The following is a 1,020,163-nucleotide window of genomic DNA, read 5'->3' as shown; positions in this document are numbered from 1 at the left end:
TTCTGCGCACCTGTTGAGAACGTTTCACCTTGAGAATTTTTTTTTCAATATTCGGAGAGTGATGATAATGTACTACGCACACTAAAAAACAAGCGTAACTCGTTAAACCCATAGAGCGGGAAAATAACGTAAAAAAGCAGCGGCAAAAAGGAAAAAATTGGCACATCAATTTTTTCTTCGGGAATGTGTTCGGATGAACCCTCTGAACCACCAAAAAAAAGCCGACTCTCCTATCCCTGGAGGAAAATTTTTTAGGGGGCTGAAACCGGTTCCGATTCACGTTTTTTGCGTTTTACTCCGTAAATATTGGGTTTTTGAGAAAAACTACCATGACGAAAAATGTTCCCCTTTAAATTCTCGACAATTTGATGCTACGCTCGATACCCATTGCTCAAGGGGGTGTCCAAAAAAAGGGGTGGAAAGAGTAGGTGTTTCAAAAAAGGTCAGTCCAATAAATTAATCAAAATTACCACTTAAAATCATTCGTTTTGGCTCAAATTTTTTTTACAAAGTCTACTCACACAACTACTAATCAAACTATCATTGGTTTGTCTTCAACCCTCCTCGGAGGTTCGTGAGGGTTGCTTGATTTTTTAAGTAACACACTACTGAATCATATATTTGAAAAACAAATCTGGACGTGCGATATATCGAATAGTATGTTTTCGAGGTCGCTGAATACGAATATGAACTCATTTTTTGCATACAACCCCTCAAAGCCCCTCTGTGCCCCAAAATGGGGGTCAAAATTGTGAAAAATCGTGAAAAGTCGAGTGATATATCGAATTGCATGTTTTAAAAGTCGCTGAGCACGAATATGGCCTTATTTTTTGGGCCCAACCCCGCACAGCTCCCAACTGCCCCAAAAAAGGCCAAAATTTTGAAAAAATGTGAAAAGTCGAGTGACATATTGAATGGTATGTTTTCGAAATCGCTGAGTACGAATATGAACTTTTTTTTGCCTACAGCCCCTCAAAGCCCCTCTGTGCCTCAAAATGAGGGTCAAAATTTTGATAACTCGTGAAAAGTCGACTGATATATCGAATGGTATGTTTTTTAAAAAAAAAACATGAACCACGAACTACTAATTTTCGATGTTTTCTTCCATCAAAAAAAAAATGATTTCATTTTGTTTTCGATTGGTAGCCAATACATTAGACTCCCGATTATCCGACCTAATCGGGGGTGTAAGGTGGGTCGGATATCAAAAAAGTCGGATAATCCAAAATTGATGTTTTAAGCGTAAAAATTAAGTGCATAAGCTTGAGACGACAAGCTTTCATTCAGAAAATCAAGTTTTGGCTCAAAACAGGAACAAAGAATCGAAAAAATAACTAATAAACAAAAATAACGTATACTTTTGTACATTAAAGACAATGAAATACTGACTCAAATTATAATTTTTGGAGATAAGTTGGATCGATTTCAAGGAAAATAACACCGTTTAGAATACAAAATGCTGAATCCTTGCATTATTATTCACACTCCAAAATCAAAAATTAGATGTTTTTTGGATTATCCGACCTTGGTGGGTCGGATAATGCGAAAAGTAAGTCGGATAAATTCGTACCGGATAACCTGAAAGTCGGATAATTGGGAGTCTACTGTAAAAAATGAAATCGAAAACTTTACAGGAAAACAATCGAAATGAAAACACTGAGATAGACAAGAAGATTCACATCTTACCTACTAAAGACATTGAGGATAATTTTGTGGCGTTTGTATAGGACGTTTGAATAGTAAAATGAGTGAAATAATAAAAATGAGTCTGTAGTCGTATTCAGCGATCTTGAAAACATACTATTCGACGTATTACACGTTTTTTAGTGGCTTTTCGAAATTTTATCCTATTTAGGGGGCGTAAGGGGATTTTGAGGGATCGTAAGTAGAGCAGGAAAAAAGTGCATATTCCAGTTCAGTGTCTCGAAAACATACAAATCGATATATCAGTCGACTTTTCACGAGTTATCAAAATTTTGACCCTCATTTTGAGGCACAGAGGGGCTTTGAGGGGCTGTAGGCAAAAAAAAAAGTTCATATTCGTACTCAGCGATTTCGAAAACATACCATTCAATATGTCACTCGACTTTTCACATTTTTTCAAAATTTTGGCCTTTTTTGGGGCAGTTGGGAGCTGTGCGGGGTTGGGCCCAAAAAATAAGGCCATATTCGTGCTCAGCGACTTTTAAAACATGCAATTCGATATATCACTCGACTTTTCACGTTTTTTCAACATTTTCACCCTCATTTTGGGGCACAGAGGGACATTGGGAAGTGGGACCCAAAAAATAAGTTCATATTCGCACTCGGCGACCTCGAAAACGTACCATTCGATATATCACTCGACTTTTCACGATTTTTCACAATTTTGACCCCCATTTTGGGGCACAGAGGGGCTTTGAGGGGTTGTATGCAAAAAATGAGTTCATATTCGTATTCAGCGACCTCGAAAACATACTATTCGATATATCGCACGTCCAGATTTGTTTTTCAAATATATGATTCAGTAGTGTGTTACTTAAAAAATCAAGCAACCCTCACGAACCCCCGAGGAGGGTTGAAGACAAACCAATGATAGTTTGATTAGTAGTTGTGTGAGTAGACTTTGTAAAAAAAATTTGAGCCAAAACGAATGATTTTAAGTGGTAATTTTGATTAATTTATTGGACTGACCTTTTTTGAAACACCTACTCTTTCCACCCCTTTTTTTGGACACCCCCCTTGAGCAATGGGTATCGAGCATAGCATCAAATTGTCGATAATTTAAAGGGAAACCTTTTTCGTCATGGTAGTTTTTCTCAAAAACCCAATATTTACGGAGTAAAACGCAAAAAACGCGAATCGGAACCGGTTTCAGCCCCCTAAAAAATTTTCCTCCAGGGATAGGAGAGTCGGCTTTTTTTTGGTGGTTCAGAGGGTCCATCCGAACACATTCCCGAAGAAAAAATTGATGTGCCAATTTTTTCCTTTTTAAAACCGCTATTTGCCCGCTCTACCAATGCATTTGAAAATTTGATTGCATTTTCACATTCTTTTGTAATTTACACGAGTTTCTTTACGACAATCGATATTTCAAACTGACATATGTTGCTGTATACACTATTATAAATGACTTAATTATCAATCGACTACTGCACAAGCAGAACCACCATGTACGAACGCTCGACATTTTTTTCTCTACATAAATACCTGATATTTTCTAGCAAAAACTTTAGTTAAAAAATTTTCAGAATGAAGTGCTACGTTGTATTCGTCATTTTTTCAATTTTTATCACAGTATCACTCTCTTATTTTATGGAGGGTGAGGATGGTGACACAGAATACTCCAAAATTATTCCCGGAGCATGGATATTACATATTCCAGCCGGTTTCGAAGTAGCGAAAAAAATCGCCGACGCCGAAGGGTTCCAAAATATGTACGAAGTGAGTTGGAAATTTTCCATGAACAAATGAAATACATAAAATGAACTCGTACTGAAATATTTAAGTATTTGTTCTAGATACCAAGATTGAAATTATTCCACATGTATGATTTGAAACCTTCTGAAGAAACAGAAGAGCACATTTCAATACGATTGTCTAAATATACGGAAGAGGCAAATCTATGACTTTTTTATTTCCTCAAATTCTGAAACTTGAAAAAATAATAATAATGATGAAAGTTGTAATTCTTTGCATATTATTTTCCATAGATAACATACGCGACACCATCCAGAAGGGAAAAAGTTGCTCCATTTGAATATACTGACAGATATTATTGCGCTGGACCGAAAAATGATCACTACATTACAAACAGACCGCACTTTTATTCAGATCCATTGTACCATATGCAGTGGTACTTGGTATGAAATTTGGACCAACTAAAAATCATTTTAAGAAATTATTTTCAGCCACGTATAGGTATATTGTCACTTTTTAGCGAAGCTGTTCAGATTTAGAAGGAAGTGAAAGATCATCAAACTACGATATGAAAATTGTGCAAGCTTGGGACGAATTTAAAGTTACAGGAAACGGTATAGTTGTGTTGGTAATTGATAATGGCGTGTTCATTGACCACAAAGAATTGAGGAACCGAATAGTAAGTGGTATTCGGTCAAAGATCCAAGTCATCTACATAAAAGCATAAGTTTGATATGATAAGTTCTAATTGAATTTTAACTCTGTTTATTGTCAACTCAAGAGTTTGAAATATAGTAAAAACTACACTACTAAGCCTAAGACCAACAATCCAACACCTGAAAATTTTAAAGAGGATCATGGAACCAAGTGTGCGGGAATTATCGCAATGGAAGCGAATAACGGTGTTTGTGGAGTAGGAATCGCACCAAAAGCTACCATCGGAGGTAACTAATCTGAATTGATGTATAAGAAAATCCTCAAAAGTTATCTACACTCCAAGTAGTTACTTGGCACAGATGTCGAATTACTGTTTTAAAAAAAGTCGTATCTCATCATGTTCTCTCTAAATTTGAAACAGTGAAATTTCACTGCTTAGCAGTCACGACATTTTGGCTTCTTAAAAGCAGTAGTTTTTTACTGCAAAACAGTAAAAAATTTACTGAATTGATCAGTACAGTGAAATTTCACTGTTTCAAATTTAGAGAGTTGATTCTTCACATTGTGTTCAGAAAGTTTTTTGTTGATTGTCGATTAAATATCCATTACAGGCCAGAAATATGTTGTTGGCCATTCGTATGATGTACCCGACGTGGCCGAAGCACTCACCTATGAAGCTGAAGAAGTTCATATTGTCTCTATGTCGATGGGCGAGTTTGAAAGCAAAGCTTTCATTTGGCAAAGGCCAGAACCTACAACTGCTTTAGACTATGGAATTCAAAACGTGAGTCTTTAAAACAAGATGGTTAAAAAATCAATGATATTTTCAAAAAGATGTTCACTATTTTTATGTACTACAGGGTCGAGGTGGTAAAGGAATAATATACGTCTTTCCATCTGGAAATGGTAAAAGAGAAGGTGAAACATGTAGTTCAGATGGTTCGCTTCAAATGATCCATAAGATAGTGGTAGGTGGTGCTAAGCATAATGGATCTGCTAGTGATTATGCAGAAGGATGCGCATCTGTAATGGTTGTATCTCATTCAGGAAATGGAAACCCTTACGCTCATGTAAATACTTAAACTGCATTATGTAGCCCTATAGGTTAAATTGCTCACTTCAGAAAAATTCGATTTTGAAATTGTACTATTATTTCTATAGATCGTGCCTGACATGGGATCAGATGATGCATGTGATGATAATTTCAATGGTACTTCTGCAGGATGCCCGGTGGTAGCTGCAATTATAGCACTCTTACTAGAAGCCAAGTAAATCCTTAAGTTATCAATATCGATCATTGATTGAACATTAATTGACAGCGAAATCAAATTTGTAGTCCCAATTTGACATGGCGAGATGTGAAATACGCAATTGCATGGACAAGCGAAATTGCTCCTTTAGCAAAGAATCGTGGATGGGTTAAAAACGCAGCCGGATTTCATGTGAATTTTGATTTCGGATTTGGCTTAATAAACGCATATGAGCTTATATTATTGGGTAAAAATTTTCCTGGTACAACTCCTGCGCTGAATATGTGTGTTGAAGAACACACTTTGAGGTAAGTCTTTTTTATGAATAATGTAAGGAACCAATCTTGAGTTCATGTATGAATGCTTGTTTACCCAATCCTAGTATTGAAGGATACGAGTTATGCTCAAACCAAATTTTTTTCGATGTTGCTAGATAATTTAAACTCACGACCACGCATGAACTAAGCGCTATTATTGTGTATGTAGAAGTAGATGAATTGATAAATAGATAGATAGATTAGATAGATACAATGGTAGTCTGGAAAGTAATGGGAAGTGGGAACGGATTGGAAGTGGAACTGAGAAATGAAGTATCAAGCGAACCTCTCAAGGTTTCCGCCTCTGATTGGATGCCATTTTTGGAAAGAGGGAGGCCTGGAACCCTCATAACCAAAATTTCTGCAGCCAAGATTGATTTCTCGATTTCTGAAGAATTTTTGATGATTCCAAGTTTTTAGAAACGTATATTATTCATTTAGTAAAAATGATAGAAATTAGCCCTGAAACTAATACGAGTATAAACTACTCCGAAGTAAATTTCCCCATTTCTGGACATTTTAGAGCCTCCAGCTTAATTTTCGATTTCTCTAGAATTTTAAATTTTTTCTAGAAGGTGAGAAAATTAATTAGAAAAACTAAAAATCAAGTTGTGGCTTAGGTATTCTTTACCTATTAAACACGTTTATCCACCACATTAGAATCGACTTCCCGGAGGATAGATACCTACATACTTCATTCTTCTCTTGGTTCAATTACCAAGCTATGGCTACTTCAAAAGATTACTTACGTATAGGTACCTTTGTACTTCAAGAAATGTAGCCACTCATTTTCAATTTGATCTCATGGAAAAGCACTTGCCCTATAACTCTCCCCTTCATTACTACGAGTACATCGCTCGATACACTGAAAACAAACACGTTGACACTTCATTCCATTTTTCAACACTAATCTTTCAACTTCAAATAGAGACGATGAAAAAACCATAAGTGGAATGCAATCCACTGGAATTAGATTCGTTGTGAATGGTTGCCGAGATACACCACAAGAAATAAAATTCCTTGAATTTGTAGAAGTTACAGTTTCAATACAGCATCCAGCTCGAGGATTCCTTCAAATAATGCTCACTTCTCCCGGAAGTAATGAAATTTGCATGCCTAATTATAAAACTGACCTAGAAAATATTCATCATTTCATTTGTTTTTTTGTTTTGATCAAGAAACCGTGACGCAATTGCTACCTCCAAGAAAACAAGATCGCAGCGACATCGAAATAAAAAACTTTTCATTTTTATCAGTTCACAACTGGGGAGAGCAGCCAGAAGGAGAATGGCTCATAGAACTAATAGATACGGTAATGATGAATTTCTTTGGGGAGAAGTACATACCTACTGCATATTCTTATTAATTAAACATTGGCAGCTTTCCCTCTAAAAATAATATCCCTTTATATCTCTTCTGCAAAAAAAAAATTGTTCAGTTTTGCTATTGATTAATTTGAATTCTTCTACTTCACATTTCAATAAATTATACATGTGTTTTTTTTTCAGAGTGGAAGACTGGAAGGAACATTAGGAGATGTCGTGATGACGTTTTATGGCACTAAGGAGCAACCTGAACTATACAAACGCGGACCACGAAAATATGCTGAATTTTCTTTCAAATAATTAAAACATTTCCAATAATTCTGCAATGTGCTAGAATAATTCATATTAACACGAAAACTAAATTATATTATTCAATTCCATTTTAAAAAAATTATTCGTGTAACGTTCAAATTTTTCATCAATAAAAAATTACTTTTGAAGCATCAACTAGTGATTTATAATTTTTATCTTCACCCCAAAAACAGCTGGACCATAAGTATCACTTTTTCAAACAAGCTGTTGCTTTAAAAAAATGAAAATTACACCAATCTAATTTATTGGTGAGTCATTCTGCCGAATTCACGTCATCGGATTTTTCTAGTTATTACTTTTTTATCTCTTGACGTGTTTTGGGAAGGCATTGTTTTCTTTTCTAATCACGGTCATGATATACAATTTCACAGAGACATGAGTCTAAACCTGAACTAAAAACTACATAGTAATATCTAGGAAAAAATTGGTTGATGCTCAAACTGCCTAATGAATTGACCATGGTGGCATGGGCGCCCAACCAGGGAGCCAAATTTTTGAGACACGAAAAAAGAACATACTACATAGCTAATTATGTAAACAGACATGTCAATTTTGATTGACATATTTACTGACACGTGAGACTAGTTGCCTATCTTGTGAGTTGAAGGAGCTACGCGATTCGCAAAACTCGATACAGATACTAATTTTGAAAAAAATCATAAAAATCAAGAAATGTTTGAATCATTTAAATGATGCCCATAAACCATTTATAGGTATGTATAGTACTCGAGTGGACAAACAAAAAATGTTATTGTGACAAATTATCTATCTTTAGGATTGAAGTGACAAACTTGATTCAACATTTTCAAATTTGTCGTGCCCTAGGATTTCTGCACTCTCGTTAGAAATATTTGACCTTGACAGTATTTTTTTCATCAAGCAACTCTAAAAATGAGCGAAAATGTGCACCACATGCTGAAAAAAAACCATCAACTCTAAAAATGGGCGAAAATGTGCACCATATGCTAAAAAAAAACATCAACTTGTTAAGTTCAGCGCATTTGAACGCTTGATTGGATTTTCACATTTGTTACACAATTTTTACACAGTTAAGATAAAACTAACACGCGGTGCTAAAAATATGATGAAAATACTAGTAAATCAATCTACCACTGCACAAAAAAGTAAAAGGTACCTAGATAGTAGCTACCTACCAAATATGTACCTAACAGTAAGTGAAAAAGCAAGGAATTTTGAACTTACATAAGACATAAATACTTGACATTTTCTCGCTAAAATTTCAGTTGGAAAGCTAACTAAATAATATAAAGGGGTGAGCCTAAAATCTTTATTTAAAATTTTGTATTCTAAAACTTCAAAATAAATAAGCTTAAATTCTTCCCATATTTTCATAGATAACTGTACATGGCGCCATCTCGAAGAGAAAAAGTTGCCTTTACCACAATATTCTGATAGGTATTAAAATATTGAACTTAGCTTTTCACTACAATGCTCAGCATTCGACTCTTGAATCTCGATTAGTACATTATTCCAAATCTCCATTCAACAATCAATTCTTGTTATACCTACGAACACGAATTTTTCTCCAGTTGCTAAAAGTCCAAACACATGCTTCTCTAAATCATGGATATTCTGGCATAAAAATACAACCCTTCCCAAAAGTTGACAAGGAGAACAAAATGACGGTTTTCTTGTTCAAGAAATTAAAAGGACTTGACACAGCATGTAATACGTAAACTATCTACGCATAATAAAATACCAACTGCCTATGATGATGAAACAATAACGTAGAATTATAAGTGGATAATCAAATAGGCCCCTTTCCCTTTTACAGGCTAGTCAGTAATTTTTCAACGAATAAGTTGATAGGTACCTAGGTGAATAAAAACCTATTTCTTTTAAAAACTGTCTACAGAAGCAAATCAACGAATATAATTCATCTAATTTTGAATCATGATTCTGATGACAATTTTCAAATTATTATCAAGCTACCACTGAAAAAAGAACGTGCCTTGATCAAAGAAAATGTACGCGATGCGCGATGTTTAAAATGGAAAATTTTTACAATAAATTGTAGCTTTTACAATAAATATTCGAATCTACGACTCTTTCAATTTTTAATTAATTTTAATCACGTTAAAAAAAATTTGAATCGAAGTCAATAAAATCATAAATAAAACCAAACAAAACTTGAAGACGAAATTGCAACTGAATAAAACGCTCTCGATCACCAGAAGCAGAATGTACCAAAAAATTCGGCGTTTACGGCCCTTGAACATGCGAATGGTTACAGCAATAATGTCAATGTTGAGATAATTACATTTCATAGTTCAAAAAAATTTGAAAAACAATAATTAATCTTCTGACATTGACAGATGTTGCGCCAAATGTTACTAACTTTTATGTCTTTCTAGAAAATTATTTCGCATTCGAAAATATGGTGTTTTTTAGATAGGTTGAGTGCCTACATTCTTTTAACGAAGCGACGTATGCATAATGTGGAATGTTTTTGTGATAACTTTTTCGTGTTTGTTATCGACTTGTTATGGTATTCGGGAAAGACATATCGAATATTACGTGAATCAATGGACTGCCAAAGTAATCGGACATTTGGAAACGGCGCAAGTAATCGCCAAGACAGAAGGCTTAGAAGTTCGAGAAGTACGTAGGTGAAACCTTTAATAATTTGAAAACTCTACCAAAGTACATAAACAGTCGTCATATAATTACAGATACCCGAAATACCCGAGCTACTGTTATTTGAACATCCCAGACACCCAAAAGCAGCAGCTTACGAAAATAAAATGCTCACAGAGCGACTGGAATCATATACCGAAGTACTGCGGCATTTAAATTTGCTGTAATATTATAAGTACATACAAATAATAACGTACCTAATTATCGCGACTAATTCTCATTATGAATACCTAGATCGTATGGATCAGACAAATATCAGCACATAGACGTGAAACGCGTAGCATAACATGTCCAAGAACAGGCATAACTTCAAGTACATCCAGATACTCGGAGGTTACCGTTGACAAAAGTTTTCGAGAACAATGGTATATGGTAAGAAACTTGAAATAAATGTAGATAGATATCTATCTACTGATAAATTATTTCAATTTTCAATTCAATCAATTGATTTTTCTAGCAAGATTGTAGAGTTGATTCATCTCAGGGACCCACGTATGACATCAATGTTATTCCTGTTTGGTATGAAGAAAAATTACTCGGATTTGGTATAAATGTTTTAATCGTTGATGATGGAATGGAAACACAACACCCAGATTTAAGTCTAAATTACGTATGTACAACCGAAATGAGAGATTGATCAATTGTTTGTAGGTATAAATCATTACCATGACGAGGATATTTTTTACAGAACCCTAGATATGGATTGGATTTGGTTGATGGATCAAATTCACCTGAGCCAAAACATATAGATCGAATATACAATCATGGCACGAAATGCGCTGGAGTCGTTGGAATGGTTATAGATAATGGTGAATGTGGAGTTGGAGTCGCTCCGATGGTGACTTTAGGAGGTAAAAACTCATTCGAGTATATAACTGACACACATATCAGATCAGCATAAAACTTTTTTAATCATAACAATGGAACGACCGGGCATCACAGCCGTTAGATTACTCGGATATAAACCGTCAAATGATTTACTGGATGCAAGAGCCCTAAGTTTTCGATCAGATGAAGTACATGTGAGTTCCAACTCCTGGGGACCAACGGATGATGGGAGAACAATGGCCCCAATAGGACCTCTAACGAAAGCAGCTTTAAAAGATGGAGCTGAGAAGGTACATGCATTACATTCTAAGTAAGATTTCATTCGAGTTATTTATTAATGTTATTTCGTCTCGAATGATTTTTTTTCTGTAGGGTCTTAAAGGGAAAGGAGTGGTGTACATTTTCGCTGGAGGAAATGGTAAAGTTAGAGGAGATAATTGTGGCTGTGATCCGTTCGTCAGTAGCATGCACACCATAGCAGTTGCCAGTTGTAATCAATTAGGACGAAGATCCAAATATTCAGAAAGATGCGCCGCTATTTTGGTCACAGCATATTCCGGAGATAAGATAAATGCTTTCAATGTCGTACGTAACATGATAAATAGTATGTATCATATAATTCCACAATACGGAGGGAAATTGGAAGAAAATAGCGAAATTTCATTGTAGGAGGTCGATATTACATTAGGAATGTTATTAATTCAATTATGACAATTTTCCTTTTACATTTCAAAATACACATTTTCTAAAAAATACGAGTACCCACCAAATATTTTTTTACTTATTAAAGATTTTGAATTTTCAAAAATTCATCAAAAATCAAACAATCAAACACAGCTACAAAAACCTCACCTAGTTGGTATTGCCCTTTTCAAAAAATAAACTTTCGTGGATATCGAAGACAATAATCTCATAATTACGTATTTCAAGTTACCCCTGAAAAGTAGAGGACGTCAAACTTTTTTATTCACATTATCAAGAAAAATTGATTTCCAAGCTGACAAATGTTTCAAAAGTTGAGATCTTTTTTTTAGGAATGTTGATTGTTGACGTATAATTAACCTACTCTCTCAATAAAAAAAAGTGAATAAAACTTTAAAAAAATAATTTTAAGATGATAATCTTTATTCCTTTTGCCCTTGTTCCTAAGAGTTTTCCTTCAACTGGTCCCTGATTTAAGCTGGAGTCATTTTTCAAGAGTTCTTAATCCATTAAAAGATAAATTCAATGATCGAATAATCTAATTAAAATTTAATTTAGGTAAGCAGCGATGCTTTTGGCCAGTGTACGAATCAGCACAGTGGAACTTCAGCTGCTGCTCCACTCGTAGCTGGGGGAGCAGCATTGGCTCGTGAAGCAAAGTAATATGATAGTAAGATTATTGAAATAAAAATTGCTTATTCATATCATTAACGTTACCTGTCCATATTTTTTTCAGTCATAATTTAAAAAAACGGGATATCGAGTACCTAATAGTGCTGACTAGTGAAGTAGCTCCATTAGATAGTAATACTGGCTGGCAACGAAATGACGCCGGATTTTGGGTCAGCCACGATTTCGGTTTTGGCCTGGTCAATATCAGAGAAATGGTTAAGTTGGCAAAAACATTTCAAAATGTTCCTGGTTTGGTGAGCTGTGTGGAAGAACCTCACCTATCGTGAGTAATCAACGATTAGATATCTATGCGAGCAATTCATTTTTTTTTTCAACGCAAAAATAATATTAGGAGGGAAATTTTACAGCCACGCGCTGTCCATAACCTACGAGGAACCATTAAGAATAGAAATAGTAGGTTCCGGATGCGAAAATGCAGTTAACGAAGTCAATTATTTGGAGCATGTTCAATTAGATATCACACTTTCATATTCAGTACGCGGAGATCTTCAAATTAAATTAATATCACCTTCAGGTTCTTTTTTCAAAATATTTCAATAAAATAATTAGTTCCATGTTGAAAATAAAAATAAAAATTTCATTCCAATATTTCATGAAATAGGCGTAGTGGCCCATGTACTAGAGCCCAGACCGGAGGATAGAAGCCCAGATGGAATAAGAGAGTGGACATTTGATTCTATTCAAACTTGGGGAGAACCTGCAAAGGGAAAGTGGACTGTAGAAATAGTTGATGTGGTAAGATGATTTTTTAGATCACAGCTCGATGTCAGGGAAACGTATGGTAAAGTACCAAGTACCTATTGATCCCAATTTTTCAAAAAAGGTTTGCCTTTTGCCGATGTTGACAATTATTCGTAATAAATAAGTCAAATAACCTGCAATTTTTAGGTATGATTTTTAAGAAATCCAAAATTACACATCAAAACACAAAAAGAAGGGAGGGGGAGGGGTCAAATGTTGACCGAAAAATTTGAAATTTTTTGCGTCTAGGAAATTTAAAAAAGATTGCAAACTACCTACCCTAATAGGTATCGAAAGTCCTGTTAAAAAATCAGAGATTTAGGTATAAGTATGTATGTGTATAAGCATAAATAAACTTGGATTGGTGTTTTTGAAAAATAATCTTTTAGTACAAGCTATTCAACTTGTTCTTCTTTTCAGTCGGGAAGATTATCGAATAAAGGAAAACTAGAGCATATCGCTTTAGTATTCCATGGAACGCGTGAAATGCCGGACATCTATCGAACTCGAAGGACGTATTACAGATTCCGGGTGCCAAATCAAACGCATTTAAAAACCGACTAGTCGAAAATCGTGAAAAGTTTGGTATTACCTATACCTAATAACCCATAAGTATATTACATACAAGCCAACTGAGAAATATATGTGGCATAAGTCATAAACATTCATTGCTGTAAGTTTCCCTTAATGATTATTATACTCGTATTATGTGTAATTTTTTAGCTTGAAAAAAAAAACATAATGTACTCAATACTCATATCTAAATAGGTATACGGCATACACATACGAGTAGGCACATATTATTAAAATTTCATTTAAAACGTGTATCGTATCCCAAACGAGAAAACAAATAAACAGATATTCAAAAAAATCTCAATTAAAGCCACGATAAAAAAAATACCACTCAAATTATTCTGGACTACATGACTTATTTAACAATAAAAACATTTTCTTCAATTTTAAAAATGTAACAAGTTGAAAAATTTCACTGATAGAAGCTAGTATGCTACCGTCATAACACAACTGAACAAACACAATTCACACCTGAACCCATTTTAAAAAGTTGAAAGAAATCACGTTAACAATTTCACATTCGTCGACTACCTTGGTGAATATTCACGTGGAATTAAATTTAGGTGAAATAACAACGCTAGCGAAGAAACTATTGCTTAAAATCAGTGTCTCAATATATTTTTTTTTCAATATGTTAGAATGGTGAATGTGAGACGCGAGTTTTCAATAATAATTCTGTTAGTGTTCGATACGTTCATTTCAGCCAAGTATTTAATCGAGGAAGAATCATTAATCCATGATCCGGTAAGTGCACCAGAAAATAGCATTTTTCATGTTACACTGGGTATACCTAATTACATTCGACGAAAATCAAAACACCCATTTTTTAAATGTAGGCTGGTAACTAGGTACACAAATTACACGATGTTTTGCATGTGTTTTGAACCAAGGCTGAAGAAAATTATTACACTCTGGGGAAATTTTTATGTTTCAGCATCCTTTGGTGGTTTTCATCTTATAATTAAAGTTTCGATTAAATTTTAACCAATTTGACCTTTAGTGGTTTTTAAGTGAAAAAGTTGCCGTATATTCCGGAACCAACAACGTGAACGAGAGTGTAGCATATTTTATATATAAATTAGGTATCGCGAAATATCGTCAGGCTCAAAGGGGTAATAAATTTGCCATATTAAATACGACACCTTCTTTATTTTCAGCATCATAAGGGAAAAGAAGACGCGGTTTACTTTTCAAATAAATGGATCGTGAAAACGAATAACATACAGCAAGTTATAGACTTTGCCAAAATAAAAGGTTTCAAATATTATAAATGGGTTCGTATACGTAGGCTTTTGCTATCACAATTGAATACTTTCTGATATCTATGTTTTTACGTTTAAAATCGCGAGTTCAGTGGTTTTCGATTATGAAAATTGTTGAGATTTTTCCCTTCATGTATAGGATGACGATTTCGAGGAATATTATGTCTTGGAAAACCCCGATCACCCAGAAGAACATCACGAAGAAAACGAGCATCATACCAATAGTCTCATGGATCATGACAATGTAAGCTATAAAATACCACATTGAAATAAATTTTCAATATTTAAAACTGCAACTCGAATTCTATAAATAATCAGAATTTCACACTTCTCCTACGTCAGTTTGAAGAAATTGATTTTTTTGTTCAACTAAACATTTCGACAAAACACCATTATAAAAAGTTGAGAATCATCTTTGAAACGCATTTCAAAGATGATTCTCAAAAATTCACCGCCCTAATTAGGACATGCAATTTAACCAATTTCGATACAAACCTCCAAACGACGAGTGTAATAATTTTGCAATTACAACCCCTCTCCCCCTCCAAAAAAATCGATTCCAAATAATTTTCACTTTTCCATTTTTAATTATTTTTTATTATGTGTGATCCAAAATTTTAAATTTTCGAAAAAACTTTTTTAAAAAGTATAATATACCTATTATAGTGACTCACATAACCTAAAATAGACATGTTTTTGATAATCTTCAACAAAACATCAATGTTTTTGAACTGCGTTAATTATTCATTTCTTCAATTTTATTGGAAACCAAGCATGGTCCATATTTTCATTTTTTTAAAAAAGTTTTTTCAATTTTTGTTGATGAGATGAATATTTTTGCAAAAATTACATTGAAACGTCGAATCAAAAAAATATAACACTGCCGAATTTAAAAGAAAAAAATTGTAATGTTCTTCAATTTTTTTTTTTTTCAAAATTAGGAACGCTCTCAAATTTAGGAAGTTTTTGAAAATGACTCGACTTTGATGCATGCTCCACAGCTTCACTCTCCTTTCAGATTTGGATCTTAAATTTTTCATGAGACACTTTCAATTCAAAGTAAACTAGGTACTTAGGTGAATCCGATCAAAATCCAATATCCGTATTTTTTGTACAGCAAAATGACGTTCTAACGGTACAGATTCCATCACACCGGGAATTTTCGAGTCGATTTTTTTTTTTTAGATTTTATGAGAGATAAAGTTACCTAAATACATGCGATGAAATCTTTAGCCTATTTCCCTACCTCCCTTTTCATCGAATAATTCGAGGGGGACATGTTGAAAAAATAAAAAAATTCATTCGTGTCAAAAAACTAATGTACCTATTTCATACGGTACTTGAAAAAAACAGCAAACTTGTTCAATGGCGGCCTAAGAGGGAGTGCATTGACTTTTTTCATAAAAGAAATTTTAAAAAATCATGCACAAATGTTTTCAAAAATTGCTCCTCAGATCATTTGGGCTCAACAATTATACGGTAAGAAACTTCACAGAAAAGACAGCTTCGAAGACGAGCACAGTCTCTACATCAGGGAGTACAACGACGAATTATGGTCTTTGCAATGGTACGAAGTAAGTTTTATTTAAAATTTACAAAACAGCTCTTAAATTTCATAAAAATAATTTTTAAAATGTCAAACAGGTAGGAGTGAAAAGTGACGCAACGACGACGACAAAAGCCATTGATATGAATTTAGTTCCAGTATACAAAGTTTTTAATATAACGGGAAACGGCGTTAGAATACTGATAATAGACGACGGCATTGAATATACTCATGACGACATTAAAGATAATTTTGTAAGTTGATACGTTCTCATTATCTAGCTTACTAAGATTTACTTAATCCATTTCAGCGGTCTTTTGTGTACAGGATGCCGAAATTAGCTTCAATTTTAATCAAAACAAATCCTGCGTGTTGCCGCGTTACGAAGATCCGCGAAATTGTCACGGTACCAGATGTGCTGGCGTTGCTGTTATGAAAGCCAACAATGAGAAATGTGGAGTGGGAATTGCGTATAATGCTAAGGTTGGAGGTAAATATTGAAATAACGACGACGTTATCATTATTGTTTTACGTATTGCGCTGTCTATATTATGGTAAACGTGCCTACTGCCTACAATACGAGTGTAGGTACCTAATAGGTATTGGAATGAAAAAACAAGCGTAATACGTTCAAATTCAAACATCGATACGCAAACAAATATCATATGATGCAGAAGCAAGCAAAAGGTTTACAGCGAATTTTATTTTTTCAGGAATCACTTTACTTGATGGAATCATCAATGACGTTATAGAATCGAAAGCGATAAAATATGCTATTGATAAAGTAGATATATACAGTGGTTCTTGGGGCCCACAAGATAATGGAATTGCCTTCGACGGGCCGGGGCACTTATCATCGGTGGCTCTTCAATATGGAGCACTAAAAGTAGGTACATATATAGGTAGTTGGTAGGCTGGCACCTGTACGTTTTCTTACATGTATGCATGCACCCACCTACCTACCTACCGACTGAAATTCAACACGAATCCAGAGATCTTTTTTACTTATGAAAAGATATTTGCTTACAACAGCAAAACCGATGTATTAAAATTGATCCCTCGAGATGAAGCATAAATGCTACAGCATACAAACTAGTCCTATGAAATATTTATATTATTTTCCACACGGTATTGCGCAAACTATAGCCATGTACGAGTATTTAGTATTCCTTTACATGGGTAAAATTCACATTCAAAATATAGCCCACCAAAGAATAGCTATTTCACATATGAGACCAATACCGCACGTGCTTATTTGGGCTAATGAATAGTATGATTCATGTTTGATAAAATTGCGAGTTTTGTACCTAATTAATGATTTCAGAAATCTCCAAAGATTCGTATAGCAACTTCTAGTTTAATCGTAGGTAATTCTATTCGCCCTTTTGAAGAAAATCGGATATTTGATTCCATCACAAAAAAGATTTTGATACAGGGTAGGAACAAAACCACTCATGATTTCCTCAGTATGTCCAAATCATAAGCAGAACATGTATAAATTCAAAAAAAAATTTCCACTTCTGTTTCGGTTCTCCTATTCTTAAAACACATTATTTTACGTACCCATTTCTACACCATTTAACAGTTTTTTCTCTGGTGTCTACATCTTTTCAAAGACATTCTATGACATAAAACTTGAACACCTAACCCACCTTCGTCCTATATGTATACGTTCTGTAATTGGGTACACGTGGTTTGAAACTAAAAATTTAGTAATGCAGTACCTAATGCGTTTTGCAGGGACGGAATGGATTAGGTGCTCTGTACGTATTTGCAGCTGGAAACGGTGGCACATTTGGAGACCACTGCGGTGCGGACGGTTACGTAAATAACATCTACTCCTTTGCAATTGCTAGTGTCACACAGGATGGTCAAATACCATATTATTCCGAAAGGTGTCCAGCCATTCTCGCCACAACATATTCGGGAAGTTTGAATGATAAAGTGAAAATAGTAGGTAAATTTAGTGACCAACTAATCTGCTAATTGAATCTCGCAAACGTAACACATCCCTCAACCATTCGAATCAATTTGCAGGTAACGACCGATCTACATAATACATGCACGTTGAGCCATTCTGGGACGTCAGCATCAGCACCATTGGCTGCTGGCATTTTCGCACTCGTACTGGAGGCCAAGTAAGAACCACAAACGTGTAGGTAATATATATGATTTCAACCGACGATTAAAAATTTATTCGGTTACCGCGATGCGCGATGTATGAAATTTGACACACACTAATACCTTTCAACTGTCGCGAATAAAATCATCAGTTGAACAGCAAATATCGCAGATAAAACTAACGAGAGTAAGCCGAAGAATATCAACGTACAAATAGATTTAATTAATTACCCAGTTGGTAGTATACCTACTTATTGCTTCGTAACCGACGTACATCGCATCGGTTTCCATTAAAATACGCAGTTTCGTAATTTCGCGGTTCGCTACCATTCGAAAGGGTATATCACGTTTAATCCTTTTTTACATGCCGTATTATAACAACCTATCTCACCTTTTCACCCTATCAAACAGCCACAGTGCTACTGCCACTACACCTATCAATTTAACTAAACGAAACTGTGTTTACTATTTAGTAAGAATTTAACGTGGCGTGATATGTATCATATTGTAATTTGGACCGCCGAAGTAACATCGTTGGAAAGAAACGTAGACTGGGCACAGAATGGCTTTGGTCTTTGGTACACGCCACAGTTCGGATTTGGATTAATGGATGCTTTTAAAATGGTCTCGTTGGCAATGGATTGGCAAAATGTACCAGAGAAATACATCTGCATGATACCTTTTGAAATCGAGTAAGCAAATCGAAGTACCGAATACATTTGTACCTACTTAATTACCTAATCCGATTAACTGTACAAACTTACTGCCGAGAAACTTGGAAATATCGCAGGTAATATTCAATTCCATCATAACGAAGAAATCTACTATTCGACCCTTCGATTTTTTTCTAAAAGAAATTCTAAACTTACCTAGTTTTAAAAAATATTTTGGAAAAACCTAAAAAAATTTCCAATTTCAAAAGCTTATTTTTAAAGCTTAGCGAGGATACGTTTGTATTTGAACATGGGAGAGAAAATCAAAATTTTGCGAAAGCTCTGGAAGGACTATAGTCGTGAATGCGACAAATATAATTCGAATAGATGAAATTGAGCAACAACGAAATAATTTCAATTTAGGGGAAGTAGATAATAGTCAACTTCTTGAAATTGAAAATTAAGGTTTTGGTTCTTTATTATCAAAAAATACACTGCAGTAAGAAAATCATAGGTATAACACTCTGATTTATTGTGACTGTTTATGTCAAGAAATGACAGACATCATGAAATACCATTCGGAATGGCAAGACTGCATAAAAAAAAAGCCTAGGTAGATACTTCAGTACTTACGTCTATGTATCACGAAGTAAATTACCCCATTTTCACAAAAAATACAGGGTTATTGTTGAAACATCGACTTCCGCAAAAGTGCCAATAAAGTCGACGAATTTTATCGCACAGTTATAGGGATTAAAAATGACAGTTTTCACTCAAATTTACTAACGAGGTTAATATATTTGAAAAAAGTAGATATGTAGGGGATCGGTATAGGCATACACCTTGAAAGGTGGAATTTTGATATCTACGTCGGTTACTTTTTACTTTACGCAAAATGTTTCGCCATTAACTAACCTACAAACAAATGTACGGCAGGAGGTAAAAATTACGAGTAATTATTCAACCAAAGTTTCTTTCAGAAATTTCCTAAACTTTATACCTATACCAACGCGGCGTGATATTCATGTATATAATTAAACTGTATTCAGTGTAAATTTAATTAAACGCTATAAAATTACATTTTAATGGATTTTTAATTCTATAAATAAGGTCAACGAGCAGAAAATTATCTAGGTATATGCAGAGATTCGTGATTTTTTTTTTTTTGCAGCAAAAATGAAAACACCGTCAGCAGTGGACCACCTTTTATCGCAGTTGTGCGTACAGACGCTTGCCACGGGGCTATTAGGTATTTGGAACACGTACAGTTGAATGTAACGATATCATACCCAGTTCGTGGATGTTTAGAAATTGATCTTGTATCGCCTTTAGGTAATTGGAAAACGCATTTTATTAGTAATACGAAATGGCAAACGGCTTTCGTGTTTTCCAAAATGGAAAGAAAACACATTACTTAGTGCGTATAATTTTTATAGGAACATTAAGTAAAGTGATGGAAGCAAGGAAAAACGATTATACTAAAGGTGGCTTCAAAAACTGGGCCTTTCTATCCTTGCAGTTTTGGGGCGAAGACCCATCCGGCGATTGGATGGTGATGGTTACAGATAAATTATCGGTAATTAACGTAATTAATTTTATTCTAATTTTAGCTAAAATTAACCGGAGAAAATTTTGATTAAACATTCGTTTTGTACGGATAAAAATCCATACGGTAGCGTAGGTATTAAAAATAAAATTTATTCAAATACTCGTACACGCAGTCTACATAAAATCGTTACTCCATCGCGGTTTTCACAGTTTGATTAACAATTGTTTCGATTTAACATTCCACCAATCATTCATCATAAATATAAAACAACAGGCTTCTATAATCCGATTAGCATCACTACCTATCTATTCGAAATATCGTCAAATTTTCATTTTTTTTCATCCACTTTTTTGTGCGCAGACAAAACATAACGTCATAGTAAAAAAAAATCCACTCAATTAATCTATCGCGAATTCAATTTCATACCTGGGTACCATTTATTCATAAAAATTCCAACGAGAAGTAAGTACTTGGGCAACAAAATGAAAAATAAAAAAAGCGAAAAAGCGAACGAATAACCGCACGAAGGGATTTCATCACGAAAAATGCAAAAAAGTGAATTCAGAGAAATTTTTAAACTTTCTACTTTTAAAAGTAAAAATGATTCGAAGTTATCTCAATGAATTCTCGCGAGAGACTTTAGACCATAAGATTGAATCTACCTATAGACACATAAATTTTTAGCGTAAATTCGTAAGCACCCAATGGAAATTTTTTTCAGAGAGGTAAAGAAGAATACCGAGGCACGGTGGAACAAATTCAATTGATAGTCCATGGTACCACAGAAGTTCCACGACATTATATTGAAACAGAACGTGAATACGTGCCTTTCCTCTAAGACGTTCAAACTAGACGCAAGTTGATTAGAAAATTATTATGCATCTAATTTATTGAACTTGTACGTACCTCTACCTACCATGTGAAAAATTATTATTCAGTAAATTTTAGACAATTTGTAACATTATTTTATTTACACTCTGACACACGTGTTATCCAAATCAGAATTGCGAACGAATCCACAAAATTTAAATGCGAATTCAAATCCACGAATAAATTTTTATTCTTAGATTCGAATATGATTCAAAAATTTTCTTATTCCACGTTTTTTTTTTTTTGTCATAACATCAGATAGTTGAAATAAACGAAATTCAACTCAAAATTTAGACATTGTTCAGTCTTTTTAGTTCATTAAAAAAAAAGTAACGCAAGATCACTGAGAAGGAGTCGCTCGTCCACCATTTTTTCCTTTTCTCAAGATTCGAATAAATATCACGAATCCATCTCGTTTTTTAGATTCGAATCACCCTTACGAATCTATTTTGCAAAAGCAGATTCGAATCCCTGATCCAAATAAATACAATACCTATAAAATGCGAAAAATGAGCACACCCATTTACTTACGCGATAAAATGGAAAAAAATGCAAATGGTTGATACGGCTAAGTAAGTGGTAACGGCACAACACAACAGGTATTAACTTTTTTCTTTTAAAAATTTAAAATATTATTATCATCAAAAAGCAGAACTTTTCAAAGCTTTATAATTTTTTTTTAAATAAAAAAAAAGCTCTCACTGCTGGTAGCTCGACTATGATCATCTAAATTCTCATTAGTAATGAAAGCAACTTTCTTTCAACTTTTTGCAAGTGAATCGAGATGGCCTTTTTTTTATATCAAGTGTTACATTGCATTCAACATAAATGTATTTTTACTTTAGAAAATGAAATGAAACAGTTTTGTAATCTAAGACCTTACTCAGTACCTGGAAACACAAAATTAGAAATAATTTTTCTTTATTTATCTGCACAATAGATATAAAGGGTCTAATCAAGAAAGGGATTGTCCGCCTAACGTTTTCTTTGTAATGTAAAGAAATGAGATGAAAAACAGTTGTCTCTCGAATCTTCAAAAACTTCTCATTTTGACGATTCCTCGACTTCCTCCGAAGAAAATTTTATCGATATGGGAACCATATTTTTCTAATTTATAAAAATTTCTAAAAAGAAGATTCGATTTGTTCGTTTTGTTAGGTATCTTTTTACACATTCGACGAATGATGACGCTTTGCTGTGCTTATTTTTATACTTATAATTCATTAATTTAAATTCGATATCCTATAACAAAATCAAATTTCAAACTATCAAATTTTTACAAAAATATTTTCAATATGAACAGGATCGAAATATTATTTTCAGTTACCGAACAGTTTAATTTGATAAGATCTGTTTGCATTTCTTTTTCCTATTTCGTTTCCTTTTATCTTTTTTTGAAAACCACCACGAAAAAAGCACATAAGTACTTACAAACAAGTAGGTATGCGAAGATTTGTCCGTATCCATGTTGAAAACAACAAATTTTTTGTTTTTAGTTGGATAGTTTGCTTAGTAAACATAGCATTATCTGTTGGTTAATTTGAAATGTTAACTCATTGATTTCTCTATTTACAAGGCAGTTGTCAAAGAAACCAAATAAAAATAAAATTTAAAACACGTCCTTTACTTTTATGGAAGTTGAACGATTCGAATACATAGATAGCTGAAATAGTTAATGTGCAAATTGTGCATAAAACGGAATAAATTACCCTTTAAAATAATAATAGGTAACGGTGAATCGATTCTCATTTTTCAACTTCGTGAGTATGTATGTACGAGGTACATAGTAAGTGTCCCAATATTGATGCGTGGGCTATCCTAATGAATTGAGGAAAAAATTTTAAAAATAAATGCCGATCATTATTAAATTTCACCTGGTACTTTAAGTTGCGTTCATGTGGCCCTCTTTCAAAATTTTAGTTTTTAGTTTTAATACGAGTAGTCGAGTATGTACATAGATAGGTTCAATGCAAACGAACAAAAGTTATGAAACTGATTGAAAAATGGTAACTAAACATGGGCTACTCTTTTCGATAAATAAAATTTTGAATTATTGATATTTCACTCCTCTACTAAATGGATGGGAATACAGGGCTTTTACGGGCAATGAAGCTCAAAAACTCCATTCTTGAGAAATTTTTTTTTAGAAAGTCGAGTCACGTGTATGATTTAAAAAAAAAAGGAAGTACCTAAAGTGGATCTCTTAAAGTGGGTATATTATGGAAGTGAATCCAAAGTCAGAGCAGGACAATCAAAAACAAAAAGCTCTAGAGTCAGAGGTAGAGAGTTGTAGCTCTCCATCTCTAGCAGTAGTGAAGGTCGTCAGTTACGAAGATACTTTTCCAACTTAGTTAATTTGAAAGGAAATAGGAATGAAACAATTGGCTTTTCAAGTGTTTTATTTCATCAGGCGAAAATAGAACATGGAATAATCAGACATTTCATTCCCTTTTTTTTGACAACTTCGACAGCTCACATGGAGTTAGGTATATCGCAGGGACTCCAATTTTGAAAAATTCCACTCGAAATTTTGAAATAATCAGAAAAAATAGGTACAAAAAACTAGAATTTTCAAAAAATTTTGACAAAAAGGAAAATTTTTAAGTTTTTGAATTATGTAGATAAAATAAAAATTTGTGAAAAGAGCAGAAGCGTAAAAATTATGAAACATTAGTTGATTTCATTTCAGAATTTGAAGACGAAAATGAGACGTAAGCATCTTGTTCATTGCCTTTGCAGAATTCGTGACAATTTTCCCTTTCCACGCTAGCGGCCGAAGGTCATTCTAAAGAAAAGGAAATAAAATACTAGATAAGTATAATTATTATGAACTATAAAATTTTCGTTTTCGAGTCTTTTCAACTTCTTGAAGACGTTAAAAAGTTTCGAATTCGATCATTCTGTTTTGGATGATGCTTCACCAGCACGAAGTGCAATGGTATACTGTAGATTAATATTCAAAAATTGGGCAAAAAAGTTGAAAAAGAATCGAACTCTTAAGAAAATTGACTATAATAAATCGATTCATTGTCAGAAAAAGTTTGTCCAACCCTGCACACTATCATCAAGTATCATTCAGTTGTGCTGATGACGATGTAATTAAGTATCAAGTACCTAATAGGAGCTTATTTACTATATGAATCTGTACCGAAAATGGTTCGATGATTTCAATTTCCAATACTTTCCATCCATCTGTAATAAAAACAGACACCGACAAAATGATTGCTAATGGAGAAAACTTGGCAGTTAATCAAAAAAACGGTGCGTAAGCGCAAGTTTTACGCAGTTTGAATAAAAACAAATTACGCGAACGTTTCATTTCAATGCTTCGTTGTATGTATATTTCACTTCTTCGTCATGCGTGCTTTTTTATTTTTACAGGCAAAATAAACCAAAAACATTCGTAGAATAATGGAAATTTACCGAAAGGTGGGATAGGAAAGGAGACTCAATTACACATTATAGTATATCGATAAATAATATAAAATTTTATAATTTTATTTCTAGATTCTCTTAACTTTCAGTCAATTCAGCGATCACATTTACTATGCAATATGTATGTGTAAAGAAGCGTATTTTTGTATAGATCTACCCACGAGCATACGCTTTTGAAAAAAGAAAAATCCATCAAAGTGAGTATCGGAGGCGTTTTGAGTATATAATTATACCTACTTTTCCAGGGGATTTTCAACTTAGTTCAGAATTATTTTCATGCGTGACGAAATATTTTCGTGCCCTATCCGATCTCTATCACATTTGCAATTGAACACTACTATTATCAGGGTCATATATGAATATTTTATTTTCATTTTTGAAGTTTTGAAATTTTCTTCATAATAAATAAATTACACATAATAACACTGAGTATAGGTACCGGTGCGGTGCTGATATGTAATATGTATATATGTAGTGCTTAGATACTGGTACATTTGTACCGGGTACTTTGTGAGCATTTTATTACCATTTAAGAAGTATTTTGTAATAAAAACTACGAGACATCTTTTCTCAGGGCGTATAATAACATATTCGTTGACATGACAGAAAGGTAATAATACATATATTCAATACGAAACCGTTACTTTGAAAAGATACATACATAAAGCAACGTTGCCAGTTATAACAAGTACATCACAATCTAACTTTGAACTTTTACTTCTAGCTATATTGGCGTAATTATGGCGGAGGAGGTGCCGTTTCACTGCCCCAACTGTCTCGGCGCGAGGCACGAGAAGAGGGACAGTTCCACAGACACCCCCTGCCCCGACTCGACTAGTAAAAAAAAAAAAAAAAAAACACTCGAATAGAAAAATAAGTAAAAAAAATATCACAAATTAACTTATAAGATGTAGTCTTGATTTCTATTCATACAACTCTTTTTATAATACGTCGAGTCGCAAAAAAAAAACAATAACAAAATACTGAACAATAATTAAGGTAGTTTGCCTCGATTATCCTAGAGGTATCACATTAGAAAAATAAAAAAAATAATAGTAAGAAACAACATATCACTTGTAGAACACAAAAACAATTTCGTTCAGTCGAACTTATGATTAATAAAGAGAAACAAAACAACGATAGTAATAGAAATAATAACTATAAAAAGATGAAAGAACACATAATAAAAGAAAACCACAGCTGAAGACTTCGATATAGCTGTGTGAATTCGTAAGTAACACAATAATAAAGATACCATATTTTGAGAGAGGAGAGTCACCGATGACCGAATTAATCGTCAAGAAGAGCCCTTGGTTCATCTATTAGCTTCAGTCGAGTTGCATTTGTATATTCATTATGGAAGAATATTTTTGTTGAATTGGGTTTTACGTAGAACTTATACCCAACGAAGTTTTGATCGATGTTTTCGATGTCTCGTATGATGATTGAGCAGGTCTCGTCTGATATATCTCGCGCTGCATTGATCAGCGTAGTATTAAAGAAGGTTAGCCGTTCGTCATTCCGTTGAACGATCGACTGAAACTCATATGGCTGTGCGTATTGGATCTTTAAGACGTTTTCGATATGCGGAAGTAAAATAAGTCGGACGATTTCGTATTTCGATTTCAGTTTTCTCAGGATCGCGTAGATTTCTTTTTTCAGGTTATCGTCGGTCATTCTACCGTCTTGAATATCAAGCCAACCGAAGCTAGTCGTACATGTCCTGTCTGTTCTGTTGTTTATTTCTAAGTATTCACGGAAGTGTTTCATATTATAGCGAATATTAACTCCTTCGACCATTTCTAGAATACATTTTTCGCCATTCTCCATAAGGGCATCACGAATTAGATACGCAACAAAACTATCACCGAGCATCCTGCTATTGTTAAAATGGGCATACAGTTTGTCGTTCATTTGTTTGATTGATAACAGCCCTGTGACGATATATTCTGAGTGGTATTTACCGGTAAGATATTTGGAGATGCGTCGTAACTGCCTCGATAACACCGTTGACTGTTGCACCGATTCATCTCTCTCGTTTTGAAGACAAGTCTGCTGCCGTATTAAATCTAGATTTCGCTTTCGGGATTCCTGTAATTGACGTCGAACTCGTTCAGTTTCTTCATTCTGACGATCTTTTTCTTCTTGCAGCATCCTTTGGTATTGCTTCCGTTCATCCCGTTCCATATCGATTATGTTGGACGACTCTATATTCTCCTCTTTGAGACATCGGATAGTGTAGTCTCGGTCACGTATTTTTATTTCTAAAAGACGAACTTGCTCCGACAGGTTGGCAATAATCTTTTCGTTTCGGTATTCAGATAGAGGAACTCTGTTGGACTGAAGGTTTTTTGTTTTCTTCTCCAGTTCGTCGATGCGTTTTTGTAGATCTTCCGCTCTCCGGTTGGCGGATTTATTTTGTTCTTTTAATTCTCCGATTATATCGGATTTTTGTCTCAGTTTGGTCTTCAGGTCGTTGATTGACCGCTCGCTGTAGGAGTTACGGTCATCGTGATACCGGTAGCTCCGAACTATTCGACCGTCTGCCACTCGAGAGATTGATGAAACGGGACGCATCGTAATGAATAAAGTAGTAATTTATTTCTAAAACACCACCGTAAAGCAACGCAGATCGACACTCATAGAACTGAATTTGCAATTATTACATCAATCAGCTTTTATCGAATAGAGAACGCACGTAATGAAATTACTAGAGAATAGCCATTAAACACATCAAACACATTAACGAGAGAATGAATTTACGACGCACTTCCTTTAGAATTCTAGAATCGGTGATTTTATCTTTTTCTTATCAGATGATTTTTGGCTTTTTGATGTTTTTGCGTTTTAGGCAGTTACTTTCGGATGAGTGACGTTTTGGTTAATTCCAACCTCTGACTACTCGATGGTAGTCTTCCTTGGACATTTCTTCGTGTAGCTTGTTTCTCAGAAGTTGGCGGATTGAATTTGAAATATTTTGCTCGTGTTTAATTTTTCTAACTTCGGTGGCCTTTTTGAATAATTCGTCTTCTCCAATTTCTTTTTCGATTCGCATTAATTCTTGAGTGTAGCTGTTTTCGATCGGTATCGGCGTATTAGAAACAATCATGTTGATAGTAAGTACATTTTTCGTTGGTTTTTCTTTCGGTGGACGACCTCTCTTTTTCTTCGTTTGGATAATATTTTTTAATTGTTTCAGTTTAGATGGATTTGTCTGCTCATCATTCCAACCGAGATAATCGCTTTCAGACTCCGCATCCTGCTGTACCAATTCGAGTTTTCTCCGATCATCTATCCGCTGCTGAAAAGTTCTTTTATCAAATGGTGAGGTATATTTGACGTTATCTTCGAGCAGTTGAACCTGTTCTTTTTTCGCATAAATAGTCGTTTGGCGTAAGTTAACAAATTTTATATCGTCGTTTTCTTCTGTTTTGTAATTTCTAACTAGATAGCAATTGACATCAACTTGTTCTTCTACTATAAATGGTCCAATGCGTTTCGGATAGAATTTACCGGCTAAAAATCTGTCAGCGTTACTATGTAGATGAGTAGAAATCATTACTAGATCTCCTTCTTGGAGTCTCTTCTCTGGATCGTCGTTCTCGTTGAATTTTTGTTCTTGAATGATCCATAGTTCTAGCTGTTTCAATCGAATGAGTTTATGGATTTTTTCACGCTTAGTTTCCTGAGGTAAGTTCAAGATTTCTTCGCGATCATCGCCATAGACAGCTTGCTTCGCTAATTTATCCGCTACTACGTTCGTAAAGTCATATTTATGACCTTTTGTATGAATTATTTCTACATAACGCATTCTGCTTTTTAGTTCTTTTATTTGTAAAAGAAGGTCTTTATGAGCCACTAATTTCCTTGATGCATTTTTCCATTCATTTAGCTCGTACTCGAGTGTTTTATCGATAGTTTGTTTGGCGTATAACGAATCAGTCAAGATCTTTAATTTTCGGTGATCGGTTTTCCATAACACAGCTAATATGGTCTCTTTTATCGCGTAGAGTTCGGCCAAATTATTCGTGGGTTTTTGCTTATTTAATCGTTGAGAAATATTATATCGGCTGGTTGGTTTAAAACAAACGCCAATTCCAGCGATAGCATCGTCGCTTCCGTTGGCTTTACATGCCCCATCAGTAGCTGCCCATAGAAATCCACTTTTATCAATATACAACTCGCCATCGTGCATAATATCTGGTAGATTATCGAATGTAGTATATTTTTTCTCGTAGGTACTGATTTTTTCTATTGCTTTTTTTAATAGTTTATTGATGTCATGACGAAATGTTTCTATAATTTCCGGCTTCGGTGCATCCTGTGGAATGCCCCATATTTCAAATGGACTAAGACCATAATCCGAAGGAGCCATATTGAGATTTTTTTCTACTGCTGAAACGTAATAATGCCAGTTTTCGTGAGTATAGTCTTCACTGTTACTATTTTCATTTAAATAGATTCTCAATTGAGTGCCAATTTCACGCATGCTTCTTTCCACCGTAGATGACTGAGGATTATACGGCGATACGTATGTACATTCCACCTTCAATCGCTTACACTCGTCTTTCCACTGATTCGATATAAACTGTGGTCCGTTGTCAGTCGTGATTCGCTTCAATTTGTGACCATGGGCTCGCATATCATCGTTGATTCGTGTTAGAATAGGTAAGACCGATTCTGTTTTCGTATCTTTAAGCGCCATTAGATATACTTTCTTGCTAAATACATCTTTAGCGACGACGATAGCACGAGGAAGACCCAGTGGATTTGGCAATTGACCATAAAGATCCACACTAACATTTTCTCCGATATCATTTGCTGTAACTTTAGCAAACTCTGGATATTTTTTTAATCCGTAAACTTTGTTTTGTTTGCAGACAATACAGACACTCACGATAAAAGCAATATGTTTTTCAGCCGACGGATGGTAATAAGTTCTATTAAAGATGTCAATCAATTTATTTTTCCCGAGATGACCGTACCATTCGTGCAAATATTCAACAGTTTCTCTCAGCAGCGCACTTGGAAGATAAGGTAATGGATATTCTCCAGTTGTCCGATATAGTATGCCGTAATCAGTTGTATATTTCTCTTTGATATTTTCAACGTATTTTGCTACAGCTTTCTTTCCTCTAAACTTGATTTTATCTGCAATTTGACCGTTTAATGTGTTAATAATAGCTTTTAATTTTGGATCATCATTTTGCCATGTTGATAGATGAAAAAGCGCTTGTTCGAGATCCTGTTTTATTTGGACTCTTATTTCTAAAATATCCATTATTTCTTCGGTCCTGATCAATTCTAACGGAGGTGAGTTGAATAATTTATGGTCAGGTTTAGATATAGTATATTGGATGTTGAGGTGTTTCGTCCAAAGATACCAGCCGGCTGCTTTAACATGGAATTCAGATGCGTCTTTTATTTTTGATACTGCTGTTTTTAAACTGATTGGAACATGAATTTCTCTACCGATGAGCCACATTCTGTTCTTTTTTAACGCATTAACGAGCGCAAATACTCGTTTTTCGATGATGGAATAATTTTTTTCGTGTGATTTCAGCGCTGATGACACGAACATAACAACATGCTTTTCTCCTTCGAGTATTTGATACAAGACTGCATTCACAGTGGATGGTTCGACGCTAATTTCTATGTAGAATGGTTCTTCGTTATCTGGCATTTTTAACTCGAACTTTTGCTGATAAGCTTCATAAAGTTGATCGAACGCATCGGACTGTTCTTTTCCCCATACAAATGGAACATCTTTCTTGGTAAGTTTCGTGATTGGCTCTAATATTGTCTGATAATTTTCGATGAATTTTCTATATAAGTTTGTCAGACCGGTGAATTGTTTGATATTTGTGACGGTTGGTAGAATAACTCTGTTTTGGCGTTTATTGAAGAATTTATTTCTAAAACGTAGTAATTTTTCCATTTTTTGATCTTGTTTTTTCACCGAGTCTTCTCCGATAACGTGGCCAAGGAAATCGACGTTTTTCTGAAATAGTTTAGTTTTGCTCGGGTTTAGCGTCATATTCGCCTCGTTGATTCGCCGAAATACTTCTTCGAGCAGTTGGACGTGCTCTTCGAATGTCTCAGTTTCAATCAAGAATTCATCAACGAACATTTTCACTGGAAGGCCGTAAAACATTCTTCGTCTGCGATCAATGAATTCTCCCATAGCGACGACAGTACCAAATGGATCTACATTCCATTCCCAGATTTCACCGTCCATCTTAAATCCGGTGTACTTTTTCGAGTTTTCGTCGAGTGGATCTTGCCAGAATCCAGAGCTAAAATCGCCCGTTGATCGGTAGACTTTCTTTTTACCATCATGAACCAAACGTTCCGAATTTGGTGGTTCATTGTAGTTTGGAATTAGATATTTGTTCAGTTCTTCTGGATCTAGACAGATACGAAGCGAGCCGTTGGATTTGGTACGTATTATAGTATTATTAACATGAGTTGTATTCGATGGTCTGATAATATCGTTAATAATTAACCGGTGCATTTCAGCTTTCACTTTTTCGCGCATATGAACGCTTGGGATATAATTTCTACCATTAAAGTTGGGGACTTTATCAACGTTGAACTTGAATACCACTGGATCACCATTGTAACGACCAATTTCGTCACGAAATATACGAGAGTGCGGATTTAAACGTTGGAAAGCGATTTGTTGTTGTTCGTTTGATAGCTGAATATTTCTATCATTTCGTAGGAGCTTTTTACGAAGAATTTCACCGGTATCTTTCGCAGGTTCGATTGGTTTAATTATTTTATCGATTAAACGTATATGAATTTTACGGATGTTGATGTACTTATCTAGAATTACGAAATCAATGTATTCTATCACGCCACCACGTTCACATTTTGCTCTCATTGGACCAAACTCAGTATCTATATTGTTGTCTTTCATAGCATGGCGACCGATAAGAATTTTGCCTGGTAGGTTTCTCATTACATGGAATTTTACGTTGATTTTATAGTCTTTAAATTTAAACTGTACGACGCCCATAAGGTCAAGGCATTCTTCTTCGTTACCATTGGCTACTTTAACAATGGCAATTTGTTTTGCAGGTTCGAAAGCAACGTGATTTGGATGATTTCTATGCAGCATGAAAAGTGTGCCCTGATCAATGACGTTTGCGTCAGCACCGGAATCAAGTAAAACGACGCAGTCTTCAGTCTCAATTTTCAACGGAATAGCACTTGTATTTTGCGGATGTTTAGGTTGTTCATTCGCTTCGATTGTTTTTATTTTATTAATTTCTATAACTTCATCAGTAATTTCTTCGATAGTTAATGCTTGTTCTTCTGCAGGATGTTGATAGAGTACTAGCTGTTGGTTGGAGTGAACATTATATAGATCGTATGTCAACTCCATTTCATCTTCGATACTCAGATTAGCTGGTGAGTTGCAAGTGGCTACTGTTTTCATTGATGCCGAAGAGTCAAGCGATTCCTCCGATGAGATGCTATCGTCGGCATTATTATGATTTATAATGCAGTTAACGTTAATATGTTCGTGTTTTTCTATCTCAGGTTCACCGTTCGGATGCTGCTCAGTGATTGGTTCGCAGATTTCGATTTTTTCGTCGTTGTTTTCGCATGTTTGGATAATTTTTGGTTTTCTTATTGGTGAAAGTTTTTTCTTTGATGGCGAGAATACTTTTCTACGTAATATTGGCGGTGATTTTACACGAATTGGCGATTTTTTGAGAGTAATTCGCGCTACGGATTCAGGTACGATTTCTTCTTCTTCGGGTATTGACATAGTAGGTAGTTTATTTATTTCTATCGATGATTTTTCCTTTTCAGGTTCAGACTGGATCATATTGTATTTCTGCAATATTTCTTCGAACTGGCATCGTAATATTTTACTGTTATCATCTCTAGGTAAGAAATCATGTAATTTATTACTATAGAAGAATTTCCCTTTTATAACATTAATAACTCCAGATCTATTTGTTCTCATTCGATGCCCAGTTGTTACGATAAAATGCTTCGATAGTTCAGTGATTAGCCTGGTGTTTTTCATACGATAGATATTTTTCTTGTAAATAGATAGAATACGTAAATATCTCCGAATATGACCACGAGGTTTTTTATTGGTCGCCGGATGCAGAATCGGAAACAGAACCAAGGTTGATGAGGGTTTTTGATATTTTATTTGGTTACAGATTTTTTGAACCCAATATGCGATATAGTTTAACGGAATTCGATCATCGTTTAACTCTCCTTCTCCGAATGAAATTACCAGCTTTTGATTGGATAGATTAAAATTTTTCAGCGTCATAAAAATATTTGCCAAGGTTGGCATACGTATACTCCTGTTACCAAGTAATAATTGAGCGATGTTATCACCAAAATAATTTATTTTACAATTTTTTATTTCTAGTTTACATAGGTTTATTCTTGGACGGGAATACGAGTCAGGACTTAGTTTAAAGAATTCTGTTGAGCAGCTCCGGTTTGACTGCCAAATAGACCATTAGCAAACGAATTACCGGATGTTGAAGCATTTGCTTGAGGCTGTCGTTGAAATAGAGATTGGCTTGGCGGAGGATTCGAAGTAGTATTTTGTGCTTGTTGTTCCGTAGCATTTTGGCCACCATTTTGACCAGTTTGTTGTTCGGATAATGGACGTGAATCTTCGCCGTATTTGTCACCATATGGTCTGTTATCATAGTTGTCATAATTTCTATATCCGCCACGGTAGCCACCTCGATAGCCACGGCTTCTTCCACGATAACCACCTCGATATTCTCCATTATTCCATCGACCACGATAACCACCGCGATCATCACTCGTTTTGCCATTCTCGTCTTGCATAATACCGCTACTATAATCGCGAAACGTGCGATCGTCATTTCGCTGGTGAGTCGTTCGCTGAGGGATTTCCAATTGTTTAGCCCAGCTGGTCACGTTACAGATTTTTGAGGCAGCCAGCTGTTTCAGCGAGTTTAATTTGGCAATCAGTTGTTCGAAAGAGTTTACGTCTTCACTCGAGATTTTATATTGAAACTCCGGTGGTATTTTATCGTAAAGACTGCTTATTGCTTCACTAGGTGATACTTTCTTCATACTCGTCAGCGTTGGGTACCATAATTCGACTCTTTCTATTACTTTCGTAATAGAGTAGTCGGTCGGCGCAGCTTCATTACTAAACGCTTCTAGAGCTGCCTTTTGACAGGCTTCATCCCAGAATACTGAGAGAAATATTCTTCGGCTATCCTGGTAGGTTCTCGCATTTTTACTACGACTGCTCCACGAATCATTGTTTACTTTTACGGCTGTGTTAAACATAATAATTTTAGTCATTTCGTTGGTAAGCTGCACTTGCGACATGTAGTTTTCGAATTGATCAAGGAAACGATTCGGGTGGTGTTTATTTTGCTCATCGAAGACTATACCGGAGTTCGGAAATAAGGTAATGAAGTTCTGTTCATTAGGTAACGTGACTTGGATATGCTGAGGTGGAACTTCGAACTCGGCCATTTCAGCATCCATTCTGTTATTTATCGCCGTCGTCATAGCTGTAGAAATTTGTTGGAACAAATCTTTCGTCGCATCGGTAATCGTTTTAGTAACATGATTATTAATTCGAGCTTCAGCTGCGGCGATTTTATCATCGATCTTAGTATTTATTTGTTCTTCAGTCAGAGCCATTTCCGACAAGTTTTCACGTACTGACTCGGCTAGGTTTGAAAACGGGAGGTTTTCAAACAATGCTCGGATTTGATTCGTATAAAAATCTTCAAAAACTTCAACACTAGGATTGATTATTTCTATTGGAACATTCTTTGTTTTACGAACACTTTTCTTAATTATTTCTACACGTTGAACTTCGCGTTTCCGTAGCTTGAGGATTGGAGATTGATTCGGCGTGATTGGTCTTGAAAGCGACTTATCTGATACAATATTGCGCGGAATTTTGACGTTTTTCCGGCGCAATATTTCACGAAAAACAGGTTACACTTACTGGAATGAGTAGTAACATTTATTTCTAATTGATCAGGAACTACGTAATCATTTCTATAAATTGTCGCGAATTTTATAAGAAAATAAAGTTGCACACGCGGTTTCGAACAATGGAAACTTACGACGATACAATCGTGTAGAATAGTTTTTTATAAAACAGAAATAAATCGCACTTTTTATAAGAAAATCGTGCCCACCGGATGGGAGCCACTAGTGTACCGGGTACTTTGTGAGCATTTTATTACCATTTAAGAAGTATTTTGTAATAAAAACTACGAGACATCTTTTCTCAGGGCGTATAATAACATATTCGTTGACATGACAGAAAGGTAATAATACATATATTCAATACGAAACCGTTACTTTGAAAAGATACATACATAAAGCAACGTTGCCAGTTATAACAAGTACATCACAATCTAACTTTGAACTTTTACTTCTAGCTATATTGGCGTAATTATGGCGGAGGAGGTGCCGTTTCACATTTCTTTCGTTCATCGCACCTGTGGAATAATGTACCCAAGTTACTCGAAATCTTGATGATGTTGCATGCAAATTGTAATTTGTAACTTAAGGCTGGTGCTTGAATGCTTGGTTCTTGGTTACAGTTGGTAAGAAAATCTATCATCGTATGTTTGTCGAAAACTGTGACTGTAAGTATCTATATTCTATAGTAGCTGTAAGTGTTCGTTCTTCTATCGTGTAGTTATGTGTAATGTAACACCAGCTGATAATGCTAACAAAACTACTTATTTATTCATGAATAACGTAGATGTAAAAATGATGAATATGTAGGCCTACTTACATAATACTTAATAGATCATTTTAACATTTTCGAATTACTTACCAATTTGCAATATCAAAACCCCGAAATCTTCACGGTGAATGATACAATCATTGATACGATACGATGAGCATTCCGTCGTTCGGCTGGATTCAGGATTGCTGGAATCTACAGTGGATGAGGACGACCGTCAAATCAAAATGAACAGAAGCGAATAACTAGTTCGTAATTCGTATTGAAGCCGGCACAATAACATTCGATAGACAACGGGAAAATCACATAGAAAAATGATCATCATACACAATTTTAAGTTCAATGGCTTCAAAATACTCATCAAGCATGCATGATGCAAGCAACAAATGGTTTTTTCTGTTGATTTCTGTTATCAGTATCAGGGATGAAAGCAAGGTTTTGTTGCAGGGAAAAAGGGAGGAAAATTCCCTTTGATAGTAAAAATTATTTTAATACCGAAATGCGAGTAACGTACTAATTCATCGAGTACGATTTGCATTAGCATCATGTATGTAAAATAATAGGTACTCATATTCAATTCAATACTTTGAGTGATAATTTAGGTTAATTGTTGAGGGCAGTTGAAGTGGTGGGAGGGCGAGGCCGCGAGGGTTAGATAAATTTCCCGCTTCTGTAAAGGCAACCTTTTGATTTTTGGACACGCTTATCAGTTATCAGTTATCACTGTGTAATTCCAATTTTCAAATTTCAAGTCGAGTTTTGTTTTGGAGTTTCTGAAATTTTGATCATTTTCATGCTTGACTCAGTTAATTCTGAAATGAAATATCATCATGTTTCTTCACATCACCACAATTAAAGGGCATATCTATTCTCTAGTTCCTCATCTTGAAGTTCAGATACATATACCCGGATCCCGGAAAAAGAGATGGAATCAGGGAATGAAATTGAAGATGAAAACAGTCCATGTTTTTCTTAGAAAGTAAGTGAGCAATTAATTATAGTATGATCGTTCAATTAAGTAACTATGTACATTTACGTATTGTAATTGTAAATTACTCGCATCTGATTTAATGTCTGTTTAATAGGAAGAGAATCAATAGCTTGTGGTGCAAAGTGAATAACTATACCACATTGTTAATAGACACCCGCCGCATCCTGACGCAAATAAAAAATTTATAAACGTAAAAGGTGCAAAGCGAGACGACGTAGTCTTTCGACACCGGTGGCAGTTTTTCGGATACCTTTGCTCGAATATAACGTGCGCGCCATGGTTTCTACTTGTCGTCTCTTACTTACGTTAAAACGTTTGATTCGGTGAAAAAGCGATGTCGTCGGTGCGAACATATCACTTCGGTTAATTTTCTAAATCGTCATGATTTATCATATCCAGAACCATCAAGTAAGTTGTTTTCAAAATACACATTTTCAAAAAGTTGATACAGCTACAAATCGAATGTTTACTTTCCGAATGTGGTTTTTTACTCTAATAAATTACATCAAGTATTACTACGCGGGGTAATAAAATTGTCACATTGTTAAAGTGACCGAAAATGGTATTTTCGCGAGCATTTTCATGTAAGCAGAAGATTGAAGCGATGTTTTCACATGTGGATACTATCAATTTGGTAACTTTTTCTCTCTAAAAAATAAACTCTTGTATGTACTTGACAAATTTATACTATTTTTAACCTGTAACTAGTATTTTTCATCAAGTATGAAAAAAATAGGCCAAAAATTTGAAATTTATTAAAATTAATAAATGGATAAAATTTTTAAAACCTCGAAGCAATTAATGAATTATTTAATGAAAAAAAAAAAAAATCGCCCCGAGAAATGCTTTGCAATTACCTATGGTACGATGCATAAAATGTTGTGTTAAAGAAGAAAAATTAAAAATAAACAACTTTTCTTTTTAGTAGTAGGTAGTTAGTTAGAAAGTAACTACAAAGAGAAAAAAATATCTATTTTATTTAAATGGAAGTCAACCAATATGTGACTTTTTTTTTACATTCTCAGGTATTACTTTGATTAAAACAGGAACATATTCATTGAATATATTCCTCGTGGGTATTTTGTTTTTACTTCATTTCAAATCAAAAAGTGAACTTACCTATCTACTTTCTTTAGTGTATAATGTCACAGTTTCAAGAAATATCTATTAAAGGTTTTTTAAGGGTGTGATTTAATACCACGACAAAAAAGGGCGTCAGCACGACAAGCATAGGCACTTTCACGCCAGAAAAATCATTTTCACGACTAAATTGGAAATTCCCGACAATAAAGAGCTTACCCCGACATAAAAGGTACTCCAACGACAAAATAATGTATCAAACGACGAATTAAAAAATTCACGACATTTAATTACTTTCCACTGCTATATAAGGCAATGCACGACAAAATTTTTCTATCAAAAACAGGCGTTTCACCGACAGAAATAAACGTTTCAAAATATTAAAATGATACCAAAAAAACGAAGTAGGTATGTAAAAAATTGCTCTTTATAGAAGTAATGTTTTGTGGACTTTGATGGATGACCCCCTTCGTTTTTTGACCTCAGGTACGAAAAGCGAAAGGGGGCTAAGGAGAGACAGTTTGCCCCCCCCCCTCCGGTTCCGCGAAAGTAGAAAAAAATTTGGAAATTGTGAGAAATTCAAGAAAGTTAGGAAAATACAAAAATTCCAACAATATTTTAGTTTCAGTTTTCAAAAATTCAAATTTTTTACAATCATGTATTTAATTATCGTTTATTTGTCGTCAAAATGGCCGATCTATCCTCAAAATTCTCATTTTTTTGCCTAAGATTTTTCCCTCGCTTCGCTTAGGTCAATTTGGTTCTCCTCTACTGAGTCACAATTTCACTCAAATTTTTTAAAAAGAAACCCTCAGTTGATCATTTGTTAAAATTTGTACAAAATATAAACGTAATTGAACTCATAATGTTCTGTCCTGTATGAAATTATTTTGTCGTGAATACTGCTTATCTCGTTATTAAATTGTAGTCGTTCATAAATACTTTATTGTCGGGCGTCATCTGGCGTGGAACTTCATAATTTTTCGTCGTTCATTCATCTTTTATGAACGAAAAAATGCTTGTCGTGATGACGCCCTTTTTCGTCGTGCAAAAAATATTTCCCCGTTTTTTAATGTTCAATTGTCTAATATTTTATGATGTACTTAGCTGGAATTGAGAACTCAGATCAATTTGATGCATTTTTCGGTTTAAGTGTAGCAAGCATACCGATGTGTATGAAAATAATGTATACGAGCGACAGAATTACTTTTTGTAATATATTTTCCCTAGTATACATCTACCCATTTAGTTCTAAATGATGATTGTAATAATTACGGCTGAAAAGTTTCAGCTAAGATAATTATGTCAACATTAATACGTAAAAGGAATAAGGAACACGCTGAACGTAAGGCAGTTTGAGGAAGAACACGTGGACTATAATTACCCAAAAGGCAAAAGCTGAAAAGTTACATTTAAGCGAATAATTAGCTCGAGTTGCTTATTCTGATGCATGTGTGACTTTCTTTTTTCAACGGCTGTTGAATAGAACTTTCATCTCAATCATAGTTTGATAAATGATGAGTTCTGCTCTCGTAAAAGTTATAAAAGCCGAAAGTATCAAAGGTCCACGATGTGATTGCGTATTGTATAGTTGACAGTTATTGATTGTTAAACGTAAAGCATATTTTTAGCAATCAGTTTGCGTCGGTTTATTAACAAATCATGCATTTCGCCTACTCAAGCGTGTTTTTCGATAATGTTGATTAAATTTTACCAAATTTATCGCCAGAATGGGTCTTTAAGCTGTGGTGACAAAAACGAATAGGTAGAACACGTACATGTAGTACATATGTACAGGGTGCCCAGAAATATCGAGTACCCCTAAAAAAGTTCCTACTAAAATACTTCGGTTGGTTACAGTGAATGATAATAATGATAGCACATGATTGGTTGTTGGACTGGAGAGATAATATTTCACCAATCATATGCATCTATTTCACGTTGCCAACCTATATTATTAATGAAAAACTTTCTTAGGGGTACTCGATATTTCTGGGCACCCTACTCTTATACCTTCGGTGTTACCTTGTACGTATCCAATGAATGAAAGTACCTACCTACGAGTAATTCTCCCGAATTTACGACACGTTGCTAAGCTAAGTAGGTATTTTACCCTCCAGAGCGTAAGAATATCCTGTGTATACCTTGTACCTAGACCTACAACCATTCATCAAATTAGTATGAAGTAAAATTTGTTCGTATAGGTAAATTAATTTTTTTCTCTACAAAATACCAAACATTAAGTAGCACCGCAATTTAAATACATACACCGCATACACGAATTGATATCAATATAACGGATCTAAATAAAATATTCAAACTTAACCCTTTTCCTTTCAACACAGTGGTATGTTCGTCCACGGTGTTCTAGTCCCACTATTTGCATTTCTATGCGTAGTTCTTTTGAGGAAAAAAAAACATTCGAACAAAATCCGAATTTTTATGAACGACAAAATGTAATTAACTTTAAAAGGAAATCCAATTAATCCAAGAAAAAATATAATTAAAATTCGGCTTAAGATTTTAGCAATAATAATAATTTAATTAAAATTTGAAAAGCAGCATTGTTTTCAACCAAAGTAAAAAGGCTAATGAAAGTGAAAGATCTGCGTAAAATAGTTTAAGTTGAAACTCGCTCAGAGCTCAATCAAAATTTATTCAGGTGATGAAAACTTATTTCAGTTGTTTTGTTTGTTGATTTCATTGCGTAGTTTTTCTGGGTTGACATTTCACTTCCACCCTTGATGAAATAAGTAATTGTGAAATCGTCCGGAATGCTGTTTCTCGAATAAAAATTAGGTCTATACTTATTCAAACGTTACAAGAGAATCATTTATGTAAATCTCGACAATTCTAAATTTTAAATGTGATTGTCAGATTCATTTCAGCTCTAACTGTGTGTATTTAATTTTCACGAAATAGTTGGACTTACTATCTATACATTTAATAATGTAATAATGATGTACATATTAAGCCAAAATTATCGGTTGAACGACAAATGCGTTCAGACTGACGTATGCTGATGAGACCGTCATGTCAATGGAAAAGCAATACGCTTATGCATGAAATAGCGTGAGAACTACTTCTGAAATTCTGCATTGTTTTAATTTGTGTTTCTCACCACATTCGATTTAATTAACCAAAAATTAAGCGTTGCACCACAACGAAACCTTTTTGCCTTTAAATGAGCCTTTCTGCATGAAAACACTGCACCCTGTTCAAAAGCTTTCCCTTGTAAAAATACTGTAGAGTTGAAGAATTCCGAAATTCCGGATAAGCTTCGTGAATAAACAAAGTAGACTATTTTTCATAATTAAAATGTTTTCGGATGGCGTGGTTGCTTGAATTGTGTACGCTTTCTTCTGTTTATTATGCTTTTTTTTTTAAATAATTTTTTCCGCTTGAAATTGAATCGAATTTATCCATTAATAATTTTTCTTCAAGTTGAAAGACGTTCTGTGTTCATCTTTTTCCTTCTTCGATTCTTCATCATGCCTTTCTCGTCAGGTTTTTAAAATTTTTTGTGCGCAGCGAAGTACGGACATTGATTTACAATGATTTTTTCATTCTCTAGGATCGTAATATTTGAGAAAACAGTGATTTAAATTCGTAAAGCTAAAAATGTCACAAAACGTGCCTATCTGATATGCCTTGCTTTGCTTTTCGTTTGCATGACCATGAACCAAATGGGTAGGCAGGCAGGTATAGGTCTAGGTACATGTAGACAATAAAATTCAAGGAAATGTAAAACCTGAGTATATTTTGATAAAATGAGAAAATATGAATGTACGAGGTGGATGTTTTTTTTATTCATTCGCACGTGAAAATTATTTTTAAAAAATGTTACACATTTTGAGTGTTCAGAAAATGTGAAATCGCAATTTCCTCGAAAAGAAAACTAGCGTAAATTCTATGGCTTGTGCTGTGCTGGACACTCATTTTGACCCTAAAATGTGGACAGTTGTATTCATGAATGTTACATGTGTTGCCTATTTGAAAAAAAAATTATAGTCGAACGCATTTCATATTCTTCACGCGCAAAACATTTTACGTTTTATTACCTTCCATCGAATGTATGTAAATTTCACATAGGATTTCTGTTTGGTAGGATTATTTTTCAGTGAATTTATGGAGTTACGGTGAAATCTTATGTAACAATGTAATTGTAAGAAAAAAGTTGCGGAATATCTTGGTGAGAAATTTTACGAGAGGTAGAAATATCGTATCAAAATTGTATCTCTAGTCACAAGAAATAGTAATTGAGGATGATTTCTTATGGACATGCCATTGCACCTGCAATCTGTGGTTAAGCAAACATACGTGTATAGCGTGTACTGCATGGGTCAGTAAAAGTTGCATAATGCCTTAATGCCTCGTCAGAAAGCTGCGATTCTACCCTAAAATATCCCAGGCCCATATACGTATTTTTTTTATTTTGATTTTGAACTTTTTAAAGGATGAAACGAAGTCAAAGGAATGAAAATTCTACCTCATAGGTATATTTCGAGGTAACTTTTTCAGCTATTAAAATCACTCTCGAGCAAAATTTTCCAAATGATATCATTTCACTAGACTCGCAGCAAAACCAACGATCCAATTTTTATTTCCTCCCTTCGATTTTTTTTTGGCATTTTTCATTATTTTTATACTTAGTACGAGTTTCCTGCATTGAATTTTGTAGGTACCTTGGGATCGAAGGAGAATGAGTTCCATTCTAATGAATGAGCTGAGATTATATTATTTTATATCGCGCCTGACCGTTGATGAACTAATGAGTAAAATGAGGACAAAAAATTTTCAGAAGTTTCCTTATTATGTGACTTACCTATTGTTATTTCTTACCTATCGGTTATTACATTATTATTTCAATTTTTTTATTTAGAGAGAGAGGACCATATTTTATTAATTAATTTTTACTATTATTCCTACCGATTTCTCATTCCGAATCACGTGACATACTAATAGTAATTCCTTTCAAAAATTTGTGCATTCACGTTTTCCTTTCGGGCTTTTCCACTTTCCTTGCACATTTAATTTGACGAAAGTCATTTTCGTTTTCCGCGTGCTCTTGTTGAATTTAAAATTTCTTATCTTGTTTTATTATTATTTTTAAATGGAAAGCGAGAATTGGTGTTCTCTGTTTGAATTCAAATGAAAATAAAATCATTCAAGAAGTATAATGAAGATTTTTTTCTTTGCAGCTAACGATGTGAGACGTCCATAAATCCATTAGACCCAATGTTGCGAGTAGACGATTGCGTTGTGCTGCGGCGGGTTTCGATGGGCGGCGGAGAAGAGAATCCGGAACCACCGATTCCAACGCAAAGTTTAAACCGTAGGGCGAGTCGAAGTAAGCATAAATTGTTACTTAACATTTCATTTTTGTGGTTGAATTTCGTAAAATTGAGCGTCTTCATACTGATCCGTCGAATTACCTACCTCTGGCAATTGTGCCCAAGTCATTTGATTTCGCTCATTACGTTATACAAAATTTATTTATAAAATTAAATGTAAGTAACCGGAATCAGTATTTTAAAGTTTTCTCTATCATTTTAAATTAATTTGTTCTTTTTTGATTTTTTTTTTCAATTTTTCGAGAAAAACCGCAATATTTCGAATGAGGAATTATCATTTTCAAATTATATAACCTTTGAATAGGTATCATATCGCATAACCTAAAATGAGAATTTATTAAGAATAATGATAATTGTCGAATCATACCATTTCGCAAACCATTTTTCATGGTGGTATCTGGTATCGTTGTGAGAATCTATTTATGTAGAACTTTTTTTTCCTACCATGTGTACAATACTTATTGCTATTTTAAAACGAGAAAAAAAAACATCACACGTCATTCATGTCGCTGGATTGCGTCATTCCGTTTTTCACTTTTTTTCCTCTCATGAAAAAATTTCGCATCTCATTTCTTTTTTTGTTCTTATAATTTTGACTATTTGTTCTTATGCGAGTTTCACTTTCAATGTAAGATGTTGGAATTTTCTTTGTATTGTTTTAAAAGCCTTTCAACGTACATAAACGAAGTGAGGCATATTTTATGTAGGCACTTCATTTGCGTACATTTTGGTGCGAGTGACAGTTTTCCCCCATGTAACATGTATCTTGTGGTGGAAATTTGCGCTGGCTTTCTTATTATTAAAAAGTTTCCAGACTTTTTGGACGAACAAATGTTTTTGTGGAATGAAAGTAATATTTAATGAACGCGCATTAATTAATTTTTTTAAAACGAAGTTTCTGTTGGTACAATATGAGAAAGCAAATTGTAAAATAAACGACAAGAAATAAAATACGAAGTTCCATTTTAGAAGAATTCCAAGTTTGGAATATTTTTGATAGCGGAACAAGCGCCGCGCTGTAGCGTGGCTAACAATATGAATTTTATATAACTACTTATCTACCTATTTTCCCCCTTATGAATGACATTGTATTAAAAGGTACTTGCCTTTTTATAAAAATTTTCCGCTCGTGCGTAGGAATCTACTTCAAAAGTTTTTATTTCGGTAGTTTGAAAAATGTGTATTTTGTTAGGGCTGTTATTTTCTATCGTGAAGATCATAATGTCAAGGAACTAAACTAATTTTCATGCGAAAAAACTTCCACATTTTTCTGCAAGCAACAGATTAAAAGATAGGAAGTCTTGAAACATTGTTGTTGATATTGCGTTATACTCTCGAATTTGATTGGATTATTCACAAAGTTGTCTCAAATTTAAATTAATTAAATTGATAAATTGACGATACAATTGAATGTAATGTTTTCGCATTGGTGTCTGATAGAAGAGGTGTCGAAGGAGGGAAGGAGTGATCATTTTGCAGCTATTTTCTGAAGAAAAGTTTACAAGAGAGGTATACCATCCGACGGAAAAAATATTCGAGTCCGAACAATAAAAAATATCTATCTCATGAGACCAAATTTTAACTGCTGCACGTATTTTGATTTTTGATGGACGCTTATTTTCCACAAGATACTCAAAATTTGATAAAATCAACTAGGAAAACTGAAGTTTGGTTTAAATGCTGCGTATATTTCACCTATTAAATCAATTGGTGGTCGTTTCGAGCCATTTTAAAGTTTCCATCAAGTTTTTGGAATTTTTAGTTTTAGGAGAATTGCCATAAAAAGGAACCAAATCGTCAAAATTGGGAAATTTAAAAACTCTATGGAGGTTCTAGAACGACTTGAACCTTGAAACCATCATCATTCACCAGTAGATTCAGGAGGCCAAAAGTGAAACAGTATAGGTCCAAATATTTTTTAGAATTGAACTTTCTTTCTGGAACAATTATCAACTCCTAAGTACATATATTGAAAACTTCACTGCTGTGCATGAATTATGATAAACTATAAACTATAAAATTAATAGGTACCTACGTTGTTTATTTTCAGTATCAAATCTAAAGAATGAGCTGGTACTGCATGAAGCTGTGATCAAAAATGACGTAGAGGCTGTTCGAGAAGTGATGAAAGAACCTTTGGATGTTAACTCTAGAAATAATGTAAGTATACTCGTACCTGTACAATATTTATTTCGAAAACATGTCGTAGATATTGTGATAAAACAGCGTAACGCTGAAGTAGCTGAAGAAGAAATGAATTGTACGAGTATATATCGAACCATTTTTTATTTACTTATCTCATTTTCCGCCGAAATTCACGTCACAGAGATTGTAAAATGCAAACATAAATGAGGCAGCGCGTAAATTTGTTGTTTTAAAACACGAATTTTTCTCGTTTCGGCGTGGCCATAATTGTCAAGAATTTTCGTGATTTTGAAATGTGTATTATCTGTTGTGTATGGTAATTTTCATTCATCATTGCACCCTTTATTTACATTATTTATCGTATTTTTGCGGTACGTGTCTGGAATATTGTTTCGTGAAATACGTATAGTTAATCCGCGAGGTAGGCTGCAGTGAAGCATTTCGTCGTCGTCTTTAGAAAACACATTTTAAAGTATACATAGTTAGTACAAGTTATCAAGTCGTAGGTGGGTAATATTTTCGAAATATCCTGATTTTCGATTTTGCTACCGTCTGTTTCATCAGCTTCATTCATGATAAAATTTCAAGAAATGAAATAGTTAGTATGAATTGAAATTAGCGCTTCTCTATATTTTAATGATTTGAAAAAATAAAAAAAAGGTTGATTGTTGGAATTCACGATGTTTTTGTCTGGTTCTGTTTACTCGAGAATATTTTGATGCTAATAATGTTTTAAAACAAAATGTGGATTGTGTGTACTAACTATGTTCATTACCTACTTCCTTGTTCTTTTTTTTTCGGCTGAAAAAGTTAGTCTAAATCTAATTATTTTCGAGTCGACTGTCTACCTACTTGGCTTAACTTTTTAAGTGAAAAAAAAGCTTTTATTTAATTCGTTCGCTTAATCTCTTTAATTTATACCTAATTCGCGCCTGTACCTACTTATATGTTTTTTAAATTAGGTTTTTTGTTCAAGTTCCGATTGTGAGAATTGTTTCAGATTTTCTCCCTCTCTATACCATAATTTAAAACTCGTGTGCATTTTACACTGTACACCTACCTAGATCTACGTAAAAAAGAAAGAACCAGTAGCGTGAAGTAACGGTAACAAATGCAGTTTAAAAACTGTCAGTGAATAATTAATATTTTTCGAGTTTTGGCCGAGTTTTGTAATTAATGAAGCTTGTGTGGTTTTGATGTTTCGAATCATACATATGAGAAGGATTACCACCAAGTGTACGTTAATTTTTGCGTTTAGCGTACCTACCTCTTTTTTTTCGTAACACAAACAAGGATACGTTTTTTTATTCGAAACAATACTTTGCAAACAAATATCGTATCGCTAATAATACTCACACGTGATAAGTGACTTGAAAAGACGACTGAGTGGTTTCAGCAACAATAGTTTTTACGCCAAGATAACACACGAAATATAAATTCAAAATATGGCGCAAAAACTTGCGGATAGTGTCGATACGTCAGAAAAATGATGAATTTTCAAAATACAACAAAAGCCTAGGGAAAAAAATGATGAATGATATGGCTGGAGGACCGTAGGAGATTTTTTAACTTGTACACATCCCTACATATATCTAATAACTCTCTTGGCTCTGTTCTGCAGTCATCCTCCGGCGTTAAGTCGAAAAATGACGCGTCTTGTAAAGCATTTCGTCGATATGTGCTGCGAGCTTCTTAATTTTTTAGATTGAAAAATTATTACTGAGGAAATAGCTCTGTTGGGAATAGACCTCCTGCGAGTAAACATATCAGTCTGTGAAAAACGGAAATTTATTGACCAGAAAGATGTTCTTAAACACGTCTTATTTCGACAAATATTTTCAGCGATTTCATATACTGCTTGATGATTTATCAAATTGTATTTATTGTTAAATGTTGAGGGATATTTTTGGCAGAAAAATCATTTTTTGATTCACTGGTCACTTACTTTATTTTGTATTCAAATGCAATTTTAATGTCAGATTCTATTTATCGATTAAGCTCCCTTTGTAATCAAAATTAAAATTTTTTCAATTTTTTACGTTTATAAATAGGTTGAAAAGGAATGTTAACCATCCCCCCACCACCCTTTTAAAAAAGTGAAAAGAATGTCTCAGTAGAATTTTTGTGCAGAATAAGCTAAAGAAGTATTTTTTTGAAAAATCATCTTGCATACGGAACTTTTGATCAGGAAACTACTTTTTTCGACACAATACTCGGTCATAACCAAATTTCATACCCTCCTTCCCCTCAATCGCGACAAAAATTTGTTCAGTTTCATCCCACAGCAGTATGTAGCTCCTCCAATTTTGATATTTGTGAAAATCATTGTAACGAAATAACTCTTCTCAACAGTCATTTGCCGTTTCAATGTGCCACACTTACAAGGGAGGTGCCCCAGGTGACATGCACCGATTTCAATGATTCTTGTACCACTGGATAGAGGACATCGAACATAGTCACCACGAAATTTTCAGCTGTTGAAGTTGATATTTCGATTTTTCAGAGCGATTTTTCGTTTTCACATAGGCTACCTATAAATTTTGAAAAATTGGCCAAAAGTAGTCGGCGCAGGTCGCATACCGAAACCTTCAATATTATTTGGGCATTTCAATACATATGATAAGACTAGCTCACGGTGAAATTTCAGCTGCTGAAGTTGATATTTCAGCATTTCAGGGCAATTTTTCGATTTTTTCAAAATTGCAATGTGAAAATCGAAAAATTGCCCTGGAAGGCTGAAATATCAACTTCACCAGCTGAAAATTTGGGGTTGGACTATGTTCGATGTCCTCTATCCAATGATGCAAGAATCGTTGAAATCGGCGAATGTCACCTGGGGCCTGGGGTGCTCCCTTGTTATTAAAACAATTTATAAACTTCCTAATTTCGATTTTCTACAAATGGTCAATAATTATGAAATTTCAAGAAATGTAGTTTCCTTATAACTTAGTTTTTCCAATATTAACATTTTGCAGATACATTCAGCTCGAGGTAGAAAATTTTAAAGTAGGGATTTCCAGTTTTTCCAATACATATTAACATTTTGCAGATACGTTCAGCTCGGGGTAGAAAATTTTTAAGCAAGGATTTCCAGTCGTCGATTTCCAGTTGGTCTTCCAAAATAACTAATACCTGCTGGCAAAGTGCCACCATTTGAGTTTAATCCCTTTTTAACTTAGGCTACTTTTTCGTTTATACGACCACATTTAAACAGCCAATATTTCTTAGCAGTTGGTCCTTGCGCTTATCTACATTCATCATTGGCAATTGCATTCCATTGTGAAAATGATTAGATATTGTACATATTACATATACATATACAATCTACTTACCTTTTTATTGCTAGGGATAGTATGTACTATCTATTTCATACCTTTAGTTCCTACATAAATTCATACGATGTGTTTTAATTGCGTATTTATGATTTCAACAAAGGAATAAGGTTCATGTTAATTTTAGATCTAAAAATGTTTTTTTTTTTTTTTTCAAAAAAAAAAGTTTAAAGCAGCAAAATTACGCGTAATATGTACATTGTATAATCATCTTTAAATGATTATTCAATTCGGTATGAAATCGGTGCGAGAAAATGTTTATCACGTGCCAATTTTTTAAATAAACATGTTTAACAAAACAGAATCGTGCGGAACTAGAAAATGCGTAAAAACAGATTCAAAATGTAAATATCTATAGGTAGATATTGGTATTGGTTCGAGAAGCAATTTTATTAACTCACTTACTGTCAGACAATAATTCTTGGTACACATTGTTTGAAATTTCTTAGCTTGAAAACACAAATAAGAAATGCAATGCGCAGATATAATTATTTATAATGTTGTTTTTAGCCAATAAGAAAAACAGTCTCCTGTTTTAACATCAGTTGTGCGATTGAAAACTTCTCAGAATATGATGTTGTTAGGTTGAAATGCCGTTTTAAATCTTATATTTTGGTAACCACTGCGGTAACTTCCTCGAGGAAGGTATTTTGTACATCACAGTGTCGAAAAGTTAAGCGGTTGCGATTGTGGAATTCGATTTTAACTTTATATCAGATATGAAACTTCAAAATACCTATGTATAATTATAAAATCATAACGCGTAAAATACTTACGCACTGTTTCAAAAATCATGTTCGTATTGTCGATGATTTGAAATTCCAATCGAATGTAAGTTTTTGCGTTAGTAATAATTGCGATGTGGAGCGCCGGAAAACAAAAATCAACTTTGAATGAATTGAAAATTCTATTTCTCTGTCGAACCACGCTTGGTTCCGTTCAAATCTTTGAGTACCAGTTGGAAAGGTTCCTATGTTGGAAATTTTTTATCACACAATTAATTTTTTGAGCAAAACTAAGGGTCCCACAAAAAAGTCGAAAAGAAATGAAATCTCTAAAGAATATGAATCGTTTTTCTCTATAAATGGCTTCGTTTTTTGAGACATTTGGAACTTAAGTTGAAATGCTTATTCAACTTTTGACTGAGAAATTTGAATGTTTGAAAATCAATTTTAAGAAAAAGTGAGAACCCACTGAAAAAAAATCAGAGAAACAAAATTGATGAGACATGAAATTTCTCACTTGTAGAGCGTTATTAAGTTTTTTTCTGGAAGGCGATTTTTAAGATACCTATTTCGACAAAAAATCCGAAAATTCAAAATGATGAAATAATTATTGCTCTAGCCTTTATTGTGGTTCCTGAATGATACCTTCATGATATGAAGGTACGTTACGTATTAAGTAAAATACATGATATCTACTCAGCTTAAATATTATAGTGATAACGCATCAAAAACTCAAGTACATACTTACATACTTTAACCCAAGTCGAGTGTTATTTTATTCTCGAATCAACAAATTTATAAAAGTTGTATGTAGCGTACTTGGGTATAGGTAGAGCAGGTATCTTGAAAGTTTTTGTCCAACGAACTTTGAAATGAGGAATTGATTGAAAGAAATCATAATAATTTTTGTATACTTTTTACAGTTTTTTTCGACAAACGTTTTTGTAACTCTGTTTACCAAAGTTTTATGTACACTGCCCGAAAGCCCACGTGTTGCGATACTTAATTTCTTTTTTACGAGTTTACTCGCGTGGAATTTAATTCATTTTATGGTCATTATGAAGTTTGGTTTCAATCGTACTTTTGCTACAAAGATTTTTCAGATTCAGTCTAGTGTACCTACATATTTAAAGCGTCTTTTTATTATAAAGGATTTATTTTTTCTCGAGTCAGAGATCAAAACAACTAATTCGTGAAATTTTCGCTGTCTCTAATTACGATACCTACAGAACATTAGAGCTTTAATATAACAGATGGAATTTTTTTCTCGTAATTTCAAGTAAGAATGGAAAATATCTTCGACAAAAATTTATACCGGATTTGTTGAAAGGAAACACCGGTGTAAGTAAATGGAAAATAAAAATACTTTAATTAAATTTACGTACAGTTATATCTGTGTTTCATATTATGCGATTGAATTTCACCAGCTCTAAACGACAAGCCACGTTATCGTGCCTGGAATCTATATTATTAAATAAATGAAGAAACATGATCTGAATTGAGTGATAGTATTTTTCCCTGCTGAGAGCAGTTTCTTTATAGGTACGTTATATTATAGCTGATGTATGGTGCCAAACGAATTGAAATTTGAACAAAAATGTAATATATAGGTACCTACATCAGAAATTTAAATTGAAAATATCATTCGGTAACGATTTTCTAAAACTACTTTGTTATTGCTTTTAAATATTTAATAAAAAAAATTTATACAAGCTTTTTATGCTACGGAAGCTTTGATTTTCAACTTTGATGTTTTTTTTTATTGTAAAAAAAATTATTTGCATTTTTATGATGCTAAGAAGTGCTGAAAAAAATGAACGATCATAAAAGTCGTATGCTATGGATCAACAATGTTGTAGACGGAATTTAGGTAGATAGAGATAGGTACCTAAATGATACGTGTATATGCGAGTGTGCCAATAATAAATATAATCATGTTGGAAAAACGTAAGCTAAACAAAAAAAAATTGCTCAAACTTTTTTATTTTTTAAATCATAAAATGACAAATTATATTGACCTCATTTCCGCTGTGAATTTATGTGTTAGCTTTGACACTAACGTGTAATCGTGTATGTATAGGAATTAGCTACTTCTGAATTGTAGATATTGTTTTCTGTCAACCTTAGAGATGTGTCTGGGATTATGGCGAATTATGAATTTATAATGGTTGCAAATGTGATACTTGATCCATCGTGTATGCATTGCATAACATACTCGTGTTTAGCAGTACCTAAACCTATATGCGTTGTAGGTACGTCTACGTACTCTTACAATGTATGCTACGAGTTCCGATATCAATTGTAAGTGATTTAATAATTAACATAGGTATCGTGATAGTTTTCAAATTTCTATGCTTGTAGTGGTATTCGTGGATGGTTATTTACAAGGGTGGGTCGTTTTTTCAACTTTTTCTGAATTTTGATGGAGGCTAAAATTATGGCCAAATGACCTCAATTAGAAACGGGGAAAATTTCAATTTGTTGGCCAACATTTGATTTTACTCCCTCCAGACTCGAGCTCAAAGTTTTGAAAATGTGAAAAAAATTATGTACCTAGGCTACTTAGTTGTTTCAATTTTTTTTGAAAAAAAAATTTCAGCTTAGATGGTCTTTTGACGTTTTTAGTAGGTACATACTTGCATATGATGGCTTTTCATTTTTACTCAATTCAATTAAGAATTCTCAAAATATTCGTTCTTTCTTTTAAAATGTGATGATTTTGTAATCATTTCCTTAAGATGATAAATTGGAATTGAATAACTGATTTACATTTTGTACGTGATAGTGGGCATTAATGGGCCACCTAAACTGAAAACAAAATCAAGTTTTTCTTCTACGCGTATAACATTTTTTTAATTTTCAAAACTTTGAGCTTGTGCTGGGGGGGGGGGGAGGAGATTCAAAAGTTGGCAATAAATTTAAAATTTTCCCTACCCCTTATTGAGGTTGTTTCATCATTTTGCCATGATTTTTTGCTATAATTCATCAAAATCCGAAAAATATTGAAAAACGACCCACCCTATTACTTATCTATTAAGTGTATTGAATTTTTGAAATAATTTGAGCTAATTTTATAAATTTTGGTTTCCATCGTTTAGGTTTCCAATTTATTTATGACGGGGGGAAAATGAGAGAGTGGCTTTGAGAAATCAAAATTTCTTATTTTTTTGTTCTGTAATATGCAATATGATTTTTATTTTTAAACATTTCAGAAAATTTTATCGTTTTTTCCAATTTTCATTTTTTGTATAGAATATCAAAACTGTAAGTAGTATTTTACCTCAAAAATTTTCTTAAAGTTTTTCGACAATTTTCTCATTGGGTTCTTATTCGCGTGGAGCTATTTTTTCGCTTAAATTTTTGTTATCATTATTTGATCAAAATGAAAATAACTTGAGGGGCAACATCGAAAAAAATTCATCAAGTGTAACCTCTTCGTCCTCAAGACTATGAAACAGATTTTAATAATTAAGTATGTGCTTCCTTTCCTATCTCATTTTTGCCATGGATTCATACATGTTGCAATAAGCCTAAGTTTTCTTACCGAAAGTAAATAACGAAAGACTAAAAATAGGTACAAGTACAATCGTAAATTTACACTTTATACTTCTAATTTTTAAAAATGACCAAATGGAAACGTGACTTTTATCCAGTTTTTCAAAAGTCCGAATTATGAAACAGTGAGATAAGTACCAAGAAATATAGAGGTACGTATTTGTAGTGGCCTATACAGTATACATTCTTATTACATCTTTGCGACATAGACTTGAGTCTTGAGACATAAATAGCAAAGTTTTCATTCGCTTATTCAATGTACTTTTTTATTGTAAGTATAAAATAAAGCGAGTAAAAAAAAAAAGTTGAAATAATGTCGTAAAATCTCGAAAAGAACAAATGTAGTGTACCTAACAGATAAGAAAAAACAGAGCCATATTTTCCCTAAAGGTACCTATAGAAATATTTTTTTGTTTATTGCAGAATAAAGCGCCTAACTTCGTTTCTTTATAATTTTGCAATTCTTTTTCGTAATATTAACCAAAACTGAAGTACAATTTATTGTAAGTAAGTACCTACATTACATACATGTATGTAAGTACCTGGAAAACGGTTTGCAAAGGTACAGTACATATAGGTAACAAAAAATTGGGCGTGAGATTGTATACTTACCTATAATATGTAGGTACCTGCTTTACTTACGACGTAGAAAAACTTTTGAACTTCAAGACTCGACGGTGATTCACTCACGTAAAAACTGTCGTTTTATAGTGGTTTTACATTTACCTGCTTACGGAAACAGAATTAAAACCTAATTCATGTCGAAACAAAGCCTTAACGTTGTTATTGTCTAAATGCAAAATCGTTTGATGCATACCGAATTGCTTTTTGATGCATGTTTTTTTTCAAGTTTTTTGTTCGTTTCACTTGGCGTTCTTAGTTGAATTTTTAAAATTCTGGTCGCTGTTTTCGAAATGATTTTTATTTGGATCACAATTCTTTGAATCTACTTTTTATATAATTGAATTTTCCCATTGTTTATGATTTTGCAGCTTAACGAGTCTTTTTAAAAATTTCTTTTCTCAAGATTGAGTAATAGGTATGGTTTTTATTAGAAAAAGAAACACAACCACGTATAAAATTAATTTGAAATTTCGTCTTTGGAATTGGTGCAGGATTTGTTTGATGTTGATAAAAAGATGGAAAATTTGATGAATATGTTGAGTATAAGAATTTTTTCACCGGATTAACGCGTCGAAAAAATGATTGATGGTTGATGATAGAATGATACTTGAGTAATACCTAAAGTGTAACCTTTCGTATATACGTAAACAAATGCCTTGTTACGAAATTGAAAAAGAAAGATGCGAATTACGAAACGAGACAGATTATGTTGTTGTTCATATTTTCATTATGTGTGTATGCATATTGCCTACATCTACTCCTATGAATAAATGCATAAAAGCAACGGAGTGCAAATTATAGTTCAACAAAGTGGGTAGTGGGTAGGGGTACATACTTACGTGTATTTGGTTGTAAGTACTCGTAGCTAGGTACTTACTTTAAAAATTGATTGTTTCATTTTCGGTGACTCTTGTAGCACATAATTAATCGACCGTTGTCAGTCTTCTTTCGTGACTGCTAATATTCAGCAGCACGTAATCGAAATTAGACTAGTAGACGTACGTGGGTGGAATGGTTATTTTTGTAATTGTACGCATATGGGGAAAAATTACTCCCAAGGAATCTAATGAAAGCTAAAACGCGTTATTATTATTCGATTTTTCGAAGAAAAAAAATGGCATATTAGCAAACCTTGCTATGTTTTTAACAATTTGGAAATTCTACACATTTTATCGTCACAATAAGAATGGAATGAGGTTGAAAAGTTTGAAGGTATGAAATTCATTTAAGTAAGTGAAAATGATGATGGCCTACATGGACAAAAAACACAGAATGAAAAGTATAATGCATACGAATTGTAAAGATTGAACTTGTGAAGTTCATAACGAAATGAACTCGTTCAACCAAGTTTATCCAAATTGTAAACATTGCAGCTCAAGGTTGCGAACTGAACTTGAACTTGTAAAAGTTGAGGAACTTGGCTAGGTATACCCATTACACAATGATGACATAAAACTGTAACTTGTTGGAAAAATCTTCAAAAATAGAATTCTTTCGCTTTCTACATTTCAAAGTACCCTTTATATACTCTCTTAATTTTTCTTTGTTTTGTACTTTTTTTTTTTTTCAAAAATGTGTCTATTTTTTGGGATACTTTCCTTGTGGACATTTTTCGCTCCCGCCTTCTTCTTTCCTTTTCCCTCTTTGAGATTTATTTTCTTCAAATGGGTAAGTATTATATTTATATGATTCGAGTCTCAAGGAAGCTTAGACAACAACTATTTGAGAAATGATTGAAAAAAGTGAATTTATTATCCCTACATTAAAAGATGAACGATTTTCCAAAGTACACTCGCATGGTCGTATCTTTCTCAATTTGCGAATGAATAATTTACGCCATCTTACACCTCAATACTACGCACTTTGTGGGCGTTTATGGTTTTGTGTCCTTAAGAGCGACATGAAAAATTACGTGTGTTGTGGAAATAAGGGGTTGCGGTAGCAATTATTTTAAAATTATTGTTGGATGTAAAATAGGTAGGTATACATATTTGGTTTAATTATAAACAACGTCCTTGTTCGATAATTAGTGTATTAGAGGGTTTTTCCTTGTTACGAATTAAACGTAAATACCTTTGGGTACACGTAGTAGGTAAGAGTTACTTTTTCCTAAATTGCCTCCTTAAGTATGGGAAAATTTCTTTTAGACATTTGCATATTTACTCTACAGTATTATTGGGTTCTTTGTAAAAAGGTTTATTAAATCTCGCGTTATTTTTACCTATTTCATTAAACAATGATTTCTAAAAAAAAAAAAAAAAAAAAAAAAAAATGCTTTGTACTTACCTTATCTGTTGCGGTATACATTTTTTATCATACGATTGTTGCGAGTTCAGCATTAGATTTGTTGTTGAAGCTATATTAGGGACCATAATTAATTTTTTATAAGCGGAGTCGAAGAGTTTCTGACTATAAAAAGTTGAAAAAAAATACATATTCACTCTAGTATACCTATACGTTGGTACAAATACGTAAAAAGAAAAAAAAATGGGTTATTGAAAAGTTATGTAGGTTGTGTGTACTTAACTTACCTACATAATTCTGGCATTTTCAAATTAATTGGCATTGATGAAAAAAAATTACAATACAAATGGGTAAAATCAAGGATCGATTTTATTTTTAACGAGCATAGTTTCATAATATGTAATTTAGTTTAGGTACCTATGTACATTGTACAACGTAGGCATGTAAGTTCAAATAATCTGGAGGATTCCTCGTAAACGTGTGAATCTAAACTCTTAAAGTATCAGTCCTTTGAACTGGCATTATTATTACCTATCAATTTTATAATACCTGCGTATCTAGTCGACCTTAAATTCTAATGTATTTCATTTATTTTTCAGTATGGACGAGCACCGATACATTGGGCTTCTTCGCGAGGCAATATCGAAATAATGGAAATGCTAATAGCTGGAAAATGCGATATAGAAGCAAAAGACAAGGTAATCTGTTCAAATGAATAATTAATTATCAACGTAATCTGGTAATCAATCTTGTTTACTTTCATCGTACGAAGAAAATATCGCAAATGAAAAACTCCGTCAGTCTATTTGTTTTTCTTTCTTTTTTTGAATGTTTTCGTGCTTTCAAAACGAGTGGAAATGCTTCATTCTTAACTTATTTACGCTACGTGTTAGTGATACGAGAATGAAATCACATTATTTATTGAAGAAATAGAAAGGTTGATGGTTTGAAAACATTGTGGCAATTGGGCAAGAGTTAAATCGATTAGCGAACTATTTAGATTATCAATTGTCTGAATTGATTTCGACAAGGCTTTAAAAGAGTGCAATAGCTGTTTTTTTTTTTTTTTTTTTTTTTTTAAAGAAGACTTTATTTCTGAACTGAAAATACCTTATTTGCAAAAATGTGCAAATTTTGAAATTTGCCCATATTGACTTGACTTGACTTCATTTTCTCGCAGAAAAAAAATTGGCCGAGACATTGGGATACCTACTTACTTATGCCGAAAATCTGAAAAATTCTGTTTCAGTTGAGAATAAGTTGAAAAATGAAAGAAGTACGAAAAATTTCCTGTGTAGGTACATATAGCTCCTTCAACCTTCATATTACAGAAATTTGTTCAATTTTAATTATTTTTTTTTTCGAATTATGTATCTCAAAAATATCAAACATTGTCTCAATTTTTTATAATGTCAACGTGGTTGGCTTTTCAACAGTTTCTTGAAATTTCTGCACAACTCCATGGATATCCATTTTTTAGCTAAAAATTGTAACTTTGTAAAAATGTCCTCTGAAACAGTTTCTTGTCACCTCAAACTTATAGTTATTATCTCCCCGATTTGATGGAAACAAGTGGGTGTTTCTGTATTACATTTATTTTAACCCGAGCAAGGAATTCACTATCCTATTAGTGTACCTATCTGGTTCGGTATTATGCAGCAGATAAATTACGAGAAGAAATGAACTGTTTGTTTTCAAGCAATTTACGACCATATATCGAACGTTACACGTAGAGGCACGAGTATTGAAAGATATTACAAAGTTACCTGCCAATAGTGACGTAAATATTTTCAAGTAGGTAATCCCATTTTGACCTGGTTTTACTGTAATTTGATTTTAGGATGTGAAAAGGACAGTTTTAATCATGAAAGAGGAGTACTCGGTTCATCTATGAAATAAAAAAAAGTTACTTTGCAAAAATTCTTCTTTAATTTTCATAAAAGCTGGGTTTCTTCATATGGATTGATGTAGGTAGGTATAGATACAGAGATACCTACATTAAAAAACAATCGCTTTACTATTAAATGAATTGAATTTTAAAAAAAAAGTAATCTTTCAGTTTTGCGAGGGTATTTCATTTAATGGTAAAGTTTACTTGAAACGGATTTTCTTTCTAACCGCAAAAAAGTTCTGAAAATTTGATTAAAAGGGAAAATCTGCATCGTATGTACGATTTTGATGCTCGTTTACTATAATACCGCGGCTTCTGCTTCGTATCTCGTCTTGATCCTTTGAAAAATTGAAAGATAAAATCAGCAAAGGAAAAATTCTTACGTACTCGTATAAGCCATTTTTTGTTTTGTGTATTCCCGATATGATGGGAACGTGTGTGAGCATCTAATGATCAGATTTAGAGCATTGTACAATTATTAATTCATTGTTTAATGTTTGCTGAATACCTATAAGGTGTATATTCGCTCTTAGATCGGCATAAATTTCATATTTTATTTAAATCCGATACGAAAAATATCTTTATACATTTTTAAGTTTGAATAAAAATTTTCAATTTTCCCCCCTGAATTTTCGTTTGTATATAACTTGGATGATTTTTTTTTTTAATATATAGGTACGAGTACCTACTTATAATTTATTGTGATTAAAATTTCTTATAAAACCTCCATTTTTATTGATAGGTATACTTAAGTACATTTACTCACGAGATTCTTGGCATTTTTTTTTCAGTATCGAGCATACGTATAACGTGAACAAAAACATTTAATAATTTTTCCATCGGTGTAAAGTTTTCCAAAACATTAATATAAAAATATCGATGATAAGTGTTTTTTCGTCAGATTACTTTGTATGAAAAGGCCCATCTGGAATTTTTAGTTTTTCAACTTTTTTATTTCGCGTGCGTATTGCTGTAACTTAAGCTATAGGTAGCGTGCTTAAAGCTGACTTTAATTTAACAAAAAAGCCAAGAAGTAAGAAACATTCAGGCTTAATAAGGTGAAATTTTATTGTACTGGTAATATAGGTAACTTCCTGCGCAACAATAACGAAAGATTATCTTCGTAATAGTGACGATTGTGGTGAAACTTAATACCGAACTTCCACTTACATTACAATTCTATAAAAAAAAATTCACGAAACAGCTTAGTACACACACCTATCGTTTAAAAGTTGAAAAATTTCCAGCATATTAACTCTACAGGTAGCTATTATTTCTGATATCATCGTGCAGAGATTAATATAATTTTAAAATAGGTTTATGTAAACGATTACCTACCTAATACCTGCCTCGTAAACGACGATCGCGATAGTGGTATAGCCTATTTACTTTCCTGGAGCTTTAAGAGCACTTTAATGAGTAAATTGTGCCGAATAAGGATCGTTTAAATTTCTCTATAAAGTATTCGTAATGAATTCTTCAGGTTCAGTTTGAACTTATTTTACTTTTTAATTAGTAATCAACTGCTGGATATATTGTACCTTACTACCTACTCACGATCTTGAACCATTGCTTTTTATCGTATCAATTTTAGCTTTAACTGTGGTCGGTGATGAATTTTATGCAAGCCGGTGTAATTTTCTGCAAAGTGATCTGGAATACTTATGTACGTTTTTAATGAGTCGTAAAATGAGAAAAGAAAAAGCCTCGTCTTGATATTGCTACGATAAAGTGTATTGGCGGCGTCGAAAGATTTGGTTTTGAAGAGTTTACGTTTTCTTAAACTACCTACCTAAAGAAAAATTATAATTTTAAAGGAATTTCGAGCAAATAATTTTTATAAACTCTCCATTTGACTTTTCAAGCAATGAATAGTTGAATACCTACACCAATGCTAATGGAAAGAACACTTTTTTGCGTAATTGATTATTCATTTTTGAAAAAACTTTTAATTGTGCAGTTACAATTGATAACACAGCAAAAAATGGGCTGGGCTAAGTAAAAAATCAGCAAACGGGAGTAAAAAATAAATAAACAAACTTTTTAGTTTTTCTCTAGTTCCATTAGATAAAAGAAATTCATATAAATGTCCTTAGGATTTGAATGGGAAGTGGTCTCAGTGTTAGCCATTGGCCTAAGTACCACATCATTAAAATTTTAGCTGCCAGTTTTGACTTTTGAGTTTAACTCCCATAGAAAATTTTGAGTTTTGAAAATTTTAAAAACCGCAACCCCGACGCTCAGGAGTTTCCACGGTGTTGTCGTGGGAAAATTTTGATCCACGCGCCTGACCAAGGAGCATGTTTTATTTTCTCTTTCAAATACATTTTTTGTATTATATTTTTCGAAGATTATTCAAATTCTTTTCTTTTCGATGAAAATTTGAATAATCCTTGAGAGATGTACATAATATGAAAAATTTAGTTGAATTGGAAAATGGAAGGAAACCCCTGAGCATCGGGGTAACGATTTTTAAAAATTTAAAAATTTTAAATTTTACTGTAGACTCTAAACTCAAAACTGGTAGCTAAAATTTTAATGATGTGGTACTGAGACCACGTTCCATCCAAATCCCTGGGGTACACTTCATGAGGTTCCTTAGTGAATGGAAGGTTGTTGGAGTTCATTGGAGTTGTTAGGGCTCGTTGAAGTTGTTCAGATTCGTTAAAATTGTTGAGGCTGGCTGAAGTTTTGTGGCTCGGTTGCTGTCATTTTTTATCCTAGCAAGAACTATGTGAGAGTTAATAACAATTCTTGATTTAAAATATTGAATTACGTTTTGGGTTGATTGATATGTACAGGGTGCCCAGAAATATCGAGTACCCCTAAAAAAGTTTTCTACTAAAATACTTTAGTTGGTCACAGTGAATGATAATAATGATAGCACATGATTGGTTGTTGGACTGGAGAGATAACATTCCACCAATCATATGCATCTATTTCACATTGCCAACCTATATTATTAATGAAAAACTTTCTTAGCCAGGGGTACTCGATATTTCTGGGCACCTTGTATATTGTTATCTACTTTTTGGTACCTACCTAGTTTCTTTTATAGTTGAAATGATAGAAAATAATAGTAAAGAATTTTCAAGCAAGTGTGTTTCAATTTTTTTGATGTGCGTATTTTTATTAATGTTGGAAGAAAAGGATCCAAGATAGTCTCGGCACACCCTCCCCGAAAAAAATCTTGGAATATCCAAAGACATTGGAAAAGCCAAAAACAACTTATAAAATGTCCACCCTCGACCCCCCCCTCGAAAATAGACGTTTTCAATTGTTTGAAAAACATCCTGCCAGAAGTCCTGCCTTTTCATTTTAACATTTTTTTTGGGCACCACGAAGTAAATTTTTCTATCCGAAGGGATGCCATAAAAAATTAAAAATTTAATGCATAGTTACATACACGCTAAATACTGTGATTCAAAAGTTTCGTTCAAATGTATCCGAAGTGACGATCTTTTATTTATTTAATATCTCGTCTCTCCGTCAAAGTGATCTTCCCTAGCTCTGCTCGAATGAGCATGATTTGACAAAGATTTCGCTTCACAAATCCTTGCGCATGTACCTACATAAGTTAATTATGACAATACACTCGGGTCATAAAGTTTCAATAGTTGAATAATTGAAATTGTTTGCTAATTAGAATTTAGTTTCATTTGACGAATTTTAAATCACGATGAAAAGATAAGTGGGAAGTTGGTAAAATTAAGTATTATAATCCGATTTAAAAACTTTAACGTAATTTTGACGGGTTAAAATTTTATTATAGTAATTCGAACTGTTGCGACGAGGTGACTTTTATAATGAATTTTGACACCGTTTGTGGTCGTTTTTCGTTTCATATAAGCATACTCGCACGTTATATATGTAGGTAGGTACCTACTTATTCGCACTATATAATTTTGTTGAACGAATTGTGACTAGTTAAAGGTGATTTCTTTTACCTGTTACGTTCGCTTTTCTCTAAAACGCGAGAACTTAATATCAAAATGAATTTTCTTCGTTTATATTTCATAGTAGGTATATATACATAATTAACTTAATCACTCGGCACGTTTTATGGAATTTAGGTTGCCTAGATGTAGAATTATCAAAAACTAAAAGTCACTACTAACAGTGTGCTATGGAAGTATACAATTTGATGATTTCTTCGTATTATAATATCTACATTGGTTAGTGTTTAATTCCCTTGAATATTTAAAATAAAACTCAGATTACATTTCTTTTCTGTTTTAAATTTTTCTAAGAAGTCTGTGTACTTAAGAAAATTAAAAAATCAAGTACTGGAAACAAATTAGTTATACTTATACTCGAGTATTTTTTTAGAATGCGTTTTTCATAAAATAAAATGGGTAATAAAAGAAAAAAAACGGAAAGAAAATAACGCCACGTTTTTATTTCATTGATCTTTTGTTTGTTTCTTGTTCGTAGTGTGAAATTTCTTTGAATAATAGTTGCGCTACAGGTTCGAGGTAAGCATTTGCTCAAAAGAAAAGCACATGTCAGTTGCAGTCGCTCGATGAAGTAAATTGTTATGCAGGTGTTTGCATTTTGATAAAATGCTATTTTGCCGGTTTGATGAATTTTTTAAACGAAACATGGATGGAAGTACCCATTTGCGTGTGAACAACTAGCGTTTATTATTTTATTTTTTAATTAAACGACACAAATGAATTTTCGTGTCGAGTTGAATGTGAAAAAAAATGAAGGGCTGTGTTGGTAGTATGGTTATTTGCATGTATAGAATTCGTATACCTTTACCTACCAACGTAAAAATAATGCTAATGATGTGCCAATGTGCGTAAAGCATAATAAAGATGAACCGAATAGGTAGGTAAGGTAGCTGTAGGTACCTAGGCGAATTTTGAAATATAAATAACGAGAAAGCAAAGCAAAGCATCGTCTGCGTGATCCAAACTGTCACTTATCTGTCTGCAGTATAACGTAAGAAGAGTATTTCGTTAAAACCTTTTCGCGTATAAATATATCGAAATGTTTTCATTATGTTGCTGATTTGAGCGCATGCAAAGTTTACTTTACTTACCTAGCTATTACTAAATTGTGAGAAATTTAGCCTACGTATGTTGAAACGAGTGAAAGCGTAGTACTGTAGGTTTCTTTCATTGCTTTGTTTTTCCGCGGTTAGGTGATTTTACGTTTTCAGCCTTTTACGGCTCATTTCTTGATGGTACTTTTGACGTGATTTTAATTCGTTCCCATTTATCTTGATTGCCGTTCGACCGGATAATTGTAAATGATATATTTCGCTCGAGCGCTGTGTCAAGGGTATTTCTCCGTTGAACTAGAATTTTACGCGAAATGGTGATTTTTAAAAATTAAACCTATCAGCGAGCTTTTTCTTCAGGCGTGAGTGATAGATTGAGAATTTTTCTTGTTATTTTGTTAAATTTTCATTCCTCTTTTATTATCATTTAATCAACCAAGGAATATCTATGTATACCCTAAATAAGAATTTGAATGTAAGTAGTGAAAATGTAAAAGTATCTATTCATAGCTGTTTTCAACATGAATTTTGCTGATTTTGGGTCAGGATGTTGCATGAATGCGTATAAGTGTTGAATAATTTGTCTACAGTGACCAGCCGCAAATTCTTTTGCTGACCCTGAAAATTGAAGGGGAAAGCTGTATGAATTATTGAACGTGATTTTTTTTTTTTACAAATTTGCGTTGTTTTGAATACTTATTACTCTTACCAGCGTATTTTTTTTACATCAATCTTTTAAAAATTTACCAGGTTCGATTATTTCTTCCTTCCTCTCTTCCGCCCACTTATACAAAATCAAAACAATACGGTAGACGTAGTTTACGCGAATTTCTTCCGCAATTGTAACGAAATTATCTGCTTTTTCTATGTTTACGTGCCTGTTTCTTATTCACCTACTTTTTCCTCGGTATTTTTACAGCCACGAAGGCGATGTAATTAAATAAATGAAAAAATATGTAGCGTAAGCGACGTACCGTGAACATTGAAGTTGTTTTGTAAAAAAAAAAGAAAATTTTTGGCCGTATTTTATATTTGAAAAAAATGCGTTGAATTATTCAGCAAGTCATCTTTTGTTGTGAAAATTACAACATTAAGTTAATGTATTAGACTTTATTATTTGTTGTTGCCGAAGGCGTTGTCTCGTGGTGAAAAAAGTACGTATACAACGGAATAAAAATTTCTACGTATAAATCTCACATACTGAATTGATATTTTTTGGTTTTTAATACGAGAGCGCGAACCTTAATATTGTTAGAGTACATAGAAAAAAAAAAAATTAAACACAAATTGGTAGAATAACTTGGTTATTTATTTGTATTGATCGAGAATAAATTTACGAATACACTACGTTTCGGCACACAGTACCTTCATCAGGTGATATGAATAACTAACAAGTAGAATAGTGTGTAACGAGAGTAGCGAGAAACGGAGATAAAATAGGTACCTATTTGTATTGCACCAAAGCTTTGTACGAGTCAAAGCCTGAAACGTCCGTTTTTTTATTGATACAATTAGGATTATCTAAAATGTGTAGAACTTCAGCTGTTTTTCTTTTTTGTAAATTCCCACACCCCTTATGCAAAATTTTAGCCTGATCAAAATTAAATTTGTGATTGTATTTCACAGAGTGTTCGGACAGAGCAGTAGTAGTTTTTCCATTTTTAACATCCAAACTATGCCTATACATTCTATCACGAAGATGTTGTTTCGTTTCACCGATATAATCAGAATTACAGTTGTTGCATGTAACTTTATACACTACGTTACTCTGGGACATGGTAGGAATTTTGTTTTTAACTTTTGAAAAGATTCGTTTGAAAAGGGTATTAGAATTTTTGTAAGCGAAAGTGATGGTAGGATCCTCCTTCTGGCATAAATTTTCAATTTTTTTAGAAGTTTTACCAGCATAACTGATAACTTGAAACTTTTTTGGTTCATTTCCAGAGTGAATGATAGAGTTATTTTTTTGCTGAAAATAGGCTTTTATTTGAGATTCTATCATCTTGAACGGATAATCGTTAGCTAAGGCTATGTTATAGATTTCGTCAATTTTTTCACCATAAAAACAAGCATCGGAGAGACCAAGCATCCTGTCTATGAGATTTTTCAAAATATTGACTTTTTGTTTAGCTGGTTGAAACGAATGAAAATTTACCAACCTACCACTAGATATGGGTTTAGAATAGTGTTTGGTCAAAAAAAGGTCATCAGTAGTTATAATTTGTATATCCAGAAATGGAATAGCACCAGAATTTTCTTTTTCGATCGTAAATTTTATGTTATTATGAAGGGACAATATTTTGAAAAATCTCATAGACAGGATGCTTGGTCTCTCCGATGCTTGTTTTTATGGTGAAAAAATTGACGAAATCTATAACATAGCCTTAGCTAACGATTATCCGTTCAAGATGATAGAATCTCAAATAAAAGCCTATTTTCAGCAAAAAAATAACTCTATCATTCACTCTGGAAATGAACCAAAAAAGTTTCAAGTTATCAGTTATGCTGGTAAAACTTCTAAAAAAATTGAAAATTTATGCCAGAAGGAGGATCCTACCATCACTTTCGCTTACAAAAATTCTAATACCCTTTTCAAACGAATCTTTTCAAAAGTTAAAAACAAAATTCCTACCATGTCCCAGAGTAACGTAGTGTATAAAGTTACATGCAACAACTGTAATTCTGATTATATCGGTGAAACGAAACAACATCTTCGTGATAGAATGTATAGGCATAGTTTGGATGTTAAAAATGGAAAAACTACTACTGCTCTGTCCGAACACTCTGTGAAATACAATCACAAATTTAATTTTGATCAGGCTAAAATTTTGCATAAGGGGTGTGGGAATTTACAAAAAAGAAAAACAGCTGAAGTTCTACACATTTTAGATAATCCTAATTGTATCAATAAAAAAACGGACGTTTCAGGCTTTGACTCGTACAAAGCTTTGGTGCAATACAAATAGGTACCTATTTTATCTCCGTTTCTCGCTACTCTCGTTACACACTATTCTACTTGTTAGTTATTCATATCACCTGATGAAGGTACTGTGTGCCGAAACGTAGTGTATTCGTAAATTTATTCTCGATCAATACAAATAAATAACCAAGTTATTCTACCAATTTGTGTTTAATTTTTTTTTTCTATGTACTCTATAAATTCACTTGGTTTTTTCATGGTTTATTTAAAATTCGGTGTGATACTTAATATTGTTAGTAACACGTAATAAATCGTTTTTGTTTTGTTTTTGAACCACAAATGGGATTGTTCCTGTACCTACTGCTGTTGGGTTTCCTCGCAATGATCATTCGTCTCAATTACGGTAGGGGGCAATTAATTTGATCGAATTTGTTTTACATAAAAATGTTTTGAGGGATCCCAACAGCCTGAAAAATTGTTGAACTGCACAAAGAATAATTGAATGAAAGAGTATTCAAAAATACACTATCAGGTCACATTTTAGGTACATAGTACTAGAGATTTCATTTTTCGATTTTTGACAAATTTTTAAAAGTTTGAATTTGGTATCTTTTCTATTTAAAAAAATCAAAATTATCATTTTTTGTACCAATTTTACTTTTTTTTTAGTTCTTGTAATACTTTAAGTAAATGTATAAATTTTTATAAAATTAATTTTATACATATTACAGATTAATTTTTGCAGTATTTTTCTCAGATAGAGACAATATTCATCAGTTTTCAGTTTTTATTGTTTTAATCTCATTTTAACAAATTTTTAATACCTATCTCGTTTGAAGAAATTATTAATTTGTCACTTTTAACATTTTTTAAATTTGAACAATTTTTTGATAGGAAATTATTTTCAATGGCTTCACTATCTACGGCAGTTTTCCAACCTAATTAATTATTGTAATAATTTCAGAAGATATCGAGAAACATGTGTTCGAAATTTGAGCGAATTTCACTATCGCCTTCCGCAAATCTGGTTATTTACTTAAATTATGTACTGAAACAGAGGAACACAGTAGGCAAATATGTATTCAAAATGTACCCTTGATAAAATACTATCTCGTAATCGTACACTGAGGCCGATATAAATTGAAAATATTTCACTGCCGGTGTAAGTAAATAATAGCATTTGCGGAAGCTGTGCGAGATATAAGTTCAATATAAAATTAATTACGAACTATTTACAATTGCGCTGAAAATTGACGTATACCACCAGTGTGTTTGTAAGAAAGTGAATAATTACTCCCAGCTGTAAAATCTGACCGCTGAAATTTATAACTACTGTCGACTGCCTGCGTATAGTCCTATCGTATATTTTATATACCTACCTATCAAGACACGGACGCGGACGTAAGAAAACAAAATTAGATTAAATTCGAAAAACTCATGTTAGAAGAATACGCGCGTAGAACGATGTTATGCACGAGTAAAAGTAATTTTATCATCGAGCAGAAAGTCGAAAAGAAAACAGCCGGATAAATTACAACGTAAGAACCTTAATTCAACTTAATCATTCGTCTCATTGTTACGGCAAAGGTAGACCCTAATTTTTGTAAAATGTAGCCCCATTATAATTTGATAGCACGGTAGTAAAAATTCACAATTCCAGATAAACCTCGAGTCATTGAAAGAAAACTGGCTCGCGATAAAAATAGGATAGGATGGGTACAATAATAAAGAATAGCCCATAGGTACAACATGTAGATCATTTTTCCTTACGTTTGTTGCGAGATTTACGAGCGAAAGTTTTTCATAAATGGAGCAGATGCTGCTGGGACCGATGTAGAAAAATCAATTTCAACTACTCTGGCAGTTTTTCTTTTTATTTTTCATTTCTATCATCGTATTGTTCTAAACAAACGAAAATGATATCTTCATTATAACGATAAAATTAAACGACTACGACTTAGTGAACTTGAAAAACTTATAAATAACTTTCTCGGCTATAAATTAAACCCGTATGCTTTTCACGCTAAAAACAATCCTTCACTATTACGTTCAAATTAGGATATAGAATTTTTATTTTTCTTATTTTGCACTCTTTTTTTTCGTTTTTGTTGAAAGTTGGGGAAAACTTGGGAGTTTTTTAAGGTACGTATTATAAAGATGGTTATTTAGTGAAAATTATTTTCATTTTTTTTTCTTATTAATAGTAAAAAAAAAGCTTTTTTATGTGAGAAAAATTTCATTTTCAGAGTGTTTTGTTTTTGAAGTCACGCAATGATTTGTAATCAAACTTTCACGCTTATGAATGTAGGTATATACGAAATTGAATGGATTTATTTAATTTTACGAGTATATTTCTTTCTCGAGTCAAGTACTCTAAACTTCACACATAGGTACCGGGTGTTTGTGAATGGTTCGTGAATAATTTATCCTTTCATAAGCTGGATGCATGTGAATTGGTTTATTGACATTGAGAATTAAAAGAGCTTGCAGAGATATACGTAGGTACTTAAAAAATATCAAAAATTATATTAACGGAGTAAATACTAAACATGGTGTACTGGGTAGAATGATACGTTGACGTTTCGCCGCTGAAAGAACAGAATCTGTCTCATTGGAGAGTACAAAAATGCGGAAATTAAACAGTCAGTAACCCTTTTCGAATTAAGAATTAAATTTTATCCAACTCGTGAACAATTCAATTTTTGAAGCTCCAAAACAGAGATTTCCGAATTAATTTTGCAAAGAAAATTAGTATAAATGTGTACGATATTTTCCAGTAAGGTTAAGTAATATCTTAATTTTTATAGTGTACCACTGGACAGTATTTCGACATTGGTTACCAAAATAGTATTTATTGTTAGGCACGATTTAAAATTTTTTAATTTCTAAAAATATCAACAAATTCCATTGGGCAGCTGAAAATTTTCAAGTTGCCTATTTTTACGTTTTTGATCTCACTTTGGTACGATTTTGATTAATTGAAATGGTATTCTTGGGACATACGTTTTTTTTGTGTACATTTTTTATTCCTCAAAAATAATTTTTCGGCTATTCATATCAAAAAAGAACCTTCATCCTCTGAAAAATACCAAAACAAAGAAATCAGTTTCTTTGCGAAGTATTCTACACAATGCATTTTGATAAGTATTTTAATTATTATATGACTCTGAGCGCTCCATTCGAGGTCTTAAATACTTTATTCTCGTTGGTAATACCTTCAAAAACCCTAAACTGCAGCACAAGTGTAAATTGGCTTGCCGACTCTTGAAGTTGCAGGAGTTGAGGAGTAGGTAAAGATGTGAGTGGTCATAATGTGTTTAATGATCTTGGAAATTGCAGATGAGTTAAATGTGATTGATTACAACACAACATATTGCAAATCTTCAATGAAACCACTAAAAAGATATTCTCAATTTTAGTTCTACATAAAACTTTGAAGGAACTATGATTAATTAAATTCATAACACGAATACAGCCTGATTCATAGAGCTTGAAATGCTTTCGCAAAAAAGTTCAAGTTCTTGTCCTAACTTTGTTCAAAATTGAAGGTGCTAAAGTACCTTGAAAATCTCAATCAATCGTAATTCCTTCAATTTTGAAGTTGAATTGAATTGAAATGCCCTTTTTTTGTGTTCTTATTAAGTATAAGTTTACCGCTCAAATTTTTCGTAGGTACTTGAAATACAGGATTCAGTTATGCAGTTGAAAGATCAACAACAACTCCGAATTTCCAGTAATTTCGCCTCTACAATTTCTGAGATTGACAAATTAATTTTCACTTATGTAGTTTGGGTCACTGTTTTATTACCAGGTGAATTATTCAACACTTCGAACAGAACACTCGATACAACAGTACCCCATTGAAAAGCGAGGCGAACAAATTTACATGTGCAATTTGGGCAGTACCAATACTCACTATAAGCAAATTATTTGAAACTGTTGACGAAACACTCAACCGTGGGTACACAATACTGTATACAAGATGCCTAATAAGGTTGAAATTATTATTATACGGTATACATACCTATATACCTTTATCTGGGCATACATTTTGAACAGTAAAGGCCGAATACAATCCTAAAAAACTTGGATAAATAAATAATAGGAATCTGAATATAATCTTTAACGTTCGTAATGACGCTCATAATAAAAATATGTTACCTACAGGTTCTTTTTTTTACACACAAAAGATGGATACAATAAAAAGAAAAATTGAACTGAAATCCCATTCTCGTATAATATAAAGAAGGTTACAACGAAACGGAAAATGTTCTATATCATGTTTCATCAACTTGTTGGACATCGAGAAAAGATGGTATAAATGTCATAAAATTGGTTGTAACAGTTGTTTAAAATCAATAATACCCTAAAACTTTTCTCTAATTCGACATCTTTTAAACTCCAAAAGTATTTTATTCGAGGTTATATTGTGGGAAAATACGTCGCTTCGTCTTCCTACTTCACGAATTAAAATAGTTGGATTAAAGTAGAAATATATCTAATCTTTTAGATCTCATAAATTACCTCCTTTTCACTCTCGTATATAAAGCACGAATCGAAGGACATGCGATTTTTCACTGCCATAATAAATATTGTATGCGTTGATGTGAACAATATTTTGAACCTATTTCGCTACAGTCTTGTCAATAATTCCATTACTCGTAGGTAGGCGTTGCACAAATACCTACTCGTACCTACGTATACAATATCTATACGTTATGTACCTATAGCTATGTAAATTGATTTTTTTTTTTGTTAATTTTTTTTCAGTATGGGATGAGGCCTATTTTAATGGCAGCTTGGCACGGTCACAGGGAAGCAGTTCAATTATTAATTAATCACGGAGCGGATGTTAGTGCGGTTAATAAAGTGAGTATTAAATATTAATACTTCACCACGATTTTTTCTTCGTTATAGCCAGGTTATAGTTCATTTTATAGATAAGCTGGTTGGGAATTAAATTATTTTGTTAATTGTTTAAATTTAATACTGCAAAGGATTTTTTAATGAAAAAATTTACGAATTCGCGGAATTTTGAGCAATTTTTGTTACATTTCAATCAATAACTGAGCATAAAATTTCAATGACTTGAAACCTGTTGATTCAGAAATTTTGTAATTATTTATATCGTTTTTGCGACGTCTAAAGTTGTACATTTCACAAGAACTGCGTGCAAAGCTGCAATTATGACGTATTCATTTAACCTAAGTACCCGATTACGTAGGTATCTTGAGTAACAGATGAAGTAAATGTGTGCATTTCTGCAACTATTAATATAGACTTGCCTTTCATTTCATTTTTTTTTTTTTTTTTTGAGAACCCAAAATAAATTCCTAAATTGCCTGGCGTACATAAGGTAGATACATTTTGCTAGTTAACCGAAAGTTTAAAGTGGAAACAGCCGCAACCTGGTGAAAAAAAGTTGATGTCTAAAAACTTTTTCTAGATAATGGACGTTTCTCAACGGACAATTTGACGCCAAAGTACCAGAAGTTTTTAACTCTCGTCTACTTAATAATTTACACTATAGTTCATACCGTAAAAAAAATAAAAAAAAAACTTTATTGAAAAATATAGGTACCTTTTATTAAAGGAGATGTATACGTTTTATAAAGCTGAAAAAAATACCCAGTAACTCCAACGCAGCGCAATGAACCTAATTAAACCTTAGTTTATAATGCTTTTTATGAACAATTTAGCTAAATTTTAGAAACCATTGTTTTTGAAAGCGATGCTAATGAGATTGAACCAAATTTCAAGATGCTTCATTTGGAAAACCATTTTTACGATTTTCAGGTTTTCAAATGAATCTAGCTACCTTCATATTTATCGGAATATTTAAAAGAAAAGTGCTGACGTTGGATTAAGTACCTTCTAGCCTTGAAAAAGCGTTTCGATAATGATTCTTTTTTTAGGTACTTTTTTTTGTTTTTACTTAAACTGAAACAATGCTATGAAAGTATTTTGTGCTGGAAATTATAGTATACCTACATTATCTATAATAATTAAGCAAAACGAAATGAGGAAAAGCTTTTTAGCCGATTGAGTGCTCTGCTGCCATACTAAAGAAAAAATCTGCACTTACATGTCCAATGTCCATATATATCTAGCTTCGATTTGAAGTAAATTTAAACGTCAAATTCTCAAATTCTATAACTCAAATACCAAGTTCATTTCGTTAGGTACCTAACAAAAAAAATATCCGTAACTATTTTTCAAATTACGGATTCTGAGGTTTTTAAAATTCTAAATCTTATAGTAGAATCTGACTAACTTTTGGTTTTGGACCATTTTCCTAAAAGTAAGTTTGATAGGATTTGAAGGCTCATATCTCTCCATCAGAGACGCTTCCGGGGTCACGATATTCTCTGGATGACTTTTTAGTCAAAATCAAGGTTTTCATGAAATAAGGTCAAAATTTTCCGACGTTTTTTCCGTCCATCCTACACCATATTGTTTGAACATTCAAAGTTTTCAAAGCAATGAAATATTTTTCTTGTTTCAAAAAAAAATTCTGAAGAACTTGAAAAAACATAAAAATGGTGCAAATAGTTTCATCTGTTTTGTTGAGATGTCAAAAGAATTTAGCCAGGCGGTGTATAATTTGTGAAATTTTGAATATTAATGTATATTTTAAGATCTCCGTCCCTCAAAAAAATTGGGGGAAAAAATTTTCAAAACAGAAATTTTGTTGAAGAAAGAACGTCACTTAGGTACTCGTACTTAACTGCAAAACATGGATTTATTCTATTTTTAAAAAAATAAAAAATAATAAAAAAAAACACACTTGGAAGAAAGTTTTAAAAAAAACAGCTAAAAGTTCAAAAAAATAAGTAGGTACCTACCTATTATGTTTTATGTATGACTTATGTGCATGATTTTTTTTTTTTGCATTTTTTGAAGACAATCTGTTATTAATAATTATTATTTTTTAGAAAAAACTTGAAACCCAAATACTTATATTAATGATACAAAAACTTTCCCTGGTCAAAGTACTACCAGAATACTTCCATATTTTTATCTTGTAAACTACGCGAAAAAAAATATCAAACACGAAGTAGGTATTATTGCATTGCTACGTGTCCGTTCAACTTGAGAAGCTGACACGACTACGTAGCCTACTCACACGTTCTCATCTTCGAGGCAGCGTTCCAGCGTTTCGTGCGGAATAGCGGTATTAGAAAGTACTGTACCGGGCTAAACTTTACTCAACCGGTTTAAAATTACATTCTCTTTTCAAATTTAGATCATTAGCGGATTAGGTAGCTCATTTGAACATATTTGTGTTTATATTCGCTATCAGATTCATTTATGGTCGATGGCCCGTTGGTCTAGGGGTATGATTCCTGCTTTGGGTGCAGGAGGTCCCGGGTTCAAATCCCGGACGGGCCCAAAATTTTTGATTTTTTTTATCGCGGCAGAAAATCGTACTACACCGAAGCTATGATTAAATATCGATGTTTTCTTCGAATTCGAGTTATATAGCTTAATTTGCTCGGCGCGTAAAAACTCATTTTCGTATTTTAATTTACCAAATAATTATTTACATTCGCGATGAAATTAACGAAAAAATATTTTTCACGTTCTCTGGCGAATATTTTATAATAACGAGGATTGGTTTCTTATTAGATTTTTATTTAATGGTGGATTAATATTTATTTAGTTTATAAACATTGGAAATGAAAATTTTACAATGTAGGTAGTGTAGGTTTGTATTTCACGCTCGAGCAAAGAAAAAAATGTATAATTTGCGTAGGCGTAATTTAAAATCAAACCAGTAAAATAAACAACATGGAAAATATTGTTTAATCGTTTGTACTCGTGTTTACTTATAACAGACAACGCGGTTTTTTCAACAAAAAAAAGAACTGTCAAAAGTTTTTTTACAGGAACTTTTTTACTGTAAAATTCATTTTTATTATTGCGTGCCAATTTTTTTCTCCTAAAGAGTGAAATGACTGTTTTATAAATTGTATTAACTAAGTATACTTGGAATTATATGAGCGTTTTATAAATGAGCGTTTTTAAATAAAATGGACGAAGAAATTGGTATACTCGTATGTAGGATAGGATCTGGAGTTTATAGTTTCGAAAACCTTGTAGAAAATGAGCGTTTTAAAAACAGATTATACGTATTAAAATAGAATTTCTATGTAAGTATTTTCAGTCACAAAAACTTATACTTTATTTCAAACTTTTCTCGTTTGCTTCGACAAAAATTATTCAAGTTTTAGAAACATATACGTATTTGATGACAAAATTGTGATATAGGTACCTACCTAAAAGGCTAGAAGGTAAACAAAAATGACTTCTTATTTGTCTTGAAAAAGAATTATTTCAAATTACCTGTGTTGTTTTCTTAATATTAAAATTTTCAAAAATAATTTTTAAAAAACAATCAAATGTTTTCTTTTTATGCCTATTTTGCAAAAAAAAAATAATGTAGGTTTAATCGAAAACCGATTTTTTTACAATGAAAAAATTTCATACTTTTTCACAACAATTTCTAACCGACAGAAACGTTTCCGGACTGTGAATAGGAAAAAATTGAAAGAGCATCCAAATTTTAGGCGTGAAATTTAATTTTTTGAAAATTTTTGAAAACTGAGGTGTATTTACCTATATACCTATATCTATTTGAACATTTTCTATGAAAAAGTAAGATTCTATCAAATTGAGGTAGAAAGTTGAAATTCGGTCTGTACAGCTTATTTTCGACCTCTCGGATAGATTGGCGATGGTTTCGAGTCATTCAGGAGCCTCCAGCGCCCGAGTATTGGATTTCCCAGCTTCGGAAAAATTATCATAAAATTGCTCAAAATGGAGTTCAGCTCCCACAAACTCGAATTTACAGTCTTTGTGGTCCTAGGATCTGATCGCTTTTAGGCATAAATTTTCAAAATCGGTTTTCGCTGGTTCAAATCCAAAATTTTTTCCTGCACAGCCTTTAAAAAAAAAAAAAATGTAATAAATAATAATAATAAATAGCTATTTTGTTTACAAAAGCATTAGCATAAAAATGAGGCATTTGTTTCATAGAATTTTGAGCTATCTATTTGTAAATCCTGTAGCCGATTTTTGAATTTTTCAGTACTTATAATGTAGATTTAAACTGACAGAAACGAATTTTGAAATTTGTATACAAAATTGATGTTAGGTATATAAGTAAGTCTCAAGAACAATCAATCCGAGTTTTAAAGTAGTAGGTGTGCTGACATCTGTTTTTGACCTTTTGATTTTTCCTAATCTTGAAAAAGCTGAAATCTGCTGAAAATTCCAGAAAATTTCAAAACCATCCACAATCGATTCGAAATGTTGAAAATGGACTTGAATCTGAATATCTTTCTATAATGAAATAATTTTATACTTATCTTTTTCTAAAATAATTGTAAGAGAAAATTTTAATCAATTGAAATAGCCACAAAGACAGTAAATCCTGAATTACGGGTGCTAAATTTCAGTTTTGCCCTTCGTATGGAAATTTTTCCGAATTTGAAAAATCTGAAAATCGATTGAAGGCTCCAAAAATGACTCGAAATGAAAATAGAGTACCTATTCAATTTTTATCACATTCGGATTTATTGAAAATTGAAAAATGAAATTCTGTGCTGAAATTGAGCCTTGTGGTATATTCTTTGATTCTATTTAGGTTTTTATCTTTCGAGTCCAAAAATTTATCAGCAGATAATTGAAGTATCTCCTTCGCGAGAGTTCGATTTAAAAAATCGTGAAGCATAAAATTACCCATCATTTTCTACTCGTATAAGGTAGGTATTTTTTTGGGATGAGCATTTTGTGCAAAAGTTAAAAGAAAGTTCAACTTGGGGTTTTTACCATTTTCAAAAAATTTCTTCGATATTTTCCAAACTATTTAAATTTTTTTGCTAGAAAATTTTCGATTTCGTTTTTTTTGCATGCTGACAGAGATAATTTTTCCTCTTTATCTTCTAAAAATGAAATATAATGTTATTTAATTATTAGAAATAGGTATGAAGGCTTCATCTTAGATCATAGGTAGTGAAAATGACCCAGCTATTTTTTCCGCGAAGACGTCTTGAAAATGAGTGTGAAAATTCTGTAGCCTACTTTGAAAATACGAAAAGTGACCATTTTTGTAGTAGGTAGGTACTCCTAAAAAAAATTGAAAGGAAAAGCTGCAATATTGTTTTTGATGTATTTTTAAAAATGTCTAAAGCTTCAAGAATGTTCACCTAAAAATTTGTAAAAATTTCAGTCCCAAGTAAAACTATATTTTCACTTCTTTTCAAAATTACAATTTTTTGTTGAGAATGTAAAAACATTTTCATATTTATTTACATAAACTATATATGGTTTAGATTAGAGGATGACAGACCTACTAAATTTTTCATCGATTGACTTACTATGTATCACTGTACGTGTATGCCTGCTTACTGTTTGTTTTAGGCAGATATACTCCATTTTTAAGCTAAGGAAACGCGATTTAAAAAATTCAGGTTACTTTTAAAGCACTTGAAAATTTTTTATTTCGAAGTTATGCGTGAATTAGAATAATATTGCACCTACTTACTTACTTGGTACGACTTTTAGATAGAAATGAAATACTGAGTTGAATTTTTTTCAACGCATTGAAATTATTACACTTCAGGCCGAAATTTTCCCTTTTTCAATTTCATTGGTGGAAAACGTCAGGTACCTATTCATTTTGATTTTCTGTGCGAAGGAAAGAGAAATTTCTCAATGTTCAAGTTAAGTAAAAAGTTTGCAAAAAATATTCCATCGATTCTTTTTTTTTATGGAAAATTTATTTGAAAAATCGAATCCGCACTTCTTAGTTTTGTGGAAAATAAAGTTGGTATTTTGCGCAAATTTGTAGAATGCGTTTAATCGAGTCCGAGTATTTTTCCAGTTTATGAATGAAATAAAGAGACGAAGAAATATAGGAACATTTAAACAAATGGAATTTCCGGTGTTTGATTTAATTTCAAACCTACCGGAGGCGAGCTAGCTCGGCAAATATTTGTGGTTTACATCTTATTAAGAAAAACACGACTGAGTATAGGTTTTATTTAATTAAACGTGCAGGTAAGTATAACTCGAAGGCTAAAATTCTCTTACCATGTGGGCAATACGGTTTTCAAAATAGCTTTGAAAACTTATAAGTTCGCCGAATAAACACCGGGCGCGTGTTTTATTCGCCGGCGCGGCGCGGCGTGCCGTGGTGTAAGCAAAGTAAAGATTACGAAGTTTATACGAGATTACCTACCTAAGTATAGGTATAGGATAAGGAGGCATTTATAAAAAAAAAAGACTACACGCCGACGCGAAGCGACGCATACCTTTGGCAGTGTACGAGGCTGTCAAAGAGAAAAGCGAATCTTTTTGATAAAATTTTTAACTCGCTCGTTATTGAATTGCCAGCTGACTATGAAAAATGTAACGGCGGAATAAGATTTTATTTCGTACTGTACTGCGTACTCAATATCTCATTTTTTATTCCTAACATTGTATCGGGATTTTTTTTTCGCACCGTGTAGTCTATTGTGGCGCCCTAGTAATTGGCATGTATGGAAATTCGATTAAGTTTAATTATAGTTAATGGCAGTCGATTTTTCATTTTCAAACATCGTTTTTTTATTTTAATTAACTTAATACGTTCAAGTATTGGCCCTGCTATGATTATTTATCGCTTTCGATTAAAGTATTTGTTGTTTTTTTTTACCAATCTTTATGATATTTTTGAAGTTTGTGTACGGGGTCAATGTTCAATGGCAACATCATATCTTTTAATGCATTTTTAGCTGCTGGAGTTGCTTCATAAAACGAATATTTTTGGAGAAAAGTCCATAATGAATAAAATAAGTGAGATGCGTTTTGGAGTCTCTCGCGAATTTTTGGATTCTCCAGTTTTCGAAAAAAAACTTCGTATGTAAAGTGAAAACGGAATTCAATACCTAAGAATAAGTTCAGATTTACCGTTTTTGTGATCCTTTCGATCGATTTAGGCGCATATTTTCAAAATCTTATCGTCCCGGTTCAAATTCATAATTTTCTCCAGAGGTTATTTTTGAAGAAAAAAAAAATTAAAATGTGATTTATCCGATGTGTATAATTACACGTCAAGGAAGTAAGCTGAAATTTGTTTTGTACCTATTTTATTATTACCGACCTCCCAAGTCTATTGGAAGTTTTTTTCGTTGCGTTCGCGAACGATTATTTTTTTCGAAAATCGCTGAAGAAAATTTTGGATTTGAACCAACATAGGAACCTACACAGCATTTTATCGAAAACTGGAGAATCCAAAAAACCTTGAAATGGCTTTAGAATAGTTTGAAACCGTCATCAATCGACTCGAGAAGCCGAAAATATGGTACAAACTAAATTTCAGCCTTTTATGTCAATATGATCGAATTTTAATTTTTTTCGTGACAATGAGAATGTGTTTAAATTTGAATTTTTTAAAAACTCTCTAAAATCGGGAAATGAATTTCAGCACCTGAAATTTTTTATGGTTGACAAAACCCCCTTTTTGAATTATTTAATTTTCAAAAGTTTGATCAAAATTCGAAAAATTAAATTCAGCACCTTAAGACCAAAAATGCTGGGATTGTGACGTGCTTTTGAATGTTAGTTATTGAATTTTTCCAACTTGACCTCAAGTTTTTCTGCCCAGTGGCATCCCTCCCACCATCTTCCATTCTTCTCAGGCATAAAACACAATATAAAAAGTTACCAGAGGAACTAACGAACATAGCAAAAAGTATTTTAAAATTACATGTACGAGTGAATCAAGAATGACATAAATATGAAAAACAAAAAACAAAAAAACAGAACAAAAGATGAGAACTCTCAATTTCTGTGTATGAATTTATTTGAATGATCCTCTTCTAAAAACAACGTTTAGGGTCCGAAACAATTTTTCGAGCCATCCCCTCTCAACACAAGCTGTGAAGATCGACTGGCCTCTTCAGGTTACTGACCCATCTGTCTGGCATCTTAAGGTCATTGACCCGGCTGTCTGTTCACTCATAGTAGTCTGCCTAGGTGCATGTCTGGCCTCCCAGAGGTTGTTTGAGTGCCTGACTGGCACTCCATAGGTCGTCTGTCTGTCTGTCTGTCTGTCTGCCTGTCCGTCCGGCTTCTTGAGGTTATTGGCCCGCCTGTCTAGCTGCAAAAATATATGTTTCAGAAAAAGACAAGTTTGACCAGAAATAAAACCTTAAAAAAATTTTACTGACAATAATTTTTCCAATTTTTGGGGGCTTCATACAAAGAAACCACATTGTTAAGGAGCCGAGAGAAGCTTTTTATAAAAGAAAAGTTGTTCAGATTAGAACATTCCAATGTACCTATGTAGGAATAGGGAATTTTTTTTGATAAATCGATTTTTTAAAAAAATTTTCAACTTGAATGGTTTTCTGATACGACTTAATTACAAGTAGGAGAGCCTAAATTTCTAGAGAATATTCATCTTTGAGGATTAAAAATGGCAAAACGACGAGAAAACGCATTTTTGCGCATGTCGCACCAACTTTTCAATTCCAAAAAAAAGTGTGTATTTTCTCATTTCTGGCTGGGACATGAGCCTTCTCTCAAAAGATGATCGAACGATTTTTTTTTTTTTCATTTACTCGTACATGCTTCGGTTCTAATTTATTGTTATTGGATTTTATTGAACCTTTTCCGTATTTTTTGCAGAAGCAATACACTTTACTGATGTGCGCTGCCCGAAACAACAGACTAGAAGTGGTGAATTTCTTATTGGATAATTTAGATCGAGTAGATTTGGACGCGATAGATATAGATCATCAAACCGCCCTGCATCATGCTGCCATCGGAGGCCACATTGAAATCGTTCAAAAACTCGTTCACGTCGGAGCCAATCCAACCACTGTCGATAAAGTAAGTAATTCTTTACGTATATTTTTTCACCATTTGTTCATTTGTTTATCTGTGTAAACTTGATAAAAAATTTAAACTTTTCGTGATCAAATCGACGAATAAAAAAGAAGAAAGAAACGTGTTTCCGTAGATATAGAAAGCAACTTTACATATTAAACATGGGTTGACTATACCTCGGTATCAAAAATCTACCTAGTGTTTTGTTTTCTGCCTTTTATTTTTTTTTGGTTTCGTTTTTCGAAAAGGAAACATTGCCTTCATTGTAAAAAGACGATCGCGCAATTTTGTTTAATGTTGACATTAGAAATTTAAATTTATCATGTGTACCTATCTTTGGTGTGTATTTTGTAAACCTACAAACGGAAATTCAACTCTGTAACGAATTACTTCTCACTATGATGTATTGTACATATATACGAATTACGTACGTCTACGTACCTATAGGGACAGGGAGGTGTAGGTTTGGTACCTCTACCTACCTACGTTTTAAAATATTCAGTTTTATAAAGCATTCGCTTTCACCGTTACGATAGTGACAAATTTTAAATTAATTTGACCCCTATCCTTTAGGTAAATGCGACTTCGCAAACGTTCCACAGAATTTCCAATGAACGCGTGCGAGTCGAATTTGCGGCGCGCTTTAATTATTTAATAATAAGGGATTATTTTGTTTTTGTTGAAATTTGTTTCAACGACGACGTTCATCTTGACGTGCTAAATCGACGCGATAAATTTTCCATTAAAAAAAGAAAATGTATTACGTTCGAATTCATTCAACGTTTCGTTTCGTTCCGACTTCGCCCCAAATTCTATGGTTACTTCAGGCTGAATAATAAATATACTTATTCGTATAGGTATAGAGGTACACGTATAGTATAGGTGTGGCCATAATATAATGAATTTTTTAAAAAGGTCCATTATTAAAGGTGAGAAAACCGTTTTATGTTTATTCGAGTCGTGTTATCAAGATACAGAGAAAACAATCTTGTATTTTTACCTTAATAAAAAATATTTCATTAAAAAATAATTCGTTTGTTTTCGTATAATTTCGTGAGCTGAATTCATGATTCAACGGCTGCAGGGCATTGTGGAAAAAAACTCATTTTACAAAAATTATTCTTACGTTTAACTGTAGATGCTGGTAGCAGTTACATATGTCATTCTTGATTCACTCGTACATGTAATTTTAAAATACGACCTGGATAGTGAAATTTTTTTGCAATGTTCGTTAGTTCCTCGGGTAACTTTTTATAGTGTGTTTTATGCCTATGAGAAGTGTGGAAGATGGTGGGAGGGATGCCAATGGGCAGAAAAATTTGAGGTCAAGTTGGAAAAATTCAATAACATTCAGAAGCACGTCACAATCCCAACATTTTTGGTCTTGAGATGCTGAATTTAATTTTTCGAATTTTGATTAAACTTTTGAAAATTAAATAATTCAACTTATGAAAAATACGTATCAACGTAATTGAGGTCGAGTAACTGAATTTTAGTGTATAATTTTTTCGACCTCTTGACTTGATTCTTTAAAATTTTTGAAAAACCCCATGAAAACATCATTCTGTTACTTTGTTTACAATACAATCCAAACTTGTAAAAGTGTTCATCTGTTAATGTTTTTTTCGGTAACAAAAAAATGAAATAAAAATGGGTGCAAAGTTTCAAATACAACCGGCAATGTTTTTTTTTTTTACCTGAACCACCAACAATAGATTTCAATGTTCAAATATTTATTCAGAAAATATCGATGTGACTTGTGATCCATCACAATAGGTCAAAATTTCACGCTGAAATCGAAAATGTATATTCATCAACATTGTGAAGAAGTTTCACCCTTGTAACCCAAATTCTTCATTATTATTGCTGGGTCATTCCACGTCTATTCGACCAAGAAGTGGTAGGGGGGATCGGCGACTTTTTTGAAATTTTTCCTGTGGAAAGACCTTCCGAAGGGATCACAAATCGAAAAAATAAACGAATTTTAATTCTTTTACTATCAGTGTACTTTTTATCAAATTTTTCACGAATTACGTCAGAAAGATGTCAAAATAAGACAACTCAATAAATTTAAACTTTTTCTGCTGTTTGAAATTGAAATTAATTTTTTCGAATTTTGATTTTTTTGTAATGAGTTTATTTCATCGAGTGAAGAGGGGTTTTCAACTTTTTCAATAGATACGTAAAAATATGGGGATCAAATGGGTCAACTTCACCAATCAAAACTTTTTTTCATGTTCTAAATCAAAAAATCGTGTTTTTTTCGCAAACTTTGAATTTTTTCAAATGGACTTGACGAAATAATGCCATCCCAATTTTTTAATATGTTGTTCAGCATGAAAAGTTGTACATAATATATTTTTTTCAGAATTTTTGAGAGTCGGAATGAAATGAAAACAACGTTTTGAAACTTTCCAAGCTAATTTTTTGTCCGAAAAAATGTGGCGGCACTGATTTTTATGACATCACCAAAAAGCCTTTCAAAACCCCTAACTATTGGAAAAAGTTCCATTTTGGTAGGTATCGCGGTTATCGAGTAATCCACTGCTGAAATGGGTGATATTTCAAGTTCACTGAAAACTTTGACACCCTCTAGCAGCCTTTAAAAAAAGAGCTAGAGGGCTGCGATTTGCGTCATTGGTTATCCCTTCGGAAGGTCTTTCCACGGAAAAAATTTCAAAAAAAATCGCTGACTCCCCCCCCCCCACCATTGATTGGTCGAATTGACGTGGAATGATCCTGCTTGAAAAATCTTCAACAGATCCCCTTCTCCGTCTTCTTCCAAATCACTTCAACTTACTTATTTTAAATTGATACTTTCCGAGTGAACCATCAAAGTTTCTGAAAATTTAGCGTTAAATTTGAAAATTGTGATCATTGTTTTCTAGCAATTCTTCTTTCAGCTCATTCCACTTTGATTGATTGTAAAGATTCTCTTGCAAGGACTTATTTTTAAAAGACGATGGAGCGAATTGCATTTTGAATTGATAGATTGAAGTTTACAGTGAAAATTGTTTATTTATCAGCCATTCGATACGTTTTTTTTTCTATGCGACTCTACGAGACTGCTTTTCTAGTTGTTTCAACTGTGGAGACCCAAGTAAGAATACGAAATCGGCGACCATCACTTGACGAAGTCCTTTAACGAGTTAATTTAATCTCAAGAGCTTTTCGTAAACGAAATCAAAATTTACCGCTAGATGGTTTAAATAAAACGAGTAAAACCTTCAATTTGCAAGAATGACGAATTTTTAAAAGCTACCTACATGCACATAGAAAATTGACTCGAGTTGAAAATCCCAGCAGGGGATCGTGTTAAGTTGTAAACGAAGTCGAGAGTTTAATATAAACTTGCCTCTGTGGAATTTCATCGTAGCATATGCGTCGTACGTAGGTAACGTTTACGAAGAGAAATTCTCTGAATCATTTATATAGACGCTGCTGCGTTCAATATTGCCAACTTTTACGAATTTCGCTAGTCATTTTAAGTGTTATTTTCTTTAATGGAACTAATACGACGTAGGTAGCTAGGTATACCTAGTATAGGCAGAGGAACCTAAGTAATGTTTACGATTACGTTGAAAAAAATGGAAAATTTTTTTCTCAGGTAGTGCTCAAAGTCGCCCTAAGCCTGGTTTATAATTTGTGTCGTACTATATCTATACTTAACCTGAAAATGCAATCTCCTCCAATTGCAAATGGCTTCGGCAAAAAGCCACTTTGCTAGTTTTCAGATCGAACCACAAATTTTATTTGCTTCCTCGAGCGCAATTTCAAGTACTATTTCTTTAGCCGAAGTCTAGGGGAAAACATAACACGATATCTCGGTAGAATAAAAAAAGAAAGAAAAAAAATACAGTACGTCTTTATAAGATAGAAAGAGATCATGTCGAGTACAGAAAACTGAACGAAAGCGAAGAATAGTATGCGATTCTTTTGTACGGTTCTCTCACCATTACCCACCAGGGAAAAATGTAACGTAAATAACGAGTGTATTTTTACGGTAAACAAGGGCATGCAATGAAATTTTCACCCTTTTTTAAGGAACAGCCATGCCAAGATTTTCTTCTCGTGTGATTTGTAAACCTGATTTAGAAAAGCAGCCCTCTATCAAAATTTATTTTCTTTATGAATCGATACACTACACGCCATAGTATTCCGCAGTTAAGTGTTTCGGCGATGTTTTACGAGTGTTTCGTAATGAGCGTTAATAACGAGTTGAGTGGTCTTTTTTTCTCCGTAATATAACGAACTTCCATACTTAAACTTTCGTTCATAACGAATACCTTTTACTCTCTTAAGTTGGGTAGGTACAAGAAAAACCAACGTCGCGTTCGTCTGCTGATAATGAGAATCCTTCTTCAAATTTTACGATCGCCTAAATCGATACAGAAGCGTGAATCTTCGATTATCCTCATACATCCTAATATGATTACTTTTTCCATATATTATTTTGCCACCGAACCGTAAAATGATAAAGTTTCATTAAATTCCAGTTTCTTTTCATAAAAAGTAAGTAACTCGTTGGTGTAACTGAAGTTTTTCCGCACGCATTAAATTAATTAAAACCATATACGTATAGGACCTACTGCCGTGTCACATCATCATAAAACACGAGTTGATTAATCTATCGGACCCCTAAACCGAACGCATTACGTATCACATCTCAGTCTCATACTTATATGTACGTGAATAATCAACGAACAGCTTTTTAAAAAAATCAAACAGTTTCAACATTCATCAAAAGATTTTCTACTGGTGAAAAAAAAATTATCCACGTAGATGAAATCGAAACACTTGTTTGATTTTCTAATGAGCCAACAAATTTGTAGGCATGTATGTACCTATTTACATTATGACAATTAATTTACGAGATCAAACATCGCATCGCTCGTATCGAAATACGAATTATACTCGTACGTATGTAGTTAGGTACATCGACCGACGTTTTAATCTCAATTTTTTCTACAGGGTGTCGAACAGTCTGCTTATCCTTTTACCGATGTGTACTACTAGTCTAGTAGATATTCTCTTTTTTATCAAATCTATCTAAATGTCCTGTTTTTTAAAAAAAATCAAACTTTAAATTTTCAATTAATTTTCTTTTTTTGTGGAATTTTGAAAAAATATTGTTGTTTGTACCACTTGACTCATGACTGATTAGTGATTTAAAAAAAATTGTGTATAAATAGTCTTTGGCGGACGGAGAAAACAAACATTTTTCAGATTTTTCCGTTCTCGCTTCGCCTGGGCAGAAACACTAAAAATGTCGGTCTCGCTTTCTGCCAAAAATTCAAAAAAAAATTCCCTTTGGTCAACATTCCTAAGAACTGTCGCTTTTTTGCAAAAAAAAACCTAGAAGTTTCACTTTTTTTTACAAAAATTATCAAAGCCTTGATTTTGCCAGAAATTGCCAAAAATCATCACTTTTTACCTAAAAATTGTCAGAAAGTTTCGTTTTTTTTTTACCAAAGACTAACGAAATATGTAGCATCTTTTTTTTTTTTGACAAAAATTGCCTGAAGTCGTACTTTTTGCCAACATTTTTAAATTCTCGATGCACTTTTATTATCAAGTATCGATTTGAATGTTTTGTTGAGTTATTTTTTTTAGGTAGGTAAGTTCGTTTAATTGAAATGTAGGTATACAGTTTTTTTTATTAATTTTTTTGCTCACGTTTTGTAACTTTTTTGCATACTAAAGTTACTTTTTTTTTGGAAAGAATTGAGCACAAGCCCTGTTTTCAAAACAGATATTTTAATCTATGGTGCTGGTGTCAGAATTGACCCTCGAATAGTCCCTTTTAACAAAAAAATGGCCTTTTATATTTTTCCATAGATTAGTTTGTTCCAACTTTCATATGATATTCCCCCCCCCCCCCTTAGGTAGGTAGATACTACTTTTCAGTAAATCAATAAATCGTCACTAATTCACCCCTCCAAAAAAAAAATATGTTGAACCAATTTCCATGAATATCCTAGATCCTAAAAATCAAAATTTAAACACTTTATTTTATTCATGATCAGTATTTTTAACATAAGTATTCTTGTGAATTACTTAAGTAGTGATGTATCAAAATTGAAAAATCTCTAAGTAAAACCATAATATTGACGCTTTTATTATTTTTTTTAAATAAAAAAATTGAATTTTTCAGAGAGGTGACAGTCCATTACATTCCGCTTGCGCCAAAGGTCATTTAGAAGTGGTAGATTTTTTATTACATCACGACGCCAATATACTTGTCCAAGACGAAGATGGGAATACACCTTTACATGTGGCCGTAGAAAATCGTCAAACTCATGTGGTTCAGCTACTTTTAGAAGACGGAAATCCGACAGATTTACAAAACAACGTAAGTAACGGTGTGTTTACGTACCTTCGTAAGCGAAGTAATTCAACTTCGGATCAAAACTATAGCTTTAAGTTTTACTGTCAATGCCGCAGGAAATCATATTCCAGAGCGAAAAGTTGTTTTTGACGTGCTGTAATGACAGTTAAGCCAACTTTTTTTTCGCTTAAAGTTGACGTGTGAACTATGAAGTATCAAATTTTAATAATAAGTTCATAATCATAGGTAAGGTTGGTCGGTAGGTAGGTAGGTAGGTAGGTAGGTAGGTAGGTATATGGAGAAAGCTCGCGAAGCCGTTTGAAATCACCAAGTTTGGAATACGAACCAATATCATTTGAAATAACTAACCCCCTATCTTCTTTGAATTTTTCTCAAAATGGAAATACGTAAGTAGTACCTATCATGCTTATCTTCCATATAAATACCTACCTATTGGCTATCACAAGGATGATAATTGGTTCATATGATCGTAATTGTAATGTGAATAGTGCGAATCGTTTTCCTATCGCATTGAAACTTTTAGATAGGTAGGTAAAGGTATGTACTTCGTAAAATTATTAAAAATCCTGACGGTTGCAGTTTCCTTATCGAAGGCCAAATTCTTGATTTATTAGAGCAATGAACAGAAAGGAATGTTTTTGCGTAGTTTTAAGGTATTTTCTTTCGAACGGATTTATATTCGACGGTGCACCGAGAACCAAGATACGTTTACGTACAATAATACATTGTATACACATGCTGCAGTAAATGTAAACCGTTATTTGAGCTTTTCAACTGCAAATAAATTGATTCTTGGCGAACCGTGTACGAGTATGACTACAAATCGACAACGTTTTATAGATCTTTTGTAATACATATCGTGATAGGAAATTTTATTTTCTGGTACGGATTAAGGGATAAAACTGAAGGTATCAACGAGACAATGACATGATTTCAAAACAATATACCTATTACTTACCTATTTCGCTTTGAGTTTGACGTCATTTTTATACTGGAAAAATACCCTTGTCATAGATATTTGATTCGATAGGTATACATACCTATTACCTATACAGTTTCAATACTTATCGAAGATATTTTTTACAACGTGCCTTTAGAAATCGAGTCAAATTGAATTTTTTCGTTTTGTTTCATTTTTACGCGTGTTAGTGCCTTCCTGGCCGTACAGAAAATATAGTAGAAAGAACAGCTGTCGTTTTGTTGGGAAAGTTGAACGGTCGATTAAACTTTTATAATTATATTTATAATGTTTTCGTTGCACAAATGCGACGTTGTTGTAGGTATACATTTGATGTATTTCAATTGAAAATGCTATTTTTGTTCTGATTAAAGTCAGTTGATACATGCTCAATGCTCATTGTTACCTACCTATTCTTTTTTTGTGTAAAATTTTCTTCGTGAAAATCCACTCGAACGAGAATATTTTCGTACAGAGGCATACGTAGGTAACTAGGTCTCTATGTACAGAAAATTATATTTTTCATTGGGAAAATTCTTCTACTCACAAGGCGAACAACTGAACAAGAGAGTCACTTGATTACTCAGTCGCCGATTTTGCTCATTATGCAAAGGGACTCATAGGGAAGCTTTCAAAAAAATTTGAGTTGCCCAAACGGAATTTGAGATTTCTAAAATTATCCAAAAATTGCATCAACTGATGAACCAAAAAACCTCTTTTTTAATTAGAATCACATTTAAATAACAAACACGTTCAGAGGCGGGGACCCAATTCTAAGTGGAGGAAACGCATAGTATTTTGGAAGGTCTCACATTTTTCATTTTTTATGGTGTGAAAAGAGGGTTGAAAACAGGCCAAAAACCAAGTTTTAGTTTCAAATTTTGATTAAATAAAAATTTTGATTTTTTTCCCATGAGGAATAAACCGTAAAATGGTATGCATTTTTAAAAATAAATCCAAAATAAATAACTTTTAAGCTGTATGTATCCACGATAGAAGGCTTAAAAAAATTTGAAAGGCTAGAAAATTTCACCCTCTCTTCCACTTGATCCATCTTTGAAAAATCGTGATTTTAGTATAAAAAATTGTTATTCATTATCATTACCTAATCATTATTAAATACATACGTAAAATATCAAACTGCTATATCTGACTCTGGACCTATATAAATGACTAAATGTGTTCATCTTGTCTTTACTTACGTAATGTAATTTGTTGCCAAATTGTTGATCTTGAACCATTCATTATTTTCAATACTAAGTAAAAAATCCGAAAAACTGAACTTTTGACGGGGTTTTCATTCATTTTTGAACATATTCCACAGGTATGAAAAATATTCAACAACTGATGTTCGATGTTTTCTGATGATTCTCCACCTTCCCCGTCCCATTTTTCAGTCTTTACTTTTAGTACCAACACCTACCCCTATTTGTATCAGAATTTACGAATAGGTATGAATAAAATTTTCAAATTTGTGTTATGTAGGTACTTACAAATACATTAAATTTTTTAGCCAATTTTTTTCTCAATCCGTTGAGCAATGAAAGTTGCATGGAATTTCTAGACTTCCTTTCTTAAGTTTTGTTTGTCAGGATCTATAAAAATTTTACTTTTTTTCAATGAATTAGAAATGAAAGTTATGAGGCCAACTGACGATGGTGTTGAAACATCCTCTGCTGCTATTTATCGTGAAAAAAATTATTCTGTTCGAGTGTTTTTTACGTTACCAAAAGCATCTCTTTTACCTATACTTAGTTGCACATCATCGAATCATTGAAAATAAATTTCTTTCCATTCGAAGTTTTTAGTACCTGAAAATCTGACCATCGGCATCAGCTCGTGTTTCTTAGCTTATATCCTACTCCCTTCGTTTTATTTTCTTGTAGGTGCCTCAAAAAATGACTTTATACTTCATTTTGAACAAGCAAGTTGAATTTTATAGGTAATCCATAAAACAGAAGAAAGCCTGTATTGATACGAATGCAATAAATTGAAAAATTATATAATATCCGAGCACAATTGGGCTATAAAACTCTTATAAGTACATACGAGTATTAAGAGTATGTGCATCGTATTTTCACGTTTCATTTCACGTGCATGTTTCCTCTCGAATTTGAAACTATTACCATTATTAAATAAAAGGAAAAAACAATGCCTACCTACAATGACGTGATATAGTCATAGACTGAATACTTAATGGGAGCGAGTAATTTTTACGAGTAGGTATAGGTATGTTTCGGTCATCATTGAATTATTAAAAAAATGTCATCTAGTCCTTTCGCAGATTTCATAATTTGATATCTAAAATCACCAATACGCTTTCTAGGTGAAATACACCCCGTGGTGTGAAAAGAATCGATATTATCAGTTATTGAAACAACTAGATTTATTTTCATTTGAATATTACGCCTCGGGATAAAATTCACGTCGCGTCGGTATAAAAACTTCTTGCGTTAGGTTAAAAAGCACGTACCTATAAACCGAAATCGACGGCCTTGAGTGTGTTTTTGTTAGGTCTAAATTGTTAAAGATTAAATTAAATGTTACTTGAAAGGTTTCATGAAAAGTCGACTTACAAATTACTCGAATGCTGTGTTAATTCCACGCAAAGGCGATCTCCAGAATTATTTTAACGCAGAATGTTTATAGGTTTGTCCATTTCACTTGGTCAATCGTTCAAGCTGTTCGAAAGTTTTTCTTCTTTTGATGTGCTCGTTACTTCCTGCTTTTTCCTTTTTTCTTTCTTTTTCTTCTTTATTTGTTTCGGCAGAGATTTAGACTTTCTAAATTAGGTACTCGTATTTTGAATAAGTAAACTCTTTATTTTCTCTATTCCTATACCTACTCATGGTAAACACCAAGAGGAAGGATTTTCTTTATACCTATACCAAAGTTTTTTACCGATAGGCTTTGCATTTTAATCGAATTATTTCCACGTAATCGAGATAATATAAGGTAGGCGTCTAATTTGATGCATCATTAGATTCGTTGTGGCAACTTAGATACAGATTTGGGCAACATTTCTATGAATATTTATATAATTTGAGAAACTAAAGCGAGTCAGTGATATGAATAATTATCTATTACAAGTAATAACAAAATATACGAAAACTTGTTTGTAAAAATTCTCAAATTATAAAATGCTTTACGTAATTCTGCGATATAAAGCAGGGATCTTTAAAGTATTACGTGGATAAATTGCTGCATCGTTTGGTAAACGAATAAAGTTTTATTTGGAATTTCAGCGTGAAAAATCTGAATAATGAAACGATATACGTGTTTAAAACTGTGTTTTTCATAATATAAAAATTTTCACTACAAAAGGATTCTTTGAAGTTTGACACTATAAGCTAAATAGCTTCCTGCTTGAAAAAAATCCGGAATTTTTAGTAAAATTGTTCATTCAAAGCGTAAACAAGTGGCATATTATTCTGAATAGGGCGTTTGAAGTGCTCTCAAGTGTACTAAGTATCGATGCCTATACCTAGTTTTATTTAATAAAATCACGCTTTCGGTGGATAGTCATTCACCCTTATCATCTACTCGTTGAAAATAGACATAAATGTTGAAATATTGTAACTATATCGGGTTATAGGTAAGGTACGCGTACATCGTATTTTGTGTTTGATTCCTATTAATCCATTTTTCGAACAATATTTTTTTGAAAATTTATTTTTTACATGCGGCAAATTGAAAGAACCCATCCCATTCTAGATTTGATAAACTTTTAAAATTTTGTAAAAGTTCTCTAAACATTTTTAAAATAAGCAATTACTATCACCTTTTGGCAGATTTTTAAATTCCCACTGATTGTTTTGAAAAATTGGTAAGATTTTTTAAGCTTTTCCCTAAATTTTTTTAGTTTATTAATTTCAGCAATTTTTAACACAATTTTCCAACTTCTCGGTAATTTTGATTTTTTTGTTGTTGAAAAATTGGTTCATAATTTCGTGAGCCTTCAGAAATTGGCCAAAGATTTTAGAAATTTTTTCAAGACTCGAGATTGGTACCAATTTCTACGCTAGATTCAAACTGCGGAGACTCAGAAGGAAATTTTTAGCATTGTTGTTTACAAAATTTTTGATGTTTTACGATTTTTTTTTTTTTTACTTTTTTTTTACTTTTTTCACGTAAAATGGCAATAACGTACTTATTTTTCCCATTTGATTGGAAAGTGATAAGTTTTGGTTAAAATTTTTTTAACGTGAAAGACATACAAACTCATCATCAAACTCAATTTGAACCATATTATCTTGTTTCATGCTTAATTTTCATTTCGCTTTATTTTTGGAACCTCTGTACCCGGTCTAAAGTGATGTGTCTGAATTGATAATAATGAAATGAGTTATTCTTATTTTATAAAAATAAACAAACATCGTACATATCTTTGAAAATTACACCAATATCGTTCGCGAGGTTGAAAATTCCATTCGTCAAATTTCAAGGCAATAGCAACATTGTTTTCGACTATATAGGTAGAGGTACCTACCTACGTGTATAAAAGTTGTTTTGATCCAAATGAAAATATCCAACGTTACCAATTCAATTCATTGACACGAATAAATTATTCGGTATTTCGCATAGGTACACATTATGAATTGTTACTGCGAATATTGCATTCGAATTTAACGTTTGTTATGCTGCAGAAAAAGTCCGCAATGATTTTTTATTTATATTTCTCGGAAACATGTATTCCCTACTACCTACAAATGTGTATATTTGTTCGAAATAGTGTATCTACTACCTACTAGTAGAAAGCAAAATATGGATGAGTTTAGTTGGTTTTTTAGTTTTATTTTTATTTTTTTGAAATCCAGCCGAACAAAATCACGCTTCTGCGGTCTTTAATTGCTTGGAAATCGTCGTCAAATTTTCGCTTTGTGTTGCTGAGGATTTCATTTTCCGCCAGAATGCGTTGAAATTTTATTATATTTTAATCAAATTTTAAACAACAACAAATTCAGAATCCACCTTAGCATAAAATATCTAATTTACCTTCAACCACAATTAAGATATTGTTTAGCTTTTATGATGAATCGTAAACATGACGCGTTAGATGAATTTTATATTCCAAACACCGTTATTTTTTTATCGTTTTCCAATATTGAAGTATTTGCGTAGTTTGATTAAAAAGAAAAAAAAAGAACGAGTGAGAAGGATAAAAAGAAGAAGAAAGTTTAAAAGAAATAAATTCTTTGGCGAGTTGGCAAATATTATGATATAAAACAGGTAAAAAGTATTTTACACTTGGCAGCATTTATTTGACTCTTTAAACTTCACCAAAGAATTTTACTTTCAACTTTTTTTGTTAATAAAATGTTAATTTGCGAGTAGATTTGGAATGTTTAAAAAGAACCTTTTTAATCTAACTTTGCAATAGCGTATAGTCGCGTAGAGGTATATACCTGCCCATATTGAGTTATTTACTCGTTTTTTACAACATCAAATTCGTCGCTCTAAAGTAAACGTGGCCATATTAATTACTGAAGGTATTTTTGGTTTTACTGTGAAAAAGTTTTTCTTCGGGCAAACTTCGAGTTATAAAAGGGAAAATCTCGTGTTTCGTGCTGATTCGTCGAGATTTCAAGTTTTTTGTGTGAAATTTCGAGTTGGGTAAGTAATACCTAGAGCTATATTATGTAAGTAGCATTGACAGTTAAAATTAACTGTGCGAGTTCTTGGTGAAACAAAGCTTTACACTTCGAACAAATGTAAGAAGATATTTATTTTTGGTGTCGAGAGTAGCATTTGTCAAAAGAAGTAATTTATTGAAAAATGTCATTTTTTGACGGGTTGGTATATGTATTTTAGTAAATTCATAAGTAGACTAATAACTGTATAGGTAGGTAAATAAGTAGGTATATCTACTTCGAATACGGAAACCATAGTTCGCCCTGCGTACCTGTACCTACTCACTTTTTCCCTGCGCTTGAATGAATGCAGTTTATTAGTATGAAGGGGTCTGGTTGCATATGTGATTGACATTGCTAACAACAATAACGTCAAGTCTGGAGAGAATTAAACATCAAAATTTCAAATACATATAAAGAAGCATAAAACGAGCTCCCAATTAGGAATAATGACGTCACGTTTCTATGGAAACATACGCTTTAAATGTTCTAACCTGTATCGTTTATGAATGATACAATCAGCCGAATTATTTTGGGGGTCTGCTTGTTGGGTTTATTAGTGAGATAGGTACTAGGTAGGTAAGGTATACATGCGTTATCTTCGTTTATTCGAAATTTATCAACGTGGAATAACGAACAAGTCTATTTCGAGATGATATGAATGGCGAATAAAAAATTTCAAACGTTTTTTCGATTGTTTTATCATTAATTTGAACGGCTGAGTTCAAACATTGGCTTCTTTTTTCGACTCGATTCATCCAAATCTCCCACCAGTACCCTGAGAAATGTCCAAAACATTAAAAAATTGAAAATTACGAGTGAAAGCGCTTGATTAGGTTTTCGAGGGCGCTAAGTTTGAATATTTTTTCAAAATTGGACGCCTGAAGTGGGATTGCTGAGGGGCCCTAGGTATTGATACTCATTTCGTTCAAAAATCTGACAAACGGCGTGCCACACTCGTTATTTTAAATTTATTGGTTCTTTGACCATGTTTAAAAAAAGAATTATTGATAGAAAGAGGGATCACATCACGAAAATGAAATGTAGAACGGTCAATTGATTTTTAAAAATATGGCAGTAAAAAATTATTGGAAGTTTCAAAATGCCTATCTAAGTTACATAAAATTTCAATTGTTGATAAAGTTTTGAGATTTGAGATATAGAAGGTTCGAAAACATTCAACATTTTTAAAAAATCACCTTGTTCAAACTTAACATCAATAATGAACTTCATAAAAATCAATATTTAGATAAATTTCGTGAAGGGCTCGCAACCTTTCCGTTGAACTTCCCCCTCATATGTTTAGAATTCTAATAATTATCATGAAAAAGTCGGAGGATTTAGACCAAATACGGAAACCTTCATTTTGAATTGAAAGCTATCCACAAAAATTTAAGCTTCAGAGGTACCCTTGACGGGGTAAAAATTAGCAAATCGCATTTAAAAAAATAGCCAAAAACTTTGAAAATTTTTTTCGATTTTTTGAAATTGGCGAAAATGACAAAAAAATGGCACTACTGCCAGGCATCTCAATTGGTCCTTTTTATAAGGAACTGGTCCTTTTTTTCAATCATGGTCCTTAAAAGTCCTTTTTTCTCAGAAAGTTCTTTTTAGGTCCTTATTTTAATGATTTTCCCTCGTCTTGAAAAAAATTATAATTCTACGCACCTACAAAAAAGAGAGAAAATTGCGTAAAAGTGGGGGAAAATGGAGTAAAATGGTGATTTTTTTTATTTCATCAATTTTTTTCTATTTTCATAATTTTATCGGAATTGATAGTGAAAATTTGAAAAAATATATTTTCAACGTTGAATACGTGCGTCTGAACCCTTTCTTTTTTACAAATTAGACTGATGAATTTTCAAAAACTTTCGTCCTCGCTTCGCACGTGCATCATGTATTCATTTTTTGGGTTATTTTAAGTACTTGAAAGTGAGATTTTTGACTCAACTTTCAGAATTATCAAAGATGGTCAAAAAAGTGGTTTTTCTCATAAAAATAACGTTGATTTGCATCTCGAATCCCACCACACGTTTTTCAAAGTTTTTGCCTCGCTTCGCTTCGGTCAATTTTATTTTCTATTATAGAATTTAAATTTCTGAAAAATTAATGTTCCCATTTGAAAAAATTTTTTACATCAAAAGTGATCTAGGATATTTTTTTGAATTATAAACATTCAAAATCTTTTGCCTGAACTTATTAAAAAATTACTGATTGAATTTAGGAAATTTCAAGGACTCTCAAAATCGACTTCTTGCCTAAAAAATAATGCTATTCAATTTTTCGATTATTGAATTTTTGAAAACTTTCTCCTTCGCATTGTTGGGACCAATTTTTTTTTCTTGTTTAAAACTGAAATCTACAAAAAAATTAGTTACTGTTCGAATTCTAAACGTGCCAAGGCCAAAGAATCAACTTCTGATCATCAAAATGGTAGTGTTGAGTTATTTATTTATTTTTTTTGAATTGGTATAAATCTTGGAGGACTTTTGCCCTTTCGGTGTTTGTGATTGCTTTGAAATTAACAAATGTCGTACCAGTGTTCAAACGTGACGTTCTCTGAATAGCTCAAAAAAGTTAGAGAAAAAATGAGGGGGGGGGGATTAAAATTGTGTAGAAATGTTTTTTTAATGATAGTGAAAAGATAATGAAAAAGTAGCGATTTTCACTCGAAAAATTCCGTTAGATACCCTGTTTATAAAAATATTCCAAATAAAAGTAATTTCAAAGTTGTTTTTTTTTCAATTTTAACTATAATATAGCAAATAAAATAATTGTGTTGATATTGGGTCAAAACACCTAGAAATCGATAATATTAAGGTCATTTTTTAGTCCTTTTTTTGATGAAAAGTTGTCCTTAAATTCCTTTTTCTTTTTTTGAAAACTGAGCGATTGGCAAATTTTCAATCGCTCAGTAGAAACCGAGATCGACTCAGAATCTCTAATATTTTGAACTGGGCGGCCATTTTTCCAAAAAAAGTTCACTAGAAAAGAAAAATGTGGTTTTTTTTAGCAACTCTCAACTCAAAATGAAAGTCACCGCTGAAATTGGTCAAAATCATTCGACATTTCAACTTTTCAAAGATTACCTACTTTGAATTTTTTTTTTGAAAAATCACCGAGCAATCTTTATAAAATTGAAAGTCAGCTCTTCAAAAGAGCTTTTTATTTGTTTATAAAGCCCAAATTTGATTTAATCCGCCATTTCTACTACCGAATTTTGTTTCTTTTGGTAAATATTTTCACGACATGATTGCATGTAAACTTACCTAGCCGTGTTTTAGATATACTACCTAAGGTAGATATGTATTAATAACGTTATCACGATGTAAACAAACGCGCAATAATTCAGTTTACGTTCAAATTCATTTTACAACGTTAAATAGGACCACCATCTGGCGGTCGTTTTAAACCATGTCCAGCATCCAGCCATAACCCTATAAATAAAGCGCCCGAACAGCGGAAAATTTCAAACTTTGGTACGATGATTAGTTTTCATAGGTTTGATTTCAATTGACCCGTATGATTTAATATTACGAAAACTACCTCTGTATTTTCCAAACTTAAGCTACAATGACTACACTCGCGGCATCGGGTAGATAATTGTGAAAAGTAAACAAGAACGTTGAGAATTCGTAACGAATGAAATGATATTTAAATTAGGAGGCCGATTTTATTTTTTGATATAAAAGTAGGAAGATATCGTATAGAAGGTAACGTCTTGCGTTTATATTACATACATACAAAGGTAGATAGGATTCCCTTAGTAGAGCTTGCGGTGTGTTTTTCTGCAGCGTCGACGACGCAAAAACTCATCTAAGTAATAAGAAAACTTACGTATTTCTGTTTGGTACCTCTACCTACCTACACTATGATCGAATTTCAATGGATGACCACATATGTAGCCTGTATAAGTGTAAATATAGTCTTAATAATGTAATACACAGGTGACGCGTTAGACCTCAAAAGCAGCAATCCAATTTCACGTGCGAATTACACCGGTAAAAGTTGATATCACATATCGAATAAAAGTTGCCGAGGAGGAAGTTTAAAGATAATTTAAAAATATAGCAAAAATACGTGCGCCTTTGCGAATAAAACTCGTTGAAATATTTGAAAAGTAAAGCTCTTCTGGCACTATTTCGTATTCTAGCGATTTGCAGGTGGTCTTGGCGTGCTCATGGTTATGAGAGACGGGAATTAAAGCAACACTCTTGGAATTTTTTTCATTTTCTTCTTGTAAATATTTCAAACAGTTCTACCGCTATTTGATAATTTATAGAAATAAAGCTTAATTAAACCTCCAGTTGAATTAGATCTGCATTAAAAGTTAATCAAGTCTGTATGAACAATAATGCAAAATTGCAATCGAGTAGTCGAGTAAATGATTGATGAGTATACCTAGAAAGATAGGTACCTCTACCTATCCATCTTCTATTACACGAGGTTCGGTGTATATTTACATGAAAAAATTAACATTTAACGTAGGTACCTACTACCTACATGCATGAAATCTGTTGGGAAATTTAACTTATAAGATTTATAGTTTCTTTTGCTATCGCGTTTTAAAAACTTCCAACTATCGATTAAATATTCATCGAAGGTAATTAAACGTGCCAATTCCTATCTATTTAGACTATACTACCGATTTCAATCTTGATTTCACCAATACTTACTTATACACCTTCCTATTTGACATTTCTCACAAATGACACCACACATAGCTTCATTACGAATTCCAACGAGTGAATTTTATACCTATGGGAAATCAGCTGAGAAATATAGTAAGTGTTTTTGAACTTACTTAAACAACTTTGGGTCTAGTTTTCTTTTTGCGCCGTTTTATTTCCATTTCGATGTGTGTATTTTTTTGCCAAAACAAAGGTCATTTGTTATAGACAAGTATCAACTTTTAGGGTAATCATGATACGTGTTTTAGAATTTAATAAATGTCTGATGAAGTTATCTAAACTGATGTCCAACTATTTCTATGCTTGTACCTGAGACTTTTGTTACGTGGGTGTTTTTTTCAACGTAAAATAGTAAATATGTAGGTAGGTAGGTATACTTGAGCGAATAATTTATTGATGGAGTGTGAGAGGGATATATGCCGTTCCTGTAAGGGATATTAGGGACAGATTACCACCCTTGTGGTGGTAACACTGAACAGCGTCGCGAGCTGGACGTCGAGTCCGGTGATCGGCGCTGCGGCCGTTATTCGTCATGTACTACTGTGTAGTGTCGGGTCAGTTAATTTGAGTTTATTGGGCACGTTCGCGTGAATGGTTAATTTGAACTTATTATTTCTTTGTAATGTCAATTTGAGTTTATATGGTTAATTTGAGTTTATCAGTGTATTAATTGTGTTAAACGGTTTCGCCGAAGAAGGCAATTATTATATTATTGTTTCATTGTGTAATTGTGTTTAAATCGACATGTATCGTAATTGAATACATAATTCTACCAACACCGCGTGTCGTGTATTATTCTGTGTAATATTATTTACCAATCTAGCCGGGGTAAGTCTCTTCTTAATCCATTATAGGAAGTCGCCATAAAGTAATATTTCACATTGGCGCCTAACTGCAATCTGAAATTAAATTTAGTGCATTTTTCCTGCTTATACACGCATCCGCGTGAGCTTAATTTGGGCTCCCTGGCCCAATTTGCATGATAAATACTGCGCTAAATTTATCTAGATAATATTAGGAGCTTTTTTCGCTTTTGTTCGTGTGAATTTTCCGGAGAATAAGCGCCCACAAAAGGCCGAAGAAAAGTTCCCGCGTTTTTAGATAGAACAGTGCATCGTACAGTAGCAGCCGGCCCGCCAACGCCGCTGCTGCACCCGCTCGTTGCATCGAACATCGGACGATATCGCCGTAGCTGCAGCTGCCGCCGTCGTCTCAACGGTTAAAACGATTCCACGAGTTCGCGCCAATTTTTCAAGTGCGCGTCTCGTGTGAAGGTACCGCCGCAGTACCTACTAATTTTCTCTTTATTACTACCTCGTGAATATTCTTAACTTGCTTCAATTAGTTTATACAATAAAAATATTTTTCGAATACGTTTAGAGAATTTATTTTATGTCCAATACACCACTGCGCCGCAGTACTCGGACCACCACACGAGTAGATTATAACGAACGTGCGTTACAAGGAAAGAGTACATCGCGCCGTAGTGTGCCAAAATCTACTTTACAGCCAATCTCCGAAACTAAACCCGAAATGGCTGGGAATAATAACATTCCGAATATAAACTTCCCGGATCTACCTGAGGATGACGAAGCAATCAATTGCGCATACTTGAAAGCTACAATCCAACAAGGATTCGCGGTAGAAAGAGAACATTTGACAGAGCTGTACATTCAGCAACAACAATTTAATAACCAAGTGGCAACTAGCAGCCAAGCCGCTCAGAATTCGCGCCTTGCCGCGCAAGAAGCTGCTATATCAGCTGCGAATGCAGCTAATTTTGTTCGCAATGTCGACCCTAGACTAACATCATCGGAGACTAATCTCGCCGAATTGAGACAATCGATTAACAACATAAACACTTGGGCCACTGAGCACGCAGCTGAATTCGCTGAATTAAAAACAAGCACACAGTACTCGGTACTACAACTTACCGAACGTGCAGACAATACAGACGAAACATTACGTCAAAACATAATTGAAACTAAAAGGAATACTCGTAACCACGAAGTATTAACAACTGAATTCTTTCGTCTAAAAGATAAATACGACGCGGTGCCACCGCACCAACAATTTACAGCTATTCAAGGCAATATACAACCACCTCGTATTGACTTCGGTATCATGAAGAACGCCGGCATTACATACACAGAGGAGAATCGGTGGCACCCCCACGAATTCATTGAAGCCTTTGAAGATCATATGGCGATGTACAAAATTGAAAATCAGCACAAAGCGGCTGCGTTTAAGTCCGTAGTCATTACGAAGGACGCCGCCCAATGGCGACAAACGTGCCGCAGCACTGACACGTACGAAGCGACGAAAACCAGTTTCCTCAAATATTACTGGAATGCAACCATACAAGGTCAAGCTGAACTTCAGTGCGACAGGGTCAATTCCGCTAAGACTCTGCCAGAACTCGTAGCATTTTTAACAAGATGGTTAAAGACATTAGCGCAATCAAATCATCGCGGTACAGAATTCCTATTACAGATGTTTAGGACTAAAATGCCAAAACAATTCCACAGAGAATTACCTATAACAAACAACACGACGGTTACTGAATTTATTGAAAAAATGCAGAGCATTGCAGACGATTATCAGCGACTTTGGCACCAGGAAATTAAACTGGAACCATTTGAACGTGGACCAAACGGTAACCCTCGACGCACAAACATACCTCGAGATACGATACTCAACAACCGTTGGAATGCGGACATGAAACCGCCTAAAGACCAACCAAGCGGAAATTTCGCGCACCACGACATGCAAGGACGTGCAATAAATGGAATACCACTTAACCCTTTTACGATGGGGTACAAACAGATAGGAAATGGTTATAACATTCCTCCTCCCAATAGAGGTCCACTCGCGCTTACAGCCCCCCCTAAACCGGGAGTACTCGCGATAACAAATGGTAAAGCGCCAAATTTTCCACCACCCAATTTTCAAAATAATAAACACAGAGCAAAGCCTCTGGAAGTGAAATATTTAGCTTACGATGCTGAAGGTAACTGTCTAGGTGAATTTTCACCTCACTCAGGTCAAATTGAAGTACCTTACAATAATACACACTCAGTAAACGTAACTGATATCGATACGGAAACGGACAATACGGTGCCGGCTTATGTAATCGCATACGATCAATATGGTAATGTTGTTGACCTCGAAGAGGAGGAACAACAACAACAGCCAACGGCTACATTGCCTCAGGAAACATTTTTTACTGCAACACAAGTACAACAAATGTTGCAAATGCAACAAGCACAACAATCGCAAGCAGCGATGGCAGCTCTTGCTGCTAACGTAGCAGGTATCCAATTCAATACCCCGCCACCACCCACCACGCCCCAACCTACCACACAGGCTTCACAGCAGGCCCCAATTACGAGTCCATTTACACAAACTGGACCCATTCCGCAACCCACTGCGCCTAATACAACTGCATCTACCACCACTGGTACACCCCAGCCTAATACAACTAACACGGCGCAGGGAAACGCCAAGAACTAGGCGATCAGGAGTCTGCGCCTAGTACAAATGAGACTCCGATTAAGCCAGACTCGTCTATACTTGATGACTACATTTGGGTTGGCGACAGCCTCGTACACTATATTCGTAGAGGTACATTCAAACGACAATACAATCTACCTGCTTGCATACAAGAGCAAATTAAGCTCAATGACCTCCACGATATAATCAAAAAATCGAAATTTACACCTAACGCAACATTCATATTATCCGCTTGCCAGGCAGAATTAAATTTCTTCAACGAACCATTCGATAAAACAGAAGAGAAATTACGTAAAATTGTAAACATGATTTTCGATGATCACAAGGCTAAACACATCATACTCCTGATGCCTGTTGTACTACCTTACCGCAACCCGAAATACGGCGTCAAAATAGGCAAATATAGCAAAACTCGCGATATATTCGTTCGTATTGCGGAAGATCCGCGAATCACTTTTATACGCGACCTAGCGTACCAATTTTTACGCACTGAAACATGCGTACACACTGATGACACACATTTTCAACTACCGGAAGCATCTACGGATAACAAAATAATGCCATTGGAAAACACGTTCCATTTTTCAAACACAATGAACAGACATTATCCAGAAATGGCTATGTACCCAGTTATACTAGATATGATGTGCCAGCATCTACTCAAATACGAAAACATCCACCTATCTGACAATGAAAGAGTACATCCTAAGACTGAACAGTCTGAAGAATCCTCACATGAACATAAGGACGACCAAGTCCAAATAAACAGAAGCACAATGCGTGCTTTAGTACAATTATTAGCAGAACGGATTCACTGCAGTCCAATCTCCGGTGAATATGAACGAAGGGAATATATTCCCGACGGACATAAAGGTTCATTTCACAAAATTACGTACGATCCACCAGCAAAAGCTGCCAAATTTTCAAGACTCTACGATTACAATTCGCCACTAGGTCGAAAACAAATCGCTCAGGACGGCGACAAAAAACGTACAATCGTGAAAGACGAAGCGAAGAAGTCGCCTACAAACGACAGATTAAATGAATATTTGGTCAATATGGCCGACATAGAGGACCTATATACTCATACTGTAAAAATTGTAGACGATGGCACTAAACCACCAGAAATAAAATTAAGAAAATTAGTCGAAATACCAGTTTCGATGGCAAACATTGCTGACAATGCAAAATACTATGCATACGATTCGCCTTTAGGACCAAAAACAATAAAAGTGTCCAAAGACAACAAAATAGAAATTTGCGACGACCAAGCATTAAAATGCGATCCCAATATCGAATTAAACAAAGCTATACTTGAGCTTGATGACATTATGAAACTCAATACTCACAACATCAGGTTTATTCCTCAAGAAACAAACGGTGGTTTTGATCCGCCACTAGTAATGCTTGAAAAACATGATCCTAACGATGGAGAACATTACTACAACGTCGTAGAAATCACTAAACCTGACATTGAAAATATTAACGAAAACACTCTCGAAAATGACACTGACTCAGGGTTCGATGAACCCGACGACGTAGTTCCAACGTTTGAAATACACAATGTGGGTATAAACGTGATACCAACGGTCAACGAAGACAATGTTACACAGGACTCAGTTCCTCAATTGCCCAGTCTAATGAAGATTGACCATATTACAGCGATACCTATTTTTATTAACGACATGCCATTACCAGCTCAGTTGGATTCGGGGGCTCTCCCCAACGTAATGACGAAAACTCTCGTTGACTACATTACAAGAGAACACCCACAATGGATACGTTACGTAAAATTGAACAATCCTGTCAATTTACGCATGGCAGACAACTCACTAGTTAAAGCAATGACGCACTGCGTCGAGATATGTGTACGTCTAGGTACCCATATGGTATGCATGCCATTCTACGTACTTGACACAACAGGTAAATCACTGTTAATTGGCCGATTATCAATGCGCCACCTTGGCATAGTCATTAACCACCGCGAGGGGCATGAATATGCCGAGTGCCACCCTAAAAAGGCAAAGTCCTTTAAAATACCATATTTAAATAAAACTGAAATCAATGATATTTACCCAGTCAAAAAGATTGCAGTCCACAGAAAAAATAAACGTGAAGCTATTCGTTTAATCAGTCAAAACACATTCTACATGGATGAAGACTGGGCTCACGAACAAAACCAAGCTAGAGAGCTTTACCTAAAAAACATGAGAACTGATCTCAATAACCTAGTCATAAAAGGTGACATAACCTTACAAGAAGCTAATGACGCTTGGGACAAACTAAAAAACTACTCAGACATATTCAGCTTCAATGCTGGCCGATACCGTGGCGAAACAGTCAAATTTAAATTTAAAGATGGAAAAATCCCACCATTAGGCCAGTGGAGAGGTGAAAAGTTCAGACCCTCCCAAAAAATCATTGAAGCGCTCCGACGTACAATATCTAAAATGCTAAAACTCGGCATCATAAGACCTTCAAGGTCTAACTACATAAATACTACTGCACCTGTTATTAAGAAAAACGGTGACATACGACTATGTTTAGACGCCGACGAATTGAATAAAGTACTGCAAAAAGTGCTCACTGAGCCTAACACTGTAGAATACATTATCTACGAAAACCAAGGTGACAACCTTTTTTGCACGCTGGACTTCACTTGTGGATTTTGGCAATTAGTACTAGACGAAGCGTCTCGTCAATTTACAGCATTTCAGGTATGCGGCCAAGTCTACGAATTTTGTCGACTACCGTACGGCTTGAACATTTCAAGCGGCGAATTTGTCTACATGATAAATAAGGTTATACCTGACCAAAAAGGAATTACAAAATTCGTAGACGACGTGAAAGTGTCTGGCTCGACATTCAAGGAGACTCTAGACCGATTATTATACGTATTTGACAAAATACGCGAAAATGGATTAAAACTCAATCCAAACAAAACACAATTTTTCCGCAACTATGCAGAACACTTAGGATTCGTCTTATCTAAGGATGAAGTCGCCAAACAAAGCGAAAAGGTCAAAAAGTTCATGGAATTTGTTAACAAACACCAGAAAAATGACAAATTTCACATTACGACTGTGAAACAACTTCTACAATTAGTTGGCCTAACTGGCCTGTACAGAAACTTTATACCTAACTACATGCAAATTCTTGCACCTATTTATGCTACTACGCAAGGTAAAAATGCCAAAGATGGCAAAATTGAGTGGGGAGAACTCCAAGAAAAAGCTTTCGAGGAGCTCAAGACAGAATATTGCAAAGACTTTAAAATACAACCACCCCCTCCTACGGGGGAACTCTGCTTAGACACCCACGTTACAGACGACGCAATGAATGCGGTATTATTTTACACTACTATTGATCCTGTTACCGAACAGGAAATTAAACACGTATGCTTATACGTATCGATAGCTTTCGAGGAGCACCAAAAACATTTTACACCTTTTGACAAAGACATGATGGCTCTTGTACAAGTACTGAAAAGGCTACAAATGTGGGTACACGGACGTATTATCAACGTCAAATCACACTTACTAGCCACGATCAATCGGTATCGTGAAATGATGCAGACTCATCGCAAAGCTGCGTACTGGATCACGATGCTAAATTGCTTCGATTTACGTTTCAAATTAAATACATCAAACAGAATGCTATACGTGCTACAAGCACCTGAACTGGAAATAAAAAATTTCCAAACACTAATCACGACGTTTGACATAAATTTTCTAGATGAAAACGTTCCCATGCTAATTACTAAACTATCCGACATTGCAAGATACCAACAAAAAGACGATACTTGCGCTAAACTTATTAAAAAATTAAGAAAATATCATTCTCCTGACAAAAAAGCTGAGATTGAAGCTAAGAAAAAGCTATTAAAACGCTTTACCCTACGTGAAATGAAAACTACAGAAGAGATCTCATCTTCACCTGACACTCGTAGCGAATCTGATACGACTCAGAAAAAAGTTAAGATGAAGGTAATCCTAATGAAAACACTACCTGACAAAACTCAGGTGCCATACCTACCTGACGAACTCTTCTACGACACTGTAGATTTCTTACATACTGCATATGGCCACACAGGTGCCAATAAACTCGACATGGCATTTCGCCGAATTTACTACCATCCTCGATCGCTGGAATACATTCGCGAAATAACCAATGCATGCCTAGTATGCAAATTAAATAAAAATTACTCGCAACCTAAGAGTATAGAATTTGGCAAAGTCGAAGCCTTCGGCATTGGAGAAGTCCTATCTGTGGACTTATACGGACCAGCTCCGGCTATAGAAGGAAAACCTAAGTACCTACTTGTCGCTAAAGACATTTTTACCGGTAAAAACTGGATTCGCTCACTGCCTGAAATTAAGGCTGAAAACGTTTGTCGAGAGATGAAAACCATACTTAATGACATACTGAAAAATGCAGTAACAGTCAAAAAAGTTATCACTGATAACGGTAAACAATTTATAAGTGAAGAGTGGTATAATCTACTCCAAGACAGAAACATAAAAGTTGCGCATACAAATACGTACAACCCGCAATCTTCGTCGGTTGAACGTACTATGCGAATTATAGGTGACAAATTGCGATCCAAAATAAACAAGGAACACGATCCTTACACAACACACGCAAACTGGTACACTTACGTCAATGAAATTGAAAACGAGATAAACAATACTCCAGGTATTTTTGGGTTCAAACCTAATGAGGCCTGGGGCATTTCAGATCCCATTTCGGAGAAATTACCTCATAAAAACAATATATTCAATTTCACTCATAGCTTACTTGAACTGCTGCAAAAGCTAGCAAAAACAAAATTACCCTCAATGACAATCCAGGAAAACTGGGAATACAAGCTAGACAAAGATGATGTTATCATCGAACCAGACGGTAGTGCACGCGTCACCGCGGACGGAGCTTGCTCCAAAAACGGTGACGACGATGCAGTCGCTGGAATCGGCATTTGCTTCGCTCCCGAATCAAATAAAAACATATCCGTACGGATCGGAGAGAAAGGAGACTTTCCTGTCTCCAACAACTATGCTGAACTCATAGCGATACTCATAGCACTTATGACGATGAAAAGAAATGGCTTTGAAAAAGTCAAATGCTTTTCTGATTCGAACTATGCAGTCAAAGCACTGAACCACACCGTCGAAAGATGGAAAAAGAATAACTGGCTAAACTCTAGGAAAAAACCTGTTTTCCACAAAATCATTTTCGAAAAAATTCTCAAACTCAAAGAGCAGTTTAAACGTTGTGAATTTATTCATGTATATGCCAGAAAATTGGAATACACTAACATTATTGCAGACCAACTTGCGAAGAAAGCAGTGTACACCACTGACTTACTTAGCCTAAAAGTTGACAACATGTCACAAAAACAGATTATAGAAACTTTCATACGTGAAAAACGTCGATTGAAAGAAATCGAGGACGAATATAATTTTAACAAGGAACACCCAGACCCCACTACATTACGTCTAGGTGACTTAGTATTACTCACAAATCACAAACTGTCCAACAGTGACAGGTTAACAGGTGAAAAATTTTACCCAAAGAAATCTGGACCTTACATGATCTTACAACGATCTGGAAAAAATTGCTATTTAATAGAACCAATTGACAACTCGAACGTAAATCGAGTAGCAAACGTGAGACAACTCACGCTTTTCATGACACAAGACGAAATAGACAGAATGAGGAAAGACCCTTGTTTACATTCGTACATCGATCAAGCAGACATGATTACTAAAATCAAAAACTTCCTAAACAATCACTTAACAAAAACCTACTCGTCTACTTCCACTGAAGACAGCGATTCGCGTGTACGACGTATACAAGGCATACCATTAGCCACTGACGCTGACAAAGCGGTATTTGACAAAGGTTCACGAATGATTATTAAAAAGGTAATCGACGTAGCGCGAGAACAGCGCTTAAATCTACGAAATTTGAAAAAATTTGACACACAACTTTATGAGTCGATCATGAGCTCAACCACCCACTCTTCTGAAGAAAAAACACAAAAACAAAAAGCTCGTATCAAACGCAAAAAGAAATATAAAAAACGGAAAAAGGCTGAACTCAAGCCTACACCCACACTTACACCTAAAAAGAAAAAACCATCTGTCGCAGACAGAATCAAAAATACTGCACAAGCTACAAGCTTGATCACTAATACTAATAACCCTCCTCCTAGTACATCTAGAGCACAACCGACAGGGGCAGGGCACCCCGTTCCCACCCCCAAACAGGACAAAGTCCGTATTTCAGCTCGACTAGCTGCAAGACAGGCTAAAACAGGCTGGAAACCACAATTTACGAATTTTAATACTCAAAGTATTCATTTCGATGATCCAATCGATCAAGGCTACGAGTCTATTTTTGACACTGAAATTACAAAAATACCAAAATTGGACACTGGGGCAAGTAAACAAACCCCCAAACCCAACCAAAAAGAAATTCCCACTGTGGAAAAGAAACCTACAAAGGACGATATAAATACCGACTCTATGGTCGAAGAATTAAAAAATTTAAATTTGTTTCACGTCAAACAATATGACGCATCGTCTGACACTGACAACGAGTCAGCTAAAACATCACGAAAAAAGAAAAAAGTGAAATTCAAATCAGACACTGAACCTGAACAAAAAGACCTAATTGAACTACTACAAAAACTCAAAGTCGACCCTACAGAGATCGACGATGCACTTTCGGAACCGACTCGAATTCGTAAAAGAAAACAGTTTTTGAACCAATATGCTGAAGTGGCTAAAAAAGTCAAACCACGCTACAATGCGTGTATACGCGACATTGAAAAAAGAAACCTCGAACTCAGGGAGAAACAGAAAGGCAAAACAAGCGAATCCTATTTGCGTTTAAAAGCTGACATGGCACAGCGTAAAAAAGAAAAAGAAAAATTTGACGAAAAGTGCAAAGAAATGGAAAAAGAAATGAAAAACAAACCCTACCTATTTCGGGGGTTAAATTAACTATCACCCACTGTGGTAAGACAGATCGAAAACATTTCGAATACCCAAACCCACCAAAACCGAGAAGTTTCAATTTCATTTCCCAAAAGACAAAATTCAACGTCGAACACACAGCAAAAATTTCTGAACACAATGTCGTGTTGATAAATAGAAGAATTGCTTCGTTGCGTAAACCAAACATTGACTAACTCGCGCCTCCGTGCTCGATCTCGAAACCGATTCGATTTTTACTCACGAGAAAGAAGTGAAAAGTACAGTGTTCGTGACGTAACGAAAATACAGACGACATTTTTCGCAAACTTGACCAACGTGAAACACAATTTTCACAATGAATGCAGTGATCGCATCAAGACACCCAGACTTCAACTTCACGTTCTTCCCAAGGTTCACGGAAAACCAACTACAACTTACGCGCCGAGTGTACGAATATGAACGCACTGACCCAATCACAATCCAGCAAAAAGCGGAGATCCTGCAAATTTTACACCTCAGCAACGTTGACATTGATGAAGACGATCCTTTTACCGTCCATGTATCTACCAGCTATGCATACGCGGGAGTACGTCTACAGGTAACCCTTAACGGACAACGTCGACGATCCTTCAAGACCTCCATAAGTAAATTCCGCGAAGTATTGACATACCTATAAACGTCTCCAAATTGATGAAATACACGTTTGTTATACCTCAGCTACGTTGCTGAAATTACTCGAATTCTACCATCCTCGGTAAATTAATTAGAAATCAAGCTAAATTTACGATGATTTATTTTAACCACCTAGTTTTACTCAGAATATCAAGTACCGACTAGCAATACACATCGTTGTAAATTTATTACTAATAAAATACTCCAAATTTGGCTACTTGTCTAAATTTATTTACGAGTACGTATTTCGAAAAAGCGAGCATACCAGCCGAAACTGGAAATTCAAAACCTGACTCCTTTACCCAGGTACCTACTTGAAAAACCGAGTTACGTACTCGCATCAAGACTCAATCATACTAACGTAAGTATCAAACTTCAAGGTAAGTACACAATTTTTATACAGCTGAATTTTTAAATTCCCAACCCACACTCATCTACTTTTACCTACGAGGCATTTTTAAACACATTTCAAATGCGAAAAATCACTCTCGATCCATCTTGGGTAATTTATTCTGTAAAAAAATACATGACTGAAAACACGTACGTGTGTAATTTCGAACTCGAATATCCCAAATTCAAATACTTTCAACATACCCCCTTTACCAAAATAATACTATTTTCAAAGCAAAATTCACCTTTTTGACAATACGTCACACCTCGACGTGTTTGACTTCGAACACAGTTTTGACAAAGTCTGACAAACCTGAAATCTGGCAACTAAGCCAACAACACACCAACCTCTCTCGAATCGATCGAGCTAAAAATACCCAGAATTATCTACATGATAAAAATCAGACAATAAGACATATTTCGCAGCAAATATAATACACATAACATTCAACGAGATCGTTCGCCACTCTCACACATACACACTACCACACTCGCAAAACTGTCAGCGATATTAGGCAACAAAGCCTACAACTCTGATCGAAACAAGCCAACGAAGCAAACATTTGCAAGCTCACAACGGCTTGATAGCAAAATTCCTAGAAATTCACCATCGCATTATACTCACACAACGACACACGTACGTATGTAACATGAGACGAACCGATCGTCGCCATTTTACTTTACGTCAACGGCACGTACACGACACTCGCCACAGGCAACTGCGGTAGAGAGGGGAACTCGATAAGCAGCTCTAGCCGGTTGCATCGAGGCGTACGCCGCTCGGCCGAACCATTATGTATGTGTTCGTCGTCTGTGTATGTTCTCTTCCTCGCAAGTTTGCAACTTTGTGCGGCTTTTCGTGCTTTTTCGAGCTTTTCTTTAACTTTTTCGTGTCTAATTGCGCTTACAGTGGCTAAAGCTATCCGTTTGTCCATTTTACGCGATTAAAATTCAGAAATTTGTTACTTTTCGGGTGTTTGAAAATTTCGACCACGTGTTACCAACACGACCGCGTGTTGGCGTCCTGTGCGTCCCGAATCGGGTAATTTTCAGTGCCTTTTGGGCTAATTTTATTTTCTGGTGCTCGATCGTTATCGAGTATAAATCGAAAGTGTAAGTGGCCAAAATTTGGCAATTTGAGTATTTCACCGCCCACCAGAGGGTACAACAGTGGATTTATTTTTCACTTCACCTCAACCAACTAAATCCCGGTAGTTTAGAGTCTTACGATAAGGTGAGTTTTTAACTTTATTTTACTTTAGCTTACGACGCTTATTTTCATTTCGTATTCGACCACGCGTTTTTTCCAAAGTGTAAAATTCTCGAAATTCATTCGCGTCGTATTTTTTGCTTGCCTATTTTTCACAGATGTCGGTGCACCCAACGTTGCTCTGCCAATTCTGCGGCGAGCCCATGTACCTCCCTTCGATTAACAGGGATATCGCTTCGTTCTCGGACGCAATGTCTGCATCTGCGTGTCGCCATCTGTACCACACGACCTGTGTGGACCGTATGTTCGCCGCAGACTCCGCTCCGGTCCCGGGCAGTACCACTCCGACGACCGCATGCCCGCATCCCCAGTGTCGTATTCGGTTACAGAGATCGCAGATCTTTCCAATGATGACCATGCTACGTGCTATGGATCTACGCGCAATCGCTGACAATGCGGTAAACGACGAGGCTACCTATTGGCACGACCAATTTACAGCCAGCAACGAGCGCGCGGCGGAATTGCAAGCGCAGATAGATGCGTACGAACGCACAACCGCCGATTTACGCAGCCAACTTATGCAGATGACGCAATCGTATCAAAGCGCCATCAATCAAGCAGCGAACCTCGATTCGCAAGTCCGCAACCTTCGTTCCGGTTCTGTTACGGGCAGATCGCCGCCAAACAGCGTACACTCGCAACAAAGCAGCCGCCACAGCAGCCGCACGTCGTCCCCCGCTCGATCCGGAACACGTCAATCATATGTCGACAATCGCTCTACTTCGGGCACTTTACCTAATCAACCAGCTAGCGGTTCGCTAGTGAATTTTTTTCCGGTAGCCGGCGACATGTCATCGGACGTGAACATGGGCGCCTCATCATCACACTCTTATGCTGCCGCAGCCGCAGCCCCAGCCCAACAAGACGACGCCGCTCGTACTAACCGCGCGTATAGACCGCAATTAGGATCAATGCAACAACGCAATACGTCTCCGATGCCAGGTACAGCAGCCGCAGCGCCGCAACAACAACCAGCGAATTATCAACCCCAATTCGCCGCTCCTGGAGCCGCTAATGTACGCATGCCTCGCGGCCAAGCTCCAGCACGTCACAACATGCCGCCACCGGCGCCCGTGGCACCTGCTTCAAATACACCACGTCAACGACGTGCGCTCCAAAATCAACAGGCTCAGCGTCTCGACAATGCGGTACCTCCGCCAGCCAATCCGAACGAACCAGTATTGGAACAACATAGACAGCAATATGACGCGCAAGGACGCGTAATTGTACCCAACGCAGCTGCACCCCCTCGTCAACGGCGTACAGTGGAAAGTACCCCCGCACGACCCGCTGCACCGCGTCAGTGTCGTGACCCGCTAGCTCAAACACGACGCAATCATAATCGCTTTAGAACGCGATACAATATCAATACGGACTATTTACGTCCGTTTTTCCCACTAAACCAATACCCACTGCGGTATACGTTACTCGGAATCCACAACCGCGACAGTACGGTTCAAACTGCGCTAGCTGCGCAAGATATTTTAATGCTCGGCGATGGATTTGTATTTGGCATGGTGCAATACATTTTGCAACGTAAACCCGAAATGCGCGACCTCCTCCACCCCTCGCTATATCGCAGAGACCTTACGCTCCAAGACCTTATCAATTACTTGACTTCATTACCACAGATCCCACGGCGGCTCATGATATCGATTGGAAATTGGGACGCATTCCATGGAACAGCAGCGTTCAATTTCGAACAACAATTTATTGCGCTACTTCGCCTATTGCAACGTAGACAAGTTGAGGAAATCTACGTAATGCCATTGATTCGCTACCGCGAACAACCCCAACAAGTCTTACAAGACTACGAGCGAGTTCTCCGCAGCACTTGGACTAGAACGTTCAGCGGTACCATCCAAATGATGGCACCACTCGATTTCTTCGTAGGTCTAGAACCTGAGATTGATCAATTCGGTCCAATGTACCGACTAGAAGACTTCACTGACTTCGTCATGACCGTACGCAACGAATTTATCATGATTCCATTAGACGTCACCGAACGTGCCAACGATGATAATGACAACTACGAAGGAAATGACGACGACAATGCGTCCAATGCGGGAAACGATGATAGCGATCGTGAACTCAACGCCTCAGTACAGCAGCAACTCGCTGCGAATAATAATACTCAGCAAAACCAGCAACCAAACGCCGTTGCTGGACCATCGAGCCAACCCGCTCCTACGCCACCTGCCGACAACGCAGCATCCGCTGGAGCTGGTATTAATCAACAAACTTCACAGAGCATACCTGCTCTCGGACAACAAACAGTGAAAATACCCGGAGGCACGGCTACTATCACAGTAAACTCTCGCATATTCTCTCCAACGCGTAATACTACGCAAAATGCCCCTACTTCGGGTCAAAGTGCGAATGAGATATTTCAATCGATCGATAGTCTGGCAACACCGCCAGCATCTCAAGCTCAAGCTACACCGTCAGCTCCGGCTTCACCGGCGCTACCTGCGTCAACTCAACCGATTGTCCAAGGGTCACCGCGATCCACCGCACCGAATTACCTCAGCTTCGCACCCAACCCGAGCCCACGATCGCTTGGAATCGAACACATGGACACCAGCACAGCGCCGAATACACCGACGCAACCTCAAACCTCATTCGCATCATCGGTGGCTACTACGCCAGCCAATACAACGTTTCAATCGCCGAACTCATCGGCACAATCGACACTGTCCTCAGCGACAGACGAATCCAAAATGGAGGATGAGCCCAGCTTAGCTGAACTCAAATCTCCGATGAAAGACAATTTCGACGATTCGAAGAACGAGGAAGATTAAAAATTCCTAAAGAGGTTACATACCTAAACAATATACAAAAACTGGTGAAATTTTTATTCAACTTTTCCCACTGGGAAAGTTATTAAAAAAATAAATTTTGGCAATGTAAAAATGAACTTCAAAATTGTAGGTACCTACCCACCAAAAAGTAGGTACTGATAAATTCAAAAAAGGTTTCTATACCTAGGGCCAAAATTTCACCAGTAAAACTTTCAAAAATCACTCGACGTCGCCAATACTTTCGTAGTTTCGACCATTTTCAATTTTTTTTTTTTTTTAAGATTCGAGTGAACTAACGTAAACTAATTTAAATTTGTTCAAATTTCCTACAACGCCTACGTCGGCGTGATATTTTTTATTTCTATGTACTAATTGCTATGGGTTTTCGCTTCACTTAGCAAATCATCGAGCGTCGTAACGATTCCTGGCAACGTTAAAGCCAGTCGACTCAGCGTAGATAAGGCGAGGGACTTTTCCGCCTCAACGAAATATCCATCTTTTCATCTCGCCGTCGTAATTATTCGATTATCAACGATTTATCATCCGACGGTTCCAGATTTTGATCGACGCATTGTATACGATTCATTACGTCCTGCTAGTCGTTTTCTCGTACCTGCGTGTGCAATCGATGATTTTCTTTTGTGATGTTGATGTAAACAGTGTAATTTGTCCGATTTGTAATTCATTCAATGATGTTAGAATTGTGTAAAATATCATGTACCCTGTAGTAACTAGTTTACGGTTGCGTGATCGTTTTTTCATTTTTCCTATCTTGTTTTTTATGTTTGTTTTTGTTTAATTTTCAATCTTTATTTTTCTTAATTTTTATTTTTTCGAAACACGTGGACCAAAATTGTAAATTTTTTCAAAAGAGGTGCTCAATTTTTAATTTTTAAGCATTTGTTATTTTGTTTTTATATAAAGCGCCAGTAAAAGAAGATAAAAAAGAAGTCCACTATTAATTTGTAAAAAGTGTTTGTTTTATGTATTTTGAATGTTTTTTGACGTATTTTTGACAGTTTGCATTTTTATCAACTCTTAAATTTTTTGATGTAATTTCGCCCATTTCTGCCACAGTGCAGTACAGCTGACCTGAAACAGAATCCACTGCGATTCGAATAACGGTTCGCTCTTCTTGGCTTTTGTCTTATCTCCAATTTTGACCGGAAGGGTACTCCAGCCACTGCGCTGAAACAAATAAATTTCGAATAGATTAGGGAAAAGTCTTCTTTTTGGAAACTGTCTCGTAAGTATACTGTACATACCTGGTACACCTGGCTCATGTGAGCTGCTCGCGCTTGCCTTCGGTTCTCGGATCGCTGGTGGGCAGTGCAGTGCACTGAGTTCAGGGGTGGTAGACGAGTGCAGTTACTTACGTACGTGGGTGAAAAGTGTATTTTCTCTGCTCCTACTTTCACACAGTGAAACACACGGGGGGCAGGGGACCGATCCTACATCGGGTCAATCACCTTACAGGTGCGTCATATAACTCTCATAATATCCGTATGTTCCTCTGTGGCTACTCTCACGAGTAAACACACGAAGGGGCATATGTGAGAGGGATATATGCCGTTCCTGTAAGGGATATTAGGGACAGATTACCACCCTTGTGGTGGTAACACTGAACAGCGTCGCGAGCTGGACGTCGAGTCCGGTGATCGGCGCTGCGGCCGTTATTCGTCATGTACTACTGTGTAGTGTCGGGTCAGTTAATTTGAGTTTATTGGGCACGTTCGCGTGAATGGTTAATTTGAACTTATTATTTCTTTGTAATGTCAATTTGAGTTTATATGGTTAATTTGAGTTTATCAGTGTATTAATTGTGTTAAACGGTTTCGCCGAAGAAGGCAATTATTATATTATTGTTTCATTGTGTAATTGTGTTTAAATCGACATGTATCGTAATTGAATACATAATTCTACCAACACCGCGTGTCGTGTATTATTCTGTGTAATATTATTTACCAATCTAGCCGGGGTAAGTCTCTTCTTAATCCATTATAGGAAGTCGCCATAAAGTAATATTTCACAGGAGATTTCAAAAATTTTTAAAAAACGAACTCTCTCTAATTTTTTGTTCTGCCTCTGACATGAAATACCCATTATATATTATATACCTGTACATCGAGAGTATCGTGAATAAATTTTCTGGTAGAATAATTCACCAACTACGCAATTAGCCAGTTCGAACTTTTATGTAGGTAATATGATGAAGTTGTTACGCTTGATGGTGTGTATTAACTTTTTAATTGCGAGTGTGTTCATATTGTTTAAATGTTTGCAACATTTTTCAAAACATCACTGCATTATTGAACTTTTTTCTCTTTTTTTGTCATGTTTAAAATTGAATTTGTTTTTGAGTCGAGGGCGCTTGGAAAAAAAAAGTTTAGAATAAGTGAGGAAGAACATCACGAGATGTAAGTGGAAGCATTATTGTGCTATAACTTGGCGAGAAATTGAGACAACGTTGTAACTTTGAACTTCTAATCTGTATTTTTTTTTTTTTTTTTTTTTTTAAGAAATGCAAAAACTCAGCTAAATAAACAAAAAGTTATAAAAAATTATTTTCAAATCGAATTTCAAAACATTTAATTATATCTAATTTAATTTTGAAAAATGTATACGTAATTTAAATCAATAATCTAAAAGAAAGACATTTTTGTCAATTTTTTTTTTTTGCCAGTTTGAAAAAAAAAGAGGAAACATAAAAAAAATGATGAAAATAAGAAATAAATGGAAAACCATAAAAAAAAGGCAATAGTTGAAACTTTTGTGATGTCTAGGTCCGTTTCACTAACTTTTCACTATTCCTAATATTATTATAAACTTTCAGGTTTGTTTTGAAACTTTTGGATTTCACCTTTTAGATTTTGATTTTAGTTTAGTTTTTCGAATCTAGTTTCCTAAATTTATAAATCACTTTTTTAATTTTTTGTTTTGAATACTGAATAAATGTTTTCAAACTTTTTCGTGTTTTTTTAGCTCTTGATAGTAACATGTTCTTATTCTTATAACACCGGTGAAACAATGAAAAAACGCCAAAAAATGGTGCAATAATCATGATTTTGGAAAAATTAGGCATCTTTGTGATGATTTTTAAATTTTCAAAAAGTTGTACCAAAATTTGGAGCACGTTCCACAGCATGATTTTTCCATCACACTAAATTTCTTTCAAGTTGATTTATTTTTTCTCATATGTACAATGTGTAGTGTGTACTTAACAAAATCAAAACAATCATTCCTGAAAAAAGCCACAAAAGGAATAATAGGGTATTAATACAAATGGGTACTATGCACTCGTACTCGTAAATTGGAAAATCAGATTCATAAAAAATTCTCTAGTGTATGTACTATAGGTAGGTATGTCTATGTATGTAACTATGTAGTGAGTCAATTTTAACCTAGCTTAACGTTTCGCTCCAGCGCATAATATCCAATTATGTTGTTATTTACGGCAAACAAGATAGGCAATTATTTTTACACATCGGAAAGAAAGGCGATAGGATTGTACGATTACATTATACATACGTATGTGTAGTCAACTTACAAACAAGAAACGAAAATGAAACGCGCAACCCTCGATCATCATTTAGATAAATTATTTAATGTCATTGAAATGCGCAAAAAAAAACGAAGTGTTACGTAAATCAAATCAAATGCATTATTTTTTTTCTCACATCTTTGATTAAGTTTTGCTGACGTATTGAATATTTTTAAACGGCTGTCAGAGTGAAGTATGACAAAGGAATGATAAATTTATCTTATTACGAAAAATTTTTCATGAAAAGGAAATTTGTTTTCAAGAGAAGTGTTTTTTTGTATTTGAAATGTAGTTATAAAAGGCATAAGCATTTTTTTGTCGGTTCAAACTTCAAAAATGAGTTTCAAGTAGCCGCAGGTCTGAAACAATAATTATGTAGGTAATCGCAGATCAAATTAAAGTTATGAAATTCGCTATTAAAAAAAAAAAAAAATCATCCTGTTGGTAAACGTATAAATAAGACAAAATAATTACCTATGTACTTGATTGGTATTCTTATTTCTATAAATATTTCTGCGAAAATGTATCGTACAAGATAAGTTGAATCTAAAAGCTCACTTATACAGACAGCTCATTTTGTGGAAAGCTTTTAGTTTTATTACGGTGACTTTATGTAGGTATCGTCATAATGTTTATGCGAATATTATTCGAAAATAATTGAGAATTCAATACTTTACTCGCAACTTTTAGCGATTAAACTTTCGTGAGATGACATCATTTAATACCTACTCTTACTCCGACTAATACTTTATTATTTTGATGATCCAAAATCCGTTGATTAATGACTCGCAATTGATAATAATGTAAGTATTTTTATCGTAAATTTTTTATAAACGTTCAGATGCTCCAGTATTTTAAGTTCGTGTTGTCGTTAAAGATTAGGTTAAACGGGAGACGGCGATATAATTAGGATGAAAATATGCTCGGAAATTCCCTCGGTATCCGGAGGCTTATCTTTTACACAGCTATATAGTTTATAACGCGAGAGTTATCAAATGGAGCAAAAGACGTTTCATTGCTCGTTTCAAATGTTAACGGAATAATATTGTAATTACACAGAAACTCTGTACAAGTCTTCTTATCTATTCTTATTGATTATTCGAAAATTTCACCAACTAAAATTAATTTTCTCTAACAATGTCAGGATAATAAATCAAAAAGGCGGCACAATTCACGCAGTTGTGCGGGTTTTCGTTGTGTATGGATGGTTTTTGAATTTTCCATTCTATATGAACAATGTACGAGTTTCTAAAAATATATCACGCGACGGAAATTAATCTCATATGTATCTAACGTATAATTTTCGAATTTGGTAGCGATTTTCATTAATGGAAAATATGTAATTTTCGTACATTCGTTGGTGAATGCAATCGACTTTATCATATAAGTACATACAAAGGTATACATGCATACCTACATTACCTACCTACCTACTTACTTATCTGGTACAATTTATCTAGAGTTACTTTGAAAGATCTAGCTATTGATGTGATTCATTTCATTTTTCTTCTTATGATTCATCAGCATAATTATCTATGTATTTACGTAAATTTAATATTATTATACCTACCAACTGAAATATTTAGAAAATTATCATTTTTAAATCATATTGTGTCAATTAAGATCATCAACATCAACCTAATACATAAATATGTATTGTATTTTTTTATTTATTTTTTTTTTCATTTTTCAGAAAGGTCAAACACCATTACACATATCCGCCAGTCAAGGAAGTAAAGGCATAACGGAATTATTGGTTCAGTACGGATGTGATATTAATGCCCAAAGCAAAGTAAGTAAAAGCTGAAATTTTATAAAATCAATAATAAATTAATTTATAAATTTACGTTCGTTCACATTGTTTTATTTTATGTATATATTTTTTTTTTTAGAATGGGAATACTGCATTACACAATGCATGTCTTTCAAATAACGCTCATATCGTAGAATTTCTTCTTTCTAAAAACGCCGATATAAATGCTCTTAATTGCGTAAGTACGAATTTTAGCGATTTTATGTATTAATATAAAAAGAAAAAAATAATTTATTTCATTTGTCAGAGATTACAGTCGCCGATACACATAGCTGCTGAACAAGGCTATACGGAAATCTGTAAATTGCTTTTAGCAGCTGGAGCTAACATTCAACAACGAGAACAAGTGGGTGAAATTGTGATTTTTCAATTTAAAATTCCAACTGTGAAATAATAGATTGCTTATTCACTTTCAGGGAGGCAAAACACCATTGTATATCGCAGCTAGAGGAAGTTTTACTGCCATTGTAGACATGATAATTCGAACTGCCAGATTAGAATATCCTAGCAATGTAAAAAAAAAAATAACCCTATTGGATTCTTGTACAGAAAAAAATTTAATCCAATTATAATCTATGCGATTATTACTTTTTTTTTCAGTCAAATGATAATCATGCGATCACTAGAAGGCAGAGTCGTTGGTCTCAAGGACCGGATTTTGATTTATTGGGGCCAAAAGAAAATAATGAAAGGTTTTTAGAAGTATTATGGAAACTATCACATAAATATTTGGAACCGGGCGAATGGAAAAAACTCGCCTATCGGTGGAATTTTACTGCTGAACAAATAAAAGCCATTGAACACCAATACACAGGTAAAAGAGGTATAATGTATTTCATACCGACATAATTTAATAGGTATCTGTATTAATCGCATTAAAAAATATATTTTACTCGAATTTTTTCAATCATAGGTCCTTCGAGTTATAAAGAACACTGTCATCGAATGTTGAGAATTTGGGTCGATAGCCTGCCACCTACGGTAGATGCTGTTCAAGAATTGGCAGAAAGTTTAATCGCCATAAACAAAGAAAAATTAGCAGGTATCCGTAAAAAATGTTATTTCATGTAGCCTATTCAGGTTAATAACGATGAAAACGTAACGATTTTATTATTTTTTTAGACACAATAATCAGGAAGATGCAAGAACCTGATAATCCTCGACAAAAAACAAAACATTGCTGCGACAAAGAATGTATAGTGATGTAAATAAAAATTCTATTTTTATATCAGACCACCATTTTTTTTTTCTTTTATAGTTACTTAAACGTTTTAACTGCTCAATTTAGACTATACTGTTGCTGTATTCGTTGTTAAATATCTAGTTGATATTTTGTTTTCCTTGTCTTACGTTAAGATGTAAATTAAATCTTTGATATTTTTTTTTCTTTTTCATCCATGCTAATGTTTTCGAATTTTACCTTTTTGTTAAAATAATTCGTTTTTTGTAAATGTTTTCCTTATTCTAGTATTTTTGTTTCTTCGATTGTATTTCGTCTTTTTTTTTTTCATTTCTCATTTTACTTTTTATCCGTTGTTCTTAAATTAGGTACTTTCGTGCGTAAATTTACCAACATTTTGTTTTATTTTTCATAGTTGTTGTTACAAATGTACCTCTACCTATCATCGTTCATTCGTTACTCGTACATTAAGAACATTCAGTATTATAACGTTTATTGATGCTCCCGCAGTCAATAGGTTTATTTTTGTCTTTTATTTTATTTTTTCGACTTATATCTTCAAGTACCTATTAGTATTTAAATTGAATAAAATGTCGTATCGTGACTGCTTATTTCATTACATTTTTTTTATAGATGATATTCCATATTTCGGATTTCTCATTCCAAAATGTCGTGACTCGTGTTCAATTCAGTTTAGGTTTCAAATCGGGGAGAAATTTGTGAAATTGTAGTAGGTACAAACAAAAAAGTAAGTACGATGGTAAAATTTCTCCATGGTCATTTTTCTTCAATTTGATAGATAATAAGCTAATTTTATTACGGTGAAAATGATGCTTTCACTGTTTGGTTATGGTTAGTGGTTACACATCCGACCTCATATTAAATGAGTAAATACGTAACTCTTCAAAATTATTTTTAAAACTCAGAATCAAGAATAGAATGAGGAACCAATGGACCTATACTAAATCAAAGGCAAAATCTGCTTAATAAAATGCTTTGTGGGCAAAATTAGAGCGACGCCGAGTCGCCGAGCGAAGACTGCGAAAAGCGACGACGATGAACTGTTCTTGTACTTTAAGAAATTCAAAATTTCAAATATATGTATTTTTGTATTATAAAATAAATTAAATAAAAAACAAAAAAAGTTTAAAACTGAGCTTCCAAGATGCATTATAGTGCTCTTTTTCGCCTCGGTGTAGCGCTACATAACGACACGCTCATCACAAAAAAGAACGACGAACAAAAAATTTAAAAATCTAGGAAGCCGTATTTTTGTTTGTCAAATGACGTAAACATCAATGCGAACATCGATAAACTGTTGTCGTTTGAAATATTTATATCGTATTTAAGTGTTACAGTGGAAAAATTATCGTAACATTGTAATTTCCTCTAGTTCTAGTATAAAATTTTCGCATGATATTCATCACATCGTCAATGACCATCGCTTGAAGTTTCTTCCTCTATCAAAAACACCAAAAATCACTATCAGTCGTCTGAACCTGGTGAGTAACAATTACCCACGAATCTTAGTAAATTCCTCGTGACGATTAATTTTTCAGAAAGTAATCTTTAAACGTCGATTTTCCCAATTCCGGAGCATTATTGACATGACAATCATCAAATTTCAACGTTGGTCAATTTTCGGTAACCTAAATATGGATTCATCTCACAGATGACGTACCTTTGACAAACCATCACCGATTTATGAATCAACGCAGTAACTCCTCCACATACAGTGTTCTACTTTAGCTTAAAATTTTTCACATGAAGTTCACTGATATTTTGCTCATTTTGCCACATCTTTTCACATTCATGTCTATTCGAGGAGTTTTCGACACACCCTCTCTGAAATCCGAACAAATTTACAGTATAATTTTCAAAATTTTCAGCCAAATTTGGCAATTCTCTCGATGAGCTTTAAATATTTTGTATACACATTGTAAACAATAATTTGCGATACTATTCCTCGGTGAGGTATTTTGGTGTTTTTACCCTTCAAATAGAGTGTTACATGACGTTACTTTCTCTATTAGTACTTGAAAACTTCATCATTCGATGTACATTTTTCCCCCAAAATTTCGTTTACCCGTACCCTTTTATGTGTCACAGCAATAAACTTCTTAATCAAAATAACTGAGTTGCATCGCTGATATCCATTTGCTCATCAATTGCAATATATTAGAAAGAATTTAAATTTACCCCAACGGCTCAAAAATATGGTAGGTAGGTAGATATTTTGGAAAAATTAATTTGCTCATTATCGAACGTTCATAAACTGACTTTGAAGAATTGTATTCCTATGTTCAAAATTATGTTTTCTTCATTAACATCACACATGCGTTTACAAAGTGCGAAATATTTTCGCGCTAAACCATTTTGTACATGCTGAGCGATGTTTTCATGCTCTAATTAATTTATTTCCGTTTGTTTAGATAATAAGAAGGAACAGGTGTATACAACATTGGTTGGTTTTGAAGCATAATGATCTGATTTCAACGTTTGCAATGCTAAATTTTGCTTTTGTGTATTTCAAAAATGATGAATACAATTTTAAAATCGATATAAATTTAAATAATTGATTATTTCATTACTTACCTACTTGTAAAATACAAGGTGATAATTTTAACGTAAATTATTAAATTTTAACATAATTTTGAAAAATGTTTAATGCAGAACATACAGAAGATAAACTGATTTATTAATATTTGAATTAATTTTTTATCGCTGGTCTTTCTTTGAATCATCAAGAATGAAAGGAAATGAATCAAACCTTTCAAAATACAACGTCTTGCAATCAGGTTAGTTTCTTTTTTCATCGTTATTATTTTTTCTTTAATTTTATGCTTCGAAATTTTTATTATATCAGACAAGGTTAATCGTAAAACATTCTACTTTTTACGTATTTATGACATTAATTATACGATATTTTATACTAATGTAACGCTGTGTATTGTTTTTTCATGTTTCAGCATTATTTTCATTCATTACCCATTGTAGACTCTTGTCGAAAGTATGAAAATGGTGCTTGGCCTTTGCCTTCGCCATCTCTGTCTGCGAATAACATAATGCCACCAACTGGAAGCGAATTTATTGCTGTAACTAATAAAATGAATTCGTTGCAAAGAAAAGCTCAAGTCAAACTTAACACCATGCCGTAAGATTTTTAGAATTTTTTTTCTCTACTTACCTGCCTATCTGCCCACTTAATTACTATTCAAAGAAATTTATTCTTACTCGAAATAAGCTGGTATTATTTATAATTAATTGGAATTCGATACGAACGTGTGTAGTAAATGACGTCATAATTAGTCATACCGAAGTCCAGTGCTAGAACTATTTTAAAACATTTAAACGTACGTGATGAATGTTATTGCGAACTGTTTGATACGAACATTTTTCTAATTGCTATTTGCTCTGGGTTTCGTTAACGAACATTTTTCCATCTCGTTCATTCAACTTGATGCATATATTTTTCATCAAACAAATTTGTTGCTCTGAATAATTTACAAATTCATCAATGTCGATATAGAAATTTTCGTACTATCGATTCCACGAATAAAATAAATTCCCATTGATCTATTTTAGGTACTACGCGTATGTTTTTTAATAAAAAATATATAAATACGTTATATTTGCAGATGGTTTCATGGCAAAATATCCAGAGAAGAAGCTGAATCATTACTTAATCCGAAAGAAAATGGATTATTCTTAGTGCGAGAATCTACAAATTTTCCTGGCGATTATACGCTATGTGTTTGCTATCAAGGAAAAGTCGAGCACTATCGAGTTAAATATAAAGATAACCAGTTGACTATTGACGATGAAGAATTTTTTGAAAATCTATCTCAGCTCGTCGAAGTAAGTTTATGGATCAATGAAAAATAAATTAACCTTGAATTAACGAGAATTTATAGGATGAAAAAATGTTTGCATTCGTGCATTTTCTCATAATTATGTGTACTATTTTAGCATTATGAAGAAGACGCTGACGGTCTTTGCACCCAGTTGACTAAATGTTTGCCAAAGAAAGGTAAACAGGACTTTTGCGTGGATACTAAAGCATTTGTTGATGCTGGCTGGGTTATACAAGAACATGAACTACAGGTAAAAACTTAATGTCGATGGCTCGGAATCGAATTCTATAGTTCGATGAAATCATGATGGCAATTTTTCTTCGCAGCTGAATGAATGTATAGGTAAAGGAGAATTCGGCGATGTAAGATTAGGAACACTGAGAGGCGAAAAAGTAGCTGTAAAAATTTTAAAAAATAGTAGTGAAGCTGCTCAAAAATTCTTGACTGAAGCTTCGTTAATGACGTAAGTAGTAGAAATCGATTTTCATTTGCATATTGCTTATATATTTACTAATTGTTTCTCATAACTTATTGATCTGCGTGTTACCGAACGTATCTAAATGGCGACGAAATTCGCCAATAAATGATGGCACATCATTGTTTTTCATTTCAACTACGTTGAAGAATATTGATATCGTCGTAATTAAATTTGAAAAGGAATAATTTTAATAATTTTTGCTTTATTATTTGAATTTCAGATCTTTAAGGCACGAAAACTTGGTTCAACTTTTGGGTTTAGTGTTCGATAGTAAACATTGTATATTATTAATTACCGAGTATATGAGCAAAGGAAGTCTAGTGGATTATCTCAGATCCAGAGGCAGACTACACGTCACGAAAAAAGATCAAATAAATTTCGCAGTGTGAGTATCTAGACTATCTCGATTCACGAATCAATCCATCCTACAGTTTTTCCAGATCATCATTTTATTGCTATAATATAATATTGTTGTTGTTGTTTTTTAGTGATACTTGCTCAGGAATGGAATACTTGGAATCGCGTAAAGTGGTTCATCGCGACCTTGCTGCTCGTAATGTTCTGATATCGGAGGAAGGAGTAGCCAAAGTTGCCGATTTCGGATTAGCCAGAGAAGAAAATTATAACGTAGACTGTGGTAAATTACCAATCAAATGGACGGCTCCAGAAGCCTTAAGACAAGGGGTACGAAAAAAATAATCAACTTTCAACTCTAAGATTAAATATGTTCGGTATTTAATTGTGATTTTTTCATTTAGGTGTTTTCAAATAAATCAGACATGTGGAGTTTCGGAGTACTATTGTGGGAAATTTATTCTTTCGGCAGAGTCCCGTATCCACGAATTGTAAGACAGTATTTTCAAATTAGAGGATAAATTCCGATTGTGTTTTAATTGAAAATTTTAATTATTTTTAGCCTCTGGCTGATGTTGTGAAACATGTTGAAAAGGGTTATAAGATGGAAGCCCCTGAAGGTTGTCCTCCCGAAATATATGAAATCATGAGACAAGTAAGCGTGTCGTATTAAAGTATATTAGCAAATTTTTGCCACATTTTTTATAATTGCGTGCTTAATTAATCGCATTTTTTTCTGGCAGGCCTGGAATTTGCAACCCGAACGAAGACCTACTTTCCGAGATATAAAAACGGAGCTAATACGAATCAAATACGTCACTTCTTGATCATAATTGATTATATTAGTTGTAGTGCAAATTGTTATAATTTTTTTCTGTGTTTTATTGCGGTTGTGTATTTTCTTCGTCTTTTTTTTCAATTATTTATTTATTTGCGTTTCAAACAACGTATTATTGTTTTCTCGTTTATAAAATTGCATTGTGTGCGCATTGATATGCTGTGTATAAGGTTGCCAATGCAACATTATTTTCTGCTTAAAGTTAATCGAGGTAATGGATTCTTGTCTATAATTAAGCAAAATATTTTCTATTTCAATACGAATCCCCCGCGCAGTTACATTTTTCTGATTGAGCCTTCCCTTTTTCTTTTTTTTTTTTTTTTTTTACATTTATACGATTTTTTATCATTGTGAATGTTTTTATTTATGTACATTGAGCAGTATTTTTAATTTGTTTTTTTGTTTTGTTTTTCTCCTTCATAGCTACTTTTATAGCATAACGTGGCGTTAAGTTGATTTTATTTTTGAAATGTTAACCAGTTGAGCAGTGATGATCTGAGTTCAACGTTGAGTTGTGTTCATTTTGGTTTATATCTCTGTTGGTATTTTATTTTCTTTTAGCTGTAATTTTACAGTATTTATAGTCTATGTAGGATGTTCCATGTGATAATGACGCTGGATCGTCCAGCGTTTTCTTAATCTTCCAATAGTTTTCGTGTTGTTAGGTTTCAGTATTTATTACGTTAGATGCTTTTCAGTTAAGTAGAATGCTCATTAACCTTGTATTGTTCTTCGAATGACGAGCTGGGATGAATACTCGCGTATAATTTGAAATATGTGAATGACGATTGTTTATTTTAGAAAATTAGTTTTTAATCGTTAATTTATTGATAATAGGAATACTTTTAGTAGTTTATTCAACTACGGAGCGAAAGTGATGTTCAATGCGTTTCGAGGTTGATTGCCTGAGCGAAGCGAATGCGAAGGAAATGATTCAAAATCGTCGAAAATCACTTTTGCTTTCGGGTTGGATGAAATATTTTTCGTTATGAGGGAGAAAAATGCCAGTATTTACTCCCGAAAAATCATAAGCGGGAGCAAAAGTAGTACTTTTTCTCATTTATAACGAAAAAGAAGATTTTCCCTATGGTGGTATGTAATGTCAAAAAACTTAAAATTTAGAGTTTTAATAATGCTAGAATTTTAATTAGAGGGTGGAGTGTTTAACTGTTTATTATGAATTTTTTTCTTGTTTCATTTTTTAAAATTCTGTTTGAAAATATTAATTTGTTTGAAGATTCGTCATTTTTTTACAATAGATGAAGGAATGTTATGAAAAAGTAAATTTAGAATAATTCGTATTTTTATTACGATTTTTATAACCTTTAATTTTTAATAATTTGAATGAAATGCCGATGTCGAGTAAATATTTTTCGCTTTTGTATTCCTATTCCATTCGAATTATTTTTGCGATAATAATGTTTACTTTTCATTGACATTTACAATTATGCATTTTAAAAAGCTCACTTCGAGCATTTTTCAAGTTCAATTTCGGCCTTTATTAAATATGAGATATTCTTCTCTATCCGCGAGGCTACGCTACTTGATGTTAATTTTTTTTTTTGCTATTGTCTAAATATCCTACTTTTTGAATATTAGAATCGCATTAGTTTCATTTCAACGATTTGCTTAACATTTTGTGCGCTATTTACAAAATAATGTAGGTAAGATGACATTCCATCGAAGAAACTCAATTTTTGGAATGACGTAGCAATTTTTTTCAATTTTTCACAAGACTCGGGATATATAATATTGCGAACCCACAATTAAAAGACTATAACTTTAACGCTCAGGTTTTTCTTCGCGTTTTTTCTCACAATATTTTCTTATGACGAAAATTTCTACGATTTAAAATACCGAAAACGTTTACGCTTCGTTCGTTTCTCATTCTTTGCATTTTTCTCCGGAGAATTTATACTGTAAAACGATTGGCGAAGCAGTCTTCCACAATAAATTCACATACAATTCTGCGTGAAGTTTGCAACATAATTTTTAAATTTTAACTTTTATTTCTTAATAATACACTTTTTATTATACACAACTCGTTATGTATTTAAATTAATAATTTTGCGTTGTTTGTGATTAAACTTTTAACTGTATTTGACATACATATTTTAAAATTTACCAATTAATCACTTTTATTTAAATTTTGTATTTATTTTGTAATCTTGTTATTCGATAATAAAAAATGATGAAAAATAACGTTTTTATTGAATTTATGACCTAAACCGTCGATGTACCTACATAACAACGTCGTCGCTGTCATCGAAACAAACTGCTAGTTTATTATTAAATTTTGGTTATAAAAATGTAAAAAATGAATGGACGCAGTCAGTAAGTAAACAATATACGGCAAGTGCCCAGTATCCGCAAATTTGAAATCATTTTATTAGCGTCGGCGATAACGTGTGGGTAATAGTTCAGATTGCACGGTCCACTCGCTAATATGATCCCAAGAGACAATTCGCACTGCGTTGTAGTCATTGTATCCGTGTATTATACGGACTCTGTCCGTTATTTATTATATTATATTATTACGTACGCTTTGTACACTCGTACTTCTCCCTTTAGCCTCTAAAAATAACGATATGTATTCCATAAATGATATTACATTTACTATATCGGATTTTTTTACTTATTTTCCTGCGGAAAAGGAGAGCTAAAATTACAGATACCTGCCTATATGTTGCGTAAAATATATGGCAATTGATAAGGGATTGAATTTTTCAAAAGTGTGTAATAATCGTATTAAAATATTTGTTACAAAGGGTGGAAAATTCGCGGTAGAATATTGTTTGATTTGAGAGAAATCTGTGTTATTCAGGATCACATTCACAAAGTCAGAAATTGATCAAAATTTAAAAACATTCCTACTACTCGTAATATAGTTTGGTACCTATACCAATACCTAGGTGCTTTCTTACAAATATGAGAAATATTATAGGAATTTGATTTTTTTTTTTTTAGCTTCTTCATACAGATATCTTACATCTTATTCAAGAACCCAATTGGCGAATTGCAAGCACCTACTTTTTTTTTTAGTTCTATAATCGTGAATAGTTACACAAAAAATGTCTATAATTGGCTCACAGGGTATGTCTGTCATAAATTCACATCTTCGTACACCATTCATCACGTAGTCAGAATCTATCTCGTAATATACCTATGCATTGAAAAAAAAAGGAACACCGCGGTCTTTTTTTTATTGTGTGGTTACTTTTAATTGGCACGTGCCGTTTTATAAACCCCCTTCATATAAATACTAAGTAGCTCACTAGTGAAAAGCGTTGGTTTGAACGCTGTGATTTTTATTTGGCGCAGAATAATACATAAATTATGGGTTTAGTGTCTGTAACAAAAAAAAAGATGAAGAGATTTTTTATCGTTTCAACTCGATGAATTTTTGATTAGGATGTCATTTTACCGTTATTTCGAATTTACTTATCACTGCAGCTAGACGGAATAAGTATAAGTATTGATGTTTACAAAGATGTTACGCTATTTTTCTTGGGGATATTTTAACAACGCGACGATGATTTTCATAAGTTTGGTTTTATGTATAACTTACAAGCAATTCAAAACGAATTGTTTGTTAGATATTGGTACGTAGTATGTACATACTTTATTCTATGGTATTGTTTGAAAATTGAAACTTTTAAAATTATTGTTTACCTAATGGGGAATTGAGGAATAATGAGGTTCTGGATCTAAAAAAAAAAAAAAAAAAAAAAAAAAATACAGTATATCAAACTGAAAATATCTATTTTTACAAACAGTCGAATTACTGAAATTCAGAGGAGTAATGAACGAGAGTAGAGGGTCTCATACTCTTCTCAAACTAAAAATTTTAGCGAAAAAATATAAAATTTGACAGAAGTCAGAAATTTCAAAATTTAACAAAAATTGGTAACATGAAATCGTTGGGATTACAGAAAAGTGAATTTTGTTCAAATAGGTACCTGCTTAATTATGTATCGGGGTAATTTGAAACGTTACCTACTTGATTACAGTTTGGCACAGATTTGAAAAAAGAGCAGTTTGGGCTCCAGATTTAGTGAAAAATCATCAGTTTCAATTTTTTTAGAACGAGTACCTAGTTATCTACCTACTTACCTACTTGAAATTTCGCATATTGATACTGATAAGTATATCTACTTACGAATTTAATATGGTGTGAATTTGACGTGTTTAAGTTCAAATATTAATTCATTCGTGTTTAGGGGCGCTTATGAGGAATCAAAAATCAAAAGGGGCTAGATCTGGAAAATAAATCATAAAATTCGAACTTCAGCTCTTTCAAATAAGTACAAATTAATTTTTCATTTTAGTTAGTGCAAATTGATAAGCCGCGCCGAGTCGATCTCATTGTGAATCTACTAATAGCTGTATTTACGGCGAACTGGTTATGCAAATCTATTAACATTATTTTTCACGCTGCTTGCGTAAAACCTGGAAGTATCTCTTTAACCTAGTACCTCTATCTACGTCATCGTTTTAAAAGGCATGCTTGAATTTTTGAAAGTTAAATCTCGTTAGTATTGTTAACAAATAAATTGGAAGAATTCTTCCGCCCCCGATGCATTTCTCTCAAACGGTCTCCTTCCGCGGTCTCTTCATCTTGTAGGCGACCTTTCAAGTCTCCTTTCGACTTCTTCCTAATGGTACTGGTAGAATGGAGGGGTGGTTATAAGATGATCATAATTCCAAAGGTGATGAAAAACTACTCGAGATATTCCGATGAACTTACTTATCTAATTTGTAGGATGGGTTGCAAGAGAAACCAAAACAGATTGAGTATCTTTTTTTTTTTTTTTTTTTTTTTTGTAAAATTTCATTGTACTACTTTAATTAGATAGGTAATTGTTTCCATCACCGACGTCTCAACAAAACTGATACCAACCACAGGTATTCTTGAGACTACACTCGTCTTCGTACTCTTGATATACTCGTAGTAACAAGTGTGAGAAAGTTTTGAACAATTTATTAAATATCAAATAATTTAAAACAACGGTAAATCACGATAAATCGAAAAGTTTAAAATAAAAAGAATAAGTTTTGGCTTATAAAGAAGAAGAAGGCGAAAAAAAGAGAAAATGATTGTAACGTTGTAGTTGGTTTGAATCGATCCCCGAGGAATTGTCGTGTCTGTTACTAAAGCTAAGCACGTCTGTTATTGCCCATCTAGAACTTAATGCTTTGGTGTAAAGACTGAAAAAGAACCTGGATATGGCCTAACATTACACTGTGATTGTACGCAATGTCACGGATGATCAACTTATTTTTTACCGAAGCTGAAAAGAAGAGGAAATATTTTTATTTCCCATTTTGAAATAATTTTGAAAACGTACATGATACAAAATGCTCATACGTTGGTCCTTTGGGATAGACCTAAATTGCCACTTACGCCGCTTTTTAGAACTTTCTACCACATTTTTTTGAATACACCGTGTTGTGTTTTTTTTTTTTTTTAGTGAAAAAGTAAACCTATTATAAATTTTCCCGACTGCAATGGAATTTTAAAGCGTTGAATCGATTTATTTTTCAATTTTATTTTCGAGGTGGATATATGTATAGATACCTACACTTCAGATTAGTATTTTTTTTTTTTTATAAATTGAATAGGTAGTAATAATTATTGTACCTAGGTTAATTGGTTATCAATTACCTATACTGCTATTTTATTACGATTAATTTCTAATTACATTGATCCTCTTATACGCGGAGGATTAAATAAAAGTTACACATAACCCCTTTTGAAGATGATGATGAAAACGCCGATCAACAGTTTATAAATAAGAAAGATACACGTTTGTGATAATAATCGATACCATACTATAATACCAACGTAACCAATTGTGTAAAAAGAACGTGTACGAGGATTACAACCCTATGGAATCGATAACGATTTTGTTCATTGTGGTGTATGTACTCGTTTTTCTAACCCTTACAAATATTTCGATTACTGTTCTAGGATTTATTGTATACGGGTATTCATTATTTAAGCTGGATTTAATTTTTTGTTAACTTTCTATAGACTGGAGTATCAATCTACGCCTCGTAATATACCACCACATCACCATAGCCACAAGAGGGAATTAGTACCCGTAATTGCGACATACTTAAACTTACCTTCGTCCAATTGCGCTTACATTTTCATCACTGATTCTCCGTGGTATCTTTCGCAAAATTGTCAAACAAGTGAAAGAAATCATCTCTTCCAATCATTTATGGCATAACTCTTCAAATGTTAGTAGATACTCGTATAAAACACTAACGTTTTATTTTTTTGAGCGTCAACCAGTTTATTTGCAGAATATTTACCTCGAATAGAAACCTACGAGACCCCATGAAAAATTTCAGTCACACAATAAACCAAAAATTGAGGGTTCAACGAGGATTTTTAGCTCAAAAATTGCATGTAAATAAACGAATAAAAAATAAAAAATAATTATAATCGTCTTTTATCCCGAAAAAAACCACATTTCTGGCCATATTTCAATTAAAATCACATTTAGGTATATCTAGTTACCTCAAGCCCAATTTTGACTTAAGTCAATGCATGTATTCTAGGGTGGAAGGTGGATCACGAAAAAAAAAACGGCGGATTTGGATCAACTTCAATCAGAGACCTTTGTTTTCAGTTGAAAGGTACCCAGAAAATTTTCCAGCTCTAGAAGTGCTCCTGGAAGGGAGATTTGAGCCCTTAAACCGGGGACATTTTCGAAAAAAAATCATAGATTTTTTCACTCCAATCGCTGCACAACCTGTTTTGAGAAAAATAGCCAAAGTTTCAAATAAAAGAACTTACCTACCTATTTGAGATACTGCGTCGATCTATGCTTTCGCCGTCAAAATCCGAGATCTTTTTCACGGTACTGCCAGGCTCTAGTTCTACTGAACAGTTGAAAATTTGCAAATCGCTTATTCTTGGATAAATTCGTGTTTCGAAAATTTTTTTCTTAGCAAAATGTTTTGCATAAATTATACCAAAATACTGAAAGATATCATCCCTGAAACTGGTGAAATATATTGGAACGAAGTGGTGCCAATTTTTAATCATTTACGCTAATTTCAAAAAATGAAAAAATTTCATAAATTTTTGGCCTCTTTTTTGAATGCGATTTGAAAATGTTTACCCCTTCAGGAGTACCCCTGAAACTAAAATTTTTTGTGGGTAACTTTCAAGTCAAAACGAAGGTCTCTGCTGAATTTGGTCTAAATCCGCCAACCTTTTTTTCGCGATCTATCCTAATGTACATAATATACTTATGTAGGTACTCATCTTTTTTTGAAGAGCTCAATGTTTTCAAAAAAATAAGACTCTGGAGATCGTCTTTTCATTTCATATTCTCTTTATACTATCGTTTTTTGAGAGCCGCTTTCATCACAACTACCTACTTTTTAAAAAAGTGTTTTTAAGCTCTACCTTTTAATTTTTCTATTTTTTCAAAAAATTGTCTAAAACCTCTAATTGCACGACTGGACTGCTGTAATTCTGAAAATTGTTGTTCCAAGTTATATTTAGGTTATTGACGCATTTTGAGGGCTATTTTCGACATGAGTGAAAAAGATAAAGTGGTGGGCAAAAGTCAGCTTGCATCCTCTGATTGAATGCGTCAGTTTACCGTTCCTGGACGCGAAAGGAAGCATTCTACAAAAAAAATTAAATTAAGGAAAATTGTAGAGAATTAAATTTCCAATCGACTTAATGTCATTAGTTTTTATCTAGGATGCTTGGTTTTTGATTTTTTCATTTTTGATAAAAAAAACTTTTTGAAATAATTTTTTGAAAAATTTGCAAACTGAGTTCCATAAAAATCGATCTGGATGCGAAAGGAAGCATTCTACGAAAAAATGTGATTGAAGAAAATTGTAGAGAATCAAATTTCCAATCGATGTAATGCCATTAGTTTTTTTCTAGGATGCTTAGTTTTTGATTTTTTGACAAAAAACTAAAACTTTTTAAAATGTGAAAATCAATTTTCAATTTTTGCAAATTTTCAAGCTGAATTTTCCCCGCTAGGTACATACTATTTTAAGCTCAAATTTATTCCAAAAATTGCCCCACAATTGCGAAATAATTATTTGATCGAGCAGCCATAAGTCTAGGAATCGTTGACCTAGATCGTGTTCCAACTATATAGACATTACGACACGTTTTGAGGACCGATTTCGACATGAATGAGAAAATGTGTATTTTTAGACCCAAATTGTATCAAGAAAGGTGCCAAATTATATCCTCACAAGGGAACCTCTCGAGGTGCCCGCCACCGATTTAAATGGAACCGATATTTTTGGAAAGAGCATGATCTGAAACCCCCCAAAACCGAAATTTCAGCTTCCCTAGAGATTGATCTTCCGATGTTTGAAAAATTTTCAACGTTCCAAAATGACCATTTTGGACGATTCAGGTGAGTAAGTATGCTTTTTAAAAAAAGTAAAGGCACTCATATTACATATTTATTCAGTAACAAAATGATAAAAATTAATCCTGAAAATAAACGAATTCCATAATTTTTAGCCATTTTGGAGTCTTCAGCGCGATTTTCGACTTCTCCCGAATTTCAAAATTTCTTTTGAAAATGAATTTGGCTGTCTAAAAATCGAGTTTCAGCTACTTCCCTACCTATTTAAATGGTTCCTCTATTAATGGCAATTCGAGTACATTTTTTTTACTAGGATAATAAGAAAAAAAATTTAAAAAATCAAAAATTTTCTGTTTGTAGGAAAGTTTTTTAAATTAGCGTGTAGGTAACCGAATCTTACAATTTTGAAACATTTTGGATGACCATGCTGATGGGCACCTACCTAAAAATTCGTGAATTTGAAAACTGCCAAACTGGCCAGACAGTACTTAAATTATTTAGAATAAGACTTATCCACCACTGCGTACGAAAATTACGAAAAATCGAGTGAAAATGATTTGTTTAATTTTGAGATCACATTATTAAACACCTTTTTCATTTCATCCTGCTCGAAATCGTATACCTACCAATTGCATACGATTTGCTTAATAAAAAGTCATACAACAATTTTTACGATTAAAGCGTATATCGTCGTTGTGTTTATAGTAACGCATTATAACGTGCTGGGTGTATCGAGTTACATAGTGCTAAAGTCTCATTCATGAGTACACACATACTCGTATGAGTCTAGGGGTGAAGGAACATTAATCGAATAGGGTCATCGAACATTTTCATACTTTTGTACCCTCGTATGAATAAAATATTCTATAAATAGTTACTCCCGCAAATCCCGATTGTTTGAATTGTAAATATAGGCATATTAAAATTTTGAATGTCTCTTGGGTGCCTTGCTATGTATGTACCATAGTGTAACCCGATATGTAATTTCATTAACTTAAACGCCACATCTTCAAATTTACTGGATTGGAGAGTGGAGACTTGCTGATAATATGCGTATACGAGTGATAACAATACGAATTAATATTTAAAAAAATATGTATAGTATATTTTATCGTACAACCGTATAGATTTTTAGTGATCTAATTTTACCTAACTACACGCAGTACATCGAAGGGGTAGGTAAACCTATGAAAAAAATACAAAAAATTTCATCGCGCGGTATTGGTACATAGTAAATGTATATTTAGAAATACGTTGTATGGTAACTAAAAAAGCTTGGCTACAGCGAAAATTATTTATAACATAAAACGCAGGGTCGCAGGTAAGTAATTACATAACAAAGTTATCGTATATTAATACTTATACTTACTTATTTTACACATTTTTTTCGTATCATACAAAAAATAATTAATACATGTAATCTAAATAAATAGGTACATTTTCTTGATAACACTTATCAATACTCTGAAAATAGAAAAAACCGCAGCATAACTGTATGTAAGTAAGTAGGATAGTACATAAATACCTATTTTGCCGAATTTTCTATGCTGTAGGTACTATAAGTACATATTATTTTTGACATGAGCGGTTCAATTCGGTAAAAAGTAGTTTTAGGTACCTACATTATTTAAAAATACTTATGATTAGTAAGTACCTAACTGTTTGTATGTGTTATGCAGTTTTATGCTGAAGAAGTCCATGTACAGGTACACATCGAAAACGAAGCGTTGATTATCTCTCACAATAGCATAAATGGTAATCCACTTACGATCAAGTTCATTTTCTCGCCTAAAACAAATCAATCATCGACGATATGAATAACTCGCAAATAGATTTCCGGAGGAAAAAAATAGTCAACCCTACACCACAGATGAATAATATTTGTTCATTGCGCACTGCTCACATGCCTTCGTATTTTTGTACGTACCAACCTATGGGTACCTATAGTAGGTATTTGTGTACAGTAAAAACATAAAAACCATAAAACATCCATAAAAGACTACGTAAATTAAACTTTGTAATTCCGCGATGAAACGAACAGAACCGCAGAAAAGAGTGGAATAATTAAAGCACCATGGAATTGGTTTTAGCATTGAATTTAAAATTGAATAGAAGGATTACAACCCCGGTACTGAAAAGAAACCGTTTTCAGGGATTTAACACTTTGAAATGTCGTCGAAAATGAACGTTAATGACATATTAGCGAGCACCGATCGCCGTTTTACAGGTTATTTCTTTCTTCTACTGTATTCAATTTTATAATAAAATTGTTTACAACTTAATTTTCATTTAATTAATGTTCTTTGATGGTTTAAAATTTTCTAATACTTACGTTACGTAAAACTACATAATTTGGCCTTTCAATGTGTAATCTATAGGTACATCGTTGAAGAATTCTTTAAAAATTATTTTTTTAATGGGTAGAATTTTTCTGTGCGATATCGAGCGAAGGTAGGTAGATACGTCGTTTGAGTTTCCACTGATGGTTGGTTCAACTTCAAAGAAATCGTGTAATTCGAAATTTAATCGGCAATTAAGAAGTTTTCAGGACAGTTGGGTAACTAACTGTGTCTGTTGATGCTTTACCTACTTTCTGAACATCTCGTTTCCACAGGTCAAAATTTTTCTCAAGGAAAACATTCGCATTGTAGATATTATAAAAGAAGGTATTTTTTTTCATAGCATCATTTCTATATGCATTGTTTGCTGTACCATGTCTGATTTTGAAAATTCATCCTACCAAAACTCGACCAAATACCTGCGTTGCTTATTTCTATGTCAAGCAGAAGTAGACAAAGTTGAGTCGAACAAAAATGTGGTGCTTAAATCATTTCAAAGTATATATACTTAGTCAAGTATTCCATCCATATTTTTTACAGTAAGAACTGGCAACTTTTTCCAGAAATAAAATTAATTTCAAAATGATTATTTTATACTCTGATTGAAGAAAAAATTACCCATCAGCCTATGCCTGAACAAATTTTTTCAAGAAATGATTACCTATTTTAACTGCCTCAATTGTCAGAGTTTTATAGATAATAAACGGGTACCTATATTTTTCTTTGAAAATATTCCAGATGAACAAATCGTTTTATTGTTAATAGTGATTTGTCCAAAATATGCTCTTCAAAATTGATTTACATATGATTAGTATCTCACTCCTCTAAATAGGTAAATTAACGTGGCCAAAATGACATATGTATTATTACTGTATTTAACGTTGGAATTTTCATCATTGACCATTTTTTCCCTGTTCGAACTCTGCTGGAAGCTTATGTAAACCTTTAGTTGACTTGAATGGTAAAATTACCCCATTTATTCGTTGACAAGTCGGAATACACATAGGTACCTACCTACCTATATAAATAAATAAATAAACAAACCAAAATTTGAGAGAGTGGTCTGGTAGTGTGTTTCTTAGACCCTGAAACGTGAAACGCAAAGAAATAGACTTTCAGTCCCCTCCTCTAAGTCAAAAAAAAGCACCTGGTTTCTCGGTTTCACCGAAAAGTCGGTAAAATTACTACCTAGGTTATGAAAATAGAAAATGAAATTAACAATACATATTTCTTATCATCAAAAACATATGGAAAAATAATTACTGACATGTCCGAGTGAAGAGAAAGTGAAAATTTCGATAAATTGTATTTTCAATCATTCAATAATTAGCATTTTTCAGATTTTCAATTCAAAATCTTTTTGAATAGGTACCTATTTCAATTTAGGTCTTAAAAATTTCAACTGTTGTAATTAAAAAAAATAAAAATAGGTAATAAACATGAAATAAATTAAATTTTGGTGAATTTTTTGTAAAAAAGAGCATTGCTTTTTTCAAAGGGTTCGGGCTACAGACTGTTCTAAAAGTCGAAAAACATGTGAAAATAGCAAAAAGCACTCAAGTGGCACCATCCCATTGTATGCTGGACATTGGGGCTCCCTAGGTAAATTTGTAGAGGTGGGGTGGGGTCAAAAATCGGGTAAAATAGGGCTAAAATGAGGTTTTTTCCACCTCAAATGAGGTGGTAATGACCTAGGAATCTGAAATTTGAATATGTTGATTACAATGGTGGTATTCACCAATGGTATGATTTTGGACTCTTTTCCTCTGTTTGGGGCCAAATTATGCTTCTACAGAAAAATTACCTTTCTGTAATTTACAACTTCGACCCTCCCAAAGGGTCCCAGCAATTTGAGTCCTTCAGGCATCTGGCATCTGGCTCATCGAAAAATTGTTTTCAGTGCTTTTTATAATGGTCTTGGGAGGCCAGATTTCCGAGCTTTGAAAGATCAGAGCCCAAAAACTCCACGTGAGCATTCATCTATGTTTCCCATGAACTAAGATCCTCCTGGGCCTAGCTAGGCACTTAATATAAAATCTTCTGTTCATATATGTACAGCAAAGGATCCGTTGGAGGAGGGAGGGGGGGGGATAATTTTCATTTTTAGAAAATGTGTTTAAAAGTTATTGATTTGGTAATTGGTATAAGTACATATTATAGTTTAAAAGTATTTCTGCATCAAGTAAGTATACCTATCTAAAAATACAAACAATGAGTAAAAATACCACATCTGTAGGCTGCGGGAAAACACACAGGCTCAGGGGAAAAACCCTCCTATATACCTCCTTAGTTCTATTCCCATCGCATGCCTCTGCATTTGACAAATTTCTTGATGCTTTTGGTGCTTTTGATGGCAATTGAAACGAATAACCAGTGGTGATCTTAATGATTCCTAAAGTTTTACTTCTCAAATCTCGAAGTAACCACGAGACGAACAAAAAACGTTGCCAGATTGCTTGCTCGTCTTGTGAATTGAAGGAGTTGCATCGCTCATAAAAACTGAATTAGGGTTATTAATTTACTCGTACAATACTTGAGTGAACGAACAAAAAAATTATCGACGGTTATTTTGACAAATTGCCTGTTTTCAAAATTGAAGGGACGAACTTGGTTCAAAATATCCGAATTCGATCTGCCATTCGTTTTTGGAAATCTTGTACTCGTATTTTCAAACAATTGTTTTGCCCCTTCAATTTTACGAGTAGATGTCATGACCTGAAGAAGGCTACAACCGAAATAAAATCAAAACTAGAAAAGTAGGCATATTATTATAAAAATTCGTTCACCAAACGCTACGTGTCCATCAGACCTGATCTTTTGCAACGTTTATTTAGGCTGTACGATGAAGTACATATCGTTATATAAAATATTGCAACGATTCGAAATGTTTTTGAAGAAATGAAAAGGCGATGAAATTGATGAAAAACGTCGATTAAGTCACACTCTAATAACATCTAAATAAATAATGACACGGATATATAAGAAACACTTAAACGTGATTAAATTTTATGTTTTTGTTTATTTAAGGAAATTCTTGGACATTATAAGTAACTACTTGGTCATTTAGAATAATAATATCGAAGACTACCGGCGCGGCGGTGGTTTCAATCATCGATTACGTTATTAAAATTCAACAAAGTGACGGAGCTTCGCCAACACCGAACATGGGTAACGCGTAAATAACATATTGTCATTGTATTAAGCGACTTCATCCAATCAACATAATGAATGTTACACTTCATTTGTTCGAACCCATTATTTATGTAGAAGAAAGAAAAGAAATAAGTATCTATGTACGATTTCGAGTATTTACTTTACGTCTTTTATTTTCTTGACTTTTAATGTACCATTAAGAATGTCTTTTTGAGTGCTTTCTACTGCCTATTACTAAGTGAGTTACGTACGTTTTCGCGTGTAGGTAAGGTACCTATTTACCTTAAACTTTACCGAAAAGATAGCAAAATTTGAGATTTTTATTATGATAAAAAAATGTAAATCTGTGTAGGTATTCTTAACTAAACAACTTGTTGAGCGAGATATTTCGCGACCTTGATAAATTATATGTACATATTTTGTATTGTCATTCGTCATTTTTCTTCTAACAACATAATGTTAGATAGGTATAAGTTTCGAAATGTAATACCGCTTTAATGAACAGGCGTCGTGATCTATTGTAACCAAACACAAAAGATCACCATTAAATTTATGTATTTGATACCTACCTATCTACCTACATGAGCATTGAGCAGCTTATAAATATATTAAAATAACCGAAAAAAATAACTATACTTATAGTATCTTTTTAAAGTGAAAACCTCGACAGATTTACTTAAGCGGTATTTTTTACTTTATTAAGATTCTTTGGGAGAAAAAAAAAGAGAAAGATTTCAAAACTTCTGTAAAGTATAGGTAACTATAGTAACGATCCTTATCGCATGAAATAACACAATTGTTAGTTTTATTCCCTTTTTGTGCTTCTCTTCTCTTTTCTTTCTTTCTTTTTTTATTACATCTTACGAGTCTCACTGAGTTATTACCAAGTCACACTTTACCTTTTCATATTGTAGGTATGTTTTTTTCCAATAAATAATATTCTCTTTGCTGAGTTTTTTCGTAAGGTTTTATTTAGGCAGGTTGGAATGTAGAATAGGGTATCTAACGAATTTTTGATTTGACCTTTTGAAAAAAAAAATCAACCGAGTTGTTATTATCAAGCGAGTTTAATCAGAAACTAAGCCAGAAAGTTTCATGTGTGAGTAAATGATCATCATTAACGCTCTGAATAAAGCTTTAAAATAAGTACTTACATATTATTGAAGGACTTATACCCACTAAACTTGAGTAATTTTGAGTAAAAAAAAAAGCGTAGTAAACGAGATAATTTTATAAATTGAAATTATCCCCTTAAACGGTGGTAACACTGAGAATCAAGATTTTCAGTGAATGCGAAAACTGGAAGCTTGTAATAGCAGAACCGTGAAATTGAATGTTATGTATAACAAGCACCCAAATATAAGCTTAATGCTAAAACCTACAACGACAAATAAGTTATTTGTAAAACGCTACGGTAACTGAATTCTCAACATCCTTTAATATATATTCTTGTCTTTTTTTACGTTGTATAGCCGCATTACGTACATATGATCCACTAGGCTTATTTATGGTAGGTATCATTATACGAATGTTAAGGGACAAAAATGTGTGTTTTTTTTATTTCGTTTACTTGCGAAATAAACAAACTCAGAGGCTTGAAAGTTTTAGTACATACAATTTCAAAAAGACTACCTATGCCAGCATTGTTTTATCATCATCAGGAATATTTTTTTGAAATTTTAAAACTTATTAAGACTAGAAAATACGTGATTGATGATGCGCATGCGCATTTTATTGTTAAGGAAACTCAAAATTGGTACTTCAATTTCAAATGAGTTAGAAGGTACGTAAACGGAGACAATTCTTAAAAAGGATACTTATCCAACTTCCGACTTACGCTTAGTTTGTATTTTGTTCATTTCCACAAAAAAATTGGATTTCCCGAAAGTAGGGGCCCTTGAATACCCTTGGTGATCAAGATTTTAGCTGCTATATTTGACTTTTTGATTTTTGTTGAATTTTTAAAAATCTGAAAGTTGATTTTTCAACTGAAATGGCAAGTTCAAGTAGTACTATTTCTGGTGCTGAAAATGCATGAAAATGTGATCCCACTATACGTATTGGTAGTAGGTATCGTTTTTAAACAGGTTACATTCTCTGAATTAGTTTTAAATTTCACGGTGAGACATTGAAATTGAATAGGGTAGAGGCATAACTCTTACAAAATTCATTGAGAAATTCTGATTGATTGCAGACTCTCTGGCTGCATCTGAGTGAGCAGGTATGATCTGGTTTGATATGCACTTACCTATAGGTTTCTGAACGAACACACCTGGCGAAGGACAGCAGATTTTTTTTGAAGGTGGCAGCAATTTTTAAGCTTACTCTTTTAAAAAAATGTTCATCATTATTAAAAAAAAAAAAAAAACAACGAAAGTTTGAATGTTTGCGTTCAAGTATAAAAGCACCCTTATTGTTGGAAACCAAGATGATTAAATGTCCTCAGTACTTATATTAAACCGGCTTAAATTGGCTTGATCAGACCGGTTCAGATTAGATTCAGTACTAAAGATACGGACTAAAATCCGGACAGTCCCTGAATTTAATTTGGTCTATTCAGACCTGATTTCATCAATAATCATCAAATAGGGTGAAATTTTGATTTTTTTTTTAAACCCTCAAGTACCTATATGTAAATTCCTCTCGAAAACATGGAAGTATGTACAAATACCAGTTCAATCTTTGGTACTGGTCTCTATATATGTCAACATTGTAATTATGATTACCTAAATAAATGAAATCATATCACCTACCCAGAGGAAAATGATCAGATTTGCTTACATCTCATCAGTTATTAGATCTGATACTCGTATTACGAGTAGACTTATAAGATCTGAACATTCCTTGATCTTTGGATTTAATTTGACTTGACCTGATCAGATCCCCCCACTGTTGGTTGAATGTTTTTTCGGTTTTCATTTTTGTTTTGATTTTTTGGTTTTCAGTTTTGGTTTTCAAATTTTTTTGGTTTTTTGTTTCTGTTGTCGCTTCCATTTCTCTAAAAATTCCGTTTTTACAGTTTTTTCTTTTTTTTTCGTTTCTGTTTCTTCAATTTTCACAACCTTGATTGTAAAGAGGTGTAAAATCATAAAAATATTCGAGGCTTAAAATTGTCATTTGTCATTGCTAAAATCATTATTATCCTTAGGTAATGAAAATGAAATTGAAAAACAAATTTTTTTCGGGTTTCAAATTTTGTTTCGTTTTTTGTTCAACTTGGTTTTCAGTTTTCGTTTTCGTTTTTGTGTTTCGATTTTTATGGTTTTCACAACCCTGTCCTGAATATTTTATTGATTACATGGTGATGGTTTTTCTGTTGAAAACTCAAAACAGTAGCTCTTCTGTTATTTCTTTTTGTGATGGCCCCGAATGGTTTGAAACCTTGATCTGACTGATCTATGTAGGTACCTAGTCATTGTACCTCAGGTGTTTCCAATTTCTTACCCAAGTTTTTGCATTTCTTTGAGTTTATTTTTGTAAGTTATTTCACTCAATAAAGGTATAATGCTCCCGTTGAAATCATTTTTTTGGTAAAAAGAATAAAGCCTCATCTCACCGAAAACACGCAATTTTATTCAATGTTGAGCTAAGAAGAAAGAAGAAATTCCGCTTTTATGTTCCAATAAAGTAAACAAATTAAAATTCCATTAGTGCCCGTTTTTTCCTTCTGTTTTTTATTTCAAGTTTTATAAATTTATAAGAGTAGGTATTATTGATATTCTTTTCAATTTACTTATGCGGAAAAGTAAATACTTTTTTTCCTCTCCAAAATTTTAAACCAATTTTCAAAAAAAAAAAAAAAAAATCAAAGAATTTCCACACGAATCATCTGACAAATTGGGAAACGGTAATAGGAAAGCTCGAAAATGAGAAAAAAGTTTATAAAGATGGTTTAACCTTTTAAAATTAACTTAAAACTCAGCAAATTATTCCCTTGAAAGGTATTTTAAATTACAATACAAATCAAGCGAACGTTTTAGGTTTTTCTCCTTTGAGGTTGAAAACACCGGTACCTACCTACTCGTATTTCGAAAAAGTTAATTTCTCACAGGACTGGAATATTTAAAAGAAATATCGGTAGAAGAAAAAAAAATTATGTTATTTTGAACTTTTTTTTCTTTAAGAGAAGAACGTAGGTACGCGATAGGAATTAAAATCGCGAGGATTAAAATCAAGTAAGTAAGTAAGTAAGTAACTATTTAAAATTTTGACCTTTAAAATTAATAATCGTTGTAGTGTAAATATTCTCCTCTTGGGGTGATATTGCTCGTTTAACAATAGAATAAATGATAATGTTTAACTGTTGACAATACTCTATTGCGGAATATGATTAAAGCGTTCCTTCATATAGTTCATATAAGCAAACGTATGCCAATGAGGAGGAGGAGGAATAGAAAGGGGACGTAGTGGAACGAACTAACGTACTCGATGAACCGCGTAGTTTTACGAAGATGTTGACATTTCTTCGGACAATAGGGTAGTACCTACGTGAAAAAGATGCCTTTTTTTTTACGTATACATAACGCATTATGTAATTACTACGTAATAGTTTACCGAAGGTAGGTTAATTTAAAACTTTTAACGACCATCTAGTCGCGATGATTGATCGACGTGTTTATGCAAATGGATTAATTTTTGTTTTAATTTCATTAAAGTATGTTTACTGGACTAGATGTAGGCGGGAGGGTGTTAATTAAACCAGTTGAGTCTTAACTAACAAAGTAATTAGAACTTTGAGAGGTTTGTACGATGATAATAAAAGTAGGTTAATGTAAGTATTTTCTGAAGAGGGTGCATTCGTGCATACTGTGTACACGTATACACGTAATGGATACACTAAGTATAGTTTCATCCCCCTCAATTCAAACACTTCGGGAATTAGGTAGCAATTATTCACCAGTCATCTCGATCTCGATTAAACTACACCGGGAAAAATAAAAAAGCCCAACTAAAACCAAAAAACAAAAAAAAAATCACCAATTAAGAACGAATATCTGCGGGTAAAAACGCTTCCAAAACGATGTAAAAGATTTTCGAAATTACTCATTAGAAATTCGTTCCGCTGGATCGAGGTTTGGCGTAGGTAGAGGTAGATACGGTGAGACGACTTGACACTTTTCAAATGTCTTAAATAAACGTTTCGACATTAAATTAAAAACGCCAAAAGGCGCACGGCTATTGAAAAGGTGACATTTTCTAAATAAAGGCCAAACGGGCGTCGTGACTAACAATTAAGTTGGACCATTAGGTGATCTTATATTAGCTTATAGGTTGGAGGAGCGGCCGAAATGTCAGCTTATGACCTTCCCCGCGCACCGTATTTTCATTATTTTTCGCCGAAGCTTTTGTTGGAATCGTTTTGCCCTCTTCGTAGCGTAAGGCTGCGCGCGGAAAAGCTCTTGGGAATCGAACCGTTCCACCACTAGCGTTGCATGGGGCAAGTGTGTTACAATATTTAACATTTGCTAATACCCTATGATAATATTCTTTCTCTCTTTGCTGTTTCTTTTTGTGCAGTTAGTGTCTACGTTGGCGTTTGACATAATTAAAACATGCTGTGTTTTGATTTAAGTAAGCGTTACGCTTCGACGAAATTTTCACACTGTTTGGCAAATTTGTTTAACTCGAGATTGCGCTTAGTTAATCGAGTTTTAATTTTTAAGTACCTAACGCTACATAAAGTACGATAGGTGTTTCTGTTCTACGTTTAAGAACGAGTGTATACTACTGCTACACGGAGGTCGATCAAACTATCTTGTAGACAGCATAACTATTGGCGTATTTTTTTCTGACTCCATAAAGGTTTTAAAAATACTTATTACATTCAACAAACTACTTGAAACAGTCTGTGAATTTTTTTCAGGAAAATTCTTATAATTTTCGGCAGGCGCTAAAATTCATTTTTGTCTTTTTTTTTTGACAATGCTCCCAAAATAGGAAGTCCACAAATCCATCGAAGGCCCCAAAAAGAGCTCCAAAATCACCATCGATCGGTTTAAAAGAGAACAAAAGTAGAAAATAAACCAAATTTAACATTTTCTCACTTAAATTTAATAAAATTAAGTTTTTTCCTTCACAAATTAGACCAATTTTGAGTTTTATAAAATTCGTCAAAAATTCAAAAATGAAATTCAGCACATGAAACTTGTCTTGCAGGTCTATTTTTGAATGCTCTTGAATTCTGGTTAAATAAAAATAGGTATGTAGTAAAATATGGAAAAAATTGATGAATCTGATAGAAGTTTGTAGGTACCTGGTACCTACGTAGATTGTGACAAAAATATTTTTAAATCAAAATTGATGACATCAATGCGTAAAAAATCGTGAAAACAATCAGTTTTTTGCATTTTTGTTGGTCTTCTACCTGTATAAAAAATTCTGAAAGAACAAATGTTGAGATTGTTGCAGTGCACCTAACAGACGTGCAAAATTTATACTTATGTTTTTGTGGTTGCGTCTCTAAATAAGTCACCAAAGATGAAAGATTCCATTGAAAAACTGAAAATGCTCATTTCACTAAGAACATGAAATTGAAAAAATTTCAAAAATTTCCATAAATGATCCTTAGTAGTGTCTAGCATCCCTGCATGTTTGAAAAATTTGATTGAAATAATATGCCAGCGATGGATATTGACTGATACCTAATGTTGGATTTTTATAAAATTCAGTAAAGACCTTCATTTTGAATCGTAAGTCACTAAGAAAATAATCAAGTGGGGGGGGGGGTCTCAAATAAGATTCTGCCTTTACCTTCATTTAACTTAGGGGCTATTAACTGTTTGCGCTTTTCATCGTTTGCGCTTTTATACATCGATTGCGCTTTTGGAAAACAGGGGTTCCCAAACATTGGTGAAGGTATACAGATTCATGTAAAAGTATTCTTTACTTCAACAGCGTTTTATAAATACCTGGATGCTGCCTCATTTTATCACGAATTGAACGACCTCCTGCCCCCCCCCCGTTTGGTCAGCAAATCTGATTTTAAAAGAAATCCAAATAGAGAGACTCACAGGGAACGTTCAGAAGTGTAACACGCCGGTCGGGATGAAACTGCGCCTGTGTGTTGGTGGGTATGCAACTACCAACGCGCTGTATACCTTTTGTATGATACACGTCTCCTTCTGCTGGCGGGTTTGAAACAAATTATTTTAATTTCATATGATCGGAAAATGAGTAGTTTCCTAGACAGTTTTATGTTTGGAAAATACGTCTTTAACGCATCTATCAAAACATGTGCGGAAAACAGATACTTTCCTCCCTAGGGAGGAAAATAACTGTTTTCCGCACATGTTTTCAAATTTGAAATCAGCCATTTTTTAAAATTTTAGCATTTATTTTCCTCTCATATGAAATTAAAATAGTATACGCGACAGAATTGGACAGTAACGCGATTAACTTGTGCGATTTAAGTCGCTCGGCTTCGCCTCGCTCCTTAAACTTCGCACTCGTTAATCGCATACTTTCCGCTCCTGTCACGTAATATACTATTTCGGACTGTGTTCTGGCGGGTCACTTGATTTTTTCCACGGCGCTGTCGTGGGAAAATTCTTACTGACCCCCTGCTCGGTGGGTAAAATTTTTATATGCAGACGAGTTTTCTTTTTTTTTAATATAATCCCTAAATAAACTAGTTTTCAATCAACATCAATCGCTTTTTCCTAATAGTTCATCATTTTGCGCTCTGACTTTCTGAAAATAAATTTTAAATGCCTGAATTGAATTTTGCGTTGATTTTTTATTAAAAAATTCACTTATACGCTTCAAAAAAAATTTTGTACTTCAATTCTTGAACCAATTTTATTAAAAATGAAAAAAACTAGCCTGGATGAAAAATTTTCTACCAACGATTGCGCATTAGGAAGAATTTTAATAGGACAGTGCCATAGAAAAATTCCACTTCATCAGCCGGGGGTCAGTGAGAATTTTACCACGACAGCGCCGTGGAAAAAATCAAGTGACCCGCCAAAGCACAGTCTGAAAAATAATTTTTTTAAATCCGCCAGCAGAAGGAAACGTGTTTCAGACAAAAGGTATACAGCACGTTGGTAGTTGCATACCCACCAACACACAGGCGCAGTTTCATCCCGATCGGTGGGTTACACTTCTGAACGTTCCTTGTCAAATTAAATTACGGTATACTATCAAATGGTAAAATTAAACAAATGGCAACAAGAGACAGAATACAAAATTTTTAATACATAATTACATAGGTATATTATTCAATGTACCAAGCAAATCGAATTTCTCGTCTCTTTATAAAACGCGTTAGTTACCTGAACAGGACTACACTGATATCAAGTAAGTAAATTTTGTTATGTATCTACAAGGTCATTGGATTTCAATCAAATTTCGATGTTTATTTAAATAACACATTCTCATTGTTTTAAACTAATTTTCTATTTTTTGTAAGTACATTAAATTTTTATGTTTTTGATCAAATTTTGATTCACTTTTCTTTATAATTCTCATGTTTTTTAAATTCTCACGTGCCACATTTTTAATGGATTATTGTTACTAGTTGTGTTTGTTGCACTTTTTTAATCGATGATTATAATAAATAAAATAAATAAATAATAACCAAGTGTTTAACATTTTAATGCTGTTTTGGGAACCCCTACTACAGTGACAAAATTTTAGTCCAAAGCGCAAACGATATATTTTTTTCAATCGTTTGCGCTTCTGCTAATAACAATGGGAAGCGCAAATGATGATTTCCCAACTTGGGCTACTGTCATTTCCATAAAAAATAAAAATCCAAGACTACTTTTAGGGTGCTATTATTCTTCGATCTAAAATTTTCAAATCGCCAATTTTTGGGTAAATTTGAATCGTGGTAATCATGCTAATATAAACGAAAGATAGGTAAGTATCATTTCTGAAACAGATGGAATATTCTAGAATGCGCTAATCTCTCCCCCCCCCAAATTTAGAAATAAAGTTGAGGGGAAAATGTATAATTTTTTTGAATTTTTGAAATTGGCAATAGTGGTTAGATATTGAAAAATGCCCCCCCCCCTTCAGAAATGATGTACATTTTTTGTCCTAAATGCATAATGGGTATTCGAAAAGAAAATTGGTACATTCAAAACATGAACTCGCCAATCCCCAAACATGAATACTTATTTTAATTTTCAATCGGTTAGCAGAACTCTAAAAAGAGTCTTGGATTTTGACTGCAATTACCTAAGTCAAGGTTGATTAAGAATCTCAAACAGGTACAGTAAGCGCTGCTTAATGTGATCGGGTTGGGACGGAGTGGTTGATATTCTATTAAGCGAAACATTTTAAAAAAGGGAATTTATTGAAATTGTATACTGTACATAATTATGAAAAGGTGGAAAATTTTTGGCAAAAAACAAGAATGACAAATTTAGCAAAAAGCCGGTACTTTTCTGCAATTTCAGAAAAATGAGCGAGGCTTAAGCAAAAATGTGGCAATTTTGGGAATTATTGGCAAAAAAATTACACTTTTTCGTAATTTTTTTCGAAAAAGTGAGCATTTTTTGCATTTTTTTCGCGATTTTAAGAAAAAAAAAAAAGCTTATTAAAAGATGGACTTTTTTTTTGACTGTTTGCTTTTTTCGACAAAAAGTATTCCTATTTCATTGATTTTTGTTGCTTTTTGAAAACTTTCCCATTCCATTAACCGACTTCATTCACCTTCAATTACCACATTAAGCGAAATTCTTTCAATGTAAAAATATACAGCCGTTCCGTCCCAACAACTTTCCATTCTATTAAGCGAATTATTCTAATAAGCGCAATGATAATAAGCGGCGCTTACTGTACTAGGTATCTGTTGGAACTGGATTATTTTTCCTAAAACAGGTTTGGTTAGGGTTAGAGCGAAATTCGAAAGAATCCTCTCTTCAAATGAAGTCCTACATTTACCCTCCAGGCTGAGCATAGGATGTGATTGACATATAATTCAATTCATTGTTCCTAGATACAAGTGGTTAACAATTCACCTACCACTTCATTAAAATTAAAATTTTCCCTCCTCAGAATTAATTGTTTTGAGAATTTTGGAACTATTTAAAGAAAACACGTATAAAAAACAAAAAACTGGGAATAAAAGTTTACTTCAAGCTACGTTCATTTTGAATTTTTTTGGTGTCGTAGAAATTTGAAAGCTTATATCCTCTGTGGGCTGGTATAGAGTGGAGTGGAGGTACTTACTTAATTAATTCAATAGATGATCTATGTACAATATATTTACCTGATCTGGTGTGTGTATTTGCCAAACACTTTTCGTATCATCTTCGTTACACGTTTCAATATCTACAGTCTCTTCTTCATCATCGCTGTCTTCTGGCTGTTCTGTATCCTTGACAGAGGAAGGTATACTCGGATATACGGGTCGAAATGCCGACGGATACAGCCTCGATGCAGTTTCGTATTTTGGGAAGAAAAACGTCGAGTTCGTGGACGGCAATCCAAACCCCAATTTGGTAGCGCTCGAAAACCAAGGAAACGTCGTGTACGAGCCGAATGTATTATTTTTCAACGCATTATGCTGCCATACGTAATCCATAACTAAAGGCAAAGGAGGAACTCGAGCCGAGCTCGATACAACAGGTAATGGAAACGGATGCGGCGGAGATGACGAATCCTTCGGAGGTTTAATCACTGGCGATATTTTTTTACAAGGTTCCGAGGTATGATGATCGTTCATCATGCGTTTTCTCGTGCCGCCGTTGAACATAGCTTTAACGTCTTCCCAAGCGTGAGTGATTTCTTCAGGAGGACCACCACTCAGTCTCATGTGTCTTCGCCACGAATTGAAATTAGCGGCGTCTGGTTGTACGTACTTGGCATTTGGAGACGTTCGATGCGAATGGAAAATGAATTTATTAGGCGAGAAAAACAGACCGCAAATAGAGCATTTGATGCATTTCGCCCTCGAGCTATTGTATCTCGATGGCAGAAAAGATCCGCGACACCCCCACGCGCACTCGTGGTGTACTTGGAACGCGAAATCTTCTGGTAATCGTGGAGGCGAATTGTCTCCCAGGAACGATTTGCAGAGTCGTTCCGCTTCGCGTCTTGTGATCATTCCGCATCGTCTGGAAGAAACTGGCATTGCACCGGCTCGTCTGAGGATTTCCAACTGTACCGGAGTGCATTGTACGCAGGTTATACCCAATGCCACTCTGCGGTTGTGGATTTCGTTATAGCTGAAGTTTTTCAGAAGCGTATTGCTTATTTGAGCCAGGCACAGACGTTCTTGCGAGTCGATTATTAACGAGACGATGGGCACTCCGTATAAAACTACTGTACCGACCTGCGAAAATAAAGTTTACAATTGATCAATAAAGTGTTCGGAAAGTGAATGTTGAGCTTGGATATCGCTAAATCAAGATTGTGGACGCGTTTAGTCGTAAGCCTGGCAACGAAGTGGCCCATAGTCCAAATGAATCTACCAATAGATACATACATGAAGATTTTCCAACTTTTAGAATTTAAATAAGCAATTTTTGTAAATCATTTTCTTCAGTAAAAAAGGATAAAATTTCAAAAGTCCAAGACTTGAATTCCAAAAAACTGCTTAATTTTACAAAATTATACAAATTTTGGGTAATTTAAATGAATTTGAATTTTTCTTACCTGATTATTTTTTTGACAAGAAAATCGTAGCGATGAAGATGGTGAAGAAAGCTGCTCCTCGTAGCCGTAGGATGTTAATTTGTTGTACTCATCCGACGGTGAGGCAACAGATGTATCTGACATCCTGAAACACAACATGCAACATCGTACTTGAGAAAGGTACCTAGAAATTTCATCATTCACTAAATTCGGAATCAAAATGTAAAAGTAAAATTAGGTAGATAATATTCATGAAATAACCATGAGTGATTGTTTTCAATTGAAAGAAAAAAAATTAAAGGAACGTTTATCTATCTACCTACCTACCCAAATAGTCATCACCCAAAAAAAACATGATCAGAGAAAATTGATTGGTCATTATTTAGAAAAATTCTGAACAAAGTCAAAAATTTGTCCACACATTAAATCTAAAAATCTAAAATTACCAACGCCATACCAGAAAATGTTTTCCGTTTAGATCCGGAGAAATTGTCTACATTAAATACTGTAGTTAGGATAGTGGTCTAAGACTTTAAAAAGAATAAAAAATTGTTTAAACCTATGAATTTCCAGAAAAGAAACACGAGGATAAAATTCTCAATACTAACCAGGAAATACCAATACTCGAATTATTATAGAAAAATTACCAAAGGTACATAGGTATTTCAATTGATGTGCTACAGGTCACAGAATGTTTTTCAATTTATTTTTCAACTAATCTTTGATTCAGCCTTTCGTTTATGTGCTATTTGAATTTCAAAATATGAATCTGGCTTTTAAAAAAACAAAAAAAAAAAAAAAAAAAAAAGAAAAGAAAGGATTCGTAAAATAAAAGTTATGAATACCATACAATAGTGGATACTTATCAATCAACATAATTCTATGTAGTACTCCTGAGAATAAGTTTTAAAAAGAGATGGAGAAATTTTTGCCCATTTAAATGCAAAACAAAAAATAACTAGGTAGGTACCGCAGATATTTTGTACTTCTACAATCATTCATAAGTAACTACATAGTAAATCTCACACCAAAATCATTTAAATTCAAAATTATACAAAACTGTAGGTGCCCACATATGAAATTTTTTGACCTATTTTGTTAAAAATTTTCAAAAATACAGATACGTTGCTAATTTTTTTAAAAAATAGCTATGTTAATATTTAAAATTGAAATTTTTCATTCAAGTTTTCCTTCAAATCTTTAAATAGACTGCCAATAAAACGTTAATCAACGTACTTACCTACTTACTCATTACTCGTTATTTTTTCAAAAAGATTTCTTCGTTGAATAGGTACCTCCTCACCCTCTTAATCTTTTTTCAAAAGTAAACTACGAGCGATCAAAAATTTAAAAAAATTATATCCTTTTATTAAACCTGAAGGTTTTAAAAAATAGTGTATTTTTACAATGAGAAAATTGTAAAAAGCAACTAGTACCTATTTAAATTTTAAACGAAAACTAAGACAAATCGTTGTAAAATTAAGGGACAAACTGATAAGCACTCTGGGGAGTTAAAAGTTGATTCAGACTAATAGAAAAGGCTATAGGGTTGTTTTCAGTACAAAATAATTATAGAAGGATTAAGCTGCGTGGTGGTATTCATTCTGTTTTTTCTTATTTCATTTTGCAACCTCTTTTTCAATTCTTTTTGTAGGGTGTTTCTAACGAAATGTGGCGCGTTTGAAGAACGCCCTTTTTTCATTTTTTTCGCCCTGTCTATAAATACGTTTTTCGTAAGTGGGTATTGATAGAAATCTTTTTTTTTTAATTTTATCGAATTATCGAATACGTTTTGATTTTTTAACGTGTTAAAAAATGAAATTTCATTGATAAATAGGTAAGAAGATACATGTAATAGATACGGTAAGTTATATACCTACCTAGAGGATTACAATTTTTTCTTGTTGTTTATAAGGTGAAAAAAAAATTATTTATAAATGTTTCAAATTATTTTTAAATACTTTAAGAACCCTTTTCTATTTACAAAAAAAAACTCCCCCTCCCTCTGTAACCCGACAGTCCCACTTAACGTTTATTCGAATAGACCAATAACAATCGTTCCTCCACTTTTACTACTCGATAATCCTATCGCAGTTAATTGGAAATAATATTATTCCATTTCGCTCTGCTACTCTTTCCACTCGAATAATAATAGGTATTCCTTGTTTCCCGCAATTTCTTCAATCTGAACAAGGGGTTTTGGCGTAGCATTACGAAATGATATAATATCTATACCGATTTAATGTAATTTCCATTTGTTATTAATTCCACGCCGACAAATTTAACAGACTGTCTGCATTCGTTGTTCGCCAATTTTACCAAATATAATTATTTAATCAATTCGTTTTATTAAGTTCGCCAAATCCGTCTTAATTACTAAGTATTCTAGCTTGCATTTCTAAATGTACCTATCCGACAATTCTCGACCGAAGATACGAAATAATTAATTTTTAAATTAAGCAAAAATTGTTTATTTTCGAGTTTCGTTTGTTAAGTTACTCTTTTGTTCGGTTATAATAAGTAATGAGCGAGTATTTCGCGGATATTTAAATTTTATAATAACACATTGCCACAGTTGAATCTTCTGTGTAGGTTGGTACCTGTGAGTAATTTGAGTTTTAAGGAAACTACCTACAAGAAAATCGACTGTTATAGGTACCTATATACCTACCTAATATGTAACTGTAATCATTCTCTCAACAATTATTGAATTTCGAAATTTTATCTAAGAATGATTTTCTTACCACATGTGTACGAGAATTCAAAATACAAGGAATAAAAAAGTTGATCCGATACTCAAAAGAACATCAAATGGTCAATGGTCAATGCACAGCTATCGACTTATCTACCCGGGTATGAATTTAAAAATTAACGCGAAAAAATCCGAGAATAAATACACGAAGATTTTATCTTTAATTATAATATGCATTTCAAACAACCATATGCGTGATTTTATATTTTCAATCACCAAACGTATGAAAAGTAATAAAATGTTGGGTCTTCTTTTATACACCATATGGTTGTTCAACCCTTTCTTTTGTGCGTGTCGTAACTCAATAACTACATTCGATTAATAATTACTCAACTCGAGACGTTAAGGTACAGGTAGGTTAGTTAGAATTGATTCAGAGTATGGAATGGATAACATCAACGAAACGCTTTTTTTATTGTATAATTAATCGGTGATTAGACTGGAAATATTATAAGTTATTTAATGAGATAGCTGCCATAAATAGAACATGGTGGGTGGCTTTTTTGAAAACGAGAGCGAGAGAAAAGAATGACTTATTTTACGAAAAAAATGGCGAATTTAAACTTGTACGTACCTATGCAAAAATGTGAGTACCTATTTTTTTTAGTAGGTCTGGGTAGGTACCTAAAAAAAAAAAAAAACAAAAACAAGAGTGGTGCTAGTAAAAAAAAAGCAGGAAATCGTTTGTGTTTTGCCTTCTATTGGAAGATAGGTAGGTAATCAAACTGAAACTTTGGTCATAAGTTATATGTAGTACCTATGTAGACGTAGACCTATTGTAAAAAAAAAAACTTCAAATAAAAACATATTACCCGTCTGGAGAATAGTGAAAGCTAACTGAAGGGACTATAAATAGATTTTGAAAAAGTATCGTCTACTTATAGGGCTTGAATTTAGAAAGTTTGATGTGTAAGAAATTGTGTGTTCACAAATTTTCTAAAATATTTCACCAGTTTTGAGCACTATCTAATTACACTTCATTTTTTTCATCTTTTTATGTATCTTTGACTTCGAGATCTACTTGAAGTCCCTTAAATTTGAAAGTTAGTCGAAAACTCGACCAATTAAATTTTTCTCAACACTACGATGCCCTATAACTAGACACCTGCAGGCTGCACGATTGAAAATTCATGGCAATCCTCTTTTCTTTAAAACGTATTTGCTCCTTTAATTTTCGAAGTAGGCAATATATTCATTTGTGTTCTAATATTTAGTTTGGTCCTTCACTGCTTTGACACCTCGTAAACAAGTTTTTAAAGATGAAATACATAATATGTGCAGCTGTTTGTGTTGTCGTTCAAAATTTTATGCTGTTTTGCTGCGTTGCATTTATACAGCAAAAAGAAAGTTTGTCGATGTCGTTCAGGCGTTTTACTATACTCTCATCAAGTAGTGGTACATGATAACATTGTAGTTTGTTTCCAAAAGTGTTAATTTTCACTTTTTTCAAAATTCTTAACACTTTTATAATTTGGGTAAAAAATTGTGACGTAAACTACAAAAAAGGAATTTTACCCAGAATTTCAAGGCACGAATGCAGACATCACAGTTAATTGCAATTTAAAAAAAAATATTCGTTGGATTTAGTATGATTACCGAACAATGAAATGGAATACGTAAACTTGGATTTTTTGATGTGGCGAGGATGTAGATTACTGGGAAACTAGAACTTTGAAAAAGACGAGGTGACCCAAAGTCGCTATTCAAATATAAGTCAAAGTATTCGAAGATACGAGGGTGAATTAACGGAGCAAAACAGAACGAAGATCTATCTACACTTGACAATGTAATTTAGGTGCCTGCTTAATCTGTTCAACTAGCGAATCCAAAAGAAAACAAACGCCTTTGATGACCTAGGGGAGCTTAAACGGTACTTATTCGCACGTTTATACGAAGTAAATTAAGTATTAACGATTCTAAAGTTGATTAATTCCTATTTACCAACATGATAGTTTACAATATAGCATGTGTAAATATGATTGTAGGTACATATGTAATGGACCTAGGTTTACGTATGTACTTTTCAGTTTTCATATTCCATTGTCAAGGCAGTGGTTGAAGTTTATGCTCGTCTGAATTTCTTCAAAACATACCAACCTAGGCACGTTAAATTTATAAATTTTATTGTCTTATAATTATGTAATTTTTATGAAAACACAAATGATCGCGTAATTAAGTAGGTGTTACAACATGCTCCTACGAAGACTGAATCCAATCCATCTACTTCTTTTTCAAGGTTCAAATTTTGTCATATTTCAAATTTTAATGAAGTATGAAGTTCATTTAGTTTTTTATCGATGATTTCATCATTTCAGCTCTATCAATAATGTGAAAATGATTCAGGTACCTATAGATAGGTAGATGTAGTGATGTATACTCATGTTTGAGCGAATTGAAAGTCTTGAAAATACGTATATATGTACTTATCAAGTTGTGATGATTCAGTTACATATGTAGCAGATTTTGTGAGATTTATTCGAAAAAAATGTTGTACATTAGTTCAATACTTATTTTCATTTTTATGCAATTTGAATGAAATGATTTATAATTTTGAGACAGTCTTTTGTTTTTGTAAATGCGTAGGTTATGATCAAAAAGACATTAATACAGTACTGATTTGATTTTCAAAAAATATATGGGCTCACTATACCTACACTTGAATTATATTGGGAAAAAAAGCTTAATACTTAGGTAAAAATCAGTGGTGAAACTGAAAGTAGGTAGGTAGATATAAGACCAGCTTTCAAAATAACCTACGTATCATTTATGATGAATCCAAAAAAAATTATGTTTTTTAAGCAATTTTATTCTCTTTTTTCTCTTGTTCAATTTTTGATCTATGTACTAGCATACGACTAAACTTATAGGTAGACCTGATGCCCATTTGTTTCACGGGATCTCTAGCTAATTTTTACTTAAAAACTTGAAAGTTCAAAGTTCAATAAAGTTTCTTGTTTGCAATTTGATTCAAATTCTGAAAAACTATAATCATGAATATTTAAATACCAACAGCTATTTAATATGAAAATGAAAAAATATTACCTTTGCTGATAACCGATTACTAATATTCAACGTAATTTTCAATTGAAAAATATTGCACTTGTCTAAAGTTACAGCAGACTTTTAGCGACAACTTGTTAAACTTTACTTTGGTTAATTTTTCGCTGCGATTATTTCAATTCGAAGTTGAACGCCCTAAAGGGCGGCACGTAACTTGTACACGGAAAACATCCAATCAAAAAAATGATATAGGGGTTCATGCGCGCTTTATCCTCCAATCCTATTCCAGTGTATTCGGAATAAATGTAAGTAAAGTTTTATACTCGTATATTCAACTTTATACCAGAAAATAGAAGACTTAAATAACAACCAGACTTCATTCAAATTTTCCCTTGTTAGCAAATTTCAGACTCGGGTTTTATTAATTAATTTTCATCAACGTAGACGCATACTTAATTCACTGTAGGTTTGAATAAATGTTTTGAAAAAATTAAGTTGTTGATTTCTTGATTCAAATTTGTTTTCTGATTAGGTATCTAATATCACAATTTTAGTTTGAAAATGTTCTATCATCTAGGTACCTACCTACCTATTTTCATGCGCAAGAACTAGGCCTATGATACTCGATAGAATTACGTTGCATTTAATCATTATAATATAGGTACCTAATTCTATAATTATACCGTTTTTTTAACTCATAGAACAAAAGATTCTTGTAAAGTTCCCTATCCACATATTTCATAAATATCTTTTGCCAATACCTAATTTTAAATCGTTAATGGGTAGGTAGGTAGATACTTAGAGGTAGCTGTAGGCCGCTGATCAAAAAGACCCGTAATTTTTCAACGAAAAATTTCAAAGGTCATTTCAGTACATGTCATTTGGTGATTTATTGGGTAGCAATTTTAACATAAATTTATTTATCATCATCAAAAATCCACTTGTGTCTATGAATGTACCCATGACTTCAGATGTGTTGATCGGGGAGTAAAAAATAATTCTTTCCAGTATAATATGTATCTAGCTGAAGTTCCTATAGGGGAGTTGGTGAGTTTATTCCTTAAGCACAAAAAATAGTCGACTTGATTCCCACCTCGTTTTTGCATACAGCAGAAAAGTGCCAAAATTTGACATTCAAGTGTAAATTTTGGCACTCGAATAGCACTAAACAGGAAAAAACGAGGAGTATGAGTACTGCCTGTGAGATATAATCAATTCTGAAATTATTCCTTGCTAGAAAAGAAGGAAAGGATGAAAGAATGGAATTTTTTTAGGCGTATATTAGGCTGCACAAAAGATTTCAGATTCGTACAAGAAAATAGGTGATGACTGATGAGTAATCTGGTACATACGGATTCTGTATTACTACATACCTACTGCGTTATAGTACAAGTGCATCGAAAAGTCATTTCATTCTTTATGAAATTCTACGGAATATAATTTTTTCAAGCTTTGAGAATTGACTTTCAAATTTAATGCGACTAATTTTTACGGCTTTTTCGGATTTTTACATCTTATTGTAGAGAAAGTACTTCAAAAAAAAAAATGGCAGATGCAATGGTTTAAAATTAAACTTGAATAAAATGATGTCGATTATGTGATTGGTAAATGATAATCTACATTCATTCACGAATTTGGATACCCATTTAACATAAGCTTCAGTCTGACTTCATCAACTATCATATTCATAAACACACCTATTTAAATAAAATTAGAATGCCACCACTCAGCGGCGTAGCTATAAGATTTTTCCAATGGAAAACACAGAAAAGCAAAACAAGATTCTCAAATAAGTAGGTACTTATGAAAAAGTGGAAATTGAAGTATTTTTCCAAAACTGCTTCAAATTATACGATGATTCTATGAAAATTAAAATGAAAGTGGGTACCTACTAGCTGCTCGCGCGAAGATGGAGCAAAAATTTTGATTGAATTTTAAAATGATTTAATATTTCTTTTAAAAAGGTGAGGACCTCGGCAATGAAAAGAGCGTTAAAAATCCTATAAAAGCCAATACCTAACTTAAGCCACACTGTACAGTAGGGTAGAAACGCTGCATATTTTTGTACTTGATAAAAATACGTACCTACCTACATCAATTTCCTCGAAACTTGGTACCTAACTTCATGATGTTTGTCTCACTTTGATACTAACCTCCTCATATTAATATGTACTTTAATTTAAAATTTGTCACATGCAATAATACTAGTACAGGGTGCCCAGAAATATTGAGCAGCCTTAAAAAGGTTTCTACTAAAATACTGTGGTTGGTCACAGTGAATGATAATAATGATAGCACATGATTGGTTGTTGGACTGGAGACATAACATTCCACCAATCATATGCATCTATTTCACGTTGCCAACCTATATTTTTAATGAAAAACTTTCTTTGGGGTGCTCGATATTTCTGGGCAACCTGTACCTACTACCTAGTACCTAGTTGTTTAAATCTGAGCCTGAGCATTCAAAAATTAAATGCAAATTGTTAAGTCTATGTCTATGGTGTTTTCAAAAGCGGGAAATTAAGACATCGAATCAAAAAGTACCTACCTACTCTTGACCACAACTAAATTGGTAAATTATTTTATTTTTCACAAATTTTCAAAATTTGATTTGTTACGAATATGATTGTAATAGGTAGCCCTAGCCCGAACTCCAACTCCATCCAGGTTGTCAGTCAGTTTGGATGAATTGTTATTTTCGTGAAAATTACTGAGAAGTAATAATTCAACTTCTGTAATCTGTAATCACACATATAAGTTTTCTCTTCCCTTTCAAAATATTACACTACCGATAGTGATAATCAATCGAAATTCGAAATATCTATCTAAAACAAATTTGGTCAATGCTGTGGTAGGAAGAGAAAATGAAAATGCCTTCGGATCATCAAACAGTCAACCATCAATACAAATTGCCACTGCCACGAATCCACGAAAAGATAGTTACTTTGACTGCCATTTGTCACGGAGCGCTAACAAGCTCACTACGTCACTAGCGATCCTGCAAATGCAAAACGTGTAAAACGTAATAACGTAAAACTCGTGAATTTTAAATTAATTAAAATGCAATAATTTTTCTTTTATTGTTTTACATTATAAATTATCAAGTTTTTTCAATGACCTAAATTTCAAATTTGATGATAAATTAGAATTTTTGAAAAAAAATTGAAATTTTTATTGATGTTGGTGGTTGCATTTTACCATTCCCTACATACATTTCAGCAACAAGGGATATTTATCACGTATGTATTGCTGTTTTTAGTGTTGGGGGGCGTTGTGTCTGCTCACCTCGGCTTCGCCTCGGTTGCGCTGGTCGCTTTGTCGTTCATACTATGTCGGTTAACTTCCCTCGGCCTTCGGCCTCGGTGAGTACAATTTTTTTATAAACAACCGCAAGTGCTACATACACGGTAAATGTCCAGCCTCCGTCTGAACTCACCAAGGGGAGTAATGTCGATCGAGTGAAATATAAATTATGAACGGCTCGGCTTCGCCTCGCCTAATTCGGCATACTATTCGAAAAATAAAAATAATATTAATAAAATACACTTGAAAAAAAATTTATGGTAAAAAAAAATTTTCAAAAATTTGGAATCGAGCGGGGATCGAACTCTGGACCTTCCGATTACTAAGCCTTCTGTCCTGCCACACCGCCATCGCTGCTGGTTGCAAGAACTCGTTTTCGAACGCTATAGAAGCAGCGGAACAACGACGAAAACGAAAACTACTTATATACGCGTGCGCGCGCATGTACGCGTTGCTGAAACGATGTAGGGAATGCTTAAATGCTTGGTGGGCACAGAAACTATTTGATTTTCATCTCTCAAGTACAATCCTGGCATTGTGTTTCGCATTTGGGTGGCCGTAAGTTTACATTTTTTGGGAATTGAAGAATCGTCGTTCACGTGTCCATCGTTGTTGTAAAGTTATAAAAGTAAGTTTGAATTTTATTTAATTAATAGAATTTAATTTATAATTATTTGTTGTAAGTATACTTCAAAAATGCGAGTTCTGTTTGTTATAGTTTATAAGCATACAAAGTAGTATTTGATTTTCTTTTCCTTATCACGAGGAAATTCTCCTAGTTTTATCAACACGCCGGATCTGATCCGTCCTTTTCTTTTCATGAAGTTATTATATGTACCGAGCTTTTTACTGTGAATAATCGCATATGTTATTTTTTATCGTATTCCTCAATCCATATTGATTGTTTTGCTACTAGTTGGTTGTATTACAGTGAGTTATTTTTCGTTTTTCAGATGGGTAAGTACGCCAAAGACGCGAGAAACCCAGCCAAGTCATGCAGGGCTAGAGGTTCTAATTTACGGGTTCACTTCAAGGTAATTTGTGTTTTCTAGTAATCACTGTAATTTAATGTATGCTACTCCGGTGCCATATTAGATATGTAGTAAATTTCATCTTGATTTTGTTCCATAGAATACACGGGAAACAGCCAAGACTATCAAAAGAATGCCATTAAGAAGAGCTATTCAATTCTTGAAGAACGTACAAGATCAACAAGAATGCGTTCCGTTCAGAAGATTTAACGGTGGTGTTGGTCGTTGTGCTCAAGTACGTCAGTTTTGTGTTGTTATCTTTAATTTGGAATGCGGCTATTATTAATTTACGTACGTTGTAGGCTAAGCAATGGGGCACTACTCAAGGACGTTGGCCAGTCAAATCTGCTCAATTTTTATTGGAATTGCTGAGAAATGCCGAATCAAACGCGGAATTTAAAGGTCTTGACAGTGACAGATTATTCATCGAACACATCCAAGTTAACAGAGCTCCGTGTCTTCGCAGAAGAACCTACAGGGCTCATGGACGTATTAATCGTAAGTACTTACGAATTTATCTCGTATTATTGAAAAGATATCGTTGGTTTTAACTGTCGTCTTTCTTTTCACAGCTTATATGAGTTCCCCGTGTCACATCGAAGTTATTTTAACCGAAAAGCAGAAATACGTTAGCAAAGTTAGCCGTGACGATAGTCAAAAGAAGAAAGTTTCCAAGAAGAAGTTGGCAAGACAAAAGGAGAAGATGATGCGAGAATAAGGCGTTCTTTATACTATTTGAAAATATATTTTAAATATGTTCGAAATTTTTTCATTCGGTGTTGGATTTATTCGTTAACGTGTGAAGGGAACTACGTTTACGAGGTAAACGAAGTAGGTTTATTAGAATTGAGTTTATTCGATTATCACTCTTGAGAATTCATGAACAAATCATGTGCTTGGTTGACTTAAGTATATTTTGAAATGAAAAATCGAGTCATTCTCAAAGAAAAAATTCGAGTTTATTACATGTCAAACCTAAATACATTTAAACTTCATAACATACTTAAGAACGTGTTGGAAAAAGTAATATTAACTAATAATTCAATAAACTATAGGTATCGCGAAAAAGGCTTATCGTTGAAATCATCGGAATCCGAGGATAAATCCTCGTATGTCTTTTTCGGACGATTTTTGATTTCTGCGCTTTTTTTGGTTTTCACCTCCGGATGCGGAACTGGTTTATTCCAATCGATATTTCTTCCAACCACATAATTACTAGATTCATTCTTACAAAATAAATATGAAACTTGAGTAAATACAAATTTGCTTAATTTAAGAATAGAAGTGTAAGCGATGCACTGCATCATCAACGCTCCAAAGCCTTTGTAAAGACCAGCATAACCTTCCTCACGAATTGTAGCATTATAGCAATCCATAACGCCTTCAAAATTGGTTAAAATGGGTCTCACTGAAGCACCATCGTCCAAGTCATCGATGATAGTTCGGGTACCTTGCAAATGCAATCTACAAAACAAAACATGAGTAAATTTCCGAAAAAATGATAATACATATATGATATGTATACTGAATGGGACAATGTAAAATTTGATTTTACCTATGAAGAATGGTTTCCAAAGGAAACAATACGATATCTGCAGAAAGAACAGCAACTAATGAAGAAGATATTTCAATATTCTGGTGATCTTTGGTTAGGAAATTTTTTGGAATCGCTCCCTAAATAAGAAACATAGCATCCGATGTTAGATTTTAATTCCTAAACGAAAGTATTAAGTAATAACAAATCGTTTCAATAGAGCTGTACCCGTCGACGATGCTGCATTTCTTGATTGAATATTAAAGCTTTGGCAATCACAGTTTTTAAGAATAGAGTGAACATATGTTTTACGATGAAATACACCGCAGTTGGTACTACCAATGACCAAACCGGTAACATTCGCCCTAAAACAAGTTGTCAAATAAACACTGAGCAACTTCTAAACGATTGATAGATGAAATCGCATACCTTTTTGAGGATATCCGAATGAAAGTAATCTTCTCAAGCCTTCTTTGAAAACATCTAAAAATTCTGGCTTCTCGCTAGCGATTTCGCTTTGTACAGTTTCCAGCAGGCTTGCCGAATAAAACGGAGTAATTATAGCGCAGGTGATACATTTCAGCAATAAATGTTTTCCCATACTTTTACCAGAAGATTCCAAAGAAATTTCTCTGTAACATAAATTACCTCGTACAAAGAATTTTCACCATATTATTTTCAAAATCTACAAGAAGAGACTCACTTTGGCCAAAATGTTATTTTGGATATGAGATCTTGCACAGCTAGTGTTAGGCCTTTGATTACTAAAACACTTCCGACACCTTTCCACAAGCAAGTGATACCTTGCCATCTATGAATATTTACGACGATCGGTATCAAAGTAACGGGGACTATATGATACCGGGAGAGTTTATTATTCACCTGAAAAGTAAATTACGAATTATATACTTTTACAAAAGAAAATCTGCGAAGCGGTATTATTTAAGTCGTATAAGTACCTGACACTGTCTTCGGATTACAACGAAAGGATGACTAACAAGATGTTCAGTAATTAGGGAAACAATTTGCAAACCAGCGTTGGTCCATTTTCGTATGAAAATTACTATAAGAAAATCGTCGCATATTAATTATAAATTCATGATGATCATTTTGAAGTGAACATTTCTTACTGACTTTCCTCTTCTTCTAGCTCATCTTTGAAACGTTCCTGAATAGTTGCTTCAAATTCATTCACTTTTTTATCAAACTCAGGATCTCTTTGAGGAGGATTCAAGTACGACTCGTCTGTAGAAAATGGAAACAATGTTAATCCTAATCAGATAATGAATGAGAGACTTACAAGTGAAACTCACCTGCTTCATCGTTATAATCGAAAGCTGTTGAATTATTGTATAAAGTTGCTTCATAATTTACAGGAGATGACGAATTAGGATTAAACCAGTGATCAGCTGGATTAATTCTGTTATCGGGACCAAAATATAAATTTTTCTCGTCCATTATGAACGCAAATTCTGAGTGTTTCGATTAAGTAATTATTCCTGATGATCATAACACACTGCAACACATAATTTTACTTACGTACAGCTTCAAAATTTACACAGTTATGAGTTATCTGAATGAAAGCAGAACATCGACCGACCAAAATTCTTTTCCAAAATTCAAATCATAGGGCACAAGACAGCGCAAACTCCTCAGTCCTCAAGATTTTGAAATTTTGCATCAGCCCATCACAGATAAAAATTGTAAGTTTTTCAAGAATTTGAAGCAATGTGATAACACGAATGTTTTGATTTGCATTTGCGTGAATGTGTGTGTAAAGGTGCGATAGTAGTTGTAATCGTGGCGCGTGTGTTGGTGTGTTTCGAATATTTCGTCTCGTGGTGTTAAGTAAATAGAAGCGGCGTGGTTTGGTTGAAATTGTTAAATTACAATTATTCTGAAGAATATTTCAAAGTTTTCGTTGAATAATTGAAAAATATGGTAAGTTAGCATTTCTTATTTACTCTATTACATTTGTATGAAGAAATTTATGAGAATTACAACATTGCGATGTGTTTCATTTGATGCGGTGATAAGAAAATTATTTGTTTTGGTGGCTGATTTTTTGCTAATTTGTTCATATTTTCCCTGTATTTCAGGCTGAAGAAGAGATTAATCCTAAAGCGTACCCTCTCGCTGATCCCGAGCTCAGCTCAAAAATACTCAACTTAGTTCAACAAGCTACGAACTACAAACAGTTACGTAAAGGAGCGAACGAAGGTAAGTGTTTCTTTCGCTATTTCTTACGTGGGAATTTTATTGAGATGCATACTGGACGGAATGTTTCTCTGTGCCGATGGAATGTATTCTATCCTTATGTGTTATTTTCCGATATGTTTTTCAGCTACGAAAGCTTTGAATCGAGGTTTGTCGGAATTTATCGTGATGGCTGCGGATGCTCAACCTTTAGAAATTCTTTTACATTTACCTCTACTTTGTGAAGATAAAAACGTTCCTTACGTTTTTGTACGGTCGAAACAAGGTAAATATCTTATACCCTAGGGTAGGCGCGTGGAAACTGACCAATTATTCGTCAATTTTCAATTTAAATTCGTTTTCAGCTCTTGGACGTGCCTGTGGAGTATCCAGGCCAGTGATCGCGTGTGCTGTCCTTATAGAAAACGGTTCGCAGTTGAAGTCGCAAATTCAATCCATTCAGAATGATATAGAAAGGCTACTTATTTGAGGAAGTATATTTTGTACCATATTGAATCTAGATTAAGATATTTATAAGGTTTTTATTTTAAATTACTGAGGTTGCAGTTGACGTTTACTTCCGTAATACATTTTTTTCAACGTGTTTAATTTTTTTATGACATTCATTCATATTCTAAATAGGTGGTAGAAATTGAAGCAACATATCTGAATTTCTGAGACGTGAGATTCATTTGGGTGTCTGGTATATGTGCTACGCAGTGTTATTTATTTTGCAAATACAGTTTTTCGGCATACAATTGTTGAGGTGAAAACCTTAAATATTGTTCATGGTATAATAATTTTAAATCTGGTTACATTACATATCGTTGATTATGACACAATTTCCTTGAAGTGATTTAATAATTCTATCACTTATGTAAATAACATGCTGTAAAACGGAAATAATTACTCGATAAAGTGAAGAAAGAGAAAAAAAGTGCAGAAGCGAGCAAGCGACTTCACCAGTCCAACTTGCAACTGAAAATGAATGAAAATGATTGGAAAATTTGGTATGGTCGTATTTTACTTTCTTGCGAATTGAATTCATTCCATCAAAATGAAGAAAGTTGGTAACTTTGTTTTTGATTTTATGTAAAATGCAATGGATTTATGAATTATGACTGATGCCCGATGAATATGAATTCATTTTTATTTTTGAAAAATGAATTTTGTTTTATGTACCCCTCAGGCCTCACTCCTCAAAAAGTTCAGACTTCGGAGGAACTTGAAAGTCAACTTTCAACGCGACGATGTCGACTCTTCGTCTTCGATAGTTGAATAGAGTGAAGTTGAATGAAATGAAATAATTCTGTTGAAAATGAAAAATGAAGAAGAAAAAAAAATAAAAATTTCTCTTTTAGTGAGAAAGAGCGGAATATAACAATGCCACAGCTTTTCATTCATTCTCAAACACACCCACGTGATATAAACCAGCCAATCCCATGAGATTAAAGTTAACGCTCTCTATTGACGTAACACTGCAACGTGTTTTGCAAAGTTCGGGGTTCGGAGAGGGAACATTGTGCGAACTCAAACAATACACTCAAATCAAAGTTCAAAATCCTGAGTGATTTTCCGCTGGGTAGCTAGAACAAAGTTTTTATCAGCGATGCTGCCGATGCTTCAAATATTTTAATTATTGCATTGTTATTTATTTTTATCTTTTTTTAAATGAAATGTGTGAATTATTAGTGAAAGTCTGACATTCGTGTTTGTGCATCAGCATATTTTCCTTCTTTGATATGATTTTCAAACGATATCAGTCTTCTAACAACGATCGCACCATACAAGGTAACAGATGGTTTTTCGTGTAATTTATCGTTAAACTGTTTCATTTCCCATAGTATTACAAGATTTGCGAATTCGTAAAACTATAACTAACTTTTAATGTACGGTTGGAATTAAAATAACTCAAATTTAACACATTACCTACATTCTTACGTAATTCTGATGTGTTATCTCACACTAACCAGTTTCAACAAAGATATTCACTTTCAGTGATGAATTGATGTTAATCTCGAGATTTTCAAATGTGCTCTGAATATCTTTTATTCCCTCGAATGAATAGCTTGATTATTATCAATTAAAACCCTCTGTGTTTCGCCTCATTTTTTAATCATGTGGAGTCGATGAATGCTGAATGAAGTACTGATATGTAAAAATTGAAACTTACGCGAATTAATTTTAATTTTTAAAATGTGTAACTTGGTGTCAAAACATTCATGTATTTATTGGTGTGCTTGTAGCAAGAAGGTGTATTATTGTGTACAGTTCATGTATTATTTATTTATGTGTCATTTAATGTATTTTCCGGTTCATTATAGAGATTGGGAAATTATCTCATAACTCGTTTCCTATGTAGAAATTTCAATGTAAGATACGATTCCTAAAACTGAATTTTTTTCATTCAAACTGATATTGTATTTTAAGGGATAGTTCACGTTTTAATTATGGTATTTCCAACGTAACATTTTAATTCAAAATTGCTAAAAATGTTTGTTTTTTCATTGTCTCTAGCGTCAACTACTGGATAAGTGGGTGAATGAATGAAAAGGTATTAGATACCTTAAAGTTACATATCTTCTGCCAAAATGAGATATTCCATTTGCGTTTTATCATGTGTTTTGATATATTTATACTTTGATATATGTAAGTAAACCAAGTTTATTCTCTTTTTTCTCTGCTGGCTTAATTTTGAGAACGCATTTTTATTTTTATTTACTATTTTTTTTTTTTTTTTTTTTTTGTTACCTGTTTCCAGTATATCTCCATTACTAGTATTTACTTGATCGAATATCTTAGAAAAGTACGTGTGTGATCGATTATAGTATAGTAGATAAATTTTCATTTTATTAAATAATCGCAAATCGTGAAGCATTTGTACTATTGTCAAAAAAAATTAAATTTGTATTTAGCCGTTTGGAATGATTTTCATATTCACATCCCCAAGACTTACGGTTTATTATTTCGTAGACGTTTGTTTTATTTCAAGTAATCGACACATTTTTGTGATAATTTTATTTTATAGTTGTTATACCTGTTGAATGATTTGCCAATACCTAATTTTAACACCTTTTTTTCAATCAGCTGCTCGTATATTATTATGGTAGTTTCGTCATTAATACGCCGTGTAATCGATTCGCGTACCGATTAATCGATCATTCAATTTATTATGCAAATTATTTTGTCGTTGTACCTATTCGTGAATTTTTGAAAAGACAATTAAGTAAATGGAAAATTTGATCAATTAAACGTCAAATGAAAATTTTTCTTCGAATGTTCTCAAATTTATACTAAATTACATGTATCATTTGACTCAAATTTCTTCGAATTTGTTCAAGAAGGTCGAGCTTTCGGCGTTTTCTTTTTTTGCTCTTGGTCAAACTTCATTTCATTCAAAGAATTTTCTACTAAATTGTAGGTACTTTTTTAAAAACTTGATGGATAATTTAAACCACGATAAGAGTCATATCTTATCGTTTTTTTTTTGTTTGCAAATTTCCACGTATATAATTTTATTTTGTTACAATAATCTCAGCTAGCGCCTAAAATCATAAATCATTAATTCGAAGTTGCACAACTACAAGTTTATTTTTCCTCTACGTAATTAATTCTTAATTTCAACTTATTGGGAATTTCCCTACACACCTTGATGCCACACGCAAAGATCACCGAACGAAATGAATTTCATGATTTAGGCCTGTAATATGCGTTTATTTTAATGAATCGTTGAAACAATAAAATTATATTCGTAATTAAGATAAATGTTATCATACGTCTAGAGTTGATTTTAAACTTTTTTCGATCATTCGAATGGTATGGACTGACGTTTTGCATATTTAAATTATCGTTTCTAAATGACCCAGTGTATGGTTGAAATGTGAAGGTTATCGAATTGAAGAGATTTTCGATTACACGCGGTATTTCAGACATATATCTACCTACCTAGTACCTACCTACCTACTTGCTTAAAATTTTGAGCCGAGTGCTGGCGTTAAAGAAAATTAGGTTCCGTATTTTTAGTTCCATTAGTTTTCGGATTACATTGCCTACGTAATATTGGTTAAATTAAATCTTAGTAATAATTTTTTTGAAACCCAACTTCAAAATAGTAATTACTATTATCTTATCAGTAAATTAAAATTTTTCCGCGAACATGAACTGTATACAGAGAAATACGATATTTAGCTATTTTCTTGCACATTCTTTTCGCTTTTTCCTTGGATTTTTATTTCATTTTTGAATGGATTTTATTTTGCTTCTTATAAGTTTCTCGTGCTGGGAATGATTGTATATTTTCGTAGATATTAGAAACCAATTCTGAAAAACGCTTTTACGATTTTCCGTTGATTTGAAAATTTTTGCTAGACGTTAAGAGTCAGATCAATCTATGAATATGCACATAAGAATGTCTATAGTTCGGACGTAGAAGTCGAACATTTTTAGATAGGTAATGGGTAGAGTATAATGCATTTTGTTAGAAAGTTCTGATCTGAATTTAATTACGTTGAAGTAGGTAAGTTTTTGTGTACCTACTTCCTATGTAGATCAAGGTGAGAATGTGATTGTCTTATTATCCAATTTAAAAATTAATGACAAAAGGGGAACAGATGCGCCGAAAAAAAGATTTATTAACGATCTGTTGAGGATGACGTCATGCTTTTTTTTGAGTTGACAAATTTTTATACTATTTTTTCGAAATAAAAGTACGACGTGAAAAATTTTATTCAAACAGTCGTGTTGAAAGGTTTGATTACCCCATTAGAACATTTGAGTATTTGCTACTTTACCTTCATATTTTGAAGAACGAATTTCCTGATATCATAATATTGAAATTTTACTCAAAATTTTCGCAATTTATGCAAAAATCGTTCAAAATTTAAAAAAAAATGAATGATGTGAAAAAGATATAAAAATTGTGTAAATTGTGAAAAAAAATCATTACTGACCACGAATATGATGTAAAATGACATTAAAATTTGATGAAAAAAAAAACAAAAAATTATTTAAAATCTTGGTAAAACTTTGTTGAATTGGTATATTAAATTCGTAGAAAATTATGTAAAAGTTGATCGAGTCCCAATGAAGTTTGTTTGACGTGCAGAAAATTCGTTGAAATGGATTTAAAGTTGATTAACCGTCCTGTAAATTCTCCTGAAAAATGTATTCTTTGTGCCATGAATTTTTCGAGAAGACTTCTAGTATTCCATTGCCATTCCCATATTTTTTGAGAGCTAACTCGAATCAGAAAATAGTCTCTCTCTTGAAGTTCCCATCTTATGAATGGTTCAGATTGCATCTCCATTTGAAGACAGAGGCGAAATTACTATTTGGTGGGGGAGGGGGTCCCACTCGAAAAGCGGAAAATTTTCGAACATTGATCATGTTTCGTTTGAAATTAGCTTTTACGACTTAAGTGAAATTATTAGAAAACTTTGACGATATATCGACTACTAAAATTGGTAAATTAAGTGAAATTTTTTTTTTTAAATGAAAAATTGACTACAAAAATCAATAAATTTCATGATTTTGGCAAAATTAGCCTTTGAGAAATTGTCCTAATGTTTCAGTGTTTTGAAGAAAGTTTAGAAATCGACTAAATTCAAAAAAATTCGTGCTTAAGTATTGAAATCGGCAAAATGAATTCGAAAATCTGAATTTGAAGATTTAAAAATATGAGAAGATCCGCTTCGTTGAAAATTTTGCTGAAGTAAAGGTGATTGCGTCGATTTTACTGTAGGTTCTGGAAAATGTTCCGTACAAAGTTTTAAAAATATCAAGGGCGGAAAAATTGACAAAAATGAACGTAAAATTTGCAAATAAATAAAGCACTCGTGACATGTTCATCTCGATCTACGAGAATGTAATGTAGTGTGTTGTCGAATGATGATATGAAAGTACATACGATACATATTTAATGAATAATTCACTCCCACCACCGATACCATTATCGTAATTATAGAATTAGTGATAAATGTCCAGAATAATTGTTACTGTATCAAAGCTGTGCTCTTCTGACTTGTTAAATTTCATAATACCGACGTTCGGTCGTCTACGATAACTTAGCTACTAGCTAGTTGGCGTTGAAACGAATAGCTGTCATGTTATGCTTGTTAGTCGGCATTTCGTTAGGTTTTATTATTTGTAAGTGTCCACAGTATAAGTACATACGTTCTGTGAATTTTTCATTTCCTTAATTGGAGAAAAGAGGGATATGGGTTATTTCAATGGTGGTGCAATGATGATTGTTTCGCGATTCAAACATAATAAATTTTCAAGAAAAAAATTTCGCTATATAAAAGTTTATTTTGAGTGATCGTGATATAAATTTTATTTAATAATTTACAAAATATATGAGGAGAAAAGTTGAATTTGCTGGTGTTAACGTGTGGTGTTTTCTTTCCGGCCAGGTACTAGCGCCGGATGGAGGCGATGGAGAAGATTGTGGCGAGGATGGATCGTAATACCGACTGGAATCGGTGTATCGGTGTTTACCGTATTACAGTGGCGTCGTCAAAGTTGGAATAATCAACCTCAGAGTACAAATTCGACTAAAAATTTTCAAGTGAGTACTTTTTTTCATACTTGTAACCTACAAGTGTAGTTGGTATCTTATCTCGAATAAATGTTAAATTGCGATTAAAGCAATCTTACCGATGAAAAAATACTACACATGCTTCGTGTGTATCTTACTGTGTAGGAGTTGGCGATAGAACATTAGAGGGAAAAATGGTATTTCCGAGTTTTTTGAACTTATTTTGATGGGTATAGGTAATTTGGAATTTATAGCGTGCCCTTGGTATTTAACTTGAGATCTTTGCGCAATTTTTTTTCCCTCTGTGAAACACTTTTTGGCTTGAGCGGTTGTGTCGCCAGTCGCCAGAGGTGGCTGGTGTACTGTACTCGTATTTCAAATTTCAATGAAATGAAAAGAAAAGGGAAGAATGGTTCGTCTGTTTTTAAAGAAGTTGTTCGAACCTTTGTACGTGTGAGAAAAGAGTACCTAACTGTTTACGCGAACGTTGAACTTTTACGGAAGTACCAAAAAAAAAGATTGTACTACTCGTGTAGATAGTGTACTTAATTGAATAAAAATTCAATTTTTGTGCTTCCCACTTCGTTATTTTCTTTTCAAAAGTTACTTTTGGTTTTTTGTTAGAAATTATTTCTTTGGAATAGATGTTTTCTAGATCGTTTGATCAAGTGATATGATACCTAATTGATCTGTTCCCCCTTTTTTCTGACAATATTAATGTATAAGCTGCTCTCCGTCTTCATTAATTTTTTTTTTTTTTTGGTCAGAATTACAATTAAAAAGGATGATTGTTAGATTCAAGTTTTAGTGATTCATGATTATGACCGATGTTAAGATGCACTCGATGTTTTCAATTCCAGTTTGGCGTCGTTATGACTCTCTAAATTTGAAACAGTCAAATTTCTTTTCTTAAGAGTATAATTTGACGGAATTCATGGCTTCCTCAGTAAAAAATTTTAAATAACTGATTTTGGTAATTGATGACTTTTTGCCTTCCTGAAACAATGAAATTTGACTATTTCAGATTTAGAGAGAATGAATACTTGTCGACAAAATATTTTACAAATTAGTGCTGCAAGAATCGAAACCGAAATTTTATTCGGTGGGTGTGAAATTGGAATCCTACTTAAGCTATTTTTTTAATTTTTAGCTACGTTCTCAAGATTTTAATCTCATTTAGGCAGGCACGTACTTAAGTTTTTTTTTTGGGCGTTTAGCTCTCTTTCCTTCCCCTAGTCCTGTTACCGAACCAAAAAAAAAAAAAGAAAAACAATATAAATTAAGTTATTCTATCTTATTTGTTCGAAAGCTTCAAGCAAACGAGAAAAAATAACTTACTATGCGAGATGTATTTTTTTATTAGAATTAATGTCAAAAAAAGGTTTAGCTGAAATAATACATCTATTTCAGCACAAGAGAATCATAAGTGCTCACCCCGTTAGAATAGATTATCTCACCCACGCGCTGTAATGGAGAAAAGTTAGGTGCGTAACGTTGGTTCGGGCTTCGTTCATTCAACTGCTGAAATTCCTCATCCCAATTTAAAAATTCTAGAGTCTAGAATTTTTAAACCATTTTTCGGAAAGTGTTGACTATTTTCTTAAAAAAAAAAAAAAGTGATTTACCCATAGTAAAATTTCCAATCCTGATAATTTCGGATTCAAACGAAACTTCTCACCATTTTGAAAAAGAAAATCGATGTTGATCTAAAAATGATATTCGAACTCGACAGTTGACAATGTCGAATTAGTAAAAAAAAATTAAATTGACATGTCACAAGACATTTTCACATAATGTTCAAAGCTTTTTAAATTGAGTTTTAAAGGCTGGAAACGTATTGAGGCCATTGAGTGGGTTGCACGTTAAAGAATAAGTGAAAATTTGAACTTAGCTCCTGCGAAAATCCAACGTAGCATTTGAGCCATGTTCAATGGTACCTATTGGTGGGGGGAGGGGATCGAAAGAAAGAGATCAATTATCTCGAACGCATCGCTTTCTAATTAATAACGATCAATATGTTAGGTACTTCATTTTTCCAACTTTTTCTGAATTTCGAACAAATAATGTATTTTTCACTGTACTTTAAAAAAAATTAAAATCTAACTTTCCACTTTTATACTCATCATGAAAAGTTCAAGTTTTAGCTCTAAAAGTTCAATTTTGTGTTGATTTTTCAATTCCAATTTCCGATTCCGAATTTTCTATTTTTTCAACTCCCACGAACAAAAAGTCTTTTGAGATGGAAGTCTTCTCAAGGTTTAGCAGTTTTACAAGATATCGATACCGTTGAACCTGGAAATCATGAGGGCGTCCCCCAAGTCTCTAGAGAATCAATACGGAATTGCAAAAATCGAAAAGAAAGCATCACGACCGAAGATTCCTCCTCCCCCCCCCGGTCCCCTGTAGTTGTTAGCCAGTTTTCGTGAAGACGATTTATTCAGTTTGGATTTCGAAAAAAGCTTGGTATGGTGTAGAATGTTTGAAAAATTTGCCGAATGTTCCAATTCAAGTGTTCATTTTTTGAGAAACGAAATGAATGTGTGTTATAAACTGAGAAATTTTTTTGTTTCTGTAAATATAATGATATTATGTACCACTCGGTGATACTTGCATAAGCTGAATACTCTGAGAATATTACTTACCCCGGCAAAAGGCTATACCAATTATATCACACAATAAGTAAAATGTAGTCACGTGTAAGACACTTTGTATTAGACGTAAAAGAATAAACACAATTAAATACCTTTAGAAGGTTTATATGTATCAACACGATACTTACACTTAAACTAATTAAACAATAATTAAAACTAATATTATACGCTTTCTTGCCAATTATGGCTATAATACACCACCGAGATTATACCGCGTCGACACGTCCGATCACTACGTACCTCAACAATATAACAATCGGCCGCAGCGCCGCTCCGTGGGCTTGTAGCCCTGTGTCGCGACGCGTGATCAGTGTTACCAACACATATACTTAATCCTATATAACCCTTACAGGTCCGGCATATCTCCCCTCTATCATATGCCCCTTCGTGGCTTTACTCAATGAGTATAACCAGTCGTGGAAAGCACGGATCAGAGAGAGAAAGATATGTCGAAGCTGTAAGGCTGGTCCCTGTGGGAGCAGTCTCTGCCCCTCGTGGTGTTCCACTGCGGGAAATTCGAGGCAGAGTAAATCCAATTTTAGCCCACTGTGCACGTAGCAATACCCCCGAAGCTCCCCTTCGCGACCCTGCACCACCCGCCATCGCATCCGAAGATACGAGCAGCGAATAAGAACAGAATACGCGAAGTTGAAAACATCGGGTAAGTATGTACTATCTAGCGACAGATATCAAAAAGACAGACATTTTCCCTAACCTAATAATTTTTTCAAACTCCCAAATCGAAAAGGATAGACGAGACAAAGTCGAAGAAGCGAACCGAAAGTTGGATGCTGTGCATCAAAGTTGAAGGTACTTGTCGTCTACCTGTGGTAGTATGTCGTGTCGTAACTCGAGTGTGAAAAAATTACAAAAAACTTAGAGCTTCTAAAAATAAAACAAAAAGTTTACAAAATACAATAGAAAATAGGACTGTATCGATGCGTCGTGAATACAAATCTTAAAAATAAAACAACTGTCCAAAAATACGCATCGTAAAACCATTTGTCAAATCTTACAAAATAAAACTAAATCTAATCAGTTCTTTCGAAAACAAAATTATAGATAAACAAAAATTAATCAGTCTGTGACCGAATAAAATTACATGTAATCAAATTATAACAACCATCACAATAATATCAATCGAAAAAAATGCAACGTAGCGGAATATATCGAACCAAAATACAGATGATTATCGTCGGATGTTAAAGTTGACTTCTTCGAATACAGATAACGACGTTGAAAACGTTGGCGGAATGTTACCTCGCCTTGGTTACGATGATGCCAAGTCAGTGGCGACTACGATGATACTTCGACGATTGCTGTTGAGAAAGTTGATTAATAAGGTACCCTGTGGGTAATTTTTACAAAATGTCAATTTGATATCGCTGTGCGAATAGATAAGAAAGTAGTTCGACTCGATATTGAAGATTTTTTCTTCGTAGGTACATTTAAATTTTATTTAAGGTCGTTGTATTCCAAAAGCTCCTGAGATTTCTCTGAACGTGGCTATCGGTATCGATGGTCGTTTACGTATTTGTCCATTTATTTTCACCGTCGTTCTTATTTTGTCTCCACGTCTTGCGACTCGAGTTACCGTGATGACATATCCGTCGTTGCTGGCGATTTCCGGTTCGTTGAAGATTCGAAGTCTTTGCATCCAGTTTAAAAACGTTGCAATTCGTATAAGTCTGTTCGCGTCTCCAAAATCACTGATGTAATCGATGTTGATCGTCGCCTCCTGTCGTCTTTGACGGACTTCTAGGGTAAAGCTGTGGATTGCCATTTCGATTTTCGTTGTGCGAATTTGTATAAAACTGTCACGAAATTTTATCACGAAAGATAGGTTGAATACTCGCGTTACGTCGCAAATTCGCGTGAGATCACTCGGTGTACAATTTTCGATACTTTGTATCACACGTAGGTTAATTTCTTTGAAAAATACGTCGATTTCGATTATTCACGAAAAAACGTTCGAAATACTCTCGTTTGTCTTAATTTCACTTGAAGTTATTTTTCCCTTTTTCCCTCAAAGGGAATTTACCTTATTTTAAGGGAAAAATTAACTTCGCGAATTTTCATCCGAATTGAAAAATTCCAACGGCGTTGGATGAGTGCTATATTCAGGAGTAAATGAAAATTGTCTAGAAAATTTTTTATGCAGATTTTGTTAAGTAGGTATGATACCTATTTAGTCGAAATTTCGCGATTTTTCCGAAACTTTTTACGTAGCGTCATTTTTTCGTAGGTCATTAAGCTTTTTCTTAGCTTTTTCCAATGTAATTCGTTTTTCTCGTCTTTCCGCCATGTCTTGGCGTAATTTTTCGTGATTTTCTTTTTTCTTTAGTTTTTCAAGTTGTACTTGATCTCTTAGGTATTTTTTTATTGAAGCGTCACCTACGATCTTACTTACGCATATGTTTAATTTTGGTCTCATCTTTTTTGATAAGTTTGAGTAATTTTCAATGAATTTTTGTTTGATTTTGTGTTTTTCAGCTTCATTAGCCTTATCGTAGACCTCTGTGGGTTCAAAGTCGAGATCTCTTTTGATCATGTTTTCTATTTCCTGTTGTGAAGGACGTTTTAAGATTGAAATTTTCTTCAGCTCCGCATTTTTGCTGTGTTTTTTGGTCTCGTCTTTTGAGTCTGATTCAGAGCTACTGTCTGACGATGCGTCGTATACTTTTTCTTGTTCAGTTTTTAACTGATCTACGTCATCGTCGTCTGTTAGCGACATTATGATCGATTGACCGTCGTCGCTGCTATTGTCAAGCTCAGATTCGTCAGAGGAGATTTCAGTTTCATCCTTGATTAGCTCACAAGGATCTGGTGCAAAATAGTTGATGTATTCTCCATCAGTGTAGTCGATTACGTCGATAGCATCTACGTCTATGACGTTTAGTGTTTTCTTAAGTTTTTTAGGCTTTGTAGGGCCCATTCTTTGCCTGTAAGCGGCCATGCGTTCTGATCGACGTAATTTGATTCCACTTGTGGATGGTTGGGGATTTTGTGTCCCTGGATTTTGAGTAGTTGTGGGTAATTTTATTTCCTTTTTGGTAGGGTTTTTTACCTCTTTGTTTTTTAATTTGTCGTCAGTCTTAGGTGGTTGATTCGTAAAATTCGCTGCAAGTTTTACTCGCTTTTTCTTTTTAATTTCAGCTTTTTTAGCTTCATTGTCTGATTTTTCTTGTTTACGCTTTTTGTATAATTTTTTGCGTAGTTTTCGAGCTTTTTGTGCCCCAGTTGATTCGTCTGTCGAATTTTTGTCCTGAGTACTCTCTTTTTCCTCATTTTGTGTTTGTTTGGGCTGAAGCTGCGCTTCTAATTTCTTTTTATTACGTAATTGAAGTCTTTGCTCTCTAGCAACGTCAATAAGTTTTTTTATGACCATTTTTGATCCTTCGTGGAAAATTTTCTTTTCCGCATCAGTTGCTAATGGTATACCTTGAATTCTTTCAAGCATGTCCTCTTCCGAGTCAGTTGTTGATGATTTTTGATCATCATGTTTATGTTTGTTTAGGAAGTCTTTGATTTTGTCAATCATTTTTCGTTGATCAATGTATGAATGTAACTTGTCGTCTTTTTCCATTCTATCGATCTCCTTTTGGGTTAGGAAAAGAGTGAGTTGCCTTATGTTGGCTACACGATTGATGTTTGAGTCGTCTGTGGGCTCTAGTAAGTAGGAATTTATTCCTGTACGTTTTATTACTAGGTAGGGACCCACTTTTTTAGGGTAAAATTTTTCTCCAGTACACTTGTCCTTACTGGATTGTTTGTGGTTCGTGATTAGAACCATGTCTCCTTTTTTCAAGATAGTGGGATCAGGATGCTCCTTATTGTATTTGTATTCTTCTTCAATACGTTGTAGTCTACGCCTTTCGCGTATGTAATTCTCAATTATTTGAGAAGGAGTCATTGATTCCACTTTGGATTTTATGTGTTCAGTCGTGTAGACTGCTTTTTTTGCCAATTGATCTGCGATTACGTTTGTGTACTCGATTTTGCGAGCATAGACGTGTATAAACTGTACACTTGTGAATTTTTTCACTAATTCCAAAATTCGTTCAAATAAAATTTTGTGGTGTACTGGCTTCTTACGAGAATTAAGCCAGTTGTTTTGTTGCCATCTTGTGACAGTATAGTTTAATGCTTTGATCGCATAATTGGAGTCCGAAAAGCATTTTACTTTCTTAAAGTTGTTCTTTAACATTGTCTCTAGTGCGACTATAATTGCCTTTAGTTCGGCATAGTTATTAGATAGACTAAATTCACCGTCAAATTCCAATTTCTGTGAAATATTTTTTGTACTGTCAGTTGAAAAACAAATTCCAATGCCTGCTACGGCGTCTTCGTCTCCATTTTTGGAGCAGGCTCCATCAGCTGTCACTCTCGCATAGCCGTCTGGATCCGAGTATACATCCTTTTCAGGGATTAATGTTGTTTTGTGATTTTGTTCGATTGTCATCGAAGGTAGTTTAATCTTTGCTAACTTATGTAACAACTTTATCAGTTTATGTTTAAAATCGTACTTGGCCCCTTTGTGTGGCATTTTGTCTGTAATACAGTCTTGGATGCCCCAGGCCTCATTTGGTTTAAATCCAAATGGACCTGGTGTATTATTTATTTCGTCTTCAATTTCTTGAACGTATGTGTGCCACCATATATGTGTTGTAAAAGGATCGTGTAATTTATTGATTTTAGTCCGGAGTTTGTCTCCAATAATCCGCATCGTTCGTTCAACCGACGACGATTGTGGATTGTAGGCATTCGTGTGTGCCACTTTTATATTCCTATCTTCCAGCAGGTTGTACCAGTCGTCATTGATAAATTGTTTCCCATTGTCTGAGATTACTTTCTTAGGTTTAATACCCTTTTTGTCTATCCATTCTAGGATTGTTTTCATCTCTCGACAAACGTTTTCTTTTTTGATTTCTGGCATCGATCTTAGCCAATTTCTACCCGTGAAAATGTCTTTGGCTACTAGTAGGTATCTAGGTGCCCCTTGTATAGCTGGAACTGGTCCATAAATGTCTACAGAGAGTACCTCTCCCATTGAGTAGGCTTCTATTTTTCCGAATTCAAGCACTTTTGGCTGAGCGTAATTTTTATTGAGTTTGCATATTATGCATGCATTAGTGATTTCTCGAATGTAATCGAGTGATTTTGGATGGTAATAAATGCGACGAAATGCTGCGTCTAATTTATTTGCACTAGTGTGGCCATAGGCAGTATGTAAAAAATCGACTGTGTCATAAAAGAGTTCTGTTGGCAAGTAGGGAACGTATGTATCGTCATCAAGTCTTTTCATAAGAATTTCCTTTTTCTTTACAGTGTCTTGAATCTCTTCGTCTGTGTCGGATTCAGTACGTTCTCCGATATTCGTATTGCATTGATTTACAATTTTGTATCGGTTTAGTAACCGTTTCTTTTTGTCTAATTCTTTTTTGTTTTTCACAGGTATATATTCCTTCATTATTTTCATCATTGCGATGCAGTTTTCATCAGTTTGTTGATATTTAGATATATTTGACATTTTGTCGAAAAGTCTTGGGACATTTTCGTCCAAAAATTTTAAGTCAAAAGTAGAAATCATCGTTTCGAAATTTTTTATTTCAAGTTCAGGTGCTTTCATCATATAGAGCATCCTATTTGATTTGGTCATTGAAAATTGTAGGTCAAAGCAGTTGAGCATTGTAATCCAATATGCTGCTTTGCGATGCGTTTGCATCATGTCTCTGTATTTATTTATTGTGGCTAATAGGTTTTTCTTTACGTGAATTACACGTCCAAATACCCACATTTGTAGGCGTTTAAGTACTTGGACTAGCGCCATCATATCCTTGTCAAAAGGTGTAAAATTCTTTTGGTGAGCTTCGAATGCGATCGATACAAATAAGCATATATGCTTTTGTTCGTCTTCTTTGTCTTTATTTGAGATGTAAAATAGAACTGCGTTCATAGCATCTTCACTTACGTACGTATCGAGGTATAACTCGACGTCAGGAGGTGGTGGCTTCAGTGTAAAATCTGCACAGAATTCTGTCTTCAGCTTTTCAAAAGCTTCTTCTTGGGCTGGGCCCCACAGTATTTTGCCATCTTTAGCACTTTTACCTACAGTCAAGTTATAAATTGGTCGCAATAATTGCATGTAATTTGGAATAAAATTCCTGTAAAGACCTGTTAGTCCAATTAGTTGTAGTAATTGTTTTACTGTCGTGATATTAAATTTACCTTTTTTGTTTGTATGTTTATCCACAAATTCCATAAATTTGGTAACTTTATCCTTTTGTTTGGAAATTTCGTCTTTGGATATTACAAATCCTAAGTGCTCCGCATATTCGCGAAAAAATTGTGTTTTTGTAGGATTTAATTTCAGTCCGTTTTCACGAATACGCTCGAATACATGGAGTAGTCTCTTTAGTGTTTCTTGGAATGTAGCTCCAGATACCTTCACGTCATCGACGAATTTTGTAATTCCTTTTTGGTCAGGAATAACTTGGTTCATCATGTGGACGAATTCTCCACTTGATATTTTTAAACCGTAAGGGAGTCTGCAAAACTCGTAAACTTGTCCGCATACTTGGAACGCTGTGAATTTTCGTGAAGCTTCATGTAGAACAAGTTGCCAAAATCCTGACGTAAAGTCAAGAGTACAAAAATATTTGTCACTTGTGTTCTCGTAAATTATCCATTCTATCGGACTTGGTTCAGTGAGTACTTTTTGTAACACTGCGTTTAATTCGTCAGCGTCTAGGCATAAACGTATGTCTCCAGATTTTTTAATTACTGGGGCTGTGGTGTTTATGTAGTTTGACCTTGAAGGTCTTATTATGCCTAATTTCAGCATTTTTGATATTGCTCGTCGTAAAGATTCAATTATCTTTTGTGAGGGTCGGAATTTTTCTCCTCTCCATTTTTTCAAGTCAGGTTCTTTACCGTCATTTATAAATTTGAATCGGACTTGTTCGCCCTTGTATTTACCAGCATTAAAGCTGAAAATGTCACAATATTCTTCTAGTTCCTTCCAAGCATTGTTTGCTTCTTCAAGAGTAATCCATCCCTTAACTACGAGATTGTTTAAGTCTATTTTCATATTTTTCTTGTAAAGCTCTCTGGCTTTTTCTTGTTCGTGAGCCCAGTCTTCATCTAGGTACTGTGTATGATTTTTTATCATTCGTACTGTACTATGTACATTTTGTGGACATACCATCATGTTTTTCACTGGTAAGCTACCATAACCAAATCTAGGTGTTAGTTCAAAACGTTCATCTTCTGTGAGGAAGGGTATTGTGAACGGTATACCATTCTTTGGGTTGCAGATAGCTCGTTCTTGACCATTTTCACAGTCAATTTTTATACCTAAGTATCTTAGTGATAGTCTACCAATTATGACGCTGTATCCGTCAGTGTCTAGTATAAAAAATGGCATTGTTAGCATGTGGTTGCCTATGCGTACACATACCTCTACAATATGTGTCATTGCTCGTATGATTTTATTATCAGCTAATTTTAAGTTTACTGGGTGGTCCAGTTTTATGTATTTGATCCATTGAGGATGCTCTCTTGTTAGGTAATCTACTACCGGTTTTGTCATTGCATTGGGCAATGCCCCCGTGTCCAGCTGAGCTGGTATAGGTACATTGTCTATAAATATGGGGATTGCGCAGTAGTAATCTTCTGTGTTTATTGTTGGTCGTTGTAAATTTGTTTCGTGACGAGCTTCACTCTCATTTGTTTTCATAAATTCTAAAATGTCTAAAGCTTTTTGCTCTAATGTCAATTCTATTTTTTTGATTTGATTTGGATGTTCTTCATCCTCGTCTGGCTCATATTTGGATATTTTGATCCATGGATCGTCTTTTAAATTGTCTACAAATGATAGTTGTACATCATTTAGGTCCATTATGTCAGGCATCATTAATATTGCCTCATTTAATCGATCATTTGGTCTCATTTGTGATGCTTTTGTCTTCGTAAATTTCTCGATTTCCGAGGTTGTCTATTTTAATTTTTTTCATTCCAAGTATCGAATCATATTCGTAATAGTCATAGTGTACAATTTTGTCCGGTGGTATAGTACCATTCATGTTCAAGGATTTTACCTCAAATGTTTTTATTTCATTTTCAATGTCAGTTTTATCGTCATCTTCGATTTGTTTTCGTTCTTCTAAGATATGTTTCTTTGATTTCGGCTTCATTGCCGTTTCTGTATTATAAGGTTTTGAAAGCTGTGCACTTTTTGTAGGTGGATCGTAAATTATTCTTACGAATTCGGCTTTTCCGTTTTCTTGTGATCGAAATTCTCTTCGCATGTATTCTCCAGTAGCTGGATCTATGTCTACTTTTTGGGCTAAAACAGCTACCAAAGTTTTCATCATGTTGCGATTAAGTTGTATTTTGTCTTGAGTTTTTTGTGTACAGCATTCGCTGAATTTATTTTCTCGTACGTAGCTTATTGGTTCTTTCAATAGACTACCTGTTTTGGGCATTTCTTCGCCTGAATCGTCTATATCTAGCAATATTTTGCATAATAAGTCCATTACTATGGGGTACATCGCCATGTCAGGATAATACCTGTCGTATGCTTGACAATAGTGAAAAGTAGCCTCAATTGGCATAACCTCTCCGTTGGGTGATTCTTCGGGTTGAATGAACCATCCTTTTTTGTTACTTTCGACTGTTTCAGTGCGTAAGAATTCGTAAGCTATTTGCTTATGAAATGTCACTCTAGGGTGGTCGTCTGCTATTTCTTGGAACATCTTACGATACTCTTTGTATCGATGTAGGCTCGTGCCTTGTTCACCTTTCTTCGGTGGTTTTGCTATTGGCATTAATAGTATTATTCGTTCCGCTCCTTTTTCTAGCAGTGCGTTTACGATTAAACGTAATTTGTCTTTTACCATTTCAGTAGGCGCATTAAAGTGATTAAATTCAATTTGTCCTGCGGACAATATGTATTTGGCATTTTTTGGAAAGTTGGTTTTGCAAACTAGTTTTAGTAATGTTCTAATGTCAATCTGGTCCCTTATATATTCTGGTAGTTGTTCGGCTCTGCGTACCGTTCCTCGTCTTATAAAGTGTACGATACCGTCGCCTATCCATATATAGTCTTCTGTGAATGCATTTTTTTGCATAATCGGTGGAGGAAGCATTTTGCTAGACGAAGCCTCCGCGTCGCCTAGCTCTACTTGTTTCCCGTAAGTTTGTCAGCTTTTTCTTTTTCTAAACGTTTCTTCTTCTCCTCTTCAGTTTCCTTCTTCGGAGGAGGTAAAATCGTAATTTGCGCTTGTGTTTGCGCGTTCGTTTGGTTTAGCGCGTTTACCGGCGCTGTGAGTGTACCTTGAGTTACATTCGATGATTGCTGCTGCGCAGCTTGTTGTTCATTTAGCGCTTGTAGTGCTGCTTGTTGCGCTGCGAGCGCAGTTGGATCTACCTGTGGCATGAAAGTCGGCATTTGCATTTGCATTAGCGGGTAGGGATAATATGTGGGTGCTTGAAATACCGGTGGATATGGATATGTCATAGGTGCTTGTGTTTGAGTCATCGATGTATCGAAATAATTCTGCGATGAATTAGAAGCTGTGTCTGGGTAGCTATCATCCAAATTGTTATCATAATTTGTGTTGTTGAAATCGACATAATTGCCGTAGTTATCATACCCGTAATCGGGGGTGTATTCTTGACCGTAGTCTGGCATTACGCCATCCATTTCCATTTGTTTCACTGGTAATGTTTGTTGTTGATTTCCTCCTTGTGGAGGTTTGTAGATAGCTACTGTCGTATCTGTATTAGGTTGTTGTTGCCTACCTTGTATTGGTAGGGGTGGTCTCTGTGTACCTTGTTGAAATCTATTGTGTTGTTGGCGTTGGCCGCCATTTGATTGGTTATTATTTTGTTGTCTTTGAAATCTTTGACCATTTTGATTCCAATTATTTTGATTTTGAGGTCTGTTGAATCTTTGATTCATTTGTTGATTGTAGAATTGAGCATATTGCTCCGGTGTAAATCTAGATTGGAACTGTTGTAGCATTTGCTGTTGCTGCATCAATAGATTATTTTGCGCTGTGCGTAAATCAGGTATGTTAGTATTTTGTGTCGTAAATTTTTCGGGTGTATATTTTAGTTCCTTGTGTTTGGGATTATGTTCTTTTTTCGAGATTTGTCTTAAGATTTCAATAAATTCGTCGATCGTTAGGTCCGGTTTTTGGACATATAATGCGTACATTTTTGGTGTCTTATCTCTCATCATGTCAACGATGAATTTTTCATCTCTAATAGTGGAATTTTTGAAATTTTCCAACCATCGTATCATAAATCCAATGATTTCTGGTAACGAACGGCAGTATTTTGCATCATCGCAAAAGTTTTCAGCATCTTGCTGTGCTTTTGCATTCCAGTAGAAATTTAAAAAATTCGTGCGTAAATCATTATATACATGAACTTGTAAGTTAATACTTTTGAAAGCCCATTGGTCTTTCGTGTCTATGTTCGCACGGAAGGCTGCGGCCTTCATAAATTCAGTCACATTAAATCCAAGAATGTATTCTTCAAATGCATTAATGTATTCGTATGGGAAATAACGTCGCTGTTCGTTAAAGAACACGCCAGCGTTACGCATAGCTGTGTAGTCGATCTTCGTTGGTCGCGTGTCTGCGCCTGTGATCGCACGTTGGTGTGGATTTGCTTGTAGCGAATCGTGAATTTTTAATACTGTATTTGTAAGTGCCATTTGGTTGATAGTGCAATTGTTCACTAATTGTACTTGTTCAGCTACATTTTGTTCGATGCTTTGCATTCTGTTGTCGTTTTCTATAAATTTCTTTTTAGCACTTTCGTCTAATGTCGTATATTTGTTTGAATAATTAATTGCCCAATCGTTCAGTTCATCTAATTTTTGGCGTACGTATTGTACGTTTGTAGCTGCGTCTTGCGCTTGATTACATGCTTCGAGTGCGTGTGACGCCGATGTCGACGCACTTTCAGCTGCGGTTTGAGCGATGTTTCTCGCTTCAGTTGCTACCGATTTTGTTGTTTCGACATGCGATGCTAATTCGCGTTGATTATCAAAAATTGTTTGCATTTGTGTATTGTCATATTTCCATGACTCTTGTAATAAATTACGTAGGTGTTTTATATCATCGTCCTCACCGGGAGGGTGGGCGGGAATATTCGTGCTACGAGGAGTGAATGTATATTTGTCGTTCATGTTTTCGTTTGATACGATATCGGATTTTTCCACAGTTTTCTGATTTTGCTTTTCAGAAATCGGTTTCGGAACACTTTGTGTTCGACTGCGCCTATGAGTTCCCCCTTGTAGAGTTACCTCGTTGTAATCTACACGGCTTATACTTCTCTCACTACGTCTCAAGTTTGACATACGCGCCAAAATAAATTCACTACTGTGTAGTTATAAATTTTATTACAAGTAATACAAGTCACAAATAATAATATGTACAATTAAATGCGTATATATACGCAACGCGGTAGATCACGCTGTTTAAAAACGCGCGAAAACACCACGTGTTGTAAAATACGTTAGGTGCAGCGGCAGCTGCGACAGTAAAATCGTCCGAGGTTGCGGCAGCGACAACGGCTCCGTTTTCCGATTCGGCGGCTGGACGGGGCGGCGGTGGCAGCACGTACCACGTTGATTCGAGTGCTTTTGCTTCGCCTCTTCTTGGCTAATTTTCTCAAATTAACCTACGCGAAAATGCAAATAAAAGCTCCTACTTATTGCTAGGTAATTTAAAAGCCACTTTTTAACTCTTTTATTGCGGATTTACCACCAAAAAGAAAAATAGCAAGCGTGTGCGAGCTCTAACGGCTCTCTATTTGTCTGTAGACAATAAGCAAAAAATGAAAAAGTACTTGACGTTAGGCGCCAATGTAAATATAGTGATATTCTGTACCACTCGGTGATACTTGCATAAGCTGAATACTCTGAGAATATTACTTACCCCGGCAAAAGGCTATACCAATTATATCACACAATAAGTAAAATGTAGTCACGTGTAAGACACTTTGTATTAGACGTAAAAGAATAAACACAATTAAATACCTTTAGAAGGTTTATATGTATCAACACGATACTTACACTTAAACTAATTAAACAATAATTAAAACTAATATTATACGCTTTCTTGCCAATTATGGCTATAATACACCACCGAGATTATACCGCGTCGACACGTCCGATCACTACGTACCTCAACAATATAACAATCGGCCGCAGCGCCGCTCCGTGGGCTTGTAGCCCTGTGTCGCGACGCGTGATCAGTGTTACCAACACATATACTTAATCCTATATAACCCTTACAGGTCCGGCATATCTCCCCTCTATCATTTCCTATATTTCATACTACCCATTTCTTTTTTGGAACAAAGTGTCAGCGGAATTTGAAACTGCAAACGAAAAACAATAATTCTTATTGAAATCGTTTTTTTTAAAGACGAAAATGAAATAAAATGAAATCTTACGCCGAATAAAAAAATCTGGAAAATTTTTTCCCGTTTCAGTGTTTCACAGAACATAACCTCCCCTATATGTGTACGTGTAATCGTGTATACGGACAGGATTCAAACTTTAATATACCTAAACCTATACATATTTAACTGTGCCCACATCACTGATTACTGTATAATAAACGCTGTTGTGTTGGTAAATAAGGTCGTCGTGTTGACTTGGTATTTGGCTGATTCACGTGATTTCGTTATGATTAATAACAACAATTTCTTTAACTGATTAAATTGAAAATTTCTTTTCGGTGTGATTGTATTTTGTAAACGCACCGTAATATTCACTTGATTGCACGAGAGGCCTGCGTTTACGATACGTATACTTATGTGTGAATGTACGTGCATTGCTTTCAAATTAGGCACATCCAAATTCAAACTACAGTCACCTAAATATACCGTTGGCCAAAAAAACCACACATTTTGTAACTTGGTCGCGGAAATTATGGTACGACGTTATGCAAAGTCAGCGAATTAAAACGACGTTCGTGTTTACTTGTGTGGTAGTTACCGAATAAACGATTCGAAAACAATATGCATTCGAAAAACATATTAATTAAAGCAAATCGTCGTACACCTAATTAGTGTACCTGGCTATAACTTATAGTTTAGTTGTTTGAATATTATCGATTTTTATAATATGTAAGTACATATTATAATTTATAAGAGGACGGAGTGTTCCAAAAACGAATCAATTTTTTGGCAGCTGCATAAAAAGGCGACATGGTCGAACTCGAATCCTTGAGTTGAATTTAACTTGGGTTAAAAATCCGGTGACCGGTGATTAATGAGAGCGTGAAATTCGACTTCGGTTTAGTCCAACTTCGCTTACTTATTCCTTTTTCTGTTTTTTGAACTGTTTCATTGTCGTTTACAAACATTGCCTTTTTGAATACGTATTACGTACGTTGAAAATATTTTTCGGACCGGTGTGTTTCCCCTTTTATGGAAACTCCGATGCTCTAAATATGCGGTAAAAATTGATAAGGATGAAATGTAACTTATTCGTTGTGGTTGAAAATTATGTGATAACACTAAATAAGACTTGACACATTTACAATTTGAAAGACGTTTGTCAAGTTGATACGTTTACAATTTACATAGGTAGGTTACTTGTATTGTGGTTTGAGTGTTTGATTTAGAAATTGAAAAAATGTCACAAGCTTTTCTAATGTTAAGTATTGTGAGTGGAATTCAGAGATAACGGTTTATTGAGAAAATAATGATGAAAAGAGTAATTACGAATGATTTTATCAACAAGTGTGACTGTTGATAATACGAATTGCTTATGATAAATTTGTTTAATAGGAAAATTCGTACCTATGAACTTGACAAACGAATAATGTTGATTGAAATTTTCAATTTCATGTATCAGTTTGGTGAGACTAATAAAAATATTCGACTTTGTTTTCATCTTCTACCAATTTGAGAATTGTACCTTCTCTTACGTTTCATTGTGTAAATTTCGAATTATAGTACGTATAATATATTTTTTTTATTGGAGAAACTCTTGGTGTTTCCGATCTGTATCAAACGTCACTCGTGTTATCGGAAAAATTGATGACTTACTCGTAATTTCAAATAAAGATAAGCTAGAAATATGCTACCTACCTGTATGGAAATGATAATGTCATTGATACTATCATACTTTGACGTATTTTTATTATATGTGATTGAAAATGAGCGTGGGTAATTTGAATTACTGAGATGAGACTTGATGCGTAGATGGTAAACAGTCAATTTGCTGGCATATTTGCGATTTAATATCGCCACCTTGTGATTCGAAGTGAATTTGTGATCATGTTCTAGTCACGCTCTTTTTACATAGCTCGCCGATCTCGTCACTGTCGATGATTTTCATTTTGCTGAAATTAAATGATGTGTGTTATTGTCGATGGTGTGGAAAACAGCCGAGTTGTTGTCTTTTAGCCGCACAAATTACAAGAGTGCGAGTATTATGACAAAGTTTCATCAAAAAATTACGCAAAAATCATAAACACTATATACATTTCTTCGGCAGTTACACCTTGAATATTTTTTTGTTCAGTGGAAATTGTATTTTTTTTTTCAAAAATTTCGTTTTGCTGAAACCTTTTAAAGAATATTCAATAGGTAATTTATTTCCATTTATTTTTTATTTATGAAGAGAAAATAAATAGGCAACGAAGACAGATTCGTATGTCGTCCGTCAATCGAGAAAGATAAAAAATTAGGAAAGTTTCTACTCGCACTAGACGTTAATGAAATTTCAGTTGAATCAGTGAAATTAGAAAGGGACTAGCTTTATTTTTGCACTTTTTAGGAAACGCGAAAAATTTATAAAAATTGTGGGAAATGTGTTTTGGCTATTGAATGAGGATCTAGGACATGGTTTCTAAGGTAATTGAGTGAAAAAATCCATTTGTGCTGAAGATATTGCCCCTCAAAGAAATGTGACTCCAGATCCCTTGTTTGCCGGTGATCATGATACATTTTAAAACTTCCCTAAACGAAATTTCAGGTATTCAAATTAATTTTTTGAAACGAAGATTTTTCAATAAAATTTATAGAAATTCATTTCCCGAGTATTGACTTTCACGTAGCTAATTTTAACTATTTTCTGGCAATTTGGGAGTCTTTTAGCAAAATTTGTGTATTTCCTGAATCCTACAGAAAACTTTAAAATGTCAAGTGTTTTGTCTTTTTTTTAAATGTATTTTACAGGTTTAAGTACCTTGAATATAGTATGAATAAAAGCTAAATTTTCAGATGCTCGTGTTGATTTGCCAGTTTTTTCGATGTAAAAAATTACCTATTTTTCAAATTTTTGAAGCTGGGGATCCCATGGTGCCATATCATGGAAGGAAGGTCTGAAATTTTCCGACTACTGTAGAAACCAACATGATCTGGCTACTGTTTCAATATAAAACACCCTATTATGAATCTTACGAAAAGAATCAGGAGTCGAAATTTTTTAATTGGGATTTTATGTCTCATTTTTTGAAAGTGAAGGCTGTGTCTTTTCCCCTCCAATACCTCCCTCCACACACTCAAAAGTCTTGGCCCTTGGGTACTTGTGGTTCATGTTGTAGGATTTTGATCAGAATTTTTTTTTTTTTTTAATTTGAAATTATTGATCAATGATCACTTATAAAAATTGAGTAAAAAGATTTGTTTTCTGACAAGAATTGAAATCTGCGGTCAATATATCAAACAGATCCCCTTCAGTCGAAATTTATTTCAGACCAAAAATCGAAAAATCAACCTCAGCTGATGATTGATGAGAGTCCAATTGTTAGATCAGATTTTCTTATCATAATAAACTTGAAATTATTCATCGAAATTGGCATAAAAAAATCGAAGAAAGACAGCTAAACCAGCCTATTTTTCACGCTTGAAGAAAATTCAAAATTTTTATTTTCAAAGTACATACTTATTTTGACCCTTTTTTTGTCTATCTACTCATATTAAAAATAAATTTCTGATAAAAAGGTGGAATCCTACGAAGAAAAATGACAAATTTTGATTTGAAAAAATAATAATAGCTCCCGGAATGGATTGTTAAATTACGTTAAAAATTATGTACTCGTATAGCTGAGAAAAATGTCTTTTTCAGACACATTCTACCTCTTCGTATAACTCTTGTATATTTTCTTTCGAATGGTTTTGAAATTTCATGCAAATCAATGCGCCTAATACGACGGACGATTATTTTCGCTCGACGTTCATTCGATATTTGATGCTGTCACCGGCATCCGTATAACGAGTTTATTTTTATACCCTGGCCCGTTTCGGTGATTTATAAAGCTGGTAAAATTGAGATTTTGAAATTTTCGTCGAATGTTTTTCGATTGATAGGTATCCACGTGTGGCATTTGTGTAACCACGAATGAATGGCACAGTAAATATGCATTTGTATAAAAGGATTTATTACCAGCGTCGATTTTTCGATACAATTACGAATATTTTTTCGTATTAGCGTGTAAGTTGACCTTGAAATGGTATTTTCAATCTGCCAATCAACGACAGAGTCTCTGAACTTGGTGAATTTGATTATTTTCCATTCGATTGGAAATAGAAATAGAATCACGCCACGAGTATAACATTTTTTCTTATTACCGGTATACGATCGAGATAAGTATCTGATCGAAGAAAAGGTCTTTGTTGTATCACGCCACCGTGCCTAATTCCTCTCGGTGGTCGTTCGATTTGTAATTGATGCGGTGATAATAGGTACATAGTTATTAGTGTGTACATATTTTAAACTCGTACAGCATCATTAATGAAAAAAAAAAAAAAATTCAAAAAAGATACAGATAGAAAGCGAGCGAGTAAAGATGAGTTTATCAGTGAACCAGTAACATTTGCCAAAAATTACAACCTGTCGAGCGAAGATTTCTCTTCGAAGTGATTCTCTTATGTAATATGGTCGAGTATATGTGATACGGTTTGAGGAAAAAATTCGTTGATAATTTAGTCTATATCTCGGTTGTACTTAGTGATAACCCTAATTAAAAGTGGACATGGTGATAGGGTTCTCTTGGCAATTTTTTTTTATCATCGTTTGAACTCTACAGTCCACACATATGATTGTGACCCTGAAACGAAGCTTATGACCGGGCGTATTAAGGCGACGAACTCGTTAATAAAATGTAGTCGGCGAAAATTTAACTTGTTTTGATTGGCCTTCGAGAAGATTAATTGTAAATATTAGCGTATATACTTTGCTATAGGACGACGACGATGTAAACGGATGAAAATGAAATGTACATCAACGACGACGACGACGAATTGGAAGTGTAATAGTCGAATGTATTTTTTATGTTTGCAGATTACATGTTACCGAGCTATTCCTTTAAGAGCGATGTCGCGAGCCTGGGGATGGATATCTAGTCAACATGTGCCATTGAGCATTCGTTGCTGGCTTTATACTGGTTACGCTAGAATGTACGGTGTGAATTTAGAAGAAGCCGCTCATTCTTTGGAACATTATAATTCGTTATGCGAATTTTTCATTAGACAGTTGAAAGAAGGCGTCAGACCAGTGGCTGAATACGAACCTCTTGTAAGTATATCTCTGTACACATACACATTCACGTATAAGCGTTAGGCCTACGATATTGCATAAATTTTCATGTACAACATACTTAGACTCATATCTGCGGGTAGGTATTCAATTTCCTACAGATGCTATAGGTGTCCTCGTACGTGATTTGATTGAATTTGAAAACCACCTGTCGGAAATTTTCTTCGACTTGAACAGTTTATATAGAATGTCAGACGTAGGTCTAGGTACCTGCGTTTAAATTTAATTGAAACACGTAGAGGTATATACTTACTTGGTCATGGTTAACTGATTTTGATTTTGAATTTGCGATGAATTCTATGATCAAAATTAAAAAATGAAATCATATAGATCTCGATAAATGATGGCAAATGACACAAATAACAGCAGGGTGTCCACAAGCCTGGAAAACCTGGAAAAGTCAGGGAATTTTGAAATTTACGGCATTTTTCACTCAAAAGTCAGAGAATTTTGTGAAAAAATTGCCAAATTTCCAAAAGGTCTTGCTTTTTTGCAAAAATTGTTGAAGTCTTGTATTTTGTCAACTTAGCTATGAATATCATTTAAAAATCTCGTTTTTTCGCAAATTTGCTAAAATGTTTCGCTATTTTGCTACAAATGGCTAAGAAGCCCTACCTTTAACTAAAATTATTGTCGAAGGCTCATTTCATGCCAAAAATAGCAAAAAGTCTCGCTTTTAGCCTAAATTGTCAAGAATTTTATTTTTATGAAAAATTGCTAAAAATTGTGTTTTTTTTTGCTTATGAAAACTCTCACTCTTTTCCAATAATAGTTCTAATGTGTCGTTTTTTCGTCAGAAATTGAAAGGCCTGATGGAAAAGGGGCTTCCTCGGCCGGAGGCCCTTTTTCCGCACTTTGGTGATTCGAGTTCCTTGAAGTCTTGGCTACCTTATGTGTGAGTTTCAGTTCATGATCTTGTTCCTAGAGCAAGCTACATGATGTTTTATTCATATCTCTTTGAATAAAACATCTCAATCGGCGTACTGCCATACCACAGGTACGAGTTACAGTTTCATAAAAATTGATGTGGAGGCGAAAGGAAGCATCCTTCAAAAATTTCAAGTGGACTAAGTGGTAGAGAATTAAATTTCCAATCGACATAATGTCGTTAGTTTTTTTCTAAAATGTTTAGTTTTCGATTTAATCACGTTAAAAGATGAAGTTAATGAAAGTCAAAATCAACTTATGGAAGAAGGCCCTCCACGCGAGTTTTTAAATCTCATTTTTTTCGAAGGTGTGGATAAATTATTCGGCAAGGGAGCCCTTCTTCCTTCTTCCATCAGGCCCTTCAATTGCTAAGAAAACCTTTTCTTTTGCTGAAATTGTCAAAAATCTCGTATTTATTGCCAGAAATCGCAAAAATTCTTAATTTTTGGCCCGAAATTGCCAAAAAAAAAATCGTTTTTTTCAATCAAAAAGTTGCAAAATATTTGTATGTAGTTTGACTTTGGCAAAAATCGGGTAAAGGATTATTCTGGCAGTAATTGCTAAAATGTCCTGCTTTTTGCTGAAATTAAACAAGTTTCCCTCGAGTTTCATTTATAGATTTAGATTTTGATTAAAAACGAAAAGTTCTGTTTTTTTTTTTTGGTAATTTTTTATCTGCATTAAAATGTATTGCCCATGTTTTGTCACTTTTTTGGTAACTTTTTTTACCTTTTAGGTTATTAAAGTCAATTTTTTCGAAAAAAATGAGTACAAGCTCTGAAATTTCAAAAAATTATTGATTAAATTTGAAAAATGTTGACATTGAAAAAACTTATTTCTTTAGGAAGCCGTTCTACTTTTCGAATTGTAAATTTTCCAAAGCTTTTGCCCTTGCTTCGCTCGGACCATTTAACATGCTCTTTTTCAAAACTTTAGAAAATATGAATAATTGAACAGAAAAATTACAAAAATAGTACTCAAACCAGAAAAACGTGAAATTAATACAATTTATGTTTTTTTTAAAACAGAATCATTCTCTTTTTAAAAATTTTGATAGCATCGATTGAGCTCGGCTCGTTAAAATCTTGATTTTTGTCGCAAAAATTACATTTTTATCGGCAAAATGACATAATACCCCCCCCCCCACACAGTCACATAGCATGGCTTCGATTCGCTTCTGGATATAAAATAACACGAACGTTAGCGGAAGGGGAGGGGTCCCACTAAAAAAACAAAAAAAATTCCACCAAGTTCAAATAAGGGCCACCTTATTGAGCACACAGTTGTACTTGGAAAAAAAGGACAGAACTGTAGACCTAATTAACGATATATTTGGCGCTTATGATGTTCGAAAAAATTTGACACACCCCCCCCCCCACCTGATCTCATGTGTTATTCATTTTTCAAGGGTCTGGGAAATTGGGGAAATTGGTGAGGAAAACCTGGAAAAGTCAGAGAAAATCATTTCCGAAAATGTGTGGACACCTTGTATAAACAGTTCTCTAGTATGGAGGGAAGTTGTAGGAGGCTCAAAGTTTTGAAAGAAAATAAGTATATTTTGAAGAGAATGGCGAGCTTAGAAGAACGAATTGGCCCCCGCTGGGATTTTGATACTAATCTGTAGAGCTTGGTCTTTGTGGTTCAAAAACCGAAACCACGTGATCAAATTTGCAGATCGCTGCATTATCCCGAATCTCTTCAAAAGGGATAAAATTGCAATTTCAGTTGAAAATTTTCATTTTTTGACAATTTTTGATCGACATTTTTTCAAACTTGCAGGAATGTTAGACTTTATCGGGGGTCATCCGTTGGAATTTTTTGAAATTTTTTCAAACTTATCTTCTTGGTGAAATGTAATGTTCATGATTGGGGGGTTTCTTTGGCTTTTTTGGTAACTTCCTTCGGAAGCACAATCACAAAATACATTTACGATTGTGCATCTTTTTTAGATGTACATTTGTACAATATATCATATTTTTTTCAGAATTTCTTATGTATGTATTTGGTGCTTGACCTTCAAAAATGTAAAAACCTAATTTTTGGAAAAATCGGAGGGGTGGTGAGGGGAGGGGAATTAGTGCTAGTTTGAAATAGAAAATTGAAAATAGCCTTCCATGTTCATTTGATAGAGTAAATGTTCACTTATTGTTCTGACAATATGAGTCATCTCTACTTCTCCGCACTACGTAGACGTACACTCACGTCATGCCTATTGCCTACATCATACTGTGTACTCGTACAATGAAAACACACCTGCGAGTGCAAACTTCACTCGAATGTGAAATGTATTCGTGACAGAAAAAGACTGAAAAATGAATTAATACTGCTTTCTTGACTTTAATGATGCTCGAACAGAGGTCTGTATCACAATATACTTACGAATAGATTCAACTTTTCCATGTGGGTGGTGTATTTCAACATATGACCGGAAGTAATGTACAATTTCGCGTGCTGATTCAAACCGCAGTTACGGTCGCTATCCGGTCCGCGCGAATCTATGATGTAATATCGCGTTTGTTCATGTAGTAGCCGGCTGTACCAACGCTGTACTGCCACTGAACGTCGACGTCGAGACAGTAAGTGGAAAATCCATTGGGCCGAGTCGCAAGAATTTCAATCTCTTCTGAATTATCTCTTTAATTTCTATCTTGATCTTATTATTTAAAAAAGAGTTGCGTATGTCGTGTCGCGTCTGGTGGAAAAACATTTTGCGTTGCACCGTATCGATATAATTGTCGAAAATTGCGCTTTAAAGTCGACGCTAGCTCGTTCAGATCTGATGTCATGAAAATGCGAATTAATTGTTTTTTGCTAGAGGATCTTTCTGGTGAAGGAATCATTGGCGCTCGTGAACGAAATAGAGTTAGGCTAATGAGAAAATTCGATTGATGCATTTTTTAAAGACTTGGGAACTGCTAAAAATGACAGATGAATTCTTTTGAATTCTGAAAAAAAAAAGTTTTGAAAAAAGGAACAATAATTACTTACGAGTACATACTTTTGCTATCAAAAAATAAATGTTTTTTTCACTTTTTGAAGTCTTAGAATCACAAATTAGCAGTCTCATAAATGATTAGATGATTTGAGAAACGTGTTCTAATTACATGGGTAAAAGATCAAAATGAAGTTCCCATCCAAAAGTCCAGCATTTACGTTGCAACCTACTACACGTCGTCGTTTTTTTTGGCTTATGGTATAAAAAGAAGCCACATTTTGGGATGTTTGACGTTGATTCAAATTGAACTGAATTACATTTTCTTGGTTCGATTAATAATCCATGAATGTAAAAGGGACGTTCTAGAATTTCCTCCGAGTCTGAACAATATTTAAATAATATGTCAATTAAAATCACTATAACATGGCAGGGTATATAATATTGAAAAAGACCTAGTTTCGTCACCCTTGAAATCGCCTCTATTCTACGCATTCTCATAAAAAAATATTCAAATAATTGTGTTGTTTATTGTGATACGTACTCGTATATAGTTACGTATATGTACATTTGTCTTTGTAAGTACGTACAAGTGACGCGTTATTATATTAAATGCGACCTTTCTACCTGTTTATTACCCGAATTCAAATTGAACCCTTTAATGCCGCCGAATAAACTAACAGATGAATTAAAATCAGGCTATGATTCTGAGAAGAAAAAAATTGTTATAAATTTGATGCTGCGGATGTACGTTAGGGAATTCTTCGAAACGAGTTGTGTAATTTCTAAATTGAAATTCAGTTGTTGGAAGCGTTTTAAAGTTGAGCTCATAATTTTTTTTGGACGATTTCGAAGGAAAACATTCATGAATAATAGTACTTGTACTTTACATTTCAATTTTTAGTGGAGGGGGAAACCTTATTAAAATCGCTTCGGTCCATATCCTTCGTTTTTCAGACACTGGTAGATAGCAGCAGCGCTATCTGGTAGACTGTTGGTGCCGCGTAAAGAGAAATATTCAACGATTCGAAAATTCCATCACAAAACGAGAATTACCTGCCCAATTATATCGTAATCGGCTAATCAATGTATTCAAAAAATCCTTGACAACTCCGGATAATATTCGACTAAATTTTGTTTAAAAACTGCTATTGTGAACGTTTTTAAGGGGAAAATTCCAAAAAAATGATTCTTGTTTGAAAAAATTGAGTATTTTAAAAATTTCTGAGATCCTGAATTCAATGATAGAGGTACCTACTGAAATTTGCATTGTAGACTACTTCAGAAGTAAATATTCCCAACTCGAAAAAGAAATAATAAAATAAATGAATAAAAATCGTCAGAATCTAGATACGAATCCGTGTAAATTCCTCGTCAATTTGTTTTTTAAATCCCCCCCCCCACGTCCATCTGCCACTCCAAGCCTGCTATTGCGATCACCATAGGTACTCGTATGCCCTCTCTTAAATTATTCTGTCTCTTCTATGGAAATATTCGATGAAGTTTCACGTTGATAAATAAATGATAGAGCAGATAGTCGCATGTTTTTCGTAATGAGCATCGCGATGAGTACCTAATGGGAAAATTTTTCGTAACTGTTTCCATTGAAAAACAGACTGTTCACATTGTATGGCTTCGTTTAGTTCGCAGACGTCGTACGTAAATACACTTTTTGGTCAAATGACGCAAGTATGCGTGATTAATTCAAGGCCCCTTCAAAGTTCGAAATGTAATTTTGTAATGATATTTTTGTCAATTTGTAATTGAGGGATGTATGTACGTGTGGATGGTAAAAGTCGAAGAAAAGCTTTCCTTTCATCGGTCAAAAATAGATGATAATGTTACAGAGTTTACGTTACTTCTTGCGTAATGACGTATAATACCCTTACCTGCCCGTTTCCTTTACATGCCTACATCATGTTTACATTCGGCTACATTCGAATTAACGATCGAATCAGTCGGATGTACATACGTAGTATTTACGATTAATGAATAATTGACTACGTACGTTTTTCTATTTACAGGTATCACCGGCTGATGGAAGTATCGTAAACGCCGGTATCGTCAAGTCTTGCAACGTCGAACAAATCAAAGGCGTTACATATACGATAAAAACATTCTTAGGCGAGCCGACGTGGAACGATTTAGGACGTTTGAAGGAGAAAGGCGAAGACGACGATGCGACCCAAGTACAATTGGTCAGCACCGGTGGCGGCAGCCTACGTTCGCAGGGTGATCGTGACCATAGGCCTTTGTACGATGAAAGTAGAAGAACGCCGTCGAAATTGCTGAGATTGCGTCATAAAAACAACGACGCCGTGATGAATAATGTCGATAACGGGGGCTGTGAATTATTGCATTTAGGTTTGAACGACGCGTACCAGTGTAACAATAAAATTAGCGCAGAAATTAAAAACGACTATCGAGTTCTCGGATGGTTGGTTTTCTATTTTCAATTTTGCATCAAAGATTTACTCATTAATTCGTTCTATATCGGATTCCAAATCATATACGGGATCAAATCATCCATCGTACTGAGTAACGGCAAGATCCTCAAAGGTGCCAGTTTCCTAAGATCTCAGCTCAGCTTCGGAAACGGCACGTCTAGATATAATACGCGTATCGACGCCTCCACCGATACCGGACTGACCTACTCGACAGATTGTACCACCGATTGCAACGATAGTGCCAGCAGCGATGATGATATCGATGAAAACAAATGCTACGATCCCGACTGGAACGAGTATAAGAAACGGTTGCTGCATAACGAAGATAACGAATTGTATCAATTCGTCGTGTATCTGGCTCCGGGAGACTATCATCGGTTCCATTCTCCGGCCGATTTAAAAATTAAATTCAGGAGACATTTTCAAGGTTAGTACCAATACGAGTAATTTGGCGAAGAATTAACTACAATTAGGGTAACTTGGATCGAATTTTTTCACTATTCAAAATTAGAAGGCAGAGAAATGCATACTCGTATTGTTGTGCATTTTCTGGCTGATTGAACGGGGAGTCTGCCTATTTTCCCCTGGAGAAAAAAGAAATTCGATCCACCCTTCGGTACCCTGATTTTAATGCCAGATATTGAGATTATTATAATTCACGTTCCTTTTGTTTTTCTAGGTGAATTATTGAGCGTACATCCAAAAATTGCCCAATTAATTCCAGAACTGTTCAGTTTAAATGAAAGAGCGGTTTACGTAGGAGAGTGGAAACACGGGTTCTTTTCTATGGTGGCCGTTGGTGCTACGAATGTCGGATCTATCAAAGTACATTCGGACAAAGTAAGTTATCGATTCGCTTGTGTTGTAAAATAACAAAACTAAATCTTAACAACTTGCTGTAGAAAATATTCCTAGCTGAGTAATATTTAAAAAATACGTTCGCCTCTGTTACAGGATCTGTTGACAAATACTCGAAGATGGAAACACGGTCCACGTTTCAAAGACAAAGAATTAGACGTCGAATGGAAGAAAGGAGAAGAAGTGGGAGAGTTTCGATTAGGCTCAACAATCGTGCTTCTTTTCGAAGCTCCGAAAAATTTTCATTTTGATGTTAAACCGGATCAAAAAATCAGAGTCGGTGAACCAGTTACCTCATTCATAACGGAAGATGGTGTCTTCAGCTGATATCGATGACCTGTGTCAATGGATATGAATACCATATTGTTTTATATACGTCTCTATTCGAACGTATGCGTATCATTTCTAACATACCTGGCCGAGGAATATCCGATTGACAATTATATCTAGTTTTTAATTACCCAGTATTTTAGGGAGATTTTTTTGTCGATTGTTCCTTCTTTGAATCCTACATTATACTTACAAACATTCGCGTTTGCATTCTTGTTTTATAATTTATTATCTTTTATGCCTTTCTATGCGTGTAAAAATCAATTCTCTTTCTTTTTCGTATCTTCCTCGATTTATAAAGCTCATTTTTATTTAAGTTGGTATATTACGAATTTTATATCTTTGCGAATTATTTTATATTTTTAAACGAGAAAAATTATTAGTATTTTATAGCTTACGATGCGAAACAGTATAAATATTTTTCGTTAATTTTTAAAATGATGCTGATAGCTTTGACATGAAAAATATTGTGTTGGGTGAACTGTAGATTATATTATTGGTAGATTTCTGCTCTATTAAAATATTATTCTTGCTTAAAGTATAATTTCTATAATAGGTATTCATTATTTTATATTGAATATGTCTTATAAGAATTCTCGGTATGCTCTAATTTTTACATGATTCAAAGGAATCGAAGTTTTACTCCCGAGTGATGTACACAATGCGGGATATTTATTTATTTCTATTTATTGGTATGTCGGTAAAAAAAAAAAAGAAGAAAAAATGTGTGCAGACGTATGCAGTGTATTCTATGGAGTGTTATTTGTAAGATGAAGTCGTTTAACGATTCCTTTCTTTTCATTTTTAAATTTAAGAACGCTCTAATGTGATCTTTACGACGATTAAGTTTTTTGTTCGTTTTCTCTTTTTATTGTACAAATGTGTGCTTTTGCGTTAATCGTTTATTTAATTGTATATTTTACTTAATTCTTTATATTTGAAATCATGGAATTTATAGCGATGGAAGTTGCTTCGATTGCAAATATAATTTTGCTGTTATAAATTTGTGTTTTTCCTCCTGAAATTCGTGTTCTGTGAAGCGATTATCTTAATGTGTTGATACTGTCAGGGACGGTTTGAAGGGGGTATTGGGGGGGGGGGTGACACCTCTCCAATGTTCAGAATCGCCGGCAAACCGACAAAATCATCGATCTATCGCTCAAATTAATTATTCATAATTGTGCTAGGAAAGTATTTTTATTCAAACTTTTAAAAATGTCAGTTGTGGAAAACAGACTTTTCACATCAAAATTACTGCTGTTTTGCTTCTTGAAAACTTCTTTTTGATAGACTTTAGCCCTCGCTTCGCTCGGGCCAATGTGGTTCTCTTCTTCGCACTCAAAATTTAGAGAAACCAATAATTATATTATTACGAAATTTCTTACGCGGTTATTGGCCTAAGTTGTGCCTATTTTTCATCATCATGTTCCACGTTTATACGTACATTTATACACTTTTGTACTCTCAATGAAAATATTATACTGATGTACTTCGAGGTTTTAATTTATAATACGAATTTTGATATAGGCCTAATGTCTCTCTGAAGAATATACAAAATCATCAATAATGATACCTAGACCTACTAGCAACATGACAATTTTTTTAAAAAATGAGAAATGAAATTAATAAATGAACTTGAAAAATTTTCGCCGACTTGATTGTTGATTTCTGAAAAAACAATTACACTCAAAAAATCCGCAACGATTTTAATACCTACACATCTTCTCAATTTATTTATCGAGTCTTCATTTTGCAATGAGATGATTTAATTCTCCATAGCTTAAAAGCTAGAATTGGTAATAAGCTTTCTGCTAAAATTACCAGTTTAATTGAGCTCGCATGAAAAAACGCGCAAACCTAACCCTATAATCGATCGAATTTTGCTACAGTTAGGTTAGGTTAGCAGAAAATCGATCGGATTTTGCTATAGTTAGGTTAGGTTAGACTTCGTGTTTTTCCGTTAGGTTAGCCTTCGGGCAATTCCGTTAGGTTAGGTTAGCGTTCGTGCAACTCCGTTAGGTTAGCCTTCGGCTATGTTCGAGTACTTTGAATAGATTCGTTCATATGAACTTTCAGAGCTTTTCTACGTTATTCGATTTAAGAAAAGTTCAAAGCTGTGTAATGAAGAGATGAAAACGAAGAAGAAATTCTGACGAATAGTTAAAATCTGAGGATTTACATGTGACCGATAAAAATTGAAACTGAATGAATGAATGAAGTGGATAAATTCAGTGCTTCAGTGGTCACTTGAAACCTCTTTCACCGAATTTCTTCTCATATTAGAAATGATTTAGTTTGTATTTTTCTGTATTTCCTTCAATGCGGCCCGCGGCAAACATTACATAAAATTTCCATAATTTATTTGATGAACGAGAACTCGTAAAATGTTTTAAAAAAGTTGAGATCAGAAAGATCGAATTTTCATATTAAAATTGATGTTGTTCACAAGTTTTCCAAAACTTTTTCCCTCGCTTCGCTCGAGGGTTCTCTTCTGCAGAGTTATATAATTTCAAGAAACCTATTAGAAAAACTGAATTCTCACATTGATGTTGTTCTACTTTTCAAATCAAAAGTTTTCCAAAATATTTTTGCCCTCGCGGAAGGCTCGATTTTTTAGAGAGCCTTTAGAGCGTTTTCATGCGTATCTGTATGATTAATAATAAGGGAGTGGAAAGGTGATCCTAAGGTGCATCAAGCGCTTTACTTGAAGTGGAAAGAATTTCAAGTTCAGCCCGCCGTTCAGGAATAGCAATAGCCTAAGTAACCATGATCGATTATTAATGGACTAGCATGTAGCTTAAATCATTCTCATACCATTATGGATAATGGTCATCATGTGGTTGCCTGAGTGGTTGGCTTGGTTACTGATCAGTGATCAGCCAAAAAAAACTGTGTTTAATAGGGAAACGAGGCGTGTTAGTTGGTAGTAAAAGTTAAAACTAAAATGTGAAGTTGTGTTGAAACAAAACATTACAACTGAGTTCCAACGTATCGAGTGAAAATCAAATAAAATTATTTCATACTTGATAAGGATGTTCGAGCGCTCTACAGAACTGAGAACGCTGCAGAATTTACAGAAAAGAAAACGTAAAAAATTAGGGGTTTTGAACTTTTGAGCGCTCATGAAGACTCAAAATGGACTAGGACTATAGAGTATCGACTGCTGTAATGTAATGCAATTTTACAAAAAATGTAAAAAAAACATTTTTGCTGGAGATGGAGAGCGCTCGAACACCCCTAATTATTCAACTCTGAGAAGTGAGAACATCATAAAATTTGACATTTTTGACTGACGAATTTTGATGTTCATTTCCCCAGCAAAACCAATGAAAATAACTTTTAAAATCGTTGAATTACTCGTATTTAAGCGTCGATCTGCTAATCAAATTTGAAATTTTTGAAATTTTAAAATGTAAAAAAAAATAAAAATCTGCAAAATAGGTATTTTCAAAAATACCTACCTACTTGTAAACACGTGATAATAAATAGCACAGAAAAAAAGTTGAAGAATCATTTCCAACGAGTTCGTTCCGTTAAGAAAATGGCGCGCTTCGATGACGAATGACGCATCGGTATCTCCAATGATGTCACGTTTTGTTTGTTGTTGATATTTTTCAAGCATTTTTTCGATTTTGTAATACTATTTTTTTCAATAATGTCTAATTAATTACGTATAATTAATTGACTAATCTTGTGCGTTTTATATTTAATTAGCGTTTTGCGCGATCAATGTACTAATAATTGTGATCTGTTCCCGACGCGAACATATTTCTTCCATCGGATTATGTTTTTTCATCAGTGAAGTGTTACTCGTCGTTGTAAGATATGGAAATTGATTCTCCGTTCCCGAAATTCGTTAAAGGCAAACGATTGAACATTTCACCCATACCCAAAAGACTGTTTCTCGATGAAGCGGAAGCCGAAGATGAAACATCGGATGCGTTTCAAGAAAGATTAGCAGCTGTCCAACGCCGCTTATCATTTGATTACGAGAATAGTATGATACTGGACGAGAATATGGGTAATGCGATTAGCGACGAAAATAACGTTAATATGTGTGATATTTCTAAGTCAGCCGATTCCGAATCGCCACCGTTTAAAAAAGCTAAATCGTTGAAAGTGTTCGATTCGTCCACACCATTTACTGGTCGAACAACGCCACCTTCTAAAGATACATCTTTAACGGCGACCACAGCTACACCTAGGGCTAATCCTAGACTCCTACGATTCAAAACATCACCAGCCAATACTTCTCACCTGTTATCGCGATCGTTGAACGCAGCACCAGTCAATCCATTTACCCCGTCCGGTCGCGTTCTAATTTCGGAAAACCAGAAACGCCGTCAAAAGCATAGAAAAGCGTTCCAAGAATGGCTTAGCGGCAGTTATTGCGAAGATTCCATTCAAAATACCAGTAAAAATGGTTCGGACGATGTTAGTGATAAGAGCATAAATGGTATTAGTTTGAGTGATTTGGAAACATCCAGATTTGCCGAAGAATTCAAAGTAGAGTCATTTATTGCATCTGGTACATTCGGCGATGTGTATAAATGTGTCAATTATTTAGACGGTATGGAGTATGCTATTAAAAGATCAGCCATCCAGGTAGCCGGTACCAACGCCGAACATCTGGCCAGAAAAGAAGTATTCGCTCACGCCGCTCTGAAATCGCATCTACATATCGTCTCTTATTATTCGTCGTGGATAGAAAACGGCCATCTTTATATACAAACCGAATATTGTAACGGTGGCAGTCTAGAATCGGCGATCAACGAGCAGAAGAAAGAATTCACCGAATGCGGACTGAGACGTTTAACGAACCATATTGCCAAAGGTTTGAAACACATACACTCGCTTCATTTAGCGCACATGGATATTAAACCTTCGAATATATTTATACATAAAATCGACACGTTACTATCATCTGATGAAGAATTGGACGACGTGGATCGCGATGATATCGATCTAGTTTATAAAATTGGCGACCTAGGACATGTAATTGTCGTTGACGAACCCTACGATGTTATCGATGGAGACTGCAGATACATGCCCAAAGAATTACTCAACGAAGATTACAGTAGTTTGCAGAAAGCCGATGTATTTTCGTTCGGTATGACTTTATACGAAGCTGCCGGAGGAGGACCGTTACCTAAAAATGGAGACGAATGGCAACGATTGCGAAGCGGCGATATTGCTTATTTAAATAAGTACAGTTCTACCTTTAACCAAATTATCAGAAGTATGCTGCATCCGGATCCGGACCAGAGACCGAATATAAAATCCATACTGCAGAGAACCAGAGTCATATCGGAATCGTTGCAACAGCAAATATTTTCATGGAAAGTAAAAACCGATTTTTACGCTCAACACGTTAAATTATCCTCTTTGATGGATAGTAATCATTCACCTGTGATTTGCGCCGATAATATTCCTAAAATATTTGTTGAAAAAGTTTAATGTTTTCTGTTATACTATTCGTATTATTATTATTATTTTTTTATGCATACATTTTTGGATCCAACAACCTTTTATGATTTATTTTTATATTATTTTCCTCCGTGTAATTCGAAGACGTACTATTATGATAGTTTTAATTATAATTTCGAAAAAACGTTCATTAACAAGGTTTAAATAATATAACTATTTAGTTGAATACGATTTACGTGATTTTGACATATTCATTTTTTTACGTTTCTTTTTTTTTTAATATTGAAATATTTCAGTTCATTTTGGTGACGAAAGATTTAATTGAATTACAATATCGTTTAATAAGTAAATCGGTAAATAACTGTATGTTTTTCGTTAACAATTGAGGTAGTTAGTATAGCTTACAAAGTGGTTTATACTAATGTTATTTAAACTTCGTATAACTACCTTGATTTTTTTTTAAATTTGTAAAATTATTTTCTGTCATTTGTATAAATTTTATTTTATTTGTTATACTTGATCGATCAATTTTCAACACTCATTCAATTTAAATAACTTGTTAATTTTAATCCATTTTTGTGTATTTTTTAAAAATATCTTTCTGCATGATTCACTTTCAAGTGATCATATTTTTCTACTTTCGATTTACTTCTTCATTAATTTCAATTTATCAAAGATTTTTTTTTATATGAACTGAATTATTTTAATGTTTAATTTACTCTTATTTTAGTATGTTACATATGCTATGGCAAACTTTTTTCAATATTGCTAATTATGTTCTTATATTTTAATCTAAACGTTCTTTTTTGTTTTATTAAGATGTTTCGTTTTTATTTTCAAAAATGTATGTGTTGTGATAATTATCTTTAAAATGCATTAAATACTACTGAAATCGTACGTATACATTTGAAAATTGCATTTTTCCCCCCGAGAAATATCATTACGTTTTATTTAGTAGTAATTTCGTTTTGTGATAATTATTTTTTGTAATAAAATTTTTACTACGTTTTATCATTTTTTTGTAGATTTTTGATTCGAGACTATTCAAATATTTGATGGTGAAATTTATATAAAACTGACTCAAAATACCCAAATCTTCAGAAGGTCCAAAGTTCACTAGAAAAAAAAACAAGTAAGAATACAATAATGCTTACATTTTCAAGTGTTATTTTTTATTTATATCTAATGCGATTGGGTTCAACAGTACGAATACTTGTTGATCACATCACAATGGCAGAATAATAATTATGATGCACTGACGAATAAAACAGAAAATCGTGGATTTTGATTTTAATTAGCATCTAGGTACACATAAAAATAAAAGGAAGAAAAGATTGCTTTTCTTTATGAGACAAATAATTATCCCTATTCCGGACTCTCGGATTGGTAGGTAAAAGTAATCCATTGATGGTGGAAGGGGAATGGTGAAGAATTCATTTGCTCGAGGCACACCTCGTTATCAAATGTAAATTATTTCATGTTCGGTGGTACCGTAAGACAATCGTGCATAACGTTTGCATCCTATTTGTAACAAGTTTGTTCGTTGAAAACACGTACATAAATCCTCAAAAATTCATTTTCGAGTCATTTTTTTATTGTAATGTTTTTTTATACGATCAGTTTTTAATTTCATCGTTCAGGTAAGTGTTCTTAAAAAATAAACTAAGCAGTAAATATTTTCTAGGAAGTATACTTACATGAATAAAAAAGGTTTTCCATTCTTTTCCTATATATGTATTTATGAACCTAGGTACCTGTAATAATTATGAAAATTAGACGATGATGATGATTATAAATAAACACGTGGAATGATCATGTTTAATGGATGTATTTTAGGTACAGCTGAAACCATGGTTAGCACAAAAAAGTTCATTATGGTCAAACACTTCGATGGTTTGCCAAAATTATCAGACTTTTCCATCGTGGAAGAAACTTTACCATCTTTAAAAGACGGAGGTAATTTTAAGCTATGATTTTTTTCACATCGACAAATTTATTTTTCAATAGCCTATTTTTCGTGAAATGTTTTCAAATGTATAAGTATTTTCTTACTTTCGTATGAAAAAATTTTTACAACGGAAAACATTGCACGAAAACTTGTTTGACGTTAATTAAACACTTTTATTTAAACCAGTTTGTTTATTATTTCGCAGACTTAAAAATTGAGTTTTCGCGATAAATTACTTAAGACTTCAATTAAATGTATCTGTACTTTCATTTTTTTTTTTTTTTTTCATAGAAATTCTTACAGAAGCGATATGGATTAGCGTGGATCCCTACATAAGGTTAGAAAAGTATTGACAATTAAAATTACACATATGTCTTGAGAGATAAGAATTTTTTCTCTCAGATAAGCGCATGATATAAGCATCATCGTCAAAATATTTTTACTTTATGGTCGTTTATTTTTCAGGGCATATTCAGTTCGAATGCCAGCCGGTGAAAAAGTTATCGGAGGTCAAGTAGCCAAGTATGTACGTCTGAGATGAAATAGTCACCGAAAGAGGACATTTCACACATAGAAATACAATTATCTAATCTGCTCGATTTCGTACGTACCTATAGAGTTCTCGAGAGCAAAAACCCCAACTACAATGTGAATGATCTAATCGTCGGCAATTTCGGGTGGCAAACTGTATCAATAATATCTCCAGATACTTTTCATAAAACTACTGGAAATCCGGCACCTTATAAATTACCAGATATCGGCAACTTGTCGCCTTCTCTAGGATTAGGCATATTAGGAATGCCCGGGTAAGAATTTCTATTTGAAAAAAAAAATCGAATTACCTATGGTTTAATTTACTCACTCCGGTTCAAGGTCATGGACGTCAGTGTATTTTTGTTTCAAATCAAGTTTAAACATTAAACGTAACGTTTCAATTATTATACAAGATTAATTATTTTTATTTTGAGAGTAATAGTAATGAATATCAATTTAACATAACCGGTATCTAGGTTGAATAACATAGGCTTCGGCTTGGTCAATTATACAATTATTTTTTAAATGCGAAGAAGATACCTAGATAGGATACCATACTACCAAAAAACACCCATTCAACTCGATATATTTTGAATTTTTAGTCAATTTTTAAAATTTTTGCAAGGTTATTTTTTGAAACAATCAATTTTTTACATAGGTACTTTATCGAAGCATTGATTGTTGATATTGCGAAGCTCATTATACGAAAATAAGGTCATCTTTAATGTTCACCTTAGTTATCATCGTGTTCACTTATATATTAAACCGGTTCCAGCTTGGAATATCTCGTATATAGGTGCATTACTCGTTCTTTTAACACGATGTAATTAATTATACGATTTTTTTTTTCAAAGTCTGGAATCGTATTTGAAGATATTCAAGTAGACAAAAAAAAAATAGAACCAGTTCGAAGTTACATTATTTTATTCGTCTCTTAAGCATAGCCTACATCCATGAATCATGATGACTATTTTTTTTCATAGAATTCGATCGAAACTTCATAAATCTTAAAATAAGCTTTTGTTTTACCTATTTACAGAAACACTGCGCTCTTCGGATTTTTAGAAGTTTGTAAACCTCAGCCAGGAGAAATAGTTGTCGTAAGTGGTGCAGCAGGCGCGGTAGGCAGTCATGTAGCTCAAATCGCCAAACATATCGGTACGAGTCAAATATACGTAGCGATAAGTTATTTCGTGATCTCGACATTTTTCACACGCTTATTGTGAAAGTCCTACATTTGCACTCGTACTTGAAATTTATACCTTAACCAAACCGGTATTCATTGGAGAAATATTCCAGATCAAAACGACTGTGTGGTCGTAAAAAAAACCATAGAGTATTTTGATGTCGATTTACCAATTCGTTTACCTGTCAATCTAATTGATGAAAAATTTAATTACAGGTTGTATCGTGATTGGGTTTGCTGGCACTGATGAAAAAGTAAACTATTTGCTCAACGATTTGAAGCTAGACGCCGCCTTCAATTATAAAAAAGTCGAAATCGCATCCTCACTAGCAAAAATAGCTCCTCAAGGAGTTGACTGCTATTTCGATAACGTAAGTTGTTAATTATGTTGCTATTTTCAAAAATTACTCGTACCAGAGACGCGTCGCGTCGATGACTCGATGTAATTAAGTAAAGTAATTTATGTAAGTTCATATTTGATTTCCAGTTTATATGAGTTCAAACGAGAAAACTTTTTAACCTTCGCTTTTCATGACGAAAAAATAATTATTTCAGGCATCTTTTTGTATTTTTGGATCAATTCTTGAAAAAATTAAGATGGAAATTTTTTGTTAAATTTTTAGTAGGTAGTGCCTTTGAACATAGACAATGCTGGTAATTTTCCGATGACTTATTACTGGGTGGATTAGATAATTTGTTTTTAACGTTTACACGAATTAGGTACCTTACCTATTTGTGCTACCATGATTAGTTATTAGTAGGTCCAGGTATTTGTTTCCTTCATTAAATACTTATATTATCAATTTTTAATAACACGACCTGCGAAGCGTGAACAAAAAAAATTTTTCTAGTTAATTTTATCAATGGATGAATTTGAGATAATTTGTTTTTAACGCCTACATCAATTACTTTGGCAGTATTTGTTTCCTTCATTAGATAGGTACAGTATAAAAATGCTTCTCTTTCTTATAATAGATCTTCAACTCGTGAATGGTAAGATTCAAGATGAAATGCATTTATTTTAACGATTTTATTTTCCATCAGGTGGGAGGAGAAATCAGTAGTATCGTTATGTATCAAATGAAAACTAATGGACGTGTCTCAGTGTGCGGCTCAATTTCATCTTATAATGCTGACGCAAAAAGTTTACCCAAAGGTATGACTAAATGAACTTGGTAATATTATTTTCAAACCTTCTTTAGGTTAGGAACAAAAATTAAAACGGTATAAAAAAAATTTGATTTAAGAAACCTCTATCGAAAAACGTTGACTGGATAAGTGGATATTGAACTTAGTTTTTCTTTTTTTTTTTTGCAAATGAACAGGTGTAATTTTATGATAGAAGTTTTACCCCTCCCCTGTTATAAGTTCTCAAAAATATTAATAATTCCAAGTTCGAAGTTTATTTTATGCAGTGCCTATTCAAGTAACTCACAATATCGCTTCTTATTGATTGCAAAATGTATGGTACTTTGAAAATGCAGATTCTATTCAACAACAAATATAATGCATAGATCATATGTACAAAAACCAGTTACATTTTTTTATTACAGCATCGGTACTTCAACCTGCAATCGTAATGAAGCAATTATCAGTGCAAGGATTCCTCGTATGGAAATGGTCGGACAGATTTCTCGAAGGAATTCAGCAAAATCTTACATGGATCAAAGAGGTCAACACCAACACATCTTTTGAAACAGAAAAAAAGTTGACTGAATTCTATCTTGATATGTTTTCTTTACAGGGCTGGTTAAAATATCGTGAAAAAGTCTTCGAAGGATTCGAAAAACTACCCGAAGCATTTATAGATATGTTAGAAGGTGGAAATATCGGAAAAGCGGTCGTTAAAGTATAACTTATTCGCTCGGCTGGTTCGAATGACAAACAATAATTCTCTCATACGCAAAGAAAATATTATTCATGGAGTAGTTTTACATGAATAAACAATACTTTCATTGTTCGTTTGTTTATTTACCATTTTGTTGATACAATTAATAATAAAAATCGTGTAGAGAACGTCAAACAATGCAGAAAAAATAAAATCAAAACACGAGATCAAAAAAAAAAAAGAGGGGAAAAAACCAAATTGTAGGTACTAGGTAGTATAAAACGCAAAAACACAAAAGTGAATTATTGGGTGTAAACGTGATAAATGTAAAAAAAATAAATAAATAAGTTTAAGGTACACGCAAACGATAGCACACAAAAAAGCGGTGAAATTAAAAAAAAAACATAGCACACATATAAGTACTATTATTTCTTTATGGCTTAAAATAATAATGTTAATACACATGCGAAACATGATTCTGTACGTAATATGCGAGGAAACTTGATAAGAATATACAATTGTCAAACACAAGTCTTAAAGATTAAAACAGGCGTTTTCAAAATATGTATAAATATCAACAATAGGTACAACCCTTATAAATGTTTCCTTCGACTTGGATTATTGTCTACATCGAAATAACTTTATGCATTGAACCTAAACGTACCGTAGGTATAGGTACTTGCTCGTATTATACTTATACCATAATAAAATAGAACAATAATTGAATTTCAAGTATGCATGATAAGAAAGTATAGTCAACATTCGAATCGTTTAACAACCCTGTAAGAATTTAATCAGAATAAAAATTAAAATCGGGTAAAATGTAAAAGAGTTAAAACCATGAACTATCATGTCATCGCAAAAAAAAAAAATCGGTAAAATTTCATTATACTTATTACGAGTAAAAAAACCTAAGCAAATTAAACTCGAATACAAACACACGCACACATTAATTATAACTAATTCGTTAATATACCATTTAAAACTGACTTGAAATCACGTTTGAGAAGCAATCTTTACCGAGAAAAAAGTATGCCAATTAACTAAGTTCCACGTTACATGGCATTTAAATAAGACCAGATAGCACACATATAACTCGAAAAAACATGGCATCAGGAAAACTTGAAATCACATCGAACATTCAAATAATTTGGTTACAAAAAATAAATAAATATTATAAAATAACGCGTTTTAAAAACTAAATCGCGTTGATTAAAAAAAAATTAGCCTTCCCTTACAGCGAAAAGAACGACAAGGAACTAAAGCTAAACGCTCTTATTTGGCCTTAAAGCCACATCTCGAAACAAAGTGAAGAAGAAACTTACTATGGAAATTATAGCTACACGGTACGTTCACATTCACCATTTTAATTTCATCCTTTTGGGCGATCCTTACTCCATAATATCGTTAGAAGCGAGCAATAAATTAGACGAATCGCTGTCTAATGTTTCGATAGTAATCGAGCCATTATCACGGTCTGAATTATCATTAATAACATCAAAGTTGATGTATTCCGAAGTCGTCGTTGGATATTTCTGTAAAAAAGACTACGAATGTTGAAAATGTGTAAGTACTCGGAATTACTAAGGAAAAGACTACAAGATCGGGCATTCTTCTGTTCTAATGAAATGGTTTGAAAAATTTTTTTAAAAAGAAATCACAAATCTCAATTTTTTACGCCCTCAAATTCAGTATCAAATTTATCAGGTATTCGAATAATTTGAAAAAATGAAACACAGCAGCACATCGGCGAAAAATAATTTTCAAACTTGATTTGATACACATGAAGAGTTCTGCGATCAAGTAGCGCTTAGGTAATTTTTACGAACTTACTTCTCCCATAACGGCCATCGGAGTCTCGCCGGTAGCTTTGGCAACAAGATGTTCAATCACATAGAACATATATTCATCGTACAATAATCTTATCAAATGAAACGAACCGAAACTAGAGGCACTTCTCAAAGTCAAATCACGAATAACCATGGAACTAAGGAAAAGACACATTTATAAATCAATACATGTTCCCAGGATTAATTTTTCTTCAAGTTTAAAATGAACAGCTCACCTATAAAATGACCATTTCAATAAAAACTGACGTGCTGCTTTGATGTACGACTTTTTACCAACATATGGTTTTAATACTTCGTCGACGACACTTTTCAACCAATTAGCCCATTCTTCCAGAGAATTTTGTTGCTGTAAAGTGATCTTGAAATCTTCCTCTAATCGTCGAACCAGGTCAGTATCACATTGGGAGACCCAGGACGCCTAGTTCAAAAAACATTCGTAAAAAATCTGATGTTTCGTTCGAATACCTACGATTTGCTTTCTTACCTGTTCTTGGACGTTGTGAAAATCAACGCGATTTAAATCAGTCAACATTTGATTTATTTGGGCGGAATTTTGTAAAACGGCTCCAGCAGCTTGAGCTAAGTGATTCAGAGATGTGTAACGTCGAAGCGTTTGCGAAAACGCACTGACCGTATTTGACTGTGAACATCAAAATATGGTAAAAATCACTAGGACCAAATCGGCGACGAATAATCTACGTTTTTCACTACTTACCTTGATAACGGTTATTTCTCGAGGACAGTCGACCATGGCAGATGACAACCATGTTTCTAAACTTTTGGCAAAATTACGGATGGACTGAGTTAAGGAACCTACATAGAAATTGAAAAAAAAAAACAGGTAAATATTTTCGTCGTAGTAATCTCAGCTCTGACACTGTAACAGAACAGAAATGTCAATATATACTTGGGATCGATCGTAAAACATCGGGGACTAGAACAGTGACTAGATTCTGATAAAAGCGATAGTCGACATAACGAACGAAATCCTGAACTTCCGGACATTTCGACAGCTGATACAGTTTTGTTCTGTTGAAATAAAAGAAAACAAAAACAATAATAAACTTGAGAAATTTTACAGAAATCTAAACACTTTATAGAAACGCACTTCGATAAATATCTTTCTTCTTCGCAATCATCCAAACTATCTTGACAGCGCCAAAACTCTCGCCACAAAGATTCGATAGTCGAAAACTCTAGATTTTCGATAGCATGTAAGAACATTTCGCAATGTTCTCGATAAATGCTTCGAAAAGTATCTACATCATCCAACGAACAATCTTCCGGTAATGTTCCGTTATTGAAAATAATCTCTGGAAAATCTGGAATCGCTGAAGTGCCATCTCCCAAGAATTGATTGTGTTGAGACTGCAACAATGAAGTAAAAATATTACAAATCGTAGGTATGAGATATTATGTACGTGAGTGTATTAATCTAGTACACGAATATTCTACCTCAGGAGATGACACTGACTGATAAGATGAAGTGGAATGATTTTGTTCAGTATTATATTGAGTATCATTTGTTTCAGGTTTACTGGATCTAAAACGTTTCTGAGTTTGGCAAGCGTTACCGTTCGTAGTTCGATTAGTGAATGTACCATTCTCTTCATTCACTGATAGATTATTCAAAGGAGAGTCTGGTTTCAAACGTATGCCATAATAATGGTACTTGGAATTACCTCTGAAAATGACATCGAACGATTTTTGAGTTAGATTGATAAAAAATAACGATTAATTTAATGAAACAATAAGTCACCTCGTTCCTAAACGCCTGGTTCTTAATCCTATGAATACAGATCTAATCAATTTGCCAAACGATGCAGCATTCACAGGATCTATTTTACTTTCGTTGCAATGGTGCATATAATAATAATATAAAGTTGAGCGAGGTAGCGATACTCCATCCGCTGTTTCGTAATTATCTAATAGCCATTGTACCTGCACAAAAATTTACATATCAGCTCAAAAACCATATATATTCACATAGGCACAAGAATCGTTAGAGTAAGGAAAATTGAAAATAATATCAAAACATCTAAGCATATTTCTAAAATTAAAATGCGAGAGATACATCTCGAGTTTTACATTTTTCAGAAACTTACAGTGACTGGAGATACTCGAGGGATATGATTGATGTTGCTGGCTGTGTCGACAGAATGCTGTGAATTATTGTTATTGGCCACAGTTTCATTTGACGTACTAGGAGCAGACACGACTACGTTATTATTCGTATTATTAATTGTACTAGTTGAGTTCACCAAATATGTCACATCCTAGAAAAAGGAAATTCGTAAATAATCAAACTCAATCATACAGTACAACTAAAATAATATGATAAAAAATTAAAAATGATACAATATCGAAACTCACAGAAGTAGATGTATTCCTCGCAGTGGTGGTAGTAATAATAGTATGATCACTGTCGACGTTTTGTTGTATCAGATACGGGCCATTGTTGATGATTTGCGATTGATTATTACCTTGGTTAATATTATTAGCAACCTGAAAATAATGTTAGAAATAAATCATATAAAAAGTATACTTCTAGATGTACGGAGTTCATGACATGAAAATAATTTCAACGTACTCTAATTACTTGAGAATATGCTACCGGACTACCATTATTTGTTTGATAATATTGACCAGAAGATGGAGAGTACATTGTTGTTCCGGAATCATTGACAGTATAAACAGGATAAGCCCTGAAATTCACCGCATATGTCGTAAGATCTGCTGAGATTTGAACCTACACGTAAAGATAGCTCATTACTTACATTTGTCCATTAGTTGTATAGATTGCTTGGTCTGATGTACCATCCACGTACTGGACATAAGTCGAGTGAGATACTCCATTAGTACCAACAGTTTCAGTTTCTGGTACTGAAAAAGCACAATTATAATTGATATTTTATTAGTTTAAATTAAAATGAGAACAAATATGTATCTACAACAAATAAATAACGTAAGATGGCATGAAATGCAACCACAGAAATACATGGGACAAGAAACATTTCAAAACACTGGCAACTAGAACCTTACATTTTGTGTTCTCAAAGGAAAATAAATTTAAGTAAACGAGAATAGTTACTACTAGTGCAATATTTCTGAAAAAAAATAATACGCTTCAACATGCAATTAAAATTACATGCAAGCATCTATTCGTACAGTTTTCTAGCATTCATCTCTTTACAACGCATTTAATTTCAAACTAATTCCTCAAAATCCACTCTTACCTATCGACGGAGTAACTGGAGTTAATGAGGTATATGATCTAGCTGCTGTCGTACCTTCTATTGCAGGCATGAAAACATTTATCATTTGATTAAATAACATCCTTAGGCTATACAATAGATTTAAACATAGATAAAATATTTACCAGGAACAGTAATGTAATGAGCATTTTCAACGATAGTTCTGGTCCCTCTTTCGATAACTCGATCTTCACTTGTTTCTGTAATTACATCGTCGGTTTCTAATTTTGGCGACGATGGATCATTGGTCTACTAAACAACAATAAAATATATTAGATTTCTCTTTCCCGAAAGCACTGAAGCGATAAAAAATGAAATGTGATTACAATTTTGCTGACTTGTTTCAATATAGTATGCCTTGGTGGTGATGTATTTACTATAGTGGTTGGTTGAACTAATAGGGTCTGACCGGATGCATTTGCTACAACGGTTATGGTTGCAGTACCACCCGTAGTTAACAGCTGTCCAGCTGTTGCCATCGTCGGCGATGGTGAATTTCGATTGGTGTTTTCAGTGACACTAAACGTTGCCATCATTCTTGACAAGTTTCATGTGATACTCTCGTATTTGCAAATGTAATCTGTAATAATAATAATCGACGATGATTTATAATGACTCATCATATATGACAGGCGCGATATTAAAATGATGTTAATTTCGATTCGAACGTTTGTTTACCGAATTGCAACTCCTCGGATTCAGCTAAGAAGGAACTGAACGTACCGATTGTACACTATTCTCAGATTAAGTAACAATTACGTTACCGTAAACAAGCAAAAATTTGTACCTCAATGAAAATAAACTCATTTTCATTTCACAATTTCATATGATCAAAAATCAAACCACCAAAATGCAATTTCATTATCAATTATTATGATAGATATACTTCTCACGCAAGCAATATACCATGGTTAATTTGAAACTTGATATGTAGCAGTGAATCGATAATTGCACTGAGCTTCTTATGCATAATTATGATCCGTGAAGTTGATCAATATATTGGGTGAATAGACCATGACACTGAAATCGGTTATGGCTACAGAAAATTGGCTGCCACAGGTCGCATAGGTTATAACCTATCCATACTCTTTGTATAGTTAAATAGATCAATAATTGCAATATAATGAATGGTTAATAATGTGCAATGAAATATAATATGGTTAAATTAATTTATATTCACCTTTTTTACTTTTTGTTGATGAAAGAGGCGTTTTCCGTGGCTATGACTACGGCTTCATGCGTTGCTATGTCAAGTTACAGAAACACACTACAAATAGCTACAAACTGATTCCATAATTACTTGCTTCGTATTATTTTACACAATTTTAAACACTAGAGATGTGATATCAAAAATTTTAGTGTAAATATCATCAAAATGGCAACAGAAAAAACTTATTTCCTACAGATATTTTCGCTACAAGACACAGTTATCAGAAGTGTTTGTGTGGTTGCTAGGCAAAAATTCTACCGAGCACCAAGGATGAAATCACTCATCCTTCTTTCTGATCTGGGAAGTTTTTTATTTAACCACGCGGAGCTCTAATAGTAACAGATTGAATCTGGCCAGAACGCCGGATGGAGGGATGATAAATTTCCAGAAATTTAATTTATATTTTGGAAAACTTGCGGAAACTTTCCTCCATGCTCCAACAGTCCAATATATAAAAATAATAAATAAATCCGAGCCCTCTTTGCGAAGCCTGGTAACGTGGTAACTGGTAACTACACTGCTAGACTGCTACCTACCTATTTGATAAAATTTCAAATTTTTTACTCTAAAATAAAATTCCTCTGGATAGAACTGTCAGTTTCTTGTAACTTGTTATACAATACACAAATTTAGGGAACCCTATTTCAAAGTCCCCTGAACCTCGCTTATTCCAATCTGTACAGCTCGATCTTTTATGCACATGAATATGAGATTTCGTACTTCATGTCCACTCTTCGCTATACGCTGCTGAGATGAGACAATTATATTATTGTATTTTAAAAAGTAGTGCAAATAAAAAGCACCCATACAAAGAAGTAAGTTTGGATTGAATAAATAAATTTCGATTCAGCACGCAGTTTTTATTTCAGAAATATAAATCACGTAGATATCAGTCACCAATTTTTAATGAGAAAGAAACCTCGACAAAAATATTTACAACATAAAAACAAAAACATTGTCATACAAGTTTTAAAACATACCTAAAATTTAGTCATTATTTTATTTATTTATCGAAGCCCAAAATACGTAGATACAAATTTAATAGGTAGGCATTGAAAAAGTTACTTTAAAAAATCCTTATTATACGTAATGAGGTGTACCTTTGAGTTGGTAAAAGGTTTTTAGCTTAGCTTAAAACACACAAAATAAATACAAAATTTCCTTTTTGACAAATGAATGGAAAACAGTTCCATTTTCATCCACTGTTATCGTTTCATTATGAACAAATTAATTGAAATAAATACACCGGTAAATAAAATTATACTATTTAGCCGGAAAATTGGTTGTGAAACTGAAATGGAAGCTTCAACGGTGTTATTGATAACTGCGACACAAAGAAAACAAACACATGATTTGACTAATTAATTTTCAGAAAAATAAATAAGTTTGTTTTTTTACGCAGAGTCTCGAAAATCTACCGAAATCCGTGTAAAAAGAAAACAAACTTGATGTTATAGCTAAATTTAATAGGGTATACAGAAGAAATGTTTGGTAAATTAATTCTGCACATCGCTGAGCTCAACATTTTATCACAACACAAAACAAAAATAGGTATAGGTAATTTTCAAGAACAACCTCACATTTACAAACAACGTCGTAGGTACTATAAGGCATATAGTTTTACGAATGTTGTTTTTTCAGGAAAAAAATGCATATCTATGAGGACACTGTTCATTTAAAACACGTCGTGTTGGTCATTTTTTATTCGTAAATGCAAAATTTTCCCATTGCACCAACTTTATCGTCGAAGTGAAAATTGCTTGTTAACTACCGAACATTACATAATACTTACAACTATGTGGTTTTATTGTAGATTTCCAAATCCAACCTTCTTCTAAAGCTAGAAAAATTTTAACAAGGAACATTTGATTGGGTACAAGAATAATAAGAGCAGTAATTTCGAAATTACTCACGATAGACTTTGATGATCCCTTCGGAAGTCCCTAGTGGATTTTTTGATATACATTGATACACACCAAAACTTGATTCCGTCACTTCTTTTATGAATAATTTCATGCTAATTCTATACATGTTATTCTGAAAAACGGTTTCGTATTTTTCACCTAAAAATTGAAACACTCAATAAGAATAATGAATACAAGAGTAGGTATAGGCACAATAAGACGTTCATACATATGTAGGTACCTACATATAAATGACAGGTATAAAACAATTACCATCTGTTATTAACTGTCCATTGCTTGAGGTCCAGTAATAAATTGGTTTCGGATATGCCTCCGTTTCACATTCCAAAGTCAATGATTTTCCGATGTAACTTCCGATCAGTTGGTTTCTAATATATATTTTTGGTGCATCTGTGAAATTTCCCAATGAATTGAAAATTGAGGTATCCAGAAAATTTCGAGAAAGAAATAAAAAGCATATATAGGTAATATTGTAATAACTCACACTGAACAAGTACGGATATTCGTTTACTAACTGTTGGTGGAACTCCATTCGATGCTATACATAAATATATTCCCGAATGCCTCCAGTCCACCCTCAATAACGTTAACATATCATTCTTGACAATAAATGCTGGACATAAAAAGTACAAAGTAAGTACGTACATACGAGATATTTTAATTTTTATTAGAAAAAAAAAAAAAAAAAAGTGAAATAATTGGTAAGTACATACCAGGTATTTTATTAAACTCTTAATGAACTAATTAGTCTTATAAACATGTATGTAGTAGGTACTCGGTTTTACCTTTATTAGGAACTTGATCTAAGAATATTTCCGACCCATCTTCACGTCTCCAAGTAATCAGTGGAGTTGGGGAACCATCGGCGGCACATTGTAAAGTAACGTTGCTTCCTTCGCCAATTATCACATCTGAACTAGTCGGATAATCCAAAATATCTGGAGGCGCTTCAAAAGATAAATAAAACAAATAGTTTCAAAAATATTACTAGCCAGTCTATAAGGTAATAATAACTTGATAATTTTCGGGTCAAATATGAGATATTATATTTTTCAATATTCATCCAAAAGGTATGGTATGGTATGGTAGCCTATCCAACATACCATAAAGTGGTCAACTGTATATAGGCACCCAAATAATGGAAAATGCGAGTTCAATAGCTGGCGGTTATTTCGTCTAAATTATATATCTATCACGAACCAAGTGCGCGCGTATCAAAACAAAAGATCTCTAATTTATTACTTATTGCAAATTTATTCATTTTAAATGATGCCAACTTCGCTGGTAAATATGCATAACAATGACTCATGTTAACAATGAAAGTTAATAAATCTCGCTATTAGTTTTACCAACAACTTCTATGTATGCTGTTTGGCTTTTCATCGGATCAGTATTGATTTGACACATGTACGGTCCCCTGTCACCGATTCGTACATCTTTTATGTGCAATCTCCATACTTGCTGGTCACTATTTGATACCGCTATTCGATGATTTTTTGTGATGACGTGATTTTGAATTGTTAAAATGGTTTGCGTATCGACTCTTAACCAAGCTACCTGAAAGTTAAAAAATATACATGAAGGTAATATAGAGGCAAAGCAATTAGTTTCAACAAATAAGGCATAATTTTTAGACGTTAATTATTTGGACAGGTATAAATTTTATGATCAAAAGCAAGAATGGTGTCGTTAGGTGTGGGTACCTGTAGTTCTACGTTCTTTACAAATCATCAAGCCGTTATAATTTTAAGAATGATCGCTGATAAATCTAAACAACATCTTACTTTAAAAGTTGATAAATTTTCTACAACGCAAGTCAAGACGGTATCTCGTCCCACAGTTACGGTAACGTTTTTCATCAAGTTTCCAAATTTAGGTATTTCTGAAAATAAAATGCCTGAAACAAATTTCAAAAAATTTAATGTTCAAGTTATTTCACGTATGACGTAATCGGTGTTGAGTATATTCTTTTAAAAAATTAATTTACTTTTCAATTTGATGCTTCAGCAAATTTTAAATACCTACAGTTGAAATGAGTTAGGTATTGAAATATCCAAATATCAGTTTAAATTGACGTATAGCATCATACACCCATTTCTAAATCAAACGCAACTCGCATAAATGTATGTTAATATATTTGCATAACCAGTTTGCCGTAAATACGAAAATGTGTAATCAGACATTATTTAGTTCGAATCAAAATTAAAATCGGGATCTCTGATTCCCCTTGGATTTTTCTTTTCATAATTTCCTTTCGCGCTTTGGAAAATTACTATATTTTGTCCCCGCTTTCTTCAATAAGTAAGTATGTGGAAATGGAGGAATTTTTCAACAAACTTATGAAATAGTTATTTTGTATTTAGTTAAATCCACGTCTGTTCATTGCTCCTTCTACTCTGAATCCGATTTCTGGTTGAACGTATGAAGAATGGGGACGATATTATCTCGAAATCAAAATATTACGTAATAAAAATTCATATTTTGCACTACGGTACGAAGACCTTGTAACGGAGAAAAAACTTGTCAAAGGAAAACATTAATGGATTCGAGCCACAGGATAGAAGATGAGAGAGAAAGAAGTAGGGAAAAAATTTGACTGATTCGGCAACCTTTCTATCTATAACCCGATGTAACCATTGATTTATTAAAACAACGCCATTAATTTTATCAGGATCTCAACACCTAAAAGGGGATATAGAATCACAATAGCCTTTCAGATGTACAGATATAGCATAAAATTAATGTGGTTTTGTTTTTGGTCACGCAATTTACCAGCACCCCGCCACAACCTCGGTCGAAATAAACTGTAAATAAAGTTGTAACGGTTAACATCGTACTTCTGTAAAATTACTGTGCAACTGTCAGCTCTTTATCTGTTACTGATAATAATTGCTCTATACGGAAAAGGCGAAGCTATGGAAATATTTCGGCTAAATTATTAAAGCAATGGTTCTTAGATTTTATAATAATAATTATACTTATTGTATCCGCAATCAAAGTTGAATAATTTAATAAATTGTTCGTTATTGCAGGCTATATCTCTATACCGGTGCATAGGTATTCTCTTTCTATCCGTACGTGTATAGCAAGTGCGCATATTTATATCATTTTTGCGAAATAAAATTTCATAAATTTTAGCTATATTTCGACGACTAGTTGAGTACATAAAACTTCACATCTAATTAATATACGAATAGGTACCTATAGGTATAGGTAGAAGCGATGAAAAATATTTCAGGTGTATTTTTTTCACCTGCAAATATAAGTACGTATATCAACACAATTTCTAACAGTTCAAAAACCCCTATACTGATACTTCAGCCTCACTTGATATACTTCGATGGTAGATATAAATGAATTACATCAAGATCGGGTGAAAAATTGGACATTTCTATCAATAATTCAACGCGATAGGCCGATTATCTTTTCAAATGTCAAATATTTATATTTGCACCTCGACCCTTCTCGTATTAACGATACTTATTTTCAAATTATAAACGCCAATAATGGTAACGTTTTTAGGCTTATTTTTAGCGATTTTCGACATGCAAAAAATTTTATTCAGCGAATTACACCATCATTTTCCAATTACAGGGGGGAGGGGCAGAAACAATGAGTATTTACTGCAAAAAAAGTTTTGTGTCGAATATTTCAGTTGGTCACAGTGAATAACAATAATGATAACACGTGGTTGATTGTTGGATTCGAGTGATAACATTCCACCAATCATATTCATCTATTTCACGTTGCCAATCCACATTTTTAACAAAAAACTTTCTCAGGGGTACTCGATAATTTTTTGCACGCTGTACGTATATTTTTTGGGGGAATAGGTAAACAATCGACTAGTGATAGAAAATAAACTACTTAGTGAAAAAAGTTGGCGAACTTATTGAAATGGGCGATTTTCTTATCGTATGCAGATAGATGCTAGTGACACTGAGTAATGGAAAATTTTCAAAAGGATGACCGTAAAAGTACATTGTAGATTCTTTTGATTGATTATTTAGAAGGGAAAAAACCGCATGATTAACCTACCTGTACGTTAAAAAAAAAAAAACAAATTTACGAATGTAATAAAAAAATATAAAATCATTGGTATCGATTAAGATAGTTAACTAATAATAATAAATAATTCGTAGCTGAAAAAAATAATCTCAAAATCAATACCAATGCTGAAAAAAAATCCTTTACTTATGACACAGATTTAAAAGTAGAATAATCAGAGGGGGAGAAAAACCCTTGGAAGAATATTCTAGCATTTTTCTCACACTATAACGCTATTACGTTAAAACAGTAACAAAACTTGTAATTTGTAATGGTGGCTCCTCACGCCTACAACTTAAAAAAAAAATGTAAATTATACAGTTCAAAGTTTAAAGTTGGTTGTGCTTTTTCAATTATTTTCACGGAAGGTCTAAATAAAAATCGCTTAACCTATAATTTAACATACAGCAAACGCTACATCCATCACATCGGATGAATATTTCAAACATTTTTAAATAAATAAACTCCGCGAGTTTTAAATAATACCATCTTTACTGTGCATAAAAAATAAATTATAAATACTCCGGTTACATCGGATTTACACGGCAAACCAAGTATGCAATTTTATCTACACGTTTCTTAATGTATTTACGGCGAACACGATAGGCAACTTTATTAACATCATCGCTAGAATTATTTTTCCTCGATTAACCCGCATCTTTATTTTTAATTTCGTGCCCTAAAAACCTCGATACAAATAATTATCAACCGTAATAATGTATTTCCGTAGGTTGGATATGCCTACCTGAATTTTATCATCATTTATTGTAAAGGAGCTCGTGTTAACAACACACCTTCCAAAGATTATACTAAAATTTAACACGAATTTTGTTAAGTTGTTTTAATCCAAAAAGTCAAGAAAGTTTATAATACAAAATTTTATATTATCACAATAACTTTTCATCATCGTGTCAAGTATTACATCTTGTTGTTCTGTTTGTCTTTCATATATTTAAGTATGTTTACTTCTTAAATAGTTTTCGCGCATTATACGAGAAAATTAAAAATGAAATGAGAATAGAAATTTCTTTTTTTTTCGCATGTGCTTAAGATAAAAGCTTAAAAATATTCCTCGACTTGTACGTCTCGAACTGAAATTGAAATAAATTCAAATTTAAATTAAAATGTCATATCTGGGCGTGTAATTATTCTGTACCTGCCTAGTTTAATTTTTTATGATTTTAGTCACGGAATATTTTATAATTAATGTATTGTCTGCCATCGTTTAATTTAAATAGCATTTTTTGCACCGTGTAATGTTATACTTACTTAATCAATCTTACGGAATTGTGTGGCTTGAAAAATACTGATAAGCGAATAAAAGAACTAAAGGGTAATTTGCTTTGTTTTCTTTTTATAATGTTTTAATAATTGCGGTGGAAATGAAAAATTGTCAAATATGGTGATGCATACATGTACTTATCTCTGAATTCATCTCTAAAATCAATAAATGATCCGTCTTGATCATTTGTATAATATTATCAGAGTTAATTTCGTATCACAAAAGCTCTATAGAAAAATTCTATAAATGCATAAATGCGTACTTGGATTTTGCGGATAACAAAACAAAAAATCACATCGCTACAATCAAGCACGTGTGCTTGTATACAAATCAAAGTATAATAGGTGTGTATTTGAGAAGTAATTTTTCTTTATTGAAAAGTAATGATTCTGAAAAAAATGCAAGTGTTCAATGAAAAAAGAAACAACAAAATGAATAAGCATTAATTTTTTTTTTAAATTAATAATAAGCCGAATTTTGACAATCAGATTTGAAAAATACGATTCTATACCATAACTTTATGTTTTCATGATGCAAGGTACACATTCAATAACACAACAATATAAACTATAAAGAATAAAGAATTTTGATCTAATCAAAAAAAAAAGCTAAATAATTTTTAAATACCAACACACAAAACTTATTAAAGTGCTCTAAGTTATTTGAGAATAACTTTTCCACTTTTCCATGTGTTTTATACGTATAGGCAAGCAAATGACTAGGTTATAATACGGTGTAAAAAGAATGAAATTTAAACGAAAATAAAAATGTACTTACACAAGACGAATCCAAAATTGAACAGCGGAATAAATAAAATAAGGAACGTAAAACATTTAAGATTATTTATAAGCATTTTAAATATAACACGCACACTTATCCATTTACTCTCACTTCTACGCACACTACATTGTCGAATGTTTGAATTCTGTGAAGTATAACGACATTGTGCATGTTTTATGAAGACTAAATTACCGTATACTATTCGCTACTTGGTTATATTAAAAGTTCCCCTTGTTTCGAACTTCCCACCATTTTTATGTTGCTCGTTTCATATATTTACTGATGATCCATCTTTTGTCGAGTCGAGGGTTTTCCAGATAATTTGTTGTTGTTTTTTTTCTTCGATTGAGATAATTAATATTAAACTGCGTTTGGTTTTTAATTTGCTTACTCGAAAGAAATTAAATTAATTAGGATAATTTCGAGGGGAAAAATTGATAAAATTGGAAATAATTATGTTTACACGAGTACCTCTTCGAATTGATGTTAAAAATTTAATGTAACATTTATGAAGAAAATATGAGAACGAGGGAGGAAAGAGCTCGATAGTGTTGTTATTTTTTTGAATATATACTTGATTCGGTACATTCCTGTAATTATGTACATACTCTGAGACTCTGAAAAATTATTTGTTAGTAGGTATTTTAAATAAATGATGCATTGCATACCTATGAATATATTTTTATGAAGACAGAATTTCAAATCAACTCTGTAGTCATTTAAAAAAAAATTAATTTAGCATCTTAAAATCACCAAAGTAAGTAGGTACTTATTGACAGTAAAAAATAAGGAAAATTAAAATTAAAAATATTACATAATTTTAGCTGTATAGCTTTTAAATTTTTTGTGCTTTTCTAAATACAACATCTCTGGAAGATATTTTTAATTTTGAATCCAGAAATCAGGTAGGTACCTACCTACATATTTCATCATGAATGGAACACTTCGATAAAAACACTTTCTACCTACCCAATTCGTTGTAGCAATGCATGCATTGCATACCTACTATTTTCGTGTAAATATCTAAATTTGCATTCGGTATGAATTAAATATGCAATTATAAATATAATTTAGATTTGATTGTAGACTGAAAAAATGAGACGAAACACCCCACATTATGAGAGTATGCACGAAATGCACGCGACAATTATTGCATTGTATTGTGTAAGGGTAATATGTTAAATTAAACAACAAAAAAGTAATTTCAGATAATGATTAGCGAGTGAATATGAAAACTAGTTGATAATTTACTCACAAGAGAACCTCTTGAGGCGATCGGCTCCGATTTGAACGGAACCGCGATTTCAAGTTCATTTTTCGATTTTTGGCGAATTTTTGAAAATTCAAAATTGACTGTTTTTGGCGATTTATGATTTTTTTTAAAGGTACGTATACTTGATCAGTAAAAATGGTCAAAATAAGTCCCAAAACTAATATTAATTACCCAAATCCAAATTTTACCATTTCTAGCCATTCTGGAGCCTCCAGCGCGATTTTTCAATTTCTCCAGAATTTTGAATTTGCTCCAGAAGGCGTAAATATGAAGTTGGGTAGCTAAAAATCGAGTTGTACATATACGAGTATTACACTCATCGACCTCCTGTTTAACGAGTTTATCCACATTTGAGCTGATTTTGAGAGTGACACCTCAAAAGTGGTTTTTTGACGAGCTTTTTTCAAAATTAAAAAATCAAAAAAATCAAAAGATAACCGTTTGTGAGGAAATTTTTGAAATTTGTGCAAATCGCTGTACTTCTTCAGGAACTAACCCCTGGAGCGCAAATTCTACCATTTCCAGCCGTTTTGGAGCGAGAGTGACACCTCAAAAAACCACCTTTGAGGTGTCACTCTCAAAATCGGCTCAAATGTGGATAAACTCGTTAAACAGTTCGAGTGTAGTATACAACTCGATTTTTAGCTGCCCAACTTCATATACACGCCTTCTGGAGCAAATTCAAAATTCTGGAGAAATTGAAAATCGCGCTGGAGGCTCCAGAATGGCTGGAAATTGTAAAATTTTGATTTGGGGGGTTGGTTACGGACAAAATACATCGATTCGCGCTTTCAAAAATTTCCTCACAAACGGTTACCTATCTTTTGATTTTTTGGATTTTTTAATTTTGAAAAAAGCTGGTAGAAAATCACTCTCTTGAGCTGTCACACCAAAAATCGGCTCAAATGTAGATTAAACTCGTTAAACAGGTCGAGTATAATACACGACTCAGTTTTTAGCTGTCCAAGTGCATATTCACGCCTTCTGGAGCAAATTCAAAATTCTGGAGAATTTGAAAGATTGCGCTGGAGGCTCCAGAATGGCTGGAAATTGTGAAATTTGGATTTGGGGGCTTGGTTTTGGACAAAACACAGCGATTCGTGTGAATTTCAAAAATTTCTACACAAACGGGAAACTTTTGATTTTTTTGGATTTCTTAATTTTGAAAAAAGCTGGTCAAAAAACCACTTTTGAAGTGTCACTCTCAAAATCAGCTCAAATGTGGATAAACTCGTTAAGCAGGTCGAGTGTAATATTATACAACTCGATTTTTAGCTAGCCAACTTCATATTCACGCCTTCTGGAGCAAATTCAAAATTCTGGAGAAGTTGAAAAATCGCGCTGGAGGCTCCAGAATGGCTGGAAATGAAGAAATTTGGATTTGAGTATAATTAATATTAGTTTTGGGACTTATTTTTACCATTTTTACTGATCAAGTAAGTACGTACTTTTTAAAAAAAGTATAAATCGTCAAAAAACAGTCAATTTTGAATTTTCAAAAATTCGCCAAAAATCGATAAATGAACTTGAGCAGATGAAAATTTTGTTGGGGGGGGGGGTTTAGACTATGCTCTTTCCAAAAATCGCCGTCCCGTTCAAATCGGAGTGTGACACCTCAAGAGGTCCCCTTGTCAGTAGGTATCCAGATCCACTTCACATAAATGAACTTTGTTATTAGGTACTCACTTAGGTACTTATCTACCTACATATACGTAAGCTATACTAACCAAAACTTCATTTTTCCTCATGAAATGGTCAATCTTTCCTTAACGAAAATTTGCAATCAGAAAAAACCTATGGAAAGTTTCCGTTTTTGTTCTGAATCAAAATTATTGTCACCCATAAAATAATGAGGTGAGGAGCCATAAAAACCGACGAAAATCCAGAGACACGCTCGTGACCCCCATACCGCCCACCACAAGAGAAACATGAACCAATGAGTAGAGCACTGTTGATTGAATTTTTCAACAATTTTTTAAACGAGTGCCTGCTAAGAAGTTGTCTTAAATTTGTATTGGTAACTTTTTTTTGAAAAAATTTTAACTGCACCATCTTGAATAGATGGGTATTGTATTTTAGACAGTATTATGAGAATGTTTTGAACTGGACAGACGAAAATTGGAAGGGCATTCAAAAATAAATCGAGAAAGAAACCTGAAACTTTGTTTACATGTTATTTTTGAACTTTCAAATCGATTAGTGGATACTTATTTCGAGCTGTTCTAAAATCACGTTTGGAAAAATTTCTCGTACGAGAGAAATTTTAAAGTTTTTCAGCTTTCGAAAGAAGGTTAAATTTTAAAATATGGATTTGTTCAGACCTGATAGTGATCAGATCCGACCATTTTCCCCTGAGAATAGAAATAAACTTTAAAAAAAGATTTCCCGAATGAATCGATCAGATCAAAAGGACGATGATCCGACTTCTTTTTTTTTGAGCTGAATTTCTTTTATTCCCATTGAGGACTCTCAAAGTAAGTATGTATTGTAGGTATCCAAAAACTCACTGGAGGCTCCAGAACGGGTGAAAAAAACTACCATCGATTTTGGAGATGAAGAATAAACAGGGGTTAATCCTTTCAGTTGTGTATATCTCGATTTATACAATTCATATTGACCAATTTTGGCGGGAAAACTGTCGAAAAAACAGGGTTTTTTTGCATTTTTGAAAGTCTTTTACGTCAATAAAAAATTCTGGAAAAATAAAAAAAACATTATGATGTACATCTAAGTGAAATACACAATAAATTTTCTCGATGCGGTTGAAAAACTAAAAATGCACGTTTTGGCCAGAAGATATGCTTGAAAAAATTTCAAAAAATTTATATGAATAACCCTTGATCGTGTCTAACATCCCTGTGAGTTTCTAAAAATTCGGTTGGTAATTATCAAACTTGAGAACTTCAAGCTGAAATTTTCATTCCTTTTGAAGGGGTTATTAGGTGATTTGGCGTTGGCGATCTGAAAAGTTTATTTTGGAGATTTTAGACCGCAAGGAACAACGTCCGCTGATTATTTTCAAAATCCGAGGACAAAGACCAAATCTCCGATTTTACCCAACTATGCTCTTTGAGCGAGAGATTGAAATTCCTTTATATCAAGAGAAAATTAAACACGACGCATGTTATTTTTATCTATTAATCTTCAAAGTTGAAAAAAAAATCACTTTCAATTATCCACGATTTGCGTGTATACTTACAATAAAATATATATGTAATAATATTATGTTCACTTTCGCTCGAATTACCTACATTTTACGCAAGTTATTTTTTCAACACGCATCGCCTTATTATTAAAACAAATGACGTTTGATACTTAAAATTGTTCTTTTTCATAAGCATTTACGAAGGGTGAAAAAAAATGCTGAAATTCGAACTACGAGAAATAAAAACTTGAAAATTCATCAAAGAATCAAACATTCATTACTCCTAAGGCGTTGAAAATTCCAAAAATGTGTAAGTTTTCAAAGATGGAGTTGTACTCGTACTCGTATTTCAAACGAATAATAAGTACAATGTTTTGCTCAGTCAGAGTTTTGAGTACCTATTTCAAATTATTACATTTCTACTCGTGCCTACTTCGCTCCTTTTTCTTATAAAATGAGCGCGACTCTTTTTTAAAATATCTCAACGACTTTAAAGAACAAAAGTGCGTATTCAATTGTTTACAGCGATACGAGTATAAAGGCACCTACCTACGTACATGAGTAGCGCTTATAAATTTTTTCCATTATTTAGCCCCATAACAAGTTTTTAAACTGTACACGCTGGTTATACCTATATCTACCGTTGAAATACTTGCAACCGCGTTAAATGCGAATTATAATTAACGATGTTGACTCTTCATGTATATACAGAATGTTCAGAGTTTTTATAAATGCATTATGCTTATACCTTTTACTTATACTCGTCGTCCCATACGACCAAGTAGGGTAAGTAAATAAAATACCGGTAAGGTATTCGATGATGGAAAGTTATACTATAACAAATGTAGATAATGATATGCAAATAAACCCACCTAAACGTATAGGTACGTCCATCATGAAAAAGAACTGGGGTATTTTGTAAACACAGTTATCATTAAAGGATCTTCCTGCTTATTTTATATTCATTTACACTCTAGTACAGATTGATAGGTAATATTTGCCTCATTTCATTTAATTAAATAGTATATAGGAATAGGTAAGTACATAATTTAATAGCAATTAAATAAACACATACAAATAAGTGGTTTCAATTATTAAGGTTACAGAAGGTAGGTTGGTAGGTACAAATAAAAAATCAAGTCGAAATTATAATTTCGCAAGTATTTGGTACAAAAATGTAAATGCTTCGAGTAGTATCGACGAATACACTTATCTACCTATTTGTCCAGTTCTATCATCTCGATTGAGATAGACAAAAATGTATCGTAATCTGAATACCAACAAATACGACTGGAAAAATTGGAGATTCCATCTGCAACAAAAGAGGAAATTCACCTTCGAATCGTTGAAACGACCAGAACCATGTGAATTGGTGAACGATTACACGAGTCAAAGTTCTGTACACGGACTTCGATATGTTTCAAATGTTAAAGCCAGCATAATAGAAAAGTAAGTAGGTACCTACATTTTATTAGGTAATTCTAAAACGGAGAAAGTATATGGCATAAGTATAATATAGAGACTTGCAATTTTACCAAACATTCAATGCCTACCTTAATTTGTTTAATTACAGAGCATTCTGGGTAGGGGCATTAATGATATGCACATTGGCAGCGTGTTTATTAGCTGGACAATTGTGGAAAAGATATCTCACAATACCCACAGTTTTGGTGGTGAAGGATACTCATTTACCTCTATACTTATTTCCATTTCCATCGATTACCGTATGCCCGGCGAATAAGGTAAAAAAATCAGTCGCAATGGAGTATTTTTCAAGGTTAGGTAACTAATACGCTTCTACGAGTATCCACCTTTACCTTTATCCTATGTAAGATTCTTAAAAATACAACTAGGTAATATTTTAATTTTCATCATGAAATATCTATACAGATACATTGATATAGATGAAGATGAAACTAGAGAAGACTTGCTGCATGTAATTAGCGCATTATCTATGATGCAACAACCAACATATTTTAGAATGAAGCCTCATGTGAGGAAAAGCCAATACCTGTTACCCCATTTAAAAAATATCAATGTGACAGACTTCATGTTGGCTGTAATTTAATCTTCTTCTGAAATCGCTATCAAGTACGGTACTTACACGGATTTTAATTCAGACTGATAAACTTTTTTACTCAACAGACCCTACCTACATGCTCCGAAGTGTTCGCTGTATGCAACTGGCACGGTGAAGAAGTGAACTGCTGCGATGTATTCTCTTTACAGCGGACGGAAGAAGGATTTTGTTATTCTTTTAATTCTCTCACCTCGGAGGGAGGAAAACACTGGTAAAATTTGAATGATAAATGTTAAACCCTTAGAAGGAAGGTATCCTCACCCAAATGGGTAGAAAAATTGTCGAATTAATCAACAAAACACCCAAACATGCATCGCCAGCAACAATTTTGGGTGTTCAATTGCATTTTTCGTTTGTAGTGAATTTTTGAAATAAAAAATGAGCAAAAAATTCAACAAAAAAAAATCAAAATCAAAATTTCACCAACAAAATTGACCTAAAAAACTGAAAGCTATGTACCTACCTACCTACCTACCTACCTATTGCAGTTTGTGTTTGAAAATGTTGATGAAAGCTAATTTTCATAAGTTAGTTTCTACAATAAAATGATTTTATGCCAACTTCTGTAGCTGTTCTTGTGAAAACTTGATCAAAGTAATCGTATAGGTAAATAATTTACTAACTTGTAATTGCGCTAGTCCTTTATCAGAGGTCCTAGAAAACGAAGGAATAGTCGAAGAAGATGATATAATGTATGAAGGATGTCAGCTACGTAGGAATACTGCAGTTGGTACGGTGACGGGGCTGGAAGTTTTCATTTACAAATCAAATGAGTCAGAAACCTTGGAATATGGTCAAAAGGACCTGAATGGGATTCGAGTATAAAAATCTAATTTTAATACGTGAAATTTCTCCATTTAAGTACCTAGATAGGTAGAGATACTAAAATTTTAACGATGTTTTTTTAGGTAATAGTACACACATCTTACGAATATCCGAATGCTGGCGATGGAATTTGGGTTAAGGAAGAACAACGTAAACGTGTCAGCATCACTACTTACCCGTATATAACCGTCACCAGTGACAATGTAAAAAATTTAGAAATAGCTAAACGCGGTTGCGTATTTCCGGATGAGATGGATTTGCATGTTTATCACGTTTACACCGAAAGCTCGTGCTTGATCGAGTGTCGATTTAAATACATTGCCAATAAATGTAATTGTTACATGTATTACTTTCCACCTCCAGGTATAAGTGTGAAATGTTTCAATTTTTAATTCAATATTATAGGTACCTATTGATTATTAAAGTTCCTGAAATGCTGCACCATGCATTTATTTCGTTATAAGACCTACTAAGTACCTATGTGAAGGATTTTAAATGTTTACGATCGAAATTAAATAAGATATTTTGCATTCATTACCATTACCTACCTAATTTTTTTAAAAAAAATCGTATTTTTATATCCTTCCACTGTTGTCTTCATTCCACAGTAATAATGGTTTTAGTTCCTATTTTAGCATTAGGCCTAATTTTAAGTCTGGTGTAATTCTTCGAATGGTTCGTGAAGGAATATATTAAGAAGGGAGGAGGAGAAAGAGAAGGGGAATGATGGATTGTTCGTTCAAAAAATCATTTTATTGATACTGTAGGCAAACATACGTTCACGTTTGATTTTATTCAATTACCTACCTATTTACATTTTCAGATGACGAAAAGCCAATATGCGGCACATTACACTTGGAGTGTATCGTCGGCCATGCTCGTGAGTTGCCATAATGTTATAGAATATTAAGATTTCTTCAAAAAATTTAATTTTATGATCACAACGCGTATTAACAGCTTACATGAGACTGCAACGACCACCAGAAAATACCCCTGGATTTAATAAAGAAGATATGAGAAGGTCGTTAAATTGTTCGCACTGTATTCCAACTTGTTACGAAACTGAACACGATTTAGAAGTAGATTTCTTAGCAGATTCTCATTGGTTGTCGCGTGTCTATTATGGCCATTTGGATGTCGCCTATGGGAATCTAGGTGCCACGAAATATCAACGTGATATTACATTCACATGGACTGATCTGCTCGGTGGGTAAAAACAAAACATGGATGGTGAAAAATATTAGCGATTGGAAACTCATTTATTTTGTTATCTGTGTACAGTTTCACTGGGCGGAGTTGCTAATTTATTCCTCGGATTCAGTTTATTAAGCGTCGTCGAATTCATTTATTGGGTTATCAAGATTGCATTGATTGTGATTTGGAAACATTACAAAAGGAAACAAAAACTGAATAAAATTCTTCCTCTCATACGTTTAAAGTATTGTAATGATCCGTTTCCATTTGACAATTCGAAAAAATAAATCTCTAAGGAAATAAAATAAATAAAATGCGATGGTACATATAAGTGTTCATCTTTTTTATTTGCAAATATTTTCTCAATCCTAATACTATATCGGTAAGCGAGTGTGGTATAGTTGAATCAACGCCGAGGCTTGAGAGATTTTATCATTACAGCACGAGACTGTATATAGGTGGAGATCTGATGCACTGTTAGTTTTATGCTCCAGTATAGAAATTCTACAATACTGAGCAAACTGAAACCTAAAAATAATCCAGCGATACCTCCGAAAGAAACTGAAACCAAAAATACAACAACGTGAAAGAAGATGAATAAATACCTATAGCGTAGATACCTACTTAAGAAATTGAAAGAATAAAGGTATAAAATAATTCAACCCTAGTTAGTACCCTAGTTGAATTACCTACTTACCTAATAAGTCTTCCCATCCAAATGTTACATCACGCTGATATTTGACCGCGCCTTCGTTCCTGTAAAAAATATCCAAACCACCGTAACTTTCTTGAGCTAATGGAAGCGTGTCTTCTGTAAAAACCGTGTCTATATCGTAGATACTTTCATGACAGGTAGGTAAGCATTGCGAACAATTCAGCAAAGATGTCAGATCGCTATCGTTGAAGCCACGTATGTCAACGCTGGGAGGACTAAAAAATACCAACTCACCTGGAAATCAGAAGGTAGATAATAAGCATGTAAGTACCTACTTATTCAAATTATAAAAATTCACACTTAAAAAAATTTGTAAAAAAATATTTGTTGAAAATTGTCCAAGTGTATTGATAAAAAGTCTACTTGCGTTGCTAACTTTTTATCAATTTTGGACAATTATAAAAGAACAATTCTTTAAACATTTTTCCTATTTTTCAGAATTCAAACGTCTGTAGATACTTATATTTAAATATTAGGTAAGCAAGTAAGTAATTCAGAATTATTTTTATTACTATTGTGTTCTGCAATACAATGAATTTGTGTAGCGTTGCACACTGGTACAGTATTATCTGAAATAAAATAATAAAAATTATTATTAAGCTGCCTACCTATAGGTAACTGACAATACGATTTAAGGGGATATTCTACTTATACAATTTCTTAGTGGTTTGTCTGCAACAGACATCGAAATTCCAGCTCAATAATTTCAACTTTACCTACCTATACCTACCTATCTACATACATACCTACCTACCCACCTACTCACTATATGAATTAAATGAAATGCATTCGACAGCTTTTAGATACCTACGTATTTAAAATCAATGTACCTAGCTAATAATTATCTCAACCTGTTTGTGTTAGAGCGATTGGATTAATTCTGTCTGCTACTGCGAGTTCAAGACCGTGCAAATTGCAATGAAAAATAACGTGTTTGCAGAATTTGCAAAATACCACCTCAATTTCAACTTCAACTTACCTTCAGTATTGAAAAAAAATGGTCTGCAATTACAAACTTTCTTCAAATGTCCCAGTCTGCACTCGATTAAACAGGATTTTTGCGAGTACGAAGAAGAAACGCTGAGTTTTTGTTCATCGGGGAAGTAACAAAATCTATCGTTGATGTCTAATTTACGAATCGTTTGCGTACTGATGGTAACATACGGCTTGATGGTAAGTGCCAATTTTATTCCCTTTTTAGATTCGATCAAATTACCCATTCCTGCTTCGGGATACTCGGAAACGTAAAATACTTGAACCTTATAAGCAAACCAGCATGAATAAATTGTTCGATAGTGAAAATAAAAAAGTACTGGGGAAATTATTAACCTTATATCCTGGAATACCAACAATATCAGTAGCGTTTATAATCCTATTTGAAACGTTAAAAGATTTCAAAAATATTTCTAATCCCGACGACGAACCGGCTGCCGCGTTTCGTCTCAATGGGCACGCTTTAATGGAAGAAAATTCGCTGTAACTACCAATATCTCCAATTTTATTGCTGAAAAGAAAAATACACCTGCGTATAAGTTCAAAGTTGGATAAGAAATCTTTTGAACGAGATTTGATGATTCGATCGTCTGTATTGTATCATATGTAGTTATGGAGCCAGAGGGTTTTAGAGCAGTTAAAGTAGGTACCTCGATGATTGACGGTTTGATAATAAAATAGAAGCCTTACCAATTTTCATCAAAATGAGACGTCAATGAATTAAACGAGTAGCAGAATCCCTCTTCTGTTCTCTGTAAATTAAACATTTCACAGCAGTTGGTAGATTTGCCTATCCAAAAACATCTATTAAAAACTTCTTCGCAGGTTGGCATAACCTATCAATTATGAAGAAATTGAGCCCATTGATAATTTTAATCTTAGGCATATTTTTTAGGTACGAGTACTCAACTTCATAGAGTACCTAATCAACGAGTTTTTACCTGTAACATGAAATCAGTTAAATTAACACGTGCTAAAGCAGGTAAAATACTATCGGCATTTTGTAAATAAACGCTCATTCTGGAGTATAGAGGTAATTGGAACAGTGACATGGCACTCAAGAAGTTATTCACTTCTTGTAATTCGTCTTCATCGGATAAATTCACGTACCTATTCATTAAAATACCCTTTGTACACAAATAAAAATTGTACCTACATATAAGGTTTCGAGTAGGTAAGTATAGTTTAAGAAATACATCAAATCATTGTTAAATTACTCGGACAGATAATGGTAGGCTTCTTCGCGCTTAATTTTATCCGCTGAGCAGACCGAAATGGCTGGAAAAGGTAGCGAATAGAGAGGCAAATGCGTATCCTTAACTGCAGTCATGGTTGGAGATGTGCTGAATCTCGTCCACATGGTATTGACCAATAAACTTGCGCAAGCGAAACTGGTCAGAATAATCGCGAACCAAACTAATCTACAAAACATTTATTCCATTACGAACAAAATTAATCAAGCAATCAGAAGTATCACGTTATTAGAAAACCAGCAAACCTTTCGATAAATGTAGAATTTTCTTTAAAAACATACTGAATACCGTGTAGCGTACAATATCTGGCGTATTCTTTCAAAACGGTGCCTACACGTTGTTTGGACGTTTCTTGACATTTTAAAGTTTCATTCAGCAAAGGAAATTCATTTTTCCAAAATTTCGTATTAGTATAAGCAACAAAATCACGATCTTTTTTCGGTACGTTTTTTGGTATCGTCTTCGACACCATGGTTGTGAAAATTAATTTAAATACAGTTTTGAAGGTATCGTCTGAATCACTTCTACTTTTCGACATCGTTAGACTTTAGATGAAGGTAAGCATAGGTACGCTCGTCGTTAAATTCTCACCAATAAAAATTTAGGTATCAATGAAAAGAAACATTAAAAATTAAAAATGTGTCTTTCGAAATCACAGAATAGAGAATGTAAATATTTTCTTCTGACGATTTGAATAGAAATGTAGAATAAATAAAAGTTTAGGAACGCGTTGACCAATGACATAATTTTCCGGCCTTTTCCCAATGACGACCTAATCTAGGATCCTTTTTAAGTACCTATACGGTAGGTACTCATATTCGATAAAAAAAAAGATTGTTATTCCAACGCAGAAATTATTCAAAATACTCGTACCATCAGTTCAACTACCAAGGAATTGATTACGAAAATCATGAAATTATGCAGTGGAAACTGAATCATTAAATTTGCTTGTTATTTAGAGGCGTGCAATTCAATTAGAACTTGGAAGATTGAAAAAAAAGTACGCCTAATTCGCACCAATAAAAAAAATCCATCATAAAAATTATGTATGTAGAATAAGTTGCCTATCTTGTTTGCCGTAAATACGTAATCGCAGAGTACCAGCTGTTTCTTCGTGTAGTTGAACTTATCTCCGTGGACATCACACTATTGAAAAAAAATCAAAATATGTAGTTTTCTGAATTTTTGACTTTATGACCAAATTTGTATTTTTTCGCAATGTTTAAAAAATTTGAAAATATTTTTTGACTTTTTTTTCAATTTAAGAAGACGCGTGCTGTAATTTAAAAAAAATTTATTTATAACTCTTAAATAATAAATTTTCTAATCTTTTACTTTTTATAAAATTCTGAAAGCATTTAATTTAATTTCATAATTCCAATAGGTCCGAATCTTAAATGAGAACTTTGAAGAAAACAGGTTGAAAATTTATCGCTTTTATTAATTCTTTAAAAAAAAACAAAGTAGAAAATTTTTCAGTTCAAAAAAAATGACTGTTATTAATCGGGTAGGTAAGTTGTTAAGTACTAACGAGTACATGTACTTGACATTTTGTAATCCTCTTCGAAACAATGCAAAAACGAACTCATTTAATCAGGGTAATGTAAACACGAGAAATATCAAAAATAACGAAATTGAAAACAAGTACGAAGGTACATATATTTAAAATGTACTTTATTATTAAAATTTACATCTATAATGGCGATTATAACATATATGAAAGTAAAAACATCAACACAAAAAAAAACATGAAAAACATGCATAAAAATAAATACAAGTACAGTACAGATATAGTTTTCATATAAAATTCTCTATGCTTTGAGGTTTAATTACCTACGTATAAAAAAATTGCACACGCTTCCATGTTTTGAATTTAACGATACGACTGTAGGAACTAGGAAAGGCTTGGCATGAAAATCAAGACACGCAAACCCTTCCGGGAGTCCCATCATATGTAAATACAGGACGTCGTAAATTGAAATGAATAATACGGGATGAAGCAACGGAATTATTGAAAAATATAATACACCATTGAAAGACAAGTTGAGGAATTTCAGTTCAATTACTGCACAAATATAGTATTTTTTTTTTTCATTAAAAAATTATAGGGTCGAATAAAATGTATAAAAAATTACAAAACGTATATAGGCACATTTATGAAGGTATATGCAAGTGAACCTATTGAAATTTTAAAACTTCTTGGTGACATGACGTATATATGAAAACCGTCATAAAATTGAATAATACTTTTAAAAAAATAAACAAACGTAAATAAAATGTGAATAAATAAACGAGGTATAAAAATGCACGGTAGTAAGTTTCAACCAGGAATCAAGAGTCATATTGTGAAAAAAAAACTAATAATTGCAAAAAGGTTTAAAAGCTAAAAATTAAAATCACTTTCATTTAAACATCGGTTACATTCTCCAATAAAAACATTAGATCTGCACAACCTCGCATTAAAGAATAATATAATTATATAAATGGTACGTAAACGAGACAATTTTTGTAAAGAAAACTGAAATGCTCAAAAATTGCACTCTTAACTATCTCCTACGACTGAATATTGAGCAACCAACACGTGATGGCAATTATCACAAACTCGTACAGGCTTAGTGGTCGAGGGAAGAGCGATAAAATTATCGGAACAAGGATGACAAAAAATACTTCCGCACTGCCGACAGTGGTGCTGTAAAAATTGACAAAGTGAGTACAACATTTCGTTATAGTCGAATTTTATAGTCGCAGATACGTACTTTTCGACGAGTTAAGTTGAACTCTTTACCGCAAGAGGTACAATGCGTGACTTCTTTATCTAACGCCCATTGTACCTCATTTTTACCCATTTTTAAAGAAGCCTCTTCTTTCAAATCTGATACTTCCAATTTTGAGATACCGAATTGTGCGCCTAACTCTTCTAACGCTTTTTCTTGCTCTTTGCACTGTTCTGCGAGTTTATGATGTTCTTCTTGTAACACTACGTATTTCTGTGGAATATTGCAACGTGAGATTATTAAAAACTACATAGGTGATAATATTTTGCTGCATATACATATCTCAAATCGATAAATAAACGCTTACATTGGCGATGATTTTTAATTGCGCGTTTTCCTCCTTAATTTTTTCGATTTTGTCTTTCTCTTCTTCCAAAGATTTTTCAAGATTTTCTCGTTTACCTCGTTCCTTTTTCAATTCACCGTCCAAGCATCCGGCCACGTGAGTATTGATTTTCAGCTGTTCTTTTTCTTTAGTTAAAGCTTCAACGGTACTGATTCGTTCACGTTCTAGTACATCGAATCTACACAATAATAATTTTTGATTAATATGCACTAATCGATCATCTACATTAATCTATCATCCGGTGGGACTTACTTTTCATCCATTTTTTTTAAAGCATCAGCCATCGTACTGGTTTTCGCTTCTAATTTAATTATGAGTTCGGTTTTATGTTTAAGGGTATTTTCGCATTCCTAGAATTACAAAATACTGCTAATCAAAGCGATAAAGCCAGCTAAATAATTTTAAAGGTTTGTGCCAGAGGATTAATCTACATGTAAGCTTTGGATTAAAAAGAGAAAAAAAAACAACTAAATAATGCATGCATATCTAATACCGAAAATACTGTAAATCTAAAAAATAAAATTGCCTAAATTACACTTCCACAAAGTAAAGCACGCGGTTCGTTTAAAATAGAACCGTAATAGAAAAAAAAATTGAAAAATTGATAAAGGAAAAAAAATCAGTGCCGAGCGGACTGCAGCCATAAGCTGTACTATACACGAAGAGGGAATTTATCTACGCAATGTACAAACACAGAAAAATTATTTAAATAAAGATCACAATTGTTTTAAACAATTTTTATTATTATAAAACTTTGCGTACATAACAAAATATAAAATCGAAAAATTAATATGCATAAGCGAGGTAACGAAATACATCATTTCTCTTTAACATGATTCTTTTCATAATGCTAATAAGCATTATTATGTATTTTTTAAGTAGGTTGGTAGATAATTGTTTTTAACAAATCGAGTGATTTTTGATAAGTTATATTGAACTACCTAACTTAATATACTCGAGGGTTTTTGTTTGGAAATTAAATTATTAATGTGATTGGTATTGGACTTTACATGAAAAGATTCAATTCGATATCCGATGAGCGGATGTGCAATGACCGGAGTTCATTTTGAATATTTTCTAAAACTTGACGAAGCCCAACAAAACGTTGAAATTTACTTCCAGTGTTTTGACAGTTTGTTTGACATCAGTTCTACTTTTTTCAAGGCCCGTTTGTATTTTCAATTTGACAGATGAAACAGTGTTAACTAAACTTTTTGTCAGAGATACACAATCTTGCACCTTCACGCTCTCTCATCAAACACTCTAAACACCAATGCAAGAAAGATTGATCTTATCAGAATCTTTAATTTTTAGTGGACGTAGCCGACGTAGGCAAAAAGGCCAACACTTCGACAAATTTTCAAAAAATGGCGCAGAAGGACTTGAAAATTCATTAAATGAGATTACAGGTTTCATAAAAATTGTAAATAGTGACAAAAGTTCGTCTAAAAGCTAATAACCGGGAATACGTACATTGTTATTCTGAATTGACTGTTTTGAAAAACAGAAATAAAAGCACATTTTATACATCTAATTTCGCATAAGGAGAAAAACGAAAACAGGAAATAATACTAAAAGAACACTACGAAATCAGAACAAAATTGGGTACTTAAGGTAGTAACAAGAAATAATGTCCTAACGGTTTAACAAATACATTCTACGTGATAAATTGGTAATACAATAGGTAATTATTTTTCATTTCGATTCATCATTTCATTGATATGTTATACCGTTTTAATACTCGGAGTATGAGTTGTTTCGCAATCTTGAAATATATATTTTTTTAAATATTAACAGAGATCTTTCAGATAAAATGAAAAAAATTGAAAATTTTTAAAACAATAATTTGAAATACAATCGCAATAAGTAGGTAAGGTAGGTAATGTATTTACGAGTACTGTAAAAAAGCTTGAAATTGATTAATTTTCTTCGTTGAATTAAATTCGTGTCATTAATGTAACATAAATAAAATAATGAAGTTAATTGGCTTTAGTTTAAATTACACTTCGTTAAAAGAATAATCAAGTATCATTTACCAAAAGCTCAAATCTTTATCAAAGGTAAGTAATAAAACGAATAAAAACTTTATCATAGGCAATATAAATGCGTAGGAAAAATATTAGTAAGTATTTTTCCAAGGATTAAATAATTATTGCGAAAGATTAATTCGTAAAGAAACACGTACTAGAAAAAAAAATCCTACAAAGATAATAAATAGAAATACTGACTAGATATTTGACCAGAAAACGTTTCAAAAATGATACGAATAATTTTTTGTAAGATACGAGTAGATAATCCAAAACAAAAAATTAGGTACTTCATTTACGATTCAGTCTTATTAGAATCTATAGGATGGGAGGTTTCCGTCACAACCTGTTCACCCTCGTTCGAATTTTGTTGTTGAGGTTCATTTTCGATATTTTCACTCGATACCGACACTGACTGAACCACGTCAGATTTCGGAGTTTCAACATTTTCGTTTTCAGCTTTGACATGGCATTGTTGCTTCTCTTGCTCGAAATTTTCACTTTCGAGTGATCTCGGACTTGCTTCTTTTTTCGCAGCGTTCGCAGACAGTTTTGGAATTTCTTTTAATACCAAAGAATTCGGTTTGATTTTAATTGGATTTTTATTAAATCGCGAAAACTGCGCTCTGTTGTCCATATTCCTATTATTAATCTGATCGTCGTTTAACAAATGATTAAATTTTTGTAAATTATTCAACATCTGTCCGATTTGTAAAGTTTTTGCTTGTAAACGACTGACTACTTCGGCTTTCTGTGTTAATTCTTCTTCGCATTCCTAAACGTCATAGATTAAGCGTCAACCATAAATACAATTAAAAACCTACAAAATAGCGATGTCAAAAGACGAGCACTATAATCGAAATTGACATCGATGTAATGTTTCTTGAAATGAATTTTATCTTTTCAATTTAAAAATAATTTTAAAAAGTCGAATAGAAAGAAACAAAATTAAAATAAAAAACAAAACAAAACAAAACAAAACTGGTGCAGTACTTTGCGGAAGTAAACTGGCATGAGAATTAAAATAATACGACATAAATCAAAACAAATAAAAATCATCATTTCCATAAATTCAAATTCGTAAAAATGTCAAATTAGGTAAGAAGTATATAAAATTAATTTCAAGTATTTTCCCATTGTTTTATGTACTTAAATGCAGTTAAAAGCTTACCTGTAATTTTCTGTACATTTCTAGATTTATCGTTTTAATATCCTCTAGCTGTTTTCTTAAAGAAATAATGGTATCTTGTTTTTCATGGATATCTTTTTCCAATAATTTCATGGCAACTTCCATTTCAGCTTTGATACAAGTCTGTGAGAATCGAATTATATTCGTAGAGAATTTTCGCCGAATAAAATATTAGTAACAAAGAAAAAAAATATTCACTTGAGCGTTCAATTCTCGTTCTGTATCATGTCTCAATTTTCTTTCGACACTTAGCTGATGTTTTAGTTGTTCAATATCCGAAGGTTCTTCACCATCGAAAACTTCGTTTTTTCTTTTCTCATTCGGACTGTTTGAATTACTCTGAAATAAATTAAAAGATTTTTTTTTTCAATACACAGAAGTTATTGCTAGGTATAGGTACATATAGAAAGTCGATAATAATAATAATGATCCGAAATTCCGAAATCCATTCGTGAAAAATCTGACACTAATTTGTTTGTTTGTTCGATTTTTTTGTCATGGGGAGATGTGGAGTATAAGAGGAGAACTGAACTTACATCTTTTTTGTGTTTGAAATTCTGTTTTTGATTTTTTTGAGTTTTCAAAACCGTGTTTTCTTGCATCAAAGCAATTATATTTCCTTTCGCAATTTCGAGATCTTCCTTCATCAATGCGTTGGTAGTAGTTAAAGATTCAACTTGAGACTGTAAGTTGGCCACAGTAGCGCTGTACAGAAATATAATAAGATTAAAATTTGAACCAAAGCGCTATTCTGACAAGCAGCGTTTTCATAAAAACCAACTTCAAGTGTCTATTCAATTCTTCGATGTAATTCTTCTGATCTAACACAGCGCTCATATTTTCGTATTCTACGTCGCTATCTGGAGTATCTGTGACGTTATTATTCTGATGATTAGATCTCAAATACAGGGAGAAATCAATCACTCCTTGTTCACAATCAAGATCTTCTTCCTGTACGAAAATATAACAATGTGAAAAATGTTACGCAAGAAACTGCACTACTTCGTGATAATGAAACTCACCTTAATGCATAAGTTACAATCAATCACGTTTAATCCAACCAAGAGTCCAATAATGACGATAGCTTCCTCGCTCATCATCAAAGCATCTGGTTCAAAATACTCTGATAAAACATCATCTCGATGATCGATTAGAACCTTCAAGTAATCAGCCAGTTTCTTTTGCATTAAAGCAACTCGAAGCCAAGCTCTCGCTCGACCCCTATGAGTCCTAATAGAAAGAGAAAAATGTACATCGAGTTCTGAAATAAATAACCGATAAAATGAAGGAATTACGAGGTATGAAGGTAAGTACCTGACGGTTGGTAAATCTCGGACACTACAAGTCATATCTTGCGCTTCTGGATCCAATTTTTCAACCATTTGTAGAATATCCCACAGTTCTTTTTTCGGACCAAGTAATCCCTGAGAAAAAGTAACATATTGAAGATTGTTCGATGTTTACCATCAACAGGTCAATTTATTACTGAGAAAGTCAAAACGGCTACCTTTTTAGGACGTAAACCATGTCGCAGAACGTGTTCCAAAACAATGAAGAAATGTTGCAGCGTCATGTGATCCGAATCCAGCATACGTCCATATTTCATAGAAGTATCGATCAATTCTTTTACTATTAATTTAGAAATGTTGACCAAGTTTCTCCTTTCTATAATAACAGGATCTCGAGCTGCAAAAAGTAAATCAATATGAGCGGAATTGGAAATAAACTTATTTTTCGTAATTTGCGAAAAACATACGCATTAAAAAATGAGTATCAATAGGGGAAGGTGTTTTTAATTCGGGATACGAATCGATATTTTTATCTTGAAGTTCGTCTACTTCGCGTAAACATAACCATTCTCCATCAACGGATACTTTAAAATTACACAAGTAGATAGTATCTTGGGCGCTGCAGCTGTCCATCACGAGCTGTCGAGTGAAAATTTATGGAAGAAGATACGCAGGTGGAAAAAAATCACGGAGTTATTGCAGAACAATAACCGTATAATTCAACATCGCAAATACGCGGGCATAACTTTAACATTGAAATAGCACCGTAATGAGGAGAGCCAAAAACTATATTCTTGTCAGTTCATTATAACGAAAAACGACAGTAATGAATACAAATTTATCACATACGGTAAATAAACCGAACGTAAAAGTCACAAAGAACAATATCGGCGTAATATGTTTTCATAATGTTCCATCGATTGGCGCCACCCAGAAGGGCAATTTTGCTACAGTGGAGAGTGTTTAACGCCTTCTAAAGAGGGTAAAAAAATCGATACGTAAGCGCAGCGTAGTAAACCGTATTAACAATACACAGCGAGAATTGTCATACACAAAAATATCTAAGCAAGTAAGTTAGAATTTTTGAGTTTTGCTCCAATAAAGCCAGTGATTGAAAATTTCACAAATGGTTATAATTCAGAAACTATGGATTGTAGAATTATAATTATAATAAAATAATATAATTTGAAAATGGAAGCATTAAGCTGTAACCATTATATGTACGAACAATACAATACTTTCTCAATAGGTTTTATTCTTTGGAAAAGTTGAAACTCGAGATAATAATTCATTTTCAACTTGATAAGTAAGTAACACAACAATCAGCATTGATTTTAGTTGAAGTATGATAGATTTTGATCTTGAATGGATTGGTTTCGGCGAAGCATTCACGAACGTTAGATTACAAGGTGAATTAATCTATTCGATATCTGATCGAATATAATATTGAAAATTCAATTAAGTATTGTAAGGCATACCTAATTACTTACATTTCAAAACGGAAAAATTATCTTTCCTCGATACTCTTGATACGAAAAACTGAGGCCAGTGATCAATTGACGAAATGGACGGAGATCTTGAAGTAAATTTTAATCCATGTTCATACGATGGTGAGCTATTGATGAGTAAATTTGGTGTTTCGGAAACTTCCATAATTGAATAAATTAATTGATACGATTGATTTTAAAAACACTTTACATGATACAACATATCAATATACATCAGGCAGTTCATCGTGAACATTCGCAATGAGTAACTAGCGTGCGAGGTGTAGCAATCAAGTCATCATTACGCTTCTGAATCAGAATTCAACTTAATCACGTACCAACACATTTACTAATTAAAATTGAGCTTCAAAATGAAATCTGAACACAAATTGCAAATTCGGACTACAACTTTTTTCTGTTTTTCAAAACAAATTTTGATATTACGGCCTCCTTGATGAAGCTTGTTTTGACCTGTCTTTTTAGAATTTTCCAAAACTTCAAAAGTTTTTAAACGCTCTCTGGCGATGAATTGAAAAATCAATAATAATAAGTGTTGTCAATCTTCACAAAATTCTCTTTTTTTCCCATAAAAAGAGAAAAATGGGACGGAAAAATGAAAATTTTCAGGTTGTGGTGTGTTATCACTGTGTTATCAATGACGATTTTTTCATTTCGAATAATTCAACTATTTTCAATCTGATTTCTGATTTCTGAATTTTGTATAAAACTGTAAGAAAAGTTGAAGTGTGCGACAAACGTTTTTAATTAACATAAATCTTTCTCAATAATAATTTAGCTGTCAATCGTCTAGTTTACTACTCATCAATCAGAATGCCACCTGGTCACACAGATCCTCGCAGAGCTGATAAAATCCATAGGTAAGTGTCAAAAAACACATCCCGATATTTCCGACATCAGTCAGAATAATTTGAGTGAAAAAATTGACGATATTCTTGCCTACGATTTTTCATCTATTTACAGATATAAACCTTTTCTGAATGGACGAATTGCCCCTGGAATTGATGATTACAGTGCAGATTATGCCAACATTTTAGCTATGTTGTTCAGTATGTTAGGATTGATGATGAAGGTTTGAAATATTTTCTCAAGGTAACATCGCCCGAAAGTCTTAACCGGAATACTAATGGATATTTCTGTTTTTCAGTTGAAATGGTGTGCTTGGGTAGCATTATATTGCTCCGGTGTTAGTTTCGCTAATTATAAGATAAATGATGACAAAAAACAAATATTTAGTAGTTTCATGTAAGTTTTTCACTTTCTAATCACCGTGCTCATTGCTTTTACTTGTGATTATATTATGACGGTACTTTTCAAATTTCAGGTTATCGTTTTCTGCCTTAGCCATGTGCTACATTCAAGATCCAAGGCCAATGAATATACCGTGGATTTCTCATTAATATATCTACGATGGCTGAATTTATAATACTAAAAATATTCCCGGGTTGTTTATTGGTGTAATATGATGTATCAAATGTATATAATGGAGCAAATGTTTTTATTCAACTTTTTTTTACAAGCAATTGTTATTTAATTATTAGTAGTTCTATGCCTATTTATAAATAAAAAAGAAGTCATAAAAATCACGTATTTATTAATTTATTACCAAAAACAGAATTAAACAATTCATTTATAGCTGTATCGGTCCATCGATTATTGGTAACAGGAGCCATGAAATTAACTAACTTCGGATGAGGATCAAATTTTATTTTACGTCCTTTAGTACACCGTGTATCTATTTTTCGCTTCATTTTACTTCTAAGACTTTGAAGTTTAATCCATTTCCTGAAAATGAAAATTACGTTCAGAAAAATGATAGCAAGAGTGGGTAATCGGTACCAAATTATAAGATTGGCTCACCTTCCTAGCTGCGTCGGATCTGAGACATCAGCGGTTTTTCTTTCGATATAATCTCTCAATAATTTATGATAAAAGTCGTCATCATCAAATATTTCTTCATCATGGTCAGCACTCGAAGATTTGCTATTCTAATAAAAAAATTAAAAAAATGCACACGGTACTAGAGAAAGATCGAAATGTTGGATTTTTAACTAGCTACATTGTCGAAAAAACAACTCACCTCATTATGGTCAGAAATTTCTTCATTGCCAATAATTTTATAATCAGCACGTTTAATGCAAGTTTTTTCGATTAAACGATGTTTTTCCTCAAAAATTTGCTCAATTTGTTTAACAATAGGAACATCGAACGCAGAAAAATTGGTTTTTGCTAATTTTCCACTCGCTATTTTCGTTCTATCATTCCATTTCTGAATAACTGCGTTCCTGTATGGTTTATATTGATTATGTAATTTATCCAAAACTAACGGATACTCCGTTAGTTTTCTTCTTTTAATTTTTGGCTCTGAGTCTTCTACTTCTTCTTCGAATTCTTTTCTAGCCGATTCATTTCTGTAAGAATACTTTGATAAGTGCCAGTGAATCATCACACACCAAATAAAAATAGTAGGTATGAAGGATACGTACAATGTTTCCAAAAATTCTGGGCATTTTTGTCTGAATTTGCACTAAAATGAAAAAAATACGCATAAAGATTCCGAAAACAAAGTAGGTTTGTTAGACAATTAGACATCATATTTTGTTAAAATCGTACTTGTAAACGAATGAAATTTTCCAGTAAATCCCAAACACTTTCACGGCACTGAATTACGGTATTCTTCTCGTCTTCCGAAAATTCTGCCCACATTTCTTCATACTTTGATGGTTTAGGCAATTGATTTGCAGCGAATAACGCTTTCTGCAGCGTTATCCTACTTTCGAGCAGTGATTCGCATAAATCTAAAATGAGTCATTAGCATTCTTAATTAAATTACAATCGAAAAATGGAACAAAAATAGAAACTCGTTATTACGCACTGAGTTGTACCCGCACAGCTTCTCCTTTTTCTTTATCACTAGATTCATCACGAACGGCTTTTGAGTACACAAATGACGCATCTATAGCTTCATTATCCGAAATATCATCTTCAACTTCACTTTCATCTTCCACAGATTCATCTTCTGCGCCATCATCACTATCATTTTCTGAATCCGATTCTCCATCTTCTTCATCAACTTCACTCATCTCTGAGTCTCCTTCATCCTCTGCTCCATCGATTTCTTCACTGTCACCGTCATCCGCACTCAGTGATTCGTCATTTTCGCTCGATGGTTCAGCAAAAGTAACTCGCTTTGTTTTTTTCGACACGGTCTCGATTTCCGAAGATTCGCTAACGTCACTGAAAAATTAAGTTCTGATAAAATTGGTTCCTTCAAGAAATCGTATAAAAAGTTGATGCATACCTAACATCTTCGTCGTCATCATCTTCACTTTCAGAATTTTCTTCGAATGATTTGCGAGAGACACTTTTCCCTCGGTAGGTTTTCGATGATAAAACACCATCCGCTGGAAATGATTTACTTTTGAAAACGCTGAAATTGTTGAATGCGTCGTTCGCTGGAAATTCTTCGACGTCGTTTTCGTCGAGCAAATCATCAACCGCACCTGATTTCGATTTAAAACTCAAATAATAATACAATATTCTCTTCGCTGAAAGAAATGTTTAATGATACTCACGCTTCACTAGATTATCTTCTTCATGAACATCGTCATCGAAGTTATCTTTTTTGGAAAAGTTCTCTTTGACCAGTTTCTGAATACTTTTTTTTCTATTCGTCATTTTATTTAAAATTATTTCATTAACGGAAGACTGACGTTTGTCACTCAAAACTCAAAATTTTGTTTTGAATAGCTTGATTTGAATTAAATTTTGAATGAAGCCGACAGAATTATCAATTATCTACGAATGCACGTGTTTTGCAAGGAACTGATAAAAACTCAAAAACTGGTGCCGGTGCCGCTGCGTTCCTCTACGACAAAATCAGGAACTATCAGGAACCAGCAAGAGTTACCGCGTTTTGATAAAAAAATCTATTCCTTTTAAATTCGCTATAGGCAACTCTTCGTACTCCCAAGTTTTCGCTGTTTGCATGTTCGTAGCAAAGTGGTGAATTTTCACACAAAAATTTTGACAAGAGTGAAAAATTGATGAAAATGTATTTCTTTTTTATATACAAAAAATTGACTAATAATAAAATCGTTAAAGAAAACGCAATAACAATGATTCGAATATAATGTAATGTAGTTGTATGAAAACGGATAGGCCTGCCTACTTACTATGTGAAACAAAGGAAACATCATTGCGAAAGATGAAACTTGAGCATTAGAAAATAGATATTTCTGAGTATAAATTGAAAATTCATATGAAAAATGACGCATACCTACTTAAATAAATTCATTCATACTCGAACAAAATTGAATTGATTTTATAAAATACGTAAATACAACATTTACATGGAATGTAATAAGACATAGGACAATAGGTGGTATATATTATCAAAATAATCACAAAAATATGCTTAAAATATGGCTTAACATTAACGCTTTAGCCGACCAGCTCTTGCATCAGTAATTACGCCCCATAATTCTATGATGAAATCATCAGTGAAACCGAGCTCTTCTAAATCAGAATTGTCGATAGCTTCGGCGAATTCCATACTGTTCAATTTGCCTTCCGCTGCTTCCCATATTTGAGTAGCTGAAACATTCATAAAGTAAACTTCTAGCTAAAAACAAAATTTCAAAAACGCTTGAAAAGTGGAATATTCTCTTATTTAAAAAAAATACCTAATTCGTCGTCACTAATTCCCAAGAAATTCTCCAATAACTGGTTTATGTTGTCCAATCCTAACTGAACAATGCTATCTGGCTGCAATTACGATCGTAATGAATTACATCAGTATGAATTTACGAAATAAAAATGCATAACCAATATTTATACGTCGTAGCAATGATATTATTAACATACCACTTTTTCTATTTGAACACTACCGTTCGCCTTAAATCTTAGAGTTTCTTTTCCACTGCCATAGTTTGATTTTTTACCTCGTCTAGAATTATTTCTTGGTTCTATATTACCTAAAAACAAAAAGAGAGATTAATATTAATTTCTGTTGGACATGACGATGGATAGTCAAGTAAATAATATCGCTTACAAAATCCGGCTTTTAGAGGTTCAATCAATCTTAACGTGAATATAGAATTTTTAGGGATATCTTTAAGTAGTTTTGCGACTTCAAAATGCCTTCGGCCTACCATACTTTCATCGTTAATTTTCTCTATGTGATCTCCTACCTGACAAACAAATTAAAATGTTATTATCGCAAAATTCCCTAAACACATGATGTCGGTGATACGTGATACTGGATTTACAGTAAAAGTGAAGCCTTTCATCCAGAAAATATACCACACATGCTGCGAGTTTTTGGAGGTATGTTTGCCTAGCTTCACAATTGCAGGAGGTTTTGTAGGTATTCGTTGATTGATTTTTTTTTAAATTTGGTCATCAATCTTATTTAACTTTATGCTGATCGATAATGAAGAGCACATTGAAAAAAAACAGACGAAGGTCTTTGAATATTGCCATTAAACATATCCACATAGACTCGGTAAAATGTGTCGTTTCTAGATGGAAAGCTAGACCTAGTACTTACTTCCTACCAAAAAAACATTTCGTAAATAGGTATGTAATTACAAAAAAAGGAGTAAGTAAAAAATCAGTGGCATAGATACCTGAATATATTGAATTCTATCTATAACACTCCCTTCCTTTATACGTTTAATGAAGGAATATCCTGCTCCATTATCGGTGATTGTAAGTCCTAACGCATCTTCCGATTTTTCGATTTCAATTTCTTTTGGCCGGCCTTTTAAAAATCATTTTAAAAAACACAATTTTAAAATTAATGTGAAATTTACTTTGTTGGTTCTGAATTGCGAATGCTTTACCTTTTCTGTGAACGAAAATGAAATCATCTAGGCCTATTTGTCCTCCTAATAACTTGGACATGTCTAATTTGTGAGTATTCAGAGTACAAAACAATATCTGAAACAAAACAAAAATAATAGCATTACAATCAAGCGTGTACGTAAGTAAATATGGACAATGGGTGATACAGAAAAGCAAGTAGGTATGTATTTCTGTTCCTAAAATGAATAATTTTAATTAGGTATTGTACGTACGTACATAAATAGTGGCTCCTAGGTAAGTTGGCAATGTTGGCAAGCATTACATAGTTAGTATATTTACTGTTTATAGATCTACATTCGTCTGTTTTTTATGAATAATTTTTAATTATCTGGTTATAAATGTAAGTTGATGAAATAAATTTTTTACTTTTATTTGAAAATTATTCAAAAATTAAACATCATTTACTAACATTTAAAACCACTGAATTAATCAGAGTATACGCGTAAAGGAACTACGGTAAACGATTTTTAAACTGCGAGTTTGTGATGATATTGTTTAGATTTGGTCAAGTCAATTACGTAGATGCCTATACGTTTCATAACGGATGTGAATTGATTACAAAGCAACCGTTTTAAATGAAAGAAATATTTTGTAATTTTACAAATCTGTAGGTATTCGATCAGAGCAAAAATGAAGCGCCTCATGTCCACCGCATCGTACTTGTTCCCTTCCTGTAAATATAGCTTGCGATAGGTGCCAATGGATGCATTCAGTTTGTGACAGTAAAAGGTATAATATACCTAGCAAATATTGACACAAATATTTATGCACTCGAGTCGAGTATCTGCATTGGACGGTTAGGTATGCCTGCAGACATTTTTAAATGGGTTTTTGTAATAAATAAACTAAATACGAAAGAAAGTAAAAAAATTCTATGTAAAGTGATACCTATTGTATTGGTTGAAACAACGCACCAGTCGCGTGTACTTTATGCACAGTTTCACAACATTACGCAGCCTTGAAATATTGCACAGCTTCTCACAATGAATTCAATGATTAAATACGTTACGACGTTAAGAACTGATTTTTGCCGCGTTTGCGGCTTTTACTTGTTAAAGTATACCAAATTGTAATTACCTACCTACCTATTTTTTTATTCAGATGAATAAATTTGTCAAAAAAAAAAAAAAAAAAAAAAAACGGAAAATAAAGAAATCAAATAGCGGTACAATATCCGTATGTCAAAATTATAGGTAGGTAGGTATCGAATGAACACTGTGATGATTATTTCAAGTTGAAATTATATTATGCCAATGATTCGGGTTTCGAGGCATTTAGAGTAAAAACACAAATGCATATCGGTTAACTATATGTATCTACTTTTCGCACATAAATTTAGTAGGTAACACATGGTAAAGTAAGTACATAGGCAACACTCGTTTCATTCATTTCTATTCAATTTCTCAACCAAAAAAAAAAACGGAACAACGAATGCAATTCAAAACATCGTATCAACATACCACAAATGACATCAATAAACACACCTCGCAGAAAACGGATCTTCTTCAGAATCTTTTCGATCAATTAGATTTTCTTGAATACGTTTTGTGCGAACTTTCGATGTGAGATTATGTTTCGGAGCTATTTCCGGATCATCGTTCCAGCACACAATCCTACGAGTTTTTTTCGCTCTGGGAGATTTGCCTTTCAAAAGTCTCACGTGTTCTTTTAACATGAGGTAATCGCGATCATCCAACTTTGGTACTTCTTTCTTCGCCGGCTGGTCTGGTTTTTTTGCCGAATACAATCGTTGTCGAGTCGTGAACGATGATAGCCTGTTCCTAGATTGATTTTGTTCGTCGTCAATTTCGTCATCAGTACCTTCTTCCGAAGTAGCAGGCGTTTGTGTTGGCGCCGCCTTTTCTCCGCCTTCTCCTTGTTCAGTATTTTTGTTTTTCTTGTCCATTTTTGGAAATTTACAATAGCGCTGAACGTAGCGAAATTAAATCTGTCCATAAAAGCGAACAACGTCTAAGAAATTAAGTACCAATTCCATGGAAAATTTAATTGCCAGGAAACCATCGAGCAATTTGCTGATGCTGATGCAGTCTGTAAACGAAAGCTTAGCTAGGTACACTATGGTGAACTGAACTGTTATGTTCTTTCAAGTCGACTAAAATTACCAAAATATCTTCCAAGTCATTAGTAACAATAATTTGGATCGTAGGTACAAATACAAAAATACCGCGAGTTAAATTAATTTCACGCTCGATGGCCGTGATTTTTTCACAAATAATGTAAACCTAAAGCCTAAGTAAATACTCAACTCGTAGATGTACCTACGAATGAATTATGACCAGTGCGTAGATGAAGTTACCTACCTACATTTTTTTTTTATAACAATGCTGGGGGCACGTATAGTACGTTACAAATGAAAGAATGATGTTTTTATCTCAAAGTTCTGCAGTAGGTATTTAATTGAATTTTAAACGATTTCAACGCTTCGACGATCAACATTATCATTTTCGTGAAGTAGTAAGTATGCCGGTGAAATACTAAACGATCTCCCTTTGTCATCTCTTCAGCACAAGTATTTTGTGGTAAGAAACGAGACACTATTCGGAGTTGAAATAATAATCACAGCAGGAATATCTAAAAAAAATGGAATTTTCCAGTGATAACATTTGAAACGATGAAACGAATTTCAAGAACCTAGGTACTTATAGCTTGAAATCTGTAAATGTACGTATAGGTACTAGCTACGTCACCTACGTGCCTACTATGATCATAGCATCGCTTAACGCATCATCAGTTTACAAATTTTTATTCATAGCTATCAATATGTATCATATTATAATTTCGGTATTTGAAATTATGTAAAAATTAAAAATAAATAAATAAATAAATAAGTGAAGGAAACCCTCAAGAAACGAACAGCATCTGTCCCCCTGTCCCTCTGTCCTGTCGCCAAAATTCTGATCAAATTAAACCTCTTTTGCTTGTATACATAAAATACTTAGGTACCTATTATTAATAATAATAATAAGATAGGTAGGCTACCGACATAAGTACAAATTACATGATATTGATGCAACGATCCGTTTCCTCTATGTCTACTCTCGAAGACAACACCAGTGAAATACCTAGTTACTTTATTATGTAATCGAGGTTAGTGATGTTTAATTATGACTTTAATTTTTAACACATCCTTACAATGTGTATTGTGTACTCCCTCCGGAGTTTAGTTCACAATAAAAAAAAATCATATCACAATGTAGGTTAGACTGTGCGTACATGTAGATACAACGACGTCGAATAATTAAATCGCTCTTAATTGAAGATTAAGTAAGTTGGGTTTCACGCAATCTTGTAAAAAAAATTGGCTGATTCCAATGATTACTTTTTTTTCATAATATGTATACTTATTCACACCGATGAATCCAAAGATATATATTGAATAAAGTTCATGAATATATGCAGAGGAGATATGAAGTTGCCTATTTATTGCGCACGTGAAAATTATAGATAGGAAGAATGGCTAAATCCGAAGGGAATAAAATATTAAAGTAATTTCAATGTAGAGGTATATATGAATTGCTATGATTAACCCATTTTTGGAAAATTGGAAAAAAACTAAATGCAGGATGGTGTTCTAAATACTCATTCATTGGTGATGCTTTTTTGTAACAAAATCCACGTTCATTTGCAGTTTATCCAAGTCAAAAAATAAATGAAGATGACAATCACCTACCTATTCTTTTTCCATAGACATTCCAAGATTTTTCTGGAGGGAGGAAATGTCAAAAGTACCTTTATCATCTCAAACACTTCTTGACCTTTTTGGAGGAAAGAGGAAAGGGGTCAAAATTTTAAAACTAATTTTTTTTCTAGTGTTACTTATGGGACATTCCAACATTTTTTCGAGAGAAGGAAGAGGAGCAAAAATTGAAAATATTTTAATCATTTCAGCAATCTTTTGTTTTTCAAATTTTTCAACTTGTTTTGACGTTTTTAATGAAATTACCTATTAGGTATCATACTTTTTCAACATCTTACGAGTAGGTATCTAATTGTTCAAAAAAAGTTCTAATTAATTCATCAAAAATTACTTTAAAAGGCATAATATTTTTGGAAAATTTTCGGTTTAGAATATCAGAGGTGATTCTATCTTGTTCTGCAAAAATGACTCAACAATGAAAAGATTTTCTGCAAATTTTTGTATTTTTTAAAAATTTAAATAAACCAGGGGAATACGTAAATTGAAAATTTGAAGTTTGGTTGAAAAAAAAACGGGACGTTCTGATAAAATTTAGCACTAGCAGGACATATCGGTAAAAATCGGGATAAACAGCATTAGCAGACTGTTAGACACCTTGTATGTTCACATTTGAGTTTTGAGAAGAGGCAAAAACTCGTTGGGAAGAATTATTTTCATTTCTCGAAATAGGTAGGTAGGTAGGTACTGTTCATTCCAATAGTCAGAATTAAAGTGCCTGTCTTTATTTGATTCTTCTTGTGGCGTTCGTCCTGTTTGTTCCTTCAATTAAGTAATATACTCGTAGATAGGCAACATCATCATTTTTTGCTTGCTAGTTTTTTTTTTTTTGCACTGATACCCAAAACTGAGAACGAACATAGACTCAACAGACAACCTACCTACCGCTACAAGCGCATGCATCACAATTCTACGTACACTGTACAGATTACTTATACAGGATGTCCCAACAGTTTGACTTTGATTTGGCCAACAATGCGAAAAAACTTGTCAAGAAATCATGTTAGGAAATGGACAATACTCCCTATACCGATCATCCGATTCCGATTAAACAAAACTTTGCCTACACAGCGCATTCACAGGGGTACTCGACTTCTCTGGAATGTGTCTATGTCTAATTTTGAACTTGTGACCATGGTTTTTGGAACAACTATTCGTGTGTAACAAAGTTCTTATACATACAAAACAGTGTAGGTCCAGTCTAAATATTTCTAAAATTTGAAGGGCAAAGGTGAAGGCGCTAGACAATTTGAAAAGAGAAACGTCAACAAACTTTTCGCTCGTCTTCAATTTGAAATTGCCGCAGAACATTTTAGCTACAATGAGTGATATTTCTGTTCTGTATGGGTATGTATGTAGTTTTCAAACAACCAACTTATGGTACGTAGTACGTACCTATTTACAATGATTACAAGCTCACATAATGTCAACAACACTCAAAACACTGCCAAATTTCATTTTTTTACAGCATTTGTTTTAATTCTTGATTTGCATTTAGATAAAAATTCCTGTTCGACCACAAAACCATGAAAAGTAGGTACTTACACCTACGTAAAAAAATGCAGACAAGCTGAAGTACCGTCAGTGAATTTTGAATCTAAAAATAATGTCGACCCGGAATAATAATGCATACCTCAGCATAACTTCTATTACCTCAGATAGGAAGGTAAACTACAAGCACAACAAGCAAACAACATACGAACAAAAGGTAAAAACAGAAAAACATAATGTCGTTTCTGTAAACAACAATTCAGTTTACTTAAAATAAACATCGAGCAAAAATTACATAATACTTTGTAGTTTATAGGTGAATATTGCATTCCCAAAGAATACAATAATACGTAACCTAGCTCACATTAACTACTTCAAAAAATGGAACCTATTCGAGTACGTTCTCAAAAAAATAAAAAATCAAATCGAATTCGGGTACTCACTTCGTCCGCTGTGAAGTCGTAACATTCTGCTATTTTTTCGTACAACTCTTTAACATTCGAAAACCCCGAAATTAATCCAGTCGGGCTGCCTTGGGCTTGCTGACAATGAAAAATTAATTTTGGTTTCTCGGTTTCGGTCATAACTATTTCGCGTATCGGTACATTGTTACAAGATTCTGGTAACGTGACGTTATTATAACTGCGTATAGGCAATTCGTTGTCATTTCCTTTCGATCCCATATCGATGCTTCCATTTTTCACGAATTCCCCTTCTCTCTTGAAATTTTTCCGACTAAACAATGGCATAGTGTACGAGTACGAAACCAGGTGTAACGACCGTATACCACACCGACGTTTTGACAATCCACCTCTTCGATATCTGCTGCCTGAAATTCACTGGACCACGGAACGGACCTCCTGTTTTAGTCACAATTATAGAACAGCTATTACATTAAACTGTAATCTCGCTCTCTATAAACGATAGTAATACTCATAAAGCGCATATTTGGTATTTGTTCGTCAACCGACTTGGCGAGTTTGCGGTCATTAAAATTTATAAACAAAAAAAAAAAAGAATCGATGTTTTAAAATACCTATTCGTGTTGCAATAGTTTTCGTACGAAGGTCGTGGACCAGATAAAAATCGCGAAAAATTAATTAATTTATAAATCTTAATGGCTAAAAACGGGCGCGTCGAAATTTTGTAATATCAAATGGAAAATTTTTGCAGGTGTCTTGAAGTACATAAATTTACCACTTAATGGCTCAATTTTTTTTTTATCTTGACAAAAAGAAAGCGATAAAAAGTACCTACATAATTTCAATTCTAGATAATGATAATAGGCTAGGTAGGTATACGTTGATTGTAATGTACATAATTTCATGATTTGCACTCGAATGGCAGGAATAATGTTAAAACGTTCGCTCGATAAAAACGTAGGTACGGGGGTAGGTGAGGTACTTGATGTACTCTTAATGTACATGCCTAATTGTTCACTTAAAAATTACATGGGTTTGATTTTTTTTGGTAAATTTCAAGTCATTGTGTAAAAAACGATATGTGAATGTACTTCAAAAATTATGAAATGAAAGTGGAAAATAATTCAGTTTTAGGATAGGTAGTTCTTTCTAGAATTAATTTCAAGCGAAAAATTCCCTCAATTAATACACTCAAAATATAGCATCATTCGAGAAAAAAAAATTAAAATAAACATTAAAAAGTAAGAGACAAAAAAATAATGTTCTATGACATTCATTTATGTGGCAAAAAATTTATTTCACTTTCGTTAATAAAAAACTTGAAATAAGAGAATTCTTACCCTAAAGTAGGTAGCATCTCATTCAGAAACCAACTCAACATTATCAAGATGCACATGACAATGACAGCAAAATTTCAATTTCGAATGGCCAAACAAAGTTAATTCACGCGAATTCACACATAATTTAAAACGCATTTTTGAAAAATTACTCATCGCTAAATAATTTAAAATAGGTACGTTAAACTCGACAATCTGCCGCAGCAGAAAAGCTAATCGATCACCATTACAAAACATACGTCGCTACCACACTCGGTGTGAATTTTAATTAAACCAACCGAGCGTGATAATTTAGGTGAAAAAAATGTATGCTTACACTAACAGAAGGAAATAATGGGTAAAAAGTGAGTACTCAAATGAACACGTTATTTTACGCAACTTACTTTCAATTCAAGAAACCAGTTACTAACGAACACGTTGATATCTTCACAAAACACAATCATTCGAAAACGCACACTGCGAATTTCATGTAAAACAATATCGATCATTTCACTCCCGAATTCCGGATAAGTAGCTATTTTGGATAATGGATGATAAGCGTAGGTCTAAGTACTACTTTACCTACCTACTGCCTACCGTTAATAACACACGTGTTTATATTTTGAACGCATACTGCAGCTAGAGTACACGAAATAAAGGTGAGTTATAACGTCCGTTAAACACAGGTGTGCCTCCACATGTCGGCGTCGTTACATTTCAGTACCAAATGGGTAGTTGCAGTTCCGAATACGCGACCACTGTACATTACCAGTCCACAGGCACAAGCTAGTTAATCAGATAAGGTAAAATAATTGAACCGATACGACGCGTGATTCTGTACTGGAGAGCTGGATTCCTATACAACGGATGGAATATTTCCTTTACAATGCCAAACATATCATGCAGAACAAGAGATGAAGAAAGTTGAGCTTTCAGTGGCGTCATTATAGTGAAGAATAATGGCCAATCTTTAGTTGAAACTGGGCGAAAATATATCACACCTAGCAGAATTTCTCAACTTCCAAAATTGAATTTTGTTTAAATAAATCAGGTTATGTGCTAGAGTTGCTCCCCGCCCTCCTGACGATTCCAATAAATAAATGTAGAATAAAATAAAACCTAGCTAGAAAGACCGGACATAGGAATGACATGTTTAGATATTTACGGCCTCAATTTTCAAAATAATTTGATTCACTAAAAATGATACTCACTCGATATCCGACGATAAAATACTCAAGTTATCCGTTGACTTCTCGAATCGCAAATTTAGACAAATAAACGTACAAACCATTCGCGTAGAAATTAATATATTCCTTACAAACAAGGTTCTTAAAAAATAGAAAACAACGTCAGATTAATACGTTCACGATTTTCTAGGTTTTGCCTGTCCTCCTTCACGGAATCCATTCCTACAAGCAAAGAAATCACTTAGAATGATCTGTAATTTCAGTTTTACAAAAGGTGCAATGATATCATGCACAATTTTTTACCTGAACTTCCTTCGTACGATTTTCAAATGTCGTAAACGTCCAGTTCCGGTAGTTTTCCTTCTTTGGGCTTTAATACTCCAATTAACTAAAGAACGGCATGAATTAGATTACCAGAGACTATTTGTAACAGCGTTCGATTCGAATAAAGAAATACTCACAGTGTCTAAGCTTTTTGCTGGGATATCCACACTGAGCACATTCGGACTTTTGAATATGGTATGAAGATCGACCGCATCTTCTGCAAAGAGTGTGGGTCTTATTACGACGCTTACCAAAACTTGAGGTTCCTTTCGTCTGGAAAACGATAAAATAAATAGAAAATTAGTCCTTAGAAGTACAAAACGACACATATACTGTAAAATGAACAGGATCAACGCATCTATACGATAAGGGAAATCGATGTGATTTGAGTATATTCGACAGGCTGGAGAGTTGAAAAAAGTTTAACCAAATAAAATACATGTAATTATAAAGACTTACCATTTTTCTAATTCGTTTTTACAGCTGAAATGGAGGAAAATTTTATAAAAAATTCTACAAATTCATTATTTTTCTACTCGGGTTGTCCACATGTCAAGAATTCAAGATGTGTATCTTTTGTTTGTTGACTTTTGCGCATTGAGATAAGAGCCATCACTGGCATGAGAATTTACCAAGAAATTACTTTTGAAATTACGACATTATCAAAATTTACGTTTTTTTTCTAAATATTATTTTGTTTTTATTTTTTGAAAAGAAAAAAAAATCAAAGAACTGTGGAAGAAGAAATTATAAATTTATTAAACTACCTAAAATGGGAAATTTCAATTTTCAAAATTCAATCCACTAATAACAGAATAACACAGGAAACTAATGCACATACTGAGTATCAGATTTTAGAGCAATACATTTTATTAAATATCTATCATTAATGATGGTTTCATTTCATATTCTTACACATCGAAAAATTTTAAAAATGACAACAAGAGTAAAATATTGCTAATTAACCATTTACGAAATAAAATATCGAAATATTAAAATTCATCTAAAAATTTGAATAAATAAAATATAAAGTACAAAATGCTATTACACAATGGAAAAAAACGAATACATCAAGTAAATAAATAAAAATCACTACAAAAATGAGATAAAATTTCGTAACACGATACAATCATTAAAATACACTTTCACGTTTAAAATAGCCAATCGCCATTATACAGACTGTTCACAGGTATATTACTAAAATTCAATAATATGAATTCAAAAGATGACTTAATGCTTTTAAAAAATTGACTATGCGAGTTCTTATCGATAAAAACCCATAAAAATTAATGAACACAAACTTCATGGTATGTATGAAAAAAAATCAAAATACGATGAGTTTTTCACTGATGTGTCGGAGTAGATTCCACTCGACGATTTTCTTCATCTCCATTTTTCCAACATTCCAACGCTAACGACCTTATGTTTAAACTATGACTGGGGAAATTTTTCTCAGCGCCGAATGTGTAATGATAGACGCTTTCAGTTTGATATCCAGTATCTTGAGATTCGGTAAAAGCGTCGTTCGTAGTATCACATAACATGCGAGATTCTCCAAATGATCGTTTGCTGGAAGAAATTTTTTGTTTGGCAAGAAACGACGAGTAAGAAACGGACGTGTTCATATCGCTAGACAACGACCTGCGTCGCTTTCTGTTGCGTCTAAGATTTCCCGTCAATTTCGGAGATTCGAAAACTTTGGAACATTCTTGATTGAAACGTTTAGTGTTGGGTGTTTCTTCCAGTTTCAATTCGGTACACTGATTATTTTCTAGAGCTGAGTTATGGAAAAAAAACAACAGATACGTATTGAAAAAAAAACGTATCGGAAATACCTAGAATAACTCTGATCAATCAACTCACCTTTCAACGGCGTTTTCGCGTCGACTCTAGCACACGATTTATCACGGCAAGGACCGATAGGTGAAAGATCAGGGGTGGAAAATTTTTGCATGGGAGAATCTTCAGAACGACTACGAAACAATGGCGTGGAAGGGTAGCATCTCTATTGAAGAAACAATTTGTGTTTGAGAAATACACATCCAATTTTTTAAAATAATCCATTTACTACAAGATACTTACATTTACCATAGGACTTCCATTTATACTACTACAAAATCTAAAATTGAAAAAAATAAATATAAAAATTAAATTGAATGCACTTCCCAATGCACTACAAATTTATGTAAATTACCTGACAGGAGACAGCAATTTGTCATCTTCTTGTTGGAAAAATAATTTTCTTCTCAACGAATTCAAACTCAAATTTATATCATCCGCGTTATTCTGAAATTAAAACGATAAAAAAGACATGCATGTAATATAAGAGATTTCAAGATTTCAAGGAAGAATAGACTATTAACTTCTTATCTAACCTCGGTAGAATATGGCTTCAATGCGGTGTTGATAGATTCAGGTAAATCAAGAGGTAAGCTCAGGGCCGTTTGAGTTGAAGCTGAAAAGTAAAACATCATTCCAAAAGTCAGTTACTTTCAGCATAATTAGGCTTGCTGAATCGTGATATTGGCAACTCACCATCTTGAGATAAATTCAGGCTATCATTAGAAACCAATTCCAAACGCGAGAGTGAAAATGAAACCGGAGAAGATTGAGATACCGACATATTGCTATATTCATTTGAACAAATGGTACCTTCTGCTTTGAAAATTTCTCTCAAACTATCCCAGCATGTCGGTAATTTGCAGCTCCATGGACTAGGCATATGCGTTTTAGTGAAATATCTGAAATAATTGATCACGATTAATTTACTCAGATAAAACATAACACCATGACCATGTAGATTAACAAACCTATCAATAGAATTCTGCATTTCCATTTCTGTTTTCTCATCAGTGTGTTCATCGCAATGAACATCTTCTTCAATTGGAACCGGGTTTATTCTTGAGAGATCATCGATTGTCCATTTGAACACTTCAGAATCCTATAGTCATTCGTTTCGTTTGAAAAATTCGTACACAAGTTAAATTAGAATGAAAAGAGTCGTTACCTGACTAGGACTAATAACAGTAGAAAACACATTAGGGCTAAAAATAGGATTTTCTAAACGTTCTTTTAGATTTCGATTAAATGGATTGAAAGGACCCTTACGCCTTATGAACGGAGAGCTTGACCTGCAGTATTTATTTTCAGGAGTCATGGAACATGACGCTCCACTACTTCTCCTACACGAAGATATGATTTTGGAACACAAAGTTTTCATATTATTAGGCATATTGGACATTGGTGAAGAATTTTCAGGACACTGAGTACTGGTAGAAGGAGAAATGGACATTCTTTCGGCAAAATCGTTTGAATGAGACATCTATAACAAATGAAACAATTGTTTGAAAGGCAAACAAATTTTAATAAAATCGCAGAAACTGGTTCAAGTTTGAACTTACCTCGGCAATTGATAAAAATGAAAGACAATAATAAAACTAAAAACTAAGTCACCAACTACCACTAGTGGCTGGAATTCTTTTAAAATTACATTTTCACTAATACGGGAGCTAATTACTAAAATCAGTCATTTCTTCTTCGGAATAATCGTATAGTAATTTGATTGTGATTGATAATAATTTCATTCTTCACTTTCCAATTTTTGAATCCAAAAAATACAAAACCGTTACCGGCGTCATAGATAACTCAAAAAAGCAGAACAAGAGAAGCAAAAAAGTGTCGAAAATTGTGGAGTGTTTCATTTAGTACAGTACACCAAAAAGAGAGTGCGCTAATATCAATTCAGAAATCAGCAGAATCAGAATGATGAAATCAGATTAATCAGATCAGATTCCACAGATTCCACGAATCCACGATTTCAGATTATTTCAGAAAAAATAAAAAAATTGAAATTCACGAATGCATGATTCATGACTTTTGGAAAAAAATTTACGTAAATTAAGTGCTACTGCTACTGCTATTTAAAACTTAAAAGTGGGAACTTCCGTTAAAACAACAGCACTTTTTCATCAGAAAACTGCAGGAAACCAGTTCCACCTAAACTCAAACTTTCTGCATAATGAAATGGAGGAATAAATTAATAATGATCAATGGAACCCTTCTCCAAAATTCAATTCTCCAGTTTTTAACTTTAACTTCGTTTTCGTTTGAATTTGAAAATCAAGTAAGTAAATAAAATGTAAATGACATTAGAAAATTCAAAATTGAAGATATTACACTAGATACCTCAATATTCTCCAAGGTTATACAGTATGCTTTATTGCTTTGCATTGTTTTTTTTGTGCGAATTCTACGGATTTTTCTTCTGATGAGTTGAGTTCTGATTTTGAACTGTTCTGAGAGCCCCACTTTGATTTTTGTTTGAAAATTTCAGTAGGATTTTCATCCAAAGGTTCCCGTTTAAAATTTAAATCAGAAGGACGAAGGTTAGTAACAGTGAGACAAACGGTCACTGAAAAACTGTATGAAAAATTTTTAGATGACGAAAAGGTGAAAAATTCTACACGAGGAAGTTGATATTGTGTAAATTATTATATAAAATATCAATTTTATTTCAAAGTGGGTACCTACATTATTTTTTTAAAAATAATTTTGCCATCAGCTTTTGTTTCCAAAAAAAAACCATTTTTTAATGTCTAATACCTACACCTACTGAATTTTTGATACCCAATTCAGGTGACTGAAAAAAACATTTCAAAAGCTTTTCTATTTTTATTCACAGTCTTGATTTGTGCTTATTCACATATACAGTGAATTCACATTACAAAAATTACTTCCTTTTTATTTTTTATACAACACTTTACAATAATTACATACGTATTTGAAATTATACGCATAGAAGCTAATACACGGGTGTTTAAAATACACAGCTTAGCAAATACATATTATCATATGGTAAAATTTTGTTTTCTATCGGAAATTAATGAGAACTAATTTTCGTAAAAATTGAATATCATTGTATTTGAATAAACTACATCACACAATTTTCGACTATTTTTTTTTCTTCAACTTTACATCGTTTCTAATATAAAATAACGGTATACTAGGAATATATAAAAAAACGACTAATCAGCTACATGACCTATTAATTTTGCGATATTCGTTCGCAAGACGAAATTTAGCATTACGTGCTAGCCAAAATAAAAAACAGCTTTAAAAGCTGCCTTTGGCTCGATACAAATTAAACAGAAGAAATATTTATTTCATTTACAGTAACTTTTTTTTCTTCTAAAAACAGAACATTTCGCTTTTTTAAATAAAACGAATTATAACTATGATAAAGGAAACATTTATAATAGGAACTTAAGCAAATAATGTTCTTAGGTTTTATGACTACGAATCCGTTGGAATTGAGGAAATTACCTATTATTAAATTAAATACAAAAATAAAATCATTCATCAGACATGCTAGAATATGACTTTATCAGAGAATTGAGAAATAAAAGTTGAAAGAAAAATAATAATTAGGTAGGTATACATTACATAAACACTCGTACATAAATTAAAAAAAAAAAAAAAAAAAAAAGAAGTTGTAAATATTATATTTTAATACTGATTGTTTTATTCAACATAAATAAGCTTAAAAAATTATTCGTATAAAAGTATATATCGATGTTATTTATTGAATGTATAAGTATTTTTTTAAAAAATCAACATAAATGAAATGAAATTCTTCAACGAAATAAAAAATAAGACGAAAGTTTGGAAGAATTCTAGAATAATTGAAATTGTCGATTAGAGGAACCAAGCAAAAATGCATCAAAAAAGTAAATGAGAGAAAATCTTAAGGTAAAACAATAACAACTACAAAAACCATAGGTACCAAGTTATTCGATAAAATTCGCACGTCATGTCATCTGGTATTTAAAAGCTTTTTTAAAGTCTGAGAAACCATCATACAATTAACAACGTAAGTTCATAGTTTTTCTGGAAACGTAATCATTGCATAGCTTTAAAGAGCATTTTAATGCTAATTACCTAATTTATATATTTCTGTACGCAACGCCGTTACACGGGTCATCAAGAAGTTAATTTCAGTCAACCATAGTCGTGAATGTTGTACTGAACCACTGACCACCTACTAATTTGAGTTTTGGCGCTAAATTTCCAAATTGAAAAAAAAAGACGAATGCAGAACAACGATAGGTAGTCATTTTTCTAATAAGAAATACGTGCCACAGTCAAAAAAAAGACCAATTTCCTTATATTATTACAGGCTAACACCATTTAATGGATACCATAATACACAACATCTAAACCCTCTAAATCAAAAAAAAAAAGTTGAATCAAAAACCACGATGCTTAAGACTTAACCATTAACAATAAATATTCTACCAACACTTATCAAAAATTGACGCAAACGGACACACAACGGACTAGATTCGAGATTTATAGAAGAAAAAAGAAATTACGAATGATATGTTTCCATCATTTTATAAATGATATGACGTAAATGCAACTTGAATCAATTTTCGTCACATGTAATTTGAAACCAGCTGAAATATTGGTAGAATTAAACCCATTCAAAATTACTTTTGATATGTTTGATCTCACGTATTTTTTAATATGGTAAAAAAATTCTCAAACCACAAAAACCATAATTCATCGTTCAAAGTAGGTAGATTCATAAAATACACTAAAAACAGGAAAATGAAAAAAATATTATTGCGGTGAAAGTTTTTGCATTCATTCATGTCTAGGCGTTTTGAAATATGATAAAAATTTAACTGCCATTGTTTTTCTAAAATTCAGATAAGAGTAACCAAAAAGTTGCACTTGAACCTTAAAACAACGCTATGAAAATGTCACTGCCTTTCAATCATTACTGAAGTTCCCCAAATGAAACCAACCATCAACAAAATCTTGTTCGAAATACAAATTTTGAAAATCAAGAGTCAATTTTTTGTTCTCAGGGGGAGTTGGAGCAAAAAAATTGCATAGGTAGGTACTTTACACTTACAGGATAGGATACTCAAAATAGTCATAGTCAGGTAATAGAATGAAAAAAATCAAAAAATTAATGGTAAACATACCTTTTTGGTTTTTAATTATCGACTATCGTTGTTTTAAAATTTAAATAGAACTTTTTGGTTATTTCCGATCTAATTTTGAAAAAAATTCTCGATCACTTTGGAATTAGTAAAATGAAGCGTAATTTTGATGATGAATTACTTCTACATAATATAAACATAAAAAAGAAAAAAAAACAAGAGAAATGAACGAAAAATTGAAAACAATGTAAAAACGTCATAAAATGCAGAAGAGAAATATCAAATGAAAAATAAAAATAGAAAAACAAATAAATAAAAAATTCAACGAACGTTTGACATTTACATTCAAAAAATCAAAAACTGTGAATGTTAAAATTAATCGATAAGAAAAGCGATAAATGTAAACAAAATGTCAAAAAAATATCTAAGTAAAAAGAAATCGATAAACATACAAAAATAAAAACAAATGCGTATAAAAAATACACGGAAATGAAGCAATTTCGTCTGAGTAATGTTCAACAACGGTTTCACTGTACAACAGTAATACAAACAGGCGTATAAAAAATAGGGAAAAAGTTCAATTGACTAGCATAGTTTTTTTTTCTTATTTAAGGAATAAAATTAATACAATATCTAAATTGTAAAGACTAGAATTCTTGTTTAAAATTTTAGGCAGTGATTATTGTTGATTTTTTTCAATAGAACGGTCAAAATTTCCATCATCTTTGCCGTTTTTATTGTCTACAGAATTATTAGTTAACTCGTTAGTATAATCGTAGAACGAATTTTCTGTAGGATTTGTTTCTAACTTGGAACTTGTCTCGTTTTCGACGACTGTAGAAGCACTATCTGTTGTAGAATCGGTGGTAGAACCGTTACTGACGGAGGTAGACGGAGAATCAACGCAAAAACTAAAGCTATTCGAGAATGTTTTATATCGTGTACTATCAGTGGATCCACTGTGTTCGGAGTTTAGATCAGCTAAGAATGGATTTTTATGTGAACGTTTGAACGATTCGCTAATGGCCGACGTCATGATTTCGGACGAGTCTTCGGTTTCTTTGATCCAAGACTCGACGATACTGTCCCAAGGGCTGGTATCTGGTTTGGAGACTTTTTCTGCCACACTGTTAGTGCTGTCGACGCGCGAATGGCCGAAATTGGCAGCCACCGGTTTCGTAGTGTTGATTTGTTTTAACGCTTCTTCTATTCTAGCCGTATCGGGTTTGGCGTTGGAAGTGCCGGTGTCGGAAGATGTTTTGAATTGACTCGTGGTTATAGACTGAATACTATAGCTACCGCTGGGGTCAGAATGCAAGCTATCCAGAGACGTATTCGAAGAGGTTTTTGGTTTCTGCGAATGTCCGTTTTTTAAATATTTGGAAATTTTACCGCTGCCGCTACTACTACTACTGTTTGTTCTATTTGATGGCAACGCGTTGGTCGCGGATTCGGTTTTATCGCCGTTAAATTCGTCCATATCGTCGGGCGTACTAACGAAATCATCGATACTACTACGGGTCTGATACGAAGAACTCCTCAAAGGTACCTGAGGAGGCTTATCTTCGTCCGGACTTTTACCTAAGGAGTCGTTTTTCGCAGCGCCCAATACCGGCATATTAACCACTGTTTCCACTTCCGTACCCGCGCCGTCCGATGACGATGTCGAAGAGGAATTTTCAGTGATCGGGGATGCGACTGCTACTTGAATAGAGCGAGCGGGAACGGCGGGAGGGGGCTTTCGAATCCCTTTCGAGGGTATGGGTAGAGGACCCCCAACGTGACCTGATACGACGCTCGGTTTCTTCGGCAATGGAGGCGGAGGACCCGTAGGGGCTGCTGAAATCTTGCCTGGACCAATAATTATCTCCCGGACTATCTGGAAAAAATGTATGCCTGATCAATCTGTACATGATACTACCAATGTGCGATACTTATTGAGCGTAATCTAATATTCTAATCTATCAACATTTTTGTCACGATACGAGAGGAAAAATAGTATCTATAGAAGCTTTTCTACCAAAACGAGTTTTCTTGTTTTAATGTTTTTAAAAGTCGTTTTGCCATCGTCATAAGCATAGGAACTTCTAAAGCTGGTAGAAAATACGACCACAAATCGAAATCTCGTACCTGATTTTGATGGCCAAACTTCCAACAAATATCTCAATATATTGATAGGTTGATTGAAATCAATTTCTTTCTCTTCCGTTTCACTTCTTATCATTAGAAGCGGAGCAAAAATTATAGATAAATTCTGCGCAGACATTTTATTAGTAGCAGACTGCGATACCACCAACGATAAATGATCCATGACAAATATCAAAGTAGCCTAGAACAAACGTGGAAAAAAGTCAGTCATTTTAAGCGTTTTATACTCCGATTATAGGTACCTAGATAAAAAAAATGTTTAACAAAATAAATAATTACTCTATTGATTCGCGAAAGACAATCCAATAACGAAAATATCAACTTGGCGTTTCCTTGTGGATCATCAGACATGCAAACGCTCAAAGCGTCTACGATCATCTGATATAAATGCTTCGTAAACAAAGGTTCTGGTAACTCTCTCAAATAATCTTTGAAAACGCCTGCAAATTACAAATTCATAATCATGAAGACGATGCAGGGATAATTTCTACTATTTATTTACGGTTTATATACTTAGGTGCTTAATTTACTCACCAGTTATTACATTGATATCAGGAACGTTATCAGGTGATAAGTCGATCGTTCTAGGATTTCTTTCGAAAGCTTCTCTGAGGATTCTTTTCTTTGTGGCCGAACCACAAAGTCTATACAATCCTGTAAGAATCAGATCGTTTGAAATGAATAATATGAATTACCTAGGTGAGGAATCTGATTCAAGATAGGTACCTAAGTAAATCCTTACCAATGATATCAAGCCCTCTTCTTTCAATTTCTTCGACACATCTACGAATGATAATAGGAACAGATGCTGCGAGGGGCGGTTGAGGCAGAGACTGTAACGATACTGAGATAGAACCACTTTCCCTATTCACTACTGTCTCTAAATCGGTTCCGAATAAATTGCTGATGGTTAATACACTTCTGGACGACAGTAAAGGTCTGATTTGTTTTCTTAAATATGTATGGTAAGCGTTGGTATGTCTCAGCCTAATATACAACGTTCCTCTTGGTTCGACTTTCAAAGCAAGCTGATGTATAGGACTTTTGTACAGTAAGGAACTTAAATGAACGGAACCCTGTAACGAAACAAGTTTTAAAATCCATCCAAGATACGCAATTCGTGTAGAATTTTTATTTCATTCGTACCTTATAGCATAACTTATGTCTGTATTGAGGATCCCACGAGTAAACCAGAAAATCTAATTCTCGATTACTGAATAAGTCCAATTCGAATGTTTCATCCCAATCGAATACTAGATCGCCGTTTCTCACCACTGTTCTAGCTTTATGTATACGATCGCACTCTAAAACGCAGTAGAGATCCCGAGTGGCAGTATTTGGCCCTGTAACAGACGAATTTCAAATGTTTAAGGAATGTTCTTCGCAAAATTAATTCAACTACAAACATGTACGTATAATAATCTTACCATGTCCAGTCAACGGACTGGCGGTAGCAGTAACACGAAGTCCACGTCCGGCCAATAAATGAATCCAAAGTAAACCACTGACCGGGGAGTATTCGTCGCTCAGATGAGACTTTTCCATTTTATACTTGGTAAATTCTATGCGATAAATATCTCATTTAGAATAATAATTGGCGGTTACAAAATTCCCTAGAGAGATAATTCTCACCTGAGGTGTTGATTTCGAGTACTCTAGTTCGATCTACTTGAACATCCGGCGTAGTAGCTCGATTACCGAGATGTTTAGCTTCTAATTCTTGTAAATGTCTCATCCTTCTTAAAGATGACGTTCTAGTGTGTCTGTCCAATGTTGAAATAGTAGCCGATGGCAACGGCGTCATGCTGACTGGTCCCATCGATGCTAGTTGATTAGGACGGTATTTGGAATAGCTCAATAGTTCGGACTGCAAATTATGATTTTATTACAATATTGACCGTTGCAATAATATACGAGTATTATACTCATTACAGATGAGATAATATTTTAAAGCACACAATTGTGTACCTGTCTAGTTCTTTCTGGTAAATTCTCCGCGCTGAAAGTAAATCGTCCTTTTTGACGTAACAACGACGAATCTCTATTGCTTTTCAGTCTATCGTAAATAGCACTGGTAGAAGGCGTTCGGGACAACCACGCTCTGTATTCATCCGCTGTAAATACATTTGTAGTAGGCAGCATTCCTATAATATAGACATAAATGTTGATTTAGGTTATTTCCTCGTCTACCACACGGTTCGTTCGTTATCATGATGCACATACGTTTTTTGAATTTTTCACTTGAAGGTAACTCTGGAGCGCTCAAAGTACCATCATCTTCTTGATCTAGCAAATTATTAGCGATTTTGCCACCAGCTCCACCGTATTTCAAATTTGGCATCAATGCATTCGAAAGAGTGCTAAATCCATCGAAAAGAAAGATTAATATTCTATTTTCCCCGAACATTAACCGTCACTCTGTAGTAATATTTTTACCTCGACGGTGGAAGAGACGGTAGCTGATTTCTTGTCATTCTCGTATCCCGAGGGAGTGAATTTGAACGTAACGACGATGCCCTAGACAGAGCTCCGCTTTTAGTTAATCTTGACAACGTCGACGACGATATACCTGGATTAAAAAATTAATAACATTTAAATTGCTAATATGATCTTCGTTATATGTACGAATCGACGATGATGAAGCTAACCTGAAATTGCTTGCGTTGGATTAGATCTACAATAATAATACGAAGACTTTGATATGGTGGGATATGAAGCTTCTGTATCCGAAGCATAATCCACGTTATGCCTTTTAGATAACGTGGAACCGTATGAAGATATTGCGCCACCAGCGCTGTATTGACGAGCGTAGCTGGGAGTAGTTGCACCAGTTCTGAAATTCGATCGTAGCAACGTGTGCGACTGTCGGGTTGGTAACGTTCGACCTGAGGAAAAAAATGAAAAATTAATTGAAATGAGATTTCAGTTTACAATAACGATGGTAAACGGTTAGAGATTCTATATCGTGATTAGCTTACTAAAATCATCGTATTCAGTTCTTGGTAGGTGCTGATCCGAGCCCGATCTAACCATACCCTGCAGTCTTCGATTTCCAGATTGCGAGTACCTAGTAGATAATGCCGTTTCAGATGTCCGTCGACCCAACGTAGAGCCTCCAGGACAAAATGGATGAACCTAGATACGAATACATAGGTACTTAATTATAGCAAAGGATTTTGAAGATGCAAGGTTTTTTAGATCAATGAGCTGATGCGAGTGATACCTTTTCTGCCAATGATTCCAAGGTTTTAGGGTAACTTCTATCATAATCAGATTGCAAATTTTCCACCGGTTTCAGATGATGGTCTAGAATACTGTGTTGCGGGGCGTAAGACCAACCTCCTAATCTTCGGTCGAGCTAAAAAACCAAGTACACAAGATGATAAGAATATGTTCATCACACAGTTCAAAAAAATTATGACAAAATCAACGTGTCGATGGATTGTTTACCGTAGCTGTTTGATGATGTCGCGGCTCTGCTGGCCGAGAGTTATAATACAGATCCGTTCCTAGATCGCCATTCGAATCCAAGGCGTATTGAGATCGAGATTTTTCTCTACCGTGCGCTTCTCGTTTCATATCATTTCTAGAATTGAAAAATATAATATAATGAAAATTAGTACTTTTCATTTGTAAGAAATTATTTTTTTCCCATCATTTTGGGTACCTATTTCATAATTATATTTTGCGTCAGAAATTTAAAATCACTCGACAGAAGTTTAAATCAGTTTTATTACTCAGACATTGACCCTAAAAATGTTCGTGTTGACGACCATTCTACATCAACTTGAACCAGAACGGCTTATCAAAAACAAATTCGCAATTATTTATTTGCTTCATTTTATTCGTGTAACTTGTATCTCATCTCATCTTCCTTTTTACACCGTGAGCAATCTCTTTCACAAATGTTAATAGAATTGCATAACCAGTTTGCCGTAAATACGCGTTTATTAATACATAATTTGGTTATTGGCATTGAAATGTTTTTTTTTTTTTTTTTAATAGTACCCTTCAGCCCTTCCGGCCATAAACTGAAAAACAAAACAAAAAAAGCGACACAGCCGAACAAATTTTTAGAAAAGAATGAGATTTTTTGAATTTTTTTTTTACAAAAAAACAGAACTTTTGTCACCTTTTAGCAATTTTTTGGGAAAAGGTGAGACTTCGTGAAAATTTTAGTAAAAGGCGAGACTTTTTGCTACTTTTGGCAGAAAACGAGACTTTGACAATAATTTTAGCAAAATTCAGGACTTCTCAGCAATTTTAAATAATTTTTATAAAAATCGGAAATTTTTGACAGTAAAGCCAAATGCAAGACTTTGACAATGTTTGATAAAAGCAGAAAGAATTTCCAATATGTCGCTATCGTCTTTTCGTCGTTCATTCTCGCGGTAAATTTTTAAAAAGGTTACTCAAATTTTGCTAAAAGATTTTGACAATTTTAGAACAAACAAAGACTTCTTGACAATTTTTGGCAAAAAAGAAATTTTTTCTGCAATTTCTGTAAAAAAAAGTTGGACTATTTTACAACTTTTTGGCAAAAAGCGAAACGTTTTGGTAATTTTTGGCAAAAAAGCTCAACTTTGGGGTTACTCAACTTTTAGGGGGAAAAGTACGCTTTTTCTGCAATTTCGCTAAAAAGCGAAATTTTTGTCAATTTTTTTGTAAAAAGCAAGACTTTTACAATTTTATTAAAAAGCAAAAAAAACTAAAAAAATCAGCTATATTGGAATTTTTTGCAAAAAACCACAGTTTTTAGAAATTTTTAGCAATTTGAAAAAGACGAGCGAGACATTTTTTTCTTGTTTTCTAATTTTAAGGTTCTGCTACATCAACTAAGTGTTGAAAATTTGCAAATCCCTTATTTTTGAGTACTAAAATTCATATTTTGGAAATTTTTTCTTCCCAAGTATTTCGCCAAAATATCGAAAGATATCATTTCTAAAACTGGGGAAATATTTTGAAACGTAGTGGTGCCAATTTTTCAGTTATCGCTGTCAATTTCAAAAACCAAAACATTGAAGTATTTGGCTGTTTTCCTCGATTTTCTGAAATTAACAATATGTAATAGCCGAAAATTGGCACCACTGCATTCCAAAATATTTGCCCAGTTTTAGAAACGATATCTTTCGATATTTCGGTATAATTAATGCGAAATATTTGGAGGGAAAATGCTCAAAATACGAATTTAGGTAATAGATAAGATACCTTACTTATCCAAAAGCAAGTGATTTGTATGTATATTTTCAACCGTTCGGAAAAATCCTAAAAATGGTCTGAGATTTTGATGGCAATTGCTTAGGTCAACGCAGAATTTCAAATACTGCTTTTTAAAGCTGAAATTTTCTTCCATATTAGGTTGGGTAGGGGCTAGAGCGAAAAACACGATTTTTTCGAAAATGTCTCCTAGAATGTCATCGAATTGATAAAGGTATCAATAAACTACTCGTCGATCACAAATTTCGCTTAAAATTACTCATTTTTCATTGTTTTATTTAAATTTCGTTCAACTGATTAAGTAAATAAAATATTAATTAGGTACTCTATTCATCTTTCATTTCAGATAGGTAAAAATTGATGGAAAAAAATGATCATTCGAATTTTCGCAGACAAAAACTTCAAAAGATGAATTCATACCTGTTTTCGAACCTCGAATGTAGTAAATGTTTTTCATCATCGTCGTCATCGTATTCGTCCTCTTTGTAAAGATCTTTCTTAATTACTACAACTGGAGGTGGTTTCGGTTCCGGTGGACGAGCGTGTAATGTTCCAGCATAGGATGCGGATCCTAAAGTGCCCGTCGATGGGTATCCTTTAACTTGCCTAGTGGCTAAAACCAATCGACGAGGAATTGACATAATAATAACAACATCGTCAATACTCATACGTGTAACGTCCACCAAATTAACAGCTAGTATTTCATCTCCGACCTGTTGAATAAAATGGAGAAATTCCAAAGATCAATGATAACTGGTAAGTTATTTTCCAGACAGTAAGGTAAATGTTGACGGAGCTTACTTGAATACAACCGCTATTGTACACAGCCGATTCTAACGCTATTCTTGATATGAAAACGCCATCTTGTCTATCTAGACCATTTCCTTCGCGTATATATAATCCTAACGTTTGCCCCGGTCTTTTAATAATTTCTACCAGTAATACAGTGTGTTTGGAATCCTAAGAAGAAAAAAAAATTCCACTTAAAATTTACATACGCGAGGTATCATTTAACGCGAGTTTACATTCGGTGCCTATGCCATCGGAAAACGTATCGAATAAATGTAAATTCGATACGAGCGCCAACATTCCAATGAATAAAATATCATTTGTATTCGGAATTCGGCAAATATCGATACCGACATTGCCTTACGAGAAACGGGGGTAAAATTTTGTAATCTGGTAATATTAACCGAAGCTAAAAATATTCCACCATTTTAGAAGGTTGCTTTAGCGGTACACGAATTTTGAAATACCTCGCGATAAAATATGCGGGTAATATTCATTTTATTTTCCTATACATTGGCTGAGAAACGAGCGCCGATTTCAAGACGAAAGGAAGAGTTAATTTCTTCAAGCCGAGTGTAGCGCATCGATTCGTGTTTATTTAGTGTTGTACCTATGAGAAAATGCACGTCCAAGTCGAAAGCTCACCTGCAGATTTAAAAACTTTTTCGCAGCTTCGGCGGCAGCTTTTCCCAAATTCTTCGTATCCAATATTCTTACTATCATTTCACCACGCCTTTCGACTGCTTCGAGAGCAGCCGCAGTCGACGCGTCATATTCGTTCTCGATTGTTTCAATCTGCCGGAATATTTCATTAGAAATTCCGCTGACCTAGAACAATTTGAAAATTATTTTTACACGTCGATATGTACAACATGAATGTGTATTGTGTGTACCTATGTGCAAGGGTACCTATGTTTATTCTACGCGTGTGAAATTATTTTATCGATGATACTGGTACGCGGTCGCGACGCAGCTCTTACTCGTATATTTTTACGTATGGTCGAAAGAAAAAAAAAAAGAAAGAGAAAATTGTAGAAGAATTGAAAAAGATTGACGTTTTAAAAGCTACAGCGTCGCGTATTTATTCGCGTGTACAAATCCCAGCCCTCGCGAGGTTCGTATCCAATACTATTTTCAAAGCGTTTTAAATTTGCCGAAATATTTTTCAATATATGTATTTGTCGCGCGAAGAAAACGTCTAATGTTAGCGTTTGTATAGGATAGGCTGTATATGGATTTGCATTATCACGCCCTCGTTCACATATAACCAACACAATACCACCGGAATCGAGATTTTAAATATAAATTTCCTGTACGCCCCTACTGGATTTTTTATACCATTCTTCTGTTTTGCTGTCATTGCATTGCCGGTAATAAAAATACTTGGCAGCTTTGACAATATAGTGAGTGCAGACCGTAACCCTATACGTACCTACTCGGTCTGGTATCAAAATAAAATAAAAATTGAAGCACTTTTTTTTTTTACAAAATTTGTCTTTCTGACTGACGTGGCTGTACCTTAAAACGAGCAAAAGAGGAGAGAGAGCAATCTGAAAATAGGTACGGAGTAAAAATGTTTTTACTATTTTAAGGGAACTAGAAAATTTAAAAATCGAAAATATCGTAGCTGGAAAATCGCCATAAATCAACTCGAGAGACTAAAAACCGGAATTTTAATCAAATTTTAACTTCACGAGATGACCTAGTTTGGCATCCTTTCTCAAAAATAATTGCGGGAGAGAAATTTGGAATTGAATCGTTGAACAGGATACCTACTGAAAATGTATTCACTTGCACTTGAATATCGATTAAAAAGGTTGTATGAGCGGTTCATTCTGAGCCTTTTTATGCATATTTTTAGTTTAGATAACAGAAGAAAGGAAGAACCAAAAAATCTGAAATAAATCGATTTAGGAGGCTGGATTTGCAAATACGTCTACATGTAGAGTTGTAGACCGATTTTCAGCTTTCCCCCTCAGTTTGGCCAAACATTAATTTTTTCATGGAAATTGAGCTATTTTTGACTGGTTTTCCGATTTCTCGTGCATCTGATTCAAAAATTATTGTATTGGTTGAGGTATTCTAAGCTTCCTTTATTAGAAATTTAGAAGGATCCTAATTTTCAAAATGCGATTTTGTTGCCAGAAACAGCTAATTTCCATTAAAAAATCTAGATTTAAGTACCGAAACCTTAGAATTCATATTTTGATTTTAGGATCTTCTCTCCCAAAATCGAAATCTGCCCTTCGTGATATTTTTCAAAGCAACTGCCTAAACGTCAAAAATTTTCGAAAAAAATCAGGTTCCTTATGCATTTGTACTCAAATTCATTTTATGCCATGAAAATGCTGGAGAAACATCATTTTTTGAATTTTAGTACAATTGAACTTTCACACAGTCCTTGTACATACTTCAGGAAGGATCGCAGGAAAAAAAAATCAGAGAGTTTTGATCAAATTCGTTCGAGATCTTCATTTTGGATTGAAAGTAATCCAGAAAATGTTTGACCCCCTTATGTGTCCTTGGAAAGGAAATATGAGGTCTCAAAAAAGAAAAAATTATCGAAAAAAATTGTGTTTTTTTCGCTTTTGCCTCTACCTACCTAAAGCATTTTCGAAAAAATAATGTCCCAATTCCAAAAGATAGTATTCGAGATTTTACGTCAACTTGATTATCAGCTCCAAAAAATCAAGAAATACAGGCAAGATTTTTATCCCAAATCTTAAAAATCAGACTGTTGAAATCTAAAATCAACTTCAATGTCACTCAAAATGTCGTAAATTGGTCATTTTTTTCAACGTTTCAAGGAGGGGGTGGGTTTTAGAATTTTTTCGTTTCAAACATGCAGTAAGATCCATAAGTAGTCGTTTTCAATTGAGGGGAAAATCAGAAAAAATTAAGGTCTGTTACTAGTTTTTAAAAAAGAAATATGCAGTGTACTTTTACTTCTATTTGCAAAAGTTTAAAAATGAGGAAAATGTTTCTTGGAAAATAAATTAAATGAAATCTTATTCAGAAAAAAAAAGATTTTCGTTTTACGAGTTGGTACATTTTTCTGAAAAACTTATGATATCGTATGATTTTTTTGTTTTTTTCTCTTTTTATTCCAGAGCGTTCCATAAACGTTTTAATGCGAGGGGTTCGCAAGATACAAGCATATCCCAAAAAAATTTTCAATGAAAAAAAAAGTTGACAAACAATCAAATTCTTTCAAAATTGCTTAATTTACTTGCAATATCAATTTCAAAAAAAAAAAATGAAATCGGCTGGATGGTCTTGAAAATAACTGTACCTTAATTGAATCGGTGGGTGCAGAAAGGGGCTAAGTCCATTTTCGCACTTTTCAGGAATAACAAAAAACTGATTTATTTGAAAATCAAAAATTTTTGGTAAACATGCTTAAGGTCATTGAAAGAGGACCCCAAGACACAATTTTTAGGACTGTTTAGAAAAAAAAATATATTCACGTGCGCCGGCACTGTTGCTGCCTAAACAAATGGGACTTAGACCCTTTCTGCACCCAATCGACAACATTTCTTTTGAAATTGCTCGGGCACGAATGGGGCTTGATTCTACATCTAACAATAAGTACATCATTTAGACTGCTATCTCGTTTAAATTGACCAAAAACCCCTTGAGTTCTAAGACTTTTTGCTGAAGTTGTTAATTTTTTCATCATTTTTCAGTTCAGAGATTAACTCAAATTTCAAAAAATGGTCTTCTCAAAAATGTTAGTTATTTTTCAAAGAATTTAAAAAATTTTACAAAAAAGTCATAAATGCGGATCCGCCCTTTTTCTGCGCCCAAATACCACTTTCCCAGCAGTTTTGCGGAAATCTGACATCACCAGTCGATCCCCCGTACTTTGAAACCCCTATATCCGTGAAAAAAAAAATTCCAAAAATGTGACTTGGTCCCTTTCTGCACCCACCGATTCAATTTCAAAATACTCATAATTCTTTAATCACAATATTTTTTTTTATTCTATCCTAATTTTTGTGTAGATTTTCTTTGTTTCTAGTGCTGTATGTTTCTATTGAAAAATCGATTTTCCTCTCTACCAAAAATCTGACAAAATGTCAGGAAAAGTTGGCAACAATGGCTAAAAATTCGATAGAAGTTAGTACCAAATACCTACTAATGAATTCCAAAACACACCCCCCCTAACCACCAATAGTTTCCTTAAACGAACATTTTAAAAACTAATTTCGAAATGACAGTTTTGTTTTATATTTTTCCAGAAGCGCAAATTATCCGCATTACAATTTATAACGACTAATAGTAGAGGTATCTTAACTCTTGAATAAAATGCTAAAACTCGTATATTACACAATTTATAATTAATACATCAACGAAAAGAGAATTTTTCGCAAAAAAACGTTTCTTTAATCAAGGGGCGTTACCGATACGTTTCCTTTTCGTTGATAATTGCTAGGTATGGCTTTTCAATTTACATTTTACGATAAACACGAAAAATGTAATATTCAATAGCGACGTCGAAAATAGGTTTCCCCATTTAGCCTTTAGGTATACTTAGGTACCGTGATGATATGAAAAACGGTACCGATGTAATTTATACCGTTTACGAAATCAATAAAATCATGAAAGTAACTGAACTTTCAATTTAATGCTTCCAATAAAAACAATAAACACCACTTACGTAATGTATTACGTAAACCTATCTTTTTTTACTAGGAAAAATCAGTGATAACATTTAGCGTTTGTGCAATACCTATTTATTCAAAAATTTCAATAATAAGGGTACACACTTGTCAATATATTAGATCAGCAAAAGCTCATAATATATGTACAAGTTTGAAGAGCTTTGTAATCACCAAGATGGAAAATTTTAGCCAAATTTAAATTTTAAATCAAAATATTAATCATTGTAAGAAAAACTTACTTTACGAAAATCTCCTTGAACAACCATAAACGGAGGTTCTTTGGGGCGCAACGATGTGTTATTGGTTCCATGAGGTGGATTCTGTCGCCTTGGACTCGTAGCTATGTCAGGAGCTGTTTCTCGACCCTAAACACAAATAAAAAATCTCGTCAATTATATTTCAAATTACTTTCAATCTTGGTCGAGAGATAAGTATCAACACACATAAATACACTTTTAAAAATGAAAAAGATACGTATACTTGTTACGAACATATTATTATTGAGCCAAGTTTTGGGAGAATTCGTGATAAAAATTCTAAGCGTTCCTTGCCGTTAAATGCGGGACATCTTGGATGGGAAAAAATCATACCAACGTACCCGTGATTCAGAAGGTACATAATTTGTAGTCAACAACGAAACAGTCGACAAAAATACGAGTAACGACTAACGAAAGTCTAAAATGAAGAAAATTGACGTAAAATAACCGCGACGGATAAAACACACTCCGGATTAACGCAAGTATTAGGTCTAAGGCATTAAACATAGGTATAGTTTACGTGAACACAAACAGGCAATAAAATTAGGAAAGAATATATATTTCGTGCTCACGACATTGCGACGACATGGCAAGCTAATTGGCTTTTTCAAAAACTAACTTCAAAGTAACATCCATTATTAACCCCGCATGCAACCGTGGAACGTGCTTCATTTTTCATCACATATTGGCCATTGCTGCTGCTGCAGCCGAGGTAATTATAAAAATGACAAATTAATTTCGATTCGCCACCGCGACCAACTTGTAACCACCCTTTTAACGAGTAAAATAAATTATATTCTCGATAACGTAACGTAACACGTAGGTATGTATGTATTTAGCTAGCTGTATAGCTACATATATCTAGATGTACTAACTACCTATACATATACCATTTCAGGACATCGGTTAACTAAGTATGTATATGGATGTGTGTAATGCAAAGTGTACATATGCAAAGGTACCTAAGTTGGTAGGTGTGTATGGATAATGTATGAAGTTCATATTACGCGAATGTGTACGAGTACGAGTAGTTACATAAACATACAATTACAAATTCAAACAATTAACCACGCAAACCGTACGTACATTTGCGCCTCGACGATTTTGTACACATAAACAACACTTTAAAAACCAAACTGAAGCAATCATACATAAATGTAAAAGCTACCATACTCTGCGCTGTATCGACCTCGTTGATGAATAAATTTATTAAACCATTTCGTATAATATTTGTTTAATAGTTCGCAGATAATTTCCTATCGAACTATACAAGTCAGATTAGGCAAATTATTTAACAATAAAGCGCTATTTATTTTACAGCGAAGTAATTTCGCGCGAATTCAGGCACTACATTTGCCAAATGATTCCGTACCACGACCAGTGAAACGACTTCCTTCGAACAATACGTTCAACTTTTGGCAACAAATTTTCAACATCGTCAAAATTTAACTCGGTTAATTCGTTTTGCATTTCTCTATTCGATTCATTTCGTAAATATCCACATCGATGAATACACACAATTCGCTTTTAACAAGCTACTTATCAAAAATATATACCTCGAATCAATGAAGGGAAATAACGAAACTTGAAACTTTTTCTTCAATTTCGTTTCACGAGTAATAATCGCAAAAAAATTTTAATAATGAAAAGTAGAAATCAAATCTGTGGCGATCGTTTACCATTTTTGGGGTTCTGAATAGCCGAAAATGACGGAATTCAGAACAGCTGGTCAATGTTGAACTAGAAAATATGTTTTCCCATCGTCTAACAAGGGAACTTCTCGAGGTGTCCACCTCTAATTAAAACAAAATCGTGATTTTTAAAAAGAGCATGGTCTGAAACACATCGTAATCAAAATTTCAGCAGCATAAATTGATTTTTCTTTCTGAAGAAACATACTATACTTCCTCAATTGACTCTCGCTAACCGGATTTCGCCGTTTCCGGTCATTCTGGAGCCTCAAACGCGATTTTTTATTCGTCCAGAATTTTAAAATTTCTCCAGAAGGTGTGCAAATTGATTTGGGCAGCTGAAAATTAATCTGTGACTTATTCTCGACCCATTTTTTTTTTGTTCAGTATAAAAAATTCAAAAACTCTGAAATTTTCTGATCGTAGAGAAATCCTGGAACTTCTTACGAATGGCTGAATTTTGTCTAAAATTAGCTTACCGAATCCAAATTTCACTATTTAAAGTCATTGTGGGAGCCTCGTGTCCAATTTTCGATTTTTCCTGAATTTTTAAAATTTCTCCAAAAGGCATGAAATTGAATTTGAGCAGCTAAAAATCGAGTTGTAACTCATCTTTGATCGATTTATGAGTTTTATGATTTCGGTAACACTTGATTTCTAGATGGACACCTGTAGGGTGTTCTTTTAATTAGCACGATTTTCAATGATACCATAATTGGATAATATTGTTCAAAAAATACCCTCGAGGTGTTCAGCTGAAAATTGGCTTAAATATGAATAAACTCTGTAAACAGGTCGAGAATAAGCTGCAATTTGATTTTCAGCGGCCCAAATTAATTTCCACGCATTCTGGAGAATTTTCAAAATTCTTGATGAATCGGGAATTGCGCTGGAGACTCCAGAATCACTGGAAATGGTGAATAAATTCAGTTGAGAGGAGTTGATATTAGTTTCAGAGCTAATATTCATCATTTTTCTGAATAAATGTAAATATGTATGTAGCATAAATCATAAAAAATGGTCAATTTATTTTTGATTTTCAAAAAATTCGCCAAAAATCGAAAAATCAATTTGGGCAGCTAAAATTAGGGAAATGGAAATTCCAGACCATGCTATTTCCAAAAATTGTGATCTCGCTCAAAATTGAAGATGGGAACTACAAAAGATATCCCGTTGCAATTTCATCAAAAAATCATTATATTCAAAAAAATTGAGTAAATTAGACTCGTGGTCCAGAGCTCGAGCTTTTTATCAATTTTTACTCGAGTTGCTTAGCTTTTTTCTCAATTTGCTCTCAACTTATGAAACAAAAGGCCATTTCAATATCTATACATATTTTGACTCAAAACTTTCATCAAAGCTCAGACTCTAGACAAAATGTTGATCTCATAACCGCTATGAACCTTTAACAAAAACAATCGATAACGATCCTACATATTGTGTTCCGAACAAATCTCCCCCTGCCCTTCTATAAAACTTACGCTTTTTCTGGAAAAACATGGGTGTATTTCGTGTTCGCTTCGATAACAAACGAATCGTTGATTTCTGCTAGCGATTTCTCATACGAGATTAAGGTAGGTATACACATACGAGTATATGTTCCTACTTAGCTACATAAAAGTCTTAAATTCGTATTTAGAGGAAATTTCGTCGGACGAGTTAACACATCGAAGCATAATTATTGCTTCGAGTTGAAACCCCATTTATGACGTTACGTTAAAGCTTAATTGGTATATAACTTATTTTATAGAGAATTTTATGGCCTTTAATTCCTACGTTCATCCGTCATAGTCACATTTTTGAAAGTTTACGACAATAACCGAGCAGAAAACAATAATCCGTTGAGAATGATAACTTTTTTCAGAAGAGCTTTTTCGTAAAGCTTTGAATTTCTATTCGGCGATCGAGCGTAAAGCTGACGAAAAAAGTTTCTCGTCGACGAAGCCTTTTTTTTTGTTCACCATAGAACTAGAAGGTATACACGACATCATTGTAACGACATCTTGAACGGCTACAGAGGCAGCACTGATGGCGGCGCGACCGTATGAAAAAAGATGGCACGCGGCTGCTAATTTATCACGTGTTAAAATTGGTTTATTTAAATCTTTTGCGCCGTTGACGCCTACCGCACGTTTTTGAATTATATCGACCCACAAGAGGTAGAGGTAAAATGTTTCACGTTGCCGCGAATAGGTATACTATACACACTTACGCTCCCTCATAGAACGTAGAGTATACCGAGACCGACGATATACGCCTCCTGGTGCATGGGTCGTTCGGATACGTTTACCTATAGGTACGTTATATGGCCTACTTTAAACGTAGGTAGTTAGGTACTGCACAGGTATGTCGGAAGAAATATAATTTCGGCTACTTTAGAGAACGCCTTTATCCATTCAGTTGCTATAAATTCAAGTGTGTCATCGAACTCGCTGTTATAGATGTTTGCCTCCGTTCAATGGCAATGTCATTCGTATACGTAGTTTGGAGAAAATTTCGAACATACAACTCAAGTACATAATTACGTACCGCAAATCGAAGTCGTAAACTTGATAAAAACACGCTATACTCAGAAGTAATCGTTTTGCAATTTTTTCCGAAAAGGTGGGGGTAAAACGGAAGACAAAAGGTGAGTCTAGACTCTAGACCTCGAAATAACCCAGTCAACGTTTTTGTAACAGTCAATGTTGAGAAAATTGTAGAAAAAATTAGTTTCCAAAAATAGTTTTTGTTTTCGATCAAACTTTTTAAATCATTTTTTACAAATTTTTTCAGAATTCAGAAACCTCTCAATTCTACCCCCTTCTCTACTCTCTTTTCTCTTTCTTCCCCCCCCCCAAAAAAAAATCGACGAAATCAAATAACAAAATTTTGAATTGGGAGAAAATCAATACCGTTATAAAAACAAAAAAAGAAATTAATATCCTAAATTTTTACTTTATCACAGTTTATTATTTCTTTATGGTCGCGTCACTGCCAATGCCCATCTCATTTCACTTTTATTTTACCTATTAAATAGCTGTCTGGAAAAAATACTCCCCCCCCCCCAATAAATCGGGGAAAAGTCCTGAGTCTGATCTGTAGCACTTGAATCGCCAATTTTTTTTACCACGTGACGACTTCATGTTTTTGAAATAAAGGAAACATACGCTTATGAGACCATTGAGACCACAAAAAATTCACAAAAAAGACAAACAGAGCTCAACTTTGGACTTTGGATGTTTTTTTTTAAAACCATTCAGTCCCTTTCTCCCTGAGAAGAAAAATATGCCATCAACATCACAACAAACTGCAGAATCTCCAGCACTCCTTAGTTCAAAATTGTAGTTTTTGTGCTCACATATTTTTTATGAGAAACGTATAATCTAGTGTTTAAGGACAAATGTACAATTTTTTTTATATTTAAACATATTTTTCTGAATATTTTTGTTCAAGTTTAACTTTGTGAACTGCCGACAAACGAATGCTCTTTCCATCTATGCAACAGAGTTGAAATCCATCAAACGTAATTTTTAAACAATTTTAGTCATTTCGTCCATTCTAAGCATTTCTCACCACAGAAAAAAAAACCATAATAATTTGTTCTCTACAGTACATGTATTTTGTACATTTTATTTTTTTATTAATTCATTTTTTTCACTTTCTTTTTTCTTTTTCAACAAGTGTTTGTTTGTGAGAATTAGGGGGACAGTTTCAAGGTAATTTTTCCATCCCACTTTTCGTTATTTTCAGAAGTATTATTATTTCATACACGATAGTAAAGGTCGAATATTAGCAAATTCCAAGGAAGAGTTCGATTTTCAAAATGTTTGAAAATTCCAAAACTCATCTCATGTGAAAATACATAATAACTATTATGTTACTCCACTTCAAGACAAAAAGTGATGCTCAAACGATATTCACTGGTGGGTTAGGTGCTCCCATTATTGTTTTCTCAATCAAACAATTCACATGCTTGAAACAAAAACGACTGTTGAATTGAATCGTATTGATAAGGAACAATTAAATTCACGTTCGGTACATATTGGTTGAAGTAATTGGTATGTATTTTATGCTTGATAATTTTTAATAATTCGACTTGATTTACTTAAAGTTTTGAAATATTGAACTTCTCAAACGAAGAGAGGAAAATGGGAAAATGGCCTTTTAAAAATACGTACGTATGTATCAATTTCATTCAGAATTTTCTATTGTTTTGTTTTAGTTGTTGTTTTTTTTTCAAAGCTATTCTAATAACGAAACTGATGAATTCAATATTCAAACCTGGTAGCACATTTTATCATCTTCCTTTGAAATCCATAAAATCATGATTAACAACCTCACCTTTCTTTCACATATTTATTTTCTATGTAAAAAAAAATTACACGCCATACTTAAGAAATGAATTTTAGTACACTCTGTTACATAGATGAGTAGACCACACTGCATGCGTAAAAAATTGTTCGGTAATTAGTGTTTTTTTATACACGAATTTTTCAAATTTTGATGCAATTTTTTAAGAGTGATTTTTTTACTTTTTTTATTGTTTTGTTTACCATTTTCCTTTACCTTTTTATGTATTTGCAAGGTAGTTGATTTTTGAACCATCGGGTAAAAAAATATTGGAGATGGCATTTTCTTTGTTTTAGGTATTTTTTTTTTCAACCTCACTAAGAAACGGGGAACCTCATAATTGAGTTTTTGAAGCCTGTAGTAAAAATCATAAATCGAAATTTATGAAATGCAAAAGATTTATGCAGGAGTTTAGCTTCAATTCAAGTTGTAAGAGGTTTTCCTCATTTTTTCACGTGCCATTCTGAAAAAAATACCATTATATCAAGTGTTCTCTTTTTAATTCAAAGTCAATCAATCAAAATTTAGGTGTATCTTTTGAAAATCATTTATTTTCATAAAATATTATTGTTACACATTCTCTAAATTTTACCCATAAAAATATACATGTTAAAGTGTTACTATGTTTTATGAACATTTGAAACAGAAGGAGAGATGAAGAATGTTTTCTAGTAGGTGAAACCGTTTGGAAATCTATGCATCTTATATCCTTCAGACACATGAATTCCTTTTCCCTACCCCCCCCCCTCCTTTCAAAAATGGTTCAATTATTAGAAGCTTTGAAAACCGAAGTGATGACTGCTCTCTCATCAAGAGTGCAACGTATTTCTTTTCCCATGTATTGTCTACGCTTATTTCCCATTTTTAATGATACGCACCACAAAATGCAAAAAACTTGAGTCTCCGAAGCTCTCGAAGGCTCGAAACAGTAATTTTACAGCACGAAATCTTTGACGAGACCTCAAACTTTGATCAAGAGTACAATGCACCCACAGCACTGACGCGGATTCAGAGTTACTTCAACAGCAAGAAAATGTTTGCATCTTGCATCCGATGTATCTTTCCATCTACGAATTCGTATGGCTGCGAAATAGTACATAGAAATGCGATCGCGCACGCAGACAAAAATTTCTCGCACGTCCTTCAGAGCACGGGATAGCGAGTGGGTACTTGTCTTCCCTATCCTTTTGCTTCGTTAACTTAAACCTACGACGAGGACTAGGACGACGACGCGTTTTCGAGGAATAGGGAGACAGCGTGACCTCATTTTCCCGTTTTTAACGCGGCAACCGGCAACGAAAAAACGCGTTCCCGAAATGCACCCCTCCTTATCATTTTTCCTAATCATTCCCTGTCGTGCCTCTTTGCGCCTTTGCCTTTCCCGCGTTTTCATTCCGTAGCGCTGGTTCACACGCGCCGCGCCGTATACCCCGAAGCATCGACCAACCACTGTTACGAGTACACACGAATCCTTTCGTTATCTGCTACAAAATGAAACGACTCCCAAAGTCATTAACATTGCGGCTAGCGAAAATCGAATCCGATATAATATTCAACTTTGTGTGTTGTATTGTACCTATTCGACGCGTACGAAAAAACAAAACAAAAAACTAAATTTAAGGTGTATTTTTAAAGTAATGGCACCTGGACCTGTAGTATTGTATATCATGTACACGGAAAAAAAAATTATGGATAATTTTTACTATTTCATACAGTAACCGGATCCCATTCAAAAATATTGCGATTTTTACTATGAGATTAGTAAATTTTACTATGAGAGTAATAAATTTTACCTAATTCTATAGGTAAAATGTATTTTTTGGCTGAGTAAAAATCACTATTATTTTTGGATTGGATCCGGTTACTATACTGAAATATTAATTTTTATTGTTTTTTTTTTTTTTTCAGTGTACCTAGGTCTATTAATAGGTGTGAGAAATGAATAACATTTATCTTCAACTATTCTCATTGCCATTTACCTTCTTTTCACATCAATTCAATTTTGAATAACGCACGTACAAGTACATTTACACCTTCTAATGTTTGCATTCAGATAAATCGCGTGTCACGTGCCGCAGTTGGGGTTTTTGTACACAGGGAAAAAATAACGCAGGAATCCGCGTCGACCACACTGGTATTCAAATATTTATATAAGGAGATAATTTTTTATAACATCGTTATTAATTTCATTTAAATAAACCAGCGAATGGTAAGATTTTTTTTTATCACATTACAGAGTTCAATGACCCCCTAAAACTAAAAATCCCAACTTCAAGTTAATCAAGTTGATAGTTGATAGATACATGCTCAATTTTGAGTAATTTTAAATTGCTGAATACAAATAAGAAATTTTCTGAAAATTTTAGAAAGACTGAAATGTCATTCTTATTTATTCAGGAATTTGGAAAAATACGGCGTTCGAATTTCGAGCGTGTCATCTTTAAAATCAACCATTTATCGGAAATCTTCGAAATCTCGTTTCGGAAAAGTTGATTTTTTATTTGATAAATGTGACCTGTTCTGACAAAAGGTACCACAAGTCGGAAAACGTTTTTTTACAGTAGAGGCAAAAATGTAAAAATAAGTCAAAATTTTGAAAAATTGTTTTTTCGCGGATTTCGGTTGTTTGACACGTGAACTGTAATGTGACACAGCCACAACACGTAATTTGACCGCAACATGTGTTGAAAGCGCATTTTGAAGTTAGTGTCAGTCAAAAATTTGAGCGCTAAAAACTTTCAAAGCTCTCTGGAGGCGGAACAAAGCATTCTACGGAAAAATTAGGTCGAGGAAAATTGTAGAGAATTAAATTTCCAATCGACATAATGTCATTAGTTTTTTTCTAGGAGGCTTAGTTTTCGATATAATTGCAAAAGAAAGTAAAAATTGGGAAAAAATTTCAATTTTTTTAAACATTTTTTTCTCATTTTATCTTATTTTTTTACGTTTTTATAATGTATATGTGTTCTTATCGTAAATTTAACTTATTCCATGTTATTCTACGCACTTTCAAGTACCAGAATCCATTTTTTGAAACATTATGTACCTTTTCTCGGAAAACATCACATTTTCAGTTTTCATCAATTTTTTTCTTCAAATTCGTTTTTCTCAAAAACGCGTTTTTGAATCCTACAACTTCAAGATGTAAAAAAAAAAGTGGAAAAAAATGGGCTAGAAGGCTGGGATTGGTCTCATTCGACTCGGTGGGATGTCTAGTATTCAAAATGGCCAAAAACTCAAAAAAAAATTTTCCAACTTGTGGCCCCTAGTCTCAGACCAGGTCACAAATGTTTTAAAATTCATGTACATATTCGTGTTGAACTTTCAAAAATTATTATTTTTTAGTTGATTCTTTATGAAAGGAGGAGAGGGGAAATAAATCACATTTGGCCTTTTAAAAAAGTGAAATTTCTGAAATAATACATTAATAATTTTTCAACTATAGAAACATTCATCTTGTAAAAACATAACCATAATGCACCACACGAGCCGAAAAAATTGTACTTTTCGACGTTTTTTACACATAAAAAACTTTGCTGGGATCCTTCTTAGAAAATGTGATTTTCCTTACTTTAAATTGGACCTCCAAAATTATTACTAATTTAATTAATACGACGACTGGAAATAAAGTTTTCCAGGATGGCTTCTTCTTCTTCTTCTCGTGTCCGGGACATTCAGATCTCTTTAAATTCTCCCCACAGCTCCTCTCTAGTGTATGCAGTGTCTGTGCCACATACGAGGAGGTGGTCGTCAGTCTGTCTCTGTACGCAATCCGGACTCTTCACATAATCCTGAATGCCCCATCTAGTAAGGTTTACTGCTGTCTGAGTCATTCTACATATGACAGTTCGTGTCCATTTGCCAGGTTCTCATTACATGTGGCCTTTTCCAGATCCGACCATCTTTTCTCTCTCTCCTCCACTGGATGCACTTTCATCACATGGGCCTCCTTCATAGATGGCGCTTCCATGTTTGTCATGAGGGATTGCTGCCACGGCCTTCATACCTTCTATCCACGGCAGTTTCTTCCCAGATGGGATGTGAGTCTCCTGGATGCAGATAACATCACATTTGGTCTCCTCACATATCTCAGCCAGGATCATTGCCTTTGATTGGGTGAAACCCTCGATGTTGATGGTCACCGCCGTCAAGGGTGGCCCTGAAAAGGGCCGTTTTTCTGATGTCGTGGTTGTGGGAGGATCAGTACACATAAGTCTAAATTTTCTATGAAATCTTCTTAGTTCATCCATCATTTCTTTATCCTATGCGCGCTCCAGGGGCACCAATTTGGAGGTTCCTGCCTTGCCCCTTTCCAGGATGATAACTGCGGTATTCAATTTTTTCATCAATTTATGCAATTTTTGTAATATTTTAGACAATTTAGAACCCCATAGAACCCTCAATTTTCTATTCGGGAAGTAGACATTTTTTCAGAAGACAGGAAGACATACTACTTATAAGTCTCCATGATTCAGAAAAAAAAAGAGCAAAATCGGTAACTGACTGATCGGAAGTTTCCTTGTTAGGTAGATTAAACTAGGCACACTGATTTTGATTTAGGTACGTTCGTCGTTTATGAATTGGATTCCAAATCGAGGTTATAGATTATCGCCAGATGACGTCTTTGATACTTCGTATGTGAAATTTTTGCAAAAAGGGTCACATATTTTGTTTAAATCCAAGTTGAAATAAAAGCCAACTTTCAATCACGACCTTTCGTAGAAATCTTCGCAAGAAAAACAAATTCATTGAACGCGAAAAAAATTTTACTAACTTTTTAAAATTCTGTTGAAATGTTGAAAAGTTACGTGGAATGCTAATTTCGGTGAGCTGATGTCGCTCGGGAGTCTTGAATTTACTACCGTTGAATCCTTATCCCCTTTTTGCACAAAAAATACCTACATCACTATTTTATTCCTGGAATTTTTCATTCATTGTAAAATTATTAAGATAGGTACTCATTATTTCTAATATTTTTTGCAAGGAATTTCATTTTAAATATTTTTTATTCAATAAAATTTTTCTGATAAAAATATCACTTCATGTAAATACAATAGACCCTACTTCTAAAGAGAAAAAAAGAATTTCATGCAAATTAACGATCTGTGTCAATCTTTTTTTAATTTTTTCTCCATGAGATTCAGATTAAGACCGAAGTTTTATTTTTGATTATGGAGCAACTCCCCCACGACATCCACAAAAATCTCCTCGTTCAACTCACCGTCGTAAAAATGCTGATTCCCTTAACGGCCAACAATGAGTTACTCAATGGTATTCGGTATTTTACAATAATATACGTACACGCAAGTTAGGTACCTAATTTCTCTGGAGCGAACGTAGACCTATTCTTCGTCTACCATAACCGTATACGAGTATATGAAGTTTTCACTTCTAAAACTATTCAAAATTGGGCCACATTCCTCCGTATAACTTCATACAAACCACGTCGTTAATTTTGCAAATTAATCTTCAATAGATTGTGAATATTTTATCAGACGATGAATACCTACTCGCTGTGGAATAAACTTGATTCGCGTTTTCGTGGTTGTCTTACGTACACTATACGTAGTATTATGTTTCTCTCGCCTAAATTGAAAAATTCCTCTTACGAGATCTCTAGCTGCATTTATAAAGCCGAATTTAAATCCTCGTGAAATAGTTTTTTTTAAATGAAATTGATTTTTGTGATGGAATTTTTTACGACTAACTAACCAGACGTTGAAATTATGCAAATTTCGAGTTGCTGAATAATTTTTTCAATATTCCTCAAGCTAATAAAACGAGCATCTCCCACGTGTTATTTCAGTTTAGGATTTTTCCACCCTCGTTTCAATCATCGCCTTCGAACAAATTTTAACACGAGATAAACGATAAGAATATTTTTAAATTTCGAATCGATTTAGATTCTATTTTTAAATATCTAGGTATTTGATGTGTTTTTTTTTTTTAAGTCACCCACCCACGTATTTCATAAACGTTCGTTATAAAGACGTTGGCTTTTTCGAGTGGGTCTATAATTTATAACGTGTGTTATGGGCTGGGAAATTTTACTGATTTTTTTCGAATTGTTTAAAAAAACAATTATTTTCCGATTTCTTCGAGGGAACAATTCCATAAATGGCGGTCTTTTCTCTTTATCTTTTTGTTTCCCCGCATTTTACCTTTACCGACAAATAATTTCAAATAAATCAACATGTCTTTAATCTACACTTATAATAATAATTGGTAAAACACAATCCCAAATGTTGCACCCCCGTTTTGAAAATGCCTCAAATATCGTTTAAACTTGAGCCAATTACATAAATTAACCGACCCTTTTATCTGATTCGATAAAAGAAAAGTACCCGTACACGAATTGAAAAATTCTAACTCATCGATAGAGAAATCAATTTTGCAACCGTATGAAAGTTTCCAACGTATCTAAAAGAGAAGATGAACACAAAAGCAACATATAAAAAAGATCGTAAATATAAAAAGGGGAATAAGTGCGCTTAGGGTAAAACTAGTAATTAGATCTCCGCAAACTAAAAAGCCATCCGTCTTTGAGCAGAAAAACAGGGGGAAACGGAACAGCACGGAAATTCACTCCTCCGTGAGTGGACCTATACGTTGAAAAATTAATCGAAAGCAACCACACATGTACACACATTATAACTTCATCTATATGTATGCAAGTTTGGTTAACTGAAAAAAAAGTACTACAGGTAAGCCTGTGCAGATTTCAACTTTTTTTTTTCAACGTAGAATGAATTATACAAATATTCTTACGTCAGCATTAGAGACTTGAAACGTGAAAAAAAATTCTAAACGAGAAGAAACTTTCCAAACTATCCAATCTTTTTCTGTTGCTTTTAACGAATTTCGCAAGCCGATATAAACTCCATTTCAACTTTGCGCATAGCTGTACGATTTGCCGAACGTTTTTAATTTCTTAAAACCTCCAAACGAAATTTCACCCGTTTTTTATTCATCTTCTGCTGCGGCCACTTCTCCATGTTCAGGTTCCTTCGTAAAGGTCCTTGAGAATTGATTTTTGTCGACGTAAGCTTTTCGGCTCACCTTTATCGAGGACATTGAACTTCTAACACTTTTGTAATAATTTTGTAACTCGTTTCGCGAACATCCTGAACGCGGATGTTGTCTTAGACGAAGTATGAAACATTTCTCAGTAATTTTGATAGCGCTAGTTTTTCAAAATAATACATATTTTGTATGGGAGTGGATGTCTGAAATGACAACTTCAAAGTTACCTCATATTTTATTATAAATTAATACAAGGTCATAGGTCGAGTGCAAATGTAGGGACAAAGGCAACCTTCAAACTGGAAAAATTTAATTTCAGTTGGAATATTTTAAAAGTTTTTACTAAAAAATCATTAATTATTTATTTCCATTTTTTATTTATTTTTTCTAAGCAAGCGTAAGTGATACAGTCGATTTTCGAATTTTAAGAAATATGTAGATAAGCATTTTTAATTTTATAAATTAATTGAATTAAATTGTTAAAATATGTCATTTTTTCAACTTCACTGTTAAATCTTGCTAATTATTTCTTGAAGAATTGTAATATTTCCATTAGGTATAATATAATGTCTATCTATGCTCTAAAGAAGCCAAAGTTTTTGGAGATCAATCTCCTAATGAAAGAGAATACTCAAAAAAATGATAACAACAGGTAACAATTTTTTAAACATTCCTCTTAAACCATTTTTTAAAATTTTGGCCAAATTTTCCGTCATTTCTCATCTTGAGGAACGTGAATTTTTTTAGAGTAATCTGCTATGAAAAGAGATGGCAAAAAAACGTTGAAGTTTTTTATTTTTTCATGTATTAACTATTCTTAAACTTGAGGGATTTACAGTGAACCACGCGAGTACTCTGCTTGGTAAAGGAAAGGGCGAATTGATATGAAGAACTACAGTACAAAAAAAATTCAAGCACACATAAACATTGTAAATAAAGAACACCCTACTGCAGAGTACATAAAATTTGTTACGTCACCATAAATTACCCAGCAAAACTGTTAACTTTTTAATGGTTGCATCGGAAACCGACACAGATATGGATCCCTTCTGTTCGCAAGTCACATTCGTAATTCTAACTTTTGGTTACTGTAACTAGGGTGGAATTCGCTTGTGTAGGTTGCCAGTAGACACCTTAAGGCATACCGAGGGAGAATTACGAGAGAGCGAGCGAGCGAAGAAGTTAAAATGACCTACTTATCCTGCTTTTCAAAATATCGATACGACGACGATACCTGAGAGCAAATATTTCCTGAAGTCTATTTTCGTGTGTCCATTAAAAAGAGCCACTGGTGGCGTTCAATTTTTTTAAAAATAGTTACGTTTTGCTCAAGTTTACATCAATTATTATTTCGTTTTTCATATATTTAATGCTTTTACTGTTGAAAAGAGAACATCTAAAGCATAGTATGTATTAATTGCATAAAATTTCTAAATTATTTCAAAGAATTTTTTTCTTTTTAAACGTCTCGTTACATCTGGTGTAAGCAGAGGTTCAATTTCGTCGTTAGGATGATTTTGATGAAAATAATATATTTTTTAAATACCATATTATATTATACCGAAGTGAATTTTTCCAGACATAATTGAGTAGACTAGACATTATTCTACTTCGATACACTAAAAATGAAGTCGGCGGATTTTGACCGAATTCAGCAGAGACCTTCATTTTGTATTGAAAGTTACCCAAAACTGTTTTAGGAGAAGTGGTCCAGTCTCAAATTAAAGTGCTTGAGATTCTGCGTCCACCTATGCTATTGAAGTCAAAATCTAGAACCACTTTCATGGTTTCACTGAGCGGTTGAAAATTTGCAAATCGTTTATTTTTGGATAAATTCGTGTTCTAAAAATTTTTTTCTTCGCAGATATTTTGCATGTTTGAATCATGTCAAAATGTTAAAAGATAGCATTCCTAAAACTAGAAATGTGCAGTGTGAAAAGTGAAAAGTGAAAAGTACTTTTCTTTCAATGAAAAGTTGAAAAGAAAAGTTCCTACTTTTCATTTCACTTTTCAGTTTTTACTAAAAAAAAAGCGAGTGACCAATCAATTTACTCATCAGAGATCACTGACCTCATTGATGAAGTCAAATATCAAGTTTCACTCTCTTCACTCCTCCCCTTCGCAATTCAGCACCCATTTTTGATATTTTTTTCAACATTTTTTTCAAAACTGAAAAACCCAAAAATGTTAGAGGCTCTAGAAAGGCTCAAAACTACCACTATTCGATTAAGTGAAAAAATGATTTTGTTTTTTTTTGTGTTTTAAATAGGCATAAAATACATCAATTTGAAGCTCTTACAGAGAGCTTTAAAATGAGACTCACACGATTTACTTTTCACACTTTTCACAACTTTTCACACTTTTCAATGAACTTTTCACTTTTCATTTCACTAATAGTACTCGTATATTACACAACGAGGGCCGAAAAAGTGATTTTGGACGAGGGTGAGGTTTGTGACCCGAACGAAGTGAGGGGAACAACTCACACGAGTTCAAAATCACTTTTTCTCCGAGTTTAGTGAAGTAATTTTTCCTGAACGAGGGTGGAAAGTACTTATTTTTACATCCGAGCGATTCTCGCGAGGTTGGAAAAGTAGTACTTTTCACCCCTAGATAGGAAAAATTACTTTTCTGAAAAGTGCACATCTCTACCTAAAACTGAGGAAATATGTTGGAATGCAGTGGTGTCCCTTTTTAATCATTTTTGCCAATTTCAAAAAATCGAAAAAAAAATCATAAATTATTGGTCATTTCTTTTGGTTTTTTGAAATTGGCATCACTACGTTCCAAAATATTTTCTTAGTTCCAGAAATGATAACTTTCAATATTTCAACATGATTAATGCGAAATATTTGCCAAGAAAAAATTTTCAATACACAAATTTATTCAAAAATAAGCGATTTGCAAATTTTTATATGTAGATCGACGCAGAATCCCAAATACTTTCATTGCAGACTGGGTTATTTTTCCCAAAACAGGTTGTGTAGCGACATGGGCAAGAGAACCACGATTTTTCGAAAGTTCCCTCTCTTGAGGGGCCCAAATCTTCACTCCAAGGGCACCTTCGAAGCTACAATATTTTGTGGACAACTTTCAACTCAAAATGAAAGTCTCTGCTGAATTTGATCAAAATCCCCGACTGTTTTTTGGTGATCCACCCCAATACTAATTATTGAGGGGTATCATCTCTTCTTTTTATTACAGTTTGATGCAGATCATGACCAAAAAATCAAAAAAATGCTCATCCGCGTACTACTTTCATTCTTACCTTGTTGTTTAATATACATAGAATCCAACAATCTTATAAGTACATTCACGTACTTCTTATTTCTACAGATTTATACGCTTTTGGGTACAAAAATCAAAAAATGCATACTCGCGTTTTAGATAATGACTTCAATTCGCGGTTTAATCCTAACTTTTTTTTCACAGATTTTTTCGCAAGAATGTGCATATAATTTCACTACGTATACTTTAGCACAAGTAAGATAATTTTTTTTAAAGGTAAGTTATTCGTCCGATTCGGAATTCAACAGTATTATTCTGATTGATGAACAAGTACAGGGACACATTGCCCACATACGAGCATTGGGTTAGGTGCACACTGCACAGTAGGGCGGATCAAAAAAAAAAAAAATCGGAGGATTTTGACCGAATTTAGTGAAGTCTTTCATTTTGAAGTAGAAGTTACTGATGAAAATTTTTAAGTTCCGGTGGTGCCCCTGGAAAGAGATACCTAACGGTCCTCAAAAAATGGGTATTACCTCGAAAAAAATGAAAATAAAAATCGTGGTTTTGAAACGACGATTTTTTCGAAAACGACCCCTCTTTGAGGATCCATATCTCTCTTCCAGAGGCACCTTTGGAGCTGAAATTTTTTCTGAGCACCTTTCAATTTAGAATGATGATGGTCTTCACTGAATTCAGTCAAAACCCTTCGGTATTTTTCCCTTTGAAATCCGCCCAATAACTTAATTTTAAAAATTCTTCAAATAAAGTTTCATTTCAAACATTGATGATTGGTGTTCCTTCAGATCTATAATAATTTATCTCGGAACTCTAAGATGACCTTGAAAGTCAAATGTCGAGATGAGCTTTCTGTTCAAATCAAAGTACTCACATCAACTGTTTCGCAGTTTGCATCTCTCCAGATTTACCTGTGGGACTAAAATTTAGCATTTTCATTTATAAAGTACCCCTAGATAATTTTTTCGACCTCTCCTCACCCTCATCCATTCTCTCACATCGTTAATTTAAGTTAATTTTTCCAAATGAGGGTAGGTAAAAATAATAAATTTATACAGTTATTTTCCTATATACAACATCAGTGAAATTCTCTGGAACAGGGATAAATTATCATGTAATGATGCACAAAAACTCTTTTGTGTATATGACAAAATGTGTATCTGTTTCCAAATAAGATGTAATTATTATGTATACTAAGGTCATTTTAATGCCTTGAAGATCTTTAAAAAATTCAAACAATTTTCTGTACCATTGAAAATTTATATTAGTGGGTTCTTGGGTTATATACCTACTAACATAGGTACCTACTATCTAGCTACCTACATACGAGTATACGAGTAACGAATAAAGTTTCATACTCGTTAATACGCTTTACACTCGATACCAATATTTCCCGCTTCTTTTTTACTTTCCACCAGTACCTACACCTACCCTATTCTGACGAAAACGACCGTATTCAAAATTAGGGGAAATCAATCGTTATAATGTATTCTCAATCGTAAAAATGAAATCCCTGGAGATCTCGTTGAATTTTATTAGGCACATTTTCGTAAAAAAAAAAAAAGTAGTCTAATGGCATCGGTTCAACATATACCGAGAGGTAAGCGAATGAACTGCAATTAACGATACATCTACCGCACTCGATATTAAAATGAAACATCAAAGGTGGCAGCATTCGAAAGCTTTTACGCGAATAATTCTAGCCAATTTGAAAACGCTAAAAATTCGATATATTCCGATGATCGCACCTAAATTTGAAATAAATCCGTATAAAGACGAGTAATACATGCTTTCGTATCGTATATAATGGTACGATAAGAAAATGCTACACCCTTGGATTGCAAATTACATGATATCTACTCTTCGCACGGAGCTTTTCTCTATTCTTTATACGCACGTACACGTAAAATAGAGCAAAATATGTGTGAGAGAGAAATTGATCGTACAACACTTTTACAAATTCGCAATACAATTTTCCCAATATATAAAATATCATTCAAACAAAACGGATAAAAAATGAAATCTCATTCAACTCGGCAGAAACACGCGGTAGGGTGCTAGTAAAGGAATAAACACACCGCCGCCGTCACAACCGGCTAACGTAACAGATAAATGATGAATGAAGACGTAACAGCCCATTATCACGACCTCTACCCCCCTCCATTATTGCCAAATAAACTAGATCATAAAAGCAACCTCTTAATATGGTTTGCGTGACAGTGATCCATGGTTGGTTTGATACGAAAGGTTAAAAAATATCAAAAAAGAAGCATTTATCTATCAAAAATAGTGAAAAATTATAACTTTGCATTTGAGTAACTTTCTAGTTTCTACGTAGATTAATAGGATAACAAAGAAATCACTTTAAGTTTGTCAAAGTGATACGATTATGTGCGTATTCGATTGCTATAAAATTTGGTTAATGATGAAAATTTATTACAGATTCCTACATCATCGGATGGCGAAAATTTAACAAAAACATTTTTGAATAGGTACATTTAACCTCGTAATCTTCGCTTAAGGAGAAAAAACACGCGTATTTTAACATACTTAATTAGACGACGACGAGCTTGAATTGTCATTATACGTACTACGATAAACATTGGAACGAGAAACGATTTGTCTGCTTATTTTACGATGAATTCACCATCCCAGCCTTGCCATTAATACAATAAATGCATTGCGAAGATATCGATTTCCTTTTCCAGTTCAACCGACGTGAGTACTACACCTACGTACTCCTACTCTAGTAAAACATTATTTTACCCCGATCTTTGTACCTTTGTATAATACTATTCAATGTACAGTTTTGCCCGGCTTAATCAAGCCATACACTTCAACGTACTCGTATTATGTTATATGATTCATTCAGATATTCTGAATTTTATTCTTCCCTTTCTCGTTCAACGTCAAGGTTGAAGAGTCGTCCTTCCTATACTGAGAGAACTAAGTATAAAGTTTATTTAACTAGATTGTTGAGTAATCTGTGCTTAATGTTTGGTGGTTGTTACAAAAAAAGGTAGAATGTACATAGGTACTACCCACCTCATTACAAATTTATAAAACTGTATAGTACAAATTACATACAATGCAATAAATTCTACAATCAAGTTAAAGTTTTTGTGTGTTGCGTGAATCATTATTTTCCGAAAAGTTCTGATCTTTTTCTCAAGGTTCTCACTGTTAATGAAATACTTCATTCTCCTCAAAATATTCAAAGTCAATAGACTCGTACACTTTTCATGTTTTTTTTTATCAGCCAACTTTTAAAAAAATTTAATATGGTAGCAGAGCGTGGTTAATGAATCCATCCAGTCTACAGACTTAGGTTGGGTTATGTACCCAACGCACTTCCACAACACTCTCATTTAGTCTTTATCGTTTTCTCATCATTATTGGTCCGTTTGCTTGTCATAAAAGGATATTGAGTGGCATAATACATGGCACATCTAATTCATAGATTCTCAGCACATTCGGTCGTTTATGTATCACTCTTGTTTTGAGAGTTCGTATAGGTGGATTTGAGGAGACACAAAAACTCCAATCTTCTCCTTCCTCTGATGGGCTTTTCTAATCCTCGAAATTTCCATTGCACTGTCATGCATGAATACGTGATTTTCCTGGATATTATGCGCTATATGATCTTTATCCTTCGATAGTTGAGTGAATGAATACCATTCATTTTCAGAGATTAGCTTTCACGGTTACTTCAACACCAGGTATTTATAAATAAGAAATATTGCACAATTAATGCAACTATGCACCTCATTCTGAGTCCATGCGGGCATTTTTTGCCCCACATTCGTGCCACAGAAGCAAGAATAGAAGTTCAAGAAAATTCTGTTTCAAAACTGGTGCACAATTTTCAACTTGACATGAGTTTGAAATTCATGATGAGTAGAGAATTGTGGGTTGCATAAAGACGTAAGTACCTACGTTTTGTGCAAATTTTTTTGAAATAATTTTGTAGAATGCATGAGAAGTGATAGAGGGAGTAAGAGTAGGAGTGGGAGCATATAGAGTGGGATCAGGGCAAGAGTGGAGTCCTGGAATATTCCAATGAGTACGGAGTGCTCTGAAAGCGTCCGGAGTAGTTTTCAAGCATCTTTTTTTGGGGGTACAAAGTTCTTATTCTTGCAGCACTGGTCAGATCCAATCATCTTCTCCTGGTTTGCCACTTTTTTAAAAACTAAAACTGGATTTTAGTAATTAAACTCACACATAACAACCTATGCTCTCTTCAATGCTGCTAATCTCAACATTGTATCTTTTTTGCTTAAATCAAAAGTTTCCAACTTGAAGATTTTTGAATGTTTCAACATTTACGTTGTTGTGAACAATCTTCAAAATTGAAGTTTGGAATCATTTATCAGGTAGAATGTTGGGATTTGCGGTATTGAAAAAAGCAAAGTTTGTTTTTCAGGTAGTTGCTCTAAAGACAAGTTTTTGAAATGAATGAAAAAAGAACCCAAAAGGATTCAAAAAACATATCCATTTAAGAACTCTTTCGAAGGAAATCTCGAGACTGTTTTTTTTTCTTCTTCTTCACAGGAGTGATGAAAACACCTATATTTTTCAGGAAGGTACTCGTAATAATTAAAAAGGTATAAATTATCTTTCAATCAAAAATATTCTTACCCAGTGCTTCAGTTCACACATCCAAAAAATTAATCTCGTTATTTCAAACAATCACCATCACTTCGCGATGCATTAGATATACGAGTACATAAAACTATAATAATCTATCATAAAGGAAGAAAATCATAACGTGTCTTGGAAAATCTGCAACGTAGACTGAAAACTACATAATTCGAATATAGATGACTCACATTCTGCTTATTTCACATACAATGACGGCAACTCGATCTAATTAGAAACCTCATCCATTAATTCTTCAGCGCCTACGTGTACATTGTATTCGAACGCCAAAATCAAACTAAATTACCGTTATTCGAAGCCAACGAAACCCCAATTTCTTCCATTTAAGCGAAAACACAACACAAAAACTCATTATACGAAAGTAAAATAATCACAAAACCGACAATTTATACCCACATTTATCGAAAATATTTTACCTTTCAAATAATAAAATTGAAAATGCTTTAGTTTTCGCAGCCACAAAAGGATAAATAAATTACGTACTACAAATAAACACAAAATCCTATCGTGCTTTTAAAGTCATTTTCAACGAATTAATTTCCCTCCCGAGTGAAGGATTAATATGATCTTTTCTTTAATAGTAAGTATATATAGTTCTCTCGTCATGAGTTTAATTAAAATAAACAAACGAACCGACGAATACTCTGGCGAAAAATTTTGCCAAAAGGATGCAGAATTAATACTTATCTTTAAACTAGAATGTAGGTAGTTTTCATCTGAATTTTTTCAATTTTAACAATGGCGATTTTCACACTTGACATCGACTTATTCCTATATCGCGAGACGTATTACTGAAATAAGTATTCAATTCCATTAATCGAAAAACTTCTCGAAGTTGCAGGCAGTGGAAAAGTATTTCGCAGCTGAACACACACCGAATATAAGATTTATTCGACGGTGATTTAGGGAGGTAGGGGCAAGGTAGGAGTAGGTAGAAGTACATAACGTACACGATAGTGAAAATCTCATTAATCCCATACAAGTGATTTTATCCTTCAAAAAGATTATATGTACATCGACGGTGTGATTTCTCCGGCAAAACTATACTTTAAAAGCAACCTGGAGCTTATTGCTATCATCTTGAAAGTAAAACATGTAATCAAAACCAAACTACAATTCCCCAGCCCATAAATCAAGCTTTCTATAGGCGCTATGTCAAGTCATCGCACGTGGATTAAAGGAAAACTCTGCTCGGTCTGAAGTTTGTTAATAAAGCTGCTTTAAATCGTAATCGACGCTCTTTCTATATACACCGTTCGAATACTTCACCTTTATACCCACGTACTTATTGGTATTCTCTAGACAGCAGCCGGCTGCCGGCTTTTTGAAATTGGAAAAAAAATTCTACCTGAGGTTTCATATTTTTTACGTACCTTTTTACTGGTGAAAAAACATCCCGAACTGGTTCCTCGATCGCACATTTCACCTTAATATATCACAATTCGCGATCAACATTTCTCACTTTATCGAAAAAACACATCACAACGATCGAACGTCCGGTCATCTATTTCGTTTCGAATCATTATATTAAAATAGCAAATTCCGTCGAGGACTAATCAACGAATAATACAATTGAAACGAACAAAAAAAAGGGGGGCAAAAAGGTAAAAAAACTCATGTAACCCTGTTTAATTTTTCGCAGCGAACTACCCGCACATACGAATAGGGTGGAGGCACTATTCACAGTCCGAAAAAGTTTACAGTCTTTGAAGCGAGTTCAACCGCCAAAATCGAGTCTGCGCTTTGCCGTCACGCTCTGTCCTCGCCGCTTCTCCTCCAAAGGCGAGTCAAACTCATGATTTTAGAAAACGATGCCGATGCCGATGCCGGTATCGAAATCATTGTAAAATTATTGGCTCTTTGAACGCGTCCGATTATTTTAATAGACAGCGCGCGTCTGTCGCGCGCAAAAAATCGTTTGCGTTTTAAATATACCTCACCAATCTTTTACAATTACGTAAGTAATAAAAAAAAAAAACGAAAAAAACCAACAACAAACCGCAAACACAAACGGAATATTCGCTCGATGATTGCTCCCTTTATACACAAGTTACCGGATTTTACCATACTGTATTTTTATTCGTATACTCGCACACGCGATATTTCCATTTCACGTGCGTTCTTACAGCAACTGGCAACTAGATGTGTAGGTCAAGTTGTGTTGTCGGTAGTAAATTTAGTAAATTTGAAGGGAAATAAAAATTATCGAGTGTATAGCTATTTGTGTGTGCCTTCTCGTTCGGATATTCCGTCAATTTCGAACGTCACGTATTTTTTCGACATTCAATCAAGGAAAAGTACTTATACTACAGGGTGTCCCAATGCCCTGTAAGACGATATTTGTCACATGATTATGAACGGTTTAACGGAAGGAAAAAAGTTTTAATCATCTTACATTATTGAACATAATATTGAAATTCCATGAAAATCGCAACACATAGAGAGAAATGAATTCTTTAAAAAATTACTGAAACATCAGTGAAAAGTAATAAAGCTCACAAAAACGAAAAAGGTGAGTAAATTTCACTGACAGGTCTTTGGACTGGTCATTTCATCAGAACAACCAATTTTTGCTGGAGGGGGGGGGTCTTTAATTTCGCTCAAAATTTCATGAGATCAATTTTAAAATCCACGTTCATTAATTTTCATCGGACCTATTTAAAGTGCATAAGAAATTAATATACCAATAGGAAACTTCCGTCATTTTCAAAAATTCACAAAAAATTGAAAATTCAACTTTGGACGCTCAAAATTTGGTTCTGAGGTCTGAGTGACATGCTCTTTCAGGAAGCCAAATTTTAACTCAATCGGAGTAGATAGGTTAAAAATGTTTCCACGGTGGTGTTTTCCATGAAATTTTGCATTGTTGGATGGGGAAGGGGGAATTTAAACCAGTCGAAAAAATTTAATTGATATCGATACATAAGTAGAGTACAAATAAAAGGGTTGATCACGGAAAAAAATATCGGCGGATTCTGATCAAATTCAGCGGAAACCCTCATTTTGAGTTGAAAGTCACTCAGCAAAATTTTTAGCTCCGAAGGTGCTTCTGAAGAGGACATGTGAACCCTCAAAGAATGGACATTTTTGAAAAAAATCGTGTTTTTTCGCTCCAGTCCCGTCTATACCCAATCTGTTTTTGGAAAAATATTTGAGATTTTGATTTATGCTATTGCCGCAAAAATCTAAGACCACTCTTGGAATTCTAATGAGCGGTTGAAAAATTGCAAATCGCCAATTTTTGGATTAATTCGTGTTTTGAAAATTTTTTCTTCGTAAATATTTCGCATTATTTATGCCAAAATATTGAAAGATATCATTCCTAAAATTGAGTAATCAGTTTTTGTGAACTCTATTCCATCTAAAGAAATTCTTTACATACGTAAACGCACACGATTAAGTATAGTTGATAAAGATGCTACTCTATACATACATTCACAGATTGAAAAAGTACCTCGTTAAAGTAGTCATCGTGAAGCTATTTTTACAAAAACACTAAAAAGTATCCAAAATTATCCCAAATAACAGTAGGTAGGTAAGTCGTACTATAATTCACCTCGAATTAGGTACCTAAGAACTGAAAGGTAACAATACCAATGCCAAACGTTCTGCGCACCCCACTTTTGAGATTTCAAGATGAGAGTATTACGAAAAGGTATTACTTCCTTTGAACTACTTAATTACACCATTAAAAATAAATTCGCCTCAAAGATGAATAATCCTAAAAATATCTTTACTAGAGAATTTCAACGAACGCAGGATAAAAAGGATTCGAGAAGAAAAAATAGCTTCAATTCATTGGCAACTTTTTCATTTTTTTTTTTTGGCTCGCTTTAGAACCAATTTTCCACTCATGTATCGTATTTCACCGAACAACTTGGTCGATATTTCCGACAAATATACTGACGTGGTTTAACCCTAACGTTTATGTGTACTTCCGAGTATAAGTACATTTTAAAGTATAGATGATGGAGAAGAACTAGTTTTCGATTCTGTGGCCTAGATCGTAAATATCATAAATGCAGCAATGCCGTTCGAAGTCGATAAAAACGTTTATATTTTTAATAAAAATTACTTAATCTTGGAATTATTTCCTCTCGATGTTTAATGTCTTTCGTTTATTGAGTAAGTATGTTTTTCGAACAAACAGCAACCATTTAAATGTCAAATTCAGAATTACTTGGAAGAAGGATATAATTTTGAGGATTTGAATGCTCTAGTTTTATTCTAACAGTAAGGTTTACACTATGTAGAACGAATCGGTTTCTTGGGGTTTTCAAAGTATACCCAGGTAAGTATATTTAAAATTTTGCATGCAGAAATGATTTTTTGATTTCGAGTCACAACTTCCTCACTAGACTGAACATCTATCAAGTATAATGTCTCAAAATGGATAGAAGGGACGAAGGGCGAAGGAAATAGGAAACCTGAGAACTGACTCACTGCTCACTCATAACTTAATCTTGTTTTTAAAAAAAATACTAGGAAACGAATTCTATTTTGAGAAAGAAAAATCGTATTTCGTGTCATGGAAAATCGCGAGATATTTTACAGTTCCATATTTTCATTTTTCACCCCTTCAAAAATTTTCCATCGTTCCTTTTCTCTAATTATAATTCAAGCAAAACACCACATTCTAAACACTACAAACGACGAAACATTCGGTCAACACACAATGTGATTTTCAAAACACTCGAGAAAACTACAAAAAGTAATAATTCCGCAACTTCTTCCACATTTACAATAAATTTAAAATTAATATCGTAAAACAAACGCCAAGAGAGAACTTTGCACACAAAATAAGTGGGTAAAATAAAAGCTACAGCGGTATCTGTTATTGCAAAATGAATCCTTTAGGGTACAAAGTTACATTTAAATTTTAAATCATTCGTATTCTGTTCAAATGCACACACACACATAACGAGAGTGCATAAAAACAAAACACGAGAAAAAATGACGCTGCAATTCTATTTCACGTACTAACAATAAGGTTCCTACGTGAACATCTTCGTCGAGAATTTTATAAAGAAAAAACAAATCCGCCAGCTTATTATAGTATCGTAACACCTGCGCGCATCTTCGCGACAAATTTACAACTGCGCTCGATAAACACCACCTAAAAGAAAGGAATTTTTCAAACGTGTGAAGAATAAGATCAAAAATAACGTGTACAATTCTACATAACGATTTTTGGATTTTTCTCCCATCTGCGTTATTAACAAATACAAATAATTCAAAGGTTGATAAAATTTAAACTTCGCACCGTATACCTACGTACGATTTGAATATTTCTAATATTCGTATTTTGTGAAAATACCAGATCGTGCTGTTTGAACAATCCGCAATGATGGAGTCTGGAAAAAACAATGATTTTCTGAAATATAAAACCTATAACAATACTGTTCCCTGTTATCCTTTTCAACACTATCGCACCGGTACCGGATACAGACGAATTTTCAGAATTGCAAACATCATCAGTCTCTCATCTCTACTGTATTTGCTAAACCCTGCCTACCTACTTGTTGAGTTGAAGTATAATATTGTAAATTAGACAATCACCAAGCTCGAAGATAGCATCTTTATCATTAAACATGTGTTATTTCAATACCTACTAACAACATTCGTTTCATTAGTTTTAGCTTTTCCTGCCTTTCCTGCAGTTTGTTTTCTATACACCTAACTTGTTAAAAATATTGTATTTGACGTTTTTCAATTTCAACTGTCTGCGAAACATTTTGTGACGAAGTTAATCGAACGACAACTCAAATATCTACTCCTCATTAAATCGTAAAACGAAAAAATAAAAAACAAAAAAAAATAGGTACTCTACTCCGTTGTTCGTTAAAAAATGAAAGAAAATGTTCGCAATGAAATCAAATGCTGCACCGAAGCATTTTCAATGAATAAAAAATATTGTGAAGAACATTTTACATCACTACAAAGTTTCATCAAAATAAATAATATGTATGTACCTAGATAGGTTTAGGTACCTATTTTTACTCTCTAAAAATGAATTAATTTGTGTACACTACCAGGGGATGGTCACTGAATTGTCCCTTCTTTTTTACCAAAGCGAGGGGAGTAAAATCATAGGGTAGTCGCTGAAAAAAATTCAACTGCTCCAATAAAGGAATTGAAGGGTCTCGAGGGGATTTGAATTTTCCAAAATAATCCACAAATTGTACGAATTTGCTGGAACAGGGAAGGGGAGGGGGAAGAATACATAAAAGTACTCCTTGGGTGACTCACTTTTGGAGAAAATTGGGCCCCAAAAATACCTACTCTTCTATCCTAGTTTCAAGTCAAAAGTAATTTTAAATGTGACCAAAGCTGTGTTTTTCGGTCATACAAACAGGCAGTGATTTCTTCATCAGTTTATTCGATTTTCGGATTTTTTCGTAAAAATTAAAATCTCGGATAGGATTCTCAATTTTTGGTTTGAGCAGCGGAATATTTTCTTTGACCGTACCGTGCATAAGTCCTCATGCTCTAGTAAAAAAAAAATAAATAAATAACCTAGAAATTATGAATTGAATATCACAAACTTAGGAAGGCGAAGTAAAGATTTTAAAATTTTTAGAAATTTTATGAAAATCGAAACATGATTTTGGGGAGTTTGTCTTGAATGAAATATCGCCTGCCTCGTCAGAACTCAACGGGCCTGACTCTGAAAAGTGTTTTGAGATTGGTTTCATCCCTTTTGAGGCAATTTTTAAAGAAGTTGTATCATATTTTCAAAGCCAAGAGAGAATCCTATTATTCTTCAATGTTTCTTTTTTAAAATGCATTTTCAAAGTAGATATACAGATCATACGAATTTGTGAAGCGAGCAGAAGTTCCAAAAATTACTCATTTTTTTCGTTATTCCGAATTCTCTTATTTGATGCAGAATTTCTCAAGAATTTTCTCAACTTTGAAATTTTTTATTCTAGGGCCTTTTTCTCATAATAATTTAGTGTTAAGGTAGAGTGGGGTAATTGCAAAAACGGGGTAATTGCAAAATTGTGACCTCATGCAAACAAATATCAATTTTCTGGTTGTGCCACCTAGGGGGTGTCGAAGCAACGACTCTTACCAACATATTCACCTGGTCACAACTCGCGGGGTTCAACTTGTCGCTCAGTAGCAAACACTTTCATCATAGCATGTTGAAACCACTCATAAGTAAAGTGAGAGGTGTTTTTTAAAAAAATGCACGTGAAATAGAAAAAACTGTTGATTTATCTGGAATTTTCGCGATTTAGGGTCATGAAGGAATGAAGTTTAAGGTAAGATATCGCAATTTGAAATTTTTTTTTTATTTTGGCCATAAATTGCGTTTTTGCAATTACCCCAGAAAAAATCGACTCGGGGTAATTGCAAAAACGATTTTTTTTTTCATTTTTGCACTTACCACAAATATTTTTTTGCTCCAAATAACTTGAAAATGGTTCGAAATAACAAAAAAAATAAACTTCCGCGGTCACATGATGAGTTACAAGTTAGAGAAGTGATTACCAGTTTTACTGAATTTTTAAATTATTGCTCTTTTTTCATGTTCTACTGATATATTTGACGAAAAATGTATTTCTATGACGAGTTTTTTACATAAAAAACATCAGAAATGACCAATAGTTGATTTTTTGTTCATTTTAGCGAGTTTTTAAAAAAATAATTTTTCAACATTTTTTCACTCCCCTAAAATTTTTTTTGGGAAGTGGAAAACTTATCGAATTTTTTACCGAATCAAGACCACGAATACATCAAAAGTTACCAAATGACACGTAGAATACAGTGAGTGTGTTGAAAATGCAAAAAAATACAAAAATAAAAAAAAATATTGCCCACTTTTGCATTTACCCCAACATGGGGTAAATGCAAAAGTCGATTTTCAAATTTTTAAATTGAAATTTTCTCCACGATTTGTGGATCAAATTGTACCAAAATTTTACCATTGATAGAGAACCCCCTGAAGTATATGTGGTACAAATTTCAGCTTCATCCGTGCAATAGTCTTCTCTCAGCGCCCTCTCAAAGTGTCACTAATCAAAAAGTGCTTTGCAATTACCCCACTCTACCTTACCATTCCAATTGAAATATGAATAAATTTTCAACGCTTATGCAGTGATTTCGACTCAAAATTCGAAAAAAAAAACACGAATCAAGATTGAGATTTTTTCAGGAATGTAAAATAAAATCAAAAAACTCGATTGATTTTAGGTCAGAACTGAAAACTGAACCGGAAACCGAACCTTTATTCAGCGAGTTAAAACCTTAACTGTACTAAACCGAACTTTATGAAATAAAAGTTTTTTATCTTTCAAGTTCGAAAATATTTTTTGTAAATACAAGTAGGTACCTACGTTTTTTTATCGTATTTATACCTCACACACGTTACACTATACAAGTACTTATGATAAAAAATTTGTTCGGAAGTTTCGATAGGCTTATACGTTGTTCTATCAATATTTTCTCAATATTTACCTAATGTAAAAATCGTATTATGAGTAGGTAATTTGTATTATTTAATTTTTATCAACTTATCTTACTCGCTTGTGACCATATTATGCGTAAAATTAAACTAAAAATCGTAAATTAAAAACTGAAACCCGAACCGATATACCGTGAATTACGAGCAAATCCTTGGAACTGAAAACTGAACCGTTTAGCCCTGAACTGAAAACTCGAATTGAAAACTGAACGTTAATTTATTTCAAATCACACAATGAGAATTACGACATTTCAAAATTTCGATGCGTTGCATTGTAGTGTAGACAAACCATGATACACAAATCAAACACATCGATCATATGAATCACAATTGTTTCGTTGAAAATAGAAACAACTGAACTCAAACGTATGAAATCATTTTCCTTCGCGTTCGTTCAATTTGACAAAAAATTCACGTAAAAATTACGCCAGCTAAATGTAATCAGCACGATTTTTGCAAAAATGTATTACAAAATAAAATTTCGCCCAAAACGTCCTCGTTTAGCAGCTGTACGAAGACCGACTATGAACGTTTTCAGCAGTTCAGCACGGTCCAAGCGTTCCGGTCGAGCAAATCGAAACATGCTATTTAAAATTTCATAGAAATTACTTCGCCTTTCGTAACAAGTACCATACCCTGTAGCCTGTACCCACGTACAATGTAGGAAGCTATAGGTACATCTACTCCCTAGAAGAGTTCTTCTCGCTGCCGCGAAAAGCAGAACAAAATAATCTTCCCGAGTAGGTATAACATGTTCAGCTAAGTGAGCATTCAAACAAAAACTTCTTTCCGACCCGTTTAACAAGGTTTTCCAGACATAACGAAACCATAAACGAAAAGCATCAGTATAATACGCGGAGATAGGTAGAGGTACCTAAAAATCCACAGCCTTTGATGTACGTAAAGATATATTATAAACCCATATATACGGACATAAAAAATTGCGTCATTAATATACCTCCTTAAGGACGTCACCGCTTAGAAGACAAGTTGCATTAGAGCACGCTATACGCAACCACCGCCGCGTCACGCCGACCTTTTTTTCCACAGGGTGGTCCTTTTTATAATATATTGCGAATATTACGCATTCATTCAATCGTCTTTACGAAGAGTATAGACGTAAAATGCGTAGGTAAATTGTTTGTTTGATTCATTCTTCTGCACAAGGCGTTTTGAAATGAAAGTAAAGCCCTTCACCAAGTTGCTGTAGAGCAAGTACAGGGCCGTTTTAGCAAGGAAAATTCATAACAGGAGAATTCTTAGCACAGAAAATGCCAAATTTGATTCACAACAAGGCTTAAACAGCCTTAGAACTCAAAAGGTAATCAAAATCATATTAGAGATTACAATACTATCCAAAGGACCGCCAGAAATATACTCGTGTCTCGTACCTACTTCTTAGGTAATAAAAATTTTGATTTTCTGGTGAACTATTGAGAAATCCAAAATTGACAATTTTCAGTGATTAATACTCTTATCGAAAAAAGTACGTAGGTACTCAATTAGCAAAAATTATGAAAATAAGTCCAGAAAACAACCAGTGGCGAAACTAAGCATTCTCGTTGGGGAGGGGGGGAGTGATCAACCAAAAATTTGCTGACTAGGTTACTATTCATAGTCTATCATTCATGACATAAGACATTTTTGTTTTCATTTTTCAATTTTCAGAAGCCTCAGACAAAGAATTTTTTCATTTTGTAAAAACAAAAAAAAAATAGCCCGAGCGTAGCAAGGGCAAAAGCTTTTGAAGATCACTATTCTGATAAATAAGAGAACAATGTTTTTTTTTTGGGAGGAGGTTGATTTTTTTGGCTTGAAAATTTCAGAATTTGAAACATTTTTTTTTTAAATTTCAGTTTTGAAAAGGAAAAGCAAAAAAGCCCGAACGAAGTGAGGGCAAAAGCTCTCAAAATTACGTATTTCGAGCAGTAAAAAAACATTTTTTTTTTCATGTGAGGTGAGGAGTTTATTTTTGGATTTAAACATTTTTTTGAATTTGAATGATAGATTTTTAGAAAGTTTGAATTTGAAAAAGAAAAATCAACAGACCCGAGCGAAGCGAGGGCTGAAGTTTTCGAAAATTTATAATTCAAGTACCTAGTAAATTATTAGGTACTTTCTTATAAGAAGTCAATTTCTTTATAATACATTCGACATCCTAGAACAGATATTTTCCAGTTGCAGAAATTTAGAAACAGAATAATTGTACGCAAAAATTTTCAAATATGTGCTATTTAAGTTCCATAAAAGTCGGTAAGTATACAGTATTATAAGTCTCTAAATTAAGACTAAAAATTTTCAAAATTTATCCACTTCGTCTAGTCCCGGCAAAGTCGGCAAATTTGCTGACTTCAACAACTGAGAAGGGGGTACCACCCCTCCCCAATAGGTTCGTTCCTGAAAACAACTCGTATTAAGGGGTTGGTTTTCGACTATAGATACAGCGATTCGTGCGAATTTCAAAAATTTCCTCGCGAACAAGAAATTATTGAATGTTTTGATTTATGCAGAGTGATTGTATAAATGCTAAGAAATTTCCCCGCTATTAATTTTCCTAGAACCAATGTTTTCATCACTCAAGTGCCAAAGATGAGAAAAATTTAAATAAAAATTGAAATTTCACCCCCCCCCCCTTGGACAGGTTAGAGGTGAGGTAGTGACATGAAAATTTGAGTGGGGTGATTTTTCAACTGGTTTCACGCGTTTTTGTCATTTTTTGTGAAAAACATGCATTTTAGGCAGAAATTTAGACGAAGCAAATTTGTAAGGTGGGGAATAAAATTTCCATTCTTTAATGTATGTAGGATAGGGTGGGTCGCCCTCCAAAAAAATCGGCGGATTTCGATCAAATTCAGGAGAGACCTTCATTTTGAGATGAAAGTTACTTATAAATTTTTTTAGCTTTAGAGGTGCTCCTGGAGGGGAGAAATGGATAAAAAAAAAGAGGCATTTTCGAAAAACCACGACTTTTTCGAAAATGCTTTCTAAATGGGGCTTCACATCTTCTATTTAGGGGCACCTCCACTGCTGAAAATTCTTTTGAGCAACTTTCAACTTAAAATAAGGGTCTCTAAAGAATTTGGTCGAAATCCGCCAATTTTTTTTCCGCGATCCACTCTAATGTAAGTATCATAAAACTTTTGATACAACAAACGGTTGATGAGATATTATCTACGAGTAAAAAAGTATTTTTATACACAATCCAGTCATTTTCCGCTGAGTATGGATTCGAACTATAATTAAGGAACGGCTAACCGAAGTTTACAGGAGTTGAATTGTACGTAGACCTTTCACCTAAATGAAATTTTTCAAAAATCGTAATACTCAAAAACTCGTCAGCGGCTCCAAAATGGTTTGAAACTGTCTTAATTGACTGAAATATGTAGTTGAAAATGAGGTATAACTCAAATTTCGGCTTCCCTCATCAATTGGATCAAGTTTTGATACTATCACGGCTCGAATTTAAATTTCTAAAACTTCTTTAAAATTCCAAAAATGGATTTCAGGACTTGAAATTACCCGCTGAGACGTGTTTTTGTTGTGAAAATCTCTCGATGAGCGTACCTTTTCTCCCGCCACTTGAACATTATATGGAACCACATCAACAGAGACTTCGTAAGTGTTACATAGTTACTGGATGAAACGCTTTACTTGAACCCTAAAACACTCTGTTCACCTTTCCTTTTCACCCTTATTCGTGAAGAAAACTCTGGGTAAAAATGAAACGGTCATTATTTAAGTAAAATTCATCCCATCCAGGCATCCACGTTTCCCCGAACACATCCGTTAGCTTTTCTGTATGAACGATGCATTTTCATTACAACAAAACACACAACAATCATTATATAAATCGAAAATTGCTCAAAAAATAATCTCGCATTCAGGCAACGTAATAAAAAGATAAATCTTCGTATATACTGTGCGCAAAACACACTCTCCGTATAGCTTACAAAGCCGTGCTTTTGCTGCTGCTGTTCGCCTATCGTATAGCTTGAACGGCAATAACATCATCGCAGCATCAGCATCGGCTAAAAACTTGAAATTTTGTTTTCTTTCATCTTTTACACCGGCAGCTAACTTAAGTACATCTTATATAAAGCTATATCAATACACACGAGAGATGCTGTACGAGAACCTCTCGCTGAACAGTCTGCTAACAAACAAAAAAAAAAAAAAAGAGTGAAAAATACGACCGACGCGTCTGTCTTATAATGTAGTAAGCAAGTGAAATATAAACAAAACTCCAAACACAAGCCACCACTATTACGACGCTATTCGGATTGCGCGAAAATATGTTTTGAAATAAACTAAATTAAATATAAGCGAAACATGAAAGAGATGAGACACTTTAATAAAACTTCATACCTTCAACATATGAATACTCCCAACGGTAACGGCATTTGATAAAATTCGCAATTTAGTTTCCCTACTGACGGCGCAAACTTTATAAAAATTTGCATCGGAAATATTGGAAAAATAGCGAAAGAAACTCGCGCTAAAGAGACGAAGACGACGAGTTAGCATCAGTGTGCTAACTTAGCCGTACCTACCAACCTACCAACCTACCTAGCTAGCTGTACAGACACCGAAGACGAGAAAGAGATAAGGGAGAAATTGAACATGTCCGACAGCGCCTAAAAGTAGGAAAGTTTAATAATTCCTTAGACGTACGAAGAAGAAGGAAAGGCGCGGCGGCGACCGCGTGAAAAGGGTAAGAAAAACTTTCCCTCGATAAGAAAAAGAAGAGAAAAAAAAGGAAAAGGAGAAAAAAAATGAAACTTCTATCGCTGCTTTCCTTATTAATGCTGCTCGAGACGAGAGAAGAAAAATGTAACATTTTGCGCGACACCGTACTCGATATTAATTCGCTCTTCGTCACAATTTCCTGCCATCTATTTATCACAATACGCGCTATCACAGTTCGACAACATAAACGCCTTATCGTCCGCAATTAATTGCTTAATTAATTCAATTGAAGTTACCGCCCGAGTAAAGATGAAGCTTATAGCGAGTGTTTCTGGTTAAATCACACGGTCGCGGTCGGGGTGCCAGTTCGAGGTTACTTATGGGCGGTCGTCGCGCGTTCCGACACAACGTCGGAAATGGTGTGGAAAAATAACGCTTTTCCACCTTATCGTCTTCGTACCCTATCATCTTCTATATATTCTAACCATCCAGCGAAATGAGTTTACCTATACTCCGATGAGAGTTGAACAAATCTCGCCTCGTTCAGCTTCACAACATCCAAACATGTTGAAAAATTTATTAACAATGTCGTCTAGTTTATTAATTATCTACGTATTTTTTTTTAAACGAGATGGGTACCTAATTACGTATAGGTAAGTATTATTTTTTTGAAAGGAGGGAAGGGCAAGGACGGATTTTACGACGGAAAATTAATACGGTCACAGGTGAGAGTAATTTCCAGATACTCATAGCTTCATATTTATTAAATGCTCAAGGTCGTCAGCGAAGCTTAAAAAATTCGTTGGAAATTTTCTAAAAGGAGGAGTATCGATAAGGGCATTTTTTGGGCCCGGACAGTTATCGACTCGACCACTCTTAAAATGTTGTAATGAATGTCCCAAATACGAATCCGTGGTTAGTTAACTCAAAAATCAAAATGAACATTTTTTGGGCTCCAGGGGTTCCCAAAGTTGCGAATAAAAAATTAATTTTAGGAACCACCGAGTGTTATTTTCAAAAACTTTTTCAGCGTTTGAACCTGATAAGACGTTATGCGAGGTAATTTTTCTATTTTCGACCCTCGAGGGCAGAAATGGGAGGGTTTGATTTTTTGAAAATTTTGGAACCACCATTTTGAACCTACCCGTTTGAAACTCCGCTAAAAAGCTTTTCACGGTTTATTAGTATCCAAAAGACCTCCATCCTACCAAATTTTGAACTCAATAAAATTTTGCGCTGGTACTCAAGAATCCAATTTTTCGTAATTTCGATATTTTGGGAACCCCTAGAAAACTAGAAACCCGCGATTTGCGCCAAACGTAACGTCTTGGGGTATATATTCAATTATCCAAATGAAAAAGTTTATTTAAGCTCCCTGCATATTCGTAATTTTGAACCCTTTTTTTAGAGCCCCCCACTTTAGGCACCCCTAAAAAAGGCGAGTATGCATATTTTTTCAAACAAATTGAAAAATTTACATTTGAAACACACTAGCAAGTGCTCGATAATTTTTCATTCGATTTTTCCTGCAACTTTCAAAATAGAGCTATTTTGGGTCAAATTCCGAGATTTGCTCTTCGAAAAAACGTTAAAATCACGTTTTCACGATTTCAACGAAGTAAAATCTCGGAATTTGACCCAAAATAGCTCTATTTTGAAAGTTGCAGGAAAAATCGAATGAAAAATTATCGAGCACTTGCTAGTGTGTTTCAAATGTAAAATTTTCAATTTGTTTGAAAAAATATGCATACACACCTTTTTTAGGGGTGCCTAAAGTGGGAGGCTCTAAAAAAAGATGGTGGTTCCAAAATTTTCAAAAAGTCAACCACCCCCCCCCCCCAATTTCTGCCCCCGAGGGTCGAAAATAGAAAAATCACCTCGCATAACGTCTATCAGGTTCAAACAGATCCTTATTACGCTGAAAAAGGTTTTGAAAATAATACTCCCAGGTGATTCCTAAAATTAGTTTTTTATTCGCAACTTTGGGAACCCCTGGAGCCCAAAAAATGGTCATTTTGAGTTAACTAACCACGAACCACGGATTCGTATTTGGGACATTCATTACAACATTTTAAGAGGGGGGCCAAAAAATGCCCTTACATCGATACTCCAAATTACTCCTCCTTTGAAGAGATTTATTCTTGATACCGATCTCACTGATCTGAAGAGAGATTGACATAGAATTGGTATTTCTATTCTACGAAATTAATAAGAAAATGACTCAATTGGCTGATTTCCAGTTGAACGGCCATTGTAAGGCAAGATCGACGTTTACGGTTCAATTTTTTTCAACCCATCCTTCACAAAATTTCTCTTTTTAGAATTTTTTACTCAAAAAAAAACATAAAAAAAAGTTTTTAACGTTTTTAGTGAAAAGCTTCACAGCTATTTTCAACAACTTTTATTTAAAACTATAATTAATTTGCAAATTTTTCAATTTTTCATCAATCATAAAATTAACCACAATTGTCCATCAAGAGCAGTTTAATCTTTACAAACATAATTACGAGTTATAATTTAATAATCTACGAAGAAAATAAAAACTACGCAAGTCTTTATATTTCGCTGAAATTCGCAGAAAAAAAATGTAAATATTTCGAACGAATACTTGGAAGTGGCTAAAGCAATTTAATCGCGTAGTCGGGAACCAATTTAGCAATATACTGGAGTAAAGCGAAAAACAGTATCTGGAATCTTTTAAAACCTCACGGGAGGTATTTTTGCGGCGAGATCTTCGATAAACGGTGTAAAGGAAAATTCGGAATTCGGGGAATATTCTTGAAAAACGAAAACTACCTGAAGAAAATTCATTTTATCGAGCCCGGCAAGGAGGTAATTTCGTTTGTAAAGTGACTGGTGCGGTTTTCTAAAAGTGAAACTATTAAAACAGGTTACATTTTATTTATTTCTATCTCTTAACGTCCTAAGGGTAAAAAGTTTCTTATGTATTTTAGACAATTTGCCAAAATACTTTCGATGAATTAGATACAGTATGTTTGAAAACTCGACCGCTATTTTTCACCAACACGTTTATCGGAAAATTATTTGCGTAAAGTGAAAAATGCAAAATTGAGTAGATCCTGAACACACAGCTAAGTAAATGGCACAAAACGAAGAACTTGAAAATAAGTACATATTATTAGAAATGTAATGTGAGATAAACTTTAAGTGGGAAACTTCACACTCTGCTGCGTCTTGCAAGCTAAACATCCTTTTTTTTTTCTTTTTTGTGTGTATTTTACTAGCATTTTATACGCATTGCGCCATTTTACCTTTTTTTTTTTTTTTTTTTTTATTATTATTATTATTATTATTATATTTATGTATACGACAAAATTCCTGTTTAGGTAGAGTTGTACGAATTAACGCGTTTTTATTAGGAATGATAACACGTTTTAGTGTTGGTTGAAACCCTCGAAAAATAATAATAATAATTCAAGCTAACTCTTTGCTTTTTTTTCGCTCCAACAGGCAACAAAGAGCAACTTTTTAATCACCCGGCTTTTCGTAGAGATTTTCAACCTAAAATGTAAGTACTTATTACGAAGGTATCCACCATTGTCGTCGTCGTCGTCGTGATTTACTCCTTTCGATATTTAATTGCAACATTGTCGAGACTTCAAAATGGCACAATAATAATGCGAAGCATAGCGAAATAATTGGAGTTGCGTATTATAATTTTATACGCTACAAGTTCGATGCTATTTTCACGCAATTTTCCAAGTTGAATATGATTTTCGAAATGTCTCGAATCGACTTGAAAATATTCCAATTATTGTTCCCATCGGACCCGTAAAATCTATGAAATTTTCAACATTATCCAAAACAATCAACTCACTTTTTTCCGACCGCAACAGAGCATGACGTGCTTGAATTTTTTATTGAGTCTGCGCCAGTATTTTTTATCTTTCAACATTGATTAGGATTGTTCCTTTTATTCTGGACATTTTTAACTTAATTCGTCACGTTGTCCAATTTGCCGCATAATGCTGAAAGCAAAAACAAATTGTAAAAATACACAATGCAATGATTAAGCTTTTATAAAGAACGTTTTCGAAAGTTGAAAATTTGATTTAGGAATATCCCATTTTGAAATAAGTGAGGAACTGGTTTTCAAAATTTTTAGGTTCTTAGATTTATTTCAAAATCAGGCAGGGGAGGGTTGGCGAGGTACTGAGAGATCGTATCCGAAAAAGAAAAGGATATTCGAATCGAAGTGTCTTCGAGATCCTGGAAAACGATACGTAATACGTATTTTACAATTTTTTTGAATTTTAAAGACTTGAATAGTGAATAGTTTCGGAAGGGCTTAGATTAAAAAAATTAGGTAGTTCACCATTCATTTTTTCGGAATTTCAATAAAAGTTGTGAGTTCCTTGAGAGCTTAGAGGGCCGATTTTGAAAAAAAGAATGAAAAAAAGTTTTCACCAATTTTGAATCAGAAAAAAAAAACGAAATTTATTAAAAATTGATAATGCAAAGAGAATTTCTTTTTTATCCTCTCTTTTAAAATCGTCGCCGAGTTTTTCAGGTACTTCATCGATGAAATACAAATTAAACATCATCACCTTAGGATTAAAAGATTATCAAAAATAACGCAATTTATTCAAAAGTATAAGCACAATTTCTAAGAAATCGTTCAAATTTACTTGATGTCTTGAGTAAAACAACGAAGAAAAAAATTACATTTTCTTCCAAGATGAACTAGGAGCCAAAATGAAAACAATGAAGAAATTTCCAGCATGACAAGTACTTTCAAGAGTTTGAACGAGAAAGGAATTTTCGTTTGAAATGAAATGGTGTGGAAAACTAGATTCGTTTGCTATCAACGTTTTACGATCCTATTCAAAACTACGTTATATTGTTTATAGTGTCTATCACCAAATGAAAAAAACAAAAACAAAACTGAGACGGACGAAAGAAGCCAAGGGGGTTAAGATTGTTTTCTGTATACGATGGAAAAATCGCACGGTTTAGTGATACCTTTACTTATACGACGGCGTAACACAAAAAAAAATCCTCTTTTTAAGGTAGGTACAGTAAATGGAGTCTAATACTTATTTTTTTCTCGTTTTAAAATCTGTTCACATGAACTACACGTTTTTTATGTACCCAGGCACATGGTACGAATACAATGAATACATACATAACTACTAACTGTGTGTGTTTCGAATAGTTTCATACGAATGTATACGATTGGTAGGTAATGCTTTAGGTAATCGAGGAATGTATGTAGAAAGAAAATTACACCTTCACAAAAGTCTCTCAAAATGATTGCACGGTATAAGCACAACGTTTGAGAAAAAACACTCCTAAATTAAGGCTAGTAAGGTGATTTTGTTGCTGAACTTAGTTTAGGTGGGCAGGCATCTTTACCCAAGTAATTAAGCACCTAGTCTACACTTCAACATGAAAAAGTCAATAAATAACTCAAAAGAAACATTTTGGTTATTCGTGTACAAATTGTACAACTACTGATGGTGGAATTGTATTTACGCGACCGGATCATTCGTAGATCCGCCGGAAAATTGTATCACTCTGGAAAACCCAACGAAGGCCACGCAGCTCGTTCATTGAACTGTAGACAATCGAGTAAAAAGCATGCGCATCTTCGGCTGAACTTATGAAATAGAACTTACGGAAAAACACGATTTTCAATCAGTGTTGTCTGTTACGGTATTTTTCATACATCATTTCTGAACAAACACGAATACGACTACACTTTTCCAGCCCAAACCAAAACCATTTTCTAAAGGACAAATTACCCATCTGGAATATGTTTTGTCAAAAATGTTTGGAATTCAAAACGAATCTTGATTAATAAAGCAACATTTAAAAGATACGGAGAACATGCAGCTAGCTACAAATTGCCATAATCAAAAATGTACCTATTCGACAAAAAAAATCCCTTCGACGAATTTTCATCGATAAGTAGGTATACCTATCGCGATATAGTGCTACTTATGTCATCAAAAGCTGTAATATAAATATCTAATGACATCGCGACAGTACCATTTTAGTATTTTGAGTATTTTACGATTGATGTGCTTGAGAAAATACCCATGTACGACTTACATTCTTGTTCGAAGGTAACACTGAATACGTATATATATATACTTAAGTAACCAAACTTTGAAAGGCTGGTTGATATAAACCTTTTTAAGCTTTCGTTTGTTCCATTCGTAGCCCGTAAATCGATATTGAGGACGTTTTTCAGCGAATTCAACTTCAATGGCAGGGTAGTTTTTAGATAGTAAATTGAGTGAATCGAGTGTTTCAAAGGTTGAAAAAAATTTCAGTGGTACCTAGGCCTAATTTTAATACATTTTTTGAGTCAAAAAAATTTTTTTTAAGCAACGCAGATAGGTTATAATTATGTAAAATGGATGAAACCAAGAAGCGCTATAAGTAGTTACCATTGCATAGTTCACCATTTAACAAAAATAACACATTTCAAAGGCCAATGTAAAACAGTGAATTTTCAATTGAAATACGCTAAAATACTTGAAAAAAATCAGTAATGTAGCGAAAAAAAAGGACAGAAATGATATTTTTTCAAGATGAAAAATATTTAACGCAAAATAATATCCTTTCAATTAAAAAAATTATCGAGTAATGCGTTGCATTTGAAGCCTTGAAAGGCAGGATTAAATTAATGACAGTCAAAAAGAACTGACAGATAATCGATATTACTTTCATTGCTTTTATTTAATATGTTAATGTACTAGCGTACTAATGAAAAACATTTTAAATATCAACTTCACAGTATTTACAAAATGATTTTATTAAAGGATAGGACAATTTTATTCGGTCTCAATTTTTTCGACGAATTATAATAACAGCAAATAAACACGGTGTTTCTTTAAATTTCTATAATAAAATTGTCAATAGAACAATGATAAATTACGAAGTAAGGTAATGCATAAATTATCCTTTTTCGTGGTTAAGATTCTTGATACGAACAATATTGCATTGCCCAAGAATTGTTATCTTTTATTGGACAATGTTTCTGATGAGCGATGAGTTGATTATACATGCAAAAAACAGTACGATATAATACACAAAAATAAAAATTAATAGCTCTTACCAATCAAATCCGTCGGCGAACATGAAAAACCAAAATTTTGAAAAATAGTAACAGAACTTGCGTAAGTATAATATCGTATTGAAAGTTTAAAAGCGGGTTGTTTTGACTAGATAAACGACTAGATTAATTTTTACAGAAAACACCGATACTTGTATAAATGCATGTTAAGTCGCGAATAAACTTCACATTCGAGGATTATAATCCAAAAGCTTACATATTTACAAGAAACTTGATGATTGAAAGTAACATCACTTTCTTCAAAATTTGGGTTTATATTTTGCTTTACATTTTTGTTTGTAAACGGTGAACTTTTAAAAGCAGTGTCATACTTTTGTACAATGCAAAGGCAAACAAAATGCAAAGTTGAATTTTTCGGTTTATGTGTGTTTCGAACATATGTGCACTCAATAATTATGTTCATGAAAAAAACAACAGATTGCGCTACCTGTCAACCAAATTCAAAACATTGATAAAATTTTTATTGATAAAGAAATTTTCCTGAAAATTGAATTATCTATCTATGGTTGGATGAGTGTTTTGACGAAATTTTAATGTAAAGAAATAGTTTTTTAATGAAAATGATTTATTTAATAAGTAATTTATTCAATTCTGGAAACATCGGATAAATGGCGACGAGTAAAATCGCGAAGAACTTCGTTTATATTAAACAACAAATAGCCGCGTTGTTGAAGAGCACCAGCAACACAGTAAAATGCATTTGGTTAATCGTTTTCGTTAGTTATTCATTTTCTTTTTTTGAAACTGCTGTCGATGTGATTAGTGTCACACCAGGATATATTGTACCACCGCATTTTCGAATATGGTCTGCGTTTACATTTTGCTTTTTAGAACTCCATTTTTGGAATGTTTTAACCGATATTGTGATGATCGGATTATGTGGCAAAGTTATTGAACCTCTATGGGGTCCGGCAGAAATAATGAGTTTTTTCGTCGTAGTAAATATAGGAGTTGCTCTATTCTCTTCTATCTTCTACTTATTCGCTTATATGTGTACTTCTTATCCTTATTACTTGTTTGAAGTTCATATTCACGGATTATCGGGTTATGTTGCTGGGGTTACGGTAGCTGTGAAACAGATAATGCCTGACATCCTCATCGTGAAAACACCCTTAGGACGCATCACCAACCGAAATATGCCTTTAATGGTTCTCTTTTTTTCGTTTGTATTTTGGTTCGTTGGAATTTCTCAAAGCACCAATACAGTAATGATGTCATTTGGCGTCTACGTTAGTTGGATTTATTTGAGGTTCTATCAAAGACATTCGAGTGGTACAATCGGAGATATGTCAGAATCGTTTAACTTTGCCAGGTATGTGTAGATCTAGATACGTAAGTTGAGAAAGAAATTGTATACTTATATTGTGTTATGTTGTAGTTTCTTCCCAAGCATTATTCAACCGTACGTTGGAGTATTGGCAAATACCATATTCGATTTGCTAGTGAAAACGAAAATATGTAAGAAACGAGTCACTATTATTGACCCGTCGAGCGACTTGACTAGTGTAACCGTTGACGCTTCGGGAGTTAATCATGATAAAGAAAGAAGAAAGTTAGTCTACTTACCTCTGTGTGTTTTTTTTCCACTCGGACACTTATTTTAAATTACTCATTTATTTTCAGACAAAAAGCGTTGAAAGCTTTGAGCGAACATTTGAATAAAACGGATCGACCTCGAGTTGTAGGTGCAGTTATACCACAAAAAAGTATACCATCTTCACCAAAAAAGAAAATCGATAGCCCACCTTACTCTGAAGACCACGCTCTGATTTCTACTGCATCTCAAGAAAACGAACCATTGATCTCAAATGAACAAAAATAACACAAATAATATTGGAGTGTAATTTCTGCTACTTCGATTCATCTGTTAAATCTTTCACGCTTTCGAGTGGTTCTGCGTGAGTTCTTTCTTATTAAATTGAGATTTCGCAACAAAAAAAAACAAAACAAAAAAACTCCTCAATTTGTGAGAAATTAATGAGGATTTTGTTTCACATGGAATATTTCTTTCAATATTATCTACTGTACAAAACTGTTTTTAAAATAAGATTCCAAAATTGTTACCTTATCGCAATTCAACCACATGAATGTGTCTTAGTTTGTACTATCTACGTCTATCCCTGTCTATCCTGTTAGCTTTCCAAAAAATGAAATTTAATTGACTGTGATTTTTTGTACAGTAATAAGTAGGTAAAATAAATTACGAGAATTTTTTCACGTCAAGTCACTAATGTGCTTTGAGTATATAATATACATGATATGGAGGGCTAATAATCCAGCATTCAGCATCTGGTTCAGTAAAAGAACCTATGATAGCGATTTTGATAAATGATAAATGTAAGCGATGAATTGAAGTTCAAATGTTTAAAAATGTTCAAGGGAAGGCTTATAACTTCTTGGGTACTCATTAAACTATTTTTTACTTTAAAAAATTGTCTCTAAGGTCCAAAATGAGTTGGGTTCTTTTACTGAACCAAGTCGAGCGCGCTCTACAGAATCCTCCACGGAACCTGCTTTATTAGCCCTCCATATCATGTATATTATATACTCAAAGCTAATGTGTTCTATTGAAGAATTTCATTGAAACGTTGTTAGCGATTACTAATAAGATAATGCTTATTTTAACATGTTGAATGATACTTGGATTTTTTTCCTCTATGAACTATGAAGTAAACAAGTAATAATTTTCTAACTCGTCTAAATTATTTTACATTTTTAGCAATCGTAATGAAATGATCGTCACTATTCAAAACGAAACCTTCAAAAATGAAAAAAACACATAATTCAAGTACAGATTTATTTGCTAAATTAGCTAAATAGTTGATTATCAATGTCGTTTTAACAAAGTTAACAAAACCGTGCATGGTATAAATTGAATTCCTTGGAGGGAATTGGTATCTATAAAAATTGTCTTTTATTACAGAACTCATCAACTATAAAAAAAAATGATCAACAAAGAACATAAACGTAATACAAAAAGTAATTTCACATAATAACTTAAGAAATGAAAAATAATACTAATAGAACAAAAAAATGAAGCGTATCAGCTTGTTTTTCGCTTGAAGAGAAAATTTAACGCTTAGTAAAAATTTGTTTGATTCGACGGTGGATGCCATCTATGCGAAGCTGGTACAGGAAAGGGCTGCATCACCGATTCGCTAGAAAACTGCGATCTTCTCGGCGGTGGCACCATAGGGGGCGCACGGTTTGACATGATGCTTTGACTCATAATCGTTTGTGTTTGCTGATTAGGGCTAAACGAATTAAGGGGCCCTTGCGGAGCAGAAGTCGTATAATTTGCTGGGCTGTTAGGGTAATATGGAGGATGTGATTGTGAAAGTTGTTCCATGTTGGGTAATTGACCAGGTGGAGGGACAGGAAATGGAATACTCGAAGAACTTTGAGTAAATTGAGGGGAAAAGTTTTGATGAGAGAATCCAGCAGCCAAAGACATACCCATCGAGTTGGTAACAGCATCAACATTAGAATCAATAATTTGAACCGTTATAAGATTACTACGCAATCCAGACGCCGAAGTAACTGCTCCCGCAAGAGTAGTCGGAGGAGGATAATTCGGTACTAGTAAAGGGCTACCGAAATCAGATTGGATCAACTGTTGCGAACCGGATACAGGTAAACGCAACTGAGAAGATGAAAGTTGATTCGATTGCGAATGCAAGATGTGTTGATGAGCTTGCTTCAAAGAATCTTGAGAATGGGATGATAACGATGAATGCTGATGTTGAGATTGTAATTGCCTTAAAGTCTGATGTTGAGAAGACGGTGTAGAATGCCCGGAAGAGGAGTGAATCTTATGAAAATAGTCACTTGTGCTATTGTTCTGAACCCTGGGATCGTTCGCTACGGCATGATGCGGTGTTATCGTTTTCAGACGATTGGAGGACGACAACGATGTCTTGACTGACGGGATTACTTGATAAGTACTAATATTCTCTTTACTTTGAGACGTTCCGGTAACATGTCGATGATTAATATGAGCCTAAAACGACAGTAATAATTACGATTCAGAATACTTGATGATTCAACTAACTACATCGCATTGCATTACCTGTAAATCACGTTGAGAAAGATATGTTCTTCTGCAACCTGTATTGCCATATCTCGAACCACCAAAAGTACACATGAAGACAGTACCTAAACCGGCTTTATCAATACGAACTATTTTCTCCTGACATCTAGGGCAAGCTTTACTCTCTTGTTCGGCACAAGATGAACAAAATACGTGCTTACATGGAATCTAGATGGATTTTTCAATATTACTTAGTGAAATCCACCTTTCAAGGAATTAATATTGCACATTAAATGTATTTCAGAAGCTTACCATACGACCATAAATTAAAATCGGGGCTTTGCATTTATCACAACAATGTATCATGGGATTGATTACTTTTTCGCCGATTAAATGCGTTTTATGATCCCAATTTAAACGCAGCATTGGTTCCGGCGGACCTTTATTAATGGTTGAAAAAGTTGGCGCTTCAAGCTGGGTGATATCTGCATCCATATCCACTGGAAAAATAATACGAAATCATTACTAAATGCACAATATGTATTAATTGGCGATACGCAACACAAGAAATACTAATGCTACACTTACAAGTAACTGTTTCGGGTTCATCGCGTTGTTCCTGAATTGCAGGAGTTTCCGGGGGTTTGTTTTCATTTTCAGCGGCCTACGAAAAAGCAAGTATGAAGTGAACATACTGATACTGTAATACAACAGTCAATGGTCAAAAAGAATTAAAAGTTGATAATAAAAACTAATACTTAATACCTTTTTTCTGCCTCGTCCTCTACCACGTCCTTTTCCACGATTTGAAATTTTAGTTTCTGAATCCATTTCAGATGCCGAAGTTCTAATTTTCTGCAAACTTGAATACTCAACCGATTATACACAATGAAGAATGAACAAGTCAGAGTCAGAACAACATAGGAAACTTTTTCAACTTTTTAAACATTTGTTTAAATTTTTTATTTTTACAATACAAATACATCAGAGAATGTACCTATACCTATCAGCCAAAATTTTCAAAAAAAAAAAAACTATAACACAAAATTACGACTTTTATCACATGCTAGATGTCTACCTATGATATCCAAACTTTGGAGACGTCCTTATCAAAATTTCTTTACTGAAAGTGAAAAGTTGAGAAAGATTCGGCTTTCATTCAACTTCAACCCCCACAACCTCCCCCCCCCCACAACACACACACAAACAGAAACACAACCAAAACATATTTGACGTTTTGTCCGTAAGAATCGCTTTCATCGGCCAAAGTTGTAAATTTTTAATTTTGTGATAGCTCAATTTTTTCAATTTTTAATTTTTGATCTCCTTCTGTCCTTCTCCATCATAGATTTTTCAAGTAAAAAAATCAATGTTCTCCTTCTCCATGCAGCATTGTATTGTACAGGAAAATACCATGACGTCCTGTCCTAGACTCTTTCTTTCCAACGACAACAACACTTAGTGAAAATGAAAAAATCAATCTTCCGATTTCAATTTTTTAAAACTCATCCGTTTCAATGTTTTACTTTTTACTCATTTTCAATTTTCATTCTGAATTTCCAAAAGAGTATACAATATCTTCGAGTATAGGTACCTGTATAATAATAATAATTTTCGGTAGCCTAATTAAAAATTCGTTTACGTGATAATTGTAATGTCTAAATGTAGGTAAATTCTAAATTATATGCATACTCTACAAAGCAGAAAATAAAATTTATATTATTTCATATTATATGCCTATTATAAAAGAATGAGATTACAATAATATCCACGTCTGTACTGGTAACTTTTCAACTTCCTTCCGGATTAGCGATTAAGGTTCTTAAATTGTCTTATGATGAGAATAGTTTTCAGATTACGTTTCCTTTTCACATCGTGAGAAATCAATTTATTGATCATCGACAAGTTTTAATCGTGTTCAGAATCTGAATCTCTCGATGCAGGTGTGGATGTTGAAGGCTCAACGTGTTCAAAGGGATGCGTATCTGAGAACATAACAATACGTGATGGGCAATAAATGAAAAACTGCAATATCAAATTATGTGGATCGGTAGGTATCATTGTATCAACGATTTATCTTATCCTCACCTGCAACTTTGGCTATAGTAACGGGCTTTGCCTTGGCAGCCGCGACTAGGAGAAGTATACAAATAATAAAAACAGCAATGCCCAATACACGATAACCAAGTGTTATATCCAAATCATTTCTTCGAAAACAAAGCCGTCTTTCCAGGTAGGCATTTTCTAAATATTTGGAACAATTGGGAGAATGTTCTGTAAGACAAGAAAATACTTGGTCAATTTTTAAAAATACATTTATAGGTACCTATTTTTTTTTTTTTACGAATGACCACAAAAAAACTAAAATATTAAGGTAGCGTATGCAGATAAGATATGAAGGAGGGTTTCGACTTGGAACATTCAACATTATTACAAATTATAACAGAAATCTCCACACTCATATCCTCTACATATCTGCAATACAATAAGTAAGGTAAGAATTGAAACAGAAAGTGACTAGGTAGGTACAGTACCTTTCTCATAGGAACAATTTATATAGATAGAGCCAGGAAGTATATTATACGTATCTAACCAAAATGCCAAATTACTGCAATTGCAATATTGCACTTCATTTCCACCGCTTGATGAGTTTTCCGTATAAGATACACCGAAGTATTTTAAATTACAGAAAGGTGCTACGTGATCTGGAGATAAGCTACGGATCGGATTATTCAGCACATCTATGGAAGTTAAAGGGGTAAGGCGATCAAAATTTGGAAACGTTTGCAAATTATTGAATGTTGCATTGAACTCCTTCAAGTATACGGATTTACTCAAGTCGATGCTTTCAAAATTACAATATCCAATCGACAACTTTTGTAAAGAGACTGGCCATTGTATCTTCTCATTAGGTGAGGCAACTTTTGTGTTTGTCATATCTAAAAATGCCAGCTTTGTTAACGGGGTAAATGCTTTCTCGTGTACCTTCAAGTTGCCTGAATCTGTACTCTTTACATTTTGCATGTTCAAACTTTGTAAAGAAGCGTATTTTGAAAATGAATTTTCAGCGAGTTCTTTTAGCACATTGTTGGAAACATCCAAGAACTGTAAAAAAAACCATATACGAATAGAAGTTCACTTGACTTTTATTCTTTCAATCATTTCGGAATAATTAGCCGATAAATTAAAATAGAAAAAAAAATAGGTAGGCATATTTACAGCGATTGAACCGAGATCTTGAGGAATTGACCCGTCCGTTAAAATCCCACCAGAACAATCAACTCCTTCCAGTTCAGTTTTCTCTTGTTTAGCCTTTTTGCACGGATGCCCAGCAGTCTGCTTCAAAAATAAGAAGGCGATACCTTGGAATGTAAATAATAGCAAATACAATTTTCAAAAGTCAATTCTAATTAAGTAAGTTCTTAGGTAATTAGAAGCAATAATGAATTTACCTATGTACCATCACTTCAATAGATAAATCACTCGGGGATATTTGTATAGGTAGTTACTTATAGGTGTACTTACCTACAGTTATGATGTGATTAATTAATGAATTCATATTTTGAAAACAAACATTATGAAATACACCTTGTTTAAATTGAAACTTTTCTATTTTCTATCTGCGTGTACACAAAAAAATTAGCGTATCAAGACTTGAGAGAACTATTTTTTCAGCCAGGAAATAATAATAAAAAATAAAGCACGTTCTATGATTTTTCCCCAAGAAAAACATTTGGTTCCGAAAGGTACCATGGAAAAATTATCGTAATTACCTATCACAAGAAAAGATAAGAATGATATCTTGAAATTTGTATTTATCCAAGATCAAAAGAATTATGATTTAATTCGGTGAAATGTGTTGCATTTCGACTCATCATTTTTGGTGATAGGTACTTCTAACATGAATGCATCAACGATAACTGTATTTGTAGGTAACATCACATTTTCTTACTACACTCTTTTACTAGACATTTGTACCTACTGTATCTATTCGTGTGTATCAAAAAGAATACCATAATTACTAATTTCTTCGTGCGTTTTTAAGTAATACCTATATTTTTGCGATATCTATACGGTTATACAGTATAATAACTGGATAATTTTTAAAGAATCATGAAGAGTTCGTTGAACTCAATTTTTACCATGAAATCAAGAAACGTCGATTATAATCGATAGGAACACTAATTGTAACAGTATGATTTCAGAATGTATATTAATGGCTATTATCGTGAATCACTTCAAGTTGGTGAATGCTTATAATTGCACTCGTTCTACCACTAAAGACGGCATCATTGAGGATTGCTCTTACAAAGGGTTGTGGATTCATGTACCGCAAGATTTGCATCCCGATGTGACAGTAGGTGCTTAGCCTAATTTTGAAGTTGTTTTTTTCCTGATTGTTTAATTTCGACTTGAACCTATTTTCTGATTAGTTGGGAATATTCGTAATCAAAGTTCAAAGTGAAAAATCTATGGGGAACATGGAGTTTGTTGAAAAAAATCACTCGGTTTTATATATTTTCTGCTTTTGTGTTTGGCAGTATAATCACGTGCTGAGAGTGATTGTTTTCCGCTTGTGTGTTTAAAATGAAACGCTGAGTGAAAGAACTGTATACTTATACTGTAATTACCTTAAAAAACTATACAAGTACCTACCAATGAGTCAAAAATTGTCTTACTTTATGAAAATCAGGTTTTAACACTCGCATGCTGTTGAGGATTGGAAATTGAATGAAACAAATGAATAAAATGGAAAATAAATAATGGACTTGAAGGAACTCGCGTAGGCACATGAAACTGAGCAAAATGAACTCTCATAACATTTTTTCTGCCTGGTTCAAATGATCAGTTTTCTGAAAAACATAGATATTTTTTCTCATAAAATTTATTAGATTAGGCATCTAAATAAATAAGATAGGTATCTTTATATCCACTTATCCTTCGAAATAAGCTAGTTTATAATTCTGTTTCCAACACTTTATTTTGCGTAAGTACCTAATATATATGTATATATTTTTTTTTCAATTTTGGCAGGAAATTAATCTATCCGGAAACATGATGATCAACCTTGCGACATTACATGTATTTGATAAATACACCAAATTGAAAACTTTGATAATGAAGAACATGAGAAAAACGAGCCCTTTTTCTAAAAACCAACAAATATTTAAAAATTTATATTCCTTGGAATACCTTGACCTCAGCAACATAACTGTTGACGATTCCGCACTAGATTTCACATGGCCTCCCAATGTGCGAATACTTAACTGCAGTAATAATCCTTTATACTATAATCTTCGTGTTGAAAATCTCAAAAGGTTAGAAAAATTATACGCAAGTGGAAATAGAGTGGTAAAATTTCCAGATTTTCACGAACTTGCTCGACTGACCGTGATAGATTTAAAAGACAGTCTACTGGAAGATTTTTCTTTGAGTAAACTTTCAATACATTGTTATCTTGAACGTTTGACCGTCACTCCGAATCCGAACAACTTCTCATACTGCGAATGTAGAAAAGTAAAGTCATGGATGATACAGTACCGCATAAAACCAGGCACTGCATTATCCTGCGGAACTGCTCGTAAGATAATTCATACTAGTTGTAGTCTAGTTTTGATATTTCTTTCAAATATGGAAGCATAATCAGGTTTCATAACATTTTTCAGAAACATGTGATCTCGCTTTCACACCAACAGAACTACAGAATCGAAGAAATTGTTTAGGGAAAGGTTTATCAGAGAATACATCCGCTAACTGGTATAAAATATTACCATTGGTTTTGATAATCACATTATCTTTACTCATACCAAGCTACCTGTATGCAAAAAAATTCAGAGATAAGCAGCATAAATTGCATCATCCGAAAACACGTAAGTAGTTAAGTACCTAATGATTTTAAATTGCAAAAGTTAATACTTGGCGTGATATCATATCAATATGAAAATTCATTCCATAATTATAATGTAGGTAGTTATTAATAAGTACCCGCACTTGACGACATTCAAATTTTTACTACAGCCAAATCTGCTTCCACTACCAGTTCGAAAGAAACACCAGTCGGCGAAGAGGAAAATAATGAAGATGATGCGCAAAACGAGGGCTCATAGTGGAATTCATCTCGCAATCAGCCTTGAATATCCGTCTTCGTTGCAAATAATAATTCTGGGCGCCTATTCTTGAAATTCTTTATCCCTGTTATTTGTGCAATTTGAGTTATCCCAAAATTGTCGTTATTAGTGTAATCTATGTTATCTAAAATTGGTATTCTTGAAAAAAAATTTTAACGAAAATTTTGCGTGCTAAAAATAGTTTATAAAAGCATTTCTTTTCACCTCTATAAATCCTTACAACATTTTTCACTTTAATCAGACCCAAAACTTCAAAACTGGAGTAAAAAATTGATTTTAAGCTGAGCTGAAATTTCTAAAATTCAAGATCTCCTTAGCTTATCACATTTTCATTGGACAACTCCACTTTCTGCACTGAAATTTTCTCTTAGCCAACTGTCTTTACAAGAAATAACACTCATAACGTTCATAACGACACCTTTTTGATCTCGCTATCCGCGCTATTTATTGCACAGATAGCGACAGATAACCCACCATAAAGAATTTCAAGAATACCCCTATACAAAAAAAATAACACAAATTGCACGAATAACGGGGATAAAGAATTTTAAGAATAGGGGCCCTGGCCTCGATGCTGAGTTTGAATGGATTATTTTTATCGATTTTATTTATTCAATTAAACGCTTTATTATTTGATGTTATGAAGAAGCTGTTTGATTTTTGCTTGAAACTCGTTTGTTTTCAATATAAAATGGGTTAAAAAATTATTTTACATTGTTTGCGAACTTTTCATCTACCTACCATAGGTAGGTATATACCTATCGCGATTTAAGCAGCAAGTAAAAATACATAAATGTAAATCAGTTTGCGGATCCTATAAATTGAAGGCGTTCGCTGTGGTTGTTGATGGATTTAGTTTCCTTCTTTCTAGTTAGCCAGAAATTGAATAATATTGACTCGGTGTATCTTGAATGAGAAAAAAAAATCAAAGATTTGCAGCCGCAACACGTACGTATATAGGTATCCACTTTTGTTTGGATGGAAATATTAATGGCTGCAAACATAAGTTATCAAAATATTATCACAATATAATTATTTATGTACCTATCAATTTCCGATTTGAAATTATTTAGAATGGATGCACGTAGAATAATTTAAAAAAAATATAAAGTGAAGTAATGCAACAACAATGAATAATACTCAAAGTAATATTTTTATGCACTAGTTTCCATTTGATTAAATTACTCTACCACTTAATTTAGTTAATCTGATATTGTGATCAAACACAATACCTATTCAAAGCGATTGAATTTGATTGTTATAAATAAATTCTTGAGTAGAATTTTTCTTAAGTTTTCTCGTCAAATTTTGTGTGCAGATGCTTCCACCGTATATGTGATATTAAAATGGAACGCGAATGTTTTACAAAAAACACCGTGCGAAATAGATCAACTTGAAAGTTATCTTCACGCAAACTGCGCTAATAGAAGTATCGTAGATGTGCCTCAAAGTTTAAATACAGAGCTCCAAGTAAGAATGCTAAAGCAAAAATATACCTACATATTTATTTCTAAAAGTTTCAATGTTGTTTTAATAATTCTGCCTTTAAAACAGTCTTTGGACTTATCCTATAATAAACTAAAAAACTTGGATGACAAAGCATTCGAGAAATACACGAATTTGGTGAGGTTAACGTTAACTAAAATGCAAAAATACGACGATAAAGAAAACTCGGTGGTGAAAAATGACGCATTTCGTCGCCTCGAGAAATTGGAATTCCTCGACGTTAGCAATTCGTTGTTCAACGAAGAAGTCGTTCAAGATTGGCCACCGAATCTTAAAGTACTGATAGTGAATAATAATAACATCAAACAGCTCAGAATACGAAATTTAAAACACCTGGAAAAATTAGAAGCTAATGATAACCAATTGCATGATTTTCCGCTATTCAACGCTCAAGCTCCATTAACAACCATAGAATTGGAAAATAATCCACTCGAAACAATACGTGTTATGGATATTGCACCTTTTTGTCAGCTTCATGAAATGCGGATAAAATTCGAGAATAATCAATTTTTGCATCACGAAAGGAATTATTGTGATTGTAAAAAATTGGAAAGTTGGTTAGGAACGCACCATATTAAAGCGCCTCCTTTGAATTGCACCTTACCGGAAGGTATGTGAGATGTTAATTTTGATTTTTTTTTCATTTTCATTTTTCAAGTTTGAATTAATTCTTCATTCTTATCTAGATACTCTTTTATGTTTCTAGGAGGACTTATTGGCGACTGTGCACTTGAATTTTCTGAGCCTGAGCTAAGATCAAGACGAGAATGTTTGGCTAGAATTGGAAAAGACCCTACTTCTCCTATGATAATTATTTACGTCATGATTGGAGCGTTAATTATAGTGCTGTTGTTGAGCATTTATATATTCATTAAAAAAGTGGGAAAACTTGCGAGTGGAGGATGTAAGAAAATTTATAATATTTTATAATAAATAGGTACCTACTATTTTTATTCAATTAGTTGATTTGCGTTTGCTTATTTTGAATTATTATTTCAGATAATTCAGATTACGATGATGACGACGACGATCACGATGATGACTATTACGATGAATAATAATTTGTATGTACTGTGTGACGATAGGTACCGTTATAAGATCTACGTTGGATTTATTTATCTATACCTAGCTTACCTGCTCATCTTTGTCGTTACTTTTTGTTATAAGAATCAACTGGGTATAACTAATGCCTATTAGATAGGAAATTGTAACATTATTTTGACGAAATAGGTTTACAATATTGGGTAGGTAATATAACAGGCTGCCGACGTAGAGGATGTACGTATATGTATACTTAATACAGATGTAGTACCTATAGTATACTTATAGAATATTTGTGTAAAAAATTCATGTTTTCTAATTGTTTTAAACCAATAATTTCGGTATTGTATTGTTATTGTTTGCATTTTTTTTTGTTTAATATTAAACATGTTTCATGTAGGTAATTCCAAATGTATCCATCAAACTACGAATAATATTTTTTAAATGACGGAACGAAATTTTCATTCTGGAATATCTACTTATGATTTGATTTTTAAAAAACAACAAAAAAAAAACATAAAATAGGTATCATCAAATACCCAACTGGTAAGTAGGTACTTGAATTTTATTTTCAAAGTTTTGTTTATTTCACTCGAATGATCGTAAATAACATGTATAATATATTAAAAACACACACAAAAAACTTTTATTGAGATTAAAAGCACTTGTTGAAAAGATTCAATGTACATTTACTTAAAAATATTCCTCAAATACACAAAATAATGTTGACATTTGAAGTTATCACAGACAGCTAAAAATGATGAAAAATCATTAAATCATTAAAATATAAAATAACGAAATCATTGACAAATACTTTCGTACGATAACAATAACATTACAAGAGGTCTTAATAATAATCTGAGGAGTTTGGGTCGTACTCCGACTGAGAAAAAGAGATGAAAATGTCGTCCAGCGTTGTATTGGTGGCTATATATTCCTCTACAATTGGATTGTTATTCTTAATGTCTTCTAAATTTCTGAATAAGTCCGACCATTGAACAGCTGGATCACTGATATGATAACGTAATAAACCCTAGAATTGATCGAGATATGTAGATTATTGAAATACCTATACACGATTCATGTCTTCCTGAGGCTATAGGACATTTGCGCACACCTATTGTTTAAAGAAGAAAAATGTAGGACATTTGCGCACAATTTTATAACAATAGGATGAGAAATGACTAATGGATTTTTTCGGAAAACAGGACATTTGCGCACAATGTTTATTTTATGTCAAGGGTTTCCGAAATGTTGACGAAAATAATCACCGAACTACCTATACTAATCAAACTACTATCGATTGGTCTTCAACCTTCCCCGGGGATTGGTGGAGGGGAGGGGGGTGCTTGATTTTTCAAGTAACACACAACTGAATCATATATTTGATAAACGAATTTGGACGTGCAAGATATCGAATATTATGCACTTATTTTCTGGTTCTAACGCCTCAAAGCCGCTCTGTGCCCCAAAAACGGGACGAAAATTTTGAAAAATTATTGTGAAAAGTTGTGTGATACTATGGAACGGTATGTTTTCGAGGTCGCTGAGAACGAATATGAATGAACTTATTTTTTGGGTCCAAACCCTCAATGTCCCTCTGTGCCTCAAAAAAGAAGCCAAAATTTTGAAAAATCGTGAAAAAGTCGAGTGGTATATCGAATGGTATGTTTTTGAGATCATTGAGTACGAATATGAACTTATTTTTATTTTAATGCTCGCTTAAATAAAATGTTAGGTATTCCTTCGTTTGGGAACCACTGACGAAAATTCATCAAGTGCGCAAATGTCCCTCGTTTGACAGGTGTGCGCAAGTGTCCTATACCTTTTCAAACGAAAGGGAAAGTGTGCGCAAATGTCTTTTTACCCTTCCTGAAGCCATTGATTTCAAAAGTACGGCACTTGAATTGATTTGTTACGTACCCTTTGTTCTTCTATAAGTTCGCAATATTGAGGATTAAATACATTCGTCATATTCTCTTCCAAGGCAAAAGTTTCATCCGCGGAAGTGACGTCGTAGTGGATTTTTAAAGTCACAGAATATCCCTGAGCGTACTGTTTCTTCAAATCTTTCAAAGTTCCAATGCACTGCATCACGCCTCGAACCAAAATAGTCAAACGATCACACAGAATTTCGCATTCTTCCATGCTAAAATTATAAAATTAAGATACATTGGGATACAATCCACACTAATAGTACCTATACTTTTAATTGCATATTTTCAACGTAAAAAAAAAATAAAAGACCACTTTAGTCACAAATTAAGCAATATTAGCACATCGAAGATTTATAAGAACGCTTACTTCGGCGACGCCAACACCACTATTAAACCTGCACTTTTGCATTTTTTAATAATATCGTGTAATCTGCGAGTCGACACCGGATCCAAATCAGTCGTAGGCTCGTCAAGAAAAACTACTTTAGGATTGCCAAGTAATGCAAGTGCTGTGCATAATTTTCGTTTACTTCCATTGCTATATGTACTGCAAAACCTATGTTGGTATTTTTCCATTTCTAGTTGACATAAAAATGATTAGGTAATAAGTACTTTTACCGTATGTAAGTACACTTGTGAATTTGCCAGTTTTCAGAATCTTTAAATGGTTTAAAACATACTAAGGAAAGAGATCCACTGATCGATGAGTACTTCAGAGTCGTATCCTGAAATCCCTCTCAACGATGCGATCAATGCCAACATTTCTCTACCTGTTAATTCGTCCATCAGAGGATTAGTTTGAGGACAATATCCAATCTTGGAGACATACTAAAATGAAAAAAAAAGAAGAAGAAAAGGAATATTCAAAGAATTGCAATCGAACAAATTTTTAAACCATTAGATCCGTACACTACAGACTCGTGCAAAGTAGGTACCTACTCGTTTTGTATCAGAAGTCAAACTGATGCCCTGAATTGAGGCATCTCCGCTCGTTGGAGTTGTTTCAGCAGTCATCATTTTCAGAATGGTTGTTTTCCCAGATCCATCCACTCCCAAAACTCCAAAACACATGCCATCTCGCGTAATAAAACTCACACCTTCGACAGCTATGTAAGATTGAAACGTCTTGAAATAATGTTTGCTTAATCCATCTACCAATAAAGGAACTTCGTTGTAAACTAAAACAAAAAAAAGTACCTAACTTTACAGTCTACTCAAATATTTTACACACAATGAAAGTTTCGTACATATTTCAATCAACAAAGTAGAAACATTTTACAACTTACAAGATTCACTCTGTTTTATTTCTTGTATTTCATCGCGTTCTTGTTTCACATCATCGTTGCTGTCACTAAAATCATCTTGTATTTTACTCGCACCTAAAATCTTGTTAATGTATCCAAAAACCCCGGCGTTAATCAAGCAAAACAAAATGAAATAAAAAATTATGCTGGCAATTAGAAATATGAATCCCAACAATAAACCATACGGGTTCTCTTCGGACGCAAACACCAAGTAATGTAATCGTTTGAGTTTCTCTGCGTTTCAAAATAAATTTATGAAAATTTATTATGAAAATGAAGTGGTTAATCGAATTAAGGTAAAATTTGTATTTACCTAAGCATTGCGGTATTAAAGGCGGAGCACACAAGTCACACACGGCGTTTTCACTCCAAATCGTCATATATTTAATAAAAAGTAAGTTGTAATTGAAGAACGGGACAATTAACAGAATCATTTCAATTCCCCGAATAACTATTTTAAACTTGCCAACAAATCCAAAAATTTCGTCTTCGTATTTCCAATACAATAATACAACTGCACTACCTTCAAAATAACGATGTATTGGTCGTAAAAGCTACTTGCACCTCTATTACCTAATCAGGTAATCGAATATTTATACTCACATATGAAATTTAACACAAACAGTTTTATCAATGTTTCTTTCGATGGTCGTAGGTAGAAGCTGAGTATGTACACGAATAATAATCCGCTGACTCCTAATAGTAATATTATACCCAGAAGTACTCCTGAAAATAATTGAACACGTGGGTTAGGTATTTAACTATATGTATATGTAACCTAGTAGGTACCGATGTATTTGCATTGCCTGCAGGAGGTACCTCTAAAAATGTTTAAAATTTTATTGGATAACCACTTACTAAAAGGTGGAGTAAACGCAATGAAATTAAATGCGTCATCGACCACTTGAAATAATAAAATTCGAACAGCTACGATGATTACAAAACAGAAAAAGTCGAACACAAATATAGTGAACCAGTAAATTCCGATCGGCACTTTCGATATTATCTGTATGTGAGTTAAACTTCTGGTGATCTCCATGTTTGGGAATTCGAAAAAGTACAGCAGAATATCAACGGTGAGAAATGAAAAGACGAAGAATAACTGGAGGAGAAGGAGATATCTTTGTTTAACCAGTGCTTCCACTTTACACGACTCCTACTTAAAACAATAAATAAACAAGTAGGTAATTAGACTATGATACATTAAATATAGGTATTAAACGTAATGTATTGCATACGAGTTAGAGTAAGATGATGTATAATTCATATGAGTACCAAATGCTGCATGTGATCAAACAAAAAAAAAATATTAAAAATAACATTTTTTTAATTAAATAAAAAAAACTTCTTACTTCTACGTTTGGAATCGGATGATTGATGGTATAAATTTCAACGTTGCTTTTCTCCGACGCAATTTTCAGCATCATATTGGAGTAGAAATTAATGGCAATTGGCAAAGAATGTAGCATGTATTGGTTAAATAATATTTTATTCGGGTTTCCAAAGTCGATGGCAAAAATTAATTTTTTTCTGTACCGAATACTTCTTATCCTACCATAGTCGATCAAAGCTACAACATGAACAATTATACTTAGTTAAAAACGCTATACCTACCTATGCGAAATACGCACCTACTATGTGTATAGTTAGTCATTTGTGAACGTGTGCCTACCATCTAGAATATTATCATTAGTGACTTCCATAATTTCTGCACCTTTTTCTGTTATACGTTTGGAATATATGTCGTACGATTTTTGATCTAAATTATTTTTTTTTAACATGACTAGAGCACCCGTATAAGATGTTAAATCTAAAGTTAAATGCGGTCCTGGACTGAAGTCGTAAAGTTCCATTAGTCTAACCGTTAGTAGTGCTATTAAAACTGGAAAAACAATCTGAATAAAAAATTATCGTCAATTATTAGCTTGAAATTTTCAATAATTAAAGAATGGAAAAACAACCGAAACACAAGATACGTACTCTAGCAAATGCGTACGACAGTGTTCTCGAAGTATACGTGAATTTTTTTTTGAATAAAGTGATTAATTGCAGTCTTGTCAATTCAGGGCCCTCTTTAATATCGACATATTCTGGAAAGAGGGGTACCTATTTACTATTAATAAATGCGTGATTTTTGTAGGATTTCAAAACCGAAATAATTCATAAAAAGATTTCGTTTGCTTACGCGATTCGCTTATAATATCCATGTTTTGATCTGCTGTTGAGGAGGCCTTTGACAAACTTCCTATCCTATTTTTAAAAAAGTTCAAATAACCCGCGTGTTTCACTCTACCACCTATGCATTTATTTCTACTGGCTTTAATATCATCATATTGTTCAACTTACTCCAATAAAATTTGTTCCAACGTGGTGTATCCTAATTCTATGTTCGATATTCTTAACCCATCTTTGCTGTTTTCCAAATCTTCAAAAAAGTCTGGGAACCTGGGCGTTTCCGAAGGTAGTATTTTAAATGTAATTTCTTTATTAGCTTCGTGTTTTACTTTCGAATTTGGTATGTAGGCTTTGACGAAATCAGTGACATTCTTATTATTGGAGATTTCCGTAGAGATAGATAATTCATAAGCAGCGCCTAAAAGAAAAAAAATCAAGATTGTATTCGCAAGCAGTTAATTTTGACGAATCACCAATAAAATGTGGTTTAATTTACCAAAAGTTTTTTTCAAAAAGGCTATAGTTCCGTAGCTAACGAGAACACCACTTTCCATGATCGCTATACGACTTGCTATTTTCTCCGCATCGTGCATATCTTTAGCGGTGGATATGATTGTTCGACCTTGACGGATATCCTAACAAAATACAAAAAGGTAGGAACCTAGATTAAAGCTTTTCAAATTTTCCTCCATTGCTTTTCTTTCTAATGGAGGAATATTTTGATGGCTAATAAATTCACGAAGGTATAAGAGGTAGGTATATTAACCATTAATAAATCCCAGGTCGTTACTTTGGATTGCATATCCATACCAAAAGTCGGCTGATCCAAAAGAAGTGTCTAAACAATCGTTAAAAATAAAATGAAACAATTTTATCAATAATGTCATAATATTTTCATTATACCTATTAGGTACTGACGACGCGACGTCGAAATAGCCATGATACTCACTTTTGAGTCTCCCATCAGAGAAATCATGAAACTCAATTTTCTTTTCATCCCTTCGCTGATATTCTTTATCCGCGAATTCCTTTCTTCATACATATCCATTTTAGATAAATAATTCTCCGCTTCTTCTGTAACTTCACTGCGAGAATATCCCTTCAGCTAAATGAAATATTTACGCTTTAAATATGTAATTATCTACTTATGTTTCGTTAACGTAATAATTCAGCATACATAGGTACATTAATGAAAAGCTTACCATTCCATAAAATAATAAATGATTCATGACTGTCATATAAGGAAATAATCTATCCTCTTGAAAAGATACACCCAAAGTCTCCCTAAATTCGCTTTGATTTTCCAAAATATCCATATCTTTGTACGTAATCGTTCCTCCATCCGCTATAATTAATCCTACGATGGAAGTCGTTATGTAGATGCTGCATATACAAGTTAGGTACATATTTTCTGAATTTAGAATGGTCTAATGAATTAATATTCGAATTACTTGCTCACCAGCTAAAATACCTAAAAGAGTGGTTTTTCCTGCTCCGTTATGGCCCAGAAGAACTGTTATCTCATTTTCATACATTTCCATATCAACTCCGTTAACCGCATAAAAAGAACCATATTCTTTGTATAACTCTCTTATTTGTATTGATGGTTGTTCGTTGGATAAAGGAGGTTCAATGTATTGGTAGTTTTCCTCCCATTCGTTATCGTCTCTGAATGATGCATCTTTACCGTTCGATTTCAATGCCGGAATCAATGACTAGAAAAGTAAAAGAATTGCATTACAAGTAGTACATATAACAAATTCTAAGATTCTTACGCATAAAAGTGAGTAATAAAACGCACATAGAAAAAAGTTTTATATTTTTAAATAGTATGAATAGTTTAAACAGTATGGTGCCAATATTTGAATGTTGGTGTATTTTAATAGTCGAATAAGTACATTATGTAGTATTCGATCGTATTTGAAATTTCGAACATCGAATGAAAAAATTTGATTGTACATAGGAATTGAAATGAACTATTTTACTGTGCAGAAAAATATTTTACCGCTGGTAAGGCGTGAAGATTTCAAAATTTCTTTCAATTTGTACTTATCTACCTACCTATAAATTTTTTTAAAAAACTAAAAATGAATTTTGATACAATGTGCGATGTTACCGTTGTAATTAAAGTACCTCACAAGAGAACCTCTTGAGGTGTCACACTCCGATTTGAACAGGACCGCGATTTTTGGAAAGAGCATAGTCTAAAACCCCCAAAACCAAATTTTTAGCTGCCCAAGTTCATTTTTCGATTTTTGACGAATTTTTGAAAATTCAAAATTGACTGTTTTTGGCGATTTATGTTTTTTTTTAAAAGTACGTACATGGTCAATAAAAATGGCCAAAATAAGTCCCAAAACTAATATTAATTACCCAAATCCAAATTTTACCATTTCCAACCATTCTGGAGCCTCCAGCGCGATTTATCAATTTCTCCAGAATTTTGAATTTGCTCCAGAATGCGTGAATATGAAGTTGGGCAGTTAAAAATCGAGTTGTATATTACACTCGACCTGTCTAACGAGTTTATCTACATTTGAGCCGATTTTGGGAGTGACACAACAAGAGTGGTTTTTTGGCCAGCTTTTTTTCAAAATTAAAAAATCAAAAAAATCAAAAGATAACCGTCTGTGAGGAAATTTGTGAAATTTGCGCGAATCGCTGTATTTCGTCCGTAACTAACTCCCCAAATCAAAATTTTACAATTTCCAGCCATTCTGGATACTCCAGTGCGATTTTCAATTTCTCCAGAATTTTGAATTTGCTCCAGAAAACGTGAATATGAAGTTGGGCAGCTATAAATCGAGTTGTGTATTATACTCGACCTGTTTAACGAGTTTATCCACATTTGAGCCGATTTTGAGAGTGACACCTCAAGAGTGGCTTTTTGAGATGCACTCTCGCTCCAAAACAGCTGGAAATTGTAGAATTTGCGCTCCGGTGGTTAGTTCTTAACAAAAAACAATGATTTGCGTGAATTAAAAAAATTTCCACAAAAACGAGAAACTTTTAATTTTTTGGATTTTTAAATTTTGAAAAAAGCTGGTCAAAAACCACTCTTGAGGTGTCACTCTCAAAATTGCCTCAAATGTGGATAAACTCGTTAAACAGGTCGAGTATAATACACAACTCTATTTTTAGCTGCCCAACTTCATATTCACGCCTTCTGGAGCAAATTAAAAATTCTGGAGAAAATGAAAAATCACGCTGGAGGCTCCAGAATGGCTGGAAATGGTAAAATTTGGATTTGGGTAATTACCTATTATTTTTGGGACTTATTTTGTCCATTTTTACTGATCATGTAAATACTTTTTTAAAAAAAGCAAAAATCGCCAAAAACAGTCAATTTCGAATTTTCAAAAATTCACCAAAAATCGAAAAATGAACTTGGGCAGCTGAAAATTTGGGTTGGGGGGTTTTAGACTATGCTTTTCCAAAAATCGTGGTCCCGTTCAAATCGGAGTGTGACACCTCAAGAGGTTCCCTTGTCAGTTGTAATTCACAACAATCGAATTGTTCATGTTCGAATTCCACAATATTCGAATTATTCGAATCCATTCTTGCAACTATCGAACATTTGAAACACTTCAAAGCGTTAAAAGTTCTCGAGAATAGGTACACTTATTAGTACGTGCGAGGCATGTTTGTAATGGAATGCTTGCGTGATTATTTTAACATTTAAACGTTAATAAAATTGCATACTCAGTTTGCCGTAAATACGCGTCCTATGTTGTTTCCGTACGCGCATGCGCGAGCTCGTTTGCACGGAACTTGTTGTGGGATAGTGTGCAGGGCGCGGTGTCGCGTAAATAAAGTGGCCTATACGATTCGCCGTAAATAAGATTTTAGATGCTGAATAATTTTAATTCGAAAAAATAAATTTTTACGGCGGTAAGAGTTTAAAAAGTACGATACTATTTTTCTCAAAAAAATTTGGCAATGTTGATTACGTATGAGTAGAATTATTCGTAAACTAGAAATCAATTAGGTAAATATGTACCTACCTCTAAAAAATATAAAGGTGATTTCTTGATCCCGTGTTTTCCGGGATTAATAGAGGAAATATAGTACGTCAGAAACGTGTACAAAATAATATCAAATATCAGCATAATAATAGCCACCCCCAGAGTAACTGGATTATTGTGATCCGAACGCGTCATCAGCGATTGCCAAGGAGCACTAACGCCTACATGAAAAATAGTTAAGGAAAAACGCTACTTTAAATTTTCATCTAAATTGAAAAACGTTCGTACTTGAGTAGAAAATATTTCCAACCTATTTCTTCGTACAGACGAATCATGTCAAATCCTTTTGAAAATGCTGTAGATGGGAACAGACAAAATAATAGAGAGAATGATGACTGTATGTGTAACGTTTTCAAGCTAAGGTTAAAAATGACTTCGACAATCGACACGATGACGAAAATGAATGCGGCAAAAGCACCTGTTCACGAACATCGTTTATTATAGGTAGGTAGATACATACCAAGTTCGAACCAACTCATTTCTTCGTTTGTATTCGATTAAGTATCCACGTATTATGAACAAATACAATATTATACATTACCCTGATGGAAAATTGCGCAGAACAGAAATGTAAACGACATATTCGCCATGCAGTACAATATCAATATCGCCCAAAGTACTGGAAACGGAACGAAACGAATAGGCTCTGATCCAACACCGCTCCAAGGATACTTGAGTATTATAGTCATTATTGTTAAAGAGATGAAGAGGATCATAATCGAATGTATAAACCAACAGAACCATATTACCCATTCACTGACACCGTGTAACATCATTAATGCCTGTATTGGAAACAAGTATAGGTATAGGTAGGTAGGTAGGTAGGTAGGTATATTTTTAGGAGAGCTGTACGAAACTGTTATCTTCGTTGGTACTGTGAATTACATTACTACATAAATCCATCATACTCAATAGACAAATGTAAGTTCTCCTGTACAGTAATTTTTTTTTTTAGAAAGAAAAACTATTCAGTAGGTACTCGAATTTTCATAAATTTTCCGAATACCCAAAGAAAAATATTACGAGGAGTAATTCGGATCAAAGTAGGCCAATAAAAATACTCCTATCGTCTAATGGAGCTTTCTAGTTTTACGCATTAATTTTTGCAAGAAATTTTTAAGTAACCTTGGTACCATTTCCTTTTTCTTCAGTAACATGATTAACAAAAGGAACTGACAATGCAAGTAAAGTAATAATGATGCTGAAACTAATCACAAACGAAAGTGTGTCACGAGGAACCGACGAAGTTTCGTATTCAGGGTATGGAAAGGCTTGGAACAGCAGCTGGAATTGAAATTTAAACATTTTTACGAGTACTAAGTAAATTATTTTATTTAGGTAGGTACCTATGTTTATATGTAGAGTGACAGAAAAATACTAACCTCCGGTAATTGCCAATTTGGGTCCTTCTTCTTGACATTTGTATATTGTTCATTCATAATCAATTGAAATCCAGCAAAACCACTGTCTATGTATGCATCTGGAATAAACAGAGGGAGATAAAATCATTCGAATATTATTTCGTTTGACTTGCAATAAATTACCGGGTACCTACCTATATTATATTGACTGATGTTTATAAAATGAGAAATTACCTTTGTCCGGATAAGGTCCGCTTTTATCCTTCGGATAATGCAACGTGCGTGTATCTCTTGCACCACTCGGTCTTAGCTCATAAGTCAAGGTATCTGGCCCTTGCTCACAATTCGACTCATTTAGATCATGGAAAACAAGTCCCATGATAAAAGCAGGCTGAATATCGTTCATAATATATTTTTCTAGATCATCTTCGTTTTCCATTGCTTTCAAATTTACCGTTGCTTTGGACGAACCAGAATTTGCAGGCGAGTCTGAATAAAAATTCACGCGCAGGCGTCGTTCGTTTCAATATAGTGTAGCGTACTTAACGCAAAATTACTCAAATTCACTCACCTAACTCCTTTTTTACGTTCGTTAGTAGATTTGTTATAAATGCACATTTTGCTGGCGTGTATGCTAAAACGCTGACCGCGTCCGTTTCTTGTAATACTCTGTGTCTATCAATTACTTGCTTATAGGTAGTAGGATGAACACCGAATTCTTGTTTGGAATGCTTGGCAATCACCCAAGTGACATAAAGAGCAATTATGATCGGCACTAAGGCTTCTATCAGGGTGGTTACCCAGTAGTATTTACGTGAATGGTAGCTCTTCCACAACAATACTTTGATTTTTCCGTAATTTTTGCTATCTAGTAGACCCATTTCAGAATCACAGTCATATACTCGTATTTATGCTAAAAAGTGAAATAAAACAATCACAAAATTAATAAAATTAGCAATCAAAATTGGAGTCTTCAACTAGCAACACTTTGACATACACAAAATGAAAATTGCGCTACTTTGTTCAGATATCTACAGAAATAAATCACGGAGAGTGTTTGTATGAACTTGCTTTCAAAGAGATTGTGTCGCTGGGTACCTAGGTAAACATCACAATGAAAATCTATTCAATAATAATGTATTATTACCTGTTAACATTGTGTTCTGAAAACGCATGCAGCGTACAACTTTTGAAAATACATATTGAATTCCAAGAAAAAATGTAAAAATTATTCGAAACCGTATCACCAAACGCACTTATTTCTTTGCAAAAGTATTCACAAAAAAATGAAAAGTCGAGAATGAAAAGAATATGTTCATATAACCAGCAGTTTCTGGCTGAAAAAAAATTATGAATGTAGGTACCTTGTTTTCGATCATTTTTTTTTTTATTTTTCACGTGGAAAAAATGTAGGAAATTTGAAAAATGGAAAATGAAGTTGTACAGGATGGCCAAAAATATCGTTAACCCCTAACAAAGTTTTCTGCTAAATATTTCGGTTGGTCACAGTGAATGATAATAATGATAGCACATGATTTGGTTGTTAGACTGAGATGATAACATTCCACCAATCATATGCATCTATTTCACGTTGCCAACCTAGTACATATATTTTTAATAAAAAACTTTCTTTGGGGTTCACGATATTTCTGGGCACCCTGTATGTAGATTAATGCCTTGGGGTACCTACTTGAAACCCGTTCGTGCAGATATTTCGTGTATTTACGGCATTTTCCGGTACCTGACCCAACAGACCCCTTGACGAGCATGACACAAAACTAGATGGATTGTCTAAATCGTTCCGCATATTTACGGAAATCAAGTATGGAATTCATTCAACATCTTTTCATAACCATGAGTTTCATCGTGTCACGCATCCCCAACCATAAGGCCATATTCTTTTGCGATTTTTTTTTTTTACATCACTCATTTGGGACATTGCTTCAAAGCAGACAGATGGATAATTACGTTTACGTAGTAAGTTACCTAATATACGCACTTACTTCTTAAAAATTAATCATTCGAATCAAAAAAAGGATTTTGAAATTGCTATCACAAAATACACGTAAATGCATCAACCATCACCCATATTGAAGAATAACTTTTACTTCGGTAAAATTAAGAAAAAATAAAAAACACTCTGTAACTGATGAAGAGCTTTTTCCTGATTACATAATTTTATATAGGAACATGCGATCGGATAAAATGTATCCGAGATGAAGTAGGTGTTTTCAAATCGATTCACGATATGTACTTTTACTGGAAGTTTGTTCTGGTTGTGTGAAGGCTGTAAAAATTTCTTTCAAGCTGATATTTCTTAGAATGTAGTCTTCCACTATCGCATTATTACGCTTGATGTTTTCCATTCTTTCGAATACCGTTGACCAACTTAAAGAGGGATCTTTTATGTGATAATACAATAAATCCTGAAAAACAAATCGAATAAAAAAGTTACTTATCCGAGGAAAAATACCGCAATTGGATATGTTTTGTTAACTTTTGTGATGGAAAAAGAAACACCAAGTAGGTAATTAGGTAGGTACCTACAAAACTGTTGAATCATTACTTGCATATTCATATTATAAGCCAACAATGATTATGAAAAACAAAGTCTTACTCGATGTTCTTCCTTAAGAAAGCAGTACCTATGACCGAAAACATTCAGAATATTTTGTTCCAGAAGAACAACGTCTTTTGAAGAACTGCCACTACGACGAATTCTAATCGAGACGGAAAATCCAACTGCAAATTTCTTTTTTAAATGTGCCACGGTCCCAATACAGTGCATCTCGCCATTTATTATAATAGTAATTCGATCACATAATTTTTGGCATTCGTCCATACTAAGGACAAATAAAAACGAATGAATCCTCCAGAGGTACATTAAGTACCTAGGTATAGGTTTCGAAAACAAAAAATACTCCCTCTTAGGTCTTAAAACCGATACATACCTCGTTGAACAGAAGATTATAGTTTTACCAGATTCTCTATGTTTGGACATGATTTCATAAAATTTATTTTTCCCATCGGAATCTATTCCACATGTAGGTTCATCTAAAATAACCACTTTGGGATCTCCTATCAACGAAATCGCTATGCTGAGCTTGCGTTTATTAGTGTGACTGTGAATTTTACAAATTTTATCCTGAATCTTTTCCAGCTCTGTAAAGCGTACATTAAATATTAATCGTCTAAAATACTAAAAATATAATTATAGTAATATTTTCTTCACCAAAATCTGATATCCATTTATCCGTTATAGTCTCGATATCTTTTTTTCTAATTCCGCTCAACAATCCGAATATTTCCAACATTTCTTTACCGGTAAATTCATCAAACAAAGGACTAGTTTGAGGACAATATCCAATCATGGAAAAATACTGAAAATAACAAAATACAGTTTACAAATTGTTTCATCAAGTGCAGATAGCTGAGATAGCCCAAATGTCCGTACGATTTGGATAAATTTGAATTTAATGTTGTGACTCACTTCACTTTTTCTAGTATTCAACTCAACGCCTTCAATTGAAACGTTCCCCTTGGACGGACAGATTTTCCCCGCTAATATTTTAAGAATAGTAGATTTACCAGCTCCGTTCACTCCTAAAATACCGAAACAAGTTCCACGTTGAGCAATAAAACTGATATTCTCAATAGCTGTGGTGGGTTTAATCGAAGTAAAATAGTTCTTGCTTAATCCGTCAGCTATCAGCGATGTTTTATTGTATTCTGTAATATTTCAAAATCAGTAAAGTAAAATCAAAATTGTAAATTATTAAATTTTTATTCGAGCGAATAAATGTAGGTAGGTACCTACTTGATTTATCTTTTTTAATATTTTCTATTTCGAAACGCTCCTGTTTTACATCGTATTCGTCGTCTTGGCCATCATCTGAATGCCGAAGTAAGAACGAAGTCAGTGAGTTGAACCAGCGATCAATATATCCCATATTTATCAAGGATAGTAAAACGGCGTAGAGAATTATATCGATGAACAAAAACAACAATCCTAACGATAGTCCATTAGGATTCCCACTTGATGGAAAACTCCAGAAAGATAATTTCTGCAAGTTGCCTGCATCATGAATTACTAATAGTAAGTAGGTATCTATAGAAACGTAATTTAATACCTACCAACTATTCTACTACGAATTTAAAGACCAAAAATTTAAATAAATTTGATCATACCTTCGCAGGACGATTTCAAAAAAGGTTGGCAACTATCACATGCCGAATTATGTTTCCATATTTCCAAAAATTTGTTGAAAAGTAGAGTGAAATTCAGAAACGGAATGAATAAAATTATGTACTTCAACGGATAATAAAATAAGCCGAACGATACGAATTGAGCATAATCAGTGAGAATAGATTCTTCGATTCGGTTAAATATGTACATGCTGATGCTGCCTTAACGAATGAAACAAATTTAGAAAAAAATTTCCACCATAATACAAATACCTATCCTCATACATACGTAAACCGTAATTCTATTTGTTCACTACCTACACAAAGCGTTGAGCACTAGAAACGAGGCATACATGCTTTTCGTCGTTTTAAATAGGAAACTCATCGTATAAGTACACAACAATCCGCTAATTCCGAACAATGCCATCATCACCATAAATGCGCCTATAAAAATAATAACTTTTCATAACCCAACCGTACAAACACACCTACATAATACGTAGGTACCTACATACATTTCTTACAAAGTTTATACCAACCGTGAAAGTCAGATAATGGAGTGAAATTCAAACTCACATCACTCAAGAACATCACGATCATTAGTCGAATAATCACAACGATGATAAAAAATGAAAAATCGAATACCAACGTAGATAGCCAATGAAGCCAGAACGGTACACCTGATACAGTTTGCACGTGCAATAATTTTCTAGCTAATTTCATGCTAGCGAATTCAAAAAAATATAGTATCAAATCAACCGTATAAAAAGCGAAGAAAACAAAAAGCAACGTTGTAATTGCTAATTTATACGTTTCTTCGGATACTTTTCCACAGTAACTCTGAAAATTGATGAAAATTAGCTCTGAATTTAAAGAAAATCATTTTCAAACAAATTGTTTACAAATTTGTCGTGATCGAACCTCATTTGAATCCGGCATAGGTTTATTTACGTTCTCTATTTTCCACGATGTGTTTCTTATTTGGTATTTCAACAGCGTATTTGAATAAATGTTGATTGCTAATGGTAATGATTTCAATTCCCATTGATTGTATACAATTGTCGTCACGCTTGTTTCAAATTCAAATGCGGCCAAAAGAGATGTGCCGAACAGTATTTTGTCATATTTTGCGATCTCGAGCAATTCTTCAACGTGCACGAAACAAAATGTTAGGTAGGTAGGTACATATAATGATAGTTATTTTTAAAATGAATTTTCGAGCAAGTTATTGTGCTACTCACTCATACTAACTTTCATTAATATTCTCGCTGAATGGAATAACCATACCTTCCCTTTCCTCGATATACTTCGAAATGATTTCGTACAGAGCAACGTTAGTTTTCGTTTTCTGTAGTAATATGGTCGGATTTTGAAATTCTTCAAGTGACAAAAGCACCTCGCTTTTGGGTTTAATCTTGCTCGCTGTTAACAGTACAACTGCCAATAACAATGAAGGTAATCCAAGCTACGAAAACATTTTGAATATTATTTTTCAATCGGTGTAAGCTGTATGTAGATATTTACTACTTAAATTTGAGTTCATGTGCCTAATAATTATTATTTAACATTAGGTAATTCATGATTAGAGACAGCAACTGATCTCAAGTTCAATGTATAGTATACAAGTTTGCCTAGCTGCATCGAAAAGACTGACAAAAGGGAACCTCTTGAGGTGTCACACTCCGATTTGAACGGGACTGTGATTTTTGGAAAGAGCATAGTGTAAAACTCCCGAAACCAAATTTTCAGCTGCCCAAGTTCATTTTTCGATTTTTGGTGAATTTTTGAAAATTCAAAATTGACTGTTTTTGGCGATTTATGCTTTTTTAAAAAAAGTACGTACTTGACCAGTAAAAATGGTCAAAATAAGTCCTAAAACTAATATTAATTACTCAAATCCAAATTTCACTGTTTCCAGCCATTCTGGAGCCTCCAGCGCGATTTTTCAATGTCTCCAGAATTTTGAATTTGCTCCAGAAGGCGTGAATATGAAGTTGGGCAGCTAAAAATCGTGTTGTATATTACACTCGACCTGTTTAACGAGTTTATCTACATTTGAGCTGATTTTGAGAGTGACACCTCAAAAGTGGTTTTGACCAGCTTTTTTTTAAATTAAAAAATCAAAAAAAATCAAAAGATAGCCGTTTGTGAGTAAATTTTTGAAATTTGTGCGAATCGCTGTATTTCTTCAAGAACTAACCCCCGGAGCACAAATTCTACCATTTCCAGCCGTTTTGGAGCGAGAGTGACACATCAAAAAACCACTCTTGAAGTGTCATTCTCAAAATCGGCTCAGATGTGGATAAACTCGTTAAACAGGTAGAGTGTGATATACAACTCGATTTCTAGCTGCCCAACTTCATATTTACGCCTTCTGGAGCAAATTCAAAATTCTGGAGAAATTGAAAATCGCGTTGGAGGCTTCAGAATGGCTGGAAATTGTAAAATTTTGATTTGGGAGGTTAGTTACGGACAAAATACAGCGATTCGCATGAATTTCAAAATTTTCCACACCAACGGGACACTTTTGATTTTTTGGATTTTATTTTATTTTTTTTTTAATTTTGAAAAAATCTGGTCAAAAAGCCACTTTTGAGGTGTCACTCTCAAAATCAGCTCAAATGTGGATAAACTCGTTAAACAGGTCGAGTATAATATACAACTCGATTTTTAGCTGCCCAACTTCATATTCACGCCTTCTGGAGCAAATTCATAATTCTGGAGAAATTGAAAAATCGCGCTGGAGGCTCCAGAATAGCAGGAAACAGTAAAATTTGGATTTGGGTTATTAATATTAGTTTTGGGACTTATTTTGATCATTTTTACTGATCATGTACGTACTTTTTAAAAAAAGCATAAATCGCCAAAAACAGTCAATTTTGAATTTTCAAAAATTCGCCAAAAAACGAAAAATGAACTTGGGCAGCTGAAAATGTGGTTTTGGGAGTTTTAGACTATGCTCTTTCCAAAAATCGCAGTCCCGTTCAAATCAGAGTGCGACACCTCAAGAGGTTCCCTTGTGAGAATAAGTAAGTACGTGCTCGTAGATCAAGAGAATAAAATATCAAAAAAAAAGAGGTTCAAAAAAACTTTTCTGAAAAATCTCAACTAATTCTCCTCTGCTCTTCACGTACGTATTATTCTTATCAACGTGTCTTGTGTAGAAGAAAGTTATCTTTTCTAATGACTCAGTGCCCATTTCTTCATCTTTATAATAACCCAGTTGAAAAGTTGAGGACGCATTTATTTGATTATGGCCTTGAATTAGCCCATTGTATCTCTGTGCAAGACAAACATGCACACGTGAACTCTAGAGTTTATAGCATAGCATACTCACCTTGACAATCACATTTAGATAACTTCTTTTCGTATACAGAATTTTCACTTCAAGTAATACTCTCATTTGCTGAACTTTGAGTGAAAATCCTTTCTCAACCTGAAAATCTGATAAAATTTTGATGAGTAAGTAGGTAGTTTATTTTAAAAATACATAATGTATTTTAAGATAGTCAGTACCTATCTAATCTTAGGTATAGGTAGGTACATTTCTCGTGAATAAAATTAATAAGTATGTAGTTATAGAAAATTAATTCCTTACTCGAATCACCCAACGTTGGACTTGGTTTCGCAGAAGGCAAATTCGTCGAATACGTAACATTTTGGTCATTTGAACGATTTTTGGGAGTAATTTTGTCGTGAATTATTTTCGACAATCGTTTCGGTGTTTCCAGAAATTCATTTTGTATTCTGTTTTAGCAAAGAAACAAAGTTATAGATAGCTATGTTTTATTCATATAGGTTCAAAGAATTTCCCGATCTCTTCATTAACCGCAGTTTCATTGAAATATTTGACAGATATACCTAGTCTTGTTTTCAAAGTTGACTTACTTCGATAATATTTGTTCCAATGTAGCGTACGCTACCTCCATGTTTATTATTCCCAAACTTTTTTTATTTTGTTCCAATTCTTTGAACACCTGAACGAATTTAATTATTTCCGCCGGTGGTATCTTGAACGCAATTACATTATATTTTTGTTGTGTGACCAGAGCATCGGATATCACTTTTTTAACGAGTTCTAGTAGAGGGACATGGTTTGTGTTTTTTTCTATTGTAATAATCAGTTCATATCCAGTTCCTAAAAAAATGATATAAGTAAATACATTCATTGAACATAACATGAAAATCAGCATTATTTAAAAGCACCTACCGAATGTGTTTTCCAAATACGCCGGAGTTCCATGGGTTACAACAGTACCATTTTGTAAAATGGCTACCCGGTCGGCCAATCTTGCTGCTTCTTTTGCATAACCGGTACTCAAAATTATAGTGTGATCTTTTCGCAAATTCTAGAATCGTGAAATATTACAAATTTTAAATATTTATACCTACCTACTCAGAGGTAAGTAATCATCATTCTCATAAAAAAATAATTTCAGCAAATGAAAAAAATCCACTAACTTTAAGCATACTCCATGCTCTTCTTTTCGATATAAAATCCATTCCAAAGGTTGCTTCATCTAGTATCAGTATCTGAAAAGAGAAACTTTTAATCACTAGCCATCCTAATGTAATACTGAATGCAACTCACCGAGTCACCGATTGTCAAAAGGTTACCTTAATTTACCTACTTTTGGTTTCTTGAGCAAGGCAATCGCGAAACTTAATTTTCTTCTTGAGCTTATTGTCAGTGTATTCGCCTTAGAATTTTCTTTTCCCCGCATTTCCAGCATCTTCATGTTTTGAACTGCCGCGTGAGTGGCGTCTTTTTTTGAAAGTCCTTTCAACTAAACAATACGAGTATCAATAGTTATCAACTTCGCAGCTCCGATACCACCTATTATTAAACACTATACCAATAATCGAGAGATCATATGTAGGTACATGATTATTAGAAATAATTTGAGTTCCCTTCTATTCAACTCTCATCCTTACTCTTACAGAAAAAAAAGATAATTTTTCCAATTCTTTAAATGATAGCATTCAACATTCTGAATTCAACATAATAAGTTGAGCTTTCACTACGAAAGTTCAGTTTAAAAATTTTCAAACTTTAATTTAAAATTTCGAATCTATCATTCATTCATTCATTCTATTTTCAACTTCGCAGACAGATTCGCTCCAAGATCAACCATTTTAAAAGTGTGAGGGTTCAAAGTTCAGCAGTTTCGTAAAACATCGCGAATACATTATAACTACAAGTCTCCCCCCCACCCCTCTTCTCCTGCCTGTGAAACGATTAGGGTGGGAATGACGATGGTTATTCCACAGGAGCATCAAACAGGAATCATAACAAATCGAGCAAAATTTCAAACTTCTTTTTGATTCAAGTCACACGAATTCCCGTATTTACGGCGAACTGGTTATGCAATTTTATTAACATCTTTAGGGACAAGATGGAAAAGAGGGTAAAATAATGCGATATTTTGAACGCTATGTTTTCAAAACTGCTAAACATGATTAAGACTTTACTTTTTTTTAAATTCAACCCATATCACCACCCCTCCTCCTGTAGCCTCAATTCTGGTTAAAATGGGCACTCGGCATTTTTTTTTTTTTTTTGAAAGAAAAAATATCCCAAGCTTACCATAGCGTAAAATTTAAGATGATCCGCAACCGATAAATAATCGAATAATCTATCTTCTTGAAAACAAATTCCCAAATTTGTTCGCAATGTGTCCAAGTTATCTTTCAATTCGGCTCCTCTGTAAAATAAGGTCCCTTCATCGTACGAGCTTAAACCTGGAAATGAACGGTCGACACAAAAAGTGAGAAATATTTCTTTACCATCTTCAAAATAATTGTATAAATTTACCTGCTATTGAAGTTAAAAGAGCAGTTTTACCAGCTCCATTATGTCCTAAAACAGCAATTATTTCGTTTTCATAAATTACAAGATCAACTGCACTAATGGCATACGAAGATCCGTACTGTTTGGTTAGATTTTTAATCGTTATCAATGGTCTGAGCTGAGAGGACGAAGATTCGTTGTAATTTATTTGTGTACCGGTCAATATTTGTAATTCATTCGTCGATTCTTTCTTCTTTTCATCTTTTTTTAAAAGAGACTGTAAACAGAAAAAAAATAATGATCATTGGGTACTTACCTACTTGATTTCAAATAAGTTTGTTTTTTTAGGTACGTGAGGACAATGGAATCGAGAAAGACGTATTTATTCAGGGTTACTAACTTCCAGAAAAAATAAAGGTTTTTTCGGCACACCGTGGGTTCCAGGATTTATAGATGTAATGTATAATGTGAGCAATGAGTATAGAACAATATCAAATAGTAGCATACCAACTGAATAAAAAATGGATCCGAAAGATGTCAGACCAAATGATTCGCCTGCAAGAATTAAAATACTTAACGTTATTCATTTCAATAGGTAATCAATTCCAATAATTTCCCAAAGTTTAAAACGGTCTGGATTGAAATGTTTTGGTACGCAGTAATAATTTCCTCAACACTGCAAATACAATTTTTGTGCATTTTTTCAGCTTTCTCAATCCTTTGAAGACATTTCAACGGACAAAAATTTGTTGCAGGACATTTCAGTTCCCTTAACAAACTCTTAGGCTAGGCAACCAAGCACATATGAACTCAAGATATATTGCCTATTGCGCGAAATGCAATAAAATATTTTAAGCAGAAACAAAATAAGTAAGTATATCTATGATTCTAACCTAGAAGTTCGTATTTTTGCACAGTTTCAATAGCTATAGCAAAAGCAGAGGCTGGAATTAAAGCAATAAATATCGCGGTGCTCTGAAGGTTTAATTCGTGGTAAAAAGCGATCCATAGAAAATTAGCGATCAGCACAACTATGAAAGTGAAAGAAGCAACGATACCTGAAAAAATTCACATCATTAAATTTCAGATTCACGCGGTATTACTTAATCACATTTATTAAAATGCTATTTTCCCAGAACTGAATACGACGTAAAAATTTATAGGTAATTCAAATTATTCGTAGGCAAAGAATACCCAATTGTATTTTACGAGCACCAACCTTTGTGAAAAATTGCGCAAAACAAGCAAATGAACGATATATTTGCGAGACTGTACATCATAAACAGCAACCAAAGAGCTGGAAAAGACACGTAACGGACAAGTTCTATGCCATTACTTAATGCGGAGGTTTTGAAAACCAATGTCATCAAAGTTAGCGATATTGCAGGCACTATAAAGGCGTGAATTAGCCAACTAAGCCAAATCATCCATTCTTCTACACCGTGTATCTTCATTAATTCCTAATTTTATTTCGCATATGCCGAAAAAAAATTACTCTTATATAGGTATCAACGTGAAACAAATGAGCCCTGTGATGAAAAAGAAAATCAACAAACCATAACACCGGTTTCTTTCTCTTGAATAACAGCATTTATGAAAGGAATAGATAATGCTACAGAAGTAATGATAATGCTTAGAGACGCTATGGTTATAAAACCATTCCTAGGAATTGTGCTGGTTTCGTATTCAGGAACAGGAAATTCCAGGAATGCTGGATGAAACTAAAATAGGTATTAAGGTGAATTCAAGTTTATGAAGCTCGAGAGCTTCATGAACGTATTTTTTTCTAGTGAAAGATGAATTTACCTCGGGTGGATGCCAATCTGTTTTATTAATTTGCATGCGTATAAATTCTTCATTCAATAACAACTGGATTCCTGCGAAGCCTCTTTCTACGTATACGTCTAGAATAAAAATGTCTTCATAAAAGTAAAGTAAGGTAGGTAATATCACGACTCACGAGATGATAGTTTCTCATTTGAATTTCAAATTTTTTTAAAAATTATTAACGAAAATATTTTGTATTCGAATTTATGTAGTTGGAAAGAAAGATAGGTAGATAAGTCGGTAGGTGTGCATTATTATGAATTCAAAAATGATCATCGAAGCATTTACCATGTTGAGCAGGCGCAGGTTTTTCTCTCAACACACGTGATCCTAATGTTTTGGTAAAATCATTCAATCTCAACTTATACCGAAATACATCATGCGACGATTGTTCGAAAACAATTCCAATACACGTGCCGCAAGCAGTACGATTAAACATGAACGATTCTAAATCATTTTCACTCGAAAAGTTTTTCACCGTCATTGTTTTCTTAGTGTTTTCGTAGTCTTCGATAGAAAGTCCATCTGCACAAATGAAATAAATATTCAGTTTAACAAAACGAATCAAAAAATAGAAACAATAAAACGAACGATTCTTACTCAATATATTTACGACATTTTCTACGATCTGTTGATTGGACGGATTCCAAGGTGTGTAAGCTAATACATTAGTTAAAACTGTTTTATACAGTATGAAAGTTTTATTATTCGTGGGATTAAACGATGACTGATATTTAGTAACGGTTGATTTAGCCCACGAATTTGGTTTCAGCAGAATCACGTACGGTATATAAATAGCTATGAAAACTGGTACTAAGGCTTCTATCAGCGTCCATACCCAGAAATGTCGACGCCATCGGTAATTTTTCCACATAAGTAGAGTCAGTTTACGAAAACGCATGTTACCTGATAGTTGAATACCTACTATAGTTACGATTGTGGAACGATTCGATGCCCACGTTCACAAAACGATAGTTCTATTTGAAACTGAAAGTCGAGATCAATACGAAGGTAAATACATAAATAAATAATTTATAGCATGACTGATGAAAATAGGAAACATTGTGTTTGTGAAAAGTAGAAGGGTAATCTTCGGTAAAACGTAAAAAAATATATATCTAATTACTGGTAAAAAAAAAATAACAATAGGTACCTGTTCATAACTAGAAGAAAAATTGAGAGCATAATTTTACGTAATGGAAGACGTCTGCTGGAAAAAATATATCATTTGTTCATTTAATGGGTAAAATTCGTATAGAACATCGAAACATCGAAGTAAAGAACAAGAAAGCGAAAGTGATTTTTTCCAGATAATATTACGTAGCCAATATTTTCTTAGTTAGAACAAAAAACAAACACATGCAAAATTGGTTGACGTCAATTTCATTATTTTAATAAAGCGTATTTACGGCGAACTGAGTAGGCAACTTATTTTACGGCATTTTTCATGGAGGATTTTTCGATTAAAAAAAGTTGCCATCTCAGCGTACATCAAACGTAAAAACAGAAGAAATTCGATTTTAAAATCGTATTGTCACCAGCGTCTAGAGATCTACATCATCAACGATATTTACATACAACGTAAGTACAAAATAATGTAATTCATCGCACAAATACACGTGATAGAATTAAAATGAAGATTGTATTATAATTTCACAATTTCAAAAGAAAGTTGATATAAAATAAATAGGTAATAAAATGCTCTTTCAAACGCGAATAATTTAAAAAAAATAAATAACAAGCATCGAAAGGAAATCAGCTAGGATTGAAAAAAAATAGATAAATGCAACGAAACACTTACATCAGTTTAAACCTTAATTTATAATAATTTAATCAATCAGAAGTTAAAGTACAAAACATTTTTCTAAAATAAATTATTATCATGATTTAAATTTCTCTGAAACTCGAACAAATGCTGTTTTTCAAAAACGTAATAATAAAATAATGAAATCTACTCAAAAGCAGATTAAGTACATTGGTACAATTCCGTACTCACTCAATGAGTACATATCACAGTTCGAGGTTTAACCACCTCCGTAATTAAAAAAGATAAATGTAAACACTCGCATAGAAAATATTATCAGATAGAAATTACAAAAATAGGAATTATTGAATAAATCACTTTGTTAGTGTGCATCAAAAGGGTAACAATACCGTGAAAGGGATCTACCCTTGACTAATGCGTACTTATAATTTACAAAAGTAAAGTTTCAATAAAAAAAATTGTACATATACAAATGAAAATAAAGCTCGATGTGGACATGTCGTAATATTATTTACCGGGCCGAAAAAAACAAATCACTCTCAATTCTTATTCGTATACGCGCATTCTTTGGCAAATGAGATGAAAACTTCCTCTAAAGTAGTATCAGTAAGAATGTAATCTTCAACCAACTCGTGATGACGTTGCTTTAAAGTTTCCATTTTTTCAAACAGGGCTGACCAAGGTAAAGAGGTATCTTTTATTTGGTAATACAGCAACCCCTACAATTAATTAAGCAGCAATCAACGTAAAATTCATCCAAAAATAAATAAATTTACGAGCAATAATCAAAATTTCAAGTATTGTGGTCTCTTACCCTGTGCTCGTCTTTTAGAATACAATATTCCGTCGTAAATATCTCCAACATGGTTTCTTTTAATGCAGCTATTTCTTCGTCGAAATTTGGAATGTCTCTAATTTTCATCAACACCGAAAATCCTTGCGCGTATTGTTTCTTCAAATGTTGAGTAGTTCCTATACATTTCATCACACCGGAAACCATTATCGTCAATCGATCGCATAGTGTTTCGCATTCCTCCATACTGTGATAAAATACACAAATACATATGTAATTAAAAACAATCGAAACAATTTGAATTCGAATTCGTACTGAAGTAAAAGTACCTATGAGAAGTCAAAATCACAGCTTGTCCAGCTTCTTTACTTTGTCCCATAACGTCGTACAAATTACGTCTAGAAACTGGGTCCACTCCGCTGGTAGGTTCGTCCAAGAAAACCACTCTAGGATCTCCTATCAATGACATCGCTGTACATAATTTTCGCTTATTGCCTCCACTGTAAGTGCCACATCTTTGGTTTTGGAATTCCTCCAATCCTAAAATGAAATGAAAACCAACGTAGATAATATTGTTTTGATATCAAACTGACAAATTTACTCGCTAAGGTACCTAGTACCTAACTACCTACCTATAATATTGATCCATTTATCGACTAGAACTTTATTTTCGTTTTCAAAAACGCCTCTCATGGTAGCAATCATGCTCAACATTTCTCTACCGGTCAATTCTTCGATGAAACAGTTGGTTTGGGGACAATATCCGGCCATCGATAAATACTGTAATGCATGAAATGAATTATTAAGAGGCTGTCTTAGAATAAGATGTAAGCTTGAATTGTAAAAAAAATTATAGTAATTTCACCAATATTTTCAGACATACCTGCATTTTATTAGCACTCAATTTAATTGTTTCAATATAAGCATCCCCTAAGGTAGGTACAAGTTCAGCTGTCAACATTTTGAACGTTGTAGATTTACCGGCTCCGTTAACTCCCAACAGACCGAAACATTCTCCAGGTTCGACGACGAAATTCACATCAGAAACAGCGGTAAACGGTTTCAGCCAGTTGAGATAATTTTTACGTAATCCATCCACCAGCAAAGAAGCTTGATTTCCTCCTATAAAAATAAAATGTCGTGGTATTAGTCAAATTTTCGATCGAATACTTCATTAAAATAAAACAACCACAATCAAACGAGTTCAACTACATTACTATCGCTAATCACACACAAACAAAGCTGTAAATCAGATAAACAAAAATTTTCAAAGCTTTTACACAATACTCAAGCGTCAAAAACTACTACTGCAAGTACAACTAAGCTTCTTTCAAACCCCAAAATAATTACCCAGAATTCTAACATTTTTACATATTATACCTCGCAGCGGAACATTTTCACTCATTTCCGTATCGGATAATTTGCTTTTTTTCATTATTTTCTTTTGGCGTTTCGACATTAAAACATAGTCTGCAAGGTAGCAATTTTTATAGTGATTAGGAAAAACATTCAATTTAGGTAGAGGTAGTTTTCAACCTTCTTAATTTACCATCCCTGCCCCAAAATAAAAGAGAACGAATTTGGCGTACATGGAAATCATCGTAACATCAGAAGTGACCCCCCCCCCTCCCTCCCTTCACACATACGCCAAAGATGAAATAAATTGCGCCCCAAATCATAAAAATTTGAGCACAATTGAAAAAAATCATCTTTATTTAAAAATGAACTTTTTTCAACTCCTTTACATTTTTCAACTTCGTGATGGAAAATTTTTCAACACATTGAACACTGAACACTGAACAGTCATGCAATGCAACCAAATCCGCCATTAATCATTTAGGTGTTTTCAAATAAAGTGTCACTTTATTAATTTATGTACTACGTGCTCAACCTACTTGCATGGTGAGTGAACGGTGAACGCAGTAGCATTAAAAATACATAAAATGTGTTGAAAATATAAAAACACTCAAGGTAATTTGGTGTGTTCCTGGCACTTTCCACGTAGGATTTTCACCGGTCAGTGAAGGTGGATGGGATAGGCAGGAAAAGATGACAGTAGACAGATCCGATCCATTCATAGAAGAGATATTCATGCGCTCTGATATCAAAGTTCATTCTGAATTACCTCTTTCAAATGAAAACACAACCACAACGGTGCACAGCTTTTTTCATTTTTATCTGTTAGTACGTAGGTATGTCAATCGACTTCGGAAATTTTTTTCAATTTGGTACCCAAATCAGGAAGTAAATACCTTTTCCCATTACAAGTGCTCTCTTCAAGCTGAGAGCATAGTAACCTACTGAAAATGTTTTCCTGAAATGTTAGATAGTTGGACTTTGAAAAAAAGTCTGAGAGAAATCGAAAGACTAGATCAAAAATTATCGATTTGATAAGGAACAATCCAACCACTGACAAACTGGTGAGACACTGTGTAAATAGCAAGCAGAATCACATTCTACACATTCGTGCAATAGCAATCAAATACATTTCCAGAAATAAATACGTAGATACTGATGGAACAGAACTTCGAAAAATCCACGTTCCGAACAGCAGCATTTTGGAGAAAAAAAGCGAAGCTGCTTTTCATTCACAAAAAAAAATACGAAAATCAGCCGCTCAATCAAAGAGCTGAGAAGTATTTCATAACAATTAAGGGATTTTTCATAATTTCGTTTTTTTTTCACATTCAAAGCCATAAGATTCGATAGAAATATTTTCGCAAATTATCGCACTCACTCGATCTATCTTCTTTATACTGTTGAACTTTGTTGTACTCTTGTTGCACGTCGAAATCGCCTTTATCCGGATTGGTGGTGAAGGTTCCGAACATGCGATTTTTCAAAGAATTGAACCAATAACGCATATATCCGATATTGATGAAGGATAAAATGGCGGAATATAAAACGACATCGAACATCAAAAATAATACCTCCAGCAGTAAACCGTCCGAATTTTCTCTTGATGCAAACACCAAATACGATTTCTTTTGAAAAGCGCCTAATAAAATGACAAAAAACTCGGCATGATTCAAATTTCAACTGAACGTAATACATTTCAACGCAGATTAACTTACTTTCGCAGGCCGCTTTTGTGGCTTCTGAACAATACATACACATTGTATTCGAGTTGTAAATTACCATCAATTTAATGAACATTAACGAAAAATTCAACGTCGGGACGACTAAAATTACTCCTTTTACAACGTAATATAACATTTTATAGAAAAATGTCAACTGATTCTGTATGTTCAATTTATCCACTCCGTAAAATATCGCTATCACTATGCAACCTGAATATTGATAACAACGATAAAAGTTAGGATGAAAAAAGAATACAAAATAAGCGCATACTTAGGCAATAGAAATTCAACTCTTACATATCATGTTGAAGATGAAAAGTAATGTGTATGACCCTTCTTTAGAGCTTGATAGGTAACCGGTAACGTAGATGAAAAGTAATCCGGAAATTCCATAAAGAATTATAATCAATGCAAACACACCTGCAAATTATATTATTCATTAATAGATATCTGAATTTTACAACAACATTTCCAAAGAGAATTATTTCACTAACCAAACGATGTATCCAAACCAAGGAAAGCCGAATGATTCATAGTTTTGAAAACACCGACACGGAGGAAAGTTACAAACAAAAAGAATGTAACATCAAACATCAGAGTGCCTAACCAATATACCAATGAAGATACATTCGACATAGTTTGGATATGTTGAAATCCGTCAATTCGTTCCATGTTCACGAATACAGCGAAGAAAGACGTTAAATCAATCGTGTAAAACGCCAGTGCGAAAAACCACATAAAATAAAAGGGAATTTCGTACTCGGAATTTCCGCACATTTTCTGCAAATTAAATATTATACTTCAACATACTCGTATTTCAGAATACTTGGTTATTTCTCTTATAATGCTTACATCAGGCTCATCGTTTTGTGTTTGTGGTTTTTGCACGGGATAATTGATGGTGTCAATTTGATAGCGGGTAGAATTCGTAATACTGCGAAGCAACACATTCGAGTACGTCGTGATTGTTATTGGAAATGAATGTATCAAAGGTGGATTACTCAAAATTTTAATCCTCGACGAATTCACTTCGAAAGCCGATATATAATCTTTATTATATTTCAAAATATTGCCTGCATATTGGAGTAAATCTGCGGAACAAAAAAAAACGAAAAATTAATTCTGCTTTCCACGTATGATTCATTCGCCAGATACACAATATGCGAAAAGCATAGCGTGGTTTCCCAAGACCCATTCAATGAATTATCACATAGCATGGCCCTTTGCCCACTCTGTGCAGTGTGTATTAGGCAAACGAGTCGAGTTGGAAACTCATTATCACTTTTTATAAATCTTTAAGGAATCTAATATCACACACCTTTTTCGATTGGAGAAGCGTCGGCTTTAATGAATACACCTCCTTTTTCGGCAACGTATTCTGGAATGTATTTAGCAAAATTAGAGCCGGGAACATTATCCTTCACTACAACTGTAGAACCGGGATAGGTAGACATTGATAAATCTAAAGGTGGTTCCGGCGATAGATCTATACTATCTAATAGACTCAACAAGAAAAATCCGATCAAAGTTGGTAAAATAATCTGAAACAAATCATAAAACACCATCAATTATACTCGTTTGTGATCAAGAGACGGATTCAGAGAGACGAAGAAAAAGAGGAGAGGTACGTATAATTTTAGAATTTGAAATAAAAGTTTCCTTGAAGCGACCTGTTCATCTTCTATATTGCTCCCCCCTTCAACAGCACAATATTTTCAACTTTACAAACGATCAAATTCATTCAAATATGAAGCATACATCTGGTCAGAAAAAAAGGAAGGAGGGTATAAGAGCTTGTGCACAACCTCAGAGAAATCTACAATAAGCAGAGCACTTTTCAAAGGTCCTCCCCCTCCATACACACTAAAAAACCAGTCCGATTCTCTGCGTTCTACGGGGGAAATTAAATCCGACCTGGTAACATGAAAGTACAACTAGAACTGATATTTTGACATTTCTGATTTCCGCATGCTCTTCTCTCCATTTTACATCGTCTATGGTAAGAGCAATAAGACACTTACTCGGGTGAATATGCTGAACAGATTACGCGACGTATACAAGTATTTTTTCTTGAATATGGCTCTAATTTGTTGAAAATACAAAGACGAGTTTTTAACATAGCGCAGGTAATCTACAGACAGAAAAAAACGAATGAATTCATCATGAACATAATAATTTAATTAAATCAAAATTCAAAGGAACGACATTCTTACTTGATCCGGGAATGGAGTCGGTAACCGTAGTGTTTCTGATCGATTTCGTATCATAAATAGAAACACCGCCCACTCTGAAAAGAAAGTATACAGTAAGTAATTAGCTCGATATCGCATGAGTTCGTTTGCAAATTCATCAATGCGGACGTAACTTACTTTAGAAATACGTGTTCCATTGTAGTAGCAGCAACTCCTAAATGTTTAATACCCAAATGCGACTTATCAGTTTCCAAATTTTTGAACAGCGTTGGGAATTTTCCAGTTTCGGTTAGTGGCAGTTTGTATACGGTTTCTATGGGTGATTCAAATTCTTTACTAGCGTCAGGCAATACATTTTTAATCACATCGTCGATACCAGCTGTATCTCCGCCGTTTTTGGTAATCGTTAGTTCATAGCCAGTACCTAAAATTCACACACAATTCAATGATTAAAAATGATTGGTAATATTTCTTTGTAAACATAAAAAAAAAATCTTCATTACCGTAAGCTTTCTTCAAAAATATCGGAGTTCCGTGACAAACAATAACGCCATGATTCATGATCGCTATACGATCTCCTAAAGCATCCGCTTCTTCCATATAATGCGTTGTGAAAATAACGGTACGTTTTCCACGCATATCCTAAAAAGCGCATAACAATTTATAATAAATGAAACTTTGATTAATTCAAAAGTGTGTACAAATAATAAGGTATTTTTTTGTAATTTATTCATTTCATATAATTAAATGAGCCATTCGGACAAGTTTAGTAGGTATACACTTGGTCAAACCATAAAATTCATATTTCAAAAAAAAAAAAGAAACCAGTCAATCGTCGCTTTTTTTGGTGCTCGTAGGAAATTCATGATTACTAACCAATAGCAAATCCCATAATTTTCTTCTCGACTGTACATCCATTCCAGAAGTGGGTTCATCCAATATGAGGACCTACGATAATAAAATTATTAATAAAATAATACAAAGATTTCCAGTTATCGAATCAATGTTTGTTTCGATTTTCACGTACTTCAGCTTTCCCCATCAAGGCAATAGATAAACACAATTTTCTTTTCATTCCACCAGACAGTTCTTTAGCCAAGGCATTTTTCTTCGACTGCATTTCCATCATGGTTAAATATTCATTAGCTTCAGCAACAGCAGCTTTTCGCGAAATACCTTTCAACTTCACGCAGTAACAATTTATTACTACAATTGAATAAACGAATCTCCAAAGTATTGCGTACGTTTCAAACATACTTGTCCAAAAAACACCAAATGCTCCAGGACCGTTAAGTAAGGCATCGTTCGATTTTCTTGAGGACACATTCCTAAATTTTGTCTAAATTTCTCCATATTTTTGAATATATCCATATTTCTGAAGTGTATGGATCCGGCACTTGGAGAAGTTAATCCTACAAAACGAATAGTTAGTTCAACATTCTACGCAGTTACCATCTTGTAAAAAAAATCATTTCACCTGTCATAATGGACATAGTAGTTGTTTTTCCGGCGCCATTATGTCCCAACAGAGCGGTCATTTCACCTTGGTAAATATTCAAATTAACGCCTCTGGCCGCGTATACGAGTCCATAGTATTTATGCAGATCTTTGATTTGTATCGTAGCTTCTACGTTCGGCGGAGGTGATTCGATAAAATCGCTTTCTACTTTATCATCTAAATTCTGCAATGGCTGGGTGTCATTGTTGGAGAAACGTGAAAATAAACCCTGCAAACAATCCAAAATTTCTTTCAAATTCCACGAAACGATTCAAAATTTATTTCTCTCCGATATATGTAGAGGTAAAAGAAGAAAAAAAACAAAGTCAGAAACGACGCGCGTTGAAATAGCAACATTATTTAAAAAGCGACCCTAATGAAAGAAATGAAATTGAAAAGTATGACATAAGAAAACGATGAGAATACTTGGATGCAATTTTTGAGGTGAAATCAAGCTGAATGATTAAGCGCCTCGGTTTAGTCTGGATTAGGTATTTATTATTAAAAAAATCAACGATGCAAAAGCTTTGCCTCGACAGCGTTCGAATTATACAAACCTTTAGCTCTCGGAACATTTTACTCTTGTCCAAGTTCACCGCCTAAAACGAATATTAGTAAGCGAATAACATCACATAAGTTAAGCATAAAAGCAACAATCACAATTTTTGTGCATCGACTATCGCGTCGCGTGCAGTTTAATGTTCATATAAATTATTCGCGATTCTCAAATACCTTAAAAATGAAGAAAGGTGATTTACGAGCTCCGAATTTCCCAGGATTGATGGAAGTCAAATAATACGCCAAAAAGAAGTACAAACAGGTATCGAACACCAGCATGAACAAACAAAACAATAATGAAACCGAATTCCGGTCATTTTCAGATGCCGTGACAGATGACCAAGTGAATTCAACGCCTAAAAACAACAACGACAAACGTGATTTTTTCGAACACAAATACGCATAAATAAACCATATTCCATTTAATACAACCGTTCATTTCGTAATAACGTATCCTAGAAAATCCTAGAATAAACGCGCCCACAGGAGTAAGAGTTACCAATCTTAACGCTGGATTGTTGGCAGCATGGGTTAACATCCAGTTGATTCCACTAAGCAGTAACATGAAACAAATTGTAAATATTGACGAAGCGATGGTAGCTGCAAAAAAATTCAAAAATTTAATCAAAACAAATCCCTCGGATACAATTCATTCGCTGAATATTTACTGACTTTTCTGAAAAATAGCTGAAAACATGAAGCAGAATGAAATGTTCGCCACGCAGTAAAGTATCAAAATCAGCCACAACACAGAAAATTGAACGAAATGAATAGCTTCTGATCCAGATCCATGGAAAGGATACGTTAAAATGATTGTTACTATCGTCAAAGAAACCAAACTGACAATCAAGGCGTGTACAAACCAACTGAACCACATCAGCCACTCGTTCAGTCCAGTTATTTTCATCAACTCCTGAATAAAAATTCAATAGAGTATGTAAGGTAATGAAAGTTTTGCTAGAATTCATGGAACAAACAACGGAGGGAATTTTTTATTATCACCTTGACACCGCTGTCTTTTTCTTCGATTATATCGCTAATCAAAGGGATCGATACAATTAGAATGATTACAACAACGATGAAACCAACTCCTAAGGAAATCCAAGATCTTGGATTATCATCCGACGTATACTTAGGATACGGAAACCACTCGAAATCCACCTGTGTGAATAAGATGCAGAAATCAGCAATCACCGAGTAAAAAATCAACATTCCAAACAGATTAATTTATACGATATACGACCAGTACCTGCGAGCCACTTTGATTCGTTTTATATTGAATAAAATTATCATTTATTATAACTTGAACAGCAGAGAAACCTTTGTAAAAATATGGATCTGAAACATGAAAATTGGAAATTGAAGTACCTATTTCAAAAAACCAAGAGTGATTTGCTTTCAAACACAGAAAAAGTACTCACGGCTAGCATACGGCCCAGCAATTTCTATTGGAGGATATAATACTCGTGTATTCCATTGATCTACATCTCTCATTACGTAGCTAAATTTATCTGGTAACGAATCACTGGAGTTGATATTTTGGAAGAAGATTCCAATAGCATTACTTTTAAAGCGTCCACTCTGATTCTTCAGGGTACTTTCTAATTCAGCTTCGTTTGATAATCCCACCACAGATGCTGCAATGTAAACAAAAAATGCAAATAAATATAACAGAAGTACAAATTCAAGTCATAAACAGTTGAAGCAATAATAATTATTCATATTCACATAAGTCCCTAAAAAAAAAATCACTAAAAATGGAGGAAGAGGCAGTAAAAAACATACACAAAACGTAGAGCCTGCCAACTCGTACATTGTATGTACCTACTTAATTTTTTGAAATCACTTCAATTCCAAATGGTACATGTATCTGTATTTTCTTCTCGATAAGTTCTTAAATTTTTCAAAACACAGGTGGTGAGGTGGTACTTCCTTTCTCAATCTTAACTTTCTTTATGTAGGTTTGTTGAGGTTAGTATCTTAAAAAGGGATACTGGAATCTGATCTATTCATGTTTCTAATGTAATGTTTTATTTAAAATTTGTTTGAAAACGCTACACTGTGCCTTCAAATCCAAAATAATTGAGCTTGATAATTGAACATTTTCAGAAAAAGACATCACGAACAGTCGAAATTTTCTGTTAACGGAGCTCCAAACCCAATTGCAATCTAATGTAGAGCTCAAAAATTACCACAAATGTTTCGACATAATTCTTCTTTATAAGTACTAAAAATAAAAAATGATCACATATTCTGAAAAAATACTGGATAACTTCAAGAGTGAGTCACATTTTCTGATAAGTTGATTTTAACGCCGTCAAGGCAATTCAAATTTTTACGTGGGTATACGGTTGCAAAACGATAAGCGTTACCACTAGCCAGTACGTAAAGTAATTATACCATTTGGTCATTATTATTGATTACAGCAATGAAGATATGCACAATGACCACTACATCGAAACTGACGCAATGACATGTATTCTACTAAGCTTTAGCTTCAATTCGACCTACATACGTTTGAATAGACTGTGGTATAAATCCAACATTTTAAGAAAAAAAGCTTAGTGAAACTGGGTATTCAATTTCATACTTTAGCCTAAGTGAACACTTTCACGAGTTCTTTTTCAAAGCGGAAAATCTCTTCCAATTTCGAATTCGCATCTATATTTAAACTGTAGGTACCAATTATAACAACCGGATACATCTTTTTATGGAGCCCCATTCGTCGTATAGTTAAAATGAGTATTTTTAGCAACTCGCAATAATTGAAATGAATTGACCTTAAATCTAAATTCGCGCTTATTAACCAAACTTATCATCGTACATCTTGTACCTACTACCTTACCTACCTACCTAAACCTATGTCTACACAATACAAACATAAATTGACAAACAAGTGACAAATCAATAGTAACTAGGTAATTATCGTTTTTTAAATACTTTTTTTTCAATTCTGAAATATTTAATCCACGTGAATCGGTGAAAAAGTCGAACAATTGATCTCAACAACACGTATGAAGTCGTATGAGTCACGCACATTCAACAAAACTACGCGATAAAAGTAATTATCGACGTGATTGGAGTTATCTGCTTTGTATGTATTCCCTCAAATTGGATAATATTTTTCATTTCGGGATCTAGGTAATCCAATAGCAAAGCAAATACGATATTTTAAAAATTTCATGTCGTAGTCATCATAGATAGATCAATTCTATGGTGCAACTTCGGATGACACGGAACCGTTATCTGTATAATTCTTCAACCGAATGAATATTTAGATTTCATTAATTCAACTCAATACATCACGGTGCCCGCATTTTCATAGACGACCAATACATCATACCCTTATTTTCAATTTCATTGATCTTTTACCAACTACTCGTTGAGTCAAAATATTAGATCGTACAGCAGAAAAACGTCACAAATGTAGTTATTTTTTCCTCCTACCTCGTGTTAAACATAAAATTCAACATCTGCAGCAAATTTTGACGTCAGAATGGTAAAAAGATAGGTATGTAGGTAGGTAGGTAGGTACATATTACAACAATGATGAATTTCACGATAATGAACACTTGTCATTAACTTCGACAAAGACAAATGTTTTTTGCATTTCATGATATTTCATCATAAGTGGTGACAATACCATTGATATAAAAGTGCTGAAGGTGCATATTTACCAAAATTCTTTCTTATCGGGTCCATAAACTTATCGATGACCGGAACTGAAGGAGCATAGTACAATTGAACGGGTTTGGCTTCCAAAATGAACGTATCCTTCGAATCGGGGGGATAGATAGTTTCATTTACTTCGGCGGTGTTATTTGGAGAAAACTCCGAAGTGATTCCGACCATACTATAAGCGATTAGAATTGGTAAAACGAATTCAATCAAAGTTACGATCCAGTGGAACCGCCGCAAACGGTAATTTTTCCACATCAACAGCTTGAACTTTTCGAAATCCATCTTGGTTACTGAACGCAGGCAGTAATAGGTATTACTGAGAATCAAAAAAAGACACATTACAACAATAATAAAAACTGTATCGTTTCGAAGTAAGTTACGGATATGTAATTATAGTTTAGGAGATAATGCCCTAATCGACGTTTTCTACAAAATCAGAGAATTATAAATGTACTTTCTTTCTATCAATAATGTGAAATTATTTTTTCTTCAAAGCGTTTGACGCAACATTCGAGGTAAGTACTTCGCGATTCCTTGAATGACGATAGCAAATATGTAGTAATCCTTTCGCTATATTCTCATACATTAAAAATAAGTTGGATTATTTTTTTCATGGTTAACGTTCTACTCGATAGCAAAACATCGCAACTGGTTAAACATTCATACCTGTTCAACTGTACTCAGTTGAAAATTATTCTCAATCATTTTTTTCAAGCAAACAATTTGAAGATTCGCAGTTTAACATCATATCACAGTTTGTGGATAAATGTTTATCCAAAACAAGAGATCTTCGAGTTTCGGGGTATAAAAATCACCATATTGACGAGAATTCAACAAGTAAATCAAACATTTCAGAAGGTTTTATCAAGCCTCATAAGTATAGGTAATTGAAGATCGTAGATAAACAGATTAATAGTACTATCTTCCAATGTAGTTCGATTGACTCTCATGATTTAGAAGAATGATACTTCGGAATAGTTATCGGGCAAATGGCAATAGCCAATATCTAAATCGAAATTAACCTATAGGTAGTACTCATAAAGTAAAATGAAAATTCACCGTCGAAATCGAATGATTCACGACTCACGTACAACAATACTTCATAATCTTCAGATAAACATTTGGATCAAGTATTGATCAACAAGTTCCAAGAAGTCATCAAAATTGGTGCGGCAGATGGATGAAAGTTTGAACAAAACGTCAACGAATTATCGATACGTCGATGCAATAAATGAAATTGAAGATTTACGAATCCATATCACTGATAACATATTTTGTTTTAATAAAAATAATTCAGAAATAATTGGAACGTTTACGAAACGTCAACCAACAACATACATACAAAAAACACGTCAACGAAATGATAAAAATTTCTCCGCATCCGCTTCCATTTGGTGTTTCTGTTTTGTTTTACTCACTGTCGCATCATGTCGCGTGTCGCGTTCCGGCAAATCGGTGCGCGACTGGACTGCGCGAGGCGCGACGCTAACGACGCTAGAAGCACTAAGGAGAGGAGAAGAGTGGTAAAGTAAAAAACTTGCGCTTCAGTGTTCCCAATAAAATAAATTTCAAACTCCTCTCGTCTCACCACATAATGCTATCGGTAGGGAAGTGGAGTGGAGAGTGTAAATAAAATTCAGAAAAATTCATTCGTAATCGCAGAAAATCACCGAAAAATTCAAATTAAGATTTTAAAATTAATAATGTTAGTCAATAGAAAAGTTTTTAGTTAGTTTCTAGAGAAGGGTGAATTTATTCACCAACTACATAGTACCTATAGTATCTACATCATAAGATACGTCCATAAAATTAAAATTAAACTGAAGTAAAGCATGGACTTACTCAACAACACTCGTCTGATAATATTACGACTTGAGAGGACAGTAATTTTCCTCAATAAGAACTATGAACGTAGAAGAAAACATACGAAATCTATTAGAACGAATAGGTATTCATAATTATAAAGGAGTTAAATGAGTGAGTCGGTATTATATTCACTTTCATTTTTCACCCATGAACATGAAATTGAGTATTCACTGCTTAGCAAGGTTATTGCCCCTGTATATCCAGTAACACCTTCAAACCCTAGACCCTGGTTAGCTGGTCTCTCGCAGTCAATCACCTCAAACCTACCGTAAATCGATACCTTAAATTCCTGTACTTTTCTTGGGAACGGAAAAAGAACATTAACCCATTTTAGGGGAAATATTTTTTGCACGACGAAAAAGGACGTCATCACGACAAGCATTTTTTTGTTCATAAAAGATGAATGAACGACGAAAAATGATGAAGTTCCACGCCAGATGACGCCCGACAATAAAGTATTTATGAACGATTACGATTTAATAACGAGATAAGCAGTATTCACGACAAAATAATTTCATACACGACAGAACATTATCAGTTCAATTACAATTATATTTTGTATAAATTTTGACAAATAATCAACTGAGGGTTTCTTTCAAAAAAATTTGAGTGAAATTGTAACTCAGTAGAAGAGAACCAAATTGGGCTAAATCGAAGCAAGGGCAAAAGCTTAGGAAAAAAATGAGAATTTTGAGGATTGATCGGTGATTTTGTCGGCAAATAGACGATAATTAAATACCTACATGATTGTAAAAAATTTGAATTTTTGAAAACTGAAACTAAGATAAGTTATTGTTGAAATTTTTGTATTTTCATAACTTTCTTGAATTTCTCACAATTTCCCAAGTTTTTCCTACTTTTGCGGAACCGGAGGGGGGCAAACTGTCTCCCCTTAGCTCCCTTTCGCTTCGTCCCTGAGGTCAAAAGAGGAACAGGGGTCGCCCATCAAAGTCCACAAAACATTACTTCTATAAACAGCAATTTTTTACATACCTACTTCGGTTTTTTTTGGTATCATTTTAATATTTTGTGAAGGGTGTGATTTAATACCACGACAAAAAAGGGCGTCAGCACGACAGGCATAGGCACTTTCGCGCCAGAAAAATCATTACCACGACTAAATTGGAAATTCCCAACAATAAAGAGCTTACCACGACATAAAAGGTACTCCAACGACAAAATAATGTATCAAACGACGAATTAAAAAATTCACGACATTTTATTACTTTCAACTGCTATATAAGGCAATGCACGACAAAATTTTTCTATCAAAAACAGGCATTTCACCGACAGAAATAAACGTTCACAAAATATTAAAATGATACCAAAAAAAACCGAAGTAGGTATGTAAAAAATTGCTGTTTATCGCTGTTTATAGAAGTAATGTTTTGTGGACTTTGATGGGCGACCCCTGTTCCTCTTTTGACCTCAGGGACGAAGCGAAAGGGAGCTAAGGGGAGACAGTTTGCCCCCCTCCGGTTCCGCAAAAGTAGGAAAAACTTGGGAAATTGTGAGAAATTCAAGAAAGTTATGAAAATACAAAAATTTCAACAATAACTTATCTTAGTTTCAGTTTTCAAAAATTCAAATTTTTTACAATCATGTAGGTATTTAATTATCGTCCATTTGCCGACAAAATCACCGATCAATCCTCAAAATTCTCATTTTTTTCCTAAGCTTTTGCCCTTGCTTCGATTTAGCCCAATTTGGTTCTCTTCTACTGAGTTACAATTTCACTCAAATTTTTTTGAAAGAAACCCTCAGTTGATTATTTGTCAAAATTTATACAAAATATAATTGTAATTGAACTGATAATGTTCTGTCGTGTATGAAATTATTTTGTCGTGAATACTGCTTATCTCGTTATTAAATCGTAGTCGTTCATAAATACTTTATTGTCGGTCGTCATCTGGCGTGGAACTTCATCATTTTTCGTCGTTCATTCATCTTTTATGAACAAAAAAATGCTTGTCGTGATGACGTCCTTTTTCGTCGTGCAAAAAATATTTCCCCTTTTGTGAACGTTTATTTCTGTCGGTGAAATGCCTGTTTTTGATAGAATAATTTTGTCGTGCATTGCCTTATATAGCAGTTGAAAGTAATAAAATGTCGTGAATTTTTTAATTCGTCGTTTGATACATTATTTTGTCGTTGGAGTACCTTTTATGTCGTGGTAAGCTCTTTATTGTTGGGAATTTCCAATTTAGTCGTGGTAATGATTTTTCTGGCGCGAAAGTGCCTATGCCTGTCGTGCTGACGCCCTTTTTTGTCGTGGTATTAAATCACACCCTTAATTTTATATACTGAAAAAATGATTCTCAAGCCCATGAAATAGTTGGTTATGTGAAGTTTGATTTTTCTTTCTTTCCATGACGAATGTGTCGCTTATGAAACCTCACACGCATACGACCAAGTAACTCGATAACAAAAATTGAATAAGAAACAATAAAAATAAGAACAATAAAACAATACTTTTTATACTTTATTACAAACTTAATGAAGCAATTCAGGTATAACAGAATCCTTTTTTTTTTATTCAAAATAAAAAAGAACTAATAATGTCTACCATAAAAGACTAGTAACGTTAAAAAAATTTCAAAAAACAAAGGAAAGTTACAATATACCTAGTATCTTTGTAAAAAGTTAAACATTCAATGATTGGAAAATAACAAAAAAATGAAGTAATCGTAAAAGGACGTTTTTAGTTTCAAATGACTTAAAAATTATTGTTGCTCACAACCTCAACGCAAGTTAAAAAGTTATAAAAATACTTAATTTTATCGAACAATTAAAACAAATTAAATGTTTATAAAATATAAAACAACTTCATACAATATGAACTCCACGAAAGTGATACGTCTTAAGCTTATGAAAGTAATACTGAAATTAATCTTTAGTGTTTAAGGCAAAGTAGGAGTACACGACCGCTCAAATTGTTACAAAGATTTAAATAATGGCATTACAATTCGGTGGGCTGAGGAGGCGGACAACGTTTAACCCCTTTGTATTCGATACTAGCTAGAAGCGTCGTTTTCCATTGTCCATCGTTACCGTTCATCTCTAAATCTTCGCAAATGCACAGAAACAAGGTGTCTATAACCAACTGCGACAACAAAATATTTTGTAAGTTAGAAATGAGAATAAAGTCCAACTCAAATACGAAAAACTCAAGACGAACCTCATATAATGAAATCACTGTATGAGAAACAAAATAAGAGAAAATGAAAACAATCATGGTTGGTCCAGCGTAAAATTTCAAAGAAGAGTCAAATTTGAAAATCAGCACCGCAATTACAGTCATAATCATAGCGACAAAACATTTTCCCAAAAATAAAATAAAATCTCCAACGCTATTGATCGTGGCTAATCTTAATGCGTTATTCGCTAGCACTTTCCACGCCTAAAAAAAAACCCCTATGTATAATCATCAAATGATAAAGAATAACAAAATCACATATACGAGTGTTTCATACTCTATAAGCAGCAGGGCAGAAATTTATACCCTGAACGGCGACTACTGTGTAGGCATTGTGGTTCATAAAGCGTAAACATTTTTCCAGAGCGTAGAAACAACAAGAACAACATTTCAAACCGTATTCAGCGCACTGAGATTCGTCCTTATTCTTTCGAAATCTGTAATTAAAAATAATATTAAAGCAAAAGTAAATAATCGATTCAAATTACTCTATTCGTGAAATATCCATACGAACTTATTTTGCAAATATGTGAATATAATTCGAGGTAATTTCAATAACGTGATTAAAAATGATCCAAAAGCAGCAGAACCAAGATGATAAAGAATCACAGTTCCAATCGATGTCATCACCATTGAAGCCGAATTTTTGCCGTTTTTACTTTAGAAAAAAAATAACCATTTAACCGGTAAGAAAGAAAAAATGTGATAAATGAATATAAAACAGCATATGTACCTATTGAAATACCATTTGGCCACAGTACCAGCCACAACCATATGTTGACAAGCAAGAATAAATTCTGATACCCATATCAACCCAACAAAATATAAAAGTAGCATGTACTTTAACCACGTGCTTTCGACATATTCTACTGCAGTGAAACCTAAAAATATTTAGGTACTTCATTTAAAATCTGATCACCTCGAAAGTGGTACTATTAATTTTATTACATGCACAAATATTTCTACATTCGAGATGAAGCGATACTAAAAAAAAGTGAGCTTTATAATACAACCTACCCGTTAAATCATCTACACTCAAATTGCTGCTGGATGGAAAATCAGTCGTTTCGTTTTTCATGCTAGCTATACGTGTACTAGATGGAACAAACCGTTTGGATTCGACATAACCTACATAATTTATTGAATAATGAATTCGGATTTCAAGCTTGGGTAATGGTCAAGTGATACAAGATACTAACTCGCAGTAGCTAAACAAACAACAACGCTAATCCAATACGCATAAAATGCCATTAACAATAAAAATGAAATGATCGGTTGCAAATATAAACAAGGTAAATCTGCCAAGCAATTCGAAGCTTCTTGAAATAAAGCCGCTAAAAACGTAATCTTTTTTCTCATTACAAATACTAACAGCAAAATTATCAACTGAAATACAAATAATCCTCATGAAAAATTATTTTTTTTTTTTCATAAAAGCAAATTACCTAATCTTAATTTTGTCAGAATTAAAATTATTATAAATTTACCGTCACTATTGTAGCAACCACAGAATAAATTTTGAAAACTTCTTCGTTATCAACCTCTTCATTTAGCCACTGCCCCGATTCTCTATTATCCAATTGGCATTTGATGTCGAAGTAAGTCCACCACAATACACCTGTTACCACTAAGAAAGGAGGGAGGAATCAGTAAGTATCAAGTTGCAAAAATTTGATCTTACAAAAAGCATTAGCACAAACCAACGCAAACAGCGCAAACTGAAACCATTATGATCCATGAAACTACACTGGCGAATAGATGAAGTAAAGATACCACTATCATTGAAAGTACTAAAACATAAAATCCCATCAATTAACTATTCAAACATTTATGTTGATAAATCGTATGCTTTGTCTTGATATTATCTTTGTAGATCATATTTACCGACAGAAATTAAAGTTAACCACAGAATCCATCTCCATGTTCTATACAGATCTCCAACTAGTTCTTCTACAAAATTCCAACTTTCATTCAGAAAATAAATGCCAACATCTTTCGCAACATCGGGCACGCATCGATTCAATATTGGTGAGCTGTGAAAGTTAAGGAACCGTAATAAATAATTCAATAAAACCGCCCTGACGTAAAACTTCTCATTTACCTACCTTTTATAAACCGGCAAGGTTGGACAAGGACCAAATGAAGAATTTATAGGAAAATTTGCTTCTCGTAAAAATTTAAAATCAGAACCGTATCTAATGAAAATATGCAGAATTTAAAAAAAATAATCAACTGCATTATATGTAGTATGAACGCAGTGGAAAGCTTTTATTAAACATGTGTAATGATGTGTTTACCTGCATAATAAAGATCCTGTGCGCTTATAAAAATCTTCGATATCGTTCAAACTAAACATATCTCTATCCGGGCATTGTTTCACGCAAATTTGTAAAGATTGACGGGTGTTTTCATAATCCATAAAAAATAAATATCTGCAATAGGAATCATTTCGAAATGTGAAAATATAATGTTGAAAAAATACGAAAAAAGCTTAATGAAAAACGTACTTCTTATCAGTCGTTTCAGTGACGGAAAAGTTGAAATCGGCGAGCTGGTACTCGTAATTATCATCAGAATCGCAAACATTTCCAAAACTATCATAACCATTTGTTAAACGAAGAGGATTGCCATAAACGAAAGCAAATGAAGCTACTAAGATCTACAAAGTACGATGGTTTTACAATTATTTACCGACCAGGAATACATAACATTTTAAAATTATGTACCAAAATTTTTCAATACTTTACCATGCAAATCCAAAATCCGAGAAATATGCACAACCAAAACACATCGGTACACTCCCTTATGTATGGTTTTTGGTCGTCAGTTGAATCGGTATCATCGGGACAGCAGCTCATGGTTAATATTTCTTGATCACTGATTTACTTCATCTTTAAATTTACCTAATTTGAGCAAAAAAGCAAACAGGTGTTCAAACGATTAGTTGAATAGATTTACATGTAAATGATATTGATAAGGTCTTATCCCAAGAAAGAAATTAATGTCATACTTACGGTGTTTCTAATTGAAAATGATGTAGGATGTGTAATCAACGATTCATTCAAATCGATGAAATATAACGCATCAGTAAAACAAATATTTACGAACATCTATACGTGAAAATTCATTCAAAAATTATTTAATAAGGCGGTAAAAAGTGATAAAATTCGGGTTTATGAGAGAGAAGACGCGAAAGTTGTTTGCATTCTTGCGTCGACGAATTTCAGTGTTGCCAGCAGCATCAAATATTTAATCCCAGTAACTGACTGCGGGAGTGGTGGTAGGTGGAGGTAAAGGAGCTTTAGGTGGTGGAGGCCCGGTGGCCGGAGGGTTATCAGAGGGTGGGGCATAAGCTTTCAACTTAGTAGGAAGATGATGAGGGAAAAAGAGAAATTTAAAATTCGAAATTTCAAATTTATACCATTTTTGCTGATTGCTGCAGTACTACATACTTACGCAGATGTATGTACGTGAATGTACGTGTACATATTGAAGTTTTAGATACGGCCGAAAAAAACGAAGTACCTACTTATTCAAAATCAAAATATTCTTCACTTCAAGTTTAAATAAAACATGAGCCTCATACGAACGTTTTTAATTATGATCAAATTGTCATTTCACCAAATCACTATTCACCAATGAATTCAACTCTTTGATGAATTTTAATTTTTCGACTTTCATAATGCCTACGCCAAGTAAGAAATAAGTAAGACATCTAAACCGTAGGCGTTACTCAATTATGTCAAATGTGGGCAACGAGATTATAAAAATCGCCAACGATACCATGATGCCACACTTAGGTATCCAAATATTGTAAAAGTGAAGTAGGTATAAATATGTAACGTAACCTTGCATAGAAACTACAAAAAATATGCAAATAGTATTTCTCCATAAAATGAATGCTTTCGATAAAATCTTCGCTGAAAAAAGGAAACCCAACAGAATTCTTCGAAAACGAATGATTACGTTTATGTAAATATTACATTTGTACAAGTGAGCACTGTTAAAACCTAATCTATGCTCAAGTGGGAAATAACCTATAAATAAACCAGTGATAAGTTGGAAAAAAATTGCAAATAATCAAAAATACTTTTTCCATTCTAGCCTAAAATTTTAGTTTTCTACGAAAAACTGATATAGGTAGCTAGTTGAGGATATTGGATTTCTTTCCGCGAAAAGATCTTACATCATTCTAAATTGGTAAATGGTATTAATCGTCTTTATCGGAACTCATGCATGAATTATTGAATTTCAATAAATGATAACTCCAAATGTACCTATATATCTTCGGATGAGGGTAATAGATGAAGATAAAAAAGTAAATCACGTTTAAACTTCCTCTAAAACCTATCAACGTCTTATAAGATTAAAAAAATGAAGTTTATTGTACTTCGTTCAATTTATAAACACCCAAATATTTATGAATAAATTGAAAAAAAAAATACATAAAATTCATAAATGAAAGGAATGGGTACATTTATTAACACGTAATTTTTCACATAAAAATACAATTCTATGATAATACACATATACTTAGGCCTACATAATCTGTGCTTGTGAAATATTCATTTCCTGGGAAATCACTCCATTCTTCTTATAATCTTTGGCTTTTCAAAATTTTAATTCTTCTGAAAGAAGTGGCAAAAAGGAATAAACAAAAAAAACTGTAACAATTATAAACAACTAAGGTATTAGTATTAGACTAGACAATCCATATCACAAAAATTTTTCAGATAAAATTTCCAACGTACTAACGAAAAAATAAACATGAATGCTCATTGATTGATTATTTCTTATAGACTCATGAAACTTGATTATATGTAAACACTGAAGCAATAAACTATATATAGATATCATATAAAAGTAGTGAAAAATTAACAAAATCACAATACTAATTGATGTTCGCTTGACAAATTCTACAAGCAACATTCAATTAAACTTACAAAAATCAATAATGTTTGAAAATTCTACATTTAAAGGAGCAATCCGATCATACCTTATTGATTAAATACAATCTTCGATAATAGAATTAAAATTAAAAGTATTTTTGGGCAGATATGCTTAAACATTTTCACTTGAACCGTTCTCATCAAAAAAACATTTTATGCTTTGTCCATAAATAGACTGAAGATTAACGTGAAGCAATTCAATAATGGCTGGATAGCTGGGTTCTAAAATTTAAAAAAAAAATAAATTAATGAAAAAATAGATATACCTACATACATAACTAATTCATTAATTAAAAACGATTATAAAAATGATTTACTAACCCGTGTCAGGTCTAATGTAACCATGTCGTACGAGAAAGTCAATTAATACTGGACGACTTGTAGTTTTAAAATCGGAAGAAAATGTGCGTTCCAAAGCATCCTAAGAAAATCAAGTATTAATTTTTATCTTACATCAAGAATAATCAAAAGATCTGAGCTATATTCTTCGAACCTGTGCAGTTAATAATTCAAATTCTTCGACTTCACCATCACGATTTTTAGGAATAAAATCGACGGGCAATTCTAAATCGTATACAAATTCGGTGTTCGGAAACAATCCTTGCTCGTTTTCGAAGAAAAATCTGTTTCATAACATTAATAACATTAATGAAATATCATTCCTTTACACACCCATACCTTTTGTAAAAACAAAAAAATACATACGATACGGAGCCACTTGGAATGAGCTTAAGCATTAATTCGTTAGGAACAGAAGCTTCTTCTTCAGCCTCTTTATGAGCAGTTTGTAAGATATTATGCCCAAATGACAGACCACCGCCAACCTATGCAAAAAATCGTTAACAGAAATCAATTACTCCATTAAATGAATACCAATAGGTTTTCTAATATTACCATATTGTCCCATTTCCCAGGCCAGCGTTGTTTTGTTAAGGACCTTTTCTGAAGCCAGATACATAAACCTTTTTCTGGATCATTTACGTATCCATTAATATCAACCCCGTAGTTACAAATTCCAAATAAACCTATATAATTAAAGGAAATACATCTTAAAATAATCTCAAAGTTATTAACCTTATACTAGAAAATGCTGCATACTCACACGTCGCAGATCTATCCATTTTAAATAGTGATTCTGAGCTAAATGACGAACGTACTTCGAAATCCTAAATGAGAGAATAATTTTCAAAGAATTGCTGATTTCGTAGTGTACTCGATGTAATTATAAAATAATCTTACTTCGTCTCTCCAACCCTTCAATGTGATAAGTGCGTTCTTAGAACGGAGATCACGAAGCACGGCGTCAACATTTTTAGTCCTTTCATCGTAAGTTTTGAAAGCTGGATTCAGTATCACGTTATCAAAATGTAAGCGGAACACATTCGGGTATTGCAAGAGATGTTTCAAAATATCTGATCGTATCAATCCAACTTGTGTTCCGTTGACAACAAAAGGATGACATTGATTTTTATTCAGCTCTGTAAAAAAAAAAAAAAAAGAGCAAATAGGTAAGTTTTGTTAATGCGTTATAATGAGATATCGATCGAAAACGAAAAAATACCGCATTTCTGTCTCGCATTTCGAATTTGACATTGATCGAACTCATGCCAAATTATTCTTAATACAGGTCAGAAATGCGGACGAACTTGATAACGGAAAAAAATCAAAATGCTTACCCGATATGTAGAAATTGTTAAATGTTTTAACCAAATTCAAAAGACTCGACATTTCTTTTTTCTCAGTTGAGCACTCATGATCTTGAGAATTGTTATGATGGTCCATTGTACAATGTAGATTATTTCGATATGAGCGTTTAAATCCGAAGAATACTAGGTTGTGTAACAAGGAGAAAATCAAACACCGCAAGAAACTTATCAACTGATGAAATGAAATTTTTAAAATACATTTCTTCCCAATGAGTAAAACTTGAAGAAAATGTAATCAATCGAACTTAATATTTTACTTTATTTCAGATTCATTCATCAGTAATTGTAATCAACGAGCGATAACGTTTTTAATCACTGAATTTCAAATATTTCAAAAATAAACATTACGAAAAAACAAATTACTTGACGAATGATTAATGAATGAATGAATGAATAAACCACCGGAATTTCTATCAGCCTCGTAAGTCTACCAATCCTCAGACGCCAAGATGGACTGATCCTTTGAACTCGAAGCGGTGTGATGAATGACGGTAGGGTTGAAAAACTAAAAAGTTTGTCGCCGTAAATATTAAACGATATGATGTCGTTGAAGGTAATATAAAGATAATGATATAAAATTGCACTCGGTAAAAAATGTATCACGTATCACGTAACAAAATTTTTCATTTGCACGAAATTTTTAAAACAACAAAATTAAATTTTTTATAAAAAATATTTTTGCGAAAATTGCGTTAGCAAAAAAGTCACACTGTGATATATCAGTGTTGCCATGTAAACAATGCGCGTAGCGGCGAGTCACGTGTTTACATTTTTCAGTTTTCACGCATTGTTCATTTTCGTTTATGATTTCTCAGCAAATGTAAATGAAATAATTTTCAAACTCAGTATTCAATTATTTTAGCATTATTAGTTTTCTATTTATTTAATATTTTATGGGTTTAAAAAGTCCTGAGCATATAACGGATTACATGATGGACAGCAACGAAGAAGATGAAGATGAAATGGTGAGTTCATAATAATCTAATATCTTGCATTGATTGATTAACTTCACCACCTCATTTTCAAAAATTATCTTTCAGCTTCAAGAATTATTCTTAGCTGGTAAATTGAAACCTGGTCTTAACATTCCCGTTGAAAAGAAAATCTTTGTGAACGATGTCGTAAGTTTTATTGTATTCATGTTTTTTTCTTAATGCACCATTTTGTTTCTCACCGAATGTGACGTTATCATTTAGGAAAAATTGAAATCAAAACTGAACTCTATCAAAACAGATTTACCATGGATGGAAAGATTTGATATCATCAATGAACAGGCTGAATTAGCTCCAGAGTTGAGTGTTGAGGTAATTTATTCAATTAATTCGAGAGACGTTTCCAACTTTCGAGTTTTCTTTCCTCAAACTGTGAGTTTTATTTCAGTTGAAAGAGCAAGAAGAATTCGTCAAAACAGGACGTTCTGATAATCTAGCATTAAATGAGTTTAAAAGAGAAACTATGTTTCATCGACAAGCTCAGTTGGCTGCTATGGAAGGTTTAGCTCGAGTCAAAGCCCAAGGTATACCTACCATAAGACCGAATGACTATTTTGCAGAAATGATGAAAACCGACGAACATATGCAAAAAGTAATGTTTTTCAAAATACTCGATTCACTAAAATGTTGGCGAAACATTCACTTCATTTTTGTACTGAATTTAGGTTAGGCATTCGTTATTGGAGAAACAAGCTGGTTTAGAACGTAGTGAAAAAGTTAAGAAAATGAGAACAGAAAGAAAATTAGCAAAGAAGAAACAAGTAGAGAGTACTTTACGTAAGCAAAAGGATAAGCGCGAATTAATGGAAAATATCAAAAAATACCGAAAAGGAATGCGAACTGATCTTGATTTCCTGGAGAATAAATCGCAACAAGATAATCCTTCGAGAAAGTATGATATTTCATGTAGTCTCTTGAAAAATTTAATAAAACGGAACTTAATCTATTTTTTATTTCAGGGTGAATAAAAAACGACAGATGAAAAACGAAAAATTTGGCTTCGGCGGTAAGAAAGGCAAGTTCAAGAATAATAACATCGATAGTAAACCAAAAAATAAACGACCAGGAAAATCAAGAAGAAATAAAATGAAGAAAAAGTAATTACCATTTTCCTATCCGATGTTTGTTTGATTGTCAAATGGCAATATAGTAATTGTTATAAATTTCATCCATTTTTAAATCTGAAGTTTTTTTTCTATTTAATAAGAGATGGAAGTATTTTCCCTGAGATGCAAAAATAATCTCCGGTTAAAAAACTATTGAAACATTTTATTCGGCATGAATATGCAGATATCTTTGATAACACGTCGAGAAAATAATTACACAGTGACTAATAATAAAATCTTAATCAAGTTATGGTAATTATCGAAAAAAATTATTACAGGCAGTTTTACATATTATTTCAACAATATCGATTTAAAAAAATTACACAAACGTAACGAAAAATATTTAAAATGGTTTCAGTGTTACAACTTTTCACAAGTAACTAACAACTATACGTAGATATGTCACGATACACTACATGCGAGTAAATACAAATAAGAGAAAAAAGTAATGAAAAAAAAAATATATTTAATTTAACGTACTCGCCCCGAAGGCGATCTTAAATGAGAACGAATATATCCGGTTCTATAATCTACATCAGTCCTTTGATTAGACATTTGTGCCCCGCGATTCTTTCGGTTCCATCTGGAACATAAATTATCATAATATAATAATACTTAAGATGAAGTTATTCGCCGATGATTACCCAATTCTTACCCATGAGCACAAAATATTTACATGCTAAAAAATTAAGTTTGCTGAAAATGCACTAGTGTACGAAGCGAAAGCGTTTAAAAACAAAATGAATGAAAATAAATAAAAAAAAAACAAAACGAACATAAAACCTTACTGACTTGAATGTTATCCGTATTTTCAACATTGAATTTTACGCTATAAAACGTAAAATAATCTTAATTACAATATCGAGGGGAAAAAACTAAATTAAAACTATTTATTTATCCTTTTCTATACGCTGTTTCGTATTACTTCAGAACAAATAAAAAAATATTCAAAACAAAACAGACACACCGTGCAGCTGTGCTACTAAAAGCGAATTCAGAAAGAAAGACAAACACTCAAAATTGTTCAACTTTTACTAAAGATTTGTAAACTCCGTAAGCGTAACACACTTTCTCAAAACTCATATTATGTATATTATATTTCATCATTCAAGAAGCGTGAGTAAGTTATATCGATAGCTAAGTTATTTTCGAAATATTTTTGCCATTTTCTGTTTAAACACTTAGCTACATTTTATCGTAGTATCAATTTAAACTTTAATCATGCATTGTTTCTTTCGGTTTTTATTCAATCAAGCTAGATCATGCAGTTCAAAAAATAAACTCACCGCGCATTGCGACTCATTAAAATTATATTCCTGGAAACAAATAAGGTTTAAACGATCAATTACTTATTTATAGGGATAGGTTCTACTTGAATGATCTACATTACCATGGATACCGAATACAAAATACGGTGTATGAATCGAACGTTGAATTAGAAATTTCAAAAAGTTCAGATGTAAACACTTCTGATAAAAATTTAAATGAATCAAGCTAGGTATTTGGGTAAGAGTGTTTCAAGTTACAAGCAACAGTTCGTGAGAACGTTGGAAATTCAAGGACAAATTTAAATCGATTAGTAGGTACTAGGTAGTGAACCTTTTTGCTAAAATTCTTCGCATGCCGTTTATCTTCGGATCGTCAGCATGAGAGATTTTGTGAAATCTTTGGGCCTATACATATATGATTATCATCTTTTACCATTATCCTATCAATTGAATATTTCCAAAATCATCGAGTTTATTTATTAATTAATTGCTTATGGAATATCTATTAATTGTTCAATGTTCACTTGTAACTACTTCGAATAAGGGATATCCATACTGTCGAGTTACTACGGTATAAGTATATTACGCATTTATTGGTAATGCTTCACTATAAATACTCTAATGTAGAGTAAATTTACCATTTAGTCTATGTTATGAAATTTTGTGATGGTTTTTTAACTTTGTGTTAATACTGCATTTAGTAACCAACCTAAGTAATCGTGTTATATAATCTGGCCAATTATCAGGAAACATAACTAAGAAAAATCCGATCGATATCAAAATTATACCAGCTAGTTTCATGCCATAGAAATGAGTTCCGTACAGTACTACATCTAAAGCTACAAAAAAAAAAAAAGAAAAAAGAAACGTAGGTAAATTGAAAGCTTATTTTGTTTCTAATTATTTTCATAAAATGCTAATTGATTTGATAGTGAAAATAAATACGATCAACGTCAATTGTCATAAAATATCAATACCCCTTCTATGTAATTTTCAAAGCATTGAGTTGGAACTATCAAATCAAGTGAAAGAAAGAAAAATTTGCTATTGAAGTACCTGCTGAAACTGGTACGGAAGTAATCAGTCCTAATGTTATAAATAAGTCGTATGTTATAGCAAAACTGAAATTGCCTAGAAGATTAGTTACTGCAACATAATGAAACTCGATTAATATTGATATCATTTTCCTGATTTGTAAGTAATCGACTAATCGTGAATACTTTACTTACTTAAAGAAAACAGACTAGCGCCGAATAAAATGGTCCACGGTAATCGATCCCATTGCAAGACTTCAACTCCGGTGAAATATAAAACCAAACAGAGTGGCCATAATAAAGTTGCGTTTAACATACCAATTAGCGAAAAAAACAAAGATATTTGTCCGAGGCTAACTTCACCGAACGTTTTCTTGAATAAAATCTGTTCAAAAGAAATTCAATTTTTTGAAGTAGGTACCTAGGTATAAATAAAATTTGTGCACGAATGTGCTTCTTTGAAATTGCAAAAATGTCATACTTTATAGACGGCAAAACCAACTGCAGCTGTGGCAGCTAAGAGAACACTGTTCATCGTGGAACTTTGAGATATTCCATCCATGTAAACTAATAATGCAACCCCAGTATCACATAAAATTATTGCTACAATCTGTGAACATTGAAATTAATTGTGATTTTGATTTCGCTGCACACTTATGCATCTATATAGGCTAGTATTTTTAGCTGAATTTTACTCACTCTTAATCCGACGAATTGTTCGTGTAATATAACCCAAGACAGTAAGTAAACATAAACGACATTTGTTGCGAATAATGCGATTACATCCGTTGCTAATAGAATTCTTAAAGAATACACGTACATGTAGTTTGTTAGTACCCATAATATGCAGAAGAAACTACATCTAATGAGAAATCGTCCTGAAATCAAGAAATAAAATATCGCGTAAAAATTGAGTCATGAGTAGGTAGTGAATGCACTACAAGTTTCGAAGCTGCAGTGTATAGTTTATTTTCTATTAAAATTTGAAATTCATGTTGAAAATGAACCTGCTGTAAAACGGCTGTTTCTGAAGTTTCTCACGCTTTCGCATAGAATTTCAGTTGGAGTTAAGGCACGAGATGAGGCAAGTTGAGCAAGGTAATAAATCGGAAAAAATAGTACCATCCAATTCGTGCAAAACCAAGTGGTAAAAAAAGGCGCGTTATAAAATTCCATCTAAAAACGATAAGCTCGAATTATTTTCAAAATAATATAGGTAATGAGAAGCTCGAATAGAGTTTACGGTGTCAATGAACACTATACAATACATACATGTTCAAAGTAGGGTCTATACATTGTGCCATTCAATGTTGCTATGAGCGCGTAGGAATGGAATAAATATTTTATAAAATGAGTACTAGCCACCCATGATGCTGTTATGCATACTGTCACCCATATTCCGCAATATATCTACGAATAAAAATGAATTAAATTGAGAAATGTTTTGTTAAATTCTATTTATACCTACTTAACTTCTGGAATAGCTACTCACTTTTTTGGCTGGCGGTGAACAACATGCATGCCTAAATTTACATAATTTATCTTTGCATCCGCCTTTTTTGCCAACCAGCTCTTGCGTTTCTTCTCGTGGAAGATCAGCTAAAAAATATTGATGTAAATTGTAAAATGATTGTATAGCTTCATTTTCATCGTTTGTTGAGTAAGCAAAATAAGCAAATGAATAGGTTTTATGCAACAATAAAGGATATTTTTACCTGATTCAACACTGTGATAGGATCCATCTCTGGACGCTGCTCTAATAGGAGGAATTTCTCGATTTGTGGCAGGATTTGGATGAGATCGAACATTATTCATAGGATTGTATATAGTTTGAATATCACTTTCATTTTTCATCATGAAGATGCCGATGTTCTAATGTAAATGTAATATCGATTCAAGCCATGTTATATATGCGGATGAACTGGTGCAAAATTAAGTGTAGGAATGTAAAACGTCTTCGTGCCGAGAAAAGGAACACATAATTAATCGCGCGAATCGTAAAAAAAATTCTCGAAAGTCATTTATAGATTTTATGGCAAAAAATTAACGAAAATAATGCATGTCACGCATTACTAGCGGATATAAATGTCAATAAAATAAAATGACACAGTTTACTGCGTTTCTGTCGAAACTAATATAATCTTTGTTTATCACAATGAAAAACTCTAGGTATAATGCAAAATTCAAGATATCGATTTCAAGAACGCATGCGTTCTTATTATAATATGAAGCAGATGTATTTTGTATTCGCTAAAAATTTCTCATATTTTATTCAATTAAATAGAAAGCTTTTTGTTTTCTTGTTTTTCGAAAGCTGTGCGAAATAAATTGAAATCCGGGTCATAAATTTGAACCTTTTGGTCCCCTTTTTGTTTTATGAAACTTTTTCTCTCGGAAAAAGAAACACATAACAAGATATAAATTTTAAACCGGAGACGTATAGGTACAGCCTCTCACAATTTTGGAACATTAAAATCGATCTGGAAGAATGATGTTTGCGCAAAAAATTTAAAGGAGTTGAAATTTCGTGCGAACTTTCAAGTGTCAGGCTTCAGGATTACGCTTTTTTGCAATTATATAGCCTAAAGCGAGAATCTTTATTTTATAGGCCACTCAAATCGCATGCATAACCTTGAATTAAAAATGCTGTGAAAAGTGAACCATTTCTTGTAATTTTCAAACGGTTAAAGATTTTAACAGATACCTAGGTACATATTTGTTTTTAATACGCGCATGAAACAACTATGACGGCAATGGTCGGTTGTGTTTTTCTACAGCCATTTTTATTTTAAAAATAAATTATGCATTCTTATTATCCTGCGTAATTTTTGTGACGATAAAAGTACTCATTACTAAGAAAAAACCGAAAAATAAGAAAGTCGATAATTTTAACGCTTTAATTCCAATATTTTGTAACCAACAAACACGCATTAATCAATATTTCAATATTACTTAATTATTCGTCGTTTCAACTTTGTAAAAAAATTTGCTTGGGCACCAAAGGTTGGTAACCTTATACATATTACGCAGGCTCCTCTCAATTTACTTTTTGGAAAGACGGAAGTTTGAACTCAAAACTTGAGAATTTTGAACGCTCATAATTAATCATGTACTTATGTAGGTAGTACGTAGCAATAAAAATTTGATTTGAATTAAAAAATAAATCAAGTCTTCCTTATTTGACTTGAATAGGCAATCTCTTTAACTCGAACAAAATGAACGAATTTATCCAATGAAAATGATTCATTTTTCGTTAATTTTTCGTTGTTTGTGTTTCTTGTTATCATCATCATTTTTTGCAATTTTGTATCAAAACTGAAAACTAACAAAACGTCTCATTCTTCACTTCATTTTCAGTGTTTTATTTCATTTTTCGTTTGATAGGGTTTCAAACTTTTCAACGCAAGCTATCTCCAAACTGTAGGTATTAAATGTATTCATTTCTAGAGTGATTTCAAGCTTGTTTGACTGTCCCAAAATTACTTCCGGCGATCAAGCAAATGAATTTTTGAACGTGTTTTGCTTATCGAGCTCAGTACAAAAATGTCAGCTCCATCGCTCAGCACTCGGGAGAAACTGCTGTCAATTATCGACGATGTTGAAATCATCACAAAGTGAGTTAATTTTGTATGCAAATACCGAACAAATGTATATTGCCAATTTCACGTTTGAGTGTACTCATCTGTCATCTGCCTTGATTTTGAAAATAATTTCTGATACTGTCTCTATGGTTACGAAGTAACTTTATTAATCGCTAATGTGTTTCACAATGTAGAGAAATCCTTGAAAACGCAATTTCCATCAAGCACCAAAGAATGATCGGAGCGGAGCAATTGAGTTTGACCAAATTACTAATAGCAAAAGAAAAAGAACTAAAAGATACGTTGAAGTTGGCCGATGAACAGGCTAAAATTAATGAAAAAATGAATTTGTTGAAAAATGAAGTTGAAAGGCAAGATCAGTACATTCAGCAATTCGAACGTTTACTAAAAGAATCCGAGCAAATTTTGGTAAGTAAATACTAATGAACGTATTCGTTTGCCATTTGTTCTCATAATCTCATCTTCGTTCGTTTTATGTATTAGGCAACGGCAAACTTCCAAGCGAAGCAAAAATTGCAGTCCATTAATAAGGCCAATAAACGACCTGTTTCTTCCGAAGAATTGATCAAGTACGCGCACAGAATAAGTTCATCTGAAGCGGTTTGTGCTCCTTTAACGTGGCAACCGGGTGATCCTCGACGGCCATATCCAACAGGTACCGACATTCGTTTTTGTGCTCTGATAACTATTATTCTTACATCAGATTGTGAATTTACCACTTTGATAATTTTCTGAATCAGATATCGATATGCGATTGGGATTATTATCCAGATACAACGATCCTCCAATCAACGGTCATATGATACCACAACCTGGTAATCTGCCTGATATCCATCGAAGCAATCATCCTCAAGGGACCAACGGTAACAATAATAGTTTTTTAGCAGAAATACTTGTGTTTTTCTTCTAATCATTAGTTGAACATTACAGAACCTCCTGCGTCTATCGCCAATCAGTTTGCTTGGCATACGTCCGGTGAAATGCACATGAGCGTTCCTGGTCAAAGTTCCGTTTCGATTGATACCAGAAATCATAATAAAGATAACGAAGACGTTGAAGTCATGTCCACTGATAGTAGCAGCTCTTCATCTAGCGATTCTCAATAAAGTACGTTTGCTTAATATATTTAAACGGTCCTTTAATACTTGTTATTAATACATTTCAATAAACACAATTTTTCATTATAATACCTAGAATAATCATAACAATAATGGACGGATTCTAAACAAATTCTTTTAAAATAGATAAATGTATCTTTCAATTTTAATTTTTTCCCAATTTTTTGCTTACAGGTATTTGATTTTTCTGTCGAAGAAATTCGTTGGTATCGTTTTCGTTTATTACACAATTTTTTTAGTTTAATAATACTGTTTATGTTATAAAATATAAATATATGTAGCTTGTAAACATGAACTATTACTTAATTTATTCGATGTAGGTACGTCCGTATCAGCATACTAAAATAGAGACCAACAGTATTATAATAATGGAAAACAATTATTAAGTTTATAAAACACCGCTGCACTTCGATATTTCCGAAGTTGGTAACTACCCGAGCCCATGATCTTCGAAAAAGCCTTGCGGAGTCTCTTCCTATAAACAAAATATTCAATTATTACACACGTATTGCTAAAGAATCGCTTCAAAAAGTTATTTTTGAAATAGATTGTTCGCATTTTTACCAATTAACCTAATCAAAATTTCACTCTAATCTAGGTGAAATAAATCCACGAAGGTGATTCCAGAAGTGTTAGGTGATAGGTAGAAATATACTTCGTTTAATTTACGAATAATGTTGATTAATAATTTTTATAGCACCAAGTTACATACGCTACGAGCAGGTCAATATTATCGAAAGTGAAGTACTCTCAAATGATTTTATAAAATTACCTCGAGTTAAACTTGAAAACTTTATCTCCGGACCAGATTCGAATATGTCCCCGCAATGTTCGCACGTGTCAAGCTTTACCAAAAACCATAACACAACACCACTTTCGTTCATGCAAAACATTGTTATTACATACAATACCCATTCACCATGACAAACACAAATACAAAAGAAAACATTTGAAAAACAACATGTAGAAAATACAATGAGTACTTTTGCAAATATTTATTGGCAGAGCTTTACGTACACAATTGAATTTTACATAAGTAAGTATAATACAATGTTCACATAAATTACATACGTACATTGAGTTCAACATCATAGAATATCACTAAATTTGTACTTTTGATTATTTAAATAGAAGTAACGAAATTTCAGTGGCTTTTACAATTATCTTTCAGTCTTGAGATTCATGAGCACAAACATCAACGATACAACAGGTGAAAAAGTGAATGTACATTTTTTTTAATCAATACTACAACGCTAAGAAGAGAAAAAACTACGGTGATCAAAAAATACCCAAGAAATAATGGAATCGATTTATGAAGAATACACCTGAATAAACACCGCTAGGCTACATTAAATTATGTGTAAGATGAAAAAATCTATTCTGGTACATAATAAGGATATCTATTTACATAATTATTTCGAAATAGTGATCTAAAAAAGCAATCATTTATGAATTTAAAGCAAAGTAAAGCGAAAAAATGAATGATACCGAATGATTCGCTTATGCTGCTACTTTTAATTTTTCTCCCATTTTCTACGTGAAGTATAACAATTTTGAACTTTGCATTTTTTTTTTAAAAGCGCCACTGAATTTCCTAACGTAACTTGCACGAAAAAAATATTTATACTTTTATGAAATGAATTAACTACCGGAATATAAAAAAATTAGTGTGTATATTGGAAAACAATTACCTATTTTAAATAAATTCAGCCATTTTTCAAAAAAACAGCATCTAATTTACGCATTATCAAAATAATATGGCATTAAATGCAACAAACATGTAGAAAAAAATACAAAAAATATAATTTACACAAAATAATTTTAAAATCAAGTTTTTTACGCTATATTGACTATTTTTAAACACCATTTAATTCCAGTAATGACTAAATCACCGAGTGTAACTTTGATAAAATGCAATAATTACGCGATAGCGGATCAATTTTAATAAAATTATGTGCGTTTCGTTTCCCGTTTACGTACTTCGAAGAATTGAAAAGTTTCAATTAAGGAATACTTTACGTAGGTATAATCATCTTTGATTTTATTTTGATAAAGTTGTGATTCCAAAAAATGGTGATTAAAAGCACGACTGGCACTTTGCGAAATAGCCATTACTGGAAGTATCACCACGACAAACGATATAGCGTGAATTTGTCTTCTTGAAACTTTGGTCTCATGAATAAAAAACGTTTAACACTCAAAAATCGCAGATGGATCTGCACTAGTGGATATTGGTAAATGAAACAATTGGAGCCAATGTTTGGTATGCGCTAGTTAAAGCAACCCAATTTCCTTCAAAGTACCCTCCACCGCTTCATCCTAAAAAAAAACCAACACACACGCCCACCAACGATAACTAAAAAACACCAATAATACGATTGAAACTAATTGTTCAGAAGCGACAACAGATATAACGCGTGAAAAAAATCGAAAATCATTTTGAATACTCTGTAGAAGCTTTTGAACAATTCGTTTTCATGACAATAATATATTAACACTGGCAATTTAATTTAAAAAATCCCACAAGCGACATCAAAACCAAACTACAATGTACATTCACCTGCGTTATGCTCGTAAAGAAGATCGCAAAAGCCACAATTACTATAATTATAGGTATATCTTAAATATGTAGGCATAAAGTGGATGGAAGCCTTTGAAGCGGGAGTATTGAAAAACTTATCATAGATTTTTTCGAAATTCATATTACGTACAACCAGAAGACTAGAATATTTTAAAATAATGTACGCGACGTTTTAATGAACTGATCGCATCGGTAATTAAAACATGATAGGATAAAAATCTAAAAAAATGGATTGGAAGTAATGTGTAGAGTTCACAACGCCTATCAAATATCACCCATTTAATTTGGTCTTGTTAGTATAGTAGGTAAAATAAATTGAATAAATACATGCAAGATTTCCCCAATCGGAAAATTCATCTCACCGTGATTAATAATTCATTCATACCATATTACAATCATTACAAGGAAATACCTTAAACATTATTCGCATGTTTATATTATTCATGCAATCGGGGTACACAAACGTAAATCTAATAGCTGTGCTATTCGAGGAACATAATAAATTTTTGGCTAATGTGAAAGTTTCAGAAAGTATAAAAAATGAGAAGTATATAAGCGAAAAAAAGTAACCACGTGCCACATTCATCAACGTGACAAATAAACACAAACTCAACGTGAATGGCATGCGTTTTCATCATTGACTAGGTAACTATTTGGAGTGCAGTAAAGGAAGTACAATTTTTAAAATCAATAAGGTAACTAATATATCCGAAACGAAAATATCCACAACTACAAATGCTTCATCGAAGGCGGTGAAATTTTTTCCAAGAAGTTATTTCATAAAAATTAGTAATCATGTAGACGATCATCTTTATTACTAACCTCTTGCAATAAATCTTGCGCTGCAACAGCTTTCAAAACGTTCTTTTTACTAGTCTCTTGTACTTCGCCGCCCAATAATAACTCATCCAATATGAAATAAGCTTTCTCGAAATTGAAAATTATGTCAAGTTCACAAACCTACAATCATTTTTACAATATTAATGAACATAGATTTTCACGCAAGTAAAAAATAAAAATGAATAATCAAGAACATACGCTTCCAAAATATTTATCCAATAATTCCACGTATCTGTGAATTATTTCCAGCGTCAACAGTTCATTATCACTTTGTTCTATCGCGCAACAGAAGTACAAACTGGCGTATCTGTCAACAAAACATTGAGAAATCAATTCACTGAAAAAGTTTGTAAGAGAAATTGAAATAAATTCAGTAATGATCACCTTTTATACACAATTTTCAAGTCTTTCCATTCTAAAAAACTACACATTTTTGGTTTTCTTGCTAAAATAGTAGTGATGAGATCTCTGGTAATCTTTTTCTTGGTTTTATCCGGATGTGCGACGTACCATTTTTGTAAACGCAATTTTCCTTGCCGGCTGAACAGTAACATGAATTGCATCTGAAAATTTGATTACATATGTGATTACGTGTAACATAAATGATTTATAAAGAACTAACATTATTTACCTTCTTCTAAGTAATTATCTAAACATTGAATAGAACAGTTTCTATAGACTCCCTAACAACTTTATATATTAGTATAAATATTTCAAAACTGAGTTCATCAAACAATTCACTTACCATAGCGTTTTCAAGTCACACAGAGGCTTTAAATCACTTGACAGATATGTCATACATTAACAGGAGTACGGAGAATTGTCTGTCAAATTTATATCACCGTTCACCATTATTAATATAACGAGCAATGCACTACTATGCCCTTCATTTTCCAACTAAATAATCGAATTTACGTTAGGAATACGCAGTCGGAAATTGGAAAAATTGAAATTCTATTCTATGTAAAGGAACACCGGATGTGTACTTTGACTCGACATCAAAATCATAATATTGCAAAAAAAAAGACAAAAGTTCAGAACTTTAATCATTATCAAAAAATCACAGATGCAATTATCGCTGTTTCATTTTTAAATTTTGAAAAAAAAATAAAAATTTTTCAAAAATTGCAAAAAAAATAGGTAACAGAATAAGTTGGTAGGCAGCATCAGTGTTTTCATACTGTCCACTAAAACATTCTCTCCGAATTTTTTGTATTTTCTTCATCACGATGCACTGTTTCAAACAACAAACGTTATCAGCAGAACATTACCCAACTACCCAAGTGCATTTGTTTGTGCTTCACTTGAAACGTGCTTTAAAAAAGTGCAAATTTTCAACTTTCAGCGTGAAGGAAAAGTATTTTATTACCAGTTTTCACAATTCACACTCTGTAATCTGCATGTTTGTATTCTGTTGAAGGTATGTTATTATTAAATAATGTGAATTGGTCAATCCATCATTGTGAATATTAATTTTCGGAACGATTTTACAGGCAATATTTCAAATGTTCTCTCAAATTCGCGTTCATCGGAATAATGACCATCTATACGTGCAGCTATCCAAACTGCAACAAGACATTTCAACGACCTTCCAAATTGAAGAATCACTATAATTTACACGTTGGCGTGAAACCGTTCGTATGCACTGTTTCAGGATGTGGTAAATCCTACTCTACTTCTAGTCATTTACATCGCCATATCAAATGTTCGCATGGTAATCAATCGGACACCAAACAAGTTTTCGCATGTCCCTATAGTTTGTGTAATGCAACATTTCAAACTTTATGGGGCTTACAAAGACACGAAGATAGTCATCTGGCACCCTTCTATTGCCAAAAATGTAATCTGCATTTCAAAACTGACGCATGTTACGAGAAACACGTGAAACGGCATGAAATTGTTTCTAGTCGAAAATGTCAAATTTGCGGAGAAGACTTTAGTAACAGGCTGAAAAGAGATTTTCTGAGGCACGAGAAAATTCATAGAATCGATCATAAGTGCGAATTTTGCGGTAAAATGTTCACTCATCTGAAAGATCTCCAAAGACATCTAACTAGACATGAATCGAGATTTGAATGTGCTCATTGCGGTGCTATAATGACGAGAAAAAATTCGCTTCTAGCTCATATTCGTGCACTGCATGTTGACTTCGTGGAACCCTATGTATGCGAGAAAACTGGTTGTCCAAAGGTTTACTGTTATAAACGTAATTGCGCCAAGCACACATCACAACATTGCGAGCATGTTCGATTCAAATGTCCGATGGCAAATTGTTGTCAAGAATTTTTACATAAGAAAAGTTATCTACGTCATTTGCAATTACATCAAAGAAATGAAATCAAACCGAAGAAAAAATTTAGAACGATTGATAGAGCTAGATTGTTGGTAAATGCTTTATGTTCTTGAAATATTAATTAATTGTTGATGTTTGTAATAAAATAAGCTGATTCATTTTGGATTTTTATTGACACTTTTACATTCGTATAAAAAAAGGAAACAATAAGAGTATTTTACTTTTATTAGAATAAAAAAACAAATGTATCTTTAAATACACAAATCAGGAAGTATTATGTGTAATTAAGATTGAAATGTGACTAGACATTAAAATGAATATAAAGGTAAACAGCTAAACAAAAATATTAGAGGTTATATAAAATGTACATACAACCATATAAATCATTTGATCTACCTTAAATTCGTAAATATTTATGAAGAAACAAACTAAACTCTAAGAGTATTATAAAATAATCATTACAATGATGTTAGAAAAAAAAACACTTAGGCCATGCATTTAACGAACGTAATGAAAACCAAGTTAAACGATACGAGTGAACATTTTTTCATTCTATACAAATAATAATTAGTATAGTTATAAGTGATATGAAGAAAAAAGCTACCAAACGAAAAATTCAATTAAATACAAAACGAATAGGTATAAAAGAGATTTCAATAATTATGAAAAATACCTGAGAGCGTCAATGAAAAAACGAATAATATAAACGAATAAAAATGAAAAAAAAAACGCCAACCACAATTTTTTGATACGGTTGTCAATGAGTCCGCAATCGTCAAGAAGTACATGATCATATTTACCTTTAAAAAATATACATATTCATTAATAGAAAAAAAAAATAATACAAGAAGCAGCCTTTTTGTTGCTTTGTAACTTTTGAATGGCAGCGAAAGGACAATATTTGTATACAACTAGAGAATAGAGCATTTCCGCTGATTTCTTTTCGGCGGCACCGGTCGCAGTACTGCTCTTACAGCTTCGTCAAACACCTGAAAAAACACGATCAAGTTATTACCGACACATCTGATACATTAAACACATTCAACTCGACAAATTTTCTTACTTGTTTCAATCCACGCTGTGTTAAGGCAGAACATTCCATGTATTTAACGGCTCTAATTTTATTAGCTAATTTTTGACCCTGTTCTCTCTTAATGCATGATAAATTCTGCTCAGCTAGTACGGTTAAAGTTTCCCTATCCTCGCGTAAATCGATCTTAGTTCCTGAAACACAATATTCATATTGTACTTTCAAAAAAGAAACACCATTTACTGATCTCTGGTTCATACTAATACATACCAACTAATATTATAGGAGCGTCGGGGCAATGATGTTTAATTTCAGGGTACCATTTAGAGAGGACGTTTTCAAAAGAGGAAGGACTTGCTACACTGAAGCATATTAAAAAGACGTCAGTCTGAAAACAAAATGATTTTCCATCAATATTCAAGTACATCAGCTTCTCACGTACATGCATAGTACTGCTTTTACCTGCGGATAAGATAAAGGCCTTAACCTATCGTAATCTTCTTGACCAGCGGTATCCCATAATCCTAAACTGACTGGAATTCCGTCAACGACCATTGGAGCTGAGTAATTATCAAATCTACAATATAAATGAAACAAGTATAATTTGAATCAATTCTGCTTACGTGCATTGAAACATATATTTCAAGAACTTACACAGTAGGGACATATTCGCCAGGAAAACTGTCGGTCGTATAAGAAATCAACATGCACGTTTTACCCACCGTGCCATCACCCACTACAACACATTTTATTGGTCTACCGGAAGACATATTTCTGAAAAAATGTGTTTCGAACAACATTAGGCATACGATAATTGAAATAAAAATGCATAACTTGATAAAAAAAGGAATGCTTCAAGCACAGTCGAGAAATTAACTTACATCAAGATTAGGCACCAATGAAATCAGCAACGAATTTCCAAATAATCAAAACCGAGCTTGAAATTTATTCGATATAATCACTAAACCTAATGATTCTAGATGAAATCAAACTCGAAACATTTCTCATGACAAATAGCTCCGGTATTTGGGATCATCAACTAGTACGATTGTAAAGATCGAGGCGTTTCAGAATACAAGAAAGCTGAAAACGAAACCAATGACAAGTTTCAACTTAATCTTAATTAACGTATTATTATAATAAATATCGTAATCATTCAAAATTCTAAACTTCAATAAAAATGCATTAAGGTATTAAAAAAGCATAGCCTCACTTTCACTTGAGCAAACAGCAACATACAACATCAAAACAAATCACACACACAAAGAAACACACATAGGTAGCCGGTATGGTTGTAGAAGGCCATAAAGCACAAAAGCTTTTCCAGTGTTTCTGTTTTTCAAACCACGATTGAATTTCTCCTGAAAAAGTTGAAATTTTCGGTGCAAATGAAAATTGAATGTGTTTTCACTTTTTTCTCGCACTTATTGCGTTATTAATTAAATCACAATTTATCAATTAATTTGGTAGGCAAAAGTATAATGCATGCAGCGCATTAGGCGAAAGTTTGTATTGGTAAGCTTCAAGTTCAACACACACAGCTTTCGAAAACACTGCAGCTGTAGGTATCAAAATATTCATTTAATTAGTGTAGTGATTCGCTGGTCAAAGCAAAGATACGCCACCTAGCGGCTTACTTCGAAAACTTGAAAAATTGTAAACATTGATAACGAAAATGGTGAAGATGATGAAAACACCATTGTTTTATATGTAATTTTTCGTGTAAAAAATGTAATTTTTTCGGTTGTTCGGAAGTTCGGGTAAAGTTTTACGTATATCAAATTGAAGAGAATGAAATCCTCTATCGATTGATGTAAAATTTATATCATTTCGTGTAAAAATAACGATTTTCTGAACATATTTTCTATTTACGGTTTTTTCATACTACATATGTCAACTTTAAACTATAATTACTCAAAATTTAGAGTGGACACCTAGGTATTTTAGTATCGCAAAATGTTCGTCATTTTATCCTCTTCAAAATGAGTGTTTACCGAAAGCTCTACGTGCAACCGTTCAAAAGTTCTATAAGTTTAAAGTTGCGAAAACAAGCTGAGTGCGGTAAGTATTGAACTTCAAACTAAAATTACTCGAAATTTTGATCGAACACATAGGTATTTTATTATTTCAAAATGTTCGTAATTTTATTCTCTACAAAGTGGTTCTTCACCCAAAGCTCTAGCTTTTACCGTTCAAAAGCTCTCGTAGTTCAAAGTTGCGGAAAGTGGTTACTGATCAACACAAGTTATTAATTACAGAAATTAACACAATTTGACCACTTTCCGCAACTTTGATCTTCAAGAACTTTTGAACGATAAAAGGTAGAACTTTCGGTAAACAACCATTTTGAAGAGGATAAAATAACGAACATTTTGAAATAATAAAATACCTATGTGTTCGATCAAAATTTCGAGTAATTTTAGTTTGAAGTTCAATACTTACCGCACTCAGCTTGTTTTCGCAACTTTAAACTTATAGAACTTTTGAACGGTTGCACGTAGAGCTTTCGGTAAACACTCATTTTGAAGAGGATAAAATGACGAACATTTTGCGATACTAAAATACCTAGGTGTCCACTCTAAATTTTGAGTAATTATAGTTTAAAGTTGGCATATGTAGTATGAAAAAACCGTAAATAGAAATGTTCAGAAAATCGTTATTTTTACGCGAAATGATATAAATTTTACATCAATCGATAGAGGATTTCATTCTCTTTAATTTGATATACGTAAAACTTTACCCGAACTTCCGAACAACCGAAAAAATTACATTTTTTACACGAAAAATTACATATAATACAATGGTGTTTTCATCATCTTCACCATTTTCGTTATCAATGTTCACGTTTTTGCTACTTTTCGCGAGCCCTACACTAGCGACATCTAGAATGCTTTGACGAGCGAATAATGAGTCAACACTGTATCAGAAAAAGTTCAAAGCTCAAATATATGAACTAATGATTCAGTTCGTGAATGAATGTGTTCGATCAAAATAATGATTCATTCTTTGAACCGATTCCAGGCTTCCAGCTGCGCTGCGTACTGCGTACGCGTACTACGTGAATTCGACGTGATCGAAAACGGAAAGCTCAACAGAGGAACGACAGTTTCCCAGCATAATGAAGATTTCTTAATCATTTGCTTGTGAAGTTGTGAGCTTAATAACATCAACATTCCTCTTATCTCGCCCAGGTGATGTTGAAGTAGATTGAAGATTTTACGGAGGAAGTTGGCGAGGAGTCCATCTTGACCGGAATCGGAGCACATTATTGATGACGTCATAGCTCAACTTCTCGATGTTTATTTTCATGTTTTCATTAAAAGTTTTCATTTATTTATGTGGAAAAGGTCTCTTTTTCTACTTTTTTAGTATAAATAACGAAATACCGAATTATATAAATTTTGATGAGGACTTTTCTGAAGTAAAATTGAATTTCTCATCGAATGGTGTGAACAATTTTTGTTTTCGTGTAGAAATAAAAGACTTTATGAAGGTATTTTCATTCACGGATTATGAGCACATGAGTGTTTCAAAATCAAAATGTTCAGAATTTTATTCTGTTCGAAATGTTTTTTTTTTTACCCAAAGGCTCACTCAGCGTTTATTGTTCAAAATTCATTAAAGCTCCAAGTTGTGAAAACCAGAGATGCGGAGTAAAAATCGAACGTTGAGCTTTAATGAATTCATTGAATTCTGAAAGATAAACACTAAACAGTAGCAGCTTTGGATAAAAAACTATTTTGAACTGGATAAAAATAAAATTCTGAACATTTTTGATTTTGGTATTTTAAAACACTAGTGTTTTCATTGAAAATTTCGAGAAATTTCAATTCAATATATCTACTTACATAATAATTTATCCATGAATGAAAATATATAAAGTCGTTGTTTCTGTAATTCTGCTGGAAAGCAAACCATTCGACGAAAAATGTCATTTTAATTAAGAAAAGTCATCATCGAAATTTACGCAAATTCACTTTATTCCTACCAATAATGATTAATAAAGTCGAAAAACTGAATTTCTCCCATACAATTACCTGTGAAAACTCGGAAAATGATAAATAAACATCGAGAAGTTGAGCTATGACGTCATCAATAAGGTGCTCCGATTCCGGTCAGGATGGACTCCTAGTTGGCGTCATTTCAAGGATTATCTATATTTGGTCTGCTTACACCAGTTCCGCTGAATTGAAATTGATTATTAGTATTAATTGTTTGAATTCGTAAAAATCGTGTTTTTGTAATCTTCTTGGTTCTAACTATTCCTCGAAACAATTGACTTGGGTAAGATTTTTTTCACTTATGTATTGTATTTGATGGTTTCTTTGGGCGTATTCGAGTAGATTCGCTTAATTTCTGCTTACCTTCTCTAAAAATATTTACCTTTGGTTGGTTGTTTGTTAAATTTCTCACATCTGGTAAACACTTTGCATGTCAAAAAAGCTTGAAATCCTGATGAAATTTGCATGTATTTTAAATCGTAGAATTATTATCACAATGCGCCGAACCAAGTGTATTACTTTAATAATTTTTCTCTTTACACTCTAAAAATCACTACTTCGTATTTTTAATCATCTGCGTAAAATTTTCTGCATTTTTAAATAACGATGCTCCAAAATGATACCTAATTGGTCGGAGGTGTTTTGCTTAGGAGATACTAAATTAGTTTTTAATGAAAAATCCACAATTTACCTGTATAAAATTTAATACTACCGAGAATAAATAATAATGAAAATCCTGTTCGCTGGAATGACCTCATTCGATGTATTTTTTTGCATCCTGACCAAAACTTGTTCTCGCTTGTTGCCCTTATTGAGAAAATTCAGGTGTTTTGTTTCTATGCGATTAAGTACCTATGGTGTTTTATGAAAGGTCGTTTACCTTTTACTATAATTTTGAAATTGGAAAAAAAATTGTCTAGCGATTGCTCTGAAATCTGAAAACTTGGTTAGGTATTTTTATTTCGCTGTTTTATTGTTTTGTTGGAATGATTTTGCTATGTTGTTTTTTTTTTGTTTTTGTATGTAGCTTGCGCCACTCCTTTTTCTTTTTCTTTTTTTTTTCTTGTAGTTTTGGAAAGGTGTACAGTGCATAAATAACGTTTACAATGGGAGGAAAACATTCCTCATTGGATCCGATGCAAATTAAAGTTCCTAATTTAGAAGATTTATTGCAAAGAGATTCGTATCTGAGACCTTACGAACGAGAATTCAGAAGGCGTTACGCCGTGTATTTAGATTACATCGATAAAATCAACGAAGGCGACGGAAGTATTGAGAAATTTTCCAAAAGTTACGAAAAATACGGCATCCATATACTGCCCGATAATAGCGTCAGTTGTTTCGAATGGGCTCCTGGAGCCAAAGCTCTTTACCTAAGCGGCGAATTTAATCAGTGGAACACCAGCAGCCATCCATTTACAAAATTAGAATACGGTAAATGGGAGTTGACTTTGCCTCCGAAACCAGATGGTGCTCCCGTACTCGAACATTTAGCAGAAGTAAAGATAGTCGTCGAAACTACTTACGGCGAAAAGCTATTCAGATTATCTCCTTGGGCTACTTACGTCGTTCAACCGCCTGAATGGGAAGGTTACACGTTCAAGCAAAAAATTTGGAATCCTCCTCAAGAACAAAAGTATACATTCAAACATCCCAAAGTACCTAAACCGAAGAGTTTGAGAATTTACGAATGCCATGTCGGAATTGGTACCAGCGAACCAAAAGTGGGCTCGTATCTGGAATTTATCGATAACGTGCTACCTCGAATCACCGATCTGGGATATAACGCTATACAATTGATGGCCGTCATGGAACATGCCTATTACGCTTGTTTCGGCTACCAAGTCACCAGTTTTTTCGCCGTGTCTAGTCGATATGGTAATCCTGAGGAATTGAAACAGTTGATCGATGCTGCTCATGCGAAAGGATTATACGTTTTATTAGACGTTGTGCACTCGCACGCGTCTAAAAATGTCCTCGATGGATTGAATCAATTCGACGGCACCAACAGTTGTTTCTTTCACGATGGTGGTCGTGGAGATCATCCACTTTGGGACAGTAGACTTTTCAATTACTCCGAATACGAAGTACTCAGATTTCTGTTATCGAATTTGAGATGGTACATGGATGAATATAATTTCGACGGATTCCGTTTTGACGGCGTAACTTCCATGCTGTACCATTCCAGAGGCGTCGGCGAAGGATTCAGTGGCAATTACGACGAATATTTCGGAATGAACGTCGATACCGAAGCCGTGGTGTATTTAATGTTGGCCAACGATTTCTTGCATAAATTGTACCCCGACGTTGTTACCATCGCAGAAGATGTTTCCGGAATGCCGTCCTCCTGCAGACCTGTCTCCGAAGGTGGCGTTGGATTCGATTATCGCTTAGGTATGCTCAATTTTTTGTAATACGCTCCGTTTTGCTAAGTATGCTAAATTCATTTTTCCGAGTTTCGCGAGCCATGCTCTCTGATGAGAAAATCACTCCAACATATTATTTCAAAGATATAAATTGGTAATTAGTTTCATGCATTCGAGTGCTGAGCACACAGTCATTCTTTTCGGTATTTAAATTCATTGTGATTTAATCTTGGGTCAAATATTGATTCTTCTGTTCAGTGCTTTTTCTCTTTGTACATCTTCAAAAAAAATTTTGGTGGTCAAGGTTCAAAATTATCAAAAATTCTAATAATGATTGCGATTCACCACCTTATTTAATCCTCGAAGGTTGATCTCAGAAGTGCAAAATTTTCAGCATAAAACGTAAAATAGAAATTTGAGAATGATTACAAAAACACAGTTGTGAGAAAAATTCCAACCCCCCCTCCCCCCTTATTCCATAAAGATCAAAATCAAAAGGCTCGTTGACTCGACATGATGGGATGAGACTATAAAAACTTATTTCTGCTTCTCTTTTTATTTTACCATGAATTATCAGATTTTTTACCCTTCAGGTATGGCGATTCCGGATAAATGGATAAAATTATTGAAAGAACAGTCGGACGAAGAATGGAACATGGGTAATATTGTGCATACTTTGACGAATCGCCGTTGGTTAGAGAAAACTGTAGCATATGCAGAATCCCACGATCAAGCATTAGTAGGAGATAAAACTATCGCATTTTGGCTGATGGATAAAGAAATGTATTGGCATATGTCGAACGTCCATCATTCCAGTGGTTCGCCAGCATTGATTATTGATCGTGGCATGGCTTTGCATAAAATGATACGATTAATAACCCACGCTTTAGGAGGCGAAGCGTATTTAAATTTCATGGGTAACGAATTTGGTCACCCGGAATGGTTAGATTTTCCCAGAGAGGGTAACAACAACTCGTATCACTACGCTCGAAGACAGTGGAATTTAGTCGATGATCCGTTACTTAAATACAAATTTTTGAATAATTTTGATCGAGCTATGAATCATTTGGAAGAAAAATATGGTTGGTTGCATTCCGACTATTCTTATGTCAGTTTGAAACACGAATCTGATAAAGTCGTCGCTTTCGAAAGAGCCGAGCTTCTGTTTGTATTCAATTTTCATCCAACTGAAAGTTACACCGATTATAAAATTGGTGTTGATAAAGCAGGTACTTATAAGTGCGTGTTGGACAGTGATGATTCTGATTTTGGAGGCCATAATAGGGTAGATAAATCGGTGCAACATTCTACTCATCCAGAACGATGGGCTAACAGATCTAACTGGTTGCAGCTGTATTTGCCTAGTAGATCTGTTCAGGTTTACAGTGTCGTTAATTAAGCTACGTCTTCGAATTTTACCTATTTTTTTCTTCAAGTGCCATATGGTTGTCAATTAATGCATTTGTACGATATTTTGTACTTATTTTGTATTCTTTTTTTTTTCTTTTTTGCATTTTAAGTAATGTGTAGTTGTAAGCTTTCGTTTGTATTAGTGTAGTTTCATTTTATTTTTTTAGATTTTTTAGATTTCATGCGAAACGTATTTGATATCGTTATATGAACTTTCGAAATATTATTTTAATTAGTTGGTGATAAAGTATCATATGTATGTTACATTACCGGAAAAACGTATCGATAAGATCGCGAACAACAGTTACCGAAATATATTTTGTTGCACTCGGCGCAGACAGGTTCTTTCGTTATGTTTCCTAAAAGTAATAGGCTTGATAATTTTTTCGATTGAAAATTTTGCCTGGTTATCAATTTTTTGAATTATTTAAAAGAATCAAGTTTGGAAAATGAAACATTTTACGTTTGGAGAGGTGTACTTATTTATGTAAACAATAGATTTTTTCAATCTTTTGAAAAATGAGTACCGTATTGTTGAGTAGTTTGGTAAAATTACGTAAAAAAACGTAGATGAGAGTTTCGAATGAATCTGTTATCATCGATTTCGTTGGGAAAAAATTATGTTTCATCGTTCGATTGATATAATAAAATGTATCATACTTGGTATTCTGGTATTTGTCATTAGGTTATATCGATGTGTTATCTAAAAAAAATTTTAATAGAATATACACTACTTTTTCATTTATGTTAGTTGAAGTTGTATGGCTGCTGTATTTATTTGAATAAGCAATACAAGTCTTGCTTGATTTCTTTTTACAAAACACTTTTCTTTTCTCAGTTAATTTGATTTTTGCGAGCTTTTTATCTTCTCTAGACCAAGGAATAATGCCAACGTGAGTGAATTCGTATTCAAAAAATGACGAGCTTTCGAAACAACTTTCTTCTGTTGTTGCTGGTATTGGGTTTGTTTAACAGCTTTGCTATTTTGATTTGCACACGCTTTTGTGCCTAAACGCACATATTGCTTTTTTTAAAAGGTAGTATAGTAAGTAGATGTTGAATTTATTTACGTATCGTTATTTTCGTAGTGATATTCATCTTCACTGAAAGTATTAATATAAGGTTTTCTTTGTACAGTTCACGAATACCGCTTCTGCAAGAAATTGCTGTTAAGCTTTTGTATATTTCTCAGAGGTTATTGTGCAATTTGTCCAAATGCCTGGGTAAGCTATACAGTTACTTGATTTGATTTTTTTAAATTTTATTTTCGAAAACTTTTATCAGTACTTGGTTGAAAGTCCAATGTCAAGGTCAATTGTTTTGGAAATTTAAACCTATTTTCGTTCGACGATTAATTATCGAGATGTACGTAATGAACGTTCAAGTTAATCTTGTCACTAACATGGTAATAAATTAGGTACGTACTACGTAGATTATTTGATCTGTTCGTTGTGATCGAATACTTGCGAAAATCGCTATCTAATTATTGAATTGTGAATCAGCACTATTCAGAAGTTCAGCATAGTCTTCCTAAAAAATTGAGCTTTATTTTTTTATGATTTTTTTTTCACCGAAGTACGAGCAGATAGACAATAAAATAGGTAGCTAGGTAGGTAGACGTTCTCCTCAGGTGCATACCTATAGGTACATTCTGATAAATTGAATAAATAAAATGAAAATAACGTTGAATTTTTGCCGAAATGTGGGAAATTTTTCAATATTGAAGGTCATTACTTCGGCAAGCGATTATTTTAATCTTAGCAATTCAGTTTTATTTTTTATTTATCGGATAATGTTACAAAAATTTCGTAATTTCTCGTCAAAATGTTAGCATAGGTAATAATCAAAACTTCAATTTTAGCTCCAGTCATAAACATCGTGAATTTTTCAGTTGATCTGGACCCTTCTGTAAGATTTTAATTTTTCTTTGATGCTATAGACTTCTTTTTCAAAGGCTTGGAGATAGATTTGAGCAGTTGAAAATTTTATTGAATTCGATTTTTGACTGTTTCGAGATGCGTATGAAATCAGATAGGAAACACTTCATTTTTTATAGATTTCTTTGGTTGGTATTTTAATGAAAAATCTACGAATGAATGAAAAATTTTGAAATCAAAAGTACTAATTATACGAGAATAATTCAAACACCGAGAAAATAACTTAGCTATATGTTTTATCTTGAATTTGAAAATATTTCAAAATGTTTTTATTTGAATGTCTCGTGGAAAAATAGCCTACTTAGTTTATTTACCGAGAGAGAAAGAAGTATTTTAAATGCTTAAAATGCATTTATAAACTACCTACTTCAGAGGTAAACGTCCTTTGAAAATTACAGATCGAAGTTCAAAATTTTATCATTCAACCTTCATTTTCTAACTCTCAATGTTGATAGATTCTACATTTCGAGCTGTTTAATTTTATTTATGTCTTGGTTCAAGATGTCGTGTACTCATCTGATTTGTACGTATTTCATTTTTTTTTGTTGGTATTTTTGATTTGTTCACGTGTACGAATTTAACCTCTATTTTTTAAAATTAAGATCCTATTACGTAATCTGATTTGTTTGCTTTAGGTACCTACTTTCTATAGTGTAAGGAAAGAGATAATGCAAGTTGTAGGTACATATTATATGTACTTATCATTCGTTTTGCGAAAAAACGAAAAAATTTTCTCGCATTGGGTATCATCTTTAATACATAGATAATTATGGTGCAATATTTTTGAACTTTTGGGGTTAATAGGTAGGTATACATTGATTGAATTAGGTATTGTAAAACTTACAATTGATGATATCTTCAACGAAATTATAATTTTTTCGAAGCCATCTGCGATAACATAAGTAGATAGGTACGTATTTTCGTGCGTACGTAAGGTATTTTTATCAGAATATTTAGGTTTCATCTTCGTGGAAATTTTTTTTCTAGTACGATTCATTAACTTTTAGGGATACCTACTTGAGTATAAATTTTTTTTCAAAGAATTTTGCGTAAATTTAACTCCTGAAAGGTGGGAACAAATTTCCACCGTAAAGATGATACGGTCGTCCTAGTAAAGATGTTTGTAACACTCGATCAGTGTTGAAACGTGCGATGCAAACGAGAAACTATAAGTGTACATATGTTTACAGTTTATGCATAAAAAAGCACGTTATTAATTGTACGCGAATCAGTACACAGCTGAAAAACCATTAAATATAAATAAATAAAGTTTCTCGCATCGATGCAAGAGAAGGCAAAAACTCTTCACTTATTTACTTATTTGTTATTGCAAAGTAAATATAACAATAGTGTTGAGCACTGTGTGACATAGTAGTGTTGGTCGCTATTTGGTCCTTGTAAACGTTTGGCCTCATTAATTAAGATATTTCGAGGTGCTTTTCTCTATGGTCTGAAATTATCTATAGAATTTTTAAATGATAACGGTATTCGGATTATATGAAAAGTTTTGTTTGCATTCGAGTCAGTCTATTTCGGTGAAATATGTACTTCCAAGTTTGTGCATATCGTATTAAGTGCTGGCGGATTCGATAAATTAAGAGTGCGATTTTACGCTCGTGTCTTTCAACACGTTTCTTCTTCGATAACTCGATGTTCGCGGTTTAACGACGTGAATTTTCAAAATGAATCGTAATCTTAATAATGTACCCGATGAATCAGAATTTACCGGGAGATTATTACCACTACAAAGTAGTCAATTATTTAAAAGACGAACAGAAAGTTACTATAGTAGATTATTTTTTAATAGAAGAAGGTATGTCTTGTGAGTGTATCATTGAACACGAGTTTTTTAAACTAATTCCTATTTGTTTGCAGTATAACGATGCCTTTGAACAATATGTTCTGTTCCCGGTGTGGAGACGGATTTGAGGCGCACGAGAAGATAGTCAATTCTAATGGGGAGCTGTGGCATCCTCAGTGTTTCGTGTAAGTATTAGAAGCTTAGGTAGATATCGAAAAAAAATCGCGATTATCAGATAGGTACGAATTTTTACTTACGTATTAATTTTCAGGTGTGCTCAGTGTTTCCGACCATTTCCCGATGGAATATTTTACGAATTTGAGGGACGAAAGTATTGCGAGCATGATTTTCAAGTTTTATTTGCACCGTGTTGCGGAAAATGCAGTACGTATACTTTATAATGCCTATCTATATCTAAGTACCTATCTACTGTAGGTAATGTATATGAGTACTTGAGAATTATATTCAGCGAGTTACATTGTTATTTACGTCTATCGAAGATTGTCACGAGCGTTGTCGAAATCTATTATTTGTTTTCAAATCACGTGTAGTTTCATTTCCTGAAAATTTTTGCCTGTAGATGAATTTATAATTGGTCGAGTTATCAAAGCCATGAATGCCAACTGGCATCCGAGATGTTTCCGCTGCGAATTATGCTACAAAGAATTGGCTGATTTGGGATTCGTGAAAAATCAAGGTAGAGCTCTGTGTCACGAGTGTAATGCTAAAGAAAAAGCCGTCGGATTAGGCAAATACGTTTGCCACAAATGCCAGTAAGTTGAGCTTCCGAAAAACAAAAAATATTAATTTGGCGGGAAACGGAATTAATACTCACGTTTAAATTTCAGTGGAGTTATAGACGACAAACCATTACGTTTCCGTGGTGAAGTGTTCCATCCGTATCATTTCAACTGTACCGCATGTGGCATTGAATTAAATTCCGATGCTAGAGAAGTAAAAAGCAGACCAGGCTATTCAGCCAATGATTTGGTAATTGAGATTCGTTGTATACACGTATCAAGTTTTCAACGCTACGAAATAATTAATACGATGATATTTATATTGACAGAACGAATTATACTGTTTACGATGCCACGACAAAATGGGCATTCCTATTTGCGGTGCTTGTCGACGTCCGATTGAAGAACGAGTAGTCACAGCGTTGGGTAAACATTGGCACGTTGAGGTAAACTGTTTTCAAAAAGTTTATTGTGTACGGACGAGTACTCGTATATTAATGAAATATTCTTGTTTTAGCACTTTGTTTGCGCTAAATGCGAGAAACCATTTTTGGGTAATCGTCACTACGAAAAGAAAGGTTTGGCTTATTGCGAAACCCACTATCACCAGTTATTCGGAAATTTGTGTTTCGTTTGCAATCAAGTTATTGCCGGTGATGGTACGTGAAATTATTTTATCAAAAAGTAGGTACGAATTAATCGACCTTTAACTTACGAATATTTTATCACAGTGTTCACAGCTTTAAATAAGGCATGGTGTGTTCATCATTTTGCGTGTTCGATATGCGATCAAAAAATGACTCAGAAAACCAAATTCTATGAAATTGATCTGAAGCCGGCTTGTAAAAAATGTTACGACAAGTTCCCAACTGAATTCAGACGACGATTGAGAAAAGCTTACGAGTACACTCCAAAAAAAGCTGTTTGAAGTAATTCCATCGAGCACCCTTAAAGACAATTAACTAAAAAATCGAGCTTATTAAAAAACCCGGGATTAATTTGTCCCAATTAGCCATTTAATTCATGTATTATTTTGATTAATTTACTTCTAATGTTTTTATTTATATGTTGTGTTGTAGTTTCATTTTCTAATTGTTCTATTTCATTTTTTTTAACGACTTATTTACCATTTTTTAAATGCATTTGTAACTTCGGTGTTGATCATTCTTTAGCGCAGAAAAACGTAATTTATTCATTTATTACTTCATTTTATTTCACATTTTGAAATTTTTAGACCACGGTACTTATTTCTGTGGGCACTTCTGCGAATATTGAATATATTTCAAGAACAACATAATTATATGTGATCTTGATCGTCATTTTCATCATCGATTCGATCATTGCGTAATTATTTGAATATTGGATTAAACCAGCAAGCAAATTAAAGTTACGAATTTTATTAAAATAAAAACATGAACCAGTCGATAAAATAGTAATACAAAATATATAGGCTACATGCACTCATAGTATGAAGATAATAATATGTAAAAATCATTTTAAAAATGCATTGATATTAAACTCACGAATTGAAAAAGTTGGTTGCATCCAATATACGATTATAAAACAAAAATATGAATCACCTTATCAACGTAACTGAAAAATTATCACTCGAAATTGAATTTCACAGCACCAAGTGAATTTTTATTTTAAAATGAGTTCAGATAGTTTTTACTACCCCATTGCAATGATTGCAATGAGGAGCTGAGGATGATAAAGCTAGCGCAGCTCCAGTCATAACAGCGGTACAAGCTGAATCATTATGTTCCAGAGAAATCATAGGTTGCATCAGAACCTGTGAAATGTAACGAATTGAATTTTATTTACTTATGTGTTTAGGGGAAAAATTACGGTTGCAAGATTTTCATTTCAAATACTAACTTGCTCGGCGTTCTTTTCAGCCGAAGTAAGGCAATCTACAGGATCCAATTCATATTGTTTCTTTTGAGAAACATCTTCATGCAATAGTTGAGCCATTAATAAATCGGAAAGGTGACGATTGGAAGCACACAGTTCGACAATATTTGATGAAATAAACTGACGTTGATTACTTTCTTGCGGCATTACATTCAAATTGAACTTTTCTTGCAACGTACTTAGATTTCTGTTAACGAAAAAAAAAAAAAAAACAAGATGAAAACAGGATTCTTTTCGCATACAAAGGTAGGTATATATTTTTTCTTACACGAAGGTATTGAAAACATCTTGCCGAACCACATCACGGTCCTTCATTAAAAGTTGTAACGCATTTTGATAATCAGAAACTTTCTGGCACAGTCCAGCTTTCCATCGAGCTAAATCTTCCACCAGCATGCTAGTGTAGAAAATAGCATAGGTATTACCTAATCTGTGCTAAGATCATATTGATAATTTAATTTATGACATACCTGCTTGCAAGAAATTTACTCCTCCAAACTTCACCTTGCCCAGCCAACCATTCTATCTGCTCTTGATGAGTGGACAATGTTTTGGCAGTTTTGAGCAATTGTTTGGCTAAATGTAACTTATCTTCCGTAAGCGATTGTACTCTTGTTTCAATATCTTCTCCAACAGCAGCAACAAGTAGTTTTTTAACTTCAGCATTTACCTGAGCTTGAAACTTTATTTGATTTTCCAAATCCAAATTATCTGCCTTCAATCTACTCATTTCCCCCAACAAAACCTATAAATCATCGCAAATATTTTAAACGTGAAATCAAATAATATGCAGATGAACAGCGGTCGGTATAGGTACTCTAAAGCATACTTTTTTTTCTTCTTCCCATTCTAATTTTTCTTTCGAAGTCTCCGGAATCGTATTAGATGACGACTGCGTCGATGTAACGTCAGAAATATGTACTTTTTTGAGCTTCATTAAGTCTTCTACGTTGCTATTCGCCTCATTTACCATTTTTATGACCTTATGTTTAATTGTTTTATTCTCCACTATTGGATTTGTAGCTGCTTTATACGGTTCATAAGGAACGAACTTAGGTTCTTTCGAGAATTTCACATTGAAAGATGAATTTTTCCTGCTGTTGACTGTAACTTTCGGTACTAAATTTATAATTTTACCAGTTACAGGTGTAGGAGGTACCGAGCATTCTCGAAGATCAACTGGTCTATAGATAAGCTGATCCCTGAGAGGGACACTTTCTTCTTTGGTGTTATCCAATTTATTAAGCTCTTCTTTTTCCATTCCATCACCTTCTGTTCTCTTGGGGATTTTGAAGTGATGAACTTTGGACAAACTATCTGGTTTACCTGAAAAATAAAGATATTATTCAAGTTCAGCTAGTTAGCATACGTGGTAAGTATTTCAAGAAATGATAACACTTCTACAATTACATACCAGCAATACTCATAATTCAGGAATGTTGGACCAAAGAATTGGTATAAAAAGGTGAACTGACATCTACTCATCGTCATCAAGAACACAAGAAGGGGCAAATTAAAAACACTTTAATTTCTAGATCCAGAACGAGTCGGATAATTTTATTTTTATCACCTGCGAATGTACCAAGTACCACATACAAAATTTTTTGTCATAACTTGTTTATTCTTATCTCAAAGTTGAAGTAGGCAAAGTAGCGGTACAGCTGGGAAAAATATGTTGCCTAGCCCGGAGCTTTCACTTCTCACAGTTTTCAGAGATAGAAGAAGTAACAATCAAACTTTAAGAAAAAATTGATGATTTTCATCCGAATAATTACCATCTGCTGTCCGCATGCAATTTTATCAAACTGCAACTTGTCAATACTCAAATTTTTTATTCAAAATCAGCTGAAATCATTTTTTTTTCAAAAAATTCAAAGGAAATTTCTCCACAACAATACTAACACTGAATGCACGAGACCTAATTATTGAAATCCAAATTGAATATCGCAAAACTCTATTTTCTTCGAAGAAATTCAATTAAAATGAAATTAACTTATTTCATAGAAGGAAAATGATTAATCAAAGCTGAAATTTTAATTCGTGTTTCATTTTATTTGGAATGAGATGAAAAAAAGATGCATCCATCTCAATGGGAAACCCCTAATTTGTGAACAGTGTTTGTTTCATCCTCAGTTCCAAAACTTGCCGCTGGTACAAAGAAAGAATTTCGCTTCGGCCATGTTGTTAAACCGCTATGAATCAGTCGGAGTTAAAAACCGTAAACGGTTTGACGTTTGAATCGTGGTATTCGGGTTCTTGTTTCTACGTTACCTGTTTTATTTAACATTTTTTTCAATTCTTGTTCCAAGAATTGTGAAATGCAGTGCCGCATTCGTCTCCAAACATTGCCGAGTGATTTCGAATTTCGAGTGAAATTTTCAAAAAACCGTATCTTTAAAAATCATTTAGTCATGTAGTGCATTTTGAAAAAATAGTGAATTATCGTAGTATACCGTAAATTTAGTCCGTTCGTATTTTATTTAATGGTAGTTTGACGAACTATAGTTGTGCGGAATTCGTGTAAATTGTTGATCATTTCGTGTAATCGTGTTTTATTATGAGTGATTTGTTCGAAATTTAGTTCAGTGTTCTATTAGTAAACATGTTTCGGTGTATTCCATTGTTTAAAGGCTGCAACAGACAAGTCGAATATGTGGACAAACGCCACTGTTCACTTCAAACTGTACCTGACGAAATTATGCGTTATTCTAGAAGTCTAGAGGAACTTTTCTTAGATGCTAATCATATTCGTGACCTTCCGAAAGTAAGTATTATTATTTAATTGCATTTAATGCATTTCTTCAAGGATTGCAACTGATAACAAAAAACAAACAAACTGAACGTTGTACCGTTTTCTATTGCAGAACTTTTTCCGGCTAAACAGATTACGTAAACTCGGACTCAGCGATAATGAAATTCAACGATTACCTCCTGAAATCCAAAATTTCATCAATTTGGTCGAATTAGATATATCGAGAAATGGTGAGTTAATGTTTCATTATTTCCTCTTTGTCAGAACTCAGAATTGAGTTCTCGATTCGTGTTTTTGTTTACATTGTACGTAATGTCTAGATAGCGTCGAAAAATATTGAACCACGATGTAAAAACTCAATTTGTTTACTCATTTCGAATAATTTTTAACATTAGACACGAAATGTGTTCACTTTACGTTAAATTTATGAAGGATATTTATCGTATGTCGATGTGAATCTTGGTTAGTCATGTATAGAAACATCGTCATGATTCATGTAGAGGTACGTCGTCGCTTATTTTTCGAACACCCTGTTGCTTCGGAATGTATCATCGATGCGGAGCAAGATGTAATTACGCTTTCGAGGCATTGCTAATACATTTTCGTGTGGACAGCTGCGGGAAGAGATGGGATATTGTTTGGCGTATTGTCGTTCAGTATTGGAGGAATAAGTACGAGAGATGTTTCCATAATGCTTTTTTCTTTTTCTCATTTTATTTTTTTCCATTGCTTGAGAATTGGTATCGAGAATTTTTTATTATACCTATCGTTATTATATGTTTTGTGGAAGATTACGTTACACCACCTTGTGTTTTTCCTATTTTTTTTTCTTACTCATCGATACCTAGTTTAAAACTGTTGTCTGTTGAAATCACGTTGCTTGGGTTCAAATGCCGAGATTAGCGTTATTCATTATTCGAAACATTGCACTTAGATTAAAGATGTAGGTAATCGGAATTTCCCAATACAAGTCCGTTTCATTTCGGGGGTAAAAAAGGATTCAATGGAAAGTTTTTCTGTCTCAAAATGATATTATTTTATTGTTGTGAATTTCACAGTAAAAAGTATTCTTATTCGAAAAAAATTCATCGTTTCTTTTAATTGTTGTGGAAACAACTGACGTAATTTTTGTATACCTACGAGTACCTATCTAAAGAAAAAAAAATACATTGATTAGGTAGATAAAATGACAATGAAATTCAAAAGAAAATAAATACTGAAAAGTAGCACCGTAAAGATTGTTACGTTTACCTACGTGTTTTTTCACGTTCGTTTTCAACTCGTACTTTCATTTTCTATCGCTTTGGAAAATTACACCGAGGGCGTTTCTACCAGTACGAAACTTTCGACGCTTGTTCATCTTTCCCATTGAGATATTTTGATGAAACGCAAATCCACTGTCGTATTCTCGCGTTGTGTGAGCGTTGAAATTGCCGAATTATTATGGAACGGATTTGTGCGAATGGCTGGTCGATTTACTGTTTGAAAATAATTGAAAATTGGATGCAGTCGAGCTGTGTTCATCTTGAAAGCGATGTAAAAAATTTAGGAGCGAATTTAAAGCTAGAAGAGCACGTAGTTTTATAACGAGAGGATTTAATTTTTCAAAACTTAACCTATTACTTGTCGAATTGGATTTTACGTTCGTGATAATCAAAATACCCGAGCTGAGTTTCAGCCATAAATTTCGATTTTTAGATGCTTCCAGTTTTACAACTAACAACTTCTCGATTAATTTATTAGTTTCGTTTCCTTATTTTTTCCTATCTTATCGTACTACGAAATGCCAACGTTTAAGCATCCCTTTTCCTCCTTAAAAATTTTTTTTTTTGGTACCCTTGTGAAGCATTAATTGAGATATCTCCGTTGAGCAAAAATATAGGTCAAATATCTTTTCAAATTACGTTTAACTTCTTGACAAACATCATTTAATGAGCGTTGGAAAAATTTTTAATTATGAGGGGGAAAAAGACGGGTTTATTTCAATCACGTATTGTCAAAATTTTAATTTCTTCTCAACTCATTTTCGATTTTGCCCTGTGTTGAAATTTCAAACTACGAGATAAATAGATAAAACTGTCGATGCGATGTTTGTCATCTCGTTATGTACTATTTTTACGATCCGTCGTTTTAAATGCCAGTGATAATGTACATAATTGATATTCGCGAAATGGCGTTTTATATATTTCGAATTGATATGAAATACACTCATTTTTGCTTTTAAACAGAGCATTATATCAATTATGGAACATGTAATCAATTATTCATCGGATGAAAATGTGTATTAGAACGATATGGTGGACGTTATTTTTTAATCTTTGACGCTTCATTTGACTATATTTTGTTGATATTCAGTTATTTTAAATATTTTTATCATGATATCCATGTTCTCGAACCATTTTTACGCCCTTCAACTTCCAGAAGTTATTTAAGTAATGAATTTTTTCTTGAAATAGGATACAAATTTCTTGAAAACAGTTCAACCCTTACTTTAGAAGTTACTGAAAAAGAATTTCTCGATTTCTGAAGAGAAATTCAAACGAGGAACCTAGTAAAATCATTTGTACCAAAATGGCCTGCATTTTTTAGATACAAGTTTTTATGTGTACTAAGTAATGTGCAAAAATGAAAAAACACAAAAAAAAACTCATTTGTATTTACGTAGATAAACTTTTTTTGATTTTGAAAAAATATTTTCATTGAAAAAAAAATGAAAAATTTTATTGTTGAGCGAAAATTCAATTTGAATATTGTAGGAACTAGGAACATCCAGGGATGGAAAGCTAGCCGAAAGCTAAAAGCTAAAAGCTGAAAGCCGAAGGAAGTTTGGGATTTTTGAAAGTTGAAAGCTAAAGCCAAAAGCTTCATTTTTTCAGCTTTCTTTCAACTTTTTTTGCATGTTTATCTGGTTTGGTTTCAGTTTCAGTTTTTTGTAATTATAGCCATTTTCTCGTTTTTGTTTTCATTTTTTTCATCGTTTTGTTTGATTCTAATTTCTATTCTCGTACACGTTTCCTATTATGAATTATACTCATATTTCATTTCAACTATCCATAGTGTACTTTTCTGTATTGTAGCAATGTGTGAAAATATTGAAAGCTAAAAGCTGAATGCCAAAAGCTAAATAAATTTTTGGAAGCTAAATAAAAGCTAGCCATTAGAAAGTTTTATTAATTTGACGAGCCAAATGCTAAAGTTTCATCTTTTAGCTTTCCATCCCTGGGAACATCTGATTATTTTTTTTTGAAATTCAGTTCAAGTATGAATACCAATCTTCCCCTTCAAATGTGGAAAATTCCAGCCTTAAATTATAAAATTTTCGTTACAGAAAACGTTTTTGTTCTTCGAAATCAACTAGAAAGCTTGATGAGACGAGTGAAAAAAATTATTATTTTTTTTTGTAAATTTTGACATTGGTGGTTTTTTAGGCGAACCCCTCAATTTTGTGTCTCTTTTGCAGACATTCAAAACAGCCAGAAATACAATTTCATTTTCTGGAATAGGAAAGGAACCCTTGAATTGAATAGCTTTCGTATATTTTCATGAAAGGTTATTTTTTCTTATCAACTCACAACTTATGGTCTTTATAACATAAAGGACAACTTTGACCCACGACGATAACAATGAAAAAAGTTCGCAATTTGATTGTTTAATGTTTTTGATTTTTTTTGTTGGCAAAATCGGATAAACATTCGAATTTTTCAATCTGAAATCACTGTCAGGAAGGATATTGATATACCTATACGCAGTCGATTTGTGAATTTTTACGAATCCGTTCTTAATACCTGCATCGTAAAACAAAACGAGTTTCATCTGTTCAATTGAATCGATAAGGGCCTTTTTCATATTATTCGCGATTACCGCAAAGCTATCGTATTGTGAAATCAAAATGTATCCTGCGCTCGAGGCTGTTTTTGATATTAATTTCTGAAAAGGGAGAATTTCGTTTCTAATGAATTCAATACTTTAGGCGAGTCAGTACTCTGGCATAAAACCGCAATGATTTAAGATATTGTTGGGAAAATTTCGGATATGCGCTGATGGCGAGATTATCTTAAGCATTTGTTACTAAATGAACGATATTGTCGAGTTCTCATTTTATATGTACGTACGTTTTCTCATTTCCGAATGTAGAAAAATGACGAATGTTCTTCTTCTATATAACTGCGTAAGTAGCTTAAAAACGACGTCATTAATGCGATTTATTCATTTATATTCATAAATCTCAACTTGATAAAAATTTACTTCGTAAGAGGTTTACGTATTCGAGGAAAACGAAATTATGGAGAAAAAAGTTTGTATTTTGCGGCAGTAAAAAAGCTAGACCGCAAAATATTCCTGTTTTGTAATTTGCTTCGAAATTTTATAGGTAGTTGGTAAACTTCATGAATGTTTATTATTTTTGTGTTGTTTTTTTTTTTTTTCGTCGTGAATAAGAAATTCAGTAATTGGTGTGAAGAGTATTGAATAGCATGAAACCGAAAATTCTCATCTACATATAAGACAATACTGCAATCTTTTAGGAAAAATATTCTCCCCTTCGAACACTTTTTGCGATTTTCCAGAAAGGTAAATTTTGTGAGGTTTACCAGGCAGAAGCCTTCAAGTTTTCGTTTAGGTACTGGATAATTCGGGCTACGAATATGATTTAGAAAAATTATTGTTAAATTAAAATTTAATCTGCTGTCAAAAAATCTAGAAAAAAATTGAGATACATTACGAGAGATCAGTTGTAAATTCATTATAATTTACCGCAACGTTGTACATACTATTAAAATATCTACCTACATTGTAAAAAATATTTTCGTTCGTGGATGTACTGATTGGTGTAATCCGTTATACTGATAAAAACACGAGGCACTCTGAGTAGATAAATATGCATGAAAAATTGTTGATCCATTACCCTGGTGTTTATTAAATAAGGCGATGATTTAAGTGCAGCGCTGAACCAGGTATAGTAAAATTTTAAGAAATACGATGCTTCATTCGTCTTGCAGAATAGTTTGAAATTCATGTTTCATCGAAGTTATAGTTGATGATATCGTACGTAAAATACCTATAATGGTAATTAAAATATTAGAATTTCTTTATTAGAGTGGATCAAAAGTTAAAACTGTTTAATCAAATGAAAAATTTCCTAATGCGATGGGTTTGCATGAAAACAAAATTCTCATTTTTCAATTGGGGGGGGGGGGCAAAATACAGTTAAACTGAAGGTGGAAGGGCGAAAATTTTCATTTTATGTGGATCCAAAAATTCCTTACATTAGCCCTTGAGACACTCTCGTGACTAAAATTCTTTCTGGGTGACTCGACACAAAATGAACGTCTTCGTGAAATTTGATTCAAGTCTTTCAGCATTTTCCCCCAGTAAACCCAAATGTACACATGTATTATGTGTACTATGGTGATATTGCACCTCAAACAATTTTCGTATTCGTGAAAGTATGAGCTTTAAAGTGGAAAAAATTACACTCCTCTGTCACTGTATCATCAAAAATAGGGTCGATTGCAATCAGCTTCTAATCTACTCGTACAAAAAACCTCCATTTTAAAAAAGTTGCATTGTATTAGCTGGTTCATTACTCTATCTTGTATACTATACGATATTCAATTTGACGATGATTCGTGCTTTAATTTTATAATACAATGTTTAAAAGTGATCGTGTGTTCGATCATGCTTTACCGATGATGAATTTACCCAATTGAGCGTACTTCCTTAGATACATTTATATATACGTCATAAAATGAATCTACACGTGTGTTAACTTCCTTCAGATACTGTCATGAAAATAAAGGTGCCATCTTACCCTAGCATTCCATTTACGTACTATATACATCTACGTGTGTTATTACGAACTCACAAATACGTATTAAATCGACATAAGGTTAATACGATTCGACAGTTAACGACATCGACACAGATTTGGCTTGCAGCTTCGATCAACGTCCCTGCTTCAAAAATATTTTATAACAGTCGCATCGAAAGTAATAATTTTCGGAAAATTGGATTAAAAACTCGATCGTGTCGTAGTGAAGTGCCGACATCGACATGACGCCTGACGGTGTCATTTAAATACATAGTCGTAAGTTGGAAAATTCGATAACAGTTTTATTCCGCAGCAACCGCAATCTTAATTCGTTTTAAAATGTCTAACTCAGTTTGAAAATTGAATTTTGCCGGAATCGAAAACGGGGAACAGTTTCGCGTGTGTAGCTTCTTCGTTTACACGACAACTTCGTTTTAGAAATTAATCACGTACGGATATCGTCAGCTTGACGAAGATGATGTGGTATTACGAAATACCCACATCCAGTTTAAAAACACGTATATAGACACGCGGATGATTTAATAGTCAGGTATAGGCAGATCGGCGAAATTATTTAACAACCAGTTTCACGAAACCGCATCGATACAGGAGAAAATAGTCGTTATACATATACTATAAGCATATTATGTATTATATCTACCTTGACTAAATAATCGTTCATTTTTTCAATACAAAATATAATTATGCAAGCGTCGTTTTTGGAATTCTCATTCATTTAAACAGGTATACGATCTTATTAAACGGATCTACAAACTACGGAACAGGCGAATGAAACACTTAGAAAATACTCGTATTCGACGCATTCTCATTAGCCTATTATTTTTCTAAGAAATTATAAAATTGATTGAGAATTTACAAAATCCCAACGCAAATCAAAGTTTTGAGCCAAAAAAATAAAATATAAATTTTTTATTCCGACTTGGAAACGTTTATCACCAACCATCAATTTTGCCTATTGAGGGAACTTATCACTCACATCTCACCAGGAAATCACTTGAACGGAATTCCAATTTCAACAGACCGAGCTAGATCGAAAGAGCATGGTCTAAACCCCCAACCAAAATATTGGATGCTGAAATTTATTTTTGGTTTTTCCAAAGCTATTTGAAATTCCTGGAAAGAATTGAAAAACTTGCTAGAGATTCTGGAATGGCTGAAGAATTGGTTATTTTTCAAGTCAGATTTTTTTTTTGCTCTTTTAAAGAAATTTGAAGTACATATTGAAATGGAGGTTCCAGAATAGCCTGGATGTTGATTGTTTTTGAATTTGGAGAGTTGAAATGAAGTAATTTGTTCCCATCAATTTGTTTTGTTTAGGAAAAAAATGTATAAAATATAAAAAATTCTGCAATGTCAGCTGCTTTTTTAATTTTAAAAAAAATGTTCAAAAATTTGCCGAAAATCCAAAAATGAACTCGAGCGTACAAAATTTTGCTCACGAGGCATTTAGGATAGGTTTAATTGGCTTCGTTTATAAATCAGAGTGTGTTAGTTTAAGTGGTTCTTTCATTGAAACCAAATTTTAAACTGATGTAGGCAGGCCTTTTTTTGTGACTTCGTTTTTGGGGGCACGCTAATTCTCGAAAGTAGTAAGTGCATAAACTATTGTACCCCTTTCTTACCCCAAACATCCAAAAATGATTGATTTTCGATTCACCTGTTGAGAAGTCCTCTTTTTGTTCCAAAATTGCTAAATTTTCCCAAGTCAAAAGGTGTTAATTAAAGTTATCAAAAAACGCATTAACATACTTAAGAAGTGTATATTTGGCAAAATTGCCAAAAAGTGTCGCATTTTTTGTAAAATTATTAAAAAGGGCCAATTTTTGTCAAAGTTGTCAAACAGTCCTGTTCTTGTCAAGATTGCCTAAAAATTCCGTTTTTTGTCAAAGCTGTCAGAGAGTGTCAATTTTTGACGAGTTGGCGAAAAGTTGTAATGTGGTCAAAATTCTGAGGAAGTAGTTTTTTGATGAAATAGTTAAACGGTCGTAATTTTTTCAAAATTGCAGAGAGGGAAATTTGTATGTTTTTTTTGCCGAAATGTCCAAAAATTAACGAAAAGAAGACTTTTTAGACATGCCTAAAAAAGTCCTTTATTTTTTGTCAAATTTCATTTTTTCCCAAAAATTCTTTCATTATTTTTCAGTTTTTATGGTGATTTTCGATATTTTTGAAATTTCTATTGGGTTTGCTACTGAATGGTCAAATTTTACTGGATGGAGTTTACAAATCGGCTCGAAAACGATTACAGTATGATTGGGATAGGTAGAGGGTTAACTTTAGGAGCCAGAGAAAGTTTTGGGTGATTTTCTGTAGAAATGTGAGGATGAAAAAGCAACCCCTAGCGTTGGTCGATTTCCAATATCGAACTCGTGACCTAACTAATAATTGAATATGGAGTAATTTCACAGTGTACTGGAAATGAATAAACTGTCGATGGAGACTCCAGATTATTTGTTCAAAAATTTCAGATTTTTATCAAAATTTAACCCTAATCGCAAAGTCAACTTCGGTAATTCAAAATTTAATTCTATGATTTTTCATGCTTAGTTATTTTTCTCTGGTAAAACGAACGAAGCGAGTACATCGTTATTTTTAAAAATAATCTGTTCTCAAAATGTGAAAAAAGGTTGTTTTGAAAAAATTGAAAAAACTATGCCAAGTATCAATGTGTATTATGTGCGTGGTTTCGAAGAAGAGGGTAGGACAAACTACAGATTTAGAATGAAAAATTTCATTATGTTCAGAATTTGAATATTTTGGGCGGCAGTTTCTTTTGATCATTCGATTTTCTAAAACTATCTGCCTAATTATTGAACGATTAATTTTTTAACGTGCCAAAATCATCTTTTAAAATAGGAAAGAACTCGATACCGTGCATAATTTGACGAATTGAGATTGTTATCACGATTATGATTATACGTATGAAATGAAAGTCGTTGCTTTTACGTGGGTTCTCTATTGATCTTGAACTTGAGAGAAATAAATACGTACAGTAAAGCACGCGGAATAGACGTTCGCCATTTGAAATACTCGTATTGAAGTGTAAATTATCATTATTAACAGTTTAGCTACGTAATGAGATGAGAACGTGATAAGGTTAATGTAGTATTTTGTCTGATTTGTCGAATTATGCGAATCACGATTTTTTCTTACTCTCTTTAACGAACAAAAAGAAGAAAGAGAATCGTAATTTGAACTCCCATGTTTAACTTTTTAACGCACATTATTTTGGAATGTCATTGAAATGTACAAAAGTAAAACACTCGCATCTACTTTTTTTCTAATAATTAAAAATTCAGGGCAAATTTTCCGTATACAACGGTATACTTATTGGAAATGCGCATTAAAAACTTGAGGAAATTCGTGAAAAGAAAGACCGGTTTATGTTTTAGTAAATGAATCATTCGTTTACGGTACTTTTATTTTACATAAGCTTTATGTTAACTTAAATTCTTTGTGAAAGCTCTCAACTAGAAACATTTTTATTAATTGCTTTTGAAGAAATTTTCAATTTTCAACGAAAACGGTGCGACGAAGGTAAAAAGTATTTAATGTTTACATACGAACGTTGTTTTTAGGGTATACATACTTTTTCATTTAATTTCAAGCGTTCAACTTTTACATCATTTTGGCGCTGATTAAATACGAACGATGAATGCTTTGAATAAAGCAACCAAAAAAATGACCTAGATGTCGCTTTTTGATGTTATTTTGTTTTATTAGGGAAAATTTAATGTTCGCTGATGTTTTATAAACGAGTTTTCTACTTTATGTACTTATTTACGACTTAAAATTTGACTCGACTAATTACAATTAGGTATTGAATATTTAGCTTCAATTTTAAAAACAAAAAGTATTTCGAAATATCGCAGCGTTTCTCCCTATGGATTTGTTGAGAAAAGCGAAGTAGTTTAATGGAGATTCAGTGTTTGAAGAACATCAGTCCATTTTTTTTGTCCTCGAGGTGAAGAAAATTGAACGTGAATTTTGGGGAATCACAATCAATCAGTAAAAACAAAACAAATATTCTATTTGTATCTACTTACGTACTATCGGAATAATCGCGTTAAAAAGCTAAAAGTGTGTATTGCTTAGTTCAAAGAAAAGAATCGAATGCGTCGAATTTCGAAAAAGCGCAATTGGGTACTGCATTCTACAGCATGGTTAGAATGTTGTAGAATTACATATAAATGTACCTAGAAAAAATCAATCGTTTCAATCAGATGTAGATTCCGTTGGTTTAGTAATTTCGTGTGCGAACTGCGAATGCGAGCATGCAGAAATATTGTATGATTTTCGCGTTCAGGTACATCCCGGGTTGACTTTTTATTTAGTGGTACGAGGAGAATAAATTGCTGTTATATGGATGGGTGTTGCTTTAGCGAGCAAAACGGATTAATCGAGTTCGACGATCGGTCGGTCGCGGTCGACGATACGTTATATTTATATCCGTTCGGTTTCTATCCGCTCTCGAGCTGTCCAAGATAACGTTGCATGGGTATTTTGTAATTGAAAGGGTCACCCCGCCAAGCGACAGTGTTATTTCGATAGAAAATTAACGTCGAGCAGTGAAGATTTGAGGCCTGATGGGATTTTTTTCCTCTCGTGGTTTCGAAACGAATGTTTTCAGCATGAAGTGGTACCATAATACGTAGTTGCTTGATATCTCGTCGTTGTTTCAATTCTACAGTACGATTTGCTCATTGGTGCAATTTTTCGAAAAAAGGGTCAAAAATAATCTGATTTTTGCTAATGAATAGAGCACTCGGAATGCTGATAGTGAAACTGTCCGATTCTTTTTTTTTTTTTTTTTGCAATATGGTCTTGGTCACACACTCTTGGCATGACAATATAATCACGTCTATAATTGAAAACGATGCTATTATCAAATCTGGACAAGCATGTTGATTAAAAAATTAATTTTCTATTGGTACCTAATATCCTTGTACCCATTATGAACGAGAACAAAGCAAACTCTGTTGCGGGGTAATCGTCGACTTATATCAAAGATTGACGTGGTACGTCGGGTAATCTGCTTTTTACACGATTTCGGCGTCTGCTATGACGAGCTATGTTTTTCTTAAAATAGCCTCGTGAAAATTTTTCCGCGACCGGATGGCAGACAATCGAAAGCTAAACAAACGGTTCATTGGACATGATTTTTGCAATACGAAAGGAGAGAGAGGTGTCGCTGAAAATTGTCGAATATACGAATTGGAGGCCGATTGGGTTGAATGGTGACGAATATCTTTTTGCGTCGAAGGAAGTGTGTTTCGAGCTGGAGGCTGACACGGGTCCTTTGATCGATTAATCTGGTTTTTGAAGTACCTAATACCTATCGTTGAAAAAATTGGCTTTCTCATCTTGGAAAGTGATGCATAATATAATTTTATTTGAAATTTTAAGATGTATTGGCTTTTTGCTGTCATTGGCTTCAAGCCCTTATGAAAGACTATTGAGATTTCAGAAATTTTCAAAAAACTGGAACCTGAGTGAAAACGAAAAATGAAACATCCTACAGATAATGTTGGTGTAGTTTGAGTTTTTAGTCATAGTGGTGCCCGTTATACGTATAAACTTGGTACTTGTGGTGCCTGGCTCAAAAAAAAATTTTCACACTACAGTGCATGACATGCTATTTTACATTGAAATATTTATATTAAAAAACTTTGTGGTGCCCGATTTGGGCACCACTTGGGCACCACAAGCCCAAAACCGGACACCACAATGGCTATGTATACTTCAAACAGGAACCACAATGACTAATATTAAATCTATACATGTACGTATGTATTTAAGCTTATTAAAAAAACGGCTTGTGCTCAATTTTTTGAAATCTCTTCTTACCTAAATAATTTTCAAAATTTCATTCGAGTAATACATATTTATGTTCACTGAAATTCTTTTGAAATTATTGTGGGGGGATTTAAAATGGGAAATGATGGCAAAAAGAAGTCAGTTTTACTCAATTTTATCGTTATGTATTTTGAAGTACGTAATTATTTGAAAAAAACTGGCTTCTTTTTTATTCTAGATCACTCGATGAATGTAGCATACTTTCAGTCAATATAATTATGAGTCAAAATATCATATTTACCCTCAGCCGGCCCCCTTGGTTTCTTATATCTTTTCCTCAAATTTTATCAATACATTATCAATTGTGAAATCGCAAAAAGGAAGTGAGTTTTTGTTTAAGAAAAAAAACTTCGCTCTTGTTTTATGTTTCGATACTTTTTTCAATTTTTATTTTCATTTCCCCTCCACTATTCTAGTTATTTTGTTGAAGTTTTGTATTTCAATTAGAGATTTTAGTAGACTTTACTTTTTACCGGATCTTTTTAAAATCTTGACCTAATTTTTCCAGCCACTTTCCACTCAACTTTTTAAAAATGTTAAAAAATTGAAAAAATGTTTTGAAAAAGTAACCTACCTATCTGTAATTTTTATAAATTTTTAAATCAAAAATTTCAAATTTTCTATGTCATTGCCAAAAGAAAAGGTAAGCTTTTAATTATTAAAACTGCTTAATTGCTTTGAAGCATTTTAAAACTTTTTTGTAGCGAGCTGAAAATTTTCAATGATTTAAAACTACCTCTTCTCGTTTATCTATGTACAATCCAGCGAGGCAATTTAGTGAAGAATGGAATGTTTCAATTCTACCTTGATCTGTCTTTTCGTTGCTTCTTATTTATAAATTCTTAGATTTGCATTTTGGAGATTATTTTTTGACGATATCGCGGTTTTTTGAAAATAGGATTCACGTTTCAAGAGTTCATCTGCAATATAGATGTACAAGTTGATGTAAAATTCAACCAGCTTACTGTATTTTTTTTTCTCATTGCAAAATTCAACAAACTACCTATATACTATTAATTTACCTACTCATTTAAAACGATGGTGCTTTATCTATATGTATGTATGTTATCATGTAATCATACATATTATCTCATGTGTCAGTTTACTTTGAAAATTTTTATAGTATAATCTGTCTGAAAAGTACCCAAGTTTAGTTTATTTTTATTAAATGGTGTTTTTACATGCGACGTTCTGTATCGTTGCTAGGTTGTTTTTCCTTATTGCTTTTTCATCTCTTTCGTTGGTTTCCTTATATGGTTAAAAAATGATAATGTTTATCCATTGTTCTCTTTCTATTCTTACAAAATGACAAAATTTTATCAGATTTGAAATATGTGCGCGCGCATTGTATCCATTATTCTGTTATGTGGTATTCTACATGGTCTAGGCGGTATTATAGCCGCGTGAAACCGACTAAACTCAAAAGATGACAAATGAAAAATTGCGAGGACATGATAATTAAAGATTGAAATGTATAACGCTGGTTATTTTCTTTTGTTTTGGAGTCTGGGTGAAAGTACGTTGAGTGTCTTATCTGGAGTCAGTCAGCCATCTAGCAAAGTACGTACTTTTTGAGACGATCGTTTTGTTTTGAGTTCTCGATGAAACGAGCGTAAGCAGTAAGCACCATTAAGCGCAAAGCACCACCTGTTTTTAAGAATGTCAAGGATTTCAAACCGATTTGAAATTTTAAAAAGCGTACAGCTATACGTTTATTATGTGCACTTGAAGGTGCTATGCGCTGTTACATACATTCAAATATCCCTTGACGTACTTACGTTAGACTTTCCAAAGCACCATAATCTAATTTGTAACAGTGTTTTGCACTCTGCTAACAATCGAATTCTCCATTTCTTATACGGATTCGTGAATCATACCGTCGAAATTTTAATATACAAAATGAACGGTATATTGGTAGAAGTTTTTTTAACGGTAATGGAAAAGTGAAAAACAAACTTAACCCGGTACCTGAATAGTTAATACGAATATGCGAGTACATTTTTTTTTCAATTGCCGTGCCGGTTTCACGCTTGTCAAGGTAATGAGTATGGAGGAAGTTGATTTAAGACAGTTTTTGTTTACGTTGAACTCATTAATTACTCGAGAAGGATTCGAAGTTTTATCGATTCGAAGAGTATTAGTCGAGAGGGCAAGAGTAGAAATTGAAAGAATTTTTATAGTCGGGTATTTTGAGAAATTTTCGCCAATACGACCATTTTCGTTTGGTTTATTTATTTATATTGGATCTACGTTTCTGTAAGTACATACATACTACTACGTCGTCATATATCATGAACGTGTTCGACGAAAATATCAGTTTTTAAGTCAAGGTAAACGTGTGCAGTTAGTTGTGCGGTAGCGTAATTACAATATTAGTGGATTTAAATTTATACCTTAGTCGAATTCTTATTCCATCGACGAGAATGCCAGCTATGCCAAGAGAATAATGTTTACAAGAAGATGAAAAAATTCGCCAATACGAATAGTTAGATAGCTCTACATTCGTGTGTATTTTTGATCAAAATATTTTTGTGGAAGATTTTCGACGAAATGATATCCATCCATACCCTGCAGCTGATAAGAACGTGTTCGCACATTCTTACGGTTGCGTAACTTGATATGCTTACCTACGTATGTACCTTTATTACTCGCGTATTCTGTCTGTAACGCGAAATGAAGCTCTTTGCGAAAAAGGTAAGGAGTATGTTTACACTGATAATTAGACGAGGAAAAAGACTGTTTATTTAACGAGTGTAATTTATCAGTGTAAGATGAGATAGTGTTTCTCAACTGTGTATCAAGTCGAGACTCGAGTAGCTTTTTCATTAAATGGATGAAAGAGTTTTTGTGTAATGAAATTTAGCTAGTTGAATTAAGGGTTTAATTTTTAATAACGGATCATTGATATAAGTCTGTTTATGTTGGCATTACGTTTTAGTTTCTTTGGCGGAGAAAAAACTTTCGAGCATAGGCATGGCACTCATTTTCCATCAAATTTCCCAAGCACATATTACATTCTGTTCTTTTATCTGGTTGTTTCTTGTGGTGGGAAAGTACCTATCCCAAGTTCAGCCGGGTACAAAATGATGATGCCGAGAAAAAAATTTCAAAGCGAATAAGTAAATGACTGATGGGTAAGTAAGTGAAGTTTTGTAAAGATCTTAAAAATTGGCTTTTGAAATTTGAACGAACAAGAAAGCTCAGATGGAAATTTTGAAGTGATTCCAAGATGAATCTCGGAACCTTTAGACAGTACCTAAAGTAAAGCTAAATAAAAAATTACGAATCGCAAAATTTCTCGAATACTATACGTATTATGTTCAAAATTTTCCCTAAAGATAAAAAAAATCGAATTTTAAAAACATTGTCGACGATTTTTCAATAAATTTCAAATTTAAATTTGAAGCATTGTTCAGTGAATCAAAGTCAAATGGAACGTGAAAGGTTTATTTTAACCGATTGTTATCGTCATTACGCGAAATCGCATGTATAGGTAGTTCTCTGGGGTGTTAAATAAATCAAAACTCGGAAGTTTTTCGTAGTCAATCAACAGGTAGTAGTAAGTGAAAGATTTTGAATAATTAAAATCTTGGCAGAGGGTTTCTTTGGAGGGAAAGTGAAGGTGACGCTGCGCAACTTTTTATTTTGAAATATTATTCCAAAAATTAGAAGAGAAAGAACATGATGAGAGCGTAGCAGCTAGACCTGTACACGAGTGTCGAATTTTTACTCTTAAAGAAATCCGCAAGAGATACTAAAATCTAGATTATTCAAAAGTTGTACGAAACTAATGTGAGCTTTGCTGGTTTACATATTGATTTTAAATTTTAGATGTTCTATTTGACCCAAAGTTACATTTTTTGGAGTGTTGTAAATTTTCTCTTATCTCAGAAAATTGAAAGATGAGGAAACAAGTACATATCAAATTGAACTTTCAGTTAGTTGATATGGAGTAGATCTTGAATATAAAATTGTATGCTTTTATTTGGCCATTCGATTCGAAGCTTCGTTGTAAGTCTCGAAACTGAACCTAGACCTACTGCATTACACGAATTTTTTGGGAGGAAAAGTTCGACGAAAAATGATAATTCGATTAGATTCTTATAAACAGTTGAACGTATGAAAATTTGAGTTCTTATATCGATTAGGCAATAGGCACGTACAGTACATATATATGCGTTATCATTTTTTTCAACCTTTTTTTGAGGAGGGGGAGGGGGAAGAGGTTGTAGTTTTGATTTGAAGTTTTTTTTCCTCACCAGTTCATCAATCTTTATTAATCATCTCGACTTGAAATTCGTAAAAACTTTCTGCTGCGGTTGAGAAAAATTAACTACATCGCCGGCCGAGCCTATTTTGCAAATCAAACGTGTGGAATTTCTTTTGGAAAATTCAATGTAGCCGGAGCCGCAGTCACGTAATTCGAAGGAGTTAGGCGTTCTTGAAGGTGAGCGCAGAAAACTCGCGTACAAAGTTGTCGAGAGTTTAATAAAATTCAAAGTGCGTTATCTTTTTCGAGTACTCGTGAAGAAATTACACCGAAATGGTGTGTCAAGTAGAGGAAATTTCACGAGAGACGAATTCGCGCTTTGGTTGCGAAATTTGAAATTTTCGTTACGCAGCGAAATTCCCACTTTGAAAAATTCATTCATTCGTAAACTATGTCGAACATATGTTCGGCATTATTCTCGAACACGGAATGTTTACTTGTGTCGGTTTTATCGAATATAAACTTTGGTATAAACTCTCTAAAAGGATTGGTGCGTATAGTCAAATATCGCTTCCAGAGGGTTTAAAATAGCTTGTTTTCGAAGAGAAACGAAATATTATATCGTATTCACGAAATTGTACATTCGATATATGTATGTAGTCGATAAAATGATGTTTTTCTTCGATAGTTATTCGTACTTACTCGGGTACTTAGTGAAAAGAAATACGTATTATGCACATGGTGAAAATATAGAATCGGCTGCGGAATACGAGAAGCTAAAAGTTTCAATAGTTTTAGTTTATATTTCGATTTGAAATAGGATGAATTGAATAATACAATGAAAAGGGGTTGAAAATCGAAAAATAAATTCTTGATTTAGCTTCTGAAATTTGAATTGGATTTTAATATGTAATTCTTTTTTGAAAGATTACGATGCAAAAAAGCTTCAGTTAAAATTTTTCAGCCCAATAGGTGAAAACGACTTCAATTTTAGTACAAAGCAGCAAAAATTTATCAGGAAGAAATTGCTCAGTGAAGAAAAATTCAAACAGAATGGTTTAATTTCTACAAAACCATTCATTTTTAGTTTAAACAAGGTGTCTTGCCTGTCTAATTCCAAGATTCCAACGAGACGAAATCCTACGAGGTTATGCACTTTATTTAATCGTAGTTGCTCTTCTGCAAATGTCAATTAGCCGTAATAATCGTAAACCGGTCAAGAATTCTTCAAGGTCTAGGGAAATGGTAAATTTCACTCTCCAACCTACAAAATACGAGTACTCAAAATAGACCATTAAAATCATGAAAGTAGTCTGCAAAAGTATTTGTTCATTTTTTCAGTCAAAAAGTACTTTGTTTTGATTTTCCTCTGTCCATTTCGCTTTTTCTCTAACTACATCAAAACCGTGTGAGAATGTTGTCTACCCTTACATTGATATCTTTTCTGCAAAAATTCGACTGAAATCTCATCCTCAAATCTTTATATGTAGTGTCGTTATGTAGGTATAGGTCTAATGTCGTGACTTCTTCAGAATTTCACCTTTTATGATACTTTTTATTTTAGAAAGAAACCCTCGACTGTTATTAGTCTCTCATGATCTAACCTTACGTTATGGTACTTCTTCGTAAAACGATTTCAATTCTTATTCTCTTTGACTTGCAAGCTAAATGCGTTTCATTTCAAGTATTTTTTGTCTCGAATAATATTCCCACTCCAAAAGAGAAAAAAAATCTTCAAAGACTAATTACGCGAATAAATTGAAACACAGCTTTGTATCAAAGAAACCGCCTTTCATCTTTGCTTAACTCAATTAGCGACAATTTTTCTCCAGCTTTTTTTCAGTACCACTCTACAAATCTTTATTCTTTTTTATCGAAAGTCTACTCGAAAGTAATACCGCTTGTTTATTTCAATCGGTATACTGTTTTTTTTACGTTATGCTATATTGAGATGTATCGGTATCGTAAATGTCGTAGGATAATCGATGTGCTACGTGAAATGACAAAATTAAACTCGGAAGCTTTCAAAAGCAAAAGCACGCTACTTCGTCAAGTTTTACCTAGTTAAGTGCAACGTATCGTGATGATATTATCCAGCGGTAGGTAGGTAGAGGTACTAGGTAGGTACATTATACAAAATGTAGAAGAAATAGAAATGTACAAAATGAATCCATATCCCCCTTTTATAGCATTTTTTAATGTAAATAATCGTTTCTGCGATTATCGTGAAACAGCGGGTATTTCTTGGTAAATAATCAGATAGAATTATGCCAAGTTGGACTTGATGCTAAAGAAAATGACAGTTTATCAGCTGAATCGTACACAATGAGTCGTATACGCACTGTGTTGTCGAAACGATTCTTTAGTTCAGAAATGGCCATCGTCGTTTATATATTTGTACGTAGTTTCTTGTTGTGTTCGTACAACTCTAATCAGATCAACACGGTTGTTTAACAATTGACAAGTAATTAAACGGCGATTGGAATCCGTTCCATTGCACTAATTACCACGTATTTTGTGTTGATATTGTTTCTGAATACGACCTCAGTGTCGATTATACACGAGTAAGTATGTATACTAAGTACCTACTCGACGCTCGTATTTCGCCTGGCAATTACAATACGTCGATTTGTTTTGCATATACCGCGATTAGTTTTCATTCAAAAATGAAATAATGTATTTCGAAGCGTGCACCGAGCTTCAGCTTCAGCATCGTAGGTAATTTTTTTTCTACCTTCGCCGTTTCTCTGTGCAGAATAATAAATCACTCTTCGGTAACTGTACCAGGGCTATAAGGGTCATTTATACGCAGCTTGGGCACTGTGTACTCTTTCAAGACGATGTATCTACCTAGAAGTACAACATTTTTGTTGAATATTTAACATAACGCGGATACAACATCCGCCACGAGCAGAAATATCTTTGATAAATAATGAAAAACTTGGGCTATTTGCAGCGTTCGTTACGCAAAAACCGTCAAAAAACGGTCGCTTTCATCTTGACGTGCAAGAATTTTACAGCAGCGCCATGCGAAAAATATTCCAGTAATTCATAATTCAGTTTTAGCGCCGTTTAAGGCAAAAAGCAGCCGCATTTCGATACTGGTACAACGTATAATAGGTAGAGGTACCTGCTACCTACATTGCTGCTGGCTGCTGCTAACAAACCTTAGGGAGTTCATTCCCGTATCATTTTCGGCGGAAATTCTTTCAATTTTCAAACCCCATCGGATAAGGAAAAAAATTTAAAATTCACAGCCATCGGAATTTCATTATTATTATTCGTCGTGAAAAATTTCTATTGAACTTTTTGATATTCAAGTTTTCCCCCGAATTTTACGACTGACTTGGTGTTAACAAAACAAAAGAAATTATGGAGGGGGGAAAAGTTGAAGATGATTTATATACAGGATGTCCCATCCCATAAAACTTCTGCTATACGAGATGGATTTGGATGTTATCAGTCTCAATATGACGTCGTCGTAAAAATTTGAGATTTTTTGTCTGGGCAGTGTTTTAATTCCCTTCTTCCCTCTTCCCGCCACCTCAACAAACGAGGTGTTTTAAGGGCCCTTGAGTTGTAGAAAATCGTGTTGGATGGAAGTATTCCTATTCAGTATTCATACTCCATTTTCGCGATGACTTTTTTTCGAAATTTTGAAATTCGGACCTTTTTCAATGGAGATTGAATATGTATAGTAATCGTATTAATATTATAATTTTTTTGTTCCAAATTTCTATTCTTGACACGAACAGACAAATCTAATCATAATGTAATAAATCGTAAAATATTAAGAAACAATTGATTAAAATCGACTAATCCTAAATTGCATTTTTTTTGTTTCAGGTGAGTACGAATTTCACTGTAAGAACAATTAGAATTCTTACGTACTTACGATTGAAAATGAGTAAGTCACATGCACTCTTATTTGTGGTGCGAAGTAATTAGATATATCGTATTGGCTACTCATAAATTTTTTTCTGCAAACGTTCGACGTTTCGACTTACGTCTTTCGACATACGATATTCGAACGTATGTTGGAATGGAAACACATGTTATACATACAACCTTTCATTTACATTCTAGCATGGAATTTGTTTTGAAATTATTGTCGTAAAAAGCAAATGTTAGTGTAACCGACGAATCAAAAAACCATTCTTACTCGTGAATTCATTCATCAAATTACCGTCAATGAACTTCATTCGGAAGTTAAATTTACCGCTTATGAAAAAACCTTCGGCTCTTCGTGTACATTTTTTTACCTGTACGGTATACCTATGAATGTATGTAATAGTGGAGAAACAGGGTGTCTACTGGCAAGAAAAAGGCAAGAAAGTTAGAAAAAGGCGAGAAATTCACATGGGTGGCAAGAAAGTTAGAAAATAGTGTAGAAATTCCTTCGAAAAGCAAGAAAATTTCCAAGAATTCACATCAAAAATCTCTTAAAAATTGAAGTTATCCCACCAAAATTTTAAGTTTTTATTTTGTTAAAATTGATGATGTTGTACTTCTCGAATTAAAAATTTTCCAAAAATTTTGCCTTCGCTTCGCTCGGGCCATTCAAGATGCTATTTTCAAAATTTTCAAGAATTCAAAAATTAAATAGGAAATTTTTCATTTCCAGGTAATACCCAAACAATTTGAAAAGTGCAAATTTTTCATTTTCTGAACAGAACGACTAACTTTTCAAAATTGTTGATATTATTGAGCTTCGCTGAAAATGTAAAATAAAGCATACAAAATGGTCGTTTTTTCGTTTTTTACACCAATTTTTTCAACAAATTTTCGCTCTCGCTTCGCTCGAGCTGTAATTTTACCCTCATTTCAATACAATGATCATTCATTGTGAAGAGTTTTCTGAAAACTACCTAAAATGTCCATTTTTTGTGTCTAAATTTCTGATTTTGCTCTCCCCTCAATCACAAATAAGAATATAAGCTCTTTTATGGTTTGATCCTGTAATTGTTGTATATGTCACTGGTATTTAGCACGTTAAAATTTTGATTTTTGTCGGAAAAATAACAATTTTTTGTTGGAAAAATGACATCATACAGCATACACCCCTCCCCCAAATAACCTGACTTCGATCCGCATTCGAGTTAACTTTTTATTTTGTTACTGTTTTCATCATAGAATTGAATTCACTTCAGTAGACATGCCTCAACGTTTGTTTTTATCACGTTTTTTCATTACTATTTTTTCATTTGAGAAATTAATTCACTTCTCTGCTTTGAAGAATAAATTTTTGAGAAATTTTGTTTGGGAGGGGGGGTTAGAGGGGTTAGCGAAGATTATCTAGATGCGTAAATTTGAAGGGGGGTAAGAAAATTCATTTTTGGAAGCAAGAAAAAAGCAAGAAAAAGGCGAGAAATTCGTTTTTTTGATTTTAGTAGACACTCTGAGAAAGGATGCCCCGTTTTCGTTTTCCATAGCCTCTTTCTCTCCTTTTCTGAACGGTGTGTAGTGACTAGTGTGTGGTTTTTTATGTATGTTTGTCGGTGTTTATGATGTGCGAAACCGAATAAATTTTTTAAAATACATTCAACTACATAAATCAACATTAATAGACAATATGTTTTCGTGACTGAGCCGCGTTATGTAACCTTTTTTTTTTAATCCGACGCGACGCCGACATTTCTGTTCGAATGGGACTTAAGAGCACAAAATGAAGTCATGCGATGAACTCGCATACATTACGAGCTTTTCGCGGGGATGGGGGAGGTGGTGATCATTTTTTAATACATAAATTTGTAAGGATAATTAAATTTTAATAATTGATTCTACACGCGTTAGTGCGATAAATTATTATAATCCCTTGGCATGCATTTTTCGCACATGATAATTGTATAGGTATTTTTAGTAGTTGCCCATTATTTTGTAACGCTGCGATGTTATACTTAATGCAGAAAAAAATGTCTTCGTGTAAGAAAGTTGTGTACGAATTTTTTCAAAGAGTAATACACTGTTTAATGCACGTTGTGTGAAGTGATTAGGAAATTAAAGTTTCTATTCATTATACTCAGAGATTTCAAAATACTGGGGCCTCCAGGATTGCCCGGAACAATAGTTTCAAGTGCATTCGGAAGGTCAAAATTAAATCATTATGAAACGTTTCCACTTATCGTGCTGTCAGATTTTTTATTTGGCTGTTTTTGTAGTGTATTGAAATTTTTATACGACTGGATGCTCTACTTTAGCAATGCTTCAGAAAACTAAATCAGCAAGCATGTACCTTAACCTAGTACTGTAGGTTTTGTGACTTTTCTGGTGTCGAGTGCATTAATGAATTTTACTGATAAAGGAGGAAAAGAGATATCCCAATCAAAGCTAAATCGAAAGAGCATGCAAAAATACATCACCAGCCAAAATCTCGGGTACTGGGGGGGAGGGGGGATTCGATATTCAAAAGAGAAGCATTTCATGCAAAATTATGTCTTTTTAGTTGATGAAATTTGAGGTGTTTTAAGTACAGGTATCATTTTTCGTAATAAGTCACTAATTAAAGATCTGTATTACGTAAAACAAACCCACGAATTACCAACATTAGAGAGTGCGAACGAAACAAAAAATTCGACGAAATAAATTACCATCTTCACAATGAAAAAATTTAACACCCGATGTGCGAAAAATCGTGTAACGTTGACTGCATTCAAAAATACCAACCTGCTCTTGTGTTTATCGAGAGAAAAAGTTTTCCAATCGCAAATGAAATCTCATCTCGTTTCATACACTTCGTTCCACTCACGTCCGTTCAAATTACCATACAAATAACCCAGGCGTAATGTCGTGTCAGTGTTTGAGGGGAAAAAAGTTACAAAAATACGCCTCGTCGTCTCGTTAATTTCATTCTCACGTCCAAAATTTCGAGATTAAGCTTCGTACATACCGTATATATGTATATTTCGTTTAGTTAGCGTATTTTATAATTAGAAAACAATAAACCGCCACTCAGATCCGAATTAACAATCGCCATTAAAGTACCATTACGTTCATTATATTAAGGTCAATGGTTCATAGCATTTTATTCCCCAATGCCTCTTTTATTGTACAATGTTTAATAGCATAAATTCATTTCTTCAGAATAGTATTCGAATGCTCGTAAAAACCATAAAGATTAACATTTCTTTTGGGCGTCATTTGCGCGCATGGCTCGTGTATTCTTTTCATCTTCCCTTAAAGGCGTTTTTTTTTCAATTTTTTTCCATTTCTTTTGCTTTTCTTGTTCGAGAGTCGAAATCGCACATGCACAAATGAAATTTAGAACGTTAACGGAATCGTTAGTTGAATGAAATTAAACTCGAATACGACCTCACATGTATACAGCAGATCCGCAGCCCCGTCCTTCCTGCCCCGTCCCGGCATGGCATGCCTCGTTCTCCAGCACATACTCGAATAATTTTCAAAGAATGCGTTCACATCGCCCAAACTCGTAATGACCTAAATTACTAAACAATTAATCGCGTACACGCTAATACTAATTGCTACGACGAGCGTGAACGAAATTAAAGTATGTGTATTAGGAAAAACCTATTACCCAGTACTCGCTCGGCCTTTCGAATCGCATTTTTTCGTATCAGTTAGGTACTTCTTCTTTTATTTAGGGTATTTACTAATTTTAATAGGTACATATGTGTGTATTTTTTCTCGGGTACTGTGTGTTTATACTGTATCTAGCTAACGGTTTGTAATTTAAACATAAGTAATCACCGAACTGAAATGTCTGCCGAATTTATTGTTTGAAACGGAGGAAAAAATAGATACATAGGTACGTTACGTAGTGATGGGTGATGGCGATGATATCATCATCATTATCATCACCACGTAATCGTTTGAGCTCAGTAAGGGCTGGTGAAAAATTCACGAATGATTTAAAATTGATGAGAAGGAAGAAACGCGGTATGAAATTGAAAAGAAATATATTTTTACGATGCGTAAAAAAGTAAAGGTCATGTCTATGTAAATGTAAAATGATTCTAAGTAGTTCAAGTGATTTTGTGGTTCACCCTCATGACTTCCAAGTGTGAAAAAATTACATTGGAAAATTCCGACTAAATTTTGTAAAATTTTTGAAATGCACGCAATTACCACGAAATTAATGTACCTAGGTAACTTCTTTTAAAACTCATTTTAGCGAATATTTTTCACTCGTTTATTTTTGATTAACAATGACGAAAATTGTGCTGTACTAAATTTTTCTATAATTTTTTTATGCCTTCTGCTTGCCGAAAGATCTACGAATCATCATAAAGTGAAGATGATTAGTTGCTGTGCCAAGTTCGTTACTTCGAAAATTAGAATCACCAAAGTAGATATTCAGCTGAAGTATGAAAAAGCCGTAGGTAGGAAAATGTTTGTTAAATTAGTAAAATGAACACAACTACGAGCATAACTTGAACAACTTGTGATACCAATTGCTCCGTATGGTACTCTGAAAACTCAAAAACTGTTCTCTGGAGAACTATTATTCGAATCTATGTTTGAAATCTAAACCAAATGTACTTATGATTTTTTCGACTCGATGCTGTACTATCCAATTTGAAAACGTTTTATAACATTAGACTTACGAGGTTCAATAAGCGAAAAATAAACATGCATTGGATTTTTACTACATATTTTCATCGAAGTATGAACGTATGTAGAGTTTGAAACATCAGCTGAAATGGAAAAGTGAGTCACAGATCCCCAAACAGGGACACATACGTGTTTAAAAAATTAAAATCTACGTAAATGGCGAAGAAAGTTTGTGGGAAAATATTAGTCTCAATTTTTTTTTACTCGTTTTGTTGCAAAATTTTCAAATTTCGAGTTTTTGCGGAATGAGAAGAGTTCACATGATCTAAAAACTCAAATTCTTAATATTTCTGTTCCAAGATCATTTCTTAACAATTTTCTGTCAAGCTTCGTAAAATTTGGGAGAGTTTGAAGTTAATTTTGCCAAATGTCTACATAGCTGTCGAATGGTTTAAGAAGCAAAAATTAGAATTTTAAATGGAAAAATTGGAAGACGGTCTAATATGCGACTCAGAAGTCATCAAGAAGCGAAACTGTACTTTTCATGCGAAGTATTCCGATTTTGTTTTAAATACGTAATACGTTATTTAACTAGGAAAATAATGAGATTTTCGACAAATTGTGTGGTTCATTTCCCGAGCAAAGCGAGGGAAGTAAATCAAAATTGTTGAAAATCGTTCATTTTCCGTTAACTAAGAAGCCACATTCATTTCCTCCCAGACTTGCTGAGAGATATCGGAAGGACTTGAGTTTTCTTCGTTTTTTCAAAATTGAAAGAATTATGAAAAAAAATAAAGGTTGTATCTAAGAATTAAATATAAATTTAAGCTCAGTAAGTACTTAAGTACCATTGAAAACCTACCTAACAACGTATCACATGACTTTTCGGATGTCTGTGATGTCTGGCGAAGTATAGCCAAATTCGAGTAAAAGGGGTTTGCGTTTGCTGTACGAGTAAATCGTGAGTTCTAGAGGTGTTTCAACCAAAAATGTTTATTTTTAGTCATTTTTATGGTGATTTCGCCGATTTTACAACTTTTCTGTGAAATTTTAGCTGAATTTCAATTTCATGTAATTTTGATAATAATATATTGTGTATTTGATCAATTTTTCGTAGTTTTCTGCTATTCATTTGTGAGCATAATTTTTTTTCAAGAAGTAAGTTCCGAAAATATTGATGTTCCGGAATGGGTTCCGAAATGGAGGGAAAGTTTCGATGTTCGGCAACACCAAAATCAAAATCATACTTACTCATTTGCCAACAACAATATTGGTGTATGTTGTATTTTTTATTTTTTGAAAAGTTGAAGGTCGCTTTTAGTTTTTAGTCAAAATATAAACAAATTCTCGATCTGTAAGCACAATTTAGACCTTATCAACGAGAGTTTTTAATAATAAAATCTCAATTGTTATTTACAATTCATGGTACATCGATCAAATGAGAAAATACATATAGTACTACGTAGACGTACTCGTATCATGTTAGTAGAGAAGAGGTACAATTGTATAAACTGTTGCAGCGCAGCGGCGACTTTCGCATGTATGTATTTGCAATTTGGAAAAAAGAAAAAGAAAGCAAAAACAGGTTATACACGATACGTTGCGTCTCGTCGCGTATGTATGTACTTGAGAGAAATATACGGTACGAGGGTGGTAAATATACATTAATGCATTCCACGGTGGTTACGTCATAAATATAATAACCATGACTTAATTTTGTGAAAGACTTCACGTACTAAAAGGCTCGCTGGTATTGTTCAACGCTTCTCGTTGTATCGTTCTGTGTATATATACGACATACCTACTATGTGCTGGGCTGGGTTTCATACTCGGATTGTGTGACTGGAATATTTTGCACAGTATATGTATTTTCCTCCTGCAATTCCGCACGAAAGTGTTGATGCGACGATATGAAGCTGCGATGTTTTTAAACCCCAAAAAAATGATACGTTATTTATCTCTCAACGAGCTGCGAAACTAGAACACGAGTGTTTTTTTTTACGTACATTTATGTATGTTTTAAAAAAGGTGGGTTCAACTGCAAAAGCAGGGTGTATGGCTATTTCTTTTTTTTATTATTTTATTTCATTTCATTTTTTAATTTAGACAGTCGAGAGGAAATAAGAGAAATTGTGAGATGGTGTCAAAGTATGAAGGAGAAACTGAATTTATTACGTAGAAGTGAAAAAATAACCATTGTAAAGTTACTTTTTACTGATACCGAATTTATTGATTTTTGGTCAAAAACTTGAAAAATAGGTATAGCCTCAAAAAACGTGTAAGTTCATCTCAAGTTTTGGCAAAAATTTTGGATATGTACAAACAAAACAGGATCAAAAGAGTATGTAAAAAACTAAAAATACCCAATCAGGCAAAATATTTCAGGTCCATGACATGTGCCCAATTTACTTGTACAATGTACTTAGGTACATACTAATGGGCTATTCGCTTTAATTAATCTGTTCTTGGTGCCTAATTTACATTTGTATAAAACTTGGATGCATAATCAATCATGTAGGTATTCGAATTTAAGTGCCAGCGGGATACTGTGTCATGCTTCAATATTTCCAAAAATATGTTTGAATCCTAGACTAACCTCGAGTCAAAAACAATGTATCATTTCACACGAATCATTCGAACGATTTGATCAATAGTAATCAATAGTAATCAAGTTGATTAGAACTTGGAACACGCATTTGTTAATTGGTTGTTCGAATTTAATGGATAAAAATGATAGGAATTTCTTTGTTTTATTCAAACGATAATTGCCGTGCAGGCGTAGACAGATTTTTACCAAAGCGATGAAATATTTCTTATCATAGTAGGAAACGTATAAAATTGGGATGAAGCAAATCCTAAATAAACCTTGCTAACGTCAAACTTTCAACCTTGGATATCTTTGTGTATCGTTTAAATGTGTCACGTTTACCTTTTAGCTTCCCTTTTGAAAGGTTAGGCATCAGCATCCCCAACTTATCCACTTACCTACCCAGTTTTTTTAACTCGCTTGTGCCATCTGAAGCATCAACTCCGGTAACGAAGAAGGAAGAAGATTTTGTATATTGTTTACAAAAAGCTGTTGAGCTTAACGTTGTGATATTTTACCCCGAGTGTTCGCGAAAATTCGAAAGAGAAAAAAAATTATTTTATCAGATAAAGTACATACTTCTTTTGAAGCGCGCGTCTTATTTTACTACAACATTGCAACCCTTCTCGGGTTTCTCGTTACATGATAAAGTTATGACAGTGAAACGAGGTCATAATATGAAAATTTTCAAAATAAATGGTTTGTTTTTCGTATGCATACCCCGTATCTATCTACATACTATACATAATAGCAAGTATTTTCGTGCTGAGTAAAACGCACTATAATAGTATACCAAACTGTTATGAATAGAGGATAATTAAAGAATGCGGAAGAATTGTGAGTATTGACTTTCATCTATGCTTCCGGTGCGTAGGTAACTTTCAAATGCAAAATGTGCCTTTTAGAATGATAATTTTTTTTGAATTCATTTGAAATCTGGAAGTAGTTCTTCGTTTTCTCACGATGCTCGATCGTATAAATTATAACGTTTTGCTTGCCATGTTTACGGATAAATTTTGTGTTTGGTGAAAGATTTCGTGTGATGGTAGCTGCTGCAAGATGCTTCAGAGGAGAGTATGGTGTGTTTGTATTGTTGTCTTCGTAGTGTAATTATCGTTTTAATAGACGATGATGTGTACGATAATACAGAAATGGCAACATTTACTTAGGAACTTTGTGACTTGTGAATTGGTATGCGCGTGTTTAAAACACTGAATAGGTCCCTGAACAGATTTGATGCAGGTATGGTCACAGGTGGCATCGATCACGTTCGCCTTTTTCACTTTGTCTGCATAACGAATGCGAGTACGTCCTGTTTACTGACTTGAGTTTTCTTCTTGTGAACTTTCTTTTTTCGAACATCGTGTTCATAGGTACAGCATTTAATGGGTTAGACGTCGTCGTCTTTTTTTTTTTTTTCAAAATTCGCTCGAATACCAGTGAAGGTACGGTATAAGTATACAGATTTAAAATGTTACGCGAAGGTGAAAAAAGGAAAATTCAATTGTAATCTAAAGTGTTATTTTTTGCTTAACAGCGAAGACACTCGCTCGAAAGAGAATATTTTGGAAATAAGAGAAGATGTCGACGCGTATAGCGTAGAATGGCGAGGATTATAAAATACGAAATAAATGTTGTTCGCGTCGAGTGTAAATTTCATGTACGTGAAAGTAATTGCGCTAACGTTATGTTTTTTTACCAACTCGAAAGATATTTAATTTAAAATGTAGCACCGTTTTGGAGCGAAAGAAAAAAAAATAGAGCAACGAATAGTTTTCTTCTGGTTGATTCAACAACTGACTTGGAAAATTTTCGTATTCGATTGTATCTTATTCGTGGTAGGTAGAGGTACTACTATAATACCAAGTGAGCTTAGCTAACGATGTGAATGTATCGTCGCGAGTCATTTTACGTTAACGTAATAGGATGCTTTAGAAAGATCACAGATTAAAGAAATAACTTGAAGAAAAAGGAAATTTAGCTGATATAAAGACACGATATAAGTTATACGCGGTATACTTATGTAGATGTGCTATGTGGACGTTGAAAATCAAGTCTCGAGAAGCTCTTGAATATCATTTCGTTATGTACGAGTGGAGTACGTTACTTGTACCTTCGTATTTATTCTGAGAGCTGAGATTTATAAACATGTAACCCTTTTTTGTCTTCAATGTCGGTGATGCTGTGGGAAAATCGCGTATATGATGTTCAGTGTGGTGCAGGGGAAAATAATGAAGTGTGCTGCTTATAATACGAGTAGAATGAAGTTGCCTATCGTATGCGAATGTACTAATAATAAGTGTAAAATTATTACGATCAAGTTGAAAAAGGGTATTTTTTTGAGTGTTTAGTGTTCTTTTGTGAACAGAAGTGAAGGGTTATTTGTCAACCATGTTTACTGTTTTGTAGCTTTTTAAAAATTAGTTGAAATCTTGTTATTTCAGCTTAGAAAATACTACACTATTTACTTACTGGAGAATCCCTCGACTCATGTTAGTCTCTTGAAATTTGAATAAACTCTTGATGCATAGAAATGATAATGTCAGCAACGCAAACCTCCAAACCAAATTTCCAGCTATCCAAGGTAGAGCATCTTGAGAAATTCAAGAGAAATCGAACTGGTTGAAAGCTCTAGAATAGTTTGAAATCGCGAAAAATGATCTGGGCTAGGATGAAACAAATAATATTTCTAACCCATTTTTCACATTTTCAAACTATTCTCAAGCTATGAAAATTCGTCCTTTTCGTTTTTTTGAATTTCTGTAGGAGACGCCTGAGTATTCGATAGGCTTGAATTTGATTTTGGAATTTTCTGAAGTGGCTTAGGAATAATATGTTTTTTATTTAAACTAATTTCCAACAATTTTTTTTTTGCGGGATTCTGTAGTTAAAGGGGTGTTCTGATGCGAAATAACGAAGGCAAACGATTCCTTTATTGGTTAAATGTGTTTCACTGATACAATTTTGAGGTAAATTTGATTCGTTCTTCTCTAACATGTCTTCGAAGTTGTTTAATGCTAATTTGAAATGAGATTTTACAATAGACAAGGAGGAACATTGCATAAGTCTAACGTTTTCGAATTTGAAACTTTGTACAGATTGAAAAAATTTGAGGGGAAAAAATAAGATTAGGAAAAAGCTGATAAACTTGTGAGATTTATATTGGTCGAAATGTAGCTCTATGAATCGAAACGCTCGATGTCTTCAAGTGTGATTCCAACGTATTTCTGATTATCATAATGAGTATGGGTATAATAATAATTATGAGGTCACCGAGTTTTCAGAAAAATTTCATCTTACTCGGTGTGTTCTCCTGATACAGAACAATATCTGTAGTTCTGTATTTTTTTCTCGAAGTGATTTTGTTGCGAACGAAGTGAAGAGGGGTTTGAATTACATCATATTTCTTCTTAGTAATTTTCTGTAAATTCCGTCGTGTAATTTGCAGCCTTCAAAATTGAAGGAATGAAAAATGAAAAGTCGTTCACACATGATCCCCCTCCCCACCAGGAACACTATATTAAGGAGCATCGAATCATGCGCCAAAGCTGCAAATGAAATGAATTTAAAAGTTTGAAATTTCCTTTCAGAAACAAGTGTTTTTTTTTTCATTGAAAAATATATTGAGGGCATTTTCAAATACGGATTTTCAAATAAAAATAATAATTGTTGTTTCGTGATACATTATTGAACGTAATTTATTTAAAGATTTGTTTAAAGCTGTGAACTGTGATACCTGCTCACTTTTAGACCGTCAATTTCTTTGAGATGAGAGGGCATCGATAGCTTCATTTTTACTATGAGGTTATGTTCAATGTATTTTTTCCTACTTGGCTCAAAAATTGACAAATTTCATTAAGCGTTGGAAGATGAAAAGTACATGTGAAAAAAATTGATATTGAATGTAGCTTTAGCAGAAAATTTTCCCCTTACAGGTCATTGATTACGTTAGCCAAGTTAGCCACTTCAATGTAAAACATTGGCTAAAGATGTATTATATGGTAAACTTTATTGTTAGTTGCAAAACTGTACTATGCAACCTCTTGAAAAATGCTGTACTTTGAAATTTTTTGCAACTTTTTAGGAGTGCCTTTGTGTATCTGTATACTCTATGGCCTCTTCAATTTAATAGATAGGCAATTTTGTCATAAACTTATATTTTTCCGAAAAGTTTTAATGTGCGTATTTAAATTTTCGTCCTTCGAATTTCGAAGTAAGCAGCATACTCGTACAGCACACATTTCTATTCAAATTGCAAAATTTGAACTGTGACGAACTTTTAATGGAATACCCTGTATAAACAAAGATTCTACAACTAAACGTTCAATTTCCTAATTTCGTCTAAAATTCAAAGTTGACTTTTTCCTTAATAAAAATAATTCGTTCCGTTTTTCTACGAAATTCTTTCGTTTTGTATTTTTAAAATACCGAGCGAACTTTCCACTAAACTTTCTCCGATAAGATAATCTCGCGTCGAGCTTTAACCAAAATACTTACTTACTAAATATTTTTTAACGCTGACGATATCGTAAAAATCGTAGTTTTATTTGTCAAATCAAATGAATGTACGATGCACGTGCGTATGTAGCAGCAATAAAGCTCGTATAGATAAACTGCAAATGAAAGCGTTTTCAAACCCATTTTTAAAACAATAACTCGGGATATGCGCTTATTTCATATTCTACTTAGCTCGGGTATTAACGTACCTTTATGACTTCATACGCATTTAATAGCCAATGGGATGGAAAATTAAGAGCTTTGTTTGGCTATTGCCAAAGAAATGAGTAGGTCTGTGTAAAATGTACGCACGAAAACTCGAAAAGGCAAATAAACCTACCAAATAACGGAAGTGTAACCTTGGTATCAATTCCTTCCTTCACTATTTCCTGCACTCTGCACTGTACAGTGATCTCGGAGCAGGTTGTGAAATTTTAATTGGAGTATATTGCACCGAAAGAAATGTTGAACTCGCATTCGGTCGTAATTTTGAGCATTTATAAACAATACCTAACATTCTTTCTTTCTAGTGTTAAAATCCACCTTTTGTACTGGTATTTTTTTTTCGCAAAATTTATCACGATTCTTGAATTTAATGAGCTGAGTGCAGGAATGTTGACACTTCGTAATTCGTAATTCAGCTTTTTTTTTAGGAGAAAGAGTTCTGCACGCCGAAATAATTTCTACGATTGCGATAAAAATATGGAAGCTTATCCTCTTTTGGTCGTCTAGATCCGTCTTGGGCGATGAGCCGATGACTTAATCATCAAGCTTACAAAATGGCTGAATAATTTTTTTTTAAATCAGTTTTTCCACTCACAAATGAACAAAAACGGAAAAAAAATTCAAAGTCAACCCCAATAACGGTATAAAATATTAATTTCACTGTACAATGCGTGTACAATATTTCTTATACATATGTAATATGTATTATACCATTATACATATACATGCACAAGCAACCGCAATTCTATGTACCTGCTTAAAATTTCCATTCTGTCATTTTCTGTCTCTTCCAGTCACCCTTTTTTTTTTGAAGAATATAACGAGCTCGACGAGATGGCAGAATTGATTCGTATGTATAACGCGAAAACGTGATTTATTAACGTACAAAAATTCTACAGCGAAATTCTTTCATTTTTAATTAGCTTTCCATCAAGGTGAAAACTTCACCACCGAGTCAGAGGTGTTCGTTTAATTAAACATCTACACCGGTCTCGACGACGCGACCAAATTAAAAGCTCGCAACCTTATGAAGTTAGGTAATTAATTATAACCGGTATTGCCGAGTATCGAATGAAAAAGCAAAATTAGTCCAAGTGCTTTTTGAATTATACCTTTGTAAATCGATGGATTTTATTTTTAACCTTTCTTTTCTTTTTCATTCGAATATATACCTACCTACGTAGTTCGAGGCACCTACTTAGTATACTCGTGATTTTCTCGACCAATTTTTCGATGATTGAAAATGTCATAAATAATAGATGTCAACAGTTCGACGAGGTTTTTTTCCTAGGTAGCATAATTGCAAGTTCTTGTATAAAGTTGGCGTATAATAATGAAACGAGAAAAAAAAAACAGGCCGCTTGTGGTGTGCCGCGAAAACGTAACAAAAAGAAAGGGAATGTCGGGAATGTCTTTCGAATTTCACAAGAATTCAAAAGAAATCACATCGCAAAAATTTTTTTTGCTTCTTTTTTTTCACAAGATTTATGAACTGAAAAAATGGCTGAAAAGAAAGATCTAAGATGCTGATCTTTGAATAAGTAAGAACTGCATTTTAAACAATATAATGTACTTCAAGAATCAATATCAAATTAGTTACTTATTTTGATTCAAAATATGTATTGTACTTACATGAATGAAAAGAGAGTGGAAAATTGAAAAAAAGGCATACAAAAATTTTGATGTATAAACTTCAAGAACTGCTAAAATTGTTGGAGAAAAATCGGAAATTGAAGATTTATTAAAATTAGAATTTCAAAACCACGAAAAGAGAAAGTTTTTTATTTCAGAGTGCAGTAAGCCTCATAATTATTTTAATTTAAAAGTTGCACTTGAAGGAGGAATTCAGCTCCACTTTCAAAAATGTGTTTGAGCAGAACTTTTTCGATCTTTTATGACAAAAATTTGGCATTTCGTGTAATTTCACATTATTTTTTTCAGCTTGGTCTTTATTATTTTCCTTGCATTTTTACAATATAAAAATTATTTTATATTTACTCCTTTTAATTTTTTTCGAAAAATCATTTTTGTTTTTTATTTCACGATCTTCTGTTTTTAATTTTATTTTTCGATCTCCTCGCCCCTCTTTTTGAACGAAAAATCTAAATCTCACCTGTCACTCTCCTCGGTCTGTCAAACTTAGCTGCTTCAGTAGGCCGCTATACGTGTTTACCTATAGGCTACCTACCTACTCGGCATAATTTTTATAGCAGCGCTAAAAATTTTCAAATAACATGTTAGATATTGTAATCTGGAAGAAATTGAATACAAAAAAACTTTCAGAACCACATGAAGTGAAATAAAAAAAACACCATTTCAATGAAGAGTCGATATAATTTTAGAAACTTTTCCTTTTTATTTTTATTTGTCGCCTTTTCATTTGATGAAATAGGAAAAAGAATCCTAAACTTCCGCCAAATGAATCTAAAAGTGAAATCGAATAACGTTTGTCAAAAGTTTATATCGTGTAGCATTTTGTATACAGTATTGCGAGAAACGTGAATTTGGCAGTTTTTCGAGAGAAAATCTCATAAACAACAGGGACAAGTCTCGAGTATATCGAACAAATTTACTTTTATTTATTTCGAATGAATGAGAAATCGTCAATCTTGCTGCGGAGATGAATTTGCGATGCATATCTTACGCCACGTGGCTTATAAATTTAGAAGTATCTTTGTTTTTTACCACATGAACACTGGAGACCTGATAAAATACTCGGTGGAGTTTCAAATTGCAGTGTAGGTCTAGTTACGTAATAATGTACTGAGTATGTTGGGTATAATAATTCGTTTACATTAAATATGATAGAGAAGTTGTATCAAGCACGAAATGAGATACGAAACTTTCATTGTAAATAAAACCTTTCGTCAAAATCAATTTTGAGTACATTAGTATTTTTCTCGACGTAATATTTGTCGACAAAGTTCCAGCATTGTCAAAGAATGATGATGGTTGAATCATTTTATTTTTTCACATGAATTACGCACGGTCGCAGCGGAAACATCGAAAGGTCATATTTTGATAAACAAGCTCGCTGATTGCTGATTTTAAAATGTAATCTATTTATGTCGTCGAGATCGCAAATTCCTATGAATTCGAAATTTCATTTTCATCGTTGAATCGTTAACACAACATTCGGCTTATGTATGTACTTGGAACTCTTTTTTTTTTAGAAATGCTTACTCGTCAAAAAAGAAATAAGTATAAGAAAAAGAATCAGCGAGATTATCGTATCATCGCTTACTTCAGGATGTCCAAATGATCGGGTTCAACTTTACAGGAAATTCGTACAGTCATCGATATGTACACGACGACGGGAATTTTACGATCGCTAATTCTCACACAATGCCCATAATCAACGTTCATTCCTCGCGTAGTCAGCCCTCTTCTCATTTATACTCTCGCTCTCTCTATGTCAATCTGCTCCTCTTTTAATCACAATCGACCAAACACTCTTTAATAAGGTACATATACACAATTCGCGAACCTAGCCGAGCATACTGAATTATTTTGTAATCCCGCAAGTCATTCCTGATTCCTCTGCGCTGTTAAATACATATCATACGTATATGAACGTATTTATCGAAAAAATTTCAAACAATTCGGAATCATGGTCTGTTGGCTAGAGCGTTTGAAAAAAAAGTCCACCGATTACATGATAAAATCAACTTCAGTTTTTTCGCCAATCTGACAACCATCGTTAACTTACGCATAAACAAAAGTATATATATGTACTAGGAATAAAAAATCTCATTACCTTTTAGAAAAAAATAATTTGATCCGATGAAACGATCGCATCGCGTCGTATCGTTGTACACAATGTACTATGGTATAGTATACCTACGAGTATACCATTTTCGAGCATCGGCATTTTATTAACCTACTTTTTTTCGAAACAGTTCGTATATAAAATTTCAACGCTTTTGGTATCATTAATAACAGCCGATAATATCAAATCATCGTAACGTGTACCGATTGCTGTGAAAAAAAAGAAAAAAGAAAAAAAAGAAACTGTATACGCGTTTCGTACCAGGCCATCGAGAAAATGTCTGTCGGTAAAAATAAATGAAACTAATAGCTATGAATTTTTTCGCTTTTGTAAACATCGTTTTCGATTATTGATTACCTATATATCACACACTAACTTATACCTCGTCGAAATTAAAACGAAAATTTCCACAAAATTAAACCCAAAAATGGTGAAAAAACATTGGGAAATAGTTCTTTTTTTGGAAAATGTAATAATATTTTCTCAAGAAAGCAGCTTGCTACACTTGCCTTTAAATTCTTGATGGAAAATATCACGCTCAGAAAGGTATTTTTTTCTATGTTGAAATGAATAAGGTCTCGGTCCTTAATTTACCAACGTCGACGTTTCTTTTTTCTTGAAAAGTAAATATTTTGTTAAAATTCTAGATCGAATGAGAAAGTTGACGAAATTTAAATTGTCTTCGATTCTAAAAGCCCAGGAATAGGTACATTCATTTTGGATGGTATTTTTGACTGAACAATTATTCGAATTGGAACTAGTGGTTTTGAATCCAGTTCTGGTGGTTGGAAATGTTTTGCCAAAAAAAAAAAAAAAAAACTGTAATTCTGATGTGTTATCTTGAGAGGTGTGTTCAGAAACTGAAAAGACCTCAGAACAGTGTGGTTTCCTAATAACTCTATATTAATCTACGTTGTATCTCTTTGCACCTGTTTTTTCATTTTTCGTAAGTTATCAAATTTTCAGAAATAATATCAAGCCAATCAGCATGATCTTCCTGTAAGTTTGAAAAACCATCCATATTGTTCCTCGACTCCTCCATCGCCTGTTGCTAAGGTGAAAATGTAATAATTATAAGCAATTTTGTTGTGATGTAAAAATTATTATGTATTTGCAATCGACTGATGTACTTTCTTTTATTTCTTTGTTTTAGGTGAGTACAGGTTTTTCACTAAAGATGAATCAATAGAAAAAAATAATGAAAACATGAAAGTGAGTCATTTTTATGATTTTTATGACCACATCTCTACCTTTCATCCTTGACAAAGTAAATTTTGATAAAATACAAAATTCGGAGTAAAATAATTTCAATCCACTCATGCAAGTATATGTAGCTTTTGAGAACTTGACTTCAAATTGCATAAAATTGCATCTGTCAAAATTGAAGTGCAAATAAGTTGAAAATTTCATGAAAAATGACGAGTTTTTTTGAAAAGATTAGGAATCTTGACTAAAAATTTTTACTTGATATTATTTTTAAAAAAACTTTATTTTGTATACTTAGAAGAATTTGAAATTCCCAGGTGTTTCGAATGTTCATGCCAAATTTCAATTCCATTGATCGATCTGAAAGCATGAAGATGTGATAAAAAATTGCCAATCGACGACGAAATCGCATGAAAAATTCACTTCTATACTCGGTAGGGTTAGTGAAGGGTTGAAAAGTCAAACCACAAGTGTTAAACTTTGAAGTCACGGTTTAATTCTGTATGTCAGTTTTCAGTCTATTAGTCAGTTTGCTGGGGCTAGGGGTGTGACTAGACTTTGAAGGTTTTTCATGATCCAAAAAAAAAAAAAACGCGAAAAATGCACAATTTTCTGTTTAGAATTTCTGAGCATGTTATGTGACCCAAAATACTGCGATTTTGAGGCGACTTTTAGACATTATATTCCTGGTGAAAAATGATTTTTAAATTCACTTTCATTTTTAAAATCTCGTTTCAATGTTAAATTTTGCAACAAAAATATAAATCAATATCGATGATTCATCTGCTGAAGTTGAAAACAGCGAGCACGTAACCGCAAATAACAACAATTTTAGAATGTTTGTAAAAGTATATTGAAAACGTTTATGTCCTATGTATAAAAGGAAACCCTTTTAGATTCAATTTCTCATTTTGAGATTTGTTTATTGTTTATTATGAAAATTTCACGATGTAAGTTCTTTGTGTACATAATACATAATATTAGTTGGTTTTGATAACTATAGAAAATAGATAGCTATCCTACGCTTACATTACATCGATACGTAATACGTTACATTGTTAGACTACATACGTAGTACGTACTTTACCTGTATGACGTGTTTCCATTTCTCTTTTAAAAAACTCGTCATCGCGTTAGGTAGATATGTATTTTGAAAAAAAAGAAAGAAAAAACGTATCGTTTAGGCATACTATGTGTTCGAGAAAACTCCCATCAATATTTATCGTATTGTTTGTTTCAAATGTACTTGTGCACGTATAACAATACTCTGCAGAAACACTATAGAATAAATATGTATCAAAAATAATGGATGCGTTTTCCAAGACGGACCTGGATCAGAACTTTGTATCGGTTATAGAAGTTGGTGGAGTGTACATGAGTATAGGTTTGACGTAGGTATACGTATACATTGTATGCTAAAGTATATACGTGTAGGGAAAATGGTAGCAAGCTTGAAAAGTTGTTAAAATGTTTTCATCCGAAATCCATCTCTGTGGTGTTGGTGGATGGAGTATATGGTTTTGTTTGAATGATAAGTCGTTGTTTTGTTTCGTTTCGGTTTTTTTCCTTCCTTGCTTTCTTTTTCACTGCTCGTTGTTGGTAATGTAATTGAAATAAATGTACTGACGATAACATTACAATACGTTCGAAATGGGATGTATGACGTTGATTGATTGGCGTTCGGTAAGATAGTATACACGAGTAGAGTTTTTCTCGTACTTTGGGGCTTTTCCGCGCACCAAAATGTAGTATATCGGCTGAAATACATTGTTTATTTGTACCAATAACGAGTTATGTGAAGACACGTTTATTATACGAGAACAAATGTCGGTCGGATGCTGAGGAAATGTCATGATTTAGATCTGTTTGCGTTCAGCATTGTTTCTCTTCTTTTCAATGTTTGTTGATTTTGCTCAAACAAGGTGTTTCGTAGTTATTTCTGGTGTTGTTTTTCCTAATGATGTGTACTTCGGCTATGTATAGTTTGTGATTGACAAAATTTGAGATTATTATAGGCTCAAAACGTGTAAGTAGATCTTGAGGTATAAGGTATACATAGCATACATACGAGTATTATGTGTTATACAGGGTGACCAGAATATAGCTCCCATATTTCTTTTTGCTACTGTATCAGTGGTAACACTGCTACAGTGTCGACTGCGCGCGCAATCGATAGTGTAGGACAGGCAAATTTGTTTTGATACGATTCCAGACACGATGGATCACTTTATTGACAAAGCACAAGCATTTTTCTTAGAAGTGTAAGTTTTATGAAAGTCAGCTTGCATCCGGGAAAATCGCGAATGCATCAGTTTATCGCTCCTGGAGGCGAACAAAGCATACCCTACAAAAAATTACACCTGACCAAAATTGTAGAGAATTAAATTTCGAATCGTTAGAATGTCATTAATTTGTTTTAGGATGCTTAGTTTTTGATTTTTTTAAACAATAAACTAAAATTTTCTTAAATGAACTTCGAAAAATTTGCATAAGAATCGATCTGGAGGCGAAACAAAGCATCCTAGAGAAAAACTGATGGCATTATGTCGATTCGAAATTTAATTCTCTACAATTTTCCTTGATCTCATTTTTCCGTAGAGTGCTTTGTTCCGCCTCCAGACCGACTTTTATGAAACAAAGTTTGCAAATTTTTCAAAAGTTTTCAAAAGTTCATTTCAAAAACTTTCAATTTTTGGTAAAAAAAAAATGAAAAACCAATCCAGAAAAAATGTTGGTCAGGTGTAATTTTTTTGTAGGACTTCGTTTCACCTCAAGGAGCGGTAAACTGACGTATTCGCGATTTTCCAGGATGCAAGCTGATTTTTGCCCACTTTTATTATCGTGAAAATACAGTCTTCTACGCAAATGCTCGTTCTTTATCAATAAAGCGATCCATGGTGTCTGGAATCGTATCAAAACAAATTTGCCGGACCTACACTATCGATTGCGCGCGCAGTCGACACTGTCGCAGTGTTACCACTGATACAGTAGCAAAAAGAAATATGGGAGCTATATTCTGGTCACCCTGTAAATGCGAATTGGTTGAAATAATGTAAATTTGAATTTTCGAGTATGGTTAAAATGTTTTGTGAGACCCTTGATTTTTTCCAATTATCAATATTGTGACAATAAAGTTGGCATATTTTTCAATTTTTCCACCACAAAAACCAATTTTCAGACAAAAACAAGGGTATTGCGAAAAAAAATGTAGAGTGCCTATGAAACTTCTCATCTCTTCAAGTATGTTCAATGATCACTGTTTTTTTCGCTATAGAATTTGTTTTAGAAATATTATTTCAAAAAAAGCTGGAAAGCTCAACTTGAATATGTATGAAAAATGATAACAAATTAGTAAACTTGATTACGGTCTGAAAAGTACACGCCTTTTGAGCATTTGTCAGCCTAAATTCTCATACAGCGTAAAGTCAAGCAAAAACACAACGTTTTCTTTCAAATGCTTTTTAAACGAATGGAGTTATTAACGTCGAACCGTGAACGAGAAACGAGAGCTAATTTTCAACCCTGTCATTTTTGTATGAATAGTTAAATAAACGGCGCGGCGTCGCGTTGTAAAAAATTCAAAAGAGATAGCTCGTTACACCTTTGTATGTACAAAGTAAACACCCGGAAAAGACATCGCGCAAAAAGAAAAGCCGCAACCGAAGAAAATATTGCATATTACGTACGTATTATGCATGCCAGTCGAAGTTGAATACCTATTCTATCGTGAAATATTCGCGTACAAATACGTTCGAAACTCGAATCATCGTATCCTCAGGTGATTTTCGAACAAATTGAAATGATGCATCGCGTTCGTATTCAAATCGTCTTAAAACTTGATAATTTTACCTAATGTATTTTGGTACCGTGAATTCAATAACCAAATAATTATCAATTTCGATGTATCACGACATTCACGAGTACCTAATCAACAACCCTTCCCTAATATAACGCGAAGATGACAAAAAGAATACCTCATTACGCCGTGTGTTTGTATAAATATGTAGCTCAAAGGTACCCATATACTTTACACGAGTATAACACTCGAAGAATTTTCAATTCGGCCTCTGTGGAATCAGATTCTGAAAACCACCAGCGAAAGCTCTCCACAATGATCGTAAATGTGGAAAGGAGCTAAACTCTGGTTAATTTAGAATTATGATTTTCTCGTGCCATCGTCGTTCACGTATATATACTAACTCCGACGTCTACATATATTTCACGACAAAACGTAAACAAGCGTACAAAATGAATAGTAACATTCCACTCAACTAATTCCACCATGATACGTAATCCTTTTGCAAGATGAAAATGAAAACTACTTTGTAACGCAATTGGCCTTTTATCAACCCTAAACTTAATGGTAAGAAGATTACGACCTCTTTCGTCGTCTTAATACACAGTGGTTGTTCATCTTGCGAGCGAAATTGTTAATTACTTATAAGACCTCGTACTCCTCCTTGTCGATTATATACTCAAATATACGTAGATTGTTGGCCAAAAAACTGGGTCGCGCATCTCCTCTAAATATCACAAGACTTCTAGTAGGTGGATTAGAAACACATTGTAGCGCAAATTACGATTTCTTATCAGTTTTATGGCGCTTTTTAACCATTAAAAATTCCATTAAAGAAAAAATCAACGTTGAATTCGTGCTGAGCGGCTTGAAATACCCCGATTACCTACCAAATTTTTTACGATGTTTCTGAAATGATTTCTTTGGATGTTTTGGCAAAATTCATGGGCAGTATTTGAGAGAAAACTATTTTCAAAACACGAATTTACCCAGAAATGAGAGATTTTAAAATTTTCAACCGCTTATAGATATGTAGTAGAATTCTGGAAATGGTCTTGGATTTTGATGGAAATGGCATTGGTCGACGCAGAATCTCAAATATGTATACTATCTTTTGGGACTAGACTATTTTTTCGGAAATACCCCTTCTTCAGGACCCATTTCCACTTCTCCCTTCTAGAGCACCTACGGGGCTAAAAATTTTCCTGGGTGACTTTCAACTCAAAAAAAAGTTTCCACCGAATTCAGCCAATTTTTCTTGTTTTTTCCCCCCCTGTTTTTAGGCAGTTGAAAATCCATTGGCATTTTCAACTGAGTAGTGTGGCAAATTTTTCCCCAGCCAGTTTTGTTTTTAAGGCATTTCAAGCAAAAAATTAGGAAAGCTCTCAACTTGATTGTAGGTACGATTTTTTGTGGCCATTCGAATGGGACCGTTCTGTATACCATATCCAAGCTCGTATGCTTTCTTGTGATGAGTTCATGCCAAGTGAAGAGTTGTCCTCATGAATGATAATACTGAATATTGGTAATACCATACGCTAATTCGAAGTGAAATTACGTGATATGTAAGTGTGTGATGTAAATATTAGGTAGTGAGAACACGATACATGGCGACTAATCTGTTCTCACACTCGATATCTGAAGAGTAATATCAGTCTGTTATTAACGTCAGCATTTTAAAGCTATTTTCCCACTCTGCTGTGCATAATATTCTGTATCGTATAAATGGTCCTGCAATCGACAGCAGCACCGCTCCGTGTCTGACGCGAAATGACGTAATTATGACGACAAAAATACGTTATATCGAAAATGAAAAACCTTTTTTCATCAGCCATATACATTTCAAAACTACATTTAATGTAATAATGCTACGAGTAGCACTGCTATAGCGTTGAGTTGCCGCTGTTTGGAAAAACTGCAGGTTTTATACGCTGGTATTAAAATTTTAGCTCGAAATCGTAATTCTATTTGGGGAGTTTTCTCTCGCTTTAATTGTCACATATAAAGTTTAAACGAAGCAAGCACGTATGCGGTTATGCACCGAAAACGATGTCTGATCTGGGTGAGTTTTGATTAAAGTTTATGACCCGGCAAATTCCGAATATTGTTGGCTGTGGCTTTTATGCGAATATGCTGTCTCTTCATATTATGTAGATTGGTAGGTATGAGACTCCGTAGTCCGTACGTATGAGTAAAATAAGTTTGTATGACGAGGATCAGGATTTAGGATTAAACACGTATGTACCTATTTGAAGGAATACAACTGTGTTTTTAAGCCAACGAATCGATTTTTTTTTTTTAATGAAACAAATTTCATAAAAGAGTATTGTGAAATTAGGGTACGATTTTGCAGAGTAAAGGACATCAGAAGTTTCAAAATGAAGTATACGCGTGTATAAAGAAACTGTACCATAATAGTGAAGTACACACGAGTGTGGCGTAATTAATGGTAGAATTAATTAACTTATTTCATTCGGTTTGGTGGTAAATCTGGGGTTTTTATTTTGGCAATGAATACGTACTTGACTACTTGTATTGGCTTACATAAACATCTGAAATTTCTGAGCTCGAATTCTAAAAACCGCAATGAACCGCTACTTACAATTAATTATACCGACTTCTACGTTAAAATTTCATGAAAAATGGCCAACTGAGCTTAGTTTTGAAATACAGATTCTACAGCGGATGAGAAATGGCAAGAAAGTGTTGAAGAAACTTGAAAAAAAAAAAAATGATTCGAAAAACTAGGAAAATTCAGAGAATATCGTATGTACCATTGTACCTATCGAAAACATTGTATTGTTCTATCGTCCCTTGAATTATTCAAATAACGGATGTAAAATGCTCCATTGTAAAGGTTTCGCATTTCTGATGTTCCTATTTGCCTTTTAACGTCGTAAATATGCGTATTTAAAGCTGGCGTATGTCAAGTTATGTATTTCAGCTCGTGTTCTACATCAGCAAAGCATTTGTTTGTTACCTTGGCGAGTGGCGCTTTAAATTAATGTGCAAACATTGAAAAGCGAAAGTAATAAAGACAACTGAAGTGTCTGACTCGAATGAAGTTTTGTGAAACCCGAGATATTCTAATTTGCGAAAACTTTTCTGATGTTTTATTCAGTCGCCTTACAATTCCAACTGTCACTTTCGGTATTCCTTTCTTTCGTATCTGAGAATTTGAGAACATTTTCAATCGAACGTTGTACCCAGACCTGCATATATTTTGACCGGGAAAAAATGCTTATAAATTCACGTAGGTATATGGTTCGGTGAGAAACGAAAACGGAACGATGATGTAGGCACAAGTTTTTGATATAGGTAGACCTACTATACTAACGATGTAAGTGCTGATTAAACAGCCTTTAAGAATGAAGCACTCGAGCAAATGTCATGTGCCAAATGGAAAAGATTAAGTAATTTTTATCGTGCCGACGTCGAACGATTGTTTTGACAAGTTGTCAAAACAACGAACGCGACGCGAGAAATTTACTCGGCTTGATCAACAGGTCAAGCAGTCTAATATCATCAATCTAAATAACAACCTAGGACAGATTACTCGGATTATTGTTTCACTTCGATCTGATCCCTATTATGCCGGTGTGATATTACATAAGTAACACTATTGGCATTAGTCTTTTATACAAAGTACAAACAATACACATGAATTGTTGCATGTAATGTGTGCTATGTTGTAATTCGGGTAATAAATTACGCGTATAGAGATTTTAAGAAGAAAGATAGCGTATTTCTACATACATATAACCTACCACCATAAAATGGTTTGGGGTTCGATTTTAGCCCAATATGAAATTTATTTTAAGAAATGAGAAGGTTTTTAAAAATTCAATAGCTTGATTTTTCAGAGTCCTGAAGTCGATTTTCGTGTCCATTTTATATATTATAGTGGTGTAAGCAAGTGTGGGTCTGAGTGGGTCCAGCGGCCCTTCATCTTCGAATAAAATTTCATTATTGAAATTACTGGAGTAAAGTGAACTTGATATGAACGTCCTAGATTGGCTTGAAAGTGGTTTCAATCGATTCAGAGGTTCAACTTTGAGCGATTGAGAAAGCTCATATGAAGATAGGATTTTTTTTTTTCAAATTTGAAATTTTTAAAAAATGGATGTTTTAGTCCTTTGCATTGATTTTGAGAAAAATAGGTCCAGCAGTTCTCTGTAGTTATTTTCAATTTTTGGAAAATGAAAATGCAATTTGTATTATCACGTAAAATTCATGCCAATAATGTATTTGAAAATAAAGGTGCGTAAGTATGCATTGTACGAGGAGTAAAAATGTAAAAAAATTAATCTCCATCAAAACCACCCCGAAAATGTCGCAAAAGTATGGCGTCGACAGAACACATACCTACAATCTAGATGATGCTTCAATGGTGTACATTAATCAGCAAACCAACAAAATTCCACGTTTTCCGATTGGCGCTTAATCACCGATAATTATTTACATCACATACAGTGCAACTTATATACACAATGATACGAGTATAATAATCGTCGATGTAACATTCAAACTGAAAAGGTTTAACAGAAACGTCCAACAACGTAACCGTGAAATAGCCGCTTGCAAAACAATTAATACCTACGACCTACGGTACCGACGTAAATTACGGATTCGATTAGGTATACCAGAACGTTTATAGAAATATGGAAAAACAATTCAAGTGGTAACAAACAGCCAATAAATGAGGAAATCCGCCGCAATGTATACCACTCTGGAATAGCACTCGAACAAAATGCACAAATATACGATACTTACCTACCTGCCTGAGTGCGTATTATACTTAACTTTGTGTACTTGGAGATACATATTTTCGAATAGGGGAAAAAAGTAATTTTTCATTTACTTTATAAAATCTGAACGTGATATAAAAAGTAACGCTAAACTCGTAATACACGAAGACGGTTCATTGACTCAATAGGCTACAACATGGCCGATTCTGCTGCAATAAACGTATTTCTATACCTTTAATATAATTTTCCCCTATTCAACATATCCTCTATACGTCATGAAAAGCGATAGCGAAGAAGAAAAAAAAGGATATAAGATACCCAGTACCTAATCCGAAAATTTTCGCCGACGTTACTTCACATTTTTATATACGGGCTATTTTTCTCGGAAAATTCGACAACTATTTCAATAAGATCTCGCGTTTCTCATATTACGCTAAGTCGCATATCGCAATTTTCCACAGCAACTTTCATATCTTTGGCGAATATTTTCATCATATTAACGCTACAGAAGAACTTTTAGTATTAAAACTTTTCCAATAAAAGAAATAAATTATAACCGGTAATTTCGCCGGGTAGGTATCGAGTTAATACTGTAGCGAAGGTGAAGGTGGTGGTGAGCTAAAAAATGAGAATGGAGGTCGGTCATCGTGGTACGTTTACCGCTAAGTTTACTATATTGCACATAGCATACCATACATCTGATGAACGTACGTAAATTTTCAACCTGTCGTATGTATTTTATACGAATACATTCGCCTTTTACCGAATGCTTTTTTTTTTTTACATATATGCATTTTTCCATGTACGGGAAACACGCTCCGGCGGTTACTTCACTCGCACGTTAGACACCTACACACGCACACTTAGATAAACATACCAAGTTCATTTTGTAATTACATTTCATTACACTAGAAGCTGCGGTGATATATGTACATAATGCATATTATACGTATCCCAAACTGAACGTAATGTGTAGAGTACATATTACTATAATTATAGGTAGTTTTTTCACAATAAACTAAGCATTCTTGTATTTTAGCGGACAAATACCAAACGTAGATAGGTAATATTTATTTAATGAATAGGTTCATGATGCAAGCTGCACATTGGTCCAGCATTGAGCATTCAAATTCATAGCACGAAAAAAAAAAGTTTTTTCTTACTTTGAAGGAAATTTAGTGATTAGGTACTTTTTGATGTTTTTCTGAAGAGTTCGGGGGCATTTGACTCAACAGGTACGCAGCTCAGAATTACTTTTATGAGAGGAGACTGTTACTAATAGACTCGAACTAGTTTTGAAATTTTTGCTGGGGGATCCGAAATTTTTAGAATTGAATTTGAGTCATTTTTGTGAATTCGGTTTAAAGTTGTGGAAAAGGGTGACGAAAAAGTGACGATTCTTGAAAGACAGAATAAATGTGCAATCGAAGAATTCAATATTCAAGAGAGTTTGTAAAATGAATGACTTGAAAAAATTTCCTTTTTAAAATTCAGTAGGCACCCTCTTTTCGTTCATAATTGAATTTTTACCCATTTTGACCTCAATTTTGGGGAGCCACAACCCCACTTAATTACTCTTATATATTTTGAGATTTTAAAGTAAACATGATTTTTTTTTTCGAATTTTAATGCTGAAAAAGAAAAAAAGTTTTCACCATGTTTTCCTTTGTCAGTTGCCAATTCCCATAAGAAAAATGGGGGCTTTGGGGCACTGTTTAAAATCTACTTTTTGAGCAGAAGTTTTCAGGATCTCATTTTTTTTTGAGAATATGAACCGATCCAGCTATTTGAAGCGATGAAATACGAATTTTTGAAATAAGGGCCACCTTAATAGCAATGTTTTTTTGGTACAATTTCATTATTTCATTACATCTCTCTTCATCTCTCTTCATTTGATTCCGACTACGAATTATTTACTCCATGTAAGAAAACTAGATTTGAGAAAGGAATCGACATCTAGTTATTTTATCTTGTTTATCTCATGTTCTGTGAGTGAGTATCTGAGCAACGTAATTTTTCGGTTACCCTGTAACTCACGAAGTTGGAGAAAAATCAAATCCATCGTAGATTTTCTTATATGCTCATAATTTACATAAATTGTTCCCACAAGACACATCGACGAATCACATAATTCACCGGCATAATCTTTTTCAACATGTCGAAAACACTTAAACGATATTTTTCCTCCTTTATTAGTACATAGTTCGTATACAAGGTATATTCCAGCGTATGGTTACTGCATGGTAAGTATATTCAGTTTACCTAAACGTACACGCATTAACGTGCGAAATTTTCACTAGAAAAAATATGTTTTAAAATCCGCCGCCATTGCCATCAGACGCGCATATTGTATCCTGTAATACTATACGAACATTATTCGTACAGCTATACAGGCACATCTGCATCGAGTGCACGTGTACGCTTAATTCGAATATAACGCACGTTGAAAACAAAATACCTGCTGCCTGTATGTAGAGCTTACGTTAGCTCGTTTTTCTCAAAGGCGACATTCGACTTGGAAAAATCGAAAAACTTTCCAACTTCAATCTTTGGATTTGTTAAAGTTTTGAATATCGTTCCACTTCGATGATTTAGAAGACGCGATCGAAACGACGAAAAAAAATCACGAATACGATATACCCTACATATTAATTTCGCGAGAATTTGGAATCAAAAGCTAAGATTCGAAAAAATTTCTTCGTAACAACCCGGGAGGGGGTGGGGGCGCAATATTTTAATACAAATGGAATAAAGTATGTTTGAGCTTTTGAACGACGACACGTTCGACTTGAAAATAAAGAAGATAGAATCTAATTAGAAATTTTACTCAGATTCGAAGATTTTTTTTCAATACGATATTTAAAATATAAAGGCATATACAAGTACGGGTAAGAGTGAACAATTGGATTGTGGATTTAAAAGTTACACAAAAATTATAACTCCGGTCTCCGGGTTCAAATGCGTTTTGAACGTAATTATGTTTTATAAAAATCGTCGGTAATTTGATTTTTTGACTAGAAAAACCTTCTGAAACTACGTTAGAATAAACAATTTTAAACGAATCGTAATTACATTTTTATTTCAGTCGCGACTTTTATCGAAAGTCTCGCATAAAAAAATCTTTTAAAACTGAACATTCATAAACATTTGCCCCGCCAAAGATTAAAATCTAATTTACAAACTTTAATAACGATAAAAGTTCTGCTACAATCGTTTTTTATTCCCAAAAATTCTCTACCAGCGAACAGTTTCATTTGTTGAAAAAAATGTGGCAGCAGAAAGGTCCGAAGAAGGAAAATTACGTCAACTTGATTCGTTCAGACGCTTTTTCTACACCATTTCTGTTCGCTTTCTGTTTCGCAGTTTTTACCGATCAATTATGTTCAATTTAACCGGTGTGTCGAGGTACTCGTAGTAGTACAAGCTATATCAGTATGTCATACGCTGAAAGAAAAACTCATTCGATAAAATACGTAACATCATAAATATTTATTTGTCGCAAGAAAAAAAAACAACCAAAAAAATACTTGGAGATTTACACAATCTGAAACACTATCGTAAAATCCACATCTATTGACTCGGTGGAAATTTCATTTTCAAAATACCTCTGTCGCGTTAAAAAAAACGCAGAAGTAAACCTTGCGTGAAATGCCACATATTCGTACTTGTATATTGCCACAAAGAGCTAGAATTTTGTGTATTTTCTATATTTATTTCGAATGGGGTTTTACTGCGAAAAAATGCTTTTAATTTTATCGCATTTTTCAAACGTCGAGAAGGTTTCGTATTCAAGGGGTTATGATGTACAAGTTATATCAATTTTAGCACCTTTTGACGATTTTACGTCATTTTTAAAGTTAATTTTCCGCGCTATAAAATTGATATGTGCTTTATCCATTTCGTACTTTTCTATAGAGAAGTTAGGGATGATTTCTTGGAAAATTTTGATTTTCATGTGCGAGAAAATTCTGAATTTCTCTTTTCAGTATTGAAAATTTATAAAATTATTTTCTTCTTTTGTAACTGTAGATAGTTTTAGTATTTTTGTCTCTTTGCAAGTGTTTTGGACGAGCAAATTTCATTTTTGCATTCCCTTTCTCAAGTTCTATTCTCTTTTTTAATTCGCTTATAAAATAATTTGTTACTGGGTATTCTTAATTAATTGTTTTATGTAAATATACGAAACCCTGCAACTTGACCGCGAAATATGCAAAATGAAATGCTAATTTGCTCGCAAATTTACGAAAATTATTAGAAGATGAACCGAAAAAAATGAACGACCTTCGAAGTCAAAGTATAGAAAAAACCATAAAAAATGAAGGGTATAAACATATACTTTGGTGAGTTACAATTATTCCGCGACGCGAGTAATAGTAAAAAGCATAAACTATAAATGAACCGAAGCAAACTTCTTGTCATACGGCACGGAAGTAGAAGTTAACGTTTTGTTGCTGGTACTCGTAATAGTTGGCGTAGTAAAATTACCACCGCAAATTAAAACTTTGTACAAAACAAAGTTTCCGTCCGTTAATTCATTATCCTCCCGTGCACCCAAATTTTCACACACGAGCCCGATATATTATTAGGTATAGAGTCTGAATTGCGCCAAATTGTTGGCTAGAGTATACGCAAAACAGCGAAATAGTCATCGATATACTCTTTAGCTTTACCTATTAGGTACTCGTAGTTAGGTACGCTTTGGAAAGTTGAACGGTTCAAAGTGTGTTGGAAACTTTGGCAGCGTACAAATGTTGACAAATCGATTATTAACCGTTTATACGCTCGTAAATTACGCTCGCAATAAATTGGCTGATAAAGAGGAGTGTCAGTAAATGGCGTACAATTCGCGAACGTAATTGGGTGTGTTTTTTTCCTTTCAGAATCGTAGAAAAAAATTTCTGCTGAGATTCGAAAGAAGTTTCATTTTGTCAGTTTTCGTTGTAGGTACATACCTACCAACTTGATGAAAAAATTACCGATAGCATTTGTATTTCTATTGTCTCCCTTTGGGAACTGAACAGACATAGAGAAAAAACTCGTCGCGACATATTTCGAGAGTTAATTCAGTCAAGATACGAGATATATTTGTAATGTTGCGGGTGGCGATTTGAAAATCGAATAAAATTTATACACAAATTGAAAATATTATCACCCCTGATGATAAATCAGAAAAAGGTCTGCATTGGCTGACCGCGACAGACACACGGCACGACGTCCATTTCCATTACTGCGTTAGATCAGCCCTGAATATAAACTCGAGTACCCCAGCTGAGCCATAAAAAGGCTAATTTTTCTTCGATATACGCGTCGAACAATGAAAGCAAATTATTATACTAACGAACGCACACGTTTTAGCTTTTAACGCGATTCAGTCAAGCGGATTTTAATTTTCCAACAATTTCACTTCATAAGCTATTACACTGTATAGCTCCAGACTCATAGAAAAACTAAAAATTCAACTCCCCGCGGCGTTTTCTTTTTCAACGGACACAAAATACGTTTTATAGAAAAATATCCAAAAATACGAGTCAAGGTCTTTACAGTGTGGGATGTTTCGAAGTAAATCTGGAATACCGATCGCCATCGGTTACTCTAACCTACCGTTATCGTTGTCTGAAAATTGGTCGCCAATATTATTCTTTTAATTCACATGGTGAATGGGGATATTTCGAATGGCGCGACTTTTTTTTCTCTCAAGCACGCCACACTAAACTCTATCATCAGGTACTGAATACTGGATAGTCATTCATTTTGTCTCGACTCGTTAAAAATTGTAATTTCTCTATTTGAAAAGTTGAAAATTTGAAGTTTGGAAACCTTTTTGAAAATTGAATCGAATACTTTGAAATTTTTTGTAAGACGAATGAGCGTTTTTCGTTATTCAAGTTGACACATTAACTCAAGCTCAACTTTATCTTGAAAATGGAACTAGAAATACTCGAAGTTGTAAAAATGTGAAAGTATCTACGAATGAATTGAGTTAGGCTTGAATTTCCAGCGGTAGAATGGAGAAAATAAATCATTCAGCCAAGATTTTTTTTTAGATTTTTCTTTTCTTGTTGGGCGCCTGTTTCTAGTAACTCAAATATAGGCAGAATTGTTACTATAAGTTGAATACATAATGAGATGTACATATAATCAACATCCACTAATGTATTATTGTATTTTTATTTGTTTCAGGTGAGTACGAATTTTCATTCCAAGTACTAATTATAGTACTTATGTAAGAAAGTGAGAATAAGTAAGTCATTTTACTCGTGTGAATTATTGGTCGAGAATCTCGCATTAGTTGATTTTGATTTATTGAAACATTTTTTATTAATACTTGCATCATAATAAGTACATATAAGTATGTACTTATATAAGAGACCTTCATTTCGAGTTGAAGATCGCTCACAATCAGAAACAATTTTTGCTTCAAATGTGTCCCTGGAGAGGAAATATGAGCCCGCAAAAAGGGTGACATTTTTGAATAGATTGCGGGTTTTTCGCTCTAGCCTCTACCCAACTTGTTTTGGAAAAATGTTCGGTTCCAAAATATAATACCTATTGAGATTCTGCGTCGACCTATGCGAATTGTCGTCAAAATCCAAGACGCAAATCCATTTTTAGGGTTCTACTAAGCACTTGAAAATGCGCAAATGGCTCGTTTTTAGGTAATTATTAATTTTGAAAATATATTTTTTTCTCGAATATTACGCGTTGATCATGCCACATCATCAAAAGATTTCATTTCTAAAATACGGGAATATTTTGGAATGCAGTGGTGCCAATTTTTTGGACATTTTTTCCAATTTAAAAAAATTGAGAAATTTTTCGAGTTTGAAAAAATTTATTTTGGAGAATTTTTTGTGCATTGGTCGGGTTGTCTGATATCTCATTGGAAGAGGGAGGTTGTCAAGTATACGCATTTTTCATGTAGTTTAACTTTGAATTTATAACAAAAATTGATACTGAGGGAGGTGGTAAAGCTTATTATCTGAAGAATGTGCCTATCCATAAACATGAAATTTTTCTTCATCAATAGCACAAGTCTCGCGACTCATTCATCCGTATATCTGTCACCAGCGAGTCATACCGATCTTGGCTGGTAAATTAGCGGTAATTCGCGAGGAAATCGCGATTCTATAACAAATGCAAATCATCTGCCAGTTACGCCACCACCTACAACGTTTCACCGATTTAGGTCAGACGATAAATTAACATTCATTCGAAAAACGAATTGAATTAATTTTTTGTCTTCTTCTTTTCGTTGGCTCTTTTCAGATACTGTTGTTTCTTCCTTCAGCTCGCCAAACTCTCCAACACTGTATTCGCCGGTTTAATGATGATGCAACGAACAACCGCTATGTTAACAAGTCAAAGTTGTAATTTCAGGAAGTTACCGGAAGCAATCCGTCATCGCCAAATTTAAATGGCCGAGCTGAACCGGTGACTCAATGGAGAAATTTCGCAACATTCGAAAAAGATAAGGATAGGGTGTTTCAAAATGGATAGGTGTTTTTTGTGCCTGATTACTCGTGAAGGACATACATAATATCTATTTGAACTGTTGATCCTTTTTCTTTCTTTTTTGTTGGAAATGGGTATCATTACTTTGGAATACAGAGATGGTTACCAATATTTTGGTCGTTATTGCCTGATTTCAAAAGACGAGAAAAATAGCTGAAAGCTTGTAAATTTTTTTCAAGTTTTGGAAATTGACAGGAGTGATTGAAAAATGGATACCACTGTGTTTCAAAATATTCCCTCAGTTTCAAAATGATATCATTCAATGTTTGCCAATTTCATGTTCATTGTTGCAAATTTCAAAAAAATCCAGAAAAACAGCCAAAAACATCAAATTTTTCGGTTGTTTGAAATTAGCAATGATTACCAAAAAATTGGCATCATTGCGTTTCAAAATATTTCCCTAGTTTCAGAAAAAATTTTCAAAATTCGAATTCACCCAAAAATAAGCGATTTGCAATTTTTAAATATTATTTTTTTTATTATTTACAGAAGATGTATAGGTATTTTAAATTCTGTGTACCTGCTTGATGCGAAGAGTGGAGATTGAATATCAAATTTTCTGAGAAAATTTCTGAATTGTATGATAAGTGATACCCAATACCCATGAGAACAAAGTAAACGAAGTTTAGTTTTCAAGTTCAGTGAATGCCTTGTGCCCTGTATATTTGTACGTTTCTCTTTTTTAGCCGCCCAAAAAATTATGTAGGGGACGAGATCGGAGAAAAAGGTTTTGAAAACGATGGTGGAGTCGTCTGCGTCAGTGATATTTTTCGAATCCCCTGTTCGAACAAAAAAATAAAATTGAAATATATTTTTAAAATGTTATAAAATGGCTTAGTTTTTAAGATAAGAGATGGAATTTTCCAATGAAAAGAATTTCGTGCTGTGTAATTTGAAAAAAAGGAGCATATTTTGCCTCTTCTTTCGAACTATCTCAATTTTATTATGAATGAAATAGAAAGAACGACTCGCTAGATTCTAGTAATAGTATCTTCAGAATTCAACATACAGAACAGATACATACAAATGAGTATATTGAACTTTTAAAATGAAAATTTTCATAAAACTTGGTGTATTCTTATCTGGTGCTGGGGTGTAACCTACGCCAGTGTTTTTCGTTTTATATAGGTATTTGGCAATTATTCCAGCGATGTGAAAATATTCGCACCTTTTCGCCCACTGATATAACGATGCATAAAATTGAAATTTTATAAGTTTTTTCAACAGTATTGTATGAGTAGGTAGGTGTTTAGAATACACTTCACGAATCCTACAGAAGGTATGATATACCTACTCTTATAACTCTCAGAGTGCGATTATAATTTCGTTCGAATAAAAGGTGTATTATGATCGTATAGACCTTTCCGAAAGTATTTTTTTATTTCGATCAAGAGGGAAAAGTCAACTCAGCCTAGTACTCGAGGTTTTTTTTATATTTTTTTCGTATATTTACCTACTTTTGTGAATGAAATAAATGAACGAACGAAGAGTAAGAGTGTGCGATTGAAAGCACCAGCATACTACGCACAAGAACGTACGGAATGGTGAAGAATTTAAATTCTCAACTTCCGTAACATATTTCATGGTTGCGTTTATGTGTAACTTGTTGCATGTAGTGTTGCTTCTTGAAGAACGTAAGTGTGTGTGTAGTTCACTGAGTGATGTTAGCGGTCGAGGTCATTGTCCGTAAGCTTCTTTATTATGCGATTGCGATCGCGCGCCGATAATGTTTTTCAAAGATCGACGATGTCGGTTGTGCTGATGTGACTGGCTAGTGCACGTTATTTTACTCGTTTGACTTCAACGTGGTTCAGTTATACTGGATGCGTGGGCATTGGTTGTGTTTGAGGAGCCGAATGTGGATCTCACATCATATACAGGATGTCACAGTTTGGCGCAGCTATACCTACATACACACTGGCCGAGTATGTTAGCACTTGCTGAAACTGACTTGTGTGCACGCATGTGATGTACTTGTACTCGTATCTTCAAATTGAAGAGAGCTTTTGAAGAAACGTTCCGACTTTTTGTTGATTGGAATTTTAAAGAAGCGTGACTCCTCTCTTGGTTTTGAAAATGGATCATTTTTTCGTCAATATCTGTCAAATGTTTTGCAAAGTTGTTTGAAAAAAATTGTATCCCCTCCCCTCTCGAATTCAAAACACGCAACGTGTTTTTCATTTTGAAAAGCTCTTCTTTTGACTGGTTGGTCGATTCATCTAAATAAAATAGAACATCCTGTATACTGTGTTTTCATTTCTTCCTCTCTCCGCCATTAGGTGTTGTTCTTTGGTCTGACAGACAATGGAAGAATTTCGTATAGCATCGACGATGATGGTTTCATTGTTTTCGTCTCCGCGATACATTATCGGTAAAGGTCATTTTGGTAGAAGGAGGCGTGCTGAGAAATTCGCAAACAGTAAGAGGAGTTTTGCCACGGTGCAATATGTACTGCTGCCTCGGAGGAGTAAGATCCAAAATGACGTATTATCAGAGAAATGCTCTAGTCGTAAAATCTTTTATGGCGCATAAAACGAATAAATTCGCGTAATTATGGCCGGTTATACGTTTATAAAATGAAAAAGAAATGCGGTATGGCGTATGGCACTATATTTGGATTTTCATTTTGTAAGAAACTACATTATGAGGAGTTTCTTCGCCCGTTGCCGGTGAAAATAATTTTTTACCGGATTTTTTTAAATGAAAAAATGCCTATTGCAGTAGGTTATACTTAGTTTGAGAATATATTTGAGAAGAAGTTTTGATTTGTGATTGCCTCTTTCCTTCCGTCTCATTGGGAAAAATGTTTTAAATTTTTGAAAAATTCGGCCATTTTACTAAAATTTTTTGCAAAATTGTAGGAAAGAGGGAATGGAAATATTTTGTCAAAAATCCAGCAGATATCTGAATTTTTACTGTGAAAAGTGTTGAAAACTGTACTGTTAAGAAGAAGTACCGAACTGACACGAACTAAAAATGAAGCAATATTTTGTAATTTCCTTCAATTTTTAATCCTGGAGAGTAGAGGCCATAGGGGGTGTGTCATTCTTATACGAATGCGATTTCTTGCAATATTATCGAACTTTGAAGTCGCAGACCTCAAAGGTTGATTAAAGAAGGAAATCTTTTGATGAGGTTTAAAAGAAAAACAGATTCGAAACCAACATTTAAAATTTGAAAAACTCCGAATTGAACGTTCACGATGAAAACTGAATTTGAAAGTTGCAATGGCCTCCCTTATCATTGTTCTCAACAAAATAATTTTTAGAGTGAGATCTCAACACCTTCAAAAAAAGTCGAAAAATAATTTTCAAGTAAAGTGGCATTGAGTGACGCCGATTATTTTTTCGATCTTGTGAAGCGTTGTTTATTATTTTCAGATTTTTGAGAGTACTGAATGTGACAAAGATCCAAAATTGTAGTTCTTTAATGTTTCATAGAAGTTGTTTAAAATTTCGAAGATGAGAGATTTTCTTCGAAAAAAATTCGGCTCTTATGAAGAGATTAGCCTGCAACACCTTCATATGTACTATCCGTACTCAGATTACTCGTACATCGTGAGTGGTTTTTTTTTTCGTTTACAATGAAATTATTTTGCTATTTCAACATGCGTCGAGGTTTAGTCGAGGCTTTTTTCTATTCTACCGAGTTAATTTAACTTTATGCAGACCGCAGACGTAGACAAAGGAAGTATGAGAATCAAATAAAAATTTTGAGAGATCTCTTCAGATCAATTTCAATCTAGTCGAGTACAAATTTGCTTTGAAGTAATGGAAGTTGTTCGACCAAACGATAGTAGGTCGGGATACACGAACAGTAAACACACTTACATAGTCGTGGTAAAGTGCATACCTATATACATACATTACATTCCTACTAGGTACACACTGTACACAGTATGTGGTGTATTTTTACACGAAAAGAACCTGATATCTATGTACTTGCAGTGACAGTTTGACATTGCAAAATGTCTTTGGTATTCACACGAGTATTGCAATTTTTTCAATTTTTAACCGTAAAGAATGTGTTTTGTCAATTTACATTATTTAAAAACCACAACAGCACAGCTCATAAAATGATCGTCGAATTTATCTGTTCGACTAGTGTAGCTAATATCATCATACGTTATATGTACACGTACGTACATGTATGTGCATTTATTCGTATATTGATAGTCAATTTATTATTCGTCAATCGTCATTGCCTACGAACGATGTTTAGAAATGAATTTTCAATTTTTAGAGTCGATTTTATGGTATACGAATTCAATCGTCGATGCTCATTGAAAAGGTTTTACGAGTTGGCTGAAAATGGAATTTGTAGATCGATTCGACGGTAACTTATTCTTATCCGAAACTAAAAATTGAAAAACTCGATCGACTAAGGCACTGTAGATTGGTATACTAAGCTGGCTATGTAATTGTATCCGTCGTCACGTATGTGTTGAAGTCAATAAGAAAAGTAAATACTTTGGTAACGACGACGAATGATTTTGTAGCCTTTTGAAATTTAGAACTCGTTGAGAATTTTCTATTTGCATTGCACTCGGTGCTTTTTTCCGCTTTTGAGCGACGCTGTCGTCGTCGAGCTAAAATGATACTGGTTTTTTTCGTCCGTTTTCGGTGGTGAAAAATTTCTATTATGTATTTCATGGTGATATGGGAAATATACTTAGGTACTTTATAATTGCCTTGTTACTTGTTGAATGTGAACCATACGATGAAATACAATTCGTACGGGTATTCTGTGCTGTATATAATAGAGTGTAAAGAAATTAATCCGTAGCGAAAGAATTAAATTACTCGGACTACAATAAGGTTTTATTACGAGAGCGAATCAGCGCAGACGATTGTTTTCAGGGGTTGACAACTAGTGGGTTTTGATTTAAGACGAATTAATTGGCAGAAATGGCGCGAGAAGCTCGTAATTATGGTTTAGTTTGAAAATCACTGATGCTGTGAAAAGAAATGTTATACTTCGTGATGTATTTACTTGTACACCTACTACATTTTATATAATGTAATGGGGTCTATTCAAGTTGCTCATCTGTTTGCAAGGTGGTGTAGAAGTAGAAAAGGGTGAAATGTATGCTGGTGATTTATTAACATACACTGACACTTCGTGGTCTTATTATGTGCTTTCAAAATGACTGATTTCAAGTCCAAATCATGCTACTGTATAGATAAAATTACCGTCCTTTTTGGATTTTCCGTTAGGATATCCGCTTGTAAATTTGACAACGCCAATTATTTCTGATCATCCGTTATTTTATTTTATTTTATTTTTTTTGCGTGAAGCTAATACATGCATACTGCAAAAAATCAAATTTTTGGCAGTTGATGGATATTCTGCCATGATTTTGTTGCTAATGCATTCTTCGAATCATGACGATAATGTACAATTATTGTATTAAAATTACCTAAAGTGAAAGGAAAAACCTATCGATTTAGAGAGACCCCCGTAAAAAGACCATGCATGAAATTTATTCAAAATTGAAACATTCCTTGCATTTTTATTTCGCTATAAATATGGTACTTATCATGGAGGCATTACATAACATGTGCTGTATCTTATCCTCCGATTTAAATTCCTTTCTACTGGAAGTTGAAATGAGATGTTTTCATATTATCAATCGTAACTTATTCTGGTTTTTATGAACCGGTATCACAAGGAAATGCGAATCATGTGATAAAAATGTACTGTCGATTTTTATCAGTATATTTTGTTAGAATATAACGACCCAAATTTGCGATGTTTTTTTATAGTTGAGTAGTCGTTTTGAAAACACTTCTATTGGAAAACTAGACTGAGAAGCTGTCTAGAACAGAAGAATTTAAAGGGATGTAGAATTTTGATAAAGAGTAAGAAAAATAAGAATAAGATCATTTTGTGAATTTTTTTGTCAAAAAATAAAAAATAAATAAAATAGAGCGGTTAAGTTCTACCAAGTAGATACATTTCTGCTTAGCATTGAGGAAACTTCGTAGCTTCCCATTTTGCGTTTATTCTACATTATTCCATGGTGAAAAGCAGTTCGATTTTGCATGCACTCGCAAAGTATTGGTCTATTTATTAAAATTATCATGTAGATGATTACATGCAATAAATTGTCAGTAGGTATTGTGACTTTTCGTAGACATTTTATGTGTGAGGTACTTCAAATGATAGAGAAATTTTTAGGCGAAATGAATAAAAAGAAAGGTCTTTCAGAAAGTCATCATGAAGCCAATTTTCAGAATTTGAATTTCATTTTTCAATTTTTGGTAAATTTTTTTGAAAATTCAAATGTTTATTTTTAGTGATGAAGATTAATAAAAGAAACCTGAAAATTGACTTCTGTCCTACCTTTGTGCTACCGAATCGATTGATGGCGATTTTGCAACTGCGAAAAAGTAACCCCTACCAACAAGTTTTAGGGAAAATAGCCCAGTCCCGATAGATAGTATTTGAAATTCTGTGTCGACTTTTTTAGGTTCTACTGAGCGTTTGAAAGTTTGCAAATCGCTTATTTTTTAAGTACATAAAAAATTCATGTTTTAAAACTTTTTTCTTCACAAAATATTTCGTAACAGTCGAGCCAAAACGTGAAAAGATATAGTTTCTGAAACTAGGGAAATATTATGGAACGCAGGGGTGTAATTTTTTGTCATTATTGCCAATTTCAAAGAAATGAAAAAAATTGGTAAGTTTTTAACTGTTTTTCTCGATTTTTCGAAATTGGTAACAACAACCAAATAATTGGCACCATTGCGTTCCAAAATATTTCCCCAGTTTCATAAATGATACCTTTCCATGTGTTGGCTTGATTTTCAAAACACGAATTTACCCAAAAATAAGCGATGGCAATCTCTGAGTGACTCCAAACTCGAAATGGAGGTCTTCCTATACTTTTTTTTTTGCGATCCACCATAATATGTAGCGCCAACGGGTGCCCTGGTTTTTGGACACCATCAGCGCAAACGTTTAGCGCCCTGCTAGTGAAGTTAGCATGAGTTAGTACGTAGAATAGTTTTGTACTCATGAACAATGAACATGTTCTAAAACTTTTATAGTTTTTTATTAGACTTACTTGATATTTCACGAATGTAAAAAATAAATTGGGACACCCTGTAAGTATTTCTTGTTTTGAAAAGGAAAACTTTATCAATTTAGCCTTCTTTTTTTTAATGCTAATTTAGTTTTAAAATATTTTCGTGCTTTTGAATGAAAAATATTTGAAATTATTTAAATTAAGAAAAAGTTACTGGTAGAAGAGCCTATACTCTATAGTCGATATTTTCCCCCACTACAGCGTTAATTTTTAATACGTAGTTAACGTTTAGTTCATTGAAGAAAAAAAGTTGTTTTTCCGAATCGTGTACGATAGTCTGGTGGGTCCGGTTTTCCTGTTTGAATTAAATGGAAGAGATAGAATAGAATTTTTAAGACGTTAGTTATTGGGTGGATGCGGTGTACTACGGTGAAAACTGGTTGAACCTTGATGCATCTCGATTGAGAATTTATGTACGTAAAATGAGTATGTATTATGGTTGGCGAAATAGTTGCATTCGTGAGCGTATTGCAATGGTAGTACCCGGGAAAAAAAGTTTTATAGAATTTTATAAAAAATACCCACTTATTTTCTATACAAAATTTGTCTCTATCAAACTGTATACAACTGTATAAAATTTTATGCAGTTGTATGCAGTTGTATACAGTTTGATAGAGACAAATTTTGTATAAAAAATAATTGGGTATTTTTTATAAAATTTTATGTGTGGTTGTTATGAAGAAAAATTTTAACATTGATTCAAACATTTTGTGGATTGTGGGCTTCCAAAGCATCCACTTTTTATCAAAAATTAAGTCCCACGCTCGTCACTTCACTACACATGACACTTTGAGTGGAATAATTAGAAGAGATCAATAAAATCAATTATAGAGAATGATGCAGTACTTTATCTAAGAGTACTAACTATACCATTTCATTTGATACAATTGTATCATTTTTGATAAACTTGTATAAAAATGTATAAAATATTGTCTATTTGATAAAATTGCATAAATTTTGATAAAAAAAAAAAATTAAAAACCAACACCATATTTGATCAATTTTATCAAATTTTATACAGCTGAATCAAATTCTATACAAATGTACACAGTTTTAAACAATTTTATAAACGTTTATACAATTAATGCAAATTATCCATTCTACTGAAAAAAATTTTATACAATTTTATCAAAGCAATTACTCTTCTTTTTATCAAAAAAAATCTATGTGAATGTATAAAACTGTATACAATTATATGCATTTGATACACCTTTATAAAAAGCTAATTCAATATTGATGAAATTCTATAAAATTTTATGCAATTTTATCAAAGCAATTATTTTTCTTTTTATGAAAATGTATAGGAATGTATAAAACTGCATACAATTGTATCATATTTGATACACCTTTATAAAAAGCTATTTCAATTTTGATGAAATTCTATAAAATTGAATGCAATTTTTATAGAACTCTATACAAGTTAATGCAATTTTTATAGAATTCTATACAAGTTTATAAAACTTTTTTTCCTGGGTATTTTTGTTTGCCCGCATATAAAAGTATAAGTATGAAAAGATGAAATTGTTGCTTAATGTATATTAGGTGCCTAAAGATTGGTTTCGATTTAAAATGACGCGAGTACGGATGCTCTCGCGTGTTATATATTCCGAAAGAATGGCATAAAAGTAAAGATAAATGACTTAATTTTATAAAATGGCCGCCAGGAGAAGTATGAGACGAGGAAAATGTTTATTTTTAATTAGGAAGAATTGGAAGGATATGCTGCGCCGAGGTATCAAGCTACAAGGGCTAATTTATTATCGCGTTTTATCGCGAGTACTCTACTGACAGTAACTATAAAAGATAACGTCACGATCTTTAAAGGATTGTAGCGGGTAATTTTGAAAAATACGCCCGTTTCGAAAAGCATCTACTTCGAGCACTGACTGCTCCAAATGAAAGAAGAGAGAGAAAAAATGGATCGGTTGAACTCTATAAATACTCATACAACTGATAAGACCGTTATAATGAATTATTTCGCCAAAGCGAGCTGTCTTCTTCCGTGTGTGAAAATGACCAGCGGATAATTTTTTTCATTTGGGCGGAAAACTCGTGTTGAAAATTATTTCACCGTGTTATCCGCAAGGTAAACAAAAGCGTCGAGTTGTACGAGTGGCACGGTGCTGCGGGGTGGAAAATTCTCTCCGGTTTTTCTGCTTCTTAACGCAAGAATAAACGAGAACGATTTTGATTTTATTACTACGTATACCTTTTTGTTTGGTGTATTGCGAAATAAACGACGAGAACGAGAGAGAAAATTGTATGTACGAGGTAACTTGTGTCTTTTATCATGATATACGCTCTTTAAAAAGCTCTTCTTTTGTTTCATTTGCAGATATTCCAGACATTCCGGATGAAATCAGAAGTTTACAAGCTCTACAAATCGCAGATTTTAGCAGTAACCCAGTTCCTAGGTAATTAGCAAATTTGTGTGCAATATGTAAATATACGCGTGTGTAGCTAGTTTTATGCAATATTTATGAGCCTACAAAATTGGTCGTTTTTACAGTGCCGAATTTTACAAACATGTCTATATTTTAGTGTATCTGTATACTAACGGCTGATTATATTGGAAAGCGAAATAAAAGCGAAACTCGATTGGTCGTCAGCTTATTTAGGTATACAAACTTGACATAATTTCAAAGAGACAAAATTCTCTGTGGGTTTTATCATCAAAGCGTCTGCATGTTGTACGTACTCGTACTCGTATATATTAATGTACCTAATACGAATTCCTACTACACAGCGTACAAATGGTACATTAGTATGGAGGATTTGTGTAAATATTTAACGCGATCTTGTCAAAGTACGCGTACTCTATGCACACAGGTTGACCCAAGTTTATATTAACAAACAAGCAACTGGTGATCGAACTTGACTAAGCAACCAGAAAACGTGATATTTATACGCGTAACCTTGCTTAGAATTTGTTAGGGTTACTAGGGTCAAAGCTCTTGAAATTTGCTGCATTTTGTCCGGCAATTAAATAGGTAATTACCTATATCTTTTGTGAGCCAAAAAAATGACCTTTGATATTTAAAACAATTAGTAACCCTTCGATGTTTAGAAGAAGTTCAATAAGAAAATTTTAAAAATTTTCATACGAGAAGTTGTACTAAAAAATTGGGTTGTGATATTTGAAAAACAAAAAATTGAGATATCACTCACTTTGGGAAATTGAGGATTCCTCAAAACTAGTAGGGTGGATTTTTATAGCGAAAATTAAAGCTGCTGATGGAAACGAAAGATTGATTCAGAAAATTTTAATGCGTCAAAACGCAGCATTTCATCCCTTTTTTTGACAACTTCGACTGCTCACGAAGGGAAATTTTCCTATAGCAAAAAATTGTAATGAAACGGGGTCAAATATTGGAAAGAGAATGGTTTAATTTTCGGCGAATTTTTGGCAATTTGAAATCGACCGTTTTCGGCGATTCGTGCTTTTTAAAAAAATATTTATATTCATTCGGTAAAAAGTATGAAAGTTGCACCTGAAACTAATATCAACTTCTCTGAACCGAATTTCATTATTTCTGGCCATTCAGGGGCTTCCAGTGCGACTTTCAATTTCCCAAGAATTTTAAAATGTCTCCAGAATGCGTGAAAATCAATGTTGGTTGCTAAAAAATCGAGTTATTGTGGATTATTCGCAACCTTTTCAGAGGGTTTATCTTCATTTGACCCGATTTCCGGGCAGTCACATCGACTGCTTTTTTTTCAACAAGAATATTTTATACGGAAAATATTCAAAAATTGAAATTTTTATTTTCGAAGGGAAATTTTTGAAACTTGCACGAATGCTCTATTTTGGCTGAAACCAACTCCCCAAACCAGGACTTCACAATTTCGAGCCACCCTGGACCCTCCAGCGCGGTTTTCGTTTTCTCTAGATTTGTCTAGAAGGCGTGGAAATTGATTTGTGCAGTGTCTTCGAAATGCATAAACACAGACGTCCTTAAAAACGACTTACTACTACCAAAAACTGATGAAAATTTCGCAAAATTTAGCGAAAATGGCCTGCAATTTCGTTTAAAAATCTTGAATATGTCATAAAAATACTTGAAAATCCTCAAAATCAACAAAAATTACAAAAAAAAAGAAGAGGTTAATGAAAACTGCTCAAAATATCATAAGTTGAAAATGGAATTGAAATACATGAAATTTCAACAAAATTTGACCAGAATGTAGGAAAATTTGCCTAATACTTCACGAAAACACGTTAAAAATTTCATGAAAACTCTGGGATAAGAAGCAGTTAAATCGTTAAAAATTGTCAAAAAATGTTAAAAATTCTCTCAAATGTTGAATTTTTAAAATTTGTTTAAAAGTACATAAAAAACACGTACCTACCTACATTCACTGGATTTCTAAATGATCTGGAAAGACTGAGCATCCTTTAAAAAATTTATTAATCCCCGTTTTTAAAAATCCACCAAACATCTGAAAATCAACTTCGAAAGTTCAAAATTTGGCTCTGACAAGTGTGAGACATGCTCTTTTAGTGTGTCAAATTGCGGAGTTGAGGGTACATACTTATGTTAAAAATTCCGTTTGCAAATTCTACTCTTTTTTCTTTATGGCTCCTTTTCGATCCACTACTGGATGAAGGCCCCTACAAGCTTTTTCCTATTATCTGTTGTTTACATACCAATTCGAACTTGGACACCCTATATATTAGTATAGAATAATTTGTTTTAGTCAATTGAAATACATGATACTTAGTTGTTAACTATGTTCATTGTATGTACGATTGTACGTGTACGAACCAATTGGTTGTATACGTTTGAAAAAAAATACCAGTCTAGTTTGATAATTAAAAGCGTATCTTTTGTTTACCGAATACATACGTACGTCTACGTACGGTATACTTAGATGCAAATTTATATTGCGTTGTAATTAAGTTCCATAATATACGAGTACGCAAACGTATACGCTTAGATACATAGTGCAGCGATGGAAATAACTAAATAAGCACCTTTTGGCAAAGTATCGGTGTTTAAATGAACCATGTACTGGATGGGTTAGTGCATTGGAAATGATTCATTTTCAAACCGATGCCCTTACTCGACAGTTTCCAGACCTGAAGGCAAAAGATTATTGGTCGTTGGCCTTTCACGAAGCGTGAGAGTTGATAAAAAAAATACAACCATTATTTTTAAGCTATTGTTTAATAAAAAATAGGCTACCGGCGGAGTGGGTAGGTATACGAATGCAGCTTTATACGAGTAGGTAGGTACGTAAATGAAATTGAGTTCATGTACCAGACTCGGTCCTGTGCAGTCGAGATAATGTTCGAGTGGAATATGATTATCGAAAAGTAATAATTTTTAAACGAAATTATCGCTTTTTTCAATAAGCTTGTTTTTACGTAGTGTTTATTTGAAAATTTTTTCCAACGAAATACTTTTCGACGTTATTTATTTCGCTTTCCAATAAGTAATGCACTTACCTACCTACGTGTATTTTCAAAACACCATTTTCATTTTTACCGGTGTTACGATTTTAAACGTTGTGATTTAAATATTTGTGTTGTGTATTACTTTTACAAAGTTTTACGATTTTTGTTTCTTTAGCGGTGAGTAATGTGTATTGTTTTTTTTTTTGTTTTTGTTCCAGATTACCTTCGGGTTTTGCTCATTTACGTAATTTAAAAGTTCTTAGTTTAAATGATATGTCACTGGTGAATTTACCGACAAACTTTGGAAGGTAAATTTTTCTCTTTTTTAAGCTTAAGCAATGGAAATAATGTTCGTGCAATCAAATTATTCAAACTTGTTGCAAAATGTATCTTACGCGAGATTTACGAAACTGAAATCGTGTTTTTCTCTCGAAGAAGGAAGGAGAAGTGCGAGTGAATTATGTAATTAAATTTAAAGTATTGACAATTTGAGTGAGTACACAGAGTACCTGTACCTACTTAGTCGAAAAAATCAATTTTTTGAAAAAAAAAATGACCAACGGCAACGTTGGCTTTGAAATTCGTTTTATATTTTGATTGTAATTACCTATCGCAGATATATCTGTTTGTCTTCCGGGGAGGGAGAGGAAGGGTCAGTGTAACTTTCGCGCATTGAGTATAATTTTTTTTCTTTCAATTGTAAGATCATGTGCATACGAATTATCTGGCATAATTTTATTTTTAACCATGTAGCTTCATTGGCCAACAATTTTTTACATTTTACGACAAAAAACTGGTTTCATAACTGAATTTTTCCACTGTTTCAAAAATAAAATTAACTCTCGAGCGTATGCATCGTCGCATGTGTGAGTTATTCGTAGTATACGTACATCGGTTTTGGAACGTACCTTACCTACATATCGTAGATGTAGGTACTAGGTAGGTATGTGTATTCAGTTCATTATTATAAGGATAAGGTGACACGAGTATCTGATTGCAATGAGCAAGTAGTTAACCTTGTTGACTATATTATTTTGACCATTCTATAGTGTACGATTATAAATCTCGACGTGGTTTATTTTCACCCATTTCCTCGTGCACGTCCGTTTATCGATGTAAACGTGCGTTTATTATTGAAAGAATGCTAATTTTATTCGACAATACTGACGTAATTTCTCATCTTATTCTCGTAGAAACGTACAACAATAAATCCTTTGGCTTTGGCATTGTTAAAATAGAACTATTTAAAAAGCGAGAAGAATGTTCAAAAAACGAATAAACTCGAAAATTCTGATGAAAATCTTCCACTTGAAATCTACTCGACGCGACGCCCACGGCCCCACTATACAGAAAAGAAGAAAAAGCTCCCACGTTTGTGTACCTTTGTAAGTTTGTATATGGCAACGATCAAAGTGAGAAATTTGCTCAGAGGTTGATGTTTAAATTGTAAAATTGGTTATCGAGCATGATTAAGGAATTTAAGGTTAGATATTTACCCAATGAGTAGAAATTTCGCGTTAATCATGACGCGATATGTTGCAAAAAAAGCACGTATTTTACGTTACGTGTTTGTAATCGTATCTGTGGCTTGTTTTTGTTTTGATTACTTTTAAGGAAAATATTATCAAACGCTCCGATAACTTTGTCAATACTGTCAGTAGCTTTTTCGTGTCATTGTACTCACAACTCAGATGTTCTAAGCTGGCTTCTGAAGTGTAGAAAATTTCGTTGCACATTCAAGCATTTGGAAAAAATATCAACTAAATCAATAGCTTACGTTGAAGGCTTTTGAGTAAGCTGTTTCTATACATTTTCATTTTGGGTGTTTGGAAATTTAATTTTTATTAGAGCCTTCAGGTTACTGGAAATTCGAAAATTTCATCATGTCATTGGTATCAATGCGAAAACCGCAGATGACGTACGTACGATAGTTTAGGTATGAAAATCAAGAGGCAAAGATATGGCTCGAGGATTTTTTTGCTCGTAATTTCAAACACGTTTTCGTTTTATCCCCACGTTCTCGATATTTTTGAACATTTGTTTGAATAAATTCACGACGGTTCGATGTTGAGGGTTGAGGGTGTATTAAAAATTTCTTTCAAATTGACAGGAATGGCAAATAACGCGAAAAATAACGAGCAGTCGCGTCATTATGTGTACGTAAATTTTACACGATAAAGATTCGATTTTGTATTTCGTTCACGTCAATACGCGTATATAACGCGAATGGTATGAGAAATATACGCTAGATAATATATATGGAGTTGGTCTTAAATGCCTTCGTACAGTACAGCGAAGTATGTGAAGTGTGAATTTTCAAAGTTCATTATTGGACGAATTTTTTCTCGTTAGTTGACACGTTTCAGTTTCGTTGATTCGAAGCGACAGTTTGATGAATTTTTCTTCTCGAGTGACAAAAACGACGATATATTTGCGTTGCTTTTTTCTCCCTCTGGTTCGGTTTGGTTTTGTAAAAACCTATAAAGCATCCTCTTATATACCTAACACATCGTTGAACTAATGTGAATTTTTTTCACGTATTTTTTTTTCTTTTTTGTTACAGTTTAGTTAATTTAGAATCTTTAGAATTAAGGGAAAATTTGATCAAATCATTACCAGAAAGTTTATCACAGTTGACTAAATTGCAGAGGTTAGATTTAGGTGATAACGAAATCGAAGAACTGGTTAGTAACGGTTATTTACATAATTCTTTATGGTAGATAGATATTGTATATTATTTATTTTGTGTAGTTAGTTTAAACGCCATTGGCTGTTGAACTTTTCTAACAATGTGATTCGAATTCGCGACGACGAATAAATCCGTTGTAAAGACGACTTCTTCCAAGCACAGATTACGTACATTAGTATGCCGATGTTTGTATAGAATTTCCCCGGGGTGAATTCTGTTTTTCTTTTTTTTTCTTTTTGAAAACTTAGATGTGGAGTGGTTTGAAAGTTAATATGTCTGTTATCGCTAAAAAGTTATACAAATTCTTGTTTTTGCTGAGTTGATTTCTGGATAGTTTTTTCAGAGTCTTCAAGTTGAATTTTCAGATTGAAAAAAATTGGAAATTTGGAAAATTTTAGGTTTTTTTTTCAGAAGTTATTATGTTTCTTCTTGTTTTTAAAATGTGTCAGGTCATAAACAGATATGCTTGATTTTAGGAGGGTAAAGTCGTGAAAATTGAATTTAGGTATCTGAATAATTGAATGATAACTAATTTATCTGGATTATTAATTTTCTGTTTTTGGAGGGGAGAGAATCAAAAAATGCACTACAGGTCATGCAGGTCATGATTTTGGAATAATTGTCATAAAAATCAAATTTATGTAAATGACTCGAATTGGTTCGGTGAGAGGGGGATCATTCATTTATCGAAGATGTAAAAAAAATCACTAATTCATTTTAGAAGATATTGTGGCTCAGAGAAATCTTTTGCTTTCCATTTTAATGTTTTACTGCTGAAAAAAGTCTAAAAATGAGAGTTTAAAAAACAATTCTGTAGGACGCATATTTCTGGGGGAAATGGCCAAAAATACCTATTTTTTTCATTTCTTTACCGAGTTTCGAATTTTTTGCATCTTCGGTCAAATAGAAACGTCAATGAATATTTTTCTCGAAAAATGTTGTTGATTATTATAAAAGGCTCTGAAATTCTAATGAAAAGATTTTTCTCATTTTGAGGCATTTTTCAGCAAGTGAATGAGCGAGAACAAAATGAATAATGTAGAAGATTTTTCTTACTCACTCTGTAGAACTTTCTTCGTCATTTTGAAAACTTTCACCGGAATCCTACCTATACATACATACGTACATACATATACTACATATTTGATATAAGTATGTTATATATTATTCGTTTTTGCAATATTAAGCAAGCAAATCGCTGCTCCTGTACATTTTATGGAAGGCAACTTGTTTCGCAAAAAGTTTTTCGTATCTCTGGGGACACCCTGTATATAGGAAATGTACTCGCTTATTTTTCTTTTTACTGTAACGGTTGAAAATCGCGACGCTACGCTGTATTTAATTACTCGCATGCGAATTACGCTATATTTTAGGATAATGGCGTCGAGAAGCTATAAGGATTTGTTTTATTGATACAAATTGCTCGCAAGTAAACCTGGTCGGTTGGCGTTTGCGGTGCAAATTACATACATACAATGAGAGGCGAATTGATCTACACGAGCGAAAAATCTTCATTAAAACTATAAATTATTTGGCAGCGGAAATTTTTTCACTTATGGCGAGCATTTTCTTCGGGGCCTTCGTTGGTTAGGATTTTCCTACGATAGCTCTACGTGTACGATATGCGTTCGCGTATTAATAACAAACAAAAGACGTTAAACATCAGTCACTTTATTGCTATTTTGTTTGTTGTAAGGTTATTTATAGGACTTTGTTAGTTGCAGGATGATTTATTTATAGCGATAAGTTTTTATGACTATCATCGTATTCTTATTGCAGTTTTTATTTTATTTTTTTTCTTACACAGCCATATTATATCGGTAAACTGCCAGCTTTGCAAGAATTATGGTTGGATCACAATCAGCTTCAACATTTACCGCCGGTATGATTATTATTATTATTATTATTACGATTTATACGCCGATAATATTAAATTCGTAATTGATAAAATATATTCTAATTTGCCAAAATACCTATTTAGAGGTGTCTGTCCGATGATAACGATGCGATATAATCAAAATATTATTAATTTGAAAAAAAGCGCTACACTGCGCCTTTATAGTCTCTTTATTTACGTAGGTGTTTGATAATTTGCCTATCTCGAGTAAGAAGGCGTCGCATTGTATGATTTTTCTTTATTCTATCGAAATAATGTTTTGCATATTTTTTTATTTCTTTTGTATTATTTTGTTTTCTAACGTTCTTTTTTTGTTCATTTTTTTCTTACAGGAAGTGGGAAATTTGAAAAATTTAGTCTGTTTAGACATATCGGAAAACAGATTAGAAGATTTACCAGAGAAAGTCGGTGGCTTGGAGAATTTAACAGATTTGCATTTATCGCAAAATGTGATCGAAACATTACCAGATGGCATTGGCCAACTTTCAAAGCTTACCATTCTTAAAGTGGATCAAAATAGGTTAACTACGCTTAATGAAAACATTGGCAGGTAATTTCAACCTAGAAACAAATTTAAATACCGATAAAAAAAAAGGTATACAACTTACGATAAGAAACAGGAAGCCGAAGTGGGATAAAAATGAAGTGAAAAAAAACGAAATCCATTTTCCTTGGTAAAGGTTTTTAGTACATTTAGTTTGGGAAAAAAAATCACGATTGGTTTTAGGGGGGTAAAATACATTATCGTGAAAAACGTCTGCGGTATCGTTCGATGTTTTTGGCGGGCGAGAACATGTTTAAAAAGCTGTATTTATTTAAAGTTCGCTCGTAATTCTTGTTATTTTCTTACCTGTTATAAAAGTTGGCAATTTAAAGCGATTTTATTAGAATGTGAAAAATTTATCGTGTAATAGAAAAGATATGGAGAAAGGAGCGCACGTGTAAATGTGGTACTTACAGCGAGATATTCGGAGGGCGTTTAATTGTTACTCGATAGCATCAGACGTTCAAACATTGTTGGAAATTTATTACATTCCATTAAGCTTTCGATGACTTTTATGAAACTTACCTTTCGGCGTTTCTTATTTCTTTTACGTTGGAAAATAATAATTTTTACGGGCTGATTTAAAAATTTAATTGTTGGTATGTTGTTTTTCTATGTTACAGCTGTGAAAATCTGCAAGAATTAATATTAACGGAGAATTTTCTACTCGAATTACCCTTATCAGTAGGAAATTTAGTGAAACTTACGAATTTAAATGTCGATAGAAATAGTTTACGTTCTCTTCCTCCAATAATAGGTAAGTCGGAGTTGTTTTTTTTTTGTAGAGGGGACTTCCTCGAGCACTTCAACTTATCCGTTGTACATATTTTAATTTTGAAACGTTATTTTGGAGCTCGTTGATATTTAATGTGTACTTATGTTTAAATTGCAGGTAATTTATCGCAATTAGGAGTTTTATCTTTGAGAGATAACAAGCTACAAACGATACCTAGTGAACTGGGTAACTGCAAGCAGTTACATGTATTAGATGTCGCTGGAAATAGGTAATTTTTTAATAAGAGAAATCTTGTTTTTGCATTACGGATTTGAATTTAGTAATGCAGTTCTTTTCGCGAATATGGTTTTTCAGAATACACCTTATGGAAAACGAATGCTTGGAGAAATTGAAAAAAAATTAATATTTCAATGATAGCAGAACTGAATTTTTCAATTCAATGATTTTTGAACACATTTTTTTAAAATTCTCGTTTTCATCTTTTTTTGGCGAAAAATTTCATTTGATTTCAATTTTTTTTGAGTTCTCGAAAAAAAATTGTGAAAATTTCGATTGATAAAAATATCAATTTTTCATTTCTTGCACCTCTGAGAAAAGTTGTAAGAGTGGAGGGAATTATATACTTGAACGAATTTTGGATGAAAATATTCGGGCTTGTTTTCATCTTTTGCGGTCTATTTCAAAATTTCAACGTTCAATTTTTTACCTTTTTAATTTCTTTAATTATATTAAACTGTGTGAGGAGGGAAAGTGAGAATGGAATAGGTAATAATATAGTGAAAAACTCTTAACGTTAATTACTTTCATTTTGAGCTCAAAAATTGTAAATGTTTTGTGGGACGTGCTTTGAATTTTTTTTTAATGTCATTTCATTTGAAAAATTTAAAAGTCAAGTACCTATCAAATTCGCGACTTGCACTATTTTTATAAAAATTAAATTTACTAACGAAACATTGAAACTCATTTTCATTTCACTTTTTTATTTATGTATATTCTATTTTATTTTTCAGATTACAACACCTGCCTTTATCTCTCGCTAATTTAAATTTAAAAGCGGTTTGGTTATCCGTCAACCAAGCTCAACCGATGCTCAAATTTCAAACTGATGTCGACGAAAAGACTGGTGAAGAAGTGTTGACTTGTTTTTTGTTACCGCAATTACAGTATAAACCTGAAAATCATTTTAGTGAGTATTTAATTTGCAGTTTGTTAACTAAAACAAAAAACACAATTCACTGGAAAATTCCCAGCTCGTAATTTATAATCAAATCGCTTTTCTAAAACTACTCTCTATACCACGTATACACTTTCGTATCCGCTAATTGATTTTTCATTCCGAAATTTTTTCAACTTTTCGCTGCTCTATCGTAATAATTATCGTTCTTGGTAGTTTGCGAGCATGAGGTACGAAATCAACGGGTTATATGTACTCTTATTGGCTAAAAAAAAAATAATACTTCATGATTAATGATAGACTGAATTTTTCGTAGTAATTTAGAATTATTTTATTTTAAAAACGCTTACAAGTAACTGGAAAACACGCGGATGTAATTGGTATATATCATTTTAACGAGCTATTTAGTATCTTACTCGAATTAAATCGTAAAAAATAATCTTTCGCAGTTTTTTTTCCAATTCAAATAATATTTGTACATTATTAATTCGCTTTAGATTACTCAATTGAAATCTATACCGCTGGGTAGATAATTGATAATAATTTAGGTATTTAGTTTTGTTAGCTATTCTTCTTTGTATATCTATTACAAAGTAATACGAATTTCTTCGTCTTTTTTCTCTAATTTCGTTGAGTATCTTTAGCACTATCTAACTTTTCGCACTGTTCGCATGTTTTGTTTTCCGCTTTGATTTCATATCGCGCACATATTAGTTGGAAGGCTGAATGGTGGACTTGATCATCCGTTCTCATCTTCAGATGGTATAAGTAACGAAGACGCCAACGAAGAAGATGAAAATGTCTGGGAAGATCAAGAAGATCAAGAAGATTCTCGAACCACCTCGGTTAAATTTACAGACGACGTGCAAAATGAAAAGACCAAAGAAGTGAGTAACTAGTTAACTACCTACTTACCTAGTACCTTGGACCTAGTGTAATTTTAAAATTCGTGTCACGCTTTTAAATATTATTTTTTAATCGGATGGCCGTTCGTCGAGGCAAAACCAAGCTGGAAAAATAATTTCATTTGCGGATTAACGAGTTGACAAAACGCCGGCAAAAAAATGTACCTATCGCTGTTTTGATTTAATTTACATAACGAAGTCGTGTTGGCTATTTGGTTACTCTGGTCGCCTGGTTTGCTCGTGTGGTCGTATGTTTTGAGAAAAAATTTTCATCCGCGGAAGCTTTTTATAATTGAATTCTTTCACGAGGTTCTTTTTTCAAGTGACCATTGGTTGAATTTAATTTCAACGGGAAATTGAAAATTACGATGGAGGTTTTTTATGCGTCCGTTGCTCTAATTGATAATTTGAAACTTGGAAATTGCATTCGGTTTCGTTATAAATTAGTGTTTCCAAACGGATATAGATATTTATAGGATGATAAGGCAGATAAATATAGGTGAATTTGTACGTATTTAGAATGCACGAGAGAGAGAGAGACAGAATTGCGAAAAGGGTACGAATATGTGATTTTATTCTAGCACTGTAAACTCATTCGCAAGATTAAAGCTTTATTACAAGCATACAAGCAAAAGAGCTGTATTACGTGTTGTGTTGTGTTTTTTTCCCAAGCTGATTGTATTAATAACATGCTCTTGATCGCAAATGTTTATTATATCTCGTTTAAAGTTTCGTATTACCTCTTTACGAGTGTTTGGCCCTAAGCTTGTTGCGATTTAATTAGCGAACGAAATTTCTTGATTAATTTTTTGCCTTCGAGTAAAGCGCAAAAGTTGGTGAGATATTTGTGAAATTAAAAACGAACGACGAACGTTTTTAAACCGTGTACAATCTTTATGGTCAGCCTGAGACGTAGAAAATCTTCTTAGACGTAATGTGCCCATAAAAAGGACTAAAAATTTATATTTTTCACTTTATGAAACGTAACAAAATTTATAATGGTTTATCGAATGAAAAAATTATAAGCCGGAGTAATTTTTCGCTAAGGTTACGAGTAAATTTTTTTTTACACTGACGAATTTTATTTTATTAGCGAATGAAATCTTCGGTTCGTTTTACGCCATTATCATCTCTTTTTTATAATCGAACCGAATTCGTCGACGTAAAATTAAAAATTACTTAACAATTTTACATCCAACGTAATACGCCTTTCTTCAATAGTTTTTCGAGTTTCAAAAACACGTCGAATTGCGCGCGAAAGGAGTTTAATTTTTAATTCTTCGCAAATGAAACGTTCATCTTCTGTCGTTTGATTATTCAGAAATGAAGTTTTTGCGTAATACCGCAAGTTGTAGGTACCTATGGTTTGGCGTTGAAATGGAAAATACGACTAATGTGAATTTTTAAAACGCTTTCAAATTATGTCGTTTTCAAGGTCTTGTCTGTTTCGAGGTTTTAACTTTGAGTAGGCATTTTCATTAAAAGAACGAGAACTTAATGAAGCATCAAAGCGAGGCATTTAGATTTTTTTCTTGAGGAAAATTTTGAAACATGATTCGAGCCGAAACGACTGAAAAGTCTTACGAAAATCTTCATTAGGAAAAAGTGCTTTCGTAACGTCGTTTTAATAACAATAGGAGATAACGACCTAGAAATGAAAATATTTGGCGTTTATGAAACTTTTTTCTCGTAGCTGTGTAGATTTTTTTTTTAATAATTGAGAAATTCTTTATTAAAAATAAAAAAAGTTGCTTTTGAAATTAAGTCGACGAAAGATGTTTTTTTACTTTTATTGAAATGTAATTTCTATGATGAAAAGTTCTCTCAAATATTTGAAATTAAAATTGGAGATCATTAAGAAGTTCAGTACTTTGAAATGGATAACATTTTTTCATGGCATATCATTGTGTGAGAAGCAGATTTTATTGTTAAATTATAAGTATTTCTTGGTTGGGTCTTTTTATGTACATACATAAATCCATATTTTTTTAATGAAAGAAAACTATTTTGAATTTTTTGAAACTTTATTTTTTAAAAATAATTTATCCGTTCTTGAGGCTGATTGGAGGCTCAAGCTGGATGAACAGACATCAATTTCGTTTATAAATAAGTTTGTAATTTTCGACGGAATTGTGAAATCATAATTATTAATTTTTCGAAATTCGAAGATAGGAGTTTCAGAATTTCCACAAATTGATACTGACGTCGAAAATAGATAGTAATCAAAAATTTCAACTCTCCTTCTCAATTTGATAAAATTTTGGTTGATTTTTCATGGATCGACCTCGTAATCATTTGTGACAAACTATAAATTAATACGATTTTTTGAGGTTTCATTTTTAGATATTTACTCTCACAATTTTTTTTTGTCTGGTTTAAACATTTTTCTGCCGGTTTGGATTCTTTTCTAGTTAGTACGCTCATGTAACGAAAACTACGAGTAATACGTAATGTCAAACTGATATTTTCTGTCTTCGTATTTTCTACTAGAGAAAAGCAGTTATAATGAGAAAATAAAATTGATACTCAAGTTGAAAAAAAAATCGAAGATTTGGGAAAATTGACGATAAAATTACGCTGCGAATTCCCATCTCTATACATCACGTCACAACTTGTGGAACTCAGTCAATTGAAAAGAAAATAAAAAGCCCGGGGAACTCTCGCTCAGAAGTCAATACTCCAGACTCCACTTTGACGTTTTAATCGAATACCTTGCATGTTGAATTTGAATCCCGACTCTTTTCTCGGAATTTCGCGTATATGCATAAAATATGCATTGGCTACGTTGCTACGGTCCCGTAAATTGAATTTATTGACGTTTTCTGATTAAGCATTTAAACATTTTCATTCAAATTCGAAGAAGTTGTTCAAAGAAAATTTCCTTTTCGAATTGAATAACGTCAACGAAGAATAGGCTACGGATGCGAAGAATTATAGAACCGAGTATTCATTTTGTGAAATATTGGAATCTGAAGTGGAGCTTTTTGATTTGCTGCATCAAATTTATATCTGATGGAATTTTGTAGAAGTGAATACGTTTGTAAACCCACCACAAATAGATTTTCAGAAAAATAATTTGAAAATTCAAAAAAAATGTTTACTAAAAATGGTGAAAAAATTTATTGATGAAATTTTTGAATTTGACGAATTCATATTTTGAATGATTTTTATTACAACTCGAGAATGATCCTGCCAACGGGAAGGAGGTAGCCAAATTTTGAATAATCTCCGAGATTTTTTTTTGAAATAGGTATCTTTATTCATAAATTTCATAACAGGTCACCTGAAACGAAACAGTAGAGGACCTTTTAGAAAAATGGGACAAAATTCAAAACGAATTTTTGACTTTTTTAAAAATTTGCCTTTAAAGACGTCTGGTCAACTATAAAATTATCTAGAAGAAATTCGTAATCGTTAGTACGTTCTTGATAGAACTTACATAGTTGTTGGCAGCAACTTTCAGTATCAAAGCCTGATATTGTATGAATAATTAAAGTTTCACGCTAGAAAAAATTTCAAAAAATATCTCCCATTTCCTGTGATTATAACCTCGGTCCAGCGTAACAATTGGTGAAAAATAAATGATGAAGAATTCCCGTTATCCTGTTTCATTTTTTCATTTTTCGATTTAGGTGGATATGTTTTTGATTTGGAATGGGTCATCATTGTCATCAAAAATGAGAACAATTGAATAACGAAAAATAAATTGAGAATTACAATTGAATTTCAAACAAAAACTTGGCTTCATAGTTTATTATTATTGATAATATATTTCATCAGGTTAATTATTGGTATTTCGATAGTTACACTTTTTCTTATACCGCGACCGCATCAAGTATAAAAACCTCACTCGTCAGGTTACTTTCGAAAAAAAAAAAATGAAAAAAATTATACTTACGTAAATGGAAAATAAAGAGCCTTAGTCTGCAAGATTTTGAATTTTTCAAAATAATCCAAAATTGTGTACATTTGATTGATGAAAAAAATCGAGTGACCAGTTACTGTTAGTGAAAGGACCAATTCAGACAAAAGATTTAAAAAATAGTATTTTCAAAGACTCAAGTTGAAAATCATTCATTTTGAGCTGTCGCCGGAATGACGAAAAAAGGCAAATTTGGGGCAATATTTCGAATAAAATTTAGATGGTATAGAGGAACTGAGTTTGCAGATAGGTATTCAGACCTACTATGTACCTCTACCTACCTAGCATCTACCCACCCAATGTTGACAATGAAATGACTCGAAAAGACCTTGCTGATTGAAAATTTCGGCCAATTTGATGTGTAAAAATGATAGTCCGTTTAGATTAAATTTACCCAACCGTAAAGACTTCGAATAAAGTACACGAAGAATAATGCAAACGAATAAAACGTGGTGGTGTTTTTTTTTGTTTGTTTTTGTTTGTTTTTTTTTGTTCACCAAACGAAAACGTTTCGATTAATTAGATAAGGCGTGAAATCGTGTTTAATTGAAAAGAAAACTTAGACGAGTAATAGTGGCTGAAAATTTATGGCTGTAAATTTTTCACCACCACCGCTACCCGCGCGAAGGCTTTCGAATCGAGACCAAAGAGAAGACCAGACTACTCGTAAAACGTATATACGAATCTGAATTTAAAGAGGAAATGTAAATTTAATACGGCATACTAATCGATTTTGCGGTTCGCGAGGTGAATCATTACTTTGGTAAAGATGATATTTGCAGCTTCTTACGGAGACAGACACACGTCCTTTAGAATAGAAGGAAGAGCGATGAAATATGAAATGTTTATTTTAAATGGTTTCGTGTTGGTGTTAACGCCGTATTATTGGCTCACGTGGGCCGCGGAATATCGTTTTATTAGAGATGAATTTTTATTGAAATTGCCCGGCGACCTTAAGCAATTAACCTTTTCCTTATAGTCATACGTATACGTATCTGGCGTATATTTTGAAACATTCTCGTGAAATTACATCTTTTTTCATCTCGAACGACGTTACGTTAGTGACGATATTGTTCGCCTAACAAGGCGCAAACCGAGTCGAGCGACTAGTTTAACGATGATTTTTTCTCGTACTTTTTACAGACGCCGTTCGTGCGACAGAATACACCGCATCCGAAGGAGTTGAAAATGAAAGCCAAGCAGCTTTTCGGCAAAGGCAAAGAAACATCTGAAACAACATCTGCCTCGGAAAATGTGAGTAAAATACCTGTTTAAATTTTCTAGGCGTCGTCGTCGTCGTCGTAATCGACTCATTTTAACCGAAATACGTAGTACCTAGTTGTTTATTTATTATTTTTTTTTTTTTTCATTCATTTATTATATTGAACGAGAGAGGCGAGTACGTGAATACCAAAACGATGAAATAATAGAAAGCTAATGATCTAAACGTTGCGTTGGCGAGGTTTTCCTTTTTGTTATGATTCGAACACTTCGAAGTAAAAAATTTCTACGTTGTGCGTAAATTTGACGCGTTCGCATGGAAACTAGTTTGATGGTTTTGAATATACATAAGTAAATATCTGCATATTGTACCTACACCTAGGTATTCTCTCTCGAAGCTGCTAACGGTGTACCTATGTTTTGAGCTGAAAAACAATCGTCGCGTCCTTGTCATTCTTGTGAAGCCGATACTAGTAACCTTGATTTTGTGTTTTGCTTCCGATATGACGTTTTTTTTAGCGTGTCGTAACCTGGGATACCTATTACCTGTACAGCATTACTTACCATTCAAACTTTATAGTTGTACGATTGACCGGATTACATTTTTAAATTTTATCAGTTCGAAATTACTGCTCGTTAAAGACTGAAGGTGTAACTGTACCAGTCGCCGGTCACTTGTTCGTGCTGTTTATGGGCTACTGTACCTACTAAGGTGATTTTTATTTTATGTTTAGGTCATTTTGACTACTACTATTACTACCACATCGAGCTCAGTTGAAAGAAAATCTACTGATAAGGAGTCGACCAGCGTTCGAAGCTCGTATTCCGAACCCTTCCAGAGTGAAACAAACACCGTATCGGTAATTATTATTTTTTTTTTTTTGAAAATTTTTTATTTTATTCTTATTATTAGATGGTAAATTTTTCTCCTTGAAAAAATCAATCAAATGGATCTTATTTATAGTCTAGATTTTCGGGTATGATTTTGTGAAATTGACTTTTTTGGAATTATTGCATCGCGATGCATTTGTGAGTATTTTGATGTTCTAAGAGTGTGAATTTATGCAGGAAAATTCGTCTAATGTTAGATATTTTCGCGCTGTGTTTCCAATGTAGAAGTTGTTTTTGGAAGTATTGAAAGCAACTTGTCCTCGTGTATAATGCTTACAACGGCATGTTGAACTAAATTTTGTAATTGTTCAAGAATGCTGTATTGTTTTCATGAGAAATTAAAGGAGGGAAATATTTCACTGATGACTTCATTGGTTTTTCTTTTGTGTCCGTAAATATGAGCTTTCTTGGAAATATTATACTTACGCGTATTTTTAATGCAGCATTGCATCGTTGACTGTTTTTTTTTTCTTTTTTGTTACCATGCGTGTGTAAAGTATACAATTGTGTTTGAAGATCGTGCGAAATCGCTAATGCGATATTCTCATTGGAAACATATTGAGCTCATATTGTACCATTTTACGTACCTACCAAAAAGGAAATCTAATCGAGTACTTGATGTCGATTGAAATGACACTTCGTTGGCATAATCTACCCAAAGGGGTAACTTATGCCTCGCGTTTAGTTTTAATGAACAATGCCTTGCCTACTTTGGAGATTTGAAGGGGTAGAATTTTAATCTTTTTTGAATTAAAGGAACTTGATGAAATTGAATAATTCATCAATATGTGAGAAATTTTTTTTGTGTGATGTGTACATTTGGTAATCATCCTTTCGAGTTGATTGTACAAATAGTGTTGTGATCGGTACCCATTCGGTACCTGGCTTTTGGTGGGGTTCCTTTGTAGGAGGAAAATTCTCACCTCCCTCTCCTCCCTCTTCCTTTATTAGTGACAAGTCAAGGCAAAAAAAATGATCAAAAAAGGCAATTTCTTTACCCACGTTAACAGAATTATTGTTTTTGATCGTAAAATTTTCAAAAGTTTTCTCCCCAAAAAATCGAAAAAAATTGCTCATGAATTGGAATAATTGAAACATCAATGAAATTGATTTTTTTTTTTGGTCAATCTAGTTTTGAAGACTATTACAAAATGTGCCTAATGATCTTTATAAAAGTACCTATGGTTTTTTTCCTAAAACAATTCGTAGTGTCTATTGTGTAAAAAAATAAGTAAGAAAATGTCAGAAAAATGCACATAGAGTTTATTGTAAAAAAAATTGAAAAAAAGAGCCGTATTCATAAACGTTACTTAGAAATCACCGTGATTGAATTTTTGAAAATTAATTTATTAATAAATATAGAGATTGAACCTCTTGAAGTATCGATTTATCATGTTGAAAATATGAAATTTTCATTCTTCGTTTACTAGAAAAATTCGATAGAAATTCACCACTTAGGCAAGGGATCCCTAACGTAGTTTGAAAATTTTTTCGAATTTACTCGTATCTTTAAAAAAGAGCTAATTGATTAATTTTCAACTCCTCTGGAATATGACATGATGAAGAATTTATTGAAGACGAATACTTACGATGAAATTCAGTTGCCAGTTTGGTTGAATTAGATTTTAAAAACAAACTCGTTCTGCACCCGAAAAAAAATGTTTATCGCAAATTCTCGCCGAGTAAACTAATTTTACGTTATTTAATTTTTTCCAAGTTTTCTTCCGTAAGTAAGTATTATACCTCGCTTGTATAATCGCTTTCTCGAGAGTCGAAGAAAATACTTGAAAATTATGAAAAGCGTTTAACGTAAACTTTTCTGTACTCGAGATGAAAATAATTATCATTTTTATTACGTCTTAAAATTTGCAATTTTGCTGATGATACACATTTCAACAGGTGGGTGCTTATTCGTTCAAAACAACGCAGGGCAGCTTATTACGTATCTTTTTTCCCTACGCTTTCGCCGTTTCTTCCTCTAAATCTCTATACAAATAAACCCTTCCTGGCGTGTATTTATAGTTAGCAGTTCCAAAACAAGACAAAAATTGGACTTATTCTGATATGCGTGAGCGTGTGTGTAAGTAAACTATCGAGGAAAAAGAAAATAAAATCGAAAAAATAAAGAGAAAAATACGTTGAAGAAATAGGTATTAGGTGGTAGGTACACCTTTTTCAATTCGCCATTAGAAAAATGAGACGTGTATGTGTATTTAGTATCCTTATAGGCGTTTTAGTTACACTTGTCCTTATATAAACAATATCATCGAAGATACAAAACCCAGCAATGCTTGGAATAACGTACGTAACTCTTGTATGTGGTAAATCCTTATAAATCTTCGCTGCCGGTAATTTAATGTTTTTATTCCAACGTACCCCGATAAGAAGATCAAACAAACGTTGACACGTTTCACGTTCGAAAATTCCATTCAATATACGTTTACGTATAAGTGTGATTAGCAAACAAGTACTGACGCATTAAACGAATTTTAATTTGGGAGTTGCAAACCGAGCGTAATTTTTTTCACCTGTGTACAGTGTGTTTCGGAAATTCTGACCGGTGTTTGAAATTTTCAAATTTTTATTCGAAGGGGATGACGAAACGATTTCGATGGTTTTGGGTTCATTGTAATGAGTGTTTTTTGATGTACATTCATGCTTGATAGCAGAAGTGTCGATAATGTGTACAGAGTGTTCAAAAAATTCATCGTGCTATTTTTCGTCAATTATCTTAAGTGTTGTTCGGAATTGGAGGGGCACTAGAGGTGGTCATTATTTGCGTTCAGAACCTTCGAAAATACGTCATTCGATGTATCATCTCTCAACTTGGTTAATCTTTTTAGGTTTTTATTTCATAAAAAGGGGGATGGGGACGTGGAAGGGGTCAGATCGAAAAAATTAGGTCGAGTTTATATGCAGCATCTTCTAAAATATACTATTCGATGTATCGCACGGCTTGGTCATTTTTTATGATTTTGCCCCCCCCCCATTATAGTGGAAGGAGGTGCTTTCTTCTCTTAAAAGTATCCGTTTTGAAAATAAGATATTTCAGACTAAGAAAAATTACTTCCAAAAGGTTTTTTTCAGAATTTTAAAACCGCACAGATCGAAATTCGGAGTTTGAGTTCAGTTGAACTTTTTAAAGTCCTTCTTCCCCATTCTTTCAGATGACTAGACACCAACTGATTGTATTTTGCTCAATTGCTGGCTGATGAAACAAGATAAAAATAAAAATTTAAGCGATATCAAAAACCATGAGATCATAACCTTAATCGAACTGTCAATTTGACAAGCAATAACCCTGAAAAAAAAACACGTTTTGTGATATTTTTTTTGGCATATTGTAGGTGGTATCGATATTTTTACATCCACGTTGAAATTACGTACGTACGTATTATGAGATGTCTTGAATCTTCGTATTTGCTTCGTCATCATTTTATGCGAACATTTTAAAAGCACCGGTTTGAACTTTTGAAACATACTATAATACGTACTTGCTGCTTGAAGCACTTACACTTACTCATCATATTGGTAGCTATTTAAAAACATTTTAAATTACTCGTTAAGTTCGTTTCAGTAATGTAAGCGAGACTCGATGTCGATGGTTTGAAAAATTGATAGGTACGTATACCTGTCGCTGCGGACGAATTGAAAATAGTGTCCGTCTAAATTCTTTCGAAGGCTAAATTTTCTCGTATTTCTCGCGTGTCCGTGTATTACGATTAGGTACCTATTATTGCGACATTGCGTTGTGTACGTCTGTCAATAGCTCATACTTTGAATGAGATTATCGATCGGCGGTTCTATTAAATCTATCCAACTGTCGATTAGCTTTTCTCATGGAAGAGTCGAGATTAAAATCGAAATTATGATAAATAATCGAGTTAATACAGGATTTGAAAATTTTTATCCTATTAGGTCATCGTGTGTAACGAAAATCTAATCGCAGAATGAAAATTACTACCATACGAAAACGAATTTCGATCCGGTCATACCCGAAGGAGAAAATTTACTCGAATGATGTTAAAATAGCCATTACGTTTATAAGATTTTAACACCTTATTGCGTTGTTATTAGTATAATTCTCACATTTACGTATTGATTGGTTATTTAAACGTACTATAGTACCAGTGTTGTATGATTTTTCTACATTCACCTATTGTATTTACAGAATAAGAGTAACAGCGAACAGCCAGTTACCAGTAGTGATCCAGGTATTAGTTCAAATTCGACTAGCGATATTGAAGATGTTGATAACGAAGTAAGTACTCGAAACCTTTCTATTTGTCTGCTAAATTGATTTTTTTTGTCAAATTAACACGATATTACGTATGTAATGTACAGGAAAAACACGTCGTATTCGATGTAAATTCATCGGAAAAAGAGCCAACTATGAAAACTAGTAAATTACACAGAAGAGATACGCCTCATCATTTGAAAAATAAAAGAATCGCTCCATCTGCGTTGGAACCAGCTGATCAAGAAAAAGATGCTGTTTTAGCCGCCGTTAGTATCTTCGAATTTCGAGTATTTTGTTTCAATTTGCTTTATATTGAAAGAAATTTACAACTACCTGAGAATGGTTTATCTTGGTAAACAAATTGCATACCATGTTTGGTATCCTATATGTATGGCGTACCTGTGTGTATAATTTTTCAAGTGCCTTGGTACCTAGCCCGAGTTTTTTTTTCTTTCTCTATGGCTTATCTTCTGTAGACCACGGTAATGATAATTAATTAATATCTTGTTTACATACGTTTTTTTATCATAGGCTCTAAGGAAGAAATGCGAGGAGGAGTTGATCAACAGAACGGAAAGTGGGAGAACATTCTTTCCTACTCCGCCGGAGTCGTTAAAAGAAAACCTAACCGGTGAGTTGTTCGCTCGCACTCGACGTGTTTCATTATCAAGCGCGCGTGTCATCCTTAAATTATATATTTTTTTCGCGTTTTCCTCCTTGCTACGCGTACTGACGCGAATTGTTTGTATGTTTCGTAAACTTACTGCGTACATGGTTCACGTTTTCCATCGCAACTCGTATTGTTTTTATTACGTGTTCGGGTTCAAATTTTTTTTAACGCGAAATGACCCTAAGAAGACGAAAAATTGCTCATAAAAAAGTGCATGCGCCTAAATTCTGTACGTGAATACGATTTTTGTGTTCTTTTTTGATTTTCTTTTTCTTTTATAAGTGAAGAAAAATTTCGTAATTTTACGTAATAATTGGTGTTTGTTATTGTTGTGTGTTTACGAAGACTGTGTTGTGTTCTAGATGGCGAATTTGATGGATTTGAGCATTTCGAGATCAGAATCGAACGAACCTCGGCTGGTCTGGGGTTATCGATAGCTGGCGGTTTGGGATCGACTCCGTTTAAAGGCGATGATCAGGGTATCTTCATTTCCAGGATTACTGAAGGAGGTCCGGCTGATTTGGCTGATCTGAGGGTGAGTTGATTTTCGTGTTTTTCTCCGAAGTGTTTTCATTGTTTTGAAAATTTTTTTTCTTCGTCCAGTGTGTCTGTGTTTGAAATAAAGAAAGTTGTAGACAGTTTAAGTTTACTTTTGAAAAAAATTCCGTTTCTAAAAAAAAAAATGTTTAAATTTAATTTACTCTAATTTTGGTGGAACTTCAGAAGACAAATAAAGATAGAACAAAATGGCTCATCTTCAAAGTTGAAGATAATTTTTTCTACAGAACTATGGGTTGTTTCTTATGAAGAAGTTCAAGATCCAGAGATACGCCATCATTTCACCCCCATCCCATTCCTCTTTGAGTTTGAAAGGGGGCGAGGGGGGTGTCTCGGTGTTTTTGAACAGCTCTAATTTTCTCAACTTTGGTAAATTTTTTCTAATGATTAAGATTAAGGAATTGTGTAGCATATGGCTTGCCATGTTTTGGATAACGCTGATTTCAAATTCAAGTTTATTTTTTTGATACGATCCCCTTTAATAGGTACCTCAATAAACCCTAAAATTCAAAAAATTCTTGTGACCTATCGTTTTCTGGGTTTCTAAATGCGCTGATACTGAATTTCAACTTACTTTTTTGATTCGAGCCTCCTGGACTCCACTATGAGCCCTTCAATTTCATGAAATTAAAGAACTCGTGTGACTTTTGCTTCATTGTTTTTTTTTTAATTCTGTACTGTTTTTTTTCTTTGATAAAAGTGAAGAAAAAAAGAAAAAATGAGTGGAATTGATGAAAACCGGTTTGAAATTACCAAACTGATCTCCAAGAATTATATTTTTTGCGTTGAAACGATTTTGAAATGCATCTTATTTCAATTTCTTGGAAATGTGCACTTGAGCGTTTTTCATTGAAAGAATCAAATTTTCGTGGAATTGGGAAAAAATGTGTGCGTAGATGTAGCTAGTTGCAGGTATTTCTAGCGAACTCATAAATTTTGGCACAACAAATCAAAACAACGATCTTGTTATAGTGTATCGTCATTGTAATCTTTTTGAGAATTGGCGTGTAGAGGTGGACGGAATTGTATAATCATAATTACGATTAATATTGTTACATGGAGATACTCGGATAGTAATTTATTCAATCATCACGTATGTTTTTTTCAAGGTTGGCGATAAAGTACTATCGGTAAATGGACACTCGCTGGTAAATGTGGAGCATTATACGGCTGTGGAAGTTTTACGCTCTGCTGGGTCCACGTTGGTGATGCATATCGCTCGAGAAATTCCTAGAAATAGCAGTTTCAACAGGGTAAGTTGCACGCGTCTCGTTGTTAATGTCACTGGATAAGTGAGATGGCTTGTTGATTGCTGAAGGTAAAGATGGTTGGGAATTTGTAACGAGAATGCGATATCGTTAAGGGTTCTGCTAATCTGTCACGATTTGTCGTCTGCTCGAGTGATGTGTGATTTCAATCGATGTATGAGGTTTTTATTCAAAGTTTTCAGTTCGGTAAAAATATTTTTATGTAATTTTGGTGCAGGATTCTTCAATATCAGCAACTTCGACGCCGACTTTTCGCGCTGCTGCCGATTCAGCGTGCTCTAGTTTAAGTTCTAATACGAGTCGAGCAGCTAGCGCTCTATCGCAAAATTCCGCCGTTACGTCCGGTTTCGAAAGTACAAGCGGCGTTTTAAATAACAGTGTTAAGGTAAATTGAACGTTTTTTTGATTGAGAACGTTTCAAAGAACGCGCTTAAGTTCGCATGCCGTTTGCTTGCAGTTTTTTTCCTTCCTGTTTTGAGACGGATGTGCTTCGTATGCGGCCATCTTTGTCGCGTCGGAGTACGCAATGTAAATTTGATTTGCACAGGATTAAGTTGTAATATTGCATGAAATAGTCTATTAAGTTAGAAGTTAGAGTATCATATATATTTTTTTTTTTTCAAGAAGTGAAATTGGTTGGGCTAGTTTTTTTTTTGTGTTTACCTCCTTTTCAACCTTTTGTTTTTTTTGCTGTGTTTGAAGGTTGTGTAAATCGATAATGAAGTTTCAGTTATTTTGTATGTCACGAATAAGTTAATTATTTATTTTTCAGTCGAGGAAAATACCTGAACCTTTGACCGATTTAGAACTAAGGAAACAAACGATTAACAGTACGCTAATAAGAGACCAAAATGGACTCGGATTTAGTATAGCAGGTGGCAAAGGATCTCCATTCAAAGACAATTCAGAAGTATGTTATACATATTATATGTAAAATGACCTAATTGTATTGTTGAAAATTTTATTGTGTATCGATTTGCTTAACACAAACGTATTTTTTTCTGTTATTAGGGCATTTACGTATCTCGAATCACCGAAGGTGGAGTAGCGGAGAAAGACGGAAAGCTGCAAGTTGGCGATCGTATTCTTTCAGTAAGTTTATCGAAGTTTTCCCTTCTCGCCTCCTTCTGTCCGCCGGTTTTGTGTCAAGTTCGAACTTGAAAGATTTCGTGATCTAGTATTAGTGTTATTGCACGATGGAATTCTTAGAAAATTTGCTAAACTCGTGGAATTTTTTGATGGCCGTTTTAAGATAATCCATTTCTTTTCTCTCGAGTTTCTTGTACCCATTTTATTTTCTCGAATATGTCGACCTTGGAGTAGATTTTTTTAAAAGCTAGATTTACCGCTTTTTTGAAACGACACGAGTGTAAAATTGAATTATTGAAAATTTTTTTAAGATGTAAGGTGTGATGATCGTGAGTCACCAGCTGTATCAGGTTTAAGAGTTTATTGGTTACTGTTACAACGTTACGTGCTAAACTTGAAATATTATTCAAATTTGCGTAAATTATTGGTAAATGAATACTTAATATTACTAGGTAAATCGATAGAGATTATTTTTTGTGTTTTTACGAAGTTGAAATGAAATGTTAAAAACGTTAAACTTGGTAGACTTGAATAACGAACATTTACTGAAAGTAACACTTCTCAGGTTCTTACTACGGTGTTCCTTCATGATTCTTTTTATTGAAAAAATTGTTCTCAAAACTGCAAAATTATAAACGACTTCTTTGATTTAAAAATGTTTCCATTTCTGTAAGTTGTACGATTCCAAAAATCCTAGACTCGCTTTTTTTTGGTTTCAAGGAGGGGGTGGGTATTTTTTGTGAAAATAAAGCAAAATCTGCAAATTTTCTTCAATTTTGAACGAATTTATTTACGATTTTGGTGAGCTATTTATTGAATTTTTGAACTTATATGGGACGTTTTTTGATTTTTGATGAATTTTTGTAAGATTTTCTGGGAACTTTTCCTTTTTAAAAGGGCTTTTTCCATAATCTTGAAATCATGTTTTGTACTTGAGTGCATTTTTGATCAAGAAAAAAATCGTTTATTGCGAATGGAAAAACAAAAACTAAAAGTGAGAAAAAAAGTATGAATATTTAAAAAAAGAAAAAAATCAAAATGACAAAACATTGGTAAAAAGCGTATTTTTTTAAATATTGGCCAGTAATCATCTAATATAATATTCGAGTTACTCACTTAATTTTTTTAAAAATCATTAAATACTTTTTTTGGGAGGGGCCGAGGGGGGGGGGGTCACGATCCGTGTATAAGCTTTCTTTGTGTAGTATTTAGATCACGGATCTTTCACGATTGAATTCCAAAAACCCTACGCATACGCATTTTCCATCCATTAATCGTATTTTTCATTCAATCTCCGCAGATAAACGGCGTAGATATGACCGGTGCGACGCACGATGTGGCTGTATCGATTCTAACTGGTTTAGAAAGATTCGTACGAATCGCAGCCGAAAGAGAAGTAGCGTATCCTCGCAACAGCGCCACTCCGAGCCCAGGACCGGAAAAATCTCCCAAAGTTTTCGGCGTTCCTAAACCGTACACCGGTCTGTACAGTGCCAACAGCTACATGGCTAATAGGCCGAATTACACTGGCGCTAGGACGTCTCCATCCTCTGTAAATTCCGGTTCGATGTCTCCGCCGAAACCAGCTCCAAGAAGATTCACACCATCGACGTCGTCGAATCCATCGGCTTCGAATTCGATCAGCGAGTCTGAAACTCAGGTACGTTAATTCGATAGTTGTAATCTGTATAGATATCTGCGGCTTATCCATCAACCCTTGTGTCTGGTTCGTACCATTACGCGAACGTGGGCTTAATTAGCTACATTATTGTGCATAGATACTCGAAAACGATTACTCTAACCAATTCCATTATTGTAAAATTTTTTGGACGCATTTTACAGCCTTACTTAACTCATGATACTTCGCAACTTGATCTAAAGGTGTGTACATAAAAAAGGGAACTCGCAAGTGGCTAGCTTTCTAACGTCATTTTTTTGTGATTTCTTTTTTATCATTCGCACATTTATAGTTGCGATTTACGAGGAGTGTTTTTTATTTTCAAATCCTCCGAACGCTTTATAGTTGCGCTTCCTTTTAAGAAGCTGTGTTTTTTTTCGCGGTGCGTTTCCGGGTATCGTCTAAATTCTTTTTTTCCCATTTTTTTTTCTTTTTTTTTTTATTAGCTTAGTTGTATATATTTTTCTTACCAATGAAGTTTTAATACGTTGACACGCAAACATTGACATTTAAACTAATGCACAAGTTATATACGAGTAATATTATTGAAATAGAAAAAACTCGAGCAAATAAGCATAAATTTACTATCGGCATGCGCTTATTTCCTTTTGAAACGATTCACTCGACTCATAGGGGTTCTCCAAACCGATCACCAACGAAGATTTTCAGGCAATGATACCGCCTCATTTTCTTCAAAATGGCACCGAATCGGATACCAGCGATAAAAGCGATTCCACCAAAATCGTTTCGTTAACCATTAAAAAACCAGAGAAAAAAGTATTGAATGGCATTGTATTGCCAGAAGCACCGACTGGCTTAGGAAGAGTCACCGAAACGATTACAAAGAGTACTTTCACTGAGACCGTTGTGACCAGAATTACCGACAACAAATTATCGCAACCTGTGATCATTGAGGTAAGCTATTTTAAACCTTTGCTTTATATATAGCTTCGTGTGTTGTGTTTGAAATGATTTTTTTTTTTGTTTCTAATACGAGTATGTGAGGAAAATGAAGGGAAAAGGTGTACGTGTGTGTGTGGTGTGTGTGATGTGTGATTTTAACGAGGTTTTCTAATCGCATTTTGTGTGCAGAGTGTAGACTACTAACCCAATGTACGTACACGTTTGTTTACTAATGAAATTTATTCTGGTTTTTATTTGGATTTTTTTTTGTTTCGCGACGACGCGACGTACTTCGTTGGAACTTGAAATGAAACCAGAATAAATTCGATACTAACGAAATTGTTTTTGTAAATTATCGAGTTACTATAGATGACGACGATTAGCATAATGTCGAGGCAAAATTTATCTTCAATGACTGTTACTGTTGTTGAATTTTTCACATAGATGGTAATGTTTATGCGCACATTCCTATTTTAACTATAACTATACACCAATCACTAATTTTTTATTGGCGTAAAGGCGCATATTTCTTGAGCATGACTGTGATATATTTTGCTTACTTTTTTAACATGTCGTAATTTTTAATTACGATGCTGTCTAATGTCTATGGCGTCTATCTTGGCAAGTTCGATTTGAGGGAAATTTGTACAGAATTTTTTCAAAATATGTGCGTCTTTAATTTGTCGACTTGAATGGCGAGAAAATACTTTGAGAATCGCTGAAATTTCCGTTTTTCTGTTTCTTTGCATGCTCACTTGAAATTCCCAGCATAGGTGCCTACTAAAATTCGGACTACATTTTTGTAGTTGCATGAATTTCTTCATATTTTTGCCTTTTTTCTTCATACCTACTGATCTTTTTCCAACTATAGAAAAAGTAGATTTTCTTCCTGAAATTTCAAAAAAAAATCTCGAACTTGTTCAAATCGCGTTTAAAAATTCTGTTTGTCCATGGAGTGGCGTTTTTTAATTTAGTATTTTTCATTTATTGCCACGATAGTATTTCGCATAAACCGTTTGAAATGTGGGAAGATCACTGTCAACAATATACTTAACATACTTACTACGAAGTTCAAATCCTTGAAATATTCTTCTCTCTGAAAGTTGATAGGTCAAGGACTTGATGAAACCTTTCACTTTGTAGTATAGTATATATTTTTTTAGCTCGCTTCTGTTCATAAATTTTTTTTTCTTTTTTTTAAAATGATGTAAGATAATTGTCGATCTACTTATTAGGTTCAAAATTGATACGATACCATAAGTTAAATTCAATTTTGATTCATTTTTAAATAATTTTTATCGAATTCAAAATTGATCGAATACGTATTTAGCTTCTTTTTTTTTTGAGAAAAAGTAAGATTTTAATCAAAATTTTTGTTGTTGAAGTTCTGAAATTGATTTGTCGAGGCTGACTTTTTTTGGAAAATAAAAAAAAATTGGTAGAATTTGTTGAGTTTTGATAAGTAATGACGTAATGAGATAGTGTACAATGTAACTGACAAAAAGTGCCCTAAAAATCAAATTTGGCTGGAATTTTTGTGGTTTTAAAAATTCATTTGTTTTTTTTATACGAGTAGATATTATTGGTCTAAAATGTCAGAAAGTATGCGGTTGCACAATGAGGAAGGAGAGGAAGTGGCATTTGCGAACTATCAAAATAATGTTGAAGTCTTACGAGAAATCTGAATACTTCAACGAAAAGGTTTTTTTGAACATTTTTGAAGAATTTTGAGCTCAAAATTGATTCACGAATTCATGATTTTTGGGATCCCTGAATAAGTGTCATGCGACCTATCAAAATGGGTGTTTTGAGCATTTTTGAAAAATTTATAGCCAAAAATTGGGTCATGATCTTGGGGATCCCTGAAAACGTATCCTGTGACCTATCGAAATAGGTTAAAATTTTGAAAAAAATTTCAATATGCTGACGAAAATGTTTTTTGAGCATTTAAAAAAAATGTTGAGCCCAATATTGGATCAATCATGATTTTCGAGATTTTATGAAAAGGTTTCATAGGACCTATTATAAAATGGGTTGAAATTTCGACAGAAAATCAAAATTTTCTATTAGAACTTTTTTTGAGCTTTTTGGAGAATTTTTATTAATCCTTGGGTTTTTTGGAAAAAATGTCCTGCGACATGCGACGTATCAAAATTGGTCAAATCCAACAAAAAATCAAAATTTTATGTCGAAACTTTTTTTTTGAAGAATTTTCTGGTTTTGTGATGTTTTTCGAAGTTAATGGCTTCCATAAAATCGAAATTATTCTTCAAGATTCTTTTTTTATGTACCCATTTTTTTGGTTTTTGGGTCGAAGTCAGTACGTCTCCATAATGTTTCACTGAAATACGTATTTTTAGAATTTTCACTTCCAGGGCATTTACTCGAGTCTCATATAGTCATCCAAAAAAAAAAAAACCTGTTCGTCTTAGCATCCTGATCCCTCCAATTATTTGTAGCTGAAGTTGTTAGGTACCTATTTTGATTTTTTTGTCAAAAAACTTGTTGAAATGAAACAATTCAAAATTGGAACTCACAAAATAAGAACCACGACCAAAGTTTTGACATGGATATGGATTATGTGATGAAATACTCCGCTAATTGCATTTGAAAATATTTGACAACCCCTCTCCCGCTATTTTGTTTATGAGTTGATAGGTATTTGGAAAATCTAATGATTTCCTATTTTTTTTGTGACAGGAAAAAAGAATGGACCAATATGAATTTATTAAAACAGTAGAATGATGCTCTTATCTATTCAAAAAAAAAGCGAGAGAACAAAATTTTGGTAGCTCAAATTATTCTCTCCACTTTCGAAGGAATCTAACCCGAAATAGACGAGAAACTTCATCAAAATTTATCGTGAAATATGTAGTAAAATTATACTTTGAAAATTTGATATGTATGAAATATTTAAATTTCGTGCCTACTCGTACATCTCTTTTTTGAAGAATTTCATTTTTTGATTTTTCGTTGAAATATTTGTACTTCAGTTCCTAGTACTTTTTCATCATTCCCCGTCACGTATTTTTGTATTTTAGGCATGAGATGAAATATCATTTTATCGCTTATGAATAATAATGTTTGTAAATAATGGTTTATCGTGACAAGTAAGCGTTGGTATCTCGTAGCACATAATCCTCAAAGAATATCGAGTATCCCTTGCGTGAAATATTTGCATTCGGTGTGAGCATGTGACCCAGACTCCTAAAATGTTTCGATGCAAAAATTCTTTGCAAGGATTACTCGATATTATTGGGCACCCAATTTGGTACTTGATACTTATTTATTTACCTATCTTCTTAATTTTACGTTTCTGTCTACTTATTTTGACGCTTCATAAATACCCAGCTGTAGTATTAGTTGCACACACTGTTATCGTAAGCTTTCTTTTCATTTAGGTAGGTAGTTTTATTTTTTATACAACATCGTTTGTCCTTTACCACGATTCTGTGGTATCTTTATGATGAGACAATATCTGCCTAATGAAAATACAAATAGATAACAGAAGCATCTTTATTACCTATGCTGACTGAGTAGATGTTGTAATATTTCGCCAACGTATGGAATAACTTACCCGAAATCAGTCGCTTCGAAATCTATTTAAAATTTTGCACGGATGTTTTTGGGAATTTTATGAAACGAAGTGAGATTTTAAGGGTAAATTATTCCAACGTATATGCTATAATTGGTCAGAAGAAAAGTGACATAGATTAGATACCTTTGCTATTTGCTTATAACTGTGCGAACGTTGAATGGTCATAACAAATAGCAGGTATGTATTGAAAATAGATAATCCGTTTTTTTCTGTATTAGTGATTGGTGCATTAGTTTATATTTTGGGCTTTTAAATGTACAATTTATTTGTGATAGGTTTATAAATGTCGTTGTTGATTTTTTTTTTGCTAATGATATGTCTGCGTGTCAATGTTACCTTACTTTTTTTTTTTATTTACCTAATACGAGGTATGCTTATAATTGATTTTTTTTCTCTCAATTTCCTACACGTTGTTTCGTATCGTCGAGAGTAAACGTAGGCGAAGTATTATCGTGTAATACACTAATACGAGTCCCTTAGAAAAAGAAGAGTAAAATAAAAGAACCAAACAAACCAAAAAGTGTATATATAGCATGAAGTAGATATGCACTATGAACACACAAATACTGTACGCGGCGTTGGTCTATCTAAAAAAAAAATGTACCTAATTGATGTCTACTTGTATATATTACTGACCGGTGATTCTAAATTTTACGATATTTTGTCGTTAGGATGTTGTTTTAGTAAAAGCTGGAGGATCTCTTGGATTTAGTATCATTGGAGGTACAGATCACTCGTGCATTCCATTCGGTATCGATAATCCGGGCATATTCATTTCTCACGTAAGATTTATCCGGGTTATTTTTCACCTACGGTTACAATATTTTACCTGTGTAAATTATTATTTGTGTAATTTTCTGCGATTGAATAGATCGTACCTACTGGCATTGCTGCTCAATCCGGCAAACTACGCATAGGTGATAGAATTTTAAGCGTTAACGGAGAAGATATTACTAATTATTCTCACGAAGAAGCTGTTATGGCTTTATTGAAACGATCCGATGAAATTTGCCTAAAAATACAACACGATCCTTTACCCGAAGGATTCCAAGTACGTATTTTTTTTTAACTTATCCTGCGAATGTGTTTGTATCTATCGACTGAGATTCAACGAGAACCTATTTTTTTGTGGTAGGAATTGACGATCGTTAGAGAACCGGGCGAAAAACTCGGTATGCATATTAAAGGCGGCCTTCGAGGACACAGAGGTAATCCTCTTAATAAATACGACGAGGGAGTTTTCATTTCGAAAATCAATTCCGGCGGTGCCGCTAAACGAGATGCACGATTAAAAGTAAGGAGATGAGTCGAAGATTATTTTCATCTTTTTTTTTCTGCGTGAAATTTTAATCGAAATTTTTCCCTCGTCAAGGTTGGTATGCGAATTATTGAAGTAAATGGTACCTCTTTACTCGGAGCTACTCATCAAGAAGCTGTGAACGCTTTGCGTAATACCGGACAACAGATTAAATTATGCGTTTGTAAGGGTAAGTGGAGTAAGATTGTGTCAGATAATATATTGTAATGATTCAATTCGAAAAATGTTAACTAATTTGTTTGCTCGTATTTTAGGATACGATCGTAGCGAAGTTGAAAGACTCATCACCGAAGGAAAATTAACTAGAGAAAATAAATCTGTTTCTCAGAGTGTTTCTAGTTTAGATAAAGAAGATGACGACACGGAGACGATAAGAAAAGTAAATTTTGCTGATTTTAACGTTGTTTTTCTACTGATTTTTTTCGTCGGATTTACTGCGTTAGGTTGTATTTGTACATTCTTATTTGATAATAACTGTGTGTTTCGATGTTATTTTGATTCAGGAACAAGAAATACAACAAGAACTCGTCGAATGGGAAAACGAAGAGAAAGAATCTAAAGAAAATGTGGAACCTTACGAAGAGAATTTAGAAATTGACGAAATTCGAGAAAAATCCACCAAGGAAAAAGTACGATAACACAATTTTTTTCTGAATGTAATCAAAGTAGCCAAGCTAACCAATCGTAATGTTGGTAGTTGTATTGTTCAATTGAAAATTTTCGTGGTATTATTTTTTGGACAAAGAGTTGAAAAATCAACAGTACTATGTTGGTTTTACTGAGCATTATTTACCCCTTCCCACTTTTTTACCAGAAACACGATTAAAGCTTACAGTTTTAAATAAGTGTTACCTCCTTACCGCTTCTCCCTTTAATATGTTGAGAATTGATTGGTTTCTTTTTAAATTGAGAGTAAGCCTACGTAATTACAAAATGTCCTAATAAAATTAGCTTGATTATACAAATTTAAAAAAATCCCAGCTTGGAAACATGATTTTTGTTATAGAACTATACGAAATTGATGAATCAGCTTCATTGAAAATCATCATTTTCAAAAAAGTAAAATTCAATTTTTTATTTGAATTAAAAGAATATTTTTTTTTCATCACGTCCATTTCATTTGGACACGTCGTGTATCTAAATTCTAAAGGTATGGCCGAATTAAAAAGGTTCAGCAGTCCTAACACACTCCGAATGATGTTCAATCAGACTTGCAAAAAATGTCAGGCTGTCACACCTCATTTTCATAATTTTTCAAACCTTTCATCTATTTTTTTTAGGAGGGGGGGGGGGTTAGAGGAGCATTGAGAGTCGTATCTGAAAAATTAGTGGGTATTCGATTTCTTGTAAAGGGTGGTGAGAGGAAGGGTGTTCGTTTTCTGTTGCGACAATACGTATTTACGGCAAATTAGGTAGGCAATTTATTCTACACCATTTCTTTTTTGGTGAACTTACCTGACTACAAGTGTGAATTTTTTTGTGCGTAAAATGAATATGAAAAATATAAAATTCAAATTTCCAGAGCTCTATTGAGCGATTTTTTTTCAATTTATCCGAAATTGAATTTTTTGACAGTTTTGACAAATTTTTTAACCTATGAAATTTTTGTAAATTTTAATTTTAATGAATTTTTCAAATTCATTTTTTTAAATAGATTAATTTAAATTATAAGAACTTTTTTTTAAAATTCATGATATGAATTTTTTTAATATTACATATTTTAAATTTTGGAAAAAAAATTGTAAAATGGTTCCAAATTCCCGATATTATTTTCAATTGTATATTTTTTTCCTCAGAATTGCATAACGTGCATTCACTTTTTTTAATGTTTTAAAATTTTTTCAAAAATTGAGTTTTTTTGAGAATTTGAAAAAAATATATTCTAGTTTCACAGGTTGATTGAAAAAAGAAACAGCATATCTTGAAACTTTATGCTTGAAAACTACACACACTTTTTGTAGCTAAGTAGCTCGCCTTAGCCTCCAAGTTGGTTTTTTTTTTTCAATAAAGGATTTGATTTGGACGGATGGATTGAAATTATTTTTTTCAATCTTTCAGTCAAATTCAATTGAAAATCTGATTTTACGAGTAGTATTTCAGTAAATGTTTGTGAAGTTAATTTTTAAACCAACAAATTTTTCTCACAACATGAAACATTACAATTTCTAAAAATGGAAAAAAGCTTGAAAAAACTAATAGTCGTTTTGAGGGGATCTTCTAAAATATGTTGAACGAAATCAAAGAGCATGGCTTCATTTTTAGTTCGATTTTTCACAAAAATCTAGACCCCTCATTTTCCTATTTTTTTAAAATACATAATAACATCATAACCAAATTTATTCTATGTACTTGTTACCTTGTCACAGGTTTTGGACGTGGTTCGTGCAGCTGAATTATTAGCGACAGGCGATATTGACAACGTAACCAAGCCCAAATCACCAGGTGGTCCTAAATCTGGAGATAATTTAAAAACCACCACGATTGTGATGAGCAAGCATACACTGGAACCTCAAAGTGAAAACGTGAGTCATTATATACAACGTATTGTTAATATGCTGCCAATCGTGCATGTAATTTTCTTGAGTTATCTGTTTTTTTTGTACCATAAAATTTTTCATTTTTTGGTTTGCTTTGAAAAATATGCCAATTTTTTTCCTGTAAAATTATTTTTCTTTCGGATAATGTATTATAGCCTTTCGAGTACGGAGTTTGGTTCCCTTCCCAAAACTTTCCTCTTTTTTTTGGCTTTGTAGTATGTAAGTATAGGTTGAAAAAATCGCTTCCGCTGTGAGAAATCAATTTTGGAATTTTATATTTTTATACCTCCGTATTATTTGATTTGCAAATTCACTTCGAGGTTGATTTTCAATTACATATTTTGGTAATGTAAAGTAATTTTGTCATCATCGATGCAATAGCTTGTCTTTTTAGTATGTTCATGGTTTTTGTTACTTGGTATTTTTTCTTTCTTTATTTCATTCCTTCTTTCTTTCTGTCTTTAATCGAGTAGGTGATAGTTTAAATATGGTTGACGAGCTATCGAACGAGTAGTAGAGTTGTGAAAACATGGTGGAGGTTGTGGTGATGGTAGATGTGATTTAACAGGTGATGAAAACTGTTTCCCCGTTGTAAAAACACGTGCACGATTTGTAGTATTCGTATTCATGCGTCTCTACAAAACGTTGGCAATTCAGTGATACGCATTTGCCTGCCTTTCTACGTTTTTTTTTTTTAATTTCTTTTGTTTTTCAAGTATCAAAAATTATGATCATACTAAAAGGACGTAGCTATAATTATTCTAACCCTAACTAACCCGCTAAATTTTTCAATAAACGAGGTAAGTTAGAGTTAATACATAGTTTACGTACATAACTGCATGTTTTATAATTTCATTTGTTTGTTTTGCATGCTTGAATATGCGAATTTTTTAGAACGATTCTGTTTTAAGAACGACAAATGCGTCTCACGAATCGCACGGATCTGATTACAAATCCACGCGTGTTTCCCACCAACCTCCTTTCGTTCCTAAAACCGATTCCGTCCACATATCCAAATACTCTTGTAGTAGCGAGGAGAACGCAGGTGGTTCACCTAAATCGCCCACCTTTCCATGTTCTATAATCAAACACGATAGAAAAGCAAACGGGTTCGTTGTAAGTGACGCCGGAAAACCGAACTATAACACTTTGCCTGCTAAAAGCAGGAATACCAGTGTAGAAAGCGCAGGAAGTACCAGCAGTGGTACTTTACCAAAGAGTAAAAGTGTTCGGTTCCAGATTGAGCCAGATGTGAAAAGTGAAGAGGAAGTTGTTCGCAGGAAGAAAATCGTAGATTCTCCTAAACCGAAGAAACGAGATAAGAAACTGATTAAAGAATTAACCGCGCAGAATATATCGAAGGTTTTCGATAACGAAGGTCAAACCAAAGCTAAACTCAGTGACAGGAGCACGTCGTCGAATATTCCGGTTGATTATACGTTCCTTTTGCAAGGTGATACGATGTCCGAAAAGAGTACGAAATCTTATTGCAGTTCGGGATCTCAGACTGATATTAGTCGAGGAACATCAACGACGTTGAAGACGTACGATATCAAGGATAAGTATTACACCGAACACGAGTACGAGAATCGTGACGTAACTCGTACCAGTGAATTGAATACCGATACGAGTAGATACTCTCCGATGACGAAACCTGTTACAGTGAAAATGTATCAGAGTCAGAAAGATTCAGGATTTTCTGAAACTGATATCGATTGCGATCGTAATAATAATCTTAATAAACCTAGATCTCGAGAGACAGTGATGCTCGATTCGGACGACGATTCAGTTTTCGTTGAACACAGAGTGAACGCTGACGTACACGAAATACCGGTATCGTTATCGCAAACCAATCAAGTTACCAAAGAAAAGTTCGATGGGGAGCCATCGAAATCGACTACTTTCCAGTTACCAAAAACGCCTGATATCAAGCCAATTACTACCCAGTTACCAAGAAGTCCGGCCAGAACGCCGGATACTAAACCAACGACGTCCCAGTTACCAAGAAGTCCTACCAGAGTGCCAGATACTAAACCAAAGACCTTCCAGTTACCAAAAAGTCCTACCAAAGAAACACCTGTTACCAAAAACACCAAAACGAACGCGAATACCGAAGCTCAAGATAACTGCGAGCATTGCGAAGAAGTCAGTCGCGAAGAAATCACCGAAGATGGTGGCAGATGCAAGATGCGTACTCAGTATTCGAGTAAACATTACGAAAAATCCGATCAACGAGATAAACACGACTATTCTCAAGACTTGAATATCAACACGAGCATCAAAACCGTTCGTAAATACGACGAAATATCCGAAATCAAGAATCAAATACTGAAAAATCGTACATTTTCGACGGAGAAGCTGAGCAGCGACGAAGCCCATCGTATTTTCTCATCTTCGACGACACCGAAAACATCTGTAGGCGATTCTTCGTCGATGGAGAAGTCGACGGACGAGAACGTCGAAGGATGTCGAAACAAGAAGGAAATCACCGAAACGGTTCGTAAATCGGGTATTGTTCGTAATGCCGCGCAAAAGTATATTTCTGCTAAGAAAATACTAGACGAATACAACTCGCTGGACGATGCCGAAAAAGCCAAAAGAATCGACCAAGTTTACGATTTATTGACGAAAGGATTCTTCACCGATGATAGTAGTCAAGTTAGCGAAGAGTATACGAGCAAGGTGGAGAATATTCGCCAGGTTTCGAGCAACGAAGTCGATCAAACGGTTAAAGAATCGGACGAGGTTAGCAAAGAGACGAAAAATGGAACAGAAATGGAATCCAAGCTGTCGGAAGTCCGTTACGTTTACGAAGATTCGAACGAACCGATTGTAATATCGAAAAACGAGTACGAAAAAGTGATCGTAGATGCGAAAGGGGTCAAATCGCGCGTCAAAGGCAGCGAAGTTACAAAGGAAAAAATACCTAGTAGAAATTCAACGCCTCATGGATCGCGAGAGAACATCTTGAACGATGAAAACAGCACCGAATCTAGATTCGAAAATTCGACGACCGATGATAAATCCGGTCAACGTACGTATTCTGAAACGTCGTCGTATTCGCATTCGCGAAATCTCGAAACACGTAGCAGTAGTAAAGAAATACTGAAGGAAAAAACGACCGAATCGTCGATGAAATCGCGAAATTCCGCCGAAAGTGCGCCGAAAAAGTCGTACCCGATGAAAAGCTCGCAAGAAAGTATAATTCGAACGAGCTATGGTCACGAAAACACGTCGTCTTACCCGGTCAGCACTTCGACGCCGAATAATTCGCCGGAAACTACGCCTCGTTCGTTGGCGAAGAAATCGATCCTAAAAAAAAACGTGTCGCTGGATGAAGACTCGAGTAAATCTGGCGAGTATTACTCTTCGAGTGAAACGTTACCTTCACCGTTGAATTCTAGTCATCAGTCATCGCTGAGTACCGGACCTAACTCGCCGGAAACTCAACCGAGATCGTGTTCGCCACCGATTAGCGTTAAAACCAGCGTATTCAAGCTGAATCCGGAAGCTGTACCTCAACGTGCCGTATTACAAACAGCTGTCACCCAAGCTCCGACGGTTTCGTATCCGTACGTAACGCACGTATCGTCCAACTCGTCTTCTCCCAGTCCATCTCCCGACTTGGCCAATATTCGAGATAATGCCAGACCATCGACTCATCTACCTCACCACATTCAAGCTGGTATGGTGAAAGCGTCGCCTCCGCAGCAACATTATATCGCTCATTCGCCCAACCCGTACGCATTCTACCCCGTGCCGGCCGGACTTCACTACATGACTCCGGCCATGTGCCCACCGCCTACAACTTGGTCGTATTTACCAGTCGGAGGATTCGCCCCTGCTCCTGCGATCACATCGGCTCCTCCGTCCGGTAAATACGTCGCTGTACCGTATTACGTTAATGATAAAGAAGCCGCCGCCGCTGGTGGTGCCACCGAGTATTACTATAACGGCGTTAAACCCGCAGATATGTGTAGCGATACCTCACCTCCTCCTCCGCCCGTTAATTTCTCCACCTATCCTAATTCACCTCCTGGAACACCCAGTTGGTTAGAAGTTTTCCAAAATACTAGACCTTTGTTAGAAGTTATCAACAATTCTAACGATTGCGTTGATTCGTTTGTTGATCCTGTTAACCATAATGTGCCGAATGCGTGGATGCCTAAAGAAGAGGTTGGTGCATGTAACCATAACTGTATAATAACGCGTGCTTTTTATTTTACCTTTTGTTTTTAATTTTTTCTTTCGTTTTGTTTTTCATTTTTGTTCATTTTCGTTACTTTTGAAGTAGACTGGGGGAGGAGGGGGGATGTGAGGAGTCAGTTCTGAGAGATTTTGGTTTAGGTAGTCAGATTTTTGGCGTTTTTCGACCTTTTTTTCTACGAGCTTCTGTTTCGAAAGTTGAAAATCTATCGATGGTGTTTCACCTTGAATGTACTTTGTATATAATGAGAGAAATCATGAGACAAAAACGATGGAAGCCAAAAACACTGTAGCTTGGGGGTCAAACGAAGGTCGAATTCACTCGCAATTGCTATTGCCTTAAAATGTATTGTTTGAAAAATGTAAATATTTCTATTTGAAAAAATTCGTATCCGAGCTTATTATTTGATCTATTTTGGTTCTGAGGACTTTTTCTTGTTTCTTTCTATTTTTGTTTTTGGCTTTTAGCAATTTTTACAATGTATCTTAATGAAATATTCACGTGTACATACTAATTCTGAATACATAGTATACATATTTACATACCTATTACCCACTAAACTTGTTAAACAAAAAATTTCTTCATTCTTCTTTCATTCTTTACGTTTTTTCTTCGGGCTACATGTTGAATTACATTAACAATATTAACTAGAGTGGCTGCTATGTGCTCTAATCGAATTACTTTTATCGTAAAAGGTGGCTCCTGTTAATAATACTGAAATGAACGGTGCAGCCAAATCGTCGGTCAGTGATAAAAAAAAGTTATTCGAAAAAGCGATGAAAGAACATTGCGAATCTTCTCCTAAACCAGGTATTTTGTTATCATGATTTTATCTTTTTATTTATTTCATTTAATTTTTTTGTTTCATGCTTACACATTTTTGTTTTCTGAGCACATTGTTACTGATTTTTTTTATTCATTTTTTTAATTTTTGCTTTGTTTTTTTTTATTTTATTTTTTAAAATCGATGCGGCACGTAGTGCAAACCTCAAACGTATTCATAATTACGCTTTGTTTTCATTTGTTTTTTGTTTTGTTTTGTTTTTATTTAGAAAGAGTATTTACTTTTTTGAGTCGAGATGAAATCGAAAAATTAAAACAAGAAGAAGGTGAGTTCATGAGTGATCATTTTTTTTACATTTTTTTGTAGATGAGCATTTCTGTATCTTGATTGTGCTTTTGATGAATTTTTATTATTTTTCCAATTTTTAATTTCACATTGCGTTCATCTTCATCATCAAGTGCTCCTTATTTTTATTTTGAGAACCCTTGAACATTTTTCGGTTCGGGTATACATTGTATATGTTTGTTGACTGAAGTTGGGGAAACTGAAAAAGGAAAAAAAATGAGTTTGGTAGGATAATTCACCACTTTAGCAGACATTTTCATTTGTTCCCAAGATCTTGACAAAAATTCTGAAAACATATTTCATGCGCTCCTCGCCACTTCTTAAACGTAATAAAAAGCAAGCAAAGAATTTTCAAAAAATTCTCTTAATTCGAGTTTCTGCATGGAGGTGAATTTTCAACGCCTTACCCATCAGTTTTTTTAATTAAAAAGAAAAATCACTCCACTCATAAGTTTAGGAGAAATAATATCCCCTTCGTTTCATTATTTTATTCGTTAAAACCAAAATTGAATCTAAGGCGAAAAAAAAATTTTGTGAGTAAGAAAGTGGAAGAGAGGGATTTCGAATTGTATATAAATGTAAAATCCAATCCTTTCTTCTGTTGAGACAAGATACGTAAGTATGTACTACGTATGTATTTACGGCGAATAAAATAGGCAACTTATTATACTTACGTTACACCATTCTTCAGAATACGCACAAATTATTTACGGCAAACTGGTTAGGTAACTCATTTCGCGTCTTTTCTGAAGAATTTTACGCCTGAGAATGCATTAAAATTTTTTCCTATTTTTTAGTCAAATTCAATTGAAAGTCAGATTTAAAAACAAAAAATATTTTGAAATTTCAAAATTTGTTTATTTCATCTGCTTTTATGTATTCAAATCGTGCAAATAATGATGAAGTCTGCATTCGGTTCAGAGGGTTGAAATTTCTGCATTTTTTATTGAAAATCCAATGAAATTTTTTCCCCTTGACAAATTCATCGTGTGAAATAGTAAGAAATTTGGATTTTGGGTTAGAAAAGCTGAATCAGTTTCGTTCTTGAAAATCTACTGAGAAATATAGTCTTTGTTCGAATCTCTTGGCTCAATTTTTATCCCTAAATGTCCTAAAAAATATTACTGCGTTTAGATTTTTATTTTTGTTACCCAACATCTCTTATTCTTATTTTTTTTTCTGTGTTTTACAGAACGTAAAATAGCGACACTGTCGAAAGATATGTTGAAGAGTCTGTCTCAAGATTCCGAAGATCTCGATGACGACTGTTCGCCAGATGTGTTTAAATAATGACAACGAAGGAAGAATTTCCAGTCAGGGAGAAATACTATTGGACTACGGGGTAATCGCTCTTTGACCACGTTTTATTGGGGTCAAGATGTGAAAAGAAAATCATTACGTATGAATGATTGTTTGATGGTTTGGTATTCTGACTAAATTTGCAGTCGATGATGTTTCAGAATATAAGACGTGTGTGTTAATCGAGTTGTGTTTTTGAAAAGTTTATAAATTGTTTAATAACTTTGTGATGCTTTTTTTTTATTCGTTATGGAATAAAAATGAAACGATTACATTGACCAACTTTTATGGAAAATTTTTCAGTATTATTAAAGTTTAAATGTAGTGTGTATTTTTATGATTAAAATACGGGTTGGGATAAGTTAATATTTATAATTCGTACGCTAAGTAGCTTTTAACGTGCCTGGTTTGTTGATTGGGTTTACAAGATGGTCATCAATGTGTGAGGCTTGACTTTACGAAATTTTCAAATGAAAATCGAGTATTTTTTTTCTAATTTATTTGATTTTTGAAAAACCTTTGCGCAAATTTTATTATAATATTATTATATTACCGATTTATCGCCGAAATTAGCATTTAATTTTTTTCTTACATATTAATACATTTTATCGATCACGAGTGGTATTTTAAAGTATTTTTTTTTCTTTTTGAATTTTTATTCGATGTCATACTATGTCGACTCGAGAAATATGCTACGAGCGCATTCCATATTTTTTTTAATATTCTGTATTTATTTTATTTTTTGTACGAAGTGCAATTGATCATTTTTTTTATTGCCTCTTTTTTTTCTCCTCTTTATTATGAGTTGTATTTGTTTTTATTTATTTATTTTTGTAACCTATAATTTTTTTTAAATTAATTTTTTCATGTTCTTTAATGTTATTTAAACCAAAATATACCTATGTTGTATTTTTTTCAAATTGTTATAACTTGAATAATTGTGAGTATTACAGTTGAGAATTTATCGTCACTGTTGTATCGTGATTTTTTCTCTTTATTTTTGTGTAAATAGAAAAATGTCAATTACTAATTATAAATCGTTTTTGTTCTTGTACATCACGTTGGAACGTTTTTTTTTTTTTTTATATATATATTTATGACCATATTTTGTATTTATATGTTTTGAAAGCGTTTATTGTACTGTGAACACGCACTTGTGTGTATTGTAAATTATTTAGCAATTTTTTTTCTCTTTATTTATATATTTTTCCGAATTCTAATAAACACATTCATTATTGGTATTTTTAAGCGGTTTGTTATTTGAAATTCGATTTTCTATTCCTTCAGTGGAATACCTATTTATTCGTGATTGGATTCTCCTGTCTCGTTATTTCTTCGGGTTTATAATGCCTTCTAATTGTAACTGAAAGAAAATAAGAAAATATTAACATTTTTATCAATATTTCAAACGCCGTGAATTTAGCTTAGGTAGGTACTTTGAGTTGTTGATTTGTCCTTCTTAAAAATTGCATCTCATCTTCGTATTTTTTTTGCTCTGCTAGACGAATTTCAGTATTTCTTCGATCGACTTGTCGAGCTTTTTCTTCCAGTTGTTCTATTTTTTCTTCGAGCTGTTTCTTATCAGTTTCTAGTTTTTCAATTAATTCGTCCTTTTCACATTTACCTTGCTCTGCCTGGGAAAAATTGAACAACGGTTAAATTTACTATGTAGGTATGTTATTCCATCTTATTTTGTGGAATTGCCCACTTTCTCCTCTTTCTATTTCAAATCGTCAAAAATAGCCGAATTCGCTAGCTTACTTGAATTATTTTTCGTAATCCGAATGCGATGCTACTTTCATATAAGGCTTGATAAGTTCTGATTGTCATACGCATTTCATCACGAACCCTTAATAAAAGTATTCCTTGTTCAACGCAGTTCAATGTTATTTGTCTGACCAATTCATCTGTATAGTGTTTTGGTAGCGGTGAATTTTGATAATAATTTTCGTCGAGTAGTTGATAAATATTATTGAACATTTAAATTTTACCAAAACACTGCGTAAAAAGCTCTCTTCGAACAGGGCAAACGCCGATAACTCTAGCTTGGCGTTCTTGTAATCTTAAATCTAGCTGTTCTCCTAATTTTATTACATCTGTTCTTGTAACCGGTTCGGTTGATACCTGAAAATTATCCGATTTAGTTTTCATTTTATGATTGCGATTTGATCCGTTGGAAGTACGATATTGTTCAGTACTTTCTGTCTCCATCTAACACCATCTTCGTCCCATTCTCTCGGTGGTAAAATACAATTTAATGCGTCTTCTGTTTCTTTGCTGATTGCCGGTAATGGTGTTTTTGATGTCGTTGATACGAAAAGAGACGAACCGGATGACTGGAAAATGGAATAGAGACAACGAATTGTGTGAAATTGCGAACGAGTAAAAATAATCTGTATGCAACTCTTACTTTGCTTCCCGATGGTTTATCCTCTTTTACAGATACTATTTCGGGTGTACTGTACTTTACCAGTGAATTAGGCGATGGTATAATTCGTTCGCCCATTTTCGAAATTATCAATTTGATTGGGCGATCATGTACATTTTGCGAATATCCTACTAGTACCCCTTATTTCTAATCCAATTCAGCGTTGAGTTTCCATAACAACGATATAACAAAGTGTATGAAAGAAATAAGTGAATGAGCTATGATATTTCAAGATCACAATTCAGAGTACCTATAGAAGTATAATAATATACCGAGTAATCGAGTATGTATCCTTTGAGAAAACCCGTCATTTATATCAATTTGATCTCCTTTATTATTAAATATTTTTTTAATAAATTGATTAAAATTTGATTTTTCTGTGATGTTGAGATTTTAAATTCTGAACTTACGTTGGAGAATGTGCCTATCGGTGATCTTGTAGTTTCACAGGCATTTTTTCCAGCATTCTAATGAAAAATAGCGCAGAAAATCACTTTTATGCGAATGAAGTTGCATACTGTACTTTTGCAGGAAATTGATTACATGTACGTAGTTCATTTTATTTGAAATTTTGAATCAATATTTTCAATTTAAATAATTATTCATGTTAAATTTTGGATCAACTACCGTAAACCGTATTCCGCAGGAATGCTATAAATTCTGAGTAATTATTTTGATTTGAGGCCATTAATGGCCTCATCGGGGTAAATAATCGATCACGATTTTGATGTTGATTACAATTTAGAAAGGTGTTATGCTAATTTGAGGTCTTCAACCCGTTTTAGTAAAGTTGAATACTACTTTCAAGTCGCTAATCGCTTAGTTAATGCTGCTATCACACTTTAACAAATTTTTATTACTAATTTCACCCATTTCAGCGATGAGAGAACAGCGAAAAATTTGTTGTTTTTTTTTCTCGTTAGAGAACATATTTTTGAACCTCTCAAGCCTGAGTCGAACTTAAATATCATTTTATCAAGAAATCCAAACAAAGTTCTCAAGAAGTGGTACAAAAAATATAAATGAGCTGAAACAGAGATTTACAATTTAAAAAAAATGAAAAAATATGTACTACTACGAACACATTTTTGAAATAATTTTATTCCACGCCGCGATAGCATTTCACGACAAACACAATTTTTATGAAAACAGTACAACGATGAATTGAAAATTAATAACAAGAATACGAATGAAAATTTCATGAAGTACAATAGCAAAAACATGGCTTAATTTAGATGTACCTACACTATTTATAATCAAGCGTCTGGCACTTTTTTAACATGACCGTATAAACCATAAACACACGATTACTCAAACAGAGATATCGAGAGCCTAGGTTCAAAGATTATTAATCACTTTTTTTGGTTTTAGAACTCAAAAGAGAGGGGTACGATAAGTACCTTTAAGTTTAATAAGTTTCCACGAATGAATGTTAATTTAGTCTGGGGAAAAAAAAATTAAAATAACGATGATTTCAGAGAGTAAATTACGATGAAATTTCTTCAAGTCATTAAGTGACGGAAGAGAACAAAATGTAAACGAAAAAAAAAAACATAATAATAAAAAATAGAGAAATACATAATGAAACCTGCATAGTGCATGTTCAAAAATTTGGCAGAAGTACAGTATCATACTGTAATCGAATAATTCTAAGAGCCAATCATTGCTGAACAATTTGTACGATCCGAAAAAAACCAATTGTATAAAAGTTACTACGTGATAAAAAATACTCACATTAAAACGTTCACTTATTTAAAAGAAAATCACCTTACTCCATTATTACAGTTGCTTTTGTTTTCAAATTCAATAAATAGGTACATATAATTTACTGCAATATTTTTAACAATGTAGAACTAAACTACATTTTAAAAAGATTTAGATCTAAATCTAAAAAATAATTCGACTAATATTGTAACAAAAATTCGATAAAAATTGAGTAATCTTATCCCTCGAATTTTTCATACTTTCAAGAACTCAACTTTTTTGAGCAAAATAATGAGTGTTTAGCTCAAAGTTCTTCACTAGTACGATATTTTTCAACGAAATTGCTACAATTTTAGTCTCGATGAGTACTTTGGAACCGAAGAAAAAAAATACCGCTTGTAAAATACACACAATTAGTTATCGCAAATCGACTTAAAATTAAAACATAAATACACACGAAACACTTAAAATAAAAATAAAAACCGAATCGAAACAGTGATACAGTTTCTATCAAAAGAAACATGAGGGAGAATGGGAGAGAAATATTAATAATGCAAATCACAAGGTATACATTACATGGACACATAAAAATATCGAGAAAAAAATCATTCAGTTACAATAATTAATTCAAATTTCGCTGAAATTCTATTTAATTACAATCATTCCAATATGAAAAGCCCTGAGATGAAAAAAAAATCACTCCGTAAGTAGATTTCTAATTTCTATGTGTAAGCTAGGCCGACGCACGTGAGTGTCGTGTAATTAGCGATATAATTAAGATACCCGTATTAAAATTTATTGATTTTAAATTCGATTTCCAAATTATCGTTGAAAACAGCTCAAAACATTTGAGATGACTGTAAAAATGTAATCCAAATGAAATTTTTAATCCTCGATTTTAAAAAATTTCGAATTTCTAAAATTCAAATCCTAGATATTACACATTGATACACAAAAAAAAACACTTAAATACACGCTTAAACTTCTGTCATGTATCAATAAACGCATTCAAAAATTATTTTTCAAAAAAAATGCACGTTACAAAAAGCTAATCCGTCAAACAATGTATGTAGGATTCCCTTCGAACGTTGAAATCATTTTACATCTAACGGGCAGTGACATGGAAAAAAATTCGTATTTACACATGAAACTGTGATAAACAAGAGGAATTATTGTTAAAAAATATAATTAACCACAGAGATCTGGTAACACACTAAAAAAATGTAAACTTGCCAGGCAACACGTTTGAAAATTTTCATACCGCAATTTACACATTTCGTACCACCTCATGCAAAATACTAATTTAAGAACATAAATAACTTATTTGTATTCATTTTTCTTTTCAAATGAAAGTGAATAGCTTAACGAAAAAAATAAATAGCTTGATTCCCGGAATATTATTAAAAAAAAAAAAAACATAGCAACACGAACGATCTAAAGTGAAATATTAATATCCGAGCTTTTATTACCTTTTTTGTTTATAGTCTTTTAGGAAGAATCATTTTTGATCAATAAAACCGCAACGAAAAGCAGATAATAAAAAGTGTAGAAAAAAATAATTTAAAAAAAAATTGTAAAAGATTAATACTGGTATCTTGGTAACAAACTTTTACAAGTCACAATTAAATATCGCTTAAAATAGATCTCTTTTTTGAAAACAAATATTGAAAAATAATTGCATCTTCATTTTTTTTTCATGACAATCATGGTACTTATCTAGTTAGTACCGAATGTGTTAAGACATGGTATTAAAAAACCCGTATTCAAAACTCCAGCATTGAATTACTTCTTTGAAAATTCAAAAAGGATAAAACAAAACGAGGTAAATAAAACACGTTGCGATAAACCAATCAAAATCGTTGTGGGGAAATGTTCGCTCTAATTTACTCGCTATCTACGATTCAGCAAACCGTTCATTGGCGAAGGAACGCTAGGTGACATTTCCAATTCAACTAACAAAGGAAAATGATCTGAAAAAAGGATAATAACTTTAAACATTTGGTCTGAAAGTGGTAATCACCATTTCTAGTGGATGGAATCTTTACCTGAAGGTATATGAGGATGGGGACATCCGATAATTTTATTATTTTTGAACCATTCTTGAGATAAAGGTCCGAGTAATCCTAACGGTGTCATGTTCTGCTTCGAATAGAAGATATAATCGATAATACCTTTGAAATGAAACCTGCGACAGATAACAGAAAACCAAAAGTTATAATAAATAAAAATTCAAGTAGGTATCGCATCTCTCTTTTCGATATTTCGATGCTACTTACGTGTAATTCGTGTAAGGCATGATGTCTTCGCCATAGGCCGATGATAATTTAAAGGAATGTGTGAATTCGTTAGGTTTCTCACATCCGGATATCTTTTGTAATACTGATTTATACGGAAGATCTTTAAAATCCTGATGATCAGCGTTCACACGACCAGTCGATAAGAATTCGATCACACCTAAACAATAAACATCGAAAACCCATCGTGGTATTACATACGGATCATTCTTCGAACGTCGAGTAATACTAAAATAAGTACACCAACCAGAATCCGGTAAAGAGTTGAAATCGCCACACAGTAGCAACTGTACGGAAGAAATATCGGGTTTATGTCCGGGTCGGAAATTTTGACTAGCTTCTTCTAGTATACTTCTCAGCTCGTGAGACAACATCATTATCTGAATCAGCTTAACGTCACAATACTCTGGATCCCAATGTATATGGGCCGTGCAAACTAATATCGGCTGATGAACTTGATTTATATCGCTTGGTAAACCTTCGATAAATAAATAACAATGTTGATGAAAAAAAATTGACTTTAATTCGGTATAAAAAATGAATATATACGAGCAAAAAATTAAAATATCTATTCTATTTCTACTTGAAAATTAAACAAAGAGTAAATACACCGTAACACAGAACGCAAGGATAAGCTATCAGCATTTTCTTATCGACCGTATTTCCCATACTAGTGAACATTTTGGTGGCTGCGAAAGCACACCATAACACAGCTACAGTACTCAAAATAATTCCTACCAACGAATATAAATTAATGAATAATCCTACACTCGATAACAACACCAAAGGTAATAGGCTGTATCCGAGTATCGAAGTAACCGAACTTAATTTGATTTCTTCGCTCGATATCATCAGAGTCAACAACAAGTACATAAATAAACAACTGAAAGCTGACAAAGAATATACATGGTTGAAATTGATATTAGCTCCGGAAATGAAAGAACAGAATGCGAACAGAACGCAAATGAAACAAGGTCCGGCCAGATCATAAGATCCCATAACTACTCCGGAATGGAATGGATCCAAAATAGCGATTAATCGTTTTCTTATTACGAATAAATCTATTTCTAACTCTTCCAGTAACGGGGGCTCGAATTCTTCGTCGTTGAAGTCTGCTTTTTTGTACACATTGTTATCATCCATGAAAGCGTATTCGGGCGTAGCTGGGTACAGAGGTTGATTGGTTTGATGGCCGTAATAACTAGGATTTAGGTATTGATTATTTGGATTGTTTTCGTAGTCTTCGGCGGGTATAAAATGAGAAGGATTATTCGCGTTTTGTTGATAATCAGTTTCGTAGAACGCCATAGTTATTATCACAGATACGAATGAGAGATGAAATATTCGCGGAATCAACAGTAGATTATGTGAAACGTTGATATAACTGTCAGAACTGATGAAAATACCGCCACAAAATTGCACTTTTCACTCCAAAAAGACTGAATTTTGAATGTTTTGCAAGATGTTTTGTTGGAGTTTTTTGAAAATCACAAATCTCGATTTTTGTTATTCAAATGTTTATTGGCTTGGAAGTGACGAATTTTGAGGGAAATCATGTCATACGAAGACGCCGTAATCACACCAATGCTTTGACAAAAAAATTCAATTTTTATTTTTAATTAAAATTTAATAATTTTTATTTTTAAAATTAAAAAAATTATTCAATTAATTAAATATTTAATAATATCAATGATCAATGATTAGTTTTAAAATGTTGGAAAATTTCAAACGTGTCAAGGTGTCAACGTGTCATTTAAGATTTTCCTTTTCTTCAGGTTCTCAGCAGGTGAGAAGTTGAGTGGGAACTTGGGGAGTTGGAGTAGATTGGAGCTTCTGAGCTTCAGTATCGAAACATCAGTATGCATTAGGGCTTTATACTCTCAATTTTCAAAGACTCGAACTTCAGTCATAATAAATTTCTATAATCTGTAATGAGCTGTACTCGATTTGATTTAACAAAAATAATACCGACACAGAGTCATTCATGCTCATGCTCATTTTTGTAGCCTATTTCACGAATACCTACGTTTATAATTTTTTAAAAGTTTCGTGTGTCATTACACCAAGTATTTCATACGTGAATTTACTCTTCGTTTATTTTATCAATGCTTGTACGTATCGACTTACCGTTATCCCAAGCAGCTTCTTTAGTTTTAAGTAGCGCAGCTAAACCTATATTGTCTTTGGGCATCACACGATTCAACATATCGTCAGATCCTTCTGAATTCGCCATAGCCAACTGAGTAAACTCAATGAGATGCTCTTTCACCAAAGAAAATCTGAAAACAAACGAAAAAAACTCTCATTAATATTTCTACTGGAACAGTTCGGAGAAATCTGCAATCCAACAATAATACACGAATATAAAAAGTAAAAGTCTAAGTAATATAGGTATGTAATACATTTTAAGCCGTTATTGCAATGATTCATCATTTGGCTTTTCTCGCAAAATGCATTCCTTTTTTTTTTTTACACATGTACATAAATATAAATCACATGCAGAACGTTTCACGTTTCGCGTATTTATTTAATCTGCAATATCCAATCCGGGCAACATTAATATTACTTGAAATCCTAGCAATTAGGCGTTTCCAAAGAACGGGTTTACATAGGTACGCTATGCTCACTATTAAGCATACTCAAGTGTGAAAATATTACATATACATAGATACCCACATTCCTAATTTTTTAAAAATATTTTCGGATGAATTTAGGTACCTACGAACACATTTATGAATTTTCGAACAACTTTCACTGTGTTTCATAAATAGAAACCGAAAACTTTCGCTTTCTTTCTAATTCGCGTCATTTGGTCACCGACTCTACAGCACAATATGCAATACAACAATACTCCCGCACTTAAAAAACAATCACGATAATATCTGCTACAGCTACGTTATATCCTCGTCATTTTACACAAAAGAGTCGTACAATAGCATCAAAATCAAAAGAAAAAAAACATAAACCGACTAGGTATTGCAAAAAATGTCCATAGAAGACTTCACGTTCTTTTGATAGGTAAATATGAGTAGTAATTTGGTTCCTTATCAATTGGTTCGAATTTAGGAATTTTTTGCACTTTTATTCTACTAATTTAGATGCATCTCTTAAAAAAAAAAAAATAAAGAACACCTATCGGAGTATAGAGTTTAAAAATTGAATTAGAATCGTAATCCGTTCCAGTGTTTATTAATGTCTAGGAAGTAGGAACGCACGAGTACAGTGAATTATGAAGTTTTTTTTCAATTTTCAATTTCAATTTGATATCTGCCAATCTAATAGAATTGATTTACACATTTACACCAAACTTCAATCAGATTCAGAGCTTTTGAGAACGAAAACAGGGACTCATGTCATTTACAACTTTCCTCCCAAAAGTCAAAAAAATGTACAATTATCAACATTTCATTATTTATCCGACGGTAGATTTTGGCTATTCAAAGGACCAAAACACCCACTCCACTCCCTTTGAATTATTTTCATGCCCTGACCACCGGAATTTCATTCCCTTACCCCAACTAAAATAGCCATCGCGCTACAGCTCTGATTTCAATTTATAATAAGACACTCATTTAAGAGTCATTCACACGTACCCACACTTTTTATTTCGCATATAGTCCCTGAGCGTACACACAAGCTCTGAGAGAGGTTAACTGTCATTTTGCACGTGTATCACCTTAACCTTGAAGTAGGCATCATATTATTCCTACACTAAATTCATACAATCGTAGTTTACCTACAGATAGTCAGTCCAGATAATACACATCCAAAGCAACACCATTATTCATCAACGATCTAGCGCAATTACTTATGAATCATGTCAACTGTCGAGTACACATTTATAATATAGCTAAAAATATCATCTAAATTTGGATGGCGCGCGGCAGTGGTTATTTAGATCGAATTCGGATAAGATAGGCTAAACTTCGTGACAAGATAGATGCAGCGTACTTCTTCGAACACTCGTTCGCGGATCGCAGTCCAATCAAAAAAAAAGCCAGTTCTCCGCAGTATGCTTACGTATACTGCTCAATGACGTAAGCGATCAAAAAAGATGAATACGTAAAGAGAACTTTCTTGCCAGAACAATAAGAAAACATTTCGGTAACACAATACGACGTAAACATCGAAAAGACTCGGCAATTCATCCGAATATACATCTTTAGACCTACAGATGATAATGCCTCGCAGCGACCACCACGATAAGTGGATAATGATAACATGGCAAAGTGTACCATATAGGTGGAGGTATCTCTTCACTCCAGCACTACAGTAAAGGAATAAGATACAAGTACACGACACGTACGTCTATGTACGTACATTTACATACTGCGTAAGTTTCGCCATCATCTCGTAAGATGTTTTCGTTGGTTCAGCGATCTGCGCGAATATATCATCACCGGTACAATATATGGTCACGATTGCTGAAGGGTCTCGCGTGGCGGTCCTTTTTAATTCGCTATTCGCGATTCAAACGTGAACATTGGGAGAGGCTTCGGTTCTGCATACGGAATATCAATTTGGTATAAGAAGAAAACAAGCGTATACCTATACACTTGTAACTCGAAACGTTTTCGTTTTCACATCGCGATTATAGGTACCTCGTATACTCGTACATAGACATACCAACCAGCTAAATTGCCAACCTAGGGTCGTCTACGAAAACCGAATACAAGGAGTGCCCACCGCGCCGGTCGAATCATCGGCATTTTGCACGCACAAATATCATTCGATTCGTGGTATAATCATCGTCAAATAATGCCATATATACGAATTAATTAGAATTTCGATTTCGTCTCTTCGTTGGTATTCCACGATACGAGCCAGACATCGTCGTATTGCCTACAGAGTGTCAACTTTTCCCACTAACCATAACTTTTGATCAATGCGACGAGTCAACCAGCTATTTACAATGTTGTTAGTAATGATTCATCTGACATCAGCCGAGATGAAACGTGCGCGTATATTTATCGTTTCAACGAGTTTCTGAATTTGAATACGTGTTCGTTATCGTCTCATAAGTATGTATGTAAATATGGGCTGACAACCAATGTACATCATACAAACATCGCTGCAGCATACCAACGTATAGTATAATACTCGTTTTTTTGTGAAATCGTCTTGAAAAAACATCAACACCGCCAGGGTCAAGTCGTCAATTGTCGTGCTATGATGATCCAGTTCCATCGCAACGATTGAACATTTAAAAGCATCATATTCCGCGTAAAATTTCGATACCTACTTTGATTGATTTTTTAATGCCAAATTACGTAGGTAGATCTAGATGAAGTCAAATCTTCTCACGTCAGCATTTGCCTTTTGAATATTAAGTATGCATTGCGCATCTCTCAAAAAATCTCTTCCAGGAATGTTCGACACAAAAATGATGGAAGAGTTGCATATGTCGAAAAATCACGGCGTTGAAAGAGAAATACGTATTCAAACGTGAACGGTATTATGATACGAAGGTTCAGCTCGCAGCGACTTCAATTCCAGCAGATTCCGATACTTACTTATAATATGTATCTTTTCTCGGCTAACTAGAGAACAACACATGCTACGTACTCGTATTTGTCCATAGTTTAGGAAAACACGTAGTGTTTAGCGTTTTTTTTAGCTTTTAAGCTTGACCCACCACTCCAAATAGCCGGCCGATGATTTCTATAGACAGATACACCTGAAGATACACATTTGACGAAAAAATCGTTTTGGTATGTTTTTTCGTTCCGGAGATATCGCACCTCGGGAGTAATAAGGTTACATCTAAAAAAAAAAAATCGATTTTGACATTTTTGCATTCAAAAATAACACACCGAGTTGGGTACATTATCTAGATCTAGTAAAAACGCAAATGGCCTAACTCAAAATCCCAACAACATTGCAAGTTGTTTGGAGTTATAAGGGTACATCTCAAAAAACGCCGCCTTTTTTGAGTAAATTTCGTACATACAAAGTGTTAAAAAACAGTTTTGATTGTTTTGAATGTTTGTCAGATAGAAATAGTCACAAGGAGTGTATTTTTTATTGGTTTGTACCAAATGAAAAACATTAATTGATCACTTTTCAGAAAAATGAATTTGCACATATAATGAAATTTTAGTTTTTTGAGAAAAACTCAAAAACTAAGCACTCTAGAAAAAAACTTAATTCTCTACAACTTTGTATGTTACATGAATTTCTTTCGCCTCCAGATCAATTTTAATGAAAGGTTATAACTCAAAATGTTTTCCAAACATCGAAATATTTCCTCTGTAAGATTTTATTTTTAAAAATGTTCTTATGCTAAATGAAAGTACAATACCAGATCTTTTAAATGAGGTGCTATTCATTCCTCACAATTAATTATAAGTTGATGAAAATAATGAATCATGTTTTTTTTAAAAAAAGAAAATCACTCTCCTGTAAAATTTCACTTTTTTGAAATGTAACCTTATTACTCCCAAGGTGCGATATGTAGATTTAAATTTTTCTTCAGAAAAAATTTATCACAAACACGCGCTGATGCAGAATTTTCCCCCTGAAAAAAGAACGTTTTTTGGCCCTCCTGGTTGAGGGGGTAGAGTGGGGGGCTATGGGCCCAAAATAATTTTTTCATGGTGCTAAAAATACCGTGTGAGTTATATCGAAATCCGATGTTGAGGGTATTTCACCTATCTTAATGGGGGGTGGGGGTACTTCCTTTTTCATCTAGTAGGGAGGAGGGGGAGGTCAAATTATTGAAATAGGACATCTCTGATGAGAGCGAAGAGGTGGCTTCCCAATATGACTTTCTTTTACCAACATTTTTAGACATTTTTTCATAAAAACTGAAAACTTGAAGACGTAGGAGCAAAATAAAAATCGTTTGCATTTTTTTCACGAGTAGGTAGGTAGGTATAAATAAGAGACACTTTACCATAGTCCACATAGTCAAAGGTGGGATGGGGATAGTGAGTATGCGTTGAGTTCACTCTCGCAGGGAATAAACTTTGTATTTGAACTAGAAAATTATTAACTTCAAAATTTTTGTCCAATATGGAACGTTCACAGGCGCCACGCCACTTATTTTTTACCAAGGAGCCTGAAAATTTCATGGTGTGATTTTCTCACCCGAGTAACAACTTTAGAAAAAACGCAAACTGAAAAAAAAATTCTGAAAATTGACACATTTTTGCATGTCTTCCTTTCTCCTTTTTTCCTACCTGCGTAAAAAGAAAAAAAAAAACAGCAAAAAATGATGTACCGAGTTGTTGCAGGTCAAGACAAAATCGTGATAGTAAAGATGGAAGGAGAGAGGAGGAATGGAGAGAGAAACAGAATATGAAAATTTTAGCTGAATGATGATGAATCAATCAGGTAATTACACTGATTCTACGTACATCAACTCAGCAAAAAAATACCATTACAATTCCACTAATCGATCAAAAAATGCTTTAAATTTGACCATTTATAAAACTGTGGTTTTTTATAGGCTTCCTACACAAGCAGGTAATAATTACAGCCAAATCCTTACATCAAAGAAGATTTTCAACAAATTCTCCATGCGTCATTGACCATCACACAGCATATTATTGATTTATAAAAAGGTGAGAATTAATTTCACACATTAAAAATACGTATGTACTGTAGGTAGGTATAGCTAAATAAAGGTTTGTTGAAAGATTACAACGGCGAATGGCGTTAAACGAAGATCGTGCAAATACTACCATGCCACCGCCAGTCTTCGCAATAAAAACACAACGACGAGTTGGACGTCAATATCACGAACCGTATAAACGTACCACACTTCACACTTTCAATTTCGTTCATTTCTAACATACACAATGGCAATCATAAAACCATTTAAACGACTTCGCACACAGCTACATCTACTCGTGTACGATAGCTATTCTTTAGTGAAAAAATAAAAATAAGTATTTCGCAAAAATAAAAACATTCATACGATACGCAGAGATGAAGAATATTTTCTTAAAAAATGATGCGCAAGAGCGAAAAAATTGGCAAAATACTTTGAAGATTGTCATTTTTATACAGTATCAGAAAAGTAAGTAAAAATTCGAAAGAAGCGCCTCTGAAAACCCTACAAACGATAGGTCACACAAATTTTAGATTTTTTTTAGATAGGGGACTTCTTGTGGGGGTTTAGGGGGCTCGTATTGAAAAAGTAACCAGAAATTCGAAATCAGTACCATCGAAAACATAACAAAGAATAAATGTAACACGATTTTCAATTTTTTTTTGAAATTTAACTAAAATGAGGGGTGGGTGGAGCGAATTCCTTCGAAGTAAACAAAGCATATTCAGATTTATTAAATGCAATTTTTTTTCAATTTTCAAATGGTAGTTCCCAGATTTTAACCACATACGTATAAAAATTGAGCCTTCAAAGTTCTCGAAAACTATTTTTGAATTTCAATCCTCTTCAAAACTGATCAAATAGATCAATTCTAACTTTACCCAATTACATTTTGAGGTTTCAAAGTTGGGAATTGGAACAAAAAACTGAAGCTATGCAAGAATATTGGAAAGCCCCTCCTTTCCCCTTCATAATCCAAGAGATCCCGCCCGTACAACACAAACTGTACATTTTCGCATTCAAAAAAAGGCAAACGATATCAAATACGGATAGCAAAATCAGCTTCTTTGGTCACTTTAAACGGTACGTTCAAAACACGAATAAATTTCGATTTCGACTTAGGGCTATACCAGCGTTCAATTCACCAATGTAAATCTTGGGCTATTACCGCATTTTGTTGTACCAACGAACCGCAAGTAATCAATATTTGCAATCTATCGATCGTAAATATTTTGCAAATTAGAATACTCATATTTTTTGCGGTCACCGACATCGGGCATGGCAACAGCAGCAGTCATAATATTCCAATACGTATATGTACTTGAAAACTTTTTTCGTATTTACCCTAAGGTGTACATAGAAAAAAATCCAACATTTACCGTATTTTTTTTTCAGCGTCATTCCACCACGTACACGAAAACGAAAACCAACACGTGGATGAGCTTCAATCCTCGTAATAACGATACGTGAATTTAAAATAATGCAAATCTAAGGTATGTTTATGTTTCCGTTCACTCCTACACACATACATAATACGTGTTCCGCAAAAAAAAATACAGCCTTCGGTGAATAGCGAACACTCGAATCTTGGTCGATCCAAAAAATTGAATACAGTATCCAATGTGTGCTTCTATACGTATGTAATTCAATCGAACAAATTCGTCGTATTTTCTCCCTCTTCATTCTCGGCGTATCATAATCTTCGAAGGAATGAACACATGAACGCGACAACATACATACAAATGAAACCGCTAAACGAAAACTGTATTTATCGAATCGATTTAATTAACCTGCATTAATAAATCATTTGAACGGTTATCGTTTGCGATGATACATGTATAAACGAGATAATGATTCAAAATATACGACTACGTGTACGTCAAACGTCATCTTATAACATATTGTACTCGTACGATGGCCGAAATACCTACAACAACAACGTGCGATTATTGTTTTCATCAATGTACATACAGCGCGTTTAACAGATCTTATACGATCGATTGTCGATTGATCGACACCAGACACCTCCTACAACACAACCTAAACTTCAAACAGAACCCATTTTATTCATCGGAAGGTCGAATATGTACGTCTACGTACGTACCTTACACAAGTTCACGAAAATAACACGTATTCAAGGTACAAGGTTTTTCTCTTTTTGGGGGATAATTTTAAAGAAAACACGAGCGAGGCTAGCTCAGTTTCTATAATACAAGAATAATGTCCATATTGAAAGAACCAGTCCAGTCCATCTAAGAAGCTATTATTTTTAATACTCCTTTTATGCAAAACATATACTACTATATCGCATGACTGACGTTTTTTCACGACTTAATTAATCTGTCCACGTCACGAAAACGTACAAATTCGTCGTACCTATTCGCCGTTTCGAAAGGCGAGCGAGCTTCACAGTTTACGCTTTAACGGCTCGGCTACCATAATAAAGATGTTAATAAATTTGCATACTCGTTAACCAACAAGGAGCAGAATATGCGAATTGCTAACTTACTTGGCGGTACGGTAGAAGATCGCGCAGCCATCAACGTATTTTCTGTCGTTTTCAGTCATCGTCTTCGCCCTAGACTTGGGAGAAAATATTCCATCGTAGCCGTCTCTTTTTAATTCTGGCAAGAAAAATTTGTAAAATTGATCCGTTTCGACTTCCTGCAAACCAAATACAAAGCTGAGTGTAAAAAAATTATTTTCGTAACAATTTTTTCAAAAAAAAACTTGGAAGTTTTGATGGGGAAATGAACACGAACGAAAAAATACTTAACCAGTATTGAAAAAAGGCAACAAAAAAGCTGAAAATACCAAAAAATATTTTTGAAATTATTTTTCAAAGAAATTGTACAAATAATACAGTCCAAGTATTACTGAAAAAATGAAACACTTTGCTGCAAGATTAAAAAGCAGGTACAATAATACGTTAACAATGGGAAGGGGAGATTGGCATCTCTAACAACAAAATTGAAAAAATAGCAAACAAAAAATTGCTTCGATTTTCATTAAATTTTTAGGAAGAAATCACTAAAAAAATATGCCTTACAAAAAAATAAGAATTTGTAAAGTACAAAAAAATTTAAATTTAAAAAACAAATTCCATTCTCACATACATTTATTCCGTTAAGCATAAAAAAACTGAAACGAAACTGCCTTTGAAAAAAACGAAGAACATTTTTACAGAAATCATGTTTTTACAAATTTTTTTTTGGACGGGGGGAGAAGGTGATTTTTAGGTTGAAATTTACTGAAAACAAAAAACAAAAATTTAAGAAGTAAAAATAAATGCCAAATAATTATATTTTTCACACTCGGTTAAAAAATCACCAGATAGCAGAATTTTTCATAATTTGAAAAAAAAACAGACAAAAATCAATTACAATTTTAGAAAATTGAAAAAAATATTTTTAAAACAGTCAAAAAAAAATGAAAATTATATGTTTAAATTTTGCAAAAATATGAAGCAACCTTAAAAAAACTTGAACAAAAAATTGTAACATCGAATCAAAAAAAATTTCGTGAAATCGTATCTAACATTTTTTTAAACGTTGAAAATAGAAAACCTGAAGTGAACTAGAGATTAAAAAAATGTAAAAAATGAACTCAATGAACGAATTGAATAATTCAATATCCTTTAATAAAAAAATACTTAACAAAACTCAAATAAAAGAGCATACAAAAATTACTACTTTTGAAAAAATACATCACCAGTCAAAATTTACGGTGTGGAAGTGCATTTTTCAATTCTTGGTAAATTTTAAAAATCAAAGAGCTCAAAAATGGAAAAAATTCAAAATTTTACCAAACTGACCCAGAAAGCTAAAAGGTACCTTATTTCAGCCTCCCTCTCTTCCCGAATCGATTGAAAATGCATGGTTTCTAACCTTTTTGGGCAGTTCTGGAACCTCCAGCAGATTTTTGAAAGTTAAAATTTCCACAAAATTTTACCCAATTAAGTAGGAAAGCCAAAACTTATTATAAATCCCTGATTTCAATAAAGTAGATTGGAGGTGATTTCAAGCTGTTCTGCAGCCTTCTGTCATTTTTGGAAATACCAGATTTTCAAAGTACCATAAAAACTGTCCAATTTCAACTTTATAGCAGATCAATTTGATGACATTGTAATTTTTCCAATTTTTGAACCCAAATAAAAAATTTGATTTTTAAAAATTTGCAGAAAATCGAAAAATTCACTTCAGCACCTGAAATTTTTGCTCATAATGTATTTTTGCATGCTCGTTCGAATTAGCTTCGTCCTGTTCAAAAAATTTTCTGCGAGTTGGGATGCCTCTCTTGTAATTAAACTCCTCGTTTTGCTACTTTATCGAAATAATCCTGAATTGTGATCGAGGGATCGGTATCGAATCACCGCAAAAAAAACGTTTTCTTATATTTTTAAAATATTTCAAGCATCGAATTATGTACTTCAAAATATTGTCTTACTTGTAAACTAATTATATCGGCGGTGTAATGTCTAATTTCAGCTAATATATTTTTCTTGCGGTAATCCCACGCTAAAGCCCATGTAGGGCAATATCCGTACATCTGGCGAGTAGCATATTTGTCACATAAGACGTTATAGCACATCACCGTTATAAGACCTGAATGAAAATTGGTAAAATAAATAAATTAATAAATAGGTAAACAAATGAATGAATAAATAAATAATTGATTTAATAACGTTAGCACTGAATATACTGATCCAAAAACCTCGAATTAACCAACACAATCAGCAAATTTGACCATTCTCAGTACATTTTTTAAACATTGGGGGTCTTAATTGTTTTTTTTTTTTTACTGATTCGAGGTCACTAAGTACTAAAATTAGGTAGCTCAAAACTGAGATTTTATCCAAAAAATGAATCTTTATTCGGTGAAGGATTTACGAGTACTAACGCCAAAAACAAAGACCAAATTTGGACTTGGCGACCTCAAATTAATTCAAAACACTTTTATCTCGATTTCTTTTTAAATTGAAAAAAATCGTAAAACAAGAAGGGCAACAGAAAAATTATCCTTCACAATTTATTGCAAAAAAATACCTTTGGTCGAGAATCGAGTCAAAATGTCGACTGGAGTAGGGGCGTTTGTTAACTCGGCCAATTCATTCTCACTGACAGAATTTCGCATAAAAGTGATTGTTTTCTTGGGAATGGCGAATTTTCAAGCTGAAATTCCGATCAATTATTTAAATAAATGAAGTATGTACTGTACTTACACGTGGGTCTTGACCGTGTTGGTCTAGCTAATGGAATCCACGGTCTTTCGGGTGGCATAGGAGCATCAACTGAAACAATCAAAAGAAAAAAATTCACGTTAAATATCGTCAAAAAGTAATTCTTCGAGTCGAATCGCCATTTAACCGAGCTGGAATACGAAATCAATGAACAAATTTTCAATGAGGATACTCTCTGCCTTAAATTTCCAAAGGGATGTCTATCATCCACAGTTCATTAGCCTAATTTCCAAATCTTCTATTCATCTATACCGACATCGGTATAGGTAATGATAAGAATTTGCTTCATTTCCTTAGGTATAGGTATACCTAAATCAGATCGATGAAAATAGCCTAACACACTCTCTTGAGGTAGGTACCTAATTCGTTTCATACATGTACCAACTACCAAGTTCGCACCGTCATCATTATAAACCCCGTAGATGGATTTTCTAACTAATCCGAACTGCAACGCTATTATTTAAAATCACATCGCAGTCGGTATTAACTATTAATATCGGCTGGCTAAATTGCATCATATCAATAGACGACGATGGCGGCGTATCAATAATAACAAAACCAGGGTTTGGGTACGGGTATAGACTTACGGAGCTGAAAATGGAATCAAAACACAATGACTAGAAACTGTTACACATTACTCGTACATATTATAACCGATCGGTCGATTTCTTTATAGATATATTGAGACCGAGGCGCCAAATACGCCGAGTTATCCATAACATTGAGCATTATTTCGTCGACGTCGACGAACAATACGATAATAAGAGCGTTCCTCTCGTAACACCTTATTAATAATTTCGAATAATGCCAACTTGTTATCGATTATTATTACAAAAACCAATAACGCGTATTTTAGTATGTCATAGACAATCACCCAAATCATCAAGGTTGTTTCACCATGTACTGTACTCGTGTGTACTTTATGCTTGTATAGAGATACGGGCATCTAAAGGTGAAAATTTTCACAAAACATCCGTCTCGTCGTTATTTCTTCATGCCTAAATTTACGGATCAACCTGTCGTTTGGGTGCAAAGTGTCCTCTAGGTGTAAAATAAAACACACATATTGTATTGTAGAAGGTGAGAGTTGCGTGATCGTGTTCGTTTCATTACCCATGTGTCTATAGTATATTTGAGAATCGACCGACTGTTTGTCTCTCATTCTCATCATCAACCTAGATCACACACGATCAAGTTTAAATAACAGGCATCAACACACAGACACACGTTAACAGAGAGAGATAAAAATCAACGCCATCGCCATAGGTAACCTTAACTTATACTTTCTTCTAATTCGTTCAAATACCTAATTATCCAAAAAAATGACTCCAGTCATCTCGTCCGGTAAAATCGAAGCAACCTTGAAAAAAGTCAAGGTCAAGGTTACCAAAGTACGTACCTATACCAAACAACGCAAAAAACCTATAAATTCTCATTAGACCGGCTAACTGATTACGAGCAAATCGCAAGCAATGGGGATAATTTTACCAACGTGGAGATTCGCATGCGAATATATCTAGCTCTGTAGCTGTAGCTATAGCTACAGGCGCACCCATCCAAATAACCACATTCGCATGAAAACTCATTCGTTTAAAAATTTTCTTGCGGCTTATGTATCTGTATAATCTTCGGTTGGTCGACTGGTCGGTCGGTCGGTCGGTAATACACCCACAAAAGCGAACAGTAGAAAAAGTTTACCCAGTAACCATAAATTCGAAAGATTAATTTAGCTAACACGTTAGTGCGAAAATATTCTCGCCAAAAAACAATGCCATACAATTAACCGAACAAGAAAAAAAAACGCTCATCATAACACTTATCTCAACTACGTGTACGTTCTGCATAGTGTGTTTCAAAAGTCACGCTATAGGCGTACGTAATTTTATCCTCGATACGATACAACATTGAAGAGGTAGGCTGATGGTGTTGGATTGTTAATGAATGCTTTGGTAAAATATATATAGACCTATTATTGCTACTATGATTCTAAAATCTGAGTGTACACTTTTTGGGCAGGTTTATTGTCTAAAAGCGAAAACAATTGATATTTATTAGATTTTAAAAATTTGGCGACGGTTTTCTTGTTACGCGAGCACCCCCCCCCCAAAAAAAAAACATTATTCGCACTTCAGTCATAATATCCATAACCAAAGAAACATAACTCACTAGAAATTTTGTACTTTTTTCATTAAAAATGTTGATCTATTTTTCAAAAATATTTACAAAAAAAAGCTCAATGTTTTTTGATTTCTAATTTTTTTACTTATTATTTGTACGTTCGTTTTCAACATCCACAGAAAAACTACTCATTTAACAGAAGATTTTTTCAATTTTTTTTCTGCTTGAGCACTTCATTTTTGGAGAAGAAAAATAATGCAACTTTCACTTTTGAAGGGAAAAAATGACAAAAACTTCATTTCTCAAAATAAAATATACACGGTTCTAATTTTTGAAGAAAAATGGAAACTTCATGGAACAAAAGTTAATTAGGTAGGTGCACTTGCCTTTTTAAAAAAGTCTCTTGTAAAACATTTTTTTGAAAAAAAATCCTCTACAAGAGGAACGAACTTCTAACTAAAGAGCCTTTCAGGACAAGATAGGTGAAATCCGCACTTTCTCCGATTTTGACGAAACTCACCCCAAATGTTAGTATGGATGTAAAACCATCCCAAAAATTTTTTTGAAGCGACCCCCCCCCAACCCCACCCGAGAAATGTGCCCATACGTGCTCAAAATTCAAAATTTCCGTTCTCCGGGGCTGTAGGTGAGTTGATTCCCATTTGATTTTTTTTGAAATGAAAGTGTCTGAATTGATTCCCACCTTTTCTTTTAAAGTGTCGTGAGGGGTAAATATGAAGGGAGGGGGTTGAAAATTCTTGTAGTTGTTGTTCACCACACCACCCTAGAAAATATTCACCAAGAAACCTCTAATGGCAATTATAGTATTTCAATAGGGTTCTCAAAAAAAATCCAAGTTTGAGAGCGCGCGATAGGTGAAGTTTTCTCACGGTGGCGCCGTGGAACAGTGTTGACAAAACGCGCGGTAGTACTGGAGATACATGTTTTTTTTCAAACTTTCTTTTTTTTTTGACCATGTTGCATACCCCTTTCGGACCCTGGGAAAATTATATGGTATACCTACAGGTGTAACTAAATTTCTGAGAAAATTTCGCAGAGACCCCCTTCCCGTTTTTTTCTACGAATTTTTGAAATTTTGAACCCCCCCCCCCATCCCAAAAAAAACTTTCCAAATATGAAATTTTTTCGAAAAAATCCCACACACGCACCTACCTAGTGACTATTTTTCTGCGAAAGTTTCAAAATTTTTGGACCGCCCCCTCCGTAGAACGAGAATTTTGAATTTTGAGCACGTATGGGCACATTTCTCGGTTGAGGGGGGGGGTCGCTTCAAAAAAATGTTAGGATGGTTTTTCATCCATACTAACATTTGTGGTGAGTTTCGTCAAAATTGGAGAAAGTGCGGATTTCACCTATCTTATCCTGAAAGGCTCATGTTTACCCATCTGAAATGAAAATTTCATTCATTTTGTTGATTCACAGTGATTTTTTATATGTATCTTATTCATGCTTTTAAGTAATTTTAATGGCGTTTTCATCCAATTTTTGCTACATTTTGTACAAAAATTCAATACTTTTTGTTAATTTCACTGATTCTAAATTTTGTTGACGTTTTATACAATTGACATGTTTTTAACACTTTTTTTTTGCAATTATCGCCAATTATTTACAGGGTGTCTACCAAAACTCGATACTCAAAAATTTCGACTTTTCGCGACTTTTTTTTCAGTATCCTCTCATTTTTCAAGAAACAAAACGGGTTTTCAACAAAGTCGTCACTTTTTTTACATAGGAGTTTTTGCCCAACTTTCAATAGTTCCCATGAGACATTTAAAAAATGTATGAAATACATACTTTGTACTAAAGAAATATGAAAAAAATTGAAAACTTCATTTATAATTCAATAGTACTTCTAATAAAAAAATTGAATTCAAAGTCGAGACGATTTGTAGCGACTTCTTGGTGATTTTTGGTCAAAATCGCGACATTAAGACTTTCGCGACCTGGTAGACATCCTGTATTATAGCAATTTTAACGAAGTGATTTTGATGCTTTACTCATGCTTTTATCAAGGTATTTTAACACATTTTGCCCAACTTTGCGGACTTCCGTTTTTGGCCATTTTTATAAATTCCAATTCTATTTTTCAGGTGTCCAGTTTGGACTTCCCTTTCCTCTTTCTCTGATTGGCCTAGACGGCGTTAAAATCTGATTCTTGCAACAAAAAAAAAGAAGTTTTGCACGTAATTTCACAACAAATTTAAAATTTGAGTCATCTCTGTAGCTCATCTTAATTGAACGTGTAAAAAAGTGGAGCTGAAATTTGGATTCTGGTAACTAATAATGAGGGATCCAAAAATATGTCCTTGAGGGATTGACATTTATAGCCATTTTCTGCTGTTTAGAAGCTGAAAAATTGAATTTCTAAACATTCCACTCCTTTTGGAGAAAATATCAGTTGTATCTACATACAAAATGTCACGTGTGATAGAACCTTCAAAACAAATCAACTTTTTACTTATTTTTTCCCCCTTTTGCCAACTCTCATCAGAGCGTGGTGAAATCGTTGCCAGCATCTAGCCAGAAGCTTTTATTAGCGCGCTGCAGAATTCTTGAGACACACTACACAGTACACAAATATACACAATATAGATACTCGTACATCTGAAGTAGCATAGATAGAGTTGAATTAATGATGTACGTCATTATTTCGGAACATGTAATATTTCATTATTAAATTTGACACATCATTGCGCATCCTTTCTCAAGTGAGAGCTCAAAATCGGTACCTGAATCATTTACGTACAGATAAATGCAACCAATTCACTAATCGATTACCAGTCGACATGAAATATATCGTAGACAATAACCTCAAAACGGGCGAATCACCCTGAACACTACACGATTGTGTTGTAAGCATCGTGCAACTGTGCAAGTTCGTATTGTAGCTTATATGTAGCTACCTATGATGACGATTTCTCGCAGTCATAATTTGTCAACGTATAGTACATATAAAAAGAAGCAAATTTTCATTTTATGCGTGGTCACTGCATCGAATACAGTTCCTACAGTATAATCAAATCAATTCACGGTGAACTACTACTCAATGATATCCATATCGAACGAGAAGTCCCTTATTGAAAAAATCGCGTCTTCTAGGTAGGTAAAGGTATATTCTAAATAAACACACGAATATTGAAAAATTTCCATTCATGTTTCTGGTTTTCCCTTATGCACCATTATAGATGACTAGACGTTATTTTTACGAATTTTCTTTCGTCCTAGATCACTCTATTTTATGGCCATAGTCATTCGCGTATAGGTATACCTACCTACTTGTATTATACGTACTATAGTCTATAGCCAGAGTAATATGTATAACAATAAATTAGTCATTTTCAAAGAAATAAAGCGTTTAACATGTACGAATTTTTTTTATAGTGCATTATGTACGAAGGTAAAGGTACAAGACAAGTATACTCGTACTATCTCCAATGCGGTTTTATTTTCGTTATTTTTTAATCACCCGTAACGTGTATACGAGTTGTTTGGAAGTTAGACGACGACGACGCGACAGAGTCGATCGAGATTGACGTTACACACGATGACTCGTAGGTGCTGACTTCTGACGTTTCAATTATCTTCTGTACGTCCTAAACAATAAACATCGAACTGAATAAAAACCGAATAACATAAATATCAACAATGAGCCATTGAAAAATTAACCTCTTGTCAATTACAACGTGGAAAAGTCGTCCTAATTTTCAACCGTGTCAAAATTCACAATACATTGTTTTTCAACGGAAAAAACTCGGTAAATCACCAACGATCAACGATGAACAATTCATTTTTAGGTGTTTTGTTTTCTTTTTTTTTCGACCAAAATTTTCATTTGGCGTACTTACTTACTCAATCGAATAACAAATACATAAAAACAAAATTCCTAATTGTGTTGTTTTGAGAAAAATGGCTTAGCATTTGCAAATCTCGCAATTTTTCCCAAATTACGTAGGCTCTTCAATAAAATATTTATTTTTTCCTTTCAAGATTTAAAAAAATATATAAAACAGTGTAACCTCAGAAGAGAACCGAATTTTTGAAAATTTCAAATCGTCGAAGTCATCGAAAATTCTGCATAAATTTTTCGTTATTGGATGAACTCGCCATACAAATCCAGCCGACCCTCAACTTCATCATCACAAGGTGACATAACTCAGCACATCACAACGACGTCCTCAGCATATTAAAACACTCATTAAAATATCGTCATTGCGGACTAATTCATCGATTAAAATATGAGTCCAGTGATTGAAATTTCGACGCACGAAAAAATATTCGTTCAAGAGGATTGGTGATCTTGAAAATTCTCTTCTCTCGTCTCTCGAGCCTGGATGCACTTTAGTTCAGCTCACATAAACACACACGTACGTAAGATAAATTTAGCGAAGATGCTAATTTACATCGCTAACAACAATCGACAAACGTGTCCGGTAAGCCATTATTAGATATGTCGCGATAAACTCGTTCATTTCGCGACCGGGTTGTTCGCCTTTTGAGTTACCGCGCTCGCCTCGCGCACCTACAACGTATAATTATTATCTGTTTGGTATATGTACTATCGTATAAGTTCAATACACGCCAATATATACATCATTGCGATATCGTTCCTACAACAATAACAATAACAACCTTCTGTATCACAACTGATCATTGTTCTTTTCGTGTTGGACAAGCTTATTATTTTCAAGGTTATCAACAAACTCCCCGCACTCGAAGCCATTGACCATTTTGCAAAATGCTAGAAAAAATTTTAATCGACTTGTAAATTGTGTTCACCTCTTCCTTGATGTCAACTTCTCGCCCAAGAAACGGTAAGCTACTTCTATAGGAAAAGATGAGTAAGGGTAATGCACGTAGGTACCACGAGTAATATACTCGTAATTTCTCGATGTCAGTGATTTATGAGGCCGCAGATTGAGTTCTTTGATGGCTACCAGTATTCGGGCTGTTTACGTGATTGCAAAAATTTTACCTGTACGTTTAATTTTGCCTCGTTTTTATGCGATGGCACATTAACCAGATGTACCTACCATACGCGAATAACCTGACGATAATTTTCAGTCGAGACGTATCAAACCAACGTACCATATTTGGTATGTTTAACACGGAAAATTTCACCGAAGACGGGTATAATCATCGCTGGAAGACGATACCATTAGCATTAGCTTATTCGAATGACTCATACGATGAAAGTTCGTTAAGAGTAATTTCCTCCTAAGATACGGTAGTCGACTATTTGCGAATAATGTAGAAAAATACACGCCATTAATTATACCATTAGGCGTATTTAAGTAAGCGAAGTTAGAAGTATGTTTTGTACAAAATCGTCGTTTTGTAGTGATGATAATATGCTGTACGTAACTAAAGGTATACTAAAATTTACTTGGAAGTACTTCTGGAATAGAGAAAAATAGTAGGTATTCAAGACAAGATATCCGCACGTATCCGCAATCCCCAATACAATTTCATGATTTAATAGGTAGGGGACTAGGGGTACTTAAAGACATTTATGTATTCTAAAAGGTGAGGCCCCTTCAAAAAAAAACTCTAAAAAACGTCTCAAAAACTACAAAAAAATTGTAATAAGTTTTTGAATTAAGACAAAAATCCAACCACTTTCTCCCCACCATTAAGCAATTAATGCCAATTTCGCCGTGACATCTTCACCAAATTTGATTCATGAGTGATTCATTCATTCGCGAACGATTTTCCCTGTTTCGCTGGATTTGATTTAATAGTGATTCATTCGTTCACGAGCGATTTTCTCCACTGAGCAAATCGTTCGCGAACGAATCATTTACCATTTTAATTTATGCTCGCGATCAGATTAAGACGTTTCGTTATATCTCGACGTGTATTTAGGAGATTCGATTTTCAAGTGATTCAGTCGTTCTCGAATAATTCATCGTTTCTCATCAAATCCAGCTAGTGTCCACTCAGTTCTGGAAATGATTTTCCCTGACGTTCCCAGGTTTTCCAGACCAATTTCTCCTTTCCAGATTCTTGAAACATGAATTGAATTACACATGCAATCAGGTGGGAGGGGGGAGTGTCAAATTTTTTCGAACATCATGAGCTCCAAATATCGTTAATAGATCTACAGCTGTGCCCTTTTTTCCAAGCATGACTGTGTGCTCAATACCGCCCTTATTTAAAATTGGTGGGAAAATTTTTTTATTTGAACACTCAAACATATTTCATTGGAATTTGAAACGAATGATGAACTGGACAGAATACTGAACTAAATACTGAAATTCTATTTTATTTTATGTTTTTATTAATTCATTTTTTCATCTAGTCTTTCTATCTATCTTTCTGTCTTACCATCTGTCCGTCTTTTCATCTTTTCGTCTGTCCATCTTTTCGCCTTCTCGTCGTTTCGTCCTTTGGCCTGGGCAAAGCGAGGGCAAAACCGCTGGAAAATTTACAATTCCCAAAAAGGGACAACTTCATAAAGAAAAACATTTTTTCAATGTCAACATTACTCAAATTTAATCAATAGTTTTTTAAAATTCCAGGGTTTAAACATTTTTTTCCCGAAAAAAGTGACTTTAGTAATCTAAAATGCTCAAAAAAGTAACCAAAAAAATGACAAAACATAGGCAATACATTTTGAATGCAAAAAAAAAAATTAATCAAAAAAAACAGAACTTTTCGTTTTTAATCAAAATCTAAAAATGAAACTTGATAGAAACTTGTTTAATTTCAACAAAAAGCAGGACATTTTGGCAATTCTTTTTTCCAATTTTTGCTGAAAAAGTTAAACTACAAAACATTTGGCAACTTTTTGATTGAAAAAAAAGCGATTTTTTTTGGTATATATTAGATCAAAAATTGAGAATTTTTGCGAATGAATACGAGATTTTTGACAATTTCAGCAAAAGAAAAGTTTTTTTTTAGCAATTTCTGGCGAAAAAACGACACACTAGAATTATCATTGGAAAAGAGTGGAAGTTTTCGGATGCAAAAAACAACACAATTCTTGGCATCTTTTTCGCAAAAAAAAAAAGAAGAAGAAAATTCTTGACAATTTAGGCTAAAAGCGAGACTTTTGGCTATTTTTGACAGAAAACGAGACTCCCACAATCATTTCAGTAAAAGGCAAGGCTTCTTAACCATTTTCATCAAAAAAGCGAAACATTTTAGCCCTAAAGGGCGAGATTTATTAATGATACTCATAACTCATAAGTTGATAAAATGCGAGACTTCAACAATTTTTGCAAAAAACAAGACTTTCTGGGAATTTGGCAATTTATGACAAAACCGACAAGCGAAAAAATTGCCTGAGCAAAGCGAAGGTGATTTTTTTTTATTACGAGAAATGGAAAAATCTGTTTGAAGTAACCTTTCACAAAATTCCCTAACTTTTGAGTAAAAAATGCTGAAAATTTCCAAAATTCCCCGACTTTTCCAGGTTTTTTGGCTTGTGGACACCCTGTGGATGTCTCTGAGATTTTCACAGAGAAAAACTTTCTATTTTTCTGGGCACCAGACTTAATGTACATCCGTCTACGACACCTACTGCATGATCGCAGTATGCAATATGCATGTATATGTCTTGGCACGGTTTCTATGTACCATCAGGGCCCCTGAAAGCTGTACTCCTTTCTTTGGGGGGTTTCATCCTACTATCTAGATCCAAAGCATTTGGAAAGATCGATCAATCGTTTCGAGTCAAAACAATCAAATCACAATGAAGCAACAAACTTTTAAAACTTGCGTACGACGATTATACTCGGACATTCTCGTTTGAAACTAACAAGTACTACTTCGTGAACGCATTATGCTCGTAGGATTGTTAAATTAATTTACATTACAGGCTAAAAAACCGTGTCATAGTTGTTTCATAAATTTTCTCCATATTCGTCTTTTTACACTTGAACCAAAATGTTTTCACTTTGACCTTGATTAATCTAGTTACATGGGTTCTAAAACATGGCCCAGCGCAGCATGCGCACAACTTGGCAACGCACACAACCGGCGGCCAAACGTAAAAATCGAATGTAAAGATGGCAGCGTTTCTGTTTTTCTCGACGAGATATATCGTTAAATTACACACCTTCGCATTATGATCTTCACGGGCGTAAAATCGGCTTGAACGAAAGAAAGTGACAGCCGAACAACATCGACGAAAGAAAGCGCACAATAAAAAAAAAAACTCTACCCAGCGTTCGTCGTCTACGTGTACCTTACCTTACCTCTACCTCTACTTCTTTCCTTTACTCTTCATCGGCTGCTACAATCGTAATACACGGTCGGCGGACTACAGTCAGTATGACCCAATAACCGTCTTATTGTTGGCCACTGACCTACTAAAATCTACGTCTTTTGGCTTGTCTGCACTCTGCAGCGCTCTGCGGCCGATAACAACGTTGTCTACTTTCCTGCCTTACAACGAATTATTCCTATCGTATGGAAAATTACAATTACGACCAACTAGATGTACTTACTTACTGCACTTAACATCGCTCTAAACTCTAAGTACACTGAATCTTACGCACCGGAATAGATACATATACGGGTGTTTTACTGTTCGATACAACAATAACATATTCTAAACTTAGGCTGTGAGTACCAACTTCCTTTTTTTTTTTTTTTTCAAACAAAATCAGCTATACAATAGAATATGTATGCAGTATGCACATTGCGATAGAAAAACACGGACTAGATCCATCGTACGAGGACTTGTAAAATTCACGCATCAGACAACACGTGTCAGAAATCTAAATTCGGACCAGTCTAACGCAATAGGCTGAGATATCTGTTTCAATAAAACGTACCTGTGTAATAATACGTATAGGTATAGGTATAGGTATATACTAATTAATCGTGAGATACATTATTAAACAGTCGATAAGAAATTTAATTGAGACGTGTATTTCGAATGGCACTCATATTCATATCGTATTGTAGAGTCGAACTGTCGAAGATTTCACCAATTCTGGCAGCTCTAGCCGAGTCGTCTCTCTTGTATCCGTCGCACATAGGACCGAATTATCCATCCTAGGCACCTATTACTCTATTATCTACTCCTCATGTGGAACAAATACGATCTATTGCGTGTGGTTTCTTTGTTATTCGTAATTTCATTCTCGATACTATTTGACACCCTGCGATACATATAGACTAAAGGCGAACTTGACACGCTTGACATAATTATGAATATATAAAGCGATCGAGCTCTCGATAAAATATACATTTTATACATCGAAACAGCGTAAAATCGCATAAATTAATCGCCAGCGACCTTCAAGTATTAATGAACTATCTTTTATTCGACGCATGAACATATCCTATTTTCGCATTCAATGCACCCATAATTCTCCCGATGCTTGAACATATATCATCGTTGGTATGCCTATGTAATGTGTCTCTTTTCATAAACGCAGCATATATTAGCTAGGTGTATAGACGATACACTCTTTTGTACTTGTAAAATATGCTATTATTCCTTTTTTGTGCGTAAGACGAGTATACAAAAACGTATACACCCATCCGAAGAATACGAAGAAGTATTTCTAATTACCGAGTTATTTTTTCGAGCTTTAGGTTTACAGTTCTAGACGTAGACGTATGTAGCTAACTCCAGAATGTAGTGTTGTGATCAGCAGAAATCTTTAGAAAGGATGTTGGGCTGGATGCTGATAACAGACTTGACACTAAAATTTTTATTGAATAGGATGAGAAAGGACTAGAAAAAACCCCATTCTTCAATTTTCGTCAGCTTAAGTCGAGCTGACCCCTCTTCCCTCCCCTTCTGAAAGATAATGGAGCAATGGGTCCCAAGGTAGGATAACTTTCTGGGAAAAAAATGCTGTCTCTTGAAATTCCAACCAACATAATTTCATGCATGAAATGGCGTACATCCTCCTATACATTTTGAGTTTCATGCACCTCCCTGAAAGGATGCAAAGAGATCCACCATATCTTCAACGTATTTCCTGTATAAAAAAAAAAAAAAAAAAAAAAAAAAAAAGGAGAAAACTAGTTGCTCAACTAAAATAATTTGACCTAACGTTATCAGAATCGTATTCGACAAATCAAATAACCCGATATCGACTCATTAAGTATACTCGTACAATATTTTTTTTCAATTTTCAGAGATTCAAATTTTTTTCAACTTCAATAGTACTAGATGAATTGGAAAAATTTTCAAAAAAACTGAAATTTAATCATTTGCAGGAAATGACTGGCTGCCTTACTAGAGTCTAATTTTAAAATGGTAACAGAGATCCGTTGGATCAAAACCATGAACAAGGTAAACTGAAAATAAATAATTATTATTGTCCAAAGTGTTTACAATCAAACGCAAATTCATTGATTTTGAATGAAAATTAAATTGATAATGACTGTTTTTTTGCTGCAACCAGGCTAAAAAAAAAGTCCAAAATCACACCTGAAACGCCCAAAAGTAAATCTACACCTCAACTTTCAATCTTGCATAAAATTCACAAGAACCCTATAGCAAAGGCACGAAATTGAAGTTTTTCGAAAAGCCGAGAAAATCGTTTTTTTCAAAGCTAGAAAATGTGGAAAAGAAGTTGGAAAATAAAGATTTCATTTCCCCCATTCCCAGACTTTTTTTGTCACTTCTTTTTTGGGGGTATGCTTTCATCCCCCTCCCAAGAGTTACAAAATAGCCCTGCCCATTCCCATTACACACTCGATAAATCCCCTTGAAAATTGTTGAAAAGTGCTATTCAAATGCATAATTTTTTAGACCATCTAAAGGGCTCGGAAAAACTGAAAACTTGATCATTATAGAGGGTTGGTCGTTTTTCAATTTTTTTTTTTTTTTTTTTTTTTTTTGAAATTTGATGACGCCCAAGAAAGCACACCCACGCAAATGACCTCAACAAGACGTAGGAAAAATTTCAAATTTTTAGATCAATCTCTCACCTTCCGTATCGGCGAAAGCTCAAAGTTTGAAAAATTTAGAAATTTTTTACATTTTTCATTCTTGCAAAAAAATGGATTCCGGTAATCTTTTGATGTTTAAAATCATTTCTTTCAATTTTGGGAAAGATCTGCCTTCACTTAAGAATGACCAGAAGAGGTGGATTTCTGTTTGAATAATGGTTTGATGAAGATTTTCAACATGATCTTCTATCTATCTTTTCAAGACAGAATCGCCTTGCTACCCTAATTTCAACACTGAAGCAGCTACAAGGGTTCGAATATTCAAGTAAGCCATTGAAAAACGGAATAAACAAAAATTCTCAACAACTTTCAAGTCACAAATCAAGAAAAATGCGAAGTTGAGCTTCACAATTTCCGGGAAATTTTTCTCTCCAATTTTCGTCATATTAAGGTTAAGATCAACAGAAAGATCACAGACTGCTGGTCTAGAATCACCATTGTATCAGATTCCTGCCCACAATCATCTGACAACCTATAACTACGTATCCTTTAGTGCAAAAATGTAGATATTTCTATGCATCTATGCGGTTTTGAGTACACTAAGTAAGTTAAATAACGTGTGGGCATTACAGGAGTTCGTTCTAGCATATAAATTACTAATATTTGAATATTTTAATCAAATAATTTTTGGCAAAAATGTACCTACATCAACGTTGAGCTACATACAGTTACATATAAGTCTCATCTAATCTGTGCAAATATTGTAAAACTGGTCCGCCTTCTAAAGATGGAAAAAAAATCGTGTACCTGTACAGCACCGGTAGAATTAGGTACAACGAGGACGATACGATACGCAAAATTACTAGTACACAACAAAAAACTTAACCTCGATAATGGCTACAGCTATAGGTAAATGTCAGTAACCAAATGAAATGAAAAAAATATTACAGATAAAGAACGAGTATTTTCAACTGGTTTAATGGTCGTACAGATTACTTTGAATAATCGATACGTATAGTCGTATGACTAATACTAAAATCGATTATTCTATTAACGGATCCCCGATTAAACTTGTTGAAACCCAAGAGTATACCCTGAGTACCTTATATATTTTGTTAATTATATGATGGACAATGTTGATTTTTACATCAAACATGAACGTTAAAAGCTATTCAGGTGACTTTTTTTTCATCCATAGCAACTTTATCAACAAAGCCAGTAAAAAAAAAAAAAAAAACTCGACCGGAAAATGGTTTCAATGGTATCCCAAGTCGGCAAATACATTCACATCGAGATGCTGTAGGTTATTGTGTCATGTAAGAAGTGGATGTCGATCGTTATAGCACCGTTAATAATTAAAACGATTAAATTGCAATTGAGTTAATTGTATTAATTAGCGAATTGTCCCATTTTAGTCGAACAGATGAACTAGACGCGCATGCGACAGTTGTCGATATTTTTTATCCTCCTTAAATGATTAATTCCTCGTTTCAGTTTTAACTCGACTGGTGTATCCAGTTATTGGTAGTTTATGATGTGCAATGCGCATGCTTTTTTTCATTCCTTATTACGAATGGTGTACTGTATATAAACGTATACTTTACTTTGTGTGCTCTGTTTTGAAATGTATACATGTATAACTCGATATGTATCGATGTTAACGATATGATTGGTGATGAGGAATGAATATTGTAAGTATACTCTCTCGCGAAATGTATGTGTAAACTCGCTGGCACAAAGGGTTACGAAGAAAGGCGGTATTTTGCGGCTATTGTTGTACTGTTTAAAGATTTACACGCAGATTATAGTATACCTAGGTACGGTTACTATTTTGCATTTTCTATTCAAATAGGATAAAACATATCTGCGGTAAGGTGGGTTATAGGTTATTTTATGAACTACTTTCGTTTGTCCGGATCTCGTTATTTTAACCGAGCTCGTAATTCATTCAGCGGTACATTGTTTTGATCTTTATGAACTAATTGTTGCGTATTTACTTTCTTTTCTTCTTATGTACCAACGCGGAGACGCGGAGAGTATACGGTCGAATTTTTAATTCTCCTTCGACTAAAATTACTATTTCTAATTTATTCCACTCGTCCAGCTCACAAAGAACGTATCTCTCGACGACGTTCGTTACTTATTTTAAATAGTAAGTGGATTTTACGACCAGTGAAACGAAAACCAAGCGATAGTACGTTGACGAGTTGTTAATTTAAATTGATGGTTCAATTTTTTTTTTTTAAATGACGACAATAAAGCCCGACTACATATACAAATAATAAAACGTGATCGTCCAGTCATTGTAAATTTAGTGCGTACGAAGGCCACATAGATGTCTTCGAATGTCACACATTGAAAAAAAAACAAAAGTATACCTTATCTAAGTATGCTCAAATACGACGGAAATGTTTTTCGCATAAACCAGCTCATTTAGGTACCTCTTACCACAACGTTTGTTTGAATGGCGATAGGTGGTAATGGCTCTTTTTTGACCAAAAATGGCGAATAACGATAAAAGCGAGAAAGTTGGAACGATGTATTCCGCACATTCACAACAAATATCAAAACATGTTTGAAATCACTCATCATTTGAAGTTTTCCGCAGGAGGAAACGCAAGCGAATATATGTATGTATTTTGAGATACTAACATCCTTCATTTTATAGTGAAAGTGTGCAATTTCAAAATTCGTCACGTCAATTGAATCGGTGGGAACGGAAAGGGGCTAAGTCCATTTTCGCACTTTTCAGGAATAACAAAAAACTGATTTATTTGAAAATCAAAAATTTTTGGTAAACATGCTTAAGGTCATTGAAAGAGGACCCCAAGACACAATTTTTAGCTCTGTTTAGAAAAAAAAATATTCATGTGCGCCGGCGCTGTTGCTGCCTAAACAAATGGGACTTGGACCCTTTCTGCACCCAATCGACAAAATTTCTTTTGAAATTGCTCGGGCACGAATAGGGCTTGATTCTACATCTAAGTACATCATTTAGACTGCTATCTCGTTTAAATTGACCAAAAACCCCTTGAGTTCTAAGACTTTTTGCCGAAGTTGTTAATTTTTTCATCATTTTTCAGTTCAGAGATTAACTTAAATTTCAAAAAATGGTCTTCTCAAAAATGTTATTTATTTTTCAAGGAATCAAAAAAATTTTACAAAAAAGTCATAAATGCGGATCCGCCCTTTTTCTGCGCCCAAATACCACTTTCCCGGCAGTTTTGCGGAAATCTGACATCACCAGTCGATCCGCCGTACTTTGAAACCCCTATATCCGTAAAAAAATTTTTTTCCAAAAATGTGACTTGTTACCTTTCCGTTCCCACCGATTCAATTTCACTTGCTCAACATGAATATAGTCAATACTCAATCAATAAACTAATGCCTACACATCACTTTTTAGTACTTGGAAAATGACTCAAATTTAGATAGGATTTGACGAAATTTGAAAATTTGGATAGTAGGGAACTTTAAAATCAGGATGAAGGTTCGGTGAAACTCGCAAATGTTTGGTAACGTTGAGCATATAAAAGCATCAAATTCAAAGTAAGTTTGGTGAAGCTAGAAAATTTGTTTAAGTTTTGTAAGAGCATCAACTTTCTTTCTAGACTTCGGATAGACGATAGGGCAGACTGTAAGATTCTTTCATATACAAAATCAAAATCAGACAAAATGAACGCGCCGATCAGCACCCGACTAATTCTAATCGCATTTTCGAAATTCTTCACTCGACAATAATACCTTGACTATACACTTAAGTAGGTAAATGTGAAATTGGATTCTTTATATTCAAAACCATTAAAACCAGAAGACAAAATAAGGCGCCTTCTTAATTACTGTTGTCACATATTATCGATAAATTTTATTAACCGATTTTATCGTCGATCGTTATCACGCCTTCGAGAGAAAAAGTCATTAAAAACGAGGCGATGTGTTTCATTTCCTACATTAAACTGAAGAAAAAAAAATCTTTCGAATTTGTTCTTCATACCGCATTTTTTTTCCAGCCGCGATCGGCGACATAATTAACAAATAAATTCGTTTCACGCGAGCATGAAAATTATACTTCATTACGTTCAGATTTTTTTCTGCACCATATGTCTTTTGAAAAAAAAAAACTTCAATTCAACGTTCGATATTTTCTGCAGAAAATGTTGAAAAAATTGCATTGCCGCATTACGCAAAACCCATCATTATAAAATACGTATTGCAAATTAACCATAACACGATACGTATACATATAACGTCCGAACTGCGCACTCTAATATTTACGAAAAAATTAATATAAATTGAATATTCATGAATATCTTAAACCGCATTTACGAGCGATAAAATCTTATTGATAAAAATTCACGTGGAATAATAATACCCCTCGAGGATATATTGGAAATGTGCCGTTTGAAAATCCCACATACATGTGCTATAACCCATAGGCCATGGTAAGAAAGGCTTGCAGAAATCTTTACCAGTTCAACTACATTAGTGGCTTGCGATACGATGAGTTGCGCTAGATTTGGATCAAAAAATTTCGTATACATACTTTGTAGAGTGGGCTACGTACCTACATAGTCATACAGAGGTTTGAGAGAATTTTTTTTCGAAAACGATTCAAATGGGGTACGATGACTGTACTTATATTCTCTTTACAAAATTTTGGAAACTTCTCAACCCGCTTTCCCAACAAGAAAAATTAACGAAGTTGAATTCATTACATAACGCCAGTGCTGCCAATTCATAGAAAATTTTCAATTTTTTTTTTCTTTAAATGGAAAAATTGTTCTAAATTTTTTCAAAAAATGTCACATCTTTTTTTAAAAATTTGTTACTACTTTCCCCAAACGTTTTAAAGACAGGATTTCACCATTTCCACTACCCATTCTTAAAATCACTATTTTCACATCTCTTAAAACCAGAGGGGTACCTGAACCAGTTGAAAATTTTTTGAACCGGACTGACAAGGGAACCTCTTGAGGTGTCACACTCCGATTCGAACGGGACCGCGGTTTTTGGAAAGAGCATAGTCTAAAACCCCCAAAACCAAATTTTCAGCAGCCCAAGTTCATTATTCGATTTTTTGGCGAATTTTTGAAAGTTCAAAATTGACTTGTTTTGGCGATTTATGCTTTTCTTTTTTAAAGTAGGTACGTACTTGATCAGTGAAAATGGTCAAAATAAGTCCCAGAACTAATATTAATTAATAATTACCAAAGTCCGAATTTCACCATTTCCAGCCATTTTGGAGCCTCCAGCGCGATTTTTCAATTTTTCCAGAATTTTTAATTTACTCCAGAAGGCGTGAATATGAAGTTGGGCAGCTAAAAATCGAGTTGTATATTACACTCGACCTGTTTAACGAGTTTATCCACATTTGAGCCGATTCTGAGAGTGACACTTCAATAGATGGTTTTTTGAGGTGCCACTCTCGCTCCAAAACGGCTGGAAATGGTAGAATTTGCGCTCCCGGGGTTAGTTCTTGAAAAAATACACCGATTCGCACAAATTTTAAAAATTTTCTCACAAACGGTTATCTTTTCATTTTTTGGATTTTTCAATTTTGAAAAAAGCTGGTCAAAAAACCACTCTTGAAGTGTCACTCCCAAAATCGGCTCAAATGTAGATATACTCGTTAAACAGGTCCAGTATAATACACAACTCGATTTTTAGCTGCCCAACTGCATATTCACGCCTTCTGGAGTAAATTCAAAATTCTGGAGAAATTGAAAAATTGCGCTGGAGGCTCCAGAATGGCTGGAAATGGTGAAATTTGGACTTGGGTAATTAATATTAGTTCTGGGACTTATTTTGACCATTTTCACTGATCAAGTACGTACTTTAAAAAAGAAAAGCATAAATCGCCAAAAAAAAACAGTCAATTTTGAATTTTCAAAAATTCGCCAAAAATCGAATAATGAACTTGGGCAGCTGAAAATTTGGTTTTGCGGGTTTTAGACTATGTTCTTTCCAAAAATAGTGGTCCCGTTCGAATCGGAGTGTGACACCTAAAGAGGTTCCCTTGTGAGATAAATCGAAAGAGCATGCAAAAATACATCACCTGCCAAAATTTCAGTCAAAATACGCCCTTTGACTTGTAGTAAATTTTCAAATATCAAAGGGCCAAAAATACAGAAAATCAAAAATTGAATCGGAAAACTGAAATTTGGTATGTGCGCTATTATCGACCGGCCCCCTCCCCCCAAAAACCAATTGAAGACGGTTTAGAGCTTTTTTGAGCAGCTCTAGAACCTCCAGCAGATTTTTGAAAGTTGAAATTTCAACAAAATTTTATCCAATAAAGTTGTTAGAAAGCCAGAATTTAGTTTGCACTCTAATTTTGACATGCTGAGTTGATTAGAAGTGGCTTTATGCCGTTCTGAAGCCTGCGACCTTATTTTAGGAATCATTTCCTTTCACTGCCCGCCTTCCCGAATTCTTTGTTTTTGCCATATTAAAATGAAGAGAAAAAACCATTTTAAATTTCACCTACCAATAGATAATTTCCCATAACCTTCCATTAACACAGCAGGTATCAACACATTGAAACCATAATAAATAGGGTAAATGTGCCTAAGTTTGCGCGCTTCCTAAGATTGCGCAGTAACGATTTCTCAGAACCAGTGAGAGTTACAACATTGATACCGCCTTTACTTGAAAGAACAATCAAAATGACCATACTTCACGTTTTTTGGTGATGGTAGCACCCAGTGTCGCGAAATGACAAGCAAAAAACTTTTTTTTCAAATTTTTTTATAACTTTTCTAATAAAAGTCGCACGTGAAAATTTTTATGGAAATGGCAGTAGAAATCTAAATAAGCTATTTCTAGATTCGTCATTGTCTGGGGATTATAACAAACACATATTTCAAGTACTTTCTGCTTTAATTAGGTTTCAATTTTTCAATTTTTTAAAAAAACACCCCTGTGCCTAAGATTGCGATTTTTATTTTTTGCTACTTTTCTAAGACTAATAATGATACTTTTCAAAATTATCATTAAGAATTCAATTTATTTGAATGAAATGACACCTTATACACGTATATCGAATTTACTCCTTGTCAAAAGCTAGGGAGAAATGGGGGTAATGCTGGAAATACCAGATATGAGCGCATTTCCAGTGTGGTTCACTCAGAAGTTTCAAATGCACATTCGTGTGAGACATTTTGTTTGCTTTCATCATTAATTAAACAATATTGACGAATTTCTATGTTTTTCACTGGTGCACAATCTTGAGAAGGTAAATGCGCAATCTTAGGAAGGCATATGCCTAAGTTTGCGCATCTGACTTTTTTTGGTTTTTGGTCAAAATATCAAAAACTAAATCGATTAAAAATTTCATTTCTGGGGCAAATCATAGCCAAATGTTTGAGGAACCTTTCTGTACAAATTTCAATATTCTAGCTGCTTTTCATAAAAAGTAGTGGCTGTTTGAAAATTAGGTGCGCAAACTTAGGCACATTTACCCTACTAGAGAACGATTAAAAACAAATCAAACACACGACATGAAAGAATATTTGCAAAATATGATGACACGTTCACTAGAGCAAAAAAAAAAACACACACACAAATGCTTAAATGTACTTCACTAAACAGAGGGGTTTCAGAACACTGTCAAGCCCAGCAATAAAATAAATTTTCATATCACACATTTTGAAAAGTAAATACGGGTAATGCCATACACAGCCATACACAGGTGACATATTCAGTACCAGAATTTTGTCGATGACATGCTGGATTGTCATTATTTTTAGTAATCTACGAAGTCAGTGACCCTGAGCCTCGATAGTAGGGGTCCTCGTATTACTCCAAAGTATCACCAACCAACTTCGAATCCGATGTGTTCAATAGTATTTAATCAAAACAGAAAGTAATGAGATTCCAAAGTTGGTAGATTTTTCTTACTAAATTCATCTACGTACGTTTTCCTCTTGGAAACCGACCAATTACCAGTCAACTAAACCGCCTTCGAGCACACTATAGATAATATGTATAGTACATATACGCGGCGCGTCGCGGTCTCTGAAATAAATCAAAATGTATTCGCATAACAGCGATTGCAGCAAATAAATAACGAAAGGATGCAGGCGTACTTGCGATCGGCGCAAACGCACTAAATTACTCGGTAATGTCAACAAATTTCTAGTTATTTTACATATACTAGGTAAAGGTACAGTACTAGGAGTATTTCTTTAGCGATACCGCTCATTTTACACTACGAGCTTATGGAAGTGAGGTAAAAACCTTTACCATAATTGCCAAGAAATTGGCATTTTTCTCGTTTACTCGCTATAGAATATAAAATCATCCTTGAAATATACATGTACCGTATATGCTGGTAACACGACAAAATATATTGAAAAACCAGATTTCCTTTTAGCGAAACGCGATTTAACAATTCAGTATAGGTAAAATTTTCGTGTAAAATGGATTATTGTTATTATCAACACGATTCACGCACCGCAATCGAACGTCTGTCTAGTTAATAGTAAGTATATATAATTCACAAACATACATAAATGAATCTATGGCAGACACGTTTAGACCTTGAAATCATATAAAACATGTTCGTATATTAGACAATTTTCTGGCCTCTCTATGCAATTAAAACGCTCAACAACAGCAAAATTGACAGACGTATACACCGGAAAATCTATATACAGGCGAATTGAAAAAAAAAAAATGAAAGCATTGCTTTTTTTATATTTTATAACACGGCCACGATCGTACCGTTTTCGGAATCGGTTAACACACCGTAAAGGCAAAAATTACCGATAATTAATTACCGTGCAGTGTGGATAACGTGATAATTCAATTACTCGCTACTGATCTGCGATATCTTTACATAGAAAATACGTATACTTATTGCAAAAGCGAGCTTATACACTACTGTACCAGTATAATACGAGTAGTATATACTTGATAAAAATTACGCAACCGGGTGACTTTTTTTCTCTTCTTTCTTAATCGACACATCTTTCTCGTGATTAATAACTCCACGATCGAATGAACGTTTCGCCTTCTCTTTTCCATTATTCGCTATTTACCCAACTCCCACACGATGCCACTCTCAGATAAAACGCACTAGGTATGCTAGAATTCCGATTATCTGATTTTGTAGGGAGGAAAGGAAAATCAGATATTGCAAAAAAAAAATTGATCAATCAGAATCAACGACCTTTGAAAACGAAATAAATGGTTGCGTGTGTTATCAAAAAATAGCAGCGTAGTTTCAAAGTTCAAAAAAAATCACCAAAATGTTTGGAAAATTGTTTGGTAAAGAGGTCGTTGAACTGATAATCTAAATTATTTCAAATATGACAGAATTGGCTCAAAATAAGGTAAAGTCTGCAATGAAATTGCAAAAAATTGTTTCAAATGACGTGAAAAATTGATAATTTGATAAATTATAGGAGAATTCCAGAAATTCATTTTTCATTACGAAGTAATATTTTGATAATGTTTTGAGCAGAACGCATCAATTTTCATATTAAGATAAATGTGAATAGCAAATTGATTTTTCTCAATTATCCCCCTCCCCTTTCCAAATATGTATCCTCCAGAATTAGGACTCGTTGAAAGCTTTTAGAGGGCAGATTTTCAATATTATTTTAAGCTGCATCAAGTGTAAATAAAAAATATTATCAAAATTTCTTGGAAATCAAACGAAATTACTTGATAAGAAATCCAACAAAGAGATAGAAAAATCGATAAAATATTGTCAAAATTTTTTTAAATATTTAAGAATTGGATAAAATATTAACAAAAACTTTCCAAGATTAGCAATAATGGAAACATTTATCAAAGATTGAAAAAAAAATGAAAAAAGTCGTCAAAAACCTGAAGTATTCTAAAAATTGGTTGAAGAAGTGGGTGAAAAGGCTAAACTGCAACAAAAATGTCGAGAAATTTACAAGAATTCATTGAACAGGGTGAAAAATTATGTTGTAATGAGTAAGTAGTAAGAATTGAAAAAATTCGTTAGAATCACAAAAAAAAAATCAGAAAAAATTGAAATGTTTATTCAACAATTTCGCAAAAATGACAAGAGATAAATAATTTTTTGCAAATATTTAGACACCATCAAACATTTCAACTTTGGACTTTATTCATCAAAACAAAGCCTATTTTTTAAGTCATTTTACGCAACTTTTGAATAGGTCCATAATTAAATAGTAGTAGGTAACATAATCAATTTTCACTGTTTTTTTTTGTCAAAAAAACTTTTTTGATTTACATTTTAGAAACCTAAGAAAAGACATGTTCAAATCAGGGATCCAAAATTTGCAATCTTTTGAGGTTCCCCTACTTTTGGCTCTGTTTTAGGTTCAGATTTTCATATTTTTTTGGCATTTAAAGTTTTCAAAAATTCAAACTGGACCGTCGGTTTTAGTTTTATCACAGTTTGAAAGTCTAATTTTAGATTAGGTAGAAAAAAATGAAAAAATTTTTATTGCAACTTCTTTCTTTCCATAAAAATGTATTTTCAGCGAGAACTTTTGAAAAAAAAACTTTCACTTGAAACGAGAAATAATATTGATCATGTTCAAAATAATATTATTGAAAATCGGTGAATCGAGATTTCACTTTAAAAGAATAAGCACCAACATCATTCGCGTATATGATCACAGATCGAGTTACATCGACTTCTATAACATATAAATATTACTACCTTGCTTTCATCGATCCCTCATTCGCACTGATCTCTAACTCACAGAAAAATACCTACACTTTCTTCGGAGGGAAATACCAGTAGACGACACTGAACCTACAGAGAAAAGAAAAGAGACGAGAATACAGTAGCCTATTCGATCGAGATACTTATACGTACCCAATAGTATCAGCATCAAGCCGCGATTATCTTACGCTTGGAAGAACCGATAATTTAAAAATATCGCTCCCAACGACCAACGTTCGACGTCTAAAAAGGTACCTACAAGAGGAATACTTTCTCTTTGATTAAAATCTTTCGAATTGCCCCTCGCGTAATTCCAAATTAACGATTTACGTTTCGAAAATAATTTTCATCACGAAATGAACCGTGACGTGCGAGGTCTCTTGCAATTCCGATTCGCAATCATCGCACGGCCACATGGCGGGTTAAATATTCTCCATTAAACCTTTAATACCCTTTACTTTTCAATATTATCTAACACCTTGTTTCAAGCTGTTGAGATTTTTTTTTAATTAGTAAATTTTTTTCGAGAGAAGGAAACGTGTGGAAGAGATGTACATACCTACGTACTTATACATTTGAATCGTTTTTTTCTCCCCCCCCTTCACATTGTAAATGCCCGAGGCGCGTGAAAGCCTTACAGGTATAAATAATTAATGATCGACAGAATGCATCGCATCGCGCGTTCGAGTACTTATACTTTCGTATGTATGTACCTCTACCTACCATATACCATGGTATACCTGTAAGTAAACCACACTAAACTGCGAGTATTGGTGCTCGGTTTAATTCGATATAAATGCGGCTTCGCTTCGACACAAACGTGATACTAAATTCTTATTTTACATTAGCAATATATATCTGGTATACACATATATATTACATAATGTATTCTCGCAAGCACATCGTCTGGTTGCGTAACCAACATGAGAAATACACTCGCAGATATCCTCTTCGGCTGCAGACCGTCGACGAAAATTCGTGATTCGTACACGTCTTTGATTATTTGATATCTTCTTAAGTTTATTTAAAATTCAAAAGTCGTCCCGAACGGTGAGGCAAGGAGGAGGGAATAACTGCGAACTAGCATTTTCATCGAGACAAGCCTAGGAAAAAATTCTGCCCGCTGAGATGGTTTTATTAAGTCTCTCGAAAACCTCTTGGAATATACTCGTACGATTTGTTTACATTCAGATACACTGGCTATAGTAGTTATAAAACCACCGATACGTTAAACGTTCTCTGAGTAATTTATTTCTCTATGGTTTGAAGACCTTGTTGGTTTAGCGTATGTCATTTGAAAAAAAAAATCTTCTACATATATACGAGATCCCTTGGAGCGGAGCTCACAGATCGGTATACCTTACCTACTAGGCTCTCGGTGGTGTATCGATTTAATACTGCATAAACTTTAACCTCGACGAATTAACTTCGTGGTACTTTGCCAACGAGCTTGACAATTTGGCTATTCGATCGCGTAACATCAACCAAACCGTTGAGTCATCCTAAGAAAGGTAATTTTTTTTCACGATCGACCGATTACGTCCCAGTCGCGTTATGTTAACATCAGATAAGATACATAGACAACGTTTTAATTGACCAACGCGATAATTTTAATTTCATAGAACTTTAATTCGATGCATCGTTGTCAAAGTGGAACGATTCTTGCACCATGAATTTTCCTCCATTAGTCATTATACATCGTACTATCAACTTCTCATCGGAGAATCCCTCCAGGAGGAGTCTCATTTCAATGGAAGCTGGATATTTGGATGGAACGTGTGTTTGTAACACTTCAAAACCAAGAAATCAGCCACCCAAATCAATATTTTGATTTTTGATGAATTAAAAAAAAATTAAAAATAACCATTTTTCCAGCAAAAAAATATTCATGAAATTTCATACTTTTAGACGAGAATCCACCATTTTAGTGAATTGAAACCGCAAGCACATCGGTGCAATTTTTGACGAAGTACGTTAAAATTGCTGAAAAAAGTCAGTAAGCATGAATTTCACATGCTCAAACTGGCTAAAAATTTGTCTACCTAAGTTGGAAAAATTATTGCATTAATTTCAATACAACCAGCCGATTTCATCACTTTCAACATTCAACTTTCTGGTGGAATTCAAAAATGGAAAAAATTAAAATTTTTCTGGAAATTCTACATTGACAGAAAGTATTGACTTTGTGAAGTTGATGTTGGACAAGAAATTGCTTTTTCCTCCTCCTGCTTCTCCGCATACATAGGTTGAGAATCGACCAAGTTTTATTGAAAATTGATTGAATTGTAATCAAACTGAAGACCCAGAAATCCAGCATGGTTGGAAATACTGCTGTTCAGTTTTGAGAGAACGACCAGTCGAGGAACAAATTTTCATCAGGTTTACTGGAGATTGCACCTAATGTAAAAGTATTTTCAAAATTTCCCAAAACTCGAAAAATGAAATCACGATACTTCTTTAAATTTGTTTATGTAGAAAGGCGAATTTCAAATTCGTTCAACTTGATTTTTTTCAGAAGTCGAAATCAAAAAATGAAGAATTTGTAAAAATAAACAAAATTTAGTTGAAACAAAATCCTTGTTGAAAAAATAATTTTTTGGAACTTTAACAAATCTACTACAATTGATCCTTGTTTTCATGACACGAGTTTTACTTATTAAGTTTTTTTTTACTTTCATGTCATTTTTTCATTTTTGTATTCAACATCACTTGAATCTGGAACACACGTATCCAACAGCGGTTTGTTGGGACATCCTGTAGAAGACTAAATTTTAAAAATACGACAACCTCCAGTTTTAGTTTTACTTTATTTTCCTCCTCATAATCCACTAAAACCCAAGAACTAATAAAAATTACCTATTCACCGAGTTTTGTAATTTGATTTCGTACATTTATTTAGGTTTTACGGTGAACCAAACCACGAAATGAGTCATTATACTCGTTTTAATGAGTGTACCATGTCTAAGAAAGAGAGAGGGACTGAGAGAGAAAGAGATAATGGATGAACGTATACGAAGTTGCAGATGAAACGAAAGAGTATCACGGTGAAAATTAAAATCTCTAAAAAATACAATGGAAATGAACGAAGGCTGTCACGAAATAATTATCGATGAGTATAGTTATTTCCGATTACCACGATGAAAAAATCAAATTCAAGTGTAAAAACGACAGGTGTAAGGGTGTTAACGCGTCATTATTCTTTCAACCAAGGTCTAATGAAACATGAACAAGATATTCGTACAATCGAAGCTCTGACTGGTCATACAAATATATTTCTATTTTCCCATCTCCCACTGGACCATATGTCATATATAAAAAATGATAATTCAAAAATCTTCTATCTCAGCTTGACCGCCTGACATCTTTTTCATATTGTTAGCAATTAAAATGAATGCAGAGGTCTTTTAGAGAAGGGAGTTGATAAATACTTCAGGAGATCGAAAATAATTGTTTTAAACCAAATTTTAGCTTTGTATCATGGTCATCAAAATTTGATTTTTTTTCTCGAAAATAAAAGGTCAACAAATTTTTAATATTCCTCGTAGAATCGAAAAATGATATTCAGTACCTGAAATTTTGGCCGGTGCTGTATTTTTGAAAGCTCTCAATTTTTCTCTACGTAGTACAACATTTTTTTTTTTTTGTTAATTGGGAAAGTTTTCTGAAAATACCTATTCGAATCAAAAATCTGATCAGTTCCTGAGCAATTAGTAATGATCTGGTTGATATCAAACAACCACTTCTTGTAGTTTTCATCAGCAAATATTTATAAATTAAAGTTTCCTAGTCATCTAAACAAATAATTCTAGTTAAAACAACAACACACATTACCACCATGAATTTCAAACCATCGCTTGCACCGGGATACTAGTTACATAGTAAAGTTTCCACGTGCTCACTCACCTGAAACAAAACAAAATCATAACGTTATTTTTAGAACACATTTCGCAAAGAAGCCCTTATGTTGAAACAAAACAACAATGACAAAAAAATAACATCGATGACAATTTATTTGTCAGTGTCAGATATTGCCATTGCAACTCAATAGATAATGTCAAATTCTACACCAATGAGCCGATTTGCTCGTTTCGGCTAGTACCTAATGCACCGAACTAATCAAATCTACACTCAGTACCCACATACCAGCTCTCGTCCTTGATTACGCACCTCTTCGCAAGATATCTGCGTCATGAGGAGCACAATGAGTAAACTTTTTCATAATCGGTTTAGATCACTTGTTACCACCATATCTGTCAAACATAGCGTCCCAACGCCACATCTACCCGCGTTATTTCTGGTCATTATTAGGTATTATTTTATTTTATTTTAGTTTTCAAAAACAATAACACCCTGTGTTCTTTATTATTCAAGAAACATCTGTTCAAATACGTACGTATTCGTATTTTTAAATTTAAACTGAACGAACGAACGAACGAATGAACGACGTCAAACAAGATATGCATGCCTATTGCCTACGTACGAGTACATCGAAACAACGCTCATAGTCATAGGGGATCTAAACCTCGACAAAAGAGTTCATCAAGATACAGACAATGGAGTTCGTTAACAGATTACTCAGATGCATAATGTAACTGAATTTATTGTTATCACTTGTGTGAACGTCCTTAAGATTTTGAACCTATTGACCTCTTACGGCTCTTATGCTCGTAAAATTTCAACTGCTGAAAAAGACGAATGCGTTAAAAAAAAAGTGTTACTTCTAGAGATTTTCTAAATATGTAGATGAGAAAAACAGTCACAGATCTAATTTCCCCCAAAAAAAACAAAACAAATTATAGCTCCTACACAGCTTATCGTTCTCAAAGAATAACTTCAAATTTCAAAAAATCAAATCATGAATCGATTCCATTCCACAACACAACATTACCAGTTATGAATAAGTACAAGTTGAAATTTTTCATATGAACTAGAATCATACCGGGATAAAGTAAGCATAGCATCGCTCATTCGAAACACATTTAAAATATGCCTCGATTTCTATTACCATTTTACAATCATCAATCATGTTTTGACAAAATTCCAAATCACAAGTTGAACGACCCAGCAGAATGAGATACGTACGAGTAATTTACATGTACCAAACAAAGCTGACTTGACGAAAATCTCGACCAAAACATGAACTATTCCTCCAGTGTACGTATATGTAGATGTACCTAATTGACTCGCAGACACTTTTAATTTTCCCAACCAAACAATGTCTACGAGTACTCGCATAATGATGAAAAAATAAAACAATTATTTTTCGTTTAATATCACTTTCACGCAATTCAACAACCATTAAAATAAAATTCTCTACGAAAGTACATGAATACATACAGAAACGTTAACAATAACATATCTTCATTTAGAAAACTATAGCGAAACGACATTGAGAAAAAAATAATGGGAAAATACGTACACGGTATACAACGGTTTTGTACCCGTAAACTTTCTCGTTTTTTTTGGTAAAAATTTCAAATGCTTTCCATAAAATTGCGCAACTTTGCCGACGAAACAAAAAAAAATCCGCAGCGATTCTATGAGAGACCTTAATGTTCAACTACTCAATTTCATTCGCGAAGTTCAAAACGTTTAACCTTTACGATGCATATGTAATTAAATATTAGATAGGTAGAGGTATACCAACAATTTGAACTCGATTCAAATTCAACCCATTATGACCGTATTTTAATAATTTTTCAACCGGTGACCGGTGGGTGTGCCTGAAACTACGATTTAACGTATACCTTCGATGCAAATTCCCTCCGAGCGGTGAAAATATCAAAATATGTATAATTTATCGTATTATGAGATTTTTAAATTCACATTTAAAGACGACCAAGTTTACGTAAATTTAAAAAAAGATCAAAATACACATAAAAAAGAAACCCATCGTAGTAGAGTATTTTCTTTGTCAAAATTTGTGCCAATTTTTCAAAATCCGTCTCACAACGTATTTGGCAATACCGATTTCATCTATTCATAACTTTAAAAGCTATTTTTAGCAATTGATTTTTTGTCATTTCCATTCAATTGTTTTAGCCCTATTTTCTACCCCCCCCCCCCAAGTAGATTGGTGCCGGTTTTGAACCATTCTGGAGCCTCCAGCGGTTTTTTGGATTTTAACTTTTTTCATTTTTTATAATCGTTGGAAAAAATTTTGGATTTGAACCGGCGCAAACAGATTTTAAAAATGCATGCCTAAATCGATCGAAATTGTCACAAAGATGATAAATCCAAGTTTATGCAGAATTTTATTTTCACTCTACTTCCAGCATTCTTTCGAAAACTGGAGGCAACGAAACGGTTTAAAATTATCACAGGTCCACTCGAGAGGTTTAAAATAAGGTACAAACCAAATATCAGCTTTGTAGGTCAGTTTGGAAAAATTTTGATTTTTTTCTATTTTTGACCCAAACTTAAATTTTTGAAAGTTCGCAAAAAATCGAAAAATGAATTTTGTAATAACAAAAAATCGTCTTGTTTTGGTTCTCTGCATTCGAGAAATTATTGAAAACTATCGATTATTTGTATTACGCTTCGCGAGTCGATTATTCGTTCATGTCGTACACCAGCGTTCAGTTCCCCATCTCAATTAACGTTTAAGTTCGTCCAAAGACCTGATGGGATACGCATTGGACGAGCTTACGACTCTTAAGAAACACTTTATGTTTACGAGTTACACGTGCTGCGTCTAATAAATGAATTCAACTCACGGAAATTTTCTTTTTAGAATCGTGCGTTGTCAGAGAAATTATACTGCGTAGAGGGAGGGAGTACTGTTTTATGAATATGATATAACAACTGATACATATGTTTGTTGAATATGTGTACGCATTTGTTCACAAGTTAACCTATAAGTGCGTACTACGTACATGAGAATATTTCGTTAACAAATTGGATGACGTGGTAGGAAGGCATGCAAGTAAGTACCTCGTACAATGTAAGATGTACTCGTACAAGGTGTACTGTACTATAGTGGATTACAAGCTCGACGACCTATTTGTTTAAATATATCATAATTATAAAAGGTAAAAATTTCATGCCTATTAAACTAAGGCACGTTTAATTCGACGTAAACTCATTATTCAACGGTTTGCATAAATTTCACGTCACCTTTGAGCGCGACTTCCAAATCAACCCACCCGAATAAATCGACCTGATATTGAACATACGAGTACTGTACGAGTAGTAGGTCTAGGTACGAGAAATTAACAAGATAAACGCTCCGGGTTTTCAAATGCAAATTCGCTTACTGTGTTATTTAAAGAGTGGGTTTGGTATTTCGCGAGCCTTCGAATAAGACGACAAACTGAGCAGAGCCAACTAGGTAGAGGCGAGTAATGCACTTTGCACTGAAAATGCAACATCGATGAGTTCGCGATTATTATTGCGCATAAATATTTGTTTGAGTGTACTACATTTGGTATTCGAATTATGTACCTTGTTTCTTAACATCACTAGATTTTTGTAGGTATAGGTATATTATGCTCGGAGACGAGTACCATCTCCGAAAGACCATAATCTAGTTCATTGTTAGTTTACCCATGTGCATGGAAAAAAGTCATCGGATTCGTTGACTGGAATTCATTCACATTTCGTATTGTTCAGCATCTTTCGTAAAATCCGTATTCGTAATACAGACAGAAGACTAGAGAGAAAAAATCAGACCAGTCTGTGTTTTTCAGTGTACTTTTTTCATTAGGATACCTAAAAATTAAGGGTAAATATTGAAAGGTAAACCACACATTAAGATGTGGTAACCACAAGAAACCGGTATTCCTGAACACTCGCAGCACGTAACTTTATTTTGTATGCACTTTGCTTTAATAATACAGGATGATATTTTTCCTTATTGAAATATTGTACGTAAGTATTTTTATCCTTATAAAAATGGGCGGCGATTCTATCATGATCTATTTTATTTTTTTTTAATCTAAGGTAATAACATAAGGTGCGTGTACGATGGAAGATTACGAATAGGATGGTTGATTTTTTCATTATTATTCGAAATAAACCATCATTTTTGGGTATTTTGCCCGCGAGGTACGTTATATCGATCAAAGAGGTAAATTTATGTTTATTTTTCCCTCGTTTCTAATGAAATACCCGGACGGCTGTGGCGGTAAACGGCTGATTGAAAAGTAAAACGAAATCTATCGAAGCATTAATTTTTTGAAAATATGTTAGTCATAGGTATCGAGATAACATACTTATATTTGATATAAGTGTTGTTGATGTTAGCATTTTTACCAAAAATTGGATTATTTCGATGAATATTGGATCACCTTCTAACTTTTTAAATCAACTTGTGGGGCGGAGGGGGGGGGGGGGGTGAGAAAAAAATTATCACCATGGGAACCTCTCGAGGTGTCGGCCTCCGATTTGAACGGGATCGTACTTTTTGGAAAGAAAATGGTTTAAAACCACCATAACCAAAATTTCAGCTGCCCACATTGATTTTTCATGAATTTTTAAAAAGATAAATAAGTACATTTTATTCAGTAAAAATGGTGGAAATTTGTCCTGAAACTAATACCTATCAATTTTCTCGAACCAAATTTCACCATTTCCGGTTACTCTGAAGTCTCTAACGCGATTTTCGATTTTCTCGAGAATTTTAAAATTTCTCGAAAAGGCGCGGAAATCAACTTAGTCAGCTAAAAATCAAGTTGTGGATTATTATCGATCTACATATTTAATACGTTTATCCACATTTGGCCCCCGATTTTCAGGCAGACACCATAAGTGTGTTTTTTGGACTACAATAGAATAAATTTTAAAGTTCTGGAAAAATCAAAAATTGCGCAGGAGCCTCCAAAATGACCGAAAATGGTGAAATTCGATACGTATTAGCCGAGTTTCAGAATTTATTATTATTATTTGAAAAAAAAAACCAAATCGCCAAAAATAGTCAATTTTGAATTTTCAAAAATTTGCCAAAAATAAATTTAGGAAAATGAAAACAATTAAATTTCAAAAAAAAAATCAAAATCAAAAATTGTGCACAACCTATCCAAAAATTTTTGGATCCACTCGCAAAAAAAATCGGAACAAAAATGAAGCAATTTATGAAAGTTTACGTGAAAATTTAATAGAATAAAATAAACTTTTAAGAAGACTATGAAAAGTCCTATAAGCGGAGATACAGTAGGCCACTCGCATGCGCCAAAATTACACATTTATGCTATTAATACGAGCGGATATTCTTTTCATATATGCATTAACAAGAAGCGTGCACGAAACTCTTCGAGCAATGCGGTCAAATTTCAGGTAAAAAAATTCGCCTATCTCTTTATATTTCGCCGAGGAACTCGAGCAACCGGGTGTAGTCGTCAAAAATTCGTATACCTACGAACTGGAGCTCGTACAATATTGGGTGACACATTATACCTGGCTACATTACACACTCGGTTGTTTACGTTGTTAAAATATAATACCTCGTGTCGAGAGCTGGTGTACCTACATTTACGTACATACTCCTTTCATGTTGTAATATCATTATTTTTCATTGTTTAAAAGTGAAATCAGAGCAACGAGCTGTAATTTTCTCTTTTACGGATATATTATTTTCTCTGGCACGATGTTACCACGCTTCATAAGAATTTTTTTTTCTTTTTTGTCTTCCAGAGATGTTACGTTACAACGTTATTTACGTTGGAAAACGAATATCATATCAATGAAGCGAAGAAAGTAGCCGAATCGAAAAAAAATTACGGCAATTTTTTTCTTCCATACCTATTACCTACACTTTGATACCAATTGGCGGAAACGTTCGCTGGTTCGCTGAGTACGCGATTTTTTTTCTCGTGGTCATATTGTATAGATACGCGGTAGATTCGTCGACTATGGTAATTTTCTATGTGTGGGTTATGTCGCTGTTGCGTCTGCGACTTCATTATTAATTTCCATAAACTGTCAGTCGTTTTGCGCGTATATACGATTTTTTTTCACGTACGTGTACCTATATATCGTCCAACTGATCCTAATCAGTTTCAGTACGACAAAGCACCTTTGAACTTCCTGTATGGTGGATTTTATTTATTCGTCACGCATATCGCTCTTCGTCACTTGAATGCATATTTTCCTTGTCTATATGTATGATTGCGAATTTAATTTAATAAAAAATAAAAATACCACCACGATGTACGCGCAACGCTCATTTTTAATTGAATATTGCTATTATTTTCGCCAGTCGGTCGTCTCTTATATTCTTGATAAACATCTATACTAGCTCCATTGTCACGCGTGCAGATATTTTTTTTGTAGACGAATAGCCGACTATACATATGTGTATGGGTGCTGGATAAACGCACACTCGCACTCGTACGCGTGAAATAAATAAAAAAGTAATTTGAGATTTGTTATAAAGCACGCAATGTACCATATACCTATTTCCTATTATAAGGTGACGCGGCTCGGCTCTGATCATCATTTTAAAATTTTCCATCGACAGGTATAGAGGTATCTATAGTGTTAGATTACCACCTTTATTGGACAATGGATATCATATGGTTTGTGAACCTAACCGATAAAATAGGGTACCTGTTTTTATTTATTCGATTTTGAAACAGCTTTCCTTCTTCGTCAGACTAAACGTAGAATACCTGGTTGCTTTCTGTCACATGAAACAGAATACACTCTATGACCAATAAAATTATAAGTTGATAGAGCTATTCGTATGACATGTTGGTGGAGAAAATTCCATTCTCGTGTATTTTTCAACTTTTACATAGGGTCATTCCATGCCGAATCGGCGGATTTTTGCTTTTTCTCGAAGATGGAAAAAAAATGTCCGTCCAATTTTTTGATATGTTATTCTACATAAGAAGGACTAAAACTGATTTTTTTAGGTTATTGAAAATGGCAACACTGATTTTGACATAATTCGTCGATTACCCTCTCAAAGTAATACAATTTGAAAAAAAAAGTTCAAAATTCTATACCAATCGGAGCAATTTGAAACTGAAATGTTCCATTTTCGGCCATTTTAAAGAACTTTGAAGCTCCACAGCTCCGCCAAAAAAAAATCGAAGACCCATCGCGTCGTGCAAAAATCCGCCGATTTGGCATGGAATAACCAATTATAAATCATGACAGATTTGTGAGCCAATAAATATACAGAGTTTCCCAGCGAATTTAAAAATTCAAATAAGTAAGTATTACGTAGGATCGCTAAAAAAAACTTCAAATGAATTTCTTTTCGATTTCTTAAAAATGGCCAGGCAATAATAATTTTTGCATCAGTGGATTTTCGAAATTTAACCGTCGCGTCGGTTTTTGTTGATTCCCAAGATTACGAGAGGACAGTTTGGTTTTGGGGAGCTGCGCAGGGGGCTATATGGAAACTGTTACCGGTTTTGTCTCAGCGAGAAATTTTAACCCACTATGATGGTTCACACAGCAACACTCAAAATAAGAACTTTAACTTGACATTTGAAAGTGTAAACGGGAAACCAAATGCTATTTTGAAAGGCTATCAAAGTATTCTCATCACTGCACTTTGAAGCTACTTTGACGATTTTACTTTGAAGTGTATCTCGCTTTTAAAGTGGTCTTGGATTTTAACGCGGCAATAGCATAGATCGACTCAGAATCTCAAATACTTTCATTAGGGACTGGGCCATTTTTCCCGAAACTGGTTTAGGTTGTATGTAGGTGCTAGATCGAAATCAAAAATGCCTTCTCTTTGAGGGCTCACGTCTCCTCTCCAGGGACACCATCACAGCTAAAAAAATTCTGAGTAACTATCAACTCAAAATTAAGGTCTCTTTTGAATTTGGTCAAAATCCACCGACTTTTTTGGGAGGGGGAAGGATCCACTCTAATGAACACCCTGTAGAGGAAAACTTCCAAAAAAAAAAATTACAGAAAATTTTTCAAGCTAAGAGATAAATAACGATGAAATTGACTCAAATTAGGTATCTATCTATAAAAATTCGAGATGAGCATCTTGCGGACTTACGAGTTTAAAGGTCAACCTAATCCAGAAGATTCCCCACACTGCCATCCAACACAAACTAATTCAACTGAAATTCGCACTCTTAGCAAAATCAATTCAGCTTATCAAGATCAATCAAAATCATTTCCAACCTTGGCTGGAAATGCCCAAGCCCAACTGCCCATAAAACACATGTTCACGTTCTACCAATTATTAATATCGGCGAATTGACTAACATAACGAGTACCGCAGACGATCGAGGGTAAATCGATAAAATTTTCAATCTGATTTTTTTTCTGAAGCGAAAGGTATGTACTTGTGAAATTAGCTTACACATAGGCGACACCTTACACCATTGCTTATATCTCAATTAAATCTCATATCAACGAGAGTGCGTATACCCAAGAGCGTAGAATATGAAGCGAAATCAGAAAGCTTACTCGTTTAGATACCAACACTCAATTATTATATTTATACATTTACCATCTGCAGTGCAGTTGTTAATTATGCATTAACACGAATGCTAAGCCTAAAATTAACCGTTAATGAATTAATACCATGCGCCGTGTTATTATCGCGATAAATATCAACGAGAGTTCGTTCGCGTTATAATAATAATCGACGTTCATACATTGCGAGTTGGGTGCCTTCTTATACAGGATGTCCCACATCATACGTCTGTAAATTCAAATTTACGAGTTCAACTCAGCATTTAGGAACCAAAAGAGCTGCAGTTTGGCAGTAAAGTTTCACAATGATACTGCTACTTCAATTAAGTAATACATATAATGTTCACTAATTCATCATCTTCGTAAGTCCCCAACTACTGGCTCAACTCTTAACGACATATCTTCATTTATACTCCCTTCTTTCGGCACAGAGCTATGGACACTGTTGTCAAAACTGACCGCAGCTGACCCCAACCATCGTTTGCCCATCTCGTTGGGGATCTTCCTTTGCTTCTCTTAACTGAGATATTTCAGAGCACCGTCGTCGGATACGAATAGGAAAGTTTCAAATCTGCCGTAGATACATCAGGTGGCGGTAGGCGGTTGCTGGGATACGTACGGACACCTTGTATATAATTTCATGTATGAAAATAAGTATCTCGATGTGTGGTTTCTGATCATTTGCCACTTTTGTAATTTTTCGGATATAGCCCACGTCTGCATGTACCTACAAATTTTACTCATCATAGCCGATACACATTTAAGTATAAATAAAAACTACACCGACCTATATTTTTCGGAAGGTTGAACTTGTTTTTCTTTCTATTTTCTTTGGCGTTTGCTATATACAGACACCATATAATGTATAGTACTTGAACGGAGACGTATCGTCACGAAGATAAAAGAAAGGATATTACGGGATGGCGATTACACGGCATTTAAGTTGGTAAGCGATATTCGCGACCAAAACTAGGCTAATGGATTCATTTTACGTACGTACTGGCGCTGCAATTACGGCGGTTTTGCCGCGCCACCGCAACATCAATAAATGGTCTACTACGTTTTTCGTACAGTTTTTCACGCGTAATACGTGAATTACCGAACGACTTTTATATCAAATTGTCAGTATCGAATTTCTCCCGCTGTACGTCTACGTACCCCATCAATCCTACGCCATATCCGAGCACCGTTGATTTGTTCTTCGTTATTTTCATCGCGAGCAGTGGAAGATCGACGAGTCGAAGACCGAAGAGACGATCCATGATTGAAAATTAGTATCACTGATACACGCGCGTTGATTATCGCCGTAACACGATAGTCGTGTAAGAATGTAAACGTTGGCGGAAAATTTATGCGAGTATACAATGAAGTATGTACCTATGATATTTTGTATGGTGTTCTGCGTGTATTCTATGTATGTAATGTATTGTATATACATTGTACCTACCATAGTACCCACATATATAATGAGAAAATCACGCCTCACGCCCTATGCGACATTCGCTTCTAGTCCATCGAGACTCGAAAGAGAATATCGTACTTCGTATTCGCATTACGTTTCATTTTTTCTTATTGGTCACTTTAAAAAATGGCTTAGTTTCATTTTTTGAAATAATTAGCACAATATAACGCGATAAGTAACTGATAACCTTCGATGTACTTTTCCAATGGATGGAATGTACACGTTACTTTTTCATATTTAATTATCCAGGTATGGTTTTCAATGGACAATTGGACGATGCATTGATTCGAGAGTAAAACTTATAGAAATCGAATGATCATCAGAATCTTACAAGGTGATTATGATGCTTGTCTGACACAAAATTTGAAAATTAAGATGAGAGTTTAAATGAAGATGGCATTAGCTTAATAATATTCCATTTCGACCTTTTATCGTATCGAATTTTAACACAACTTCAAAAGATGAAAACAGCACAGCAAAACGTCACCGAAAGTCCAAAAATTAGAATTCGAATACTTACAGGGGAACTTGGACTGGTGGAAGAGGACCTCAAAAAAACCCCATCCCCCAATTTTCGGCTGCTGAAGTTGAATTTTTGATTTTTGGCGAGTGTTTGAAGTTTTGCGTATTTTTTATTACTTTTTCTCATGTTATGTGAAAAAATGCGATTTCTGATGATAATTCCAGATTTGGCCGACGGTAGTACTTATCGATTAGGTATCAAGCATAGACCCTTTGGCCAAAATTTCAGCTACTGAAGTTCATGCGGTGAGGAGAAACGGCCATTTTTCAAATTCACAAATAACACGAGAAAAAATAGTAAAAATCCTGTTTTCTGAACGGACGGCCGGATCCGGCCAATGATGGTATGAGTCGATTTGGTGTTCGGCACAGACTGTTTGACCAAAATTTGAGCCCCTGAAGTTCATTAGATGGACTGATTTTACTGGTTATTAAAATATTCCAAAAGCTTAAATTTGCAACCAGATGGACAAAAAATTCGATTTCTGATGATAATTCCTGATCCGGCCGGTGGTAGTATTAGTCGATTAGGTATCAAGCATAGACCCTTCGGCCAAAATTTCAGCTGCTGAAGTTCATGTGGTGTGGAGAAACGGTCATTTTTTCGAATTTACAGAAAATATTTTTTAAAAAACAGTAAAAAATTCTGTTTTCTGACCGGACAGCCGGATCCGGCCAATGATGGTATGGATCAATGAGATATATAGAGGACTGCATTTGGCCAAAATTTGAGCTGTGGAAGTTGATACCCGGGATAGATGGTAATTTTTCCCCGTTTTCTGAATTGAACAGCTTTACCTGTGTACATAAAACTTCAAACGCTCGTCAAAAATCGAAAAATCAACTTCAGCAGCTGAAAATTGAGGGAGGGGGGTTTTTGAGGTCCTTTTTCCACCAGTCCAAGTTTCATTCAAACCGGAGATTATCATGTGGGAGGGTTCCCTTCTCAGTACAAGTTTTCAATTGCGAGAGATGTTTACTGATTAGTAGGTAAGGAACTTACTTACATTACAAAGAATATTTGAAAATAGGTAGTGCAGAAAAGTCATACTTGTACTAGAAGTATCAGAAAATTTTCTCACGATCAACTTTCGGTTGAAATTTAGCTGGAAATTGCAGTATACTTAATTGGAGAATGCATTTTTATTGTATCTACTTCTATTCACGAATTGATGGTAGATTTCATGACTTGAAAAATATAAAATGATTGACTTACCTACGTCCTACTCGTTATCATAATTTTCTTCTACTCTGAAGACAAAAACTTTTACTCACCTAAAACAAAACAAACAAAAAAAACACTATAAATTAGTGAATTGTCAATGTTTTAGAAGTAAATCATAAGATTCTCAGAATTGGAATTACAACACAGTCGACATAGTAAGTACATATCAGTTCTTGAAGAGGGAAGGTATCAATATTATTTTGGTTAGTTTTACATATGTTATGAAAAAAATTGTTGGTCACTTTCGAACTCGTTTGGTTGAAGGGCCATTTTCATCATCCTATTAGAAAAATCGTGATTTCAGTGACGAGTTCACAAAAGACTATCATTTTCCTTCTTACCACTACTTACCCCAGAGTTACTAAATGCCTTATAATGATGACCAGAGTTGAGGACGATTCGACTCACAATTCGAAATAAGCCATAAATCACAATCACAAATTTAATATTTTTTACTCCTCGTTTTCCTCATCAGACGACTTTACTTTTAATTTATATAGTTATCAATTTATCGTAATCTATATATATTAAAAGATCTTTGGAAAAAAACATACTTCCAATCGCCCAACCTCTCCCAATGAACCTTTTTTCGTGATTTTTTTTTTAATCGATTCCTTTTTCCCTGTAGATATGTCAAATAATATTTTGAAAAAAAAATTTTGAAATTAAAGGTCCAAAAAATCAAAAAACCGATATAAAAATAGCATTTCAACTGAACGCGTTGTTACGTTGCTTCGTTGTGGGATGGTTGTGGGCGGAGCTACTACACTAACTGGTTTCATTTCAGGGTTGTATATGTAAGGAACAAAAATGTTCCTTCAATTTCTTGAGGGAAAAAAAACCTTGAAATAGTTCGCCAGCTTGGCCTTTTCTATTGAACTGATTTCAACCTTTTTTTTAACGTTCCTTAAGACGTTTGAATTTTTATAAGAAATATTTTCATTTGTTTGCGGGGCGCGGGGTAAAAGGCGAGCAGTCCGAGCGAAGCGAGGGCGCGAGCTGTGATGGTCTGTAAAATATAATGCATCATGTTTACCAATACCAAGGTGTGAGCCGAGGGTTGAGGCTGCGGAGAGTAGAATTTTTTTTAACTGGAATGTAGTGTCTGTTAAAATAATGAGGAGAGGAGGTTCTGCACTTGGGGTTGGAATTTTATTCTAACAACACAAATTGAATGTTTAGTAGAACATTGTTTGTGAAAAAGTCAAAAGTAAAGATAGGGGAAGTGTTCAATACAGTGTAGCCAGAATTTCCTCAATTGGGGGGGGAGAAGCAAAAACAGATTTTTAGGCATGAAAAATCGAAATTGGAGGAAATTTTATGAAAACCCTTCGTAATGTATAAAAATTTAATGGAAATGAAGGTGCAATTACTGCTCAAGTGAAGTAAAAGCGGAAATTTTTTGAAAGAAATGTACCCAAAAAACAAAAAAAGGGTTCATTATTGCATGCAATATTTCTAATTTTCACACGCGGGAGGGGGGGTAATGGCTCAAGTCACGTTCCCTCTCTTAGCTACGCCACCACTGGTAGGGTTTCTATATACTTGGGATATAGACGTACGTTTTTTGAGGGGAAAAATGTCGTTAATTCATTTTAGAAATTCATACCTAGAAATATTGTTCAAACTAGAATTTTTTTCTTGAAAAATTTGATTTTTTAAAAATTGTACTTAAGAAACAGAGTAGAATTTGCTATTGACACATTTTAAGTGATTTGCATATAGGAGCAGGGGCATGAGTTGAGTTGTCAAAAAAGCGAGCCCCGAAGGGGCGAGAAGCCTGAGCGGAGCGAGGGCCAGGGCGAGCAGCACGAGCGAAGCGAGTGCGCGAGCAGGGGGTTGAGCTAGTTTATCGTAATTTTCAATTATGTAATGGGAAGCTGGCTTGACAAATTTTATAATACTTCATTAAATTTTCGTAATTTTCACTAATTTTTTATATTTCAGCATTTAAGCAATATTTTGTTCATTTTTATTCAATTTCCACTATTTTTACAGAATTTTTCTTACAAAATTCAAAGCAATTCCCGAAAACTTTGCACAATGAGATATATATTTTTAAAATCAATTTATGGGAATTTTCAATATGTAGGGAAAAATTTGACCACTTTCATTGAACTTTTCTGCACTTTTGACAATTTACTCGTATCATTGAATTTTAAGAATATTTCATCAATTTTTAATAATTTTCGATATTCTAAACGATGTATGCAAAATTTTACTAAAAATTTGAGACATTCGATCGTTTTCTATCATATGTAACATACGTACATCAATTTTTGGTAATTGAGTGAATTTTATACCAATTTTTCATTTTATAATACGATACATTTATGAGCAAATATTTATAATGATGCACCTTACTAAACGTCGAGATCAAATTTCATTCACTAATAATTGATTACACCTGAATGATAAGGAAGCGTTACGCACAATACAATTTATTCAAGCAGCGGACTTGACGCAGAAAACAATTTGTGGTTAAGTATAAAGACCCAGATCACCGAATCAGAAAAGTTTCATAACATGCATTGTCTACATAGAACAGAAATTCTCCTTCATTACATTGCCACGCAATATTCTTCACTTTCGTCGCTTAGAATGCCAAGCAATTCTGCGTTTTCGCAGAATGCAAGCGCAATAAAAAATATTTGCAATTTTTCTTCGCCAAAACTTTCCACTAAAAACAGCGGCTTTTTCATTCGAACGGTAACGGTATTTTCGTTAAAAAAAAAAAAAAAAAAAAAAACTGGTGCACATACGACAAATGGTAATCACGAAATGCACCCAACCCAGTTGTTTGCTTTCACCACGCGGAATAGACGTATAAGATAAAGCATTTAAATAACATCCTACGCATCAAGTTCACGAAAAGTCGTACAACCTATTCATATATCACCTAGTGCTCGCGATACTTTCATACAAATACAAACATAACATAACCATACCGCTTATCCTAAATGTCAACGTATATACGACTCTAGTTCATCTGTATAACTCAGTTTCAAATGACTCTTTTTCTATTGCGATTCACCAAACCGATACTTGATATTCTGTAAATGTAACCGAGTTCTGCATATCCAGTTCATCATGTAGGAGGCTGGTGTTCGTTTTCAAAATGTAACACACGTATGTAGAGAAATAACGCCGTCATCTCTAACAAATTAATTTCCTACGAAGAAATTTCACGTAGGTATCTACTACATATTATAATAATTTGTGGAAAAAACTAATCTACGCAGTACCACACACCTACGTTCATTTCCTTCCGATACAACGTAATTTTAAAAACGCAGACCTAATACCTATTTCTACAACTTTATTAATTTGAATAAATTTCCAAGTCCTTGCATTTTGATGTTTTGTTTGAACTTGAAATTCACTTCTCGACTATGTATCATCTACCAAAAACATGATATTCGCGAATGTATACCTTAAAATAGAAATCGCACAGCGTGTAATTTTCAGCTCAAAGTTATACCCATATCAATTACAACAGACTTAGCAAGATTTTCCACTTGACGATAATTTATACCGAGCGAGGTATCATTTTATGAACTCTCTACTCGGCAATTTTCATACAACCAACTTACGAATTTCAATTAATTATTTTCGACGTTGTTTTTTCTTCAGCCCAACTTTTTTCGATGGTGAAAAAATTCGTAATTCGTTTGTTTTTATTTCATGGTATTTTGTTTAGTAGGTAGCATCAAATGAGTGAATTTTATTCAAGGCCACGCGTGACTGTTTGTAGCGAGAAAATCGAATACGAGCGCAAGTAGTTGTGGAAAAACAATAAAAATTCAATCTATCAATATTTTTCTGGGAAAACTTGATTCTACATAATATGAAACTATAATATAATGAAACTATGGAGAAAAAAAATCAGTAAGTACGCAGAAAGTAGTTACGGTGAAATTAGTTGTAAAGACCCTACTCAGAAGTAATCAAGTATTAGTTTTTGCAATGACGTACACCTAAATCACAAGTTTGGTATGAATTTTGATAATGCATAGAATTATTTGGGATTTAAAACTGAAAAATTTGTGAATGATTCGCCTAATCTTACAATATTAAACATTTTTCATTTATTACAGAATAATTAATTTTTCCACAAGTTTTCCAAGTTTCCCAAAAATATCACGTTTTTGAAAGAAAATAATAAAACGAATTGCTATTCATTTATTATTTCTTAAATTCTTGTAGAAGTATTGGGCAAATCATAGAAAGAGAAATGCTCCTCACCAGGGCCCGAAATCATAAAGATTAAGAAATCAAAAAACTCCATTATTTATGCTAACTCTTCCACCACAGTAAAAATTAAAAGGACGAAAAATCAGATCCAGGCGAAGGAAAATAAACCACCATTCTCAATGAAAAGAGCTATGTCAAGGCCAGTCTGTGGAAAATAAATTAATGATAGAAAGTGGTGGGAAATGCGCTCCTCGCCAGAGTCGAATGTAGTGATGAAGAAAACGAAGAACTGAACAATGACAAGTCAACTCATCTACCACATTAGGAATTGGAAGGGCGAGGGAAGCAGTTTCTGATGACCTTCCACTCGCATTAAGAGAGTCAAAGTCAAGGCCATCGTGTGGAAAAGAAAATTATGGAAATTGCAAAGAAATGCAAGATGCTTTTCATCAAAGCAGTAAACATAATGACAAAAAAAATAATCAAACACATAATAAGTTCATCGATGAACAGAGCTTGGTTTCTATACGAGTATAAAACATCCATCTGCAAAGGACTTGAATGGATCATCTAAAATTATTTTATTGACCTTTGCCAAAAAATTCACATCTTGAAGCCTTAAAAAAAACCACAGAAATCTCAAAATCCCTCGATGTAATATTTTTGCCAAGTTCTTTATACCCCACAAGGTTACTAGGAAATGATAACATCGCACATAAAGGTCAAAAATTGACCAAAATCACCAATCACGCATCTTTGTACACGTGAAAAAATAAATGTGGCATAAAATGAAGTCAGCATACCTCTTTTTAATTAGTATACCACAACATGCGAGTCAATCCAAAAGAGTTTTTTTCATCACCGTACGGCGCGGCGTACCCGGTAGTCTAATTTGGTAATTCGACACTCGGTCATCATGCCACAAATACCACCGCTGATCGCGATCAATTTTCAATTAGCCGAAACCGACACGACAACTCTGTCTTCAACGATTCAGATTTCAGTTTCAAAGTCATACAGTTTATCGGCCCATTAACCTTTATTTATTGTGGTTCAAATGTTCACCTTCATCTTCCTCCGGGACGTTGTTATTACTGGCAGTTTATATCATTTTTTTCCCCTCACACACATTCATACGTACCTACAGTATTTGTTTGCTCTGTAATAGAAAATAAACGACGTATTAAGCCGTGCGATTGCGTGCACGGTTACCGGTTCACTTACCGGTATTACTACTGTATACATCACCAGATAATGACTAATATTCATCATTCGTCGAACCGTTGTATTTATTATACTGTGTTGCATGTGACTATTCATTTCATACATGTATACTACATAAAAGGTGTTTAAACGTTCATTAACAACCACCGTTAATTATTATCAACCTGGTACTGTTTTACCTTAACAAAACCAAAGCTACGAGTATATAGGCATACCACATGCCTAGATACCTTTGAGTGAGTATTTACTATTTGTATATTTGTACTGGTAATAGGTATTCGCATTTTAAAATTATATACCATATTTACGATTTAAGCGACCATCAAAATAACCATAGAATGCAGAATAGTCGACAGTCTAGTACACAGGAAGTCATGCCACTCGTGACCAAACACTAAACACCCAACAAAAAAGAAAGTATCTGTGATACAATTGCACCTTTTGAAAATGTATCATAAAAATTACACGAAGGACTTCATCAGTTCACCATAACATTTCAGCGTTGAAAAACCACTCGAATGTAACGTTTGATTTCCGAGAGAAAACACGAATGCAGTCGTGAAACTAACCAAAATTAAAGGGGGAAAATTAGACTCGAATATGTAAATACACAAATCGCCAACTCTGCTCCAACAAATGCGATTACACACAATGGAAGTACTTGTACCTACATTCGTTGTTATGCCATGCCAGTACCTCGTGGTCAGCCAATCCACGTATCTAATTATTATGGTCAACGTAGACCATTCTGTTGATATTTTAATCGTAGTAATCCCTTTAATTACGATGGCATTATAATAAAAAACTTTATTATTCGATGAATCCCACACAACGTTCGACTTCGTTATAGGTACGTAGCAGCCTCATTACATATTGTAGATTGTACGAGCAACATGAAATCTCTTCCGACCATTGTTTAATGAATTTAAAAATCAATTCTACTTTGGACAACATTTAATTATCACAAGGACTACCAACGACACTTGATGATATGCAAACATTGGATACTCGTACATCAATTCGTAAAAAAGAAACTCGAATCATTCAAGTGCCTTAAAAAATAGGAATTTGACAAAACAAATTTTAATATTTCTTTCACTTCATCAATAAATATTTGTGATGTCAAGAGACTTAATTTTTCATCAAGATTTAAAATCTTAGAGTTGTCCAAATCCAGATCCACTAAATTTACAAGCAAAATTTCAACTTACAACTCAGCCAACTCAAAAAAGAAAATTTTAACAATAATACAAAAAAGTAAAATCACTGGCATTTTCGTTTTTCCCCGAAATTTCAACCCACATTGATAAGTCGCGTAATGATTTTTCAATTTTTTTCCAATTTGATGAAATTTTGGGCTCAAAATTTTCTCGTGAGATTGCAACATACATTGAATGTAGGTATTACTTTTCATGGAATGTCAAAAAAGTTATTCGCATTCAGAGCGAAAAATACTATACAATCTGACACTATTTAGAACCATCAGTTCTCTCGGCCAAAAGTTCATCAAAATTTCGAACTTTCAAGCTTTCGGCGTGCTTAAAGGCAGCAGCTGCGGATCGGCAGACCGGTAATTTTTAAAATATGAATACAAACCCTAAATTTTGAGACCGTTCCCAGCTTTTTCATGGTGGCTCTTGCCCAAAAATTATCAAAATGAACCCCCGGAATCCTGTATTGAAATTTTTGCAACCCCCTTTTCACTTCTGCAAGGTATTTACGTACGCAGGTTGATTGACAATCCTCCAGTTTTCTAACGAAAATTAGGTCGTAACAAGTACCGAGTCAATGACAGTATGATGCATTATGACTAATTGCAGACATATCCAATTACCCATCACCACGCAATGAGCTTCTGATTTTACAGCCTAAGCCCAAATGTGTTAGGTGTTTGGCACTATTTGCTTATGCTTCGTTAACTTTATAGTTAGTGTACGATTGTTCCAGGTCAATCCTCTGTTTAAATTCTTCAATATTTAATTAACTCGTTCGAAGGACGCCTCTGCCTCGTTGCACCGCGCCACCATTCGTAACGTTCGCAACGCTGCAGTGTTCTCCACGCCGTGCAATTTCATAGCAATAAATTTCTTAATCAAATTATCTTATTCCGCGAACCTTGAGCATCACGGCGAAGATTTTTGGCTGTATTGTCATCATGCCAGCAGCATTACGAGAAAACCATTCGATGTCTGAGGAGATACGAGAGACTCGAGACACTCTGAAGTTTGAGTAGTCCACACCCAGACGTTGAGTTCAAATCCAAAGATACTCTTGGTGATTGGTGCATGGGTATGGGTCACTCTTGCTGACCATAAATACAATATCGAAACAACGCTCCGTATACCTTCAAGGTTTAAATTTTTCTCGAACGTATCAACGAAAATAAAAGTAAAATGCTTCGAGTGAACGAGTCCAATATAGCAGTGTTTTTCTATTTTGCTATAAAGCATTCATGTCCTTTGACATGCTCCTATTAACCTGCACGTTTTGGCAGAGTTAATACACTTGCTCAAGGTTATTTCAATGATCTTACTGTGTGTACTGTGTACTCTGTGGTATGGTACATAGACAAGTATACGAGTACTTACATACGTATATGTCTATGTACGATCTGTATACAGTGTACTGTACGTGTGTGGTAATAAACTAACACGACGGGTTGACCACTTTCCTAATAAGTATTGCGTGTGACATAGTGACTTAGCATCTAGTTTAGGAGGCTGTGTTTATAAATCGCAGCGTGAACGCGCAAGGTTTTTCTTTTCATTATTTTTCCAAACTTGTCGCTGCTGGTTTCGCGCCATCGTCGCATCGTAACTGTAAATTTGTCGAGTCAAAATTAGCCATCGCTATTTAAGAAGGTTTATTAAATTTTCATCGTGATTATGTCGCATTATCCGCTGTGCCGTGCCCGGTCGGTGTAATTTTATGCAAAATCACTGCTTCAGTTTACGAATTGTTCTCTGGTTTCTACCGTACACCATCGTGTGTTTATGGATTAACCAACAGTAGTAACATAAATCGACGTTAGCTGGCTTCACTTCTCGGCAGTCAGCTTCTACTGTGTATAGCAATCATTTGATGGCAAAGCGGAACGTCGAAGCGAAGAATAGCCGAGTACTAAGACCTTTCAGTCAATCTGCCTAATAGTCTGAGTATTTAAAAGACATTCAACGCTTCATATTACAACACTTCGATGACAAGCTGCTAAAGAAGGTTTCGAAAACGTCAACTAATAGATGGAATTCACATCGTAGGCGCGAATACAGCGAATCCACAACAAAAAGGTCTATCCATTGTATTCCAATCGAGATGAGTAGGTATAGCTCCCATCAATTAAGTATGTACAAGTACATAAATCGGCTGGCATTTAAAAAATGATATTCAAAAGATCATCCAATGCTTGAGAGGATCGAAGGCTAGGAAAAGATATCTGAGAGCTTAAAGAAGTAAAAGGTCGATGAATTCAGCATGACGATTCGAAACTTTGAAGTCAATTAAGTGGCCTCGATTATCAATGAAAGGTAGGTACATATCAAAATAGAATACGAAGCTCAAAAGAAGTGAAATGTATGAGACAGCAAGGACAGAGAACTTTGAGCTAATTTAAGAAATCATTTAGGTATACAATATCAAAAATGAATTTTTCAAGTATAAATATCAGGATAGTCATTTTTTCCCCGAAAATTATTTTCGTTTACACAAGTTTCATTGGCCCTCTTCGAAATGTAAGTTGAACTAAATCAATTTTTGTCTTTGTTTTGAACATTTGCCGGAACAAAATTAATTACAAAATCTTATAGACGTCAGTCATTTTGCGCTGTTTTCAATTTCTGGATTTTTTGCAGGATAATTATTACTTTCTTGTGGAGTTTTTGGGGTGAGTTCAGATTTATCAACTAGGCACGAAAAACATGATTGAATAAAGATTTAGTTTTTGGTTTCAGTTTTAAAAAATTCAATTTTTAGTACAGGTTTCAGTTATGTATATGCACTTTATCGGATTGAATTTAGGTTTATCAAAATATCAAGAAACATCACTCTTTGGTCATTTTCAAAGATTTAAATGTTTCATTTATGTTTTCAAATCATTTTAGCAATGTATTTTGAATTTTTTTTATATTTTGATCAATTTTGGCAAAATTTATTCTACGAGTATTATGGTAATTTCTATTGCTTTCAACACTTTTTTTTTGTTTGTGCAGCATACAAAAAATCAAAAGTTTTCCGTTTGCGAAGAAATTTCCCAAAATCGGCTCAAATGTGTATAAACTCGTTAAACAGGTTGAGTATAACACACAACTCGATTTTTAGGTGCTCAACTTCATATTCACGCCTTCTGGAGCATATTCAAACTTCTGAAGAAATTTAAAATCGCGCTGGAGGCTCCAGAATGCCTGGAAATGGCGAAATTCGCCCTCGGCTGGTTAGTTCTGGACGAAATACAGTGATTCGTGCAAATTTCAAAAATTTCCTAGCACACGGGAAACTTTTTGATTTTTGACCATTTTCCTTAAGTATGTAAAAATTTGGTCAAAAACTCACTCTTGAGGTGTCCGCTACAGAATCGGCTCAAATGTGGATAAACTCGTTAAACAGGTCGAGTATAACAAACAACTCGATTTTTAGCTGCTACACTTCATATTCACGCCTTCTGGAGAAATTGAAAAATCGCGCTGGAGGCTCTAGGATGGCTGGAAATGGTGAAATTTGGATTTGGGAAATTAATATCAGTATTAGTATTTATTTTGATCATTTTTACTGGTCAAGTACGCACTTGGAAAAAAAAAACATAAATCACCAAAAACACTCAATTTTGAATTTCCAAACGTTCGCCAAGAATCGAAAAATGAAGTTGGGCAGCTGAAAATTTGGGGGTTTCAGACCATTTTTCAGTGATTTTAAAGTTTTTTTGTTCGGTTTTACATCATTTTAACACTTATTAGGGATTTCGGAAAATTTCATGAAATTTTTGCTCAATTCTGTTAAATTCTACAGAAATTTCATCACTTTAAAAGCGCAAATTTTTAGTAAAATGCACTTCGAATGAATAATAACGTCGAAAGCATTTGAACGAGCAACATGAACTGCAAATTCATCATCATACTTAATCCACACATCATACATACATTACTATATGTACAATCACAACACTATTTTCACTCTCGGTTACTTTCTTCATCACTTTTTTTCTACCTCAATCCAGCTTTTCTATCAAAAAATAACACATATCATAACACCTTGATAGCCTATTCCCATCGACCATCACCAATAAAAAAAAAATCAATCGAAAAATTTCCACTACTGAATCGAAATTAGTAGTCTAATCGGATTTAATTTCTACGTGATTTCGTTTTTTGACACATATTTGATTTAAATCGCATTACAATCAACTTTCAAAATACGAGTAATCCTAGAAATCGCTCTGCCAAGCGCGTTATTGGTTCGCTATACGTATTCGAATTATCGCATAAATTATAATCTAAAGGCATATTTTACGACAACTTAATTCCATCGGCATAACATTCCAACTGGAAGCAGTTTCAACGTATTAATTACCTAATCTGAAACTTTCGCGAGGAACAATTTCGATACATCGAAGCGTACGTCTGTCTACGTACACTCGATCAATTTTTTTCCCTCAATTTGCTGACGTACTCGTATATACTGTCTGACAGAAGCGTGGGATTTATGTGTCGGTTTCTTACTGGGTCGGCAATACCTGTTCTGCATTAACACACTGACATTGTTTGCTGTTGTTTTATACTAAATTCGATTTATAGCGCGTATACCGCATTGCATCAATGCGTACAATATTCTTCGATTTATTTGCTCATAGTCACTATTCACTACTCACTAGTCAGCCTTTCCACATGTCATCAAACGAGTACTGGTTTTTCGTTTGTATGTAGCTATCTGTTGTATACCAGTCGACCAAAAGTGATTTGTGAAGCTCGCGTGTACCAGTTTTCATAGGTAAATAGTAAATAAACTCAACAGGTAAGGTAACGTCAAAAAATTATTAGAGAGCGGTATGCAAGCTGCAAAGTACCCGATCTGGATTTAAAGTCTATTTGTATACAGTGTTTTCGTTTCGAATAGTAGAGATCTACATAGAAAGGTATTCACCAAACTTTCGCTCGACTAAGATCGAAAAGATGTATTGAAACATGTTATATTTTTAGATATAATTATTTTCATAATTCGTGTTCATTAATGTAAAGATTCGTTATCGTACGTAGGAAAATATTATTTAAATTCGTAAACGTTTTTGTTCGGTAATATGTGGCTGCGCCAGGCGGAGTACCCTAAATTTACGCATTTGCGTAATTAGAGTTATTGCTGGCTAGCAGCGTTTTTGTCCGTTTTTTTGAACTCTGTCTTGAATGTTATTGAGAGAGTTCATTACTCCGAGAATTTTTATGACGATAACATCGTCATTTGTAAATACGTTATGTACGTATGAATTTAATGTTCAATTTTTTTATTGAAATTTTTATTTAAATAAATTTCTAATTTTTCGTGATTGGAAAGTCTATCCACGTCTGTTAATCGATTTGATCGATTGTTTCTCGTTACGTTTCAAGTGAAAACGTAAGATGGTAGCAGAGCGTGGTTCAATAGCTTTTCGATTTCTACGTTCGTTGTTTTCGTTTCCGTAAATGTTGAGTGCGATCTTGGGCACTAATTCGTCGAAAAACGAGTCCGATTCCGAGTCTAGTGATAATTCGTTGAACCTAGACGATTCCGGCGAATGCAGAGGTTTCTCTACTGGTAGTGCACGTACGGCCAGAAACCGTAAGAGAAACGCTCGCAAGAAATTGCTACGAAAATCCATCGAACTTAGAGCTGCAGCGTCGTCCGCGAGCGGTGATATATCAAGAAACGCAAATCCATCGAATAATCCGAAACCGTCGTCGTCTACGCAATCCGCCGAAAACGTCGAACCGCCAACACCTGATCCGGTAAACGTTGAAAATCCGATTCCGCCGATTCGTACGCCGACTCCGTCACCAATACGTCGTAGCCGCAGTCAAAGTCGTTCTAGAAACAGCAGTCAAGATAGTAGTCGTAGTTCTTCAAGCGAATCGTCCGGCGAATACGAAACGGCAATGTCTGGTGACCGTAAGGAGCATAATCCTGCTCAATACAAAGTTGGTTTAAATTATGTAATGTTTAAGCGTCGTTTATTAATCGCGTTACGGGCTAAAAAATTAGAGAAATGCGTGTTAACCCCCGATGATTGTTCACCCGACCAAAGGGACAAAGCCTTCAATTTTATATTCGAACGTTTACACGATACGATCGCGCGTCTTATTAAAGAGGAACGGTGTCCGAAAAAATTATTAAAAGAATTAGACGACAATTATGGTCAAGTAGACGAGATCGCGTTAGTGGAGACCCGTACGGCCTTGGCCAAAATCGATATAGATAGGTTCGATACGTGTAGGAATTACCTCGATGAAATTCAGTTGCTCGTTAACAAACTGGAGGCCGCTGGGGTTGTCGTGAACGCTGCGGAGAAATACTCGTACATATTACCGGGTATTAAAGATAAAAAGCGATTCGATAATATCTGCGTATCCGCCCGCACAGCGTTACACGGCAAACCAGCCGATCCTGAGTTACTGGCATCATTGTTGAAAGACTATGATGACAGAAACAAATCGTCGTCGTCGAAGGAATCGTTGAAAGGTACAGCGTTAGTGGTACCTGGCCCCTCTGGGGAACAGGGGAAAAAGTCGAATTCGTCGTCTGATAATAGGGACAAGAAAGATAGGTCGCCTAGATGTTACAAATGTCGCAAGGTAGGACATAAAGCGAATTCGTGTCGCTCAAAATTCGATGATACGAAACGTGATCGAAATCCAAACGAAGCCGTTCGCTGTTACAGATGTAACGGCTTAGGCCATTTCGGAAAATCGTGCCCTCGTTACGGAGACGAGGCGAACGAAAAGCGAAGCAAGGAGGCGAAGAACAAGAGGAATGATGCTGGCAAGGGACCTGGTGGTCGTCCTCCACCCACCGCTATGATTGCATTCCAAAACGGATCAGTGTCTGGCTCAATTGATCCGGTACCGTCGACTTCTTCTGGTTACGTAGCTCCGTCGTCCGCTCCGTCGTCCGCTTCGTCGCCTGCCTCGTCGTCCGTAACAGTGAGTCAAAATTTTGGTACTAATTCGAATCGTAGTAGTAAACATAGTAATGCGTCCATTTGCGCGTTAGCAAACCTTTCTAGTTGTTTCGATTCCGCGTTACAAACGACATACGGTCATTCCAATGTAGATAATGGTGAAGATTACTTGACTTTCATCGTGGACTCAGGTTGCACGAATCACATGGTTCGTTTTCCAAATCTGTTGAAGGATGAAAAGAAATTGTTCGGTGAAAAGATTATAGTCGCTAAAGAAAACGTTTTCCTTAATAAGGATAGTGTAGGTAACTTACCTATTTTAGGCGACAACGAGAAAGAATATTATTTAAAAGACGTATTCTTCGTTCCCGAACTTTCACACAATCTTTTGAGTGTGATTAAATTAAACGAAAACGGTTTTTCAGTAATATTCGACGCTAATCCTCGAATCGTAGATCGTAACGGTACTAGTGTAGCGAATGTAAAAATTGTCGATGGTTTGTTCGTGGTTAAATTTTTAATAAACTTTTCTTCATGGTACGATTGTGCATTGAATTCGGTAGATTCTTCTACTGGTACGGCTAATCCAATTGGAAATAATTCTGCAAACAGTGATGTAGATTTAATTACACAAAATTTAGAAAATTTAAATTTGAATTCGAACTTTAAAAATGATGAACTACGTACCGATATTTGGCATAGAAGGTTAGGCCACCCATCAAAAAAAGTTATCTATGCTATTCCTGGCTTGAAGAAATGTGCGTGTCCGAAATTAAGTCAATGTAGTGTCTGTTGTAAAGCTAAACAGAAAAAGCATGCATATAATAGTTCGAGATATCGTTTCAAAAATCCTTTAGACCTCGTACACGTAGATATTATGGGTCCAATAAATACCAGTATTGATGGAGAAAGATATATCGTGGGATTTTTAGACGATTGTACGAGATTTGCAGTTACGTATGCAATGGAAACGAAAGACGAAGTGGGATATTATTTTGAATCGTATAATAAATTGGTTTCGAACATTTTTAATCGAAAAATTACTCGTATTCGATGCGATAACGCGCCTGAAATAATCGGAGGTAAATTCAAGGAAGTTGTAAATAGGGAGGGTATGCAAATGCAGAACTCTGAACCCTACGAAGCGCAGCATAACGGTGCCATAGAAAGATTTTTCCGTACGTTGCAGGAGAGAATGAGGTCATTTTTGATAGATGCCAATTTGCCTAAAAAATACTGGGTATATGCTGCGTATTCAGCTACGTTTATTTATAATCGTATACCAAATTCTTCTTTAAATATGAAATCCCCGTACGAGATATGGAATCAGCGTAGTCCCGATCTGTCTCATTTGAAACTGTTCGGTAGTGTAGGTTTTGTTCTGAAACCAAAAGAAAAACGTGATAAATTGGATGAAAAATCCGAACCGATGATTTTGGTTGGTTTTTCCGATACTGGGTATTTAATGCTTGATGTAAAACGTAACAAAATCATACCTTCATCGAACGTTGAGTTTGATGAAACGAAAACGTACGCTGATTTGACCGGAGAAACCGTAGATAATAACTTTATCGACTTTACCCAAAACAGCGAGAGTTTGGCAAATCCAATACCGTCGGCCAGTGGTGCCACAAATCAAAATTATTTGAGTAATCTTGGTAGCGATATTCTTTCGGTAAATTCTTCGAGTGATGATTCTTCGGATAGCGACGATGACGAATCTGAAACTAACGACGAATCATCAACAAAACAAGTGGCGTTAAATATAAACGAAAAACAGTCGAACGAACTGACCTATGAAAAGGCAATATCAGGTCCAGAGGGTAAATTTTGGCGTAAGGCAATTCAAGAAGAGCTTGAAGCGATGGAGAAAAAGGAAGTTTGGTATGAAAGTACGCTGGATGAGCTTAAAACCGATAGTTACTCTCAAGTCGACTCGAAGTGGGTTTTGACCAAGAAGATCAATACCCAAGGGGGAGTAAAATTCAAAGCTCGACTCGTCTTGAGAGGTTTTAAAGACCTCCATAAGTACGAGCTAACAGAAATTTATGCGCCGACTCCAAATAATCCGATCATTCGTGAGGTTATTAATATTGCTACGGTGAATGATTGGCCGCTCCGTCAGTTAGATGTGTCGACTGCTTTTCTTAACGGCGACATTACGCGTACTATTGTATTTAAGCCACCTCAGGGTTCTTCACCTGAAAATAAAGGAAAAATTTTCGTTTTAAAAAGGTCACTTTATGGGTTAAAAACCTCCCCTAAAAATTGGAATTCTAAATTGAACGAGTATTTATTATCGTTGGGATTTGTACAATCCAAAGTGGAACCGTGCGTATATTTCGATAGCAAAGATCCATTGAGATGTTTCTTTGTAGTCTTCGTAGATGATTTTTTAATTTCGGGTAGAGATTCTAAACTAATCAAATGGCTAGTTGATTCTCTTGAAAATAAATTTGGAATTCGTGATCTCGGGGAGAGTAAAAAATTCGTGGGAATTGAAATCGATAGAAATAAAAGTAATAAATGTACATACTTACACCAGGTAGCGTATATCAAATCACTGATAAAGGAGTATGGTCTCGAAAGTGCCAATAACGTTTATTCTCCAATGGAACCGAATCTTAAAATCGTTAAACCCAAACTCGATAAATCGTACGAGACCAAAGTGAGAGCTCTGTTAGGTAGTTTAGGATATATTTCTCGTGGTACGAGACCCGACATTGCGTTTTCAGTAAATTTCTTGTCACGATACCAGCAGTTCGCTAATTCTGAAATTTATCAGTATGCATTACGCATATTGAAATATTTAAAAACTACGTTGAGCACAAAATTAAAGTATGATTCTTACTTTAAAGACCTGTATAATTTTCGAATATTCGTTGACGCCGACTTTGCTGGGGATTTAATTGACCGAAAATCTACTAGTGGAGTAATGATATACCATTATGGTAACTTGATCGATTGGTCGGTCAAGAAACAAAATTGTGTCAGTACATCGAGTGCTGAATCGGAATACATCCCCAGTAAGCATGCTGTGACATTAATATCACAGTGATGTAATTTTGTGATGTGTATAGGACATTACAAAGTAATATTTCTGTGACATTTTTGCGACATTGCTTTGGAATGGAAAAAAAAATATTTGGCTGCAATGTCTCAAAAATATAACTTTGATGATATCACATAGACATCACTAAAAGATATTACAGTGACATTTCTGCCTCAAACTATACCATTTTTACTTCTCACAGATAAAGTATGTTGACAATTAGTATATAAGGAAGATACTGCCTCATACGAATTTGCCCTCATTAATGATGGGCGCTGGAGACTTTGCCGAATGTGGCGGAGTCAACAGCCTCAAATCTCAACTCCAAACTTCTGGAGTTGAGAGAAGAGAATATTTTTGCTTGCAGAAAATACATCTTATCATTTTCACAATTCAAATGAAGCCCAATAATCGGTATTTCAACGACATTCAATGGGAATATTTTAGAAATATTTACATCAATATTGCATAGACATTTCCTGGTGATATATCAGTGACATTCTGTGACATTAAAAAATGTCACTGGGCCCTTCTGAGTGATGTCTGTGAGACCATTTTGATGGGTACATTTTATATCACCAGTTAATCTCAGAGACATCACAAAGTGATATTACACATCTCCGCGGTGATATTATGTGATGTCACTGTGACATTCCAATGCTTACTGGGTCGCGCTTTCTTATTCTGCTAAACAAGGTTTGGCATGGAAAAATTTTCTCTCGGAATTAAATATTAAAATCGAAACGATCCCCGTTTTCTCCGATAGCTCTTCGGCGATTGCTATCGGTAGTACTACGGAAAGTCAACGTACGCGACACATTGATATTTCTGTCCATCACGTTCGCGATCTCGTACAGAAACACATCGTACAACTCGTTAAAATTGCAGGGACTGACCAAATTGCAGATGCAATGACCAAATCCCTTACGCGAAAGATTTTTAAGAAAATGTTCAATTTAATGTATAAATTGAAATAATCGTCATGTTTTGATTACAAACGTTATCAAACGTACCTTTTATTAATAAAAGGATTGTTGTTATTTTATTTTCGACTTCGCGCATATGTTACACGTAATTGTATACACCACCCCATTTATTATGTTCGTTCGTTCGGTGAAATATTGTAAAATTTATTTTTATTTAAAAAAAAAAATGTTAATTTTAAGGGGGAGTGTAAAGATTCGTTATCGTACGTAGGAAAATATTATTTAAATTCGTAAACGTTTTTGTTCGGTAATATGTGGCTGCGCCAGGCGGAGTACCCTAAATTTACGCATTTGCGTAATTAGAGTTATTGCTGGCTAGCAGCGTTTTTGTCCGTTTTTTTGAACTCTGTCTTGAATGTTATTGAGAGAGTTCATTACTCCGAGAATTTTTATGACGATAACATCGTCATTTGTAAATACGTTATGTACGTATGAATTTAATGTTCAATTTTTTTATTGAAATTTTTATTTAAATAAATTTCTAATTTTTCGTGATTGGAAAGTCTATCCACGTCTGTTAATCGATTTGATCGATTGTTTCTCGTTACGTTTCAAGTGAAAACGTAAGAATTAACGTGAACAAAATACGAGGAAAATTTACCTATCATTAAAAATAGGCCTACACGAGTACGAGTATTTTGCAATCAACACGTTATCAAGGTAAAATGGAATAGTATGCTAGCAATCGACACGATCCAAGATTTTGTTCGAATACTTCAACTCAATGAGAATATCTCAGATAAATGACTTTTCATTTTGGAAAATGTTTGTTCAAGTAAATAAAACTCTTCGAATCGCCTGCAGTACAGTGGCAAAATGTGAATTTGTAGAAAAGTTTGATGTCTGTCAAAATTTAGAGATCAAGTCCGTGTACACTGTCCAGGTCACGTTGGGGGAGCATAATCTTGAAGATCCGTTCATTTTTCTCAATTTTGCTGCAGGAGTCTTCTACGATAAATTTCAATAGTTGAAATATTTTTTCAACTAGGTACATATTAACACTCGTCATGCATTCATTTTTACAATTTTTTCATGACTACAGCTGTTTTGTAAATCTGCGAGCGACTCACCGAATACACATATTAGATACCTAGTACATTGTGAACAGATGATATCTGACAATGCGCCATGATGTAATAGACTATATTATGTACTCGTACACCGTGTAAATGTTTGAACTTAGTTTGAACAAACGTTACACAAAATCTATTAGATAATATTCAAAGCTATTAATACTATGCTGAAGATGTAAGTATGCATACAAAGTACAAACACAGAAACCACTCGAAACATAATTTTATTGCCCATATCTTTTTGGGAAAACGTGCTGTATTGTATACTTACTATACATAATGTATTGCTGTAGTACTTACGTTTAAACCTCGTACTAGGAATTGGGTACAGAATTTTCGAAATTTTGACTATTTAAACGTCAACTTGGCTACATTTAAAAAAATCGACCTGAGTTCTAATACGATTACCTATACCTACATACATTTTTCCAACCAGTCACAAGAAACAGAGAAACAGTCCTCTAAAAATCCTACGTACGCAGTAAAACGATATTCGATATTTGTTTACCTGCAGTCTGTAATATTGCCAATCTATAACCAGTTTAAAACGGATATTCAAGTTACTCTTATTTGCAATTTGTTCGTTATCTATTCAGCATTTCCGTTCGCGACGATCTATAAATTTATACCCTATGCCCTTCATGTAATAAGGTATAGGTAAATGCTTGTTGAATTTACAATAAAATGCGAGTTTTATATTTTTTCTCATACAAATGCGCCCGCAACATGCACGCCATTTTTTAGAAACCAATTTGCATGCATTTGGACGAAATCCAATTCGCTAATCTATTCGCAAAATACTCAAATATCGAAGAAGAAGAAAAAAAAAAGAGTTACAAACATAACTTCGCTTCTAAATGGTTCAACTCTATGCGCACGTTATTTGACATGACACGTCAATATAGTCGTAATTTCAATTTATCAATAGGTAGTAGTAGGTAGCACTAGCAGGTAAGGTACATGTCGATTCTCATCAAACGACATGAAATGTAGGTAGGTAGAAATGAAACAGCATTGTGAATGAAGTCCATCATTCAACCATAAATGATGATGACAAAAATCGATAATAGCAAATACATTACATATGTTGAAAATCAAACAACAGCCGTGGAAAAGTTGATATAAAAACGATCACTCAAATATACAAGCACTAAGCAGCTGCAAAATTTCAAATGATTTTCCACCACACCCATGACGATATAAAATCAAAGTTTATTGAACTGAAATTTTCTGTGTCTCGGTGATCAAATTACGTCGCAGAAACAAGAAAATTTCATGAAAGAAAACTGAAACTTCGTAATAAAATAGGAAAAGTCGAGATCATCTTCCAACGTAGGAAAAATATTGAAAAATTGTATTTTTGCCTTGAATAAAATTATTCTCATTCCTCAAGTTTGAAAAAAAAATCGTAAAATTTTCCCACCTATTTCTATATGAACTTTTTTTCTCACTATGAAAATAAATAATAAAACTGTTAGAATGCACCTATACAACAACCTATAGTCAACCCATACGTATAAGAAAAACCATGGAGAAATTTCAATTTTTAATTAATATGTATTAGTTGTATTTCGTTTACGAGTACTCAAAAGTCAACTTGGATGACGACTTTTTATGCATTTGGAAAATTTACCATCATTAAACCCGATACAGTAGGTAAGATATTAAAGTAACGTAACGTGATAACAACATCCTCTATTATTTTAAAACTCCTATCGTGATAATGGCTGCTCTTCTATAATATAAACAGGTTTCCCTCCAAATATCGCTATGCTTATTAATCTCCTGGAAACAGGATGAATATAAATACGAAATATTATTAGTTGGTCGGGATAAATTTTAATTGGAAATATCAGGTGTATGACAGTAGTGCAGGATAAAATTTCTTTCCAAACGAGTAGGTAGGCGTCTAATTTTTATAGACGCAGAAACGAGGTCAATTTACGAATAATGATCTTGGCGAATCTACTCTTGTACAGTACGTATACCGTGCAAACTACTCCACCAGCATAGCACAGAAGCTCATACCGTTTTAATAATTTACCGTCCACGCACCCTTCGGGTAGATTGCGATCTTTTTTTGTTCTTGTTTTTTCTTCTGCAATCATATTGTTGGCTGCTACAACACGTGCAGTTTGAATTTGAAAATCACACGAGTATTTAAATTGACAATGATGAAATATGGAATTTCAATGAGTGAAATTTTGATTTCGAAATCGAGGTTTGAAAAAATCAATTAATTAGCGTGGCACGTCATTCAAAGAAACTGAGCCAATTCGCTAAGAGAGGTGAATATGAAGCTGTTTTTAGAATCATCAAATTGTGAGCAAAATGAACTCTAAAATTTTTTTAAAAATTTAGATAAGTACCTCAAACATCTCAAGAAAAAAAAAACATAATGAGGCAGGTCCAATTTGATATTTTAAACTTTTGTTTCAGATTTTTGAAAAAATTATTATAAATTAGGTGTAATTAAAGCCTCCTCTCCAAGGAAAGTTTTAAATCATGGATATGCTTTTTGCTTCGACTTACTTGAATTTTTTATTAGATCAGTACTAGATGAACCAGAATCAAGAGAATCTCAGAGAGACCACTTTCTCCCAAAATTTCAAAAATCTGACAATAATGTCACAAAGTAGCTACCTAATTTTTTTTACAATTTTTCAGAAATCAGTGTGACGAAGTTCTAAAGACATAATGTCAAAAAATCAACGAATTTTTTCCTAATTTTTTCAAAAGAATTGATCGATTTCATTCCAAAGTTTCAAAAGCTTGAGCGACATTATGTCAGAAAGTCAGCTTAACTTTTTTCAAAACTGTGAAAATCAATGAATTTCCTCCTAAATTTTCAAAAGAAGTTTCCAAAACACAAGTTCTTTACCTGTTTTTTTGACAATTTTAAATTTAAACTTGAAAAAAGTGTCAAGTCTGATTACACAAAATCAACCTCTACTTGGGAATTGAAAATTTGATTTAGAGAGTTTTTTAATATGGCATTTTTATCGTTTAAAGTTTCGTACAAATCTGAGATGACACAGTGAGGTTGGTGATTCATAAAAAATTGAAATATTCCAATTAAACTAGTTTAAACTCCTCTCACAGCCCAAAAAATAATGAAGGAACACTGATTCAAAGAGAGGTAAGAAAAGACCACTGCGTGACGAGAACTCACAAATCTAAAATACAAAACATTCCAATTTTTACATCAGCATCTGGAGAATACCTCGAGAAAAAAAACAACGAACGATCAAGTATAAGGGTTGCTGTAGAACCTATAGTTCAGAGAACAGAAATACCTTTGTTCATCGTCTCCCTCAGTTTCGGTCTCATATACATAAATAAGCAACCATCCACACAGGTGGGTAACTCTTCTTGAAATCAAACCTCGTACTTTAAATGCATACGGATCCCTTGTCCCTTCGTACGATGCTCTCAAACGATCACGATAACCTTGATGAGACGACCAAAACACCCCTTTATATAAAACCACCAACAGATGAGGCATTTCTTCATCAATTAAAACCACCAAAGTGCTCGCTACGAGTATGTATGTACATATAGCTCGTCCGTATAAGAAGCACGCCAGTTGCGTTACAACATCGAGTATCGCGACGACGAAGACGACGACGAGCGACTGAAATCGATAGTAAACACGACTCTTCGTTCAAATATCAATTTAGTGTACGATATATAAAAGTATATAGCTCATTATTATTCTATTTATTGTATCCGACCACGTCCAGTTACGCCAGTTAACGAGAAATCACATACAAGCACATAGCCTGAGCCTATACAGATATAGCATGTAAAGTGACCACGAGCGAATTTCTGCGGTTTCGTTTGAACGAAGAAAGAAGATATGTGGATTTTAATCGGCTCATTAGCTATTTCAAAAGATAGCGGTAGCACGTGAAGGTGAACGAGCGATTGATAGCTGCAGGAATTATGAAAATGCGAGATATGGTTGAGACTCGGAGTGGATCGAATATAACAACAACGGGGAAAACAAGGCGAAAAAATATAGGTATACGCATAAATAACACAGGTAGAAGTAGATACACACATATAGGTAGGTATATTTAGTAGCAGGTTCTACACACACAGAGAGAGGCTATATACATACAAGATCATCTCAATTGAACGACGTTCTATTTTTAAAAACCTTGCTTAATTATCGCCATTCGTTTGTTTTCTCACGCTGTCAACGAGAACGAACCTTATCAATAGGCTTTGTTTTGTTTCTTCATTGTTATTTCGCAATTGGCGAAAAAAATCCAGACGATAAGTAATATCGTATGTATACGCATGGTAAAGTTTGAATTTTATCTAACGCGGTTGCACTAATGGTGCACAATTAACTAGCGTTAAACACTAACGTAATATGCACCCTGAAGTAAAAAAAAACAAAAAGTTATAAGCCTGTAACACACACGATGAAAATTTCCAAACCTAGGACTAGAATAAGATTTTTTTCCTTTGCAATTGGTGAATTTTAAATTGTGTTACACTTTCGTACTCGTATAGGACCGATGACATGTATACGTAACAAGAACGCGTAAAAAACTTGAATTTTCAAACAATCTCGACGAATACTTCAATAAAAACCGTATTTTGCGGCGAAACCAGTTTGTCACGCTTATTTCGCATTTCGACTTCCATGATTTTGACCAGAAAACGCGGAACATGCACGAATTTACTTATATTTCGGCCATTCGGGTTTTTAAAAATCTAACTCATTTGACCGACTCATTAATTCAAGCCGACAGATCTTTACACCAAACTGTACTTCCTAAATAGGAAAAACACAATAAATATTGTCTGCATATAAGCGGAGACAAGATAACTGGAACTGGCAGCTGCTAAATTGGCTGCTTGCATCACAATGCGGGCAGCAGGGTTCGCTTTGTTTCTCCTATTTGGGTCTAGGTGAGCGCATCTCAATATACCTATCTATGGAACCTAATTAACTTCAACGTCGATTCATTGCCGTAAAATGAGTTATATGCATTTTCAATGTGCAATTTACTTAAATTTATCTACAAATGCAGTTTATGTTGTTTGCAGATCAAGTCCGTTGAGTTGAATGTTTTAAACAAACTTCAGAATTTCAACGTATTCATTTCAAAAAATAGTAGATAAAGCCTGCACTCAATTGAAAAACAAATTATTGATTAAAAAATACGAAAATGCAAAACTCGTCACCTATGTAATCGCAAAAGTTTCAATGGGTCGATCAATTTTCAAAATGAAAGAACTAATTTTCAACAAGATATGGCTCAGGAATAAGTGAAGTTACTGCCGGCTTAAGTTAAGTCATTCTTAAATATTCAATAATATCAACAATAAATTCTCTATGTACGGAAAAAAAGTGTTGATACGCAGAAGTTGTCTCAAGTGATCAAACACGATGTCAAGAAACGTGAAAGAAAAGCAGCATCTTAATTTATTCTGCCTATTAAAATAATACAGTGCTGCCTATACATTCAAGTGGTTTTAATTAAGAGTACATTTTTGAAACCGGTTTTAGTTAGCTTCCAACTAGTTACAGTAAGCTCCCAAAACAGGACTACACCGATCGAGAGCAAAAAGGGCTGCTGGCTTTTTCAAAGCTGGCGAAATCGTTGGTTGAGGATTTCTTTGAAAACTACAGCTTTTTGGAAAACAACTGAACAGTGAATTTAAAATTCGAGGGAAACGTATTCATTTTTAATGAAAAAATAAAGGTTCCGATGGCAATTTTATCTTATTTTCTCCACAATAATTCTTTTTCGATTCAGTCTCATTTCATCAAAAAAATTTGTAATAAAAGTTGGCAAGCACTGAAAATTTATAATTTTCATTTCATATCTACATATTTACTTTAGCATTATTAGATAGGCAGTAGCTTCTCTGTAATAGGTATTGGATGACATTTTTTTTTTTTTAAATCCGGTCCAAAAGAACAGAACAAACAAAAAGTTGATTGGTTTTTTGTGTTCTCCGACATCAAGAAAATTTTACCAAGAATAATTGGCGAATTAAGAGAGGATTATCGAACCAGTTTTAAAACCATGCCAACCAAAAGTCATCAATTTTTAGTGATCTACACGGCTAAGATGAAAAATTAAAAATAGTTTCACGTCGACATTTTATAGACGTTATTAGTAACCACATTTTGGATTTTCAGATTTTGAAACACCTTCATGTTTCACATTAGAACTTTTTTTTCAAAATTTCAAAATTCGTACTATGTAGTTGAGTATATTTTTTAATGGCATTTCTTCTTTTTGTCCTTCCATACTGTTTACAAACTTTTCGACACCCTGCACTTCATCGACCAACGAAAATGAAACATTACAGCAGCACTGTAAATCGTTCTCCAAGAGCATTGAAAATTCATCGTTAAACTCTTTGAATCGTTGACACGAATCTCCCAGCGAATGGTACTATCCTCTACTATTAGCTAGTCAATAAACAATAATGTAACTACTATACCGTGTCATCGTATACCGTCTGCGTGTCTATGTAGGTACATTACTTGCACACTCGATTATCTATTTTTACATACCTGAAAGCAAATCAAAAAGCACACATTACAGTCGCATATACATATACATAAAGTCACATTGTAATCTAAAAATAATCCAGCTGCACGCATCATTACACGCTCGTATCAGCATTACCGGAGAAAGTGCTTTATGGCAATACGATTAAGAAAAAAAAACATAGTAGCTAAGTAGGTATAAGGTATACACAGAAGCAAAATCTCATTGATACCAACGAGCGTATTCTAATCAATAAGAACGTGGGAAACTGATTTTATTCGCTCGCGACTAACCATTTAAAGTGAAATCCGAGAACGGCAAAATCACCTTCAATTATCAGCCTAAGAGTAAGACAGACGTTAAAACCGGAGGAATAAACCAGAAATCTAAACCACGTAGTACGTAGCATACTTGTTCGCATAATGCAACACCACAAACGCTATTTTTCCATAATACTCTGTACCCTTATAGCTATAGACTTATTCGCATTAAACCGCACGTATATGAAGTGATTATCAACTAATGCTTTTCGCCTCTTAATTTCGAATCGGCCAACCAGGTAGAATATGTACATTAAAAATTTGCCAATGTTTATACACAGATAATCTACGTAAGATATGATCTAACGGATCTAGTTTGTACATTACATACATTGCAAAACTTGACTAATTTAATTGCACCTGCTATAAGTAGGTACCTTATACGTAAATTTATTTTATTCGTAGATAATCTAGGCATAAACGTCCCAAGTCGTTACGAAGGAAATAACCAGGATTGACGTAAAATTTGAAGAAATTCTCAACCGGCGCCAAGGCGATTAAACCAATTTTTTTCTCAAAACCCTTAAATTGACTGGTTTTTTCTTAATTATCGACGTGTGATATAAAAAGCAGAAGAGAAAAACGAGAAACAGGAATATAATCGTGACATAATCTAATAAGGTACCTATATTTTTGTTTACCATTTTAACATAGACTATGATCGACAAAGTAGGTACATAAATGTAGATTGTAGATGTACCTGAAGTTGCCAAGAAACCTCGATATTTGGCTAAAATTGAAAAATTCTTCGCAAGTGAAAAAAATCTCGAATACTAAACTGGTTGATGGTATTTAGGTAAACTTGAAAAATACCAATAAAACGACGTTTCGAGTTTTATAATCGTTCGAGATCTAATTAACAAATAATCATAACCACTGTTTCAAACAAGGCAGCGTGTTATATAAACAGAAAACAAAGTACCAAATAGTTGGCTATTCAACATTCAGATATTATAATTAACTTTACGAAAGGAAACAAATCATTATTCCTGGTTCGTGGTTCTGGTAATTCGTACTACATAATCTCACTTTATACGGCGTGAATTTTCAATTTATAAATTTATACCTAGGCCTGCCAGTATCACTCTCTCGATATATCGCAGTCATCGTAGATTTCGGACAATAGGCCCCCTTATGGGATGAAAACATCGATATTTTAATTCACTCGGATCGTTTGCGTAATGCGTAATTACATAATTTAAACGGGAGTATTGTAATATAGCTACATGACAATTAACTGTATAATATACAGAGAATAACTGTGAATTGCAAATGCCAATCGCAGCATATAAAAGAGTGTATAGCTCGCAAATAACAATCGATTATGCCTTTCGAATAACACAATTGCGTAAAAATAATCATTTGTCAACGTAAAACAAAGGGACCCAGAGAGCGATTCGTAAACTAATTATTTTAATAATTTCAATTCGAATAGCCCGATGTTTATATAAATTGTCGAAGCTATAATAGGTTCACTCGTACTCAAATTCGAAACCTCGCAACAAAATTAACGTTGAGACTGCAAGTACCAGCGACTGGCCATGCTTTAAATCGTTAACATTCTCAAACAATTCGAGCTGCAGCATGAAAAATAACAGGATATGCGCGGAAAAGTGAAAGTATGCAACCAACCGGTTCTACTGATTCATTCATCGTCTGAACAACTTTTTATTCCTTTAAAAAATTTAAGGTTCAACGACGACGACGACGCGCCGTCTGTTCGAAGGCCCATCAATCGTGGCAACTTTTTTTTTTCGTGATCGTGCCCTTTACCTGGATATTATAGGCGATGTCTAATTTTTTAAATGATTTTTTTCTAACGCAAAGTTTCGTTTTTTAAAAAATTTACGCGTGCGGAGTCCCTATTGTTTTTCATCACAGACAACCACATGGATAAGATAGCGAGTTGTTAGATACATTTACGGCTCGCATATGTTTTACGTTAACTTTTACCGCATTCGAGCCATATGGAGCATCGTCTGTTATAGTAAATTTTATGCACGTGATTTACTTCATTAGCGCATTCAATGATGGTTTAAAATCCTCTCCAAAATGGTTATAGTATTCGCCATTACTGTACAAGCAATGTGCTACCATAAAGCATTAAAAATTTTGCAAAGAAACACACATTCGTCGCATATAAATGGTCGATTCGTCGCCTTATTTTTACTAATGTGGCGTATATCGATGTTATGTACGCGTATAATATAGCAAATGGAATGCAATTTTTGGAATAAATAAGTCGAGTTATAATTTTTTGATAAAATCGTGTAAATAGTTGGTTGAATTTACGATTTTTCGATGACCTGATTTCGTTGAATCGATGTACGTGTATTCAAATGATCATTTTTTTCTTTCGAGCTGGCGCGAAGATTCTAATTATATAAACTGAATAATATTAAATTTATTACTTCCATAGAAGCGAATGAAATGGAATTTCTGCAACGTGATTTATAGCTTATTTAATAAATTTCAAACTAGGAATAGATTATAACTTGAAGCAATTTTTCTCCTTAATTTTTCATTTTCTGCATAGCAAGTACACAGGGTGTTCTAAAACTGTAAACAGTTTGCACGTATCTATGTACATAATTATTACGAATTTTTGTATGATTTCATCACCAAAGGAACACAGAACACTTAAAATTCAGTTTTTCTTCTGCAGCAATATTTTGATTTTTTTAGGGTCATCGGCATGAAATATGGTTTCAAAATAGTCGTTTGATTTTTAATCGACGGACCCTGAAAATTTATTCAAAAAATTCAATTATTTGCACACTATTATTGTTGAAATTTCGTTCACACTTCGCACCTTATCTTAGAAAAGTAGAAGAGACTTTGACGTTTTCAGTAACAAAAAAATCAACTTGAACAATAATTATTGGAAAAAAAATTATGGTGTAATTCCATAAAATTCTGAGACTATCTTTACAATCTTGAGCTAAGTGGCCCTTCTTGAAGCATGTTGTCATCATTGGGAAAAACTCGATTTCAGAAGATTCAAAGTGGTTCGTTTCATGAGAGAGAGAGATGAAGGCTCATCTCGAATAGTCAGAAGTTATAGTCATCGATTAGAAATGAAAATTTGTTCATCACATGTGCAGCTGCAAACAGGTTGATTTTAACTTCTTTTGGAAAGTTGGAATGAGAGATTCTAAGGAAATTTTCGAATGACGTCAAAAATCGGAGAAAAATATCTCGGAAGTCTGATTCGAACCTTCATTTTTCTATTTAGATTCAAAATTTAGAGGTTTATTTGAATATTTTGAACCTAGAAAAAAAAATTTCTAGAGCTTTCAATCATTTACAACTCCTTCAAGTGATGTTTCGAACAATATTTTGAAGGTTTCTTCGCATTTTAAATTCTCAAGTATTTTTACTCCGTAGTAAAACTTTCAACAAAATTTAGAATGCCTGAATAGGTACGTATTTTCGAAGCAGTTTCATCATTTTTCATATCAAAAAAGTAAATATTTATAATGTGTACATCTGCAGGTAAAAAAAAAAACACTTTCCAGTAAAACAGCAAGACATGCGTATTTTTCCATTCTCCATTTTACAGTTATCACTATAAAATCAATAAGTCACTCGTTAAAAAAGAAAACACCGTGTATTTCAAATTTACGAAATAATGAACGATTTCTTATAAAAACGAACAGAACTGAAAATAATTAAAGTAAAAATAAAATTACGCTAATATCAAAAAAAAAAAAAATCAAGGGAAAAATGAGGAAAATTGCATTTAAAAAATATGAAGAGAAAACATCCAATTGAAACAAATGAACAAAAAAAAGAAAGAATGAAAACTCTTGTACAATCCTAACAATACTTATTGCGCTGAAGCACTTAAACTTTATTGAGAGTGAGCGTTGCCCAGAATTTTTTTCGATTCGTCTCATTTAAATAACAATAACAATATAAAATACGAGTACAACGTTCGAAAAAAATTTTCAGCTACACTCAATAATATACACACTATAATAAATTTATTTTCATTTGTCCGTGTACGTACATTGAACTATACTATAGTAAAAAAGAAAAAAAAATCTCAACATCGCAGGTAACACAGATTCCTAATATTTACATCGAATAAATTTAGTACATATAATTTCCCGTACAAATGAACCGTAGAAAAATCATCATCAAGGGTCAAGGTGAAATTTTCTCTAAACGGATTTTAATTGAAGTTGAACAGGTGGCGTAAGTAGGTGTTATTTTTTTTTTCAACGAACGAAAAATGTTATTTAAAACTGTTTACCGAATAATAATTTTTAGAGAAATGGTAAATTCGATATTTGAACCACTATGAACCATAGAGCTTTGAGTCAGTTTTCATTTTTTAGGAGATCCAAGATCGGCGTAATCTTTGCCGTTGCATTTGATTTCTTGAGAGAATCAAGAATTTAAATCACAATCTTTAGCACCCAGTGAGGCGAGGGAGACAATTAATTTAAACGGTTAGGTCAGTTTTCTATTATTTTTTTTTCAAATTTTATTATTCATACATTCACTACTTGAAAATGGAAAAAAGAGGTTGTAGTTCTCATTTTTAATAAATTGTGGATTTTAACAAATTTTATACTTTTTCGTAGTCAAGAAAGGATAGAAGTAACATAAGGTACATCTCTTCTTCTTGGACCATGAAATTAATCCTTGTTTGAAAACTTCGGGAAAGCAAAAAATTTTTCAAAAGAAATTTGGGGTAAATGCAGGATGGTTTGGGAAAATCGGAAAAAATTTCGAAAAGAGGATCGAGGGTGTTTGAAAAAGTGGTTCATTTTGTAATAGGACTACATAATAACTAAGAAATGAGAAAAATGATCAAATAATACCACACAAAAATTTGCACAGAGCTCTCGAATTTGTGATTATGTCACTTCGATAAATGCCCAAAACCAATTTTCATCATCTGGGTGAACAAGACCTTTGCATGCTTTGGAGTTTCTTGTTTGGGAAATCGAGAATTTGAATGAAATTTCCTGTTTTGACCAAAAAGAAAGGGATATATCATTTAAACGGCCAGGTTAATTTCTCAAATCACTAGGAAAGCAAAAAAGGAAGCTGTAAGCCTTAACTCAGCTTCGAAAGTCTTTTAAGGGGTTAATTCTGACAAGCTCTACATAGTATGTATAGGAGAAACCAAGTGTGCAAACCATTTTTTTTCAATTTTCACAAAAGATATCGAATGAACAGTGAACGTCCAACATTTTAGTACTCGCTGGATATCGTCAGAAATATTAAACATCGGTATTCGCTACTATGGTTCTAAAAGGCTCATTTTGACGTACCACATGGGTAATTATTTTGATACGAATTTGAAACTTCAGTGTTACCAAAAAATAAAAATGTTTCCAATTCATCTAGTCGACTTACAAATGAGAATTTTTGAAACTTTAATTCGCGTTACAATTTTTTCCAAAATACCTACTTATCAACACCTGAATAACACTTTTGAAAAAAAAAATCACTTCTAAAATCGAAAAATTAAATTATACCTTTAATCATAGACAGGAACTTTTCTTACACGACATTTTATCAATAAATTTAAATCGCCTAGAAAAAAAAGAAATCATCGAGAACAATTTTTGCATACCTTATACCGCCGGATAAATTTGTAAACACGAGAAAATTTCGTGTATTCGTGCGAGTATAAAAATCAAGTATATAATCAAATTAACCATATTGTAAAACTTCGTTAAAACACATTAGGTATACTCGATGGTAAGAAAATTCATCGCTAGCGGTATCACGAGTTTCGTATAATTTCAATGCCACTTCGGTAGAGAAAAATTATCTACTAAAAAAAGAAGAAAAAAATAGAAAGAAAGAGACACACACATTTATCACGAAAACGAAACGTATTCGGGAACATCGTACCAGTTCTTTAAAGAGAAAAAAAATCACTCAAATAAAAATAGTAGTTTAGAAAATAAAAAACAAAAAAAAACAAACTACACGCTACAAACGAATTTTTCTTAGAAAAAAGTTATATTTTACTGGTGGGTGTAGTAGAGGAGAAAAATTTGATTTCTATGTCACGATGCCCATTCAACGAGGTTACAATCTCGGACGACACTTGTAAATTTTGATTGGTGGTATCGTAACTATCGCTTAGGGCACGTACCCTGGGCACAACCGGAGTCGAGCTCGGTTTACTGACCGGCTCGCTGCAGCTGCGTTTCAGCGTCGTACTCCAATCTTTATTTTTGGCCAATTTACCAAACACGACGCCGACGTTTTGAGCGCCTTCGCCGGGGGGCATCAAGTTGGGCGAAAAACATCTCTGCCTGATATCCCAAACAACGCCTTCGGGATCGCAGTATCTGCAATTGCAAAACGTCGTCGTCGATTGCGAGCTATCCGACGAGCTATCCTTGCTGAGGAAATTGTCGAATCGCAGGTCATCGGTTAACAATAGCTGAGGACTATCTTCGGAGAATAAATTTACAAGAGATCGCGAAATGAGTAAATCATTAACGTTGCAGCCGCCGCTGTCCTGATATAATGCCAACGGTTTAGATTTCGGCCGGTATAAAGTCAAATGCAGATTGTGCAGAATCTGCGACGAATCTGGAGCTTTATCGGAGTGTAATTTATAAACAGGTTTATCGGAGGATTTTTCTTGTAATTTTTTGACCGTCTGAGGTGGTGCGTTGGAGGGCGAAGTGAATCCTGCGGTGCTTGGTTTACGATCCTTCTTCCGTCTTTTTCGCGGTTTTATTATACGAGGAAGGCAGTTTTCCGAATTACCGTAATTTTCATCGGCGCAATCGTTTTTACCATGGTTTTCTCGGCCATCGGCGATCGATGACTTGGATCCGGGGCAATACGGCGACGGAGGCTCGTTTAAAAGACCGTTTTTCGCGTGAAAATTTCGATTTTCACGTTCCCAATTGGATTTATCCTGAAATTTACCACCATTAGCTTGGATCAGAGGTACACCTTGCTTGTTGGTTACAAAATCCGAATACGAGCATTTGGAAGGTTTCACGTTGCTCGGGTAGGTTTTCAAATTACCGCCAACGTTGGTCGTCGCATAATAATGTCGGGGTTGTTCGGCTGCGATCCCATTCTGATTATCCCTGCGGTCGGAATTGAACGTAATTAACGGATATCCGGACCAGCAGTTGGTTCTAGCGTCGGTATTTCGACTATAAACACCACCGGTGACGGTTTTCGGAGCGAATGGATAACGTTGATGACCATTGGGTGCCGGTGACGATGCATGTTCAACTGGCCTATTATCCGGGCTGTTTTTTGAACTGTCGTGGCCAAATTTCGGGTATCTCGCGTTTTGATATTGCTTGTTATTGACGTAATTGGGCTGCGCTTGCTTATGGGCATAACCGCCACCGTGTTGCTGATGTTGTTGCGATTTCGCTATTAGGCTGCTTCCGACGTATCGTTCGATATGCAATCGTTCTTCGACATCCGGTATCATCGTACTATATACCGCTGAACGCGATCGAATCTTCCTCTACAGAGGTATTTTTGAAGCACCATTTGTACGAATTTCACCACACAACCGAACCGAAATCCAAATTCGAATCGTGATCGAAAACATTAATCGAGTGCAAAAATTTATCACCACCGCACACTCCGATATTCGCGAACATATAACACCGCACACAATCGCAATTCATGTAGATTTCACTGGGGAAAAAAATATATAAATCGACACTATCGCGCGATTTTTTTCAATCGACTCAAAAATTAAAAAATATTCGTACTACACGATCGGGTCGAATATTCCGAAATATTAATGATCATTCACGTGACACGGCCACCACGATCACTCCAAGTTCGAACATCGCGACACGCATACGATCGCGAGACTGCCGGTCGATGCCGGTTTTCTCTCGAGTTAGCATCGTGAAACTGGTGCGCAAGCGAAATACACCATCTAAAATACACCACCATAAAACCGATTCCGCGGCATCAGTGTTGCCATAGTTGCAGTAAGACTTGGCGGGATTGCATACGCGCATGCCTTGTGTTGGTGGAGGATAACTTTACTTTGCCAGCACTTATTTCATGTAAAAATGCAATTTTTTCGACAGTTCGCGAGTTTGGGTGAACATTTATGTAGTCCCAAATCAGAGACAATGAAATTCCCTATCGATTGATGCTAAATTTTTACCATTTCACATAAAAATAACGATTTTATATGAATACGAGATACTTCTATTTACCAATTTTTGCATACTACGTAAATGTCAACTTTAAACTCAAAATACTCGAAATTTTTAGCGAGCACATGTGTTTCAATAAAACGAAATGCTCGTAATTTATCCTCTTTAAAATGGTTTTTTACCTAAAGCTCTACCTTTCACTGTTCAAAAGTTCTCAAAGTTTAAAGTTGCGAAAACAAAGCAAAAACCTTGATTTATTGAACTTTAAACTAAAATTACATCCTCAAAATATTCGGTGAGTACATAGGTGTTTTACAGGGTGTCCACTCATTTCTGGAAATGATTTTCCCTGACTTTTCCAGGTTTTCCAGACCAATTTTTCCATTTTTCCAGACCATTTTTCTTAATTTTCTATGCTCACCCCGTACTTTAATTTTTTTTTAAATTTTTTTCGGGGGGGGAGGGGGGTAATTTTTTTCATAAGCTTCTCTTCGAACTGGATACTTCTTCGGATATAAAAAACAGCCTAACTTTGATTATTAACTTTTCTAATTAAAAATAAATAAAACATGCACCAAGTCTGGCCAATTGATAAAATACCTATGTATTCATATAACTTATGAAAATTTTTCTTTTCTTTTTTCGATTTTTGAAGGTCTCAAAATGTGAAATTTGTTCATTTCAAAACGAGAGACAAATTGGCCCGAGCGAAGTGAGGGCGAGAACTTTTGAAAATTTTCATTTCAAGATGCCCGAAAACGAGTTTTTTTTTTGAATGCGAAGTGTTTATTTTTTGGTTTTTTAAATTTTAATATTGGAATGGATGTTTTTTTGAAGGAAGTTTACTCTTGAAAAAGAAAAGAGAACAGGCTCGAGCGAAGCGAGGGCGGAAGCTTCTGAAAATTTGAGTTTTGAGAGTCATAAAACGAGTTTTTTTTTATGTGAGGAGGAGTAGCTTTCTTTTGGCTTTTAAAATTTTAGAATATTTGAACTATGTTTTTTTTTTTGAAGGAAGTTGATTTTGAAAAATAAAACAGAACAGGCCCAAGCGAGGGTTAAAGCTCTTGTAAATAAAAACGATGTTTTTTTCGTGAAGAGTTCATTTTTTGGCATAAAAACTTGATTTTTACAATCTAAAATTTTCATGTTGCCTCTGAACAGGAAAAGAAGCCCGAGCGCAGCGAGGGCAAAAGCTTTTGAAAATTTGCGTTTCGATAAGTGAAAAACAGTGTTTTTCTTTCATCACAGGTCCTTATTCAGAATTTTCAATTGATCGTTTTTTCAAAATTCCAGGGATTTTGCGTGAAAATTACGAAATTCCCTGACTTTTCCCTGACTTTTCCAGACCGACCAAATTCCCTGACTTTTCCAGGTTTTCCAGGTTTTCCAGACCTGTGGACACCCTGTTTTAATAAGGCAAAATGTTCGTAAGTCATTCTCATTCCACGTCAATTCTACCAAGAAAATTTTTCCTGTGGAAAGACCTTCCGAAGGTATGACCAATGGCGCAAATCGCAGCCCTCCAGCCCTTTTTTATAGGCTGCTAGGGGGTGTCAAAGTTTTCAGTGAACTTAAAAATATCATCCATTTCAGCAGTGGATTACCTACTCGATAACCGCGATACCTACCTACCAAAATGGAACTTTTTCCTATAGTTACCTAATGGTTTTTAAAGGCTTTTTGGTGATATCTTAAAAATCAGTGTTGCCACTTTTTTCGTACTAAAAATTTGCTCGAAAAGTTTCAAAACGCAGTTTTCATATCGTTCCGACTCTCAAAAATTCTGCAAAAAAAATATTATGGACAACTTTTCACGCTGAACAACATACTTATTAAAAAATTGGGATGGCGTTATCTTGTAAAGTCGATTTTAAAAAAATTAAAATTTGCAAAAAATGCGAAGTTTTGATTGATGAAGTTGATCAAATTGGCCTCTATTTTTACGTATCCGCTAAAAAAGTTGAAAAAACTCGTTCACTCGATGAAATAAACTCACCACAAAGAAATCAAAATTTGAAAAAACATCAAAAAAAGTTAAAATTTATTCAATTGTCTTATTTTGACCTCTTTCCGACCAATTTCACGAAAAAGTTGATAAAAATTAGATACACTCAGTCATAGTAAAAAAAAATTAAAATTCGTTTATTTTTTTGATTCACTCAGATTTTGATTTTTTTGTGCATTTCATCGAGTGAAAGGTTTTCAACTTTTTCAACGGCTGAAAATTTCGAGTATTTCGAGTTTAATGTTGACATATGTATAGTATACACAAATCGGTAAATAGAAGAATCCATATAAAAACGTTATTTTAACGCGAAATTATGAAAAATTAACATAAATCTGTCGGAAATTTCATGGTCTTTAATTTGAGACCACATGAAAGTTACCCTGAACTCGCAAACGATCGAAAAAATTGCATTTTTTTACATGAAAAACTGTATGCATCAATATGCAGTAGAGCTGGCGAGTAGTCCTCCACCTAGCAAACGGCAGAGAAACGCAACCATTTTTCTAAATGCCCTATTCTAATTATACGCTTCTGCGATAAATACTACAGGTAGATAATAGATATAGATACAGGTTAGGCACGTCTAAAATCTTGTACATGTACACAGAACAGCCGCGTGTGCACAATACGAGTAATTTGCGGATAGCGAAAAGATCATTATAGATCAATATCGTAGGTTGTACCAAACGACTATGCAAAAATTTGCACACCGTAATCATTGCCGGCTAATCTGTTATTAAAGTATTGGAGAGTTAAAGAGCAAAAAACTACCTTTACATACAAATTAGACGCATACTTTGATCATTGATTCTATTATCGTCTACGTAACGTAAGCACTTCTTTGGGTGAATTTACTTTCTGCTGTCGCGGGAACACTGGACAGTACAACACGCACTTCACAAAAAATATGCCCATATGCAGGTATTTAACGATGCAAATTAAGCGTGTAAAAAGATAACAGCATTATTTGGCTGAGTTTCAGAGAAAGCAGTCAATGGTGAAAAGTACGAGTAGATAAATGAAAATAATATTTGTCAACAAACTCGTAATTTTCAATATTGTTGGATTCAGGATTCAACTCCTCGGTGTTCGGCTCACCCAGCATGATTTTTAAAAAATTGAGGGACTTGAAAGGCACTAAGAAGTTGAATTCAAAAAATGAACGACAATTTGAATTCAACGACTTCAAATCAGAGCAATCAATATGTTACACCGTATTTTCATAATTTTTCGGAAATTTTTCCAAAATGGGAAGGTCTGGAGGAATAATGCGGTGTAGAGTGGCAGGCAAAAATAAGTGAATATTTGAACTGACCGTCCTCGAAAACCGTATTGCCAACCAAAATTTGATAATTCAAAAGTCGCGATTCTTTTTTCAGTACCCCATCCCTTCCATGAAGTTTATTGGTGCTAAAAATTCGATTTGCAATCTTTCCATGAATTTTTTTAGAAACGGAAAAATTCAAACTATCGCTGAGGAGTGAAGACTTTGGAAAGAAAAGTTCGAAAGTGCGACCAATCGATGGAGGGAGGGGGAGAAGAAACCCCATTTAAATGTGTGGCAGCTGGTGAGAAGTCTTATCAGGGGTTTTTTAAGGCGCTGAATTTAATACTAAAAAACTTACAATAGGAGGGGGTAAAATGAACGTTTTAGAATTTTTCGACAGTGATACTGATATCTAATGAATAATTAATGAAAAATGGTTTTAGGTCTTCTAACTTTGTACTATGATAGTTATTTTACTGAAAAACGAACTAATAATTGAGTATTTTAGCTTTTCAAGACACTTCTCTCCCGCAGATATTCCATCCTCCTCTAATCTAGTAAAACCTCTTCAAACTAGTAGGAGTTTCCTCTATAATCTGAGCAATAGAAAGATAAAAAAGGTTAATATCACCAAAAAAAAAAGGCCAAGATAACGTTTATATGTATGATATTGATCGACTTTTATTTTACATGGTTGTTGAATATTGGGCACCTTTGGCGCGATAAAATATTACACCTCTGTCGGTATGGTACTCTTGGCAGATGCGATAATTTGAAAAACGTTGTAGAACGGTTTACTTGTTGAAATGATTACCGGACTGTTGGCTCGGTCGTTTCGGGTATAGCTGTCTCCTATATACTGTTTATCACAGATACTCGACGAAGCGTGAAAAAATTAAAAATACGCTACGCGCGGACGTTATCGATAGTTGATTAATGACCGACGAGACATCGGCGGCGATGACTGCAGTATCGCGTCGCATCTCGGTCAAAATTATGGTCCTGGTCGGCTGTCATTAATTCAGAGTAATTTGTAGAATTGTCGAGTATTTTTTCCAACATCAATTATTCCAGTTATTACAACTAGTTTTAAAGTTGCCAAGAACGAAGACGTGTTGCTATCGTAAATTATTTTTCAGACCATGTACTGTACCTACCTATAAATAAGGTACAGGTACATCATCTGGCAAATTTACGAGTATGTTTGAAATCGCCCAAGTTACTAATGTTCGCGTGTTACTTCTCATAATTCGTATAATATTAATAGTTCGATTTTTCAAATTATAATCGAAATTGAAAACATTTAATCAACCGAATGTGGTATAAAAAGTACAGATAACAGAACTCGATCTGTCTCGTGCGCACGCGACCCCGTGTTACATGAATTTAATGGTATCTTCGCTTGTGTCTTCGATTTGAAAAGAAGTGCAATTCTTGGAAAATCGTGGTCTGAAAATCTCATAACCAAAATTTCAGTAGTTCAAATTAATTTTCTGATGTTTGGCAAATTTAAAAAAATTTAAATTTGCCCATTTCTAAACTTCGACGAATTTTTCTTTCTTTTTTTTTCAAAAAAAATAAAAAAAAATAGAATTAAAAAACTGTCAAGAAAATTTTAGATTTGAATTGAAAGTTTTGAACAAAAATATTTTCTTTCTTTAGTTGGAAAAATGTACCTGAATTGATCGAAGTGGTCACAAAGATAGTAAATAGTTTATAGTTGCTGAATTGGAGAATTCGTAAATACGCTAGGGAGGCTTCAGAACGGTTCGGAACCATCACCAATCGATTCGGTAGGTCGTAAATAGGGTACAAACCAATCATCAGCCTTCTATGTATATCAATTTGATCAAATTCAGGTTTTTAGAAAATGAAAAATTGACTAATTTTAATTTGCAAAAATTCACCACTTCAGCAACTAATAAAATTTTCATTAGTGGTATAATACGAGCATTAGGATGGGTCGCGAAAAAAATGCTAAAGAATTTTGCTCACACTTGGTGGAGACCCTCGATTCGAGTTGAAAGTCACTCAGAAAAAATTTTAACTTCGGAGGTGCATCTGGAAGAGAGATATGGGTACTCAAGAAAGCAGAATTTTCGAAGCTATTACCTTACTTAGTATTTTGGGAAAAATTGTCCATTGGCCCAGTTCCAAAAAATAGTACATATTTGAGATTCTGCGTCGACCTTGGCTATTGTCATCAAAATCCAAGACTAATATTTTTAGGCTTCTAGTGAGTCAAAACATCGAAAAAACCTAGTCAAAAAGTAGAATATCGAAACATTAGGCAAAATAATCGCAAAAATAGTGCATTTTAGTCCAATTCAGGTCTAAAGCTTACCGAATACGAATCTGTCATTTGTAGATCAACTTTATTGCGCGAGAAAATGGGATCTTCAATTAGCATTTTTATATAGTTGAAATGAGCTCTGTAATTTTTAATTATTCCCTCAAAAATTCGACTGTTTCTCAACGCTAAACTATAAGGTATCTTTGTCAACATTTTTGTAAGCAGTTCGCTACTGTTGTTTATTACGGTATTACGTCAATTTCAAGGTACTCGTATTCTTCAATGAAGGCTTCAAGAATTTTGAATATTATCATTTTCATCCTGATCTATAATTTCTTGAGAATTCTCACAAATCGTTCGGATATTTGCAACGCTCTCTCTCTCTGCATCTACTCGTCTGTTTCTTTGTAATCGCCGATACAAGCGTTAAATTCAACTTTAACCTATTCGCGAAATGTTCATTGCCTGAGGAAACGAAATTTAATTATCAGACAAGGTGTATAATTGTCGATTGCTAAATGCTAAATATCTTTGGATTTTAATTAACCGCGTAAGTAACAGCCTTGAGTACGTGCGCAAATGGTACTCTACGTACACACGATTATTATTTCGACATTTTTAGCCATACATGCGTATTTTTAATGACATTTTGAATCGCCGCGCCGTTGGCATCATTGTTCGTGCGAATCTCCTAAATGATGGAAAAAAATCACCGCTCAGTTGTTCATAAGTTACCATTTCTCACGAGAGATGATGATGAAGACTCTCGAATGGCATCTTATTGCATCTTGGAGTGTACACGTAGGTATATTTAAGTGCAAATCTCCGTACTGCACTGTACGAGAGAATCCAACGCAGACCCAGATAAGTACTTAGGTATATCGCAGGCACGATGAAGAGAGGCTTAAACGACGCTATAATTTTTGGCCGAACGATAATGAAACGTCTTTGTGTAGAGTTAATTTTTCTGCAACGAAACATTTGTTTCTTTTTTAAATTACACGACAAACATTTTGATTGCGGTGCGATGCGATGCGATGCTGCAGTTTCTGGAGCAAAACGCGACAAATAGTGACTAATGTCTTCGACAGCGCAGCATCATCGGCCAGTCATCGACGACTCTGTTCGCATCGCCATTTTCCGATTCACTACAGATATGGGTTAGAAGGAAACTGGAATATGCTCGATTTATTCTTATGTTCGTTTTGTCTAGCGTACTATTTCGTTTTTCTTTGTTTTCGGCCACTTTTTTTTCCTCTGTACGTGTGCAGGAAAAAAACAAACGCGTTAACGATTATTTGCTTTTTGCGGTACCTTTTCGATGGTAGGTAGATACAACAATAAATCGAATCTAGCGTAGCGTGCAATCGTATTCGTCCCTGTTAATTGAAAAAAAATGCGAATTTTTTTTCTTCTCTTCGTTCATTATGTACGTCAATACGCAAATCGAGCATATACGTTTCTGGTAACGAATTAAAATTTAAATCCATTTGTTACGCGCCTCGATGCAAAGAAAAAAAATCAAAAATAACAATTTCACTCCCTTCGAATAACATACCTACATACACAATACACATACATACGTACGTACTGATAACTTGGATATCTATCCAGTATCCGTGTAATAAGTACACTTCTGGAAAAAATTTAATAATCCGTAAATTATATCACGACGACCACTCCCGAGAAGTATAAGATTTTTACCAACACGTTTTATCGTGACTTCCTCATCGTTTCAATACGAGACATTTTTATCGCATCAAATGGGCGAAAAAAAAACGCCGGAAAAAAGTCCAACATTTGAATAAAACTTGCCCATAAAACAATAGAAATTAAACAACAAGAAGCCTAGATGCATTTAACGAATGAAGAAATTAATGCTGATGAATAAGCTCGGATGCGTGTCGACTGTGGCACACATTCGACGTGCTGTAAAAAGTTTCACCTTCGATATTGCTAGCTGCATAGGTAAGTAAGTATTAGATGCTATAAAGGTGTACTTTGGTACTCTGCTTTGCAAGTAGAAGTACAGACTTACAGAGGTATAAGGATGGCGCGGCGGTAGGCGCTACCACACAATCTTAACTCTTCACCAGATTTAAATGTGTAGCCAGTGCCTACGTTTGAATACGAAGTAGTACGATACAAAGAATTACATGACAGACAAATCGTGATCGAATTAAACGACAATGGAGGACGAAGTGAACTTTCACCCGGTTTACAATATTTAAACGAATGCGTGTAATCTTGTCACGAAATCACTTGTATTTAACTATACGGTCACTTTCGTCAAACTATGTTAAATTTACAACCATACCACTTCACAATGTCATCTACTTTGTACACTAAATCTTCTCGAGCATGAATTATAATTTCTTTCTATATCTAACCTACGTTGCCGTTGCAGTTCTATCTTCACATTTTCAAGAATATTACACACGAATCTATCCTCGTGGAGTATGTAATCGAAAGCAAAACAAGTTATTGGCTGTAATTAAAATCATGGTATCTCACAGAATTTTTTTTGAAAAAATCACTACTTTTTCATTTTCTTCAACCAAAATTTTCAGAAAGCTTTCCACTCAACCACCCCCCACCACAAAATTGACAAAATCAAATTTTTCACTGGAAAATTTTCAAAAAAAATTGAAATTGGAAGAAAATTTGTATACAAACTATTTTTTAATTTCAATCTATTTTTTCAATAATTTGAAAATCTTTGTTGCGCGTTTGAGGCTTTTCATTTTTTCACTACCTTCTTGAATAAATCCGTTACATTTTCACTACTCTCACTACCCATCTTTGAAATCACTACTTTTTCACTACTTTCACTACCTGTTGGATACTCGGTATTTTGAGAAAAAAAATTACGCTAAAGTAGGTAAATTTGGTTGGTGTTTAAACCACTTTTCAGAAAATCTGAAATTTCCAAAATATATCCGAAGGCTGCGAAACAGTCTGAAACCACCTCCAATCGACTCAGCATAATATTAAAAATGGGATACCAAGTAAATCTCATTTCAACAACTCAATCTAGTAAAATGTTGTGGAAATTTCAATTTTTGAAAATCTGCTAGGGTGCTCTAGAACTACTACTCAAAATGGTTCGAAACCGTTTCCAATCGATTTGAAGGGTCGAAAACAGGGCACACACCAAATTTTAGCTTTCTTGGTCTTCTTGGTAAAATTTTGATTTTTTTTCATTTATGACTAGAGTTTAATTTTTCAAAAATTCATTAAAAATCAAAATCGTTTGCAAACTCAAAAATTTGATCAACTGTTTACAAATTCGTATTCGAAAAACCAGATCACCTCAATTCAAACCTGATGAACAGTTATTTCAGCTAATTATCAAATTCCGTGATTTTAGATTTTTTAAAAATGATTTTCCATTGAAAATAAAAGGACACAGCCCACACAGGTGTAGAAGTGACTGACATAAAATTACTTACTGATTCTCATACGCGAGCTCATATTCTATCATTTTTGGAAGGAAATTTGTACTCACCTGAAACAAAATAAAAATTAAGGTGGATTAGTTAGTTATAAAATTATTAATCAATCAAAAGATATAATGAAATAATGGTGGTCGAAGGCCAAAGTAAAAATTCAGACGATCTCCATGTTTAATAAAGACCCAGAAATGAATATTCACAAAGAAAGTGTCATAAAAATTGTAAAATTGATTGTGAAAACAACAAAAATATCAAAAATTGATGGACCATCGGAAAACGATAAACATTTTAGAAATGTGTCATTTGGGTAAAATTTTTGCACAACTGCTTGAGTGCTTAGATTATTGAAAAATGCCAAGAATTAATCGGAAATTCCCAAAATTGAATGATGATTTGTCAAAACTGCAGAGAAAGTGTCATAAAATGTCGTCAAATTGACCGGCCTCCCCTCCCCTCCCAAAAATTGAAAATTACCAGAAGTTGAATTTATGGTATTTAATGGAATTTTGTTGTTGAAAAAAATCACTACCTTTTTTCAACCAAATTTTCAGAAAGCTCTCTACCTGAACCTCCCTCCTCCCCATACACAATTAACAAAGTCGAATTTTTCATGGGAAAATTTCCAAAAAAATTAAATTGGAAGAAAATTAGTAGGTAAGTATACATATAAGTAAGGTATATAAAGTATTTTTTAATTTCAATCAAAATTACAAAAAAAAACACACAATACAAATGAACACGCACTAATGAATTTTTTCATTTTTTCACTACCTTTTTGACTAAATTCACTACTTTTTCACTATTTTCACTACCTGTTAGATACCCTGGTAATGGAGTTTCTTTTATGAAAAAATTTTCAATTTGCAATAAAATTGAAGGTGTTTCCAGCCCTCGAACAGGGACAATGGCCAAGGAACTCGGCTTCCAAGAAAAATACTTTTGAAGTTTTTAAATGAAATTTGCATAGTACTCAAGAGGAGGCTTACGGTGAAAAATGTGCGTAATTGTAACATTTGATCCATTTATGTGTTGTTGTTTTTTGTTTTAATTGTAGTACATCATTAATTTTTATTGAGGAGAATTCATGACAGATTGTTATCACACGTCACGTAACAAAAATAGAAACTATCATTCGACGAAAATGAGTACCTACCTATTCTTACAGCTCACAAGAGAAACATTCTAACTGCTCAACTCTCTAAACTTCTCACAAGTTCGATTTTTTGTAAGAACATGTTCAGCCCCTCCCCTCTCCATTGGAAATTTTAAGCGCCTTAATTTGTGTTTCTACATATTATTTTGGACAAGTTTTCAAACATTTTATAATCGTTATTTTGCAATAAAAAAACAATATAATTTCTAAAGGAAATGTGATATTATTGAAAAAGAAAAATTTTTCAGCAATTGAAGAGAATTTCTTCCACATCTGCAAGATAATTCGATCTCCAAAAACCAAATTTTGTTCAGAATTTCAGGACGATTTGGAATCTCTAGTGAGATTTCGATTCTTCTTCAGAAAATGACGAGGGGAGCTGAAAATTTGCAGTGTTGAACCAGAAAATCTACGAGTACATGTTCCAGCAAATGTCATGCAGTTAAATGCAACGAGTATGTTTTTCAGACCCAGACTATGTTTGCCAGTATTTACACAAAAGGAGGAGTCACGATGGGGCCACTTTTTGGCCCTAGGCCAGTTATCGACTCGACCACTCTTAAAATGTTGTAATTAATGTCCCAAATACGAATCCGTGGTTAGTTAACCCAAAATTACCATTTTTGGGATCCAGGGGTTCCCAAAGTTGTGAATAAAAAAATAATTTTTGGAACCACTGAGTATTATTTTCAAAAACTTTTTTAGCGTAAGATATCTGTTTGAACCCGATAAACATAATGCGAGGTGATTTCCCCATTTTCGACTCTCGGGGGCAGAAATTGGGGGGTTTTAATTTTTGAAAAATTTTGGAACCACCATTTTGAACTTACCCCTTTGAACCTCCCTAAAAAGCTTTTTACAGTTTATTGGTATCTGAAAGACCTCTATCCTACCAAATGTTGAGCTCAATCAGGTACCTACTCAAAAATCCAATTTTCCAATTTTTCGTAATTTCGATATTTTGGGAATCCCTGGAAAGCTAGAAACCTGCGATTTGCGTCAAACGTAATGTTTTGAGGTATATATTCGATTATCTAGATGAAAAGGTTCAATTAAGCTCCCTCTAAATTCGTAATTTTGAAATTGAATCCTTCTTTTAGAGTCCCCCACTTTAGGAACCCCTAAACAAGGCGTTTATGCATATTTTTCAAGTAAATTGAAGAATTTACATTTGAAACACCCTAGCAAGTGCTCGATAATTTTTCATTTGATTTTACCTATAACTTTTAAAATTGAGCTTTTTTGGGTCAAATTCAGAGATTTTATTTCGTTGAAATCGTGAAAACGTGATTTTAACGTTTTTTTTCTTCAAAGAGTACATCTCAGAATTTGACCCAAAAAAGCTCAATTTTAAAAGTTACAACTAAAATCAAATGAAAAATTATCGAGCACTTCGTTTATCGGGTTCAAACAGATATCTTACGCTAAAAAAGTTTTTGAAAATAATACTCAGTGGTTCCAAAAATTATTTTTTTATTCACAACTTTGAAAACCCCTGGAGCCCAAAAAATGGTCATTTTGGGTTAACTAAGCACGGATTCGTATTTGGGACATTTATTACAACATTTTAAGAGTGGTCGAGTCGATAACTGGCCTGGGGACAAAAAGTGGCTTTATTGGGACTCCTCCTTTGTATGTACATAATCTTTGTCATACAAAATTTTTTTAGAACTTATGTTCTCATCCTACTCGAATAAACATTAAACTTGAATCGTAATGCTACGATAGAAAACTTTTAATGAATCAAACATATGTCGGTAATTTCCAAGCACTTCTTCCATCTTTGTCAAATTCAGGATTTTTGTATTCAATTAAAAAAATAAAAATTCATAGGTACGTCAAAATAAGAAAAACATCTGGGAAAAAACCTACAGCGCCAAAGCCAAACTGACCATAATGAAAGCGCGTGCCTCACGATACACACCGCATTCAAACCATCTATCTGCAGTCACATTGTATAATACGAGATCCATTGAATTCGCGTTTTATTCGTCCACAACAAACCGTGATTTTTGTTCGAGTGACCGCAACCGCTCAATCTGCATTTTACTTTGTCGGTTACGCCAATTTTGCATCAATAGTTCAATACCATATACCATAATGTTGCTGCGCTGCACCGTATCGTCTATTTTACATGCAAAGATGCAAAAATACTACCAAAATCTTCGGATTTGGCCTAATTTTTACGCTTCATTTATTCACCGCGTGTATTCCGCTCGCGATTTGAATCTTGCAAGAATTAATTCACGAGTTTTTTTCCTTTTTCCGCAGCATTAAGTAACCGAACAAAGATGAAATGGTTACCTTTGCGAAATGTGTGATACGCGACGATTGTGTGCGTACTGCCATAGCAGTGCATCGTTTACAGATGCATCGTGAAAATATGTTACGTCAATTGCTCCCATTAAAGCATCTTCGACATTTAATTATTTCGATTTGTTTTACATGTTTGAAGGTTTCTGCGATGCATCTACGAGAAGTAATTCCACTAAAATTTAATTAATTATTTGGCCGTATTTAACAATACGTCAAGCAAAACGATCTACATTTTGGAATAACTTAGTCATCGCGTAGGTATGTTGCTGAAAAGCCGATGTTGTATCGCTATGAATAAACAAATCACTCCACGATGATTAGATTTTTTAAAAGGAATTACCAATAAAGGTAAAGTGTGCAGTTGAGTTACTAAATCTACAACTGAAATCGATTAAGAAGAGAAAAAAACAAGAGTAATAGGATTGACCCGTTTGTCATCTTTGTTTTACTTTGTATTGTATTTGTTAATTTCATGGTTCTTGCAGACACGTACACAGGCTTTGTCTTAATAGAAAAAGAGGAGGGCAAACTATCGTAGCGAGATATGGAAGATAAGCCAATTTTCGTCACCAAAAAAAAAAAAAAACTCGTATACATAAAAGTACATACAACATTACGAGGCCTAATTTCAAGAGCTGAATTTTATTTATTAATTTTTAGCAAATTTTAGACATTTCAAACTTGGCCATTTTCCTTGAAAAAAAAATCAAAATTCGATCAAATTGAATGAGAAAGTTGATCAGGCGACGCGGTAGCGTTGCCACCCCGCCCTCCCACGGTTTCAAACGCGTCATGCCGTCATGAAACGCGTTACCGTAGGCGGCGCAACGCCAGACGGAGTTATATTCTCAAATCATTTCATAATGTTAGCCCAGAATATTTCCAACGCAATTTTCTCAAAAACTATGCGTTTATTTAAAAAACGCATAGATACTTTTTTTCTTATTTTTCAAAGACCTTTCAGAATATATAAGAATAATTTTTGTACGATAAAAATTCGCAAAGTTTCAAGTAGCCAGTTTTTTGTCATTTTGGTAAAATTCTTCTTCAAGTTCCACTCAAAGTTAGAAGGATTGGCCGAACCAATTTTGATGAAATTTGGAATATAGCTTCGATTTGTCAACCATTACTGACTAAAAGCAAAAAATTATAAATTTTTTGAAAATTGACCCTGCACCCCCCCTTTTTGGGCCCCAAAAATTTTCAAAATTGACCCAAAATATCAAAAGGCACTTCTCCACTACAAACTTGATGTTCATGCAAAATTTGAGCTTTGTAGCCCAATTACATCAAGCTTGAGTGGAGTCTAAAGATGCTGAAAAATGGCAAATTTTGAAAAAACGAGCAGTATATTTATCCAAAGTACAATCAAACCAAAGCTGGGATAGATGTACGTACATCAAAAGGCACATCTACGATGTTGAAAGTACATTTGAACAAAATTTCAGCATTCAGCGTGATTTGTGCCCTATTCGAAGCTGTAGCTTTTCTTAATGAAGTAGTTTAATTATACTTAAAAAATGGCCAAAAATCCATTTTTTAAGAAAAGCTGCAGCTTGGAATAAAGTTTCAATCACGTTGAAATTATGTTCACATATACTTCAAACACCACGGAAGTGCCTTTTAATATTTTCAAATTGATATGAGCTTTCATTTATGCGCAATAATAATTATTATTGCACATAAACGTTCAATATCGAAATGTCTGTTAAATTTAAAGCACAACACGTGTTGCCATTACAAGGTGAGCGTTGTATGCAGTTGAAATGCGCCGTTTTCTAAGCAGCCTAAGTGGCTGCTTGGTTCAAGCTTCCGCTCGCCACGCAGTAGACTCCGGTTCGAACCCCATCAGATTCAAAAATTTTTTTCAATTTTTAATTTTGTAAGCTGATTTTTTCAATATGATTTTTATTTAATATGTTCAATTTTTAAAAATAAATTGTAAAAAAACGTTGTTTTTCACTTCCGAAAGTACAAATTTTCTTTTGCCCTTGTTTTTTTTTTTTTTTTTAAAGTAAACATGGAAAAAATTTCATTACGCAAATTTATTTAAAACAAACAAGATACATTTTTTCACCTGAAAAAACATGTTTTTTTTTTACTTCTTGAAATGACGTTTTGCTTTACTTTGTTCAGGTTTGTTTGGTTTTCATTAAAAAGTTGACATTTAAATTCCAAAATTTTGAAGCCAAAAAATGGAACCTGAAAAACACATCGTTTCTCACCTCTTGAATTTTTGAACGTTTTTTCACTCGCATCACTCAGCTATTTTTTCTATCCTTTTCCTAAACTAAAAAATTCCATTTTGAAACTTCAAAAAATTCAAAAACGAAAATAATAATTTTTTAATAGGTATTTCTATCAATTATTGGTAAACTTGTCATTTCATCTCTCATTTCATTTTAGAAATTTGTATTCGCTATTGTGTCATTTTATTTGACAAAATTTAAAGTCTTTTTTTTACTGATCGGCGAATTTTTGGTCAACCCCTTCCTCCATCACCCTTAAAAACCCACTGTTTTTATTCCAGTCAGTTTAATGACAAATGTCCAGTAATCTGTCCACTCTCTGCATGCTCCTGCCACCAACGCTATTTTCATTCATTAGATTAAACACTTCATCACAATAATATAGAAAAAAAAGTACTGATATCCTCCAAAAAAACTCTTCAAAAAAGAATTACACCCCGCCCTCTCCACGATTTCTAATGAACCTACTCCATGAGCAAAAATTAAAAATTTCAGTAAGAAAATGTTATGATATCATGGTGGAATCCGCCCCTAACAAAAACAACCTACCACTTCACCATTTATCGTATAAGACAATCTATGAAACAGCTAATGAGCCAAAAATTTGGGCGGACAGATCCCTCAAATAAGTTTAGTAATCTAACTTGACTCTGGAGTGTGGAAGATTTGTCAGCCCCCAAATTTTTGACTCATTAGCTGTTTCATAGATTGTCTTATACGATAAATGGTGAAGTGGTAGGTTGTTTTTGTTAGGGGCGGATTCCACCATGATATCATAACATTTTCTTACTGAAATTTTTAATTTTTGCTCATGGAGTAGGTTCATTAGAAATCGTGGAGAGGGCGGGGTGTAATTCTTTTTTGAAGAGTTTTTTTGGATATTCAATTTCTACCCCATTTTCGGTCAAGTCATCCACATTGATCCGTCTTCTAATGGATTCTTGCGGTTTCCAAATTTGCAAGAATTATCCCATTAATTTAGGAGGTCACAAATAGGATACAAACCAAATTTCAGTTTTCCTAACTAACGCAATCGTAAACGAAGAATTTTTCATTTTTTAAATTTTTTTATTAAGTAATAGTAGAAAACATCTTGGATTTGAATTGCCCCTTCCTTTTAATCTTGGAAACGCTCGCGCGTTTGCGTAGAGGAGGTTCCTGTCGTATTATAATTTTTTCAAAATAAACTCAAAAATGGTCAAGTCAGCAAAAAAGTGCAATTTTATTACTTATAAAAATGTCAGATGACATTTTGAATCAAGTTAGTCCCTTCAAATTCGGGCATCTACAAACATAAATAATATCAAATGAAATTCAGATAAATGTGGGCAACTGGGCATATGCTGCCTCAAAATACTCCAACGAATAACAACATCGAACGAAAAATAAATTACATACGATGGGAATAGAATTTTTTTTCTATTGGTAATAGCTGGTATCTGCCAAACGGGAATAACAAGAAAGGAATATGCATAAGTGAAAAATCAAACACCTCTACTCTCGATTACGGTACATGCGATGAAGCCATGCCATATGCTTCATCAACCCACCTATACGCATACTTGGACTTGGCTAAATGTCGTGTACCCTTTATTAAGCATATCTTAAGCATAACCAAAAAATATGCAGTCAAGTCGGAAATGAAAAATGGCGAAGGTTTTTTTTTCGTGGCAAGATGCGTAGACAACTAATTGAATAATCGTGAATATATTGTGAAGATGGTCGAGTGAGTACATAAATGCAGCTCTAAATGAAATATACGCGTATACGTGGAGCTTTTGTCTTGAAAGACAAGAAGACGGCTCGCAGACATTCTTGATGAGTGTTTGAATAAAAGAAAAATGCTATCCGTCTTCATGGTGAAATGTCGACCCCCATGTGTTGGTTTAGAGTATATGTAGAGAGATAGGCTGGCGGTACGCCCTTCATTATCATCAAATGCGATTCATTATGCAGCTCGTCTTAATCGAATGGCCATTGTATTCGCCCACCTATTCGAGATGATCGCGTGGTTTGTGCGTGTGAATTTGGATCAGTTGCGTAAAAATATGCCGACAGGTCGATGACTCTCCTGCAGATAGTCGTCGTATGTGCAAGCTTTGGAATCTCCTCCGACAGCGTAGAGGTTCTTCATTTAAAACTTTTGAACCTTTCGTATTCGTATATATGTACAATCGTGACTTCCGCCAAAAATACGATGACATGTGCACACAGCTGGATGAATGGAAGTGGAAGTTTCATAGTAGCGCAGTGTTTTTTGAAGACAGTGGTGGAGAAAAAAAGGAAAACAAAAACATAAACATAAACAAACCTCCAATAAACGTAGGTAGACGATAAATTTACGTGTATTTATCCTCGTTAAACGTCGTCTAATTAACGAGATATTATCGCTTATTATTATTATTTATAACGTGTTAACGCGTCTATAGTCGGTATCTAGATCAGCAGCGGCTTTGAGCAACGTCAAGACCTCCTCGAATGACATATGTGTGTTAATTTTTTCGTCAAAACGAATTTTCCGGCTTTTTAAACAAGCAATTAGTAATGTTTTAATGAAACGTACGTAAACAATTTGCATGTCGCGTTTGCAATTGAAATCTCTGTGAAACGATGACACGGTAACCGCAAAACGCCTACTATCAGTAACCTGTATCCGGTATTAAATGATCTTTATGATGATAAAAAATGAGAGAAGAAAAGAAACGAAAAAAAGAAAGAAAAATATTGCAGCTGGATGAAATATACGTAAACGTAAAATGATAATAAGTAAAAAAAAAACTTTCTAAAAGAGAAGACCTTATTGATAAGAAGATATAATGACGTGATAATAGAGTAATAACGATAATGATGATAACGACGACCGACGCTCTAGGTACCTAAGGAGGTTATTTTTACCTTCATAAACATCTGTTTGCGAATGCGTTTTTATTATTGTTATTATCATTATTATTTCGCGGACCATTGTGCGTTATTTATGACGGCGGGTTCGCTGGATATCCATCGTGGGTAAACTATAAAATTTTTGTAGCTTAAGCAAAGTGTGTGCAGATCGCAGAACAGCAGATGCACCTGTACTATAGGGTCATTCGTATTTTCAAATCATGAATGGTAATTCGCCGAAATAATGAATGAAAAATTAATTGGCGCGAGAGAATCAAGATACTGTGCATTCAATTTCAATTTTGCTAATTGACACGTTTTGTAATCGAAGTAAACGAACGATTACATTTGTGATGCTGTCGGCGAGATGAACTACAGACATGCACTCATTTTACACGCGTGACTTCGACGACCAAGTTGCGGGCGTAAACATAATTTTTTTCTTTTGAACTCGTGATGTTGTGTAAAGATTTTTTCATTATACATGCTACGAAAGTATAAGTTTTCCGCCCTCCGTGCATGCTACGAAAATGCTCTATGTTTACCCGGGTCGAAAATGAAGATCTTTTATCTTTTAAAGCGCCCTGGAGGCGGAAAAAAGCATTCTACGGAAAAATGAAGTCGAGGAAAATTGTAGAGAATTGAATTTCCGATCGACATAATGCCTTTAGTTTTTTTCTAGGAGGCTTAGTATTCGATATATTTACTATGCAAAAAAGGGGTCATACTCATCACTTTAACCAAAAACGGGCGTAAAACTTATTTTCGTAGCATGAATAATGAAAAATATCTTACAATGCAAGAAGCGACGTGAAGAATGTTTGATCTCGTGCTTTAACTCCCCTCGCCTTCGGCTCGGCGAGTCAAATTACACTCGACCAAACATACTTCACTTTCGCTCCTTGTATTGTAATATACTATTTCCAATTTTCTGAACTACTTGTGATTTTTGGTAATACGGGAGTGTTGCGCAGCTAACCAGCTATGTACAAACTTCATAATTTGAAGAAGAGATATCGCATCTATACTTACATAGTGTACTGTTACAAATTATAGAAATCAATTTTGGAGTTACAGATTCCTCAAAACGGATCCAAAAATTACTAATAGCTGAGGGAGGAATCCCAAGTAAAAGAAAAATTTTGAACTGGGCAAAATTACATTCAAATAGCACGCTTATGTCCCACTAGCCTGAATTACAGGCGCTGCAGTTCATTTTTAAATTTTTGGTAAATTTTTGAAAACCAAATTTGTATCTACCAAAAATGTAGAAAAATCAAAATTCTACCAATTTGACCAAAAAAGATTTGGTAAATACTAAGTACTGCGTTTGGAAACTGTTTCGAATCGTTTTGAGCACTTTGGAGCCTCCGACAGATTGATTTATGAAAGTTGAAATTTCAACAAAATTTTACTCAATGAAGTTTGAAAGCTGACTGCTGAGAGGCTCGCCAGGTAAACAGACAACCATGAGAGGCTTTGAAGACGGGTAGTGTCCTTGAGAGGCCAGACAGGAAGACAGACTACCTTGGGAAGCCAGAAAGATGGGTCAATGACCTGACGAGGACGGACAGACAAGCCATATTAACGGGTCAATGACCTTGAGAGGCCAGACACGCAGACAGGCGGCTCAGAAGCTAGACAGACAGGTCAATGACCTTAATAGGCTAGACAGGCATGCAGACAATGTGGAGAAGCCACACAGATAAACAGGCCACCTTGGGAACCCACGCGGACGGGTCAACGACCTTGAGAGGCCAGACAGACAGATAGACGACCTTGGGAAGCTAGACAGGTAGGTTAGTAACTTTGAAACTCTAGACACACGGGTCAGTGGCCTTAAGAGATCAAACAGACAAGCGACCTTGACCCTTGGGAAGCGGTTAATAGGCTGAAAACCTGTTCTGGATGATCAGACCAGAACAGATCAAATTAGATCAAATTTCGGCAAGATGAACCGCGTTCATATAGACGCATCTGACCGTAGCCAAGCGTCAGGCTGCGGAAGATTTCAGTATAGAGCTCAGGCCATCGAATAAAAATACACCCATGATTTAAAACTCTTCTCGGAGAGAAGACTTTACACCCATTTTTTCTTGTTTTCTTTGTAAAGTAGAGCCGAGATTTGGAAAAATTGGATTTTCAAAAATGAAAAAAAAAATGTAACTTTGTTAACCGAGTTCGAGCCTTTTGATGTAGTACATATTTATTCCTCTTCTGTTTTCATCAATTAACCGGATTTTTTGCGAAAAACTAATACTTACTGAGGATACATTTTTTTCTCCTAAAAAATGTGCAAAAGGAGTGGGATGGTTCAGTTTGTTTATTGTGTACAAATCAAGAGGACCTACCCATACTTCTTACACCAACATTTTGGGACCAAAACATTTTTTGCACTTTTACCGAATTTGCCCAGACAGAAACGAGTGTTAAGTACAAAAAAAATTAGAAAGTGAACTTTTTAAATTATTATTTTTTTCCTATTTTGAAAGTTTGTTGACTTTGAAAGTAAATTCTGGTTTAAATTTTAAAGACAGACAAAAATGTTATTAGGTGAAATTGCCTATTTTTGAAATTGAAGGATGGAACTAGGAGCAATAAGTTAGGTATTGAAATTTTTAAAAACCCTGGAACAATATTTTGCATACACTGCCTCAAATCAAATTTTAGATATACATAGATCATTCCGCAAGAGAACATTTTTTGTTTGCTTTGAAAAATTGGACCAGAAACTATATTCAAATTTAAAAATTTTATTAAAGGAAAAAGCACAATAACTAAAAATTGTTACTTTCACTTTCCGAAAAATGAAGTTTCATTGAATGCAATTTTACCAGCTTTCAGTAATTTCAGGTATGTAAATTATATAAAAACACAGATTTGTTTCAAAATGAGACTCATTCTTTCAACCATTCGTGCTCCTGTCCGGCCAAAACAAAACTCTCCGAATGAAAACAATTAATGACGAAATGTGAAACTTGACCACTATCACCAGTTCGAGTGAATCATCGTCGAGTCATCGTCATGTTACCATGCGCATAAGAGTAAAAGTGCAGAAACGAGGTGGAAATATTTTAAAGAAAAATGTAAATATTGGCAGAATTTCGATCTATATCTCGTACGATTCACAAAGTCTGTTCGAGGTTCGACCTCTATATTAGAATTAATTACACTCGGCGAAGCTATAAATCATTATCAATCCGAGCTAAACTCTCTGTATCACGACTTTCTAAAATACTTAATTCAATCGCTATAAAACCTCAGTGCTCATACTCCCGCGCAGTTTCATTACCATATGTTCGCGTGTACCATGCTCTCGCCGCCAATCACACCGATCTCGTAAATTCATGATCTCTCAATTTTTTTTTACCACATTTTCAATGTTTAACAACAAACCGCCAACGCGTTCGGCATATAAAATCAATCATTTTCACTTTACCAATAGGCTACGAGTTGCTGTGTACTTGTTGCACGCAGGAGGAGAGAAAAAAAAAACAATTCAAACCAGTTGCGCTATTTTACGACCGATAAATCGTGTATTTAGTATTTGAAACTCCTACAATAGTTCACTGGGATGGCTTGCGCTTTTATACGGTAGCACATTTCTTTGTCAGGGCAAACAGGCCAACAGGTATAGAAACGAGACCGAAACCAGAAAAAAAAACGTCATTTTAATATCGTACGTAAAAAAAATTCAAAACAATACGAACCACAATTTACGCCCAAACAAGAAGGTCAAAATATAGGTCAACGCAATGTCATTGCCAAGGCGTAAACGTAAACTACCATGTCAAATATAAACGTCACGCTTTGGCTTTACCATAGTTCGCTTGTATGCAAAAAAAAAAAAGAGCCCACAAATCAATGCCGTCACAAATGTGAAAAATTTTCATTTCTTTATAAGGGAATTTTAATAGTAATAATTTAAATTGATACTATTTTTATCAAATAATTGCGTGTTTCTGTATGAAAACAATCGAAAATTGAAATGATTAGATCTCGGCAGTAATCTACACTAATGAAGAATAAAAAATAAAAACCTCAACACCTGTTCGTCAATTATACAATATTTTCATTCATCGAAAGAGAAGATCACAATCATACACACTGACACACCACAAGGCTTCAACTTCAAATGAAACATCAAAAGATTATCGAAATGATAGTCGCTGTATCGAGAGTAATGAACTGATTTGCATCAACGTTGATCCAAAAGATTGACTGATTTCTACATCATCAAACAGTCCATCGCATACATTTATAGAAAACAACAATAAATTCGCTATCAGAATGACTGCGAATACCAATTAAAATGGACGATGCTTCGGTCAACATCAATGAGAATATACCATTATTGCAACAATTATGAAAATAGAGTAACACGATTGACAATCTAACAAAAAAAAAAAGATAAAATTGTCGTTTCACCATTAAAATCAACATGGTAAAATATTTATTCGTGCGGAAATAATACAACGTGGCTCTATTATCGTTGTAAAGAAAGTATACCATAATCTAATTTTTTTTGGGTAGACAAATTATGTCATAAAAATATCACTAGTGACTGAGTTTGCGGATGGACTTTCAAAAATTTTATTGAAGTTTTTGCAAAAACGAATTCAAGGTCGATTGTCGATTCAAATTAAATACTCATCACTTCGGGAGGATTTCTCCAGTGAGGAAAAGTTGCAGGGCAACAAAAAAACCTACATAGGCTAATTTCAAAATAAGAATCGCTTTAAAGATTCCAAAAGCACTAAAAAATTTATATTCACGAAATCATCATCATAGGTCTTCTACAGTGAAATTTTTTGTAGGAGGAATTTTACTCTGAAAGATACAGATTTTTATGCTCAAAGTGATATGCTTCCAAAAAACATATCTCAAAACATTTTGAGCTCTTTTATTCATTACTTAAGTTCAACTTTTAGTCAACAACAATTTTTTTTTGATTTTCTCAAGATTTCAAATTGGTCTAATGCACCTTTGCGACACTTCTCTGATTTGTCTAGCTGTCAACACTCTATAGTGTAGCTGCTCTACTCTAGAGTATTGTATGTAATACTCGTTGCGCCATCTAGCAGAATTGTTCATCACTTTTTCACATTTTCATTCATTCAGTTGGATTCACTTTATTAAAGAGGGACGCCTATGCTACGAGCCTACAGAAAAATTATCTTCTACACGTTACCAAATTTTAAAAATAAAATTATTGTAGTAAAATCATTTCATAAACAACGAACTATCAAAAAAAATTCAATTTCATTGATACAAACAACTGACAACTCAACAATGTGAATAAGTAGGCTTTCGATTACCTACATCTAATTGAAAAATTACTATCAATTCTTCCGTTACCAAATCACTCAATTCACTATTCATTATTATTAACGTGTTGTAGGTTCATCATTAATGAGTTCGTTATATTTAAAATTGAATTTTCATAAATGAGTTAAAAACATAGCAAATTTGGTCGAGGTAGCGTGGCCGAGTGGTCTAAGGCGCTGGTTTTAGGCACCAGTCCGCAAGGGCGTGGGTTCGAATCCCACCGCTGCCACATAAATTTTTATAACCTGAAAAGTTCATCTTGCAACTTTCAAATCGTGACTAAAACGAGGAATTTTTTATAACCAAATTTGTTAACTAAAAAAATTAATGACTAGTAGTATTGACACGACGTATAATGAAACATAAGCTCGCACGAAATTGCTGCTAGAAAACATTTAAATATTTTTTTTTTCTGAAAAAATGTGTTTTTTCACAATCATTAACCACGAAAAATTAATTTATTTCTCTTAGAATTTTAAAATCATGCTATCAGAATGTGAGAATTTTCAATAATCTAGCAGCAGGTAGGCACGTCGTAACGCACGAATAATTACTTTTCAATTATAAAAAATGTAACACTCGAAGAATTTCAAAATAAATAATAATTTCACGTGTTTGTGAATTCATCGAACGATAAAATTAAGAACATCTTACCTTGCAAACTATCCAGCAGAAACGATAACAATTTGTGAGTTCCATTAGGTTCGTTGTATATTTTCCAACATTCTTTATTCAAAGGATTGCCCTGTAGGCCCAAAACTTGCAAGTGAAATAGTTTCCCAATTTCATACGGCAACGAACGTAGTAAATTATTGCACAGCTGCAATTCTCTGAAAACAATGTACGAATTGCATTCATGTCAAGGTATGAAAAGAGCCGGCGAATCAAGCGGCAGAAAATGCGAAGTTACCTCAGATAAATAAGTTCACCCAATTCCTGAGGAAGGCTGCGTAACTTATTGTGAGATAGATCTAAAGACGTTAAGTTAACTAGTTTTGAGATATCCGTAGGAAGCCGTGTTAGGTGGTTGTCGTTTAAGTATAAACAGGTTAAATGCGTTAACTTCCATATTTCTGGGCTAAGATTACGCACAATTCCTGAAAAAATGAAAATCATATTAGACAACGAAGTAAAATTTCGCCAAAAAACACATCCCTTTCTGTTACTTGAAAAATATATCAATGTAACAAGGTGTAAATAATCGATCTCTGTTGATATGGTGTTTCATATCTCAAATCAACATAAATGCTACCCATGTGAATAAAAGTTTCATATTGGAGCTGACGATCTAACCTGTAATTTCCAACTCTGTCCAATACGACTTCTTCCCAGCAGCTACTTCCTCAGGAGACATGAGCCTATACTGCCGACGGTTGTTGGCGTTACTACTGCTATTTCCATCATATTTATCTTGATTTGAACGCGACATGAGGAAATCTAAAGCAAATGTAACAATTAAACTTCAGTTACACATGAACCGCTTTGATATTTCATAGAATACTTTTAACAATGAATCAAAGTATACCGCTTCAAGAAATTTCACATGATAAACGATTAATTTAATTAGTAAATCTGTCACATTTTACAGGAGGACTACTTCGTTAGCGCTCAAGTAAAAGTGTTTTTACAGTTTACTATTACTTCGATTTTTGAGTCCATCATTGAGTATTGATGCTGAATGAAAGCAGCAACACCATAATGAGGATAGTGGTACGATACGTAAGAACAACAGTAAATGTGAATATGGGTTTACTTGCCTTCATTTATCGATTAGTCAGTGCTAGATACTCCAACAACCTTACTTAAATCACAACGCCGACTAAAACTTTCCAAAAATTCGGGTTTTTCGCGAAAATAAAACCAAACTAACGAACACCACGAATAACAACAAATAAAATTTTATATCACAGTCGCTCGTTAAAATTATCAAAAATACGACAATGGTAAATAACGTCAATTCCTAGAAACGTATTTTCAAAGTGGTTTAATATATCGCCACTAGGTTCTCTATTGAAATTCGTGAGGTCACGGCGCTTGATTTTCATTTCAAAGTTTGAGCAGAATCGTTCTGTACGCTTTTTCAATTTTATTTTTTTCATGTTTTTTAAAAATTTTGCAAAAAATGAAAAAATTGAGATTGGAATTTGGAACCATTTTCCATATTATTTTTTGACTAAACGGTGCGGAAAATTAACTTGAAGAAGTTTTTGTTTTTGAACTACAAGATCTATCATGAATGAGTGGATTCAATCGCTAAGTACGTAAATTTTATCGAAAGTTCTAGTGAAATTATGTGAAATTCACGTGTGTGTGTTGACAGTCAAGATTCGTGTTTGAATCTGCATGCGAATTTATTTAGTTTATGAAAATTATGCTCCTTGTTTTCTGTTTGACGAGAACTAGAAATGGTAAAAAATTAGCCCATCAAACTGGTGTCCTGTCTTCTCATTCTCACAGGTTGGTACTTGAATTTTAAATTTATTCTAGCATTTTTTTTTATAGCGTAATAGTAGTAATAGAATTTTCAAATTTTTTGCAAAAATAAATGATGGCTCTTGGGCTTGGCCTTTACCGCCCTACATTACATTGATGATTAATTCAGGTAACAAATTTTGAATGACTTTTTTTACATTATTCGAGTCTACATCAGACAAAACGTCGTCAACGAGATCTATCTTTCAAAATTACATACGCAGCATAGCATTTAGTATCAGTGTTCATTCTTGGATCCATCACGCCAATTATTAGTAGTAGTACGATCGAGTCGATCGAAATATAACTGCGAGTAATTATTATGACGTGCTTTTGTCAGTTTAGTCCATCGTTTAGATACACACACACACACACAGCATGGTAGTAAATGAAATTTCAAAGATTTTGATGTAGACTGGTACCAGTACCAATCTCAAAATTGAAGCATTATTTTCTTTGATGGTTGATCGGAATTATTTATGATGATGAACTAGCTTGAATTCAACTCACACCATCACACGGCCAAAAATTCACGTTCCGAACAAAACACTGATCCCATCTATTCAAAGCTACATAATGTTAGCTGTCAGCTGGGAGCTGTGAGGTTTTGGAAATTTGAAATTTTAATTCATTACATTCAAGTTTCAGTTCTAACAAACCACACACTTGGAATACTTGGATACCTACAGCAAAAATATGTAGGAAAGGGTAAAGAAAAAAAAGTGGTATGAAAATCGTCGGAGTTGATGAAGTTGACAATTTTATTTCCCTTCCCTGTGACATTATTTTCCTCTACCCTACTTTCGGTTTTAGGCAAGTAGGTAGGTATTTATTTTATTGGTGACATTGCAAATGAAACACTCACCTCACTCCCCCTCCCTTCACAAAAGTTAGGCTGGATGGTTCCATTATTTTCATATTTTTTTATTTCTAGTTCTTTTCTTCGAATGTGTCCAGCTCCAGCTAAAGCTATCACTGTTTGTTGTCACTGTCAATTTATTACATCAAGATTCGAGATGTACGACTAGTACGACGAGCCATCATCAAAATTCTGCAATAATGCATCTGCTGATCTGCATCTCCAACTCCATCACTCATCACGTCATCTCTCATCGGTTCATCGAACTTTCGAATTTCGAAAAAATGAAGTTCACGCTTTCACCCAGTGTTGGCAAAACGAAATTAATTTCGTTTCGTTTTTCATAACGTTATGTAAAATGGAACAGCAATTCGTTTCGTTTCGTTTTCGTTATGCCTCTGATTTTTTTTCGTTACGTTTCGCGTTATGCCTTTTTCTATTTCGTTTTTATTTCGTTTTGCCTACTTTTGCTCAAATTTTTTCGTTTTCATTTCGTTATGCTTCAAAATAACGTTATGCCTTATGGAAACGTTTTACCCTATGATAACGTTTTACTTTATGATAACGTTTTGCCTTGTAATAACGTTTCTAGAGTTTTAAAACAACTTCTGTGAAGTAATCATTGCATATTACTAGCAAAGAATACTATAAAAAACGAAAAAAAGGTGAAACGATAGTAAAGAAAGGTGAAACGAAATGAAAAAAAGGTGAAACGAAACGAAAAAAAGGTGAAACGAAACGAAAAAAGGTGAAACGAAAAAGTAGGTAAAACGAAAAAAAAAACGAAAAAAACGTTTTGCTTCTCGAAATTCCGTTTTCAAAACGAAAATTTTTGAAACGTTTCGTTTTCGTCATAAGTCATAACGTTATTTTCTTGGTCTGTATTTCGTTTCGTTTTCATTTCGTTTTCGTTTCGTTTTGCGTTTTTTTAACGTTTTACGAAACGAAATAATTTCGTTTTGCCAACACTGCTTTCACCATGACGTCCCGTGAAACGAAAATATTACGCAAGCATTCGAATCGTCGTTCAAAGTATTTTGTTCCGCCTGCAATTCTTGTTTTGCATCATGGATACACAGGAAATGTGGTAGAGTTCAAGAGTATGTTCGAAGTAGAAAAACATGTATGTATTAAAAATTATTTAAATCTAGTATATTCGGAATCGGGGTGTGTATTTGTAAAATATGTAAGATAATAACTTTCATAAAACACTGTCATAGAATGCCAAAAAGAGTTCACGCGGATGTTTGTTTAATTACTTCTCAATGAATGTTTATCTCATCATCCATCTGAATGAGCAACTAGATGATAGTCGGCATCGGCGAAATCAATGAAGAAGTAATTTCCTATCGCGGTCTATTTAATTTAATATATTCCTCGAAGAATGGCTGTAGCAAGCTGGATGCTGAGAAGCCGGACGCTGAGAGCTGCGAAAGCTTTGAGAGGTGAATGTTTCGTTACTGTTTTCGTACTATTGAAGATACTTTCAACTAATTTTGTAAATATTTTATTTGCCCAGGTCGTACTGAAAACAAAGATGAAGCTGTGAAATTAGACTTTACTTTAGGTAAATTATACCAACAACGGAGTCCTTGCGTCATTTGAATATTCACTAATTTCTCCCTCTTACTTCCGTTATGTTTTAGATCCTAAATGTTTAATGCGAGAAATTCTAAGTAACGTATGCCAGAAATACGGTGTATCGAGTGTAAAAAAATTGAACTATTTAAACTCCTTCGTACATTTACTAAGCAAAAATTCCAAATGGAAATCACCTGATACCTTCGGCTTTAGCACTGATGAAATCCTATGTTGGTGAGTATCATTAATATGACAAATTGAATTGAATCCAAACGAAACCAGAGTAACTATTGAGTTGTGTTTTCAGTTTAAGAATAGCTTTAATTCAAGATAGCGTTCAAGTACGAGCTGCTGGTTTAAGAGCATTGCGATACGTAATTAGAACCGAAGAAGATGTATTATCGTTAAATAGATTACAATTTCCGTATCTTATTTCAAGGTAATTCGACGAATTAAAGATTCGTAGAATATGTTGTAATTTGATAAAATTTGCAATTTCGTGACCTTTTTCCAGGAGCTTGGATTTGTTATTGAAAACAGATAATGAACGAGTGCTAATGAGCGAAAGAATACAATCTTTGAAAATGATGAGGCACATATTATTCTTGGCACCGCAACATTTCAACGCAACACTTGTCCGGCCGTTGGTTTCAGTCGCTCTTAGACCAATAGAAGAAACGGATAGGTTGCTAAAAGCGTGTTTAGCAGTGCTTTGTGAAATATGTACGTATTGATTTTATGAAACGAGAACGCCATCAATTAGTTACATTGTTGCGATTTCTAATAATTCATTTCACATTTACAGGTGTTCTAAATAGCTCAGTGTTTATAGAATGTGATGGTGTTAGGGCTTTGTTGCGTAATGCTAATACTATTCCGTCTAGTCATATGACCGAAGCAATATGTGGTGCACTTTTATTCCTTTTGAATAAACCGTCGACCAGAGAACCAGCTAAAATCGAATTACGATATTTAATTTCTGGTTATACAAATTCATTCGTTACTGATAAAAATAGGTATTTTTTTTCGAATCAGAGCGTTCTGCCCTAATGATCAAACTTGATTTAATTTTTTTTTTCATTATAGTTTTAGAGAAGAAGAAAGAAGGTTGATGTGGACTAATTTTGTGTTGTTAACATTGTTGAGATCGTCTAGCGGATTATTTCAGCTATGCAACGATTCTGATAATGTGGGTGGTTTGAAGTCCATTGTTAAAATTTTATATTTGAATCAACATAATATCCGGGTAAATAAGTTCACTTACATGGATTATTGTATTCATAATATGCTATTACGTTGTATTACATTTGGTCAACTTTGAGTTGTATTACGCATTGGCGATTAGTCATATGGAATTTGAATAGGTATGTTCTGTTTTTGCGCGCTAAAAATTTGAAAATTGTTGTCTATGTTGTAGAAAGCGGTAATCGAATTGTTATTCGAGTTGATGAATATACCTCAACCTGAGTGGACGGATGATGAAGTTATCGCTTTGGATTCAGTGGAGCATTCACGTGCTCAGGAATCATTTCGTTTGAGTGAAGGATATTTAGTCGATGAAGGAAGATCTATACTTCCTAGTTTATCCAAAAATAGGTCAGTATTTCATTTCCGGTACATTAATATGAAAAAAATGAATCTTAATTTGTACATGCTTTTTCTTTTTTTAACAGAGTCAATTTAGTTGAAGTCCACACTTCTTTGATTCTTCTGTGTTTAATGGAATCAGATCTTCCAGATGCTTTGGTCGAAGTTATTATTTCTAGTGATTCATTCCTTTCTTTGCAAGCTAGCATTTTATTAGGTAATTACGAACCTTAAATTAAGTGAGAAAGTACTCGTTAGATTATTAACTAATTTGAAATGTTTATTTTCAGGTGAATTTTTACATTTAAGTCGCAAAATTTTACCTTCAGAATGTTTCTTGGTTCCTCCATCGATGCCTAATCTTATCTCATACGCTACCCGCGGATGTCCATTACATCCGCCTTGTAAATCGATTTCTAATGAAAATTCAGAATCGTCAATTTCACACGAACAGTATTCTTCTAGTTATAGTCATTGTTCCAAAGACTTTCATTATAATTATGATAGTAACGGTAAATTACGTTTTACTGAAGAGTATCCTAAGGTACTAGACGTAAGACTGCCTCCTAATCTGAATGTTCCTGATAATATTACAACGAAATCGTCGCCTAATGAAACCGTTGTTACCAAAGATAGATGTAGGTCTTCAGCTGAAGTTTGTAATCAAGGTAAAACCATATATGTATCTTCGAATTGAAATGCCGTAAACTTTATAATTTTTTTTTTACTGAAAATGGATTGTGAATTACAGATATTCAAGCATCCTATGCTACGCAAACGTCAAATAGTAAGAATCTTCGTGGAAAACCAAAGTCTCTTTCATGTAACGAAGAGTATTTCGAAAATCTGAAAAGTGACAACGAATCAATTTTAAATATCAATCGTACCGATTTTCCACCCTGCAAACATAAACAACAAATGGCGTTATCGGCTATGTGCATTTTAACAAACTTACGTAAACAGTTAGAAAAACCGCGCCAACCTGTATCCTTGTTGTTGAATCATGTAGTCCAGTATGGAGAGAAATCTAGTAATGTTCAACCTTCAGAAACCTCTGAAAGTGTAACAGCCAAGAGTAAATTACGTAAAGTAGGTGTTAATATTTTTATACTGCGTGAATATATTTCGAACCACGTATGATTTAAAATATTTTTTCGGCACAGATTTCACCTAAGGTATTTGATGAATTGATCAAAGAAACAGGGGTACTTGTAGTTCCGGAACCTAGTCGTTGGAAGTGGGAATCTGTACGAATATTGTTGAAGGTATAAATTTATGGTATTTGCTGAGTATATATTGTATGAATTTTACAAATAATTTTTTTTTTTTTCAGTTGGGATTGAATAATTCCAAAAAGTTGAATGATACTAATTTCAAAACGTTAATCAAGAAACTGGTATATTTTTACAAACCGTCTTCCAAAAAATTCAGCCACATGCCAATGAAACTCGATTCGTCTACAGCTAATATCTATACCATAGTCGCTTGTGATTTAATTGATATCTTGATGGATACTAGAAATGTGCGTATTTGCTCTCGAGTGTGCCCAATTATGTGTGTCTATTTACCCCATTGTAATTTTAATATTAATTAATGAATTGGTTGTTTCAGAATGACGGGACGAAATTATTGAACGAATTACTGGAAGATATCGATACTCAGTTGAAGCAGATTATCGAAGCGAAATCCGTTCATGATTGTTTATTTAGTCCTCAACGATTGACTAATTCATTAAGTCAGGATTACTTTTTATTACTCGGACGATTAAGTAACTGCGAAGCAGGCTTGTTGATTTTGAAAAAACTAAACATTTTGCAAAGGTCTGTGGTCTGAATATCCAATCCCCCCCCCCCCTTATGTTGAATATCTAATATGATAAATGTCTTTTTATTGTAGTTTACATCACATTGCAATCAACATTAATATGGATTGTTACGTTAAATTGATCGTTTCTAGTCTTAGCTACGTGACTAGTGAAGATACGAAGTAATTTTTTATAATTTTTTAATGCGCAAATGACGCGAATTGTTTTTAATATTTGCATTTTTTTTATCAGGAAATTATTCAGCAGTGTGCTGTCGTGTAATTTTGTATCATCTCGAATGTATGGTACGAAATATTTGCACGTATTATTACGAACGAGCGCGTCAAAGCACGAGAGTTTCAGAAACTGGGCCATCGAAATGTTGGCTAATCAGTTGCACGACGATAATAATGCAATTTCATCAATAGCCCTGAACGCTTTAAATGAAGCAGCTGATAATAAGGTTTTTGAATTTTATTTCTACCTAGAAGTGGAAATAGTCAGGATTAATAATGAAAACAAATTCTTGTTCAGGATTATTTGGAGGCATTGATTTCACTACGGCCATCTTTACTACATTTAGGAGATAAGGGTTTACTACTTTTAATACGCTTTTTATCCACCGAAAAAGGGTTTTCATATCTTCAAGCCGCCAACTTCGTCGCACCGCAACTGCAACGATGGGCTACGTCGTTTAATGCCAAGTACGTTAGCATTTTTCTGAAGTAGAAGAATGAAAACATTTTTAATTCTCGAATGGCTACGTATTCTGATTTAGATACACCCAAATTGTGGAAGGAGAACTACACGATGCGATGTCTCAATATCAGCGTGGTGACGATGGTCGTTACCGGCAACGTATTACTGATTCAAAGGCTGTTTTAAAGGATGTGTTTGTACCACCGCATCTGTATGGACAATTGGTGCAACATTCGCAAGGATTTAATTTGTTGATTAAACAAGAAATTATTCCCAAAATGATACAGGTTTGTTTCGATGGTGATAGAAGTAGATGTAGAGCTACTTTAAATATATGTATTCCATGGTAACATCGTTTATAGGTCATTTTAATGTGCGATTGTGATACGGATGAAGCTATATTGGAATTGAAATCGGCTTTATGGGCAATCGGACATTTTTCCACCAGTTCATTTGGAGCGAAATATTTATCCGATCGTGGTATCATCAAAGTAATCGTCGGAATCGCCGAAAAATGTGCTGTCTACAGTGTGAAAGTTACTGCGTTCTATATTTTATCACTAATAGCATCAACCAAAGAAGGAGTCGCGGCTATCAGCAAAACTAGTACGTAGATTATTTTCTATAACAGCGTCGCATACACAAAATATTCACTATTTTCCTTCAATTGCAGCGTGGAGATGTTTGAAACGTACTCGGCATGAAGTGTGCGTATCTAATGAAGTTCCATTTTCGTTTACATCGTTTGAAAAATTCTCCGATGATGATGATTCTGAGACTATTTCATCACCGGTGGACTTTGAATCGCCTCTGGTAAATGAAAAATTTTTACTGAATTTTTCTTTTGTTTTTATTTGGTTTGATCTACTTATGATTTAATTTGCAGAATGATCTGAAAACGTTTTTGGATCAAGATGAAGATGGCTCAACTTTCAAAATACCAAGTAAATATACGGAGTTTGTTTTGGTTTTTGTTGCTTTTTTTTTTGTAATTTAATTAATCTAATTTTGGTATCTTTTTAGATAAATTTTCTTTTGAGAAAAAATCTGCTACATTACCTCAAAGAGGTGGTTTTTCTGGTCAAATTCAACATAATCGAAGTTACAGTGAAAGCAAAGCTGATGCATCAGATGAATGGTCGTCATCCGGTTCACCTCCGTCTAATCTCAATAAGTATGTACTGCACTCGAAACGATATTTGGAATATGACTCCATCAAATTTTAATTTAACGTATTCATTTGTTTAGGTCAAACGTGGATCATATTGCTTATCGATCAGACAGTTGTGGTACAGATAGCAGCACTAGTGGTATTAGCTCATGTGATTCTGTTTATGGAAAACCATCAAATTACAAGTAAATTTCGTTTCAAACTCTAGTATAAAAAATGATCATTCGTATCTAAATTACTCATTGTTGCAAAAATCATTTTTTCTAGCGAGAGAATATCTACATTGAGTCCTATACCCAGTACTAGTTCGCTCACCACCGTATTGACAAATAATAATCCAAAAGAGTCCAGAACTTTCTTATCAACTAAACGTCATTGTGAGTCTTTTTTCCGATATTTTCCATTGACTCAATTGAGAAAGTAAACTCACAATTTTTAATTTACAGCCAGTATTAGCTTTGGGTGTAGATTGAGCGCCCAGAGTGCTCTTGGTTATAAAACATTGCGAATGTTACAAAACCGTCATCACCTAGGCACATCTTCAAGTTTTTCCGCCACCGCTACCATGGAATATTTATCAGCACATGATCGCAGACAAATGTCTCCTTTGGTCAGACCGAAGTTTCCGCGATATATTCACGAACCTTTGTAAGAATTCAGAATTTTTAAACAGTTGAGGAATACTCATTTCTAATAATTTATAATGGTTTTGTAGAACTCACGAGTTCGAAGTGAAAAGCGCTCCTTTTCATATTGACGAAAATGAAAATGCTAACGTATCATCAGTAGCTGAAAGTAGCCAATTTTCGCATTCTACGGGTAAAGAATTTTCCTTGAGTGTAAAACAAATTTTCTTGTGTAAATTTCATGCGAGTTTTTTTACATTTTCAGAAATAGATGAAGAAAAATCAGAACCGAGTGGTCCTTGTTATCAAGGAATATGTCTTCCTATAAAAACTAGCTATTTGTTACCATGTGCTTCGAAGAATTCCGTTTCCACTAAAAAATCGTCCCAAGTATTACGTGAGTAGTTATTATCGCAAATGATATTTCGAGTGTCAACTGGCAATAGACGAATATTGATGTATGAATTTTTCCCGCAGTGAAATCTTCCGATGAAATAGATGTATCTGCGGAATCCGATTCAGAAATGGTGAAAAATGAAGAAATCAATCGAACTTTAACGACTCTTCAACGTAAACGAAGACATGAGAGATCAGCTTGTTTGCTGTGTTCTTCAAAAAGTGATGCTGCTGTGGATGGAAGAACTACTGCTCGTAGTCGTAAAACGTCTACTAGCTCGTTGCACCGTATTAGAACCGGTACGTCTAAATTAAAGTGAAAATTGTGATTCATTCTGCTGAAATTAATTGTAACGAATTTATTTATATTACAGAAACTGAAAGTAGTTATGGTGGCGGCGTGGGACCAGAAACTGAGAGCCCGATTTTATTAACGTGGCAACAAAAACCAGTGGGAATAGTTGATAATACTCCTGGAGGAGCTAGTAGCAGTACTTTGGATACCAGTGAGTGGAAAATCATTTTAATCGAGCTTCAGTAATGAAATTGTAACGTAATATGTGTTTTTTAATTCAGGTGAATCACAGGCGAATTCATTATTAACTAATAACGAAAATTCATTGAAAAGTCGATCTATACTACGAAAAGAAGTATTGAAATTGATCGAACAACTTGGCAATCCAATATTACATAAAACTTGTAAACAATGTTTATTGCAGTAAGTATTCGTGATGGAATCAGTTTAGATTATTAAAATGACGTCGACTAAACTATTTTTATCGTTTACATTTCAGCCTTAAACAAATATGTGGTGATCTTTTCCAAGATATTTGTTTATTCTCCGACGTATGCTCACTGTTGGGAAGCATTAATTATAGAATACATGCACGGCAGCTTATCCAAGATTTATTTTTAGAAGCTCCATTTTTTGAAGTTAGTGTTATTCAGTTTTGAAAAATGCGCATCTTATTGATGAAGATGGATACTAAACTGATTTTTTTATTTTTTTAGTTGTACGAAGAACCGTTGAATGTATTGAATAGACCAACGTCGTCGCCAGAGAGCACGGATCCGAAAACCATGTCAGCAGATCCAACGAGTAACGAATGTTCTTCGCAGGTTGATTCGAAGTCGATAATAACTCAAAATCTTAATCCAAAAGAAATGAATTCGACGGAAAATTCCTCTGATGAACGTAAAACGACCACTAATCATAATTTAGAAGTAATTGTTGAAACCGACGCGCTATCTGAAGCGACAAAAAGCGAGCGTGGTTCGATGAGGGATGGTAGCGAGGTCGACGATACTGAAGGTAAACTGTGCGATTATAAAACTATCGATAGAATACCAAAACTCGACGACGGTCCTAAATCCCATCACGATTGTCGGCGAGCGTATTCGTATCCTGCAACGAGCTATATCGTTACCGGATTTGGATCCGCGTTTCCAAATTTATGTTCGAACGAATCAGTCGGCGTGCCGACGACGAGAAGTCGCAGTTTTTCAACAAACTGTTCTTACATATCGGAAATTTCGCTAAAACCGTGCGTCACAGCAAATAAAAACGAAACTTTGAAAACACCGTTTGATACATCTTCGATGAAAGGTTCGTTGGTTTTTAGTCGTACCACTCCAGATAATTTATGTGGAAGCAATAATTGCTCTAAATGTTCCTTACTTTCGATCGCTGATAGGTCGTCCTCAATGGTGTTAGCGTTGAATAAACCGTTCGAAGTGTTGAATTTAGAGTCGACAATCGTAATCAAAAATCAATCGGCGGGTCCATATAAATACGATGGCGATGATGTGGCAGAAAAACGAAACAATCAAAATGAAATTTTGACAAATGTAACCGGAGCTGTGCAGAGACATCGTAAACTAGCAACATTCGAATCTCCCGATCCGAGTTTATTTTTTAAAAATAATCCAAATATTTAACGTGTCTTTTTTCTGTTTTTTATTTATTTTATTTGTATTTCATGTAGTTGTCGATATAATATATTTTTTAAATATTTTATTCACCGTGTTTTCTTTTTTTTTTTCTGTAGAGATGACGAGTCGAATAGATTATTTTAAAAAATTTATTTCGTAAACAAAGTTCTAAAATCACTCAACGTAAAAAAAATACTTACGCGTAAAAATTTACACAAAAACTTAATCTCTAAATTTGGCTTTAATAAAAGCAGGCAACGGAATCAAGTAAAGCAGACAATTCATAACAGCAGCCGAAACAGGAAATACGAAAGTGACGATTAAATTGAAATTCGAATCTAAAATTTCAGATATACTGTAATCGGTCGATCCTTGATTATAGCGTTCCGCCAAATAAACTCCACCGTCCAAGTATCGGCAGACGAATTGTTCAGAACTAAATCCTGTTATCGAACAGCTTAAACCATTCTCTTGAGGCAAATTGTAGAGTCTTCCTTCGCCAAACATTTGTCTATTCAGAAATGCGCTAGCGTAGCGTGTCTGACATACGTAGCTGAAGTAAATCAACCATTCGGATATGCTTGAGAATGATCTAAAGTAAAATTATTTCTTTGTAAAATTTACTCTGACGATGAAAAAATATTTTCCAAGTTGAACTTTTACCTTAATGCTCCGGTTCCAAGAATTAACATCATTATGGAGAGATACAGACTAGTGATGATCGTTATAAATGCGCTTTTAATTACCATCATGAGAGCCATAGTCTGTTGCTCGGCTAGTAAATAACATCCCCACAATATTGCAGTAAATGTATAAAAATCATTCAAGCTTCGCAGATTGGTTATTCTGAAAAAGAATGCGAAGTTACATGTATCAATTGGTTGCTGGCTTTTATTAAAGTTAGTGTAGGTGCCTATAACTGCGCTTACTGGAAAACAACGTATGAAGCTAAAACTGTCGAAATAATGGAAAATGGTATTGAAAACAACCAATAAGTAAATAAAAATAATGGCCCAGAATAAATTCCTTGTCTGGATTCTTCGTAATATGAATTTCGATAGACCGCAACTGAAAGAATTCGATTATTTTATTAATATGAATTTTATTTTTATCATTTAAAAATGAACTAGGTACGTATAATATTCTTACAAGTGTAAGCAGTATTAATAATGGAGATCACGTAGGTACCCATTAAGCACGTGAACAGCAATCCATTGCGAGAAAAAAAAGTCCACTGGTAATTCTAAAAATACCAAATCGATTGAAAATAGACGAATAAGATATTAATGGAAAAAATTGCCAAATAATTACCTGCATATTTCTAAAGAAAAACCACACCAACGTAAAAAATAAGGGCAAAGTAAACAATCTCATGAAAATTTGGCAAACCGATCGATAATTGAAACAAAAAGTTGAAGCAAACAAACGTCTGAAAAATAAAATCCAAAAAATCATTGAATCCGATTGAAAATTTCAGTTTTATGCACGGTATGAGAAACTTACTGGTATAAGGCAAATCCAACTTTGAACGTTCCCGGTTTATTGAATGTAGAGTAAGGTATTTTGTGAGACATGGAGGAATTATGTTCTGGTGATCCCAGCAACAAATGGCTCGTGGCTGAAGCTGAAGATTTTCTGTACGGTCCTCCTTCCATTTTGAATTTCTCAACCAAAGCAACAATTTGTGTATTGGATTCGATAAATCTTTCTCTCGACCTTCTATCAACGGTTGATAGGCATACTGAAATTAAATTATGAAGTACTGTATATGCAACCAACTTTTTGGAAATAGGCCTAAGTATATCACGAGAATGAGACTTACAATAATACATTAGAGGATTTTCTAGCTGAGGACACGGGAAACCAATCGCTTTGAAGTATTCCAACATTAATCGGGTAGGACCCGTGTATACAACATCGCCTAGGCAAAGATACGTAACACGATCCAGAAATGGAAATACATCTGATCGAGGCTTTTCCATTGTCAGCACAACTATACGATTCCGCCTTCTTACATGATTACTTAACATTGATACAATCAAGTAGGTTGTTAAAGGATCTAAATCAACGGTGGGCTCATCCAGAAGCAGTAACACTGCAAATAAAATTTTGGTTAAAATTCTGGTTTTTTTTTATTATTTTTTTTTATTTTAATGAAACAAAAATTTGTCTGTGCAATTACACAAATAAAGAACTTACTGGGATCTTTAATAAGTTGTGTTCCTATCACAACTCTTCTATACTCGCTGGTGTTCAGTTTCGATATACTCCATCGTGCTACCTGACTCAGCGCCAAGTCAGCAAGAACTTGCCTGACTCTGGATTTTCTCAAATAAGATGACATCTAGGCAGCAAAAAACACCAAAAATAGTACATATTTGGGCAAGTTCACAATCAAGTTTACGTATCATATCATAAAGTATTACTTGAGGTCCAATCACGAGGGAACCTGCATAATGAATAGTTTGTTCAACAGACAAGGTAGGTATCAACTCGGTATGATGGCTAACATAACCGCAAGTTCTTTGAAACAAATTTACGGTCATGGGGCTTCCATCGAGCAAAACTTGACCACGAGTTGGGCCATGACTTCTTCGAGATATTACTTCCAATAAGGCACGTTTGCCACTTCCTTTGGAACCTAAGACGGCCAGTACTTCGCCTGCTTTGACCTCAAGGGATACATCTTTAAGTATGAGTCCGGTCTGAATGGTGCCAAATAATGTTTGAAAACACGATGCTGGTTCCACCTGAAAAAATGCAGTATTTTTAATGACACTTCTCGAGTATTTTAATGTTACCTCAGTGAATATCAGTCAAAATAGTTGCCTATTGGTTATTTTTAAGGCGTTTAGTTTAAAATTTTCACGTTTATATCGTTTATTTATTGATCCTAACTATAAAAAATTAATTCTTGAGATTTGTTTCTTGGATTTTTTGCATCGAATAATTGAATTGTAGCAAGATTGGTATTGGGTATGTCTTGTAGGTTAATACGTTGAAAACAATGTGTTCACATGACACGGCTAGGTAGGTACATAAATAAATTAGAGTTTGATAATAAAACAAAAAAAAAAAACCTTTCAAGCCTTCAGAATCAGATCAAACATCCATCAAACATTTACCTATAGGAATATCAATAGTACCTTACCTACTTACCTACGATACATTCACCATTATACCTACCTACTACGAGTATGCTCATAATGAGTAAAATTACGAATGTATTATCAAAATATAAAATTAATATCCATTCACAACAAACACCTAGATAACATTGTTCAATATTACCTGCCCTGAATGGAAAATATTACACAGTTCCAGCGAATAATCCGGCCCAACCATTTTCCTCATTAGGATTCACAATGGACGTACACTACTTTAAAAACGTCATTAATGAGTATTTAATTCGCACGTATTTACTGATATTTTTGTTAAAAAAACACTACGTTTATGACGCGTTCTACTCGTTCATGATTTCGTACTGATCATTGATACACCTATACAACGGTTGTAGTGAAAGGTATGCAGGTAGAACATCTCCTTCCAGCGACAACTTATGCTCATCCTGTCAGTAATGCCAATCTGTAGCAATTGTACTAGAATTTATTCGATGAATAAAACATAAATTATTCATTCTTCAAAGCTTTTTATTGATATACAATTTTCATAAAAAATGTCTATCATTCTAGAAAAATCACGACGTAAGCATATTTTTGCACCCATCGCCTGTTTTGCTGTTATCCCAGAAAAATGTCCATTTCTGTGAGTACCTAATTCAAGTCATAACAAATTCTTGAAACCTGGTGTTGTAAAAAATACATATTATATTGTGAGAACAAATAATGTTATCAATTTTCATTTGAAAATAAAGCAAAAATTGGTTCAATTTTAATGCATTATTACGTAGTGTAGTTATTTTTGCAAATTGTAAGCTGCGAAGTTTTATGTCAGTGTATTTCGAATGGATAAGTTGGCACTACGGTACCAGTTCACTGTCATCAGCGGTGTTATTGTTCGCAAGAGTGATCTACGTCTGCTGGAGAAGCGGGAAACGAGTTGCTCATTCGATCCACAAACTGGTTGGAAGTGTGTTTTTTCGTGGTTATGCATTTACAAGTACAAAAAGTTACTGTTTTAAGTGTAAATTTTCCAAGTTTAAAACCATCAATTGCGTAGTGAATTTGTTTCTCTTGAATACTTACTTGGTGTTGTGTTTGAAAATGTTTAGTTTGTGAACTTATTTATATGTAGTATTTAATTACCTTAATGTGATTGGAACGAACGGAACGAAGACATGTTGGGAAATGTACCGGTGTTATAATAATGGTATGTTCAAGTTTTTTGTTTTCCTTCGTGTAGTTTAATTAATTCTATGGGTGTTGTTTTTTCAAATGGATTTTATTTTCAACTCTGATGGCTAATAATTCGTGCTTCTGTTTTGAAAATTATCAATATTTGTACCAACTAGTGATAATAACTGTGTTATCCGATGGGTGACACTTCATGAATGATGAAAACATGGATGAAGCATAGTACCTATACGTATCTCAATAATGAGAATGATAAATGATCAATTCTGTGAAGTGCTTTTATCAGTATCAACTATCAAGTATCACTGCTCACTGCTGAATAGTGAATGATATAAGTTATCATGGGTGTCACTTTGAGCTAAGAGATGGCGTTTTGAACTCTTTCTTTAACGTTCCATTATGTATTATCAATTTAACAAGGTGCATAAAAGAAAATAATCATCAAAAACTACCTGTGCGCTTAATTCACCTATTGAAATGAAATTGCCGAATAGGTATTAGGTACATACATTATTACCGGGTGTCCAAGAATAAGAGGGTTTGATACGTTTTGATAAGCCAAAAAGGGGAAAATATTTCCCCAAGTCAAAATTGAAAAATTGAAAAACAATCGAAAAAAATGTGTTTGAATTATTGTTTTAATGCGGAATGAAAGATTCTCTCGGGTTTCATTGAAACAATCACTCAAACGCCCATTTTTCAAAATGATCATTCAATTTTCGAATTTTCAAGCAGGAAATTTCCTCTTTTTGATAACATCAGAAACCCTTATTTTTGGACACCCGGTAGAATACTTGCTTGAAGTGACTATGACAGTGAGATGATAAAAATAATCTTCGTTCATTGTACAATAGTTCAATAAAACGATTATTCTCTTTGGAATTGGATGTAATTTATATTTTCACAACAAAATAAATAGATACCTATTACCTAACCTGCAAGTACATAGGTAACTCCTCATTTGGTGTACCTACTCTTCTCTAAAATAAATCGAATTTCTCTCTCTCCTCTCTCTCCCTCTCTCTCAAATGAATTCCCATTCTTCCTTCTTTTTGTAGAAACAAAGATTTTTGGTAGGTACTTATACATGTAGTATATTTTTTTTCAACTTTTCAAATTGTACATACTTTGTTCAACGAATATTTAGAATTAATGCTATCAGCGGTCCATCTCATCAATTTTTCATTTTCAGCGTTGAGTAATCTTTTTGTTTTTTCGCGTTTCAAGCATACTGCTATAAGAACCCACAGTACCTACGTATACTTCGTCTTCCTAAAGTAATTTTTTCTCCATTTTTTATGCTTTACGAGCTGTAAATGTTGGAACATCATACAGAGTCAAATATTGCCCCAGTGTAATTAACACGGTATATGAATTGCCAGAAAATATTATCGTCCATTTCATCGGCTTGGTATGCCAAATACCAATCCTGTTTACATACATTCCGTAGAACCGGTTCTGTTCCGATATTACGACATAAACTACGTTACACATCCAGTGTCCTCTCTGCTGTATTCACCATCACCTAAGCCCTGAAGTGTGCAAAAAACTTGACTCGAGAATCATATTTTAGATTTCCTTCTGGCCATAGACGAATCTTATGTATAGATGTTGTCAAATTTAAGTTGGCAATTGTTTATGAAGCTCAGATCTACGTAGGCACCTTACCTATTTGTATCATGCTTTTAAAAATTTCGCGATGATGCTGACGATGATACAAAAAAATCTCGTTTGAAACGGATCACATACCTATTTGAAAATATTGGGATCATGTATATTTTTAGTGTATGTTAATTTATGGCTTGCCTATATCTTTAGGTGCTAAGCCATCGTTCCAATTTCATCTACTGGTTCTTGGTCAATGTAACGGTCAAGTTCTGGTTAAATAGAGAAAATATCTTTCGATATTACTATTTCATTCCTCTGTTTCTTTATAACTTCGCCGATAAAAATGACGATGAATCTTAAATAGGTAAGGTACCTGTATGGTTCTTGGTTCTCGCTTCTTCTATTAGAAATACATATATACCCTCTAACAATAATCATGAGGTACCTAGTTTGCTCTTATTTAATCGAGATGTGAAATGTGAAATACTGCTAGATCTTATCGTAAATTTTGAAGCCTTACAAAAAATTAGAAATGCGTGTAGACTGTAGAGATCTTTCTTTAGGCGTCTGCTTAAAAAAGCACGCTTTAATCTAACTCTGATAGGAACTGTGCTTTGTATAGGTTCGGTAGGTAGTGCGGGTAACTTGACTTCGTTCATGTCATTAATCACTTCAACTAGATCATTTATGTCTATGCTGCTTTGGAGTAGGTAGGTACTCATTTTGGAACTCTATCGTATAAATTTGTCGGAATGTTCACTTCGTTCATTATTGTACTACGAGTATAGTTCGTTATGAGTTTATATGATTTCGACATGTATGACGAATTAATGAAAAAATCTTGTGTATATAGGTAGGTAGTGCAACTATCTATGTGCTTCACCTACGTAAGCACTGATATCCAAGTACCTCTACTTGGATATTAGGTACATATTACTGAACAGTATGAGGTGCAGTGCACTGAGTAATAAGATACGGGAGCATACATAGAAGGAAGTAAAAACCTAAGATTATGTCAAAATATCATCAACATGAGTACCTAGCTATAAGCAGCCATTTCTGTTCTCAATGATTTGCTTCGGTTGGCCACTGCAAATAAAACATTAGTGAAACACTTCAGAAATTCGTAATAGGTAGGTACTAGGTACTCAATTTTTACTTATTGTTGAACAATGATTTTTAAACATGGGAAAACTTAATTCTGACCAGCAGGAATCATAATTGAAAATGAGTTTTTTTCATCGATATACTTACCTAAGTAAGTATAGATACCTATGTATACAGATTTGAAAAAAACCAATCACTGAGAAAATGTTTTAGTATGCTTCCTCCCTTCTCCTCCTCCCATGAGTTCAGGAAGTTCTAGATGAACATATTGACTGTCTGTCAAATTGATGGAACAAATGAATGCGAGTGCTTAAATTATTTTTAGACAACTTTTAGATCATGCAAATAAACGATGTAATGAAAACTGAATATTGTCCGCTAATATTTTAGTACGATTGTTGGAAGGGAGGATGACTTTGAAAACTCAACAACTTTTTGAAAAAAATCACGGATTTGGCACCATTTGTATTCCAAAATACATATTTCATTTCCCAAGTTCCGTAAATGACATCTTTCGATGTTTTGGCTCAATTAATGCAAAATATTTGAGAAGAAAAAAAATTTCAAAACCCGAATTTACCCAAAAATAAGCGATTTACAGTTTTTTGATTTGATTGCTGAGTAGAACCCTAACAAGTTGGGTGGGAGCTAGAGCGAAAAAACCGCGATGAGGGTTTCTCAGTATTTCTGAGCACACTGTATCTAACGATTTAGGTGTTTACTTTGTTGTGATTGTCGCAATTTCTATAGCCACAATTACATTACTAGAGACGTGTGACGTGTATGCAAATATGTAGTACATAAATGAATATGTATCGTTACAGAGGCATACCTATTGATACTTACAGCTTATTAACGTTTCTTTGCATCCATGTGACGAATAGAATTCAATGCATGAACTTCAATTTGTGCTGACAATATGTCAGTGATCTTGCTAGATACCAGCAAATAATTTATCACACTGTAATATTTATCAGTTTCACTAAGCTGTGCTGTTCCTTATAAAAGAACATAACCTAGATGTTCTCATTTTCAATAACGTAAAATATACCTACCTACTTTTAATAAACCTTAAATATTTACCTATTTTCTTTCATGCAGGCAACAGTTTCGTATAGATTAGGGTCGTTCTGTCGAAATTGTTGATTCATAATATTGCAGAAATGATGTTGAAAATTCCTAATGCAATTTGCAATTATATTTTTTTCGTTTCTCCTGATTTTTTCCTTGTGTGTCTGTCTGTTCCATTTCAGTTCGGGTATTGTCCATGGTTGCATTGATTATATTGATGGAAAAAATATCGAAAATGATTCGATGAAATATCGCGAGCCTTGAAAATACACGTTGTAGGTAAAATAACCTCTGCGATATCATCGATCTATGAAAAATCAAACGGTGTGAAATTGCCACCATTACTAACAAAACTACACTGCTTCTGCATGTGAAGTACCTACATTAAAATGTTTAATTAGAGAATTAGTATTTTTTGAAAAGAGTGAGCTATTATTGGGAACTGAAAAGTTCACATTTGTTTTTAATCCATGTCACTAACCGGTAACCATACGAGAGAACTGAAGACTCAAAATTTATGATGCCTGATGGTGTAGGTATATGAATGTAGGCAACACCTTTTTCCAGCAACTTTGCTGATTTTCTTCCCTATTTGTTCGTTTTTACCACAGCATTTTACGTCATTACTGTTTCTTCTTTATCAGGAAATTGAACTTGAGTGTCCTCTACCAACAATATACCTACCTAGTACCTATACTGCAGAAACTGAAAAGAAAAAAAAGTTGACTGGAAAGTGAATACGTCTTCGTGAATTCCTGTTATTCAATTATGGGAAATAGAAATCTACCAAGAAAACATTCTTTCTCGTCCTGAAAAAATATCTGCTGTGTGACTTGATAAGTCATACGTGTACCTTTTATATACCTTCGCATTTGATTTCTACGTTCATTGATGGTTCCATTTTACTTCTATTTCACGGATAATAATTTTATTAAAGGAAATCGAATGCTAAACCGCGATTGACCAATTCGTTTGTATTAGGTATAATTTTAGAGAGATTTATCTCGTATCTTACTTGTGGTATTTTATGGATATAAGGATAGGTAGGTACAGGTTGTTGGATTTTTACTTTTTTGACCAATTTTAAGAATTAACCAGCATTACATCAAGTTCCGCTGTATTTGCTTCATTACCAAATGATGACATGTTAGTTTTTGCTATTAGGTATTTTATGTCATGGCATTTTGTTTGATCATCAATGAAGGTTTTTTTTTGCACGATGCATCGGCGTATTCTCTAGATTACCATTTAACGGATGTAGGTATTCAGTCTGTGAAATTTACTTCGAATTAAATTTCAAAATTTCTTCGAGCCCTACTATCTAATCTATGACTTATATTCTTTTCTTTTTTTAAATAATAATAATCTTTGGTTGTAGGTACATTACATATGATAGAGAAGATTAGCCTTTCTTTTTCCAATTATTATTTTTTGATAGTTTGCGTTTTGGTTGTATTCACGGTGATTATTACTGACACCTATTAAAATAGCGAATGGAAAAAAATTGAACTTTTACACTCTATTTATACTTCCTTAGGTGTTATTGGTTATGATATTAAATATCTGCAGACTGCAGATAGTCATTTCATGGTTTAATGGATATTTAATTTTTACTCGGAATAAAGATAAAAGTGTGGGTTGGCTATTCGAAGGAATGTTTTCTAATATGTAGGTACTAGGTAGCTATCTGGAGTAGGTATGTTTTTATTAAATAAAACTTTCATAATAGTGAAACGAAACACAATGAAGGTTTTGCTAGAGATTCGAAGCCAAGGTGGGTAAATTGTAATAATCTTATACAGGTATAGGCATTCTTTGTACAAAGAGATCGGAATTTTTCTACATATGTACGAGTATTTGTTTACTTATATAGTCGAGTAACAAGTAGAAATTTGTTGGTTTTATTTTTATTTTAGATACAATCCTTCGCATGCTACTGCCTTACTCACATGGACTGTTGTGTGGATGATATTAGCTTCATATGAATGATTAATGATAGTCATTAACCTTGGTCTGAGAAGCTAATCCCTTGAACTTACAATTAGTAAAGCGACGAATTGTTTTCCAAAAATATTTCTCACGATGCGATGTAAATATTATACGCAGAATTTTTTATATTACATATTTCATTCGGGACCGTTACTATTTCTTCGCAATGATAAAAAAAAAGGAGAAATGAACAGTTATGAAAAAAAAGAATACCTACCATCTATGGAGAAATACATGTAAAATGTGTCTATTGCCTATGCAGATAAAATGTATAAAAATATTAGTTTATCATATAGTTACTTTACTTTGTGGTCCAGATAACAAACGGATGTGCTGTGATGTCAGTGATGAGCTTGTTTAATTTACCTATTGATCCAAATTTCTACAACCTTAACATTGCTATGCTGAGACTATATGGTATAGTGAGATGCGGTATGGCATGCTGAGTCACATTATTTTCGCATAGTGAATGTCAAATACTGGCTTATCATTGTTTTTTCTTCATTTAAATCGTGCACAAGCACACAGAGGTATTCGTATTGTTTAGGTAAATGTGACCTATCTCACGCAATATCGACGTACCCACTACCTAGTACCTACCCACTTTTTCGGTATTGTGATTCGTAATTTTGTAGTACCTAACCCTTTAATCAAATATTCGATTACCGTCTGAGATATGGTGAGCATTAACTGATGAAAAGACATACTCGTATAGTAGGTATGTCTAGCTATATCGCGATGTAACAGTAATTTGTCAGCTCTTCGAATGCAATCGTATTTCACGGTTTTTAAAACACGACTATGATGAAGATGATTGATCGAATCTCTATGTGGTTTGATTTGCCACAAGCTTTGAAATATCGCAGTTCACTTACCTTTAATTGTACGTGAAGTAATTATAAATCGTTCGGACGTTGTCGTATACCTACTGCCTATTCGTGATAGTTTCGTTTTAGAATAAAAGTAGTCTTGACCATAAGCGACTCAAAAGCTGAGTATTTTACTAAGTTGTGTGCTATGCACATGCACATTATTGTGCGGAAACCAGTTAGATACATAGAACTGCGTATTGAAAATGAACAGCATCGAATACCGTTCAAAAGACTATGCTCGGAATAATAATTGGTCAATCGAAGATGATGCGATGCGAGCACGTTTAAATTTTACGGTTCATTTGCACTGCTGAGTGCTGATCTGATGTATAGTAGGTAGGTATAGTAGAAGACAGCTGCGAGTATGTGCTTGAATGACGTCGATTATTACCTATAGGCAGAATTTTGACAGGTGCTGCGACTGCGAGTATGAAAATATCGAAAATTATCCAAGTGACGAATGTGAGATGGAGATTGGCTGAAAGAACACAGAACAGAGATGCTATCGTAGGTACTAGGTAGGTAAATGTGGATTGTGGATTTGAAAATAATGCGGTTTGATCTCATCGTAGTTGTCGGGTTACCTTGACTTTTTGATTGTGTGTTCGATTCGAATCAAATACCTTCTTGGTCTTTTACTGTAGTAGGTAGCTATTTTGCGTTCGAGATGATGAATCAACGGATGGATTATAGAGTCGAGGTCGTACTGGGGTCAAAGTCAAGATTTCTAGGATTACAATAGGCTGAAGAATAAGCCGGCTGATGTGAATAATTTCGTATTAAAATTCAACTGAGATAGGTATTTTATCTGTTATTGTACTGTATGTATAGGAATGTCACATTGATCAGTGTATCTCAGAAGAGTTACGATGAGATTCTTTCATAATCAAATTTATCGAATAACCACGATTTTCAAGGGAAATTAACAATGAAAAGTTCAGGAAATGAACAATTTTTGTTTTTCAGAAACTGAATTCTTTTCTTCAAGTTTTGATAAATTTTGGAAATTCTAATTTCGAATTTGGCTTACGAATAATACATATTAAAACCGGATCCAGTCGAGTTATAGAGACAGCTGATGATTGAATTTGCATCCTATATTCGACACTCCAAACCGATTGATGGGGGTGGGTTTGAGCCACCCTATTCCTGACTATGAAATTTTGAGCAAAATGATCGCTTGATAAGTTTAGATCTGGGTAATTTCTTTCGCCGAGTACGAATCTAAGAACCTGTAAACAAAGAACCAATTTTTATGTTGAAAGAGGATTATGAACTGCCATTTTTTTCCCTTACGACAAGTTTAGCTGTTACTCGTATTTGTGGAGGCTCGATGGCGGATTTTGCAGTGAGACGTTTCGAAAGTAGGTAGAACCCAAATTTTCAGCTACCTCAATCTGTTAAAAACCAAGGTTACGTTGAAAAAAAAAGAATCAAAAATATAAATTGTCGACAAGTCTCGCTTTTTGCTAAAAACTGCAAAAAATCTCACCTTTTCAAAATTTTTTAAAACGTCTCGTTTCTTGCCCAACATTTCTGAAAATTATCATATTTTTGAAAAAAAATTGCAAACATTCTCACTTTTATGCCAAAAAACAGCATAAAAACTATTTTTTTTTACACCTGGAAAGCATCTCTGTTTAGCTATTAACTGCCAAAAAGTCCACTTTTTTTCCAAAAATTGAAAAAATTCTCGCTTTTACCAAATTTGCTAAACTGTCTTGCTGTTTTAGGTTCCTAAAATTTCAAAAAAAACTTTAATTTACTTCCATGAATTTCCAAAGTATTACTTTTTTGCTAAAATTATAAAAAGTTTCGCTGTGCATTTGCTAAATGCCCATTCAGTTAAGTCTCGTGTTTTGCTAAATATTTTCACTTTTTTTTTCCACAAAAATAACTTTCCTCCAATAATTGTCAAAAAGTCCTGCTTTTTGGAATTTCTGAAGTCTTGGTCGCATTTTTATATCGGATTTTATTTGGAACGTTTTGTTTCCCAATTTTTTTTTGCGTTGAACCCAACAGTTTTTTGTAATTTTTTGTACATTAAAATGTTCTTCTTTTGTCATTACTGCCAACTTGGAAAAATCAAAAAAAATCCCTGTTTTTGGCTGTTTTTCTCGATTTTTTGAAATTGGCTTCACTGCGTTCCAATATTTCCCCAGTTTCAGGAATGATATTTTTTCAATATTTTTTGCTAAATTAATGCTAAATATTTGGAAAGGAAAAAAAAAATTTCTCCAAAATTAAGTGATTTGCAAATTTTTAACCGCTCAGTAGAACTCTAAGAGTGGTTTTGGATTTTGACGGCTATAGCATGAATCGACACAGAATCTCAAATAGGTACCTGAGTCATTTCTCCAAAAACAGGTTCAGTATTGACAGGAGCAAAAAATCACGATTTTTTCGAAAATGTCCCCTCTTTAAACGCCCATTCTCCCCTCCAGGGGCACTTTCAGAATTGCCTTTTTTCTGGGTAACTTACAACTCAAAATGAAGGTTTTTGCTGAATTTGGTCAAAATCAGCCGACTTTTTTTCACGATCCACCCATACCTGTACAATATGTACAACTTCGAAATGTTTTTTCAAGAATTTTCCAACGCTTGTAGATGAGCATTAACTCGCGAGTTAGAAACGAATACTGACCCTATGATCCACACGTGTAACATAACACATTCATCTTATCCAAAAACAAACAATCAACGAGTGTCAACTGTCAACTACTCTCAAGTGTAAACCTATAATTAAAGTACCACCCTCGAAAAAAAAACAAACAAACTAGGTATCCACATAAGCTATACGCATAACTAATCGTATCGTTCCCATTGTTGGGGAAACTTCGAAGGTCATATACACCTTGTTCGGGCTAAAAACTCATACGGCACGACATCGTCGGTGATATTTCAAAAAAAAAGCTACGCCTCTTCAACTATAGGTATTTGTAGATAGGTGCCCAAGCTGCAGACAGCGATGACCCACCATACATTGATGATAATCATACTAACTATACGTACCTAGTACCTACACATACATAAAACGAACAATACGATTAATAATTTTACACCCATGGGTGAGTGTTTGATTAAAGTTTTATAATAATTATGTATAATCTAAGTACCCGCCCTTCACATGGGTATAAATACATAATACAGACTCGTACAAACATCAGATCTATTTGGTAATCTCATATAGTAAGTAGGTATATGTGACTGTGACACCCAAATTCAAAATCGTCGTTACGTAATTCCGGCACAATTTCTAACGAGGAATAGGTGGAAAATCATTCTGAAATATTATGAAATTCTTGAATTAATTAACGAATTCGAGAATGAATGATGACTTAACATTTACCTACTCATTGAAAACAGACATTATCACTGATACGAGCGCGATAATACGGTAAACAGTAAACACTTGGTACCTGTAATCTAAAACATTTCGAATCTAGCGGCGCAGCAACCGGTTTCAATGATTCTTTGCCGGTCATTTATGAACTGAAGATTGTGGTCTTGGTCTCTGTGTACGTAGAACCGAAGTAATTATCAATTACTTTTTCACGTACCTACGTATACTTATAAACTATAATATATAGATAAAATTGCATTGGTCGTAGTTTTTTCACGGTACAATGCTCAACCTCAAGGTACCTAGACCTACCTACATATTTGAGGTAGGTACCTGCCTTATTCGTCATTAGTCGCATTTTTTTTCTTTTTTGATGAAATCCGCTCGATATGATCATTTTTATAGGTGGCTGTGTTCTTAAAACGTACACCAGGTCCACGTAAATTTCTTCTTGGGCAGATAAAACTACATAATATAGAACATAGTTTCAAATTAAACAGATACCACTACCTGTGCGCAATTCTTCATTTGGACATGAAGCGTTAAATATTGCACAGGTCTTGGTAATCACTAACCATCTTACAGCCAGTTCGGTAATTTTACACAGTGCATCAAAAGGAAACAAACATGTAATGTGTTAAGCAATTAGCTTGATAAAATGAACTTCATCATAAGTAGTTAGTGATTGTTCATCCGGGTATACTATTTTTATTACAATGCGCGTACGTTTGTACAAAAATTCAAATGGCTATAAAAGTCAAGTCTATGAAAAGTCTCTGGCGCTAGTCAGAGTAGAAGAAAAGCTCACTGTTGGGGGATGAAGGACCCTCAGAAGTAAGAAAATTTCATATGTATCTGAGATACGCAGATGAGACATCTTTCTACTCATTGAGAACACCGACTTTGGAAGGCAATGCTGCAGAGGATCTGGTAGATCTGCGGATTGGGCGAAAAGACCACGAATAAACAAAGGAAAATTCATTTTTCCGAAACGATTCGTCCTTTCAGTTTCTGAAGCAGACACCAGCATCACGTTCAGAGTGAATTTTTCCTTGATAATATCCTTCGATGTCAGTTCTGTACATCTGAATCTTGCAAACTGGCATCTATTCATGAGACATCCTGTATGAGCGACGAATGAATTGAGAAATTAATCCCATTCAACGTTTCTCATTTTGTACGATATTTCACATTCACCATTTAAACAAGTACTTACATAGATAGATGAGTGGGTAAGTCTATAGGCATCGAAAGTCCCAAGTAAAATGAATGAATGAATGTCTAAAGCAAGGTTTGTAGGTACAAACCATCATCATCAACAACAACAACCATAGAGCAACGGAACTGTTACACGTATTTCAAGGTCGAACCGCGAGCATATCGTATTATGAAAATTTTACGCAAAAACCATAAATGCAAATCGGAATTAGGTAGGGTATGAATTTCCTGCATATTGAAAAACGGAAAGTTAAACTAGCTCGCATATTTTCGCTTTTGGAAAAAAAAAACTACGGGCGAGTCAAGTTGGTACTTGAGATAATCTCCATATAATCAAGTACTTTCACAAATTTCACACTCAAGCGCAGTAGCCAAAACGATAATAATAATTCGATATTAAAATAACGTTTGTACGTACTATACCTAGACCTACGTACATTAGTTAAGCCGTCCCGTCCATTAGTGTTTAATAACTGTTTTCATAGCGGTTACTCAAGGCCCATTGTTTCGGTTAGTTTGGCCATCACTCGGTGTAAAAGAGTCTATTGTTACGTCAGAAGAAAAACGTAAAAGCGTGTCAGAAGTCGTATCGGTTTATAATTATTTCTCCCTCAAGTTTATTCGCCCACCGCAGACCAATTTGATTTTTATCTGTGGGTACTCCGAGTCCGACGACTCTCGTTTAATCTATGTAAACTTTGTACGTGATGAAAGAAATGCAATTTTTCTCTTGAAAATCCCATTTGTTTACATTCGATTTCAATTCAATAGGTAAATACGAACACTTATACCTACTTAAAATAGTTGAACGTCTTTTCGATGATCGCGTGATGATTATGGTGCGAAAAAGCGATAAAATTATTGTTTCGATTACCTATAAAGGTTGTGTTGAGAAATCACTTCTTGTTGATGCTCTATGATTTGATCGAATTAATTAATGGAGGTTTACAAATTGACGAGGCTTTTATGCTTTACAATTTGTTCGAGGGAGTTTCTTGTTTTCTATAGATAAGTACTGATTCGATCTTCGAGATTAAATTGTTTTACGCAATGGTGAACTTTTATTGTTTGTATAATTTTATGGTCATTAGCGAGGATCATTAATTCTCCTTTTAAGCTGTAAAGAAATCTGTAATTTTTTCTTCTGGGATTAAAGTGTAGTGTTTCTGAGAATAATTATCATCGACGTGTACCCAGTTAGATTTCATTTTCTTTAGAAATATACAAATAAAGCTGTACCTATTCCTTGTTATGGGATAAAGTGAAAAAAATCGAGTAAGCCATCTCCGATTCTGTGAATGGAAATATGTACTCGAGTGTTGCCTGAAAAAAAGGCTGTATCTTCTCAGCTGTTAGGGTTTTGTGGTCTATTAAATCTCTCATGTAAGATGCTTTCAATATAATCGTAGGGTCGGAGGTGCGATGATCTCATTAGAATTTTGAAGAACAGAAGAGCTCTTCTCAATTTTCTAATACACCCAACCCCCCCCCATTCTCCTCCTCACCGATCAAACGCTGCGTTTGGTGTGCATCGACCGTACTTACTTACGCACAATATCAAGTGAAAAATGAGATCTCAATTTGTATCAAACGAAACGATGTTAAAATTTTATAGAATATTTTACGACCCGAAAAAAGTATAAAAATCAAAATAAGGGACAAATTTTTGAAAATTTTGAGCACATTGGGTAAAAGAGCAATTCAATAAAGGGAGACTTCACGCGAAGATGTTCCTGATGCTCAAATAAATGGACTAGATAATCTATATTCGATATCACAACTTGTTAGGTACTCATTGAAAATATTCCATGAAAAATCAGTCCATTTGTTTTATTTTTTTGGAAATAAATTTTTGAAACAGATTTATTTCCGTCTCCATTGAAGTGATTAGGTGGAAAAAAAGGTCCACTACTTACCTAGGACATGCAGTTTTTTCGCATTTTTCTTCGATTGTTTCTGGTATTTTTTTTGGCGTTAGGTATATAGAATATGGAGATACTAAAATGCTTAAAAATTAGCTATCTACTAACATTATTTCTTCAACAAGGGTAGGTATGCTTGAAATATTTTTTGAAATAATGCCAAAAAATATCGTGTGTGAGAGATAATGCAAGAACTGCAAGAAGGGGCCTTGATGGCTTGCCATGAGGAAGAAGAAAATAAACATTTCTCAAATCTAACGTAGCCTGAAAGTTCAAAGATCACGTTAAAGAGTTTGCATTCAGTATAATTTATCAAGGAGCATATTTTTCATGTGAAACATGTTGCATAACTCTTTCGAGTTGCAAAATCAAGAGAATTGTATAAGGGGGAGGGGGGGGGGGTTCATTGATATCACTACACATTTTTTCTTGAAGGAAAATCGCTACAATGTGGATTACAATTTATAATGTTGATCTCTTTATCAACTGCTGTTCACTGGGACATTTGAGGTCAATATAAAAGAAGTTCAACATTTGGCACCCCTAGGTATATAATCAAGATTTGGCTCATTGTCTAATTTTTTTCGAGATTGTAACTTTTTGCTCGCAGAGTCAGAAAATGTTTCATTTTTACTGTGATTTTTTGTTAAAATGTTAGAATTTGGAAAATACTTCAGTCCATTCACATTTTAAAAACTCAATTCTTTAATTTTTTAAATGATAAATTTTTCCATTTTTATTTTTTCAATATGAAACGTTGCATGTTATCTAATAGATACTTGAAATCGTTATTAAAAAATCGTCTCTTGTAGTAGTAATAGCAGTATTATTTTGCCTTATCTGTTTTTTTTATTAGCGTTTTTCTAAAATGACAATCTCTCACCATCCCACCTTCAAAAACATCCGTAATAAAAAGAATCCATTCAATATTCATCATGGATCTTTTCATATAGGTACTTGCCAGTTGCCAGACCACTTTTATTTTATTTTTAGTTTTCAAAATTTGAAATTCAGATTTTTGTAATCACTTGCATACTCTTGCCTTATCATAAAATGCTCATTTTTAAAGCATTAGTTATCACATACCTATATTTTAAATTATGGATAGCTTTATCACAATTCACATTGCCGTGTTCGAATAATATTATGTATGTAGGTATTTGCTACCAAGTCAAACAAGTGCACGTTAGATAGTTGATGATTTATCGAGACCTTGATGAATTTTATTTGATTTTTTCTTCATTCATAGAATTTCGTAATGTGCAACATTTTGGAAAATATTCAAGATTTTTTGCCCTTTGAACTTGAATTAAGAATGTTTTTCTGAATAAGTAAACATTAAATACGTTTGAGTAGCTTTACTATTCGTTTCAAGAATTTGTCTCATGCTGCGAAACGGTGATATTTATAGGTAGGTAGCTAGCTAAGCATCTAGTAGGTACTTAGGTGCAAATGTGATGTGTTCCTGATTTGATACTTGAGCTGGAAATTCAATTCAAAAAAGTTTCCGGGCGTTGGCGTGAAAAAAATAATGTAAATAGATAGGTATACGGACGAAGTCCATAGTTCGTGTAAGATTACATAATATAACTCTCCTCGTGTAGTCTGTATAATTTTCATACGTGTTGGCTAAAATCGTGAACTTCTAGACCCACTACACCACATACATTGTATCAACTTTTACCATCTCTGAATCAGAATAGAATCTATACCTACTTGAGTGTTTTGAATTGGGCGATTTGGACATGTTGAAAAACCACGTTATGGCGTCGAAAGGTGTAGGTATAAGTATTAAGTACGTAGGTACATTGGTGTATAGGAAAAGGAATGAATCAAACCAGCAACCAATGATGGATGGCGAGCATGGCCGAACAATGTCAACGATTAAGTGAAGAAATGATATTACGAAAGATGTTAAAAATGATTATTTATCGTAGTACCTACCTAAGTACTATAAAATCAATTCTTTACACCGGTGAAAAATATAGCCAAGTTTATAGTATAGGTATAGGTGCTAGGTGCTAGGTGCTGAGATGGAGCGTGTCTTTTTTTTGTATGAAATTGTCGTATCTATCTTACGTGCTACTTGTAAAAAAAAAAAAAAAAAGGCAACGTTCCATTACCATATTGTTAGGTGAAGATTGATTGACCGGGTATAAATTTTGGCCAAGTTATTACTGACCTGAATACCACGAGTCTGTTTTGCGGCCAATTACCGATAAAATTTGTATGATAGATTTGCTGCATCCTGTGTAGCGTTAGGTACCGTATTGTGACGATAGGTCGTAATTGTACCAACCTACAACTCTATTACTATATAATATAAATGGATGTAGAAAAAAAAATTAGATTTACAAGAGGTGTTGGATATCGAGAGCATGGAACTGTTATGAACTATCAAACTTCTTTGTGGTTTAGAAGAAACTAATCAGTTGCATTTCTTATCGCACCGAAATGGCGAATACACCGAAATTATTGGAGTATCACGTTGTTATTGTAGGTATAGATGGGTCTCTTATAGTATTGATACAGTTAAGTACTCTGAGAGTATTGATGAAGGTGAAGTTCAACAGATACAGTTAGATGTTTACGTTTAGGTTTAACTTTAGGTTGTGCTCGATTGGAGATTATGAAAATGCTGCGACGACCGTGGTGTCAATAAATGTCGTACTCGCGAATTTAATGGTTATACTTATAACGGAAAATAAGTACGATTTTCTTCTTATACCGAGAGTGTCTTCATGGCTTCTTCGGAGTATCCAACTGATTTTTGGATCAAGTCGGACTCTACACCAAGTTAACTAGGTAGGTATATTCTCCGAAATCATATACCATAAATTTCCGTCTTGTACTACTATAACTTTCTCTAGTTCTGAAAATGTAATCAATTCTCTCGAATATTAAGGTTTAATGTAGAATAATTATACAGGTAATTTACGTAATACAAATATCAACACTATGTACCTAGACCTACCACCCACCTCTTCTTCCATTCTTAATAATAAAACCTATTAAAAAAATAAGATCTTATACAAGATACACGTATTAGGTATAAGATAGGTGCTCTTGTAAAGCGCATTAAAAATCATTGGCTTTGTTTTTGTATCGCTTTGCCGGCGTATGATGCTTTTTAAAAAATATACCGCGGAGGAAAAAAATTCTAAAATAGATCAGATTAGTCACGTATTGAATGGCAATTAGTAAATCATTTAATTTAGTAACTGACACGACGTGATACAGTTTGTTACGCAATTACCTTTCATTGTCTAGGAGTAGTCATGCGTTGTTTTTGCTATCGAATACACATTTCCGCTTCTGCTAAAGCATCATTAGGAATATAAATTTTCTTCGCGAATTTCCCCCAATAGGTAGATTACAGATAGGTAGTAGGTACCTAGGAATTTTTAAAGTCATTCTGCTGAAAACGGATTATAATGAATATTTCCGAAGTTTTATTGGTTGGTACAGTTTGCTTGTTACTCGTACTTACCTACCCATTCTCCCCATTCTCATTGTGTAAGTGGAATTGAGGTAAATCTTTCATTTCAATTATTCAAAGGTATTAAACTTCCGGAAAAAAACTACCTAATGTTGAATCGCATTTGATTAATTTCCGACCAAACAAATGAATTGATTGTTTTCTTTGAAAAGTAGCTTTTTGATTTCTCAATAATCTCAAGAGTAGTCCACAAAATGTCAGAAAAAGTAGGATGGGTGTTCCTGTTCCCTAAGTAAGTATTCAAAATAAATTCCTCTCAAAATTTCTACCACTTTACTTATGTTGGTGAATTTTTTTTTTAATTTCAAATTCCTATTTTTGGAATTTTTTAATTTAGAAAGCTCAAAATTTTGCTTTTGAGCAACTAAAACTTTTTCCAAGAAGAAGATTTTGAGGCCTGACCTTCCCCTCTCCCACCCTACCTCCTCCATCACCACCGGCATCAGAGGATCAAGTCTCAGCTGAAATTCAGCCGGATATTTTTTATAAGAGGAAACCTACGAGTAATGGAATTGAAAAATCTGTCTCATTGTGTTGTTGAATTTATGCTAATTTTAGGGGGGAAAAAATTTTGTTACATTTTTGAACGGTCTTAGAACATGAATTTTTGTGATATTCATTGGAGACCTTCAGGACAGTTCTCTAAATAAAATTTCAGCTGGTCAAATGGAAAATTGAGTCTTATGGGACAAGTTTTTGAATTTTCCCAACTAATTCACGAGTCAAGTGAATTGATCAAAAAATTAATTGAACATTGAGGTATCTATCTATTCCAAGAAGCCACATTTCTGGTCACATTTGAATTTACATTACAATCACATTTTTTATAAATCTGAAGTAGAATTTTTAAGAACTCTATTCTTAAAAATAATGGTTTTAAATCCTGAAATGTTTTGGTTTAGTAGAAACAACTCTGAGGGCATTTTTTTCAGACAATATTCTCACCATCACTTCATTTTGAGGACCACTTTCGACAAGAACGCAGAAAAAGTGTGGGTATTAATTTTCTTGACCAAATTTTTTTCGGAAAAAATATCCCAATATCTAATTGTGCTTTTGGGCACCTATAAGCCTACGTACGTATTACGATTTAAAGGCCACTTTTTATTTTGATGATATAAGTATGTACATTATTGACATTTTTTAGTGGCGTTATTTTAAAATTATTGAAACAGTTTCTATTGATTTTCAAGCAGTTATTCTATTATTACATTTTTTAAAACTGGATATAATAGAAAATCATGAGGTAGGATGCCATTAAAGTCTTTGATACATTTTAAAGAATTTTTAATCGTAATTATATGAAACAATCTTATTGATTATCCATTTTTTAATCAATTTTTTGAAGATTTCAAACCTTAGGTATTCTTTTGAAACCATAGTTCTTTAAGAATTGAATCCTCTCATAAAAAATGCCAATTATATGGAGAAATTTGAACAATCTAACTTTTTGAAATCATTACCATAGGCCTAAACAAGTAGCAAAATATTTTCCAAGTAAATTATACCTATGTATTTAACATGCATGTCAGCAACTGCATTCATGATTCAATAAATTAGTTCTTTTCATTCTCATGAGATGTCGTTGATTGAACGAACCGTATACGCGAAAACAATGAAAAGAAAAAGAGGATTCAGCTGAACGGACTGGTTATTGACCCGAGTACCTCTACCTATAGTATAAAACATGTTCACAACCGCAAAACAGCAAGGTCAATGACGAAGAGAAGCAACATTTTCATTATCATTATCATTTACGAATTCGAAAATACACGTGTTTTGTTTTCTTTTTCATACTCATAAGAGTATAGTACCTATAGCTAGAATAATGAAATAAGTGCCTCATCGGCTCATCTTTCTACATACCTATACCAAGAATACATATAAATTTAATTACTATAGTACCTCTACCTATTTCTTTCGCTTCTGTGGGAATAAGATCCGGGGCACGTAGCAACAATTTTTTAATTGCTGCTTTAAAAAAAAAGGTTTTGACCGTTGCATAATTTATGCAAGATTTCGTACTTCTGTAAAAAAAAAAAAAAAAAAAAAAAAAAAAACGTGTCCGCAGGATTAACGGTCTACATTTTGAGTTGCGAGTTTGTTTATACACTTAGGTACATTACATATTTACCTTACGAATAGGAGTTATTAATGTTTCGTCATTTTTTCACCCATTCCTCTCTATACCTCACCTAGTCTTATCATCATGTTAATTTTTTTAGGCAATCCTAATATTGCACGATTTCGTGCCAAATAACGGTAACGTTCTGGGTTTTGTTTGATGTACGGAATCGCATTGGTGACACGATTCTATTGTCGAGCTTAAATACGCGGTAATTAGTCGAAACGTCGAATAATTAAAATTTTCAAAAATCCATGTACTTCTGATCCCGTAAGTATAAGTCGTGTTCGATGACCACGTTTTGATGGAAAAAATCCAATAAAATAAGAATATAAATGAAGGATGTACTCGAATTACTTTATGTAATAACCGATTAAACTTCGTTTAAAATAACTTATATACGTTCGTTCGTGAAATGGCGTATTCGTTAATTGCCGTAATTACATACTTACCTCCAAAACTTGAACCAGTTACGAACCGTTATCATATTTATGCAACAAATGCATTGTTGATTTTATGTCTTTTTGGTTAGTTGTGTGGTGATTTTTTATTGTCTCGCGGGATGATGATGTATAGTGAAAGATTTGCTGTTGCACGTCTCAATTCCGCAGTATCACTCTGAGAGTAATTATTCTTATTTTAATATTTAGGTGATCGCATCTGATGAGTTTTTTCTCCTTTTGCGCTGTAGGTACAAATTTGAAAATCTTTGGGATTTATGAAATTTAACTTACCTACTTACTTAATAAGTCTTTCTTAATACAGAGTGATTCCCTCAGCTCACTAACTGCTATTCAAAATCTATTTTCTGACCACCTCCTAATTCAAAATATCCATAAAACTCTATTTGATTTACAAAATTCAAACTTCTCCATCCAGTTTATGTATGTATGTACCCAGCCATGTTGGAATCACAGGAAATGAAATTGTAGACAAAAATGCAAAATCCGCCACTACTCTTTCTCTTCTCACATTTATCACAGCTGACGACCTTAAATCTATCTTCACCCAAAACACAAAACAAGCTCTTTCACCACAAAAAAACTACTCAGTCTTGGAAAAACCTATCTCAACTAAATAGACTTGAAGAAATCATTATAACCAGATTGAGAATTGACCACACAAAAATCACACACAATCACCTCTATGAAAAGGCCCCAAAACCCACATGCCAGTTCTGCACGTCAGAACTTATATCTGTCCAACACTTACTATTTCACTGTCCCTCCTTACATCAGCACAGACTATCCCTACAAATAGATGAAAGATCCCTATTCATACCAGACGACCCTTCAGAAATTAAAAAATTCTTAGACCTAATTAAAAAACTTAACCTTAACAACTCGATTTAAATCTCACACGACGGGTGTATAATCAAGTAATTACAAACACCCCCCCCCCCAAAAAAAAAAACTTACCTACTTTGGTAATGTTTTGTAAATTTGTATCCACAGTTTAAAATTTTCATTTGTTCAGTTTTTTGATATTTTCATTCGAATTTTCATGGTTTTTCAATTTTTTCCCCTTTTTGCGTTTATAATTCCATCAGACGATGATAGCACTAGGCAATGGGAAATTTGTGTTCGGGTTGAAAATGAGCTTAATCGATACTTTAGACCCTAAAAACAAAAAACAGTGTGGGGTTTTTCAATTTGAGTTGTTTTTGTGGTCAGGAGAGATGATCAAAGTTGCAGAAATGGTCGTTTTTACCCTACTTCAGAGTTTGTAGCGACATCATTATTGTTTTGCGAAAAAAATAAAGTCATTTTCGAATTTCAAGCATTCTCTAAAGTTGTTCAATTTCGTCAGAAAAAAATTTCGTATTTTTTTTTATTTCCTCCTGGGTCCAGAAAAAGTGGTGCCGGGAATTCCTCAAAATTGAGAAAGTCAAAAAAAAGTCGGTAAAAGCGAGACAAAATTTCATCAAAAGTTTTCAATTTTTGAAGTACATACATGAAATCAAAATTTTTAAAAATAATTTCCCACAAAAAAGCTGCTTTTGCTCCGCCAGCAATGTTGGCCCACTTGTACTGAGCACCCTCTCCCCCCTCCCCCCAATGTTGGAGAATTTTTTAAAACTTTATTGTTGCTCTATATTTCCTCTAAACAACCCTTTCTTCAAGAAAAAAATTCTCTTTCAATTCTGTAATTATGTTGGCCCCCATGCACAGAGCCTCAAAAAGTTGAAAAAAAAATACTTACTTATCTAAGTACTAAAAAAATTGATAAAAATGTTTGAAAATTTTTCATTTTCAAGTACCCAATGGATCCAATTTTAGTGACGTTGAATCGGTCAACTTCCTGACATTATACCACACTTTTGAAAACCAGAAAAAAATCTTGTTGACTTTCTGACATTATAAGTACGTCAGACTTTTAAAAACTTGGTAAAAAAAATTAATGTTGTGAATTTTCAGGGATCGTGTCAGACTTGGAGGGCGGGGGGGCGGGTGATAAAAGAATTACTAAAATTTAACCCATGAAACTTTCAAAAATAACTTTCTTATTTAAGTATATTTTGTAAGACCTTTTTCAAATTTGAAATTTTAAGAATAAACTTTACACTTTTTTAAATGATTTTTTCTTAAAAATTTAATGAATTCTTGATTTGGTCATTATTAAAAAATTTCTCCAAGTGCCTAATACCTACACCTACATACATTGCATTCAATTATTCATGTAGTTGGTTGTAGCCTACACTTGTGCAAAAATGAATGGTGAGAAATTAAAATGATTCACCACCTGTTAGACCTGCCCATCCCATATTCTTTACTGTTTAAACAAAATACCTACATTCATAGATGTGTTGTACTAAAAGCCTCATGAGTCACGAGGGTCAGTCATAATTTCCAATTTTATTTGTACCTTACCAACCACATATCGGGTGGCTGATTGTGATTAATACCCAGACAGCAGCGATGTACATTCACCCCCAAAAAAATGGTGCTATGATTTCCCATTTTCAGTAATTCACAGCCCACAGGCGAAAAATCTATTTTGAACTTTTTTATTGCTGAAATATGAATTATCACGTGAAAATGGTAGTCATATCTAGCGTTATAATTATTCAAGATTTCTGTTAGGGAACACCGAGAGAATTTTTTGTGAGTTCCATCATGGCTGTCTGGATATTAATCAGCCACCCGATACATACATACGAGTAGGTAATTAGTCATCATATCAGTTTCCCTGGAGGGCTTATAACTACTTGTTGAGGTAGGTAGGTATTTGATTGTAGTGTTTCAACCTTCCAGTGTTCTGCTTTTTCTTCTTGGGAGTTCTCTTTCACCTTTTTGATGCATAGCTGCGCCCTGTGAGGTGTTCGTATTGAAACACTCAATCGTTTATGGTTATACTCTTCTAGAGAGCTATCTAGCAATCACATTTTTTATATTCTGAGTGATAAGTACGATTGACGTGGACCTTCTCGGCTTCTCCCCTCCCACTTCATTCGACGAAATTAGGTAAAGTATTAGAATGTTTCCAGTTGTGATTTGGCTTTACCATTGACCCTAGGATATAGTTTTTTATTTCATTTACAAGCCCAACCAAAATTTGAGAGGTTGCTTGACTTGAAAAATTCAAATTTTTTCTGTATGGGCGGATACGATTTGAAAAATTGAATTTTAAGATTTTAAAAGAAGTTGTAGTTGCTTCCTCCTCCCAATATTGCACCAAATGCTCTGTTTCGTAACTATTTCTATTCTCAGGTCAAGTTTATCTCATTTGACTGTTGCATGCGAATGGTTCATTTCACCAAAGCAATTACCAGTACACTAAAGCAGGAAGTTCTTGTAATTCATCGAACGAACGAATTACTCATCTATAAACGATTAACACCTGCTTCGCATTTAATCGTGTACGATTACTTTTCAATACACAACGCATCCTCGCTCGTATTAATGGCAAATGTCAAGTTCAAGTTAAAAGTTGTTTACTTTCGTTGAGAATTACCAACTGTTGGTATATTCTTCACTCTTCACTGACGAAATATCGAATAATTGGACGTTTATAAGCATACCTGTGGTAATTTATTAAACTCACACGATGCTGATATACAGGTCATCTTTTGGCTTGTTTGGAAATCGCCCTATATATTAAGCGCATTCTTTAAAAGATATTCCAGTTAAACGTGGTAACGTACCTACACATATGTCGGAAAAATTAGTATATAATAAACTGGTTTGCATTTTATAAGTATACATAAACGGTTCGCGTATGTGCTTATAGTTTGAAAAACGATACGGATTTCTTCTTTGTATAAGTACGTAGGTACTTCTACCTAATTTTACTTGAGAAGAGAAATCCGTAATTATTTTTTCAACGCGTATCAAGCTGCCATAATGATACTTATTACTTACTTACACTAATATTATCCGAGGTATAACATAAACTTCAATAACTTATTTTTGTGTAAATTGTTGATTTTCGTAATTAGACGATCAAAGTGACGCGACCAAGACGCGCTTTTGCTTTTTCAATCATTTCATAAGCATTATGGCGTGAAATTGCGGCGATTGGATAGGTATATTATACGAGTATGGTCCTTCGAATATTATATTAGTTCAGAGAATGCTCAACCTTAACAGCGTACCTACCTTCGCCATTCTGGCACAATACACGTATTCTTTATTGAATTATTGTCATTGGCTAGTTACAACTATCTTTGAAATAATTTTTGATAAATAAAAATTTAATTTTCTTAGATAGCTACTCTACTACTCATAGCTCGTACACCGACCAAGTTTTTTCTCCATTCACGTATGTATTTTGCTTTCACGTTTAAATGGAAAAAACTCATGGTTGAAATAAGCTACCGTATCCGTTTGTCTACAATTCTTATTGTTGATGTCTTTAACCTTATGGAGCAATGGCCTACGTTTGACATTTTATATTTACATGGAGGCTCGTCTACATTATTTAAGTGGGATTCCACCCGCATGTGTACTGTGTAGGGTGCCTTACTAGAATTTGTAAATGTATATTTTATGTAGGTATTTTTTTCGTCCATATGGGATATTACGAGAAGCAAAGGTGTACCTATAGCTAAGCTACCTACCTGAACCGAAATATTTTGCTTTTATGTTATTACTTATTAGTTACCTAAACTGCTTGTTCATTGAAAGAATTTACAGTCATTGTACTTAATTAATTTTGAAGAAGTTTCGTTAATACCCCCCCCCCCAAAAAAAAAATTATCTGCCTAATTTTTATTGCTACATTTCCATTTCGAGAAGTCATTTTGAGGATAAAAGATTTCTAGAAATATTATCAGTTCTTTGAAAAATTATTTTATTTCCATATTATCGAAAAATTTACTTTTCCCCCATCACCCCTCGGCCCTTCCCCCTTAAAAAACTGAAATCAACATATTTTTTCAGTGAAAAAATTCCTAATGTTACCTATAGAAAAAGATTGGAAACAATGCTCAAAATGTTCGTTCTACCTCCTGAAATGAAGGAATGAAAGCCGATTTCTAGTTGTTCTGATGTGATAAAATTGGAAATGATTTGTCAAATTTTCCAATGATGAATTTTTTATCCATATCTGCAGGTACGAACCAAAGTTGTTTCTCAGGAGAGGTGAAATCTCTAAAAATGCCAACTCTTGTTACCAAAATTTACAACTATCACCCTCAATTTTACAGGTGTTTTTTTTTTGCTTCATAAATTCAAGGATGAAGTAAAATATTTTAAATAGTATTTGGTTTTTAATTTTGAGAATAGAAAGGATGTTTGACCTGATCTGAAGAATATATCAGATTAAAATTTCTCTGTATCTAATGTAAAAGTCACCATATCTGAGCACATCTGATTTGATTTTATTTCTGATCAGATCTATAATGGGTTTAGATGTGATTAGATCTATATTGGGGTTAGATCTGATTAGTCCTGACTCCTGACCAGATCCTATCACCTCCTCCCCCCCCTGTTATACCTACACTCATTTCTCTTGAAATTTTGAAGAATTAAAATAAAAGTTGGTTTTGATAAAATAGAAGTAGAGGTACCTCTACCTACCTAGAGTGGAACGAAGGGGAAAAGTTTCTTTCAGAAAATTTGCCTGGTCCTTATTTGAGTAGGTAGGTAATCCAATTTTGACATTCATAGGTAGCTCAAGATCTCAAAGAACATGAATTCAAATTTTCCAAAGTTTTCTTCATCAAACCTCTCGGGCCAACTTTGAGTACAAGGCGAATATCGCTTTGAAAACTTGTTAAAATTTGATTGGATTTCGGCGATGGTGTTGGTGAATAGGCAACCATCAAAGTGTAGCACCGGCTTCACAAGCCAATATTGTAGGAGAAGCAAGCAAGACGAACTTCGTCTCTTTTCCTCAGCTTCTTCGCTTCATCATAGACAAGAGTGAACGCATTTTTTTCTTTATTTTTTATGCATGGAAATAATGAAAGAATAGTTCGATTCTCGTGCTTTGAAATTAACTCACATGCTATAATCTTGTTTTACAAAATGATGTTCGTATAGATGGCATAGCACAAGAATAGTAGGTAACCTAAAGGTACCTTCACTCGCCTTGCTACCTACATTATGGCGTGAATTCATCGCCTGAAGCTTGCAGGCTTCGTGTATGTAGGTACCTATATATTGCAAAAAACGAACAAATTCCGACCATGCGTCTTCGTTCGTCAAATTTTAATTTAAAAAATGTGGTCGACTTTCTTCGTGCACTGACTCACTTGATCAAAACTGGAATTCCAACGATGACCTAATCATTTTCGGTGAATCGTGAAATCGTTCATGTACGAGTAATACCTACGTAGGTACTTAGTCTGGACTCTGGAACGAACGGAAAAAAAAATCACAAAATAGGAAAAAAATTACATAGTCGAAGTTCAAATAGCGTAAATTATTACATAATTTGTTAGAGTAGGTATCATACGCAGTGTGCACTCTTCCCTCGCAATTCTATCTAGTCAATAAACGAGAAAAAATTTTCAGCGAAAGGTTTACCGCCCTCGTCGCGATCGTTGTCATTGACCGTGAATTATTGCTTTATAAATGTACCTACGTGTAACGTTGTGTGGATGTACGAGTATATGTATATGTGGTGAATATGAGATTTAATTAGCGTAATTAACTACCTATAGCCTACAATTACATGCTGAAGTCGAGAGACGTTTATTTTTAACATTTATTACAATTACATTTGATTGTAAAACTTGAATGTTTCCTTATCTCGGGAAGGTATGTCGGAAGTCAAACCTGTGGTAAAATTGTACCTGCGACAAAAATGCGAGAAAACGTAGGTAACTCGAGTAATGAATGAGTGAAATAATCGAGTGTATAGGGTGTCTTGTTAAAAATAGAAGACTCTCGGGACTGATTCTTCTATTTTGAATGAGATTTCGTGGGAAAGAAATTTGATTATTCATAACCTCTGCAATATTGAAAATGTACGACTTTGGCGTAGAAGTTTTTTTTTACTATTTTACTCACCTTGATCAGTTGTACATACATTTACGACGAAAAATGGTTCTTTTCGAGGTATTTACTTTTTCCGTCCTTCCAAAATAGGTCAGTATTTGATGGGTCTTCCTATATTATTTTCTTCTGTCGATAAATTTAAATTTAGAAATACCTACGCAAAATGGAGAAATTCGTCGCATAAAAATACACTTTTCGATTGTGAACGATTTTAGATTTTGTTTAATTTTAATCACCTTATGGCTAAAGAAACCTTTGCACATTTTCTAATTAAAGGTTTTCATCGTCAAACAATTCGATCTCCAATTACATGTACCGCAGTAAAAAAAAATTACGTGGGTGTCGAGTTTTTTTGCCCACTGCGTTAAGTATATTTTGCAGCGTTTTTTTTTTCATCTACGGGGTTTTTGTTCATTATTTCGATCCAAGTTTTAATTTGGGCTAAAAGAAGTGCTCTTGGAAAATTTTACGCAGGCGATATAAAGGTGATTTAAAGTTTCGAATGAGTGGTCGTACGATATCCTCTCGTAGGTGTTTTTATCTTCCCACGGATCTTATAAGCCGAAAATACAGTGCGGAATAATTTTCCTAGTTATATCTACTCTTCGAGATTTCCGTTCGTGTAATGAATTTTTCGCAACAACTGCAAAATCTCTGCCGCCTCGTCTGGCTCTGGAGTTTTATTATTTTATTTTCAACATGTACTCGTATTCGTACGTACGAGTGTATGTGTAGTATGTTGAGAGCTATACCTACCTACTTACATTCCGGCCAAATTTCTATGCCATGGGAGAATGGTGAATTGTTTCCTTTGAAATACTTTCGTGAATTACTTTGTAAAAATTATTTTGTTTCTCGAGAAGCGCAGCAGCCGCGCACGTATACCTTTACCTACCGATGGTGACATATTAATTAGACCGTAAACGCTGCAGATGAAGGAATTTTTTTTTTCATATCAAAATTAACACGGATTGTTCGCATGGTGTGTTTTTAAATATTGGAGTAGGTACAAGTTCATTGTTCATGTTTATCGTCTGTTTAAAAAAATGTAATTTTTTAAAAATCTAATATGCCTATACACATACGTAGGTCTAGGTAGCTTAACAAGATGCGGATATGAGTATTATCATTAAAATGTATGTATTTAGATTCCTATCTGTCTTTAGATTAACCTACTCGTACCATCGATAGTGTCCCCCCCCCCCGGTAAAAGACATTTCTTTTATCAAGACCGTAAATAAAGATCTCAGGCTCCAATTTTTTGAAAAGCTTTAAAAATGAAGGGCTCTCGTCCTGCAGAAGGAAAGAAAGAAAATCCAAGACATTTCAAAATCTTAAAAAAATTAGTGTGATATCGAGTTATTTTCCGAAGCTTAATCAAAACAGAGCTCCCTGGAACTAGATTTTGACATCGTACCGAATTTTTTCCAAAATTTTGAGCACCAGCCACCTCCTCTCTTGGGCTTCAGATGCGGTTTTGAGCGCAGACGGTCATTAGACGAATGGGAACCGGAACCAGCGTATCAGAAAACCTCCATTTTTATACCCACATTGCATTTTCAGATCCCTTTTCCTTTCTAAGGAACTCAATTTTCATTTTGAGGTCAAATGATTTAATGATTTGAAATTTTTCTTCTCCTCTGCTTTCCACCACGAGTCAAATTCTAAAAAATACTTCGGAAATGTTGGTATAATATAGTGATTCTCAAAAAACAGATGTGTTTTTGGAACGTCCGTTCTGATGCTTTGATTCCAATCAAACTTATATAATTATTAAAGTAATCTAAATCATTGTAGCCCATTCCTCTTTGAAATAATATTAAAGCATTAGATAATAATATTTAGTTTGCTCATTTCGATGTTGCAGATTTCAAAAACCAGTTGCCCGATTCATAAATAAATCATCCAGTGATGCCTTTAAGAGGACCTATGCGAACAGGTCCCACTAGAAATGGCAGCCCCTGCAATAACATGTGGGAAATGGAGAGACGGTATTCAGTTCCAGCCCAAGAACATTCGGTCATCGGTTCGGAAACGAAAATGCCCAGACGTAGCCAAATATCACACCATACTGGAACGTTACCCACTAATTCAGCTCATTCTGCGATGACTGCTTCCGCATCCGAAGATCTTCATGCTTGGTCCATTTACAGGTAGGCAAATTTCAACGAAAAAAAAAAAATGACATCATAAAATTAAAATATAAAAATAACCGTTGTCCTGTGGAATAACGGTCCGAGTGTAATTAGAAGTCATACATCTCGTTGAAATTATAATTGTGTTTAATATTATACTTACTTACCTATCTACGTGAGTTACCTACTCATTTGGTAATTAAAATATAAGTAACTCGTTTAAATACCACGTGTAATGCTGATTGTGTTTCCCATATGTAAGCAGACTGAGCACGAGCATTTGTAAGTCTGTCATAATATTACGCGTAGGTACCTACTTACTTTTTTTTTTATTGTTTGACTGATGTCAATAATCAATTAAGATGTAGGTATTTATATGGGTATAATTTTTCTTTTATTGAAAATCTTCGTCAATACGGAAAGTGAAATGAAAACGAATTTGAAAGAAAGAAAGTGTTTGTTTATTATAACTTGAGTATTATACTTATATCAGGAAATATAATTGCACGTATTTTTTTTTTTCATGTTTCAGGCAAAACTTGAACTCGGATTTTACCGATTCTGCATTAGGATCGAGTGAAAAATCACCATTACCATATGGAAATTTTCAACTTAGGGAATCAACCGTGCAATCTATTCTAAGTCATCCACGATACGGTCCAAAGTATGAAACAAAACCAAAGATAAACACGTTTCAGCAATATACAAAAGAAAGGTTTTGAAGTATTTTAGCTCCTGATTTGTAATGGTTTTCGTTTAATAACCTTATTTTTAAAATGCTGTAATTAGTATTTTTGTACATACATAAACGTGGCGTGGGTTTATACCTTCTTTTTCAATTTTCTACCCTTTACTTATGTAGAATAATTTCACTGGATGGAAGGTGTGTTAAATTAAATGTGTTGGGTACTTATGTACAATTTATTTTTCATACAAATAGGTAGGTATACATAATTTTGAAATCTGGGAATGGAAATTATGCACTTGTAGAGCAAAAAAATTTTAACAATCTTGATTTCAAGATTGAAAAATTATGCTTTCAAATCACTCATGATAGAAAATCAATTTTTTGCAAAAAATTATGAGGAGTGAAATTAGAGCATTACAATAATTTTCTATAAGTAAATAATTTATGATTCCTTTTTTTCTTGACGACTTTATTTTAAAAATATTTTGAGTTGAAATTTGAAAGTTCAACTTGAAACCAATTGTGTGTAATGATGAGAAATTTGAATTTTTTTCAGTTTTTTTTAAAGAGAAAAAAACATCAAGTAGGTATTAGTACATACCTATCAATTGTTTTTTCGAGAAAAAAAATAATTTGAAAATGTTTTTATTTGCAAAGAAATGATAATAGGTATATGTATTTAAAATTGTGATTTTTCACGCCAACCAGTCCAGTGAAAATATTATCAACTCGTAATTATTGTTTCAGAATACCTATTTCCAAAATTGCATGAAAATACTCGACGTGTAAATATGAATAATTGAACATGATCAAGTTATAAGATACCTATTTTCTTACCCACCTATTTACTCATAATAATGTATGTACTTATACAAAGCATGTCTGATCAATCAACCTCTTCCGTGTTTTTCGTCTCAAAAATTGTAAACTCCAAGATTTTGGTTTCAGATCAACACGAAAACAAACAATCCCCCAAATAAAGAATCGTGCTGTTTTGATTTACAACTTTTTATATTACAAAAAAAAATTGTTTTTCATCTGATAACCCGGAATACATAACCAACCTTTTTCTACCCACTCGAAAAAATATTGCAATTTCGTTTTGCCTTTTTTTTCTCTCCATTTTATTCGAATTTAAAAATCGGAAACGTTCGGTACGCCCACATCGCTCGTCATTATGAAAGATTTACGCGGCCGGAAATATTAGCGAATTCGAAGTGTAGCAAAGTAAACAGTAAATACGATCAGGACTGGAATAAAGCGAATCGTCGTCGTCGTCGGACTTCTGAAAAAATGCAATAAAACCATCGCATTGTTAGGGTATTTTCAGCGATAATAAAAAGCAAAATATTAAATTTCATTCGAACACGTTGCTGTGCGAATATTCTTATTCTTGGCCAACACCTACGGAAATTTTTAGTTTGAAAAATCCAAAGCATAATACTTTAAAACCTTTGATATAAATACACGATGCATGACGAATATAGTACATTTTATTGCTTTGGGAAGAAGTACATCTAAGCTAATTATAGTTGTTGATTGAATTTTCAGGTCGCCTTTAGGGTCTAATATGTACACCTATTTGAAGTTCGGATTACCCAGAGTGTTTCCACCGAATGGCAGCAGACATAGAGATGGATCCAGTGGCTACGATTCCAGCGACGATGGCATGTCGCCTAGGAATGCTCCGCATAAAAAATCTCAAGCTTATTATTTAAGAGCCAGAAGCGATCCGGATTTTCGTAATCATCAGCCTTATTACGGAGTAAATTTTTATAATTTTTTAAACAAAAATACATTTCGCGTAGATTGACGTGGTCAGCGATGTGCGTGAGTTGTACAAGCTCGTCTATTAACCCCTCCCCTTCCATTCCTCAGTTCCCTCAAACATAAAATCATTGTAGGTATAATTGCCTAAACATACCAAATTCATTTGATTACAAAAGCTTTCGAAATGAAAAGAATCAAATTTTCCATGGACAAAATTGCAATTGAAAAATTGTTCGGTTTTTTGGAAGTTTTTTTTGTTTACCTGTTGTTTTTGTGGCATTTAAAGATTGAAGATTTTTTTAATGGCCAGAGAATAAAAGACAATACACGAAGAACCAGAAACTTGTCGACTAAAGGAAGGAGATGATTCGCGTACATGTGTAGCCACTTCCAAAAAAGTTGAAATTTAGGAAAATTATTTCAGAGCTGTAAAATTTTTCGAAAATTTTAATGATTTTTGAACACAAAGATCTTATTTTAAAATGAATCAGTTCAAAAAATAATTTTAAAAAAGTAACTTTTTATTTCGGTACATAAAAATTTGTAATGTTTTGAAAATTTTAGTCTTTGCTTCGCTTGAGCGCTACCTATTGGCTATTGTTTCATTGTTTTCAATGAAAACGCCTTTCTGGCCAAAATATCAATAATTAAAGTCATGAGAAAAATTTGTTCAAAAAAGTGTTTTTTCAATTTGAAAATTTCGTAGGCACGAAAAAAGTTCTAAAAGTACCCCTCTGTTCCTGAAAAATAAAATCGCTTATACACACCTAAATAGCTCATATTTTTTCATGAAAAAAATGTAGAATAATCATTCATAGTAGAGGGGGAAGAGGGAAAACGATTTTTGCATTTTCAAAAAAATTGAATGAGAAGGTTGTGTTAAGTAGTGACTAGTTTTCAAAACAACATGGTAAAAGATTCGTCCCCTCCCTTTCCGCACTAAGCTCTTGTTTCACAATTACTCTGTTCAAAAGAAGTTGAAAAATTGAAAAAAAAATTGATTGAAATAATGAAAAATGATTTTGAGTAGATCTGATGCGGTTCAAAATTAGATTCGGTTCATTCAAAAGCTATCGTATGATTGGTGAGGAGTATGTTTAAAACCCCAAAACATCAGTTGGTTGATTTTGCTTTTATGTCTCTTTTCCTGGTTTGAGCTGCTTGCAAAAAAATAGGTTAGCTTTTTAAGAAATGTTTTTTCAAAATGTCGAGAAAAAATTTTCACGGTAGGGAGTGACTTAGTCTTATGGTTATTTTATTCAATTTTTCATTTCCAAAAAAATAAAATGTAAAAAAAAAGTCATTTTCTATCCTTTTATAAAAAATAATTCAAGGCTGCGACGAGCAATACACGAACGTCAACTACTTTCTTTTGTCAATATGCTATGGAAAATTTGAAATTTTCAGTAACATTTTTGATAAAATGTTATTTTTTCATTTTCTATTTGTTTTTAATTTTTAATTTAGTCGTTCTTCATGTGCAATCTCAGCATAGTAAGAATTGAGGAGAGTGGCGATTCAGGTCTGCGCATAGCTCCTGTGCCACCATCAGATTCAAATTAAACAAAAAAAAAAATCTTAAAACTGAGCATCCCTATTCTTACCACGTATTACGTACCTAAAGCTTCTTCTGAATGGAAGATATTTTTGCAACATGATACTATTTTAGCGATAAGTATTGTACTCACACGTGCTCAAATCGGTCGACGACGTTAGGTAGTGAAAATGAATGTAGGTAGTTATACCTACCTGTACGGATTCCGGTATTGATAATATGATTGAAATTTTCTTTTGCAGTCGACAATACGACAATCAGGTGCAAACATACGAGGAAAAAGTGTCAGCGAGGCTAATTTGTTATCAACCGAAGCCATGACTAGGCATACCAGATTGCCATCGAAATCATACCGTAGAAGTATGCACGACTTGAGAACCATGTCTGAGTTCGGTTCGCCGCTCGCTCCGCATTATCCCCATCATCATCCTCCATCTAGGTACTTTTAAATTTCCATTGTTTTCAACTCTTCTTACTTATGCCTATAGCTACCTCTACCTACGTGTTGCTAATATAAAAAAATCCGTACCTATGTTTCTGTGTGCAGTCATTTAGGAAATGGAAGACCTGCTTCTATAGCGGCGTTAAGTTCGCGCGGCGGTGTTAGTCAATCGATGATCGATATGAGCGGCTTAGCTAGAGGAAATCACGTACATTCGATGATTGATGGTCATGCTCCCAGTATGATGGGCACACACTTGTCTCATATGGAAACTATTCCGGCTTCCTTTCATGTTTCTAGAAATGACGTTTATAATGGACTTTATCCGCATTTACAAGTAATAAGAGTTGTTGATACTCATAAAAAAAAAGACTACCTATGTATTTCTCGGGGTGTGTTGAGCAGTTATACTCGTACAATATCTCCGCATTTCTCGGTTAATCCGATTAATCGTATATATCTTCACCGTCAGCTCAATGTTACGGATTGATAATTTGTTAAAGATTTTTGTGAATGTATTTTTTACGCCATAATGCTTCATTGGCCACAAGGTGCGCTTTTATTAATATCTCTCTCTCTCTCTCTCTACCTACTGCCATCGCACTGCAATAATGGCCTTGTATGTGCAAGTATGTTGGGAAATCTATACGCAAGTTTTCAAAAGGCAGGCTCGAGTTTTACTTATATTAGGATACCTACCTACCTGTATTTTGCTCGTTTAATTCCAATTTATTTATTCCAGTCTTGTCTTTTATGAATAGGATAGGTCTATATTTACGATGTAAAACATGCGGAATTTCGTCATGTGTGCGTGATCTTCCTAATTTACTTACTTCATAGTCTCGTATCTCGCGAGAGAGATGATAGAGGGGAGCCCGAGAAATAATTTTATATAACACTGTATCCGTTTTACTTGCTTCTTCGAAGAAAATTTTGTTGCTTCCTGTTCCTTGTTTCGTATCGAAATAATGCTGCTTTTCTCTTTGTTGGAAATTCTTTTGAAATGAGAAAAGTCGGATTCATTATTAGCCTTAGTTGTGTGTAAACTTTTAATAAAAATAGCCTGAAAAAAATTCAAAGAATACCACTCGATAGAGTAACGAATTGTATTTGGTCTTAAAATAGAACGTAGTTCTATTCTCCACTTTGTAATCAATATCTGTTTCGAAAAACTTTGTATTAATTTTTAATGAAAGATCATGAAAAGCTTTGATTTTTCGCTCGGCAATTCGGCATTATCAATCTCATTCTCATCTTTTGTTACCGCCATATTGAAATGTGGGAAAATTTCGAACACCTATGGCGTCATTCAAACTTGCTTAATATTTTTTTTTATTCGTTAGAATTTTTTTTGGTTTTTAATTTAAGCCATTTAAGCGAAATGTTTATTGTGTAGGTCATAGTAGGTAGGTAAGGTATACTTTTTATGGACAAAAAAAGACTTGAAATCGATCGAGTGCGTAAACTTTTATGAATGAACAGCTATTAAGTAATAAGTATATGTACCTACATACTTGTAGGTAGGTAGGTAGGTAGGTAGGTAGGTAGGTAGGTAGTAGGTACATGTTTTAACGTTCTGTCATAGCAACAAATGTTCACTTTGAACTGTCAAAGAACAGAGTGCTTCAAAATTAAGTATATTGGTATGACCTGGCTCTCAAAATTTAGGCCAAATTGCACAAATTTTGGTCTAGTCGAGTTTCTTGACCCCTCGTCTGTGATCAGGTTTTTATATGGTATTAATTTAGAAATTTTCAGTTTAATTTGATTCTGGGGGGAGGGAGTTGCAAAAGAATTTTTGAATTACATTGGTAGCTTCATTAGTACGGATTTATTTCGTGTTGGTATTTTTGGAATTGATTCAATACCTATTTACCTCTGTTGTATCTAATCTATCGTAATTGTACCTACATGATGTATTTTGTAAGATTTATTTATTTATTTTTAGCGAAGGTATTTTATAAGATATTGTTCCAAGTTTTCTAAAACGTTGAATTTAATCAAAATTTTTCAGATAAGAGGATTAGATGTTGAAATTAAAAAAAATGAACCATATTTACAAGGAATTTCTTTCGAAGTAAAAGCGGGCGAATTATTAGCAGTAATGTCAACGACAGGTAAATCCTTATTTTATCCAATAATTCTTCGATTGTACCTACATGAGTACCTAAAAGTATTTTTTGAGCTACATGTGGGTATTTACTCGACTGTAATTTTTTAGTGAACGAGGGCAAAGTGCTTCTTGACGCTCTAGCTAGTCGAAGAAAAGCCCATGTCCAGCATGTCATTTTAAACGGTCAAAATATTATTTTAAGCTCCTTGGAAAAACGATTAACTTACGTCAGACACGATGCTCAACTTTCACCCGACTTGAACGTTGCTCAAACATTAACTTTCCACTCGCATTTGAGACATCCGCCGAAAACTGCTGTCGGAAAGACGTCTGTTTCAGATCAAGTGGGTAGAATATTTCGACAGAGAAAAAAAATTATCGTTTTGTCTGGTACTGACAGCGAATGTGTTTAATTGATGGTGTATTTTTCCAGATTGGAGTATTAATTCAAGAGCTCGGGTTATCTCAAGTTTTGAATACCAGTGTATCTGAACTGACTCCTTCGGAGATTCAAAGACTGAAAATTGCTTGTTACCTGTTATCTGACGCGGATATTATTTTATTAGATAGACCGACGAGTGGAATGGATATTTTTGATACGTTTTTCCTAGTGGAATTTTTAAGACAATGGGCAAATGGAGGGTCATGTATGTACCTATTTTAATAGCAAATATTCCTACTTGTAATTTAAAAATGGTCCATGAAGATGAGAAAAATCGAAGGAGCATTTAGAACATCATCTACCTACCTAAAATTGTTGAATTTCATTTTTTGAATCTTGAAAGTTTGAAAGAAATTAGAAATTAAATTTCAAACTTCTGCTCAAGTTGCCTTTAAATTTCCAAAAATGTAAATTAAAAAAAAAAAAATGAAATTCGGCATTTAAATCAAACAAAAAGGCGTATTTTTGGATGCTGTTTTAATTTTTTTTGTCTCAATTTTCGCAGCTGGTCTCGTGGGAAAAATCATCATACTTACTTTGCAACCTCCAACTTATGAAATATTCACTATGGTGTCCAGAGTAGCATTAATATCTAGCGGCCGAATGATGTTTTACGGTAGACGAAGAGACATGTTACCATATTTCGCGTCCGTGGATTACCCTTGTCCAGCCTATAAAAACCCATCAGATTACTACCGTAAATCAGACAATTTTTCACAATATGTATTTCTCATTTTTACACATAGAATTTAAAATTTTTATAATATTTTTGTGCAGTGGATTTAGTCACTTTGGATGAATTGTCAGCGGAAGCCATGTTGGAATCTAGCCAACGAATAGAGCAGTTGGCCGAAGTTTTTAAACATCGACAGGAACCTCTGAATGAACCCGGTCCCATACAACCATTACCGGGAAAACCTAGAAGCGCGTCGTTTTTATTCCAAATTATTGCCATAGTTTTGTAAGTTTGACGATTTGATACTTGTAATATTCATCGTGTCATTTTCAAAATTTTACATCGCAATTTTTGCCGTAGGAGACACATGGTGTATTCTCAACCAAAAAGTTTTGTTAGATGGTTGTCGCATGTCTTAGTAGCTGTATTTTTATCGATGTTTGTGGGGTCAGTTTTTTGGGATGTCCCTGCTTCGGATCCTCAGTTAATTTTAAATGACAGGTGAGAAATTGCATACTTAACACGATTTTTTCAATTATGTGCCTATCTATGTATTTACTTTATCTAAATTTTGATGGGTTGAAATTATAATTACAGAATTGGATTTCATTATACCATTGCTCATGTGGCATCATTTCCATTGCTACTTCTTCGATCATTAGCTCGAACACATGGCAGTGACCGTGCAGCAGTAGAAAGTGATATAGCAGATAAATTGTATAGTAGCTCAGTTTATATAATTATTATGGTGAGTTCAATTCCACTAATCATTCTGTATTTTTTTTTCACTTTGTTTTGAAGTCTAGATGTAACTTTTGTGCTTTCTTTCCTCCACTCTTTAACATAATTTATTTTTTCAGTTATTATGTCAGCTACCACCTTCGTTAGTTGTTTGGTTAGTTTATCTTGTGCCATCTTACGCAATGTCTTCCTTGTATCAACAAGGAGATGACCCAGATGCATTTTATATTTATTTAGGTAAGCTTACAATTCCAAGTTCCTAAGTTGTTCACTTATACTCGAAATAAATCCTCAAAATGTTCTAAAATTAAATTTTAATTTTACAGGTTACATGTTAATTCATATGATAGGATTACAATCTATTTTGACGTTGATTGGCTACCTCCTACCTAATAGATTTTCTTCAACGATAGCCGGAGTAGTTATATTATTTTTATTGAATTTTACCAGTGGTTTATCTCTACATTTAAAAGATCTCTCTCCTTGGATGAGAGAATGGTTCGGTATTGTTTCACCTACTCGTTGGATTTTACCCATTTTACTACGTCGAGAATTTTCAATTGAAACGTTAAGTAGCCATTCGTCTCATTTCGTTTGCAGAAATAAACAAGTAAGCTGATTTGAAATTATTGATCTTGTATCAATTATATCGGCTTATGTAATCAATATTTGAATATTTCAGGTTCAACACCAAGATATCATAGTGCAATTACCGTGTCCAACTCCGAATGGTACAGCAGCTCTGCATTATTACGGATTACTACCTCAGGAAGCATTACCTTTCCATTTAAGGCATTTTGGGCCTACTTGGAATGCTCTGTTTTGTTACGCTGTACCAGCAGTGATTACGATATTTGTATTTGTTTGTATTGGTCGAATTTGTTCAAAGAAATCGCAAAAGGTACATTATTCTTGAAATATAAAAGGTTCTAATAGGTAAATACTTACTTATACTTACCTATTTTACCTGCCTGATTTCTATTGTAATTTATTAATTATTTGTGTGTGTGTGTTTTTTTGAAATTTAAATTGTGATTATGATCATTTTTATATATTGTATTTATTGTACGTGTCATACAGTGTCATTCGTTGAAGAATGCACGTGTAGCCTTTGCTCACCGAAATTGTATAAAAAATTACGAATATCCAATTTTTTACTCATTTTATTTCATTTTGCATTGTTTAATGTCTTCTTTCAAAAAAATAATTTAAATTAATTTTGTACAGTACCTTCGTACATTTGTAATCTATTAAACATTGCCTACATAGTTTTGGATTATGTTCTAATATTCCATCGTGCTTTTTCCATTTTGTAATGTTTTTTTAAAACAAAATATATTCCCATTATACATTATATTTTTAGATACGTATTTTAACTTTTTATTGTAATTTGAAAATTTTTTATTCAAATTTGAAAAAATATTTTTCAATTTTTTAGTGTCCATTTTTGTACTTTTTTTGTATACCTTGTTGGGTATTTGGAAAAATATTGAAATTTTACTTTGCGACTTACATATTTTCGTGTTGGATTTTCTCTACAAAACTTGATCGTGTGCTTTGAACTTTTGAACTACCTAAAGGTATTGTTTTTGGTTCACGATTTTTGTGTTTTTCTCTTTTTTCATTTCTGCTATAAAACCACGAATAGATATCTTCTCTGATTACATTTTACCACTCTTTTGTAAAACTCGTTGCTTACTTATGCCCACACAAAACTGTTAATTAGAATGAAATACCAAAACTTTATCTATGAAGCCTCGCAAAGTTTTTCGTATTTTTATCACGAAAATCGGCTATTTCGAAATATTTCCAAAATAAATGCTTGCGTGCGTAGGGCTACGTTTTAAAAACCACGTTCGAGAGTGTTGCAATTTTTCCAAGGAAAATCGTAGGAGGACCTATCAGTAGAAAAAATTTATTTCATCGAGTACTAGAGAGAGCACATGATGTCGTGCTTGATAAATGACTCGATTTAAGTTCAATACCTACCTATATCGACGTTTCCAATATTTTTTCAAGGATGTTCAAGTTCTTACAATAAAGTATGAATCGAGGGGAAAACAACAACAATTGATGAATGAAAAAAACAAGAGGGAAAAGAGCGAAATTCTGCTCTACATTTAATTTATGAAAATGAAACCTACATACCTATGAAGTAGTCTCCTATTAATATTTTTATCAGGAATGAGTGGGAGTTGAGTATTTTCCAACCGAAAATCTCGTTTTGCGTGGGATAAAAGGAAAACCTTATTAGATTTCACGTTGATAAAACTTTACATTAACAATAAGAAAAATAATTTGGAAAATGAAGCCATTGGTGCCAGTATCGTGCAAAAAGTTTTACGTGAGACATCAGATTTAATGAAAAATTATTTTTGAAAGCTGATTTGTGAAATTTTCGGTCGGTATTTCTGCGAAAAAAAACTGCACTTTCACGAATAATTCAACTTTTTTTTTTCTTTTTTTGGATTCGGCATCAAACATCTTAGTGTTGACGAGTTCAATTCGAAAAATAAATTTATATTATTTTGAATATCTAACTAAACGACTTCGAATTATTGGAAATTGACGTATCATCCACATTTTCATAATTTTTCAAAAATTTTCATCAAAAGAGAGGGAGGTAGGCTGGAGCTTGGAAAATTATTTGGAGGCCACATTTAAAAAGTAAGTTCATATTAGAACTCAGCGTCCTCCTCCTCAAGCACCTTACGAACTACGCATCGCAAGTCATTTCAAATCTTTAAATGTTTAGACCAAATTCAACGGTACTGGGGGGGGGGGGGGGGGGGGTTGGAGTGACCAGCTTTTAAATTAGTGGTAATCAATGAGGCACTCAGCTTTTGACATTTTTTAAACGCATTTGAAACATGAATTTTCGAAAGCTTTCGCTCTCGCTTCACTCGGGTGAAATTCTTTTCTTTTCCCGAATCATTTCATTCTCTAGCCAAATTTCAAGAGTGCGAAAATTCACTCACACATAAAAAATAATGCTATTTTACTATTTGAATGGTTGGATATATTTTTTCACCTCCATGGCTGGAGTATAAATTTTCCAAAGCCTGCACAAATAGTGAATATGCCAAAGATCGATCACAAATTCAACTGGAAATGAATAAATTTTGATAAGCATTACCTTGTAACATTTTTTGATAATATGTACGTACTCTGTCAGGAATTCTTAGATGAGTGAGTTAGAAATTTTGAGATCTCCTACCCCCCCCCCCCCCTCCACTTTAAAAATAATATCATATGTTTATTGTTTATAGAAAATCGGCATATCCACTTGCAAAAATGATTGTCCATGCAGTGAAAATTGTTTTAAAATGCCCTGATCAAAATGACGTAATTATAATCAATTCAACAAATTGAAAAAGTATTAGTTCCCATTTTGCAAGTTCATATAACAATGACTATTCGAATTAAGCAATTAATTTGTCTTTTGTTTCAATTTGTCATCGATCATTAGGTGGGCTAGACAACCTACAAAAACAAAACATGGAAACCATTCTAGCAACTAGCAAGGACAAAAACGACATAATCCGACCTGTAAATTGTGAAGAAAAATTTGCTGATAAACAGATAGAAAAGTAGGTACTTACCTACATAGAAAAATGAATTGTTAATGTTTTCTAACGAAAACTACTTACCAGCAAATAACAAATTACTGGAATTATTATTCAACATGAAGATTGCAAAAATGTGCGAGAAATGTTATTATTTTTGCAGTGTGCTTTGGTTTCTGAAATTTTTAAACCCGAACAAATATTTCATAACATGGAACTGATGTTTTTGGAAAGTTGGAAACGGAAACAGACACAATTTCTTATCTTATCAACTGTGTAGTTGATTTCTCGCGTTGAAATTCATTAATGAATTCGGTATCTCAAACTAAGTTTGTTTTGAAAATTGAAACATCTCTGGGACCATTAATTGAAGTTACATGTTTCATTCATTGGTTTGCAGATAAGTAAGCAGTTAATCCAGACATTCATCGATTGAAATTAAAAATCGGTTCGTTTAGTATTGATTGAAGAGATTGCATATATCCAGTTCTTTCTATACGTATACCTACGACGATAAACTTATGAATTAAACGTTTACCGAACATACACGTATAGATAATGTAAGTTTCATTAGGTAGTTCATTGAGAAAGTAATTTCACTTTTATATCGGGTTATACCGGGTGTTTACAATGGGGCTCTACCATTGGATTAATTTTCTATAGAAAAATGATTCGAATCGCGATTTGAAATAATCCCTCGACAACTTTACTCAATTCCTCGTTTCTCGTCGACTTGAATGTGACTACAAGAACAACAGAAATAATACAAAACAGACGTGAAAAAAAAAACAATTCGTTTTGAAAGCCCTCGCATCGCCGAACGCCGAATATCTTGAACGTTCGTCTACGAGTACGTAAACGTACACCTACATTTGTCAATGAAATCGCGTTCTCGTCTCTGATTGGTTCAGGGATCGTCACGTGAGCATGAAATGCAACGTGTATTATGTCGAGCGGGGTGAAGAGATGGTTTATTGAAGTTCTGAAGCGATGAACGGGGATCGGGGATAGGCATAACAAACCATTTTGAATGTAGGTACATCCGTTCGGTAAGAATGAAGCAGACTTGTTTAGAAGGTTGTTTGTCGATGCGCGTTGATGGTGTCGGTTGGTGTTCGTTAGTTGTGTTTTAGTTTGCCTCTTTGTTTTTTTATATTTATTTCGTCTATTTTGCATTATTTTAAATGTATTCGTGGTGATTCAATATTTATTTTTAATCTCGTGTAATTTCTTCGTTCCATCTACTTATGATCATGCCAGCCGAAGAAGAAAATTCGTTAGAACAATCGTTAATTCAGAGTACTTACGTGAACAAGGAATGGCTATTCGAGGAGTTGCTTTTGGATAAGACTCGAATCGTGGTTTTGGACTGCAGAAGTTCCAACGAATATGGTGAATCGCATATTCGGCACGCTGTTAATTTCAGTATACCGAGCATTATGTTGAGACGTCTGGCAGCCGGGAAGATTGATCTTCTGTCAACAATACGTTCGAGAGAATTAAAAGAAAAGATTATGAACGCGTATAAGGATAATATATTTGTGGTGTATGGAGATATGATCAACGATCAAAGAAATTCAGCCAGCGATACCATACACGTTTTGATGAGAAGATTACTGAAGGATGGTTGTCGCGCTGTTTGTTTACGAGGTTAGTCATGCTCTTTTTTCTCTCTCATCTCATCGTAATCGTAGCTTCTTCTGCAGCAAGTTGAACGCGAAAAAATAACGCATTAAACGTTACATAATCGCCATCGAGAGTCTTGTATCGGTCTAGTAAATGATTTGGCGCTCTGTGACATGCCAAATTTTTCACAATGATACATAAATCGTTGGCATTCTTAATGCAAGGTTATCTTTTGATACGAACGAGTAACATCCTCCTTTAAGGTTGCTCGTACATTCGATCTCCCTTTCACGTTATATGCAGGTGTTTTCTATGCATAACTTCACACTGTGAGGTGTTTCGTTTGTTCACCACACATTCATAAAAAGACCCCGTGTGTTATGCTGTAAATCATGTTGAACAGTTCAGTTCAAACCGGTCAGTTTCGTTCATATCGGCCATTCTTTTAGAAATATCGACCTTATCTTAACGATATTAAATTTTGACATTTTTCAAGCATACATTTTGAAAGTATGTTCATCGAATTATGATTATTGCAGTACACTACTTGTCTCAAAGGGGTTGTTATTGAACTACACGTTGAAATATGTACTCGTATGTACGAGTATCACTGCAATATTGTACGAGTACCTACGTAATTAATAATTATCTTTGATATTTGACAACGTAGGTGCTGATTGCGAAGGTACACGATGTTGATGGTGATGCGTTTATTTATATAATATAATAATATCTGTGCAAATACATATTTGTATATTTCAGTGTTTCAACATCGCATAATTAACCTTGAAGGTAGTAATATTGTTCGCTATAAAGTTATAAAATTTGTACCATTTCACTTCGGTACATGTTGCTGTATGCTTGCTTATGCTTACCTAGTATGTTGAAGACTGAAGTGTAAGAAATTGAATATCACAGTCGATTTAAAATACATTTAGTAAAATCAATAGAGCTTTAATGGCTAACACATAGATACGAATTGAAGTCTCCTTTCGTTATCGAGGTTACTGATGGTTTTGTTAATTATGGTAAGATTGTTCAGGTGTAAAGGTGAGCGTAGGCGGTAGGAGTATCATGTACCTAATTCATGTTTTCGAAACTATATAATCGTCGTAAATTATTCGCTAAATTAGAATTTTAAATTTATTCTAGAATGGTAGATAGGTGTACGTATTGCTGCCAGTGGTAGAAAGATGAAAAATAAATATTTGTCCAAATATATTAACGCGAAGTATTTCGATTACTTTTCACTATGTACATCTACACGTAGATATTATAAATACTTTGAGTTCTCAAATACTTCTTCGAACTTCGATCCTCGGATACTTCCTGTCATCGTGAAATTATTCGATTTTACGTTATTCTATCTCTCTGTAGTAGAGATAACTAACTGGCAACTGACTCTGAGTCAAGTGTAGAAAAAACATCAACAACAGGGTTGACTCATCGAAAGAATGATATCAGTGCAACTGCAGCCACAACTCCAGTTGATGTTTTATTAGCTTGATGCTCGCCGAAGTATTCGTATTCCACATCCATGCTACGAAATCAAGTTTTTCACAAAGCATTCCAGTACTTTCTATCTTTCCAGCTGCAACCGATCTTGTATATTTGTACGATTCAACATTCGAGTTGCGTGTATTTTTGTGAGAAAATTTTTCATCGCACCTTAACTCGAATATTAATGTACGAATTACGTACACTTGATGTATAATGAAGGCATTTTACATATACATGTACAGTTATTACTTTTGAAAACTGTGTAGGTTGTCCAAAATCAGAACTGAAAAAACGCGTTTGAGTTAATGAACCGGAGAGTCTTGCTAAGAGAACGTACGTCGTACAGTCATTCGCACTGAGGAGCAATGCCAATGAGAATATAAAGCTGGGTATCTGTGGGTGTAGCTTTGTTGAAAAGGGTAGCATAATGAATTTGCTTGATACGTATTACTGTGATTCTCGTGAGATACGAATTTCAAAACGTAATTTCTATATGAGGAACTCATTGCAAAAATTGCCCTTGTCAAAAATGAAAATAATAAACAAGCGAGACAAAAAATCACTGTAAAGTCCTGATGAATTTGAATTGGTATACTGCGTTCAAAGTGATTTTTTTCATCAACTAGAGTAGTTCCTGTTACTCTCAGAAAAATTTTTGGAGGGCTATAATACTGATACATCCATATAATGCAGTGGAGAAAAACACCTCCCCAATTTTTTTCAAACTGACGAAGGCTATTTTTGCAATGAGCTCCTCATATCAATCGAAGTTTCAAAAAAGCTGGAAATTGAAGAACAAAAAAACGATTTCACCTAAATGAAATGCACTATTTGTTTCGAGCGAAAATGAGATTCCATTTCTGTTGCCTCAGTTTGAAGCACCATCATGTTTACTTACAGTTCGAAAAGCCCCCCCCCTCTCTAAAAATCACCAGAAACACAGAAGGTCTTATGCGTGACTATAATATGACGTGAGGTGAAGCTCACAAGGAAACTCCATGGCATGGGAATCATGGATTGGAGTAATACATGGAAAGGTCGAAAAATGACCTCGAAAAACCCCCCCACTCCTCAGTTTTCAGGTGCTCAGGTTGATTTTTTGATTTTTGGTGAATTTTTGAAGGGGATTTTTTCGAGATCCTCTTTTGACCTTTCCTAGTTCATTTCAGTTAGTCATTCCCATGTCAGGGGTTTCCTTGTCAGTTGAAATAATTTTTCAAGTTTTCAAAACACCTCTGAAAAATGTAATCTTTTGTAAAATAGATTGTTGATAATTTGAATAAGGTTATTCAGTTTTCAGTTTCAAACTTGAAAATGAGGCTTGTCATTTTTGGTTCATCTTTTGCTTCCACTCCTCCTTCTACTACATACGTCTTCTTCAAACGTGATAATTTGTCTGTTTTTTGCATGGTGTTTTTGTTGTAATAGAAAAAAAAGAGGCTACTATCACGAATATGTTTTTGCGTTTTAAATACTAGAAAACTCACATTTTCAAAGTGAGCCATTGAATCATAATTGATAAGTTAGTTAGTTTATTTGGTTGTTGGTTTGGTAGGTACGTCAACAATTTCCTGCTTCTTTCTGAGAATATTCGATAAGCGAACTCATACGTTGTACATTAAAATTTTAAACAAAAAAAACAGGCAAATGATTTTTCATTAAATTCAATTCTCTTTTAACACAATAAGTAGAAAACACATTGATGTAATGTATCTATTTTAAATACTACATGCTACAAAATTTCCAGTAAAATTACATTTCTAAATACATAGAAAAACACCATCATAATTCATAAAATTGAAGCTTTACGATCCAATGTGGGATATTTTGGCAGTTGATAATTTATTTATCTGTTATTCACTAAAATAAAATGTAAAATGAGTTGATAAACGACTGATGATTGTTTCCCGAGGTTTTATGATTCACTTAATTTCAGCTAAAAAAAAAAAAAAGATCCTGAATGAGAATTTTTTTTACGATCGGTGTAGATTTTAATTAAAGAAAATAAATATAACTTGTAAGTCAGTGAGTGAATGGGTTAAATTAAAATTCAAGCCGAAAGAAATGGTTACTACATTACGACTTTCTAATTAACCAGTCAGAATTTTGTTAAAATTAAATAACTGTTTTGCAATTTACAAAATTAGATTAACCTTCAGCCTAAAAAAAAATACATTTTAATGAAAATTCTACTTCATTTCCAGAATGTAATGATTAAAATACAAAGTAGATATAGCTTTATCAAAGCATTTCACGTGCATTTAAAAGAAAAGAAAAGGAAGGAGGGATGCAAGATTGATAAATTCTCCTTCTAGCTCTTTGCATTTTTCTGAACACCCACAGTGAACTTCTTTTTCTTTCGAATTCCAAAACTCATTAAAATCCCGAATCGAAATTAACGATTCTTTTCGAGTTTCTTTTAATGTCTAGTTTACCTGAAAAATGCCCTCTCTTTCTAACATATTCAGGCGTAAGGCGTATATTTTCGATAAAAAAACTAATAATTTGACGTTTCACTTTTTCTGTACCTGTAAATACTGTTTTAAGTATTTGTCCCTATACATTTAACATGTGTTTTATCAGTTTTTCGTTGAAAACGAACCATACACAATGTACATCAGATACCTTTCTTACATTTTTTGGTGACTCATGATGTAATATACTACATATTAAAATTTTGATTTATTGGTACGGTTTATCGCGTCAAATAACAAAATATGTAGCAAATAATAGGTACGTGATTGTAGTATTGAAATCGTCTAAATAGAAGTAACGCGAGTACACGATTGTACTTGAATTTTCTAAGAATACGAGAAATACTGATAAAGAATATGTAAAAAAAAAATCGCAAGCATTAATTCACGTCGATTTGGTAGAAAAATAACATTGGCGCGAATATGACTGATGGATTATTGGCGATTAAGATATAAAATTATTAGTTGTATAGTATGTTAATTGTTAAATAGATAAACGTTTAACCTTGCTATCACATTTTTCTTCTACCTAGTATTCAGAATAAAGATGAATTTCTTGGCTAATTATTTTTGATGGCATTATTAGGAGAAAGGTACAGTACAGATGATACGATGGTGCAGGAGGGTGTTAAATTCAATTCGAATATTGCACATTGTATTTTCGGGCACGAAAATATGGGTATTTTTTAAGAATCTGGCTTACCTACATATTACTTTTTAACGTAGGTATATCGCTGATTAAAGATATTGCTGCATTGTTATTCGATATGTGAATTTAATTTAGCGGCGCGATTATCGCCGAATAGTAATTAAAGCGTGTCAGTGGTTTGAAAAATTACCGATGGCGATTATTTGATTAACAAGCATAACTTTTGTATTTGGGTTTTATGATAGTTTTTGTACAGTTGGTTTGTTGATTTTGATCTGCGAGAAGGAGCGAATGCGGTGGCGAGGGGGGAAGGGGAGGGGGTAACCCGGGAGAGGGGTTTCTTTCATAACATTGTTACCCAAATTAAAGGAGATTTCGCCAACGTGGGCGTATCGCCGTTGATCCTGCAACCTACGTATTGCAAAGTTTGAGAACGTAGGCGTTCGTACAAAAGGATAAACGGGGAAAAAATTTCGTATCGCCTTGATCGCCGTTATACAGCTTCGTCGCACCGATAATATTAAATAGTTAAATTGCGCGCGTAAATAAATTACCCGAGGATTTTCGATGATTGGAAAACGAAGCGGGGGTAAAAAGAAAAGAAAAGGTCGAAAAAAACGAACGAAAAAATGTCCTAGAATTGTTTAGCGCAGCCGAAGAAATTTGCAGTTGCGAGTTTTCGGCTTGAACGAATCTAATTAAGATCGTTTTTGAATTCCGAATTAAACCAATTGTGATTTTAAGTTCAAATGTTGAGATGATAAGTTATTTAAATTCGAGCTGTTTTAAAAATTTGCTTCGTTTTAGAAACGAAAGTGGTTATTATGTAAATTTAGCCGTCGATTATCGAGTGTACTTAATCGTACGCTAGTTTTTCCTTCCTTTTTTTTTCTTCACTGAATAAGAAAGTGATTAGTGATACCTACTTTTAATTTTGAATAATTTAGCTGTTTTTAGTTATATACCATCTCATACAGTTTGGTGAAATGAACGTCTGCGTTTAGTAAAATTTCACAAATGTACAAAATCATACTTTTAGAATGATCTGTAAAAAAAAAAAAACAACAACAACAGAAAATACTTCTGAGACGAGATGAAAACTTCAGAATATGTACTTTCAACTTTTTGATTGACCAGTCGACGAACTATCGAAATAACGTGTCATATTTATTTTACATTTTTGCCCGAAAGATGTGAAAATTTTGTAGCAGTCCTGGTTCTCATTTTGGGAATCTTGTCGAGATAACTTAAGCGCTTCAGTGAAATTATAAACTAATGGAATGGAGATTTCATAGAGCCAAAGACGCCAAAGTTTTTTCCCATTTTGACGGTTTTTGAGTTAAAAAAAAAATCAACCTGTAACGTATGCAAAATTGATAACAGCTTAGTCCGTCAATCCATTTATCACACTTGCCTTCAAGGAAGAGAAAAAAAATATAGATTATCCGTCTACCGACAATTTTTTTTCCATTTGCGACACAAAAAATGATGAGAAAAAGTTGATTGCGAAGATTGACGAATTAAGTGAAAATATATCATCGAGCATCTATCGAATATATAAAATATAGAAGGCGTTTTTCCGACGACATGAGCAACAAACACGACAAAATAATTGTCAAAATGTATTATAAGGTATCGTCGTTTATCGCGTTGATGTTGATTCGAACAGAAAACTCGCTTGTGAATGCGACTGCGATGAAAATTTTCGTCATATTCGACACCGGCGGTGGCGGTGGTGGTGTTTCCTATCTTCCTACATGCGCTGGCCGGAAAATTAAATTAGCACGTTGTCAAGGTAGACAGAAAAGCAAGAAAAAGTTGTCGCTTATTCGTTAGTTTGTTGTAAACAATAAACAAACGAAGGTTTGGTAGGCGATAATTTGTTTAATATAACGGCTATATAGCCTCGTTGAAGTACATTCGAGTTAGAGGGAGATTAAAAACAATACGGGTAAAAGGTATTTGTTGCTTGTGTATCTGCATATTATGCTATTGGGACGATACGATAGTGGGTAGTTTTAGTCACGCATCCCCGAATATTTCGCTGGCGTGTCGTCATTGTCGTCGATGAGAATATAAAGGGTTTATAAATTAATCCTCAATAAGGTATACGAGTGGTACGATGGGCTACACGAGCTGAACACTTGTTTGGATTTTGTTTACTTGGCCAATTTCAACAACAGGAAATGAAAGCGAGTAAATAATTTCAAAAAATAATAAACGCCTGTCATCGCCATCTGGAATAACGAAATCTTACCGCAAATGAAAAATCATGCTTGCGGTGTGACTAAGAAATATGTAGCTCATTTTTCTGAAAATGAAAACAACTTTAAAAGAATGCCAATTCTATTGGAATGTTTCTCAAAAATATTACCTTCGAAGTTATTAAATTTTTACCTTTTGTTCGACTCGACAATGCGACGTCTTCATTTATAGTTATTGTATTACGATAAACATGTGAAATGAAAAGAAAATCATTGTAAAAAATTCTGGAAAATATCTACGTATAGTCAAACTTAATCTTGAAGCAATAACGAAAGTTATATGCCCAAAAATTGTAAAAGAATGTTGCTTTATTATTACTCGTATATGAAAATTGAAGAAGTACGAGATTGGTAGATACAGCCTTCTTACTTATTATTTGTATAGGTAGGTATTTTTTCATGTTCGGATGTTACTACACTTTTAATTCCATTGACACATACAGACGATTTTTCATCCGTTTATTGATTAATTATGAAATCCAAGGTCGATGTATCCGGGGGGAAAAGTTGATATTTCCGGATTAGAGAGAAAAAGTGAAAAAGCAAATCATGAAAAATAGGAATTAACCACCCTTCGCGTATCTATACTTAGGTATAAATCACCCCCGCGTATCTCGTTTTATGCTTTTAAATGGCTTTTTGTGCTCGTATGTGACAGTAACATGAATGAGAAAGGCTGATGCCCCATAAAGAATTCAACTGAGAAGCCTACATTTCACGTTTACTTTACACAGACCTTCCGCCACCGCCTCCTGTGTCTTTTCATTATGCTGTTATTGTTAACGAGTTTTGGAATTCTTTAAATAGGATATAATTGCTTATAACTCAGAGTTCTAAAATAACCAGCTTACTGGTGATAAAATTGTTGAAAATTTCTAAATTTACCGTACGTAGGTCTAGTTTGTATTTTTATGAACGGAAAACGTTGAAAATCCATTCGATTTTTTGTCCCCAGTTTATGTTCGTATTGAGGGTTGCGTTTCTGTTTGATACCCACGAAAACAATGTTTAGAATTAATTTTCTCGAAAATTACCTTTTCAAAGAGTATAATAAGATCATTTGAAAGTTGGAAAAATTCCTTTAGCGAAGATGGAATGTTTAAAGTTGTTTGAGTATGCTAAATTTTTCAAGCCCGTGAAAACTTTGCTTATTTTTCATTCTTTAAGAAAAATTGTTTGGAAGAATTTATAAACTTAATCGGACATATGCTGTGGGTGGTGGATTGCATTCCTCCTCCCGATCCGTGTTGACTTGCGGGTTTTCTTCAAAAAAGACATTGTAGGAGGGAATATTTTCGAAGCAAAATGGTGACCGTTTTTTGGTTTTAAGGGATAGAGTAGCTTCAATTTTACGTTTCACGGTATCACTAAAAAAAAACTAGGTATGAGATTGGAGATGAAAATGATAGAATTTTTTTCACGAAATTTGGGATATTTTTTATTGTAGGTAACGTCACATGCGTGAAATGGTCACGTTTGCGAGATGCTAGCGTTTAAATTTACGTGCTTTCGTCTTTACTACGATGCAAAATTAAATGAACTGTTTTTGATTCATTCTGCAAAACTCCCAGTGGCTTTTATCGCATCCTTTCCCAGAGTTCTTTGCTTTTATTTTATAAAAGCTCAATTTTATTCTCAAAATAACACCTTGTGGAATACATTTTCTGTAATTACGTTACTACAGAATATTTTTTCTGTAGGTACGAACCATAGAGACGGCGACGTTGTAAAGTTCTTAAAAACGAATCTTCTGGTATTATAAATGGATTTACTATAGTTCGACGCATTTATAATAAAAAGCGATGTAATTAAAATGCAAAAGCACAACCAAATGATGCAAATTTTTTTTACAATATTTCATAGCGGAGGTACTAGAGATACGTAGTACATATTTCAACACTGTCGAGCAAGATTGAAAGCTTTATAGGATGGTGTAATGCAATATAAACGTGGAGCAACGAGATTATTTGTGTAATTCTGTCAACAATAAGCTGGTAAATGGTACGAGTGTGCAAATATGAGCTCCTTTTCTTTATGCAAAAGCTGTTACAGTGACAACGAATTGGTCGCGAAATGAAATACCATCGTGTTTCGTATTGTAATGTGAAACGAATAAAAAGGACACTAATGGGAGAGGATTTGTGCAATGTGTATGCGAATCGATTCCTCATAATGGTTTTAGTGTATTTATTCATTTTTATCTGGTTGTGAATTTTTTTTTCCAAAGTTCGACGTATTTGTATGTTTGAGAATGTTTAGTAGGCTATACATCAAGGTGTCAAGTTAAATGTTAGACATGTCAAGTTGGCGATTGGAGCTGTGCTATTGATTCAACAACCGATGAACTTGATGATTTGATTACTGAAGACGAGGTAGAAAATCGAAATGCGGGACTAAAAAATAGAAATTTTGAGCCATTTCTTACCTATTATGGGGTTTTCAATTACATGAAATGCAATTTTTTTGTTACTTTTTAAAATAAAAATTTTCCAACTTTAGACATTTTTTTGATTCGAGTTCGATTTTATCTACTCGAAATTGAGTTTTTTTTCTGCTTGGTACAGCTTGCTGCTTTGACCCTTTTTGTCTTTTTAAATCCTAAGACTTAAACGGTCATTAAATTTGGGAATTTTTCAACCGAAGTTGTTAATTTTTTGAATGAATTATGACTGAAAGTGGAAAAGCATCGATCATTATTTGAAAAAAGTGAGTTCAAATTTTACCCTTTGACAACGATGAGACCGAATCTTGAGTCAGAGGTGTATTTTCGATGGATATGTGGAAATGTGTACTTTTTGGTCGAGCTGCAGGAAAAGAATCTCGTAATGGACGAATTTACTTAACGGTATACTAACGTATTTATATACGTGCATACGAGTATGTATAACGGATCGAAAACCGCGTGTGTGTAATTTCGTCGATTAATTAAAATTCTTGATATTGATTAACGCATATACGCATTCGTTCGAAACAATATTAAATTCGCAATAAAATTGCACTCATTACACATTCGACTTCGTTTAGAAGAATTGAACGAACATGTGGCGAATACAATTTTTACTGCATAGCTTTTTTCGTCTCAGGGGCAGTTCGAATTAATTAAAAAAATTTAGTTTAACCTGTTGAGGTTGAGCTGGCCGATTGTAATAATTTAAATTTAAATCCCAATTAAGAACTTTTAGAAAAACATTTAATTCATCATTGTCATCGCGAGAACTCGAGAAATGAAAAAAAAAATCAGCCGAGACACGATGTCGTTTTGTTTACAATCGCCCACGCTTTGAATATTTTAAGATACGGGGTCGCTCAAGTCCGAACGTACGGTACGTTATTTTAAAATGGCAATCGGTAGGAGATACAGGGAATTTTTTAGTCTTTACGATTTAGTACTTGTAGCTTGGAAATTTTTCGAGTCAAATTTACATCATTTTACGGATGAAATGAACAGCTCAAAAAGGCCAACTAGTGTAGAGTTCATTTACCATGAATGCAAGTTCCGGTCGTCGCGACTTGGCGGTTTTAAACGGCGCCCTTTACGTAATTTGTGTATATACTGAACATAGGTGCAATACGTACAAATGTATACGAAGTCAAAAAACAACACTAAAATACCACCAACTAACGTTAACGCAAGGATATACTCGTACATACATACGTACGTTTTACATACTGCACCATGTTCCCCGAATGCGATTTCGTTATATTTGTATGTGCATTGCAAAGCCTTATGGTAGACTTTAAATATAAAAATCATATATGGCAATCGCGACGAGAATATGTGGGTCGGTGAGGACGGTGGCGGTATAACCACGCACATCCCAACTCCACAAGAATAAACAGCTGCTTCCGGTCCTGCATATGAAAGATGTGAATGGCCTGATTTTTCTACATTAAAACACGACCACGCCGTGGGAATTTTTACTCCGAATCGAACGGTTGGCAACACCTACGCTTCCTTTGGCAACGGCCATCATAAATTCTAATATTGCTTTAAATATTCGCCACGCACCCATCAAATTCCCGCTTCTTTGCCCTCTCGCCGTCTTTCCTCGCAGCCCAAGTATGACTATGGCTACACCGAGCCGAACTTTATGATTATGAAGCCGGCAAATTCGTACAAACTATTCTAAGAAAAAACCATTTCTGTCCACGTGAGCAGCTCTTTCTGTGCGTCTTGTCTGCGATACCGGCGCACAAAACGAGGAACCAAGCCAAAGGAAATAGTCTCGTCCAATATCATATTATGCAATCCGCCGTGCATCATCCGGCCAACTCCTCCACCTCAGATGCCGACCAAATTTCTGTAGTGTTACTTTCGATAGTGAAACGCAATCGACTTAAACGCGTATAGGGTATCCCTGCATAGTGTATCTGTATAGGTATAACTAGATTAAATTTGTAGGGTCAAACTTGATCAGTGATCACACACAATCCTTGCCGGAGCAATCCTGCTGCGCTGGAGAAAGTCAGAATTTGCTGGGGATTCCAAATCTACTCAAAAGTCAGAAGGGATCGCAAATCACGATTAGAAAATTTTTTGAATCGATTAGGTACAGATCAAGTTCTAGCGTTTGGTAACGAAATTCATTCATTGTTTTCTAAACCTTGCTCTTATCTCACTCAAGTACATATGAGAACAATGATGTAGAAGAAGCTGGTGGGGAAGGGGGTTAAAATCTTCGAAAAAGCTTGAAATTTAATTTCAGCCAACGTGTAAAGGAAACGAATTACAATGTGAGTTTTGAGAAGATTTATTAGGAAATTCTTTCTATCGTTTTACATCGAAGTGTATGTTAAATTTTGGATAGAATAAAACAAGTGGAATTTATTTATACGAAGCTAATGTATCGAATTTTCATTCAGGGAACAGTATTCAGAATTTTGTTTTCACTTTCTTGCTCAAATGTCAGTCATCTTTCACTGATTTTCGCTGTGAAATAATTTCAGTTCGGTTTTTGACGATTAATAATGTCTATTACACGAAAGCTTTATAGGTGACAGGTGACCTTTTTCAATTGATGGTGAATTATATTATGTTGAACTCGATATCCGATCCGATTTAATTTTCGAAATAAGTTGAAAAAATTTCTCGTATCACATTGCAAAGCTATTTAATGCGCAGAATGGTAAATTCATGTGGAAATTTTGTACGCAGACGAGGGAAAATATTGTCTGCTAAAGCAAGCGTTCAATTGTTGAAAATTCCAGTCTCTCGATAATTTTGGCATCATTTCACAAAAGCTCGACAGACGCCATTTTATTGAAAAACGAATTAAAATGAGTACGTATCGTATATCGTATATCGGGTTGAATATACGTGTACGTGGACCATTGTCCAATGAAAGAGGGAAAATTGCGCTTATTATCGTTCTACTCTGTTTCATATCATCGTATCAATGTATCGAGTAAATGAAAACGTATTGCGGAATCATACCCCGTATTTGGAAAACGTTGGAAAATAAACGCAAAATATCGAATCGGCAATACGAATAAATCAATGAAAAAAAATTACCGGTGCGAAAAAATTTCTGGACGACGGTTCGTGATAAATAATATTTTCATTTTAAAATTAAATTTGCAATAATTCGATTGTTTCCGAATTGAAAATTCGCCGACGCGTTAGGTCGGTCCCAGTTCTCAAGTTTGTTGGGTTTTTAATGAAAGAATTAGTTTCTCTCGAGTATTGATATACTTACTAATTAGGGACGTATTATGTGTTTTTTTCATTTTCTTTTTTTAGCTCACCAGGTACACGACTATACGCTCCAGAAATAAAGTTTTTGCGAATAAATTGAAAAAAAATTATCAGTCGCGTATGACGTATACGATTCTCGAGTATACTTTCTATATGGACTAAGTAGGTGGTAGGCTTATGAAGGACGAGTTATCGAATTAATTTGAAGTGTATTATTGGAAAACACCGGAATTCTCCGAGGGTGTCTTTTGTATATCGAGTGAGTTTTCTAAAAGCGTGACTTTTATTCGGCGAATCCTTGCTAGCTTTTCTAAAATGGAAAAATATAGGTGTGTACAAATGTCTGCTGATTTGAGAAAACCGGAGGTGACATTTATTATTTTATTATACGACGATTTTCGTCTCGACAATGGCGACCTTGCGAGAAATTTTTACCGGTGGGATATCGACAGACTGTTTGGATAAAAAATCAACTTAATATCGTCAAATTTTTAATTCACTGCGGTGATTAGACGAACGGTTAGCGTGACTTGTTTGCCTTATACCTACGTACAAGTATTTCGAAGTGGAAAAAAAATTCAAATTGGATGGTCATTATAACGATCACATATGGAACCTTAGTGAATGAAAATAATCAGTAAATTAGAGCTCGAGCGTCGGAAGAATGAAATTGTGGGTATCTTAAAGTGGAATTTTCACGGTGTTGTTTTACAGGAAACATTTTCATTAAGGTATTTTTCGGGCGTTTCCTCGTTTTACTCCGGTTTAATGAGCATTATGCATTTTGGGAATACGTTCTATATAATTTCAGAGTAATTTATACCCATTGCGCTGCGTTGCTTGGTTTCTGTTCCATTCCACGAAGAATATCACGTTTAATGAAAATAAACGAGAGAAACCTAAATGAATTAGAACAAACAAACGCGTAATACGTATAGTCTGCTCGTATGCCCAGATCAACTACGAGTACATATTGTATTCTTCGACGAACGCTCAATCGCCATTAGTGAAAACAAATTTATATGAAGATTTCTTGGAATTCTCGCTACTCATTGTACTACAACTCAGATTTCATTTGAAAAAAAAAGGCCGGAATGTCTAAAAGGGTCTATTTTTAGAATGTGTGGCAAGTATTAATTTGATTGGTTGAAAATTGTGGTATGGCATATACTCATCAACAGACTGTTGATTTGTTTGAAAAATCTCTGTATCAAAAATATGTATTTCTTCCTAAAAGAATATTGTTAAAAAATTTACCAAAAATGAGAACCCTTAATTTTTTTTTTGGACAGTTCAATGGCTAAATAATCAATTTCAAATTTCGTCGCGTTCTTAGTCTCACCGACTTGAATACCTAGACTAATTTACTGTAATGATAAGCCGAATTTTTAGATAAAAAATCAGTACATATTATACTAATCATGCGTTGTTTTTTCTTCTGTTTTAGGTGAGTACGAATTTTCATCGTAAAAGTAATAATGTATCCATGCGTGAGAAAACGAGTAAGTCATTTTACAATGTAGAATCACTATATTCAGATTGTATACAGGGCCATAGGTTGTATTAGTCAGAAAGATGGACGTATAGACAAACTTCAAAACATCGTGTAAAAAAATAGTATCAGGAATGGATACTTCACTATAATTGTTATGAATGAAGTCTCGCGGTCGTTTTGGGTGGCTTCTTTTTTTGAGAGTTCGTCCTTCTACATCACTTTTCAATGTGCAGAATGGTTTTGAAAAGCAATGATGTAATTATCTGAACTTTACATTGGATCACATTTTATCAGGTTAGAAAAGGGTGGTGAGGAGTTGAAAGTTCAAAACGCCCAAAAGCCACTTCCTTAGTACGGCACCTTTTTAAAAAAAGGCTCCCTTGATGAGCTTTACAGGCTTTTCTGTTTTTTTTTTCTTCTTTATGATTTTCTTGAAGTATGTTCACACATGTTGAAGCTACCACAAGTAATGTGAAATCTGAAATTTCATATTCAGTTACCCAATTTATCGATTAGATATCGACGAACGCGCAAAATGTCGTTATTGCGGATATGACGTATTGAAATTGAAAATTTCCTACGTCGGCGTCGTCGTCGGTGGGTAGGTAATCAAATATCATTCGACGTATCATATTTCAAGCTACTTAGAGTGAAACAATAGCAGTAACAATAGTGATGCGACGATATCAGCAAAATGAAACTGCTCCTGGAACAGTTTCACACTCGTTATGATAATATCAATTACCTCCGCTTTTGAATAAATGTATCGTATAGTATAGTATCGTATCGTATCGTATCGTATATACCATGTAAGTAGTATTATTCCGTTAATTCTTGGTTTTTATTGTCGCTATCGTTATTTTGAGCACGAGTGAGCAATTTTTTTCAAGTAGCAGACAAATGGGCGCTGATATACGTTTACGTACTGTGTATTCCAAGATTAGAATTTTTTATTATTTAATGTTGTAATTGATAAGAAGGCGCCGAGCATGCTAACGAAATGTGCTTCGAAGCGAACGCCCTTTCGTTTCTCTCAAATAAACCGGAAGCGTAACTACTACATACTTACGTTAGTATGTAATGTACATGCAGTCGTCGAATATTTTTGAAAAATTGTTACAAATTCGCTTCGACCGTTGTAGCTAACCATTCGTCGACTAGATGCCGAAATAAAATGCGCCAATAGTGCGGAATTGTGGCAACATGGCGAGCTCGTATACGTAATATACAATCAGTGAACTCATCGCTAAATTCTTCAAAATGATTCAGAACCGTTGCCTTACGCCGCGCCGTCCGTTTTATCGCGCCGATTAATGCGACTCCGGTCTCCGAGTCGTCTCTATCTCTCTCGCTCGCTCGCTCCTTCGGTATAGTAATTATTCGTAAAAGTAGGAAATGCTAATTCGACTAATTAGCGTGAGATTTTTCTTTTCGTACGGGTTTTTAATGAGTAATAAGAGGGGGTAGTTTGTTGCCTTGCCGTTGTAGGAAGTTGGTTAATTTGGAGCAAATGTCAATCTCGCTATAAGGAAAGAGAAGTTAGATAGTGCTATTGTTTTGCTTGTAATCTGTGAAGGAAGTTAATTGACGATGATACGAGTAGCTCGTGAAAGACATTTTTTACTCGATACGTGTACAAGTGTATAAATGTACGATGTTTGATGTGTTACTGAAGGTCGTAGATACGAAACTGGTCAATTTGACTATCGAGGGAAGGAGAGGAAAATATGTACATAAAAAATAGAGCTTCCCATAGAAACACTAATCGTACTATATGATTGGGAAGTTTAATGTCCTGCGATTGTGTTTCGTTTCAATTTATTTCTTCGTAAGACGTCGAGTTATTTTTCAAAAATCGATTCTTATGATAAGAGATCGAAAAAAAATCAAATTTTTCATCACAAACAATATTGTTGAAATTGTTTTCTCAACTTTTGCTCAGTGCGTATTTACATGTATCTGATTGCTCGAGCTATTTTGTGATCCTTCCGAAGAGTTAATTATTTCTTTCCTACAGTCTGTTCAAAAATTTGCTCTCATTGCTCTGTAAAAAGTGCACTCTCTTTTCACTTCTCTTTTCCAAGAGCTGTAATTGGCTTCTAGAAACTTCATAAGGTACTTTTATCAAACACTAAACGTGTTGATTCGTTTATTTCAACCATGAGTAATCACCTTTAAAAATTTAGATCTCCTTGTAAGTACTCATTTTCTCGACTAAAGAAGATGTCAAAGACTTGAACTAAACTAGATAAATTTTAGCCTTCGCGTTGAAAATCTCGTGCGAAATAAAAAACACTAAAATTCAACTTATGCTAGTATCTTAAACACTTGAAAAGTTAAAAATCGGCGTAAAAATTCCGCATCGAATTTGAAATAACTTGGAAAAGTACCTAAAGAATGTGAATGACTAAATTCATTCTTTTTGTCCAAAGATGGAATTTCGAATAAGTCGAGATTCAGTTCACCAGCAAAATACGTATTAAAATAATCGAAACGATGTTTTATACATGAATATCGAAGGAAACGCGACAATAAAGAAGACGTGGAAATATAATTAAATAAGGAAGGAAAAAAAGTGCTTTCGTTGTTGGAATACCTTTTAGCGTATTTGTCTTTAATCGCTAAACGACGTTTGCTCGTCACTTAAAAGATTGCTGCGGAGGGCGGTGAAAGTTTTATCATTTTTTTTTCATTGAAATTTCACGATAATATTTTCTTATTTTTTGTGTGTATTTCGTCGTTGCGGAAGTAAAATTTACTGGTAGCTGTTAACGGGTCGATTTGTAAGGAGTGTTGCTTGCTTTAGCACTGCTTTCGTTCGTATTTATATCGACCCAAAATGACTGGTAGAAGAAAAAGAGTAACGTACGATAAAGTACAGAAAGATAGGTGATTCGTTTACGCGAAATAATGTAAACAAGGCGCATTTTAGTACACACTGTTTACCGGAAATTCCGATAAAGTCGCACTCGAGGTGAAAATTCTTCGAAGGGGTTACCACCGCGGGAGTTGAAGATGGAATTTGGTGCAGAGGGTGCATATTTACATGTGTCGGATGCGGATGATACGTTGTCGTTATAGTACGTAGAACGCTAAACGTAACGAACTGGTTTTTACCGACTGGATTCCGAAAGTCCGATTCCAACTGAGGCGGCGTGGCCGCGGTTCTCTTCTCTCATCCGACGATATCATAATCTGCAAAGTGCGTGTACCTCGTGTGTGTGTGTGTGAGTCGATATTGGACGTGGACGATGTGGTGGTACTTGGAAGTAGAGAGCTGAGATGAGAAGGAGGAGTGGATGAAGAAGAAGAAGAAAAAAAAGGTTGCTTCGTGTAGAGGTAGAGAAGATAGGTATTCTTGCTCGGTCCGTATCAGCAGAGAGCCCACGATATAAACGCGGACTTGTTTCCGAACGACCAATTTATCAAAAATCAAACGATACAATTTGTATATGAACCGGTTGTGATGCGCTCGTTTCGTAAATTTATGACGTAATGAAGACAGTTTAATGGTCTCTAGAGTTGAATATTGTTAGCATACGGTCGAGATCCTCGATATATACCTATACGAATACGAAATTGGAAATACTCGTATGATGCCCGGTCGTCGTGCGCAACCTAAGCATTTGTGTACTTTTTCAACTCGCGGGGGCGTTAATTATGTGTGGAAAAAATGAGCTTATTGATAAGATGTTTTGACTACACGATTGTAATCGATGTATTCAACCAATTTCCTCGAGGAAATAATTATCGACGTTAGACGGTATTGTTTTTCATTGTCGTTTTGTTTCGAGTATAATTGCGTTATCAGTGTTTGTAGGTATGGGTGTTATAGTTGTCAGTAATGGTGTTATTAAGTTGCAATGTTTTCATCGAATTTGTCGAGACGGTTTGCCTCTGTGTAGTGACGGTATAATGACCATGGCGCACACTTATTGATTTGATGAAAGACGTTGATGAGGTTGTTGCTTGATAGTTGATATAGTTATGTCATGATTTGTTTGTAAAAGTCCTTTTAATTTATGACGTTTAAAATTTAGCAACAAATTAGTCGTAGAAAGAAGAAAAGTGAATGTTTTCGAGTAGTCGATACTTCGAAGAAAAAGGAAGCATTTTATGCCAAAAGTAGTCGTGATGTGCTCCACGTATCAATGGTAGTAAAATGAATCACCTGAAAAATATTCTCGAAGGTCTCCTAAACTCGTTGATGTAGTCATTTCATACTAGGTTGCATTCGGTTCAGTTATGTAGGTGTTTTAGGACTTCGATACAAATATGTATGTGTCTCTTTGATGCAGGGCTCGTACTTTAAAGTACCCAGCGTGCTTTAGTTACCAAAGTAATTTTTTTTGGTACAAATTTTCGAAAAAATATTTTTTTCACAATATTTGTTGAAGATTAGAGATTTTTTCTTAATTTTTCGATTAAAAAGCGAGACTTTTTAGCACTTTTAGGCAAAAAAGCGGGACTATGGTGCAGTTTTTTATAAAAAGAAGTGAGGCCTTTTTGGAATTTTGAGCGAAAAAGCGGCAGTTTTAGCAAGAAACGAGACTATTAGGAAATGTTGGCAAAAGGTGAGATTTTTTGTTATTTTTGGCAGAAAGCGAGACTTTTAGGTATTCTTGAGAATAAAAAAGTGTTCACTCTCGCAAATTATTCACTTTTGATATTTTCAATATTTTTTTTCAAGATGCATGAAAAAAGTATTTTTTTTGCCAATATGTAGTTACCAAAAAGTCGTTTTTTGCTGAAATTGTCGTCTATGCTTTCTACCAAAAACTGTCAAAAATTCGCGATTTTTTGCAAAAAATATCAAAAGGTCTTACTTTTTTTGAAAATTGCTTAACAGTTTTGCTTTTTACCAAAAACTGCCAAAAAATCTAATTTTCCAAAATCAATAAGAAATGTCGCATTTCTGCTTAAAAAAGGTAAAAAAATCTCACATTTTGAAAAAATTGCGAAAAAATGTAATTTTCTTTGTCAGTAATTTTCATTTTTCAAAAATTGCTGATTTTTTGCTGAAATTGTCAAATTTCTGCTTTAAAAAAATTCTTGCTGCAAGTATTTCTAAAATTTTCACTTTAAAAAAAATTATATAAAAATTTCGCTTTTTTGCCATAAATTGCTGAAAATTTCAACTAAATTGTTGAAAATTGTCGTTTTTTTTTTCAAAAAGTTCCAAAATATCTTACTCTTTTCGAGAATTGTCCGAAAGTCTGGCTTACCTGTCAGAAATTGCTGAAACCCCCTTTCTCGTTGTTGAAATCGTCAAAGTTTCGCTTTATTTTGCCAGAGATTGCTAAAATTCTCACTTTGTTGCCAACAATAATTTTCGTTTTTTTTAATCAAAAATGTCTCAAATGTTTTGTGTATTTTTTAGCGATTTCTTTCTTCATTAAAATGTTTTACTTGCATTATGTCACTTTTCTGGTTGCTTTTTGGTTATTTTTTCAAGCTTTTTTTGGCAACAAAAATATGTTTTAAAATGAATGAAGTAAGTATGGATTTTTCAATATGCGAACTATTTTAAGATTCCTCGGCTCCTTTCTTCCATCCTACCGAGGGCCCCGAATATTCCTACTGTATTGAAAGTTTCACCCCCTCTCCTTTTCAATGTTGTTTTGAAATTCTTTTTCGAATAGCATTGTATATTTTTACAACTTTTCAATTTTTACTGCAAAAGCTTCTAAACGCGGGTGCCTTGTGAGCACAGAAAGAACATCTTTAAAAAATGAAAAATTATCAACAATTTGTTATCTCAGTTATTTTATGTAAAGTACACTCAAAATCACAAATGATCTAGAAAACAACGAGATGTAGTCCTTTTGATTTTCTAAAATGAAAGTGGCCGGTTTGTAATTTGAAATGTGAATAAGTACAGTACTTTAAAAAAAAAAAAGAAGTTGGAAGTTCGATTCCGATAGGAGGGGGAGGGGGGGAGATTGATAAGAGGTACACTAACTGGTATTGTACGGCAGACGCAATCGTATGTACCCTACGCACCGTATACACACCTTAGCTTACCCGTTCCAGCTAAACTATTATAATAATTATGTGTGTCCGAGCCCATTTCGACATTCTTAAGGACGCGCGGTTGATACTGGCAGTGCTCGCAGGTCATTCGATGTCGTGTGTGGGTCGGTGGAAGAATCACCGGCATCGGCTTCAGCATGGGCATGGGCATGGGCACCGGCACCGGCACTGGCACTGTCTTGGTTCTTGGTTTCCGTATACGCACGTATATATCCCTTCTTCCTTTTAGGTCGTCTTCTCTTCGGATGGACTGGTCGTCGTCGTCGTCGTCTTCTTCTTGGTCTTCGGTTAATAAGGTGTTCCAAACCTGTACACCCACACGAGCTGGTATATAGCGCGCATTCTTTGGTAATTTAATCAAAAACCTCCGAATGCTGTTCGAAACTTTATATATACTCGTATACGTTTACGTACCTTAGGACTAGGTGTGTCTCGTCCCTACTGTTGTTGTTGTGTACATCGTACATCCGTTCTGTGTTCATTTGTTTAATAGCCACATTATAAAACGTGCTACGGATTCGCCTACCATTCACAAGTCACTTCTGGCTCCTACATTGGAAAGCGTTTATGGGTTTTTTGTGCCACCCTGCCCCGCCGCCAATCATCCATTATACGTCTGCGTTGCATAGTTTGCATTTTCAGAGACTCTTGATTAATTCGCGGAGGTGGATTTTTCGTCGTGTACGATTTACCTTGTCGTAGTAAACGTTATACCAGGCGATAGAATGTGACGAGAAAAGGCGTCGTGTTTTCATTTAATGATAAATTTTTTAACGCGTGCTTTGCATGAAACCTTGACACTCACGAAAGCGTTGTACATAACCTTGGAAGGAAAACTGACCTGAGTTAAATTAACGTGTTCTTTTCTTTTTAGTTTTTTTTTTGCTCAGCTGTTTTGTTTTGTTTTTGAGCGGCGTGTTTGCTTTGCGTTTTTCTAAATGTCGAAAATGGTAAATCGTTGGAAGATTTTCCTCGTTTACCAAAAAGGTTTTCTACCTCTTCGTATTTAAACGCGTTATTCGTATATTTACCACGAACACGAAATTTTCTTACTCGTTGGCGGCTCAAATTCGTATACACAAACACATGTTTACTTTTTTCTGCCATCGACAGCGACAATGTAGATGGGAAAATTGTTTGATGTAATATTGGTGAACGGGGATACTCGTAACCGTCAAAGTGGTACGATTACTTTTCGCCGCACAAGGCACAAATCACTGCACAGATGCTTGGCAAAGAATGTAAATTTCATTTTATAAAAATAACGCGCCATCGTGATTCGTTTTCGTTTCATATTCGCGACTGTTGTTGATTTTTCGCGTATAATGTTGTTGCGATGTTGAGAATGTGGTTTGAGTTGTCGAGTATCTGCATGCGTGTTGAGTTTTCACTCGAAAAAGATCAACGTCGCGCCGCGGTTGTAAATATTTTCATCGAAATCCGTTATGTATCGGTATGAAAAGTTGGGAAGGTTGTTTTTGTAAAGTTTTTGCAAACAAATTGTGGGTGTTTTTAGACGAGGCAAGGTGGTGTAAAATAAGGTTTGTAAAGTGATTCTTGTCGTAAATTTTTTTGTGCTCGCATCTTTCATCAGGAGTACTGGGTTTTTCACGTGCTCTCTCAGTAATCAATTCTGGTACAATGCGTGGATTGTTTTTGAGGGAATTTGTAGGTTTCGAGCGAATCTGACTACATTGATCTTTGAGAAAAATATCTGCATTTGACCAGATCTGATCACATATTTATGCCATAATCGTTGGCATAGTTATTTTATAATTAAATCCAGTCGAAATTAAAAATTGAAAAATATCCAATTTGAAATTATAGTTAAACTATATAGTAGGAATGCAGTTGATTGATATCTTGAAAGCTACCTCTGACACCTGTGCCAAGATATTTACCTGAATCCTAGCTGCCTTTAAATTCTAAAAATTCCAATTCTGTGAAAATCCCCCAAGAAGTGATGAAAAAAAAAGTCGAAAAGACTCTTACTTATCTGCATGAAAATAGACTTGAAAGAAGAAGTATAAGCATAACCATGGAAAAAATTCCTTAAATTGGATAAAATATTAAAAAATTCACGAAAGAAGGTCATGCAGCTTTGAAAAGCAATACCTTCTCATTCGAAAAAAAATCGAATAAAGAAAAAAGTAATAGAAAAAATTCACGCGTAGAAAGTTGAATTTATGTAACAATTGTTATTATACTTATTGAAAAATTTTCCCATACGGCCATATGTATTCGTTTATTTTGGAAAAATTCTTTGAATTGTATTGAACAAAAGTGCGTGCCTGGAATAGAAATCAATAAAACGATAATTTAATAATGTGACAAATTTTTATCTGAAATTCTGTGATATTAATGTTTTCGTAATTCCATTTGTTTTAGGTAAGTTTGACCGGATGTCGATGTTGAAATTTGAAAAAGAAACTATTAATCGAACGGATAGATGTTGCCCATACACCAAATCACTGATTCGTAAAAATACATTAGATCGTTCATCCGAGGCAAGTGGAAAATTTTCGCATCCAATTTCGGCGCTTTTGTGGTAACCTACCTATTGAGTTTACGACCTTTCTTTTTCTTTCGTTATCAATTTTTTATGATATTTCGAATTCTACGAGTTGCTAATCGTTGTTGGTGTAGTGCTGAGCTATGCGGTAGTTATGGAAAGGAATTCGAACTGTATTTTATAGTCGAATAAATTCTGATTAATTTATACAAATAATTATTCAGACGAGTTTAATTAAAGCTCGGTCATACGATTGTTTTTCCCTACGACGTCGTTAATTACAGTCGAACAATCGAACGGATCTCTTAGTACAATTATATTAGTCGGCTTCGTTCTAAGGTTTCTTGAATGTTTTCCATCCGAGTTAAATTCGCGAGTTTTTTTTTTTTCAGAATAGAACTTTTAGAATGGGTTTCTCGTTTAATAATATCGTACCCTAGCGGAAATTTTTTAGTCTAGGGAAGTTGACATTTGAATTATGAGTAAATTTCTGAGTAGTATTTTAGAAAATGTGAAAGGAGAATTTACTCATCTACTGAAATTTTATATTGTAGGGGATGAAATCATCGAAACGATCATTTTTCATAAATGTATACTTTTCAAGAGGGAGATGGGGGGGGGGGGGTTGCTTCAAAATTTTATTTTTTTCATCTTTCAAGGAAGACATCCCCTACTCCAATATTTAGCAAAACTGACTTTCAAGATGGAAAAAATTTTAGAAAATTGAATTTTCAATAAAGAAACCAGTATTTGGACCATTGATGATTTTCATTTTTTGACACCTCCTGTAAATTTTTCTCAATGGAGCCCTAACATTCGAAAAATGAGAAATGTATATTTTATTTTGAAAATCGCGAGGTTTTTGTCACCCTTTTGTTGGAAAATGTTTTTAAATTTGAAAAATTTCACTTTCTCGATCATGTAGGAAAAAAATCAGTCGATGCTTATTTAGCAACCATCGCTTCCATTTTTCAAAATTACATTTTGTTTTTATTCTCACTCAGGGCTACTGTAGATACGTCGTAGGATTTCAAAGAGCCGAGGTAAGAAGTTGAAGTTTACACAAATTACGTACTTCGTATATGTATACTGAATTTGAAAATTCACGAAGAAGATTTAATCGACTATTACGTATTCGAATCATTAGTATCAATAATATTTTCATCTTCCTACTGTACTTATATAAGCTGACTGTTACGATGAAAAAAAAAAAAAGTTATGGTGGGCAGTAGAGAATTTATATGGAAGGATTTTCGTTTTTCCCCCTTCTTCTCATACATTTGCCAACGTCGAATATCCCTTAAAATTCTCTTCTTTTAGTGTAGGTTTGGGAATACGTTGGCGAATTTGATTCCTAAAACCTTTTCATGCCCTGATGAAAAACTCCATATTTGATTTGGTCGGGTTCTCGTTTTTAAGCCTTTAGCTGTAATCCTAAGATTTTGAGAAAATTTTCCGATTTTTTTTCTTCTCGTAAGAGTTTTTTTCTCGCTCTGCTCGTTGGAAGCTTTAATCATCCTTATAGGTATCCTTTTTAACCACGTTGAAGTGAGAAGACTTCATATTTCAGTCGAACAAATTTGAAACGATTTTTTTCTTCTAAATGGTGTTTTTTAAAACGGGTTTCATATTTGGTCGACGAAGTTTTTCAATTATCTTTACAAAAGGGGTTGCTATATTTTCTAAACCGAGTAAGCAGTTTTTACTATACAGTGATGAAGCTGTATACGCCGTCAGTTTCCGAAACAATAGAAGTAATTAATCACGGTTATGCTGAAACCCAAAAAAAGCGAGAAAAATATTATTTTGTGATTTTATTTGAGATAAGGAAGAAAAAAGTATTATAAATTTCAATTTTTTTAGGCTCAATTTTCATGGTACGTATCTGAGTTTGTGCGTTGCCACTTCTGAGTTTGTTAACGCCTTCGCCTTCGGTTACAGCTCGGCCATTCAAAATGGTTATCTACTTGTAAATCGAATGATATAAAAATCAAATTCTTATATAGTAAGGATATTTTTCAATTTTTCCCCCTATTTTGACAGATGGTCGATAAAACGTAGGCAGGAGCATACTCGACTTTGGAAACCGAGTGCGATACAGGAACGCGAGAAAGCACTCGAGTCTCGAAAAGAAAATGGTAATCGCGTGCGACAATCAACCTAGGTATGGTGCCTGCATTTTCGAGTAAATTCGTTAACGAGGCTAATTTCATCGAATACTTAGTGTAGAATTATGGTAGGGGTTAAAATTTTATCGTTTTATTAAATCTGCTAGATTTTGTCGCCATCGCACGTCCTGCTGTGAAACACGTGCCTCGAAATCGTGAAGGCGGCGAGCAAAGCAACGGTTTCGGTTTTCGTGATTATTAAATTATATATGCGCGAATTGGCGTGACATTAATGAAATTGTATTCGATAAAGCAGGTTGACATGTAAATGACATAAGGTTGTCGGTCAGTCCGTCGATGTTATTGCGTTTATGGTGTTTGTTGACTTAAGCATTAGGGCAGAAAACGAAGCGGAGGACGTGTATTTAGAATGGAGGCGTATTTATTAGAGTAGAAAAGATAAAAGCGACGATGGGTTTATAAGTTTTACATAAAGTATATGATGTAAAGGTCTAGGTTTTCGAAATACTTACCTACTCGTCATGTTACTCGGAGGCGGAGGTGTTAAGACGACGACAAATGGTTCGATCGGGAGTTGGAGTTTCCCTATTCTGTACAGTAGACCTTTCGCTTTCGGTGTAATCGTGTAATGAAAACAATGTGGAGAAAAAATAAGCTTTTAATTTGTTGATCTTAGCTCAGACATCGACCGGATTAGGGTTTGTGTTGAGAATTATTCCAACGATAAATCAACTTAATTGATGCGTCAACGTGTCTGCTATGGTGAAAGTATTTCGTAGGTTGAATAAAGTAAGTACATATAAGTTGGAGGAATTAAATATACCTCTACTCCACTCCGCTCCGCTCTATTCTGTTCTGTTTGCATTAATTCGTTTCATAATAAACGCGATATTTATCGTGTCAGCATTTTTTTTATGCCTAGGGGTTCGCTCGAATTCATTTTTTTGGTCGTATGTATACTTGTAATTCTGACAGTGTGTACTTTATCAGATATTCCATTGCGATTTATGGTGGCTCGAAACTGATGAATGATGCTTGTTGTTTTGGGGGGAAAAGTCTGTTCAAATCCAAAACTAACGCTATCGAAAACACTAGAAACGATCTTATAGTTTTCCAATTATTTTTAAAGATTCAACGAAAATTGAGGGGTGGGGGTGGGGTTGGGGCATTGAGATCTTAGAACGGAACATATTATAGGTGTATTTCATGTAAGAAGCACTTTCCACTTGTGAATTGCTGCTTCCTTCTGCTATCCTCTACGTCTACATCCTCCCTCCCAAAAAATTATACAAATTACCTATACCTACATTAAAAAATCTTCTTTCACGAAAAAAAATCGACTAAAAACACTTCTCACGTAGGTATCTTACAAAAATCTCTCGCGTCATTTTTATCGTTCATCCGAAAGAATAATTTTATACAATACGATTGGTTTTTTCCAAGATATATTTACATCACTCGAAGCAAGATGGAAAAATTCTGCCACTGTACGTGGAATTTATCGAAATGTTTTTTTGTACAAAATGCAGGTCTATAGAATGTTTCTTTCTTTCAAATTCGCAGAAAAAATTTACGCCATTATTTCTTATGGGTATCGTTTTGTAAAATCTACATGCAATCATCATTATATCGATATATACGAGTATTCTCGTGTAGTTGAGAGATAAACAATCACAATATTTTCGTTTATTTCTACTCATCTATAACGATGATTTAAAAATTATCGAAAGTTTGAATGAATTACACTTGATACCTACAGATGAGTATTAAATCACGACTCATCTTTGTTTCATTTTATCACAATACGCTTACGTTTTTATTTTCTTATCAATTGGCGTGCATCATTCGCGGTAACATTATCGACAATTTACCAACAAAAGATGTGAAAAATCGATACACGGCGACGTAATCCCAATACTCGAGCTGTTTTCGAACGATATTCGCCAAAATACATCCAGCGTATTTCATTTTAAAGCGATTTAGATACGAAAAGGATTACTAGAGGATAACTTGTAATTGGTTTTATAACCGATTTAAGCATAATTTTATCAAAATAAGGAACATCTAGTAATTATAATCGAATTAACTTCTAAATTTATGGGAACAGCGAGTATATATTTCCATTTTTACCTTCTCCCTTCTCTCTACAGGCTCTTCTTGTGGTACGATGACGGTAACTTCAATCCATAAATGCCGATCAATTATCCGTAGCCATTTCTTCAACTCGTCTCCTATAAAATAAATTCATGTCGAAACAAACATTCCAATAACATCTTTTTTTTTCATACTAAAACCACGTATTACGTCATACGTGGATATAAAGATTTTCATGTACATATTGTTTCCTTTACGGATGACAAATTCATTTAAATTCGTATGTATGTCCTCCATTGAGTTCACATAACTTAGAACTGTTCTTGATGCCGATCGAATGAAAAATAAAATAAAATTTCCAATTCGACGCGGATTTAAGAGTCAGAAAATTTCGAATGAGCGAGCATCAAAAATTCTGTAATAAAAAAGACTCTGACGTAAGTTTAAATGATGTTTATGTTGCAATTTTCCACTTACGATGTTGCCAATATTCGGAGTTTAATCAATTTTATTTCATTTTAAATCTATGTATATTACACGAAAAAAAAAAGGATAAAAACAATATAGATATTTTGAGCTGTTGAAGGAAGTGGAAAAGGAAACGAAAAAATGGAAATCCGTTGGAAATGAAGTCGGAAAATCCTAGGTACCCATTTTTGAAAACTAAATAATAATACTAATGTTGAATTTCGGCCCACATAAACAGTATTCAATGAAATATTAGTTATGTCAAAAACTGAGGGAAACGAAATTTTTGAATTGGGAAAAGATTTTAAATTTCAGCAGTCCAGGTTCCCTTCAGATGATCAGAATAAAAATCAACGAAACTATTTTTTTTTTCATGGAAAAATTGTCTGGAAATTTGTCACATTTTTGCATCAAATTCATTTGCTATGTCGAATACCTAATTCAAGAGCTTAAAGGTAAAATTTGTAGATTTGTAGATAACATAAGTTTGATAATTAGGTAATAAAGACGTGTACAAATTTGATAGTCAATGGCGCCAGTATGTTTCCTATTTTTGTTTTTAGATTAATTTTTTAATTGGCGTACTACCATAGCTATAGGTACTCAGTGTAGACATTTCAATTTATGGTCGTTCACTGCGTTGGTATTTGATAATGATATACTCGCGTGTACGCGAATAATTGCATTTTTTTTCATTTCTAAAATACAAATAGTTCTAAACAATAAGAGTGTAAAATACTACGTTTGTTACGAGCTACGAATATTCGCGATTCCGTTTATGGCTTGAGTTACTTTCAGCGCACTAGATCACGTTTAATGCATTTTTTCGAATTTTTTATCATCTGACACCTATAATACGTCTTGTACATACCTTAGGAGGTTAATTTTTCCAAAAAATTGTGTAATATTTTCGAAATTTCAACTCTAACAGGCCATTTTTTTTGTAAATAAGTAATAATCATACCTAGGTAAAATACTCGCATCTCCGAATTTGAAAAGTTTTCAGAATGTTTTCAAGGACTACGTTAGCTTTATATGTAGTATGAGTATTTGAATCTCGTAAACAATTTTTTTCATATTTCATATACCTATTTACGAACGTCAATTGCCTGCCGTCGTAGGTGAAAATAAAAACTCGAGCTTTTACGCAAGCCAACACATGTTTCCTTTTTTTTACGATTTACTATTCGAAAACTATATAATACGAGAATATCGTAAAATAGTATTTTCAATCTGGAGAGTAACATTCTACGCAGCTAATGGCATTTGAATTTCGAACATAAACATTCCGCCGTTCGTACTTTACCGGAAACTCAACTTCAAGTTTTTTGACGGTCTAATTTATAATGCCGCACCAAAAAGGGAAGAAAACGCCGAAACTGTTATTTTGCCTAAGCGTATGTTAAACTTCATAGACGAAAACGTAAAAAAAAAAAAAAAGGAAAAGAAAAAAACACATTTCAATGTCTTTGCGCGTAAAGAAGATGTAACAGAATAACAAACTACTATATCTATTGCTGGAAAAAGAAGAGCAAAATTGCGACCAAAATGCAAATTGGATTTTATGAAACGTGTAAATGAATAAACCAATGAAATATGTATTACGATTTACTAGTAATTAATTTTTTATACAGAATTATTTTTATTGGGCCAAGAGTTAACTTTGATTTCTCTTTGAGTTTAGATTTGATTCTTCGTTTCATCCTTCAAAGGGGGTGAAATTGCAATTTTTGTCAAAAATTCTCATCATTGGCCGGTCTAAAGCGTTTCCCCCCCCCTCAATTTTCAAATGAGATGAGTCCTATCATACGAGTTTATCAAACAAAGGGCCATGTATGAAAATTTATGGAAATTCAAAACCTTATAAGTTCATGCGAATTCGTTTCTGATTTCTCATCGATTTCTCAAAATTGAATTTCACCATACCCCATACCAGTTGACTTGGAGTCTCCAACAAATCCCTCTTAATTTTCAAGTTTCTGTCAAAGGCAAGAATTGATTGGATTGAAGCTGTTGAAAATAGAATTTCCAAAAACCCATTCTTTTTGTGAATGATTTCAAATTCTATTATAAAATATGATAGAATAATATGATGATCGTCTCTTTATCCAACGAAAAAAATTATTCTCTGCACAAAATTTACTTTGCAAAACTAAGTTTCTATATGTTTTGATCAAGTTCTGATTACAAAATGTTACAAAAACACGAAAATGATAGCGCATTATTTTGTATTTTTGAAGCCATGTAATCTTCTTGGAAATTAAAATGTTTTCAGAAACTTTAGCCGAAATATCTTCTCACATGTTACGATGTTTTCCAACGTTTTACTTTTTTCCCCTGTAGTTTCGGTAGTAGGTACAGGTATATGTTTGTGTATATTTTCATTTATGTAAATTTTGCGTAAGAAAAATAAAACTATAAATTCCGCATCTGTTGCATACACAACTCATAGGAAAGCAGAAGAGAAAAAGAGAAGTTTGTTGAGTGTAAAAATATTGTATCGGATTTTCAAATAAAAATACCCACTTGAAATCGACGCAGTCGCAGACTTTCTTCATAGTTTGTCGGCAACTTTGTTCGCATAAACGCATCCACTTTTTAAAAAAACGACAATGAAGTGTACGAAGCTTCAGCTTGGAAAACATATCGAGCTGATAATAATTATCGCGTGTTTACTTTTGAAAAACCTTCCGCGCTATGTGTCTGTGTATGTTTATTCGCGTCGATGTATGTATGTACTTCAATGACTACAGCGAACGCCCGTTTGTGTGAAAAAATGATAAAGGTTGTGAAGAGGTTCATTAATAAATGAAAAAATTCGTCGCGAAGCGATAATTACCTTCCTAAGCGGTATCCTTGCCACGACCGTGGGTTATGCATATGTATCATTTTATAAACGGTGAGAATTTTCAAAAGAAATTCGCGGTCATTTGAAGAAAAAGCATATTGCAAACGTATTCGTAATTTCGTACGAACTACGAAGTTTAAATTAACCAAATGAATAAGTACATATGTAGGTAGAGTAGGTAAGGTTTGGAGAGAGCTACGGGTAGGGGGAATAATAATGCGAAATGTACGAGTATTCCATTGAGAAACAGTCAAAGTGCAGGGAGTTCTCAAGTTGAATGAATTCATTCACCCTTTTTGCTTTTAGTATTTAGTATATAACCGCAGTACTATGTGGTGTTTCGACGAAGGATAAACGCATTTGGCCGTACGTGGGTGCGGTTTGAAGGTCATGAGAAACTCGGTAATGCGAGGGTGGAACTGAACTATCATCCCCTATCGGTGTTGCGTGTTTTAAACGTAAAAGCCTGGGCTTTTTCTAACGTTGATTTCATCATTTATCGTTTGCGTTGTTGTAGCCATGAGAAGAAAACTTGCTTATAGAGTCGTTTTCGTTTTGTTGTTAAAATGTACGGTATGGTTCGCCTGTCTGCCTGCTTGCCTGAGCCCGAAAGTCTGTAAATTACCAGCGTGGGCGTTCTTTTTGAATTTTACGAAACGTAGATAAAATTTTATTTTAATAGGAAAATTTTTATAGACGACGTACGTTAATAGTCGCGTAAATCTGCTCTCGCGATGGAATTTATTTCATTTTTCATTTTCTTCTTTCTTTGGTTAATTTTTCAACCGATGAGAGGAACAGTTGTATGTGTTTTTTTTTTTTTTTTGTTGCTTTGCTCGTATTGGGTAATGGGTGCAGTGATAGGACTCTGCGTGGGAATATATCGGAATGATGAAATGTACGAATTACGAATTTATTATTTATTAGCTTCTGCAGCTTTTATTGTCGAAAGATATTCCATTTTCAATGGGTTTCTAATGGATGTGCCTATCGTTTCGCGTTATTTAGTCTGTGCTTTATGGATTGATTGCTTGTTTTATGACTCAAGATGTTTTTTTTTTTTTTTTGATAAATATGATGGTCAAATTGGAAATCAAAATAACAATGGTTTTGAAGGTCGTGAGTATGGAAATATGAAGCCATTTTTCGTCTGTCAGATTTCGATTTTAATCTGCACTTAACAATGTATGAATAATTTTTTTTTAGATTTTTTCGCGAATTTGCATTGCTAAAATTCATTTTACTGTAATTTAAATTCACCTGAGGTGTGAGGTTCCTGCATGTGCAATAAGTATTTTCAATAATTAATCATTACTTACTCAGTCATTCGCTATATTTACGCATTTTGTGATTTGAAAATCCTGAATATTTATGTTTTCATTTTATTATTTTCTGATAACACGAGTTTGTTGTGTATTCGGGTTTAGATTAAATATGCCTACCAGACCTACCCACTTAGGTATTCGTACAAACTACAAACAAAGAACTAAATTTTTCCTACCTGTTGGCAAATAATTGATATCTTTATATAGGTGTGGTAAAACACACGCGTACAGTTATAACAATGGAAGCTTTCTTATAATGGTATCATGCTCGAATATAGAATCGACTATTGTAACGATAAAATCGACTTTCGACGTGTTTACAATTTACAAGTGTTATGATTGGTTAATGTAAACACGAGGATCGAATTTCCAAGATATGTACTTACCACCTACTATGATAGGTATAAAGATATGTATTAGGCAGTTTGTGTATTTTTTTTTCTTATGTCGGCTGAGATTACATTATTGTGTAGTAGTGTCTATTCTATATAGGACAGAAAAAAATGGTCAAAAGATAGCTTGAATGGTCGCTAAATGGATGATAATTATGTACAAAGGTCCAGTTGGTGAGATCGGATCGAGTATAAATTTTCAGCTCGTTTAGTAATCGAAGCGTGATTTGGGGTAGTGTGTTAAATTTTAGCACATACGCAGGGTGCAGGGAAACCGATGAATGAGGATGACACGTGTAGCTGTGCTAAAGGTATATATGGATGGTTAGGAAATTGTGGATTGGAAATTTGTGCCAGGTATAAGTAGATGAAAGTATTGGAAAATGGATCGAGGGCTTTTCATGCGATACTCGAGTTGAATATATTTCGTATAAATTGTCTAGACGAGAAACATGTGGGTTGAGCGTGTGAGGATCGAAAAAAAAAAACTGAATCACATCTACGAGTAAATGTACGTTGGCGTTGGATGAAGGGTATTTTCTACGTTTAGCGTGGATTTTTTTTCTGCCATTATAGCAGATGAGCAGCAATCGTGTTATGAAAATATCATCAGAATTTAATAAAGTGTAGGTACGTGAAATTTCGAGAAGTAAATCTATCGTATGATTGCGTGGGATGCCTCGACAATGTTGCTAATATTTTGGCGAATTTTTTCAAAAAAATACCGAAATCTGAACGATGATCGTTTTATTTTTCTCCTACTCCCTGAATCGTAGTTCTGAATCACATTTACTTAATTGTTTGCTGAGAAACTTTCATTGGGAAATCTGCCTGCATTTCTATTATGAAAATTCATTGATGAATTACCTATAGTAATTTCGTCGAGATTCGGATACGGACTATTTTCAAAAAATTTGACCTTGAAATCGTACATGTTTTTTTAATTTTCAAAAAAAAACAAAACAAAGGAAACAATGATACAAATTTAGGTACCTACGTGATTTTTGTGGCAATTTACACTATGTATTTGAATTTGAGTTTATGCTTCTGTTTTGAACAATTTTTCGTTCTAAAAATTGATAAATCGTTACCTACTGGTCGCTTATCATCAGAAATGGTAATGAAAGTTTACGACATAGTATGTATAAGCTAAAAGTCATTCTAGAAGTACATACTACAGCGCGATATATGTACGAGTAAGTAAATACGATGCGCGATATTATCGATGGTAATATTAGCATCGGAACCGGAAACGTGATAAAAGGTAAACGTAGAACATCCGGTCGTACGATAAAACGTATAATATACAATAGGGTGTATGTGTAAACGATGGTCTCTGGTCTATGTTGTAATGCAAAACCAATACATCATGGAAATTAAGCAAATCGAAATAACGTTTTGTTTTAATTAATATACATATTTCCCTCGCAATATCGGATTGTAGGTCATGAATGGCAATTACTCGACGTTATCGTAATCTGTATCGAGGAATTTCAATTCAAATCAAGTGCTCTGATGTCAGAATGACCACTCGATTATGTAGAAATTTCCGTAGAGCTTTTAACGGGGTGAGAAAATTTGTTCGCTGAAACTGAAAATGAATAATTATTTCAGTGCGATCAAACAATGTATTGGGTTGAATTAGAAGGAATAGTCTCTGAAACAATTTCTGATATTTTTTCACAATTATAACCTACTTATCCCTAGCTTATCTGCTGCCCCCCACCCAAAAAAAATTGTCAATTATTTCATAAATTCCTTCAACTTTTTGAACTTTTTTACAAAATGTTCAAAAATCGGCATTTGTGAGATAAATTATGTAGTAATATTTACTCGTAACTTTTGCCAACATTTTTCGAGTTGTTTTCATTTTTTTTTACAAGTATGAAAATTGGTGATAAATTGTTTTCTTAAATTTTCTTGAACTGTTTTTCATATTTTAATTTTTTTATTTTAGGTATGAATAAATTATGTAGTTAGTGCATTAAAAATCAGTGTTAGTAACCTGAAAAAAAATTATTCAGCTTTTTTTTCATTTTTTTCGCTCCAACAAAATATAAAAAAATGTCAATTTTGTAATTTTTTTCAACTTTTTGTCAAGTTTTTTGAATTGCTTTCTTCTTTTTTCCTTGGGGGAGGGTCCGAAATTTCTGTTTTTATCAAAAACAAAAAGTTCAAATTTTTCGACTCTTCTGTAAAATACCTATAGTAGGTACAAAAGATTGTGATTTTGCAAGACGATTAATACTATTTGTTTTTTTTCCTCTTAACATTTTTTCACGAACGATTTCTGTTTTGTTTTGTTTTGTTTTTTTTTTAAATCTTCCTGTGCGTAATTTTTTAGTCTTCTTCGATATTTTTTGATTTTTTTTTTTCAAAAACTATTGCGGGTATAGGGTATACGTATACTTTGAAATTCTGCTTGATAAAATTTTGAAAATCTCTAAATTATCTGTCTTCTGACATGCTCTTCATTACCCAATACTTTCACTCACGATATTGACCATTCGGTGACCGGCCATTTTTATCTACGTGAGTTAGCTTTAAATAAATACACCTTATCAATGGCTTATAACGCATAAACAAGCCTGACTACATGTTTTGTACCTACTCGTTTGTCATTGATAAAGAGAATTTAAAATAAGCCGAATTTCTAAATCTGCTTGTTTGTGTATACCAAACCGTGCCACGTAGAAATAACCTTTCGAAGTGAACTATACGCGTGCTAGGCTTTTTTTCTAATCCTATAGCTAGTATAAGACACGGCGGCGGCGTTCATTTCTGAAATTCATTAACGAAAAGTTGAAATTTTAATTTGGAACTAGTCCAGACAGCACGGCGATCTCAATGATAAAACATTTATCTTATACAGCACGCTAACTTTTCCACGTACGTCTACGTATACAATAGAGATAGACGTAGAGACGTAGACGTACATTATGTTATTTTAATTTGTACTATGCATAATACCATAGTATGTATACTATACTTACGTCTGCTCTACGTCGGTATACGATTCGTGCATTAAAAAGGTATAAGTTATAATTTCTGTTACATTAAATTAAAACGTAGAGCTTTTTAATTCGTCCTGTATCAAAAGCTCAGACCCTTTTCCTAACTAAAGGTCTGTGACCTTTTACGCGAAATAAGGTAGAAAAAAGCATCAATTATCTCGTAGTACGAAATAACAAAAGAGGCAAATATTACACCGAAAGCTGTGGTAATGTCGTAAAAGTCCGCGCGAGATGATATTCGAGTTCATTTACAAAAAATTCACCCCTTGAAACAAAATTTTCGTGGGCGGCTCGTTGAAACCGCCGCCGTTCAACGGTAAAATGCTCCGGTTTGTAACTTTTGTTAAGGTAAAATTAATGAATTTTGAAGATGAGTTTTTTTTGTACGCTGCGGAATTGTCTGGACCAGTCAAGGAGTACTTTCTGTATCTTTCTCTTTGTTTGTAATTGCGGAAAATAAATTAAAACTTGATTGTTTTTCATTTCTTGGAAACAAATTTCAATTTAGATTTAATTCGGAGTAAAAATTCATTATGCTGCGAGTTAGGCGATGAATTAGGTGACCTGTAATTTTTGTCGTATCGCAAAGTAATTATTAAGTAACTTTTGTCTTTATTATTAGGTACAAATACCTACAAATAATGCATAATTTTGACGTAATTTTCTTATTACTACATGCCGAGTACATATTGTATTAGATACGTATATTGTCTGATTCACGATAATTTTATGAATTGTTTTTTTTTAACCTCTCATTTGTTTCATATTGCTATTTCTTTGTGATGGTTTAATTAAGAAAAAAATATGTTTATTAACGCAATATTATTTGATTTGTTTCAGGTGAGAACCTACCTAATGAATTTTTCAAAATACAAAACATATTCTTTCCATGAAAGTGGATCGGTTCTGAAAATATTGGAGCACCAAGAATCGGTATTTATTTGATTAACGAGTTGTTTGTATTCATTATTCATCCTATAAGTTTAATTGAGATAGCTAGCTTCAATGTTACTATCAGCAATGTGGATGATACCAATTAATTTACTCGTATCTATAAAATACTCGGAAATATGATTATTGACAATTTTCTACGAATGTTTCGTTAATAGTCAATATTGATCGAATAATACAGAGCTAGACCAAGCGAAGGCCAGGGTCAGCTCACTTTTCTATCTTTCTCCCGTTTGGGTAAATTTTGTTGTAGATTGGAAAATTTACAAAATATACGTACCTACGTGTTTTTCATGGAAAATTGGAAAAAATTGCAAGTTATGCATCAAGCTGAGAAAATTTGGGAACATTTGAAGTTGATAAATCAACATTATTTTGTATTTGATGATTTCGTTTTTTTGTCTATCCAACCATTTTCCCTTGAAGCCTTGATCAATAATGATCATCGTTCAATAAGTAAATTAATGAGATGAAATAAAATTTTGGAAAGGCTTTAATCAAGGTTTTGCAGAAATTTTGCAAAAAATTTTCTGCAGAATATTTTGTGGAAAACTCAAATTTGTCTTTTTCTCTACCTTTCTTTGAATCAGTCGAGTAATTTTAATCCGATTTCCAAGAATTCCTTTAAAAAATAGGTAGTTAGTAATTGGGTAAGTTGAGAAGTTGCGAGCAAAAATATGAAACCAATCAAAAATGAATAAAAAAGAAACCCCGTGTTCTATGATGTTTTTGGATCCTCTCACCTTGATGAGGTGAAATGAATTCAAATCTTTTTGAGTCTACAATACCAATTCAGTTATTTTTCAAATGAATTTTTGATCTGAAAAGGGGATATGATTGAAGGAGAGAGGGAGAGGGCTTGAAATTCCAAGATGTCGTCTTTGCGATTGTACCTATTTAAAAAAAAATTATTTTGCCTTGTCAATATTGCGTGAACATTTTTTGATTTTTTTTCAAAATTTTGAAGCAAAATTGTAAGGGAAAGGGGGAGGGTACCTTGAAGTAAAATTCAGAATTGTTGGGGCTCATGTCTGTCATGGCATTTTTTTATGATCCGTTGTAGCTTACTCTGCAGAAAAGAAACCATCACCCTGTTTTGTATATGTATACCTCGATTTGTATCCTATGTACGTTTAGAAATGTAATCCTCATCCACTCTATTTCCGTTCCCCTTGAACCCTTTGGAAAAAAATTTACTCCAAAAATGAGGTGAAAAGAATCCAGTCATCGCAGTTTAAACTGATACGTACAACTGAAAAATTATATCGCAAAAATGATGGTTTTAAAAAAAATAAAAGGTTATTTCGACGATCGTCAAAGTTTGTGTTTTGCGAAAACGATGTCGATTTTTTCGTAAACTATTTTCGGTTCGGTATAAAGTAAAATGGTTTTTTTACACCCTTATGAGTCGTGTCGCTGAGTATATCGAAACGTACAAACTTCATGAAAGTTTAATTTACGATGAACATTTCGAAAGTGGAAAAAAGTACGCGTGGGTGGTGTTTTTTTCGAATTTAATTTGCGAACGGTTTCGATAAAGTTGAAATTTCGATTTTACGACACGCGCCGATTTAGGTAACGCTTTTATCGGACGAAATAATTATAACGAAAATGCTCGGGTAGTGAAAAGTGAAAAAAAAAGAAGAAAAAAGAATATTTATGAGACGTTTGCACGAAACATCAGCCGCGTGTAAAATAATGAATTTAAAATTTGTAGCGTTATATTTTGTGCCCCCGTGTTTTTTGAAAATCGTCTTTTATCGGATTCGTAATTCGTTTTGTTGTCTATAATACCTGAAAACGCCACCGCTAAATTTGTCAAAGTCATCGGAGATTCTTATAGCTGCGAATAAGTTTAGTGTAGTCGGTTCCAATTTTATTCCAATTAATGAGAAGCGAAAGTGTGTTTGAATTAAAATGGGACTAGACTGATCTTGTTTGGAAGAATTTTTGAATGCAGTTTTTAAAAAATATTTGAGCATTAAAATCCTAATTTGTTTGTCATTTAAAAAAACAAAAAAAAACAGAATCATGATCACAGAACTTTCGAAAATATTATCAACAATATTTTCATCAATTAAATCAGTGTTTTTTTGAAGAATAATACATCCGAGCAATTTGAAGGCAATTTGCTTCGAAAAAGTCTTCTTTTTTACTTTTCTTGGGTTTGGATTAAATACAAATATTTTCCTTAAAATGTCAGTCTGAATCCTCGCGACAGTGTTGCAAGTAATGCAAGTATGTTTGTATTATACGTAATATTCGTCTACTTGTATACCTACTTACCAGTTACCACATTGACTTGATGTGTTTGTTAAAATGAAATAAATTGAAGGTGATGGAGTGACGCTTTGTGTAAAGTGCGAATATATGTCGATTAAGAAGCGAGAAGAAAATCAAAATTGAATGGGAAAAATGTGGTAGGTGTTGAAGAAAATAGGATTCAGGATGAAAATTATTAGAGTTATGGCCCTAAGCAGATGCCTTGGAAGAGGCTTATTTCTATGTTATTTTGGTAAACAAGTTAAGGCGCAAATTTGTTTACGTAATTTCGTGGTACGGCGTTCTCGTTCTTTATTAAACCCACTTCACTAGTTTTGTTGATGAACAACTTGCCATAAAGAGTGTTAGAATATCCGTTGAACGGAGGACTTGTTAGGATACAAAAAAAAAAAAAATAAATACTTTGGGGGCAAGTCCTCCCTGTTTTTGATAGCTCATTATAATTGCTTTTCACGAAAATTGAATATGGGGGTAGATTTCTCGTCTGAGTTTAAACCAGGCCTTCTTTTTGACCTTTTTTTTTTTTTTTTTTTTTTTTTTTTTATGAAATCGAGTGTGGAGAGATTTTTTCCATGCTTAGCTCGTGCTACGATGTTTAATTTTTTCTGTAATATAGGTGCTTTAACAAGTCCTTACACGGTGTTTGTTTGTTGACAAAGTTCAAAAATTCATCACGGAGGCGGTCTTTCTCTTGACTTTTTTTTTCGTAATTATTTTGGAAAAAAATTCGTGGCATGCTTTGATTATCTTGGTGTACCTAATACCTACCTACGTATAGTTTTGAAATTCGAGGGATACTTATTGGAAAAAAAAATGTATATATGAAGGTGTATTTTTTTGTTTCACTTTGAAGTGTATACCCACGTTCAACTTGAAGTACTTACGTATTTTTTTTAAATCGATAATACTACATAAATGGATGACGCAGGATATTAATGAAGCTTTTTCAAAGGTATTGTTCCGCTAAGGCGGACACATTAGAAAATTTCACCGCAGACTCATCGCCCTATAGTTATAGATATTGTATATGACGTAAAAAAAAAGAAAAGAAAATAGGAAGCGACCCACCTATCATACTCGTCATAAACACTCAGGAAAAAACCGTCATAGGTATTTCATTTTTATATTTTCAGGAAACAATTATTTAGCTGAGAAAAATCACGTAGTTTTGCAAGTCCCGCAAATCATAAAAAATTCGGTTTTTTCGATGAAGTGGTGCTACATATAAATCTGAATTCGGATGAAAAGTGCCTGCAATTTTGTGTTAAGAGTTCATTTTTTGGAATTTTTTTACTTCAATATTTCGTGTTTACATCGATTTTTGCAATTCGTCATTGCTAAATTCCAATTTTTGTTCATTTTGTCGTATTTTTAATTTCTGTATTTTGATGTTTCTGCACTACCGTTTGAAATTTTTTGGAACTTTGAAGCGTCCCTAAATTTTGAATGCACAGGGAGGATATGAAAACCCCTCCAAAATTTGAACTGTGTATTTAAAAGGAGATCTCCTTTTAAATACAACTTCTCGAGAAGTGGAAGAGAGGAGTAATATCTCAGCAGAATTTCTGCCACAGTTGAAGTCTGGGAAAAATCTTGTATTTTGGGTTTAAACCTATCACCCCCTTGGCCATTTTACTTTTTTTACTAAAGGGATTTTGTAAAAAAAAAAAAAAATATTCTTCTCATGAATTCCATGAACCCTTTAAATTAATTTTGAAAGAATGTGGTACCGTAGTATACGCATTTTGATTAGCTTTGATTTGTTGAACCCTGACCTACACCATAAAATATTGTTTGCCCTAACCTTTTTTGAGTTGTCTTCGTCTGAAATATTCCGTTTCTCGTCAGCATGATTATATCCAGATTCGAAGTACGAGTTATGGTAGACGTTTGGTTGGACACCCTGTATAAAGTTGGTGCGTCAGCATTATATCATTGTAAATGGAGAAAGACGTAAATGGATGATCGCTTAGGAGGAAGGATGATGTTTTTTTCTGCTTCTTCGATTATACCTACCTTGAAAATGACATTTGTAATGAATAAAGAAAAAAAAAGGGAAAAAACTCATTGAAGTGCCTCCCACACCGCAGTACGAAGTTTATGTGCGATTTTTACGTCTCAGTCAGCTCTACCGAATTGTGGTGTGTTTTTGAAAACCGGAAGTTCAACGATTCAATGAGCTGTGCAGGTGGACGTAGCGGCAAGGCGGATCAGGGCTATACCGCGCTTCGTCGTCGTCGTCATCACAGTCGCCAAATGGAGAGGCATCTCGATGTGATGGAGGAATTTTAGCAAAACATGTCGACGACGTAGCGACGCAAAATAAAATAAATTAGGCTCTTTCCACGATTTCGAAAACGCCCTCGCATCGTGCGTAGGCTGCTTAAAAAGCAAAATAATTCACCGTCGTGCCTCTCATCCGCTCGTGCAAATTCGTTTTTACGTTCGAGGGTATATGTATAGTCGACGCTGCTGCGACGACGGGATTTACGCTGTAAATGACGCCCACGCTTGCCAAACTGATCCCTTCTTTTTATGAATGAAACCGACACTTCTTTCGAGTTAATTTATTCCCTGTTTTAAGTATTCGCATGCCACCGCCGCCGCCGCCATCATCGACGAGTAGCGTGTCGTCTTTTGCACCGATGTACACGAGCTTACGATTCTTGGCGCGAATTTTCATTTGCATCGATTCGAAATTTTTGGGTAGTTTTTTTGTTCAGTTTACATTTTCCACAGTTTCGTCCTCGATTCTAATGCATCTAATTAGGTATTATTGAAAAAATATGGAACGTTTTTACACAAAAAATGAAAACTACGCTACGTGAGTTGGTGTAGATGGAATAGGAAAAAAATAACTGAAAATTGATGGAAAAAAATGAATTGATTTTCCAAATTTACACAAATCAATTTTGTAATCGTTTTGCGAATTGGGAAGAAATTCACCATTTTGGAAAAAGAGCTGAAATCCACATTGTTCAAAATTTCCCGAACTTTCGGTCTACTTTGAATGAGAACCACTTGAACATTCAGTTTGAAAATTCGTTGGACGCTTCAGACTAGTTATATAGGTAAATGATTGTTTCGAGTTGAAGGGTTGAAAAATAAAGCCATTATTCGTATTGGATCATTCCGAAATATTTGACGAAAAATTTGGAAAGGGTATTCCCGGTTAAGATAGGTGAAATGGCCCTGCTCCCAGATTTGGAAAATCATGATGGATTATTGTTGGGTACCTCCAATAAAAATTTTCGAGCGGAATTTTCGCCCCCCAACCCACCCCCCTTGGTCAGTATAGCCAAAAAACGCGTTTTTTGCGCGAAAAATTCTGTATCCATGAGTGGTGGGGGTAAAATTCTGGTACCACGCAGAATGTGTAGGGAAAGCCTGGGCCTTTCAACACGATTTTTTTCAAAATTTTTTATCATAGTGGTGGGGGTAAAATTGACAAAAGAAAACTTTGAAGCGCCACAGCTCCGAACTGAAGGGTACTACACAAAAACTGTTTTCGCCAAAATGTGTCTTTTTACAAGTACTTTCTTCCTACTAATCCATGAAATTGAAATTTTGTCTGCAAAAGGCTCATATTTGCAAAAAACTCTAAAAAATACGCGTTTTTCGCGGTTTTTTGCAAAATTATGCGAAATATGCGAAAAATGTATAGAACAAAAAATGTTGAGCGTCGACTTTTACCCTAGAAAACGTGTTCAAAAGATTGTCAAAACGCTCATCTACTGAAATTAGCTCAAATTGTAATCATGAACTCCGTGAATAAAAAAATACCAAAAAAATTCAAATTGAGATCAGAGCGATTCAGTTATAATTTTCACGGTCTTCTCATTTTAAACACATTTCCACAATGCTTGGTCAAAAAAAATCCTTCAAAATGAAAATATCGCAAGTCAAACTTACATAAAGTTGCCATAGAATGGGCAAATTATCCAAAAATTGTTCAGAAATCTAACTCAAAATCAGTATTTGCAGAAAATACAAATTTCGATTCCAATTTCAATTTTCAAAAATTTTAACAAAATCTTTTTCAAATCCAATAAGTACCATACATACATGTTCAACAAATCTTACCAAAATTCAAAATCTTGACCCATCATGAGGGACAAATCGTCTGAAAAATCAATTTTTCAGCATTTTTGAAGATCCTTTACCCACTTATGTACTAGATATTCTGAAAAAAAGTATATGTTGTGTATTGATTTTAAAAATGGAAAAAGCAGCACTTTTGAGACAAATTCTGGCAAACGTTAGAACTTTTTGACAATTTTTTCAAAAACTGGACTTTCAATCTATTTTGGCTAACACAAGATTTGATTAACCAATTTGCCATAAAATAGAATTTGGATAATTCATCAGAAAAAGGCCTTTGCCCACAATATTTTGTCAAAAAAGTGGAACTTGCAGACAATTTTGACAAAAAGCTATAGTTTTGACAATGTTGGCTAAAAGCAGAAGTTTTTTTCACAATACTAACTTATAGGCATGTAATTTACCTATTTATTTTGAAATAACTGAGAAAAAATTGAATTTTGACAATGGTTTGGCAAAAAACAGGATTTCTTTAGGATAATTTTGGGAAAATCAAGAATTCTTGCCAATTTAGGCAACAAACTTTTTTGAACATTTCGGCAAAAAGCAGGAGTTTTCTTTTGGAAATTTTTACAAAAGTTAGGAGTTTTTTTTATAATTTTGACAAAAAAGGAACTTATTTACGATTCTGACGCAAACGAGATTTTTTTGACAATTTAGGCAAGAACAGAACTTTGCAGACAATTCTGGCGAAAAATATAACACCGACTTCTTAGGATCATTTTGGCAAAAGAAGGAAATTTTGAAATTTTGGCTACTAACAAAGTTTTTTTGTCATTTCTACAAAAAATATTAGGACTTTCTTAATAACGTCAAAAAAAGGTATTTTTTCAACAATTTTGGCAAAAAACCGGACTTTTTTGGAAATTTGGAGAAAAGCTGGGATTTTTTAATAATTTTTTTTACAATTTTGGCGAAAATGAGACTTTTTTTACAATTCTGGCGATAAGGTTTTTTGAACATTTTGGCATAAAACATGTACTTTTTTTGGCAATTTTTACAAAAAGTCATAATTATGGCAAAAAGTTGGAAGTTTTGAAATTTTGGACAACAGGTTTTACTGTTCATTTTTACAAAAAATATCAGGATTTTTTGATAACGTCATTTAGAAGAAAATGTATGTATCTTTCGACAATTATGACCAAAAACAGTGCTTTTTTGATAATTTCGACAGAAGTTGGAATTTTTTTATAATTTTCATAAAAATGTGACTTTTTTGATAATTTTGGCAAAAGCAGGAATTTTTGACATGTTTGCAGTAGCGATTTTTCGCCCCATACTATGTAGCGACATGACCAACGTGGCAATTATCAGATAGTGCACAGTGCAGGTGCCATAATACCTCATCTCATGACTTTGCTGCAAAAATGTGATGTGTGCGTGCGCTTAGCACAGTAGATGAGCGTTTTGACAATCTTTTGAACACGTTTTCTAGGGTAAAAGTCGACGCTCAACATTTTTTGTTCCATACATTTTTCGCATATTTCGCATAATTTTGCAAAAAACCGCGAAAAACGAGTATTTTTTAGAGTTTTTTTGCAAATATGAGCCTTTTGCAGACAAAATTTCAATTTCATGGATTAGTAGGAAGAAAGTACTTGTAAAAAGACACATTTTGGCGAAAACAGTTTTTGTGTAGTACCCTTCAGTTCGGAGCTGTGGCGCTTCAAAGTTTTCTTTTGTCAATTTTACCCCCACCACTATGATAAAAAATTTTGAAAAAAATCGTGTTGAAAGGCCCAGGCTTTCCCTACACATTCTGCGTGGTACCAGAATTTTACCCCCACCACTCATGGATACAGAATTTTTCGCGCAAAAAACGCGTTTTTTGGCTATACTGACCAAGGGGGGTGGGTTGGGGGGCGAAAATTCCGCTCGAAAATTTTTATTGGAGGTACCCAACAATAATCCATCATGATTTTCCAAATCTGGGAGCAGGGCCATTTCACCTATCTTAACCGGGAATACCCTTTGTTAATTATATAGAGTTTTAATTGATAGTCCTCTTGTTAATTCTGTGAAAATATGTTTTTTTTTTTTTTTTTTTTGATTCTGATCTCAAGTAAGTAAGCAGATTTGTTTCCAGGCTACATATTTATTTACTTGATTTTAACCAAATTTTTCCAAAAAAAAAACACCCCAAATTTGTAGCAAACAAGACTATTTCCAAGCTACAAATTTATTCGCTGCATTTTAATCATTTTTTTTCAAAAAATCGCCCCACTTTGAAGTAAAAAGATTTGTTTACTTCATTTTTAGCAGATTTCTGAACCAAAAAAACACACTAATGAAAGTCTACAGATCTGTCTCAAGTCGCATTAGTATTTGTTGATTTAATTTTATCCACATTTTTTGCTTAAAATTGTATGGATGCTCCGTTTGTTGCGAATAACCTACTTTTTCGAAAGAAAAAATCTGGTTTTAGTTTCGTTGAAATACAAAATGTGTTTTTTCCTTCTCGTGTTCATTATTTTTTACTCAAACTTCGTTGTCAAAATTCAAATGGCATCTGGAAAAAATTGTGAGGTTCAGAGTTACCTACGCATTATGATAATTATTCCGATCAAGTATCATTGATGAATTTTTGAACGCTTTCTTGGCCTCGCTTCACTCGGGCTCGTTTGCTTTTTTTTCAGGTTTGACTTTTTTTTAAAAAAATAATCATTCAAATAATTTTAAAATTTTGAAGCAAAAATAATAAACTTCTTCATTCATTACCCAAGAAAACAACGTTTTTATACCCCTCAAAATACAAATTTTCGATAGCTTTTTCAAAAAATTTGTATATTTTTTCCCAAATGTTGTTCAAATTTTCCATCGATTTTTAAAAATTGTTTATTTTGAAAAAGTTTTTTGTTCGCCCAATTTCATTACAGTAACAAGAACCTAAAGTTGAAAATAAAATCAAAAATTGAAATGACAAAATTATGTATATTTTCGACATCCACTTGCTTGAAAAAAATCTTGGGATGTTTGAAGACGTTGGAAAAGTAAAAAATGTTGATGTAAAATTTTTCCCAGTCCACCCCCCCCCCCTCTTGAAAAATCACAAGTGTTTAAAAAATGCCCTGCTGAAGTCCTGCTTTTTTATTTTGAAATTTTGTTGGACTAGACACTCTGAAAATCACTGCTAGAAAAAATCCCGTGTCTTTCATATTTGGAAGAATTTTATTCTCGAAATCTTGGTTGATTTGTTAATTTTTCGAGTTCGCTCATTCATCAACTTGAATAAATGTAGCAATGGTTATAAAATCATTGAAATTGATTTCAAATTGATGAAAACGTGTACTTACTCCAATGTAAAAAATTACAAAGTTCAAAAAAAAAATGAAAAATCGTTCTTGTGTGAGGGGGGGGGGGATAAAAGTATGTTGGAAGGCAGTGATTTTTTTTTTGAAAGGTAGTGGTTTTCGGTTAAAAAATTCCGGTAGACACCCTGAATTAAAATATAGTAGAAAATGAACGTACTTCTACGTACGAGTACAATGTCTCATATAATGTATTTTAACAAATGGGGTTTGCGTGAATGGTTTCAGGCACATTTTGACACATAAAAGATGATATTTTGGATCGATTTTCATCATACAGGTGAATATAAGCGTGCACATGAAATGTTTTTGAATTAATGACGATAATTTGGTTGTTGATTTCTGAATCGTGTTTTTTTTTCCAAACGCTACTCCAGCGTGGTTTGTTCGAAACAGACAGTGTATTTAAAATGACTTTTCAATACGAGTTCGAATTGAATTTTACAAAGAATAGAAACACTTAGGTCTTCAATGGTTGAAATATTAATAACAAAAACTATTCGAAATAAGCCGCATCTAAAAATAATATTCGAACGATGATTATAACCGTAAGAAAGCGAGACTGAAAGAAGCGCAAACGCTCGAAATCTACCATCACGTTCGTAGACGTACATGATGCTTCAATTTATTAACAAAAAAAAAAAACAATTCACGAAACAATATTAATAAAACGTCCTTAGACTCAATTATACTTCCGTTTCTTGAAACAATAAGCGTAGAGTAAACGAAAACGCACACGGTAGCGTATTTCATTGAAGATGACGACGCTTCATTCAGAAAAACTCGACCGGGCCGAGCCGGTCGGTCGCGGTCTTCACCTCTGTTTTTTTCTTCTTCTTTTCGCATTTAATTCACAAAATTCACTCGACCACGAAACAATTAAATCGCAATACGAGAAAAACGTTCGCGTCACTTCCTGAGTTCCTGCGAGAATATATTTTACCTATAAAAATACACCTCAGTGGCGAGAAAATGATGTAAAAAGAATTGTTTTTCGTTTCGTTTTTTTGTGGGATTACAGCAAATAACTTACCTGTAAGTATATGGCGATTTAAAAACGAACGAAAGACGGTTAAAGGAAATTCAAACGTCGCCAAATGCTTATACATTTAAGGCTGTTTGTGAAATTTTTGGGACGGATATCCGGTTGAGCCGTGTGTCCGGTCATTTGTGAAAAGGAGTGACACGCCTTGAAAAGGATAAGATGGCGAAATACGAAACGGATATCTCGTTATTTTTTCTCCCTTGGATGCCTGTGCTGTAGGTATAGAGATACGAGTGTAAAACGGTTGTAAATCCCTCAAGGACGTTTGACATTGAACGATTCAGATTCGGATGTGGAAGATGAGTCGAGCGGATTATACAACCTGTTCGAAGAACATTTTCGCACAGGGTTGAATTGGTATACCTCGAAATGTATGACTTTGAGAAGAAGGGGAGGATTTTGAATTCAAATCAAAATATCGTAACGAGCTTATTCGGAATAAAATTAGGTAGATGAACTCGAATTACCTATTTTTGAAATTACATATTATTTTTCTACCTTTCATTTTAAAAACGCATGTACAGCTCGGTGCATTGGTTATGAATCTAACGATAGAAAATGTTCACCAAAAAATTGTTTCGTAACAATTCTTCTAAAATTAAATTTTTATGAAAATTCATTCGCCTCCGAAGCCTCCAAATCTGCAGCTCGCAAAAACAGAAGTTTTAACGTTTATTGGAAACCGGTTACGAAATGTTTCCTCGCTCGATTCGTTTTGATCGTTTTAATTTAACGACCAAAAATAGGAAGTTCTGCGAGCAAATTTATTCCGGAAACGAATTAATTTTTCAACTGGCAAAAAACACTGTTCGGTGCGACCGGAAAATGCAAATCGATGTTCGACTGAAGGAATCTGAACGTGAATTTCGCCACGACGACGATGACAACGACGACGACGTTGATGCGAATTAAATTGCGATTGAAAAATTTGATCCATGAGAACTCAGAACGAGCGGGGGATGGTTAGCAAATATAAAATTCGTTCAAATTTCATTTAGATGATGAGAAAAATTTTACTGTCACCGATGGGTACATTTTTCAAGCTATACTCGAAGTACGCCACAATTACCTTTGGTTACTTTTTAATAAGCATTTGTTTGCGTGGTAATACTTGAAAATCACTTAGGTCTTCCTTTTTGTAAAAAGGAAATGTCATCGTGATTGTCATATTTCATGTACGACGACGGTTGAAATATTTTTTTTTTCTTTTCCTTCTTTCGAGAAACCGACTACTCGTAACTTCCTTTTTTTCCTCATCGTCTCTTCAATTAAAGTATGAACACGCGTACATCACACTTACACGCACACACGCTCTCTCGTTCGTATAAACATTAAATCGGCCTCTTTTCAATTTCCGTTTCCACTTTTTGCGGCGCGTTTCCGGTCTGATGGTAAACCGCCACAATGCCAAAGCCACATGTCGATAAATGTGCTAATGAAAACCGACCATTTTGCCATATTTCCGCCAATATCCAAAAATAACAGTATACCGATAACCGCCGCCTACAGCTCGAAATACAAGACCGTATTTTCAATCTCGACTCTCCCCCTGTCCCTCTTCGGATTATCTGTTTACTTTCCACAGTAGGTATGTAAAGACCATTTCTCCGAGAGCGTTAATTTGTTTGGACGGAGTAAATGCAGCCGATGAAGCCGTTGAGGCGTTAGCCCCGATACCTTTTAATATGTAATTGTACGTATAAGGTACAAATATAAGCCATTTGCAAACTTCTACCAAGAACCGTATAGAATTTCCTTTGACTGAGATTCATGCAAGTTTTCGCTGTAGAATCAAAAGTATGCCAATGGAAACTTTACATCGAAACTAGGTATACTGTTTCCACAAATTAGAGTTGAAAGGGAAGGGTGGAAAGAAAGATTGTGGTCAGTTTACCAGGGAATCACTTCAATACTGCAAATTGATTCCGTAAAAGTTAGATTTTTGAAAAGAACATCTTGGCAACTTGAGTTCATTTTTCAGTTTTCTGGAAAAGTACATAGTTAGGCCTTACTATTGTCACATTTGTAATCAAAAATGGCTCGAATCCTCCCTTTTCCGCATTTGCAATTAAGATTCAACCGAGTCAGATTTTTTTCCCTTAATTTTTCTCTCCAAATTATTCCACCGACATAAAATTTTTAAAATTTAAATGCGTCGAAAAAGTGCTATTCCTTCAAATGAGATCATTTCAACGGTGTCAATAGTTCAAATTTTGAGGAAAAAATGAATGATCTGCAATTTTTTCTGGATTTTTGGTATGACAAAAATAGAAATATTATAATAGATATCATCAAATAATTTTGTGCTGACGTATACTGCTGAGAGACAGAAAAATATTTTCTCTTGAACAAATTTTTCAAAAAATTTATGATCAACTGTCAGGTAGGTCTAGGTACTTTAATTTTCCCCTTCAGTAGATCAGAGGGCAAATAATATATTTTTTTTCAATTCATTAAAAATATGTTCAATTTCGAGCTCATTTCAACACTTTGTTGGCCAAGTATCAAAATGAAAGAAAATTTCATCGAGTGTAAAACGTTTGATTATTGGCGAATTTACCACAAAACGGACACAGCTAACTCGTACAACTGGTTCTTCAACTACTATAATCAGCATAACGCAACGTAAGAAGAAGTTAGATTGAATTTTGTGCCATTTAATGGAAGCACTTTACTTCAGGACAAGGTTTAAAGGAGATACCCATTTTCAAACTTGATTCGTGCTCACGAAAAAAAAAATCAGTAAATAAATTTTAAAAATGTGAAAAATTCTTCACTTTGTACCATAAACGTCACGAGCAGCGCGACGTACGTATATCTTTTGTAAAACAGTCTTCCAGAAATTCATTGGCGCGTTTACCTACGCGAAAATTATCATCATTATGGAAATGATCAATTTAGATACAACTCCTCTGCATATGTCAACACATGCTTCGAATGGGTATTACACGAGAGGAGATACCGAACCGTGGAACTGTATGCGATGAAATCTTCGTCATTTTACTCCCTCGTGATATGATTCGGTTATACAGTATTACGTATTACAATGCGATATTATAGTTGTACAAAAGTGCAAAAACCCGAGGTACTGATAAATTTAATTGGAAGTTTACAGCGTGTAGGTTTGATTGAAATACCCTTAGCGCTTCATTATCTTGGAAAATCATCTTTTTACTTGACATTTCTTTTGACGAAAAATCAGCTCTCGCGTTCGTTTATATTTTCGCCCATTGAAAGCAACCTCCAGACGACAGATATTAATTCGTCGTCGTCGTCGACGGCGAAAAGTTGGAAAAATCATCAAGCTCACTCCGAGTAGGTAGCACAGATACATCGCAATAGGTACTACACAATGAAGCTTTACCGCAAAAGATGGCGAAAAATTATCGAAAACTCGAAATTTTACCGTATCTTGCCAACAAACGTCGCCTGCGCCAGCATCCCGAATCAGATATCGTATCTAAAAATTTAATTTTTCTCGTCGTCGTCGTAGTTGTCGAATAATTCAAATGTACACAAATGTCGACGATGCGATGTTGCGAATCTATACAAAAGCTTGCAACAATCGTATATTTTCAAAAAAGAAATCTTATATCTTGGAAAAAAATTTCGAGCATTTTTCAAGGTGACATTTTTAGACGAGTAGCTTCATAATGCATTTCAAAAGATTGAAATTTACCAAGATTAAATTCTTGAATTTGAAATACGAATATTTCAGTAATTTCGATCAATTTCTTACCCTCCCCTTACCCTCTTCTTTGATCTTATTTTGGTTGCTCTTGTGAGTCTGTAATTCTAACTAAAATTGAGACATACGTATTTTCAGATTCGCAACAAGGGTCAGATTGAGCTGAGATTTGGCTTATTAAAAGAGCTCATCACTCACTTCTTAGAACCAAACTTTTGAGCTACAAAAGTTAGAATTTTTCCATTTTTGATGAATTTTTGGAGAGTTAATTTCAAAATGAAATTTGATTATCGGTTCATGTGTAGGTATACTACCGACTAAAGTCAACCTACTGAATCGATTTTGACCACATTCGAAGCAATCTGGAGCCTCCAGTAAACATTCGCTTTTCTCCAGAAATGAGAAAACTCAAATCATTTCAGCAGTTTGTTGTGATTGTTATTTGAAGATGGTGGATTCTTAGCAAATTTTGTTTTTGAATGAAAAAAAATGGGGAAAACTTCACTAGTTTTTCATTTTAGTTGGGAATTCTCGTTCTTCTGTCTCATTTTTTCAAAATTCCACTTCGGATGATGTGTGGATAAATCATAAAATTTTTCACGTGGCTTTCATTTCTTTCAGATCAATAATTATCCATAAGTAAGTAAGTAAGTACGTACGTCAATAAGTACAATATATGTAGTTACATACTTATGCAGATTGACTTGAACGTTGACTTATCAGAACAGAGGCAGGAGGCATTTTAACCCCTCCTCTTCCTCAGATACCAAAATTTAAATTGAGTAAAAAAAATGTACAAACAGAAAATATAGGATTTCAGTTGAGTAATCCTTTTTCTCCACCCCTTCCTCCTGCTAAAAATTCATATCCATTTACCAACTTTTTTTTTACTTTGATAAGTAAATACATAGTTAAAAAATTGAAAATTCGGTAAAATTGTTCTGCAACCATGTCCAAAATACTTGAAACGCAATTATTTATGTATGTAGATTCCATTGAACAATAGTAACAGCTCGATTATTTTTTTTTCCAAAAAATTTCAATTATTTCGCAGCCACTGGCAGCATTTTGAAATATTTATTTTTCCATTTTACACGTAGTCGTATTCGCGTTCCAAGATTCAGGACACTGCTTTCTTTGCAGCATAGACAGACGTACGTACTTAATCGCCTCGAGTAACGCATTCGAAAAACCCTTTTATTTCCGCATGCGAGGAAAAGAAAAGAACAGAGAGGAAATTTCGAATCTCATAATACGACGTATATAGAATTTGAATTCCATCGTGGTCGAGTAAAAGCAACGCAGCTCAGCTCGCATTTCGTCCTCCTCATATAAATATATGGCATTTTCACGTAAACGTGAAACGCTGCTTTGTGCAGGAAAGATGAACCGTAAGGAGCAGAAGCAGGCGAGGAAAAGGAAAACTACGAGTTTAGCGTATTTCACCACCCTGATGCTTGTCCTTTAATGTGGGTCAATCTATCCGAAACACGCGTTTTTCGCTCTGAAAGAAGGTTAATCTTTCATTCAATTTTAAAAACGTTAAAATATAAAACGACGCGCGATTGGTGTTTTTGCGGCTGCCGCAGGGTCAGGTACTATTTTTCTGTACTAAATGTAATGAGAAAAATTTCAGCAACGTGTATTCTGCTCGAGCGTAATTACGAGTACATATACGAGTATAAGAAAAATACGATACGAAAGTTGATGAAAAAGGCAAAAGCGGACGTAAAATATGATTCATGAGATGGCGTGGCGCGATACACGATGGTAATACGACTAGAAAATTTTTTTTGATTTCGAATGATACCGTATAACTATGATAAATTAGCGGAGACTAAATTGACCTTGAATTTTACGGCCAGCCAAACTACCATGTCGAGGTTTTTATCGTTTCCTGTCAAACTCGCCAACGAACGTGTTCTTTGATCGATGATTTTTGTGCAGAGTATAACGTACGATTTGCGTAGATTTCTAGATTATTTTTCGTTTCTGTAATATTCTAGTTGGTTACGATGCCACGTGATTTTTAGCTAGAATCCGTAGAGATGCTGAAATTTGGGTACCTGGTACCAACGTTTGTTCGTGATGGCAATTTCTCAGTATTGTATTGGGTTGTTGAGAAAGTTTTGCTAAAAAAATCTACTAGGATGGCCTTTTCATTGAAAAATGTCAATTTTATTGACCCGGTTAAAGGGCAGCGATGCGAATGGTGATTTTCCATCGATACGAAGAGACTAAAAATTTATTCATAATTAGGAATTTTCCACCAGTTTTTATTAATGTTACTACATTATTAAACTCACAGAAAAAAATCGTACAAGTTTGACAATTTTCCAGCCCCACGACGTGGACGTGCGACTAGGAGTTGGAATCTGCTGCCATTCGGGGGCCGGCCAGGAAGGCAAGGGGATTAAACAACACCCACCCACAATGGCACATTCCCCCCAAGTAATCTCGGCTGAAATCACTAGCAAGAAGCATGTAACCGGCACCTGAGTTCCCTCCCACAGGGGCTTCATTGAGCCTTTGACGCATCAATTCTCAGCTCACTTTTTTTTGTGGAGTATTGTTGCAAAATGTTGCATGCAAATGTCCAAAAATTTATGCATTTAACATGAAGTCGAAAACCCTCGAAGATTTCTATGATTGGAAAAAATATGGAGCATGTCCATTGTTTGTCTTCCACAACCCCCCCCCCCCACCAATCAATGAAAACAATTCTGAAGATGAATGCAGCCAAAGAGTGAACTTGAATGGCTAATCTGAGTTTTAAGATGCAAAATTTTATGTATTAAATCCTTCTGGTGTGATTTTTTTTTGAAACCGGGAGAATCTAAAAATCTGCTGAAGGTTTTTGTATGGCTCAAAACTGTGATAAGTCAATTTAAGAAATGGAAAATGCAGAAATTTCAGCTCTCTTTGTACTTTATTTTGATCAAATTTCAACTTTCTGATGGAAAATGAACCGAATTTAATTTTTTTTAAATTGATCAAAAATTGACAAAATGAAATTCAGCTTTTAAAATTTCGGGTTGTTGTTCATTTTTGAAAGATGTTTTAATTTTTTTATCCAATTCAAAAATTATTGTGATAGGTAGTTGAAATGTATTTTTTGTAAGAGTCGTTGATGAAAAAAAATCATTTTAAAATGAATAGCAACGTCAGTTTTTGATTTCATTTTTGGATTTCATTTTTTTTTCGATTGCATGCTCAGAATTTTCAATTTTATTTCAATTTTTCGGTTTCATTTTCAGTTTTAGTAGAAAAATGTTTGAGAAAGTTTTTATGAATTAATTTTTTTTGGTAGGTATAATCTTTTAAGTGGGAAAGGGTTAATTTCACTTCATCTTGTAAAATCAGATGTTGAATTATTGTGTGATTGCGCTGTGATCAGCAAATTGATTTGAAAACTGTTCGTAGTTATTCGATTCAATGGAAATAACTTTCAATTTACTAACTATCGAATAGATATTCAGCTTTCCTAAAATCAATACTCAAACGTCTTACTAGTTAGTACTTCATTAAAATAAAATGTAGGTATTTCAAAGGTTTCATAAGTATTGGGTAGGACTTTCGGACTGGATGAAATAACCGTTTTTCACTACTAATAAACCAAACGATACTTATCGAGTAGCACGCTTCGTACAATTTATGCAATAATTTTGGAAACGACGAATTGAAAAATATGAAATATCCGATCAACAGGAAAGGTGGCAGAATCTGCTGTATCTGGGCTTGGAAAAACGTATGTTACGTGCTTGAAGTTGTGCACGACAGATTTTCGAATGAACGATAAGTACGTATTTGAGCCGATTTCTAATCGAACCACGTACCTACGTAAGCAATTGACAGAATAAACGGAAGGAATATTCGATCGTTGGTAAATGGTAACAGTGTAAGGCCCTCGAGTAGGCATGCTTTTATTGGGCCGCGGCGCCGTCAGCATCTGTATATTTGAATTTTGTACCCGTTTTCACGTGGTTGGTTCGGCGCACCCTTTACAAAAAGCTATCATTGACGTCATAGTTCGTGGGTTTCCGCCTTGTATTGTTGGGACCGATTTGAGTATTTGAATGAATACATGGCTCGTGTTTAGGAACGCGTCTTTATTTGCGAAGTTTTTATCCTTGAAAATTATACAACTTTTGCGATTGGTAAATAGAAATGTGTTCCGCGAAAAAAATCGCATACAGGGCAAAGGCTGTGGGTTTGAGTTAGCATATGTCGAGGCGTTTACTATTTTGGGAAACAGAATAGACATTTCGAAGGGACGGATTTACCGACGAAATGTAAATTATCATCGTGAGAGGAAATGTTAATCAATGATAACAACCAGCTATACGACTGCACGTAAGTAAGACGTAAGACGTAAAGAAGGATTACGAACGAGATGTTGTACATATTATCTTGGTTTGGTGGAATTTCCGCCCGAGTGAAGGAACTCGTCCGGCATGGCATATCCTTAAGGAAGTTATACGCGTTTAAAATAAGCTCGATAGTCTCTATTTACGACCAATTCGAGGATGAGGAAGAAGAGGCGACGGAAAAGATGAAAAAACATACGTCGTGTTGAGACGTTTGTGCGCGGGAAATTCCATTTAAACGATGACGATGATCTAGGTATAAATACGAACACATATAATATGTATATGAACTCGAGTTGACCTAAATTCGAACTCGATTAAAAAGCAGTGTGCGGATAGAGTTTTCCGCGCGCGATTTTTCTTCTAATTATACGTGAAACGTTTTTAAAGCTTTTACCCTGCTCGCTCTGGTTCTTCCCACAGCAGCGTTCAAATGTCGAGCATCTTTTTTATATTTATGTACTGAATTACTCGTATTTTCGCTTGATTTTCATTTACGTGAATATTTTTTGTTTTGCGTTTTCGCAGATGGTTTCAACGAATTTCATCGCGCGTATCCGGAATGGTGCGAATCGTGTAGCGAATTATTGGAGAGCCCCGGAGCCGGAGCGGATTTAGCTACGAGCGATCCAAATGTGACTGTGCCATTGATGGGTTTGCAATCGTTGCGAATTAGCAGTTCGGCGGTTACGTTTGCGAGGCAGAAAACACCAGCGTTACCTTCAAGTAGTACAGAAGATAGTAGTTCCGATTCCGAGCATTTGGATACAGCAGCGTCTTTGGGTTTCGACGACGATAGAGATTTCCCCATCGAGATCGTACCGTATTTGTATTTAGGGAATGCGGCCAATTCCGAGGATTTAGAGGCTTTGAGCCGACACGGAATCAAAGTAAGTTGTTCACCATGTAATAAGTACATGGAAAATTTTAATCAGTAGCGGCTCCTTAAATTTTGAAATTGGATTAAAATTGAGAAAAGTTTGTCGGCCAATTCATTCGAATTTCAACGAGACAAATTACCCTGACGAGATGCAGAAAAAAGCTTAACTTTGGGATTAAACAATCGTGAACATTTTTTCAAATTCAGCGAGAAATTTTAATCCACTTCGACAGGTCGAAAGGGTTTCTTTCATTCATCGGGGTTGCGAACTTCAAAAATGCTTATTTTGGAGCCAAGGTAAAATTCATCTTCATTTTTAAGTTTCAGCAAAAATTTAGTCATTTCAATATTTCACAAGAATATTTTGTAGCCCAGGTTGTGGAAATTCACAAATAAATGTTCTATTTTCGAAAGTAAAAATTTCAAAAATCATCAACATTTTCAAGCTCAGTGCAAAATTTTAATTAATTTCGATTGGTCACGAGCATAATTTCTCTCCAGATCGCGAAAATTCACAAAAAAAAAATCATTACGGATCAGGGTAAAAAGCATCGATATTTCTGCCATCGCCTAAATTTTTTAATACATTTCAATAGACCACTCTAGCATAGTTTTTGTCCATATCGCAGAAATTCACGAAAAAAGTTACAATTTTGGGTCCAACGTGAAAATTTAAGTTCAGTGCTAAATTTTAATCCATTTCAATACGTGATGCGTTACAAGCATAGTTTTTTTGCCCAGATCCAATATAGAGTGTCTCATCAAGTCATCAATGTCATCAACACGCTATTCTTTTAGACTTTAGTTCTCGCAAAAGTCATAAAAAAGTGATCCTTTTGACCAAAAATGAATTAAATATTCTTAAAATTGATGCAAAAATGTCTTAAGGATTTGTTGAAATGTCATAAAAATTGTTTGAATGGACTGAAAATTGACGAAACAGTGTGAAAATTGAGCAAAATATCTGGAAAATTACGTAAAAATTGATCAAAAATGTATTGAAATAAAATAAAATCGTGAAAAAAAATCGCAAAAAGAATTATATAGGTAAATCGTAAAATTTTCATGGAAATTATTTGAAACTTATCAAAAATTGATAGAATTTCAACGTGTCATTCATTAACTGTGGATGAAAAATTCATGATGTGATGAAATTTTTTCCATAAAAATCACCCATTAAAGTTGAATTTTGACCCTACTTAATTTTTAAAAAAGATCTTCCAAAAGTGGAAATTCAGTCATTCAAAAATCATTAAAAGGTCATCCTTTTACATTTTTAAAAAAATTTTTATTTAGTGAGCAGATACCTTGAGATTACTGAAATTCGCGAAAAAAATGTAGCCTATTAAAGTTTCTGTCCTACAATTTCAGTAAAAAAAAAGAGGTTTATTTTTTGTACAATTCCCAGCGAGCAACTAATGTTTTAAATACTGAAAACTTGATTTGAAAAAAAAATTGAAAAAAGTGAAACTAAAACCATACTGCATTAGAAATTCTTGGTTCGGTTATAGGCAGTAGGTATAATTTTTCAGTTCCCGATCTTTTTTTTTCACTCCCTACGTATGTAAATTTATTAAATCATAAATATTCTCATCCCTTTCTCCTCTCTTTTACACATCCTTCATCCCGGTTAAAATGAAACAAGGATAAGGTTATGCATTTTTTCATTTTTGTTTTCGTTTCAAAACATACGGGCGCGTTATTGTACGTGAAAAATAGTTATGAACAAAATTAATCTACGTTAAATTCTCCATACAAAAAGGGTTCTATTCATAATTTATGTAGGTCATGTACTTTTGAAAATGTGCGCTTGCGCGCGCCTTCGGGTCAAACTATATGCAATGGTGAACCACGTTTATTCAAGCTTTTCAGCGAACCTTTCAAAAAAATGGTAGAAAATGTTCGTAAATTGAGTTTTTTTTTCCTTTTCTGGTTTTTGTTTCGCTTCAAATGAGTACAAAATTAAAAATATTCGAAATGGACAGTCGTGCTCGAGGACATGAAATAGGAAGGTCTTTGAGTTTTCTAAAAGATACGAGTTACAAGAAAATTATTATTGTTTAAGTTATGGTCGAATTATAAAGAGCTTTTTTCATAGAAATTGAAAAAGATCGAATGAGCTTCTCTTCTAGGCACTCAGTCAAAATGCTGAATAAGTCGGTGATTTTGGTGAAATATTAGCTGCTATTTTTACCTAATACTTTTACTTACTTACTTACTTGCTTACTTACTTACTTACCTAGGTACCTCATATGACAATTTATTTAAAAATGATTATTTTGTTTCTATTGTTCACAGTACATTCTAAATGTAACTCCAGATTTACCGAATAAATTCGAAAAAACTAGTAGTATGAAATACATGCAAATTCCAATAGCGGATCACTGGAGTCAAAATCTAGCGAGTTTCTTCCCTAAGGCCATACAATTTATAGGTAAATATACGTGCAATATTCTAATTTTACGAAATGTTTACACAAAATTTACCGCATGTACCTCGACCTTACTGATTCAAAAAGAGTAGATTTTTTCCTTTCAAAGACGAAATCCAATCGAGAGGATGATTATAAGCGCTGGCATCTTGAATGTGATATAATTGACACACCCAGCTTGGAGTCTGTAAAATAAATCTGAATCTGAACAGTTTATCAATCGAAATAAACACCTGGTGAGGGGGAGGGGTAGAAAACACTACCAAAAGTAACATTTATTCATGCATTTATTACGAGATGTGTACAATCTTCAGGAAAATGTTTCCCTCTCGATCTGACTGTCATTCGAATGGTGAAAAAAAACTCGAACCTCTACTACATTCCCTGGCACGTAATAGCGCCCTTAAGTAATGAACAATTTACTCGAAAAGCTGGCAGTTTTGGTAAAATACACGTACCTTTGGTACGGGATTTGTCTAAATCTCGTTAATAATTTAAAGGCTGAAACGACGAAATGTTATACGAGAAAAAAAGGTACTGGATTTTTCTAACTCGTACCTAGAATATGTGTTATTCGCATAAAAGGAAAACGTTAGGTTCAGTTCGGTGGTTGCTGGAAAGACTATCAACAAGTGCTTCGTTCCATGTAAAAGTTTATCAATGGGGAAAGCGATGTAGCTGTTATAGAGAGAGAATCGATGGCGAAAAGTTGCGGGTGGGTTTTCGCATTTCGCCTTTCGGACCGATTTTATGGCGTTTTTGCGAATCAGTGTCGCCAACATTCGTATATGTATAGGTCTATGGTATATTACGTATTACAACAAATGAGATGTTTCTTTTTCTTTTTCATTGAATAAACTGCCAGGCTAAATATCGAATGAATTATGTTGGCTCTAATTTTTCACGGTGGACGTATAAATCAATGCTGTTTTGGCGACGTTAATATGGCGTGGGTGTGTGAGTGAATTATGTGTGGAATTTTTTCATGTACCTTTTTTTTTTCTTTTTATGAATTATTTGTCGGGTCCGTTTCATAGTTAGTGTTGTAGATTATGGAGAATTATATGTGCGTTAGTTGATTCGAGTGTAGGTCTTTCAACAGATTATCGATAATATTAGTCGGATTAATGGTGTTTCAATCATATTTAATGTGTTCTACCATACGTTGAATGATAACGATTTGACAGTTGTGTTAGGTATTTTTTGAACGAAATTTTCCGTGGGTTTTATGTTATTTCGAGGTGAGATTTTTCGAACTGCGATGTGAGGATTTTATTCGATTCAATGAGTTTTTGAAATACAGTCGAATAATGGCTTCAAACTCGAGTAGAATAAAATAATTAATGTTTTGAAATTCAAATCACGATTATGTATTGAGAGGTGTTGACAGGCTCTGAAGTGCTGAAAAGTCCTGTATTTTGCTTTTGAAATTTTGCTTTCGTTTTTCAATTTTTTAGTATTCAAGTACATAGGTATCTACTTTGAAAATGAAAAAGGTATGTGAATTTGAGCATTTGTGTGAAAACAGAAAGAATAAACTCGAGAGATTTTCGACGAAGTGCATTCAAAATACCTGAAAAAATTTCGAAAATTTTGAATATCCTAATTGAATATTTTTGAAAACTGTTTTCTGTAGAAAGGAAATCTCGAATTGAAAAAAAGATCAATACGATTGATTTCGAGAGTTCGTTTGCCAATTAAAAATTCTTGTAAAATGGCGAAAAGTTGTAAAAGAAATTATATTGAGATTATCAAAAAATTCCTACTTGAAAAGATCCAAGAATGAAAAAGTGCTCGAAGAATCAAGAGTGAGAATTTTTTGAGAAATTTTTGACAGCTTCCTAGAGAAGAAGGAGGAGAGGTGAGGGTCATTGAGGCATGCACCGAGGTGGGTCGATTTTCAATTTTTTTAAAAACTGGACGAACATGCATTGTCAAAATTGTTCAAAAACACATTCAACAAAAACTCAAAATCGAAAAAATATCACAATATCCTTTCAACTTTTGAAGTTTGAAGAAAAAAAAACGTATGGAAATGATGTTTTTTATGCATCATGTAAGAAAAGAGAAAACTTGAAGTTGAATCGAAAAAAAAAATTGTTGAAACATTAGGTAACATAAATTTTTTTTATGTTGATATTCTATTTTCAAAATTTCAAAACTTTGAGCTGATATCAGTGGAGAGCTCTAGAGAGAGTTAAAATTTATTGATTTGAAAATCTAATTTTTTCAAATCTCAGTGTTTTTGCCAAACGCCTTCGAATTTCGTAAACAATTCAGAATCGACCTCCTTAGATGTCATCTCCCTTTATATGTATTACTGTGTCCGAATGGAGAATTCTTGTAGAATTTTGCTTCTGATCCCAATAAAATGTTACGCTAAATAGGTAACACAATTCTGTCATCGTTTTTTTCCATGTTATTTTTTATATTTTAAATGATGATGTCAAATTTGATTATTTCGAGTGAACCAGATGGAATAAAAAGGGATTTTCTTCAAAAGATCAGTACCTATTTGTCTAGAAGGGAATGTAAAAGAATCATTAAATTTTTAATATTTTCAAACATAAACAAAAACATAACAAAATGCTTATAAAAATATTTCGTGAAATTTTTTAAAAATCGTATTTGAAAAAAATGACAAAATAATCCAATACCTAGCTCGAAAATTGAAAAAAAAAATTCTCACGATAATTTCAACTCATCGAAGCACGTTTCACTCTTCACTATAGGGGAAAAAAAGAAAAATTCGGCGACAATTTAGACGTTATTCTACACCCTCATATCTTTTGCGGTTGGTATTGCGACGAATTTTGAAATAAGCAACGTACCAGATGGAGTTTTCATTGAGCTATACGAGCATTCGCGAAATAAGGAAGAACAATGGAGAAAATCGTACATTTTTGGCGTCGTCGTTATTTACAACACTGGCTCAATATTGCATTCTGGTGCGGTATAGTTTGAAAATTCCACGTGCCCGCGCTCAAAAAGCTCTGTTCGAGCTTGTTTCACGCGCTTTATGTAAAGGAATATATACATATAAAGCGACGACGAAGACGGGCTGAAAAGGAGTAGAATGAAGGAAAGTGGAAGGGTAGTGGGGAAAAAAAGTTGAAACGACTAAAATGTTGGTCGATATCGGCCTAATGACGGAGCACATCTACCCGAGTGAAGAGTTGACTGGTATATATAAAAGGCGACGCAAAACAAGCTGTAGAAGGGTACGGTATCCGCGAAAGGGATGAAAAATGCGCCGATGCGAATACCCCTAGAAGGGGTGAATTTCCACGGCTAGGCTGAGGCTGCTCGGCGTGAGCTGGAAAAGCGATGACTCATGCATAGGTAGCACGCGCGAATCGTAAGTAGAGAGACGCAGACTGTGTATAAAGGGCATGAATGACCTAGTTTTGGCGACACGGAAAGAGAAGAGCTTTTGCGCCGAGAGAAAAGAGCTTTTTCGAGGTCATGCGGTTGGTCAAGTTTCCGGGTCAGAGTTATAACCCCGTATATTATCACACCTCCCCTTTTCCAGCCCCCTTTTGCTTTGCAAAAAAATTTACTGCCGGTTGTAAAAATTTATTCGGTGTTGACGACAGTAAATTTACTCTTTCGAGAGAAAAAAATAAACTTTCGTTTTTTCCCCGAAGATTTCTGGAGAAAAAAATATGTAATGAACCTGAAATAGAAGGAAAGATTTTGAGAAATTGAGCCTAAATCGATCAAAAGAGCGATAAGAACGATTAATCTGAGTCAAGGTTCCGGTAAAATCGTGAGAAATATGATTTGAATCGCACAATTTTCGAATCATTTTTATTCAACTCGTGTTTCATTTTATTAGTAGGAAATTTTAATCAGAGTTGTTCTCACCCGTTGTTCAGATCCAATAGGAGAGACCTGATTGGATCTGAATATGAGCTGATCAGCTCCAATCATTTTCCCCTGATAATCAGCGCGATTTTGGCGAACTTTGCGAAAGTTGCTTTAAAATTTATTGAAATGTCACGAAAATAGTTAAAAATGACTAAAACTTGATTAAATGTCGCAGAAAAGCTCAAGATCTTGACTAATTACGAAAAATTACGAAAATTGATCAAATAAGTAGATATCATCAAAATTGAATGAAATTAAGAAAAAATATCACAGAAAAATTTTACAGTGCTTTGAAAATTTCACGTTCACGTTTAGTGAAAATTGTTTAAAACGACGTTTAAATTTGTTAAAATGGCGTAAAAACAAAATGATTGATAATTGATGAAATATCTCAAAATTGTAGAAAAATATCCGTCATCAATAAAATGAATCAAATATCATCAAAGTGGAATTACGTTTGGTAAAAATCACCTCAAGTGTTATGAAACCTGCAAAATGAGCACAAAAATGAATTGATTGAAAACTGCCAAAAAATTGATGAAATTTTAGTAAAATTCGGGTGAATTTGAGAGCGATTGCTTGAACGTCATTCAAAGTTGATAAAGTATCCAAAAATTCGAGTAAAATGTCGCGAAAATTAAAAGTATTGCTGTCGTCAAATGAAGAGAACGAGGAGTAAAAAAAAAGGCGCAGTGAACGTGATTTATGGCTCACCAAAAAAATGATCCAAACCACAGATCATGAAATACGCCTGAAGAAATGATTCGAATCACGAATCAAATCATGGCATTTTTTATTCGAATCGTCCCCAGTTCTGATCTGAAAAGAGAACCTCTTGAGGTGTCACTCTCCGATTTGAACGGGGCCGCGATTTTTGGAAAGAGCATAGTCTAAACCCCCTAAAACCAAATTTTCAGCTGCCCAAGTTCATTTTTCGATTTTTGGCGAATTTTTGAAAATTCAAAATTGACTGTTTTTGGCGATTTAAAAAAGTACGTACTTGATCAATAAAAAGGGTCAAAATAAGTCCCAAAACTAATATTAATTACCCAAATACAAATGCCACCATTTCCAGCCATTCTGGATCCTCCAGCGCGATTTTTCAATTTCTCCAGAATTTTTAATTTGCTCCAGAAGGCGTGAATATGAAGTTGGGCAGCTAAAAATCGAGTTGTATATTACACTCGATCTGTTCAACGAGTTTATCCACATTTGAGCCGATTTTGAGAGTGACACCTCAAAAGTGGTTTTTGGAGGTGTCACTCTCGCTCCAAAACTGCTGGAAATGGTAGAATTTGCGCTCCAGGAGTTAGTTATTGAAGAAATACAGCGATTCGTGCAAATTTCAAAAATTTCCTCACAAACGGTTATCTTTTGATTTTTTTGATTTTTTGATTTTGAAAAAAGCTGGTCAAAAAATCACTCTTGAGGTGTCACTCCCAAAATCGGCTCAAATGTAGATAAACTTGTTAAACAGGTCGAGTATAATACACAACTCAAATTTAGCTGCCCAACTGCATATTCACGCTTTTTGGAGCAAATTCAAAATTCTGGAGAAATTGAAAAATCGCGCTGGAGGCTCCAGAATGGCTGGAAATTGTGAAATTTGGATTTGGGGGGTTAGTTTTGGACAAAATACAGCGATTCGTGTGAATTTCAACTTTTGATTTTTTTGATTTTTTAATTTTGAAAAAAGCTGGTCAAAAACCCACTTTTGAGATGTCACTCTCAAAATCGGCTCAAATGTGGATAAACTCGTTAAACAGGAGAATTTTTTCAATTTCATGGGATTTTTTTTTTTTGTTGAAGAGTCTTTTTTTCAGAAGGCATGTAAGATTTCTATCTCAGAATTTTCTTTTTTAAGTACCTACCTTGACTACGTTCTCTGCTCACTTACGTATAACGTTAAATAACTACATACAATTATGTCGTTTATAATTATTAGTAATTTATTTCTGATTTCGATTATGACGATGTTTTAAATTTCTCTATTTTTTCCCTTATGTTACAGACGAAGGAAGATCGCAAAAAATCGGAGTCCTAGTGCACTGTCTAGCCGGAGTATCTCGTTCAGTGACCATAACTGTTGCGTATCTGATGTCACACATGTCTCTCAGTCTAAACGACGCGTTCAGTTTAGTACGATCGCGAAAATCGAACGTCGGTCCGAATTTTTATTTCATGGAACAACTCCACGCTTATGAACGCGAACTGACAAATTCATCGTCGTCCAAACGCAGCGGTCAATCTTCAATCGACAGCGGCGACGGAGGAGGCGACGAATCCGGCCTTTCTTCAGCATCCTCATCGGCTGATCGAAAATGCGACCAATGCGGTACACCGAGGACGAGCACAGCTTGCAGTAGGTGTCAAGTAGCTGCGCATTTTCTCAGTCCTTTGACAGTTTTTGGACAAAGTCCAGATAGTGGTATCGAATTCGACAGATGGACTCCGGGTACCGGTGAATGAGATTTAGCGCAGGGGATCGAACAGGCCCCTGCTACTCATACTCATTTCCCTTCCTTTAACTGAGATTAGCTCGTAATATTGTTTTCCTTTTACCAGTTTTGTCGAAAATTTTCGTTAAAAATCGAAGTATTCTAAATATTTGTACCAACCGGTGAAGGCAGAGGCGGCGTTCACGTTAAGAACACCTTTGTTGTCGAACAACGAGTATTTTACATTAGTTTTTTTGATCAGGAAGGTTTTTTTGTGTGTTTTCTCTCTTTTTTATTTTTGTTTGTTTTTTCTGAGTGCAGTTTTTCTTTATTTTTCTATGTTACGTATGTTTTCCGCGACTTTGATACGGATATTGGTATCTTTAAAAAAATACCATAACGTGGTTTTTATTTTTGTTTTTCAATATTGCAATATGTAATCTACCTATTATAATTATGAAATTTCTGACTCGACGTAGGATGATTTCTGATGAAAAATTTACGCTCTTCGGTTTGTTTCTTATTATACGAGTATTATACTCATAAGATGCGTATGTAGTCCGGTACCTAAAATTATATTCGCTTATTCAAACAAAACAAAAATGTTGAATTGACTTTAACCGAAATTTAATTAACATCGGTTTCCTATTATTAAACTATCGCGTTTGAAAAATTACAAACATTATAATTCAAAATACCAGTACGAGTATTTTTTCTGGTCTTTTGTAATGTAATATCTAATAAAAAAAGCATTATTAGAAAATAAAATACGAAACAAAAAATCGCGATTAATTAAAGCAACTGCGGCTAAGCAAATTTACACAGTGATGTTGATTTGTGACGATGAATTACAACAAAACGTAAGGAAAGACTTCATTTTGTGCACCAAGACTGAGATTTACAAATTTTATTTTAAAACCGAAAATATTTTTTGTATATAAAACTTGATATTATTTAAGGCCCAGTGTTACCTTTACATGCAACACGTAAAATCCGAATATAGCGTTAAAAATACATACGTATAAGATCTCGACAAGGCCATCAGTAGCAATAAAGATATGTATTTTCGATTTAGATATGTTCGCTTTTAGAGAAATTTCATGTCGCATTAAGTAAATTATTTATACGAGTCGATGAATTCGAGCAATTCATCTTATGTATTTTGTTTTGTTCCCTTATTATTTTTTGTTCATTGTGTGTGTGTTTTTTTGTTCTATTCATTTATTTATTAGATGTGTTTATTTTTGTTTGTTTGTTTTTTTTTTCGAAGAAAAAAATGCCATATAAGTATTCGTTATTTTGGATTAAGTTCCTTCACTGTTTTATTCCGTACTGAAAAATCGCAAAATTGGTATTCACATTCCTGTGCTTCTAATTTTTTCTCTTTTTTTTCATTTTTCCAAAGTTCCTCGGCATATTCATCAATTCTGTAAATGATTTTTCTTTCATGATTCTTACGCGTTACGTTTATATAATTAATTTCTTACTCTTTAAGTATTTTATTATTGCGTGCCGTAAAAATATTATGTTGTTACGAATAAAAAACAATGTTGTAATTTTGTGTATATGTTTTGTACTTTTGTTACATATCTTCCTTTTTTTCTTTCTTTTTTTTTTTTTAGTTACCAAATGAAACTTTACATTATTGAAATCTAATTTCTCGCGAAACATTCGGAGTTGATTGTAAACTAATTTTTATGTATGCTTTTTTTTCATTAAAAATTACTTGTTCGGAGAAGACGTCGAAATATTATATTCGTGTTTGCTTCTACATTACTGTGTAAAATTTTATCGCAAAAGTTTTTCTCCTTTCTCATATGAACTACCGTGTTTATTGTTTAATTCAAATTTCATTTTATTAGTGTATTTATGTTCTTTTTTTCTATTTTCTTAATACAATAATTTCTTGCCATTTAAACTGTGTTTTTATTGGAATATCATTGGTGGGAATCGACTTTTTATAGATTTGAATTTGAACCGAAATTCAAGTTCATACTGGGATGGTCTGGATTTTTTTCGTCTTACCTCACCTCCCCCAGTTGATTTTTATGGAAAAAGCTTCCTGTAGAATTGAGAGGTGTGAGACCCAAAAACACCCTAATTGGTAAATTCTGTTTGATGTTTCAGCACTATTTTTTTGAAGGAACTGAAAGAAAATTTTCAAATTATGTTGATTATTCTCTCATAAAATCTAACAAATTTAGGAGGGGAGAGAATGTGAAAATTCAAAACTACAAAATAGTTACTCTCCCTCTCCAAGAAATGAGAAAATGAATCATTAAAAATCTGAAACCGGTTTCCATACAGCTGTATTGGAGAAAAAAAATGTATTTTTTTCACACCATAAAAAAATTGCAGCTTTATCAGAAAAACAAGAACCACGAGCGCTTTTTATGCCCATTTCCTATGAAATCTTGATGTAATTTTGGACCATCATCGAAAGTCCAAACTTTGTTGGTTGTTGGAAAAAAGGGTCATTAAATCTACAATAATAACTACATACATTTTTTGTAATATCAAAAGCTAACTAAGAGATTTAAAATTAATTCATGGTTTTTACCATTTATAAGACATGATATCGTGGCTGTCAATGTGCCCGATTCAATTGAAGGCAAATTCTAAATTTTTAATATCCCAGAATTTCATCACCAAACAAAGTTGCAGAGCAAATGGTACAAGAGAAGAGACAATAAAAACCTATACCTACTTGTAGAGAAATATTACAAGCGTCAGTCAGTAGGGAAAAAAGTTACATTTTCCATAAAATTTATAATTCGTTTTATTTTTACAAGTTGTTCATCGATTTTCAAAATATAAAACTATTAAATAAAAAAAAGTTAACGATCATGTTTTGATTTAAAACGAAATCTCAACATTGATGAAAACATTTATTTCAAGACAAAAATAACGCAGTCACCAATCTTGCTTTAATCTTTTTCAATAATTTATCACGACGTTGATCATCTGCCTTTTTTAGTAACTTGACCCATTTTAAAATTTTCTTCGTCAGCATATGCCATTGCAGGGCGTCCAAATTGTTGGAAAGACATATACTTTTGGCCTCATTTTTCGAACGTTTTTTAGTTTCTATAGCTAAAAATTTCCTTAGTTGTTCGTGGGATTGAATTTTCAATATTTTACGCAATCTTGCATCTTTTTTAACATCTGAAACAATCAAAGTTGGTGATGAACTGCAATCGAAGTCGTCATTTATTAGTTGGTGTAATTCGAGGCAAAAAATCTCACGTTGTGATATATTTGGAACAGCAGCACGAGCTTCATTAATCGAAACGTCGAAGTCACTGTAAATAAAATAACAATATGAATAAAAATTCAAACGGGAAATATTACGAGTGAAACAAACTTACGTCAGCGATAACCATCGTTGTAAATTTGCAGGCATATTGTAATCGTTATATGGCCATTTTTTTTCATTTGCATCGAATGGTAACTGTTCTAGAACGGAATATAACTGCTCGTACGTCGAACAAATTTGTTTCAGTAAAAATTTCGAAACTGCCCTGTGAAAAAACCATTTGTTGGAATTTAAAATTATACAAATATACTATGTTAGAAAATCAATAATGCGTTTTTATTTACCAAATTCTACTTATCATACTCAGGGCGAACATAACTTCGACCCAATTATGTCCTGTATGAAGTCTGTGTTGTAACATGGTGGCTGAATAACGACAGCAATAATTCATACGATCTAATAATTTCGCATATGATAGCAGTCTAATGAGAAACCATTGATGGAATTGTCTAGATGGGACAAATGTATCAACTGAATTCAACTTGATCAAGGCGAAAGTAGATGGCAAATCCATTTGATATATTCTATTCACAGCTTTGTCAACCTAGAAAGCGTTAATAAAGTATTGTATGTACAACGCATTTTCATTTTCATACTAATTTCAGTAATACTACCTACTTTTTGAATAGTTCGAAATCCTTTGTCGCTTCTGTATTTATTCTTTCGCTGGCTGAGGAATTTGGATAAAGCTACGGTTTCAATATAAATTTGAGATCTATACTGGTTATTGGACGACTCCTTGACAATGGCTTTTCTGATTATTTTTGCTAATTGAAGATTATTAATAATTTTAATTTTACATGAATCGTGGTTAAATATAGCAAAGTGTAAAGTTCAACTTATACTGTACGTACTTATATGAGATGATACCATTTCAAAATTATTTCTAGGTGGTTTCAAATCGCAATTCCATGGATGTTGTACCAGTTCACCTTCCATTTCAATGGTTTCGTCGTTTTTATTATTTTTCAGAAATGACATTTTCGTGTCAGAATTTCATAATTTTGGTTAAATTTATTGCACTTTCTGAGTTCAACGATCATAGCTCATGAAATCAATTGTACAATACATTTTAGAACTCAAATTAACTATTCAAACTCTGAAAACTGAACTGAACCGCAAAAAAGCTGATTCTTTGATTCTTATCATGACAAAATCTAAAATTGATAATCGTGTAATGTAAACAAAAACAGCAGCTAATCAGCGCTCTCTGTGCAACGTGCATTTTTTTATGCAAAAAAAATTAATCAGATGAACAAAAATTTGAAATTTTTATTTTTCTAATCACTCTCAAATCTTTGAGTTTCTTATTATTATGATTATGAATATGAATGAATAATTATAATTAGGTTTTTCTATACGCACATTTCCAGTATTAAATACATCATTTTAAATTCAGTTTTTTATAGTCTAATTCTGTATACCTGTTCTTAAGTTAAAAATGGGTTAGGTACTTAGGTTCTACTTTCCAAATTCAAATTCAAATCAAGACAGACAAAAAAAAATAATACAAAATAGAATTCTAGAAAGGTTCAAACCTTTGAATTAAAGCTACATCGTCACACTTCACAGATAGCATTATACATCCAATATATCATCAACAGTATCCAATTCGTCATGAGACAAAAAATGAAAAATTTTTTCCGAATTTGAATCTGTTTCATAACTTTTTCTTTTCTTTCCAACTTGAAAGCCATCTCTTGAACAAATTAACTTTTCACTTTTCAATTCACTGAGCTCATCATGCCGTAGTTGTATCGAATTCCACGAACTTGAAAGGGACCTTCCATGATTTCCAACTTGAGAGTCGTCTTTCGAACAGGGTAACTTTGCAGACTTTAATTCGCTGAGCTTATCATCTTGAACTTGCATCAAATTCCACGAACTCTCGAGGGAACATTTCTCCACATTGGAATTACTTTCTAAACTATACGATTCATCAGTTCTATCAGGTTCTATGTATTTTTGCCATTTACTTGGTAACTCATTTTTTCGAAACTCTGAAATAAAATTAGTGAATGAACCATTTACCGATCACATAAGATTACACAGCTGATCAACAAGGAGTACCTGAATCACAGTTTCTATTTCTATCTGTATCTACATATTCTTCCAAAGAATGTTCTTCGTAAGTATTACTCGTTGCTGTTTCTGCAATAATAATTTTATATCAGAAAACGTTCGATTCAAAACAGCTTCGTACAAATTGTAATTCTGGTGTACTTACCCAGTTCGCAGTGGTCGTTAGATTCATTCGGGGTTTCTTTCGAATTTATTAAATTTTGGCTACGCTGTTCATTCAATTTCTGTACATGAATACGACAATCCTTCGCAGAACCTTGTCCAAAAACCTGTAAACATTTAGAAACGATTGAACGTTCACGAAACGAATCATATAGGTACCTAATTTTTATTCAATCATCATACTTAAACAATGGTACCTTGACAACTGATTGTTTCGCTCCACATACTTTACACTCCCATTTCTTGGCCTTTTTAACAATGTGAACCTAGAATACAGTACCTACAAATTACGATACATCATTTCGTAAAAAAATAATTTTCAACAAAAGAGTGATGATGGTGAGCTGAGTACATACTTGGAAAAGTTCGCACTGATGACATTTCAGAACATGAAATTCTTGTACCATTATTATGGATAATTGGATAAGGCACGAATCGAACAGTGATAAAATTTTAAAAACCTGACCCTGACTAGGGACTAGAATTAGAAAAATGTACACGATTGATCTCTGATCTAGGATTTCAACTGTTCCTTCCAGTATTATCATAATCTTAAAACCGCTATCATGATTAAATTCAATTTTAATCTAAATTATAGTTCAAAATTCAAATTTCAAAACACTCAACAAAATAGAAATACAAGCAATCATATGATTATGATTTTCCGCCTTCGTCGTCGTCCCGCTTTTTTTCATTTTTGATACTTTGATTTGACCTTGATGATGCTAAGTGCTAACCAATGAAAACAAACCATTTCATGGTTGAAATTTTTACAAAATCCAAATTTTCTTCTGGAGCTTGTTTTCAATTTTTTTCAATTTGAAGGAAAAGCATATTTTTGCACATGAAATTAAGTTTTTAAAGATGGATATTTTTTCCAATTAACTGAATTGAAAATTTAAATGGGAAAACTTGAGTTTTATCGACTTTCAAAATTCAAATCAGTTCCAAGGTAATTTCTCTTCTGACGATTGTACTGGCAACACTGCTTAAATGCTTGAATTTCAGTGTTCAAAAGCTAACGTATTCATTTTCAGACACAAATTTTACGAGGGAAAATAAATTCGGCAATTTTGTGTCGAAGACGGAAGGATTCGTTGGATCGTTGCATTTTGTTATTTCCGCTGTGTTCTGTAGTGTTTTTAATTCTAAACGATATAATTTCATTACTGTATTGCGCGTATGTTCCTCGTCCATTGGTTTTAAAAATTATACCATGAAAAATCGAAGATCCAGTAGACAAATCTCGGAGAAAAGGTAAGCCAAGAAATTTTCATTTTCATTCGTAAAATATCGTATTCATAAATTTATAACTGCATCGTGTCCAATTCGTAGAAAATCTCAAGGTACTTCAAAGTCGACTGGTGGAGAAAGTGAAACTATAAAGGCCGATTTCGAGGAAAGTAATGAAAATAAGTTTGACGTCAAAGAAGTCAGTTCTGATCAGCTGCTTAGTACTGGTGAAATGACGGAAAATTCTGGGCGAAACCATCAGGTACTATTACCTACACAGGTAATGATGACTAATGAATTTAAAGTTTAATTCCTGATCTCATACGTAATTCATTGATTACAGAAACAGTCCAAAAGGAAAACAAATTCGTGTGAGGAGGCATCCGATGCGAAGATACCTAAAACGTCGAAAAATAATTTGACTCCCGAATCTCTTCCTCCTGCAGTCAGTAACGGTTACCCATTTGCACCACTTCACGCAAATACTTCATTTGACGATGATTTTTTAGTCATTAGGCGATCATCTACTCTTTCTAGTTCTACTAAGAGAAAAGGTAACTTTTATTTCATCTTAGGCCTAATTTTTTTCACGAATAATTAGTTGAATGATATATTTCCAGATTATTTTGCAAGCTTACCCGATGAAGTTTTATTGATGATGTTTAAATATTTACCAAAAACAACTTTGATTAGTTGCGCTTGCGTCTGTCGTCGTTGGAAACGTATTGCGTACGATAATGATTTATGGCCTAGGATAGATCTTTCAACTCGTAAACTCGTGCCTGGAAGCATGGCTCATGTATTGTTGAGAGGGCCTCAAATTTTAAGAATGGCTCAAACCGAAGTAATTAATCATTGTCAAACTCTGGAATCGTGTTTTCCGGTATTTTTATCGTTATTGTTTCTTGTTTTCAGGTAGGAACTCCCATTTTTAGAAATTTGGAGGAGACAATGGAAACCCATGTTTCTAAAATAGAATTTCTAGATTTAAGTATGGCTAGTATAAGCGTTAATGGTGAGTTCAAAAGTAACATTTTGCGAATACCTACTTTCATTATTCCCATCGGCCATCTCACTGAATTAATTTTTACAGATTTAAAATTGTTGCTGAAAACTTGTCACATATTACAAAAACTTAGCTTAGAAAACTGCGAGATAGATGAAAGCGTTTGTAAAGAGATTGCAAAGAATGATAAACTGACGGTTTTAAATATGTCTCAATGTGTTGGATTGAATGAGGCTGGTGCTAAAGAAATACTCACCAAGTGTGACAAGTACGTTTCTGTACATGGGCTACAATTTACTTCAAACACATTGCTTAATATGATACCTTCTTTGTAGGTTAGTCGAATTAAATATCGCTTGGACGTTATTGAAGAGTACATCAATTAAAACCATATGCCAGTATGTTCCCAAAGACGTACAAAAAATCAATTTGAGTGGCTGTTTGAAAGAATTAACGGATGCTCGTAAGTTTTTATCGAAATCGGTATTTTTCGAAATCACTGTTTACAAATTTCAATCATTGCAGACGTCAGTACTCTTGTGATAAGGTGTCATAAACTAAAAGAATTAGATCTCAGCGATTCTACTACCATTTCCGATACCAGCGTTGACGCAATTTACAACAATTTAAAAGACCTGGAAATATTGTCTTTAAGCCGTTGCTACAACATTTTACCTGCTAGTTATACGTACGTAATAATTCTTTCAATTCCATTATTGAATGCGAAATTGCAATTCCATTATTGATTTGTTCGTTTCATTTTACAGTAAATTGTTTATGTTGCCCTCCATCAAGCATCTGAATATTTTTGGATTATTTCACGAAAATCAAATAGAATCGTTGCGTAAATCATCGGAAATCAAAGTGAACATGTTGAGATTTTCTAGCATAGCACGACCAACTGTAGGTAATAAGAGAACTAGTATATGGAATATTCGTGTACGAGACTGAAAAGAATAAACGTACGCATAGGTAGAAGTAGCACCTTAATTTATGATTTATTTATTTTGATGTATTGACTGCTTTTAATTTTCAAATTTTTCATCGAGAAAAATATTCTCGTCGCTTTTACGTAGATTTATCTATGTACGATTTTTATATTCTTATTGTTTTAACGCATTTCGAAGAATAATTGTACTTTCGTTTTTGATAGTAAAACGTTTGCAACCTTTTATTTTATTTCCGAATGTAGATTATTTAATATTATTTTAAAAATGAAGAGTATTTTTACTGTTTTTCAAGAACAACGCGCATCGAATTTTAGAAATTTTACAAAAAATGAACACTCCACCGGTTCTATTGTATTTTTGTCTTGAAAAAGTGACCTTTGAACGGTAAGAAAAAGGGGTGATGGCGTTTTAAATCAGAAAATTTTTCTGTATAAAGCCACGGGACAAATCAGTATTATTTTTCTCAATGCCTATCTTCAAGAATAAAACTCCATTTTTTCAATGGAATGAAAAAGGAGTGTAAGAATCAAAAATAGGAAACCAATTTTCAATCTTGGCCGGATCATCAGTGCTACTAGCGAATAATACATGTCATAGGTCAATATCAGTAAAACACATAGTGGACGGTTTGAAACAGGTTTATTTTGGAACAGAAAAACTATGTACACAATCATGATGATAATTAAACTGTGACAAGGATAAATAAAAATATCGATCGCGTTTTCATTTACAACATCGGAATGAAAAAATTCGAGAACTATAACCGAAATTTTCTGAAGATATATGCAAATATGTGTTGAAAAAAGATAATAACTTCAACATTTTGATAACTAATAACTCTATTTTCAAAATAAATATAAGATGCTTCAGAGTGAAGTTATTAAATGTACATTTTCAGTTGTTTGTCGGTTTGGACCAGTCCACTTTTAAAATTAGATGATCGTAACCGTAACCGTTTAATTTGTTAATGGCTACATGAGCATCGGTTTTCGATTTGAAGTGAATGTAAGCAAATCCCCTGCATAACCCAGTGGACTTCTCTTTAGCAAGATATAATTTCGAAATAGCTCCGAAAGGTTTGACGAGCTCTTCTAAATCGTGATCCGACGTATTCGGAGATAAATTACTGATTCTGATAGCTAATGCATCGTAACCTTTACTATTCAAGCTATCTCCACGCCTGGCATTGGCCCCTTCTCTAAGCGAAGGTGGAACGTATTTATTGACAGATTTACTTCTATCTTCGGAGGCACCTCCGCCACTAGGTGGTGGTAATTTTTCGTCCGGTTTGAGTTTCATCATATCTTTGTACGGACAGCTCAAAGTCCAATGGTCTCCATTACATGTTCGGCATTTCACCAAACCTTTTTGTTCTTTCAATTTCTCCAAAGGATTTTCATCCGGTTTATCGGCGTCTTCTTTACAGGTGATGAACTGCATTTGAACCTAAGAGACGAGGCAACGTTAATATAATTCAACAGACAGCGATACATAAGAAGAACAATGTAACGTACCTCTTCACCAACGAATGTGTTTGACGGATTTGGTCCGGGTTTGTCATTCGAAGATTCGCCGTATTTTTTCCACAATTTACGAGCAGCAACAGATTTAGATACTACACGACGTTCAATTTTAAAGGTACGAACTACCTTTTCCAGTTTATCATCTTCGTTGTATCTGTATTCGGTGATGATCTTGTGATCATTTTGGATGATTTCGGAGGAAGGCGGTAAATGCTTCTTTCCTTCAATCTCTGCCTCGGCTTCATCAGCCCAACTTGAAATCGGTTCTACTGAAGGCATTTCAACTGTAAAGGAAATTTTTACACGAATACGTATGTGAGAACAATGATGCTGATGAGGATGTGAACTAGGGGTATCTGGGGCAATGTTCTACGCAAAGTACATACCTGCAGATCCTTCTTTTACTGTATATCATACACAACACTAACTTGAGGAGAATTACTCAACGAAATTCAATTATTTTCAACTTATTTAACGAGTAAATTAAACTAACTTCACTTTATATAACGTCTTGTACTCGTAATCAATCATGTTATTTTTCCAAAAGAAAAGTAGTTTAAATTTTTTAGGATTTCAATCAAAGCGAGCAAAGGCGGTACTGACTTGACATTATTTTTTGCTCGTATTTTTTTTTTTTTTTTTAAATTCAAATTTAATTTTGCGGAATAACATTGAATTATAAATTATAATCAAAGATAAAGTCAATTCAATGCAAAAAAGTATTGAAAATGTACGACAAATTACCATTTTGCTTTTCAGAGTTTAGTTTTATTAATTAATTTAATAATTAAAAAAAATAAAAAACATATGTAGTATTTAGCGCTTCTGGTGTGAGTTGAACAAAATATTTGTAGAAGATGGAAAATTGGAAAAATTAAAAATCGCTTGGCCGGGCTTGGCGTATGCTGGCTTGTCTGTAATCAAATTTCAAAAATCAAAACAAAAAATACTGAAAATTAAAATTGAAAAAAATTTTTTTTTAATGCAAGTAAATTGCAAAATGTAATGATAAACCGGTGATCTTGAGCAAAAATAGTAAAATTTATGACATTATGCGCATGTTTTTTGGTCAATTGAACTTACTCAAGTTATAGTCGTCACTCAGTCAAAATATATTTGTATAAAATTCCGCATTGAATTTCATCCTGTTCCCATACCATGTATCGAGTATTTATAGCCGGTTTAACCGGCGGTGCTATGGCCGGTTTAATCTTCAAATTTTTCTTAAATAAATCCGCAAAACCGGATGCCCCACAACCGGAAAAAAAATTGAAAGATTGTCTAACGGTAACTCGATTATGATCAATCAGTATTCATCACATTTCACTTTCAACCATGTACATGTTTTCCTTCTCGTGTTTCAGCTCTCAGACGAAGGACCGTTGTATAAATTAGCCTTAGTGGTGAATAACGAGCTTAAAATGACTGCAGGAAAAGTTCTTGCTCAGGTATAAACCTCTTAAGAGCTATTTTTTTTTTATTAGAATGAATTTTTCTTGATTACGATTCATTTTTCAGTGCTCTCACGCCGCACTCGGAGTATACGAGAAATACTCGACTGATAAAATGGAAAATTTCTTATTGTGGGAGCTGAAAGGAAAACCTATAACGGTCTATAAAGTAAACGATTCCGAAACCCTGATAGAGTTGCAAAAGGCCGCAAAAACGAAGAATTTGATGACTTATATTGTTCAAGATGCAGGCAGAACTCAAATAGCATCCGGATCTCGTACGGTGTTGGCTATTGGACCCGATGAAAGTGAAAAATTACAAAGTATCGTCAGTTATTTACCTTTGTATTAATTTTTATATTCGAAATTATTTTTTCGTGATGTATCGATGTTCCTGTGGCATTAAATTTCGTTCGTATTCGCATGTATTTTGTTGATATTTCATTCGGTAAGTTGAAAACAAACAAGATCAAGGGTCTTAGAAAACTAGTTTTATTGACGATACTTCTACTATTGAAAATCAGTTAGAAATCGATTGCTGAAAAGATTTTGTTTAGAAATAAGAACCTTAGGAAAGTATTCAAGCTGAGTATTTATATCCACATTTTTTTCACTTCTACATGATTCTCGTCAATCAAAACCTGAAAATATTTATAATTCATTTCAAAACTAAAAATCTCCAAAGTAAAATTCAACTTCTAATTCAAAAAAAAAAATAAATAAAATAAAACACGTGAATGTAAAAAAGCGTATATTTAAAATAATGCAAAACTGCGTTTTTCAAACAAATTGTAAAATATAACATATAGGTAATATCACATTTTAAAATTTTGATCGCAATGAAAATGTAGATTTTTAAACATTCGTACAAAAAATAAATACAAAATTTGTATATTGTCATTTCACATTCGCGATTGAATGAATCGAACAAACTAGACACAGAGCTACATTTTGTAAAATCTCAGCAGCATGCAAGCAGGTTTTCAAATCAACTCGAGTCAAGCGTTATTGAAAAAAAATAAACAATCGAATCAAAACTCAAATCGGTTCTGCAATATGACTAGAAAATATAGAAAAAAAACTATAGGAATTCCAAATGTGAAAATTGTTTGGTGTGTTGAAAAAGGCAATGAAGAGAAACCACGCACATATGCATCGTAACGTTACTCGGGCATTAATGCGAATCAATAATTTACCCTTGATCCGATTTGGTAAATTTTTTACACGTAAAACATCTACCATTCTACAGCTGAACGCATACATATTTCAGTGAAAAAAATCCTTATTTTAAAAATGACTTCATTTAAAAGGCATAAATTATAAAATAAAACACACATCAACTCCAGTGATACTATACACAGAAAAAAACATTACTTACAAACATACAAACAATGTTTTAAAATAAAAAAAAAAGAATTAACTATTTAAACCCCAGCTAAACGTAGAATACGTCGTTCTCGCGGTGTAACAGTAGTGACAACGTCTTGTGATTTGATAATTCTTAAAACACCAACCCTTTTTACTTAATTTTTCTTCATTAAATGTGTACATTGTTGATTAACGGTGATTTGCAATAAAGAAAATGGAAAAAAATGCGCCAAGGAATGCGTATAAATGCGAAGTACAAAATTCTTCAAAATGAGCACGCTTCGGGCAACGCCATTTCGAAAATCCGTTTTTACGGTATTAAAGCTTTGGCTTAGCATTTGAAATTATTTTCGAACACGAAGCGTAGAAACTTGAGACTGTAAAGACGCCACTAGTTTTTCTAAATCTTGTATACGCCGGTCACGATTCGCTAATTGTTTACGAAGCAGTTTCAACTCTTCGCATTGTCGATTGTACGCCTTTCTCAGCTGTAACAAAATTCGCAGTAATGTCGATTACTCGTATTAGAACATCTGCACGTTTAATAATAATTAATAAATTACTTCGTATACACACATTCGCACTTGAATTTACAAAAATAGAGATGGGAAAATCAACGAAACAATACGCGATAATTACGAACAATAAGATCTAGCATTAATAATGGCGAATTATTATTCATTACGATAATTTCTTTGTAATGTTAAAATGCAACCTCATTACTTGATGAGTTCAACTTACTTGGTATTCATTTTTAGGGCTTTCTTCCATTTCATCTTTAGTGGTAATTTTACTAATTAACGCGTCTTCGCCGTTCATGTCCTAGAGAAAAACGACAAGATGAATAATGTAGAGTAAAAGAATGAAATAAAAATTCAATTCTAGGGAACTCGTTTATTACATTATTCTGGGTGATGTTTCCGAATAGTTGTTGTATTTGTTGGAATTTCGTGTTGCAGGATGTCTTCTGTGACTTTTCATTGTCTTGCAGCGTCTATATTGATGATTAATTCGAGATTAACAAAAAATTAAATCATTATAAACAAGTTATACTTACTTGAAAAAAATATAATTTTGTACGAAAAAGGAATTAAAATCAATTTCAAAAGTGATTCCCAAATTTCAAGACGTAGACATGAAGAAAAACGTAGCTTACCTCGTATCTTAATAAGCGAAGTACCCCTCCCCTATAATCCTATCGTGACACTAAATTAGAATATTACGAAGCTGAGATGCCCACAACGAAAAGAAATCAAACGTGAAAAACATCTTGCGCAGTTCGCAAGATCAACCGACTTTGCTCTAAATATACCCCAGTAATTTACCAACATTTATCTCAGTAATTTACCAGACATTACTTAAAAATTTACCAATTTATCAAAATGCGCGGAAGTACCCAAATTTACCGATTTAATGAATACGAAAAGTCGAAAACATCGACAAAATAAAATAGTCAATCATAAGTAGCCATCATATTACACTTTTATGAAATTGATTTTCAAATAAAAATTAGCGTACTTATGAAGACGTAACCGTCATATTACAAGTGGAATAATATATCAGGAAAATTGTTGACAAAAAACAAAATTATTACCAAAATTTACCAATTTACCAAAATTTACCCATTTACCAAAATCTACCAATTTACCAAAATTTACCAATTTACCAAAATTTACCAATTTACCAAAATTTACCTATTTACCAAAATTTACCTATTTACCAAAATTTACCTATTTACCGAAATTTACCTATTTACTGAAATTTACCAATTTACCAAAATTTACCAATTTACCGAAATTTACCGATTAACCGAAATTTACCAATTTACCAAAATTTCCCGATTTACCAAAATTTACCAATTTACCAAAATTTACCTATTTACTAAAATTTACCTATTTACCGAAATTTACCTATTTACTGAAATTTACCAATTAATCAAAATTTACCAGTTTACCTAAATTTACCGATTTACCAAAATTTACCAATTTACCAAAATTTACCTATTTACCAAAATTTACCAATTTACCAACATTTTTTTATGAATTTACCAAAAATTACCCTATCATTCTATCAATTTACTAACATTTACCAGACATTACCCACTAATTTACCAAAAATTACCCCAGCAATTTACCAACATTCACCTCAGTAATTTACCAGACATTTCCCCACTAATTTACCTATTTTTTACCGAATTTTTACCGACTTTTTTTTAGTTACCCCAGTAATTTTCTGCCAAAGGTTTTTTTTTACCAATTTACCAAACTTTACCAATTTACCAAAAATAACCCCAGCAATTTACGAAAATTTAATAATTGGAATACCAATTTACCAATAAAAATTACGCCATTAATTTACCAAAACAAAAATTACTCAAGCAATTTACCAAAATTTTCGACCAACTTTAATTATGAGTAATTCACCAAAAATAACTAATCATTTTATTTACTAAAAATTACTATTAATTCACCAAAAAAAAAAAAGATTATCAAAATTTACTGGCTATTTACCAAAAACTTAGATGTTTTTTGTTGAAACAAAAATTACACTAGAAATTTTTGAAAAATTTTGATTTTTTATGGCAAAAAAATTTTGGACGGATAAAATTAACAAAAAAATCAACAAAAAATTTTCTCCTCTTGACTCGCGCGGGATTCGAACACCCGACCTCCGGCGCACCAATCTGCAACCTACACACCCTAACCACCCCATCTGTTTGTTGGGGGTGAGCCGTTTGCGAGATATAAGGGTTTACACAAATTGCTGCTTATCCATAACGTTGAAACACACTTAAACGTTCATATCTCGTAAACGGCTGAATCGATTTCGACCAAATTAAAAATTTCTCTAGTTCAGTATCAAAGCAATATTTTGCCATCATCAGTTTCGACTTAAAGTTCGGAGCTTTTGAGTTCAGCGTGACACAAATTTATACATAAATTGATATACCTATATATAAATATATAAATATATATGTAAACTTATCTCGTTTTGCGCCATACGTCTTATCGTGATCAGCACACTCCAAAACGTCAAGAAAACCCACCCCCACCCAAATCCTCAACCATCATGACAAATACAATACCTTACTTTTCCGTTTCACGGCAAAGTCGGTAAAATATACTTTTTTCTTCACGTTTACACGTCTGAGGTACACGAGGAATCAAGCATGAAATTGTTTTAAACCTCTTTTCGCACGAGACTCCCTAAGCGAGCGCAGTAAATATTCTCCAACTCGACAGAGTAGGTATAATTGAAAACATAATTAAAAAATTACAAATAGAAAAAAACTCACATTCAAAGGACGATAATCCGGTATAGTTTCCTGGGATAAAAATGCGAATTTCATACGATAATTGATGTTTCCTTTTGACGCTTCATTGGGTTTAAATGCTTTCGGTTTGTGCGTTCTGATCGGTACGCCTGTGCATGAGTATTGAAAATTGATACAGATCAATTAAAATGAGAAACGACGCAATTGCTTCTAAACGAACGATATTGTCAATCGAGACGGACCTACTCAACTACATTATGGTATTTTATAGGTCGCCGCGCCGATCTATTATTCGAAATAATAATGAACTCTATTCGGGTCGACCTCTAATTTATTTCAACGAATCAATCCATTTGTAAAGATACAAGCTATCTCATACAATATAATTTACGTTGACCAATAAACACGACCACACAGTTTAAAAAACATACAATACAATACGTATGCAAGTAGACGTACCAGTTTTCATGGACATCAACACGGGTGGTTTATTGATACCGTTGAACCAATCAGTAGCCGAAAGTGCAGGCACAGGAGCAACTGTATCGGGATACAAATCATCTTGGAATTGATCACTCTGAAAGTTCAATAGATCCATGGTTTAATACGAATAGTGTTGAGTAGAATTCTATTGAAAAAAGTAATAATTACCTTACGAGGTACCACCATTGAGATTGGTTCACAAATGTTACGAGTTGTATGTAATTTATAAAATCGGAAAATTTCACATTGAGATGCGTTACATCCTCTCTTCGGTACGAAACCCAAGCCTCTCTGATGATGAAAATAATACAGAATTATTAAATATATATTCAAAAATTGAAATGACAAGTAAATAGGTATACGGTATTTTATAAAATTAAGGCGAAGCTTACCTGAGGAGAATCCGACAAATACTGATTCAGAAAATGGATGCAGGGCTCAGCGTCAACAATTTCGTAATACCTGATGTTTCCATCACCCTGTAACATAAATTTCCACGCTGTTAAGGAATACGAGAAATATACCGGGTGTTCTGTAGATGGGAAATTAGTTGATCGATTCAACAAACTGAAAAAGCTAACAAGATAACTTTTCGGTTACTCAGCTACCCATTTTACTCATTTTTTCCTACAACAGCATGCAGCCAATAAAGCAGCTCTCAAATAAGTTCAGCTGCCTAAATGAAAAATTGAAGGTCTAACGGGATCAACATAAAAATCCAAAATCTATCCAATTTGTAAGTGGTTTAAAGTTATTTTGAGCAATTCTGTATTCTGGGCCCGCCTTACAGAAAATTTTTGAAAATTAAAATTTCCACAAAATTTCATTTGGTTATGTTGAAAAGCTGAAATTTGGTTCAAACTTTTTTTTGATCTATTCAATCAACTGAAGGTGGTTTCAAATGGTTCTGACGTTCTGAGGTCTTTAGACCAATTATAGAAATTTTAGATCGCCAAAAAATTTTCTAAACTTTGTCCAACTGAAATCTTTTGCTCTTATGAACGCGATTGTGGATACGAGTATTAGTGATCTATTTAATCGATTAATAGGCACAAATTTTTCAAAATCAGTACCAACTGGTTCGACATGTTCAGTTTTTTTCAGCTTACCTAATGAAAAGAAACTCTGTGAAAAAATGTAAGTACATTTATATCAAATTTGGGCCTCTGAAGATGTTTTCCATGCAGAATAGTAATTTGTCATTTTTGATTTTTTCATAATACGAGTACCTTCAATTTTTGATTTTATTTTCAAGATTTTGAAAATTTTCCACACTTCGCTTTCTAAATAAGGTGAAGCAATTTGTTCACAAATAATAAATTTGCATTGTCAGTATTATACTATTTTGTTTTCATCGTCAGCAAGAAAAAAAAATAACACGGAATCACGTTGTAATTCTAAAAACAGCAACGTTTGTAATTATTCTCGCAATGATTTTCAAAAACCGTGAGAAATTCGAAAATTTATGTTGCGTGGTAAATTACGAAACAATTCACAATATGAAGTAAAAATTCCATTCACTTTACTTCACACTAATTACACCCTCCTCCCTTCGGCCATTCGTAGGAGTAGAAAATTCGAGTGTTGTAATCATGATTTTAACAAATTTTAATTACATCGCGTTTCAACTTACTTTGCCAGCCAAGAACAACACATGCGTATCGTAATCGAAAAATGGGAACAATATTCCAGAAGACGAATCAACCATTTCCCGTCGAATCGGTTTCGTGACATCGTTCTCTCTCCATACTGCGATTTGCCTATCGGAATGCTGACTGAATCCGGTCGTTAATACTCTGCCTTCCGATAAATACACTACTTTACTAGAACGAGATCCTTCGTGACAAACTCCTTCCTATGTTTACAAATCATCGATAAAGAGATTAATGACACGTGACGAATTAATCAAACATAGAGGTAACAGTCTAGGGACCAATTTGAAAAATAATACGTGTATTCAGCGTGTCTGTAGACTCGAAAAATAATTGAAAAAAACTTGGAAATTGACATTCAAATTCGAAAGTTGAACTTTTCATAATTTTTTTCGTTCGCCTTCTGTCTCTTCTAGAGCCAAAAATGGCGTTTGATTTTCAATATTCAATATTTTCTCTCTCAAAATGAAATTTTTTGGGCTGATTGAACTGATAGGAAAGAAAGACAGGGAATCAAATTAAAAAATATCACACTTCATTTATTTCGTTCAAATTTTTAAATTTTTTGCCTCTTATGATTGGATCCGCCATAAGGCTGCCCAAACGGAATCCAAAAGATTTAATGGGTGTTTTTAGCAGGGAAAAAATATTTTTCAAAATTTGGTTCCTAGACCGCGAAAACATCATTTCAAGATGATATTATATTTGTACCTACCGAAATTACTAATCCGGTTCGAGGATCGATAACTCTGAGCTTTTTATCTTTGCTAGTCGTAGCTAATCGACTGCCATCTCTGTTGAACGACAGCGAGTAAATAATATCAACGTGACAATCAATCACCGTAAGTGCTTCTCCGGCTCCAACATCCCATAGAATAATCTACGCCATTAAAATACGACGATGTAGCCGAGTTAAAATCAAAGAGAAGACGTGCCCTACGAAATAATTTTTAAAAACGAATTTCCTCCTTACTAAGTAATCAAATCCAGCGCTAGCTAGTACGTTTTCAGCTGTCGGATGCCATTCGATGTAACCAACTCGTCGTTTATGACCATGCAAATCCATCAACCAATCGGTCAAATTACAGCTCAAACCTACATCTGGTATATACCATAATTTAACCTAAAATGTAAAATGATTATAAGTACTAATTCAACCCTTTTGAAAATTCGTTGCTTCGTATTCGAACTGTGTAACCCTTCATTATGTATATGTACGAATGAACTTTTCAAAATTATTTTTTTCCATTATTATTATTTTTTAGTTCGTACAGAAAGCTTTGAAGTTGGTTGCGCACCCTTTTAGAAAAATTCCCCCCTGGTGCGTTGCGTGCGCAAGCGTAATAGGTACTTTTCAGTTCGAATACAAGGGGTAAGTTCTCATCTTGTTGGCGTCTTTGGATTCGTAAGTTTTTAGTTTAGTTTAGTTTATTTTGCAGCATTTAGTTGCAGAGAATTTGTAATCAGATACTCACTGTGCAATCATCGGAGCAAGATGCTATAATATTATCGTTAAATGGATTCCATTTGACGTCCAATACCGGTCCACGATGACCGGTAACTCGACTCACGTTTATGTCAACTTTTCCCGTCTGTAATGAAAAAAATGAATGAATGATTGTACGAGAAATTTTCAGATGAAGGATCAAAGCCCTTCCTCTGCTTCCTAACAGAGTTTGTTTTACAGAATAATTTCAAACATGGAGTTCCATCAAACATTTCTCGAATGTAGAGTCGAGATACTACATACCACTGGGTATAAGAAGATGAAACGAAAAATGAGTGAAATTTCCCAAAATTGAGCCCCAAGTTCATAAGTTGGATTTTGAAAGGAAAAACTAGCTAAAAAGTAAACAAAATATTCAATTAGTTTTTTCTGAAGAGAGATACCATGATAAGAACGCTTTATTAGCTGGAAAGGAGCAGGGCAGGAAGGGGGTTTCAGCTTCCAAGGTCGATTTGGAGGGGCGAAGGCCGTGACATAAGGGTTTTCAAAATCAAAAAACCATGAAAACCATGTTTTCTTTTCACTAAATTGCTCCAAAAATTCAATTTTCGGATACGTTATACAAATTTTTGATTTTCTATTGATTGATCCCCTTTTCGACTTTTTATGACTTATTTCACCACCTCCGAAAAATTTCGATATCTACGAATTTCGAATCAAGGTACTCAAACCCCTTCAATCTAACGCCAAACAAAGCCTTGAATACCAAACTGGAGTGATTTTCGTTGATACGCCTTCGGCTGAGTTGACCTTATAATTCGGTAAAAAAAATTAGACATGCGTGAAATAAAATCAATGAAGATAGACTTCTAATGAGACCATGTGAGTCCCCTCCCCCTCCCAATCACAGAATCGCGATAGACTAAGCCTGGTTTTTCTTGTGTTCAAACAAAGGAATTTTCTGAACTAATACTCGCCCACTTGAACGAAACCAAACCAAGCTAGTGCTAGATAAAAAGAGTACAATCAGACCTTTTTGGAGCCTTCAGTGCGTCAAGTTATGAGATTTCCGGAGAAATTTGAAAAATTTTTGGGGCTTTAAAAATGGCTCAAAACTAGTACATAACACTAGGCAACAATTTTTGACCTTTTTTTTGTTTTCGGGTTGAAAATGGGCTTAATCGATAGTTTAGACCCTAAAACAAAAAACAGAGTGGGATTTTTCAATTTGAGTTGTTTTTGTGGTCAGGAGAGATGATCAAAGTTTCAAAAATGGCCGTTTTTGCCCTATTTCACGAGTTTGTGGTGACATCAGTATTATGTTTCAAAAAAACTAAGGTCATATTCGGATTCTACGCACTTTTTTAAGTAAACATCTTTACCGGATTTTTGATTTTCAAACATTCAAGCGCATACGGAAGATTTTCATTTAAAACACGAGATTTTTACTGCACGAGAGCCTCGTGGCGCGCGAACACGGTTCCGCGCCACGAGTACATCGTGGAGTAACGTCAGCGTTGCGCGCTCCAAGTTTTAAAATATGTTTCAAACAAAAATCTTCCGTATACGCTTGAATGTTCGAAAATCAAAAATCCGGTAAAGATGTTTACTTAAAAAAGTGCGTAGAATCCGAATATGACCTTGGTTTTTTTTGAAACATGATACTGATGTCGCCACAAACTCGTGAAATAAGGCAAAAACGGCCATTTTTGCAACTTTGATCATCTCTCCTGACTACAAAAACAACTCAAATTGAAAAACCTCACTCTGTTTTTTGTTTTAGGGTCCAAACTATCGATTAAGCCCATTTTCAATCCGAAAACAAATATGCCGTTGCCTAGTGTAATTGTTGATGTGTGGGAGTTAGATTTAAAAATCGATTCACATTGGTTCTCACTTTACTCAAAAAATTTATATTTTATGAAAAAGTTTGAAAATTTTCTTCGGAACTGTTTTTTTTTGAATTTATAAAATTTTTAAAAATTTGAAAAAAATCTAGAAATGAACCTGAAGACATGAAATTTTGGTTACGCGGTTTTAGGACACGCTCTTCCGATCTTATAGCTTATCAGTTATTATGGTTCGAATTTTTACAGTGCCAAATCGAAAAAAGTTTCCTAGTAAGGGAATAAATCAGGCTAAAAACTGGACAAAGGTAAAGATTTCAGGAGTTGATTTTTTTAGAGGGAGGGATCAATTTTTGAAAATTCAGTTCAAATATGTAGTTCAATCAAATCTAGAAATTTTTTTCATAAAAAAAGCAACATTTGACCAATGAGATGCATACCTATTTCATTTTAGACCATTCAAACCGAGGGAGTAGTGGTTTTAATGCATTTTATTGAAGCGTCTACAAATTCTCTGGAGATTCTAGAACAGTTTGAAATCTCTGCACACCCCCCCCCCTCGGATTCGCGAGGTCTGAAGGTCAAAACTGGGATACTGAACGATTGCGTCAAATTCCATTATTTTCACAAAATTTCACTCGGTGGTCCATTTTTAGATGCTCTTTTGATGTTTCTTTGCCCAGCCTTCAATACGGATTTGAATTAGGACCCAAAAAGATTCGATTGGTTCTGTTCCAAAATGGATCTCATCAATCAAATCTCATCTCATCATCCGATCCAACGTACTCACTGACTCTTTCCCTCTTTTAAAATCTAATTGACCTCAGTTCTCAATAGCTTTCACTCCCCAAAAAATTCCAACTGAAGTTGTCATCATCTTTTCAACGCACGAGCTTCTCTTAAAAATCAAGTCATTTAAATTCATCGCAGTCTACATTACACTCAAATTTTCTACAAATAAAAGGGCGCTTATTCTTGGTACTCACCTTATTAATGGGCAAGACAATAAATGCGCCACCACCAGCAACTTCGGTCACAATGGCCACAAATTTGGGATTCACCGCGCAGAAATTCGAATCGTGTGCATTTCTGGTGATGGGAACATTATGGTAGGAATTCTCCCTCTTGGCCGGATTACCATAAACGTGACGATATTTTGAACTTCGTACTCCTCGAAACCAAAGCTAAAGTATACATAGATGGCATTATTTTTCATAACGTATATTCAGCAAAGGTAATGTGAGTAGGTAAGAGATAGGAATACGTAAGACGAATACCTATGTACAAACATTAGGGTGGATCGTCAAAAAAAAGTCGTCGAATTTTGACCAAATTCCGCAGATTTTCATTTCAAGTTGAAAGTTACCCACAAAAAATGTCATCTCCAGAAGTGCCCCTGGAGTGTAGATTTGGACCCCCAAAGAGAGGACATTTCCGAAAAAATCGCGGTTTTTTCGCACTTGTCGCTACACAACCTGTTTTTTGGGAGAAATGGCCCAGTCTCAAAAAATGAATGAAAGTTTTTGAGATTCTTCGTCGATTCACTTCACACATATGCTATTGCAGGCAAAATGCAAGACGATTTTCAGGGTTCTACCGAGCGCTTGAAAATTTTCAAATCACTTACCTATTCTTGGATAAATTCGTGTTTTGAAAATTTTTACTCGGCAAATACATATTTCGCAATAATCATGTTGAAATATTAAAAGATATTATTCCTGGAACTAACAAGGAATCTCTTGAGGTGTCACACTCCGATTTGAACGGAACCGCGATTTTTGAAAAGAGCATAGTCTAAAACCCCCAAAACCAAATTTTCAGCTGCCCAAGTTCATTTTTCGATTTTTGGCGAATGTTTGAAAATTCAAAATTCACTGTTTTTGGCGATTTATGCTTTTTTTTAAAAAAAAGTACGTACTTGATCATGCAAAAATAGTCAAAATAAGACCCAAAACTAATATTAATTACCCAAGTACAAATTTCACCATTCCCAGCCATTCTGGAGCCTCCAGCGCGATTTTTCAATTTCTCCAGAATTTTGAATTTGCTCCAAAAGGCGTGAATATGAAGTTGGGCAGCTAAAAATCGAGTTATATATTACACTCGACCTGTTTAACGAGTTTATCCACATTTGAGCCGATTTTGAGAGTGACACCTCAAGAGTGGTTTTTAGAGGTGTCACTCTCGCTCCAAAACGGCTGGAAATGGTAGAATTTGCGCTCCGGGGGTTAGTTCTTAAAGAGATACAGCGATTCGCACAAATTTCAAAAATTTCCACGCAAACGGTTATCTTTTGATTTTTTTTGATTTTTTAATTTTGAAAAAAGCTGCAGGTCAAAAAACCACTCTTGAAGTGTTACTCCCAAAATCGGCTCAAATGTAGATAAACTCGTTAAACAGGTCGAGTATAATACACAACTCGATTTTTAGCTGCCCAACTGCATATTCACGCCTTCTGGAGCAAATTCAAAACTCTGGAGAAGTTAAAAAATCGCGCTGGAGGCTCCAGAATGGCTGGAAATTGTGAAATTTGGATTTGGGGGGTTAGTTTTGGACAAAATACTGCGATTCGCTTGCATTTCGAAAATTTCCACACAAACTGGAAATATTTGATTTTTTTTATTTTTTTATTTTGAAAAAAGCTGGTCAAAAAGCCACTTTTGAAGTGCCACTCTCAAAATCGGCTCAAATGTGGATAAACTCGTTAAACAGGTGGAGGGTAATATACAACTCGATTTTTAGCTGCCCAACTTCATATTCACGCCTTCTGGAGCAAATTCAAAATTCTGGAGAAATTGAAAAATCGTGCTGGAGGCTCCAGAATGGCTGGAAATGGTAAAATTTGGAATTCGGTAATTAATAATATTAGTTTTGGGACTTATTTTGACCATTTTTAGTGATCAAGTACGTATGTACTTTTTAAAAAAAAGCATAAATCGCCAAAAACAGTCAATTTTGAATTTTTAAAAATTCGCCGAAAATCGAAAAATGAACTTGAGCAGCTGAAAATTTGGTTTTGAAGGTTTTAGATTAGGCTATTTTCAAAAATCGCGGTCCCGTTCAAATCGGAGTGTGACACTGACACCTCAAGAGGTTCCCTTGAAAGGAAATACTTTGGAATGCAGTGGTGCCAATTTTTTTATCATTTTTGCCAATTTGAAAAAATGAAAAAAATCGGCCATTTTTTTTTTGATTTCTTGAACTCCTCTAGGGGTACCTGCGGAAATAATTTTTGTAGGTAACTTTCAATTCAAAATGAAGGTTTCTGCTGAATTTAGTCAAAATTCGTCTTTTTTTGGCGCTCGCAATACCATAAAATTTATCTTTATAACTTAAGTATCATATTGTATAATACATAGGTAATATAAAAATAATAATATCGCAATCAAAGCGCAATATATCAATGCTAATAACAACAATGCCGAATAAATCAGTCAATTTTCAACTCAGTCGGCTGATTTCACTTTTGGTATAATTAACGCTTCAAGTAGACCGTTTTTAATCAACTGTTAATCGTTTTTGAGTACCGGCACATGACGAAATTACGGTACTGCTCGGAAAAGAGAGAAATAACTGTTAAAAAATAACATTTATTCAATTTTATCGCGAATATGGTATACGTAAAAAATACGCATTTATTACGTCGTCGTCGGTTGAATCGAAAGTACTGCGTGTGCACTGTGCATATCGTACAAATTACTGTACATTGTTCCTCATTCCAAAAGCGAAATCAACTGGTGATCGAAACACATGCTGTATATATATCTAACTACATATGTACCAGAAATGAAAAATTAAAAACAGCAAAAATATAATAATCTACCTGTGAATTAGTCATTTTCTTTAACAGAAAATACCAACGATTCAAGCACAATATTCACAGAACTGAAATCAACTGAAAAAAACAAGCCAAATTTATCAAACAAAATAAAAAAAAAACGACAAACTACGAGCAAAAACTAAGACCAAAGTCATGCAATTGAGTATTCGAAATTTTCCATCGAGATTTCATTTGATTCAATTCGAAAATTGCACAGGTGCCAAGAATGTACTCTAAATAATTACCTGTTGCATTTACACTACATAACCACACACGAAAAAATTTATAACGCCGGATAACAGTTTCATTACATGGATTTAATTACATAAAAATAACACGCCGATGATTACGAGTAGTTTGAAAAAAAAAAAATGATGCTAACAAATGTTAACAATTATTAGGTAACGAAAACCTAGAACACCGTGATACGGTTCACCGATTTAATTCCGCAAAATAATTACGCGTTTCTCTTCAGCTTTCAGGATAGTTTTACATATCGTTATCATTATCCGTTGATATGCATCAAAAACATTACGGTTCATTGCCTCTTATAACATCGGTCATTGAAAACCATAATTATTATTTCTTTTCGGCAATTCGACGATCGATTAATGTAATTTCAAACGTTTGCAAATGAGATATACCGTTTCGCGAAGGATCACTCGATGCTATTTACAATACGCAAACGATTCTGCTATATGCACCTCGAGCAAGCAAATCCATACTGCATGCTCCAAGTCAAAGCTCAAGCGATGAAACTCAAAATCAGCAACTCGGTGAAAGGAAATTTTCACTACTGCCCCGGATAAATTCGATTATGGTCCCAATTTTGCAGCATTTGTTCGATTAATCGAGTTCCATCGTTATACATAATGCTCGTCGTTCCATAATATTTTCAACAATACGATACTAATTAACGCTGCTCAGCTGACAAATGAAACACGACGCTTCTAATTAGTCATTGGCGCTAATTAATGCAAAAAATGACTCCTCTACGGTAGCGTAACACTTTTTGAAAGAAGAAAATATACGTACCTTTCCGGATGGTTTATTGCAGGCTCTAACATCGATCATACCATTAACCTTTTCTTTTTCATTAAAGGTAATAGTAGCGATGTTTTCAACCTCCATAGAAAAATATTAAATAAAAATTGCGTACGCGATATTAAAAATACGCATCAAACGATAACGATGATTTAAAAATGGAAATACGACGCGTCAATTCAATTATCAATCAGAACTCTTCCGAGTTTGTCGCGAACAATTATTTAATTTCCTTTGAATTTATGAATTAAATGAATGATAAACAAACAAAACAAAAATCAAAAGCGAACAAAAGATGAATACAATAGATTACAAACTTTGATCACAACATTGACTGAGTCACAGATAAAAATAATAAAAAAATGAAAGCGTCTAGAAGCAGGTTGTGAAATCTGATAATTCTAAAGTCGTTTCAGGTTGCAACCGAATTTCCCTTCGAAATTGCAGGGGTTCTTAAGCTTGAAACAAAAGTAACAACTACCAAGGAGCAGAAAAACTCAGTGATGAATGATGAATTCGCTTACGCTTCACAGCTTCAGTTCAGGTTCTACTTCTAGTCTTCAATTTTTAATCATCCCTGTCCTTTGAAGATTCGATATTCAATTGTTCAATTCATACCAAAAAAAAAGGACCATTTCTTTCTATTTATTCAACTTCACGCCAAGAGAAGAATGGAATGGAAGTGAATAATTTATAATATTGGAGTAAATAGGCATTAATTTACCAGTTTTTCCGCAGACCATTTCCTATACTTACTATCATCAACTAGAGGGTAGATATTGTTTTCATTTCAAAATTACCTGACCACTGGGCACTGACCTCAGATCTCATTGCTTCTTTTCGGAGGTTGAAGGTAGTTTCATTCAAATGAATTTGGACTTTGGAGACGTTTATCTTGTAGGCACCTCAGATTTCATTTACTGCTGTCAGCCCTACTTCGACACGAATTTCGAAGGAGAGTATCTCAAAATTTTTTAATTCAGTTCTACTTATAATGATAAAATAACTACATGGCTGAAATCTTATTTAATTATGTAGGAGGATAAGTTCTTACCTGTACGAACGAACTAAATAGAATAAAATTTATTGATCACAGAACTTGCATAGGTACTACTTCTCGTATTTTCAATAAATCAAAATCAAAATACACTAAATTCGAAAAAACCACAGATAGACTACGCACGATAGAATATGATATTGGCAAATCATAATCAGCGTTTGATACTCAATATTTATGTACGAATTCGATACACACTGAATGTAAACTAATAATATATCGAATGTTGGATAGGTACTTCTTTTAAATTGAAAATTGCGCGATAGTCGTACATTATCGTCGTATCGTTGACCTCGTACTTCTCGTACTTGGCAATAATTGAATTTACTATTTATCGTGCCGAATTCTCTACTCCATAAAGTAGTGTTTGACAACGGATAAAATCAATGTTGAGTAAACAAACATACCTAACCTACTCGGTACTCGAATAAAAATGACTGCGTCGCACAAGACATGCCATTTTCACATTTTCATAAAACAATAATAACTTCGAGTAAATGTGGTGTAGGTACTACGTTAAGTACATACTTGATAATTCGTATAAATTGCATTTCAAGATAAATCAATTCTTCCCTACAGATAACGAGAAAGAAATATCGCACCGTTTAAATTATGCACTTTAATATACATAAACAATAAATAATTCAGGCATTAAAATCGAGACAACTTTAAAAAATAAATAATAAAAAATACTTATGTATCGAAAAAAGAAAAGAAACAAAAAAAAGAAAAAGAAAACAACGCATCTCGTATTTACAAAAAATTATAGGTATTCATTTAACGAGTGTTGAACTAGTTTCGTCATCATGCTGTATTTTGAAGAAAAATAAATAAATAACATTATTGGTCTAGGCTTCGACAAGAGAACAAATTATTATTCTCTTTCAACGAGAATCCACCAATCAACTTTTTTGATTGGAGACGCCAAACTACAATAAAAACAAAAGGAATACGATTAGGAAACCGTAAAGATTGATAGAAATATTATAAGAACACGATACAAATACCTATGGTTCGAAAAAAAAACACTCGGAAAAGAAAAATGCGATTTGGTTTCCCGAATAATGTACACACTACTAATACTCATTTTAAAATACACCTCACCAAAATTTACTACATTTGCGGAAATAAAATAAGAAATCGGTTCTATTTAAAACAAATAGAACTAAAAAAAAAACTATCAAAAGTAGATCCAGGTACATATTTTTGTTTAACGTAATAACAAAAAACAAACAAAAATATTACATAAATGAAAGAAGAGACGGGGAAGATAACACACGAAAGGAACAAGCCACCGAAATTTTACGGGGGCTGGAACAATTGTTAATACGGAGGAGGTTGCATCGAATATGGATTTTGTTGTGGTTGACCGCCACCTTGAAGTTGTCGCAATTGAGCCATCCGCTGTTGTTGTTGTTGTTGCTGCTGCGCCTGTGCCTGCTGTTGTTGCTGCATCATTAGGAATCGTGTCACACCTTGCTGAGATATCTGAAGCAAAAATAAATACGTGTTAATCGTACAAGTGTAAATATAATTCAGAACGTTTTTCTAATCTATCTAATTTCGTTCAATAGATCGAACTGTAGTTCGAGTACTTTTCCGGATATTGAATAAAATTATCAATTTACATTTTGCGGATATTGTTGATTTCCCATAGGTACTTGAGAAGGTGGCGCACTTGGTCTTGAGTAAGGTGGAGCAGGTGGTTGGTTTCCCATCGAATTCATGGTCACATTCGGAGACTAAAATTGTAATTCATTTTTCAGAATATAACAGTATGACATATTACGTAGGTCGATTACCAAACTCAGCCAAGTACCTGCATATAAGCGGTGTTTCTCATTCTTTGCTGTTGGAAATCCTGCCTCATAGCGAACGATCCGCCTTGTTGTTGCTGCAGATGTTGTGACTGCTGTTGATACATTGACGGCTGCGGGTTTCCAACCATTTGTTGCTGTTGCTGCTGTTGTTGCTGCTGCTGTTGCTGAACAGCGGCAGCCATCAATTGAGGATGTTGCTGTTGTTGTTGTTGCTGCTGTTGCTGTTGCTGTTGATTACCGTAACCACTGTAATTCTGATTCATGCCTTGAAAAAGAAAACAACCGGTTTTGGAATGATCAGTTACTCGTTTGAGTTTCTTACGAGTGGACGATTATCAAATTCGATCGATATAGGTACCTTGAGGCATATTTGAGAACATTTGTTGTTGTTGTTGTGCCGGACCCGGACCATTGTTTGGATACATCGGTCCCGGACCAGATTGTTGGACCGGAAGTTGCATACTATGAGGAGCACGTATTTGTTGCCTGAAAAGCACAAAAATCCCACATGTACAATACGGCTAATATAATTTATATTTGCTTCATCTTCGAAACGCTTTACCTCAAGAATTGTTGACGCTGTTGCGGAGGCATTCCTGGGAAATTATGACCCGGCATACCGGGTTGTTGTTGCATACCCATATATTGATTTGGCTGCCGCGAACGCAACATGTTAGACAACGCTTGTTTCGACTGAGACGGCATTGGTCGATCAAATCTAGAACCAGCTGGTCCGTTCGGTACGCCTACAATAAAAAGTCGATTATTATTAACACTAGGCAGTTTATTTGAGGAAAATTTTAGACTTATTACAATTACCAGGAGGCATTTGATGCTGAGAATAATACGGAGGAGCTGGCTGTTGTGCCATATGGCCTCCTTGTTGAGGAGGATAACCGCCCCACTGACCCGAATTTCCTGGTCCTGGCTGGCAAGGGTACATATTTCCATTACCTTGTCCTTGAGGTCCTTGAGGTGGTCCACCGCCAGGGTAGTTCATATGTTGATTCGGAACCTGCGCACCCTACATGGAGGATTTTTTTTCAATAAATAATAAAACTTGATAGAGGTATAGCGAAACAGAATTTGAAAAATAATATTAGTGTTAGATTCTTGATAACGACCAGAAGTTGCTGACTATAATTAAAATACTTACTTGTCGGCAATTTTATAAATCATGGTTTGAAAGTAGGAAAAGTATGTATGAAAAAATTATTACATCGAATAAATTGTTAGTCGAAGCAAAACTGCAAACGTTATCAGACAGATTTTAAAAACTATTCTTAATTGATTGAAATTCCAACTGGTGTTATTATACTCGCAAACGTGCTTCGGGATATTTCAACACACCACCAAACCGTATTAAATCCCTGCTTGTTATTCCACAAAATGCAAACCGTTTAGAACTACCGATGATTCTAATGAATTTCTCATACCACTAAGAACATCGAGCTAACTACTACATAAATTTATACACATATACGTAATATCTACAACGAAAAGTAAAATAAAATTGTAATCCTTGCAATACCTGAACCTGAGGATGCATGCCGGGAGGTAAAGGACCTGCCGGAGTGATTGGCTTCGTAGGCTGTTTTTTTCGGCGTTGATTTGCAGGACCCTGCTTCATGCTTCGTTTCATACCACGGGGTGACTGTTCCACCGAAGTCGGCGTATCCGGAGCCCCAGGGGGCCCTCCTTTCATCTGATTGCAATAAACACAAGGACACTACATCTCAGGTTATCAGGTCCGTTCATTGACCGACCCGATGCATTAATCATTACTTGGTGGTTATCTTTTTCCGCATCACTTTGATTTAATTTTTTTTCCAGCGTTCAACGTAACCATTGGTTTGATAAAAACAAGCATTTAACCAATAACAAAACAAAATAATAATCCAAAAATATCTGCCAAATACTCGGTAATAAAAAGCGAAAATAAAAACACATAATGCAAAATACGAGTCGACCAAATGAGAAAAAATAAAACTAAATAATAATAATAATAATAATGATATTGAATCAGACCTTTTTTTACTTTAGTTAAAATGCGTCAAGCAGAAATTCAGCAATGTTAAATCGTTGGGGTTTTTCAAGCGTGGAAAACAGAAAATAATTTCCACGTATGGAAAATTCCAACGTTCTTACATAAGCTTTCCAACACGCATTCAACAAGAAAAAAAAGGTACTGACAGTAAATAAACCAAATTAATTTCAATGTGCATTAACCGCCAATATAAAGTAAATATAAAAATCCGGTTTTCTTCAGTAATTTTTTTTCAATTTTTTTTTTAAATTCACACTAAATAAATTTTGGAAAACAAAAAAAAATAAAAATAAAAATAAAATGGAGAAAATTCACAGAAGGGTTCAAAAAACTTCGGATGTGATAATCAATGATTTACTAAACTGGTTTTAAGTTTATGTCATTGAAAAAAATCGGATTTTTTTGCACTACTGGAATAAAATAATAAAATAAATTGATAAATTGATAGCTACCAAACGACTTCGTGAAAGTTGATCAATTTTTATCTCCCCTTCCTACCACCCCAAAAATTAAATTCAATCGAGAAATTAAAACTATACGAAAATCGAACTACCCACCAACGAAAAAGCAAACTACAACCGTAAACAAAAACCCAATCGAAAATAAAATTCTAAGCCCTTCGAAAGCGCACAGCTAGGCGCTAAAATGAAAAAAAAGCAAAATAAAAACTACAAAATAAAAACTCTGAATTTTACATTTCGTTGCCCCTCCATAAATCAAAACATTTCACTCGAACCAATTCACATTATCTGTGTTTTATCAAACTCCATGATCTCGAAATGATCTCAGTTTACTCCGAAAAATGAGTTAACAAACCAAAAAAAAAAAAGAAATCGCAAATTCAAAACAAACCTTTGGTTAAAAATCTCACTTTTCAAAAGTAAAAAAAAAAAGGTAAAACTGTTAAAGGTTTTCAGAAATTCAAAATCGATGACGCGGATTAAACTATAAAAAAGATTTGAACGCACTGGTTTTTCCATCGGTGGTTCCATGTCTTCCGGGGGCAGAGGTAGTGGTTCCAAAAAATAGGACGATGGTTTCACCAACGAATGAGTATGGTACTTCAACAGTCTGTGATTTTCTTCGTACCATAAAGGTTTACGTTCCATTTTAACGGCTCCGAACCATGCCCATGATAAATGTGATGGATTCTTGTGACCTTCCAATATATCCCAAGCGGTGACTCGTTGCTTTTCTGTGACATGAAGGCCCTGATGATGAAAAATTACAAAATTATTGTCATTTATCGGACACATTTGCGGATGAATTGAAAATCGTGAAAGTAATAAATACGTGTTTCTTATCCAAAGAATCGAATCCAGGTATTTTATTTCCTTTGATATCGGTAATACAGCCAATGGGTTCGCAAGCGATTACTTCGCATTGGACTTTGGGTAGTGGTAATAATTGGCGTACTTGTGCGACTGACAGACTTTTTTTGTCACCAACCTCCTGTGAAATGATTTGATTATGAATATTTTATATAGATGGTATACTTTAAATACCACAAATTACGCACTTTTTTCAATTTTTTCATCAAATTTTGATAATGTCTACGATTCTCTTCGCCTTTCTCGTTCTGGCTATCGGAGACCAACGTCGAATGAATCAAAGTAGCAAGCATATCAATTACCGTACTAAATAAATCCCTAAAATCAAAGAACCGAATTAATATTCCTACATGATAGTTTTTCTGTCGCTAAAGCCAAACAAACAGATGAACTTACGAATTATTGCTATTGTCAATAACACCGTGAGTAATCAATTGCACTAACAACACAGCCCAATCAGTGGTCAGCGAGGTGGTCTTCTGTATCGTATCGAACATACCGCCAACAAGGCTAAATCGCAATAAAAGACCATCTTCGCTACGACCGCAAAAATCATCGCTACCACCATTCATACGTTCCTGTAACGTTTGCAATCGATGAATTACTCTGTTTCAGGTTTCACTGCGCAAAAATCGCAACTAAACACACTTACGCTTTTACTGAGAGCTAAAAATTGAGATAACTGCGAATGCAACGATGCCAGCAGAGCTTCTCGTTGATCATCTTGTTCTTTTAGACAAGTCAACACCAATGACAAAAATGGCTGATGATGAATCAAAGGCGCGGGTGAAGCTGCTGGACTTTTCTGCTGTTGTAACATGTGTTGGTGTTGATGCTGCGGTGTACCCTTACTACTACTCCTGCTATTACTGCCGCCGCTACTGGTGGAGGTCGATGATCCTGATGGGGTGTTACCGGAAACGTTTATATTCTCCAAGACTTGGCCTGTAAATGAAATTTTAAAGTAGAAGTTCTCTGAAATAAACAGATGGATGAAATATTACGTAGCTAAACGTACCTGCTACTTTTAATACTCTTCCCTGAACTGCACTGGGTAATTTGGAAATCAGCGGCGCTACTAACCATATAGATTCAGGTTTAGCTTTTGATTCACCTCTGCAAAAAATGAAATAAAATGAGTTAATTCAGAGACATTCAAAAAACAAGCAGATCCTCATTTTCTTCCCCGCACGTCATAATTATTTCGGTAGGTATAGCTTCAACTCACTTATTTAATTGGAACACGTTTATGGCGGCTTTAGCAACCATATCTAGCCACTGATTAAGTTCAGCGGAATTTTCTTTGAATTGCTTAAACATGAGCTGCATATCAAGACACGACATACGTAAAGTCCATTGGTCTAATTTCTGGAGGAAAAAATTCAATTTTCATTAATATATCGTAAAATATAATTTCAAACTCTCGAGTGGGTGTAAATTTACTTGAATAATATTATTAATGATCGTTTTGTGATCCAGGCAATTATCTGTAGAAGCGGCGATTTCCGGATAGCAGATCATATGCAGGAGTCTTTGAGCCTATTGCGAACATCCAGAAATTAATACAGAATTGAAATCGACGACAAAAGGATAATGAAAATCAATACCTGTTTGGGCGTAAGCATCTGATCGAGAAGCATATCTGGTCGACATAACATTTCGGGATTCTGCAGGCAACGATCCAATACCCATTCCTGATTACAAATCTCCCTCAGAACGTATTGAGCGAATTCTGATAAACTTGGAGCAGTTGTTTCCGAGCTGTTATTACAACATCAGTAATACATCGTAAGTACATATCTCATCTTAAGATTACAGATATCGCTCAACTTACTTCAAATCCAACAAAATGTTATCAGTTGAGCTACCGGAGAAGTCTGTTGTACCAAGAATATGACTAATTGACAATTCACCGGACATTTTAGCCGAATGATTGGGCGTCTGATGCCCGCTGGGAGATTTTTTCAATGGAAGGCCGGGTCTAACCGCTGTTGCATCACCGACAGCGATAACAGCCTGAAACGTACGTTATTTCGAAATTAATACCCATACGTACACATGATATGTATCTCAATAATAAATTTTCTTTAATGTTAATATATTTCTAGGAACCTTCAAGACAGCAATCAACGCTCCAACTCTAATGTTATTATGCATCGCAGCAAGTAAGTGACGGTCACAGCTTTGCTTTATACACCAAATACCGGAATTGGGATTCATCATCGGATGTGGCGATGTACCTGTTAAATATTAGCGTTATTGTCACGTTGTTCGTATTTCAAAAAACTTTCCTCGAAACAGCTTACGCTTACCAACTGAATATAAACCTGGCTGTGGAATTTCGTTCGTTTTAAATAAACGTAAAATGAGATGACACGTTAATCTAGCTCCAGCTTCGGCATCAGCGTCTGCATCTCTTCGACCTGTAAAAAAAATGATATTTTAAAAACTTTTTGATTAATAAACGACTATTGAACGATGAACAATAATTACCATCGTTGCAAACAATAACGAGCGATGGAAGAGCAACTTGGACAACGAAATCTTCCAAACTAATACAATTACGAGCTATGAAAAAAAAAAAAAAAGGTCAAAAGCTAACTCGTCGCCAACATTTTTTAAAACTTGCAATCACACTGACCGACTAAAATTGCGGTAAAAATTGCTAACGAATTATGATTACTGGATTCCTGCAGATCAACTCGAGTCAATACGTCGCCGAAATACGATGGATGATTAGAAGAGCAACACAGCGCTTTTAGCACTCCTGAAATCATAAGTTTAATCGTTAGATGTATTCGAATACATCGCATTATAAGAACCACTCTATTTACCTATCCATTCTGCAGTCAGAGCATTACAAGCTGCAGTTAATTCAGCGCAAAAAATTCCAAGGTCGTTCAATCTGTCAACATCGGTTGTCGTGGATTTTTTGCATAAAGCAATGATCACGTTGCACACTAGATTATATCGATTCACTGGTGATTCATTGAGAAGTCTAATCCACATAGGATCTATCCGCACTGTAAAATAATAAAAAAAGCTCAATCAGTATCAATGCAATTATAGGCACGTAATAGATGATGTAGCGACGGACTCTTCTTCATAAACAAAGCAGAATGGAAAAAAAAACTGAAATTTGTCTCGCCAAAAAAAAAAATATCATCCACACTTTAGAACCAAATTTTAAGCTACCGAATTTGATTTTCTGATAATTTTTGAAAACAGTGAGATGAGCTCATTTGTCAATTATTATACTTTAATTTTTTTACAAAAAGAGTAAAGCTTGAGATAAAAATCATAATATGGGTTTCTATGCTTCCAACTGACCATTCCGACCATTAAAAATTTGTAGATGTATTTTTGATATCTATCACATAGTTCAAATAAATGTAAGTTTTCTTTAGGAAAATACCTCCACGACGATAATTGCTTATAGCTTCAAGCATGAATTCATCATTCCATGGTCCATGATTGGATGGTGTGCTGTTGACCGGAGTATAATACGCGTTATATATCTTCACGTAAGTATTAGCAAAAGATTCATATCCGATAGATAATGATTTCAATAACGGAGAAGCGGACGTGTACAAGTCGTACAAATGAGAAAATATGCATCTTTCTACACTAGTACATTCGCAAGGATTAGATACATTTTTTACAATGCGATATAGTCCTTCGAAAACCGCTACCGTTTGTTCTTGCGACACTGTAAATTAACCACAGCACATACGTATGTTAGTTCACGGTGGATACATACATTCGCAACGAATCAAGTGATTCGAAAACTTACTTAGTAAACAAGAATGATATCGTCTTAGAACACCCAGAATGTATAGAATTAAAGAGGAACTATAGACTTTAACCAAAGAAGATCCTCTACTAATTAACTGATTTTCAACTTCTGGTATTTCCATCAAAATCTGTACAAAAAAATCAAATCATTTATTATTCACTGGGTAATAATTTCAATATTCGAGATGAATTAGATAGCTACCATTATGCAAAAGTCGATGAGCCGATCAACGTTCAATGACAGCTCCATGAGGTCAAATAAAAATGCTACGTATTCTTGAACAGGTAAATATATTGAATTACCTGAAAAGAATTCAATTAGGTGAATATATAGAATTTCGATTGAAAAAATAAAATACAATTGAATCGAAACATCGGTCAATATGAAAAAACATTCAATAATTCAATCCACAGAAAAACATGGCATAATCTCAAGTTTTCATTCAAAAAATATTACAGAAAGAACAAGGGTGAAACTTACCATTAGCAAAATTATTAATAACTTCGAATAAAGTCACACTGCACTGAAATGTAACTACATGCTGATCAAAGTAGGATAACGCTTGCACTTTATTCGTAATTATTTCAAAATTAAACTCATTGCGCAACTGCTTTTTCACTTTTCCACCTGAAACAGAAAGACAAAATTAATCGTTTAAAAACGAACATTGCAATATGTTTTCAAATTAACGACAAATCAATACCATCGGCAACATCGATACAACATTTTTTGCTGAACAATTTCGAAATTTCTTTGCTAATTTTTTTCACAGCATGTCTAGCGTCGTCTCTTTGTTTACCAACTCCAAATAATAAAACGTATCTTTGGTTACAGTCATGATTACCGATTTCGTCGTCCTAAATAATGAAATTATCGTTAGCACGGTGATAAATTTTCAATCAATAATGTAAGTCAATTAAATTACCAAAGGTAGTGGGAAATGAGTGGCGTATAGAACATGACGAGACGATTTACATTTATATGAATGACTGTTGTCTTTTTGGTCATGATTATTTATCGCCGGTAGAGAATTAGTCACAAAAGATCCAGGTTCTTTGGGCGAATCAGGACCGTCCTGAAACACATTGTGAGAGGTTTAGAAAAATCCCAATAATAAGCAGAATTAAAAATAAAAATTATACTAATGATTTACCATTGAATTTTGTTGTTCTTGTTTAATGTGTTGTAACAGTTTATCCAGATCGTCGTCAATTTTACTATCATCGTAATCCATTGCTCGGCCCTGCTTTAAGCCAAAATGGAAATTAATATTTGAACAGTACAGAAAACTCTTTCAAATAATAACGATTGACTCACGTTGATGTTTGGCTTAATGTCATAAATACCACTGTCGTCATCTAGATGCATATGAGTGCTACTTGGTCCGGCTGTTGCAGGTGTATCGATGGATTTATTATTGTTGCTGTGAGGCGTATTACTATCATTATTACCGGCTGAAATCAATGAAAAAAAATCAACGCTGTTCGAAATACAACTACTAATTTGTTTATATACTTATACTAGTAGGTACCAACCATTAGACGTATTCAAATCTCCTCTTGATATCAAAGTACACATGTACGCATCATGTGAGAACATATCGTGCCTGATTAACTGGGAAAACATATGAACTAAATTCATAAACCTCACTTCGCTACCTGGGCTATTATCTATAACATATGAGGTTTTATTAAAACGAATTCGTCACATCGTTGTAATGCATCTAAACTTACCTAACACCGGTGCATGATGATCCAAGTATTTCATGAGTATAGGTTGAAATATTGGAAATGGGACAGGAACTGAAGTGACTGAGTCTTTATCATCGGAAATATCATTGTCACCGGGAGCACTGAATGTACCGGGGTTGAAAATTTCAGTCTGACGTTTTTCTAACAAACGAGCTACCGCGATGGCACGATGTTCACCGGTACGTAAATGACTTATTGCCCATTCACAAAGTATGTGAATTATAGCTTCATCTTGCCAAATATCCTAATTTTTTTTTTCAAAAATTGAATTTAAAACTGCCACACTAATTTTTATTTGTATCATACTTATCTCTACTTACGAATTCTTTTTTATCGTCGTTGTTATTATTCGTATTGTTGTTTGATTTGTTGCTAAATTTCGAAGATGAGCTCGGATTCAATGGATTACTAGCAGGTTTCTCGGTAATCGGAGGAAATATATTATTGTACAAGGTGTCAATTGAATTATTTTGGTCAACTCTTTCAAAACTGTGTCGATCCAACGCGTCCAAAGTATTTAAAATTTTTTGCATTTTAATACCTACAGTGAAAAACAAGATGTAGATAATGGAAGAATTATTCAACTACCAAATCTAAATTCACAGAGGTACTCGGACTTACCAGCTGAAGACTGCTGCCATTTATCGGAAGACCATTTGTTCATCGCAGCGCTGCTTCTTTGACGAATCAGTTCTTCGCCAAATCTCAATTGTTGCCTATGTCAATAAAATGGGGTCAATTATTCGCCATAATTATAATTTTTATATTATTAAAAGAAAAATAGCCCTACCTTATGTGCAAAGTGGCGCTTCTTTGAGGCATAGGAAGGTTGGCTGGAGTGCACGGTAAATGGTCCAAAGGAGATCCGTTCAGAATCGAGAATGATTTTCCTTCGCCGACATTATTCCAAACCAAAGCCGTAGGACATTCTAATGTAACGACCTAAACAGGAAAAAAATACCATGTAAAATCACTATACAAAATTATTTCTTCAAATTATGTATGTATTAATTGAAATACGCACCTGAATAATAGTACTGAGAGATATAACCATATCACGGTGATGAGAACATTTTAGATATTCGTTCAAAATTGTAGCCGGATCGGTGATGCTATTTTGTGTAGCGCTGCAAAAAAGTAAAATGATCATTTTTAAACATTCTAGTTCGTGCATTTTCCTAAAAAAAAATAATTAAAAAATCGTACTTAGTAGAATTGCTTTGTTGATTAGATGTTTGATTGGTAGTAGGACAAGGACTCGGAGTTTGCGGAGTAGGAGGCTGATTAGAATCATTTTCAGATTGCAATTGCTGTTGCTGCTGTATTTGCTGATTAATAGCCACTGTCACAAAATTTGATAATTTTCTGGCGCATAAATTTACTAATCTACGAGATAACTGCTCCGATTGAACGAATTCGCGTAAGTATTGCAAGGTTAGGGATAAAAACAATCGTAATAGACCATCTTCAATGTTGGATAATTTCAAACGTTCTAAAAGATCTAGTATCCACGTGAGAACTTCTTGCCTTTCGAGTAATCCCTCCTAAAACACACTTTTATAGAGTACATTCTGCGCATTTTAAGAAAAATGACGTACTTTTCATACCTGATACATATGCTTGGCTAATAACGTGCAATACTGCCATTGTTTCATAGCGATTTTTTGTTCATCGGCTGAAGTTGGAGCTACCGACGTAGGCGTAGATACAACACTCGACGGCTGATTTTGATAATATTCTTGTAATTTGATTAATTGTTCTTTCATAAACCTTAATAAAGTGCTTGTCCATTCTAAAAATAAAAAAGTGATAAAGAGACGGATCAGTATAGCCAAAAACTTATTAACATTCATTGAGTCTACTTATACATACCTTGAGTAGGATCTGGTAACTGACGTTTCTTAATTTTTTGTTCTGAAACGGCCACAGAGTACGCGGAACTCAATTTAATAAACCAAGTCGCACGTAAAACAGGAACCTGATAATCACACAAGTAAGAAAACATTTCTTCTTTTTTGTTAAAATTCGGAGCCTGAAAAATCAAACAAAACATTACTTCCTGTAAAGCAAGCTTACCGTGGCATTACAATATGTACCTTCTTAGATAAAGAATTAAGGGGTTTTGAAGCAGCAAGATCTTTAAACCATGCTTCGACAGCATTTTTCGAACGAGCCGTAGCAGGCCAGAAATTTTCTTTGGTGTTGATTTGTTGACGCTTTTTACTCGAATCTTGTAACGTATTAATTTCTTCCTTTTTTATCACAATCGCGTTTAAAAAAGCTCCAATCTGAATTACAAAAAAAAAAAAATCAACAATTGAACGCAGGTAGCAACTATTATTCCATTTAATAAGATAGGATTAATCAACTCACTTTTGGAACGTCTCTCGAAGGTTGAAAATATGCGATTTTTTGTGACTCAAAATTCACTTTGGGGTCAGTTTGTTCTTTCGCAACAGTAGCATGAGCAGAGCCAAATTCTTCTTTTTCCTGCAGCTGTGGCGAAAACGTGAATCCCGATTTGACGTGTGCATGTGTTAGTTCATCCTAAACATTGAAATTACGAATAAAGCAAACCATGTTGATACAATACACAAGTTTTTTGAAAATTCATACCTCCTTCTGCTTGGGTTGTTGTGGGTAAACATCCGGCGGCCCTAATTTCGGTCGCTTGAGTACTCTTTTTTCATATGAGAACCCCATCATGATATTGGCCAAATCGTTTTCAATGCAGCCTGAGAAAACGATTCCGGAAATGCAATATTATTAAACGGGAACACACACCTATACAGAGAAAACAGAATTCAACAAAATAATCAACGAACGTCCATTAGTGACAATCGCAAACACACATATTGTTTAGCTTGAAAATTGAAAAACAAAGCTATACATTAGTACCCATTTTACGCAAAATTGGGATACGTTTTACAAGCGGAAAATAGTAATAACAAGAAATCATGTTCAAGACTCACTTCAGAAACTTCGGTTCTCTACATTTGAACGAGAAAACGGCATTTGGTTGATGAGCTGGGATTGGGAATTGTATAGCAATTAGCAAAGCTTATTTCGCCATTGCTACGTACCCGAACAGTTATAGCCTCGCGGCAAACGTTTGAGAATATTGCAAATTAATTCATTCAAAAATAGACATCAATTATGACGAATTTCAAAAGATGTAACGTAAAATCTAATTATTTTCAGATAAAAATAATTATTATTTTGTAGATCACATCACAACACTTTCGACAAAAAAACAATCCAAAAATCATAACAAATCACAACAAGAAACTCAAACAGTGTTTACTAAAACGTAACTAAAACGGATACAAATACAATTTACATTTACGAAATTTAATGAGAATATGATTTAAATTCATGCCAAGATAGCCAATTTTAATTGATTTTTATATTTATTTTAAACAACAATAATTTATTCTTTAAATTAAATTCATGTATTCAAATCAAAAATCAAAATTCCAAAAAACAGGAGAAAAATATGAGAAATATTTTTCGAGCAAAATAACACTGAAATCAAGTGATAAACGATTACCTATGTCCTATTTTGATTGGTTATTAATTTTTCATTGACAACATGAAACGTAACTACAAAGGTTCTTACGAGATAATTCGTTCGTTTTTTCATCAATGGAGTCATGGCGTAATAATCAATCATCTTCCCAATTGATCGATTCATTCATAAATAATTCCAAATCGTTCTTCAATGACTTATGTTGTTATGAAAATAGTGGAATTCCTGGAACGAAAAAATTCTGATTACCTACATTTTGTAAAAATTTTAAATTTTCATGGTGCCATCTTTGCGGATGATTGTAAATTTTCTTTTACAAGTACAATACAATGAAGTGGTAGACTGGTAGACTCGACTCAACTTGTAGCAGTCGTAACTAATCAGTAAAAAATAAATATAAATAAACTTGTATATTTCAAGAAGTAAACAGTGTATGTAATTAAAATTCAAAATTGGCGAACACGATTACATTTTCTATGATTATTGGGAGATATTCTACCAGCGACAATGTGTCTTCTCGTAAGTGAAACAATTTTTTACACTTGATGTTTCTTAACCCCGGGACCCCGGATAAGAATTATTTTGCAGCCGCCGGATCGTTCGCAATTTGCTATATTTTCTTACGGAATGAAATCCATGTACTTTTACATATTAGTAATTTTGAACTCGACAAAAAATATTTACCCTTATAGGGGAAGTCCTTCATTTTATGATTTAAAAACGAATGACATTTCAGCTGTAGAATCGATTCTTCGGGGTTATTTATAATTACTGCCAATCACAACATACTCTAAAGAACCCACTAGTTAGCTGTATTAAAATCAAATTTGATATTTGATCTATTTAAATTTTGTCTTGATTTTTTTTTACAGGTGAATTATCATCCCTACTCTATCTGTGATAAAAATGAAGAAATGGCACAAAATTTGGAAGGTGATGTGTCGATTGAATGTAGTGAAAGTATAGCTGAAGTAAACGATTTGAAAATGAAAACAGAAGTCGATCACGGTTATGATGAACTCTCTAGTCAAGCTGACGTTGCTGTTCATGTCGAAAATGAATGTAACATTGCAAATTTCGTTGAAGTGGAAAACATCAAGCCCGAGTACTCGGGAGATTTTGATATTCACGAAGTAGAAATTATCGCCGAAGATATCGATAATTCTGGTTTGTTTTACGCGTATCAGGAAGACATTGTGACTACAAGTAATGAAGACATTAATGTCACTGTTTCCACCATCAAAGAAGAAGAATATAACGACACATCTTCACCCGAACCAAACACTTGCAACAGACTTGATAATTTTAGTTTAAGTTCCGACCATTCGTACACTTGCCATAAATTTGATATCCCCATCGGCAACGCGAATAAAAATAAAACCAAAGACAGAGCTGTTCACTTCTACGAGAAATTTTGCGGCGATGCAGAAATTTCAGACGTAAATTCGAGTGATTTCAGTTACGGGAACAATGTAAAAGAGAACAACTTAGAGGTTTCAGAAATAGTGTATGTCAAAGCGGAAAATGGAGTCGATAATATTCAAGAAATAACGTTATTAGTCAAACCTGAAAATGATGATAAATTATTAGATTTTCAAAATACCTATAAAGTGATTGCAAATGGTGATAATCAAGTAATTGAATCTTCTTTCAAAGATATAGGTATTCAAAAAATTGCATCGGGTAATGCTGAACAGACCACCGTCTTTCCTTTAAATTATAAAATGTTCAGTAATATTGAAATCGTATCTAACAACGATAAAACCGGGGAATTCAAGAATGCGTACGCCAATTGTGGTTCAACTTACGAAAATGAATTTGTCGATTGTGATGTTTCAACTAGTATGTCATTGAACACCGGCGATTTATCAGATAGCAGACCTCCGTATTCTTACAGCCAACTGATTTTACAAGCCATAGGGTCCTCAAAAGAGAAACAGCTCACCTTAAATGGAATTTATTCCTATATTACCGATAATTATAAGTTCTACAGGTATTGATTTATTTTAAAACGTTCATTCATTTTTTAAAAAATGATTCCATTTTTTAACGCATTTCTTATTTGTGATTGCAGAGAAACCGATGAAAAAGGATGGAAAAACAGTATCCGACACAACCTATCATTGAACCCACATTTTTGCCACGTTCCACGTTTACCACTTCCTAATGAATTATCTCGCAAAGGCGGATATTGGCGGATTGATCCTCTCTACGAGAATAGATTGATTCGAGAAGCCTTCTCAAAAAAGAAGAAAGGTTATGAGAATAAAAAAGTAGTGAAATACATTGGGTGTAACAAACGGAAAACACTCAAATTGCCGTCATAGTCTTAGTGTAAATACTATTTATTCATATTAAGTTCCAATTGTTGCAATTATTTTTATTTTTTCAATTGTTTGAGATCTGTATTATATAATGAGTATAAATGCTTTTAAAAATGAATACTAATTTTAATGAAATCCCATTACTGGTATTTCGTGAATAATTCGTTACCATGAACAAGCGATGTAAAACTAAGTCTTGAAGATGTACAGTTTCGCTAATTATTTCGTCGAGTCCTACGTCTGAGACTTTTGTACTATTATTCTTTTCACCTACACTCGGAAATTTTTTTACATTGCATTGCACAACTTGCATATTGAATTACTATTCTGCGTGCAGTTTTCAAATGTAAGTGATGATCTCAGTTTCATAAATCGTTGATCTTGTAATTATCATTATTATTTTTTTTTTTTTTCGAACATGAGTGCATACATATTGTGTTTACTTTAATATACCTATGTTTAAATTGACCTATAACTCATCATTTAAATTTGTTGTTCGATGAAAACATAAATTTTAAATATTTATATTATCTTTTGATGATTTGGAAACGAGCTCGTTGACTCATTCTAATTTCTAATGACTGAACAATTTTTTGGTATTAAATACAACTTCTGAAAATTTTATATGATTTGTTCAAAATTCATTGGAAGGAAACGTTTAGATTTTTTTTTTCAAGTTCTAGAATTTATTTTCTACTGCCACACGTTAAATCTTACAATATTTATTATTTAAATTTGTCTATTACCTACCAAATGTATATTCTGTTTTTATATGTTTAGTTGGTTTTGTTTTTGAATAATTATTTATTATTCATCAAAATATATTTTTATGTTTGTGCCAGCTATTTGTTCGATATAAAATTTGAAAATTTTCAATTAGTCTGGTAATTGGACAACGAATTTTCAAGTCGTGATGGCTTGATACGAGTAAATTCACTTTGGTTGATATGGTATTGAGTGTATTGACGCATTAAAATTTTCAACAAGTTGAAAATATCAGAGTATAAGGTTGTAGTTAAGTACCTATATATTTCTAATGTAATTGTTCAACAGCGTATAAAATACGAAAAAGGATCGAGTTTAATTTGGTCTGTAAAGAAGATGACGATATTCTTTAAAATTTTAGGTAAACAATTATGTAGTATTTAGGTAGGTTTTTGGTGCTGAAATTCGGCGTTTTCCTGTAACTAAGTACAGTATCTATCAGCGAATGCGCGCGTCTACGTAAGCAAAAATGATAAACGTCTTGAAATTCGAATTATTCGCCGAAATAAATTTTTCAATTCAGTTTCCTGAAAATTCAATACTATGCTGTCATTTTCAATGACATAGCAGGTAATTATAGGGACGATGTTTGTTATCACATAATTACGTCTAGTTGGAGGGGATTTCGACGGATAGAAACTCAAGTGTTGGGTGGTTTCACTTTCAGTGTTTCTGGTTTCTGTATAGTAAATTGGTGTTTGGTTGAAAATTTAATGTTAAGTACATGATTTCATGTATAATTCATACAAGTTTTCATAGTTTAAAATATCACTTGAATTTTGGAAAATTAGTGGCAAGAACCATGGTTTATCAAACCGGGAACCAATTTTCGGATGATTTTTTTTTTCGTCAGGTAAATGCTACATATTCTTATCTATAATGTATAAACTCATACTTGTACTTTTACGCGAAAAAAATTAAAATAGGCTATCACTCTTCATTTGACAATCTATAGTTTCGGTTTTATTGGTTTATGAATAGCTAGAATAACTGTATTTTGTAAAATATTTATTTTGCAGTTGTTCGATAGAGAAAGTTGTACATACACGTATCTTTTAGCTGATACCAACTCCAAAGAAGCTGTGATAATCGACCCTGTCCTTGAGTTAGCCGAACGAGATGCGCAACAAATTAGAGATTTACAATTGAACTTAGTTTACTGCAGTTAGTGTACATTATGTACCTATTAAAAAATTTGAAGTCAGCTGCTAAGTAAAATTAATTTTATAGCAATCATACTGATTTTCAGTGAACACTCATATGCATGCAGATCATATTACCGGCACCGGTATGCTGAAAAAATTATTGCCAGGATGTCAGAGTGTAATATCAAAAAGCAGCGGTGCTAAAGCTGATATTTTACTGAACCCAGATGATAAAATAAAATTTGGAAGACATGAATTGATTACTAAACCTACGCCTGGACATACAAATGGTATTCTCCTCTTTGATATTATTCGTTTATTAAAACAACTCCTTCATCTCATTGCATTTGATTAGGTTGTGTGACTTACATTTCCCACGAACAAGGAATAGCATTCACTGGTGATACGGTGCTGATTAGAGGCTGTGGTAGAACTGATTTTCAAGAGGGAAATCCGGAAACACTTTATCATTCCGTCCATAATGAAATTTTTACCTTGCCTGAAAGTTTCAAATTGTATCCGGCGCATGATTATAAAGGTATACTTTTTAGAAAATTGATTAGATGGTAAACTATGAATTCTTGAATTTTTTTTGTAGTTAGGCCTACTAAGTACGTAATTTTGATTATGATGCAGAAAATTCAAGAAAAATTCACAATACGTTGATTTTTTTTAGGTCTGACTGTAACCACAGTACGGGAAGAAAAATTGTACAATGCTAGGTTGACTAAATCATTGGAAGAATTTATCAACATAATGAACAATTTAAACCTTGCGTATCCGAAAAAAATAGGTATGAAAAATAATCTAATTGTAAGGTAGATAAATACACATTTGCGACCAAGAAAAGAAAAGAAAAATCAAAAAAAGAACACATGAGCCAATTACTATTTCACTAGGCATATTATGTGTTGATTTCTTGATTTTTTTCACAGACGTCGCTGTTCCTGCCAACAAAGTATGCGGAATTCAAGACTGAGTTGTTTAGTTAAAAAACTGTGTTTACCTTTGATATATCTACCTATAGACCTAGGTACTATACGATCAATGTTGTACATTTTCCTATTATTATCAAGAGTTATATCATTTTATAAACGTTTTTATGGCATTTCTATGAAGTAGGCCATGCGAGCCTGAAAAAAATCAATAAAATACCTATTTATTATTTTTTAATATTTTAATTTACCTACTTATAATTACCACCATGGAAAAGATTTTCTTGACGGAAGAGGAAAATACAAAATGGTACTGAAATGTACTTATTTCCAAGTTGAACGCAAGTGAAGGTATAATATAAATTGTAATTAGGTGTTTATTAATTTTTGAATTTTACGCTGCGATCAAGTTTGCATAATTTCTCCGAATTAAATGTATGTTACGTTGACAAAACACGCACATTTAATGAATAGTGTCATATGCTCAGAAGAATTATTGTACTCTCGTATTTTAAGGTACCTATACCTTATCGTGTCCATCGTACCTGATAGGTGGTGGCTTTTGGTAATTATTAAATTAGAGGATAGCCACCTCTCATGGGGCAAGTCGTTCTATTAATGAATAAAAAGTGATAGTATTCATGCATGAACTGGAAGCAAACTTTTCATTCCTTCATTTAGTTCAACTTTATAGCTGCATTCAGTGCGTTTAATGCGAGTTCATACAAAACAATTTCAATATTTTATAATATTCTTTGTTTTTAAAAAATCATGCTGAAATTTGTATTATTGTACTTCTTTTCTATTCTACTTTTAAACTTCGCAGCTAATCCAGTAAGCGTAGCAAGCAGAAGTAGGTACCTAATTAACTAGGCCCATAATTGGACCTATTGTGGATGGATATTATTTGTACTTTGGGATGAATGTCGTTTCACACGTAATTTAGATTAGATATATATATTTTTTTTATTCATTACCATTTTTATTCAATTGATAGAATAGGGTGCAAAGATTTTCAATTTTAATATAATCCAGTGCTATGTTTACAGTAAAAAAACCTGTGAGAAATTCGTCTTGTGATACAGCCTATGACTGTTCTGACTTTCGTATGATCTGTTTAAAAAATAATACTTGTGCTTGTGCAAAGTAAGTAGGTATATTTTAATGATTGTATGCACTTCTCTGGAGTCCTTTTCAGTTTTCAGTAGAAGTTGAGTGTTTTCAGCAGATCACCACATGACTAAATTTTTATTTTAGGTTCCATGATTGGGATTCTGAATCAAAAAAGTGCATCGCCAACGTTACAAAGATATCTGATTGGCTAAAATCAACTAGCAGCACTGTACCCGGTTCAATTTTTGATTTTTGTGATTTTAAAAAAAATTTAATTCGTGCTAAGCTAATTTTATAACTGACACTTTTCAGAAACGGTTTCTGGACAAGAAGATTTTAAAATGATACAAAATGGAGATCGTATCACTTACCAAACGAAATGGGCTGGTAAGCGAAATAAACATTCAGTCGTTCGATGTAAAAAAAAAATCACCCATGCCATAATATATTATTTTTCCATTATTAGAATACGAAGGAGTAAAAGAAACTGGACTAGGTCATGTCACCCGAGTTATTTGGCCTATATTGTTGGGTTTAGTAGTAATTTTCATTGTTTACGGTGCAATTCTAATGGAATTCTTATAGAAGTGGTAAGTAGTAGTAAATTTTTTTATTTTCACCCTCAGTTTGGTAATTTAAAATCGTAAACGATTTTGCTCAATGTATCAGCGGATCACCGATCACAGGATCAGTGATCAATCAATACGTAATGTATGTACTTATTTGATTACCGTGCTAAACTAAAGCTCACCTGAGTGCTGCGTGCCGGCTTAATATAATGTATTCATTTAAGGATAAAAAAAAGTATGCACTTGTACTGATCATATTTTGATTCTAAAATAAAGGAATGGAAAAATTAAAATTAAATAAAAATTTTTAGTACATTATTAAGGGCCGAATTCATAGACGTTACTTAAGGGACACTTGGCTAAATGGTGAATTTTGATTCAATTTTTCTCACGAACGAATAAAAATTTTATATCTTTAAAATGATAAATCAACACTTCGGAGTCCAATCTCTCAATTTATTAAAAAACAAAAATTCAAAAATTCAATCGAGCCTGGAAAAATTGCTTCAAAATTCACCACTTAGCCAAGTGATCCCTAAGTAACGTCTATGAATACGGCCCTTAAATTAAAAAAAAAAAAAAAAACACACACACATATCTTTATGCTGGTGGTATTTCTTCTTGCAAAAGCGTAAACACAATTTTATTTAGTGATGTGATAAGATAATTGATAAGAATTTTTTCTTTTTTCGAAATCGCGGGTTTAATGAATGAATTGAATAATTGAATGCAAAAATTCTGATTTTTGACTGCGAAGTCTGATTATCGTAGAAGTTTGATCGTGCGTTGAATTTTTTTCAGTTGGTTGTAACTATGGATTCGACTATGGAGGAAGAGACAACCATTTCCGACGGTAACCAAAAGCTTATCACTTTCTTACGGCATTTCGAAATGAATCGCATGCAAGCAATAGCAGACACCATGTCATTATATCGAGCAATTTACAAGGACCAAAATTTTGAAAATGGTCTTCAAAATATCAATAAAACGTTGGAGTTTAGTAAACTACAAATAAAGTTTGTGAGATGCGAAGCCACCAGTAGCGAGTATTACGTTCTGTACTCAACGCATTATAAAAATGATGTTTCATGGGCAAGTGGAATGTACACTGATAGCCAACTCGATTACTTTCAGAATATTCTAAAACAGATTCTGCTATCGGATTCTGGTGCAGTGAGTACCATCGACTGTCTCAACTTGAACAAAAAATTCACTAAAAACGAAGCTCAAGACTTTCTTACTGAATTAATCAAACGTCAATTTCTCGTAAAAGTTACCGGTGGCAAAGTTACTCTATCTCCGTTGAGTTTTTGTGAATTGACACCGTTCATCTCGCAGCATCTTGGGGCTGCAGTAAACAGCTGTAATATATGTAAAAAAGCTGTAATTTATGGCGTCACGTGTTCCGAGTGTAATATCCGTATGCACAAATTTTGTTTCGAGAAATACAAAACTCAGGTGAAACGAGTAAAATGTCCCAACTGTAATGCTGCGCTGGCTCAAGAAAATCTAGATGATGATGATGATGATGAAGATTGAGATATATGCGTGTGAATCTGTTTCTTTGTACTTTTTTTCCTTTTTTAAATTTAATATCGTTTCGATTCGATTTCATCTCATTTATGCGCTTATGATTAAAATTGTATTTTTATGCTTTAATTAAATAACATTATTGTTGTGATTTTCTAGAATATATCATATTAAATCTTTCTATTTTCTTTGATGTACTTGATTACATACGTTATTTGAATCTATCGATCAACGGTCAATATCTGACTTGGATTGCTCGAAATAGCGTGATTTAGGAATACCTACCTGGCTACCTTGACTTTTGAAAAAACTATCACGATAAAACTTTGTTCACTTCAGTAGGAACGAAGTGATCAGAGAATTTATGAAATGAAAATCTTCAACGCACATAAAATGTTATCTTTATTATTTCTATAAAAATGGCATTATTGTATGCATTTCACACATTAAAATAACAGGCATTAACTTACAAATGTAACCATTAAAAACTAGTTTGTACTATTGTCTCAGTCTTTATTGTTGATGTAGCTTTGAAACTTAAATCATAATTATGGTATTACATATATAACCGAGCGGTTGATTCAAAAAACATTCATACAAACAATAGAATACATTTTTTTAAAACATTAACACAAAAAATTTTCTCAAAAAATAAACAGCTTACAAGCAAAATTGACTAAGTAAAATCAATACAAATTAATAAAGAAATGGTGTGCATCCGCACGAAATTCGATTAATTCAAGATCAAATTATTATATTTTAATAAAATATAAAAAACCTGAGTTGTAATTTCATCAGCCAATTTTTGCTCGCAGAGTAATTAACATAGTAAGCTGATTATTATACCAATATATATATATATCAATCAACACAAAATAATAAAATACATTACAGGTAATTAAATCTGCAAGAAAACCACATAAATGAATAACAAATAGGTACACACATGGATTTTGACAACAACTATGCACTTACATTAGTTGTAAGGAACTGATCAAATTCACAACTTGAAAAAAGTTTGATTTGCCTAATAAAAATACTCCTCGATGAGGTATCATTTACAACGAATAAATTTTGTAAAATCTTCCATGTTTTTTTTTTTTACTCCTAATTTTTTTTATCATAATTATAATACCAGCTCAGTTATATGACCAGATCCAATTTTACACATTTTATACACGTACGTATTTTAACATTTTAATATTATATACATCACACTGAGGCTGTTCATACTCCGACAGTGAAATGGGCCTTTATTAATAAATAATAACAAGGATATACATAAATAACACGATCAAATAAAAACTCTCCCGAATAAATAATTTAGCTCAATTTTTGTAAATCTCCTTTCAAACGATATTTCGCCACAAATAGAAACTCTCTTTTAGAAAATATTTTCTTCGCCGTTGAAAAAAAAAGTATTTAAAAAAAAATAAATAAATAAAATAATAAGTAAAATAATAGTCAACACAATAATAATAATAATGGTTAAAAAAATTGTATAGCTGAACTTCTGAAAATTGGTATAATGCTTTTGACCACCTTTCTGCGCAAAAGTATTAAATACATCACTTTGGAACAAACGATTGTTTCGTCAAACATTGAATATTTTCCGGAAACCTGCACTGCAAGCGTGTAAATTAGGACGAGCATCTCCACGATATAACAAAGTCGTCTTAAAATACGAATAATTATAAATAGAATATAATAATTCACAGGTAAAAATCACAATAAATAAATAGTTTTAAAATATTGAAGAGAATGACAGAAAATTCAAAAGAAATAGTAAAAAAATGAACAAATAAATAAATAAAAAAAAGTAAGAAAAACAACAAAAAATAAACAAAAAATACAAATAAAAATTCGTAACTCTGAAAATATTCTTCAAAAAAAAATAATTTATATGATAATTTTCTCACAGAAACAGTCTAAATTTCAATAAATTTCCAGCCACAAAAACTATTTCAAGAGAAAAGTAACCCAGTCGCTGAAGTCAACTTATACGTCAAATAATCGCAATTTTTTGTAATACAATTTGAAGAAAAAAACATTCTAAAATCAAATCAACTTTTTGTCAAAACTCCAAAATTAATTTCCAAACATCGACTCTCATCTTTCGAATCGGCGTTTTCAAAAAATAATAATATTCGCAATTTCCCCCAAAAATTCGTCTTTATTTCAACATAGCCACATTTCTCTATGGGCGTAGGAGTAGCCTAAGTGTTCACCGGGTGGTTCAGAAAACCAGTAAGTTTTCATTTTCAAGCATTCGATTCTCTTTTCACGTCGCCGCCACCCTCTGACAAAGAAAGTCCAGCGACGCCACTGACAAGAGTTTTATCAGAATTTTCTCGAGTTTCGTCGTCGGCGATAACGACGTTGTTTTTGTTGAATCTATGCGGACAATCTGCGATTAAATGGTCTTCAGATTTACAATGGTGACATCGTTTCGGCATTGGACCTAATTTACATTTCGCAGCTACATGGTTTCCATACTCGCCGCAATTGTAACATCTGTAACAGAACAAGAATATCTTATGAATTCGTCAAAGATTGAACGCATTTTCTATAAGTAAGTAGAATATCAGATGTCGTATAGTTTACCTACGCGAAGAGACCATCAAAGTGATCTCTATTGACGAGAAATAAGTCATTTTAGACTTGAAGGAAAATACATAATATCCTACCTATACGTATAAATAACGACTTTAATTAGGGGATTTCATTGGCTTGCGGTATTGTCACTGGTCAACGTAACGTAGGTAATTCTATACTTTTTTTTATCCGAAAGAAGAATTCGAGCGGAAATAATTGGAATCAGAAGGAGGGAAGGGATGTAGATTTTCAAATTTTTATATAATTTTCAATGATTTTCATCATATGTACATATTTACAACAACCTGACGGACAGAAAATAGAAAACTGAAGCTTAAATTATAGAAACTTATTGAAGTAAGGATATTTAATTGATGGAATTTTTCAAATGCTTCAACGTCTTCGAGTTTCAAGTTGTACATAACACGAATAAATACCTATAACCTAATTTTATGGTACTTTGAATCCTCTACAAAACAAGTTGTGCCCTTATTTTGCCTGTATGTGAGGAGGGAATATCGAATAAGGCGTAAGTACAAAATCTGCAGCATGAAACGCCCGAATTTCAGCGTTTGAAAGAAGAATTCTTCGTTTCAAAAAGTCAATATTTAATAAGAAAATTCCAAAACGTCAAATTTTAAAATACCTACCCTTCTTCCAGTTCCATCTATCAAAGAGAGACACTGTTCTTGAAAAAAATCAGGTAGGTAGCTACAGTTAAAGTGTAGGTAAATAATTTTTCAACAGATTTTCAGCAACTATAAGTACCTAAATGTTGATGAATATTTTCCATGATGATAATCGTTTTAGAATAAACAATTCCAACAAATAGGTACCTACCTAAATTTTTTGCTTTAATACCAACTCATAAGCAGTGAAGTTCAGTATCTGTGAATTTATCCAATGCGCTTATTTCTTTGTATTTTTTCAACATTGTGATCATGTATTGTTTTTACTGTTTTTTACAGCAGTACTCGACGTACTCGTATTATGCTGTGTTTGTTTTCAAGTATTAGAATTTCGAATACTTACGTAATCGAGAAAAACAACTTTCATTACGTGACAACGAATTAAAATATGAAAAACATTCAACTCAGCAGGGACCGATGAACAGAAATACTTTGAATGGACAAAACAATAACAATTCAACAATAAAATTTGATTTCAAACCTGAAAAGTGGAAATGGAATTTTTCAAAAATGACTATTTGATTTTTTTCAGTCAATATAGGTAGTTCTTTTCAACTCATTTTTTCAACCTGAAGATCATTTTTTTTTTTTAATTTCAAGGGAGAGTTAATTACTTCTCATCTTCTGCTCCTTTAGAAATTATGTAAGAATTTTATATACTTATGTACTTAGGTTAGTTCGAAAATAGCAATATCAAATAATACGTATTAAAAGATCCCGCGATAATTGATAATATATAAACCCCTGCAAAGTTTCATTAGGCAACACAATTAACGAGACCACCATTTTGTGATTCACATCATTTAGATAGGTACTCGTACAACTCGTACGATTCTTGGGAACGAATATCGAAGTACGTAGGGCACTGGGCACCTAAGTAGGTACTATAATTTTAAAATTTCAACTCAGCTTAGCCTATATATCTGCTGGTGTTTTTCTCCTGAACAGATATGGTATACATAAAAAAATTTTCATGATAAAATTGAATTTGATTCTTATCGGTACTTACATGGACAGTCCAAAAAAATTAATATTTCTAGGTATACTAATTATAAAATCATTCAAAATCGGAGCAGATATTATCTAGATAGGTATTATAAATAAATACAGGTGAATACAGAACTCACACTGCTATCTCTCTTTCGCGTTTGTTAACGCATCAGAAATTAATTTGTCATCATTGGAAATTACGTATAAAATTTTCAAAGTTTTTTGAGAACCCCTATGATAAATAACCGGAGGGTGCGTTCAACTAAATCGATCTAAATACAATGAACCGCCCAAATTCTACCCCCCGTAAATGCAACATTTCCCTCAACGGTACACGTGTACTGAATGCAATTCAATGTTGCCAAATATTATTTCGACTCAACCATACGTAAGTTTAAGGGGTCTTTTGCAAACTGCATTTGGAGACTTCTTAAATGTACGCATTTGATCCGGCTAAAATCACGTACATATAGGACGAATAATTTGTAGCACGTTTTCTCCATGTTTCCGACGAATAACCAAAAAATGATTTTAACCCACTGAAAATGTCACAAGTATAGGGATAAGAAGTGCTAGGATGGTAATTGAGAAATATTTTTAAATAATAATTTTAATATCACTGGAATTTCGAAAATTCTTATGGCTAATTTTCAATATTCTCAAAATATGCTGCTGATTTTCAATTTTCTTTTTTTTTTCTTCGGAGTTAAATTGAGATAATACAATTTTTTTGAAAAATATTTTCAGAAATATCAAGTACAGTATCTATACCTACTTCTACAATAATACAAAACTAATAAAAATGATTCTCCATCTCTCTCTTTCTCTAAAAAAAAAACTGCAACACTTTGAATTCGTGTCAATTTTTTTAGTCTCGACTAATATAGCATCGATGAACACAATGTATTTTAAAATATTCTACTACATAATAGGTATTCCTTCAAGTTATATTTATTTTATTGATAAAAATAATGAAGATCAATTCAAATTCCAAATATATTCCAATTTTTATGAAATGAGTAAGTACGTAATTCTATCATATCTGTAAATATCTAAGTTATAAGTAGATGTGTAGTGAATTTATTATGAAACTTCAACGAGTACCTAACTTTTTTAATGAATGAAATTATAATTGATGGTAGAGAAATAAACGAGGCAAAACATCGCGTATTAAAATAGGTACTATAGTACTTCATTTCTTGCATCATAACTCTAGGTACTCGATGCATATATAGATTAAAAAGTGAATAACCTTTTGAATATTTAATATACATTGCATATTGGGTGTAAAATAGTACACTTTAGATGCCACGTGAAATACCATAAGTAAATATTATAATCTGGGAACACGATCGGTATTGCTGTACGAAATTTCTTCATAATGAGTAATTATGATAAAAAAAAAAGGTGTTACTGATGTAAATTAATGAAATTACATAATAAAGGGAGTGAACTTTTTTCTATCAATATTGTAGGTAGTATGTAAGTTAGATGTCAAGTACCTAATTTTTTTAGTTCTAAAAAAACGCTCACAAAATTGAAAGTAAATAAGTATGGTAGTATACTATAAATATAAGTAGGTAGGTATATTTCACACGAATTTCATAAGATAATGAAAATATCTGAAGCCATCGATGGGAAATATGAGAAAAATTATGCGTCGAAAGCTTTCATAATTCGATACCTATCTACCTTATTAATTGGAATGAATTTGCATATAGGCTAGACTAGGTAATGTAAATTAAACTGAGATAAGGACGAGTAGAAAATCTGAAAATGACAGATACGAACTACATACATAACTACGAGCACAGAAATATTTTGAGTTACATTTTCATTTTTAAAAATTCATTCGTCATCGATTTGAATTTTACAAAATGTTCAACTAAGCGATCATTTCACTACTCAAGTTTTAGGTATCTATTTTCGTCTCTTTGAAATGCAGCCCTTCTCTAAATGAGTACCAAAAATGACGAGTATACATAAAACATATTTCAATCAGATGAATAACTGGTACTTCGTATATAACAAAATCGAAAAAAATCATCGTTCTTTTTCGATATCCAAATTTAATTCGTACGACCACTTTAATAAACAGATTTCAGATATGAAACGGATATGTAATCTCACGTGGTTTATATAAGCTTAATCGCAGCTTCGAACCAATTAACGGCTAAATGAAAAGTCATTAGTATTACTTGGCAGTTATTACTGTATTTATATAAGTACCCATATAGAAGGCTACTATGTATGTACGAATATGGGGAATTTCAATTTTCACTAGATAAGAGTATGAGAATAGATGTCTATATACTTTGTAGGTTCATTTTGATGTTGTAAAATCAAGAGATTGCTACTACATACATACATAGTACATAAGTAACGAATAACTGAGTTCATAAAATGACGATTACTCCTTAAGCAGCAATGCAATTCAATTTCGTAAGTAGGTACCTAACGCACGTAGATCTCGTCTTAGAGATAAAACACGTTGACAGAGCTAAAATTCGCATCTCGTAAAATAGTACATTTCAAGTTGATAAAGTCAGCTATAACTTTAACGATGCGACCTCCGACGTCTTCGAACAATTGGCAACTACCTATGTATTTATATAAGAGCATAAAGAAAAGGCATGCGCGAAATCGCAATGCATTTTCAAATGGTTGCACCGCGAGGAGTTGGGTAGTTCGGTCGAATAAAAGACCCCAGCATCAAGAAAGATTAAAATGCCACCCTTGAGCGCGTGATGCTTTGTTCGAAAGCAGCTACGATATTTCGGTCTTTCTACCTGTTTCCAGTTTTCAAGAGCAGATGCAGTTTCTGCTGTTATGCAAAGAACCTTGCGACGTTGTCGAGTCTATCTGTAGATACTTTTTAACTAGGTATTACCATTACGAATACTTTACGACTACAAGATGCGAGCCGAAAAAGAGCGCTTTTCACACGTGTACAGTATTTGTACCCAGATACTCGCGTAACAACCTTGGAAAATTGTAGTAGTGTACACATGCAGGTAAGTCATGTTTATAACGGGTTTGTAAAGAAATTGAAGAAAATTCAAGAGAACAAGGATTGGTAAGAGTATTTCAAAGTTGGAAAATTTTTCCAGGGGCAGAGATTATGTATTAGTAAAATGATGGAGACTTGGTGAACAGTTTATTGTGAATGTAGGTACGTAAGAAAGGTAGTCTACCTCAGATCATCTAGGGACTGCACAATGGCGTTATCAAACTGACCATGCCTTACGATTCTTCGATTCAGTCGACACTTGAAAATTCATTCAGTTTGAATTTTGTGCCCTCTTTCAAACAGTCCCATCTTCCATATCCATTTAGGATTAGGATTTAGTAATTCAGAAAATGTGATACCTACCTACATAATTTTCGTAACTTTTTTTTTTACCAGAAATCACATCTGCTTTCACGTATCAGATCATTGATCGGATACCTATATAATTATCTATAGGCAATATTAATTTATTGTTCGTAGGTAAGTAATATTATTTTCAATAACCTTACGAATAAAATTATAAGATAAGACACAAGTTGAAGAAATAATTACCTTATTTTTCTTGTTCTTTTCTTGCCCATCGCTCTCTGACTTCCAATACAAAAATTACCAGTAGGGCCGGTAACTATGGTAGCTTCGAACCCTTTCGGTGTTTCCTCACATTCGAATTCGACTTCTTCGTTTTCGCCTAACGATCGGAATCCTTCCATATGAATAACATGCTGAAAAACAAATTTCATTACGAAAAATTGCCAATTTGACGAGAACACGTGTTCGTAAAATTTAAATGAAGTACTTATAGTATAGGTCTACATAAACCTTGAGTGGAATATTGACAGAGGTATAATCAAAGATGGGCTATGAGGAACGATTTCGTACTCCTCCATTTTTTCAAAGACATTCAAAATGCAATTACCTACATTACATACTTAGTTTACTTTTGATTTCAGAACATGATCTTTTTCTTGAAGAATTGTGGGTTGTTCTAATCATTTTAACTTATAGGTAGGTACATCCTCTATCAATCGATATTATTTCGAATAAAAGGGAAAATGATGCTGAATTATTAGGCACATATATAAGTATCTGATGAAGTAAGCAACTAAATAGAAGTACATAATGATAAATCAGATTACTTTTTCGATGACGTGATAACAAAGCCAAAATATTAAAAGAAACGAATAGGTTATTAATTTTTTTTTCATCAGAATTCAAAACAGTAGAAAAGATAGCATGGAATTCATGGGAATTCAAGAATCTTACAAGCGATAAAGGCGCATTTCACAACTTGAATGATGCTATACTTTACGAATTCTTGATAGAATTCCGCTGAATCATTATCAAAATGTTTGACAAAATCTCAAAATCAAAAATCACGTTTTTCTCAATGGATTTCTAGCGAATGAAGCATTATGAATTCAATCAAAGAGTAAATATTTCACAAAAAATTTGAAATTCACCTCCAAAAGAACAACGTTTTCATGGTCATCGTTGTAGAACATCTGATGCCATTTAGAGAACAGATGACGGAGGAGGTAAAATTTTGGAAAAAATACAACACTAACTAAGTATGATGCAATTGGGCGGCTACAACTAACTCTAGACTACTTTTTTCACTACCTTTTTTCAACCAAATTTTCAGAATGCCATCCACTCGACCACCCTCCCCCCACCCACACACAAAAAAATTAACAAAGTCAAATTTTGAACATGAAAGTTTAAAAAAAAATAAAACTGGAAGAAAATTTGTAATTTTAATCAAAATTATTGAAACAAACAATACAAAATTATTAATAAACGAGCTTATTACATTCGTTATAAGACAAAGTGTCAAACAAAATTTCAAAATAAAAAATCAGGACTTTAGCAGGACATTTTTTAAACACTAGAGATTTTATTTTAAAAAAAGGAGCCGGGGCGAGGCAAAATTTTACATTAGAATTTTTCGCTTTTAGTTTTCCAATGTCTTCAACATCCCAAGATTTTTTTCAGACACGCGGATTTCATGTCGAAAATATAATTATTTTATCATTTCAATTTTTGATTTTTTTTTACGTTAAAGGTTCTTTATTGCTCATGTAATGAAATTGGGCGAATAAAAAACTTTTTTTTAACAAACCAAATTTTTAATTTCGAGAGGGAGGTACATACTTAATATTTATGTAAAAAACGATGATTTTTAGTGTGATGAATTGGTTAGTTATAAGAAGTTTATTACGTACTTTGCTTCAAAATTTTGAAAATGCAAATGATTTTTTTTTTTGAAAAAATTTAAAATTGAAAAAAAGCAAACGAACTTGAGCGAAGCGAGGGCAGAAACTTTCAAAAATTCATGTTTCGAGAAGTGAAAAAAAATTTTCATGCAGGGAGGAGTTTATTTTTCTGATTCAAACTTTGAATATTTCATGAATTTGAACAATAGTTTTTCACAGGGAAAACGAGTAAACATCCCGAACCAAGCGAGGGCAAAAGCTCTCAAAAATGTGTAATTCAAGCTCTAAAAAAGTCGACAAATGAGCTCTTTTCTACGGAATAAAGATCGAGAAAAAGGAACGAATTTGAATTTTTTCAACCTTTTTAACAAAATTCACTACTTTTTCACTACTTTCCACTACTTGCACTACCTGTTAGATACCCTGTTTTATTTTTTCAATAGTTTTGACCTTTGTCATACTTCTCTAAACGATTAAATTATTCAAAGATAATACCCAACTAGGTAAGTACATTTAAGATAAAATGTCTTGATATTTGAACTTTTTCTCGTACGTAAGTATTGAAGTATTTTGATTACCTACACTAGCTTGAAATCACATGATATTTACCTGGTGAACAAACACTTCTTGACCCCCATCGTCGGGTGTAATGAATCCCCAACCTTTGACTACATTAAACCATTTACATTTTCCTTTACGTCTTCTTGGTTCTTTAGAACTACCCTCTTCCAGCTCGGTATTAGGTGAACCTACAAACACAGATAAAATAAACACTTAATTAAAACGAAAAAATACTACGTTTAGAAACATTACACACAATTTTATCAAAATAACCATCAACGATGTTATCTGAGAAGTTGAAAAATGCAGTTTTTTACATGAAACATTCGTTACAGTAATTAGACTTCGTGCTAGATAGGTCTATGCTCTACACATAGATGGGTATAGGCTTTGAAGATAATCTAGTCATCGGGAATGAGTAAGTATTATGGTGAATCAAATTTTTATATCATTATCAGGTATTCATTGCAGCAACATTCGAATGCTATTAAAATTATTTTCAAATGCTCAAACATAAAAAAAAGGAATTAGGTAAAAAAAATAAAAAATCACATTATCGAGAAAGAAAGTTCACGATTGCAAATTACCCAGTTCCAAAAAAAAAAAACAATCTTACTATCAGGCAATCGCGAATATTTGCATTAGCTGCAGGTAGATTATAATACCTATGTATTTTGTAGGAAAATTTACTTTTTTCCTAAATCAACATTATACGTATCCATGTAACAGGATACATTATTCAAATTAGTCAATATGTATTACAGAAATTTTAATAGAAACTATTCAATTTTCAATTTTTTTTTTTTTACAGCATAGAATAATTATTATCAACTCTCCCTTATAATATTCGTAGCTATCAACCTATCACTAGACTCGGAACTCGTCACAAAAAAAGAGAGGAAAAAAATGGATAAAACCAGTTTACACCATAGACCGTCGTATGTTTTCACATCACTACCACCATTGAAAGTGCATACGGCTTCCACTTCTATGTAATAAAATTTTATTCAAAAAAAAAAATGGAGATTTTTTTTACACGGAGGTGCTATGATAAGGAGCGTGCTCTGCAAAATGCAAACTCGTAAAATATGTACATGTTACCTTGGTGGTTGTATAAATTAAATCGACATTTTTCCAAGTTACAGAATCTTATAGCATTTATAGCTTACGTAATTTTCAGGTCTAAAAAACAAGGTGAGTGGATGCTTGTTTTGTAACTTTTGAACATCTTAAAAACACGACTTCCCCGAAAAAATGAATTGCACTCAAACGATGGGAAATTTTTCGTTCTACAATTTCGTATTTTATTGTTTTTTCACCGATACGTCGTTTATCCAAAAATCGATTTTTCGTGGTATTTTTTTCAATTTTTCATCGCGAAAAAAAAAAGATTTTTAGGGAAAACTATAGGAAAAGTACTAAAAAATTAAAGGAACACAAAGTTGATAAGAGCACATTTATCACCATTAACGTAGTAATTAGTTTTTGATGAGGATCGAGATTTTCTGTTCTATTGAGATGTTTTGAGAAAACCGAAATTCGACTTTTTTGAACGATTTTTTCTTATTCAATCAACGTTGAATAATTTTATAAATAGGCCTAATAATATATTTTTTTACTCTTCACAAAAAAAAAAAAAAATGGTCTACTTTCAGCTCTATTCATCTATTGTGCAAATAGGTAATCGTATATCTTTATTCTCTATCTATCCAATGGTTATTTTTAATTTTTCAAAATGTTCTTTACACAAGACAATATTATGAGAAACCCTCGCGTAATAAAAATGCAACATTAACAATCTCGAATAACCATCTCCACCATTTACACATAATTTACAAAGATATAAAAAAATATACAGCTACAATATAGTTACCTCTCTACTTTCAGAAGAAGTAAAAAAAAAAAAACCTAAAGAAGTCTTCGTTTCGGTACCGGATCGAGTGATCATGTTGCATGTACAACTGAAATATTTCCAGCGTGTACGAAGCATGTGACCAAAACGGCCTTGAAAATCCTTCATTAGAAAAAAAAACAACTAAATTTAAACGTTCCAAAAATAACAATTTTTAATCGCATTCGCGGTACATCTGCGGAAATCGAAAGACGTGAAAATTAAAACGGCGTATAATTTGAACCAGGAAAATTTTCACATATCGTCGCATTTGCAAAATTACATCAACTTAGTCAAAAGGCCGCGTTAATTTCCGTAAACATATAAGAGGCATGAGGCACATGCGAATTGCGAACTATAAAATGGCGCGAAAATAAACGCCTGCCTGGAGTGGAGGAAAGTACGAGTAGAAAGGAGAGAGATTCGCAACTCGTTAAATTTTGCGAACGCGAAGTGCTGATTCCATCCGCCATTTGCATTCTAGTACTACAAGGCATAATGTATGCAATTTGTATCTCATTCGCTTACAATGGTTATTTTTAATAAAAGAATTAACCACTCAGTTATCGAATAGGAAATACCAGTACTCCTAAAATGGCGGATATCATTTATGATTTCGCTTATGCAGAATGTTGGTGTACTTTTACACGTAGGTTGTTAGACGAGTTTTTTAATTTATGATGCAGCCGTTGCGTTTGCTGTATAGCTATTTCATTTTAGGAGGTGGTCCTCATTTAGATAAATATGCACGTGTTTAGGAGAGATTTTTAGCAGCACAATTTGGCGGCATTTTTACAATTTTTTTTCCCAGCGAAATGATACCTACTAAGCGAATAATTTTTTTTCTGTAGGCTATAATATTATTCGTATCGGAATTTCTTCGTCAATAGTTAAATGATCAGCGTCAGCCTAACCAATCTGTATCTTCATGAAACGAAAGTATCTGTTTACATTGGTATAATAAATGCTTATTGAAACATAGATAGGTATAACATAATTCGAAAAAATCCCATTTTAGTAGGTAGCTCATTTGATAGGTAGGTAGCTAATGCAAATTGATAGGTAGGTCTAGGTACAGACATGCGCTCGTCATAAAACACAAGAGAAAACATATTGTTTCTATGCTCATTTTTCGAATAAACTTGGCATATGAATGAAATGAACAATGCAATGGGCTAGTCGCAGGTTTCAAATGAAATGCATTTTTATGCTAATTAGTTGAACGAGCGTAATTTAAAATGAAACAAACGGCAACATAACGATAATGCGAGTATATAAGTTGAATTCAGCTATAGAGAATATTTTTAATGTACTTAGGTGTATGTAACCAATTTTCATCATTTTGAAAAATTCAATTTTAAAAAAAATTTAGGGTTCCTACCAAATACTGAAGAAACAAAATTATGGAGCATACAATTTTTCACAAAGAGTATCGGTATGTTGCAATCTAAAATTTGTATAGCCCTTGGAGGAAGAGCCTCTCTTTTCTAGCTGCTCAAGACTTTGTGGCCTAAGTGCAACGTGGCTTAATTCTTTTTACAAAAACTGAATTTCAAATTCTTTCGAATATAACACGATATGTAGTTAGATAGGTATATGTAGGTGTAGTTATATAACATGTTTTCTCCACGAAAGTTTTAAAATTGCATGAAAGCCTACCTGTTGGTTATACGTATATTGAGCAGAAAATTGTCAAGAATTCGAGTAAACAAAGGTGAAACTCCATTTATTAGAGAGAAGGGAAGGGCTGTCACGAACATGACTTTGATAAGGGTTCGAAAGGTTTTAAATGAACTCCGGAAAGCTCTAAAAAATGCAACAATAGACAGAAAAGGTACAGCTGAAATCGCTCAAATAAGTAGTCTCATTTCAACGACAGATCAGCACTATACCTATATCGGAAAAGAATATCTAATGTGCAAGCAGATGTAAGTCTCTATTCATGTTCACATAGGTATATATTTTAATCATAAAGTTTGAAATTTTTAGAAGATACACATCCATGCACATCATTTTTGACTCAAACAACTGTAGTCTGGGCAACGTGAGAAGCATAACGCTCTATGTAGCTGAAAAATTTGTGTTTCGTAGCCGAATAATTTCATGTTTGGAGTGCATCAATCATTTAGGCAGAAATCTTTCGTATTTGTAATTTTGCATGTTGCTCAATTTTTTTCCTTGTCTCACACTTTCCCATTCATCCTATGGCCTTTAAAAATGAAAATGATTTAAAAATACCTATGTTTTAGGTAAGTATATCCTCAAGTTTTCCATGAAAAGTAAATTGTTTGACTATAAAACCGAAAGTTTTCAGTAAAAGAGCGTTATGCTTATTCTTACGTTGCCCTGACTAAACTATACGACAATTGTCACCATCGTAAAAAAAAATTCATTCATTCCAAATTCAAGTCTGATTTAACAATCTAATAGGAGCACAAATGTATTAGTGCTTCGTAGCATAATTATCAAGCCAATTATTTATAGCAATTAGTAAGAAAGTTTAATTTCTCGACAATTCATAGCACCAAGCACAAGCTTCATGATTTCATTCATAACTACACTGATGTAAAACGACTACAATTTCCTGGAATGTTCACTGTACATAATATATAAGATAAGAATGTTAACGAGAAAATTTGCCACCATATCGATGATTTAAATACTGAAGGTCATTGGGGTACTTTTGGTGCTATTCTAACACGACGACGACGATAGCATATCGTTGAGTCACTTTAATCGAAGAATCGAATAAAGTAAGTACGTAAACAATTTTTTTAGAGCAATGAATAACCAACTAAATTTTATCTATGCACGAACGCAGCATCGTTTTGAGGTGAATTTTTATGGTTTCGAAATTAATTTTTGTTCAAATGAACGTATACCTACTCAACTGATGGCTTATTACGTGAAACATCGTGCAGAAATAAAGTAAAAATTTACATATCCCTGCCCTCTTCTACCCACCCCAATAAGACAAGAAGACAATCCACAGACAGAACTCGTTCTAAATCTTGTGGTGTGAACAAAATGATGAAAAATTGATCAAAATTAACGATCGATTATGATTAAATTCAAGATGCAACCTTTCTCTTTCGTAATAAGAAACAATAAACGAATCAGTATAAGAATGAAATGGAGAAAAACCGGGAATTCGAGATTTCAGTTTTATCACAAAATGACCGCACGCATTGGGCATTGATAACGGCGCAACATCGTCAAGTTTACACCAGTGGAAGGGCGGTAGGTAGGTAGGTACTAGGTACACAGAGAAACCAGGTAAGAGGAAGTGAAAAAAAGAAGGGATATTTCAAAGAAAACCAGCGCCAAAGAAAAAGTAGGGAGATGCCGTTTGATATCCATCCATAGTACTCTGAAAGAGTAGATACACGATGCAGTATACTGCGAAGTGCGAGCAGGTTGACTAACCATATTTTTGTCGGCTTCACTTTGGATGAAGTGAGGCAACAAAGGACGACTGAATCAATGCACATGCAAGAGATGCATTAATGGCTGCGTTATTCTTTCACGCGGTTGTAATACTTTACTAGGTAAATTTGGCAACGCTGTCCGCGATGTCAATGCTGTTTTGTATTTGAAAATGCGTTTGCTTTGATAAAAACGTGTAGAGTATACATATTATGAAAGTGTATATGGTGGAGACTGGAGATGTTGAAGAACATTATTCAATCGGATATGTGGCACGCTGCGAGTGCACATTCTTCGCATTTTAAATTAATAAAACATGGCGTGTTTTCATTCTGTCTGTACGGTTGTACTATATGTATCTCTACGGATAATGCAATAATCAGCGAAAAATACTGCGTAGATACGCCGTTGCTGGTTGCTCGCTCGTTTATTTTAAGATGCATTTCGAAACTCTCATTTCCGTTCGTATCGTCGCATTTGGAAAGATTTCTTCCACTTTGAAATATACCGAAATTTCAAATTCAACATAGATAGCTATTATAATTCATGATTGAATGGAAATGGTTTCCTGATCCAAGTAGAAGGACCATGAACTATAAAAACTCGGCATTTGAGAACACCAGTTTTCAGCTTGGATACAGCAAATCCAACTCATTTTTGAAAAGAATTCAGATGCTATGCTGAAACGTTATGCAATTTTATCGTTCTCTTTTCCACCATCTATATAGATACAGGTAGGTAACATATAGGTATATGTAGAGTAGGTAACTTTAAATGCTTGAAACAGGTTCCAATTTCGATATTTCACAGTTGGATACTAATTTACTGATTAGGTATAGCACTTTCCTTTCTAGATTACCTACTTAAGCACGCACTTTGAAACCCCCAGGGTTTCTAAAGAAACACTCGTGAAAAAAAAACATTCTTGATTTTCAGTGTTTCCTGTCCCGAAATTATTGGCATTTCAAATCTGGATTTTCAATGAAGTGATCTCGGATTTTTTTAGCACTGAATTTCCCCCTTACTCCCTTTCCTCTCGTAATACCGGAGTTATTTTATTCGTGGAACAATTCCAAAAGACTGCCTTGTTTTTTTTCAACTTGGAAATTTTTTAGCGCTGTTGCCATGTATGAATGTAGATACAGAATACAATATTCCCAAATTAAGAATGAATGAAATTGTGTTACTGCAGGTCACTTGAGATACATACAGGTAAGAAAGAATTTCGTGAATATCAGGTCTGAACAGATGAAATTCGATCAGAATTAGTGTGGCTACGAAGAATACGAAAAAAAAAAATTAGATTTGGTCAGATCAAATAGGATTCGAAGAGTGTCCTGATTTGATCAGATTTGATCAAGACTGATCCATCAGATAAAATATTGGATCTGACCACATCTGATCAGGTCAAGCGGATCCATGGAATGTTCGGATCTCTGATCAGAATCAGATGCAATTTTCTGTTCAGTCTCTGGAACTTGAAGTGAGCTCATTCAAAATCAGGATAATTAATTTTTACAAACAATTTTTGATATAAATTTTCTCATTCGGTGGTATCGATCTGAATCTGTAAACGGTTTCAAATTATTTCTCTGCTTCAAGGGGAAGATTTTCATTTTTTTTTTTTTTCAAATATGTGAGGTACTTTCAGTGATTTTGATGGATTTTCTATTCCCTGTTGAAAATCACGAACTTTCAAACGAGGAAATACTTATCAAAAACTTTTCAACGTTTGATAAAACACTTCGTAAAACACATTCTCCTTCACTTTCAACAAGAACCCTAATTTTTGACAGAAACATAAAAATGAAGGAAGACTTTCAAATAAAAAATTTAATTCAATTCATTCAACACAAATTTTAGTTTTTTATTTTTTCGAACAAGGTGCATGCACTTCAAAGATTTAGGTAAATTTTGAAGGAAAGTACCTATCTACTCACAGATCTTCTGAGTTTATTATGAATTTTGTACCAGCGAATAATTTGAAATTCACCTACCAAAAAAATTTTGAAAAGTCCAAAAATTCAATTTCATAGATTAATTTTGTATATACGTTTTTTTGATTCAATGATCCAAATTTGCTTCTTAGAAATACATATTTCCCTCTCCTTTTGATGTCCTATTTTAAATCGATTTTTAGTCTACATGCATTTATTTTTACCCAATAAAGAAAAGATAAGAAATAAGCCAACAAAAAGCTCATCTCTTACTTAATTTCTCTATTCCTGCTAATGGATTTCTGAATTTTCCTGTTCACTAAAAATGTCTAGGAGCCTCAAAGTTGAAAAAAGATTTTAGAAACAAATTCGTAGGTAGTTATCTATTTAGAAGGATTAACAAATTTCAAATTTTAGCCCAAGTCAAATACTCGATAGAATAAAATAAATCCCCATTTTAAAAACAAAAATCCATAATCTGGATTACTTTTAAAATTGCATATTTTTAAAAAAATTTATTTACCTACTTGCGGTTCCTTCAATTTGTAAGCTGAACACGAATTCTTAAATCAAATTTGGTTCACTTTTCGATATACCATCCATTCCCATGGTCAAAAAAATCATGTAAACAGTTCCCTTATTTCAACATTTTGCTCCTTCGATTTTTCAGATAGGCAACATGTTCATCAGAAACTTCATCAGTGGTTCTTTGCGTCTCAATTTGCTCTTTTTTTTGTAGAGCCAAAACTGGCTCAGACCAAATGTCATTTTACATGAACTGAACTAGATGAAAAATTTAATAAAACGTCATGATTTCTTCGATTACAAACGAGCAACCCTTAAATAAAAAATAACGGAAATGGCCCCCTTTGCCCCTTTTTCTATATAACATATGAGGCTTCATTTCTGGAAAGGCATTCTCCTAATAAATTCAAAAGGTTTCTTTTTCCAACGATTCGTAATCACAAAATCATAATACTCCAAAAATGTTGACCGTATTTTTCATTTTCTAAACAATAAAAAAAATCTTCCAAATTAATTAGCCTTGCAATATCTACACAGTTGAATCTATTTGTAGCTAATTCATTGCAGCATCCGCGGGAAAAGGTACATAAACAAGAAATCTTGAATTTTCTCTGAAAAATTCTGGGAAGCATTCGAAAGGTGTGTACCTGCATGTAAGGTATAAGGTGTAAGTATATCTACTCGTAGTATCGAAGTAGGTACCTATTAAATTTGATTTAAAAATTCAAAAATCTGCCTCGGGAATAATTTTTACAAACGATATCATATTTTAATATCTTTTTACCGAAAAATATTACAGGCAGGTACTTATCCAACATGTTAGTTACGTAAAATAATGTATGTACTAAGTTTGCCCAAAACACTTCATTACTTAAAGCATCGTAATATACCGACACATGTCGAGCCAGGTGCTTGACGATTGACAGATGTTTCATTCGAATTTATTTTTCTATTTTAGCTGGGCTACTAGAAGCAACAATGAATTATAGTACCTAAGTAAAGTATACCTTCATGTCTGAAAAATTCAAGCTACCGTCCTGTTCACATCTTTCTATAACAAGTGAGGATATTTACAATCAAGTAGGTACATACTTCTTTGAAATTCAAGGAGCTAATTAGAATATAGAAGATTAAAAATAATATAGGTTAGACAGATAAGCATAAGTATACTGTTTCACAACATAGGTGTTTCAATTATAAGAAGTGTGTATTATAATGAATCGGAGGGGTTTCAACCCAAATCTTTTACATTTATGGCGCCATCATGAATACACCATAGACAATAGTGATTTACCTACTCATTACATATAGTACTCCGATGCACGTATTTAGATTTATAAATCATCTAAATTTGTAACTGCAGTACATACTCGTAATTAGGTATGAATTAGAAAAACACAATATAACTAAATGAGCTGGATTTAATCAATTCCATTTTTCGAAAAAAAAAAAAAAAAATGGTGGATACCTTAATCGATGACTTCTCTATTAGAGTAGATCTAGATAATCATGCAACTATTTTCTGGTTGGTTTTGCTCGGAGATATGAACTTTCTCGAAAGCTACCTAGATATATGGGGAAACTGTATTAGAATACAATTAACCCATCTTCACATAGGCTTATGCTGAAGATACACTTTTAAAAGTCACTTATGCAATACATGCATATGAGAAATAATAACCAAAAAATCGTGTTTGCCAGCTACGATATCCTATACCTAACCGCAACGGATTACATTATATTTCAATTTAGATGACACCATTCAAACAGGCAGTAAAAATGACGAGTAGCCTAAAACTTCTTTATTGATGCTTTTTCTGCAGTATTCAGATGAAATACGCAGATTATGGCATTTCTCGTTAGATATAGGAAAATGTTGAGACGGATTGCGTAATAATTCAGTATGTTTTTAATGACGATGATGCCTGCAAATACACGAACACGTGGACTGCAATATGCAAAAGCACGAAGGATTCTATTACTTGATAGATATGAATCTTACAGTTCAGTTCATTCTAATCCAGTAAGTAGGTAGATAGATGAGTTTTCAAGCTTCATGTTAATGTTATGGGACAAGGGACCAAATTATTTTAATTTTAGGTTTAAAAATTCTCCATCGAATGAAATCAGTCTATACTTACTTCTTACTTCACGAGGACAGCTTCTTCTTTCAAAGGTCAATATTTCCCTCACGAATTCACGATGCATCTTTTTTCAAAAAGTTATACAACTAATACGTAGGATAGGTACCTATTTAATTTACCAAAAACAACTAAAATTTTGACACTGTGCGTTCTTTTGTGCACCTATAGTTATTCTACTAAATACGTGTATTAAGATTTCATTTTAAAAAACAAAAAACTAATTCAATAATATGCTATTTTCAATCGCGGTTATAAGCTCGTACCATAAGTTTTGTAAATAGCCAGTGAGTAAGTATACATTCTAAACGAAATTGAAAATGTAGAAATCCACTCGAGTTAATCAGCTTTCAAATATTATAACTGGCTTACTTCAAACAACCAAACATAAACGAATTTCAATCGAATCACGTTTCCTTTAGAACAATAAACATTAATTACACTCTACTGATCGCATTTCGACTCCAGTCAGACATGAAAATATTCTGCAGCAAATTGATCTCTGTATGGAGTAGTTTTCATTAATACCTGTGCTGTGTGCCCCTTGTTTTAGGATTTATAAAAACCTTCGGAGAGTGCTTCAAAAGTTATGGTTCAACATTTGCACATAATCTCAATCCATTTGCATGAAAGTTTTGGGTACCTATACCTTTCGATTGTTGAAAATACTTATTTTATTCAAGGTAGATGTTGATATTGGATAAAGATAGATATTCAGCGCATTCGTTGAAAAGAAAGATCAGAAATGATTTATTTCGTTCTGATAATTTATAAGCATGTTCAGTATCATTGACGAATGCAGCCGAAATGAATTAGGTAAGGTATCAGCATTTAGCTATTTATATGTACGAGACACGAGTACTTATCTGATTGTTCTTATAAAACCGCTGATTATATCCAAACCTTTTAACATCTGTGAGTAACCATACGAAATATACATTACCAAATATCTACATTTTTGAAAAACTTTAGCAGGTACAAAAATACTACGACATAAACAGCATATTTTCCGATTTTTAAACACCTACTTAGTACTCGTACTTACACACAAAAATCGTAGTCGTCATAATTACATCATTTTCTAAAATGGAAATCCCAGCAGTATTCATTCAACTGTAGTCTTATTCAAGATTAACAATTTATAAACAGCTAGATATATGTTACACAATGTACATTCGTTTTCATTTCCAATTAAAATGTATGTAGGTCAATTTAGACAACTGGAGTTTGTACTTTTTTTTTGGCAGTTTTTATTCCTAATCCTTACGCACCATGCATCATTGAAAGTATAGGTATACCAAAAAGCAAGTCTCACAGAACAAGTAATTAAAACAAATTAAGATGATAAATATTCATGAAAGGTATGGTTTTAATGAACTTTACACACAAGTGTTACAAACATCTGAAAGTTCTCGGTTATGTTTTTATTCTATTATGATATTCTGAAGCTATAAGGTTTTCGTAGACCTGCCTCTCTACTCGTACAAATATCAAATTTTATTTTCGATTTTTGTTATTATTTGAGAACTTCAGATAGCTTTTGAGCACAGTTCGGACGTTATAAACAACGCGATGTTTAAAACTGTTTAAAACAAAAAAAATTGATTCAAGTTTTAAACAAAATGAAAAAAAACATGAAACACCCTATTTAAAACATGTTTTTTTTTACACTAACTTGTTTTTTTTTCAAATTTTTCTGGCATTTTTTTGTATTTTTAAATGGAAAATTTTCAGCGTTTTTATTTTAAACAAAAAAAAAACTGTTTACCTATTTTGTTTTTTTCTAAAAAAAAAGTTTTTTTTTGGAACTCAGCTTTTGTGAGATATCTACTCTTGAAGTCGATTTCATTTTGCAAAAATATACCAACAAGCACCTACTAAATTAATTTTTCTTGGGGTAAATAGCCTGGTAGCTGTAGTTAGAGTTGGATATATGCAAAACATCAAATATTATAGGGTGCTTTAATTTGAAAGAATGGAAAAAAACTGGTTTCATTCAACTCGACAAATCTGATACACACTTGATACATCTGATAAATGAAAAGGTGAGTATTCTATGTAGTATATACTATATACCGTTGATCTATCATTTATATTGCATTAATTCAGTAAGGACGTCTACATACGTATATATAACCCTTTATTCATAACAACTTGTAAAAGTAGAATGACGAGTATATATGGTCAATAGTCTTGGAAAACTCGTACTTTTGCGGCATTTTTTTTCTCACGTGGTAAAAATGCTTTTATTATTAGCGAGTCTTTTTGCAGTCTTTACACTTGTAATTGAAATCTGTTTCAGTAAAGTACCTACGAGTACCACTTCTATTTATACTTTTATAGAAAGAAATGAATACGTGTCTTGGTTCAAGAACCTGCTGCAGCACACCTTTGAAATAGGTATGTATATAGATAATATATAATATAAGTACGTGTACTTGCACGTATAAATATTACGTATTTACTACGCTTACATTTGAAAATACACGAATAGCTAAATTAAAGCTGCATAAAATTACCAAAACTTGCATTCGATGGTGTAGGTCTAGGTATACCTATTTACCGACCTACATAATAATGAATATGTATTCAAAATGGCCATATGTACACCGCGGAGCTTCATGTCCAAAATTACACGTATGTTCAACTTTTCTTTTTCCTCAATCGACGTTGAATAGTAACGGAAACTTATTTAATGTGACATTTCCTTATTGTTGACAGATGAAATAGGTATATATATGAAAAAAAAAAAAATGTTCATAGAATTGTTGAAGGTTAAATATCATTCAGCGTAGGTCACAAATACCGTCAAAAGAAATGAACCGAAATGTACAGCTTGAGGTATGTAAGTTAACATTCAATCAGCTATTTCGCAACAAACACGTAAACTGGGTATTATAATGGACATATGATTAGTTATCAACGCGTGCTGGCTGCTGGGGTATGAAGGCATTATCAGTTCTCATGTTACGAAAAATTTGTTGTTCAAAACCGTTCAAAAGAGTTGAATTTCACGTAAGTATAATTAACACCTACATTATGAAGAATCTATATGTATGAAATACATTTTTAAAACAAATCTAATCTGAAATGAGGTTGAGTTTTAATAAACCTGTAAATTAATAAAATTCCAAGTAGCTTTTGAGAGCCAAACTCTTGTTTTTGTTTTGTTTCCTTTTTTTATTCTTTTTCGAATTTTTCGAACGACAGAATGAGACTTCATAGGGTACAACGACCTCTTAGCTTTTTTCTTTTGCGGAAAGTTGCAGTCTAAAGATGAAAACCGAAAAAGACTGTAACATGACATGAGATAAAACGGCATCTATCTAAACATTTTCACTTCCTTACTTGAACTTAAGTCTAGAAAAAGGTTAAAAATTTGTAAGAATTATGAACATTTTTAGGTAAAAAATGGACTTCTAAAAAAGCGATAAATGCGGTTTCAAGTTTGTCTTGTCATTTGAACGGTAATAATAGAACGAACAAGTTGAATGGAACACAATCAAAATTTGATCCCATATTGTTCTGAACCCAAGATTTTTATAAAGCTCTACGACGCCATTACAATTTCTTCTACCCCCTTCCTCCAGTCTCGATTTATCAATGAGAAGAAGGGATGATATTAAAAGAAAATGTAATTTCGTGAACATTCGCCGACTTGCAAGGGAGGGGGGATAAGGAGGCTTCTAATAAAAAAATAGATACGGACATTCAATTCGTACCCGGGACTGTCGTAGCTAGTTTTTTAATTTTTGGTTTTCAGAATTTAAAACTCAAAAACCGCGTTTTCTTCGAAAATGATCCTGCTTGGGGGGGGGGGGGGGCTCTCAAACACCCGGGGGCTGAAATTTTGTATGGTGGGCCTCTGAATCAAAGTATAAGTACTTGACATAAAAATTTGAACAAAATCGAAGAACCTTCTATTTTTCCACACCGGTCTAATCCTTATTCATAATTAAAACCAGTGAGCATCGCATCTCGATGAATTATACAAACGATGGCATTTTTATGAATCATAGAGTTTCTCACAGGAAGTATAAGCGTATCACGTTTACAAAATCAACGATCATGTGATAAATTACATGACGAATCAGTTTCACAAATGTGTTGATTAAAAAGCACATGGTTGACAAAAATGGAAGAAATACACAATACCTAATAATAACTTGGTAAAAAATGTCACAAAAGCAAAAAAATTCAAAAATTTTCCATCTATTAATTCAAAACGCATCTGCATATTTTTCCACCATACCTTTGCTGTGAAAACTGAAAAGATTGGGGAAAAACGTGGGAAAGTGAAGGCTGAACGAAACCGCAGGTGGCATTGACGTCGAATATCGATAAAAAAATTAACTATCGACGTTTTTCAAGTTTTTACCCATACTAAAATGAGTCTAATTAACTTATCACTTTCTAAGTAAAGTGAAGTGTTTCATTTAAAGCTTCATTTTCCTTCGCTATCATAACTGAATAATAGGTACCTACCTAGACCTATAGTAAGTAGAATGTAACAGAACTCGATCTCTTTTTTAGATATGTATATTTCGTACCTTTAATTGCAGTTTACCTAAATGCAGATATAAGTATATGTAGGTAGCAAGAGCCTTCTACCCACCAATAAAAAGACAAACAACACGAATCGATATTTTTACAACAAAAATTGAAACACGAGGTTACTTTTATTTATCGAATAATATTTTCAGAGGAATATTTTCTTTCGTTTTTTGGAGATCTTTGAAGAAACTTTCTTAAAAATGAAAAATAAATATACAGAAGTTAGGTAGCTCATATAAGTATTTTCCTCTCGAGTGTGCTGTAAAGTGAAGTCTCCCCTTTTGTGGTACACATTAAAAAACGAATGTTGGTTACATAAAGCTTCATGTAGGTGCAGAAGTAGGTAAATTCGTGTAATTCCATAACTACAAAGTATAAGTATCTAACCAAAAGAAAAAGATTCGAAACATCGCGTTCGTTGCTAATACGTTAGGTAAGATACACCTATTACTGAGTATGTATTAATATTAAAAGAAATAAGCGGGTGTTTGCGTTTTATAAAATTTTATATTGATGACGTCAATGGCCAAAAAATAAACCGTTCGGCTCATGCTTTTTCATCATAATTGTTTACAGTGAGATTCATCACCGTGGAAACTCGAATAAAACTCATGCTTATACTCTATTTGAATTAGACATTTAAAAATAATTACATTTTCTCGTTAAGTTTCACCACCATAAAGTACCTAATACTTAGGAAATCTCGATAGAAAAAAAAATCGATCAAGTAACGAACAATTTAGAAAGTAATTTTTCGTAAAATACGTTTTTATTCTCTCCATTTTCATCTCCTCGAGCGTGAAAATTGTGACGATATTTCATTTCACGAAAAGGTTTCGAATGTATCTTTATACGTATTTATACTATTGGAAAAATGATATCGAGTTTGAGATATGAAAGCAAAAATTTTTACTTTCGCGAATTATATTACGAAAATGATATCTACGAATTTTTTTCAACAATTTAATTTATACCTATCTGACTGGAATTGGATGCGACGACAGATTTGATGTGGTGTTCATATGTGATGAATAAAGGGATTAATGCATAAGTCTAAGGCTCTAAGCACCTAATTAATTGAAATAAATACTTTTATCATGGGTAACCTTATACGATGTTTCAATAAGAGCAGGTATGCTAATTAATCTTTATGAAGGTATCGTTGATTATTTTTTCTCAAAGTAGTCATTCTGCGAGAAAGCCATCTTTTGAGATATTTTTAGTGAGTTTGAACAAAAAAAAAAACTTTTACGAAAACTTGGTAAAGCTCGTTTAAATAAAAATGAATGGACCTCTCATTGCTCAATTTTTCACATAGACACTTATTCCGGACAAACTGTGCGTCCCCGCCAAAATCTGATGGCATTTTGATGATAAGAAATAGAGCTCTTCACTGAATAAACCGATAGATACTTGACTTGTTCTATAAGCAAATTTTTCATTATCAATACTTCGTTTTCAATCTGCAACGGGGTAAATTGAAGATGAGTGTAAGACGATTCTTCTCTCAAGCATGGCTCAAAACGAGCAAATTAATTGACACATTTGTATAAAATTCGGTTTTTTTGAGCCAGAGTCAATTCGCGGGATGTGGAAAGAAGACAGAAAAAGAAAATAAATTAAGGGCTCAATTTTTTAAAAATCGAATAAAGAATCCCATTTCACTATTAACGTCTTTTATGGCAGAATGAATTTTGCAAAAATGTGTCACCGAGAGGAAAATGATTGCCGACCAGATCTGACCACCAAGCCCTAAAATAGATCTGATTTTGATCAAACTAGATCAATGATCAGGTCTGGACATTCCCCGGATTCAATTAGATCTGACAAGATGGTCTAATTCACCCCCCCCCCCCGGGAATTAATTCGCACCTTTTCATTTTCAACTGAAAAAAGGCTACTCGTAATTTTGTCAGTAGAACGTGCCATCAAGTTTTTGCTAAGACGTAGGATTCGTTCAGTATAAATGCAAAAAACTAAAAAAATATGAGAAAATCTCTCCATTTTTAGATTTTGAAAGTGCTCGAGTGAGCTTTTGAGAAGGATACATATGTCTTTCACTTGGAATTGTTTTTTTTTTAATTTTCTCTTCAAAGAGCTCGAGTGATCATCTGTTTTAAAATCATATGTGAACGATATTCTTGAGGTGAAGAGAGGAAAAACAGCGAAATCTCAGTTTTTGGCCAATATGTCAATTAATTTTCACGGTAGATAGGTAGTTACTTCAGGTGATGTAGGTACCACTACTGAAGCTAGAAAAAAATTCAGGAAGTTTTGAATTCATTCGTCTTCCTCATTCTGCTTATCGAATCGGAAAAACATCTTAAAAACATGTTTTTTCAAGTACGTAGGTACCTACCTTGTTTAGCTCTATATAAATATGCATTCAAATTTGACGATTAATAGTGTTGTTAGGGTATTTTGACTCAGAGATCATCAATTTCAAATCAGTTTTTCGAGTACATATCATATTTATTGGCCATTTGAAAAGTTTTTCTCTATCATTAAACTAAGGTGCCTGTATCTACTATATCTACAGCTCAACAGTCTCTCCGAGTTTGATGGCTCATGCACGACTCTCACTTTTCTAGAATTAACAGCATCAAATAAATAGCCTATTACATTCAATTTTAGCTATACTGTACACGTAAGAGGTCCACCTTACACGTGATTATTTACCCACAAAAAAAGTACCTCTACCTACATCCCATCACATCACACATTCAAGTAGCCGAAACTATCATTATTGAACATTTCGCCGATGTTTTCCACAAATTCGCAAGTGGAATTCCCTCTCTATGCTGTAAGTAGTATATCTTCGAAGATATACATGCATACGATTATATGTTAGCACATAAAAATCCAGACAAATATCTGTAAATATAATGATATTATGTACCACTAGACGATACTGCATAAGCTGAATACTCTGAGAATATTACTTACCCCGGCAAAAGGCTATACCAATTATATCACACAATAAGTAAAATGTAGTCACGTGTAAGACACTATGTATTAAACGTAAAAGAATAAACACAATTAAATACCTTTGAAGAAGGTTTTTAGTATCAACACGATACTTTACACTTAACACTAATTACTTATAATTAAACACAATTAAAACTAATATAATACGCTTTCTTGCCAATTATGGCTATGATACACCACCGAGATTATACCGCGTCGACACGTCCGATCACTACGTACCTCAACAATATAACAATCGGCCGCAGCGCCGCTCCGTGGGCTTGTAGCCCTGTGTCGCGACGCGTGATCAGTGTTACCAACACATATACTTAATCCTATATAACCCTTACAGGTCCGGCATATCTCCCCTCTATCATATGCCCCTTCGTGGCTTTACTCAATGAGTATAACCAGTCGTGGAAAGCACGGATCAGAGAGAGAAAGATATGTCGAAGCTGTAAGGCTGGTCCCTGTGGGAGCAGTCTCTGCCCCTCGTGGTGTTCCACTGCGGGAAATTCGAGGCAGAGTAAATCCAATTTTAGCCCACTGTGCACGTAGCAATACCCCCGAAGCTCCCCTTCGCGACCCTGCACCACCCGCTGTCGCATCCGAAGATACGAGCAGCGAATAAGGACAGAATACACGAAGTTGAAAACATCGGGTAAGTATGTACTATCTAGCGACAGAATTCCACAATAAAGACGTTTTCCCTAAACTAATAATTTTTTCAAACTCCCAAATCGAAAAGGATAGACGAGACAAAAATTAGACTAGCGAACCGAATGTCTGGTTACTGTGAACCAACGTAGAAGGTACGTGTCGTCTACCTGTGGTCGGAAGTCGCGTCGTACGTCGAGTGTGAAAAAATTACGAAAAACTTAGAACTTCTAAAAATTTACAAAAAGTTTACAAAATACAATAGAAAATAGGACTGTATCGATGCGTCGAGAATACAAATCTTAAAAATAAAACAACTGTCCAAAAATACGCATCGTAAAAACAAATTTGTCAAATCTTACCAAATAAAACTAAATCTAATCAGTCCTTTCGAAAATAAAAATCTTATAGATAAACAAAAATTAATCAGTCTGTGACCGAATAAACTTACATGTAATCAAATTACAACAATCATCAAAATAATCAATCGAAAAATGCAACGTAGCGGATTAATAATCGAATTATCGAACCAAAATACAGATGATTATTGTCGGATGTTAAAGTTGACTTCTTCGAATACAGATAACGACGTTGAAATAAAACGTTGGCGGAATGTTACCTCGCCTTGGTTGCGATGATGCCAAGTCAGTGGAGACTACGATGATACTTCGACGATTGCTGTTGAGAAAGTTGATTAATAAGGTACCCTGTGGGTAATTTTTACAAAATGTCAATTTGATATCGCTGCGCGATTAGGTTAAAAAGTAATTTCGACTCATTTTTTGCAATTTTACGTTAGTCCACTCGATTTTGGAAAATTAAACAAAGTCACGTACCACGTTGATTCGAGTGCTTTTGCTTCGCCTCTTCTTGGCTAATTTTCTCAAATTAACCTACGCGAAAATGCAAATAAAAGCTCCTACTTATTGCTAGGTAATTTAAAAGCCACTTTTTAAATCTTTTATTGCGGATTTACCACCAAAAAGAAAAATAGCAAGCGTGTACGAGCTCTAGCGGCTCTCTATTTGTCTGTAGACAATAAGCAAAAAATGAAAAAGTACTTGACGTTAGGCGCCAATGTAAATATAATGATATTATGTACCACTAGACGATACTGCATAAGCTGAATACTCTGAGAATATTACTTACCCCGGCAAAAGGCTATACCAATTATATCACACAATAAGTAAAATGTAGTCACGTGTAAGACACTATGTATTAAACGTAAAAGAATAAACACAATTAAATACCTTTGAAGAAGGTTTTTAGTATCAACACGATACTTTACACTTAACACTAATTACTTATAATTAAACACAATTAAAACTAATATAATACGCTTTCTTGCCAATTATGGCTATGATACACCACCGAGATTATACCGCGTCGACACGTCCGATCACTACGTACCTCAACAATATAACAATCGGCCGCAGCGCCGCTCCGTGGGCTTGTAGCCCTGTGTCGCGACGCGTGATCAGTGTTACCAACACATATACTTAATCCTATATAACCCTTACAGGTCCGGCATATCTCCCCTCTATCATATCTATTAGGAAAAATATGTAATAAAAAAAAACCGCGCTGAATTCTCTGCGCTCATTTCTAGGTGAAGGTTACTCGAAGTCAGAATATTATCGAATGTTGAGAAAAAAAAGTTGATCCTACTCATTCGGTACAATTCGGTTGCCTCCGGTTGTGTAGCATTGAATACACGTGAATCTAAATTTATAATCGGTGATGTATGAGTCCACTGTCTGGTCTTGAATTTGTTATAGAATGTCTAAACCACTAAAACGTGTGTGCTGTTGTTTTGAAAATCTAAACACGCGCACGAAAGGAATTCGCCAAACCGGTAACCATGTTTGGTAGGTATACATAAAGAAAGGATCTTTCGACAAAACTGTTAATTTTTTCAATTATCTTCACAATTTGCGGTGCATTCTGGCTTGGTCTCTAGAGTCCAGTTTCTCAGCCAACAACGCATCACACGCGATCGCCAATGTAATGTTGCCAGCATGAATCAAAAGGAAACACCGTCCTTTGCGCATGATTATCCAACTTGAGAATTTTATATCAATAGATGAATCTCAAAGCACGAGCTACTCAGCATTTTTTCTTCCAAGAGCAATTAAACAGGCTACCTAGTAACTACTGCTACTTGGTGAGATAGGTACATTTTTCCAATGCTACATAATTGTTGTCCTGTTATCATTACAGTAGACGAAATTTTGATTCTGGTACATAGTTTGGAACAATTTGATTAAATCGTTCCAATAAACAAATGAAGTAGGTATAAGTAATCAAAACAATTACTAACGCCAAATTTTATCAAAAGTGACCTATAAAAAAAATTCACTCCTAAGATGGTTACGAATTGTGTCAATTTTCCAAAATTTTCGTCATTATAAAAGTTATTTTTTTTATTACACTTATCACGTGATTAATCAGAAATAGTAACTAACCTTTATCAGTTAGCTATGTAATGAGATAAACAGATAATAGATAAACAACATTAAAAAGTTATTTTAGGAAAATACAATGTTAGACAAGACAAGAATACATATAAGTATGCTAACACAGCAGTAAAAAAATTGCCGATCAAAATTCCTATCTACGTAATATTTCGAGGTACATATATTACTTATTGTCTTCCTCTTCTTTTTTTTTCAATGTGAAGATTACCCAGGCACCTTATCATATTGCGGGACATTAAAAGCCAGAACTACTTTATGTAAACTGTCTAATTAAAACTTGTAAGGTATTTTCTTTTCAGAAGTAAATTACTTATTTGACGAACTGATAATATTCATTAATGGTACGTTATCATTGAAGCGAATACAGTAATTTACAATGTTCATGGTGTGAAAAGGCATCGCTTCGTGCTTAACGTTAATGTTTTTTTTTTCTATCAATAAATGTATCTCACTCGTTGTCTTTCATCATTGATTAAAATTTACGTATGATCTGGACAGCTTTACGTACCTACTTAATTTTAGGGGGAAAAAACAAGTGATGCGCTTCTCTGCAACTGGATCAATACCTACTTGGATAATGCGTTGAAAATGTTTCATAAAAAAAGATAGATATGTACCTATTTCGACTAATTCAAGTGGCTTTATGTAGGTATCAAAAAATGATTTTCGATTCAACCTGGAACAACTTGGACAGCTATGTACTTTCTCCCTTTCAAAACAGATTACAAATTATTCTTCTGAAGTCACTCGTGAATTTTTGCATTTTTCAATTTTTTAAAAATCTCATCGCGAGGTGCTGATGCAAAAATAGAATTTATAATCTGCAACTTCGAATTAATTACTGCCATGGTCCTATTGATCGATGTTGAGCACGATTTTATATGTAATTCTTTCAAGACTGGAAAAAGTACAAGGCAGAGTCAAATTTACCAAAAATCAACAAATTATCAAATCAAATTTGAAAATTGAACAGTTTTGAGGTGTGAGATACGTGTAGGACAGCTGCTTCAATGGACTTTTCAGCTCGATCTGAATTTATGAGTAGTAAGGCAGTGAATATTACATTTCGTTATTTTTTTAATTAAATGACGTGAGTAGGTAGGTATCTAAGTAGGTAGGTAGGTACGTAATGTGAAAGGTACGTGGTACATTGAGCCAATCTGGATGGAAGCCGAACTTCAAAAAAAAATTGTACAAAAAACGAAAAGGTTTGTCACCTAATAAATAACAAATTATTCTTCCATTAAATAAAAATATAAATCAAGAAAATTAAAAAGGACCTCGGAAACAGTAAACAGACAGCCTATATTAGAAACTGCGAGTCTTTCATCATTTTTCATGTCAATTTTAAAACCAGGTTGTTCGTACCTTTTCAAATTATTTTTCAATTTATGATTTTTAAGAGGAAGCAGGGGTGGTCGGTATTCTTTTTGCCAAAAATAGGGTATTTCAAACGCACTCCAGCAAAACAAAGTAATTGAAAAAATCAGCTCGCCCACTGAGGAATAAATTTCAATTCTTCAAGATTTCACCTTTTATTACATGTAAGTAAGTACGCATTAAAAAAAAATATTAATGAAAATAACTTTAAGAAACAGGGAAAAGCATGGCAAGTGTTGAAAAGCAGGTGACCACCAATCAACCTTCCATAACCAAATTTCCCGCCAATTTTATATTTCTAGCTAATCTAGCTGGATACGAGAAAATGTGATTCGTCAGACAGATTTTAGAAATAAAAAATAATCAAAAAACACTAAATCGATTAGGTAGTTGTTTACTTAACCAGTTCAGAAAGTTTTTTTTTTCTTTCACCAGAAATGCTGGTTCAAAAAACTAGCAGTTTTTTGGTTACTTGTTTCGAGACGAAATTTAAAATCTAATAAATAAAATATGTAACGCAGACACTCAAAATGCTCGGCTAGAATTCGCCAGAACGACAGGTTTTCAGGCAGAAATTTAAATTTTAGAAAAAGAAAGCACAAGCTTTCAAAAATTCATACGTCTAAAAGTACTCGTAAAATAGCACCACTTTTAATGCGAGACAATTTTTTCGACCCTCAGAATTTTGAAAAATTTGAAAGCAGGGGGCGAAAGGTTTTGAAAATTTGTTATTTTAGAAATGGAAGGAATTTTTTTAATGTCACAAGAAGTTCCAAAAAAGTTGAAACATTATTCATTTTCTAAAAACTTTCAATTTGAAAGACACGAATAAGCTTTGTATGTAATAGGTGAATAGTAAATTTTCAACAGTCAAAATTTTTAATGTACCTACTAAGCTTTCTCAACTTTTTTTCAGAATTTCTCAACATTAGTGAGTTGCTGGCTAGCTGCGAGCAGCTGTTCTCTCCCCGACCGTCTCCTTGGCTTTGTCCTTGACAGGAGTGAGAAGAAGGAAAGCTTATTGGAGATTCGGAAACATTGTACGCAGCCACCCAGGTGTATTAAATGCTCACTTACATTTCATCAAGGTTTTTTTATTCAGATAATGGAATCAAAAAACTAAATGTGCATAGACGTTCTGCATAAAATAAGATTTCTGGATATTTTTTAAAAAAATGCTCTTTGCTTCGCCTGGATTTTCTAATATGGTTTGAAAACTTCAGATGGTCGAGAAACCATAAAAATACTCGTATAATCGAAATTCCATAAGAAAAATGTCGAGAAATTCAAAAACTGCTCCCTAAGTGTTATCCTAGTTTGTTTCAGTTAGATAATATATTTTTTACATCTGTAAGTATGGATTAAGACACTGGAATCGACTGAATGCTTTCCAGTTGAAATATTTTCCATTGCATTTCAACTCTAGAGTTTGGGGGGAAGGGGGAAGAGAGAATTCTCTTAATAAAATGTGAAAAAATGGAGATGATTTTCGACACTAAAAGTCTCTTTGGAATGACATGATTGACGTAATTCAAGACATTTCCAGCGTGATGGAAGTCATGAAAAAATGGAGATTATTTACAATAAGTGGCAATGTCTTGATTCATCAAAAAAAAAAAAATAATACAAGTTAGAAACATATTATTATGTACCATTGGTCTGTAACACAATTTTTTATACTAACACGTGGATACGTTCAAAGGCAAAGAGTGCAGAGAAGTGGCCAAGTTGTGAAAACGGTGTGAAAAAAAGGCTGGAACAATAATGTAGGGGGCCTAACGATATTTTACGATATATTTTACATTTCATTTTTCATTTTCGCCAACATTAACCTACATGCAAAAGCACGTTCTACGAGACAACGGATGAATTCAAATAAAACACGCGGAAAATGACAGAATTCGCATTGAATTGCATATTTTAGGAAGGAATTCCAGAAAGAATTTCTGCAAAAGAAGTGAAATTCAAGACAGAAGCAGAACACAGCGATGATATTCGATTCGTCTCTACCTATATGTATATAAAGAGTGTACCTGGCTGGAGGATCTATCTGTAGTCTGTACCTACTACCTACATAGGCTTATTTTAGTCATTAAGAGCAAGTGAGTGAATAATATACCATAATACACCACCAACACCTATACCTTTACCTACCATTGTCAATCTGTTACGTACAATTGAACAAACACACGTATTTCCAAACAGATGTACCAAGTTACCTACCTATTTTTCCAAAATCATCGAACGACGCACGTGTCACGTGTGACTCGAATAGAGACATTGAAATTTCCAACCATACACCAAAACATATAGCCTAAGTAGTACTATACCTATCTAATAACTATATGTATAATGAAGCAGTTTTTCAATTCGAATACGTATCATCGTATGGAATATTTCTGCAATATTAAAAAGGAAATGATGAATGAAATAGGCTGTTAGTTGAAGGAAATCGGTTTGGGCAACGTGCCAGAATATTATGATATTTAGTGAACATACGACCATACTTTTTGTTAGTTTTTACACATCACATGCGATGCAATGTACTCGTACACATCGTACCTTGTCCACATTAACTTTTTTTCATTTTAATATTCAATAATAATTCGTTGTACCTACTTGGCTGTAGGTACAAGTATCTCTTGAAATGCAAGATAAATGTCGCGAAGCTTCCAGTTCTACAATACGAAATTCATCGCAGCTAAATAGCATTTATAATGGGTAGTGATGCTGGTAGATTACACAGTCTAGTTCCATTCCATGTTCAGTATATAAAATCTTGTGCGGAGTATCTGTATGAATCACGGCGAGTTCTATTGTGATTCACGAATCGCGATACATGGCCGCGGGTGCATACCTAAAAATCTTTCAGGCAGGTGGGAGAGAGAAGAGTATGCTAACTGAATATTTGGCGGAGGAAAGAGAAAAAAAGTTTAGGTATATCTAAATTTAAAACCAACTTGGAGATGTTATACAGTATTAGATGATTATTATAAGGCAGCAGTTGGGCAGGTAGTTAGGTGAGTATAAATAGGTACCTCTACCTACATAATATAAAGTTGAGAATTTACAACGAAACTGACGAAAATTTCGCGTGCGATGCCGCACATTTCAATGTCAAGTTCTCGAGTTATACACTTACATTTTATGTGTGTATGAAAAACTAGAAAATCGAAGCGACGTTATAAATGTCGAGAATAATTAATTTCTTCAGCTTGCTACACTGTTTGAAAGCTCCTATCCCCCTGTAGCGCCACATACCTAGATGAATATTACGAAGCTTCGAAGAATTTATAATTACTCCAAATTATCGCAACTGTGTACACCGCACACACTTTATAATAATAAACGGAACATTTTACTCGACTAATTCGAGATTTAACGTTAATTTTTTTTAAATTGCGATAAAAGGCAACGCTGACAAAATTAATTACCGAGTAGAATTCCTTCAAAGTATATATACAAGTAGAACTATTCACAATTGTGACGTGTGTTTGAAACGATATGTACTGCTATCGATAAATTATAATTTAAATTGGAAAATTTATCGGAGGATGCTTCGTTTTAAAAAAAACAATGCAGATAATATGTTAAATAACGGAGTAGACGATTGTCGGTTCATTTTACCAGATTTCAAACCAAGTGAATGAAATCGAATGCGTTCTATACGAGTAGGTATAGTCTATTATAGGTATATGTAGCTCTTTAAAAACAAAACAAATCAAGGGGTAGTACCTTACCTACTTGTACGTAGGTATACGACAATATGTAATTTGGCTACCGAAACCAAAAAAAGAAAAAAGTCGCATTAAAATTTAATTTTATCTTTCTATAGACATTTTACATGCGCTTCTATTACAAAAGAAACCTTTTAAAAAATTGTAGAAAGTAGGTATTTTCTTTTTGAAAATTAACTCGTGCACCGTGCTGTGTTTTCTCTTTCGGCTCCTTTTCGAGTGTTTTTCTTTAGCATTTGACATTTCTAGCACCTGTCTGTTTTGCGACTGTGTCATTCAAAAGATCGATCTATTGTTCGGTTGATAAATGCAAAACTAATACAAGAATGAGGAACGATTTTTAGTTATGTCTCTCTGAATAGGACAATGGGATGGTTTTTTGTAAGTAGATTTTTTCGTTTATACATATTACGATGGAGGAGATGGACTGGGTAATCGTGTATTTTCTGATCGAATAGATCTGACAATGTAAACGATTAATCCACATTTAAAGCAGAAGATAATACTTCATTAAATTAAAATTATTAATTCTAATGCTTGTCTGTATGTTGATGTACTTAAGCAAGCGTATTACGAATAAAATCATTCGTAAATATAACAACAACCTATTGTACCTTACTATTAAATTCTTCGATAAATTTATTTTTAAAATGGTAGATAATTGTGCACCTGTAAACTGTAAAATGGAAACAAACACACTTAGGTACCTACATATTTTACAAAACAGTTCATCATTTAAGAAAAAAAATATCGCCATAAAGTACTTGAAAAGAAAAAAAAAGGTAGGTACCTATGTAAGTAGGTAAGGTACAATAAACATGCAAAATGCACTCTTATCTCGTGATCCAGTTCAAACTTTCAATCGATCCATACACGTGAAGCATGTACAACTCGTAAATACATTCTCAGTAACCCAATTATTTCGTTATGTGAAGTGTAAATATTACTCATTAAAAGCTGGAAAAGAGGTTAATTTGATAATGCATATAGAATCCAGGTGTTTGTTATGAAATAGGAAACAGGAAAGAATTTGGTGATAAGAAACAGATAAGTTGTTATGCTGAGAATTACAAGCTGATAAAGCGAATAATTCTTTTAACAATAAATTTGAGAGTCAATGTTACGGATATCTCTGTACAAAAAAGACGTACGTATGTGCATTGGGAATTTATTCAGCAAAATTCCCGGTAATGAAGGATTAAGAAACATGTGTGGTTCAAATCGTAATATAGAGGCCCATGAGGCGATCTGTTGAAGAGGTCTTCTTGCAAGAGACGAGAAGAAAAAAGAGAGAAGAGAAGGGGAAATTCAAATTCACTTTCAAAATTTGAACTATATAGGATGCAAGTTGGGACAATAACTGAGTTTTTGTTGGGGGGGAGGGGGGTAGCAAAACCGTAATTTGAGAAAAATAGAAACTGAATTTTTTCAGGGTCTGAGAAAAATTGGGAACATTCTATGTTTGTATAGACTGGTTTTGAAAAGTTCTGTCAAAATTCATGTCATTAGAAAGGCTACACAAATGAAACCGGCTTCCAATGAAATTTTAAAATGAAAAAGCAAGACTTTATAGGCAGAGCACGATTTTTGTATGGGGCAGGAGGAAGGAGTTTTAACATTTTACACGACAATTTTTTGCACTTTTAATGTCTTTGGACATTCCAAGATTTTTTCAATGGGAAGGGGTTGTCAAAATAATACCTTCATCATTTCAATTTTTCAAAGGGCGAAGCGTTTTGCAAACACTTCACGACTTTCTTTCGAGATAGAGAAGAGTCGAAAATTTAGACCTACATTTTTTACTTCACTAAGTATTGTTCAGGAGTTTCCTAAATTTTTAGGCGATGAGGGGGGGGGGGAAAGAAAATTGACAATATTTTTACCATATCAATTTTTCATTTTTCAAGTTATTCAACGTAATTATAGAGTTTTTAATCAAATTATCATCACAATTTTTCAACGTAATTGTTCTAAAAAAAATTAAATTTATTCATCGAAAATTATACGAGTAGCCACTTTAAGTTTAAAATCAGAAGCGATGAAGCATATATTATAACATTTTTGGAAAATTTTCCGTATGGAATATGAAAAGAAGCGCTTTCATCATACTTTTCAAACGTTGCACTTAGAGTTTCCACACCTTTCTAAACAAAAGTTAGCTCCATTTTATTCCATTAGATACTTATATTGGTTTTTCACCTAGGTAGGTATAGGGTTGAAAAACAGCAAATCCTGAAAAACTGAATTGTTCCAATTTTAGAAAAATAGAAGTCAGTAAAATTTGAAAATGTACTCCTCGGAAAAATACATGAATCAATTTTTTAAGTCTTTTTGGAAATCGATAAATATCTCATTTTTTATGTTTCGTCAGTCTTAATGTTTGAACAGGGCAAATTCTGATTCAAAAAGTTTTCGAAACTCAAATTACAACTCTGGAGTCTGGAGTGTGGTTTTGGAAACTATCCCCTCTGTTTTCTGTCATCTCTAAACAGCGGAAATTTGTATCTACCCTTATTGGAGGTATGAGGACTAATAGTTTCATCCATCTTGGAAGCAGGGGCTAAAATTTCATACTTCTTTGATATAAGAATTTTATTACGTCTAAAATTGTTGTCATACTCACAAAATACACACTTATTTTAATGTCATACACGTACTTGGACAACAAAAACTTCAAAAATTTGCCAAAAATCGAAAAAGGTTTCACTTTTGATAAATCCAAGTTTGACTTCAATCGGGCATTCCGGTATTAAGGTATTCCTCGTTGATAACTATATGAAAATCAATACATCCCCCACAAAGACGAGTATACAACCCTTAAAATTCTGCTCAAAATGAAAGGTACGTTAATCAATAACGATTGCACAAGGTACTTAAACTTATCAACAATCGAAAATCTCACAGTAAACAGGTAAAGGAAGGTCTAGCTGTATTGGCATGTGGGTAAATCTGACTTCGAGCCATCGAATTATAATCATATTGAAATTTATTCGCGCGCCGATTTTCTTCTCCAGAAAGGTATTTTCATTTAGTTATGCGTTTACTCCAACGAAAATGAAACCGGTTGCACTTCTAGACTTCTTCTCCTTTCGAGCCACGAATATAATCTAACGTAGAAATAGCGTCTAGAAAACCGTGAGTCAGAGTTTATGCTATTTAATTTATTTCACATCGCCTCTCTGTTTTCGAAGGAAAATTATTCGCAGCACGTTTATTAATTTCAATTTGGAGTTTTCACCATTCACCTCATACATACGCGTTCGATTCGATAGCATAATGTCTCATATCCTCCGTATCCACTCTTAATATGCCATAAAGTCTTAAAGGTTTTCAAAATAGGATAATGTTCGAGATTGTTTGTCACCCGATTTCGGGATGAGTTCAATTTTGAATTTTCTCAAACTGGTTTTCTTGCAATAACGAAGCGCGCGCGCGAATGCGATTTGTGTGTAGGTCTAGGTACACACGTAATTCTTTTCGCGTTTAATTCTCTTCACTTCTTACTTATATTATTACTTGTTGTTCATTCATAAGGAACGTGTTATTATAGTTCTCGTTTTACATAAGTCGTTGTTATTTTAAGGCTCGCTCTGTGATGCAGCAGGTTGAAAGAGTTGAAAAGCAGTTGTTATTTTCGCGTACACAAGATGTTTACCGCGATGCGGTTGTGTTATTTGTGGCATGTATGTACAACTACAAAGCGGGTGCCTAATTCTACCAAATGTGGAACATGGTAGGTATTTCAGCGTTCACTCCATGCATCTACCAATTAGTAAAAAAAATTACGAGATGAATTTTGAAGCCACTCGGCTCGATAAGAACGCGTTCACTTGAAAAAATTATTTAAAGATATTCTGAAATAGAAAGTTTTCGGTGTTTTCATAGTGTCAGCAGAAATTCGAAAGATCACTATAAGCATCTCTATTGGAAAACTCAGCAACCCTACACTCTATACCTCCCAATTTTTTTTTTTTTAATTCAAATCTGTTTCACCTCGGCCACATTCCAAGTTTCTTATGGTGGATATCGTTTAAAAAGATTTTTTGACAATTACTTATTCCGCGCCTTGAACCCTGATAAACTCAAGCACGTGGAAATTGACTTCCAAAGAATGAGGTAAGTAGGTATAGTTAGTAGCCACCTTCACACAGCAAAAATCATGAAAATGAACATATTGTATTCCTCGAGAAAAATATTCAGCTCACCTATCAACATCGTTATGAAATCAATTTTTCGATTTTTTTTTTTTTGAAAAAATAATACCATATAAGCACATGTCTGTCGTGCATTAGGCGTAATCCGCACGTTCGCGTTGTCAGAATTCCCACGGATTTGAGCAAAACGATCCGCATTCATGGATTCAAAATCTAAAAATTGAGGAAAAGGGTACAAAAAACGTTGACTATCACACAACCCGGATTGCTGCTCAGGTATAGGGTACAGCGTGCTCAGAAATATCGAGGATTCCCCGAATACTCACGTTCTGTGCTAAACATTCAAGATACTCACAGTGAACAGCAAAAATTACAGCATGTGATTGGTTGTTGGACTGAGGTGACAACATTCCATCCAATCACATGAGTGCAGCAATGATTTATTCCACGTTACCACCCTATTTTTCTAAGTAACTAAAAGATTTTTTTGGAGTGCTCGATATTTTTGACCATATTGTACCTAGAAGGATTTCGTGAGATTTTTTTGATTTGATCTGAAAATTAGTACAGGAAATCTCTCATCACTTATTTGGATTCTGTCGAGATTTTTATCACAAATTTGTTCAGAATTACACAGGTAGGAGGAGGGAGTGGTGAAGAGAGGCGAATCCAAAATTCGAAAAAAAGGAACGAGCTTCCAATGCACCCCTTCCTTCAACGCGCCTTAGTTGAGCAACAAATTACGTACCCCCCCCCCGCCAGAAGCTGATTTCTAAATTTAGTAAATTTGATGCTGATTCTTTCCAGAGATGAGAACCTCAACTTTCCATGCATTATCTACTACGATTTGTTTTCAGCTCATTACTCGTACCATAATACTTACTTACTTATATGGCGATATTGCGTCATATGAGATGGTACATACTACATGCGACACATTCGAAAATTACGTATTGAAATTGTATTAGATATCTACGCAACTAATTATCTACATCAGTGTGATCAGGGATCACAGTAATGCTCGTATCTTGCATACAACAGTTGATAAAATATTCCAAATAAAAATTTAAGCATTTACACCAAGATTAGAGTGTTCCTTCGAGCAAAATGTAAAGTGAATATGTACTGAATATAAAGTCCCAAGAGATTGCGTCGTTTGAAATTATAAAACGAAGAGTGAATCATGACGAACAATATGGTACATACATACAGAACTTAATTACAACGAAAGTAGAAACATTGTTTGGTGACGATTTTAATGAATGATCACGTCACTTATTTGCAATCGATTGTCATTTTTATGAAATTGATCATTTAAAAAAATATAATTTTATAGGAGCGGGGCAAGATATATGTACTATCATGAACATAGCAACCCACGCATCAAACAACGATACCACAAAATTAACTAATAATAATCACGTGAATAATTATGTACAGGTATAGGTACTTTTAAGGATTTAATTTTCAGTCGCGAAGGTGAAAAGTTTCCATGACGAATCAACCGGGATCGAAGAAACCAAGAGCACACCTCAATAAAATTTCCGGATTTCCAAAAGTGTCGTACCTACATGTTATATAAACTCATTTCATTTAAACTGGCAAGGTGGGTAAGTGGGGGTCCGTAGTTAGGTAGGTAGGTATAGGGCACGCAAAAATATCGAGTACCCTAAAGAAAGTTTCTTAAACAAACAATCATATGCTATCATTATGATCATTCACTGTAACCAGCCGAAACTTTCAGCAAAAAACTTTTTTGGGGGTACTCGATAGTTTTGTACACCCTATAGATAGGTATGTACCTATAGGAAATACGACGAAATTCGCGAACATCAGCATATTTGAAAATAGTCCAAGTTGCATACTGCATAGTCATCGTAATTAGCATAATTGTTATCGCAAACAACATGATCAAGATATACATAAGTTCTCAGGTTTCTCACAACACGGTGCTGAAAATTCTCTCGTATACCGGTTGCATGCTTCTTGGAAACAATAATACATAATCTTATGTATGTATGTATTACACTACACGGGCTACGTTCGGAATTATGAAAAACGAATTTCCACTAGCGCCGGATGGTGCAATTTTTTTGAAAAAATAAAAAAACACTTACCGTTCTTACGCTCCGCGTTCATATTTCCAACTATTTAGCAGTTTATAACACTACGATGACTATGTTTATTTACAACATAAAACGTAGGAGAATTCCCGCCATTAAATAATACACCGAACCGAAGAGAAATGACGCCAAATTACACGTGTTTCTCGCGCAACTCTATCAATATACTATTCGACAAACACAATCGGACGGCGCGATCAAAACGATTCCGCTAGCATATTATTAATTCGAGCACAATTTTCAACTAGTAAATTTTCGCACCGGTGCAAAAAAAAAAAAAATTACTCAAGAACGATTTTCTTTAAAATGGCGGTCAGAAAAACGCATAAACGTAGACGTATAACGCATATCTTTGACGCGGAATAAAACTGGGCGCGTGTAAGCCATGCAACTCGTACTGTGTTATCTACGACTACATACAAGGGAAGGGCGAAGAAAGCAGTTTGTCGGTAGTGTGTTTGTGTGAAGCTTTGTTGGTAGCCGATAGTTTCCCGTATTCCAACTAAGAGATGTGCTTGTGTGAGTTTTTTCTCTTTTTTTAGGAGGGAAATGTACCCGCTTTGCCGCCCTATAAAACTTATACCTTTCAGAAGGACCCTCCGATGGTGCGCGCGCATTTACACGCACTCTCAATGCAGTGTTTCCAAGTGCCCTTACTCCCTCTGCTGTAAGCCGTCAACTCTTTAGTAGATAGGTTGCGTAGCACATATTATAAAAAATGCAACACGAGCTTAACTCTAAGCGCCGCTTAAACGAGGCGAGTATTTGGAGAAAAGTTGTTACAATTAGTATAAAAAAATGATATTTATTTTCGAGTAGATACCTACCTACCTAAAACCGAACAAACGGTGACAGCACACCGGTGTGTGGTGTTTGGAGATTTTGACTAATGATGGAGCCTTGAATGGCAGAATGACAGAAATTGTTGCAGTTCCTTCTGTGGTGAAGTTTGAGATGAATGAATTGGTTTTTTTTTCTTATGTTCTTATTGTTTTCTGTTTCACAATGACACCCCTTCCTCACGCAACAATAGAACCACACATCTTTGAACTAATATTTATAGATTGGTATACTCAGTGACTGAAAGCAAAGAAGGTGGTACTCACTACTCGCAGCATCTTGGAGGAATGCTTGCTGAAACCAGGGTCATCATGATCTGGATCACATTTCCAAGGTTCGCAATCTCTGATCCGGATTTCGGATCATCTATTTAAGTAAGAAATCGGGCTGATCTGCGATTCAAGCCATTTTTACTTTTTAGGTGCCTAGACCTGCTAAAAGTTGTAGTACCTAGTGAAAATGAAATAGAAACAATTAAAAAATAGAAAATACGTCTCACAAACTACCTACCTAAGTATCTATAAAAATGTCTTCAAACTATAACATCGACACTCTCCTAGTCTTTGGTTCAAGAGTAATCGCATCTTGTAAGTTGAAATACCTGCTTAATTATTTCATTTTTTTCTCTATAAGGATCCGTAAATCTGTAATCTTAGAGAAGATGGAGCCTATCCCAATTTCCCACACTGTATGGTATTTTTCACGGTGATATCCGTCATTAACGTTATGCACCAAGATACCCAGGACTCCTATTTCACCAAGAGTCCAAACTACATGTTCAATGTGGCTGCTCCAGGTCCAATTTAAATTTGAGAGCATCAGAAAAAAATCACAACATCTAGATGATTCTATCGTCCTTTGCATTTGCTAGAACATTGATTCGATTACCTTTCTGAAGTTACAATTGATGAAACCCAGACCTCGCCCAACCCTAAGCATAAAGAAGAAACAGAAAAATCTGATGAACAACACTCTCAACAATATGAAAAGATCAGGCGCACCTCTTTTTGGATAGGACGAATGAAGACCTTAATTTTGAGATGACCCCCCCCCCCTTCAAGAAAATTTTTAAGCTGTGGAGATGTTCCTCAAGGGAAGATGTGGGTTCTCAAATAGGGAACATTTTCAAACAACTCGTGTTTTGTTTTTTTTTGTTCTAGCCCACACTCATGACACAAATTAGTTTTATGGAGTATGCCCCAGTTCCAAAAAGTCTGCATCAACCTAGACCATTTCCATCAAATTCCAAAGCCAATTTTTTATTTTTCAATATTTTGATATAGGTGAAATATTCGAGAAGAAAATATCTTCAAAACACGAATTTCTCACAAAATGAGTATGCGATTTGCAAATTTTCAAATGTTTAGTAGAACCCTAAAACTGGTCTTGGATTTTGACGAAAATGGCCTAAGTCAACGTAGAATTTCAAATACCATCTTTTGAAACTGAGCCATTTTCCTCGAAACACTGTTGACGCGTTAGTGTGAAAAACCCATGATTTTTTCGAAAATGTCCTTTCTTTGAGGATCTATATTTCCCCTTCAGGAGCATCTACAAAATTGCAAAATCCATTTACCCAATTTTGAAGAAGTAATCTGTTCCCACTTAGTTCCTTACCTCTTTAGTTGGATCATGTCTTGATTCAAATTCCATCGGGCTTTTGTTCAGACGCAAATGTATTTGGTTCTTTTCTTTTCTGTATTGTTGTAGGTAACTGGTAAATAAAGTATACATTGTTTCGAGAGCCACATGATTTTTTGCATGTAGCTGTTTTCGGCTGACGATTCAATTCAGTAAAAAATTAAAAATACTAAATCTTTTTTCTCGGGCAAAAAAAAGTGACTCTGAAAATTAGGTACATTAAAAATAAGCGAGCGTAATTTATCTAAGCATCAGCGCAAAAATCGTAAAATTTCGACAAGTTAAAAGGACAGATTTCACTTTGAAAATGATCGAACCAAAACCCTGGGGATTCTTCATCTTTTTCTGAACCAGTTACCTATCGCTTTGATAATAACGGAAACATAATGTAAAGGATAGCATACCTACCTTTATCTACACTTTGTAGTAACAATTTTAAAATGTGGAACATAAAAGAATCTAGAATCTCTCTTTTTTCTTTCTTTTTTTTTGCCACAACCGAACTCCAGCTCGGTAATCTATTATTTTCTTTTGAAACAGGTTTTCGAAGCGAAAAAAAAAGTCTTAACGCTCTGCTATTGTCCCTATAAAGGCCAATATTATAGTGTTTTGCGAAACAACTGCTAGGGTTTTCGTAATATTTTTTTCTTTCAGTTTCTCAAAGTAGGTAATAAAAAGGTTTTAAGATTCGATTTTCGATTTTGTTTTATTTCGTTTCGTATTTTCTAAAAAATTACGTAAGATTTTTACGTCGTTGATCGTAAATTTTTGTACCTGGAATTGTCGCTTTTTTATGCGAATTTATACATTTTGAGCTTCAAAGGGGGTGAGCGAGCGAGGGTTGCACCTAAGGAAATTCTTATAGATACGCTACTGAATATTATCACATCAGCATATGTAGCTTACACGGTATTTTGGTTTTTTGTGTGTTGTAATAAAATAAATTAATAAAATAAGTCGAGTAAGAATAATTTTAGACACAAAAGGTCGAAAATTTGAATTTTCGGGCTGAAGTTTATCGACTATTCATGTCAAGTCAGTACCTTGCCTTTTAATATCTGGATCCACATTTAAAACATGTAACTCGGACTTGAACTCCATCAAGCAATTAAAGTAGGTAGGTATAGGTACCAAGAATATGAATATTTGTAAGTATTCTAACTGATATCCAAGTTGCAAAAACGAAGAAAACATAATCTTCTTCCTGGAAGAAAAATCACTCTGAAATTTATTTTTTATCGATGCCCGCTTTAAAATAAATTACACGAAACGAAATTCGTATAACTTGTACTCGGATTCTCGGATAAAATGTAATAAATTCTTCCAGTTTCCATATTAAAGGTAAATTGTTATTTGATCAAGACTAAATATCAACTTTATTGAATGCTACACTGATTGATGTTGCATCGCCAGCATCGAGATTCTCGCAAAGACACTCGGTCTTTTACTGAATAAATTTCAAATAAAGGCCACTCAAAGGATTACAGATAGGTACAAATCTTCAATCTCTAACACACTGCCCAACATACCTACCTTATCTATTTTTTCTTTAAAACTAAGTACTTACATACCTAATTATATTATGTTTTTGGCAATCGCATGCCAATGCATCCTATGTACCTATTTGAATTTTATACGCGAGAAAATTTTATCACATGTTGAAAAATGATTTATGAGTAAACACCATTAGTGTAAAAAGGGATTGGGTTTCATTCACGAGTATTTCATTCTATGCTATTCGGTATTCAAGTGTACAGTTGATCCCTTCTCTTGTGACGTCATCGGTTCATAACGAGTCAGAACCCTATAGCATTTTGTTCTTTCATTGGTAGATAGGCCTATGTACGTAGTAACTATACGTAGTACAATGTACGATATATGAATAGAAGAACATAATAATGCTTAGACCTACCTATGAAGGCTCACTATAAAGCAACGTGGTTTTGAGTTTCAGGTCAATAATCCAATATTTCCGTTCAGTTATTTAATCTTCACCTTACCTTAATGAAATATTAACCATAGTTCGATAAACATCTAAATTTACCCATAGGTCTATCGTATATGTTTGGTGTGCTAATGGACTTCTGAGTACAATTTGATTAAGAGTGCCTTCCTATACCTACACATAACAGATCCACGATTCTGATGGGGTGATGGCAATAATTTGTTCACAAATCATCATCACCAAAATTAAGAATAGGTAATTTATTTTTAGTATACATATAGGTAGATATATGCAAATCAAAATTGAAGGATTTGTTCAACGATTATGATTTTTTTCTCGGTCCTTCATCTTATTTTGAAAGAAAAAATCGTATAAAATGTAATAATGATTAAGGAAGAAGATTCATTAATCAAATGCAGAAAAAACTGAAAATTCGAATACATTTTCATAATTGGGCGAAATGTATATTCTACTCAACTTATTAGTTTTATTACAATTACGAATGCAAGAATTTTATAAAATAAATGCAACACATCTAAAGAATAAGCGTACTTTATGTCAATTTGTACTGTCGAATAAACTGTGCTGCGTATAAGTATAGGTAGGTATATCTACGATACATTGTAAAATGAAAACGTGAATTCGAAAATGGATGAAAGAAAGGAACACAAACGCGGGAATTAGGTATGTATGTGCGCATAAAAGAAACCGTAAAACGGTATAACAAGACTAAACAACCATGTGCATCCTACTCAATCAACATGCACTTTGTTACATTCGATAGGAACTATTTACACGCATGCAAGATACTACGAGTAGGTATAATAAAAAAATTCATTGAAATGGGTTGAAATTTTACATCGGCGTTTGTGCAGGTTAATTTTGAGAACCATTCGACATTCAAAGCTACAATGTATGCCTTTAGTACCTAATAAAAATACACCCATATGAATGTAAGCCAGTGATTTCTGATTCACAAGCGAGTATATGATTCGTTTGATAAAAATATAGATAAGTAGTTGATAATTTTGAATATTTTTTTTACATCAGATGATTTTTTTTTTTTGAAAATTAAGATTAGAAATACGAAAATTGATTTATTGAAATGTTGAGGTTAAATATGAGGTGCATCGAGTTTGAGTAAAAACATGCTTTTATGGAGAGCACATTCAAGTAGGTACCTAGGTACAAATTCTGAGGATGTTTTAGTTATTCAAAAGATATCTATATTTTCATGTATCTATAGGTATAGATAGGTGTTTAAATATTATCAGCATTAGTATGCTATCAAAAAAAAAAATCATTTGGAGTAAATTAGACTTGGTGAAAGACTGTGGAAGGGGGATACTTACTCCTTTCAGTTGACAAAATTTATATTAAAGTGGAAAAATTGTAGTACAAATCCGACGAGTAGGTATGTACATACTAGGTAGGTACATATTAATGCGTCCATGCAAAAAAGCGCAGGATGGCTAGAGATGATAGGATGGAATGTTTGTACCTAAGTGATATAAAGCTGTTAAACCTTTAGTAAGCAAATGACATGGTGACACAAGACACAACATCTACACTGTAACACTGATTGCAAAGGACGAAGAAGAGATGGCAGAATTGATACGAAAAGTGAAGATCTCAAGCAAACAACTTGGATTTTGGATTACCTACTAAATTTAAATGAGCATTGACTTGACTAACTACCCCAGAGTGACTTGCGTGCTGGGAGTCAAGTTTGGGGACAACGACGATTCGGGAGGCGTTACTAATAAGATGGTTCAAGGAGGTAAGTAAATGGTACCTACTCAATTCAAAATAATTATCATTCTCACAGTATGATCGAATTTGCTGCACATCAATCGCGATCATATAACTACATATATCTACTCTGGGTTAGAGAATAGATAGGTATTGATTGTGAAAATCCTTCAAAATTTTGTTTTGTTTAGAAATTCAAAATTGGTGTTTAAAAGTTGTTCGTTTTACTAGATTGTGAACGGATTAAATCTGGATTATTGAAAATTTACAAGAGCTACTGCGGAGCTTTTTGGAATGTATTTTGGATTTTACTATGATCACTTATCACTGTTATCAGGACTGAACTACCGGGTGTCCAAGAATAAGGGGTTTTGATATATTTTGATAAACTAAAATGTAGGAAGAATTTCCCCAAGTCAAAATTGAAACATTTTATATAACAATCGAAAAAATGTACTTTTGAGTTATTTATTATTTCAATGCAAAATGATGATTCATCTTGTGTCTCATTGAAACAATCATTCAAATGCCATTTTAAAAATGATTATACAATTTTCTAATTTTCGTGCAAGGAATTTTCTCTCCTTTTTGAAAGCATCATCCAGATTTCGGATACTTACTGGTAAAAATCGTGTATTATAAAAACAATCTTATTAAAAAGAAACATAACCAACTAAGTACGAATTTGAAATTTGTGTACAAATAAAAAACAAATAGGTTCAAACTTCCAAGCAAGAGAAACACAGGAAGATCCCTAACAAAATGTTCAAAATCCATTACAATCAATTAAGTACAACAGGCAACAGCAGTTGCTATAATGTGTTGAAAATTCTGAAATTGTAAATTTTGAAATTCAGGCTCAATCTATGGGATATTGTTGTAGCTGCGCACATGACATTAGGAAGAGTTTTATGGTGGAAGATGGTGGACAGATCAGAACAGAAGTGCGATGAATTTCCTAAATTTACGAGGAGTATCTCCAAACGCCTCGTCAAAATTTTTATTTTTGCAAAACAAATTAACCTGTCGACTTTTGTTCGAACTAAGGATCTCAATAACAAAGCCCTCTGGCTCCTATTTAATTCAACAAAAAATTAAGCAGTAGGTATATTCTTTTCAAAACTTCATCTCTTGCTATGCTATAGTTTAAAATTTCATGTCTTACATTTCGTTTATACCTACTTCATATAATCCTTCTTTCCATTCAATTTATTTTGTAGTTGATTTAACCAAAAAATGCATGATTTTTTGGTGGAAAAGTAAGTGCTAACATGAAATTGTTTGTCTCAAAAGCGTCACTTGTTTTTCAGAATAAGGGTAAAAGTCCCCTATTCCGCCCAGTGCCTAATCCCGACCACCATGCATATCTCGTCTGTTATTAGCGCTACCTATTGAAAAGTGATATAAACGTGTTCCTCTATCACAGACAATTAATTTGAGACATTCCCGGCCACTGTAAAGCCAAAACTCGCGAAATAAATTGAATTTGAAGAAATTCCATGATCAAAAAATTGTTTTTCACCATTTTTTGTCACCAAAAATTTTCAACTTGTTATAACTAATTTTGTGGTGTTAAATATGATTTGTGATCGTGATTAAAGTGAGATTTTGATGGTATTGCCGTTTTTGTAATCAATCGCAGGTATGTATAGAAAATTTTTACAAAAGTGTAAAACAATATGGGTCTCCTAATCCCGACCACCCATAAGATCATGTAAATTCAGTCAGGGTGGTCGGGATTAGGGTACCAAAATCAGTCATTTTTGAGGTGCCTCAGAAGAAAATTCCAAAAAGCCATAAAGAATTATTCTATAACCCCAAAATTTTAATATGAGTTGGGGGAAGGTTCAATCTATCTTTTAAGCCATTTACTGTATTTTCATGTGAAATAGTATTTTATTGGTTGCTGCACTTTCAAATGTGGTCGGAATTAGGGTACCCAACTTTTGAAGGTGGTCGGGATTAGGATACCAAATTTTGAAAAATTGTTTTTGAGTTGTTTCGGAAAAAAATTCAAAAAACATATTAAGGATTATTCATTTGGGCCAAAATTTTGATATGAGTTAGGGGAAGGTTCAACCTACATTTTAAGCCATTTACCACGTTTTGAAGTGGAATAGTCTTCGATTGGTGGCGGTTTTACAAAAAGTGGTCGGTTTTGGGCGACTTCACCCTTACTTTTTGAAATGTTTTGAGTGAAACTTGAAAGGGTCGCATACTTCTTACTTCATGAAGGTTCAAACTTTTCGCAGTTTTGTTTTTTGCCATGTTTGAGAGCAGCGTCTGCATTGCAAGCAGATTTCGTAGGCACGTAGGTACTCATTTATTTGGTCACTTCTTACTGTTTCAAAACCTTCAGATAATTATACATATTTGAGGCATTTTGACCAATAATTATTCTTATCCATTTTTTTCTGTGGTCAGTATAGAGTATAGTGTACCTACCTACCTACCTACCTACCTACCTACTTATAGGATTCCAAAACTGTAAAAATGCTTACGTATGTCAATGTCTTTTCGAAACATCTAACTTACCTACCTATTTTTACATTTCTTAATCATTTTCAAGCAAGAGAAAAATTGTATTTCCTTTCCAAAGTTCTTATCAAAGTGGCATATACCTACATTACCTATACTTTCCTACAGTTTGTTCTCATAAAACATCCATTTTTAATGTTGCCAATTTTGAATGCTCAAACATTAAAAAATTGTGCTTTTGTGGTTAATCATCCATAAGTTATTTAGTATATACCTATACTTATACTTACACGAATTTTATTGAATAGGTACCTAATGGCTAATATTTAGGATTCGAAAGTATATAAAATTCTACCCTCATCCAATCAATTGCTCAAATTTTTGAAATCTCCAAAATTAATGATTAGGTACATCCTATCGTAGCTGCAAGAAAACACCACGCGAGAAAACCCATCGCATTGGACAAGTTCGTCACCGCCATGTTAGTTAGGGACTTAGGTATTCATATTTTGGCGCGTTAATTCGCAACGCGGAACACCGCGTGGATTACTGGTTGTGCACTGACAATCGTTTTGCATACGACGGCTTATTGTATTGGCTCGTTCAAGTCCGGTATTTATATTTCAATAACATCTAATTGCAAGACCTGTTTTCGAACATTTATTTATTACAGAAATTTAAGCTCGTCCTAGCTACCTCATCGACCTATGGTAACAGCCATAGCGAAAAGCTTTTTACTATTTGTCAGTTTTGCACGTGCTAGTTCCCCCCACAATTTTTCAGTTAAAATGGCGCTGTTGCTTAATGATTTGTTAATGTGTAAATTAGGTAGGTATATCGCAAGGCTGAGGAAATTTTTGACAACATTTTATCGAGAAGGTATCTGATTTAATCGTAAGATTCAGGAGAATTTTTATATCATTTTTGTTACGTACTTGAGTAGCATTCGATTTCAATTTTTTTGATTATCAAAATTTCAATTAAATTACGGTGATAAGTAATTGTACCTAATGATATGTAATATGCTCAATAGTGTATTATACATTGAAAATAAATGTATACACGCATAATCTTTTTCAAAGATTACTGCTTCGATAATTTGTTAATTTTTAGAGAAGTGCAATGATTAAATAGGTAGGTATGTTTCATAGTATTAAGAATTTTAAATATTTGCTCAACGTATCTCAAAAGTCAAAACGCAGGGATTTAGGGGGAGGGGATGACAAGCTACAAAATGGGAAATGTTATGCTCTATACAATTTCGGCTCTTTTTTTTTTTGTTTGTTGGTAGAATAGGTAGGTTCCCTGTGGGCACGTTTGGCACTCAGGACGCAATGCCAGCGTAAAAGTGCCAAAATGTGACACTTTAGTGTCAGATTTTGGCACTCAGTGTCATATTTTGACACTGGCACTGGCACTCGGTGTCATATCGTGACACTGGAGTGTCAGGCGACGGCACTCGAACGTAAAATGTTGGCACTGGAATTTACTTTTCAAGTTCTTACACTCGTAAATCGGTACCATTGTTATTATTGTTGTACCTACAAATTTTTACTAAGTTTCTAATTAAAAAAACAAAACAAAGAACAAATTTTTTTTGGTTTTAGGTATAAAACTTTGCTTAAACACTAAAAATTAAAAAAATCGCAAAATTTTCAATTTTTTTTCAATTGAATTTTGATTTAAAATTAAGTTTAAAAAATTTATGCATGAAAAGTTTGAAATTGAGTTTGTTGATAGGTACATTTTTTTTTTTGGTCTGCGTTTGAGAGGTTTAATTATTACCTTACAATGAATGAGACTGGTGAGTGGTTTTGGAGAAAATGACCCAGTTCTAAAAGATACCTAAGTATTCAAGATTTTGCACCAATCTAGGCCATAGACTTCAAAATCCATTAGCACTTTTAGTGTACCATTGGGCGATTGGAAATTTTCAAACATATTTTTGGGTAAATTCTAAATTCGTATTTTGAAATTTTTTTCTTCGCCAATATTTCGCATTAATTAGGTAGGTATTATTCCTGAAACTGGAGAAATATTTCGACATGCATAGTGACGCCAATTTTTTAGCCATAGCTATTGCCAATTTCAAAAAATATAAAAAAATTAATAGGAAATCAGCTGTTTTTTCGAAATGTTTTTCGAAGTTGGCGATATTATAAGTACCTAGCGATATTTTTTGCAAATTTTTAATCGCTCAGAAGAAATAAATGGCCTAGATCGACTCAGAATCTCAAATACTATCTTTTGAAACCGACTATTTTTCCTAAAACAGGTCGGGTTAGGGGCCAGCGTAGAAAACATAAGATTTTTTTGAAAATTCATCCTCTTTGAGGACCAATATCCTTCTTCAGAGGCACCTTCAAAACTAGAAGTTTTTCTAAGCAAATTTCAACTTGAAATGGAGGTCTTCGCTGAATTTTCTCAAAATCTTACCTTAAAATTTCTTCATTGCGTAATAATTAGGTACTTTCTTTTCAAAAAATAAAATGAAATTTACAAAAGATTTGGAATTCTCGTGCTTACTTGCTCGTTATTTTAAAAAAATCTGTTTTTTGTTCTTCTTAAAAAATCTCTGATTTTTGAAAAAAAACTCAATATTTAAAAAAAAAGTTTTTAGGAGAAACTTTTCATCATATTATTATGTTGATTTTTTTTTTTGAATATGAGAAAAATTTGCTTTGAAACCTTATTGCAACTTTTTTCACAAAAAATTTTCAGTAATTTTTTGTTGAACATGCGCTTTTTCAACAAATGAAACATCATTTTTTAAAAAAGAATATTTAAAATTTTTAAAATTTATACTTTTTGAAAATTTTGATTGAAAAAAATTTTTTTAATTAGAAAAAAAAGAATAAAAATCAAAACTAAATCAGCAGATAAGCATTTCTGTAATCGGATATTAATTAATACCTACCTATAAGTAATTTTCAAAAAAAAATAATTTGTGTAAAATTTGAGTGATGCATGCTCAAAAATGAATGAGCAACTCACATTCTTTTTGCAATAACCAACTAACAGTCACTTTATCGCGCTTAAATATGTCTCACATGGTGGCGTAATCGGTAAAGCAGCGGACTGTCACGCGAGGAACCCAGGTTCGAGCCCAGCTGGTGCCGGAAAAATTTCGTATAAGTGATGCAATGGTGAAAATGATATTTCTCTCGTAGACCTCTACCAAGACAACACTGTTCAGGGAATGATCGAAAACGACAGAAAAACATGAAAATTACATAGTTTTCTCAAAATTTTTCCGCACCGGCACTGGCACTGGCACTGGCACTCTGACACAGTGACACTGGCACTGGAAATTGGCATTGCGTCTCAGTCTCACTTTGACGCAATGCCAAATACTGGCACTAAAGTGCCAAACGTGCCCACAGGGTTATTTACCTGATGAAAAAATTGAAAAAACAACAACTTTTTATTGCAAAATATTATGATTCAACTAGAATTTCCTATGCTCAGAATATCTCAAAAACAAATTCGCCTGGAAAAAATAAATCACATGACATTATTTATGAGGAATTTTCAGCTCTTGTACAATTTGTCCATTTTCATTTTTTTTTCTCGTAGAGCTTACCTTGTATGTACATATATATATTTTTTAAATTGATGTTTATTTGAGATGAAAAATTTGTAGTTCTTTGATACTTATTTGTCCATAGTGAAACATTTTTCGTGGAAAAAATTAAAGAGTTTTTTCTTTGAAAAACTCAGTTTAATGTGATATTTTGAGCTGAACTTGGAAAGCATAGCTCTCACGTATTGAATTATTTTCTCATTTATTGACATTTTGAATAGGTTAACCCTGTACAGTTCAACTGAAATTAATAATTTGTGATAGGTACTGAAAGAAATGGAATTTTTTTTGATGAAAATGATAAGGAAAAGGTGCAGAAGGCCAGAGTGTGTTTTTTTTGTTGAAAAATTGGGGTCTCAAAAATTCAGATTTTCTCACTCGTGTCGAAATTGTCCATCAAAATGAGATGCTAGTGTTGAAGGACATGTGCTTGAAAAAGAAAATTTTCCTATACAATCAATGTTGCAGCAGCTCCATCTCATTTTTCAATATTGTGTGTTTTTTCCCCTCAAAATGTAGGGTCCGGAATTTTTCTCACTCAAGTTGAAAATGAGCCTCAAAACATTGGTTCCTATAGAGTTGCCGCAGACCAGTCACATTTTATGACATTTTACATTAGGTACTTTGGTATCTGCTGATACATGGTTCCAATAATAACTATATATACTAACTTTATATAGATACCCTTATTTCCCCCGCTACGAGAATCGAAATTAGACCTTGAAACAATGATTGTACCTACATAATTTAAAATTTGTCTAAAAATGTGACAATTCGATTGTCTTCAATGCATTTTTTTTTTACTGTATTTTGGCAGCTTCGAATTAGCTCGTGAGTTTCTATGCTCCAGCAAAAAATAAATGAAATCGATGATATGAGAAACGAAGAGAATACCAGGGTAGCATGTGATTAATTTTTTTCTAAAAAGGATCTGTTTTTGAGATAGGTATAAGTAATACAACCTTGTATATAAGTATACTTATCTCATGAAATACTCGTACCTATTTTTTATCGGTACCTACCTATACGATTTTTGAAATTTTGAGGTGCTTAACAGGTAACAGTAACAGCTGAACAGATATTCGTATGGAGTACCAAATTTCTTAATTTTTTTTAAAACCAATTATTTGCACCTACGTATATCTATCCAGTACCTGCCTACTTAATATATGTAGAATTCTCAATTTTTATTATTTTTGACACAGGAATCGTCGATAAATGATAACGAATGTTAAGTTTTCCTTCCAATTAAAATTAAATGTTTCTATAAAATAATCCCTCATAAAGGCTTTATAAATACAGAATCGTCAATACCTGTACCTTACCTATATACTTAGCTCTATTGTAGGTATAGAAATTCTGAATTCTGGTAAGCCTTACTGCAGTGCATCGTCTGAAACCTCATGACAGTCTTACGCTTCAACGTAAAAATGTCAATCATCTCGAATTTATCATTTATAAAAACCATCTAATTCCTACTATAAAAAAATTATAGAATTGAAATAAAACTCGAAATCTCATCGAGGGATGAATTCAAAAGCTGCGTGAATATAATTTTCACAATAAATGGTAGTAGGTAGGTAGGTATAGGTAGATGCGTTATTCAAGTTTAATATACATCGTTCGGAGCACTCGCTATAAGCAAACGTAATTTCACCCTTTTTCGTTGCACACTTTTATTTAAAATAGACATTGCATCTGGATCTGAAATGAACGAGGTGAATGAACCAGCAAAATAACGAATGCAGTTTCATTGTGTGAAATTAAGGAACACGCTGCTGCACATTTTGTTCGTCAACTCTACGTACTTGCATCGTGTTTCTACATTTCGTTTCAAAAAAATTATTCACCACGTGTAACGGGGCCTTGTTGTAGTAAATTTTTGAATTTGTACGAGTTATTAATAATGAGTATTTGGAATACATATGTGTATAGGATGGGTGAGTTTAGGTAAACTTGAACACGATGCTATACCTGTATAAAAGAATTTACTTAACGAAGGTGTGCAATTTTTATAACGTTGAAATATGTATAGGTATCGTCTCGTGTAAATATAGATGGGCTACCAGTACGGCGCTGAAAAGTATAGGTACCTACTACCTATCTATATGTACTCGTAATAAAGATTAAACGCCCAATTTGAATGTAAAAATTATTCGTCCCATCGTGCAGGTAGTTTAGGCGTACATAGCTGCAATAAAAAATTATTTAAATATACCTAATCAACGAGATCAGACAGAGAGAGAGAAGGTCGTCCTTATATTGATTAAGAATTAGTGCGATCATGATATATACCTATCTAAACCTACAAGCACTACTACTTTGATAACCCTTTCGGATTCAGTTCGCGAATTATTCGTCAGAAGAAGAAAAACCGCGATTGGCGAAATACTCCGACCAATAACAAACGCGAATAATTAACTCGTTCACCCCACTGTTCGTTTCAACTATGTACTACTCTCGTGTATTACGAGTAAGTTTGCACTTTTCGCCGAATCCCATTTGTCACGTCACTTTGGCGCGCGAATATTTTTCTTCGTATATTTGGCGAACGTGTTTAAACGCGTATATCACCATCGGATCTACGTGTAAAATGGAATTTTTTTTTCGGAATTTGTCCTTGAGCATTGGTTAATGCTTTGCGGCTGTAATACGTGTATTAAAAAATTATGTACGTAGTTTAACCTTGATAGATGCGAACGCCAACGAGAAACTCATGGAAATATGCATAAGATAAAATGATTGTCGATTTTGGCGCCAAATTCTTTGTTCCAAGTATCGAATTAGTAACTGGCAACGCTGGTTGATTTAAATTTCCAAGTATACACATATGAAATTTCCGATTGGATTATAGAATTAAATTTACAAGTAGGTATAAACCGCCTGCGATTTTAAATGGAACTTTTTGGGCATCAATCACACTTTTTTTCGCACAGAAAGTGAAACAGATGCACGTGTTGTGCATTTTGGAATTTGTGTGTGCATGATGCTTGAGACTGGACTTACACAGCATGCACATGTTATTCGTAGAAAGGATAAAATGTGGTAAATTGTAGGCCTACAACGATTACTCATCGTATGAATAAAACTAAAAAAAGTACATTTCACCTCATCGACTCATCGTGTTGATAGAAACATGTGACACAAGATGTTATGAAATTATCAGTATTTTAATAATTTTGTATTACCCAATAATATTTATTGTCTACCCTTAAGTTTGAAAAAAAGTGAAAGGAAAAAAATTATGACATTTTCTCATACGTTAAGCATATTGATATCGAACAAAAAATGGGGTCGAGGAGGGAGGGGTAGTATTGTGTGAAATGATTCCACAAGTACAAAAGCGTGTGATGGGAATTTTCCAACATATTTTTTTATTTAGCCTTTATCTCATTACTTCAAATTGACGTCAAAGGAAATGAACACATATTCAAAATTAAGGAAAATCGAGCCATCTCTTGCACTAAAAATGAAAAAAAAACGCCTAAAAATCGGTTTTTGAAAAACGAGTCAAGCCGAAAAAAGTGGTAACACTGTCTGCAGTGTAAAAAGGTGTAAAACGTGACTTTACGTTTGCATTTTAGAGATGCAAGCGAGATATCATTTTTTACCTGTCAATGAACGTTTATACTTACCTTAATAGAGAGTTCAATTACAAAAGCAACCTTTTAAAAACTAAAATTTTTTAATTAGGCCGAAACAATATTTTTTATACCTTTTTCGATGTGAAAAAATTGCTAAAAAAATATGGATAAGGTTTTTGCTAAACTTTTGGAAATGAAATGTCGCTTATAGGAACTCTATACCTACTTACAGAATTTTTTCCTAATTTTCAAAAGCCTGATGAAATGTCAGAAATTTTTGAGTTCTTGAAAGTAAAATAAAAATATCGTAAAATCAGATATAAGTATAGACACTCAAAATGTTGCGAATTGATCAAATCAGTTTTCAAGTCTGAGAGTCTGATAAAACGACAGAACATCATTTTTATAATGTAGGTACCATAATTTGAACGATTTATTGTTTTTTTTCGAGTTCTGAAAAGTCAGGTAGGTATCGGTAAAAGTCTATCTACTTCAATTCAAAAATCATGGCGGCAGTAATTTTTTCTGAGTTTTCAAAAGTCCGACATGAATTTAATATTTCAATCTCTATTCATATCATCATGATGAACTTAAAGTGGGGATTACATTTTCATTTTTACGAATTGTTCTTTTTATGAATATTTTTCGAGATTTTGTTTGTGATTTTAAGTATTTTATTCTATTTTTAAATAGATATTCAGAAAAAGTTATCATTTTCTGAGATTTCAACAAAATATTAATGTACAAATATGTATGTATCCTACTATAGCCTACCTAAATCAATATTTTGTCGAATGATTTTTTTTTCGAATTTCCAAATACGATTTTCAATTTGTATTTTGTCATTATAAATGGCGTTGAGAAGAAGAAGGGAAAAAGAGAAGTCTTTTTCCCAGATGCATTGATTCTTAAATTCTACGAGTTGTGTTGTTCTTAATAAATGTTAGACTCCAACAAAAAATTATTCAATTTGTCGAGCTTTCAGTCATCTTCGAAAAATTTTCTTGCTCTAGTTATAATAATTTCTGTTTCTCTATTTTTTCACGCAAAACTTCCCACTCTTCTAAAAACTTCATTTTTTGACACGAAAAAAATTTTAAAATTTCAAATTATTCGTTATGAAATTTATAAACAATCAATTTCAACGATCATTTTTAAAAAACTGCATGAAGAGACAGGTGGGAAGACGCACATGTCTTGCTCTGCGCCTGGCGCACAATTCGCTTCTCGATTCTGACAAATATATAGGAACATTTCGAGCAACCCTGTAATTTGGAGGTTATAAAAAATGCAATGCAATTTAAAAAATAAATTAAAGTTTATTTTCAATTTTATTGTAAAACTTCTTTTTAGCCAGTTTCAAAATCACAAATATCATCTACGTGCACGAATTTTTCAAAATCCAATTTTCTTTTTTTTAAAACATTCTTTCACTCTTTTTAAAGAGAATCCGTTTTCAAGTTTTCTACCAATGGTTTCTCAAAAAAAAAAAAAAAAAAAAAAAAGTCAGCAGTAATTATGATGGGATTAAACTTCCTAACGAGATTACAATTCAAAGGTAGAGGATGCAACCATCGAATCGTCTTTGAACACTAAGTATTTAATGTACAATGTTTTAATTTCAATTTATTAAATTTCAAGAATGGAATTTTTAATTTTAGTTTCCATAAATGATATCTACAGTTTCATCCATAAAAAATTAGTAGATATAACCATCACCCAATGAAATTTAGGAACTTATAGTTTGTTTTAAATTTATAGATGCTTTATTTTTTGGGGATATTCTCAACTTTGTTTCAACAACGAAAAAGTAAGTTAACCTATCTTGAACAATTTGAATCAATTTTTTTTTTACCCTTAACATCCTTTTATAAATGTTAAAATAAGGACGTAACTTTTTTTTTCAAACGAGAAGAAAAATAACACGAAGAAAGAAAAGAAAACGAAAAAAAAAGTCGTAGCAGTCTGCCGCTACGTAAGAGCCAAATTTTTGTGCAAGAAACATTGAGGGCTCTTGAACTAATCGCACCCTCGCTTCGCTCCTGTGCTTCGCCTGTATTTGGGGGGGACTTTGTCCCCCCTACACCCCCCTTGGGCTTCGCCCAATTACCTCCTGCTGATGTCTTTTTTTGTGTTCTGCGCTTCGCTTGAACTACTCGCACCCTCGCTTCGCTCCTGTGCTTCGCCTGTGTTGGGGTACACCCACCTTGGGCTTCGCCCAATTACCTCCTGCTAATGTCTTTTTTTCGTGTTCTGCGCTTCTCCTGAGCTACTCGCACCCTTGCTTCGCTCCTGTGCTTCGCCTGCATTTGAGGGGACGTTGACCCCCTACACCCCCTTGTGCTTCGCCCAACTCTCTTCTTCCTCCTTCAAAAAATGTGGCAACAAACCCATCTTGACCCTGAAACAGGTCAAATGGGGGTGGAAGGTTGAAACTGGCAAAAGGCACTTCGGGTACATCCTCCAACTGTACTGTGAAAATTCGAGCCATCTAGGTCAATTTGGAGGGGCTGTAGGCTTGGCTAAAGGTCAAAATTTTCAAAAAACACGTAAAATCGATGAAAAAATCCACTTTTTTGTCCCTGGAGAGGGGTCAAATGGGGTTGGAAGGTTGAAACCTGCAAAAGGCACTTCGGGTACTCCCTCCCAATGTACTGTGAAAATTTGGACACTCTAGGTCAATTTGGAGGGGCTGTAGGTCTGGCTAAATGTCAAAATAAAACACGCAAAAATCCACTTTTTTGACCCTGGAGAGGGGTCAAATGGGGTTGGAAGGTTGAATCCTGCAAAAAAGCATTCAAGGGACACCTTCTTATTGTATGCTGAGAATTTGGATCCCCTAGCTCAATTTTAGGGGTGAGGGGGTCAAAAATAGGGGTAAAATGTGGTTTTTCCCAACTAAAATGGAGTGGGGATGACCTCGGAAGCTGAAATTTGGATATGTTGATCATAATGGAGGTACTGACCAATGGTACGAATTTGGACCCTTTTCATTCATTTGGGGTCATAATATTATGCCCCTCCAAAAAAATGACCTTTCTGTAAAAATGGGGTTGGACGGTTGAAACATGCAAAAGGCACTTCGGGTACATCCTCCTATTTTACTGTAAAAATTTGGACCCTCTAGGTCAATTTGGAAGGGCTGTAGGCTTGGCTAAATGTTGAAATTTTCAAAAAAACACGTGAAATGGATGAAAAAATCCACTTTTTTGACCCTGGAGAGGGGTCAAATGGGGTTGGAAGGTTGAAACCTGCAAAAGGCACTTCGGGTATATCCTCCCAATGTACTGTGAAAATTTGGACCCTCTAGGTCAATTTGGAGGGGCTGTAGGCTTGGCTAAACGTCAAAAAACACGCAAAAATCCACTTTTTTGACCCTGGAAAGGTGTCAAATGGGGTTGGAAGGTTGAAACCTACAAAAAGCACACAAGAGGCACCCTCTCATTGTATGCTGAAAATTTGGACTCCTAAGGTCAATTTTAGGGGTGAGGGGGTCAAAAATAGGGGTAAAATGTGGTTTTTCTCACTTAAAATGGGGTGGGGATGACCTAGGGAGCTGAAATTTGGATATGTTGATCATAATAGAGGTACTGACCTATGGTATGATTTTGGACCTTTTTCGTTCATTTGGGGCCATATTATGCCCCTCCAAAAAAATGACCTTTCTGTAATTTTCAACTTTGACCCTCCCCACTGCAGGGGTCAACTCTAGCTTCCAAAAGAACTCTATTCTCCAAGTTTCATCTCATTTAATTCATTAGAACGTCTGTTGATTAAAAAAGTAAAAAATTCAAGTTTCGGTGAAACTTCTATATACCTAAACATATATATATATATATAAAAACTGACACACCGGGAATCGTCTAGTCTGAGCTCAAAACGTCGAGAACTATCAAAATTTTTGACCCCCGACCTTTTTATCCAAAGTTGGGCCTACCGCAATAGCCATCATTTTTTACAAAAATTTGGCTAAAAAATGTCTGCTACTTTGACATGTTTCATCGTTCACAAAATAGGTATGTATAAGAAAAATACGCCGCTGATTTTCGAATACCTAATTATGATAATTTCTCGTTTTCCCCCTTCATTTTACATCATTTGTACGGTGCAATGAAAAAAAAGAAAATAGAAAGAGAAACAGTTTAAAAAATTTTCACAAGGTTATGATAAAAAAACTTGAGTTGATAATAATTTGAATGATGGTAAAGTTGCTAGTACGTTGATCAGAGATGGCGCGATTCCGATTTTTTTAAGGAGTCGTGAGAATCGCATGAATCCGATTCCGGAATCGGATTCCATTTTCGATTCACCTGACAGATGAATCGAAAAATGTGAAATCTGACTCTTTTCAAGCAGGAATCGCAAATGTAATATGATTCGCGATTCCGGTAATTTGATTCTCGCGACTCCGATATTTCGATTCTCCCGACTCCGATATTTCGATTCTCGCGACTCCTCATTACGATTCTCACGACTCCTCATTACGATTCTCTAGACTCTCACAATGAACGAAATCACCCAAATTCAAATTGGGCTTTTCTACAATCCGCGGGTTGCATACTCTCTGCCTGTTCTTATCACTCCTGGTAGGCAAAACATTCCTCTGTGCTATTAAAAATACACGGATTTCGAAGTTTTTATGTAAAAAGTCCAACTTTTTCGATTGTTCGCGGATGCTGGTGAACTTGAATGTGGTCTCAAATTAAAGACAGTGAAATTCCCTATCGATTGATGTATAATTTTTATCATTTCGCGTAAAAATAACGGTTTTATGAATACTTTTATCCACCGTTTCTTCGTAATGTCAACTTTGAACTAAAAATACTCGAAATTTCGATCGAACACATAGGTATTTTACTATATCAAAATGTTTGTAATTTTATTCTCTTTAAAATGGGTGCTCGCCCAAAGCTCTACCTTTTACCGTTCAAAAGTTTTCGAAGTTTAAAGTTGCGGAAACAAGCTTCAAGCGGTAAGTATTGAACTTTGAACTAAAAATACTCGAAATTTTGATCGAACACATAGGTATTTTATTATTGCAAAATGTTCGTTATTTTATTCTCTTCAAAATGGTTCTTCACCCAAAGCTCTAACTTTTACCGTTCAAAAGCTCTCGTAGTTTAATGCTGCGGAAAGTGGTTAGTGATCAACAGTTCAACACTAACGGCCAGTAATGGTAATGGCGGACGGATTAACATACTGAATTAACCACTTTCCGCAACTTTAAACTACGAGAGCTTTTGAACGGTGAAAGCTAGAGCTTTGGGTGAAGAACCATTTTGAAGAGAATAAAATAACGAACATTTTGCAATAATAAAATACCTATGTGTTCGATCAAAATTTCGAGTATTTTTAGTTCAAAGTTCAATACTTACCGCTTGAAGCTTGTTTCCGCAACTTTAAACTTCGAAAACTTTTGAACGGTAAAAGGTAGAGCTTTGGGCGAGCACCCATTTTAAAGAGAATAAAATTACAAACATTTTGATATAGTAAAATACCTATGTGTTTGATCGAAATTTCGAGTATTTTTAGTTCAAAGTTGACATTATGAAGAAACGGTGGATAAAAGTATTCATAAAACCGTTATTTTTACGCGAAATGATAAAAATTATACATCAATCGATAGGGAATTTCACTGTCTTTAATTTGAGACCACATTCAAGTTCACCAGCATCCGCGAACAATCGAAAAAGTTGGACTTTTTACATAAAAACTTCGAAATCCGTGTATTTTTAATAGCACAGAGGAATGTTTTGCCTACCAGGAGTGATAAGAACAGGCAGAGAGTATGCAACCCGCGGATTGTAGAAAAGCCCAAATTTCTTTTATCTAATTTTTGCCGGTTGGCGCTGAAAAGTGGTTGTGAAAGTGAATCTGAATGATGAATTTAGAATTTATCATTGTTTTACTAATAACATGGTGAGTTGAAAATTTTACATAAATGTTTGTTAGAATGTTCATTTCATCTTCAATGCTTCATTTTTATGAAATTTAAGGAGTTGTGATGGGAATCTGGCTGGAGTCGTGAGAGGAATCTGGTTGGAGTCGTGAGAGGATCCTAAGATGAGTCGTGAGTGGAATCTGAATCGGAGTCGCGAAAGGAATCGGAATCGAAAATTACGATTCGGATTCGGATTCCTATATCTGGCGAATCTGATAAGTGGAATCGGGACTCAAAATTTTGTGGAATCACACCATTTGGAATCCGATTCTCAAGCTCCTGGAATCGCGCCAACTCTGACGTTGATGCTTAAGTTGGTGCACAAGAAGGAATATAGGTATATTTAGATGCAAGGGCAATGTAAGACAAAGGAATTACAACCTGTTCGATGTAATTTACGATAAAATTTCAATACAAACTTCAGTAAATCACTACCCCTTAAGGCTTGATATAACTCTCGAGGTGGCCTTGAGTACGAAGGAATTTTAAATGATCAGAAAATTTTTAGAAATACATTTCGTCGTATTTTCCATCTTTCCTTGAGCATTTTACGATATTAACAATACCTATCTATTTTATATTGAAGTGAAAGGCCTATACCTACTCAAATTATCAGATGTTCTGAAAAGATGAACATTTTCAAAATTATAAGGCTTTTATATAAACTCCAAAAAAATTAATACTTACTTTTGTTTTGCACCTAACAAAGATGTGTTTCAATTCGCAATTCCTATTCAAAGGATGAGATTAGGTATCTACAAATATTTTCTTTTCTTCATTTTCAATTCAATTAATACAATTTGTAATTGGAAAACTATTGAAGAATTACGAATTTTCAAAAATGTCATTTTTTGTACAGTGCATAGTTCGGTAAATTAATTTTTTTCTGATTTAAGTAAAGGTAAGTATCATTCAAAATCAACAGTACACTTTCTCTTTACCATTTCCTATTACGAACGCATGCACTTGATGTACCCACTTCGACGCGAATATTCGGACGCCATTGCACGGTTGAAGTGAATATTGCGAATTTAACGTCATCATTGGCGAATATTAAAATTCGCGTTGATTCGAAACACGTTAGCGTACAACTCAACCAGTTTTCGACGATTTTATGCAACCTACTGCACTTGTAGCGAGCAAATCTAGCTAAGTACACCACGCGTAAACTCATCAGGAAAAAGTTCATAGGAGGAAATTTTTTTTCTTAAGTGTAGTGAAAATATCATTTATTTATATTTTTTTCTTAATTTTTTTTTTGAAGAAAAGAACGAGATAAAAATAATTGAAATTGTTTGAAAAACACTTCAGCACGGCTGTTTGAAAATTGAGTCCCTGTATAGAAAAGTACACTTTTTGACGTTTTTGTTATACCTATAGCGTAACAAGTATATGTAGATAAAGATACAAGGTATGCAATGCAAGCAAGTATCCATCTGTAGGTATAAATTCAACGAGAAGGGAAAAAAATACGAAAGAGCTGAAAACAAGAAATGCTACTTTCCGTTAACTCGAGAATATAGGTATGTTTTTTTTCAGCGTGGTCGCATCGCCGAATGTTATATAAATTCAGAATTGAATTAGACCAGGTTTACAAGTGGAAAGTTGTAATCGGTTTTTGATACTTTCATACGTAATATTTAAGAATAAAAAATCATAGGGGTGTCTTTTTTCTTCAAATCAGATGTGTACATTTTGAAAAAAAAAATAGAAGTTCGTGTTCATGTTAAATACGAAAATATAACGACAACATGAAATTATAAATCAAACCGCACCTTCGGAGTACTTACCTACGTAATTAATAAGGAGTTGGGTATTTTATTTTAAATACTCGAATTCGAAAATTAAAATTTTTTGTAGATATATTTCGACACGACTTTTGAAGGCAAACCACAAGGTTCTCTACCAAAATGGTCTATCTTCAACATGAAATGAGTTATAAGTAGTTAAGTAGGTACAATATGTACAATAATATTTAATTTAAAAAAATTTAAAAAGCTTAAAAAAATTTTAAGTTATGTACCTATACCTATATTATATTGACGAAAATGCCTACTAAATTTTTTTGAATTTGAACGTATATTCCAATGTAGGTAACTTCCAAAGACGAACAAGAGGCCTTTAATAAAACGGTCCATTTTCACACTATAAGTATAAAAGAATTGTAGACAACGTGGACCTACAGAAATTAAATGGCTTGTTTATGAACATGATTAGAACTCATAGCGCTCCCAATTTTGAAGATGGACTGGACTACTTTCACTCGTACGAACCTTTTTTTAATCTTCATAAGTTACCTACATCGGAATCAAATGGCCACGTTATCTGTCACTAAACAATAAGCAAGTTTCAGGATATTTAAGTCAGTACAGATAAAAGTCATCCCTTCGAGCTCAACGTAATGAATAAAGTTTCATTCCAGTCGGCCACGATCACTTCTGACCATCATATTCCCTTTCCCTCGTAGGGACAAATACGTACACATAATATAAGGACGACTTCAGGCTGATTGCTAAAAAAATCAGAAAAATTGTCAATAGGTACTCGTATATGGACAGGTAGACTGGTAGAGGTACCTGATCCCATAGGTACTTATACTTTGATATTTTTCGTAATTACATAATCTATCAGTAGGCACTGTCTCTTTTACGCTGGATTTTATTTTCGATTTTTCATTCGATTTGATATAATTTTACAGGAAAAAAATAGTCTCACAAAAGCGCTCGTAAATTCATTTGATCATATTTTTAATGATTTTTCGAATTAATATGGCTAAAAGGAATATCAAACCATGCGCGTGTAGGATTTTTGGCATTTAGATAGGTATTCACGGTGTCCTGTTTATTTACCGATTTAATTTGCTTATTGGCAGAGCTTTTTTGTGGGGGGAGCGCGGGGGACCCGCCCAAAAACAAGTTCGAAAATATTAAAAAATTTTCATAAAAACTAAAAAAATGAACAAATTTGAAAAAAATGAATAAATTTAGGTAACGTATTCAAAAAATTTTGAATTATCGGAATAGCAAAGTGCGAAAACGAGATCAGAATTACGATGAAAATTCGTAAATCTAAAATTTAGCATTCAAGTTTAACTTGCACTTGAATTAAAACAAAAGTTAGATACTTTTTTATAATTCCGAAAATATTTGTTTAAACAATAAAAAAATAATTTGGTGTGGGTACTTCGATTTTTCCCCCTCAAAAATTCAAATTATATACAGTGGCCGAAGGGGGGAAGGGGTTGGTATGAAAATTGAGGACTTGCAACTTCAATTCAGCGTCCCCCTCAGAAAAAAAATACAAAAAAAGGCCTGCAGTTATAGATAGATAATTTAAGACTTCACCTGAAAATTTTTATCAAAAGAGGACTTTTTATCATCCTCTCATTTTATTTTCTATGGAAGGTGAACACAAAAGTTTTAATTAGAATTATTTTCTATTTGAAAAAATTTCAATTTCTAGAAAATTTCAGCAATCTTGAACATTTTTCTCTATTGGTGCATGGAAGTAGCTGTTTTATCCATCAGGTGATGTAAAAGAAGATAGTCTCAGCATTTTGCTGAAATTTTGAAATTAGATTGTATGTAATTTGTATAATGGTAGATTGGTTGTTCAATAGTTATTAAGATGGTGTAGGTAGACATGTACGTAGACGATAGGTAGGTATGTAGATACCTACATTGTGTTTGACGTTTTTCAGTTTAGTGACGAAAAGACGCGAGAGTGATGAATTTTTCAAAACGTGTTTGTGAATGGAAACCATATACGTGTACCTGCCTACTGAAATGTCATTTTCAGGCTTTACTGTTTCTTTTTTATGGTAGCTAAATTTTCGAAATATACGTGACGCACTACATTATCGTAACATGCTTTGAACGGTTTTGAAATTCAATAATTTACCGTAAAAACCAATGAATTTTTTATTCGCTAGATTTTCTGAGGAATTGCTGGCGTACCTAATAAAGCGCTTAAGTAGGTACCTACTTAAGCGCTTTTTTTTATCGTGTTTCTAGGTGATAACTGAAACAAATAGATTAGGTACAATGATAATTTAAGGTACCTACCTTACTTAGTAGTTAGATAGTTTACACGAAATGAAAATGATCAAAGAATTATAATTTCATGGATCCTTACAAAATTTTATTTGATATTCGAGTGAAATGTCATCACAAAATGACGATAGGTAATTAGGTACATAATGGAAATATATCACATTATCGAGTACTTATAAGTACTCGATTTTCCATAACCCTTTTCGCTCCCCTCCAAAAAAATAAAATAAAATACCTATAAAGAATTTAAATCGTAATTAAATGCCGGTAGGTACCTACTTATTCCAAGGTACATAGCTACATACATTGAATATATACCTAATTAATTATAATTCTGCAATATAAAAAAATAGGTATACCTATTACTCCATGACGTGTTTGTTTGATTCGACAATTTGGCAATAAATGTATGTTTTTATTATTTTTTTTTTTTCATTAATACGCTCTGCTACTTATAGATATTAGGTACCTTACCATTCAATTGAGTTTTATCGGTTTTGGGTACGTATATAACAATAAGAGAAAATTATTTGTCTAGTTTCCTGTACACGCTCAAAATAAAAAAAAAGGTTTTTTCATTCGTTTCTTTTCATTACAAAAAAATCCACGAATGTTTTCATTCGTTTTGATAATGAGATTTACGATTTGATCGAATTAAGAATGCTTTTGCTTATGTAATAACCATAAACTTTCGAACTAATTTGAAAAAATTGGTGGTTTTCTTGATAATACATATAAGTAGAAATCTGGTACACAGATAAGATACGATATTAAAGTGAAACATCACTAAGTGGGTACTATGTATATTACATCATTGGAAAAAATTCAATAAAAATTAAAAATACCAATAGCACATATTACACGTGAGAGCTAATTATTACAGCGAACAACGTTGAGAACGCAACAAATTTCAGAGTTCAATAATATACAAATTAATAAGCAGATAATAAAAACTATGTAATTAAAGTTTCCGTTGAAACAGAGAAATTATAAACAAATTTTTCACAAGAAGGAGGAAACAAGGCACGTGAAAGGCCACTTCTAATATAAATATCGTATTTCAAAATACCTACCGGTAGGTATACAGACCATAGAACCCTTATACACTTATTCAAATTTCACCAATTTACCCTTAGGTGTTAATTTTCATCGTATCTTTCTAAAACATGGTGGATTTCGTTCGGGAAAAATGATCTGAGGTATTGGTATCCGGTGTGTTGGACATGATGGAGATAATATTATCTTCAGAAAATATATAGTTATCTTCTGCACGAACAATTTTTGTATTCTTGAAGCAGAGTTTATACTCGAGATTTATTTTTTCATTTTGTTTTGCGATAAGCCACGAAAAATCCTCAAGTACGTACCTATAAAGATTTTCTTGCTTTTTTCTTTCTTAAAATGTGTATTTCTAAAAGGGACAAATATCGTAAAATTTAGAATTTCTATTATTACCTTACCTGAGAAATATTTTTTATAAAGAGTTCGAAGTGCGATATATATATTTTTTGTATAGGTAGGTACATAAAAAATACACTAGAAAATATTACAATAAATACCTACAAGAAATACCTTTGGTTTTCTGTTTTTCCTCCTTTATAAGTATACGTTCCAGATCTGAAGGTAACGTGATGAAATTTTCACAAATATAAGAAAGCTTTGGATTTCATTTTATGGTAGTGTCAACGACATTTCAATGACCGGCCATTATGTATTGAAAAAGAAGAAAGAATACTTAAATAGGTCATTGTTTAAGAGTTCATTGAAACTGGTCTTCAAAGGGCGGATTTGTTTTTTTCTTCTTTTTTTAATCTTAGGCCTTTTTTTTTGCGTAATATCGCGCGTGCCAACTACAGTATTGAAAGGGGAGTGTGTTTGAGATTTTTTTCAGCACTGAAGTTGTATTCAAGGGGTAAACAGCCTGTGTAAAATGTATCATAAAATGGAGATTTGTTATTAGCCTATAGACCTTTGTATTGTCAAAACCATCTGCTTAGGAAATGCGCTTTTTCTTCTACATGTTGAATTAAAAACATCAAAAAGCTTTAAATAATGAAGTTTTTTTTTGATATTTTACAAATTTATTTTTCGATAGAAACTTCCCTCAGCTGGGAGAATTTTTACAATTAATTCGATAAAGTAAAGTAAAGTTATAAACGTGACAGTTTTTCATCAGAGTATTACAATTTGACAAGTTGTTTTTTGTTTACTGTTTATTAATGAATTTCCAAACAGAAGGATGTTGAGATAGAAGCGACGTTAAATGTTGAAAATTCTGCGGCACGAGAGTTGTTAAAATCTTAGACAATTTTCTTAGCATGATGGAATCTCCATTGGGAGGGAACGAATATCAATTATGTATAATTATTTGGAAATTTCTCTGAATTAAAAATCTTCGAACGGCATCCGCATTCAGCGCGAAATGGAAATAATGTTTGCCTTGTTAACTTTGACTTGTTACTTCATCTATTTTACTGTCGAAGTGGTTGCGTTGCGTCGTTTAATAGGCGTTTCTAATCGAGTTCTTAAAAGTTACGTTCAAATTTTCCATTTATTTATCAATTATTATTACGCAATTATTTTTGATGAAAATTCGAAACAACGAAAGGATACATATTTTTTTTATTTGGCTGAGAGAAAATATTGTTGAAAAATAATTTTTGTATTGGTAGGGTTTTCCCGATGAAACAAAATTCTACTATTTTTCATCGCCAATTTAGCCATGTTGGTGCCGAAATTTGGTGTAATAACTAATAAGCCAGCTGGGATACTGACACTACAAAGTATCTACAGAATTTTTTAAATAAACGCAGTTTTAAGGAGGAAACATTCCAATTTTCAGAAGAAAATGATCAGGTCTGAACAGATTTGATACGATCGTCAAAACTCTGATCTGAACAGATCTATGTACCTAGTTACAATGTCCGGAACTGATAAAGTCTGATTTTCTTACTTAAGAGTATACATACTATTAGGTAACTTCATTTTTATCATGCTGAATACGGATCAAGTTTTTTTTTAATTCAATTGCTAACCTAAATTAGCTTCATTTTTTTTTTAAATTCCAATTTTATTTCATTATTTTTTTAAAATTTAGTTTTCAAAATGCTGATTTAATGAAATTCCAAACTTGATTTCATTTAATTTTAGGCTTCTTCCTATTTCAATTCAATTTATTTTTATTCAAAATTTTATTTTATTTTCAATTTACTCAACTTTTACATAACTTTGGGAAATTAATTTCAATAAGTAGGTACCCACCTATAATTCAATTTCAATTTTTCTTTCAACTTATTTTAATTTAGTTTTAATTGTAATACTTATTACTTCTTATTTTTCTTTTTTTTTTTGCTGTTTTTCATGCTTTCGATTTACTTGCTTGAATTTTGATTTTAATATGAATCAAAATTGAAACTAAATTGAATTGAACATGTAATCAAATAAATTGAAATGAAACTGGGTACGCAGATCAAAAATAATTAAATTAGAAAGAATTTAACTAAAATAAACCTAAATGAAATAACTTAAAACATGATTAAATTAACACGTAATCAATAAACAAGGATCACAATTATTAGAGTAAATCAAAATTGCTGTGGGATAATTAAAAAACGAAAATTACCCATGAAAAAATATTCAACCAACCTGTATGAAACTTATCTGGTAAGGAAATTACCTAAAAAAATATAGGTTGGCAACCTCCAACAACCAATCATATGAAGAGTGATATTCCAAAACTCGCTTTGTCCATTTTTATCAAAGTGCGTTTTTCAGCAGTACCTGGTAGATGAAGTATTAACTCACATTGCTACATCATCAACCTACCAAAATGAGGTGTTTAACTCTCCTAAATAGCCAATTCACTAAAAAATTTTAAAAAAATGATGTTCCAAAACGCGCTTTGTCCATTTTTATTGAAATTTTTTTCAGCAGTATTGAGTGGATGAAATGTATACCTACACTCCTACATCATAAATCCACCCAAGTAAAGTGCTAAACTCGCCTAAAAAGCCAATTTACCCGTTTGAAGGGAAACTGTTTTTCCTCTTTCCTGAAAAGTTGTGAAAATGGACAAAGCGAGTTTTGGAATATCACTCTTCATATGCTATCATTATTATCATTCACTGTGACCAGCCGAAACGTTCAGCAAAAAAACTTTGTGGGGGCGGGGGGTTAGCTACTCGATATTTCGGTGCACTCTGTATCTTAGAGTATCCCGTAAAACGTTTCAAAAACGAGCTGTTTTACAAGTTTTCAAAATATGGGAAAGCGAATTTATTCAATTTTCAAAATTTTTTTATTTTGCGTTTACGTACCTACCCTGCCAGGGTTAATTTTAAATTTTGAGTTCACTTTTCCAGAAAACTGATTTTTTGCATTTTTTGCTTAATATTCGTACGAGCCAAAAATTTAAAAAATTAATGTAAGTATTACGAAATCTTGAAAAAATAAATCTGAAACTTGAAAATCACTTAAATCTATTTTTTTCAATTTCTACTAAAAAATTGTTTCTTGGCACGTCCCATTAAAAAGAGTACCTATTAAATGTAATCAAATGTTTTAAAAATTTTATTTTCAAATTCTAATAAAAATAGGCACACAAAGAATTACAGATTCAACTTCAATATGCTAAAAAATTAGTCATCGTAGCATGTAAGCAATGCCTATACTTATTCTGTTGAAAGATGAAAACAATTAGTCAATTAAGTTTCTTCAACTTTAAATAATGAATAATATTATTTTTATGCTAAAATTGAACTTTTAACTTGAATCTGATCATTTTTAGAGTATTTTCTATTTTTCGCATTCAGACCTTACATTTTACTAGGAATAAATGTAAAAATCTCTTTAACAGTATATCAAAAATCCAAAGTTTGATTCGACAACATCAGTAGGAACCTATTAATTTTAAAATCATAAATTGAAAAAAAAAATAAGAATACTTAGGTACATATTTAAAATTGAAATTAAAAATAAAAATTGTAAATTGTAAATTATTTTTTAAAAATATATTAAAAACCCCAAATCTATTAATTCTAGAGAAAAAATAAATGTCTCCCCTGGAGGCTCCGGAAGAGAGGTATTTTGACGACTGGCTAGCAGAGTTTGAAATTTTTCAAGTAGGTACATTTGAGTTTCTAGAAATTTGGCAGGGGAAAGAGCAATATGTTTTTTATTTACAATATGTTAGTCGCCAGATAAAGATTCCTCCTTTTCATTTTTTTCATTTCAGAACTCTCCGTAGAATGGAGGGATGTACTTATGATAAGTATTAACGTCTAGCGAGGATCTCACGCAAATGATTAACAAGTCTATACCTGTATTTTATTAAATCTTCTGTATGGATGATTAAATACTCATCTACCTACGTTTATCAAAGTAGGTACTTAATGGGAGCCGAAACTAATACAATGTAAAACTTATGATATGGTTCAGTAGATTTAATTATCTGCTGTTTATGACAATTTCAAAAACAAGAGACATCGAAATCTTATACTACATAGCTATACCTGTACCTACCTACTTGTGAACTTGTGTGATTTAAAAAAATAAAATGAAAAAATTGATATGTCTAAGTTATATCTAGTTTTCACCTAAGACGAAGTAATAGGCTCATCATAATGTTCATCAATGCGTGAATCTGAAAAACAATGTCAAATTGAAAACTAAAACAATAAGTATTCAAAATGAAAAATATTTTCTACAAACTTCGAAGAATAGAACAGATTTATCAAAATATTAGATAGATAGGCACCTATATGTACATACATAAGTAGAGATAGAATTTTTCGTATGTGCAGCATGCTACGCATAGGGAATATTTTTAAGAACAATGGTCCGGTGTTCTCATACTCGTGTCATCACTACCACTGTCATGTACGAAAAAAAATCACCTCGTAGAATACTAATTATTGCATTATATCGGAAGTCAACTCTCGCGCACCATAGGGAATGATCGCTAAACCGGCTGCAACACGAAGTTGTTTATTAGAGGAATGTTGGCAACACTTACCTCCCTTTTGACAAGTGGTGTGTGAATCCTGATTTCCTCTAAAGGAAGATCACTAGTTTCGGTGGCGTTGCGGTTCTTGCATTTTAGTTTTAGTCTTTAATTTCATTATCATTGTTATGGTTTTGTTTCATCGAGTTTTGCGGTTTTGTGCAGTTGTGTGAATATAAATGGACGGATTTTTAAACAATTTAAGTTGGGTAAGTGTTGCGGAGATTCATACCTATATCTACCTATTCCTAGAAATGAATGATGGTTGTTGATTGATACCTATTCACATTCGCTTTCGCAGTACTTATGCTTTTTGTTATTTTTTGTATTTAACAGAAGTAGGTATTTAATTGGGCATAAATGATTCCGTATAGTCGAAGTACTTGAAAGAATGCTTTCAAACAGTACCTAGCCTTTTTAAAAGAAATTTTAATAGGGTGGATGATTTTAAAAATTCTAATGCAACAATTTCTAAATCAAATTTTATGTTCTGTTACCTTCATTCGTATTTCAACAAAAAAATTCTAAAAAAAAATGGTATTTTATCCTACTAGTAAAATAAAGTGATTTTTGACGATTTTTGAGGTTTATTTCCCGAGCAGAGCGAGGGAAGTAATTAAAAATCGTCGAAAATCACTTTATTTCACTAGTTGAATAACATATTTTATCCAAACGTGGGAAGAAAACGCGCATTTGATCACTCGAGCGACTAAGCGAGAGTGAATAAAGTAGTGTTTTATTCTACTAGTTGGGAGAAAATAGTTTTACAGTTTACCTTACTTATAAAAAACGTTTTTAGAATTGAAAAGTCTTGATGAGAACTTCTTCAACATTTTTTTTCTTTATTAAAAATAGAATTTAGATCGCTGCAAATTAATTTCGGAATATTGAACATTTCAAAAGAGAAATTCAAGCGAAATGCCGAAATAATTATCCTGCAATATGAAAAAGTTATTTATTTCTTGTATACCTACTTGACTTTACACAAATCCGAAACATACCTACCTGTAAGCACAATATTCTGATTAATTCCAAAAAAAACTTTCAGAATATAACTTATACGAAAATGTTTACTTGTTTTCAAAATTCAATTACAATGCTATTACCGTAGTACCTATAACTACCTACTACCTACCTACGTAATAATAATCAGGTGTTTAGTCATGTCCTGTCACCCTCTCTCCTTTCCCGCGCTCACTCCCGTTTTATAAAAACCATAATGGAGACTATTGACTGAATAAAAGGCTACTATACTACAATGGCATTAAACAAAACACTATACTATCGATGACAAAATTTAACGTTTCAATTTATAAGAAAAGGTAGCTCCTTTTCTATTTTTTTTTTTTTTTTTACATCATTCCGAAACATCCGCTATTCATTCCACAGCATTTCTTTTCAGTTGACTTCTTTATTGAACTGTATATTGAAGGACAATAAGTTACCTTGGAGTGGGTATAGGTAGAGGTAGATCAGCTCTCAACAAATGTGTATCTTGGGTAATAAAGCTGTCAACATTTTGAATGCTGGCCAGAGTTGGTGTGTTTTTTAAATAGATACCTGGGATCTTATTTTAAGAAGAATTCAAAATTAGGTAAACTGTCTTTTAAGGACAAAGGAGCATTTCGGAACCGTAAGAAGTTCCAGAAAGTTATATCAATTAAGAGCTTTAAATTAGGTACACAATGCATTGCGTTGGAACACATAAGTAATTCAAGATGAGAAAAAGGATAGGAAAACCCAAGTAGGCAATCATACTTGAATAGAGCCTTCTGGAAAGGCCATTTTTATCGGTATATTTTACATCAAACAGTAGAAAGAAAGTCGTTTTCAGTAGGTATAGGTGGCAAAAAGTATTTGCTGTATTATGAATCATTTTCTCACGATGGCTCTGAAATTCAAATCGTTTCGAATCGTTTGACAAACATAGGTACTGAATACTAAATTAGAAATATTACTCAGTGTTTCTTAAAATTTATTAGGTGATTTTCAATTTAAAGATCCTGTATAGGGCTGACATACAATAGTTTTTGGCAGCTTGTTGCCGTTGTATTGGCATTGAAAATTTTTTTTTAGCGATGCAACGAAAGGGAAAAAATTACGATTTTTAGCGTTTATTTCATCATTTAGGTATGTACAGGACGTAGCAAAGCAACCGCAATTGAATCATTCTCGCTTTAAATTTCATTGTAAGGAGAATAAGAATTGCTCAATAACCGTGTACCAATAACCTTTGTTGCAGAATCATCGAGCATGATTCACGATGCAAACGAAAAATATTAATCAAGAACATTCATCAGCTACCGTCAACTTGGTAAGTAAACCGATTATTATGTGCTCTGGGATTTTTATCTATTATTGTTACTTGTATACCTACCAAGATCTACCTATACATGCATGCTTGTTTTTAATTTGAGGCTTTATTTTCATTTTTAATAAATCCGTCTGTCAGTGTATACATGTTGTGCCACTGACCTGATCTATAGGCTATGCGTTTCGTGAGCAAATCCAATTATTAAAGGGTACAAAAATTAACATTATTTTTTTCATCTGGTAAAAGTGTTATCCTCGTATCCCAGTATAAGTTTTTTTAAAAACAATCTGTAATTTAGATGGTGTAAACGGTGTGCTTATACTTAATGGAGTATGTGATTTGAACAAAACATACACGCCTTCATTCTGAAAAAAAAAGGGTTGAATTGCATAAGTGTACCTACCTGTAATATTCAAGGACGACGGATTTTCAGAACTTGAAGATCACCTACCTGCCTATAAAAAATATTACGTAGGTATCTAACGTGTTAACTAAAAGGTATATATATACCTACTTATAGGTACCTATAATTTTTATTTCATTTTTTTTTCGTTGTCTTGAAAATTTTAATTAGCGATGGAACGTTGGGCGAACTTTTCATAGGTATCTATACTGTTTTAATTTTTTAAGAGATAATCTACCTACTTACTTAACTTACCTGCTGTATAAATACCTTTTGCTGGATCTAAATAAATGAGCACGCACCGAAATGTATTTGCTAAAAGACCAGACCCGCCTCAAATTATTCGTAATGATCATCTAATTAAAAGTTGCTGGAAAGTTTTAAAGAACAAACGATTTTTTCACTCTGTTTTAAAGTGAGAAGTTGTGTTTCTCATTAATAGATATCTATAATAGGTACAATAAAACACTTTTTTTAGGCATCAATGTACATTTGAAAGAGCTTACACATATAATCAGTAATCAATTACGTACTTATCTAAATGAATTCCCAAAATTATTAGCAGAATTTCAGCTTAAAAACAATAGTTTTAAATTCCTACATAAAATTATACTTTCAAGACGTGTAATGTGGTGTTCTACATCAAATTCCATCTCCATCCCCCATTGCTCCTTGTTAGTTGAAAACAGTTAGGTAACCCTTTTTGCACTACTTTTTAAAGGGAAGTTCAAATTTTGAAGAATGGATTTCATGATCTTTTTATCCACTTTATCTCTTTTTCCAAATACCTCCTGGGTGAAAAATTCGGTTTATTAGTAGAAATATTCATTTTTACTGGATTATAAAACTGCTACAATATCTGTTGGTATAGAAATCCCTTTAAAAAGGATGCAAAACTTTTTTAGTTTAGTAAATGCTGCCAACCAGATTAGGTAGATAATTATTTTAGATTTTTGATCTGCTGCTTTCAAATTTGAAGGATATCTACCTATCAAGCTTCTGGTTCAAATCTGAAGCTTACAATTGAATTTGAGCTCATTAAAATTTTTTTGCAACCTATTATACACTTAGTTGTCAATCACATTATTATTTCCTTCGTCCCTCCTCTCGACATTTTGGAGATTTTAATCGATGTTTTTTGAATAAAATTACGTAGGTACTTATCTCTTGCAGCACAAAAATGATTATTGATTCTTTCGTCTAAATCTAAATATTCTCAAAAGGTATCGCCTGGTACTTGATCAATTTTCACTTCTCATCTCAACAATAATTGTTTCTTTTGTGCGTCCTCTTCCGCGATGAAATAATAAGCTCATTTCAATTTTCATCTCACAGTCCCTGTGCGAATTGCCTACCTACCTACATGTTGTTGACTAACTAAAAAGGTATTCGGCTGTCGGCTCGGCGAAAGAACATCGAACACCATCCAACCACTTCCACTTCTTAGCTACAAATCAACATCCTTTCTGCTTTGTTTGATAAATGAATTTAAACCGGATTAATTAATACGGCTTAATCACCAAAACATATACTCTATCAGCGAATTGATTTGACTAATTTTTTGAACAGGAAAACGGCGCCGGCGAAGGTACCATAACCATTACAACGTCAATAGATCAAAATACGCGGGAATTTGATATTCAAACCGGTCTCGTCTCGGGTAAGCAACGCAATCTACTTTACGATAACATTATTATTGAACTAAAAAAACACATGTTGGTTCACCTTGTACGTGGAGTATGGAGTATGAAGTTGTGTGTATTTGACTCGGCGTACATTCTGCTGGAAAAAAGTTAACGGGTAAGCGATCTTCGAATCTGTTCGTATATTTGCGTGGTGCTGGTTGCTGGTGCAGTCGAACCAGTTGCATTGTGCGTCTTCAAGCGGAACTTGTGTATAATATTTGTTTTTTTTTGGTTTCGTGCGAATGTGAGTGTGCCGGATATGATTCGTTTATTTGTGTGATTTGTTTAGTTGATTAATTTCCGAAGGAATTGACAAATATATTGAAAGTGAGTTGTTTACAGTATTATCGTGTAACTATTGGATAGGTTTGGATCTAAACTCGAGGGGTTGGAACTTGAATCTGAGTCAGCGTAAAATCCATGCCGGTACAAGTGGTCAGGTGAATGAAAATATCCCAAGAATTTAAAGTAACCTGCAAAGGTGATTTCGTTAGTTTGAAAATAGGCTATATGCCTGCCTACTGTAGGTATCTATAAGTAGATAGGTACTGGTACTGTTTAGGAATCATAGATACCTATTGAATTTATGAATGTGGTGCTGATTTTGATTTTGAGCTAGGATGATGAACTGGGTGGTTTTGTGTGATTACAGTAGTTTAGGTAGGTGCCTGTCATTCCTGTCAATAATCAATTCCTTTTCCTGTATTTTTAAAATAGAGAGCGAGTGTCATTAACTCATTAAATCCATGTGTAGGTAGGTAGGTAGCAGGTACATATGATCTATTAAAATAGTTTTCACGGTCGATCGATTCAAAATACTGCTATATTGCTGGAGAATATCACCTGGGAAATTAATCATTCGTAACGCTTTGCTGATTGCGCTAAAAAGTACAAAATATTCGTACAAATTAAACGCTCCTCAATCAAAAATATGTCGATAACAGAAATATTCTCGAGTACAAAATCAATGCTAAGTATATAATTTGCATAATGTACGTAATATCTCGCCAAATAACGTATTTAATTTAGGTAACTTGCTTTTTGGCCTGAAAATAATATTCACATAATTAAAGTGCCAAACCCGGAGGTATGATTTTTTTACGTGATATTCCACATAAATCCCCGTTACTTGGAGTTTCTTTTACTGTAATTAACATGAAAATCGTACATATACGAGTGCTATAAGTGAAACGAAAGTGAATGTCAATTTAATTAAACCCATCGACGAATTCATCATTCGAGTAATGTTGCCTTTGGTTCGTTTCTTTACCAAAGATTTTAACTGTCCAAACAATAGATGTGAAGACCAAGAAGAATTACTCTGCTGGGAGGCATTTCTTAATGATTGTCGAGTATTGTTGATGAAGTAGGTTAAACGATTCGTATTATTTGCCAAACGTTGCGAAATTTCACCCCTTTGGCGTGTATTTTACAGATAATCGCGAGCTTTTCATGATTCTTATCGGGGTACTTTAGACCTGTATGCTCGCGGTATAATTTTGTATTCGCGTATAGTTTTTTGAGCAAGAGCAAGAGCACGTTCTCTCAAATGGTATGCTAAAATTTATTCAGTTTTTATACTTCTCTATACATCTATCTAAATTATCGACTAGTAATCTTTTAATTATCGAAAAGTATGCGACTAAATATCTGCGTGCGGTGAATTGGTGAATCATGGAAGGTATTGCACCCATATGGCATCACGTATGGGTCATATAGTTCGGCTAATACCCGTACATGCTGGATGGAGGATTGGAGGGGTAATAACCTTTGGAGTAATTATATTATATAGATTTTTACGATGTATTAACGACTATAATTGATTGTTGTGTATACTGTACTTGATATACATATGTAAGGTTAACTTTCTCTATGTATATTCAATACATCTGTGTAGTTGTACGTAGTACTCGTATATTATCACCTGAAACGGTTCCACTTTCATTTGACCAATTAACTTGACTTTTCGACAAACCGCGTGACCGGTTCACATTTCGAATTTTTCGCCAATGTTCAAAGTTCATCATCGATGTATGGCTTTCATTTTTATTTCTCTTCTCATTCGATTTGTATACCCCCTTTATCCTATGGTTGGTCTGACATGTGCAGGCAGTATAGGTATGCGGTACCAAATGATAGGTAGGTATTCGAGTAATGTAAATGATGAATTGAATTGAGAATCGAGGTATTAAAACGCGAACGTTCGTAAGAATGAGGAAGAAAATCGTGGGATCATTGGGCGGCTTGCTGATGATTGTTTTCGGAAGTTACAGATGTACACAATACTTACTGGTACTTATTCTTCTTGTTATCGCGCGTATTGTTTTCCATGCAACGAACACCTAGCGAGTTTTCTTTGTTCGGCTCAAGTCTCGCTTATTTCTCGTTTCGATGAAATTATACGTCTTGTTTTCCTGCCGATTTGAAGTATTCAGTTCATAAGTAAACTATATGTACCGTAGATATAGGTAGGTATGTACTCGTATGTTAGCGGTGTTTAATTTCTTCATAGAGAAAATAACACGCTTAAAAAGAGCGTTTTTTAAACAGTACATATTGAATTTTACATATGTAGACGTGTAGATATAATTTGATACTTCGTATACCTACCTGGGATGTACATACATTACCTCGTACAAGAGAAAAGTTTACAAGTTCTACTGTTTCATCGTTGTATACCTACTTTGTGAAGGTTTCTGATTACCTTTGATGGAATATATTTTTAGTATAAAATTGCTCAGAGTCTTGGAATGATTTGATTCGGTCAACTGGATTCTGGCACGTAGCTGAATTCGTATTTATAAGGGTGCGAAGGAAAGTTTTTTTTTTTTTTTTTTTTTTTTTTTTGAAAGGTTAGCGGAGAAACATAGAAAAAACCTGTTAGATTAGATTTGAGCTAAAAGTTATATTTTTTTGTGACATTCGTCGCAAATTTAAATGTACAGGGTGCCCAGAAATATCGAGCACCCCTAAAAAAGTTTTCTACTAAAATACTTTGGTTGGTCACAGTGAATGATAATAATGATAGCATTGATAGCACATGATTGGTTGTTGGACTGGAGAGATAACATTCCACCAATCATATATGCATCTATTTCACGTTGCCAACCTATATTTTTAATGAAAAACTTTCTTTGGGGTATTCGATATATTTCTGGGCACCCTGTAGGTAACCGATAGGTATATGAATTCAAGAACTTTTATTTCAAAATCATCTCGCTGGAATTTCTCACATTGGGATTCGGGAGGGAGGAGACGAAGAGGGTATAAATTTTAATTCTCAGATATCGTAAAAATACGAGGGGCGTCTCAAAAGTAAGTTTCCCTATTTTTTTTCTCAGGAACTACTAGACCAAACTGGATGAAATTTTGGGGATATTTAATTTTTGAGTTGCTGGTAACACTTAGTACGGGTACCAAAGTGAAAATTATCAAAACAATGGGACCGGAAAGATATACTTTTTTCGCGATATTTCCTCGAAAGGGGATCATTTCCCGACCCCGAAACCACCATTACATTTTTGAGATCGAATTGCAAAACCGATCCAGGGGTTCCCAAAGTTGTGAAAATTGAGCACCTTCGTTGTCATCTATTTTGGCCCATAAATCCTGACCAAAAGGGGGTAGGGTGGTGCTTGTGGTCTCAAATAACTCGTATTGGATCACTCTTGAAATATCTACGCATGACCGTTCTCATTTAGTGATACCTCACATTTCAGTGGTTCCCAAAGTTGAACTTGTCTATTCCAAATTTTTAAAGTCACGCATTCAAACGAATATTGTCAGTAAATAAATTTAGCAATCAAAAACTAGTCCAGAAAAAAAGTTGCGAAATTTCACGACGATTTCAAAAATGTGTCATTTTTTTTCTTAGCATTGATCGGGGCCGAGCTGAGGGGGTTGGAACGTCAAAAAACGTGATGTAACAATAGTCCAGTAACTTAAGCAAAAAAATAGGGGGTATCGTGAATCTGTAGGTGGCAAGCTGATTCTTGGTATACTGGTCCATTTTGATGGCCTGAAAACGAATCCGAGGAGTCCCTTGCAGTCCCGGGTGAGCTTTCCCCTAAATTGTGGATCTTAGCCCCCCAAAATCGGTCGCCATAATGTTGATGGTTAATATTGATTGTAATACCTTCAATCGTTCCAAAATGGTACGGGGGGGTGGTTTTCTTTGTTTTTTTGAGGTACAGAGCGGAGCACAATGTCATCCCGCCCCCTCCTCCCCCTTCACTTATCAGTTATTTGCCTATATAAGTACGCACGTGAGATGAATTGAAATGCACTAAAAAATGTAAAATTGTCGAATGGAATGTTGATACGAGTTTCAAAAACCAGTTTTAGCGTATTGTGACCACTTCTCCCCCTTTGTGGATCTTAGCCCCCCCCCCAATCGGGTTTTGACCAATATATCGAAAAGTATTGAGTCCAGCTCAAAAATAGTCAGGACGAATGCGGCTCTACGTCTAATTTCTCATCAGATGACCCATTGATCAATTTTCCAGTACCAAGGGGGTTGGACCTACCCCTTCTGACCTCTCACCATTCAATTATTTGCCAATATAGTATATAAGGTGAATTGAAATTTACTTTAAAAAATGTAAAAATGACGAATGGAAAGTTAATACGAGTTTTAAACGTATCGTGAACATTTCTCCCCCTTTTTGTTTTACAAGACCTCAAAACTTTTTCGTACCTCTGAAGTGGAGTGAACCTAAATCATCGAATACCTACGTACCTTCTCGTTCCTATACTTTTCAAGTCTGTATGTATGAAATTTCCAATTCAATCGCCAATAGGCAAAGTAAAAATTTGAGAGTAGGTAATTTTATAAATTAGATGCATTAAAAAATTTCAAAATTTTATTGTAAATTCAATTAATGAAAAATGGAAACGGGTAACGAGAGAGAGGTAGGCGATGCAGCATCGTGTCCCTAGTTTAATTCTGAACCAAAATGCCAAGTTTCGCTATGCTTATGCGATATGCCCGTGTTTCAAGTGTGTTAGAATGAATGGTACTTTTGGAAGTTGGTCGGTGGACCGAGCAATGAATTCTTTGAGCATTCACAGCGCTTATTTCACACCAATTTTTGAAAATCTGAGCTTCTAAACAGTGGTACTGACTCTCGGAGAATTGCAATTTTGGTTCAGGATTGAACATAGAATACAATGCTGTACCTCCCATATCTCTGCTGTTACTTGTATCAAAGTGATGGGTTTGGAGGAGTTGATTTTTGGTAGCCCCTCGTAGGGAAAAAATCTGAGATCTGGTCACAAGGTGAGCTTTCTCAGGTTTGGGTACGATTTCGAATCTGTACATACGAAAAGGTATTTTTCAGCCCAAAATTTTTCAAAAACTCAGTTGAGCTACAGACAATTTCTAAAGTTGCAGCCCAATCGCACTTTTTGATCATTTTCGCACAATTCCATTCGTCATTTTTACATTTTTTAAAGTAAATTTCAATTCACCTTATATACTATATTGGCAAATAATTGAATGGTGAGAGGTCAGAAGGGGTAGGTCCAACCCCCTTGGTACTGGAAAATTGATCAATGGGTCATCTGATGAGAAATTAGACGTAGAGCCGCATTCGTCCTGACTATTTTTGAGCTGGACTCAATACTTTTCGATATATTGGTCAAAACCCGATTGGGGGGGGGGCTAAGATCCACAAAGGGGGAGAAGTGGTCACAATACGCTAAAACTGGTTTTTGAAACTCGTATCAACATTCCATTCGACAATTTTACATTTTTTAGTGCATTTCAATTCATCTCACGTGCGTACTTATATAGGCAAATAACTGATAAGTGAAGGGGGAGGAGGGGGCGGGATGACATTGTGCTCCGCTCTGTACCTCAAAAAAACAAAGAAAACCACCCCCCCGTACCATTTTGGAACGATTGAAGGTATTACAATCAATATTAACCATCAACATTATGGCGACCGATTTTGGGGGGCTAAGATCCACAATTTAGGGGAAAGCTCACCCGGGACTGCAAGGGACTCCTCGGATTCGTTTTCAGGCCATCAAAATGGACCAGTATACCAAGAATCAGCTTGCCACCTACAGATTCACGATACCCCCTATTTTTTTGCTTAAGTTACTGGACTATTGTTACATCACGTTTTTTGACGTTCCAACCCCCTCAGCTCGGCCCCGATCAATGCTAAGAAAAAAAATGACACATTTTTGAAATCGTCGTGAAATTTCGCAACTTTTTTTCTGGACTAGTTTTTGATTGCTAAATTTATTTACTGACAATATTCGTTTGAATGCGTGACTTTAAAAATTTGGAATAGACAAGTTCAACTTTGGGAACCACTGAAATGTGAGGTATCACTAAATGAGAACGGTCATGCGTAGATATTTCAAGAGTGATCCAATACGAGTTATTTGAGACCACAAGCACCACCCTACCCCCTTTTGGTCAGGATTTATGGGCCAAAATAGATGACAACGAAGGTGCTCAATTTTCACAACTTTGGGAACCCCTGGATCGGTTTTGCAATTTGATCTCAAAAATGTAATGGTGGTTTCGGGGTCGGGAAATGATCCCCTTTCGAGGAAATATCGCGAAAAAAGTATATCTTTCCGGTCCCACTCTTTTGCAATTTTGAAACGATAGACCAACATGGTACCCGTACTAACTGTAATTTTTCAAGTCCCTATGTTGAAGTGATCGCGTGCAGTTGCTTGAGTTGCTTCTCAAACATTGAGCGATGATTTGAAGCGTACTGGTCTCAAAATACCTTACATGATACGATTATTTAACGTCTACTGGAAAAAATTTGGTTCAAATTCACGAGGAAATGTATCGAATGCATGAACCAAACTTCGCAAGTGTCCAAACGATGCGTTGATGGTGGAAATATTCCTTGAGCGCATCGGCATATCACTCACTTATGCTTTGAAAGTTGTCAAATGTCGTTGAGGCGACCTTTTCACGTCAAACTGCGAATTTTCTGAGGCGTACGTTCATTTTGGCAAATTCTTCAGAAGATTTCCTCCATCAACGCACCATTTACACGCTCACAACGTTTGGTCTATATGCACTCGACACATTTCCTCGTGAATTTGAACCAAATTTTTTCCCAGATGTTAAAAATAATCGTATCATGTAAGGTATTTTGAGACTGGTACGCTTCAAATCATCGCTCAATCAATGTTTGAGAAGCAACTGCACGCGATCACTTCAACATAGGGACTTGAAAAAATTACAGTGTTACCATGCAGCAACTCAAAAATTAAAAATCTCCTAAATTTCATCCAGTTTGGTCCAGTAGTTCCGGAGAAAAAAATAAGGAAACTTACTTTTAAGACGCCCCTCGTATCAATGAAAAATTTAAAATTTTCAAGAAAAAATTGATGTCTTAAGCTTTTATTCAACTTTTAAGCTTAATTTTCATGTAGGAATTTTTCAAATGACCGAAGCCGAGTGGGCCAGTTTTGAATAGATCTCGATTTTTCTGCAAGAATCTCAACTTACAATCCAATTTCTGGTTGGATCATTTTCATAAAATGGTTGAAAATTTATTTTTATCCGGTTTTTTTTTGTGATTGCTTATGGTATAATTACTTACCAGTAAAATAAATTGCACCCAACTACTTTAAATATCTGTTTCGGTTTCTGGATTAAATGAAGATCTTCAGCTTACATAAAAACAAAATGACAATATTTTGGATTATTCAAAAGAGCCCCCACTCTGCAGCGCCTACCAAGCGTGTTTTTGCTCGTTTTCGTTGGGCCAAAAGTCAAATTGCATCAATAATACTTCTATTTGTATGTTTCCAGATTGAGTTATCTATCTCATTTTAAAAATCAGAGCTGGAAATATTGTTAGGTGACCTGAAATTCAGCTGAGTGTGATAAGTCTGAAGTTGCATTAAAGGATTGTAAGCTGTGTACTGACCTACCTACTTCAGCAGTAGTTCAGACTCAGGCTGATAAAGCACGCGATTGTTGATTGATAAGGTTCAAATTCAATTCAATTTTTTATTATTGCAATTGTGGGTTGCAAAAGTTACAAACACGTTACAATCTCAGCATATTTTGATAATTTTTCGAGCTCAGCTTCAGTTATCCGTTTGCGTTCCATTAATTAAAATTTTCAAGTCCTCATTATGAGGTAAACTTCCTGGGAAACCCCGAAAAAAAAAGTACATAATAAAAATTACTCTTAAAAATAGATGACTTAGATTGGTACACACGAAGGTTGAATAGATGAAAAATTATACCGCTTTTAAAACAGTAAATTGCTCGTTGCTAATTTGCGTAAAAATCGTTTTAATCATGAATCGGAGGATAGGTACATAACAATTCTTCTACATAGGTAGGCTATGTACCTAGTCTACCTACCTAGTACTTATATGTACTTACATGAGTTTTCTGAAATATTACAACTCAAAGTCGTTCAATTTTACCTGCAGGATAGGTATACTTCAACATGCATACATAAGTATTTTGTTAACGTCTATATCACGATATTCTTACGTAGTTTCCCAGTTTCCGTTAAGCCAAACTGTTCAACAATCAACAATCATACAGCCATTGCCCAGCCCATCAGCCCCGAATAATAAGTCATACGTCATCGGTAAATATCTACTAAATACTTGGTAAATAGTAAAAATTACCTTCATTGTTTCATAGTCATAGCCATAGCCGTTGAAATTCCATCCAACTTAACTGGCACTTGAAAACATCGCATCGTACTCAGAACCGGTTTTTTTACACTAATAAATAGATCAATGTGCGATGGTAATCGTAAAACAGATTTTTTTTCAAGGATTGACTCGTTTTATTAAAAATTCTCAACCGGTATAAGAAAACCAGGAATATAAAAATTTGTTCTATCTTAGCAAGTAAGCACCCAGGTATGTTTGCTTTGTTTAGATGACTAAATTACAAACTCGGCTAGAGTATATGATTGAATTTTGGTGGATATTCGGCAATAATCATCGAGTGGGTGGATGAAGAATTATTTATGAACGCGCGATGGCGGTTCATTTTAAATTAAAAACTACCTATAAAGTTTTATTCGATCGATGGTGGGCGGTGAGTAAAGTAAACGCTACAGGTACCTATAAAAGCTTCTGGCGAGATGTCATTTAGTAACTTTCATTTTTCAAGATTTTCTTCGTGAAATATGTTGTCAAATTTAACCCCATTCGAAGTTCTTGTAAATAGATAGGCATGTTCAGGAAATAAAATGTTACGAAGAAAAATCAAACAGGTGATGAATGGAGAAGTGTATAGGAGTTATTTGTAAGACTATATCCTATATATGAAAAATACTAAGTATACCGTGTACTTAAATGAATATACAAAAAATCCTATATAATATTAGGTACTTATGTTACCTCCATGTTGATGCTGGCGGTATGGTGTGAAAATAACTCGTTACCTATACAAAAGGATAGTCTACATCGAGGAATTTGATGTAATAGGAGAAGACTATTACTATCCGATCGCCTATGTTCAAAATATGCCCATGATTTATGAGTACCCAATAAATGCTTTGTTTTTAAAGTCACTGCGGTCATATTTTTAATCAGATTTGGAATTTAAAATGTGTAGCTAAAAAGAATTAATATTTTCGTTTTCAATACTTTCATTGCATGAAAAAGGAGCATGGTGGAGAAAATTTGCTAAAAATTTCAGTTCGAAACTTTGAGTAGATGTACTCTCAAGTCCTGCAGACAGTGCAAATAGGTATCCACAGATTTTCAGTTTTGCCTTTAAATTCGTTCGATAAAAAAATTTAACGATTTTTCTCTCGATAAATGAAAGGGTAAAAGATTGATGAAAAAACACCGTCACTATATTCAAACCTATATTGGTGAGTTCTCGTCCCTCTATCTGGCCATTTCCGGCAACAGCTCATCTAAAACCGGAAACTGCATAAATAATATGATATAAAAAGACCAACAGGTGTCCAACCAGTTCACCCATTGTATAGGTATGTATGTAGTATGTCTATGTACTGCAGGTTACAACACAAGTACCTGTTATCCTAAGTAGCTTCACAAAATAGTCGTCTCCCTTTTAATTTCCACCCACCATAGCGTGACCAGAATACAGATGCTACTCTTATTCTACACATACGTAGTACGTACATGCCGCATAAAGCTGTTAAAAACCGTTTTAGCGTAGCTTGACTTTTGCAATGGGTATGTTGCGTGATGTTTTCTATACTGTCAACTTTTCCTTTTTATTTTAACGAATCCGCATTCGGCAGGTACGTCTAATTTAATTACTAGGAATTGAGATGGACAGTGAAGTGCATTTGGTGATTGGGCGAATTGTTGAAATTTTTTCACGTTTTGTGGAGCAGAGTTTAGTTCTGGAGTGATTTTTTGATGTATTGATTACGTAAAGTGTCAAAACTGTCGACAGAATAAGTGTAATACGAGTATATTAGTCCGGCATATGACAATAGGAGTAATTGCACCCCCCCGCCGATCCTCCGGGACAACTTTTTTCTTAAAGGGGACATCCTAAGGAACATTTTAAAGCAAAGTTGCCAAAAAAAAAGTTGGCCTTACTTACAAAATGGCGGCCATTTTGATTGACAGGTCAGCCGAAATCGCAGATTTTGCGTTTTAACATAGGACTTGCACGAACTTTTTCAAACTTTACAAAGGTAGATCGAAAGATCATGCAAACATTTATCACCTGTCAAAATTTCAAGTGCTAAAGTGCGTTTTTCAATTTTTGGTGAATTTTTGAAAATCGAATTTAGGCCAAAAATGAGGGAAAAAATCAAAATTTTACCAAATTGACTTAGTAAGCTAAAATTTGGGATATACCCTATTTTCGACATGCCAAATCGATTGGAAACGGTTTCAACCCGTTTTGAGCAGTTCTGGAGCCTCCAACAAATTTTTGAAACTCGAAATTATCACAAAATTCCATAAAATTGGAGTTGTAAAGCTAAAATTTATTCTAAAAACTAATATCAATACGCTACGAAGTACTGCAGATGAATTTCAAGTCGTTTTCGAGCCTCCAGCGACTTTTCGAAAATTCCTGAAACCTCCAGCAGATTTTTGAAACTTTAAATTTTCACAAAATTTCATCAAATGGAGATGGAAAGCTGAAATTTACTGTACACTCCATTTTTAACACCCTCTGAAGACGACTTCAAGTGGGGTCAAGTCATTTAGGGCCTCCTCCAGTGACTTTTTTTGAAAATTACTGGAGCCTCCAGCAGATTTTTGAAACTTTAAATTTTCACGAAATTTCATGAAATGGAGATGGAAAGCTGAAATTTACTCTACACTCCAATTTTAACACCCTCTGAAGACGACTACAGGTGGGTTCAAGTCATTTTAGGGCCTCCAGCGACTTTTTTGGAAATTACTGGAGCCTCCAGTAGATTTTTTAAACTTGAAATTTCCCGCAACATTAATTTATCAAATGGAGTTGGCAAGCTGAAATTTACTTCGCAGACTATATGGTGGTTTCAAATGGTTTTGAAGCTTCCAGCTACTTTTAGGAAATTTCAATTTTCCAAAAAAACGTCATACAACCTTTCAAAAAGTTGCTGGAGGCTCCAAAACGACTTGAAATTCACCAGCAGTCAACTACCGTAGCGTATTGAAATTAGTTTGCAGAATGAATTTCGACTTTCCATCTTGGTTTGATAAAATTTTGTGGAAATTTCAAGTTTCAAAAATCTACTGGAGGCTCCATTAATTTTCAAAAAAGTTGTTGGAGGCTCTAAAATGACTTGAAATCCACCAGAAGTCGTTTTCAGAGTGTGTTAAAATTGGAGTGTAGAGTAAATTTCAGCTTTCCATCTCCATTTGATGAAATTTTGTGAAAATTTAAAGTTTCAAAAATCTGCTGGAGCTAGGTTTCAGGAATTTTCGAAAAGTCGCTGGAGGCTCCAAAACGACTTGAAATTCATCTGCAGTACTTCGTAGCGTATTGATATTAGTTTTTAGAATAAATTTTAGCTTTACAACTCCAATTTTATGGAATTTTGTGATAATTTCGAGTTTCAAAAATTTGTTGGAGGCTCCAGAACTGCTCAAAACGGGTTGAAACCGTTTCCAATCGATTTGGCATGTCGAAAATAGGGTATATCCCAAATTTTAGCTTACTAAGTCAATTTGGTAAAATTTTGATTTTTTCCCTCATTTTTGGCCTAAATTCGATTTTCAAAAATTCACCAAAAATTGAAAAACGCTATTTAGCACTTGAAATTTTGACAGGTGATAAATGTTTGCATGATCTTTCGATCTACCTTTGTAAAGTTTGAAAAAGTTCGTGCAAGTCCTATGTTAAAACGCAAAATCTGCGATTTCGGCTGACCTGTCAATCAAAATGGCCGCCATTTTGTAAGTAAGGCCAACTTTTTTTTTGGCAACTTTGCTTTAAAATGTTCCTTAGGAATTAGGATGTCCCCTTTAAGAGAAAAGTTGTCCCGGAGGATCGGCGGGGGGGGGGTGCAATTACTCCTATTGTCATATGCCGGACTATATAGGAAAGTCTCCAGCCCTTTAATTAGTCGAGAAATTAAAATTTATGATTCAAGTTATGTAGAAATTATAAAAGAAAAAGGACCGTTTTCCTGAAGAGCTCAAAAAATGAAGGACAGTCAAGTAGAGCCATGCTGTAAAGTGTACCTTCCGGGAAAATATGACAATTTATGCCATTTTACTTTCGTTTTCCTCTAATTAGAAGATCTTTGCTACACCTTTCAAAAAAATAAATAACACAATAATTTCTGATGTTCAACTAGCATTTTTCTCTATTTATTCCATGCTATAAGTCCATGACTCCATCATACTCCCAAAAACAATCCAGGATGCGCAACTGATTTGTAGACTATACATATCCATAAGTGTAATATGTGCAAGTCAGAAAGAAATCAAAATACAAACACAGCCTATTATACGGTGATCCGGATGCAACACCTGTGCTTAAAATTATTCCCAAATATTTTATTTGAAAAAAAATAAACAATAACTAGAATAATATGGCTCATTTTCCTCCCCTGCATGAGAAAATATAAGTCAGTACTTTCCTGTAACAAAACATAAAAGTGAATCTTTTCTTTCATGGTGATAAGGGTAACTACAACTCTCGTCAGCAGTCATGTATGTACCTTAGCCAGCTCGCGTTTTTCTCCTCTAATTCGTTCCCAACAAGATAACTTCTCACCTGACTTTTTATTACATCTTTTAACACTGAGAAATAATTTATTACACCTGTCCGGTTACAGCATATACGTATACGACTACCTGTAATAAGAATAGTGTAAATTTTCCAATGAAGTAGGTAGGTATTTTAATGTACCTCGTGCACGAAGAATTACGATAGGTATCTATCCATTTTCCATTTATATAGATTTTTTAGAGCATCTAAGCATGGCAGTGCGTCACTAAATGTCTATGTACCTTACTTATAAACCAAAGACCAAAGTATAAGCTACAGTGGTTAAGTAAGGTTCGTTAACTTTTACTAAATAAACAGTTTCATCATGTTGAATGATAGCGAATAAGATCATCGAGTGAGAAGTACCAATATCTAAATCGAAAGCGATCATAGAATAGTTTATCTAGGTACCTATATCAAGTGTCAGAAGATGGAGAAAATAAATACATCGTGTTTGTTGACAACACGTTACAGCCGATCATTGAATTTAAAAAATAAAATAAATCGTTGACAAGTCATCGAAGGCCATAGTTTGGTATTAGTATTCGCTATAGATACACATGGACTATCTCCTTATCGTGAGCGAATCAACACCAATGTGCCATTCATCAAACTGAGCTAATATGTACATAGGTATTACAGGTATTTATTTTGTTTCACGAAGGTGTTTGCGCACTGTGCGTTGAAAGCGTACCCAAAAACTTAATTTTCAATTAAATGAATATACATATGAGTATCCCCGTGCATTCTTTTTTACAATTTTAATAGAAATATATGCATCCCAACTGAACGAAAAATTCTGTTCGTCACCAAAAAAAAAAAAATTAAAAGAGCATCCGAAGACATTGTAATTCAAAATTCCAGCTATTAGCCAACTTCAATTGTGATACGTTGATGAATTTTTGAAAATCCAAAGCTTTGTTTTCATCTTGAACCAAACCAATTTAATGACGATTGTTTCGAATTTCGAGCCATGATGGAGCCTCCAGCTCACTACATACCTAAGGTACTTATCAGGGATGAAAAGCCTTAAAATGAAACTTTAGCTTTTGGCTTTTAGCTTGAAATTTCAAAATTGAAACTTTTGGCTTTAGCTTTCAGCTATCTCGATTTTTACGGCTTGCTTTAACCAAACTTTCGGCCTCCAATGGCTTTCCCTTATATTTTCAATTTAACAGCTTTCAGCTATACTTCATTAAGCTTTTAGCTTTAAACTTTTGACTTTAAGCTTTTGACTTTTAACTTTTAGCTGATACACTATCCATTTGCAAAAAAAAGGGAATTAAAAATTAGATCAGGTACATTGATTTCATAATTAGTGATAGTGGAGAACATTCATTGCTAGAATTATTTTCTTTTTTTTCATTTCATTAAATCGCATTAAAATAAAATTGAATGAATTTTTTTTCATTTTTTTGTTTCTTCTGAATTTAGAGAATTCAATTCTGCAAAAAAGCCTTTGAAAAAGCCAAAAAAAATGTAACTTTTGGCTTAGTGCAGAAATCTGCTCGGCTTTCAGCTTTTGGCTTTAAGCTTTCGGCTAGCTTTTCATCCCTGGTACTTATCTTCAGATATGTATTTGCATTTTCAAAAGACGTTAAGAGTTATGGCCAATCATGAGCGTAGCTTAATATGTACTCATCATAAATATTGAAAACGTTGTCTGAATGAATCAGAAAAATCAGAGGTATTCGCCTAGAGAAAAATGATTGGATCTAATCCGTCAAAATTCTGATCTGATCAGGTAGATCTAGTCAGATATATACTTCTGTAGATGTCTAACACATTGGTAAACAATGTGGAAATGTGTTGGTACGTGCGGTTCTCGAGTGATGAGCCAATTAATGATTGCGATTTCTGGCGATATTCGTGTTTCTTTTCTGGATCATCAAAGGGATTTACAAGTGGCATCATTTTTATTAAAACGTACTACTGATACTTTTAAAGCTTTGGAAATATCTTCTAAGTACTTATATATGAAAGTGCAGAGTATTTCAACTCGGTACAGAGCTGCTACGATCATGTTCATCGCATGCAGTGAATTTTTGAAATACTCGTAGCGTGCATATTTATGCTGGTTGGTACGTAGGTACCTACTTATAGTGGTATAGTCTATAGTAAAAATAAATTTATGTTCACACGGACGTATTTAATTTTATGCTAATTGTAAGGTATGCTTAACTGTATTTATATGACGATAAATACTCTGTTTCTCAAAGAATTAACGTAAAAATCAAACCAGTTTTATGGAATCAGTTTTTCTATTTAATATGCCTCATCTCAGCCATTGGCGAATGCCACGAGTCTAATACCTTCGGGTTTTAGGCATACTTATACCTATATCTACATAGATTCGAAGCCACTGTATAGGTAGAGGTACCCTTACCTATGCTATTTTTTTGGATCATTGATTGCGTCAATTTTTGCCATACTACATTTTGCATTTCACTATAGTCAAAATACTTATGAAATTCACAAATGTGTTCAAACGAGCAGTATTATGTCGTATTCGCACGCATCTACTATACGTTCACTGGTATAATACCTATCTGCATCATATGGCTATATGCCATTTTCATGTTGGTATTCAATAACAAAGAAAATTGATTAAAAATGCAACTAATAAGTATAATAAGCTATATTCAACTATTACGCCGACGGCTTCGTTTGGTCTTGAAATTATAGTGTAGAAAACAATTCGATATCAATAATTTTTCTTTTTTGTTAGCTGCGAGCAACACGTTCATAGTGATCGCCATGCCATTACGTTAATACGTACGTAGGTACTTTTGAATGTGCTTTACGTGTTCTCTACGTAACTTATGAAGTCTATAGTGATGAACTGGGTGTATGTAGTGCTTTTATATAGTTCTTTGACACTGGAATCCGAAATAACAATTTCATGTTGTACCGATATGCTACTCTCGTAATGACAATGACACTAATTATTTTAATTGTTGAGAATGTTACGTATGTATTATACTTTTGAAGAAAAATAAAACACCGCAACTGTCCATGTAATTTATTAAAATAAGCATAACTCGCCGCGATACTGGTATCTAGATAACCGCACAAGTACATGTTCTATGTGTACTCAAAATCTATGTAGGCAAGTTCATTGTTGTCGGCTATTTTTTCAGAAGTTGATATAAATAAATAAATTATAGCGCATTAGCGTGCCGTATTCATCAACATTAGGAATATGTATGGTGTACTTGCACTCGGAAGGTTGAAACACAATGGCGAAAAACCTAATTTTTTTATTTTCGTATGTATACCTACAAGCTGGAATGTTTATTTGTGGAATTGTGGATTTCATTAACATACGAGGTCTAGGTACATATACAATCAAGAATAAAACGAGCTGGGACGAGCCAAAATCCTGTAACTAGTTTTTAAAAAATGAATAAGTATAAGTAGGTACTCACTAGAGGTGATGTGGAAAAATCAACATTCATACAGGTGTCCTATCTCATCACATGGGCATACTTGCATTCTGGTATAAAATCGGTTTTTACAAACAAAATGCATTATAGGTACTTACTTACTCAAATCCCATTCCAGAGCAAGAATTGCATTATGAATTTGTTGAACGAATTAAAACTACTTATAGTTTGAAATCTGCGACAGAATCTTAAATTCGAATTTTCAAATGAACATGTTTTGGCGAAGAGTGAGATAAACCATACTCGTAGATATGGATTTAAACTGGATCGAGCACTTACAGTTAAAATGTACCTACAGGAAAAAGTGAAGCCAAAAATCAACTAATCACAAATACAGTGTAGCCCACGTATTTTTCGGGGAGGTGAAGGCTGTGATTGATTGATTGGTATGTCAGGAGGTGAAGAATTGTAGCTTCACGAGTTGCCGATGAAGTTTAAATCCATATCAATAGGTTGGGGATTGATTACTAGGGTGATTATCATTATAAATGATCCTTTTATAGTACGTAATAGATTAATTAAAAAGACCAAAAAAAAAAATGAAAAATAAAAACAAAAAATAGGACGCAGGTAGACACCTAGCACTTACCTAAGAAAATTTAAAAAAAATCAAAATGTATTGTTTTTAAACTTGAAAAATGCAATAAAATATGTACTCACGTCAAGAAAATAAAATATGTTTGTCCACGTTGAAAAAAAAGAGGAGAAAAATCTATTCAGTTGAAATTGTTTTCTCAAATTAAGAAAAACAGAGAAATATGTATTTCAAAATTTTTTAAATTAGGTATCCTCTTATTTTTCGCAAAAAAATACGATATCATTTGATAAAATCATAATTTTTGTAATACTGTTGGAATGTCAAAAAATAAATTTGAAAAAAAAAAACAAATTAATAAGTACCTACCTAAAATACCAGAAAAAGCAAAACAGTTTTTTGAAAATTAAAAAAAAAACAAAAGAATTAATGAATTATTTCTTTTTTAAAATAATGTTTCGCAAATTTTAATTATAGGTACAAATATAAGGAATATTGATAGTTCCTTCGATTTGTAATTTTACAGGGGATGATGAAGCAGCTACAAATCTGATGAAATGAAAATATTTCAACATTTCATCAAAACATCAGAAAAAAAAGAATAATCCCAAAATTGCTTGAGCATTTTATTAAAGGAAAGGAAGAAGAAATAAATAAAAAAATTTTGAAGCCTCATCTTGAGCCGATTTTCGAAGCAACTATTCCTTATTGTTGATTTGAAAATCATTGTTTTGCGTTTTTATTTTACCGACTTTTTCACACTCTTTTTTACAAAGTTTGGACTATTTTAAAATGCATTTGTATTCTCCTTTTTTATTAATTTTTCTATTGTTTACCCAGTAACCCAAAATAATGATACATAGCCTATTACTTAAATTTTTCATGTTTGAGTAGGTATCGCATTCTAGTTCAATATTCTTATTGTATAGGAGGTAAGTAAGTACTAAGTACTCGTATGCATGTAGCCAAGCACATGCCTATAAGTACGAGTAAGACAAGGCTGTCATGAGAAAAAAGTCCAGACAGACAGTGAAGGTAGATTGATTAATCAATAGTTTCGATTATTTTTCCAAAATATGAATTGATACGAGCGCACCTGTATTGCCGACATAAAATATTTATTTAGAACAGAGAGGGTTGACCATACTTTTTTGGCTTCTCGTTTGTTTTATTTTAATAATTTAATACCTCTTAATAGTACCTACGTAAAAGATTAATAAATATAGGTAGGTATTTACGCTGGAAGTACTTTCGTTAACAAATTATTCACACAGAACAATCAAGTTTCAAATCATTCATACTTATGCGTTTATGCGGGCTGTTACTATAAAAAGATCATTGACCTTTCTAGACGCTGAATTAATTCCATTCTGAAAAAATTCGTGCAATTTTTCATCGTTTCAAAAATTTTGATCATATTTTCAGTAAAAAAAAATTGGATATTTCTGTTTCAACTTTTAGATTTATTCTATTACAAGCTTAAGTAGTTATTAAAATTTCCGAATTTATTATAAATTTTCATACATTGATCAAACTGTATTTATTCTCATACATTTTTGCTGAAAAGTTCCCTTCTTCAATTTACATAATAGGTACCTACATATTGGAATTTTCAAAAAATTTACTGAAGGAATCTTCGGTTTTGAAATACCTAGGTGATCCTTGTCACAGTTGCCACTTGCCTACTTTTCCATCAAACATTGAGCAAAATGATATTCTCAATTAGTCATGTTTTTCAAGATACATCAAGGAAATGGCTACACGTAAACGCCCTTCGATAAAAATATATGTTTCATGTACAGGAAACTATGTAACATGCTTTAAAATTGTCGTAAATAAAACACAATATTTAACTATCATTAATAGGTAAGGTACTAAGTTATTAGGTTGGTAGATAGGTAGAGGTACTCTAGGTACATGGCGTGGTGGCATACACGTATATCACTTGAGGTTCTCAAACCATTCAAATAGTAAATAGCCGAGTGCTATAAAGTGTGATCTTCAATAAAAGCGGTTTCCTGTAACCCACCTGTTATTGTTCTAGCGTGAAAAACGATGTATAAATCGTCGATTTTTTTTTATCCTTGCAATGCGACGCATCAAAGAATCAGCCAAGCTCAAAGAAGAAGTCTCGTATACCGTACTCGACGTACCTACATTTTCAAAATATAGTCCAAGGATAAATTCGATGAGTTAATTTCAGACGGTGAAAAAAAAACACGCTTTTACTAGGTTCGGTTCGTTATAGTTATAAAGCTAAAAATCGTGTTAGGGCTCGGATATTTAAACTTCATAATGATAGGGTCAATTGGTGCGGTGATTGCCTGTAGGTTTTAATTGCATATTGGAAGGGAAAAAATCGGTGAAATTGTTAATTAAATTAAGCGAAACGTGATGTGCGATGGTATCATCTCAAATGAGGGAATCTGGATATTAGTAACTAAATCCGAGCCCTTAATGAATGAGTCGAAATATTTGTTAAATTGTCTGATTATTATATTGCATATTCTATCTATACGTAGGTACTTAATGGCAAATTTACGGTTACCGGTGTTATATAACTAATAATTGCCAATGATAGACAAGCTTATAGCTAATTGCTAGGTATTGAAATTTCTTTAAAATATTTACGCGTGATTTATATTGGTTCGCGTGAGATGTGCGAATTGCGAATGAGTTTCTGTGTTTCATAATTTAATTTGTGAATTATTGAAGTGTCGCGTGTTGATGATTTTTTTTTCGTACTTCAATTTACTTCTCGGAGTCAAAATTGCTAATAAATATATACCTCCTACCTATAGGCAAATGTGGCCAAATGCTTGATAACAAAAAAGGCGAAAGACATGGACGATTTTTTTTTTAAATTTAAACTTTTATTTTTTTCTATTAAAAAAATGAGAATTAAACGTGTGGCAGAAATACATATATTTTTCCAAATAATTGAATCAAATTTTTAGATTTCTGGCTTGCAATTTTCAGCTTCTATAGCTGCTCTTATATTGTTTTAGAGACAAACGAGTGCCATATAGTGTTACATAAATTATGGATACTTGGAAATTCCATAGATTCAATTTGACCCCATTGATCAGATCACGATTTTGATCGGATTAGATCTCTTCAGACCGGATTAGATCCAATAAGGGAGACCTGATCTGATAAAGGACGTTCCTTGGATCCAATTAGATCTCTTAAAGACTTGATTTGATCCGATCGTTTTCTCCTGGAAATGGAAAATTTGATAATATTACATTACTTAAGTACATATGTAGCTTTTTAAAAAATCCAATCGCCTTTCAGAAAAAACGGGAAAGTGAAAAAAAAATGATAAAAATTGAAACAAAAACTGAATCTTGAAAAATTTCCAACTCAACTGAAAATTATGAAAACTAAAAACTTGATGAAATTCAAACTGAAGTAAGCCCAGCACCCGTACAAATAATATTCAGCTAATGATCCCAGTGCATTTTACAGACATCCTAGAGATCGATATTCGGGATTGGTGTCCCCCTTTGCCTTCCTCTCTGTACTCCTGGAGGTGAAGAATTTAAACATTCCGAAGTTAGATCCAGTAGTTAGAGAAAGAGGAAGGAAGCCAAAGAGGATTTTTCTTCTTTCCTTTTTGTGACTAATAATAAATTAATAACTTTTCTCAGCACTTTCGATTCAAAAAAATGAAAGTCTGCCATATAATGATTCATTATAAAAATATACCTACCTATCTTTCTTACTTACAATGAGAAAAAAATTCAATTTGAATTTTGTCGTAAAATAAGTACCTAATGAATAATGATATAACAGTTCAACTTTTACCTAACTTATATGTATATGTTATTGTTAATATTTCATTATAGCTACAAATTACTTGTGCGCTTTTTCTTCATCTCAATTGTGTATGATTAAATAATTCATACCGAAGCTTGGTAACTGGCGCAGTACACTCCCTCAAGTTCATTTTTTGATTTTTAATGATTTTCTTTTCTATAAAAAAGTGAAAATCGACCCTTAAAAAAGTAGACCCTAATATGGAGTACTTACTAAAATATGATGAAATTGTCAAAAAATTCGCATTATTTTGAAATACCTATGCATCTATTTTATACGTTGTCAATTATACGATTTTACAAAAAAAAAAAAAAAAACTTTCTGGTCGGGATAATGAATTTGGGGATTTGTACCAGAATCGTATTCGATATTTTGCACAAAACAAAAGACAAAAGACCTAGGATACCTATGATCTAAAGAAATGAAAAAAAAATGATTGTGTTTTTTCCTTCTGATGTACAAATAACCGAATTAGATAACGAAAAGAAAGTTACGTATCTGAAAAAAAGTAGATGCTATAATTACGACCGTGGGACATTTTCTTACGAATTATTGTTTAGAACTTATATTCTCATATGTGTGTTTCCCAACTTCTTATTTTTCTCTCAAGAAGGTGTTACCTATTTGAACCAGATACAGATTTGAAGATCTTTGTGTACTGTACCTCAGATATGTAGGTGTAGGTACAGATGCAGGGACAAAGAAAGAGAGAGATAGACAATATAATCTCGTTAATTAGAAGCGGACGATATTAGTATTCTCGAATGTTATCTTTCACCTCTCCGGCTTCCACTTCCATTACATTTCCATTCTTATAAGACCTTATAAGATATAAGGATTCAGCAGCCCATGACATGTAACTTCCTGTAATTTTCTTGTACCCCGATCATATTGTTTGTAAAAAGTCGATTACTGCTCATTCTTCGTTTTTGTTTTAACCCGTGCGCAATACCGGTTTAATCCGCGTGTCTAATTTTCAATCTTATTGTACCTACATACTGCCTACTGTACGTGTGTCTGTGATCTTCGGTGGTGTTTTTTCGGTGCTTTGATGACACCTGTTTCGAGGTAAATTTACGTGGCGTAATCGTTGATCTTGATTCATTATTATGATCATTCATTCGTTTGATAATCGATAGCTCGTGGCGTATCAATTAAAAGTCTCTTCCGATATCGTCCGACCGCGTACGAGAATTTGTTTAAGTGGTTTTTTCATTCGGCTTACAACTCTATAAGTATTATCTACTCGTAAGATGATGATGGAATTTACCAATGGCTACTACTGTCCGACAAGTCAAACGTTTAGGAAAACGCAATTCCACCAACAACAAACTTGTCCCGGCTCCTTGCTGGAATATTATAATACCACATTTTGGAGGTTGGTTGAATTTTATAGCCTGACCCAATTTTTTAAATTTTTTTCAGTGCTTATGCGAGTTATGTATACTTTAATTATGTATTTCTCGTATGAAAATGATAAAATGAAGTCATTATTTGAGGATTAAACAACTCGACGAGTATCTTTAAATCGAAGTTATCACTTATCAGCATTGGGCATAGAAAGGTACCTAGTTAAAAGGTATAACCTGCCAAATATTGATCTACTTTTTTTGAATGCCCACAGCATTCAGTAAAATACTCATTTTTCAACTCATATGCTCAAACGTCTCAGTAAACAACTCAAATCACGTTTCAACCTCAACAGCTAATACACCTTAAGTGGAAGCTGAAGGATCTCCCAATAAGATGTGCCACAGAAAAACAGTTAAAAATATATTCTGTGCAATTTTATTCAATGTTAAAAAAAGGATCATAATTCGATATAATGGGTCAACATTTGGCAGGTTACCTTATACCGTGGTCTGATTTACTCCCAATCTCTCAGTCAATAATTTAACGCCATATAAAAAGAGTTGTTGCTTAATGTAACCTGGCATTCGATGAAATGTCATATTATTAAATGGCAATTCGATTATAAAATGTGTAATTATAGAATGAAATTTAGACGATTAATGTATCAAATCCTAATAGGATACCTCCTAATACCTATCTAATGTATAGATATTAGAATGGATCTTCAGTATAGGTAAATTTACAGAAGAAAATTTCATCCTCGAATGCGATTAACAAGGTCAATGTGCTTTTCGCTTCGGCATAAGTAACGTTAGATTATCTTTTAAAACACTTGAAAAAATTAGAACGCACAAAAACGTTTTGAATTTTTGTTGAAAAAATCTGGAACCGGGATCACGGAACGACTCGACTTCCGGCTGTAGGTATGGTTGAAAATGAATATTTTTTTCTACTGTTTACGGCTTCCATTGCTCGTACACATACCTACCTTACCTACCTTGCCCTCGACCGGAAATTCGCAAACATATTAATGTATCGCATCTTCGCATGCCATTGTAATTCATCATGTAGTACATAGTCGATGAATGAAAGGTATCAACCGAGTATTTAAATTGAATTTTTGAATTTTTGGATGATAAATTAACAGCTTGAAATCACGTGGTAAATAATCTGTTGTACCTACCTATACGTTCGCAAATAAAAGCATACCTATTTCTGATAATAGGTGCATACCTAAAAGAAATCCTGTAGTATACCCGAATCGTTTCAGAATTAATTATACGTTATTTGTATCTGTAGAGTAGAACGAGTAGATATAGGTACCTGAAGGGAAAATTTCGCTGAAATTTGCCTATACTTATGCTCGTTTGATGGGCATTGCACCTTATTTCTGTGGAGCTATATCCATGTTTATGACGCGAATATTGCTTGCGTATCTCTACCTACCTCTCTGCAGAAATTCTCATCAAACGTTCGCTAGTTGCTACTCTTCAGATTTATATACATATGGGTTTGAAAAATAAAAATTTTTTAGGTGAATATGAAATCCCCATCTTGATTCAAGTGCCTATCTATTAATTTTTTCAAACAAGGGTTGATCTGTGAAGAAGCGACATTTTTGCCCGTTTCTCGTAGTGATTTGAAATAGGTAATTTGATTCAGGAAACAATTACAGTCATTGATCATCACTGAAGAAAAATCCTTCTATTATCAGTCATTTTTGTAGAATTTCACAAGTGTCCCTCCCTCTGTTATTTCTCATCTCATTTACATATTATAATCCGCCTTTCTGTTAGACGCAAAGGTGGTTTAACGATTATTAATGTGTTCGAAATGTATTTTTGTTACAGAAGTGGACGGAAACGGAGATAAAACTGCTTCACTAGCTGGAGGTACATATAAACTCACTCCACCACCGTATAGAATGCCACCCCAGCCATTGTATAGTGAGCCAGCTAGTATACCAGGTTCAGCAACCCCGAAGATTCAACAAATACACACACATTCCAATAAATTTCCAGTAAGTTTTTATTAAACTTAAACGAAAAGAGAATTGCAAAGAAACGAATATTTATTCATTTGAGCGAAAAAGTATGAACAGAAAAAAAACGTTGATTTATTTTAAAAAGTCGAAAAAAGCTCAAGAATGTTATCAATAAAGTCGAGAAAAAAGGGAAGAAGAATACAGTACATATTATATTATCGACTATACGGTTTTGTAGCTTACGAAAATTTTTCTCTTTGCAACAGATCGAACGAGAAGTCATCCTGAGTAATTATGATAAAAATTCGAAAATTCCCATTCTGAACGAATACCATAAAAAACAAGCCAAAAGTACCGCAGTAGCTCCGGATGCTCCGAATATTCAAATGGCTTGGACAGAAGATAGAACTAGAACGGTATGTTGACTTCATTTTTACGAACATAAATTCGATTGAGGGAAAATAATACCCACTCAGATATAATAGGTACAACCTAATGATACTACGAATATGTATGTACTACTTATGTACGAGTACGTTTGTAAGTAAAGGTACATAACTCGGTACAAAAATAAAAAATTTACGCTGCTCTCATCAGATTAAAAATTTATTTTTTGTTCGTTTATATCCTACTTTCAATTATTTATGTAATGCATTTTCCATCGTTATAAGTATTGGAATTATTAGTTATTGGGGATGTTAACAGAATGTTTTTTAAAAAAGAAGGGTAACTTGGTGGCAGGGTTAAGAGCGTTGTATTAAGTATTTATATGTAGATGAGGTAGATTTTCTTTATTATTATTACCTTCGTGAAGATAGTATAGGTACATCAAATTACCAAACAAGAAAAAGGGTTACCCAAAATGCGAAAAATTCTGATGATTAAATTTCAAAATAGTCTTTTGATGTTCATTCGTGAATTTTGTAAAAACGTAGATCGATAGAAGACTTTGAAGTAAAATTGAAGACATGACTTTTTGTTGAAATATTTCACGTAATGCTACCATTGCCTTCTTGTTAAAATATAGAGAAGAACAACTTTTAAAAATGGAGGAAAAAATTAATTTAAGATTCCTATTTTAATGATTTTACTTCACGAGGGGGGTATTTCAACTAGCAGAAAATTTGTGGACCGGACAAGAAGAATCGAAAAAGACTATCAAAAAATAGGTAGATCCTCGTCAGGCTACATTTATTAAGACACTAAATTTCATTTTTCAATTGTTGACAAATTTTTATAAATTTTTTGTAGTGAAAAAAAAACTGAATTTGATCAAATTGAAGTAAAGAACTGAAATTTGGCTGCTACCCCTGTTTCACTTCCCTTATCAACTGATTGGGGGTTTGAGCTGTTCTGAAGCGTCCAGCGGATTTTTGTTCTCCATGCTTTGGTAAAATTGTTATAAAAAGCACTAAAATGAAATTCACTATTCCGTATTCACAGATTCAAATTGACCACCCATGTGACTTTTTACATCAATTTTGCCATATTTTTTCTAAAATTGTCTGTGCCAGTCAAAATCTACATCTATACTGGTGAATTTTTTCAAAAGTTGAAGATTGAAAAATCCACTGGCAGTTTCTCACCTAGCTCAAAAAAAACCACCAATCGATTTTGGAGGTCAAAATACGCATGTAGACCATATTTGAGCTTTTTAAGTTGATACATAATTATGTACAACGAATTTTTCGTTAATTCATTTTTTTTTTTTTTTTTTTTTTTTTTTAAGTAATCGTTGGGGAAGATTTTGGATCTAAAGAAGTATAGAATTAATGTATTTTGAAAATTTGTACCTAAATTGGCCAAGAAAGCCAAATAATCAGAGAGGTGGCAAATCTAAAACCACAGAGGTAGATGCTGAATTTTGTTTCGGATTTTTTATATAATATAGGAAAGATTGACAAATTATACTTTCTTCAAAACTAGAAAATCAAAAAATCTATCGGAGGCTCCGGAATGATTCGGAAGGTCGAGAATAAATTATAAATCAAAATTATATGTAGTTTAGTTACGAACATTTAGATTTAGGTATATTTGGATATGAAATGAATTTTCAAATCAAAACGCATTCCTCAAGATGAGTAGATGTTTCTAATTATGTTAAAGAAAACGAATAAATCGCTCATCACTTATGTTGTCACTTGTCAGTAGATCGATAAAAAATATATTTAAAATTTTACATCGTTGACACGAGTATCGTAAATTGTACGAAAAAACGTACATACCTTCCTAGTTCCTACCCAAATATTCGTTCTAATTGGGAGAAATTTTGCAAGTGAAAACCTCATCCAAAATGATTTATTAGTTATGTCCACACACCGAGCATAGGTAAATCAGTCGCACAACTTTCATAATAAATGCGTGAAATTTTTCAATGATGATTTACCTATACCTACTTATATACTCGTGAAGTTGGTACAGCGATGTTGGTAAAAAGAAAAGTGAAAAAATAACGCTCAATAAGGCACTGTTTAAGTTGAAACCGCTTATTTGATTCCGACAGGCAATATTTAAGAGGTTTAGTAAATCGTGTACCGGTACAGTACATGCCGACGTATGAGCTGAAAATCAAATCTATTGTCTATACCAACTATTCGAGCATACTTTCGTGTAAAAGTATATTTGAGCGAAACGTATATTCGAGCCACATTTTAGGAATAAGATCGAATTCTTCGAAGCTCTGTCATAATCGTGATACGCCGTCGGCGATTGAAAACTTCACGCTTGTCTGGTTTTAATTTGTAATAATTCCTGTGGCCGCGGCTTGTGAAGTGTCTGTGTAAAACGCCAACGTTATTAAGGATAGAAAATTTAAAAATTATCAAATACCTACTATTCAATGAAAATATAGTAATTTAGGTTTTAAAATTTCATACCGCTTGTTTGAATATAGGTAATACCTTGCAAACGAAATAGAGAATAATCCTAATAGTTAAGATACCTCTACTCCCTATCTATAGTCGTATCTTTATATGTATTAGTTTTATACTTTTGTATCCATTTAAACAGTTCAATATTTAATTAAAGTGGCGGCGATTTGTTTTTGTACAGTATAGCGAAGTTCGAAACGCTATGGGTTCTAATATTCCGGAAAATATCGGCGTCGAATTTCACCGCACTTACAAGGTAAATATACCTATAAATGTTTCATTTGATATTTAACAAATAATTTGTTGTGTAAATCTTCATAAGGTTGGTGTATAAAAACGAACAGGCACTTACTTATAAATATTCTCGAACATTGAGTTCTTTTTGTGAAAAGTTGATCGTATAAAACTTTAAGCTGTCTTCCTCAGCTTTTCAGTCTGTACATACGTAAATAAATGAGTACCTACTTGTCTTTTCACGTATTATACCTATCTAGGTATGAGTTAGATATACAAATTTTAATACAAGTTGAATGAGACTAATATGTATGTACCACGAAATATGTTCATTTTTATATTCGTAGAATGAATAATCTAAATAGGTACGTAATTAGATGCTACATAAATGTTTCATTGAAAGAAGTATGATTTTGCTTTTCTATGACAATTGTCTACAAGTTCGATCCACATAAACTAAGGAAACAATTCAAACTCTCTTCAGAGGGAAAGAGAGAGAGAGAGAGAGAGAAAAAAAATTGAAAAAAAAAACAAATAAAATGTAATTACACACGTTTCGTTTTCGGTTCGATAATAAATGATCGAACAGCAATTACAAGGTGGTAATCAAGTAACATAAACGTCGGAGTTACGATTACAATACGAATTTTCTCACGTTAACTGATCGGAAAAATACACCTGATAATCAACTATAACCTTACCTCTACATACTCGTTTGCTTGGCGTTAATTTCGAATTATTCTCGAATTAAACTTCCATTCGCATAATGAATCACACTTACCTACCAACTACATGAGAAATACTCAAAATTTCCGATTCCGATTTCTAATTAAATATTGGCATTTGAAACGTTTCAATAAAATAGGCCCTAACTACATACATACCTATATGTATACTACATAGGTGTAGACTACCTAAACTAAACTGTATTTTATGTACCTATACGTCGGTATAGTTTTTAAGATGAGGTATTTTTTAAATATGTTTTTCAGGCGCAACCGTTATCGTTATTAGAAACAACAAACGGAACCGAGCCATCCCCGATCATAAATCAGGATGATTCGAATGGATTTACCTCTCCTAGGTGAGTGGTTACTGGTTACTGGTTAGATAAAATGGAAAATATATATTTTTATAACGTAGGTTTCTAACGCAAAAGTGGCCAAAAAGTGCCCGTAAATGGTTATCGATTTTATATGGCCTTTTTAAAAAATCTAGATGCATCGATTTTTTTATTGGAAATGATTGGATAATTTTTTCATCAGAGCAGTCGATCTTCGCGTTTAAATAAGTATTTCAAATTTTTCATTTTTTTTTTTTTTTTTTTTTTTTTTTGAGAAGATAGGTAGGTATTTTTGTTTTGTTTTTTTTACATCACATCGCTACATTAAATTCGCGTGATTTGATATCCCTAATTTAAAAAATGATGAATCGATTAAACATTCAAATTAAAATACTCGACATTTTATAGGTAATTGGTATTCAATTCAATTTTTCTAACGAGTCGTTATATTGTTAGTACAGTTACTCAAAATCATCCGGAAGATCGCATTCGACACCAGACGACGGAACTCAACAACCTGCTAAGCCATTTCCATCTCGCACGTATCACACCATAAAAGACATGATATCGAGCAGGTTCAGCAAACAGAAATCCGATCAAATACCAGAAACGGGTTTAAATAACAGCGAAAGCAACGAAACGATGAAAACGGAGAATAATAACTTGAGCCCTCACAGTCAACTGGTGCAACGCGGCGTATACTTGGCTAATTCGCAACAATGCAATAGAAATGTAAATTACGGTTCAAATAACAACGGTAATATGGCAGATATGGCCAAACGAAGTCAAGAAGTAAGAGATCAAATTATCGGCCAGCAGTGCCAGCAGCAAATGCAATACAGAGAACGAGGAGTAGATGTCGGCCAAACGGCTGGAGTTTCACAGCAAGCATCCTCAGCGGTCATCGGCAACAATGATAACAACTGCGTGGCCGGCAGTAGTAAACAGTATTATCAAGACTGCTCGAATCGTGCCACCTCCAGACAATCCATATTAGATAACGAAACGCCTAATAGATTCAGAGAAGTGGAGCAGCAGAATGCCAATGCGGCGGCGGTCAGCGCCGCTAATCGAAGATACGAACAAGTGCCATCGAACGGTAACGTTTCCAGAAATATCAGACGTTTTCAAAACACCCCCGGTGATATGCCATCTACTTCGGGTACTCAGTCAGCAGTCTACAGTCGACCACCAATACCTACCCAAAGACCGCATTACGTTCACAGTGATAATTACCCAGCACAAATTCCCTCGACTAGTAAAGAAAATCTGCACTATACAAAAGATACCATGCACGATAATCGTACCGGTGTCGATATTCGAAATGGCGTCTCCGGTAATCATAACGCTAAGTACGAAGAACGAGAGTATCGTAAAAACGATAGCCAATTACCTAGTGATATAAAATATAACGTTGCCAATGCCAATGCCATGGAACGACGTAGTATATCCAGAGCTCGAAGTAACGATCATCTGCTTGAGGCAAATATTGGTAAAACGTCGCCTTATGCTAGAAAGGATTTACCTCTGAAACAGAAATCTAAGTCGTTTGAAAATTTAGGAAACGATGTTAACGAAGATGAAGTAAGTAATATTTTGAAAGTTGCATCGAGGAACCCTTAGGCTTAAATATTTGTGTGGGAGATGAAAGTAGGTACTTATTTTATTTTTGATTGTTTTCGTTTCAGGTTGATAAGATTGATTCTAAATCTAGTGGCCCGATTAGTGGGCTTAGTTCAGATTATGAGAAGCATCGCGGAGGAGGAGGCCAATCCGATTCTGGTAGAGGGAGCACCGTTTACAGTAGCGGAAAACTAAAGCATACTGATACTAGTCCTGATTCTTCAGAACCCCATCGAATTACCGGTAATTATTTGTGTTTACCTGTACCTTTGTTGATTTCTGGGTTGTGTACTGACGATTGAAATACTTCATGAGTTCAGGGGCTGTAAAAACGAAACATAATTTTGCTCGTAGGCACGAACAATCTCTAAAAACTGAGTTGAGGCGGTAGCATGAATAAGTTTTCATAAATTCACTTGGGCTAGGTTTCATGTGGGTGTTCTTTAACTACAATGATAGAATCATTATGACAAAATTTTGTGGTTTTTAGAATTTTCAAATTTGGAAGGAGGTACACGTATATGGGCTGGTGAATAAATTGTCATTTTGCCCCTTCAGTTTAACAAATAGGCAATATATTCGTCTTCTGTTTTTTTTTTTTTTTTTTTTTTTTTGCGAAGGAATAGTCCGAATAATAGCTAGGTACATGAGATAGTGGTTGTAAAATACGGATAGGTTTAGGTTAATGAAAAAAATACGATTAGACCTATCAAAAAAAGAAAAAAACAATCTCTAACTAATGTTGCAAATTGATGTTTTCAGGTAATAAAGACAATCAATGGGTGGACATGGTTGAAAACGAATTAAAACATATACTAGAACCGAAGTCGAACGCCAGTATGGCTAATTCGACGTTGAGTGATAGCTCAACATCACCTCCATTACCTCCAGTATCTCCTGATGTATCATCAGACGAGATGGCACCTACGTATAAACGCAAAAAGTACGTCTCAATTTTAATCCACAAAAAAATGCTATCCAAATTGTAATTTTCCTATTTAATAATAAAAAACAATTCTTTATTTCTGATTCACAGCTCGTTGTACGGTAGTAAATTAGAAACACCTTATAAAGCATCAGTACCTTCTAGTCACCATAGAAATTTATGGAATTCCAGAAGTAATACAAAAGAAAAAATCCACCAGCGTTTAGCCGTCAGTATGAAAAGGGCGGAAAATTCCAGCAAAATTCCATCGAGTAAGATAAACATTTTAAATTAAAAAGAATCGTTTAGATTTCCAACTGGTCGAACTTTGCTAAAGGAAAATACGATGTAAATATATTAATGACAAAGTTTACAGCGTGTAAACTTTCGCGTCCTGTATCTCGATAAACGTTACATTATACGTAGATAGGCCAAAGCTTCCCTAATCATGCTCTTTCATTTCGTATGTTTTCACTGATGGTCGTAATGTTTGTTTTGTATGTATTCGTATAGCTGTAGCTAGTAGCAGTATCGATTTAGATTCGATGCTAGACGAAGAAAATAACACCAGTGATGAAGATATCAGCGTTACAGATACTCGAGCGATTAGAAAACAGTTGGAAGGATTGGAGAATATGTATACCGAGGTGAATACTGAATACCAGATATACGAAATAGATTTTTATCCTACGTCAATTTTCGTCGTTCTCGTATATAGGTACTAACATGAAGTTGAATTTCGCAGGTCATGAAACTATTAGGCGTTAGAAAATCACAGAGCAGGTATCAGACAGATCCGAGGATCCATAAACGTCGGTTATATGGAAGTATGTCCTCGTTACCGTCATCAGTTAGCAGTCGCCCAATCAGAGATAGGCATAGAAGACCCGAAGATCGTAAAAAATTTGTCCGCGATATAAAAGTATGTTGAAATCAACACGTTTAATGAACGATTCGAGCGAAAAAAATAGGTACCTTCTTTTTAATAATAATCAATATTTAATAGGGTATAAATAAGAGATTTCAAAGATTAGAATCGCACGTGGTAACACTGGCTCGAAGCGTTGCTCATTTATCTTCTGAAATGCGAACTCAACATCTAATGATACAGGTAAATATAGAGAACAACGATAAATGAATAGTGTGCGACCGCGTTAGTAATTATTTCTTCGTTAATAATTAAATGCCTAAACTTTTCACAGGAAATGGAAGTTATACGAGGAGAACTGAATAATTTAAGAGCTCAGACAAATATGCTCACTGTGAGGTCGCAATCGATGCCGAGATTTTTCCCGATTCCTAACGCCGAGCAAACCAATTCCAGTCCTGATAAAATGAAAAAACTCACCAAATTTTTTGGAGATGAGCCACCATTATTGAGATTATTTTTGAAAAAATTAGGATACGAGGTGAGTTACCTATATTTTGAATTGATTACTTTGTTTGTTTTTTTTTTTAAAAATTTTATTACATATTATTATTTTCAGAAATATGCCCCTGTTTTTGAAAAAGAACGAGTAGGTTTGGTGGAATTACCTTATATGTCAGAAGAAAGATTACAAAAATTAGGTATACCGATGGGACCTCGATTACGAATATTGCAAGAGGCTCAATTAGGTTTTCCTGGTGCTCATGAAAATACTCTATGTATCGTTTAATTTATTTTTATTGATTTTTTAAAAACCAAAGATGACGAATTTATTCATAATATACGAATTTTTTGCCATTTATAGAGTCGACTGCATTGTAATAAAATACTATACCTACAACTATTATTTAATGTAAAATAATTACTGATGTAATAATCAAAATCTTAATATGCTTATCACCTTGATAGGTAAGTGTACTATTGAATTGTAAGGCTGAATATTAATCAAAACTACCTGTACATACAAGTGTAAATTTTATTTTGTATATTTTGTAAAAAAAAAAATAATAAATCGATTGTTCATTTTTCAATCCTGTATTCAGTGAATTTTATGAATGAAAACTTTTTTCTGCATGTTGAAAACGTTATCCAATAGATTGAACATAATTATCCTTTTTTCATGAAGTATATTGTGTTTTTTCTTCTCCAAAGTAGGTAATGCCAAACATAAAAATTAATAAGGTAGAAGACGGTATTTAATTTTTTTTAAAAATGAGTATTGTCATACTTGAAAGTACTTACCATTCATGTACGTATTTCGTGAACAAATTTGACGAGAAACTACTGGATAATGAAGTACTTTTTGGTAACTGCTATTCTCCTAATGAAATATTTAACTTATTGGACAATATTGGGAGAATTGACGTTTTGAGCTAGAATGTTTGCCTAACTTGAAAGTGAAGGATGAACAAATATTCAGCTGGAATCATATCGTTCGTGATTTTGATTAAAATACATGTAAAGGCACGAATCATCATCTATTAGAAATTTTATATTTCTTAACTCATAAAAAATAAAAAGTATAGGTAACTGAAATATTTAATCACAAACCATAAATAGGTACTTACTCATAACAATTACAATATCATTTCTCAGTAATAATACTCGTCAAAGTTAACACAGATTTGCTCTCGATAGTTTTATTCCTGATATAAAATCTTTTATAATACAAAACGCTACATAAAACAAAACACAATAAATACATTGAAAATAGAACAGAAGCGTTCAATATTGTAATATCGCAGTAATCTCCAACGATAGCGTAATAATAAATGAACGAACATAACGTAGCGCCGATCAACATTTGCAAAATCTCTGACAGGAGTAAGGCTGCAGGAACATTTTGAGGAACGGAAAATCCCAAAGATCGAGTTGTACCATAAAGGTAGATGAATATATGAGATAAATTAATCATAACTGCTAACCATAATATTATGGACGGTGGATAAGACGGATATATGTACCAAGTAATTAATAAAGCGCCTAAATGATGGCACCAATAATACGCGACTAATTTACGTTTTTGTAAAACTAGCAAAATCGTGTCGCCTAATTCGATTATCTTCAAATAAGGGAACATTCGGAGCCAAAATCCACAGAATGTTGAATTATTGCAGGTCCTGGAACGAAAAAAAATGTTTTTATGAGAAAATCGTAACGTTTATGAAAGATATGTGAGAGTAAGGTTGTCTGACATAAACCACATAGTAGGTAGGTATTGCCCATTTAAAACTGCAAAAAATTAAATCTGGAGATAAGTATAGGTAGGTACTACATTTTTCCCCACATATTTAATGCTTTTACTGTTGAAAAGAAAACATCTAAAGCATAGTATTGATAATATAAAATTTCCAAATTAATTCAAAGAATTATTTAAAAATAAGTAAAAAATTAAAAAAGGTTCCTTATCTTATGTGTATTCTTGAAACACCACTCATAAATTTAAAAAAAATGATGAAGACTCGAAAACTATGCAAATTTTACCTACACGACAAAAGGTACAGTAAAAAAAAAAAAAAAAAAACTCATAAATTAAATCAATTATTCAGTTAAAAAATATTTTTTGTTAGTGGTTGCAAAACACTGAGGAAAAAAATAAGTCCAGAAGACGTGTCATATGGGTAGACATGGTATATTCTTTCTTTCTTTCTTTTTTTGTTGATAATTCACCTCTGAAACGAGGTTCACAAATGGTCTTTTCACCTTAAAATAAATGATATGAAAGATAAACTAGGTATAGGATGGGTAGATATACTTATAGCTACTTACTTATCAGTACAAATTGACACGTAGAAATTTTCATTAATTAAAACATACGCTAGGGTAGGTAAAAGTCCTATAGTTGCGGCTGTATTCAAAACCAACATCGAAGCGTTCCATATCACAGCAAAATTTTTCAACTCGAATTTCGAACGTGTTTTCATCCAATACTGAATGATGAAAATCGCGCAAACGTAGAAAAATCCGCATACGAAACCGACGAATTGGAATTTTTCAGTCACATCGTCTATAACATCGTTAAAACTTTCTTCTTTGAAATTCAACGTAACTGTATTTTCCGAATTTAGCAACATTTTTGAACTTTACAAAGTACAAAAAAATTGCATTCTTTGTTAGGTAGGTAATACCGACTACTGACGAACTATGCAAACGAACTGTGCAGATTTCTGCTCCAAAACCAGGAAGAATCACGCATAACGTTTACCTTTTTGTTAATGTAACGGTTAATCGAAATCATTAAATCTCGAAAGTGATAATGATTTTTTTCGATGTCACGCCGCCGTCTTCAGAAAAATTACCTCGAGTAAGAGCTTAACTACCTGTAAATGATTATTAACAAGTCGGTATAACCATTTGTCAAAATGCTATTTACAAGGTAAATACGAGTAGACGACTTCGCGAAGAATCAGAGTGGTTAGAAGATAAGCTAAGCCTGCTGATAGAATAAAAAATACTATTTTATTATCGATGAAATCGAGGCATTTTCCTTGCAGAAAAATCACCTACTGCGAAATAACTATGAACTCGTCAGCAGGGGTGATTAAAAAAAAAAATCATTCATCGTGGCTTATTTTTTCGCAAATTTATCTATACAGAATTAATTACATAGGTACGTAGGTATTTGGAAATAATAAGTATCAATCAAAAGTACATGTATGCATAACATTATTGAGTGTGTATTGGTAGGTAGTATCCACTTTAATTTTCATCTCCTGATGTATACCTAGGATTTGTAATAAAAATAAGCGGCGACATTCGTTCAAGCCAAATACTTCAGATATAGGAACCTACATAGGTACATTATAATTGCCATATTATTTTTCATTTAGGTCAAGTTTCAAAAAATTTCTAGTAGGCCTACCTAATTTCAGGTAGTGGAAAATATAAAATTAGGAACAACTATACTTATTTACACGTTACAGGTCTGTTTAGAGGGGGAGTTTCCCCTAGGCACGAGCATTTTTTTTGAGAAACTGCTAAGGGCTTGTCAGTGCTAAGAAACTTGTTTTCATTAAAAGGGCCCTAAAAAATAGCTCAATTATGTGTATTTTTATCTTAAAGCAATACCTAATCCGCCGCTAAGATTTTTTTATTTTTATTTTTAAAAAATTTGAAACTGACGAGACATCTCAAACATAATTCATTTTTCGTAGGTTAAGCATGCACAATTGCACACTCACATGTACACAATATCAATAAAATTTCTTCGGCTACATTGAACTAGAAAGTGTTTAAAAATACCAACTTACCGCAAGAAGAACAAAAAAAAAAAGAAAACCAAAGCTGAAGTTTATATAATCAAATAGCCGAATAGTGCAGTGGAAAAGCCTACAATGAATAATTTTCTCGTAGTTTTAGAAGACTTCAGAGGATTGTGGATTGTGTGAATAACTTAAATTATGAACTTCATCCCTAAGTGGATTTTCGTTGGTAAAGTTTTAATGTTTTTCTTGGGAATTCTTGTTTCATGAAGGACAGAGTGGTTCATGATTTTAACGAAAAAAATGAGTATTTCTCAAATCTTCGTCCGACTTGAAGTCTAATACACCTAATTAAATCTCAGAAACGCAACCGATGAATGTAACGATAGATCATAAATTAGGCAAGAATTTATTTAAAAAAATATGTTCGATTAATCAGATTTTAATTTTTTTTTTTTTGAAAATTTTCATTTGTACATTCAAGCGTTAATTGAAGGAGAGAGCTCATTTTACAATACTTTTGTAATAGGCACCATCACATTAAAAAAAAAAAAAAAAAAAAAAACTTTTAGAACACCTACCTATTCATTTAATTTTTACGCACTTCAATCACTTCATGCTAATACCTATTTCAGTACTCTAAATCAAATGAGTGATTTTATCATATCAGATAGGTTTTATGTATATTCGAATACTTATCAGATGAAAATATTTGCCATAAGCACCAAGATTGTAAAAAATCTTTCTGAGTTCAAGTATCTATACCTACTTATATGTATGTACTCAACTTTTGATGAATCTTAGATACTCTTAAATTTTTACAAGGCATGATGTTACTAAAGTGTCGCGCGTATCTAATTACCTACTTAGTTTAAAATTTGAATCTGTACCATCATGATGAGTTTCAATTTCCTCTTCATTAATTTGTTTCTTGTTTTAAATGTTTTAATTGTGATTTCTACAAATGAGGTGTTTCCTACATACGATAACTTCACGACTAAATGCAAGGTTAGTTCATTCTACTGAATAATCACCAGTCTATCGCTTTGAAAAAGGAAAATATATCATTGATTCATTGGAAAAGAATTGACTTCGTCAGTTTTGTTCTATAATATGGCTTGCCTCATTTTACTTTATTGGCCAACGAGTCAGCAATTTCGATTGTTTTATAGGTATTCTAAAAATTTTAAAACATCAACAGTTTCATGCACCTAACTAGGTTGTGTATACAGTATAATAATTTGAATTTGTTTCATCTCTTCCTGTTTACACGAATATTTATGCATTCTTAGGTCATCGATTCAAAAGAATTATCTTGAATAATTTTTAATCATCTTTCATCTCTCATAAAAAATCGGCAAAATACGAAAAAAATTACGTAAAAATGAAAAATTATTGACCACTGATAAAAGAGAATCACACATGAATCACATCAACAACTTCTTGTCTGACGTATGCAGTTTGGTTGAAAGTACAAAAGTTATGTGGCGAGTGGCGACTGCATGAAATATCATGATATGAAAACAAGAGTGGGGGTATCATGTGTTTATGTTTTAAATAACTCGCTTCACACGTACGAGTACTGAACTTGAATTGATATAATAGAATACGTTTAATCAGCACGAACTCGGTTTTATTTCAGCTGCGTTGTTCTTTGTATGAAAAACTATTACTAAATGTAAGTACCTACAATTTTGTATAATTCCAATCTTAGATTATGCTTAAGACATAAATGTTGAACATTAGATAGGTATTCACTTATTTTACTCATAATTCAATGATAACCCTTATGGAACAGATAATTTCATTTCAAGAACCTGAACCTGGAATAAATATATCATTAAAATTTGCCTTTGTAACTATTTCATTATGTAACTAGGTACCTGTCTGAAAAAATACCTACATCATCGTTAATCTGTCAGATCTGTGTGAATTGTAAATTTCTATGAAATTACGAAACCGGTGAACCTTGTTGATCAGGTGGTCTAATTACAATGTTTTTTCGCAGATGTCTAACGCAGGTTTTGACTCAGACTGTATGACTTTGACGAGGTTCGTCCTCGCAGAGCAGAAAAAAGTTCCTTCAGCAACTGGCGATTTAACTCAATTACTTACTTCTATTCAAACCGCAGTAAAAGCTGTTAGCTCAGCAGTACGGAAAGCTGGCATAGCACATTTGTAAGCCCATTTTTAAAAGTAGCTGTTCGAATGCATTTTTAGGTAACAACTCCTTGTGATATTTCTCGTTTTGCACTTATAGATATGGAATATCTGGTTCAGTGAATGTCCAAGGAGAAGAAGTAAAAAAATTGGATGTCCTTTCGAACGAATTATTCATAAATATGTTAGGTTCATCTTACAAAGTCTGTACATTAGTCACTGAAGAAAATGAAGAAGCGATCGAAGTAATGAATCCTTATCAATATACCTAGTTTTCTTCTAATCTAAGTACGTTCGTAGAGGTCAAAATAATTGAGTAATATCATTACTTTAAAATACAGATTGAAACCGAAAAACGAGGAAAATACGTGGTTTGCTTCGATCCTCTCGATGGTTCTTCCAATATAGATTGTTTAGTATCAATAGGCTCAATTTTCGGTATATACAGGTTCGTAGTAAGAAATACCAGTTGAAATTTGTTACACGTTATTCGACTCTTGCCTACATGTCTTATGCATTAAATTAGGAAGCAAAATGCAGATCCACCTTGTGCCAAAGATGCTCTTCAGTGTGGTAGGAGTCTCGTTGCTGCTGGTTATGCTTTGTATGGTAGTGCAACGATGATGGTACTCGCCTTAGGTAAAGGAACCGGTGTTAATGGATTCATGTTAGATCCAGTGAGTAAACAATTTTTTTCTCGAACCAATTTGTGCATGGAAATTCATGTTTCACGATCACGAAAGTTCCGTTTTATAATAATTCTTATGTATTCTATAACAAGTGGTAGATATGGAAAAATGTTGATTATTTTTTTTTCTTTGAAAAGCAAAGTTCAAACTTTATGTTTGATAAACACGCCGTTTACTAGCGGCGATAATCTGTAGAGTTCAGAATAAGTGGTGCATACCTACATTACATTATTTTGTTTCTTTTAATTAAATAAGCTTATCATTATCAGATAATTTTTTAAAATAAATATCCGGAAAAAAGTAAAATCATCGTCAACATTTTGATAACGCTGGCGTAAATAGTAGATTTTGAAATTTTAATGTACCTTAGGAACGTTGGAAAAAACACATAGGTAAAACATTATGGTAAACAAACAGTTGAACAGATTTGAACACAAAAACGTTAAATGTCGCCTGATTAATAAATGTCATGTCTGATTTATCCCTCAAGATTTCTAAATATTTCCACGTATTCGATAATTAGTTACGCGATTTTAATTAATTGCAAAATTCATAAATTACACATAAACATGCATAACCGGCTGTACTTTTTAAAATTACGATTCTAGCGGAGGTAATAATCTGTTTCATACGTAACGTTTTTTACAGTCCATCGGAGAATTCGTACTGACAGAAAGAAACATTCAAATACCAAAACAGGGTAAAATTTATAGTATAAATGAAGGATATTCATCACAGTGGGACGATGCAATCAAGGAATACGTTAACAAGAAAAAATTCCCGGAGGTATGAAGTACAAAATATCAAAATATCCTTCAACTAAAAGAAATTATTTGCTTTACAAAAATGTACAAATGATTTCAGAGCGGTAAACCTTACAACGCACGTTACATAGGCTCAATGGTCGCTGATGTCCATAGAACGTTAAAATATGGAGGAATATTTATGTACCCGGCAACGAAAGATGCACCTAACGGCAAAGTGAGATTTTGCACAGAAATAATGACTTTAATTCAGTAGAAACGTGTCTAATACTACTCCTTATTTCAGTTGAGATTATTATACGAAGCTATTCCAATGTCACATATCGTAGAAGAAGCTGGTGGCTTATCATCTAACGGCAACATATCAATTTTAGATGTGCAACCTACCAAGATACACGAAAGATCTCCGATATTCTTAGGGTCGCAGAACGACGTTTCAGAATTATTAGAAATTATTAAAAGTAAATCTAAGTGAAAATGTATAGATATAATTATTTTTTTAACATGATTTTTAATGCAATAAATAATATCATAAATACCCGTGAATTAAGAAAAAGACATTTCGATTAATCTGTATCACAATAGCATTAGAAATCGAATCTACGATTTATGAAATCATAATGTGTATCTCAACTTAGTTGGAATAAAAATTTTATTACCTACTTGAAAAGTAATATTATTTGCAATATTCTTAAGTAATGATAACTCGAGTTAACTTCATAACTAATAAAAGGCTACGTGCCCAAAATAGTCACATATTCACTGAGTACAAACAGAAAAGAAAAATGTCAATTTGGACTCGGTTGTACGCACAGACTAGGAACTTAACCTCTCAAGCTTAAAAACTGATGGAATACTTCTAAAATATGCGGATCAAGATCTTGAGTGAACAATAAAGTCTCCAAAGTACCGCTGTATTTTTGAACTTGATCGTGGTGCTGAAAAATAAATCGTCAATGAATTGAAATTTGTTCACATATCAACTGGCCACAGGAATGAATCAAATTTTTTTATCGAAAATCGGTTGGTAGGGCATTTCCTCAATCATTATTTACAACTACATCGCCCTTATTTTCCGGATTATGATCTCGACCTTTTACATATTCAGATCCCTCTTTTCGCCAACATTTTCGAAAAAAATTCTATCTACTTTACTAGCTATCGATGAAATACTCACGGCTAAAAATACTTGTTGAAGCCGGCCAATAGTCCACTTGTACCAATAATTCTCATGAGAGATACCATCGGTATCGCATCTCACCAAATGTTCTCCGAGTATCATAATAAATCTCTATAAAAGAAAAACAATCACCGAAAAATTAAATATTACTAAAATAACCCACGGCATTGTACAAATATGTACAGATTTCGAATTTCGTACCTGGAAAATAATGAGGAATAAATTTTTCTGATCTCCTTGCGCAGATTCCAACTTTTCTTCCATTTTTTCGACCATTTCCTCTGTTATTTTTTCTTCTGTTTTAATTTGTGGTTCTTCGTCTTCACTATCAGAGCTACCATTGGTGTGTCCCACTTTTTCTCTCATTTCGGTTAATTCCTTGGTAAGACGATTAACGTGCTTCGACATCTTGTTTATAGTCAGGTATAATATTTCCCAAACATACAATCTAAAAATTGAACCAATCAGAAATTGAGCCGTGATTCTTTTCAAACCGATTTATAAACAAAATGGTCTACAATTACTTCGTGAATTCTGACGACATTTCTTTCGAAAATATCCAATTGGCGACAGAAGAACAATCTAGAATTTGATTCTTCAACAACTTATCGATCAAAACGATGAGCATTTGTTGGTGAGTACGCCATAATTCGAAAATACTTCGCAGTACGCAAAGCTGTGCTTCTTCACTTTCGGCTAACCACTGTAACATTGCCATATTTAATAAAAATATACTGATCTGTGTTTATGAGAGATGATTACGTCGTGAACTCACTTTCAAAACCTCATAATAACGATTGATGGCGACAAACGAATGCGTGAATGATTTAGCTCCCAAAAACAGCAACGTTTGTGCGAACACATCAATTTGTAACGGATTACATCTAGGTTCCATATCCCCACTGCTCTCCATAAGTAAAGGATTCGGTATGTCCTTCAAAATATTTATTATCTGATCCTCCGGGCTTTTCTGACGAATGGCTGTGGATAGAGTTTGCGCATACTGTACACCTTCCACTTCACCTAAATCAAGCAAGATGTATCACTTTCTGCCATCTCACTACAAAACACTTTGTCAGTCGACTTACTCGAATTATCGGGGCTATATTTATATTTGGGCTCGGGTTTTTCGGGAAGTAACTGAGCGTAGCTTTTGGGAACCATGTCGCAAATTCGTTGATGATACGACAACCTGCAAAAATAATAATGACAGTTATAAGACTTGTAAAAATATTTACGGTAATAAAAATAAATACTTTACCTCATAGTTTTGAGTAGTACTTCACGAATAAACTTCGGTTGAGGATGTTCAGGATGAAATTTTACCGATGCTTCCCAATCATCCCAAGCAAAGCTGAATTTGAAATTACTCAAATGATAACCGAACCATGTAACCAATCTGAAATATATTTTTCAAATTGAAAACAAACTGTACAAACTTTTGAATGAAAGTCGTGATACTTTTAATCACCTGTCAAAACATGCCACGTTCATATTTTCCAATCGGAAGAAGAACATTTCAGTAGCTTGAGCTAAAACCTGCAAAATGATAACATTTAATAAGCATAACCGAAAACATATTTTTCAATCGTTTCGAAAAAAAATTAATCTTACCTGAGGTACAGTGAACGGCTTCAATTTACACAATTCCAAGAGTAAAGATGCGTAAAATATTTCTATATACCTCGGTGCAGGGAGACTCAACAATTCGGCAAATATCACTTCAATAACACAATATTCCAGGGGAATATTAAGCTTATATGGGAAGTTCATGAGCTGCTGAGCACTGAAAAGAAATTCTCATTATGTAAACGGAATAACAAAGACGATCAAATAATTACTTCGTCCATTACCATTCTTTTCTCTCAAAGTGATACAATTCGATAATTTGATGCAAATGCTCTTCTATCAAGTATCGTTCTATCGCGTGAGCTCCCGGCAAAATAGGACCCTAGTAAATTAAAACATTTCGCATGAAATAGTTGAATAATTACAAGATCAATTCACTCTATACAATACTTACTTCAGGACAATCGGTGTAATCGAACATTCGAAATACTACCCATGGCATCGGATACTTATAAGACGGATGATGCGGCGGAGGTATAATCAGAGGGATGTTATGCTGCAAAGCTTCACACAGAATGTTATCGAAAGCCAAGTACGGTCGCAAAATATGATTCTCCGTCCAATTGTCCTGTCTTAACTTATTGATCTGCGCCCAAAGGCAATCCAAATACTGCAACAAAATAGAGGAAAAATCATTCAGTAACTCAAGAAATGAATGATTAAAATTGAAAAAGAGTATTTGAAACTTACTTCTTCCTGAGGATGAGGATTATCTGTAGACCAGACCCGCAAAACACCAAGATGCTTTTTCGATCTTTTATTCAAATACACTTCAATAGTGGCCAGCATCATATTCAAGTTTTGCTCTTTCTTCTCGTATAATTCTCGACCAACCCAAGGTAAACATGATAATACAGCATACGCGTACCAATCTTTACGAACCATCGGTACACCTTCTTCTTTAACAACATCTAGTAGGTTCTCAAATAACGACAGCAACGAACTCGCAGAAATAACGTGGCAATTCACTAAATCCGCCAAGAATCTCAAACAATAACGAGCACTATTCCAGTTACATGATTTCAAGTTATCCTTTAAATTTCGGACCATATGCTCTACGAACTGAAAAAGCAGATTTTAAATGTAAGTTAATACTGACAAAATACGAACTACAAAAATCTAGGACTGTAACTAATCACCTCTCCTCCAAAATTGTAATTCTTCACGTTTAATAAACCGACCAACGTTGAATAAATCGTACATTTTTCTGGGATTTTAATCGCACAATCGGTCAGAATTCTCAAAACTTTGGCTCGAAATGTGCCCAGGTCGCCTTCCAAGACGCTGGCTAATCCTTGTAAGTTGCTTTCCAAGTTCGTGTTCTTCAAAGATAACAAAAAAATATGAACTTAGATTTCAAGAAAAAAGATGATTCAAACACCGAAAAAATTAAATAATTACTTTTTCTCCAACTTCCAAAATCAATTTTCCCAATCTGTCTTCTATATCCTGGTTTTCGGATACTTTACGTCTCTTTTTACAGAGTCTCTCTGAAATGCAAGATTACGGATGATTATTAACTAATAAGGTACAATTACAGCAGTATCTCTTAACACGCAAAAATTCTAGGCTGAGAGCAAGGGATTATATATTTTATTTATGCTCAAATCTGTAAACTCACCGTAACCATCTTCGGTTTCCTCGAACTGTCTTCTACGACTCATGATTCAAAATAAAAGAAATAACACACTGTTGGAAGCCGGACAGCTAATCAACAATAGTGAACGACCGTATATTAAATGTTTCAGGACAAAAAGATATTTTAATGAACTTCACACCATATTTCTCGCTCAAAAATTGATAACTTTCTCGAAAACAAACGCGTAGCTATCGCGTAGCAAGCAAAAGATCAAAAATTATTTCGGGGCGACACAGCCACAGCGTAGGGCCGGGCGACCGGGCGTACATTTTTTTTATCAAACGACAGTAGCGCTACTAGCTAACCATAACAAAAGTAATAATTTTGAAATAAATAAAAATGTGTTTTTACTTTTTTTTAAAAATTAATTATAGTTCTTAGGTTCTTACTGTTCTTAGTTCTTGACTTCTTGTTCTTGACCTTCAAATCTTGAGTTCTTCACCTAAAATGTATCGCTTTCCATTAAACAATTGAAAAAAAAAAGCAAAAGGAGTGAAAGGGCTGAAAGCCTGAAAGAAAGGCTGAAGCTGAAATAAGAGAAGAGAACTCAACTTGTGAGTTCACTTGGTTAATTGGAAAATTTGATTCAATTTAACTAATATAATATTAAACGAATAAAATTTCATATTTTTGAAATGATGAATCGAAACTTCAAAGTCCAACTCCAATCTCTCAATAAGTTCTCGATCTCAATTTAATGATGGAAAATTTTTAAAAATTCAATCACTTCCGAAAAAGATATTGCTTCGAAATTTACCATTGTGGAGAATTTCCGAGAAATGCACTAGAATCAGTAGAATCTGCTGGGGAAGTAGCTTTTGAAAATGCATTTTGAGTTTTACTGAGCTTACTTGAAGAAAGAAGATTTTTAAGGTTTTAAAAGTTTCTGGTTGGTATTTAAAAAGTGTTTAAAAAATAGATTAAAAAAACGTCCAAAAACCAGATTTCCGAGAATCCGCGTGAAAAAACATACTTTTTATTTCAGTTCAACTAATTCAAGCCAAAGACCAGCGACCGCGCCGAACGGGCATAGCCCGTTTGCGCGCGGCCATTGTCTCTCCCCCCTTTTTTCATAGCCCGTTTGCGCACATTCAAGATAAACATGATTAATGAGTTTTTCATAAATATGGGATGTTTGCGCACATTTCCTCATTTTTAAGATTTTGTATGAGTGGTTATCAAAATAGGCGAAATGAAAATAGACCTAATGAAATGAACTGGGAAGAGCAAAAAAATTACTTATTCAACTGCTTCGCAATTTTTATTTATGCTCTCAATATGACCTTACGCCTGTACCATAGGGTTGTCCACATTTACACAGCAAAACTTTTTTTGATGAATATTCACTGTCTCACCCGCTCATTTTTTCCCTTTAGGTGTAGGTAGTTCACAAAAAAAATTTCAGCCAAATCCGTAAAGAATAACCCGTGCCTCGGGGCCGCTCAATGTCCTTATGGGAATTAACATAGGATTTTACGTGTGAAAAACGTATAAAACTTCAGTTTTGACCGAATTTCTTTGAAATTGATCGTTTGGACCATAAAAAGCAATAGTGTAAACAACTTCAAAGTGTTTTGACGAATTTTCAACTCTGAGGGGTCCATTATTGAGGAGCCACAAACCCCCAAATATTGTAAAAATTGCGGTTTTTGGGGTTTTAATCATTTTTTCCTCCTGGAAAGAATAGATACATATGTGAGGAACATTAAAAACAGAATGCTGCATGAAATCAAATTTTTTATTCAACAGTCTTTTGCTCCCTGAATTTCATAAGTAGGCAACTTATTCATCTGACATGTTTTTTGAGAGATCGGCGATTGGACCGGTTAGGCAAAGGTATGTAACTTATTCACTTCTTGAAACTTTTAAGGTGCGAATGAGTATTTGAGCTTTTAGCGACTTAGCGACTATACCTACATGAGTAAGGTCCTCCAATAAAAATTTAAAAAATTGTCCCATTATAGAATTAGAATGTGAAAGAGATGTAGACCTAAAGCAGATCTTTCTATTTCAAGTATAGTTACATACATGTACCTACATATTATTATTTGCCATTGCATAGAAGATTCCAGTTGGACCTTCTGGAGTTCGGAGGCCCCTCTAAGGCTTTTTTGTATCACACGAGGATCTTGGTAATGCGATCATCAGGTGTAACCGAGGACCAATCGGCGCCTAGGATGTCTATAATTTTACCTTTCATTTGCAGATCGATTACTTTTACCTCAATGATAGAGAAATTTTCTCAGATAAATTCATGTTTTAATCAGGTTGATTAATCAATGTCCACAAAAAAATATAATTGAAATTTTCTGCATTCGGCTATCAAAATGACAACTGGATTAGGCAATGAAATATCAAAACGATGCGGCTCATGAATAAGTTGCATACCCACCAAATTACAAGGAGTTGTACATGACAACGGTTTCACGCAACACCACAATTTATAAAAAAATAAATAAACATCAAACGAACGTTTACCAAGTTAAAGACCTGTTAACTTTTAAATAAAATACCGTTTTAACGTCGACAGTTTTTTATCGAATATTTTTTCATAAAATACGGTAATGATTTTGTAGATATTTATTGTTCGTTAATTAATAAATTCATTCGCTACAATGTAATTTTCATTACTTAATGAACATGCAACATACACAGTGCAACATGAAGTAAGCAATATAAAGTAATAAATGAAAACCTGTTCAGAAAGTAAATAGGCAGAAGTAAACACCGTTTTTTTTCACAGTTTAATATACCTATAAGAATAGGTAATAAAGATAATTACTGCATATCTAACTGTAAATAATAAGCAATAATAATAATAAGAAAACGAAAGTGTTTAATTTACGTACGTACAAACCTACTGAATGCAGACAAAAACCAGTTTTTTTGTTTGCATATATTTATATACGAACATACAAATATCTTGAATTTTATGCAACTCGTTTGAATGTCATTTCCAAATTTAAAAGGAACCAGGACCAAATACGTGCGTTCACGTACATACATAGTTAGGTTTCTACATTGAATGTCTATGCAAAAAACCTACGTCAACAGACATTTTAGCTCCGATGTTGAGATCGTATTCAATTAAAATGATGACGCGAATCAGATAATAATATAATGAAACGATTTTGACAATTTATACAATACGAGTTCCATTTGTACAAGAATAAGTAACCTTAATTCGTATTATTTTGAGAAACAGAACATCTCGGAAGCTCGCAATTTGCGTCATTTCCGAAAGTTGTGACCATGACGCGACCCTGTACAGTTCATTATTCGCCAAAGATAAACATGCTCTGTATGTGTTGGCCAATACGCTGAATCGTATCAACATTTCTCGTTTAGGAGGTATCCGTATCCCCATGTATAGGTGAACGCTAAATGATAATCATGATCGAATATATTTATGCGAGAATATTTTTATCAAAAAATATTCTCTACAGCCGTGGCTTGCATGTTGATCGAGGTTTTATAATACAATATACCGTATGATTTGTATTTTTGCAACGCTTTTCTATCGTAGCACATACGATAAGAGCAGGAAGAAACGTGTGTCCTTTTTAAAGAACTAGGAAGAGCGAACGTCAAAACTATAAAACAAATACTGGCGCAACATTAACAGAGTAACTAACCTTGGCTTTCTTGCACTTAACTGTAACGCTATCGCGTATCACGCAGTTGTTCTCCTGTCAAGGTTGAATTAAATAAAAATTTTAGAATTATTCGCTAAGTAGCTCGCGAAATTTAAAAAATAAAATATTACAAAAATAAAAATATCTGCATAATGACAATTTTATTGCATCGAGTAGGTCTTATATAAATGTATGTAGGTAAGGTACTTTGCAAGAGATCGCTCGCACCGTTGTATTGTAAACCGATTGTACATTTTTAACGTTGTTTTAGAAACAATCTTTTACTAATTTTACTGTCACATTGCAAATTAAAATGCAGGAAATTTAAGTATGTATTAAGCTGTATCTTTTTTTTTAGATAGGTGCAATTGAAAGCTGCAAAAAAAAAGACGAAAAACTTTGCTTACGCGTGTTACACGAGTAGTATGGTCGAAAAAAGAAAGATATAGTACGAGTTTTTTTTGCAAGGAGTAAGAAGTCGTGTTTTTAACGAGTTTCCTAATTAAATTTTTATGACCATTTAATGTTTAAACATAATGATCAAAATGGTAAAAACGGCGTATTTAATTTTTTTTTTACAAATTTTGCATCACTTATTGTTTGTTTTGTAAATATTTACATATGTTAAAAAATACTGTAAAAAGTAAAGGTTAAGTAGGTATATTAGATCGTTAATTTTAATTTTTTTTCATTATTGTTCACACCATGAAAACTCGCATTCAATCACAATGCGAATCCTCATAAGATAGGATGGAAGTTATGAAAGTTATAGGTACCTATCTAGCTCTAAAAGGACACAATAACTTTTAAAAAATTCAAATTCTTCATTATTAAGACACTAATAATTGATTGAATAAGTAATAAGATACATAGAAAATAAAGCAATTCCTATCTATCGCGTACTTAAAAGTTCATTTATTTCAAAAATTATGATTGCAAACATGCAGTATCTAACTATAAAAGAGGTTCTCATGCATTTAACACAAAACGATAAAAATATAGGTCAAAAATTGTCACTAATGAGAAATACCTAATACATAACAACACTTTTACTCAATGGCAACGCTTCATCGTGGTGATGTTGCACAATCCATCGATCACAATCATCAATAATTTTGAGTTTTTCAGCGTCGCATTGCAAAACAAAATGTCAAATTAACGTTGTAATTGGTTTTATTATGCCTACATTACTTCGACTTCCAACTCAGTTTATTCGTAATTAAAGTCGAGTTTCTTTAAAATAGTATAAAACGAACTTCGTTTAAAATTTGGCAATTCTTCATCGTTATTCACAGCGATCAAAATTTTATTAATGGTCGGAGTTTCTTTTTTTAAATAAAAATTGTAAACCTTCTGTCGAATGGCGGATTTGGTCGAATCATCCAATTTGGAAAAAATCGTCCTGCAGCCCTTTCTGCGATTCAAAGTGTTTGCCTTGATTTCTTTACCAGTTTTGAATTCTTGTATTATTTTTTCAACGCTGCGTCGACCGTAGCCCGAAATTTTAACTACTTTGTCTACCAACTCTTTGGTGAATAGACTTGGGTATTCAGTTGAGATATACCGATAGATGTTTATGATAATCATTTTTTCCTCCTTACCGATCGGTTTTCCTTTGGGGTGCGGATGAAACGTGGATGAAGATGAACGTGAGTTGAGGGATGACGTTGATTCGGAATTTTCCGATGACGAAGTTTGAGAGTTTGATGAAATTGATGAGGACGAAGTCGAACTTGGCGATGATGAAGCGGAATGCATGAACGACGGAGAAGAGAAGGAGTCTATAAAGTTATTCATAATAATTATTATATGTAACTGCACTTACGTAAAAGATAAAAAATTAAGCAACAAGAAAGCACGCTACTTGATTATCCAGAAGATTTGATTAATCATAGTGGATATATTCAACATGATGGCCAAATATTTTTATTAACATCAATTTCAAAAAAAAAAAAAAAAGACGAAGAAGAAGAGGAATGATGAAGAAAATTTTAAAAAATTTGATTTGATTCGAAATGAGATCCATTTATGCAATTGAAATTATTGAATTTACTTCACCTAAAATTGCAATTAAAATTCAGCGTAGGTTTACCTACATTTTTTTATGAAGTACCTAAAAGTTGAGTTATAAATAATTGAGTTAGTACCTACCCATTTGAAATTAGTTTGACTTGAATATGAAATTTGAATTTAAGTATAGGTACCTATCATTCATTTCTTCATAAGTAAAAATCATAGTAGATATATTTCTTGATTATTTAATTATGTATCTTTTTTTCTTTTCTTTTTTTCAAAAGAAAGTACGATTTGGAAAATATTTAAAAATAAAAATTCGTCAAAATTTAATTTAATAGAAAAATTTAGTTAATTTTTTAAAAATCAAACAAAAGTTATGAAAAGTTTATATTTTTAACAATTCGATTCTGATTGTTGAACAAAAAATTTGCCAATCATCATCTTTGGTAAAAATTTCATTCATTTTGAAATTAAATAAAATGTATTAGGTACAAATTTGTTTTTCAGAGATACGTAAGATTCAATTCTTAAATTTTTTGAATTTGAAGAGAATAAGCGGGAGGAATTTAATTGTGAAAAAGTTGTTGGAACGAATTAATGAATAAATAGAGTCCACATTTAAATATGAGGTCGAAGATCTTCAGAGCTTCAAAAATCCAAAAAGGAGAGAAGGAGAACAAATATACCGTCTTTAATGTACCTAACTCGTGTATTGACACAATCTACTTGCTGCTTATAATTACATTAGCATTTTTACGCATTTTTGGACAAGTTAGGTATAATCAAGCTACATTACTCAATTTTACTTATCCGAGTATTTACATACGATGTCGCAGTCATAGTACGCATAGCTATACTATAGTCAGGTACATGCGAACTGGTGAAAATAATATCAATAATTGCCAATAACTTGGGACTTTGGCCAACGTACAGGCCGAAATTAATTAATATTCATGACATAAAGACGGAAAGTGAACCGGTTAGCCGTGAAACGAGATGCTTAATAGCGAACAAGCTTCCGTCTCCACTGAATGGAGATGTGCTATAACTTGTTTTTCAGTTTGTACGCACCCTTGAAGCTAAATTATCATTATTCAACGAAACAGAGCACTTCTTCATCATAAAAGTTCATAACATAATCAATAAGTTTCTTCTATGTTGCTAAAGTACAGCTACTCTCGATCAGTGCTACCAATAAGTTCATCAACTATGCAGGCTGGTGGGTAGTGGTGGGTATAAGAAAAATAGGTATTGCTACGACATTTGATAATTGCTGAATTTTTAATTTGAAATTGAATTACAACGTTTTGCAAATTTGATTGCTTTGTAAGTTCGTCTGTAATTTATCAAGGTCAAATGCACAAAGATATTGTTGACAATGAATCACTCACCTACTTAATAATCTCGATATTCGTTCGTTGTTTCTGTCTGAAATGAATAATTTGGCAACGCGAATTATTTATTTGCCTAGTGATGATATTTGCTCATCTTTTTGATCAGCCTGTATGTGCATTTGATATTCCCGAATTAAAATTATTTTTTAATAGGAATTAGTTTTTCTGTTAATAGGTAGGTACCTATTTTTTTTAATATAATCATTTCCACTTCGAACATTATTCATCTTCTTTTTCAAAAAAGTCTCCGGTTTAATAAAATTCAATAATTACCGATACGAAGAAACATATCGTCATAATAGGTAAGTCTTTTTTGGAACATACGGAAACACATAGCAATCTACCAAAATTATGAACAATAAAAATAGATAGAAGGTCAATCATAGTATTTAGGTACAGTCTGTGTTGTTTATATGTGACACTTCGGTATTGAATACCTTAAAAGATGACATCGAAATAAAAATCAGATCGCAGATGTAGATAAGTTCGACAATATAATAAGTTACCACATTCCCAGTTTTATTTTAATCGAATTTTTTCACCCAAAAAACAAAATATAGAAGGCTCAGTATAAAAAACAGAAAGTGAATTTTTTTAAATACCTACTTATGTGTTTCATAATTTAGAACTACGTTCTGAAATTATTTTGAAAATATTCAAGTAATTTTTTTTTTTTTTTTTGAGATTATCTACTCTGAAAAAATCAAGCACTTTGTCTCCACGAATTTACCTATTTTTAAATGGAATTTTGCATCCATATTATCAAACCATATTTTTCGCATCACACAAAACACTGAAATGAAAACACGCGTGTAGAATCCTAAATTCAGGAAGTAAACTTATACATAGTAAGTATCGATAACGATAATACCTACAAAAGCGAGCACTACCTACTCAAAATAAAGGTAACCTTCAGGGTGATTGCAAATTTGTGACAGTCAGAATTATTATGCCAATTATGCAAAATGAAAAGAGCCACGTACCTGTATTTGTGTTTGAAAAAAATATCGTCAAACATAATCAAGTGCGTGAATAAAAAGTTGTTAGGAAAGAATCAATTTAGGTATTACCATAGCAAGAATCTGCACAACGTCGTTTACAATACTCGTGTCTTTAACGACTAACGTGTTTATCAATAATACCTATAGGTTTAATTACGTTTTATTCATGGTGCTTTTTTAAAATGAATTTAGACAAACACTTCCGTCGTCGTTTCGAATTTCATGTATTTAATGCATTTTGTTACAAATTGTATTTACTGTAATAGGTATTTAGGTTTTTTTTTAAAAATACATAAGTATATTTATATATCTTTCATCGAGTAGGTACAAAATAGAGAGAAGTCAATTTGTTGCAAGTATGGCTACACAATAGTGCAATGTTATCTAAGTCATATGATTTTTTACTAATGTTGTGGTACATAGTATCCTTATTCACATCGTGTCAACACAACATTGAGAATAAATTGAAACTTCAGTTTTTTTTTCACCAGATACTTACCTAATAATATTTCCTATTTTTCATTACCTAAGGAAGTAAACATGATCAAATGAACATCGCTTGAAATCTTGAGAATCAACTCATTAACTGGTCGAAAATAAGTCACACCTTTTAAAAATTCTGAAAAAATCAAAAATCACGCTGGAGGATCCAAATCCAAAATAACCGAGAAAGGATTAATTTTTATTGAAAAAAAAAAAAAAAAAAAAAAAAACACGAATTAATTACTGAAAATTGTTATTTTTTCTAAGTATTTTAAAAAATTTAGTAAAATAGCTGAAATTTTTGTAATATTGTTACAGCGAGGGATTTCAAGCCATAGTTACTATTTCCAAAAATCGTGGTTTTGTTCCATTTTCGACCAATAACTTGAACTTCTACTTCCTGGGAAAAAATGGAGAAAATTTTACAAATGTATTTAAATTTTTAAAAAATCGTCTATTGAATTGAATGATTTTTTCTGTTCTTTTTGAACATTCAGAAAAATTTTGTAAAATCGAAAAACAATTTCTAATTTTTAGTTTACAGTTTTCAGACTTGAAAGCAAAATTTTATGGGAAATGATGTACCTATCGACCTTAGATAATTCTGATAATTGAAACATTGATCAATCAACTTTCAATAGACTATTAATACTCACTCAACAAACAAATTTACAGAGGGGAACATTTTTATAACTAATGTATTTCAGTTTCAGTTCACTAAACTCTCTGATTTCAATTAAGAGGATTTTCCATGCTGTATTTTAAACAAATTCTACGAATTGATGCATTGGAATAAAATTTCCAAGATATTTTAATCAAATTATTACTTATTTAGGAAGTATCTTAAGATTGTAATTAATAAATACATATGTCAAAAAAAATTAATCAAACCACTTTAATTTTTTGCTTAAATATTTACATTCACGATCAAAATTATATGTAGGTATAGGTACCTAAATTGTTGTTTTGTTTGAAATTTTCAGTTACATAAACAAGTGAAATGTATTTTAATTATCTAATAAAAACATTATTTTGTTTCACGTTAGGCATTTTTTACTACTTACCTGTTCTGTTTGGGTACTTATATCTAATTTGAATACAGAATGAACTTTTTTCTCAATTATTTAGAATAGTCACTACGTAAGGTTTTTCGCAGCGTCATGCCATGTGAAGCGATTCGTTTAAATACTGTATTTTGCATTCTTCATAGGATAATTTTTAACGTTTTTCCGTTGTAGATGGTATTCTTCTGACCGTTGGTACTTATGATTAGACTTACTATTTAGGTACCTATATGTAGTAGGTACTTACAAATGTAAGTACAGAAGATAAATTAAGTATACCTGCAGGTGACATTCTATTGTCCTTTTTTTCACAAAAAAAAAATCTCAAACAAATATTCGCCGCAGTTGGATGTTAATTCACGTTAATTAAAAAAATTAAAAATTAATTTACAAATACCAGTACCATACCAAGTGAATTTTCTTAATTGATTCATCCACAATCAACAATGCAAAATGCTCTGGTAAATCTTATGGTAGGTGCATGCATTGTAAGTTCTAATATACGCACAGACCCACGCATACAAATAAGCTGTATGATTTTTACCCAACAGGCCAACAAAAAAGCGTTTCCTTTTTTCTTTTTTTTTTCTAGTGTACTAGGTAGTAGGTACCCGTGCTTCTTAAACGATAATTTAAAATGAAACAACATCGTCGAAAATATAGACACTGCACCTGGGCGAGTCCAGTGTCTATAGTCGAAAATGACAAATAAAAATACAATACCTAGGTATGTATGTATGTATGTACCATCTAAGGCTATGTATTCTTTACCATAATAAAAACTTCTCTTTTGTTGGAAATTTTTAAACGTAGATTTTTAAAACTATCTAATGAAAATGTGTTTCGGCGGTGAATGGTGCTATATTCGTCAACATTTATTTAATTTAAAAGCCTACAAACAGCTGCTTCTGCCGACAAACCATACTGAAAAAAATTCTAGTGGACCTTTTAGCGCTACAAAGTATTAGCGCTTTACTTGTTCGCGGAAAAGTGTCGTAAAATTTGCCGCAGTATTTCCTGTCACCCTCGTAGTTTTTTCCGACAAACGTCGATGGAGCCAGAGCGAGAGAGTAGTTCTGCCCAATGCCCATTGATTACAATAGACAATACATTGTCCTGTTTCCGCGGCGTTAGCGATGGCGCTGTAGATATGTAGAAAGAAAGTCACTTATATCACTGATTGATGGTTAATCCTGAATTTTTAGCGATCTGCACGTTTCGTCTATTCACAAGCAGGTCATTGAAGTCATTTTATTTTTTTCCATAGTTTACCTACTTTTTTTTTACTTAAAAGCGGCATTTTTTACAACGCACCTTCTTTCTTGGAAGCGTCTTTTCTATTTTAAAAATGTTGCGCAGGAAACGCGACAATCAACGTACAGTACCAACAGTTATACATCTACTCCTACAAAAGAAAACGGTTTCTTAAACGTTTTATTACTTTGTGCATTGGCTTCTAGGAAACTTTTTCTGGTGGTGTTTGCAAAAAAATGCCGAAACCTTTTTTTTAACTGTGAGTGATTATTGTTTGGTGAGATGCGGCCAAATATCAAAGAGTAGGTACCTGATCGTGTTTCGTGCATTCGCGTCTGTAAACAATATTAACAAAACACCATTCCGACCTTTAAAATACTGCCTGTTCGCTATTTTGGCCTTTGGGTTAAAAATGGTTCAAAAATTGGTGTAATTCATTGTTCAAACCAAAACCAAACTCCTCAAAAACGAATACTTACCTAATACGTAATGCTCACGCTCAGTTTGTCGCCAAACATGTCGTAAGACATTTTTTTAAATTCTGAAGGGCAGTTCTGTGAAATCGACATCCAGAAAAGTGGAAAAATCTGTTATCGATCTGCTACGTTCCAACGTACCTGAAAACCAACTTTTTGCCACCCTCCTCAATTAATTTTTATACCTAGAAAATATTAAAGAGAAATTAGAATCCCACTAAAGGCTCTAGATATGCTATAGATCTGCTCGTAATGATGAAATATGATTGTAATAAGGTTGCAGTTAAATTGAGAACACATTTTTGCATTTTTTTTAAAAAATTCAAATCAAAAATCTAACTTTTGTTGAAATGAGACCATAAGAGCCAGAGCTAAAAAAATCGGAAAATTATACTTAATCTCATCATTTCAACTTCGACCTTCGACAGTTCAAAAAAATTCAACCCCCACCAAGACTCGTAGATATCTACGTTCAAAACACTAACAACAAACAAAGTAAGTACATAGGTGAGGTACCTCTACCTAGTACCTATAGCTACATAAATAAAATAAAATGTATCGATAAACCATCGACTTCACACGCGATTAAATTAGCATCTATAGCAGAATGAAATGATGATCAAGAGCAATTAAGAACCCGGTTCTTTTCTAATTGTATAACTAAGTACCTAATAGTCTTTATTTATTTTCTGCTAAACGAAATTTATACGCATGCGAATTTACTTACTTACTCGTAGTTCTCAATTCAAGCATGAATCCAGCGACCAGTTTATACTTCGGAACCGTTATATTTACGGATTTGGGAAACCCTATTTTACATCATCCGTCTCGCTTTCTCCGTTAACATATCTCTCTCAGTGCCATTCGTATTTCGATTACTACGGCTTTCATTTTTTTTACTTCCTTCTTTTGCTAAACAAAATTTCCTCGTACTCCTTGCCCCCTTACTTATCGTACATCGTACTTTACCTTACCTACCTGCAGTATGTACGAGTATCCTTACACCGCGTCAAATCAACGTGATCTTTACCTAGCTGTGTAAATACGATCGGTCACTGTTACCGTATCGTTATCTATCGAAAGAGAAAGTGAACATTTCAAGTTCGTTTTTATTGAAAGATTAAATCTACCAGAAAATTAGCAATTTGTAGTAATTTGCTTCTATATAATACTTATACCTACCTGTGTATAATTTCCATCGTTGTATTCTCTATTTCCTCATACGTATGTGACAAAGAAGTCCACCAGCTGAGACGCTGCTGGTTGCCGGTACCCAAAACATCTGTGTGTGTTTTTTTTTCGTTTTGTTTTTTTACATCTCGTATTTTCAAAATTAGGTTAACCGCGTGTTTGGGAGTCGAAGCAGGAGCACCTTGAATTTCATTCATGAATTTCTTAATAGTTTCGTAAACAATATCCAGAAAGAGGTAAAGAAGGGTTATTACGTCATAGCTGGGGAAAGAAGGGGCAACATACTAGCCGAGTCGCATAAAAATCGTTAATTACGCGGAAACATTCGATCGTAAAATTTTAAAAACAGTTTTAACTCGAGTTCATTAGTCACAATACATGATCGTATATTTGCGTTCATAAACATACCCGCAACATGTTGATAATCAACTTGAACCTACCTAATTCTCAATGAATCGATTTTTATTGAAATCAAAATTCGTCGAAGGATTTTTCCGTATGAGGTACTCCGAAGTTCAAGTGATGAAAATGGCTCATTTATCGTTTTACACGACGCCAATCTGGACAAAAGAATTCTAACAAGATTATGTGAAAATTTATTTCCTGTCGGTGAGACCGCGACGTACAAATTGAAATCAACTCATAGAAATAATGCAACATCAGCGAACTTATCAGAGAAAACATAATCTTCGTTAGTAAATGGAATAAACGTACCTCTTATGTACGTTTTCCGAGGTATAGGTACATATGTAGCTACCTATGTATTCTATCGCTAGGGACCAACATGTTAATTAAATCGAGAATTGAAAAACCATATATGTATGTAGCAGCTGTTGAGCTGACGACATGACGTTGGTTTCTTTATTTAATGACTAATTTCGCGATATCAGCATATTTCAGAACTGCTCGTAAAGATAAAAAAGCGGACATCACGATGCGATGGTCGATGCAGGTTATTCTTATTATATACCTACCTACTACATATATTTCCCACAATCAGCAGTCACTGGTTTTTGGGAGGTAGATGTCAATGAGATGACACTATCTCGAATAAGTTTTGTATACAGAACCAACCCATGACTTGATTGAAAATTTTTGTTTCATCGTAGGAATATTTCTTTACCAAACCAAAACATGAAAATAGGGTAAAACAAGTAAATAAATACCTATTACCTACGTTGCTGAGTAAGGTGTGATTAGATACCTATCTTCTATGAATACCATAGAGAGGTAATTTGACATTTTGAAATTATAATAAACCAACCAATAAAACAAAAATTAAGACCGTTTCCTCGCCAGAAGGCACTAGGCAGTAAGTGCTCATACAGAGCTAGGTTACTCATAAACATTTTCAAGACCCTCTTTGTTGGTAATTGAGTCTATCTCGCATAAAAATATTATTATTATCACAGACACCTTCATTTGAATCATTTACTTAAGGCGAGCGTAGAATATCTAATTATGTTGACAAAAACCACGAGAGCAATATAATTTTAAAGCAAAGTTAATTAATAAAAATTCTTCGTTCATCCTGTTTCTGTCTTTCATATTGTTGGTTAACGAGTCATTATTTTTTTTTTTTTTTTGTCCGTTTATATTACATATGCAATGCATAATATTCAACGCCAGCAAGTTTCTATGTGGCATTCAACTCTGAGTGAGAAAAACTACAGCCCACGAGCGAATATAAAGTCCGTTTCAGTTCACAGTTTTTCGAATCTATTGTTGATTTAACCGCTCTTCTGTTTTAAAAAGTAGCTAATCTCGTATTTTAGTCAAACTAAGAAATAAAGATTGAAAATTTTCGAGCTTGGAAAATAAAATTCAAGCGAATATGAAAATCCTATTCAGTTGTGATTAATGTTTCTCATCAGTCATCATAGGTCCGTCCACGTCCAAAAATTATGCACCTACCTACTTCTGAATAGTATTAAAATTGAAAATATTGTTGTTCTACACATGAGGGATGAAGGGGTGAAAAATAAAACGTTAAAAAATGCTATGGGTATAGGTACCCACTTATGTAAGTGTAATTTGTAATTCAATACGATAATTTTATCAATTCAACTAGCAAAATGTAAATGAACTGATTTAAAATAAATTAAAATTTCTCTGCAAGAAATTGCACGGTGCATTCCTCCCTCATCATCATTCGTAAGTGCATAGGTAAAACTAAATGAGTGAACAATTGTAGAAATTACCAACATGATTTTAATCAGTCAATTCTTTTCTCGCCTTATGTTGCGATTAAGATAAAATGAACACGAGAATCGTCATCAAGTGTGCATAATGCATCGAATGAGAAGTAAGCAATTTGAGAAAGAAGAAAATCTACGATTAAAATAACAGAATAGGTACCTATTTCATTGTTTTAAAAACAAACCCATCCACCATAATTTAAAAGATTAAAATAAAACAATGAATTAGCAAAACCTATAGGGTAAATGTGCCTAAGTTTGCGCACCTAATTTTCAAACAGTCACTACTTTTTATGAAAAGCAGCTAGAATATTGAAATTTGTACAGAAGGTTCCTCAAACATTTGGCTATGATTTGCCCCAGAAATAAAATTTTTAATCGATTTAGTTTTTGATATTTTGACCAAAAACCAAAAAAAGTCAAATGCGCAAACTTAGGCAAATGCCTTCCTAAGATTGCGCATTCACCTTCTCAAGATTGTGCACCAGTGAAAAACATAGAAATTCGTCAATATTGTTTAATTAATGATGAAAGCAAACAAAATGTCTCACACGAACGTGCATTTGAAACTTTTGAGTGAACCACACTGGAAATGCGCTCATATCTGGTATTTCCAGCATTACCCCCATTTCTCCCTAGCTTTTGACAAGGAGTAAACTCGATATACGTGTATAAGGTGTCATTTCATTCAAATAAATTGGATTCTTAATGATAATTTTGAAAAGTATCATTATTAGTCTTAGAAAAGTAGCAAAAAATAAAAATCGCAATCTTAGGCACAGGGGTGTTTTTTTAAAAAATTGAAAAATTGAAACCTAATTAAAGCAGAAAGTACTTGAAATATGTGCTTTTTATAATCCCGAGACAATGAAGAATCTAAAAATAGCTTATTTAGATTTCTACTGCCATTTCCATAAAAATTGTCACGTGCGACTTTTATTGGAAAAGTTATAAAAAAACTTGAAAAAAAAGTTTTTCGCTTGTCATTTCGCGACACTTGGTGCTACCATCACCAAAAAACGTGAAGTATGGTCATTTTGATTCTTCTTTCAAGTAAAGGCGGTATCAATGTTGTAACTCTCACTGGTTCTGAGAAATCGTTACTGCGCAATCTTAGGAAGCGCGCAAACTTAGGCACATTTACCCTACGTACGAGTATTTGTACTTATTAAAATCCACGGTAAGAAAAGTGCGTACCTAATGTACAATAAAACAACTAGGTACTTACCTACGTAGGTATTCCAAAATTGAAACGTTCATTTTGGAAGTACATACTTAGATGAGTTTATATTACCAATTTTGTAAAAATGTACGCACGGAATTAAGTACATTGAACAAATAATGTGATCGTAATAAGTATTTACATTTATATCTATCATTTCGCTCTGTAAACAAAAGTTCTTATACATATAGGTAACATATTTTTGGAATTTTATGCGAATCAATTTGAGAGTTTATGTAGGTAGGTGGTAGGTATACTTTTTTTGTTTTCTTTTAATTCTATTTTTTAATCATTTTTTATGTTTTAGAAATTTCTATGCTTTCAAAAATATTTGTGCCAAATGTTCCCATATTTAAATTTAATTTTATAACATTAATTACCCATACATGTAAAATGTTTTATTGGCTAATGAAACGAAACCTTTTCTCATGATCCTATTTTTTTTCTTGCTTTTTAAAATATTTTCCCCCCAAAGTCAAATTTTTATCGTGTTTCTGCCTTTTTTGGCGTGTTTTTTAAAAATAATTCCCAACATTAATATTCATCAAAATATTACTTTTTTTCATTTAATTTAGATAATTTTTGAAAACTTTTATAAAAAAAAAATACCAAGATAGGTATTGGGTCAAACGAATTAAGCATGGATGTTATTTTAAAGATCAAATAAAATTCCTTTGAAAAATAATTAGTTATGAAGAAGATGAATGATTTTACAATACCGTTGATCACTATTTCAGTTCTTTGGTATTAAAAAATTCATATTTTTGGAGGGGGAAGGGGTAATTGAAAGGACGTCCAAAAATATGCCACCAAGCTAAATCTTCGAAGCTGAATTTCATTATTCAATTTTAGACCCATTTTCATCATGAAAAAAATTCAAACTGGGATCTAATTAAGTAATTAAGATACGTTTAGATACCTAACACATGGTTTACTTTGAGGCGGTGTTGAGTCGTCATTCTGGAGATTTCAGTACATTTTTCAATTTTTCATGTAGTCTAAGAAAAATTTTCTTAGAAAAGAAAACGGCCAAAATGAGGTTCAGCAGTGCTATTTACTCGTACTTAGACCTGCAATCTTTTTTTTTTTTTTTTTTTTCGCTGATTCAGACACAAATTTTCAAAAGCCGTTTCTTCCGGGCAAAATTTTTCTCGTGAGTAGCCTTATAAAAAAAAAGACAATATGAAAAAACTGAAATTTGTTTACACCAATCGTATTTTTTTTACCTGTTGAATCAATTGGTGTTTTTTTTTGAGATTTTCTAGAGTCTTGGTGGATTTTTGAATTCTTTACTTCCAGAAAAAATAATATATTTGATTATGAATCCGAACCCACAGAGACAGGGTTTGAAAATTTATGTTCAAATTGATCTCGTAAGATGTCGTAAAGAGCCGATTTCGTGAATACTAAATTTTATTTTGACTCATTTTTACGTTAATTTTTTTTTAAAACTGGAAAATTCTAAAATCTATCGAAAGCCTTGGAAAGACACGAAACCATCACAAATTTGTTCAAAAGGTGCAAAATGCAAAAGTATGGTACGCAAGCCAAATTTCAGCTTTTTACGTTGACACATTCGAATAAAAAATTTTTTTTATTAAATAGGTACATACTTTACTTGTGTAATTTCTAGATAGAATTTTGGATTCCAAACGTTAAAATTAGGTAACAAAAAATTATTTGTCTAGTGTTTTTTTTTCGATCACGAGAAGACTAGGTTCAATATTAATCTTTTTTTGTATGCTCAGCAGTTGAAACGTGTATTTGCTCCTGTCAAAGAGACGGATCATTTTCAAGGTATCAGCAACACGGAGTGCTAATATGTACGTAATATATTCATCTCGTTTGCTTTTAGATTGTTTTCACGCATATTTATTTATACAGTAGTCGTCGAAGTCGAATATTAACATGTAGACGTGAAATTGAAAGATAATTGTTGGAGCAGACATCGAATTACATTTTCGCTTTTCAAGTGTGAAATTTCAAATCGAAAACCAAGAGTAAGTATCTAGGTACTGTTAAGTTGAATTTTACCAATTTCAATTTCGTTGGATGGTTCGCTCGCTCATTTAAATGTTATTTATCCGAGTTGGAAATCTTATAAAGATTCGCGCCATAGTAATAGTATAGTAATAGTACTGTAAGCAGAATCGAGGCTCGAGTCGCAGTCGCAGACACCGTATCATCTCGCAGAATAAAAAGTAAACAAGTTCGCATCTCGATCTCAGTGAACTTGACGCGCAACAATAATACGATCACCTGATTTTACAAAACTAGCTGCCGCTGCTGGAAAATAAACAAAACCTACCCAATCACTTTCTAGTCGAGTAAACTGCATTCAAATAGATTTCGCCACCTCGTCTACCTCTACTTACTCCCACACTTGAAGTTGTCATTTACGCGATACTTCCCATTAAATATGTGACGAAGCATATTCTGCTTTACGTCTTGCGTTTGTCACGTGACCGTAGTCGAAGTCGTAGCGGCAGTCGTCATGTCATCGTAGTACTAGTAACTTTCGATTCGAATTAAGATAATCCCAGAACCGTGAATGTTTTACTACATCACGAAACACATTATAGACGATTTAATAATCGGTAACCATTGGCCGAGCATGCATGTGTATTGTGTATGTGTATGCAGTGGATACTTTTTACCTTTTCATTTTGTTACGTAAGAAAAATCTAACACATCGCCAAGGTCATCCGACCATCAGCGTATCCGAAACACAATCACTTCCTCTGGTGATCGCGCCAACTGTTACCGTTAATGATAGAAGGAAATAACGAACTTTCTAAGTGAAAGTAATTTTTTTATAGAGCACCGCCGTCGTCTCTTCGCCTTTATTGATGAAAATGATGCATCTTGTATATCTTTCTTGCCTTCTCGTCTCTCTCTCTCACTCGCACACATTCTCATCTGTTTCTGTTTTAGTTTTTGTTTCTTTCTTATAAACGAGTTTGACCGTTTAGTTCTCTCTTATTTTATTACTTCGTACACCTACAAGATTTACGACGTTGCACTTCCTCTTTTTACGGAGTGCGGCGCCATCGACAACACTGAAAAAATTCCTCTAATTCGCGTTTTAATTTTTTTTAACGCCACCGCGCGATGGCGGTAGCGCCGTGAAAATTATTTCAATTCGTCGGTATATTAGACACCCAGACAGACGGTTTTTCCGCTAACCTAGTGCGGAAGTAATGTGCGAACTGCGAGTGTTATCACCGCATGCCCGTGCCAATTAGCAATTACATTATCACGCAATTAAAGTACCATTTTTCGAATTAGTCGCTGATTTGTGTTGCGTAACATTCGTGTTTTGTCATTTTACAGTTGGTTTTACATTTTTTTTTGTCTAATTTTACTCACGATTCAATTTCTCGTTTTCTTGATGGAACGTGAGGTATTGAATGTATTGAATAGCAGGGTACGAAAGAGTAGAAAAGTGGGAAGGGAAGAAAAGATGAGCTTCCATTTATGAGGTATCGATGATATAATATTATGCAAAGTTGAAAAATTGAAAGAGATGCGTTGAACACCTCAACCTCAGGTCAACGAACAGCGGTTCAAAAACATTTTTCCAATAAATTTTTATCCATTTTTTTTCAATTTAGCCAATTTTTCCTCGCCGTAACTTAAATTTTCTCGAAATATTGTTTGATGACTATTATTGGTCCTGAGAAAAGACTAAAAGCAAACAAGATGAGCTGAACATTTTTTATTCCGGTACATGAGTTTTCTTGTTCATTTAAAAATTGTGCGATTTAATATTTGTAGGTAAGTATAAGTACTGAAAAGATGAAAAAAAAAACTTCTTTCTTCTGTGCTTCTGTTTTATATTGACTGTAACTGTGATTTTTAAAATTCAATTTTTACTTTATTGTTAATATTCTGTTGAAATGTCAAAAAACTGAAGTTGAAAAAAAAAACTGGAAAATCAAAATAAGTCCCTACAGTTTCTTTTTTTGATACCGAACAATTGAAGAATTTTTCCCGTAATCAAAAAATAAAAGAGGAAAAGGGAACATAAAATAAAATACATAAAGGACCAATAACTTTTTTAAGAAAAAAAAAAAGAAAAATTCTGCTATAAAATTTGCAACATTTTCAAAAGAAAAAACATCAATAAAATGAAAACAAAAATTAAACTGAAAAATAAATTTTACGAAAAAAGTTCATTTTTTAAGATTTTACTTGTCAAAAAGAGACAAAAAAAAGTTGGAAGAAAAAGAAACTGCAATAAAATTATCCAAATATTCAAAAATAAATCAAGAAATGAAAATAAAACATAAATATACATACCTACTTCGGAGAAATTGTTTAGAGTAATATTTTTTTCTCCTCTTTTTGAATCTTTTTGCCATTACAATAGAAAAAAAATCATTCAAAGTACCTATGTACTTACCCAGTTAAATTCTTAAAAAATTTAAAGAAGACAAAAATATTTTTATACCTAATGTAAAAAAACGTACCTAAAAAAAGACAAAAAAATTGAAACATTATTTTAAAAAATAAAAGAAGTGAGCAAAACGTCAAAAATCCATTTTCAAAAATCAATGTTTTGAAGGTATGAAGGTAAGTACCTATATGACCTAAAATTAAAAGGAAAATAAAACCAAAAATTAAGGGGGAAACAAAAGAAAATGCAAAAATGCAAAAAACTATAAAAAATCACATCAAAATTAAACTACCTAAGTATTAAAAGTATATACCTATCTGAGTTTAAAAAACGCAAAAAAATGTTTGGTTTTAATTTAAAAAAATAAAATAATAAAAAACAAAAAAATTGTGAAAATTCGAATATTTTGATGTCAAAATTTGAATCAGTAGTTACATGTTTGTCCTGTCTCTGTGACCCTAACTGAAAGTTGTCAGTTTTACTACCTTTTCTTTGATGACTATCGACTTTCTTATGACGATTGAAATTCTCCGTGCTTAATTACCTATACCTAGGTAGTAGGTAGGTATTATAATATCTATTTTATTTTTGACGAATTCAAAATTCAAAGAACTAAGTCATTATTATTAAATTACGTAACGTCAACTGGCAACGTTCGAATAAAAACGAGCATCAATTACGTGAAACTATGAGTTTATTATAGTACGCAGAGGTACCTCTACCATCAAATACGTGGTACTCGTACTACGTTCAGACCGGTGCCATATAGTTATTAGCTACCACTTTGAGAATCGTGGTGGCATCTTAATATCGATTCGAGTATTACAGGAAGTTCAAATGAAACCAATCATTATTCATGAAACATATAATTTGCCTTGAACGATCTTCTAAATGCGGTACTAATGTATAATATTTCAACTACATGCAACTTCACAAGTCAACAACACCGACCGGATATTTATTTGCGATAAACCTTTCGAAAGGTTATGTTTTTATTAGCTATTAGTTGTTTTTTATTGTAAATTTTTCAAAAAAAAAACAACAATAATTTCGAGGTGGTTGGATTGGATGAAGTACGACGAGGACGAGCGACAAGAGACTTTTTTCATGCGGGTTGAAAAATGAATCAAGATTGATAGAAGGGAATGAATACATATTAGGTATAGGTAGTAGGTACATGAGGATGTGTAATCGAGCCTCTGAAAGGTTTTCGTGTATATACTCGTATTTTGTTTTGATACCACGAGTGGTTCAATTACAACAATGCGTGCATTGTCGTTTTGTGGTTCAAGTTTATACACAGTTACACACAGTATTTAATAATGAGACGATCGTATGGAAATCAATGCTGCTGCGTTGTCTGTGAGGATAAAACCGTCCGCATTCTTTAACATATATCGGCTCATAATTGTGTAACATTGAACTTAAAATATATCCATTTAGATAAGTAGGTAATCAGAAAGCATTTAACAAAAACTTCAAGAACTGTTAGTTCGGGCTCGTAAACACATTTTAGAAAGCTAAGAAGAAATATTCTAACTAACCGATTGGAAACTAAAATTAAAATACGAATGGAATTGCATACGTAAATTTGTCTATCAATTGTATAACCCTCAAAAAAAAAAAATCGTAAGCTATCCAACATAACAGTACCTATCTGGTATTTATCATCACTGGTACCAAAAAAATAAGGCTTTACTCGCACAATTTAACATTTTATAACTCATCACTATTCCGTTTTTTCAGCATTTCAACCTAATAAAAGGGTGTCGGGTGTCATCACAAAGAAAGAAGTGTCAAGTGTGTTACAAATAAATGAAAGAGCTTTTCCAGATACCTAATATGTACAATGTAAGAATTTCGAAGCACATAATTTATTAATTGTTAACCGTAGCAATGCCTCCGATTTCCTAATTTATAGCTCAGCTGTCACTGCCATTGCGATCCTCTATTCAATATGTGTATTTTGATTTGAAGCTCGTTAGCTCGAAGGGACTAATATAAGTTGAAAATGCGTTTATCTCTACAACCAGTGTAAAAACCTAGGTACTCGGACCTTCTCTGATAATGCTGTACAAGCAAGTATTTTAAGAGCAGTTTTGTGATCAAATAAAATACTATAGGAATTTACATAGAATCATACTCGTAAGTACATAACTACCGATCGTAGGTAGTTACTACTCGACAACTCGAGAGACCGCGCGAGAGTAAAAATTGATGACGATATGAAGAAATATCAGTTATCTGTAGCACATGAAACAGCCTCTTACATTACACAACTCTATAATAATATAATAAAAGATGTCCAAAACTGTCAGTTTATCGTACAAGCCAAAATAGTTAGGTACCCATAATACGTATCGTTGGTTAGTGTTATGGAACAGATGTCACGCGGATTAACACCATGAGATCTATGTTAACCGAATTTCACGTTTCGTATCATAATTTATTGTTTCCAAATGTCCACAGAGACAGACTTCGTACACAGACTGGGTATATTTCTTTCGCACCGCATGAAACATTAAATGTTTTTTTTTTTTTTTTTTTTTTTTTTAACAAAGTACCTATGACTGCATAAAATTAGGCAATAAACAACAGATCCAATTTTCGAAAACATTTCAACTCGACGAATATTCAGACACCTGATACCCATCTAGAAAGAATCTGGACTGGATCTGGTACAGGTGTAGCATTAAATCAAATACTTAATTTATGAACTTCTAAGTATTGCTAATGTCATCATCATTGTCATTCACAACTTCACACTTCACAAGGAAAATATTCGTACGTATACGTTCGTTAATTACACGTTACTAATCTTAAGAATGGTAATTTGCGTATTTTAATGAGTGGAGAATTGGAGATTTTTTCGAGAAAAAATCGTTTGGCCGCGAATGGAAGGAAAAGTTTTTGTCTGTATGGTAAACCCGTGATGGCCATGTTTTGCCAAAACCGCTCTGGGGTCAACAGAAATTGTCCGATTCCACTTTTTTTTTTTAATTTATTCAAGTTATCCCTCTACAACTACCTACCATTAATTGAAAAGTGATTTGGTGAACTTATTCGTATAGGTATAAAAAAAAAAGAAATTCGGAAAGTTGATTTTTGGGCTCTCAAAAAAGTACCCTGGAAAGATGGCCACCCCATAAAAGTGATTAAACATGCAAATAAATTAACAAAATCAAGTTTCGGGGGTTTTTATTACCTATATTTTATGTTGTCTTACACCGGCAACAACAAATTTATGTATGTTTATTATTGTTTACTAACACCAGCAGGACAAGCACCATTCTTATAACTGCTCGGCACGCGTTTCTTCCAAACACCGAATAAACACCGAGTCGGTATCACTTATGATGAAATTACTAGTATGAGAATAATGTATTTTACGATTCATTTCCTCGAGCATAACGTATTTTTTCCTCAGAGATTCTAACCTTAAAGAATTGCATATTATGTATCCACAGTTCTTGGAATAAGTATATGGTACTTACTTAGGTAACTGCAAACTGTGTACAAAAATGCTATTTTTTTTTTTTTTTTAAGTTGACTTATCTAGAAACGTGACTCTGTCGTTAAGTCGTTAAGATACTTATTTTGGTGGTTTCGAATAGCGCCCAAAATTTCGAAGAAATATAATGTTGACGAGCACTAATAAATTGGCTCATGTCATTATTTAAGAGGCCATTTCGAAGTTGAAGTAATGTTTAACTAACAAATCTATTCTTTTGCAGTAATTTTTATTGATGGCTATAAGTATACCTCATTTTTCCAAGTTCCGGTTGCTTTAAAAATTTGTCACGGTAGAATATTACACGTATAGTAGGTATAATATTGCTACTTTATTCTCATACCTAAAAACACATGCGAAAAAAATAGAGCTATAAATGTAACATGTTATATGTACAGAAATAAAAAAACGTCCGAATCCAAAATCACATTTGTTTTATCTTACTATAGAAAAAAAGAGCAATAAAATAGTTTAAACTATCCAATCCATCACTATACGTCAACGTCCACCAAGTAAAGTAATTATCGTTTAAAATATTATAAACGAATCAAATTTCAAAGTCAATTCGAGTGGTAGTAAAATACTTTCGTTTCCGTTGCGTATTTTTATGGTAGGTAACTATAGGTATCCATCCTACAACTTCTAATGGCAGAAGCACATAACGGATGAAGTGACCTTCTTCTACTTATGTAGTAATAGGTACCTTTTGGTACCTTACCTATGTAGAAGACTCTTTCAAATACCATTTCATGCTACGCCGACCAAATTCGAAAAATATTGGCAAAATGAAAAATTCAAGTTGAGAAATCACCCTGGAACAGAAGTTAGCATAAGTGAATTTCGCAGAATCGTTCGTTTCATATTTTACTCGTACCTAACTCATCGTCCAAAAACATAGAAAATTTTCATTATCAAAACATTTACAACATTGATAACGGATAATTACACTTTTTATTACCTACTGGTAGCAGTGGTATCTGTCTGGCATTTTTATCATCTGCGATTATAAAATACTATTGCCAGGTTATAATGATAAATTTTATTAATTAACTGTGTGTATATTTTGCTCATTATACATACAAATAATTTTATTGATGGGTTTATCATTTTCCAATCAAAAAAACTTCATAAAACATTTGGTAAAAATTCGAAAATTAATCGCGTACATTTGAGCGAGAGCGATGAGTGATCATCGTAACGAAACGTGAACTTCTTGATTGCGAAACGTTTATTGCATTTTACGTCAATGACTCATAATCAGTCGACGAAAGAATATCGTGGTTTCATCGAGGAAGAAACAGAGAAACAATAACTTAACCAGTAGTGTTCTTTCTTTTTCAGTTTTAATCAGGGTCAAGCACTCGTACGAAGAGTTGCGAACACCCGTCAGAGCAACTCGATTGGAAGGGGAAAAGACATGAAAATTGAAAACTACGAATACTATCTATAAGAATTAGGTACATAGGTAGTAGGTATGTACATACATACCGAATTCGTAAATTTAAACATCTAAACCGCAAATAAACCCTGATAGAGTTTAATGCATTTTTTCAAGTGTTCATTTTTTATTTATGTATTTTTAATCTCAATGAACAATATTTTTAAAAATCAGGAATATTCTCATCACCAGAACGCACAGCTATTATATAGTATCCCACAATTCCTAGAGTTAATGAAAATGAAAAATGAGAAAAAATGATCCCAATTAATTACCATCTAAGTATATCTAACTCTCTATATCTTTCTGCGATAATTCGTAAATAGGTAAGTTGATATCATTCATGATTTATGTAAACGCACCCAACTCACCAATTTAACAAAATTCATATCGGTAGCAAAACTAACCCAATCCGAATCAAATTATCCAGTGAACTATGAATAATAATCTTTGACTATATATACATGGACTGCTATCTTCATTGTCGCCGATGAAGCCGAAGTAATAGAGGTACTAGATCGGGAGCATCGGGAATTTTCATGCGCGCGCAGGAATCCCACCCACCCTCGCACCATTCAATCACGGTGAACCACGGAGCGACGAACACCCTCCTACGTTCCAACGACCGCTACGCTCGTTGCAACGAAATCTCGCGCATGCTCAGAGCCCATGTCCCGATCTAGTACCTCTATTGCTTTGGCTTCACGATTCCCATTCAACAACAATAGGAGATAGCAGTCCATGTATATATAGTCAAAGATAATAATAATAAACAACATCGATGATAACAATACGATAAGTTTTCCAACACGCATCACGCTCGTAGGCAATTATATACATATCTTAATTATTCATTGAATTTACATGCGGTTGCGATTTTTCGCATGCGTTTAAATTCACACGATGTTAGCAAATTCGATTCTTAACGAGTAAAGTCCACGAAAGATAAACAAATCATAAGAAACGAAACATCAAAACCAAGATGAGTAATTTCTAATATAAGTAAGTACCTATACCTATTCTTGGAAAATGCTGCACATTACCTGTATTGAATATTTTTATAAACATTAAGAGAGATGATTGACCTCTATCAAAGCAGCTTAATTCATTCTAGGGGCGGTGTTTCCTCGCTAAAAAGCCATTTTTATGACTGATTTGCAAATTTCACTCATATGATAGGTACCTAGGCGGGAATATTTCATATGGTTTCTGGAAAAACAAAGTTACCTATGTAGAATGCTAATAAACGAATCGCACCATTTAAAATTCTAAATGAACGCTCAAGTCTTTCTTTTTTTCGTAACTGCAACACTCATCTGAGAATAGTCATCTCCTCTCCGTATCACTCACTTATGGATAGGATTGATAAGTATATTTGAGAGAATTCGAAATCTCCGAAGAACATTATTTTTGTTTAGCGATGTTTTCAAGAAAGATTAATCGAAATGAAAAGCGTACGATCTTTGATCAAATAAATAATTTTTTTCGAGTTTTTTTTTTCCAAAGTACTTAAATGTAGGTCCGGTGATAAGACTTGAAAAAAATGGATAATTCTAGTAATTACCGAGCTATTATTGTAATTGAGAACCGTACCTACCATGAAATACGAGCATTACTTACTAAGTACTCCAATCATTAGTTCTTAATCATTTACCTATCTGATATTATTACACAAAACAAAGCTAAAATCGATATCATCATTATCGCAGGTAATGAGGCGTGAGGTTTTATTTGAGGGCACGCTTACGTGAGTGAGATAAGCCACCTTTTCGTTGCACCTTCCCAGTTTTTACAAAAATTAAACTTGACCTATAGACATGAGAAAAGGTTACAATTGTGCAAAAAAAAATGTAGAAAGTGGTGAGCTCTAATAAATTAACTCATTGACGGTAACAATTAAAACATGCTTACGATGGTTACAAAGGTGGGGAGCAAGATTTTTTTCTCGAAAATTGGCGAGAAAAGTAGTGGTGTCAAAGGAACATGCGAACTTGATTTTAAATTAGCTAGAATTTTAATAAACTTTCAAATTCAAACCTTGAAATTAAAATTTTCGAGTCAGTAGGTGAATAAACTTCTTTTTTTTTTTTTTAAAAAAAACAACAATTTTATTCTTTAATTAATTTTTATTAAAAGCTCAAGCTGATGAAAAAATACGTATGTAGTTTAGATCATAACTGTCGAAAAAATGAAAAATAATTTATAAAAACGCAATGTACAAAAGTGACGAGTGACGAAATAATGCAAACTGAAATAAAAAAAAAAAAACTAATGAATTTTTTCAGCATTGCAAAAAAGAAAAAAACCCTGGAGAAAAAAATTAAAAAATATATAGGTATGTACAAAAAAAGAAATGAAATTTTTTGTTTTTTTTTGACATCGAACGAAACTGCTAGATTGAAAAAAAATGGAATATACCGGGTAACTTCCTATCAATCACATACTTCCGAAAATAAAATTGAAATTGATTGTAGAAATTATTACATTTTACCTACCAGTTGAATAAGAATAATACGTATTTTATTCATACAGTTGGATGAAAATGATTGCATCTCGTTAAAAATAAAAAAGTCATTTCGCATAAAAAAGGTTTAAAAAATTATTACCTATTTCAAAAATTTAGTCGGTTACGATATTTTTACATTTTATAAAAAAATACTCTTACTTAATAAGAAAAAAAAAAAAAAAAATGAGAAAAATGAGAAATTAAAGAATAGGTAAATATTTTTAAAATACCGAATAATAGAAGCATTTTTTGACATTTCGATTGAATTCTTGTGCACTATAGGTGTTAGGTAACTTAAGGTAAGTTATTTTTGAGCTCAGAAGTTATTTTTAAAAAGAGCACGAAAAAACCTTCACTTCAAAAATTGCATTTAATTTTTTGAACATTTTCCCCACCCGCACTTAAACTTATAAAATTCATATTACTGCGTTTTTGAAGGATTCATTCGTCGACAAAAATTCTTAAAAATATATGAAGTTGCTTCATCTAAGTTAAAGTACCTATATGGATGGGTGTACTAGGTCGTCGATGCCTTATTTCCATCATTTTGACATTGATCAACAGCAAAGCTAAATGAGGACAAGAAGTTCAACTAGAATATTATCATTGTTATCCTTGCCAATGCTGACCACAAGATGACTAGATTCGAGTAAAAACTGTCAATTTCACTCGGTATGTATTAATTTAAAATGATTGGATTTCCACACAACTTGGCCTAGCTGTGTATCTTATTATGAAAAACCAACTATATTAATCAGAATGCGGCGTCATAAAAATTCAAAACTGGCATACGCAACTAATCCTTCAAATGACAAAAATGCTTTACTCGTGCAATAAGAGAACAGCATTTTGTCGTAGTTCCGATGAAAAAAAAAGTAACAAATCAGAAAATTAAATTTACTTTCATTGATTTGTTATCAAATAGGTAATTGCAAGTCGGATATTTCGATTCGTATACGTGATATTAGTGAAGCGAGGTGTTATCATTTATATTACCGATATTTCAAGGATGAATAATAAGTAGAAACGAAATAAAACGATAGGTAACAAAACCGCAATATACATTCGAGGAAGTTATTTAGATGACCATTTGTCCTCGATTTTCAGCATATACCTTACCTAATACGAGTATACATGCTTACTACATATGAACAAGACACAACTAACCACATAGGTAGGTATATGGAATCCATTTCCATAAAGTTACCTCTGAAGTAGGAACATTCAACTCCAGGTCCAAATATGGAGTTGATGAAAATTTTCACTTTTTCAAATATGTACGCGATTAATTACATAATTTCCAGAAAATTATTTCAAACATATTATAAAGATCACTAGCCCAGTTTATTATAACCTATAGTGATTTTCTCGCAATAAAAGGAGGGAACGGCAAGTAAACGTTACGAAATTGCCAATATATTGAATTTTCAAATAATGTAAGAGTGAAGTACCTACCTGTACTTTGAAAAACCGTATTCATTATTATACGATCGTAACGACAACGGAGACTGACCGATAACATAATGAAAGGAGAAAATACACGTCCATGTTCCATGTTGCCAATGTGCCAGCATTGTTTTGTTTCGCACAAAGAAAGCTATATTCGAGAGAATTACATTATCTAATAAGAGTAGTTAATTTTAAAATACAAAGTCATTGATGAGAAGGCCATATTATACATAAAGAAACTGCACAAGTACATAATTTTGTCGAAATATCTTAATTTAAAAATACATTCAAAGAGTTGGAAGACAATAAAAGGCCAATTAATCGCGTATATGTACGAAAATTCACGCCGCTATCTCGAGTAGGTATTTGCGAAGGGAAAAAAACATACAGAAATATAAATTTAAACTGATTTACGTAGATATATGTACGTACACTAACACTTCTACTTACCGTTCTCGAAGTCACAATAATCTTGAACTTTGTTGAAAGGAGTAAGAGATAATAAACCGTCGTTTAGTTATAAATACACGTACCTATAAATTTTCCGTTTCTTCTTCGGCACACGTACCTATACTTATATTATTGTACTTAAGTACGGTACCTATATGCAGAAGATTGTTTGGTAGATAAAAATATGTGCATCACTTTTTTGGTACCTATAAGGTTACGATTACCTATGCACTTTGCTATTGTTTCGTTCATGCGAAGATTATCTTGACGGTTTAAGATCAAGTGGATACCTAAGCAATACTATATGACGTCACGTACGAATGTATTACTTTTTTTAATGTTTTAATTTTAAATCTAGGAATACCTGAACCGGAACAAGAATAAAATTGAATTGCAATAAATTATCGTTTATGCATCCTACCTACTAATTTTTTTTCAATTACCTACTTATTATTTCAAAAATGACCACATCAATTCCTTACAGGAAGAAAAATTTTAAAACTGTGAAGAGAAAAATTTCACTTGAATAGAGAATTTTTAGACATTTACATTCTACCACTTATTAGGTCACATGTAGTACATCTACGTAGGTCATTGCTCATCAATTCGAGACATTAGATTTCTAGCAATTTTACATTGAATATTTCGAACACTCGTACGTAAATAAAAGGTAGGTAAGAATAAGATATATGTAGGTACTAGGTACCTACATAAACAGTATAAACACTCTATATACTTGGTTACCTTCATGAATGTAATAGGCGCGGTTGCAAATGATAAGATTAATTGAATTTGAATACCAGAGACAGAGAGTATCGTTAAACCATGGTACGTACTTAATTGTTTCTCTTGTTCTTACATTAAGGTCGATTCTTATTTTAAAATTCGCATATCTTCTAAAGCAGAAAAAAAAACTTCGAACAAGCTAAAATTAAGTACGTGCTACAAAGGTATTGTAATAGTATATTACACCATAAGGGGCGAAAGTGGACGTTTTAACGACGAGTATTGTTCACTGAGCGAGCCGAAGGCGAGTGAAGTGGACGAGTTTACTGAACGAACCGAAGGTGAGGGAAGTAACTGCTACCGAACGAGCGAAGCGAGTGAGGTAGCAAAAGTTTGCTGATCGAGCCGAAGGCGAGTGAAGCAAAATTTACTCGTCGTTAAAAAGTTCACTCTCACACCTTATAATGTAAGATATTTTACATTACGAATTATAAGAAAGTATACGCATTCGTCGCTGCTAGTATGTGGGGACCATGGTATTCAGTTGAGTCTTGAGTCTCTGCAGAATGCAGAGTATAATATTGTGCAAGTTATTAATTTTAATTACATGGGTAATGAAATATGTAAGATAAATAAATCGTTATTCAAACAAAATTCGAACAAACACAGCACATGCACATGACGAAAGAACTGACCATAACCACACACTTTTGACTTCACAAACAACAAAATAATTCAATGCTTGATTAACGCAAAACCCAGAAAAATCTCAATAATCTCATAACAATGTGTTACTCATGTAAGCCTACTCGCGTTTGTTATCTTTTCGATAGGTTTCGGCTTGTGTTTGGTTAACGCGGGTGGAAAACTTCTGTACGTGTTTAGTTGACGCGGGTCGAAAGTGCCGGGATGAAAAGAGGGCTTTTCGCCCCGCATAGAAGGGGCGAAAGTGTGTACTTTCTTATCATGAGTAATGTAAAAGTAAAATATTGAACCGAAACCTGAAATATAATAAACAGGGGGGGGGGAGGGTTTCAAGTTAGCAATCGAAATACGATCTAAACCTCATTCAAAGTCGTAAATTGCACCTCATCGGAAACAACTGTTGGGTACATTTTTTGAAAAAGTGTTCTGCCCTACTTTTGGATCAAGTTTTTTAAAATTTATAATTTTTGGAAAATTTGTGATAAGAATGCTCAAACAAGTTTCCTTTCTAAATAAAAATATTTTGCATAATGCGAATATCTTTTTGGCTTTAAGAAAAGAAAACTTGATAGGTACCCACCTACCTACCTACCTACCTACCTATTTTTAAAAATCTCCAGTGAGAAACTGATTAATGCAATTGTCTATGTAGTTTTCATACAAAAAAAATTCTGAAGTAAATTCCACCTTTGTTTACGAATTCTGTTTTTCCAGTGTTCCCAAAAAAAACACCTTCAACTCTACCCGCGATTCCACGTAAATATACCCGCCGAATAAAAACGCAAATTAAGTACAAATTCTTTATTAAAAAAAGTTCCGATGTGATAATAAAAAACAACGATTGATATTTTTACATAATAAATAACCAAAAACGAAAAATTAATAACTGTATAAAACGAAATTTCGAAAAGATCACATATCTTAAAATTACACATATTACGAATCGTCGTAAAACACACTCAAACAGTGACATGATCTATCGTCAAAATCAAATCAAATCGGAAATAATTCGGATACACTTAAAAACCTAACCATTCATACTTAAAGGATCATACAAATTAAAGACACAAATACGAAAAAAATACGAACTGAGGATATCTCGATCGAAAACAATTAACATTCCCAACAGAGAGACAAAGAGAAAAGTTTAAATCCGATCAAATCCCATTCATGGCATGTTATACGCAATTATACCCGATCACATAAAAATTATAATCAAGCATGTAGGGTTTGATTCAAAAAATTTAACCATCATCTCAAAGCAATGCATATACGATCAGAATCTAATCAAACTCATCAAACGTTGTACACATTTTTCATTTAAATCAATCTAATCGTATATAATACTTTGATCAGGCTAATTTCTAAAAAAATCAAACCATAACGATCAATTACTCATATCAGATCACAAATAATTGTATATCACATCCCATAAATCAACTTTTAAGATATAAACATTTCTCGCTGGGTTTTTCGAACTATATTCACTAATTACATTCGGGCACAAATTATAAAATCAAAAATACAAGCGTAACATCAACTATGTCGCCTTCGAATAATATTTTCCCCTGTTTTTTTAGCTTAGGTAATGGTATTTAAAAAACACGATAAATTTTAAATTTCATTAATATCACACGATAACTTAAATAAACTCAATACTGGTACACAATATACGTAGATACGATAATCGAAAATAGAAAAACATTCGTTTTAACGGTGTTTTGAGAAAAAAAAAGAAGAAGGAATAAGTAATTCTGCATCGATAATAATTAATAGCTATATAGTCATAAAAATGATGATTTGAATATAAAACGAGGAAAAAAAACAATACAATATCAGACGTCTTACAAGAAAAAAAATTCGATGATAAATGATTACAGTAAACACAACGCGGTACAATAAACGACAAATTGTAAAATGAAAAAAAAAATCACGTTATCTTATAAATACATTAACTCATCTCGTTTAAATTATTAATATAGAAAAAAAAAGAAAGAGATGTACGTTTATAAGGAAAAAAAGAAAGAAAAGAGGTATAAAACAGAATAAGTTAGGTAAAAAACATAAAAGTACAATAAATATAATAAATAATAATGAATATACAAATGGAATTTTATACAGTAAATCGTAGTAAGTCTAAAAATCTCGACACGTAGTTAATTTTCATAATTCTCTCATTTTTCGTTTTCAAAGTCAATATAAAAATATGGTAATAAATTCTTAATTAAAAGGTATACTGAAGAATCGATATTTCATACGGTAAAAATGCTAAAAATATAACAAAACTACTACAGGATAAAAAAAAACGTTTACATAAATAATTAAAAAAAGAGAGAGAGAAAAAGAAAAAAAAAAGGAGAAAATATGGATTCAAAAGTTCAAAAATAAATATCGTAGAACAAAAAAAATTAGTCGACGGCCATAATAGAGAGTAAGTCTTACCGTCACGTTACGCACAAGAAGAAAGAACAAAAGGATAAAAACAATTCATAATATTCATACAATAACAAATTAAATTAAATCCTTCTGAAAAGAAAATGATAATTTTCCTTACCAGACAGTTCTCACATCATCAGTCTACACTCAACAAAAATATAGTTATAATGACATCGACAACACACGCGAATAACAATTTTTTTTGTTCTTAGGAAGAAAAATCTTAAAAAATAACGTCGAGAGACGCTCGTTGGGGTTTGACCCCCAATTAGGCGGTGATACCGCCGAATTGTCGACCGAACGACCTCAAAGTCGGAGCCGATATTTCGTTGAAAATTGGCAATCTTGACGTATCGGTTGGCGAAGGTGGAGGCGAACATACCGGTGAGAATTGTATAATAGGGGCAGCAGCGGCGAAAGCGAACGCCGTCATACTGGTGGCCGGCGACAAGCTGCTTAGACTACTTGGCGACAGAGAAAGATCCTTTACGGATGATGCGGACGGTATGTTCGGGAAGCACAACGCCGACGGTTTCGATTTTGTAGATCCTTCGTGAATAAAGTGGCAACGTGTACCGTACGGGCAGTATCCTTCGGCGTGGAACGTCCTACACAGCTCGGTTTTGTACTTAGGATGACGGGCTAGATCCCTCAACTCGTGAACACCGTGCGCGAACTGACATTTTTCGCCGTATTTGCATACGCCGTTTTCTTCGAATGGGTGGCAAAGTTCAGTTTTATACCTATAGCGGACCATGGAACAGAGAACAGAAAAAAAAACACGTATACATTAATATGGCTGGATCATCGTAGAGGGGAAAGACTTGACCGAGATAGTTTCATGCAGTTTTGGGCAAAATCCTATCGGATCTTGGGTCTCGATCTAATTATTCAATCAAAAGAACTTGGTGGCTTAAATCTGAAGCAAATTTTCTAACGTCTTTATACTCTTTAGGCATGGCACAGGCATTAGTCACTCTCTGTTTCTATCTGAAAAGTCATGCAAAGGGCCAAAGATATCTTTTTCAACTGAACCCACTTCACTTATAGAACATATGTAAAATTGGAAATAAAAGAAATACGTATATGTTTTGGAAGTGGAAAATCGATAATTTTGCACAATCGAAATCGAAAATCAAAAAAAAATCATGTCGACAGAAAAAACCAGATGGAAAATCTAAATTTGAATCGACAAAAAACGATGTTTTGGGGAGAAAATCGACGATTTCGTATGATCGAAATCGAAAATGAAAAAAGAAATCATCGATAGAAAAAAAAATCCAAGATTAAGTTTCGAAAGATCTATTTTTTAAAAAGGAGGGGGACGTAATCTGGCCAATTATTTCCAAATACAAAACAAAGACGAGAAAAAAAGAATTTCCATTTTGAAGATTATCGAACATATGAGATCACGAATCGCAAGAGTCACAAAGAATCGATTTTTGATCTGGAAGGTCAGTGTCTTTAACCAATACAATGAACTTCTGTATCCAAAGAAGACGAAATCATAAAGGAGGAGTATCGATAAGGCCATTTTTTGGCAAAAGACAGATATCGACTGAACCACCCTTAAAATGTTATAATAAATGCCTCAAATACGAATCCGTGGTTAGTTAACCCAAAATGACGATCTTTTGAGCTCCAGGGGTCCCCAAAGTTGCGAATAAAAAAAGAATTTTTAGAACCACTAAGTATTATTTTCAAAAACTTTTTTAGCGTAAAATATCTGTTCGGACCCGTTAAACATTATATGAGGCAATTTTTCCATTTTCCACCCTCGGGACAGAAATGGGGGGGGGTTAATTTTTGAAAAATTTTGGAACCACTATTTTGAACCTACCCCTTTGAACCCTGTTAAAAAGCTTTTTACAGTTTATTAGTATCTGAAAGACCTCCATCCTACCAAATTTTGAGCTCAATAAAATTTTGCGCTGGTACTCAAAAATCCAATTTTCCAATTTTTCGTAATTTCGATATTTTGGGAACCCCTGGAAAACTGGAAACCTGCGATTTGCGCCAAACGTAACGTTTTGAGGCATACATTCAATTATCTAGGTGAAAAAGTTTAACTAAGCTCCCTGTATATTCGTAATTTTGAATCATTTTTTTTTGAGCCCCCCATTTTGGGCACCCCTGAAAAAGGCGATTATGCATATTTTTTAAAATAAATTGATGAATTTACATTTGGAACACACTAGCAAGAGCTCGATGATGTTTCTTTCGATTTTACCAGTAACTTTCAAAATTGAGCTTTTTTGGGCCAAATTCTGAGATTTTACTTCGTTGAAATAATGAAAACGTGATTATCTGTCTGGTGCCAAAAAATGGCCTTATCGATACTCCTCCTTTCAAGCGAATCAGCTATGTCAATATGAAAAAAAATTCCTCAATTTTTTGACAGTACAACTAGGATAAAATGTCGAGTAATCGTCATTTCGTAAAATTAAGTTTTTTCTCAATTTTTAAGTACAACGTCGAGAAATTCGCCCGAGTTTGCAATATTACAGTAAGTAGGTATCTTACTGTTTTACAATTTTTCTCGATTTTTATTACCAACCTAAAAATACCTGCTCATCAAAGAAGATTGAAATTCCGAACATCCGAAAAAAAAAACCTATTAAAAAGTCAAAAAATAACATGAAATTCATTATCCTTTCAGATGGTAGTCTTAGAGAGAGGGGGAGGCTTTGACATTCAGGAAAAAACACTACACCTAAGATAATCTGATAAATGTGTCAAAGAGTTACTCAAAACTCAACTTTTGATTACTGATGGGATGATTGTCGTTTTTTTATATATGTCTTAAAAACCAAATTTTCTACAACTTTTGAGCCCTCTCTCAAATTTTTGAATAAACACATTCATTCAAGCTGCTCGTTAAGGTCCTATGCCACACCATGGATGAAGTCCAACTGTCCAACACTGATCGAATCATCTTCACACTATCAACTATTTTTGACGTCATCCTCGTCATTCATCAGATTTCGCGTCAGAACTCTCAGGAATTGTTGCCAAATATCACAGAGATTCAGAGAGATGAAGGTATAGGTACCTACTCGTATGACTAGTTCAGTGGCATAATACATACGAGCTGGATGAGATAGTCGAAACGTGACTACTGTATACAAATGTTATTCGAACTGTTTTCATGCTTATAACTTACGATATGAATATACGAATATCGTATAACATGCTAATGAAACCACCAACTACCACAACAAATACGTCATACTCGTAATACACAGATGCAACACGTCTGGGCATCTACAATCGCGATAGATAAAAAAACTATATACTCGCAAGTACATACATATGTATTGATAAAAGTAAAAGTGATCATAGATTTACGTAGGTGTAGTAGTAGTAGTAGTAGTATCTCTAAAGCTACATACAAACGAGACTCATCATAAACAACTGTTGATACGCAAGTACCAGTTTTCTTGAATTTCTTCACGTAATATCGTACCTCACTCATTTCTGATGCACTTTTATTTATCACATCTTCCTACACTCAACGACATCGATGAGGAAATTCCGTTAGATCAAAACTTGAAAAAACCCACATAAATGCACGTAAGTATCAATAGGTACAAAAAATTTCCAGTATTCTCCAGTTCAGTGAAACTACCATATTTCTCGCAAAAAAAAAAAGCAAAGAAAGAATAATGTAGGTACGTAATAACGCTAGAGTACCTACGTACGTCCTTCAACTTCGCTATTTCTTTATCAAAACGAATTATCGTCATCAATTATCGTATCAACAAGCCGTAGGTTAGGTGGGCAAAGTAGTATAGAGAACTAGAGATACGCGTGCACTTGGCATCGCGCCGTTCATTTCGTACTCGTACACTTATTCGCAACTTTCTACGTTACAATCCGCAACATTAAATCACACGCCGTCGCGTCATGGGGCCGCGATCGAGCAAATATTATAATATTCGTACAGATGGAGATAAATTTCAAGTTATATTACATCGTCATTACAGTACAAGTGCATACAGAAATAGACACACAACTACGTACACAAACAAATTACACACAGGGACATGTCTGTAGCAGCACGCATACAACCTGTTCAATATTCGGTCAACGTTGACCGCGACATTACGAGTATTTTCTCTTATTACGAGACGCGGTCTGTACTCTGTATTGGTAATCATTTCCGAGTCCGAGAATACAGTCACAGCGCACGTCAAACACACTCATATCGTATTCGTAAAAGGAAGACAGACAGACAGACAAACAAACAAACAAGACACACAGGCAGAGCAACCCGAACAGAATATACCTTCAAATGGAATATTGTGAGAAATTTTGGCATAAAATTTCTGAATATTAGCAAATATGGGTCATGTATCGTTTCAACAGTTGCACGGTCAGTTCTAGGAGAGAAATTGATCAACTTGAAGCAGATTGCTGATATTGGGTACCTAGTACCTACCCTGTTTTGGGGCTTTCAAAATTAAGAGGCATCATAATTACATTTTGGAAAATTAAAACGACTTCAAGTCAAGACCATTTTTCACCAAAAAAAGGACCACAAAAGCACCTTCTACTGGTTAGGCCACCAACTCAGTGTAGCCCCATCAAAATGAAAACAGGACAACAGGACGTTTACTGCTTTCATAAGTTCAGAATTCGCGATTTTTTGCGACTTTTTTCAACTTTTTCTGGTCATTTTCGAAAAAAGTAGGTACTTTTTTGGCATCCAAAATTTTTTTTAGCATCAGAATGTCATGGTAACTGAAATTCAAAAATTCGTTTTTTTTGGTAAGTTTTTTTCTCGCACTTTCAAAATAAAATTTTATATCATACCCACCCATAGCCCCCCTCCCCCCTCCCCAGGAACATCAAATCTTCAAGGTGTCGACAGATTTTTAAAACCATTTCAAATACTTATGCCAATGTTGTGGGGATATTTTTCTCTATATATTATTATAAATCCATTTCACATTAAATTGTTGCAGACTTTTTTTTTTGTATTTCTACAAGAATAAAAAAACACCGGCCCGAATTATAAAAATTGCGTGGTTAAAAATTTATTGAATTTTTTAAATTGAATTTTGTCATTTTTAAATACAGCTGAACAATTTTGAAATTTTTTCAAAAAATTTACACAAATTTTAGACTTATAAAAGTATGTATTTGTAAATCAAGAATTCGCACTATCTAAAAAAATCAATCCGCTACATCACTGCAGTTTTGAAAAAACTTCTGAGTTACCTAAACCTCTTCATCGATTTCAACAATAATGCAGTAGTGAGACTTTCTTATCCTTCTCCGATTCTTATGATCACAATATTCATCTCAAATAGTCGCACGATTTTTGAGAAATCGAACCCTAAAATGGAGGCCATAAAAGGTGGAAAAACACAAGAGTATCACGCAGACATTGAACACCTATAAATCAAGATATCAAGACGTGACTCTATCTAATGCTTAGGTACATATCCGCATTAGCACGATCATTGACACAACATAATACACATACCTACATACACAACTTCGTTCATTTTTTTTACTTCCAAGCACACACTGCACATACACACCGAACGCTACATGCGTATAAAAAACACGGTGTATTTTCGAACATTCGCCGAGTTTGCACTTGATAATATTATGGTCGTATATGCAAGTGCACAAAAAACAAGATTAAAACCGGTACTGGCAAACTTCATCTACACCTATGCTGCCCCACTCGTTAGAGTAGGTATACTCGAGATGACCTTACAGTGCAAAAAATTTCGGCGAATTACAAACTAGTCCAGCTCGAGATGTATTCGCGAATACTATTATAATAAAAATTATTCTATCTACACGAGCTACATGATATAATGATATGCATAATCAATAGATTTAGATACACTGCAACAAAACGCTCACCTTAAACTAGCTGATCCTCCTGAGTTGTGTTTATTGTATCTTGCTCTCGGCTCGGACTGTGATCTGTTTAATTTTTTGTGACCATTATGGTGACTGTTATTATTTTGGTAAATCGCTGTGAACGCAACTTTGACAAACTGGGTTTGTGAAATTGCGACATCGTCACCGTCACCCGCAATACTACAGTTACTACCAATAATACTTCCTGCGTCGCTGGCCGGAGGCGTCATTGAACTCATGTCTCGCCATGGCAACGTTTTCAGATCACTTCTATCATCCTGTAAGAAAATCAGGAAAAATCACATTTAGTAACAAGCATATCGTAGGCCTATCTTCGAGCGAAAGAAAGAAAAATTAAAGAATATGCATGATATGTAGAGAAGGAAAAACCATTCGCGTAAGCAGCTCACGAGAATCCGTTCGACGTCTCGTGTCTAATTACACCGAACGTAATCAAAGAGCATTACGATTTTACGTACATATGTGTACAGTATACGATGGGTTATATTTAATTAAATTTTAATTCGCGCTGACATCTTTCGTCCATAATATGTATCCTAAAGTACACGTAGAGAAATAATTTTACCATCTTTATACTCGCGTACCTGTGTAAAAGGCATTTCATATATGAGTGTCGAAGGACAAACACACCGCCGTAATACCGCTCGTTCTTTAGAATTAAGAAAGAAATTTCAAAATACGGGATGAACCTCGATCGTTTGTAACTAGTAATTTCACAATAAGTGGCCACTAATTATCTGCTACCATCTACCAATAATATATACGTGTTTGTCGACTAATTCATATAATCGCGAAAATTCGAATGTATACCGAATGCACCCATACACCTATGGCATTTTCGCGTAAAACTCACATACGAGTGTAATATCATAGAAAAGGTATAACGTGAATATTTTCTAAGGTTAAACAAACAAATACAAAAATATATCCAACGGTGGACACAATAAGTAGACTGTTGACTGTCACAAAATTCTGCGGAGATGAAAAAAAAAATTAAAACTGATGAAATTGAACATGAAATCCATTCAATTCCTCGAATGAAATTTCATCCAGCACATACAACCATTGGAAAATCAACAGCTCAATTTTCTTTGCATTAGTTTAATTAATGATGAAGCTTATAGCTACTCAATAAGACAGAGATGTTTTCAAAATGCCATACGAATCCTCCCGCATATATCCTCATTATATGCGCCACAATCACTTTTCCTAAATTTGTTTTAAAGTCCAACTTTACCTACTCAAAATATGTATTTCAAAGATGAAAATTCTTAGCAAGCATCACAGTGAGAATTCCTCAGAAATTTGAAATTGTAAACAACACTGTAATTGTTTTGAAAATCGTTAAACTAACTACTCGCAGAACACTTTTTTGAAATTGCCTCAGAAAACTTCCATTTTTTTAAACACACAATTTTTTTAAAAAATTTGTACAGTTGTCCGATATTGAAAAATGTCACGACAATCAAGATAATGATTAATGCTTCAAAATAGAGAGAAGAGGAATAATCTTTACAATATTTTTTTTGCCACGTACTTCTACCTACCTTCAAACAATGTTATCATTATTTTTTAGAAACCATTATCCTCGCGTTTCACAATTTTTTCTACACCAATCATTGCAGTACCTGCCTCTTCTGTCACTGTCACATATGTATTTTCAAACAAGTTTGACCACAACTCTTCAATTTCCAATCACCATGTATTCCAACGTTTTCTTTTTTTTTTTTTTTTTTGAATTTTTCTACATCTTTGTCTGCTATATTTTTATCAAAAGGGGGCGGGGGAGCGGTTTCCAACAAAAAGTTTGATATCATCTGTTTATTTCCGATGATTCGAAGCTATAGGAAATTCAGCTCATTACTTTTTTTAAAATTCACCTAATTCAGAAAATACAAAAAACTTTTGATTTTTCGAGGAATTGTAGAAAGTGACACTTTGTTTAAAATTTTGTGTATGATTTCGATTACAATTTTTGCCTCAGTCATGGAAAAGTATAAAAAAGGAAAAAATGAAGTAAAAACCGTACTTTCCACTAAAAAATCATCCAATAGGTATGAAATACATACAAAAAAATGAGAAGTCACGAAGTGATAGGAAAGTCCACAATAATACGTAAAAAGAAACCTCAACCATGTTTTATTAGTTACGTCAAATTACAAAAATTATAGGATTTCTTTCAAAGCGTGGTTCAATTTCCTGAAAATTTTACATCCTTTTCCTTTCTTTCCATAAGCTATGATGAATAAAGCACGCGAATATGCATTCGCACATTAGACTCTCATGAATCGTAATAATCGTCAAGAAATGACCCACAGAGAAAAAATCTTTCCACGTTTAAATTGACTGATGAAAAAAAAAAGTTCAAGTCGTATTGTTTTGTATTCTCAACGAGGAAATACACATGCACGAGCACCTAGTTCCCTGCACTTAAGCCATCGAACGTTACTGCCGTTTGAAAATAAATAAAGGAAAAGAAAAACAGGTCATCGTAATTAGTATTATTACATTCTCGAGTAATTGCCGCGTATTAACTTTAATCGTGCGTAAGTTTCTGGTTTCCTTGTCAATTTTTTACTAAGTATTGACTTCGGTTAAATAGAAGGTCATCGTCGATCGACTATGTATCTCGTCTATGTAATCCTCCGATAGTGCGCTTTATCTCATTCTCATCTACACATTATATGTAGACTTTGTACGTACTTTAATTATGGTATGTACTATAGTAAAGAAAAAACACCCCTCGTAACCACCTGAATTGCTCATTGCCCAAATACAACACAAGGTGCTCATTACGAATCATTCAATACACCTACTATCTTTTTTTTTCAAAGAGTGGCTTATCGTCGACTGACGTTATTTATCATATTCTCAAGATAGGCTATTTATTTGGCAATCGGTTAATCGTTATACGAGTGTATCTCTACGCGTATATTATCATTTATCGCGGTTTATTAACATAATACGTAATTCCATAAACTTCACCGCATAGATACGCAGACGCGCGCACGTATATCGAGGAAAAAAATTTTCAAAGTCATTTCATTTCACATATATTTGCGTGTAGCTCGCCGCATACTACATCTACAAAATCACGCTTCACCAATAACACGAGATCATGATTAATTCGCTGATTAAATGAAACTATAAATGAAACGTATACTATTTTCGATGATAAAGTTTTCAACAATCTTTTACACGACTTGATATCATCATCAGGGGCATATATATGAAGAGTGATATTCCAAAACTCGCTTTGTCCATTTTTATCAAAGTTGGGTTTTCAGTGGTACCTGGTAGATGAAGTATTAACTCACATTCCTACATCATCAACCTACCAAAATGAGGTGTTAAACTCACCTAAATAGCCAATTCACTAAAAATTTTTGAAAAAATAATGTTCCAAAATGCGCTTTGTCCATTTTTATTGAAATTTTTTTCAGCAGCATTTAGTGGATGAAATGTATACCTACACTCCTACATCATAAATCCACCCAAATAAAGTGCTAAACTCGCCTAAAAAGCCAATTTACCCGTTTAAAGGGAAACTGTTTTTCCTCTCTCCTGAAAAGTTGTGAAAATGGACAAAGCGAGTTTTGGAATATCACTCTTCATATGTATAATCTGCATCGAATTGTTACAGAGTGCCGATAGAGAGACTGATAATGTGTGGCAACGTTTCGCTATACCGTGGTCATAGCCTGGCCCTACTTCACTGATTGTTGTTTACACTCATTTCTTTTTCATTATCACTACCATTCGTCATTTTGACTTTTCTGATACAAAAATTTGAATTTTTCACCTCAAAAAATCAATTTTTGAAAAAACTAACCATCCTGAGAACAGGATAAACAAAAATAAAATTGCAAAGCACAAAATTCGTCGCTTCAATTTTTATGACTTTTCAACATCTTCATAACCTTAGAAAATGAGAGAGAGAAAAAATCGAAAAAAGATCATCAGCTATTGCGGTATTTTGTCGAAATACCAACCAACTGGAATTTTCATATCATTGTTATCACAACTTGACGAAATGTCAAAGAACAACGAAACGATTAGTAAAATTTCAACAAAAAAAATCATGAAGAGCCAAGGTGTTATCATTTTATGTTTGACTCACCGACATTCCACAGTTTTAGAGATGATAAAAAAGACATCGCAAAATGTGGTTTAATGACATTTAAAATGAGTATTAATGAGTAGGCATAAAGTATTTCTCGCTGATATTTTGTTTCGAATCACAGTTCATTTTGTTATTACGAGACGCAAAAACAATACATCCCTGTATTTTTTTTCTTCACCATTCTCAACAAAAAAAATTACAAAAACAGTATCATCAAAATCTTGGTTCACTGAAAATAATATCTTAATTGAAATACTCAGCAAAGAACTCGGTGGATCATACGGACAGCTGTACCAGGTGATCTCCTATGTGGTTATCTCTACGTCACGCTTGATACAAATGGCGTATTATCAAGTGCATCGGTAACCTAAGCAGTAAGCAAGCACCCATTACATATTTCATATGTGCCATACTGATTTATTCGTCTGCTAATAATACATTCGTTTCGAAGAAATAAACACGCCAGCACCTGTCACTTTTCTAACTTTGATGTCCCAAGACACCAGACACAGACGACTTAAAACAAGCTGACATTTTCCTACAACAGCATAAAAAGGTCCTGTGGTCAGTTACTATTCGTAGAAAAACACAACACCCGTTTAAAAACTAATCTCAAAACTTTCCGATAAGACATCAGTTTCTTTTATTTTTTCATTACGCGAAAATATCAATTCCTTTGTTTCAGTTGATAACGAACTGACCAACTGAGGATTTACTCACAATTCGCGATGGAGAAACACTGCCCTGGTCATACGTGATGGGAAAGATAGGATATTACCTAGGGACCTACTGAATCTACAGATGGCATTTTTCTTCCTCATATAGCAAAAAATGTAATTTTAAACCGATTTTAAACCCCTACTATTTTGACGATGAAACCAATACTTTTCTCTGCAAAAATATCTTCATTCCAGCAAAATCGAACATTTTTTTTTTGAATTTCAAGTTCCTCAAAAAACGCCGAAATCCCCAATTCAAAGTGAATCTTTACTCATCTCCAAATTCTCCATCCAACCATACACTGTTGCGATTTCTTTTTCTGCTCGGCTGCTTCAATTCGAAGATTCCGAATTGAGAGGGGAAAAAACAACATCGCTAACGAATTAATCGAAACGCAGTTTAATTTAATTACTGATACGCCACTGTCATCTTATGCTCTTTTAATTATCTGGTACGGGTCGACGACGTTCGTACGAAATCTTTTTCTAGTTTCATAAGAAATCGATCAAAGAGGAAAGCAAAAAAAAGAAAGAAGAAAACTCATATCATCGATGTCATTGAGCATATTCAACACTTCTCGCAGTCGTGTAAGTATTAACAGCATCAATTCAAAACCACAAAGTTTCCAACCTATTACTTTTTATCAGCGTTGCCAATTTAGCGATTTTCCCGCCATTCCTAGCGATTTTGAACATAGAAAACCGCCAAAAATTGTTGATCTAGCGGCTAGCGGGAAGTCTAGCGTTTTTGACTTCATGGCCACTTTTACCATTTTAATTCACAAATTCAGCATTTCAGCTAAAAAATATTGAATTTTTGAAAAAAAAAATCAATGAAATTCAATTTTTGTAAAAGCCATCCACTCAATTTCATCAATTCTTTGGTAATTTTTGAATGATTTCACTGTTTTTTAATTTTTAGTTATTTTTGAACAGTTTTAAAATTTCAACAAATTGAATCTTCATCAGTTTTGTATTTTTTACATGACTTGAGGTTTTAAAAAAATGATGAAAATCTAGCGGGAAGTCTAGCGATTTTGCTATAGGGAATTTAGCGGTTTTTAGCGGTTTTTTAGGATCAATCTGGCGGGATTTTTCAATATGGCATTGGCAACACTGCTTTTTATTAAACATTACACGAGTATCAATCGTGTCCTTTGGAAAGGGTTACTTCGAAGGAGGTGTATGGCGTTCTTTAGCTAATTGATAATTCGCGTTACAAGAAAATTACGTAAATTTAGAAACGATGTCAATTAAAATGTATCGTAAAAATCAGAACAATATCACCATCCAAGTTACAAAAACTACAGGAACAAAGAAAATTTGAAACAAAAACATCGTACGTACCTACATATGTACATAAGACGATGAAATTTAAAAAATAGCCAATATGCAACATTTTTTGAATAGGCACCAAAGAAACTATGAATAGATATAAGAAAAAATTGACTTGAAAAATAAATAAAAACTTTTTCAGCGAAAATTTTTCATATCATCTATTAATATTCTAAATTGATTTTTCTAATGCCAAAGAGAAATTCAAACAAAAGAAACATTGAGATATTTTTCGTTGAACTGATCATGAACAAACCAACGAATACAAAATTATTCGCACTTTAAATAGCCATTGATGGGTAATTCCCTTCACTTATAAACGAGTAAAATACTACGCATTGAAACCATAGGTGTAGTGTACTATACTTGCAAATACATACTTGTTATAATTTATTTTAGTAACCGGAAAAAAAAGTGAAATATTGTCGCTAAAGGAGAAAAAACCGGTTGTGTATGTTTGCTAATTCAAATTATAACGCCAACGAGGAGAAGGAGGACTTGGACAACAAGTCTATTCTGGTTACTCGTCGATCGATCGATTGTGGAAGATTCAGTTGATGAACGAGTGTTGTGAAGACCAGACGAGTTCAATTCTCAATTTCCTACTGCTGTTTCTATTACGTCGTTGGCGAGCAAATACAATCAAATATACGAGATGTCTCAGTTTGTTAATCTAGGTTCAGGCTGATGAAAAATTCTTTATCAACAACAAGTCACAAATTGAAGGGCTCACAAGAAGTTGAAGTTAGTAACATTAAACCTCATTTTTAAAAAACGCCAATCTGAAAGTTGAAGGTATTAAAAAGAAAAATTCAAGTAATTTAATTTCAACTTCCGACTTGACTGCTAAACGTAAAATTTTCACTGATTTCTTTCAACCATGAAAAAGTTTGAATTTCTCCACTTGAGCACCTCTTCAATTTAATGCTATTTATGTATACTTATGTATTTATCTCAATTATTAACCAATTCGCCTACATTTTTATCATAATTTTACTATGTATTTTAAAATAATCTCTTATATTTAGACCAAAATTTCTGAAATACCATCAAATCAGTTTGGGGGGAGGGGGCGAGGGCGGTGTCATTCTTGCAATTTTTAGTTCAGCTTCTTCCTTCCTTTGAAACCATGAAAAAATATCCTCTTTAGAAAAAATTGAGAAATGTACAAAACTCAATGATTTGAATTGAGGCTTAATTTTTTTAAAAAGTTTATCGATTCACAATAAGTATTCATATATGTTAATGTATCATCAATTGAAATGATTCGAGTCGTTTCAAATTTATCCAATGAAAATGAACCCATGTTACTTTTTAAAAGAGCGATTTACTCATCAATTCTGACCAAGCTTGCGAGTAAAAGATATAAATTTATAGATTTCTGCAACACAAGTTCAGGCAACCGGCCACGAGTACACACGTACACAGTATATAGGTATCTGGTTGCATAGAGAGATCAAATGCAATTGCATATGGCATCATATGAGATGAAAACGATGGAATATGATAATCTACGATGAAAAGTCAAAGAACAAATACGTCGCCTAGTCCATTGCACCGCAAACACGACCCAACTACTAGATATAGGATTTCGATTACACAATATTGTAATATCTAGGTAGTAGCAGAGGCGATTTTGGTGAAAACGCTGCCATAATAAATAAAGAGATGAATAGGTAAGTCACCATCATACTTTCTATTATCTCATTTTCACGCCAATTTAACGTTATTTTTTAGGTGCTGATGTAGGTCTTGTTGTTAAATTGCTGCAAATTCTTCTCTGGTCGTTCGTTATTGTCGAGGAATTATGTAAGTTAAAATTGGCCTCGAGATCTCGTAGCGGTATATCGCGCTGCTGGAAGAGTTGACAAAGATAAATACTCGTGTAGTACTCGTACATTCCAAGTCATCGACGAACGAAATAAGATCGCGTGCCAAATTGATCAGCGTTTAATAAACCAATTAGTTACGTCACGTTGATAGTGGTAAGTACTTCGACCTGTGGCTGTACGTCGCGTCGCGTTGTATGTTGTATCATGTTGACTGAGTTGTATTGTTTGATTATGTTGTTGTAGGTATATTTATAGCTCAAACTACAGACACATGATATAAAAAAAACTGCTGAATGCTCGAAATAATTCCAGGCAGGAAGAGGAGAGAGGTGTTTTCTATTGGAGTTCAATTTTTTCAAGATGAAAATCAAAATTTATGCAAAAAGCTCCGTCCGCGATCTGCACCATGTCTCAAAAATCAGCAAACGTTGTATTTTTTCTTCAAAAAATTCAAATGGTAGAGTTGAGTTTAAAAAAAAATCAGATGATTCGCGCAGTTCAATAGTTCGCAACCAGGTCCCAATCACTCATCAAAAAAAAGTATCTATATTTGAACGAAGAGGGGGTGATATGGTTATCAACTCGAGGACTAGTCGAACGAAAAAATATGTTTTGTATTTGCCCATCAAATCTTGTTTTCTTCCTTTTGTTTTGAATAGTGAACAAAAAAATCCTACGATGAGGTAAACACAATAAATCGTGAGTTGAACCCGTGCATTATTTTTTCAAAAATTTTTCACAAATCAACCACATAATTTATCGATAAATAAATGCATAATTTTCAAAAAATGAAATACACGTACACAGCAGTACAATGCGCAATAAACCTATAGTGTGCCAATAAACACCTGTGTATTTCGATTCCATTCCCTCATCTTTACTCCCTTTTCTCGTTGATAAAATTCAGCTTACGGATGTATAAATATGATTAATCGCATTGTTTATAATTCAATTCATTCTCTTTTAATTTTTTCCATTGTTCGGTATCGAATTATTTATTGGCTAACCTTCAACGTGTGTATGTACGAGACTCGAAGTGCGTTTCAAATTTTTTTAGATATTTATAGTAATAAAGATGTCAAGAATCGTTATTCGAAATATGCGTCGTGATATTTTACACGAAACTAAATTATTTCGTAATAGAATCAAATTTTTCCCCAGATCACGTGAAATATGCGACGAACGAAAAGCAAAACATCGACGAAGAAAAAAAGTGCCGAAAAAATGTAGAACTTGCAGCACGCGGTACACCGTATACAAAATACCGCATCATTGAGTAAGAGAATATGAGATTATATTGTAGGTAATATATGTGTATGTAAGTATGTTGTATAAATTCAAGGCTAACTAATTTACAATACGACACAAAACGATAAATTTTCATAGGAAAGCAATTTTTCATCGTTAACGACGTGCTAAGTCTAATCATCAACGTGTATAGTCGTAGTATACCGTTGGTTTTGAGCAGGTAAATAGCCAAACGCTCATTCAATTTCCATACAGGCGAATGTTTCGTTTGTATGAGAGAGAAAATAAAAAGGAAAAAATAACTTTCATCTGAACCTTTCCTTATCAAATAGATATGAAGTATAAACGTGCATAAAGAAACCGGCCCAATGTTTGCATGATGATTATTGAAGTAAAGCACGTTAACGATTGTCAAGAATAAAAAGTTACGTTTGTTCGTAGCAAAACACATCATTATAAAATCTAGACTCGAGGAAAGGAGAGAGATGTTCCTTTTAAAAGCGAAAGTATCGAATGAAAAACCAAAAATTGATTGATTTTTTTCAAAATTGAATTCCGGAAGATTTTCAAGGGCGATATGCTGCTTGGTACACGCATTAAACAATATTACACTCGTTCTATCAAATCCAAATTTAGAATAATGTGAAGTGTTAAATCTTGATCAGGTGTACCGAAACATGACCTTCCTTTCCGACAGACCTCCGACGTCACAGGAAATCTGCCACCCTCGCCAAATACCGATCAAGATTTGCCACTTCGCCTAACGTCTCAATGATGAAAATTATGCAAATCAGGACGTTGCATGATGAGGTGATAGGGGGGGGGGGTTTCCTCATAGAGCGCTTTAGGGACTATTTTCGAGCAATCAGTTTCCCAGCCCTTTGAAAAGTAAGGAACAATCCGACGGAACGCAGCGATCGCATAATATGCAATCCACATACGAATTACGAAGATCGCAAACATGGCATCAATCAATCGATCGCGCGATGCGTTCGTCTCGACGGCGCAGAGTGGAGCGTTATTGTCATAATCGTCATCGTCATCGTCATCACGTGGCATACAAATACATATTACATACATACAAGTGCACGAAGATGGACTCAGCAGCGACGCGACGCGACGTGCAAAAGTGAAGGGCAGTACGCGTGGTGCTCGTCCACGAGAACGAAAGAATAACGCGTTTTGTTACGTAAACAAAACAATACACACGAAATTATTATAGAATTATACGGAGCGGCGGCGGTGTACTTTACTTACATATCTCGCGTACACTTGTTGTAATAAACCGTACGGGAGACACGACGAAGGAAAGAGAGAGTACTGCGCTAGAAACTTTCGCTCTCTCGTCGCGACGTGGCCGAGCTCGCCCCGCACCGTCGCGACGCGTCAACGCCCCGCCCGACGCTCACATCCGAACAGAAGCTACGTGAGATCGTCGACTTGATCGAACGATTACGGTAATACTTACACACGATCGATGAGCTTCATGATCATTGATCGCATCATCGTAATTTTCGGTTACGTCTTTCGCAACGTAACGTAACCCTTCCCCCTTCCTCTCTTATGATGAAACGAAACACATTTTTTCGTCGTACGCGTTTACGAAGATTGAACTGTCACAAGAGTGCACTACCAGTAAAAATGTTTTTTTTTTTGCTTTCATAAGGTAGGTAGGTACACGAAGATGTATTGTTGATAAACACAGTCCGAAATAGGTCCGTATGTACAGTATTTCCCTTGAAAAATGGACAAAAGAATTTTCAAAAGTACAGTACCTATTGACATCATTGAGGAATTCTCCAGGTTTGTATGTCAGCCATCCCAGCCTACAGCCCTTCTCATCGTCAATACAATGTGAACAATATACACATAAGTATTATAGTATTCACAAAGAAAGCTTTGCTTTTATTCACGCGTATAAGTAGCTGTAAAATCAGCTGTTTCAATACACTCCAAAAATTCCCCCAAAAAAGTAAGCATGAAATCAACTGTACGAGTTTTTCTCGACAGCAAATTCAATTTGAATTCTTCATACACGCGTACTGATATTTTTCAATATTGACAATTTTGAAGCAAAATGAATAAATTGGTTGCAAATTTACAAGTACAGGGTGTCATGATAGTATACCTACGCAAAATCTTGACACGTAATAAAATTACAGTAACGTAGTAGTCGAAAAGTATAAACGTAAACAGAAAAGATGAATAAATGATGATGTTGAAATTGAGCGAACGTTTTTAGAAGAATTTTTCGTCATTTGTTTCAGCTACACACTTTTTTTTACACACGTGCCATCAACCATTACAGCGGAAAAGCCAAGAGAATAGTAGTGAAAAAATTCGACGAATATGCGTAGTAATTTGTTGGCTTAAGAATAACGCTGACGGTAAGATTAGTTTTTTTCCACTGTTTCCCAAAACATCCGCATAAATTTGAAAGATTGTAACCTCATGTTCATAACATGACATTCTAATGTGGGACTGCAGGGAAGCGGAAGAAATAAAACTGTTTGAGGTCGTATGTGGTGTGCCATCTGATTTTCTACAAAAATAAAATGAGCGAGGTTCAAAGGACCTTGTTAGAGAGTTTCCGAAATTTTTTTGTTTAGTTTCAGTGTTGTTGAGTAGTCACAGGGTGTCTAATAAATTTTCAAAACTCAAATGCATGACTTTGCAGGGCCTTTTTTTCTGAAAAATTTGGCCCCTCCCCAAAATTGTGATTTTTTTGTTTTAGTTCCTCGGAGTGATTTGTTAAGAACCTTGATGTATGACCACTGCCATGTCGATAATGTAGTTGATAAAATGGCTTGCGAAGAGGAAAATGATCAGATGTGATAACTGAATTTTACCACAAATTATTATAGATTCATTGCCTTTGAAAGGTTTGTCACTCCTCTGAGTACTCGTACATTACATGCCATAAACGAAGTTTAATTTTGAAAAGCGACTATCCGCTTTGACTGTTCACTCAAAAGATCCTCTATCGGTCTTCAAAGGTATAGTTACTAGTTAGTTGAGTGGTAGCAACCCTCGACAGCGATGGGTAAGTCGACTACTCGCGTATTTTGTTTTGAATTCATAAGAATGACCTTATATTAGGTAGCTGAATCTATGTGCGTGAGATCGTTGAGCAAATTACCAAAGAACGATTTAATATTTGCTCAGTTCTACCAAAAATTAGCAAAATATTGTGAAAATATATCGAATTACCCAGCACACGTTCGTACATTACATACGTAACATACATATGTATCATTATCATTACCATGTACACAATAATATCACACTCATACAAATACATACAAACGCACGTAATATGCACAGAGCTACAGACACGGTTGTTGAACCGTCAGGCGCGGCGAGGCGACAACTGACAGCGGCAATGGCAATGGCGGGGCAAGGCAATAATGAGCGCATAGTCTGAATTGAACTGAGCATACTCGCTTACTCGTCGCGGTCGCATTTCACTAATTCATTTCGTTGATAACACAGCACACACACACACGCTAAATATATAACAACTTTGTTTTTACCAACGACAATTAAGTACTTTTTACTTAGCTCGTGTTTTGTATCAACTGGCAAAACGACGACACGAGCTTTACTCGTACACTCTCACAGCACCAAACCAAAACAACAATACCATATCATTATCCAACTCGGCGTGATATTTGACATTTCTACTTATTTTGCCTTTAATTTTTCAAAACACCGCGCCTTTCCTTCTTTCTTTTTTTTTTTGCAACGTTCGAGCCTCCTTCATCTTCGACAATCCGGTAATTAAATCGATTACCTGCGTTATAATCAACGAGCAACACGCGTGCATACAATGCGCAACAATAAAAATTGTCAATAAAGCATAATCGCTTCGAGAGAATCTTTCTAATTAGCTAATAGTAATTGAGCTTCGTCGTCTCGTACCCCCTCTTTCATAGTGCAAAAAAATCACACGACGAGCACACCTCATTCTTACAATATGATGTAACTCGTTTGAACTTTTTTGCTCGGCCAAAGTCAACGAACTCATTGGTGTATTTTTCAACCGTAGCACAGCCGTTGATTGGACCTTATTCAACATTTTTGCCAACAGTTTACTCGCACACTAGGTACCAAAACAAAAAAGAAAACGTACAATTATTAGTATCAACATCAAGTACGAGTAAGTGTGATGTATGACGTATCGTTAGCCAACAGCCAGGTTGCCAAATTTCATCGTCAGAAGTTCTCTTCGCGTTTACCTTTTTCAAGTTCATTGCTTCGAGAAATTCGAATTGCTGGATGACGAAACAACAAATTGCAAAATTAGGAAGCGCCAGTCTACACTACTTCCTCTAGAGTTTAGCAAATTCATAGACACCTAGAGAAGTTGTCGAGTCGCAAGATCAACAATAAATGCCTAAAATGCTTTGTCATCGTTTGCCAAAAAAAAAAGTAACGATAACGTGTATTTTATCATTACAAAATTATCGCCACAAGTCATTCGTACGCGGTTGAGATTAATCGCGTCGTCGTCGCGTTGTTGAAAATATAAATTATCTCGGCGGGCACCCTCTCTACCTATTCATCTTATCAACTTCTAGCAGCTCTTACGTCGCGTCGTTTATCGGAAAAGCAAGGTGGTTTTTTAAAATCCAGACACGACGGCGACATACAGTATCGGCACTCTTTCTTCGGAAGTTCGAAATTAAAACACGATTGCTCACCAAAGTCAGCTTAATTCCCCTTCTTGATATTGCTTTGGTGGACGAAACGATAAAATATATACCAGATGTATCGCTAAACATCCGCCACGCTTCAGAATTACGAATAGTCAGGGAAAAAAAAGAATGATTTCCTACTATCCTCCGGGCGATTACTTTTTGATTCGAGGGTAGTATGTACATTTGAAAATTTTAAAGAGATTCATTCTCCAGAATAATTCAATTTTACTACCAAAGGTGCACGGAATCCTATAAAATGACAAAAGGCAGGGCACTTATCACGTCACGTGCAATCCGTGTGAAATTCGTTTCTTCATCACAGTCCCTATTTGATTTAAGAGAAGAGTCATCTGAAATTCCTCTTTCTCTTTTCATTCTACTTGACTCGGATCAACGTTCATTTTTTCAAATTGAGAGATGGGCTCTCGAACCTCGCCCTTAACCTTCTCAAACAGAGCTAAATTGAAATTTTTATGGAAATTCTAGGCGCACAATTATCTGTTTGTCAAAGTCCAATTCGAGTAGTTCCCTCATTATCGATTGAAACAAAGAATCATCATTGTCCTATTTGTTCGGACAGTATTTTACGCTTATTTGAATAATTGTAAGTGTGACAAAAGGAGTGAAGCAATATGAGATGGTTGCAATTTAGCCGAACCGGAGAAAACATTGCTTTATGTTTTTTTTTTCACGGCTACGTTGGTCGGCCAATTTTCCAGATTGGTGGACTAGTAGGTTTACTTTTGACGTAATAAAAAATATGTAAGTAAGTTACACGAAAATACGTAGTAAATAGAGAAGGATCGTCAAAGAACGGGCGCGAGTCAAAGCCTTTCCTTTCATCCGACTCGACGACGCAACGTAAAAATTATACCTATTGGTGATTTAGCAGTTCTCGTTTTCTAAGTGACCTTTGCCTGGTTTTAGAAGGAAAGAGTACCATTTTTTAGTATGTAGGTTTATGAGATGATGCAAAAGGCAAAACGTTACACATAAATAAATATACGAGGATTAAATGGTCACAAAGTTTTTTTTTTTTTTATTAATAGGTTATTGATGTGCTGTACAGTGTATTAGGTTAGGTGAAAAAATTATTGTTTGATGCAGGTTTCGTAATTTAGGCGACTATCTAAATCAATTATTCTAATTTGATTCGAACGAGTTTGGCGTTCAGCGTTCGTAGGTATTTTGTAATAACCAGATTCGCTTTCCGAAACCGAGTAATATGCGTAGAGCTACCGGCAATTGTGTATATTTTTAGGATAATTTCAGTGCGTGGATTTTCTCAACCTGGCGCCGAAGGCTGTGATCAGATGAGGAGTATTATTGAAAATTCATACGCGTGATGTTTTTATCCTTTCCTGGTCAATGTTTTAAACGACCCCCTTCTGTCTGTTTATAGCGAACAATCGAAAGAGTTTTTTAAGCTTCATCACGATACAATGTGTTAAATGTTGTTTTTTTGTGTCTTTTGTGTTCTTTAGATAGTTATATTACCAATTAGGGCATGTAAACTAATAACCTTAAGTAAATGGTTACCGCATCGGTGGTAATGCTGTATCAAGTTTGAAACACAATGTTGTATCTGTATGTAGTAGGAGCAGTAAGCAGTAGAGAGGAGGTGAATTCCGGAGAGAAATGATCGCGATGTCATCATGGAGCAAAAAAGTGAGACGGCATCATGTTCAGAAAAACTTGGCCATAGAGGAATGTGATCGAATTCGAACATGGCAGCGAACGTACGACTCGTGGACTCGTACGAGTAATCGATTCAGACTCCGGCAATATGGCATGGCATAGCTCGAGTGTAGGCGAAATTGACGCGTATGGAATTATTTGTATTACAAGAGGCCGCCAATTACACGCGGGTTTGTCGTGTCCAGGCTTGGGATTTTACGTATCTAGGTTTCCAAGACGAAGCTAAGATCCCTTCTGGGTTATGTGTAGAGACCGGATTTTTGTGCAACTGTGGGTCTATACATATGTATATCTTTATCTTGTAAAGAATATAGTGCATATTATTTTTATCTTTGCGATTCATACGATTTGCATTTGGTTTTGTATATTTTGGTTATAAACGTACTAAACGTCATTTTTTCAACGTTTTTAGCGCACATCTCAGCATAAGTACGTAGACCATTTTCCCTCGTTTTTCAGCATGTTTTAAAAATTTGGTAAAATCTTCGTAATTTTATCGTTTTTTTTTTCTTGAAAAAAAATGTGCACCCAGTACTAAAAAAAAGCCAACGAATCTTCAGAAAAAATAATCAAAAAAGATTTCCTTGTCAAATCGAGGCATTTTATTTAATTTCAATCAAAGGAAAAAAAATACAAATGAACGTATCAATGAATTTTTTCATGTTTTCAGTACCTTTTCGACAAAATTCACTATACGTTTTCACTCGTTGAAAATCGGCAAATTTCTAGTTCAATATTTCTTGCATTTCCTTACCCTGGTACAAAACAACTATCAAGAAAGAATCTGAAAATTTCATCAATACAATTCTATTTAGAATAAAAGCATTGAAAATAACAAGACTTTTTCATGCTCGTTTTTTCACCTTTGTCCTGTATTTCCTGGAAATGACCATCAGATTACTTGTAGAGGACTGCGATTCTTTTACACACTTCATTTTTTTTTCATGTTATTTTTCCCTGCTAATAAATGATTTGATAGATCTATCTATTCTCACCTTTCAAATCTGATCTTTTCTTAACAGTTCAGGTAAGAACTTGAGGACCAAATCGAAAGTCATTTATATTATTTTGCTTTGACAACCACTGAATAGAAGGGATGTCAAGTATAGTACATAATATCTCTATTTGCAAAGCCGCTTATTGTAGGCGTTCGTTTACCCCATTTTTTTGTGCACCTAAGGAGGACAGGTACTTTCTAAAGTATCCCTGATTTCTCCGAATTCTCAATCACCAAGAGGCACCGGTACCGTACCACATCAGGTTAACAAACTCTTCCTAAAAGACCCATCTATTTAGTTGCAAATCACAATGCTTTTGCCCTAGAAGACAGACTGTCGCGAACATTCGAGCACAAAAGGTAGGGCACGTGTCCAAGGAATCAGTAAATCGATTTTTTTTTCAAAAATACCCCATGTTGTTTTCTTCTATTATCACTAATTTGGGATGCGATTTCTATGCACCTATTTTTACATTTTTTGTCGTATTTTCCGAAATTTCGAACGATTTTTAGTGGATTTGTTTTTATACTACATACAAGTAAAAAAATATAGGGGGTTTCTAAACCCCTAAGAAAAATTAAGTTTAAATTTGAATAAATTTCGAGTAGTATTTTAGATGATTACAATATGGTTGTTTTTTAAATTGAAAAATGAATGAAGATATCAAAATTACAATACGTAAACAACGGGTAAATTTACTCCGAAAAAATAAAACTCAAGTTATCACATTATTACTTTTCGCGAACTGCAAATTACAATCACCCCCAGCTTCCCCTGGTAGCTTCGCCTCTGCTCATAAAATCCACCATTATGAAAAAAAATATCTATCGATAGCACCGATTAGGAACGTGAGTGTCACAGAATAAGAAATTCAGACAATCGAGATTTAGACAGGTAAACTATTTGTGAATTTTTGCTAAAACGCGACTGAATGGTTGCTTGATAATAAATTGTTCGAGACCCATCGTGTACCTGCAAATGCAAAGCAGCGCTCATTCCTTCTTTCAGTTAGTTTCTATTTTTAATGTTCGTTTAAAAATGACGTTAATACGGTTATCTCGATGAACGAGCCGATGCTGATGAACATGGCATCGTCGATAAATTAGGAATACGAATTAGAGATAAGCACGGTTATACATATTATTATATACCATACACGCTCACACACGAAGTAAAGTACACACACACTACACAGCACACCAGGCACTTCGGTACTGGTAAAAATATTCCGTATGGGTTAAAATCGGCGAGCATGAGGTATCTTGAATGGAAATATTGTCGAATTGACGCCATTATTTGACTTCGACGAGCATAATATCATATTATGTCTCGTCTCTCTCGTGCAGTATGTAAAAACGATACCGAATGATTATAATTTATAACTCGAACAGATTTTCACGTACTTACAAGTAACTCTTCTCTTTACATTTGTACGCATTAGTTATGAGTAGAATTTACCATTTGAATAATCTGCAATTTACTATCTACCTTCGAAATCGCTTACAAAATTGAACAAAGCAGCATTTTTCAAATTTTTCGCGAATCCTGGAGCATGGCGTTGAGTTTGTTTATTTGTAAACCGTATCGTATTGAGATAATGTTTACATTTTGAATTTGATGATTGCGATTGCGACAATCGTTGTGTATACGTATGGTGTTAAATGGGATACATTTTCTAACACAAGATGATGCGTGCTGCGGTGTTGATCTGATAATTATAAGAACACCAACGATACTTGAAAGCCACACACCACATACTCTGTCCCTTAGACCACGTTCTCCAAATAATCACACTACTGCAAACAGACAGGATGTAATGAGAGTTTACATAGTAGCGTATATTATGCGATATTATGCGATAGAAGCAACAACGGTGACCGCAGAAATGTGAAGTGAATGAGGTCAGGCGAATTTCAACTAGTGAAATACTTATTATCGAGTTGGTTATACAGCAGCGAGGGGAAATTCAATTCGTATGGTGTATTTGTTTACATGTTTGGGGAAACCTTCGCATTATGCCGTAAATCCGCCATCGTCTACCTGCCATATTCTGATATGGTCGAACGAAAATGAGCACGATTGTAGGTGGTCGTATGTGGAACCTTGGCCTTCTGAAAATGGCGAAAAAAGAATACCATACCATGCCTACGGAATTATTTTGATGATGTAACGTTATTATAACTAAGCGAAGAGTAATAAAAAAAAAGCAGATAGAAGTAAGTACATGGGTAAGAAAAAACTTTACATCAGATCACCCATTTGTGTCGAGTAGAAAAATGAAAAAAAAGTTATTCACTTCAAAGTTACCGAGTTGAGTCAGGGATAATGAATATCTTTTGAGCATTGGGTACACAAAATACTAATTGAATACAGTTTTAAAAGGCGATGAAGGGAATGCGGCTTTTTTACACGCCGCCATAATCCCCAAACACGCGAAGAAGGATCATTTATTTTGGGACAAAACACCTTTGTGTCGGATTTTTTCTCCGAATTGACTTCTTCATTTCGCGTGTCTCTTGTGTTCTATCTTTTGTCATCAGATAATTCTCAAATATTGTCGCGACAGTTGATCCGACAACACAACGAGTAACTTGAATGGCCTTTCAATGAGTTTGTTCACCTAATGTGTTGTAAGGATTTTACTTAGAAATCGGCGAAGTAAAAAGTACCCACAAGTAGTCCAAAAAAACGAGGCAAACGAACGCATTTACGATGCGTATAATTATATCATTTGTTAAATACATGACATCCTTGATTGTATTTTACAACTGCTGACAAGGTGTAGGATGACTAACTTCTTTTATTAGCGAAAAAACGAAGAAAAAAGATACTTTTGACCATTCAGCCTTGAACTACTCAAGTACCTGGATGAACCTTTGAGAAAAGGTCAAGTAGAGAAGCGAGAAAAATGAAGCCATCTATGCGTCTGTGCAGACAAAAGAGTGTAAAAATCAGTATTCCAAGGTGTGGCACAGGTATTCGAACGTTGTTCATTTTCTATAGAAGGTGCAAAAGAAAAAGATCTAACTTGAAAAAAATAGTTAATTGACATTTTTGTTTTCCGAATAGACTGCGAAAATACAGCGGAAAAATTTGAAAATTTCGATAAAATGCAAACTGATTTTTTTAACGATTTTTTCCGGAGCGTTCAACATATTTTCAAACTCTAAAATGTTTCTAAAATTTTTCAAGTTACTAAATCCTCGAAAATTTTTGTAAATTCGTGCAATAGAAGTTGAATCAGCCCAATTTTATTTTTTTACGTGAGAGATGCCATTCTTAGCAAGATTCATTCTTTCTTTAACTCTAGATTTTCAAGACATCAGACCCATGACTGGCAGACATGATGCAGGTTGTTGATACGAAAAATTGATAAAACTTTCAGAGAATTAGCTACATCGAACTAAAATTTGGTAGGAAGCTGCATTACATTGTCAAGAAAACATCGAATTCTCAACTTTCAACATCGCAATGAACTAATCCTCAAATCGCAGCAGTGAACGGTTCCTTTATTGGGCCAATAATCACATAAGTATATTTTGTTAAAAATTCATACAATAAAAAAAGTACCTAACTAACATACATACTCGAAAACCATGTAGGTATGTACATAAATATCAATGGTTTTAATTACAACAGTAGGTCTTTCACGTTCTTTGACGAGAAAAACAGTTTTAATTGCGTATCCCGGGTCATGGTTCAAATTCAACTTTGTCTTATCATCATCGGCCACTTGGTGATAATGAAAAGAGAGAAAAATCATTGGTAGAATCACGCGCGATAACGCAAAAACCTCAACATAACTTTACACACAGTTACAATGTGCACAACGTGTTGAGAACGTATTTAGACTTCTGGTTTTAAAATTGCGAAAAGAAAACACATTTTAAATGTATATCCGGAGAAAATGAAGAGTACGAGTAGATAATACGTATAAATGTATATAACCGTGAAAGCCGTGTACGACCTCAGATAACACGTAATTTTACATCTTTAGTCTGTCAAAAAAATCCATCACACACGTCATCCTTGCTCGATACATTTTTCCAGCTGATTACGCAACGTCTTATACCTAGTAATCTTTTTACAATACACTGTCTTATTGCTTACCAGGAAGTACACGTCCGCGTACATTATGACATTGAAATTATCTCTGCTTTTAAACTAGTTCGAAAGTTCTTTGTTACATGGTGATCTGCTTCATCGAAATCAATGAAAAATATGCAGACACATACGAAGGTGGGGAACATGGGTACACAGACACACGATCACCATCATCATACTCATATAATAAACGTGAAACATCAATCAATACACGCTTAGCTGGTGGTTTTTGCGTCTCGTCATCGCACACCGTATCGTATCGCAGCGTCCAATTTGTCAACCAAGCATCGGCCAATTACAAAATATCGCATACAAAACGTATACATAATTAATTTTCATTTCCTTTCTGCTCGCTCGTATAATATGGTATACGTCTCTCTTGTACACATAATGCTCTTCGCTGTATTCATTCGTATACCCACACTACCCACAGTATTACAAACACATACACAAACGCGCATAAATTCACAACAAACTGATTAATGTAGGTCAACGAAAACGAAACCGGTTTCAATAATTCCATCATACATAATTCTCATATTTTTCCATTTCAATTACCACAACTCGCGCTGCGCCGTCCACCATCCCATAAAAACCGAAAAAATACGCACGCATACGAATTACCTACGCGAAAATTACATACGTCGTAAAATCCTTTTGTCTTTTTATTTCGCCACAAATACGCGTAAAAATATTCGCGTTATACATAATATACACAATTGCACATAGGACATATCATATACCTAAATGCAAAACCTTTACAGCTGCAGGAATTGTATCTTTGGTGAGGTAGGTCAGGTACACATAACCGGTTGCAAAACTTTTTTGTAATGAAAATACCGAAATTTTGGAGCTTTACAAATTTTGTGTGAAAGTTTCTAAATTTGGACTTTCCTGGGACACAATGACTACAGATTAAAAAGATTCTGCTTTATTTGAGTGTTCTTTCCATACTTCAATTTTTAGAAACATTTCTGATTTTGCTCAAGAGACACTACAAGGTCGGTTTCATAAGACTTTTTTCGACCATAACCACTCAATTATCAGAACTGTAAAATTTTTACATCAGGGAATTTTCTGTATTACGACTTTTTAGATCACTAATGACAACTCACCGGGAGGTACGAAACCGGTTTCCACGAGCTTGATCACCCGAAATAGATACTCTATTTTTAGAACGATTCAGTTTTTATACATTTATAGGGGATCTATGTTTCTGATTTTTGAAATATCAACAGTAGCTGATTGGAAAGCATGAAACGAGTATGAAACTTGGACTAATTTTTCATTTTCTGAGCTTATCAAACTTCCGTGCAAATATTTTTTCTGCATATATCAACTTTTCAGAACAATGAATTATGACTGAATAAGAACCGGTCCCACAAAATTCTCCAACTTCAGTGCCAAGTTTTGAATTTTTGTTCACGATGTGATTTTTTGAGACAGAAATTATATCTGGTTGAGATAAAAGAAACCTGGTTACAAAGCTGTTCCCCTACAAATGCTCAATTTTCAGACCCTCACAAAATCTGACAGAAAATGTTTTCTATAATCTCGATTTTGAGAAGCACAAAACCGGTTCCATAAGTTTCCGGCCAAAAGAGCTTCATTTTCAAAACTTGGCTCAAAGGTTTTGGTTATTCACTTTTTCGGAGTAGCAATGATAATTTTGTTCATGACCACTGAACCAACAGCCAGTTGCAAAAATTTGCATCATATACTTACTTCAGTTTGATAAACCCATCATACGTTTTGTTTCAAAATTATTTCTATAGATGGATTTCTAGAAATGTCACCAAAACCAGTTGTAAAAGTGAACTACCAAATTAGTTTCCAAATTGTCCCAAAAAGAACATTAGGATTCATTCTTTCATACACTATACACTACACATCACACAAAGAACACGACAATTTTTTATAAGTTTGATTTCGTACAGGAATCGAGATAAGTGAATTCAACTTCGAAAAAAAATCTGACAACACTGCATTGCGTTCATTACCTTTACCATTATTTACCAGCAATAACGACACGAACTTGGCGTAGAGAAATTGTTTCGCAACACGTTATCAAGTTCCCTCATCTCACTAATTATCAAGCGATAAAAATTAATCGTCACATTGTAAAATACTCAACAGGAATATCTATATTTATCTTTGAAAAAAAAAAAAACGATTGAAAATAATCTAACCAATTTGCACTCGACAACGTGTTAACCGGTAATAACATTTTTAATGTTCCTGTTCCTTTCTTTCCCAAAATTTTTTGCTGAATATATTTTTTTTTTAACGTAACGCGGAATAGCAAAAACCAGAAACTGTATAAAAAAGAATACAAAAAAACTGCCAAACGGGAATTTTCCGTTAACAAGATGAAAAATCCTTCGCATTTATCAACTGTATTAGGTATACTATACATTTATGCATAATACATACCTTAGGGTTGTCCACATTTACACAGCAACACTTATTTTGTTAAATATTCACTGTCTCACCCGCTCATTTTTTTCCTTTAGGTGTAGATAGTACACAAAAAAAATTTCAGCCAAATCCGTGAAGATTAACCCGTGCCCCCGGGCCACTCAATGTCCTTATGGGAATTAACATAGGATTGTACCTGTAAAAAACACAAAACTTCAGTTTTGACCGAATTTCTTTGAAATTGATGGTTTGGAGCATAAAAAGCAATAGTGTGAACAACTTTAAAGTGTTTTGACGAATTTTCAACTCCAAGGGATCCATTATTGAGGAGCCACAAACCCCCAAATATCGTGAAAATTGCGGTTTTTGGCGTTTTTTGGGGGTTTGTGGTTCCTCAATAATGGACCCCTTGGAGTTGAAAATTCGTCAAAACACTTTAAAGTTGTTCACACTATTGCTTTTTATGCTCCAAACCATCAATTTCAAAGAAATTCGGTCAAAACTGAAGTTTTGTGTTTTTTACAGGTACAATCCTATGTTAATTCCCATAAGGACATTGAGTGGCCCGGGGGCACGGGTTAATCTTCACGGATTTGGCTGAAATTTTTTTTGTGAACTACCTACACCTAAAGGAAAAAAATGAGCGGGTGAGACAGTGAATATTTAACAAAAAAAGTTTTGCTGTGTAAATGTGGACAACCCTAACATACCTACATTCACTAACATGGAAATATAATTCACGTACACTTTACCTTCAGTAAACAGGAAATTAGTCTACTGCTAAGTATCTCTGTGATAGAATTGGTAAAACATGAGGTATTGTAGAACTTTTATCAACCTGCCCTATTCCATTTGCAGAAAAATTCAAAAAATTTCTGTTTTTTCATGTTTTTTGAAATTTTGCTGCTCAAAATTTTGGTTTGAAATCAGTATTTCAAACAATTTTTCATGAATTTTTTGTCTTAAAATCATTAATTTTAATTATTAGATGTGATAAAGTTCATTACTGTTACCTATAGACATTCATCTCTGACTAGGGCAAATAAATTTTGGAAAATATTATTATAAGTACCCCCTACCTATATCTCAAAAATTGAGTAAACGTAGATTAAAATGAAAATCAATTAATTTCGAGGAACTAGATCAATTTACCTATGTTTTTAAGGATCAAATGTTTTAAAAAAACCTAACCTACATCATTATTGCAATTTTTTTCGCGGCAAGGTCGTTTGGAATTTTTCGTCTCGGGTCTCATAAGAATAATCGGTGGCTTTGACCTTCGTTTTCAGTATGTTTTGAAACGCAAACGGGTTAGTTTCGGATCAGATTCAAACACATCCATCTCTTCAGTACGTTTAATTGTCCATGTAGATATTGTGAATTTGGGCGATTTGGAACAGTTATATTATAACACTTCATGTTTGGCGTATTCACCTTCCAGTGCAGGTGTCGAGGAGATCGATAATATTTTAAATACCACTGGTCACAAAGTAAGCAAGGATATATTGTATATACAATAGCGTAAGAAAGTGAAATTTGTAAGCGGTGTCGCATCTCAATACTCTATTAACAAACGAAACCAGTTGACAAGTGGATAAACTGTCTGCAAGTATAAACCACTTTTGAAAAGTGTGCGGTTTACATAACGATGAAACCAGAAATTTAAATGCCGAAGTCAGTGGTCTGAAAAGAATGGTCGATCGAAAACGTAGCAAAAGAGAAATAAAAAAAAACGGAAAAATAGAACTTTCGAATTATTATACCTGGCGAAACGAATAAAAATCGAGACGAAAACGCAAACGTAAACATTACGTTGCAAAGTTAAACAGTCACGGCCATTGACCACTTATTTTAATAGATGTCATCGAAGAGTGCTTCATGCAATACGAAGCTCCAATCAATGATACCTATAGGTTTTCATGACTTCGACACTCGAATAGAATAGTACAATTGAATGCTCAACTTTATTTTATCACTTTTATACTAGGGTTTCAAATTTTGAAGTTGACATTGAAAATCAAAAGTATTTTGAACATTTTTTTTTTCGTGTGTTAATTGATCATTTTATATCTACTTACGTTAGAAGTAGTAAACTCGTTTTTGATTCATTGTTTCAAGTCATTTAACATAACTTTGCATAGGTCCAAAATCGAATATAATAATTTTTGCAAGTTATGCAAAACCCTTGGAAAGGTGAAAAAAATTCAAAAACGGCCTTCTTACTCACAAGTGCATATACGTCGGTATAATATAATCAATTAACACAAAATTTTTTATCGAAAAACCAGTAAGAAAATAATGATTCAAGTTGGGATCCAAAATTTTTCCTACAGTCTTTCAAAGTCACCCCACAACTTTTTATCGAGACCCCCCCTCATTTTCAAAAAAAAAAAGTCAAAGTCGACCCAATCTAGTAAGTACATATTAAATTACAAAAATTGAAAAGTGAAGGAAAGCTGCAAATTTTACGAAACAAAATATCAGAAGGATCAAAAATTCAACTCAATTGCGTGATTCATCCCTTCACTATCAGACAGCGATATTTTTGCAAAATGGGTATCTGCAATAAAGGGAAGAAATTATCTCTACATGGAAACGTCATGTTTTGAACACTTCCCAAATAGGAAACCCCTATAAAGTATTATCAACGCTACAGCAATGATAACACAACTCTTTTAGTGCAAATTTCTGACAAACTCGAAAAGAAAAAGAAATTGAACAGAAATTATCGCCGAATTATAATACATTTGCGTAGTAAACGTTCCGGACAAACGCGTTAAATTTCTCCTTTTTTGTTCTCATTTGTATTCGAACTTCGAGCAGATGTTTCTCTCGAACCAGCTACCACTCACCAGGCCGGTTCCCGTTTGCGAACCATGAATAGGAAAATTGACAGCCGAAAAGCAACCCGTTTGCGAACCACAATAGGATAGAGATGGCGAAGAAAAAGAATCATTATGCTCATACGTTCTAATTTCAAAATGTACCCATTTGCGAACCAACCCCCAAAAGTAGGACTTTTGCGAACCACTCTGTTGTCCTTTTGCGTAAATATGATGAGAAGTAGGAGAATACCTATCATATTGCAATTTCGCTCCATTTGAAGGGTAAGATGGCGATCCAAAAATTTCATCTGAAAAGCACCCAAGGCTGGGGTCTACATTTTCTCCGAGGGACTTTTTCACACCAATTTTCGGGTCTACGAATTCCTCAGGGGGACTTTTTCATCGAAATTTTTGAATCTACGAATGCCCCAGGGGGACTTTCTTATACCCGAGACTCGGGAATAAAAACGCCCCGCTTGGCTTGGATGCGAATATTCCCCCGGGGAATTCGTAAACCCACGACTGGTATAAAAAAGTCCCCACAGGGCATTTCAGGCCCAAATTTCGAGTTCTTATTACACGCTAGGACTCAAATTTTGAATTTTCACTCCCCTCCCCACAGTGATTTTTTTTTTGTTAATAGGTAGCATATGTAAAGTGAGAGTGACCTAACTGCAAAATTGTGATTTTTGAGATACAAGCAGTTCAAGGCATGTAGGTACTATTTTTTTTTTTAAAACTTCACTTTATCCAAGTACGTAATTGTGCATGGTGATTGACCCATTCCACTCAAGATAGATTCAAATATCATATTTTCCTGCCACAGGATAGGGTCGTCTCATTTTTGTGGGGAAAAAATTTGCAATTTTAGGTCACTCTGCTGTTGAAATCTTGATTTTGAAATGACCCTTTGAATATTCGTATAAGTTATGTAAAGTTTTGAAAAACAGTTCACAGGTATTGAATTTCAGCTATTGGGGGACGGGGTGTTTCCTGGACCACTGAGTTACGTGAGTTATTAGGTGAAGTTTTATTTTTAAGCCAAAAAGGCGTTGACTGTTGACATGTTTACACCTAACTGGTTGGTATTGGTTCGCAAATGTCTTACATTGGCTTCAATATGAATCACTCGTTCGCTCGGAGTTCATTTCTAATTTCAATCTCGTTGGTTCGCAAATGTCTCAGTTTTAGATCATTAATCAACGCAACAAAAGAGGAATAATAACAATAGGGTGGTTCGCAAACGTCCTACGCTCCACTCACCATACAGACGACGTTGATAATTAAAACTTAAGGGTGACATCGAGCATTTTTTTTACCGAAAAATACTCGCGAATGAACAGCAAAACATCAGCCATCAAAGAAAAAATAAACATGACTGTTGCATAATGATCGAGAGGCTATACAAGACTTTCTTTCTATCGGGAATTCCAACTTTCGATAATGCATTAGTCGCATACGAATATCAAAATCTGCATAAATCACCGAGTTGATACAGCTTAAAACATAACTTCATAGCAATAGGTAAACTTATCCGATCAAACCGAAAATTTTCCTTCAAAAATGGTAATTAGTCTTATACTGGATTACCATTATTTATCTGTTTCATCACAAGTACGTAAAATTCTTTTCAATTCTTAGGTGAGCTGTATTTTTACGACAATCACAATACACGAGTATGTACTATATTGTAGTATATACTTAGGTACGATTGATGCATAGAAGAAAAAAGGGAACTCGATACTTGACATTTAAAACCATCAAGTTCAAGGTAACCAGCAATGAAATTAATATATGGAAGTCGCTCCTCGTTGCACCATTCCTTTCAAAGTGATCGGGAACACACTCTTAAATACCCCAGTTATTCGGTTAATTAAACCAAACATAAGCTCCCATTCGTCCAAATATTAAATAATCAATCGAGTATCATAAAAGTACACTGTACGTACATGCTACAGGCATCACAGAAACAGATAGGCATACAGGAGGAGAGAATGGGTATCGTACGTTGTCGACTCGTTTTACGTAATTTCAAGAAAACCAGTATAGTGCACTATGCTCGCTTTATAGCGTCAAAAACCTCGTTATCGCCATCGGTTACAATTAACCTAATAATTTTCATTGAGAAACTAAAAACTTAGCTCGAGTAAGGCCAAAATTAACACTTCCGTTTTAAACCCGTAGATAGTATGCGTTATACTATGTCTATAAAATTAAGGTGTAAATTTACTCATTACTCGAAGCGTGTCTAACGCACGTACTAGAAATAATTTCTTCACAAGATCGCGTATTTTTCCTCCAATTTTTTAATTCATCTTTCGTCAGTTTTATGTTGTCATGTACAATGGACATATATTACATATACTTATCGCTTCGCGTTCTTGAATATGAAAAACGTTCACGTACAATTAATCCGACTTGATTACGAATTAAACGCCAGCAAGTGACAATATGACGATGATATGTTCAACAAAAGTGAACCCATATTAACCGTAATGATCGTTTAAGAATCATTTTCTTGATACAAATGAATGACGTATGTCATATGTACGTCCTTGTTCGTTCTCGCTGTAATGACGAATTAGCCGAATGAAACGCAGGGTTTCGTAAAATGTTCACAAAATATACGTACAGTACTCGTATCTGGAACATTGTTTGATCGATCTATGTTCCATTTTCATTCATCAGGGACTAGGTAATTAGGTATTAATATTAAATCAAAAATTGTTTGAATGGAGAACCGTTTGATTGTACTAATATGAATTTATGTAATTCATTCCTCATAAACAAATTTCCAGTTTTTCCGATTTTTTTCTTTAGATTTTTTGAAAATAAGAAAATTTTAAAATGGCAAATTTTTACGTGGTTTTTAAAAATTATTTTCATTTCTTGAAAATGATTTCCAGAATTTTTTTTTCGACATTTTCTAGTTTTTCTTGATTATAATTTCAAAATGTGCAGGGTTTTTTCCTCAAACTTCAAACTTCCGCTTGAAATCATGGAAGGGAGACAAGGAACAACGTTAGCCAATAACCTTCCCGAATGTACGTCTACGTACTACAAAGCAGGTAAACACCTTGACATTCTACAGCTGCGTTAAATTTTAAAAAGATTATATCAATATTCTACCTGAATCTACAGGAAAAACTCTCGATCAACAACATAAAGCTCGAACTTACCTAAAACAAGAAAAAGAAAAATGCATATTACAAAATATTCATTACATGGATATACGTAAAAAAATTACACACAACGAGGGAAAGAAAGCATAACACACACAGAGAAAGCAGGAACAATACGGTATCGTCTAAGTTTTACTGAAATTACAAGTACAACAATGCCAACTTCTTCCTCATAGCAGCACATGAGCGCACTCCAAACCGGTTTGTAATTTCGTACCGGCGCGTAAGAAAAATTCTCTGGTATTTTCAAGTAAAATTCCCTACGTACTGGATAACGGAACAATTTTCAACGAACATTTTCACCAAAAGAAACTCTTACGTATTTCATTGCACAGAGCAACGTAATACGGTGCATTTTATTGGAATTCTTATTCGTATGGTACGCATGCAATCTACCACACTTACATTCATATTATAAGCCACCAGGGCAACTCAACAGCATACAAGTTTGACGTCATAAGTGAGTGGTTATAGGTAGGTAAATCACGATGATAAATTTTTATTAATTTATTTCGGTAAATTACGACGATGAGTAATTATACTCGATACCAAACACCAATTATTGGAAGTAATTGAAGTGCGAGTAAAACAGTTAGAGCATCGACGTTACAATACGTCGAATTTGCTCAATATATTCAGCGAGTTTGCAGAATTCCTTCTGTTTTCACAAACGCATTTTATTCTTCATTCTTTCACAAATTTTTGGAAAACGTGAAAAATAAATCACGAGAATATGTATCTTCCGCCTCATCATTGAAATATCGTTCCTACATCTTGAGTTAGTAGGTACCAACCTTTATGATGAATTTTAAAATTTCGATGCGTATCTTGAAATGTTTCCAAAATTCAATTGCATAAGATTCTATCAATGTTTGATACATACCACGAAGCGCGTGCTTATGAGACAATGTTATCGAGTTACACCGAGAAAATCGTAAAATTTCCAGCATTCAAAATTACTTAATACCTCATAAAATTCATTTAGCATGAAGTAAAAATTATTGAAATACTCCAAGATGCGATAAATCCTAATTGAAAATTACGCGAGGTTATAAAATATCATCGCCGATATACATATTATAATTCAAATCTAGCTGTTAAAAAGAAATCGTATGCGAGTTTTAGTCATGAATGATTATATCAATATTACCGTTTGTTAGATGACTTCGAAAATGTAGGTATAATATAATTATTTCAAAAGATTTTTTTTTTTAAAGTCACCTCGAGCCCCAACTGTTACAAAGAAAAATGTCGACGACGCAGAATTACGCAAAAAATAAGTAAGACCTGGAGGAGGTGACGGTAAGAGACAGCTCCCTCCAATGTTGACCAAACTAATCTTCAAACCATAAAATTGGGGAATTTTATGATAATTTTATTTTGAAAACAAACAACTGTAATATAAGTACACGATAGATGAAAAAAAGTATGTTTTGAGAATTCAACTTTCAGTACAGCCCAGGAAAACATTATGCATTGGAAATACCAACTTTGATCCGTGATCATGATTGATGTCACTTGGTTCCTTACATCTCTTCTCACAGTCAATTTGAAAGTGAAGCCAACGATCAATCGTGCATTCAGCATAATAATCATTCGATAATCTCTAATCAAGGCAACACAATTTTACGTATAGACTATAGATAATACAATATATTGTTTTAACATAATTACTCGTATAATTCTCATCCCACTATCGTTTATTAGCTCACGCGCCTTTCGCGAGAATCGAAACATGATGTATTCAATTTACGCCGCTCGCGACGTTGCCACGTTTCCAAAACGTTTGAATTTTGCTAGATCGGCGGTCGTTCGTCGTACGCGTGCTATAAGTAGGTATGTTTCATGTTGCGTGACGTTAACTTTTTGCAAACTTTAAACTTTACGAATAGACCTCTTACATTGGTCGATTTCTAATCAACAAGGAGGTTGACAACACACGTTAAGAGATCTTGCCAACTCGTAAGTTTTTAGCTTCTTTCAAATTTGTTTCCACGTTTTCGATGACGTCTCATATCACTTCCTCATAATAATGCCCGCGTGCTCATCATCTCCCATTTTTGATCTCATTCGGGATCAATTTTATCCCAGAATCAATTGCCCCTCCACCCTAGTGGCGCTTCATTAGGCATTAGTTATTGGCAGCACGACCACCTGATAAATCTGGCTTCGCTCAGCAACCGGCATCGCGTTCGAATGCAAATTTTCTTTCCTGTTCGCGGTAAATTCGCGTCTGCGCACGTCGCACTTCAGAGCTAAAGCCGAACGAACGTGGTTCCGCGTGCGCATAATAATAAACAACCTACAACAAGCGGCAGCGCTTGTATGTAGCGAAAAAAAACAGCAACAAGAACAACAACAAGGAAGAGTGCTACGCGACGTCGAAGGTATAATAGCTCGCAGCGAAACGGGTCCTTACATAAAGCAGTTAATGTTCCGATATACTTTCCATTTTACTTCCCTGTGTATTATCAGTCACGACCATGGGTACCTCGCCTCTTCATCTTACACACGCCGCCCATCATCCGCAACAATCTCACTTTCATGCGTTATTAATATCATATCGGTGCTTCTTCACTAACTCGAAGACGTTTCATTTCATTAACCATGGACCATCATCTTCAATTCTAATCTTCAACGGACCTTGTGTTTGTTCAATTAGGATGAGACTATTTAACGGAATGACTACTTCGAAAAATAATCGAAATAAAATCATACTTGTTCAAATGAGCAACGCATAATCCCGCATCGTACTTTCATCTCAAGAGAGCTTACTTAAGCCTACGCTGACATGAGTACTGAGGAAAAAAACCTCCGAGATACTGACATCACCAAAGAATCCTCGGGTGGACCTGGAGAAGGATCCAACAATTCAAAATTCTGACATGAACCTTTTTACGAAGAGTAACAGCAATGTTTCATTCCTCACAACAATATCCAGCCATTACAAATGTAGCTACTTAAATCGAATTCTTCACTTACTCGCCACTTCATCGACTTCTGCACACACTTATATAATCAACAACTATCGTCGTATCATCAGTATAGCGATAGTTTTTTTTTTTTTTTTTTTTTCACAAAATCAGGTTATTATCAACTTCTGTAACCTATGAGTATTTTAACACCAGGATTATTTTTTTCGCAACTCGTTCATTACATATGCCATCCTAAAACCACCTCCTTACATAACTTCATCATAAAAGACATGCAGTTTATTTTCGTAAATTTCTATCATAATTACCCTGAACTTCATCACGATACTAAATATGTAATGTACGTCTACGTATATGGATGAAAATATGTAGTAAAACAAAAACGAAGGCCATACGATACATAAGATGTTAATCCCTGTAGAATTGAAAATATTCCTTCAGTTCATTTCCTCTTTCTCAAACAGAAGGTAAAAAATTCATTCTCAAGGGTATTTTTTGGGTACTAATGTCTTCCATTTGTTTTACCCAGCACAAATAAAACCCGTACAATTTCACGAACGAAAACATAGCAATCCTATTGAATGAGTAGGTACATATAATTTTCAGTTGCTGATTAAAACCCTTTTGTCATGTGAAGAAGTCCACAAAAAACCATAGAAAGTCAGTAAACAGAGGCAAATGACGAAATTTAAAATTTATTTTCTCATTTAAATATATGAGGAGCGATATTCCAAAACGCACTTAAGACCATTTTTTTCGAATTGCGTTTTTTGACGCCTTCTGGTGGATAATGTATGGACTTTCATACCTACACTTCTAATCTACCCAAATACAGCGCAAATCCCATCTAAAAAGCCAATTTTTAAAAAAATTAAAAAATGAAAGTCCCGCCAAAACGGCCTTTATCCAGTGATTGTTGGAAATGTGTTTTAATTAAAGAGCAGGGCTATTCCACGTCAATTGGACCAAGAAGTGGTAGGGGGTTCGGCGATTTTTTTGAAATTTTTCCTGTGGAAAGACCTTCCGAAGGGATGACCAATGGTGCAAATCGCATCCCTCTAGCCCATTTTTAAAGGTAGCCAGTTTCAGTGATCCTCAAATATCATCCATTTCAACAGTGGATTACTCAATATAACCGCGATACCTATCGAAATGGAACTTTTTCTCATAATTAGGGTTTTGAAAGGCTTTTTGGTGATATCTTAAAAATCAGTGTTGCCCAGGCATCGTAGCCAAATTTTTCTAAAAAAAGTGACTTTAGTGACTTTTATCAGTGAAAAAAGTGACCAAAAAAGTGACCATTTTTTTTAAAATTCCAGCGTTCAGGAGAGCAAAAAATCGAAAAACAAAAGCAAAAAAACTTTCAATATCTCACCTAAAAATTATTACTTTATTCTCCCGCCTGGCCCCACCGGAAAATCCGTTTAAAAACAAAAATGTAAGAACGAGGAGTTCATTTTTTTATTTTTAAAATTTTAGAATTCGAATGATGTTTTTTTGAAGGAAGTTGATTTTGAAAATGAAAAAAGATAGGCCTAATCAAGGGCGAAAGCTCTTGAAAATTTGTATTTTGAGAGGCAAAAAAACATGTTTTTTTGTAAGAAGTTTATTTTTTGGCTTTAGAACTTGATTTTTAAAAAAAATTCTCTTTATTTTGAAAAATAAAAGAAAACAAACCCGAGCGAAGCGAGGGCAAAAGCTTTCGAAAATTGATGTTTCGAAAAGTAAAAATTTGTGTTCTTAAAATTCTGAAATTGTTTAATAAAGAAAATTGTCATAAAATCCTTTGAAAATGAGTAAAAAAACGATAATTTGGATGAAAATTTTGTTTAAAAAACTAAAAAAAAAACAAAAAAGTGACTTTTTTTTGGAAGAAAAGTGACCAATAGTGATTTTTTGATGAAAAAAGTTACCAAAAGTTACATTTCGCGATAAAAGTGACTTTAAGTCACTATAAAAGTGACCGGCTACGATGCCTGGTGTTGCCACTTTATACTGTACAAAAAATTAGCTCATCGTTCGGACTCTCAAAAATTCTGAAAAAAATATATTATGCACAACTTTTTATGCTGAATAACATAATATTAAAAAAGTGGCATGGTAACATGTTGCAAAGTCGATTTTAAAAAATTCAAAGTTTGCAAAAAAACGCGATTTTTTTATTCAAAACATGAAAAAAAGTTTTTATAGGTGAAGTTGACCCATTTGACCCCTATTTTTACGTACCTATCTGTCGGAAAAGTTGAAAAACCCCTTTCACCCGATGAAATGAAAAACAACTTTAAAAAAAATAATCTCGACGAACAGTTGAGAAATAGCTATTGAAACATTAATCACTTTACATTTTGAAAAAAATTTTCCAAAACGGCCTTTGTCAACATAGGTCACTTTCATGAACGCTCAGAGGCACTAATCAACATATCGCGTAAAAATGTTTAAAGCATAGCACCAGGGAAGTGTTTGGGTAGGTAACAGAACAATCACCAATGCCAAATGTAACGTAACCTCTTACGTACCACGTTTTTTCCTTCTCCTGTAAAATTTCAAAAAGTGGACTAAGGGCGTTTTGGAATATCGCTCCTCATATGTTCTACCCTAGTTATGCTGTAAAAAAAATCTCCACTTCAAAACTTGATTTTTCTTGCGTCAATAATCACAATTAGCAGTGTTGCTCGTCATCAGAACGAAAAAAGGGGGCTGTTACATTTTCTACTACACTACTTAGTCTTTGAAAGCTTTCGTGGACCCCGCATGTCATTTTGTAGGGTGCAGCCATAAGACGTATGCGGGCTCATTGTATGCCCTTAAAAAAAACATGCGACGATTGGAAACGAAAAAGGTCGTAATAGTTTCTCTTTCATTCAAATTTAATCACATCACGAGTTTAAAAATACACTGATTAGCTTATTTGCAAAAATTATACCAATATTTTACACCCTGAACCAAAGTCCATGTATCTGCCTATCATAACCCTATCCCTCTTCTCAATTCAAAAAAGTTCGCAACAAATACAGCACCGATTTATACAGTTCAAAAGTTTCCATACCTTCGAGTTATATGTTTATGGTCAAAATTATGGTTTTTTAACGACCTCAATGATCTCTGTCGCGTCGTACACCACAATTAAAACTCATCAACTAGAATAAATCGCCGTACAACAGCAAGCAATTCGCTATTATATACTCATATCTTCAGTCGTTACACATTCAACCACGTACAAATTAACACGTTTTTGTTAATTTATTCAACAGTCCTCTTCTTTCACAGATATTCATTTTCAGTATTCATACTAGGGATATCTACATCAGTTATAGCAGCTCTTTCTCTAAAAGTTGTAAATACTTCCAGCGACAAGCGCGAAAAAAATTCAACGCTTCTTTCGAGTTCTGCATGAAATCAATAGAAAATTCCCACACATCTTTGCATGCTTTCGCATCTCAATGCAAGTAGACGAACCAAGAGAAAAACCAACGGATCGTGCCACCAACCGAGCAAAACAGTAATTTTTTATTCATTCAAAATGTCTAGGTAGGTCTATGTACTCAACTGCGACTACCTCCGAGTGCAATGATACTCGCTCGCGCGACATAATCAAACAAACCTCGGTGAAGTGAAAAATAACGCGGTAGTTGAAAAATCAACGAACTTAGTGCACATAAATTATACCGTACTAACCATCATTTAACCAGAACAATGCATTCGAATTACTCGCGACATACGATAGAGCGGTAGAGAGGAAAAGAAGGGAGTAGACGGATACAAGGTGTAACATAGAACATAGGAGTAGGACATAGAAATGAGCGACGATGGTAAAATATCATAATCTATCTCGCTGAACGACACACAATTGTTTTTTTCCAAGGTTAAACATACGCATCCTAAAATAGTGACCGTCAAAAAAATATATACAAGGAATGCAACACCGCCGAATAATAAAATTTCTTATTACCTGCATCTTTAGTAGTGTATTTCCCTCCCCACATCCACCCGTTCGTTTCATCACACTCGATTACACTTCGCACTTCTCCTAAAGGGCTACCGTGTCTCCAAATTACGTTTTTTATTTATCGCACACGTATGTAATTTTCAGAAAAAAGTGGGAATCGAGCCAAAAATCAACGAGTCAGATAAACACACACGCACGCGTGATCACATTCGACAAAATTTACACTGCACATACGACGCTTCCAAAATACATTAAGATAGCTCTCCCGCGTCGTTGTTAGCAAAATTATCAATTACGAGTATACATAATCTGACCGTCAAAAATCTGCAGCGCGCGTGGTGCCTCTTTTACCAACAATCAACATTCAACATTGATGCTGTGTGAGTGTGTGCACTGTGCAGGGTGCTTGATTGATTCGGAACACATTTCAGGTAGACGATGAGTTAGACCAATAGTAAGACATTATCTGGGTGTCTGTGTATGTGTATGTGCGCCTAACCAATCATATTACCTGAAATGTATCCCCTGTATTTCTACACAATAGCTGACGTGCTAACTCCATTCCCGCAGTGCTATTCATTTTGAAGTGAAACGAAAAACACCAAGCAAGACTTACGCGCATTTGCTAATATGAGCACAGGTGGGCCGTGTGAGATCAAAATCAGTACCCATCTACAGACATTTTCTTCTTTCTTACACTCGGGACCGTACGACTACGACAGCATTCAAAGTCAGAAAATAAGCCATTTTGTGGAAACTTTACACACAACGAAAAGAACAAAACACCCCATTCCGATTTAACGTGGACGCAAATGCACACAAATTGGGATATGCCCCAAGTCAGCTCTCTTGAGATAAGTGCGAGTTCAACTGCTTAGCTCGACTTCAAATTGAATATATGTATACTGAAATAGCACAACGGGAATGCAGACCTGTGATTACGTATTCATTACATAAAATACATTAGCTCGATAGTTAAACTTTGGCTTTAAACACAGTTCATCATTACGCATTTATAATACAGGTATGTATACAAATAAGAACAATGCGAATTAACCAGTCGGAAAAATATTCCTTCCGCGTACTTCGCCCACCTCCTGCTCGTTAATTTGTCTCGCAAATCGAGCCGCACTGCTACATCCGATGATTTTTCGCCTATTTTTTCGATTCTTCCTCGACAGCGGCGGCGTGGTGTACCATATTTAGCCTTCAAATCGCAATTACTCTAATTGGAAAATTATAGAAAATCACCAACGACAATTATAAAATACCCGCTGTGCTGACAACTTTGGTTCCTTCGATACCTCCGTTGGTCGTCGCCAACGGCCGCAAACCGGCCAACTTCTCTAGATTTATTTCTCTCGTATTGGTACCAAAGACCTTGAACTTTGACGAGGACTAGAGTTTTACGATATTTCGTGACCTCGTGATTACTGTTGCACACTGAAGCGAAAAAAGAATCGAGTATTTTTATTACCTCGTCTCGGTTAAACATTGTACATTACACCTTTTTCCCTCTCCTCTCCGATTTCTTCTCTTTTCAGAGTCGAGACGCGGTTATGAAAAGTATCTCTATTGATAAGCTAATCAAAACTACATTGTAGCGTAGGTCAGTCTTTATAATACCTACTGATTTGATATTGTCTGGTGAAAGCTCCAACGAGGAGGGAAAATCAGAAGAATACTTCTTCACTGAACAGAACGACAATTTTGTACATAATAAATGCACTAGACCTTTTTTATTCGGAAAATGAACAGCGCGAATTTTCAAAAATGAAGAAAATCAAAAGTTTTTGAAACGACATTTTCAATAATTAGTATGAAAAATGTTCCACGACAATGAGATGGCCATTCATGCACATGAGAATTCCAATAATACATATTATAGTCACAATTCTATGTGACAAGTCCGTCACTGCTCGTAATTCTATTGATTTTGGAAAACTTGTATGCAACTTTGTCAATTATTTTGTAAAAAGAATTCAAATTTCCTCAAGTTCTTTCCACAACAAAGTTTCTCTGTTACTTTCGTTTTTTTTTCTTTTTTTAAATCGTTCACAACAGCTCAGAAATGAAGCAAGCAGAATACACGTATAATAATTATTATATAACTCTAGATGTAAAACAGAAAATAATTCAACGATTGCTTTTTTGAAGAATATTGGCCATGTTTTACGGCAGTGTAATAAGACACCGAAGTTTTAGTGTGGTTTTTATAGCCATTAACGGCTTAAGATAGGAGTATAATGCGTGTAATACGACTACTGGTAACTGGGGTAAGAAGTCACCAGAAACAGTTCGAAAATTCGCTAGATAAAAACCGCTGAAAGATACGACGACGATAATAATCTTTTTCAAATACGAGTAGAGTATACAAACACATGCTGTATTTATGGGTATACTTTTCGAAGTGCGTTTTATCGGTCATCTTAAAGAAGTTATACTTATACTTAACAGATGTTCTTATGCATTAAACATGGAGAAAAATCATACCTCTAAAGACATAGCCCCCCCTCCCCGAATATTCAACCGAAAAAAGTACTCAAGTATTTTAGGGTTTAATCGGTGTTACACGTAGACATCGAAATCCAAACAGTCAAACGTTTTGCCAATTTACAACATGGTTCACATAAAACAGTAAAACTCATTAGAATTCGAATTAACTCTCAACTTTCATGTAGGTACACAAACTTTTCCTGTACAAAATGAATCACTCATTCAGTTATTAGTTCAAACCGTAAATACATAAATGCAACATGGGTTCCTAATTCCTAAGATGCGTCTACGCTTTTCTCTCTCATAATTCTTTATTACCTACGGAAATGTTAAGCGTTTTTTGAAATTTTAAGTAGTCAGAATCAAAACTATTTTCAGTCTATCTTAAACAGAGAAAAAAACGAAAAGGTTCACTTTATAGTCTATAGAGGCAAATCAAGGTAATGTGAAATACTACGAAAATTCCAAGGTGAAACAAGTGTATCATCACTTCAAAAAAAAAGGATATGTAGATTAGTTGACTGAAAATTTTATACACATAATTTCTATTAATAAATAAATTAAGTCTAATTGAATAACATTCCCTTCATATATTTCTGGCCACAAACACTTCTTCATTTACCTCAACGTCGATACCCGAATAGATAATTATGTAAAGTTCGTTAACAAATAAAACAACTCTCGTCGAAACACCCATTACTACAATTAACATTAGTCGAGTAATACGACAAGTACAAAATCGATGGTGTTCGGTTCAAGGCAGAATAAACATATCCCCGATGAAATTCTAACCAAACATACACTACGACAACTACAAATAATAATTTCAACCACATTTCAAAGGTCACCTTATCGTATAATACTACGAATATAAAGGGTAAGGTAAATCACCATACACCAAGGGGGATAAATGAAACAAACACTTGTTGCGACTACATAAAAAAATCTCCCTTTAGTTATTTCACGAGGCATGTGCATCGAAAGGTTATACACTTGAGCAGGGCTTCCTAATCGAACGAGGCACGATGTTGTAATCCATTCGTCACATGTTATCGAAATTTCCTACCGGTTTACTCATCACGTAATTCGATATCATCGATAAAACCTTCACGATTATGTTCGCAATTATCGACAATGATGCCAATACTGTACCGGACAACTACATATTTGATGCATTTTGATCATCATAAATTGTATCCTACGTATGTACGTCTACGTACGTGGTTCGTATGGTGTCTTTTCGTACATAACTTATCAAATCAATTGCGATCTTGACTTCCCTGTCAGTGTCGGAGGTGTTTGATTTTTTTCTTTCCTATATTTGCCAAACATAGAGTTCCTGGTATAAATATTGGAAACCACAAACAGTACACATTCATAATTCACCAGGCTTGAATATTCGTATTTTGTAGATAAAATGTAGACAAATAACGTACAATTTTCAATAGATGACATTGAAAAATCCTGTAATGTTATAGATACGTTCGGCCATGTATAATAAAGAGACACACAGAATACTTATCACGTTCGTCATCGGTTCATTTTATTTCTCCTTTTCTCTCTCTTCTCTAATATCAAATCGCCAGCTCGCCACATACATAAAAATGTTCTTCACACAATACGACTAATTTGTACGCTATCTTTCCATCACTGAAATACACCTAGAACGTAAAAATCTACCAACGAGTTTTTTCCTGTGGATGAAATTCGAACAATTTTCAACGATGAATTCAACGTTTGAATTGAAAAGACGTCAGTCCGAATAGGATTACTCGAAAAAACTCGTAAGGTTTCATTTGTACACCGATAAGGACACAAGTAGGTACAAATTCCCAGCAAATGAAAATATCACAATACGTTTTCTATATTCAACAATCATACATTTAAATGCAGAAAGATACTATAGACATTTCTTCATATAATTTGTAGAATTATTCTCGACAGACTCATGCCGAATTAACGAGAAATTTGACACGATTTTTTCGTCCTTTTTTTATACCAAGTATCTACAACTATGTAGATAGAGGTACAAAAATAGAAATAGTCAATGTGGCTAGACCTGGCTGTGCGTTTTTTAATCATAATTTTACACGTACAGAGCATCCAGCATCGATGGACCGGTTTATCAGAAAATTATTTTTGTTTTTTCACGTTTTTACTGGTGAATCGATCGAAGGTTACATTTGTACGGCGAAAAATTTCACGTAGCTCGTCGATGTTGACTTCGTTAGAGGAAGAACATTTTCATACATGCACAAACGTTGAAAATTCATCGAAATGAAATAATATTACAGAGTTGAAACGAATAATTTAAATTCTGCGATGGAATTGAAAATACTGCAAAAATTCCTTTTGGATGTTTGATGTTTTTCTGCTTTTTTTTTCAATTTCGTTCGAGGTGACGATTAGTCACGTTGATGATGCAATTTTTTGATCATTCGAATGCTACTCTCAGTCGGAGTGGATTTTTTTCGAAGATGCAGGACACCAAGTAGAAAGATTCAGTTGAGATTATTTTTTCAATAATCATTCGAAAATGGTTGGAATTTTCAAAATGTGTTTGTTGAGTTGAAAGTTGATTAAAGGTCGTCATAATCAATTGTTTTTGAAATTATCATCGAAAATAAATCATTTTCTTACTAAATAATCGATTCCAATTCATGAACTGAAAATAATCAATCATTCTATGTACTTGAAATTATGTAATTTTTGAAGAGCTGAAGAGTACGTCGAAAAAAATAGCACCTCCTCCTCTTCCCTTAACGAAAGAAATGTCACACTCCTGACGAAATTTCAAACACCAACACACCCACGACCAACATTCAAATTTCTCTTGAACTCATCTCCTTCTCCAAAATCATAACTGTACAGTATGCGTTTTCAAGCTGCACAACAAATGCAAATGGTGTACCGAATTAAAGACAAAAAACCTTCGTCGGCGTCGTAAAAATACATAAGAAAATTACGAAATCGCCTCCGTAGATTTAGAATTTCACACCATTCGTGGTTCTTAGTCGCACTAGTATGTATTCTCGTATACCGATGTAGCACACCACATGGAACCACGTGCCCGTCACACGTTATTCAACTCGCTGAGAACTTGTCATTTACCAATTCGTAATTAAAACCATGCATGAGAATGTATCAATAATTTATGGCACATTGGCACAGCTTAACACAGCCGCAATAGCAATTGTCATTCTTCGTTTACAATGCATGTAGTCAGATGCGTATGCGTTCATTTTCACCACATCTGATTGGTGCGCTGAAATTAATTCACCGCGGAGATAGAGATACTCGTACTTCTCCTCCAGTTGTATACAGTAAAACCCTTTTCACAGCGGTACACTCGCTTTCTTTACTCTATTTTTTCCTTTTCAACGCACAAGGCGGAAAAAAAGTATCAACGATGAAGTTGATTTTTGTCTTTTGTCGTCGATCCACAGTAGCACATTTTAATGTGAAAAGCGTGAAATGATAATCGATTAGGATGGTTTTTTTTTCAATTCGATTGTCGATTCGATTACGTCATTTGGAAGTAGATCGTTTATCTAACGATCATAATCATAATTACGAATTACCAATAAGTGGTAAGGCTACAGGTGAGTATCTGTTCTTTGTTGTCTCGAATGAATGGTTAAAAACACGACTTAGTATGTTTTTTGGACCACTGTTTAGCATAGGTAATTTTTACGTAAATCTCTCCCATTTAAATATTTGAAAATTGTATATTCTGAAAAATACGATCTTCAAAAAACAATTCACTGTCCAGACAAACGAACAACACATCTCTCTCATCATTTCTCACGTCAGAATTCTAATCACTTCTCAATAAAACTTCTCAGAATTACAAGTTCTGTGAAAATTGCACAAAAAAGGTGAAAGGTATGAAAAAATTGCGCGACGTTATAGAAACTGAAAATAACGTACGTAAGTCTATGAAATGGGTTCATTTAATTGAAGGTGTCATTCGCGTATTTACATATTTACAGATTTTAAGGTGACAATGCCTTTGTATTGTACTTTTTTCGCAAGTGTCGCGTCATTTTTTGGCACCCTGGATCTTTTCTGTGCAATTCTTACAGTACACTTTTGTTTTGAAAATCGATTAGAGAGATCTTTTTTTTTCATTTATCTGGATGATTGGTTTAAGTACATTATTTTCATAGAAATGTCATTTTTAGAGACATTGCATTAATTTTTCAAACTGATTGAATGCGACACAACAGCTCGAAAATTTGGATTCTGGAAACATCACACGAATATAAAACCAACCATCTAGAAAAATGAAAAAACTATTTTCAAAACAAAAGTGTACACTGTAAGAATTGCACAGAAAAGATCCAGGGTGCCAAAAAATGACGCGACACGTGAGAAAAAGTACAATACACAGGCATTGTCCCCTTAAAAATCAGTAAATAAATACGCGAATGGCACCTTCAATTAAATGAACCCATTTCATAGGCTTACGTTATTTTCACTGAAATTTCATTCATGGAGACACCACATTCATTTTTCAAACTTGTTGAATTTGACACATCGGTGCAAACTTATTTTCGCTTTTCAGACGTAATTTACGTACAATTTCTAAACCATTTCAGTAGAATGATGATTTTTTGTACTTTTTACAAATCAATAAACGCCTCGTAATGGCACATTTATTCTCTAAATAGCTTTGAACAATAACATCGTGTTGGTAAAAACTTTTCGCACATGATTAAAATTAGCACAGTGCATCACACGTACACACCACACAGACATTACTCACACATATGTAGACAATAAAAACACTCGTTCTAAGACAAAAATACAAGGGGACAGAAAGTACAGAGAAGAAGAAGAAATATAAATGGTAAAATGTACAATAGCATGCTTCGATAGTCGATACCTTAGGTCAAATTACTTACGTGAATCAAACGCTTTGTCACCATTGTAACGATACACGCTTCTTGCTTTACAATAGTGCGATTAATCTAAAACATACGTAAAACAACACAGCTCCAATCACCTTTATTGACTTCAAAATTACTATTACGAACTGGCTGGAACAGCACAACAAAACCATACTCTCCAGTCAGTCAATCATACTCTTAACGTCTACGTCTACTTAGGTAAATCACTCTTAAAAAATAACACCCCACCATCGATTCTCGAATCAAATTTTCAATATCTGGTAAGGTTTTCAACGCATCACACTTGTATGTAGCGGTACTTCAACAATTGTGTTGCGATGGTACGTCCTGTACATACTTTAAATACACCCAAACGCATGTTTTAGCACCGGTGATGCGGCTTGGCGCCCCACACCACCCGTCCCAATACAGATGGTTTACACGAGAGAGAGATAATTTTGAATGTAAAAGAAAAATACGGTAACGTTATCGAACACATTTTCCATTTTCAACAACACTTCGAAAACATACATACCAACCATCATCACTCCCAACACGTACTGTACACGAACAAACAGGTAAGCATTTCGATATGTATAGGTACAATACGAAACGCACACGAATTGGAATAATTCTAGCATTATTCGGGCTAACGACCTGTGTGTTGATGTAGCTTTCGTTTCAAAATACATACGAGTAATAAGTGTACAGGAAAACACCTGATGACTTTTTTTTTTTTTCAATGTACATCTACAACATACATACATACATACATATTCACATATCGACAACGTATACCAAGTCGAATATTTACACTCTATCGCGCTGATACCGGCTCGGTGCGGCGATTAATACAGTGTAGAGTGTACTTAAAAACAGACACTCCTTAATGGTTGTATATTTAATTAATAATAGCAAAGTAATTCAATAGTGTGCTAGTATTTCAACCGAACCGAACGTTGTTCTTTTTGCTGCTGAAATCGCCACCATCGTCAATGTACAAAGTATCGGATTACAAGATAACCATGAACGTAGTACATCGACACACAGACATGACACAAACGACACCTTTACCTATACCTACGTATGTACGTGCTATGAACGCATAGAACATTGTAACAGTACCTTCGTTAATTATAATTTCTATTTTCAACATCATGTGATTAGGGAAGAAATCTTTATAATAAATCCACGAAAAAGAGAAAAATTGAAAAATTATCAAATTCATTTCAATTATCAAGGAAGATGTATTAAATAATTTGAAATTTGATAGAAATTCCATCAAAACAGCAAACACCACAAAAATTTGCTCAAAATACTTTTCATTTGTTGATTATTTTGTAAAAAACCGCCATTTTTTTCCCATGAAAATTCATTTAAAAATTCTGGGCAAAAATCATCAAAACTGGAAACAATGCGTTGTTTATTTTCAAAAAAAATACTAAAACCGTCTGAAAATTGTTGAAATTGAATAAAAAATCAAGTTTTTTTTCAAGTTATGAAAATTGTTCAAATGGCTTCAAAAACGATTCAAAAATAACATAAAACTTCTTCCTTATTATTTTTAAAACTCAACATCATTACCAATTTTTCGAGCAAATTCAATTATTTTTTTCAAGTTTTTATCTTTATTTTAAATCTTTTATTTTAATTATAGGATGAGTCTTAAAATTCTCCATATCAAAATGCACGACCTTGAGCACGGCGTTTCTTCAATTTAATTAAAATCAACTCTGTCATTCCTACGTATTTTTCAAATTATGCGTCTCCCTTCGCTCACGAAATGCACTGTCAATATTTGAGTGTTTTTTCAGAGGTTTTATCATTAAATGGGAGGGGGAGGGAGGCGGCGCGGCGTCGACTGAAATTTTTTGAACAGATATGGAAAACGATAACAATTTTGCCGAATGAAATGGCGAGCTTTTGGAGAAAAATTGACCAAAAAAATGAGGGTTTACCAGTCGAAATATTCCCAAAATTTGAGCATAAAAATTTCTATATTTTCCTTTCTGGATACGATTTTATGCGAATATCATTTGGTTATTATTGCCAATTTTTAATAAAGTGATAAGTTTTTGACTATTTCTGTCGATTTTTTGAAATTTGAATAAATAAACAACATAATGCGACAAAATGCTCAAGATAAACCTCGTCCATGAAATATATTCATACATAAATGGGTGCAGAAGGTGATGATAAGACAGGAAAGAAAGGTCGTGATGCAGTATGCATGCACTCAACGGCGTCAACCTACAGTGACTGCTATCCAATCGGGGTGGCAAATAATGGAAATTTAATCTCAGCAAATGACAATGTATTGTTCAAAGCAGGATAATAATAAAGGATACCTCTTAGTCTTGCAGACGAAGTACTACGAGTACTTACTTACTTACATACACAATATTAGCACGAGAATGGTAATAACAACAATGGTGGCGGATAGAGAACTATTTTGTGAACGCGAGTATGTGGAAACGATTCGTTCATTGTTGCGATAAAGCGAATATTAAAGTGTTCATTAATTTATGGACACAACGTATACAAGGTTAAAGTATTTGCTATATGAGAACGTATGTATAACTACTCAAAAGTAATAAAAAGTGGTACAATTGTTGAATGCGCCAGACGCGTAGTTCTTACATTAGACTCAATTGCGATGTGTACACTGTACACTGTGGTGCACGTACAACACGATAGATTTGTTTTGTGTAAGTCTATAAAAGTATACTTCTTTGTATACTTCTGTATATCTATATTCCATACCTAGCTACCTACTATAGGTACATAGATACAGAGAGAGAGAGAGAGTGAGAGAGACTACGATAACTTCTGTCTACAAATAAAATATATATTAGCCTTATATCTTATCACTATTAAAAAAGTGATTAGATTGCATTATTTTAAATGAACCTAGCTCTTCTCTCCTCCGCCACAGCCGTAGCATACCTACACCTCATAGGGTAATTCTTCATACGCTAATCGAAGATAGAGTACATAAGAAATCACGGTCGAATTCTATAGTTGAAGGAAGGCCATGAAACAATACTCGTATACAAGAACTACTTTCAATATGGTCAAGACACAGAATCGTTTTAAATGTCACTCTACAGGAGGCATGTACTCGAAGTCGTGAGTATTCGATGTGTCGAATCGCTCACGAACCGAAAATAAACAGCAAATCTCTTTCCGATATGCGGCGGCTGACATTGTATACAACATGTACAATGCACATAGATGGAAGATCGGAAAGTGGAAGCGTGGAAGGGTATTACCCGTATGATTACCGGTTTTCCAGACTTGTACGTTGAAAGTAAAAGTAGATAGGTAGCATAATTGTTTGCGGAAGTTACGAGGAAATAAAGTTGCGGATTGCGGCGCGACGCGACTTGTTTTTTATTGGTCATTACGACGAGTAATTTTTTTCCTTCTTCAAGGTATGTAAATTTAATGAGTTATTTTTGCAAATTATTCTACCTATTACCTATTCGCATTGAAATGAAAGTTCTCGTTTTGAACTTAAAGATAGTATACGATGTATACAAAATCTGCTTTGTTATACAAAAATTATCATATTAGCGTGAAAAAATTAAGCGTACCTACGTGCCTATTACATATTTGGTATGTTCGTTACGAAAATATTCTAACTCGCAAGTGGAAGATCGTAATATATTAAATAATTTAGTAGAGACGGGTGTGATTGGGAGAGGGGAAATTATTTTATGTACTACAAACGAGAGCACGAGGAACGAGGTAAGAATGGTCCTAAACATTGGCCATAACATGTATGTACATTTCACGTCTGACCTCTGTCCTTTCCCCAATATCAAAAAAACTGATTTTGACTAAATTTACAAAAATGGTCCACTCTACGCTGAAAACGTATCGTACAAAATTCTAACCCACCATTACCCGTAGAAGGATTTTCAAAAAGCCGAAACAAAAAGTCTATAGTTTTTTTGCTCCAAATATTATAGCTAGCTATCATTTCGAGCAACTTCGAGAATCATGAATAGCAAATTCCGACGGAAGCTTGCCTTCTGCTCGAAGACTTTATGATAGAAACTGAACTTAATGATAAGAGATAATCAGGTAGCAGGTACCTACTGACTATCATAATTTCATTCTATTAAAAAGAAGGAAAACTACTTGAAGAAACCACCACATCAAAATAGTACGACTGATTGAGAGGGATAAACACACCCGCTTTTTCATTTCTAAAATTTCATCTGATATCGCGCCGGCGCCGCCTCCGCAACGATAAGTTTACTTGGTCAGATCGACGCGATGATAATAAAAATTATTTCACGGATCATAATCGTTATCACGGCTCTTATCATAAATTGTAATCAAGACAGTGAAAATTATGACACAGAACTCTATTCAAGGGTAAATCGGATCAACCGTAGTTACTTCTACAATTGGTTGCTGGTTAGAAAATAGAAGAGGGTCAGCAGGATACACCGAATTGAGTCGACTCAGTAGTCAGTAACTATAAAACCGTAACGAACGAGTCAAGGCAAAGTATAGATACACCACCTGTGCAGACAGGCAGATTCGTCAGATTCATAATACAATAATTAACCGCTTTTTAATGAAGTATTTTTTTGCACACGAGGAAGATTTGTTTTGTTTTGTGTGTCTTCTTTTTTTGGACTCGCTAATACGGACGTACACTTGGTAATTATTCGTAATATGTACTATTCTATCAAATGAGATAGACCTGAGGGTTGTTTTAGCGGTTCACTGATGATAAAGAGACGACGGTAACAATGACTTTCCAATGAGTAAATTTGAACTTCGTATCGAAAAAAGACGATATAACACCTTCACCAATTAGGTTACAAAAATATACCAAGTACACCAGAGAACTTGTTACTTAGATAATCTCAAAAATGTCCACATAATTCTTTGATTCCATCACCATTGTTGTGTTAGTAAATAGACAGAGGAATTTTCAGTTTTTTACATTATAGTTTTTACTGTGTACAGTGTGCACTACTAATGCACTATCTAAATTACAATTGAAGCTAAAATAATTTTAAAAATATTCTCACAAAAATTTGAGAAATAGAAAGAGTAGTATAGGGTTAAGTCGAGATGTAAAATGCTCATAATTTTCAAAGCATCACTGCTTATATCCACGTAAAAAATATTAAAGATCGACTCCACATACAAAAGGCTCGGCGATTTGACATGGAATGACTCATAAAACCAAAATTGCAAATAATTCACAAAGTTTCGCGAAAAAAATTACACGGCATAGGAGATGAGAAGAAGTCCTTCATCATTTATAAGGAATAGAGGAAATAGGTTGCGGTTTCAACTTTGACCATGTCCTCGAAATCACCTTTTCAAGGGCCAAAATTTTGAAACTGAATTTTCCTGAGTGTGACGAGATATCTACATTTGTAGATTATGTTTTTGGTTCACCAAAAAAATTGACAAATAAAAGAATAAATTGACGAACTAATTAAGCCATTCTCCAGTGTTTCTGATTAAAATTGAGTAAGACAATTTTTTAGCCACAGAACAATTTCAGTGAATTAAAAAAACTCATTGAATGAAAAAAAAATCATAATTCATTATTACTTACGACATATTTTTCCATAATCTTTAAAAAAAAATGAATTTGAAATAACTGAATATGTAAGTGTTTTTCAAAATTACTTCAACTTAAATATCATTCAAATTCAATTCAAACATTTTAATCATTTAAAAAAAACGAAAAACGAAAAAAAAATTAAATTTGAAATAATTGAATACGTAAGTAAGTGTTTTGAAATTTTCAATCATGTTACATAATGATGAATAATACGCTTCTTCTTCAACAATGTTTTACACATCAAATAGAAAAAATCCCACCAATCAATTTCAAAAATTCAATCAATCGCATATAATCAAAACTCTTGAAAGAAAAATTTTTTAAAAAAATAATGAACACAAGATCACGTGTTTTACATCTTGGAGGGTACACAATTGGAAATATTGTACCCTCAAAATTACTACGTCATAGAGAAATGAACGACGTGACACTTGGTTTCGACCAACAGTTCACAGGTGTAGGAAAACACTTTGTTCCGAACTCCAACATTTAAAAAACGAACGAAGGAACGGTTAAAAAATTTAGCATTTAAAAAAAATCACAAACATGATTTAAAACCCCAGCAAACTGATGTAACGCAAAATCAAGTAATCAGGTAAGCAATCGAAAAATTAATAAAATGAAAAGAACTACTTCCAAAGATCAAGATGTGTAAGTAGTCAAGTACCAAGACAAGTGGAAAACTCGTACCATATGCACTTATTCCGTCTCTATCAATTTCACATCGTGATTTATTCAACATTAAAAAACAACCGGGTCAAATGGTTTTAAAATTTTACAATATTATCCAAGAGAGTATAAATTAGGTGGCATTATGTGTAAAAAAGGATTTCCGACCTTGACGAGCGATTTAAAATTTGAAAATATAAAGATAGGGATTCGTACCGGACGTTGACGACAACAAAGCTATACATACATAATATAATCGCAATCGAGATTAACAACTTGATTGATTATTTCCAACAACGTTGAAATAAAACGCAAAATTGATTTATTTTTGAATTTAACGGTTACATCGTCGAGACGATCACTTCGTAGAACATTAATTGGTCGACTAAAAAAATTCACTTCTATGCCATTTAAACGCCTAATTTGTGTTTCGAAGTCACTGGTACGGAAATAATTTCCTAGTTAGTTGATTGTTTCCTTTTCGAGTGTCAAACTTCCTGCTGAACCGAGATGGAAATATGTAATACGATTACAGGTATTTAATTTGAAATATTTTTTAAAAAGCCCTTGAAATCCGGATTCGAGTAAACGTTTGCGGTTAATTAAATTTTCAGATTATATTTTCATCAGGCCACGACACGACACGAGTGTGTTTTCACGTTACGTTTTCGACAACGAACAACGAACTATGTACGAAGAGTAAACAAAAATGTGTGTGTAGGTAAATATGTATGTATGACGAGTTGAATGAATTTTAGTTAGCATTTACATGAAAATGGATTAGGTACGATTTGAAAATAAACACCAATTCGACCAAAAAACCACATAAGAACGCGATATGACAATAAAATATACGAAGACGTACTACGTAAGAAGTACTCACCGGCAAATGTATATCTCCAATATTAGCCATAATAAAATCTTTGGACAAGCAAATATCCAATGGGGTTGAAATGATCACAACACTTCACTTTGGTAAAAAAATCAAAAATTAAAATATATACGCAATTAAAAACACGAATCTTTTACGCCGACTATACAAAATAAAACATGGAGCAAAAAAATTAATATAAAAACGGCGTTAAAAATCGTAACAAGAAACGCACTGCCTACGCCGAATTAACGGAAAACAGCAACGCACGAACTCAACTGAGAGAGTATAACGACTAACGAAAAATATAAACAGTGCGCTATCTCCTCGTAGCATGTTAGCCTACTGACTTGAACTGACAAGTGGGGGGTGACCGACGATCACCAATCAAATCATAACATTCTCAAGGCCACGGCTATCATTTCTTCTTTATATTCCACTTTTATTTTCGTTTTTTTTTCGTGTGTTTCTTTTCTTGTTGTAATAATTCGCATGTTACGTTAAATCTTATGCGATTTTACGACGACCGCTATGACGATTATGACGACCACGATGCAGGCTATGGCATGGTTGCCGGTCGCTCAGTGCTGCCAAATTGATAAAGTCAAAAATCAGCAATTTTTGATAAAAAAATCAGCACTTGTCAGCACATAATGCAATATGGGTATCATTTTGAAGGATTTTCACATCTCTATTAATTTCTATTGCTTGAAAAATGATTTTAAACTGTTTAGAACAATAAGTACACTCAAACAAGCATTAAAATTGTAAAAATTATCAAAAAATGAAGAATTTTGAAATTTATCTAAAACGCATGAAGAAGTGTCAAAAATTACTCAAAAAAAATCAATGAAAATTATTTTTAAAAAGTACATAATTTTAGTAAAAAATGACAAAATTTTGTGAAAAATTGTTCAAATTTCACAATATACGTGAGTGAAGTGCTAAAATTGATGAAATTTTAATGAAATTTGACCAAAATGATAGGAATTTTCACTTTTTGGTGTAAAATCAGCACAAAATCAGCAATTTTCACATATCAGCACTGAAAAACAGCACAGGTGCTGACGCGACTTGAAAATCAGCACATGTGCTGATAAATCAGCACGTTTGGCAGCACTGCGGTCGCTGATGCAGTAACATCCTAAATATGGGATCATTTTGATGTGTACGTGTGTCGTGTACATTAGTAGAGAGTGTAGATATGGTGTACGATGAAAAAGAACATCTTTCTGTGGGCATGAAAATACACGCGCACTACACATTTTACTTTAACGCTGAAAACGTACGTGTAGTTGTGTAAAACTGTAAAATAATAAGTCATAATGAACGTGCAATGTGCATAATATTTATTATTCAGTAATCCGTAGGTACTTATGTGAGGAGGAATGGGTGTCCTGCGAAGCAATAGAAAATCGAAACATGAAACTGTAATCGTTACAATTTTACAAAAATTGTCTATCTATGAAATTTGAAAGAAATTCTGATTGAAACGTTGACTACCTAGGTACATACTAATATTAGGAGATTAAACAGCGATATAATATAGCATACTTAACTGAATTTTTTCGTTTTTTATGAGTTTTAGCTTCAAGTGGTTTCTCATAAGTCATAATATTCATCCGTTACTTAATTAATATAAGTAATACATACTAAAGGATGGGCTATACTGAGCTTAGCCGTAAAGTTTAAGTTTGAAGTTACGGTTAAATTCAGTATAGCCCATCCTTTACATTACACGAACAAGTTCGTCATTCGAAAGTGCTGTCATACTACGTTTCAAAATTCAAAATTTGACTAATTTGAAAGCTAACAACTAGGTAC

At 33.7% G+C, this 1,020,163-nt stretch overlaps 63 protein-coding genes, 2 long non-coding RNA genes and 2 other non-coding genes across 111 annotated transcripts; 31 read left to right on the top strand and 36 right to left on the bottom strand.

The window, feature by feature from the left end:
* The first annotated feature begins 3,207 nt into the window (after positions 1-3,207).
* LOC135840513 (neuroendocrine convertase 1-like) lies at positions 3,208-7,395 on the top strand. The gene is made up of 12 exons (XM_065357109.1): positions 3,208-3,423; positions 3,501-3,596; positions 3,693-3,842; positions 3,920-4,078; positions 4,181-4,343; positions 4,668-4,840; positions 4,917-5,126; positions 5,218-5,324; positions 5,393-5,614; positions 6,552-6,721; positions 6,802-6,935; positions 7,132-7,395. The coding sequence occupies exons 1-12, from the start codon at positions 3,232-3,234 to the stop codon at positions 7,246-7,248; spliced, it is 1,893 nt and encodes a 630-aa protein (XP_065213181.1). The 5' UTR covers positions 3,208-3,231; the 3' UTR covers positions 7,249-7,395.
* A 2,257-nt stretch (positions 7,396-9,652) lies between these two features.
* Positions 9,653-13,681, top strand: LOC135841030 (neuroendocrine convertase 1-like). The gene is made up of 12 exons (XM_065357812.1): positions 9,653-9,882; positions 9,954-10,058; positions 10,153-10,290; positions 10,376-10,528; positions 10,607-10,769; positions 10,861-11,036; positions 11,119-11,331; positions 12,007-12,107; positions 12,185-12,403; positions 12,489-12,655; positions 12,743-12,876; positions 13,303-13,681. Exons 1-12 carry the CDS (start codon positions 9,718-9,720, stop codon positions 13,444-13,446), a joined length of 1,878 nt encoding a protein of 625 aa, XP_065213884.1. The 5' UTR covers positions 9,653-9,717; the 3' UTR covers positions 13,447-13,681.
* A 281-nt stretch (positions 13,682-13,962) lies between these two features.
* On the top strand, positions 13,963-21,528 carry LOC135841077 (neuroendocrine convertase 1-like). Its single transcript, XM_065357879.1, has 13 exons — positions 13,963-14,199; positions 14,613-14,729; positions 14,857-14,961; positions 16,172-16,291; positions 16,362-16,517; positions 16,591-16,753; positions 16,977-17,149; positions 18,004-18,216; positions 18,301-18,401; positions 18,858-19,076; positions 20,209-20,369; positions 20,474-20,613; positions 21,308-21,528. The coding sequence occupies exons 1-13, from the start codon at positions 14,095-14,097 to the stop codon at positions 21,422-21,424; spliced, it is 1,890 nt and encodes a 629-aa protein (XP_065213951.1). The 5' UTR covers positions 13,963-14,094; the 3' UTR covers positions 21,425-21,528.
* Positions 21,529-36,750: 15,222 nt separating this feature from the next.
* Positions 36,751-119,774, top strand: LOC135842101 (ankyrin repeat and death domain-containing protein 1A-like). 3 transcript variants are annotated; one of them, XM_065359453.1, is made up of 14 exons: positions 36,751-37,034; positions 42,908-43,056; positions 45,111-45,220; positions 56,285-56,383; positions 70,275-70,373; positions 79,182-79,385; positions 85,537-85,734; positions 117,871-117,969; positions 118,070-118,168; positions 118,247-118,336; positions 118,407-118,502; positions 118,591-118,813; positions 118,904-119,032; positions 119,113-119,774. In XM_065359453.1, exons 2-14 carry the CDS (start codon positions 42,945-42,947, stop codon positions 119,196-119,198), a joined length of 1,644 nt encoding a protein of 547 aa, XP_065215525.1. In that variant the 5' UTR covers positions 36,751-37,034; positions 42,908-42,944; the 3' UTR covers positions 119,199-119,774. The 3 variants fall into 3 exon arrangements, with proteins under 3 accessions (XP_065215525.1, XP_065215523.1, XP_065215524.1); XM_065359451.1 differs by having other exon boundaries at positions 36,758-37,034; positions 118,238-118,336; XM_065359452.1 differs by having other exon boundaries at positions 36,770-37,034; positions 118,238-118,336; positions 118,591-118,804.
* On the top strand, positions 72,825-72,896 carry TRNAP-UGG (transfer RNA proline (anticodon UGG)). The gene has a single exon. It is a non-coding gene; the product is annotated as a tRNA-Pro (tRNA).
* A 676-nt stretch (positions 119,775-120,450) lies between the features above and the next one.
* On the top strand, positions 120,451-126,609 carry Csk (C-terminal Src kinase). 3 transcript variants are annotated; one of them, XM_065354819.1, is made up of 11 exons: positions 120,451-120,672; positions 121,919-121,968; positions 122,140-122,324; positions 122,809-123,028; positions 123,140-123,274; positions 123,351-123,487; positions 123,723-123,887; positions 123,991-124,186; positions 124,261-124,347; positions 124,419-124,511; positions 124,600-126,609. In XM_065354819.1, the coding sequence occupies exons 2-11, from the start codon at positions 121,930-121,932 to the stop codon at positions 124,681-124,683; spliced, it is 1,341 nt and encodes a 446-aa protein (XP_065210891.1). In that variant the 5' UTR covers positions 120,451-120,672; positions 121,919-121,929; the 3' UTR covers positions 124,684-126,609. The 3 variants fall into 3 exon arrangements, with proteins under 3 accessions (XP_065210891.1, XP_065210890.1, XP_065210892.1); XM_065354818.1 differs by having other exon boundaries at positions 121,844-121,968; XM_065354820.1 differs by lacking the exon at positions 121,919-121,968.
* A 7,553-nt stretch (positions 126,610-134,162) lies between these two features.
* Positions 134,163-156,020, bottom strand: fuss (fussel). The gene is made up of 4 exons (XM_065357949.1): positions 155,933-156,020; positions 150,160-150,283; positions 148,772-149,836; positions 134,163-134,848 (listed from the first exon to the last, which is right to left on the bottom strand). The coding sequence occupies exons 2-4, from the start codon at positions 150,280-150,282 to the stop codon at positions 134,837-134,839; spliced, it is 1,200 nt and encodes a 399-aa protein (XP_065214021.1). The 5' UTR covers position 150,283; positions 155,933-156,020; the 3' UTR covers positions 134,163-134,836.
* A 3,653-nt stretch (positions 156,021-159,673) lies between these two features.
* On the top strand, positions 159,674-160,999 carry RpL17 (ribosomal protein L17). Of its 2 annotated transcripts, none has more exons than XM_065357809.1 (5): positions 159,674-159,824; positions 160,150-160,230; positions 160,328-160,462; positions 160,530-160,725; positions 160,800-160,999. In XM_065357809.1, exons 2-5 carry the CDS (start codon positions 160,150-160,152, stop codon positions 160,943-160,945), a joined length of 558 nt encoding a protein of 185 aa, XP_065213881.1. In that variant the 5' UTR covers positions 159,674-159,824; the 3' UTR covers positions 160,946-160,999. The 2 variants fall into 2 exon arrangements, with proteins under 2 accessions (XP_065213881.1, XP_065213882.1); XM_065357810.1 differs by lacking the exon at positions 159,674-159,824 and adding an exon at positions 159,857-159,875.
* Positions 161,000-161,164: 165 nt separating this feature from the next.
* Positions 161,165-163,497, bottom strand: LOC135841026 (mitochondrial outer membrane protein SLC25A46-like). Of its 2 annotated transcripts, none has more exons than XM_065357807.1 (9): positions 163,362-163,497; positions 163,075-163,277; positions 162,896-163,006; positions 162,721-162,824; positions 162,465-162,643; positions 162,191-162,393; positions 161,990-162,126; positions 161,783-161,901; positions 161,165-161,691 (listed from the first exon to the last, which is right to left on the bottom strand). In XM_065357807.1, the coding sequence occupies exons 2-9, from the start codon at positions 163,217-163,219 to the stop codon at positions 161,277-161,279; spliced, it is 1,413 nt and encodes a 470-aa protein (XP_065213879.1). In that variant the 5' UTR covers positions 163,220-163,277; positions 163,362-163,497; the 3' UTR covers positions 161,165-161,276. The 2 variants fall into 2 exon arrangements, with proteins under 2 accessions (XP_065213879.1, XP_065213880.1); XM_065357808.1 differs by having other exon boundaries at positions 163,075-163,233; positions 163,305-163,445.
* Positions 163,498-163,551: 54 nt separating this feature from the next.
* hoip (NHP2-like protein 1 hoip) lies at positions 163,552-164,561 on the top strand. The gene is made up of 4 exons (XM_065357811.1): positions 163,552-163,702; positions 163,861-163,981; positions 164,106-164,243; positions 164,323-164,561. Exons 1-4 carry the CDS (start codon positions 163,700-163,702, stop codon positions 164,445-164,447), a joined length of 387 nt encoding a protein of 128 aa, XP_065213883.1. The 5' UTR covers positions 163,552-163,699; the 3' UTR covers positions 164,448-164,561.
* A 938-nt stretch (positions 164,562-165,499) lies between these two features.
* On the top strand, positions 165,500-199,215 carry Pisd (phosphatidylserine decarboxylase). 3 transcript variants are annotated; one of them, XM_065357804.1, is made up of 7 exons: positions 165,500-165,748; positions 166,475-166,606; positions 170,368-170,522; positions 190,464-190,697; positions 196,602-197,451; positions 197,704-197,864; positions 197,979-199,215. In XM_065357804.1, the coding sequence occupies exons 2-7, from the start codon at positions 166,549-166,551 to the stop codon at positions 198,207-198,209; spliced, it is 1,689 nt and encodes a 562-aa protein (XP_065213876.1). In that variant the 5' UTR covers positions 165,500-165,748; positions 166,475-166,548; the 3' UTR covers positions 198,210-199,215. The 3 variants fall into 3 exon arrangements, with proteins under 3 accessions (XP_065213876.1, XP_065213877.1, XP_065213878.1); XM_065357805.1 differs by lacking the exon at positions 166,475-166,606; XM_065357806.1 differs by lacking the exons at positions 165,500-165,748; positions 166,475-166,606 and adding an exon at positions 169,949-170,101.
* Positions 199,216-201,781: 2,566 nt separating this feature from the next.
* Wee1 (Wee1 kinase) lies at positions 201,782-204,650 on the top strand. The gene has a single exon (XM_065359061.1). The coding sequence runs from the start codon at positions 202,038-202,040 to the stop codon at positions 203,667-203,669; it is 1,632 nt and encodes a 543-aa protein (XP_065215133.1). The 5' UTR covers positions 201,782-202,037; the 3' UTR covers positions 203,670-204,650.
* A 444-nt stretch (positions 204,651-205,094) lies between these two features.
* LOC135841857 (prostaglandin reductase 1-like) lies at positions 205,095-209,267 on the top strand. Of its 3 annotated transcripts, none has more exons than XM_065359064.1 (10): positions 205,095-205,279; positions 205,482-205,595; positions 205,879-205,924; positions 206,053-206,109; positions 206,205-206,393; positions 207,161-207,279; positions 207,524-207,678; positions 208,352-208,463; positions 208,861-208,979; positions 209,052-209,267. In XM_065359064.1, exons 2-10 carry the CDS (start codon positions 205,490-205,492, stop codon positions 209,160-209,162), a joined length of 1,014 nt encoding a protein of 337 aa, XP_065215136.1. In that variant the 5' UTR covers positions 205,095-205,279; positions 205,482-205,489; the 3' UTR covers positions 209,163-209,267. The 3 variants fall into 3 exon arrangements, with proteins under 3 accessions (XP_065215136.1, XP_065215135.1, XP_065215134.1); XM_065359063.1 differs by having other exon boundaries at positions 205,476-205,595; XM_065359062.1 differs by lacking the exon at positions 205,095-205,279 and having other exon boundaries at positions 205,433-205,595.
* Positions 209,268-210,347: 1,080 nt separating this feature from the next.
* Positions 210,348-215,687, bottom strand: LOC135841855 (DNA-binding protein RFX2-like). The gene is made up of 17 exons (XM_065359060.1): positions 215,420-215,687; positions 214,566-214,819; positions 214,365-214,488; positions 214,222-214,278; positions 213,763-213,868; positions 213,576-213,690; positions 213,359-213,490; positions 213,091-213,261; positions 212,745-212,926; positions 212,441-212,669; positions 212,094-212,353; positions 211,893-212,014; positions 211,701-211,798; positions 211,470-211,625; positions 211,201-211,403; positions 210,969-211,122; positions 210,348-210,682 (listed from the first exon to the last, which is right to left on the bottom strand). Exons 2-17 carry the CDS (start codon positions 214,773-214,775, stop codon positions 210,527-210,529), a joined length of 2,475 nt encoding a protein of 824 aa, XP_065215132.1. The 5' UTR covers positions 214,776-214,819; positions 215,420-215,687; the 3' UTR covers positions 210,348-210,526.
* Positions 215,688-216,294: 607 nt separating this feature from the next.
* On the bottom strand, positions 216,295-223,710 carry LOC135840749 (neurotrimin-like). Of its 2 annotated transcripts, XM_065357415.1 has the most exons (9): positions 223,481-223,709; positions 219,159-219,271; positions 218,724-218,931; positions 218,160-218,321; positions 217,859-217,987; positions 217,627-217,764; positions 217,363-217,512; positions 217,242-217,289; positions 216,295-216,773 (listed from the first exon to the last, which is right to left on the bottom strand). In XM_065357415.1, the coding sequence occupies exons 1-9, from the start codon at positions 223,554-223,556 to the stop codon at positions 216,655-216,657; spliced, it is 1,143 nt and encodes a 380-aa protein (XP_065213487.1). In that variant the 5' UTR covers positions 223,557-223,709; the 3' UTR covers positions 216,295-216,654. The 2 variants fall into 2 exon arrangements, with proteins under 2 accessions (XP_065213487.1, XP_065213488.1); XM_065357416.1 differs by lacking the exon at positions 217,242-217,289 and having other exon boundaries at positions 223,481-223,710.
* Positions 223,711-227,029: 3,319 nt separating this feature from the next.
* On the bottom strand, positions 227,030-235,749 carry LOC135840592 (sodium channel protein Nach-like). The gene is given in 10 exon segments (XM_065357216.1): positions 227,030-227,083; positions 232,467-232,561; positions 232,698-232,949; positions 233,228-233,284; positions 233,695-233,974; positions 234,045-234,219; positions 234,399-234,544; positions 234,650-234,818; positions 234,926-235,129; positions 235,207-235,749. Coding segments are annotated over 10 exon segments (1,725 nt in total). The 5' UTR covers positions 235,500-235,749.
* Positions 229,160-232,287, top strand: LOC135838735 (sodium channel protein Nach-like). The gene is made up of 9 exons (XM_065354484.1): positions 229,160-229,350; positions 229,475-229,678; positions 229,792-229,960; positions 230,047-230,192; positions 230,620-230,800; positions 230,890-231,169; positions 231,630-231,686; positions 231,764-232,012; positions 232,088-232,287. Exons 1-9 carry the CDS (start codon positions 229,160-229,162, stop codon positions 232,285-232,287), a joined length of 1,677 nt encoding a protein of 558 aa, XP_065210556.1.
* Positions 235,750-236,618: 869 nt separating the features above from the next.
* Positions 236,619-244,509, bottom strand: LOC135841317 (RUN and FYVE domain-containing protein 2-like). 3 transcript variants are annotated; one of them, XM_065358220.1, is made up of 12 exons: positions 244,077-244,509; positions 242,805-242,983; positions 242,612-242,721; positions 242,320-242,527; positions 242,079-242,248; positions 241,834-242,002; positions 241,496-241,636; positions 241,280-241,420; positions 238,334-238,431; positions 238,043-238,259; positions 237,718-237,948; positions 236,619-237,650 (listed from the first exon to the last, which is right to left on the bottom strand). In XM_065358220.1, the coding sequence occupies exons 1-12, from the start codon at positions 244,237-244,239 to the stop codon at positions 237,504-237,506; spliced, it is 1,974 nt and encodes a 657-aa protein (XP_065214292.1). In that variant the 5' UTR covers positions 244,240-244,509; the 3' UTR covers positions 236,619-237,503. The 3 variants fall into 3 exon arrangements, with proteins under 3 accessions (XP_065214292.1, XP_065214291.1, XP_065214293.1); XM_065358219.1 differs by lacking the exon at positions 244,077-244,509 and adding an exon at positions 243,054-243,714; XM_065358221.1 differs by lacking the exons at positions 236,619-237,650; positions 237,718-237,948; positions 238,043-238,259; positions 238,334-238,431; positions 244,077-244,509 and adding exons at positions 238,804-240,883; positions 243,054-243,727.
* Positions 244,510-244,716: 207 nt separating this feature from the next.
* On the top strand, positions 244,717-245,677 carry LOC135841320 (PAT complex subunit Asterix). Its single transcript, XM_065358228.1, has 4 exons — positions 244,717-244,951; positions 245,055-245,163; positions 245,239-245,336; positions 245,416-245,677. The coding sequence occupies exons 1-4, from the start codon at positions 244,905-244,907 to the stop codon at positions 245,489-245,491; spliced, it is 330 nt and encodes a 109-aa protein (XP_065214300.1). The 5' UTR covers positions 244,717-244,904; the 3' UTR covers positions 245,492-245,677.
* Positions 245,669-247,933, bottom strand: LOC135841318 (protein AATF-like). The gene is made up of 8 exons (XM_065358222.1): positions 247,667-247,933; positions 247,393-247,594; positions 246,967-247,328; positions 246,705-246,889; positions 246,578-246,618; positions 246,172-246,502; positions 245,952-246,079; positions 245,669-245,876 (listed from the first exon to the last, which is right to left on the bottom strand). The coding sequence occupies exons 1-8, from the start codon at positions 247,767-247,769 to the stop codon at positions 245,675-245,677; spliced, it is 1,554 nt and encodes a 517-aa protein (XP_065214294.1). The 5' UTR covers positions 247,770-247,933; the 3' UTR covers positions 245,669-245,674.
* Positions 247,934-248,127: 194 nt separating this feature from the next.
* On the bottom strand, positions 248,128-257,621 carry kermit (PDZ domain-containing protein GIPC-like protein kermit). Of its 4 annotated transcripts, none has more exons than XM_065358223.1 (8): positions 257,308-257,617; positions 255,609-256,025; positions 249,938-250,034; positions 249,722-249,855; positions 249,145-249,283; positions 248,958-249,067; positions 248,777-248,858; positions 248,128-248,687 (listed from the first exon to the last, which is right to left on the bottom strand). In XM_065358223.1, exons 2-8 carry the CDS (start codon positions 255,912-255,914, stop codon positions 248,527-248,529), a joined length of 1,029 nt encoding a protein of 342 aa, XP_065214295.1. In that variant the 5' UTR covers positions 255,915-256,025; positions 257,308-257,617; the 3' UTR covers positions 248,128-248,526. The 4 variants fall into 4 exon arrangements, with proteins under 4 accessions (XP_065214295.1, XP_065214297.1, XP_065214296.1 ...); XM_065358225.1 differs by having other exon boundaries at positions 255,609-256,004; XM_065358224.1 differs by lacking the exon at positions 257,308-257,617 and adding an exon at positions 256,928-257,187.
* Positions 257,622-258,193: 572 nt separating this feature from the next.
* Positions 258,194-259,011, bottom strand: LOC135841321 (large ribosomal subunit protein eL37A-like). The gene is made up of 4 exons (XM_065358229.1): positions 258,874-259,011; positions 258,552-258,687; positions 258,394-258,478; positions 258,194-258,312 (listed from the first exon to the last, which is right to left on the bottom strand). Exons 1-4 carry the CDS (start codon positions 258,874-258,876, stop codon positions 258,267-258,269), a joined length of 270 nt encoding a protein of 89 aa, XP_065214301.1. The 5' UTR covers positions 258,877-259,011; the 3' UTR covers positions 258,194-258,266.
* A 255-nt stretch (positions 259,012-259,266) lies between these two features.
* LOC135840442 (uncharacterized) lies at positions 259,267-262,079 on the bottom strand. The gene is made up of 9 exons (XM_065356985.1): positions 261,816-262,079; positions 261,422-261,736; positions 261,225-261,355; positions 260,950-261,155; positions 260,790-260,869; positions 260,609-260,700; positions 260,497-260,533; positions 260,278-260,419; positions 259,267-260,191 (listed from the first exon to the last, which is right to left on the bottom strand). Exons 2-9 carry the CDS (start codon positions 261,734-261,736, stop codon positions 259,758-259,760), a joined length of 1,437 nt encoding a protein of 478 aa, XP_065213057.1. The 5' UTR covers positions 261,816-262,079; the 3' UTR covers positions 259,267-259,757.
* Positions 262,080-263,065: 986 nt separating this feature from the next.
* On the bottom strand, positions 263,066-319,966 carry RhoGAP100F (Rho GTPase activating protein at 100F). Of its 3 annotated transcripts, none has more exons than XM_065358911.1 (21): positions 319,634-319,966; positions 316,385-316,535; positions 278,422-278,547; positions 274,164-274,346; positions 273,531-273,689; positions 273,150-273,442; positions 270,963-271,098; positions 270,736-270,870; positions 270,491-270,647; positions 270,161-270,397; positions 269,949-270,081; positions 269,736-269,872; positions 269,481-269,656; positions 269,145-269,379; positions 268,940-269,074; positions 268,659-268,855; positions 268,255-268,588; positions 268,047-268,166; positions 267,792-267,952; positions 267,495-267,693; positions 263,066-267,239 (listed from the first exon to the last, which is right to left on the bottom strand). In XM_065358911.1, exons 2-21 carry the CDS (start codon positions 316,460-316,462, stop codon positions 266,044-266,046), a joined length of 4,527 nt encoding a protein of 1,508 aa, XP_065214983.1. In that variant the 5' UTR covers positions 316,463-316,535; positions 319,634-319,966; the 3' UTR covers positions 263,066-266,043. The 3 variants fall into 3 exon arrangements, with proteins under 3 accessions (XP_065214983.1, XP_065214984.1, XP_065214985.1); XM_065358913.1 differs by having other exon boundaries at positions 266,909-267,243; XM_065358912.1 differs by lacking the exons at positions 316,385-316,535; positions 319,634-319,966 and adding an exon at positions 300,764-301,074.
* Positions 319,967-320,119: 153 nt separating this feature from the next.
* On the top strand, positions 320,120-322,343 carry LOC135841758 (transmembrane protein 115-like). Its single transcript, XM_065358917.1, has 3 exons — positions 320,120-320,963; positions 321,030-321,203; positions 321,275-322,343. Exons 1-3 carry the CDS (start codon positions 320,260-320,262, stop codon positions 321,471-321,473), a joined length of 1,077 nt encoding a protein of 358 aa, XP_065214989.1. The 5' UTR covers positions 320,120-320,259; the 3' UTR covers positions 321,474-322,343.
* Positions 322,344-322,433: 90 nt separating this feature from the next.
* Positions 322,434-324,856, bottom strand: LOC135841757 (E3 ubiquitin-protein ligase Hakai-like). 2 transcript variants are annotated; one of them, XM_065358916.1, is made up of 5 exons: positions 324,447-324,856; positions 324,270-324,381; positions 323,994-324,181; positions 323,721-323,909; positions 322,434-323,651 (listed from the first exon to the last, which is right to left on the bottom strand). In XM_065358916.1, exons 3-5 carry the CDS (start codon positions 324,174-324,176, stop codon positions 322,731-322,733), a joined length of 1,293 nt encoding a protein of 430 aa, XP_065214988.1. In that variant the 5' UTR covers positions 324,177-324,181; positions 324,270-324,381; positions 324,447-324,856; the 3' UTR covers positions 322,434-322,730. The 2 variants fall into 2 exon arrangements, with proteins under 2 accessions (XP_065214988.1, XP_065214986.1); XM_065358914.1 differs by having other exon boundaries at positions 324,270-324,345.
* Positions 324,857-333,104: 8,248 nt separating this feature from the next.
* On the bottom strand, positions 333,105-336,777 carry LOC135840221 (phospholipid-transporting ATPase ABCA3-like). The gene is made up of 7 exons (XM_065356637.1): positions 336,456-336,777; positions 335,580-336,323; positions 335,233-335,471; positions 334,974-335,121; positions 334,661-334,871; positions 334,280-334,505; positions 333,105-333,389 (listed from the first exon to the last, which is right to left on the bottom strand). Exons 3-7 carry the CDS (start codon positions 335,362-335,364, stop codon positions 333,204-333,206), a joined length of 903 nt encoding a protein of 300 aa, XP_065212709.1. The 5' UTR covers positions 335,365-335,471; positions 335,580-336,323; positions 336,456-336,777; the 3' UTR covers positions 333,105-333,203.
* An 8,477-nt stretch (positions 336,778-345,254) lies between these two features.
* On the bottom strand, positions 345,255-348,792 carry LOC135840227 (ATP-binding cassette sub-family A member 17-like). The gene is made up of 10 exons (XM_065356652.1): positions 348,595-348,792; positions 348,265-348,488; positions 347,883-348,183; positions 347,347-347,787; positions 346,976-347,233; positions 346,649-346,887; positions 346,391-346,538; positions 346,110-346,320; positions 345,776-346,001; positions 345,255-345,584 (listed from the first exon to the last, which is right to left on the bottom strand). The coding sequence occupies exons 4-10, from the start codon at positions 347,552-347,554 to the stop codon at positions 345,390-345,392; spliced, it is 1,485 nt and encodes a 494-aa protein (XP_065212724.1). The 5' UTR covers positions 347,555-347,787; positions 347,883-348,183; positions 348,265-348,488; positions 348,595-348,792; the 3' UTR covers positions 345,255-345,389.
* On the bottom strand, positions 348,287-352,170 carry LOC135840591 (ABC transporter A family member 6-like). Its single transcript, XM_065357215.1, has 8 exons — positions 351,975-352,170; positions 351,805-351,876; positions 351,554-351,692; positions 351,232-351,481; positions 350,942-351,090; positions 350,681-350,787; positions 350,478-350,623; positions 348,287-348,362 (listed from the first exon to the last, which is right to left on the bottom strand). The coding sequence occupies exons 1-8, from the start codon at positions 352,080-352,082 to the stop codon at positions 348,287-348,289; spliced, it is 1,047 nt and encodes a 348-aa protein (XP_065213287.1). The 5' UTR covers positions 352,083-352,170.
* LOC135840590 (phospholipid-transporting ATPase ABCA3-like) lies at positions 352,131-355,862 on the bottom strand. Its single transcript, XM_065357214.1, has 10 exons — positions 355,562-355,862; positions 355,250-355,486; positions 354,941-355,038; positions 354,691-354,855; positions 354,354-354,594; positions 354,028-354,192; positions 353,535-353,689; positions 353,159-353,411; positions 352,931-353,085; positions 352,131-352,193 (listed from the first exon to the last, which is right to left on the bottom strand). Exons 1-10 carry the CDS (start codon positions 355,860-355,862, stop codon positions 352,131-352,133), a joined length of 1,833 nt encoding a protein of 610 aa, XP_065213286.1.
* Positions 355,863-356,237: 375 nt separating this feature from the next.
* On the bottom strand, positions 356,238-369,994 carry LOC135842041 (phospholipid-transporting ATPase ABCA1-like). 4 transcript variants are annotated; one of them, XM_065359322.1, is made up of 30 exons: positions 369,871-369,994; positions 369,588-369,789; positions 368,525-368,844; positions 366,269-366,484; positions 366,097-366,185; positions 365,850-366,008; positions 365,520-365,760; positions 365,280-365,447; positions 365,022-365,203; positions 364,847-364,888; positions 364,269-364,518; positions 364,049-364,203; positions 363,819-363,974; positions 363,668-363,739; positions 363,295-363,433; positions 362,969-363,215; positions 362,813-362,886; positions 362,621-362,730; positions 361,918-362,140; positions 361,452-361,690; positions 361,094-361,379; positions 360,897-361,019; positions 360,594-360,809; positions 360,257-360,517; positions 358,900-358,989; positions 358,403-358,641; positions 358,152-358,299; positions 357,849-358,059; positions 357,541-357,766; positions 356,238-357,445 (listed from the first exon to the last, which is right to left on the bottom strand). In XM_065359322.1, the coding sequence occupies exons 3-30, from the start codon at positions 368,808-368,810 to the stop codon at positions 357,266-357,268; spliced, it is 5,028 nt and encodes a 1,675-aa protein (XP_065215394.1). In that variant the 5' UTR covers positions 368,811-368,844; positions 369,588-369,789; positions 369,871-369,994; the 3' UTR covers positions 356,238-357,265. The 4 variants fall into 4 exon arrangements, with proteins under 4 accessions (XP_065215394.1, XP_065215396.1, XP_065215397.1 ...); XM_065359324.1 differs by lacking the exons at positions 369,588-369,789; positions 369,871-369,994 and adding an exon at positions 369,195-369,322; XM_065359325.1 differs by lacking the exon at positions 364,847-364,888 and having other exon boundaries at positions 369,588-369,991.
* Positions 369,995-372,863: 2,869 nt separating this feature from the next.
* On the bottom strand, positions 372,864-376,816 carry Ctl1 (choline transporter-like protein 1). The gene is made up of 15 exons (XM_065356310.1): positions 376,605-376,816; positions 376,338-376,493; positions 376,098-376,249; positions 375,888-376,022; positions 375,696-375,785; positions 375,475-375,623; positions 375,291-375,380; positions 375,078-375,217; positions 374,790-374,976; positions 374,608-374,718; positions 374,324-374,471; positions 374,105-374,248; positions 373,868-374,027; positions 373,573-373,794; positions 372,864-373,497 (listed from the first exon to the last, which is right to left on the bottom strand). The coding sequence occupies exons 2-15, from the start codon at positions 376,446-376,448 to the stop codon at positions 373,354-373,356; spliced, it is 1,983 nt and encodes a 660-aa protein (XP_065212382.1). The 5' UTR covers positions 376,449-376,493; positions 376,605-376,816; the 3' UTR covers positions 372,864-373,353.
* A 1,233-nt stretch (positions 376,817-378,049) lies between these two features.
* Positions 378,050-380,886, bottom strand: LOC135838629 (uncharacterized). Its single transcript, XM_065354337.1, has 9 exons — positions 380,609-380,886; positions 380,216-380,368; positions 379,779-380,017; positions 379,642-379,705; positions 379,434-379,564; positions 379,245-379,363; positions 379,033-379,162; positions 378,861-378,960; positions 378,050-378,761 (listed from the first exon to the last, which is right to left on the bottom strand). Exons 2-9 carry the CDS (start codon positions 380,319-380,321, stop codon positions 378,652-378,654), a joined length of 999 nt encoding a protein of 332 aa, XP_065210409.1. The 5' UTR covers positions 380,322-380,368; positions 380,609-380,886; the 3' UTR covers positions 378,050-378,651.
* Positions 380,887-381,006: 120 nt separating this feature from the next.
* Positions 381,007-382,417, top strand: LOC135838630 (probable rRNA-processing protein EBP2 homolog). The gene is made up of 6 exons (XM_065354338.1): positions 381,007-381,210; positions 381,286-381,366; positions 381,442-381,549; positions 381,626-381,829; positions 381,903-382,129; positions 382,197-382,417. The coding sequence occupies exons 1-6, from the start codon at positions 381,139-381,141 to the stop codon at positions 382,336-382,338; spliced, it is 834 nt and encodes a 277-aa protein (XP_065210410.1). The 5' UTR covers positions 381,007-381,138; the 3' UTR covers positions 382,339-382,417.
* A 68-nt stretch (positions 382,418-382,485) lies between these two features.
* LOC135838625 (solute carrier family 35 member F3) lies at positions 382,486-386,808 on the bottom strand. Of its 8 annotated transcripts, none has more exons than XM_065354326.1 (12): positions 386,361-386,808; positions 386,138-386,244; positions 385,918-386,055; positions 385,653-385,821; positions 385,345-385,523; positions 385,127-385,255; positions 384,841-385,030; positions 384,668-384,757; positions 384,321-384,450; positions 383,630-383,659; positions 383,132-383,172; positions 382,486-382,926 (listed from the first exon to the last, which is right to left on the bottom strand). In XM_065354326.1, the coding sequence occupies exons 1-12, from the start codon at positions 386,500-386,502 to the stop codon at positions 382,874-382,876; spliced, it is 1,398 nt and encodes a 465-aa protein (XP_065210398.1). In that variant the 5' UTR covers positions 386,503-386,808; the 3' UTR covers positions 382,486-382,873. The 8 variants fall into 8 exon arrangements, with proteins under 8 accessions (XP_065210398.1, XP_065210400.1, XP_065210397.1 ...); XM_065354328.1 differs by having other exon boundaries at positions 383,136-383,172; XM_065354325.1 differs by lacking the exon at positions 383,132-383,172.
* A 1,101-nt stretch (positions 386,809-387,909) lies between these two features.
* On the top strand, positions 387,910-389,660 carry MED4 (mediator complex subunit 4). The gene is made up of 6 exons (XM_065354339.1): positions 387,910-388,259; positions 388,421-388,655; positions 388,731-388,902; positions 388,988-389,110; positions 389,178-389,354; positions 389,540-389,660. The coding sequence occupies exons 1-5, from the start codon at positions 388,189-388,191 to the stop codon at positions 389,351-389,353; spliced, it is 777 nt and encodes a 258-aa protein (XP_065210411.1). The 5' UTR covers positions 387,910-388,188; the 3' UTR covers position 389,354; positions 389,540-389,660.
* On the bottom strand, positions 389,369-393,814 carry AP-1sigma (AP-1 complex subunit sigma-2). 2 transcript variants are annotated; one of them, XM_065354343.1, is made up of 5 exons: positions 393,532-393,812; positions 393,171-393,349; positions 392,985-393,093; positions 392,769-392,906; positions 389,369-389,840 (listed from the first exon to the last, which is right to left on the bottom strand). In XM_065354343.1, the coding sequence occupies exons 1-5, from the start codon at positions 393,532-393,534 to the stop codon at positions 389,796-389,798; spliced, it is 474 nt and encodes a 157-aa protein (XP_065210415.1). In that variant the 5' UTR covers positions 393,535-393,812; the 3' UTR covers positions 389,369-389,795. The 2 variants fall into 2 exon arrangements, with proteins under 2 accessions (XP_065210415.1, XP_065210416.1); XM_065354344.1 differs by lacking the exon at positions 389,369-389,840 and adding an exon at positions 389,859-391,684 and having other exon boundaries at positions 393,532-393,814.
* Positions 393,815-393,868: 54 nt separating this feature from the next.
* LOC135838635 (uncharacterized) lies at positions 393,869-395,237 on the top strand. The gene is made up of 2 exons (XR_010557444.1): positions 393,869-394,206; positions 394,280-395,237. It is a non-coding gene; the product is annotated as an uncharacterized LOC135838635 (long non-coding RNA).
* Positions 395,238-395,286: 49 nt separating this feature from the next.
* Positions 395,287-397,802, bottom strand: Mtl (Rac family small GTPase Mtl). Its single transcript, XM_065354341.1, has 7 exons — positions 397,323-397,802; positions 396,991-397,192; positions 396,764-396,883; positions 396,572-396,686; positions 396,380-396,497; positions 396,143-396,303; positions 395,287-396,068 (listed from the first exon to the last, which is right to left on the bottom strand). The coding sequence occupies exons 3-7, from the start codon at positions 396,877-396,879 to the stop codon at positions 395,991-395,993; spliced, it is 588 nt and encodes a 195-aa protein (XP_065210413.1). The 5' UTR covers positions 396,880-396,883; positions 396,991-397,192; positions 397,323-397,802; the 3' UTR covers positions 395,287-395,990.
* A 2,451-nt stretch (positions 397,803-400,253) lies between these two features.
* On the top strand, positions 400,254-404,692 carry AGBE (1,4-alpha-glucan-branching enzyme). Its single transcript, XM_065354322.1, has 3 exons — positions 400,254-400,393; positions 401,180-402,504; positions 403,070-404,692. The coding sequence occupies exons 2-3, from the start codon at positions 401,217-401,219 to the stop codon at positions 403,873-403,875; spliced, it is 2,094 nt and encodes a 697-aa protein (XP_065210394.1). The 5' UTR covers positions 400,254-400,393; positions 401,180-401,216; the 3' UTR covers positions 403,876-404,692.
* Positions 400,254-409,563, top strand: stck (LIM zinc finger domain containing stck). 2 transcript variants are annotated; one of them, XM_065354336.1, is made up of 9 exons: positions 400,254-400,393; positions 405,024-405,109; positions 407,699-407,809; positions 407,896-408,008; positions 408,205-408,397; positions 408,473-408,614; positions 408,694-408,810; positions 408,882-409,023; positions 409,096-409,563. In XM_065354336.1, the coding sequence occupies exons 2-9, from the start codon at positions 405,102-405,104 to the stop codon at positions 409,290-409,292; spliced, it is 1,023 nt and encodes a 340-aa protein (XP_065210408.1). In that variant the 5' UTR covers positions 400,254-400,393; positions 405,024-405,101; the 3' UTR covers positions 409,293-409,563. The 2 variants fall into 2 exon arrangements, with proteins under 2 accessions (XP_065210408.1, XP_065210407.1); XM_065354335.1 differs by lacking the exons at positions 400,254-400,393; positions 405,024-405,109 and adding an exon at positions 407,165-407,636.
* Positions 409,564-409,745: 182 nt separating this feature from the next.
* Positions 409,746-412,100, bottom strand: LOC135838627 (golgin-45). The gene is made up of 6 exons (XM_065354333.1): positions 411,693-412,100; positions 411,108-411,604; positions 410,749-411,023; positions 410,547-410,675; positions 410,243-410,465; positions 409,746-410,156 (listed from the first exon to the last, which is right to left on the bottom strand). The coding sequence occupies exons 1-6, from the start codon at positions 411,703-411,705 to the stop codon at positions 410,022-410,024; spliced, it is 1,272 nt and encodes a 423-aa protein (XP_065210405.1). The 5' UTR covers positions 411,706-412,100; the 3' UTR covers positions 409,746-410,021.
* A 368-nt stretch (positions 412,101-412,468) lies between these two features.
* scrib (scribble) lies at positions 412,469-517,979 on the top strand. The gene is made up of 34 exons (XM_065357307.1): positions 412,469-413,042; positions 413,143-413,260; positions 475,203-475,281; positions 478,484-478,573; positions 480,829-480,949; positions 482,762-482,836; positions 483,184-483,401; positions 484,019-484,152; positions 484,288-484,399; positions 485,142-485,317; positions 486,020-486,192; positions 491,276-491,386; positions 492,088-492,213; positions 496,416-496,505; positions 496,589-496,750; positions 497,016-497,115; positions 497,517-497,689; positions 498,822-498,965; positions 499,198-499,365; positions 499,753-499,890; positions 499,992-500,072; positions 501,370-501,729; positions 502,381-502,662; positions 506,920-507,030; positions 507,120-507,299; positions 507,384-507,542; positions 507,621-507,735; positions 507,821-507,945; positions 508,070-508,195; positions 509,933-510,088; positions 510,998-514,279; positions 515,006-515,120; positions 515,363-515,419; positions 516,632-517,979. Exons 1-34 carry the CDS (start codon positions 412,881-412,883, stop codon positions 516,727-516,729), a joined length of 7,917 nt encoding a protein of 2,638 aa, XP_065213379.1. The 5' UTR covers positions 412,469-412,880; the 3' UTR covers positions 516,730-517,979.
* Positions 517,493-519,367, bottom strand: Dnali1 (Putative inner dynein arm light chain, axonemal Dnali1). Its single transcript, XM_065357309.1, has 6 exons — positions 519,149-519,367; positions 518,937-519,074; positions 518,730-518,862; positions 518,500-518,645; positions 518,175-518,372; positions 517,493-518,101 (listed from the first exon to the last, which is right to left on the bottom strand). The coding sequence occupies exons 1-6, from the start codon at positions 519,242-519,244 to the stop codon at positions 518,066-518,068; spliced, it is 747 nt and encodes a 248-aa protein (XP_065213381.1). The 5' UTR covers positions 519,245-519,367; the 3' UTR covers positions 517,493-518,065.
* Positions 519,368-520,247: 880 nt separating this feature from the next.
* twin (CCR4-NOT transcription complex subunit 6-like twin) lies at positions 520,248-633,731 on the bottom strand. Its single transcript, XM_065354323.1, has 12 exons — positions 633,574-633,731; positions 633,110-633,253; positions 632,727-632,913; positions 632,471-632,646; positions 535,941-536,009; positions 535,166-535,323; positions 533,229-533,383; positions 525,292-525,443; positions 523,412-523,642; positions 523,147-523,324; positions 522,916-523,055; positions 520,248-522,840 (listed from the first exon to the last, which is right to left on the bottom strand). Exons 2-12 carry the CDS (start codon positions 633,243-633,245, stop codon positions 522,761-522,763), a joined length of 1,662 nt encoding a protein of 553 aa, XP_065210395.1. The 5' UTR covers positions 633,246-633,253; positions 633,574-633,731; the 3' UTR covers positions 520,248-522,760.
* LOC135838632 (protein YIPF5-like) lies at positions 523,665-524,677 on the bottom strand. Its single transcript, XM_065354340.1, has one exon. The coding sequence runs from the start codon at positions 524,470-524,472 to the stop codon at positions 523,744-523,746; it is 729 nt and encodes a 242-aa protein (XP_065210412.1). The 5' UTR covers positions 524,473-524,677; the 3' UTR covers positions 523,665-523,743.
* TRNAL-UAG (transfer RNA leucine (anticodon UAG)) lies at positions 631,966-632,045 on the top strand. The gene has a single exon. It is a non-coding gene; the product is annotated as a tRNA-Leu (tRNA).
* Positions 633,732-636,126: 2,395 nt separating the features above from the next.
* rictor (rapamycin-insensitive companion of Tor) lies at positions 636,127-645,028 on the top strand. Of its 3 annotated transcripts, XM_065358349.1 has the most exons (34): positions 636,127-636,270; positions 636,368-636,592; positions 636,667-636,714; positions 636,794-636,962; positions 637,036-637,167; positions 637,243-637,451; positions 637,534-637,744; positions 637,815-637,974; positions 638,146-638,324; positions 638,402-638,532; positions 638,606-638,983; positions 639,067-639,404; positions 639,479-639,580; positions 639,649-639,837; positions 639,927-640,135; positions 640,212-640,301; positions 640,372-640,582; positions 640,654-640,823; positions 640,898-641,105; positions 641,181-641,424; positions 641,492-641,631; positions 641,705-641,762; positions 641,842-641,992; positions 642,067-642,174; positions 642,257-642,366; positions 642,436-642,637; positions 642,705-642,808; positions 642,881-643,012; positions 643,093-643,311; positions 643,386-643,517; positions 643,588-643,729; positions 643,806-643,944; positions 644,023-644,617; positions 644,706-644,861. In XM_065358349.1, the coding sequence occupies exons 2-34, from the start codon at positions 636,532-636,534 to the stop codon at positions 644,723-644,725; spliced, it is 5,691 nt and encodes a 1,896-aa protein (XP_065214421.1). In that variant the 5' UTR covers positions 636,127-636,270; positions 636,368-636,531; the 3' UTR covers positions 644,726-644,861. The 3 variants fall into 3 exon arrangements, with proteins under 3 accessions (XP_065214421.1, XP_065214419.1, XP_065214420.1); XM_065358347.1 differs by having other exon boundaries at positions 644,023-645,028; XM_065358348.1 differs by lacking the exon at positions 636,127-636,270 and having other exon boundaries at positions 636,280-636,592; positions 644,023-645,028.
* Positions 645,029-645,074: 46 nt separating this feature from the next.
* Positions 645,075-648,459, bottom strand: LOC135841411 (ATP-binding cassette sub-family G member 5). Its single transcript, XM_065358352.1, has 10 exons — positions 648,235-648,459; positions 647,370-647,693; positions 647,143-647,287; positions 646,766-647,038; positions 646,447-646,684; positions 646,255-646,372; positions 646,093-646,186; positions 645,873-646,011; positions 645,607-645,789; positions 645,075-645,535 (listed from the first exon to the last, which is right to left on the bottom strand). Exons 1-10 carry the CDS (start codon positions 648,295-648,297, stop codon positions 645,166-645,168), a joined length of 1,947 nt encoding a protein of 648 aa, XP_065214424.1. The 5' UTR covers positions 648,298-648,459; the 3' UTR covers positions 645,075-645,165.
* A 471-nt stretch (positions 648,460-648,930) lies between these two features.
* On the top strand, positions 648,931-687,459 carry LOC135841409 (ATP-binding cassette sub-family G member 8). Of its 2 annotated transcripts, none has more exons than XM_065358351.1 (16): positions 648,931-649,272; positions 677,323-677,608; positions 678,123-678,254; positions 679,830-680,043; positions 681,846-682,042; positions 682,151-682,382; positions 684,060-684,162; positions 684,267-684,502; positions 684,592-684,805; positions 685,106-685,297; positions 685,378-685,561; positions 685,637-685,777; positions 685,874-686,024; positions 686,137-686,254; positions 686,344-686,627; positions 686,700-687,459. In XM_065358351.1, exons 2-16 carry the CDS (start codon positions 677,367-677,369, stop codon positions 686,931-686,933), a joined length of 2,874 nt encoding a protein of 957 aa, XP_065214423.1. In that variant the 5' UTR covers positions 648,931-649,272; positions 677,323-677,366; the 3' UTR covers positions 686,934-687,459. The 2 variants fall into 2 exon arrangements, with proteins under 2 accessions (XP_065214423.1, XP_065214422.1); XM_065358350.1 differs by having other exon boundaries at positions 678,123-678,305.
* Positions 687,460-690,612: 3,153 nt separating this feature from the next.
* Mkp3 (Mitogen-activated protein kinase phosphatase 3) lies at positions 690,613-757,381 on the top strand. Its single transcript, XM_065358989.1, has 4 exons — positions 690,613-691,233; positions 746,373-746,734; positions 749,023-749,158; positions 755,037-757,381. Exons 1-4 carry the CDS (start codon positions 690,831-690,833, stop codon positions 755,492-755,494), a joined length of 1,359 nt encoding a protein of 452 aa, XP_065215061.1. The 5' UTR covers positions 690,613-690,830; the 3' UTR covers positions 755,495-757,381.
* Positions 757,382-758,217: 836 nt separating this feature from the next.
* On the bottom strand, positions 758,218-759,883 carry LOC135841796 (uncharacterized). The gene is made up of 6 exons (XM_065358990.1): positions 759,634-759,883; positions 759,398-759,546; positions 759,064-759,323; positions 758,832-758,984; positions 758,710-758,765; positions 758,218-758,628 (listed from the first exon to the last, which is right to left on the bottom strand). Exons 1-6 carry the CDS (start codon positions 759,758-759,760, stop codon positions 758,357-758,359), a joined length of 1,017 nt encoding a protein of 338 aa, XP_065215062.1. The 5' UTR covers positions 759,761-759,883; the 3' UTR covers positions 758,218-758,356.
* Positions 759,884-760,031: 148 nt separating this feature from the next.
* On the bottom strand, positions 760,032-761,735 carry LOC135841798 (MRN complex-interacting protein). Its single transcript, XM_065358991.1, has 5 exons — positions 761,380-761,735; positions 761,221-761,289; positions 761,007-761,130; positions 760,850-760,930; positions 760,032-760,779 (listed from the first exon to the last, which is right to left on the bottom strand). Exons 1-5 carry the CDS (start codon positions 761,569-761,571, stop codon positions 760,358-760,360), a joined length of 888 nt encoding a protein of 295 aa, XP_065215063.1. The 5' UTR covers positions 761,572-761,735; the 3' UTR covers positions 760,032-760,357.
* Positions 761,736-762,047: 312 nt separating this feature from the next.
* Skp2 (S-phase kinase-associated protein 2) lies at positions 762,048-764,441 on the top strand. The gene is made up of 9 exons (XM_065358987.1): positions 762,048-762,280; positions 762,359-762,518; positions 762,600-762,810; positions 762,877-763,100; positions 763,172-763,271; positions 763,350-763,530; positions 763,598-763,725; positions 763,788-763,950; positions 764,030-764,441. The coding sequence occupies exons 1-9, from the start codon at positions 762,240-762,242 to the stop codon at positions 764,211-764,213; spliced, it is 1,392 nt and encodes a 463-aa protein (XP_065215059.1). The 5' UTR covers positions 762,048-762,239; the 3' UTR covers positions 764,214-764,441.
* A 393-nt stretch (positions 764,442-764,834) lies between these two features.
* Positions 764,835-766,283, bottom strand: LOC135841799 (eukaryotic translation initiation factor 3 subunit G-1-like). Its single transcript, XM_065358992.1, has 3 exons — positions 766,122-766,283; positions 765,727-766,019; positions 764,835-765,658 (listed from the first exon to the last, which is right to left on the bottom strand). Exons 2-3 carry the CDS (start codon positions 766,012-766,014, stop codon positions 765,107-765,109), a joined length of 840 nt encoding a protein of 279 aa, XP_065215064.1. The 5' UTR covers positions 766,015-766,019; positions 766,122-766,283; the 3' UTR covers positions 764,835-765,106.
* A 383-nt stretch (positions 766,284-766,666) lies between these two features.
* LOC135841801 (peptidyl-tRNA hydrolase 2, mitochondrial-like) lies at positions 766,667-767,614 on the top strand. Its single transcript, XM_065358995.1, has 3 exons — positions 766,667-767,022; positions 767,100-767,183; positions 767,254-767,614. The coding sequence occupies exons 1-3, from the start codon at positions 766,894-766,896 to the stop codon at positions 767,536-767,538; spliced, it is 498 nt and encodes a 165-aa protein (XP_065215067.1). The 5' UTR covers positions 766,667-766,893; the 3' UTR covers positions 767,539-767,614.
* Positions 767,615-767,922: 308 nt separating this feature from the next.
* On the bottom strand, positions 767,923-783,507 carry LOC135841792 (coronin-2B-like). 4 transcript variants are annotated; one of them, XM_065358985.1, is made up of 14 exons: positions 783,176-783,507; positions 781,081-781,152; positions 778,244-778,441; positions 775,439-775,555; positions 774,937-775,086; positions 774,679-774,843; positions 773,945-774,166; positions 772,704-772,790; positions 772,480-772,602; positions 772,288-772,405; positions 771,850-771,977; positions 769,456-769,548; positions 769,296-769,376; positions 767,923-769,042 (listed from the first exon to the last, which is right to left on the bottom strand). In XM_065358985.1, the coding sequence occupies exons 2-14, from the start codon at positions 781,093-781,095 to the stop codon at positions 768,899-768,901; spliced, it is 1,641 nt and encodes a 546-aa protein (XP_065215057.1). In that variant the 5' UTR covers positions 781,096-781,152; positions 783,176-783,507; the 3' UTR covers positions 767,923-768,898. The 4 variants fall into 4 exon arrangements, with proteins under 4 accessions (XP_065215057.1, XP_065215056.1, XP_065215058.1 ...); XM_065358984.1 differs by lacking the exon at positions 783,176-783,507 and adding an exon at positions 782,113-782,473; XM_065358986.1 differs by lacking the exon at positions 783,176-783,507 and adding an exon at positions 781,323-781,715.
* Positions 783,508-783,782: 275 nt separating this feature from the next.
* Positions 783,783-797,176, bottom strand: kto (kohtalo). 3 transcript variants are annotated; one of them, XM_065358979.1, is made up of 43 exons: positions 796,896-797,176; positions 796,540-796,707; positions 796,297-796,470; positions 796,020-796,211; positions 795,796-795,955; positions 795,531-795,715; positions 795,130-795,467; positions 794,948-795,050; positions 794,714-794,865; positions 794,545-794,639; positions 794,244-794,464; positions 793,906-794,167; positions 793,708-793,842; positions 793,490-793,626; positions 793,326-793,415; positions 793,098-793,247; positions 792,876-793,029; positions 792,653-792,799; positions 792,374-792,474; positions 792,170-792,299; positions 791,792-792,085; positions 791,211-791,399; positions 791,018-791,143; positions 790,870-790,944; positions 790,689-790,799; positions 790,489-790,616; positions 790,211-790,392; positions 789,984-790,137; positions 789,820-789,915; positions 789,605-789,744; positions 789,395-789,492; positions 789,029-789,321; positions 788,773-788,954; positions 788,565-788,694; positions 788,339-788,497; positions 788,014-788,256; positions 786,530-786,727; positions 785,818-786,022; positions 785,561-785,744; positions 785,357-785,484; positions 784,998-785,263; positions 784,807-784,920; positions 783,783-784,666 (listed from the first exon to the last, which is right to left on the bottom strand). In XM_065358979.1, the coding sequence occupies exons 2-43, from the start codon at positions 796,627-796,629 to the stop codon at positions 784,502-784,504; spliced, it is 6,876 nt and encodes a 2,291-aa protein (XP_065215051.1). In that variant the 5' UTR covers positions 796,630-796,707; positions 796,896-797,176; the 3' UTR covers positions 783,783-784,501. The 3 variants fall into 3 exon arrangements, with proteins under 3 accessions (XP_065215051.1, XP_065215052.1, XP_065215053.1); XM_065358980.1 differs by having other exon boundaries at positions 786,530-786,703; XM_065358981.1 differs by lacking the exon at positions 786,530-786,727.
* Positions 797,177-797,721: 545 nt separating this feature from the next.
* Positions 797,722-802,851, top strand: LOC135841794 (persulfide dioxygenase ETHE1, mitochondrial). Of its 2 annotated transcripts, XM_065358988.1 has the most exons (6): positions 801,076-801,394; positions 801,561-801,705; positions 801,791-801,976; positions 802,042-802,224; positions 802,363-802,479; positions 802,622-802,851. In XM_065358988.1, the coding sequence occupies exons 1-6, from the start codon at positions 801,266-801,268 to the stop codon at positions 802,663-802,665; spliced, it is 804 nt and encodes a 267-aa protein (XP_065215060.1). In that variant the 5' UTR covers positions 801,076-801,265; the 3' UTR covers positions 802,666-802,851. The 2 variants fall into 2 exon arrangements, 1 of the variants encoding a protein (XP_065215060.1); XR_010557997.1 differs by lacking the exons at positions 801,791-801,976; positions 802,042-802,224; positions 802,363-802,479; positions 802,622-802,851 and adding exons at positions 797,722-797,971; positions 798,325-799,445 and having other exon boundaries at positions 799,527-801,394; positions 801,561-801,745.
* A 153-nt stretch (positions 802,852-803,004) lies between these two features.
* LOC135841802 (uncharacterized) lies at positions 803,005-805,127 on the top strand. The gene is made up of 6 exons (XM_065358996.1): positions 803,005-803,474; positions 803,671-803,767; positions 803,879-803,970; positions 804,047-804,121; positions 804,201-804,324; positions 805,105-805,127. The coding sequence occupies exons 1-5, from the start codon at positions 803,393-803,395 to the stop codon at positions 804,317-804,319; spliced, it is 465 nt and encodes a 154-aa protein (XP_065215068.1). The 5' UTR covers positions 803,005-803,392; the 3' UTR covers positions 804,320-804,324; positions 805,105-805,127.
* A 1,091-nt stretch (positions 805,128-806,218) lies between these two features.
* lin-28 lies at positions 806,219-848,271 on the bottom strand. Its single transcript, XM_065358993.1, has 4 exons — positions 847,855-848,271; positions 815,940-816,079; positions 813,670-813,839; positions 806,219-808,347 (listed from the first exon to the last, which is right to left on the bottom strand). Exons 1-4 carry the CDS (start codon positions 847,874-847,876, stop codon positions 808,095-808,097), a joined length of 585 nt encoding a protein of 194 aa, XP_065215065.1. The 5' UTR covers positions 847,877-848,271; the 3' UTR covers positions 806,219-808,094.
* A 19,640-nt stretch (positions 848,272-867,911) lies between these two features.
* LOC135840519 (uncharacterized) lies at positions 867,912-869,849 on the top strand. Its single transcript, XR_010557754.1, has 2 exons — positions 867,912-869,602; positions 869,680-869,849. It is a non-coding gene; the product is annotated as an uncharacterized LOC135840519 (long non-coding RNA).
* A 9,840-nt stretch (positions 869,850-879,689) lies between these two features.
* On the top strand, positions 879,690-917,058 carry LOC135839136 (ras guanine nucleotide exchange factor P-like). Of its 4 annotated transcripts, XM_065355028.1 has the most exons (16): positions 879,690-879,886; positions 881,920-881,991; positions 883,964-884,054; positions 908,251-908,420; positions 908,651-908,800; positions 911,436-911,510; positions 912,481-912,572; positions 913,013-914,135; positions 914,240-914,417; positions 914,937-915,117; positions 915,211-915,371; positions 915,613-915,746; positions 915,845-916,021; positions 916,106-916,210; positions 916,302-916,508; positions 916,587-917,058. In XM_065355028.1, exons 2-16 carry the CDS (start codon positions 881,941-881,943, stop codon positions 916,755-916,757), a joined length of 3,066 nt encoding a protein of 1,021 aa, XP_065211100.1. In that variant the 5' UTR covers positions 879,690-879,886; positions 881,920-881,940; the 3' UTR covers positions 916,758-917,058. The 4 variants fall into 4 exon arrangements, with proteins under 4 accessions (XP_065211100.1, XP_065211103.1, XP_065211102.1 ...); XM_065355031.1 differs by lacking the exons at positions 879,690-879,886; positions 883,964-884,054; XM_065355030.1 differs by lacking the exons at positions 879,690-879,886; positions 881,920-881,991; positions 883,964-884,054 and adding an exon at positions 884,131-884,406.
* Positions 917,059-917,515: 457 nt separating this feature from the next.
* LOC135838370 (very long chain fatty acid elongase 6-like) lies at positions 917,516-919,687 on the bottom strand. Its single transcript, XM_065353967.1, has 2 exons — positions 918,797-919,687; positions 917,516-918,147 (listed from the first exon to the last, which is right to left on the bottom strand). The coding sequence occupies exons 1-2, from the start codon at positions 919,099-919,101 to the stop codon at positions 917,613-917,615; spliced, it is 840 nt and encodes a 279-aa protein (XP_065210039.1). The 5' UTR covers positions 919,102-919,687; the 3' UTR covers positions 917,516-917,612.
* A 1,378-nt stretch (positions 919,688-921,065) lies between these two features.
* fbp (fructose-1,6-bisphosphatase) lies at positions 921,066-924,504 on the top strand. Its single transcript, XM_065353966.1, has 9 exons — positions 921,066-921,237; positions 921,872-921,907; positions 922,238-922,407; positions 922,490-922,634; positions 922,731-922,837; positions 922,916-923,066; positions 923,727-923,864; positions 923,943-924,059; positions 924,129-924,504. Exons 1-9 carry the CDS (start codon positions 921,124-921,126, stop codon positions 924,315-924,317), a joined length of 1,167 nt encoding a protein of 388 aa, XP_065210038.1. The 5' UTR covers positions 921,066-921,123; the 3' UTR covers positions 924,318-924,504.
* On the bottom strand, positions 924,309-928,513 carry Cbp80 (Nuclear cap-binding protein subunit 1). Its single transcript, XM_065353965.1, has 15 exons — positions 928,273-928,513; positions 928,053-928,141; positions 927,791-927,973; positions 927,342-927,713; positions 927,046-927,261; positions 926,876-926,973; positions 926,637-926,808; positions 926,494-926,561; positions 926,284-926,421; positions 926,111-926,214; positions 925,798-926,045; positions 925,547-925,725; positions 925,224-925,470; positions 925,020-925,133; positions 924,309-924,780 (listed from the first exon to the last, which is right to left on the bottom strand). The coding sequence occupies exons 1-15, from the start codon at positions 928,313-928,315 to the stop codon at positions 924,667-924,669; spliced, it is 2,385 nt and encodes a 794-aa protein (XP_065210037.1). The 5' UTR covers positions 928,316-928,513; the 3' UTR covers positions 924,309-924,666.
* A 31,681-nt stretch (positions 928,514-960,194) lies between these two features.
* On the bottom strand, positions 960,195-1,018,678 carry Tis11 (Tis11 zinc finger protein). 2 transcript variants are annotated; one of them, XM_065359277.1, is made up of 4 exons: positions 1,018,352-1,018,678; positions 1,011,213-1,011,278; positions 967,728-968,005; positions 960,195-962,587 (listed from the first exon to the last, which is right to left on the bottom strand). In XM_065359277.1, the coding sequence occupies exons 1-4, from the start codon at positions 1,018,379-1,018,381 to the stop codon at positions 962,113-962,115; spliced, it is 849 nt and encodes a 282-aa protein (XP_065215349.1). In that variant the 5' UTR covers positions 1,018,382-1,018,678; the 3' UTR covers positions 960,195-962,112. The 2 variants fall into 2 exon arrangements, with proteins under 2 accessions (XP_065215349.1, XP_065215350.1); XM_065359278.1 differs by lacking the exon at positions 1,011,213-1,011,278 and having other exon boundaries at positions 1,018,352-1,018,673.
* Positions 1,018,679-1,020,163: the final 1,485 nt, after the last annotated feature.

Source organism: Planococcus citri, chromosome 3 (genome assembly GCF_950023065.1).
Source record: "Planococcus citri chromosome 3, ihPlaCitr1.1, whole genome shotgun sequence".
Taxonomy (NCBI): Eukaryota; Metazoa; Arthropoda; class Insecta; order Hemiptera; family Pseudococcidae; genus Planococcus; species Planococcus citri.
Note: the sequence above shows the minus strand (reverse complement) of the source record. Positions and strands in the feature narration are given on the sequence as shown.

Coding starts and splice junctions, on each gene's coding strand:
- hoip (XM_065357811.1), top strand. Junction 163,982..164,105: donor ACGTAAAGGAGCGAACGAAG/GTAAGTGTTTCT, acceptor TATGTTTTTCAG/CTACGAAAGCTTTGAATCGA. Junction 164,244..164,322: donor TTTTGTACGGTCGAAACAAG/GTAAATATCTTA, acceptor ATTCGTTTTCAG/CTCTTGGACGTGCCTGTGGA.
- LOC135838625 (XM_065354325.1), bottom strand. CDS start 386,502: ATGATGAAAAATGAAAGTGATATTCAAACTATATACAATCCTATGAAT. Junction 386,245..386,360: donor CTATCACAGTGTTGAATCAG/GTAAAAATATCC, acceptor AATATTTTTTAG/CTGATCTTCCACGAGAAGAA. Junction 383,660..384,320: donor TATATAACACGATTACTTAG/GTTGGTTACTAA, acceptor ATTTGTTTCCAG/GAATATAATTTTAATGAGTC.
- stck (XM_065354335.1), top strand. CDS start 407,506: ATGAATCGTAATCTTAATAATGTACCCGATGAATCAGAATTTACCGGG. Junction 407,810..407,895: donor TGGCATCCTCAGTGTTTCGT/GTAAGTATTAGA, acceptor ATTAATTTTCAG/GTGTGCTCAGTGTTTCCGAC. Junction 408,811..408,881: donor GTAAACATTGGCACGTTGAG/GTAAACTGTTTT, acceptor TTCTTGTTTTAG/CACTTTGTTTGCGCTAAATG.
- LOC135841799 (XM_065358992.1), bottom strand. CDS start 766,014: ATGCCTTCAGTAGAACCGATTTCAAGTTGGGCTGATGAAGCCGAGGCA. Junction 765,659..765,726: donor ACACATTCGTTGGTGAAGAG/GTACGTTACATT, acceptor CTCGTCTCTTAG/GTTCAAATGCAGTTCATCAC.
- LOC135841077 (XM_065357879.1), top strand. CDS start 14,095: ATGGTGAATGTGAGACGCGAGTTTTCAATAATAATTCTGTTAGTGTTC. Junction 16,518..16,590: donor ACGACATTAAAGATAATTTT/GTAAGTTGATAC, acceptor TTTTGTGTACAG/GATGCCGAAATTAGCTTCAA. Junction 19,077..20,208: donor ATGATACCTTTTGAAATCGA/GTAAGCAAATCG, acceptor TTTTTTTTGCAG/CAAAAATGAAAACACCGTCA.
- LOC135841792 (XM_065358983.1), bottom strand. CDS start 782,208: ATGGAGGTTGAAAACATCGCTACTATTACCTTTAATGAAAAAGAAAAG. Junction 775,556..778,243: donor TTGTCTTGCCCATTAATAAG/GTGAGTACCAAG, acceptor TTTTCATTACAG/ACGGGAAAAGTTGACATAAA. Junction 772,603..772,703: donor ATTTGTCGGATTCTCCTCAG/GTAAGCTTCGCC, acceptor TTTCATCATCAG/AGAGGCTTGGGTTTCGTACC.
- Wee1 (XM_065359061.1), top strand. CDS start 202,038: ATGGAAATTGATTCTCCGTTCCCGAAATTCGTTAAAGGCAAACGATTG.
- LOC135840227 (XM_065356652.1), bottom strand. CDS start 347,554: ATGTACATATTTAACCGAATCGAAGAATCTATTCTCACTGATTATGCT. Junction 347,234..347,346: donor TTTGAAATCGTCCTGCGAAG/GTATGATCAAAT, acceptor TTCATGATGCAG/GCAACTTGCAGAAATTATCT. Junction 346,888..346,975: donor TATTAAAAAAGATAAATCAA/GTAGGTACCTAC, acceptor GAAATATTACAG/AATACAATAAAACATCGCTG.
- AGBE (XM_065354322.1), top strand. CDS start 401,217: ATGGGAGGAAAACATTCCTCATTGGATCCGATGCAAATTAAAGTTCCT. Junction 402,505..403,069: donor TGGATTCGATTATCGCTTAG/GTATGCTCAATT, acceptor TTTACCCTTCAG/GTATGGCGATTCCGGATAAA.
- Tis11 (XM_065359277.1), bottom strand. CDS start 1,018,381: ATGGCTAATATTGGAGATATACATTTGCCG. Junction 1,011,279..1,018,351: donor TTGGAGATATACATTTGCCG/GTGAGTACTTCT, acceptor CGTATGTTTTAG/ATTAATCGCACTATTGTAAA. Junction 962,588..967,727: donor GGAGGATCAGCTAGTTTAAG/GTGAGCGTTTTG, acceptor GGTCCGCTATAG/GTATAAAACTGAACTTTGCC.
- fuss (XM_065357949.1), bottom strand. CDS start 150,282: ATGTCAGATACATCTGTTGCCTCACCGTCGGATGAGTACAACAAATTA. Junction 149,837..150,159: donor CTTGTCAAAAAAATAATCAG/GTAAGAAAAATT, acceptor TTATTTTCGCAG/GTCGGTACAGTAGTTTTATA.
- AP-1sigma (XM_065354344.1), bottom strand. Junction 393,094..393,170: donor TTGAAAATTGTGTATAAAAG/GTGATCATTACT, acceptor TTTTGTTGACAG/ATACGCCAGTTTGTACTTCT. Junction 392,907..392,984: donor TGGATAAATATTTTGGAAGC/GTATGTTCTTGA, acceptor AAATGATTGTAG/GTTTGTGAACTTGACATAAT.
- LOC135841320 (XM_065358228.1), top strand. CDS start 244,905: ATGCCACCTGGTCACACAGATCCTCGCAGAGCTGATAAAATCCATAG. Junction 244,952..245,054: donor AGAGCTGATAAAATCCATAG/GTAAGTGTCAAA, acceptor ATCTATTTACAG/ATATAAACCTTTTCTGAATG. Junction 245,337..245,415: donor CAAATATTTAGTAGTTTCAT/GTAAGTTTTTCA, acceptor TTCAAATTTCAG/GTTATCGTTTTCTGCCTTAG.
- lin-28 (XM_065358993.1), bottom strand. CDS start 847,876: ATGAACGCGGAGCGTAAGAACG. Junction 816,080..847,854: donor GAACGCGGAGCGTAAGAACG/GTAAGTGTTTTT, acceptor CTGTGTTTGTAG/GTTCACCTAATACCGAGCTG. Junction 808,348..813,669: donor AAAAGAACAAGAAAAATAAG/GTAATTATTTCT, acceptor GTTCTGTTACAG/ATGTTACAATTGCGGCGAGT.
- LOC135841855 (XM_065359060.1), bottom strand. CDS start 214,775: ATGATGGCAACGTTTAGTGTCACTGAAAACACCAATCGAAATTCACCA. Junction 214,279..214,364: donor TCATTACATTACTGTTCCTG/GTAAATATTTTA, acceptor TGCCTGCAATAG/AAGGTACGACAGCAGCTAGA. Junction 211,404..211,469: donor TTCACAACGTCCAAGAACAG/GTAAGAAAGCAA, acceptor TTTTTGAACTAG/GCGTCCTGGGTCTCCCAATG.
- fbp (XM_065353966.1), top strand. CDS start 921,124: ATGATGAGTTTCAATTTCCTCTTCATTAATTTGTTTCTTGTTTTAAAT. Junction 921,908..922,237: donor ATGAAAAACTATTACTAAAT/GTAAGTACCTAC, acceptor GTTTTTTCGCAG/ATGTCTAACGCAGGTTTTGA. Junction 923,067..923,726: donor ATGGATTCATGTTAGATCCA/GTGAGTAAACAA, acceptor CGTTTTTTACAG/TCCATCGGAGAATTCGTACT.
- LOC135841411 (XM_065358352.1), bottom strand. CDS start 648,297: ATGAGGAAAATGGTTGGGCCGGATTATTCGCTGGAACTGTGTAATATT. Junction 647,288..647,369: donor CCCTCGTGATTGGACCTCAA/GTAATACTTTAT, acceptor TTTGCTGCCTAG/ATGTCATCTTATTTGAGAAA. Junction 646,187..646,254: donor TTTTCTTTAGAAATATGCAG/GTAATTATTTGG, acceptor TGGTATTTTTAG/AATTACCAGTGGACTTTTTT.
- Ctl1 (XM_065356310.1), bottom strand. CDS start 376,448: ATGAGCTGCTGTCCCGATGATACCGATTCAACTGACGACCAAAAACCA. Junction 375,786..375,887: donor ACAGGATCTTTATTATGCAG/GTAAACACATCA, acceptor TATTTTCATTAG/ATACGGTTCTGATTTTAAAT. Junction 373,795..373,867: donor TCTGCCCTGCTGCTTATAGA/GTATGAAACACT, acceptor GTTTTTTTTTAG/GCGTGGAAAGTGCTAGCGAA.
- LOC135841409 (XM_065358350.1), top strand. CDS start 677,367: ATGCCTTTAAGAGGACCTATGCGAACAGGTCCCACTAGAAATGGCAGC. Junction 685,562..685,636: donor CAAATTATTGCCATAGTTTT/GTAAGTTTGACG, acceptor TTTTTGCCGTAG/GAGACACATGGTGTATTCTC. Junction 685,778..685,873: donor CAGTTAATTTTAAATGACAG/GTGAGAAATTGC, acceptor TTATAATTACAG/AATTGGATTTCATTATACCA.
- LOC135840513 (XM_065357109.1), top strand. CDS start 3,232: ATGAAGTGCTACGTTGTATTCGTCATTTTTTCAATTTTTATCACAGTA. Junction 3,424..3,500: donor GGTTCCAAAATATGTACGAA/GTGAGTTGGAAA, acceptor TATTTGTTCTAG/ATACCAAGATTGAAATTATT. Junction 3,597..3,692: donor TGTCTAAATATACGGAAGAG/GCAAATCTATGA, acceptor TATTTTCCATAG/ATAACATACGCGACACCATC.
- LOC135838735 (XM_065354484.1), top strand. CDS start 229,160: ATGTATCGTAATCTGAATACCAACAAATACGACTGGAAAAATTGGAGA. Junction 229,961..230,046: donor TGACAGACTTCATGTTGGCT/GTAATTTAATCT, acceptor TTTACTCAACAG/ACCCTACCTACATGCTCCGA. Junction 230,801..230,889: donor AGGACCTGAATGGGATTCGA/GTATAAAAATCT, acceptor ATGTTTTTTTAG/GTAATAGTACACACATCTTA.
- LOC135841318 (XM_065358222.1), bottom strand. CDS start 247,769: ATGACGAATAGAAAAAAAAGTATTCAGAAACTGGTCAAAGAGAACTTT. Junction 247,329..247,392: donor GATGACGACGAAGATGTTAG/GTATGCATCAAC, acceptor TTAATTTTTCAG/TGACGTTAGCGAATCTTCGG. Junction 246,619..246,704: donor AAAATTTCATTCGTTTACAA/GTACGATTTTAA, acceptor TTTTCATTTTAG/TGCAAATTCAGACAAAAATG.
- LOC135841321 (XM_065358229.1), bottom strand. Junction 258,479..258,551: donor CAGCAAAAAGCTTAGACACT/GTGAGTATTTCT, acceptor GCCGTTCTTTAG/TTAATTGGAGTATTAAAGCC. Junction 258,313..258,393: donor ATCGTACGAAGGAAGTTCAG/GTAAAAAATTGT, acceptor CTTTGCTTGTAG/GAATGGATTCCGTGAAGGAG.
- Mtl (XM_065354341.1), bottom strand. CDS start 396,879: ATGTCTTCCGGTAGACCAATAAAATGTGTTGTAGTGGGTGATGGCACG. Junction 396,687..396,763: donor GGCGAATATGTCCCTACTGT/GTAAGTTCTTGA, acceptor TTTATATTGTAG/ATTTGATAATTACTCAGCTC. Junction 396,304..396,379: donor CGCTCCTATAATATTAGTTG/GTATGTATTAGT, acceptor ATTGTGTTTCAG/GAACTAAGATCGATTTACGC.
- LOC135841794 (XM_065358988.1), top strand. CDS start 801,266: ATGATTTCATGTATAATTCATACAAGTTTTCATAGTTTAAAATATCAC. Junction 801,395..801,560: donor ATGATTTTTTTTTTCGTCAG/GTAAATGCTACA, acceptor TTTATTTTGCAG/TTGTTCGATAGAGAAAGTTG. Junction 801,706..801,790: donor ATTGAACTTAGTTTACTGCA/GTTAGTGTACAT, acceptor ACTGATTTTCAG/TGAACACTCATATGCATGCA.
- LOC135841026 (XM_065357807.1), bottom strand. CDS start 163,219: ATGGACGAGAAAAATTTATATTTTGGTCCCGATAACAGAATTAATCCA. Junction 163,007..163,074: donor CGATTATAACGATGAAGCAG/GTGAGTTTCACT, acceptor CATTTTCTACAG/ACGAGTCGTACTTGAATCCT. Junction 161,902..161,989: donor AAATGCAGCATCGTCGACGG/GTACAGCTCTAT, acceptor TTTCTTATTTAG/GGAGCGATTCCAAAAAATTT.
- LOC135841317 (XM_065358219.1), bottom strand. CDS start 243,219: ATGGACAGCTGCAGCGCCCAAGATACTATCTACTTGTGTAATTTTAAA. Junction 241,637..241,833: donor ATTTCAAACACAAAAAAGAT/GTAAGTTCAGTT, acceptor AATTTATTTCAG/AGTAATTCAAACAGTCCGAA. Junction 237,651..237,717: donor TCAACTTAACTCGTCGAAAA/GTACGTATCTGC, acceptor CAATTTTTACAG/CACCACTGTCGGCAGTGCGG.
- LOC135840749 (XM_065357415.1), bottom strand. CDS start 223,556: ATGCTTATAAATAATCTTAAATGTTTTACGTTCCTTATTTTATTTATT. Junction 219,272..223,480: donor CAATTTTGGATTCGTCTTGT/GTAAGTACATTT, acceptor AATTTGTTTCAG/GCATTTTATTTTCAGAAATA. Junction 217,765..217,858: donor AATATCCGTACTTGTTCAGT/GTGAGTTATTAC, acceptor GAAATTTCACAG/ATGCACCAAAAATATATATT.
- scrib (XM_065357307.1), top strand. CDS start 412,881: ATGTTTCGGTGTATTCCATTGTTTAAAGGCTGCAACAGACAAGTCGAA. Junction 498,966..499,197: donor GAAATAGCAGTTTCAACAGG/GTAAGTTGCACG, acceptor ATTTTGGTGCAG/GATTCTTCAATATCAGCAAC. Junction 501,730..502,380: donor TCAGCGAGTCTGAAACTCAG/GTACGTTAATTC, acceptor CTCGACTCATAG/GGGTTCTCCAAACCGATCAC.
- LOC135841758 (XM_065358917.1), top strand. CDS start 320,260: ATGGCGACGAGTAAAATCGCGAAGAACTTCGTTTATATTAAACAACAA. Junction 320,964..321,029: donor GAATCGTTTAACTTTGCCAG/GTATGTGTAGAT, acceptor GTTATGTTGTAG/TTTCTTCCCAAGCATTATTC. Junction 321,204..321,274: donor CATGATAAAGAAAGAAGAAA/GTTAGTCTACTT, acceptor ATTTATTTTCAG/ACAAAAAGCGTTGAAAGCTT.
- RpL17 (XM_065357809.1), top strand. CDS start 160,150: ATGGGTAAGTACGCCAAAGACGCGAGAAACCCAGCCAAGTCATGCAGG. Junction 160,463..160,529: donor GTGTTGGTCGTTGTGCTCAA/GTACGTCAGTTT, acceptor CGTACGTTGTAG/GCTAAGCAATGGGGCACTAC. Junction 160,726..160,799: donor GGCTCATGGACGTATTAATC/GTAAGTACTTAC, acceptor TTCTTTTCACAG/CTTATATGAGTTCCCCGTGT.
- LOC135838632 (XM_065354340.1), bottom strand. CDS start 524,472: ATGGCGTTCTACGAAACTGATTATCAACAAAACGCGAATAATCCTTCT.
- LOC135841796 (XM_065358990.1), bottom strand. CDS start 759,760: ATGTCATTTCTGAAAAATAATAAAAACGACGAAACCATTGAAATGGAA. Junction 759,324..759,397: donor GATTTCGAACTATTCAAAAA/GTAGGTAGTATT, acceptor AACGCTTTCTAG/GTTGACAAAGCTGTGAATAG. Junction 758,766..758,831: donor CAACGATGGTTATCGCTGAC/GTAAGTTTGTTT, acceptor TTTTATTTACAG/TGACTTCGACGTTTCGATTA.
- LOC135840442 (XM_065356985.1), bottom strand. CDS start 261,736: ATGTCTCATTCAAACGATTTTGCCGAAAGAATGTCCATTTCTCCTTCT. Junction 261,356..261,421: donor CTGTTATTAGTCCTAGTCAG/GTAACGACTCTT, acceptor GAATGACTATAG/GATTCTGAAGTGTTCAAATG. Junction 260,870..260,949: donor CCTGAATTTATCTCAAGATG/GTGAGTTGCCAA, acceptor TTTACTTTTCAG/CTTCAACTCAAACGGCCCTG.
- rictor (XM_065358347.1), top strand. CDS start 636,532: ATGGCTGTAGCAAGCTGGATGCTGAGAAGCCGGACGCTGAGAGCTGCG. Junction 640,302..640,371: donor GTGACTAGTGAAGATACGAA/GTAATTTTTTAT, acceptor TTTTTTTATCAG/GAAATTATTCAGCAGTGTGC. Junction 641,425..641,491: donor CGCGGCTATCAGCAAAACTA/GTACGTAGATTA, acceptor CTTCAATTGCAG/CGTGGAGATGTTTGAAACGT.
- kto (XM_065358979.1), bottom strand. CDS start 796,629: ATGATGGGGTTCTCATATGAAAAAAGAGTACTCAAGCGACCGAAATTA. Junction 795,468..795,530: donor TAGCCAAGCATATGTATCAG/GTATGAAAAGTA, acceptor AGTGTGTTTTAG/GAGGGATTACTCGAAAGGCA. Junction 788,498..788,564: donor TGATGAAAAAATTGAAAAAA/GTGCGTAATTTG, acceptor ATCATTTCACAG/GAGGTTGGTGACAAAAAAAG.
- LOC135842041 (XM_065359322.1), bottom strand. CDS start 368,810: ATGGATTTCGAAAAGTTCAAGCTGTTGATGTGGAAAAATTACCGTTTG. Junction 366,186..366,268: donor TGCTGGGCCGTATGCTAGCC/GTGAGTACTTTT, acceptor TTCATGTTTCAG/ATCCATATTTTTACAAAGGT. Junction 362,887..362,968: donor ATGGAACACGTATTTCTAAA/GTAAGTTACGTC, acceptor CTTTCTTTTCAG/AGTGGGCGGTGTTTCTATTT.
- Mkp3 (XM_065358989.1), top strand. CDS start 690,831: ATGATCATGCCAGCCGAAGAAGAAAATTCGTTAGAACAATCGTTAATT. Junction 691,234..746,372: donor TCGCGCTGTTTGTTTACGAG/GTTAGTCATGCT, acceptor GCGTTTTCGCAG/ATGGTTTCAACGAATTTCAT. Junction 746,735..749,022: donor TGAGCCGACACGGAATCAAA/GTAAGTTGTTCA, acceptor TATTGTTCACAG/TACATTCTAAATGTAACTCC.
- Skp2 (XM_065358987.1), top strand. CDS start 762,240: ATGAAAAATCGAAGATCCAGTAGACAAATCTCGGAGAAAAG. Junction 762,519..762,599: donor ATTCTGGGCGAAACCATCAG/GTACTATTACCT, acceptor CATTGATTACAG/AAACAGTCCAAAAGGAAAAC. Junction 763,531..763,597: donor ATACTCACCAAGTGTGACAA/GTACGTTTCTGT, acceptor CCTTCTTTGTAG/GTTAGTCGAATTAAATATCG.
- LOC135840591 (XM_065357215.1), bottom strand. CDS start 352,082: ATGAAGATGCTGGAAATGCGGGGAAAAGAAAATTCTAAGGCGAATACA. Junction 351,877..351,974: donor CCTTGCTCAAGAAACCAAAA/GTAGGTAAATTA, acceptor TTCTCTTTTCAG/ATACTGATACTAGATGAAGC. Junction 350,624..350,680: donor ATCTAAATGTGATTGTCAAG/GTGAGTATGCTA, acceptor TGTCTTGCACAG/AGATACAATGGGCTAATTCA.
- LOC135838627 (XM_065354333.1), bottom strand. Junction 411,024..411,107: donor AATGGGAAGAAGAAAAAAAA/GTATGCTTTAGA, acceptor GATGATTTATAG/GTTTTGTTGGGGGAAATGAG. Junction 410,466..410,546: donor GATGTTTTCAATACCTTCGT/GTAAGAAAAAAT, acceptor TTTCGTTAACAG/AAATCTAAGTACGTTGCAAG.
- LOC135841798 (XM_065358991.1), bottom strand. CDS start 761,571: ATGATAATACTGGAAGGAACAGTTGAAATCCTAGATCAGAGATCAATC. Junction 761,131..761,220: donor CGAAACAATCAGTTGTCAAG/GTACCATTGTTT, acceptor AAATGTTTACAG/GTTTTTGGACAAGGTTCTGC. Junction 760,931..761,006: donor TAACGACCACTGCGAACTGG/GTAAGTACACCA, acceptor TTATTATTGCAG/AAACAGCAACGAGTAATACT.
- LOC135841801 (XM_065358995.1), top strand. CDS start 766,894: ATGTATCGAGTATTTATAGCCGGTTTAACCGGCGGTGCTATGGCCGGT. Junction 767,023..767,099: donor AATTGAAAGATTGTCTAACG/GTAACTCGATTA, acceptor CTCGTGTTTCAG/CTCTCAGACGAAGGACCGTT. Junction 767,184..767,253: donor CAGGAAAAGTTCTTGCTCAG/GTATAAACCTCT, acceptor TTCATTTTTCAG/TGCTCTCACGCCGCACTCGG.
- kermit (XM_065358223.1), bottom strand. CDS start 255,914: ATGCCATTGTTTAGTCGGAAAAATTTCAAGAGAGAAGGGGAATTCGTG. Junction 249,856..249,937: donor CATTTTCGTTCACAGAAAAG/GTAAAGCATTCG, acceptor GATTTTTAAAAG/GCCGGCCAAAAGAAATTGAA. Junction 249,284..249,721: donor ATAGAATTCAATATATTCAG/GTATCTATGCCA, acceptor TTTGTTTGTCAG/GTAGGAGATCACATAGAGAA.
- Csk (XM_065354819.1), top strand. CDS start 121,930: ATGAATCAAACCTTTCAAAATACAACGTCTTGCAATCAG. Junction 123,488..123,722: donor ACTGAAGCTTCGTTAATGAC/GTAAGTAGTAGA, acceptor TTTGAATTTCAG/ATCTTTAAGGCACGAAAACT. Junction 124,512..124,599: donor TATATGAAATCATGAGACAA/GTAAGCGTGTCG, acceptor TTTTTCTGGCAG/GCCTGGAATTTGCAACCCGA.
- LOC135841857 (XM_065359062.1), top strand. CDS start 205,448: ATGATCATGTTTAATGGATGTATTTTAGGTACAGCTGAAACCATGGTT. Junction 207,679..208,351: donor TTGACTGCTATTTCGATAAC/GTAAGTTGTTAA, acceptor ATTTTCCATCAG/GTGGGAGGAGAAATCAGTAG. Junction 208,464..208,860: donor CGCAAAAAGTTTACCCAAAG/GTATGACTAAAT, acceptor TTTTTATTACAG/CATCGGTACTTCAACCTGCA.
- LOC135840590 (XM_065357214.1), bottom strand. CDS start 355,862: ATGCGTTTTCGTAAACTGACTCTACTTATGTGGAAAAATTACCGATGG. Junction 355,487..355,561: donor AAATGTCGTAAATATATTGA/GTAAGAATCGTT, acceptor TCATTTGTGCAG/ATGGACTTTCTATCGAAGAC. Junction 355,039..355,249: donor ACCTGCGCCTGCTCAACATG/GTAAATGCTTCG, acceptor TTTTTATTCTAG/ACGTATACGTAGAAAGAGGC.
- twin (XM_065354323.1), bottom strand. CDS start 633,245: ATGTCGCGTTCAAATCAAGATAAATATGATGGAAATAGCAGTAGTAAC. Junction 632,914..633,109: donor GACAGAGTTGGAAATTACAG/GTTAGATCGTCA, acceptor TCATTTTTTCAG/GAATTGTGCGTAATCTTAGC. Junction 632,647..632,726: donor GGTGAACTTATTTATCTGAG/GTAACTTCGCAT, acceptor CATTGTTTTCAG/AGAATTGCAGCTGTGCAATA.
- LOC135841030 (XM_065357812.1), top strand. CDS start 9,718: ATGTGGAATGTTTTTGTGATAACTTTTTCGTGTTTGTTATCGACTTGT. Junction 10,529..10,606: donor CAGATTTAAGTCTAAATTAC/GTATGTACAACC, acceptor TATTTTTTACAG/AACCCTAGATATGGATTGGA. Junction 11,332..12,006: donor AGATAAATGCTTTCAATGTC/GTACGTAACATG, acceptor AATTTAATTTAG/GTAAGCAGCGATGCTTTTGG.
- LOC135838630 (XM_065354338.1), top strand. CDS start 381,139: ATGGGTTTAAAAAGTCCTGAGCATATAACGGATTACATGATGGACAGC. Junction 381,550..381,625: donor CTCCAGAGTTGAGTGTTGAG/GTAATTTATTCA, acceptor GTTTTATTTCAG/TTGAAAGAGCAAGAAGAATT. Junction 382,130..382,196: donor CAAGATAATCCTTCGAGAAA/GTATGATATTTC, acceptor TTTTTATTTCAG/GGTGAATAAAAAACGACAGA.
- Dnali1 (XM_065357309.1), bottom strand. CDS start 519,244: ATGGGCGAACGAATTATACCATCGCCTAATTCACTGGTAAAGTACAGT. Junction 518,863..518,936: donor GTGTTAGATGGAGACAGAAA/GTACTGAACAAT, acceptor GATAATTTTCAG/GTATCAACCGAACCGGTTAC. Junction 518,646..518,729: donor GCTTTTTACGCAGTGTTTTG/GTAAAATTTAAA, acceptor AACACTATACAG/ATGAATTGGTCAGACAAATA.
- RhoGAP100F (XM_065358911.1), bottom strand. CDS start 316,462: ATGTTGAAAGATAAAAAATACTGGCGCAGACTCAATAAAAAATTCAAG. Junction 273,690..274,163: donor AAAAGTTTTTAAATCTGCAG/GTGAGCTTTCGA, acceptor TTTTCTTCTTAG/GATTCCAAACACACTGTATT. Junction 271,099..273,149: donor CATTCGAGGTTCGAAAACAG/GTATGAATTCAT, acceptor TTTCAATTCTAG/AAATGATATGAAACGAGAAG.
- Cbp80 (XM_065353965.1), bottom strand. CDS start 928,315: ATGAGTCGTAGAAGACAGTTCGAGGAAACCGAAGATGGTTACG. Junction 927,262..927,341: donor ATCCTCATCCTCAGGAAGAA/GTAAGTTTCAAA, acceptor ATTTTGTTGCAG/TATTTGGATTGCCTTTGGGC. Junction 926,974..927,045: donor ATTACACCGATTGTCCTGAA/GTAAGTATTGTA, acceptor TTAATTTACTAG/GGTCCTATTTTGCCGGGAGC.
- Pisd (XM_065357804.1), top strand. CDS start 166,549: ATGAGATATTCCATTTGCGTTTTATCATGTGTTTTGATATATTTATAC. Junction 170,523..190,463: donor ATTCGACTAAAAATTTTCAA/GTGAGTACTTTT, acceptor TTATGTTTGCAG/ATTACATGTTACCGAGCTAT. Junction 197,452..197,703: donor ATTCAGGAGACATTTTCAAG/GTTAGTACCAAT, acceptor TTGTTTTTCTAG/GTGAATTATTGAGCGTACAT.
- LOC135838370 (XM_065353967.1), bottom strand. CDS start 919,101: ATGTTGCTAAATTCGGAAAATACAGTTACGTTGAATTTCAAAGAAGAA. Junction 918,148..918,796: donor GTGTCAATTTGTACTGATAA/GTAAGTAGCTAT, acceptor TTTTCGTTCCAG/GACCTGCAATAATTCAACAT.
- LOC135839136 (XM_065355028.1), top strand. CDS start 881,941: ATGCAAACGAAAAATATTAATCAAGAACATTCATCAGCTACCGTCAAC. Junction 911,511..912,480: donor AATTTCACCGCACTTACAAG/GTAAATATACCT, acceptor TATGTTTTTCAG/GCGCAACCGTTATCGTTATT. Junction 916,509..916,586: donor TGAAAAAATTAGGATACGAG/GTGAGTTACCTA, acceptor TATTATTTTCAG/AAATATGCCCCTGTTTTTGA.
- LOC135841802 (XM_065358996.1), top strand. CDS start 803,393: ATGCTGAAATTTGTATTATTGTACTTCTTTTCTATTCTACTTTTAAAC. Junction 803,475..803,670: donor AGTAAGCGTAGCAAGCAGAA/GTAGGTACCTAA, acceptor CTATGTTTACAG/TAAAAAAACCTGTGAGAAAT. Junction 804,122..804,200: donor TTACCAAACGAAATGGGCTG/GTAAGCGAAATA, acceptor TTCCATTATTAG/AATACGAAGGAGTAAAAGAA.
- LOC135841757 (XM_065358914.1), bottom strand. CDS start 324,512: ATGGATTCAGAAACTAAAATTTCAAATCGTGGAAAAGGACGTGGTAGA. Junction 324,182..324,269: donor TGAACCCGAAACAGTTACTT/GTAAGTGTAGCA, acceptor TTATTTTTCCAG/TGGATATGGATGCAGATATC. Junction 323,910..323,993: donor TTTTAATTTATGGTCGTATG/GTAAGCTTCTGA, acceptor AAATCCATCTAG/ATTCCATGTAAGCACGTATT.
- MED4 (XM_065354339.1), top strand. CDS start 388,189: ATGTCAGCTCCATCGCTCAGCACTCGGGAGAAACTGCTGTCAATTATC. Junction 388,260..388,420: donor GATGTTGAAATCATCACAAA/GTGAGTTAATTT, acceptor TTCACAATGTAG/AGAAATCCTTGAAAACGCAA. Junction 388,656..388,730: donor AAGAATCCGAGCAAATTTTG/GTAAGTAAATAC, acceptor TTTATGTATTAG/GCAACGGCAAACTTCCAAGC.
- LOC135838629 (XM_065354337.1), bottom strand. CDS start 380,321: ATGGACCATCATAACAATTCTCAAGATCATGAGTGCTCAACTGAGAAA. Junction 379,364..379,433: donor CTGGGAAATGGGACAATATG/GTAATATTAGAA, acceptor TTTTTTGCATAG/GTTGGCGGTGGTCTGTCATT. Junction 378,762..378,860: donor TTACATTAGACCTGACACGG/GTTAGTAAATCA, acceptor TTTAAATTTTAG/AACCCAGCTATCCAGCCATT.
- LOC135840221 (XM_065356637.1), bottom strand. CDS start 335,364: ATGTGTTTTGGAGTTTTGGGAGTGGATGGATCTGGGAAAACAACCATT. Junction 334,872..334,973: donor TCAGTGGATCTCTTTCCTTA/GTATGTTTTAAA, acceptor TATGTCAACTAG/AAATGGAAAAATACCAACAT. Junction 334,506..334,660: donor GTGGTGTTGGCGTCGCCGAA/GTAAGCGTTCTT, acceptor TTATAATTTTAG/CATGGAAGAATGCGAAATTC.
- LOC135842101 (XM_065359451.1), top strand. CDS start 42,945: ATGTTGCGAGTAGACGATTGCGTTGTGCTGCGGCGGGTTTCGATGGGC. Junction 56,384..70,274: donor ATATAGAAGCAAAAGACAAG/GTAATCTGTTCA, acceptor ATTTTTTTTCAG/TATGGGATGAGGCCTATTTT. Junction 118,503..118,590: donor GATTAGAATATCCTAGCAAT/GTAAAAAAAAAA, acceptor TTTTTTTTTCAG/TCAAATGATAATCATGCGAT.